The sequence below is a fragment of the Spermophilus citellus genome (assembly GCF_964194105.1).
Source record: "Spermophilus citellus genome assembly, chromosome: 6".
Lineage (NCBI taxonomy): Eukaryota > Metazoa > Chordata > Mammalia > Rodentia > Sciuridae > Spermophilus > Spermophilus citellus.
In genome coordinates, this window is record NC_138187.1 from 75,812,223 (window position 1) to 76,772,036 (window position 959,814).

General features: G+C 35.1%; 1 protein-coding gene across 1 annotated transcript; it reads left to right on the plus strand.

Moving 5' to 3' along the window:
• Positions 1-221,701: 221,701 nt before the first annotated feature.
• On the plus strand, positions 221,702-906,113 carry MALRD1 (MAM and LDL receptor class A domain containing 1; the record flags this gene model as incomplete). Its single annotated transcript, XM_081298191.1, has 40 exons — positions 221,702-221,900; positions 244,995-245,132; positions 261,745-261,839; positions 261,951-262,112; positions 267,937-268,033; positions 279,988-280,089; positions 280,883-281,029; positions 286,288-286,454; positions 291,263-291,355; positions 293,091-293,298; positions 304,564-304,710; positions 311,377-311,474; positions 319,859-320,032; positions 327,463-327,583; positions 357,238-357,390; positions 357,794-357,899; positions 358,503-358,870; positions 362,302-362,714; positions 423,829-423,916; positions 451,477-451,653; positions 452,865-453,027; positions 502,106-502,262; positions 506,562-506,672; positions 510,307-510,520; positions 533,691-533,938; positions 537,574-537,865; positions 599,380-599,625; positions 601,172-601,329; positions 651,389-651,572; positions 687,292-687,420; positions 695,259-695,424; positions 720,381-720,534; positions 750,220-750,421; positions 768,127-768,387; positions 786,107-786,232; positions 792,995-793,061; positions 866,345-866,424; positions 866,519-866,615; positions 902,687-902,762; positions 906,030-906,113. 40 exons carry the CDS (start codon positions 221,702-221,704, stop codon positions 906,111-906,113), a joined length of 6,468 nt encoding a protein of 2,155 aa, XP_081154317.1.
• Positions 906,114-959,814: the final 53,701 nt, after the last annotated feature.

Consider the following 959,814-nt stretch of genomic DNA (forward strand, 5'->3'; position numbering starts at 1 on the left):
GTGAACAGGCCTGGCAAAGACCCCATGATAATGATTTCACTGACTCGTCTCCTTCCAGCCAATACCTATCACACCCCAGTTTTCCTAGATATGATCAAAGCCAAGTTCAGAGCCATGGAGGAGAGTGCATACAAAACCTATGGAAAGGTGGGTATGGATATGGATGACTTGAGGAAATGAACCATGTGTTTTCAATCCTCCTATATGCCACTTGTGTAAAAAGAAACATTGCATGTAATTCTTTTTTTTTTTTTTTGTAGCTCAGTAGTAGATTTTTTTTTTTTATTGGTTGTTCACAACATTACAAAGCAGGAGTGAAGTAAAACTGCAAGGGAGGGAATTCAAAGAAACTGAACAACTTGCATTAGATCATATAATAATAGGTAATGGAGCAGAGGTGAGCAGGCAGGTCTAGCTCCAAAGTTAACTTCTTTCTACTGGTTCAGAATAAAAGACTAAGGCAAATTACATGGGTCAAAGATCAGTAAATACTCAACTGAAACTGGAGTTTGAGATTAAAACTAGATTCTGCACTTCTGCTGGCAGGTGGGTTCTGCATAAACTGCAGGCCTCTTATTGCAGTTCTTAATGGTAGGCTGTGCCTTCCTGTGCTATAGTAGAATCCAGCAGCACACCACCAATTTCTTCTTACTGGGTTATTGCCTGGCAAATTTGAAAAATGAATCCACAGATGAGGATGAGTGAGTGTAATAGTAGGGTTGTATTCAGATGTGAATAAAATCAGAACTCTTGCAGGTCGAGAGGGGACCCAAGAGAAGTTGCTGCTCGAGTATGCTATTTAGGATTTTTATAGCACTTCAGTCTAATGCTATTGGCCCAAATTTATACTAACAAAGATACAGGGAAAGTACTAACACTCTTGGTTAACCCTTGAGTCTGAATTTCCATACAAGTCTGCTCCCTCCCTTGCCCCACCCCGCCCCGCCCGGGGGGGGGGGGGGGTGTGGGGGGGTGGGGGCCCACTGGTCTTTAATCTCAGCTTCCCTCTGGATCATGGATGCTTGGGCATTCAGGGCTGTGGCATTGTGTGAGACCTGCATCTGCTCTGGCCTGGGCCAGGTTGTGGGGATGGGAAAGGTTAGTGCCCTCTGGCTTGCTGGCCTCAGACCCTGCTGGCATGGCGGTCTCTGAACAGCTGGGGCTCATGCTTACTGCTCTCACTCCAGCCTGCCTGATCTGCCATTCCCAGCTCTAGGACAAGGGGTTAGCTTCATTATGTTCTTCAAATAACTGTTGAGGGGACATTATTTCAGAGTTCATCAAAGTTAATCTCTTCTGACTACGCAGTATCTATGCAATTTCTAGCAATGAAAATATACTGGAGTCTTGAAAGGATCTCATTTTATTGTAGAGTCACACACTCTTATATATCTTTTCAGAACCAATTTGAGCAAGTGAAATGAAAGGCTGAAAAAACTGCAGCTTCATAAATAATGAAAGTCTTGATATTCTTTAGGGCTTCTTACACTAATTACTGTTGTTATTGTTTGAATATCTTTGGTGAAATTACTTAAAAATGACTCTTGCATATTTTGCTTAAAATATCTATGCCTCACTTTTATACTGCTGATTTCTTTGAAAAGCTCATGCTTTTCAACTGGGAGGAAACACAGAACATATTATATTTCTTTTCAGGCTCTTCAATTCAGTTCTTTGTACCAAAGGGCTGCACCAATGGATACTATTTATGATAGGAAAGAGGATAGAAGGTGTCCTAAACATCAGTATTGGAACTTATTTTTTGTTTTTAAGTTCTTGCATTAATATCGTGGACTTATTGTGCTACCTTCTAGAAGTAGTATATTTCAGGGGCTTCTTCTTTTTCTTTTTTTTCCCCTTTTGTGTAATGCTAAAGTCTTGAATAATTATAGAAAAATATTTCCATACTTTAACTGGCAAAATTACAATAGACAAGTAAAATGCAAATTTTACTGTTTAATGATTAATGTGTGTGTCTAATTCTATATTAATGGGTTTCCAAATTTTTCAACTATGAGAATTTTTTTTTTCAGTGTTGGGACTTGAACCCAGGACCTTGCACATGCTAGACAAACACCATCTCACTGAACTACGTCTCCAGCCCAGGAATTTTTTTAAAATAAGAAAAAAATTAATAGAAACTTTCCTATTATTTTGTTTGTATTTTTAAATGGTGGATGACATAAGAAAAATGTTGTGCACTTAAAAACACTTTCAAATAACTTATAACTTATTAATCAGTAAAATCTGTGATACTTGAAATATAATAAATGTGTGTGAAACACATTATTCAGTCCACCTGCATTCAATGCATAGTGTTATGTGGATCCAAAGACTTATTGTGCTACCTTCTAGAAGTCAATAGAAATGACCTAGCAGAACCTTTACAGAGAAGTAGTAAAAAAGGTAAGCAAAATAGCAAGGGGCAGCAGATATATCAGGAGGGTCTGCTCAATGTCTAGTGGTTTACAGAAATTTCTAAAACTCCAAATGGGAGATATCCAGTCTTACATTCTAAATTTTTCTTAAGAAATGTTTACATTCAGTTTAGGAAACAAAGTTGTTCACAGTGGAATCTGACTCCTCTGAAGTTAAATCTGCCATTTGGATTTCCTAAACTACTCAGTACCATTGTAAGTTACAGAGATTATAATGGATTACCTAGAAATGTTTAGACTATTCTTCGATAAAAGTTTCACTTTTGGAACATTTTGGAATTAATATGGAAACCATAAGCAGTTAAGCAAAGTGTAGTCCCTTTTAATGAGATAGTATTCTAATAGTGGATGGCATAGGTTTAGATTTGGGACTCAGGTATTGATGTATATTTTAGATCATGGCTTGTTAGTTTGGGGTCTTGATCACTGAATTTAATCTCTCTGATTCTCAACTTCTTTATGTATACAAGGAACTATTAGTAGGAATTTTGTGAAGATTAAATAAATTTCTAATGTATCTATTATAAGTTAGGCACATTTTAGTTCTTATTAATGATAGCTATTATTGTTATCACTATTCATTTCCATCCTTTCCACATATAGCAATTAATGAATTTCTGAAAGAAAAAAGTAAGATTTCAGAGTGGCACAGGTAAATACTACTAGAAACACAGGGTTTACATTTTCCATTACAGATACTAATATTTTCAACTAAACTCTGCACAAGTCTTTTGCAATATGGATACTATATTAGTGGATTGGTCTGTGCACTAAAGAAGGTCACTTTGGAGGCAATAGACAATGTCAAAATCCATTTATATGTCTGCCTTGCTATTCTAAAGTATCAGTGCTTAGAGCACATCACTGATATTTTAAGCAGTTTACATGGCTTTCTTTGGCATAGAACACCCGTATCCTTAAGCATAAAATTATTAGGAGAAAGCAGCCCATGATTCTTATTTCCCTTCTGTTATCAGAAGGTCAAGAAAAAATTTTCTAATTACAAAAATAAAACTAGTGACCTTTAGCCAGTGATTTTTTAAAACAATAAATTTAGAAATATGAGAGCAATGGATTTTTATAGTTAGTTGAATAGTGCTTAAAGTAAAAAAAAATACTTTAAAATGAGTATTTAAAGGACAATCAATAAATAGTAAACTAATTCCTAATAAACAATGCATTTCAGGGGTAAAACCATGGAGAAATATTTTTTTTTTCAGTTAAGATAGCAGCTGGAGTAATTGCATTCATTTATTTTTTGCATATTATTACACATAATGTATGTAAGGGTTGCTGTGAAAAAAATATACAACTAATCAAAAAATTTAATTGGGCTTTATCTTATTACCTGGTCTTGAAATATACTAGTTATTAACTAAACTAGTTATTAATTAAGCCACTAGTTGTTAATTATGCACTAGAAACCAGTAGACGTAAAGTAGAAAATTGGTTCTGACTGTTTAGATTGGAGACTTCAGAATGTATTTTTTACTATTCTGAAAAGTAATGTGGTTAATTCAGAGAATAGACCTGTTAAAAAAAGGTTGAAATGTTAAAAATATGGCTAAAGTATAATAGTACAGAAGCAATTGCATAAAACTCCCTGAAACTTCACAAAGCCATTTAATGAGTCTAATCATGGTTTAAGAATACAGTTGTTAGGCACGGGAAATAAGTCACTGAGTTTGTCAGTTTACTCAATGACTGACTCAAATTTGTAAGTTGAAATCTATCGAGTTATATCACTGCAGAAGTGTTGGCTGATTTCACTTTTGAAAGTGGGCTTTTAGACTTCAGAAGTACTTTGGAAAAGTCATAGGTTAATCATAATAGAAATAAAGCTCACCTATAAATATGAGGTCTGTAAGGATGGACATTTCCTATCTAAATGTATTTTAATCTAAGCAGTTGATTACTACCAATTTGAAGCTATCCAAATAGAAATATGAAAAATCACTTCTGCCACTACACGTTTATGAGAAATACACATGTTAACACCAAGGACTGAAACTATTGAAGGAAGCTTACTTATAGTTCAAACTATTTTCTTAACACATCTTCTCTAGATTTGCTGATATTTTAAGTTGTTATAGCTTGTTCAGCTGCCTAACAATCTATTTGTGAGTAATTGATAACATTTTAATGCAGTTCTACCCACTAGAAGAAATTTTAAATGGAATAGCATTAAGAACTGTGCTATGTCATAGCTAAATTGTTTTGAAGAAGTATTTGTAAACAATCAGGAACACCTGTGTTATTGGCAAAAAAGGTGAAGCGAGGAAGCCACAATGTAAGAAATTGATTTTGAGTTAATATTTTCCTTCTGACAAAGAGATTCCAAGAAAACCTTCTGAGAAAATAGTACTAGTGATAGTTGACACTCTTTAATGATATTTACCAAATCGGGCTAATGCAAAGGAAGATTTGCCAAGAATCACTTATTTGGGGAGTCCCATGGCAGGTGGAGCTGGAATCAAAGTTCTCATTGCCATTTATTGCATTATTATAACTCTAAGGACTTCATCATATTTATATTCATATATATATATATATATTTTGAGAAAAGCAGTAACATATGCAGACATCTATGAAGAACTATGAGGAAGGGTTTAATGGTCAGATGTTCTCTAACTTCACTAAGTGGAGTAAAGGCAATTAGCATTATACAAGCAAACAAAAACTTATGTGGGCTATGTGTAAATAAAGACCTTGTCAAATTATCAAATGCAAAATTGACTAATGTGACTTCTTGTTTCCTTTATTGCAGATTTCAAAGCAACTAAATTTTAATGTTAGTTTGGGTAGAGCTCTTTTTAGATGCAGGACTGCAAAATTACTCATTTGACACAGAGAAAACCTTTTTCTATAAAGGACAGATTAAAAATATATTCAGTTTTGAGGACCATGTAACCTCTGTTGCAGGTATTCAACTCTGCTGTGGCCTAATAAAGACAGCTATAAGCAATATGTAAATGAATGATCATGGCTGTGTTTCAATCAATCTTTATTTATAAGAACAGTAGGAGGAGGGATTTGGTTCTTGGGCCATAATGTACTGACTTTAAATCTGTTGTAGATTGCCCGTGGAAGACACAAAAATTTGCTTGATAGGGTTTAGGAACATAAATAATAAGTGAGCTCTAGCTCTGATTTTTTTTAACTTGATGATTTTAATAAGCTTTTAAGCATTCTATAATAGTTCTTAATGTGTGTGACCTGTAATGGAAATAAAACAGGTCCTTTTAATTGTTGATTTATTTGTGTGTATGATATGGAGACCCATTCTATCTTAAAAGCATTGTAAAGGTAGAATGAATTTACTTTATTCTCTGTTCCAATGTACAGTGCCCATCACTAAATTGATACTTAATAGATATTTTATTTGAAGCATCAAGCATTTAAACACTTCTAGGATGCATTAAGTGCAATACTAATTCTGAAAAAAAATGGAAAAAAGGAAAAACATCCCAAAGTCCCTTTTTTATACAGTAGTTGTTAATCAATTATGCACTAGAAACTTGAAGTAGAAAATTAGTTTTGACTTTTAGATTGAAACACTGATATTTTCCTTTCCTTTGGAAACATTTTTATTTTATTATTTCCTTCACTGAAACCTTTTATTCATGGGTTCCATGGAGTCAAAGACATAGCCCAGATTGGTTTATGTCAAAGGACTATCAAGTAGTATCTGGAGAGCTAAAATCCAATTTGTAAGTCTTGTAAAGATTCTGATATCTGTGGCCCTACAGAAATGACTTGCAGGATGAAGCCTGATTCCATCATCAAACCCTTTTGTTAGAGCAGTAAATATGACCAGGGTATAGTAGGTTTCATTTAAGTTCAAATGACAGCTGATGGGCAGAAAATGTTGATTGGAAAAACTTCCAAAGAGAAAAGTAAATGCCACATTCTGTGAAAATGTTTTACAGTATTTTTGAATAAAGAGAGGTCATGGTAATAGTAGTCCAAATTGGTATAAATGAGTGAGCCCCAAACTTGGGGTTATTAAATTTTTTCTAGTAGTTTGGAACAATGAACAAGAACTACTTTTGGGATGTAATCTATTTTTTTCCTCTAATAATCTCTGTACAATTATTTGGTGGGTCTGATTTTTCTTCTGCCCTGACTGAAATTCTGGGAGCCTTTATCTGGTTGTCTCAGGAAGTTGGAGTCCTTACTCTCATTTGTCATGAGCAAAATTTTATTTCTGAAACTAAAATAATTTTATTCCTATTGATTTACATTACCCTTGAAGCAAAAACTGGGTAAAATAAATGAATGACAATTGTGAAAACATTGGATACGAGATCATGGAAAAACGGTGGTATTTTAGAGACAGGAAACTCATGAGGTGAGGCCTGTGGCCACAGGATCCTAAAGAGAATTTCTAGAATGCTGAGTGGAGAGTAGGAACTTGGGCTTCCTGAACTGAAGAAATGTAGCTGAGACTTCATTGTGGCCAGATCATCTAAAGTCCACAGGACAGTGCCTGAATAGTGGGGAGTGGCTAAAAGAAAAAAAGCCTTGAGATCTACAAGAGAGCCCCAGAGAGCATGCAGAGCAGGGATCAAGCACATTCCTGTAAGCAAACTATGGACCTGGGGACTACCAGAGGAAAGAACTAGCAGGATCAGCCTGAGGTCATTAATCAAAGTTGAAGAGCACCTAGTTCCTGGAAAACCCTACAATTAGTGGGGCCTTGGTAGATTACTTGGTCTTACCTCCAAAGTGTGGAACAATTCGCTCTAAAGTAAACACTTTTAAATATTCAAATATTAAAAAACTTATGTGGAGATATGGAAGATATAAAACTTAAAGAGATCAAAACCACAAATATAAGATTAAAAATTGAAATGAATTGAATTAATGTAAGATTTGATATCAGAAAAGATTAGTGATTTCGAAGGCATAACAGAAAGACTATCCAAATTGAAAACAAGAAAAGAAACAACAACAACAACAAAACTTCATCAGTGGGCAATGAGACAATTCAATTGGCTCAATATACATGTCATTTTAGTTCCCAAAGGTGGTTAGGTAGAAAAAAAATCCTTGAAAAAATAATGGCGAAAGATTTGCCAAATCTGATTGAAAACTGTAGATTCTTAGAGCAAAGAAATTCAACAAACCCCAAGCCAAGAAATAAAGAACACTGGAAATGGTAACACAATAGACATATTTAAGTTATTTTTTCCCTTATTTAAATTTCTTAAATATATAATTGACTATTTAAATGAAAATATGTATTATGGGGTTTAACTATATCCATATATTTAAAAAAATACACACATACATACTCCTTTGGGAGGGAAGAAATTGAAATATACTATTATAGTTTTTCTAAAGTATGTTAAATGTATCATAGCATACTATATTTGAAGTTTTTTTTTTTTTTTTTAAGTGTTGGGGATTAAGCCTACGGGTACTCTACCATTGAGCTGCAATTCCAATCCCAGACTTTTTTATTTTTTATTTTGAGACAGGATCTCAATAAGTTGCCCAGGCTGGCCTCAAATTTGTAATCCTTCTTCGTCAGCATCCTGAGGTACAAGGATTACAGGCATGAGCCACTGTGCCCAGGTAAAGGTATGTTTTGATAATTATAAATGTAGACTAGAAGTCCTAAAACAACCACTCAATGCTGAAACAAAAAGTTATAGCTAATATGCTAAGAAATAACATGGATCCATAATAATAATATAAAATAAAGTAGAAAAAGAAGAAAAAGGAACAAAAACAGATGAGGTAAATAGTAACAAATAGTATGCTGATAAACTTAATTATACTACTAACCATTTAAGTGTAAATGGTATGAACACCCCAATGTATGGAGTGAATAGTAGTTAAATAAGTATTAGGTATTGTATAGAGTGAATATTAACTTTAGGTAAACATGTTTTGATGTTGTGCTACAAGTGTGCAGCATGTTAGGTATAGATAATATTAACTTTAGGTAAATATGTTTTGATGTTGTGCTACAAGTGTGCAGTGTGTTAGGTATGGATAGTGATGAGTGCGAAGTGTGTTAGGTATGGATAAGGTAGTGAAAAACAAATGATGTAAGGGAAAAACCCCAATAAGATGTAAACAAATTAGGTAATGGTTTAAGCTTAGTATAAATATAAGGCACGGAGGACAGGCAGCACCTCTCAGGTCAGGCACTGACACCAGCCGCCTGATTGGTCCGTCCTGTCTCTGCTCCGCTGCTGCTGTGTGAGGACTGCTGTGAGAATAAACGAAGCATTGGAAAGACATCTCCGTGAGTCGGTGTGGTGTGTTCGTGTCGCCGGGGATTCTGGACCCGCCTGCGGTTGACCTCCGAGACCAAGGCCCGCTCCAGCTTCGGGAGCTACTCGCGACACCCAATAAAGGACACATTTGTTACATCAGATACAAAATAAGATCCCATTTCTATACTGCCATTAAGATACCCACTTTTGTCCAGGGGAGGTAGCTCACTGGCACAGTGTTTGCCTGGTATGTACAAGACTAGGGTTTAAGAGAAAAAAAAAATCATTTTAAACGCAATGACATCAATAGGTTAAAAGAACAAAAAATATCTACAATTCTAACAATAGTTAGAAGAAAGTGCCTCTATTAAATTACACAAGTAAAATTAAGAGGAAACAATATTACCAATAAATAATTTGAATGGTCATTTTGTTAAAAGGCCAGACCAATTTTGAAGAAAGAACAGAATATCAGGGAGGAAATAGAAGACTTGATGAGCATTCTCAACCAACTTGATCTAGTTAATACAGAGCATTCCATATAATAAGAGTTGAAGGGCTGGGGATGTGGCTCAAGCGGTAGCGCGCTCGCCTGGCATGCGTGCGGCCCGGGTTCGATCCTCAGCACCACATACCAACAAAGATGTTGTGTCCGCCAAGAACTAAAAAATAAATATTAAAAATTCTCTCTCTCTCCTCTCTCACTTTCTCTTTAAAAAAAAAAAAGAGTTGAATACACAGTCTTCCCAAGTCACATGGACTATTTGCCATAATATATCATATTCTGAGCCACAGTTCAAGTCATGCAAAGGATATTCTCTAATCATACAGAACTGAGCTAGAAATCTAACAGAAGCACCTCTAGAAAATCCTCAAATATTTGCAAATTAAATGACACATTCTATATAATCCATGAATCAAAGAACTAACTGAAAGAAAAGTTTGAAAATATTTTGAGCCAAATAAACAAAAGCAAAACATGAAAATTTATAGCCCCAAAGGTCTTTATTAGAGGAAAGTTCTCAAATCAATGACTTCAGTTTCTACCTTAAGAAACTCAACAACAAATGAAACTCACAGTAAAGAGAAGAAAATAAATTTCGGAGAAGAAATCTATGATTCTTTGAGGAAATTAATAAAATCAACAAATCTCTAGCCACACTCATTAGAAAAAAAATAAAAAGAGATAAGTTACCAATACAGTGAATAAAATAAAGGCAATCACTATCAATTTACTATTAAAAGAATAATACTATAAGTAGCTATCTGTACATGTAAATTCAACAATTTAGAAGGAATGGATAAAATAAGTAATTATAAATCTTACTCAGGAAGAAATAATATAGCCAGAATAACCCTGTATTTATTATATGTCTATTTAATTACACATTGAGTTTATAGTTGAAAACATGCTTATAAAGAAACCGTAAGTCCAGATGACTTCACTGGTGAATTATAACAAACATTTTTTTGTTATATTATTTTTAGTTGTAGATAAACATATTTATTTTATGTGATGCCATTTATTTTATATGTAGGATCAAACCCAGTGCCTCGCGTGTTGGAGATTGAGCCACAACCCCAGCCCTATACCAAACAATAAAGGATGTAAATTCTACACAAATATTTCAAGAAAATTAGAGAGCAAAGAATATTTCCCAATCCTTTCTATGAGGTGAACAATATACTTATCCCCAAACCTGAAAGCCATTAAGAGAAAAGAAAACTACAAACATCATTCATGAATTTATATGTAAAAACTCTCACAAGATATTAGCAAACCCAACAATAATGAAAAGGTTCATACAGCATTTGTTAGTGGGTGTTATTTCAGCAATACCAGGTGGGTTTACCTTAGAAAATTAGTCAATGTAATTCAGGGTACAAACTATAAAAGAAGAGCCATATGATCATTTCAGTTTACACATAAAATAGAATTAAACATATTTCTATTAAATATTCTCAGAAAGGAGGAAAGTAACATCTGCAGGCAGGTAGGAAAGTCCACAAATGTACTTGACAGTAAAAGGCAGAAGGTTTTTCTCTGGTGCCCAGGAACAAAACAAATTATGTCTGCTCTCTCCACTTTTCAGCATGTCAGAGGAACTTCTTGCCATGCCATAAACATGAACACGATAGAAAAACTAAAGAAAGAAACAAATAAGGAAGAAAACAAATAAAAATATCTTTATTCACACATGACCTGATGATCATCTATTTTTTAAAAATGTGATGGAATTCTTTAAAAAACAAATCCCCATTAGGACTAACAAGTGAGTTTGAAAAGGTTTCAAGATATAAGAGCTAAATGCAAAAATCATTTAGTTGTCACAATTGGAAGAAATACCACTAAAGTTGCATCAAAAAATTAAAAAAAAAAAAACAAAAACAAATTGTAGCAGGATGTTAAGGAACTGAAATTCTCATACTCGGCTACTAGGGATATAAAAATATCACAACCACTTTGGAACACTAAGTTTCTTAAAAAGTTGGCACATATTTACCATATAACCTACCACAAACCTTTCATATAACAAAAAATAAAGCTTATGATCATAGAAAGATGATCACTTGTAAGTGAATGTTTGTAAGAATTTTATTTATAATGGTAAAAAGCTGGAAATAACCCAAATGTCCATCAGCACACGAATGGATAAATTATGGTGGAGCCATACAGTGGAATACTCCTCAGCAATAAATCAGATTGAATTATTGCTCTATTTAAAATCATTACACTGAGTGAAACAAACCAGAAAGCATTATACATCATGTGATTTCATTTATATACATTTTTTAGAATGGAAACTAATTTATAGTGTTGATAAGTAGAACAGTGTTTGCCTGGGGTCAGGATGGGGATTTGAAGGAATGAGATACAACTTGGAATGATGAGTTGCTTATTTGCCTTTTCCTTGAAAGTCCAGCCCCCTGGGATCGCATCACCATGGCCTCTGCTCCATTTAAGTAATGTTAAGACTGAACCAGCTTCGAAGAATTGTTCTTCCTCAGACATCAATATTATCTTCTTTGAGAGTCTGCTTTAGGTCTATCTAAAACATTCAATTTCATGTAATGTTATAGAGTCATATAAAATTTTTATTTCTAATTAAGAAATATGTGTAGCCCACATATTTTGGAAAAAAAATAAAGACAGAGGGTCTTAATATGGAATAGGACACAAATGTCAATCAAATGTATTCGAAAGTTTTGTTCATATCTCAGTCCATTCCCAAGTTCCATAGGTTATCTCAAAAGAGGTTCACATTTGACTAAAATTGTTAGACAGAGACTTTTATCATAGTACTTGGTGATAGTTCCATCACGATACTATTTGGTGGCCAATACCTACTAACTCCATAGTACACTTGTGCTGGTTAGGACATCTACTTTTTTTTTTTTCCTTAAACAGCAACTGAGTAGAATTCAGAACAGTATTTCTATGGTACTTGGACAGTAAAGTGTGGGCTAGATTAAGTAATTTCACTCTCCTATCTTAATATTTGGGCCTTTAACCACCTCCCCCCCCCCTCAGTGACATAGCTGGCCTTGGCTACCCCATACATCCTCGAGAACTGGGAGTAAAAAGCAAAACTCACACGGCTTGGGATTCAACTGTCCTCTTTTTGCTTTTGGATAGTGGGAGGCATAATAAGTGACAGAGGTGGGGAAGGGATTTCTACCTTGAAATGCTACTTTTCTCTAAATTTTATGTTTTAAAATTTAGAATATATTTTTGAAAATCATCATTATTTGATGGATACTCTGTGTTCAGTAGCACCAATGGCCTATCAAATGAAGATAGAAACCATATAAATAAGCTAGTTATTATTACATTCTTTGTTTTTTCCTTTCCATAATTTCCTTTCACAATCCTCCTCTTAGTACTATTAAAAATGTCACACAGTTCTGGAGATGTAGCTTAATGAATGGTAGAGTACTGGCATATCATGCACAAGGCCCTGGGTTTGTTCCTCAGCACAAAATAAAGTAAAAATATAAAATATATAAAAACCAATCAACCAAATAAATCACACAAAATATTTTATTTGCTTTTTCAGATTTTCCTTTCTGTTTAAGCAAAGGCCTTATGACACCTCTCAACTAGCACCTTTCCTTGAAGGTGGACATTTTGATCCATTTCTGTAAGAAATATGAGGCTTATACACATTATTGTGGATTTGTGATTCACCTCCAAGTTGCAATTTGAGATGTTGAGTTGGAAAGAAAAATTTTATGATTGGACTTAAGTTACCTTAGAAAAGTGCCTTTTTCTCATGTGGTCTCAAAAATAGAAAAGATTAATCTGTGTGCTTTCACTGCTGTTCCTGTGATTAAACTTCAGGGGAAGCAGTGATAAGATATGATGCTTGTATCTCTGGATTTTTTACCTGATCTTAGTCAGTCACAGTCATATTAAGACAAAAAAACCTTAAAGCAGTGCAAAACCTATATTTTGAAGGGATTCTCTGTAACGGTGGAACTTGCCAAGGCATGTTTTGTCATCCAGGTCTGGCAATTAAAAAGATGATTGTACTTAAAAGGATATGCTTCCAGTATATCTGAAAAATTCCTCTTTAGAAGAATGTCTGCAACCATTTAAAACTAATGATTCTCTCTGCATGTCATATGGCTATACAGTTATATCATCATTAATAAGCATTTATACTGCTGGTATTTGTGCTATGTGGAATGATTTAGGTAGTAGTGTTGCCAGTGTAATAGCTTTAACTTAGAACATTTTTGAAAAATGCCTTAACATAACTGAATGGTATAATTGTATTCATACTAGAGCTAAATGCATTTTAGAGGTGATGAGGAAGAATTTTTTTTTTAAACTGGGTATTGAACTCAGGGGCACTCAACCACTGAGCCACATCCCCAGCCCTATTTTGTATTTTATTTAGAGACAGGGTCTCACTGAGTTGCTTGGTTAGTACCTCGCTTTTGATGAGGATGGCTTTGAACTCAAGATCCTCCTGCCTCAGCCTCCTGAGCCACTGGGATTATAGGCATGTGCCACCGTGCCCAGCAGCACTGTGGTTTTTAAAGACTATTTTGAAATGTTATTTATCATTATACCCAATCCATCATATTTCTGAAACCTTCTTTTTTAAAAAATGAAAGTATAATTGCAACACTGTAAAAGAAATGGATGGCACTAGAGCAGATTATGCTTAGTGAAGCTAGCCAATCCCTAAAAACAAATACCAAATGTCTTCTTTGATATAATGAGAGCAACTAAGAACATAACAGGGAGGAAGAGCAGGAAGAAAAGATTAACATTAAACAGAGACATGAGGTGGGAGGGAAAGGGAGAAAAAAAAAGGGAAATCACATGGAAATGGAGGGAGACCCTCATTGTTATACAAAATTACATATAAGAGGTTATGAGGGGAATGGGATAACAAACATGGAGGGAAATGAATTACAGTAGATTGGGTAGAGAGAGAAGATGGGAGGGGAGGGGAGGGGGGATAGTAGAGGATAGGAAAGGTAGCAGAATACAACAGTCACTAATATGGCAGTATGTAAAAATGTGATGTGTAACCGATGTGATTCTGCAATCTGTATTTGGGGTAAAAATGGGAGTTCATAACCCACTTGATTCTAATGTATGAAATATGATATGTCAAGAGCTTTGTAATGTTGTGAACAACCAATAAAAAAAATAAAAAAATAAAAAAAATAAGAAATAATACAATTATGAGCTCTGGTCCCTTTTACTGCCACCATAAGTAGCAAGATATATTCGTTAGCCATTTTTTTCCTATAGGTATTAACTCATCCATCACAACAATTCTATGAGACTGGCAATGATTACCTGCATTTTACAGATGTGGACAAATGAGTCACAGAGAGAGTAAAAAAGTTGCTTAAGAGTGGGAAGGTTGGAATTCTAACCCAGATGATCTGGCTCTGGAGCAGATATAGTCAGGTAGGAAGAATGACCTATCAATAATATGGAATGATTAGGGATATGATCAAAGGATCTGGAAGGTACAACCTCCTGGTCTTATAGTCAGTGGGCACATCTTTCTGCTGTCTTTCCATTTTCCATCTCCAGATACAGAATCTCTGAAGGAGAGTAAAAATTTGTATGATAGCACCCTCATTGCCATAAGAAGTGTGATCTAGGTCTATCATCCCCATAACTTGTAATCAAGTCAAAAAGAAAGAAGAGAAAACTCATGAGTTAATGACAGATTTCAGTCTACTTGTTTTTAAGAATCTGCTAGCAAATGATGTGTATGATTGGACACGTTTAGTATGAGTTGGCAGAGCCAGCCTCAGAAAAGCCTTCAGGGTATTAACACTAGAGTTTTCTTTAACTGCCAGCTAGACATTTTCCAATCAGGCCGAATTCCAATGAGCTGGGCTTTATCTAGTGTATGTTCACCACATCATCATGTTACTTTAAATTAAATAATAACTCAGTCATTAAAAGGCTTTGTTCTTTTATCTGCAGTAGTGAAGAATAGAAAAAAATTGCATCAGGAAGGAGATGTTCTTCTTGATTTATTTTCTCAGTTCCCCATGGATATTCAGATAGTATGTGACATACACTCAGATTAATTGCTTATGTGATTAGCAGTGATTTTCATCCCCGCTCTGGGGACTAAATGGCAGTTCTGTTACCCTACAATTCAAAGGCAAGTGATGGGGATGCAAACTTATAGCCACAGTGTTGGTATGAAGAGGGAAGGAGAGAAGAAAGAGGAGGAAATTAAATGAGAGGGAAGTAGAATAATTTTTTTCTCCTTTTTTAAGACTAATGATATTATGAATCAGGCCTTGGGTAATTGTAACTGTCACTTAAAACTGAAATTCTTATTATGGGAGTCAGTTGATGTTAGATTTTGATACTCCTGATTTGAGGTACAGAATTGTGCAATTAATACATATTTATTTTGTCTTGAATTTTTTTCCCCTTAGGAATTTAACCAAAATCTCCTATTTATATTCCAGAACTGAAAGGCTGTCCCCTTGCTTGGAGTCCAAGGCATGTCAGTGGGGAGTAGGTTGTTTCTGACTGATGAACTGTTTGGGAGAAATGTTGTACTTTCAGTTGCTTCCAGGTTTATTTTGTAAACTGCCATGGAAGGTGATATTTTTTAGATGCTCAGCAAACTATTGGGCATCTAGTGCTCAGCAAGTGGACCTTTTAGTTATTCATCAAAACAAAGGCTTATTCTCACTCACCTTGCAAACTCTCATTGAGCTTTGGATGGGAGAAATTGTAACTCTCAACACAGCTCACTTTTTTATTAAAAAAAGAAGGAAGAAAATCAGCCCCTGTCACAGTGATTCATTAGAGGCAACCACCCATATCCCAGTTCATCTAAAGTTCATTAAGTTCCAATTCCCCCAAATGCCAAGTTCCAATAACATTGTAATCCAAGAAGTCAAGGAAATAATTTATCCCAACAGTTTGTACACTTGTAAATGCCTTGCTAGGCTTGAGATGTACACCATTGTATCTGGCTTATTATTGTATTTGACAAGTTTATACATTAACTTTGAGTAACAGAAATTTTATACACTATCCATTGGTAATATCCTGACTAGTCAAGTTTTTAAATTTTATGTTGGTTTGCCTAATTTCAAGGTTTGAAATTACTATTTTGAAGAATGCTCTACTCTTTTCAAAAAGCTTTGGAATTTATTTTGAAGAATATAACTGCAAATTCTACTCCCTACCTTGCAAAAAAACCCCATTATATTGAAGTGTAATTGACACATAAGAAGCTGTACATATTTAATATACACAACTTGATGAATTTAGAGTATATATCTCAAAATTATTTTAAATAAAAATCATGCTTTTATATGTGTCTAATGAAAATGAGAAGACAGTATAGAGAAACATTAACATTTATTTTATTATATACACAGTTATTAAAAAGCATAATAAAGATAAAATTGATTTTTAGAAATATGAATTATATTATTAGGGAGAATTAACATATTAGGCATTTTAATAAATAATATGAAATATACAATAAAAATTATGTTTGAGCTATGTATTGAATTTGAAAGAGATCCACTTCCTGAGTTTGTATACAAAATATTACAATTGGTTTTGTTATATTGTTCTGAATAATCAGTTTTTGCAGAGATTAATTTTTTGTATTTGACACTAAATGGGATTATGATTGAGTGAATTGTTAAAAATATTGGTTGTTTTGTGAGGGGGAAAACAGTTACAGTGTTTTGGTCAAAATTCTTCAGAAGATTGCACTGGGATGTGTTAATGTTGATCTCCCACTTAACGGAGAGGTATTGGAAACCTGCAGGGACACTATAAATATATAGGGTAGAAACTGTAATACTTCAGGTCCACACTGATAGAAGGGGAGACACACAGACAATATGAAAAAACAAGAGAAGAAAGTGTCCCAAACAAAGGAAGATACTACATTATTAGAATCCATGGCCAGCACAGTAGAATAAATATCAGAGAAGGAGTTCAGGATGTACATAATTAAAATGTTCTGTGAAGGAAAGGATGATATAAGACAGCAAATACAGGCAACAAAAGATCACTTCGATAAAGTGCTATGTGAGCAAATATAGGAAGCAAAAGATTACTTCAATAAAGAGCAATTCTGAAAAAAGAAACAGCAAATCAAATTAAAAGCTCAGTAGAAATCATCATTCACAAACTAGATCACTTGGAGGACAGAACCTTAGACAATAAGACAAAACATATAATCTTGAAAATAAAGTTGACCAAACAGTAAAGATGGTAGGAAATCGTGAGCAGAATATCCAAGAATTTTGGAATAACATGAAAATACCAAAGTTAAGAATTATTGAGAAAGAGGAAGACATAGAGATACAAACAAAAGGAGTGAACAAGCTATTCAGTGAAATAATAACGGAAATTTTTCCAAGCCTGAAGAATGAATTGGAAAATCAAATACAAGAGGCTTACAGGACACCAAATGTACAAAATCACAACAGATCTACATCAATGCAAATTATAACAAAAATGCCTATCACACAGAATGAGGATAGAATTTTAAAGGCCTCAAAGAAAGGAATCAGGGGGAGACCAATTTGGATCTCTGCAGAGTTCTCAATACAGACCCTCAAAGCGAGGAGGTCCCCAAACAACATATACCAAGCTTTGAAAAAAAAAATGGATGCCAACCAAGAATCTTTTATCTAGAAAAAAAAAGCGTTAGATTTTGATGATGATACAAGAAAGTTAAAAGAATTTACACCTAGAAAGCTTGTATTATAGAACATCCTCAGCAAAATATTCCATGAGAAGGAAATGATAAACAACAATGAAAATAATCAAAGAGAGGAACTACACTAAAGGAAAAGCCAATCAAAGGTGAAACCAAGTCAAGTGCAAAAACCAAAATTAAATCAAAATGTCCAGGAATCCAAACACTGGCTCAATAATAACCCTGAATGTTGGGCTGGGGATGTGGCTCAAGCAGTAGCGCGCTCACCCGGCATGCGTGCGGCCCGGGTTCGATCCTCAGCACCACACACCAACAAAGATGTGTCTGCCAAAAACTAAAAAATAAATATCAAAATTCTCTCTCTCTCTTTTAAAAAAAATAATAAACCTGAATGTTAATGGCCTAAACTCAAAAGACATAGACTGGCGGATTGGATTTTTTAAAAAGACCCAATAATATGCTGCCTTCAAGAGACTGATCTCATAGGAAAAGACATCCATAGACTAAAGGTGAAAGGTTGGAAAAAGCATATCACTCACACATACTGCATAAACAAGCAGGGGTTTCCATCCTTTTATCAGATAAAGTAGACTTCCAGCTAAAGTTAGTCAGAAGGGATACATAAAGACATTTCATACTGATTAAAGGAAACATACATCAGCAAGACATAACAATTGTAAATATATATGCCCCAAACAATGGAGTAACTGTGTATCAAACAATCACTTCACAATTTGAAGATTCAAATAGACCACAACATAATAATACTGGGTGACTTTAATACACCTCTTTCACCACTGGATAGATCCTCCAAACAAAAACTAAATTAAAAAAACTATAGAACTCAATAATACAATCAATAAATTAGACTTATTAGGCATATATAGAATATTTCATCCATCAACGAGTGAATATACTTTCTTCTCAGCAGCACATGGATTCTTCTCTAAAATAGACATATATTATGACACAAAGCAACTCTTAGAAAATACAAAACAAAAAATAGAGATATTACTTGCATTCTATCAGATCATAATGGAATAAAATTAGAAATCAATGATAAAATAAAAAATAGAAGCAACCCTAACACCTGGAGATTAAATAATATGTTATAAATGAATAATGGATAGTAGAAGACATCAGAGTGGAGATTAAAAAATTCTTAGAGATAAATGAAAACACTGATATAACATATGGAAATCTTGGGACACTAGGAAGACAGTAGTAAGAAGAAAGTTGATTGCATTGAGTTCATTCCTTAAAAAATTAAAAGGCAACAAAAAATGTGCTAATATTAATCTCAAAGCCCTAGAAAAAGAAGAACAAATCAACACCAAAAGTAGTAGGAGACAGAAAAAAAATTAAAATCAGAGCAGAGATCAATGGAATTGAAATAAAAGAAACAATTGAAAAACTCAAAAGTTGGTTCTTTGAAAAAAAAATAAAATTGATAATCCCTTAGCTATGCTAACAAGGGAAAGAGAAAACTCAAATTACTAAAATTCATGATGAAAAGGAAATATCACAATGAATACTATTGAAATATAGAAGATATTTAGAAACTATTTTGAAAATTTATACTCCAATAAAATAGGAAATTGACAAATTTCTAATCATATGACCTACCCAAACTGAATCAGGAGGACATACATAATTTAAACAGATGAATTTCAAGTAGTGAAATAGAAGACACTATCAAAAGCCTACCAACCAAGAAAAGCCCAGGACGAGAGAGATTCATGGCTGAGTTCTAAGAGACCTTCAAAGAAAACACTAATACCAATACTCCTCAAATTATTCCATGAAATAGAAAAAGAGAGAACACTTCCAAATTCTTTCTGTGAAGACAGGATCACTCTGATACCAAAACCAGACAAAGACATATTAAGGAAAGAAAACTTCAGACTAATATCTCTAATGAACATATATGTAAAAATTCTCAATAAAATTCTGCTAAGTTAAATACAAAAGCATATTAAAAATATAATGCACCATGATCCAGTGGAGTTCATCTCAGGGATGCAAGCTTGGTTCAACATATGGAAATCAATAAATGTAATTCATCATATCGATGGACTTAAAGATAAGAATCACATGATCATCTTAATAGATGCAGAAAAAACATCTGACAAAATACAACAGTCCTTCATATTAAAAATGCTAGAAACCTAGGGATAATAGAAACATATCTCAACATTGTAAAAGCTATCTATTCTAAGTCCCAGGCCAACATCATTCTAAAAGGACAAAAATTTAAAGCTTTCTTCCTAAAAACTGGAACAGGACAGGGATACCCTCTTTCATCATTTGTATTCAACATAGTCCTTGAAACTCTAGCTAGAGCAATTAGATGAAAAAAATTAAAGAGATATGAATAGGAAAAGAAAAACTCAAACTATTACTATTTGTTGATGACATGATTCTATACTTAGAAGATCCAAAAAATTCCACCAGAAAACTTCTAGAACTAATAAAAGAATTCAGCAAAGTAGCAGATACAAAATCAGCACCCATAAATCAAATGCATTTTTGTACATCAGTGATGAATCCTCTGAAAGAGAAATTAGGAAAACTATCCCATTCACAATAGCCTCAAAAAAACCAAAACCAAAACCAAAAACAAAAACAAAAATCCTTGGGAATCAACCTAACAAAAGAGGTGAAAGACCTTTACAATGAAAACTACAGAATGCTAAAGAAGACTGTAGAAGATGGAAAGATCTTGATTGTTCTTGCATAGGCAGAATTAATATTATCTAAATGACTATAGTATCAAAATTGTTATACAGATTTAATGAAATTCCATCAAAATCCCAATGACATTCCACATAGAACTAGAAAAAGCAATTATGAAATTCATTTGGAAAAATAAGAGACCCAGAATAGCCAAAGCAATCCTTAGCAAGAAGAGTGAAGCATCACAATACCAGATCTTAAACTACACTACAGAGCCATAGTAACAAAAACATCATGGTATTGATACCAAAATAGCATGTAGACCAATTGTATAGAACAGAGGGCACAGAGGCAAACCCACATAAACACAGTTAAATCATACTAGACAAAGATGCCAAAAACATACATTGGAAAAAAGATAGCCTTTTCAATAAATGGTGCTGGGAAAACTGGAAGTCCATATGCAGCAAAATGAAATTAGACCTCTATTTCTCACCATGCACAAAACTCAACTTAAAGAGGATCAAGGACCTATGAATTGCTGCACCTAATAGAAGAAAAATCAGATTCAAATCTTCATCAAGTCAGCTTAGGACCTGACTTCCTTAACAAGACTCCTAAAGCATAAAAATAAAATCAAAAATCAATTAATAGGATGGATTAAAACTAAAAAGCTTCTTTGCAACAAAAAAATAATAAAGTTAAGATAGAGCCTAGAGAATGGGAGAAAACCTTTACCACACTCACATCATATAGAGCACTAATCTTCAGGATATATAAAGAACTCAAAAAACCTAACACCAATAAATAAATAAATAAATAATAAAGATAACCCAATCAATAAATGGGCTAAGGAAATGAGTAGACACTTCTCAGAAGAAGATATACAATTTATCAACAAATATATGAAAAATATTGAACATCTTAAGCAATTAGAGAAATGGAAATCAAAACTATATAAGATTTAATCTCACTCCAGTCAGAATGGCAATTATCGAGAATTGAAGCAATAATAAGTGCTGGCAAGCATGTGGAAAAAAGGTACACTAATTCATTGTTGGTGGGGTTACTGTGGTACACATACACAATGAAATATTACTCAGCCTTAAAAAAGAATGAAATTGTGGCATTTGTAGGTTAATGGATGGAGTTGGAGAATGTCATGCAAAGCAAAGTAAGCCTCTGATAAGTGGATGCTGATCCATTATGGCGGGGGGCAAGGAAAGAATGGAGGAACTTTGGGTTGGGCAGAGGGTAGCGGGAGGGGAGGGTGTGTGTAGGGGCGAAGATGGTGGAATAAGACGGATATTATTACCCTATGTATGGGGATGACTGCATGAATGGTGTGACTCTACCTCATGTATAACCAGAGAAATGAAAAGTTGTACTCCATTTGTGTAAAAAATAAAATTAAATTTAAAAAAAAGTTCTCCAAAAGAGCAGAAACACTAGGAGATACATGCATAAAGTACATACACACAGAGATTTTTTAAAATAAAAATTATAAAATTATGGAGGCAGAAATTCTCATCAACTGCCATCTGCAAGCTGGTGTTATAAATGGTTCAAGTCAAAAGGGCTGAGAACAGGGGAACCAATGATACAGTTGGCTGAGGCTGGAGGACTGAGAAGAGTGTGAAAATGAGGGGTGGGAGTCTGAGAGCCTGAGAACAGGTGCTCTGATGTTCAAGTGCAGGAGAAAATAGATACTTCAGCTCAAGAGGAGGAGAGAATTTGCCCTTTTAACCATTGTTTGGTCCATTTGGGCACTCAAGGGACTGATTGAGACACACCCACGTGGTGAGAAGAGATCTTTCTGCTGATTTAAATGCCAATCCCTTCCAGGAACATCATCACAGACACACCTATAAAAAAATGTTTTACCAGCTATCAGGGCACCCTTTAGCCGAGTCAAGCTATCACCTAAAATTAACTGTCATGTATAAATCATAGGAAAGGAAATCTATTATTTCCCCAGTGATCTTACTGTTGCTATGATGAGCAGAACAAAATTTGTAATATTCACAAAACAAAGTCGTTAAGTATGCTTTAAGTAAGAATCATGACTCAAGGAGAAGACATGCCCTCTCTCTATCTTGTTCTCTTTATTTTTGAGATTCTAAACCATATTTTGTATTTTATATATATATATATATATATATATATATATATATATATATATATATATATATTTTAAATATTTTAATTTTAGGTGAACACAATATCTTTATTTTTATTTTTTTATGTGGTGTTGAGGATTGAACCCAGTGCCCCGCACATGCCAGGCCAGCGTGCTATGGCTTGAGCCACGTCCCAAGCCCTTTATTTTTATAGTTTTAAACTGCACCATATTTCATCTTTTCAGCTCATGTAGGATGTCTCTCTAGACCTTACAAGGAGATTAATTAGATAATACACAGAGATCATCTTCACCCATTTAACAAGTATTTGTTCAGTGGGTATTTTGTTCCTGGTAATGTTCTAGGCCTTGGAGTGATAGCTGTGGGGAAAGCATTCAAAATCTTTCACCTTAATAGCTAACAACCTAGATGAAAAATCAGACAATAAACTAATAATCATTAATCAATAAATGGTTATCTGTAAAGCTTGGATGGATAAGCATACGTCAGGAAAATAAAGTGGAAGTATAGGACAGAGAAAGCAATTGCTTTTGAGTAGTTAGGGATCGGCTGTTTGATAAGGGATAGAACGTGAGGGAACACACCATCCAGTTATCTAGAGGAGGCATCTTCTAGGCAGGGGAAATGCCAGGAGAAGAGAGTAGGCTTGCATGATTGACAGTTATCCAGGGAGCAATGTAGGGGAAGAGTGGCAGAGAGGGAAGTCAGAGAGTAGCAGGCAACCTGACTTTGCCTGATTCTGACTCTGTGATTTGTAAGGACTTAGGTTTTTATATGGAGAAAGATGGGAAGTCACTGAAGAATTTTGAGCAGAAAGACAAGATCTATTTTCTATTTAATGGGATTACTGGAGTTGAAGTATGAAAATAGAATATTCAGGGCCCAAGAGGGTAAGAGAGTTCAGTTAAAAAAAAAAAAAAAGACTGCAATAGTCAGTTGAGCGAGATGGTGGATGCTGGAGGGGCTATTGGTGGAGTGGATAAGGAATAGAAAGGATAAGGAATAGAAAGTGGATAAGGAATAGAAAGTGGATAAGGAATAGAAAACTTTCCTATGTATTTTGATGGTAGTATGTTTTCATTATGGACTGGATATGGGGAGTGAGAAAAAGAGGCTGACCTAAGATGTATTTTCTCTGGTTTGCATACCGCAACAAGTTTTGGTGCATTCTCTTTGTCTTTTATGGAGGTGGTGTTAGGATAGAGTGTCTGGGCATAGTAGGTGGGTGGAATATTGGAGAGTTCAATATGGGCTTTATGCAACATTTGTATAAAACAGCCTCATGGACGTCTTCCTCAAGGTTTAGATTGCTCATTTGCTTTTGTTGTTATTATGCTTCCTCTGAGACTTTGTGGAAAATCCTCCCTTGCCTCTTCCTAGTTTCCGTGATGGCAGCCAGCGATCCTTGATGTTCCTATCTTCTGGGTCTGTGTCCTCTGCTCCTGTAAGAACACCAATGATACTGGATTAGGGACTCACCCTACTGCAGTACAACTTCTTCTTAACTAATGACACCTGCAGTCCTCCTGTATCCAAAGGAGGTCACATTCTGAAGTCTGGGGCTGAGGCGTGAACATACTTTGGGAGACACCATTCAACCCATAGCAGTTAGGGAAATGCCGAATCCTGCTGGTGTTCATTGTAAACCTAAGTAAATATCCTATGTTGGTTTTGGTTCCATTTTTTTTCTGAGAGCTTTTTTTTTCTCTTTTATACATTTTCTGAGAATTCTTTCTTTGTTTTCCAAGAAATTTCTTTTCAGACTGAAAATAACAATAAGAGTGTTTTTTTTTTGTTTATTCTTTTCTCTTACTAGTAGACTTTCCAAGGGCTGGCAGAGAGATTAATGGTCACACAGAACCAAAATCTTTCATACTTCTTCCCTTAATCAATCACTCCTTGAAATCCTTTAGTTTAGTGTTTATTATGTCTTCAGTAGATTAGTTAGTGCTCATGATTTTTTTGAGACTTGGGGCTGAGGCGTGAACATAATTAATTTTTAATTAATTTCATTAGTCATATGAGGAAATCAACGACTGAACTTTCTGTAATTGCCTATCTTTTCAAAAATTAAGGCACAATACTAAAAAAGAATATATAATGTGTAGTTTTAAGAATTGTGAAAGATATCACCCTCCTGGAAGACTGACAAGATAGCCCGTGGCAGTTTCATAGAGCAAGCAAACATCATGGGTCAGAGAGCAAAGAGAGTTTATTACTCACAGCAATAGAAGTAGCAAGACTATCAGCATTTTTGCATCAGTTCCCAAGCCCCAGTTTTTTTTTTTTAATAATTTTTTATTGATTATTTAAAGCATTACATAGCTCATGATATATCATCTTTCATACATTAGACTCAAATTGTGTTTTGAACTCCCATTTTCACCCCAAATATAGATTGCAGAATCACATCTGTTACATATTCACATTTTTACATAATGCCATATTAGTGTCTGTTGTATTCTGCTACCTTTCCTAACCCCTACTATCCCCACTCCCCTCCCCTCCCCTCCCACTGTGATGTAAAGAGAATGAAATGACACTTGCACACACAATGAGTTGAACTACAGGAGAGGAACGATGAGTTTAGGAAACTGAATTCTTTGTAATAGGTGGTAAGCATGGCTGCTCCGTGTTCCAGAGGGAACATTTTTTTCTTTTTATGTTATCATGGATTAAACCCAGGGGCACTTTACCATTAAGCTACATTACCAGTACTTTTTAAATGTTTTTTATTAGTGCCTTATCATTATATATAATATTGAGATTAATTTTGACATATTCATATGTGCGTGGAATATAATTTGCTCCACTTCAATCCCCAGTACTTCCTCTTTCCCTCCTCTCTTCCTTTCTCCTGTTCCCTTTCTTCCTATTTTAAGATAGGGTCTCTACTAAGTTGCTGAGGCTGGCCTAAAACTTTCAACCCTCCTGTCTCACCCTCCAAAGTAATTGTGTTTATAGGCACGTACCACCTCACCCAGCAAAAGTATTTTTATTATACTGTTTAGTAAGCACACCTGCCCTTTGCTCTGGAGGAAGACACTATCTTTATCTTCCAAAGGGGCAAAATTGCTCTTTGTTCCAGAAGGAGAAATTATCTCTATCTTTCAAGGCTATTTTTTTTTATACAGAGTTCCTTGAAAAGATATTTCAGAACAAAGGCCAGTTAGCACCTCACTTGGAAGGCATACAGACTTACAAGGGACCCCTGGGGAATTGTTTTCCAACAGTTATTATGAGGGAATGTTTTCTCAGGAAAAAATACTTATTCTGAGGTTGCTGTAGTTTTCAAAAAAAAAAGAGTGCTATTTTGCTAAAAGTTTTTACAATGATAACATATTTATATTTTGTAAAAAAAAAATCCCTATTTAGAACCATGCACTTCAGTGTATAATTCATGCATGCTTATAGAAATAGTATGTCTATTTTAGAGTTTTGGAGATAGACAAAATAATCGAGTTCTACCACTAAATGGGTCACAAAGTTGAGTTTTATCACTGATTTCTTCATCCATTGGTAGATTAAAAAATCTTCTGACTTCAAAGGGACAGCACCTCAGAATTTTTAGTGGTGATGGAACTGCTCTGTACGTTGACTGTGGTGGTAGTTATGCAAGTCCATGTATTTGTTAGGTCACATTAAAATGTACAATAAAAGTACATATATTATATATATATAAAATCTTCAAATTTTCTTTTTTACTTTAACTTAATCATCACAAAATTAGATGAAGATTAGATACCTTTATATCTCTGCAAATGTTTTAGGGCTGATGAAAGAGAGTCAGGACTCAAACCCAGATCTCCCTATCTCATATTCCTGAATTTATAAGCACTACATTATTATTATTTTTTGAAAGGAATAGGATTTATTCAAGTGTGAAGAATAGAAACAGAACACTTTCAGGGATGATAGGTAGTCCTGATAGGGTTTGCCATCTGAGTGTGCTGGCCTAGGGGTTTATACAGCACTCTAGTCAGTGCTATTGGTCCTGAAAGACCCTCAAATCCCCCGTCCAAAAGAGAACTACGCGTCACACTGGCTGCAAAAGCAAGAGGCAAGTTTATTAATACACAGGCGCCTGCGGGTGCACAGCAAAACCTCAGCCGAAGCTTTGGTGAACTGGCACACCGGGCTTTGGGGTACAGTTCATTTATAGGGAGAGGGGAGCTGTTTCCCGCCTAGCACACTAACAGGTATCTCATTGGTTCTTTTGAATCCAGCATTAGGGTAAACTTGCTTTTCACTATACGTTCTTGGAAAACCTACAGGGTTACATTCCATTCTCAAGCATGTCCTGAGATATGGGTGCAGTGCTCTTTCTCAACCAGTTATATGGTAAGCTCATCCGGTACTTGTGCCTATTTATTGCATACTTTTACTTTCGCAACAAGGCCTCAGGTTATGGGGCTGGAGTCTTTCAGTCCAAATTATGCTAATCAGGGTTTGGAAAAGTACCAATGCTATTGATAACCACTACACTATTAAATATATGTGAAGTACATGGTATAATCAACAACAGGTATTTTCAATCTAGTAGTCAGAATTTTTGGAAGAAATTCAGTCAATGACTATTCCTTGTAAACAGAATATGACATAGTGTGTTAACATTAGAGAAATCTATAGACTATATACATCAGATACATCTATAGAAAAGAGGTATCTGTCATCTCTTATAGAAGTTGCTTTTAGAAATTTAATATAAAAAAGAAATTGGCATTTATGTATTCTTCGACATTTTTTATTAGCAGATGGAATTGTTTGGCTGTAACAGCCAGTAATGTGAACTATGATTTAGATTTAAATATTTTGTTTGATTAATATCTGCCAAAACAGAGATGGGGAGGTGGTATTTTATTTTGTTAGTCAAAAGGGCAGAAGGTTTCCTGTTTCCTTGGCTTAGTGTGGAAGGAAGTCCTGAGCAATGCTTTTGTGTATACAAATCAGATCTTACAGTCTGACTACAAGTTCTCCTTTGTGTGCTTGACTTTATCAGGCTAGTCTGTCCTCCTCCACCGGGCATTTTCTTCTTTGGTTTTGTTGGTATATATTTACTGGGTGTTAATGAAACTTAAACACTACAGAAAATACTAGTTACATATTGTCCCATCTCAGTAAATTTATGATAGAAATGAAAACATCCAGTGATATCTTCTAGGACGGCAAGTGGCTATTTCTATCTAAAATTTGTTTATAGTGATAGGTCAGCATATTCTCAAGTTTGTTTTGCTAACCTTTAAATTTTTGATTTGGTTGGACATTGTTTTTGTGATTTCTGGAATTTATGCTGTTCTGTTTTCCTTGCTTAATAGTATAATTGACTGGACTACCCAGATGTTTGGAGAGAGTCTTGCTGCCAATAATTAATAATACTATTACTTAAGGCTATGGAAGGAACTTTGATCCTAAAATAAATGTTTACACCTGGGACATGCATTTGACTCACAATGTCTCCTGAGTTTCCTTTGCCTTGATTAGCAATGGAGTTATCTTTTGAAGAATGCCAATTAAGTACAGACCTTCCCTAGAAAACAAACGCCTTTCAAACACAGGCTGTGTGCAGAGGAGCACAGGCTATTGGCAAAACATCAAAGTCAGAGGCTGGAGAATTGCTTTTTAATTCTAATACTTCTCCTCATTAAATCCTTAATTGTGGGCAAATCCCTTAATCTTTTTTGTGACCATTCTCTCATTTACAGTGAGAACACATGAACATCTCTAAAGTTGATGTATGCTTATAACCTCTTTGGTCACTTGTTAATATCATTTCTTTTTAGTCTTTGTGTAGTACTTAAGCATGTATTGTTATTTTTATAAAATTATCTATTTTAGTTTCTACTGGTGTAAAACAAATCACCCTAAAATACAGTGGCTTGAAACAAAAAATTTTATGTGTGTGTGTGTGTGTGTCATACACACACACACACACACACACACACATATATATATTCACACACATATACATATATACACACATATATGTGTGCATGCATACATGTGCATATATATTCACATATTATAATTTTATGTATTTTTATAGATCTATAATTTGAGCAGGACTTGACAGTGGGGAACTCATCTCTGCTGGGTGTCTTCTAGGGTTTCCTGGGTGGAGATTAGCAGATCCATTTTTAAGATGCTTACCTACACGGCCAGCAAGTTTGTGCCAACCATTTCCGGGGAACTCACCCAGTGCTGTGGACTGGAGTTTGGTTCCTTTTCACCTGGACCTCTGCATGGGCTATTTGTAGCACCTCATAGCAGGGTTTCTGGGTTCCAAGAGCAAGTATTGCAAGAGACAAAAAAAAAAAAAAAAAAAAAAAATGGAAGCTGCTAGTTTCTCAAAGCCTTGGCTCGGAAATAGGCACAATGTTATCTTTGCTATACATTGTGTTATAGTTTAGATATGAACTGTTCTCCAAAAGTTCATGCATGAGAAAATGCAATAAATTTCAGAGGTGAAATGATCAGATTATAAGAGGTATAACCTCATTAGTGGGTTAATCCATTGATATGGATTAGCTGGGTGGTAACTGAAGGCAGGTGGGTATTTGTTAGAGAAAACAGGTTACTGGGGATGATAAGCCTTTGGGGTTTGTATTTTGTCCCTCGTGAGCAGAGTTCTCTCTCTCTCTCTCACTCACTGTCGTCTCTCTGCTTCATGGCTTTCATGTCTTGAGCTGCCTCCCTTCACCACATGCTTCTGCCATGATGCTCTGCCTCACGGAGGCCCAGAACCATGGAGTTGGATGACCATAGACTGAAATTCAGAAATTGTAGGCCAAAATAAAATTTTCCTTCTCTAAATTGTCCTGGTTATATTTTGGTCATTGTAATAAAAAGCTGACAAAAACATTTTTTAAAAAAATAAAGCCCCAATTTAAGGGAAGGGAACATAGATAATACCTTTCAATGAGAGGCATGTCAAAACATTTGGATGCTATTATTAAAGCCATCACACGTAAACTATTTCTGAACCACTGCTACCACATTGCACATCATTATAAATAGGATTTCTTACATCTGATTAATTTTTCTCTTTTAAAATATGAATTTCTTTTGATAGTCTCCATTGATGATCCCTCACAATTATAGTCATTATTCATGTATTTATATAAGAATTTCTAATGAAGTAAATGGACAAAGAACTAGAAGACAGAAGAAAAATCCCATCTACTTGTTGTCCCTTACCTTAAAGTTATTTAAGGCATTTATAATAATGTATGCAATACAACTTGAAGTAAGGAAAATAAAACATGTTTCTGAGGAATTCTCAATGTGACATCAATATGTCATGAAAAGGAAACCCTAGAGCAGGGGTAGTGGTCAGTCTTTAAGAAATTATAATATAAATACACCATTAGGCTCTGCCTCCTAAAATTTTCAATACTGCCACCCAAGGACCAATTGTTTAACACACGGACATGTGGAGGACACTAAATCACATCTAAACTATAGGCAAAAGCATCTAGTCTCACCTGTCTCCTTCAGGAGTTGTGGGGAGGAAGGAGTGGCCATGCAAGTGTAACTAAAATTATGAATATAAATTGTGGAGCTGAAAGATGAAATTGTCACTGGGCTACAAAAACTTAGATCAACAAATAAAATATTGTCAGGAGCCAAAGTAGCAAATCTCACTCCTTCAGACAAATGTTCTTTTATCTACCTCTTGGACCACAATGTTTCTCCTTTCTGATTTTGCTATGTATGCTTGCTCCTTTCTCTTTGTAAAATCACCTCTTTACTTATGTGTACAGAAAGTACAGTTGCAGCAATTGATGTGTGGTCTTTCACCAAGTGTTCAAAGAGACACATACTAGGTCTATACTGCCTATTCCAAATATTCTAAAATGCCCCATTACGTTATGTATTAGTAAGACAAAATACTATATATCACATAATGATAAACATGCTACTGTGGATGCATTATGATTTGAAAAGATAAAATATGCAAAACTGTACACCTTAGTATCAACAAAATACAATACTAAAAGTGTCTGATGTCTGGGCTCTGAATTCCTGGAATTTAGAGTCTGTTTGGTTCACTCCAGTCAATGGATTACCTTCTTTAGGCTCAGGTGTCTAAACAGTAAAACAAGGCAGATTTAGCTTTTCAAATTTATTCCCTGTGGGACACTTTTTATTTAATGTTTCAACCAAACAGCCAATCAACCAACCAACCAACCAATCAACCAACCAACCAACCTGCAAGAATTCTTTCTAATTCTCTGAGCTGTAACTTTAAATCACTGCTTGGTGAGCCCATATCAATAAGTTCAGCCTAATCCAACATGGAGTTCCTTCCACCATTTTCTAACACCATTCATCTCTCATACATCTTCCACAAATTTATTTGTACAAATTTTAAAAATCAGGTAATTCTTTTCAGTGCAGCAAACTTCCCCATAGATCAAACTTTGTACCTCATCTTTAGGATACTCTGAGTCTTTTGTCTATAGTTATAGGTTGAGAAGCAAAGAGGAGTGGTTTGGATGGGTTCCATGTTCTTAGCTTCAAGGGAGGCTTCTCAGTGGTGGAGTGGTTGCTTCTGCTGGCGGGAAAACTCATCATATTTTAGTGACGTGATGCTTCATCATGTTTTCTTCACACATTCTTCAAATTTCAGAATCCCAAACCCTACTTTTTAAATCAATACCCTCCCTTCAAAAATAGATCCTTAGAAGACTTGGATAAACTTGCATTTTGGTCCCTTTTGGGATGATATTTGGGTTAGGTTTTCAGATGAGTCAGACACATGCAGACCTGTGGCATTGGCTAAACATTGTGTTCCTAGAGATGAAATAATGAGGAGTAGTACTAAATCCTTATTTTGTATATGCAGAAAAGTTCTATGTCAAGAGAACCAAAGTCTAACCTGAGTCAAAAAAACAAAAACAAAACAGAGTTATGGCCTCCTATCCCTAGACTTCAGCAACTTTGTAGACCCAGAAAACCTCTGAAAGGAAGGGTTTTTTTGAGGTCACTTTGAAGAGTGATACCAGTACATTGTTAGAAATATACTGATAATTTTTCTTTTATCCTTTTCCAAAATGATGTAAACCCTTTATCATGGTAGCTGTGCACTGGAGAACATGTAATACTCAGATCTTTTGGGGACTACTGGACACTTACTGTAAACTAACACTGGTTTCAGGAGACCCAAAGTATCACTGTGGTTTCCCAGTCGAAATAGGGACTTGTGGTCAGGTGATCAATGGAGTTTTAGCTTATGTCTGTGGGCCCAGTGGGTTCCTAAATCCATCCTGTGGTCACTTGCCAGTTCTAAAATTTATAATCGGAAGAGACATACTTAGCAACTGGCAAAATCCACATATTACTTTGGGCAAAGGAGAGGGAGAGTAGGGAGGTGCATGGGGGCAGGAAAGATGGTAGAATGAGGTGGACATCATTACCCTAGGTGCATGTATGATTGCACATATGAAAAGTTGTGCTGCAGTTGTGTACAATGAATCAAAATGCATTCTGCTGTCATATATACCTAATGAAAATAAATTCCAAAAAATCCACATATTGACTCTCTAACATTTGGAATGAGGGCTATAATGATAAGAAAAGACAAGGGTAAGCAATTTACTTAGAAAAATAGTAAGCCAAAATCAATTCCACATTTCTGAATGAATTACAGAGATCAGTGCCACCATCAAAGTCTTGAACAATGCAGGGGTGGTGATTCCCAACTCACTCACTTGTCCTGTGCAGAAGACAAATGGATGTTGAAGAATGACAGTGGATTATTGTCAACAAGGTGGTGACTCCAATTGTAGGTTCAGTACAGATGATGTGTTGTTTTTATTGCTTGAATCAGTTAACGCATCTCTTGGTACCTGGTGTGCAGATCCTTTTCCTCCATACTTGCTCAAAAGGCCCACCAGCATGCACTTTCAGCTAAGGAGGCCAACAATATAATTTCACTGCTCTGCCTTAAGGGTAGATGGGATCTTCAGCCTTATGTCACAGGTTAGTTTTCAGGGATCTCATTAGCCTTTCCCTTCCACAAGATATCACACTGTTTCATCACTCTGATGACATTATGACACTCTGATGACATTATGACTCTAGCATGAAATAAGTATGAATTACATAGACATATTGGTAAATCTTTGAGTGTGGAAAAGAAATTAGTCTAAGAATTTTGGGCCTTCTATTTAGTGAAATTTCTAGGGATCCAGTGCTTTAGGGCCTGTCAAGATATCCCTTATAAGATGAAGTATAAGTTTCTTCTGGCCCCAGATGCCACCAAAATAAATAAATAAATAGCCCAAGACCTAGTGGGTCTCTTTGTAGATTCTGTAGTCATCATATTTCAACGAGACTCATGAAAACAGAAGATTCTACAACAGGTCCACATCCAGCTGCTCTGATGCTTGGGCCATGTGATCCAGTGGATCCAAGGAGACTTGAAACATCAGTGGCAGATAGAGGTGCTGTTTAGTGCCATTGGCCCCTGTGAGTGAATCACAGCGCAGGCCTTTAGGGTGTGGAAACAAAGACTTACCCACTTGTGTGAATGTTGTGGTTTGGATCTAGAATGTCCCCACAAAGTTCAAGTGTTGAACACTTGGTCCTCAGTATAGCGATGTTCAGATGTGGGACTTGGGGCAAGATGTTCAGATGTGGGACTTGGGGCAATGATTGGATGATGGGGGCTGTAACCTCATCAGTGGATTAATGTGTTGATAGATTCACAATATGATGGCAATATTGAGAGGTGGTGGTGGAAATTGTAGGAGGTGGAAAAGTATATCTTGTCCCCAGTCCCTTTCTCACAACTGCTCTGATTCTGGCTACCATGAGGTGAGCAGCTTTCCATCACTACACTCTTCTGTGATGATGTTCTGTTTAGCTTCATGCCCAAATTAAGGGAGCTGGCTGGACAAGGACCAAAACCTCTGAAAAAATGAATCAAAATAAATCTTCCTTCCTTGAATGTGTTTTTCTCAGGCATTTTATCACAGTGATAAAAAGCTGACTAACCCAGTGGACAGTGTGTCTTCTTTGGGGAGATAGTTCTTAGACTTCTATTAGGTTGTACTAAAGACTGAATGCTTAACCACGAGCCAGATAGTTATTATGTAAACTGAGCTTCCCATTATGAACTCAGCATTATCGGATATACCAAGCCATAATGTTGGGTGTGCACAGTAGCATTTCATCATCAACCGAAAGTGGTTCACATGTGATCTGGCCTGAGTATGTCCTGAAGGCAGAAATAAATTACATGAAGGAATGGCCCAAATGCCTGTGGTCCTTATTCCTGCTACAATTATTTTTCTCTTCCAGCCTGCACCTGTGGCCTCTAGAGGAGTTCCTTCTGATCAGTTGAGAGAGGAAAAATAAATTAAGCCTGGTCTGTAGATGGTTTTGCATGATATATAGACACTATCCAAAAGTGGATAGCTACAGTGATTCAATTTCTTTCTGGGATGTACCTGAAGGACAGTGGTAAAAAGAAATCCTCTCACTGGACAGGACTCCAAGCAACACATTCAGTTCTTCATTTTGCTTCTTCATTTTTATCCTTCCAGGAGAAATGGCCAGATACATAATTGTGTACTCATTCATTGGCTGTAGCCAATGGCTTGGCCAAGTGGTCCAGACTTTGAGGAAATGTGATTGGAAAATCGGTGACAGAGAAATCTAAGGCAAAGGTAATTAGATTTCTCTAACTGGGTTTAAAAGATGAAGATATTTGTGTGCCACATGAATGCTCACTAGAGGGTCACCTTAATAAAGGTGGGTTTTAATAATTAAGTCTAGTATTTCCCATTCTGTGGGCCAGTTAGCCTCTTTCCCCAGCCATTCTTGTCATTACCCAATGGGCTCATGGAAAAGGTAGCCCTGGTGGCAGAAAGAGAGGTTAGGAATGAGCTCAACAACATGCACTTCCACTTACCAAGGCCAATCTGATAATAGCCCCTGCCAAGTACCCAATCTGCCAATAGTGGGGACTAAAACTGAGTCCCTGATATGGCACCATTCCCTGGGGTGATCAGCCAGCTACCTGAGGGTAGGCTGACTGCATTGGACTAGAAAGGGGTGTCATTTTGTTCTTATTGAAATAGACCTTCTGTATGTGGATTTGCATTCCCTGCACACCACGTTTCTGCCAAAAGTACCATCTGTGGTATTATAAAATAAAATGCCTTCTCTACTATCATGCTCCTGATCAAGCATCTACTTCACAGAAAATGAAATATAATGGACCTAAGCTTATAAAATACACTGTTCTTACCACATTCTCCACCATCTCAAAGCAGCTGTCTTGTTAGAATTATGAAATTGTCTTTTGAAGACATGGTATCAGCTGGTGGAAATACCTTGCAGGGCTGGAGCAATGTTCTCCAGAGGGATATATATGTTCTGAATCAGCAACTGACATATGGTGCTGTTTCTCTCCTAGCCAGGATTCACAAGTCCAATAATGCAGGGGTGGAAATGGAAGTAGCACCTTTACTATCACCTCTAGTGATCCATGAGCAAAATGTTTGCTTTCTGTTCTTCTCTGTTCTTATGACTTTGTTCTCTGCTCGTCTAGGGGTCTTAAGTTCACATGGTGGAATGCTTTCAACAGGACACACAACAATGAGTCCACTGAACTGTAAATTAAGAATAATACCAGACCACTTTGGGCTTCTCACCCTCTGAGTCATAGGCCAAGAATGGAGTTATGGTGTTTGCTGGGGTTATTGATTCTGACTATAAAAGGGAAACTAGACAGCATTTCCACAATGGAATTAAGGAAATATATGTGCAGAATACAGGAGGCTATTCAGGGCATCTCTTACTTTGTAGTTAAGGAAAACTACAAACAACCCAATTCAGGCAAGACTACCAATGGCCCAGACCTTTCAGTAGTGGAGGTTTGTGTCACCCTCCAGGTAAAGTACTATGACTTCCTGAGGTGCTAGTTTATAATAAGGGAATTAGAATAAGTAGTGAAAAGATGTTCTTTAAAATACCAGTTATAACCACGGGACCAGTTGCAGAAAAGAGGACTGTAATTGTCATGAATATTTTTCCCTTGTTTTCTTATGAATATGTACTTATGCATATCTTGTTTTCTTTCTTCTCTTATATCCTAATTATGTAACATAGAGGTATTGACTTTTTATCATAGTATTTAAGTGCTATGAAATTTATGATATAGAATTTAAGTCATAGGATTAAAAAAAAAAGGTTAGCACCACTCAAAACCTTTCCATGCTCTTCTGGAGAAGAGGTTAGCATGTTTTTGGTTGTATGCAGGATTGTTATTTCAACCAACTGTTGTGTCTCTGTGACCAAAATACCTCAAAAGAATAACATAGAAGAGGAAAAGTTTACTTTAGCATGTGGTTTCAGAACTTTAGTTTGTGATTGGCTGACTCCATACCTCTGGGACCCAGGTGATCCTGGAGATCTTGGGATTATGGTGAGGGGTTATGGCAGAGGAAAACAGCTTGGGAAGGAGGGAGGGAAGGGGGAGGAAGAGAGAGAGAGAGAGAGAGAGAGAGAGAGAGAGAGAGAGAGAGAGAGAGAGAGAGAGAATATGAGCTAGCTCTTCTCCCTAAGGACAAACTATAAGTCCCAAAGACGACCCCAGGGACCTCTTTATTCCAGCCATACCCTACCTGCCTGTAGTTACTACCCAGTTAATCTATATGAGTGGATTAATCCACTGATTAGGTTAAGGGTCTCATAACTCAATCATTTCACCTGTGATTATTCTTGCATTATCTCATTTGTGTGCTTTTGGGGGAAATCTCACAATTAAACCATAATTGTTCTGTGGGAAAAAGTATGATTTTTGTTATTACCTATATTTGGAGATTAATATGTTTTAAAAGATGTGTATAGGTGTGCCGCAGTCTGGCTGGGCACAATTCAGCAGCCACTTGTCAAAAGAAACGAACTTTATTTATGGAACACACACACCAAACCACACAGCTCCTCAGGAAAACCCTCAGAGCACAACTACCACCACCGGCTTCCCACAAGCCTCTCAACTTCCCCCACTCCTCCTGCTCTTGAGGCCGATTGGCTGGGTCGCGTGGGCGGAGCCAAAAAAAGTCCCCCAATGAGTAGCTCCGTGGTCTGAAAGGGTGGGGAAACAGCCCAATGAGCATCACCGCAGAGGAGCCAATCACTTGGCAGCTATAAGTTTGCTGGGGCCGCTGTGAGCCAATCATCATCTGGCAGCTGGAAGTTTGCTGGCAGCTGGAAGTTTGCTGGGGCCCCTTCGGCTGTGGCTCTCAACATCTCTCTCTCTGTTTAAACAACAAGCATGTGGCTTAGGGACCGTGCCTGCCTTAGGTTGTCCAATACTACATATGGTTCTTACCCGTCATCGGATGAGCTGACCTCAAGGTGTCAGCCTCCTGTCTTAGGTTGGTACTATTGCAATTGGATCTTACCCATCATTGACTACTGGTCCAGCGTACAGCCACACCTGTGGATAGGTCTTTGTACCAGCTGGGGGGGGGTGAGGTTCTTTGCCTCACCTCTCTTGGCCCCCAAATTTTAGCTGAACGACGATCACAAGCAGAAGGGAGGAAGATACACCAAGTCAATTGACGGCTCCTTTTGGAAAAATTGTACCACGGATGACACCATCAGCAAAAATATGCCAACACTACCACAAGTCTCTGCATCAACAGATAGTTCACAATGCATACAAGTGACTTCACAATGCATACAGGTGATACATAGTCCAGGCAAGTTCTGCAAGCAGTTCAGTGATAGCTATTGTAGAAGCTGTAGATTGGTTTTATCTTTGTTTTTTTTTTTAAAGAGAGAGTGATAGAGGGAGAGAGAGAGAGAGAGAGAGAGAGAGAGAACTTTTTTAATATTTATTTATTTTTAGTTATTGGTGGACACAACATCGTTGTTTGTATGTGGTGCTGAGGATCGAACCCGGGCCGCACGCACGCCAGACGAGCGCGCTACCGTTTGAGCCACATCCCCAGCCCTGGTTTTATCTTTGTCTTCACTGGCACTGGGATGAAGATAGGAATCCTGGCAATAATGGCTAAAGAAAAAATTATGTAACATTCCAGAAGGCACTAAAAGAAAACAATTTTCTGAACAATTTACATTATCTTGAACAGAATTATTAAATATAATGAAAAGGAAAGGTGAAAGTAAACAAACAGATCTGTTAACCTCCTTTTTTGTTCACATATTAAAACAATCCTCAACAGCTGTTTACCCAATTTAAATTAAACCATTTAAATCACGTGAATAAAAAAAATATTTGGATCCATATATCATATATGATGAGCACTCACTCATAGAGTGCTCATCATATATGATATATGGACATATGTACATACAAACATACAACATAAAACACAAGTGTGCACACATAATATAATACATACAACACATAACATAATAGTAAAGGCCTTAATACTTTTTACAGGTGAAATCTCCATTGCAATGTTTAAAAAGTCTATAATCAAAAAATAGAACTGATCAGCAAAACATTAACCTAGGTCTGTATGAGCTCAAAAAAACAAAATAGAACTTCATGATGTGGGAAAAATAGATATTGAAAAAAGCATCCTGGTTCTGTCGCAGATGTAAGGATAGCCAAACTAGAGTTTTGGATATCAGCTGTTATGGATTTGAGCCAAATCATCTTCTTTTTGGTCTGTAGAAATTGCTTTAGTTAATCTCTCTGGAATCCAAATCAGCTGCTATTCTCCCTGTGGAAACACAAAAACAGACCTCCGACTCCAGACAATCACTGGGTCAGGACTTTAGTTAATCTCTCTGGAATCCAAATCGGCTGCTGTTCTCCCTGTGGAAACACACAAACAGACCCCCGACTCCAGACAATTACTGGGTCAGGACCTTTCCATTGTCCTGTTAGACTATCCTTCCAAAGTACCTTGGGCTTATGTACATTTTTTGGACACATATGCCTTTCCGCAGCACTAAGTCCTGATGAATCCAAATTTAAAAAGTTTAGAGTAAAAAGAGTTATTTTAAGTTTATCTTTGGGGAATATATACCCCTTCCCAATTCCCTCCTTTTGCTTTAATAAGTACATTTTAATAGTTTGATGAGCTCTTTCAACTATGCCTTGTCCCTGTGCATTGTATGGGATTCCTGTTATATGAGTAATGCCAAATGATAAGCAAAATTGTTTAAAAGAGGTAGAAGTTTAACCAGGGGCATTATCTGTTTTTAACTGTTTTGGAATGCCCACGGTGGCAAAATTTTGTAAGCAATGAGCTATAATATCTTTAGTTTTTTCTCTGGCATGAAGGGAGACCATCAAAAATCCAGAAGAAGTATCAACTGTAACATGCAAATATTTTAATTTTCCAAATTCTGGCAAGTGTGTGATGTCCATCTGCCAAATATGGCTAGGTATCAATCCTCTAGGATTGACTCCAAGATTAACTTGTGGTAAAAAGGTCACAGAATTTTGACATTGTTTTATTATTTGTCTAGCTTGTTCCTTAGTTATTTTAAAATGCTTTTGTAAAGTATTAGCATTAACATGAAACCTTTTATGAAAATTTGTAGCCTCTTCTAGTGTAGAGAAAATATGTATGTCATGTGTAGTTTTATCTGCTAAATCATTGCCCAAACTAAGGGCTCCAGGCAATCCTGTATGTGCCCTAATATGTCCTATAAAGAATGGATCTTTTCTGTCCCAGATTAGACTTTGTATAGTGGAAAGCAAAGAGAAAACAGTAGAGGAAGGGGAAATCCTACCAGCATCTTCAAGGGATAGTATAGCATTAACTATATACTGACTATCGAAAAATAAATTAAATACAGAATCTTTAAACATCACAAAAGCTTGTAATACTGCATTAAGCTCTACCTTTTGAGCTGATTGTTTGGGTACTAAAAATGTAAAAGTTTGATCAGGTGTAACTATTGCTGCTGTACCATTATTTGACCCATCAGTGAATATATTTGGAGCATTCATGATAGGTGTTTTTCTTGTCATTTTTGTAAAAATTACAGGATGCAATGACCAAAAAGACAATAAAGGATTAGATGGTAAGTGGTTATCAAATGAAACATTAGATTTGCACATGATTATTGCCCAAGTATTTAACTCATTAGCTAACTCATCAATTTGATTCATAGTATATGGAGTAATAATTTTATTGTGAGAAATTCCAAATACTCCCTTATTGCTTTTATTCCTTTGAGTATTTATTGTCCTACAGCCTCAGGATACCTAATAAGAATAGTGTTAGGAGAATAAGATAAATGTATCCATAATAATGGACCTTCTTGCCAAAATACTCCTGTAGGAATATTTTTTGTTGGTAGTACAATAAATAATAAAGGTAAACATATCAATTCTATCCAAATGCATATTTTCCATATATGTTTCAATGATTTTTAATGCCTTTCTTGCTTCAGGCATTAACATTCTGGGTGAATTTGGATCTGATGGACCTTTTAGGATATCAAATAAAGGTCCCAAATCTCCTGTTGGTATACCTAGATAAGGCCTTATCCAATTTATGTCTCCTAATAACTTTTGAAAGTCGTTAAGTGATTTGAGTTGATCTACTCGTATTTGAATTTTTGTTGGATGGACCTTGGTTGAGGATAATAGAACTCCTTAATAATTAATTGGAAGATTTAATTGTACTTTATCTATTGCTATCTCTAGATTATAATTTTTTAATAAATTTGTAAGTGTGGCATAACATTCTAGTAATGTGTTTTTATCTTTGTGTGCTAATAATACATCATCCATATAGTGAAATATTTGTAGTTCAGGATTTTGATTTCTAAGTGGCTGGATTACTTTGTTAACATAAATTTGACACATAGTTGGGCTGTTAGCCATCCCTTGAGGGAGTACTTTCCATTCATATCTCTGATCAGGACCTTCATGATTCAGTTGCAGGGATAGTAAATGCAAAACGTGGACTATCCTCAGGATGAATTGGAATTGAAAAAAAACAATCTTTAATATCTATAACTAAAACATACCAGGTTTTCAGCAAAGCAGACAATTGAGGAATGCCCAATTGAGCAGGTCCCACAATAACCATCTCATTATTAATGGCTCTTAAATCCATTTACCAGATTTCTTTTTGATGACAAAAATGGGAGTATTATGGGGAGATACAGAAGGTTGTATATGTCCTTCCGCTAATTGTTGTTTGACCAGGTCATGGGCTGCTTGTATCTTTTCTTTAGTCAGGGGCCACTGAGGAACCCATCCATACTGGTCTTTCTGATTTCCATGTAATTTTTATTGTCTCACTGGCCCTTTCTGAAAATCCAACCCATGTCTGTCCATTCCTTGATCTATTTGTATTGGTGCTGCTATACCTTGTTCTTGTTCTAATCTTTTTTCTTTCCTAAATTCTTGTCTAGCCCTAGTAGTGGGCACATTTTGATTGATGTTATTTGTTAATGTCAAACCTAATTGATCTAGGACATCTCGTCCCCATAAATTTACAGGAAGATGATCCAATACATATGGCTGTATAGTTCCTTCACATCCTTCAGGATGCTTCCAATCTAATACCATTGCAATTCTATGAGGATTAGTCGCCACTCCTAGTCCTCAAAGCATTTGAGTGGCTTGTTGTAATGGCCAATGTTTTGGCCATTCTTGATGAGAGATGATGCTAAGGTCTGCACCTGTATCCAGTAGCCCATTAAATTCATGTCCTTGAATATTAAGTTTTAGCATGGGGCGAGAATCTAAATTTAAAGAAAGCAATCTACACCTGTGAAGCCTAATCCCCTGGAACCTCTTTCTACAGTACCACTGGAAAATTTATCATGTAGGCTGGGTATTATTAGTAACTGTGCTATTCTATCTCCTGGTGAAATTTCTGATATACCCTTTGGAGAACTGGCTATAATTTTTATTTCACCTTCATAATCGGGATCAATTACCCCAGGACTTATCATAAGTCCTTTTAGAGTAGAAGAACTGTGTCCCAATAATAAGCCTACTGTTCCTTTGGGAAGAGGTCCTTTTACCCCTGTGGGAATGATTTGAACTCCCATCTCTGGAGTTAGTACTGTTCTGGTAGAGGCGCAGATGTCCAATCCTGCGCTTCCTCTGGTTTGTCTAGTGAGGGATTTAATGGACAATGTGTCCTGGGCACTACCCTGATGGGGTTGCTGGGTTCCTCCAGTGCTCCATATATTTGTGGTCTTGGGCCCCAGAGCATTGGGCCCCCCTGTCCATTTTTTGGCAATGGAGCCCGATGCCTTTCTCCACGATATCGTGGATAAACACCTGGTCCTTGTTCGTTTTTTTGATAATGGAGTACCCTCTATGGTGGTTTGAGAGCGGCATTCATTAGCCCAATGTCTCCCTCTATGGCATCGTGGGCAAATACCTGGTATTCTACTCCTTTGAAACCTAGTTTTGTTAAACCCTCCTCCTATGGGGCAATTCCTTTTAAAATGTCCTGTTTGTTCACAATTGTAGCATGTTTTTGGCCTGGCATCTAAAACCTTTTGTACTCCAGCTGCCATGACTTGCCCTTGTTCATTAATGTCTCTACATAATTTAATATATGTGTTTAAATCTTCATGTTTCCATGGTCTAATGACTGCTCTGCACCAACGATTCACTTGCTCATAAGCCAGTTGTTTTATTAATGGCATTGCTTGTTCTATATTCCCAAAAATTCTGGTAGCTGTTTGAATAAGCCTATCTACAAATTCAGCGTAAGGTTCATTAGCTCCTTGTATTACCTTAGATAATTGACCTTGTAAACCTCCATGTCCTTGTAAAGTCTTCCATGCCCTAACCGCATCAACAGCAATTTGTAAGTATACGCCAGGATCATATGCAATTTGTTGCTACTGATCCTCATAATGTCCCTTTCCTTACAACATATTTAGATTTCTCTGAGGATAACCAGCTGCTGCATTTTGCCTAGCCATCTCCTTGCAAAAGTCCTCATTGGCAACCTTCCATAATAGGTATTGTCCTCCATTTAGCACAGCTTTACACATATTAGCCCAATCTGCTGGCGTCATGTTCATGTTGGTAATGGATTTGACCATGCTTACAGTGAAGGGTGCTTGAGTACCATAGGTTGTTACAGCCTCTTTTAGCTGCTTCACTGTTTTGAAATTTATTTTTATTTTTATTTTTTTTTTAAAGAGAGAGTGATAGAGGGAGAGAGAGAGAGAGAGAGAGAGAATTTTTTCAATATTTATTTTTTAGTTATCGGCGACACAACATCGTTGTTTGTATGTGGCGCTGAGGATCGAACCCGGGCCGCACACATGCCAGGCGAGCGCGCCACCGCTTGAGCCACATCCCCAGCCCAACTGTTTTGAAATTTAAAGCATGGTGAATTCACTGCCCTCCTACCTCAAATACAGGGCATGTTAATATTTGAGATCCTGTTTCAGGATCCCATCTATCAGGGGCCTCCCAGCACATGGAGGTGGTGTTGTTGGTTGGACACTTATGCCCTCTGGTGATAGAAAGGTGCTAGTAGCAGTCTCCTGTTGTAACTTTTCCCCTGATGGCTTTTTCTGCTCTAAACTTTCTTCCTCTGTCTGACTAGCTCGAGAGACCTTCTCTTTTACTTTAATTTTTCTACTATAACTATAATACAACCCAACAAGATAATGCCTAACAAAACTGAAACAGAGTGAAACAAAATTGGAACAACAAAAAATCATTATAATAGCCTCCTGAAATGTCCATCCATCCTTTCTCCCTATCTGTTCCTCAAATGTGAACAGTTTTTCTTCCATCTTACACATCTCCAGGGACAGGCAACTTAAAACAAAAGTGAAGCAAAACAAAAGAAGAATCTTAAAATGGCTACCCATCCTCTCGCCCTGCCCTCAGGGGCGAGCAGTTTACCTTACCACTTACCCTCAGTCGTTCCCTGTATGGGCCACCAAATGCCGCAGTCTGGCTGGGCATAATTCAGGAGCCACTTGTCAAAAGAAATGAACTTTATTTTTAGAACACACACACCAAACCACACAGCTTCTCAGGAAAACCCTCAGAGCCCAACTGCCACCACCAGCTTCCCACAAGCCTTTCAATCTCCCCCACTCCTCCTGCTCTTGAGGCCAATTGGCTGGGTCACGTGGGCGGAGCCAAAAAAAGTCCCCCAATGAGTAGCTCCGTGGTCTGAAAGGGTGGGGAAACAGCCCAATGAGCATCACCGCAGAGGAGCCAATCAGTTGGCAGCTATAAGTTTGCTGAGGCCGCTGTGAGCCAATCATCAGCCGGCAGCTGGAAGTTTGCTGGCAGCTGGAAGTTTGCTGGGGCCCCTTCGGCTGTGGCTCTCAACATAGGTGTTAATGTGAAATAGGTGCACAAGAAAATGTTTTATGTGTTAACTTGACTAGGCCATGGTATTACCGGGAACCCTGGCCAGATGTTGACTCTGAGGTTCCCAAAAGACCAGATGTGGTCACCTGCTGCTTCTAGAATTGAATTAACAAAGACAGGAATGATATTGAAGCAGGAAAAGAATTTATTCTTGGTTTGACCAAATCAGGAAGACAGCTAGTCCAGAAATCTGTCTTCCCAGTACTAACAACAGCTCTTTAGTGATATACAGAGGAAGAACCAAAGCAGGGAACCAGGAGGTCCTTCTATGCATGGTAGCTCTCCTTATATAGGTCGGGGTGCTGCAGTCTGGCTGGGCACAAATCATGAGCCACTGAAGCAGGAACAAACTTTATTTCTGAACTCCACCAGCACACTCCACACATGCTCCCCGGAATTCTCCCTAATGCCACCCACGCGGCTCTTCTCTGGACACACCCCACACCAACCGGAAATCCTGCCTCCGGCACTTCCCCAACCAATGGGAACTATCCGGGAATCCCCTGAGAACTCCAAAGTAGCATGAGAACTCCAAAGTAGCAGGCCCAGGCGGACAGCAGGGGTCTAATATACACAGCTTAACATAACCATTATCATCTCAATGGCTTGCTGGCCACCTCTCAACCACTCCATTATGGCAAAAATGCCATGCCTCATTCAGACTCGGCTATGGCTCTCAGCATCTGGGGAGGGGGAAGATTCTTTTATAGCACAAAAAAGCTGAAAGTTCAAGTTAGAGAAAACAGTTTAAAAGAACTGGGTGCTTCTTTAAATCTTTCAGTTTAAAAGAGCCCCTGTTGCAATGGGGCACCTGCATACAGGGTTCAACACCAGTTTGGATGTTTGGGTGAAGTTTTCAGATGAGATTGACATTTAAACAGATGGACTTTTGAATATCCTCCATAAAGTGGGTGTACCCCATTCAGTTGGCTGAAGGCCTCCGCAGAAGGAAAGATTGAACCTTAAGGAAGAGTGAAGTTTGCCAGGAGTTGGCATTCAAATTTGAATTGCAGCATCCTCTCTTGCCCGGCTCTCTTTCTAATGGCCTGCAGACTTGATCTGGAACATGACTCCTCAGTTTCCAGCCTGCAAGCCTTCAGACTTGCAATGTAACTAAGCTCTTCCCCAGGCTTCCTGCCTGCTGGCTTCTGATGCAGAGTTTGGATTCTCATCCTTCATAATCATGAGAGCCAATTCCTTTAAATGAATCTTTCTCAGTTGGTTCTCTTCTTTGGAGAAATATACCTGTTGACCAAGCAAACCTCTCCACAAAGGTAAAAGAGGAAAAAGGTAATTTTATTAGGTATTCTTTTCTCAATGGACATGTGACTTATTTCTAGATTTTTTTTCTAAATTTTTTTTCTAAATTATTATTATTTTTTTGCTGTTGAAAACATTTTTGGGTGCAAGTATACAGTGAATAGCTCTAAGTTATTAGCATAGAAATAGAATCACCTTATAGAAGTGGCCTTATAAAAGAATGCAAAATCATTTTCTAAATTTTTGAACCAATTTATCTTATATTAATAGTTGATTATTGCTCATTTTATTCACTGATACTTGCTAAAGTCCGACAGTTAAATTCCTGTCTGTCTGATGTGTGTAAAATGTGCCTTATTATTATATCTCTGATTAAAAATAACAATGGACATGTTTTTCACTTTTATATTAAGGCAGCGATACTTCTCCTTTTCCCCCAGTTTTTCATTCATTATTTATTTCTTCTCTTTTGATTTGCAAGAATGGTGTACGTAATCTGATTTATGCACTACCAACTGCAAATATATCTGCTAGGTTTGAGATTTGGTTTTACATTTTGTTTTAACATAACTTTGAGTAAAAGAAAACCCCTTCATTTTGATGGTCAAGTTTATTTATTTTTTCAGCAGTGATAGGTGCTTCTGTTTGAGAAAGTCTTCCTTATCTCAAGGTCCTGAATATATAATCTATACATTTTTAAAATTAATTTTTTTTATATATAAGCCTTTAATCTCCTAGAATTGATTTGATTTTTGATGGTGTTTTTGAGAGCTGAGTATTTCTGTCATCTCTAGAAAATTCTTAGACATCCATCTCTCATGAAAATCATTAGATATTGCCTGTACCCTCATGTTCTTTCTAGAACAATAATTCTTGTATGTTAAAGCTTCTCAATCTGTTCTCTGAACCTCTTAAATTATCTTATCTATTCATGATACATTTGGATAATTTTGACAGATATTATTTATTAATTTCTCTTCAGCTTTTTAAATTTTTGTGTTCTAATTAGTTATACATGACAGTAGAATGCATTTTGACACATCATACATATATGGAGTATAACTTCTCATTTTTTTGATTGTACATCACACCAGTTGTGTAATCATATATGTACATAGGGTAATAATATCCACTTCATTCTACTATCCTTCCTACTATCCATATCCCCTTCCTACGATACATATCCCCTCCTCTCCCTTACTCCACTCTGCCTAATCCAAAGTACCTCTGTTTTTCCCTAGCCCCCCACTTATTGTGAATTAGCATCCACATTAGCCTTTGTTTTTTGGGGACTATCTTATTTTACTTAGCATGCTATTGTCTAGTGCCATCCATTTACCTGCAAATGCTATAATTGCATTCATTCTTTAAGGCTGAATTTAATATTCCATTGTGTATTTGTACCACAATTTCTTTATCCATTCATTTATTGAAGGGCATTTAAATGATTCCATAGTTTAGCTATTGTGAATTGAACTGCTATAAATATTTATGTGGCTGCATCACTGTAGTATGTTGATTTTAATTCCTTTGGGTATAAACTGAGGAGTGGGATAACTGGGTCAAATGGTGGTTCCATCCCAAGTTTTTGGTCACCGGAGATTAAATCCCGGGCATTTACCCACTGAGCCACATTCCCAGTCATATGTATGTGGTGGCAGGTCTGTGATTAATTTTTATGAGACTATTTTTTTAAAAAATTAATTAATTTAATTAGGTATATATGACAGCAGAGTGCATTCTGATTCATTGTACACAATTATAGCACAACTTTTCATTTCAGTGGCTGTACACAATGTAGCATCACATCGTATGTGTGGTCATACATATACATAGGGTAATGATGTCCATCCCATTCTACCATTTTTCCTGCCCCTGTACCCTCCTCCCACTCTCTCTCCCCTTTGCCAAATTACAGTTCGTTCATTTTTCCAACCCCCCACTGCCCCCATTATGGGTCAGCATCCACTTATTAGAACATCCAGCCTTCTAAAAAAGCTTTTTTTTTTTCTCAGCAAAAGAAATAATTTATAAGACTATTTTTATTCCTCATTTTTATTTCATTCTTGGAACAGGGGGCTGGGTCAGGTAGGTTTTTTGCTTAGTTTTCTTAGCCTTTTTGATGCAGGACTATGTTGTCCAGTTCATCATTTTACCCTGATAGAGTCCTTTCTTCTGAGTAGGGTTCTTATATCCTCATCCCTCTCCTGGAAAGGCCCACAGCCTAATCCTGTTATCTGCATGGTAAGACCTCTGTCAGCAAAACCCCAAGCTCTTGTTATTGGTATTTGCCCCCAGGACATTTCTAGCTTCATTTCTTTTTCACCCAATTTTTAATATTTTTTTTCTTAACCATCATCACTATTTTTTGTTGTTGTTTTGGGGAATTTTTCCATATTTCATTTTTAGATAAGCAATACATTTAAAAATATGGTTTTGGGAAAGTGGCATTTTAATTAGTATCTACTTTTTTATGCAATAGATTGGCATAGAGTGTTCAGAGTCTTATTTTCCAAGTAGCCAGCAACAAGTCTCACTATATTTTTAGAAATACAACCCAAAACAATATTTCAATAACTTTGAGTGTCCAGTGAAAAAGGAAATAAATGTAAGAAAGTACATTGCAAATGATTCAAAATTTTGGTGGGGGGAGGGGTGGAGGCCTGGCTAGATATCACTAAAAGGTAGCATTTTCCTTAAAGTACAGCAATGTCTACAGAATGGGAGAGACTGACTTACTAATTCTCTTCTCTATGTAATAGTGAAGCTACTGCCCTAAATCATGTTTTAAAAGCCATACATTAGAGTTAAATCCTTAATCATAGAATCCCTAATAAAATTTTCTTATATAAGCTTCTGTTCTAAGAATTTTTTCTCTCTGATTAGACCTACATCACAAATTTTATCTCAAAATTTATATAACTTCAATATTCACTGAATGACTTCATAGTTAGCATGCACTGATTGAATTTTTAATAATGAGCCAAACAAGGCCATTTCAATAATGGGATTGAAGTGTTTTCTATAACTCTTATTAAATATGTAAAACACCAGGGAAATTGAAAAGATTTTGAGTTAAATTTCTTAATAATACTGGAATTTAATAAAACTGGAATTTAAATGGCTTCCTTAATTTTGTTTTCCAATTCATCGTACAGATAACTATCAGAATATTTTAAGAAAAAAAAAAACTCAGTGTGTGACTCTTTTTCCATTTAATAAATTGAATCAATTGCTATTTCTAATTCCTTCTTAGACATTTCTATCTGGATGCTCCCTTTGTACCCTTAAACAATCTAAAAATTTTTCCTCTCATTGAACCAATTTATTGAAGACTTCTTTTATATTGTATTTTATGAAGGGCAGGATGAGTCGGAGTTGAATTAGCCAGGGAACTTATCTTCCAGTTGACTTTTATAGGGTGACGGAAGAGCAGAAATGAGACATCAAAAAAGCATGTGAAATCACATGGTGTTGTAGGTGTTATAATGGAAATTTCTACATATAATTCTTTCTTTTTCCAATTTTCATGAAATTTTATCTTTATATGACAATAGTACTTTATCTCTTTAGCACATTTATCTCCCGTGAAATCTCAAAGATTTTTGAGAGGCAAGACATGAATATTGTGTTTTGTGATATCTTTTTCAATCTTCTAACACTTTGAGCAGAGTGCCTTATTTAGAAAAACAACAATATAACAACAAGACTAACACCAAGACTAATACATATTAAATATTATTAACTATGTGCTTGTTTTTTTTCCTGTGGTTTTGCATATATTAGTGCATTGAACCCATGCAATCCATGAAATGGGTGCTGCCCTTATCCCCATTCAACTAATGAGGAAACTGAACTACAAGTAAGTTAAATGACTTGCTTAAGTTCCCAAAGTGAGGAATGCAGAGCTAGGATATAGTACATACTCAGTAAATATATATGTTAAGTATGTAGTAAATTAATATTAGGTAGTTTTTTAAAGTAAAACAAATACAAAAATCTCGGAAATTCTACATTTAATATCAATGCATTTTCCTTTCTTTATTGAGTTGTTTCATTAGTGGAGACTATAAAACTCTTCCTGTATAAAAGGCCTTTATTAATGTCTGGTAGGAAGCCCCTTAATGTCTTTACCCTAAGACATAAAAGATTGACACAATTTACCTCTAGCAATTCTTTGGTTTTGTTGTTCTGTTTTTCAAGTTGGAGAGTCCTCAGAGGACAGAAACTTCATTGGTATGCTAGACATTTCTTATGTTTTACATGGAATCTTCCTCAGTGCTCTGAATATAAATAAGTTTTACCTGCATTGCATAACAACTGACTTTAAAACTTGCAGGTTAACGGAATTCAGTACACTGAATGGAAAGTCATTTGGAAACCGGGAGTCTTTTTGTCTTCATGGTCTTTTACCTTCAGACCCTGAGATAATCATAGCTTGTTAGAGGTAGAAGAGGCTTAAATAATCACTTGCTTCAACAGTCTCCTTTTACAGACAGGGAAAACTGCAGTTTAGAGAAGCTCTGACTCACCTTACATCATATGTTGACACAGAATAGAAATGAAAACAGAGACAAGACTGTCATGCATGAGATAATTAAGAGACATCAGTAAAGAATAACATGAGTTATTACTGTATGTGTATATGTAAAAAAAGTATAAACCATTTTCTGCATTCAAGTAATTGACAGTACGGAACATTGGGGCATAAATAGTTACATTACAGCGCAGTCTGATAGGGTCTACACATGTGCAGAAGTTATACATATGGGCCTGCAGAAGAATGAAGGGTGCATTCAAGCTATTGTATTCAGAAAAGCTGCTTATTCATTTATTCATTGGACACATTTTTGTCTAGCATTTGTTCCATGACAATGGGGATGAACTCAGATGTAGTAGTAATCTTGTGTTCTGGGGAAGGGATGACAGAAAAATTGAGACTCATCTATCACAAAATGGCAAAAGTATAGGTTTTTCTAATAAAGAAATAGGCATCTGTCATGGTAATAATAGAATTAAAAATTGATTTAGGATGGATTATTTCCCATAGTTGCACAATGGATGAGGGAATTGAGTGTATTAATAGAGCAGTAGTGAGCAAACTATTCAACAGCCTATGTTTGAGACACTCCTGAAATAGTGGGAACAGAAGGAATTGGAGAAAAGCAATGATTTTTATTGCCAAAGGATGAACAAATTATTCTAGTACATGGGATAAATGCAATTTCATTTATTTCAATGCACCATTGTAGTAGCAAACCACTTTTAGTATCAGCTAATAGAACTGGGTCACGTGTAGGAAACAATCTAAGCATGAGATTTTGAGCAATGTAAGAGACTCTTCCAGGCAATGTTTGGCACAGAAGATACCATGTCCCTGCCTAAGGCTAGGAGGAGCTAAAAAACTTTTCAGCACATACATAAAAAACCTATAGTAGGAGATAGTTTATGGAAGGTAGAGGTCAATTTCAAAGCACATTTTGGTTTCTGTCCTTTTTCTCTATGCATTTAAAAATAGCTGCCAAGACTGCAGATAAAAATTTGAATTTTATTCTTCTCAGGCAGTGCTAGAGCTTTTATGTAGTATAAAAACTCCTGGTAAGCACAATTTTTAAGCATATTCATGTCTTTGTACATAAACCCTTTGCTAATATTTCAAATTATTCCCCTAGGATATATTACTAGAAGAGAAATGAATGGGTCATTTCTAGTTGCATTTGTTCCTAATAGTTCTTGCATAATCCTTGAGAATGTAGGAAATTCAAGAGGTGGAGAGTCTTTTATTATTCCTTTCAAATGCAAATGTGAGGAGTTCAACATGAATTATAGAAGCACATCAATGGCTGACACAGAATGGAATAATAGTTATCACTAGAGTGACTAATGACTTATACTAGACTTCTCATACATTACCTCCTTCAAGCTTTGGAGCAATTCTGAGCAGATTATTACTATTCCCACTTTGCACTTGTGGACATGGAGGCTGTGAAGGTTAGCCCAAGGTCTGCAAACCAAAGGCTTGTGCTTGATTGCAGAGCTTCTGCTTTTTAGCTGATGAGAAAAACAAACAAAACTAATGTAAACTGGATGGGTACACCAGCCCTTATCTTAAAACAACCCTTTCATCTCCCTCTTAGTTTTAGAGATTTTGTTCTCTTTTTCTCAGTTTTCTTACTGTTCTTCCTGTTCTACCCTTGACTGTATTAACACTGATAATTGTAAACTGCAATATATTGAAGACACTTGAACTTAGATTATATAGTCCTCCCCAGTATTCACAAGGGATGGGTTCCAGGATCCTGGGCACATACCAAAATTTGAGAGTGCTCAAGTTTTTTATATACAGTAGTGTAGCATTTGCATATAACCTACATATATCCTCCAATATATTGTGAATCATCTCTAGCTTTTTTATAATACCAAATGAAGGAGGTGGAAACTTATAATGGGGATGGGAGGGGCTGGCACTCTAAGGACTCTGAATTTTGCAATTCCCCTACTCACCAAAATTCCCCTGCCGGCCAAAAGTAAGCCTGCCAAAAAGTAACTGACAAACTCCTTCCCCGACCTACTCCTGCTAACCCTGTGAGACTCAGACCCTTCTTGCAGCCAGTCGCCATTTTGCTCTCGTCAATGTGGTCCTCCACTGCTTACTAAAGCATTGAGGTCTGTCTCCATTTCTTTTTCTTTTTGCATTCTCTTTCATTTTCTTTCGCCAAATACAATGTAAATGCTATGTAAATAGTTGTTAGACTCTTGTGAAAAAGAAAAAAAAAAAAGCTTGTACACTTTTTTTTTTTTCTTGAATATTTTCTACCATTGTTGGTTGAATTCCCAGCTGTGGAACACTTGGATACAGAGGGATGCCAACTATCATTCATTCTCCAATGTAAATTCACTAGCTTTGAAGGAGTCACTTTGTTGTCATCATAAAATTAGAAGTATAAAAGACCTTGAAGGGCTAAACATTTTCTGCATAATTTTTGCAAGATTTTATCCCTAGATATTTTTCCTTACCTCTTGTTAAACCCAAATTTTCCATTCAACATCTGCAGAACCATCAACTCATTTCCACCCTGACCCACAGTTAGCATAACCTATTTCTTAGAAGCTTCTGAGAATTCAAACAAACAGAGAATTCTCAGTACTGAATCTATTGGGTTTTCTCCTTTTATAAAAGATTGTCTTTGGTTATTTTAAGAACATACTTTGGAAGTGAATTGACCTGATTAACATTTGAAGTCACTTGTTTTAGCTACAGTTTGGAACAACCAGATAATTGGGGATTTTATGAACTTGTGCCTCATAGTAAAATTGTTTAGCATTCTGTGGTTTGAGAGTCTCCTCCAAAACTCATGTTGGAATTTAATTATTGCATGACAGAATTATAAGGTGAGACCTCTGAGACGTGATTAAGTAGTGAGGGGCATGAATAGATTCACAAATGGATTAAGGCTATTATTGCAAGAGCGGGTTAGTTACAAGAGAGGGGAGTTTGGCTCCCCTTTCCTCTCGTTCTCAAGGTCTCTTGTTGCCATCTGATTCCTTCTGCCATGCTATGACATGGCAAGAAGGTCCTCATCAGAGGTTTCATCAGATGTAGACTCTTTATCTTAGATTTCTCAGCCTCCAGAACTGTAGGTCAAATATCAATTTTTAAAATAAAAATTTCAGTATGTAGTATTTTGTTATAGCAGCAGAATACAGACCAGGACACTGAGCAATTAATATCAGGCTTTGAGTGCTTTATATGCACATGACATTTATTTCTTAGAAGAAATGAATATGGTAAAATTATAGTCTCATTTGAAAAACAATGAAACTAAAGCTTAGTTTAAATAACTTTCCAGGGTTACAGATTGCAAATGAAAGAGCTCAGTTTCTTGAAGTACTTGATTGGAAATCCTTGCTTCCCAACCAGTATAAACCCATTCCTAGCTGAGCCAGCCCTCAAAACAACTAGCAATTCATACTGAAGGCATAGTTCAATTTTGCTAAATTGCTATGTAACTAAGTGCTTATATGTGTAAATTACTTGTTTGATCAACAAATTATATTTTAAAGAGCTCTTTTTTTTGCCTCTCCTTACTTTCAGAATACTTTTTGTTTTAAGTGTGAATGCCACTTCTTTTCACACTTCACTGGGCTTAAAAGCCCATTAATTTTGTGCTTCAGTTATACCTTTGGAGATCACAGAGCAATGTTCAAATACATGTCTTCTGTAGTCTTAAAGCATGAAATTATGTAATTTATTTAAATTTTAAGAAACTCTTCAAGATAACTTGACAGTGAATTTGTCTACATTATTTTTTTCTGGATAATTTTATTGAAAAATCATTTCATCAATAACTTTTCATAAAGTCATCATCATTAAACAATATATTAGCCATTTGTTTAAACATCTATTTATGCTTTTACTGAGACTGAGGCAAATAATCAGTAAAAGCTTCACTGGTAAAGAACTCCATGCCTGTGAGTTCTTAACTGTCTGTCAAGTTTTAAGACCTAAAGGGCAGCTTTAAATAAATCCCTTGCTGTTTTCCACAAATGACTGGACAACCCTGTGCCAGCTGCCAAGGATGTTGTTAATTATGTATTAGGTTGTAAATTTTGTTACAAAGTCTATGCCTCAGCCACCTCAATTTGTTCAGTTTCTCTGCATGTTGTGTCACCATCATTAAAGTCCAACAAGCCTAATTTGCTATGCATCATTCCAGGGACAGGTTTGCATCAAAGCTGTTCTAATACCAATGAGTATTTCAAATGCACAGGGAGTAAAGTGTTATCTCTTCAAAATGTGGAGGACTTAAATACTTTAGGAGTTAATTAATTTCTTCAAAGATCTTTTGAAAAGACTTTCTTTATATACTAAATTGTACTCTAGTTATAGGCAATTTATAAAGTGTCAACATTGATAACATTTTCATACACTTTGTTGCTCTATGCATTGTCTAAACATTTTCTTTCCAAGATGTGATATAATCAATAAAACTTTGAACAACTTTAGAATTGTTTGGAAAGTTGGAGTATGAATGTATAGAGGGTTTTTGTTTTCAAGGAAGAATGTATTTTCCTGGCTCTTTCTTAATTCTAATGAGGAAGAAGGAGGAAGGGAAAAGGAAACATTTTATTCTCCATTTATTAATGTAGCTACTCACACAGAGAATGCTTTAATAAAAGTTCAAACCAAGCTCAAGGAAGGAGTCCAATTAGAAAATAGGCATTTAGAATCCTAGATCAATATTTATCATATGGAGTTGTGCACAATAGCCAACACTTAAAAAATGTACTAAGCTCTTTTAAAGATTTTCCTAGGTCCATGAAACACATTTTACTAGATTGCCAGTTTTCTAAAAATCAACAATAAAGCAGAATTTCCTGTCAGTGAGAGCAATGCAATACTGAAAACATTTGAGTCCATACACACCTTGTTAAAATGTTTGATTTTAATCCTCCATCAAAATTATACCTGGAGGATTTTTCCTTTAACCCTTTTTTTTGTGTTTTCTGGGTTGGTCCTGGCCTGTTTGCTCTCCAACCCTCTTCTAGACTTTCCTTAGTTGTTTCTTGCTTAACACAAAGAGGTCAACACCCGAAGTCCCCTCTATCCTTATAATACTCACTTCCAACTGGACTTGGCTAATGGGAGGTGGGTGGTAGTATCTCCACCTGCTGGGTATCTCCACCTGCTGTCCTCCCTGTCCACCCACCTCAACCAATCTGTCCCAACCAGCTGCTCTGTCTCCTCAGTGACTCCCATGTTGACCTGGTGGGCTCACAGTCTCTCTAGTTGCTGCTGGGTGATTCTGATTTCTAGATTCTGAGAACATCACTCTTCTTATCACTGGAATCTAGGAGTGTCTTCCTTCTATGCCAATGTCTGGGTTGCTTTACCATCCCTTCTGCCTTCTTTACCCTTCCAAATGCAATAATGCAACTGTAAGCAATTACCTTTATTTTTAAATATTTAGAGAGGGTTCTGACTTCCTGAATGGCCTCTGAACAATAATGATAATGAATTTAGGAATTTTCTATAGTATAGAAATGCAGTTTATTCTTTTGGGGCATAACAACTGTTTGAGGTTCGATTGTTTTCCCCTAAAGTTCATGTCCACCTAGAACATGAGGATATGCAGTCTTTTTTTGGAAATAAAATCTCTGTAGACAGAATTAGTAAGTCAAGTTCATGTTGAATGGGTAGGCTCTAAATTCAATGACTGTGATATATATATATATATATATATATATATATATATATATCTTTAAAGATGCATAGAGACACACAGGAAAAGGTATGTGAAGACAGATGCCAAGATCAGAGTTAAGTGTCTATAAGCCAAAGAATACTGAGGACCATTGGCAACTAAATGGAAGCTAGATGAAGCAAGGAGCAGATTCTCCCTGAAAGTCTCCAGAAGGAACCAATTCTGCTGACATATTTATTATGGTTTTCTGAAGTTCACAGGCATAAGAAAATAGATTGCTTAAAGCCCTGTAAAAAGCTTTGTCCCCTGAAAACTGTAAAACATTGATGAAAGAAATTGAAGAAGACACAAATAAATGGAATGATAATCTGGATCATGGGTTGTAAGAATCAATATTGTTAAAATATCCATACCACTCAAAGTAATGTGCAGATTCAATGCAGTTCCTATGAAAATGCCAATGAGATTCTTTATAGAAATAGAAAAAAGCATCCATAATATTCTTATAGAAACACCAAATCCCCTAAATGGGCACAGAAATTTTGAGCAGACAGAACAAAGTTGGAGGCATTTCACTACCTGATTTCTAAATATACTAAGAAGCTATTGTAACTCAAACAGCATGGCACTGATATAAAGCTAAGCCAATGGACCAGGATATAAAGTACAGAAATAAATTCACATATTTATACCATCTGAGTTTGGATAAAATTGTCTGTGGGGAGAGGAAAACCTCTTCAATAAATGGTGTCATTTATTGGACTAGCTATACATAGAAGAATATTGTTAAATTTTTTTCTCATACCATATGCAAAAATCAACTTGAAAACAGATCAAAGACATTGATTGATCAACTCAAAATGGATCAATTGTAGATTGAAGACTCCAATCTCTGAAACTACCAGAAGAAAACTGGAGAAAATCTTCATGAGATTGGTCTGGGCAATAGTTTTTGGCATATAACAAAGCAAAAACTGACCAATGGAATTATATATCTAACCAAAAAGCTTCTGCACACAAAAGAAAACAACCAACAAAGAGATAACTTATAGAGTGGATAAAATATTTATAAATTGTATATTAAATAGGGGTTAATATCCAAAATACAAAAGGAACTCAATTAACTCAATAGCAAGAAAACAAATAGACCAATTGAAAGATGGGCCAAGGAGCTGAATACCAATTCTCCAAAAAATAAATAAATAAATAAATAAATAAATAAATAAATAAATAAATAAATAAACAAAAACTCAGTATTACTAATCATTAGAAATATATGAATCAAAACCAGCATCTCCCAATCATCCCTAGCCCAAGTTAACTGTCCTGGTCCCTGTTAACCACATTCTATTCTCTAGTTCAATGAGATTAACTTTTTTCCCTTCTACATGTATGTGAGATAATTTGTCTTTCTAACAAAGCTATGAGATGAAATACCACCTCACATCTGGTATACAGCACTTATACAAAAGACAAAAGATGAAGTATTGGTGAGGTGTGAAGGAAAGAGAACACTTGCACACTGTTGGGAAGATGGTAAATTGGTATAGCCATTATGGAAAAAGAATGGAAGATCCTCCAAAAATTAATAAAAAAAGGACTAACATATGATCCAGAAATCCCTTCTGGGTATATATCCAAAGGAAATGTAATTATTATGTTGAAGAGGTATCTGCATTCCAATGTTCATTGCAGGGTTATTAAAAATAACAAGTCATGGAATCAAAATAAGTGTCCATTAATAGATGAATAAATAAAAAATATGATATATACACATGTGTATCCCTCTCTCTCTCTCTCTCTCTCTCTCTCTCTCTCTCTCTCTCTCACACACACACACACACACACACACACCAGAATTCTATTCTTCCAGGAAAAAAAAGAAAATATTGCCATTTGCAAAAATATGAATGAGCCTGGAGAGCATTATGTTACATGAAATAGGAAAATCCCAGGACTGGATGAATTCACAGCTGAATTCTACCAGACCTTTAAAAAAGAATGACTATCAATCCTCCTCATTTTATTCCATGAAATAGAAAAGAACACTGTCAAATTCCTCCTATGAAGCCCGTACCAACTGATACTAAAACCAGACAAACACACATCAAGGAAAGAAAAATTCATGCTAATATCCTGGATGAACATAAATGTAAAAAGTCTTAATAACAAATTGGCAAACTGCATACAAAAAAACCCCAACTTTGAAAAGATGGTGCATCATGATTAAGTGTGTTTCATCCCAGGTATGTATGTTGGTTTAACATATGGGAGTCAATAATGTAATTCACCACATAAATAGAGTTATGGACAAGAATCACATGATCATCTCAATATTTGTGGGAAAAGCATTTGACAATGTACAGTCCTGATTCATGTTTAAAAACACTAGAAAAACTAGTGATAGAAGGAACTTACCTCTACATTGTGAAGGCTACACATGACAAACCCAAGGCCAACATCATACTGAATAGAGGAAAACTGAAAGCATTTGCTTTAAAATCAGGAACAAGGCAAGGATGCTCACTTTCCCCACTCCTATTCAATGTGATTCTTGAAACTCTAGCCAGAGCCATGAGGCAAGATTTGGAAATTAAAGGGATCCGAGTGGGAAAAGAAGAGCTTTAATTGTCTCTGTTTGCTGATGACACGATACTACATTTAGAAGACTCCCCCCAACACACACCAAAAAAAAAAAAAAAAAAAAAAAAAACTCCATTAGAGAACTTCTAGAGCTGAAATGAAATCAGCAAAGTAGCAAGATACATGATCAACATACATTTATCAATCATGTTTCAATACTCTAATGATGAAGCTTCTGAAGAAGACATTAAGAAAATTATCCCATTCACAATAACCTAAGAAACAACAACAACAAAACAAAAAAGCTTGGGATTCAATCTATCAAAAGAGGTGAAGGACATCCTACTATGAAAACTATAGAATGCTAAAGAAAGAAATTGCTGAAAACCTTATAAGATGGAAAGATCTCCCATGTTCTTGGATAGGCAGAATTAATAATGTCAAAATGGTCATACTACCAAAAGTGCTATCCACATGCAACACAATCCCCATCAAAACAACAATGACATTCTTCCCTAGAAAAAGCAGTTCTGAAATTCATTTGGAGAAATAAGAGACCCAGAATATCCATGGCAATCTTTAGCAAAAGGTTCACAATACCAAACCTCAAAATATACTACAAAACTGTAGGTAAAAATCAGCATGGTACAGGCACCAAAATAGACATGAAGACCAATGGAATAGAATAGAAGACACAGAGACAAACCCACATAAATACATTTATCTGATACTACACAAAGATGCCAAAAACTTACCTTAGAAAAAAGGTAGCTTTTTGTTTTATTTTGTTTTTTTACAAATGGTGCTGGGAAAACTGGAAATCTATACACAGAAGAATAAAATTTGACCCCTATCTCTCACCCTGCACAAAAGTCAACTCAAACTGGACCAACAATCTATGAATTAGACCAGAAACCCTGCACCTGCTAAAAGAAAATGTAGGTCCAACATTCCAGCATGTTGGCTCAGAAACTGACTTCATTAACAAGATTCCTAAAGCTCAAGAAATAAAGAATGAGTGGGATGGCATCAAATTACAGAGCTTTTGCACAGCAAAGGAAACAAGAGCATGAAGTGATAGCCTACAGAATTGAATAGATCTTTGCCTCCTGTTCCTCAGATAAGGAATTACTTTCCAGAATATACAAAGACCCCCCCCCCAAAAAAAAAAAAAGAAATAACCCTATCAATAAGCAGGCAAAAGAACTAAACAAACACTTCTCAAAATAACTACAAATGGTCAACAAATATATTAAAAAATGTTCAACATCTCTGGCAATTAGATGGTGGCAAAAGCTACTTGGAGATTTCATCTCACTTTAGTCAAAAAGGCAATTATCAAGAATACAAATTATAATAAATCTTGGGGAGGATGTCAGGAAAAATGTACACTCATACATTGCTGGTAGGACTGCAAATTCGTGTAACCACTCTTGAAAACAGTATGGAGAATCTTCAAAAAAACTAGGCATGGAGCCACAATCGGACCCCTCTATTCTACTCCTTGGTATATATCCAAAAGATTTAAGATCAGCATACTATAGTGATGTAGTCATTATCAGTGTTTATAGCAGGACTATTTACAATCGCCAAGCTATGGAGCCTTCAACAGATGAAAATGTGAATTAATTCACATACATAATGGAGTATTACTCAGTTGGTAATAGATGGAACTGGACACTATCATGTCAAGTGAAATGCACCAGTCCCCAAAAGTCAAAGGTTGAGTATCTTCTCTGATATTCGGGAACTAATTCACGATAAAGAGGAGGGGGATGGGGAGAAAGAATAAATAAATAAAAATATAAACAAAAAGTAGAGGGAATTTCATCAAAGTAGAGGAAAAATCAGTAGGGTGGATGAGGAGATCCAGGGGGAGGAAGGAGAGGTGGGATAAGGGAAGAACAGTGGGAGGGATCTGACTGAACTTCCACATGTACATACATGAACATAACACAGTGAATGTCAATATCAAGTGTATTCACAGGACACTAATTTACAGAAACCGTAAATGAATTGCAGAAAATCAGTAGAGTAGAGGTAGGGGAGCAGAGGAAGAGAGCAGCAGGGGGAGGGCGTGAAATGCTGGGGACTTAATTAGAGCAAATTATATTCCATGCTTTTGTGATTCGGTCAGAATGAATCCTGTATATAGTCTTAAACAATAAGTTAAAATATTCAATTTATTTTCATATTGCTATTTTATTATCTGATATGGAGAAAATTTCATAGATTTGCATTAACAGCTATCTTCCAGTACATTGGTCTTCCATGGAACTGGCCTTTAAACTCTTATTTCTAAATTCCACATCGTCTGCTTACCTTCATATTTGTCTACCAAAAGGATATCTGCTAGAATTATTTAATAAATATTTTCTTAATATTTCAGCTCTTTCATTAGAACCTCAAATGTTAACTCTTTTTTCAAATTTACATGTGACGGAAGAATGCATTGCGATGTGGCATATATACACAATGGAATATTACTCAGCAATAAAAGAGAATAAAATCATGGCGTTTGTAGGTAAATGAATGGAGTTAGAGAAGATAATGCTAAGTGAAGTTAGCCCATCCCAAATGTTAACTCTTAAAGACAAGTCTACATCTATGGCTTTTGAAATTTCTCTATTGGCATACCTATTACAAAAGAATTTTATATATGCAGTTTAATGAATTACTACCATCCAGGTAAAAAAAAAAAATGAACACTCCCAATGTCATAAAAGGTTCTTAATGTCCCCTCTTAATTTTTTTGTTTTCTCTGTAGAAATAACCAGAACCTTGACCTCCAGCACTATAGTTCAGGTTCATTTAGTTCAGCTTCATTTTTATTAGCTTTGGTATATTTGTATCATTGGAATCATGTATTTTTGTGTATTATTTGAGTCTGTTTGATGCTGATTAGTATTGTGTTTATGGCATTCATTCAGATGTTTGAAACTAGCTGGGTTTATTTTATTTATTTCATATATTCTATTATATGAATATAAGACAACTTATTGTACTTTTAATATCTGGATTGCTACCAATGTTTTTGCTGCCATGAATAATGTTAATACAGACATTCTTGGACATGTCTTTGGATGCACACGTATCTACTATTCCATTGGCCACATAGCTAGAAATCAACTTGCTGCATCGTAAGAAAAACTATGTTTAACTTTAGTGGATAAAGCCAAATAGTTATCCGCAGCTGCTTTACCAATTTATACTTTTCCTAGAAAGGTAGGAGAGTTCCCATTCTTTTCCACATCATATGCAAAACTGGGTGGTCTCAGCATTTTAAAATTTAGCCATTCCAGTGAGTGGCTACTAGCATTTCACTACAGTTTTAATTTTCATATTCCTGATGGCTAATGAAGGTAAGAATGATGTTAAGTACCATATTTCTCTGACACTGCTTTCTTTAGAATCTCAAATCTTTCTCTACCTCTTATATTATCATTTTTTGATGATGATAATAAATTAAAATTTCACAAAATATTACAGTTTTTGCTATCTATATTCAATATTCTGTTATGCTTATCCATATCATTATTCATATATATTATATATGCAGTATTCCTATTTATTAGTACATATCATATAAACCCACTATTCATTTGTATTTATTTTTTCTGGTGACCCTCACTTCCTCTTGTATTTTCATGTTTCTTTCTGGAATAATTTTTCATCAGCCCCAAAGACCCTCAGTAATTTTCTTTTGTTTGTGACAGATGGAATTAAGCTGTCTCACTTATTGTCTGCACTTCTGCTTATATTTACCTTCATTTTGAAAGTTATTTTCACTGGGTATAGGATTCTAGGTCTGCAGGTGTTTTTTCTTGGTCCTTTGGAGAGGCCTTTGCATTTCCTTCTTGTTTTCACTGTTCTTGCTGAGAAGCATGTTGTCTTCATTATTGTTTCTTTAAAGGCAATATTTTCTCACTTTGTCTATTTTCATGATTTCCTCTTTATCTTTGGTTTATCCTGCTTAGTGTTCACTGAGCTTCCTAAATCCAGGCATTGCTGTCTCACAAAAGCTTTGGAATTAGCTCATTCATGATCTGTTCAAATGTTGTTTCTGTTTCATTTTTTATTCTCTTATAGACATCAATTATATACTTGATAGTATTTTTGACATTTCTCATTTGGTGGTTATGTTATGTCTACTGCCACGCCCATTCCTTCTTTTTTCCATGTTTTACTCAGTATTTTTACTGACTTACTTTCTAATTTATTATTTATTTTTTTAAAAAACTATTTTTTTAGGTGTAGATGGACACAACACAATGACTTTTATTTTTCTGTGGTGCTGAGGATCGAACCCAGGTCCCGCCCGTGCTAGGTGAGTGTTCTACCGCTAAGCCACAGTCCCAGCCCTCTGATTTATTATTTCTGTATTCTGCTGGATCCAATCTGTTACTAAATTTCTCAGTAGAGTTCTTCAGTTTGAATATTCTATTTTCATATTTTCAGGTATGGAATGTACATTTCATTCCTTTCTGTTGACCCCAATTTTTTATTAAATTTCTGCATACCTTCATCTATTTGACCCCACAATTTCTCTCATTTTGTGAACATATTACAGTTGTTCAAATGTTAATTTTACATTGAATTAACTCTGTTAATTTTACATTGAATTTTCTGCATCTCTGTTTCCAATGTTTGTCATTTCTTTTAAAATAGGCTATATTTTCTCACTTCTTTCCAAATAAGTAATATTTTATTGTATACTGAACATTTATGTATGATGGACATGGACAGAACCACAGAGTATCCTAATTTTCTAAATTTCCACACAGAATTTTCTGTCGTTTCTCTGTGAATCTTGTTAGTAGACTCCAATGCCAATTTGAGCTGAGTTAGAACTTCCTCTTTGTCTCTAGGATGTGTCTCTCTGATAGCTCTTATTTTAGATGCTGGTTGCTCTTCTTTTTTTCAGGTGTGAAATACTGTGGTATTTCTACTTTTGTGCTTCAAAATCCGGGTCTCCTGGCTCATACCCTGCATATTTTCCAAATATGGCAAATATTTTAAAGAGAACCTGGACAATGTGCTTGAAATGAGTTTTTATTTTCTAAGCATGGAACAACAGAGAGAATTTCAGTCTGTCTCTAGAAGAATTTCACCTATTTCCCCTTACTCCTTTACAGCATCAGAATGCAGAAAATGTCCACGAGTACATCAGCTATGGTCTCAGTTCCCGCAAGTTTTCAATTTGCCACACTATTTCCTTTATGATTACCAAGAGCTTTTCAGGTTTATATTTCCCTCATTAGAGGCTCTGTGTTTAGGCAAGCCTGAAGCTTGGACAAACCAGATCGTTAGTGTACAGCTGAATTAGCTCATGCTCAATGAGAAGAGAACATGGGTATTATTAGTTTCCCTCAAAAGGTTTTCCCTCTTACGTACTTTTATTTAGAATTTTATTTCTTTAACTTTTTGTTCTTCCACAGATTTCTAATACCTAGGAACTAAAATTTGAATGTGTTGGTCATTTTTTTTTTTAGTTGTACATAGACAAAGTATCTTTATTTTTATGCGGTGCTGAGGATCGAACCTAGTGCCTCACATATGCAAGCCAAGTGTTCTATCCCTGAGCTACAACCCTTCTTTCCCCTAATGACTTTTAGCTATACAGTCATTTTTCTATTCCTTTAGAGGTTACCTTAGAGGTATAATAATGCAGAATCTATTCTTTGCTTGGAAAAAGCAAGCTGTTTTTCTATTTTTGCATAAGAGACTATCATAAAAATGCCATAAACCCACAATTTATTATCATTTAATGTTTCTGGGGTAAATGAGGCTTACCTGGAAAATTCTCACTTGGGATGTGTGTGTGTGTGTGTGTGTGTGTGTGTGTGTGTGAGAGAGAGAGAGAGAGAGAGAGAGAGAGAGAGAGAGAGAGAGAGACTGACTCTAGCTTAATGATGAGTAGGGCTAGAATCATCTGAAGACTGAATACTTTTTTTTTCAAACTGTTGTATCCTCTTGATATTTTAATATATTTTCTAATTTTCTTTTGTTCTATGCATGTTGAAATCAACTTTCACATTCTGATTGTAAGGGATAGTTATTTTTCTATTCAATTTTTTCAGCTATTTTTAGGGTATAATTGACAAATAAAAATTACTTGTACATAACAAGGTATTTTGACACATTCATATATTGTGAAATGATTAAATCAAGTCAATTAACACACTCAGTCTACTTCTCATTTTGGGAGAATATTTAGGGTCTGTTCTCTTAGTAATTTTCAAGTATATGATTCATTATTATTATTAGCTATAGTCCCCATGTTCCACAGTAGATCACCAAAAGTGATTCATTCTGTGTAACTGAGACTTTGTACCCTTTGATCAACATCTCTCCTTTTCTGCTGACCCTGGACCCTGGCCAGATAGTGTTGATGGCTCCTTCATATGTTGGAAGTTGATGTTGGTTGTCAGCTGGATGTCATCCAAGAATTTCAACTGAGTAAATGCTTTTCTTTTAAAAAGCTTTTTTTTTTAAAAAAATGGTACATTATAATTATGTATAATATTGAGATTCATTGTTACACATTCATACATGCACACAATATAAATTAATGCTTTTAATACCAAACCATCCTTGGTCAGTAAATAACCCCCAAAGATGTCCTCTCCAATGAATAGTGTTCCTCAGTATTCACAGGATGGCATGTATTCTCTTGCCTGAGTCTGGCTGATCCTGTGACCAATTTTTTACAAGTAGAATATGCTAAACAGAATGCTGAGTGACTACAGAGACAGGTCACAGGAAGATTTTGTAGGTCCCACCTGGGCCTCTTATTGTGCTTACCCTTGAGCTGCTTCCCCCTGGAATTTAGTTAATGTGATGTGACAGGCTCAAGTCTGGTGGAAAGGTCATGAAAAAGCCCTCGGTCCTTTCTTAGTCTTGCATTCCAACCTTTGGTGTTCTAGCTCCTGGAGTCTTTGTAAATCCCTGCTCAGCTATTCGACCTCTTAAATGCCACCTCTGAAATTAGTAAGTATCTCCAGGGAAAGATACCCTCACATTCCCTCCTTGCCCTCGTTTTACTTGGTCTTGGCCATGCAATTGTTTTTGTTACCTTGTTAGCCATTTGTTGTTGTATTAGTTCATTTCTGTTGCTAATAACACACTATCGAGGACTGGGGAAATTATAAAGAAAATAGGTTTAGTTTGGCTCCAAGTTCTAGTCCAAGGTTGAGGGGCAGGTGACAGGCTTTGTACTGGCTGACTCCTGAAGAGGCAAAGGGCATCACAGCAGATAGACAGGGTGTATCTTCTGGTCTCTCTTCTTTTTCTCATAAAGCCACAGTTTCTAGTTGGGGGATTTGCCCTGATGAATTCATTTATAATCCTAATCACCTCCCAGAGGGCCTATCTTTACACACCATAGTTAGTTTACTTTTCCACACTCTTTCTACCTCCCAATGGGGATTAAACTTCAATATGAGTTTTGAAAAAGTCAAACCATAACAAAACCACAGCTGTTGCCAATTACAGATCTTAAAAACAACAAACAAATAAACAAATGTTCGTATGCGTGACTGTACTTTCTCTGTTCAGGGAGGTTTGGACTGTCCATATGAGAATTAACTTTTCCAAATATCTGTTTTTAAGTTTTTAATATTGAATTTCAAAAAATCTAATTAGGACTTTTTCTCTACGTTATTTTAATATCACTAGTCATTCATAGAATATATGGACCTTCCATGGTGTATAGAGATAGAATTCTGTGAGGATAGTAAAAGAAGAGAAATGTGTGATTTTTTTTCTCTTTAATATTTTTCCTGAGATTCCTTATAATAGAGTTTATACATTCTGATTTAGGGCCTATATTAGAAGGTGGCAGATTTTTCTCTATTTACAACTTTAAAAAAAATAGTGCATTATGGATATACATAAAGGTGAAATTCACTGTGGCATATTCATACATGTACATAGGAAAGTTGGGTCAGCTTTATTCCACCATTCCTCCCTGTTCCTGTCCCTCTTCCCTCCCCCACAGCCCTCTCCTTTACTGACCTCTCTTCTGTTTTCATGGAATTCCCCATCCTTTTTCTTTTTTCTCCTTATTTTTGTCTAACTTCTATATTTGAGAGAAAACATTCAACCCTTGACTTTCTGGGTCTGTCTTATTTCACATAGCATGATGCTCTCCATTTCCATTCATTTACTAGCAAATGCCATGATTTCAATCTTCTTTATGACTGAATAATACTCCACTGTGTATATAAACCACATTTTCTTTGTTTGTCTGTTGAGGGGCATAGGGACTGGTTCTGTAGCTTGGCTGTTGTGAATTGAGCTGCTACAAACAATGATTTGGCTGCATCTCTATTGTATGCTGATTTTAGATCTTTTGGATATAGACTGAGAAGCAGGATAGCTGGGACCTGGGGTGGTTCCATTCCTAGTTCAGGTGGCAGATTTTTAATACCAAGAGGATAATATGAAAATATTTCTGATAAAGCCTGGGAAAAAAGTCCCACAGATGCTACCTCGTAGGTGAACAGTAAGTCCTTGTAGTTGTACTCTAGCATACTGCATTGGAATCTCTACTTATATTTTACTGTTGGAGGAGGATTGAAATACACCCACTGGAAGAAATAAAATATCTATATATCTGTTTTTTAACTTATAATATTGAACTTTCAGCAAATCTAATTAGGGCTTTTAATCTACCACATTAATTTCTTCAGGATCAGTGATCCTTCCTACTTATATTAACATGATTATTGTATAGTTAGTACTCAGCATGGGGCTATTAACCTCACCTGATGGAAGTGCAAACTGTGAATTTGAGATCAGTGAACTCTCTAAGGACTTTGGACAGTTTAGGTCCCATGGCTCTTAGCATAAAGAACTACATATAAACAGAAGATAATTTAAAGATTGTGTACAAGTATAAATACAAATTGCCTAATGTTATCTGGTATGGTGACAGTGGCCATCAGGTAAAAGTAAAAGAATGCACATTGAGTTGGTAGGGAAAGAAGCAGTCACCGCACGTCTCCACGAATTCTATTTTCTTTTGCTATGTTATCTCCCCTTCTTGTATTTTTCTTTCTTCTTACCAATCATCATCATAGACAGATGACATTACTTGATTCTGATCTGGTATTAAGTTTTAGAAATTAATACCAGATGAAAGCTCATCATCACTTACTAGTTGTCAGGTGTTACTTCGGTTCCTTATGACACGTTAGTGATCTGAGCAGACAAGGTCATGGTTTTCATAGAATTTAGGAGGTAATCACTACGCTTGACTGAATCTTGGATGGATAATTGGAAACCACTAAAGATAAGCTCTGTGGACTTGGAATCAGTCATCATTGCTCAAGACTGACATGGTTAGGTCTCAAAGTCGAGGCAGAATTTGAATAGTGGCATGAATAATGGCATTGAATAGAGGTGTGGCTTATGTAAATAGGAGGATAAAGTGTTGGAGATGAGTAATTTGATTAGACACAAAGTTTTGGCATGGGTTGAATGAAAAATAGGCTGGAAGGGAGAGATAGAGGTTAGTTAAGAATAAGCACCTTTTTTGTGGGGTGGGGGAAAGGAAAGCAAAAGAAAACAACATTAATAACAACAAAAAAGGCCAAGTTAGACAATTAAAATGATTGTGTGTGTGTGTGTGTGTGTGTGTGTGTGTGTGTGTAGAGAGAGAGAGAGAGAGAGAGAAACATTAGGGCCACACATTTATGGAGAGATGATTTCCTTTAAAGATGCAGAGTTCAGTGACAGATGATAATCCTTTTGACATGATCATGAAAAATTGTCTGTTTATATGTAAATACTTCATATCATATATTAAAATTAACTAAAAATGGATGGTCAAACTAAATGTAAGTCTCAAAACTATAAAAATTATAGAAGAAAACATAAGAAAAAAATCTTTGTGATCTTGAGTTAGACAAAGATTTCTTAGATATAATGCCTAATACATGGTTTAATAAATAGCAAATTGTTAAATTAAACTTCAATAAATTAAGACATTTTGCTTTTTGAACTTCATTGTTACAAGAATAAAAAATACTCAAAGCAAACATTTGCCATTAATCTGGCTGGTAAAAGACCTGAGTCCGGAGTATATTAAAAAACATCTTGAAAATAAATAAGACAAAAATTAAATACAAAACAGGCTAACAATTTAAACAGAATTTTCATCAAAGAAGATATACAAATAAAAGAAAAAGCATTTGAAAAGATGTTCAAAATCACTAGTTATACAGAAATTGAAATTGGAGGGTTTTTTTTTTTTCTTTCAGTACTGGGGATTGAACAAGGAGCATTCTACTACTGAGCTAGCCATTAAAAAAAATACTAATTTTCCCAGGATGGCCTTGACCTTGAGATCATGCCCAGCTTCAAACTGTAGTTTTAATTAAAGATTAAGCATATCAAACATGTTAAGTCCTAGTGAGAATGTCAAGTCCTAGTAAGAATGTAAACTAATGCAACCTAACTATTTGATCCTAGCCATTTCAAGCCTAAAGATTTGATCATGACAAACTAAAGTGTGTGTCCAAACAAAGACTTCCATGCTAAATTTCATGGCGCCTTTGTTTATAATAAACCCAAAGTGGAAACAAGTTGAATGTCCCTCATTAGGTGAATATATAAAATATTGTGTATCCATATAATAGAATACTTCAAAACTGTAAAAAATATGAACTACTGATGCATCCAACACCATAGTTGAATGTCAAATAATTACTTAGGAAAAAAGAGAACATGCTCTGTATTTTCTTTTACATAAAACTTAAGAAAATGCAAAATAATCTATGGTGACTGAAATCAGATCAGTGGATATCTGATGCATTATTGTGGATTTTCCAGAGAAACAGAGCCAGTAGTCTAGGTGGATAGATGGGTAGATAGATAGATAATAAGGAAGTTGCATATGTGATCTTTAGAGACTGAGAGTGCATTCCCTGCAGTTGGCAAGTTGAAAACCTAAGAGAGCTTGTGGTGTGAGTTTCAGTCTGAGGGCAGAAATAAACAAACAAACAAATAAACAAAAATAAAACACCAATGTTTCAGCTCAGCAATCAGGGAGAGATAGAGAGAGAGAGAGAGAGAGAGAGAGGGAGAGAGAGAGAAGAGCAAGAAGTGAAATCCGTTTTACTTAGTCTCCTGTTTCAAATGCTAATCTCATCCCAGGTACACCCTCTTGGACACTCCCAGAAATGACATTTAATGTTTAAACCACACTTAATCTTCAAATGAAGACAATAATAAGTTTCTGCTTAGCATGATGTGTATGACAAAAAATTTACTAACACTTTTCCAGGAAGAGGAAATAAAGTCCTTCAGTGATGTAATAATCAGGCAGATTACATTCAGGGGTAAACCAATTAGGTTAACGACTGATTTTTCATCACAGACTTTAAAAGTGAGAAGATCCTGGAACAATGTATTTCAAATGCTGAAAAATAATGGTTTCCAACCAAGAATACTGTATCCAGCAAAATTAAGCTTCATATTTGACAATGAAATTAAAATCTTTCACGATAAACAAAAGCTAAAAGAATTCGCAGCCAGAAAACCAGCACTGCAAAGCATTTTGAGCAAAATACTACAAGAAGAGGAATTGAAAAATAGTGCCCAAAACTAACAGCAGGAGGTATCTCAGTAAAGGGGGAGGAAAATAACCAAAAAGTAAAAACTAGCCAAGCTAAAATAAATAAATAAATAAACATGACTGGAAGTACAAATCATATTTCAATTGTAACCTTAAATGTTAATGGCCTAAACTCACCAATCAAGAGACATAGGCTAGTAACCTGGATCAAAAAAACAAATCCAACAATATGCTGCCTTCAGGAGACTCATATGATAGGAAAAGACATACATAGGCTGAAGGTAAAAGGTTGGGAAAAATCATATCACTCACATGGTCCTCGGAAGCAAGCAGGAGTGGCCATACTCATATCGAATAAAATCAACCTCAAACCTAAGTTAATCAAAAGGGATGAAGAAGGACACTATATACTGTTTAAAGGAACCATCCACCAATAAGACATAACAATTATCAATTTGTATGCACCAAACAATGGAGTTGCAACGTTCATAAAGCAAACTCTCCTCAAGTTCAAGAGTCCAATAGACTACAACACAATAATTATGGGTGACTTCAACACACTGCTCTCACCATTAGACAGATCCTCCAGACAAAAGCTGAACAAAGAAACTATTGCACAATCAATAAGCTAGACTTAACTGACATATATAGAATATATCAACATTCATCAAGTGGATACACGTTCTTCTCAGCAGCACATGGATCCTACTCAAAGATAGATCATATATTATGCCATAGGGCAACTCTTAGTAAATATAAAGGCGTGGAGATAATACCATGCACCATATCTGATCATAATGGAATGAAACTGGAAATCAATGATAAAAGAAGGAAGGAAAAATCTACATCACATGGAAAATAAACAATATGTTAGTGAATGATCAATGGGTTACAGAAGACATAAAGGAGGAGATAAAAAAAATCATAGAGACAAATGACAATACAGACACAACATATCGGAATCTATGGGACACAATGAAAACAGTTTTAAGAGGGAAATTCATTTCTTGGAGTTCGTTCCTCAAAAAAAGAAAAACCAACAAATAAATGAACTCACACTACACCTCAAAAACCTAGAAAAGGAAGAGCAAAACAACAGCAAATGTAGCAGAAGGCAAGAAATAATTAAAATTAGAGCAGAAATCAACGAAATTGAAACAAAAAAAAAACATTGAAAAAATTGAAAAAACTAAAAGTTGGTTCTTTGAAAAAATAAATAAGATCGACAGGCCCTTAGCCATTCTAATGAAGAGAAGAAGAGAGAGAACTCAAATTACTAACATACGGGATGAAAAAGGCAATATCACAACAGACAATACAGAAATACAGAAGATAATTAGAAAGTATTTTGAAACCCTATATTGCAATAAAATAGAAGATAGTGAAGATACCGATAAATTTCTTAAGTCATATGATTTGCCCAGATTGAGACAGGAAGACACACACATTTTAAACAGACCAATAACAAAGGAAGAAATTGAAGAAGCCATCAAAAGACTACCAACCAAAAAAAGCCCTGGACCGGATGGGTATACAGCAGAGTTTTACAAAACATTCAAAGAAGAATTAATACCAATAGTTTTCAAGCTATTTCAAGAAATAGAAAAAGAAGGAGCTCTTCCAAATTCATTCTATGAGGCCAACATCACCCTGATCCCGAAACCAGACAAAGACACTTCAAAGAAAGAAAACTACAGACCAATATCTCTAATGAACATGGATGCAAAAATACTCAATAAAATCCTGGTGAATCGAATACAAAAGCATATCAAAAAAATTGTGCACCATGATCAAGTAGGATTCATCCCTGGGATGCAAGGCTGGTTCAATATATGGAAATCAATAAATACTATTCACCACATCAATAGACTTAAAGACAAGAACCATATGATCATCTCGATAGATGCAGCAAAAACATTTGACAAAGTACAGCATCTCTTTATGTTCAAAACACTAGAAAAACTAGGGATAACAGGAACTTACCTCAACATTGTAAAAGCTATATATGCTAAGCCTCAGGCTAGCATCATCCTAAACGGAGAAAAACTGAAGGCATTCCCTCTAAAATATGGAACAAGATAGGGATGCCCTCTATCACCACTTCTATTCAATTTAGTTCTTGAAACACTAGCCAGAGCAATTAGACAGACAAAAGAAATTAAAGGCATAAAAATAGGAAAAGAAGAACTTAAATTATCACTATTTGCGGTGACATGATTCTATACCTAGAAGACCCAAAAGAGTCTACAAAGAAACTACTAGAACTAATAAATGAATTCAGCAAAGTGGCAGGATATAAAATCAACACACATAAATCAAAGATATTCCTGTATATCAGCAACAAAACTTCTGAAATGGAAATGAGGAAAACCACCTCATTCACAATATCCTCAAAAAAAAATAAAATACTTGGGAATCAACCTAACAAAAGAGGTGAAAGATTTATACAATAAAAACTACAGAACCCTAAAGAGAGAGATAGAAGAAGATCTTAGAAGATGGAAAAATGTACCCTGTTCATGGATAGGCAGACCTAACATCATCAAAATGGCGATACTACCCAAAGTTCTCTACAGGTTTAATTCGATGCCAATTAAAATCCCAACGGCATTTCTTGTAGAAATAAATAAAGCACTCATGAAATTCATATGGAAAAACAAAAGACCCAGAATAGCAAAAGCAATTCTAAGCAGGAAGTGTGAATCTGGAGGTATAGCTATACCAGAGTTCAAACTGTACTATAGAGCAATAGTAACAAAAACAGCATGGTACTGGTACCAAAACAGGCAGGTGGACCAATGGTACAGAATAGAGGACACAGAAACCAATCCACAAAATTACAACTTTCTTATATTTGATAAAGGGGCTAAAAGCATGCAATGAAGGAAGGATAGCATCTTCAACAAATGGTGCTGGGAAAATTGGAAATCCATATGCAACAAAATGAAACTGAATCCCTTTCTCTCGCCATGCACAAAAGTTAATTCAAAATGGATCAAGGAGCTAGATATCAAATCAGAGACACTGCATCTGATAGAAGAAAAAGTTGGCTACGATCTACATACTGTGGGGTCGGGCTCCAAATTCCTTAATAGGACACCCATAGCCCAAGAGTTAATAACAAGAATAAATAAATGGGACTTACTTAAACTAAAAAGTTTTTTTCTCAGCAAGAGAAACAATAAGAGAGGTGAATAGAGAGCCTACATCCTGGGAACAAATTTTTACCCCTCACACTTCAGATAGAGCCCTAATATCCAGAATATACAAAGAACTCAAAAAATTAAACAATAAGAAAACAAAAAACCCAATCAACAAATGGGCCAAGGACCTGAACAGACACTTCAAAGAGGAGGACATACAATCAATCAACAAGTACATGAAAAAATGCTCACCATCTCTAGCAGTCAGAGAAATGCAAATCAAAACCACCCTAAGATACCATCTCACTCCAGTAAGATTGGCAGCCATTATGAAGTCAAACAACAATAAGTGTTGGTGAGGATGTGGGGAAAAGGGTACACTTGTACATTGCTGGTGGGACTGCAAATTGGTGAGGCCAATTTGGAAAGCAGTATGGAGATTCCTGGGAAAGCTGGGAATGGATCCACCATTTGACCCAGCTATCGCCCTCCTTGGACTATTCCCTGAGGATCTTAAAAGAGTGTACTATAGGGATACTGCCACATCAATGATCATAGCGGCACAATTCACAATAGCTAGACTGTGGAACCAACCTAGATGCCCTTCAATAAATGAATGGATAAAAAAAAATGTGGCTTCTATACACAATGGAGTACTACGCAGCAATAAAAAATGACAAAATCATAGAATTTGCAGGGAAATGGATGGCATTAGAGCAGATTATGCTAAGCGAAGGTAGCCAATCCTTAAAAAACAAATGCCCAATGTCTTCTTTGATATAGAGCAACTAAGAACAGAACAGGGAGGAAAAGCATGAGGAAAAGATTAACATTAAACAAAGACGAGTGGGGGGAGAGAAAGGGAGAGAGAAGGGAAAGCATATGGAAATGGTAGGAGACCCTCAATGTTACACAAAATTACATAGAAGAGGATGTGAGGGGAAAGTGGGGGAAACAAGGGAGAGAATTGAACAACAGCAGTTGAGGTAGAGAGGGATGATGGGTGGGGAGGGGAGGGGGGATAGTAGGGGATAGGAAAGGTAGCAGAATACAACAGTCACTAATATGCCATTATGTAAAAATGTGAGTGTGTAACCGATGTGATTCTGCAATTTGTATTTGGGGTAAAAATGGGAGTTCATAACCCAATTGAGTCAAATGTATGAAACATGATATATCATGAGCTATGTAATGTTTTGAACAACCAATAAAAAAAAGAGCATGCTGTCAATGACCTAAGGATTCATCACTCTAAGTGACATTCTAAAGTTTCCCTTATCTCCCAGTATCCCACCTGGTGATCAAGTTTTTAAAATATGGGTTTTTGGGAGACAGTCAGTATCCAAAATATACCAGCATGGATCTCTAGTATTCTAGACATAGTCTTCCTTATATCCATTGTGGAATAACATAGCTTAACTAGGTCTACTACAAGGCTTCATCCAATGTGTTAGCCAGGGCTGAGTTCTCATCTGAAGCTAAACTGGGGAAAGACAGCATCCAACATCATGTAATTGTTAATACTGTGCAGTCCCCTTTGGGCTGCTCCACCGAGGGCCTGAGTCGCTCTCTGGTTTTGGCTGGAGGTTGTTTTCAGGTGCTTGACTTATGGCTCTCTCCCTGTGGCAGTTCACACAGTGACACCTTACTTCCTTGAAACCAGCAAAGGAGAGATTCTCCTGGTAAGGTGGACATTTTGATCAATGCTGCATTATCATGTGCCACCTTGGCCACATTTTTTCTGGTGATCACGAAGTCACAGGTTCAGCATACACTCATTGGGAAGGAATTAACAATAGTAGTCATATTTGGGGTGGAAAGAGTACCATAAAGGATGAGAGAGGAGTAGATTTACAAAGGGTCTCAAGAAAACTTGTGGGGACAATAGATACACCCACTATCTTGACTATGGCGATCGTGATTTTGATGTTATTTCAGATATACAAATATGGTAAAACTTATTAAATATCACAGTAATTCTTTAGTACCCATGGGGATTGGTTCCAGGACCTTTATGGCTACCAAAATCCAAGGACGCTCAAGTCCCTCATGTAAAATGGTATATTATTTGCATATAGCCTATTACATCATCCTGAATACCTTATATCATTCCTAGATTACCATGATACATAATACAATGTAAATGTCTTGTAATAGTTGTTATAATACATTGATTAGGGAATAATAAGTATAAAAGTCTGTACACGCTCAGTACAGATGTAATTTTTTTCCCTAAGTATTTGTAATCTAATATTGGCTAAATCTCTGGATGTGGGACCTCTGGGTGTAGCGAGCCAACTGTATACAGTCAAAATGTACAGATTATTGTATTTCAGTTATACATCAATAAAGTCCTTTAAAAAAGAAAGAATTGTGTTGCTTCTATAGCTAGATTCAAATTGAAACCAAGCAAGAATAATTCAGGGAAAAACATTGGTACTTCCTCAGTTGTAGCCAGACAGCCTACGGGTATGTCCTTGAATGCTTTCTAGATGAAATGTGGTAATGATGCTAATGTAAGTTAGTTTTCCGTAAAGAAATACAAGGTATACATGACATCAGTGCTATTGATATCAATTTAAATGCTATAAAAATTATGAGTTCTTATAGTTTATGTCATCAGGAATAATGAAGAACAATGCAATTTGTATATACTTCAATTGCAAGTTAATTCCCCACATAAAGCATGAATAAAATAAGAAAATAATCTGTCACGTTTGTGAAACCAGAGTTAGAGCCCTTAGAGAAGGTATATTATTTTAATGTCAGAAAGTAAATTTTTTGCAGCTTGTTATGATAATGAAATTATGAAAATTTATTTTACACTGTGGGAAATCATGGTGCAACTTGACAGAAATATGGATATTAAAACTTAGCTGCTTTTATGTTTACTACTAATTTTGAAAATGTAGAAAGGTTTATCATTCAAAAAGCAAAGGAAGAAAACAGCCATGTATTAGTTTCTGGCAAGGAGAAATAGTGGTAAATTAATATAATCCAGGTTTATGGAAGCCAAATCAAGAAAATTTCATTCTTAGTGGAAAAGGAAGTAACAATCATGGAGTACCAGCTGTGTGTCAGGGGAGTATAGTACACACTTTACATATTATGAGTCAAATATTCAATTCTTTTTTAAAAAAATATTTATTTTTAAGTTTTTTTAGGTGGACACAATATCTCTATTTTACATTTATGTGGTGCTGAGGATCGAACCCAGTGCCTTGTGCATGCTAGGCGAGCACTCCACCACTGAGCCACAACCCCAGCCCTCGAATATTCAATTCTTACAAAATTCCCATGAATAATTTTTTTAGAAGATGAGACCATGGGGCTGAGGTCACACAGATTTGCCCACAGTGGAACTGAGGTTTCAGGGATGGTCCATCTCACTCTAAGTATTTTGTTTCTCAAAATAAGAGACAAGGCACCATTTTGGTTAGAAGCAGAGATTCTGGAACCACAGTGTATAGATTTAAATTCTGACTGTCCCTGCCTTAAGGATTGTTTGTGGGGACTGAGGAAATTTGTATAAAGGGCCTAGAGTCACGGTGTAATTATTTCTTGTCATTGTTATTAGTTTCTTAAGTATTTGTATTAGTCAGTGATTTCCAAAGAAACAACCAATAGGATGTTTATATGGAGAGGGGGGAGGGAGGAAAAGAGAAGAGGGAGGGGGAGAGAACTTAAAAAAATAAATTGGCTCATACGATTAGGGAGGCTGACAAGCCTTAATTAAGATTTCCAAGGTAAGATGAGAGACTGAAACTGGAGGCCCAGGAGAGCAGATGGTTTCGTACTGGTGTGAAGGATGGAAAAAGCTGATTCCCGTTCAAAGGCAGTCATGGGGAAGGGATTTTTCTCTTGCTCAGGGGAGTGTCAGCCTTTTGCTTTATTCAGGCCTTCAGCTCAGGCCCACCCATGTTAGGGAAGGCAATCTACTTCATTCAGTCTAGCAATTTAAATTGTAATCTTACCCCCAAACACCCTCACAGATAACACCCAAAATAAATATCTAAGTAAATATTGACCAACTATTAGGTACCCATAGTCCTTCAAGTTGACATGCATGTTAACTGCCAGGGTATAGAAACCATAAACTAACACTATGCATAGCTAGTCTATATTCTCTGATGTTTTTGATTGAAATTTACTGATGTTTAAATATCTTATTAGAAGGTTTTACAGCTAAGATCATGCTTTTTTATTACTGAATAATTAAAGGGTTTCTTGCCTTGGCAGAGAAATTCTGTCTTTCAGAATATTTGTGAGTTAAGAAGCAATACATCTTGTGTTCTTTTAAGCATATGGAAGATTTATTTATTTTTAACTTGTTTTGAAACAATTCAAAATTTAGAATTTGTATGTGAAGTCCCATTTCAGTATCAAGTAAGACATTAAATTCAAAATTAAAAATAATGATGATTATATTAATAATACTGGTGATAGTGTTGATTAGGTCAGTATTGTGTGCCAAGTGCTGGATCAGGATTTTCACATTAGTTGCTTGTTTAATTCTCACACACACCATGAGTTGGAAACCATTATCTTATTTATATCTCAGTCGAGGAAACTGATAAGTTAGAGAAGAAGTGGAGCTAGTCTGGGCTTGTACACTGCAGTGGGGTGACTCTTGGTACATTTCCCACTCCCTCTGGAGTATGAGGTGATGCTCATAGCATGGGGCCACTGGGAGATGGGCAGCTCCCTAGAAGCCTAACCCTCAAAGACAGTTACTAGGGAGTGGCATATTAATATTAGCACTGGATCTATGCATTCTCCCTTTCACTGACTGGGATTTTTCTCTACTCTATGCATTATTATTATAGTGAGAGCCAGTAGCTGTTCTAAAGTATAGTGCATTAATAGAAAATTTAAGGTCTAGTAATGCCAACAGATCAGGAGCTACCTGCCATGAAAAGATAGTTTACTACTCTTGGTTCCCAAGAGAAGGGGGTGTTGCAAAGCATGAGGCATCAGGAGGAGTAGCCCTGGGAATGGTTTGAGGCCAAGGGAGCAGGGAGGACTGTGGGGAAAGAGCCGGTATTGTGGTTTTTCAAGAAGGAATACACGAGGCAGGGTAAGCAGGCATCAGACTTGCTTGTCAAATAACTTAGGCAGCCTCTGAGACTTAGAGGCTATCCAGGGTGGTATCTAGCCCTGGGGTGATTAGGGATGTTGTATAGAGACCTGGAATGTGAGAACACAGTTAATGGTTAGGGGTATGGATTCTGGATTGGTTTGTTTTCTATTTAAAAAGTGCATTTCAGGTGGAGGAATCCTTCTGAGGAGAAAAAGATGCTGTGGGAGGCAAGAGATCAAAGACAGATGATTCAAGTGTATCTTTGGGTTGTCTAGAACTAGGCCTGTGTACACCTATGTGTAAGGCTGTTGTTAGTGCATTAAATTAGAAAAACTAAAAGCAGGGCTAATACAGCACCTCAACTTGCTTCAGTTAGAGATGGAGGATTTTGTGGAGTTTAGGTGTAGCCTTCACCCTCTCATCTAGGCCATCTTGGCAGAATTGTGCAGAAGTGTTCCTATAGTGCCTGTTCATTCCCTGGTGGTCTCCAGACTCCTGCCTGTGGTGGAGAAGCACTTGGCCCCCACAGTAGCAAAGAGAAACATCTAATGAATGTTTGCTGCTCAACAGTAAGAGCTGTTAACTTGTGAAGAAACCCTTCATTGCAAGGTATAAAGGGAAACATTAAAGCAGAAGATAAAAGCCTTTGGCAACCTTGAGATTTGTGATATAGGGCTGTGGTTATGCCAATAGGCACACCCTGCTGACTGTTCTCCAGGAATGACAGGTGCTGAGAGCCCCAGTGTAGATTTTTTTCCTGATTCCCATTCTCTCCCAGATTAAAAACATTGTGTGTTAAAAACATTATGTATTGAAATTAATATCACTTCTGTGATCTAGAAAAAGAATATTGTCTGATTTTTATATTGCATCTTTCACTCTTCCACTCTCATTGTCTGCCCTGTAAAGGATGTTTCACTAACAAAGGAAAGGAAATAATAAGAAATAAAGTTTGATAGAGACAGGTTATCTTCATTGATAAGGGGAGGGAAAGAAATCAGATGGAAAGCTGCCTGTAGGCCATGGAAACATCATCCTTAACATAGAATGGGGGAAAAGAGAAAGTTGAGAAATAGTTAATGTCCTAAATAAAGACCTGTTCAGTCACTAAGAAGAGGTAGGTTGAGCTGAATAGGGCAACTCATAGATTTCAATGTACCATAAACTCGTAGTCATAGATTCTTCTAAATATCTGTGCAGAACTGAATATTGCAACATATTAACTGTCAGTAAGATTTTGAGAGCAGTTTTGGGTTGTACCTCCCTTCCAGTCTAATATTAAGTACAAAATGAGGGTGTCAGTTTTTTGGGTGCAGGATGGAAGTCTTCCTTGCATTGCTAAGATTCTGCTAGGATGAGTTAAATACTGTAGAGAATCCATTCCAACCGACTGTGGATAAAAATAGATGACTCCCTTAAGGAAAGAATTATTTTGTGCATTATTTTAGATTCCATGAGTGTGAAGGAGTAGCTCAAATAGTAAGACTTTTCATTTTGGGGCTGGATTCTATTGTCCTGCTTTTCTGGTATTTGGGACATTACAAGGTACTTATACAATCAGCCATAACAGAAAAAGTATGGCTTTGTTGATTATCTAGTGATGTTTTCCAAAGCCTAGGCCCACCAGGTCTTGACTTATCTGTCCTTGAACAGACAGTTAGGATTGGTGATGATTGTTCATGAGTCACAAGTGCAGTGGGAACTGGGAGGCACAAGGAAGTGAAATTTACACGTGTCATCTGGCACTGAGTTCCCAAACTGGAGAGTTGTACAGTTGCCAGAATGGGCATGGAGTAGCCTTTTCCACTTACCCCAGTATTCCTTGCAAACATGACCCTGTCGTATTTATTCCATGATTGACAAATTGTTGAGAAGTACTAATCCAAGGAATTGTGATCTAGAAAAAGAATATTGTCTGATTTTTATATTGACATCTTCTTGTTGCCTCCTTAAGGCTATGACTGGGCTATTTTCCTTACTTTAAGGATCTTTCAAGGACAAAGCATATGTGACCTGGATAAGAAAAAACACCTGGATTTGGAGTGTGAACAGGAATGTGAGTTAAGCAGCAGGCATGATTTTCCCTTCAGCATCAGGTCCATCTTTGGGCCTTATGTTAATGAGTTGGCCTCTAAAACACCTCATCAAATAAGTTTGGTTAATAGAGATTTTTTTTTTGTAGGTCAGAGTTGAATGAAAAAATATCATCTTTGCTTCCTTCTAGGTGGGTGTATTTTATAACACTGTTCTCCGTGTTTAGATAGCTCAAAGACTGAAAATTAATCAGCCTTTCTGGGTCAAGATATCAAATAAGTTACATAAATCAAGATTACTTTGTGTTTTTCTTTTGTAGGTGGTGAGAAATTTCTATTTATTTTTGCATGTAAAGTTAATACTTCTGGCTGCATTCCTTTCTCCATAATTTCTATTTCAGTGACTAAAGCCACTAAATTCTTAGTCATCTAAGCCAGAAATCCAGGAGCTACTTTAGAGACATCCCTTTTTTCACTTCTCATTTTGATTTTGTCATCAGGTTCTGTCAAGTTTCTCTCTATCATGTCTGCCTTAGTTTGGGCCATTATGGTCTCTTGGATTTTATTAGTTTTGTTGTTGTTGTTGTTCAAAATCCAAGCTCTCCTTCCTCTTTAGTCTATCTGTTGTGATGCTGCCAGAATGATCTTTGTAAAATCCAAGTATGGTTCGTTCCTGTTGCCTATAAGACAAAGACCAAATTCCTTAGCACAGCTATGAGTAAAAGATTAACAAAATATTTTTCCTTCTTCATGAGAAATTCATCTTGAATTAAGTGCTTCTAGCTCTTTTCCCTTGAAAACCTAATAAAGGAGAAATGTCCAACTGTGTTACTGGGTCATGCTGATAATGGAAACAATGGCCTATCATTGATATACTGCATCTGGTCAAGGAGAATTACAAGTGAAAAACCTTAGTTTTGCTCCTTAAGGGTAATGATGGTTCTAAGTGGGCATGTCTCTGGATCTCTGTAGACTGTAGGTCTATAGGAGTGTGACAAGGCACATTGGTTCCTATTTGGGGAATGAGGTTACTAAATCACATCCCCAGTGAGATCTATTCTTCAGCACATGAAGCATTAGTTGGAGGTGGGAACAGAGAAGACCCGACAGTGGGCTGCTGGGGGGGCTCTTACTGGGGAAGCATTCCTGACACTGGATTGCTGGTAGATCAGGTCCTCCTCATTAATCTCATGCCCAGTGCAAATTTTTATAATACTGTGGTCTTGACCATTGAGCCAAATGCAAAGACCAGCAAGAGAAGACATTGCAGTGGCATGCAAGTTCCTGTCCCTTATCACCTTTATCTCCAGCTACTCTCAAACCCATGTCTTATACACTGTTTTCTTTATAGTTCTCTGAATGTGTTGGACTCTTTCATCCTCATCTCTGTGTTTCCTTTCTCCTCCTCCTCCTCTTCCTTTCTTCACCTTCTCTCTGCTGTTCTTTTCTTACTCCTCTACTTTATTCCAGAACATAATTAGTTTATTGAGTGCTAAGTTCTCTAAGTTTTCACTATACATTATCCCTCTGGGACACATTCTTAGAGACAGTGTGACACAAAGGACCAATCAGACCCATAGTCTATTTTCTGTATGGCCTGAAAGCTAAGAAGGATGTTACATTTTTAAATGGTTGATGAAGAATCAGAAGAAGAGGACTAATGTGATTAATGAGAATTATATAAAAATCAAGCATCAGTGTCCATAAATAAAGTTTTATTGGAACATGGCCACATTCACTTGTTTATACATAGTCTATGGCTGCTAATTATACTGGCAAAGCTAAGCAGCTGTAAAAGAGATCAAATGTCTTATAAAGACTAAATTATTTCATATCTGACCTTTTATAGGAAAAAAATGCTGCTTTTTTTTTGTCTAGAGCAGCATCTTCCAATAAAATTTCTGTAGTGGCAGAAATATTTAAATTTGTGCAGTTTAATATGAAAGCTATTAGCTCTTTGTGGCTATTAAAACTTAAATGTGAATTATTAAAAATTAAGTAAAATAAAAATTCAGTTTTTTAGTCACACTAGCCACATGTGGCTGGTGGCTATCATATTGGATGGGACTGGACTAGAAATCTAACTTTGTCATGTCAGCTAGTTCCATAGCACCTCAAACATAATTGTGTTCTTGTATTTAGTGTACTGTTTAATGACTTCTTATTTCTTTATTTTCTTCTGACCTGTAGTGAATCTGGGGGAGGTGGTCATTTTTATTTTATTTGATTTTGGAAACTTAGAGCTATTATAGTACTTTGTGGATGGCAGAGAGTAATCTAGTTCACGCTCCTTATCCACAAATTCCACATCCACAGATCCAACCAATCATGGATTGAAAATATTTTTTAAAAACTGTATCTGTACTTGATATGTAGAGACTTATTTTTCTTATATTTCTTTCCTAAACAGTACTGTATGACTATTCACCTAGCATTTGCATGATAGTAGACACTGTAAATAATCTAGAAAGGATTAAAGGATGTGAGAGGGTGTGTGTAGGTTACATGCAAATACCACATTATTTTATATGAGGAAGTTGAGCATCTGTGGCTTTTGGTATTCATGAGGGTTTTGAAACCATTCCCTGTGAATATTGAACAATGACCACATAGTGCTTGATTGAACAGTTTTTTTTCAGAGTAATTTATAAAAGCTTTAGGGTTCTACTGTAGCATGAGTGGATTTGTCAGAATGACCAACAGAATGTTTATTGCTCTTAATATGAGCCATGGTTATATTCAGTATCTCATTTCCCACTGGCCTGCAAAATAAGTTGTTTATTGTAGTCATCATGCTATGGCTAGTAACAGTTAGTTTCACTAGTCTTCCATTAAGGTTTCAATTTCATCTTGAGAAGTTTTGAATTTCAAGTGGAACATTCTTAAACCAAGTAAATTATTCTGTAATGCAAAATTTCAATGCTTTAATATAAATGAGAAATATTGATAAGTCAGCCCAATTCTGGACTGAAGAAAAGAGTATTTATATCTAATGGAGGAAACAGTATTTATTTATTTCTAATGGAGTAATGATGTGTGGCCTCAAAGGTGATCCAGGAGGATTGTTCCCCTCGACCCCAATCAAGGATCCTGTTGAATAGTATTAAGCCAGGGACCTATTGTTGTAAATACCCTATGTTGTAAATAACCTATGTAAATACCCTATGCTAACCAATTGCACCACGGGAGCTCCTTATTATTAGGCTAGTGTCTTCCTACTTATCTTATGTCTGCATTGAAGAGACTCTTTCAATCACCTAGACTTTAAGTGTTCTGCAAGCCAGATGATATTTCACTAAAATATTTATCACCCCATAGTTAATGTCCTTTTAATAAATCAAGTTAGCAGCAAGAAAATGAATTTGGTTGCAATTATTTCCCATAGCTCTGTTTTAATTTGAAGATGTTCTTTAAATTACATAAGTAATACATGAACATATGCTCCCTAAGGATTTTTTTTTAACTGAAAGATGATACAGATTTTAAAGTAAGAATTTATCATATCCTCTATATTCCATCTACTTTTCTCCATTGGGGCAAATAAGATAAATGTTGGAATATGTCCTTCTACACTATATCTATATTTTGTAAAAATAAATCAGGCATATTTTCATAAAATATAATCACCCTTATAATGATTTTCCTGTGATTTGTTTATATGACTATATGATCTATTGTTCTTTGTGGTTGTTACATGCTAGTTAGTACATCTCTGTTCTCGATTACCGGCATAATGCTGTGCTACGTGTTAGATCTGGAATGTTTCCCTAAGGCCCACATGTTGAATACTAAGTCCCTAGTGTGGTGCAATTGGGAGGCAATAGATATTTTAAGAAGTGAGACTCAGTGAAAGATTTTAGGTCATTGGGGGTATGTCCTTCAAGGGGATTTTGAGTTTCCAGTCTCTTTCTTTCTTGTTTTGGATTCTAGGCATGAAGTGAGCAGCTTTGCTAGGATTTGTGCTTCTATTATGATGGGCTGTCCCCCTTGCCAGAGACTTAAAAGAAATGGACCTATCAGATCATGGACTAGAACTTCCAAAATCATGAGCCAAAATTAACCTTTCCTCTTATTAAGTTTATTTATCTAGGTATTTGTTATAGTAACAGAAAGTAGACTAACACATGCTGTATAATAAAACACCCCAGACTTAATGACTTTTAAAAATAGTCATCTATGGTCAACAAATACATGAAAAAATGTTCATCATCTCTAGCAATTAAAGAAATGGAAATTAACACTACACTGAGATTACATCTCACCTCAGTCAAAATGGCAACAATCAAGAATACAAGTAACAATAAATTTTGGCAAGGACACAGGGGAAAAGGTATATTCATGTATACTGCTGGTGGGACTACAAATTGGTACAACTACTCTGGAAAACACTATGGAGATTCCTCAAAAAACTTGGACTGGAACCACTATTTGACCCAGCTATCCCACTTCTCAGAATCAGCATACTATAGTGACACAGCCACATCAGTTTTATAGCAACTCAACTCACAATAGCAAAGATATAGAACCAACCTAAATGCCCTTCAGCAGATGAATGGATAAAGAAAATGTGGCATACATACACAACAGAACATTATTCAGCCATGAAAAGGAATGATTTTGTGAGTTTTGCTGGTAAATCGATGGATCTGGAGACTATCATGCTAAGTGAAATAAGACAATCCTGAAGACCAAAGACTGAATGTTCTCTCTGATATGTATATACTAACAAACAATAATGGGTGGGGAAGAATAGAAGTTCAGAGGATTAGACAAAGGAGAATGAAGGGAAGGGAGGGGGGATAGGAATATGAAAGACAGTGGAATATATTGGACCTAACTTTCCTTTGTTCATATATGAATAGACCACCAGTGGAACTCCACATCATGTACAACCACAAGAATGAAATCCTAATTAGAATAAGTTATAGTCCATGTAGGTATATATAATATGTCAAAATACACTCTACTGTGATGTATAACTAAAAATAAGAAATAAAATCTCAAAAAGGAAAAACCAAAAATGAACAATAAGCAAACAAACAAACAGCTGGTAGTTCTTTGGCTACAAGCTGATCTTAGTTGGTTTCTTCATGTACCTGTTAGCAAATGGGCCCAAAACTGGAAGGTCTATGGTGGTCTCAGCTGAAAAACTTGGCTTTGCTCTGTGAGATCTGCGAGCAGGCTATCCCAGGCATGATATAATTGTGGAGGCAGGGATCCAAGCGTTCATGCAGAAATATACAAGAGTTTTGTCAAACCTTTGTAGGCACCAAATTAACTGCAAGCCTATCAACAGGAGCATATCACAAGTTCCAGCCCACATAGGCATGAGAATATTTGAATAAAGGACATGAATAGTGGGAAATGGAAAAAAAAATTTGGTGTGATTAACACAATTTACCAAAATACAGCATGATCTTGATTCTATGTAGGATTTTACAATATGTATTAATCTAAATCCCATGATAGACATTGAGAGTACTGCTAGTTTTCACACATACAAATACTGCTTTGAGGAACATGCTCAAACACATATTTTATATCCACACTTAATTTTTTCTTCCAAGAAAATCTAGAAATCTGTTTCTCATTGAAAAAAAAAAAATAAAGTAGGCTTAGTAAAATACCTTTTACCAAAATACAAGAAGGAAACTGTTTCTACTCAGTTCACTACTTTCTGCCTTTGGAGGTAACACTTTTTACCCACAAGTTAGGGTTTTGACTTGTCATTCAATCAGTGCAAACAAAGAGCATGTTTATCTCTTTTGTTCTTCTTGGTGGTTTGAAGTAGGTCCAATAAGAAGTAGTAACTAAGGAACTGATGCATACATAATTTTAGGTAAATACTGAAATTTATTCTGTGTTTATTTGTTCTTAGTACCTTACCCATGGCTTAAAAAAATGTAGCACATGTAGTTATTTCCTTCAGGGATATTCAAATAAAAATGGAATTAATTAAAAGTGACACTGAAACATATTAATCATCAGCAATTCCATGTTATACTCATGCTCAAACCCCAGTATATAAATTAGTTCCTAGCACATAGTAGGTGTTTAATAAATTTTTTATTGACTAAATGCTAAATATGGGTTACAAACTGCACAGTAGTTTCTTTGTAACAGAAATTATTGACAGAAGAATGTGGGTTAATATTTGAGGCCTGGGAAATCTTGTGATTTTAGGTTCTTGGGGACAGTTTTCCATAGATAAAGATTCTCTTTTGTTTGACTAATTCATTCAGTGTTTAAAATGCTGGGAATAACAATTCTCTGCCATTCTGCAGTTCCATTCATTCTTAGCTATAAGGGTCCTTAAGGTGCAGAATAGAGATTGACACATTAAAAATGACTTTTTAAAGAGCCCAGGGCCTTTTTTGGGGTCGTGTAATTGAAGACAATGTTCCTAACTATAATGAGAACAGCGGAGGCCTAAAAGCTAAAGAGTTTAAAGGGAACAGATTTATGCAAGGGTGAGAAACGCCAAGCCATTATTCGAAGAAAGTAATTTTTTTTTCTGTTCTCAAATTGAATTTCCTAATAAGTCAAGGTTCAATTTATTTTACTTATAAATGAATAGACACTTTTGCCCTGCTTCCTCTCTCTCTGATTGTAAGAGTTTAGTTCACACAGTAAGAAAAAAAAATATAGTGCCATTGGTCTTCCTTAGAGGAGAGATGATTATATAATCACCAAATTAAGTTAGGAACATAGAAAACATCTTTTTAAATCTGCTGTCTATAAAAACAGCATGTTTTCATTGTCACTGAAAGGAAAGAAAATGGAGTCTGAAGCAGGATAACATATTAGTAATCATATTTTGCCATCCGGGAAAAACAGCTTAAAAAATTGAAAGCTGTTTCTTTCATTAACTATAAATATTACTGCTAGCAATATATAAATCAATCTATTATATTTGTGCTTCCAAGTGCATAAATTGTTTAAATACATAGGAATTCTTTTTCTCAGAAATTTAGAAGTCACTGAGAAATAATGGTTTAGCCACATTTAGATGCTGTTTTAGAAGGAAAAAAAATCAGAAATGTTGCATAATATCACTGTGTTTCTCCAAGTCCAGAAGGCACCTGAGGGTACAAGGGGATCTCTTAAAAAAATAACCACCTTTTATTTGTTGACTGAATATTCCTTGCTTATATAGAGCCCCGTGGCCCTTCCCCCGTTACTTTAGCAGCACCCCGGAAGTGTGTCAAGAGTAAGGCTTCTACCCAGCTAAGAAGTAGAAGCCTGATGATGGGTAGAACCTTCTACCTAGTAAAGCTCCTACCCAGCTCCTTCTGTTCTTCCCAACATTATCCCAACACTACCTCATTAATGCTGGCTGCCCAAGACATTAGTGGGGGCTGAAAGAACTCGTGTGGGCATGATTCTCCCTTCTCACCGATCACCCTTGAGGTGCCAAAGTGCATCTTTTCCTGAAGTCACCTGTTGACCATCACTGGACTCTATTCCATGTTGAAGTATGAAGACTGAGTTTCTTTCCCTATTCTGTGACATTGGAACCAAGACTGCATTACTTGTCAATGTCTCGTAGGAGCAGACCTTCAGCTTTGGCCTGAAATCCCTTCCCTTAGCATCCAGACATGAGTCTGTAGAGCTAAGCAGGTTACAGCAAGCAGATGCTAAGCCCTCCTACCCAGGTTCTTTTTACTCTTTCCTCACTTAGACCCACCCCCACCCACTGCCCACACAGGCACACATCCCTTTCAACTCCATTCTCAAAAGACTCTTCAAAGTGGATCAGGAAAATCAACTTCTGATGTGACCTTCCCACAGTTCAAGCATTTAAACACAGACATATGCAACTTTCCATGATAGATATGTAACTTTTCATAATTTCATGTGCCAATGAATCACCCAGAGAAACTTGTTATAATGTGGATTCTTCACGGGACCTGAGATGCTCCATTTCTAATAAACTGCCAGCTGATGCTGACATTACCAGTCTGTGGGACACACTGTGGATCCAAGGCTTAAAATGCAGCAGAGGCTTCTCTCTGTCAGTGGGAGGCCAATATGCGTGGCACCAGGATATTTACAGGGATTTGTTGATTGTTTCTTCATCTTTCCTGTCTGTTCTTGCCTTTCCACAGTTAACTGAGTTAAGTGAGAAAGCAGTAATGCACAATGATTCCTATTCAATATTTCATTTTATTATGAACGCAAATACAAATTATGCATGGCCAACATTTCTGATGAATGTAGTTCAAATTGGCCAAGCTTTAACCTAAAATCCTGGAAATAGGTGATGATGATGGTGCTAGTGGTTATAGGGAAAGTGTATGGTAAATTACTGTCCATTCATGTCTTTGATTTTTACATTGATTTTCATTTTGCTGCCAATATTGCTTACTTTGGAAGTAAGGCTGGATAATTTCTGCATAATATTAACATTGGTGGCTTATGGAGATATCAGAATGAAATGTCCAATGTCATATGATTCTAAATATAAGGCAATAAAAACTGTTGTGTAGTGCACATTTTACCATTTATTAAAATTTTATGTATGTTTTATAATTTAACTCTTGTAATGATCCTGTGAAAGTGTGTGATTAATGACATTTCTATTTAAATTTTACAGATGAGGAAACTGAGGCTTGGGGAGATTATTTAACTTCTACAAAGTTGCAAACCTTGCAATTGGCAAAGGTAAAATCTTGGGCCAGGTCACTTAATAGAAATGACTATGTGTTCCCTTTTAGCACCATGACTTGGAGAGTCTATTCATTTTTATAATTTGTTCAAACAGTCCTCTGCTGTCTGATGGTTAAATTTTACACATAAGTTGTCATACACCCACACATATTGTACGTATTTAAATTGTCAGACTATGCATTTCCCCATGTTTTTTTTTGCTGTACTTCTCTTCCCCCTTTTCTTCCTTCTCCCATCAAATCACCCTGACCTTCCATCTCTACATTTCTCCCATGTGAACAACATGATCTATTTTCTTCATGTTTATGCATCCACATAAAATATACATGTATGAATTGGGATCATAATCACATGTTATTAGTGTTATTATATACATTTTTCTATATATTTCTTTTCTTACTTAACCATGCATTTTCAAAATTTCTAAATTCAGGGACTTAATTCTTACTGGTTCTTTTCACTGGATAGATAATGTGTTATGTTCAGATACATTGTAAGTTTCTCAGTATTCCCATGACAATGGCCATTCAGTTTGTTGCAATTTTCATCACTATTTACAGTATTGCAATTAGCATTCTTGTACATATATCTTCCAGTGGTTGCTGTTTTAAAGGTGTACAGATACAATGTTATTATTTGTAATAGTTATCCGTAGATTTATTTCCAAAAGCTTTTCAGAAAGGGTTGTGATAAGCCATGTTTTCATAGGAAACCTGCCAGAATTCCCTTTCCCTTACATTCTACCTGCAAGAGATGATAAAATAATTTTTAATTTTTGCCTATGGGAATAAGATATCTCCTAACAACTTTAATTTGCTCTTCTTTATTGCTATTATAATTGGATATTTTTTCTAATATATATTTTGGTCTCTTACATGGGATCCTTTGTGACTTGCCTTTCCATATTCGTAGTATAATTTTCTCCAGGGTAGTTTATCTCATCCTTGGTGTTCATAAGAATTCAGTATCTCCCATTGAAAAATATATTATCCATGTTAATTGTTTATGTTTGCACTGTAATATTTTCAAGCTTTCTCATTCATCTGTGAGGTTATGGTATCTTCTGTTATACATTTAAAATTTTTAGACCTCAAATAAGTTTTTCTTTTTCTTTTATATACTGGGTGTTTTTATCCATGATAAAGATCTCTTTAGATTGTATAGTATGTAGGAATTAGTTTAGCATCTAAGTGTTTTGTTCTGAAATTTCTGTATGAATATGGTAAAAGAATGTGTCCGCTTTCATTGTCTTCCAGTAGGAAAGCCAGTTGCTCCAATACCATTTTTTTAAAAATTAAGTCACAATTTCCCACTGACATAAAATTCTTTCTTCGTCAAACATTAACTTTGCAAATATACTAGGTCTATTTCTAGACTATGTTTTGCAGATATTAGTCAAGAACTATGAAGGGGTCTGAGGTTTTGCTCTCCTGAGTTAACAAGTTATCTTGCAATAGTTTTAGGGATCCTTGAAAAAGATAGAAGGCTCCTGGTTTAGAGGCAGAGAACAGTTTATCATGCACAATACTAGCAGTAGGCATAGTTTAATAATTTTTCTGGCACAGTTTCTCTTAGGCACAGTTCCAACAGGGTGATGTGAAATTACATTACTTAAATGTTGTTTTGTAGTGGACTTTTTCCCCATTTAGTTTGATATTTCTAAATTTCTATTGTGATTTCTTCAACTTGTGATCTTCAGAGATGTATTGTTTACTTGCCAAAACCTTGAGAATTTCTCATATTTCTTTTTATTGATTGCTAAGTTAATTTAATTCTGGACAGATATGTATTTTGCATCATTTGAATATTTTTAAAAATTCTCAAGAGTTGTATTATGGCTTAGCATGTGCTCTATTCTGCAGAATGTTTCATGTTACATTTCTGGTAATGCATGTTTGCTGATGACTAACATCATTTTCATATGTCTGAAATTATTTTTTTTTCTGGCACTTCACCTTATTTTGGTTAAAAACATTAAACTTATTTTCTTAATCATTTTAAGTGTACAATCCAGTATTGTTAAGTATTGCACAACAATCTCTAGAACATTTTCATCTTGCAGCACTGAAACTCTGTGCCCATTAGACATTGATTCTCCCACATTCATCCCTCCAGCCTATTGCAATCCTCTTTAGGTTTTTCTGCTTCCTTGATTTGGACTACTTTTGATACTTCATGTGAGTGTCATAATTAAACACTGAATTTGTTCTTTCATTTTGTGTATTTCCTTTCTTGTATTTATATCTGTTCCTGTTTAAATTTCACTCAGCATGATTTCTTCAAAATTCTTCCATACTGTACCATGTGACATGATTTCCTTCCTCTTAAAGGCTGCATAATATTCTAAATATTATATTGTATTTGTCCATGGACATTTGGGTTGAGTCTGCCTATTGATATTGTAATAAAGGTGCTTTGAATGTAAGTGTGCAAATATCTCTTTGAGATCTTGATTTCAATTCTTTTTGATAAAACTAATAAGGAAGATTTTTAGATTTTTTTAGTCATTAATTTTTTTTGAGAAGTTTCCACATTGTTTTCCATATTGGCCTCACCATTTATGTTCCCACCAATAGTTTCCAACTTCTTTATTATTTTCTGTTCTATGGAGAGTGGCCATCCTGATAAATATGAGGTAATATCTCATTGTGGTTTTGATTTCTGTTTCTCTAATGATTATTGATGTCCTGTACCTTTTCATGTGCTTATTACTACACACACACACACACACATACACACACACACACACATCTATGGTTATATTCTTTCGAGAAACAGACTTCTAATTCCTTTATCACCTTCAAACTTGAGTCATTGCTGGCATTTTTGAAAGGATATTTTCAGTGTATTAGCATTCTGCATTGACAGGTTGTTTTTTTTTTAGCCCTTTAAAGATGTTCCATTGTGTTTTGTCTATTAATATTTTGTGTTATTGCTGCTCTGTATGTAATGTTCATTTTCCTCTGAGTGATTTAAAGATTTTCTCTTTACTCTTGATTTTTAGTCATCTGACTATGATGCAGCTAGAGGTTTGTATGCTTTTTGCATTATCCTTCCTGTCATCTGATTCATTTTTTTCTATCTCTGAGTTGTAATTTTCACCAAATTTAGGAAAAATTTCAGCTATTGTGTTTTTTTTTAAGTTGTTGATGGACCTTTATTTTATTTATTTGTGTGTGGTGCTGAGAATCAAACCCAATGCCTCATGCATGCTAGGCAAGCGCTCTAACCACTGAGCAACAACCCCAGCCCTCAGCTATGTTTTTAAAAATAATATTTTCCTTCCTCTCTTTCTTATTTTCTCTTAAGACTCCAAATCCAATTATATAACACGACTTTGTGTTCTCCCACATATTTATACTAAAGCTATGTTTTAGTCCTTTTTTAAATACATTTTTTCCTTCTGTTTTTTAGGTGAAAATATTTTTTAGTTATCTCTTGTCTTTGTCCATTTTCTGTTTCTATGATAAAATACTTAAAGCTGGGTACATTTTAAAGAAAAGAGGTTAAGTTCACAATTTTGGAGGCTGAATGTCCAAGACTGGGAGACCTTATGTATTTAGTTTCTGGTGAGGGCCTTCTGACTACATTACAACATGGTAGGTGGCATCATGACAGGGGCATGTATGAGATGGAGAAGGTAGTCATATGGAAAGATAGGAAGAAAGAGGGCGTCCAAGGTGAGTCTAGCCTAGCTCTTTTGTTTTTGTTTTTAATTTTTAGTTGTAGATGGACACAATGACCTGTTTATTTATTTTTATGTGGTGCTGAGGATTTAACACAGTGCCTCACAAGTGCTAGGCAAGCACTCCACCACTGAGCTACAGCCTCAGCCCAAACTGTTTTTTAACAACTTGTTTTTGCAGAAACTAACTAGAGTCCCCAGAGATCTTCATTAATCTTTTTCATGCCTTTAAGTTCTTAATCACCTACGCCCCATCTCTGAAGGGCCCCACTACTTCTTCCCCCCACCCCTTTTTACTGGGAAATTGCATAACAGTGAGGTTTGTTGTAGTATATTCATACATGCCCACAATAAAACAGTATAATTTGATCAATTTCATTCCTCAGTAAGTTTCCTTTCCCTTTCATTTCTCTCCTTGATCCCCCTTTTCTATTCTACTGTTTCCCTTCTATTTTTTTAAGTTTGTTTTCATTAGTTATATAGGACAGTAGACTGCATTTTGACACATTGTACACAATGGAGCACAACTTCTCATTCCTCTGGCTGAACATGGCACAGAGTCACACCAGTAGTGTAGTCATAATGTATATAGGGAAATAATGTCTGTCTCATTCTGCCGTCCTTCCCATACCCAAAGCCCCACCCCTTCCCTCGCTCCCCTCTGCACAATCCACTATGGATCAGTATCCACTTATCAGAGAAAACATTTGGTCTTTGGTTTTTTGGGATTGGATTATCTCACTTAGCATGATGTTCTCTAGTTCCATCCATTTATCTGCAAATGCCACAATTTCATTCTTCTTTAAAGCTAAGTAATATTTCATTGTGTATATGTACCACATTTTCTTTATCCATTCATCTGTCGAAGGGCATCTAGGTTGGTCCCACAGTTTAGCTATTGTGAATTGAGCTGTTATAAACATTGATGTGGCTGTGTCACTGTACTTTGCTGATTTTAAGTCCTTTGGATATATATAATGAGGAGTGGGATGGCTAGGTCAAATGGTTGTTCCATTCCAAGTTTTCTGAGGAATCTCCATACTGCTTTCTAGAGTGGTTGAACCAATTTGCAGTCCACCAGCAATGTATGAGTGTACCTTATCCCCACATCCTCACCAACACTTTTTGTTGCTTGTATTCTTGAAAATTGCCATTCTGACTGGAGTGAGATAAAATCTTAGTTTTGATTTGTATTTCTCTAATTGCTGGAGATGATGAACATTTTTTTTCATATGTTTGTTAATCAATTGTATTTCTTCTTCTGAGAAGTGTCTCTTCAGTTCCTTAGCCCATTTATTGACTGGGCTATTTGTTTATTTGGTGTTAAGTAGTTTTAAGTTCTTTATCTATTCTGGAGATTAGTGCTCTTTCTGAACTGCAGGTGGTAAAGACTTTTTTCCAGTCTGTAGACTCTCTGTTCATGTTATTGATTGCTTCCCTTGCTTAGAAGAAACTTTTTAGTTTGAATTCATTCCATTTATTGATTCTTAATTTTACTTCTTGCACTTTAGGAGTCTTGTTAAGAAAGTCAGATCCTAAACCAACAAGATGATTGATTTGGGTCTCACTACTATTTCTTCTTCTTCTTCTTCTTCTTCTTCTTCTTCTTCTTCTTCTTTCTTCTTTCTTCTTTCTTCTTTCTTCTTTCTTCTTTCTTCTTCTACAGAAATTTATTTTCTCATGGTTCTGGAGTCTAGAAGTCCATAAGGAAGTTATTGGCAAGGTCATGCTCCCTCCAAAGGCTCCTGGGCGAAGCCTCTCTGGCCTCTTCCAGTTTCTGGTGGATTCAGGCATTTTGTGACTGTATCAATCTATTCTCTGGTTCTATTGTCCCTGGCTGTCTCCTCTTCCCATATCTGTGCTTCTCCTCTGAAAATCTCTTGTAGAGACACTTGGGTTTAGATTTAGGACCCATCTGAATAATCCAAGATGATCTCATTCTGACATCTTTAACTTCATTATATCTGCCAACTACATTTTTTTTGAGTAGGTCATGTTCACAGGCTCTGGGATTTAGGACATGAATTTATTTCTTTAGGTAAGAGGTGGGGAGGCATAGCCAACCCACCAGAGGGTTTCTGTAAACAAGGCACCTAGCTGGATCCTTGGATGGTAAAGTGTAGACAGCATTCAACTGTAAGTGAAGCCCCTTGGATTCCAGTCTTGACTGCAAAGATGGCCTTTGGGCTTTAGTCTGCTCATCTGTAGGATGGTGAGTGGGTACCATGTAATCTCCTTCCAGCACATTCCCAGTGCCCAACCTGCCAATCCCTCAGCATCTCTGATGGTGATTTTGGTCTACTCCAGAGTTTTATAAACATATGTATATATATATACACTTACACACATACTTTATAGTAGTAAAATATACCTTGCCCTCCATATCAGTGGATTCTGTATCCATGAATTCAACCCACCTCTGTTAAAAAATATTGAAGAAAAATACCATGTCTGCACTAAACATGTGTAGAGTTTCCTTTTTTTCTCTTTCAATTTATTATTTATTCTGTTACAATAATGAAATGTTAATTAAAACAAAATGTAAGTATGAAGTAAGTTAATGAGTACTTTACATGTGTCCATATGTTCATTCATCCACTCAAAGAAAATATTTTGAGTATGTGCTTCATGGAAACTTTATAATACATTATCATACCTATCTTTTATTTGTTTTTTATTTTTTATAAGTGTTGACGAAGATGTGGGGAAAAGGTATACTCATACACTGCTAGTGGGCCTGCAGATTGATGCAGCCAATATGGAAAGCAGCATGGAGATTCCTTGGAAAACTGGGAATGGAACCACCATTTGATCCAGCTATCCCACTCCTTAGTGTATACTCAAAGGACTTAAAAAGAGCATACTACAGGAACATAGTCACATCAATGTTTATAGCAGCTCAATTTACAATAGCTACATTGTGGAACCAACCTAGATGTCTTTCAGAAGATGAATGGATAAAAAATGTGGCACTTATACACAATGGAATATTATTCAGAAAGAAAAGAGAATAAAATCATGGCATTTGAAGGTAAATGGATGGATTTGGAGGAGATAATGCTAAGTGAAGTTAGCCAATCCCCCCATAAAACACATGCTGAATGTTTTCTCTGATATAAAGAGGCTAATTCATAATTGGGTAGGGAAGGGGAGCATGGGTGGAATAGATGAACTCTAGATGGGGCAGAGGGTAGGAGAGGAATGGAGGGGACATGGGGTTAGAAATGATGGTGGAATGTGATGGTCATCATTATCTGAAGTACATGTATGAAGACACAAATTGGTGTGAATATACTTTGTATACAACTAGAGATATGAAAAATTGTGCTTTATATTTGTAATATGAATTGTAATGCATCCCATTACTTCTTAATAGCTCCACATTGAGGACCAGCCATCCAGCACACAACCCTTGAAGGAAAGATTTAAACCATATCCAAATCATAGTATCTCTTTTCAAGTTATTGTGATTTTCTTTTGGTATTAAGCCTATCCAGCCAAATTTTAATTTTAGACATTGTAAATTTTAATTCTGTAGTCTCTATTAATAATATTTTCCTTAATGGTTCAGACATGTTCAGAGTAGATGTTCTGCAGTATATGCTAATCCTGACATCTAAGTGAGATTGGGGTTGGTGTTTATTCACAGGTTTTTCTCTCGATGACTGGACAACTTTATTTCTGTTTTTGTCTTGATTTTGCTTTGTTCTTTAATGTCAGGTATTTGGGCTGTTTATCAGACATTATGATTGACATACTGTAAGAGAGTTTGGATTTTGTTATCTTTCAATGAAGAATCTCAAATTCTTGTAAGTAGGGTAATGATGTCTCTCTCTGTTTTTATCGGACAGTTAACTTAGCTAAATCATAACTCTTAACTGTGTTCTCCCTTTGGTAACAAAGCAGTTGAAATTTCCCCTCAGTTCTTTAGTTCTCAAACTATTTCTTTCACTTGGAGTCCTGGAGTTTATATAGTTCTGGGATTAGCCAAGGAGGTAAATAGAGTTTGTGAACAGACTTGGTCCCACTCCTTTATAGCTCTGTTCCCTGGGGATTTTATTTTTCAGAGCTGAGCTCCCTTTGCATTCAGAATGCCCTCTAGCTTCTCAGCCAGGAAAGTATCCCAACACAAAAAACTGCAAAACCATAAATTTTCTCCAGCACACTTACTTTCTTTTAAGAATTTCCCCCCTTATCTTCTGTGAACTTTGCTCACTGTCCTGTGTTTTAAATTGAATGCTTTAATTCACGTTTAGTCTTGAGTTTATAATTGTTATCTATGGGAGAGTCAGTCATTCTACTATTACTGGAAGAGAATCTATACAGACTTAATAAAGTACCCATAAATTATAGAATCTGTCTTATGGTATCTTGGGAAGGAAAGGTCAGAAAGCATTTTTGAAGTCAAAGGGTTTTTTTTGAGGAAAAGAATAATCAAACAATAAATATTTTCTGTTTGTAGCTCACCAGTTCACACTGTGAAATAAATCAATTGCAGAGAGCGTAGTTTGTTGCCAAATGCAATCTCTTCTGAACACACAGTTGTTTAACAAAGGTTGATCAACTAATCCATAGTAAAGCTGACCCTTGTGGTCAGTATGAAGTTTCTCAATGAAGAGAATTTGTTTAAACTTGAAAGTTTATTGATCAACAAAAGCATATATAAAAAAAATGTCCAGGGCAACTAGACTATGGAGATTTAGGATGAGTTGTGTATGTGTATATATATAAATGTTTTGATTTGGTTTTTAGGAAAACATTTGCTTGTATGAAACATGGCCATGAGTGTGGGTAAAAGCTATTCAAAATATCCGGTTAAAATGACCAAGTTTCTCCTTTCACAAGTCATTGAAGCCAATTAAAATTTGGCAGGAATGAAGAACTGAGATGAATTCAAGGTGACAGTTTGTTCTCCTTTAAATCACATTTTCTTCCTTGCCTTTTGTGCCAAAAAGACTATAATTTTTATGAAATGAGTTTTATTATATGTATTTGTTAAGAAAAATGGGCCAACGAAAGTAAACAATCATTGTATACTTTTTCCTTGAATTGAAAATATGATTTTGCATATGGGTGAAAGGAAGCAAGAATACCAAATGGCCATGTTTTAGGCTTCACCAGTAAACGGCATTATGAGGGAAATGATAACAATTATCATTTTAAATAAGAACATTGCCTTCTTCTTCCAGAGAGGCCTTAAAATGAGTCATTTAAACATGTAAAAGTGGATTATATTGGACCGTGAGTTCCTTGGCCTAGAGCTACATCAGGTTCCTTTGTGCTGTGTCTAGTAAAGTGCATGGCATGTAGGAAAAAGGAAAGAAATATTTATTATCTAAATATTCTATTTTATTTTTTTTACCAATTTTAAATGAGTGAAATATGTTGATAGATCATTAGATTTTTATAATCTCTTTTTTATTAATTTTTTTAAAATTTATATATGACAGTGGAATGTATTACAATTCATATTATACATATAGAGCACAATTTTTCATATCTCTGGTTATATATAAAGTATATTCACACCAACTGGTGTATAATCTCTAGCACTTTACTTGTTATTTTAATGGTTAACTGTTTTCATATGTACATGTCTATCTTAGATAAATTTCCTTTACTTTACAAGTAAAGTATAATCATTTGTTGGATAAATAAATTCTATACTTCATGTAAAGTATCACTTTGAGACCACACTAAGATCTCTTTCTTAAAAAATGAACGTCACATCTTCATAATTTAAAATTCAAATGTTGCTAGAGAGATCATTGTTTAAGGGGGAAACAATGGTATTCTGGGGCAATAGGTGTGCTTTCTGTTTGATTTTATATATAGAATTCCTAGCAAATAGTAAAAAAAAAATATTGAGTTAAATCCATGGGGAATGAATTCTAGACTTATTAAAACATATTATTAAGAGAATAAATATGATTGTAATATTTCCTAGCTAATAAAATAACCATCAGGAAAGTTCAATAACAATCGTTTCAGGGTTATTCACACTCCACCGGGATTTTCAGGCATAGAATTAACTGTTAGTGGCCAACCTAAATATATTGAGCTTTTTTCTCTTTACTTTCATCTTGAAGTTTTATTACACATATGTTAGCATGTTCAATTTCACTGATTTATTTACTGCTTCTGGCAGCGATTATTCAGCTTGTTGAGGAACTGAGCTTTCTGCAGTTATTCCTGACAAGAATTTTGTTGAAAGGGCTGCTTATTAGCGAGTGGATGCCTTCCCAGGACTGCACTTTAGGAAAAAGAGTCCCCCAGTGCTCATTGTGCTCCATTCACCTAGCAGAGGCTGGGACTGTTGGCTGTGAATTTGAAATTATATTGCTCGGATGATAATGTAGTATGCAACTGCCTTTTATTTCAGACTTAACCTGCTTTTGTCTTTGCCTTCTTCCATTTATGTTTATATAGCTTTTATAAAATAACAAGCAAGAATGGTCTACAATTGTGATGCATTTCAGATTTTTCTATGTTCTTTCACATACCCATTATGCAGCTAAACTGAAAATAAAACAGCAGATCTGTTTCATAGGGTCCAGTCAGAGAAATGAAACCATTCTGGATATTTTGAATGGAGAAGGATTTCACGTAGAGATAGCTTCAGTAGTGCTGATTGGGTAAGATAAAGAAAGGGGATAGTGTTACTGTCCCTCTCTCTGTTGGGCCCAAGTTCTCTGTTCTCCAAGGTAAAAATGGGAACACCAAAGATGGGAGTGGGGTCTACTTTTCTCCTTATTTTGATTTAGAAGGCAAAATATTTTTTCCTCATAGGTTAGTAAATGTGAATTCTATTTAACCTAAGTTACTGAGTATAAAAACTAGGTAGTTTCATAAATATCCCCCTGCTATAGTGTTTTGATGGCTTCATAGATTTTGAATTCCTAGAGGGAGGGTCCTTTAATAATTTTTTTGTTATTGTTTTTGTTGTTGTTTTTGCTGAAACGAATTGTGAAATTTCTGTTTTTTGACTTCAAAACTTCCTGTGTAAATTTTAGATGACTAAAATTTTAAGAGCCTCAATAATTTTAGAAAGCTAACTATGGTTGTTCTTACCTATTTTTAAAGAATTTTAGGTAAAAATTGGCAAGGCTAATTGACAAGGCTCCTAATGAGATTAGGAGGTGTTTGCTTTTTCATATTTAAATGCATATTATAGTACTAAGCATAACATACAGTCTTGTGAAATCTATTTTCTTCTTTTGAATTAAATATCTGCATGTGGAGGTATAGTCATTCAAAAAAAATTTATTTCAGAGACTTGGTATTTGTGGAATGAAAAAATCTTAAAATATCTAAAATTATTTTCATATAATAAAAATTTCAAGTATACAGAAAAGTGTAAGATAATAGGGAAGAATATCTATGTGTCTACTTCACAATTTGCTTCAGAGTTTGGAAAAAAATTTAAATGTAAAAATAAAGCAAAAAAGCAACTCTTTTTAGTGTAAAATTACATATTTTCATCAAGTTTTTATAAATTTGAGTTGATTCTTTAAGGCTAATCCCAAGAATTGAAAGTCTTATTTTAAATGGGATGTTCTAGTAATGGTGCACATTAGTTCTTTTAAAATTTTCACAGCTGAATTAAATATTGTCAGTTCAGTCTCATTGACTTGATTTTATATTGAAAGTAGTTTGTCATCCCATGTTTTGAAAATTATCTTGTTATACACTCAAGTTTGTAGTAAATGGCACATGAAAAACTATAAAAATGACAGATGAAAATCTAAAGGTGAGTACTTGTGTGCCGCAGTCTCGGCTGGGCACAGAATCACGAGCCACCACACAGCTTTGTAGATTCAAACAGCAATTCTTTATTCCCGAACTCACACCGGCCTCCACACACGTTCTCTCACAATCCCAGTTCTCCTGCCACCCAATTCACCTACTCCACGAGGCTTCCTTTCCCAAAAATCCTCTCTGAATCTCACGAGAACTCAATGAGAGCTCAGGCAGCAGGAACGCCCTAATTCCAGCAGCAATAATCCTCAACATCGAACTTCCCTAAAATCCAAGGTCTTAAACTGGGAACGCCTTAAACTTGTCTTAAACCGGGAACGCCCTAAACCCAAGGATTGGGATACTTCCTCAAACTGCAGGATACACCCTAATCCTGGATCCACCCTCGTCCTTGGGCAGGGTCACCTAACATGCAATGTCAACAGCGAAATTAACATGGGGTACGCTGGCAAGGAAATTTCCTACTTGGTAATGGCCCTCAGCATCTCCCCCCTTCTGATTAATTAAACAACAAGCAATGTGGCTTAAGGACCGTGCCTGGTAGGTTGTCCAATTCAACATATGGTTCTTACCCGTCATGGGAAAACTGACCTTTAGGCGTCAGCCTCCTGTCTTAGGTTGAATCCACTGCAATCAGATCAACCCGTCACTGACTACCGGTCCAGCATTCAGCCAAGCTTGTGGAAAGGCCTATGCACCAGTGGGGGGTGAGGTTTCTTGCCTCACCTCTGTTGGCCCCCAAATATCCTTGGTGCCAGTGGGGGGGTGAGGTTCTTGCCTCACCTCTGTTGGCCCCCAAATTTTAGACCATCACTAGTAGAAGGGAGGAAGATACAGAAATGCCACGACACCAAGCCAATTGACGGCTCCTTTGGAAAAATTGCGTCACTGGTGACACCATCAGCAAAGATATGCCAGCATTACTGAAATTAACATGGGGTACGCTGGCAAGGAAATTTCCTACTTGGTAATGGCCCTCAGCACTTGTGCACATATTTCTCCAGAAATATCAAGCATGTTTTTGAGCATGTGGTATCATTAAGCATGTTCATGTGTCACAGAATAGTTTAGTTGGAATAAAATTATAAATCTATTATTTAAATGAGGTAAAGGATTATATGGTTCTTTATGCAGAAAATATCTCTTGTTTCTCTTCCTTTATTATCTCATTCGGTTTTAGATGAAGGATGTCAGATTGTATAATTAGGAAACCAGTTCTCATTTTCACCAAGACTGCTCAAATTTAATACATGTGCTTCAAGCTTCAGTATCTTTCCAAGTAATAAGCTGCTATGTGTCTTACTTTTTGTTTGTCAAACATGAAAAGGGCATTGTGAAGCTGAAAATTTTACTCTGCTCAACTGCCTGTAACAATATTAATTGAAATGACTATAGTTTACAATGTTTTTATAGTTTATTAAAAGTTGTAATTTTCTACAATTTCTAATCTGCTTTTTAAAGAGTTTTCAGTCATTAGAATTATTTGAGGCACTACTCAAAGACACTTCCATAAAATATTTCTAACAAATTTGTGAATTATTTATTTATAAACAAGAAATAAACACCATAATGAAACATATCTAGGTTAGGCTTATAAGGGATTTTTTTTCCTCCAACAAAAGCAGTTCATAGTAAATCATGTAATACTCATATTCTAAATCTCTTTGCAGGATATTCTGCATTTATGTGGAATTAATTTGAGTAAAAAAGGATAACTCGAGGCTAATGTAGAATTATATTTTATTTATCTCCTTCCCAAATAGGATACACCCACAGACCACTTGAGCTGTCTCATCAGCTAAGCTATGCTTATACCTAGAGAAATGGAGTAATAGAGCTGAAGTAAACAGGAAAAAATAAAAGGGTTAGCTTTATCTAACTTGCTCTTTCTGGAAATAAAAGTAATAGGATTTTAGATCATTCTGAAGGGCAGTTGAACAGCAACTTCTTTATTTAAAAACATGTTAAGATGAATGTTTAAAATTTATGCTTACTAAAAAAGAAGAGTGTGATTTGATTCTCCATGTATAATAATATAAGACCACCATGTACCTGGATATACACACAGGAAATGAAACGGCTGCAAGGAAATATTACCTTGAGATTGAATCAAACAGGATTTCTTAATTGGTTGCTGCCATATTAGGCACTAAGAAATGCAAAAGAAGATGAATAATTTAATTGTGAAGGCAAGAAATTATATAAATTACAACATGATGTGTACTTAGGGAACATGGCGCAAATGTAATTCAGAACCGTGGCATTTACTTGAAGGATAAGCCTACTAGGCAAGGTAGCAGGTAGAGAGTTCTAGAAGGAAAAAGCCAAAGAAAAGTCAGGGGTGGAAATGAGAGTTAGGTGTTTATGTAGGACCTAGGGAAAAAGACTGATGATACCCAAGCCCTGAGCATGTGCTTTTGACCTGATCTATTAGAAAAGTTATACCCCATAGATAAAGGTTGAAAAAAAATGAGGCAGGGCTTGATTCACCTACTGATAAGGGAGACAGGCTGTTTTCTAGGAAACTGTTCATGCAAAATTATCAGAACCCTGGGACAGCTTAGGCAAGGGCAGAATGCCGAGGCTGCAATTGACATCCATAAAGACGGTTTATGCAAGTTTTTATAAATAACTCTTTTTTATTGGCTAGTCTGTAAGGTGTAATAAACCCTGGTGAAAAACATGAAAAGACAGATTTAAATTTGCAAAGATAGAGAAGACGTTTCTTGCCTTCTTGTTGTTCTTTGGAAAGAAATGAGGAAAATCTGCTGATAGCTGAATATGTCCTGGAGAGTCACTTGGACTCATTTAGTGTCTTCATTTGAAATGACAGTAACTTTGGTTGAATAAAAATTAGAGGAGGTCATTGTTTTGGACTTACCTCCTGTACTGGTCCCTGAGAGAGTAGGCAAAAACTCAAAGTGGTGTCACTCATCTGAGGTTCCACCCATCATGTTGGCAAAATAGACCACTTTCAACTGGCATGGTAATGAAGTTCTTTCTGTCTTAATCCTCTAATAACAACAACAACAAAATCCTGAATAACTGGATACTGACAAATCCCTTGTCTCCTGTCTGCTTTCTTCAGTCTTTTCTGTCTATAAAACCAACATCCTCAGCTCAGCTCATTGGAAAACTTACTCTTTTGTAGAGTGAAGTGTTGCATGATTATAGAGTGGAAAATAAAACAATTTAGATCATTAAACTAGATAGTTGTAGTTTTGTCTTTTGACACTTTAAAGTTACTTTACATTTTAATCACTGTATCAGGACACAACATTGTGTTTAAAGGTCAAGATGAATTATTTTTTTTTACCAGTGTTTGCACATAATGACGAATATCTGGCATAGTACTCACTGTGTAATAAATGGATGTGATATATTTTTCTGGTATCATAGGTTGCAGTAGGAGTGTCGAATGATGCCTATTGCTATCTTTCAATGCTAATAGCACTTCTGTTCATACCTGATATATTTTCATATTTTTTCTTAATTCAAGTTATTTTATTCATCAAATTGTCAACATTTAATTATATTACCATGCCAAGGCATTTGAAACAAAATGAGAAAAGAAAAGAAAAATCTCATTTTGAGTCTGTTAATATGATACAATGGTAGATCTAATAAGTAAAACTAATATAGCCTACTTCACCACATCACTCAAATTTTTGTTCAGCTATAACTAAGAAAGGTAAAGTGTAGAAGTCAGCAGAGGTTGTTTAAAGGAACTATATGCTAGTGAAAACAGGAAAGTTTAATAGAAACCGTTTTGCAAACTTTACTCTGGTGATTGTCATAATTGGAGAGGCTGAATTGAAAATGTGATTGAAATGTTTAATAACAGACCTTTTGACCAATTTCAAAAGAAAGTATCCAGGTACTTTGTAATTTTAGCTCTTTTGAATGTTCTCTTTTTTGTTCATTCTTGATCTCATTTATTACTTTATATTCACTCTCAACAAAAATATGATTTGAATATCTTATACTTTAAAATTTATTTAAAGCATATAGCTATTTAGAAGATATTCACTTACGAGTATTGCGAATATTAAAAAACGTGGTACTAAAACTATATTAGAGTGATGACTCAAACAGCTTTGCATTTTCATTAACCAAGAAAGAATTGCAAGCATCAGAGCAAAATGACATGGTCACTATTGCCAAACGTGAGTAGTATCACTACATAAAAAGCTTTAAATATTCTGTTAAAATGTTCACAAATGTTTTTCCAAGAAGGGAACATCACAGTCTCTTAAGTAATTCCTTGAATGTTAGTCCCACTATTTCTTCTTTAGAAATGTGTTTCCAAAAAAAAAAAAAATCCCAAAACAAAAAAAAAAAACCCTACTATAGATATTAGGTAGAATTTTATGGACAAAGAGTCTTAACACAAAATTGTTTTAAGATACATATAGATATTTATGTATACATAAAGACAATTAAATATTCAATGATATGAATAATCAATTACACTAAAAGCTAAAATCTATAAAACTGGAATTTTTACACGTTTTATTTACATATTAAAATATATTAGGAATGACATAAAATGGAAAAAGCAAAATGGAGGAGTAGATATGTAGCATAACCTATTTAACATATAGCTAGGATTGAAGAATTGAGATAGAAAAAATTTTCAGTGCTTGGTTCTGAGGGATACTACTAAAGGTGATTTTAATGTTATCTCTAATATCTTACACATTTTCTATAATAAAAAATATTATCTTGATATTTTATTCCCTTGAGTTTTTGTTTAAGTTGTAGATGGACACAATATCTTTGTTTTGTTTATTTATTTAATTTTTAAAATATTTATTCTTTTAGTTGCAGTTGGACACATGCCTTTATTTTATTTATTTATTTTTATGTGGTGCTAAGAATCGAACCCAGTGCCTTGCACATGCCAGACAAGTGCTCACTGATCTCCAAACCCAGTCCACCTCCCTTGATTTTTAATAATATATTTACACAGTGGTTTTGGTCTTGCAGAAAAATTGGGCGGAAAGTACAGAGAGTTCCCGCAGCTCATTCTTTCCACTGCAGTTTTCCCACTATTAACATTTTGTGTTAGTGAGTTTTTGTCACAATTGATGAACTAATGTTCATGGAATATCATTAAAGTCTACTCTTTGTCACAGAATTCAGTGTTTTGATAAATGTATAATATTGTGCACCTGCCATTACAGTATCATATAGAGAAGTTTTACCTCATTAAAAAAATCCTGGGGTAGAGAAGATGGCGGCGAAGGGAGTGCAGCACACCAGTACACTGCGCCACTGTGCGGGAGAAACACGAGGTGAAATGGCTGAAGGCTACCTTGGTGGGAATCCCCAGTGAAATTGAGGTGCTCCAGAATCTAGAGGACAGAATTCCAGCGCGCGGGATTCGGCTGCAGGGGCTTGGTCGCGGGCGATTTCTCCGCATGGAGGGAAGCAGTACCTGGTCGGCGGACCACCCCGTGGATGGAGTCTGGGACGCGCCCGAGTTAATTAGCCGCGAGGTACCAGAGCGGGATTACAGCGAAGCGGATTCTGCAGGCTCCTGCCAGTGGCACACTGGCCGCGCTGAGTGCTGAGTTCCAGCTTTGAAATAGAGGAGAGAATCGGTCCAGTTCGATTCCCGACACCGGTCGGAACACGGAGTAGGACAGCAGCCACCATCATGGAGAGCTGATGCAATCATCCCTGTTTTCTACTGATCTCAGCTCATTCAACTACGGAACAGGTGATTCGAGGCTGGTATTTGCCTGCGTCGCGCAGACAGATCGCTCAGGCTCGGGACTGGAAACTCTGAGGAGAATACTCTTCAGGCCTCACCCCTGGCAAGGCGGGCGCCGGGCTTTGAGCGGCCAGATTCTAGTTCCCCGGGTTGCTTTGGCCCAGGGCGGGAGATCCTTCTTGGCCCGGGGCTAGGGAACCCGCGGCGACTGCGTCTTTGACCCTGCCCCTGTCTGAGCGTACACTGAGCTGGGAGAGGTTGGAGCTGCCAGGCTCGGGCTCCCGGGGCTGCCTGGGCCTGAGGCTGGGGTACCTCTGTGGAGCCTGCTCCGAGCAGAGTGTGGCAGGGATCGGAGAGGCTGGGTTCTGGCTCTCGTGGCTGCTTGAGCCCAGGGCCGCGGAGCCTGCGGGGACCGCGAGCTGAGGCCAGCCACAAGTGAAACTTGCGAAGAGGGGCAGCGGGACTCTGTCTCCTGGAACAGTTTTGGCCCGGAGCTGGGGAGCCCGCGGGAAGTGCGTCTTAGACTCTACTCCCAGCGGAGCGTGCACCGAGCAGGGAGAGTCTGGTGCGGCCAGGCTTGGGCACCGAGCAGGGAGAGTCTGGTGCGGCCAGGCTTGGGCTCCCGGGGCGGCTTTGGCCTGGGATTGCAGAACCCGCGGCGGTTGCCCTGAGGAGCCTGCTCCTAGCAGAACGTGGCGGGGATCGGAGAGACCGGCTCCTGGCTCCCGAAGCGGCTCTGGCTCAGGGTTGGGGATCCTACAGGGACTGCTTCTTGGTCCAGGTCCTGCTGGGTGCTGCGGGGGCCTGGGGGGCAGAGTGGAGCTGCCTCCTGTGCCCAGAGCAGGCTAAGGGTCCCGCCGGTGTGGTATCGCGACACCCCAACTGCAGCTGGGGCCGAGGAGAGTAGCCGCCCACGCCTGGAACAGGACCAGCGACCCGATGGAAGGGTAGCCAAGTCAACCCACTTGGAGTGGAGGCCGTGAAGAACTGCCGTCTGACCCTGCAAGGTAGGCATTCCTGCGTCCCACTGGCAGGACAGGCTCGGCAGCCTGCCAGTGTGGTGGACGAGTAGCATCGAGGCAGTCACGTCACACTGGTTGGAGTGGGGGTTGAACAGAGCCGCCGCCAGCGTCCGGAAGGAGCCCAGAGACCCGTTGGAGAGGCAGTTAGGTACCCCCACTGGGAGTGGGGGTTGAGCAGAACTGCCGCCCAGGCCCGCAGGGTGGGCAGATCTGAGACCCACCGGCGGAACAGGCTTGGAGGCCGACCAGCGTGGTAGACACGTCACATCAATTGGAGTAGGGGTGGAGAAGAGCTGCTGCCCACATCTGGATCAGGACCAACGATCCGAGGACGTGGTAGGAACGTCACCACAATTGGAGTGGGCGCAGAGTAGAGCAGCCACCCGTGCCCGCAGGGCAGGCAGACCTACGACCAACCAGTGTAATGGATAGATCACCCTGATTAGAGGAGGATCACAGCCACTACCCGCCCTACAAGAGAGATATCCCAAATATACAAGAGCAACATAAATAAACAGGGGTGCTGAGGGCCATTACCAAGTAGAAATGACGCATCGAAATTGCCTTGCCAGCATACCCCATGTTAATTTCACTGTTGACCTTGCATGTGTGTTTGAGAAAGGTGACCCTGCTCAACGACCAGGGAGGATCCAGGATTAGGGTGTGCCCTGCAGTTTGAGGAAGTATCCTGCTCCTTGGGTTAAGGGCGTTCCCAGTTTAAGACCTTGGATTTTAGGGAAGTTCATGTTGAGGATTATTGCTGCTGGAAATAGGGCGTTCCTGCTACCTGAGCTCCCTTGGATCTCGTGAGATTCAGAGAGCATTTTGGGAAGAAAGCCTCGTGGAGTAGGTGAATTGGGTGGCAGCAGAACTGGGATTGCCCCAGAACGTGTGCGGAGGCCGGTGTGAGTTCGGGAATAAAGATTTGCTGTTTGAATCTACAAAGCTGTGTGGTGGCTCGTGATTCTGTGCCCAGCCAAGACTGCTGCATTTTGTGGCCCGTACGGGGATGTCTGAAGCTTGGGGGTAAGTGAATTTGCTCACTCCTGAAGGAGAGCAAGAAAAAAATGGGTGACTATTTCAAAAAACAATGTGTTCTTGTTTTGATTTATTTTGTTTTTGTTTCAAGTTGCCTGTTCCTAGAACTTTCTCAGGCAAACTGGGGAAAATGGTTGACTCAAGGTTTGAAGTTGCTCGCCTCCGAGGAAGATAAATTGTTAGAGAAAGGAGGCACCCCAGTGAGACCAAGAACAGCTAGGACATATATTGATACAATACAAAAATGTAGTCCATGGCTTTTTAGAGATGAGTTATTAAGTATATCAATGGGACCATCATGGTATCCTGTAGAAGGATTTTTCTTCAACAAGAAAGAGATGCCTAGTTCTGTTTACTATATTTGTCTAAGATCTTGGTTTTTACAGACATCTGATTAATTTACAAAGCTAACGTGTTAAAATATCAACCACTAAATATGAAATCAAGTACTCTTTACTTATTAAGTTCCATAAGGTAATATATTTAAACATTATGTGTGCTTTCATAAATTGGTAAATAGAAAAAAGTTTAATATTGCTTTGGTCTGTGTCTTTGCTGAAACAAGGTTACTAAGTCTTAAGATTCTATCATGTGTAGTTTATATACAAAGAGTATAAGAAGTTTCAGTTGGGTTTCAATTACAATATTATAGTACCTTAAAAAAACATGAAAGTATTTCATCTTATTAAAGTGGAGTGATTTGTCTAAATTCAAAAATTTTATAAGGGTTGTTTCAGAATGTGAATTTATAAAAAGGGTTAATGGTTAAAAAAGATATAAAAGGATTCAAGATGTGGAAATATATTTTAATATAAAAGGTTAAAGGCAAAAGAAATGTTTCTAGATGAGATAATCTCTGTGGTAATGTAAAAAGTTGTAAATGCCATTTAAAAAGATTTTGAGGAAACTAGACTTACTTTATAAGCTTGAGAATGGAAGAAAGAAGAAAAAGGTATTTGTACATGGCAGATTGAGACAAAGCTTCTTAACGGAGAAAAAAAGAAAGCCTTTGGTTGAAGGGCAGCCATGTAAACTAACATTAAGCGATTTAAACAGAATCTAAGCCTCGTTTAAAAGAGTAAAGCTGTAGGTGGTGAAAACGTACATTTAAAAGTACAGTATAGATGAATATTGGAAGGCTTTAAAAGGTTAAATTGAAGGTGATCGAGATACCTTCATGGTGGAAAAAAGATTGCTTTACTCATCAAACTATTAAAATGTACTTATTAAACCAAAAAGAGGGAGATGAGATAATCTTTGTGTGGTAAAGTAAAAGGTTGTAAAATGTCTAAATAAGTTGCAAAAGGCTTTAAAAGGTCAAATTGAAGGTGGTTAAGATGCCTTCATGATGGAGGAAAAAACCCCATGAAAATGGGAAGATAATAAGATAAAAGATATTTAGATAAAGAAGATTAAAAATTTGAAGTGAAAAACTTTAAAAACAGAAGTACAGAAAGGTAAAAAAAGAGAGAAGATATAGAAAGATAAAAAAGATATAGGAAGATAAAAAAGATGTAGAAAGACAAGAATTTTATACCCACAAAATAGGAAACAAAAGAAAACTAGGAGAGAAAAAAGCAACTAAGGGTAAATATAAAAACCTTAGAAGAAAACTAGAAGATAGAAATAAGATAGAAAATGGTTGAAAATGTCAAGTAAAGGTATTTCAGATAGAAAATGCAAGAGGCTAAGACAACTATGGTTTAAAACCACATCAAAAAATTAAAAGGAATAAAGTAATTCTAAAAAACTAAGGCAGAATGCTTTTGAAAGACTTAAATTTAAAAGAATCCTTAAGGGGTATATATCTCCGAAAGATAAACTTAAAATAACCCTTTTTACTCTAAACTTTTTAAATTTGGATTCATTAGGACTTAGTGCTCCGGAAAGACATATGTATCCGAAAAATGTACATAAGCCTAAGGTACTTTGGAAAGATATTCTAACAGGACAATGGAAAGGTCCCGACCCAGTTATTGTCTGGAATCGGGGTTCCGTTTGTGTGTTTCCACAGGGAGAACAGCAGCCGATTTGGATTCCAGAGAGATTAACGAAATCAATTTCTACAGAAAAAGAAGATGATTTGACTCAAATCCATAACAGCTGATATCCAGAGCTCCAGCTTGGCTATTCTTACATCTTCGACAGTGATTAACCACGGTGCTTTTTTCAATATCTATTTTATTATTGCATTTTTCCCACATCGTAAAGTTCTATTTTATTTTTTGAGCTCATACAAACCTAGGTTAATGTTTTTCTGATCAGTTTTATTTTTTGACTGGGTTTTATTTTTTGACTAGAGTTTTTAAACATTGCAATGGAGATTTCACCTAGGTAAAACTACAAGGCCTTTATTGTCTTATGTGTTGTATGTTATGTGTGCACTATTTTGTGTTGTATGTCTGTATGTGTGTATGTCCATATTTCATATATGAGGAGCGCTCATGAAAAAATGGATCCAAATTTTTTTTTTATTCACGTGATTTAAATGGTTTAATTTAATTTAGGTAAACAGCTGTTAAGGATTGTTTTTAAAGGTGGTTAACAGATCTGTTTGCTTACTAATTTAAATTAGGTAAACAGCTGTTAAGGATTGTTTTTTAAGGAGGTTAACAGATCTGTTTGTTTACTTTCACCTTTCCTTTTCATTATATTTAATGATTCTGTTCAGGATAATGTCTCTTTAGCATCATTGCCAGAATTCCCATCTCCATCCCAGTGCCTGTGAAGACTAAGATAAAACCAAACTACAGCTTCTATGATAGCCATCACAGTAACTGTATAAACTGATGCATCAATGAATATAACTCAACAAGTTATGCTCAATCAAGGACTCGATTTACTTTGGGAGGAAATGGACATATTGATAGACTCCTCCGATTTGAACTGCCTGCAGAACTTGCCTGGACTATATATCAGTTGCATGCATTGTGAAATATCGTCTGATGCAGCGAATTATGGTACTGCTGGCATATCTTTGCTGATGGTGTCACCAGTGATGCAATCTCCTTGCCAGCGCACCCCATGTTAATTGTGGTAATGCTGGCATATCTTTGCTGATGGTGTCACCAGTGACGCAATTTTTCCAAAAGAGCCGTCAATTGCCTTGGTGTCGTGGCATTTCTGTATCTTCCTCCCTTCTACTAGTGATGGTCTAAAATTTGGGGGCCAACAGAGGTGAGGCAAAGTACCTCACCCCCCCACTGGCACCAAGGCTAAATTTGGGGGCCAACAGAGGTGAGGCAAGAACCTCACCCCCCCACTGGTGCATAGGCCTATCCACAAGCATGGCTGAATGCTGGACCGGTAGTCAGTGACGGGTTGATCTGATTGCAGTGGATTCAACCTAAGACAGGAGGCTGACGCCTAAAGGTCAGTTTTCCCATGACGGGTAAGAACCATATGTTGAATTGGACAACCTACCAGGCACGGTCCTTAAGCCACATTGCTTGTTGTTTAATTAATCAGAAGGGGGGAGATGCTGAGGGCCATTACCAAGTAGAAATGACGCATCGAAATTGCCTTGCCAGCGTACCCCATGTTAATTTCGCTGTTGACCTTGCATGTGTGTTTGAGAAAGGTGACCCTGCTCAATGACCAGGGAGGATCCAGGATTAGGGTGTGCCCTGCAGTTTGAGGAAGTATCCTGCTCCTTGGGTTAAGGGCGTTCCCAGTTTAAGACCTTGGATTTTAGGGAAGTTCATGTTGAGGATTATTGCTGCTGGAAATAGGGCGTTCCTGCTACCTGAGCTCCCTTGGATCTCGTGAGATTCAGAGAGCATTTTGGGAAGAAAGCCTCGTGGAGTAGGTGAATTGGGTGGCAGCAGAACTGGGATTGCCCCAGAACGTGTGCGGAGGCCGGTGTGAGTTCGGGAATAAAGATTTGCTGTTTGAATCTACAAAGCTGTGTGGTGGCTCGTGATTCTGTGCCCAGCCAAGACTGCGGCACAGGGGGAAAAATTTCAAAAACACAACAGTTTCACCAAGCAGAAAGAAACGCAAGCAACATGATAAGACAAGGAAAGAAAGGACCACAAGCAATGCAGGTCAACTCAACTCTAGAAGAGGTAATAGCTGCAACAGATGGAATGTCAGATAAAGAGTTCAGGAGATACATGCTTCAGATGATCTGGACTCTCAAGGAAGACATGAGACAGCAAAATCAGACAATGAAAGATCACATTGACAAGGAACTACAGAAACAAATCCAGGAAGTAAAAGATCAATTTCACAGGGAGATAGAGGTAATAAAAAACAAATAGAAATCCTAGAAATGCAGGAAGCAATAAACCAACTTAAAACCTCAATTGAGAATACTACCAGAAGAGTAGATCACTTAGAAGATAGAACATCAGACAATGAAGACAAAGTATTTCAACTTGAGAAGAACATAGACAGTTCAGCAAGACTGCTAAGAAACCATGAGCAGAACATTCAAGAAATATGGGGTAACATTAAAAGAACAAACTTCAGAGTCATTGGGATACAGGAGGGCACAGAGCTCCAAACCAGAGGAATGAACAATCTATTCAATGAAATAATACGAGAAAACTTCCCAGACTTAAAGAATGAAACAAAATCCCATATCCTAGAAGCCTACAGGACGCCAAAAGTGCAAAATCATAAGAGATCCACACCTAGACACATTATAATGAAGATGCCCAGCATACAGAATAAGGAGAGAATTTTAAAAGCTACAAGAGAAAGAAAGCAGATTACATTTAGGGGCAAACCAATCAGGATAACAGCTGATCTCTCAACACAGACTCTGAAAGCTAGAAGATCCTGGAATAACATTTTTCAAACACTGAAAGAAAATGGGCTCCAACCAAGAATCGTGTATCCGGCGAAATTAAGCTTCAGGATGGAAGATGAAATTAAAACCTTTCACGATAAACAAAAGTTAAAAGAATTCGCAGCTAGAAAACCATCTCTTCAAAAAATCCTTGGCAAAACATTACAGGAAGAGGAAACTGAAAATAACATTGAAAACCATCAGTGGGAGGTAGGACAGTAAAGGGGGGAAAGTAATCAAAGAGGAAAACTAATCAGGTTTAGTAACATAAATAAACAAAATTGACTGGAGGAACAAACCAAATCTCAATAATAACCCTAAATGTTAATGGCTTAAACTCACCAATTAAGAGACACAGGCTAGTCGAATGGATCACAAAACAAGATCCAACAATATGTTGCCTACAGGAGACGCATTTGATAGGAAAAGATATACATAGACTGAAGGTGAAAGGCTGGGAAAAATCATTCCACTCATATGGACTGCAGAAACAAGCAGGAGTGTCCATACTCATATCAAACAAAATAGATTTCAAGCCAAAGTTAATCAAAAAGGATAAAGAGGGACACTGCATACTGCTCAAGGGAACCATACACCAACAAGACATAACAATCATAAATATATATGCCCCAAACAATGGTGCAGCTACGTTCATCAAGCAAACTCTTCTCAAGTACAAGAGTCTAATAGACCACCATACAATAATCATGGGAGACTTCAACACACCTCTCTCACCACTGGACAGATCTTCCAAACAAAAGTTAAATAAGGAAACTATAGAACTCAACAACACAATTAACAACCATACTTAATTGACATATATAGAATATACCACCCAACATCAAGTAGTTACACTTTTTTCTCAGAAGCACATGGATCCTTCACAAAAATAGATCATATATTATGTCACAGGACAACTCTTAGACAATATAAAGGAGTAGAAATAATACCATGCATCTTATCTGATCATAATGGAATGAAACTGAAAATCAACGATAAAAGAAGGAAGGAAAAATCATGCATCACGTGGAGAATGAACAATAGGTTACTGAATGATCAATGGGTCATAGAAGACATCAAGGAGGAAATTAAAAAATTCTTAGAGATAAATGAAAACACTGACACAACATATCGGAATCTATGGGACACATTGAAAGCAGTTTTAAGAGGAAAATTCATTGCTTGGAGTGCATTCCTTAAAAAAAGAAAAAAACCAACAAATAAACAATCTCATATATCATCTCAAAATCCTAGAAAAAGAAGAGCAAAATAACAGCAAAAGAAGTAGAAGGCAAGAAATAATTAAAATCAGAGCTGAAATTAATGAAATCGAAACAAAAGAAATAATTGAAAAAATTGACAAAACCAAAAGTTGGTTCTTTGAAAAAATAAATAAAATTGACAGACCCTTAGCCATGCTAACGAAGAGAAGAAGAGAGAGAACCCAAAGTACTAGCATACGGGATGAAAAAGGCAATATCACAACAGACACTTCAGAAATACAGAAGATAATCAGAAATTACTTTGAATCCTTATACTCCAATAAAATAGAAGATAGTGAAGGCATCAATAAATTTCTTAAATCATATGATCTGCCCAGATTGAGTCAGGAAGATATAGACAGCCTAAACAGACCAATAACAATAGAGGAAATAGAAGAAACCATCAAAAGACTACCAACTAAGAAAAGCCCAGGACCCGACGGGTATATAGCAGAGTTTTACAAAACCTTTAAAGAGGAACTAACACCAATACTTTTCAAGCTATTTCAGGAAATAGAAAAAGAGGGAGAACTTCCAAAGACATTCTATGAGGCCAACATCACCCTGATACCTAAACCAGACAGAGACACTTCAAAGAAAGAAAACTACTGACCAATATCTCTAATGAACCTAGATGCAAAAATCCTCAATAAAATCCTGGCGAATTGGATTCAAAATCGTATCAAAAAAATTATACACCATGATCAAGTAGGATTCATCCCTGGGATGCAAGGCTGGTTCAATATACGGAAATCAATAAATGTTATTCACCACATCAATAGACTTAAAAATAAGAACCATATGATCATCTCGATAGATGCAGAAAAGGCATTCGACAAAGTACAGCATCCCTTTATGTTCAAAACTCTAGAAAAATTAGGGATAACAGGATCATACCTCAACATTGTTAAAGCAATCTATGATAAGCCACAGGCCAGCATCATTCTGAATGGAGAAAAATTGAAGGCATTCCCTCTAAGATCTGGTACAAGACAGGGATGCCCTCTCTCACCACTTCTGTTCAACATAGTCCTCGAAACACTGGCCAGAGCAATTAGACAGACGAAAGAAATTAAAGGCATAAAAATAGGAAAAGAAGAACTTAAATTATCACTATTTGCAGACGATATGATTCTATACCTAACAGACCCAAAAGGGTCTACAAAGAAACTATTAGAGTTAATAAATGAATTCAGCAAAGTGGCGGGATATAAAATCAACACGCATAAATCAAATGCATTCCTGTATATCAGCGACAAATCCTCTGAAATGGAAATGAGGACAACTACTCCATTCACAATATCCCCCCAAAAAATAAAATACCTGGGAATCAACCTAACAAAAGAGGTGAAAGACCTATACAATGAAAACTACAGAACCCTAAAAAGAGACATAGAAGAAGACCTCAGAAGATGGAAAAATATACCCTGTTCATGGATAGGCAGAATTAACATCATCAAAATGGCGATATTACCAAAAGTTCTCTATAAGTTCAATGCTATCCCAATCAAAATCCCAACAGCATTTCTTGTAGAAATAGATAAAACAATCATGAAATTCATATGGAATAATAAAAGACCCAGAATAGCAAAAACAATGCTAAGCAGGAAGTGTGAATCAGGCGGTATAGCGATACCAGACTTCAAACTATACTACAGAGCAATAGTAACAAAAACAGCATGGTACTGGTACCAAAACAGGCGAGTGGACCAATGGTACAGAATAGAAGACACAGTAACCAATCCGCAAAACTACAACTATCTTATATTTGATAAAGGGGCTAAAAGCATGCAATGGAGGAAGGATAGCATCTTCAATAAATGGTGCTGGGAAAACTGGAAAACCATTTGCATCAAAATGAAACTGAATCCCTTTCTCTTGCCATGCACAAAAGTTAACTCAAAATGGATCAAGGAGCTCGATATTAAATCAGAGACACGGCGTCTGATAGAAGAAAAAGTCGGCTATGATCTACATACCGTGGGGTCAGGCTCCAAATTCCTCAATAGGACACCCTTAGCGCAAGAGTTAACAACCAGAATCAACAAATGGGACTTACTCAAACTAAAAAGTTTTCTCTCAACAAAAGAAACAATAAGAGAGATAAACAGGGAGCCTACATCCTGGGAACAAATCTTTACCCCACACACTTCAGATAGAGCCCTAATATCCAGAGTATACAAAGAACTCAAAAAATTAGACAATAAGATAACAAATAACCCAATCAACAAATGGGCCAAGGACCTGAACAGACACTTCTCAGAGGAGGACATACAATCAATCAACAAGTACATGAAAAAATGCTCAACATCGCTAGCAGTCAGAGAAATGCAAATCAAAATCACCCTAAGATACCATCTCACTCCAGTAAGATTGGCAGCCATTAAGAAGTCCAACAACAACAAGTGCTGGCGAGGATGTGGGGAAATGGGTACACTTGTTCATTGTTGGTGGGACTGCAAAATGGTGCAGCCAATTTGGAAAGCAGTATGGAGATTTCTTGGAAAGCTGGGAATGGAACCACCATTTGACCCAGCTATTCCCCTTCTCGGTCTATTCCCTAAAGACCTAACAAGAGCATGCTACAGGGACACTGCTATATCGATGTTCATAGCAGCACAATTCACGATAGCAAGATTGTGGAACCAACCTAGAAGCCCTTCAATAGATGAATGGATTAAAAAATGTGGCATTTATACACAATGGCGTATTACTCTGCAATAAGAAATGACAAAATCATAGAATTTGGAGGGAAATGGATGGCATTAGAGCAGATTATGCTAAGTGAAGCTAGCCAATCCTTAAAAAACAAATGTCAAATGTCTTCTTTGATATAAGGGGAGTAACCAAGGACAGGGTAGAGACGAAGAGCTGGAGAAGAAGATTAACATTAAACAGGGATGATAGGTGAGAGGGAAAGTGAGAGTTAAGGGAAATTGCATGGAATTGGAAGGTGAGCCTCAGGGTTATACACAATTACATATAAGAGGAAAGGAGGAGTAGGAGAAAAATTATATAAGTGGAAGAAACGATTTATAGTAGAGGGGATGGAGAGAGAGAAGGGGAGGGGAGGGGAGGGGAGGGGGGACAGTGGAGAATGGGACAGACAGCAGAATACATCAGTCACTAGAAAGGCAATTTGTAAATCAATGGAAATGTAACTGATGTGACACAGCAATCTGTATACGGGGTAAAAATGGGAGTTCATAACCCACTTGAATCAATCTGTGAAATATGGTATATTAAGAACTATGTAATGTTTTGAACAACCAACAATAAAATAATTAAAAAAAAAATCCCTGGCTCTGCCTATAATCCCAGCAGCTCGGGAGGCTGAGGTTGGAGGATTGCAAGTTCAAAGCCGGTCTCAGCAACTTAGCAACTCTCTGAGGAACTTAGGAAGACCCTGTCACAAAATAAAAAAAATAAAAAGAGCTGGAGATGTTGCTCAGTGGTTAAACACACCTGGATTCAGTGCTGGTACAAAAAAAAAAAAAAAAAAAAACCAAACCAAAACAACAAAATCCTGGCTGAAGTCATTTACCCTCCCATACCTCTCCGTTCCTGAATTCCTGAAAGCCTCTGTTCTTTTTATTGTGTATATAGTTTGACTTTTCCAGATTGCCACATGACTAGAATTATAGAGTCTATGTCTTTTTAAAACAGGCTTATCTCACTTAGCAATGCATGTTTGAGATTTCTCCTTGTCTGTGGTTTGATAATTTCTTTTTTTTACTTAATAATATTCCATTATATGAATGTACCATAATTAATCCATTCACTTGATAAAGAAAATCTTGATTGTTTCCAATTTTTGGTAGTAATGAATGAAGCTATTATAGATATTTGTGTAAAAGTTTTTGTGTGTATGTAAGTTTTCAACTCACTTGGATAAATACCTAGGAATGTGACTGCTGGATTTTAATTTGTGTCTGCTTTAATTTTAATCAAGTCCAACTTAAGTTTTTTTCTCCATGAACTGTGTTTGTTATCCTATCTATAAAGTCACCGTCAAATCTAAAATCATCTAGATTTTCTGTTGTTTTATGGACACTTTATAGTTTTGCATTTTACACTTAGGTCTATGTTAACAGTTTGAATTAATATTTGTGGGGATATATTTTGGGGTATTTGAATGTTCAGTTGTTCTAGCACCATTTGTTGATGAGACTTTCTCCTTTGAATTGCTTTTGCTCCTTTGTCAAAGCTTAGTTGACTATATTTGTGTAGGTCTATTTTCTGTTCCATTGGATATTTTCTGTTCCATTGATCTATTTGTCTATTTTCCTTTTTCTCTTTCTTTCTGCTTCCTCTTTTCTTTTTTGGCCTTTCCCATACTTTATCCAACACTGTAGCTTCAGAGTAGGTTGACATGGGGTATGTGAGTTCTCCAGGTTTGCTTTCCTTCGATATTGTGTTTTCATTTAAGCCCTTAGTATATTAATTGTTGTTATTTAATTCTCTGCCTGGACTTACAAAATCTGGGCCCTGTGTTCTGTTACTGGTGCCTACTTTATTTTGTCTGTGTTATGCTTTTAACATCCTTGTCATGTTTTGTCCAAAGGCCGACTTGGTGTACTGGGTAAAAGAAACTGATGTAAATGGATCTTTAGTTGAACTTTGACACTTAGATTTTTTCTACTGTCGGCATGGCTGTATGTCCCAGGGACAATTTTTTTTTCTGGTTTCCTTGTTATTGTCTCTCCTATTGTCTTTGGTTTTCTCTAAAAAAGGCTTCATGAATAGGGTCTGAATTTTTCTATTCTTTCAACTGCAATCCTCTGTTCTTATTCAGGATGCTGGTGGATGCTGAGTAAGGGAGGGGCAGGGAGAATGCCCTGTGTCCTGTGATTACATCCAGTCTTTAGGTGAGCCTGTGTCTCTGGGTTGCAACCTCTCCAAGTGCTTCCCAGCCTTCCAGAAAATACCTGAAGAGTAGAAGGGAATGGAGTTGGGTATTTTCTCTGCCACACCTTGAAGCATACAATGGGTTGGATTTGGTTAATTTCTGGTAAAAAGAGACTTTGGTTAGAGTCTAGTAAAACAGTTTTCACTAAGTCCAGGCCTTTGCTAAGGGAGCCAAACTCTGGGAATTTATCAAAGTAATTGCTTTTCATCTCCTTCTGTCAGAGGTATGTGGGAAGGCTTCCCCCATCTTTACCAGAACCTGGTGGATCTCCTGGAAGTAAAGTCATGAAACTATTGGTCTCTTTGGGAATTTTTCTTTCTGAATTTTTTCCATTCATAGTTTTGGGAAATTACCTAATTATTCTTGAAAAGTTTCTACCATTCCTGGACCCAGAGAAGATCTGTGTTCCAGGTATGCTGTGATTTTCTGTGCTTATCTGTCTCTCCAGTTTTGGGGGACAGCCATTGTGCGACCTCAAGTGAGGGTTTTGAATAATCAGAATGAAAGCCAAGATTTGGATCTCTTAAAAGGTTTCCAAAACACTGTTTCCAGATTATTTTTAAATATTGCCTTCTCAAAGCTTGAATTTGAGGACAGAAAGCCACTGGCCTATGGGGAGCCTGGAGATGTCCCCTTCCTTCACATTGTCTTTCTGGGTTTCCTTCTGCTTCACTTGTTTCCTTCCCTTCCAAAGTGATGTACCTGGTTGGTTTGTCCATCTGTCTTTGTCCTTGTCCTTGTGGTGGTCCTGGCATGGGGATGTGCTCTGATTTGCATTATTTGGGGTGTCACCATGCACAAGTCAGTGGAGAGAATGAACATGCTGGGAGGGGAAGGAAGCCAGCCCTCAGGGCAGCCTGCCCAGCACTGCAGAAGGCCCGTTTTCATGTCACCAGTGAGTGCTCCCTCTTACCCTGTTCATCGTGAACATGAGCAGACCGTGGTGTTGGCTCTGGTGTACTCTTTCCCTGCTCTGCTCCTCTCCCTCATCCAGGGTTCATGTCAGTGTACCCATCATGCCTGGCAAAGCTGGTGCTGTGAGTGATGTTTCCCATTGACTCAGGGCTGCCAGGTGGCTTACCCTGGGACAGTCATTTTAGGCACATAACTATGTAGGATTTCACAAATATTTAAAATCTGTTTATTTCATTTAAAAAAAAATGTTTCCCCCAATGACTTTTTAGCGATTTAACAAATAAAAGAAAATGCACACGCGCGCACACACACACACACACACACACACACACACACACACAAAGTTGCCTTCTCAGCACGTTACAGGTTTACCAGGTTGTTGAATGCATAGTGTGAATCCTTCATGAAAACAGTGTATATTTCTGTTTATTAGATTTACATCAGATCTGAATGGAAGAAAACAAAACTTTCAGTGTTTATAGAAGCATATATATAGTTTAGTAGTTTGAAACACGTTTGGGATAGGCATGTGGTGTCATAAATTTGTTTAAGATAGTTGCTGCCCCAACTCCCATTTTCGGGCCTCTGTCACAATTTTTTTTGGAACTCAGATGTGTCCAATGGCCCCTGGCCTCATTAAGATGACCATTCCTGTGTGGTTAGCTGCAGTGTGGCCCAGTTGTCTCTCTACTAACACAAAGCCATACAAACCTAATAACTGCTGGTCATGATATCACCAATTGAGCAACACCAGAGTTATATAAATAAGTTCTCCTTCACATGTGTTTCATTTTAAATTAATCAGTCCACAGCCCCTTCTGGAAAACTCAAGGAAAGTCACCTGTTATGATTTAGATATGAGGTGTTCCCCTAAAGCTCACGTGTGAGGCAGTGCAAGAACATTCAGAGGTGAAATGATTGGGTTATGAGAGCCTTAACCTAATCAGTGCATTAACTATAGGCAGGTGGGGTGTGGCTGGAGGAGGTGGGTCACCGAGGATGTGCCTTTAGGGTATATATTTGGCTCCTGGTGAGTGGAACTCTTTCTCTTCTTCCTTGGTACCATGTCCTAAGTGGCTTTCCTCTGCCCCACCCTCTGCTATGATGTTTGGCCTCACCTCAAGACCAGAGCAAAGAAGCTGACTGAAAATGTGAGCCTCCCAAATAAACTGACTCTTCCTACTCCAAGGTCTTTTCATCGCAGGGGTAAAAAGCTAAGTAAAATAATGCCCAGGGCCCTGACAAAGGCAGGGCAACCCAGTGCTTCCTCTTTTTCTTCCTCAGCTGTTGGAGCTCACTGTCACCACCAGATTTCCCTTGGGCACCCCTAGCCTCTCTGGAATCTTTAAGTAAAACACTTTGGTTCCATGCACTTTGGTTTCACCTTCTCTTGTCCCACTTGGCTTATGGTCCCTCTTGCCAGGGAGACCACAAGACCAAATTAGAAAGAAATTAGAACAGTAAAAATCTCAACACATGCATTTCACTTCACATGGTATCTGCTCTGCTTTGAACTATGTTATTTCCCAAGCATTTATTGACTACCTGCCACCCATGTTTGACACTGCTTGTGTAGCAGTGAGTACCATGTTATTTACCTTCTTGGAGCCTGCCTGGATGTGGAGGCTAGCTTTCACTGTCAGCCCTTCATTGTCATTAAGTGCTTCCTCTAAGAAGCACTAAAGCAAAATTGGAAACCAGATATTTTCACTAAATTCTTCTAGCCTCCTCTCTTCACCCTTTTCCCCCTACTATACCATAATATTCAAAGATTTCAAGGAAAAGAAAATAAAAGCATATATAAAATTAAATTCTTAAAAATGAGTTAAATTCTTATTCCCCTTTGAAGCTTTGCCAAAACTTCTGGCAAAGACCCCAATCCAAAATGAGCCCAATTATCCACCTCCTCTAGGCTGGTGGTCTAAGTGCTGAGTTTTGCTGAGTAAAATCAAATAGACTTAGATCACAAATCCCTTCCTTATGGATTAATTTGAGAAGCAATTTTCAACCCTCAATCTACCTGATGTCTCAGCAGAATGTTAGGTAGCTGGCCACCACAACATTTTGAAACGGTCTTTTCCCTTTGATTCTTTGGAGACATACATTCTCTTCCTCACTTTGCTAACCACTTTTTCTCAGTTTCTTTTATTGGCTCATCCTTTTTCCTGTTAATGAAACTCAGCAATGCTCTGTCCTGAGTCCTCTTCACTTTCATGGGCTCTCATTTACTGTATTCATGGCCTAAGTTTCTAAATTACCCTCCATTTCTTGACCTTTCCTCTGAGTTCCAGATCAACATATCCAATTGCCTACATTATGTCTCATTTGGCAAATAAATATTGCTATGTAGTCATATGTCATTTGTATATAATGTCATCAGGAATGCCTTCTGGGAAATGTTCCCTTAGGCAATTTTATCATTGAGTGACATTATCGAGTGTTTTTATACAAACTAAGATGGCTATGATGTCACTAGACAACATAATCTTATGGGACCACCATTGCCTATGTAGTCCCCGGTTGACTGAAACATTGTTAGGCAGTGCAGTACTGTGTGCATAACAGAACTTGTAATTTTTACTTACCTTCCCTCTCCCTGCTCTTCATTTTCTGCTTACCCACTCAGTGGTTGATAATAGCATCTATGCACTTGTCTGTGCCAAAAGCTTGAGCATTATCCTGAAAATCACTTTCCTCCTTCTATATACAGATAGAACCAATACCCTCTAAGTGTGGTACATATGTGACTGTAAAGGGAAGTTACTCTGTGGTCATTTTGGGATTCTTTGCAAGGGACTTTGAAGGGATAAAGGAACCACATTAGTTATCAATGACCAGCAAAGGAATGATATTATTATTATTATTATTATTATTATTATTATTATTATTATTATTATTATTATTATTTTGCTGTTGTTTTAAGGGAGCTGCAAACAAAATCACATTCCCAAGTTTCCCAGGAAAAAGAGCCATTTGTGAACATTATTAGATCAGAGGGCTGATGAGATTAAGTCTAGACATAGTCTAAGACTTTGCCCACTTCTGTTTCAAAATTTCTTTTCATCACCCCAGAATTACATCCAAAACCCATTATATATTTAGTCCCCATCCTCCCTTTTCCTCGGCCCTCTGGCAGCCACCACTTTGCTTTCTGTCTAAATAGGCTTTTCTGTTCTGGATATCTCATGTAATAGGAATCATGTGATATTCATTATTTTTAGATGATGTCTCTTACTTAAAATTTGAGGTTCGTGCAAGTTTTAGCATGGATCAGCACTGAATTCCTTCTTATGATTGTCTCATATTCCATTGTATGTATACAACACAATTTGTTTTTCTATCAGATTAAAGTATAAATGTAGAAATATATACTTATTTCATATGAAGTCATAATAATATGCCCTTATACAGATAATTTGGAACTATCCAGACTAAAAAGTAAATACGTTTACCTGTTGAGTGAGAAAAATAGATGAAATCATTGAATATTATATACTATTGTTTCTTCTTTGTAGAAATATTCTGTTCAATTCATTTAAACTTCAAACATCAAATTTAAATTGGTTTGATGAATTCTGCATTATTGTAATACACTAAGACAGGTATTGACATTTTATGGCCATGGGTCAAGACTGGGTCACCATCTGGTTCTTTTTTAAGTAAATTTTTATTGGAACACAGTTACATCCATTTATTTTCATGTTGCCTAAACTAATTTTTTAAATATTTTCATTTTTTTTTAGTTGTAGTTGGACAAAATACCTTTATTTAATTTTATGTGGTGCTGAGGATCGAACCTAGCACTCCACACATGGTAGGTGAGTGCTCTACCACTGAGCCACAACCCCATCCCCTAAGACTATTTTGGTAGTATAACATCAAAACTGAATAGCTTTTGCAGAGACTGCATGTCCCACAAAGCCTAAATTATTTCCTATCTGATCCTGAACAGAAAAGGTTTATTGAACCCTGCTCTAGAATTATGAAATCCATGTGGAATTACTTTTCTGCTAGGATCTCATTAGTTTGGGTATGTTCAAGGGAAAAACTCAACTGAATTTGGAAACTTCCATTACTGAGCTCTAGAATATAAAATATTTTTTGTTTTGTCTGTTGGTGGGAGTTTTCAATTAATAAACAGAAAGAAACTTAAAATTTAAATATGGAGAAAACACCCAATAATATCTTTGGGGGCATATTGAAAGTATGGAAACTAGAAGAATCAATGGTTGGCCAAAACAATTTCTCAAATGAAGTATTTTTTTCCTGGAAATGAAATAATCAACAAACCAAATTAAAAATTCAAAGGAAAACATCATTAATAGAGTAGATCACTTTGAAGATCAACTTTTAGACCTCAAAAACAAAATACATAATCTTGAAAATAAAAATGTTAAAAGATCATAACCATAATATTCAAGAATTCTGGGATCACATCAAGAAGCCAAATTTAAGAATTATTGGGGTAAATGAAAGCTCTGAAAAACAAGCTAAAAGCATACACATTTTTTTTCAATGAAATAATTACAGAAAATTTTCCAAACTTTAAGAAGGAGATAGAAATTCAAGTCCAAGAGTCATATAGAACTCCAAATATGCCAAATCACAAGAGAGGCACTCCAAGACACATTATAATGGAAATGCCTAGCATACAGAATAAGGATAGAATGTTAAAAGCTTCAAGAGAAAAATGGCTGGCCATATTTAGAGGCAGATCAATTTGGATATCAACAAAGAAAATTGATGCTAAAAAGACTATTATACCCAGCAAAGTAAAGGTTCAGATGTGCAGATGAAATAAAAACCTTCCACAATACACAAAATCTAAAAGAATTCATAACCAGAATGCCTGCATAATAAAGTGTACTCAATAAAATATTTAATGAAGAAGAAATAAAAAATGCAAATGAAAACCAGTATGAGGATAAATTACACTAGAAGAATAGTTAATTAAAGGAGAATCAAGCCAGATTCAAACATTAGAAAGAAATTGGCAGGAAGTAAAAATCCTCTCTATAATAACATTAAATGTAAATTGTCTAAATTCTTATATTAAAGACACACGTTGGCAGATTGGATTAATAAACAAGACCAAACAATGTGATCTTTGCAAAAGACTCACCTCACAGACAAAGATATCTACAGACTGGATGGGAAAAGACATACAATTCAAATCGTACTTGTAGACGAGGAAGCATAGCTATTCTCATACCAAACAAAGTGGATTTCAAGCCAAAATTAATCAGAAGAGACAAAGAAGGTCCTGTCATTACTGCTTACAAGAATCAAACAAAAGCAAGATACAATAATTGTAAATATTTGTGCCCCAAGTAATGGTTCATCTATGTACATAAAACAAATCCTTCTCAATAATTAAGAATCAAATGGACCACAATACAATGATACTGAGTGACTTTAACTCATCTCTCTCACCACTGGGTAGATACATCCAGACATAGACTAAGTAAAGATTCTGTAGAACTCACAATGCAATTAATAATGGACCTAACAAACGTATACATAATATTTTGTCCATCAGTGACTGAATTCACTTTCTTATCAGCAGCACATGGGACATTTTCTGAAATAGACCACATTTTAGGTCACAAAGCAAATCTTAACAAATACAAAACAATGGATTAACAATACTTTGCATTCTGTTAGATGATAATGGAATGAAATTAGAAATCAATGATAGAATAAAAAGCAGAAAACACTCTAACACCTGGTGGTTAAATAATACACTTTTGAGTGATGAATAGGTAGCAGAAGCAATCATGGGAGAAATAAAAAAATTTAGAAGTAAAAGAGAATAGCGATACAATAAATCAAAATCTCTGAGACAGTATGAAGGCAGTTTTAAGAGGAAAATTTATAGCATCTAGTTCATACATCAAAAGAATAGAAAGACACCACACACACACACACACACACACACACACACACACAACTAACATTATATCTCTAGACTCTAGAAAAAGAAGAACAAAACAACACCAAAATTGGTAGAAGACAGGAAATAATTAATCAGTTGAAACCATGAAATTGAGAACTCAAAAAAAAAAAAAAACCAATGAAACCGAGTTGGTTTTTTGACAAGATAAACAAGGTTGATAAAACCTTCCAAAGTAACCAAAAGAAATAGAGAAAACATTGAAATTAACAAAATTTGAGATGAAAAAAGAATTATCAACACAGATACTACTGAAATCCAGAAAATTATCAGTAACTACTTTGACAATTTATTTTCTAGTAAGCTAGAAAATCTTGAAGATATTAACAAATTTCTAGAGACATATGACCTACCCAAATTGAACCAGGAGGATAGAGAAAACTTAAATAGATAAATCTAAAAAAAAATAAATAAATCAGCTATTAAATGCCTTCCAACAAAGAAAAGCCCAGGATTGGGCTGGATTCTCAGGTGAGTTCTGTGCAGACCTTTTAAAAAAATGAATATCAATCCTCCTCAAATAATTTCAAGAAATACAAAAGAAGGGAACATTGTCAAATTCATCATTTATGAAGCCAGTACCACCCTGATAATAAAACCAGCCAAGACATAGGTGAGAAAAATTCAGGCCAACATTTTTTTTAAGAGAGAGAGAGAGAGAGAGAGAGAGAGAGAATTTTTAATATTTATTTTTTAGTTTTCGGCGGACACAACATCTTTGTTTGTATGTGGTGCTGAGGATCAAATGTGGGCCGCACGCATGTCAGGCGAGCGAGCTACCGCTTGAGCCACATCCCCAGCCCAATGTCAATATTTTTGATGAACATAGTTGCAAAACTTCTTAATCAAATATTTAAACCACATACAAAAACACATTAGAAAGATAGTGCACCATGATCAAGGGTCATCCTAGGGATGTAGGTTGGTTCAACATATAGAACTCAATAAATATAATTCACCACATAAACAGAGTTAAGGACAAGAATCACATGATCATCTCAATAGATGGGGAAAAATAATTTGATAGAGTACAGCACCCATTCATATTTAAAATGCTAGAAAAACTAGAGATAAAGGAACTTACCTCAACATTGTAAAGGCTATACATGACAAACCCAAGGCCAATATTATGCTGAATGGAGAAAAACTGAAAGCACTTTAAAAAACAAAAAAAAGCAAAGATGCCTATTTTTATCACTCTTGTTCAACATAGTCCTTGAAGCTCAGCCAAAGCAATTAGGCAAGAGAAGGAAATTAAAAGGATACTGATAGGAAATGAAGAGTTCAAATCATCTCTGTTTTCTGATGACATGATCATATCTTTAGAAGACACAAAACTCCACCAGAAGACTTCTAGAGCTCAGAAATGAATTCAGCAAAGTAGCAGGATGTAAGATCAACACTCATAAATCAATTTCATTCCTACACATCAATGATAAAGCTGTTGAAAAATAAATTAGAAAAACTAACCCATTCACAATAGCCTCAAAAAGTAAAATAAAATGCTTGGGATTTAATCTAACAAAAGAGGTGAAGGACCTCTATTTCTATAGAACACTAAAGAATGAAATTGAGAAAGATCTTGAAGGAAGAAAAGACTGCCTATCATTTCGGATAGTCAGAATTAATATTGTCAAAATGGCCATACTACCAAAAGTGATTTATGAATTCAACACAATTTCCATCAAAAGTCCAATGACATTCTTCACAAATTGAGAAAAAACAATTCGGAAATTCATTTGGAAAAATAAGAGACCCAGAATACCCAAAGCAATCCTTAATAAGAAAAATGAAGCAGGATACATCTCAATTCTAAACCTCAAATTAGACTACAGAATTATAGAAGCAAAAACAATGATGCTGGCATCAACATAGGCATAAATACCACTGGAATAGAATAGAAGACACATGGAAAAACCCATATAAATACAGTCAGCTGATACAAGATGAAAGTTGAAAAAATGTATGTTAAAGAAATAAGATAGTACCTTTAACAAATGGGACAGGCGAACTGGAAATCTAAATGTAGAAGAACAAAATTTAACCCCTATCTTTCACTCTGAACAAAAGTCAACTCAAAGTGGATCAAAGACCTGAGAATGAGACCCCAAACCCTGAAACTGCTAGAAATAACTGTAGGCCAAACTCTCTAACATGTTGGCATAGGAACTGACTCAATTAACAAGACTCCTAAAGTGTTATGAAATAAAAATTTTTAAAAATCATTAACTGGGATGGCATTTAATTACAAAGCTTCTTCACAGCAAAGGAAACAATTGAGAGTGTGAGGAGAGAGCCTGCCAAATGAGAATAGATCTTTACCACCTTCTCCTCAGATAAAGCATTAATATATGGAATATACAAAGAATACAAAAAACTTAACACCAAAAAAATCCCCAGATAACTCTATCAATAAATGAGCAAGAGAACTAATCAGACACTTCTCAAAAGAAGAAATAGAAATGATCAACAAATATATGAAAAAATGTTCAACATGTCTAGTTAGGGAAATGCAAATCAATGATACATAAAGATTTCATCTCACTCCAGTCAGAATGGCATTTGTTACGATACAAATGCCAATAATAAATGTTGGTGAGGATGTGGGGAAAAAGGTACTCTCATACATTGTTTGTGGGACTGCAAATTAGTGCAACCACTCTGGAAAGCAGTATGGTGATTCCTCCAAAAACTACAAATGGGCCAGGTATGGTGGTGCACACCTGTAATTACAGTGGCTTGGGAGGCCGAGCCCGAGGTAGGAGGATCACAAGTTCAAAGCCAGCCTCAGCAACTTAGCAAACCCTGTCTCACAATAAAACATAGAAAGATTTGGGGATGTGGCTCAATGTTTAAGCATCCCTGAGTTCAATCCCTGGTACAAAAAATTCACAAACAACAACAACAAAATACTACAGTTGGGTGTGGTGGCACACACCTGTAATCTTAGTGACTTGGGAGACTGAGACAGAAGGATTGTGAATTCAAATTCAGTCTCAGCAACGGTGGGGCACTGAGCAACTCAGTGAGACCCTGCCTCTAAATAAAATACAAAATAGGGCTAGAGATGTGGCTCAGTGGTCGAGTGCCACTGAGATCAATGTCTGGTAACCCACCTGCCTCCCCCCAAATCCACTACAGATGGAAACACCATATAACCCAGGTATTCCACTGCTCAGAATATATTCAAAAGATTTAAAATCAGCACACTACAGTGACACAGCCTCATCAGTGTTTATATTCACACAATTCACAATAGCCAAACTATGAATCCAACCTAGGTGCCCTTCAACAGATGAAGAGATAAAGAAAATTTGATATCTATACATAATAGAGTATTACTCAGCCATAAAGAAGATTGACATTATGGCAATTGCCAGTGAATGGATGGAGCTGGCATCTATCTTATTAAGTGAAATAAGTCAGTGCCAAAAAGTCAAAGGTTGAATATTTTTCCTGATATGCAGAAGCTCATCCAAAATAAGTGGGGAGTTGAATTTTAAAAAAGCAAGAGAGAGAGAAAGTTGGGTGGGGGGAAAAGGAGAGGAATCTTATCAAAATAGAGGAAAAATCTGAAGAGTAGGTGGAGGGGATTGAGGAGAGGAAAAAGGAATGGGAAAAATAGTACAGTGGAATGAATCTGAACTTTTATATTTGCATCCATGGATGTGGTAAGGTCTATCCTGGCATCATGGAAATCCACAGGACACTACTTTAAAAAAGTTAAATTGTAAATGGATTGAAAAGAAATCAGTGGAGTAGAGCGAGAGAAATGGGGGTCAGAGGCAAAGTGATGGGGGTTGAATTGGAGTGGTTTGCATTCCATACATTTGTGATAATGTCAAGAAATATCCGTGTGTTGTTTATAACTAAAAATGAAAAAATATATATATAATCCTAAAAGAATTACAAGAAACTTGATGCTTCTATGAATAAAAGCATGTTGAGGATTGAGTATGGAGCAAAATCTGTGAAAGACCTCTTCAATTAACACTGATTTTCTTATCTTGCCTCCTGCTTCTAACAACTTTGGAAAGAAAAGTATACAACGTACATTTATGAAGACTTGAATTGGGTGTCAACATACCTTATACACAAACAGAGATATAAAAAAATTGTGGTATATATGTGTATTAAGAATTTTAATGCAAAAAAGTACATGTATAATGGCATAAATTAGAGTGAACATACTTTATGTACAGAGATACGAAAAATTGTGCTCTATATGTGTAATAAGAATTGTAATGCATTCCACTGTTGTCATGTATCTAAAAAATAATAAAATCAATAAAAAAAGAAATAAGAGGCCTACCTTCCTTTATTTTGTCCCATTGATTTTCAATACACAGTCTACTTATGTAGACATAGGAAGTGAATAGTCCTTCTCTGTTCTTTCACATGAGTGGAACGGCTTTCTCATAGCATTTCCGGGATTCTGCCATTTCATAGGAAGATAAGTTTCAATTCCTGAAGGTGACTGACATGATATCTTTGAAGAACTTTTCTTTGAGACTTAAAAGACTAATGTAGTACAATTGGATTTGTTGTACGAAATTCAGTCTGAAATAATGACAATTTTCAGAATCTTTAACCTCACAAATTCAGACTAAGAGAAAAAGGCAATCTCAACAATATCAGGCTTTACTAAGGACATAGTTTTCAACCAGGGATAAAAATTCTGGTGTATTATGTTTCTTCAAGAAAACTTCCATATTAGTAGGAGATAGTGCTATATTGTAGCAACTACAGGATTTTTTGAGTAATTAATTTTTCTGTTTTTTTTCTTTATTCAAAGTGATCACAATTTTCAAGGCAACTTTCACTTTGCAGAAGATGATTATATAGTTTGTGATTCTTTTCGTGTTCCTCCCATGTTTTTGTTCCTCTCTGGCATGTTTCTTGGTCCCTCTAGTAAAAGTTGACAATCAAAAATAAGAAAAATTAAATCACAATGATTGCTACCTTCTTTTAAAGTCTCACAATAAAGAGAAGATCTGAAAGGTTACTGTGATTGTCTGTGCTACTGTATATGTGAAGGTCGTCAAGAATTGTAAGCTTTTTATAGGTACCTAAAGAGCTATTATATCATGTTAAGGATGAACTTGGCACATGTCTGTTACTGCTTTTCTTTATAATGAATTTAAGATCACATTTGTTATTTTTATAAAATTTATAGGACAATCTGAAACATTTTAAATTTGAAAAGTAAAATGCTATTGGTGTTAGATCTTTGAAAATGAATCGGTTTCAACTATCCTTTAGGTGTGCAGGGGTTTAAGAAATGATTGATTTGTAATGCATTTCTGCTGTATTCTCTCACGGGCAATTTATGTTTCCTTGGGCTCCAATTGATTTCTGATTGTTGCCTGGTCTTCATCCTGCAATCTGTGATTTGAGTCACTTCTTTCTAGTTATATAGGGGTTGCTCTTTTTTATGAGCTTCTCTAACCTCTGCAGTCATTCTACATTCCTTGACCAATAATTACTTACCATATGATGGGGATGTGCAATTTTGTGTTTAATTAATGTTTCCTTTTGCTGAATCATAATTTTTGAGCATCAGTATTAGAGTTCATAGAAAATGTATTTTCAAGGGTTGGTTCAAAAAGACCTGTTTCAATTGCAGATAATGAGACTAACTTGATGAATCTAAAATAATTTCATTATTCTTTTTCCTCATATTTTTTATTGGTGCCTTATAGTTGTACCTAATTGGATTTGTGGTTACATATTCATACATGGACACAATATAAAAATATAATTTGGTCAATATAATTCCCCAGTATTTCCCCTTTCCCTCCCTTTTTCTATATCCCTTGGTCCCTTTCCTGATCTCCCTTAGATTTTTCATGAGACCACCACTCACCTTTGTTTTCCTTTTTCCTCTCTACCTTCCCTATATGAAAAAACAAAGAAACAAAAAACACATGACCCTAAATCTTTTTTGAGTTTGGCCTATTTTACTTAACATAATGGTCTCAGGTTCCATCCATTTTCCTGCAATGACATATTTCATTTTTTTAAAGGCTGAATAAAATTCCATAGTGTGTGTGTATATATTACATATATAAAATATATAATCTAATTATATAATGTATAGATATTATATATAATTACATTATATATAAATTATATATCTGTCTATATATGTTATATAGATACATTATATATAAATCACATTGTATGTAAATTATACGTTATATATAAATTACTATACATATATTTATATATTTACATTTTGTTTATCTATTCATCATTTGATGGACATCTTGGCTGATTTCATAGTTTGACTATCATAAAATTGTGGTACTATGAAGATGGGAATGCATGTATTGCTATAATCTGATGACTTCAATTATTTAGGATAAATACTGAGGAGTGTTATAGCTGGGTCATGTGGTGTTTCTATTCTTAATCTTTTGAGGAACCTCCATACTGATTTTCTTTTTTTTTTTTTATTGGTTGTTCACAACTTTACAAAGCTCTTGACATATCATACTTCATACATTAGATTGAAGTGGGTTATGAACCCCCAATTTTACCCCAAATGCAGATTGCAGAATCACGTCGGTTACACATCCATAATTTTACATACTGCCCTATTAGTAATTGTTGTATTCTGCTACCTTTCCTATCCCCTACTATCCCCCCTCCCCTCCCCTCCCTTCTTCTCTCTCTACCCCATCTACTGTAATTCATTTCTCTCCTTGTATATTTTCCCATTCCCCTCTCAACCTCTTATATGTAATTTTGTATAGCAATGAGGGTCTCCCTTCATTTCCATGCAATTTTCCTCATCTCTCCCTTTCCCTCCCATCTCATGTCACTGATTAATGTTACTCTTTTCTTCCTACTCTTCCTCCCTGCTCTGTTCATATTTGCTCTCATTATATCAAAGAAGACATTTGGCATTTGTTTTTTAGGGATTGGCTAGCTTCACTGAGCATAATCTGCTCTAGTGCCGTCCATTTCCCTGCAAATTCTATGATTTTGTCATTTTTTATTGCTGCATAGTACTCCATTGTGTATAGATGCCACATTTTTTTTATCCATTCATCTACTGAGGGGCATCTGGGTTGGTTCCACAGTCTAGCAATTGTGAATTGTGCTGCTATGAACATCGATGTGGCAGTATCCCTGTAGCATGCTCTTTTAAGGTCTTCAGGGAATAGTCCGAGAAGGGCAATAGCTGGGTCAAATGGTGGTTCCATTCCCATCTTTCCCAGGAATCTCCAAACTGCTTTCCAAATTGGCCGCACCAATTTGCAGTCCCACCAGCAATGTACAAGTGTACCCTTTTCTCCACATCCTCGCCAGCACTTTTTGTTGTTTGACATCATAGTGGCTGCCAATCTTACTGGAGTGAAATGGTATCTTAGCGTGGTTTTGATTTGCATTTCTCTGACTGCTAGAGATGGTGAGCATTTTTTCATGTACTTGTTGATTGATTGTATATCCTCCTCTGAGAAGTGTCTGTTCAGGTCCTTGGCCCATTTGTTGATTGGGTTATTTGTTATCTTATTGTCTAATTTTTTGAGTTCTTTGTATACTCTGGATATTAGGGCTCTATCTGAAGTGTGAGGAGTAAAAATTGGTTCCCAGGATGTAGGCTCCCTATTTACCTCTCTTATTGTTTTTCTTGCTGAGAAAAAACTTTTAAGTTTAATTAAGTCCCATTTGTTGATTCTTGTTGTTAACTCTTGTGCTATGGGTGTCCTATTAAGGAATTTGGAGCCTGACCCCACAATTTGTAGATCGGAGCCAACTTTTTCTTCTATCAGACGCAGAGTCTCTGGTTTGATATCAAGCTCCTTGATCCATTTTGAGTTAACATTTGTGCATGGCGAGAGAAAGGGATTCAGTTTCATTTTGTTGCATATGGATTTCCAGTTTTCCCAACACCATTTGTTGAAGATGCTATCCTTCCTCCATTGCATGCTTTTAGCCCCTTTATCAAATATAAGACAGTTGTAACTTTTTGTGGATTAGTCTCTATGTCCTCTATTCTAAACCATTGGTCCACCCACCTCTTTTGGTGCCAGTACCATGCTGTTTTTGTCACTATTGCTCTGTAATATAGTTTGAAATCTGGTATCGCTATACCACCTGATTCACACTTCCTGTTTAGAATTGCTTTTGCTATTCTGGGTCTTTTGTTTTTCCATATTAATTTCATGATTGTTTTATCTATTTCTACAAGAAATGTCATTGGGATTTTGATTGGCATTGCATTAAACCTATAGAGAACTTTTGGTAATATCGCCATTTTGATAATGTTAGTTCTGCCTATCCATGAACAGGGTATATTTTTCCATCTTCTAAGATCTTCATCAACTTCTCTCTTTAGGGTTCTGTAGTTTTCATTATATAAATCTTTCACCTCTTTTGTTAGGTTAATTCCCAAGTATTTTATTTTTTTTGAGGATATTGTGAATGGAGTGTTTTTCCTCATTTCCGTTTCAGAAGTTTTGTCGCTGATATACAGAAATGCCTTTGATATATGCGTGTTGATTTTATATCCTGCCACTTTGCTGAATACATTTATTAGTTCTAGTAGTTTCTTTGTAGACCCTTTTGGGTCTTCTAGGTATAGAATCATGTCATCTGCAAATAGTGATAATTTAAGTTCTTCTTTTCCAATTTTTATGCCTTTAATTTCTTTCGTCTGTCTAATTGCTCTGGCCAGTGTTTCAAGAACTATATTGAATAGAAGTGGAGATAGAGGGCATCCTTGTCTTGTTCCGGATTTTAGAGGGAATGCCTTCAACTTTTGTCCATTCAGAATGATGCTAGCCTGAGGCTTAGCATAGATAGCTTTTACAATGTCAAGGTAAGTTCCTGTTATCCCTAATTTTTCTAATGTTTTGAACATAAAGGGATGCTGTACTTTGTCAAATGCTTTCTCTGCATCTATCGAGATGATCATATGGTTCTTATCTTTAAGTCTATTGATGTGCTGAATAACATTTATTGATTTCCGTATGTTGAACCATCCTTGCATCCCAGGGATGAATCCTACTTGATCATGGTGCACAATTTTTTTGATGTGTTTTTGTATTCGATTCACCAGAATTTTATTGAGGATTTTTGCATCTAGGTTCATTAGAGATATTGGTCTGTAGTTTTCTTTCTTTGAGGTGTCTTTGTCTGGTTTTGGAATCAGGGTGATGTTGGCCTCATAGAATGAATTTGGAAGAGCTCCCTCTTTTTCTATTTCCTGAAATAACTTGAAAAGTATTGGTATTAATTCTTCTTTAAAGGTTTTGTAAAACTCCGCTGTATACCCATCCGGTCCTGGGCTTTTCTTTGTTGGTAGTCTTTTGATGGCTTCTTCAATTTCATCCATTGATATTGGTCTGTTCAAATTGTGTGTATCCTCCTGACTCAGTCTGGGTAAATCATATGACTTAAGAAATTAATCGATGTCTTCACTATCTTCTATTTTGTTGGAATATATGTTTTCAAAATAATTTCTAATTGTCTTCTGTATTTCTGTAGCATCTGTTGTGATATTGCCTTTTTCATCCCGTATGTTAGTAATTTGAGTTCTATCTCTTCTTCTCTTCGTTAGCATGGCTAAAGGTCTGTCGATCTTATTTATTTTTTCGAAGAACCAACTTTTAGTTTTGTTAATTTTTTCAATAGTTTCTTTTGTTTCAATTTCATTGATTTCCGCTCTGATTTTAATTATTTCTTGCCTTCTGCTACATTTGCTGTTGTTTTGCTCTTCCTTTTCCAGGGCTTTGAGATGAAGTGTGAGCTCATTTATTTGTTGTTTTTTTCTTTTTTTGAGGAATGACCCCCAGGCGATGAATTTTCCTCTTAAAACTGCTTTCATTGTGTCCCATAGATTCCAAATTGTTGTGTCTGTATTTTCATTTATCTCTAAGAATTTTTTGATTTCCTCCTTTATGTCTTCTGTAACCCATTGATCATTCAGTAACATATTGTTCATTTTCCATGTGATGTAGGATTTTTCCTTCCTTCTTTTATCATTGATTTCCAGTTTCATTCCATTATGATCAGATAAAATGCATGGTATGATCTCCACACCTTTATATTTACTGAGGGTTGCCCTATGGCATAATATATGGTCTATTTTTGAGAAGGATCCATGTGCTGCTGAGAAAAAAGTATATCCATTTGATGATGGTTGATATATTCTATATATGTCAGTTAAGTCTAGGTTATTGATTGTGATATTGAGTTCTATAGTTTCTTTATTCAATTTTTGTTTGGAGGATCTGTCCAATGGTGAGAGAGGTGTGTTGAAGTCACCCATAATTATTGTGTTGTGGTCTATTTGATTCTTGAACTTGAGGAGAATTTGTTTTATGAATGTCACAGCACCATTGTTTGGTGCATAAATATTGATAATTGTTATGTCTTGTTGGTGAATGGTTCCTTTTAACAGTATATAATGACCTTCTTTATCCCTTTTGATTAACTTAGTCTTGAAGTCGATTTTATTCGATATGAGGATGGCCACTCCTGCTTGCTTACGAGAACTGTGTGCGTGGTATATTTTTTCCCATCCTTTCACCTTCAGCCTGTGTATGTCTTTTCCAATCAGATGTGTCTCCTGGAGGCAGCATATTGTTGGATTTGTTTTTTTAATCCATGATACCAGCCTATGTCGCTTTATTGGAGAGTTTAGGCCATTAACATTCAGAGTTACTATTGATATATGGTTTGAACTTCCATCCATGTTTGATTGTTTATCCTTTTTTTAAAAAAAAAATAAATTAGTTTGTTTCTCCATGATTATCTTTCCCCTCGCCCTCTGTCTTTATTGAGGCACTTCCCACTGATGGTTTTGGTTATTGTTTTTCATTTCTTCCTCGTGTAGTGTTTTGCTCAAAATGCTTTGCAATACAGGTTTTCTGGCTGCAAATTCTTTTAACTTTTGTTTATCATGAAAGATCTTTATTTCGTTGTCATACCTGAAGCTAAATTTTGCTGGATACAGAATTCTTGGTTGGCATCCATTGTCTTTCAGTGTTTGAAATACATTGTTCCATGACCTTCTTGCTTTCAGTGTCTGTGATGAAAAATCCGTTGTTAACCGTATCGGTTTACCCCTAAATGTAATCTGTCTCCTTTCTCTTGTAGCTTTTAATATTTTCTCTTTGTTCTGTATATTGGATATCTTCATAACAATGTGTCTTGGCGTTGGTCTACTGTGATTTTGTGTGCTCGGTGTCCTGTATGCATCTTCAATTTGTATATCTGTTTCCTTTTTTATTTCTGGAAAGTTTTCTGTAATTATTTCATTCAGCAGGTTTCTCATTCCCTTGGTTTGAATCTCTGTACCTTCTTCTATCCCGATGACTTGTAAGTTTGGTTTATTCATGTTATCCCATAACTCTTGGATGTTTTTCTCGTGATTTTTTACCAGCCTTTCTGAGTTGGCTAGAATCTTTTCAAGATGGTATAGTTTGTCTTCATTATCTGACGTTCTGGTTTCTACTTGCTCCACTCTGTTAGTGATACTCTCAATTGAGTTTTTAATTTGGTTTATCGTTTCCTTCATTTCTAGAATTATTGTTTGATTATTTTTTATAATCTCTATCTCCTGATAAAGATGCTTAACTTCTTCTTTTAGCTGTTTATGTAATTCCTTCTCAATGTATTCTTTCGCTGCTTGAATTTGCTGTCTTGTATCCTCTTTAAGGTTCCATTCTATCTGTCTAAGGTGTTCCTTGAAGTCTTTATATGACCATTTTTCTGATGACTCTAGGTCCTCCTGAATATTTAGGCTGTCCTGCATTGTTTGTACTCCTTTTCTTCCTTGTTTCTTGAAGCTGCTCATGTTGCTTCTTGTTCTGTTTGACTGCTGAGTTACTGCTTATTCCTATAAATTTATTTGATGCTTGGGAGGAAAGGTATTAGAAGGGAAGGGAAGAAGTCACTAAGGAGAATGAGAGTAGGCAGGTAGACTTCAAGGAAGGGGGGATAAGAAAAATGAAAAGACAAAAGAAGAAAGAAATAGGAACTAAAAAAGAAAAAAAAATTAAAAAAATATTAATAATAATTAAAAAAAATTAAAATTAAAATTAGAAGAGAAAGAAGAAGAAAAAAAAGAGAAAAAACAAGATATAAAAATGAAGATGAAAGAAAAACCCAAATCAAAAAAACAAAACAAAACAAAAAAAACTAATAAATGCCGTCTTAGAGTTTGATTAACTTCTCTTCCACTAGGTGGCGCTGTGCCCACCAGGCCAAGTCTCTCCTGTCAGTGCGCGGGAACCAATCAGTGTGCAGCAGCTCCTCCCAGACTGGGCGAGTCTCCAATCCTGAGTGCCTAGGGCCTCCTCTTGTGTCCAATCACTTCTACTTTTCCTCTAGCCAGGCCCCTCTCACCACAATACTGGCTACAGGCCAAGTCTGCTGCTCCCGGGAGCCCTGTTTTCATGAACGACTGGGCTCACTCCTCCAGATTGCCATTCCCTCAGACCCTAAGTTTGTAGAGCTTGGGGCTGAGAATCCTCAGCGAATTTTACTTGCCCTCCAGTAGCCACTCCCCCGTAGCTGGTGCAAGAGACCTCAGCAGTCAGCCCTGGCGGGAGCGGCAATCCCGCGCCTCTGACTCCCTCGGGCTGGCTGTAGCACTCACGGGAGAGCTGGGAGGGGCCCTTAAGGTTTCCCCGATGCGTGGAGAGGGAAAGCCAGGGGTCCACACACCTGCTGCAGCAGGCTTCAATGAAGTTATCTCCACCGCCGCAGTCCTGCGACGCCAGCCCTCCGCCACAGTGGTGTCCCCCGCAAACGGCGACAGTTCGCCTCCCCCTGCCGGGCGACCAACGCAACGGGCGGGTCCCCACTGTCTCTCCCAAGCCCCGCCTGGACCCTGCGGCCACTACCCACGAAGGCCCGGCAGGCATCCACCTCTGTAGGATAGGAAGGGCTGACCAGTCGCCTCAGCCCGATGGATTAATGCCGAGTCGCAGCTGTCTGTCTCAGCTTTTCAGACGCGGCGTGGGGCGCGGAGCACGGAGAGGCTTACTCACTTCCCGCCGCCATCTTCCTCTTCTCGCTCTGAACTCAATATTTTTAAGAGGGAGTCGGACGTAGTTCCCAAACCCGGACTCGCTGGCTTCCTCCAGTGGCTTCCTCTACCCATATTGATTTTCATAGTGGTTGTATTAATTTTCAGTTCCACCAACAATGTTAAACTGCTCCTTTTTCTCAACAGCTTCTCCAGCATTTATTATTGTTTGCATTCTTCATGGTGCCATTCTGATTGGAGTGAGATGAAATCTCTGTCTAGTTTTAATTTGCATTTCCGTAACTGCTAATGATTTGGAACTTTTAAAATATATTTGTTGGCCATTTGTATTTCTTCTTTTGAAAAGTGTCTATTTAGTTATTTGTACATAACTAGGATATTAATTTTCTGTCATGAAATAACAAGATTTTATCTCATTCTATCTAATTTGATGCCATCCCACTTATTAACTCTTGGCATTATCTCTTGAGTTTTAGGGGTCCTTATGAGAAAGTTGTTTTCTGTACCTATAGTTTGCAGTGTTGACCTTACTTTTTTTTCTAGGAGTTGCATAGTTTTTGGTCTATGCCTAGGTTTGATCCATTTTGAATTGACTTTTGTGTAAGGTGAGAGATAAGGGAATAACCAGTATTGGTGGAAATACCACCTGGGGGAATACTGGCTTAATAGAATAAATTGGGTGTGTTTTATCATTTTCTATGTCATGTAATAATTTGGGGAGCATTGGAGTTAGTTACTCTTTAAAGGTCTTATAGAATTCCTCTGAGTATCCATCTGTTCCTGGGTTGTGTATTTGTTTTTTTTTGTTTTTTTTGTTTTTTTTTTTTGTTGGAAGGCTTTTTATTTCTGCTTCTATCTCATTACTAATTAGTTTTCTGTTTAGGTTTTCTATGTTCTTTTGATTTGATTTTGACAGGGCATCTGGGTCTAGAAATGTATTCATTTCTTCTATGTTTTCCAATTTATTGGAGTATAAGTTTTAAAAATAGTCCCTAATGACTGCTGAATATCTGTGATATTTGTGGTGATTTCTCCTTTTTCATCTCTAATTTTATTAATTTGTATTTTCAGTCTTTCTTTGGGTTAGTTTGGACTGTTTATCTTTTCCAAAAACCAGTTGTTCATTTCGTTGATCCTTTGTATTTTTAAAATTCTCAAGTTCATTGATTTTGGCTCTGATCTTAATTATTTCCTCTTTTACAGATTTTGGAATTGGTTTGTTCTTCTTTTACATGGGCCTTGAAATGCATTATTAAGTTGTTTATATGGGATCTTTCTGTTTTTCTTATGCAGACACTTGTAGCTCTAAAATTTCCTTAGGACTGACTTCATAGTGTCCCAGAGGTTCAGGTATGTTCTATTATTATTCTCCTTTGATTCTAAGAATTCTTTAATTACTTCTGTGACTTCTATTATTCATCATTCAAAAGTTCATTATTGCATCTCCTTGTATTTATTTTAGTATCTGTTAGATTGTTTTGGTGTCAATTTCTTATTTTATTTCTTTATGATCAGATAAGTTTCAAGCAATTACATATATATATATATATATATATATATATATATATATATATATATATATAATTTGCTAAGAGTTGCTTCTGGCCTAAAATATGGTCTATTTTGAACAAGATTCCATGATCTGCTGAGAAGAAAGTGTATTTTGGCTGTTAGTGGATGAATTAGTCTATACATGTCTGCTAAATTCAATTGATTTATAATATTTTTCATGTCCAAAGAGTCTTTACTGAGTCTATGTGTGGATGACCTATCTATTGGTGAGAAAGTATGTTCAAATCACTCAGTGTTATTGTACTGAGGTCTATCTGAGGCTTTAATTGGAGTAGTGTCTCTTTTTTAATATAATTTTTGATTTATATATGACAGCAGAATGCATTACAATTCTTATAACACATGTAGAGCACAATTTTTCATATCTCTGGTTGTATACATAGTATATTCACACCAATTCGTGTCTTCATACATGTACTTTGGATAGTATTGATCATCACATTCCACCATCATTAATTACCCCATGCCCTCTCCCTTCCCTTTGGAGTATTGTCTCTTTTATGTAATTCAGTGCACTAATGTTTGGGGCATAAATATTTATCATCATTATTTTTTTGTTGGATTTTTCCTTTTACAAGTATTAAGTGACATTCTTTGTCTCTTCTGATTAATTTTGGTTTGAATTCTGTTTTAGTGTGTACGAGAATAACTACTCTTCTTCTTTGGGGGCTTTATTCACCTGGCATACCAAATTCCATTCTTTCACTTTTGTCCTGTGGCTGTCCTAGCCTGTAAATGAATCTATTGTAAACAATACGTAGTTAGGTCTTGTTTTTTAATCCATTATGCCAGCCTATATCTTTTAATTGTAGAGTTGAGACCATTTATAGTCACTGTTATTATAGATAGATGTTTATTAATTCCTTCCATTTTGATTTATTTTTAATGTTTAATTTGGTCCTATTTCTCATTTGCTTAGCTATTCTTCAAAAGTGATTTGTTCATTTGTGAGCTCTGGAGTTTGTTTCTGATTTCTTCTGCATAGAGTATTTCTTTAAATATTTTGGGTAGTGGTGGTTTAATAGCCATGAATTCTTTTAGTTTCTACTTATCTTGGCAGGTTTTTTATGTCTTCTTCAATTTCAAAGGATAGCTTTGCTGAATATAGCAATCTTAGTGACAATTATTTTCTTTCAGCATTTGGAACACATCATTCCGAGTCCTCCTGGCTTTTAGAGTATTTGCTGAGAAATCAGAAGTATTTCTGATTGACTTGACTCTAAATGTGACCTGACATTTTCCCTTGAGCCTTTTAAAATTCTTTCCTTGTTCTCTATTTTAGGCAATTTGATTATAATGTATTGTAGCCAGAATCTTTACAATCTTGTCTAACTGAGATTCTGAACACATCCTGTGTATCAATGTCCATCTCATTCCCATGCTTAGAAAGTTTTCTTATTATTTCCCTGAAGAGGTTATCCATGTGCTCAGCCTGCATGTCACAACCCTTCTCAATTCCTACGATTCTTAAATTTGGTCTCTTAATATTGTTGTAGAGTTCTTATATATTCCTATTATGATTACTTATTTTAGTTTCTTTAATACTGTAAATGTTCAGAGCTGGTCACTTTGCCTTTCAGTTATGAGATTCTATCTTCAGCATGGTCTACTCTATTAGAAAGGCCTTCAGCTAAAGTTTTATTTGATATATTTTATCTTTCTTTTCTAAGATTTCTATTTTGTTCTTTTTTAGCATCTCTTCCTCCTTTTAAAATTTTTCATATCTTGTATTGATTTTCTTAATTCATTCAGTTATTTTTCCAAATTTTCTTGGAATTTGTTGATCATTTTTATGAACATCTTTTGGATGATTTGCCTGATAGTTCATCCACTTCAATATTTTTGTCGTCAGTTGTGAATTATGAACTTTAGGAGATATCATGTTACCTTGTTTTTTCAGATTTCTTGTATTACTGTATTAGGTTCTATGCATCTATTGGGATGGATTTCTCACTCCTCTTATGTATGGGCCTTTTAAGGGTATAGTCTTCTCTTTCCAAAGTGTCCTAGAATGAGCTAGATTGAGATCTCCTCATAGGTGTGGTATCCGCAGCCTTTGTGCTAATTCTGTTTTTGCCATAGGAGTGGATATCCATGAATGGGATCTAAGGGCCAATCCCTAGATATTCCTACTTGGGGCCTGCTTGTTATGGGTTTTTGCCTGTTTCAATTTTTGTATTAATTTGTGTGTGGAGCAAGATACTGTGTCTTTTGGCAGAGTCTCTACCCTGTGAACTTGTAGTATCCCTATACATTCCCAGCACCACACAGAACAATAGCAAAAATCAATGCATGAAACAGAGCATTAAAATAAATATGCAGTTCCTACTATGACATCTACAACACTAATTTTTTATTATTTAAACAGGAATGGTGGAGTCATAATTATCATTAGCAAAAACAATATGTAACCATAAACTAGATCTGGCACTAAAGTAAACAGAGGTGCCAACTATCTCATACACAGTAGTGATGATTACAACAACATGACTGTTGAGGGAGGAGTTACATAAAACAAATAAATCTAAAAGATGACACTACAAGTTCACAGTTCCTAGAGAGGAAATATGCTAGGAAGGTGGAAGAGAGCTTAGAACTTCAAAATGTGGACACAGTAAATGCAAAACAGAGGTAGGCAATAGTGGTTACAAAGAGGGAGGAGGAGAAAAACAGGAAAATCAAAGTAAAGAGAGTGAAAAAGAAAGAACTAGAGAATTTGGCTATTAGTGGAAAATAAAGGTAACAAAGAAACAAACAAAGACAAAACAAAAATGAGCAAACCCAAACCCCTAACCCTGATGGATGTACTTCCAGAGTGAGGCTGCTGAGAATTCTATCAGGGATTGTCCTGTGGCTGCATCTAGGTCTAATTAGGCTGTAGGGGCTTTGTTGGTATCTGCTCTGGAGGGATTAGACAACCCAGAGTCTGGCAGCTTCCTGTCTTTGCTGGGAATCCAAATCTCAGGAGCCTCCCAACTAATCTACTTGAGAGCCCTGGGAGCTAGTCCTCCACGCAGTCCGCGTCCCATGAACACAGCCTTCCCAGCCTTAGTCCCTGAGTGTATTCACATTGGCCTGTTCAGATTCTGGCCCTCTTTAGTGGGTCATGTGAACCACTAGACTCAAAGGGAAAAATAGTTGGACGTTATGGTGTAGATGTTGTTGGCATAATTGCAGTCATCTTTCTTCCCCCACTCCCACCTTGTGAATCTGTTCTTCTTCCTAAGAAACAGAAACTACCCCAAGATAACACCTACCAGTTTGGAGACGTGTGGGTCTCTCCCTATTTTCTCATTAAGAAAGAGGAGACAACTTACCTGCCCCTGAGATGGGGAGGTACTGGTTTCCCTATTCTCTCCTTGAGAAGATAAAGGGACATGCCGGTTTCCCTGTCCCCACTGTGAGATATAGGAAAACCGCCTGTCTTTGTTCCCAAGAAACAAACTTGCCTTCTACAAGACCAGAGGATGCTTACTTATGTCATTCAAGACTAAACCCACCCCTAATGCATAGGCATGATTCTAGCTTATGAAAAGTAACGTTCAAGGGGGGATTGCTGCTGCTCTCCCTCACTCTGCACAGAGCAGCTGTGTCGGGCTCCTGACAAGAAACCCACTTCTTATCCCAGGTGTGCTTTTGATCAGTCCTGTGCCACTTTTATTTCACATGTGGAGTCCCCCAAAAGCTCACTGTAATACAGTGCAAGAAGGTTTGGAGGGGAAATGATTGGGTTATAGCCTTAGCCTAATCAGTGGATTGATTTCTGATGGGATTAACTGTGTGGTAACTGGAGGCAGGTGGGGTGTGGATGGAGGAAGTGGTTCATGGGGGTGTGGCTATGGGGTGTATATTTGTATCTGGTGAGTGGAGTCTCCCTCTATCTTTGCTTCCTGTGCACCATGTGAGCTGCTTCCTCCACCACACTCTCCTGCCATAGTGTTCTTCCTCACCTTGAGCCCCGATGATTGGAGCCAGCCTTCTATGGACGAAGACCTCTGAAACTGTGAGCCCTCAAATAAACTCTTCTTTCTCTACAGTTGTTTTTGTTGTGTCTTTCAGTTTCAGGGAAAAAAAAAACTGATTAAGACATTGGACCATCTATCCTTTATTTTTCTGACTTGAATCCTTTTGGGTACCATGCTCCCTGGGCCTGTTTCACTCCTGTTCTGCTAGGTACATTCTAGTTCACGTACTATTTGTTTTTAATGGGGCACCTTGGAAATGTTTGCTATGATGTCCTGGGCTCACATAGCAGCAAGTTCAGTGTGGTCTCCTCAAGATGGTTCCTGCCTCAGCTTTCCATTTGCCAGTTGAGAATTACAGGGCGCTTTTCAAATACCAGTTCACTCTGCAGCTTTTGGATCAGCTAAGTTCAGGATCCTTTTCTGATCTGTAGGTTTTTCTATGCCAAATTTGTCCATTGTGTTTCTCTCTGTGTGTGACCCTCCCTTCTTTGGTGAACTGGTACTGCTGCTCAGCCATTGCTGCAACCAACTTGGCTCCAATGTATTCTTTCTTGTTCTTTGTTCAGTGCATTTCAAATATCTGAGTCTCTAAGACAATCTGACTATCCAATATTAAATTTTATTGAAATCTTTCTTTGACCTACCTTGCTGAGAAGCAGTACTCTTAGTGCTTGAATCCTGAGCCATAGAGCAACTAGGAATGCACTCTTCCTCTAATCTGCCATCTTGAATTTCTCTTTCTTTCTTTTCTTTTTTTTTTTTTAAGCGAAGATATTGGACTATGGGAAATTTGTTCTGTATCCAAGATGTAAAATAAAGAATTCTATGTATTATTACGGTTGTTTCCCTACTTTATCCTTCTCCTTTAGTAGTCAGCTACTGCTCACCTCCTGTCACTGTGAAAGTTCAGAGTGGGAACTTTCAGCTGGTGAGTTCATGACACTGTCTTGGCCAGGGGTTTATTAGTGTGATTTAATCTGAAACCACAAGCCTCAAAGACATTTGCTAGAAACCTTCTGGGATGGCATGTTGCTCTTTCTGTCTGTTCTGGGATTCATGAGTGAGGCCAGTCTGCTGACATTCAGCCTGAGGTTGAGGCTGACATAATATGGGGAGTCCTGGAAGCAGAGCCAGCTGGCACTGCCCCTGATGGCCCTATCCTGAGTTCTGCCCACTTGTGCTCTTTCCAGTGACCTGAATAAAGAAATGACTTATGCCTGATTGAGTTGGGTGTGCTTTGCTGTTCTTGTTGTTTTATATTTTTACTATCCAAGACTTTACAATATTATCGCCCCATTTGTAGCGGATCTTTCTCCCACATCCCAAACTCGCATTATCAAAGAAAAATATTAGATAATGTAAAAAGTACAACCATAATTAAAAAATCCTTACCTGTACTTGCAAGATGACAGATTAGAAGAAGGGTGCATTCCTAGTTGCTCCATGGCTCAGGATTCAATCCTTAAATAATATTTTAAAAATTTTAGAATAATCTGTTTTGATCTAGGGTATTGACCAAGATGACTTATCTATGTTCCCCCAAAACAAGGCAACTGTGTTTGTTAATTATTCAGAACCCTTAGGAGTTTGTTATTTTCCTTCTCTCTAAAGAAATTCTCTTAACATTTTTTTGTAAGTCAGATCTACTGGCAATAAATTCCTTTTGTTTTTGCTGATTGGAAAAAAGTCTTTTATTCTCTTCCACATTTGAAAGAAAATTTCCTAGGCTGTAGAACTCTAGGTTGGGGGGGGGGCTTTTCTGTCAGTGTCTTAAATATTTTCTTTCACTCTCTTCCGGCTTGCAAGGCTTCCAAGGAAGAGTCAAGTGTAATTCTTATCTTTGCTCCTCTATCAATAATAGGTTTTTTTCCATTGACTTCTTGAAAGATTTATTTATGAAATACTAAGGTTACCTAAATATAGAGATTTTTAAAAAATATATTTTTAAAATTTAAAATTAGATGGGCCATTTGGTCATATAAATTATTTAGAAGGGTTCCATGAAGATTTCAATGTACCCATTGAAACATATTTATCTTACGGGTCTTATTGGTTAACTCTTCTTAAAGTGGGAGAGTTTGGGGAAGGATATACCATCCCTTCAAGGGATGATTCTTATTTATATTTGCATGAAGAATCTTAGTCACTAATCTTAAAACTTCACAGAATGGGATTCCTTATAGAATTTAGGATGAGGAATTAAGCCGTTTCACTTAGACATCAAAAAGAAGTGGGGTGAGCTGTCCTTAAAAGATATGTATTCTTGAAGAAATTTTTATTATGTGTATATCCAAAGCATACAGAAAATAATATATTTATATCATTAAAATTGTATATATTTTACTGGTTTTTAAATATATTTTTATATTTTACTGGCATACTCTTGGCAAAAATGTGTTCAGTTAGATTAGTTATTTGCCAATATAAATATATCCAGAAAGTATATACTTTTGGTTCATGGAAAATTATAGAATGGTGAACACTTATCTGCTACCTTGATTTACATTAATGAGAAAAAGACTTGAATTCACTCAAGGATACCTCTTTGCATTGAATAGCCCTAAACTCCAATTTCAACTAGACCCCACAATTGAATATTTTATCCTTTCATAGGTTTTTTCCTTTTCTTATTTTCTGTTAATTCTTTTTGCAGTTTTCAGACTGTCAATTCAGATTCAGATAAGACCCATTATTATCCCTTTAACATTAATTCTAAAGAAAGTCAATAAGGTAGATGCTAATGTTGGCATTTGACTAGCACTGCAAATTACTGATGTTGTCTTTGTTTTTCTGTTGACATTGGTTCTACTTAAAATTCAGATGTATTATAGAGAGTAACAGGTCTTTAGTGTAGCATGATTTGGGAGAGATATGGGTCATTTTGTGAACTAAGTAAGGTCATTAAGAACAGATCAGAAACAAATAGATGCAGATGAAGTGGTTCTAAGTAATCATACTGAGAAGAAATCGAATTTGTCTCATCCTTGGAGAAAAATAAATAAATAAAAATTAGCACTGTAATAGTACATGTGATTTTCAAGAATACCATTTAAATGGTAGTGTATTTATTTCTATGCCTCCTGGGTGCACAGTGAAGAAAGTCTTGAGGGAAAGCACCACGGGTCATATTCTTCTTTGAAACTCACTTGTCTAGTAAGGGGCCTCATATATGGTAGGTCTGAATGCATGTCTGAATTAATGAATTAAGAAGTGAAATTATGTGTGAAATTCAAATAATCCTTGTTTTGTGAGTTAGAATTACATAACTAAATATTAGGTATAAAAACATGAAAGGGGTATTATCACTTTAAGAGAAAATTGACTTCAGTGGATCTGATTTTTAAACTGTATTTCCTAGAAAAGTAAAGTTGCCTAATCCAACAATAGATAGTCTTTTTATATCCCCAACGAAATAATTTAGGCCCACTATAATTGTCATAATTTTTTTAAAAAGTTGTCATAATTTTTAACTCATTTTACATGCATAAACACAGTTCCATTTGTTCGTTAAGTTACTTTGGCCTACTTACATAATTGTCACAACTTCCTACTTCTACCAGCAAACATTTATGGTGCTCCTACTGTGTACAAAGCAGTTACAGATTCTGGTGCTGGTGCAGAAAATATGTCTCACTTGGAAGTTTACCTTGCGGACATAATTTAGAATAAAATAAAAACCATTTGCAAGGTCTAGCTCTTTGCAGATTAGTTTGTAATATAAAAGTTTGGTGAAAGTAAGTTATGGACAAAGAGAAAAATGGCATATAAATTCTAAATCACTTTGACGGATATTTGAAGACACTATAGCACACAGCATCATGAAATTGTATGTGGGCTATTAGGACAGTAATAAACCTATGTGAATATGGAGGAGAATGATACCTATACTCCATTCAAATGGAGAAAAATACCTATAGTGTTAGTTTGGTGAAATAAGGGTATTTGTTATTTATTCTTAATTGCTTTAATGTTGAAATAGTTGCATGCATTTAAAAATGAAAGGTATGCTCTGTTGAGCTAAAGCCTTAATTCTCAAGGAGCTTGGCTTATAGCTAAATTGGAGGAAGAGAGTCCACTCATGAATGAATAATAACTGATGCTCTAGGTTTTGTATGCTAAGAGCAGGGTAAATGCCATGAACAACAAGGATTTTAGTGCTAGCATTTCCCTTCTACGCTGTTGTTTCCATCTCCTGAGATACTGATAAGGTGGTCAGTCAGATTGCATCCGACACAAGGTACATCATACGTGAAGAATCGCATCCCTAGTGCATTACTCCTTCATTTCCAGTTCATTTAGTTTCCATCTACAAACCCATTTGATGTTCCCATTATACAGTGAATGATTGCCCAATTTAACTATATTCATTCATATTTTACTTAGTTTTGTTTTGTTCTAAGAAGAAATATTCTTTAGGATAAGACTTAATGATCACAGCTAATTATAATTGTTACAAAAATTCCACTTAATTCTTTTGAAGTTTACATTTGCATAGGGAATTGGGGATACTGTACTTTTGGTAATATTCTGGAGGAAATATGATTGTAATCACTTTAGAGTGGGTTAATTTTCAAGTCTACCCTTAGTATAAACATGTGTATCTAATGATTAAATATAGTTAGGCTAGAAGGCTCATGGAACAAGGTCATCAGTTTTTTTGATGAATCCAAGTTAGGTTTGGGCTCATTGGGGGCCTTATAAATATGATATGCTGAATTGTTTCCCCCTGAAATTCAGATGTTAAAGACCTGACATCCAGTGTAACAGTATTTGGAAATGGGATGTTTGGGTGGTAGTTAGGTTTAGATGAGGTCATAGGGCAGGTCCATCATGGCAGGATCAGTGTCCTTGTAAGAAGAGACACAGAGAGTTTGCTGCTGTTTCCCAGCCATGTTAGAACACAGCGAGAATGAGACTGTTGCATATGTGGCCACCTCTGTGTGTGCAGTCTATCCTGGGTGAGTATTCTGTGGTGCATGATTACCAAACTCATGGCAAAAAGGCTGTTTGTCTGATTAATGCTCTTCCTTCTACCCCCATGCTATCTCGATATTCTCACCACTCAGATGGGACAGCTGAAAGGTTAATGCCTGTATGCCATTCTTAATTTCAGCCCTCCATGTAAGACAGAAAAGAAAAAGAAGATCTTTAAAGTAGGAATGTTGAAGCCAATCTTTAAATCAGCAGAATGACTGAACCCACCCAAAGAAAACAAGGGTTATTTATTTTTACTTAAAAATTACCTTAGTATTATCAATGACATGATTGACATGAATATATGTATATGAATTTGTATATATGTGCACACACAATCACATAGAAAACAAATATCTAATGCTTTTAAAACACTGAGGTACTCCATATTGTCTTTGTTCTGGTCATGCTTTTGTGGTCTTGATCCTGTGTCTTCCACCTCTGATCCTCTTCTTTATATACAATTGTCCCTTATTTTTGTCAACTCTTAATGCACACATAGGAAAGCTCAGCTCTAGCTTAATCTTTTCAGCTGTGGGGTTCAAATGTCTAGGCACCTGTATTAGCACAGTGTTGTCCCATCAGGGCTGTTCTAAGCATGGAGCCTCTGCAGGATACTAAAGAGTCACCTCGTCACATACCTTCTTTGTTCTAATGACTTGTGATTATCTCAGCAAAGATGCTACATAGGAAGATTCTCTGTCTTTCGTTAAAGTTCCTGAGATATACCTGCCACCTATTATCCTAGGAATAATTTTCTATCCACTATAAATTTCTTTCTAAATCTCTGTTCTGTGATCTCCCTGATCTATGCTGTGCCAGCAGAAAGAATTTATAGGATTTGGAGAAGAAAAGAGCAAATTCTAGGGTTGACAATAACTCGAAATAGTCTTTTTCTGGTGTACAGAATTTATGACACTTCTTTTGTTTTGTTAAAAAATGTTTCTCTTGATGTAGTGACCTCTCCGTTTTCTCTCTTCAATTACATCAAGTCTGCAGTGTGTATGTTGTATTTTCAAATGCATATTTCATTTCTTCAACATTCATATAAGTTAGGATGCTGTAAATTCTATATTTTTATATTTACAAAGGGCTGAGGAAGACATCTGAGTGTCGGCTATATTTAGCTTCAACAAAACAAATGTCTAAGTTAAATAGTAGCAATAGCACCAACGACTTAAATGCAGTGCAAGAGCTAGGCTGTCTGGAGTCTTCTAGTATAAATGCAGACTCCTGCAGCTATAGCCCAATGCAGGTAATACGTGTGAAAAAGGATATTCATAGAGTAAGATTGTGGAAATGGTTGGCCATTTGTAAAATGTGATCTTAACGATGATTCTGGTGATTATGCATCTGTTTCATTCCTAGTCGGATACTTCTGGCTTTCTTCATTTCTGAGTATTATTACCTCTTCTTCAGGTATTTTTTTTTTCTTGCTGTTGTTTCCCCTCTTTCTTTTCTTGCTTGCCCAAGGCAAAATCTTATACCTACAGCACTTTGTTATTTGGCTTACTAGAAAGTCATCTGGAAACCGCTATTCTCTGCCTGCCTTGTGCTTTGCTTCCTCATGGTGCACAAAAGACAGGCTGGAGTTCGTGGGCAAGAAACACGGGGAAGACTTTTGGTGGTAATAACTGTGTTTCGTTCAATTCTGTGCCCCTCAGGCATCCAGCATGGTGTTATATGGACAAATGACAAGGCTTGTGGACGGAATGTTCAAGAAAGGAAAGAACAAGATTAGTAATCAGGGTTTAAACTCTTCCACCAAAACCAAAACCAGAGAAAACACAGAATTAACAATCATAAGATGATAGAAAAATCTTCACACAAATCTGTTTCTTCATCTTTACATAAGACTTAACTTGTCAAAAGAAGTTTATATTGTAATGACAAAATATATTAACTTATGCTATTATTATATAAATATAACTTATGTGGTAAAGTAAGTACAATTTTTACATATTTATTTAATTGATTGATTCATTAAGTGATGAACTATCTACTTTGTAAAAGTCATTTTGATGGACGATAGGGATATAACTGTGAATAAAAACAGATGAGATTTTTGTTTTCATAGTGTATAGACTTCTGGGCTGTACAGAGACTAAATGATAACAGTGTGATGGTTGTGATTCTTTGGATTGTGCTCTAGTTAGGTTCTGGAATTTGTCCCAAGGATTCATGTTTTGAAGACTCAGTGAACACTCTATGGCACTATTGGAATGTGGTAAATCTTTAAGAGGTGGTGCCTAATGAAAGGAATTTGATTATTGGGGGGATATACCCTTAAAGGAGATGTTGGGCTCCTGACCTTTCTTCTCTCTCTTTTTTCATCCTGGGAAGTAGAAGGTGAGAAGCTTATTCCACCACACATTCCTACCATGGTGTGCTGCCTCACCAAAGGCCCAAAGCTATGGTAGTAAGTGAGCATGGACTGAGACTCTGAAAGTATAAACCAATGTAAACCTTTTGTATTTATAAGTTTATTTCCTCAGGTATTTTGTCATTGTAACAGGACACTGACTAACACAACTGTTTGTGATGGTAGAAGGACAGAAGTGAGTAAAGCTGAAAGATGAACAAAGTGATTTCATTCGATTTTCTGTCCTTAGAGTACTTTACCCCACAATTTTGAGGTTCCTTAAAAAGTAAATAATCTAGATCAGTATCCATTCTTATTTCAAATTTATATAGCCTTCTTACCTGTACTATTAAAAATCTAAAAATGAATCATTTACATAGTAATTTCCAAGACTGAATTGTTAGCAGTGAAGAAGTAGTTTCCCCAAAGAATGGATCATATAAAAAACAAAATCTAAGTTTAACAACCAGTCAACTGCCACTTTGATAAGAACCACCTACAGAGGGACAGCTATAAAATGAAAGTCACTATCAATGTGTTTTTTGATTCTGTCTTTTACAACGCTGACTTCACGCTGATCCCTGAAGTGATCTTCCCTGTGGCTATAGCTAGTGCTGTGGATTATTAGGGCAAAGTTCAGACACAAGGAACAAAGATAAAGCAACATAACTTTGAACTTTGATGTGCTGTTGCTTCTGCATGATAGAAGTTTAATTTCATTAAGTGGCAGATGAAATGGCACCAAGCAAAGAAATCATTTCTCTAAGGGAGGGAGAAAAGGTAGAAGAATTAAGCAATCAGGAGCTGGAAATAAAATTCAAGACAGTGTGCGGACACCGTTTCAGCCAAAGAAGCCTCTCTTCACATCCCTTAATGCCAAATCTTCAAGGAAATAAACTAGACTCTACACAAAGTAATTATTTTGATTCCTTATAAATAAATAGATTGGTACATAGAAAAGGTCTAGTGCTTGAAATTCCAGTTTATCTTTTCCCGAAAGATAGTAAATATTTTTCTCACTTTTTTTTCGATGTAGCTAATTAGGCCAAACAGTTGAAAAAGATTTTTTCCTGCTGTTAAAGTAGATTCTGAGAATTAATTTAAAGGGTCTGATAGGTTAGTGCTCTTCCTAGTCTACAGTTAAGGGAAAAAAAATATCTTCAAAATGAGAATTGAAATACTTCCAAGTTGGTTCTTGTGCTCATGTTTCTAATCTCAGGAATTTGTTGATTCTGTCTTCCTCCTGGACTTAGAAGGAAGAGACAGCAATGTAGAGGCTGCTCACATAACCTTTCAATTCCAGCTTAGCTTCTGACCTCTGCATGCGAGATCATGCAAATCTCCTTTTGGCTTCAGGCACCAGGAAGCTGCCTCTTTAGAGAAGCCTACAAATTCCAACTAATCAATGTACAATTTGCAGCTTGAAAATGAGCTATGATTACAAAGCTGAAGCAAATGGCATCTCAAATGTCAGAGACAGAGTGACATGTATTGACAAATATGATTACATACCTCTTTTCTAATTTCTCCAAGATGGACTTGGAGCGTGAAACAATGAAAAAATAAAACACACTTTGTTCAAATAGCATAGCAGAGGGGAGTAACTGGGAAGTTGACTATGAAAGTTTTGAAAGAAATTAATCTGGAATGAATAAAACATTGGCTTGGATAGTGGATAGCAAAATAAAGACATGATAAAATGTAGAGAAGGATTTTAAGAAAGTCATAGAAGATACAGTCCATTGTCATTTTTTATGGATACCATATTAACAATTTTGTCAACTTTATAAAATTTCTGTGTAACCCCAAAATTAACAATCACAATGCTTTGTGTATTGTGTGTATGATATATATATAAAGTAATTATATATATATATATATATATATATATATATATATATATATATATATACACACACACACACATATGTGTAATGTAAGGTAATGTAAAGGGCTTTGGAATCCACTTCTTTTTATAGAGATCTAACAACAAAATACAGATGTCATTTGCTATCCAAATTATCATTGATTAAATGGATATTAGAATTTATTTACTGTACTAAAAATTGTTTCTGGGTTGTAAGTACTGCATAATATTATAAGAAATTTGGCCATATTTCATTATAAAATTAAGTTAATATTTTCAATTATGTACCTGAGTGTGGCTCAGTGATAGAGCATTTTCCTTGCATGCATGTAGCCCTGGGTTTTATCCCCAAATCTGCAAAGAAAACAAGACAAGACAAAACCCATCATCACTACCAACCAGAATCAAAACCAAAATGGGAAATCTTGCCATTATTTCTTTAAATAAAATTGAAGAACATAGGGATATAATATAAAGTGCTTTGAAAACTTTGAAAGATAAAATTCAACTTCTTTTTAAAGTTGAAATATGTTCTGAAACTGGTGTGTCATTAATGTTTTATTTAAAAATTAATACACCTTCTAAAACTGAGATTCTTCATTGAAGAATTGGTTCTTTAAAACATCAATCTGCTGCAGGATTTCTAACTAACGGGAATATACTACATTATTGTTATATCATTGTCATAATAAAGAACTCCGCTTATGCATTTTAAGATTATGTTAGCATGAACTGGAGCGACAAACAGAAATTATGTTTTAGGTGAAACTGTGAATCAAGATGATGATTAGCTCTCTCAGGCATGGGATTGGAAAACAGACATCTAACAGTGAGCAAAATCTTTTCTTTTTTTCCTTTTTCTTTTAGAGAGAGAGAGAATATATTTTTTAATATTTATTTTTCAGTTTTCGGTGGACATAACATCTTTATTTTATTTTATGTGATGCTGAGGATTGAACCCAGCGCCCCGCGCATGCTAGGCGAGCGCGCTATAGCTTGAGCCACATCCCTAGCCCACAAAATCTTCTCTTATGGAGCAAATTGGGAGTTACAGTTTAGGGACAAATGAATAAAAGAGCAGATGGTCCCGTAATTGATGAATTTCAGTTTTGCCACACACTATCCATTAATTTTTCTCTAGTTTTCTTTTGATGAACAACAGTCTCATCTCATTCTCAATCCGTGTGCTGATGAGGTGGACCTCAAACTCAGCCTTGGCTTCTCCAAACTCTATTTTATTGGCCACAGTAAAATGGTCACAGTAAAACGGATTGGTTATTTGATGGATTTGAAACCACACAAAGCCAAGGGCACAACTGCTGGGGCTGCTGGGAAGGCAAGCATGTGTTTTCATTGCCCATTGGGTCCCCTGCTTCCAAGAAGGATGCATAACTGGCAGTGTTCAGAACCACCAATGAAATCTGATAATGAGGACAAGGGGAGGTAGAGCTGAGAGATAGAAATGGAGTCCTAAACCTACACTAGCATGGGATTTTCAGCTACATAAACAATAACTTCCTCTTATATTTTATGCCATTTTAAATGCGAATTTGTTTGAGGGTTTTTACTTTTACTACTAAAGGTGTTCTAACTTATAGATCCTAACTATTTTGTCCTGAATTTCAGAATCAAAGACTGCTTTTGCATCAAATCTCATATCTTACCTTTCTAAGCTTGAGTGTGATGCAGAAGCAAGGGAATAATGGTTTCTTTTTAAAGAAGGAATGTATTAAGAATTCTTCCTGATGTAGTAGAGGGCTTAATGTTGGCCACCTATAGAGTCTCCCTAAGCAAAACATACCAAAGAGATACTCAGATATGACTGCAATATTAGCTTTAACACACGTTCTGGATGCTTAGATTTTTGCTTAAGATTGACAGTCTTTATAATGAAATAGTCTTTCTCATGTCATGGGCATATTTTGACTACAAATATACATAAACTGCATTTCCACAGTGTCTTTAGAACTCTTTTCTACTTTAAAGGAAAAAAAAATAGTGTAGTCATTAGGTTAAAATTATTTGATTGATTCAGTTATAAAATATATGTGTAAAATTTGAATAATCATTTCTAGAATATGGCCTAATTGTCTCAATGGGAAGGTTCAGATAAAATTGCTCTTGTTTTCTAAGATGCTTTCTATAAAAAAGTTGAATCTCATATATGCTACAGATTTTATGCACGACTATGCCAAATTAGTTCTGCCCTTTTAAGCTTTAGTATCTGTTAGGAGGATGTAAGAGCATTAGATAATCTTCCTGGTAGGGCATATTCCATATAGATGGGTTGCTGATCAAAACAATCAGATCAATACATCTAAATCTTATTTGATATTTTCAATAAGCAAACTTGTGACTTCAAGAAATATTTTAAAAATTGGACCTTTAATATGCAAAAGCAAATCATGTTTCTTTGATTTTGGAATCCACCTTATAAACCAGGCAGGACTTCTTGTACTGTATAATAATTTTTAGCATAAAATTCATTTTCAAAAATATATCAAATGAATTCATAAAAAGAATATATATGATTATTTAGAGAGAATATGAGCATGTGCAGGAGTGGGAACTACTGGGTTTTCCAGAGAGCCACCTCTTCCTTAGAGAGCCATTCTATTATAAACTTCTCTGGGCATTCACCACCTTTTAAAGGTATACTGCCTTTTAAAAGCTGGGATACAGAGATGACGAGTAGCGATCTTCCATCCTCTCTAATCTAAGGATGATGCCTAGATGTGTAAAAATTTACACATTCGAAAAGAATGCCAATTCTCAAAATAGAAAAGCCCATAAACCATTGGAACACAGAACAAACAACCCCTAAGCAATCCAGCCCACATCCTTGCACCACATCCTCATCTGCAGATTGCTGATTGACTGAAAAAGCAGCAAAGCTGCAAGCTAACCACAAGGCCCCTGGTGGATACATCCTTAAGGAAGTGTACCCATTAAAGATTGGTGACCCAGGAATACCCTGACTTCACTATAATAGTAAGATGCATACCCCTGGGTAGAGATGTGAGACACTAAAGAAACATGCTGGCGAGGATGTGGGGAAAAGGGTACTCTTGTACATTGCTGGTGGGACTGCAAACGGGTGCGGCCAATTTGGAAAGCAGTATGGAGATTCCTGGGAAAGCTGGGAATGGAACCACCATTTGACCCAGCTATTGCCCTTCTCGGACTATTCCCTGAAGACCTTAAAAGAGCACACTACAGGGATACTGCCACATCGATGTTCATAGCAGCACAATTCACAATTGCTACACTGTGGAATCAACCCAGATGCCCTTCAATAGATGGATGAATAAAAAAAATGTGGCATTTATACACCATGGAGTATTACACAGCACTAAAAAATGACAAAATCATGGAATTTGCAGGGAAATGGATGGCACTAGAGCAGATTATGCTTAGTGAAGCTAGCCAATCCCTAAAAAACAAATACCAAATGTCTTCTTTGATATAATGAGAGCAACTAAGAACAGAGCAGGGAGGAAGAGCAGGAAGAAAAGATTAACATTAAACAGAGACATGAGGTGGGAGGGAAAGGGAGAAAAAAGGGAAATTGCATGGAAATGGAGGGAGACCCTCATTGTTATACAAAATTACATATAAGAGGTTGTGAGGGGAATGGGATAACAAACATGGAGGGAAATGAATTACAGTAGATGGGGTAGAGAGAGAAGATGGGAGGGGAGGGGAGGGGGGATAGTAGAGGATAGGAAAGGTAGCAGAATACAACAGTCACTAATATGGCAGTATGTAAAAATGTGGATGTGTAACCGATGTGATTCTGCAATCTGTATTTGGGGTAAAAATGGGAGTTCATAACCCACTTGATTCTAATGTATGAAATATGATATGTCAAGAGCTTTGTAATGTTGTGAACAACCAATAAAAAAAAAAAGAAACATGCAGTGTCGGAATTAGCATGATTAGAAGGTGCAATGGCGCAGCACAAACTCAAGAAAACCTGGCGTGAAATTGATTATCTTCACTTAGACTTAGCCCCCTAGTTAATGTCCCTCTGTATGGGTCAAAACCCCAGACCAAGACAGGCAACTTACACTCCCTGAGATTGTCTGCACTCTCATTATCCTGTGGACTATTCTCCCTTTATAATAATCTTCTTGCTCTGCTACCCATACCTGACATGTCCTTAAATTCTTTCCTGTGACATGTTCAAGAACCTGGAAGGTTCTAGCAGAGGTCTCCTCAACTCTATGAAACCTCCTGGGACCCCATTACAGTGACAGATGAGTCTTGGAAACAACCTATTAATTCAGCAAAAGTGATATCTGGTAAACAGCTCAAAAAGTGAATTCAGTGATCAATTTTTTTTTGAGGGGGAGTTGGGATACTGAAGATTAAACTCAGGGACACTCGTTCACTGAGCCACATCCCAGCCCTATTTTGTATTTTATTTAGAGACAAGGTCTCACTGAATTTCTGAGCACCTTGCTTTTGCGGACGCTGGCTTTAAACTTGTGATCCTCCTGTCTCAGCCTCTCAAGTCCTGGGATTCCAGGTATGTGCTACCATGCTCAGCTTCATATTTCTTTGTAACGAAGAATCTATAGACTCATAAGTCTTTTTTAACATGGAATGAAATAAATCACATCAATAGATACATAGAATAAATAACATAGGTACAACACAGAAAATCAACTGGCTCAGCATCTCATTTTAGAGACAGAAAATTAAGCTCATTTGAAATCAAATGAGACAATTGGAAAGAACTTTAAGAATTTAACTCATTCTTATTCTTAAAATTTAAATTTAAATATTTTTTATCCAAAAATGTAGCTCTACAGTACTTAAAAAGTCAAGTATCAGCCAGGTGTGGTGGTGCACGCCTGTAATCCCAGCAGCTCAATAGGCTGAGACAGGAGGACCGTGAGTTCAAAGCCAGCCTCAGCAATAGCAAGGTGCCAAGTAACTCAGTGAGACCCTTTCTCTAAATAAACTACAAAATAGGGCTGGGAATGTGGCTCAGTGGTTGAGTGCCTCCTGAATTCAATGTCTGGTACCCTGTCTACCCCAATCAAAAAAAAAAAAAAAAAAAAGTCAAGTATCACCATAGGGGTGATAACTGAAAAGAGCAGTTTTCTGTCCTAACTCTCTGATAGTATTGTTAATATAATAATAATATGTGCATATTTTTGGCAATTAACTACATTGTATTCTATTATAATATTTACTTTGATATACAACTTTGTTTCTCTTTGAAGATACTTGCCCTTCCTCTCCTCCCTCCTTTTTTTTTCCTGGTTTACTCTAAGAGAATCGCACAACTCCTTGAGGATGCAGAAAAGGAGAGATTAAATTCGAGAGAACTGCCTATGAACCATTGAAATGTAGGAAACACCCATGAATCACTGAAATGTACAAAATGCCCATGAACCTTTCCAACCCTAGTCTTTGACCCATGCCTTTGACCCACACCCTTGTCTGTAAAAAGTAACAATAGAGGACAATACACACGCACCAGAAAAAACTGATGTGAAATGTGTACCTCTGCCCTGATTCCACCTCTAGTCCATGCCCTAGTAACTGCCCCTTTATAAATATTAACACTCCAGGATTCCACCTCTTGGGTCCCCTTCTTCCTCCGGGAAGTCTTTTCTGCTGTCCTTTAATAAACTTCTAATTTCTACTCTGGAAAAAAAAATAAAAAAAATAAATAAATATTAACACTCCACACCAAGGTGTTGCTGTCCCCCAGTGGAGATGGCCTGTATTCTCCCTCCAATGAGTGAGTGTCCCTTGCTTTACTCCCAAAACTTCTCACTCTCAAAATAGCTCACATTCGGGAGAATGAATGTGCCTCTGCTTTCTTAAATCAACAGTTGTCTGTATCTCTGACTGGTGCTGCTAAAGTTCTATCATGTCAGCCAAGAACCCCATGTAAGTCCACTCTCTGGGAACTCCTTGGACATCTGGTGACACACTCATCACAACTTCTCCCTGGGAAAGTGGTTCCTGAGATTCGATCAGAGATCTGATGAAATGATTTGGGGGACTTTCTTTCTGGGGCACACTGCTGCTCTCCACTCCCCTGTCATTGGTGACCTGGAAACCTTGCTTTTCCTCTGTAGAGTCTGCTGGGTGGATCCTTATCTTTCTTGTTTTTCCTTTTGTTTTCTATAAAGCAAATCATACATTGGCTTCTTGAGAAGAGTTGCTTTGAAATTAAGGGTTTATGACCTTGTTTGTCTGAAAATATCATTATTCTCCCTGAAAACTTTGCTTAATGTTGCAGAGTATTCAAGGTTCATAATTTTAAAGCACTGACAATGATTTTAGTTTCTAAGAGTGCTGTTAGGAAGTTCTATGCATATCTTGCTCCCAATCTCTTGTATGGACGTTTTTCATCTCAAAAATTTTAGGACCTTTTTATGTCTATGGTATTCCAAAATTTCCTGTGCTGTATCAAATATGGTATTTTATCATTCATTTTAAGGGGCACGTAGTTATTTTTGTTATTCTGAAAACTCATGTTTTTAAATAATGAAAATTTTATGATATCGTTTCCTTGAAATTTATTTCCTATCTATGATATAATTAATCTCTGGAAAAAATTTGCATAGTTTTTGTTTCAAATCTATTACAATCTTAGTTCATGCTATAAAACTTTTAAATGCCTCATTCCTTTTAAAGTTCTATGAATGATCCTTTAAAATAGCATTCGCTCCTTATTTCATGATAATTTTTTTGTCTTATTGAATATGAATATACATATATTTAAAACATATATATTTATTGCTTTCTGAATTTTTTTCTGTTCATTGATGTTTTTCTTTATTTTGATTCCTATTTTCCTGTTTAACATTTTTTAAAGTACTTATTACTGATTTTTTTTTCATATTCAAATCAATGAAATCAAATCTGGCTAGATATTCTGTGTGCATGGGTATTGCTAATCAAATTGAGGCCTTAGGATGGTATTCTGGTCATTCATAGAAGAGCCTCCTCATATTGATATGATGGTCAACTTGACATGTGACCTTGGCTTAGTTTTAGTCTCAAGTTATTCAATCAACAGTGATTTAAATGCTGCTGTAAATGAATTTCATCACTGTGGTTAAAGTCTTTTATCAGTTGACTTTAAATCGGGGAGAATATCATAAAATGATCTGGGTGCATCTGATTCAATGAGTTGAGAGAACTTAAGAGTACAACTTAGACTTCCTTGAAGAAAGAGCTGTGAGTAGCAGCTTCAGCTTGTATTCAAGAATTCCAGCGCACCCTCTCTAATGGCCTGCCCTACAGATTTTGGATTTGCCTATGTAGGCACCATAATCATGCAAAAACACTTCATTTTTAGTTTCACAGTATGGTACTTTAAAATTTAAACACCCTTATACTTGCCTTCAGTTATTCCTGATTTTCTGAGTCCTGAGAGCCTCTAGCTCAACATCTCTAAAGAGTAATTTTTCCTTTCTTCGGGTTTGGGGTTGGGGCAGTCATCTGTCTGCATCAGCAGGATGTCTGGACTGTTCCTTTAACAGGCCTGCTGATTTACATCCCACCCAATTTCAGCTTTCAGTCACGTGCTATCTGCTCTGAGTTGTGGTGGAGGCTGTTCCCTTCCTACTGGGCTCTCTCTCTACTAAGCCCTTAGGATTCTGCCAACCTTTCTCTTTGGTTAAAATTTCCTCTTTTGTTGTTTTTGAATTTCCGAGTTTCTTTTTAAAAGCCTTTACCTTCGCATGAACATGGATTTTGGTGTAGGGCAGAGATTAATACTCCAGTCTCTGTTTAACTGAGAGTTTTCTTTTCTCTCCTTATTGAAAGAAGTTTATAAGTTTGTGTTCTTGCATATAGTACTTGAAAAACAAAACCCACTGTATCCTTAGGAAGCAATTTTGGTCTCTCAAATCCTTCACCAAATGGTTATGGACTGAATTTGTAACTAGTAGGGAAGTCATGGTCTAGCCATGGTAACACAGATGGAGTTGTTTAAGCGGTGCACAATGCTGTGAGTCACGTTATTCATCATGATGTTAAAAATGAGTGCATAAAGCCGGGTACGGTGCCACATGCCTGTAATCCTAGTGGCTCAGGAGCCTGAGGCAGGAGGAGCCTGAGGCAGGAGGATCCTGAGTTCAAAGACAGGAACAGCGAGGTGCTAAGCAACTCAGTGAGACCCTGTCCCTAAATAAAATACAAAATAGGCTGGGGATGTGGCTCAGTGGTCGAGTACCCCTGAGTTCAATCCCCGATACTCACTTGCCAAAAATGAGTGCATAAGTTCCTGGGGTCTTCTTAGTTCAAGACTAGATGGGAATCTAGGCAGAAAAAATTAGCTGTTCCTTGTTTAAGCTATAACCAAAAGACTTAAAAATAACAGAGTTAAACAAATGTGTCCCAAATAAAGAATGCAGAATATTCTCTATGCTGCTATATTTTAAGTACATAGGAATTCTATTCATAATTTCAGAACTATGTATTCTTATGGATGATATATTCAAAGCAGATCAAATATATTTACTGTAAAATCATTTCTGATTCAAACATATCTATTGGCAACATGATTTTCTTGAACTGGTAATGAAACTGATTCTAAAAGTGCTTCAACTTTATTCTTTTGTTTTTTTATCTTAACTATATGTTAAAACAACTTGCATTCTCTCTGCTTCCAAGTGAAATAAGGGATGGTTTAGTGATAATCCCCTCATTTCTTTTACTCTAAGAAATTAAGACATAGGGAAGGAAATGGATTTTAATAGTTACATTTATACTGGAGAGTGAATTATCATTGGACCAGACTCCAAATTTCTCAATATTTTCTATAAATCTCATAATGCTTTAAATGAAACTTACCAGCAAAAATCAACCATTGAGAATCCATTGTAAACATCAACTTTTTTCATTAACAGTCTAACAGGGTCAATGCAGTAAACTTAGTTGGCAAACTTATTTCCAAGAAGAAGAGAGCTCTCTGTCACTAAAATGAGTTACTATTTAGGGTTAACACAATATTTTTATTTGTATTTGGAACTTGATTGCTATCTTTTATTAACTTGTGATTGCTTCAAGGCTGAACTTTTTATATATTGGTAGAATAATTTAAAGTATAGAAGACTTGAAATGAATCAGTTATCCAGCTAGGGAGCAGAATATTAAATTTTAAATGAAAAGATCAGATTTTATTTTAGTTAGGGGAGACTGAAATTTGTCAGAACAATAACTTGAATGGTGTCAAAAGCAAACTCATGCATTGAGTGACAGCAAAGTAAAACTAATTTACACTGAAATATATGCCTGTGTGTTTCACTTACTACAGCCATATAACAAACCATCCCAAAACTTAAGTTACTCAGAGCACCAACCCTTTTATTGTATCTCATGCATTCTGTATATCAGAACTTCATTTAGAGTTCTGATTGCTAATTTTTCTGCAATTTATATAGTCAATGATCTAGAGTATCCAAGTTGACTTCACTCATATGTCTGGGGCCTTGGCAGCAAAGCTGAAAAGATGGGTTCAGGTGGGGAAGTCATCTTGTACCTACACATGACTTCCCCAGCAGGAAGGTTTCAGGGTTTACAAATTCTTATGATGTAGCTGACTTCCTATTGAGCATCTTAAGTGAACCATGCAATAGCTTCATGGTCTGGTCTAACTTTGATTTAGAAGGCACAGTCATCACATTTGCTACCCAACTACCTTTATTTTTTAATAGAGTTTGAAAAAATGACCTTATTAACTCACAATGGACATATTAAAAGCTGTACATCTTTAATGTATATAACTTGATGATTTTGGAGGTAAGTATATACCCATGAAATGATCACCAAAATCTATGACAGAAACATATCCAGCACTTCCAAATTTTCCTTCCTACCCTGTGCCACTTTTTTTTGTGTATCACAAAGCATGTAGATGATAAGAACATTTAGGATCTAGCAAACATTTTAGTATTGTTAACTATAGGCACCAAGTTGTACAGTAGACCTCTAGGACAGATACATTTTGCATCATTAAAACTTTGCTTCTTGACCAATACCTCTCCATTTCCCCTGTAGTATCTTTGTTAACCACCATCCTTTGCTTCAACAGTATACTATTTTAGGTTCTTCATATAAGGGTGAGCATGTCATTTTTTTTTCCTATTGAAAATAATTGAAATCAGAATCTGGAAGAAGTGATGTCTTCACTTCTAGATTTATTGCATTATTTATCATAGGCAAGACATAGAAGAAGCCTAAATATTCATTCATTCCTGAATGAAGAAAATGTGCTCTTTTTATATATACAATGAAATACTTAACTTTAAAAAAGAGAGAAATTCTTCCATCCATGGCACATTTGCCATGGAGGACATAAACCTGGAGGATACTATGCTAAGTGAAAGAAGCCAGACAGATGGGAATTTCATTATGGAAAAAAAAATCTAGTTTGCTAATTATTGACTTTTAGCAGTTGAAAAGATGTCATTTCATTTTCTTCTTGCTTTCATCATTTGACATTTTAAAACTGTATGTTACATATGTCTTTTGAAAAGTAAAATTTTAAAATAAAAAAGAACAGTTGGTAGAGCACATGATATCGCCTCTTATCATTCTCAGTGATTTACATGCCTGCCCTCAGTTTTTCATGCTGCATCATCCTTGCCTACCTGCCTGACTTTGGCCTATGAAATGATGGTGTAATTTCCCCCATTGGAACTTTCATATAAAAACTTTAGGAACAGTTGTATGATTCCTTAATTTTTGTTACAATAACGTGGGTTCAGAATGGAGACAACCTAAGACTCAAAATGAACATGTAACAAGTGAAAACTAATCCTGAATGATTGTAAGCCATGGAAATTTGGAGTCATTTCTATGACTTATAATACCATTGTGCAGCTTAATAAAAACCAAGTCATACAAGGTTCCTCTTATTTTACTGTCTGAATCTAGTTTAGAGGTATTGAGCTTTTTTTTGTTTTTTAATGAATTTTAGTTCCCTTGTAAAAGAAGAAGGTTAATAAATATTTTGGATTAAAGTTAGTATGTTATTTTAAAGTTTGGTTTCAAGTAAAAGAAAACCACCTTTAAATGGCCTAAACAATAGGAGGGCTCATTGGTCCATAGACCTTTTATAAAGCATAAAGGTAGAAAGAGTCTTTGGAGTCAGATTTGCACTAGTGGTTCATTCAGTTAATCAAGAATTGAATTTATGTCTTTCTGATGTGTCTTTGATAGTGTCAGTTTTATTCTTATTTTGTGTCACTTAATTAATGATCCTGCCAACTATTCCCAGGGTTACATGTTTCCTTGTGGATACTAGAAAGACAGACGTGTCATTCTAAGAGCTTCAGAAGAGTGGGTAGACATCTTTCTTAGACTCCATAATAACCTTTGTCTTGCATCTTAATGACATAGAATGAGTCACTCACTCATTACCGAACTAATAACTGTAACTGATTAATCTATATCTTAGACATGGAGCCAGGGAAGGTTAAGTCACCCCTAAAGTACCTGGAGAAGTAAGTTTGTTCAAAGATAAAGCAGTGAATACTTAGAGAAGCTGGGAAAAATTGTAATGAACACTATGCATTTATATGAATTTTTGAAAAATAAATCAATCCCTGTACATGAATATGTGACACATTCATATGTGTCAAATGATTTTTGTATCTTATTTTCACTGAATAAACCTGTGCATTTAACATAACCCAAGAGAAGTCATAATCAAATTATGATCTGGCTAACATTCAGCCCATTGAACAAGGCCATTGGATTCATCCAACTGTTTTATGAATTATTATCTGACCAGTACTTTACCACATGTACCATGGCCACATATGCCAAATATTTGTAGTGTTTCAAGATTTTATGTTCTCTTTTCATCCACCCATCCACCCAAATGTCTCTCTCCTTCTACACCCACATACTGCACACACATGGAGAGACGGAGGAAAAGGAGAGTGGAGGAGGGACAGGGAAGAGAAGGAGAACTATTTAAATGAGTTCAGTGCTTAAATGTATTAAACTTTGTATGTTTGCTTCTCCCCCCCCTCTATAAATACTAAGTTAATTCTGTTGTTTTACCTGAAAATATCTTTAGGCTTATCAAGATTAATTTCATAGCATATTAGGTTCCTGGAAAGGTAGTTGATCTAACATATAACCTCAAAATAAATAATTTTCTTAATTTTAATGGATGATTCCTGATTTTATTTTCTTCAAATATAGCAAAATTAACATAAATACCTGAAATTGTTTTAGTATTATTTTCTAGTAACTAATAATATGCATTTGAATTCACAATACCAACTCAACGAAGAAAATCCATTTAAAATCTTGATTTTTCTTCTTCCTTCTTTATCTAATTCGCAGATAAAGATGATTTAAAGATTTCGCTGAGACTCCATTTCATTTTGAATAATTAATAATCAATATGGTTTTTCTGGTTGTGTGAGGTGATTGATCATCTATGACTTCTATTTCAAAATAGAATTTTAATTGTCATTAAATCAATTAGGCTGCATTTGTCAATCATTGCAGATTAATGATATGTGGAAGTCTAAACTTTTGTTTTAATCAATGTGCGCTGATAAATACAGCACTGAGAACAGCTAAGAAGCTCATTAGAATGAGGGAAAGTGTTATAATGAAAAACTTCCTATTCTGTTATATGAAGTAGTCTCTTTAATGCATCCTAGATTTTGAAAAATTCCTATTTGGTAAGTGAATGAAGGGCTATGACCTAGCAGTTTCTTAGTATAAACACCTGTGCAATATTTAAAGTCAGCTAATCTGTAATCATTATTTTCATTTTAAAATAAAATGTGGTAAGGGAGTTGCGTTTCATTTTTCCAATCACAATACTATCAACTTCTTTGGTTGTTTGTTTTCTTCCTTCCAATCTTTACTCAGTTCACAGTGCATCCATCAGAAAGATGCCCAGGGGAAATTAACAGTGGTGAAACTCAGCCACAGAGTCCAGCAGCAAAGAGACAGAGGAAGGATAGCCCTTAAAGTGCTTGGCTAAAAATGAAGTTTTTGAGTGATGCAGTCATATATTTTTCAGTCTTAATAGGGACCAAAGCAAGGGTGGCCAAAAGAGGCATTTGTCGACATCATGGGAATTGTGAGTTTTCCCTGTTGCCTGAAATTCGATTACTAGAGTTTTATTCCAGGCATAGAAAGAGGGGTGGAATATCCTAAAGGTGTAATGGGAAAAGTAATTGCTGTTGATCAGGCAGAATTAAAGTTTAATCCCAACCGCCCCTCTAAGTGCTTTTATAATCTGTGGGTGATTATCTCACCAATTTGATTCAACTTCATCATTGGAACAAGTTATCTCCTACTCTGGAAAGAGCAGAGGAAGACATTAAATGAGATAGCATGCAAAGATTATCAGGCACCATATCTACAACATGGTAGGAACTCCTCTAGTGCTTGAGACCTCTTTCTTTGGGCATCCACTCTTAAGAAAAAAAAAAGTGTGAGTATATTGGAGATTAGCATAACCACATAGGGTTTGGTTGAGTACTGACCCCACAATGGGAAAACTCTAAATTTTACAATGAAACATGGAGGATATTTTATTTCTTATACGTTGGCATATAGGCTTCTCATATCTAGTTTTAAGAATTGGGTAACTCACTGTACACAAAGTCCTACTTTGCCACCCAAGGAAGAAATGCTTTTGAATCAGAGACATCTGAGTATCAGTTTTTCCAGAGTGATGGGGGAAACCCTTTCCTTTCTCTGAGCTCTGACATCCTCTTCTTGAAGTCCTGTGAAGTGAGTTGTGTAAATTCATGTAGCACAGAACTTGGCACTTTGTTCGTGCTCAGTGGAGTTTGCATTTTGGTCCTCTGTCATAACAACTAAAGGAGAGCTGGTTGAACTGTGTCAAATTTTAATCTAGTAACTGTCAGCTGAGAGAATTAAAGAGTTGGCTGTGTGCAGGTCCTGCTTGGCATAACCCTGACTACAACTGTCACTGATAATTGTGTAACAGCTCAGTTAGCAAGGTGGTAAGTCGTAGCTTTCAGACAACTTGTATATTTGGGAAGAGACTTCATATCATTTCAGAGAAGGTACTTGCCATTCCAATTAATTCCTAAAAGTTGTCTCAAGCACTTTGGTGACCTTGGGTCTAAATTTTTATTCAAAATATTTCATGTAAACTGCCTCTCTCTCTTTGGAAAAGTTTTTGTGGGTTATAATGAATCATTTTGACAGTCAAAATACACAGTGGCAATGGTATTACGTGTTCCATCAGTCAGGAAAGCAATAAGAGTTTATTGCTTCACTTCAAAAAAAAAATCTAATGCTAGACATAAGCATCAAATTAGTTTCAAATGTTTTAAATTCAGAATGTTATAGAATATGATTGGCCATGCTTAAAAAACTTACTTGCTGGCAGCAAGTGATATATACATTTATCAGTGGAAACCAAGTTTGGGGATTACAGGTGAAATAATTAAAACATGAATATAGAGAGGGCATTAGCGATGACTGTGAAATTAGCTTTGACCATGACATGGAGTGTTGAAGGACCTGTCCATTCTCAAGTCTATATATGCTTTAAAATTGTCATCTCTTCCCAATAGCTAAGTTTTCAGTATCTTTTGTGAGTACTTGTTCTTAGGAGGAGAAAACCGTGGCAAAGACCACACATAAACTTCAAGCTTTTCATCATTACACCCATAAATTCACTTTTTGAAGTTTCTGAGATGTTAGCAGAGATTTTTCGAATTGAAGTAGATTCTCAGAGCTCCCCTGATAGAACCTACTTTGGGGGAACATAAAGATTTTCTTATCCATCTGCTCTCACTCATTAAGGTACAGACCAGTGATTCTCTAACCATAGCTAAGTAAATCAGCATCAATCTGAGACTGGGGAGGAGCCCAGGAATATGCATTTCTGTAAAGTTTTTTGATGAGGCTTATGCTGCTACTACAAGAATGGTGCTCTGAGAACCACAGGTGCAGAGGAAATGCTTTCAGGTGGGATGCTCTGGGCTGCAAGTAATGGAAAACTTGACTCAAGTGGCTTAAACAACAGAAATGATCTCTCCCAAATAAGGATAAAACAAGAAGTCAAGTCCAGGAGTTAGTTCAGTGGCAAAATGGGTGATTGAAGCCCAAGTTCTTTCTTTAATTTTGTAGCATCCTCATGGCATTGGCTGCCTTCCTCATGGCACAGGATGGTTGCAGCAGCTCGAAACATCAAGTACTGACATAGCAGAATTCAGATGCAGAAAACTAGACGAAGACTTTTCTTGGGAAGGGGGGTGGAACCCTCCTGTGAGAACACTCAGCCAAAAAGGAAGAAGGGAAAGAATTGGAAAAATGTTGATGAGAAACCATCAACCATCAGAGGTAAACTTGGAAGTCGTGTTAGGAAAAGATGTTTGGCTTATTTTTTTAAAAATTTTTTCTGCAAGGTATTTGAAGTGACACAAAACATTGATTTCTTATGTCATCCTGAGCCCTTCCTCCCTTCTATTCATCTCTCACTTCCTTCCTTTCCCATTCCCTCCTTCCCATTCCTCTGAATTCTCCCCATAATGTGTTTTTATTTCTTCCATCTCCTAATAATAATTGCTTTCATTTATCTTCTTTCTTCCCATCAATTCTGAATTTTAAATCTCATTTAGGATTATAATCTTATATAAGGTATTATTTCTCTTACATAATTATATTTATTTTCTATAAATATGTAAATGACATTTATTATATATAAATTACATAATATATTATATAACATATATTTTATAATAATGATATACTGATATATTAATATAATTATAATGTTACAATTATATTAAATTATATATTTATATATTTTATATAAGATTAAATTTCTTATTTTATATAAGGTATTATTATTTCTTATATAAGAAAGTATCTTTAACAAAACTTGGCAGCTTTGACTTCATGCTGCAGATCTGACCTTTCAGAGCCACAAGTTTAGTCCAAACCAACCTCCTCTTATCTGGATTCTCTTTTATCAGAATGTTCTCTCTGCTCTCACCTTGGCCTTCTAAAATTTATTCTCAGCACAAGAGCCAGAACTATTCTATTAAAATGTAAATAAGATCAGGCTACTACTCTGTTTGGAATCCTTCAATGGTTTCACATCGTATTATAATTAAGAGTCAGAGGTGTGACACTGGCCTACAAGGTTGTAAATGACCTCCTCCCCACATTGCTGCTCCTTGATCAGGCCGGGGGTTTTGCCACCTCGGGGCCTTTGCTGTTGCTTCCCACCTGACCCCGTGGTCTATCCTGTACTTTCTTCAGACTTCGACTCAAAAGTCTCCTTCTGGGTCAGTCTTTTATCACTCTATATAAAATTGCATCCACAGGCCCTGTCCCTGGCTATGCTACCTCCTCCTATTTTTTCCTTTAGAACACTTATGACCATCTGCTATGCTCTATGTTCTACTTACCATTTATTTGTTTTCCAGTGCATTTATTCTTTGTCTTCCTCCAGTGGTCATGTTTGTTATATTGAGTGTTGTTACCATCAGAGCTGAGGAGAGTATTGAAAAGAGCACAAAGATCTATTTCTTGGATGAATGAATCAGTATACAGTAATTTAAAATTCATATTATGAGGAATATCAAACAAATGCAAAATAAAGATGAGTCCCTTATGCCAATCACCCACACTCAATAATGTCCATTATTTTACCTTTCTTATATCATCCAGTTGACCCATTTCTTACTCAATAATCACTGAGTGGTATTCAGTTATTGCTGTTTTGTTTCAGGTGATATTAAATATTTTGCAAAGTATAAAGCTTATCTGTAGTTTTTGACAAATGTATATATACCTAAGTAAACCACAGCTCTATCATGATTACAAACATTTCATTATCCTAGAAGTTTCTCTTATGTCCCTTCTAACACAGTCACCACCACCTCAAGCCAGGTAAGGACTATTCTGATTTTTTTCAACCTAATCTGGTTAAATAGGGAGTCTTTATTTCTTTCTGCTGGCTTCCACTCAGAATGATGTCTGTGACATTCATTCCTGCTTTTGTTTGTATTAGTAGCTAGTCTCTTTTCATTGCTTAACAGTATTCAATTAAGTATAAAGCAGTTTGTCATTCCATTCTCCTAATAAGACATTTGTGGTTGTTTTATGGCCCAACATGGTCTAGCTAGTTGAGTTTTTTTTTGTATGCAATTGAAATAAAATATCTCCAGCTACTGTTCAAAAGATGCTTTGTACATTTTTGTACAATCCTTTTGTGGGGCATATGTTTTCACTTTTCTTGAATAAATTCTTAGGAGTATAATTGTTAGCCCAATTACTGGTGCATGTTAATTGTATATAACAAATGCCAAAGATATCTACAAAGTAGTTGTAGAATTTTCCATTTCCATTAGCAATGTTTTATGGTTTTAATTTGCATTCATCTAATGGCAAATGATATTGAACTTTTTTTTCAATATGTCAAGTATCCATTGTAAGAGTACCTTAAATGTGTTGGATATAAGACCTTGGTCAGCACATTCTGTGAATGAATATTTTCTTCTAGTTGGTGGCTTGCTATTAATTTTCTAAATGATGTCTCTCCTTTTAAAATTTTTTATTTGTTATTTTTAGTTATACATGACAATAGAATGTATTTTGACACACCATACATACATGCAGTATGACTACCTATTCTTATGGTAATACCTAATGTGGAGTTACATAGGTCATGTATTCATATATGAACATAGGAAAGTTATATACAGTTCATTGTACTGTTTTTCCAATACCCACCCCTTCATTTTCCCCCACTTAATGATATCTCTTGATGAATAATTTTTAAATTTCAAGAGAGTGTAGCCTATCATTTTTTTCTCTTGTTAGTTCAGTTTTCTGTCTCAGAAATGTTTGCCTAACCTCAGTCTGTAAAGACATTTTTCTGAGCATCACTTTAAAGTGTTATGATTGTATCCTTTATATTTAGGGTTCAGATCCACCTCAGCATAGTTTTGATATATGGCATGGAATATGGGAGGAGGTTATTTGCTTTTTAAAAAAATTTGGATATCCAGTTGTTCTAGTATCTTTTGTTGAAAAGATTTTCCTTTCAATTATTTTGGTACCTTTGTGAACTATGCATTAGCTTTGCAAGTATGAGTCTATTTCTGCTCTCTGTTGTGTTCCAAAAAATTTATCTATGTTTATTTTGAATCCAGATGGATTTCTGGATCTTTATAATAAATTTTGTGGTCAGATGATACGTGTTTTCCAACTGTGTTTTTGTTTGCAGGATTGTTTTAGTTATTTTATATATATTTTAGAAACACTTGATGAAACCCTATAAAAATTTCTTGCTGTAATTATGATTGATCTTGTTTTATGACTCAACATATGGTCTATTTAGCTAATGTAGGCATGCACTTGAAAATAAATATATTCTACAGTTTGAGAATACATTGCCTATACATTTCAATAAGTTCAAGACAAGTAATAATTTAATAGCTCTATCAATTTCTTAGGAGGGGTTTTTGAGCCCCTCTCCAGTTAGTTCTGCTGCTGGCTTTTTCTCTTTGAAACTTTATTTACTTTTTTTAACTTTTAGCATGAATTGTAAGGTTTTTTGTGGAAAATCAAACATAATGCATTAATTGAAAATCAAAATACCTGCAACCACAAGGTATTTTGTAAGGTATTCAGGCATGCAAGGAGGGGAATTATCCTTTTTTCCTCATGATTAGGTCTCAGTCTTATTGAGCCTAAGCCTCTAGAAGCTTCTCAGTTTTTCTTTTTATACCCTCCTGGGAAGCACAGGGTACCTAGAAAGGATTGCAGTAGGGTACTTCCCTTTATCTGAGTGGGTTAAGCTTTGGTCAATCCCCAGTTATTTAGGTTGTTTTTACAATAGTTTCTCTTGAGGGCAAACCTCGTTTCAAAAGAATGCTCAGACATGTTTTAAAATGTGATTCTGCAATCTGTATTTGGGGTAAAAATGGGAGTTCATAACCCACTTGAATCTAATGTATGAAATATGATATGTCAAGAGCTTTGTAATGTTTTGAATAACCAATAAAAAAAAGTAAAAAAAATAAAATGGTTATTTTTGTTCTGCCTATTAGAAGTTCAAGAAGACCACCACCACCCCGCATCTCACTATGAGAGCTATATAGAGCCCAGAGGTAAGATTGACAGAAGTTGAGCTCCCTTTCCCTCAGCCTGGGTCCTCTGGAATTTTTATTTCTCAGACTTGTCCACATAAGCCTCCAGCAACTCATCAATCACAGTTCAGATTTTCCTACTCTTAGATGGATCCACCTTATTTCTGTTCTGGTAAGTTGTCATTATCTTAGCCTGTTTGTCTCTCCATTTTGAGGGGCAGTTTGCCCTGTGACCTCCCTTCTCTGATGGAGTTAAGAAGAGATTTTGATTCTTCAGTTTATTTAGGTTTTTGATTGTTGTTAGGTTGAAGTAATGCCATCTAAGCTCCTCTCATGCTAGACCAGAAACTGGAAGCCTGCCATTAATTTTTGAAGTTTACTTTATATCTCGTTGTTTTTCCTACCCTGCTGGGACTTTAAATAAAATACATTACATCGATTGATATTATGCATGTATCTCTTAGTTCTCTGTCCATCTATTTTCTTCATATTTTAATTTCTGTTCTACAAATTGGATAATCACTATTGATCTGTCTTCAAGTTTATTGAGTCTTCAGCTATCTCGGATGTGTTTAGCCTATCATACCAGGTATTATATTTTCTGGTTATAGAAATCTTATTTGGCTACTCCTTTTTTGTTCTTGTGCATGTGCATGTGCGTGTGTGTGTGTGTGTGTGTGTGTGTGTGTGTGTGTTTACAGTCCTGGAATGCTCTACTGCTGGGGCACACCTCTAGCCCCTTTTTTAAAATTTGTTATTTTGACAGAGGGTTTCATTAAGTTGTTGAGGTGTGATCCTCCTTCCTCAGCCTCCTGCATTGCTGGTATTACAGGCATGTGTTTTATGCTTTTGTTTTCTTTAATGAGATTGCAATATTCATTCATTATGAATACTTCTTCCTTGAATATATGTAAGATAGCCTCTTTAAAGTCCCTGCTGATTACAAAATCTTATCCATCTTGGAGTGGTTTCTATTGATCACCTTTCTTTCTTGAAGATTGGTACATTTTTTTTCTGTTTCTTTGCATGCAAAGTGATTTTTTATGTTGAATTTAACATTATGAGGGATACAGTAAGTCATCTATGTTTTATTATTTTTCTCTTGAAGCATTTTTTTTTCTTTCTTTCCAAAAGTCGATTCACTTAGGTTCAACTCCCTCTTATATCACTTTTCTAGTGAAAAGCAGATGGCATCTAAGTTCTACTTTTTCTGCTTCCAAGATCTGCTTTTTGTCTCTCCAGAGTCTCCTGGGTCCTCCTCAATATCTACTCAAGTGCACATGGTTTAGAAGTTAGCCCAGTGCTATGGTTTGGATGTGAGGTATCCCCCCCAAAGCTCATGTGTGAGACAACGTAAGAAGGCTTAAAGGTGACACCGTTGTGTTATGAGTTAATCCCTGAGAGGAATTAACTGAGTGATAACCGAAGGCAGGTAGGGTGTGACTAAAAAGGTGGGTCCCTGAGGTGGGGGGGACTTTGGGGTATATATATATATATATTGTGAAGTCTCTTTCTTTCTGCTTCCTGGGGTGATGTCTAGAGCTGCTTTCCTCCATGACACACTTCCTCCATGAGATTCAGCCTTACCTCAAGCCCTGAGGAATGGAGCTGGCTTTCTATGGACTGAGACCTCTTAAACTGAGAGACCTAAAATGAACTTTTCCTTCTCTACAGTTTTTTTCTTGTCAAGTCCTTTAGTCACAGCAGGAAAAAAAAAAGCTGGCTAAAATACCAAGGAATAGAATGAATTTTATATTTAGATTTGGCAGCTCAGCACCTCTATGGCTTCCTCCTCTTCCCTTTCTTCAGAATTCCACTCTCATCCTGACCTTACAGTTTGCTTTGCCATACAAGAAGGCTCTATGCCCAAACTCTAGCCTTTGACATTTCAAGCCTATAAATAGTAACAAAACTGAGCAGTGCACACTCTGAATCACGTGTTCAGGATACATGGCAAAATCACCAACCTCGGTCCTTGCAGATGAGCTTTCAGAGGAGATTCTCTCCCAGTTTCTGTCCAATCTTTCTCTGTATTCCTCCATTGCATGCATAATTACTTAGGATGAATTCGTGCTAGAGTGAGGTGAGTTAACTCTTAATTCAATTTGAGAGCAATCTAATCCAAGCACTGAAAATTCTTAATCCAAGAAGTGAGAAATATGGACACAGACAGGGACAAATGCCATATGAAGACAGAGACTAGAGTTAGTCTGTCACAAGCAAGAAACACCCGGGGCCACCAACCACTGGAAGAGGCAAAGGATACTCCTTTTCTAGAGGCTTTGGAGGGAGAATGGCCCTGCCCAAATCTTGATTTTAAGCATGTGGTCAGAACTGTGAGACAATACATTTCTGTGTTCTAAGCCACTCAGTTTGTGGTATATTGGTACAGTAGTAGTCATAGCAAATTACACACACACACACACACACACACACACACAGTACAATGAATGATAATATGTAGATTTTTCCTCCAGATTCTAAAATGTGTGCAAAGGTTAGTCTGACCAAACTATTTTGCTATTTCCACAGTAATTTAAAGCAACTTTTCAGGTACCATATTTCTTTCTGATAGCCTGATAGTTACAATTTATATTAGAAACATAGGCGATTGTACTTTTGCTTGTGTCACCTGGAATCTTACAGATTTGCAACTGTGTGTTTAATCTGTGCTTTTAAAAGCCTACGGCTTATAAAAATCACACATTCTCAGCTAGTTGAGAAAATCTGTAGCAAACTTGACCTCTCCTCACTTAGCATGTTTTCCAATTGGCAAAATATTGTATAAGCTATCAAAATAGAACTTTGTCATTGTGACGTATTGTGAATGAACGCCAAATAATAGGAATGAAAGAGTATCGATCATTGCTGTATTTCTCAATTCATCTGGAAAATATTAAATGACATTCATAATGTGTTGGGATAGGCCTGGGGAAATTAAGACGATAATATTATGAGGTTGTATCCAAGTAGGGGAGAAAGATATAAGTGATCAAAGATAAAAGCAAGAAAATATCACATTGTAATAGGCGATATGATGACACTAGAACAGGGAATGCTTCATATATCTGCTTGGGTTAGGCATTGGTATGCGCCAGTGTGTCACTCATCTCGATTTTGGTGCCAAAGTTGCCCTCAGAGTTGTGGGATGCAGCAGCTCTGGCTGGTGGTCACTTTCTGTTAGGCCACAGATGGTGTTTTTAAAAGGGACCTCACATTTAAGCTTATTGAGAGCAGAGTACACAGCATTAGGAAAAGTCAGCACAATGTTCATTGTCATTGAGATAGAATGATGATGGAGGGTAGCCCAGGACTGTAGTAGACAGATTTTTTTTTCTTTTTTTTTTTTGGTATGAGGGCTTGAATCCAGGGACTTTTAGCCACTGAGCCACCTCCCCAGCCCTTTTTATTGTTTTATTTTGAGACAGGGTCTCTCTAAGTTGCTTAGGGCCTCGTTAAGTTGTTGAAACTGGTTTTGAACTTGGGATCCTCCTGCCTCGGCCTCCTGAGTCTCTGGAATTACAGGCATACGCCACCACGCCCAGCAGAATTTGTGTTTTTATTCCATGTATGATGATCAGAAGCCTTTGAAAGCCTTAAAGAGTAGTTGCATCTGATTTATAATTTCAAGACTTTTTTTTTTTATTCCAAAGGTAAATAAGATCATGCAGTATTTATTTTTCAGTGTCTGTCTTATTTCACTTAGCCCAATGTCTCCTGGGCTCACCTAGAATACCGAACACATAGAAGTACAATGGTCATTACCAGAACCGTGGGGCACTGGGAGGATAAGGGAGATAAATGGGTGTATATATCTTTATATTTTTCTAGTTTCTGTTAGATAGGAGGAATTCAGTGGTCCATTAGACATCGCAGCAACTGTACTCAATAATACTGTATAGTACTAAATTGCTAGATGAGTGGATTTTTAAATAACAAGTAACGGAAGTGATTGATATGCCAATTAATTTAATTATTACACAATGGATACATATTTCAAAATGTCACATTAAATTTATTCAATAAATGTGTATGATCATGTATCAATTTAAAAAATAATTCTCATAAACTTGTAGATAAGAAATGGTATAGTGAGTGGGGCAAACAAAACAGAGGAGTGAGCTAGGAGGACACTGTGGTTATGCATGAACTGAGAGTCAGATCTCACAGTGCTGATCTGAAAGTCAATTATGCAGCTAGCCTTTATCTTGGAACCAGACTAGAATATTTCTAAAAACACAAGAGATAATTTTTTGGCAATTCAGTGGTACTTGAAGAAAATACATCACTTTTGCTCCATTGTAAGTCCCTGGAATAAATATTACATGTCAGAATATCATGCCTTTATATTTAGTTTTATTTTTACCAACTCTCTAGTCCAGTTTTCCTGAACTTTAATCATATCATATTGGAAAATATGTTGTCACGTTGTATTTCTGCTATTTTCTCATGTTGTGCACATGACAATACTTTCTGTTTGAAGTGTATTTTCTTTATCATTTAAACATTTGTTTTTGAAGTTTTATTGGAATGCTATGAGGTAATTTTTCTACCAATTATATTTGATGAAATTTTATCTTTATATTTTTTTCAAGGTGTATATTATATGCTAGTTCACACTGTAGTAATCAATTCTTACTATCAAGTGTGAATAGTCTGAAAATTTATCCCAGTTTCAAGATAACAAAATAGGTGTTCACAGTTTCATGGATGTTGGTCTACAATTTCATGCACATAGGAAACATGAGACTCCTGAGTAAGAAATAAGGACTTTATGGGCTGGGGATGTGGCCCAAGTGGTAGCGCGCTCACCTGGCATGCGTGCGGCGCTGGGTTCGATCCTCAGCACCACATACAAATAAAATAAAAATGTTGTGTCCACCGAAAACTAAGCAATAAATATTTAAAAATTATCTTTCTCTCTCTCTCTTTAAAAAAAAAGAAAGAAATAAGGACTTTAATACTTATGACCATAGCAGGTAGCACAGGCTTCAGGTTCTGTTGGTTCTTCTTGCTGTCTAAATGCTAAGCATGTAACACAGAAGCCCAGTTAGGCACTTTGAACCATATATAGGCTGTACAGATATTGGATCTGAAGGGAGACATTATGTTTATAATATTAGATAATCAATAAACTTGAATTCTCTCAATTTATGTGTACTCTATAAATATACTTTGAAAGATATTCTGTGTCAGTTTTTTTGTTGCTGAGACAAAATACCTGAGAAAAACAACTTAGAAGAGAAAAGATTTATTTTAGCTCATGATTTCAGAAGTTTCAGTCCATGGTCAGCTGATCCTATGGCTTTTAGGCCTGTGGCATGGCAGAAACATCACGTTGAAGGGGATGGTAGCCTTGAAGCAGGGACCGGGAAGGAAGGGACCAAAGACAGGATATACCCTTCCAGGATATGCTCCCAGGAACCCCCTTCCTCAAACTAGTCCCCAGCTTCTACAGTTTCTATCACCTATCAATAATGACATTCATTCATCAACAGATTAACCATTCATGCCATCAGGCCCTCGTGAGCCAATTATTTCTCTCATTGCTGCATTCAAGATCAAATCTTCAGTACATGTGCCTTTTGGGGACATTTCATACCCAAACCATAAAGTCTCTAATAAAAGGCAGTTAATGCTATGTGGTATTATGAGCTAGCTCTGGAAAATTGACTCTCAATATCTTTAATTCAAGGACTGCATCCCATTTATGCTATGTCACCCATGTCCCTAGCCCTGTGTTTAACACTTAGGGAATCAGTATAATAGGTATTGAGTAAATGAAATACCTAATTAATCACCCCTTCCTACTATCTACATCTATTCAAGCCCTATTAATATAGATTAATGCCAATCTAGTATGTTTATTTAAAAACTTTTTAAAAAAATACAAGCACTATAAACTGTCAGTTTAACTACTTTCGGAATTATAGATTGTGTAAAAAATGGATTTGTCAGATATTGCCTAAAATGTTGCAGACATAAAAGCATAGGATTTGCAACAGGGCCATTTATCTAAATCAAAGGTGAGGACTTCTAGGAAGAGATGAAATTCAGAAATCTTTTCTTGACTAAGGATAAATACAGGAGCAGAAGAAATAGGCCTCTTTAGCCAGGCAGCAAGCAGGTGTAGGGATTCAAAAAGGGGAGCCCACAGCCCCGGGCTCCCAGCCTTGGCAACCAAGAGAGCTGTGCTGACTAACCCTGCAGTGTCTCTACTGTGAAGAGAATTTTTCTCAGAAAAATTCTTCAGTATGAGAGATTTTTTCACAGTGCCTTGTTGGGCATCTGTCATATCTCATTTTCAGGCCTATGTACCAGCAAAACTCTCTAGGTACTCTTCATTATATATATTTGTCAAAAAATACCCTACAGCCAAAACAAAACATAAAGAAACAAAACAATATGCCCCGAGGGTAAACTATTGTTCCTGGTCAGAAACTACTCCGGGGTGAAATGAAGGAGTCTCAAGCTGATGGACTGTATGCCAAGATAAATCTGTGCTACATGAGTACATCTACAGAATTGCTGGGCATTGAATTTCTAGATAGAATATTATTCTCTTTGAGGTGAAAATACAATTACCATTAAGATTCCACATCAATGAGCTGGGCCTGGTGACATATGCCTGTAATTCTAGCAACTCAGGGGGCTAGCCTGCATAAGTTGGCAAAACCCTGTCTCAAAAAAATAAATAAATGAAATGAAAGAGCTGGGGACATAGCTCAGTGGCAAAGCACCCCTGGGTTTAACCTCTAGCACTACACACAAGTACTAAAAAAAAATGATAATTATGTAGATGCCAATTTCCTATGATATCACTCAATTCTCTACATTTAATTAATCGTTTCTCAATCTAATAGCATTTATTTATTAATTTGTTTAAAATGTTTGTTGAAATGATGCTTTGTGTTAGCTACCCTTTTTGGATATTGGGGTGGGTCACTGGATAAAGAAATGCCTTGGGGTTTGTGGAGTTTACGCTTTATTAGAAGGATATAAACCATAAAATCATACAATTAAAATGGTTAACATAATGTAGTGACAAGTCTTTAAGAAGATAGGGTATAGGGCTGGAGATGTCGCTTAGCGGTAGAGTGCTTGCCTGGCATACATGAGGTCCTTGGGTTTGATCCCCAGAAATGAAGGAAAAGAAAGAATAAGGACCTTAGGTAGTGCCATGGAGGAAGGGCAGGGAGAGGGCTCTTTAAACTCAGGGAGTGTCTGGAAGGATCCTCACAAGAAGTGATAATTAAATGGAGGTCAGCTAAAAGATGAGGAGAAGTTGGACCTGGGAAGAACTGGTAGCTTGTTCCAAAAGGATAGAAGAACAAAGATGCCAACAAGAAAGATGTGTGTATGTTTTTCTTTACCGACTAATAATCAATGGGATATTGTGCTGCGACCTCTTTCATTATTGTCAAGTGATGGCTATCCGTCCTTGAGTCTCGTACATGGACTACATTTACTGTATCATTCAATTCTCACAGCAGATCTCTGAGATAAGTATGATTACCAATTTAGAGATGTGAGACTGTCTTGGAGAGTTTAATCACTTGAAGAATTTGGAACCTAAGCCAATTCATTTTGATTGCAGCTGCTCCTCTTTACTGGGTCCAATTCTGCCTGTTTTTAACTTCGTTATATGCTCTGTGATTCTATCTTGCTTTCTAGGTAGATTCTTGAGCGTTATAGAAGATGATACATTAGGCACCCATAACAAAATACATTACTGGGTGGTTTAAACCATAGACATTTATTTCTCACAGTTCTGGAGGCGAGGAGTGAATGATGGAGGTGCTGGCCCATTCTGTTCCTGGTGAGGTCCTTCTTGGCAGCTTTCAGAAAGACCATCTTTCTCTTTGTGTCTTCACATTGTGGGAAGATGAGGAGAGCATTGGTCTCTTTCTCTTCTTATAAGGACTCTAATCCCACTGTTATGGTTTGGATAGGAGTTGTCCCCTCAAAGCTTAATAATTAGATTATGAGAATTGTAGCCTAATGAGTCTGCCCTAGTTTGAATGGACTGATGGTGGTTAGCTCTAGGCAGGTGGGGCATGGCCGAAGGAGGTGGGTCACTTGGGGTGTTCCCTGCAAGGGTTCATCTTTCCTATGGTGCCTTCCCTCTCTCTCTGCTTCCTGCCCCTGCTTGAGCTGAGCAGCTTTCCTTGCTGGGCCCTTCTGCATGATGTGCCTTTTTACTTTGAAGGGTCTGAGTTGGCCATCTATAGACTGAGACCTCAAAATCTGTGAGCCCCCAAAGAAGTTTTTCCTCATCTAAGTTATTCTTGTCAGGTGCTGGTCATAGTAACAAAAAGCTGACTAGCATGCCCATGGTGAAGGTACCCCACCTCATGACCTCCTTTAAATTTATTTACCTCCTGAAAATCCCACCTCTCAAATACTATCATGTTGGGGGTTAGGGCTTCAGTGTATGAATTTTGGAAGGTCACAAATCTTTGGTCCATAACAGATGGGAGACATGCATTGCATACCTAGTGTATCTCTTAAATACTTACCAATAAATACTAAAATAGCATGACTTGGATGAAATAATGATTCCAGTTTCATTCAAAAGATTTTGGAGTCAGGTTAGTCCTGGCTTTAAATGTATTCCATTTTCTCTTTTGGAACTTCCTTAAAATAACCCATTTTGTCCAACTCATTCCTCCTCCTCTTTCAGGTTTCATGTTAGCTGCCAGCTTTCCTGGAAAAGCTTCCCCTGGGTCAGTTGCCTGGTTCAAGTGTTTCCATAGTACATGGGATATCCATTTCTTATCTGTTTTTCTAACTTTGTAAGCTTCTTGAAGACCATCACCTTCATATTCCTAGTTTTTAATGATATAGTGTCTGGTATACAGTGATTGCTTGACAGTTGTTCATTTAAATCAATGTATGATCCCTGGCAAGTCACAGTCTTTCTGAACCTTAGTTTCCTTATCTGTAATGTGTGGAGGACCTATTTTCTTAATTAAGAGAATTCAGTGATGGTTGTTTTGTTGTTTCTTTTCTTCCCTGTACCTTATTGTCCACCATTTATTTATTCTCTATTTTAAAGTTCGGTACCTTACTCGCAACACACTTTATGATTTAGCTACTTGAAAAGGTTAAGCAAACTGCAGCAGGTGAGTTCAAAATAGATCCATATTTCTAGGGTGGTAGGTGTAATTTTTTAAATGCCAACGTAAAACAGCACAATGATTGTTTTGTTTGAAGGTGACCTTTTATCACACTGAAGATATAAGCAATAGATTTTCTGTATCTTGTGTGAAAGTTCACAGCACAGCATAGTGTTACATTCTTTGATATGCCTAAGTTAAATTACGATGTATTAAAGATATATTATTAAAGAAGCTAAAAGCAACAATGAATTTCAATTGGAAAATCAGATCGTGCTGACAAGCATAAGCATACTTATAAGTCTAGTGGAATATAATATCTGAAATTATTGCTATCCTGAAAAATCTAAGGTGGTACAATTGGATGAGGATGAATCTAGATGATTGCAAAGTCCATCATGATTTATAATCCACAGGTTACATTCCTTGAAGATGATGAAATATATTTATAGATATAGACAAGTATATTTTATCATTAAGTGATAAGATTTATTTGTTTTTAAGTAAATTTTTATTAAAGTAACATGCAGTAAATATTAAAACATCAAACTTATTCTAGATAATGGGTCTGTTCTCTTCACCTGACTTCAGCTTGCTCTTGTTTCTGGTATTTATATCCATATTATTAAACAGCATCCAAATGTGACTTCCTAATTATCAGTTTTAGACTTTGCTTCCTGTCATGGTGGTTGATGATAAGTCTCTCTTCAATCACTTTACTCATTTGTCAGTACCCCTCCACTGTCTTGATGTAATTGTATTTCAGTTTTTGTTTACACTAATAGTTGGTATTCATCTTATTCTTATATGTATACTGTTGGTAAGCTATAATATTTTTTTTCTTTCTGTAATTGATGAATGGGGCACTTAAGCTCTCTCGTGCACTCTCTCTCCCTCTTTCTCCATTTGCTTTACTCGTCTTTTTTTTTACTCCTCTTTTTCCTCTAATGAATATTTAATAGACTAATAATTTTCCAAAAATTCAAGTGTATCAATGAACCTACAATTTTCCTCCCTTTTCCCTGGAAGCCTTCCGAGGCAACTCTTACCTCTGCTCCTGCCTGGACTGATTGCTATAGACCTTCTGCACAGTCCCTGTCTGGGGCTTCTGCTGTCCCACCCCAGTGTGAGAAAGCCTGTCTTCAATCCCAGGTCTTTCTTCCTCTCTTAGTTTCCTATCTCATTTTACTGTAACATATTCTCATGTAGCTCCCTAAGGAAGATAGCATCAATGTTTAATTTTTTTAAGTCCTTAACATGTTTCAAAATGCCTTTATTTTACACTTGAAACTTGATTGACTGTTTGACAGGGTTTAAAATTCTAGGTTTTAGAATTCTAGGTTGAAAATTATGTTCCCTTAAAATTTTGACATTATTGATTCATTGCTTTCAAACACACATTTCTGCTGTTGAGAAGTCTAGTGCCATTCTGATCTGTTGCATATAACATGATTTTCATACTTGAATACATATATCTGAATAAATTTTTATATAAGGTATTTAACTTTGTATGCATATCATATATATACATAAACTTTTCATTTTGAAATTCTTTTGAACTCATGAAAAGTTGAAAAAGTAATACAAATAATTCTTGTATATTCTTCACCAAGATTCTTTCTCACCAATTTTTTTAAAAAATCTTTTTTTAGCTGTAGATGGACAGAATATCTTTATTTTTATTTATTTATTTTTATGTGGTGCTAGGGACCGAACCCAAGGCCTCACACATGCGAGGCAAGCGCTCTATCACTGAGCTGTAACTCCAGCCCCTTACCAATTTTTAATATTTGTGATTTTTATTATATCAATGTCTCTTTATATTGACCAACACAATATTATCTATCTTGAACCATTTAGCAATAAGTTGAAGACATGATGTCCCTTTACCCTTAAATGCTTTAGTTTGTATTTCTAAAACAAGAATATTATTTTACTACAGTCCCATTTTCTTGATGAGGAGATGAATTTTGATTTAATGCTATAATCTAATATGCAGATTCTTTCTGCTAAGAGCCATAGCCAAGTAATATGATGCATGGCATTTTTGGTTGATAGGTGAAGCCAGCAAGCCATTGAGATGATATGATTATGTTAAGATCTGCATTCTTATGGATATTAGACCCCTGCTGTCTACCTTGGCCTGCTAAGGAACTCCTGGAGAGTTCCCATTGGTTGGGGAAGTGTGGTAGGAGGGAATTCCGGTAGGAGGGAATTCCGGAGGAGGGACTTCCTGTTGGGGTCCGGGAGAACGCCGTGTTGTCAGTCGGCTTACGGGACATTGGCGGCAGTTTCAAAAATAAAGTTTGTTCCTGCTTGAGTGGCTTGTGATTTTGTGCCCAGCCAGACTGTGGCATCTTTCTTTTGTAGCAAATGAAAATAATAATTCCTAACCTAGGCCACTGCTAGGATCATAGCCTACATTAATTTCTCAGTACACTGTGCTTTGTATCAGTTTCCTTCAATCTTGTTTATTCTGGAGAAGTTCCCATTTCATGATGATGTGCCAGGCAATCTGTGGACATTTTTGGACTAGAGATTTGTGCTCTTCAAACCTCAAAAAATTGTGTTTTCTTTTTCCTCTTAAAATAAACTTTTTAGATTATTTCCTCAATAATTTACTTTCCGGGGCCAGCTTTGTCTTTCGGGAACTCTTTGGATATCCTGAATTGATGCTCAAATTTCTCTTTTTCCTCTCATTTTTCTGTTTTGGTCATTGCGTTCTACTTTCTGTTTGAGTCTCTTTCCTCTATCTAAGATACTGTCATCTCTATTATGTTTTTATTTCAATTAATTAAAATGTTAACTTCCAAAAGAGTGGTCTTGTCTCTAATTGTTCTTGTTCTCTAGCGTTGTGTTCCTGCTGAAGTTTATCAGAAGTTATATCATCATATCTGCTCTAATTTCTATGATATTATTTTTTATATCATCTGCTCTTATTACTATTTTCAAAAGCCTCTTTTTGTGTCTATTTGTTTTGATCCATCTCTTTTGCCTCTTTGGAGTCAGAGACTGAATCAGTATCCTGGTAGGTACCAGAAGTCACACTCAGGCAAGAAAATGAAAAGCCTTCTTTGAAAGGTCTATTTATAGGGTTAAAAGAAAACAAAGAGGGTTTTGTTTGTGAAAAAGCAGGGATCACTTTAGCAAGGAGCTGTTACTGTCCCCAGTCCTAAAGGACAAGAGAGTTGCTATAGTTGCTTCCACAGGAGAGAGTGTCCTGAAAGTGGTTGTAGTCTTTGTTTCCCTTTTCAATCATCATTATATTGTTTTATAAAGAAAGGTAGGTCCTGCCAACTTGTGGCCCAGGAGAGAGAGAGAGAGAGAGAGAGAGAGAGAGAGAGAGAGAGAGATATCTCTGTCTCCCTGGCAAAATGTGAATGATACCTCCCATTTATCAGATCCCCCCTGGGAGAAAAGACTCAAGAAAGCTTGGCTAATACATTCTGTAGGGCTCAGGCTCTTGGTTCAGACTGCAGAGTGGAGAAGGTAAGGCAGGCAGGTGTCTCTGGAGAGCCAATGAAGAATATCTTGCATTGAGCCTTCTTAAAGTATTAGTGGTCTTTGATCCATTCGTTGCAATTGAAATAAAATTGGAGAGTTAGTATTTTGTGGAGGTCAGTCTTCTCTTCTTCCCCTACCCCCACCTCACATTGTTTTATTGGTGCATTTAACTTGTACATAATATTAGGATTTCTTATTGCATATCCATACATGCACACAATATAACAATATAATTTAGCCGGTATCATTCCCTAGTGTAGTCTTTGCATTTTTAGAGGGTAGATAGAGGAATTGTGGCCTGATTGTGCTGGATTATTAAGAGATCTGAATGTCTATTTGTATAATATTTACTAAGTCCTAATTTTTATTCCTGTTACTCAATTCTGCTTCCCTTAGCACTTCCAATTGGTGAGATTCCTAGAATTTTTTGTGAGAAAAATACTTTTTATCCTTTATTTTTCTGCTAAGTCATTTGCAATTCTCCATTTTGTTTCCATCATTCAAAGACTTTATTGAGAACTCAGTTTTTGCTGTTATCTTCTTTCCTAATCTCCTTGTCCATTTGCATTTGGGCCTTTTGTTTAATATTAATTGACTTAGGAATCCAAAAGAATACCTGCTATGTGTCACTAAGATTCTTTGCTGTTTTTACAAGTTGACTAAGACTATATATTGACTCGAACAGAATTAAAGAAATTAAGAAAATGATGAAAGTGATTTTATCCAGTACACATGTCTTTATGTCTAGAAATTCATTAATTGGAAAACTTCATGGTATAATGAAAAATCCTATTCTCTGGCTTCAGAGAGGGGGCTTATTATAGTGTGCTCGTCATTATTTTTTTTTTAAACAAATCCAAACAATGGGTGGTTTTTAACATTGGAATCACACAGGTATCATGAATAAATGCATGTTGTTACTTTTTATTTTGTCCATTCTCAGGAAGTGCTAATACACTGCTGCAGTCTTGGCTGGGCACAGAATCACGAGCCACCACACAGCTTTGTAGATTCAAACAGCAATTCTTTATTCCCGAACTCACACCGGCCTCCACACACGTACTGGGGCAATCCCAGTTCTGCTGCCACCCAAATCACCTACTCCACGAGGCTCCCTTCCCAAAATGCTCTCTGAATCTCCAGCAGCAATAATCCTCAACATCCAACTTCCCTAAAATCCAAGGTCTTAAACTGGGAACGCCCTTAACCCAAGGAGCGGGATACTTCCTCAAACCTGATCAGCTCTAAACCCGGATCCGCCTTGGTCTTTGAGCAAGGTCACCTTACATGCAATGTCAACAGCGAAATCATTAACATGGGGTACGCTAGCAAGGAAATTTTGATGCGTCATTTCTACTTGGTAATGGCCCTCAGCAATACACTGAAATTGCAAAGCACGAGGGGGGATGAAGCAAAGGGACTGAATTATTCACCCTAAAATAACTGAGAATTGGCTGCACCAGACACTACCATTTTTAATTGACTCCTTTGATGGAATCTGGAGTAACTGCAACAAGTGATACCGTTTGGAAGTTTTCAGGATGGAGTTTGATTGAGTGGAACGCCCTGCATTATGTATTGCAAGAGAAACAGCGCAAGTCATTTTGTCTTAGATTGGAAGCGTTTTTTTTTTTTTTTCTTTTAATGAGATTTGACAATTTTTGAAGGTTCTTCTGTTTGTGTATTATCAGGCCTTTGCCTCTCCTGAGATTCATTGTTCATCCTGCAGTTCATTGCTCATTTTTTCAGGGAAATCTCTGTTTCAGGCTGGCGCCGGGGGGTGGTCCCTGCTGAGGCTCCCGCTCTCCCTCCAGGGCTTAATTGATCTTCCTACATAGTGGATCCATCACTTCCTTTCAGCTTCTGACAGTTCATTGCTCGTTCTTCTCTGGACTAACTTAGATGCCTCTTTCTTCAATTTAGAAAAATACTCTTTGCCAGTGATTTTTTTTTTTTGAAGAAAGTTTTTACAAGGGGTGTGTGTGTGTGTGTGAGTGTGTGTGTATGTGTCCGAGTGTCATGAAGTTCTAGGAAGAAAATTGAAATAGATACAGAAAAAGATATGGAAAAGCTGCAAAGGCAGTTGAATCTTGTATTTAAAGAAACTTGCTTGTAAAGCACTATATACATCATCCTATAGAGGGCATGGATCTCTCAACAAGTGTCGGCCTGATAGGAACTAAGGAAACTAATGAGTTGAACTGTGTATTACTTTTTTAGAAACCCAGCAACTGAATATCAGCAATTTTACATAATTCAACTTGGTATTTAAATATTTTTTTTTAATTAACAGGGATTTTTAACTTATTTATTAGGTGGGAGAAAAGAACAGCTAAGTGACTCTGATAAATGTTGACCTTTGGTGTTTGTCTTGAACTTAACTTCATGGTCACTAATGGTAATGTAGATTATAGCTATTTCATATAAATCTGAGGCTCAATTTATATATATATATATATATATATATATATGAATATCAGCATATAATTATATATATAATTATATGCATATAATTATATAATATATCAGCATATAATATCAGCATATAATATATATATATATGAATATCAGCATATAATATCAGCATATAATATACATATAATTGTATATATATGTAGTAGATATGAATAATAATATATGGTTAATATATATATATATATATATATATATATATATATATATACACATTCTCTAATCTTCAATACTATGCAGAATGTATTATTGTTCTACTTCATGAACATAAATGGAGGACCACTCCCTTGGGTAGGTCACATGGCTTAAAGCTGTGGAAGTGGATCTCTTAATCAGGATCTCTATCCCGGCTGTTCTGTAGGACCCTCATCATTCCCCTGTGGGCTCTTCATGCTGTCCTGCTACCATGATTGTTCTTAGTACTTTTACTCTCACTTTCTCTCCTGTAGGACTATTTTAAATCTCTCCTTTTACATCGAAAAATGGATGAACAACTGGAAAAAAATGTGTGGGTCAATGGAACTACTTCTTTTAAGAGTAAAGAAATTATAGGACATTTGTAGGTTTATGAGAATAACACAAAAGAGAGGAAACCCTCCACTCTGGCTCAGCTGACCACTTTGCTTTTTATGGCTCTAAGAAAACTGAAGCAATGCAGAGGCAATTTCCTCCACTGTTACCTACCCTACTGCTGATGGGTGCCTCATCTCCAGAGACTGTGGGCAATCTGGCCCTGCATCACCTCTCCCCAGCACTGGACTGTATCTCTTTCATCCTCTCAAGAATAATCCATTGGCAGTTTTCTTTTGCATTCTTCATTTCCCCCTGTCTCCTGGGTTATCCTTGTAAATATACAAACATGTTATAATTTCTTTATTCTTAAAAGCAGCAGCTCCATTGACAGACAACTTTGTTTCAGCTACTCTTTTTTTTTCTCCCGCTGTCATAAAACTATTAGAAAGAGTTATCCATTATCATTTCCTCTCTTCCCATTCAGTCTTGAAGTCCAAGTAGGCTCTTTCTGTCGGTCTCAACAAAGCCACCAATAACGGTCTGCAATGGCCAGTTCTTTTCTTAGTTGATCTCCTGGTTACATTTGACATAGTTGATTTCCCTTGAATTCATTTCTTAATTTATTTTTTAATCCCACCCTCTCTTGACTTTCAGATTAACTCCCCAGTTATTACCACTTTTATTTCTTATTTTTCTGGCCTCTATACATTGAAGTGACCCAAGATTTGATTTCTGTGTTCTCTTCCTACCTTGGTGGTGTTTAGTATCATGGTTTTCAATATTGTTTGTGTCAGTTTTTCTGGTATATCCTTGTTTCTTGTGTACCATTTCAGACCTTCAATGTCTCTTGATCCTTTTCTGCTTGCCTTCTATCTGTACTCTGCATCTATTTTTTTTTTTTTTTGCCTCTTATCTCTATGCCACTGGGAGACCTTCTACATGTGCTATTCACACATATGTGTGCAACTCAAGAGCAACATTATCACTGGAGGTAAGAGCCAGTGAATGAGTTCTTTATGCTTTCTCACTTATTGCCTCTTTCATTTCAGGCAGTCTAACTACTGCATCCTTTTGGAGATTAATTTTCTTTCTTTCTGTACGATTCTAAGGGTATCATTTACATTTTTTTCCTTTTTTTAAAGATTTATTTATTTTTTCTAATTTGTTATACCTGACATCAGAATACATGTCAATTCACAGTTCACATATAGAGCACATTTTTTCATGTCTCTGGTTGCACACAAACTAGAGTCACACCATTCATGCCTTCATACATGTACTTGGGCTAATGATGTCCATCTCATTCACCAACTTTCTTACCCCCATGCCCATCACATTTTTGTATAACCCATCTAAACATAGCCTTGATAAAAATATTATATGGCTCATCATTAGATTGCAGAATTGTCCATAACAATACAATATTATTCTATACTGTGTTTCTTAATGACTGCCCTGTATTTACCTCCCATGTTAAATTACAGCAATCCATATACCTTTGGGTTGTTTCAGAAGCATTTCCTTATGTTTCCCCCAGTATATCCACATATAATAAATGATGGATTTTTTTTAACTTTTCTAATTCTATTTTCTATTAAACTATCACAGATATCTGGCCTTCAATAGAAGTACAGTCCCAACTTGTTATTGGTAAATTGATCTTGTCTTGCTTCTCTCCTTATTCTGCTTGCTTTTGTGGATTATTTGCCTTAAACTTGGCTTTTGGTACCTTGCTGCCAGTGCCTCTGACACTCACCTCTTCTCACCTCAGACCAGTGGCACACATGACTTAGACTCTCTGACTCTGGATTTTATTCATCTGTAATTCTAAGAGCTTCTAACAAATCCAGACCTTGAAAAGGTTGAAGCAAAAGTAGTTCAGGGGAGAATAAGATGGTGGAATAGAACAAGAAAGACCAGACATGGCTTTGTTACCATTGAATTCATTCGTTATTATTCACTTGGGCACTTTCTGTCCTCTTTCAAGCTTTTGAAACTTGATCCTATGAAGTTTTATAATAATGACAAGCAGCTCACCCTGTGGTTCTCTTTCCCCCACATCCACCTCTGCACTCTTGCCAGAGGGAAAAAAAGGGTAAAGAGCAGGTACAAAGGCAAATGTCAAGGCATTGTGCATCACCAAAATTCAATTACAGCTTTCGGCATATTCAACATCTGACTTGTTTGTCTAGATTCTATATTTAAGCCTTCAATGCCAGGTCATCCCTATACCATGGGGAGGATGAGAGTTTTAGCCATTTGTTAGATAATAAAAGTCGTGTGATCCTAGTTCTACTTTTTTCTAAGCACACATATATATGGATACATGATTATTTTCCTCTATTAATAATCCTGTATTTCCTGAATACACCATATCAGAGACCATCTTTCTTTTGATGTTGCCAAGATTGTCACACTTTACTATGTGTGACATTATTAATGCATTACTTTTCTCATTGGTCAATTCCTAATTCTTTATCTCTGCAATCTTTATTATTTTGTGTGGCTTCTCTCTAGATGCTTTCATTACAAACTGACTTTCTAAACATTATAAATAAAAACTAATGATAAGACAAGTTGAATTTATTCCTTGCTGTGAAAAAGGAGAACAGTAACTAAAGAAACTTTGGCAGTGTACCAGAAGGAGGAAAGAGAAGGTCAAATATATTGAGAATTGGAACTTGGGTCAAAGCATGTCTTTGAATGCAAAGATTTGAGCAGAATCTGGATGAAATAATTCAGGATTGATGGAAACAACAAGGTGAGATCTTTTTTTTTTTTTTTTAATTTGGTACCAGGGATTGAACTCAGGACCACTCAACCACTGAGCCACATCCACAGCCCATTTTGTATTTTATTTAGAGACAGGTCTTACTGAGTTCCTTAGTGCCTCACTTTTGCTGAGGCTGGCTTGTACTCGCAATCCTCCTGCCTCAGCTTTCTGGGTCTCTGGGATTGTAGGTGTGTGTGCCACCATGCCTTGGTCAAGGTGAAGATTTTGAGACACAGACTCAAAGCATTTTAGGGTCTAACCTCAGGTATAGTCCTGGAAGAATTTTAAAAATGCTAATAAAGACAGTAAACTATGGTTTGGGTTTGAATATGTAGGCTGAGGGTTGGGGTTGATGATTTTTGGCTCTTCTAACTTATCTACATCCTTGAAAAATTTAAATATCTAAAAATGAATGTGATTTTATGAGTACTCCTTAAGAGAGTTTGATAATTTTCTACCCACTAGTAGGTATTTATTAGGATAAAGTCTCAAAATCATTAGTATCTCTGGTTGACTTTTTGTATTGTCAAGATGTATCTAGTATGTGGGACAATTTTACTGTTTAGCCTATGGCTGTTTTTACAACATAACTGGTGGCTGTCATCCAAAAGATGACAGCCAATTCCAATTCCCTTTAAGTAGCATCCAGATTTTTGTTGTTGTTGTTCTTTAGGGAAGTAGTGGGACACTTTTTGTGCTATAGGTGTTAAGAAAAGACTTTTCCACATATATAATCGTGATACTTTTTTAAAATATTTTTATTTTTTTATTGGTTGTTCAAAACATTACAAATCTCTTGACATATCATATTTCATACATTAGATTCAAGTGGGTTATGAACTCCCATTTTTACCCCAAATACAGATTGCAGAATCACATCGGTTACACATCCACATTTTTACATAATGCCATATTAGTGACTGTTGTATTCTGCTACCTTTCCTATCCTCTACTATCCCCCCTCCCCTCCCATCTTCTCTCTCTACCCCATCTACTACAATTCATTTCTCTCCTTGTTTATTTTCCCATTCCCCTCACAACCTCTTATATGTAATTTTGTATAACAATGAGGGTCTCCTTCCATTTCCATGCAATTTCCCTTTTCTCTCCCTTTCCCTCCCACCTCATGACTCTGTTTAATGTTAATCTTTTCCTCCTGCTCTTCCTCCCTGCTCTTTTCTTAGTTGCTCTCATTATATCACAGAAGACATTTGACATTTGTTTTTTAGGGATTGGCTAGCTTCACTTAGCATAATCTGCTCTAGTGCCATCCATTTCCCTGCAAATTCCATGATTTTGTCATTTTTTAGTGCAGAGTAATACTCCATGGTGTATAAATGCCACATTTTTTTTTATCCATTCATCTATTGAAGGGCATCTGGGTTGGTTCCACAGTCTAGCTATTGTGAATTGTACTTACTTCCTCATGACTTATAGCTAATAGTCCTATTTTTATTCATTGGGACCATAGGAAACAAAACTCAGCTCTCTCTTATAAATGACCTTCAAACATTGGAGATAACTGGTGATTTTCCCCAATTTATCTCTTCTTCTGAGAAACTTTTAAATTTATTTTAGGACAAACATTTTGGTCATTTTGCCATCCAGGTTTGTTCTTGTGTTCGTTTTCTCTCTCTCTCTCTCTCTCTCTCTCTCTCTCTCTCTCTCTCAACATCTTTGTTTCTTATTTATATGTGGTGCTGAGGATCAAACCCAGTGCCTCACATGTGTGAGGCAAGTGTTCTGCCACTGAGCCACAACCCCAGCGTCTGTTCTTTCTCCTTAAAAATGTCTTATTGTCAATATTTCTTCCGAAGCAGAATACACAGAACTGAATAGAATTGTCAGTGTTTTGAGACACTATAGATTGGGAGCTTAACCATAGCTTCATTGGTCCTGCTTCTTATTTGGAAAACAGAATATTGGGTTGATTTTCCCTAAGTGCTACATCTCAAATTAAATTGTATAAATTATAGTATCCAAAAGACCCAGGAATTTTCCCTGAGTGTTGTTTAGGAAAGTGAGGCCACACATGATTCATATGTGATAAGATAGTCTAGTGGTTAAGCACATGGTTTTAGGATTAAGACCTGAACCTCAGCTTTGTCAATTACTAGTTGAGGAAACCTACACAGCTAATTAACTCACTGACACTATGAAATTTGAAAACTGGATTTTAAAATTGCTTATTTCTATGGTGATGATTCACGTGAGAAAATGAATGCCAGGTCCTCACACCAGTGTCTGGAACACAATAAAAGCCTGATAAAAGTATTAGCACTTACTATGTTTTAGGAAATTCTATTTTTTTTTCAAAATTAAAAGAGCCTTTGATTATAAAAACGAGATAGGGACATTACTTTAAGTACAAACCTATAATGGGAAGAATGAAGAATAAGTGAAATTTCATCTCCTGAAGAATACCAGATCCATTATCTTCTGGACTTTTCCATTTATACATACATTCATGTGCAACATTTTATGAGATTAAATACTGTATGTGCTGTCTTGTATGCTATTCACTGCATAAATATCTTTCCCTGTCAATGTGTACTGATCTGTAAGATGTGAGTAAACTTTTTCTATAATAGTCTAGATAGGAAAAAAATTTATTTGGAATTTGTGAGCGCTAACCAGTCTCCAATGTGTATTTTTTTTGGTGTGTGTGTGTGTGTGTGTGTGTGTGTTATTTTGTTGATATTATTGTTTGTCTTATAATACTTTAATTGTGTATCAAACATTTCTTTTTTTTTAGAGAGAGAGAGAGAGAGAGAGAGAGAGAGAGAGAGAGAGAGAATTTTTAATATTTTATTTTTTAGTTCTCAGCGGACACAACATCTTTGTTGGTATGTGGTGCTGAGGCTCGAACCCGGGCCGCACGCATGCCAGGCGAGCGCGCTACCGCTTGAGCCACATCCCCAGCCCCTCAAACATTTCTTAGCTTGCAGGCTACATAAAAATAGGGCCTAGGACAACTTTGGCTTGTGTCCAATCCCTAATCATTATCTTGAGTTTTTTCAGTCAGTGTTTATAAATGCATTGTTTTAACTTAACATTTTAGCTGTTCATGTTTTCCACTTTTAATTTAAGAAGGACTAGGATGAAAAATGTATATAAGTTTTTTTTAGCAATTTTCTTTTCTCAGAAAAATTTTAGAAGTAAAATTGTTGGGTTAAATTTTTATAATACATATTGAAGATATGTATAATAAGCTAAGTATAATACTTAAAAGTAGAAGCCTGGTTTGTTCACATCAATAATTAGCTATTCTCCTCTACTTCTGTTACTGGAGAATGTTTCAGAAGTCCCTCATCTAATCTTTTGGTGAGGACAGAGCAGATTACAGTAACATGCAATTGCTTATCTACTTTTACTTTGACATAATGCATTTCAGACCACTTGGGACTTTTTTTTTTAATATTTATTTTTTATTTTTTATTTTTATTTATTTTTATTTTTTTTTATTGGATGTTCACAACATTACAAAGCTCTTGACATATCATATTTCATACATTAGAATCAAGTGGGTTATGAACTCCCCTTTTTACCCCAAATACAGATTGCAGAATCACATCGGTTACACATCACATTTTTACATACTGCCATATTAGTGACTGTTGTATTCTGCTACCTTTCCTATCCTCTACTATCCCCCCTCCCCTCCCCTCCCATCTTCTCTCTCTACCCCATCTACTGTAATTCATTTCCCTCCATGTTTGTTATCCCATTCCCCTCATAACCTCTTATATATAATTTTGTAAAACAATGAGGGTCTCCCTCCATTTCCATGTGATTTCCCTTTTTTTTTCCCTTTCCCTCCCGCCTCATGTCTCTGTTTAATGTTAAACTTTTCTTCCTGCTCTTCCTCCCTGTTCTGTTCTTAGTTGCTCTCATTATATCAAAGAAGACATTTGGTATTTGTTTTTTAGGGATTGGCTAGCTTCACTAAGAATAATCTGCTCTAGTGCCATCCATTTCCCTGCAAATTCCGTGATTTTGTCATTTTTTAGTGCTGTGTAATACTCCATGGTGTATAAATGCCACATTTTTTTTATCCATTCATCTATTGAAGGGCATCTGGGTTGATTCCACAGTCTGGCAATTGTGAATTGTGCTGCTATGAACATCGATGTGGCAGTATCCCTGTAGTGTGCTCTTTTAAGGTCTTCAGGAAATAGTCCGAGAAGGGCAATAGCTGGGTCAAATGGTGGTTCCATTCCCAGCTTTCCCAGGAATCTCCAAACTGCTTTCCAAATTGGCCACACCGGTTTGCAGTCCCACCAGCAGTGTACAAGAGTACCATTTTCCCCACATCCTCGCCAGCACTCGTTGTTGTTTGACTTCGTCATGGCTGCCAATCTTACTGGGGTGAGGTGGTATCTTAGGGTGGTTTTGATTTGCATTTCCTTGACTGCTAGAGATGGTGAGCATTTTTTCATGTACTTGTTGATTGATTGTATGTCCTCCTCTGTGAAGTGTTTGTTCATGTCCTTGGCCCATTTGTTGATTGGGTTGTTTGTTTTCTTATTGTCTAATTTTTTGAGTTCTTTGTATACTCTGGATATTAGGGCTCTATCTGAAGTGTGAGGAGTAAAAATTTGTTCCCATGATGTGGGCTCCCTATTTACCTCTCTTATTGTTTCTCTTGCTGAGAAAAAACTTTTCAGTTTAAGAAAGTCCCATTTGTTGATTCTTGTTATTAACTCTTGTGCTATGGGTGTCCTGTTAAGGAATTTTGAGACCATCCCCACAATCTGCAGATCGGAGCCAACTTTTTCTTCTATCAGACGGAGAGTCTCTAATTTGATATCTAGATCCTTTATCCACTTTGAGTTGACTTTTGTGCATGGCGAGAGTAGGGGATTCAGTTTCATTTTGTTGCATATGGATTTCCAGTTTTCCCAACACCATTTGTTGAAGATGCTATCCTTTCTCCATTGCATGTTTTTAGCTCCTTTATCAAATATAAGATAGTTGTAGCTTTGTGGATTAGTCTCTGTGTCCTCTATTCTGTACCATTGGTCCACCCGCCTGTTCTGGTACCAGTACCATGCTGTTTTTATTACTATTGCTCTGTAATATAGTTTGAAATCTGGTATCGCTATACCACCTGATTCACACTTCCTGCTTAGAATTGTTTTTGCTATTCTGGGTCTTTTATTTTTCCATATGAATTTCATGATTGCTTTATCTATTTCTACAAGAAATGCCGTTGGGATTTTGATTGGCATTGCATTGAACCTATAGAGAACTTTTGGTAATATCGCCATTTTGATGATGTTAGTTCTGCCTATCCATGAACAAGGTATATTTTTCCATCTTCTAAGATCCTCTTCTATTTCTTTCTTTAGGGTTCTGTAGTTTTCATTGCATAGGTCTTTCACCTCTTTTGTCAGGTTGATTCCCAAGTATTTATTTTTTTTGAGGATATTGTGAATGGAGTGTTTTTCATCATTTCCATTTCAGAAGTTTTGTCGCTGATATACAGAAATGCCTTTGATTTATGTGTGTTGATTTTATATCCTGCCACTTTGCTGAATTCATTTATTAGTTCTAGTAGTTTTTTTGTAGACCCTTTTGGGTCTTCTAGGTATAGAATCATGTCATCTGCAAATAGTGATAATTTAAGTTCTTCTTTTCCTATTTTTATGCCTTTAATTTCTTTCGTCTGTCTAATTGCTCTGGCCAGTGTTTCGAGAACTATTTTGAATAGAAGTGGTGATAGGGGGCATCCCTGTCTTGTTCCAGATTTTAGAGGGAATGCCTTCAATTTTTCTCCATTCAGAATGATGCTAGCCTGAGGCTTAGCATAGATAGCTTTTACAATGTCAATGTAAGTTCCTGTTATCCCTAGTTTTTCTAGTGTTTTGAACATAAAGGGATGCTGTACTTTGTCAAATGCTTTTTCTGCATCTATCGAGATGGGGTTGAGATAATACCGTGCACTTTATCAGATCATAATGGAATGAAACTGGAAATCATTGATAAAAGAAGGAAGGAAAAATCCTACATCACATGGAAAATGCACAATATGTTACTGAATGATCAATGGGTTACAGAAGACATAAAGAAGGAAATCAAAAAATTCTTAGAGATAAATGAAAATACAGACACAACATATTGGAATCTATGGGACACAATGAAAGCAGTTTTGAGAGGGAAATTCATCGCCTGGAGGTCATTCCTCAAAAAAAGGAAAAAGGAACAAATAAATGAGCTCACACTTCATCTCAAAGCCCTAGAAAAGGAAGAGCAAAACAATAGCAAATGTAGCAGAAGGCAAGAATTAATTAAAATCAGAGCAGAAATCAATGAAATTGAAACAAAAGAAACTATTGAAAAAATTAACAAAACAAAAAGTTGGTTCTTTGAAAAAATAAATAAGATCGACAGACCCCTAGCCATACTAACAAAGAGAAGAAGAGAGAGAACTCAAATTACTAACATACGGGATGAAAAAGGCAATATTACAACAGACGCTTCAGAAATACAGAAAACAATTAGAAATTATTTTGAAAACCTATATTCCAATAAAATAGAAGATAGTGAAGACATCGATAAATTCCTTAAGTCATATGATTTGCCCAGACTGAGTCAGGAGGAAACTCACAACTTAAACAGACCAATATCAATAGACGAAATAGAAGAAGCAATCAAAAGACTTCCTACCAAGAAAAGCCCAGGACCGGATGGGTATACAGCGGAGTTCTACAAAACCTTTAAAGAAGAATTAATACCAATACTTTTCAAATTATTTCAGGAAATAGAAAAAGAGGGAGCTCTTCCAAATTCATTCTATGAGGCCAACATCACCCTGATTCCGAAACCAGACAAAGACACCTCAAAGAAAGAAAACTACAGACCAATATCTCTAATGAACCTAGATGCAAAAATCCTCAATAAAATTCTGGCGAATCGGATACAAAGGCACATCAAAAAAATTGTGCACCATGATCAAGTAGGATTCATCCCTGGGATGCAAGGATGGTTCAATATACGGAAATCAAAATGTTATTCACCACATCAATAGACTTAAAGATAAGAACCACTTGGGACTTCTTAAATAAACAGCCTGTTCTAAATAACTGTAATTTTATCAAACACATTTTCCCATTAAATTCTAATAATAGCAGAGGTCGTCAAAAGACTAGCTGAAATCAGGATTATTTCTTTAAACTCTTTTAAAATATTTTCCTGGATTGCTATTAACTCTAGTTTTGTAGTTTTGGGGTACCCATTGTTAATCTGTTATGAGCACATCTTCCATGGGGTTATTTGTCATGCAATATGGATACACTGATGTAGGTGTCACTCCTCTCTGCAATGCTGGTCAGAAACAGAACCAGAGGTGTGTGACAATGTACTCTGATAATTAGCATGAAATTCGTAAACGGTAAGTCTCTTCTATTTGTAGTACCCCTATTTAAGTACCCACCAACTTAAAAACTCTTCAAAAAACTCTTCAAAGATACTAGACTAGATGCTTTTCCTAAGATTAGTTTTATATCCTGGGAGGTCTGAACTGACTTAGAGGCATTAATTGTGATCCTGTCATTTCCCCCAATGGGTACAAAGCTAAATTTATCATTGATTGGAAGTCTTAGACTGACGGGGAATAAACAGAAACCTCAAAATATGGACTGATCTGTTTAAGTTAAATAAGCTCACAGCAATAGTGCTTTTGCATTCTAAGACCAGAATATGAAGTTTCTACTTAAGAATTAAGTAAATGGGATGGATAAAACACATTGGAACTTTTGACTTTAAGAGAAGTGTTCAAAAGTCATAAATTTTAAGAACATTTTGAAAGCATCATGACCTTAGAAAACTTGGATTCTTTTCATTTGGTTTAGTGAATTCATAGTTTCAATAGCTGGCTGCACTTTGTGTACAGAGCACCATTTATGTCCCTCAGTAGAGCTAAATCTTTCAAAAGTTTTTGAAAATATTGCTCTGGGCATATTGTTATAACCGAATATATCAGCTTCCATAGCAAGAAGACAAAGTGATTCTGGACTTAAACAGATGGGTTATATAGGAACCTTGATGGAGATGAAATCAAACTTCCTTCCTGTGATTGATTCCAGTCTTTGGGACTCTATTTCATCACTTGAAAATAAGTTTGATGCCATAGAAGTGTCTCCCCCGAGCCAGAACTCAGATTCTCACTACTAACTTCATTTGTCCCTAGTGCTGTGATTGCCATTTCTGTAGATTATACTTTATATTTTGCTTTAAACTGTATTATATAATGTACAATTTCAAGCTTATATTTTCTTATTTAAAATAAATGTGTATTCATATTTGATACATTCCAAAAGTCATATACATTAAATGAAGATTATTTATAAATCCACAATTTGGAGAAAGTTTTGTAAGATAGAAACTAGAAACTCATACTAGAGGAGCTCATTTTCTGCCCCTGTAGCCACACCTGCAGAGGTGACTGCTACATGAAGTACTGTCGACATCCTTCTAGTTTTTCTTGCATCTTCAGCAGAGTTTCAGATAAATCCTAAACACAGATCTACCATAGTTTGGATCTGGGTTGTCCCTTAAATGTCCCTGTGTTCATGTCCTTGTCCCCAGCCCATGGAGCTATTGGGAGATGATGGAATCTCTAAGAGGTGGGAGCTAGTGGGTGGTCTTCTGATCTTTAGAGGTGTACTCTCCAAGGGAGTGTGTGACCCTGGTCTCTTCCTCTTTTTTTTTTTTTTTGGTTTCTAGATGCCAGACATGCGTAGCATAGTCCACCATACATGCACTCCCCACCATGATATGGTGTTTTGTTGAAGGACAAAAAATAACACAGACAATAGATTAAAGACTGGAATTAAATTATTATAATTAAGACTGGAATCTTTAGAACTGTGACTCAAACTAAACATTTTTTCAGGAAAGTTGGTTATGTCAGATATTTTTTACACTCATGGAAAGTTGACTACCATAAGATTGAATATATAAAGTACCTATTTTATAGAATGAACCAATATGCAGTTTTTGAGGGTTTACTCTTCCCATGAAGTAAGGAGAGTGTCATTAATTCTTAGTGACCTGCATCCAAAGGCACGTTTGGCAAATGGAAGATATTCAAAAATTGCTATGTGGACAAATGCAGCGCTATTAGAGGTATATGCACATGTGATTTAAGCACAAAAATGGGAAAATACTGGAGTGGGATTCTTCTAAATTATTTAGAACATCTTTGTGAAGATTTTGTAAATGTATCTGCATTTATTTTTTAAGTGAAAAATTTTCCTTTTTTTTTAAGAGAGAGAGAGAGAGAGAGAGAGAGAGAGAGAGAGAGAGAGAGAGAGAGAGAGAGTGTTTTATTTATTTTTTTAGTTTTTTGGCGGACACAACATCTTTGTTGGTATGTGGTGCTGAGGATCGAACCTGGGCTGCACGCACACCAGGCGAGCGCCCTACCGCTTGAGCCACATCCCCAGCCCGAAAAACTTTTCCTTTTTACAAATTTATTCATAGCTGATACATAAAAACATAAAAATTGTACATATGAATGGGGTACCACATGATGTTTAGATTTATGCATATAATCTATAATGTTTAAATCAGATTAAATGTAGCTATGTCCTCCAACATTCATCATTTCTTTATATTGAGAAATTTCAAAATACTTTCTTCTAGCTTTTTGAAATGTACAATACATATGATCATCATCTATAATCACACCAGTGTTCAGGGGCACACTAGAGACTCTTGGTCCCTTCTAACCGCAACTTAGTACCCATTTGTCAACTTTTCTCCCGCCCTCCCTCTCCACTCCCTGGCCTCTTGTAAACATGTCCTATTGGAGAGATTCTTTTTCTAAGGTTTCAGCCATTGCCTAATTTAAGGATCTCTGAAACTACCAGCTTTCTTTGATATAGATTTTTACCTTGAAATATCTATGATGCTGAATCATCGAGTGTTCATTCTCAGTGTACCATTTGCAGTTGGATACAGCTTTAAATAAATGAAGTAAATTCAGATAAAGTAACCTTGCTGATGGCTACCTTCTTGCATTTCCTTCCTTGACCAATCCCAGCTCTTATGTGGGTATGTTGTCTTATTTATGACCCTGCGGAATGTGGGGTGTTGTCCGTGTAACTTTCTTGCTGTTTTGCCCTGAGAACCTGATGTTTACACTTGAACCTCATACACTGCAGTTGCTCCTCTTCTGGGATCTGTGGGTCAATGAACACGGGTAGGTTGCTCAGCCTAAGCTATTTTGTTCCCCACAAAAATTTCTTATTTATTTATTTACTTATTTATTTTTTGTAGCAGGGATTAAATCCAGAGGGGCTTAACCACTGAGCAACATTCCCAGTCCTTTTTGATTTTTTGTTTATTTTGAGACAGGGTCTCACTAAGTTGCATAGGACTGTGCTAAGTTGCTGAGGCTATTCTCAAACTTGAGATCCTCCTGCCTCAGCCATCTGAGATTCTGGGCCTACAGATGTGTGTCATCACACCCGGCTTTATTTTTTTAAAAGATAATTTTTATTGGTGTATTATAATCGTACATAATAGTGGATTTTGTTATTACATAGTTGTACATGAACATAACAATTTGGTCAATTTCATTCCTCAGTGCCTCCCCATTCAAAACCTTCTTTTAAGTACAGCTTTATATTAGAAAACATGAGATATTCACCAATTTGGTTATGATTTTTAGAAAAGGACTTAATAATAAAATTCATTAAAATTAATAAAATATTTAGAAGAGGTTCAGAACGTTAAAATGTGCCTTTCCCCTTTATGTTGCTTAAATTCAAAAGCCATATTTTATCTTAGTTCTCAAATTCAAAATTAATATTACATATAATAAAATAAAAAAAAATCTTATTTACTCATCCAAATCCTTTTAGTTGACTGGCAAAGAAACCTAATGAATCTAAAAATCAGTTTATGTAAGGGAAGAATTAGTAGTGTGGATTTAGGAAGCATGGCTGTATTAGGAAAGTAGAAACTCTTCCATCATTGTCTCTTAGCTCAGGTAGCATGTGTGTTTACCTCACTCTCAAGAGTCTTCCCAAGGAGTATGCATGATGGCAGCCCCATTTTGTTCCTTCCCCTTTTCCCTCCCTCCTTTCCTCCTTGCTACATCCTTCCTTCTCTTCATCCTTATCTTTTTTTCCTCTCCTCTCTCCTTTCTGTTTTACTTCTTTTGATATTACTACTAAATGTCTAATTTTACATTGACCAATTTTCTATTAGAAGGTAAACACATGAAAACAGGACATTTGTCTGTTTACCTTTGTGCCTGTAATATTTAGAAATTTATGTTTGGTAATCAATGAAATATTGGTTGGTTTCACTGGGCATGGTGGCACATGCCTGTGATTTCAGCTACTTGGGAAGCTGGGGGAGAAGGTTTGTAGGTTTGAGGCCAGCAATGTTAGCACATTCCTGACTCAAAAAATCAAAAGGGCAAGGAGTTCAGTGATGGAACACCCCTGGGTTCAACTGTCAGTACTGCAAAACAGAGTAAAACAAACTCATTTAACAATTCCAGGCCTAATGCTATTTCCAGTAACTTTTTTCCCCTCAACTATTTTTTTTTTGCAGGTAACTTTAATAAAGCTCTCTTATTTGAAACACAAAGAATGGAAAGCAAAATATTCCTAGTGTAATTTGTATCAATGTTGTAGCATCATTTTTTTTTCATTTATGTCAACATCAATTAAGTCTGGTTTTTCTTGTAATCTGTCTTGAAGGAAATTATCAACCCCAAATAGCCAGAAATTCTTAAACTTTTAAGATTGTTTGAAATTTCACACATTAAAATATATTATTTATTATTAAGCTTTCTTAAATAGTGAAAAATCTCTAGGAGTTAATTTTTTTTTTCCCATTGTGAATTAATATATCAGAGAGTACATCTCTTTAAGTCTAGGAGATATCAGAAAGAGATTCAGATGGTGAGGTGAGAAGGTTTCAAGAGTTTAGTGCTGTGGAGAATGGGATAGACAGCAGAATACATCAGTCACTAGAATGGCAATATGTAAATCAATGGAAATGTAACTGATGTGACACAGCAATCTGTATACGGGGTAAAAATGGGAGTTCATAACCCACTTGAATCAATCTGTGAAATATGATATATTAAGAACTATGTAATGTTTTGAACAACCAACAATAAAATAATTTAAAAAAAAAAGAGTTTAGTGCTAAGGAGATGGAGGGCTAGCTGGGGTGTCAGTGACAGGAGCCTGGATCTGTGAGATTGGATGGAAGAGAGGCTGAGAGAAGAGGCCACTTCCAAATTCTGAACAGAGCTCACATTGGATAGTGACAGAGATGGAAGGTTTGGGGAAGGGATCACAATAAGAAGATGGCGAGAACTTAGAGATGGAAGGAACATTTAAATCAATTCAGTTTTTCTTGTTCTCTTTGTTTGTTTATGATTGGCCTAGCAATATGCAATAATTTGTTCTTGAAACTCATCCAAGGTGGTATGAGAGACAGACCTAGCACTGCCCAGAGTAGGTTTCTGGTTTCGATAGGAGATGGACCATTGTGTTGGTGGAAGTTGTCTTGCTTATTGGAGAGGAAAAATGTCCAAATGTGAGATGCCCTGAGTGTGAAGAGGCTGAGAAAGTTTGTGTGCTCACAGACACCTTGAAAAGAGAAACTCTAATGCTTATTGGAAATCTGACCTCTCTTCGCTTCTGTACAGTTAGCTCTCTATAGAGCTGTATTTTTTTTTTTCGTGGCAGAAACCAATAATAACAAACACCCACCCCACTGTGGAGAAAAGCAATAGAACCTAGCAGTTTGTGAGATCATACAATTTTGATTACTCCAGAGTCTCTGGATGGCTCTTCTTCAGGTAGGAAAGTGATCATCATACTATATGCCCAACACCTGGGGGAACAAAATTGTCAACAAAATATTTTCAAGGCTTAACAGCAAAAATTATATTTAGCTTGGAAAAAATAATGGGTATTATAACGGAGCTGTTTCTCTAAGGTGGTTTCATTAGTTTGGTAAAAATATCAAAACAGTTAAGGGAGTGTTTCTGGAAGTTTCTGAGTTATGGTCCCATCTTCTCATATCCAGTCTTTTTCTCCCGTCTCACAGGTACTAGAAGAGTCTTTCTCTTTTCCTAATATCCAGTTCTGTGATGCATATTCTCCATGGGGATGGTGTACTTATTACTTTTGGGGGAAAAATAATCACCATCCTGAGGTATGTGGGGCATAGATGGCCCCTGGCACCAGGTAGCATTCCTTTTGTAAAGGTTCTATCATTAGTGTACTGAGAAACAAATGCACAATAGGGTGCAATGTTTAGAGCATTTGAAAGATAGGAGCAGGGCACATAATATTGGGCTGATTACTGCTAAGTGGTGCTCATGCCCTGCAGAGGGCCGGTGGTGAAAGAATGAAGGCCCTCAGCAAGCAGATTAAGGCCAACAAAGATAGAATGCAATCTGCAAGAGGAGACCTGGGTATGGCTGAGTCAGAAACAGGAGGCTCAGTAGTTACTGCTGTAGGATTCCAGAGGCATTTAAATGTCCTGGCAAGGTAGGTTTGCTACGCCAGGGTCAGGACCCTGGTTGGGAAAACTTGAGATCCTGAAACTTGGAGAAAGTATATGTGCATGAGAATCCCTGAGGATGGTTGCTCTGTAGAATTTCCCAAAGCCTCAGATCTTATAGATCATGTGGCATCATAAAGGGCTCAGAAGAAGCCCTTCTGTCCTGCTTCTCTCTGCCCGGGGGTAGGGTATGTCTAGGTGGCATCCTGGTTGTGGGCTCGAGGTGGACTAAGGATCTACTCTTGGTGAGTGTGGTGACTGTTCCTTCCCAGAACAGGTTGTCTCCTCTTGAAGTTGGCAGTGCTGAGGTGTTGATGAACAGGGCAGCTGGCTGCTAACCTACACCTTCAATGCATCTAATACACATTGATCCCTGCATTCCTAGGTTGGATGCATTCTTCCTTCAGAAGTACGAGGACAGCCAGAGTGAGGTGTGTGTGTGCACACCATTTACCAGTGTGCACATAAAGACACTAAAGGCATCTGGATGAGACCCCAAAGAGACTAAATTTTTTAGCACTTGCAAGGGAGTAGTTCATCATCAGTTGCAGAGATTCAAAGGCAAGCAAAGAAGTGTGTAATTTTTGGAATGGAAAAAAAAAATAAAGCTTCAGGTTTTTTCAGATTGGAGACTGTTGGCACAGGAAACTGGAGGTGGGTTAGTTGATTAAAAGTGGAACATTTCATTGTAATTGTTTTGCGGAGCATATTTGACTTTTTTCTGGTTGGTCCTTGTAGGAGCAACAAGAGAAACTGGTGGTCAGTGAGCGAGTCCTGATTGTTTTATGCCACTTGCTGCAGAGTTTAGCTTCCTGGACTGATTGCTGCATAAGTGGTGGGCCAGAGTTTCATGATCCTATATTCTCTCAACTTCTGTCCATTCAATCTCTGACTATGGCAGTCCAGTGAATTCCCATGGAGGCTGCAGTAGCCTCACCTTGTCACTATCTCCTGTAGTTGGTGCCCCTTTAATAGTAGGCCAACTCCTGGCTCTCTATTCTCTGTAGAATCTTTCCTGTAGGGAGAGCAAAGCTGTGGAGGAGGTTGAAATTGGGAGGGTCCCTACAAGAACTGGCATGTCCTCCATGCTGCAAGATACTGCTCCTTCACACAGCAATGGGTGTTTGTGTTCCCTCCATTCATAAGGAGTTGTCCTCACCTCTGCTCTTTGATGTCCAGGCCCATAACTAGAGTAGGATCTCAGCATAACCTGGCCATGGACATGCTGAGCATGATGAGAGAGGGATTAGTTTATGCACTGTCGAGGTTGCAAGAATTAGCCAGTATGTATCATCTAGAGTGGAAAGAGAACCCCTGGGACTGAATTTTGAAGGTGAGAGATGTAATACTGAATAGGCAATAATTCAGTTACTTTGAAGAACTTTTGAGGTACATAAGAATTAAACGCAAGAGCCTAAAAGGTTGGCAGAAGTCCTTCCTGGGGTGGCTGTTTTATGAGCTTAGAGACAGAAATGGCCAACAGGGAGTGAAATGGAAATGCCTGAGTTTCCTTGGCAGAGGGAGATATATCAGAGAGTGCTAGGAGGGCTCAGAGGACGCACCAATTGCCAAGACCATGAGCAAAGTACCAGTGGTGGAACAACAGCTACACCAAGTTCAGTATTGAATTCTAACCGCCTGGGACCAAAAGGCTACAATGAATTATAATGGCTCTCAAGAGCAGAGAGGCAGCAAATGGGAATGCTGCTTTGCAACTTCTATCACAAAAGGCAAAAATAGAGGAGCAGAAGCTTAAGTGTGGGGTGGTCCAATAGAAATTATGAACTCATACCACTTTTCTTTGGTATTGAGAGCCTTTATTTTAAAGAACAATTTTAGGTTTACAGAGAAATGCATACTGCACAGAAAGAAGACCAAGTTTTCAATACCTCACCCCTGCAGCCCCTCCACCACCTTAGTTTCCCTGTTGTTAGCATCTTGTATTAGTGTGGTTTATTTGTTACAACTAATGAACCAGTATTGATGTATAATTATAAACTAATGTTCATAGTTTACATTAGGGTTTACTCATTGTGTTATACAGTTCTATGGGTCTTAACAAATGCATAATATCATGTGTCCACTATTACTGTATAATATAGAAAGGTTTCAACACCCTGAAAAAATCTTTGTACTCTACTAATTCATTTCTATCGTAGTATTGCTAAGTCCCTAATGACTACTCATCTTTTTATAGTCTCCATAATTTTCCCTTTACCAGAATGTTATATTCTTGAAATCAGATGGTATGTAGCTTTTATACTCACTTCTTTCACTTAGGTTATGCATTTAAGTTTCCTCTATATTGTTTTGTGGCTTGATGGCTTATTTTTTCTTCTTATTAAATTATATTAGTGATATTGACTCCATTGATGGTTATACCATTGTTTCTTTACCATTCACCTATTAAAAATTTCTTGGTTGTTTCTAGTTGTGGGTGATTATGAAGAAAGTACTATAAATATTTTTGTGACCAAATTTCCAACTCATTAGGGTAAAAACTAGGAGTACTACTGTGGGATTGTATGGCAAGTATATATTTAGTTTTGTAAGAAACTGCCAATCTAACTTCCAAAGTATATCATTTTATATTCCCATCAGCAGGAAATGGGAGTCTTTAACAACATTTTTATTTCCCTTGTAATTTTCTTAACAGTCTTTCAGAAAATAGAACATTTTAATTTTTAATGGCATCCAGCATATGCATTTTAATATGTGCTTTCTGTATTGTATGTAAACTGTGAAACCCTAATTGTAACCTTATTACTGTGTGTAAATTTATGAGTTTTATTTTTTATGTTTGGGTTGATGATCCATTTTAAATTTTCTGAGAGGTCAAGAGTTTGTGTCTAGCTGGGGGTGGTGGCGCATGCCTGGAATCCCAGCAGCTCAGGAGGCGGAGGTAGGAGGATACCAGGTTCAAAGCCAGCCTCAGCAAAAGCGAGGTGCTAAACAACAGACAAACTAGGGCTGGGGATATCATTAAGAGGTCAAGTGCTCCTGAGTTCAATCCCCAGAACCACCCCCCAACGTTTGTGTCTACATTATTTTTTTTGTAAATGTATGTCCAATTGTTTCAGCCCCACTTGTTGGCAATACTTTTTCTCCATTGAATTGCCTTTATTACATTGTCAAAGACCAGTTCACTGTATTTATCTGAGTCTATTTTTAGGGTCCCTCTTGTGTTCCATTGATCTGTTTGTCTTTTCTCTCACCAATACCATATTGTCCTGACCATTATAAGTGTATACTACTTCTTAAAATGAGGTTCTATTAGTCTTCCAACATTGTTCTTTTTCATTATTGTGTTAGCTACTCTGGGATGTTTGCCTTTTCACATACACTTTAGAATCAGCTTGTTAATATCTAAAAATTAACTTTCTGGTATTTTGACTTGGATTCTATAGTAAATCTATAGATTGAGTTGGAAAGAACTATAAACTTAATAATATTTATTTCTATCCATTATCATGGCCTACATTTTATCCATTTATCAGGATATTCTTTGATTTCTTTCATCAGAGTTATGCAGATTTCTTCATATAGCTCTTTTTTTTTTTAAAGAGAGAGTGAGAGAGGGGAGAGAGAGAGAGAGAGAGAGAGAGAGAGAGAGAGAGAGAGAGAGAGAATTTTTAAATATTTATTTATTTTTTTTTAGTTCTCGGCGGACACAACATCTTTGTTGGTATGTGGTGCTGAGGATCGAACCCGGGCCGCACGCATGCCAGGCGAGCACGCTACCGCTTGAGCCACATCCCCAGCCCTCATATAGCTCTTTAACATGTCTTGGCTAGATTTATACCTCAGTGTTTTATTTGTTGATACTAATAAAATAGTGTTGTATTTTAATTTCAAATTCCAATTATTCATTGATGATATATAAGAAAGCATTTGGCTTTGTATAGTAATCCAGTTTCCTGCAACCTTGTAGCAATCACTTTTTAGTTCTAGGCTGTTGTTGATTTTCAAATTTTTTCTACATAGACTATTATGTAATATGTGAACACAGACACTTTTGCTTATTTCTTCCCAAACTGATTATCTTTTATTTTATTTGCTTACTTTACCACATTTGCTAGGATTTTCAGTCTAATTTGAAGTAGGAATGGTAAGAGCAGGTATCCTTGTTTTGTTTCCAATGTTAGTATAAAACATATAGTTTTTAACCATTAAGTCTGATGTTAGGTGTAAGTTATTGGTAGATGCTCTTTATTAGGCTGAGAAAATTCTTTAGCCATAGTTTTCTGAGAGTTTTTTTCAGGAATGGTGTCAGATTTTGTCAAATGTTTTTTTTTTTTTTCTGTACCTATGTTATAATCATATAATATTCCTTTTTTAGTTTGATGTAATAGATTGCATTAATTAATTTGGAATGTTAAACCAGTCTTGTATATGTGAAATAATTTCTTGGTCATTGTGTATAATGCTTTTTGCATTGTTAAAATAGATTTGTTAATAATTTGCTGAGATTATTTGCATCTATGTTCTTAAAAATATTCATCTGTAATTTTCTTTTTTGTAATGTTTTAGTCTGATTTGGATTTTAGGGCAATGTCTCATAAAATGCTAGGCAGTAGTTCTTCTCCTTCTATTTTGTAAAAATGATTATAAAGAATTTCTTCTTTCAATGTTTGGCATAATCCACCCTGGTTAACATCTGGGTTTGGTGTTTTCTGTTTTGGAAAGTCATTAAGTACCAATGCAATTCCTTCAATATAGGTCTAACTTGAACCAATTTTTATATCTGGAAGCCATTGACTACACGGGTGGCAGGTCACTAAAAGGAAAAATTCTGCATCACTATGAAAAATATAGACTATAATTATTCTCCACATCAAAATTTTCCAAAGTTTGAACAATAACTTGGTTTTATTTTACACTGAGTGGGTTAGTGTAGGTCCTCTGAGAAGCAGACCCTAAAACATAATTGTGATTTTGAATCTCTGAGCAATTCCTGGAAATATTTCCTAAAATTTACACCTCTGTGCTTTGCTCTTCAATTTTTAAAGTTACCTAAAAGCTGGTAACATACTAATTTCTTGTTAACCTAAAGAATACTTTCTTTTATTGATATCTATCCCTAAATTGGCTTTAGGGACAGATAAACTTTAATGGGCTTGTTCATAGGTTGGTTTCTAATATAGCTTTTTAAAGAAATTGACATGTAGGATAAGGTATCTGACCTGATTGGTTTGAAAGGCAGTGAAAATGTTACCAGCATTAAAGGATTTGGCACTAATATTTTGTGTCAAACTCATGAAATTTCATTTGTGGTAATATGGACTGAGTAGCATAAGGAAGTCTGGCTTTGGCATAACAAGTTGCTGCCGTGAAAACCATTGTAGCTGAGGGGGAGGAATATAAGAAAATTAAATTCAGACTATGAAAATCTTTGGGGCAAGGCAAATATTTTCATTATTCCCTAAAATAACCTTGTTTTGCTTGTAGACTGAGTTGTTGATTTTAAAGGTGTTTTGAATTCATAGACTGATTAAATTTCTTATGTAAAAATTATGGCATTGCTTATAAGAGTGTAGGATTGTTTTAGTACAACTTTTCACAGCTGTGATGAAAAGATCTGAGCAGAACAATTGTAGTGGAGGAAAAGTTTATTTGAGGGCTCAAGGTTTCAGAGGTTTCAGTCCATAGATGGCCAGTTCCATTCCTCAGGGATCAAGGTGAGGGGTCATGGTGGAAGAGCATGGCAGAGGGAAGTAGCTTATAAGATGATCAGGAATGAGAGAGAGAGAGAGAGAGAGAGAGAGAGAGAGATCGAGATCGATCCCCACTTGCCAGACACAAATATAAACCCCAAAACCATACCCCCAAAGCCCCACCTCCTCAGCCACACCATCCTGCCTTCAGTTACCATTCAATTAATACCATCCAGCAATTAACTCATTGGTTGGGTTAAGGCTTTCACAACCCAATCATTTCCCCTCTGAACCCTCTCACATTATCTCGCATGTCAGTTTTGGGGGGATATCTTATATCCAAACCATAACATTCCACCCCTGGTTCCCCAAAGTTCACAGTCATCTAAAAATGCAAAATAATTTAGTCCATCCCCAAGAGTTCTCATAATCTCAGTTGTTCCAAGATTGCCCAAAATGTTCAAGTCCAAAGTCTCCCCTGAAACTCAGGGAAACCTATAAAAATCAAAAAGCTATTTACAAGTATACAATATATAAAGGTACAGAATAAACATTTCCATTTTCAAAAATAGGGACATAAGGAGGAGGGGTGGGACTAAAACAAGACTGAAATCCAGGAGTCAAACAAGTCCTGTAGCTCTATATCCAGCATCTGGGGAACATGACATCCTGATGTTCTCTCCAAAGGTCTTGTGTAGCTCCACACCTGTGGCCAGGTTGGTTGCAGCCCAACTGGCCATTCTGTTGGCTTCTCTGTGATCAATTCCTCCACTTTTCCTAGGATGATGTCCTATATTGCTGGAATTTCTTAATCCTTGGGATCTCCAATGCAGTTTCAGCTTCTTCCTCAAGGCTCCACATATTACTCGTTCAGGGGCTTCCTGCAGGTACCCCAACCCTGGTATACTTTTCCTGGTCTCCCAGGCCTTCCTTTGAAATCTTGGTGGAAGCTTTCATGACCCCCTAATTCTAGCATCTTGCATTCCTGCAGAACCAGCTCCATGTGGTTGAAGCCAAGGTCTGCCACCATCTTGAGCATTAGCCAAGTCTCCAGAGACCCTGGATGCACCAGCCCCTGAGTGCCTGGGTGACTGAGCATTTTGAAAAATCTTCCTAAGCCCCCTTGTGCAAGAAGGGTGCCCACTGATTTCTTCTCAAGAGAATTTTTACTTTTATTTCCTTGAGTCAGAAATGGGTGTGGTATTGCCAGCTCTTGACATGGCCTCAAGCCATCTTTATCATTGTTTCTGGGCAAAGTCTGTAGCATTTCTTTAGTGGCAGTAATATTATGTTCAACAACCATAACTTCCTTAGCTCCCACCTTTCAAGTCCAAGTTTTTTCAAATCTTTCTGCTGTGCTTTTTGCTCCTGATTATCATAATAAATTTGGCTCAAAGCCACCAGCAATATCCTTGCCATTGCTTGAATGCTATGCTGCCTGAAAATTTCTTTCACCAGATTAAGAAGTTCGTCACTTTTAAAATCAGCTTCACAGAAAGTCTTAGGATGTAGCAACATGCAGATAACTTCTCATACAGAATGTAAGACAAATGGGCTTTACTCCAAATTCCAACAGAGTCCTCCTTTTCTGAATTCTCTTGAGCCCTATCTTTACTGTCTACAGTCCTATTGGAATTCTGGTCTTCTGAGCTCCCACAAGAATAGGTGATTCATCTCTGCTTATAACAACCTAAAACATTTCCAGTTTGCACTGCTGCACATCTCAAAATTCCTCCCACCAATTCCAGAGAGCTCTAAGAAATTCTGAGTTACATGGTCATGTTAGTCACAGCAATGGGTCCCATTCCTAATAATAATGTCTATTTTAGTCAGCTTTTTCACTGCTGTGACTAAAGGATTTGACCAGCGCAATGGTAGAGGAGGAAAAGTTTATTTGAGGGCTCATGGTTTCAGAGGTCTCAGTCCACAGAAGTCCAGCACCATGCTTTGGGGCTCCAGGTGAGGCTGAACATCACAGCAAAAGAGTGTGGTACAGCGAAGCAGCTCACATGATGATCAAGAAGCAGAGGGGAGAGAGTGAGGGGTAGGGGGAGACTACACTTTCCATATACGAAATTTATACCCCATAGCTACACTCCCAATTAACCACTTCCTCCAGCCATACCACACCTGCCTCCAGTTACCACTCAGTTAATTCTGTCTGGGATTAATTCACTGATTGGGTTAATGCTCTCATATCTTCTTTGAACTTTCTTGCATTGTCCCACATGTGAGTTTTGGGGGGACACCTCACATTTAAACCATAACAAGGACCCTAAGAATTAGAATGGGGAATTGAGTAGGATTTAGATGGTGGTAGGTACCTCTCACCTCTGAAACCCTCTAAGCTTCCCTTGCTAAGAGAAGTAGCCATTTTCCCCTTCTGATGAACATGATCCCACCTTGCCCAGACATATGTAATCACCTCATTTGGAAAGGTTACCAGCTTCCCTCAAATTTCATTCTTGCTAACCTTACCACTTCCTGACCTATAAGCAGATCTGTGAAGAATAGACTGATGCATCAAAAGGATTTCAATGTTTTGTGAAATCCTGTTAACAGAAATTGGAAGTATTTATGGGAATAAAGACATTGGTTCAGGTAAGGAGAAACATAATTTTGAATTGAGATGAGTATTGGTTAATTTTTGATCATATACAATAGATTCTTGTTGCTCAGTTAAGCTGACTGAATTCTAGGAGACTGGTATTGAGTATATTTGAGATGCCAATAAGGAAGAGGCAGTAATTTAAGGCTTAGAAAAGTAAAAATATCACTGTAAAATTTTGGTAGTTAATACTGAGAAGTATCCAATGAGATTTTTAATGTGGCATATTCACTCACATTCTATTATCTGTGCATGTAGATGGTCTTGAAGACCCAGTGTAATAAGACTTGCAGAAATTCCTTGAGGAGGAGGCTGTGTGAATTTTTGCAGAATACTAAGATTGACTTATATGGACCTCCAATGAAGGAGAAAGGATGATATCTCAAAGTGATGTTGACACAGTAACAAAATAACAAAATTCTCAGGGGTGAGGTTAACATGATTACCACAATATATCATGAAAGCCAAGTCATGGCTAATCGATCGTGAAGTCCACAGAAGTAAAATAGGTGGGTCATTCATTAAAATCCTATGTAGTCTGATACAACAGCTACAAAAAATTCCCCTGGATTAGTGTCCATGGCTATTTAATGGTAAAGATTTATTGGAAAATGGGAATTACTCATAGTTTTCATGACTTGTTGACATTGATTCTATGTTGACATTAATCCCTGGATATACAGAAAGTTACCATGCTCATTGATCAGAAATGGTACTTAGGAAAGTTGGGTGATGAATGACTTTAGGCCCAAGTCCTCTTCTTGGTGGGTTCACTGATTACAGAAAGCGACCATGGGGCTATTTTTCAAGTTGCTAAATGGGTAGTTGGCAGAGATTTGCTCTGTAACTGGCATCATCTTCACATTGATTCCTGATTCAATAAATGAGCTCTATATAAGTCAGAAGGTCTCCAAGACCATCTCCAGGTTTGATGATTTGTTAGTAAATATTAAGAACTGCCTGTCTGTGTTACACCAAAATTTATTTATTGAAGCTGAATCCCCAATGTGATGGTGTTCAGAGGTGGGATCTTTCAGAAGTAATTAGGTCATAAGGATGAAGCCCTCAAGATGAGATTAATACCCTTATAAGCAAAGACATGAAAGATGATCTGTCTTTGCCATTCTGGTTCATTTCTTGTCTAAATGATGAATGACACTTGAAACACCACAGGGTAATGTTATTTATAGAATAAGGCAGCTGTCTGCAAATCGGGAAATGAGTCCTCAGTCAACACCAGATCTGCCAGCACCTTCATCTTGGATTTCTCTTTTTCTAGAACTGTGAGAAATAATTTTGATGTTAATTTGTTATAGCAGCCCAAAGTGACTAATACCCAAGTGCTCACAGAACTCAACATATAGTTGTACTAATGGGTAAGATTTATTATAGTGAAAGGATAGAGCAAGAATAGTAGAGAGAAAAAGTACATAGGGCAAAACCTGGGGGAAACCAGAGGCAAACTTCCAGAGTCCTCTATCAGAGGAATCTCACAAGACATGCTCAATTCATCAACTAATCAGTTGTGACTGCACATGTAAAATGTTGCCAATCAGGAATCCTCCTTACAGGCTCAGTGCTCAGGATTTTTATTAGGGGTTGATCATATAGGCAGACTCTGCCTGGCAGATACCAAAATTCCAGACTCTTATAAGAAAAATAGGTGCTTAGCATAAGACGTATTGTTTGTGCAAATAGTTTAGGCATGATGAGATACTATGGTTAGTTAAGAAATGGTAAGAAAATTCCTGAAATGGAAGATTCCCATATGCCAGCCAAGGGCCAGACTTTCTAAAGGTGTCACACATATCTGCTGTGTTATCTCTTTTCTGCACAGGAAGGAATAAAGAGAAGCCTCACTGCTGGGGGAGCAGAGAGATGAGTGCCACCATTTGCACTGACTCCTGTCACTGCTAATTTGACATGCCTTTTTGTCCTTTGCAGAAGATAGATGAGTCTTGGAAAATAATGGAGGGTTATTGAAAATGTAATCAGATTGTGACTCTGATAACAGCTGCTTCTCCAGATGCAGTTTCTGTACTGAGACAAATAAGCAAGTTTCTGCACAGATATCAGTGTGGAAAATGTATTGCTTTCTTTATTCCAACAAGCAAAGAACTCTAGCAATATTTTGTTTCCAATTAAGAAGATACCAATATGCTTTCACTATGTTACTTCAAAGAACCATCAGATCACTTGCTCTGAGTCATAAGATGTCTGTGGTGCTTTGATTGCCTCATTATTGGACAGGGTCACGATAAGCCACCATAGACATTGCATGACTCTGACAGCAGCTATGAAGGGTGTATTAGCATGTTGCCTTAAATACCTTGGTGAAACCCACATGTAACAGAGGCTGAGTTACATAGGGTTTTGACATTTCTTGGGAGTGAAAATCACTCAAACTGGAAGCCAATTTGCTGCATCTTGTATTTTATATCTTTAAGGAAGAGGGAGAAAATTAGTTGGTTTAATTTGAATTATTTGACAAAGCTGTGGTTGAAGGAAAATCTGAATCTGTGTGGTACCTGAAACAAGGTGATTTTTTTTTTTTTAAATTTAACACCAAAGTGTAAAGATCTGTGGAAGATTAATATGCTCTGTGAAACTTCATCAAACTTTGTAAGAGAATCACATTGGGATCTAATTTTGGAACAAAGCCAGAAAATAGGTGTTCTATTCTTGAGAAATAGATATTGGGTACAGATAGAGACTAAACTCCTGACCAGGAGACACCAATGATCCTGCCAATGGAGCTTCTCAAAAGAGATTGAATATTATATGATCCACCGAGCTACATACTTGAGAGTGCCAACCAGCACTCCATCTTCAGTGGAAGTAGTTTATGCAAGACCAGACTTGAGCACATCCAGAATCTCAAGTAGATTCCAAAAGCAGATGGCCCACACTCCATTGCATCTGTTCACAGTTATATAACTTATCTATGATTCCTTTTTGTTTTTCTAAATTTCTCCTCTTATGTTTTTTTTTAAATTTGTTTCTTACTTTCTTACATTTCATTCCTTTTTTACTTTCATTGCTATCTGAGAAAACAATCTGTGTAACACTGAGTCTTTGAAAGACGTTGAAACTAGTTTTATGAACTAGCATTTTATTTCTATGTATCTGTTTTTCTCTGGGGAAGACAATGTAAAATATATCCATTATTTAGGGGCTATTGGGAATAAACTCTCTCAGATTTTACTTGTCCCCAAATTCTTTATTTTGTCTCCTATGCTTAAAAACAACATTTGGGCTGCTATTCAGTTTAAACCTAATGGTGATTTTTTTTCCTTATCTCTGTGAAAGCAAGTCTTCCTTGTAAGTAACATGTTTTTTCTTTTTCTTTTATTTTAAAATCTTCTATTTTCTTTTTCTTTCTTTCTTATTTATTTATATATTTGGTACCGGGGATTGAACTCAGAGGCACTGGACTACTGAGTTATGTCACCTGCCCTATTTTGTATCTTATTTAGAGACAGGGTCTTACTGAGTTGTTCAGTACCTCACTTTTTGCTGAGGTTAGCTTTGAGCTCACCACCCTCCTCCGGACAGGATTACAGATATGTGCCATCATGCCCCGCTGCTAAAAGTTTAATTTATTTATTTTTTTTTTTGGAATTCTACTGAGTATCTAGATGAATGTTTTTTTTTTTTTTTTTAATTTATCCTACACCCTTATTCTCAGCGTTCATGTCTCTCTTCTGGAATTTTTTTTTTCAAATATTTATTTTCTTTTTTATTCTTCCTCTATGCTTCATTTAGTCAGATGTTGGACCTTGTCGTCCTATGTTCCAACTTTTTTTAAGTATTTATTTCTATTTTTCTCTCTATTAATAGCATCTACTTTATTTTTCTTTCCATGATTACATTTTTAATTGGCACATCTCAATTTTGCTATGGCATATTTGCACACACATAAAAAATGCCATTTTGCAATTACATTTTAATATATCTTTTTATAAAATGATGTCTATTTTTGTTAATCTCTTGTGTTTATTTTTAGTATTTATTCTTTGAAATATTTGATACACATGTATTTTATATTCTCTATAATATACAATCAATAAACAAAATCCTTGGATGTCTTTTCTGCCTTTGTGTTGGCTCTGTCATAGACACTTCCTTCCTGCAGTGTAGTTGATTTCTACTCTAAGCTTTTATTTGGATGATCATAAACTATTGGAACTCAGAGGTGGCTTTTTTAAGGTGCTCCCAAGTTTTTCCAAGTAGATTTTTCCTCTGGCTTTATGTAAGGGTATCTGTTTAATTCCCCACCCTATGCAGATCCACATACTTTTATCACATTGCCCATTCCATCTTTAAATATCAGGATCTGCAAACATGGCTCCAGTCTTGACTCACCATTTCTTCATGCATTTCATGCTTTCTGCCAATCATTATTTTGCATTAATTCTGGAATTTTCCTTAAAATATTCTTTAGAATGGTCTTTGAGTAATAAATGATTGCATTAATTCTATATCTTTCCCTCCTCTTTTTGACTCTTAAAATTTGATTTATACTTTTCAAGTCTAGCATTTAGTTTTACATTTTAAAATATTTTGTAATATATTTCACCTGGCAAATGACTTTTTTAAATGAGAGAATTGGCTTATTTTTTAAAGTGGAAATGTAGTGAACTACTTTTGCAAAGCTAGAAGCTGTGTGTGTGTGTGTGTGTGTGTCCGTGTGTGTGTGTGTGTGTGTGTGTGTGTTTGTAAATGTCTTCATACACCCTTCCTCAGTTGTAGATTCCTTAAAATCAGGGCCACTTCCTTGTTCTGCATGACATCTGTCTCATCATTCTTTTACATATTCAATGTTTATGTAAATTCACTGCTCCTTTTTTGTAAAAAGAGAAAAACTATGTATTTAAAACAATTATTCTGTTATTTTTGAATATTTAGCCTCTTGGAAGTCTCTCTCGGTAGCTTTATAACCCATGATGAAAGTCATTGGCAACAAAATTTAATTAAAACTCTATGGGCACTTTATTTTTTCTATCTGAGGTTCACATCCAAGCTCTGTCACTGAGTAGTTAATCACAGTGCTTCCAATATCTGAATACATTTTTAAAGTAAAAGTAGAGAAAAACCCTAGAGGGTATTTAAAGTTTGATGAGCCAATGTTAATTAAACCTTCAGGGAAGTTTTCTCCCCTCTCAAGATCCTGTGTAAAACAGCATAGGTACTCTCAGTATCCCTTGCCCCTTCTAGAGCCTTTAGAGAAAAACTGACGATGGTATTATCAGTTGAAATTAATTTTAGCATTTGAAAACAAAATATAAATTTGTCTTATAAAATCTTTTCTGACTGGGTTACTCTGATTTACCTTGAGAGCCAGCGTTCTGGTCCATTTCTTGTTTAAGTGATGAATGGCACGTGAAACACCATAGGGCAATGTTATTTTTAGTAGGTAGTAACATTTCATAAAGCAGTTTACCATCTGAAACGAGGCAGTAAATGGCTATAACAGCAACAAAAGACATGATTTTCTTTTCAAAATGAAAAATAGTGAACCTATTAAAATGCTATGTGAACCAAATTTAGAATCAGAATATAAAATTGAAATGTTTCTATCTTCTCATGTCTCTTAATACCCTTTTGCTTTTGTAGTCTCTTTTTTCTTTTTCTTCTTCTTCTTTTTCCCCCTATTTTTATGTATTTTTTCTTTCCCTGCCTCCCTTTCTTACTTCCTTTATTTCTTAGGAGGAAAATCAGAAATAAGCTTCGAAGTGATATAATCATTTAGTTATTATTGGGGAGTGTCTTGCCACTGTTATGCAAAATTGAGATTTCAAAATATAAAGGTTCTTTTAAAATAACCCAAGATTTTAAAATGGAAAAGCAACACTGAACACAATAATTGTTTATCTTTTATCTAGTGGCATTTTCAACTTTCATATTTTCATTGCATTTATTTACTTATTCCTAGTGAAGGTTGAGATAATTGTGATCCCTTACTGATTTTTTTTTTTCAATTCGCGATTGAATTGATTTGTTTGTACAAGTGCTATCTGCTGGAAACTGTGCTAGTTACTGAGGATACTAGGGATACAACAGTTAAAAAAAATCACAACTCGCACCCCCAACCCCCAGCTCTTTGGTCATGGATATAGAATAAATTTAATAGTATAACATCATATATTCTAGGGGGAAACAGCAGTTACAGTGTAAGCAAGATCTTTATTTTTTTCTTAATCCAGCACATTTATTGCAACATTTTAACATCTTATTTTCTTCTCTTAAAAATACATTTTACTGTATATTCAAGGTATACGACATGATGTTGTGGGATCCATATAGAGAGTAAAAATGTTACTAGTCACGAAACAAGTTATCATACCCATCATCTCATCTAGTTATCAATTTATTTTTTTATTTTCATGAAAGGGGCTGCTAAAATCTACTAATTTAGCAAGTTTCGCATATATTGAACAATTTCATTACTTACATGAGCTCTAGAGTTGACATGGGAGCCAAGATATGGGAAAAAAATTTAAGTGCCCATTGCTGGATGAATAGCTAAAGAATTTGTGGTATGTATGTGTAATGGAATATTATTCAGTCCTAAAAAATTGGGTTCTTGCCATTTGCTATAGCATGGATGGGCCAAGAGGACACTATTCTGAGTGGAATAAGCCAGATACATAAATAAAAATATTCCATGATCTCCCGCTTATATATAGAATCTAAAAAAATTGTCATTTTTTGTAATTAATATTATATACTTTTTTATATTTGAGAGGGTCTATAGCAGTGATTTTCATAGGTGGGGAAGGGAAAATAGTGAAGCTATAGGTCAGAGGATACAAAGTAGCAGACATGTGGGCTGAGTAAATCTTGGAGTTTGAATATACAACCTGCTTTGTTCTTACAGGCTAATAAAGAGTCACTTAAGCAAGCAGACAGTGACCATACTGGATATATAGGTGTTAAAATTCATGAGTACTGAAGGCTGGGAAAACAACCCACTTTGGGAGAACCACCCAAGGTACCTTAGAGAAAGTCTTCTAAGCTGAAATGTAAATTATGACTATGGACCCGGAGATTGGTTGGGGAGAGATCTCAGATATGAACTCTAGAGTATGCTTAGAGAACTGCCACAACAGCAGTCCAGTAACACATGGCAAAGCATAAGTCAGGATGAGACAAGGGTTGCACCTCAACAGGTAAGCCACCTCAATAGGTAACCCACACTGAAGAGTGTGACATTTGCACTGACTTCAGAGAGAGGTTACATGTAGGTGTGGATTCATGCTTTAGAATAATCACTCTACCTGAAGCATGGAAAGTGAGTTGTGGGTAGTAGAAATATCCAGCTTGGGGTATTGTGGAGATAAGAACTAACAGAACTTTAACTGAAACATACAATATATGAGACTTGGTGATCAATAGAATGGGTGAGACTAGTCCAGGAAAGAGATACTTCTGACTCAGGCAGTTGGACAAAGATACCATTTACTGGAATACAGAATAACAGCTGTTTGGTTGTGTCAGAGAAAGAAAGATGAGTTTCGTTATTGATTCTAGTCAACACGCCAATTAGGATGTGTGTCCGTGTGTGCACGCACACACAGAAATAAGTGTATATCAGACTGCAGATGGAGACTTAGAAGACAACAGAAAATAAAAACTTCTTGAAATCAGAGAGTGAACATAAAAGCCTATAAAAAAAAGTATAATCCTAGCAGAGAGGGGGCCTTGACATGGAACTATAAGGGTAATCAACATTTAATGACAAGTGAAAAAAAGAGGTAGAGAAGGTGTTAATCAACATTCATTTTCCATACAGAGAGTTATGAAGAGGAGATATTTCTAAAAAGGGAATGGAACAGAACATAGGAATCCTAGATTATATGGACTACAAAATTACAGACTCTCTTCCCTTCCAGAATCCTGGATGCTCACATTCTGAATATATTCATGACTTTCCCCATTAGAATATAGGGAAAATCTACTTTTATAACATTTAAAAAAATGCTCAGGTGTATTCTCTATCCCTGATCTGTGGTATCTTTTCCCTCTATGTTTCTCCAGCTGCTTCTTAGAGGCTTGTGGGCTATCTTTGGCTCTTGGTGTTATGTTATAGTAATTAAAATAATATACTTTAAAACAACTGTGCCACACCTTCAATAATATATATATATATAAAGAAATATTTTGAATGTTCAACTTCATAAAATATTATAATTATTAGTATTTTATACTTAATATTTCCATGCAAACTTCTGTACTGATCACTCTGAATATGCATCCTGGAGTGTGTGTTTGATTTTTAAAAGAAAATTAAAATGATCGGACAGATAAATGAGTATGTTGTAGAAGAAAGCTCTGTGCTCAGCAATGGGATAGCTGAGCTCTACTTTCTAACACCAACTTACTGGGTTTTCTCACGCACATCCCATAATTTCCTTAGAACCAAATCATGGGATTTTATAAAATAAAGTCCAATGTTCTTTCAATTTTAAAGATCTGTGGTTCTTAATTTATGTCAAATAGCAAGGTGAGGTTCTAATCAATTAAAGAGAAAAACCATTTCATTCCCTCGAGCAATTCTGACAATGGCACCTGAGGTATTTGAATATATTTTAGTAACAATAAATTTCCAATTACACGAATGGGCTTAAGTGAGCACAGGGGTTAAGGGAGAACATTTCTATGTAATTTAAAATTTTATTATGGTTCTTTCCCACTGTCCCTCATTTATGTGCTTGCCCTTTGTTTTTAAATTTTTCTTTCAGGAGATAGCATGACCATAAAAGTTTAAATTGTTTAAACATGGCATACATAGGGCAATAAACACCCATGTTTAGTTAGCTACAGAAATGGTGCAATTACTCAAGTTAAATATTTTCTAAAGTCACTCCTCTCAAAGAGTAAAGTAACTACCTGAGGAGTCATTTGTTAGATTTGCAGCTAGTTACCAACAGAATCCAGTCCCAAGAAGCAAATCTAGAAAACAAAGAAGGAAGAAAAGAAAAAGAATGTCTCCAATTATGGACTCACCTATTACAACTGCCTGATCTTTGATACACAACACCCAGTAATGCTCTTTTCCCTGGCTACAATGTCAGCATTCCCAATGAATGGAGCTTTTTGTTTCTTTTGGATTTCCTGTGTTTTCATTTTTCCACTGGGTCAGCAAGGAACGGAAGCCTTTCAGTGTGGCAATGGGGTCTCCTTGCCACCTGACAATGTGTGTGACTTCACAAATCAGTGTGGGGACAATAGCGATGAGCAGCAATGTAAGTGTCATTCTCCTCTTTTCAATTTCAGTACATCTTCAACCAGGGACTTAGGAGCAGCCCAGGAGATTCAGCTAGATTCCTGGCTCTGCATTGGTTTTATGTTATATGCCTTTAGGTTCAATTAAAAACTAAAGAATATTGTTTAATAAAGATCTGGCCTGGGCTGGGAATGTGGCTCAGGCGGTAGCGCGCTCGCCTGGCATGCATGCGGCCCGGGTTCGATCCTCAGCACCACATACCAACAAAGATGTTGTGTCTGCCGAGAACTAAAAAATAAATATTAAAAATTCTCTCTCTCTCTCTCTCTCTCTCTCTCTCTCTCTCTCTCTCTCTCTCTCCTCTCTCACTCTCTCTTTAAAAAAAAAAAAGACCTGGCCCATGCTTAAAAATTATTTTAATTAATATGAAATCACTAAGATTTTTAACTGTGTGGAATGTATTTTGTCAGTTTTTCCCTGACTGTAAAGAAGAAGCTATAAGCAAAAATGAAGATTTTAGTGCTAGATTAGTGAAGCAAAATTCAAAAGAAACTCATCAATGCGGTCATAAAATGCTATGATGGAAATTATGAGTTGAAATTTGAATTTATATGGAAACACTTGAAATGAATTTTAGCTTGGATGGGTAGATTTTATTTTCTTTTATAGACCACTACCTTCAAGTGAGTTGATATCAATTGAACTTGTAGCACATCTCTGGCTTGTGATTTTGATTTCAGTATAATGGAAAGAGGACAAACTTTAGGGAGTAGAGGATCTACATTTGAGTCCTAGGTGAACCATTCACTAATTCTCTGATGTTGAACCTGCATTTTATTATAAAAGATCCTAAAGTCAAAAAAACTCTCACAGGTGGGAAAATACTCCATTGCTTCCTGGAATAGCAGTAATGAACAGGAAACAGTTTACCAAAGGAAGATACGTTCTATGACATAGATGTGTCTGTGGTTTTTATTATAATATGAAACCTTGCAGGAACACTACATTTTGGCAAAATGGAGACTAGTGTCCTTCTTGCCCACAATAGCCTTCTGTAAATGATGTTTTCATAAAATCACCGCTTGGTAGTTGGTGGTTCCTATAGCTATTGATGCAATTAATTATCTGGTGTCACTAATTCTAATATTGTAGGTCACTTTGCTCAAACTTATATTTTTTATTTTTTATCTAGATAAAATATCAATCAGTGTTTAAAGAATTCTTCATTTTCTTCTAGTAAAATAAGACTACAAATTCAATGTTGCTCTTATTTGTCTTCTATTTACATGTTTATCATTATTACATTGAAACAATAAATCAGGATTACTGAAGCAGAAGAAAACAGGCTAATGATTTTTTTTCCCCTATAGCTATCATGCTGTTCATATTTAGCAACTATTAAATACAAAGCACAACCAAGGACAGGATTCATTTGTATTTGTCCAATTTTGCCAGAGAGGCTAAATGTGGGTGTGCTGCCCCTTGCTCTAGTCTGTCTGGGAAAGCCCTTCCTGCTTCTCGGTGAGCAGCGAAGAGGAACCACCCAGTTGGTTTGACAAGAAGTGCAAAGCTTCTTCCATTATTAATCTCTATGAAGTTCCCTTTAGCACTCTTGCTGCGATAACATGCATGGTCTTGCTTCAGGGAAAAGGTTAATGTAAGGAAGGAGAAAGCTGCTGAGTGGGAAAGGTCTCCTCTGCATGAAAAATTCTAATAACTCTCAGCTTCAGAGGAAAGCAAAGGCGCGGATCTGTCAAATAAACACATTTCATTTTAAATGTTACATTGGGAGGTCACCTTTTGGCTTTTTTGCTTTTCATTTCTTTTCCGAGAAGTTTCCACTTCGGCATTTTATTTAAAATGTGGACAAGAACCTGTAGATAAAATGTAAAATCACTTTAAACACTTTCTTTTGTATACCATGCTAGGGGGATAATGTGGTGAAGGAATAATGATGGCCAAGCAATTTCACCCATGAAAACCTGTGGCGCTAAGTTTATAGATTAGAGTTTTTAAAATCTAACTGTATAATGAGGTTAGAGTAGCTGCATTTAAAAGAAAAATAAAATCAATCTATGCTGCCTTTACAATGGTGTGACCTTTAAAGAAACAGATTAATATGTAAGACTTTTCTTAATAAAATTGGCATAGTTGAGGTTGCATTTCAATTGCAACAGATGCTATGAATAGGTTTTAAAAAATGTTCTTATTTGGCGGGATGGATTTCTTCTTAAGAATATATGAACCTGTTATTTTTAACTCATTATTTTTCCTTTGAGATATTAGGTAGAAAATGCAAATATTCAAAATGGAATAAATTCTATTTATAGACAATATTAAAAATACTTAATATAACAACCTCACAAAATTACATATAAGAGGTTATGAGGGGAATGGGATAACAAACATGGAGGGAAATGAATTACAGTAGATGGGGTAGAGAGAGAAGATGGGAGGGGAGGGGAGGGGGGATAGTAGAGGATAGGAAAGGTAGCAGAATACAACAGTCACTAATATGGCAGTATGTAAAAATGTGATGTGTAACCGATGTGATTCTGCAATCTGTATTTGGGGTAAAAATGGGAGTTCATAACCCACTTGATTCTAATATATGAAATATGATATGTCAAGAGCTTTGTAATGTTGTGAACAACCAATAAAAAATACTTAATATATAGTGAGCAAGAAGATTAAATTGTAATATAGCAATTGTTCAGATATAGTGTTGACAAGAATACCTCCTTATTAGAATTCATTGGCATCCTTGGCCAGGGATATTAATGTTGCAGTACTGGACAATGTATTGTTTTTAAAATCGTATTTCTAGTATTGCATATTTTTTTTGCTTCCATGCTAATCCATACTGACTGCTTCTTTATTCTCTCCTTTTGCTATTATTGATGATGATGATGATGATGATTTTGATTCTAGGGATTGAACCCATTGACAATTTGCACAGAGATACATGTCCAGCACTTTTATTTTTTATTTTGAGACAGGGTATCACTATATTGTAAAGTCTGGCTTCAAACTTGTGATCCTCCTGCCTTGGCCTTTGGAGTGACTGGGATTATAGGTACGAGTCACCATGCCTGGCTGAATATTTTTTTTAATTGAAAAATGTTGGTTGCATATTGGACACACAGGGATGCTATGTGGATAAAATAGGTAATGATTAAATCATGAAATGAAATATCCATCACCTCTCTTACTTATTTTTGGTGATGAGACATTTGAAATTTACTTTTTGTTATTTTGAAGTATATAATACATTGACTATATTCTCCCTGCTATGTAAGAAACCTCAATGACTAACTTCCCAGCCTGTCCCTACAGCCTCTGGTAATCACTGTTGTAATTTCTACTTCTATGAGTTCAACTTTTTTTAGATTCCACATATAAGTGACATCATGAGGTATTTTGTCTTTCTGTGCCTGAATTATTTCACTTGGCATAGTGTTCTCCAGATTTAACCAGGATGTCACAAATGACACATTTTCCTTCTTTTTAAAGGTGGAATCATGTTCCATTGTGTATGCGTACCAGTTTGTGTTTTGTTCATTCATCCACTGATGAACACTTAGATGAATTCCCTGTGTTGGTTATTATGTAGAATGCTGCAGTGAACTTGGGAGCACAGATATCCCTTCAACATACTGATTTCAGTTCCCCTGGATATACACCAAGTTGTATCACTGCTAGAACATATGGTAGTTGTATTTTTAGTTTTTTGAGGAATCCCCAAACTGATTATAAAAATGGCGGTACTAATTTACATTCTCATCAATAATGTACTCATTTTCCCTTGTCTCTGCATTCTTGCCAACATTCAAATTTTTTTCTTTTTTTATAGCAGCCGTTCTAACAGGTGTGAGCTGATATTTCATTGTTGTTTTGTTTTGCATTTCCCTAATGATTAGTGATGCTGAGCCTTTTTTCATATACTTGCTGACCATTCATTTCCTTTGGAGAAATGTCTGTTCAGATCCTTTGCCCAACTTTAAATTAGATTGCTTATATTTTTCTTTTTCTTTCTTTCTTTTTTTCCTGTTGCCATTGAGTTCTTTCAGTTCCTTATATATTTCAGATATTAACTCCTTATCTGATGTGTACTTTGCAAATATTTTCTCCCTTTCTGTAGAGTGTCTCTTTACTTTGTTAATCACTTCTTTTGCTGTTCAGAAGGTTTCTAGTTTGATGGAATCCTGTTTGTCTATTTTTGCTTTTGTTGACCATACTTTCGGAGTTATATCTAAAAACTCATCTTTATTATTTTTTTCTTCTCCTAACTTGGGGCTTCAGTTTGTTCTTCTTTTCCTAGTTCCTTAAGGTATAATGTTAGATTCGAAATCTGCTTTTTTCATATAGGTGATTATCACTATGAATTTCTTCCCATTTAAGATTATTTTTTGTACTCCAAAACTTTTGTTCTGTAGTTATTACATTTTCATTTGTCTGGAGGTATTTTTTTATAATTTCCTTTTTTATTTCTTCGGTGACCTATAGGATGTCCTGTCTTGGTCAAGGGACCTTGGTTTTGTGACCTATTAGAAGTGTGTTTCATTTTCACATATTTGTGAATTTTCCAAGATCTTACCTACTACTGATTTCTAGTTTCAGGCTTTGTTATTCCATATGATTTTAATCCTCATAAATTTGATAAGATTTATTTTATGGCCTAACCATTTTCTCCTGGAGAATATTCTATGTGAATTTGAGATTTTTCATAATCCTATGTCCTTGTTTTGGTGTCTGGACAATTTAGAATGCAGCCAGTTGTTCTTTGGTGATGCTAGACCTTTACTAACGATTCTAGCCTGAGTTTTTTTTTTTTTTTTTTTTAATTGAACTCAGGGGCATTTAACAACTGAGCCACATTCCCAGCCCATTTTAATATATTTTTTTAATTTGAGAAAGGGTCTTTGATAAGTTTCTTAGGTCCTTGGTAAATTGCTGAGGCTGGTTTTAGACTTGTAATCCTCTTGCCTCAGGCTCCTGAGCCACTTGGGTTACTGGTGTGCACCTCCACTCCTGGATAGCCTGGGATTTTGGTAGTGATCTGGGACAGACAAGCTCTGGGGTCTGGTTCTCTAGTTGGGCTGGAACACTGTCTGTGCTCTGAGGTCAAGTGGAACTGCTGGTTTTGCTTTGTGGTCCAGTAAGACGACTGGCTGGACTACGTATCAGGCAGAGCTGCTGACTAGCCCTTCGATGACCTCTGATAGAGTAGGAACTTCCCTGGCTGTGCAGTACTGTTGTTTGGAAACTGTAGTGGGGCAAAGTGCTACATGTTGACTATGAGGCTGGATGAGGCCTCCAGGGTCTCTACTAAGCCACCTAGGGTGCACAAGGTTACCCTATCTCCATAAATATGCATAGATTTGGCTGGCCTCCATTCCTTGAGAGGCTGAAGCAGAGCATTGTGGCTTGGTTGAATCACTGGGTGGCTGCTGGGATAAGGAAGGGCCAGATTCTCTCCTCCTCAGGTAATTGCTGACCTGCTTTGGAATGGCTTAAAGTGAGGCCCAGGGCTGGGTGGAGAAGTTGGCTAAGGACTGAAGCCTGGAAGACTTACAGGCCATGCTTCCTGCACAGCAGTGCTGTTGGCTAGACTAATGTGGCATCTCTGCTGTCTGGAGTCCAGAGCCACCCCCTTGATCTTCACACTGGCTGTGGTGAGCCCCATTTCTGCTATTATTGTTGGTAATTGACCCCAGATGATCGAGTCCCAGTAATAACCTTCAGGGAGAAGTCAGCCTCCCAGCTCTATGTTCCTCTGTGGGAACCCTGGGCATGGGGCAATCTCAGTGTATGGCACTGTCCTGTCTTGGTTAAGGAACAACAGTTAAAGAAACTGTTCCTCTTACCCTTCAATCTGACTTCTCAATTCTGTAACTGAGGAAGATGTCCCAGCCTCACTGCCAAATTCTGAGATTTTCATAAATGTATTCTTTGTGGATAGCTGATAATTGAACTTCTGTGGGAAGATGTGAAGACGAAAGCTGTTCTGCCGTCTTGCTGACATTATTCCCATGTCTTCTTTTCTCTTTGATTTTTTACTTGTTTATTATTATTTTTAAATATCAGAATCATTTTTACAGTATACAAAGATACTCTAGTTTCTCTTTTAAAAATTGCTCAAAATCATATGTCTTGGGCTGGGCTTATGGCTCAGGGTAGAGCACTTGCCTAGCATGTGTGAGGCACTAGGTTTGATCCTCAGGACCACATAAAAAAATAATAAAATAAAGGTCCATTGACAACTAAAAAATATTTGTCTTTGTTTTATTTTTACTTAACAATAAGTAGAACAGTATTATTTTTGTTGCTACCATTTAGATCCAAATCAACTAAAAGATTATGAAATGTACTATTCATGTAGCTTGGAGATATGTCCCATGCAATGGATCACCATCACTGGAGTGTTGTCAGTTACCTAAAATCCCAGAAAATATTCTTAGAATTACTTTTGCATATCCGGAGGTTGATATTAAAATTAGCTGTTACATATATTTGCCTTTAGAGCCAAATTTACTATGATTCAAAAGAGAATATATTCAGTTAATCTGAAATTTTTTCTCATTGCCATATATCACACTTTAGAATATTTCTATTCATTCTGGTATTTCACATGGAGTAGCAATCTAGTTTTGTATTTATATTTTGATGGTGTATATCATGAAGTCTTGAGGTTATAAACAATTTCTTTTGCATTTTTCAATTTAGGAACATTATTTTTTCAAAACATTGTTTATTTCATCTGTATCTAAATTTATATATGAAATGTGGAAATTATGTTAGCACATTTTCACAATCTGAAAAATAATATTTCATCAAATGATGTGAAGAACAAACAGTATTACTTTGGTAGGATGACATAAGAAATCAACTACTTTTAAAAGTCATTGATTCACTGAAGTACTTACTCAAAGTTTGTGCTATGCTGAGGACTCTCTTCCTGGTTTGCAAATGGCTGCCTTCTTGCTGGGTCCTCACATAGCAGAGAGACAATTTATCTCTCTTGTATGTCTTATCATGGTATGAATTCCATTGCCATGACTCTATTTTCATGACTTAATTACCTCCTAAAAGCTCCACCTCCAAATACTATTGCATTGGGGACTGAGGCTTCAATATTTGAATCATACGGGACATTCATATTCAGTCTATAGCACAACAGGATTAAATACACAAGAAATCTAATAATAAATGTGTAGGGTCTCTCTGAAGAAAATTAGATGAAATTACAAATGTATAAAAAGAAGACTCATTCTAATACTGTGCTTCTTAATGTGATACTTCAATAGTATAAGTAGGTATATTTTCATAAAATTAATTTACAAGTTTATTATATTCTTGTACAAGATCTGACCAGGACAAATTTTGGAACCTGATAGTGTCTTGCATGTTCAACTGGAAAAGTTAGTGATAATAGCTGGAAATAGGCAGAAGAAAAAGATGACTGGAAAAGAAATTTCGTTAATTGGATGATAGTAGTAAATCCTGAAAACTCCTCCAACATTATGAGAAAAAAATAATTAGAAAAGAGTATGATTTTTAGAAATATTAAGCATATCTGTAATACATTTAATACATGATACTGGCATCCCAAATCAGTTGAGATGGAATAGGAGCTAGTGATCATTTCTGCTGATAGGTGTACGGTACATGCAGTATACCCAGAAAGTTATGCAGTTTCCTCCTGGTATTCACTTAATCCTTGCAAGTACCAAAACAGTGGTATTTTTCCCATTTTACAGGTTAAGAAAAATAAGTCCCAGTTTAGGAAAGTTCAGCTATGCCGTGGCAGAGCTGGGAATCATGACCAATTCATGACCTGTCAGATTTTGGAACCCTCATTACTAATTATGCAATACTATTTATTATGTACAACAATACTATTTATCATGTGCAACAAATGACTGTGAGGCAATTTCATGAAATAATATACAAAAAATTTCTAAACATAAAATAGTAAATGTTAACAATGAAGCCAAAATCTTTATTGCTTTTGATAATCAGTTTTGAAAACTAGTTTCTCTTCTATTTTGATAGGAAATGAATCCTCAAAATATGTTTGTTGAGTATTGGTGCAGTATAAACAATGGGATGGGGAAAGGGATTTTTATCTGGAAAAGGCATGGAGGAAATTTTTTTTTAAAAATCAGTAAATAAGAGTATTTAAATTAAAATTTTCAGTGTATTGAAAGCACCGCAAATAAAATGAAAGAAGAAAAATGTTTGCAATATATCTGAAAAATAATTGTTTTCCAGTCCAATACATCAAAGAAAAGATGCATTTTCTCATAGAAATATGGGCAATAGTTCCAAGAAAGCAACTTACACAAAAAAGATAAAGACACATGAGGAAGTGAGGTACTTCTCCATTAATCGTAAACCACCATGGAAAGCAGAAGCCAGTCACTAATTTTTTAGTGAAATAAGCACAAATAATAAATGAATGTCATTGTTGAGAGGAACGTGAGAAAAATAAACATTATTATATACTATAGGCAGAAATATTATAAACTCTTACATTTTAAATAACATTTTTGTAATATGAATAAAGATGATTTAAAGAATGTTCATGTACCCTGGAAAAAGATTTTAATTTTAAGAATTATTTTAAGAAATAATTTAAAAGAGTTCATGTAAAAAAGTCTCCTCACAACTAAGTTGAATATGTTAGAATTAGAAATGATCTAATTTTATGATATTAGGTTCATGTTTAAATAAATTATGATATACATCTATACTATGGACATCTGTGCAGCCATCTGTCATAATTTTGATGCTATTTAAAAGTGGGGAAATTCTTATGATATATTTTTGTGGGAAATTATGATTACAACCAAGAAAGTGTTTTTAAAAATATGGCGAACATTGAATAGAAGATAGTAGGTGAAACTATCTCTGTATTAGGCTTACATTTGATTTTTCTTTTTGTATATCTCGATATCTGTAAAATAGCACCTATTGTTTTTATTGTCAGAATAAATATTATTTTACCACAATCGAATGTCTGGACTTCCCATTACCTATTGTGTTTTAGAAATGAGAACAAGGTAATATTAGGCATCTAAGCTACATCACAGGATTCTTTCCTCTCTCCTTTCTATTTTTTTTCTCAGAACTTATGATAGAGATTTTTGTTTTACTTTCAGTTGTAGATGTTATTTTGTAATCAGAGTACAAAAATTGAAAATTTTCTAGTAAAAATCAAAGTTCGATTAGCAAATGCAGCCAGCTTCAATGGCTTGTGTAGTGGAAGTTAAGTCCTATCACTCATTGTACAGGCCTATCCATGTTCAGGGCCTGGCAATTGTCTTTCCCCATCACAGCTGCCCATCTGAGTAACAAGAAGTATGGACTTTCCCCTTTATTTTAGATCACAGTGACAGAGCACTCTTTCATGTGCATGTATGTATATGTGCCCACCTACCTGGTCATGCACATGTGTGCCCATCAGTACCCACACCTTCTCCTGTCCATAAGCCTTGTGTCCCATGCAGTGGTCATCAGGGACGGACCTCATCTTACAGCAGTGATGACTGTTCATGTGGCTCCTCTGGGGGGTGCTTCTTTGAATGCAACAGCTTATCTGCTGATTGGTGCTTCCTTGGTCACCACACAGGATAGCCAGTCCTTACTGTGGTCCCTGGAGGTCAGGCCCTTTTTCCTCCCATTCTTCTAATCCCAATTTACCTCCTTCAATCATGTTTCTACTTCCTCTGTCATCTTCTCTAATACCCCCCCCCCCCCCGCCCTGTTTCCTAGGAGTGAGACCTTCTCATTCCCCCACTGTTTTTTTCCAACTCAAATCCTCTGGTGTAAATTCTATGTCCTGTCTGCTACTCAAGAACCAGGGAGGAGAACATCATCTATCTGTCCAATCCATGTGTGTGAAATTATGTGTGTGGGAGAAGTGGCAAAGAAATGCTGGAGGGAGACAGGACCAAGGACCAATAGGAGATGGGTTCTGTGTAGCCTGGAAGGTCATTTGATGAGGAAAGTAGAGATCTATGTGCAACATGTGTTCAAGCAATCAAATAAGATGGTTGGATTTTCTCGCAATGAAACTAAATCTGCAAGTTCTTTCAGGCATCAGAGGCATAACCATGGAATTCACCAAAATATATAGTGAAGTGCTAAACCGGAGAGTCCAGCATGGGAATCCTGCCTCTGTGCTATATCAGAGGCCATAAACAGAGAATTTATGAAGAATCATTTCCATAATGCTGAGAGTTGGAATCTGAAATCCAAATTTCCAGGGGTCCTGATTTCCAGGCAGGCCCAGAGAAATCTCCACTTCTCTTATGTTAATAAGGTATTCTAAAGATCCTCATTCCTAGATTTTAGTTTTCAAATGAACAAAGAGGCTTTGAGGTTCTACATTCATACAGCTCATGTAAAGCCATCTAAACTGTTTGTAGAAAATTTCTAAAATTTTCACTCAGTCTTTGCTTCTATGTGTACTATGATCTGTTCTGTAATTTAATGCAACATATTCAACTACAATGGGTTGTTCTTTGAAAAAAACAAAAATGTCTTTTATTGCAATGGACAATCATCAGTACCATTTTGCATGAACGTTTATGGATCCTTTGGACATTTAGAGTACATAGTCATAATCTTAGAATAACTATTATCATACAGGATAAAGTCCTTAAGCTCTTCTAAGTCATCAGACTTGTTTTATCAATGTGAAGAAGGTGAGGTACAATGTTAAGGGTCAAAAGCCCAATATATGCAGCTATTTAATGGTGATCCAAGATAAAGCAAGGTTCCTATGCATACTGTGTTTGAAAGAGGAGTAACTGCATACCTTAGAACAGTACTTACAAATCTGGTTTTCATGTATTGAACAACTTTAAAGGACAGTATAAAATATAGTAAATTTTCTAAACAATTTGTATATGTACATAAATCTCTCCTAAACTTTCTTTTCAATGACATTTAAGTATTTGAAGTTTTATTTATTTTATAGCTTACCATGGACCCAAAGAATTTCAGTTTTGTTATATATGAATTCCACAAACTTTAAGAATGATTCTATTGGGATGGATTAGAAAAAAAAAAGTCACTGTGTGTATTAAGATAAAGTGTATGCTTGTAACAAGATAAAGGGGACAGTAGCACAAAATTTTACAAAGATAATAAAAAAATGAAACTTGAGCATATAGATCAATCTGAACACTGGTCTCAATGCAGACGATGAAAAGCCTTTGAGATTTGCTTAAGGATGACTGGTAGCTTTAAAGCCAGAGGAGGTAATAGATAGGACATATGGAGAAGGGAGTTAAGAATGTTGGATTCCCAAACTGAAGAAGGCTTTGAATATTTTAACAAAAAGTACATTTTCAGGGGGATGGGGTTACCAGAAATTGAACTCAGGGGCACTCAACCACTGAGCCACATCCCAAGCCCTATTTTGTATTTTCTTTAGAGATAGCATCTCACTGAGTTGCTTAGCATCTCACTTTTACTGAGGCTGGCTTTAAACTCTCCATTCTCCTGTCTCAGCCTCCCAAGCTTCTGGGATTACAAAGGTGCGACACTATGCCCAGCAAATTTATACTTTTTTATATGTAGATAAAGTAAATTAAGCAACTCCTTATTGAAATTTTCACTGATATAAATTCTGAAAATTTTCCAGAGAGCAGGAGATAGTAAATGGGAATTATGAGTACTCACTTCAACTAATAATAAACAGTATGAATGTGTTTGACTTTTATTGTTTATTTTAGTTAGAATAAATATGTTAATGAGATGTTTTATTATTCATATGCTAACTTTTCTCTTACTTCCAACACTATTTTTCCTCTAGAAGAGCTTATCTTAATCTTGCTTTGGAATCTGAGCTTCAGAGAACTAGAACTGGAAGTGTTTTTATATATATATATGTACATATTTTTTGTATGTATGTTTATTAGATTTCTTCCATTATTTAGGAAACAGTCTTCATAAAATATTTTTTCATGTCAAATAACACTATTAGGAACTTTTTACTTTTGGCAATTTTTGTATTACTTGGATGGTGATACACATAGTTGTGTAATATAAATCATTTTCTTGAACATGTTTTGATATCTAGAATTGTTTCAGAGTTGCAGACTGTTTTTGTTAATAATGGGCAATGGAAATAGAAAAAAGGTGATCCATATGTTATGTGGATTGTCCTTTTATCTCTGAATATGATTTTGTAAAAAAAAAAAAATAGCAGTGCTTCTGGCCTGTGAAAACATGAAAGCATCAAAAAAAAAAAAAAAAAAAAAAAAAAGTACCTCCAGCACATTCTGAAGGTTGGCTGGTCAGTGAACCTTTCTTATAGGGAGAGACTAAAACTTTCTTGGAAATTTTTTTTTTAAATCCAATTCTTCAGAATTCCTTATCACATTTCCAACAAAAGAAGCCTTATAACAACTAGGATAAACTTGATGAGGACTTGGAATTTGGTGAGATTTTCTTAAACCAAAGAGAGAGAGAAAGAGAGAGACAGGGAGATAGTGTTAAGCATGCTTCTCTGAAATGATACTATGCTTCCTGAGCTTCAAGCAGTTTCCCTAATATTTTGAAAGCAATGATAAAAAAATCAAAATGTTATTTCCATTAGGGCAGAAAATTTACCTACTTCTCCTATTTCTAGGATACTGATTTTTACTTAAGAATTAATATATGTTAGATAGACTGAATGTTTACTGGTTTATTGACTGACTAAATGATTGGAGGGATTGTCAGTTATGTTATTTTCTTTCAACATGGAATTGGATAAAACTAAACAGCCTTCCAAGGAAGTCTGTTCCTGTTTTGTGTTTCAAGCATACAAACTGATGAGAAGGATATTTGGCTTTTGAGCTCCATTTGAAAATTTCAAGGACCCCTCGCAACATCAAATGGTGGACTGTTTCTTCCATAGCAGAATGTTTTCTGAGGCCAATATCTGTATACTCATAGAACTCCTGCCTTTCTTTCATCTCATGTTCCTAATTTCTGTTTATAAACAAAGATATTTGTAAATAAACAATGTCTACATGTGCATGCTGGTATTTTAGGCTTGGTTAGGAATCCTGAAAGAAGGCTAGCACCAAATTTACAAAAGCAAGGACCTTGAATTATACAGCTTTTAAAAGAAATAGGACTAGAATGTAATATTTTTCTACTTCCCAGATATAATTATTACTTTCTAATGGGAACACTTGCTTGAATTTGGAAATTTTACATCTTTTGAGAGAAATTGAATATTTATTCAGGAAAAAAACATAAATTTATTTGTTCACAAATTATCCTATTTAATAGAAAATTTCCTCAAGCAACTTTTCATTCAAAGTCCTAAATTCATTTTAATAGAAATTATTGGAAAAGCATTAGATTTTCTGGGCAAACTGGTACTCTGGAATACAGAATTCTATGTACACAACTAAGCAACATTTCTAATACTTGTATTCTGCTGAAAGCTGGAGTGAATTCTACAAACACTGGAGACTTCCTTTGAATGTTACTAATTCTAAGTCAATGTTAAATTTGAAGCATGGTTTGATAATCTTTTTTTGTTAATCTTTTTCTGATTAACATAAATACCATCAATGACACAATTCTTGTCAAAGATAATCTCAATAACCTGAGGTTTAAGGCAACAATTTGACAAGAACATAGCTTAAGTAATACTGGACAATTCTGGTTTGCATTGCAAAAGTGCTAATTGCATTTGCTTTCACAGATCTTTGTGAGTTAGGGTTCTTCTTTTTTACTGCATTGATTAAAAGAATAAAATTAATTCAGTGTGAAAGATATAATTTCTCTGATAAAAAAGGAATTGACACTTTTAAAATGCTAAGTCAAATTATAGTAATATTTTATTAAAATTTATTTTTGAGAATTTTTTAATTCTACTTTCATTTAATTGTAATGTTTTGGATTAATTTTGTCCTTTTTAGGAACTGGTCATTAATTTTTGACATTGTTTGGGAGTAAGGAGGATAATTCTTTATGGAAATATTTTATATGTTATCTACATGTAAAACAAAACAATAAAATAAACTTAAATTCTATGTAAAAATTTATGATTTTGTAATACATAGCTTTCCTCAAAAAAATAAAGCACTCACAAACTTGGAATAGTAGGGAAAGACTTCAACAAAATAATAGCTGTACATGAAAAACCCACAATAACATCATACTAAAAGGCAAAAAAGTTTCCTCAAAGGTCAGAACAACAACAACAAAAAAGTATGTCGGCTTTAATCATTTCTATTCCACATGGTATTGGAAAGTCCTGGCCAGTGCATGTAGGAAAAATAAGTTGTAAAGAAAGTAGTTAAAGTATCTCTGTTCATGTTCACTGTTAACAGAACACATAATTTTAATATCAAGAAAAAGAGATAAAAGATGTGTGTATTGAAAACAACAAATCATTGCTGAAAGAAATTTACATAGAGAAATTAATGAAATTACATTCTGAAAGGAAATGTATTTCCTTTTAGACACTTGGAGCTACCAAGAAATCTTTATTGTGGCAGTGTCTGATTAACAGGGAAGGAAGAGAAAAAGAGAGAGAGAGAGGAAGAGTGAGAGAGATTGTGAGAGAAAAAAGAGAGAAGAAAGGGAGAGGGAGATAGCAAAGTGGGGGTGGGGTGGGGGATAGCAAAGCACAAGAGAGAGAGAAATCAAGAGAAGAATGAGAGAGAGAGTTCTGGCAGGAGAATTTTTATAGTCAAAATGTAATGGAGCCTCTGGGTCTGCAAGTTGCCTTGTTGGCCTACAGTGATTGGATCATTCAGCAATTGTTAAGGGTATCATCTCTGCCTTCAAGCAAGCGGGGCAGGGGTCAGATGTGGGTTTCTGTTGCACCAGATGGGTGGGAGTCAAGTGTTCAGCTTTGAGTGGGGTTGAGTGTCCAGACTTGAGGCAAACAGGGGATAAGGAACCAGACAGGTGAGGGTCGAATGTTCAGCCCACCCTGCAGCTATTTGTTCAGCCTGCTCCGAAACCAACACATTCTATATTCATTAATTGGAATAGTTAATACTGGTAAGATGTCTCAAAATTCCAACAATTTTTTTCATGAATAGTAAAAATCCATCTTAAATGTCATGTGGGAATCTCAGTGGACCTCAAGTACACAAAACAATCTAGAAGAAGGACAAATTAGAGGTCTCACACTTCCTGATTCACAATTATTTTACAGAGCTATGGTATTTAGAAATATGGTCCTCACATGAAACAGCCATATAGACCAGTGGAATAGAATATAAGGCCCAGAAATAAATGCTCACATATATTGTCCAGTGATTTTTGAGACTAGTGCCATGATTATTCAGTGAGAAAGAGTCTCTTCATGTGAAAAAAGGATCTTGGCCTCTTACCTTGTACCATTACAAAAGGCTAACTCAAAGTGGATTAATTGAAAACCCAAAGATTAGAGTTAAAACAATCAAACTCTTGGAAGAAATGAGGGAGAAAGTTTCTTGATATTGGACATGGATTTCTTGGATATAACACACCAAAGCACAGGCAAAAAAAGAAAATATAGATAAATTGGATTTCATAAAAATAAAAGGGAATTATTCATCAAAGTACACTTATGAACGTGGTGAAAAGTCCATCCATTGAATGAGAGAAAATATTGGCAAATCATATATCTGACAAGGGATTGATATGATGTCCAAACTATATAAAGAAGTATGATTCAATCACAAAGAAACCAAACTGATTTAAACATAAACAAAATACTTCATTAGGCATTTGCCCAAAGAAGATGTACAAATATCCAATAAGCACATGAAAAGATCTCAACATTATCAACCACAGAGAAATGCAAATTGAAACCACAATATGATTACTTGTATTATGGTTTAGATCTGGAATATCCCACCAAAGGCTCATGTGTTGGAGGCTTGGTCCCCTTTGTAGCATGTCAAGAGGTGGAACTTTGGAGTAGTGATTGGATCCTGGAGGCTCTGACTCATCAGTGGAATAACCCATGGATAGGTGGATTTACTGCTGTGAGGCACTGGTACCTACAGGCAGGTGGTGCATGGAAGAAGTAGGTCACTGTGGGCCTGGCTTTGGGGAGGTTATCTTGTCCTGGGTTCCTTCCTCCACTCCTTGCTTTTTTTCCACCATAAGTTTAACAGTTTTCCTCTGCTATTGCCTACTGCCATGATGTTCTGCTTTACTTTAGTTCAAAAGTAATAGAACCAGCTGATTGTGGATAGAAACATCTGAAACCGTGAGACAAAATAAATGCTTTCTTCTCTAAGTTGTTCATATCAGGTATTTTAGTAGAACTCACATCCATTAGGATGACTGACTAGTAGAACTCACATCCATTAGGATGACTGTTGTAAAAACAACAAACAAAAATCTAGAAAAAATGACATGTGTTGGTAAAGATGTGGAGAAACTAGAACACTTGTGCTTTGCTGATGGGAATGTAAAGTCTTGTAGCTACTCTGAAAAACAGATGGCAATTCTTCAAAAAAAAAAAAAAGTTAGTCACAGAGTTTCTGTATGTTACTTCATTTCCATGACTGGGTATATATCCAAGGGAAATGAAGTAGGAACTTAAAGAGAGAATTTATTCATTAATATTCAAAGTAACATTATTCATGATACCCCAAGGCTGAAAGCTACACAGTGTCCATTGGCAGATGAATGGATTTAAAAATGTGATTTTACATTTACATTTTTATTTGGTCTCAAAAAAAAAGAAGGAAGGAAATTCTGCTGCATAGATCAACCTGAAGACATTATGCTAAATGAAATAAGCATGTCAACAAAGACACTTTATTATTCTATTTATATGAATTACCTAGAATAGCCAAATTCATAAAGACAAAGGTAGAATAGTGTTTGCCAGAGAATTGTGATAAGAAGAAATGGGAACGTAGAGTTTGAAGGGTATAATGTTTTTGTTTTGCAAGATGAAGAGTTTTAAGATGGATTGTGGCTGGTTTCATAACAATGTGAATATACACTTAAAATTGTTAATATGATAAACTTTGATGTAATGTATATCTTACCACAATAGAAAATTTGTAGGACTTATTGTTATGGAAAGACTACACCTATGTCTCACAAAAGTTTCACGATAAAGAAAAATCACTAAGTTGGACCAAGGTAAAATCATGAACTAAGTGTGGTTTGATTTTTAACATTTTCAATCTCACCCCCCTGCTTTCTAGAACTTTCCTAATAAGCATTTGAAACTGTGCTCTGTCTTCTAAGAACTTCATGTCATAATGATTTACCCAGACCATTTATTTTCCTTAGTTCTGGATTATCTGTTTTTCACTGTTACCACCTTCCTGTTTCCTCAGCAGTATGCCCAAATTGTTACTTTGCAATATAATTTAATATATTTTTATCTTTTTTTGGTGTTAAAGATTGAATATCTGAGACATTCTTTAGTGTTTTTTTTTTCCCTTGTGTGGTGCTGGGAATTGAACCAGGGCCTTGTGCATGCAAGGCAAGCACTCTAGCAACTGAGCTATATCCCAGCCCCTCTTCAGAGGTTCTTTAATGAGAGAATCTGATGCTGTGGAAGCCAATTCAGGAGTTAATTGTGCCTTGCAATTAACCTTTAAAATGCACAGTGGAGGCATCCTTCCTCTTTGCAGTAACTCTAACTTTCTGGATCATAAAATTGAAAACAAAATGATGAGCTTCACAAGTTGAAAAGTTGAGGAGCTTGGATTCTACCCACATTTTCTGTATGCCACTTCTCATTGCTCTTTATATGGTCTGACTATATGTTAGACTACACAATTTAGGGATGGGGTGGTCACAATAATCTATGTGGCAACCAATTTTATTATAACAAATAATTTCTGAGTTGAATGTGAATGTATGGTATATGAAATGAAAAAGCAGAGCAGCCACAATGCATAGGCAATTATTCAAATGGTGTAAAATGTACAGTTCTCTATTGGGAAAGCACAAATGAATACTTAGAAAGCTTTCTGGTTTTTGAATAATCTAGTAGTTCGTGATTATGTTCTTAAATACATAATTTTAAACGTCAGCTGAATATTTCATAACAAAACGAATCTCTGTTGTGATTATTCAGAGGGAAAAATGTTTCATTTAGCTATTTTTTCCCAGTTTTAATATGTCCAAGTCCAAAAATTATTATCATTAGCCTGTGTATTAAGAAAAAAAAAGAACATTTCAAACAGATATCAACTAAGTCATTAGGTTGCAAGGTACTTTTGTGGTTTTTAAAAAAATATTTGTCACCTGTGTAAGAATGTCTCTGCATTTTATACACATATGTTTTAGTCAGCTTTCATGCGGACATTACTAAAACTCTGATAAGAACAATTTTAAGGAGGAAAAGCCTATTTGGGGGCTTGTGGTTGCAGAAGCTGCAGTCCATAGATGGCTGGCTCCATTCTTTGGAGCTCCAGTTAAGGCAAGTCATCATGATAGAAGTGATTAAATTAAACCTTTTATAACCCAATTATTTCATCTCTAAACTTTCTTGCGATGTCTCACACATGATCTTTTTAGGAGGATACCTCATATCTAAACCAAAACAACATAACTGCTGAAATATGGTGATAAAATAATTTAGAATATTTTATACTTACAGATCATACTGAAATTGCTGAGAACTTAAATAAAACTTGAAAATGGATGCTCATTTATGTAAATATATGCATAGCCTAGTAAATGATACACAAGAATGTACTTATAGATTGTTCAATGACTAGGATACATTCTGAGAAGTGAATGATTAGGCAATTTCTGTGTGGTTTGAACATCATAGAGTATATTTACACAAACCTAGATTGTATATCTTGCTATGCACCTGGGCTATGATGTGGTATAGCTACTTTTCTAAATGTGGTTTACAATTAACTGAAACATTGTTAAGTGTCGCAAATATATGCATACATACACTGACTATATAATTTAGTTTATTTTTGTTCAACCAGATTCCCTTGATCATTAGGGGTCTTAAGACCCCTAATAATTAGGATATTTTACCTATTATAAATACTCCAAAGGGCTTAGAGAAATTGTAAATTTAACTATGGAGTCAAAAAGACTGGATTCCAACCTTGACCATAGCATTCACTAGCTCTTATTTTATAAAAGTTACCTAATGTCTAGAAGATATTGTCTTAGTTTCCTCAAGTTGAAAATGGATTCATGCCTGATTCATGTTGTTATTATAAGAAATAAAGTACTGCACAAAACAAATAACGTCAATCGATTGTAGCAATGATTCTTGTTATTATTACAGAATACAAAATCATTAAAAAATAGGGAATCCAGGAGTGAAGTTAATAAAATAGACTTCTGGCATTGAAACAGGTTTAGTTAACTATTAAAAATGAGAGTTCTAAATCGGTTCTCTATTCTCAGGGATGACCTCAAGAAAATGCACCAGATAAATTATTAGTATTATTATTAAACAGTACTTTATGTGAAAAGGTGAACAAATGATGATTATGTTCTTACATCTGGGTTGCCTGCCAAGCACCAACTATTAGGTCATATATTTACTGCCACTATGCATAATTCAACTAGTCAGGGAAAGAGAGAACTTATCAAAGGGCAATCTCCACAGTTGCGAAGGCCTACAAACCAAGGAATAACTATTTGCAATTGACAGTGTCTATTTTTAGACTGTGACATTTGCAGATATTGTATAGTGGAATAAAGCATTATACGGTTTGTTCTGGGGAACAACCAAGTGCTTAAATTCTTCTGTTTCTCTCCAAATTCTTGGATCCATTATACCCAGAAAAACCAACAACAATAAAAAATAAAAGCCTAAAATGCCTCTTTTGTGATGAAAATTCTTAGCAGAGGGGCCTTTGGGGTTTGATTTTCTGAAACCTAAAATTCTGATATGACTCGGGGGCAGGAAGATCAAGTTTGGAAAAGTTGGGAGAAGCCTTAGAATGTTGTAAGCAGAGCTTAAATAGGTGATTCTGATGGGAGCTCAGACGTAATAAAAGTTCCTAATATTTCAAGGAATCTGGAAGCTGTGAAGAATTTATATATATATATAAATATATATAATCTAATGATGTTATATATATATTATATATATATATAAATATATATATTATAAATATAAATATATAAATATATATTATATATATAAAAATATATATAATCTAATGATGTTTTATATATATAAATATATATATAATCTAATGATGTTTTATATATATATATATAAAACATCATTAGATCCTCCTAGCAGTTATTTAAGGGAGATGGTAGGATGTTATTATTCTAACCTTTCAAGTGAAGGAAAGAGATTGAATGGTTTGGGTAAGGGACTCAGTTAATATGAATTCAAATCAGGAGTAGGTCTTCAGTTGTCTAACCCCATGTAATATTCTTTCTGTTTGAGCACATTGTTTTTTGTGTGCAGTAATTTATTAGAATATAATATATAAAAAGCTTTGTATTAATAAAGTAGACATAGATTTGTAAAAAATAATCTGAGGTTAATTTGTATTTGTCATTTGTTGCTAACTTTTCTTTTTCTACTATTGTCTTATTTCTTACAGAGTCTGTGATGGTTAATCTGAATTATCAATTTGATTGGACTAAAAAATATCTAAGATAAAGAGAATTCAGGATGTTTTGATGAGGGGGTTTTCTGAAATGATTGGGATGTGGGAGAGCAAACTGGGTGGGGCGATCGGCCCTGAATGTGGGTAGCATAGTCTAACAGGCTTGGAACATAGATGAAAGAAGAGGTGGAAGAAGGAGGAAGCTAAGGCAGATGTAAGCTTGATTCTTCTTGAGAAGGTGCCTGAGAAATCAGACATTTGCTCCTTCACTGTTCCAAAGCAGACTCTGAACAGAGATTCTCCAGGGAGTTGCCAGGACTTTACTGATGACATGGGGCTACATCCTTGGTCCTTCTTGTTCTAAGGCTCCAGCTTTTGGGACTGTGTGGCTCCTTGTTCTTTTGACTCTTTAGCCTTTGCATGGACATTGTAGGACTATCCTACTTCTGATTCTGTAATCCAATCTAATAAATCCCCTTCTAATAAATCATTTATCCTGAAAGTTCTATTTCTCCAGAGAACCCTGACTAATGCAGATTTTCATACCTGGAGTGGAATCATTGCTATGACTAACCTATGTGGTTCAGATGCAGTGGGAACTGGTTTGCTGGGAAAGTTAGGAAAAGTTTGGAGAAGCCTTAGAATGTTGTAAGCAGAGCTTAATAGGTGATCCTGAGGGGAGCTCAGAAGTGCAAAATGCCAAGAGAAATGCAAATAGCAAAAACTGTGCTATTGAGGTTTCAGAGGGGAATGGGGACTTAATTGGGAACTGCAGTAGAGATCATTCACATTATGTCCCGGAAAGGAGCTTGCCTCCATTTTGTCCAGATCCTGAGAGTTTCTATAAGACTGAATTTAAAGGTATGGATTAATTAATCTAACAGAGGAAATTTTAAGGCAACACCAAATTCAGGTGGTGGCATGGTATGCAGGTGGCTTTTAGTGAAGTTTGCTGTAAGAATCAGAAGGGGGGGGGGAGATTTAAAAACTCACAGTTGACCAGAAAAGCAATTGGAAAACTGGGTGTAAGGAAGATCTGGTTGCTGGAGAGATTACCATCATTACAGAGAAACTAAGTACTCTGCATAGGGACAATAGGAAAGATGCATTGAGGCCATCTCAGGAATCACCAAGAGCACACACGTGGCAGGCTCAAGGTGTAAAAATGAAACTCACTTAAGAGAACCCGGTGACACACAACTTGGCATGGGGCACCTAGGAAATTGTTTCATCAGGATTGGTTCACTGTGCTCAGCCTCCGAGTCATGCAGAGAGTGCTGCAGCTGGGGTTCCAGGGGGCCTGGCGACAGCTTGAACTTTCAGAAGACCATGTCATCATCCATATGGTTCCAGTTCTTCAGGAAGCAGGATTCTGGATTTAGGGCATCAAGGAGTCTTCCTCCAAAATATCCAAGGAAAACCTGGTAGACCAGGCATAGTGTGGCAAGGTCATAATCACTGTGGTAGCCCCTGAAAGGTTGATAAATGAGGCTGTGAGAATAAAGCCAAAGCTGGAATGGAGACCCCAGCTTGAATTAAGAGATGCCAGTGAAGTGGAAGATCTGCTGAGGAAAGCTGCTGACTGTGGACAGAATCAACCTAAGACAGAGGCCTCATGGACCACCACCTTGAAGGCCATAAGGGCAGGGCTGCCCAAGCCCTTTGAAACTCACATCTCACTGCCATTTGTCCCAGATGTTAAATGTGGAACTATAGGACCTAATATATACCTACCTGGGTTTCTGTCTTGGTATAGACCCATTATTTTTTTTCTTTCTGTGCCCTTATTTCTTCCTTAGGGAATGGAAATGTTAAAAATTATCATTTTATATTGGATATATGTAACTTGCTTTTGATTTTTACAGGGACTTACAGCCAAGAGTTTGTCTCAAATCTCAGATGAGACATTAGATGGTGAGAACTGTAACTTAATTAGTGTATTAAGTCATTTGATGGGTTGATAATTTGCAAGGAGCTGGGCATGGTGGTGCATGCCTGTAATCCCAGCTGCTCAGAAGACTGAGGCAGGAGGATTGCAAGTTCAATGCCAGTCTCAGCAACTTGGTGAGGTCCTAAGTAACTTAGTGAAACCATAGCTCAAGATAAAAAAATAAAAAGGACTGGAGATGTTGCTCAGTGGTTAATCATCCCTGGGTTTAGTCCCTGGTACAAAAAAAAAAAAAAAAAAAAAAGGTTTTTTGAAATGATTATTGTACCGGCTTGTGACTATAGGTAGGTAGGGTTTGGCTGGAAGAAGTAGGTCACTGGGAGAGTGCCTTTGGGGTTTATATTTCATCACTGGTGCTTTGCTCTCACTCTCTGCTTCCTGGCTACCATGAGCTGAGCAGCTTCCCTCTGTCCCATCCTTCTATTATGATGTTCCCTCCGCCTCACCTTGGGACCAGAGGAATGGAGTCTACTGATCATGGACTGAACTTCTGAAATCATGAGCCATAATATACTTTTCCTCCTCTAAGTTGTTCTTATTAGGTATTTTGGTCACAGTGATAACAAGCTTACTAATGCAAAGTCAAATGAGATTGTGCAAGCTAATTACTTTTTTCTCTCATTAGGCTCGAACTACGAAAGATGTGATTTTGAGGACGGGCTCTGCAATATGGAACAAGAGAGTGTACAATTTGGTTGGAAAAAGAGAAATGGGATAACCAGTCTAACACCACCATTTCACGATCACAATGGTGATATGTCTGGTAATTGCTTTGAATTTTTAAAATTTCCTTTATTTCTTTGTTTGTTCATTTCTTACTTTTTTTTTTGTCCCAAGTATTTGATTTGGTCATTAGAACCTGGACTGACATTTACATTTTAATAATTATAGTGTCTGATTTTATGTATTCTTTGATCATTTTTGGAATATTTCTGATTCTAAAGTATTCCAGCAGATTATCATAATTGGGTTCCTGGGATTCCAACAGGTCTATCTAGATGATAACTGGGATTTTGTTAGTTAATTTGACACCTGGTGAAATTGTAAAATGTAACTATGATAATACTATATATATTATGCAGTCAATTTTTTTTTTGCTTTTGGCTGGACTTATTACAGCTCTGTCTAGTAATATTTGTTTAATCAAGCTCATTAGAAAGCTCTATGGACTGCCCGATAGACTTTGAAGTGATTCTGGAGCCAAACTTTTATTCCTTCTTCATTTGTTAATTAATGAATTTAATTTACTCAACATTGTATACAGTGATTAATTTATATAAGTGAGCAAAAATCAATTCCATCCTGCTCTCATCTGGTAGGTTTCAACATAGTATGAAGAGAGATACTACATTGCCTAACTAAAGGATGATTACTTTTATAAGAGTGATACTTTCTTCAAATAAATATAAGGACATATTCAAATATGGATAGCACCCTGGGAGAAATTAAAGCAAGCAAATATTCAGAAATTAGATATTAGTTTGGAAATGTTTAAGTTCATATAATACCTATTAATTAGAATTCTTGTTCTGTTAGTCCCTACTTGTAAGATCTTGATATATTTACTTTTTTGAGTCTTAGTTTTCTATACTCTAAGGACAGAGGTACTAAGTTCATAGGATGGTTATTGTAAGAACTAAATGGATACTGTTGGTAATGCTTATTATTGAACACCTGACCCTAAAAAGTAGAGTTCTGAATAATTTTGGTGTTGCTGTTTTTAACTTCTATGTAAACAAGATGAAATTTCTTATTTTTTTAGCTTTGATGTCAAAAAATACATTTGTTTAGAATTTTTAATGACTGTTAGTAATAATCAACCTAATTCCAAAGAGAAACCAGTTTCACTGATAGGACCAACCACTAACTGCAATACGTGGGGTTTGTTATAGATTTGGTAATGTTAGAGGGCGATATTCAATTTTGCTCCCAAACTTTTGCCATTGCAATGTCTCATGGATTGCTGATTTGGCACATCTGCCCTCAGTACCTCTCTATGTTTCTTCCTTGTACTTGGAAGGTTTTTCACATCCTATATTACTCACCCTCATCTTCTTTGTAAAGAGAATGCCTGCTTTTCCTCTATCTTTTGCATTGTGTTTCCTGCCTTACTTATCTTCTTCTTTTTTTCTCATTTTTCTATGCTTAGTTTTGGATAGCCTTATCAAGAGATGAAATGGGAGGGGTAGGCAGTGCATATTAAAGAAAAATGAGAAGTTGTATGGACATCCATCCTTTAATTATATCATCTGGGTGGACTTAAAATCTCTGGAGTGAGAGTAGCTGGATTAAGAACTTAGACCTGCTGACCTGTTGTCTGGTCTCAGTTTCCTCAGCTGTAAAATGGGGTTGAAAATAATATCAAAAGCTGCAGAGAAATAAGAGGTAAGTTACTGCCTGGCATGGTCAATTGAAACCTGGTGATTTTAATAGTAGTCATGTATCTTTTATAAATATAATTAAATGTTAAATTAGGAGTATGCCTTAATAGGAATTTAGGTAAGAAAATTTTCTGGCTTAAGATATTAAATGTTAGAACATTTTTGTAGAAAAATTATCTTGGAGCTTTGTCTCCATTTCAAAATCCTATTTCCTTAGTATTAATCCAATTTTGAGTCACTTACTCTTGAAATAATTTACCAATGCTTCAAAATAAGATTTTTTTATTATGTAATCAATGCCTTGAGTTTTCAGAGCTAAACTTGAAAATCTATTAGGACATTAAAAACATTACCTCTGTCAGTATTTGAAATCTAATAAAGCCCAGGGACAGAGAGACTAAAGTGTAGTATTGATTTTTAAGAGCATATAGCATTGCACTTGGATAAGATAGTATCACTATGACACATTCAAATACATATTTGCAATAATAGCATGACTATTTAAAAACAGTAATAAGAATATAAAAGTTTTAAATAATTATGGAATTCGGCTGATATCAAGAGTGATGTAGAAGTTTTTAAGATGCATGATTCACTGGAAATCTAAAGTGTATACAGGTTATTAAACAAAAAATAATAGTTTATTTGTAAAGTTTATATTTCCCTTTATGCTACAGATGCTGTTTTCCTTTTTGAGTATTTAAAATTACTTTAAAATGAGAACAATTAGAGCTTTTGTCATTTTGATGTATTGTTAAATGAGATCTAAAATCTATGTATTATATTATGAAATATACTTGCTATTAAATAATCCCAATGTCAATATTTTGTTCTGTAGTGATGACTTGTACTACATATGTAATCTACATATATTATAATCCTACAAATCAATGTCATGATATTTTTCTTTAAAAAGTATTAAAAATAAAGACAAAACAGTCTTTTCTTTTTATCATATTTATTATTTACAATACTTTCATGTGCTTTGATTTTCTGAGTTTGTCTCTGGTATCATTTGTCTTCAGCTTGAATAATTCTGCTGGTGATAAATTATGTTAGTTTTCCTTCTCTGAATGTTTTTATTTTGTATTCATTTTTGAAATACATTCTCACTGAATATATTTTTTTTAGTTTTTTTTCTTTTCCCTTTGTATGTTAAAGATATTATTTCACTGTCTTTTGGCCTTTCTGCTTTCTGATGTGAGATTCATAGTTTTAAGTTGTTGCTTTTGCTATTTGTTATATATCTTTGATGTTTTGATGCTTTCAAGATTTGATCTTTATCTGGTTTTCAGCATGAGATTTTAAAATTTTATCCTACTTTGATTAGCTAAGTTTTTTGAATTTGAAATGAATGTTTTCTGCCAATTTTGGAATGTATTCTGCCTCTATTTATTCAGATTTTTTTGTGTGTCCTGTTCTTTCTATTCTTTCCTTCTTATACTTCAGCCATCAATATATTAGACTCTTAAGCCAAACACAGTACTACAGGATGTTTTATTGTATATTTTGATTGTGTTATCTATTTTTCAGAATGGACAATTTCAGTTGCTTCATCTTCAATTTTTTGATTTTTTTCTTGGTCACCTTCATAATCATTTTGCGCATAAACTCACCTAATAATTTTTTTAAAAAATCAAATATTATATTTTCAATCTAAAAATATACAATTTGTTATTTTAAATTTCAAACATTTTCTCTGTCAAATGCTTTTTTATAAATATAGTTTTTTTTTAGTTGCAAGTAGACACAAGACTTTTATTTATTTATTTTATGTGGTTCTGAGCATCGAACCCAGGGCCTCACACGTGCTAGGCAAGCACTCTACCACTGAGCTAGAACCCCAGACATGTAGTAAAATTCTTATCTTTCCATGCATTATAAGCATATATTCCTCACTCTGCATAATTTTAATAGCAGTTTTCAAATCCTTATTTGTTTCATCTTGGAGTGGCCTTCTATTGATTATCCTTTCCCATGATCTGATCTCATTGCCCTAATTTATTGTCTATAAAGTAATTTTGGATTTTATCCTGGATATTATGAATACTGATATCGTAAAGGTTGTGGATTCTGTACTCAGGAATCTTTTTTTCAGAGAATGGGGATGATTTGTTTAAGCAAGTGATTAACTTGCATAGACTCAAGCTGTAAACTCTGTCTTGTTTGTTGTGGACTGCATTCAAGTATCAATGCAGTTCTTTTGGTCTTAACCCCCAGAAGTGTTCCTCCACTTGCAGGTTTCAGTGTTAGCCTGGAGGCTTGGATAGAGTTTGTTCATAGAATATGGGACACCTTTTATTCTGGCTCTTTAAAAAAATTTTTTTTAAAATTTATTGATTTAAAAAAATGACAGTGGAATGCATTACAATTCTTATTATATATACACAGCACAATTTTTCATATCTCTGGTTGTATATAAAGTATGTTGACACCAATTTGTGTCTTCATACATGTACTTTAGATAATGATGTCCATCACATTCCACCATCATTGCTCATACCCTGCTCCCTCCTTTTCCCTCCAACCCCTCTGCCCTATCTAGAGTTCATCTATTCCTCCCATGCTCCCCCTCCCTACCCCACTATGAATCAACCTCCTTATATCAGATAAAACATTTGGCATTTTTTTTGGGGGGGGATTGGCTACTTCACTTAGCTTTATCTTCTCCAATGCCATCCATTTACCTGCAAATGCCATGATTTTATTCTCTTTTATTGCTGAGTAGTATTCCATTGTGTATATATGCCACAATTCTTTATCCATTCATCTACTGAAGGGCATCTAGGTTGGCTCCACAGTTTATCTATTGTGAATTGTGCTGTTATAAGCATTGATATGGCTGTGTCCCTGTAGTATGCTGATTTTAAGTCCTTTGGGTATAGACCTAGAAGAGGGATAGCTGTAGCACTAATCTCCAGGGTATATAAAGAACTCAAAATGCAAAGCACCAAAAACCCAAATAACCCAATGAATAAATGTGCCAGGGACCTAAACAGAAACTTCTCAGGAGAGGATATACAATCAATCAAAAAATATATGATAAAATGTTCATCATCTCTAGCAGTTAGAGAAATGCAAATCAAAACTACTCTAAGATTTTTATCTCATTCCTGTCAGAATGGCAGCTATTATGAAGACAAACAACAATAAATGTTGGCGAGGATGTGGGGAAAAAGGTACACTCATACATTGCTGGTGGGACTGCAAATTGGTGCAGCCATTATGGAAAGCAGTATGGAGATTCCTTGGAATCTGAGAATGGAACCACCATCTGACCCAGTTGGCTCTTTTCTTTCTAGAATTCTTTCCTATGTCAGACCTGTTTGTTCTACATTTCCCTCCCTAACTCCCAGCCAACAGCCTATCTCTCAGAATGTTGCAGACATACCAGCTGCACTGCATCCTAACTGTAGGCCAAAGTCTGAAGGAATGCAACTTGGATTTCTTCTTTTAAGCTTCTATTCCTTTGAAAATTAACATGCCTCTTTGGTTTGTCTTTAAAGTTTCCTGGGGTCTAAGCTTTCAGAATTTTCTTGTGCGTATGCTCATTATGCTCATCACTGGGTTTTTCATTGGATGAGCATCAGTCTCTCCAAATATGCTCTATGCTGCCCTTTTTCAAGGGCACTAGAACCACAGTTCATTCCTCAGTGGTAGCCAGACTGTGCTATGTAGATGGTGAGATGGATTATTTACAGGGAAGAATTAGTGAAAATGGATAAAAAATCCATATACATTATCATTTTCTAGATCACATTTTTGGCCACCTTTGTAGTCTAAATATGCTTATTTTGAAGTTCTTTTGTATTTGATATTTTAGAAGATCTTTATTGAACAGCTACCTTGCTCCGTGTATTATTCTAGGGACAAAGAAGAGCGCAGTTCTTTTCCCTTTCCCCAGTGAGCTTTAAATTTAATGATAAAGACATAAACCTTATAATTTTTTTTTTAAAAAAATATTTGTTTAGTTTTACATGGACACAATATCTTTATTTTATTTATTTTTATGTGGTGCTGAGGATTGAAGCCAGTGCATCACATGTGCAAGACAAGCGCTCTGCCACTGAGCCACAAACCCAGCCCTATAAACCATATTTTTAAGATTATATATGAAGAGTAAAAACACATACAATAGCTTTTCTCTTGGCACCATGCACATACTTAAAAACCCTTAATGTGGAAACAAATCTATATTCAATAGAAATACATAAAACTCAGTAATAGTCTATTAAAATTAAATATTTGTAAAAATTTAAAGAGATGTATATTAAAATAATGACTAAAGGTCACTATAATGAAATTCTGCCAAATAAGGGAGATAGGGAATTTTACCAATCAAATTGGTTGGGAATTGCCAAGCAAATGTCATTTCGCTGCATATGAACTTTGGGAATTGTAATGAGTACTTACTTGGATTCTCCATATTCTACAAGTAAATCAGTCAAGGACATGTATAGAGTTTCAAGTTACTTTTAGGCTTTATAAACATTGCTCAACATGTTGAAATGTAGAAGAATGAAACAATACAATCAAATTTGTGTCTACCTAATTGTGATAGGAATAATTCTAAAGATATCTCCCAAGATCCCCCCTCCACTGGTTATTCAATCAAATACAATATTTCTATAAAGGGATTTTATGAAATTAACTAAAATTACTAATCAGCTGACCTTAAAAATCAAAAGGTTACCCTGGACTATTCAAGTGGACCCAGTATAATCACATAAGTCCTTTAAAACAAAACAGGAAGGAAGAGAAGATGAGGTGGAATAGAAGATTGGAAAGATTTGAAGTTTGAGGACTTGACCTGAATCACTGACTTTGAAGATGGAGAAAAGAGACTCTAAGACAAGGAATTTAGGGGCCTGTAGTAGTGCAGAACAATGACTGGTTAACAGCCAGCAAATATATACCACATAGATGTGCCACATTTTCTTTATCCATTTATGTATTGAAGGACACCTAGGTTGGTTTCATAGTTTAGGTATTGTGAATTGAGCTGCTATAAACATTGATGTGGCTGTGTCACTGTAGTATGCTGATTTTAAGTCCTTTGGGTATAAGTTGAGGAGTGGGATAGCTGGGTCAAATGGTGGCTCCATTCTGAGTTTTCTAAGGAATCTCTGTACTGTTTTCCATAGTAGTTGCACCAATTTGCAGTCCCATCAGCAATGTTTGAGCATACCTTTCCCCCCACATCCTCCCCAACATTTATTGTTGCCTGTATTCTTGATGATTGACATTCTCATGGGATTGAGATAAAATATTAGAGTAGTTTTGATTTGCATTTATTTAATTGCTAGAGATGTTGAACATTTTTCATATATTTGTTGATGGATTGTATTTCTTCTTATGTGAAGTGTCTGTTCAGTTCCTTAGCCCATTTATGGATTGGAATTTTTTTTTGGTGTTAAGTTTTTTGAGTTATTTATATATCCTAGAGATTAATGCTTTATCTAATGGTAAAGATTTTCTCCCAATTTGTAGGTTCTCTCTTCGTGTTATTGATTATTTATTTTGCTGAGAGGAAGCTTTTTAGTTTGAATCCATCTCACTTATTAATTCTTTATTTTATTTCTTGTGCTTTAGGGTTCTTTTAAGGAAGCCAGATCCTAGACTGACATGGTGAAGATTTGGGCCTAGTTTTTCTTCTATTAAGTGAAAGGTCTCTGGTCTATGTTCCACTTTGAGTTCAGTTTCATGCAGGGTGAGAGATACAGGTTTAATTTCATTTTGTTACATGTACCTTTTGTAGAATAGGCTATCTTTTCTCCAGTGAATGTTTTTAGCATCTTTGCATAGTATGGGATAACTGCATTTATGTGGGTTTGTCTCTTTGTCCTCTATTCTGTACCATTGGTCTGTGTGTCTGTTTTGGTGCCAATACCATGCCATACAATTAACTTTCTAACATTTAGACATTTAAAAATCAGCCCCCCCACCTTTTTTTGGTTAAATAGAAAAAAATATCTACCTTTGAAGTCTAGAGACATAAGATTCTTGACTCTCCTTGAACACTAATTAGGGGCATGATTTGGGGACAAATTTCTGAACCTTCTTTTTTTCTCTTTTGCATGGTCCAATTTATCTATTTTTTCATATGTGTTTACTTTTTAAATCTTATCACTATTTTCATTGTCTTTCTTTAATTAACACATGCTCAATTTTAAGGATCTGTCTTTTATTAAACTCTTTTCCCTCTCCTACTTTAGTCTGTATAATTTTGATGAAGTCAAATCATCAAAAGGCATCAAAAAGGGGCTGGGGCTGTAGCTCAGTGGTGGAGCTCTTGCCTTGCATGTGTGATGTACTGGGTTCAACCTGCAGCACACATAAAGATAAATAAATGAAGAAAGATATTGTGTTCCTCTACTATAATTAAAAAAAAAGAGAGATCAAAGACCTAATGTAAGACCCAAAACTTTGAAAGTGCTGGAAGTAAACAGGGAAACACTTCCAAGCCATAGGCACACCCAATGACTTCTAAATAAGACTACATTAGATCAGGAAATAATAGCAAGAAATGACACATCAAATTAAAAATATTCTGTACAGCAAAGGAAACAATCAACAGAGTGAAGAAAACAGTTCACAGAATGGTAGAAAGTCTTTGCCAGTTACAGAGAATTGATATTCAGAATATATGAAGAAGTAAAAAATAATTCAGATAAAGAAATAAATAAATAAAAGATATAACCCAATCAATGAATGGGCAAATTAACCGAAGACATTTCTCAAATGAATTATGAATGGCCAATTATAACATGAAAAAGTGTCCAACAATTTAATCAATCACAAAAATGCAAATAGAAATCACACTAACATTCCATGTCACCCTAGTGAAAATGCAAAAAAAAAAAAAAACAATAAATGCTGCAAGGATACAGGGAACAAGGAATGCTTATAAGCTATTTGTAAGAAAATAAGTTAATACAGGAGCTTTGGAAACCAGTATGGAGGTTCCACAAAAACAAAAACATAGAACTATCATATGATCCCACTACACCACTCCTGAGTACATACCCCCCAAAATTAAAGTCAGCATGCTGTGGAGATACATGCATACCTATATTCATAATAGCTATGCCATAGAAACAGCCTAAGTGCCCATTAATAGATGAATGGATAAATAAAATATGATATAGGTATACAATAGAGTATCACTGAGCCATAAAAATAATGAAATCATTTCATTTGCTTGAAAAAGGATGGAATGATAGATCATCACAATGACCAAAATAAGACAGATTCAGGAAGACAAGTATTGCTTGCCTCCCTCATAAGTGGAACTAATGGAAACAAAGATGACATGATAGTAGCAGGGAGCTTATTAGAGAAGAGGAAAGGGGTAGGGTGGAGGAGGGGAGGGTAAGAAAGTGTAATGGGAGGGTGGGTGAATATGATCAAAGTATGTCATTTGCATGTACAAATATGCCACAATAAAATTCATTATTCTGTACAATTAAAATGTACTAATAAAAATAATTTTATAATTGCCTACCAAAAATATTTGTTATCTATCCATTCATACACCATTCATTTACTTTTATTTTTTTTAACTTCCATATGGTTGTGATTTCTTTTGCTTTAGATTTCATATCTAGGAAAACTTTTTATTAATTCAAAATCACAAACTTAATACCTATGATTCTTCTAAGAGATTAAATCCTTCTTTAGTTAGTTTTTGCTTATGGTATGAGGTCTACAACTTCTTTAGCATGTAGCTATGTAGTTATCCAAACACCATAGGTTGAAAAGACCATTTTTTTTTTCATGATTGAATTGTGTTAGCAATTCGTCAAAAATCAATTGACTACAGAAGTATTGGTCTATTTCTGAACTCTCAGTTCTATTGCCAGTGTTACACCCTTTTGGCTTTTACAAATTTGTAGTAAGGAACTGACTACTAAAGTCAGAGTCCTATTATTTTGTTCTCTTTCACCACATTGTGGAGTGAGGTGGTTATTTGGGGTTTCTCTTATTCCCATCTAAATTTTAGGATCAACTTGTCAATTTCTACAAATGTGGTAGTTGCATTTTAAAGAAGAAATGCATTGAATCCATAGACCAATTTGATCTCTATTGAGCATCTTAACAACATTAAGTCTTCCAACCCATTACACGTGATGTCTTTCTATTTATTTAGGTCTTATTTAATTTCTTTCAACATTGTTTTGTGATTTTCATTGCATAAACCTTGCTCTTCTCTTGGTAAACATTTTTTATTTTTTTTTTCAGGGATTAAATTCAGGGCCCTTGACCACTGAGCCACATCCCCAGACCTATTTTGTATTTTATTTAGAGACAGAGTCTCATTGAGTTGCTTGGTACCTCTCTGCTGCTGAGGCTGGCTTTCAAATCACAATCTTGCCTCAGCTTCCAAGCCACTGGGATTACCATGCCCAGCTTGGTAAAATTATTTCTAAGTATTGTATTTTTTGAGGTTATTGTAAATAAGATTGTTGTCTTAATTTCACTTTCAAGTTTTACATTGCCAGTGTAGAGAAATGAAGCTGATTTGCATATTGATTTTGTATCCTACAATTTTTCAAACTTATGTTCGTTTTAATTTTATTATTTGTTAGTTCCTTGAGTTCCTTTATATATAAGCTCATGATATCTGTAAATAGAGATAGTTTTACTTTTTGTTCCCATTCTGAATGCTTTTCATTTTATTTCCTTGCCTCATTGCTGGATAGAAACTATAGCACAGTGTTGATCAGAAGTGGTGATGGCAGACATCCTTGAGTTGTTCCTATTAGGGGATTTTTTTCCAATATTTGACCATTAGGTATTATGTGTACTGTTAAGTTATTTGTAGATGCCATTTATCAGGTAGACCAAGTGTTACTCTTTCCTTACATTACTAAATTTTGTGTTAAATAGATAATTTATAGTGTAGTGTATCAATCTCTTAGTTTTTACTCACATTTTTATGTTTCTAAATTATTTTATTAGTAATTGATTTACAGGTAATATTTAACATCTTAATTTAAAGCAACCAAATTTTAAGTAATACAACTAAATCCAAGACTATACAAAAAGTTTGATCCTATATTGCCTTATTCTTTCCTCTTTTGTACTGTAATTGCCAAAAAGTATATCTTTATGTATTTTGAGCCCATCAACACTGGATCATAATTAGTGATATCTATCAATTATATAATCAATTATAATAATTAGTTATTGAGTGGTCCAACCATTAAATATGTCCTTATTTATTTATTTTGGTACTGGGGATTGAACCCAGGGTTGCTTTACCACTGAGCTACATTCTCAGTTCTTTCTTTCTTTCTTTCTTTCTTTCTTTCTTTCTTTCTTTCTTTCTTTCTTTCTTTCTTCCTTCCTTCCTTCCTTCCTTCCTTCCTTCCTTCCTTCCTTCCTTCCTTTCTTTCTTTCTTTCTTTCTTTCTTTCTTCTTTCTTCTTTTGAGATAGGGTCTTGTTAAATTGCTGAGGCTGACCTCAAATTTGTGCTCCTACTGTCTTAGCCTCTTGAGTAGCTGGTGTACCTCACCCAGCTGGTGTGTCCCTCTTTTACAGGACAGAATTCTGATAGTTTCTTTAATTCTTTAGACATGGTTTCTTTTAGTTCTTCAAAATGTTTGTAATCGTTGATTTGAGGTCTATGACTCATGAGATTGGCCTACCTCAAAGATACTTTCTCTTGATGGCTTTCTCTCTCTGTATGGATCACACTTTCTTATTTCTCTACATTTCTCAAGTTGTTTTATTTTTCAAATTGCACATTTTTAACAGTATTTCCTATGGAAATTGTATGCCTCCTACTCTCCCCCTGGGTTTGTTGTTATTGCATTTGTAATTGTTTTGGTTCAATTTTTCCCCCTTTAATTTATTGCCTTTTCTGAACTAATTCTGTAGGGTCTCTATTCTTGCCATGTTGGGCTACTAAATTCTCTATTTGGTCAGCTTATTGATTACATAATAATTTCAGAGAATATTCCTTAAATGCTTGTGTCTTAGTCACTAAACAATATAGCTAGAACAATATCACATAAACTGAGTAGCTTACAAGCAACACGAATTTATTCCTCATAGTCACAGAGACTGGGAAGTCCAAGATCAAGGATGCAGCAGATTCAGCCTCTGGTGAAGGCTCCTTCCTGGTTCATACACTAAACTCTATTTCCTCATGTGGTGGAAGGGCCAAGGCAGTTTTTTCAGGAATACCTTTCCCATACATGAGTATTCTGCCTTCATGACCCTACTTCCAACAGCCCCCACCTCTTAACTACTATCCTATGTTGATTAGGCTATAACACATTTGTTTCAAGGAAGACATCTCAAACATTCAGAACAGGCATCCTAGAACCAATACGTATCTCAGCGCTTGCTGAAGGAGTCCTATCTGTGTCGGGCTATAACTTTAACTCTTACTATGAAACTGATAACTCTGTCTGGTTTTTATTTCCTGCTCTCCTAAAGACTCAAGGTCAGCTAGAGATGAGAGCTTAGATTTTCAGGTCTTCTAGAGCATGTACAAGTTCTACCCATGAACTCATTCATTCCTTCAGATTTGCAGGAATATACTGGAACTTTTCAAAACCCCAGTCAACATCTTATCCCCATGAGTTTTATGATTAGTTGATCATTTTCCTCAAGTGTTGTACACTGCCTCACAACCGTGAAGTTAAAACACTTGCCACTAGTTGTTTTCAGCAAATCCTTTCAACAAAGAAATTTTTGCAATGAGAGCGCTATCATTATGTTAAATTTCAACAGCATTTTAAGTGATGTCTGTCAAAGATCCACCAGACAGGCCAAATTATGACAACAATATGAAAATGAGGTTTTGGCAAAGCTCTGACTGCATTTTACTTTTCTGGTGTGCTGGCCACATGAGAATGCTGGATGTTATTTTTTCAAAGTTACCATGTAGCTCAAGAGTGTACTACAAGATGAGGGCAAGCTAAAGCAAATACAACAAAACAAATAAAACTCTCTGTTTTTACTGAAGTTCTTTTTTTTCTTCACTAGAAGATCTCCAGGTTAACTATTATCTAGAGCCCTATAAAAGTAAATGCTGACCATGTTTACAGTTTTAAAAATTGCCTTTATGGAAGAGAAAATTTTTAGAGGTCTTTACTGTGTTATTTTCACTAATATCACCTTCATGTTTTACTGCATGTTTTATGATCTTATAAAGTGGCTCACCTTGCCCTTTGTCACTGATGGCAGACAGAAGTTGATATGGCCATACTTAGATAGCATTTGCAAGCAATGATAAGGGATGACTATTTGAACTTATCCTCTAAGAGATAAAATTTTCTCAAGTATTATCTGGTAGTGTAGTGCTTTGTGAGTTCAATGAACAGGTATGAGACAAAATTTATGATTTGACAGAAACAGAGATTAGTAATTAGAAATCACAACTTGAAGGGATTTATATCTAAAACTATTATTTCCTTTTTGTTTTCTGAACTCTGCCATATTTCTGTCAATGATGAACATACTTTTCTCATCTTTATAAAGTTGGATACTTTAACCTTTGCCTTAGGCCCTGCATCTTGTTATGATGATCTGTTCCTGCAGCTATTTTGGGGGGAAATATTCTTAAGAACTGATATTATCTCACTGTTAAAATGCTCACTTTTTTTTTTAGCTCCTTTGAGCCAACTGCTTACAATATCACATGTGATAGGATTTATGTTTCTTCTGCTTACATTCAGCCCCATTAATCACTCAGAACCTAGGAAAAGGAGGAAATACAAGTCTTCCTATGAATAGTTGGGAAAGTGAAACTGAAATCTCTCCCTTATCTTTCCCAAAGGTCAAGATTGCTGGGTTCCATTGCCAAAGTTATTTGATTTAGCTTTCAAAACTTGATTCATGATATTTGTTGCCTCTGTATTTTATTCACTCCCTTTTGGTGTCATCCAAGTTGGTTTATGTTAGAATTTCATTACAACACCCAGTTACTGAGAAAAATATTTTTTTAAAAAGCCATCTAGCATAAGCATTTAAGATGCACGAAATCCTGATGTTTGTGTTTCTGTTTTTTTTTTCATTTAATAATTAAAAACAGGGCTGGGGATGTGGCTCAAGTGGTAGCGCGCTCGCCTGGTATGCGTGCAGCCCGGGTTCGATCCTCAGCACCACATACCAACAAAGATGTTGTGTCCGCCGAGAACTAAAAAATAAATATTAAAAATTCTCTCTCTCTCTCTCTCTCTCTCTCTCTCTCTCTCTCTCTCCTCTCTCACTCTCTCTTTAAAAAAAATAATTAAAAACATTATCACAAGATTTTTTAATACGTGAGTTTTAAAGATAGGTTATGCATTTGCTTTTATGGGTTCAGGCACAAAAAGGAAATAGATGAATCACATAACTTACTGAGAAGTGTGGTATAGAGATGAACAGTACATATGATGATGAAGAAGGAAGTGCGGGGGTGGTATGTATGTGTAACAGGTATATTGTTATGTGGCTTCAAAGAGTAGGAAAGAATACTGGATACATGAGGCAGTTTTTCTTTTTTTTTTCTTTTTTTTATTGGTTGTTCAAAACATTACAAAGCTCTTGACATATCATATTTCATACATAAGCTTCGAGTGAGTTATGAACCCCCATTTTTACCCCAAACACAGATTGCAAAATCATATCCATTACACATCCACATTTTAACATAATGCCATACTAGTAACTGTTGTATTCTGCTACCTTGCCTATCCTATACTATCGAGGCAGTTTTTCTTATCCAAGAGCTTTATATAGTCTCTTTCTGATGGTCAAAGTTATCAGGAGGATGGAGTGCTAAAGGTGGCATAGGTGAAAAACGTTCTGTTGCCTAAGGTTTACCTCTTTCTCTCATAAGTAAACATGATGATGAATGTCTTCTTAAAAAAAACAGAGAATGTTTTGCCAGGTAGTAGTCCTCTCCAAGAAACATCTCCATCCATGAATTGAATTCCTTACTCTGTTAGAAGATGCAAGGTAAAATGGAGTGTACCCTAAAAACACTTGCTCTTGTCACTAACTTGGAATTAAAGGTAGAAAGAAGATCTTGCTGTTGGGTATATTTCCAATACCACTGCTGCTGCTTCTGTTCTTCCTCTTCCTCCCTCTCATGAAAGAAAAAAGTTTATTATTAGGGCCAATGTCAAAGGAACTCAAGCTGTTTCCAGATTTAAAACTCTGCTTTCTCTTATAACCTAAAGATTAACCTTCACTTAGTATTTGACAAAACACAGAATAATTTGTAGCACTGTAGCATGTAACAAATGACAGTTTATATTTATAAAATGCTGTGCTTAAAATTTTAAATAATTTGTTCTAGTGCAATTTGAAAAATATTATTGCAAATGCTAACTTATTATTAAACTTTGCAATAATATTTTTAAGTTCCCAACAGGACCACTACATTCAGTTTGAAGACCTACTATCAATTTGCCATTTACATGGCTGAAGAAATCCTAAAATGTAATCATTTGGATAAAATGACTGATAAAATCAGTGTCACAGCTGATTTGTAACACCAAAATTAAAAAAAAAATACGATTAATATCCTTTACAAATGAAAAATTTTTTCTTGTACATCTCATGGATGTTTTAAGTAGCTGAATTAAGGCTTACTAAATGCTATTACCATTTGTACTGCTAATAATATTCATTAAACCTAAAACAATATATCCATATGGTTCATTATGTTCATTATTTGATTATACTTATTTAATATGTTTGCCTGCTGCAAGAGCAAATTAATGATTGTCCACTTACACCATGTTACTAGTTCTTCATCTGAATTTCACATAAAATAATCCCAGAGTATATTCTTTGCAGTGATTTTAATTATGCCTCTGTCTCTATGTACAAGCAAGGATATCACTATTTTGGGTGCATTAGGGTACAATTTTGGAATAAGAATAGGGAAGAAGTTCCTTAGATTTCATAATTTTACAATGAATTATTTTAATGATGTGACAATTAGATTTGATTTCCAATCCAGCTCTAATATACTATTGAATAACTTCAGAAAATATGTCATCAAAATCATCAGCATCATTTTTTTTTAAAGAGAGAGTGAGAGAGGAGAGAGAGTGAGAGAGAGAGAATTTTTAATATTTATTTTTTAGTTCTCGGTGGACACAATATCTTTGTTGGTATGTGGTGCTGAGGATTGAACCCGGGCCGCACGCATGCCAGGCGAGCGCGCTACCGCTTGAGCCACATCCCCAGCCCAGCATCATTTTTTTTCCTATCTCTCTCTCTCTCTTTTTTTTTTTTTTTTTTTGCTAATAAGAACACACCAAATAGTGGATAGAAGAAAAGAATGGTTCCCAGATTATATACTATAACCCTTGTAAAGCATTACAGGAAATCTATGGAAGCCCAGAGAATGTTCAATATTTATTTTATGGCTTTTATTTATTTATTTTTTTATATGGTGCTGAGGATGGAACCTGGGTCCCGCCCATGCTAGGGGAGCGCTCCACTGCTGAGCCACAATCCCAGCCCATATTTTGCGGCCTTTAAACAGCCACAGTCATTGGCTTTATCTGCATGATAGCAAACACAAGACTGTCAGGGCTTAGTTGTTTCTCATACTCCTGGAAAAAGCTGGGACTATTTGATCCAAGCCTTTTGAAACAAAAGCCAGAGTAAATGATCTCTTTTGAATTCTTCATTGAAGTGCTTATTTTGGTAAGCAAGCTCAGTATAATGTTTGCACTGGATACCATTTTTTTACAGGGTTGTCATTTTCTATGTCAATGTGTTAAAGTGGGTTGTGGACTGTAGCCTGTAGCAACATTATAGGGAGTACAATCACAATTAGTTATATCACTGGGCAATATTTAGAAGTAAAAGTACTAATTATGCCATTTACAAAAGCGGATAGTGTAGTTTAGTTTTTCATTCTTTAAACAAAATCATATTGGCCTAATGTGGATGTGGCCATGAATCACCAGTGGTGGCTTGAATATATTTGCCAGCAATCACTCTGACTCTGATGTCCTGACTCTTGCTTCTCTCAGCCTACTTCCTCTCACTGGTCTCCAGAGTGGATGGTAATTCCTCAAACTTGAGAAGCAGACTTTTCCTTCCAACTAAGGACCAACATGCTTGTCAGGTATTTGAAAGTAAACAGCATTTAAAATACTTTGTAATATTTAGAGATTTCTTTATTGTAATTGTTTGGGTAATAATTCTTTTTCTTTTTTCTTTTTTTTTTTTTTTGTAGATTACATTTTATCACTTCTTGAGCCATGTGAATGGCAAATTGATGGTAGGTCTTCAAACCGAATGTGGTGGTCCTGTTGGGAACTTATGGCAAAACACAGCCAAGCTCCAAAATCGATGGGAAAGAAATGTCATCAAAATCCAGAGTTCAAAGAACTTTCAGGTATGTCTATTCCAGGCTTCAGCTATGGCTTTTGAAGGGAAAGTGACAAGAACCAGATCTTTAACACAGGTGAATTAAAAATAAAGGGTTCACTCAATTTGCCAGGGACTGAGGTATTTCCAAGGACTTTCAAGTACTGAAAGTGAACATATGTGCTGGTCACCCTAAAGAACAGACAGTTTAACAGTGAAGTCTTGAATCTGTGTAATAAATTAAAGTGGATATATTTTAAGATATGTAGATGTATCTGTAAAATATAATGTCTTTTTCCAATTTTTTTGGATTTTTTCTGTTTTCCTTGCTTTTTTAACCTCCTCTTTCTTTTCATTTCTTTTCCCTTAGAATCATTTTCCTTTCAGAGTTTTCTCATGCTTTTGAGAGAAAAGAATAATGTTTGGTAATGAGGAAAGAAACTGGTTGACTTAAATACTAATTCCGAATGTTGTTGAAAGAGAGTAATTGTCACATTTATCTCATGGTTAAGCTCGATTCATCACAGTCCTTATTTTCCTAAATAATTTTGAGAATTAAATCCAATTAAAGCCTACATAAGACAAACATTTTATGCAGCTTAATATACTTAGGCATGGTGGAAATTTTAATCTATGATTATCTCAAGAGTTCTTGGAAAAGTGGTTTATATTTTAACATTGGGACAGCTAAGCAAAATTTGTCACTTAAAGCATTTTATTCCTAATCAATTAGCTTCCTAACCTGGTTTGTAGATCAATTTACTCCCCATAGGTTTCCTTTATCAACTTAGGATGATATAATAATTGATTTTATGATTTAATAATAATTTCATTCTACAGCAAATAATCTGATATGTGATGAATTTAGTACTTGTTTAAAATAGGGAATGAATTTAATTCAATATTGCCTTTAGCTATTTTGGGTGATTAATAGGAAAAGGATAAACAAATAAGCAAGATACTTTATTATAAATGTTGAATTACAAGATATAAGAAGGGAATATTTTCTTAATTGACATCATAAAATTACCCAAATTGGAATTTTCTGGCGTTGGTAAATTTGGCATCAAATTTGGCACCAAATGGAGATTTAAAAAATCATTTAGTAAATGGTCCAATGGCACATAGACAAGAGGAATCACAATTCTGTAGTTTGAGACTTTGTACTTTTTTTGGGGGGGGAGTGGATACTCGGGATTTCCACTAAGCCACATCCCCATATCTTTTTAAAATATTTTTTTAGAGACAGGGTCTCGCTAAGTTGCTAAGTGCCCCACTAAGTTGCTGAGACTGGCTTTGAACTTGCCATCTTTCTACTGTAGCCTCCCAAGTTGCTGGGATTACAGGCATGTGCCACCATGCCCAGCCAGACTTTGTATTCTCTTGAAGTCAAGTATCTATGTGTGTTTATTGGGGGTAAAAGGCACTTAAGACATCAGGCATTTAAGTCTTCCTACAAATGAGTTATTCTTTTGAGGTACTTGGGATGCACTGGGCAAGGAAGTTCTCTAGTACCACGTTAAAAGAAGATGTTTGACATTTGGGGGGACCCAGAACAAATTTGTGGCTTTGGTGAGGTATGGTATCCAGAATGAATTCCTCTGAACAACGGTAATATATTCTAGTTCACTGTGAAACTTCGGGCATTTGTTATTAATTGCTAGAGAAGTTTCTAGTTTATTTTTTAACCCTTCTCTTCTTGGTCCCTGGTTTCTGTCTTTTCTAGACAGCAACAACAAAAGCAACAAAATTAAACCAAGAGTACTTTTGTGGGGACTTAGTCACATTGACTAGATTTGGGAGGGAGCATTTGCTGAATTGCCTTTTCTCTCCAAAACTGTATCAACTTTAAGGACTGAGATGAGAAGCTTGTCCACACCCACATGCTTTGTCATTATTTATACATCATTTAAAACTTCTAAACAGAGTTGATGGTAAAAGAATTCCCCAAATAACTTTATTGCTGATAGGAACAGTGCTTCTTCCTTAAAGACTGGGTAAAATGGTAAACTGCGATTCTGGTGGGATCCTTCGACTACACCAATCTTTTAAGACTGCAGGTATGTTTTGGTTTTATCCTGTCAGCAAGAGAGCAGATGTTCATTTGCTATTGTTCCGTGGGCCACAGAGATGTGCTGTGCTGGTAATACAGCCTGCCACCCTCTAGTATCTTATTCCTGAAAAGCTTTCATCAGAGGCTTATTTGAGGGAATTTTGTAATCAGCATCTCCACACAGCATTTGCTGCCTCATCAACTCACAAGCCCCTGAGAATTATTCTGTTTTCTGTAATTTCCCCTCCATGCTGACTTCTGGTAGTTAAAAGCCCAGCTAGATTCCAGCTTAGCATGGACTTTTGAAAAAGCGTCTGGAGTTGGCTCTCGCTTGGGGACTTTATTGTGTTCATCTTTAAAATTCTGGGTTTATTCCTTAATAAAATTGAGGGAGGATAATTTCTGAAAAAATACAACCATATAAACAAGCAATGGCATAGGTGGCAGCATTTCAGAAAGTTTCTGAAGACGTTAAAGGAATAACAACTAGCACTTGTTGAACATTTATGTGTGAGAAATTATGTTGAGTCTTTTGTTACACATAATCTAACTGGCCTTTCAAGAAAATCCTCTTAGGTAGAATGATGATTTACACCATCGTTAACAGGAGGATTGTAAACTTCAAGAGGTGAATAACTTCCTAAATCCCATATCAGATTAGAATCTAGTGTAGTTTCATTTCAGATAATCACTTAATCACTAAGCCATAATAATTTTCTGTATCATGTTAAAGCATTATGGGAATTTAGAAAACATGGGAGAAAAGAGAAAGAACAAAGCCTCCAGATTGGGTCAAATCTGTTGCATTTAACTTATTAAATATTCTTCTGTCTTGTTGGCCATGTTGGGAGAAATAATGTTAGGCATTACATGGTGGTGAGGAATCTCAATCATGTTTATAAAACTTGTATATGTAAGCAGTGAAGTTTATATTATTCTAAATTTTTCAAGAAGGCAAAGAATACAACAAATCAAGTATGCAGTAAAATTCAGTTACAAAATCAAATGAAATCTGCCCCACCCCTTTGTCTGAAGATTTTTTTAAAGTTTGGTGGTGGTTGTTGAAGGGATCTTATAGGAAGGAATAAATATTATATTACTAACATATCACTGTAGTTTTCAAGTTGGTAGTTTGGATTGTTAAACTAAATGATAGTGAATTGTAGACTTTTTTTTGTTTTTTACTGGAGATCGAACCCAGGTCCTTGTCATGCTTGGCAAGTGCTCTACCACTGAGCTACAACCCCAGCTCTGAAACAGTTTTTAAATATGCTATTATCTCCTTGTGATTTTTTTGATATTTTATTTAAAAACACTGAAGAGCTCTCAGCAGCCTTTTACTTAGAAAGAATAGACTTAATTAATAAAAACCAAAAATGAGTCATTTATTAAAAATATCAATTGTTCCTTAATTTTAAAGTTCTACCCTCACATTTTTCAAAGTTATAATCCAAAACTATTTATTATATGAACTCATGATGGGGAAAATTACTGGACTCTTCTGATGTTTGGAAGGTTGGCTTCAGAAATAAATTGAATGCATACTACCATTACAGACAACTCTAATGCAATACATATGATTATGAGTTTCTAGTCATGTTGTTACTGATGTAACTTAAGTGGCCCTATGTCCGGGACTCATTTTCCATTGCAGATTCCTCTAACATTTAAATAAAATGGTTTGGCATTGACCCCCCTTTCTACATTCAGGGGTCATCTTTTTTCAAAATACTTGGGGAAAAAGAAAGTTGCCTCATGTTTACTAGGGGTCAGTGTAGGCTGTGTCTGATCCCTGAGATGTTGCCAAGATCCTAATTCCATTACCCCTTTATGATTTGCTTGTGTGTGTGTACGTGTGTGTACATGTATGTACGTGTGTGTGTGTGTGTGTGTGTGGTTTCCCTTTCTTTCTTTTTCTTTTTCTCTTTCTTTCTTTCTTTCTTTTTTTTGTGCTACTTTGCTTCTTTTAAAACTTATCCCCAACATCACCAAAATGAGGTGAGTGTTTGGGGAGAAAATATTTGACAAAATTTTAGAAAACACAAGATAAGTAAGACACAACTTTTCCTAGAAAGGCTACTCCCTGCAGCCAGCTCAGCCTCTGACTGTTGGTGATTCTTCCTGAGACCTGTATCTTCCGCCATTTTGTTATATCCTAGCCCAAATCCCTGGAAAATCTTTTTAGAAAATCTATTTACCTGGGCTGTTTATGTTTTTCCTGATGAATTTTGTGTTTTGTAGCCATTAGTAAATCTCCCTATACATAGAGAAATAGTTCTTTTTCTGAGGGAAAAAAAAAGTGTTTTCCTCTTGCTGAGTTCCTGGGCTCAAATGGCAGCCAGTTTTCACAGTAAGTTTTCTTCAGTTATACCAAATTAACATGTAATTTAACAGAATCAAATAAATGCAGAATATCTGTTTCAAACCCTAACAAGAGGATTAAGGCAAAAAGTAATTTAAAATTCAATAGGTTGGGCAAGAGGGTACAGGAGTGGGGATAGGAATGGAAGAAAAATAGGCTTAAGGGATCTGATTGGACATGGCACTATAAGAGAATGGAATTCTAAAGGCCATTTTGGAGTTGTGAGCATTGTGAAGAAGCAGACTTCAGGTAACACAGTTGGAACACGAGTGAGGTAAGGCATCCAATTTGAGGAAAAAAAAGCATATTATGAATTAGAAGTGACTCCTGTTTGGAAAGAAATATGTTATAATGACATGTTGGACAAGAACAAAAGTGAATAAGGCACAGCACTATGATCTGCTATGGCTTACTGTATCCACACCAACTGTGGACCTAAGAAGTAGCACTGAGTTTCTGAAATAAAGGTGTTTATATTATAAGCAAGTTTGAACAATACATATGCTTTGAATACATCTATGGATGAGGTTTCAAAGAGCATTGGTATTCATTAGTGAGGCAGAATAAAACTCAGTATACTAACACACCAACCTTCTATTCGGCAATTAGAAATTGGACAGTGACTTCTTTCCAGATTTCTTGGATTAATCATATGAGGATATTTCTTCCTGGTGTAGACTTGGGCTGGCTCCATATCACAGCATAGAAGTCAGTCATTTTAACAAGTTGCTGAACAGTGCATTTTCCATCGATATCTCAAAGCTATGTGTTGATAATGGCACAAGAGGTACAAGAATACAACAGAGGATATCAAAGGCAATACTGAGAATCAAATGCCAAGAATCAGAAGTGAAAATGGGGAATGGTTGCAAGATGCTAAGAACCAGAGCCAGGTGTGGTGCTTATAATCACGCTTATAATCATGCTTATAATCCTAGTGGTTCAAGAGGCGAATTCAAGCCAGCCTCAGCAAAAGTGAGATGCTAAGCAGCTCATGAGACCCTTTCTCTAAATAAAACACAAAATAGGGCTGGGGATGTGGCTCAGCAGTCGAGTGCCCCTGAGTTCAATCTCTAGTACCAAAAAAAAAAAAAAAAAAGATGCTAAAATGAAACCTGTATACAAAAACTGGTAATTGCTAAACATATGGGAAGGCCACGTGGGGAATAAACATGGAAGATGGTTGCGGGATAGAAATCAGATAAGCTTTGTTTCACTTCACAAACATGTTACCTAACCTGTGCCAGACATCTGTGTGGTACAGTGATGACTGCACATTTTCTTGTTCTAGAGACTATTTTTCCTTTTTCTTGGAATTGGCATGATGGTAACTCAAGTGTTTCTAGAAAGTAGCATGTTTCTTACTTGTTGACGTTCTTCTGTAACACTGATGTTCTTTTGCTTTGTGTTTTGTTCTGTTTTGCTCTTCTTGTGCAGGTTGTCTTTCAAGGTCAAATGATTGCAACTCATGAACAGGATGTAGTCATAGCTATTGATGACATATCTTTCAGTTCAGGCTGCTTTCCTGTGCATGGTAAGAACTTTTTCTTTCATTTTGATCCTTATTGTGTAAAATAAATACAGTGCAATTTAAACATTGTCAGACTTTGAACTACTAAGTATTTTTGCCTGATGTTTTATTATGGGACATTTTTCATTGTTCTAATACATTGTTTAACAGTGACTGGATCTATTTTGAAAGTGAAGATGGGCTATTTTTCACAGACTCTGATGCTGTAAAGGACTGAATGGGGTAATTTAGTTGCAGAATTGAATCTTGTAGCAATGTTTATACTGGCTAGTTAATTCTTAACTCCATGCCTTTTAGGAGATCAGTAGAAACTGGCTTCCATATAGTTGAAATGGTCTTCTTGAAGTAGTACCTTGATTCTTTCAGTGCAAGACACAAAATGGAGGGAAAATTAGTTATAATTTATTTGCAATTAAGACTGAAACAAACATATTGATAAATCACATATGTCTAAAATATATTCTTATTGGCCTTTAACTGAATAATTTCAATTCCTCATTTACCCAGTTAACAAAGGAAAAAAATTATTATTAAAATTAGAATTTGGTTAATCTACCAAGCAAGAATAAGAATTTAATCTAAAAAGCCTATGTATTTATAAGTCTATACACACCACAATATTCCTCCTTAAAATTTTATTATATTGTGGTACAATGCAGCAGAATAAAGATAGCTTTTATTTTAGTCCATTTTCTGTTACTATAATGAAATACCCATGATTGGGTGTTTTATAATGAAAAGAGGTTAATTTATCTCACAGTTCTAGAAGTTCCAAGGCATAGTGCAACCATCTGATTGACTCTGGTAAGGGTCCCATGGAAGAATCACTTCATGGTTAATGTATAATTGCACGAAAGTGTGTAAGAGGGAGAAATTCATATGTTGAAACAGGAAGCAAGAAAGATGGGCTTTCTCTCTTATAACAACCCTTTCATGAGAACTAACCAGGATCCCACAATATCTGCATCTACTCCAAGGAAAGGTAGTGCCCCTAGGGATCCAGTGACCTCCAACTGAGTTGTACCTTATAAAGGTTTCATCACCTCTTAATATTGACACGCTAGGGACCAAACTTCCAACTCCTGAACCCTTGGGTTCACCTTCAACCATTTCCAAACCATTGTAGCTATTTTGTCAAGAGGGATGCTAAGTTCTAATCTGATACAAAAATATGGCAGTTGTGGTAACTGATATTTCAAAACCAGAAAAAAAAGATGTACTGGCTTTCCTGAGACCAAGCAAAGATCTCTGTTTCTGTGTCTTGCTTGGATTTTTAAACAGCACTCTTGCTGGTAGGATAGAGCATACAGATATGCATATCTTGTCATCTAGACCAAGACAGGGGCTGATGACAGCCCTTTCTAACACTGGAGCACTTCAAGGTGTTTTTCATCTTTGTATTTTCAGTGTGGATCAGGTAAGAAATCACAATACCATAAACTGAAAGATAGATCATTCAAATAGAGAACTTCAGGGGAACAGATGGCAGATTCCTCCAAATTTTAGAAGGAAATAACCGAAGCATCAACCTCAATACCTTTTCAGTAAAAGAAGATTTGGTTTATCAGAAGAGATGCAAATAATCAGTGTAGAACACAGGGTTAGGTGCAGGCAAAGCCAACTCAACTGCTGACTGCTCTTAAGTTCCCATCTCCCCTAAAACTCCCCCTCTCTTACCCTGTGTGGTTTCCTGGATCCAGAGCACAGCCAGCCTGTGCTTGATACTTAATGAGACATTTAATTTCTGACCCTGATCATTTTAGCAATATTTTTATACTTCTCAGTTTTATAGTTTTCTGCAGAACTAGCCTGCCAAACTAGCTCTGTTCATTGGCCAATCTAACTAATTACCCTCAAAAGCAAAACAGGCAATGAAATCAGCCATCAGCTGGGGTTTCTTCACTGCTGGGTAGCTGCCATTGAAACTGTATTGACATTACGAATTTGCACAGGAACATTCTTGGGTGGAGCTTGGGAGTTGACATTGCCTGTAATAAGACCCCACTATCATTTCTGACATGAACTTTCTCTCCATCATTGGCTCTGGGAACTATAGTCATTTCCCTAATTGCCCATGATCCACATACTGGGATAAAGGCCAAGGTGGATGGGCCATAATAAATATTCAGAAGACAAATGCCAGATTTTGTAGTAAGCACTTAAAAGACCTCTAAAAATTCACTACTGAAGGTTAAAAAAAAGTAATTGTACTTGGAGTGTAAACATTAGGAAATTTGAACATTCAAGGGAAAGTTGTGGTCAAATTGTAAAATGCTGAGCTTTACAATTTCTAAGACAAGAGTTCTAGACATCATTGTAATCATAAGGCATTCGAGATGGTGTAGAAATAGAATTTACTAAAGATATGAGGCATCAGTGAATTTTAAGACCAATTTGGTTGACTATGCCTTTCACATCGATGATAAATTCATTCCATATGACAAGATTCAGGACTAGAGAAGAAGACTTTGAAATTCAAGGCTGAAATTATCCATGGAACGTAGACCTGCATGGATACCAGTGACGTTAAAATGGATGTCATGAACCAAGATGTTTTTCACATACAAGAATAAACAATTGTGTAGAAGCAAAATTAGGTATCTAGAAAAATGATAGCCTTGATTTTAGGCCCTGTGCTTTATACCATCTCTTGGAAAATCTGCAAAAGAAGTGGTCTTCTTTTGGAGAAAGGCAAGATTTAAGTAAAGTCACATAGTGTGTTCTCTGGAGGTGAGGGTGTGGGGAGAGTTTTATCCCCTTCCCCCCAAAAATAAGAATTGAGAGCATATTTAAACTTTTAGAAGGAAAGCACAGCATTATGAAATATTAATAATGGAGAAAAAGCATAAAGCATTATCAGATAGCATTGGCATTTGGATGCTGTTACATTTTATAAATGACAGGAATGTGAGAGATAGTAAAATTAAGTAGCATTAAATTTCTAAATGGGACTCTCTAGTCCAGTTCAAGCACTATCATAGCAGAATAAACCTAGTTAATCATCAGAATCACATGGGGGGGATGATTGATTCTGGGCTTCCCTCCAGAACTGCTACGGTGGGAATCACAAACCATGTGGCTTGCATTTTCAACAAGGTTCTGGAGATAGTTTTTATGAAGAAAGCAAGACCGAGTTCAAAGAATAGGACTGGCATTTAGGAACCATGGGTCCTGTTTCCTTGTTGATAATCTTACTTGGCAACAACTGCTTTGGAGCGGAGTCCCAGATGACTAGAGTCAGCTATTTCAGTTTCATGCAGGCCTGAGGTCGTGGTGGAGCATCAGAGGCCTGTAGGCAAAGCCAAATCAACCTGCTCATTTCCATCAGAAAACCCTATTCCCACAGAGGATAAGGTCAGAATGCATTTAGATATGAGAAAATAGACAAGTTTGCTTAAATGACCTCAAAAATGAAAAAGAAGCAGTTGTTGGCATTCGTTCTTCACTCCAAACCTGTTAAAGTCAAGGACTGAGTGATTTTTCTGCAATTTGCCTTATGCTTATTGCCTGATGATCATAAGGATCACCAGAGCTCTTACATGTCAAATTTAGGGCAGAAAGAAGGCCGAGGCAGACGAGGGCTATATCTTTGACCATGTCATTGGCTTGACAATTGTTACAATAGTAACTTGAGTTACTAGAGAAGGTAATAAAAGTGAATATTTAGCTTTTAGCCTCTGGAATAAAGAAAGGCAAGAAGAGGTTTATGGACTGAATGGGCAAATGTATTTGCTACAGAATCTCAAAATCAACCTGCTTAGAACTAAATTATATTTTCCCCCCAAAAATCTGTTCCCTCTCCTACATTCTGTCTTTTAGCCATTGACATATTCATCACCAGAAAACCTACTCTGAAATAAATGCTAGGGAAATGTTTCAGGTGGAAAAAAAATCAAAAATTATTACCAGAGGAAAACTTGTAGCTTCAAGAATAAAGGAAAAACAACTGAAATCACAAATAACTGAATAAATAGAATACTTTTCTCTCCTAAAGATTGTGTGTGTGTACACATACACATACACATATATACATGTATACACACACACACACACACACACATATATATATATATAAAACTATACATATATAATTATAGAATAAAGTGAGGAACATAAAATTCTGTGGCTGTAGCACTTCTATATTTCATTTGAAATGCTAACCAGCTCTGATGTTAAACTAAGAAATGCATATCCTTAGAATGAACAATAAACACAAGTTAGTGACAAAATTGAACATATCAGAATATTCAGAAATTGAAATAATACACTAAAGGCAAAGAGAATAGAAGGAGATAACAGAAATGTGGAATGGGGTAGTAAGGGAACAAAGGGTAATCAAAGCCTAGAAAATAAAATTAACAAACAAGTTGTAATCATAAAATTATTATATTGAATATAAGTGGTCTCAGCATTCCTATCTGAACTCAGATGATATGAGATTGGAACAACAATCAGAACCATCTTTATTCTGACTATAAAAACCCATTTTAAATATTGTACAGATTAACCAAAAATAAAGGGGTACAGAAAAATGTACCATGTAATCAAATCAAAGAAAGGTAGAGTGACCATATTCATGTCAAAATTGTTGTTCATAACAAGGAAAATTAATAAGGATAAATAGGACCATTATATAGTAATAAAGGGTAAATTCAGTAAAAAAATATAATCCTAAATATGTACACACCTAACAACAGTACACCAAAATATATGTGGCAAAACTATTAGAATTCAAAGAATTAAATAAATCCACAATTATATCAGGGGATAGATACATAGATATAGATAGATCAATAATCCTGACAAATACATAAAATCAGTAAGAATATAGAAAACTTGAACAAAATCATTCACTAATTTGATATAATTGACATTTATTAAAATAATACATAATAGGCAAATAGAACAGAATACAATGTGCATATGCAACATTAACCATTGATAGTCAGCAGCAAGGGTCCAAGGGTGCAGCAATACAGAGGAAGGACAAAATTTAAGGAGACGCTAGAATTTTACTGCTAGACTCTACATGTGTCCTTCATCTCCACCAAATTCCTGTGTCAAAATCCTAATGTCCCTGTGACTGTATTGAGAAGGTTGGATCTTTGGGAAGTAATTTAGTAAAATCCTAAGGATGGGGTCTCATTTGCTACTATTGTGTCTTCAAAAGAAAAGGAAGATGCTGCCTTTGTCTCTCTCACTGTGTGTGTTTTATGGGTCCTTCTCTCCTGTGTGAGGACTCTGAGTATAGTGGTCATGCACAAGCCTGGAAGAGAGCTCTCACTAGGGCCCTTATCTTATGCTTCCAGCCTCCAGATCTGTAGGGAAAAAATTCTATTATTGAAGCCCCAAGTCTATGGTATTTTTTTTATTGCAGTCTGGACAGACTAAGATGCTTACTAACTGAGATAAAGAGTATTTAGATGTAACATTTAAAAAAATCAAAACTAATAAAAAATCAATGGTAAACAAAACATTAGAATGTTCAAGATGGGATCAGTATTATTAAATTTTATCAGGTGCCTATATGGCTTAGAATCTTAACATTTGGGCCATGAAACAAATTTTAAGAATCTTAAAGGAACTGAAATAATACAAAAATAGGTATTTTGATTATAATGAAATCAAACTACAAAGCTGGAAAATCCACAATTATTCGGAAATTAAACATCAGAAGAGTTTCATGTTTGTTGAATAAGACTCATAATGAAAATCTTCATCAAAGAAAATTCCAGAACCGCATGATTTCACTGGCAAGTTGTATCAAATATGTAGGGATAAATTGCCACCAGTTCCGTACATTCCATTTCAGAAAACAGGTATGATGAAAACACTCATCACCTTATTTTGAAATAATGACTTTGCCCTAACATAAAATCCAGACAAAAATACAAGAAAACCTCAGGTCTCAAGTCTCCTGCAAAATATTATCAGAGTTCTAGCAATATATAAATAGGTAATCGGGTGCAACCATTCAGGGAATTCAAAGCTGGTACAATGTTTGGAAACCAATGAATGTCATTTACCACATTGACAGACTGAAGAAGAAAAAGATCCCGTGATGATCTTAGTAGATGCAAAAACAACATTTGACAAAATTAAAAATACCTTCATGATCCAAAACCTCAGCAAACTTACAAACTTTTTTAACCTGATAAAGGTTTTATACAAAAAGCCTACAGCTAACATCACACCCAATGATGAGAGAATCATGCTTTGCTCCTAAATTTGGGAGTCACTCATCATTTCCATGCAACAACACACTGGAAGTCTGGTGATATTCTTAAGTAAAGGTAATTAATTAGAAAAAAAAGGAGGAAATGTCTCTGAAAGTAATATGATTATCTATACATAACATTTCATGGAATTTACTTGATTTTAAATTACAGAACACTGCATTTTGCATGTCACCTTATTTAGGGGCCAGGCTCATCTCCTTTGTATTATTACAGTTTTAGTATATGTGCTGCCAAAGTGAGCCCAGATTTATTTTTACAAAGTTTCTGAATTTATCATGGTAGCAGGATGCAAAATAAATATAAAATCATATTTATTTTCACATAATATCAATGACTGATTAAAAATGAAAATGAGGAAAAGGGACCACATATAATAGAATCAAAGTTAATTCTTATGCATCTAACAAAATATTGTATCTGCATTTGGGAGACTGCAAAATACTGATGAAAGACATTGAGAAGAGCTAAATATTAATTTTACTTTAGGTAAATTTAGAAATAAATTTAAAAGAGTAATGGTCACTTTTTAAGTTGAAGTGATAATGATGGTGAGAAGTTTATGTGCTTAATTCATTGGGCAATTTGCAGAAAAAATTGCTATTATCTTAGTATACTAAGTATGTATGTATATGTATATATCTGTTTACTATGAAAATGTAAACAACTTTACAAAAATGCTTAGTTATAGGTATTTTCATGGTGTCTAAATGCTTTTGCATGCTGCGAAATAAAATTAAGTTCTCTTTATAATATTAGAAAAGTCTTAAGACTATTTTCATACTTTCGAATACTACCATTCTAGCCTCTGCCCCTCCCAAGAAGTAAAAATTCATTTTACATTTATTGGAAAGTGAATTACTCTACACTCTATCAAGGTAGCAAGTGTAAAAAAAAATCAAGGTTTGTGACTGTGATCAAATAAGAATGTGTTTAATCAGTGATTCTTGAATAACACTGATTCTTGAATAAATTGCTGATTATAATTTATATAAAGATTGCTTGCTGAGGCTCATAATCAGAATATTGTGAAATTCTGTGAATATTTTTGGCTTTCCAGAACCATGCCTCAGACATTTGTAAATGGCACAAATATATAAGTCATCCCTTAATTAGAAGCTTCATCATGTGTGTGTGTGTGTGTGTGTGTGTGTGTGTGTAATCTAGTTAAATAACTAAAGACCTGTTACCATTTTTTTAAGTTAAATTCGAAAACCCAATAAGTATTTATTGAAATCCATTATCAATTTTTAAAAATTGACAAAGAAATTGCCTAAATATGAGGTCAAAACTGGTGTAAATTATAACTTTTACTGCAATAGCCTTGAGACTTGGACTTCATTCTGTAACATTTCAGAGTTTCTAGCCAGTTTCACACAATCTGTTTGAGGGAGATAAGATTTCAAGGAGGACAGCCCTCAGGCTTGTGACTTCATTGGTATGGTGACCTTGAAATGGTTGGCCAAGCTTCCTCCTATTGATTATGTATCATTGATGAAGGATTTTAACCAACCCCTCTAAATATTCTCTTGCAGTCAAATCATGGTGCAATGTAAGAATGAGTGAGAGAGGGAGATGGAGAGAAAGAGATAAAATATAAATGAATATGAATGTAAATATAAATAAGTGTTATGTTTAAAAAGTTTCAGACTCTGGGATTGAATACATTCAAATAAAAATGTATTTCTGGGAGATTTATTATTTATGCATACCATACCACCACACGTACCATAATTTTTGGAGTATAATTTCTAGTTTTGGGGCCAATGATACTAAAAGTAGTTGGTATTGGAAACAAATATTTAATGCCAATTGGCACAAGATATATTTTAATTCCATGCAATTTGGCCTTTACTATTTTGCTATTTTTTATGTGACAAATTAGAGGTATTATACAAGATTTAATTGAACTATGACCAGTATTTAATTATGTAGCTTTAGAGGGCAAAAGATTTGTAGCTCTTATATGAACCTACAAAAATTTTAATTGTTTAATGATAATTGTTATTGTGCAATCTTAGCTTCATTTATTGCAAACATTGTTTTAATCGCCTATGCAGTTTTATTTTTAGCATATTTTACACTCAAGAGGATTTGCATATTCATTATTTGTAAACTCCTGTTATGAGAAACCAGATTATGGATGTATTAGTAAATCATTTTCATAACCAATTGCTTCAGTCTTATCACATATAAAATATAAGTGATTTTTATATGGCCTACAGTATGTTTTAAAAATGTTCTGTGGATTTTTCTTAGGGTCATTTATTTATTCATTAGTTAAATAAATATATGTTTAGCATCTATATTATACTATGATTTTTTTCTTGGGAATTGGGGGAACAGCCATGAAAAAAACAAAGAGTAATCATCCCATTCATGGATTTTCCATTTTAGTCAGGAAATGAAATATATAAGAAATAAATAGGAAATATATTTTGTGTTCAGGGGTGATATTTGAAAACAAGAAAATGTAAAACTGAAATACAGAGTACCAGAGGTAAGGATGAGATGGTGAAGTTTAGAACAGTATCATTAGCCTGTCTCCATTAAAAGCACATTAACTGATCAGAAAGCCAGGGGATGGGTGAAGAAGCTTGTGTTTATTGGAAGAAATTCTAAATGCAAAGACCTGCAAGAGTAAACCTGGTTTGCATGAGGAAGATCAAGGTAAGGATTTTAATGTTTTCTTCACTGGGAATGGAATCTCATGGAAGGATTTCAAAGGAGAAGAGACATGGTCTGATGGACACTAAAGATAGTAAGGGGGCCAAGGGCAAAGACAAGGTAGCAAATTCAGAAGTAATTTCTATAATCTAGAAATAGATGTTTCTCTGCGACAGAGCTGGGGGTAGTATGGAAGTGGTGAGATGTGGTAAGATTTTGAATGCATTTTGCACATAAGTAAGAATTTGCTGATGAAAAATATGTTTTGTGAGAGAGGTTATGAGTCATGGAGGACTCCAAATTTCTTGCCTGAACTAGAAGGATAGGGTTGTCATTAGCTGAACATTAGATAGGAAATATTGTTTGAAGAGAAATTTGAGGAGAAAGAAATTAGAAGTTTACATTGAACTTGATTTCTTTTGAGGTTCCTTTAGCCATCTGAGTTTTTGTGTCCAGGATAGCTGAGCTAGAATCCAACAAAAGGTCTGAGCCTCAGTTACAATTTTAGAGTCATTAGCATCCAGGAAAAACTTTAGAGGCACAAGGCAGCATGATACTAACAAGATTGTGAGTGGGTAAAGAAGGAAAGAGAATCAAGGACTGATCTCTGGAGCAATCTGATGTTGAGGAACTGAGGGAAAACCAGCAAGGGAGACTGAGTAAAAATAACTAGTAATATAAAAGGAAAAACTAGGAAAAAAAGTATGTGCTGGTACCCAGAGACAAAAATATTTCAAAAAGGAAGGAGTAATCAAGTATAATCCAGATAGTACTGATAAATAAGTAGATTGAGGAGAAAAAAAATTAATATTAGATAGAGTAATATGGAGGTTGACCTTGATTATGCATAGTTTCAGTGGAGTGGTAAAGGGAAAAGTTATAATAATAAAAATGAATTAAATACTAATCCAGGTTGTAGCATGGATGACTTTGAACACATTATGCTGAGAAAAAAAAATGGTAGACCTGAAATCCACTTAGTATGTGTTTCCATTTTTGTGAAATGTCCAGAGTAGGCAAATCCATAGTGACAAAAATAAGATTCATAATTTTCAGGGTCTGAAAGAGAGGAGATAATGAAGAATGTGTTAATCGACTTTTTGTCACTTTTAACAAAATACCTTAGAAAACCAACTTAAGGGTGAAAAGAATTATACTGGCTCAGGGTTTTAGAGGTTTTAGTCCATGATTGGTTGGCTCCATTGCTATAGGTCTGAGATAAGGCCAAGCATAATGGAGGGGAACTATGTTGGTGGCCACGAAGCAGAGAAAGAGCAAGAAAGGGGGCAGGGATAAGTGTAGTCCTCAAGGGCACCCCCCCAAAGGGCCCACTCCTTTCAACTATGTATCACTCCCTAAAGTTTCGACCACCTCCCAGTGGTCCACCTAGCTATGAATCCACTAATGAATTCATCCATTGATGAGGTTAGAGCCCCTATGATCCAAACTCTTTCCCAAAGCCCCATATCTGAATAGTGCTGCATTGGAGACTAAACCTCCAACACATGAGCCAGATCCAGACCATAATGAAGAACAACTACTAATGGGTATGGGAATGTACTTTATGGTCATGAAAATGATTTGGAATTAGATAGTGGTGATGATTGCATAACACTATGAATGTACAAAAGCCACTGAATTGTATGCTTTAAAATTGATTCTTTGAAGGCTGCAGCATGGAACTCAGTGGTAGAGTACTTGCCTAACACATGTGAGACCTTAAGTTAAATCTCCAGCACCACACACATGACAAAAAGTAAAATGGTTTAAATGGTGAATTTTATATGCTATAAATTTTGCCTTGATTAAAATATTCATTAGGATAGGTTCAAGAGAGTATAGAGGACCTGGAGTTGGAGTCCTGAGAAAAAATATCACTTTGAAAAGTTAGTTAAAGGTTGTTGGGTCAATAATAAAGATTTTCTTAAGATGGATGAAATTTTGACCATTTGGGTATGGAAATTAATTATCTTACAGAGAAAATGAACATGTGAATATAGATGAGAGAAAAGAAAATTGCTGGAATGAATCTTTCAATAGGCAAGAGGAGATGTAATTCTGTGCAGATGGAAAGAATGACCCCAAATGGAACATGAACTTCTGTCCAGTTACAGAAAAGGATTATGGGCAGCATTATGGAGAGAGGCATGGAACCTGGGGAGATTTCTTCTGATTTTTCTCATTTTCCCAGTGAAATATACAGAAAAATGAAGAGCTGAGATTAATGATATGGTAGGAATCACTGGAATTTTAAGGAAGGATATTAAAATGAGTGAAGTGAACCCAAACCCCACATCTTCAGGGAATGAGAGGTGGTATGCCAAAGTCTGAGAGGACTCCAACAAGCAGGTGCAGTGAGGGGAGCCATTTGATGTTAAGAGTCAAAACCTGGTATTTAGGAAGGCGAGAGCAAGAATTGTCTAGAATTATCAATAGGAGCAAGTAGGATTTCAAGTCTACTCTCATGTCCTTTTCAAGTTCACAACTCCAAAAGACAGGCACAATTTATTTAAGAGAGCATCAAAGAAGATAGCTGCAGGGCAGATCTACCTTCCAGTTACAGGACACCATCTATTATATTAGACACACAAACAATTGTAATAACAAGCACTTAGTTTCAAATTTAAGGTAGGTCCCTTACTTTCATGGAAACACAGAAATTGTTGTTTAGGGCCTGCCTGATTACAATACAGAGACATGGAGATCTGATTACAATACAGAGACATGGAGATCTGATTACAATACAGAGACATGGAGATCTGATTACAATACAGAGACATGGAGATCTGATTACAATACAGAGACATGGAGATCTGATTACAATACAGAGACATCCAAATGCTTGTTTTATTCTCCGTGTGTGTGTGTGTATGTGTGTGTGTGTGTGTGTGTGTGTGTGTGTGTAAAGTAAGGCTGCCTAAGGGATGATGATGCCATGCCTTAGAGAGGAGTTGAGTGGAGAGTTCATGGTAGAATGAATGTTAAGATTTTAAGAAACATGAGCTTTTCCAGGGTACCCGCATCTCACGTCTTGCCATTCTTTAAAATTAACAGATGAAATTTTACCATGTCAAGAAACACTGAATACCGAGCAGGAATCATGTCATCCAGATGTGAGTCTTTGCAGATTTGATTCCACAGATGAAGAATTGAGAAGTAAGTGTTAAACTGAAATGCCCGTCTTATAGGTGTTGACACAATTTATGAGATTCAGTGACTAGTCATAGGAATGTGCATCTGCTGGCCTTTGTTGACTTAATATCCTAGTTAAATCTTTACTCTATTGGAGTTGGTAATCTATTAAAACAGTGAAAAACACTAGTACATCTATTGAAGGTGATGTTTTATAGAATGATTCCATTGAAGACCATCTTGCAATTACATAATGTTTCTCCTTTAAAATTCCAATGTAAACTGGGTGCATTCATATGCCTGTAATCCCAGTGACTCAGTAGGCTGAGGCAGGAGGATGCAAAGTTCAAAGCCAGCCTCAGCAATTTAGCGAGGTCTTTGGCAACTTAGTAAGACCCTGTCTCAAAATAAAACATTAAAAAAGGGGCTGAGGATGTGGCTCAGTGGTCAAGTGCCCCTGGGTTCAATTCCTAGTACAAAAAAAAATATTTCCAATGTAATTATGAATAACATGTAATTTAAACTAATTCTATAAAGTTGGTAAGATCAAACATTATGTCATTTAAAAAAATAGAAATCAAAGTGGTGATAGAATAAAAACTAGGAGTGTCTTTTATTTTATGTGTATTGTTCTCATGGGAAAAGATGCTCATCTGGATTAACTGAAGACCTCTGGTAAAATAGAGTTGCTTATCAGGTCAAATTTCCAGATTGTGTGTATGTGGACCTCTGAGTTAATTAACCCATATAACCCTGGTTGAGCCATCACTCTAGTAAGCTATTATAGTCTGCTAAGATCTTCCTCTTCCCTCTGCAGTGTGTCAGCCCTGTGAGTTTGACTTTGACTTGTGTGACTGGACAGCAGAAGCATCTACTGGGCAAATTTCTTGGATGCGCACAAAAGCCAGCGAGTTCACAGCAATAGAATCTGCATCTCAGCAGAACCTTACTAGCAATGATGAAGGTAGCAAATAAAATACAATATATTTTATGTCTAAGTCTTAGAATTGTGCTTTATTGTAACTAGTGATGAAACATTAAAGTGGGGTTTTGAGGATCATATTTTATTGAAAGTATATTATGCCATAGATATTGAAAGTGACAAAACAATCATATTTACAATGCTGTTAAATAAAAGTTATAATATATTAAATGTCTGAATTTGCAAATTTGTTATTTTCTTATTGTCAGGAGATACTGAGTTTTGTATGAACAAAAAGAAAAAATATTAAGACTTTATTTATGGATTTTATTTATCTTCGGTATTGAGGATTGAATCCAGGGCTGCTTTATCCCTAAACTATATTCCTAATCCTTATTTTTATTTTGAGGCAGAGTCTTGCTAAGTTGCTAAGGGTCTCACAAAGTTGCTGAGGCTGGGTTTGAATTCGAGATCCTCTTGCCTCAGCCTTCATAGTTGCTGAGATCAGTTGACTTTTACCAAGTCTATATACAGGCTCTTTGTTCTGTCAATGAGTTTCTTATTAAAATTGGTACTTTTTGTTTACTTTTCTCCCTGTTTTCATTTTTTTGGGGGGTGAGATGGGAATATGGTCATTCTTCTGATTTATTTTTTCATCAATGGTTTGAAAATTTTATATATGTTACCATTATGTCTATTCTTAATTTGAACACCTATCTTTAAGATTAAATTTTATCAGCAAAACATAAAGTATTCAGTATAGCTGTGTTTTTTTTGAATATGATAAAAAAAACTTGACATGATTTAACTACTATTTTACCCTTTTCTGGTTTTGAGTTATAGTTTAGCATTTTCAGAAGAGTTTTCAGTCAACAAGTTAATTTTTTATGTTTATAATTATGACAATTGTGTATTTTATTGTTTCATTCCTTTATTACTGCTTTTTATTTTTATGTATTATTTGGGGGCTGAGGATTAAACCCAGGGCCTCCTGCAGGTGGGCAAGTGCTCAGCCACTGAGCCACATCCCCAGGCTCTTACCATTGCTTTTCAAATTTCCTGTGGTCCCTCTTGGTTCTCTCTCTCTCTCTCTTTTTTTAAATTAATTGTTCTTTTACCAATAAAAGATCTGTGGTGATAAACTCCCTTAGGATTTATCAACTTAAAATGTTTTTAAATTGGTCTTACTCCCAGATAAAAAGTTATCTGTTCAGACAATTTTAGAATTAAACATATTTTCCTTCTAAGTACCTGTTGATTATCCCTCTCTATTCAAATAGTTACTTACTATAATTGAGAAGTCTGAGTTCATTTAATCTATTTCAATTTAATACAGATTTTTTACAATGTCTTTTTTGATGTTTGAAATTTTGACTGTGATTACTGCAGGTGTTTTTTTAATTTTTTCAATGCTCATAACACATTATTTCATCACTTTAGGAAAGTTTGTTATTCTATTCAAGTGATTTTTACTGCTTTTCTTCTTTTCTTCTTCGGTTCCTATTAGATATACTAAAGAGACACTAATAATTTATACTTCATAACTTCACTGCCCTTTTAAATTTTTTTCTGTACTATTTAGTCTATTTTTAGTTATATATTTAGTGCTGCTTCCTGAAACACTTTTTTTTCTGTAACTATGTTCAGTCTAGATTACATTCTTTTGGACATTTAATTTCTGTACTTTGTACATGCTTAATGATGCTCTTCTTGTTTTATTTCAGTTTTCCTTCTTCTATTTAGTGTATTGTAGCTATCCATAATGGTGGGGTTCACTCTAGCATATTCATAATCCTGTACTTTTTATAGTAGTACAGGTACCTTATAAATACAAAATAATCCTAATTCCTCTCTCCCAACCCTTTTACTACTGCTACCATGCATTTCATTTATACATAAAATATAATGATCAAAACATAATATTGCTATTATTCTCTTGACCAAATTATTATTTTTAGGTCAATAAAAATAAAAAAATATTGCTTTATTCTTAATATTTCTTCTCTAATGCTATTTTTTTCTTCTTGTAAATCCAGTCTTCTCACCTATATAATTTTCTTCTTCTCTGAAGAACTAATTTTATTTCTTGCAAAGCAAATTCCTTCATGTTTTAGAAAGTTTTATTTCTCCTTCATATTGCAGGATGATTTCATAGGACTAAGAATTTTGGGTTGGTGATTTGGGGGGAGGGGTCTCAACAGTAAATATTTAACTCCATTCTAACCTTGTTTGTGTGATTTTTATAATTCATCTTTGCTCCTTTAGAGGTAAGATATACTTTTCCCTCTGGCTTCTATGAAAATATTTTCTTTTGTTTTTCTGCATTTTGAATATATGTGAAATTTCTTCTTTCTTTCTGTTTGTTTATTTCTAGCATTTATTCTACTTGGCATTTTCTGAGTTTCCTAGATCTTTGATTTCATGGCTGACACTATTTGGACAAATTCTCAGTCATTGTTGCTTCAAATATTATGTCTGTTTCTTTAATTTTCTTCTTGTCTTCCCATTTCACACTGATTGCACCTTTTGCCATTTCTTCACATTCCTTGGGTAGTCTATTTCTCCCCCCCACACAATTTTATTTTTGTGTTTCAGTTTTGGAAGTTCTATTAGCATATCCTCAAGATCTGAGTCTTTTCTCACCTGTGATTAGTCTTCTAATGAATCCAGAAACACATTCTTCATTTATGTTACAGTTTTTGAGTCTAAATTTCCATCTCTTTGCCTACATTATCTTACCTTCTCTATCAGAATGTTAAGCATATTAATCAGGGTTGTTTTAAATTCCCCATCTGAACCTTCCAATAGTCTTGCCATATTTGAGTCTGGTTCTGATGATTGCTTTCTTTTCAAATTGTGCTTTTGCATTTTGGTATACCTTGTAATGTTTTTGCCAAGAGTCAAATTTACAAAAAGCAGCAATTTATTGTGTGAAAGGTGTTGAGGTAAATATTGTGAGCTATTATTTTTATCTGGCTAGGTGTTTGACTGTTTACTCTGCTGTAGCTATCAATATCTGAGGATGAATTTTGCCTGACTTTCTTATTTTTTTCCTCTCTGTTGTCTTTGGGTTCCCTTGCAGACTTTTTACATAACATCTGAGACACATAGCTCTGTGACTGTATCCCCCCATTATTGTCCAAGAGCCTTACTGACATGGTGGTATGTTGTGAGGGGAAGGGAAATATTCCGTTGTCATGAATAGGCCTCCGTCTTTCAGTGGGTATGAGTCCCTGTTGTATTACTTCAGAAATGCTTCTTAATACCACTCCCCTTGCCTTAACTTGAGGAGAAAGAAAAGCTAGAGGGAGCTGAATCTGGGAATTCTCCTTGCCCCTGTAGGTAGGCTAGAATGGACTGGAGTTGGATATTTCCCTTGTCCCTAGTCAGTTAGACTTGGGTTAAACCCTTGTGATTTACATTGTAGTGAAATGGTTTCTCTTGAGTTCAGGGCTTGTTAAGAGAAAGAGAATAGTTGAGGAGCATTTCAAAATGGCTATTTTTCCTCTCTTTTGGATGCAAACCTGAGGGGACTTCTCTCTAATTTTCACTGTGTGGACATCACAGGACTCCTGGAGGTAAAATTCAGAACAGCGTTCCCTTAGAGTTTTTAACTCCTCAGCTCATCCACACTAAATTGTTCAGGTTTTTCCATAGAGCTTTGCTTTTAGCAGAGCTTTGTACTCTGGGATTCTGCTTTAAAGAGTTGTGATTCTCTGCATTCAAACGCCTCTCCGGCTACCAGGCTGTGGGTTTCATGGTGACCTCACTTTTTGGATGGATCTGTGAAGAACTGTAGATTTTCTGTTTGCACAGGATGTTTCTTGTTGAATGAATAAGACTGAGAACTTCCAAGCTCATTGCATGCTAGTCCCCAAAACAGAAATTTTGTAGGTTCCTTTTAACTGAGATTTGTACTTTTTCCATCCCTTCTATTCTTTCTATTTGCCTTTAAACCTTTCTATTTAGTGATTTTTTTTAAACGTTACCTAGCTCCTCAAAACTTTATCTGAGTAACAGTACAAGTTTAGGGTTTCATACTTTATGATAATTCTTGGAGTTTTGCACATTTCTTTGATTAGAGTCCAGGATGGTGAATGTTTTGTGAACAGGCTTCCTTAGTCCTATTCTCTGGCTTTATTGAGCTCATCTCTCTTTTGTGACACTTTCATTGGTCAACTCCAAGCTACCACAAGCTTCTTCTGATGCCAAAGTCTAAGAGTTCTGTGGCTTCATTTCTGTTCCTCACTTGGCATATCTGTTCTTTCTTCACCTTGTAAAATGTTTTGTCTCTTTTTGATCTCTGTTTTTTTTCTTTGTGTTTAAATCAGAGATCAGGTGTTAATTTACTGTGGCATTTTGATTAAAATCTAACATTTCTAGTAAGAGTTTTATTAAAGTTTATAGTTTTTAGAAACTACAGGAATATTTATTAACTTACAAAGAAATGAAGCATTGCAGAATTTACTTTTGAAAAATAAAGAAACCATAGAAATTTCCTTGTACCTCCGCACAGCCAATATTATTGAGTTGAGAAAAAGTCTAAATTAGTTTTCAATATCAAATGGGAAAAAATCAGTTGACAATATTTTTATGCACTATAATCCCTGCAGATGCAGATGTAGCTATCTGATACTTTCATGTTGTTTGGTAAGAAAGAAATCATTTATATTGTTTTGTCTTAAACTACAAAGATGTTTTTAAACTTAAAAAGTAGAAAAATAATCAAAAGGGGAAAGAATTCTGAGAAAAGGAGGAATTCTTGAGACAGAAAGAACTCCTTTTGAAATTTAGAAGAATATGATAGTAATTTGATGGTATATCACAGAATTTTTTTAAAAAAATATTGAGGCAAGGTATAGTGACCCATGCCTAAAATCCCAGAGACATGGGAAGTTGAGGCAGGGGAATTGCAAGTTCGAAGTCAACCTCAGTAACTAAGGGTGGCCTTGAGCAAATTAGTGAGATTCTGTCTCAAAATAAAACAGGCTGGGGTGGGGTTCAGTGGTTAAGTGCACCTGGGCTTAATCCCTAGAACCAAAACAAACAAATTTTAATAAAACAATGTTGAATTTCAATATTGAAGATACCATTCAATTTCGATTTTAAGAATTAGGAAATAGCTTAATACCTTTCAAAAAAATCACATGAAAATAAACACTTGTTATTTGTAGTTTATGTAATAAATTTTAAACATCCCATAATTTTAATCCTTGTTTTGAAATCTTAAGAAATACCATATTTTGTTTAGCAGAAAGCAGCTGTTTTCCTAAACTGTTTCTCTTCCCTCTGTTTTTTAGGTTACTTTGTGTGGGTTGGGGCCACACATGCTTTCCCTCTTAGCCATTTAGACAGCAGGGCTTTTTTAAACAGCTCTCTGTGTCACTGCTGGGGCAAGAGCTGCCACCTTCAATTCTCTTACTGCATGGAAAACGGTGTCCTGAGAGTGGGACTGTACCATAATGAGGTAAGAAGAAGCTAGTGCTGATTTCAAATTCATTGAATGAGGGGAATTTCTATTCTTGGCAACTTGTGCTTCTATTTCTCAGTTCTGTGTAGGCTGTAGGCTTTAAGTATGCTATGGCTTGACAATACTTTTAAAAAGAATGATTAAGATGCCAATTTACAGAGGACTATCATGTACAAAAATTAATGTGATAATTTGCAGGATATTATTTAATAAACTATTAAAATTCATGAAAGTCTAGTTAAGAAAATATAGTCTAATAAAAAGAGATATCTGGGATTCTATATTGTTAAGTGGGCACCAAAGCTCTGAGATGATCTGTTTTGGATTTTAGACCTATATATTATTAGAAGTATAAATATGATTAGAAATAAGCTATTTGTTTCGGTATAAGTAGATACATGTCCAAAGACTGATAACTACTGATTAAATATAGACTAATGAGTCAGTTGGATTAAAAAAAATGTTTCATTAAGTAGAGGGATGGTAGAAAGTATTATACTAAAGTATAAACCAATTTAGGCTCTTTTAACCTAACTTTAACTGGAAGCAGTCCCCTACGAGTGTGAAAATACATGGAACACTTGGAGAAATTCTATTTCGAGAATAATGAATTTATAGAGGAGAATAAATAGCAGTCATTCTACAAATGGGAAGCATCTGGGAATAATTGCAGGATTTTTGACTGTGGAAGAAAGGAAGACAGGAAGAGCATCCAAGCGAGTTTCCTCTGGCTTAGGTCATTTGGAGTTAATGCAATTGAAACTTCCACATCAGCCAGATTCGCTTTTCAACAAAAGTTCATTCAACATCTGTGCTCATCCAATGACACTAACAACCTGTTAGTAGAATTTTCTTGCGGTCCCTTTTGTTCTGAAGTTTGGCATGTCATTGTGATTAATCCTCAAGTATCCAAATGCTTATTGGTAAAATATTTGAACCTTCAGTAGGGATGCTTTTCTTTGCCTCTTCTTCTGCTGTTTGTACCATTTCCATGATATCTGTTGTTTTTTCTTCTGCATCTTCAGGGATACTCATGGAGAATTAAGGCATAAAGTTAAACCAGAAAGTCTTTTTTTTTTCAATATTTATTTTTTAGTTGTAGTTGGACACAATATTTTAATTATTTATTTATTTTTATGTGGTGCTGAGGATTGAACCTAGGGCCTCTGCCTGTGTTAGCTGAGCATTCTACCACTAAGCCACAACCCCAGCCCTAAACCAGCAGCCTTATTAGATAGTACAATACATTTGCTATGGAACACAATGGCTGGCATTCTGTGTATGGTATGACATTTCTGAAGTAGTAGTTGACAAACGATTGTCATACATCTATTGGATCCATTTCAGTCAATTAGGCCAGGTGTGTGGGGAGGGAATGGAAGGGGACGGCATCTACATACCCTTTCTGAAGCACTACGGACTTTTCATATAAACAGGAATAATTTTATGAAAAATGAAACAATCCACCAAAAAGCCACAAATTAAACTTTATCTGGATATGTTAACATTCATGCCTCAACAATCTTTCAGATATTGTTATCTGTGCCATGTAAACCAGGCAGAGTGAAATACCATCTAAAGTGTAACCTTCTATAACTTCTAATTTAGTCCTTCAACAAAGACATGGTGAAAATTTTAGAATAATTCTGTAGAGTTTAAATTATAGTTAAATGTGCGTTCAAAATATATGATCCTATGATACTACTTTTCACAAGACAAGTAATTAATATTCACTTACACGCCAAACGAATTATTACCCCAAATTTAAGTCAAAATTTCAATCATATGTTCTAATTTGGAGAATTTTAATCAAATCTGAATATCAATGATGGATATTTAAAATTTCAATATATGTATGTAATAGAGTTATGAATGATTAAAAATGAGCAATATTATTCTTCTGGTGGCTTTGGGGCTGTCCAAGAAAAGACTGAAAACAAATTGTCTTCAGATGCCATATCATATAAGAATAGAGTTACCGAGATTTTGTGCCTCACAGAGTAAGAAAAGAAATCCAAACGGCAGATCTGATCTAGTGTGTTAACCAGAAACAACTGGGTGTACACTTAGAATATTGATTCACAGTGGGCTCATTGGATACCCAGTGTTCTACAAGACATCCTATCTTCTGATGCTCTATTTGCTGTCCTGTACATACATAACATGTCAGTTACTGATGCAAAATATGTAGGAAAGTACATTTAAGTCACAGTAGATGTTTTTATCACATACTTCAAAAGGTCTCCAAAGCGATCATTTAAAAAAATCTATTTTTGAAAATTACATCTTCTTCACTCTGAGTATCTGTAAATAAGTGTCGGTGCATGCACATGAACCAGGATGGATATAATGAGATTGCTTAAGGTTATTTTTATTATTTTTAGAGGAGAAGGTGGGAAGCAGGAAGTAAAGGTGACAGCACTTTGTTAGGCAGAGTTTACTGTTTTGGAGTCTGTTAAAGTATACAGCACTTCTAGTTTGTATTACCTAGCTATTCTGGCATTAGTTCTCTATGCATCATTTATAAAGTAATAACCATAGCAATAACCTAGCCTCTTTCTTGAGGAGAATTTCCAGGCCAATGAGCTATGGATAGTGGAGTAACCAGTTTGTGGAACCATTTACACTGCCAAAGAGGATGAATGTGGATTAAAATGGAGAGAAAATGCCTAAGAATGTTTTTTTTTTCTTTCTTGCATTATACACTTTTAAAGCCAAAATGAGTTTTCTTTGAAAGAAGATCTTTGCCAAATTATGTGGTTCTGTCATGGATGCAATCAAAAGTAGTCAAATAAATAAAAACTAACAACTTTGAATTTGGTAGCTTTGATTTCTTCAGGGGAAGAGAGAAAAATAAGCTGATATCTCTGAAAAATGTGGTAATAAACGTTTTTTCTTGAAAGATTAATTGGCATTCTTGATCCTGGTCTGGGATAGCAAAGATACTTTCTTAAAGTTTGTTATAGATTGATTGATTTTAAGATAATAGAAAATTAGAAAAGCCTTGAGAAGCTTTTGGAGGCTGAAAATTACTTTTTTTGTATAATGACTCCTATTAAAAATAACTACATGGTTGGAGAAAAAGAACAGAGATAAAATAAAAGCTGTCTTCCTTTAGTTAGAAGAAACTGTCTTTATTTATCATTGCTTGTGTTGTCAGACAGGAGAACGTGTGTGTGTGTGTGTATGTGTGTGTGTGTGTGTGCGTGTGTGTGTGTATGTGTGTGTGTGTGTGTGTGCGTGAGAGAGAGAGAGAGATTGACGATCTGGATCTCACTCATAATACACCCTTAACTTAGTACATGAACAGCAAGTTTGGAAATAACTCTGCTCACTTAAAAATCAAAAAGTAAATCCACATTCACTTTCAGGTAGAACAGAGGGAACTCAGCATTGTGAAGTAAATTATCAGAATTGCTCTGTATTATTTTTGTAAAACAAATGTTGGGGGAACTGCTGAACAGTTTGCCAAACAGTGTTGCTAAAAGCATCAGGGAGGGTATAGCATATTGATGCTAAATAACTGAAGTTATGTAGGAAATTATTGAAAAGAATTTGGTTATATGTCTCAACATTTTTAAACCAATTCATCCTGATAGAACATAGAAACTATCAGCTGAAAATACATCTAGCTCTTGTGCTTTGCTGTTCTTTGGAAGTTTGAGCAGTTGATATGAATGAGTAATGACATAAAGTGAATTTCAGTGGACTTAGACTATATTATGAAATATTGACGACTCGAAACTTTGGAATATACATCAGAGAGTGTGAGACTACATAGTAAAAAAATTAATTTTTAGAAAAACTTGGATATGACTAAAATAAGTGAAGCCGAGCAAGGAGGTAAACACAAGAATTTGAAAAAAAAATGTCATGTGTTATTAGAATTACGACTGGATGACATCTTCCAGATTGTTTTTTTATTTTACACTAGAAGGTAAACAAGGCCAGTCTCAGAGCTCATTCTAAAATATATATGTGTCATTCTTCATGTTTTTACAATACTGATACATTAAAAAAATAAATGTACCCTATTGGTCTATCTTTTCCAAGAAAATATCAAATTAAGAATGCTTGCTAAAAATCTGAATCAAAGCCAAATTATTTCAGAGCATAAAAGCATGGTCAATAAACTCAAGAGACCAAAACTATGATCTTATGGACTTTGATTGAATGTCTTACTTCAAAGTATGTAGTAAAATTTTATACATTTGCAACCTAAAAAAAATGATCATTATATGGTACACAACATGGAATATTCTAAAAGAGGTAAAAAGACCTTTGATGGAATGACAGAAAGAGTGAACTTAGGAACACAATCTCCAAAAAATAATTATGTTGTTTGAAACTTCAATTCTCCCATTGAAAAAAAAAATTAATGGAAAAGATGCAAAAATGCACTTAAACACTATTTATTAACCTTTACATTAAATGTTTGCCTGTTCTTTCTTTCCTTTCTACTATCATGAAAATATTGGAACATGTAATTATGACATTGAAATCAAAATTTAAACTGCTGCTATTATCAATTGCTATTTAGAATTTTATTTTTGAAGTGCAGTTACTTTATTTCTTTTGACATTTTATTTGAATTTTTTCTGTATTAATGCTCTTGAATGAAAAAAGCAGCTTTGCTATATAGTCATACATTAATTTCTGTTTTTTTAAAATTTTATTTCACTTATTTCTTACCACCAATATTTTAGATTTCCTAGTATCTAACTAAAATGTAATTAAGAGAGCACATACATGAATGTGAAGCTAGAATTCGGAAAGTGACTAATGTATTTTTCTTCAAATGAAAGGAAGAAGAAATATTTTGGATGTCCAATACATCAACTCACAGCAAATGGGTGAAAGTAGATGTGTTAATACCAGAAGGTCTGAAGACATTTAAGGTATCATAGGAAATAAACAAAAAAAAATTTATCATAAGTTTAACTTTTATCTTTACAGTAGTGAATTTATCATCTATTGCTAAATTTAAATTAGTATTTAAATTAGAAATGTAGACTTGTGTATTTGGGGACAGTAATTTCATTCTTCTTTTCATTGTACCTGGTCCTTAGCAGGTCAAATTTCCCTTGAGAAGAGGAAGTAAGGGTGCGTCTACTCTTGATCAAAGCTTGGTCATTCTCTGTGAATTTCCCTACCTCCTGCCCCCAGCTCCATGCATTGCATTCAGAAAACCATCTTATATTATGAAACAGATAAATAGTCAAGTGGTATTGAAAAATCAGTGGAGTTATATGCACATGTATTGAATATATTAACTCATAGGGTTATAACGCATGGATGATTGTCTATACCAAGATATATTTGCAGTATACATGTACTCAATGAGAGACTGGTCCCTTGAACAGTTAATTTGTGCTGGATTTGAGTATAAAATAATCAGACTGTATAGCTTAATAAGCCAATTTCACTTCTTTATAGTAGTACCACATTCATATATTTCCTATGTTGTTAAAGGGATGCATTCCGAAAACACTGAGATTTTTACTATGTAGACTTTTAAAATCCCATGTGTGAAGTAGTAATTTCTGAATCATAGCATATTTGTAGCCATCTTAAACTTGAGGTTCATATCATTTTCTCTTAAGTTAATGTTTTGATACCATTTACATTTTTTATAATCTGATACTTCATCTTTATAATTTCTAGAAGAGGGACTCAATGAATTTCATTTCTTTTCCACAAACTGAATATTAAAGTTTGTCTTGTTATTTGACTCAAAGTAAAAGAAAGTAAAATGAAAGGAAAATAAATTGGAGAGTTATTATAGGTTTCTAAGTGCATATGAAATATGCTTTTCAATAATGGCAGATTTTGAGACCTACATTTAATCTCAACAAGTTTTGAAAACACAAATTTTATTACTTGTGCTTATCTGATCTCTTGCTACTGTGATAATGCCCAGCTGTCAATCCAATAATAAATAAATAATACATATATTATCTATGTACATATTTTATATATAAATGATACTGACTGTGAAAAAATACACCATACAAAAACTTGACACTATACAAACTTTTCTTATGATTAAACATTATTGAAATGCAACATTATCTTCTAAATAAATGTTTGCAAATTAAATCAATCTAAAATAATTCTTAAATATATATCCCTCATGTTTTTATGCAAGATTGATTTTTATATTCTTTAAAATTGTCTTTTTTATATTGCATCCCTTTCCATTTTCTTGACATTTCTCTTCGTGAATTTAAATACTAATTTCAGTAGTTAAAAACCAGACTTATATAGCTCTTTGTGTACAGGTAATGACAGTGCTTTTATTTTCCTTGAAAATGAAATGAAAGAGAGATCTGTAAAGGTGGTTCCCAAGTAACAAATTTGCAAGTCAAGAACATGTAGAAGGTTAAATGAGATGCCAAATTTATCTGATCCTAGGTGGTTTTTCAGAGGCCTCAGTAGGGCAAATATGCCCATCAGTCTTAAGAGTAGGGGTTAAATTTATCAAATTGGAACCTTGTTCTTATTTGCATTTGGTTGCTCTTTAAACAGGTTCTTTTCTCAATTACTGTGTCATCTTTGTTATCCCTTTTTAGTTTTTTTTTTTGTATTTTAAAAGAGATTATAAATTCATAAATTGATTATTTTCCCTTACAGATAGTTTTTGAAGGTGTTCTTTTGAGCCAGAGAAGTTTTATTGGGCTTGACCAGTTGTGGGTCTATGCCTGTGGAGAGACCCTCTCCAGAAAGCTTTGTTCTGCAGAGGAATTCACCTGTGCCAGTGGCCAGTGCATTGCCCAAGATTCAGTCTGTGACTCCAGACAGGACTGCTCTGATGGGACTGATGAAGACCCCACAACTTGCTGTAAGTCAACTGATCGTTTACTTGTTGACCAGCTTCATTTCACAGCTGTTGGATTTCACAACTTGTTTGTTTCGATCAAGGTAAAGTCAATTTCTATGACATAAGATGACTGTGCGTTTTCACTCTGAAACTATTATCAGTATTCCTTTGGTGGTCTGTGTGTTCATGTTCTAGTGCTTATTGCTAAAGTTGCAGAATCTTTCTATTTGTTCAAAAAAATAGATACAATTAATGTTGTGTCATTGTGTATGTGTGGTGCACATGTACTTTGGTTAAAGAAAAAGATGGATGTGAGAGGGAACCTCTTTGTACTTTCCCTTTAGAGACACAAATTATGGGTTGCTAGCCTTTGTTAAATGTTTTCTTTCTTACTTTCTGAACCTCTTGGATGCAGAAGAGAAGGAGAATAAAGAGAAGGGCTATCATTGCCTCCAGGGCAGCCACTGTGACTGTAGAAATCACTTCGGCCACCGTTGGCAGTCATGAGGGCAAAACTAGACCAACACCTTCCTTTCAGGCCTCTTATGAAGAATCTTTGATAGGAAGGATAATGAGAGATCCCATTACTATTCAAACCCAGTCATATTTCAAATAAAATGAAATTTAATTTACAACACACATGAAGTTTCTCATATGAGGTAACTTAGCAACTCAGATTCTTGTGTCTTTTTAGCAACCATGAATTCCAACAAAATGAATCTATTTTCTAGGCCACAAATAAAGGTTTTTAAAAAAATATATATTAAAATTTTGACATTTATTTTGCTGCAGCACCTTATTTTAGTGAGATATTTTGTTGATCAGGAAGAAATATTGCAGTAAGATAAGTGTCACCTTTATAATGAAAAGATCGTTGTACTGCACACTTCTCCTGGTGGGGGAGTAAGGATTTCATTAAGAGCAATGAAGAGGGACATTGGGAGGAGATGATGGGAAAACAAGGGAGAAATCCTTCTGGCCTACCTGTGATCAGCAATTCAATTTATTCTTCAAACACCTCACTTATTAAGCCAAATAAACTCTTGACCAATGTGATTTCAGTGGAATTTTTAGGTTAGTTTTCTTCTTTCATTGAAAAAGAATAAAGTGAGGAGCATTTATTTCTCTAATGTATGCAATATTCCTTTCTATTCTTTATTTAAAAATTTAAAGAGACAATTTGGTTCATTTCTGTTGAGGAAATTCATCTTTTTGACAGCTTCTTGATTGAAACAGCTGAAAAACTACATATTTCTTTGCAATTATGCATTTGGAAACTTAACTTCTTTCCTTCTATTTTTTCCCTGTAGTAAATGGTTCTGTGTTCTCTTCCTTTTGCAGGTTTTCTTAATAAAATTCCTGTCTGGAGTATTAGTTGATATTAGCATTGATTTTGTCATAGTGTCTAACTTCTCTTCCATTATTGAAGTTTCATTGACTGCTAAACTGGCATTTTTTTTCACTACAGCAGATCTCAATACTATTCTGCTATATCCTTGAGTGAATGCAGGACAGATGGCTATGTTTTTCAACATAATTTCACTTGGTCTTTTAAGTGTTCCCAATAATGTCACCTCTCAGTTGTTCAATGAAAACTTCTCATATTTGCTTGGTTGAGTCAACTCGATATAGAGGATATGACATAAAAATAAAGTCTTATTACACATATTATATGTGGATGTATTCACATATCTTAATGCCAAAATGAATATTTCATATAAATGTTTGTACAATTACTATTGCTCTGGGGAAATTACATAGAATTCAGTTATTCAAATTGATCTAGATACATACTTTTTGTACTAATATATTTAATGTGCATATGCATATACACATATATATTCATATATAGTCTTCCAAAATGAGAACCTTCAATTTAAAAATACTTTGAAATATTTTACACACATTTCTAATTTTTTTTTAATCTCCAAGTGCCTGGAGCACAAACAAAATGCCTTCAGTCTTTCTTTTTATTTCACTCAGAGTGAATCTCTAGGATGTTATAGCTCAAATACACAGCTAAGGGGCTCCAGGAATATTTTCCACAGGTTGGGGACTGAAATAGTAAACTTGTGAAGATTGTCAGTGGTGCTCTGTCACCAGTGTGTGTTTCCTGAACGACACACTCACTCAGTTTCTCTTTCAGTCCCAAGCTGTCCTTACATTCCGGGACTATTTTGATAAATCTACTTACTAAGCCTCTAGTTCAGTGGCTTTTCAACAACAGGCAAATGAAAGGGTGGCAGGGTTTGCTGGTGTTTTGCTGCTTTCCTGTACTACATGGATTCTTGCAGCAGCAGCACCATCTGGGAACTGGTTCAAAAAGACAGAACCTCAGGCTTTAACACAACCCTCTAGATTGAAAGTCTGCATTGCAATGGTGTCCCAGGTGATGCATTTGGATGTTAAACTTTGAGAACCACTGTGCCAAAGAGGCTTTGAAAATAAGGACAGTTGAGGGAAGAAACAGATGGCATGTAAAAACATTCACATAAAAACTGAAGGCAAACTAGTCCAAAGGCTCTCAAGACAGAAGCCTAAACTCATGACTTCACCAGTCCCCAAGAGCATCACTGGAATACCAAACAATAGATTTCTAATGTTTATTAGCAGGATCCTGCATAAAATGAAGACAGTGAAGATTCAAATATATCTGCACCCCATGTTCACTGCAACCTCACTCACCATAGTCAAGAGATGGAAACAACTTCATCCTCTTGATGGATGACTATGAATCAAAAAGTGAGCTGTGTATGAATTTTATTCATTAATAAAGAGAAGGAAATCCTACTATGTGCAACAACAAGGATGAATCTGGAGGACATTATGTTACGTGAAATGAGGCAGAGGAAGATAAAAACAGATGATAGTATTTATGTATGCATCTCAAAAAAAATTCAAACTCAGAAACAAAGTCCAACAGTTGTTGCTGGGTGCTAAGGGTTGGGGAAACAGGAAGATGTTGGTCAAAGGTACTAAATTTCAGGAATAGGTGTAACAAGTTCTGAAGATCTGATGTACAGAATGGTGGTATAGTTCATGATACTCTTGTAAACTTGACATTTGCTCAGAGAGCAGATCTTAGTATTCTCACCACATGTGTGTATTGTACGCACACATACACACTCAAATGGCACCTGTGAAAGCTGATAGATGTATTAGCTAACTTGATTATGGTAAATAGTGCACTATACGTACACACATATATAAACATAGTATATATCCTAAATATATACAGACTGTCAATTATACATCAATGAGCTTGGGAAAAATAAAATATATGTAATGCTTAAAAACATTCCTATGAGAATAATTAAAATATAGCATGTGCCAAACAAAGTAAAGGTCTACAGCAGATAAAAAATTCACACATGAACTAGATCTAATTTTCAAACACATAGTACAACATCGATGAACCTTGAATATATTATGCTAAGTGAAATAACTCAGACAGAGAAGGGAAAACAGGGTATGATCCTGTTTTTATGAGAAACCTAAACTAGAAAGCTTCACAGAGACAGGAGGTAGGATGGTGGTTGTTGAGCTGAGAGAAAGGAATACTGGAGTTGGGGTTAAATGGGTGTGGAGTTCCGGTTTGAGGAGATGAGAGTTCTAGAGATGGATGATGGGGATGGTTTATCAGCCATGGGAACATACTTAATGCTACAGAACTTTGCACTTAAAATTATTCACAATAGCTAGACTGTGGAACCAACCCAGATGCCCTTCAATAGATGAATGGATAAAAAAAAATGTGGCATTTATACACCATGGAGTATTACGCAGCACTAAAAAATGACAGAATCATGGAATTTGCAGGGAAATGGATGGCACTAGAGCAGATTATGCTTAGTGAAGCTAGCCAATCCCTAAAAAACAAATGCCAAATGTCTTCTTTGATATAATGAGAGCAACTAAGAACAGAGCAGGGAGGAAGAGTAGGAGGATAAGATTAACATTAAACAGAGACATGAGGTGGGAGGGAAAGGGAGAGAAAGGGGAAATTGCATGGAAATGGAAGGAGACCCTCATTGTTATACAAAATTACATATAAGAGGTTGTGAGGGGAATGGGAAAATAAACAAGGAGAGAAATGAATTACAGTAGATGGGGTAGAGAGAGAAGATGGGAGGGGAGGGGAGGGGGGATAGTTGAGGATAGGAAAGGTAGCAGAATACAACAGTCACTAATATGGCAGTATGTAAAAATGTGGATGTGTAACCAATGTGATTCTGCAATCTGTATTTGGGGTAAAAATGGGAATTCATAACCCACTTGAATCTAATGTATGAAATATGATATGTCAAGAGCTTTGTAATGTTTTGAACAACCAATAAAAAAAATATTTAAAAAGAAAAATTTTCTCATACACACACACATATATATGTACATATGTATATATACAAACACTAATTTTCAATAATGATACATGGAAAAGATTATATATTAAATTCTTATCCACCACAATCCAAAAAAAAAAGTGATGGAATTTAATATTTAATGATCTGTGTTGAAGCCAAAGTGACTTGGGAAATTCTCTGGGAAATGGCTTTTTTTTAAGGTAGAACTTTCAGATAATTTAAAAGCTAGTATGAATTATAAATCTTTACAAAGGAAATTGGCATAATATTCAGGTAAAAGAAATGCAAACCTAGGGCACTATACAATGCATTTGATTTTTACTATAATATTATCACTAGAAATCTTTCACATTTAGGAAAACTAATTGTTGAATACTAAAATATTTCCTGAAGGGAAGGAAAAGACTGTATTCATCTATATAGTTTAGTGTATCAATGACCCTTGTGTGTTTTCAATAAATATTAAGAAAATATTTATTATTATATTTATTAAAACCCAATACATGCTCACCAAATGAGATGTTCCTCATTCTTTTATCATAGAGAACTGAACTGGAGGTTTTTTATATACTTTATATTTTATGATCCGAAATTTTTCTCAGCTGCTACAATGAAATTCTTTTTCTTGTGCCCATATGCTACCATGGTTAAATATGTAAGAGAGAGCTCTCTCTGAATCTGAAAACATTGCTCTAACTTATGAAGACTGAGAGAAATTTCTCTGAAATTGTGAATAGTGTCATATCTCAAGCTCTGTTTAGAGATAGTGAAGTATACTCTATGATCACAGAAATTTAAAAGAAAAGCAACAAAATAATCAAAATGCCTGTTTACAATTAATGCAATTTATTTATAACAGATAATAGGTTTTAGATTTTACAAATACTTAATATTTAATGTACTTAGCATGATAGGTATTTAATAGTTGCCAGTATGCATTTGATCCTCCCGGCTTTCTTTGAGTATTTATTAATTCACCTTAAACTTTTTGAATTATGTAGGGAGATATTATTAATGAGAAAACCTCAACTTTAGGAGACTGGGACTCAACTTATATTTTATAGTGCAGTTAAGTTCTAGAATGTTTAGCTTTTTAAAAAAAATTCCTTTTAAGTGTACTGGAACAAATGTCAGAGGTAAAAATAGCTGAGCAATTCACCTAGACTTTCACAGAGGTGATTGCACCACATTGTTGTCACAAATCTTTATGAAGATGGATTTTAAAAATTAATTTCGGTTTTCAAAGGACAGCCATGTTTAGTGTTGTATGGAAGGCATGATTGATATTTTAACCTATAAAACATATAGTTAGTTAGTAAAAGAAATGGTTTGAACTTTTGTCCTAATGCCAAAATTTCAATATCTATTCTTTTAAAATTATTTTCATCTTGAAAGCTTCTTTACATCTGTGTGACTGAGTGACAGGACTCAGTTGTGAAGACTATGCTGGGAGGTTGGGCAATGCATCAGTCAAATGGGTCCTTCCACTTTCACACTCTTTGGTCCTAATGCTTTTCACACCAGTGTCTTATTGAGGAATTAGAATGTCTACTTCAGCCGCCACCTGCAGTGAAGATTATTGTTTGTATGGACTTGTTTCTTATATAACTTATTGCTTCAACAGAGCAATGTTAAATTTATTACCCAAGCAGGGAAAGTGAAAGAATAAGGAAGACAGATTAATTATTATGCTAGGACAAGAAGAAGAAACCGGTAATCCTGGCTCCAGCCAGACATGTGGTCGTCTTACCCTTGGAATATTTCTACTTTAGGGAAGGATGTCTCTAAGAATTAGGTGTGCCCTGGAGAATCAGTAGAAGAATTCCTTGGCTAAGTCCACAGCTAAGAAAGTGAAACTTTTAGGCACTTTTTGGAAGTCAGGTATACATTTTGAATCTTGAATAGTGCTAAACTGTACCAATAGACTTAGGAGACTGTGCGGCAAAGCTCACAGAGGACCAGGAAACTAACCAGAAAACTTTTTAAATGTCCACGGAGACAATCACAGCTAGATTATAGGTGCTTTTGACTGGATCAATAAACAGAACACGCTTTCCTTTGATGTGTAAGTTTTATCAACAGCGGTATCCTGTGAACACAGTAGCCGGAACAAAGAAAAGAAAAACATATTCAGGAGCAATAGGTTTCCAGTTATTAAGAGTTCTTATTTAGAGTCCTTTTTATTTTTCCGTCTGGCACAATGAGCTTTCGTAGGCACTGACTGGTGTTTACCAGCTTTCACAAAACAGATTACAAAGAAACTCTTCTTGAAAATAGGACTGGGGCTCTCTGTACTGCTTTCTGCCATAATGAAACATCACAATCTAGGTGACTTAAAGCAACCTAATTTTTTTTTCTAATTTGGGGGGATAGAAATCATGCTGTTGGCAAGGCCATGGTCCCTTTAGTATTTCTAGAGAAGGATCCTACTTTGCCTCTTGGTAAGCTTCTGATAGCTCCTGGCAAACCGTGGCTCTTGGATTGTTTTCTATTAGAATGTTATACATAGTATTTGGGTTCCTTTCTACAAAATAATACAAAGAATTTGATTTGAATCTGCCTTACTTCTCCCTTTTCCTCCCCTATTTCCTCCCCCACCCTCTCTCCCTCCTCTACTGATCTTTCTTTCACTCATTTATGTATTTATTTCTGATTGGTAGTTTCTACACAGGCATAAAGGAAATATTCCCTTTAGTACATTTGTATATGTATATAATATGAATCTCTTTGGTTCATTTCATATTTTTTCCCTTTCTCTTCTTTACTCCCTTCTTCTCATTCTCCTACTCCACAGATCTTCCCTGTATCTTTATGACACCCAATCCCCTTCCCCACTGCCTTCTTTACCTTATTTTGCTTTATTTCCACATATGAGAGAAAACATTTGACCCTTGATTTTCTGAGTGAGGCTTATTTCATTTAGCATGATTTTCTCCATTTCCATTCATTTACTAGCAAATGCCATTATTTCATTCTTCTTTATGACTGAATAAAACTCCATTGTGCATATATACCACATTTGCTTGATCCATTCATCTGGGTTAATTTCATAATCTGGTCATTGTGAATTGTGCTGCTGTAAACATTGTAGTGGCTATTTTGCTTTAGTATGCAGATTTTAGTTCTTCCGGATAAATACCAAGGAGTGGGATAAGTGGGTCATATAGTGATTCTATTCCTAGGCTTTTCTTTCTTTCTTTTTTCTTTTCCTTCTTTTTTTTTTGAGGCCTCTTCACCCTGCTTTGTTTTGTTTAGTTATTTTGTACATTTATTGATTTTTTTGTGGCATTGAGTTTTTTTATATAGTAATATGTATTATTTATATATTGCTAAAAGTAGCTAGCAGAGAATTTTTTTTCCATTCCATAGTCTCTGTCTTCATTATCTTGATCATTTCCTTTACTGTGTAGAAGCATTTCAATTTTACAGCATTCCACTTACCGATTCTCGTTTTTTTCTTTTTTTCTTGAGCATTAAGGGTCTTGTTGAGGAAGTCAGTGCCTATACCTACATGATGAAGTGTTGACCCTATGTTTTCTTCAAGTAGTTGCAAGGTTTCTGCTCTAAATCCTAAGTCTTTGATTCAATTTGATTTTACTTTTGTGTAGGGTTAAAGATAGGGATCTAATTTCATTCTACTACATATAGATACCCAGTTTTCCCAGCACCATTTGTTTAAAAGGTTATTTTTGGCACCTGTGTCAAGTTTCAGATGGTTGTAAGTAGGTGGATTTGTCTCTGTGTGTTCTCTTCTATTCCACTGGTCTTCATGTCTACTTTGATGCCAACACCATGCTGTTTTTGCTACCATAGTTCTGCAGTATAAGTTGAGATCAGGTATTATGATGCCTCCTGCATTATTTTCTTATTCAGAATTCCTTTGGCTATTCTGGGTCTCTTATTCTTCCAATGATTTTACAGACTTATTTTCTAGTTCTGTGAAGAATGTCAATGGTATTTTGATGGGGATTGCATGGGATCTATAAATTACTTTTGGTAGTATGCCCATTTTGACAATATTCTGCCTATCCAAGAACATGGGATGTCTTTCTCTCCTTGAAAGTCTTCTTCAATTTCCTTTTCAGTGTTGAATAGTTTTCATTGTAGAGATATTTCACTTCCTTGGTTAGATTAATTCTCAGGTATGTATGTGTGTGTGTGTTTATATATGTGTGTGTGTGTGTGTGTGTGTGTGTGTGTGTGTGTGTGTGTATATATATATATATATATATATATATATATATATATATATATATATATATATTTTAGGATATTGTGAAAGGGATGGTTTTCTGGATTTCTTTCTCAGTTGAATCGCTGTTGGAGCACAGATAAGTTACTGATTTATGAGTATTGATCTTATATCTTGCTGCTTTTCTAAACTCATTTTTCAGTTTTAGGAGTCTTCTAGTGAAATAGTTTGGGTCTTCTAGATATAGTATCAGGTCATCAGCAAATAGTGATACTTTGACTTCTTCTTTTCCTATTTGTCTTTTCCTACATGTCTTTAATTTCCTTCTCTTGCCTGATTACTCTGGCTAGAGTTTTGAGAACTATATTGAATAGAAGTAGTAAAAGTGTACATCCTAAACTTTTTACTGATTTTAGAGGAAAAGTTTTTAGTTTTTCTCCATTCAGTATGATGCTGACTTTAGGTTTTGTTGGAGCCTGGCTCCAAAGAACTTCCCCATCCCCCAAGAAGAGCCATCCAATGGTGAGCCCTGCTGGCTCACATGATCCTTACTCACCAATCAGACTAGCCCTGCTGGCTCACATGATCCTTACCCACCAATCAGTCTAGCCCTGGTGACTCACACGATCCTTACTTACCAATCAGAAAGCACCCCATGCCAACTTTCAAACCCTTCAACCGTTAAACTGTCATAACTGTAAAACCACCCCTGCTCTATTAATATGCAGAGCAATTCCTCAATAAACGGGCATTTTCTCCGATGACAAGCCTTGTTCGTTCTTTCAGGTTTGCCATATATAGCCTCTATAATCTTGAGGTAAATTTCTACTATCCCTAGTTTCTCCAGTGTTTTTAACATGAATGTTTATTTTATTTTATCAAAGACTTTTCTGCCTCTATTAAGATGATCATGTGATTCTTGTTGTTAATTCTATTTCTGTGGTGAAATACATTTATCGATTTATGTATGTTAAACAACCTTGCGTCCTTGAGATGAACCTCACTTGACCATGATGTATTATCTTTTTAATATATTTTTGAATGTGGTTTGCTAATATTGTATTAAGGATTTTGAATCTATGATCATTAGAAAGATTTGTCTGTAGTTTTCTTTCCTACATGTCTTTGTCTGATTTTGTTATCAGGGTTATACTGGCTTCATAGGATATACTTGGGAATGTTCATTTCATGGAATAATTTGAGAAAGACTGGGATTAGTTCTTCTTCAAAGTACTCCCCACCCCATATTCTTTCTTTGTGCTGCCCTTTCCCTTTGCTACCACCCCAGGCAGCCATGCTGGTGCCCCAGTTGGTGCTTCTCTAAGGTACTAGTTCTTATGTTTGTGTTTCTGATTTCTGTGACTCTATAGATCTATAGTTGATAAGTTAGTGAAAAAATATACCTGGTGACTGAAACCAGGCACTCTGGTTTACAGAGATTTAAAGATCCTTTGAGTATTAAAATGTGATGAGCTTATTCAATACGTCAGCCAAATGGGGCACATGATTGAAAATAATGGTCAGAAGTAAGCACATGGTAATGAGTCTTTTTAATTAGGAGGCCTGGGTTGCTTCATAGTTTAAGCTTTGGTGTCAGAAGCTCTCAGGTTCAAGGTCTAGGTGTGCCATTTACTGAAATATACCACAGGCCAGTCGCTTAGGATTCTGAGTTCCATTTTTCTCTTTTGGGAATAATAGTATTTTTCATACATGTGGCTTGTGAGATGGATAGTTAATATATGTAAAATTCCTGACACATGTTTAAAGCTCAGTGGCAAATATCTATTATTATTTAAGATGATGGCAATATGATTTTTGGAAGCTTGTCAAAACTATGTTGTTTTCTAACAAATGATTATGTTACTTCTCCTTTCCCCACTGTTACAACTTCTGTGTAATAAAAGGAAAATTTCAGAAATAAGTTTTTAAATTAATAGTATTAATTTATCCCCCAAATTAATATCTAAGATAGGCTATTACTATGATTCTTATTGTATGGAAAGGAAATTTAAGCAATCACAGCTAATTTCTCAGAAACATCAAATTGTAGGAATTTCTAGTTTATTGCCAAGTGCTCTGAAACCTGCTGTTTTCCTTACAAATTTGGTGTTAAAGCTGGCAAAGAAGTTTATGAAGCTTACCCTAAACCCTGACTTTCCCTAGAACTAGTTCTTTAATGATATATGTAGTGATTTAAGTATTGGCCAACTTTTTAGTAATGTATTAAGAAAAGCAAAGTTCAGAATATCTAATTTACCTGCAATTCCAAAATGGCAAGGCATTTAATTTGGAAAACGTGTTGAAATGGATAATGAAGAAAATAACTGAGATGCCAACCTCAAGTTCTTCAGGTGTCCAGGATTAATTTTAATTCCCCTCTTTCAAATGGATTTTTAAAACTACCATCTCGGGAGATATATTCTTGGCAGGTGAATTAGTAACTCCGTGAAAACCTTTAGAGTTTCACCGGCCGTCATTAAATATAATGGACACAGCCAATCAGGATGAAATGTGCCAGACCTGTCGACAGAAGCATGCAGAAGAGCCATGCTTCACACAGAACATGTGAAATGTGGGAGATTGGGAAAAGGAAAGCTTTTCTGATAATCAGAAACACTTACTACAAAGTAGAATGATTATACCCCCCTCCTAAGTTTACAGGTTAGAGTCCTTCTTCCATTGTAGGACCTGACTTCATTTCTGCTCACCTGTTTCGATTTCCATCCTTAACAGTGAATCGTCTCACCTGTAACTTTGAGTCTGGTTTCTGTGGCTGGGAGCCATTTCTCACAGAAGATTCCCACTGGGAGGTGGTGAAGGGATTGAGCAGTGGAGAGCACCATTTTCCAAAAGCTGATCACATAGAAAACACAAATCATGGTAGGACATCTTTCTCTTTTGAAAAATTAATTTTTGTTCTTTCATGTTGCAGAATAATGATATTGTGCATTTTCATTTCTCTCTGTGAACTATATAAACGTGACTCTGGTTTGTCTTGTCTTGAGGCCTCCTGCCCAACTTAATATTGTGGTTCATTTCAATAACGAACATTTTTTTGTTTTGTTTTGTTTTATTTTCTTAACAGGTTGGATTGAAGGTTTAAAAAGGGAGAAAAGTTTTACTGATAATTCCCTCTTTTTCTCAGAAATCTTGTTCAGTAGACTTGCTTTCCTTTTTTTGAGCAATCCAATTTTTTTTTTTTTTGCAAAACAGAAAAGAAAAATAGTCTAATCTTCTCTCTGGGAACAGAGAGCAGAGATTTAGCACTATCTATAAAATAAATCTGAAAATATTTGAATGTAATTTAATCACACTTGAGACTTCTTTATAACAAACAATTGAACTTCTCCCTCATATATATTTTGAACCAACATTATAATTTTTACATTTCCTCTGGAAATTGAAGAGCTATAACTACATATAGCATTCCAAAAGTGGTTTGTGAAACTCCAAAAAAAAGAAAGAAAGAAAGAAAGAAAGAAAATGGACTTTTTTTCTTTTTTCCCTTTGTTTACTTTTACATGGCATCAGATACTATTGCTTATATATTGTAGTGTCATATTAACTTTATAATCACAGAACTGTACCATAGATTCTCCTGCAAGCTCAGTGAGCATTATCACACTTGTTTCTCTTTTGAAACTTTCAAATAAATAAGCCAAAAAATAACTTTTGGCCCTATTTTAATTAAAGTCATTGGATATTGGGTTGTGGATTGTTGGGAAAAAAATAGGGAGGGAAATCAATCATCCATTGGTTACAACTATAAACACAGTTTATTGTTTAATAGCATATTATTGTTGCTTCTTGTGCCAGTCTCATTATTTTTTCTATAAGATTTTGTGGCAGAATGATTTAAGCTTAAAGTTTAAGAGAAAGGAGAATATCAATAATTGGAATTATATGGCACATTAGCTCATATGTTTTGTTCTTTGTTCAAACCCATCATTGAATACACAGCAGACTAGACCTGAGTGTGGAAGCCATGGTAGTTGAAGCAGATGAGTAGGAACTTACCCTAGGGTATGATAAATGCTTTACAGGGCTTGGAGAGGGATTCAAATAGATTTGAGATGCCTACTGAGGGAGATGAGTCCTGAGCTGAGCACTGATGGGAAATGTAAAGCAGCCAGGAAGGCAGATGAAAGGAATTAAGAGGAGATGGCAGGGAACATGGTCTAATTAGAGGAAATACACTGAAAGTTGTCAGGAGAGAGGTAAGCACTTTTGGTTCAGAGATGCATATGATTGGACATGGAGTATAGAGATCATGAAACGGAAGAGTACCTAAGAACTGAAACTTCACCTGCAGAATAACAGAGACCTGATTCCTCGGATTAAAGCATGTAACTAATCACATTTATTCTCAAAACAGAGAAGAACAAAAAAGGGAAGGTAGGAGAGACATGGATGTGGTGAAGAACTATCAGTGAGATAATGAAGGCCTGAGCAGAGGCAGCAATTCCCAAAAGGAAGTTGGGAATCTATATCACCATGGTTGGTTGGGACCTTTATCCTTACAGGGTCGTGAAGAGCATAGGCTGCGCGGGGTTAAGTCATGGCCTCAATACTGCACTAAGGGCTTCACTTTTGTTAGCTAGAAAAATGAAGAAAAATAAAAATACTTCCATGTAGAATTATGAGAATTAGAGGAAATCTTACTTTTTAAGATTTTTCACATAATCAAAGTGCAATAAAATGAATAGATTTTGTACATTTCAGTAGGAATGCTAGGAATCCTACTAAGTATGACAATTTGAAAACATAATTCACCTTCAGATGCTTGCCAGCATATTATTTATGAATTGTGTTAAGAAAGATTTAATGTGGCCCCTGTATTAAATATTGAAAAGCCTACTTATCTTTTCCTGTGATACAAATAATATTTAAAGTTAATGTAATTGATAAAATTGGGAGGAGCTGTTATCATTTATTGTAAGAAGGACAAATTGCAGTCTTTCTCATTTTAGAAAGGGCCTAGCAAAAAATTTTATTTATTTATATATATAAAAAATCTGTTTGTTTTTTGTACTAGTGATTAGGTGATTAACCCCCAGGGCTCTTAACCATTGATCTACACCCCTAGTCACTTTTTATTTTTTTTTTTTTATTTTGAGACAGGGTCCCTCTGAGATGCTTAGGATCTCAGTAAGTTGCTGAGGCTCGCTTTGAACTTGGAATCCTTCTGCCTTAGTTTGCCTGGGGCACTAGGATTATAGATGGGTGCCACCATGTCTGAGTATATACATCTATTATTTGTGTGTGTGTTATATATATACATATACACACACATAATGTATATTATATATAGGTAATCTGAATCAGCCTCATCACCTCTTTACCCAAGATTGTCATTATTAAACCTGAAGAAAATCAATAATCAGTTGTAGTTTTAAATCCCAGATGAGGAAGAAAGAAAAACTAGGTCCACAATGAGAAAGGAAGAAGTGAAATGGAATTTTTCAGGGGAATTCAGTAGAGTTTGATAGTTCTCACATCTAAGAAATGGAACTCTCATCTATTTGATTCTTGGAGCTTTGAGTTTATAGATAGATTACAGCATTTAAAACTAATCTTTAGTATTTTCTAACTTTCATACACCTTCAATGTAAATTTTACACAAAAGCTGAATGGGTTGATGTGTCTGAGTGTGGTTTTATTGTTGTAGTTTTTATGAAGTCTTCATTCTTCTTTCCTCTTTGCTTGGCTTTTATTTTTTTCCATTTCTGGCTACCTTGTTAAACATCCAAATAGGAAACTCATGTAATTCTCTCTTACTTCTATGTATGCTGATGTAATTATACACAGATTTATTCTCAGTATATATGTACATGTTTGAAATCACAAGTATTTTTGTGATTGCTTTACAAAATAGTATTATAGTGTCCCTAAATCTTGTTTCTAAATGACTCCTCCAAATCATCAAGTATTATCTTTTTTCATTTATATGTTAAAGAATAATTCAACATAGTGAAATTCAACCTTTTTAGTGTACAGTTCACTGAGTGTTAACAAATATAGACAATTGTGTATCCATCATAAGAATCAACACAGTTTCATCCCATCAGATTTTGTCACTTTGTGGTCATCACCTCTCCACACCCAGACACTGACACTGGCTGATGAGATTTCTATCCCTGATGGATTGCTTGTTCCTGAAGGGCATGTAAATGGACCATATGGTACATAGCCTCCTGAATCTGGCTTCTTTCACTTAGTATAATTGACTTGAGTTTGTCATCAACCATTGTTGATTACAGTGATTATTTCTTCCTTTCTACCTTTGAGTAGAATCACTGTTGTGTGGATGGACCAGAGTTTATTTATCCACTTCCCAGTGGAAGGGCATTTGGATTGTTCCAAGTGTAGATGAATATGAGTAAAAACACTATAAATTTCACATATGTGTTTTTGTCTGGATATACTGATTGATTTGGCTTGAGCACTCTATCCAATACCCATGCATAATTTTTTCACTCTAGTTGGTTTGGGAATCCTACTGTTTCTGGCCCTTAGTGATGCTTTGTTAACATTCCACCTGCCTCTTTCAAATGTAGTTTTCCCCTCAGCCTCAGGTAGTTTTCTCTTGTCCAAGCACTGGTCAATATTCAGGTGTTGATTGGGGGGATTTCTGCAGATACTGGAGTTTGCTCTGTTTGCAGCTGTGAAATGAGAGAGTTCTGGAACCTGAAAGGGGCAACAGCACTCTGTTAAGAAGTCCAGCTACTAGGGTCTCCCCACTGCACCAACCTTATCTTTTCAACTCAGAGAGACCACACACTTCTCTTGTGTCCCCCTCCCTTCATAGCATGAGCTTCCCTGGAAGCAGCTCATCTAGGCAATGAGCTGGGAAACTATTTGCAACTATATGCCTTGGCACACTTGTTTCCCCTTCTTTGAGATCACTGCTCCATGGTCTCTATTAATCTATGCTTGAAAATCATTATTTATATGTGTTTCTGAACTTTTTTTTCCTAATTGAACTCAGAGGTTCAATCTGGTTCATGATACTTAGTCTTTTCTGGAAGTAGAAGCGGTGTAATTCATGTTGTTTGCTTGCTTTCTTTAATCTGCATATGCCATAATGAATGTAGCTATTCTCCCATCCAGTGACATCGTGGCAATGCTGCAAAATTTATTCTTGTACCTATATCCCTATTTTGAACAATTTTAATTTTATGCAGTAGGTAACTAGGAATGAGGCTCTGTGTTTTTACAGCAAGATATGTATGTATACTCTTAACATTGACTTACCCCCAAGTTTTATATTTCCATAAATATTTTAATATTTAAAACCATAAGGGGCTGGGGATGTGGCTCAAGCGGTAGCGCGCTCGCCTGGCATGCGTTCGGCCCGGGTTCGATCCTCAGCACTACATACAAACAAAGATGTTGTGTCCACCGAGAACTAAAAAATAAATATTAAAAATTCTCTCTCTCTCTCTCTCTCTCTCTCTCTCTCTCTCTCTCTCTCTCTCTCCTCTCTCACTCTCTCCTCTCTCACTCTCTCTTTAAAAAAAAAAACCATAAAACATATTTTAATATTTAATAGTAAATAATAAATACTAAATTTTCCACAATTTTTTTGTGGTGCTGGGGATTGAATCCAGGGCCTTTTGTATATGAGGCAAGCACTCTACCAACTAGGCTATATCCACAGCCCCTCCCCAAATTTTAATACTTCCATTTCTAGCAGCAGAATAAGAGCACTCTTCCCTGTTTTTCTATCAGTAAGAAACATTTTAATTCTCCTAAAATTTTCGAGTTTATGGTTATAAAATGATTTCTCACATGTAACCATTATTTATATTTCACTGAAAAAGAATCTTCTTAAGGTTGCCAGGTTTTCAGTACTTGAGATCTCTAGTAATATTTTGTAGCTTTTAGTGTAGAAGTTTTGAAAATCTTTTGCTATGTTTTTCTACTTTTTGCAGCTATTAAAAATGTCCCTTTTTAAAAATGTGTAAGTTGTTGATATATAGCAAATTTATTTTTTAAAATACTGACCTTGTATATCCAATGGCCTTGATAAGTTTGTTATAGCTCAGAGTGTATATTTTTTTTTTATTTTCCAGGTTTACTGTTTTATCTACTAACAAAGACAATTTTATTTTATCTGTACATCTTAAACCATGTATGTGTGTGTGTATTTGTATATATATATTTTCTCTTTTCTGTTTTCTGTCATTTTCTGGATAAGGCCTCTGGGAAATTGCTGAATAGAACTGGTGATGGCTGCTAGACTTGTCTTGTTCCTATCTCAGGGGAAAAGCTGTCAATAGTTCAGCCTTAAGTGCCATGTTTGCTGAAAACTTGTTGTTTCTATCAGATAAGGATGTTTCCCTCACTCATGGTGTGCTACATTTAAAACAACTAAAGACTGTATGTTAAAATTTTCAAGTGTTTTTTTCAGCTTCTATTGTGGTGATCACATGGTCATCAGACTGACATTTTTGCAATGAAAATTGATTTTCCAAATATTAAACTATTCTTGCAATTCCTGAGCAAAACTTCATCAGGTTGCTTTTAATTCATTTCTTTGTGTTGCAGGGTAATGCTTGTTTCTTATTTTTGCATTATATGTACTAAAAAGACTCATTTCTAACTTTCTCCAAACTTGTGTTATAGCTATTGCATTAAAAAGGGTATATGCTTTGCAAAAGTGAGGTCAAGGCAGATGTGAATACTTTTACAGTTGGTTGTTTGGTTAAATGTGTGAAGGGTTCTATAAAATAGTGCATTTTAATTCTGAAATCCTTCCTTTTTGTTTAGTCAGCACTGACCTGTGTTCAAGAAAATCACTGTCTGAATGTGATATTTTCTCAAAGTACTGGGCTTTCCAAGTTGCCCATCACTTTGTGATTATCAAAGGGCAAGATCAGACCTTGACGTTGTTTGGCATAGTCTTCCTTGTAAGGTTTCAATATTCAATGAAGCTACCCCTGACAACAGCTCAGGATGTGTGATCTTTTGAGCTGCTAAGAGATGTTATCCTCCTGTACATTTGCCATGAGCACATCCTCTGTAGTTAAAATCTAAAAGCAGTTATTTTGTTAATGTTCAGATTAGATCTTTAATTAAGCTTTCATCCCCTACAGCACAGACAACAATGTCAAATATGTAAGCCCCAGGAGAAACCAAACTCATTCCATAGGCTCAGATCCTTCAGTACTCTGTGAAGAAACTTAAAAATAAGACTCTTGTGGGAATTTTATAAGGGCATGTTGCATATCTAATTGCAATCTTAGAAGCTTCACTTAATTTGACTTCAAACTCTTATGATGTGAGTTAAAGCAAGAAAAATGTTTGTTTAGCTGATTTGGATCAAGAGCTTCTTTTTAATCAATCGAATTTTATTTTAGATATTTAATGTTGCACATATGAAAATGCTTTCAGCTATCCACAGAGCTAAAGGGTAAATAAGTAAAAGTGTAATTGTCTTTGTCTGGCTAACAGTTGAATATGTGCAGGGATAAGAAACTTGAGCAAAGAAGTTTTACTTGTACAAAAGAACTTATATCCATATGACTACATTTGTTTTTTCAGGATCATTTATTTATTTGAGGGCACACCGATCCCCTGGAGTGGCCAAGCTTGGAAGTCCCATCCTCACAAAATTGCTCACTGCCTCTACTCCATGCCAGGTAATCAGTTCTTCTGAGTTTCCATTGGCCATTCTGTGGTTGTAAACCAGTGGGTTTGAGTTACTCTGCTAGTAAATGCCTGCCATGTTTTAATATCATTTTCCTGATGAATTGAGAAAAATTATATAAGCTATTTCAGCACAAAATGCTATGCCCTTCCAGAAGACCATTTGCAGCATATAATCCTGCACCATTTGATGGGAGGTGGTGGGTTATTTAAAGAAGTTTTTGGTCATTTTTATATTCTTTTCACATGGTTCTTTCTGGAATCTAAAGCAATGGATTTACACATTGCCAAGATTACTTGCTATTTTGCCCAACAATATGAACCAAGTACATAAAATCAGTTAAATAAGTGAATGTGGAAAATAATGTGAAACAATGCAAAAATATAAATGTGCTCAGAAAAGATAATTGCATTGACTGAAATTTTATTTTTCAGTTAGTCCTCTCATGCCAGATAATCACAAACCAAGCAATAAAATATTTTATTTCAATAGCACAATACAGAAGAAAGTAGGACTTTAGAATCAGCCTGAATTCACATCTCAGTTTTTCTACTTACTAATTATGATACATAAGTTGTATACCCTTTTTGAGGCCCACTTTCTATACTAGGAGCAAAAACATGGGACTATCTCCTTCATATGGTTGTAAGGATTAAAATATGATCAAAGTCCCTGGTAAAGTATTTGGCACATAGTAGGCATTCACTGAACATGACTTCTTTACTTTCACAAACTTTATACCTAAATCAGATGTTTCTATCCAGCCTTCTTTCTTTTCAGACCTTTTGAGAGTTCTAACATGGCTTTTAGTTTTAGAGTTTCAGTTTATCTATTTGTCTTTACTTATCAGAAAATAATGAAGAGATCAATACTTCAGTACATGGAACTCATTGAGTATAAATGTAGTGTTACAGCATTGACTCAGACATTCCTGATGATAAATTACCCATCATTGAGAGTTATAAACCTAATTATATGTTCAGCTTGGTATAAGTCTGAACAGAAGTGCCCAGAGCTCTTAATAGGTTGTTCTTTTCTTTCTTTTTTTTTCTTTGTCTTTCTCTCCATTTCTTTGTGGGAATAAGAAATAAAACAACTGTCTGTCTCCATTTTCACATCATCCAAATACCTTATACCTGTTCCCAACTTTATTTTAATTAAATCCTGTGTAATAGAAAGCTATAGATTTTTTAAAAGAACCCCAGAAGCACTTAGCACTTTAAAAAGTACTTTACAAGCTAACTTAGCTTCAAGGTCATCCACTGAGTTATATGTATAAAAAATATTGAATGCAAGAGAATAAAATGTGTTAATTCTGTCTGCTTTAGTTATATTAGGAAACAAACATTGAGCATCACTGAAAAAAATATATATATAATAATTTTTGTCTTTGTTTTTGAAGATGATCTACATTTCCCACCTCTGTATGCTTGCTGATAGTCACTAATTTGTTATCTTTGGGATGGAGTTTCAATTTGTCATCCTTTCCTCTTGAGGACACTTTGCTTTATTTTTGCTCAAATGTGTGGCCTTGGTGTGGAATCTATTTACATGGGGGCTCAGTGAAAATGTTCTGGACAGTTTAGATGCTTAATAGTTTACCTTAGCACCAATACTTGAATCTCCAAAGGCTTTGGATCCTGGCTGAATGGTTTACCTTATTTTTTAAGACTGAGAACATATCAAGGAGCTACCACAGACCTCCACAGAAGTATTTGTTTATCCCTTTTGTCAGTATCTGCTTGAATTTTAGTAATCTTTAAAGTGAAGGCATACTTGGATGACTTTCCAACTTGGGAAGTAGTAGTGCACTGGTTAGGGGAAGCTACTTAGAGATACACAAAGCTAATTTTGCCTCAAAGGACTGTCATCATGATCCTTTTTATAAGTTCATGGTGATATGTGGCACTTTCTTTTCATAAAAGTTACAGAATAAGGAAACCAAATTTTTACCTTTTGGGGTAATTGGCGAATGCAGCAGAGCCTCTAATTTGGAACCTCTTGATAATGGTTGTTTTCATGGAACAAATGTTCTTCATTATAAAATAATAAAGCAGTGAGATAACCTGAGTTAGGCCCTTTGATATGATTAAAGCCTTCATTTTATGAAATTATATGATTTTTCTCCTATGCAATCATATCAGACTCATTCAGTTAGGGATATTTTTTGAAAGGACTTAAAAGAATATGAGTTTTCTTCTGAGCTACCTTTCCTAGCAACACAATTTTAGGGTCATTTTGCATGAATTACCTCATAGTTGGCATAGAGCCAACACATGGCAACACATGGCATCAACATGCACAATTTTTCCTGAAACTAATCACTGTTCGAGATGTGGACTATAATTTAACAGCTTCAAAAGTCACTTTGGCCACTGGTGGAAACTTAGATTTTTTTTTTCACTGAAATAGGAAATAGGATAAAGAAAATATGTGGGAACCAGAAGCTACTATTTCTTATTGATGTTGAAGTACAGTTATTGTTTACAGTTGACTAGGAAATATAAGTAAGATGGGGGATGAATGTAGATAATACTGTTCTTTTAATCTTCATATTTATATTGCTATACTAAAATATAATATTTTACTTTCAGGACTTTGTAATTAGATACAAGAAGATGGACAATAGGAAGCTTTTGCTTACAAAGTTAGTTTATAAGCTTACTGTTTTCCCTTTGTTTTTAATTCTTCAACTTGTTTTGAATGTATTTTAATACATCAAATAAAAAAAGTTATAAATTTAAAAAAATGTGTATTAGGAAATCAGAACAAAGATAAATGATACAAGAGGTAGGTTGGTTCTCAGAGTAAAGTTTACTGGGACCAGGATACACATGAGAGTGTAGGTTTTCCAGTAGCCAATGCAAGGAGATTCTCAAGTGGTTCAGATTCAAGGAAGTTAAAAGAAAAACCCCAAACCAAAAATAATTCTTCCAAGATTCTTCTCTTGAATGCTCAGAATGACAGTAATGTAATCTCTACCTCTGGTTCATCCTATGTTACTTCTTTAGCTATTCTGTGCTCTCCCCGTCTTCAATGCCAGGCTTACAGTGACAACCTAGACACACAAATGCCCTCACAAGACCGAGGTTCCTCAGAGATGCTGATCCACCTTCCAACATGATCTTATTTCCAGATGAATTTTTAGGAGCAACAGGAATCTTTGTTTTCTTTGAACTTTTTATTGTTCTTCTTGTGATTTTAGACCTCTTAACTGTTAAAATTCATGAAAAGATAGATCAGGTCTAGCAAAAAACCAGACCAAACAAGACACAAGTCCAGTGTGAACCAGGGATGGTGCTGTTGCTGAGGGTTTGGAATACAATGGAGAGAGGACATGAGGATGTAACCGTGGGGCTCTGAGATGGGGAGGCCACCGGACAAAGGTCATAGGAAAAATGAGCAAAAGGCATTAGATGTGAGGAGACGAGTTTTGATGGGAGGAGGATCAAAATGGAATGAAAAAGAAAGTAGAGAAATAAGAAAAAAAAATCTTTTTAAACTTCTGAATATTATCCTGAGGCATCTTTCACAGAAGCAAATAGGAAATGGCCTCAGAGCTGCTTTGTGGGAGGGGCTAGTCCTCAGACCAAAGAATGGTCTTGATGAGAATAGCACAGTCCAATGCAACTACCCTGTTCAGTGTCTGGTAAAGTCACCTGTGCCGATGGCCCCTCCTTCTGGAGTAAAATGAATTTTTTTTCTTTCTGGCTTTCTTTCTTGATTTTTGACTTTTCTTTCTGTGTACAAATAAAATCAGAATGCAATTAAAGAGATGAAAATAATTTGAGCTTCAGTTTTTCTAATTGGTAACTTAAGATCCTTCTTTGTTGGGAGTCTTTGACCACATGCCAGTCTCTTGAAGGCAGTGATTCAGGGTCTTGAATAGTCACATGCAAATAAAATGTTCGAACTTCAGTGAAAACCTAAGATAAAATTGGATATTTTTCATTAACATTTTATTTAACTACCTTTTAAAACTTGTTCTAATTAGTTACACAGGATAGTAGAAAGCATTTTGGCGCATCATACGTAAATGGAGTATAACTTTTCATTCTTCTGGTTGTACATGATGTAAAATCACACTGGTCACACACACACACATAGGGTAATAATGTCTGATTCATTCTACTATTCTTCCTACCCTTGTACCCCTCTCCTTACCTTTGCCTAATCCAAAGTTCCTCTATTCTTCTCTAGCCTAGCACACCCTCCTTACTGTGAATTAGCATTCACATATCAGAGAAAACATTTGGCCTTTGGTTTTTTGGAATTGGCTTATTTCACTTAGCATGATATTCTTCTGCTCCATCCATTTACTTGAAAATGCCATAATTTCATTATTCTTTATGGCTAAGTAATATTCTACTATGTGTATATACCACATTTTTTTTTATCCATTCATCTTCTGAAGGGCATCTAGATTGCTTCCCTAGTTTGGCTATTGTGAATTGAGCTACTATAAACATTGATGTGGCTTTTTGATGAATCTGAAAAAACTTTCATTTCTAAATGGTAAGCAGTCAATCCATTCTGAATAGTTGGCTTGATTTTAACTTACATGCTGTATAGTTCTGTTTAATACCATGTTCTGTGATGATGGGAAACTTCCTCTGTTATGTTCCATGTGGCAGTCAATAGCCACTCCCTATAGTTACTGAGCACTTAAAATGTGATTAATATAACTGAGAAACTGAATTTTCATTTTGTACGATTTAAATTGATTTACATTTAAATAGTCCTACTATCTTCATAGCTTTCTCATTATACTTATTATATTTAAGTGTACCTTTTCTTTTTTAGTTGCTTATGATTTTTACTTATTTTTATTCTTTTAAGTTATACATGACACTAGAATCTCTTTTGATATATTTGTACGAGCCTGGACAGTACCTTATCCTAATTAGGATCCAGTCTTGTGGATGTACACAATGTTGAGATTCACTGTGGTGTATTCATATATGTACATAGGAAAGTTATGTCAGATTCATTCCACTGTCTTTCTATTCCTATTCCCTTGTTTTTTCTTTCGTTTCCCTTTGTCTAACCCACTGAACTCCTTTTCTTTTGTTTATTCTTTCCTCCAAAAGACTCCAAGTTTGCTAAGGACACCTGATGCTCTATGCATTCTCTGACATTGAGCAGATTTCTTCTCTGTAGATATTTACTTAAGAACCAATACTAAAAGCCCACTTATTTCTTTCTTCTTACTTCTTAAAAAGATATTAATGGAATACCTAGTAAATATAAATTCCTTTAATAGGTTTTGTAAGATATTTAAAAGATGACCATGGTTTTAAGTAGATTATTTAGAGTCTTAACGATGTAGGACAGAAGTTGCTGGACACCAGAGGAATTTTCAGGAAGCAGGATTTTTGGCTGCAGGATCCACAGGGGATGTTTAGGAGTAAACATTCTCTGGACCTCAAATCTAGAAACTCTTTGAACTTTATACCCACTGGGAGGAGGGGTTTGAAGGTTTACATGACAAGTGCTTTTTGTTCCAGTTTTTAAAGACTAGAAAGAGGTTTGAAAAGTTTTTTTTGTTTTTTCAAAGCTGTCATTTACCAAAAAAAAAAAAAAAAAAAAAAAGAAAGAAACTGCAAACCACAAAGCCCTCTGCAGAAGTTTTGCTGATATGGTATGTAAATAGCTTTCTGACAAGAAGAGGAACTTATATGCTACAAATATAGTGAGGGTCTTTTTTGGGGGGGGTCTCTGGCTGCTTCACTACTATGAGTATGAATTGGACTGAGATTAACAGTTTGCATGTTTCATGAATAAGTAGGTGAAATCACAGCGATAATAACTTTTGTTCAATGACTTCATCTTTAACACTATTAAATTTGAAAAGATTATGGGAGATTTCTTGGTCTCTAATAAGCTAAAGAAGTTAACTCTCTATGATGCAAATCTTTTAAAAGAGTAAATTAAATATAAGTTCTATGCTCTTCTTCTGTTGAACGTGGATCCCATTGGCATTTACACTTAGTACAATATTAACATAACTTCACACTGGTGAGGTACTGAGTGACAGTTTGACAGCTTGAAATTCTGACGGGGCCTGCACATCTCTTGTACAACTATGTTTGAAGTTCTGTTTTGCATATTTACAAGCTGGAAACATGCGAAACTTACAGCACAGATCTAAAATTTAATTGCATTTGGGGAACATGCATCCTCTTTTTCCATGGTATTTAATTAAACACTTCCATTTGACTTTACATTTATAATTTACCTGTCAAGATCTGAATTTAGGTGAGCATAGTAATAAATTCTAAAATGACACAGATAATCAGAAGGAATTTTTGACTCTGTGCTGGCAATTAAGTAGACATTGAAAAAAAAAATCCTTGGAGCATAGAATGCTTCATTTTGAACTGAAAACCACAACAACAATATTTTGAAACAATTTGTCAAGTTTCATCACAGAAATGGGTCCTAACAGTGAAATAAATTGGGTTGTCTAGTACAGTAGTATCTGTCCATATAATAGGAGAAGAGCCTACAACAAAGGGAAAAAAAAAGAATTTAAATATAATGAAACTGAAAAAGAATCACTTTGAAGTCAATGATAAGGACTCTGTTTCTAAGAAGCTTTGTCTTTGAATTTCGATTTTCATTGAAATAACAGCCTTTGGACTCTGTGTGACAATACAAAGAAGAGTAAATCCATGCAATGTATCTGAACTTGGTTTCGTGGCAGTCTTGTTGACACACTTTAGAATGAATCATCCAACATCCAGTTGAAATTGAGGCAATTCATTTTTTTTTTGGTGAGGGGTACCAGGGATTGAACTCAGGAACACTTGACCACTAGACACTTGACAGGGACACTTGACACTTGAGCCACATCCCCAGGTCTATTTTTAAAATTTTATTTAGAGACAGGGTCTACACTGAGTTGTTTAGCACCTCACTTTTTGCTGAGGCTGTTTTTGAACCCATGGTCCTCCTCTCTCAGCCTCCCAAGTCTCTGGGTTTACAGGTGTACGCCACTGTACTGAGCAAGGCAATTCATTTTTGCCTGACACATTACCAGGCACTTAGCAAGTGGTCAGTGAATATTGGTGGAATAAATGAGCGCTAAATGCTGTATTAAAGCTATTGTCAGCAACAGACATGATCCTCTCTACTTTCTGAATGTGGTTCAGCCATCAAACCTCTAGATGATGCCATCATGGATGGTGAGAAGTGAAATGATCAAGGCTTGTTGGCTTCACAAAGAAGGCTTTTTTACTTGGATTGAATATTGACAAACAGTATCCTGTGAACTCCCAAGTTGCTCGATGGTATCACAACAGAGAAGAAATTCATGAACAGTAATTAGTACAATTGCTTAGGAAGAATTTTCTTTTTTTTTAATGTTACATAGTTACTTAAGTATACCTATAAAACAAGTTTTAGAATATTATGTTAAATATTGTGTTATCCTGAAATTCTCTAAAATGTAGGAAAACATTTTATACTAAACACCTGTTTATTTCTGTTTTCTGATTTTAAGGTAAAACATGATTTTGGTTTAAAATCAGATAATATGAAACATTAAAGGACAAAGTTGAAAAACACTATTTTTATGGTCTAGAGATAATACTGTTTACATTTTGATATATAGTTAAGTAGATATTATCTTTTTCTCCCGTCCATCTTTCTTTCTTTGTTTCTGTCTCATTCTTTTCTGGGGATCAAACCTAGGACAAGTATGTGTTCTACTACTGAGCCCCAACCCCGCATTCCCAGCTCTAAGTATATATTTTTATACTATATCTATTAATTTTTTTCATGGAAGAATATTATTGTGGAGATCATCCCATTTCAGCAATATATTTTTTTCATTTTTAATGACTGTATATAATTACATGATGTTTTAAAAAATAAACTAAAAGACTGATGTTTTAAGCAGAAAGTAAGCCATTCATCATTGATTACTTTAGGAAGCAATTTTTCCAAGGAAACTTTTTCTTGGTGTTTCAAACAGCAAAAAGAATGTATGGTGACACCTGATTTTGTAACATTTTAAAATAAACTTGCATTATTACCAAATTTATAAGAGGCAAGAGAGAAGCATCCTGGGAAACTTCATCGGAAGCAAAGCGGTGCTGCCCGTGACTATGTGGACATGCATTTACAAGTATGTCTGCAAACCAGTGCTGGTAGTATGCAGGTATATAGACTCCTCTCCAGAATGTGTTAAAAATAGTAGTGTAGATGCCTTGATTCTTAAGGGAGAAATACAAACAGTAACATTTTCTGGGGTTGCACACTCGGAGGAAGGTAGAACTGAAAAAATTACATTTTGGGCTGTTTTAAATTATAGGAAAACTATAAGAGCTAGGTAAATGGAATATTTATATCATCCTAAACATTTTTCAACAGGTACGGTTTTGGTATCATTTATCTGAGCATTCATCTCTCTCAGTCTCTACAAGAACATCCCTGGATGGAGATTTGCAAAAGCAAGGTGAAATGGTTGGATTCTCTGAATCTCAGTGGAGTCAAGCAAAAATTGATCTCTGTGCAAAAGCTGGCAAATCTAGACTGCCTTTTCAGGTAAGCACTTAAAAAATTAATACAGCTCAGCTAAATCAGTTAGTTACATTAATCAGTCAGACAATAGGATAACATACATTTACCATGAGTTTATTGACTATTAATAAAGCAAGTTCATTCATGATCAGGGATGAAAATAGAGGCTATTTTTTGATTTAAGAGTTCAAGACGTATGTGTGGAACAGTAATAAAAATGGAGATAAGCATTAAATAGGGTGTCAGAGAAAAGAGTAATTTAAAAGGATTTTTTTTTCCTAAGTGGAGATGGTGAATTATAGGAAATAGTGGGAAAATAATATCTGACTTGAGCTGTACTTCCATTTTAATCTTATTACCTCATTTTCTCCTGTCCACTAACATTGAGGATTTTTTTTCCATCTCTGATGGTATTGTCTTGGTTGATAATCAAAGAAGGCAAGTGTAACTTCATAAATGGATGCTCCATTTTTTGCCCTCCTGGACATGAATCACTTGCAGGTGATATTTGAAAAGAGCAGTTTTAGAACGTAGATCAGATGATAGAACATATTGGAAAACACCCTACTTTTGGAGTGAGGGGATCCATGTGCCAGTCTTTGCTCCAACTTTTTAGCCTATGTTAAAATATTATCTTCAAGCCCTCTATTTCTTAATCTCTGAGAATCACAGTGATGATAAAAGCAACACTTCAGGAGAGTCTGAGTAGTAAAGAGAGTGTAGGTAAGATGTGATCTATGGCACATACACTTTGGAGACTGGGATTCAAGCCCCAGTGTAGGATCACTGGGAAATTTCTTAAATGCTTTTGTCTTTTTATCACTGTAGGCTAGGAGCACGAGTGTTGGGGTTTTAGAGTCCCTGATAAATAACCTACCTCATGTGGTCCTCATTTCTGAACTAATTAAGATACATGTAGAAGTCAAGCCGAGAACAAAATATTTTGGAGCAGTCGCATATATAAAATAATCCCTGACAAGACAATAAATAGATTTACCCAGAGAGTAAGACTCTGCTAGAGAAACATAGGACTCTCCCTCTAGTTTTATCATTAGCGGGGAGGAGTAGAGGCTGCCTCCCAAAAGGGGATGTTGAAAGGAAGAGGAGGATGAGTGGAGCATGCCCAGTGTGTTCTTCAAACATCAGCAGTCACATACATCTGGATCCTCTCCTGGGAAAGACTAAGAAGTAATAGCAGTGTGACTGCAGGGAACTTCTTCCCCATGGAATCAGAGGAATATGAAATAAGCATCAGCTCATATGAGCGGTCTCTACTTCATAGAATTTCTGTAGGATTGAATGGTTTTTGTGTGAGAAGCATATAGAAGAGACTGGCATGGAGTGAGCTCACACAAGTCAGCTATTGTTGTTGCTATGGTAATTACTAGTATGTTGTCTGGGAACAGTAGGTACTTAATTAATGTTAATATTCTTCTTCATTTTGAAAACAAACAGATCTCCTCCTGGCCAGAATTCTAGTAAACTCAATCATCAGAGGCTTTTGCACTCCAAGGAGTTATACAAATTTTCTCTGATCTTCAAACATCAATTTATGATTGATTCATCAATTTCAATTGATTCCCACATTTAATGGACAAAACCACCTTTGGTAGCTTTTTATTGGGAAGCACTGGATACAAAGGCCGGTCACTTACTCATCTCCACACCCGTCTCCATAATATGGGGGAGGTTTAGAAAAATCAGAACAATTGGACGTCTTGCCTCCTATATTTGTATTATCTATATAATGGTTTTCACTGCGGTTCCTTTTAGTTAGAATAAAACCAAGAAGATCTATCAAACTTTATGCTCAACACATTGAGAAGAAAACAGAACGTCCTTTGTCAGGACTAGTCATTTGGGAAACTGGATGAATTGAACTATGTGCCATTTCTTTCCACCTGTGGAAGCTCTCATTGATCCATTATTTTTAGTATTGAAGAGTAGTTTTCTGTCTTTCATATTTCTTTGTTTGGGGTGTGAGTTTGGGTTTTGCTTTTCCTTGCATATTGAGGTGATTCCTTATCATGGGAAGATGTGTTAACCAGGAGGTGAAATGGCCAGTGGTTTGGTGGGATGCTGTTATAGGATGGCTGTTTGGTTTCTGACTCGGCACTGTTTACTGCGGCTCCTCTCTGGGTTCCCTCCTGGTAACTCAGCACCACACCACGTGTGTGTTGGTTTTTCTCTCTAATCTGCTTTGATGCTGAGTTCAAACTGGGCCTCACACATGTTTAATTAACTTCAGAGAAGGTAGAGTTTTCTTCTGTGCCTGCCCTCCTCCTCCTTTAATCTTGTTAGGAAGTGACTCTCTATAGCACATGTTTGTTTTAGAAACTACAAACAAGTAAAAATATATATGTAAGAAAAATTTCCCTCAAATTTCACCATCAAATTTTACCCTTGTAGGTCTACAATCTCTAGTTGGTAATTTAGACAATTAAATTTGGAAAGCAATAAGTTTTTGAAAAACAAATTGTGAGGCAAAACCTAACCTGACCTAAATCAATGTGAGGTCTTTGGGCAGTTTATTTAATCAGGGGTTTGATTACAATGTTGTTCCCCATCTTCCCGAGGGTATCATGTAATAAACACTACCAGTGTTATATCAACATCTAGCTCTGAACTATACAAATCTCAAAACCTACCTGGTCACAAACTCTTTGGATAAAGAATTGTGGAAATGCATTGCATTTTTTTTTATGAAGTAGTCCAGATTTCACACACACATACATGCACACGTACGTTTCATCAATATACACAGACTTTCACACATGGTATTATTTATTACTTTAACATGATGTACATTTTGTAAATATTTCCAACTGGCACTAAATACAGAGAGAAATGAATGCACATGTACTCACTCCTCAGAATTAACTTATGGCAACATGTTTGTGTTTGCCTATGAAGACGCAGCTTTTGTTGTCTTTGTATCAATTTCCAGCCCATTTATTGTCCTCTGCAGGAAAAACAGATGCTGATAGTATGTTGGATTTAACTGAATTTCTTCAAACATATTTTTTAAAAGCATGAAAATGTGCATGAAGATTCTAGCTAGGTGCAATTCTACATCATTCTTTTATCAACAAATAGAAATGATATTTTACCTACAAATATTCCATCTAAGGTTTAAATATTTCAAGTATTTAAGTTTAGTCTTGGAACAAGGTGAGGATTTGGGCACTTTAAGTTAGTGGGCTGCATTGTTTATGGGTGACCTTAGTCATTGTCTAGCCATCAGTCGAATGTAACTAAGCGCTGAATATATTTATACAGTGTAATCCAATCCAATCCAAATATTGGAAAGAAAAAGGTATTGTACTCTGTGACCTCTGTGTTCCCTTTAGCCTTGAAATTCAGATTCAGTGTGGTTCTTTTGATGTCAATTGAAGACCATAACAGAATACAAATTGCTTTGAGTTTCTTAGGAAATAAGCACCCCCAGTTGGCAGGACATTTATTCTTCCTGCTGACAAAGGATTAGTCTGGTTTTTTGTTGTTGTTGTTGTTGTTGTTGTTGTTGTTTTTGGTAAGAACATTGCATTAATATTTTGATATTCTCTCAATTGCCTCAATAGGCTTTATTGGAAGAATTCATATTAAATAGTTAATATATTCTTTCTATTCTGTTTTAACTTGATCTGTTCATTTGCTATATTAAGCTTTTCAACTGAGTACTTTAACTTAATTTTTCATTTTCTTTCTTCCCCTAACTACTGCTGTTTTCAACATGTTTGTGTTTTCCTATGAAGATGTAGCTTTTGTCTTCTTTGTATCATTTTTTTTTTCAGGACTGGCAATTGAACCCAGGGTTCTGCACATTCTAGTCAGGCATTTTGCTGTAGAACTACATTCCTAGTCATTTTAGTGTGTGTGTGTGTGTGTGTGTGTGTGTGTGTGTATACATAATTTTAATTTTGAGACAGAGTCTCTGTAAATTGCCCAGTCTGGCCTTGAGCTTGTGATCCTCCTGCCTCAGCCTCCTGAGTAACTGGAATTCTCGGCACATGCCATCACACCTGCTTTCTCAGTTTTAATATCTAAAGGGCCACTTTTTCTGAGTACCACCCATTGATTTCAAGTTGGTCTACATTCTGCTACTTCCTATTCAAACATATCATGTTTTAGATATCATCTTAAGATGTCTCTGTGAATTTTTCCACAATGATTAATACCATATTTGCCCTTTATTTTAGTCAATGATATAAATCAATAACAATTTCCTGACACTATTTGAGGATTCAGTGAAGGGTAAGATTTATAATGCTAAAGTAGAAGCTGACCTAGTTTCTCTAAAATCGATATGCCCTCAGCCTTCTTTGTCTAAACTTTTCTTCAATCTTGTTATGCTGGCTAGCTCTGTTTCACACCATCTCTGGATGACCAGTTATCTCTTTATTTTATTGTAGAAATGCAGTTACACCCTCATCATCATAATCATTATTGGCTCAGATTACATATTTTCCTTAAAAGATATCTGACTGTCAATCAATTACTTCCATTCTCTAAGGACAAGTAGCACATACCTGTAATCCCAATGACTCAGGAGGCTGAGGCAGGAGGATCTCAGGTTCAAGGCCAGATTCAGCAATTTAGCAAGGCCCTAAGCAATTTGGCAAGACCCTGTCTCAAAATTTTCAAAAAAGACTGTGAATGTAATTCAGTGGTAATGCACCCCTGAGTTTAATGCCCAGTACCAGCCAACCAACCAACAAATAAATAACAACAGTTTTGTGAAGATAGAACCATTTTCACAAGATTAAAAGAAGTGCATGTGCCTTGTATAGAATAACAGCTGAATCAAAATTAGCTATTGTTCATATTGTGATAACATCTTCATTCTTCAATTGCTATAGGGGTTATAGATGATATCAGTATGTCCTAAGAATGTAAAGCTTCTAATTTCTATCTACTTCTCAGTATATTCCCCTCTTTCTTAGATTCATATTTATTTTCCTGTTCTTTTATAAAACAAGATATATAAATATACTAGTTGAATCTTTTCTGAGAAAGCTTCTTTCAGTTTTGCAGATGTACAAATATAATCACTTAATCATGAAATATTTATGAGTTGTTGTGGTTTGTGAAAGCAAGAAATCATTTTGCTTTTTTAGAGAGTAAAATAATTGGGTAAAATAAAAATTAAGTTCCTAAAAGATCGCTTTAAAAGGGAAACACAGCTTCATTTAGTTTGAAATTGAAATTCTCAAATTACCTTGAAAATCTTATAAAATGAAGTGTTTACTTTTTCTGCATCTATGGTTGAAACATCTCTTCCAAACAACCTCTTTCTCACTTATTGTTCACTGACATCATAGTTCCCAAAGGAAATTGCTTTTGGTCACAACTCAAAAGGATCAGGTTGGTTAAAATAGGCAAGAAAAAGTAGGAATAGTGAAAATGATTTGGAATCACAAGATGATAATTATTTACAGCTATACATTTGTAAGAAGCCATTTTTCTCTTAAAACTTTGATGATTTAAATTAATGGTGAAATTATAACCTGTTAGTGTTTTTTTTTTTATAGTGGGAAGTGTGTACAAAGTCTATCTCACCATTTATTTATGTATTTGCTTTTGTTTCTAGTCATTTGCTATCAAAGCCAGCATTGAAGCAAACATCTCTGCAGAGATTTTTCTGTTTATACCTTTGAGTATCTGGGAAAAATGCTGAGAAATGGGCTGAAATGTTTGCAGTCTGAGCTATTTATTTTCTGAATCAATGCATGGGCTTTGCCAACTCATACAATTGAGCCCTTTAACGTGTTATCCAATTAAGTGGTTATTCTCTTAAAATCCTATACCCCTGAAAGTACCCAATTAGTTTTCTAAACAAATCCAGCACTTTCACATCTCCTTGCTTTTGCTTGGGCTGTTACCTCAGTTCCTTGAGGAAAAATCTTCAGCAACTATTGTAACTGAGGCTTAGTGTTGCCTTTCCACCATTCCCCCCCCTCCCCAGATTCTTAATCCCACATTCTTGGCAGAAACATTAGAGTGTTTTTCTTTGCTTCTCTTAGTGTCTTCTACTGAACTCCTCTACAGCACTTACAGTTCAGTTCTTAACTTATTATGGCAAGTGTAGGAGAGAAAAATAATACCTTCCCTTATCCCTCACAAGGATCCTAGTTGGTATCCCTATAACAAGAGACAGAATAACTACAGAAAAAGAAAATATTAAGCTTTACTTGACATAGGCCTCTAGAAATAAAGACCCCGGTAAAATTTACTACATTTTTATGTTTAGGTTCAACGAAGAATGAAAAATTACAAGAAGTTGGGTGGGATAAAAAATAAAAGTATTGGGGCTGGGGCTCAGTGGTAGAGCACTCACCTAGCACATGCGAGTCCTTGGGTTCGATCCTCAGCAACACATAAAAATAATTAAATAAATAAAATAAGGGTATTGTGTCCAACTACAACTAAAAAATAAATATTAAAAAAAGTATGATCTAATGATAATAAATTAGAGGGAATATAGCAAGGCCTATTTGTTCGATTCTCTTGGCCTCTCTGTGGAGACTCCATTTCTCTAGGTGTGGGATAGTACTATTTTCACGTGGGGGTCTTATAACAAGTGGATCATAAAGTTCCTTTTTGATCTACTCTTCCACAGTAAGGCAAGGGAAGGGCAGAGTGACCTCCATGGTTCTGCATTTTGGGGTGGTATCTCCTGAGCCTCAACACAAGCAAATTGATAAGATGGAGATGGACCTACCCGCTGTGTCTGGACTGATGGTCTGCCACTCGGGTCCTTGGGCTCCAGAAATAATTTGTGATTTGTTTTCTCCCTCCTTCATTTTTTCTTTTCTATTTTTTTTTGTGGGAGAATAACAACATAATAATGTGAGTGATTAACAAGAAGAAAACAAATTATATCAGTAATTATTCAGAGTGTTAGAATAAATTAAACTTAAATAGTTGCTTCTGAGTGCTTTAGCAAATGAATATGATTAACCACTGTATGTGGTTACTGATTGTGTGCTTTACCACACTAAGTATGTTTCTGTATATGTATACATAATATATACTCATATTTAAATATTCTGTTATGGAAATGAATCACTGACTCCAGCAGACCCATTACAAATGAATTCCTATCTCAATTAAATTGAGTTGTAAACCTCATAGTTGATTACCCCAAAGAGCTCATTTTAAATGCATATGACTCTTAATGGCTCCAATGGAAGAGAGTCCTTCACTCACTCCTGATGAATGTTACAACTTTTAATTGAAACAAGGTTACATAAGGTATTAAGGTTATATAAGATGCTGGTGAAGGAGTTATAACTTAATAAAATTATAATTTAAATATTCTGGTCAAAATGATTTTCTAAAATTAGATTAGAAAATGGGATGGGGCAAATGAATTCCTTTCTACAAAGAAATATGATTATAAGTCTTTACCTTCATGATGTATTTTTACTAATTTTAGTTTTCTGTGCTTATAGTTAATTTTAGAAGCCACTGTTTTGTCATCAAATGCTTCTGTTGCTATAGATGACATCAGTGTATCCCAGGAATGTGAAGTTTCACATAAGCCACCCCCAGGGAGCAGCATACAAAATAAAGGTAAGTTTTTTTCTTGTGATGATTGAAATTTTAAGCATAGAATTCAATAGGCCTTCTAGAAATCAAAATATTAAATATATTAGAGTCAATAATACTTATTACAGGTTGTATAATATATGGTATGTCCTTAACATTCTAAAATATGCATTTTGTAAAAGAAGGTAACAATATATCACTGTCTAATACTTTAATCTCTCTTTTAATACTATAGAAGACTAATAATATAGATTCTAATCTTACAGTTAAAATTGTCACACGAAGATTTTTGATTATTAAAATTATGAAGAATTATAATTATTTTGCATGTTTTAAAGATACTCCTATAAAAATTCACTTTTCCATTAATTGTATTCTGTAGTTTAAATGAACATGTAATAAAATTCATATTTCAAAATCTCCCAGATATTTAAAAAAATGGCTCAAAGCCAGCCAAAATCTTAAAACTTGACCCTAAAATTCTGTGCTGTATTCAAAACATAATATTTTCAAATAGCAGATGGAATTTGACTAATTCTTTGATTTAATTTTTTTTTGGTAAAGCATTTCAATTAAGGGAAAGAAAGACTGTCATAAAAAAATCATCAGATAGGTATTTTGAACATTCAATCTTTATTTAGATTCTGGGAGTACACTGTGTCTCCAGTAACTTTGTAATTCTAACACTAATTGATGTTTCTCTCTGACCATTTCTGCCCCCGGGGCTCAATAAGAATGTGGCTTGAAAGCTGTCCCACTACATTTCTCTTAATTCCTATAAGCAGAAATATTTGCATGTGAAAATCAGGCAGGTTGTGTTATACAGTTATGTTTCCTTAAACAATCTACTCAGTGAGTGCAAGGGTTGTGTGCTTACAGGAGCTAAGGACACTGGTGAGGAAAGATAGTGCAGAATTCTGTTTTGAGACCTGGATTAGAGAAACTTTTTTAAAAATTTTACTTTAAAAAATCTTTTGTACAAATTGATAGGGGGCAGTGGTAAAATTTGATAGATGTATACAGTGTATAGTGATCCTATCCGCATAGTTAACATTTCCCTATCTTTTTAAGGAATTTTTGCTTAACAACTTAGAATTGTATCTGCATGATACAATTGTAGCATTTCAATCCACATATTTTATATGTGCTGATCAAATCAGGGTAATCAATGTTTCTATCTCCTAATCATTAATTTGTGTTTGGAGACTTCAAGCTTTTTTGTAATTCATAGAATTTATCAGTTTATTTTGAATGATAGTCACCCCACAGTGCTGTAGAACATCAGAATTTACTAATTTGAATTCTGGTGCTGATTATCTAACCTTCCTCTATGCTCCTCACTCCCACCATTCTCAGCCCCTAGTAATTCTTATTATACATTTTGATCAACTATTTTTAACATCCTCATATGAGGATAACCATATGGTATTTGTCTTTCTGTACATAAGTTAGTTCATTTAACATAATGACTTCCAGTTCAGTCCTTTTTTCTGCAAATAGAATATCATTCTTGAAATGGATGCAAGATAGGACCTCAAAGCAAGAAAAAGTATGTAGTATAGCCAGGCACAGAAAGACGAGTGCTGTATGCTACCACTTAGATGAAATATTTTAAAGTATCAAAAGTCATAGAATCAAAAAATAGAATGGAAGTAATTAGAACTATTGGAAAGAGGGAATAAATTTAGTAATCAATAGGCATAAAGTTGCAGACCTTCAAGAATAGTAAAATCTAGAAATCTATAGAATATTGTAGTTACATCCAACAACAATGTATGATACACTTAAAAATTTTAAGGGGGTAAATCTTATATTTTTCTTATAATAAGATAAATTTTATAGTAGAATGGATTATAAATATTTTTTAGCTAAAGTTCTTGATGACATGCTACTGACACATACATGGTCATAACGATTGCTATTCCAATATAACCCATAGCAGAGAACTACATAATTCTCAAGAATGTTCTTTCAATAATAGTGCTCCAGTAAATAGATAGTTTTATGTCCATAAGCTATAGATCATACCTAGTTCTGTATATGGTTAAATCTTTCATAGACTTCTTTTAGTTTTTCCTTTTCAAGGGCAGATGATTCATTCTTCATTCTACTTAAATTATTCTAAAGTTATTCTAGCATTCTGAAAATTTAATAAAGAAGAAAAAAAAGGGTGTCTGTGATGGATAAGTTTTTGCAAAGACATTTACTCAATGTGAAATGCAAGATAATATTCAGTCAAAATAGTGGAGAGGCATGGACATATTTCTTAAATGTGCTAGAACACAGGGTTGGAAAGACTTTGTTATGGTTCAGATGTAAGGTATCACCTGTAACTCATGTGTGAGATAGAGCAAGAATTTTCAGAGATGAAATATTATATCATGGATCCATCTACTGATATGGACTAACTGGGCAGTAACTGTAGGCAAGTAAGATGTGGTTGGAGGCTTTAGATCACCAGGGTCATGACTTTAGGGTTTATATCTTGTCCCTGGTGAGCGGAGCTCTCTCTCTGCTTCCTGTTTGCCATACCTTGAGCAGCTTTCCTCCACCATACCCTTCTACCATGATGTTTTGTCTCACCTTGGGCCTGAGCTATGTGATTGGCTGAACATGGACTGAAACTCTGAAGCCATAAGCCAAAATAAATGTTTCATGTTCTAAATATGTCTTGTAAAGTTTTTTGGTCACAGTGACACAAAATTGAACAAAAACAGACTCCTTCTGTGATCCTTGTAGGACATAGGTCATAATGATATGAAAAAACCTTAGGCATTGTAGAGGTTTGATACGTTGGCTACCAGTTGTTCTTTGACCCACCGAAAACCTTTGTGAACGTCTACTTTCTACAAAGAGATTTGGTAAAGAGTAAAGTGTGGTGTTTAAATAAAACCAATCACATACATTTAGTTAATTTTTGACAGGGGTACTATTTTAATCACCTTTTTCACTACCATGACCAAAAGAACTGACAAGAACAATTTTAGTTTGCAGTTTCTGAGGTTTCAGTCCATACATGGCTGACTCCATTGCTCTGTGCCTGAGGTGTGGCAGAAGAGTGGTGTTGGAGGAGAGCAGCTCAGAACATGGCCTCTAAGAAGCAGAGAGAGCTCTCTTTACCACACACGAAATGTGTACCCCAAGGACCTACCCCTCAGGACTCATCTTCTCCAGCCACAACCTACTTGTCTATAGTTACCACCCATGTAGTCCCTGTCAGGGGATTAATGCACTAATTAGGTTAAGGCTCTGATAAACCAATCATTTTACTTCTAATATCTCTAGCATTGTCTCACATGTGAGCTTTTGGGCAACACTTCATATCTAAATCATAACAGGAACCAAATACCATGTAGAAGGGGCAGTCTCTTTAGTAAGTTGTGCTAGGAAAATTGGACTTTCACATGCCAAAGAATGATAATAATCTGGATCTTATACAATCCACAAAAATCCACTCAAATGAATAAATGGCCAAATTGTAAGACCTGAAATCCTTAAACTCCTAGAATAGAATGTAGGCAGAGAGCTCCTTGACATTGACTTTGTTAATGATTTTGGATACCTTGACACACATTCAGACTGCAAAAGGGGAAATAAATAATGCTACTAAATAAAAGGAAAAAGCAACTGCAGCGAAAATAACCAACAAAACAAAACAGTAATCAGCAGACTTGGAAAAAAAATATTTGTAAACTCTATACCTAAAAAGAGGTAGATAGTCGAAATTTATGAAGAACTCATTGAACCCAATAGAGAGATACAACCCAATTGAAAAAGGCCAAGGGACCTGAATAGACATTTCTCCAAAGAAGACAAAAATGGCCAACACAAGTATGAAAGAGTGCTCAGTATTATTAATCATCACAGAAATGAAAATCAAAATCGCAACAAATACCCACGCTATACCTGTTAGGATGATTACCGTCAAAAAGTCAACAGACAGCAAATGCTTGTGAGAGTGTGAAGAAAGGAAACCCTAGCACAGTGTTGTTGAGAATATAGATCGGTGGCCTTATAAGGGAAAATCATATGGAGGTTCTCAAATAAATTAAGACCTAGCAATCCCTCTTCTGAGTATACACCTGAAGGAAAAAGAATCATCACATCGTAAAAATTGCTATATCCTCTGCTCACTATAGCATTATTTGTAATAGCCAAGATATGGAAACCATTTAGATGTTCATCAAAAGAGGAGTTGATAAATTGTGGTGGTGGGTTAGTACAAAATAGCATATTATTCATCCCATAATGTGAATGAAAATGGAGGACACTGTATTAAATGAAATAAGCCAGACCGAAAGAAAAGTATTCCATGATCTTCCTTATATGTGGAATCTATAAAAGTCATATAATTATATATTTATATGTGTGTGTGTGTATATATATAGAAGGAGGGGGAATAGAACAGTAGTTATGAGGCTAGGGAATGGGAATGGGGATATGTAGTTTAAAGGATACAAAATAGTACATGTGTGTAATAAACAAGTCAATAGTGATAACATACAATATGTGGACCTTAGTTAATACAATTGAACTACAGTTGGGATTCCTGCTAAATAAATAGTTTTAATTGCTTTTGCTATTAGCCTCTTTTGTCCCATAGCCCAACTGTGGAATGCTCATAAAAATTTAAATTTAGTTTATAATACATAATTATATAATGTGTATATAATTATATGGCAAGACAATAATAATAATAATATTGATTAATATTATATATGTATAATTTCCAACCTATTTTAATGCACCTGTTTTAATTTTGATAAAATAGTCACAGAATTGAAAACTTTGGGAATAATGGGTTAATACACACACACACACACAAAAAAAAAATAAAATAAAAACCAACAACACACACACAGAGAAGGATAACAATATGAGTTGATAGATATGTTGATTTACCATAGTAATTGATTTACTGCTATGTATCCTATAACATTTTATTGGCTTAACTATACATAATAAAATTTATTTCAAAATTACATAAGGAAACTTGTTTATTGGATAATAACACTTTGATTTAATAGTGTCCTATAATACATAGTTAGAATGGAGGTATAAACAAATAGCTATTATAATTCTAGAGATGTAGAGAATGAAGTCAATAGAAGGTAGATAGTTTCTGAGCAGGGGTTTTGAAAATGCTTTTCTTTATATTAATACATAAGAAGCTGTATGTTTACAGAATGTTTTGTCAGGGATTCATGGGTTCTTTTCTGTGCTATATGTCCATGATGACTTAGTGAATGTGCATTATTTGAAAACTTTATCTATATAAACCCTTTTAATCCCCAAAAGAAATCTAAGAGGTATCTACATTTTATAGACATCAGTTGATGTCCATTCAGGAGACAGAAGACCACTTTAGTAATTTGAACAGGGAAAATAATAAAAGAATAAGAAGCTAAAGAATCATTTATGTGGCAGAAGCAGCTTAACTACAAAAAGAAGAGAATGATATACAAGGACTATCCTCCAGGATGGAGACAGATCCTAAGAAAGGAAGGAATGAGTGAGCATGTCATCCCTTTATCCCAACACTGAGACAGAGCTTAGTCAATGACGGGGGCCCACTGGAAGGTGGGGAAATCTACTGGGGCACCATGGGCCAGATTTGGTCAAAGCCATTGGGCGAAGGGAGGGGTTATCCACTAAGATTCTTGCAAAACTCACAGAAGGATTCTTGTAACTTGTTTCTTTTACATTGATAGCAGTCAAGTTGCAGGAGCCCATGCACACTAACATAAAATCTGAAGAAGCAACTCCTTTCTTTACTACTTACACAGCTGGAGTTGTCTGAACTATTTTTTTTTATTGGATGTTCACAACATTACAAAGCTCTTGACAAATCATATTTCATACATTAGAATCAAGTGGGTTATGAGGTAGCAGAATACAACAGTCACTAATATGGCAGTATGTAAAAATGTGATGTGTAACCGATGTGATTCTGCAAAATGGGAGTTGTCTGAACTATTAAAAAAAATGTGTTGACAAGGTGCAGTTCTAGTGTCTCAAAGCAAAGTGGATTTGGAGTTGAGATACAACAAATTTATAATTGGCACATTTGTTTAATGCAATGTAGTCCACAATTGTGGAACTCCATTCTCAACCCAAGCAGTTTGTCTCCACTCCACACCCTTAACCACACACTGTGTGACCTTTCTATTTTTTTAAAAGTCATTATGAGGTTGAGCATGATATCGGCTGGAAACTATGAAGAGTCACCCTAGTAATGAGTTTGAGCAACAGGACATTTTAAGCCAGGGTTCGAGATTTGACTTTTAGAGGAGAAACCACACTCTTAGGCCTATAGGATGTCAGTTGGTAACAGTAAATATCATATGGAAGTTTAAAGAACTTATATTCCTAAAAATATAATACTTAATCCCTTCTTCTTGGTAATTATTTCTTTAATCACTTTATGTGTCTAAATCTGAATTTTTTTTTTGCGGGGGGGAGGCAGTGCTGGGAAATGAACCCAGGGTTTTGCACATGCTGGGGAAGCATTCTGCTGCTAAGTTAAATCCCCAGCCCACATGTCATAAATCTGAATGAACTTAATTGCCTTTGATTCTTGTAGTGTGTTTCAGATAGTGTTATAGATATGAAAGAAATATAAAAGGTCACCCTCAGGACCATAAGGTTACAATTGTAGTAGATTCAGTTAAAAGTAGTATCAAATAAAATCCTGGTCTCTACAGTCTTATTTTGATTTCCTTGCTTTTTTGGGGGGAGGGGGGCTAGCTAATTTTATGTTGTGAATCTGTGTATTCATAGAAATGCTAATTCTTCATTCTATTTTTGTGAATCCTTTTATTAAAGATTCTGGCAGTGAGTTAAGGTGAGGTAAATGAACATGGAAGAATTTAGAGGAATGATTTTTTTCCCCTCTTGAATTTTCAGTAAAAAGGTTAAAAGGAAGCACATGGAGTTTAGGCTGAGATTCTAGCCTAACTAGCTAGCCTAATTTTCCCATAGAGAACTTAAGTGTTTGAAAAAGCAGGGTTTCCTGCAAAGAGAAAAAGACAATGCTACCCTCAGGATTTTATTCATGAACACAATTTCTCTTGAAAAGGAACATTGCTATTCTATGATTTCTAAAATGTACTATTTTAATGCATTTTGTTCTAATTGTTATCAGCTTTACAATCATCTTTAACCTAATTTGATTTATTTATTTTTTCTTTTTAGATGATTCTGATTATGGCCTACTTCAAAAAAATTATTAAGCTTACCTGGAGTTTAGGTTTTCAATGTCTCTGAAATATCTTCAGAATCTTTAAAACAAAAACACTAAATATAAATTTTAACCATTTTTTTTGTAAATGAGAGAAAAAGAATAGTAGATTGAAAATGTTTTGAGATATATAGAGAATATGAAATTTACTGAATTTTGATAGCTCAGGTGATTGAGATATTTCTCTATTCATTTATATTATAATATAAAAGTAGAATTAATTAATTGAACTGCAACTTAAGTATACGGGTTTTCAAAGACCAACTCATCTCCCCTTCTCCCTAAACCATTTAAAATAGTACATACCCACCATGTTACACTCAATGTCTCCTGTATTTATTGATGCTAACTGAAGTTTAATCATATGTCACTTATTGATAGGGGTATGTTCTGATAAACATGATATTAGGTGATTTTTGTCACTGTGCAAACATCATAGAGTATACTTAAAAATTTCACTAACTGGCTACAGTATCACTTGGTAATATCATCTAATGAAACCACCATGTATTGACCAAAACATTGTTACTAGGCAGGGAACTATACCTACATGGCAGGATAGATACAGCATATCTTTTTTTTTAAAAAAAACTTTATTGTTTTTAGACGTACATGACAGTAGGGTATATTTTGACAAATTATACATATATGGGGTGCGACCCATTACAATTTTGATCCCATTCTTGTTGTTGAACATGATGTAGAGTTACACTAGTTGTGTCATTATATATGAGCATAGGAAAGTTATGTCCAATTCATTCTACTATCTTTCCTATTTCCATCCCCCCTCCCTTCCCTTCATTACCCTTTGTTTAATACAATGAGCTTCTATACTTCCCCTCCTTACCCTCCTGTATTCTGGGTTAACATTCACATATCAGAGATAATATTCAGCCTTTGATTTTTGGGGATGGCTTATTTCACTTAGCATAGTCTCCAGTTCCATCTACTTACTGACAAATGCCATAATTTCATTCTTCTTTATAGCTGAGTAATATTCCATTATTTATATATACCACATTTTTTTTATCCATTCATCTGTTGAAGGGCACCTAGGTTGGTGGTGTGAATTGAGCTGCTATAAACATTGATGTGGTTGTGTCACTGTAATATGCTAATTTTAAGTCCTTTGGGTGTAAACTGAGGATTGGGATTACTGGGTCAAATGATGGTTCCATTCCAAGTTTTTCTGGGAAATCTCCATATTGCTTTCCAGAGTAGTTGAACCAGTCTGCAGTCCCACCAGCAATGTAGAGTGAATCTTTTTTCCCCATATCATCACCAACATTATTGTTACTTGTGTTCTTGATAATTGCCATTCTGACTGGAGTGAGATGAAATTTCAATGTAGTTTTAATTTGCATATCTCTAATTGCCAGAGATGTTGAACATTTTTTTAAATATATTTTTTGACCAGTCATGTTTCTTCTTCTATGAAGTGTCTGTTCATTTCCTTTGTCCATTTAGTGATTGGGTTATTCATTTTTTTAGTGTTAAGTTTTTTGAGTCCTTTGTATATCCTGGAGATTAAGGGCTTTATCAGAGGTGCAGGTGGTAAAGATTTTCTCCTATTCTGAAGATTCTCTGTTCATGTTCTTAATTGTTTCCTTTGCTGTGAAGAAACTTTTTAGTTTGATTCCATCTCATTTATTAATTATTGGTTTTATTTATGTGCTTTAGGAGTCTTACTGAGGAAGTCTGTTCCTGAGCCTATATGATGGAGAGTTGGGGCTATTTTTTCTTGTAGTATGTGCACTGTTTCTGGTCTGATGCCAAGTTCCTCAATCCACTTTGTTCTCAAGCCAAACTTAACCTCAGAAGGACAGACCCTAACAGAAAGCAAAAAAGGATTTGGTGGCAAAGAAAATGTCACTGCCTCGGTGTATGAGAAAATAATCCTAGTTTCTGAATAATCCATTTCCTTTGGATTATTTATTATATAGGCCAATCAAAATGTGGCTGTCAGCATTTTTGAGGGTGCCTCTTTATTTATTTTAGATCAAAATTGTTTGTTTGATTTTTTTTGTGTGTGTGATTGTATAAAAGTAAAGTTTTGGTTTAAATTTTTTTAATGACACTCAATATATTTTTCCAAATTATTCCCCAAAGGGTTTTGCTGATAAACAGTCATACCTTAAAGTAGAAGTGTGCCTTTTCACTGTGCTTCAAGTCTGTTTTAAAATTTCCTTGCCCTTTTCATGGTTCATATGTTTTTACTTTTGTGAACAAATGTTTAATTTTCCCAAAGCCTAAATGGATACTACTACTTGAGGAAGTGCTTCACTTAGTTCCAGAAAATGACTTGTAGACTCAATAATGAAGAGTATGTATGTCACATCACATAAGTGATACACTTTCTCATGTCTGCATAGAAACATACAAATCATTTTGTTATTGTCTATGCTATAAAATGTAGGTAAGAAAGACAAAAGTTTACTTAAATAGCACTGTAAGTTATAAAGATATTTTAATATTCACACATAACATTTCTGACCATTATAATTTGTTTCTGTCTTAAAACTATTTAGTCTGAACTGTGTGTGCTTTCTTTTTTTTTTAGACCTAAACACTTTCTCATTTTCTACTTTTCTATTTTCCTTTTGGGAACACCAGCATAAGTTTCTACTTAGTACTAAATTCAATAGAGTTGAGAAAGACAGGTTGAATAGATCAAGAAAAAGGAGTGATTGTTATTTTTCTGATGTGTTTCTTCAAACTTAGATGCTGGTTGTATATTTTCCCCAAAGTACTCAATCATCTAAATGCAGAAATGTGTGCATTAACAGTGGTATTTTCATCTCTGAGACGAAGAACGGGCCCCGAGTGATTTTGTATGTATTGATGTAAGCCACCCCATTTATTTTATATATTCATTACAGACCAATACTAATTGTTTTACTCTGCATTGAGTTTTTTTTTTCTTTTCACAGAAATGGATTTGGAGAGGGCTTGAATTTCCCACAGCAGTTTCTTTTGCTTTTTATTTTGAAAGAGAGAGAGAGAAAAAAATGTGTGTGTGAGAGTCTTTGTGCATCTTCAAGTTAGGAACATTTTTTCCCCTGGCTTATTTCCTGAAAAGTGTTTTCAAACACTTTTTTTTTTGTGAGATTGGAGATATTTAAACTTAGTTATATAATGAAAGGCTTTCTATAATGCATTTATCTTTAAAAGCAGAGATTGCTTCTTATTTTAATAAAAGAGAGAAAAAAAAGATGCTGTTTCTGTGCTCTATCTTGTGTTCTTTACTGTAGCCTAAATATAGAGGGAAAAATGTGTCTTAAAATAAACCTAAACTTGCTACTTATTGAGTACCTTCCTTTTTTACTGAATGCATATTTATAAAGTCCTTATAGAAAAAAAACACCTATCTAGTTGTTTTTATTAGTAAAAGAGTTCTCATTCTATTTTTCTCATTGTCTTCAAGTTTAAAATCTAGACACTTTCTTCTCATCAGAAAATCTCACCTAGAAAAATGTAATTGGGGCTGGGGATGTGGCTCAAGTGGTAGCGCGCTTGCCTGGCATGCGTGCGGCCCGGGTTCGATCCTTAGCACCACATACAAACAAAGATGTTGTGTCCGCCGAGAACTAAAAAATAAATATTAAAAATTCTCTCTCTCTCTCTCTCTCTCTCTCTCTCTCTCCTCTCTCACTCTCTTTAAAAAAAGAAAAAAAAAAGAAAAATGTAATTGTAAAAGCCTAATGGGAAGTTGGTTCTGATGAAGGCTCATCATTCTGTGACATAAAGCTAAGAAATGGAGGAAAAGTCCCTTAGTTCACATTTATAAAAGTCTCATCACTAAAGAAAAATGATGAAAAATATTTTTTCTAGACAAGTAAAATCTAGTAAATAACCCATGATATTTTCATTAGTCTTTGTTGCATATAACTACATTGTGAAATTAGGGAAATTCAGGGATGGTAGAGAAAAATGATTCTTCTTTCTCACTTGAAAATTCTATTGAGATTAAAATCTGGTTATTTATTAAGGAATTCTTTTTCCATGATCATTTAAGATTAGATTTTAATATATTACTAATGATGTAGATAAAGAGAGTGATTTGTTTTTCTGTATCATTACTTAGAGATCATTTGAGGTATTTTTTTAAAGGCCATTATTGTTATTCAATCTTAGAATTATAAATTAGAATTATATCTGGAACCTTTTTCTCATAAACCTAAACAACTTCAGTCCTTATCTTTTCCCACACATCTACAATTCATGTCCTTTTTGTTTTTAGTTTAGTGATGGGTAGGAACCACACAGGAAGCATGAGGATCTTTCGGTACCTAACACCAGATATTCCCTTACATCTTGAGGAGCTTTACCACTGTAGCTGGGGAAATAGACTTCTTCCTGATGTCAGTGTGCACCTGTTCTTGGGTATCCACTTAAAGACATGTAAAGACCATGTGATGGCAATACTCACTCACATGTTTCTACAGTACTTGCTTTGTATCTGACAGTGTTTATATGCATTAATTAATTTGTGGCTAAGTCAGTGAGGTACCAATAGAATGTCAGCCCCCCCAACCCTACCCTTTGGTCACACATTTCACATTTCAGGGAAAGGTGAGACTGCAAAGCAGATCTTGGAGACCATTTTCATTTCTTCTACTAAGCCTTCAAAGGTACTTAAATTTATAGGGTTCTTAAATAATGGAATTCCTTACATTCATGGGTATTTAAAAAAACAGAATTAAATTAGCCTCTTTCTTAAACTTCAGTGTTTCTATGTTTTAAGACTATCTTTGCTTGGTTCATATGGTAGATACAGAAAGGAGTTGTTCCTCTACGAAGGAACCCAGTAAGAGAACCTAAACATATGAACATAAAAGAGGCAATCAAATCCATTCACAATAATGACAGTGACATTTAATATCTGGTGGACGAAATGGTATGGAGGATGCAAAGAGAGTATTGGATTATTTAGTCATAAACATCAACCATGTTAAAGATTTTGGGAATTAGACTAAATACTGGAGAAGGCATTGCTTGATAGTGATATCAAGTTCGAATGCTTACATTCTTTTTGTTTTTAAACTCTGGCTGCAGGGTGTGGAATGAATTGAAGGGGTGAGTACAGAGGTAATGGTTTTAGTTGGGAGAATTTAAGAGAGAGTTGAGAGATTATCATGGCCTAAATTAAATCACATGTCATAGTTTTAAAAGTCAGCTACTTAATGGAATACTCAATAATTGAATTTTGGGAAACAAGGAAGAGGGATAGTTAAATAATTTTCCTTCATTTTTATCTTGAGTCACCTGATAAGTGAGTGTGAGTTGGAGGAGGAGCAGGGTTGAGGGAGGAGGTCATTATTCTCTCTGGAGTTGGACAGTTCTGGTACTGACAAGAAGGCAAAGGGCTGGAGAAATCATGATTGGAGTCATTGACATAAATAATGCAGCTAAAGCTTTGCTTTCAGATAGGGGTTTGCGGGGAGGGAATATAGAGTGGGAACCAATCTTTGAAACTACAATTTTGGCATGGCGGCACCCTTAGTTTTTTATTCCAGATGCATCATGACCTTTCAGAGAGGTAATTATTATTAAATATAAATAATAAATATAAATAAAGAAATATAAAGTTAATGGAGAAAAGAATAACTAGAAATTGATTACCCATTCAATAGGATTGTAGAATACCAACAAAGTCAATCTAACTCTGAAATGGAACCAAGAATTTGGGGGGAAATGAAAAATGAGAAAAAATTCGTATTGAAAAAAGAAAGGTCATGCCTACTTAACACTAGTGTCTACTGAATTCTCACTATATTTCAAGCATTGTAGAAGCCCTGTAAGACTCCACATTAAGTACAACAGAGACACGTTTTATACACGTTTATAAATAGATTGACTCTCTCTTTGTCTTTTCTTTCTATACAGTGACCTTGTTTGAGGTTGTTGGTACATTTAAGTTTTTATATTCAACAGGAGAGTCTAGTTCAGCTGCTATAGTCAGTCCAGATTCAAACAGCATCAAAGTCTAGCTGACAGTGCCAGTCAATGCCAAGTGATGACCATTGGGGTTAGAATGGAAGCAGTGAGCAGATCAGTTAGGTGGATACTCAAAAAACTTGAAAGAGGAAATGTTGGTGACCTGTACCCAAGTGATAGCAGTGGAAAAGGGAAAAAGTGGCAGATTCTGAATGTCTTTTAAAGGTAGATAGAAGAAGAAGGATTATGGACTGGACATATTGCATATGGAAAAGAGGAGAGTTAGAGAATTCCAATATTTCTGTGTGTAACAATTGAAAGTGTCGTGTCACCATTTCTCATTTTCGGCAAAATGTAGGAAAAATCTCTGTAGCTCACATGTGGATGGGTTAAATTTGGGATCACAGTTAGCTATCCAGGGAAAGAGGTCTAACAGAGAATGAGTCTGAAGATTTAGGCTAGACATACAAATTAGGTAGATATCAGGGTGTAAGATGGCATTTAAGGCTTAAGTCTAGATCAATTCTCCAAAGTAAGGAAAATAAAATATTTAGAAATACAAAGATCAGAGTAAAAGAAAGAACCTGCAAAGAAGAGGAGAAAGGACAACTAAAAAAAATGAGGGAAAGACACAGAATATACTGTTTTGGAAGTCAAGTGAGTACCATGCTTTGGGGAGGAAGAAAACATGATTAACTGTCAAATATTGTTGAAAAGATGAGGACTAAGAATTAACTTTTGGATAAAATGGTATGTGGTAATTATAGACCTTGATAAGAGAGGTAAAACCCTAATGAAGGGAAGAGAATATTGGGTGAGACAATAACTTTTAACACCCTCTTTCTTAGATTTTATAAAACAAAACTTGAAAATTTTTCTGATGTAAGGGGTCAAGAGATTTTTATCTAGGCTTATGGGGAGTGGACTTGCTGGAGAGATGATTCAGTGACCACTAGATTTTGTGCCCAAGTAGGAAATACCTAAACTCACAGGAAGTTCATCTGTGGTAACATAGGGAAGGTGGAGGGTGTGGGAACAAATGCTAGAGGTGGAGAGAATGGAGGTGATAATAATGGAAACTTTAGAGACTGGTCTTAATGAAAAAAAAAAATAGAAGCCACTTGGTAGGTACTAAAGACTCTGACAGTGAAAAGGAAGAGAACATTCTGTAGTTGAAAATTAAATATTCTCAACTTGGAGTCTTATTTTTCTAGTATCTTTAATGAGGCATCAACAGTAGGCTACAAATATTTCAAAAAAAGTGATAAATGTGTGCCTACTCATATTCAATGTTTTACAGATTAACCAAGAACTTCACTTATTTTCTTTGTTACATTTATAATTAAAAGTCAATGGAAGTTACCTTCAGTTCATCGGCATTTCTAAGAAACATTCCTCATTTGTGTCTGAATTGTGAAATTGTTTTAAAAGAGTTCAGGTTAACCATAGAAGCCAAGGTTCTGATCATATTTATTAGAGGAGTGTCAGTGCTCTAGTGACATAGAATGGACTGCTATCAGACAAAGCATTTTTTAGATAAAAATCACATTAAAATCATATTGTAGTAATACAAATGAACAGAAAATATTATTTGTTTGAAAAAACTTAGTTTTCTTTGCCTGAGAATAGGTAGAAATCAGTGATACATTTTTAAAGGGGTTATCTTTTTTCCTGTCCTGTTAAATTTTGGTTCATATCATCTTTGTAAAGTTAGAATATATCCTTTCTCAGACTACGCTAATGATCTCAGATGTTTTGTACTTCTTGGTAAGAGCCCAATTATCCAAGGAGCTAAAACAGGAATATTTTAAGCTGAAAGTCAAGTTACTTGGTTATGATTCACAGGGACCTTTCATTTCCCAGCATCTCCTGCTCCTCAGTCCCCTGTGAATCTCTTATTCTTACTCATTTTCAAAACCCAACTGAAGTCAAAGTTCATTAATAACTTTTCATATCTTTAGCGCTGTTTAATGGTTCCCTTTTGTTTTGATAATGTATTCCTGAGGTTATAAGTGATTTTATTACTTTACCCCATTTCCACTCACAATTTCGTTGTTGACTATTTGGTCAAATAATACTGGCCTTCTTTCAGAACTCATTAAGGAAATGACAGCATTTCCAGGGGCTAAAGAAATGTTTGAAGACTATTTCTAAGAATTTAAAAAAAAAATTGAAAAGGATATAAAGCCACATGTCACGAAGCCCCATGAACACAAAAAAGGAAATAAAAAGAAAACCCATGTAGGCACGCCATAGTGAGACTGCTGAAAATCTGTAACAAAGGGAAAATCTTTAAAGCATCTGGAAAAAAGTGTAAATCACTTTCAAAGAATAATTATTAAGCTTTCTAATAGAAAGAATGGAAACCAGCAAAATGGGCTGCTAGCTTCAGAGGGTTGAAAGAACATAACTGCCAACGAATTCGTTTTCCATTGTGATCCAGTGCAGTTATTTTCTATTAGTCTCTCTAAGTTTTTTGTTGCCATGTAACAAATGATCACAAATGTAGTACCTTAAGAGTGCTCATTTATTACCACTGGCTCTCCTCATCAGCAATCACTGATTCAACAAACGGCAAATCAAAAATATTGGAATTAAAAATATGTCTATATTGAATGTATAGATTTTTGTCTTTGTCATTATCTCCTAAACAATACAGTATAACAACTATTTGTATAATATTTTCAGTGTATCGGGTATTATAGGTAATCTGAAGGTGATTCAAACTATATGTGTGGATGGTTAAATGGCTGTACGTTAAGTGAATACTCTACCATGTTATATAAGGGACTTGATCCTTTGAGAATTTTGGTGTGCGGGTCTGAAGGGTGAGGAAGGGATCTCAGAATCAATCCCTCCACTCCAAAGGACAACGGGATCTCACAGTTCTGTGGGTAAGAAGATTAGGATAAAGTGATTGGTTTTCTGCTCAGTGTCTCACAGGACTGTAATCAAAAATCTGTCAGGAGGCTCTCATCTGGAGGCTGTGGGAAAAATATGTACTTCCTGGATCCTTCAGGTTGTTGGCAGAACTGAGTTTTTTGTAGCTCCAGGAGAGAGGTCCTTGTTTTATTGCTTGTATCTGCTCAGGGCTTTTTTTCATTTCCTTGAGGATGTCTGTATTCCTATGTTTAAGAAGTATTATTTATTTTCATTTTCCCCAGATATTATTTATTGTGATAATATACACATAAGATAAAATTTAGTATGCTGACAATTTTTATGGTATAGTTCAGTACTAAGTATATGCATATTGTGCAACTTTCACCAACATCCACCTCCAAAACTCTTGAATCTGTAAAACTGAAACTCAGTACCTGTCCCCTCTCTACTGAGAATAGGCAGCTAACATTCTATTTCCTTTCTCTACAATTTGGACTACTTAGTATCACATATAAATGTATCATACGGTATTTTTCCTATTGTAATTTCACTTAATGTTTTCAAATTTCATTTATATTGTAGCATATGCCAGGGTTTCCTTTTTTAAAAGAACAAATACTATCCATCTAATGTATATTACACATTTTTTTCAACCATTCACTATTGATGGATACTTGGGTGACTTTCACATTTTAGCTTCTGTGAATAATGGATCTGTGAACATGGGTATAAGAGTGCCTTCTAGTTCTTCCTAGTACCTACCCAAGCTTAAATTACTGCACCATAAGATTTAATTTTTTGCGGAACTATCATATTATTTTCTACAGCAGCAATGTCATTTAACATTTGTATCAACTAGCGCACAATAGTTCTAATTTCTTTGTTTCCACTAACACTTGTTATTTTCTTATATTTTTTCTTTGTAGTTGCCTTCTACTAGGCACAGGGTCATATTTCATTGTAATTTTGCTTTACATTTCCTTAATTGTTGGTGGTGTTGAGCACATTTTCATGTGCTTATTGACCAAAGGTTTATCTGGAGAAAAGTATATTCAAACACTTTATCTATTTTTAATTTGTTATTTATTAGTCTTAAGTGTCCTGTGTATATTTTGGATATTGATCCTTTGTCAGATATGTGATTTGAAAATATTTTCCCATTGTTGAAGTTGACTTTTGACTGTCAGTGGTGTGTTTTTGTGTCTGTGTGATACCGGGGATTGAACCCCTAGTTACTGTACCACTGAGCTGTATCCATAGATCTCTAGCCCCTTTTTTATTTTTTAAACTTTGAGACAGGTTCTCAATACGCAGCCCAGGTTGCCCTTGAACTTGCAATCTTCAGAGACTATAGGTGTGAACCACTGAGTCTGACTGTTAGATTTTTGATTACAAACTGTTATGAATTTTATGAAGTCTTATTTGCCTAATTTTTGATTTTGTTGCCTATGTCTTTAGTGTCATAAATGAATCCATTGTCAAATCCAGCATCATAACACTTTGGCTCTATGTGTTCTTCTAAGAACCTTATTGCTTCATATCATCCTTTTAGGTTATTGATGCACTTTCAGTTAATTTTTGTATGTGATGTTAGTTAAGAGTCCAACTTTATGCTATCACTTGTGAATATCCAGTTTTTCCCAGTATGATTTATTTAAAAGGCTGTCCAGTCTCCACTGAATAGTAATGGCACATTCATCAAAATTCAGTTGTTCATATATACAAGATTTATTTTTGAAGTCTCTGTTCAATTGTGTTTATTTATAATACTATCTTTATACCAATACTATACTGTTTCAGTTTCCGAAACTTTGTATTAGTTTTTGAAATCCGGGTGTGTGTATATCCTTCAGCTTTTATTTCTCTTTTTTTTCAAGTTTATTTTGACCATGAGATTCAATATGAGTATCAAGATGGATTTTTTTCGATTTCTGCCAAAAATTTCATCCAGATTTGACAGGAATTATAGATCATTTTGGGTAGTACTGATATCTTAACAATATTTTTTTACAAACGTTTTGGGATTTTTAGTCAGCTTTTCATTGTTGTGACCAAGAGACTTGAAGAACTATTAGAAGAGGAAAAGTTTACTTGGGGCTCCCTGTTTCAGAGGTCTCAGTCCACTCATGGCTGATTCCATTGTTCTGGTCCCACTGTGAGGCAGATTATGATGGCAGAAGGATATGAATGAGGAAAGCAGCTCATAATATGACAATTAGGAGGCAGAGAGAGCTCTACTCACCAGGGACAAAATATAAACCCAAGGCATGCCCCCAGTGACCTACCTTCTCCCACCATGACCTACCTGCCTACAGTTACAAACAGTTAACCCCTTCAAGTGGATTCATGTATTGATTTAGGTTGAGAGTCTCATAACCCAATCATTTCACCTCTAAACTTTCTTGCATGGTCTCACACAGGAGCTTTTGGGGGCAAACCACATATACATGAGATGTTTTTCCATTATTTACATATTCTTTCATTTCTTTCAAAACTGTTTTATATTTTTCAATATATAAACCTTTCACTGCCTTGGTTAATTTATAGGTATTTTATTCTTCTTGATGCTATCATAAGGAATTGGCTTATTAACTTCCTTTTGGGGTGTACATTGTTAGTGTATGGAACTGCAAACTGTTTTTGCATGTCAACTTTGTATCCTGCTACTTTGCTGAATTCATTTATTCTAATAGGATTTTGAAAACTTTAGGTTATCTACATATCAGACCACACTTACATATGAAAGGTGATTATTTTGCTTCTTTCTTATTTAGAAACCTCTTGTTTCTTTTTCTTTCCTAATTGCTCTGGTTAGGGCTTCTAGTCTTTTGTTAAAAAGGAGTGATGAAACTGGACATCCTTGCCTTCTTTCTGACCTTAAAGAAACAGCTTGCTGTCTCGTATCATTGAGTATATCTGCTGTGGTTTTTTTTTTTTTTTTTTTTTTTGCACATAGCTTTGTTATGTTGAAGTAGTTTTATTGTTTTGCTAGTTTATTGGATATTTTTATCATGAATTGAATTTTGTCAAGTTCTTTTACTGCATTGATCAAGATAAGTGTTTTTCTTCATTCTGTTAATCTATTATATTGATATTCATATTTTAATCATCCTTTCATTCCAGCAAAAAATCCTGTTTGGTCATAATATATAATTATTTAAATATCCTGGTGAATTTAATTTCCCACTATTTTGTTGAGGATTTTTACATCCTTTTCTTTTTCTTTTGGCACATTTGTCTGGTTTGGGCATTAGATTACTGCTGGCCTCACAGAACAGTCATTGGTCTCTTTTTTCTTTAACTTGCAAGTTTGAGAAGGATTGATTAGTTCTTTGTTAAATACTTGTTAGACTTTACCATCGAAGCTATCAAATTGGGTCCACAGCTTTTCTTTTTTGAGAGATATTTGATCATTGACTCAATATCTTTTCTAGTTACAGATTTATGCAGATTTTCTATCTTTGCAGTTTAGTCTTGGTGGGTTTTGGGTCTTTTGTCCAATTTTTTGGCATTGAATTGCTCATGGAATTTTCTTATACTGCTTTGTTTCTTTAGAATTGGTGACAATATTCTCACTTACATTTCTGATTGTAGTAATTTGAGTCATTTTCCCCCTTAGCTAAAGAGTTGTCAGTTTTGTTGATCTTTTTGAAGAGCCATTTTTTTCTTTGATTTTTCTCTATTATTGTTCTATTTGCCACTTTGTTTATTTCTCCTTTAATCTTTACTGTATCCTTTCTGTTTCTGGCTTTGAGTTTAGTTTTTCTTCATTTGTCTAGATGACCCCTTGCCTGTTTAAACTACCAATGACATCTCAAGTCCTTCTTATACTTCCAGTCTCTCTGAATTAATCTGCAATGATTTATAGAAAAATGTGTTTTTAAAAGGCTTATTAATTGGGATAGCCTCATCCAAATAATCAAACAATCTTAAAATCAACCATCAATAACCTTCATTACACCTAAAAATACCTTTTGCCATGTAACAGTACAATCACAGGAATGATACCAGAATGTGGAGCTCATGGGGATTCCCCTAGAATTCTGCCTATTGTGATAGTTCTATCTCTGGCCACCACCATTCCTCCATAAGCAAAATATATTCACCTTCTCCTGAGATTACAATGATGACATTCTATTAAAGTCACAGTAAGCAGTTTAATTACTCAACAAAATCTCAATAGTTTATTGAGATTACAGTATTATTACTTGAATAGTCTAATCAGGTTTAGGTGAGGTTTCTCATTGTTGTATATTAGGAACAGCTCCAGGGCACAATCCCTTCCATCTGTTGTCTTGTGAAATTAGAGACAAGTTACCTACCTCTAATCAACTCAACCTAATAGACAATAATAGAACAGACTCAGGATAACAGTTGACATCTTGGTTAACAGTAGGTGTATTTGGAAGCTAAAAAGGAGTCACTGGTCCAAAACAGTTTTAAAATCCACCAGAAGTTCCTTAATTAGGTTGCTAGACATGTGTTCTTGGTTCTGCCATATGACTTCCAATTTTCCTACCTTGGCTCTTGATTCCATGTTCTTCGTTGTTCTTCCTTTTTAATGAAAGGTTGTATGTTTCTTACCAGTAACTGGCACCTCTTTAATTCAAACACTGATATTACTACTTCCTATTTTCCTAAGTTTTTCCCTTTAATACCCTAATTCAAACCACTACCTCAGTGCTACCAATACTTACAATCCATCAATCATACCACCACTCTATGTCCCTTATTTCCTTATACACTCACTCTCTTTCTTGTGAAGTTTGAATTTCATGGTCCAAAATTTTAATGGTGGTCTCACATTGACCTGTAACTGCCTTATTGTCTTTTGATATAGCCTAGTCACTGAAGTACTAACTGATTAAATGCAGATCTCCAACCACACAGGGTCAGAATCGCAAAGCTGAAAATGGTTGGAGAAGAAAATAAGGCAATATTACCTATTCTCACTTTGGTGATCACCACTGTGACCTGGGTTCTAAGACTGCCCTATCTATAATCTCACTGCATTTCTCAGTACCTTCCCTCTCTCTTCTCAACAAATAACTCATATCATCCTCCTATCTTCTCTGAAATCCATTTTATTCTTCCCTCTTCTTAGCCTCAATTGATAATTGTAGATCTAGTTTTACTGAGAAAATAGAAATAACCAGAAAAGGACTTTCATAAGCTCCAACAGTGCTTCTGTCCATCTATAAACTACCTTTTCTCCTGTACTTTGGGTATGTTGTCCTCACCCCTACCACTGGTAAACTCTGGTTCTTGCATGTTAGCTCTTCTCTGTTGTCTTTTCAGTAATATTGCTCTGACAAGATTCCTTCTATACCAGACTTTTCAATAACATAAAATCACATTCTAATTTCTCACATATTAAAAGATCTTCTCTTTACTCCACTTTCCTGTTTCCTAACAACACCATTTTCCTCCTGTTTTTACAAAACACAAATTACTCATAAAATTAACTCTCTTTACTGTTTTCCATCTTTCTCTTCTAATCCTCTCTTTTAAACCCAAGGCACTCAGGCCCTAGCTGCCACCATTCAATAAAAAGTGTCCTCAGCCAAGTTACCAACAGGTTAGATCCAGTGTCCATTCTCTATTTTCATCTAACCTTTCAGTAGCATTTGATGAAGAAGGTATCATCTCCCTCTTAAAATACTTACTTGGCTTGGTTTCTGTAACAACAAGTACAATTTTGGTTTTGTTCTTGTTTTTATGACTACTTCTTGCCACTTTGATGATTTTCTAATTTATATCTCCAGCTAGGACTTCTCATCTGAACTCCAGATTGATGGATCCAGCTCTCAAATTGATGTGTTGACTTGAATAACTAATCGGATTATCAAATATAGCATATCTAAAATTAAAATCTTGTTCCTCCCACTACCACCATATCTGCTTCTTCAAAGTCTTTCTGTTTTACAAAATATACCTCCATTGTTTCAAATGCTTAGGTCAAAGACTTTTTGAAGTCCTATTAACTTCTTTTATATTTCTCATCTGATATCCATTAATCCTATCATGTCTAACTTGAGAATTATTCACTCATTATCTTCACTGTTTCCACCCCTCCCAAACCAATGCCACTTCTTGTTTGTATTTTTGCAATATCATTCAGTTTCCTGGTTGTTCCCTATCCCATTTCTATCTTTTCACAATACAGCAGCTATAGTGATTGAGTCTGAATTTGTTACTCTGTTTAAAACATGCCAATTATTTCCCATATCACTCAGAATTAAAGCTAAAATCTTAAAGCAACCTCTCAGATTTCATCTCCCAACGTTCTCCTCTTTCCCACTGTCTCTGATGCATGTGGATCACGAGAGGCCGATTGTGCCTAAGGCTCTTTCCCTTGCTGTTTCTTCTCTGTTGGGTCCTCTGCATAGCTACATGGTCTGAATTTATACCCACCTCCTTCAGGGGTTCACCTAGTTGTTCACTTTTATTTGAAGCCTTTTTTTGATTCTGTTCTATAAAATTGCAATGCTTCTTTCTAACACAATTTTCTTATTGTTTTCTTAGCAACATCGCTGTTAATAAGTATCAGCTTATTGATCTTATTTTTTTTCTGTCTCCCCCAATTCCCACATGCAATATCCATGAGGAGAAATTTATTTCCTATTTCTTCATTGCTGCATTCTTAGGCCCTACAGCTGTACATACATGTAATATGTACTAAATTTTTTTCAATGAATAGTGAATGAATGATCACAGGATAGTTATTACTCTATCATAGTAATATACTTATTAATTTCCCACAATAGGTTCTAAGTTCCTAATGGCACACATTCTAATATGTAATATAATATGTGTGAAGAACCGTGAAACATCTGAAATATTATCCTACCAGTAAGCTAACAAGTTAGCCAGCTATTTTTTCACAGATGCTAGCAGAAGAGTCAAGACTCTGGTGTCACACACAAAGGACTTTATGATTTGTGGTAGAGCAAACATCATAAGCATGATGTTTGGATTGGTCCTTCTGGCCCTCCATAAGTTTCTTGTCAATACAGAGGCAACTAGGTGTATGTAAGTATGAAGTAAGTTTGCATCACAGCTACGGTGGCTGTGCTTAATGAAACTTAAAAAATCTTTTTAAATGGGCTACATACACACTTGTTCAATCTTTGCTGGGAGCATTGTCCCATGCCTGTGATCGCAGCGACTCTGGAACCTGAGATAGGAGACTTATAAGTTCAAGGTCAACCTTAGCAACTTAGTAAGACCCTCAGCAAGTTAGTGAGATCCTGTCTCAAAAAAGTAAAAAGTAAAAAGGGCTGGAGATGTAGTTCAATGGTAAAGAACCCCTTGCTTCAACCCCCCCAATACCAAAGATGAAAACAAAAAACACTAAAAATCTCATCTAACCTTTGTTTTACAGGGAGACATTATCATTACTACATGAGATGATAACTTGCTCCCTCTTGTCGAGGAAGTCACTTTCTCTTTTCATGATTGTTTGCTATTTAACTTCCTTGAAAGGGTGGTAAATGATGTGCAGAAACATAAAAGATGTATGTAATCTCCATATCAAGAGATTATGGAAGACCTTTAAAACTATATGTTGAATGATGTGATTAATCATTTTTGCTTAAAATGCAGAAATTTTGAATCTCATGTTATATATGAATTGATATTGCTTTAGCAGATTTAATTATTTCTATTTATTTTGACATCTTTTATTTCATCTTTTTTATTTTGCATGCACACTCTTGCTTTTATCTATTGTTTTAAATTGTTAATGAATATTAACTATTGATGAAGTCTAGAGTTCAGTTACTCCAACCTTATCATAAAATCCAAACATATAACCACTTGAAGGCATAAAAAAAGCCTGAAATTCAAAAGCATTACATAGAGAACATGTTCCCAATATGGAATATTGTATTTTAAAATTTTAAAATTCTGATTAGGCATTTTAAAATTTAGAACAAATGCCTAATCAAAGCATAACCTTAGTAAACTTAGCGAACATACTAGAATACTCAATTAACTTTTGTTTTCCCTCATGCAACTTTCAGCAGGGTCATGAAATCTAAAGAAAAAAAATGTTTGAAAAACCAAGGAGACTAATTCTAGTAGACTTATAATTATTATTATTACATAGTTTAAAATCTACTTCCAGAGCATGTCTTTTGATCAGACATGTTAAGTTTTTGTGTGATCTTCAATTAAAAACACACAGCACAGTGCCTGGCCTCTAATAATTGTTGAAAGTTGTTATTGTTACTTAATGAACCAGTAGAAACAGTATCATTTTTAAGAACACAGGCTGACATCAGGTCTGGGTTGGGATTGTGGAAGTAGTAATGAGCCCTGAAAAATTATGTTTCTCCTCTTTCAACCTTACATTTTTCATATCTAAAACAGGGATAGTTAAATATTCGGCACTGGTGTCTTGATGGTTCAGATCTCTCTGTAAGCCCCAGTGGTGGTCCTTGCTTAGACTCAGATAGTAACTTTTTAAAAGTCACCAATCCTATGTTCAACCATCTCCCTTTTTTTAAACTCAACATCTTCTGTATGTGGTTCAGATTAGAAAGAGTTTGATGTTCAACTGCACAATGTCATAGGACATATTTCCTCCTCTGAACTTTTGAATGCTTTTGCAAGGAGCATATTATAAGCTCAGACTTCCATTTTGTACATTCTGTGCTTATTCCTTATAAGTAAACCTCAACAGGATCATCTAAACCATCAGAGAAGTTCTAAGACAGTCAATCAGAAATGAAATGGGACCTGATTCTGAGCTCTTTTCCTCATGAACTTCCTTGGCAACTGCATAAATCCATCTTCTGCCTCAATGAAATGCTGTGGAAATGGCAGTGATGGACCTACTTGGCAGCTCACCAGCTATATCCTAATGCCCTTGTCCCAGGGGCAGCTAATGTAATTATATTTGCATAATTAATACAGGCCACTCAGGTAATTTTTCTCACAATAATTAAAATCTGCTGTAGAGTCATTAGCTTTTCTACCCATAGCTGTAGAACAGATAAGCACACTTTTCAGAAATGCTGTCAACAGGCATTCTGTTATGAATGTAACAGCCCCCAGCCTGAAGCATGCTACGCCTCAAACTCTGAGTAATCAGTAACTGCAATTGTTATTGCAAACAATGATGCTTCTGATGATGATAATTGAGGAAATCGATAATGATCCAGAAACAGTGAAATATCCCTGAATCTCAACTATTAAAAATGTATCCATGGCATTGCATTTCTGAGTCAGAAATGGATACATAGTGTATAATTTCCATGTCTCTTCTAGTGAGGTATATACCTAATTATGTCTAGCTGGGAGCTTAATTTCATTGGTTATCACATTTATGATAGGGAATTTTAAATGTGTATAGAAATTGATACAGAAACAAAGTGCATTCAGAAAGCACATTTGAATTTTAACAGAATTTTCAGTTAAAAATTCCTATTTTTTAAAAAATCATTTTATTGGCATATAAATTGTACATATTTGTAGGTTACCATGAAATGTTTCAATACACATATATGTCATACAATGTTCAAATCAAGTAAGCACCTGTATCCTCAAATATTTATTCTTTCTTCATGGTATAATTTTATATATATATATATATATATATATATATATATATATATATATATAGAGAGAGAGAGAGAGAGAGAGAGAGAGAGTGTATATGTATATATAATTATATATAATATAATAAATAAACCCTTTTATTTCTTTGAAATATACAGTGCATTACCATTATCTGTAGCCCCCGTACCGTGCAAATAGCACACCAGAACTTCTGAATCCTCTCTAAATATAACTTCCTACCGGTTATCTAAACTTTCCCTACTCCTCTTGTCTCCCTGCTTCTTCCAGCTTGTGGTATCCACTATTCTATTCTAAGCTTCTCTGAGATACACTGTTTTTGATTCCACATCAAAGTGAGATCATGTGGTATCTGTATTTCTGTATCTGACTTTCAGTTCTTTGTCCTTGTGAATAGTGCTACAACAAACATGGGAACCTTTTCTTTGATACACTAAATAAAAAACCTATAATCTTTAACTGTTGTAAGAGAACTACAAAGTAGTTCTGCAGGGATTTTTTAAAAAAAATCTTACTACCATTTGAATATTTATTATATCTACAGCAGTATCTTCCTGGATAGCAGAGAGCCAGGTTCCCTTTACAGGTAGTTGCGCTGGGTAGATACTATACATTAACAGCAACTTGTTTCTTTCTGTCTTTGTGTCACAAGAATTCCTAGACATCTTCTGCAGTTTGAATGAAATAGGAATCAAAGCTTCAGCTTCCTAGGGAGTGGAATGATATCTACATGCTTTGAAACCCCACAACCTATATCTGCCTATATATTTATATATATTAAATACTTAGAGATAATCTTTAAAAATACAAAGACTTAATTAAACTTTCTTCATATTTATCCCTAACTTGTAATATTTATCTTTATTGTTTTTCACTGTTAAGTAACATTTAATTTTGCATTCAATTTAATTTCTCTGTAAGCCCCAATGGTCCTTGCTTAGACTCTAGGTACTAACTTCTTTTTTTTTATTGGTTGTTCAAAACATTACAAAGCTCATGACATATCATCTTCCATACATTTGATTCAAGTGGGTTATGAACTCCCCTTTTTTACGCCAAATACAAGTTGCAGAATCACATCGGTTACACATTCACATTTTTACATAATACCATATTAATGACTGTTGTATTCTGCTACCTTTCCTATCCCCTACTATCCCCCCTCCCCTTCCCTCTCATTTTCCCTCTCTACCCCATCTGCTGTTGTTTAATTCTCTCCCTTTTTTTTTCCCCTTTCCCCTCACAAACTCTTATACGTAATTTTGTGTAACAATGAGGGTCTCCTTCCATTTCCATACAGTTTCCCTTCTCTCTCCCTTTCTCCCACCCCACTGGTCTCTGTTTAATGTTAGTCTTTTCCTCATGCTCTTCCTCCCTGTTCTGATCTTAGTTGCAAGGTGCTAAAAGCATGCAATGGAGAAAGGATAGCATCTTCAACAAATGGTGCTGGGAAAACTGGAAATCCATATGCAACAAAATGAAGCTGAACCCCTTTCTCTCACCATCCACAAAAGTCAACTCAAAGTGGATCAAGGAGCTAGATATCAAATCAGAGACTCTGCGTCTGATAGAAGAAAAAGTTGGCTCCGATCTACATATTGTGGGGTCGGGCTCCAAATTCCTTAATAGGACGCCCATAGCCCAAGAGTTAAATACAAGAATAAACAAATGGGACTTACTTAAACTTAAAAGTTTTTTCTCAGCAAGAGAAACAATAAGAGAGGTAAACAGGGAACCTACATCCTGGGAGCAAATTTTTACTCCTCACACTTCAGATAGAGCCCTAATATCCAGAGTATACAAAGAACTCAAAAAATTAGACAATAAGAAAACTAATAACCCAATCAACAAATGGGCCAAGGACATGAACAGACACTTCTCAGAGGAGGATATACAATCAATCAACAAGTACATGAAAAAATGCTCACCATCTCTAGCAGTCTGAGAAATGCAAATCAAAACCACCCTAAGATACCATCTCACTCCAGTAAGATTGGCAGCCATTATGAAGTCAAACAACAATAAGTGCTGGAGAGGATGTGGGGAAAAGGGTACACTTGTACATTGCTGGTGGGACTGCAAATTGGTGCGGCCAATATGGAAAGCAGTATGGAGATTCCTAGGAAAGCTGGGAATGGAACCACCATTTGACCCAGCTATCGCCCTTCTCGGTCTATTCCCTGAGGACCTTAAAAGAGCATACTATAGGGATACTGCCACATCAATGATCATAGCAGCACAATTCACAATAGCTAGACTTTGGAATCAACCTAGATGCCCTTCAATAGATGAATGGATTAAAAAACTGTGGCATTTATACACAATGGAGTATTACGCAGCACTAAAAAATGACAAAACCATGGATTTTGCAGGGAAATGGATGGCATTAGAGCAGATAATGCTAAGTGAAGCTAGCCAATCCTTAAAAAACAAATGCCAAATGTCTTCTTTGATATAAAGGTACTAACTTCTTAAAAATCACCAATCTTTACTTGAGAAATCTTTGCTTGAGAAAAACTTTACTTGAGAAATCTTTATTCTGCATATAGATAAAATGCTTATTTCTAATTGTATCTATATCCTGAAATATAGCTACCTCTAATTAGAGTTGATGTTTTAAAAGTATTTTCAGATGTATTCATACATTCTTACTGACTTTTGGTAACCTTTGGAAGTACCACGCTGGTCAAATTTTGGAGCAGGAAATTTCACAGAGGGCTACTGTATTTTTGAAATTAGATATTTTATAAAAACTATTAAAAATCAAATATTTCTCATATTACCTCTCATTCTTCTCCATATAGAAGTAGAATTTTTAATATAAAAAATGATTTATCATTAGCTAAAGGACCCTTGCTAAATTTTATAATCGCATTTAGTGATTTGCTTTCTATTTTTGTCCCTGAAACTTATTGCTTCCTTCCCAATTCGTCTTACAAGATAATATCTATGCAGTATATGCCTGTGTTTTTGGATAAAAGCGGACAATAGCCAAGGATCCCAGTGTAATAATTATCAATGGAAATCAATGTAATTTTGTATTGGTATGTGTAGCAACAGCTGGACATCATCACTTAGCACATTCATATGATGCCTTTTTTGGTTTATCCTTTTTCTAATCCGATGACAACCAATGGTTATAGTCAAAAATTTGAAAAAAAAATAGATTAAGAATCATAATATTTGAATTCCAATTCTACTCCATAATTTTCTAACTATATGACCTTGGGTAGATTAATAACTTTTCCTAAACTCAATTTTTACCTTTGTAAAATAGCAACAGCAGTTCTTATCTCCTAAGGTTGTTCTGAAAGTTGAATCTATGTAACACATTTGGCACAGAGTCTATTGTATAAGTTATTATAGTAACTAATTAACTATAATTCTACACTGCTAATATTTATAACTTCCCATTCTCTTTTCCCCCTTCTCTTCCTTTTTTTAGAATGTCTTTGTGGAAAATAACTGATTTCTCTGCATATGTACCAGAAAAAAAAGTTCTTTCCTATACAATTAGGTGATGCAATGATTTGTGAAATGCTAAACTCTATACAAATCAGGGCTACACGTTTTATCATATAGTAAACCTGGGATTTTTCCAAATATTAATTTTTTATAAGTAGTTGCTTTTCATTAGTTAATTTAAAATACTCTTTAGGAGCAATTAACACAGTCTCTAGCAAGAAGAGGGAAACTGAAATGACTATGAAAACAAATTAGCAAAACCTTAATAATTTTACAAACAATAAGGCTGAATGATGCTATCTATAGAATATATTGAAAAAAAAAACAAACCCTGAATTTCCTCCATTGAGAATTGAAATTCTGCTTTCTCAATATCCAGTATGAAAAACATAAATCCACTTTTCAAATCAGAATGTATCTTTTTTTCCCCACCCTCAAAGGTGTCCTTTAATGTAGTCCCCTTACTGTAATGGGAAAATCATAGTAAGACTGTATGCATTTGAAATCTACCTTTTCAAAGTGTGGGAACACTGTGGAGAGCCACCCTAAGTGCCACCATTTTGTTGTTCAGTTTCTAGTTGTGATTTTGAAGCAAACAGCTGCGGTTGGTTTGAAGCAATTGCTGGTGACCATTTTGACTGGGTATGGAGCTCCCAAAGTCATCTTTCTGCTGATTTTAAGCGACAGGCGCCCCCTCAGGATCATACTCATAACACAACTGAAGGTAAGAAGCAAGTAAGTTTCCACTAACTACTCTTTTTTACTGTTCAGTTGGCCCCAGATGGCAAAGAGAAAGAGATGTGTTCAATGCCATCAGAAGAATCATCAGTAGGATGGTTGAATATTGTCCATGGTGGTATTCTGTCTGCATAAAATTATTGCTCTGTGGGTGGTAGAGATGCAGCATAGATATATTTTTGGCTGGATGAACCAAAATTATCAATTATTTTTATATTTAGCATTTTTATAAAAGCAAATTTGACTAATGATCACTGTTGATTTTTGTATTATTGTGTATGTTATAATTTTAGTTGTACACTAAATTCACTCAGTATTGAATTAAGAGACATTTGTCTCATTTTAAATTCCAGTAGGCTAACTAACGATTTTGTTTTGTATACCAACAGGCCATTTTATGTTTATTCTGAAGAACAGAAACAGCTTGTCCCAAGTTGCTAAACTCCAGAGCCCAACTTTCAGCCAGACAGGGTCTGGGTGCACACTTTCTTTCTGGTAAATATTAAAAGCAATTCTCAATTACCCTTTTGACCCAGTGGTTGCAGAAATCCTTCTGAACATATTAACTGTTCTGGTTTTATCCCTGGTTTTTGCTTAAAAAATTGGTATTACACTAAGTTCACACAATCTTCATTTAACTTAAGAGCATGTCATAAGTTGTTTGTTTGCTTGTTTGTTTTTCCTCTTATGATAGGTACTCTTTCCCGCTAGTAGTGGATTAAAATTTAAGTAAGACTTTTCCTCTGTTCTCTCCAAATTCCTTGAAAAGGGCTCCCATTGATTTCAATGGAAATCAATGTCATTTTGTATTGGTATGTGTAGCAACAGCTGAACATCATCACTTAGCACATTCATATGATGCCTTTTTGGTTTATCCTTTTTCTAATCTGATGTGAGATTAGTGTTGTGAGAGCCATGGAGTATCACCTCAGCAGATGAGTTCTGGCAAACAGGCAGCAAGAATTACTGCAGGAAACAATGGTGTCCGTTATGACAACCAATTATTAATTGGCTCTTGACCAAGTGGAAGAGTCCAGAGGTTACATATTTAGGGTATCTCATAAATTATGCCTGCTTCTTGGGTTTGCTCTTTTTCAGGTTTTATAACTATGGCCTATCAGTGGGAGCAGCTGAGCTGCGGTTACATACAGAAAATCCTGGTGACTCAACAGTACTCTGGAGAGTGTTGTACAACCAGGGCAACCAGTGGTCCGAGGTGAACATCCAGCTAGGGCGCCTGACCCAGCCCTTCTACTTGACACTGGATAAAGTCAGTCTTGGCATTTATGATGGGGTCTCGGCTATTGATGACATCAGATTTGAAAACTGTACCCTTCCTCTGCCTGCTGAGAGCTGTGAGGAGCCAGATCACTTCCGTTGTCCACACACGAATGCTTGCATAGAAAGGCTTCGGTTATGTGATCTGGTGGATGACTGTGGTGACTATACTGATGAAGTTGACTGTGGTAAGGGTTTTGGCATTTCTCCTTTTTAATGTTTTTGTTTTTGGTCCCTCTGACTTATTTTGAGGGGGTGACCTTGACTAGCTCACTGTTATTTTTTAGTCAATCAATCCAGTGCCACTATGCAGTGAATATCAGATATTATATTATTATTAATTAATCAGGTCTTTCAGCCTTTATTTAGAAGACTTATTAACTAGATCCTAAGAATACAATGGAAGGACCCAATTATGCAGAATCTCTGCCTTTATGAGCTCTACAATCTAACTGAAGAGATGGATATTCTAATATTTCATAAATAAATATAAAATATCAACTCTGCCAGGAGGTATGAAGAGGGGTGCTGGGACTTTATATGGTAATGGAATTTGATTTAGGAGAATAATCTAAAAATAATAAGTCAAAGTATATATCAAAAGCCCTGATGTGAGACTGCAAGTCTGATGAAAGACAGATGATGTAGCTCCAATGAAGAAAGGGGCAAGAGAGTAAAACATAGAGATAGAGGTATGGGGGAGTCTAGATTGGCAGATCTTTGCAGTCCAGGCTCAATAAATCTGCTTTGTTTGAAAGTTTTTAAGAAGGGGGATAATAAAACCCTCAAATTTGCATGCTTTAAAAAAAAGTCCCTCTATGATATAATGGTTAGAGCACAGTGTATTCTGATTATCTAGCAAGGAACTTTTGCAGTATCCCATAGGACAGTAGATGGCAGTGAATTGTGTTGGTGGTGAAGGAGATGAGTGATGAGGCTTAGGGCAACTATTTAGGAGGGACATTTGATTATTTTGTACACTTGTTCTTTTGGCTCTAGGTTTTAGGAAATAAGGTGTCAAAATCAGTCTTGGGTCTCTGGTATAAGTTATTAAGTTTTTGTTATCTGATGATTATGTGGGCCTTGCAGCTTAATGCACGTAGCTTCAGTAATGCACTTCTGAAAGTTAATCAGAAGCTAATAGTATTTTGTTTTCATTTCAAAAATATTTTAGAAAGTTTGCAACTTTTCTTGGACTCAGATTCCTTTTCCTGAAGCAGCAACAATTTTTAAATTTCAAGCTAGGTATTTATTAAATTTGGAAGCAGATTATAAACCAAGATAGAATCATAGAATGCTTGGTACCTTACAGAAAATATTACATTAAGAAATTTCCATGTAAATTGTTGCAGAGAGCTTTGCAGGTGTGCAAACTTTGATACACATTATCAAAGGCATACTGAAGTCAGGCATGTTAAAGTCAGAATTACCATGCATCTCATGAAATTTATACAACGGATATTTGAGCAGATGGCATTAACATTGATGATTTTGACAACGACCATCATAAGAAGTCTAACTTGCCCCAGAGCTAATTTATTTTTTCAAAGTTGGAAAGCCTTTTCATTTTTTTCCCTGTTCTCTAAATTCTAAATCTTGAGCTGCTTATAAAAACAAGTAAATTATCCTTCAAATTTCTCAGTGTAGGATTATGGGAGTACAAACACAACAGCAAATTTCTTCTTGTGTTTGTGTATTATCGAAAGGAGAATAGTGGCTTCTCACAGCTTTGCATGGTGGCATGTGATTTTATTACATGGTGTCCACTGCATGTCCTAAAACCCATGCTGTATCTCCTGAAATATGTTTAGAGATGTGATTTTTCACTGAAGGGCAGAACTACACATATTGCCATGGAAATGAAGATTGAGTGTGTAGTCAGTGTGAAGACAGACAATGTAAAAGTCTGTTGGCATTAGTGCCAGTTTTATGTCAAAAACTCAGCAACTTGACATTCTCCATCTGCTCCACAGCAAAAGACAGACACCTGAAGAGTACATTGCATGTCCCCAGTTCACGTCACAGCTGGACTTGATTAGTCACAAGTGAGGAAATATCAAATGAAAGCTCATCTCCCATTTGACATTTACCAACTCCGTTTCCTTCATTAGGTCTAAGCGCCTGCTCTGCAGTTTTCAGAGACAGATGATTTGTCCTCGCCTGACTGCTTTTATTCACATAGGCTTTTATTTATTGTTTCAGGGTGTTTGCTCATCTTTGGCACTAAGTACTATTATGAAGATGAATTGTTAAAGGACAGTGGTCGTTTATTTTTTTTTAAATATTAACTTATGTAAATGAAGCTAAAATGTGGAACTACCTGTGAATTTTAAATCCATTCCCCTCAGCCCAAATACTGTCAAATGCACATTTTATCCCATTTATTCTAAAGCAAATACTTGGTGTCAACAAAATCCTTATGCCTTGAAAAATGAACATGTTCCTGTATTACCCTAGAAATTGAGGTCGCACATTTAATTGGGCTAGTCAATTCCTTTAAAGTCAAAATTGTTCCAGTGACTGAAGGAAGTTAGAAGTGAAAAGTTAGAAGAAACTTAGAAGGCTCAAAGTAGCTACAGACCAGTGAGAAGAAGGGTAACCACTGATGAGATACAGCAGAGAGCTTACAAAGCACAGGTGAACATCAGATGTGAACAGAGACAGGGTCAGAGTCCAAAATACATAGGAAGATAGTGCATCTGAAGGAGAGAGATGCATTTTAATTTGGGGAGGAGATTAAAGTTTAGATTAAAGGAAGGTATGTTAAAGGATTTTGAATAGAGAAAAAATAAGTGGTAATACTGCCATCAAAGAATTATTATTCTGGCACTGGTATTTTGGAACACATGGAGCTTGGGCAGGATATAACTTAAAATTTTTTTTTAGGCTGAAGTTTGGAAAATGTCTACATAAGAATTATCTTAAGGGGGTTTTGGGGATATAGCTCAGTTGGTAAAGTGCTTGATTCACATGCCCAAGGCCCTGGGTTCAATTCCCACCATCATATTAAAAAAAAAGGAATTGAGTATTTGTTAAAAATTTGAATTTGTGAGTTTCACTCCATAAACTAGTATTTATTTGGGGATTTTATCATGAAGCGATTTTACCGATCAATTCCTGGTGATTCTTAAATTGTGAGACTCATTGAAGTAGGATTGTTCTTAGCTTTATTAGGATCTCTAAGGGAACTTATAAAAAATCCTGATCATGGCTTTACTACTTGAAGCAATTAAATAAATATCTCTGGGCTTTGGTATTTGTTTGTTTTTAATGCTCCTGGCTGATTAGAATGTTTAGTTGAGTTTGAAATGCACCGAGCTAGAAATTTTTTACTGAACCAGCCATGATGTCATGATCATCTGCTTGGAGTGATGCTAACAGACCTGGAATAGGGAGGAGAACAAATAAGTATGAAGAAAATAATGGCCAAGGCAATTTTATCTTCAGTGCATAGAATATTGTTATTTGCTGCATTCTGGCATGTATTACCTTTTTAAAAACTAATGATGCATTTTGAAGTTAAAATTGTTTGCCTTTGCATGACAAAAGTATCTGTGTTCTTCTTCATATTTAGTTTTGTCCTTAATTAACTCTTGCCATTATTTAATGCCAATTTCAGCCCCTGAACTACAGTGTAACTTTGAGAATGGAATTTGTAACTGGGAACAAGACACAGAAGATGACTTTGATTGGACCAGGAACCAGGGTCCAACTTCAACCCTTAATACCGGGCCCATGAAGGATAATACTTTGGGCACAGTTAAAGGACACTATCTCTACATCGAATCCTCCGAGCCACAGGATTTCCAAAACAAGGCTGTTTTACTGAGCCCCACCTTTAATGCCACTGACACGGAGGGTTGCACCTTCCGCTTATACTACCACATGTTTGGAAAGCACATTTACAGGCTGGCTATCTACCAGCGAATCTGGAGTAACTCAAGAGGACAGCTGCTGTGGCAGATATTTGGGGATCAAGGCGACAGATGGATAAGGAAACTCCTCCACATTTCCAGCCGGTGGCCTTTTCAGGTATTGGTAATAGGTTTCATAAGGTGTATATGAATGTGTATTTGAATCAGTATGTCTAAGCCATGTGGATGATCACTGCAGTCCTGCGATAAAAGCGAGCGGAATTTGATCAAAGTTACTCTGACACATATTTATCATTTAATTAAGGGAGTGCCAAAGCTCTTTGAGTTGCCTTGCTCCTTGACTACCTGAGAAAATGTGTGATTAGAACCTCTAAAGATAAACACTGGGCACTGGAAATAGCTGCAGTTGCCTGCAATTCTAAGTACTTGATCTACCAATGAAAATGAAAATCTGTGGGAAAGAAAGGAGTTTGGCACAATCTCTGAGACCCCGCAAAAAGCACAGACTTGTAAAGCTATTATTTTGAATACCTCATTTGATATTTTTACTATTTATAGGTAAGCAACTGAAATCCAAGCAGAGTATGCACTCTGCTTTCCAAAAATCACAGCTTCTTCGGGGAAGAGCTGAAATTTAAGTCCAGGTCTCTCTACTCCTGGTAGAATATTTTTTACTCCGAATCTTACATGTCTGCTTCTAAAAGCCAGTTCAAATGCATATGTGATTTTTCACAGTTTTGTAAAGGATGTGTGTGTGTGAGAGAGATACATGTGTGATATATTTGGTTCTTTTAGCAATTTCCCACAGTTAGAAGTTTCCCAAAGTTGGGAAGTCAGAGATCCTTTTTGCCATTTTTGGAGAAAGAAGCCCAGAGAGGTTGTTTATCTTTGGCCAAATAGTTTGTGGAACAGCAGAACTGGAACTACGACTGGAACTCAGTTTCTAAATAATTGTAATTCCTTGTCTTCCCAATATATCATATGACTTTGACATTCAGGTGTTGAATATATGCATTTTCTCCCTTTAGCAAATAAATCTACATATACTATACAGGGAAAAAAAACTTCTTACCTATCCCTGGAGAAATATATATTTTTGTTTGTTTGCATGTACTAAATTCCTTTCAGTTATCCAGATTAAACACTGACTCTATCAAAAGGTATTGGCCTAATTAACGTTTAACAGTTTTTTGTTTTTTGATTTTTTATTCCAGGGATCGAACTCAGGGGCGCTCAACCACTGAGCCACATACCCAGCCTTGTTTTGTATTTTATGTAGAGACAGGGTCTCACTGAGTTGCTTAGCGCTTCGCTTTTGCTAAGGCTAACTTTGAATTGGTGATCCTCCTGCCTCAGGATTGTTGAGATTATAGGTGCACCACCATGCCCAACTAATTAACATTTTTTTGTAACCAAAAACTTAGCTGCAGACTTTCTTTTGAGAGCTTCTAACTTTTAAAAGTATACTTTTTGGGATTTTGATTGGGATAGCATTGAACTTATAGAGAACTTTTGGTAATATCGCCATTTTGATGATGTTAGTTCTACATATCCATGAACAGGGTATATTTTTCCATCTTCTGAGGTCTTCTTCTATGTATCTTTTTAGGGTTCTGTAGTTTTCATTGTATAGGTCTTTCACCTCTTTTGTTAGGTTGATTCCCAAGTATTTTATTTTTGGGGGGGATATTGTGAATGGAGTAGTTGTCCTCATTTCCGTTTCAGAGGATTTGTCGCTGATATACAGGAATGCATTTGATTTATGCGTGTTGATTTTATATCCCGCCACTTTGCTGAATTCATTTATTAACTCTAATAGTTTCTTTGTAGACCCTTTTGGGTCTGTTAGGTATAGAATCATATCGTCTGCAAATAGTGATAATTTAAGTTCTTCTTTTCCTATTTTTATGCCTTTAATTTCTTTCGTCTGTCTAATTGCTCTGGCCAGTGTTTCGAGGACTATGTTGAACAGAAGTGGTGAGAGAGGGCATCCCTGTCTTGTACCAGATCTTAGAGGGAATGCCTTCAATTTTTCTCCATTCAGAATGATGCTGGCCTGTGGCTTATCATAGATTGCTTTAACAATGTTGAGGTATGATCCTGTTATCCCTAATTTTTCTAGAGTTTTGAACATAAAGGGATGCTGTACTTTGTCGAATGCTTTTTCTGCATCTATCGAGATGATCATATTGAACAACCAACAATAAAATAATTTAAAAAAAAGTATACTTTTTACTTGATTAAGTCAGTGAAGAGCACAATAGTAATGGTGATTTGGCTAGGGATATATAAGCTGAAAACAGGGGAATGAACCTATCATATGTAGGGTGCTATCTTTCTATTTAGCTGCAGGGCATGTAAGATGCATGCCATCATGTGAAATGAAATGGGAGAGGTTTTATTTCTTCTACCTTTTATTTAATAATGGTTCATCCACTTCAAATTAATTCTTACTGTCTAATCAGGTCACTTGTAATTGGGACCACCCTAGTATTTAGTGGATCAACTCTTCTTATGATATTTACTCAAGAATTGGTTTCTAGGAGAAAATCAAATTACAGCAAAGTTTCACAGCCAGATAAACAAGCAACTAACCAAGGAATCCTGTGGTCATGAATATAAACATAAAAATTGTGTATGAAACCCACCAGGGGTTCCATGTAGAGTACACTGTTTTACACTCTCTCTCTGAGAGTTCTTTTAGACTTTTATTTTAAATAAAATTCAGGACTGAAATGCTGAAATTAGAGATTCTACATGCTGTGTGAATGAATCACTCAAGGCAGTAAAAAGGGTCCAATTTATGAAAATAGATATATTTCCTCCATTAACAAATGGATTTTCTCAGTTTTTGTTCTACTAAGAAAGAACAGTGGTAATAACCAACACTTTCAATGCTGAGTAATATTCCTGTGTGTGTGTGTGTGTAACACGGATTCTTATTCATTCATCTATAAAAGGGCTTCTAGGTTGGTTCTACAGTTTAGCTATTGTGAATTGTGCTGCCATAAATATTGATGTAGCTGCATCACTGTAGTATGCTGTTTTAAGTCCTTTAGGTGAGACCAAGGAGGGGGATCAAATGGTGGTTCTTTTCCAAGATTTCCAAGGAATCTCCAAACTGCTTTCCAGATTGGTTGCACCAATTTGCAGTCCCACCAGCAATGTATGAATGTTTCTTTTTCCCCACAACCTCGCCAACACTTATTGTTGTTTGTCTTCATAATAGCTGCCATTCTGACTGGAGTGAGATGATATCTTACAGTAGTTTTGATTTGCATTTCTCCAATTGCTAGAGATTTTGAACATTTTTTAATATATTTGTTGATTGATTGTATATCATCCTCTGAGAAGTTTCTATTCAGTTCCTTGGCCTATTTATTGATTGGGTTATTTGGTTTTTTAGTGTTAAGTTTTTTTGAGTTCTTTATATGTCCTAGAGATTAGTGCTCTATCTGATGCACATGTGTAAAAATTTGCTCCAATTCTGTAGGCCGTCTCTTCACCTCATTGTTTTCTTTTTTGCTAAGAAGAAGCTTTTGAGTTTGAATCCATCCTATTTATTTATTCTTGATTTTATTTCTTGTGCTATAGAAGTCTTCTAATAGGAAGTTGGAGCCTAATCCAACAGATGAAGATTTGGGCCTACTTTTTCTTCTGTTAGGCACAGGGTCTCTAATCTAATTCCTAAGTCCTTAAGGCTCCCTCATTTTTAATGAGATAAATATGATAGTACTAGATGGTAGATGCTGTGTAAGAACTGTTATATTTGTTAATATCAGTTGAAATGATTAGCCAAAGCTCAGCACATCTTGACATTAAAAAAACTTCATTACAAACTCCTAACTAATTTTTATTTTGAGGTTTATTGAAGTATAGTTGATAAGTAATAAACTACACTTATTAAAAGTTTTGAAACCATCAAAACAGCTATATATTTTCAATATCTTGATTGTATTAATTCTAGGAAAATGCAAATCAAAGTTAATGAAAATAAGCTTCATCTTCAAAATTCTTCTAATACCCCTTTATAGTCCATCTCTCTGGCTCTTCAATAACCACTGCCCTGCTTTCTGCCATTGTATATTAATATATACATCTTAAACTTTTATTTAATGGAAATTGCACCATACTACAGTACTCTTTATTGGTGTGATTTATTTCATTCAACACAGTTGTTCTAAGATTGATTGGTGCTAGAGTGTATATCAGGGATTCGTTTGGATAAAGCACAGTTTATCCACTCACATATTGATATCTAGACTGTTTCTGGTTTGGATTATTTTGAATAAATCTGCTATAAATAATTGTGTAAATATCTTTACATGAACACCTACTGTTTTTCCTTTTTCTGCATAACCAGGAGTAGAATGGCTGGGTCATATGGTAGAATAAGTTTAACTTTTTAAGGGACTCCTGAACTGCTTGTCAAAGTTACCCATTTTTCATTCCCATCAGCAGTGTGTCAGGTTTGCAGTTCTTCCAGAGTCAAGACAATACATATTATTATCAGTCTTATTAATTTTAGCAATTCTGAAGTAGGTAATTGCATCTCAGTGTGGATTGCATTTCCATAGCACAAATTCTACTGAACACATTTTCATGTACTTATTTGCTTAACAAATGTCTACTTTGAAATGTCTGTTCAAGCCTTTCACACAATTTTTAAATGTTTTTTATAGAGTATTGAATTTTAAAAAATATATTCTTTTTGTAATAAAGATGCTCCTCCTCTTCTTCTTCTTCTTCTCCTTCTTCTCCTTCTTCTCCTTCTCCTTCTCCTTCTTTGACTTTTACCAACTTTCATCAGGTCATCATCTTAAGTACATACCAGGTGGTCTATACTACCCAACTAGTACAAAATATTTATGTTTAAAGATTTTAAATACTAGAAGCTGTAAATCATGTATGAGAGCAATTACATAAATTTTGTTTATTTTTTAAATTTAGATTTCTTACATATGACAGCATAATGCATTACAATTTATATTACACATATAGAGCACGATTTTTCATATCTCTGATTCTACACAGAGTCACACCATACTTATCTTCATGCATGTACTTAGGGTAATGATGTCCATCTTATTCCACCATATTTCCTACTCCCATGCCCCCTCCCTTCCTCTCCCTCCCCTTTACCCTATGTAGAGTTCATCTAATCCTCCCATGCCCACGCCCCCCCCCTTATGAATCAGCATCCTTAAATCAGAAAAAAAATTTGGCATTTGTTTTTTGGGGATTGGATAACTTCACTTGGCATTATATTCTCCAACTCCATCCATTTTTCCTGAAAATGCCATGATTTTATTATCTTTTAAGCTGAATAATATTCCATTGTGTATATACACTACATTTTATTTATCCATTCATCTATTGAAGGGCATCTAGGTTGGTTCCACAGTTTAGCTATTGTGAATTGTACTGCTATAAACACTGATGTGGCTGTGACCCTATAGTATGTTGTTTTAAATTCCTTTGGGTATAGACTGAGGAGTGGGATAGATGGGTCAAATGGTGGTTCCATTCCCAGTTTTCCAAAGAATCTCCATACTGCTTTTCATATTGGCTGCACCAATTTGCAGTCCCAACAGCAATGTATGGGTGTGCCTTTTCCTTGCCAACACTTATTGTTGTTTGTATGCATAATAGCTGCCATTCTGACTGGAGTGAGATGAAATTTTAGAGTAGTTTTGATTTGCATTTTTCTAATTGCTAGAGATGTTTAACATTTTTTTTTCATATATTTGTTGATTTTATATTCTTTTGAGAAGTGTCTGTTCAGTTCTTTGGCCCATGTATTGATTATATTATTTTATTTTTTGTTAAGATTTTTGAATTTTTTATTTATCCTAGAGATTAGTGCTCTACTAAAAGCACTATACAGATTTAATGCAATTCCTATCAAAATCCCAATGACATTACTCATAGCAATAGAAAAAGCAGTCATGAAATTTATCTGGAAAAATGAGAGACCCAGAATAGCTAAAGTAATCCTTTGCAAGAAGAGTGAAGCAGGTAGCATCACTATACCAGACCTTAAACTATACTAAAGAGCAATAGTAACAAAAACAGCATGATATTGGCACCAAAGTAGACTTGTAGACCAATGGTACAGAATAAAGGGCACAGAGACTAACCCACATAATTATAGTTATCTTATATTAGACAAAGGTGCCAAAAACACACATTGGTGAAAAGATAGCCTCTTTAAGAAGTAGTGATAGGAAAACTGGAAATGTATATGCAACAAAATGAAATTAAACCCCTATCTCTCACCATGCACAAAACTCAACTCAAAGTGAGTCAAGGACCTAGGAATTAAACCAGAGGCACTGTGTCTATTAGAAAAAAATGTATGTCCAAACTTCTATCAGGTGGGATTGGGCCCCACCAACTTTCTTAATAAGACTCCTATAGTGTAAGAATTAAACTCAAGAATCAATAAATGGAATGGATTCAAACTAAAAAGCTTCTTCTCAGAAAAAAAAAACCCAACCAGCAAGCTGAATAAAGAACCTACAATTTGAGAACAAATTTTTACCACATGCACATCAGATAGAGCACTAATCTCTTAAAATTATATTCTATATGCAAATCCTTTATCCAGTATATGAGTGGCAAATATTTTCTCCCTGTCTTCAGCTTTGTTTCCCTAGTAGTTTGTGTCATGTCTGGGATCTAGAAGTTAAATGACTGTTTAAATGGTTGCATTCATATTTGTAAGTAGAACGTCATGGTTAGTATTCTTTATACTTAATTTTGATTTTTTTCTCATATATTTAAAATGGTTTCTTAGCAATTTGAAATTATTTGGTGGATTTTGGTATCATGAAAACAATGACTGGTTAAAGGAAGAAGCTTTAGTAATTATGCATTTTTATTGCCTTTTTTTTTTTTTTTTTTTTGGTACTAGGGATTGAACTCAGGGGCACTGGACACCTGAGCCACATCGCCAGCCCTATTTTGTATTTTATTTAGACACAGGGTCTCACTGAGTTGCTTAGGGCCTCGCTAAGTTGCTGAGGCTGGCTTTGAAATTGCATTCCTCCTGACTCCTGAGCCACTGGGATTAGAGGTGTCCACTACTGTGCCCAGCTTTTTATTTCCCTTTGAACAGTAGGAAAATGTATTGACTTTCTCTGTTTGGATTACTATTACTTACATTTTATGTGAAATAAAACTGAGTTTCACCTAAAAACTTACTTGTGTCTATTATGACATTGAGGTCAATGTCATTTTAGATTTATATTGAAGTAGTAAAATTTGGTTAGACCTTGAATATTTAAGCCTATACTTTCTTCTATTTTTGTGAGTAAACTGCTGTGCTCATATACATTTCAAAAATATTCTTTGGAAATGTGAAGATTGTTGTGTTTATTAGTTTTAGTTCTATAGAGCTTCAAAATTCCTGTGCCACCAGCATTGTTAAGTCCTTCCGAACAATTGACATTACTATGTATGTGGTTAATTTTACAGGACATAGTAGTCTTTATTGCCATCATTAATTGGTACAGGACTTAGACTGTTTTCCAGGTGGAAGCTCATTCATAGAATTAGAAAATATATAGCCAGAAAGAAATCATTTGATCTAAACCATTCATTCCACCGATAAGAAATTAAGGTCCAGAAATGGTCTTATTAATGTCTTAACAGGTATTTAGGATAAAGACTAGACTTCAGGTTTTCTGGATCCCCATTTCAGTGATCATGACACTAATATCTTTGGTCCACATTACCCACATAATTAAACATAATTACATATTAGATAAGAAGTACTAAGGAGCCATTATAATGAAAAATGTCAAAATATTATCTTGAATACTTTGATCTTCAAATGCAATATGTAACACTTCAAACATTAATAGTTCCAGTGATTCATTGAGTAAATCACTTTTTCCAATAAGATCACAAATTAGCAATCTAATGTTTTGACTAATTCAAATACTTCCCTAATAGTCTGAAAAATATGTTTATGTACCATAGAAAATGATTTATCTCAAAAGGCTAATTTTAAAACCATCGGTTAAATGAAATTGTACACTTTTTTCCAAGTATATTTTACAGGATATTTTGGATTTTTCTGGTACAGAAAAAATTATGACATAACAAATTGATGACAGAGAATAACGGCCTTGAGACACCTGATGATCCAGTGCTTTATGGAGTATTTTTTGGTTGTTGCAGGATGAGTCATTTGACTAATTATATAATGTGCTATACTAATACTAATTATATACCATAATGAATTATTAAATTGAATATTGGTCTTAATGAAATCCTGAAAATACTGCAGGGACATGGTTTAAATGTGGACATTACAGGTTATGTCAACATGTGTCCTTTTCCAAGAGATGTTTTCTTAGGTACTTTTGTTTTCAGATTCCATAGTCTTGCAAGTGGATCTGAGGGTATGATCCTGACTGTAGACAGCTGATTCCACATGCTGACATTTCAGGATGTATTCAGATGTGAAAAGCAGGTATTCTATTCATTCCAGAGCACTACACACCAGAAGACTATTACTACTAACAGTAGTTGTACTAGCAATAAAACTCAAGGTTTGGTCTATACTCCTGTACTTGTTGTCTTTAATGGCTCTTGGATTGGTGGCCTTAAAATTATATAATAGCTGGGCACAGTGGAACACATCTGTAATCCCAGCAGTTCAGGAAGCTGAGACAGGAGGATCATGAGTTTGAATCCAACCTCAGCAATGGCAAGATGCTAACCAACTCAGTGAGACCGGTTTCCAAATAAAATACAAAATAGGGCTAGGGATGTGACTCAGTGGCTGAATGCCCCCGAGTTCAATCCCCAGTACCAAAAAAAAAAAAAAAAAAAAAAAGAAAATTACAAAATGTACTTTTTAATATTTACTTTTGCCCTTGGATAACTCTTATCGCTTTATCTATGTTGGTGGTAACTAATGTGTTCACTAAGGCTTGCTTCATATTTAAAAGTCATTTAACATTTCTTAGAATACTTTGCTAATTCCTTTTCCTAGCATGCTCACTTTCTGTGTGCCACCAGCATGAGTCTGCCATGAAAAAATCAATTCAACATCATGCTGTAGAACATATCCTATGTGGAGTCATGTCAACAAGAAAGGGCATTTGGGCCATACCAAATTGTAGAGGTTGTTAAATAAGATGAAAGAGAAGGGAAACTTTTTTATAACTGTATTGAAGAATATCTCAAATTATAACTTCTAAGGAGGTCTCAACTAAAATACTAAGCATACTACTGACTTTCTGAAAGGACGTTTTCTAACAAAAAGATTCTTTATTGCTTCTGATCTCACTCGTGTATCACATTTTTATTTACATGATAATTTTGATGCTTAATGAAAAATAAAGATTTCATAGGCAACTATTTTATGATGCCTTCAGTTGCCTTTATTGATGATTCACCACATATTATGAGAGTCATAGAATGTTGCATTTATATCAATTAATATTAAAATTAGCCCAAGAACTTTCTCACCAAGGATTTGATCCAGGTATCCTTTAGTGTTGCCAGTGCTTAAAATCCTCTTGCTTCATGAGGTTTTCAATCTTATTTCTGAATATGATGACAGGAAATGTTTTCTTACACAGAATTAAAATCTCTTTTCCTTTTGCTTTTCCCTATTAAGGTTGAGTTTCTTGGCACGGATTTAGTAGCAATGGAAGCCATAAATAAGTGCTACAAAACCCCAGCTTATGCCAGTTTATTAATCCTTTGCTACCACAAAAACTAGGACTTACAGTCTTCCTACATGATCTCTTTTTCTGAGGAGAATATTTATGCATGAAGTATACCTGGGAAGGGAACATGGGTCTTCAAAGAAAAAAATTCTTCAGCTAGGACCTGTCAACTCTGTAGAGCATTCTGACTCAATCTGCAAGAATTTTCCCTATGTGCTGATACTATCCTTCAGTAATGAGAGAGAGTTGTTTTCTCAGATTTTGCAGCAAGAGAGATGGCATAATTTAAACAAATCTTGTTTGCAGTCATAATTGAAGTGTGTGTGTGTGTGGGGGGGAGAGGGTATGCTTTTAAATCCTAAATGGTACATCGGTTTTCAGCAATTCTAGGGGGAAAATGTTTCTGAAGTTATGTTGTAAATAAAGCAGGGCCGTATTTAATAATGTCATCTTCAACCCACTTTTCCTGAAATTATATACATAAATTCTGAAGGTGTAAATTTTATGTCTTTTCCTATAACATTTTTTTTCTTCCAAGTGTGTGTAGCTTGCTAGAATTTGCATTGAAAAGTTTTGGATGGAGTTTGCTGGCATGAATCCTGTGTGAACAAGACTCATAGATTTTTTGCCTATAAACTGCATCCTAAATCTTTTTTCACAGTTTAACATTTCTCATGGGCTATCTTGAGCTGAATTTGAAATAGAGACCTAGCTTATTATCTCAAACTCTGAAGTCAAACTCTGGTGCAAAGTGATGAGCTTATGAAGAACCATCCATAAAGAAGCAGAGAGGAAAAGAGCAGACAAAAGCAAGTAGGAGAGTTTCTGGACCAGAAAACAAGTTCAATTTCTTTCTTTCTTTTTTTTTTTTTGTACTGAGGATTGAACCCAGGTGCACTCAAACACTGAGCCACATCCCCAGCCCCCTTTTTTATATTTTATTTAGAGACAGGTCCTCACTAAGTTACTTAGTGCCTCGCTTTTGCTGAGGCTGGCTTTAAACTCACCATCCTCCTGCCTCAGCCTCCCGAGCCATTGGGATTACAGATGTGCACCATTGCACCTGGAGACAAGTTCAAATTCTTAAATTCATTCTTTTACATTAAAATCCATTCCTTTTATTTATTTCTGATTTCCATAGGTATAATCTAATATTTTGACCTGAAATTATATACATAAATTCTGAAGGTGTAAATTTTATGTCTTTTCCTATAACATTTTTTATTCCAAGTATGTGTAGATTGCTAGAATTTGCATATCTGCATTTCTTTGAAAAACAAGTTGCAATAGAATATTAAGGGGTATCTTAACTGGAAATATACAGAGAAATTATAATATTAATATATACTTATGGTGGTATCCAAATATTTGTACAATCTAAGTTGAAAGAAGAAGAAAAAGGAGAGGGGAAAAAAGATTTAAGTTATTGGGGATGAAATTTTTAAAATTGCCAATAGTTGGTGAAAAGAGTAAGAAAAATACTAAGTGTGAACACGAATGTTTTAATTCTAGTGTGTTTTCAACCCTTCTCATCTGTGGCCTATTTTGAAACTTCATGTAACCATCTCCCCTCCTCCCTTGTCACTGGTTTCACATACACCAGCCATTTGGGCCATTTCTGCTGATGGATACTGCCAAATCCCTTTGTCTAACTCTCTGGCTCGATTTGGGAGAATGGAATGAGAAATGCAGAATTCGCCTTTATGTTGGCTATGTCTGATTTTGCCAGGAGGCAGGAGGCTGTCCAGCTATATGATGCTAAAAGATGTTGAAATCCCAACTGTGGAGTTTATTTGTCTTTTGGGAGTTTGCATGAATTTGCTGGATATGCTAAAAGCTGCCTAGCTAGCCTCTCTTCTACAGGAAAATATTTAAATATACTTCTGTGAAAGTGTGATATGAAGAAAGTTGCCTTAGATCATCAGGGCTGAATTAATCTGCTAGAAACTGAAGTTGCAAAGAGTATACCAGATATGAATCTTCTTAAGCAGATAGACAAATTAAAAAAGCAGGAGTTTATTGCTCTTTGGATTTGTGTTCACTCTATACAGGTAAACTCTGAAATATCTCTTGAATGTGTTTGCTCTGCTGACCCACACCTGTTTTAATCGTGTGAAATATTTCAGACTATCCTTCTTTCTGCAAATTTTTACTTTAAAGCACTATAACATATTGAACCAAGTAGTTTTGCTTGCATATATTGATGACACATGATTTTGGCTTTTATCTTCAGTGGAAAATCGATGTGTCACATAGCACTCCCTAAGAAAAAGGTACGGGGCTTCTTTGTAATTCTTTGTCAGATGATTGCTCTATCTTGATTTATGCCCTCAAACTTTTTCTCATTCAGCAGAAAATATTGTGTCGCTATCTGAGAGAGCAAAGCGATCTATACCAATTTATGCTCTGAGCACAGCCTCCTTCCAGAATTCTTTATGGAACATATCAACTCACTATAGATTAGGAACACAATGCATTCTTCTTTCTTAAAGTGTCAGATTGGCCATTTGGTTCAGATCCAAATTTTTGAATGAACATTTTTAGTAAAAATATTTCTCTATAAGATAAAACCTTGGATAATCATTATTCTAATGCCTCCCAGAATTTCCGGATCTAAAAAGGAACTTAATAACCTGGTCATAACAATTGTCCATACTATATCGGGACCTACACTTGGATCCAGGTTAGGGATGATTTTCTAAAACTGTTTTCATTGTCAACTTTTGCAAGACTGAAATCTGATTGTAAACTTTTGAAAATTAGGTTATGTAGCTCAATGGTGAAAGCACTCCTAGATTCAGTTCCCAGTGTATACACACACACACACACACACACACACACACACACACACAGAGAGAGAGACACACACGGAAAAGAAAAAGAAAACTAGGTTTCTTAGAAACTACTTTCTTCTAAGTAATATTTTGAACCCAAACATACATTTCAGCTTGCTTTGTCATGTCCTTAGCAGTGTTAAAAACACAATATTTCATTGTAGAAAATCTTGAACTTTTAAAAATTGAAATTAAAAATTGTTAGGCCTACTTTGTACTTGTATAGAAGATGTACTTTACATCTTATGGTATAAAGTCGTTGCCATTTAAGGGGAAAACCAATAATAGGAATGAATGAAATGTTAATGGTAATGTAATTGTGAAATGTTCAAGGATATTTAGTGTTCCCTGAACTTATCTACAGGAGGAGTGAGAGTAGAGAAGGAAGATGAAGAAAAGTTCAAGAGAATGGTAAAAAGTAGAACCCAGTCTGCAAGTCTGCATAACCCTAAACTTTTGATCTATCGTTTAAAAATGATCTATCGTTTAAAATCTTTGTTTATGCCGACTATCTAACTAAATACCTTTTTCCTCCCAATCCTGTGTTAGTTACTATACAGAAATTCCATTTGCATACTACTATGGCTTGAATGTCCCCTGCAAGACTCAACTTAAAGGCATTTCCATTAAGTGGTGGTAAGGTCATCAGGCTTTTGGGTTTCAACTTTATGAAGGACTTAATGCCTTATCACAGGAGTGGCAAGTAAAAGCATTTGTGTACTTGGGAGTGGCTTTGTGTAAAAGCATTTGCCCACAGGATAGTTCACAAAGCCACTTGTGATTACATGACCAATGTAATTCTATAATATGTATAACCAGAAGAATGAGAAGTTATACTCCATATATGTATAATATGTTAAAATACATTCTACTGTCTGTATAACTAATAAGAACAAATTTTTTAAAAGGCACTTGCACATTCATGTGTACTGTCTCTCACACACAGACTCACACACTTGTTCCCTCACCCTGTGAAGTGTCCTTTCATGCATGATGAAGCAGGAAGCAAGGCTTCTCCAGATGCAAGGGCCTTGATCTTGGACTTCCCAGTCCCTTATACAGTGAGAAATAAATACCTACTCTTTATATATTGCCCAGTCTGCAATATTGTGTTACATCAACAGAAAGAGATAACTCATGTTGAACATAAAAGCTTCCAGTACATTTGAGATGATTATGAGATATGTTAGGCTATTTAAAATGAGAATTATTCTAGAAAACTGGGAATGTGTGTTATTGCATATAAACACATTATTATCGTGTGGGTTATCTATGTACTTCTGAGTCACTAAATTCACAGTTTCATATATATATATGATGCTATGATGACCATTAGTATGTAACTGGTACTATTACTACAGTATATTAGTGCAATTATTCTTTCAGCATCAGTATTCCTGTAATTGCTTCATTTTGTACAGAGCCAACTTTGACTTACGGTGTCCCTGGATTTAATTTTGTCTAATTGATAACATAGTTTAATAATTGTAATCCACCAAGAAGCATCCCAAAAGCTAGAGAACAAATAGTCTCTTTCCTAAAATAGGACTTTATTTTTATTTCTCAGTCTTGTCTTTTTTGACCCCCAAGACAATAGCACTTCTTCCACGTTGCTGTCCCCAGTCTTTCTGATCTTTTGTTAGATCCTATTTGGAGATTTATCCTTGGCCTCTCAGGTTCTCCCTCTCTCTGCTGCGGTTGATGATGACAGAGTCCCTTAACTCCTGGTATGACCCCTAGTCTAAGTGGGTGTTGTTACCTTAAGTAAACTTTATGCTGCTCAGAACTATAATTAGGGCAGAGCTCGCCCACTGGCTCCACACCACCCTGGTCCAGAGTTCTGGAAGGTAGAGCCCATCCATAGCCCAGAGTTCCTGGGGAAAGCCACTCCGTGTTGGGGTTCCTTATTCACCAAAGCATGGCTCCACAGCCCAACATCAGGAAACATACAGGCTTGAAGCTGTCACCACCATGAAACTGGGACAGTACTGCTTCTATAAAGAGACAACAAGAAGGATCTGATAAGACATGACCAAGATCCCTGTGGCCTGGCTGCACCAGCGGTTTCTCTACTAGGGGTGCTAACAGTTATCCTGTTGCTGAAGTAATGGGGAGTTTTGCATGGGGTTGCCTATCTCTTGTTTCTCCTAATAACCAACTTCTTATGATTGCTCTCTCACTAGTCATATAATTGAAAACCTCCATATTCTCACATCCTACCTCATAAACATCTCAGCTAACCCCCAGTCCCCCCTTCCACCATCAGAAACTATAAACCATTACACAAACCTATTGACTATATGGTTGAAGATAACCAAGCCCATCATTTCTGTTCATAGTGACAAAACTGTAAATGTAAAAATAGAAGCTAAGTGATATATGGTTGCATGTGAGGTACATTGAGTGCTGTAATATTGATCTCTCCCTTAAAAATGAGGTATTGGTAATCTATAGGGACACTATAAGACAATAGGGCAGAAGCTGTAATACCTCAGATCTACACTGCAGAAGAGGAAGACACATAGACATCATGAAAAAAACAAGGGAGGAAAGTGCCCTAACTAAACAAAGAAACTACAAGAGAATTCATTAGTGAAGTAGGTGAAACATCAGAGGAATTCAGAATATACATAATTAAAATTATTTGGAAATTAAAGAATGACCTAAGTGAGCAGATACAGGCAAAAATCAGTGACTTCAACAAATAGATAAGAGAACAAATTCAGATTCCAAGAGATTACTTCAAGAAAGAGAGATACTGAAAAAAAAAGAAATCCTTGAAATCAAAGAAACAATAAGCCAATTAGAAACTCAATAGATAGTATCAGTAACAGACTAGACCCCTCGGAAGACAGGACCTCAGACAATGAAGAAATAATATACAATCTTGAAAATAAAATTGACTTCACAGTGAAGATGGTAAGAAACCAAGAACAGAACATCCGAGAATTATGAGATACCATCAAAAGACCAAATTTAAGATTTATTGAAACAAAAGGATTGCACAATCTCTTCAATGAAATAATATCAGAAAATTTCCCAAGCATGAAGAATGAATTGGAAAATCAAATGCATGAGGCTTTCAGGACTCCAAATGTAAAAAATTACAACAGATCTATACCAAGACACATTATAATGAAAATGCGTAGCACACAGAATAAGGACAGAATTTTAAAGGCCACAAGAGAGAAAAATCAGATTACCTATAAGGGAAGACCAACTTGGATCTCAGTAGATTTTTCAACCCAGACTCTCAAAGCCAGGAGATCGTAGAACAACATATACCAAGCTCTAAAAGATAATGGATGCCAACCAAGAATTTTATTAAATTTATTTCAAAATTAAATTTATTTCATCATATTTGATGATGAAATAAAAACCTCCCATGATAAACAAAAGCTAAAAGAATTTACAGTAAGAAAGCCTGCACTACAGAACATTCTTGCCAAAATATTCCCCAAGGGAATTTTCATTTTCCCCACAAGGGGGAAATGAAAAACAACCATGAAAATAAGAACAATAATTAATAGTAGTATTCTTTACAAATTGCAATGCCATGTTACATTTTATCTTACATTTTAAATAGATAATATTAACTGAATTTTAGCTAATATTATTAAATTTGGTATGATATGTTTAACTTTTTAAGCCTTATAGTATGAATTTAAGTTTTTGAACAGGTTGCATTATAGACTTTGGGATAAAATTATCCTGTATTCAAATCCTAGCTCTGTCATTTATTAGCTGTGCAGCCTTGGGAAAATTATTTATTTTCCCTATGCTGCAAATTCTTCATCTATAATTAAATATAATAATAGTGCCCACCTTGTAAAGCTTTCATGAAGGTTATATATGTTAATTCATATAAAATAATTAGCCAAGATACACAATAATAATGATTCAAATGTTAGCATTAAAACAGTAATGATACATATGCAATAATAATAAATGCATTGTAATAAATATTATTGGTTGAAAATTTAAAATTGAAGTTTTTCTCTGAAGGAGAATAAAATGGATGTGATCTGTGCCCCTTTTCTAAATGATCAAGGATATAGAAACCATTTCCTCTATCTCCGTGCATGCATCTTGGAAACAAAGAAATGCACTTCTTCCCTTATTGTAGCTTCTTTGTGCTGCCTTTCTTTCTCATCATATAAGAAAAAAATTTAAAACACAGGTGTGATAATAGCGTGAAAAATAGTATAACAGTTGTTATAGGGGCATCATAACAAAGTCGACAGAAATTTAAGACATGATAATGGAGTATTATGAAGAATTTTATGTGCATGAATTGGATAACTTAGATGAAATAAATACAAGTTACCAAAACTGATGTAGAAAGAAATAGAAAACTCAAAGAATCCTCTATTCATTGAAGACACTTAATTTGCTACTTAAAACTTCACAAAGGAAAATTCCAGGCCCAGATGTATTCAGTGATTGATTGTATTAAACAAAGTCTTTCAAACAATAGAAGGAAACACAAATAAATGGAAATAAATGCCAAGTTTATGGATATGACTTAATGCTTATTGGATGATAATTCTCCCCAAATTGATCTGTAGATTCAGCACAATCCCAGTCAGACTTTATAAGATTTTTTAGACAAATTACAAAGCTTATTCTGAAATTTTGGAGGAAATGCTAAGGTCCTAGAATAGCCAGAATGTGTTTTTTTTAAAAAAAAAAAAAAAAAAAAAACAAAGTTAGAAAACCTGACATTCCTAATTTCAAGACATATTTAGAAGCTCCTTTAAGCAATGCATCATGGACTTGACATAAAGATGGCATAATATCAGGGAAACAAAAACAAATTATGAGGAGATCCACCTTTATATATTCAACTAACTTTTCATCTAAGTTGCCAAAGTAATCCAATAAGGAAATAATAATCTTTATTTTTTTTAAAATGGTGCTGGGAAAACTGGGAATCCATTTGCATCAAAATGAAACTGAATCCCTTTCTCTCGCCATGCACAAAAGTTAACTCAAAATGGATCAAGGAGCTCGATATTAAATCAGAGACACAGCGTCTGATAGAAGAAAAAGTCGGCTATGATCTACATACTGTGGGGTCAGGCCCCAAATTCCTCAATAGGACACCCATAGCGCAAGAGTTAACAACCAGAATCAACAAATGGGACTTACTCAAACTAAAAAGTTTTCTCTCAACAAAAGAAACAATAAGAGAGATAAACAGGGAGCCTACATCCTGGGAACAAATCTTTACCCCACACACTTCAGATAGAGCCCTAATATCCAGAGTATACAAAGAACTCAAAAAATTAGATAATAAGATAACAAATAACCCAATCAACAAATGGGCCAAGGACCTGAACAGACACTTCTCGGAGGAGGACATACAATCAATCAACAAGTACATGAAAAAATGCTCACCATCGCTAGCAGTCAGAGAAATGCAAATCAAAACCACCCTAAGATACCATCTCACTCCAGTAAGATTGGCAGCCATTAAGAAGTCCAACAACAACAAGTGCTGGCGAGGATGCGGGGAAATGGGTACACTTGTTCATTGTTGGTGGGACTGCAAAATGGTGCAGCCAATTTGGAAAGCAGTATGGAGATTTCTTGGAAAGCTGGGAATGGAACCACCATTTGACCCAGCTATTCCCCTTCTCGGTCTATTCCCTAAAGACCTAACAAGAGCATGCTACAGGGACACTGCTATATCGATGTTCATAGCAGCACAATTCACAATAGCAAGATTGTGGAACCAACCTAGAAGCCCTTCAATAGATGAATGGATTAAAAAAATGTGGCATTTATACACAATAATAATCTTTAAAAAATGTTGCTATTAGAATAGAAACAACATGAAAAATATAGACTTCATACTTCATACAATATGCTCAGGGTAAATTGAAATGTATCATAAACACATGAAGATAAAAATTATAAAGCATAGTGAATAAAACATTTTTGTCTTGTAGGCAACAGTGCTCTAGATTGGAAAAGCACAGGTTAGAGTAGAAAAAATCATAAGTTGGACTATAAATAAAAGCTTTGGCTATGAAAAAAGTACTAATAAGGAAAAAAAAGACAAAGCACAGATTGGAGAAAATTACAAATATTTATATTTATCTTATAAATAAGTATAAAAGCACAATGATTGCAAAATAAAAACCCTAATAAAATGGACAAAATATTTAAGCAGATATTTTAATTTGAAAAATAAATCCAGGTAACCAATAAGCAAAGGAAGAGAAGATGCTTAACATCACTGATGTTTGGGGAAATGCAGATTAAAACCAGAGTGAAGTATCATTGAACAAGCAGTGGAATGGCTTAAATGAATACAGCTGACACCAAGGGTCAGTGTAGATGTGAAGCAATTAGTAGTACACATCCCTGGTGGAAATTAAAAATGGCACAGTCAGTTTGGAAAGTAGTTTGACACTTTATGATAACATTAAACTTGCAATTTCTTATGGCCAGCAACTCCATTCCCACTCAAAAGAAATAAAAACATGTACCCCAAGACTCATACTTGAAGTACTTAGAAGATAGTATTTACTTACTGGTGAAAAGATAGACCAAGTATTAGTGCATAAGTGAAATACCATGCAGCAATAGAAAAGAAACAAACTACAGATGCAACTGATATGAAAGAATCCAAGGGCATTATGCTCAATGAAAGGAGCTAGACAGCAAAGACATCAATGTATGATTCCAGTTGAAAGACACACTAGGGAACTCAATTCTTATGACACAAGTGTAGTGGTTGCCTATAGCCAGGTGGGTTTAGGGGAGGCAGTGGTATAGAAAAGAGCAGGAGGAAGCATTTTGTAATGTCAATTTTCTGAATTTTGAACACAGTTGTAGTAGAAGACAAGAAATAATTAAAATGAGAGCAGAAATCAACGAAATTGAAACAAAAGAAACCATTGAAAAAATTGATAAAACTAAAAGTTGGTTCTTTGAAAAAATAAGATAGACAAGCCCTTAGCCATGCTAACGAAAAGAAGGAGAGAGAGAACTCAAATTACTAACATACGGGATGAAAAAGGCAATATCACAACAGACACTACAGAAATACAGAAGATAATTAGAAAGTATTTTGAAACCCTATATTCCAATAAAATAGAAGATATTGAAGATATCGATAAATTTCTTAAGGCATGTGATTTGCCCAGATTGAGACAGGAAGCCACACACAATTTAAACAGACCAATAACAAAGGAAGAAATAGAAGAAGCCATCAAAAGACTACCAACCAAGAAAAGCCCTGGACCGGATGGGTATACAGCGGAGTTCTACAAAACCTTCAAAGAAGAATTAATACCAATACTTTTCAAGCTATTTCAAGAAATAGGAAAAGAAGGAGCTCTTCCAAATTCATTCTATGAGGCCAACATCACTTTGATCCCAAAACCAGACAAAGACACTTCAAAGGAAGAAAATTACAGACCAATATCTCTAATAAACTTGGATGCAAAAATTCTCAATAAAATTCTGGCGAATTGAATACAAAAACATATCAGAAAACTTGTGCACCATGATCAAGTAGGATTCATTCCTGGGATGCAAGGCTGGTTCAATATACGGAAATCAATAAATGCTATTCACCACATCAATAGACTTAAAGACAAGAACCATATGATCATCTCGATGGATGCAGAAAAAGCATTTGACAAAGTACAGCATTCCCTTTATGTTCAAAACACTAGAAAAACTAGGGATAACAGGAACTTACCTCAACATTGTAAAAGCTATATATGCTAAACCTCAGGCTAGCATCATCCTAAACGAAGAAAAACTGAAGGCATTCCCTCTAAAATCTGGAACAAGACAGGGATGCCCTCTATCACCACTTCTATTCAATTTAGTTCTCGATGTACTAGCCAGAGCAATTAGACAAAAGAAATTAAAGGCATAAAAATAGGAAAAGAAGAAATTAAATTATCGCTGTTTGCGGATGACATGATAATATACTTAACAGACCCAAAAGAGTCTACAAAGAAACTACTAGAACTAATAAATGAATTCAGCAAAGTGGCAGGTTATAAAATCAACATGCATAAATCAAAGGCATTCCTGTATATCAGCAACAAAACCTCTGAAATGGAAATAAGGAAAACCACTCCATTCACAATATCCTCAAAGAAAATAAGATACTTGGGAATCAACCTAACAAAAGAGGTGAAAGATTTATACAATGAAAACTACATGAAGATGGCGGCGATGGGAGTGCATCACCCCAGTGCACTGCGTCACTGTGCGGGAGAAAGACAAGGTGAAACGGCTGAAGGCTACCTTGTTGGGAATTTCCAGTGAAATTGAGGTGCTCCAGAATCTAAAGGACGGATTTCCAGTGTGCGGGATTCGACTGGAGGGGCTCAGTCGTGGGTGATTTCTCCGCACAGAGGGTAGCAGAACCTGCTCGGCGGACCGCCCCACGGATGGAGTCTGTGGCGCGCGCTGAGTAGCGGCGAGGTACCGAAGCGGGAGTACAGCGATGCGGATTCTCGGGGCTCCTGCCAGTGGTGCACTGGCCGTGTTAGTGCTGAGTTCCGGCTTTGAGACAGAGGAGAGAAGCAGTCCAGTTCGATTCTCGACACCTGTCGGACCACGGAGGAGGACAGCAGCCGCCATCTTGGAGAGCTGATGTAATGATCCCTGTTTTCTACTGATCTCAGCTCATTCAACTACGGAACAGGTGATTCCAGGCTGGTATTTGCCTGCGTCTTGCAGACAGATCGCTCAGGCTCGGGACAGGAGAACCTGAGGAGAATACTCTTCGGGGCTTGCTCTTGGCAAGGCGGGCGCCTGACTTTGAGCGGGAGGATTCTGGTTCCCCAGGCTGCTTTAGCCCAGGGCGGGGGAACCTGTGGGGACTGCGTGCTGACGCCAGCTCCAAGTGGAACGTGCGCTGAGGGGCGGTGGGGCTCTGACTCTCGGAGCAGTTTTGGCCCAGGGCTGGGGAGCCCGCGGGGTCTACGTCTTTGACCCTGCTCCTAGCAGAGCGTGCACCAAGCCGGGAGAGTTTGGAGCGACTGGGCTCGGGCTTCCGGGGCTGCTTTGGCCTGGGGCTCGGGAACCCACGGGGGTCACTCTGTGGAGCCTGCTCCTAGCAGAGCGTGGCTGGGATCGGAGAGGCCGGGTTCTGGCTCCCGAAACTGCTTTAGCCCAGGGCTGGGGAACCTGCGGGGACTGCGAGCTGACGCCAGCTCCAGGTAGAACGTGCGCTGAGGGGCGGTGGCGCTCTGACTCCCGGAACAGTTTGGGCCCGGGGCTGGGGAGCCCGCGGGGACTGCGTCTTTGACCCTGCTCCTAGCGGAGCGTGCACCGAGCTGGGAGAGTTTGGAGTGGCCAGGCTCGGTCTCTTAGGGCTGCTTTGGCCTGGGGCTTGGGAATCTGCGGCAGTTACTCTGTGGAGCCTGCTCCTAGCAGAGAGTGGCTGGGGTCGGAGAGGCCGGGTTCTGGATCCCAAAGCTGCTTTGGCCCAGGCCTGGGGAACCTACAGGGTCTGCTTCTCGGTCTGGGTCCTGCTGGGTGCTGTGTGGGCCTGGGGGGCAGAGTGGAACTGCCACCTGCGCCCAGAGCAGGCCAAGTGACCCGCCGGCATGGTATCACGACACCCCAACTGCAGCTGGGGCCGAGGAGAGTAGCCGCCCACGCCTGGAACAGGACCAGAGACCCGACTGCGCGGTAGCCAAGTCACCCCATTTGGAGTGGGGGCTGTGAAGAGCCGCTGTCTGAGCCTGCAAGGTAAGCAGACCTGCAACCCACTGTCAGGACAGGCCCTGCATCCTGCCAGTGTGGTGGACAAGTAGCATCGAGGCAGTCACGTCACACTGGTTGGAGTGGGAGTTGAGCAGAGCCGCCGCCCGTATCCAGAAAAGGCCCAGCGACCCGTTGGAGAGGCAGTTAGGTACCCCCACTGGGAGTGGGGGTTGAGCAGAACTGCCGCCCGAGCCCGCAAGTTAGGCAGATCTGCGACCCACCTGCGGAACAGGCTTAGAGGCCGACCAGCGTGGTAGACACGTCACACCAATTGGAGTAGGGGCGGAGCAGAGCTGCCACCCACATCCGGATCAGGTCAAACGACCCGAGGGCGTGGTAGTTACGTCACCACAATTGGAGTGGGGGCAGAGTAGAGCCGCCACCCGCGCCCGCAGGGTGGGCAGACCTGCGACCAACCAGCGTGGTAGATAGATCACCCTAATTAGAGGAGGAGCATAGCCATTACCCACCCTGGAAGAGAGATCTCCCAACTATACAAGAGCAATATAAATAAATAGGGGGAAAATTTCAATAACACAACAGTTTCACCAAGCAGAAAGAAACACGAGCAGTATGAAACGACAAGGAAAGAAAGGACCACAAGCAATGCAGGTCAACTCAACTCTAGAAGAGGTTATAGCTGCAACAGATGGAATGTCTGATAAAGAGTTCAGGATATACATGCTTCAGATGATCTGGACTCTCAAGGAAGACATGAGACAGCAAAACCAGACAATGAAAGATCACTTTGAAAAGGAACTACATAAACAAATCCAGGAAGTAAAAGACCAATTTCACAGGGAGATAGAAGTAATAAAAAACAAACAAATAGAAATCCTAGAAATGCAGGAAGCAATAAACCAACTTAAAACCTCAATTGACAATACTACCAGCAGAGTAGATCACTTAGAAGATAGAACATCAGACAATGAAGACAAAGTATTTCAACTTGAAAAGAACATAGAGAGCTCAGCAAGTCTGCTAAGAAACCATGAACAGAACATCCAAGAATTATGGGATAACATTAAAAGACCAAACTTAAGAGTCATTGGGATACAGGAAGGCACAGAGCTCCAAACCAAAGGAATAAACAATCTATTCAATGAAATAATACGAGAAAACTTCCCAGACTTGAAGAATGAAACAGAATCCCAAATCCTAGAAGCCTACAAGATGCGAAAGTGCAAAATCATAAGAGATCCACACCTAGACACATTATAATGAAGATGCCCAACATACAGAATAAGGAGAGAATTTTAAAAGCTATAAGAGAAAGAGAGCAGATTACATTTAGGGGTAAACCAATCAGGATAACAGCTGATCTCTCAACACAGACTCTGAAAGCTAGAAGATCCTGGAATAACATATTTCAAACACTGAAAGAAAATGGGTCCAACCAAGAATCGTGTATCCGGCGAAATTAAGCTTCAGGATGGAAGATGAAATTAAAACCTTCCACGATAAACAAAAGTTAAAAGAATTCGCAGCTAGAAAACCATCTCTTCAAAAATCCTTGGCAAAACATTACAGGAAGACGAAATCGAAAACAACATTGAAAACCATCAGTGGGAGGTAGGACAGTAAAGGGGGGAAAGTAATCAAAGAGGAAAACAAATCAGGTTTAGTAACATTAATAAACAAATATGGCTGGAGGAACAAACCATATCTCAATAATAACCCTAAATGTTAATGGCTTAAACTCACCAATTAAGAGACACAGGCTAGTTGAATGGATCACAAAACAAGACCCAACAATATGTTGCCTACAGGAGACGCATTTGATAGGAAAAGATATACATAGACTGAAGGTGAAAGGCTGGGAAAAATCATTCCACTCATATGGACTGCGGAAACAAGCAGGAGTGTCCGTAGTCATATCAAACAAAATAGATTTCAAGCCAAAGTTAATCAAAAGGGATAAAGAAGGACACTGCATACTGCTCAAGGGAAACATACACCAACAAGACATAACAATCATAAATATATATGCCCCAAACAATGGTGCAGCTATGTTCATCAAGCAAACTCTTCTCAAGTTCAAGAGTCTAATAGACCACCATACAATAATCATGGGAGACTTCAACACACCTCTCTCACCACTGGACAGATCTTCCAAACAAAAGTTAAATAAGGAAACTATAGAACTCAATAACACAATTAACAACCTAGACTTAATTGACATATACAGAATATACCACCCAACATCAAGTAGTTACACTTTTTTCTCAGCAGCACAAGGATCCTTCTCAAAAATAGATCATATATTATGTCACAGGGCAACTCTTAGACAATATAAAGGAGTAGAAATAATACCATGCATCTTATCTTATCATAATGGAATGAAACTGAAAGTCAACGATAAAAAAGGAAGGAAAAATCATGCATCACTTGGAGAATGAACAATAGGTTACTGAATGATCAATGGGTTATAGAAGACATTAAGGAGGAAATTAAAAACTTCTTAGAGTTAAATGAAAACACAGACACAACATATCGGAATCTATGGGACACATTGAAAGTAGTTGTAAGAGGAAAATTCATTGCTTGGAGCTCATTCCTTAAAAAAAAAGAAAAAAACAACAAATAAATGATCTCATATTTCATCTCAAAATCCTAGAAAAAGAAGAGCAAAACAATAGCAAAAGAAGTAGAAGGCAAGTAATAATTAAAATCAGAGCTGAAATTAATGAAATTGAAACAAAAGAAACAATTGAAAAAATTGACAAGACTAAAAGTTGGTTCTTTGAAAAAATAAATAAAATAGACAGACCCTTAGCCATGCTAATGAAGAGAAGAAGAGAGAGAACTCAAATTACTAGCATATGGGATGAAAAAGGCAATATCACAACAGACACTTCAGAAATACAGAAGATAATCAGAAATTATTTTGAATCCTTATACTCCAATAAAATAGAAGATAGTGAAGGCATCGATAAATTTCTTAAGTCATATGATCTGCCCAGATTGAGTCAGGAGGATATAGACAACCTAAACAGACCAATAACAATTGAGGAAATAGAAGAAACCACCAAAAGATTACCAACTAAGAAAAGCCCAGGACCGGATGGGTATACAGTAGAGTTTTACAAAACCTTTAAAGAGGAACTAATACCAATACTTTTCAGCTATTTCAGGAAATAGAAAAAGAGGGATAACTTCCAAATTCATTCTATGAGGCCAACATCACCCTGATGCCTAAACCAGAAAAAGACAATTCAAAGAAAGAAAACTACAGACCAATATCTCTAATGAACCTAGATGCAAAAATCCTCAATAAAATTCTGGCGAATCGGATTCAAAAACATATCAAAAAAATTGTACACCATGATCAAGTAGGATTCATCCCTGGGATGCAAGGCTGGTTCAATATACGGAAATCAATAAATGTTATTCACCACATCAATAGACTTAAAAATAAGAACCATATGATCATCTCGATAGATGCAGAAAAAGCATTCGACAAAGTACAGCATCCCTTTATGTTCAAAACTCTAGAAAAATTAGGGATAACAGGATCATACCTCAACATTGTTAAAGCAATCTATGATAAGCCACAGGCCAGCATCATTCTGAATGGAGAAAAATTGAAGGCATTCCCTCTAAGATCTGGTACAAGACAGGGATGCCCTCTCTCACCACTTCTGTTCAACATAGTCCTCGAAACACTGGCCAGAGCAATTAGACAGACGAAAGAAATTAAAGGCATAAAAATAGGAAAAGAAGAACTTAAATTATCACTATTTGCAGACGATATGATTCTATACCTAACAGACCCAAAAGGGTCTACAAAGAAACTATTAGAGTTAATAAATGAATTCAGCAAAGTGGCGGGATATAAAATCAACACGCATAAATCAAATGCATTCCTGTATATCAGCGACAAATCCTCTGAAACGGAAATGAGGACAACTACTCCATTCACAATATCCCCCCCCAAAAATAAAATACTTGGGAATTAACCTAACAAAAGAGGTGAAAGACGTACACAATGAAAACTACAGAACCCTAAAGAGAGATATAGAAGAAGACCTCAGAAGATGGAAAAATATTCCTTGTTCATGGATAGGCAGAACTAACATCATCAAAATGGCGATATTACCAAAAGTTCTCTATAAGTTCAATGCTATCCCAGTCAAAATCCCAACAGCATTTCTTGTAGAAATAGATAAAACAATCATGAAATTCATATGGAATAATAAAAGACCCAGAATAGCAAAAAAGAAAATGCTAAGCAGGAAGTGTGAATCAGGCGGTATAGCGATACCAGACTTCAAACTATACTACAGAGCAATAGTAACAAAAACAGCATGGTACTGGTACCAAAACAGGCAGGTGGACCAATGGTACAGAATAGAGGACACAGTAACCAATCCACAAAACTACAACTATCTTATATTTGATAAAGGGGCTAAAAGCATGCAATGGAGGAAGGATAGCATCTTCAACAAATGGTGCTGGGAAAACTGGGAATCCATTTGCATCAAAATGAAACTGAATCCCTTTCTCTCGCCATGCACAAAAGTTAACTCAAAATGGATTAAGGAGCTCGATATTAAATCAGAGACACGGCGTCTGATAGAAGAAAAAGTTGGCTATGATCTAAATACTGTGGGGTCGGGCTCCAAATTCCTCAATAGGACACCCATAGCGCAAGAGTTAACAACTGGAATCAACAAATAGGACTTACTCAAACTAAAAAGTTTTTTCTCAGCAAAAGAAACAATAAGAGAGATAAACAGGGAGCCTACATCCTGGGAACAAATCTTTACTCCACACACTTCAGATAGAGCCCTAATAACCAGAGTATACAAGGAACTCAAAAAATTAGATAATAAGATAACAAACAACCCAATCAACAAATGGGCCAAGGACCTGAACAGACACTTCTCAGAGGAGGACATACAATCAATTAACAAGTACATGAAAAAATGCTCACCATCCCTAGCAGTCAGAGAAATGCAAATCAAAACCACCCTAAGATACCATCTCACTCCAGTAAGATTGGCAGCCATTAGGAAGTCCAACAACAACAAGTGCTGGCGAGGATGCGGGGGAAAAGGGTACACTTGTTCATTGTTGATGGGACTGCAAATTGGTGCAGCCAATTTGGAAAGCAGTATGGAGATTTCTTGGAAAGCTGGGAATGGAACTACCATTTGACCCAGCTATTCCCCTTCTGGGTCTATTCCCTAAAGACCTAATAAGAGCACGCTACAGGGACACTGCTACATCAATGTTCATAGCAGCACAATTCACGATAGCAAGATTGTGGAACCAACCTAGATGCCCTTCAATAGATGAATGGATAAAAAAATGTGGCATTTATACACAATGGAGTATTACTCTGCATTAAGAAATGACAAAATCATAGAATTTGGAGGGAAATGGATGGCATTAGAGCAGATTATGCTAAGGGAAGCTAGCCAATCCTTAAAAAACAAATGCCAAATGACTGCTTTGATATAAGGGGAGTAACCAAGGACAGGGTAGGGACGAAGAGCTTGAGAAGAAGATTAACATTAAACAGGGATGATAGGTGGGAGGGAAAGGGAGAGAGAAGGGAAATCGCATGGAATTGGAAGGTGAGCCTCAGGGTCATACTCAATTACATATAAGAGGAAAGGAGGGGTAAGAGAAAAATAATACAAGTGAAGAAATGATTTACAGTAGAGGGGGTAGAGAGAGAAAAGAGGAGGGGAGGGGAGGGGAGGGGAAGGGGGACAGTAGAGAATAGGATAAACAGCAGAATACATCAGTCACTAGAATGGCAATATGTAAATCAATGGAAGTGTAACTGATGTGATACAGCAATCGGTATACGGGGTAAAAATGGGAGTTCATAACCCACTTGAATCAAATTGTGAAATATGATATATTAAGAACTTTGTAATGTTTTGAACGACCAACAATAAATTAAAAAAAAAACTACATAACCCTAAAGAGAGAGAGAGAGAAGAAGATCTCAGAAGATGGAAAAATGTACCCTGTTCATGGATAGGCAGAACTAACATCATCAAAATGGCGATATTACCCAAAGTTCTCTACAGGTTTAATGCAATGCCAATCAAAATCCCAACGGCATTTCTTGTAGAAATAGATAAAGCAATCATGAAATTCATATGGAAAAACAAAAGACCCAGAATAGCAAAAGCAATTCTAAGCAGGAAGTGTGAATCTGGAGGTATAGCGATACCAGAGGTCAAACTGTACTACAAAGCAATAGTAACAAAAACAGCATGGTACTGGTACCAAAACAGGCAGGTGGACCAATGGTACAGAATAGAAGACACAGAGACTAATCCACAAAATTACAACTATCTTATATTTTATAAAGGGGCTAAAAGCATGCAATGGAGGAAGGATAGCATCTTCAACAAATGGTGCTGGGAAAATTGGAAATCCATATGCAACAAAATGAAATTGAATCCCTTTCTCTCGCCATCCACAAAAATTAACTCAAAATGGATCAGGGAGCTAGATATCAAATCAGAGACACTACGTCTGATAGAAGAAAAAGTTGGCTACGATCTACATATTGTGGGGCGGGGCTCCAAATTCCTTAATAGGACACCCATAGCCCAAGAGTTAATAACAAGAATAAACAAATGGGACTTACTTAAACTAAAAAGTTTTTTTCTCAGCCAGAGAAACAATAAAAGAGGTAAACAGAGAGCCTACATCCTGGGAACAAATTTTTACCCCCCACACCTCAGATAGAGCCCTAATATCCAGAATGTACAAAGAACTCAAAAAATTAAACAATAAGATAACAAAAAACCCAATCAACAAATGGGCGAAGGACCTGAACAGACACTTCTCAGAGGAGGACATACAATCAATCAACAAGTACATGAAAAAATGCTCACCATCTCTAGCAGTCAAGGAAATGCAAATCAAAACCACCCTAAGATACCATCTCATTCCAGTAAGATTGGCAACCATTATGAAGTCAAACAACAATAAGTGCTGGAGAGGATGTGGGGAAAAGGGTACACTCGTACACTGCTGGTGGGGCTGCAAAATGGTGAGGCCAATTTGGAAAGCAGTATGGAGATTCCTGGGAAAGCTGGGAATGGATCCACCATTTGACCCAGCTATCGCCCTTCTCGGACTATTCCCTGAGGACCTTAAAAGAGCGCACTATAGGGATACGGCTGCATCAATGATTATAGCGGCACAATTCACAATAGCTAGACTGTGGAACCAACCTAGATGCCCCTCAATAGATGAATGGATAAAAAAAAAATGTGGCATCTATACACAATGGAGTATTATGCAGCACTAAGAAATGACAAAATCATAGAATTTACAGGGAAATGGATGGCATTAGAGCAGATTATGCTAAGCGAAGCTAGCCAAGCCCTAAAAAACAAATGCCAAATGTCTGCTTTGATATAAAGAGAGCAACTAAGAACAGAACAGGAAGAAAGAGCATGAGGAAAAGACTACAGTAAACAAAGACGAATGGGGGGAGAGAAAGGGAGAGAGAAGGGAAAGCATATGGAAATGGTAGGAGACCTTCAATGATACATAAAATTATAAGAGGTTATGAGGGGCAAGGGGGAGGGAAAAAAAGAGAGAATTGAACAACAGCAGGGGAGGTAGAGAGGGAAGATGGGAGGGGAGGGGTGGGGAGGGGGGATAGTAGGGGATAGGAAAGGTAGCAGAATATAACAGTCACTAATATGGCATTATGTAAAAATGTGAATATGTAACAGATGTGATTCTGCAATCTGTATTTGGGGTGAAAATGGGAGTTCAAAACCCAATTTGAGTCAAATGTATGAAAGATGATCTATCATGAGCTCTGTAATGTTTTGAACAATCAATAAAAAAATATTATATTAGGAAAATATAAGTCAGTTTAGGAAAGCTTTGTTTTTTTTAAAGAAGGAATTCATTATAGCTTTATTATTTTCTGAAATATAGTGAGTTTATACCAAAACTATATTATCAGTGATGAGTTAGATGAATTACATTATTTCAAAATTTGCTGTGTCAGTGCTATATTTAATAGCACAGTGATTCCTTGGGTTCCCTTTCATTAATTTAATTTTAGAAATAGAGAAGGCAGCTGCTTCCAGGGCTCACCCAGTCTCTATGGGTATGGCATGCTGATGGTACTTTTGGACATCTTGTGTTTCAATTGTAGCTTTCTTTTAATTTTCTGTGCCTTTAAACTTGCTTTGTACAAGCTGTGTAGTAAATTCATTCTCTGATCATTAGCTTTCACCCATATAAAAGAAAGACTTTTTTCTTCTTCCTTTCATCATTAACAACAATTTTCTTTTGGTATTTACATGATTAAAAAAAAACAAGAGAATCACCTTTTGTTTGTAATTACCAATGTGTTCTAACCCCACACTTTGTTCAAAACATCTATACCTAACCTCTATTTTTGCTGCTAACAAAGTTTTTGGATGTATCTGCTGCTGCCCACTGAGAGAAAGCCCAGCTATATCCAAAGTCATGACCTTGATGGATGATGCCAGAGCTTATGATGCTCCTGAGCCTTAGCAGTCCTGAGTTCTGGGAACAGGAAGAGAGCTAGCTTCTCTTCTCTCTCTCTGCTCCTCTGCATTGTATGAATAACTGTTGCCCTCTAACAGGTCTTACAAAAGAGAAAAGCAAAACATACCAAAGGCACATGTTTTGAAAACTTGATTGTTAAATGTGTAGATTTTGTTTTATCTTTCCCTTGTCTTTGTCTTTCACTCACCTTTATTTCACTGGCCATGGATCAGCTGTGCCGCACAGTTTCTTATGAGTAGTTTGATGGACCCTGCATTATGTGATCCTTCCTCAGGACTGAAGTATCCTTCCGCAGCTAGGAGCATTGGCAGCTAATGTTTCTTCGTGATTCTCTCTCTTGAAGTTACCCTTAAAACATCCACTTGTCAAACTGATGTCCTTTTGCTACAGTTTGGATCTTGAATGTCCCCCTAAGGCCATGTGTTGAAGGCCTGGTTCCCAGGGTGGTAGGTAGCACTATTAGGAAGTGGTGGAACCTTTAGGAGATGGGCCCTAGTGGGGACTCTGGGTAATTGGGAGTGTGCTTTTGAAGGGAACTTTGGTATCCCTGCTCCTTCTTTCCCTCTCTCTCTCTCCCTCCTTGACTTCCTGACCATAAGTTGAGCAGTTTGGGGCTCACCATGCACTTGCACCATGATATACTGCCTCACCACAGGCCCAAAGCAAAAAGACCTATTTATGGGTCATGGTCTAAAACCTCCAAAACTATGAGCCAAGATTGCCTTTTTCTCTTTATATTAGTTATTTGATTATAATGACAGAATGCTAACACACATTCCTTAGGCATATCCGTGTCTGAAGAATGGTCAATGCATGAGTATAAAGCTCATGACTTGCTACATTGTAAGGCAAACTTGAAGGATCATCTCAGAATTTGAGTTGCCTTGGGACTAGTTGAAATCTTTGTTATGACTCCACCAACTGTTTGACTTCTCCTCCATCCATTTCTGCTTTTTTCACTCCCACAGGTGCTGGACCAAATATGCTGTGCTCAAATCTCTATCAAGTTTGATTACAGGGAACTTGGACAGAGTCGTTTTTCCATTAGGTTCTGGCTATAGCCCTGACTAGTTATAGAAGTCCAAAGTCACATCATGTAGACAAAATATAATAATGATGGCTAATATTTATTTAACACTTTCTACTTATTGGGTGTTACGCATTGAACATTATGTTCTTCTAATTTTCCCACCACTCTTAATGGAATATTCTACTCTTTCATGGAGAAAATAGGATTGTTATGTAAAATGTTAACATTGGGAGAACATAAAAAACAGTATAGTAGTTTTGCATCTTTAAGTTTAAAGTTAAGTCAAAATAAAAATTTTGAAAGCAATGAATAGTAGAACTAGGTAATTAAGAATTTCACTGTGATTTCAGAGTTTAATTTCTTTATTAAGACCTACACTGCCTTTAAAATAAAAGTTCTCTTGGATACAAACTAAGCCAAAGTGCCTTTTTGTTGAGGGTAAAATGGGATGTTTATCCAGGCAGGAGTCAGTTGAAATGTTTTGTTGTGAATACATGTGTTTTTAAAATTTTTTTTGATTTAATGTTAGAATTTAGTTTATAACTGCCTAAAAATAACGTCTGCAGTATCAGTTAAAGTTGAAAGCACATAAACAAGCATATGGAGACATTACATGATTCAGTGGTGACAGTGCTCAGTAATGGAATCTGACTTCCACCCTTGTTTCTCTTGCCTGTCCAGTGTTCTGAAGGTAGAATACATTGTTCAGATAGCCATCTTGTCCCCTGACACTTTTTGTAGATAGTATCCATAGTATCTACTAGTTTGTGATCCTTAGGACACTTCCTATATTCCCTCGATCCCCATTACTAGGATGAGAAAGAATCCTTGCATTTAAATAAGATTTCAATTAAATCTTGAAATAGTTTTAATAATCTTGTTTTTTAAAAAGCTTAAATAATCTTTAAAAATTACTTGGAAACAGATATTCTTTCTACTGATTTCCGGCACAGCAACCCTTTATATTTCTGGCAGGTGTTAAGATGAAAAATTGATTTCATATCAGTGTGAACGATAGTGTAATGTAATGAAAAAATAACTCTGAAGTCAATTTGTTTGAACCTGAAGCATTGGGATAAAATGAATTAGTTTATATTGTATCATGTTCGTGCAGAATTTGTCTTGTGTTTTCAATTTATTTCTTAGTTTGCGGGGTTGCCCTTGTAAGAGGTTTTTCTTTACATGAAGCTATTAGTTATATTCCACTGTTTTGAGATACTTTTAATAGGTAGATTTCTTTTTGATACATACATGTATTAGTTATGATGTTATGGTGGAGTTTCACATTTGATGTTCTACATGTGAAATAGATTAATTTTTTACCTTTTTTAAAAAAAAATCCTGGCAAACAATATGATAAAATGAAAATAATATCAAGTCTGGAATTAGAATACCTGACTTCTGAAGTTAAATTTTTCCACCAAGAAATCTAATGACCTTAAAAATGTCACTTAAACTTCTGATGACCTGATTCTTCATTACAATAATGAAATTATCTATAACTTCTTTCTAATTATAAAATTCTATAAATCCCATTTTTTAAATTCACAATTGATTGAACTCTATAATTATTCTTGGATGTTGTAAGTTACTTTCATTATCTTTAAAAAGCTTTCTTCACTTTTAGGTATAAGCTTCCATGAATTCCAATTATTTTTGAGCCCCTAGAATGCATTTGAGATCAGGCTGTTTTGTTTTTTTATCGTTTTAAATTTTTTAATTTGTTCTAATTAGTTCTACATGTCAGTAGAATGCATTTTGACACATTGTACACAAATGGCACAGTTTGTTTTTTAATTGCCATTCAAATAATTTAAATTTTACTGGTAGCAACAGCTCAACTCTTATATATTTTAGAGATAATCATTAATTCCGCTGTCTCTCTTGTTGGTATCAGAAAATATTTTTGGAGTTACCAAAAGTAAACAATGAATTAGCTCCCTAAAAGAAATGGAACATAAAAAGTCAAATGATTTTTTGCAGCATAATCTCCCTTATAAACAGTTACTTAGAGGCGGGGCAGGGTAGTGCTCGGCTGTAATCCCATCAGCTCAGAAGACAGAGGAAGAAGGATTTCGAGTTCAAAATCAGCCTCAGCAAGTTAGCAAGGTGCTAAGCAACTCAGTACTCAGTGAGACACTGTCTCTAGTAAAATACAAAATAGGGCTGGGGATGTGACTCAGTGGTCGAATGCCCCTGATTTGAATCCTGGGTACTGACCCACCAAAAAAAAAAAAAAAGTTACTTAGTTCAAAGGGAAACTATTTTATAAAATAAATATTAGTTTATGTCTATTGATATAGACATGGTCATTTGCTCATGAACAATTGACTCTATGCCCCAGGCTCTATGCTCCTTGGTGGTGATACAAACACAAATAGCAGATCATCATTGTCTTCAAGGAGTGTGTATCTTTGAGGGACGTGATGAGACAGAGACATCAAGAAAATAACTGCAGTATGAAGGGAGTTACATCAGACTCAGCAAGATACTGGTGACAAAGAGGAGGTGTTGTATGATACACATCCTTTTTTTCTTTCAAGAGTGAAAGAATATATTTTAAATTTTTATTATTTTGTATTTGTTCTTTTTAGATATCCATGACAGTAAAGTATATTTTGACATATTTTTTTACAAACATAGAGTATATCTTATTCTAATTGGGACCTCATTCTTCTGGTTGTACATTTGAAGATTCACTGTGGTATATTCATATATGCACATAGGAAAGTTTGTCAGATTCATTAAAGTTTGGGTGGAAATTGTCTCTGTTGGGGCTGGGGCCCGGTATCCCTAGAGATGTAGAGAATTGTGCAAATGTGCACAGAGGAGAAGCAGCCTGCTGTGTGGGGGGGGGAGGGGCATGGGCAGGGGCACTGAGTAGTTCCAGAATGTCAATATGAGATTCATAAAATATGAGCCAGATCAAGAAGTGTCTCAATGTTATGGTCAAGAACAGAATTCTTAAGTGATTTCCTAGGACTCCCCAGATGGTCTGTTAAAAGGTTTCCTTTCTAAAGCACTCTTTTTTCCTCCTCCTTTCCTCTCTCCTTCCTACCCTGTTTCATTTCTCTGCCTCTCTCTTTTCCTGAACTAAATTCTTAGATAAAATACCTCCTTTCAGTATTTTGCCTCCCATTAGGGAACATATTCTTATATTCCATTTATATATCCAAAACCTATAAAACCATCAAGGTACATAAAAAGAAAGGTCAGTATGTAGAAATCTTGTCTTTGAAGATTAAGATGTAACTTCACAAATATTTAAAACTCTTGTTGTTACAAATATGCTTTTCCTTTTTCATAAGCTTTCCCTAAGAGAAGATCTTGCCTAAAACTCTATTACTAAAATATATATTGTATTTTGAAAGTTTAGCTAAGATTCTTTCAAAACTGAGAGAATCTATCACAATTACTAACATATTTATTTAACATGGACTGAGTCATGCACAAAACTCTTTGCTTTGGCGATTGGAAAATCTTTGAGAAAGTAAATGCAGTTTTTCAAAAGGCAGATTTAAAACAAGTTAGTCTGATTACTCAATAGTAAGTGATCCGTTAAAACATTTTTATAGTTTTAAATTATCTACTTGAAAATTAAAGATTGTGAAAGGTTATTGGGTTATTGATTGTGACAGCAAAGAGATTTTTAATTCGTATAGATGAATGCACACTTCTCTTGTGAAGAGCTAGGAGGTAAATGTTTTAGGCTTCACTTCATGAGCCAGAGAGTCTCTGTCACCATTACTCAGATCTGTCAGTAAAAGCAGCCCAGCAAATTGGTATGACTGTGCCAATTAAAAAATAAAACATGGGGCTGGGGATGTGGCTCAAGCGGTAGCGCGCTTGCCTGGCATGCGTGCGGCCCGGGTTGGATCCTCAGCACCACATACAAACAAAGTGTCCGCCAATAACTAAAAAAAATATAAATATTAAAAAAAAAATAAAAAAATAAAACAAAGCAAAACACCAACTTTATTTCACAAGGTTTCCAATTTAACAAGAAATATCTTTTTGTTTTCAAGCTTTCTGATGCCTGTTTTTTGCAACCAGCCACATGGATTCCATGAGATCATTATATTCTTTCAGTATCCTAATGGAAGGAGGTTTGCTGTTGCGGTTGACCTTGGATTGTGTATGTCATCCTCAGAGGGTTCTTTGTTCTTGTCCCTGTACATGTTGCCTCACAGAGTTACTAGTTAGCAATGTGAACATAACTTTTGAGAATTTCTAAGCATTGATATTTGTTTAGGTTTGCTTAAATGGCTGTGTGATGAGACTACCAATACCCTCAAGTCTTTTCTGTCTTACCCAAGAGGGAGAACACACTGATTATTAACTGAAAGGCATAGTGGGAATTTTACCAGTTCTTCCTGATCATCTGGCTATAGAAATATATATAAAAAACAAGCTTGAGTCTGTCTCTATGGGAAGCTGGGAGTGGGGTAATGTTTTCTCTGATGAGGTTGAAAGCAAAATACTTGTTTTCAATGGCTTAATAGACAAGTCTGGGAAAGAAGGCATTAACACCAGGCTGGATACGCAAAAGGGTCTGAAAGTGAGGATTTAGGAAAGGAAATGATTTTGAACTCCAAGATTCTAGTGAATTTTATGAAATTGAATGTCCTATCCTTAAAATTAGTCAAAAGGAACGCTTTAATAATCTGTAGAGTGTGACTTTTCATTCTCATAACTAAAATGTGTCCTCAACTAGTATCTGGTTTTCTAAGAAAGGACTTTTTATCCATGCTTTAAGACATGTTAAGTGACACGTCATTGTGTCACATTGTGCTGTTTACATACACGTTTTACTATTTTTACTCCTCAATTGGATTCTCTCCCAGGCTTTTTTACCTTTCCTGGCATGCTTATATAATTTTATGCGGAAAAAAAAATTTTAAAGAGATTAGTGACAAGTTCAGCTTTGATTTCATTGTGATTCAAAATTGGGAGAACTCTAGGACCAGTGATTTTTTAAATGGCCATTGCCAGTTGCATTTTCTACAGAGCAAGCACACATGATAACCAGCAATTCAAAAGCCGAGCTGTTTCATATACATATAATAAGATTTCAGATTGACTTTGATAATTTGCTAGATAGAATGTAGACTAATCACCCTGTATCATGGTCTCTTTAACACATCTGAAAACATTCCAAGTTTGAGTGTGAGTTTAAAGCAAGTATAGTTGGCCCTCTTTATTGGCATTTTCTACACCTGAGGATTTAACCAAATACTAATTTTAAATATTCAAAAAAATACTGCATGTATATTGATCATGTACAGATTGTTTGTCATTGTTTTCTAAACAATACAGCATTACTACTTATGTAGCATTTGCATTGTGTTTTAGTTGGCCATTTTGCTGGCATAACCAAAAGACCTGACAAGAACAATTTTAAAGGGGCCCATGGTCTCAGAGGTCTCAGTCCATAGATGGCCAGCCTCCATTCCTAGGGGCTTTGGTGAGGAAGAACAATGTGGCAGAAAACTGTGGCAGAGGAAAGTGGCTCAGGACATAGTACCAAGAAGCAGAGAGAGAAAGACTCACCTACCCATGGACAAAATATATATACCCCAAAGACATGCCCCCAGTGATCCTCCTCTAGCCACACCCTGCCTGCCTACAGTCATCACCCAAGTTGATCCCTATCATGGAATTAATGCAATGATTAGATTAAAACTCTCATAATCCAATTATTTCACCTTTAAAGTTTCTTGCATTATCTCACATATGATCTTTGGGGGACACCTGACATCTAAACCATAACACATTCTATTTGGTATTATAAGTAATCTAGAGATGATTTTAAGAATATGGGAGGATGTGCCCAGGTCTTAGGCACATAAGGTGCCATTTTATACAAGACACTTGAACATCTACAAATTTGGTATCCTGAAGGGTCCTGGAACGGACCTCCTGCAGATGTCAATGGTGACTATAGAGCTGTTCCTGTCAGTTGGTTGCTTCTCTGCATCTCCCACAGGGAGCAGTGAACCAAGACCATCAGGAGAAGAGGAGTGAACTGGTATTTTAGCTGACTTTAAGTTACATCGTGGTAAGTCATGGTTTCAGTGAGCTGGCAGCATTGTCTGAGCCAACCTGTTAGAATCTACGGAGGAAAACAGGTATAAATAAATGTATACTAAGTGACTTCTAGATTCTGCTCATTCTAATTTTGTTTTAACATCAAAATATTCTTATTTAAAGAGTCTTAGATTCCTTAAAGATGGAGAGTTTGCTGCGAGATGCAGCATTATTTTTATTTATAGCATAGGTAATGTGGAGAACAAGAGAAAACAGAATAGATTCTCAGGGAGCAGAAACCAATGGGAACTCATCACAATAGAAATTAATTTTCGATCAAGGCTTTATTTGGTATACAAGAGGCTAGAAGGCACAACTAGCAGTCCTCAAGAGTATATGAAAAGAGTACAAATTTCCTTTGGAGCATAAATAGATAAATCTATGCATAATGAATATTCTCCAGGTATCATGGTTGAATAGACAGAAATGTGGTTTAGCAGGCACTGATATATTCTCTCTCATCTCAGTTGTCAGAATAATTTATATTTCTAGGGAATTTATTTGTGTGTATTACACATATATGTATATATAAATGCCTCAGTTATAAAGCAAAAGACTCTACATTTCTTTACATACTTTATCCTTTGAAATACAGGTTTAGGTTAAATTAGTGGTTCTCAAAATTTTCTAATTATTACAATAACATGGAATCTTTTGAAAAATACAGGTTCTCAATCTCTATCTTACATGAACCATATCAGGAACTACAGAGAACACTAAGAGTTTGCATTTTTAACAATAGCCCTGTTTGTTTCTTCCTCTCCAACTGGGCTGCTCCTTCTCTGGCGCCTGAGTTTTCTGGTCAGGGAAACACCTGACTCTCGCTCCCTGTGAACCCCGCGATCTTGGGTGATGGGCGGTTCCTCAGAGGACCCCGGTTCACCATGGAAGCCAAAAATGTCCTAAAATTAGCCATGGTGAAGATTTCTGGAGAAACCTAGTTAAAATTTTCTGTGAAAAAACGGGATGCGAACTAGGAAGATGGCGGCGAAGGGAGTGCAGCTCCCCAGTACACTGCGCCACTGTGCGGGAGAAACATGAGGTGAAACGGCTGAAGGCTACCTTGGTGGGAATCCCCAGTGAAATTGAGGTGCTCCAGAATCTAGAGGACAGATCTCCAGCGCGCGGGATTCAGCTGCAGGGGCTTGGTCGTGGGCGATTTCTCCGCACGGAGGGAAGCAGTACCTGGTCAGCAGACCGCCCCGTGGATGGAGTCTGGGACGCGCCCGAGTTAATTAGCCGCGAGGTACCAGAGCGGGATTACAGCGAAGCGGATTCTGGAGGCTCCTGCCAGTGGCACACTGGCCGCGCTGAGTGCTGAATTCCAGCTTTGAAACAGAGGAGAGAACCGGTCCAGTTCGATTCCCGACACGGGTCGGAACACGGAGGAGGACAGCAGCCGCCATCATGGAGAGCTGATGCAATCATCCCTGTTTTCAACTGATCTCAGCTCATTCAACTACGGAACAGGTGATTCCAGGCTGGTATTTCCCTGCGTCGCGCACACAGATCGCTCAGGCTCGGAACTGGAAAATCTGAGGAGAATACTCTTCGGGCCTCACCCCTGGCAAGGCGGGCGCCGGATTTTGAGCGGCCAGATTCTAGTTCCCCGGGTTGCTTTGGCCCAGGGTGGGAGATCCTTCGGGGACTCTGGGCGGAGGCCAGTTACAAGTGGATTGTGCGCTGAGGGGCAGCGTGGCTCTAACTCCCAGAACAGTTTTGGCCCGGGGCTAGGGAACCCGCGGCGACTGCGTCTTTGACCCTGCCCCTGTCTGAGCGTACACTGAGCTGGGAGAGGTTGGAGCTGCCAGGCTCGGGCTCCCGGGGCTGCTTGGGCCTGAGGCTGGGGTACCTCTGTGGAGCCTGCTCCTAGCAGAGTGTGGCAGGGATCGGAGAGGCTGGGTTCTGGCTCCCATGGCTGCTTGAGCCCAGGGCCACGGAGCCTGCGGGGACCGCGAGCTGAGGCCAGCCACAAGTGAAACTTGCGACGAGGGGCAGCGGGACTCTGTCTCCTGGAACAGTTTTGGCCCGGAGATGGGGAGCCCGCGGGAAGTGCGTCTTTGACTCTGCTCCCAGGGGAGCGTGCACCGAGCAGGGAGAGTCTGGTGCGGCCAGGCTTGGGCACCGAGCAGGGAGAGTCTGGTGCGGCCAGGCTTGGGCTCCCAGGGCTGCTTTGGCCTGGGATTGGGGAACCCACGGCGGTTGCCCTGAGGAGCCTGCTCCTAGCAGAACATGGCGGGGATCGGAGAGACCGGCTCCTGGCTCCTGAAGTGGCTCTGGCTCAGGGTTGGGGATCCTACAGGGACTGCTTCTTGGTCCGGGTCCTACTGGGTGCTGCGGGGGCCTGGGGGGCAGAGTGGAGCTGCCTCCTGTGCCCAGAGCAGGCTAAGGGTCCCGCCGGTGTGGTATTGCGACACCCCAACTGCAGCTGGGGCTGAGGAGAGTAACCGCCCACGCCTGGAACAGGACCAGCGACCCGACGGCAGGGTAGCCAAGTCAACCCACTTGGAGTGGAGGCCGTGAAGAGCTGCCGTCTGACCCTGCAAGGTAGGCAGTCCTGCGTCCCACTGGCAGGACAGGCTCGGCAGCCTGCCAGCGTGGTGGACGAGTAGCATCGAGGCAGTCACGTCACACTGGTTGGAGTGGGGGTTGAACAGAGCCGCTGCCAGTGTCCGGAAGGAGCCCAGAGACCCGTTGGAGAGGCAGTTAGGTACCCCCACTGGGAGTGGGGGTTGAGCAGAACTGCCGACCAGGCCCACAGGGTGGGCAGATCTGAGACCCACTGGTGGAACAGGCTTGGAGGCCGACCAGCGTGGTAGACACGTCACATCAATTGGAGTAGGGGTGGAGAAGAGCTGCTGCCCACATCCGGATCAGGACCAAGGATCCAAGGACGTGGTAGGAACGTCACCGCAATTGGAGTGGGGGCAGAGTAGAGCAGCCACCCGTGCCCGTAGGGCGGGCAGACCTACGACCAACCAGCGTAGTGGATAGATCACCCTGATTAGAGGAGGATCACAGCCACTACCTGCCCTACAAGAGAGATATCCCAACTATACAAGAGCAACATAAATAAACAGGGGGAAAAATTTCAAAAACACAACAGTTTCACCAAGCAGAAAGAAACGCAAGCAACATGAAAAGACAAGGAAAGAAAGGACCACAAGCAATGCAGGTCAACTCAACTCTAGAAGAGGTAATAGCTGCAACAGATGGAATGTCAGATAAAGAGTTCAGGATATACATGCTTCAGATGATCTGGACTCTCAAGGAAGACTTGAGACAGCAAAATCAGACAATAAAAGATCACATTGACAAGGAACTACAGAAACAAATCCAGGAAGTAAAAGATCAATTTCACAGGGAGTTAGAAGTAATAAAAAACAAACAAATAGAAATCCTAGAAATGCAGGAAGCAATAAACCAACTTAAAACCTCAATTGACAATACTACCAGCAGAATAGATCACTTAGAAGATAGAACATCAGACAATGAAGACAAAGTATTTCAACTTGAGAAGAACATAGACAGTTCAGCAAGACTGCTAAGAAACCATGAACAGAACATTCAAGAAATATGGGATAACATTAAAAGACCAAACTTAAGAGTCATTGGGATACAGGAGGGCACAGAGCTCCAAACCAGAGGAATGAACAATCTATTCAATGAAATAATATGAGAAAACTTCCCAGACTTGAAGAATGAAACAGAATCCCATATCCTAGAAGCCTACAGGACGCCAAAAGTGCAAAATCATAAGAGATCCACACCTAGACACATTATAATGAAGATGCCCAACATACAGAATAAGGAGAGAATTTTAAAAGCTACAAGAGAAAGAAAGCCGATTACATTTAGGGGCAAACCAATCAGGATAACAGCTGATCTCTCAACACAGACTCTGAAAGCTAGAAGATCCTGGAATAACATTTTTCAAACACTGAAAGAAAATGGGCTTCAACCAAGAATCGTGTATCCGGCGAAATTAAGCTTCAGGATGGAAGATGATATTAAAACCTTTCACGATAAACAAAAGTTAAAAGAATTCGCAGCTAGAAAACCATCTCTTCAAAAAATCCTTGGCAAAACATTACAGGAAGAGGAAACTGAAAATAACATTGAAAACCATCAGTGGGAGGTAGGACAGTAAAGGGGGGAAAGTAATCAAAGAGGAAAACTAATCAGGTTTAGTAACATAAATAAACAAATATGACTGGAGGAACAAACCAAATCTCAATAATAACCCTAAATGTTAATGGCTTAAACTCACCAATTAAGAGACACAGGCTAGTCGAATGGATCACAAAACAAGATCCAACAATATGTTGCCTAGAGGAGACGCATTTGATAGGAAAAGATATACATAGACTGAAGGTGAAAGGCTGGGAAAAATCATTCCACTCATATGGACTTCGGAAACAAGCAGGAGTGTCCATACTCATATCAAACAAAATAGATTTCAAGCCAAAGTTAATCAAAAAGGATAAAGAGGGACACTGCATACTGCTCAAGGGAACCATACACCAACAAGACATAACAATCATAAATATATATGCCCCAAACAATGGTGCAGCTACGTTCATCAAGCAAACTCTTCTCAAGTACAAGAGTCTAATAGACCACCATACAATAATCATGGGAGACTTCAACACACCTCTCTCACCACTGGATAGATCTTCCAAACAAAAGTTAAATAAGGAAACTATAGAACTCAACAACACAATTAACAACCTAGACTTAATTGACATATACAGAATATACCACCCAACATCAAGTAGTTACACTTTTTTCTCAGCAGAACATGGATCCTTCACAAAAATAGATCATATATTATGTCACAGGACAACTCTTAGACAATATAAAGGAGTAGAAATAATACCATGCATCTTATCTGATCATAATGGAATGAAACTGAAAATCAACGATAAAAGAAGGAAGGAAAAATCATGCATCACGTGGAGAATGAACAATAGGTTACTGAATGATCAATGGGTCATAGAAGACATTAAGGAGGAAATTAAAAACTTCTTAGAGTTAAATGAAATCACAGACACAACATATCAGAATCTATGGGGCACATTGAAAGCAGTTTTAAGAGGAAAATTCATTGCTTGGAGCGCATTCCTTAAAAAAAAGAAAAAACCAACAAATAAACGATCTCATATATCATCTCAAAATCCTAGAAAAAGAAGAGCAAAACAACAGCAAAAAAAGTAGAAGGCAAGAAATAATTAAAATCAGAGCTGAAATTAATGAAATCAAAACAAAAGAATCAATTGAAAAAATTGACAAAACCAAAAGTTGGTTCTTTGAAAAAATAAATAAAATTGACAGACCCTTAGCCATGCTAACGAAGAGAAGAAGAGAGAGAACCCAAATTACTAGCATATGGGATGAGAAAGGCAATATCACAACAGACACTTCAGAAATACAGAAGATAATCAGAAATTACTTTGAATCCTTATACTCCAATAAAATAGAAGATAGTGAAGGCATCGATAAATTTCTTAAGTCATATGATCTGCCCAGATTGAGTCAGGAGGATATAGACAGACTAAACAGACCAATAACAATAGAGGAAATAGAAGAAACCATCAAAAGACTACCAACTAAGAAAAGCCCAGGACCGGATGGGTATACAGCAGAGTTTTACAAAACCTTTAAAGAGGAACTAACACCAATACTTTTCAAGCTATTTCAGGAAATAGAAAAAGAGGGAGAACTTCCAAAGACATTCTACGAGGCCAACATCACCCTGATACCTAAACCAGACAGAGACACTTCAAAGAAAGACAACTACAGACCAATATCTCTAATGAACCTAGATGCAAAAATCCTCAATAAAATCCTGGCGAATCGGATTCAAAATCGTATCAAAAAAATTATACACCATGATCAAGTAGGATTCATCCCTGGGATGCAAGGCTGGTTCAATATACGGAAATCAATAAATGTTATTCACCACATCAATAGACTTAAAAATAAGAACCATATGATCATCTCGATAGATGCAGAAAAAGCATTCGACAAAGTACAGCATCCCTTTATGTTCAAAACTCTAGAAAAATTAGGGATAACAGGATCATACCTCAACATTGTTAAAGCAATCTATGATAAGCCATAGGCCAGCATCATTCTGAATGGAGAAAAATTGAAGGCATTCCCTCTAAGATCTGGTACAAGACAGGGATGCCCTCTCTCACCACTTCTGTTCAACATAGTCCTCGAAACACTGGCCAGAGCAATTAGACAGAGGAAAGAAATTAAAGGCATAAAAATAGGAAAAGAAGAACTTAAATTATCACTATTTGCAGACGATATGATTCTATACCTAACAGACCCAAAAGGGTCTACAAAGAAACTATTAGAGTTAATAAATGAATTCAGCAAAGTGGCGGGATATAAAATCAACACGCATAAATCAAATGCATTCCTGTTATCAGCGACAAATCCTCTGAAACGGAAATGAGGACAACTACTCCATTCACAATATCCCCCCAAAAAATAAAATACCTGGGAATCAACCTAACAAAAGAGGTGAAAGACCTATACAATGAAAACTACAGAACCCTAAAAAGAGACATAGAAGAAGACCTCAGAAGATGGAAAAATATTCCTTGTTCATGGATAGGCAGAACTAACATCATCAAAATGGCGATATTACCAAAAGTTCTCTATAAGTTCAATGCTATCCCAATCAAAATCCCAACAGCATTTCTTGTAGAAATAGATAAAACAATCATGAAATTCATGTGGAATAATAAAAGACCCAGAATAGCAAAAACAATTCTAAGCAGGAAGTGTGAATCAGGCGGTATAGCGATACCAGACTTCAAACTATACTACAGAGCAATAGTAACAAAAACAGCATGGTACTGGTACCAAAACAGGCGAGTGGACCAATGGTACAGAATAGAAGACACAGTAACCAATCCGCAAAACTACAACTATCTTATATTTGATAAAGGGGCTAAAAGCATGCAATGGAGGAAGGATAGCATCTTCAACAAATGGTGCTGGGAAAACTGGAAATCCATTTGCATCAAAATGAAACTGAATCCCTTTCTCTCGCCATGCACAAAAGTTAACTCAAAATGGATCAAGGAGCTCAATATTAAATCAGAGACACGGCGTCTGATAGAAGAAAAAGTTGGCTATGATCTACATACTGTGGGGTCAGGCTCCAAATTCCTCAATAGGACACCCATAGCGCAAGAGTTAACAACCAGAATCAACAAATGGGACTTACTCAAACTAAAAAGTTTTCTCTCAACAAAAGAAACAATAAGAGAGATAAACAGGGAGCCTACATCCTGGGAACAAATCTTTACCCCACACACTTCAGATAGAGCCCTAATATCCAGAGTATACAAAGAACTCAAAAAATTAGATAATAAGATAACAAATAACCCAATCAACAAATGGGCCAAGGACCTGAACAGACACTTCTCAGAGGAGGACATACAATCAATCAACAAGTACATGAAAAAATGCTCAACATCGCTAGCAGTCGGAGAAATGCAAATCAAAACTACCCTAAGATACCATCTCACTCCAGTAAGATTGGCAGCCATTAAGAAGTCCAACAACGACAAGTGCTGGCGAAGATGCGGGGAAATGGGTACACTTGTTCATTGTTGGTGGAACTGCAAAATGGTGCAGCCAATTTGGAAAGCAGTATGGAGATTTCTTGGAAAGCTGGGAATGGAACCACCATTTGACCCAGCTATTCCCCTTCTCGGTCTATTCCCTAAAGACCTAACAAGAGCATGCTACAGGGACACTGCTATATCGATGTTCATAGCAGCACAATTCACGATAGCAAGATTGTGGAACCAACCTAGAAGCCCTTCAATAGATGAATGGATTAAAAAAATGTGGCATTTATACACAATGGAGTATTACTCTGCATTAAGAAATGACAAAATCATAGAATTTGGAGGGAAATGGTTGGCATTAGAGCAGATTGTGCTAAGTGAAGCTAGCCAATCCTTAAAAAACAAATGTCAAATGTCTTCTTTGATATAAGGGGAGTAACCAAGGACAGGGTAGAGACGAAGAGCTGGAGAAGAAGATTAACATTAAACAGGGATGACAGGCGGGAGGGAAAGGGAGAGTTAAGGGAAATTGCATGGAATTGGAAGGTGAGCCTCAGGGTTATACACAATTACATATAAGAGGAAAGGAGGAGTAGGAGAAAAATTATATAAGTGGAAGAAACCATTTATACTAGAGGGGATGGAGAGAGAAAAGGGGAGGGGAGGGGAGGGGAGGGGAGGGGGGACAGTGGAGAATGGGATAGACAGCAGAATACATCAGTCACTAGAAAGGCAATTTGTAAATCAATGGAAATGTAACTGATGTGACACAGCAATCTGTATACGGGGTAAAAATGGGAGTTCATAACCCACTTGAATCAATCTGTGAAATATGGTATATTAAGAACTATGTAATGTTTTGAACAACCAACAATAAAATAATTAAAAAAAAAAGAAAGAAAGAAAAATGTAAAAAAAAAAAACCAAAACGGGATGCCACTACAAAAAAAAAAAAACAAAAAAACAAAAAAACAATATCCCTTAGTAATTTTAAGGGTACAATATTTGGTAAATATTGATTAAATGGTGTCTAAATTAGGTGACATAGTTATTATGTTTAAATGTATTTTGAAAATATGTTGAGATGAATTGGAAATGTGGCAATTCATTCTACCTTATCTCCTAAGTAACAGCCAGAAGACTATATTCTCTCCTTAAATTACAATAAAAAGATGTCAACTTAAATGTAGTTAATAGAAGACAGCTGACTATAATAAATCATGGAGTTTTATACTCTTAATGAAAGCTTTTGTTACTGGTGAAGATTTTATCTGTTTTTAGTTCTGTACAAAATAGGGGACATCGAAATGCTATCCCTTTCTACTGGAAGGTCGCTGCATTAGCTCACTGATACTGTTTCTTCAGAATATTCCACATCTCCTTCCCTCCTCTCTATCATCTTATCAAACATGCTTCCAATCTTGATTTTGTTCAAGTAGATTTCCTTTCCTGACAAGCATAATTTCATGAACAGCTAGCATAAGTGTTTGGATATATCTATCATTGTGTTTTTATTTTATATAACTATGCCTGCATTTTTTATTTATATTCCATTTTGGGGGAAATTGCCTGGATCACCAAAGACCAAGTCCAAGGTGAATAAATGTAGGCACCATCCCTGTGACCAGGCTGGTATGAGACACTCATGTTTGTTTCTTCTGCTGTGAAAAGCCTGGGCAAGAGGGACAGAGACCCAGGTGCAGTTTGATCTGGGATTTCTGACCCAATACTGTACAGGGATTTCTGATTTAAAGCACTGCTTGAGACTAACTTCTCCTCTTAAATGGGACCCTGGGGCAGTGACTTGACACAAGAGGAAGAGAACAAAAAAGAGAATTCAGGCTTATTTTCTGTCAGATGAAACCGAGGTGACAGTGCTTGAATATTTTCCTCAAGCAAAATTGGGGCAAAGACTGTCCTGCTGAGCCGACAGAGCATGATTCAGAAATGTTTTGATAAACAATTTCTATTTTCAGAGGGTGCAACATATTAATTCATCAGAAATAAATATTTGATTTTTTTCATATGTAAAAAAATAGGCTTGATGAGTTTGAAAAAAGTGCTCATGAGCAATTTCACCAGTTAGGAAGGAATATTCTCTCGCAGTTTGATATGAAGACATGGCTCTGCATCAATGTGGTTTTTTTTTCCCTCTTTTTTCTTTTGACATTGACTGACATCAAGAATCCTATCAGGCAGTTGGTTATAAGGAGAAAGGCTGTCACCTGATTTGGTGAAATTATCGTGAAAGATTTTTAGCAAAATGTTGTGCAAGTATATAAGCAAGAAAATTTAATTTGCACAGCCAGTCTAGATAATGCATTCAATCTCACAGCCTCAAGATCCAGAAAGTTCTTCATGCAAATGTAATAGATGAATAATGTTTTTTCCATAGAAAAGGAACTTTCATATAAAATAGTAATTCGTTGTATTAGCTGACAAATCTTCACAAACTGAGAAAAAAACAAAGGAAAAAAAGCTTAGGAAATTAAAGATGCTTAATATAATTAAGATTTTCTTTCATTAAAAATGTTCTCAGCATTTACTATATTAGGAAATTTCATAACAGTAAAAATATCTTAAATATTCCGGTATAAATGGGGTTATAAAGAAGTCCCAAGGTAAAACACTAAGTACAATTAACTCTAGATTTCTGTAATTAAAATTATCCATTATAGCTGGGTGCAGTAACACATACCTGTAATGCCAGTTTGGGATGCTGAGACAGGAGGATGGCAAGTTTAAAGGCAGCCTCAGCAGTTTAGTGAGGGCCTAAGCAACTCAGCGAGACCCTATCTCTAAATGAATTATATAAAAGGGCTAGGATATGGCTCAGTGGTAAAGCACCCCTGGATTTAATCTCTGGCACAAAAGAAAAAAAATTATCTGTTATTTTTCTAAGTATGCTTAATTACTCTACTAAAGGATCTGTCAAATTTATGGATATTCCTGTGTTGCATTCTTGTAATTTGTGGTATGGTAAAATGGTAAGGTCTCTTTTACATGTTAGCCTTAACCTAAGCAAGAATGCATGTCAAATCATGGGTTTGAATGAGCTGGATTTTCCCCCATAAGCTGCATTATAGTGTGCACATAATGTTAATGATAAAATACTGTGAAATGCCACTAGGGGAATCAATGGTTTAGGGTGACTAACAACTACTTTCCACATGTAAGTGATATGAAAGAATTTTAAAATCAGACTTGTATTTCAAGGGAGTAAAAAATTTTTAATTGATTTTATTTTTTTAAATACATGACAGCGGAATGCATTATGATTCTTAATTTTAAGAGCAATCACCAAGTAGACAAGAATTTGACAACCTATACTTTAAAGATACACTTCAAATGCTCTTCATTAACTTTTTAAAGAACACAACGTCATTAAAACTTTTGTTTCAAAAACTACTATTATTTTTAACTACAATGATATTTTAAAAGTCTGAATTGCAAACATACTAATTTTGGGACATTTAGTATATAGGCCATACTCAATTATCATAGGAATTTTTAGTATAATTGCATGAGTATTAAGTGCCTAAAAAAGTAGAAATGTGACCAATATAGATGTTACATGTTAGTAATATTGGTGTTAAACACTTAATAGATGTTACAATGTTAGACAAAATTTAAAAATTATCTAAATTCAAAGAGCTACCTGAATGGGTCTTGTACTACTTGTGTACCATCCCCTGTCATTTAGCTCCTATTAGTTATTTTGGGATCAGTGAAATGTCTAGTAAACATAAAGAGAAAAAGTAGGATGCAAACATTTGAATAAAGCATTCAAATTTTTAAAATCAGGTAAGAAGTTGATGCTTCTTTAAATATTTTAGGCATTGTTTTTCTAGGGACCTATGCAGAGTTATTTAAACTTTCCAGCTCTCATTTCATCAATATAAAATAAGGACTTTGGGTTCAAAATCCAACTTACGAGCCTTCATTCATTGTTTAGATGATAGATTTTAAAAATATTTGAAACCCTCTATATATCATATCTAATAATATACATGTATACATCATGTCTAATAATATATATATATATATATATATATATATATATATATATATATACACACACACACACACATACATATGCTTTGATCTGCATTAAATTCTAACAAATGAAATTATTATTCCAGATAGAAAATGATGCTTTAGAAATAGGCAAAGATGGAAGGGAAGAATGTGGAAATGCAAACACAGGTAAATTCAGGTATGAAAAAAAGAAGGAAGAACATAGTAAATCTATAGAGACAGGTAGAAATTAAATTGGAATCCAGGCACAAGTTTGTGTAAGGAATATGGAGACATAGGAGAATCGTAAAAGCAGAAGGAAGCAGAGTTTGTCAAGTTTATATGGTTGTGTGAAAAACTAGGATGAATTAGCATATTTTGCACTAATTCTTTTTTTTAATTCTTTTTTTTTATTGGTTGTTCACAACATTACAAAGCTCTTGACATATCATATTTATACATTAGATTGAAGTGGGTTATGAACTCCCAATTTTACCCCAAATGCAGATTGCAGAATCACGTCGGTTACACATCCACAATTTTACATAATGCCCTATTAGTAACTGTTGCACTAATTCTTTATTTGATCAGTGTGCGCTATGTAAAACATGTTCTTCCTACCTACAAAAGTCATGTGCTTACATCCTGCTAGTCACCATGGTAGGTACTGTATACAGGGCTGTATGTTTCTCAGTGACCCCCTTGGAACTTACCCTTGGTGTCTGGTGGAGGAGAACAGTATTTAAATTAACAAGTAGTTACATAATTAAAAATCAAAAGGAGTTTGTAAAGGAGCAAAGGTCAAAGAAGACTTCCCCAAGGAAGTTGTTAACATTTAAACTGAAACTTCTGATGGGATTTATCAATGCCCAACAATTCATAGGTAGCTATTATAGGATTTTGGACTAGAGACATGCAAATTATTCTTAGGGATTACTTATTTAAATTTTGTGGTGCTGGAGATTGGACCCAGGGTCTCATCCATGCTAGGCAAGTACTCACTAAGGTACATCCCCAGCCCTTTATTTTTATTTTAATATAGTGTTTTGCCAAGTTGACCAGCCTAGCTTTGAACTCGCAGTTCTCCTTCTTCAGCCTCTGGAGATGCACCACTCCAATGTTAAGAGATCTAAAAGATTTTTTTAAGTGGTAACATAGAAAGCATAGATAGATGCCTCTATCAAATGAAGAATGAGGGGCACAAAATAATTTTTATAAAACTTATTGTCTACTAAATAGTATATTAGAGTTCAGTCCCTTATCTTTAAATATTATCTTTTTTTTTTTTTAAAGAGAGATGTGAGAGAGAGAGAGAGAGAGAGAGAGAGAGAGAGAGAGAAATTTTTAATATTTTTTTTTTTTTTAGTTCTCGGCGGACACAACATCTTTGTTTGTATGTGGTGCTGAGGATCGAACCCGGGCCGCACGCATGCCAGGCGAGCGCGCTACCACTTGAGCCACATCCCCAGCCCCTATTATCTTTAATATTTAAGAAAAATGAGAAAAAAACAGATAAAAATTTAGTCTGTTGATTAAAAGAAAATATTTAATAATTTTAGAACAATCCTTCTCAAGTGAGAATTTGATTTTGGCTTTTGTGAGACAATAGTTTGGACATTGCTACATTATATTTGGCTGAAATCTTATACCTTATATCATTTTTTAAGTAACAAAAGCAAACTTTCTGAACTTTTTAATCAATTGTTTTAAAACTTCATTTTTCTCTCCAATATCAACCAGTCTGTTTTCAATTAAATGTTTCATTGTAACCTGCAATTAAAAAGGTTCTATCTAAATTCTTAGGATGGGAGAAACAATTATTTGTCTTCATTCAAATAACAGAGGAAATCTGAGAAAGGTTACATGGCACCCATCTCCAGAGGATGCTTTAAAATAGCATGTGAATTGGCAGAGTTTCCAACTAGCAAATTAGTTTTAAATTGATCAACATCTATGCCCTTAAGATCCCTTATAGGGAAGTTCTGGAAGGACATTGTTATATACTGGAGATAGAAATTTTCAGAAAAAAACAATAGCAACTATAATAACAAAATAAATTCTCATCTAACTTTTGTCTATTCTTGTACATCTAATTGATATTTAACTGACTTGATGATTTGGGGGAGGGTGGGGAGATACAGGGGATGAATGCAGGGGAATTCAACCACTGAGCCACATCCCCAGCCCTATTTTGTATTTTATTTAGAGACAGGGTCTCACTGAGTTGCTCAGCCATTGCTGACACTGGCTTTGATTGCCTGCCTCAGATTCCTCAGCTGATGGAATTACAGACACATGTCACCACACCTGGTCACTTGACTTTTTTTTTAAAAAAAATTAATTTTGTTATATTTAACAGCAGAATGCATTACAATTCATATTACACATACAGAGCACAATTTCTCATATCTCTGGTTGTACATAGAGTCACACCATTCGTGTCTTCATACATGTACTTAGGGTAATGATGTCTATCTCATTCCACTGTCTTTCCTACCCCCATGCTCCCTCCCTTCCTCTCCCTCCCCTTTGCCCTATCAAGAGTTCATCTAATCCTCCCATGCCTTCCCTCACCCCACCACCACATTATGAATCAGCATCCTTAAATCAAAGAAAACTTTCGGCAATTGGATTTTTGTGATTTGCTTACTTCACTTAGCATTATATTCTCTAACTCCATCCATTTACCTGCAAATGCCATGATTTTATTCTTTTTAATGCTGAATAATAGTCTAGTGTGTGTGTGTGTGTGTGTGTGTGTGTGTATGTGTGTGTGTGTGTGTGTGTGTGTATGACATTTTATTCATTCATCTACTGAAGGGCATCTAGGTTGGTTCCACAGTTTAGCTATTGTGAATTGTACTGCTATAAAGATTGATGTGGCTGTGTCCCTGCAGTATGCTGTTTTTAAATTCTTTGGGTATAGATGGAGGAGTGGGAAAGCTAGGTCAAATGGTGGTTCCATTTCCAGTTTTCCAAGGAATCTCCATACTACTTTCCATACTAGCTGCACCAATTTGCAGTCTTACCATTAATGTAGGAGTGTGCCTTTTCCTTCATATACTCCCCAACACTTATTGTCATTTGTATTCTTAATAGCTGCCATTCTGATTAGAGTGACTCTTAGGGTAGTTTTGATTTGCATTTCTCTAATTGCTATAGATATTGATATTTGTTGATTGAGTGTATATCTTCTTCTGAGAAGTGTCTGTTTAGTTTCTTGGCCCATGTATTGATTGGTTTATTTTTTTTTTTTGTTAAGATTTTTGAGTTCTTTATATATCCTATAGATTAGTGCTATATCTGGTGTGCGTGTGGTAAAAATTTGTTCCCAAATAGTAGGCTCTCCATTCACCTCACTGATTATTTCTTTTGCTGAGAAGCTTTTTAGTTTGAATCCATCCCATTTATTGATTCTTGATTTTAATTCCTGTGCTGTAGGAGTCTTATTAAGGAAATAGGGGCCTAATCCATTATGATGGAAATTTGGGCCTAATTTTTCTCCTAATAGGCACAGTGTCTCTGGTTTAATTCCTAGGTCTTTGATCCACTTTGAGTTGTGTTTTGTGTATGGTGAGAGATAGGGGTTTAATTTCATTTTGGTGCATATGGATTTCCAGTTTTCCCAACACCATTTGTTGAAGAGGCTATCTTTTCTCCAATGTATGTTTTTGATGCCTTTGTCTAATATAAGATAACTGTAATTATATGTGGGTTAGTCTCTGTGTCCTCTATTCTGTACCATTGGCCTTCCAGTCTGTTTTGGTGCCAATACCATGCTGATTTTGTTACTATTGCTCTGTAGTATAGTTTAAGATCTGGTATAGTGATGCCATCTGCTTTGCTCTATTTACTAAGGACTGTTTTAGCTATTCTGGGTCTCTTATTTTTCCAGATGAATTTCATGACTGCTTTTTCTATTTCTATGAGGAATGACATTGGGATTTTGATTTGAATTGCATTAAATCTGTATAGTGCTTTTGGAAGTATGGTCATTTTGACAATATTAATTCTCCCTATCCAAGAACAAGGAAGATCTTTTCATCTTCTAAGGTCTTATTTAATTTCTTTCTTTAGCATTCTGTGTTTTTTTTTTTTAATAGAGGCCTTTCACTTCTTTCATAAAGTTGATTCCTAAGGTTTTTTTTTTAAGGCTATTGTATTTGGGTGTGTTTTTTTTTCCTCATTTCCCTTTCTGAGTATTTGTTACTGATATACAGAAATGGCTTTGATTTATGGGTGACAATTTTATATCCTTCTACTTGGCTTAATTCATTTACTAGTTCTAGAAGTTTTCTGGTGGAATGTTTTGGGTCTTCTAGATATAGAAACATATCATTGGCAAATGGTGTAAATTTTAGTTCTTCTTTTCCTATGTATATCCATTTAATTTCTTTCATCTGTCTAATTGCTCTGGCTAGAGTTTCAAGAACTATGTTAAATATAAATGGTGAGAGAGAGCATCCCTGTCTTGTTCCAGTTTTTAGAGGAAATGGTTTCAATTTTTCTCCATTTAGAATGATGTTGGCCTGGGGCTTAGCGTAGATAGCCTTTATAATGTTGAGATATGTTCCCTAGTTATCCCTAGTTTTTCTAGTGTTTTTAACATGAAGGTGTGCTGTATTTTGTTGAATGATTTTTCTTCATCTATTGATATGATTGTATGGTTCTTATCTTTAAGTCTATTGATGTGATGAATTAAATTTATTGATTTCTATAGCTTGAACCAAACTTGCATCCCTGGGATGAACCCCACTTGATCATGGTGTACTATCTTTTTGATATGTTTTTGTATATGATTTGCCAGAATTTTATTGAGAATTTTTGCATCTATGTTCATTAGAATTATTGATCTGAAGGGTTTGTTTGTTTTGCTGTGTCTTTGCCTGGTTTTGGTTCAGGGTGGTATTGGCCTCATAGAATGAGTTTATAAATGCTCCTTCTTTTCACTTTATGGTTTTCCATCCCTTTTAAAAAGCACAGAAATCCTGGTGCTCTAGTGCCTGCAACTATATTCACAGTAATTTGGGAGCCTGAGGCAGGAATATTGTAACTTAGTGCAACCCTGTCTCAAAATAAAAAATAAAAAGGGCTGGGGATGTAACTCAGTGATAATGTGTCCCTGGGTACAATCCCCAGTACCAATAAATAAATGTATAAATAAATAAGAAATAAAACCACCATAAATTAATCTCATATGATCTGAATACTTACAGATAATGCATGCAGATGTGTGAGCTTTATGTTTTTGTTTTTACCTTAAAAAATAGCAGAAAGCTTTCTATGTAAATAAAGAAGCATGCTTTGGGTTTGAGTAAACTCTCTTTCCTCAATCACTCTTTCCTTTTTCTCTCTCTTTCTCTCAACACTGTAGAGATCCTACTGAGAAAAGATTTGATAAGTTGAAACATAGCTGGGAAAACAGCAGACAGATAGCCATGTCTGAGACTCTTAGCAGCTGAGACTTGTTCACTTCAGAATCATATACAATGAGGCATTATGTAAGGGAAAAGGAAGCTGCACCAATCTGAATGTTTCAATTTACAAATATATTTAGCAAAGAATTTGGGAGCTGTGTGCTTTCCACAAATTAAATATTTCAACCAAAGAGCATCACCCAACTGCATTTGATGGGGGACCATTCTTCATGGGTTTCTTGTGCTCAGCACAGTTCAGCCTGGGAGCAAAGAATAGAATGACTTTGACCTTGAGATATTTGATCATTCCATAGTGGAAATAAGCTCTTTTCTACTTCTCACTTTCTAGAGGACAAATGTGCAGAAATACCAGCAATCTCGAACAACTAGAGCCTCCTATTGTCAGGTTGCCTCTCCTAGATGTGACCCACTACATGTACAAGTAAATCTGTCTTCTTTATGTTGCCCTGTGGGAACTAGGAAATCCAAGGAAGGTACTTCTCTTCCTGTTGATTTTTATCATCTTAAATCAGGATTCTGGTGTCTTCTGCTAGTTGTATATGATATAGTGGCAAGCTAACTTGTTACTTGGCAAGAAGAATAAAATCTCAGACCCTTCACAGAGTCTGAATTAATATGCCCCCCAAACTATAAACTCAAATTCCTACGAGAATCAGGCAGGGTAGATGGTTTGACAGAAGTATGTCAGGGGTCAGATAATAATGGCAACTGAAAATCAGCATGTTTTATTGGTTTGGGGGTAATAGGGATTGCTGAGAACTGCAGCAATCAAGAAGCAACATCTTTCTTTGAAGAAGCCTTCTTTTAAAACATTGGAAACCCATTTGACTTGAGAACACATTTGTGTTGAACTGAACTCCAGTGAGTTCTGTCTAAGCCATAGGTCACCATTTAGTTTTTTTTCTTTTCTCTGTGGTAAGATACTAGAGGGCAGGCATGAACTTTTTTCTTCTCAAAAACTGTAGAATTTAGTTGGCACAATGCCTCCTCATTTTTTTTTTCTGAATCAAAAGTTCTTAGCAAGCCAGATGTTAAAAAGCCAGACATTAGCTAAGAAGGAATATAATATGATGCCAAAATATTGACAAAACTTTTGTCATGATTCTCCTAAAATAAGAACTCAGATAAGGTAGACATAGACATCATAATTTTTTTTTCCTCTTAAACAATCTTCATACAGTGCTTGGTCTACTTATCTGTCTTAGAATGTTATTTTAACTCTACTACTAGCACAATTGTATTTTTTATTGTCTATCTCCATGACTAGCTTCTTGTTCAGTTTAAATCCAGCTTTTATGGCCCATATTTAATGATAAATCGTTTTTCATATCTGGTATAATAATTGAAAAGCTCTAATTATTCTGTTCTGTTTTATGTAAACAATATGAACAGAGTGGAGTTAGAAACATAAAATTTGTCAGACCAAATCCGAGTTTTCTTTCATAGAGAATGATTTCAAGGTTATATAAACAATTCTAAAGATGACTGAAAATCCTTTTATGTTGAGTTTAGCAAATCTTTTCCTAAGTATTAGCCTGGAAAGTTTGAGACTCCAAGCTGACTTTAAAGAGTCCTCAAGGATTGTAGGTTATGTAATAAAATATTGGATAGTTGTCTAAATGAGTTTATATGAGTTAATTACATCAGTTTTCAGTCAGGTTTAAAATCAGGCTAAAAGAGAGGTATGGTAATTCCTTTCATTTTTCCCCTGCATTCTTAATTGGAAAACAAAATGAAAAATAAGTGGATACCATTAAGAAGTAGAAGGAAAACTATAAATATTCTCTGGAGATTTATTAGTGTATAGCAAGGGAGGATTTTTAATAGCTGAATTGAAAAATAGATTGAGATGCTTAATGTTAGCATATGCCAGTTGTAAATTATTATGCACAAAATTAGCACTTGAGAAAAATGTAGAAGTAATAGTTGAGATGTTGATGATTTATGGCAATAAATATAGAATAAATTATTTTTATTTGTTTATTGACATAATTTGCAATATGATGCCAAAAGATTATATGATATAGTGGGAAGCTAACTTGATTCTTGATTCCCTTGTGTAGATATACCAAAACAGGAAATTTCCTCTGGTTTAGCTGAGCAGTTGTACAAATTTCAAGTGAGCATGATTGTATAACCAACCAAAACAACCAAGACAGAGTATATTTGCATCTGTCTTAATGAACTTTCCATCACCGTGACAAAATGCATGAGATAAACTACCTAAAGGAAGGAGTGTTTATTTGGCTCAGAGTTTCAGGGGTTGCCGTCCTTGGTCACTTGGCCTAGTTTGTTTGCTTTGGGGCCTGTGGTAAAATCATAGTGGTGCAAGTTCATGGCCAAGGAAGACTATCTCATGGTGGCCAGAGAGAGAGAGGAGAGAGAAACACACACACACACACACACACACACACACACACACACGAGTCCTGATGTCCTCTCCAAAGGCACAGTGGACTAACTTCCTTCCATTAGCCTTCACCTTCTAAAGGTTCTACCACCTCCCAATAGTGCCACAGACTGATGACTAAGCCTTTAGAATAAGGGTCTTTGGAGGACCTTTAAGATCAAAATCAAAACAGCATCCTACCCTCAAATCTCCCATTTATTTAATGCAGTTCATCTGCCCAAACCCCTTTGCCCTCAGCTGCTGGTAATATAAGAGTGATTTTTCTCCCTATAGTTCTAACTCTTCTAGAATGTCGGATAAATGAATTGATAAAAGTATGTAGCCTTTTGAGCCTGGCATCTTTCACATAGTACAGTGCTTTTGAGATCCACACCTGTTGTTGCATGTATCTTCAGTTGTACCTCCTCCTTGCTGAGTGGTATTCCCTTGTAAGTTGTTTATTCACACAGTTGAGAAGTATATAGGTAGTTTTCAGTGTTTGGAGATTATAAATACATCTTATGTAAACTCGGTGAATTGTTTTTTGTTTAAACATATGTCTCCATTTCTCTTGGTCAAACAAATAACTACATGCGAGATTGCCAGGCCTCGTGGAAGCATGTGTTTAAATGTTAAGAAACTATCCAGATCAGTTTCCAAAGTACCTATAGCATTTTGGATTCCTATCACAACACACTGGAGTTGTAGTTGCTTCACATAGACTATGTGCTTTTTACAAATTTTAAACAATAATTTCTTTCTTTTTAATCCTTTCGAAGATAAATTATAATAAAAATAGAATTTAATATTATTTTTGAAATACGTTTGCTAAATGGAAATGGGGTGGCAGGTTGAATTTCTTCCATTTTTTCTTAGGAGTTAAAAGAACCTAAAACGAATGCATGTGTGCATATGTTTGATGACAATACTTTCCATGTCATTTAAAATTTAGGGTCAATAATTCAGTTTCCTAAATATATAGGGTGATTACTTGAGAAAAGTCCCTAGAGCCTTATTAATGTTTGAGGCTAAATGTCCCCATGTAGATGACAATACCAATCCATCTTTATTTGATGCATTTAGCAGCTCATGAAAAGAACAATTTAGAAGAGTTAGTCAACTTCAAAAAAATGTCCAAACCAGTGATAGTTCTGATGTAGGTAGAATTGGTCTCTACAGATAAGGCAGGCCACTTAGACTAAAGTGGTGTTTCAATTGCCCTTTAAGTCATTCAATAATATATTAATGGTACTTAAGCAAAATTTAGCTTCCCCAATTTCTAGAGTGGAAATACTATCTTGCATTCAATGCTTAATGTTTGTATTTTATTATGCTTCCTTTCTTTCGGGGACCAACACCAGAGATGAAAGTGAATTTTACAGAATAGAGACACTTGGACTTATTTTCTTTATTGAACATTTTCTTAAGACTAGATCCATCACATAATTTACAAAGCCTTTTTATAAGCTTGAATTAAAATAGGGCAAAATAGAGTTAAACCTTAAGGTTTAAAAATTTGTTCTTGAGATATGATCTGTTACCAAAAGGCTTTTTTATTGTAATGAATTTCTGAGTTAATATTCAAAAGAGACAGAGACTGCAAATTAGACATACAGTTTGACAGTTTTAGCATCTCAACTTGAACCTATTGTCCATTAACTCTCAAAAATCCTAACACTTAGGGGATTAGCATATTGAAGATGTTTTGGTAAAAACTACGATTAACTTGTATGTCAGAGTGAGACCCACTGTCTTCTCTCTGGGATTGCTTCTGTTGTTTTCCCACTGGAAATGAATGTTGATAAAAGCAACAACAAGTTTCTCATACAATGTGAAGAAAACTTATACAGAAATAAGCTTATGCAAACACAATCTCCTCAGAGGTGTACTTACCTGGGTGTGGCCTGCTCTGGGTTACAGATATATATATATATTTTTTGCTTTAATTTTCATAAATGGCCAATTCTTCAATTTGTTGACTATAGAAGGAGAACATTTGAGCCCACACACTAAAATGGATATCTATCACTAAATTTAGCTTACAGATGTATAAGAGTGACCTTTTCCATTGAATTTGGGGTGTTGTCAGTTTTTTATCCCTTCTCATTAATAAAGTAGTAAGAGTCATAAAGAAGTGTAGCCAAGTCATTCTGTTTATTCTTATTTACACAGATGTGTTGTTTTTATTGGCAATTCTTCTGAGCTGTTTATTAGCATGTTCTGTGTTGTATTGCAAATGGATATCTGCATATTGATCCAAATAATTTATTACTAGTAATTAATTTTTCTTCTCTTGTGCCTTGCCCTCTTTACTAATCATTTATAGATTCTTTTTGTATAAAACAAAAAAATTATAGTATGTTCTGCCAAAATTTGATGGCTGATTTCTGTTTATTGAGAATAATTGTGTGATTTGGTACTGGGCTTTCTTCCTGCTTTTATTTTTTTTCTGTCTGCCTATATTATTTGTTTCAATCATGACAGTGGTGAAAAGAAAAATGCATTTTATATTTGGAATGATTCATTGTAAGGCAGCAGGAACATTCTTGTATAAATAACACCATTAAATATTCCTTAGGCAATATCAGGTTAACTGTATTTGCCCACTAGTTAGGTGCTTAATCATTTCTCAAGTTGATTAATATCCTTCATGACAAATCAGAGGAGAAAACCCTGATAGTCCTCTAGAAAGCCTTGAATGATGAGGCAAGGTGGCAAGAGGTTTAAGGTCAATAATTTGACCTTTTATAATTCTCCCTGGACTAAAACATTGTTAGGTGATTTAGGTGATAACTTTTGGTGGATAATAGAATTTGTAAAAATGAAATAATTTCAGCTCCCCACTTACAGCATTGGTGAAGAAAAATAAAATGGAAACTTATGTTCATATAATAGTGGAAAAAAGAACATGTTAAAAGTTTGAGTTTGCTAGAAGTTCTTTACCATAAAATTATGGAGAGATTCCTAGTAAGTAGGCAACACATTAGCATAAGTATTAAAATAATTCATCATGATTAATACTGTTATAGTACATCTCAGCCTTAATCACAATATGCCATATACTATAGTGGTTTGTCCATATTTCATATTTTACTGTAGTTTTGTGGAATAGCAGCTCCAGTAACAGCACAAATGTCATCCAAGTTCACTGTGATTAATGTGGCTCCAGAGGAGATCTAATAAGGATTACCCAATTTCATAAAGTGTTACTGAATAAGGTCCATGTGAGAAACATTTTAAATCCCTTGAAAATGTATATTCTGGCATGTAACTCTGGGAGCCATTGGATTTCTAGAATGATGAGGAAATTGACTCTTGGAAATAAACTACTGATAGGAAAAAAGCAAAAGAGGAGACAGGGAACAATACATTGCCTTTCAATACTTAAAGGCTCAGAAGAAAACAAGACAAATCCAGAACTAAGGTTGAAAGTGATAGGAAAGTAGCAATAACCTGAAATAGTGAAATGTCAGAAAATTGAAATTCATCAGAATTACAGTGTGCTACATGGGTCTAAAGAGCCCTCAAATAATATTTCCAGTTACTGGAAGAAGCCAAGGAGAGGCAAGATGACCACTTTGGAAACTATTGTGGAGTGTGTTTTTAAAGGTTTGGAAGACGATTATTTTTGGGTAAATTCTGAGTTCCTGGGGCTGGGGATGTGGCTCAAGCGGTAGCGCACTCGCCTGGCATGCGTGCGGCCCGGGTTCGATCCTCAGCACCACATACCAACAAAGATGTTGTGTCCGCCGAGAACTAAAAAATAAATATTAAAAATTCTCTCTCTCTCTCTCTCTCCTCTCTCACTCTCTCTTAAAAAAAAAAAAAAAATTCTGAGTTCCTTTTCAGGTATGAACTTCCACAATGTAATGTCCTTTACAACATCAATAACCTTTTACATTTTTCTTAGATTTTGGTGGAGGCTTCTGTGGGTGATGGCTTCACTGGAGATATTGCAATTGATGATGTATCATTCATGAACTGTGCCCTCTACCCAGGTAAGAGAGAACATTTCTATATATGAATGTTTCTAAACACGTTTACTTGGAGAAACTGCCAAAAAAATCAATATTTCATTTTTTTCAAAATATACTAAAATGCCCTCACTTCTATTGTTCCTCAAATAATTAACTCTGGAAACATGGTTGTAAATCTTTGCTAGCAATTCTTTTAAAATCTGCAAACATGTAAAGTTCTTTGAGTCAGTTATGTCTGTGTCCTCTCACCTGCAAAATGCTAGGAAGAAATGTCAGAAGTTACAATGTAATTTCCTTATCTTCAAGGAGTTAATATAAGCAAACCGATTGCCTTATGATTACATCGTGTTTGAGAATTCATTCATCTCTCAGTTACCTTCAGTTATATTTTACTCCTGAGCTACACTTCAAATATTCTAAATGTTGGCAACATTTCATCTTCCCCATTTTATAGATTTGTATCTATTAAAAACACAATATGTGTTTCCCAGATTTCTACCTCTATTCCCAAACTTTCCTCTGAACTCCATATTTATTTATTACTCAACATCTCAGTCTGGATGTCTAATAAGCATCTCAAAGATAACTAGGGAAAATAACTTAAAACAAACATAACACAGGCTTGAAATCTCAACGTTGGGGGAAACTCATTCTGGATAGTGCACAGGGATCCAGTTAAGACTGGAAGTCAAATTCTTGGAGGTGACCCTGGAACTCACGTGGGAAGCTCTTCAGTTGCATTACAGGAGACACAGTCTCCTCCCTGGAATGAACAGAGGCTGGCATCCAACAGCACTTTTAATTGCTGACAACTAAACCTTCAGTCCCGTTCTCTCACCTGAGCATCACTGGGCAGGAGAGGACAGTCCCTCCCCAGGCATAGCCAAGGGATCCATTTCAGGCCTCATGGTGCTCCTCTGGTCCTCCCCTCCACCTTAGTGTTATGGCAGGATTGATTGCCTTCACCCCTCTGTGGCATGCTTTATGTAGAACTCACAGAAAGCCAATTCCTCAGAAGGCCAGCAAGCAGAGAAAATTGACCAAGTTTATCCTCACTACTCAACGTCTGAAAGGAAATACCTGATGAACTAGTTCTCTCTATTCTTCCACTCTCTCATACTTTCCTATCTTGGAAAATGAGTTCATTTCTAGTTGCCTATTCCACATTAACTAACCTGGGAAGCCATTAGCCTCTGATCTCTCCAGAACCCATTATAGCTCTTCACTTTCACTAATTACTCCTTGGTCCAAGCCAGCCTCATTTACCATGGATTATTGCGGTTGCTTTTTGAATGATCTCTCTGCTTCAATCCTTGAACCAGATACTCTATTTTAAAAACAGAAAGCTGAATGGGCTTTTTAAAACTTAAATAAGATCATATCCCTCTATCACCAGAGTCTTCTTATGACTTTCTCATTCAGAGCAAACATCACACTTCTGCTAATATCTTAGAATAAATGACCCGCTCCCTCAGACTTCATGACATCAATTTCTACCAGTGTGCCTCTAGTTCATTTCTCATAAATGCAAAGGCCTCTTGCTGAGTTCTGAAGCACTAGGCAATTTATAGTCAGGGCTTTTCCATCTGCTTCTCCCTTCTTCCTGGAATATGCTTCCTCTAGATGTCCACTTGACTCTCTCCCTTAATTCCTTCTGATCTCTACCCAACAGTTCTTCTTCAATAAAGCCTTCCCTGAACACTATATCTATATAATCTCTTTGACTTTTTCTGTGTCTGTTCTCTATGTTTTTTTTCCTCCACAACACCTGCCATGGTTAGAGTTCAATTCCTCACCCCCCACCCTGGCTCGATTGATGTTAGTTGCATGAAAGCTGGCACAGGACCTGCTCATTGTTTTATCTTCAGTAGCTAACACAGTACCTGGTATATGGTAGTACCCATGAATATTTGTTGGATGGACAGGTAGCTACAGAGATGTGTTTTATATTCCTTCATTTTCAATTTTAACTTATTGCTAAAGTATTAAGTACTTTTGTGTGCAAGATATTATGTTATGTGTCAGTCAGATTTTTGAAAGCCAAATCTCTGTAGATTAAAACCACAAACATTTCTTTCTTTTTCTCAAGGATGTGGTTTGGCTTAGAATAATAACAGCAATGATATATGCTTCTAAGCTATGTATCCTTTTTCCTTGTATCTTGTCAGTCTGGGACCACAGCTAAAGGACCACATCCCTATCCTGGGATATTCTATTGTCAGAGGGTAGAAAAAGAAAATGAAGCACACTACATTCATGTGTACCATGGGCATGGTACACATCTTTTCTGCCCATTTTCATTGCCAGAGAAAACCATTTGGTTGAGTCTAACGTTGGGGTAGGAAGTAATCTCCAGCTACTGGAGCCCAGGAAGGTGGTAAAGAAATTCCTCATAAAGAGAGGGAGCTACTAACTGGGCATAATAATGCAATCAACCATTCATGTGTTGTCTCATAAAATCCTGTTATATTATAAGAATCTAGAATAGTGCCTGGTTCATTAGAGATGAATAGATGTTGAACACTGAATACAATTGGTGTCTTAGTCTTCCCCATTTTGTGGAGAAAACTGAGAAGGAGATAACCTCCCAAATGGTATCGAGCTGTAATGTAAGACACAGATCACTGTATCTATATCCTGAGACCATAATGTCAACCACTAGTATTATATACTGCCCATCAAATGCTCTAACCCGATAAGGAACAGCTGACAGTTTGCATTTTACAGTTTTGAAAAAATGAAACTTAGAGAGCACAAGTGACCCAGATAAGAATATGCAGTAAAGGGCAGGAATGGGATTTTAACCTAAGCTCCCTCTGATTTTAATGGCCAGGGCTTTTCCTACATCCCCTCCCAGTATGAGATTAGAGAGAATCACTGTGACCTTGGAGGCAGAGGAGAAAAAACGAACTCAGCAATGCAACATGAATCATCCCTGGAACTGCTGATTCCCCAATTATCCTGTGAAATCTGTTCTTTGGCTGATAGTTCCAAGGTGGAGGCGGAGGTGTTGCCAGAGGCACAGACAGAGAAGTGAAATATCAGTTACACACTGTTAGTCCCAATTTTCTGGTTCAAGTTTTGGAAGAAAAATATGAAACTTTTAATACCACCTAAACTGTGTAGTTTCGGTGTTGGCTTCATAACAAATTAAACTTGGGGTTAAAACCACAAAGCCTATTGAAGTCACAGGTTTTACAAAGGAATTTGATGCCATCTTACCCTAAGATGCCACACAAAAATACAATAAAAATATTGCTCTTGATGCTTATGGGCTTTCTTCATAGCATCATGTTATGTTAGCTGAGGTGAGACTAATGCTTGTCTGTTCACTTATAGACATCAATTTGTTTTCAATATTAATTGATTACCTATGGCATTTGTCCTTGTTAGCCAAAGCACACACACATATACATACACACGCATAAAAACACAAACACTTACCTAATTTCCAAAGTACACATTTTATATTACTCATAATTATCATTTTATATAAAATGGCTCTAAAGATGATTAATCCATCTATATCTGTTACTTCAAATTCAACCTCTCTTTCCTTCACAGCCTCCTTGTTACTTTTAATCTCATCACTCTTCTTTAGCCATTCCAGCTGAAATTCCACCATCATCTTTGCCTTTCCTCTTACACTTGTCCAGTTGCAAATCCTGCTGACTACAGCCCCAAATATTTCTACATCTGCCTGTTTTTCCCAATTACCTCTGCCATGACCTGCTTAAGACAGTATTGACTTAAATGGGAAGCTAACTATAAACGTTTATTAATTTTTCCCCAGGAGCTTTTATGCCACTTAGTTTCTTGTCACTTTGCTCTTCCAGGTCCATTCTTGCATACTCTATCTTCTAGTTGTTTCTAATTTAATTTTCAAATCATTCTTCATTACAGATTGTGTACTTCAATACTTTGATGATAGTGTTAATTTTTTTCATCTTTCTTGAGGTAGAATCCACAAAATTGGGTATTTTTAAGTTGTGTAATGTAATATTTTATTACATATGGACATATGTGAAACAATTACCACAATCAATATAATTAACATACCTATCACCTTGCATAGTTACTTTGTGTGCATATTCATGATCTACTTTCTTAGCAAATTTCAAGTATATAATACATAACTGTTAACTGCAGTCATCAGAAAATTACTCGTGATATAATTGAAAGTTTGTATATTTTGATCAACATCTCTTGATTTCCCCTGACCCTTGACCTCTGTTTCTCACTCCTCCACTCACTGTCATGTGGGTTCAACTCTTTTAGATTCCACATATAAGTGAAATCATGGCAGTATCTGTCCTTCTGTGTCTACCTGATAAGATATTTGACATATCTGTCCAATGTGGCATATTGTACATGGCATTTTGCTACTACCCCAATGTCAGGGTTTTGTGATTTTTTAAAACTAATACTTTACATGTGTTTGTATCTCACATTTTCTTTAGTCATTCATTCATTCATCCATTCACGTACATTTAGGTTATTTCCATATCTTAGCTGTTATGAATCATGCTGTGATGAACAGAGAGCAGTACAGATACCTTTTGAAGACAGAGATTTTATTTTCTCAGGATATGCACTCAGAAGTAGAATTGCTGGATCATATGTTAGTTTTTCTTTTAATATTTTGAGGAACCTCAATAGTGTTGTCCATAATGTCTATCCTAACTTATATTCCAACCAACACTGTATAAGGGGTTCCCTTTTCTCCACATCCTCACCAACACTTGTTATCTTGTGATTTCTGATAATAAATATCCTAACAGATGTGAGACAATAACTCACTATGGTTTTAATGGCATCCTTGATCATTAATGATGTTGAGAAGCTTTTCATAATTCTGTTGCCTAATCATTTGCTTTCTTTGGGAAAGTATCTATTCAGTCCATTGCACAATTTTTAACTGGGTTATTTGTTTTGTTTTGTTTTAATATTTTGACATTGAGTCTGATGAATTTCTTAGATATTTTGGGTGTGAACTCCTTATTGGATATGTGGTTTGCAAAAATTTTTTCCTGTCCCAGAATTTGCCTTTTAATTCTGTTGAGTATTTCAATTGCTCTGCAGAAACTTTTCTTTTTAGTTCAGTTGCACTTTTTTTATTTTTGCTTTTCTTGTTGGTGTTTTTATGTCACAGAAAGAAATAATTGAAAATTTCCTCTGTATTTCCTTTCTCCTTGTTCATGGTGTCAAGTTTTACATTTAAATATTCAATACATGTTGAGCTGATTATCATTTATGGTATAACATTAGGATAAAATAATTTCTTTTTTGCTCATATGGTTATCTAATTTCCCTAAAGCTTTTTAATCATGGAGTGTATCCTTTCTTCATTATGTATTCTTGACACATTTGTTAAAGGCTTATTTCTGTGCTTTCTATTACATTCCATTGATATCAGTGTTTATTCTCATGTCAGTGCAATACTGTTTTGGTGACTGTAAATTTGTGATATAATTCAAAATCCAGAAGTGTGATTTCAGTAGCTTTATTCTTCTCACTCAAGATATGTGGGCCATTTGACACCTTTCGTTGTTCTGTTTAAACTTTAGGATTGTTTATTCTATTTCTGTGAAAAAGTTCATTGGAATTTTGATAGGGATTGCACTGAATATGTAGATAGCTTTGGATAGAATCTATATATTTTGATGGTATTCTTCTGATGCATGGATATAAGATATCTTTCCATTTATTTGTGTCTTCTTTGTATTCCTTCATCAAACTACATTTTTTCTTCATCAAGCTAATTTTTATTTTCATGAAGGCATTACAGTTTTTTTTGTATATAAGATCAAGTCATCAGCAAATAGGGACTTTTTTACCTTTTTTCCCCTAACTTGAATGACTTTTATTTCTTTTTATTGAGTAATAGCCTTAGGTAGGCCCTCTGGTACTATTTTGAATAGAACTGGAGACAGTGCGTATCTTTGTAATGTTCTGATGCTATAGAAAATTTCCTAAACCTTTTAGTCTACCATTGAGTATGGTGTTATCTTTGAGCTTGTTATATAAAGCCTTTATTGTTTTGAAGTACGTTCCTCCTATTTCTAATTTGTTGGAAGTTTTTTTTTTTTTAATCATGAAAACTTGTTGACTTTTACTAAATGTTTTTGTTCATGTATTGAATGATCAAAAGATTTTTATCCTTCATTCTGTTAATGCTCTATACCACATTTATTGATTTGTGTATATTGAGCCCTCCTTCCAACATAGGAGTAAATCCCACTTGAACATAGTGTATGATCCTTTTAACATTTTGTTAAATCCAGTTTACTAGTATTTTGTTGAGTTTTGCATTTATTTTCATCAGGGATATTGGGCGGTAGGTTTGTTGTTGTTATTATTGTTGTTATTGTTTTGTGATGTCCTTGTTTGGCTTAGTACAGGATAATGCTGTTCTTGAAAAAAAAATGGATTTGGAAATGTTCTCTTCAGTGTTTGTAAGAGCTTGAAAAGAATTGTTATGAATTGTTGAAATGTTTATTAGAATTCCTTGGTAAAGTTATTAAGTACTGGGCTGTTCTTTTATAAGAGATTTCTTATTACTTTATTCAGTCTCCTTACTCAAAATCAGTCTATTCAAATTTTCTCTTTCTTTATGATTCCATCTTGGTAGGTTGAGGTTTCTAGGAATTTATCCAGTTCCTCTAAGTTATCCAGTTTCTTAACATATTATTGCTCATAGTAGTTTTTATCACCCTTGTACTTCATCTGTGATGTCTATTAGATTTATGATTTTATGAAATTGAATGTTTATTTTCTTTGTTTACCTAAAGGTTTGTCAATTTTCTTTTACTTTTTAAAAAATGTATCTCTCAGTTTTATCTTTTCCATTTATTTTGTCTGTTTTATTTATTTTTGCTCTAATCTTTATTATTTCCTTCCTTTTACTAACATTATGCTTAGTTTGCTTCCCCACCCTGCCCCCGCTTTTGTGGTTTCTTGAAGTATAAAGATAGGTTGTTTCTTTGAGATATTTATATTAAAAGCCTTCAGTGTGTTATTAACAAATTTACAAACAATGTGCACTGACCCAATCTAACCTACACTTTTCTATCCTTTCCCCAAACACCGACCCTTGTCAATCTCCGGTAGTCACTATTTCACTTTAAAGTTGACTTTTCCAATTTCTTCCTCTCAGTTATTTGTAATTTCATACAATAACGATTGAAAAATGCTTAATATGATTTTAAACTTCTTAATTCTGTTAAGACTTGCTTTGTGGCCAAATATATGATCCATCATGGAGAATATACCATGTGTGCTTGACAAGAATGTGTATTCTGCTGCCATCAGATGATGTTCTGTAAATATTTGTTAGGTCCATTTGGCCCAAAGTATGATTCAAGTCTAATGTTTCTGATTTGATTTTCTTTCTGGATGATTTATCCATTGTTGGAGGTGAAATATTAAATTACCCTACTATTGTCATATTTCTATGTATTTCTCCTTTCGGATTTATTAATATTTACTATATATTAAAGTACTCTAAATGTTGGAGGCATATATATTCATAATTGTGATATCATCTTCATGAGTTGATCCTTTATTATTATATAAATGAAATTATTTGTCTGTTTTTAGAGGTTTTGGCTTAAATTCTATTTTTTTCTGATATAGCTATTCCCTTTCTCCTTTAGTTTACATTTGCATGGAATATCTTCTTGTTTATTATTAATATTTTTATTTTTCACTAGCACAGATTGTACAAATTAGTGGGCTTCACTGTTACGTTTGCATACATGCATATGTTGTGCATTGATTGCAATATTTTCTTTCATTCCTTTACGTTCAGCCTGTGTGTTTTCAAAATTGTCATCTCTTGTGGGAAGCATATTTTGGGGTCCATTTTGTTTTTATATATGTATGTATGTACTTATTTACTTTGTTTAGCCACTCTGTATGTTTTGGTTTTGAATTTAATCTATTTACACTTAAAGTAATTATTGATAGGTAAGAACTTACTGTTACCATTTTGTTAATTGTTTCCTGTCTGTTTTCTGGGTCATTGTTTTACTTTGTTCTACTTGTCTATCTTCCGTTTTGATTTGATGATTTTCAATAGTGTTACATGTTGATTGCCTTCAAAGAAAAACTATGTCTTACGTTTCTACCCAACATTGTTGTTTTTGATGTTAACTATTTGCATTTCTGTGTTTATAAAATTGAATATTTATATTAAATTCTGAATATACAAATACTGTATTTTGTATGTAAATCACTTATAACTAGCATAAGAGTTTAACAAGGAATGTGTTAAAATTACTATAATAGTTTGTTAATGAATATACAATATAAAAAGAGATTCTTATTTTTAATCTAATCCATGAAGATGCTAAAGAAAAGACTCTTCAGGCAAAAATATGTACATTTCTATGGAAAATAAGAAAACTTAATAATAAAATCCTCTGATCCTGCAGGGCCCCATGGTGCACACCTGTAATCCCAGCGGCTCCAGAGGCTTAGGGAGGAGGATCATGAGTTCAATGCCAGACTCAGCAAAATCGAGGTGCTAAGCCCCTCATTTAGACCCTGCCCCTAAATACAATACAAAATTGGGCTAGGAATGTGGCTCAGTGATTGAGTGCCCCTGAGTTCAATCCTCGGTACCTCCCCCTAAAGAAGTCCTATGATCCTTCACATCAATGTACAATGAGGAAACAATGGTGGAAAACAATGACAAAGTTAAAGAACTTTTCTTTGGACCAAATATTCACAGTAGGTTATTAATAAAGAATTGTTCCCAGTTATTAAAATGTAAAAGTCAATATCTCAAAGGAAGCATTTGCTTTATATTATTCTTTCCATTTTCCATCAGAAAAATGTATAACTAAACATATAAAATGAACTTTTTTTTTCTTATATCAAGGCTGATTGGTGTTTATTAGGAAGAAGTAAGCAGTGACTACAGAGCATCAGAAAGTACTGTGTGAAAGTTGGAAAATGGACTTCTGTGCTTTTCATCCTATTTTAAACATCTCATGACTCAGCGTTCATGTTAGAGTTACTGATGTGATTATTTATTAGAATACCAGTATTATATGAGTATCCACATTCAAGGCTTTAGAATTTTATTTTTTTTTCCTAGAAAAAACTGTTACTAAAGCAACACGTCATTTTGAAACAGGCCAATTTTAATTTTACTTAAAATTGATAAAACATGGTAACATATACAGAATGCTTTAGAATAATTGTATGATTCCCTTTCCTACCTGCTAAACACAGGTTATTTTGTTGTTGTTATTGAACTGGGTTGATGAGATTTTGGCACCCTTCCTCATTAGCATCTGTGTCTCACTAGCTTTACATAACTGATGTTCATGTCTCTATTGTCTCTGAAAAGATTAATGTTTGCTTCCTTGTGAGAAAAAAGGGAAGGAAGAGTTAAGTACTATTGTCTTCACTTTTAAGATAACACCTACAGCTTTTCATTGTATAATACTAAGCTGGTTGGCATATCCATTATATTTATCAGGGAATAGTAAATTACATGAAGGCACTGGTTTTTTTTTTTTTTTTGAGATTCTTCTTTCTTCTACATTTTTAAAAGGGAGGTAATTAACTCAGAATAAAATACCATATTATTGGAAAGATTTTCATTTAAATATAAGATTTAATGACAAAAATCAAGAAATGTGAGGCTCAGTGATTATAACCTCAAATATTCTGGTTTTAGTTTCTTTTATGTAGACTTACAAAGTGATTTAGTGTATATATAGAAAAGAAAAAAAAATTGAGAAAAGCTGATGATATATTCAAACTAGAAATTTTATTGTGGTCGTAAGAATTAAAGTTGGAAAATTACCTATTTTAAAGTTAAAACTTTAAAATTGTGTTACCTCTGATTGAGGGAAATGCTAAAGGCTGAAAACGGTTAATACTATTAAGATGCTTAGATTTCCACTTGCTATTACATTCTATTTGCAACCACTTTCACATATTGTAGAGTATCTCTAAAGATCAAAAAATTCTTTAGATATTTCTAAAGCAAAAGGATTTTTAAAAATAATTTGTTATTGGGTACAGAAAAAAATGTGTAATATTTGGCAAACTGCTATAACATAATTTTTATAGACAATATTCAAAGTATGTTTTGGTAAAACCTTCTCTCTTAGAAAGTGGACCTAAGACAGACACTTTAGTGTGATCATGCTAAATGTAGTTCTATCAGCTTATAAATATAACCCTAAGTTATTACATAAAACAGGCGAAATTTATGCTGTTTCCTGGGAGCTATAGGTATTTCTAAATATTCAATTTTCTGAGGATTGGCATTAAACTTCTACTGAACTTAGTTTTTAAATTAAATGCATTTCTTAATGTCAGAGGTCACAGAAAAAAATATGCATTGTGCGTATATATGTATGTAGACACATTTAAAAATGTATACATGTAGATATATATATATATATAGAGAGAGAGAGAGAGAGAGAGATATACTATGTGTATATATACATACATACATACATACACACCCTATGCGTATTAGTCAAGTAATTCACACAGTTATAATATATTTAAACCTGGTAATAACTTCTCATGGACTAGAGATGTTAAAATATTGGGTTTTTTTCTACGTAATTATCAATGTGGGAATGGCAGTAGAGAGGGACTTCTAGTATAAAACAAGGTTGGAAATCTTTTTATCTAAAACATTATATCAGTGTAGCATGAAATTCATCATGTTTGTTACAAGAAATTTGCAGAGCGAGGAGTTAGAGCTCCAAGTCCATCTGGAGCTCCAGCCATCAATTTAAGAAACCTTCCATGTGACAGATGTGCAAGTGGTTTGGTTTCCCTGTGGCTTAAGGATGCCACAGGGAAAAAAAAAACAACAGACTCCTCTCTGCATCTTACTGAATGCAGACTTGAGTCATTTGCATTTCACCTTTGCAATTTTTATTTCAAATGAGCAACTTTCATTGGTTTTCCTTTTTGTCTAAGGAGACAAATTGGTCATTACTACTAACATTAGCCTTATTTAAAACAATTATAGGCGAACAAAGCAAAACAAAAGTAACCATAAGCTTTGGGATGGACTGAATGCTTGTGTTCCCTACAAATTCATGTTTTGAAACTCTAATCTTCAGTTTGATCGTATTCGGATTTAGGACCTTTGCAAGGTAATTAGGGTTAGATTACAATTTATATAAATAAGATTACTGTCTATTGTGTGAAGATTCTGTGAGGTCACAACCAGGAAGAGAGAGCCCTTATCATTGAGAGAACAAAAGTAAAAACTGACTGATATTACTCAACTTGGAGATTTACTATAAAGCTACGGTATTAATGACCTTGTGGTACTGATGACAAATTTATCAATGAATCAGAATAGAGAGATCAGAAATAGAGTTACGTAAATATAGTTGACTGATCTTCACTAAGGAAGGAAGGAAATAGAATGGAAAAAAAAGAGTCTTTTAAACAAATAGGCTTGGAACAACTGGATATCCTTTGTTGGGTGGGGTGGTGAATTCAAACACAGATCTTATTCCTTTCACAATAAATGAATCAAGTTGGATTATAGACCTCAATGTCAAACAATGATCTATAAAATTTCTGGAAGATAATATAAGGTAAAATATAGATGGCTTTTTAAGGTTAATTTTTAATATATAATATCAAAGCACAAGGAAATCTATGAAGAATTAGCTGAGTTTTATTAAAATAATAATTTAAAAATCTTCTTTGTGAAAGATACTGGTAAGAGAACAAGAAAACAACTCATAGATTGAGATTAAATGTTTGCAAAACATATATCTGATAAAAGACTTATCCAAAATACACAAAGAACTATTAAATTTCAGCAAAAGATAAATAAAAACCTGATTAAAAAAAAATGGGCAAAATTCTGAACAGACACTTTACCACAATGATAAAGTTGTCAAATAAATATACAAAAATATGCTAAACATCATATATCATTGAGAAACTGAAAATCAGAACATAAATGAGATATATTACCTGCCTTTTAGAATGGCCAAAATCCAAAACACCAGTGACACCAAATGACAGCAAAGATGTGGATGAATAGGGGTTCTTATTTGTTGCTGGTGGGAATGCCAAATAGCACTTAGAAGTCTGGTACTGTCCAATAAAATCAAACATACTCTTATCATAAGGTCCAGATATAATGGACTTTGCTATTTATCCAAATGAACTGAAAAGTTATATCCACACAAAAATATGCACACAGGTAGTTAGAGCAAGTTGATTCATAACTACTAATACTTGGACAATATCAATCATGCCCTTCAGTAGGTAAATGGAGGAATAAAATGGGACATATCCAGAGAATGGAATATTATTCCATATGAAAAGACTAAATCAAACAATAAATGGAGACACTAAAGCCATGGGGAAAGCTCACATATATATATATTACTGAGTGAAAAAAAAATGAAAAGGCTATATGCTAGATGATTCCAATAATATGACAATCTGAAAAACCCAAATTACAGACATAGTGAAACGATTGGTAGTTGCTAGTTAAGAGGATAATTTTGGTTGAAAAGATGGAAGACAAAGGGTTTTTCGAGAAATGCAAGTATTCTGTATGATAGTAGAATGGTAGATATAATGGTCATTATATATTTGTCGAAGCCCAGAGAGTTTATAGCACTAAAAATGAACTACAGTGTAAAAGATGGACTTTGGCTGGTAATTATGTGTCCATATAGGTTCACTCAGTTATACAAATGCACCATTCTGATAGAGTATTGATAGGGAAACTATGAAGGTATTGGGATATATGGTATATGGGAACTCTGTACTTCAATTTGGCTGTGAATCTAGAACTGCTCTAAAAATTCAAGTCTCTTAAATATAACTTAACAAAAGACATCAAAAAGGCTGAATGGAAAGCCCCCACCCTTTTTTTTTCTATAGAAATACCATTTAATCATAATGCATAGATTGGGCATTTGTGACAAACGGTTAAGAGGGTCCTGCATCTCAAGTGAGCATTAAGTCAATCATATCAAAGTCCCTGGGAAGATCTATGCCCTTGTTTCACCACAACCCTTCCCTCAGCACAGTTTCATGTGATTGAGAGAAAACTTCACCTCCTGGATTTTCTCCTGGATGGAATGAAAAAGGGTAAAATGTCCACCACCATGATTTTTTGGTGGCTTATTCTCAGACTGGTTTCTGTCTTGTTCAAATCTAAATCTAAGTGCTGACAGGAAAGGGAAATTAGAATGGGGCCACAGAGAATAGAAAGATGTACCAAGAACATATTTTTAAAAATGCTCAACTTCACTAATCATAAGGGAGATGCAAATGAAAAAAATATCACTCTCAAGCAATAGATGGCCACTGTCAAATGAATGAGAACTAATGACTGTTGGGAAGGATTGGGACAAATCTTGTACACTGCTAGTACAAATGTAAAATTGTGTAGGTATTCTGGAAAACTGTATGGTGGTTCTCCAAAAACTTAAAACTAGAATCCCAACAATCCACTTTCAGTTATATATCCCAAAGAATCCAAAGCATGATATTCTTTTTAAGTTTTTTTATTTGTTCTTTTTACATATACACGACAGAGTATATTTTGACATATTATACATATGTGGAGTATAACATATCCTAAATAGGATCCCATTCTTGTGGTGTTTCACTGGCCATGTATACATATATGAACATGGGAAATTTAAGTCTGATTCATTCTACTGTCTTTCCTAATCCCATCTCCCATCCCTTCCTTTCATTACCCTTTGTCTAATCCAATGAACTTCTACCCTCCCCCCAACCACTGAGTGTTAGCATCCACATATCAGAGAGAGTATTTGGCCTTTGGGTTTGGGGGATTGGCTTATTTCACTTAGCATGACAGTCTCCAGTTTCATTCATTTACTGGCAAATGCCATAACTTCATTCTTCCTTATGGCTGAGTAATATTCCATTGTTTATATATACCATATTTTCTTTATCCATTCATCTGTTAAAGGGAACCTAGGTTGGTTCCATAGCTTAGCTATTTTGAATTGAGCTGCTATAAACATTGTATGGCTGTATCACTGTAGTATACTGATTTAAGTCCTTTGAGTATATACCAAGAGGTGGGAGAGCTGGGTCAAATTGTTGTTGCATTTCTGAGAAATCTCCATACTTGAAGATTCTCCATACTTTATCTTGAGGAGATATTTGCACACTGCATGATTATGGTATTATCTTTATTATTGTTGTTATTGCCATCACTGTTGTTGTTGAAAGGACCAATCTGTCCACTGACAGATGAATAAAGAAAATGTAGTATGCACGTATATTGGAATATTATGTTGCCTTTATATTAAGGAAATCTCATCACTTGCTGCAGTGTGAATGCTGTAAATCAAATGTTTTGTTCCCCCCAATTCATGTTGAAACCTAACCACTAATGTGATTGTGTAGAATGTGGGTCCTTAGGGAGTTATTGGGTCATGAAGATGGACCCCTTTTGAGAGGAATTAGTGCCATTATGAAACGACCCGAGAGAGCTGTTTTTTTTTTTCTCATTTTTCATTTCACAAAGGATACAAGGAGAAAATCTTCACATGCAAACCAGGAATTGGGCCCTCATCAGACACCAATATCCTTGCACCTTGACCTCAAATGTTCCAGCCTCCTAAACAAATGGTGAACAATGGCTGAAACAACTAGTGGTGGTGTAAATCTCCAGTTCTAAGATCATCATTATAGCAACCTGAACTAAGACAGAAGACAGACCTTGAGGACATCATGCGAAATTAAATTTAGCCAGTCACAAAAGGACAAATATTGTATGCTTTGACTTAAAAAGTATCAAAGCAGGGTCTGGGCTTGTAGATCAGTGGTGGAGTGCTTGCCTAACTTGCATGAGGCATGGGGTTCAATTCTCAGCACCACCATAAAATAAATAAAATAAAGGTCCACCAACAACTAAAAAAAAAATTTAAAAAAATATCAAAGTAGTCAAAATTATAAAAACAGACATAGGTGGTTTGCAAGGGCTGTAAGAGAGGAGAGTAGTATCTAATAGATATAGTTTTAGTTTTGTAGATGGGTCAGGTATAAAGATCTGTTGTACAGAGTTGTGAGTATGCTTAATGTTATTAAACTGTACACTTAAAAATGGTCATGATAGTGAATCTAATGTCATATGGGTTTTACCACCATGAAAATAATAAAAAAATTAGAAAACTTTCATAGAAAATATGGATTGGTATAGTAGAGTATTTGGATAACAGTGGTCTCTGAAGGCAATGAGAGAGTAATGGAAAATAAGGAATAGAAAATGGGTTTATATAAAATTTCTCTCTCTTCTCCATTCTCTAAGAATCTGAAACACTGCTATAGTAACAATTCCTTCAGTCTTTGGGGTGGGGTTGTGTCTATCATATTATTTTCTTAATTTTTTAAATTTTAAAGTGATTCATAAATAGGCACAATAAAAACAGTCTAGTAGTATGAAGATGTTATTAAACATGAAATAATTATAACTGAAGTCTCTTTTCTTTCAAGAGGGTACATCTCTGAACTTGTATAGACCTAGTGACACTCCATTTACTAGGCTTTTGTTGCCCTAAAATTATTGTTCTCTGGAGTGAAAAACAATGAAATCAGAAGTGAGTAAATTGTCTAGCGTAGTCCCCTTCTTAGCCACAGACTATGTTCTAAAGGTCTCAGTGGATGTCTGAAGTCTCCTTATGTACAGAATCCTATATAAGCTATATTTTCCTATCTACAGATTCAGGGTGACCAGCTGCATTGTCTATTATTAATAGGATTTTAAATTATATTCCTTTATTTTTTCACATAGTTTTGCAGTTCTGGAAAAAATATATCTATAAAGTTTATACAAAGTTTTACATAGACCTGTAACTAGCTAACCATAATTTAAGCAGAACAAGTATTGCAATATACTTTAATAAAATACACTTTAATAAAAGTTATGTGAATATGGGTTCTCTCTCTCGATCTCTCAAAATACCTTATTGTACTGTACTTGCCCTTCTTGTAAAGAGGTGAGATGGCACAATGCCTAGGTCATGAGATGAAGTGTGGTGAATGATGCAGGCACTGTGACAGCCTTAGGCTACTCTTGACCTTATGATGTGTCCAAAGGAAGGTCATATGTTTCCACTGATCCTGGAATGTCAAGCCTTAGACAATGTCAATGGTTGATAACAGGCATAGACAATTGTGATGGTTGGGAATCCTTCACACAGTTGAAGAATTTTTGCAAAGTTGTTTCAAAGAACACTGCAATCAGAACTTCTTGTCATCTTCTTCTTTTTTTAAATATCAAATATTAGTGTGGAGGTGTTAGTCCTTCAGTGATCGCAGAGATGATTATGCTGTATTCCATCAAAATATTTTATTCCATAATGTTTTCCTTTAATGTCTGTTTAATTTGTTTTTTTTTACATTTTTTTATTGGTTGTTCACAACATTACAAAGCTCTTGACATATTATATTTCATACATTAGATTGACATGGGTTATGAACTCCCAATTTTACCCCAAATGCAGATTGCAGAATCACGTCAGTTACACATCCACAATTTTACATAATGCACTAATAGTAATTGTTGTATTCTGCTACCTTTCCTATCCCCTACTATCCCCCCTCCCCTCCCCTCCCATCTTCTCTCTCTACCCCATCTACTGTAATTCATTTCTCTCCTTGTTTATTTTCCCATTCCCCTCACAACCTCTTATATGTAATTTTGTTTAGCAATGAGTGTCTCCCTTCATTTCCATGCAATTTCCCTTTTCTCTCCCTTTCCCTCCCATCTCAAGTCTCTGTTTAATGTTACTCTTTTCTTCCTACTCTTCCTCCCTGCTCTGTTCATACTTGCTCTCATTATATCAAAGAAGACATTTGGTATCTGTTTTTTAGGGTTTGGCTAGCTTCACTAAGCATAATCTGCTCTAATGCCATCCATTTCCCTGAAAATTCTATGATTTTGTCATTTTTTATTGCTGCATAGTACTCCATTGTGTATAGATGCCACATTTTTTTTATCCATTCATCTATTGAAGGGCATCTGGGTTAGTTCCACAGTCTAGCTATTGTGAATTGTGCTGCTATGAACATCGATGTGGCAGTGTCCCTGTAGCATGCTCTTTTAAGGTCTTCAGGGAATAGTCCGAGAAGGGCAATAGCAGGGTCAAATGGTGGTTCCATTCCCAGCTTTCCCAGGAATCTCCAAACTGCTTTCCAAATTGGCCGCACCAATTTGCAGTCCCACCAGCAATGTACAAGTGTACCCTTTTCTCCACATCCTCGCCAGCACTTGTTGTTGTTTGAATTCATAGTGGCTGCCAATCTTACTGGAGTGAGATGGTATCTTAGGGTGGTTTTGATTTGCATTTCTCTGACTGCTAGAGATGGAGAGCATTTTTTCATGTACTTGTTGATTGATTGTATATCCTCCTCTGAGAAGTGTCTGTTCAGGTCCTTGGCCCATTTGTTGATTGGGTTATTTGTTATCTTATTGTCTAATTTTTTGAGTTCTTTGTATACTCTGGATATTAGGGCTCTATCTGAAGTGTGAGGCGTAAAAATTAGTTCCCAGGATGTAGGCTCCCTATTTACCTCTCTTATTGTTTCTTTTGCTGAAAAAAAACTTTTAAGTTTAATTAAGTCCCATTTGTTGATTCTAGTTTTTAACTCTTGTGCTATGGGTGTCCTATTAAGGAATTTGGAGCCCGACCCCACAATCTGTAGATCGGAGCCAACTTTATCTTCTATCAGACGCAGAGTTTCTGATTTGATATCAAGCTCCTTGATCCATTTTTAGTTAACTTTTGTGCATGGCGAGAGAAAGGGATTCAGTTTCATTTTGTTGCATATGGATTTCCAGTTTTCCCAACACCATTTGTTGAAGATGCTATCCTTCCTCCATTGCATGCTTATAGCCCCTTTATCAAATATAAGATAGTTGTAACTTTGTGGGTTAGTCTCTGTGTCCTCTATTTTATACCATTGGTCCACCCGCCTGTTTTGGTACCAGTACCATGCTGTTTTTGTCACTATTGCTCTGTAATATAGTTTGAAATCTGGTATCGCTATACCGCCTGATTCACTCTTTCTGCTTAGAATTGCTTTTGCTATTCTGGGTCTTTTATTTTTCCATATGAATTTCATGATTGCTTTATCTATTTCTACAAGAAATGCCGTTGGGATTTTGATTGGCATTGCATTAAATCTATAGAGAACTTTTGGTAATATCGCCATTTTGATGATGTTAGTTCTGCCTATCCATGAACAGGGTATATTTTTCCATCTTCTAAGATCTTCTTCTACTTCTCTCTTTAGGGTTCTGTAGTTTTCATTGTATAAATCTTTCACCTCTTTTGTTAGGTTGATTCCCAAGTATCTTATTTTTTTTGAGGATATTGTGAATGGAGTGTTTTTCCTCATTTCCATTTCAGAAATTTTGTTGCTGATATACAGAAATGCCTTTGATTTATGCGTGTTGATTTTATATCCTGCCACTTTGCTGAATTCATTTATTAGTTCTAGTAGTTTCTTTGTAGACCCTTTTGGGTCTTCTAGGTATAGAATCATGTCATCTGCAAATAGTGATAATTTAAGTTCTTCTTTTCCAATTTTTATGCCTTTAATTTCTTTCGTCTCTCTAATTGCTCTGGCCAGTGTTTCGAGAACTATATTGAATAGAAGTGGAGATAGAGGGCATCCCTGTCTTGTTCCGGATTTTAGAGGGAATGCCTTCAACTTTTGTCCATTCAGAATGATGCTAGCCTGAGGCTTAGCATAGATAGCTTTTACAATGTCAAGGTAAGTTCCTGTTATCCCTAGTTTTTCTAATGTTTTGAACATAAAGGCATGCTGTATTTTGTCGAATGCTTTCTCTGCATCTATCGAGATGATCATATGGTTCTTATCTTTAAGTCTATTGATGTGGTGAATAACATTTATTGGTTTCCGTATGTTGAACCATCCTTGCATCCCAGGGATGAATCCTACTTGATCATGGTGCACTATTTTTTTGATGTGTTTTTGTATTCGATTCGCCAGAATTTTATTGAGGATTTTTGCATCTAGGTTCATTAGAGATATTGGTCTGTAGTTTTCTTTCTTTGAGGTGTCTTTGTCTGGTTTCGGGATCAGGGTGATGTTGGCCTCATAGAATGAATTTGGAAGAGCTCCCTCTTTTTCTATTTCCTGAAATAACTTGAAAAGTATTGGTATTAATTCTTCTTTAAAGGTTTTGTAAAACTCCGCTGTATACCCATCCGGTCCTGGGCTTTTCTTGGTTGGTAGTCTTTTGATGGCTTCTTCAATTTCATCTATTGATATTGGTCTGTTCAGATTGTCTATATCCTCCTGACTCAGTCTGGGCAAATCATATGACTTAAGAAATTTATCGATGTCTTCACTATCCTCTATTTTATTGGAATATAGATTTTCAAAATAATTTCTAATTGTCTTCTGTATTTCTGTAGCATCTGTTGTGATATTGCCTTTTTCATCCCGTATGTTAGTAATTTGAGTTCTCTCTCTTCTTCTCTTCGTTAGCATGGCTAAAGGTCTGTCGATCTTATTTATTTTTTCGAAGAACCAACTTTTAGTTTTGTTAATTTTTTCAATAGTTTCTTTTGTTTCAATTTCATTAATTTCCGCTCTGATTTTAATTATTTCTTGCCTTCTGCTACATTTGCTGTTGTTTTGCTCTTCCTTTTCTAGGGCTTTGAGTTGGAGTGTGAGCTCATTTATTTGTTGGTTTCTTCTTTTTTTGAGGAATGACCACCAGGCGATGAATTTTCCTCTTAAAACTGCTTTCATTGTGTCCCATAGATTCCGATATGTTGTGTCTGTATTTTCATTTATCTCTAAGAATTTTTTGATTTCCTCCTTTATGTCTTCTGTAACCCATTGATCATTCAGTAACATATTGTTCATTTTCCATGTGATGTAGGATTTTTCCTTCCTTCTTTTATCATTGATTTCCAGTTTCATTCCATTATGATCAGATAAAATGCATGGTATTATCCCCACCCCTTTATATTTACTGAGGTTTGCCCTATGGCATAATATATGGTCTATTTTTGAGAAGGATCCATGTGCTGCTGAGAAGAAAGTATATCCATTTGATGATGGTTGATATATTCTATATAAGTCAGTTAAGTCTAGGTTATTGATTGTGGTATTGAGTTCTATAGTTTCTTTATTTAACTTTTGTTTGGAGGATCTGTCCAATGGTGAGAGAGGTGTGTTGAAGTCTCCCATAATTATTGTGTTGTGGTCTATTTGATTCTTGAATTTGAGGAGAATTTGTTTTGTGAATGTCGCAGCACCATTGTTTGGTGCGTAAATATTGATAATTGTTATGTCTTGTTGGTGAATGGTTCCTTTTAACAGTATATAATGACCTTCTTTATCCCTTTTGATTAACTGAGTCTTGAAGTCGATTTTATTCGATATGAGGATGGCCACCCCTGCTTGCTTACGAGGACCATGTGCGTGGTATATTTTTTCCCATCCTTTCACCTTCAGCCTGTGTATGTCTTTTCCCATCAGATGTGTCTCCTGGAGGCAGCATATTGTTGGATTTGTTTTTTTAATCCATGATACCAGCCTATGTTGCTTTATTGGAGAGTTTAAGCCATTAACATTCAGAGTTACTATTGATATGTGGTTTGAACTTCCATCCATGTTTGATTGTTTATCCTTTTTTAAAAAAAAAAAATTTAGCTTGTCTCTCCATGATTGTCTTTCCCCTTGCCCTCTGTCTTTACTGCGGCACTTCCCACTGATGGTTTTGGTTATTGTTTTTCATTTCTTCCTCGTGTAGTGTTTTGCTCAAAATGCTTTGCAATGCTGGTTTTCTGGCTGCAAATTCTTTTAACTTTTGTTTATCATGAAAGATTTTTATTTCGTTGTCATACCTGAAGCTTAATTTTGCTGGATACAGAATTCTTGGTTGGCATCCATTGTCTTTCAGTGTTTGAAATACATTGTTCCATGACCTTCTTGCTTTCAGTGTCTGTGATGAAAAATCCGTGGTTAACCGTATTGGTTTACCCCTAAATGTAATCTGTCTCCTTTCTCTTGTAGCTTTTAATATTTTCTCTTTGTTCTGTATATTGGATATCTTCATAACAATGTGTCTTGGCGTTGGTCTACTGTGATTTTGTGTGCTCGGTGTCCTGTATGCATCTTCAATTTGTATATCTGTTTCCTTTTTTATTTCTGGAAAGTTTTCTGTAATTATTTCCTTCAGCAAGTTTCTCATTCCCTTGGTTTGAATCTCTGTACCTTCTTCTATCCCGATGACTCGTAAGTTCGGTTTCTTAATGTTATCCCATAATTCTTGGATGTTTTTCTCGTGATTTTTTACCAGCCTTTCTGAGTTGGCTAGACTCTTTTCAAGATGGTATATTTTGTCTTCATTATCTGATGTTCTGGTTTCTACTTGCTCCACTCTGTTAGTGATACTCTCAATTGAGTTTTTAATTTGGTTTATCGTTTCCTTCATTTCTAGAATTATTGTTTGATTATTTTTTATAGTCTCTATCTCCTGATAAAGATGCTTAACTTCTTCTTTTATCTGTTTGTGAAATGCATTCTCAATGTGTTCTTTCGCTGCTTGAATTTGCTGTCTTGTATCCTCTTTAAGGTTCCATTCCATCTGTCTTAGGTGTTCCTTGAGTTCTTTATATGACCATTTTTCTGATGACTCTAGGTCCTCCTGAATATTTAGGCTGTCCTGCGTTGTTTGTACTCCTTTTCTTCCTTGTTTTTTGAAGCTGCTCATGTTGCTTCTTGTTCTGTTTGACTGCTGAGTTACTGTTTACTCCTATAAATTAGTTTGATGCTTGGGAGGAAAGGTATTTGAAGGGAAGGGAAGAAGTCTCTAAAGAGAATGAGAGTAGGCAGGTAGAATTCAAGAAAAAAGGGGGGATAAGAAAAATGAGAAGACTAAAGAAGAAAAAGAATAGGAACTAAAAAAGAAAAAGATTAAAAATAATAATAATAATAATTAAAAAAAATTTAAGTTAAAATTAGTAGAAAAAAAATTTAAAAAAATATTTTGTAAAAAAAAAATTAATAAAACAACAAGAAAGAAAAAACTGAAAATGAAAGAAAAACCTAAATCAAAAAAAAAAAAAAAAGAGAAAAGAAAAAGAAAAAAAAACCTAATAAATGCAGTCTTAGAGTTTGATTAACTTCTCTTCCAGTAGATGGCGCTGTGCCCACCAGGTCAAGTTTCTCCTGTCAATACGCGGGAACCAATCACTGTGCAGCAGCTCTTCCCAGACTGGGCGAGTCTCCAATCCTGAGTGTCTAGGGCCTCCTCTTGTGTCTAGTCACTTCCCACTTTTTCTCTAGCCAGGCCCCTCTCACCACAATACTGGCTACACGCCAAGTCTGCTGCTCCCGGGAGCCCTGTTTTCATGAACGACTGGGCACACTCTTCCAGTTTGCCATTCCCTCAGACCCTAAGCTTGTAGAGTTTGGGGCTGAGAATCCTCAGCGAATTTTACTTGCCCTCTGGTATCCACTTCCCGTAGGTGGTGCAAGAGACCTCAGCAGTCAGCCCTGGTGGGAGCGGTATTTCCGCTTGCGGGACCCGCACCACCTCTGATTCCCTCGGGCTGGCTGAAGCACTCACAGGAGAGCTGGGAGGTGCCCTTACGGGAGAGCTGGGAGGGGCTCTTAGAGTTTTCCCGATGTGTGGAGAGGCAAGGCTATGGGATCACACACCTGTTTCAACGCAGTTATCTCCTCCGCAGCAGTCTGATGACACGGTTTCCCTTTGCCGGGAGACTAATTCAACGGGTGGGTCCTTTTCTCCCAAGCCCCGTTTCAAACCTGTGGCCACTACTTATGAAGGCTCGGTAGGCATTTACCTTCGTAGGATGAGAAGGGCTGACCAGTTGTTTCAGCGGGATGAATTAATGCCGAGTCATAGCTGTTTGTCTGCGGGAAGCAGGTGACCGGGAGTTTGAATTCAGCGGGTCAGAGCTCAGTGCGTGTTCTCGGATCACTTGGATTTTAAATTGTCGCTCATCTTATCAGCTGTTTCATATAATTCGGCAGTTCATTCGCGCGGTGAAGAGTCTGCTCTATGGTGCTCCACGGGAGGCGGCGCCAGTAGCGGCGGCGGCAGCGGCAGCGGCGGCGGCCTTCGGGACCCCCGGGGAGGGGGTGCGGGTTGGGGGAGGGGAGGCGGCGCCTCAGGGCCGCGCGGTCCGGGTACCGGACACGCAGGAGAGCGGGCGGGGTGGGGGAAAGAAGTTGAGATCTAAATTTAGAGACTGAGCTTGGGAGGAGAGACGGCTGGGGAGAAAGAAGCAAGGTGGAAAGGCGGAGAGGAGAAGGGGAAGGAGAAGGAGAAGGGGTTGATGGAGCCGGGCGGCTCGGGCTGCAGCCTTACTGCTCTCGCTGAAGTCGTGCTGTACTCCCTTCACCTTGGCTGGATTAGTGGCTGATTCACTCCACCTAGGCCCCTTTCTTGACACGGTGCTGGGTTTTTGTCGACAGATCTCCTTTAATGATCTTTACCTCATCTTTTCAGACGCCGCGGCGCGGGGCTCAGAGCGGCTTACTCACTTCCCGCCGCCATCTTCGAGAATCAATGTCTGTTTAATTTGAAATAATTAAGCCGATTTTTGTAATGTCCACATTATGGGTTTTGCTTCAGCTGCTGCTTTTGCTGCTGCTGCTGCTCCTCCTCCTCCTCCTCCTCATTCTTGCTGTTCTCTGCCCCTTCCTCCTCCTCCTCCCTTTTCTTCTGTAAATAACAAGCTCTTCCGATTCCTCATCTGTTAACCCTTCAATATATTCTTAAACTTCTTCATAGGTTTATTAGCAAATTCTTCTTCAGCAATATGTCTTTTCTGAATACTTTTCTAATTTCTCTATCCATGCCTAGAAACCTTTGAAACCACTCATGATTTTGCTTTGTAAGTATTTCCAGAAGGTATTTACAATTTCTAGATTTAATTCACTTATTACATCTTATATGAGTGTTATTGCATCAGCAATAGTGAATGATTTTCAGCACTGCATTATGTCCAGATTAGGGTCTTCATCAAATGCTGATCAAATATTTTCAAATTTCAGGTGTGTGTGTGTGTGTGTGTGTGTGTGTGTGTGTGAGTGACAGATCAAATAATGCACTGGTATATGTGGCTGAGGCAGTCAGGTTGTACTTGGAGATAAATATCCACCCTCAGAATTTTCATCTTCATAGCAAACAGATTCAGGATGACCAGGTGCATTGTCTATTATTATGAGAATTTTAAATTCCAATTCTTTCTCTTACAAATAGTTTTTCACTTCTGGAATAAAGCATCGATGGAACCATTACACATAAGATGTCTGTCATCCATGCTTTCTCCTTAAATGGCAAGAATATGCACAGCAATTTTTTTTTTGTTTGAGAGCTTGTGGATTCTACACTCTGTACACTGTGTTTGGCTTTACCATACATCCTGAAGCATTGGCACATAGCACCAGAGTTAATCTCTTTTCTATTTTTTATGCCTGCTGTCTCCTGTGCACTTTATTAAATATAGGTCCCTTTGGGCAGCTTTTTCCAGAAGAGCTCAGTTTCATCACAATTGAAGGCATGCTTTGGATGCCTCCTTAATCAACTTATTCAAGTCTGCCAGAAATGTGGCAACAGCATCTACATTGGCAGATGCAGCCTCTCCAGTAATTTTTATATTTATTGATCCAAACCTGCTTCTAAATCTGTGTAACCATCCCCTACTTGCAATAAATGACTTGGACTCTCATTTCAGGGGATCCCTTGATGAATTCTTTGTATAAGATAATGCTTTATGGTATAAAATGATACTCACAGTTGGAACATATTTTCTGTTCATGTCTTTGTTTATTTAGTTTTTTTATGTGGTGCTGGGGATCGAACCCAGTGTCTCATGCATGCTAGGCAAGGGCTCTACCACTGAGCCACAATCCCAGCCCTTCTGTTTGTCTAACAGCCAGAAATGAATACCCTTTTCCATCTTAACTAAGCACTTACCATGTGTTGTGGTCGTAACTTTTTTTCCATTATTAAGCTGAGAACTTTAACTTTTTCACTTTAAAGAAGTTTTTTACATCTTCTCTTTGCCATACTCAGGTCACAAATGTCTCTATTCTTGTACTTTGGTGCCATTATTGAGAAAAATAAGGATAACTTGAACATAAGCATTGTGGTACTGTAACAGTCAATCTGATAGCTGAGATAGATTACTAAGTTACTAATAGCTGGGCAGTGTATACGTCATGGATATACTGAACAGACGGATGATTCATGTCCCAAGGAGGACAGAGAAAGATGATACAAGATGTTATCATGTTTTTCTGGTGTGTAATTTAAATCTTATGAATTGTTTATTTCTGGAATTTTCCATTTTATGTTTTCTGACTATGGTTACCTTCAATTGACTTGAAACAAACTAGCGAAAGGAAAAAAGAAGTAGAAGTACTGTAATCTCATTTAACTTTATTATGAAGTAATTTTTTCAATAGTTTAGTGGTTTTACCTTCCTCTAAACTGTGTCCACCATGATCTTCATAATTATCAGCATTAGAATATTTAATTCACTCCCTTTTAAATCTTTTCAAATTTTATAATTAACATAATTGTGTTCTTATTTTACTGTGTGACTTTGATATGAGTGGGTACATCCACCTGGGGGTGAGTACATCCACCTGGGGGAGGGTGAGCTCTCTGAACTGCTAAGGCCTGCTTTTTTGGACTGTTTTTGTCATAAGATGGAAAATATTTTCTGTCCCCATAAACTGACTCCTTCTCTCATATATCTGATCTCAGAGAACAGTATAATTATTTGTTTATTACTCTGTTCATCATTTTTAACTCACCCCTATTTCATTAGAAGACATTTTCTTTGTTCTTTATCTTCTTTTCATGTACACTGAACTCTATAGACTAAGATTCCTGGTCCCTCTACATCCTTATATCCATTTTTTTTTTCCCAAAGGAAGAAAGAGTAACAATGGATGTGTGAATTTGCAAACAGAAACCACGTGCATTCCTGGTTCCTCATTTGTCTTTTCTTTTTGGTGCTAACTAGTTATAGGAAGTATGAGATCTGGTTAAATCGTCTGTTCTGTCAGTCTACACAGAGAGGCTAGAACTTAAGAGAGTTTGTTTATTTCTGGGTTTCTATTTCGCTATTGATACAGATCATGAATATTACATTCGTGTGTAAAAATTGATATGTTGATCTGTTAATCTGCTACCACTCTTAGTTCTGAATTGCTTCAGAAATTGGGTTACAAAATAAAGTACTACATGGTGGACTTTTCTCAAACTTCTAACCCAAATCCCAAATTCTATAAGTACTGAATGTTACTATAGCTTGGATCTTTGCTCTCACCTCTAAACCATCTCTGTTTTGGTTTATTAGTTGCGAAAAGGAAAGAAATCATATAATTGTTCTAGGTTCCCCATGTCAGAGCTACCTCCAACACATCCTCCGTACTAACACCAGAAAAAGATATTTCTTTAAATAAAAATTTGGTATCTTGGTGTTTCTCCATAGTCTCTTGAGTTATTACATAATCCCAAATTGGTCTCAACTGACTATTTTGACCTGGTAACTGTATACCAGGTCAAAGTAGTCAATCACATATACTCTCATATCACAAGATATCCTCAAGCCAAATTCTGTCAATATTAAGAAACAACAGGTCTTAATTTTTTCTCATTGCCATAAAGACCTTGTATCATTACTCATCTAGCTAGGTAAACTTATTTTGTTAGTTTAGGTACTGTCTTGCCAAGAAATCTTAATCCCATCTGATACATGATTTTCCTCTGCATTCTTTTAATACACTGATAGTCTTTACATTTGTTCATTAATTCTGTGTTATTCATCCATCCATCTTTCCTCCACCCATCTGTTCACTTGCTAATGATAGTATGATTACCAAATACAATAGTCTAAGAATTTTGCTGTGTATACAAAGGTGAAAGAAAATATGTCATCCTTGCTTTAATAGAATTATAACTTGTGTCAAAAGTTATCACATAGAACAGTAATGAAAATTATATTTGACTATTTTGTTCACTAGTCAAAAAATTTTCTTATGGCAGAGATGGCATTTTGGATTTAGATTTGGGACATCCATTGTGTGCTTGACACAGAGATGTTACACATGCATATTAAACAATTTCATGTATAAAAAATCAACTTTTATAAATATTTTCCAACTTCTGTAATTTCAGAAGTGATAAACTTAGTTGTTCCAAATATATAGATGAAGACTTCTGGTTCAGGTTTATTCTGCAAAGTTGAGTCTTGTGAGAATATTGGGAATAAAGATGAGGAGATGTTAAATTCATTGCAGCAGTGGAAGAACAAAGTTTATTTACCTAGTGGATTAGAAGGTTTATCCAGACCTTGGCTCTGCTTCTCAATACCAGCATCTAAAACTCTCTTGGTTCCCATTGATCTTCTATGCCATGTCTTTGGGGATCCCATTTATTTGGACTGCTCTGAACTCTTTTTCCATGTATTTGGAAATCTTCATTGTTTAAACTCTTTAAAGAAATAGAACAACACCTAAGTAATTCACCTGTATTATTTCTTAAGGTAATTTGCCTGTGGACATTCCATCTCCACCAGAAACTTCTGTGCCAGTAACATTACCTCCAAACAACTGCACAGACAATGAATTTGTCTGTAGATCTGATGGTCACTGTGTTGAAAGGATTCAGAAATGTGATTTTAGATATGACTGCCCTGACAAATCAGATGAATTATTGTGTGGTAAGTGAATTACTAAATTTTGTATTGATTGTAGCCATAAAGTAGATAAGAAAATGCTAGTATAATCTTAGGTAGTACAGTCTAATGTCATAAAAATTTTCGGCATGGCTCAGCGTACTTCTTAGTGTGAGATCTACTAATATAAAGTTAAAAGCAGAAGAATCGGCATGCATTTTTCTAGCAGGCCCCCAACAGGAAAGTGTCTTTAGATTAATGTTTTGTATTCAAAACTATTTTTTTAACTATACTTGACTCAGAGATTACCATTTACTACCTGTTCTTTATCCATTCCCCTTTTTGAATCTACTCCTAACACCATTAAATATGGACTATTTAGAGAAGCAGCGTTACAACACCTCCAATTATATTCATTCATTCAAATTTGGCCATTGCCAAAATGCACATATAACAGTGAACACTGTATCAAATATGTAGAGGTCATAAGGAAAACAATTTTAGTACAGTTGGGACATATACTTAAGTATCTAAATGATGGAAGCAGTGCAGCCACTGTTAATGACATAAAGATGGAGTGCACTTCGAGTTTTCTATAGTACACATAGGAATTCATTGAATTGATTTTTTTTACTCTAGCAACAGAATTTAAGATAGATAGATGTGTGCTCACAGAGAGAGAGAAAAAAAAGATTGTAAGAATTTAAAAACATTCTCGTACAACCAAAAAATTCACTGGGCTTATAATTTCCTGTGTTATTAGAATACAATCATTACAAGAAACTTAAAAAAAACTTTTAAGAAAACAAAGAAATATCAAACATTGTGAATCATATTGCCTTGAACTTATGTGGCTTGGAATTTGCAATAACCTCTCTAGAGAGAGAATTAAAATTTTGCTCTTCAGTATTACTGTACAAAGAAGAATATACTTGTCAAAGCTGGAAAGTCATAAGACTGGCAATGCTTCTGTTGCTGCCAGCAGCTACTTAACATCTCTGCTTAAGAGAAGATTATTAGCAAATGAAGTTATTCTCATATTTCTATTACTATAAAGTCTTGAATAGAATAAACCTAGATATTTTTGAAACTCTCCTAGTGATTATGCAAACCACATGCTAATTATTTTAATTGTTCTTAGGATTTAGATTATTATTTTAAAAGCCAAAATTTAGAAAGTGCTGTATAGGTAGGAATTGCTATTTATTAACCTATTTATTGTGACTCACTTTTCTCTTTGTTTTACTCTATCCAAGTTATGGAAGTTTGCACATTTGAGAAAAAAACCTTGTGTAAATGGTATCTGCCATTCCAAGCAAATTTACACCAAGATTCAAACATATTCAGGTGGGGACTTGGTAATGGAAACAGTATTCATCATGGGGAAGAAGACCACAGACCATCAGTAGATCATACAAAGTAAGTAACCCCATATTTTTTAACCTCTTTTGTAGGAAATATTTATCAAGCAACTTTCAAATTCTTGTTGTAGGCCAGTGCTATAGAGTAAAGATGAATATTTAAGCTAAATAATGAGAGCACCAAATGTCTTCTTTCATAGAATATTGAAAAAGAAAATTAAAAAACAATGAATGTTGGGGCTGGTGTTGTAGCTCAGTGGTAGAGCACTTGCCTAGCATGTGTGAGGCACTGGGTTCAAATCTCAGCACTGCATATAAATAAATAAAAAAATAAAGGTCCATTGACAAAAAAACAATAACGATGAATGTTGTGCATGTCATAGAAACTAGAGAAAAGCATGAATAAGTGTATATATATGTGTGTGTGTGTGTGTGTGTGTGTGTGTATTAACTTCACCACATCTTGAAAACCATTGTTAACATAAATTATCAGTTCTGGGCTGGGATTGTGGCTCAGCAGTAGAGTGCTCACCTAGCATGTGTGAGGCACTGGGTTTGATCCTCAGCACCACATAAAAATAAATAAATAAAAGAAAGGTATTGTGTTCAACTACAACTAAAAATAATATTTAAAAAAATTATCTCTTCTTACTCCCATCAGAAAAGCAATCAAGAATACAAATAAGAATAAATGCTGTGAGAATGTGAAAAAAGGTACATTCATTCATTGTTGTTGGGACTGCAAATTTGTAAAACTCTGGAAAGCAGTAAGGAAATTTCTCCAATAATTAGGAACGGAACCACCATATGACCCAGCTACTATACTCCTTGGTATTTATCCAAAAACCTTAAATTCAGTATACTACTTTAATATAAATAGCCACTTTAATATTTCTGGCAGCAAAATTCACAATAGTCAAGTTATGGAATCAGCCCAGATGCCCATTAGTAGATGAAAATATTAAGAAAATGTGGTGCATATACACAATGGAGGTTTACTCAGCCATAAAGGAGAATGAGATTAAGGCATTTGCCAATAAATAGTTGGAAGTGGAGAACATCATGCTAAGTGAAATAAGCCAAACTCAGAAAATCAAATGTTGAATGTTTTCTCTCTTATGTAGAAAGCAAGAATCATCTCTTTGATTCATTGGTTTATCTCCACAGGAACCATATTTCTCACATGATAGGCAATTCATTAAACCAATAAATAGAGAGCATTACAAATGGAACATATGCTATAGAGAAAAATGGTAACAAGGAAAAGGTTAGTGTACAATGAATGGATTCTTCTAATGGAGCCCAAATGGCAATACTCTGCACTGGGTCTGTGCCAGAAGACCAGTATGGCTGGGGAAGATAAAGCAAGGGCAAACTAGATATCAAATGCAATTTCTTTCTTTATTGTATTCACTATTAATTTTTTTTTTCAGTTTTTAATATTTTTTTGGAAATGTGAGAATATTTTACAGATTTGTAGGCATGTTTTGTATCCTTTATATATCAACTCCTGTTTTTATTATTTTCCTTTTTATTTTTTGTGTCACATTTTACACATTATTTTTATCACATGGATTATATGCACATAGTCTAAAAGTGACAGAGGAGTGACAGTCTTATAATGACAAATAACTGTACTACTTCCAGTGATTCCAATCCAATTTCCTGGAGCTGTCTTCATATGCCCTAAGACTTGATTCACTCTTCTACCTTTTATGAGGGATCGGTTATAAGTAACTGGTCCTTATTTATAAAATAATACACAGCCAAGACTTGATTCAACAACTTTAGACTATATTTTTTATTTGTCCTTATTAATTATACATGACAGTAGAATATATTTTGACATATTATACATATATGGAACATAAAAATCTCATTCTTCTGGTAGTACATGATGTAGAATTACATTGGTCATGTAATCGTACATGCATGTAGGAAACTAATGTCCGATTCATTCTACTATTAGACTTTATTGACTTCCTGTTATAAGAAATGGAACTCCTAATGTCCTCCCAACCCCCTTTTTTATCTCTCCCATTTTTCCAATATTTTTGTATACAACTTGGTTTAATTATTTTATCTCAGCAGTACTCTGGTTCTTTTTTTCATTTCTGTGTTGGATGTTTCATGATGATTGTTTCTTTTGTTTACAGTATCTTAGATTAAAATTAACAAGTGCCTCATTTATTTTCCTTATATGTTTTATGCACCTCATGATCTTTTCCCCAACATCAGTGTTAACTTCCAGTTGTTGAGTTAGCCAATCCCAAATAACCAAATGCCGAATGTTTTCTTTGATATAACGAGGCTGATTCATAATGGGTTAGGGAGAGGGAGCATGGGAAGAATAGATGAACTCTAGATAGGGCAGAGGTGTTGGAGGGGAGGGGAGGGGGCATGGGATTAGAAATGATGGTGGAACATGGTGATCATTATTATCCAAAGTACAGGTATGAGGACACAAACTCGTGTGTATATATTTTGTCTACAGCCAGAGATATGAAAAAATGTGCTCTATATGTGTAATAAGGATTATAATGCATTCTGCTTCCATATATAAAATTAAAAAAATAAAATAAAATGCTTAAGCTCATCTCCTCATCTCCCCACCCCAACTTTTCATGGAAGGCCTTCCTGTCAAGGTCTTTGCCATGTGTCTCTACACTTTCCTCTGTAATCTGCCAGCACAGCTGTTTTTCTGGTCCATCCCTTCAGCCAGCATAGAGTGTTAAATCCCTAGTTTCCTAAGCCCTATGACTTCCTGTTTCTTGTTTAAGACTTTTTCTTTCTACATTATCTCTGTTTCTCTTTTCTCTATTTTACTGTTTGTTTGGATGTCTTTTTTTTTTTTTGTATATTAGAGACTTTTATCCTTTGTTTGATAATCTTTGGGTCTCCATTAATGTTTAAGAATAAGGCCCTTAAAAGTTAACTTGAAGGTTTTATACAAGTGATCCTGATGTTGTAGTCTTCATTGTCAGATGATATGTTCATCATGTTTTACCAGATGTCTCTGTGATGATGTTTGAACTATGGATGTTTTCCAATTTAAGTAGTTAAATTTGTCATTTCTTAAAGTTTTCTTCCTTACTTGCTCCATTTAGAAAATTCTACCTTAAAATTATGCAGCTATTTATGTTTCTAAACACACACACACACACACACACACACACACACACACTTACACTCAATCTGGTGTGTTAGGACCTATTTATAGGGATAAAAATCTGAGATACTGATAGAAGTATTAATTTGACTTTGGAAGAAAGAATTTTTTTAATTTAAAAAGCAAAGATAAAGAATTAATAGTGTTGACTTAGGAGAATATTTATAAAGACAATAGAATATCCAAAAAAATACAATTATATCTTCCAATATTAGTGGATTATTTTTTCTAATTTTCCAGCTTCTATCTTTCAAGTACTCATCTTTATCTGCCTTATTTTTCATCTGTGGTTTTTATTACTTTTTCTCTAAAGTTTTCTTGTTCACTTTATCTTCTCATTTTCATTTAAAAATTATTTTATTTTTGGACTTTGTTATTTCATTTTGCTTCATGGCTATCATCATTTATTTGGGTCTTCTTTTTCAGGGTTCAATAACTGATGCTTTCCCCTATTTTGTACTTCAAAAGTTTTTCAGTGCTCATGACCTACAACATCACCTCCTTTTTCCTTGATTCTGATTTCAGGGAAACATTATGGCAGACAACAAAAGGAATCCCCATTTCACAGAGAATCTTTTGAAAATCTTCAGGCCTTTTTACCCCTGTCCACAGTTAAGATTCCATGACTCCCCACTTCTGTGGTTGCTGCTTCAAAGAAAACTAATGGCATATATGTTATCCTGTCCCTGACTGCCATGGCTAAAATACCCTTTGATGGCAGTTAAAAGATATTTAATATCCAGTCATATTCTTGGGCTGAACTTTTTCCCTTTTTCGGAGCTCTCTTTTTCTATCATTTTCTTTTATTAAAATTATTCAAATTTTACCATCATTTGATTGAAATGTTAGCAGAATATCTGTGCATACTATACAGAGTAGGCGGGTATTGATACTGCTTTGTTTTAATTGTGTTTTGTCAGTTGGCAAGTCATATTTTGGAATTCTCACATACAAATTTTCCCTTGGGCTACTTCTGACTCAAAATAAAGCAAATTTTAGAAAGTTTCTCTGCCTTAGGTAAATAAACCACATCTCACTAATGATCTATATTACCTTTAAAAAAGAGGTAGGCTGGATAAGGATCTCACATATCAATGTTGAAGTATAAATAGATTTAAATCAGCATATTATATAAGCCAATAGCTTGGGGCTAGGGATGTGGCTCAAGCGGTAGTGCGCTCACCTGGCATGCGTGCGGCCCGGGTTCGATCCTCAGCACCACATACAAACAAAGATGTTGTGTACGCCGAGAACTAAAAAATAAATATTAAAAAATTCTCTCTCTCTCTCTCCTCTCTCACTCTCTCTTTAAAAAAAAATAAGCCAATAGCTTGTTTGCATCTCCCCTCAACCCACCACCTCCAGTAGATGCAAATACCAGAGGAATCCCAGGCACTAGCATTTCTCAATTTGTTGCATTATTTTTAAATGTCTGGTGTTTTATGATTATAAACTAAAAGCCACGAAATTAAATATATTTTAAACAGGAATAGCTAATAGTCAGATAATATTTCATGGATGTGCTCTCCATGATAACAAATCATGAAGCAGGGAGTAGCCAGCCCCTAGGTCCATATCTATTCTTGTCTTTCTCTCTCTCTCACACCTTCTCTCTAGCCAAGGAATTGTGGATATTTTTTACTTTGTGGTAGGAAATAGTTCTTATGCACCATGTATCCTATTCTGTGGCTTACAGTAAAACTCCAAGCACAGTTTTCCAAGTTTTGTGTTTTTTTATAGTTAATATTTAAAGCCAAGCTTTGCTAATTTAGAAAAAGGTTTTATTCTCCCTGGTGTCTGGCTCTAGAAATTTAAAGCCACATTTTTTTTTTAAGTGGCAGAGTTAAAGCCACATTTTAAAAGCCATTGTTTCTAAAAGAGTTTTCAAGACCAGTTTTGAAAATCAAGAAAGATTTATGTCAATTATTTATTTTTCTTTGTATGTACACTCTCCCAGCTCTCCCTAAGGCAAAGATTACTTCTGGCTCAGGATGGGAAAGATCATTTATAAGCAAGTACAAGAGAAAGAAATCACATTGATGTATTTCAAAATATTCTCCCACTTTAAACACTTAATGAAGCAATAAAAGGTCTAGAAAAGGCCTGGTAGGGGAGGGATATGGAGGGAAATTTTCACTGTGGAGTTGAGTCATAGAATATTAGCATGTATATATTTCATCATGAAAATTAAATGATGTAAGCTAAATTGAATGAAATTCAAAATGACATTCTAATATATATATATGTATATATATATACGTATATATACATATATACATATATATATATACGTGTGTATATATATATGTGTATATATATATATATATATATATATATATGAAGTATGGAGATATACATACTTTAATGGACTAGCTTTTGTACATCTGAAATAAACTCTGAGGTGTAAAGTTAGCATTGTATTTTTATTTTTTATTTGTTGTTTTGGGAGAGTGACACCATTCCACACAGCTAGTTCTTCCAATATTTATATGAATTAGAAAAGCCGTCTCTTCTGTTATAGCTAAGCAGATGCTGCACAGGACTTGATGCATGGATTCTTCTTGCATCCTGCTCAGCAGGGCCCATGTGAGGATGCCAGGCCTTGTGTTTTCCTAAGATGGCAATCATGAAATGAGAACAGTTCTCAACTATAATCCAATGAAATACCAAAACAAAATGCATTTGATGAAGGTATCATCATTTGCAGTTTCTAAGTCCTCTTGAGATTGGGATTGGATGAGTTTTATGTTTCCTGTAAATTATGCAATGAGAGAACATTTTATAGAAAAAAAGTTTTTTTCTTAGTATTTGGAAAAAAAATCCCCATAATCTAGTTTTAAAAAATGAAAACGGACTCAAAATGAGTTTGTGCCCATTCATGATCCAGCAACTACTAGGAAAGTTGACAAAAATAGTTCTTCTCAGCTGAAATTTTTTTTAAATGCTATTTGCACAGTACTGAATCAATATATTTAGATCATTCAGCATCTGGGTTTATATACTTCATTCAAGTTTAAATATGCTGAGAGTACTATAAATTTGGCAGAGTTGTAATTTCATATGATCTCAGAATCTTGTACTCAGACTTCCAAAATCAACTTAATTGACCAACTCTTTCAGTCCAGGCAATGTTACTGTAATATTAAATATGTTGGTTCATAGCTAAGCATCATAAGCTTTATGATCATTTCTATCACATAGAAAAAGCTTTTCTTTAGCCCAATTTATTTATTTCTACTGCTGGAGGCCTAAAGAGAGTACAATTTTATGTCCTTAATCCTAAAATCCATTTTATTTGACTAAATGTCATCATGTGGTTGGTAAGATTTCTTAGGGGGAAGAAATCTCCCCCATAGGCAAAACTAAGTTCTCCATAGTTCATTATTCACGTAGAATGATATCTATTAGAAAACCTGTGCATAGTTAGTGATTTCTGATTATGAGCATCATAGACTATTTGGACAAAATTTCTCAAGATGTAGATCAAGGACCATAGAAAATTTACACACACATGAACATGTACACATGCGTGCCCACACACACACACACACACACACACACACACACACACACACACAAATGAAAAATGTATATATACACACTTTGTCTCTATATATCCACACATAAATGCAGATTTTGAAACACTTGGATAAAAATCTCTGGGAACAGAGCAGGGACATCTATTTTTACTACCATTCCTAGATGGTGTGAGAATAAGCCCATCATCAGGGATTTCTGTGGCAGGAAGTGGGCAAGGCATGCTTAAAAAGAATAGCTTTTCTGCTTCCTGATTCCAGTTTTGATCAGAGTAGCTTCATTTTTCTATAAGTCAGTGACTGATTTTTTTTAAGAACAAAATGTTTCAGAAAATAAAATGCTCTAGGGTAGCTGTACTTAAAACATAAAATCAAAGTTATACATTGTAAAGTAACTATTACAATTGAGAAATAGTTGGGGGAAAATGGTTTAGCCTGAATGGGCCTAAAAACATAATTTTATGTCACTCTCTAGCTTACCTCATTCATTGTCTGATACGCAATGTGTTTTCTCAAACTTCTTGCCTATATATTTTCTTATTTCTATAGATCCAAATAAAATGATATTGTCTTTCTTTTGAACTGAATCTAAAACAAACATACAAATTTTATTGATTCCTTGGCAATGACTATTTGGGATTTCAGGGCTGGATTTCATGTTGTTTAAAAATTTCATTTGATGATGTATCCTTTAAAATTATTAGGCAAATGAGAACACAATTTCAACATGTTTCTTATTTGACAAGCACGGAAGTATTCAGATTTCTCTTTGTTTTTCATAATGCTAATCATTATTTCTAAGGTGAAAATGAGAATAGTCTCACTCTACAAGTGTACCTACATCCCTACCTATATTGTATGTTTGTACAATCTTGACATCATAAACTAAAAGACATGTAAAAATGAAAACTGTATTTGTGTGACACAATTCTGAATATCATTATCTATCTAGTATTGGATGTTAATATGGATAAAAGCTTCAATAAACTGATAATTGTGTAATATTTTCTGCTCTGTTAGAATAACGATTTTTAAAACTTTAGTCCCTTAGAGATTATTACCATATTTACTGTCTGCTTAGAGCCTTCTTTAGTAAGAAAATAAGCCACTATTTTATAGATCAGTTTAAATACCTTTATTTTCTCTCAACAAAATTTCTTAGAAATCCAAATTTTTTAATTGAAAATAATGGTTAAATACCAGTTTTTGTTAATAGGTTTACTGCAATAAATATAAAAGTTCAAATTATCAAATACAAATTAAGTGTTGACATTTTCTTTTAACTGCTTTAATCCTTGCTAGTAAGTGGCATTCTGACTGAACTACCACAGACTGAATGTAAAGTATGATTATACCTCTTGGAAATAAGAAAAAAATGCTATTATTTTAGACTTACCTGGAGTTAAGAACTTATTTTATACATTTTTACACATATCAGTAATTCATTTTTAATGAAGTGAATTAAATTATAAGTTTTAATTGTATTCAAAATTTTTTAACTTGTAAGGAGTTTTAAGAAATGGGTGCATACCTCTTCTAAAATAACAAAATATGTAGAAAGTGATTAAGTAGCATATTTGCTATAAAAGCTAAAGTTTAAGAAGATATTCATAATATATGACTTTTTGTTGTGTTGCTAAAAATATAGCCTCTTTTGAGTATATAACAAAATTATAACTTTAATATTACAGTCACATTGCATTCAAAAATTAAAAGGTTAGTTTTATTGTATCAATTTTAAAAATGCTTTTCCTTTGACTCCATCAATGCAATGTGAATTTAGTCTAGGTCATAGATAGATAGAATTGTTATTGTTGTACAGATTTTGGAGGAAAAAACATTCTTCAACTACAGAAAGGTAAATTTCCTTTATCTTAACTATCTGTAGTGAGACAAGAATTTGAAAGTATGAACCTGCTGTATCTCATATGAATCATTTTTATACCATCAGTGTGATCTTCTGACATAGTGATTGATATATGTATCAGTTACTCAAACCAATGATATTCAGTGCCCCGAAGGTTCATAGATCTTCATGACTAGTTTTACAGTTCATTCTTATATTAAGCATTTGTTTCCTGAGCCACTGAGAAGAGAAGGCTTCATTAGACATGTAGCCAGCATGTACATGAACAGCCATTGTAATACTCAATAGAAAGTCCTTCTTGTTCCAAGAATAGACCCTTCAGGCAACAACCAATGGGGGGGGGGTACATGCTTACTTGTATGTCTATCTTAAATAGTATGTACTTGGATTTTTTGGATTTTATTACACATTGATTAAAATAATGTCATGCTTAAAGACCATATGCTGATTCCTTTAATAAATTCTTAATTCCTATGTTGCTAAAATCCTTTTATTTTTCAAAAAAAAATTCATTTTCACTGTTTGAAAATATTTAAATATAGGTAAAAAAGAAAAACAATGAAAACACCCATAATCATAATACATGACATAAGCATTGTGTATATATATGCAAATATATTTTCAGTAAAAATGTTTATAATGACTATTATTTTCTAATCTTCTTTTAATTCTATATATGATCTGCAATTCACTATTTACCAATATTTTTAATGGGCCAATAATATTTCATTAAGTGAAATATTAACTATATTTCCTGTAATAAATATAAAAAGACCAATTTTAATCACTATTCAATGAATATGGCCTAGCCCACTTCTTAGATTATATACTGAGAGGAAAGAAAACAGAGGAACTACAATATTTATTTTAATTATCATTCATATTTTAAGACTTCTGAATCAAAGTTTTAAATGTACCATTTTTGCTAGCAGTATATGACAGTGTCTATTTTTCTGTTATATTTGCCAACACTGGTGTATTTCAATATGTTTCACATTTTCTAATTTGATAGATTAAAATAGCATCCAATTATGTATTTTTAAATTTCTTGGTACTAATGATGCTGTTTTGTTCTTTTCTTTGTACCTTTCCTAACCGTATTTTTTTTTTAGAGAGAGAGAGAGAATTTTTTAATGTTTTATTTATTTAGTTAGTTAGTTAGTTAGTTAGTTTTCGGTGAACACAACATCTTTATTTTTTTATTTTTATGTGGTGCTGAGGATCGAACCCAGTGCCCCGCTCATACCAGGCGAGTGCGCTACCACTTGAACCAAAACCCCAGCCCCTAACTGTATTTTTGAGACTGTGTTTCCCCTTTGTGTTCCCTAGCTTGGTTTGAAGTATATAGTGCTCATGTTTTTTCTCCTGGATTTATAAAATCTTTTAAGGAATTCATTTAATTTTACAAATCTATTATGAAAAAGATTTTCCCCAACTTTTCATTGGACTTTGGTTATCATTTTATCCTATTTTCTCTTCCCTAAAAGTTCCTAAGTTACACACCATTATGTCTGCTAACTTTATTCTTTATCATTTATCATTTTTGTGCTTAGAAACACATTCTCCACTCTAAATATAAATAAATTTTGCCTTCAGTTTCTACTGTGTTTCTATAGTTTCAATGTGTTTCAATTATAACTTAAATTCACCTGGTAATTTCAAATGGTAAAATGGTATGGGAAAAGAATCTCATCTGGGTTGATAATAAGCCAGTTGATGTAATATGTTTTTAACACTTAGAGCATTATAGTTATATATAATAGTGAGGTTCATTTTTACATTGCAAATTGTTGTGTTACAAATTCTAATCGCAAACTATTGCATTGCAGTTGTATATAAAATTGTAATAGATTGTGATATATTTATACATGCACATAACATAATTTAGTGAATTTTATTCCCCAATACTTTGTTTCCCTCCTGTCCTACCTCCATCTCGGTCTTCTGCTTCTATTCAACTGCCCTCTATTCTATTTTTGTCTCTATTCTATTTGTGTGAAATATCCTTTTTAAAATTCTTCCCTCTTTCTGTATTCTGCATGTGAGAGAGCATTTGGCTATTGACATTGAGAGTCTGCCATATTTCACTTAGTATGGTATTCTCTAAGTCCATTCATTGACATGATTTAATTCTTCATGGCTGAATAGAACTACATTGTGTATATGTGTCACATTTTCTTTATCCATTTATTAAGTGATGGGCTTTTAGGCTGGTTCTATAACTTGTCCATTGTGGATTGTGATGCTATCAACATTGGTATGCATGTATTACTCTAATATGCTGATTTTATCAAGGACTGGGATAGCTGGGTCATATGGTGACCTAGTCTTTTGAAGAATCACCATAGTTCTTTCCAAAGTGGTTGTACTAATTTGCAGTTTCATCAATAATGTATAAGTGTACCTTTTACCCCACATTCTTGCAAGCAATTATTCTAATTTGTATTGTTGTCGATTTTCATTCTGACTGGGTTGAGATGAAATTTCAATGTAGTTTTGATTTGTATTTCCATGATTAGTAAGAATGTTGAACTTTTTTTTTCTTCATGTATTTGTTAGCCATTTGTATTTTTTTCTTTTGAGAATTGTCTCTTAAGATCTTCTGCCTATTTATTAAGAGGGTTATGAGGTGTGTGTGTGTGTGTGTGTGTGTGTGTGTGTGTGTGTGTTTGTGGTATGTTTTTTGAGTTCCTTATATATTTGGGTTGGTAATTCCCTATTGGAGGAATAGCTGGCAAAGATTTTCTCCCATTCTGTATGTTTTCACTTCATGTTCCTAATTGTTTCCTTCTTTTATTTAATGCTATCCAACTTATTGATTCTTGGTTTTATTTGTGAGCGTTAGGCACCTATTAAGAAGTTAGTGCCTGCTCCAATATGTTGGAGTGTTGCCCCTGTGTTTTCTTCTAGCAGTTTCACTGTTTTTGCTCTGATTCCTAAATCTTTAATCCACTTTGAGTTGATTTTTGTGCCAAATGAGTGGTAGGGATATAGTTTCATTCTTTACATATGGGTATCCAGTTTTCCCAGAACCATTTGTTCAAAAGGCTTTTTGATGGGCATCGAGGCACACACCTATAATTCCAGAGATCTGGGAGTCTGAAGCAGAAGCATTGCAAGTTTAAAGCCATCCTCAGTGAGGTAATAAGCATCTTAGTAGAGATATTCTATCTCAAAATACACTAGGGATGTAGCTCAGTGTTCAAGTACCCCTGGGTTTCATCCCCAATACAATAAACAAACAAATAAATAAATAAATAACCCAAACAACAGAAAAAGAAAAAAGGGCTATCTTTTCTCCAACTTGTGCTTTTTTTAAATTTATTTTTTAGTTGTAGTTGGACACAATACCTTTATTTTATTTACTTGTTTTTATGTGGTGCCGAGGATTGAACCCAGGGCCTTGCACATGCGAGGCGAGTGCTCTACCGCTGAGCCACAACCCCAGCCCCAACTTCTGCTTTTATCATCTTTGTGAAGCATCAGATAATTGTATTTACATGGATTTTTCTCTGTGCCTTCTAGTCTATTTCATTAGCTTTCTTATCTGTTTGTCTGTTTTTATGATGATAGCATGCTGTTTTTGTTACTATTTCTCTGTAGTGCAAATGAAAATCAAATATTATGATGCCTCTAGCCTCATTCATGTTGCTCAGGATGGCTTTGGCTATTCTGGGTCTTTTATTTGTCCACTTAAAGTTTAGGACTATTTTTTTCTATTTTTGTGAAGAACATTATTGATGTTTTTATGGACACTGCATTGAATTTGGAGATTGCCTTTGGTGGTATGGCCATTTTCATGATACTAATTCTATGTATCCATGATCATGATAGGTCTTTCCATCTCTAAGGTCTTCTTCAATTTCTTTCTTCTGTATTTTATAATTGTCATTGTAAAGGTCTTTCATCTCCTTAGTTAGATTTATTTCCAAGTAATTTTTTAAAAATATTTTTTAAGTTGTAGATAGACACAATACCTTTATTTTATTTATTTATATGTGGTGCTGAGGATCAAATCCAGTGACTCGCATGTACTAGGCGGGCACTCTACAAGTGAGCTACAACCCCAGACTCCCAAAGCAATTTTTTGAGGCTATTGTGGAATGGAACAGTTTACTTGATTTCTTTCTCAGTGGATTCATTATTGGAGTATGGGAGAGCTATTGATTATTTTGTGCTGATCTTGTCTTCTGCAAATTTGCTGAATTTGTTCATCAGTTCAAGAAGTCTTCTGGTGGAAACTTTGGACATTCTAAATATAGGGTCTTGTCATCAACACACAGAGATAACTTGACTTCTTCTTTTCCACTGTATTTCTTTAATTTTCTTCTCATGCCTTATGGCTCTGGCTAGTTTCAAGAACTACCCTTGAAACTAGAAGAGAATTGGTAAGAGTAGATATCCTTGTCTTACTCCTGATTGTAAAGGAAATGCTTTCAGTTTGTCTCTATCGAGGGTTTGTCATATATGGCCTTTATGGTATTTAAGTATGTTCCTTCTAGTTTCTTCAGTGTTTTTAACATGAATGGGGGTGAATTTCATTAAAAGCTTTTTCTGCATCTGTTGAGATGATCATGTGATTTTTGTTCTTGATACCTTGTATGTGATAAATAACATTTATTTATTAACATATATTCAAAAATCTTGCATTCCTGGGGTAAAACCAACTTGATGATTTTTAACCTTTTGTATATAATTTGCTAATATTTTATTAAGGATTTTTAATATGTAAATCAAGGATTTTGGTCTGTACTTTTGTGTGTGTGTGATGTAGCTTTACATGGTTTTGATATCAAGGTGATACTGGCTTCATAGAATGTTCCCTCTCTTTGTATTTCAATTCTTAGTCTTTTGAAGAATTGCCATAATTTGCAGAGAATTTGTGTTAGTTATTCTTTAAGTGTCTTGGAGAACTTAACTGAGCATCCATTTTTGTCCTGGATTTATCTTTGTTGGAAGATTTCTATTATTACTTCAATTATGTTGTTTGCTATTGGTTTGGTTAAATGTTCTATATCCTTTTGGTTCAATTTCAGTAGGTCAAAAAATATAGATATTGGTCATTATTGATATTTATTTATTGAAATACAAATAATTTATTGAAATACAAATTTTCAAAATTGTCCATGAAGATCTTCTATATTTCAGAAATGTCTGTAATGAGATCTCTTTTTATCTCTTAGTTTATTGATTTGAATTTTCTCTTTCTTTTGGTTAGTTTGGACAAGGGATTCTCAACGTTGCTTATCTTTATAAAGTTGCACTTATACTTTGAATTTTTTCTCAATTTCATTAATTTTGGCTCTGATTTTAATTATTTGGACCTAATCTTAATTATTTCCTTCTTTTCTAGGACCTTGAGATATAGCATTAGATTTTATTGAAGATATTTCTTTCTTTTCTTTTAATATAGACACAATACTATTAACTTTCCAATTAGAACTTCCTTCATAGCATCCCAGAGATTTGGGTACATTGTATCACTATTCTCATTTGAGTATAGAAATTTTAAAATTTCTATTCTAATTTCTTCTACTATCGACTCCTCATTTTAAAAAGTATTTTTCAATCTTCATATGTGTAGGTGGTTTCTATAATTTTCTTACTGTCAATTTCTAATTTCATTCCATTATGGCCTGATAAGATGCATAGAATTAATTCTTGTATTTGCTCAGACTGGCTTTGTGATGTTAAGTATGGTCTGTTTTTCAAAAGGTCCTGAATCTGCTGAGAAGAAAGTGGATTCAACTATTTGAGATGAAATAGTCTAGAGAGATCTGTTAAGTCCATCAAATGTATGGTGTTATTTAGGTTGGAAGTATTTTTATTGATTGTTACATCTGGATGACCTATCTATTGGTGAGAGGAATGTGTTGAAATCACCCAGTATTCTTGTACTGGGATCTATTTGAGATTTAATGTCAAGAAGTGTTTGTTTTTTGTAGTTAGATGCACTGACAATTGGGGCATGAATATTTGCTATTGCTATATCTTCTTGTTGGATTATTCCCTTTACCAATATGTATTGACCATTTTTATCTCTTCCGGTTAAGCTTTTTCTTCAAATCTGTTTGTCAGAGATGAGAATAGCTACTCCAGCTTGTTTTAGGACTCCATTCTAGTAGAATATAGTTTTCCACCCTTTTACTTTCAGCTTGAAGATGTCTTTGCCTATATGATGATTCTCTTGCAAACAGGATATAGTTTAAACTATTTTTAAAATCTATTCTACAAATCTGCATCTTTTGTTCATGTGCTTAGATCACTTATGGTCAGTGTTATTATGAATAAATGTTTGTTATTTTCTGCCATATTTTTTTCTTATATTTAATTTTGTCCTAATTTAACTTAATTGCTATCCTAGAGAATCACACATTTGAGACCTCTGTGATTTGTGTTTTAGTTCTTTTGTGTGTAACATATCTTTATGTATATTTGTAGTGCTAGCTCTGTGGTCATTGTTCTTTTAGTTTATCCTCATCATTTAAAGTTTCTATTTCTTCTTTGAAAGAAGAAATATTCTGAAGGATAGTTTTGCTGGGTATAGAAATTGCAATTATTTTCTTTCAGAGCTTGGATGATCTCATTCTAAGCCCTTCTTTATTTCAGAGTCTGAGTTCAGAATTCAAAAGTTACTCTTATTAATTTATTTTTAAATGTGATTTCACATTTAAAAAAAATATGGACAACTTCATGAATTTATGTGATCCTTGCACAGGGGCCATTGTAATCTTCTTTGTATTTTAGTGTTAGTATTTGTGCTGCTAAAGTGAACACTAATTTAATATTTTTAAGAGATGCAATTATACTTAATTGTTTCTTGTTCCTGAGAGATCTCTATCTCTATGTGGTAAAAGTCTCCATATTAATCCTTAATTATTTCTGTTATTCGCATTTATTGATAAGAATGTTCTGTATCATCTGTCAAAGACAAAGGCCTGATAGGTGGCTATGAATCTGCTTTTACCTTGCTTGTTTTATTAAATCACACATCAGCTTGATTGTCCACCCAGCTGTAAATTTTGAAGCTTTATCCTCTAACCTGCCTTACAAGTCTGCTTCAGCATGGCCACTCTTTTCTTCAGGGACAATTAATTATTTCCATCTTTCAGGATTTGCCTTGCCATGACTTCAAGGACCAAAAATTCTTTTGGCATTTGAAAACTGAAAAAAAGACCAAACATAATATTCGGGGTTACTTTTACCCAAGTAAATCTTGATGTTCCTACTCTGATTTGGTATCTTATTTTGTAAGAATATTCCCAGTCTCCTGGTATCCCACTTCCTTTAGGTTTAGGTTTCTCCTCCTAGGCTTCTGTAGTCTTGAAAGTAATACCTTTAAACTCAACCTGTGGTCATCATCTCCTAATTCCTTCTCAGATTGGGTCATTTTGGGGAACCAAAGGTTTTGTCTGCAGGTGTTAGTGTAAAATTTCATTGCTTGTAAAAGTTTTATTTTGCTTCTATAAGAAATTATCACAGACTTGGTGGCTTGAAACAGTGGAAGTCTGTTTTGCCCAAACTTTGAAGATAAAAGTCTGAAATCAGAATTATTAGGGCAAAATCAAAGTGCTGGCAAGGCTGTGTCTCATACAAAAGATATAGAGGAGAATCTCTTCATTGCTTTTTCCATTTTGGTGGCCACTAGTATTCCTTGATTGATGGTGGCCACATTCCTTCCATTTCTGTGTACTCTGTCAAATGTGCCCCTCTGTCTTTTTTATCATCACATTTGTGATTGCCTCTAGGGTATACAATAAAACATAGGACAATTATACTATCCCCAAATTGCTCATTAAATCACATCCGAATAGCCTTTGCCATATGAAGTAACAGTTGCAGGTTTCAATTATTAGGACTTTATGTCTTTGGTGACCATCACCTAGCTTATTATAGTGCTCAATTTCTAGAATTAAATGACACTAGGTTTAAGTCCCATCTCCAGAACTCATTGGCTGCATTAACTTCAATGATTATGCAGATTCTCTGAATTTTAATTTCATTATCTGAAAAATATGAGCATAAGAGTGCAGATATTAATGGTTATTGTCAGCTATAAAAAATAAATTTTAAAAAAGCCCTACAAACTCACTATCAAAAAACATGTCTCATAATGCAGTGTCAAAGGTTAGTTATCACTTTGGGATATAAATTTGAAAGGATATTGGATTAAATTGCAGAGAGCCTTAAATATTCTGCTAAAGAGTATAAAATGGAAGGGCACATTCAGAAGCTGTTGCTGGATGTGAATCATATGATGAATAGAAATAAATTAAAGATTTTTTTCTGGTGTTTGCCTATAGACAGGATTGAGAAAGAAAGAAAAAAATGTGGAAATTATTGAGTGGAGTTCATGTGAGTGAACTAGGGAGAAATAAATCTTTGGAAAGCAAAAAATTTTTATGTCTCTCTTGACCACAGTCTCTAAGAGAGTCAAGGGAAAGTCTCTCTCTTTTTTTTTTAACCATTGTAGTCTTGGTACCTAACCAAACAAATTCTGTTTACAAATATCTGTTAATAAACTATTTAAAATCCATTTTAAGTTGTTGACATTGATGTCCCAAATCAGTAGAAGGAATTTAGTATCAAAAGATTGTGCATTGGTCAGGTTTTGGTCAAGAAAACAGGCACCAATCTTAAGAATTCTAGTCAGGAAAAGATTTTAAATGCAGGGGATTAAGGTGTTTTCAAAGTCTTTGAAAGGATTGGGAAAGCAATGTCAAAGAAGCTGCCAAGAATCTCAGAAAATCAGAAAATTGAAAGGATGGCAGATAACTATTTATGATCTCATTTCTAGAAGCAACTGAATGGAGAGTCAAAAGAATGCCTAGAAATGGCTACAAGTCTCACTCCTGTCAGAGACCACTTGCCTGCCTGCCAGTATCCAAAAAGCAAAAGTAGCTTTTCTTTCATCTTCCAGACCATGAGTTTCAATTCTTTTTTATTTATTTATTTATTTATTTATTTATTTTTTATTTTTTTTATTGGTTGTTCACAACATTACAAAGCTCTTGACATATCATATTTCATACATTAGATTGAAGTGGGTTATGAACTCCCAATTTTTACCCCAAATGCAGATTGCAGAATCACATCAGTTACACATCCACAATTTTACATAATGCCCTATTAGTAACCGTTGTATTCTGCTACCTTTCCTAGTTTCAATTCTTATTGAAGGATTTTAGTCAGAACCCTGTTAAGGAGGGACTCTGGGAAATGTAAGTTCACGTTTTTCAAACATTAGGGTACCAGAGAGTATGTCAAAGGGTAAGGATGGCTCTGGGTTCCAGCAGAGGATTTAAAACAGAGAATTGTCTCTGTAATGAGCTGGAGGTATATTTGAGACTGTAAATTGAGAATCTTAAGGGGAAAGCCTGAAAACGTCTATGGAACAAGATTGGAATTTGCCCTATTCTCTCTAGATTATCCAAGATGAGACTATTTGTTTGACTTATTGTGATGAAAGTTTCAACATTACATTTAAAAAAGAAATTTTTTTTTAATATCTGTAATGAGAACTATGTGATGTGAGATGGGCTTCTTTAGGTCTGAATTCTGTCCAAATAGAAGATAAGTGATTGAGAATACTTACATAGAATTTCCTGCTGTGTTTGTAGCGAATCACCTCCAATATACTGTGATTTATTTTCAGGCCTAGTGGGAGAAGGAAGGGTCTCTACTCAAGAAATTCACAGGAAGAAAGATGGTTGTATAATTTTTTTTAAAAAAAGTTATCACTATAGGGAAAGAAGTAAAAGTCACTTTTATTTCTGAGATTGGAGTCATATTATTATTTTAATTATTTATTTAGTACTGGGAATTGAACCCAGGGGTACTTTACTACTGAGCTACAACCCCAAGACTTTTATATTTTTATTTTGAGACAGGGTCTTGCTAAGTGACTCAGGGCCTCAGTACATTGCTGATGTCAGCATTGAACTTGCAGTCACCTGCCCCAGCCTTCTCAGTCACTGGGATTACACTCTGCTGGCATCATATTTTGATGGCAGTAGAAGACAGTGTGAAAAATAATATGGATGGAAATTATGTCTTAGGAAAAATAACATTGAAGATCTGCCTAATCAATGCCATCATATTAAGGTTCAAAGCCACTGAATGTATCAGAATTAAACCACACGAGACCTTTGATGAGAACTTGCTGAAGATAGTGGAGGAGTACTATAATCAGCATGCAAGGGAGAAAGTCATATAATTTAAATTTTAGAAAGTTTGCCAAGTAAATGCTGTATGCAAATGGAGGCAAGGGTGTTGAGGTGGAGAGACCCTTTTTTTTTCTTTACAGTTATAATTTGTTTTATTAATACACCTTATGAATATCCTCACTTTTTAAATATTTAGTATTAAATCCAACAGCAAAATGTTCTGGATGTATTCATCTGAGTTTATTTGTTTCTCCTACTAGGATTTTATAAACATTCACTGACTTTAGTTTTTTTCTTTTGTACTGTTCTCAGATTCCAGCACTAAGAAAAAATGTTTTTGTCATAAAGTTGTTTAACAGAGCTGCTACCTCAGCGCCCATTCTTAGTCCCAACATAATGGGTCTGAATGAGTTAAAACTTTCTGATGTGGTGGTGAGGTGGCCTGCTCAGTCCTCACCTCACTGACCCCAAACCACACACCCATGGCCTCCAAACACAGTACAACCTAATAGTTAACACCGGGGTCATGTAAAGAACTTCTGCCCTCACGTATGTGCTCTTTAAACTAGGGAACGCACATGCCCCAGGAAAGGCAAAGGGATAATGACCATGGACCTTAAGAAGAGGTGTCATCCCACAGTTCCTTGGTCTGTCATTCCCCCTGTGCTTCTGGAGGATGTCTTAGACACTGCATCCCCACTCTCCATACCCCGGAAGGCACACTGCCCTCTCTTTGTGGACCTATAAATAATAAAACTGCCTCTATTATTTCATGGTTTGGTTTTGTTGCTTCCTCAAGGTCTCACCAGACTGACACACAGAAATGAACTCTTCTAACAGTCAGGGCTCTCCTAGAGAGTGGCTATTTTGTTGGGAATAAACTGGAAGCAGATCAGACAAGAGCTACAGAAAACCTGCGAGTATAAAGCAGCTTCCTGTGAAAAGGAGACCTGGTCAGACACTTAGATGTTAGGCCCTTCCCCAGGATAAAGAAGTGCCCTGTTGTTATGGTTCAGGTATTAGGTGTCCCAGGAAAGCTCTTGAGTGAAACAATGCAAGAAAGTTAAGAGGTGAAACAAGGACATTATGAGAACATGGTAACTGTAGGCATGTTGGGTGTGACTGGGGGTGGGTCACTGGGAGCCTACCTTTGGGGTTTATATTTTGTGGACTGGAGAGTGAAGCTGTGTCTCTCAACTCCCTGGTGCCATGTTCCGAACCACTTCCCTCTGCCACACCTTCCTGCCATGATGGTCCTGCCTTACCTCAGGCCTCAATGAGTAGAGCCAGCCATCTCTGGACTGAGACCTCTGAAACCATGCACGCCAAATAAACATCCTCTTCTGAAATTGTTTGTGTCAGATCTTTTGGTCACAGCACAGAAAAAAAGTGACTAAAATACCTATGAAAAACACATTGTCAACATTCATGACCATGCCCCCTGTAGCCCCATCTGGGCAGGGCTAGAGTTTGTACCCATTTCTAAAGGAATCTAATTACAGGAAGATAAAACATCTTTGCAAGCATTTCCCTTGAGTTTGCTTTATCAAGTGTCTTCCTGGTTAGCTAAACTCACCTTGTTTTAAAATCTGCAAACTTCTTAGATAATCATATTTTTAATGGAGACATTTCCTTACCTGCTCTTGCTAGACTTAGTTCTGCATTCCATTTGGGCATTTTAACCTTTATTATAAACATTACTCATTTAATTTAAGGTTTCCTATCACCAAGGATCACTATAAAAGTGGATTTTAAAATTTCTATCCTTTTAAAAGGAATTCACTAAATTGAATTTAAGCTTCTCTATGGATTTTTAGATAATAAAATAAATTGAACAAAAGTTAACAGATTACAGTATACATAAAGCTCAGTATAAAAATATACTGTGAGGTTTAATAGAGCAGAGAAGGCAGCTCTATTACCTCCTGCAATTGTTGTGTATTCATTCAGGAGTCATAGGAATGGGAGTAAGGGGGACTGATGCATTCTCTTTATGGTATATGAGTTTCTGCTTGAATGTGACGCTGTGTTTTGCATATTAAAAATATATTTATTTGCAGGAAGATGTGACTTTAATGCAGTTATCTACATATCTGTGACATTAGGAATATAAATTATTCCTGAGAGTTCCTATGATATTCAAATTAAACCATAAACTAGGAGCAAAAGTAGTTTTCATTTAATAATCCTATCTGGCACAGATCTGCCCTCCAAGGTGCTATTTACATTCATCTTATAGGGACTAACTTTCAGAACTCCAAACATAAGTGTTTTAGTCCCAATGGGTTTTTCAGCACTGTTATCATTCAGAATTAATGATCTTCAAGTTCTTTGTGACTTTACTATCTATGAAGACATTTTGACTCTGTTATCAAGTGGGACAGCTCAGACTAAAACTAAAATATCTATTTATATATTTGTTCTGCTATAAAGACCAAATAAATCAAATGATAGAAAACTGAGGTTAGTGCTTGGCATGATAATTATCAGATGACCTATATTCTTTGCATACACAAATGCATACATATAATTTTTCATGAATTAATTGAATTAATACTATAGTATTTTTAAAAGATATTGATGAAAAACACATTAGGCATATTTATAAAAATTGCAAAGTCTGTATGTAATAGATACACAGATTTGCTTGCCAATTCTTAGGTAATCTAAATCTATTGGCCAATGGAAAGATTTTAAATTAGCTCAATTAATTTTTAATCATTTTTCTTTAAATACTTCTGATGAATTATAAGTATCAATAGGATAGAAATAAATTTTTATATTTTAAACCTATCTTTACTTGCCTATTTGAAAGAATAATGAATAACCAGAATTAAAAGGAAAAATTCTTAGACTAAGTAAGTCTAGTAAATTTTCTTTGAGCAGAGAAAAAGTCAAATAAAACAAGATTAAAGCAATTCAAGAATCGGGCAGTTCCCAGAACCAAAGCATGTGTAGAGAACTATAATTACGAATATGATGGGACAGCATTTATAGAGAAACTGAAGTGAAGCATAGAAAACAACTTAATTGACTGCAACTTAGTTTCTGAGTCAGTTTGGTAGAGTTTAATTGGTTAATTGGCTACAAGGTCTTTTGAAATCAACCAAAGCTTAATGATTGTTATTAAACTCTACATAGGTTTGGTCTGTTGAATCCAGTGCAGCTGCCCAGTTCAAATCTCTGGCCGCCATCAACTTTATTTATTTTTTTTCAGGCATTAAATATTTTTTTAATATAAATTTTTAAAATTTATATATGACAGCAGAATGCATTACAATTCTTATTACATGTATAGAGCATAACTTTTCATATCTCTGATTGTATACATAGTATATTCACACTTCATACATGTACTTTGGATAGTAATGATCATCACATTCCACCATCATTAATTACCCCATGCACCCTCCCTTTCCTTCCAACCCCTCTGCCCTATCTAGAGTTTGTCTATTCCTCCCATGTTCTTGCTCCCTATCCCACTATGAATCAGCCTCCTTATATATAAAAAAAAACCATTCAGCATTTGGTTTTTTGGGATTGGCTAACTTCACTTAGCATTATTTTCTCTAACTCCATCCATTTACCTGCAAATGCCATGATTTTATTCTTTTTTATTGATGAGAAATATCACATTGTGTATCTATGCCACATTTTTTTTATCCATTCATCTATTGAAGGGCATGTAGGTTGGTTCCACAGTTTAGCTATTGTGAATTATGCTGCTGTAAACATTGATGTGGCTGTGTCCCTGTAGTATGCTGCTTTTAAGTCTTTGGGTATAGATGGAGGAGTGGGATAGCTGGGTCAAATGGTGGTTCCACTCCCAGTTTTCCAAGGATTCTCCATACTGCTTTCTATATTGGCTGCACCATTTTGCAGTTCCACCAGCAATGTATCAGTGTACCTTTTCCCCCACATCCTCACCAACACTTATTGTTGTTTGTATTCTTCATAGCTTCCATTCTGACTGGAGTGAGATAATATCTTAGAGTAGTTTTAATTTGCATTTCTGTAATTGTTAGCGATGATGAAAATTTTTTCATATATTTGTTGATTGATTGTATATCATCTTCTGAGAATTATCTGTTCAGGTTCTTGGCCCATTTATTGATTGGGTTATTTGTTTTTTTGGTGTTTAGATTTTTGAGTTCTTTATATACCCTAGAGATTAGTGCTCTATCTGATGTATGAGGGGTGAAAATTTGCTCCCAATATGTAGGCTCTCTATTCACTTCACAGGTTGTTTCTTTTGCTGAGAAGAAGCTTTTTAGTTTGACTCCATCCCATTTATTGATTCTTGATTTTAATTCTTGTGCCACAGGAGTCTTATTAAGGAAGTTGGGGCCTAATCCCACGTATTAGAGATTAGAGCCTACTTTTTCTTCTATTAGACAAAGGGTCTCTGGTTGTATTCCTAAGTCCTTGATCCATTTTGAGTTGAGTTTTGTGCATGGTAAGAGATAGGGGTTTCATTTTGTTGCATATACATGTCCAGTTTACCTGTCACTACTTCTTGAAGAGGCTATCTTTTCTCTGATGCATGTTCTTGGCACCTTTGTCTAATATAAGATAATTGTACTTGTGTGGGTTAGTCTCTGTCCTTTATTCTGTACCTTGGTCTACCAGTATCTTTTGGTGCCAATACCATGCTGTTTCTGTTACTGTTGCTTTATAGTATAGTTTAAGGTCTGGTATAGTGATGCCACCTGCTTCACTCTTCTTGCTAAGGATTGCTTCTGCTATTCTGGATCTCTTATTTTTCCAGATGAATTTCATGATTGCTTTTTCTATTTCTATGAGGAATGCCAATGCCGTTGGGATTTTGATCAGAATTGCATTAAATCTGTATAGTGCTTTTGGAACTATGGTCATTTTGATAATATTAATTCTGCCTATCCAAGAGCAAGGTAGATCTTTTCAGACTACCGCAGGAGGTGAAGCCCAGCGGCCCAGATCCATCCATTATCAACTTCATTTAACAGTAGCTAAAGAGCTAATTAATGAGCTTTTAATGAAGATGGAGGATATGCCAAGTTTACAAATGGATTTCATATGTAAGTATGTATGTGTTCTCCATTGTGTCCTCTTCAGTAACACACAAGTGACAGTCACTTCTCTATAGCGAAGCATCTAGAAATGAGAACAATGTTAATTGAGTGTTTACTATGTGACGGCTTTGTGTAGTTGCCTCTCATAAATCATCACACTGAGTCCTCCCGGTATACATTTTGGAACAAACTGAGGCTCAAAGATATTAGACAGTTTGCCTGTGATGCATCCTGTGGTAAACTTAGAGCTGTGATCTTTCCCTCCAGAACTCACAGGTGGTAAAGTCTATGCTCTTAAACATTAACCAACATCTCCTTGTGAGTCCAGTTTGCCAAAAAGCCAAATATTTGGAGGATTTTTGATATTTTTGATATGCAGTTTTATGACTATGTAGAGAAAAAGACAGAAAATGGGCACTCTCTAATCTGGCCAAAAATGCAGTCATAAGTGTTGAGTCATGGCAATAAGGAGAGCAAACAGCATCTATGAATTGTCCAATGCTCCCAATCTTTCTTGCCTGCTTTCTTTCTCATATCCAGAACTGAAATCTTGGTGATACAGGCCAATGAAGGCACTCTCATTCTGATTTGCTAGGTATTTAGGCCAGTGTTTCCCAAATACACGTCAGAAGCACCTAGACAGCTTGTAAAAATAATCCTGCACTAACCCCAGGTTCTCTGAGCTGGACTGGGTTGGGCCTAGAGAATTATATTTTTAATAAGCTCTGAGGTGATATTGATGCTGCTGGTTTGGGAACCTCACTTTGAAGAACAATAGTTGAGTCAAGATCTGGTCCTGGACTTTGGTGGCACATTATATGAAAGCAGTGTTGAAAGATACTGTATCCCTAGGCCTTCTTAAATGTGATTAAATCAAATATTTTGTGGTGTTCCTATCCAAACTGAAAAATCAAAAAACATAAACTTTAATAAATATTTCTTGCTGAGTCCCACAGTCATGGCTCCAAATATTAGGTTCTTTCCTGATGGGTTTTTCATCTATATCAACCTCCTGTGTATGTGCCCACATGTTGGATTGTTTTTCACCTCTCAAAGGTACATATTTTCTTTCCTACAATTGCATTCTTTCACATTTCTAGTTGTTTATTATTTTGTGAAGTGCTTGGTGGTTTCTTACTTGTCAAATTAATAATCTGACATTTCTGGCTAAATATCTTATGTGAGGAGCATGCAAGCTTTGAAATGGTTCTTCCAGTAGAGACAACTACTGAGGTTTTTATCATCTCATGGAGAAATCTTTCAAGAATAATTTAAGATTACTTAAAGTTTTATTGACTTTTCCCCAGCCTTTAAATATTAAGAGGAATTAGATTTAAGTCATATGCTCACTACAAAGTCCTGTCAGCATTATGATATCAAAAAAATTGGAATGTGTTTATAAAAGATGGAGTTAATTATCTTATGGGTTACTCGTGTATTGATTTATTAAATTGATGCTTATGGGTATTTGCTAAATAAAATAGGCCTCTGTAAGTTTTCCATTATGTGTTGTAAAAATGTAACTGAAGTAATTGTTAATTAATTTATTTATATTCTGTAAGAAATTATTTTCCAGATTGTTATGAACACATGATGCAATTTTACTGAACAATTGGTTTGGTTTTGTTTACTTAAAGTTTTGATTTGTATTGCTCAGAATGCCTCAGTGCTCATGGTGGCTTATAGACCAAATTTTTGACATAATACTAGTAATACTGTAAATATCTAGAAAACATTTTGTTATCTAGTTTTATCCTTGACTTTCTTAGTGCCTCAATTCTTATCTTGATCCTATCTGTATAGAATATATATATATCAAGTATATAAACTATATCTGATATGTATCTGTAAGTGTGTATATACATATAGGTATATATTTCTTAGCATATGCTACAGTACTGCTAGGTAGTTAGTCAGCCTTGAATGGGTGAGCAGAAAAAAAGACAATATGAGGCGTTGGGGACCGAAATCCACAGGAAGGCTTATCTGACAGATAAGCACCTGCAAAACAGGGGCTTAGTATCCCAACCCTCCCCCACCATAGTTCTACAACCACTTGAGAATAACTGTTGTCTCAAGATCAGGTCACTCTGTATCTGGTAGTCTGGACCCTCCCTTATCACAGAAACTATGGCAAACTCCAATCATCTTGGCAAATAAAACATCAAGACCTTCACAAAGATCTTGCTGCGTTAGTCAGCTTTTTCCCTGTTGTGATTAAAAAATCTTGACAAGAACAATTTTAGAGGAGAAAATGTTTATTTGGGAACTCACAGTTTCAGAGATCTCAATTCACAGATAGTAGTTTCCGTACCTCAGACTTGAGGTGAGACAGAACATCATAGTGGAAGAGTCTGTCAGAGTGAAGCACCTCACATGATGATCAGAGAGCAAAGAGAGAGACTTCACTCATCAGATTCAAATACATACCCCAAAGGTATGCCACCAATGACCTACATCCTCCAACCACACCCTACCAGCCTTCAGTTTCTATTCATAGTTAATCCCACTATGGGATTAATTCACTGATTGGATTAAGGCTGTCATAACCAAATCATTTCTTCTCTAAATCTTCTTGTGTTGTCTCACACATGAGCTTTTGTGGGACACCTCACATCCAGACCATAATACTTGCTGAAGGCTATTCAGAAGGTAATACACTGATTAACAGGGCAGGAAATTGAGACAAAAACAGGTTAACTCCATTTCTTCTATGAACACCACACCATCTCTTTGAGGTGGTCCATGCAGTTCCCATGCTGTCAGTCAAAAGTCAGCAGGTGGACTTGGGTGGGTCTCTGGAAACTTCCTGGGACTCCCAATAAAACTGGAGGACAGTAGGGGCACAGCATCTCTCTTCTAAGAGAATCTACTCTCTCCCTTGAGAGTGACCCCTTCCCCCTTTTCCTATCTCTTCTAATAAATGCATGTCTGTCACTCTGAACGACTTGCATGAAATTTTTCTGGCCCAATCTCAAGAATTGGGGTGAGGACAGAGCCTTAGTGCTGCCTCTGTTTCACGGGAGGCCCACGCTGCTGTAACATTGCTGTATTTTATGTATTTTTGTAAATAGCATTAAATTTTAAGAACAAGGTAAGATTTAAATAAATAAAATTAAATTTTAAAAATACAAGCAATATTAATGACTATTAGAAATATGGTAGTTCTGTGAACCTTGTTTTAATTGGAATAATTTGTTATTTACTTATAATTATTTTCCTTTTTATAAAGTAATTCCAGTTTTCTAATTTTGCATCTTCACCATAAAATAATTAGAGGGTTATTAAAAATCTACAATTATAAGATTAAATGAGGGACTATATATAAATGGTGTTTCCTTTAGTTAACTAAAAAAAGTTTAGTCATTTTATTTATACCATCACAGCACAAGTAAATGTAGTTTTTGAAATAATAAAATTGTGTAAGTATCTAGATTTTAATAACTGTGCTTTTGCTATTTTTCAGGTTTTCTTTATATGTTACATTTTCAAAAGGATGTAGAGACTACATCCATTGCTTCATAAATCCATAAAGTAGCTTTATAACCTCATTTATACTTCCTAAGAAATGTTGCTTTGTAGACATTTTAAAATGCAACTTAACAGCTATTTTTGTATAATAGTTAAGATAAATAATTTACAGAAGTAACAGGAGATGCAACCATTTTAAATTTTAGATAAGATTAAAAAATTAGATATCATTTCAAATTAATATAAGGACAGTAAAGAAAGTAATTTTCCGGGGGCAGGCACTGAGGAGGGTAACTTGATACATAACTTTATGTGGCTTAAAGAACTGTATAGCATTTCACCATATAAAAATTACATGATAATTATACAAGCTTAAAGGAATGATAAATGATAGTTTTAGTATATGAAAACTTAATAGCAAGTGCTTGGAAGAGAAATGGATTCAGTGCCTTGATCCCTGGAGAGGAAGATACCAAAACCAGAAACAAAGCTTTCACTAGGAGGAGATGATTTGCAAGACAGCTGATAAGAAGGACAAGAGAAAAAACGAAGGACAATAGAAAAAAAGAAAAAAGATATCCAGGAGGAACATTTTATTGTGTTTTGGGGAAATGTAGTCCCTCAAGAGTGTGTGTGGCCAGAGGAAAGCCTGATGTCAAGGGAGAAATGAAATTACTCAGCTGTAAGATAGGAACGGGGCTGGAGAACCTTGGAGAATACCTTTGCAAATGTCAGCAAGACTGGAAAAGAGACAAGAAAGTAAACTACTGCAGAGGATGAGAATCTGAGCAGCCAGAGTGGCTGGTAGGTTAAAAGTCTGGCTCACAGGGAAAAGAGGCCTAGATGCCCAGTTTCTATCATTTCACAGCCTATTGAGTTGAGAAGAATTGCTGTGAGCCATTTTGTCTGCCAGAAATAAACATATACCATCTTGGGAAGAAGATAACCTTCCAGACTCAAATTTTCTGTCTATTGCTAGATACAGTGTATTGTAAGGATAAGAAAATCTGGAAGCCTATACCTGGAAAAAAATACTCTTCAGAAATGAGGGAAAAATAAAGATATTTTCAGATAAATGAAACCAAGAAATTTGTCACCAGCAACTCAGGCTGAGGAAATTCTGCAGGTGAAGGGAAAATCATCCTAGATGAAAATGAGGATTACATTGACCAATGAAAAGCCAACAGACAATACAAATGAGTTTAAATGAATAGTGATTATATGAAATAACAATGTTTATGATTTTAAATAGTAAATTAAAAATATATAAAATATTAAAATACCTAAAATTAAGGTCATAAAAAGCAGAAGGGGACATTTTGCATCAGTAGTACCTTTGACAATATGCTTCTCCAAAAAAACTGTCGAAACTATCAAATGCATTTTTCAGAACTCTAGAATTCAAAGTCTTGCAACAGTCCAAGAGGGTTGAAGAAAGATGGTTTGATTTACTGTGTCTAACCCCATCCAAATCTTCTCAGATCCACAATTAATTCAAAACCAACAATCTTGCCATCTTAGTTGCTTAAAACAAAATGAAATAAAACAAAACAGAAAACTAGCAGCTTAGAAGACTCTGTCAAAGTTACATCCCTAGAAAAGTACCAGTATTTTACCTGTTTGTCAGCTTTCTGGAAAATTTCATTAGAGTAGAAATAAATAAAATAGAGATTCAAGAAACAATAACAAAGACAATAATGAATCCAAAACCTAGTTCATTGAAAAGAGAAACTGAAAGAAAGAAACATATCTTTCTCTAGAATGACCATGAAAAAAGACTATCAAAGAAGTTATTAAAATGAGATGGGAAGAGAATGCTTTACAAATGACCCTACAAAAATGAAAAAGACTTTAAGGTAATACTATGAGTGAGTGTGTGCAAATAAGGTAGGTAATGTCAATGAAATGGGCAAATTCTTAGAAAAACATAAACTACTGACATTTACTTAATAAATAGAAAATATGAATGTACTTATAACAACAAAGGAGACTAAACTGATAATCAAATAATTTCCCAGGAATCTTTGCTGGTAAATTCTATTAAATTTTAAAGAAGAATTAAGCCAAGCCCAGTGGCACATGCCTGTAATCCCAGAGGCTTGGAGGATGAGACAGGAGGATTGCAAGTTCAAAGCCAGCTTCAGTAAAAGTGAGGTACCAAGTAACTCAGTGACACCCTGTCTGTATATAAAATACAAAACAGGGCTGGGGATGTGGCTCAGTGGTCCAGCGCCCCTGAGTTCAATCCCCTATACCAAAAAAAAAAAAAAAAAAAAGTAAGTCTTTGCAAATTTTAAAGAAATAAAATAAAAACCACTTTGTAATTTATTCTCTGATGAATTATTACTCTAATAACAAAACAAGACAACTTTAGAGCAATATTCTCTATGAATACAGATGTAAAATTACTGACATGCAAGCAGATTTAGCTAACTATAGACAAAATGGATTATTTGTTATAAATAAGCAGACTATATGCCAGAAATATAACATTGGTTTAACATACAAAATTAATAAATGTATTTTGTTAATTGAAAAAAGCATTAAAAAATGTGCTACTTTCAATAAATATAGAGATGGCATTTGACAACAGGATTTCTTCAATCTGATATAGATTAAACAAACTCCATAGCTTAGATATTTAATCATGAATGACTAATTTCCTTTAAGACCAGGAACAAGACAAGCATGTATGCAGTGTTTGTCCTATCATTGATATACTGTAGGTTGTAGCCAGGACAATGAGCAAAAAAACTATATAAAAAGTTTCCATATTGGAAAAGAAGAACTAAAACTCTATTCAAAGATGACATGACCTTGCATATAGCAAAACCTAAGGAATCACACACAAACTATTAGAATAAATGAGTTCAGCAAAGTTGTAGGATACAAGACCAATATAATAAATTGATTGTCTTTATATGTATTTTATAATGAGCAATGCAGAGAGGAAATTAAGGAAATTATTTCACTTATAAAAATTTCAAGACCAGTAAAATAGGAATCATTTGAACAAAAGATGTACAAGATTTATACACTGAAAACTATAAAACATTATTTAAAATATTTTCTTCAAAAAGAAGTAAATAAAGACTAACATTTCCTAGTATCAAAACTTATCACAAATCTACTATACATAAAACACTATGGCACTTGAATCAGGGTATAGCTACAGAGCAACAGAATAGAATTGAGAATCCAGAAATATACCCAAACTTCAGCAAAGATGCCAACACCATTCAATGGAAAAAGAATGGCCCCTTCAACAAATGGTCACAAACAGGTGATATTATTTTTACTTTAAATCAGTGTGGATGGAAGTCTTCTCATTTCAACATGTAATCAACATAAGCTTAGATGTGGCTTTTATCTGGTTTCATTTATTTAGGATAATTATTCTCAAGGTGTATCCATGGTATACCATAATAACAATATTTCATTTTATGACTCATTTGAAATATTTTATTTTCTTTATCATGATTAATCTTTATAATTCAAATGTGAATTTTGCATACCACATTGAAAGTCAAACACCAAATCTCCATTGCAAATGTTCTCTAGATTTAATAAAACTTACAATTGAAAAAGTAGGTACATATATTCAAGTCATTTCAATACATAAAAGTCCGATACTCAAAATGCTATTTCATTTCATATCATATTGAAAGACTCGTTTATAATGTTAGAAGAATTTTGGCATTTATATAGCATTATGTTTATTTATAATATTTAATTTTATGTCAGTTTGGCTAGGTTGGTTCCCAGATAGCTGGTAAAACATTATTTCTCAATAGACTTGTGAGGGTGTTTCCAGAAAAGATTGTCATTTTTTGGACTGAATAAGAAAGATCTGCCTCTCACCAATGAGAGGAAGCCCAGTCCAGTCCATAGAGTGCTAGGATAGAACAAAATGGCAGAGGAAAGGCAAATATTCTCCATTCTAGAATTAGCACACCCATCTTCTCCCAGAGACTTTAAAATTCCGGGTTCTCATAGCTTTAGACTCTGTGTCTTGCACTAGTAGTCCCACAGGTTCTTAATCCTTCGGCCTCAGACTGAGAATTCACCATCGCATCCCCTGGTTCTCAGACCTCGGGACTTGTACTGAGGTAGGTCACTGTCTTCTCTGGTCCTCTAGATTGCAGATACATATCTTGGGACTTTTCAGCCACCAGAATTGCATGATCAAATTTCAACTATAATTCCTCTAAGATGTATCTACCTGTCTAGAAATGCTTTCAGATTTATGAAGGAGTCATATACCTTATAACCCCTCGTAAGTTGAAAATATCACATGGAAAATAAACATTCAATATAACTAAGCTAGCAAACATTACAACATAGCCTTGCCTTCTTAAATATGTACAGAACCACTTCCATTAGGGTAAAGTTGGGCAAAATTAGCTAGCAGAAGCCTATGTTATAATAAAGTATTGGTTATCTTATGTGATTTATTGAATACTTGGATCAATGATACATTGACAACATAGTTCTGAGAACCACTATTTTCCTTTGAGTAGATGGCTGTTTGGGAACCATGACAAACTGATGCTGTCCTGTGTCATAAAAGAACAGTGAACCACCCACTGCTAGCCTAGGAAAGACCAAAATTTTAAATTTACAGTTTTAGCTGAATGTGAAAAGTTGAAACAAATCATAAGTCTAACTGTTGTAAATTGAAGACTGTGTGTGTGTGTGTGTGTGTGTGTCCTGTTCTATTTCAGTGGAGAACCTTAACTATTACAGTATCAGTTTCAAAATTACAATTGTATATGTTAAATAAATTCCTTAACATTGCACAACTGTACATTATAAACATCAATTTTAAAGGGTTATGTCACAAATTAAAAAAAAACAACCCTAAATGCTAACAAAGCATTCTTCTTGCTTTGTCATATACCTGATAACCTCTTGTGAGTTGGAAATATCATATGGAAAATGAACATTTTTTATTTTGTCACAAATTTAAAAACAACCCTAAATGCCAGCAAAGCATTTTCTTGCAAATTTGTAGTCCATTTGCAATTTGTACTCAACTTGTGTAATGCTCTCAATTGTATTTAAATGGGCATACATATTGATTTATGTTAGAAAAATATGTAGCACCATTATTGACTTATTTTATGTATAGTACCTATTTTGACATAAAATTTTGCACCTGTCATTTTGTTATCAGTGTCACAAATAAACCTTTTATTTCCCCTTGAAGCTTTAAATTTAGCTTGTTTGTCCACAGTAAGAAAGCTTTTTTTCTTTTTTCTTTTCTTTCTTTCTTTTTTGATTATTGACTATTTGGCAAACATTCTTATTTTACAAGAAAATCTCAAATTGGAGTTTATAGTCCAATGAATATTTAAAGAAACTCTTCCACAATTCCATTGACCAATATTGGCAAAGAGGTGACAATCTATTAAAGTCATTGGCTCCTACTTCCTACAATGGCACATGTGTTGGAGGTGATTCATAGTGTTATTATAAATATATGGAATGGAGTGCATGAAGGTTTTCATGGAATCTGCCTCAGAAAGCCATGCACATCTATGTTTTAATGTGTATCACACAATAGCATGAAACAAGAAGGGAAATATCTCTTGTTTAAAAATGCTAGTAAATCTGTTGTTTGACCTATCATTGATGGAGTACTTCCTGTTGTGATAGAAAATAATTCCTATCTAATTGAAATTTTTATTTGAGAAATACATGATGTAAAAATATCTATATCCAAAAATGTTTTCAGACCATTATTTAATAACTTTTTTTTTGTAAATTTTGAATTACTTTGCAACCTACTATGCCCAAGCTGTTGGAAAGTGTCATTAAAGAAAAGCATCTTTAAATTTTCAATTTTTAAACCAATGTGTCATCATTAAGAATATCTTGAATTCTCTGGGCAATTATTTGGTAGCTTTATAGACACTCTGTCATTTATTTTCTTATCTACATCTTCATTTCATTGTCTTTGCACTTGCCCTATTATAAAATATCTATTTCTTGAAGATACAGTGACTTTATTCTGGTATTCTCTGTCCTTAGCATACTGCTAGGTATAATCAACATTCAACTAAGTCTTTATCTTAAAATTAAGTATAAAATACTTTATTTGATGGAGGAGATTCATCAAAACATGCTGAACAAGAGAGTATGTGAGTCCATGTCAGAGAATACGAAATTGTAAGAGAGCATTTTTGCAATTAATTTGCACGGAGTCTGCACTTGAGGACATGAACAATGTCATTGTTTCTTAAGTTAGAATGTATTGCACAGTCATTGTTTAAGAATAGGTAACCATTGCAATAATCCTCACATTTCCTCTGTTCTCCTGTCCATGGTTTCAGGGACCCATGGTCAACCATGGTCTAAATATATTAAATAGAAAAATTTAGAAACAAACACTTTGTAACTTTAAAATTATGTGCCAGTTTGATAGAGTTTATCCCATCTCACTCTTTCTGGGTCATGAATCTTCCTGTTTGTCCAATCTATTCACATTGTGTATGCCACTTAGCCTATTGGTCACTTAGCAGTCATCTTGGTACTATATTAACTATTTAGGTATCTCAGTGCTGTGTTCAAACAACCCTTATCAATACAGCTATTATTCTTATTTGCTACAGTTGTTAATCTCTGTGCCTAATTTATAAATTGTTTGTTATATATGTATAGGAAAAATAGCATATATAAGGTTTAGTGTTATCTGTGATTTCAGAAATTCACTGGGGGATCTTAAAATATATTCCAATGGATAAATAGGATATACCATATAAACTTTGGTAGAAAAAAATGTTCTCAGGTATAGAAAGCTCAAACTCATTTGAACCATTGTATTTTTATCTGTATTCCACTAATTTGTCATTAAGAAGGATACTTGATGAATTAGTTCTGCCCAACTCCATTACTTATGTGTAGCATCTGCTGTGATTCTACTGGGACACAAATTCTCTGAGATGTTCAAGAGTCACAAAGGAGACCATCCATCAGATATGAACATAGCTAGTAATTTAAACCTTTTAGCTTAGGAGATGTGAAAATTTAATAAGAATTTGACAAGCTCAGTTATAAAATACAAATTTAGTAATATAGAACTAGTAAGTATGAATGAGATAGTGCTGAGGATTTCTTAAGGGAATACATTTAGTGATGTTGTTACCTGTAAAATGCCTGGCCCAGCTCTCTGATACAAATTGGTAATGAAAGTAATATGCTGGAGTTCATGACAGAGCCATGCCATTCTGCATAGTATTTTCCTGCAGAGGAAATATTTGATGGATAGAAAATTTTGTTTAGAATGCAAAAGAACTAAATTAGAATTCTGTCATCTACTGCAAATCTTATCTAGTCTAAGGTTTAGTTGCATCATATTCAAAATAAACACTGTACCTCATTTGATAGGAGGGCAGGTGGAAAATGCATACATTGATTACTTAAATTGCTGGCATAAGGGAGATTGTTAATATTCTTATTTTTAAATTAACAGTAATTATCAGACTTTTGTTTAACTCTTTTTCCCCCTGAAAATTAAAGACATTCCATTCATAGCCCAATATCGTCCTTCGTAGTAGGTTTTCACTAGTGTAGTTGTCTTTCTTATTTTTTAGTCAGCTTTACCTAACATTCCAGATGATTTTCTGTAGATTTGTTAAAGCTATAGTTTAGCAATACAATAGGGAATGATTAGTAGAAGTGAACAGAATTATTAGAATAAATTTGTACTGGGAGTGATTTTAAGGTTGGTCTGGTCAGGAGCATAGCCTCCAAAGACTCTTTTATTCATCTAAGATACTATTACAATTCTATTTTTTATACTAATTTGATATGTTAACATATTATCTCATTCCCAAGTAGGGTTTATCATGATGTCATAGAAGCAAAGTGTATGTCTGGAAGCATTTTTCAGATCATAATTATTGGCTTATCAACACATTTCTCAGGGCTCATGTAGCTCAGAGGTGAAGCATTTGCCTAGCATGTGTAAGGCTCTGGGTCCTATCCCCTGCATTGCAAAACCAAAACAATAAACATCAGATTAAACCACATTTCTCCTAATATGCGACAAGGTTTTGTTTTTGTTTTGTTGGTTTTTTTTTTTTAAGGGTAGAGATTTATCTTTTCTACCACAGGAGCCTCTGGCTTTGGTACATTGTTTGGAACAAAAGAACTCAATAAATGTAAATCTCTAAATTCAGAGATAGAAAGAGATGTAATATAATCTTAATGAAGGAATTTTTGTGCTTTTAATAGGAATGTGATAAATCAGGATAGCTGAACTAAGAAGGTATTACAATAGGCTAATATTGCATGCAGTTAAGATTGTTTTTGTATGTTTTAGACCCTTAAAAAATGATCCTACATTTTGGTTTTTGAGCTTGTTTTGCAAAGCAGGATTAAAAAACACAAATGCATTGGAAATTACAGGTTTTAAAGTTTGTTCTATTACCATAAATCTAAATTTAATAGTTTGTACACCATTGCTACATGAACCAGAATCTCTTGTGTATTTGCTTGCCAGTTGGATTTTAGTGGGAGAGATGGATTCTGACAACGGTGACATTTGGGGCATTAAAGTTTCTTTAGTGAAGAGATAGCAATCAGAGTAGAACTTGGGACTTCTTCAATATGGTGGCTTTCATTTTTTGGCTGGTGTGTTAAGAGAACAAAAATATGTAATTAATTTATTATTTTTTCTGCTTTTATTTTTATCAAAGATGAGAAGGAAGTTTTCACAAAATATATCTATTTATCTGGATATGTTTATACTTCTTGAATTGGAGTTTATCTTATATGGGCTTCTCTACAGTACATCCATTGTAATGTGATGAGCCACTATTGTTAAAAGAAGCTACATTTAGCTGGTTGCTGTCCTGGGTGCTGAGTAAAATGATAGTCTATGCTTGGGTGAGATACATAAAGTGAAGGTAAATATAGAGTGTGTGAATGGGTGAAGAGGTGGCATTTTGCTGAAGGTGGAAAAATTAAAGGAACTAGCTAGCTGAAAGTTGTCAATGAAGAGTTAAGAGATTATAAAAAATCAGGGAATTGTGTAAAAGTCTAGCTGATCTATATGCTGCTGCTAAATTACCTGTGGCAGAATAATAGGGGGGGGGGAGTACAAAGAACTAAGATAAGTAGATGGTAGGATGGGAGTTATATTCTTCTGGTCCTAGGCAGGAAATAGCACGAAGAATTTAAGCAAAGAGAATTTACTGGCAAGACTAAAAAGATTATATTTCTATCCAGTGGCTCAGGAGGCTGACACAGGAAGATCACGAGTTCAAAGCCAGTCTCAGCAAAATTGAGGCACTAAGCAACTAAGTGAGACCCTGTATCTAACCAAAATATAAAATAGGGCTGAGGATATGGCTGAGTAGTCGAGTGCCCCTAAGTTCAATTCCTGGTACCTCCCCCTTTGCCAAAAATAAAAGACCATATTTCTAGATCAAACTGTAATACATTTGTGATATAAAAAACAATGCAGTTTGGTGATTTATGGGAAATGCAAAGTGAAAAACTAAAGCAGTTCATGAACATCTTTTTAAATATTGGAAACCTGGATTGAAAAAGTCCAACTAGGAACTTTCTTTGGATATAGAAGATAATCCATCTTATTTTTTAATTCATTAGATTAAAGAAACTAAAACATCTATAAATAGATGTTTACTATCTCCTTACCTGGATCTTAAGATCTTTTGCTGTTGGCCTATGTATCTTATTTTGGCCTCATCATCCACCTACTCTGGAACATCCATGCTAATCTATTTGTTCTCCAACTATGACAACTTCATGCCATTGTGTCTTCATTCAACAATCTCCTAATCATCTTTGCAAATTAATCTGTGACTCAACTCTTCCATAGACCTTTCCCTAACCATCCCCTTTAATCTGATCAAATAGTTATTTTCTGAGTTTATCTTTATTAGAGCACAGGTCCCTGAATACTATCAGTATTCATTCATTTGTCTAACTCCTTCTCGATTCTGAAGACATCTCCAGAGAAAGGATGCTAACTAACTGGACCATGTGAGTCAACTCTAATCATGGTGCTGGTCCTATACTAGGTGACTCTGAGAAAAGACTGACCCCAGGAATGATCAAAAGAAAACAAAGTTGAAATACCTAGAATTTGGAAAAGCAATAGCAGTTGTTGAGTGATAAACAGAAGGCAAAGGAGACTGGAGAAAAGTAACATCTTCAAGTAACATCTTGAAGATGAGATTAATTCTCTAAGCTTCTATAGGTCTCCTTTGAACACTATGTGGATCAATTTCTTATAAATTATATTACTGACTCATATATGCAAATATGTTACTTTTATTAAATTTGGTTATATTTTACATGGATATATATATAAAAATTGTTGTAGAAAAGAAGAAAAATGAAAATTCTTGAGCTGGAATTTCCCTGGGGAAATCACTAGGTTTAAAAGTCAATTTTCTCATGTTTTCTTTAAGTTCTAAGTTTCCTTCCAGGGATTACTTTTCATTCTCTTTTAAATTAAGTCAAAGTTTTCCAACCAAACCTTTTCTGGGATATCATGAACTCAAAGCAGTATTCTGAGAAAACTTTTAGTGAACTAATTAGAAAAATTGATTTTTAAAAATTATTTTTATTATTTCAAATATAGTAAATTATTAGAATTCAAGAAATCAATATTTTTATCTATAAAGTTTCTAAAACATATAAATATGAATATCCTATATTTTTATCCATAGAATCAACATTATTCAAAACCCAGGGTAAAATTGAAAAGAAGTTGTTTTTATTAAATGAAAAAAAATTGTATCATTTACATGCAGTTACTAGCAATGCCTCAGAATAGAATCCAGTTGTAGCATTTTGCATTCTTATTATTATAAACACAGGGAACTGTCTATAAAACACTGTAGTGGTGTTTGTTTACATTTAAAAATACTTCTAACATGATCTACATCTTTTATGTATTCAAAATTTCAACTGGCCTTTCCATCACAGGTCAGGATGCTATAAATAACCAATAATGGCAATTGCTGATGATCAAAGATGTAGAATAATATAAAGGTCAAAGAGTGATTATTCATAATCTTCCTTAACAAAATAAACAAGGAATTGAAATAGTGATACTGAACTCTGATGGCAAATCACAGCAAAGTAATGGCACATGAATCCCTCATATTAATATGACTGTGAGAAGGTTCAGACCTAGGACCAACTTTCTGTTCTTTCAATGAATGTGACACTCCAAGGGTTGGTCCTATATATTAACGCAGTAGAGCAATAGTCTCAGACATCATAGCAATTACTTACTCATGCTCTGTTGCTAAATGAATTAATAGTTTAGTTTGGTCTATTTTTTTTAATGGAGCAATGGCAGAAGTATTTAAAATCTCAGGGTACCATAATCTTTAACATCTGCTGTCTCAATATGCAAACATCCAAATGCATAAATCATTAGACATAGGGTAACTTCCCTATGTTTTTAAGATCCTGATAATATTGAAAGAATAATAATGTGACTAGAAAACCTTTATTTGGCTCAGAAAAATACTTGAAATCATTAATTCACTCTGGCTAGCCTATTACCCAATAGACTGCTTGTGCATTTCTTTATTCCCATGTACTAGTAGGCTCCTTATTGGTTTTAGATGATAAAATAGCTAAAGCTGCCTTTCAAAAGCAGGCATGTAGGAAATGCTAGAATTAGTTATAGATGTGAATGGATGCTAAAGGCAGAGTAATATCAATGCCTAAAGGAGAAAGCTAGGGGGTCATTGTAAAAACTGAATATCTTCCAAAAGGTAAAGGTCAAGAGCTGGAAGGTGTTGTGTTAAGGAAACAGAGTATAATGAAAGTGTTGTCTAGAATCTATCAGCTACCCACGTGGATCTAGAAATGAAAACTAAGCGTTGCCAGTGCCCAGCATTATTGCCAAAAACCTGGGATGAAAAGCTACAATGTGAAAGTCTGATGGAACCAAGCTCAGTAGCAAGAGTGATGGTTTACACAGTATTTGCTCCTCAAAATAGAGGGATCTTACTGGTCTGAAGGAAAATTAGAGACTCGAATGCCTCCCCCAGCATCTGGCCAAGGAATAGAGAAACCAACAAATAAGCGGTTGTTCTCTCTCCACTCTACAGGTACTACTTTTTGAGTGCTGTGGTTCTTTTTCCTCCCATTTCCCCTTTGACTTTGAGTTCCTACGTTCCTATGATGAAATTAACTGGTCAATAAATAGGAAAGGCTTAATATCACTGAACTTCTCATTTTTTTCATGTCATTGGACATATAGATAATAATAGGAGTAGGGATATAACTTAGTGGTTAGCCTTCCTGGATTGGTGTATCATTTTCTATCAAATTTGAGTTTTTAGCCATTATTTATTTTGTATAATATTTTTTTGCCTCCTTGTCGTCTTCTGGGATTCCAACTGTATCAATATTGATTTATTTTATATTTTCCTACAAGTCTCTGAAGTTTTGCTCATTTTTTCCAATCAATTCTGTTTTCTGAGTTAATAATTACTACTGATATATTTTCATGGTTATTCCTTCTTTGGACAGGTAAAATCTACTTCTGATCATATTTTTGGTAAAATTTCAGTTATAATTTTCAATTTATATTTAGTTACATCAGATTTTTCATTGGCCCACTTGTGGTGAGTTGCTGCTGACTGTTTATTTTTTTAGCTCATAATGGTCACACTTTATACTTGTTCTGCTTTTGTTAGAATATTCATTGAAAACTGAATATTGGTGATACAGGATATAGTGGTTGGATTCCGTGATGTTCATCTGAAGTTTGTTGTTTTCTAGTAAGGAGTTAATTTACCTGCATTTAAATTGTAAACTTTACTCTGCAGTGTATACCGCTAATATCTTTGCTGTGTTTATATGGCTGTCCACAGTTATTTTTTGCTCCATTTAGTGATCAGCCAAAGATTTCGGCAGAGATGTAGCTCATCTTCTCTGTAGTTCCCATCCTTCCAGGAATTTCCTTGTTTATCTTTGCTGTGTCCATTTTAGACTGATTCCTGAAACATCAGGAAGGCAATTGGTTGTATCTTGCTTTGTGTCTCTTCTATATGTACAGATCATCATTATAGCAATTATTACATGGTAGAGATGGAATCAGGAAACTGTGACCTATAGGCCAAATATAGCCCACTGCCTAATTTTAGAAATAGCACTTTAAGAGAACATAACATATAAATGTCCATTCTTTTATATCTTGTATAGGCTTAGTTTTGCAGCACAAAAAGCACACTTAAGTAGTTATGATAAAGACACCATACACTGCAGAGTGTAATTATAATACTTATCTGGCTCTTCACAGAAAAACTTCCTACCTATAAAATAGACTGCTATTGAATTTATTTCTTTATATGTTTGTTTTTACTGAAAAACCACAAATTTATAGTCCCCTAGAAGGTAGGAAATATGCTGTATTTTGTTTTACCAGCCAACCCTGCAACAATGAATGAGGCTGAGTATGTGTTTAAATATAGTGATGCATTTTCTAATATTTAATTAGAACTCATAATTATTAAAATGCAAAATGAGTGGAAGGAAGATAGTTCAATGAAGTTATGATTTATTCTTACAATGCGTATTTTCCTGATTAGTTTAAGAGATGAGTTAATACTATCTTTTTTTTGGAGGAAATCTGTACTGGGGATTGAACTCAGGGGCACTGGACCCCTGAGCAATATCCCCAGCCCTATTTTTTATATTATTTAGAGATAAGGTCTCACTGATTTGCTTAGTGCCTCACTTTTGCTGAGGCTACCTTTGTACTCTTTATCCTCCTGCCTCAGCCTCCTGGGCTACTGGGATTACAAGCATGAGCCACCACATCCAGATACTAATACTATCTTTAATAATAAAATTTGATAGATTTATTCCCGTCATGTCCTAATTGAGTGCTGTTGTGTCCTTCTCCCAGGGAAAAAAAGTCTAAACTTATACCTACCAGCAAAACTTTATTTTCTTGCTCTGCTTTGAATGGTTCTTATAAATACCCCCTGAGGTTAATGGAAAAGAGGTTAAGAGTGGCTGCCAGTTCTCCTGCTGACTGTGGTTCCCAAGAGTTCTCACACACACTTTCAGCTTTAACCTTCACTCAAATTTTGGTGGAAATGTTAACAGTTTGTGTGACCCTCAGGTGTGTGCCCAGTAAAAAATGATTTGTATCCAAAGTTTCCTTGAAGGAGCATGTTTTTCCTTAGATTTTTGACAATTGCTTATTTCTGATGGGTTTATGAAGAACTGCGATTTTGCAGGTTATTAGTTGTTTGTTTTTTTTTTTTTCTTGTTCAGGGGTGAAGTATTGCATTTTTCGGCTGAGTTTCGAGTGGAACCGCAAGTTTGACAAATTGAATTTTCATTCACAATAAACTGGATAAATTCTGGCATTGTTGCTAGTCATTGCTGATAAACCATATGTACTTTTTTAATTTTGAAAAATATTTAAAAATTCTTGAGGATTCAGTTATTTTGATCTATGTTTTGAAATTCAGGTCAAAAACTTATATTAAAATATAATAATTATCTTAGTGATTCTCAAAAAAATATTTATTTATTTTTTCAGTCACTCACTTGACAGGTATTTTACAGGCTTCCCATATGCCAGACACATGTTGTGCTTTTGGTTGAATACATTAGGATGTACAGAATTTTTTAAAAAACTATTTACTATGTTTACCTTAGTACTTCCCAAAATATTTATTCTTTTATAAAGTTTATAAATGTATGTATGTGATTATCCAAGGAAAGTTTAGTGGAAAATTGTTCCATACCTCTAGAATAAGTATGTACATCAAATTGTGTGTGAGTGTTTGTGTGTGTGTGTGTATGTGTATGTGTGTATGAATGTGAATGCTATCCCAGAATTGTGTATTTCTGTAATTCTGTTTTTCAGATCCCTTTGACTAAGAAATCCAACCTCATTTAAAATTCATATTAGATTCTACATTCTAACATTTTGTGGAAGTTATTATAGATTTCTCAGATGAGAGAGTAATTTTGAATCAAGTAATTTTGAGTCTAGGAATTTGGGGTCTAGAAATCTAAGACTTATATAAAGATAATATTTTGAAGAATGAATTGAAATATTTAAAGAAAGACCAATAGCAAAAGTGTGTCAGAAGAAAGACCAATAAAAGGGAGTCAGGGAGAATAGAAATTACACAATGTATTTAAGTAATATCATGAACTCAAGAAATGGGTATAAATCTAGGTGTCTGAATAAAGTGACAAATGAAAATTGAAGCCACATGTGGTGTAAAAAGTCATTCCTCAGATATTGATGAGTTGAGTAAGCTGTTGCCTGTGGACCAAATCTGGCTTGATGCCTGATTTTGTGAGTTTGATTTTACTGGAACCTAGTTGTAATTATTCTTTTAAATATCATTTATGGCTACTTTTATGGTATAAAGGCAGAGTTGAATAGTTGTAACAGATCATTAATCCATCAAAGTTTAAAATATTTACTTTGTACTTAATAGAAAAAATTTTTCTGACCCCAATGATAGACCAGCACATTTGAAGTTACCATCTGTCTACTGTTGGTTACAAGTATGAAATAGACAAAGAACTTTCACTAGAATGAAAATTAATTCAGCACTTTCTTTATAGGAAGACCAGTAGGAAGGAAGTAAAAAAAAACAGGAGGAGAGAGAAAAGAAGGGGAGGAGAATAAAAAAGAAAATATATCTGCTGGTAGGGACAGTGAAGATTTTTGTTTACTTGAATGCCAATTGCATACAGGACTTCACTCTGAGGCAATAAAGATGAATTATACATTTCTAAACACAGAATCAAATATATATTTTTAGAAAGGACCAATAAGAGCTAGAAGCCTTTCTTGTGTTTTCCAGAACTCCACAGCAAAGTAGAGAGAGCATGTGTGGAGTTTGGAGTGCGCCGTTGAAGGGATTTAACACATAATATGAACTGAAAAGAATATTTCTTTTCCCTTAATTTATATTCTAAAGTCCCCCAAAAGACCCATAATCCACCTGGCTTGTTTATGAAACCTGCTCACTCCAGCGGTCAGTAGGTCAAGGACTTCATCACACACAATGGAGTTGGCAGTAGGAGTAAGGAGAAGTTCTGCCCCCATGAGGGTGGTCCACCACAGATCCTAGGGTTATTCTGTGGAGACCATTAGACGACTAGCACCATTGCACACCTCTTGGTCCATTGGGGTGCAGTAACTAAGTACCATACACAGGATGACTTATAAACAACACATTCCTATTTCTCACTGTTATGAAGGTTAGGAATTCCAAGATCAAGACATAAACAGATTTGATATCTGACCAGGACCCTCTGATTGTTGCCTTCTGATTGTGTCTTACTGTGGTGGAGGAATGAACTAGTTCTCTGGGGCCTTTCTCAGATAGGCACTCAGCTTATTAGAAGGGCTCTACCCTATGACACAATCACCTCAAAAGTTGTACCCACTAATGCCTATCACCTTCAGGCTAGAATTTCAGAAAAGGAACTTTAGGGGAAATGAACACCAAGACCATAGCAAATTCCTTCTACTTTTCTGCTACTCATGAAACTAATAAATCTTACGACAACTTTTAGTAGATCATAGCCTCACAGTTATGGTAAAACAGTCTGTGGTGTTGCAGTGAATCAAAGGGAAGATCTCAACCCAAAGAATGAGCCTGAAGAATATCACTCTCATACTGTATGTGTACAATTCAAACCTTCATTGATCTTCTTAAAAATATTTCATTTGGCCATGCAGGGTAATTTTCCCCCCAATAATTTAATTAGGATGACGACTCAGGGGATTCTCAACTAAGGAAAAAACAACATTTTACTTACTTAATCTGTGTTGTACAACATTAGAAATGCTTATCCTCTAAGACTGGGTGGTTTTAAAAAATCATTATGCATTATAAATCAAATACGTTTTATAATGACTTTTTAAATGACTTGTACATCATCACCTTGGCTCCTTTGGAACATTTGAAAGCAGAGTCACAACTTTCTTAAAAACTTTACTACGTGGTTTATGATATGTTTTATTAGGAAAATATATGTTTCTATAAAACATCCTCTTTCCTGCTGTGTATGAGAAAAGATAATTTGAAGGTTGGTAGAGACATGCTGATATTTTATGGGTGACAACACTGTTGGTTATGCTGATTATGGCTGTACTCCTTCTAGAAGAGGAGCTGATTTCCTCTGCAGGTACAAGCTTGAACAATCTCATCCCAGACACAGGCCAGTATTTGTGTAATTCTTCATTTTTCCATTAGGAATCATACATACATCATGTGCCCCCAATTAATATCTGTAACACTGGTGACTGAATGAGTTACTTTTACACCGGTGCTGGGTGCTTAGTTTGATATAAAAACACAAATGAAGTTCTGCTGTTTGCATTTTTCAAATTGATCTCCTGACATATCTCTCCTTTTCCTGTTCTTGGCAGGTATAAGGGATATTTTAGAGATGTAGAATTTTAGAGAATTGTTTTCATGAGTCATCTTATATCTGTCCTTGTAACTGAATTTTCTAGAATGTATTTGATTAAGGAAATGAAGCATAAATTTTGTTTTTTCCACTTGTGTAGTTTCTAGGAAATTAACAAAGGAACCTCTATTTAAAGAACCACTGATTCATTGCTTTTACTATTGCCATAATTGTGACTTAGACTTTTATATTCTTCATGGTCTCTGTATCTATTAACGTTACTGGATCCTTTCTTACAGGTACTTTTTGTTTGTTTATGTTTTTATTTTTGCTGTTTCTTTTTTTTTGCCCCAGCCTAGAACAGTGACCTTTTTTTTTAAATGTTAATCAGCCCTTTATAGGTGTGGACTTCTGCATCCTAGGGTTCAACAAGTTACAGGTAAAAAATATTTGAAAAAATAATTTGTGTGTATTGAACAGACTTTTTTTCTTGTCATCTTTCCCTGAACAATACAGTATAGCGATTATTTATATAGGATTTACATTGTATAAGATATAACAGGTACTTTAGAGGGGATTTAGAAGGGGATGTGCTTAGATTAGAGAAGGACAGTGTCTCCTGCATCCTCACATGTGAATGTGATGCAAATATGATGTCATTTGTTATAAGGAACATGAGCATCTGGGGATTATGGTTATCTGTGGGGGGGCAGGGGCAACAAGGGTCCTGGAACCAATCTCCATAGGTGCTGAGGGAGAGCTATAATTTTGTCTAGCCAACAATTTCTGTCACTTCCTTATTCTTTTTATTTTTACATGTGTTTTAATTTTCAACTCTTTTATTTTACATTATAAGTACTTTTTGAGGCTCTAACCTCTACTATGCATGGTATATAGGAAACAAAATTGGCATTACTATCAAACACAGACGTAACTATATTAACATCGTGGGATATCACATTCAGTTACATCTGGCATAGTTCATATTCTATAGAAAGCACTTTATAATTGCTACTTTCATTATAGGTGATACAAATATTTCCTTCCATTCTCTCATTGGCCTTTATTCTAGCCTTTTTATTGGTTCTTTTTAGTTATACATAACAATAAGACTCATTTTGACATAAATATAAAAGCATAGATTATAATAAGTTCTAATTCAGTCCCCAGGACTCTCTTCCCCTCCCACCATCCCTCCTTTCATTCATTTCCCTCTACTCTACTGATCTTTCTGCTCTTTATTTATAATTTTTATTTATTTATTTATTTATTTAATTTTTATTTTTTATTAGTTGCTCAAAACAATATAATAGAAGAAGATTACCACTAAACAAGGAAGAGAGGTGGGAGGGAATGGGAGGAAGAAGGGGAATTGCACGGAAGATGGAAGGAGACCCTCATCATTATACAAAATACATATATGATGATGTGTCACAGTAGTTTGGGTAGAGAGAGGTGATGGGAGGGGAGGGGAGGGGAGAGGGGATATGGAGGGCAGCAGAATACAACAGACACTAGTATTACTTTATGTATATACGTGACTGTATAACCAATGTGATCCTGCAAACTGTACATGTGGAAAAGTGAGAATTCATACTCTCATTGTCTTTTTGATCATCAAATTAATATATATGAAAATCAGAAATTCTTAATTTAATGGCAGTCCCCTTTCTCAATATGTCCTTTTATACTTAGTGATTTTCATATACTTGTAAAGAACTTTCTTATTCCCACATTATGCTCATATTGTTATATTATCTTACACAGCTTTATTGTTTTACCTCTCTTCCTCCAGGTATAATCTACTTGGAATTTATATTTTTGAATACTATGAAATACAGATCAAGGTTAATTTCATCCCCTCGTGGACACCTAATATATTCAGCTCATTTACTAAAAAGATCATCCTTTCCTTACTGTTCTGAGGAACCAAACTTTTCTTAAAATAAGTATCCAGATAAATTCAGATCTGTTATAGGACTATTTCTTCCAGTTCCTGGGGTTTCTGTTCTTGTTGTCTTAATGTCTTAGTGTCCTCATGCTGTTGTATCAAATACCAAAATCTGGTGGTTTATAAACAAGAGACATTTATTTCCCATAGTTCTAGAGATTGGGAAGTCCAAGGTGAAGAGTCAGCAAACTGACTGTTGAGGGTCTGTTTCCTGGTCCTTGGTAAGGACAGTGTCTCCTGCATCCTCACATGTGAAGGAGCTAGCTAGTGCTCTCGGGTGTCTTTTATAAGAACAGTCATCCTATTAAGGTGACTTAATGACCTTACTCAAGACCACTTCCTTCTACCTTTACTTTGGTATTTGGATCAAAGCACAAACACACCATATCATTTGATTACTAAATGTTCCTATTAAGTCTCATCGAGTCCTCCAGCTTTATTCTCCTTATAAATAAAATTGATGGCCTGTTGTTTTCTATTTGTATTTCTATTTGAAATTTAGGATTACTTTACCAAATTCTGAAAAATAAATTTTGGGGGAGTGTGTTGAGATACTGATGGATCTGTAAATCAAGTGGTAAAGAACTGACATATTTAAAACACATGAGTACTTCAATTCATATACACAGTGCTGTGCTGAAGTCAGGCAATACTGCCTCAGGAGAGTTGATTGGACACATTGGGAAGCCATTGGGAGGCAGGGGAGAGGTATTATAGAGATTTGTTTGCCATATTAAATATTATTATTGTATTTTAAGTCCATTACAAAACCATTAGCAGGTTTGAAGGAGTAGATTTGTGGATATGATTCAATTTCTATTTTTCAAAAGAGTTTTCCAAGTGATGTGTGAAGAATAGATGCAGTGAATCAAATGTAAAAGTGGGAAGGCCCATTACATAGCTTCTCATTCTAGGCAAGAAATGAGATGCATTTGCTTTAAGATGGTGGCATTAAAATTAGAGATGTATGGACAATACAAGCTGTATAGTAGAAGATTTTCAGCGACTCTAAAATAATTTTTATAATAAAATATTTTAGTTGTAATAATTCTGCGAGTTGCTTACAGAAAGATTCTGAGACTAAATGATTTTTGTACATATAGAAATGCACAAGTGCATTTCCTTGATCATCTCCATTTCTTCTACCTACTTGAGTGTATAAATATGTCTTTGTTCTTGATATCGACATACTGGGATATTAAGCACACAAGGAATAAAACTAAAAATGATTTTTCATTGAGATGTATGTAATTAGACAAATTAACATAGTGATCCTACTAATCATTCTCTTAACTGTCTTAACTCATATGCTCTGTGATTTGTAGGACTCTAAACTTATATCATTAGCAACAACTAATGATCTGAACATAAATACAAATTACAATTCCCATTGACTTAATGCTAAGATCAACTAGGTACTGTGTTAGATGTTCCACATATTTAATTCTAATTCTTAGTAAGACCTTAAACAGAACTATCCCATCTTATAAAATGTAGGACTGGATACATTCAGGTAAGTTAGCCTGCCCAAAGTTGCCCATCTAGTAAATGACAAAGCCAGAGGCCAAGCTCCATCAAATCTTTTGCAGACAATTATATCCCCAGTGACCTGGATAGCTACTGGCAAGTCTGTTAGGGCAGAACACTCAATAAATATGTCATGAATGAATGAATATGTCTGTTTTCCTGCCTATTTTCTATTAATAATTCACATTTCTCAAAAAACGGTAAAACTTTCAAATTAAAATGGGTTTAGTAAATAGCAGATTTAAACTTTGTATATCTAGCAACTGTACTTAGGTTAGAAAATGGCAAGAAACCAAGTTAATAAAAGGAAGAACAGGAGAGTTGATCTCAAAATATGAAGAATTACTTCTTTAATACCTAGTGTGTCTTAATGTTTCATTATTTCTTTTTCAAATTGATAGTTAAAGTAGGGGTTTAAACTTTTTGTTTTTTTTATTGCAAGAGCACATTTTAATATAATTGTTTATATTTTTTCCTTTTTAAACATTGGGCCTAGGAAAGAAAAAAGCATGCTTTACCTCCTAAAGTAATATGGAGAGAATAAATTTGAACCAAAACCCTTTTAGACTTATGAGTTGAATGCCAGTTTTATTTCTGCTTCCCGTGCCTTTTTATTTGTATGTTTTTTTAATGTGTCTTCTAAAGGTATTCCATTCTTCATGGCCTCATTACCCACATAAAGATTAGTTCTAAAGGCAGACGAGGATATTCACAATATCACTGTTTAAAAAATATTAACCGCTTTATTACTGATTTGGTCAGTTTAGCCTTTACAATAATTTATAGACCTTCTACCAATAGATCTCATTACAAGGACCATGAATTCAAAATCAAAATGGTAGAATTATTTCTGATGAAGATGACAGACCATAATTATTCCTAAAACTTTGTACTTTTAGGAGAAATGGTATAATAATAAAATATGGTTAGTGGCAAGCTATGTTATGTTTTAAGATCTTCTTCTTCTGTTTCAATCTGATAAATATTTTCCCCAGAAATACCACAGATGGCTGGTACCTGTATGCTGACAGTTCAAATGGGAAATTTGGTGACCTGGCTGACATCCTCACTCCTGTTATTTCACTCACGGGACCAAAATGTACCTTGCTGTTTTGGACGTACATGAATGGTGCCACAGTTGGGTCTCTCCAGGTACTGTTTAGGCAATAATGTGTCCCTAATTCTCTCTATGAACATGAATACTGAATAATTTAGTGTCATTACAACATAGTTTTATAACAAATGGAAATGGACAATTATTAGCACTTGACTAGTTTCATAATGGGATAATTGAGAAAAAGCTTTAGCAGAATCTGACATTAGTGGTTGGTAGATATTTTTATTTCTATTTAATTTATGACTATCTTTGCTGTATTCTCCAATAGTCTCTTTCAAATATTTTATTTGAGGAAAAACAATCTCAAACTGTTTCAGATTTATAAAATGTTTCATGAATAGCAGAGACAACTCCCATATACCCTTCAGTAAGAGATTTTTTTTCACAATTGTACCAATGAAGTCTTTTACAGCAAAAATATCTAATACAAATTCACATATTACACCAAGTTCTTTCTTTCTAGTGCTCTTCAAGTGAATGATTCCTAACCATTTCCTTTATGTTGTTTTAAAAGAGTGTATCTATCATTTTGTAAGTCATCTCTCAAGTTGGATTTACTCAGTGCATATTTTGATGTAAAATCACCAATATTATGTTTTTTATCACTTCTCATTAGTAATAAATGTATATCAAACCCATTAGTTTTGCTTCCTTTATTAATATTTTGTGGAGAAACACTTAAGGGTATATAAAATCCTGATCTTAACAATTTTACTCACTAGATTTTGCCTCCAGTAGTGCTTTTTGCCTAAATTATTTTTACTCAAGATGATTGCTTACTTGTGATTTTCTAACTCCATTACTCTATCTACATTTGTAGTTTCCTTTTCTATTGTAAAGAAAAAAATTTCTCACTTCTCTGTTTGTGCACTTTGTTTTATATTAATATAGACTAATGAGTTTCTATTTTATTCAATGTGTTACAGTCTGTTATTTCTTTGATCCTAAATTGTCCCAGATTATGTCACAAGAATCCCTCTAAACTGGCCTCCTTATCTCTTTAACAAGGCTTATTATTCCTTGAGCATTTTCTTCCTTTCTGACCTATAAAGTCCAAACTCATTTTTGTCCTGCTGTTTCTCTGGAAGTAACTATTTCTGCTTAGCTTCGTGGTGGCTTTTGGTAGACAAAGATATGATGGCAAAATGGAGAGATTTTTCTAGAATATTAATATGAATCCCTAAGTCCTTTTTTTCATCCTGGACATGTATGAGTAGAGGATAGGGTAAGATTCCATAAACATATATATCACTTACACAGATGAAGCCAACTAGTTTTTGTAGCATCTCCATTCAGACTCATTTTCATAGCCTAGGGGCTGTTTTCTAGGCAGCCATGTCTGAAAAATAAATCCACAAATCCCAGAATTATTTACCATGAGTAGTTTTAGACCAGGAAAATCTTGCTATAAGCAAACTATAAAGACTCTCTTCCTTTCACATGCTGTTAGTTTGTTTTGCCAATTAAATTTGTGTTTAGCACATTTGCTACAAGATGAAACTTAGGTTACCTACCATTTCTTCCTCTATACAAAGAAAGAGAGACTGCCAACCTGCTGCTTAATCACTTCTTTTCTAATAGGTTTATTGCAATATTTATGCTGAGAATTTCCTCTTCCATTTTATTATTGATTATTTTCTAGAATTTTCCTGGCAATTATCAACTATCAGTTTTCTAAATAACATAAACATTTTAAAAAATGCTATTAGATTTTTTAAAAATCGGAAACAATAAACTTATAGATTAATTTCAAACTCTATGACAGGTTAAATGTTTTACAAAAAGTAGTTTGAAAGTATATTTGTATGTATATATGCCTGTGTGTGTTTTATTATTTAAAAGTGTTCACATAGTCTTATGGATTATAATTTATGTTTTTGGTTTACATTGACTTTTTAAAATTGATTTCATCCAAAACAATCAAAATATCCTACTGTAGAGTTTTCATTAGTAAAACATTATTTAGCTGATGTAGTTTGTGGGTAAGATTAATGATCATAAACATGCTTTTATCTTTTCAGAATAAGAACTTGTATTAGTGAATGAAATATTATGAATTAAAAATTTATAAACAACTAACATATAATTAAAATAGCAATGATATCCTTATTTCTATGCTTGACTGAATAAATAACATTAAGTGTTGTATTATTAATATGTTGCTTGAATGCATAGTAGTTTGTACTACTGTGATAATCGTACAAAGATGATATTTTACTATATATTATTATTATTTTAGGGAGTATCAGGGATTGAACACTCAACCACTGAGCCACATCCCTAGCCCTATTTTATATTTTATTTAGATACAGGGTCTCATTGAGTTGCTGAGTACTTTGCCTTTGCTAAGACTGCCTTTGAGCTCACCATCCTTCTGCCTCAGCCTACTGAGCCACTGGGATTACAGGCATGCACCACCATGCCTGGTTTCTATATATTATTTTCAGCATTTTTCAATTATCATTTTATTTTATTGGTAAGAAATTATATATTTTGATTTTAGTAATATTTTTAATTATCTTGAATTTTATAGACCAAGAATTTGGTGATTTTTTTTCCTAGCAACATTTACTCTGGAAATTCTAATTATATAAAAAAATTCATGTGATTTTAGGTTAAAAAATTATAATATCATTAAAAATAATTTTCACTTTTAAAAGTCAACTCCATATATGTATGATATGTTAAAAAAAATTCAACCATCATGTATAACTAAACAGAACAAATAAAAAAATAATAAGTCTAAACCTTCAAAACTATATCTGAATAATTCTTTAGTTGTACAAATTGTATCTTTAAAAAGTGTGTTGTGATGTAATTAAATAGGCCATATTAATTGATTATTTTCAGATGTAGAATTATTCTGATCTTTCCTATTATCATCAGTTACTCTCTTGATGGCTTATTTAGTGTCATTCTAAAAGAAGAACCAAAATTATTTCTCTAATGAAACTAATGTAGATTTTTCTTTGGAGTTGAGAGTTAGTACTATGTTATTCAGTTTTCCATCATTATAACATATACCTGAGATAATCAATTTATAGAAAAAAGGTTTATTTTTGCTCCAGTTTTGGAGGTTCCAGCCCGTAACCAATTGATCCCATTGTTTTGGGGTCAATAGAGAGGGAACACGTTATTTCAGGAGTGTATTGTAGAGCAAAATGTCTCATTTCATGGCTAGGATACAAAAGAGAGAAAGAAGAAGGTGCTGGGGTCCTTCTGTCTTCTTCAAGGGCTCTCCTCACCAATGATCTAAGACTTTCCTATAAGTCCCACCTTTTAAAGGTTTCATTACCTCTGGCATGTCCTTCCGTAGAATGGGCTGGCTGAGAAATAAAAGCTAAGAAAAATAGAATGGCAAAATAACCCCAGAACACAGAAGGTAGTTTCAAAGCAGGGGCATGGCTGGCTAGCTGACCAGACAGGTCCAGATTCTAACAAAGAAAGGCACCCACTTCTGCTTTATTTATATGGGGGAAAAATCAAAGAAGTTCTATAGGACGTTTTTTACCAAAATAGGATAGAGGTGGGGACAGATAGGCTGCTCAGTTTCTAACAGGTTACTCCCATCTTGGATGCAGCTGCACAAGACCTTTCTAGCAGAGCAGAGGAGAAGGTCATGTACATTGGGCAGTCTGTCTCGGTGGGAGTGCCATGGGAAGTTCCCAAGGCCAGACCTGTTCCCTCCATGGCTTTGATGCTAAAAAACGTCCTTACATTTTTCAAGGATAGCTTCCCGTGTGCTTTAACACATGGACCTTGGAGGGACATTTAAATTCAAACTATTTGCAGGTACTGATGAGGATTTGTTCTTTTCAATGCTGTAGAACAGGGAGCTCTTACTTTACAGTGCTGTGCATATATCACTCATTCACTCATCTGTGATGTTATAGTTAAATATCTCACATTGTAATGTCACTGCCTCCTTTAACTATTTGAATAAGGAAAGTCTTTCTCAGCAGAGTTTTTTAGGAAGTAATTTCATATTATTTTCCATTTAAGTATATTATTTAATACATAAGATGTCAACTGTTAACTGCTGTCAAATTTTATACAGCTAATGTAGTTGAGTTCCTAATAAAATAGTTCCCAGATAGCTTAGTACTTGATTGACAGATATTCATGTACACCTTTATTGTTCAAAGCTTTTGAGATACCCCGAGGGCACATTCTTGCACCTTCATAGTCAAAAACAAATGAAAAATGTCTCATCTTTTCTCTTAGGGACTTGAGGTAGATATTAAAAATTTTAAGAATAACTTGGAAAATTCCACACGTTTAAAATTTTTTAAGACACAATATTTCAATACCTATTACTTGATTTGTCTCCTCAGGTACTCATCAAGAAAGGCAATGTGACTTCTAAAGTGTGGGCTCAAACGGGGCAGCAAGGTGCACAGTGGCGGAAAGTAGAAGTCTTTTTAGGCATTCATTCCTACACACAGGTTTGTAATCCACCTAGCTTTGTCAAGAGAGCCTTTTGTTAATTTTTCCTTTCATGCGAATTTATTTTCTCCACTCAATCTAAGTCTTCCCATTTCTTATTTGAGGCGTTATGTGAAGGCCCAGCATTTAACACTCCATATGGTACTTTCCATAAGAAATTTACAATTCTAGACAACCCTAAGTTCTCCCAATTAGACAGACATACTTCTAGGAACATTTAATTTGAATGGCAACTTTCCCGTACCCCCTAGTCCACTTCTCACATATAAAGAACACCCCTCTTGATTCTGAAAATAAATTCTCAAAGATCGTGGTATAGTTGTTCCAAATGTGACTTGAAAGGCAATTTTCTGAAAACACTTTATAGGATTGAGCCTTATTATATGTAAGGTTTATATAATTCAAAATTATTTGGAGAGTCATAATATTATGTTATGCTACATTTGACTTCAAATAGATTACAATAATAATAGAGGTTAAGACATACAAGCTATATTAAAATTCAAGTGGGACATAGATTAAAATGTTTCCACTTAAAATAATTATGTGCCTAGATATTTGGTACAAGTTTTATTTTTTATGGGTTATCAAGCAAACGAGAGCTCCAGGGGCCATAGCTTTCATGGGCATTTGCTTGGAACACGAGGCTTTGCTGGTAAGATTTGTTAAGATTTGGAATTGCAGAGCAAGAATCCAGAACTATTTATTAGGAGGACATTTTCTTTTTGTCTTAATTACCTGGAACTTAATTTGACGGCATTAAAACTACTGGACTCTAGATAGAAGGGATAAGATATTTACTAAATATTGTAGCACAGATAACCAAGGTATGACTATGAATGTTCACTAAATATATTTACAGGCATGAGCTTTCTCTGATAGGTGAGCCCCCTTCAACTCGGATGGAAACACAGGCTGGATAGAGTAGTTTATATTGATATAGCATTATGTCCAATTCCCAGGTGATATGCATAATAAAATCCCATGACTTTTTCCTCTTACTGTAGTATACAGTTTCTTTGTGAATCATTTGTAGCTAATTTAGGATATGAAGTCCAATCTAAACATGTAAAGATTGGATAGCAATTTAATGCTCTTATACAATATAAAATTTATTGTTAAAATGAGTCTAAATATTCAAGTGGAGACAAGAAGAATCCTTAGCAAGAATATGCAGAAGGTTCTGCTGCCAGAAGACACAGGCTTCCATCCCAGGCAATAAATTCTTACTTAGTTTTGTGCACATGGAATGTTTATATGATAACATGTATGTTCATAATAACAAAGGGGAGTTTCAGCAAGTGGAATCATTTATAAATTGGGGTAAAAATGGGAGTTCATAACCCACTTGATTCTAATGTATGAAATATGATTTGTCAAGAGCTTTGTAATGTTGTGAACATCCAATAAAAAAAATTTGGCTTTTTGAAAATCTATAATTTTCACATATTGAAATCTAATGGAAGAGAAGTAGACTCAAGTTGCTTGAATCTTTAAATATTAATAGCTTATGAGTACTTGCTTTTTCATATTACTCACTACTGCCCTTATTGAGCATCTACTGTGTACAAAGTGCATTGTAATTCCTGGAATATACCGTGATGAATTATCACACTGTTCACAATTCTTCTGTTCTTACAATAATCATTTCCATTAGCCTCAGAGAGATGAGTGCTGTAACCCTGAGTAAAAGCATAAGATAAAGTAAAAAATTGCATACTAAAGCAGAAGTTGGAAGTTTGTATGTTTTTTATATAAAAACTCTTATATTCGAACAAAATCTTTCATTGTAATAATTTTGTAATCGGAGCACTTTTATATTGTACTTAATAAATGCTAGATATATTTTCTATGAGTTTAAAAATATTGACACATTTTATTTGTCCAATAATCCTATAAGTACATATTATTAAAACTATACCTTCATCCTACTGATAAAAGTACAGAAATGCCTGAAAGTTAAGTAACTTGACCTAGTTATTTATAAAGTACCAAATGCAGAGACAGAGTTGAAATGTAGGCAGGCCATCTGTAATCCAACTGTTCTTCTATACTGCCTTTCAAATTTTATTAATATATTTGACCTAGATTTTACTCTGCCTGAAAGGAGCAGTACAATTGCTTATTTTAAGAACATTTAAGAGTCAATCTTATGTCTATGAAATTTCAACCCACACTATAAAAAAACATTGAGAAATAATGATTCAATCATTTGAACGTGATTGACAACTGAGATTGTATTGGGATTAAAGCAGGTAAACAAATTAATCGTGGAAACACTCATTAGTTACTGCACATTGGTATTCAGAAAGCATAATGTCACATATTTAAATTTTTAGACAATCCAGATAATAGAATATCTTTTTACTTTGTATATCAATTTTTTTCCAATACTCAATTTCACTTGTAAGAGAGTTGTAGTTCCTATCATTTTCTTCTAGTTAACCTTTTAATGCCTTCTAAGCTCCTCTTCTATTTCACAAATATATTGATCTTTTCTGGCTCATCTACTATGAAGAACAATTTTCCTTTAGGGAAATTCAGTATTCAAAAACTATTATGATTTTCTTTTAATAATGTGAAACATTATTTCAATGACTCTGTCCTCTCACCTTGAAAAGAAGACACTCCTGTTCACACAAATATAAAAGCATCTCATTTTAAGGAAAAACTAAAATTCCTTCTTCCAAGAAAAATTTTTTTCATAATTGGTTAAAATTTGTTTAGGAGATTAGTAACAGTAAGTAATTTGTGCAAAATTAATAAGGAAAATCTTTACTTCTTGTTCTAACTGACTTAAAATATTTCTTACTTTAGCTTGTCCATATTTAGCTTGCAGGGGAATTTAAGAGAAACACTGAATCAATCATTCGGAATTCTGAAAATAAACAATATGTGACTCTTCATGTTCTCTGAAACAGTGTTCTTTGTCATTGCAAGCAGTTAGGTATTGTTACAAACTAAAGATAGATTTTCTGAAAATTTTAGTATCTCTTATTATATTTTATCAATTCTGATCTATTGAAGTATATACAAATGGAAAACTGCTTTTAAAAAGTAGCACACATGGGATTCCATTCATCACATACATTAATCAAAGGCAAATCAAAATTGCTTCAATTCCAAAGATTTGGCTGATTTTAGCAAAACTCATGGCCTTGAGGCTTGATGTCTTTTAACTCTCAAATCCTCTGGGGTGGCTAGATCTGAAGAAGAGCAAAAACTGAGCAAAATAAAGGATGTGCTTGTACATAATTTCTCTTGGTACTTTATTAACCATTGATCCTCCTGCTTCCATGTATGATGAGGCTCTAAGAAATGAGCAGGTCTAGTTTTGGACCTGAGCTCTGGCGTAGGCACTGGTAGGTTGTTATGACTCCTGCCAGTTTTCTAAGCTGCATGTCCTAACCATCTAGACACACAACAGTGTTGCACATCTCACAGTCTTAGGTGTTGAGAATGGCAGAAACCTTTGATGGCCCTTAAGTTTCCTTAGTCACTTTCATTATGGAGGTATTTTTATCAGATTCAAGTTTGATGTGCTTGATCTATTTGTTGCCTCTATCTTTTGAACTTCTTGATTGACAGTTTCAACTCTAAGTGACTTTTCCTTTTCTTTTTTTTTCTTTTTAGATTGTCTTCAGGGCAAAACGTGGTGTCAGTTACATAGGAGATGTAGCAGTGGATGATGTGTCCTTTCAAGATTGTTCCCCCTTACTTAGCCCAGACAGAAAGTGTACTGCTGAAGAATTCGCGTGTGCAAACAAGCAGTGCATCGCAAAGGAGAAGCTGTGTGATTTTGTGAATGACTGTGCTGATAATTCAGATGAAACTACTTACCTTTGCCGTAAGTTCAAGTGTTCTATGTCCTTGCTTATGCTTTCATCTCCCCAGTCTTACTCAAGGTGGTGTGTTCCTTGTTGAAATTTAAAATGTAGGTATGTCTCAGTAAGCGAATCCAGGTGACATGATTTATCTATTTAGATACATTCCCTTCTCCCTTTTCATACCTAATTTTGAGCCATAATTTATTTCAAAATAATTGATGGCTTTTGTGTGTATGTATGAAGTAATTGGAGTTAAATTGGAGTTAAATTAGATTGCTATGTTCAAAGAAAAACAGAACAGAAATAAGTATTTATTATGTGAAAGAAATTAGCTGGAAAAAAAGAAGCAAAACATCCATCAAAGTCAATTCATTTGGGGTTGGTGAACCTCTGTACTTTGAAGCATTTCAGAGGGTTGTCATTTCTGTGTGCAAACATATGTGATAAGCTGATAAACAAAATTACTCTGATAATATATCAAATGGACAAAGTGGTCTCCCAATGAAGATTTAGATAAGCTATGTAAAACCATTGCAGTAGGAGATCAACTCAGAACAAATGCTACCTATTAAAATACCTCCGCTAAATGGACCATATGTGCTCATCCTGGTAAGCCTATAAAATGGTGTAGCACAGTCCAATCGCTGCTTCATTTAGTTGCAAATGAGGTGAATATAAATTGTCAAGATGAAGGTTGACAAGTTATTCCACTTTTACTTATAATAATATCTGAGCCAGGATATAGCAGTGTGGTTTTATTTGCTTCTTGAAACCAAACTTAGGTTAGAGTTATCAAAAACTACTTCAGTATAGCAAGAGCTCCTACTTAGGTAGAACTTTTAACTTTCAAAGCCCTTAACTGATCTCCACTTGATCTGCACAGAAGCCCTGAGAGGTAAGTGGGCCAGATATTAATTATGCTTTTCATAAATGAAAGTACCAATAAGAATGGGTAAGATTTTTTTCAAAACTTCCTACAACTAATGCTAACAAAGTTGGTCCTAGGACCCAGGTGTTTTGATTTATGATCCTTTGCTGTGCCCAAGCTACCATAATACTTCTGTGTAAGAATCCAATGTTTAAAAAGATAATGAAGTTCTCTTTAAATCAAATAGCTATTTGTTCCTTGAATTGTGAGTATTATTTCTTATAATATCTATTTTTATCATATGTAAGCTCAGCAAAATACTTGGTTTATCTTGAATTTTGTACTAGCATTGATCTTTACCATCAAATACTTTCTGCTACGTTTTAGTTAACTTTGCATCAAATGCTTATACAGTTATTTCATTGCCATTTTAATTTCAATATCACACAGATCTATTATGTTGTTAAATAAATCAGATGTTATGCTTTAGATTTTTATTTGTAATGTTGCTAGGTATCTTTCACAGAGATGTAATTAAATGTGATTTTCAGTACTTCAATTTTCAGTACTTAAAATATCAATTCATTTATGGCTAAATTTTTCTTTTTATATTTAGGTTCAGGAGTCATGAATCGTTCTTGGTTTTTCTATTTGGTAAAATATGATGATGACTAAGGGTATCAGAATTGTATTGAAAATTTTTGTCTTGGTAATTGTTTTATAAAAACATAAGGACTAAACTAACTTAACCCTTTGGAGGGAAAGTTGTACCAGAAGGTGCTTTGTGGTGACCTGAATTACAAAATCTCTCTATTTTTTTTTTCAGACCTACTTATTTCATTAACACTGGTGCTAGGAAGCTGAATTACTTCCACACACTGCATAGAAAAAGGAAAACTTTTCCAACCCCTTAGAACAAATAAACAAAAGTTAGAAATGAAAACCTAAAAGTGACCTCAATTTTGACAGTGGTTTTTATTCCATAAGAATCTTTATTTTAATTTAGCATTGCTTATTTTTATTATGCACTTGAAAGATCAACCAAATTCCCAGGCTACTGGTCTTAAATGTTATGTTTTAATTATAGAGTGGCTAGAATCTGCTATTGGAATTATGAGTGGTGTTATTATCCTGCATACACTATAAACTTTGATGTTCTAATTAGACCCAGAAGAATATGAAGAAAAAATTAAAAGAATTACTATAGCAACTGAAATTTGGCTGGCAACCAATCAAGTATTTGGACTTAATGTCTACTCTTTCTTTCTTTTGCTTTGTTATTTTTCTTTTATTTCCTTCTTTTTGAGAATTCTAAGGTTGCACATGTATCACAACTAGAGAAAACTTTTGAAATATGATTAGGTAGAAATGTACAATCTAGAAATGTCAGAAAGAATGAAAAAGAACCTTTTTTTAAAAGTGTAGACTTTGGTGGAGGAGAATAAAACAATTATAAAGGTACTTGCTGCTTTAATTTTCTATACAATTGATGTAGACTCTAAAACCAAAATCTATCAGAAAAAAATGAATTTTTATTTGTAATTTGAATAGCATTTCTAAAATACAGGAGATATTGAAAATGATTTGTATAATTGGAACTATAAAGAACTGTAAATATTTATTTGAATATAACTACTATTGATATAAAGACTAATTTGGAGAATAACCCATTTTTGTTTTTGTATCAACTTTATTGTTGATTTATAATTAAGAGTATTTTAGGCAATCTCTGAATAATTTAATTCTGTATTGTGATGAGTAAAAATGTAGGGCATTTGATTGACATAGTTGGTTAGTACCCTGAACCTAATGGAGACATATATACACACACACACACACATACCCCAACTGCAGATATCTATTATTTTTAAACACAAATATAACATCATAAAAATAAAAGGATTTTTTAAGTATTAAGCACATTTCAAAATTTTTGATGAATTAAATTATTATAATATGTGTATTAAATTGTATTTTAAATTAGGCTGGAAATTATTTACAAGACAATTCCTAGAAAATCTCTATTGGTGAGGATTTGAACGCAGCTTTAATAACTCATATCTACCTCCCAAATCACATTAAATTAGAAAATGTTCTGAAAGAGCATATAAAGAGTTATAAAATACTTCATAACAAAACCTGTGGATCTTGTTAAGTTAATACTTAGAATAAAAATTATATCCTCATATCATCATATTAGAAACTATTTAGTAACACAAATTAATGAAAAAAGGACACAAGTCCAAGATAGGATTTGAAAGACTGATAAGATTTTTAAAACCCTATCAGTACTCAAGGGAAACAGAAAAGATAGAAATATAAAATTGATTTAATAAATATTTACTAAGTAGTTACTACATGTTAGGCAATGTTTAAGATATCTACTATTCATTAGTAAATAAAACAAAATTTTTCATGAACATATATCATATATTCATGTTAATTAGAAAAAAACATACCATCCTTATAGATAGATAAATATGCAACCACACAGAAATACACACATATATAACATACAAACACATGTGTGTATGTATAAATAGCATGATAAGGGTAGGCCTGGCTGAGAAGATGAATGAATTCAATGGATTCTTGAAAGAGGTCTGGGACTTGCTATTTTCCTTTTTAATTTTTCATTATAGCCATCCTACTGGATATAAGTAGAATCTAATAGTGATGTTAATTGGCATTTCCCTAATGATTAATGATGTTGAGCATCTTTTCGTGAGTTTATTAGCCTTTTGTCTATCTTTGGAGAAATAGCTGTTGAAATCTTTGACCCATTTTTGTAGGATTGTTTTATAGCTTTTGTTATTGAATTTTAGGACTTCTTTTTAATTCTGGATTTAAAAATATTGTCAAATATACATATTGCAAAAAAGGTAATCTTATTCCTTATTCTGTAGGATTTCCTTAACATTTTTTTTATTATTAATAGACTTTAATGTTCTTGTGAATGGAAAGCACAGTGATTTCCCATATACTCCTTGCCTCTCTGCACACAACCTGCTCCACTCAGCCAGAATGGAAGAATTACTTTGGTAACCCCGTTCTTACCCAAAGTCTGTTGTTTATATTAGATTCCACTCTTGGTGCTATACATTCCTTAGGTTTTTGCCTAATGTATAATAACATGTATCCACTAGCACAGTATCATAAAATAATTTTCACTGTCCTGAAAATCTATGCTCTACCTATGACTGTTCCCTCCCTTTCCCCCTAGCAACAACTGATTTTTTTAAATAGTGTTCATAGTTTTGTCTTTATATAATGCTATGTAATTGGAAAAATACAGTGATCAGAATTTTCAGATTATCTTCTATCACTTATTAATATGCATTTGAGGCTATGCCATTTCTTTCATGGCTTAGAGCTCATTTATTTTAGCCAAATAATATTCTATTGTCTGAATGTACATTTTATTCATCTGTGTACCCACTGAAGATCATCTTCATTGCTCCTAATTTTGGCAATTATAATACTGTTATAAACATGCATGTGCAGGGACTTTTGTGGATATATTTTTTAACTAATTTGGTTAAATATTAGGAAGCATGATTGCTAAATCGTATGATAGAGTATGTCACGTGTGTGTTTTACAAATGTTTTCTTCTAGTCTGGCTTTTCTTCTAATTTGCTTCACAGTGTCTTTCATAAAGCTTTAGTTTTTAATGTTAATAAAGTATTATCAAGTATTTTTTTCTTTCAAGAATTGTGCCTTTGGTAATTGCATTTCCAAAACCAAAGAACACCTAGATTTTTTTCTCATATATTAGTTTGTGGGATTTTTATCGTTTAGTGTTTTACATTTAGATCTACAATATTTTATGAGTTAATTTTTGTGAAAAGTGTGAGGTCTTTGTTTAGATTCCTTGTTTTGTATTTAGATGTCTACTTTTCTACACCATTTAGTGAAAAAACTATCCTTTCTCTTATTGTGCTTTTATTTTGTTTTAAAATACCAGTTGAAGATATTTTTATAACTCTATATTGAACATATAGCTGAGCATATTTTTGGACTCTGTATCCTCTTTGATTAATCTTTTACCTATCATCATTAACATTGTTATTTTGTGAACACCCTACTGTCTTGATTACTTTATTGTAAGACCTGAAGTCAAGCAATGTCAGTCTTTTGCCTTTGTTTTTCTTAATTATTATGATGACATTCTTTTTTTTTTTGCCCCTCTATATGAACTTTTAGGTTATCAACATAATACCTTGCTGGCATTTCATTAGGATTGCATTTAAAGACCAAATTGGTTCAGAACTGACTTCTTGACAACATCAACTCTTCCTGTCAATGAACATGGAAAATTTTCCATGTATTTATTTCTTCATTCCTTAATTTCTTTATTCAACATTTTTGTGGTTTTCTTCATATAAATAAATAAGGAATAAATCTTGTACAGGTATTTTTGGACATATAACTAAGTATTTCTTTTGGGGAGGGCATGCTAATATAAATGGTATTGTGTTTTAATTTCAAATTCTACTTGTTCACTGATGTTATATAGGAAAGCTACTGACTGTTTTGAGTATTAATCTACTGCAACCTTGCTTATTAACATCAGGATTGTTTTAAATCTTGAAATTCCCAGAATTGTTTATTAATTCCAGAATATTTTTTTTTTATTTTTTTAAATTTAGTTTTATTTTTTTAAATTTAGTTGTCAATGAAACTTTCACCATTTTCACCCCAAATACAGATTGCAGAATCTCATCTGTTACATATTCGCATTTTTACATAGAATATTATTGTTGATGATGATTTTTTAAGGTTTTCTACATAGACAATTACATCATGTGGTACCAATGATAATTTTATTTCTTTCTCCACTTTTGATTTCTTTTCTTATTTTATTTTGGTAACTAATAGATCCAGTGTGATATTCAAAAAGAGCTTTGAAAGGGAACATCCATGCTTTGCTTCTGATATTAGGGGGTAAGCATCTAGAGTTTAGGGTTTTGGTTTTGTTTTTGTTTTTGTTTTGTTTTTTTTTCCTTTTTTACCATTAAATATGATATCTATAGATTTTTTGCAATTCTTTATAAAGTTGACTAAATTTCGCCCTCTTTCTAGTTTGCTGAAACTAGAAATTATTATAAATACATGTTGCATCTTGTCAAAGGCTTTTTCTCTATTGATAAAATTGATATAATTAAGTAATGTATATTTCTGTTAATATAATAAACTATATTATTTGGCTTTTGAGTTTTGAGGTATCTTCCCAAACCTAGAATTGATTTCATTTTGTCAGGCATAAATTATTTTAATACATTGTTGGATATGATATGTTAATATTTTGTTGAGGATTTTGCATCTATATTCTCAAAGAAGTTGAAGAGACTCTTCCTAACATTTTTTAGGTGGCTTTTTATTAGCATTTCTTCCCTATGTAAACTTTTTGACTGTGTGTGAGACTTTTGGCAAAACTGATTCTAACATGTTCAGCTTGTAGCCTCAAGATGTGAGTAAAGCCCTGGCTTGCCTCAGATGCTTCTGATCTTCCATGATCCCTAAAACATGTTCTTTTTAGGCCAAATAATAGGAACACAGGGACTCCATCTCCACATGCAAAGATATGTCTAGTCCTTGCCTCAATAATGTGTCTAAATTTCTCCTTGGCCATAACAAATCTTATACCTAGGCCCCAAATTAATGGGATGGGAAACTATATTCTTCCTAGATTAGACAAAACTCTTATAAAAGTTACTAAGAGTGTTTTTTTTTTTCTCCTTTGGGACTTGTTCTCTGTTGTCCAGGCTGGCCTCAAACTCTTGGGGTTTCAGTGATTCTTGTGACTCTGCCTCCTGAGTGGCTGGGACTATAAGTTCATGTCACCAACCCCACATACAAGTATTTTTAAATACTTTCCCTTCCTACTGGTATAATGTTCCTCAAAATAGAATTATTTTTTTATGTCATGTAAGTCCAGAATTTAACATTGGTGAAAAATCAAACTTAGCAACTCAAATCTTAGTCCTTAGACAAACAATATTTTGCCAGCATTCAGGCCACCACACTCTAGACACCCTGAATCATAAGCTACATTTTAACGAGATCCTTAGGTGATTCTTATGTGCATTAAAATTTAAAAGCCTCCATCTAAATCATACAGAAATTTAAGAAAGCTTTCTGGTAAAGAGAAAGTTCCACTGTTTTATATTTATAATTTCCTTATCAACATGAACAAATATATCTTAACTTTAATCATTAGAAATAATTTGGGTTTTATTGATTCAAATATTTCAAGTCAAATTGTATGGGTATATTTGTATTCAGCTGTCTGAAATAATTTATTGAAAGTTCTAAGATTTTTTTTTAATGATAATTGATTTATTTGGCAGATATTTTTTGAGCATCTATTATATGCCAGGTTTTGTTCTGGTTACTTAGGATACAGGGAAAAATAGATAAAAATCCTCTGTCCTTCATAGAGCTCTCCTTCTGATTGATGGCAGTGATGGGGGACATAAACATAAAGCAAAATAAAATAGCACCGTAGTTACAAAAAGTAAAAACAAAATAAATTAAAACTATATGTATATTTCATGGGGATAAGTTCTATTAGAAGAAATAGGGAAAAGTAAGGGAAAATGCTTGGGGTGTGTATTACAATTTTAAATAGGGCAGCAATATAAATTCTCATTGAGAAACTGATATTTGAATAAAAATATTAAAAAATGATCAAGCAAAGTGGTATGTGGTATATTTGATGGACTTTTTTTAAATTATTTTTTTCTAGTTATAGATGGACACAGTACCTTTATTTTTATGTGGTGCTGAGGATCGAACCCAGGGCCTCATGCGTAAGAGGCAAGCACTCTACCACTGAGCTACAACCCCAGCCTTTGATGGACTTTTTAACAAAGCATATTTTCAAGGTCAACAATTTATTAAAACACATTCCTTTTTAGGTTACCACCATATGAATAATTATGTCCTTTGGTTTTTATCAATGCATACGTATCATTTTACTACCCACTTAGTTATCCTTCAGGACTTTTATAATTAATTAATTTATTTTTGAGTTAACTCATTTTCATCCTGACTGCCCTCTTTTATTTGTCATGGTAGAATTCTCAAATTTTCAATTAAGAAGATGAATTGGGAAGTAGAAGGTATCATGATGGCATATCTGCTACTCTTTACTCAGAGTAAGATTATATTCTGTATATATAATCTGTATATTTAAAACCTCTGTATTGCATTTAGTTCAATATTCCATCTGAAACTTTTTGTCATTTCAGAATTTTTGCTCAGTGGTGGCAAAAATGAATTTGACAGCATCCACTGTCCTCTGTGAGTGCCTGTGTACGTTATCCTTTATAGATACAGATAAATTTTTACTTAGATAATTATAGACGCTCCTCCACTTAAACTGGGATTTCATTTCAATACATTTCTTATCATTTGAACTCCTTAAGTTGGGAATGCATTTACTATACCTAACATGATGTAGCTTAGCAAACACAGTGCCCAGTAAAGTATTATCTGTTTAACCTTATGACTGCACGACAGACTGGGAATTACAAGAGAAGAACTTACTGCTTTATCACTAGCCTAGAAAATGATCATCTTACAAAATTTTGATCAAATTCCAAAATTTGAAATAGGGTTTCTACTGAATGTGTATATCTTCCACACATTAAAAGATTATAAAAAAGTTAAGTCAGATCATCCTAAATTAGAGACTCTATATTTTGGTCTTTGTCAATAAGCATTTAAAATCTAAGCATATATTTCATAATTAACATTCACATTACTTGACTTGTTAGTCCCTTGTTTCCTTTTCATTTATTTATTTGGTAAGCATTGGGTACCTCCAATATAATTGGCTCTGTGGAAAAAACAAAGAAAAACAAGATATGACTTGAATAATTTTGGAGCTCTTTGTCTAGTAATAGAGATAGATACATAAACATTCACAATTTGAGTGAGAGAGTTAAGTGCAAATTATTTCTAGAGGGGACAAAGGGAGATAATTAAGTCATATTCAAATACTAATCCAAAATAGGCTTGCATAAAAGTGATCCATCACCTTGAAAACAAATAATGTGTTTTCGGGGACTTTATTAACCATGGACTCTGAATCACTTGTTTTCTGTGGGAGGAGATTATGGTAGAAAGGGGGTTAGGTATCATAGTGTTAATAAGCCAGGTCTCCTGTGAAGGATCAGCTATCCTAAGCTTCACACACTTCTTATTGTAGGATGCAGCTGAGTGACTGGGACTTGGAAGCCTTTCATTGTCTTTCCTAAATTATCCTTGTTCTTACTTGCCCAGTGTTTTATATAATATAGTATTTTCCAAGTTATGAAATGAGGTAGTCAATATGGAAGAAGAAATTTAAGTGTGAGGATTTTCTCTGGATCATTTATGGGCCAAATCAGATTTTCTAAATCTTTTATATATAGCATGCATTCTAAATTTTCAAAAGATTTACATTATCAATGCATTTTTTTACAGATTACTTTATCCCAAGAACCTTTTTTTGTGTGTGTGGAAACAAATTCCATGTAGAATTTTTACATCTAATATAAATAAAAATGATAGCTAGATAGATATAGATATATTCTAGAATAAAAGTTTTAGTTCCAAAATTTCCTCCTATTTTTTCTTAAAGTTTCATAGTAATATATATCACATTCAAGTTTATGATCTTTTGTATTTATTTCCATATAAGTTATAAGCTTTAGGTTTAGGTCAAGAACCCCTTCCTTCCCCCAGTAGCTCTCCAATGAATAAGATTATACTCCCTTGGTTGGTTTAATTGCTTTTTCCTTTTTGTCAGAAATTAGTTCATTGTACTTTTCTGGAGCTAGAATAGAGATCTAAGCGTGCTATAATTTGGCTATGTAATGCCTTCCGAAGGCCATGTGTGTTAAAGGCTTAGTACCCAGTTTGGTAATTTGGGAGATACTGGAATGTTAAGGATGAAACAGTAGTGGAAGGTTTTTAGGTCATGGGTGAATGCCTTAAGTGGGGATTGTGGGATGTTGGTCTTTCCTCTCTCTTTGCTTCTTTAATACCATGTAAGTAGCTTTCTCTGCCGTGTTCTCTTACATGGTGTGCTACCTCACTAAAGGACCCAAAGCACCAGGATTGATGGAAAACTCCAAAACTGTGAGACAGAATGAATCTTTCTTCTTTTTAACATTCTTTATATAAGATTTTTATTACAGTAACATAAAAATTCACTACCATAAAATGTCTTTTCTTCTACCAACACAACACAATCTTGATAACAAAAGCTGTACAATAAATCTTGACATTATTTAGTAATTACTCTGCACTTATGACTCTTTACAATTGTTTTGGTTATTCTAGTTCCTCTGATTTTCCAAATAAATTTTGGAAATATATCATCTGTATTTAGAAATAATATTAAAATGATTTTTTTGAGAATTGTATCAAATAACAAAGTCAATTTGGGGAGAAGCAATATCTCCTATCCATGAGTACAGTATGATTCTTTGACCTTTGATATTTTTCATCAGTATTTTGTAGTTTTTAGCATACAAGTTTTATACAAGTTTCATTAGTTTTATACCTCAGTATTTGATTTTTGAAGGCTTATGAATGGTATTACATTTTAAATTTTTTTCCATGTGTTCACTGATAGTATATAGAAATAAAATTAATTTTTATGTCAATCTTGTGTCCTTGGACCTTATTGACTCAGAAAAGTTCTCAGACTTTTGCAGTAGAGATTTATTTTGTAGACAATAATGTCATCTGAAATAGGAACAGTTTAAATTCTTCCTGGCTGCTTTGTGTAAGTTGAAGATTTTGTAGAAAGCTTCAAATGAGACCAATTGAAATACAGATTTTTTTCTTAAGTATTTTTAAATCATTAGTTGCATTTTCATAGTAGCTACAAAATGACTTAAATTATCTACTTTGCACTGAAAAAGCTTCTGCTTTGCAAAGAATAGGTCTGTGTCATTCAAGTTGTCACATTTATGGATATACAGATGTTTATAGAATTCCCATATCATATTTTTGATATTATAGCCCCAGAGTCTATAATAGTCCATGTTTTACTTGTGCTATAATCTGTGTGTTCCCTCTTTTATTTGATATTATTTTTAAGTACAGTGTATCAATTAAAGAAAAATTGAGAAATAATACATGCAGCTATTATTACCTTATAAACAGTTTGTCGGAGTTCAGGTAAATGAATTATAAAAAGAGTTTGAGATGATCATGGAAGTTAGCTCATGCTCTCTTACATAAGGATCTAAGACTTCTGTGAGGGATTTAGTTTACTCAATTACAATTAAACTTGAACTTTTTTTCTCTGTCCTAGCACTTATTCCATTCTATTAAAATGTGAGAACTCCACAAGGACACATTTATTGACAAATCACACTCAACATTTACCAAATTGTTGTTGGATGAATTGAAAAATGAAGTACCCACCAACCAAGAAATCATTTCCCTAACCTTGCAGACAATAGATATGAGAAAGGAGAACAGAGGCCTCTTTAGACAGAATATATTGCCTCACATAAAAAGCTTTCTCAACTCTCGGGTACCCTTTCTTGTAATATTTTTCCTAATATTGAATCAATTTTCTTAGTATGAGTTTTTGATGGTAATGTCTTCCAATTTGTACTTCTCATTAATAATGAACCTTAAGTATTAGAAACAGGTACCATCAATTAGATACATCGCATTTCTACATATTCTCTTTTCTCATATTCTTAGTCATAGGGTTAGTAAAAATATTCTTGAATCCTTTAATAGGATTTTACATGCATGGTCCTAAGACTACTGTTATCTGGTTTTCCTCTTATTAGATAGTTTCAGTTCCTAAATTTTCCCTTAAATATTGGAAATAAGTATTCATAAAATGTTAGTGTAATCTGATAATAATTGTGATTCATAATATTATTCTCTCTCTGTCTCTGATATGTCTCTCTTTCTTTCTCTCACCTACCATAGATAATTGATGTGGCTTAAGAATTTTAGTAGTTTAGTTTTTATTTTCTCAGTTAGTCTTGTGCCAGTTATATGTAAGAAGGATGAAGTGCTGATTGAATCAAGAATAGATTAAGAAGAGTTCCAAATGATGGGAACTATAAAGGTGGTAGAAAAATCCCAGAGGCAAGAGAGTTCATGGTGTTTTAGCAAGGTTAGCTTATCTAACATTTAGCCTGTCTAGCATTTGATTTGAGAGCAAGGAATAGCTAGGAGTCTAGAGATACAAGCATGGTTTTCTGATAGTCCTTGCTAAGAAATGGATTAAAGGGAAGGGAAGAGAATAGGAATAGGAAAGACAGTGGAAACAATATGACATAATTTTTCTATGTACGTTTATGAATATAACACAGTGATTCTCAATATCATGTACATCCAGAAGACTGGGAATCTATTTAGAATAAGATATATTCCATGTTTGTATGACTATCTCATAGTAGATTCTACTATCACGTATAAGTAAAAAGCATAAATAAAAATTAAAGAAATGCATGCTTTAACTTTAGAGTTCTAGAAAGACATTTAAATACAGAAATAATAGAATCAAAATTGCATCTTAGAAACATCATTGACAGCAGCGTGTATGGGAGCAAATTTGAAGGTGGAGCATCACAGGGAGACTGTCAATATTCCATTCAAGATGTATGGTGTCAAATTGCTTTCAATGAACATGAAAAGAAGGGAATAGACATCTGGAAGGATGTTTATCTGATCTGATGACTACTTAACTCTAGAGGATTTCTGGGCTAGGAAAGTGGATGACTGGTAGTTTTATTCACTCTTAATAAAAGATGCAGAAGAATGAGGAGGTTGTAAGTTCATGACTTATCTTCTGCTCTTTTGTTTAACATGTGTCTAATGAACAATCAACAGGTACCAGTCCATGGCTGGCTACGTAGATCTTAAGATTTAAAAGGATGTTTCTGCAGGAAATGTGAAATTAGCAATAATCAAATAATATCAGGATCCCAACATCATACCCTGATAATAGCAGTATTGGAGAGGAGGACGGTTACAAAGGAGATGAAAACAGGCAGAAGAAAAAGGAGAAACATACTGTGTTGTCACAGAAACCAGGAAAGTTATAATTCTAAAAGAAGTAATCATTAGCAGATGTGCCAACCTTAAATAACACATACTCAAAAACTTTTATTAGATTTAATAACAAGGAAGGAATTTGCAATCAATAGTCATAGAAATTTAACTATGGGCATTACTTTTAATATTTAATGGCATCTCATCTATTGTCCACTGTAGTTACCCTGGCTCACACTTTTCTTTATTTTATTTTAAACTGAAAAGCATGATTTGCCATTCACATTAAAATTCTATCATTATGGCATCTACCAATTTCTGAGCTTATCTCTAGACTAATAGAATCAGCACAAATATACAATATACTTGTGTGGTTACATACTTCAAATATCTTCCTGAAATTAAATATTTTTGAAACAAATGTGCTTTCTCTATACTTTTAAAAGAGAAATAATATTATATATCTATACATAGTTTCTGAATTTCATTGGTCAACACAAAATTAGATTTCTTAATAATAGAAAATAGTATTTAACATCGTAAGAGTTAATTTTCCCCTCATAATTTTAACACAAGAAGATCTATATGCTTTTTCTTTGTCTTCAAATAATTGCTTCCCTGAAGTTAGAAGCAACATTCCACAAAGAATATGAGAAGCACCATTGTGGATTCTGTAAGAAGAGTGAGAACTGGCACTAGTAATTGAAGTACAGAGACAGGGTAGGGATGTAGTCAGGAAGATCCTAGAAATTGGTGCAAATTGGTAAGAGGTCTTTGGGTTTCTTGCTGTTGCGATTATTCTGTGTTTCATTGAAGAAAGAGTCACAGGACCAGTAACTGAAGTGAGAAGTAGTTCTACTTCATCATAAAGGGTAACATGAACTATAATCTACTATGTATTGAAATTGGAATATGAACAGTGCATGATCTCTGGGAGAGGGCTTCTACAAACCAATAAAGAATTACGAAGGAGCTACAGAAGAGCTTCATATGTTATTGGCAAAAACAGTTGTGGGATATTATCTAAATATAATCTGATAAAAGAAAGACAAAAATTGAGAACATCAAGGTGGTTTAATTCTTCTAAAATAGAATTATTATAGTTACTTAGATAAATCAAACATACATATATAAAATATCATACATAATTGAACCCATAAGATATTAAGAATCATGTGAAATATTGATAGAAAATAATGATGAGAAATGTTAGTATGGAGTTGGTTAAGACAAAGATGAAATATAGAAATAATAATTATATTCCTAATAAAATTTTATTCTGAAATAAAATTTTAAGAAGGAATGATATTATGGAAGAGTGATTCATTGTCAAAATATATCTTGGCAAAGGAAAATAGTTCAATGAGATGAAAAGACTGGGAGGAAATAATAGATATGACAGGATGAATATTAATTCTACACAAAATTAATGGTGAATAAGATAATAGAATATGTAATGTAAATACTATATATTAAAAGATAGCTTCATGAAAAGTATTTAAGCCAGTAAAATTGAGCTAAAATAAAATACTTAGTCATGATATAGAAGTGTCCTTAGTAATATCATATAGAGTGGCATAAAAATATTGAAAAAATGAACAAAGATGTATATTGCAATGAAAGAACAGCCCATCAATTTAACATTAACTTTTCAGTGTTTAAAGGTGAAAAGTAGGATAAAGATATAATTTGTTAGCTTCATCCAAATATATTTTAAAAAGCTATTAGTGTAGTACAAAAATATGAAAATCCAGTTATTAACTCATAGTATAAAAAAACTTCCATGCTGTTTCCGCAGATCAGATAAGCAAAAACAAAGGCAAGAGTATTTTTAAATTGTGATTTGTAGGGTTAAAATTAATACACATACGTTGAACTTTGAGCCTTGAAAAATGGAAGCATTTCTTTCAGTCATATAAGTTATGTTTATGCATTGGTTACAAAGTAGAACACATGTTTTAAAATTTCATGTAGTATAAATTGTGTATTATTGTTTGCTTGACCAAAGCACAACAAACCTAAAGGTTTAAACTAAAATGCTGAGGCAATCAGATATTTTTTAAATAAATACTGGATAAAATGTATTTAATTTAGAATAAGTAGTTTTAAAACAGAATCAAGGATAGTAGTGTCAAAAAGCATAAAGTACTTGGGAATATATTGTGTGCAAATTGAGTCTGAAAAATACTGTTGGAAGAAATTAGAAACTGTTGAGATCTGCCTTATGACTTAATGCCAATGTGTAGTTAACAATACTGTAGTGTACATTAAAAATTTTGTTGGGGGAATGATCTCATGTTAAGTGTACTTACTATAACTGAAAGAAAAGAAAAAAGAAAAGGAATGAAAGGAAGAAAATAGTGGGAGCCAGAACTTTTGCTGAATGTTTAATGGGGGCAACATATTTTTATAGTCACAATTATATTTGTTTAAATATTAATCCCAGTGGCTCAGGATTAGTGAGACACTGTCTCAACTACAACAACAACAACAACACTAATTAGAACAAGTTTTAAAAAATTAAAATTTAAAAAAAAAGCAACCTAGCATAAATAGAGGCAATAAAATGTTGAGCCATGGAAAAAAAGAGGAAAACAAAAAGGCAGGTAGGGCTGTGTCTCAAGGGTAAAGCATCCCTGAGTTCTTTTCCGAAGAGAAGTAAAAAAAAAAAAAAAAAAAAAAAAAAAAAATTGAGAATGTGTTACTTTTTAGTGTAGAAATGTACTAAACACTGTGGATTTTAGGATAAATCAGAGTTATGCCTCTGGATAAGATGTATTGAGATGGTACAAGATTACTTCTTTGTTCTTTCTGCTAAAATACACAACCTGCATATTATGACAAGTATTCCTCAGACTAACCCAAATTCAATTCAAGTACTTTCTGTAATAAATGCCTTGTCCTAATCATATATGTTGAGGTTAAGGAAGAAAAGTAAATAAGAAGCACTTGCAGATTAAGGGGCTGAACAGTCATGGAAGCCAAATGGTTATCCTGGATTGGATCCTGAACCAATGGGATATACAGTCATAAAGGATATAATTAGGATAATATCTAAATATGGACTGTAGATTTGTAATGTTAAACGTTGTTTTTGTGACTTTGCTATAGCTATATAAGAAAATACCCTTGTTTATATGAAAGAAATAAAGTATTGAAAAAATGACACAGTTTTCCAATTTGTTTTCAAATGTTTCTGAAAAATACATATATAGATATGCACATGGAGCAAATGGGATAGTATAACCATTTATGAATTTAAAGAATAGATGAGACCTAATCTGTACTTTTCACTTTTGTAAGTTTGAAATTTTGCAACGTAAATAATTATAAACTATAAGATAATATTAAGAATATCAGAGGAATGTAGAAAACAGAAAATGGCAATTATAAATACAAAGGTAACTATTTTTTAAATAGATAGAACTCCCCCAAATTTTAATTTTAAAAAGAAAAAATCTCACAATTCCACAAGATTAGCTTTGCTAAAGGATAAATGAAAACCATTTAAATACCAATAACTCTCTATTAGTTTTCACATGTCCATGAAATGGTTCATTTTCTTGGAGAAAAATGACTGAAATTACCTTATAAAACAGAAAATTTAATTACACAATTAACTATCAGATAATTTATTAACAAATATCCTCAAATTTTTGTCTCTTGGGATAGATACTGCTGAGTTCTATCAAATTTTAGTGAAATGATTATGTCCAAAGAAATAATTCCAACTATGTAAAATAATAGAGTTTGTTTTATGAAGCTCATATATCACAGATAATGAAGACTCCCAAAATTAAAAGGAACACTGTAGATCAAACTCTATGCATGTAGATATGCAAAAACTTAGAATGCTAGGAAACAAAGCTCAAAAATATAATTATTATATCAAGCACATCTTACAAGCATTTTAAGAATGTTTTAAGGTAACAACCTTTAAATGTAACCAAATAATTAATGGAAAAAAATCAAACCTATGGGTGCCAAATGTATTTGTTTAAATTAAGCAACTATTTCTTATAATAGACATAGAATACTACTTTAATAGGCTAAGGATACTCTTAACAAATTAGTGTAGGAAACAAGTGAAATATTTTTATTAAAATCAAGGACATGTCAAAAACATATTTCTTCTGTGAAGTATCTGTTCAGTTCCTTAGACCATTTATTGATGAGGTTACTTGTTTTTTGGTATTAAGTTTTTTGATTTCTTTATATATCCTGGATATTAATGCTCTATCTAAGGTGCATGTGGTAAAGATTTCCTCCCATTTTGTAGACTCTCTCTTCACATTATTGATTGTTTCCTTTGCTGAGAAGAAACTTTTTAGTTTAAATCTATCACATTTATTGATTCTTCATTTTACTTCTTGGACTTTAGAAGACTTGATAAGGAAGTCAGGGCCTAATCCAACATGATAAAGATTTGGAACTACTTTTTCTTCTATTAGGTACAGGGTTTCTGTTCTAGTGCCAAAGTCTTTGATCTACTTTGAGTTGATTTTAGTTCAGGGTGAGAGATAGAGGTTTAATTTCATTTTGCTACATATGGATTTCCAGTTTTCCCAGCATCATTTGTTGAAGAGGCTATCTTTTCTCCAATATATGTTTTTGGCACCTTTGTCTAGTATGAGATAATCATATTTACGTTGGTTTGTTTCTGTATCCTCTATTCCGTACCACTGGTCTATGTGTTTATTTTGGTGCCAATATCATGCTGCTTTTGTCTCTATTGCTCTGTAGTATAGTTTAAGGTCTCCTATTGTGAGGCCTCCTACTTCACTCTTCCTGCTAAAGATTGCTTTGGCTATTTTGTGTCTCTTATTTTTCCAAATGGATTTCATGATTGCTTTTTCTATTTCTATGAAGAATGTCATTGATATTTTGATAGGAATTGCATTAAATCTGTATAACAGTTTTGGTAATATGGCTATTTTCACAATATTAATTCTGCCTACCAAGAGCATGGGAGATCTTTCCAGCTTCTAAGGTCTTCTTCAATTTCTTTCTTTAGTGTTCTGTAGTTTTCATTATAGAGGACTTTCACCTCTTGTAAGGCTGATTCCAAAGTATTTTTTGAGACTATGGTGAATGGGGTATTTAGCAATTAGAGAAATGCAAATCAAAATCACTCTAAGATTTCATCTTACTCCTATCAGAAGAGCAATTATCAAGAATATAAGCAATAATAAGTGTTGGCGAGGATGTGGGGTGAAAGGCACACTCATACATTGCTGATGGGACTGGAAATTAGTGCAACCACTTTGGAAAGCAGTATGGAGATTCTTCAAAAAAAAACTTGGTATGGAACCACCATTCAACCCAGTAATCCCACTCCTCAGTTTATACCCAAAGGACTTAAAATCTGCATATTGCCAGATTGATATTTATAGCAGCTCAATTCACAATAGCTAAGATTTGCAACCAACCTAGGTGCCCTTCAACAATGAATGGATAAAGAAAATGTGGTACACATACACTATTGAATATTACTCATGAAATCGTGGCATTTTCAGGTCAGTGGATGAAGCTGGGGAATATCATGCTAAGTAAAATAACCCAACCCCCCCAAAATAAAAGGCTGAATGTTTTCTCTGATAAGTAGATGCTAATCCATAATGGGGGGGGGTGTAAGGAAGAATGAAGAAACTTTAGATAGTACAGAGGGGAGGGGAGGGGGAATGTGGATAGGAAGGATAGTTGAATAAGACAGGCATTATTACCTTATACACATGTGTGGTTACACTACTGGTGTAACTCTATACCACGTACAGCCAGAGGAATGAGAAGTTGTCCTCCATTTGTGTACAATGTGTCAAAATGCATTCTACTATCATGTATAACTAATCATGCTTTTTTAGAGGTGGTTTTACTATCAGAATTTTAAATTCTTGTCCTTTGCTTCTCTAGTATCTTATTCTACCAGAAGGTCTACAAATAAATAAATAAATAAATATTTCCTTAGATAATTTTGGATCATGCTTTTTGTATGAAAAATTAAAATAAATATTTGAAAAAAAAATATATATATATATACATACACTACTGATTTACCTATTAAATATTTCTTTTGTGATTTTGATCAGCATGTAGCACATAAGATGGAATGAAAAAATGTCGAATAGTAATTATTTTAGAATATAAATATACATCTCAAAAATCCAAGATTTACCCTTTAAAAAGGCAACATTCCACTACCTGATTGTATACTATCCTACCCCCCAAGTTTATGTGTACCTGGGCTGTGCAGTGTTTTTCCAAAATTCATATCTACCTAAAACCTCAGAATGTGACCTTCTTTGGAAACAGGGTTTTAGTAGATGTAATCAATATAAAAAGAGATCAGACTGGATTAAGAGGAGTCCTAATCCAATGACTAGTATTACATTTGGACACAGATCCAGAGGGAAGAGGATGGGAAGATGCACAGGGGGAATGCTATGTGATAGAGATCCAAGCCAAAGACACAACATTGCTAGTGCCACAGCAGCAATGAAGTAACAAGGAAAGATTTTGCCCTAGACAGACAGAGCAGGATCTGTCAGCACCCTGACTGCAGTCTCCCAGCCTGCTACAGCTGTGAGATGACACATTTCTACTGTTTTAAATCACCCAGTTTCTGTTTGTTAAACAGCCCTAGAAAACTGATCAATCCTCAATTTTAGGAGCGTGCCCACTGAGAACTAGAAACCAGTTTCTATAATCACGCTTTTTTAGAGGTGGTTTTACTATCAGGATTTTAAATTCTTGTCCTTTGCTTCTCTAATATCTTATTCTACCAGAAATTCTACAAATAAATAAGTAAATAAATACTTCCTTAGATAATTTTGGATCATGGTTTTTGTATGAAGAAATAGCTCCTACATTGTGAAAATTCTGAGAGCCCTTAATGTGATACTGCTTCTTATTATTCTAAAGAACGTCATAATTGATAGGATTTATCCCATTCCTTTGGTTGCAAAAACTTCTTTCTTTAAATGACAAACTGACATTCATGGGAAATTAGTATTCAGATGAACAATTAAAGAAAAGATAATCACATCACTCTATCCTAAGAATGATCAAGCCAAGCAGATGGCTCTGGTTGGCACGTGGCACTCTCACAGGAAACATGTGCTTAGAACGCATCCTCAGAGTCTTATGTACTTTCTTTTTTTTTAATATTTATTTTTTAGTTCTCGGCGGACACAACATCTTTGTTTGTATGTGGTGCTGAGGATCGAACCCGGGCCGCATGCATGCCAGGCGAGCGCGCTACCGCTTAAGTCACATCCCCAGCCCCTTATGTACTTTCTATTGCTGTAGTTTTTGTAAATTTGCAATATTGCCACCCTCACTCTCACCCTCACTCAAACCAAGCGGACTACCTTATAAAGAGTGTGATATTCCAGGGACTGTGGCATATCACTCTTCACCATACGGCTCTGCTACTCATGATATAATATTAAACAAAGTTTATTTCAGAACTTCAGCCTTCTCAACAACAAAAATAAGAAGGAAAACAATAATGTGCAGATTAAATGAATTGACAAATATAAAGAGAATATTCAGAAGTAGCACATAGTATGTTCAATACCCAGTTACCTGTTTTCTAGACTGTTTCCTATTTTCCTTAATATACTTAATTTATAGAATATCTACAGATTTATATCAGATAAATAAATGAATAGAATGGTGAGCTCTTAATTTTAGAAATATGATTGTAGGATTTTATAAGGTTATAGTCTTTTGAAATGATGTCTTTTTAAAAGAAATATATATTTTATACTTTGAAAGATATTGATCATTATAACATGTGGAAATGTGAAAACTGGTTTGATTAATGATATGGCTGTAGACAAAGGTGATAATTTTCTTCCTTCCTTATGGCACACCTGTCTGGCATTGGCCTTAATTGTACCATGAAATGCCAAGAATTGACATCTGCTCACAGAAGTGTTTGCAGCTTTCTCACCTGGCACCTATGGGAAATAATGAAACATGAAATTAAAGGTGTTCCCTCTTACCACAGTGATGTGAAATTCAAACAACTTACAATCGTTTGTTCTATTTTCCCAACCTGTATGTCAGAATTAAATTTTCTAAGGAAATGTATCTTCAAAAATATAGTAAAAATCAAAATAAAAATGTGATTTACATTATATAGAGAGGTTCACATAGCAGAGTTTTTATGATTTTTTTTAAAGAAATCTTGTTTTCTGCAGCTACATGTTGTACAAATGGCTTCTCTAAGTATTGGTCTATATGGTAATCAGATCCTTATGGGTTGCCAAATTTTCTAACACAAGGACAATGAGTTACTTCATGATATTATTCTTTTTAAAAATACATTTATTTAATTAATTATTTCATTTTTATGTGGATCAAACCTAGGTACTCACAAGTGCTGGGCAACACTCTACCACTGAGCCACAACCCCAGCCCTGATATAATTCTTAATCAAGACTACAGTTCAGATTCTAAACTAGATGCAGACTTAGGGTTACTATTATTTTAGTGAGATTTCCTTCCCAGTCCTCTGAAAGAATATTTAGGAGAACTTGAATATTCTGATCTAAAATATTTATAAGTATTTTAGTCTATTATATGAAGAATAAATTATAAAAATGAATCTGAAATGTAATTTTAAAACTAACTCAGCAATTGGATAAAAAGGCCATCTTGTTGATTTAGTGATAAAAACTTGATAGAAAAATATCTTCTATCCTTAAAAAACATAAGAAATTAGTATTAGTCTGACTGCTAAATTAAACCATTTTAAAAAGAATATTTATCCTGGTGTTTTCTTAAATTTATCACTTTTAATCTAAAAATGATCATTTTAAACCCATTTTCATTGTTGGGCAAGTTTCTTAGTAGGAGATGAGATATAATTAGCTGTAATTTTATATACTATAACATACCTAGAAACAATTTTACAAATTACAGAAATTTTCAGTTTCATTTTATACATGTAAAATGGCATAGAAACAATTATACAACATACATTTCATATTTTCCACCTTATTAACTATAAAGAATATGAAGTTTATTTTGTTTTTAAACAATTTTTTATTTTTATAACTGTAAAAATGTATTTATAAAGGAAAACCACTATTTTACTGGTAAGCACAACAGAATTTTGAAATTCTTAAGGCCCTGTGTAATAGAATTAAGTAGATTTTTGTCCAGAAATTGTTATGGATTCTATTTTCCTTTGGACAGTGTGTTAGAGAATTGGCTCTTTAGTGTGTTGGTGACAAATACGTTTTATGTTCATTTATATAAAATTACTTTAAAGAATTTGAACAATTGTTCAAATGACCTTTCTTTGAAAAATCACCATCTGGATACATTTTGACACGATACAGTAGGTTCTCCTTAAGTACAGTTAGTTTTGGATCCCATCTCACATATAACTATAATTTTAGAGATTTTCATTTTTAGTTGTAATATTCAAGCATAAATTAATAAAGAATTACTTTTTCAAGTAATTCTAAACAGAATATTTTACTACTTATCAAATCATTCACTCACTGGTTTTATTCAGGATCATACTATTTACTTAAACATAAGGATGATGAAAAGTGTCCCAAACACACCATAAGAAATGACCTTTTATACAAAAATTCTCCATTCTATAACAACTACACTAACATTGATAGCCTTATAGCTAACTTTAGCATTATAAAGAGATGTCTGTGAAATTTCTCATATGCAGAAAATGTAAGAAAAAAACAAATAAACTTTAAAAAAAAACACCTGGGAAATAGTTTGGTATTCAATGTAACTTAACATTTAATTTCTGCAACTTACTACAATAAATTAATTCAAATTATTACATCTTTTGTACCTTTTTCATTTCATAATTTTCTCATCTCTAAAGAGATTAAATTCTTTTAAAAAATTATGATTCATGGTAGCTTTTGTGGCAGGCAATATTTCCCAAACTAAACTCTTGTGGAATAATAAATTTTCTAAATTCACTACCAAGACCTTGGAAGCAAAGATGAGAAAAGAGAAGTAATAAATTACATTGAATAAATAGGTGTTCAGAAGACATAGTGTATGTGATGCTAAAGTCTTTTCTCAAGTTTTGAGATTGGGACTAGATTTGTGGAGAAATGAACTTACGTCTATACAGCAAATAGCTGTATAGAACAAACTAACATGCTCTATTTAAATGCTGCCATCAGGATAGCATTGTAAGGTTTGGAACAATGCATGATATAGTAATATCACTGTATTTCTGAAACACAAACTTGAAAGACAGTGGATTTCCATTCTTTTCTAACATAAATTTGAAAATGTTTTCCAGGTACTTTTAGTGGGCACTGTGATTTTGAATTTGACCTCTGTGCCTGGGAGCAGGATCAGGATGAGGACTGTGACTGGAATCTAAAACCTAGCAGCATCCCACCTACAAGCACAGAACCAGCTGTGGACCACACCTTAGGCAATTCATCTGGCCATTACATCTTTATAAAGAGCTATTTTCCACAGCAACCCATGAGGACAGCCAGACTATCAAGCCCAGTTATAAGTAAGAAAAGCAAAAACTGCAAGGTATGGAAGGAAAAGTCCCAATTATTGTGCAAGACTGTTCATAAAATCAAATAAAATGCAGGGGTCAGACCAAATATGAGTTTGAAGTTGTTCAAATGGTATAAGTGAAGTAAAGAAAAAAAGAAGAAAGAATGAAAGGGAAGGATTGTTAGAAATTTTATTCCTATGGATAAATTCCATGGATATTGGAATTTTGGAAACCAGTGGAAAATTCCATGGTTTATCATTCATGAGGATAGATAACACAAAAAATGTAAAATGCCAGTTCCTTCCCTTTGGAGAATTTAGTGCTTATTGGAACTATGAGAATTTTACCACAAAAAAATGAAATAATATGCAGGATATAATTAAATATGTCTAAGAATTAATATTTTTTTAAAGAGGGAGTGAGAGAGAGGGAGAGAGAGAATTTTTTTTTTAATATTTATTTTTCAGTTCTTGGCGGACACAACATCTTTGTTGGTATGTGGTGCTGAGGATCGAACCTGGGCCGCATGCATGCCAGGCGAGCGCGCTACCGCTTGAGCCACATCCCCAGCCCAAAGAATTAATATTAAAGATGATTAAAACCACAATAAAAGATTTGAAGGAGATTTCATGGAAAAGGAAAGAGTGAACTTGTTCCTTCATAAAGAATTTCTGTAGGGAAGCAGGAAATGTGACGTAGTCCTTAGTTTGTGAAATTTGAAGAATACGTCTGTGAAGTTTTAAAAATCTAAATTCAATTTTATGATTCCGTAGACCAAAAAGCCTCATACAATGACTACATATTTGCAGAGTTTTCCACATTCCTCTCATGTTTGCTGAGTTGTTTGTTTATACTCAATAAATGATTTGAGTCAGCTAGGTTAGGAACTAAATTTACCTTCATGTATAATATAAACCAAGCACTTAGAGATGACTTTACAGGAAACTTGCTTATGAGAAACAGGTACATGAACAAATGTGTCATTTATTTATATTTATGATGAGAAACACTTTCCATAAGATCTGATCACAGATCCTCTGATTATGGTATTCCTTAATGTTTGAACACTGGAAATTAAAAAAAAAAAAAAAACTATATCCATCAAGTTTGTTTGTTTGCTGACCCAGTCAGGCTAGGAGACACTTACAGGACTTAAAACTTTATTATCGTCAAGATATAATCTTCTGATGTACCTGTGTCCATAGTACAAAAAGACTTAGTGACCAGTCTTCAACATTCTATCAGATAGAGTCTTCACACATGTGAAACTTTAGTTTATCATAGTTTTTCTGTCTAATCATGATATGGTTTCTTGGTTTAACCCCCACAGAGCAACCTCATCTCTCAGACTGTGAGGATTTTCTATAATAAAAGTGATGTAATCAGATGAGAGTTTTAGAAAAATAATTGGGTCAGCATTCTAGAATAGAAGTAACAAGTCACAGAATAATATTAAATTCTTAACTCAATTCTTAAATTGAGTTTTAATCAAACATAGTTTCATGATTTTGCTGTCTTACAAATGAGTAGATGCTTTCTCAGAAATAAAACCCAGGCACACTATATTTTATATACATTGAATCTATGCTATATCTGGCTCTATATATCAATAGAAAATTGCAAATTCTATTTAGTCTTGGAAAATTAAATATGAAACATGATATATGTACATAAACCCAATTTCATTTGACTTCTAAGCTTTTCTATTAGATACTTGCACTGAAAATGTTCAAAATTGTTTTTCTCATACTGTAGTAGCTGAGATTTTCATTCATCCCTATCTCCCCTTGGTCCCAGGACTATAGTCCCCACTATTTTAAGCATCTATATGAGAATAATGAAGTATATGTAGAAGAAAAGTCAAAAAATTAATAATTAATGCTTCATTTTGTGAATATTTATGATAAGGATTGAATACAGAGAGGTAAGGAAAGGTCGCACTAAGAGTTATTGGTTCTTTCATATCATAAAAATGTGTAGCAGGTAAGTAGTGACTTCACAAATTTACAGAAGGATCATCTCTGTCCTTTCACCCTCTGGAAAACTTTTAAGCAAGGAAATTTGAATGTTTTTTTTCTTCTTTTGGAGGATAGGTGGATGGGAGGCAGGCACACAGAGATTGATGAGGAAAGAAATCAAATCTCTGAAGAATAAGAATTTCCAGTTTTTTTTTTTTAAATCTCCTTTGAAGAATTAATAGCAAATTTTCATTCCCTCTCATTGCCCTGAGATTAGGTCATCTTGACATCAAGTGTGCTCCCTAAAAATGGAAATTAAGTGTGTGTGTTTGCACATAAATCTGATGATATCATTCATAAAATGACCTTCAGATAGAGAAGGATTGACCAAGACACAAAACATATGGCTTGTATTTGTGGAACAAATACAGATGGTAAGCAGAAACCTGGCCAATCATGTCTTTGGCTGGATGGGTTCCACTCAGAAGTACACCATTCAGCTGGGCCTGATCAGTCTCTGTTGACGCTGCCCATAAAGTTGGCCTGAGGACTTTTATATTGATTACTCAAATCAATAATTCCATCCAGGTTGCATCAGTCCCAATACAAACCAGCCATACAGTTCATGTTGGGAGTTAATCAAAGAAATATTTTTGTATCATAGAAGAATACTTTAAGAATTCATCAGCTAGGAAATTCAAGTAGTCACTTTACACAGGGTACCTCTTTTTGGTCTAAGGCTTTTTGCACTAATGCACTGCATATATTCCTTGATTCTTTACCTTTTAAACATTAATTTTCTCTTTCTCTAGAGTATGAATTGATACATGAGACTGTGAATTTTTCAGTGTCTTTTTTCCTCTATGAAGATTATACCACAACTGTTTTATCTCATTCACTCCATGATAAGACAAGAGCTTTAAGCAGTTCTGAATTTCTGCTGTTCCTAATCTGTTCTGTTCTTTTTTTTCCCAGAATTTTCCCTGAATTTCTTCTGGTGTAAAACAATGACTAAAAATCTAGTATAACACTTCTTTGACACGTTGAAATGTTAATCTTCCAAAATACTTCTATTAATTTTCACTCTGGGGAAAACTCCCAAGGCTGCTCTTCTAAGGCCTGCTTCTAGCATTTTCAAGTAAAATTTGGATAATTGCTCTTCTGGTGGTTTTGCTATATAAAGAGGAGCCCTGAGGATCTTGTAGAACTGAAAATATGTTTTCACAAGTATGTGATGAAATAAGAGAGTATTCTATGATTTTTAAGAAAGTGATTTAACTCACTCTCTTGATAATGAACCCACTCTCACAATAATGGCCTTAATCTATTCACAGAGGCAGAGCCTAATCACCTCTTCAAGGTCCCTTCTGGGCACCATTCTGTTGGGAATTAAATCCCCACACAGAAATTTTGCAGGACACACTGAAACCATAATCTCAATGAATCTCACATTTAGAAAGTAAACTCAGTTCATTTTTTATAAGTTTCTATGCAGTCCTTACTATACTAGTAAACTGCTGTATATCATAATGTGTAATTCAAGAATTGCCTAATTCAAGAATTATAACTCAGCTTTACAGTACATACAGGACAATGGAATATACTAATCTAATTCTCCTCCCAGATCTGTTAATAAATGAGAATTATTAAATAAACATAAAGTGTAATTCATTGTATTACTAAAATAATATTCCTATTCTTGGTTACAGATCATTTTTTATTACCACATGTATGGAACTGGCATTGGGGCCCTCACCTTGATCCAAGTGTCAGTCTCAAACCAAACGAAAGTCCTACTTAATCTCACTGCAGAACAAGGCAATTTCTGGCGGAAACAACAATTATCACTGTTTGGTGATGAGGACTTCCAAATCAAATTTGAAGGTAGAGTCGGCAAAGGTCACCATGGCAGTATTGCACTTGATGACATAGTGCTTACAGAGAGCTGTATATCATCTCATTCCTCCATGAGAGAGGAACTGCCTGTGCCTCTTCCAATGGGTATGTTTTATTTTGAGTTTTCTGCTTGTTTTTGCAGGGTAGATGGTGGGAAGAAAGTACAAAAGCAGTGATTAATTCACTGTTTCAAAAAGAAAAAAAAAAAACCTATTTTTTTGAACCTAAAAAAATATTTTTCAAGCTTTTACTCATAAAAATGTCTTCTGAATTTTTGTTAAACCTTTGTTATACTTACTAGTTTATGAGTTCTCAGCTTAATCAGCTTTCTCCTAGATTAATATGACTCCTCTATTTTCAGTTTGATTAAAAAATTCAATCTTACACAAAGTTCCATTCACTTTTAACAAAATCTAAGAAAAGCAAGAGCAGAGTTAGTCCATTTTAATGACATTATTGTGGTTATATTCAGTTTTGCCTCAACTTGTGGTGAAGTTACATCCTGAGAAACCCATCATTTAGTTGAAAATATTATAAATGCAAGGGTCATTTAATACACCTAACCCAGACCACATCATAGCACAGCACCACAGTACCGTGTAGAGCATCAGTTGCTTACCTGCATGATTGCATCACTGACTGGGATCTGTAGTTCATTGCTGAGGCCCAGGGAGAGTATCATATCCTAAACTGGGAGGCCATGAAAAGCTCACAATTTCAAATTCTAACTATGGCTTCCACTAAATGCGGATTGCTTTCTTGCCATCATAATGTTGAAGAATTTTCCTTGGACCATTATAAATCAGGGGCTGTCTCTATATGCCTTATTCTTTGCAGACCCATGAGAATGTCAACTTGAGTGGTTGAATTTATACACTGCAATAGTGTGGATGATTGAATATGTCCATATGTCCTTTTAACCTAAAATATTTTTTGGTAATTTATCTTAAGAATTATAGTAAAATGTTGAGTTGGCAGACATTCGATATAATACATGCAGTGACTACATTGTAAGAAGTGAAAATATCAAGTGCCATTAATTCATATGATATATTAGAGGCAAGAGATGAAAATATATTATTTAAATGACAAAAGAGCAAATTCCATCAATTGATAATGGGACAGATATTAATATGTAAACCATGAGTTTAGTGTAGAAAACAAAGGGCACTTCCATTGGTTTCTAAATTGTGTCTTTTGTAGTTGAAAGGACTACAAAATAATAAAGCTTATTAGGAATAAGCTTGTTTATTTGCTTCGTCTTGTAACATGGCAAGTGAAATGAGGAACATTGCAATTTCTGTCTTTACTTCTCTGTTCATTGCAAAAGGAATATTTTAACATGGTTAAAAGGAAGTTTATATATGTTTCCTATTTGATGATTAAATAGGCTCTTCACTTGATAGGCTTCTAACTGTATTTGGAATAGCATAGAGGAAAACATACAAGCATTTCAGGATGAAAACATGCAAACATTTCAACACTCTGTTGAGGCCTATGTATATTCATGTGGATTTATTGCAAATGTGTTTCAGATTCCTCAGATTAATCTTCCTTGAAAAAAGCTTTGCCTTCTTTTAGGGTAGGATGTTTGGATCACAGCTACACTGGTTATAAAGTTCTGGTATTTGGAATAGTAACTTTGTGATCATAATAAAAATTATCTCATCATAGCATCCAAGTAGTAAGGGAGCAAAAGTTTCTTTTTACTTTTCTTTTGTTGTTATTGTTGTTGAACCACTTGAACACTTAATGAACAGCTATTAAATGTGATGCAAGAGGAATAAATGGATTCTGCTGGGGATACTAAGATCTTAACCAACTAAAATCTAAAAGTAATTTTAAAAGACTTCCAGAAAGAAAACAAAAATGTATCTGTGAAGTTGTACCCATTATATATTAATTATCAAATTAAGGGCATTGATGAATAATGCTACAGATCTTTATGGTATTTGTGGTGTTTGATCAAAATTTTTGATAAATAGAAAATGAAAGAATCTTCTTTAAGAATTCATCATGGCGGGGCTGGGGATGTGGCTCAAGCGGTAGCGCGCTCGCCTGGCATGCGTGCGGCCCGGGTTCGATCCTCAGCACCACATACCAACAAAGATGTTGTGTCTGCCGAAAACTAAAAATAAATATTAAAAAAAAAAAATTCTCTCTCTCTCTCTCTCTCTCTCTCTCTCTCTCTCTCTCTCTCTCTTAAAAAAAAAAATTGCAAAAAAAAAAAAAAAAAAGAATTCATCATGGCAACTGGGAGTAGGTAAAATACCTCCCCCCAAACTCTAATATTGGGTATGATATGATTAAGTGCCAAGAGAAACCTCTGTGAGAATGTGGAGAATACAGAATATAAGTTGTGTTGGTATCTAGTTTTAGGCTAATTACAGAATGCTCAGAACTTTGGAACCACATTTGGAACTCATAGGAAGAAAAGATCGGCCCAGTTTTTAGGGAAGTGGTGGCTGAACCTGAGCAAATAAGGAATAGATGACAAATGTGGTAGAGTCCCTATGGGCAGACCAGATGGCAAGGGAGAGAAGTGATGGTGTCAGACTGTGGAGGTAGAGTTTAGGTGATAGCTCCACATAAGCAGGCGTTGAGTGCAACTCAACACCTGAGACAGTCAAGGGAAATGGATTAAACTGGGGACTACCTTGAGTATTAAAATGTTGACTGGTCTTAGAAATTAAACGTTAAGTGCACATACAAGTACAAAAGAAGAAAGGATTAATATGGAATATAGAAGTTAATATATTACTAATATATTAATATTGTATTTTTATTATATAAAAGTAGGAAAGAAATATTCATTTATATAAAGTGTTAAAATTGGTAGGAATGGGTGTAGTAAAAGACTCCCTGAAGAAAACCTGAATGCCTTTATTTCTATTCTTGGAGCACTCTAAAAATTGAGGTAAAATAGTTTAGTATTTCCTTAGCTACCTGTCTCTGTTGCTTACATTCAAGTGAAAAATACACATTCAATGAAGTTCACTTTCCTATGAAATGTTAAATGTACCTTTCAGTGCCTTCAGAAATTAAACGTAAACATTTATATGTTGATAAGAGTAAAATAGTACACTTTGTGAAATCTTCAATTGTGAAATGATTTTGAAAAACTATGCCTTTATATTGAGTTCAGAGGGCTTTTTAGGAGTCTCTGATATTTTAAGGAAAGACCATATATGTTATTTGGTTGGTTGGTTGGTCCTTTTCTGTTTTTTTGTTTGTTTTATGTGGTATTGGGATATTGGTATCCTAAACAAATAAAAAAGCCAAATTGCTTTCTTTGATCTTCATGAAAGTTAGTAAAGAGAGTTAAAAGACATCAGGGAAGCATAATATGGATCAAAAATGTAAGCCACATATTCAATTTTATGTTTTCTAGTAGACCATTTTTAAAAAGTGAAAATGATTTTAATGTTTAATCTATCCAAATGCCATCATTTCAGTACAAAATCAGTGTGAGACAGGTAGCTAAGAAAATGCTAAACTATTATTTTTTTCATTTGGTCTTTAAATTCAGTGTATATAATGTATTCATAGTCTACTTCCACTTGAACCTACCACATTTCAGTTGCTCCTTAGCCATTTATTGTTAGGTTTGCCCATGGGGATCAGCAGGGGATTTGGGGATTTTTCCTTGACAATAGGACTCCTTTAGCTGAGGTGAAATTTGTGAATTTCCAAGAACTGAAGTTACATTCTTATTTAAATAGAACTACAAAAAAATGTACCCGAGGTCTACTGTGAAAGCTCCAGCATCCCACTCTAGTGGATTAGGAATTCATTAGGATTCTCCAGTTATTAGCTATGTGTTCCATATCATACCTGAAACAATTTCCTCATCTATAAAGCAGAGAGAATATCATTGAAAGATATAATTTCCCATTCTATTAACCTAGTCTAATGTCTGGCATATGGTAGGCATTTATTTAATAAAACTAATATCATTTTGTTATCCCATATTTTGGCATCTTTATCGATATTCTTGAGATGAAGTTTGGGTATTAAAAATTGAGATGTTCTACTGAGAAAAACCTTAATTTGGTGAATATTTAGTGTGTGTCTGTACACATTTAACACTACGTTCCATTATTTGTATTTTATTAAGGAAATCTCTCTCTGGGAAAAAAAATATTATTTTTGCAAAGATCACAAGCATACAGTTTTATATCACAACAAGTTCATTCAATAATTATTTATGAAAAAGTCTCTATCTTGATGTCTAATAAAGAATATCTATATATTTGACATATTTAATGATTCTTATTCTCTCATTACTGTAAAACTACTTAAAGTTTTGGATCTTTTCCAAATTGAACAGTAATATATGACATTATTTCCACAAGCAGTGACAACATCCATTAAACTTTGGAAATGATTCTTATTTACTTGGCCTTTCATCTATATTCATGTGCATAGTCTAACAACTCTTTCAATGAGATCTTAAAATAGCCAAGACAAGAAAAGGCAAAACATATATATTTAGGAAGATGAAACTTAATTGAATCTGGAATAGGTGATTCTAATTAATCAAAATAGACCCAGGGCTATTAGCAAAAGTAATATTAAATTATTATCGAGTCCCTAGAAGTCATATTTAAGAGCTTATTTCGATGGCAATTTTCTTAATTGCTAAATGACCGAGGATGAAAATAATTATTCAGTGAATTTTAATAAGAAAAAGACAATTAGCATTCCTCTTCTAAATGTTCACATGCAAATTCAATTACTGCTTTATTTTCTGTTTATCTACAGATGTTTAATAAACTTTAAGTATGATAAGGGCAAGGTCAAGTTTTATATATGTGTATGCATTCGTGTTGAATGACCACAGCTACTTCCAAATAGGAGTTATACAATAATTCTATTTGGGGATATAACATGGCAATCAAATTTTGCTTAAAAGAAAAAAACATGTATGCAAATCAATGGGGACTGAATGGATTAACTTCTCTTTCAAGTCACTTATTTCCCTGAAATATTTGGCAGCATTTTAAAGACTGTTGCTTACTGATGAGAAAGCTGGCATAGCAATTCAGAGTCCTGATTGTACATGGCTCAATAATCCAGCTAAACCCTGTATGTGATTTTTAGTGCAGAGTTTTGAGATATCAACACATGAACTTGGATCTCAACTTTGCTAACTAGCTGTGTGATGTCACCTGATCTAATTCTATAATTCTTATCCTCTCTATCCATGGGACTATTAGATTCTATTTGAGTTATTTGGAAAATAATCAAGATAATAAATAGCATGTCTTGACCAAAGCTTCGAGTATGGTAGTATTCTATAATGATTCCTTTTTTTCCCCTGCCTCTCCTTTTTTCCTTCTAGAGAGACTATGAAATTAAACTGCACAAGTTAAAATTTCTTAAAGGCATATACTGTCTCTGCCATGCTTCTTTCCTTGCTTCCTATTTATTACTCAGAGCAAACGTTCAGATCTTCTTTGCCCTTCCTGTTCCCTTCAAAGAAATTGCTCACACAAAAGTCCCCAAATGCTTGTTTTCTAGTTGAGGTGGTATAATTTATTATTCATAATAAAAGAGAGAGAAGAATGAGCAGTCACATAAAAAGCCACAGGTAGACCGACATGACAGCCACTGATGGATGAAGGAGACAAAGGCGATTTAGAGTGGCTTCAAGTGTAAACCTGGAAACCTATGTAAAAGAGTACTGAGATTTGCAGACATTGACAACTTGTTTGGGTACAATATGGGTAGGGAAAAAGACAGAAATTCATCTTTATGTATACAGACACACTCTATAATATGTGCCAAATTAATGTTTTCTCAGTGAAACATCTCAATTTTTAATATCCAAGCTTCATAACAAGCCCGCCCATATCTTACTTTACCCTGTTTGTCTTTTATCTTTTGGGCTTACATTTATATTGGAAAAATATGTTTGTATCACCCAAAATTCACTAGAGTACTTTTTATGCAATATATTGTCCAAGATAAATTTCAAGTTCCTTTGCAAATATAATTGGTAGACAGTGATGCTCTGAAAATGCAGCGGAGGGACAATGCAGGGGGACCTTCATCAGATGCTGCAGTGGCAGTTTTTATATGGTTTCCTGGCTGTGACTCAGACTTCAGAGTGAAAATATAGGTCAGATGGAAATTGACAAATTGGAATTTTCTGTTGGTTAGATTTACACTGAACATACAAGAGCATACATTTATCAATTCAGAATAATTTGTAACTAACCTGTTTCTTCCTCATCTTAGATAGGGCACAAGCAATTAAACTGAATGAAATCCATTCTTTACTGTTCACTTAGCATAAATTATTGTTTGTACTAGGAAATTGCTTAAACAGCTATTTATGAAAGGAGTTTGATGTTGTCATCTTTATTGCCTTTCCAAATAAAGTTCATTTAAATATGTGCATGCTCTAGCTACTTTTAAAATGTTTTCAACCATTTAGGCTGCACATATAAACACACTACTATTTTTAAATGTCTTAGTAATTTAGATTGCATGAATAGTACAATAACGTACTGATGTAGAAATTCATTGTCTTGTAGTACAGAGAGCATTTTTATATGCTAGAAATTATATTGTATAATCTTGCCAGAATATATGACTCAGATTTTAATTTATAAACATAAGATAACCCATTTCAAACAAATTAAAACTTTAATGTAATATTCTTCATGACAAAAGTTCACATTAAAGATTCAGTGAGTGGTACAAAGCCCAGTAGTCCATTACTATTGGCTTCTTTTGGAGGCTGTGCCTAACCTATAATTAGTATATTTTCTGAATCTCTGTGCAAAGTTTTAAGGCAATTACATGTCTATATAGTTAAGCATATGTGCACACATGTAGGTACATATGCATTATGTACACATGATCTTCCATTCATGGTGTATGCAGTCAAGATTCTGTTAACTCCTTCTCCGAGGCAGCCCTTCACATTTCACAAACCTCATGGTCAAGTTTGCTACTAGGAAGATGCACAATCAATAATCATTTTAAGAGAAAAACAAATTACTTTAGTTCAAGATTTGATAGTATTTTCCATTGACATATATTCAATATTTCTAGGAATAGATTAAGAACCATTGATGAATTAAGAACAAGCTTGTTACAGTGAACATATGTCCAAAGAAAAAATCAGGCATAAAATGTGGCAATCACAGGAATATTTCTGAGTATTCCGTTTGCATTGCCAGCATAACTTAAAGTTGACAAATACTGAGATATGATTTTTTGGAGTATATTTTAAAATATTGTATGCAAGTAAGCCTGCTTTCCTCTATAACTCCATTGATAATTGCCAATATTAAAACCCCCAAACTTTAAATTCACAATTTTCCCATTTTTTTCACCCTAGGGATTATCAGTAATTCCAAGCAAAATTAATGTCATACAAATTTTAAAGCTTAATTGGATTAGTTGCTATGCTCTATTCCTGACACCACTAGATACTTTATCAGAAAATATTATTTATTTAGGTTTTTAAATGTATATGGCTTTTTCAATCTGAATTTGAAATTCCCAGTGGTCAAACATGATATTTTATGCAAAGGCAGTATAAAAAGCTGCCTTTGCATCTTGACCCAGAACCATATTAATCTTCAAATAATAGCTCTTGTGTTAATGAAGGAGGGAATTAATTTTGAATTTCCCAATGCTTCATTGAGGATAAAATATTTGTTCATTATAATTTATCAGATAGATGCATTTTTGATGATGATTATGATGATGAAATGAATTCTATTGGTTAAAATATATTTGCTTGATTGTCCATTCCAAACCCTCTTCATTTGATATCATTTCATTCAACAGATATTTTCCAGATTCAAATAATATTTCTATAGCTGTGGAATAAATACTTATCTGCAATCATGTTGTTCTAGTTGGAAGAACTCAAGGTCCATCCTTAGAAGATGTCTATCTCTTCATCTAATGTTTCAGATATTTGATATGACAAATGCTATTTTTTATTTTTTTATCTTTTTATCTATTAAAAACCCTCATGTATACCCTTTATTGGGTTTTATGTCTATTTTTTTTTTAATTTTTTTTTTTTTTTTTTTTTTTTAGTTTTAGATGGACACAATACCTTTATTTTTATTTATTTATTTTCTGAGGATTGAACCCAGGGCCTCACACGTGCCAGGCAAGCACTCTATCACTGAGCTACAACCCCAGCCCTATGTTTATTTTTATTAATTGACATTCAAGCAAACTTTTTGCATTTAACATGAGCATGGTCATTAAATATATCTATTATTTTTAATTTAATTAATTAATTAATTTAAGAACACAGATTGAACTCACAGCACTTATCCACTGAGCCACATCCCCAGCCCTTTTTATTTATTTATTTTTTTATTTTGAGACAGAATCTATGTTGCTTAGGGCCTCACTAAGCTGCTGAGGCTGGCTTTGAACATACCATCTTCCTGCCTCAGCCTCACCAAGTTGCTGGGATTACAGGCTTATGCTACTCTATACCACCAAATTTATTTGCCAATTTAGCACAGAATTGTATGCTTTTGTTCATGAGGAATATTGGCCTAGTTTCTTTTCTTGTGAATGTCTTTTTACAACTTTTGGTATTTGAGTAATATTGACTCCATAAAAGGCATGTAAAATTTCTCCCTCTTTCTCTCATTTACAGAAGAATATAGTGATGTTCTTTCTTTAAATGAATGGTAGAATTCACCAGCTACACTCTTCCCTTGAGTTTTCTTTGTGGAAAAGTTAGTGACTAAAAAAAAAAAGAAAAAAAAAGAAAAAAAAAGAAAAGTTAGTAACTATGTATTATATTTATTTTATATATGTAAAATCTATTCCTAGTTTGTTCCTTCTTGAGTTAGATTTGGGAATTTGTTTGAAAAAAATGTATGTATTCCACCAAAATTGTCAACTTAATGTGTGTGTTATGAACATGTTCACAATAGTCTTATTATCCCTTTAAAATTCATAAAGCATATAGTAATATCCTGTCTTTTGTTTCTTATTTTGGATGTGTTTCTTATTTTCACTAATTTTTTTCCTCAGTATAAATGGAGTTTCATCAATTTGATTGATACTTTCAAAGAAACAGCTCTTAGTTTCACTAATCTTTTAAACCCTTTGCTTTGAATTTCACTGTTCTCTCTTATCTGTAATTTTTTTTTCTTCTTTCTCCTTTTGGGTTTCAAATATTTGGGAAATTTTCCAGATGTCTGTATATTACTGATTTCCAATTTGATTCTGTTTTTATGATTTTAGTTCTTTTAAATTTGATCAAACTTGTTTTATGGCCCTGATACGTTCCACCTGGATGGCTGTTCCATGTGTTCTTCTTTTTAAAAATTTGTTCTTTTTAGTTATACATGACAGTAGAATGTATTTATCATATCATACATACATGGAGTATAATTTCCCATTCCTGTGTTTTGTACATGATGTGGAGTTACACTGGTCATGTATTCATATATGAACTTAGGAAAGTTATGTATGATTCATTCTACTGTCTGCACATGTTCTTGAACGTAGTAGGTATTCTGCTCCTTTGTTGTAGCATCCTACACATGCCACCTAGGTTGCCTTGCTTGATGATGAGTTCAAGTCTTCTATATCCTTACACTTGTTGTACCAATAATTCCAAATAAAATTGAAGATTTGTCTATTTCTTCTAACAATTTCAGTTTTCTTCAGGACATGCTGTTAGTCAGCTTTTCATTATTTTAACAAATACCTGAGAGAATTAACTTGAAAATAGAAAAGGCTTATTTTGGCTCACAGTTTTAGAGGTTTTAGTCCTACCCATTGGCCCCTGATAAGGCCAGACATTATGGTAGGATCACATGGTAAAGCAAAATCACTCACCTCATGGCTAGTAAGCAAGAGGAAGAAAGAGAAAGGAGTTGGGTCTTGTTATCCTATTCCAGGACATGCCCCCAATGACCAGAAGGTCTCCTACAAGGCCCCACCTCTAAAAGATTTTGCTTCCTCCCAACAGTGTCACACTGGGTCCTAGGCTGTATTCGTAAACCTTGATGTAGGACATTTCAGACCCAAACTGTAGCATACATATAACCACTTAGGATTGTTGTGTTTTTTGGATTAAAGGGCATTTTATCATTGTAAAATGAATGTCCTTATTTACACAAGAAGTATTTCTTACCCTGTACTGAAGCTTACTAACTTATCCTCCAGGTTGGTTTGTGGACTGGTTGATATGCTGAGCCATGGACCCCCTCAACTCTCAAGCTAGCAGGGAGGAGAGTGGATTTTTTAGCTCAGATTTCTATATAATGAAGCGGATGGCCTATACAACAGATAATTATTTTCACAGTTCTGGGATTGGAAGACTGAGAAGAAGATGCCAAGAGGTTCAGGTCCTTGGTGAAGTTGCTCTTCTTAGTTTATAGACAATTATCTTCTTACTGTGTCTTCAAATTTCAGAAAGAGACTACCTATCTCTCTGTCGTCTCCCTATAGTAGTACAAATCCCATTCATGAAATTCTACCCTTTTGACATATCTTCAAATACCATTACACAGATATTAGGGTTTCAACATATTAATTTGAGTGGCAGATGATAAGAACATTGGGTTTACTGCAATGGGAGATCCAGAGCTTCCAGGCTGGCTGCTTCCTACAAACAGTCCCAACTATTTACTGTAGTAAAACAGTTACATACATATGTGTGTTTGCATGTGACACAGATGAAAGTACTTGAGAAACACTGTGTTAGTGTTAGCGTTTTTATATTTTAAAAATTATATTGTATAATTTTGCCAGAATATATGGCTCAGATTTCAATTTATATTCATATATAACCTATTTCAAATAAATTAAAACTTTAATATAATATTCTTCATGACAAACGTTCACATTAAAGATCTGGTGAGTGGTACAAAGCCCAGTAGTCCATTACTATAGGCTGCTTTTGGAGGCTGTGGCTAAATTAGTTAATATATTTTCTGAAGCTCTGTGCAAAATTTTAAGGCAATTATATGCTTTATAAATACACTGTATTTCCTAAACTAAAAACAGTTTCACTGCTAGATTTTCTTCCTGTTCCTTCTTTGATCTTCTTGAGGATACAAAAAATACTCTTCCTCAACCATTGCTAGGTTCATGGATGAGGCCCCTATAATAAATGACAGATTAATAAGAGAAAATCATACAAATTTATTTAATATATGTTTTATGTTGACATGGGACTTCAGAAATGAAGACCCAAATATACAAGTAAACTTGCTTATTTTTATTAGTAGGCTTGAGGTAGGATACATAGTCAGGAGCAAATGACTGGAGGACAAAAGGTACGATTGCCATCGAACAATAAGCAGGAGGAACTTAGTAAAGACTTCTTACTGGAATTCTTCTCTATGACCCTGTATCGACAGAGATAAGGATGATCCTTTCCTCTGGGTATAGGGTGGCACTTCTCAATATGGGCCATATGACCTGATGTAGGGGAGAAAGGTTGGAAGAAAGCCATAGTGACCTTCCTGCTTCTTCACTTTTCTGGAATAACAAAATGGCATATTCTATGATACCATGTCCCAAACCCCATCAACCTTGGCAGGTTCCATGTACAGGTTTTAGTCTCATCTCTGCATAAACAAGTTTTTGTGTATGTGTGAGGTGTGTGTGTGTGTGTGTGTGTGTGTGTGTATGTCTGTATGTTTTAAATGTTTAAGGATTTATAAATGCTATAAGCAGTATGTTTTCAGAATACAAGTGCATAAAATTTACAAGAAGGGAAGTCCCACTTTTTTATTACTCAACATGTTAAGTGCATAAAGCATTGGTATCAGATAGTATATCTCACATGTGTTCACTCTCACTAAAGAGTTGTTCCTCAAGAATCTGCAACCAGGTCAAAACAGGGATGCTTGGATTCTAAGTGATTAAACAGCTAAGACAAAATCTCCCTTTGTTACCATATGTTTCTGTATCATTTATTTTCTTTGTTCTGTTTGATTGCTTAGTTATCAAATCCAATCTGCTTTCAGTAGTGCATTTCTTCAGCATATATCCTGATGGTGGTATTTTTATTGTCTTTTTTTTTCCTTTACAGAGTGATTCTTCTGTTTTTATCTATTCTCCTGTTTTCATTTTCCTGTTATTTGAAAGGAGACAGAATTTATGTTCATTCAATAATGATATTGATAATCTATATCTATAGAACTGATTTTAATCACTGTGTTCTAGGTACTATGCTAAACTTCTACATGACTTAAATTTTGGTTTCCTGATTATCTCTTTAATAGTGAGAGACTGTTCATCTGTTCACACATTCATTTGTTTGTTCATTCAAAACCATTTTCAACCCTTATAATGTGGTAGGGACTATAGGAGATACTTGAAATATCTAATTTCAAAGCAACATGTTCAGTAAAGCACTAATCATCTGGGCAATATACCACAGGACTGCAGAGAATTGAAGAAATCTTTCTCTCTGTGACAGCAAAATGTCACAGAATAGGCAATATTTGAATTAAAACTTGAAGAATGGCCAGTAGAAATGTGAAATGGCCACTCTATAATAGAAAGAAATGAATGATCAGAGAGAGAGAGAGAGAGAGAGAGAGAGAGAGAGAGAAAACAGAAGAGAGAGAAAAATGATAATGTGTTTGGAAAATGGCAAATTTTCTGAAGTGTGTTCTTAGATCTTGGAACGATAGTTTGGGTACTGATTGTAACAGCTCTTAAATGACATGTTAAAGAATGTGAATTTCTATTTTTGAATTTTATAAAGCTTTGTAACTTTCTGGTAAAGTATTTTAGAATTGGAAGTAATGTAATTTATGTGTTCCATAGAAAGATGTTAGGGGCTGACCACATGTGGAGAGCATTAGAGAAAAGTAAAATTCTAGGGCTGGGGTTGTGGCTTAGCAATAGAGTGCCCACTTTGGCACCACATAAAAATAAATAAGTGAAATGAAGGTATTGTGTCCAACTACAACTAAAAATTAAATATTTTTTAAAAAATGAACAGAAAAGTAAAATTCTAATAAAATATTTCAGATGAAAGACAATGTAGTTCTGAGCTGAGGTAGGGTGTGGGATAAAGGGTTTTATTGAAGAAGTATTAGGTAGAAATAATAGAGGTTGGTGGCTATGGTCAGTTCAAATAAGGAGTTGACCATAATATATCTAAGGTGTTCTGGGACTCTTTGCAGAAATGAATAATTTGTTACTGAAAACACAGACCCTGAAATCTAGACATATTGAATTAGGTATTCAATTAAGTATCACTTGAGAGATATTCAGATAGAAAAATAGGTTAAGCAGTTGAATACAAAAAAAAAAAAATCGTGAGCTCAGGATAGAAAAGATGTCTGCAAATTGTGATTAAGGAGTCAGTGGATTTCCATGGGCCTCGAAACCATGAAGAAGAAAATGAGTTTGCTTTACAGTGAAATTGAAATTAAAAGAGGAAAAGTAGAGACAGATAGCTGTTAACACAGTTTGGCCTTGATATGATTAAGGAATCCTTTCCTTACCTTTGTAGGATTGTTGGAGATTATAGAATATTATAGAAAGTATGGAAGAACTCAAGCACAAGCCAAGTGTTGGCTCTATTTTGTCTTTTTTTTTTCTTTTGATCTTTATCTAATGCCAGGAACATTACCTGGACCTTGGACCCTGAGTTAATATAGGAGAAACTTATTCTCTATAACAAATATACTCTACCACAGCATTAGTGTTTTTATTCAGACTGTTCATTAAGCACTGGCCCTGCTTTTCTTACCCACATCTAGTACAAAAGGCTGAGGACAGCGTTGTACATATCCACACATTGGGTTAGTACAAAGCACTTACTTCCTAGATGCCGTGTTTTTGCCTCGGACTCATGTGTTTCTGGGCTTGCGAATCCTTTGGTTCTCTGAGAGAAACTGTCCGTGATTAGCATCCTCATGTCATTCAGATCTGAACTCCGCTGTTACCAACTATCTTTGTCTGTTGTTATATCTTGGCTCATTACCTTTCGGTATTTCTTGGGTTGACCAAGCCTTTGTCTAGGTTCTATTACTTAAAATTTCAAATTGCATCATATCATGTGATAGATTTGGTTTTTTTTAAAATATATTTTTATTTTTAAATGACAATAATTGTATATTTTAGGTGGCACAGTGTAACCTTTCAATACACATGTACAATGTGTAATAATCAGCTCAGGGAAATTGGAGTATCTGTCACCTTAGACATTTACCATTCCTTTGTATTAGGAACATTCAAAATCCTGCAATCATCCATTAATTATTGTGTCAACTATAGGTACCCTACAGTGATATATGACATTAGAATGTACAAATTGTGTCCTAATATCCTTGTGTTGCACTGTGATTTTTTTAATGTATCTACACTATTGCTCCTATGACTCATAACATTATTTTCTGTTAGTTTGATTGTAAGCCCCCAAAGTTCTTGCACATTATATTCCTTGCAAAAGAACTCCTAAAGTGATTTTTATTTGAGAGATGTGGATTTTCAACAGTGATGAATATCTTAATAAATTGAGAAGAATTTTTTTTCTCCTTTATTTTTCATGCTTTTCTTCCTCCAATATAATGAACCTTTATTATTGACTAAGTTCTCAGAAAGAGATATGTAAATTTATAGTACAGTGGCAAAATGGGATATATGGCAGACTTTTAAAATAATTAAATGTATTTGGTATTATATGAATTGTGTTATATAAACTACATATTATAATTGCAATACTATAATTTGTTATTTCTTAAACAATATTATAGTTTCTTTTTTTTTTTTAAGAGAGAGTGAGAGAGGGAAGAGAGAGAGAGAGAGAGAGAATTTTTAATATTTATTTTTTAGTTCTCGGCGGACACAACATCTTTGTTGGTATGTGGTGCTGAGGATCGAACCCGGGCCGCACGCATGCCAGGCGAGCGCACTACCGCTTGAGCCACATCTCCAGCCCCTATAGTTTCTTATTTTCTAAAATTTCTGCTAAGATCAAAACTGGTTATTAACCATATTTTTCCCACAGTTAACATTTGAAAAGAAAAGGGAGTAGACATCATCAAATACAAAAATTCCAGCTCTACTTTTTACTGAGTTTTAATTTTTCCTTTATACAATCCCTTTCATTTTTATCTTAAGAACTAATGTTTGTGAATCAGTGGTGATAAAAAATGATATCAGATATATATTAGGAAGCAAAACCATTTCATCTTAATGAAATATTCATAAAACACAATATAGATTATATCATGCCTCTGTTGCTTTCATACTATTACATTAAAGATTAAGGATCTATAAATATCATTTACATATTTCATAAGATCCAGACTGCACCTCGTCTGAAGGGAAAGATGCTAAGCAAATTCCTGCAATAAAATTCATTTCCCACTAGTGAACTAAGACACTACTAGTGAATTAAGCCACAGGATTTGTTACAGGCACATTAGCCAAATGTTTTTAATCTATAAATAGCTCTCCTTATATGTATATAATATGTATTTCATTTTCTGTTATTTTCATTATTGCCTCATTTTTAAAATGAGACTTTCATTAATGTTATATAACAATGAACAATATGAGAGTTTGGGAAAATGTATTTATAATTGAGAAAAGTTTCTATTTAATTTCCTTTTACCTATTAAAATATTATTTCCCACAAGTGTTATAAAACTTCTATGTATATATATTCAAGTATACATACATGAGAAATAACATAGGGATGACTAAACTTCCAAAGACTTTTCTAGTCCCTGCCCTGAATATCAACAACTCATCTAGTATTTTAAATACTGCTTGTCTTTAACAATTAAGCTCATTTTAATAATTTGAGAATCTTAGGTTTAATTGTGTTAGAAAAAAGAAAAATAAATAATTCAAAATATCTTCACACTAGTGTTTTAACATCTTTTCCTGCAAACCTGTCAAAATAGACCTGATCTACTTATACTATAGTATGAAGCAATATGATAACATCTGATATTCTATGACAGATTGTTGTGTGTGTGTGTGTGTGTGTGTGTGTGTGTGTACGCGCGTGCACACACGCGCACAGGTGCATGTACGTGAGTGTACGTATGTACATGTGAAGGTGGGCATATTTAAAGGAACATTGGCACTAATGTTAGAATAGGTGAATATTAGCTTATCTGAGAATTGTTATATAATCACAAATATGACATTCATACTTTTGCTTATATCTCTTTGGTTTTTATAATAGAACTTTCACTTTCATAACCGGAAGTATATGGAAATAGCATTGTGTAGTATCCTTGAGTGTCTTACATAGTAACTCACATGATAAAATTCCATCAAGTAAGAGTTCATCCTCTACTTATGCTACTTGATGTTTCTTGGAATGATCAAAGAATGTACACTATTTCTTTAATAATTATATTCTTACTATCTTTTAGTAACAGATTTGTTTATATGAACCATTGCATGTTATAAAATCTTTTTGTTGTAAATAATGAATAGCAGAAATGAGATAGGAACATCACTATACATCCCATAGAAGTTTAAAGGACAATAAAATAATACTATGAACAACCCTATGCTCACAATTTGATAACCTACATGAAATACGACTATTCCTCAACATAATTTCCATCGACATGTATACAAGAACAAATCAAGGCTGTATCAATTAAAGAAATTAAATCAGTAAGTAATCACTTTCCAAAAAAAAAAAGCTATACAGTTGTCTAAATGCTCTGCATTTAATAAATGCTGGTTCTTTTTTTTTTTAAAGGAAAAAAAAAAAAAACAGTCCCAGTCCCAAGAGCATGGTAAGTTATACCAAACATTTAAGGAGGAAAGTAAACCAGTTTTCTACAGTCTCTTTCAGAAGATAAAAACAGGCAGTATATTTGCTAACTCTTTCCATGAGGCCAGCTATACATAATACAAAAAGCAGACAAAGATATGCAAGACAATAAATAAAACTAAAGACCAATATTGTTACCCCTTTTAAATCAATATTAGCAAATCAAATACAACAATGCATAAAAAATATTCAACAAGGTCAAGTACAGTTTAACATGGTATATAACCCTGGTTAAATGTTAGAAAATTAATTAATGTAATCCATCATCTCAACAGGCCAGAAGAGAAAAATAACATAATTGCGTCAACAGATGCAGCAAAAGATGTAATAAAATCCAGTACTGAATCATGATAGAAGTCTTAGCAAACTGGGAATAGAGGGGACTTCTTTGACTTGATAAAGAATATCTACAAGAATATCTACAGAAACCTGCTGCTAACATCATACTTAATAGTTAGAAGCTTGAAGCTTTCCTGCTATGATCAGTAATGAGAGAAGCATGATCCCTTTCAACACTCCTTTCCACATCTGACTAGAAGTCTTAGATAATGCACTAGAATAAGAAAAGGAAATAAAAGGCACAGGGATAGTGAAGGAAGAAATAATACCATCTTAACTAGTAAGTTATAGAGGGGGATAGAAGCCAAATTATAAACTATATTATCCCCAGGAAGACTGAAGTTCATTGGAATGTCTTAAGGAACAGCTATCACAGTGAGATTTACTTTGAAAATATTTCACTCAACAATAATGTAAAAATTCAGATAAAAATGAGGAACAGAGATTGTTATGTCATCACAGGATAATTTTCAAATGTTAAAAAAACAATTTTCATGGGAATATAGAAGACATACATTTCAGCATTATTTAATAAGCAACACACTAGAATCTTAAAATGGGTCACACAGTTGAAGAACAGAATAGTTTGGTTTTTGGGTTTTTTTTTTTTCCAAGTTGGAGAAAGATCTGGCTGATGTCCTAACTTCAAACCTAAGCCATAAATTACCATGTAATTTCATTCAATCAATCCCTTAACAGTAAATCCCCAAATGTTACATTCTCCTAGAAAATCAAATAATCTTTTGATTAGTCTGTTCACGCCCCCATATGACGCTAGAAGGACATATAGTTCTCTTTTGTGTTTTATTCTGAGTATTGTATGCTTTTTCTTTTTTCTTTCTTTTTTTGTACCAGGGATTAAATTTAGGAGTGCTTAACCACTGAGCCATATCTCCAGCCCTTTATATATGTATTTTATTAGACATAGGGTCTTTCTGAGTTGCTTAGGGCCTCACTAAGTTGCTGATGCTGGGTTTGAACTCTGGATCCTTCTGCCGCAGCCTCTGGCACCACTGGTATTACAGGTGAGGGCCACTGTGCCCAGCTTGTATAAGGAAGCCAGAATTAGACAGGCAGTCAGTATAGATAGGTTAATTGAGTCAGGTGAGATCAAGAAGGCCAATTTGCATCTGGGAATCTGGAGAGTGCCCCCTGAGGGATTGAAATGCCTTCAGAGCCCTTCCCCCACCCTTATCAAGATAACCTGCCCATGCTCCAACCTGTTGCTAAGGAAACCTGTCCCAGGAATTGGGAGTTATAATTTTGTTAATTAATGTGTCCTGGGCTGCTCCATCTGGCCCTTCCTCCTGTCTGTTTACTTCCCAACTTTTGGTCATCCATCCACCTTTTAGGCATCCCACCTGAGCATCTCCTTGGCCTAGTCACATACTCAGAAAGGAGACAGATAAGGGGAAGAGAGAAGGAGAACCAAGGAAGCCTAGGACATATAAAAAAGGCAGAAAAAAGGCAGAAAGCTCTCACTTCTTGGGATACCAGGATACCAGATATGGCCCACTTCTCCCTCTCCAGAGAAGTCTATGTTACCCCTTTTTAAGTAAGCCCTGCTTTATATGCTTGCCTCATGTTACTTCAAAAGTTGAGGAAGCAGGACTCGTCATCACACAAACTGCCAGAAAGTAGTTGATCATGGACCACTATGGTAAGGAACAGATTAAAGAAACATTTCACCTTGTAGACGAAATTGCTCATAGTAACTGAAAGATCCTGGGATACAATCAAGACAGCTCTTAGATTTCAGGCTTAAAAGCAAAATAGTCAGTGTTATTATTTCACTAAGAGGAGAGGCCGAGCTTTTGTGGATGAAAAGCCCACTAATTATGGATGCTTATAATCCAGGGAAATCTTGAGGAGGGTTCTGCATTTTCTGTAATACCTGGTTTGGAATCTTAATCCAGACTCTCTTCTATATCCTAAAGTAGACAGTAACTCTAGAAATCTGGATACCTTACAGATAACTAAATTGTATCTATAGTTGCATCAAAATAGGCATGTACCTTCCACAATAGAATGTCATGAGGATAAAAGAATGATTAAAAAGTGGGTAACTGTTATCACTATTTGCTAAAAAAAATAATTACCTGTCTTAAATTTACCTCTGTGCCACTGTTCTAGGTATTACTTTTACTAAAGATATCTTATTAAATATTAAACTGAGATTAAGACATGTAAAACAGAGGCAAAACCACAATTCCTCTTCAAACATATTCTACAAAAAACATTGCTAGTTCTTCCACCTTCATGATCCCATGTGCATGTGGCTTCTCATTAACAGCCTTGCTTTGTAAGGCACAAAAAGTGTAATTGGGAGTTGCACAAAAGAGAAAAAGGGAGAGATGGAACAATTTGGTAAACTTAACCTTTAGCCTATGACAGAGGCATAAACAGAGTTACAAAGCAATGTTTTTGTATGAGTTATTTGCCTAATGAAGACATGCCAAGCTAAAAGGATAGAAAAAAACAAATCACAGGAGGCCTGAAATGAAAGCAACAGGAATAAGCTGAAAATATCCAACATTGCACACATAACATACACATGGGAATTTAATTACCAGAAACTCAAGAGACAGCTAAAATTTTATAGCTAATTTTCTTTTTTTTTTTTTTTTTTTTTTTTTTTTTTTTTTTTTTTTTTTTTTTTTACCATGAGCTGAGCCTTTCAGTAAGGCCATCAGTTAAATTTTGTATCCTGCCCAGGAAGGCTGTGTGGCATGACCATTTAAATATTTTTTTTCTTTTTTTTTATTGGTTGTTCACAGCATTACAAAGCTCTTGACATATCATATTTCATACATTAGATTGAAGTGGGTTATGAATATTGATGTATGCTTTAATCTTGTGATAGATATGGCAGATTTTTTAAAGTATCAGATATATTTATAACTAAATATAAACGAGGGACTGGAGACACAAATAATCCCTGAGGTAATTTTTAAGACACTAGAGAAAGCCAGGTTTACAGCTGAATTATTTTCCTCTGTTTTTAAGCATTGTGCTTAATATTGCTGTGGACAAACAGTAGACCTAAATCAATGTTTGTTATAGGAATGCTAGAGTAAGTTTAACAACATACAATTACTCTTAATGAATGCTCAGCCCCTTTCCTTACTAGATTCTACAACATAAGAGTACTGCCACAATTCAAACTGAAGAATTATTTTGCCAGAAGAACATACATAAATATAGAAATAGAGTGTGAAAAGGGAAAGCAAAGAAAATGGGCATAAAGTAATGCTGATGACATTAAATATGAAGATGTAAAGATACATATTCTGCTCTAAGTGTGAAATGAATAGACTCATGCTAAGATCTTAGATACCAACACAGTTGGTGAGACACAAGAAGAAAATATATATCATTTTTACCCTGACTAGTTTCTTTCTTTGGAATCTTGAACAGAAATGATTGTGTTCATTGTGTAATTTTTAATTTCTTAAGCTAATGATAATGGGATATACAAGAAGAGCTAAGAATTCTCTGGTATACTGATATATATCAGTGTACCTGTGTGTGTGTGTGTGTGTGTGTGCGCACACGCACGTGCACGCGCATGAGCACATGTGTGTATCTCCATATGTGTGTGTGTGTGTGTAAAAATAGCTTGCAAAAGAATATTTAAGATAACGTCAACAGTGGTAGCATTGAAACAAGAATGTGGTGATATGAGGCACTGTGCACCTTTCCTCACCTGGAGGAATGCTTACTACTGAACTTTCTTTAAATGGCATTTAGCTTTAGCCATGTCCTTTGGGATCTCTTTTAATTAGGAATAATTTATTTTTACAAATTCTACTGATATAAGGTTTAACATATGTAACACGTGCTCAGCATACAGTCCTTAACATTTTTTGTATTAATGGGAAATGTACTGGTAATTCAGCATTTTAGTTTTTATCCTGGGAATGCAAGAAAACATGATACTGCCATTTGCGGTTTAGGTAGCGACATCTGCAACTAATGTTGTCAGTGATTCAATAATAACTGTGCAGAGTATCTTAATCGAGATTATTTTATTTACTTTAAGATGGTTTGCGATATTTTTGTACAATAGCTTGATATGGCTTCTGTAAGACATTGGAATCAAATGCTAGTGATATCCAACATACTAGTCATTATCAATAGCGGAATAATAAGAAACTTTAGATATTTGTTGATTCCTAAATCTGTACAAATTTGTAGATTTTTTAAATTAATTCAGACCACTCCCTGGAAACTATAGGGCTAATGTTTAATAAAGCCTATGATAATTATATTTTCTAGAGGAATAAAGTATTTTGTATCTCCGGCAAGATAAAGCTGAAAACTCATCTTCAAATGATAAAAAGAAAGAAAATATTATGTAAATAATGAAATACATTGACAATTATCTTTATGAACATTTCTATGCCTGACTTTGATAAAAGGAACAATAGGCTCTGGTCTTTAAAAAGTGTACAGAAATGCTGAAAAAAAACAATGCTAAGTATGAAAATTAGTGAAAGGAATTAAACACAAGATTTCATAGCACTGATGGGTATGTTTTAGATCAATGTATTTTAAAATAACAAAGGAAGTCTTCTTTAGATACTGTGACTGGGAGCAGGCCTCTCCTTGAGCTCTGGAAAGTGAGTAAGGACAGTGTTTCCATGCAAGACTTGGATACTTTGACTAATTGTACTTCAGAGAAGAACAGACTGAGGAAAAGGATAGTTCATTCTGTGCTCTCCACACCTTCCTGGGACATAAATGGGAGAGATTCCAGAAGAAACCCTAACAGACACCACTTTCTGGAGTGAAGTGTGGAATAGAGGAGTCTTTGAGGGTATTAATAGGACACATGTGAATGGAAACATTACTTAACTTGAATATTCATGTCAGGCCCAAATTGTTGTGAGCCATCCATGGGCTGTGTGTGTGGGCTATGTGCATTGGAGGTACATGAGGGGACAGGTCTGGTGTTGCAAGCTGATTGGGCTGTGTGATGCAAGTGTGCCTTTCCTCTTGCTCTGCCTGTTCCCACACAGCACCTGAGATGGGTGTGACTTGCCAAGATGTCAATCAGTCTGCTGACTATCACAAGCAAGACTCCACCTTTGAAACTCTATTCCCTGCCTTATTTGGTGAAGAACATTCCATTGAAGTTGTTTGTGTAACCCCCTCTATACAATAAAGAGATACCTCTGGTTCATGCTCTCTTTTTCCAGCGCTGTCCAGTGTGAAAGCAGTCCCACCCTCAATCTGAGAAACTCATGTCCATGTGTTGTGTGATTTTATTCCCCATTTTCTTTGTTTAATATTGTAGCCTGCTCCTTTGAACCCAGCTCATCTCGTTGGCACAGGCAGCTGGCAAGACCAAGTATAGGACCTCATATAATTTTCCTGAGCTGTTCAAACACAGAAGGGGACCCAAACAACCAACCAAAAATTAAAACAAGACAAAACCCACACAGCACAGAGATGATGCTCCAAGTGATAACTGCCTTCAAATCCAGTTTGCTCAATCCTGTTCTCAGCCCTGCTGAGCTTCTGTCACCACCAAAGGACCCTGGATTAGTCATTAAAAATTCAAACAGAGACCCATACAGTTCTGCAAGTGTCTATCACCACACCCCATATTAAACATCCTTATGCTTTCCTCAACGGGAATCAAAATATGGCCAAGAAAGTCTTGACTATTTTATATGAGCCTATGTCTTAAAGGAATTAATCCAGATTAATTAAATTATCAAAGAGTACACACTGAAGACGTTATCTGTGTAGGTAGCATTTTCTATTAACCAGTAATCTAGAATTTCTTCTTAAAAGAGATAAAAATTGAAGAGTGTGTGCAAAGTGTCTCCACTCAAAAGAATTATGTAACCCTGAGAAATCCAAAGAACAGATGCAGCCAGTATGCCCTGTCCCCTGCCTTCTCTTGTCATTACCACTAAAAGACCCAAAAACCTAACTTCCAATGCCAGAATCTGAGGGCTTTGCCTGTGAGCTTCCTTAACCTATGGAGGCTGTCTTTGTCAGTTAGCAAGTGCCAGGAAACTAGTGTCTGTCCCCTAGCAGCTGGAATAAATAACTAATGTGTAAATACCTTTCTCTCTCAGTCCCATGTGGTAGAGAAGAACAAATACCTCTGAAATCAATGCTCTTTTCTCACTTCAATTTTTTCCAGTGGAAATAACCTTATTCCCTTACTGGAGTTTACTTTTCCTATCGAGTTCTCCCAATAAACTACTGAAATGCCAAGTCCTTTCTTGAGTCACCTTCTTGAAGAACATAAACTAAATATTATGTTACAACATAGAATTTCTGCAAGAAATAATGTAAAAAGTTCTGATTGAGGTTTTCAGCAAAATTCCAGAGAACATTTAATCAATAAACCAGAGTGAGGCAGGAATAAATAAATAATCTCAGGAGACCTCCACATTAAGAAGTCTAGCAATCCCTAGGGCTCATACTGTGGGATTTAAATACAGTAATCCCTCATTCATCAACTAGAACTTGAAGAGACAAGGTCTCAAAGAGCAGGGAATCACAAATCGCTAACTCTAAGTATGTGAAACTACTTTTATTCTCGTGGTGTTTCTCAATTTTTAGAACAGGCAATAGACAAAAGCTGCAAGTAGACTCCTGCTAAGATTCAGATAAACTACCTGAGTGCACATTTGAGCACATTATGGCTGGAAAAATAAAAATTGACATGATACTATACTGTTCCTGGATTGGAGACTTTATTTATTAACTATAAGACAGGGCAACTCTTCCATGATAGAAGATGACAGAATCCAGACTCTCTACAATTTGCCAGTCATAAGGTCTAGCATTTCATAAAGATTTACCAGGCAAACCAATGAAGAAGAAGAAGAAAAAAAATCGATACTATAAAGACCTGAAGAGAGTCTGGTTTTTGGAATCATCAGACACATATTTAAAATAACTGATTATGTTCAAGAATTGAGATGGCCAGATGAAGAGATACACTAGACAGCAAAGATCTACAAAAGAATATGTAGAAGTTATAAATTTAAAATGTACTAATCAAGAGTATAGATACAAGGAGGATTCAATGCACTAAATATATATTTTAAAAATATTCATGGAGAGCAAAGAGAAAATAATACACAAAAATAAATTACATAATAAATATAGCATGCACAAGGAGAAGCATTATTGATGGGATGACATCTTTGCTTTGTTAAATATACAAATCTATAACTATAATTCATCATAAAAGTAAAATTAAGGAACCATCACATGATATTCTTGATAGATGCAGAAAAGGCTTTTGGTAAAAATCCAGCACCTATTCATGTAAAAAACACTAAAGAAATTAAGGATAGAAGGAATTTACTTCAACATCATAAAGGCTGTATACAACAAATCCAAAGCCAAAAATCATAGGGAACAATTGAAAGCATCTCCTCTAAAATCAGGAAAAAGACAAGGATGTCCACTCTCACCACTTGTATTCAACATAGTTCTTGAAACTCTAGTGAGGGCGTTCAAAGGAGAGAAGGAAATTAAATTTGTGCAAGTACATAAAGAAGTTAAATTGTCTGTTTGCTGAAGACATGATTCTATATTTCAATAACCTAATTTATAAATCTAAAAAATGTTTTTTAAAATCAAAAGAAAAATACACACATTTCCAGTCAAACAGCTGGGGAAATTTGATACCAGAATACCTGAACCAAAAAATTGTTAAGCAAACTTCTTCAGGCAGGAGGCAGAAGCACAGAAATATAAAAGAGAATAAAAGGCAATAAAATATCAATTTGGGAACTAACGTGAATAATGGCACATGAAACAATGCTTTCTTACTATTTTTGTGTCTATGAACATGTGAGTAAGAGGCAGGGTATTTTAAGTGCATTTAAAATAAAAGCATAAAGAAAATAAGTAGATTAAAATATGATTATTTGCTAAAATTATATAATTTTAATAGGTGGGGGAGTTATATTTTAAATGATATCAAAAGAATTCACGATTAATAAGTAAATAGAGGTAAATAATAAGAAAGAAGATAATAAAAGAAAGAGAATATATTAAACAGGAAAAATTTCAGTTGATATAAACCCAAAAGCATCAGAAACTACATTAGATATTCATGGAGTAACTGGAACTATTGAAAGTCAAAGTTAGACTAAATTTAGAGGAAAAGAAGAAAATAAAACAAAATTTATACATCTTACTAAAGAGACAGATAATTTGAGAGCAAATAATAGAAAATAAATTTACCATGAATATATGAAAAAACAAGCAAATAATCACTGCATTTATATTAATATCAAAGTAATATTTAATGAGACAGGAAACTTAACTAGTGAAAAATTGTGATAAAAGGATCTATTTCTTGGGATGACTAAACAATTTTCAAATTAATTGTACACTAACTTTAAAATAGATGAAACCAAGAGTGAGGTAAGGTGGATACAAAGGGAGGAAATACACAATTAATTTTTATTGGTTCTTTTTAGTTATACATAACAATAGAATCCATTTTGATAAAATGATACAAGCATGAAATATATCTTATTCTAATTAGGAACTTCATTCTTGTGGGTATACAAACTGGTGGGATTCTTTTAGGTATGTTCATACACATATATGGGAGGATTATAACAAAATCACATATGCATATGTAAGTGTACCACAGGGAATTTATAAATAGGTAGAAGTTATCAAAAAATAAATAAATGAGCAAAAGGAAGATTAGTAGAGTAGAGGGAGGAGGAGAGAGAAAGTGGAGTGAATGGAGATTAAATTCAAAATCCATGCATACACAATTTTGTCAAAATGAACCCTACTACTATGTTATCACTATAATGCTCTGATAAAAATATATGAATAATTGAGTTAGAAAAAGGAAAATAGACAATGATAGTAGAATTTTTTTAATACTTTTCTCTCGCATCTAATAGAGAAGACAAAAATTAGCATATAACTGACAAACCTAATCTAATTGACACATATTTAGTGCTTATGTGACACATCTGAATATAGTTTAAGTATTTATGGGACATTTATTAAAAGTAATCATATAATGGGCTTTACTGCAAGCCCCACAAATATCAAATCATTGAAATCATAGAAAATCTGTAATTACTTAAATTAAAAGTATTATATAAAAAGTAACTAAAAAGTTTCCAAATTCTGGGAGTTAAGCAATATACTTCTAATATATAATAGAGGTCAAAAAATTATAGTGAAATACTATAATTTTTTAAATACTTTAAGATGAACAATAATGAATATGTGGCATTTCAAACTTTTAATCCACTGACAAATTTTATAGTTATTAATACTATTGTCTTTTTATATGATTATAGATTTTTTTAGCTGTAGTTTTTTATTTTATTTGTTTATTTTTATGTGGTGCTGTGGATTGAATCCAGTGCCTCACACGTGCTACAGCTCCAGCCCCCCACATTATTTTATTTTAACTTTAATACTCATTTTTTGAGGAACCTCCACATTATATATTCCCACCAACATGGTTTAGATTTAAGTTTATTTTTGAATCTAGAGTGTCTCATGGAAAGCATATGGTTAGATGCACGTTTTCACTCACTTAGCCAGTTTATATCTTTTGGTTTGGGAGAATTAAAATGTATGTATGAACCACAATTTATGAACTATAATACAGTAGTATTACTGTATTCTACATTTACCTTAGCAACTAAGTTTTATACTTTCACATGCTTTTTTATTTCTATTTAATATCCTTTTAAGTTTTAGAACTCCTTTTAACATTTGTTGTTGTTGTTGTAATGCAGATCAAGCAGTGGTAAACTCCAGTTGGCTCCTTATTTTGTTTTGTTTTGTTTTGTTTTCCTCTGGGAAAGTCATTACCTCTCCTTAGTTTTTAAGGGAAGTTTTGGTGGATATAGTATTCTTGGTTGACTTTTTTTTTTCTTATTACTTTGAATACATGATCCCACTCTCTCTTTACAAGGAATCTAAGGTTTCTTCAAAGATATCTGTTGATAATCTTATGGAGATTCTCTTGCTCACTGATCTTTGCTTTTGCTGCTTTCAAAAATCTCTTTGACTTTTTCTTTTTTTTATTTTTAATTTTTTTAAACTTTAGTTTGTTATAGGTGACAACAGAATGCATTGCAATTCATGTTACTCATACAGAGAAGAATTTTTCATATCTCTGGTTATACACAAAGTAGAGTCATTTCCTTCTTGTTTTTATACATGTACTTAAGGTAAAGATGGCCATCACATTCCTCCATATTTCCTGCCCCTATGCTCCCTCCCTTTACCTCCCTTCCCTTTTCCTCTTTGACCTATCTAGAATTCATTTAATCCTCCCACCCCCATGCCATCTGCAACATATTATGAATCAGCATCCTTAAATCAGAGAACTAATTCCATATGTCGTGGGTGGGATTGGCTAATTTAACTTAGCATTATATTCTCTAGCTCCATCCATTTAATGCAAATGCCATGAATTTATTCTCTTTTATTGCTGAGTAATATTCCATTTTCTTTATCCATTTCTTTATCACATTTTCTTTATTTATTCATCTACTGAAGGGCATCTACATTCCACAATTTAGCTATTGTGAATTGTGCTGCTATAAACATTGATGTGGCTGTGTCCCTGTAGTATATTGTTTTTAACTCCTTTGGGTATAGATCTAGGAGTGGGATAGCTGGGTCAAATGGTGGTTCCATTTCCAGTTTTCCAAGGATTCTCCATACTGCTTTGGCTGCACCATTTTGCAGTCCCACCAGGAATGTATGAGTGTGCCTTTCTCCCCCATCCTCACCAACACTTATTGTTGTTTGTATTCTTAATAGCTGTCATTATGACTGGAGTGAGATGAAATCTAAGAGTAGTTTTTGATTTGCATTTCTCTATTGCTAGAGATGTTGAAAATTGTTTTTATATATTTGTTGATTGATTGTATATCTTCTTCTGAGAAGTGTCTGTTCAGTTCTGTGGCCCATTTATTGACTGGGTTGTTTGTTTTTTTGGTGTTAAGATTTTTGAGTTCTTTATAGAGTCTAGACATCAGTGCTCTATCTGACGTGCATGTGGTAAGAATTTTGTTTCCAATTAGTAGGTTCTCTATTCACTTCACTGACTATTTCTTTTGCTGATAAGAAGCTTTTTATTTTGAATCCATCCCATTTACCACTTCTCAATATTAATTCTTACACTATAGGAGTCTTATTAAGGAAGTTGGGGCCTAATCTGACATGATGGAGATTTTCCTCTAATAGATGCAATGTCTCTGCTTTAATTCCTAGGCCCTTGATCCACTCAGAGTTGAGTTTTGTACATAGTGAGAGATGGGGTTTATGCATATGAATTTCCAATTTTCCCAGCACCATTTGTTGAAGAGGCACAACTTTTCTTCCATGTACGTTTTGGTGCCTTTGTCTACTATCAGATAACTCTGTGTCCTCTATTCTGTATCATTGGTCTACCAGCTTATTTTGATGCCAATAACATGCTGTTTTTGTTACTATTGCTCTGTAGTGTAGTTAATGTCTGGAATATCGATGCTACCTGTTTCACTCTTCCTGCTAAGGATTGCTTTAGCTATTCTGGGTCTCTTATTTCTCCAGATTAATTTCATGACTGCTTTTTCTATTTCTATGAGGAATGTCATTGGGATTTTGATTGGAATTGCATTAAATCTGTATAGTGCTTTTGGTAGTATGGTCATTTTGACAATAATAATTCTGCCTATCCTAGAACAAGGTAGATTTTTCCATCTTCTAAGGTCTTCTTTAATTTCTTTCTTTAGCATTCTGTAGTTTTCATCAGAGATCTTTTACCTCTTTTGTTAAATTGATTCGCAAGTATTTTATTTTATTTTATTTTTTGATGCTATTGTAAATGGGGTAGTTTTCCTCATTTCTCTTTCAGAGAATTTGTCACTGATATACGGACATGCCTTTTATTTATAGGTGTTGATTTTGTATCCTGCTACTTTGCTGAATTCATTTACTAGTTCTAGAAGTTGTCTGGTGGAATTTTTTGGGTCTTATAGGTATAGAATCATATTGTCAGCAAATAGTATTAATTTGAGTTCTTCTTTACCTTTCCATATCCCTTTCTTTCATCTGTCTAATTGCTCTGGCCAGTGTTTCAAAAATTATGTTAAATAAAAAGTGCTAAACGTGGGCATCCCTATCTTGTTTCAGTTTTCAGAAGGAATGCCTTCAATTTTTCTCCATTTAGAATATTGTTGGCCTGGGGCTTAGCATAGATAGCTTTTATTATGTTGAGATATGTTCCTGTTATTCCTAGTTTTTCTAGTATTTTGAACATGAAGGGTACTCTATTTTGTTGAATGCTTTTTCTGCATCTATTGAGATGATAGTATGGTTCTTATCTTTCAGTCTATTGGTGTGATGAATTACATTTATTGATTTCTGTATTGTAGAGAATTGGTATTAGTTCTTTTTTGAACCAACTTTGCATCCCTGGAATGAACTCCACTTGATCGTGGCGTACTACCTTTTTGATATGCTTTTGTATTCAATTTGCCATATTTTATTGAGAATTTCTGCACTTAAGTTCATTAGAGATATTGGTCTGAAGTTTTCTTTTTTTTGATGTGTCTTTGCCTGGTTTTGGAATCAAGGTGATATTGGCCTCATAAAATGAGTTTGAAAGTGCTCCCTCTTTTTCTATTTCTGAATAAATTGTAGAATATTGGTATTAGTTCTTTTTTAAAGTCTTGTAGAATTTGGCTGTTTATTCATCCAGTCCTGGGCTTTTCTTAGTTGGTAGGCTTCTGATGGTATGTTTTATTTTGTCCCTTGAAATTGTTCTGTTTTAATTGTGTATATCATCCTGATTCAATTTGGGCAAATCATATGATTCTAGAAATTTGTGAATGCATTTGACATTTTCTATTTTATTGGAGTACAAGTTTTCAAAATAATTTCTAATTATCTTTTGTATTTCTGTAATGTCTGTTGTGATATTTCCTTTTCATCACATATGTTAGTGATTTGAGTTTTCTCTCTTCTCTTCCTTAGCATGACTAAGGGTTTGTAATTTTTTTTTTTATTTTTTCAAAGGACCAACTTTTTGTTTTGTCAATTTTTTTCCAATTGTTTCTTTTGTTTCAGTTTCATTGGTTTCAGGTCTGATTTTAATTATTTCCTGTCTTCTGCTGCTTTTGGTGTAGATTTGATCTTCTTTTTCTAAGGCATTGAGATGTAATATTAAGTCACTTATTTGTTAACCTTTTCTTCTTTTAAGGAATGAACTCCATGCAATGAACTTTCCTCTTATTACTGCCTTAATAATGTCCCAGAGATTTGGATACAGTGTATCCATGTTCTCATTTACCTCTAAGAATTTTTTAATCTCCGCCTTGAGGTGTTCTACAATCCTTTCATTTAGTAGCATATTATTTAGTCTGCAGGTTCTGGAGTAGGTTTTATTTTTTATTTTATATTTGATTTCTAATTTCATTCCATTATAATCTGATAGGATGCAGGGCAGTATCTCTACTTTTTTTGTATTTGCTAAGAGTTGCTTTGTTGCCTAATATATACTCTATTTTAGAGAAGGATGCATGTGCTGCTGAGAAAAAAAAAGTATATTTGTTCTTTGAAGGATGAAATATATGTCAGTTAAGTCTAAGTTATTGGTTGCATTATTGAGTTCTATAGTTTCTTTGTTCAGCTTTTGTTTGGAAGATCTATCAAGTGGTAAAAGAGGTATGTTAAAGTTATCCAAAATTATTGTGTTGTGGTCTGTTTGACTCTTGAACATAAGAAGAGTTTGTTTGATGAATGTAGATGCTCCATTGTTTGTGGCATATATATTTATAATTGTCAAGTCTTATTGGTGTATGGCTCCCTTGAACAGTATATAGGGTCCTTTTTTATCCCTTTTGATTAACTTTGGCTTGAGATCTACTTTATTTGATATGAGGATGGAAATCCCTGCTTGCTTCTGCAGTCCATGTTAGTTGTATGAATTTTCCCAACCTTTCACCAGTTGTATGTCTTTTCCTAAGAAATGAGTCTTTTGGAGGCAGCACATTGTTGGGTCTTTTTTTTTTTTTTAATCTGATCTGCTAGTCTATGTCTTTTGACTGGCGAGTTTAGGCCATTAACATTCAGGGTTATTATTGAGACATGATTTGTATTCCCAGGCATTTTTGTTAAATTTTGGTATATAATTTCACTTGATTTCTCTTCTGTTTAGTTTTTCCTTTAGTTTAATACCTCCTTCTGCTGATTTTCATCATTGTTTTTCATTTTCTCTTCTTGGAATATTTTGCTGAGGATGTTCTGTAGTGCAGGCTTTCTAGTTGTAAATTCTTTTAACTTTTGTTTATCATGGAAGGTTTTATTTCATAATCAAATTTAAAGCTTATTTTTTCGGATATAAGATTCTTGGTTAGCATCCATTTTCTTTCAAGGCTTGGTATATGTTGTTCCATGATCTCTTGGCTTTGAGGGTCTGGGTTGAAAAATCTGCTGAGATACAAATTGGTCTCCCACTATATGTGATATAATTCCTCTCTCTTGTGGCTTTTAAGATTCTACCCTTATTCTTTATGCTAATCATTTTCATACAATGTGCCTTGGTGTAGATCTATTGTAATTGGTTTTCTAACTCATTCTTCATGCTTGGGAAGTTATCTGATATTATCTCATTGAAGAGATTGGGCATTCCATTGGTTTGAAACTCTGTGCCTTCCTCTATCCCAATAACTCTTATATTTGGTCTTTTGATGCTGTACCATAATTCTTGGATATTCTGTTCATGGTTTCTTATTATTTTCATTGTATGGTCACCTTCATTTTCCAGATTATATACTCTGTCTTCATTATCTTACGTTCTTTCTTCCAAGTGATCTAGTCTGTTATGCTTTCTATTGAGTTTTTTATTTGGTTTATTGTTTCCTTCATTTCAAGGATATCTGATTATTTTTTATCCAAGTCTCTATCTCTTTCTTGAAGTAATATTTCACTACCTGTATTTGCTCTCTTATCTCATTGTTTGAGTGATCAAGTGATGTCTGTATTTGCTCATTTAAGTCATTCTTTAATTCACAGATCATTTTAATTATGAAACTTCTGAACTCCTTCTCTTACATTTCATCAACTTTGCTGTCCATGAGTCCTGTTATTATAGTGTCCTGGTTTGTTTGGGGCACTTTGATCCCTCGTTTTTTCATGTTGTCTATGTGTCTTCCTTTCTTGCAGTGTGGATCTGAGATAATACAGTTTCTACCCTATATTCTTGTAGTACCCGTGCAGATTGTCTGTACCTCACCTTGATGTTGGACTTCCAGATTCTGCTGGTGTCCCTCAATGAATGCCACTGTAACTAAAAGTGGTAGTAGCAATAGCCGAGGTAACTTGAGATAATAGTGGAGGTGCCCCAAGATGGATGCAACATCTTAAAGAGATGGGGCTGAAAGGGTAGGCCTTACACTATCTTTGTGATGCCTGTTCTGATATGCAGCTGCTTCTAGGCCCTGTCTGTTGTCAAAAGGTATGGGCTACTGTGTGGGGAAGGCTATGGGGATGTCTGTAGTGTCCCAAGATGGAAGTGTGGCAAACTTGGACTTATCCTGGGCCTGGGTCCCACATATGTCAGTGTGGGAAGATCTGGGCCAAGCCTGAGCTCCCAAGGTGGTCTGTTGGTCAGAAGAGGCAGTCCTGTGCAGGAGCCTGAGCTCTGGCGAGTGTCTGCTGGTGGTGGGGTGAATGAGGGCCTACTGTGAGCCTGGGTCCTGCACAGGTCAGTGTGGGCTCTCTTTGACTTTTGACAACTTGATGATAATGCATCTTGATGTACACTTCTTTAATTTTATCATATTAGTTCCTTTCAGTTTTATAATTCTCCAGTTTGGGAAGTTTGATATCATTATTTCTTTGAAGAAGTTTTCCATCTCTTTCTCTCTGGTCTCCTTTATTAATTTACTTGTTAGTGTCTCATAGATCTTTTATGTTTTCTGCTTTTCATTCTTTTTTATTTTTGCTCCTCTAACTGGATTACATCAAATAATCAGTTTTCAAGGGTACTGTTTCTTTTTTCTACTTGATCAAGTCTACAGATGAAATTCTCTCATTAATCTTTCAGTGAAGTTATATTCTTCAGGCTTTGAATTCTGTTCAGTTCCTTTTTATATTTTCTTTCTCCATTGACATTCTTTTTTTAAAAAATATTTTTTAGTTGTAGATGGACACAATAGCATTATTTTATTTTTATGTGGTGCTGAGGATTGAACCCAGTGCCCTCCACTTGAGAGGTGAGCACTCTACCACTGAGCCCCTATCTCCATTGATATTCTCATTTTGTCATTTTCCCGAGTTCACTAAGTTGTTTCTCTTTACCTCTGCACTTCTTCAAGGCAATTTCAATTCCTTGTCAAATATAGATTTGTTTATTTTTTATAGCTAGTCATTGAATATTTACCTTATTACCTTCATTTTGTCATGTTCCCCAGAGTCTTCATATTTCTTTTAGTTTTAAAACTGCTTTGGTGTTTGTACATTTGAAGACTTTGGACAAGCCATAGTATAAAATAAATTAATATTTTTTAAGCAGACAAGTTTGTGACAATCTACAATGTAACAATTGAAAACACGTGTACAATTAGAGCAAAAAAAATCTTGATTTCAAATGTATATGAAACATGCAACAAAAACTTGATATTATAACTAGTCTCAATAAATTTAAATGAATTCTAATCATATGTACAGTGTCTTCTCTTACACAATGGAATTTAACTAGAAGTTTAAAATTTCACTTTTAGAACATTCCAAATACCCTAAAATTGTCTTCTAAGTAAAATTAATCATCAAAGAGATCACAAGGGGAGCTTTAAAATGTTAGATACTAAATTGAAATAAAAATATAACCTTATCAAAATTCCCATAATAGTTGTTATTCCCATATCCATATCAGAGCTTTAAATAAATTTCAGTTTTACTTGGATGCTCTTAATTCCAATTTCTTTTGAAGATAGATTGCTTCCTGCCTTCTCTCTCTAGCCCACTGTTGGGAGTAGAAGCACTCTCCTTTGCTATCAAGTCATCGGAAAGGAAGCTTCCCACTAAATGAGCTGCTCCACTCTGACTTCATGCAGCTCTGCAGGGCTCTTTTTTACAAACTTCCCACAGAGTACTTTGTCTTTTATTGTACAGCTAGTCAGTAGACCTCTAGATAAATACCTAGTTGTAGTTATGCTGCTATTCATTCTCTTCTCTGAAAGAACCCTTAAATGATAGGCATGTTTATAGAGGAGAAATATTTCTCTTTAGTGACTGCATAACAGAAAATAGCAGTAAGTCTCTTGTGCTTGAAGAATGAGAAACTATAAAACACTCCAAACACCGAATTCTTAACTGAAGCAGCTACAGAAATAAGTGGGTTACAAGACAGCAATTGATGACGGGGCCATTGTATATCATGTTACCATTTTTCTTGATTGTTAATATTATTTATTTCAGCAATAAAAGACTAAGAATAAGTTTTTTAAAACTTCCCTCCCTTTTCCTTCCTCTCTTCTTCGCTCACTTCTTCTCTTTAAAAAATACATGTTTTATGTGGATAGTAAAACTGGAATCATGGCCCTTACCCATTTAGGGAATTGCGCTGAAAGCAAAGGTACATAAATCATCAGATTCCTCATGGCATCTTTAACTGCAGATCTGATGAAAAGTGTAGCTCTCAAAGTGGACTCCTAGGTGACAATGAGACTTTATTAAGGATATTTTGCAATAGACTACTATTCATTGTTTTTTCATGTTATTCACTTTCTACATATTTGGTGTTCTCCAAGGCTAACCTATTCCTATACAAACAATTCTCATCAAAATTGTGAATATTCTTAGAGCTAGATTACAGTTTAATTAAGCAGTTTGAGGGCCTAGTGTGTGCAAGCCACTTGCAAGCTATAATCATTATCAACCTAATAGTTATTATCAACATAATCATTATCAAAATTCGTATACAATTTTAAAAATGAAATGTTGGTTTATGATGATCCAGTATTTAATGGGCCTTATTTTGATAATGTGTGAAGGTTTATACTGATTCCTGTGCACACATGAAACTTACTTGGTATTGCTTCATGTAACATGAATTTAAGCCTTGGATGTTGCCTGTTTAAGCTGTTGTCTTATGAAATAAATGGGGGAAAGACAAAGGGGATTTCCTTTTGTTTTAGCTTATCTTTATGATTTTTAGTGTCAAGAAAAGTGTTAGAATTTGCCTTCGTGTGAAGAAGGAGGTAAATAAATACATTTCACATATGCAGGGATTTGTCATCACTTAGTACAAAGGAGAAAATTCATATGCTCTTAGGTTTATGTTTGTATTACTTTTGTATACCCCCTTAAAGCAGTTCTGTTAAATCACCTGTTAACTAAAAATATATGGCTTTTGATGTTTCTAGATATCCATTTATATTGGTTTATGTTAACATGGCAAAGTTTTCCAGGTCATTCTAATATATAATATTAAATAAAATCCAGAAGAGTAGAATGTAATAGTTCCATATCATATCATCTATGGAGTTTACTCTGTTGTACCATTATTTCTACAAATAATTCAAACACTATTCCCAAGATTAACTTATTTTGGGCAGAGAAATTCTTTTACCATTGGCTCCTCTTCATGTCCTTTGTGGGTGTATAGAACTGTTCCTCCATATTGAACAGTTTCTGAAGCTAGCATTTAGGTAATTAAATAGGTCATAGACATACAGAGTGGTTGTCATATTACTCTGATGACACCTGGGGTTAGATGGCCTAGCTTCTTTGCTAATTTCTATAAAAGGAGTGGACCATTAGTTCCTGGCTGTTACCAATGCAGCCCATCTAGAACCTTCCCTAGATGTCATCATGCCTCTGTACTACTGAGCTTATGATTTATAATGTGAAAAAGAAAATGGATATCAGTGTCTACTTTAGATAATAGACTAAGAATCTTGGCTAGTGCCTCTGTGAGAAGAAAGAGAAAGGTTATGTTCTTAGAGGATAGGTTTCAACACCGAGGCTACCTCATATGTGACTTTCTGCTTCGAGCCACTGATTAAGTTGAAACTGGAATCTACCTCACAACAAAAGTTTGCTACTTTGAATTTCCATATCTGTGACCATATAACTACCAGGAGACACTTATCCTGGTTCGATGGAACTCTATGAATTCCATGGAGGATGCTGGTCAAAGTTGCTTTATACCTTCATATAATTTGACAGAGCAATGGCCCTGAGGATGTGTCCCTCATGTAGAAAATGAATAATAACTTTTAAGATCTGCTCTACTCATGCCATCCTCCAATATGGAGGACACATCTAACTTTGCTGTTAGTGCTCAGAGATGCTGTGTTGGGGCCTTTGATGATTTGGAGTCAAAAGATGATCAGCATAAAGATAGACCCTCCCCTGAATCAAGTGAAGTATACAATCTGATTCAAACACAGTTTTCCATATGGTTGAAAGAGAAAGTGTCTCTATAGAACCAAATTCTTCCACCAAGATCATTACTCCTCAACTGAACCCAGCAGTCAAGTACAGACTCTCAGAACAATTCTGCAGTTCTTCTGCTCTCTGAGCCTGGATCCCAGCATCAGGAAACGGGAGACCAAGAGTGAGTCTGAGGTCTCTCCAACTCCCATGGGACAAAAGACCTTATGTACAAATGAAGGTAAAATGAAGCAGTAAGAGGGAGCAGCAAAGAGGTAATGGGGAGCAGTAGATAAAAATGTTTGTTTGTTGAATATCAGGCTATGTTAAGAGGTGAAAACCATTAATTCAATGACTAGATTTGGAAATGAATACAGCAAGGTAAGGAAGTAACTTGAACCATGTGTGTAAGACCATTTAGTCCCCAGTTTTTCACCATGGTAGACATCACTGAGATATAATTGGTATGGAAGTTATAATTCCTCATACTGTGAATGCTTATCAAGTCTAGATGGAACTTTCCTAATTGTAAGGAGCATCTAATAGAGATTAAATAGTGGACCTATTGCTACAATCAGGTTTTCTATGCTTATCATAAAAATAACATAGCGTTCCAGGGGTAGGGGTAGAGGAAAAGGGCTTCAACACAGTAAATCTATTTGTTGAGAAATGCAGTGCTTCAATATGTCAACACTGTGTGGCCAGTTAAGGAAGTAAATTGAATGACATTGAACTCAGTGTCACCGATGGAGTTTAACCCTGGCTCCTGCGGTTCAAGTTTTGAAGACATTGTGACTATAAGTGAATCAAATGTACAACTTGCCATCAGAGTCATGACTAATGTCTTTTTCTTTGGTACTAGACCAAGATCAGTTTGCCATCTTGTTGTGTCTTTAAAAATAAACACATTTGCTGTGCTGCCTAGGAGTATTTGAGTATTCTTGATTACCACCAACAGATGAACTGAGACAAAGAAAAAAATATCCTCACCCTTAAGAGCTAATTGTTTCATCTAAGTGATAATATGCTGACAGGCTTCCAACAAAGAGAAAATGGCAATAGTTTTAGAGGAGTGATAACATCAGACCCCAGAAATGATTTATTAATCTTTTTTAAAAATATTTTTTTAGTTGTTGATGGACTTTTATTTTATTTGTTTATTTATATATGGTGCTGAGAATCGAACCAAGTGCCTCACACATGCTAGGCAAGTGCTCTACCACTGAGCCACAACCCCAGCCCTGACTTACTAATCTTAATAAGATATAGGGAGGGATCAGTCACACAATGTGGGGAGAAAATTCTCCTTGTGTCTTTTACATTTCTACCCATTTTACGAGACACTGACTTCTCTCCTTTTTGGACTATTTCTCATGGATTTTTGTATAAAAAACAGGTTTGAATGATATAGATCTATCTCCCTCCCATGTAAATGCAGGGTTCACTAAAAGCTTTGGAAGATATAGATTACTTCTCTCTCTGCAGAAGAAGGCAACCATCTCATTCTAAAATATTCTGGTTTCTTAAAATTAGGGTTCCTTCCCTGTAATGCAGTCTAGTTTCTATTCCCATCATGTCACCCTGTGAAAATTGGAATTCAGGAATCAGGCGTGCAGTGGGGGCATACACTGGTTAGAATTATTATTAGGAATTATAACTGTCTTTCACCTCTGACCCAGAAATCTTGTGTTTTCTACTAGCATTCATGAAACTGTGACAAACTAGCTTATTAACTTAAAAGTAGGGTAAAATCTCAGAGCCTCCACAATCCTGGACATCCATGTCAAATTCTTAGGAGTAATAGAAAATAAATTCAAATATTGATACATGAGACAAAAAGTTAAAAAAATAGCCTATAGTCCCAACTATTATAAAAAAATAATTTATCATCTAATCAGACTTTTGGGGTATTAGATAAAATATTTGCCTCATCGGGGGATTTTATATAATTCACTAGAAAATCTGCTAAATTTAGCTGATGTCCTATGCAGAACACAGCACAAGCAGCAATGCAAAAAGCTCTTTTAGCAGCATTACTCTTGGAGCTTAAAATTCCTAAGAGTCCCTCAGAGCTTGAGGTATCTATTACTGATAGCTATTCTCATTGGTACCTTTGGTAAAGAGAGGTAGTTTCTGCTTGGAGGATTCCAGGCCCTTCACTCACTCCTCCCCAAGAGGTCTACTCAATACATTTCCTTTGAGAAATAGTTACTGGATTGCTACTGAGAACTTGAGGCCAAGCACCTTCCAGGTAACACTGTGCCCGGATATTCACTTCTTGGGCTGTTGCCACTTTGATGCAACGTGTCTGGTCCTGCAGATGTCTCCTCTTTATGCAAAAAGTCACGACCACATTTTTATAAACACTTTACCCTCCCTCTGACCAATTAGACAAGAAGTCTTACTTTGGGACCCTGTTTTCCAGAATTTCTCCAGGGTGCTTGGGCTTGGTTCATATTGATGGCTTGGTCAAACTAGAAGCTGTTAGTGTCCACTGGGTGGCAGCACACATCCAAACCCAAGAACCCCTCTGGAGGACTATTACTCTTCTTGGTCAAGTTGATCCCTCAGAGAGTCTTTATTACTTCTTTTCTGTTTAAGGTTTGAATGATTTATTATTTTTTCTTTTGTGGTGCCAGAGATAAAATCCAGGGCTCTGTGCTAGGCAAGTGCTCTGTTGCTGAGCTACATTCCCTTCCCCTCAATGTTTTATTTTAAATCAAGAGGTTTAAGCTCAAAGAAGGCAGGGATCAGGTTTTTTATTCTACATATTTGCAGGTCAATACCTAAGAACATAGCTTTCCAGTTCAAGAGATATATTTTTAAAGAATTTTATCATTTGTTGTAGCTGAATATAAATTGAATCTTGATTTATTTTGAAAGATTTTTATATTTTGCCTCAATGCATTTGAAAGATGTAATCTAATTTATTTGTAACCCGATTATTCTAAAAACAGTGATAAACCCACATAATCATTCACTTTATTGTTACTGGAATATTTAAACTTCTCAATTACTAAGCTTTGGGCAAAGATGATGAGAAGTAGATTCTATTTATGTCATGGTACAGATTCCCCTGGATTTTTTGCCCAGTTAAATATTTTGAGGGTAGACCTGAATTTTGGTTCCTGAGAAATTTGTCTTCTTGATTCAAAGAACTTCATTAGACTGTATGATCTCTGTTTATATCTATTGTCTCTAGTTATTATTCTTATACTGTGTTCTTTATGATTCTTAATATTAGTGACTCTTAATGTAACCAGAAAATACAGTAATCAGACTCATAGGAGTAGCTTCACATGATTGTGTGAGCAGCTTCAACCTTCTGAAATGGTACTTCCTTGGAAATTAAGTAGGACCAGGGGATGCTATCTCTAGTTACCATCCCATTATAGTTTGCAAAATGGGTAATGGTTTGCAGGTTATATTCCTTTTTAGAGTTCTGTATTAAGTTCACCAATGGATTCAGAACCAAAACTAGCAATGCTTTATAGTAGAAAGAAACTTTTAGATTTGAATTTTTAACATGAATTTTAGGGCTTTTTCTTCTCAGAATTAAAAATAGAGACTTGAGTAAATCTCTTCCTCTCTCTATGTCAGTTTTCTAGTATCATGTACAAAATGAAAACCGCCAACTGATTGAGATTTAACTAATCTTGTGGCTTTGGGGCACTCCCAATTTAAATTGATTTTGTAGTCATAAAAGATTAAACTTCCTAGAACAATGTTATGATCACAAACTGTCTCCACTGAGAATTACTGAATAATTTCTCTATGCCTAAAGTATAAAGTTCATGCTTCCTAGATTGGTATTCCAATTGGGTTCAGCTCAATATATGTTTATTGGTCTGATATATATGATAAAAGAAGTTATAATGTTGTTCTACTATTGTGATAATCCTAAATCCAAAACAAAATAATAATAATAGTTATTATTGTCATTCTGATGATAATTGATATACAGTTTACTTAACATAGTATACCAAGTCACTAATAATAATGATGATGATGATGATAATGACAATATCATATCATTTATTGACAGTCTTCTTAGCATAGTATACCAGGTCACTGGTAGGCACTTTAGATGTGTTTTTTAGCAAAAATGCTCCACTAATAGAAAATGGTTGCTAATTTAATAGCTTAAAGGAAAGCAAACTTACTATTGCACAGTTTTTTGTATATCACATATATGACATTGGGCTTATTGGATCAAAATCAAGGTGTTCATCAGAATGTGATCTTTTCTAGTATTTCTAGGAAAGAATCAATTTCTTTGTTCATTGAGGTTGTTGGCAGAGTTAAGTTATTTGTGACTGTAGGACTGATATCTCCAGTTCCATGGTGGATATAACCTGAAGACATAACCCTCACATCTTGTCTACTGGACCCTTGCACCACATTCAAACTCAGCAACAGTGGGTAAAGTCTCTCTCATAATTTGAACCTTTTCTGCCTCTTTTTCAGTTTTTGTCCTGCTCTGATAATTTGTCTGCCACACCTTTTACTTTTAAAGACTTAGATGACAGAGGAGGCCCACCTAGATAATTCAGGAAGCTATCCCACCCCAGTATCTTCAAATTTAATTACATCTGCCAAATCCCTTCTTTCTTGCTATCAGTGTCATATGCACAGGTTCTAGAGACTAGGGTGGGGACATCTTTGGTGATTCCTTATCCATTCTTCAAAAACAGTTTCTTTATTCCTTTTTCCCCAAAGGATGGATAAAACTGGTAAAGTTGAATTAGTTGGAACTGATGAAATGGTAGGCTTTTAATAGAGAAGGCAATATATATATATATATATATATATATTTAAAACTAGGAAGAACATGATCAAGGGCTCAGGTATAGAAAGCCCCATGTGTATTTAGAGGAATGGAGAGATATCTGGTATGAATGGAAAGCAGATAATCTAGTGAAGACTTAAAATAATACTGCCAGAAAGATAGGTTGGGATTGACTTCTTAAACATTTGATATGCTTCGTTTTTAAACTAAATCTCTTTACAAATGTTGAATTGGGATCTGTGTTAGACAGCTGAGTATCCTGTGGAAGTATAGCTCCACTAGTTCTGTACATGAATTTGGAGGGTGAATTTGATGTACAAGTGGTAAAAATTTGCTCCCAAGCTATATAAGCTCTCTCTTCACCTCACTGATAGTTTCTTTTGCTAAGAAGAAGCTTTTTAGTTTGAATTCATTCCATCTATTAATTATTAATTTTAATTCTTGTGCTACATGAGTCTTATTAAGAAAATAGGGGCCTAATTAGTTATGATGGAGATTTGGGCCTACTTTTCTTCTATTTGATGCAGGGTCTCTGATTTAATTCCTAGGCTTTTGGTCCACATTGAGTTGAGTTTTGTACACGGTGGAGATAGGGGTTTAATTTCATTTTGATGCATATGGATTTCCAATTTTCCCAGCACCATTTGTTGAAGAGGCTATCTTTTCTTCAAAGTATGTTTTTGGCACCTTTGTCTAATATAAGATAACTGTAATTATGTGGATTAATCTCTGTGTCCTCTATTTTGTGCATTGGTCTACCAACTATGTTGGTGCCAATACCATGCTGTTTTTGATATCATTGCTTTATAGTATAGTTTAAGTTCTGTTGTATTGATGCCAGCTGCTTCACTCTTCTTGCTAATGATTGCTTTGGCTATTCTGGGTCTCTTATTTTTCAAGATAAATTTCATGGATGCTTTTTGTATTTCTATGAGGAATATAATTGGGATTTTAATTAGAATTGCATTGAATCTGTATAATGCTTTTGGTAATATGGTCATTTTGACAATATTAATTCTGCCTATCCTAGAACAAGGTAGATTTTTCCATCTTCTAAGTCTTCCTTTAATTTTTTATTTAGTGTTCTATATTTTTTGTTGTAGAGGTCTTTCACCTCTTGGTAGGTTGATTCTCACGGGTTTTTTTAGGCTATTTTAAATGGGGTGGTTTTTCTCATTTCCCTTTCAGAGGATTTGTCACAGATATACAGGGCATGGATTTTATATCCTGCTACTTTGCTGAATTCATTTACTAGTTCTAAAAGTTTTCTGGTGGAATTTTTTGGTCTTCTAGGTATAGAATCATATTGTTGGCAAATAGTGCTAATTTGAGTTCTTCTTTTCCTATCTTTATCCTTTTAATTTCTTTCGTCAGTCTAATTCCTCTGGCTAGTGTTTCAAGAACTGTTGTAAGTAGAAGTGGTGAAAGAATGCATCCCTGTCATATTCCAGTTTTTAAAGGGAATACTTTCAATTTTTCTCCATTTAGAATGATGTTGGCCTGGGACTCAGCATAGATAGCTTTTACAATGTTGAGATATATTCCTATTATCCCTAGTTTGTCTAGTATTTTGAACATGAAGGGGTGCTGTATTTTGTTGAATGCTTTTTTCTACATCTATTGAGATGATCATATGATTTTTATCTTTGCTGAATTACATCTATTGATTTCTGTATGTTGAACCAATTTTGAACCCTGGGATGAACCCTACTTGATCATGGCATACTATATTTTTTATATGTTTTTGTATTCGATTTGCCAAAATTTTATTGAGAATTTTTGCATCAATGTTCCTTAAAGATATTGGTCTAAAGTTTTCTTTTTCTGATGTGTCTTTGCCTGGTTTGGGAATCAGGGTGATAATGGCCTCATACAATGAGTTTGGAAGTGTTCCCTCTATTTCTATTTCCTGAAATAAATTGAAAAGTATCTGTATTAGTTCTTCATTAAAGGTCTTGTAGAACTCAGCTGTGTATCCATCCGATTCTGGGCTTTTCTTGGTTGGTAGGCTTGTGATGGCATCTTCTATTTTGTGCCTTGAAATTGATCTATTTAAATTGTATATATCATCCTGATTCAGTTTGGGCAAGTCATATGACTCTAGAAATTTGTGAATGCCTTCGATATATTCTATGTTTTTGGAGTACAAGTTTTCAAAATAATTTCTAATTATCTCCTGTATTTCTGTAATGTCTGTTGTGATATTTCCTTTATCATCACGTATGTTAAACATCTGAATTTTCTCTCTCCTCCTCTTCATTAGCATGACTAAGGTTTGTAAATTTTTCAAAGGATCAACTTTTTGTTTTGTCAGTTTTTTCAATTGTTTCTTTTGTTTCAATTTCATTGATTTCAGCTCTGATTTTAATTATTTCCTATTTTCTGCTTTTGGTGTTGATTTGTTCTTCTGTTTCTAGGGCTTTAAGATGTAGTGATAAGTCATTTATTTGTTGACTTTTTCTTCTTTTAAGAATGAACTTCATGCAATGAACTTTCCTCTTAGAACTGCTTTCATAATGTCCCAGAGATTTTGATATGTTGTATTTGTGTTCTCATTCACCTCTAAAATTTTTTTAATCTCCTCCTTGATGTCTTCTGCAACCCATTGTTTATCAGTAGCATATAATTTAGTCTCCAGGTGTTGGAGTGGATTTTATTTCTTATTTTATCATTGATTTCTAATTTCATTCCATTATGAATGGAGGGTAGTATCTCTACTTTTTTATATTTGCTAATAGTTGCTTTGTGGCATAGTATATGGTCTGTTTTAGAGATGGATGTTGCTTTGTGTCTCCCCTTCTAGCACTGTGGATCCAAGGCATTACTGATTTTACCTTATAGGCTCACAGTTCCCCTGTAGGGTTCCAATACCTCCTTTGAGGTGAAGGACGATGTTATCAGATCCCGATATAAACAATATAAACCCTAAAAATTAATGTTAGCTATTAAGATGTTTACAGTTTGGTCACAATATACAAAAATGGTGAATTCAAGTATTATCTACAATATACTCAGTAAGTTCATAAAATGATTGACAGTTTCTGATGGTGGACAAAGAACCAGGGCTGAGGAGTAGGATGATATGCTGAGAAAGTAGGAGGTGAGGACATTGAGTTATTATATCTTAGTTATTATGTATTATATTGGATAGACAAGTAAGTGGGAAGACAGTAGAGTGCATAAAACATACATATATAAAAAATTTGTAAAAACACTTAAATCGCAGAAATTGGTTGGGAAAAAAGGAAAATAAACAAAAGGAATAATCAACACAATTGTAATATACTATTCAGATGTCCCAGTCCTCAAAATCCTAATTCATGAAAAGTATTTGGTTTCACATATTTGGGGAATGTGAAGGCAAGAGAGTTGAGAGGGAGAGGAAAAAGAAATCTTGAAGGAAGAAACAGGGATTGTTTGGGTTGGATATCAGTATCTTTCCTGCTTCCGTCTCATCCAATAATGGGATTGTCTGTTGTTAGCTGATATCTCCACCCTCAGGATGGCGAAGGTAACCATGGTGTCACTGTGCCAGTTTAGCAGCTGCTGGGGAGATGGGGGCATTAGAAACTGGGTACCTGGCCAGCCGGAGTTCCAAATTAGGAGTTGCCCCACTGAAGATGGTGATGAAGTTACCCCAAGATGAAGGTACCTGTTTTCAGCAATTGGGTGTCAGATTGGATGGGAGGAGCCAGGCAATGGTGTTGGATGATTTGTTCAGAAATGAGCTCTGTGGCTTGCAGTGTGGGGATGTCGGCTGACTTCAGAGCCTGTGTGAGGTTCTCGGATGCAGGCAGGCCACTGCACGCAGGGGACTATTTTCGCTGCTGCAGTGTCCCAAGATGGTGGCAACCAGGGGGCCCCACCTTGGTAGAAGGGGGTTCACATGGGAGTGGCAGCTGGAGTTCCTGTGTGTGAGAAGCTACTGGGTGTCCTGCGTGGGAGTAGCATTAGTGATTTCTGTTTGAATGTGTGGCTGAAAGTTCTATGCAGGTCCTGATGCCAATGGTCCCACTTGCATATCCAGTAGTCCTGTGTGGGGAACTGGTTGGGAGACCTACTCTGATGCTGAGGCCAAGAACCCTGGACAGGCATGGTGGCCATGATTCCTGCACAGGAGCAGGAATATGGCTTGCAGAGAAGCAGTATTCTCATTACTTGAGTCTGCAGTCACCGAGGATACAGAATGTTGCCTCCCTCTGGCCCACCATCTTAGATCCCCCTACTCTTGTTTATTTTTTAAGGCAATTTGGTAACTAACTCATCTGTGGAGCCATCACCAGTGGTTCCTTCTTGTCCTGGGATCACTGATCCTTCTTAGCACTATCTTCATCATTCAGTTCTATTTATGGAGAATTATATTATTAGTCAAACTTTAGTATAACTTAATACATAGATGTAATTCATGCACTCTATCAGGACAACAATATGCTCTTCTGCTTCTTTTATGAAAAAGAACACAAGGGCTGGAGTTGAAGCTCAGTAGTAGAGCACATGCCTAGCATGTGTGAGGCACTGGGTTCTATTCTCAGCATCACATATAAAAAAATGAATAAAATAAAGGTCCATCAACAGCTAACAAATAAATTTTAAAAACCCACAAACTTCATTTTTAGATACATTTGTATGTAATTCCCAGTTCTCCTCTACACTAGCAATGTAGCTTTATTTGCACAAATTAACTAATATTTGTATAACTAGGAGTGGTGACTCATGCTGAAATCCCAGCTACTCCTATTTGGGACACTGAGGCAGAAGGATTGCAAATTTAGGCCGGCATAGGAAATTTAGTAAATATTTGATCTGAAAACAAAATTATATACATATATTAAAAAGAAAGGTTAAAGGATGTATATAAATGGTAAGTTGTTGACTAGCAAGTACAAGGGCAGATGTTTAATCCCAAATACTACAAAGAAAAAGATATGATATAAATACTTATTTTTAATTAGACTGAGAGATTTCATATATATATATGTGTGTATGTGTGTGTGTGTATATATATATATATATATATATGTACATATATAACATCTGATGTATCAGTTGACATTGAATAGTTTTAAATATGATAGCAAAAGTGATAACTTTTAATGTTTTCAATTTTTACCCAAGCATATGGTCACCTAAATTTGTTTTAATACAGTGAATTAAGTAATGATCCATCCTTTAACAAAATATCTTATAATAATTTATTTATATTTTAAAACAGGTTTGAAAGTGAGGAAACAAATATATTAAGAATTTTTTTAGTAAAGGGAAAATTTTATACAGAAAAGTTCAAGGATCTGATTAAGACCTTTGAGTCACCGAAGGCCTGTAAATTGAATTTAATGTGGTGACTTTACATCCTGTGTATTACACTACAACAATTTGCTTCCTGCAATTAACCTTGTCTTAGCAAAAGTAGACTCACATTGCTAGAATTATCTGACATTCTCATGTAGTCATCAAAATTATTTGGCCTTTTAATTATATAGCAGACAATATAAAAATAAATAGGAGACTTTTTTACACTGATTCTTCATTTCCTCTTTTATTTATTTCTGTTTTTTCTCACATTTTTCAAAAACTTTAGGGGGAAATAATTGACATTTGCTTTTGGTTATCACAATTGCATCAATTCCTCCAGTCTTTAATCCATTTCTCAATCGAAGTCATTTGGGGCTATTCCTCCTATCTTTTTAAATATATCGTCCATATGGCTAATTATCAGTAAACTTCAAGGATGATTCAGGATTCCATTTCTCCAATGAGGACCTTTGAATAAAGCAGTATGGTCAATATTAACCAATGGGTGATTTGCTGTGATGATGTACCTTGGCTGACTTATAGACTTAGAAGCCACTTAGACATCTCTCAATTTTAATTTCTTAATTTATACAACAAGAACCTGGCCTTTGACCCTCTCAGACAACTGTGAGTTTCAAGGCAATATAAAATAATGTATGTCAATATCCTGTAAACATTGTGTGTGTGTATATAATGTTACATAAACATTATATATGTGTATATTTTAATATATATTTGATTTATATATATCTTAATGGACCCCATATATTAAAATATAAATATAATTATATATAGAGAGAGTGTATATATTATAATTTCTCATTTTAAAAAATGCTAACGTAGATCTTAATTCTGCTTCAGACATCTCTCTAACCCCTTTATCAGTGAATAGTTAGATAATTAAAGGAGGGTCTCATGTAAAAAAAAAAAAAAACTAAAAATACCTCTCTGTTTATCTACCCGAATCTACTAGAAATTTTTCTGGGCTCTATTTTAAAAATATTTTCCTATTTGACTACTTCTTACTGTCAACACTGCTACTATTATCTTATAGGAATGGTTCACATTATTGTGTACTCACTCATTTCAGGCACTACTTATTTAATATTTATAATACCATGAGTCTGAACCTATCTCATTGCCTAATTAGACTATTATAACAGCCTCTGAATGGATGTCTTATACATGTTACTGTTTACAGAGTATTTTCTATGTGCCATGCAAAGATTTATTTTTAATGTTATTATCCCACATTTCTAGACAAAAATTAACAGTAGCTCATCTTCTCAGAGTAAGCCCAAAACTTTATAATGGATCATAAAAACTGCAGACAGCACCTGCTGACCTGACTGTCCTCCTGAAATGCAGTACCTTGCTCCTTAGGATCTCACCACATGGGCTTCCCTGGCAACTTCCAAAACCGCAAACTCTTCACCTGCATAAGTTCTTGCATTTAGAATTCCCTCATCCTGCTCTGCAGGGCCTCTCCTTCACCGAATTAAGTTCTCTACTCAAATGTTATATTCATAGCAATACTATCAGAGAACCCCTCTTCCACAGTAGCTCAGCCTGACTGTTGTTTTCTCTGTATGATTGTCTTTTTCTTTGTCTTTCTCTTCTACTGTAGAACAAATACCATGAGGATAAAGTCCCCAAGGGCATGCCCAGAGTGACCTCCTCCTCCAGCCATATCCCATCTGCCTGCCACAATCCATTCAAATGATTAATCCACTGATGAGCTTGGAGCCCTCATGATCCAATCATTTCACCTTTGAACCTTACAGCACTGCCTAATGTATGAACTTCTGGGTGGTCATTCCTGATCCCAACCATAACATAAAGGAATAAAAAAAAAATGAAATAATGACATGAAAACTCTTTGTATTTTTTTGTCTTTTTGAAAATTTTGATTCTACTAGCTTCAATTTATTATTTTTTAATGTGTTCTTTATGTTATTGAAGGTCTGTGGGAGAAATTTCTTTCCAATATTGTGTCAGAAGTACCATGTTTCTCCTAAGCAAATGGTATGACTTTATCGTCTCGCCACCTTCTTATAGTACTCTCAGAGTAATTTTGTGCCTACTTATTATCACTGCAAGACCATTTTTATGTTCTAAAGTTATATTTAGATTCAGTATACTAGTAGTCCCATAGTATCCACTGATTCAATGAATTGATAAATTTGCCTCTTGGATTCTTATGAAAAATAAGTAAAACATAGAAATAGTATATAAAAATAGTAATAAAATTTGTCTGTGTCAGTCTCTCTTAAATTATGTTTATCTGTTTTTTTAAAATATGTATAAGCTTTTCAGGTGTTAAATTAAGACACAAAACCACTTGCCCTCAATTCTGGAGGCTGAAGCTGGCCAGATGAAATATTTGATGACTCTAGCAAAACTGACTTCATATCCATCAATCCTCCCTCTCCATTGGGAGAGTCTCCATGACATAGCAGGCACAGGGCTCCTATGTTCATGCAGGTTGCTGCTCATTCAGGGTTAACCAGGGCCCTTCCAAAAGTCTCTTTGTTGTTGTTCTCCCTCCAAACAATGGGACAGTCATACTCTTCTCATTGTTATGCTGAGAGTTATCAGTGGGCACAGCAATATAAACAGGACGATGGTGTCCAGCTGAAATGGAGGGATGAGAATAGGACATGAAGCTTTTCCCTGGAATATTTTAGATTGAGATGAGTTTATCAGATTAGCTAATTAATAATATGAATTTGTTGTCCAGTCCTAAAAAGCATGGTAATAAATATTTGGTGTCATGTACCTCATAGGGTGACTTTGATGATTATATGACATGTACTGTAAACTCACCCAGAAAGCCCAGAAGAATAAACATTCAATAGGCTTTTGCTACTTTCTTTTTATTTATTCATTTTAAAATATTTTATTACTTGTTGATGGATATTTATTTATTTATTTCCTGATGGTGCTGAGAATCAAACCCAGTGCCTCACATGTGCTAGACAAGTGCCTATCACTGAGACACAATCCCAGCCCTCTTTTTTATTTTTGATAAATACTAATACAGTTAGGTATTTTGAAGTCAGATGCATAATGTACATTATAGCTTTGGAAATTTTACTTACTTTAGTTTTCTTGTCTTTACTTTCATAATTTGAAAATGAAGATACCTAACATTCCTGACAGTGGTTATAAGAATCAGAGATAATATTTTTAAGATAATTTTTAGGTCTAGCATAAGAGATACCACATAGGAAGTGATTAATAAATAGTTATTATGTCTAAATAAATACTTATATTTTAAAAATATTAATGATTATATTAGTAGTTATTATGAATTTTACTATTTACTTTTAAATTACTGTTTTGTTGCCTTTAAATATGTTTTAGTCATATTCACATAAATATGTGAAATAATTTATACATATGTATAGCATACATATATGCAGTAAATGTGCACTGTATAATATATATGTACTAAGTATGTGTACACACACACACACACACAAATATTGAAAAACCGTTTTTCCCTAGTTAGATGATAAACATTTTATGGAAAGGGATTCCATGTTCTAATCCTGTTACAGGAATTTTGTACCACTTTCTATGAATTAAGTACACAAAGGCACAAATATCTGCACTGAAATAAATTCAAGCAGAGTTTATTCTAATTCATTTTAGAATATACAAACAGAAGTGGCATTTATACATATAAATACTATGGTTTTATTTTTTTTCCTACTAATAAGATTTAGCTTAAATTCTTTATTTTCCCTTTTGTATTAGGTAATTTTCTCAGTATCATTACATAGAATTTATTTTATCTGCCTCCGCTATTATAAAATCATTATATGAAAACGTTATTAAATTGGGATTGTGACTGTAGAATTTTATGGACATAATAGGAAAAACTTTTCTTAAACTATTGGAAAAGTATATTTTGAAGAAACTGAATAGCTGCTGTCAATGTTGAAAACAATAGAAAACCCACACATACCCCACCAATGTTGGTCATTTTTACTACAGTAGAAAGGTTACAGGTCATTGCTTCTCTGTTGAGCCATCATCTTGGTATCTAAATGTTCTTTAATCCAGTGCTGCCCCAATCCCTGTCATCCTTGTCTAACAACCAAAGTGCTGATGTATCATTCATTCCACCAACTGCAAGCTGGCGTTATGTACTTACTGGCCAGCACCTCTCCCTTGATTCATTCAGCTCATACATTTGTTCATTCATTCATTTTGTTCTTGTTGTTCATCCAGCAAATATGCAGTGAATACTTTCTAAATACAAGCCGGCTTCTATCACTCACAGACTTACAGACTAGTGACAGTTATTCTGCAAATAGCCATGCAAACAAGAATAGCACTAATCTTATTAAAGTCCTGTGAAGAAATACTTGGTGCTATGAAGTGGATAATAGAGGGATCAGAGCAAGCAAGGCTTCTTCAGAGAAGTGGCAGCTGAGCTGAAGTGTGCAAGAATTTCAAAGAAAATCTTAGAGGCAGGTGTCTCAGAATATTGAAAAGTGTCTGTGGGTTGGAGGGGCTGCAAGAAGGCCAGTTTGTTTCTGGTGGGGAGTCCAGGCTAAGAGACTGTGATATGTGAGTAACTCACAGACTTTGAATTGATTCTATGTCATGGTAATGAATTTGATTTTTACCCTAATTGTGATAGGAAGGAAGCCATTAAAGACTTTGAAGCTTGGTGGTGATCTAATTAGCATTTCGAAGCCATCAATCTGTTGACCAAGGACAGGAATTGCAGTAGGGCAAGAATGGACACAGAAAAACCAATTAGGAAGCTCTTTATTAGTTAAGGTGAGAGATGGTTATCCCTTGAAGTCCCTTAAGAGAAGTGGATGATTTAAGAGATATTTAGGAAGTAAAATAGGAAGGTTGTTGGTGAATGGCTGAATAAGGGGGAGAAACAGGTAACAAGGATAACTATTGAGGTTCTCTTCAGTTCTCTTTTATCACTACTCATGACTGCTCCATTGCTCTACCTTTTGATATAGGTATCCACTCTAAATTTAGTATAGATCCTAGACATTTTCAAATAGCATGTCATTTCTTAAATCCCCTTTTCTCAACTAAAGCAGATTCTTTCTTAACTTCATTATTCCCTCCACAGCCATTTAGAGTGGGGTGTTCTGTCTTCCACTCCTCACAAACCATGAGGTCCAGAAAATCATCCTGCCTTCCTTCCACCTTTTCTTTGCCCTAGAATGAGCCCCTGGCAAAACATCATTCTAACTTCACTTTATTACTTTTTACAAAAAACAAATGTCTATTTAATACCCATGCAATTTCTATGGCTTCTGTGCATATGTTCTTATTTCCAAAGAAATTATTAATGTCTTGTGTATCTTTTCTGAGACTTTTTAATAAGTATACCAGTGTGTGTGTGTGTGTGTGTGTGTGTGTGTGTGTGTGTAGAGGGAGAGAGAGAGAGAGTGTGTGTGTGTTCCTCTTTTTCTGTGTATATAAATACAAGCATCATTCTCTCCTTTGTATCTTTCATTTCCACTCAAAAACTCTTAACCATTCTTCATTCCAAATGCCATAGGAAATTTCAGGCACATCAAGGCTTACAATAAACAACAACAAAAAATCGAAACCATACAGAACTAGAAAAAGAGAGGGAGAATTTTACTTAATATTAGATTACTGAAAACCATACAAAAGGGAATGTTGACAAATTTGATTCCACAAAACAGAAAATATAATTTTGCTAAAATGATTTAGATCTTAAGATTTATCCTCAGATCATACTTCAAGCTCCAGCTTGTTTCACAGCAGCTGCTCTGTTTGTGATACTGAAGATGAAACCAGTTCTCCTGGAAAACTCAATGCCCCTATCAGGCTTACAGAAACACTATGAGATACTATTATGTTTCATGTTTATTGCCAGAATAAAGGAATTTTGCTGGAGTTTCTTCATGTTCTCCTGGATAGTTTAACATTTCAGAAAATGGTGATTTTTAGTGACCAGTCTCATTATCTTACCTGTGTGAATATAGGAAACTAAGAAAGTTAGTGAGAAAAAAATCATTCACAACAAGGTGTCAGAAAGTTCCTCCAAATTAGAATCATTAAGGAACATTTGTTTTTCCAGGTATCTCTGGATTTTTTATTACAATGCTCTTCCACTGTAGAATCAGATTCAATTTTATGTTAATATATGATATAAAGATTTCCTAAATGCTAGGAATTAAAATTGGATACTTTTTAAAATGAATAAGTCATTGCTTCTGAAAAGATCTTTTAAAATGACTATCAGTGGTCACTTGGTCATGTAAATTTTGTCATGTTGATCGAGATGTTAGGACTCTGAATATTTGAATTGATATTATTTGGGATGAAGAAGGTAGAAGTTATAGGAACATTATTTGGAAGAACTTTCAATTTGTTTTTGGTTGGGAGCTAAGCCTAGGGCCAGTAAACATTGTCAGGAAACAGAAACACAGAAACCCACTGTGCATGAACCAGAGTCTTGGCCACTGCAATTGCAAGCCAGGTGGGAACCATATTAGACTTTACACCGCCTTTGTGGCCCAAAGCTTTCTTTTCTGGCCTAGGTTTACATCCATGTTTTCCTTTATTTATTTATTTATTACAATCATAATTCTTCCTTCTGCCCCCCCCCACCCCCGCCCTCCAGTTCTTTAAGGCTACTATCATCACTATTTTTTGGAATTTCTTTTTTGAGTATTAGTTCTTTCCATGTTAGCATTCTAACGCTACTTGCTATTACTAAAGTAGGACCCACAATACCTTCATTTTTAAAACTTGCTGCAAATTACTAAGAAGAAAAAGATGAAGAAAATTTCACGTCACAAATATGAAAACCTTTAAAACATTTCAACATCTCTCAATCCCATGATTGACCTATGTCAAGAGAATAACCAGAAAAGAATGATCAATTGGTTTCATTTCATTATGTAGAGAGTACACCGTTCTGTCTAACTCTGTTGTCACATAAATAAAATTGCACAGTGAGAAAAAAAAAAAGCATCCTTTGACATCCAGGACCTGGACTAGTACAATGAATGAAGCCTTGATGTTGCTATAAACTGGCCTGATATGCATGGCTAGTGTTTTGTGTTCTGTTGAAAAATGAACAATTTCCCAGGACCTCATCATCAAACAAATATATATTCAGACCATTATGCCTCAAGATAAAAACAAGATCATTTTGTGAGTATGTTTAAAGATAGGCCAGACATGAACATTATCTCAGCTAAAAGCAAGACCAGGAGAATCGCTACCCTGATCCATGAGTGAAAGGTACTTCTGACTAAGTACAACTCTAGCCTGTTCTGATTTTTTCCTTTTTTAGCTAAGATTTATTAAGATAAGCAATTATAATATGGTCCCTGCTTCCTCGTATACCTAATCCAGAGCAAACCTCCATCTCCTTGGATTTATCTTGAAATAGCCTAACCAAAGCCACACTCCTATAGCAAGTTGTATTAAAATCCTTTAACTGAAATGTTCCACAATTCCCCAAGGTGTGTGTTTCCATTGCTGCAACAAGTAATAAACCCAACTCATTCAAATATAGATTTGGATGTCTTTGGATGAAAGGCAATAAGAAAGAAAATAGGGTCAGGATTGTACAGTACCTGTGGGTCATTTTAAGAACAACTCTAAGTAGGTTGGGATGTTTTTGGAGGTTTTACTTTTGCTTCTTTTATTTATTTATTTTAGTTTATATTTTAAAAGTGAATGACAGTGGAATGCATTATAATTCTTATTTTTTTAATTTTTTACATTTTTAATAACTTTTAAAAAATTGAAATAGTTCAAATTCACAGAAATGTTCTAAGAACTATAAGAGAGTTTATGCATACAATTCACACAGATTCACAAATTATCATTTGTCCATTTGTTTTATACAAAATCTGACTTTTTCTGAATTATTTCAGAGTAAGGTGGAGATATAATCATGCATTTTAATTCTAAATAATTCAGTTTCCTAAGGTGCAGGACATTCACTTACATGCATACTCATCAAATTAAGAAGTATAGCATTAACATATCAAATATTATTATATCATTATCTTATACACCATTCTCATTTTACCATTGTCCTGAGAATCTCCTATTTTTATTTTTTTTTAACTGGGATTAAACCCAGAGATGCTCCCCATCTCCCTTTTTTTTTTAATTGTGTTTTGAGAGAGGGTCTCAGTAAGTTGCTGAGGCTGGGCTTGAACTTTCAATCCTCCAGCCTCAGGCTTCCAAGTTGCTGGGATCATTAGGTATGCACAACTATGCCTGGCAAGGGAATATCGTTGTAATTTCTTTTTTTTTTTTAACCTCATTCAGGATCCTGTCTAAGATGATACACCATACAATTGGCCCTCCATGTGTTCTGCATCCTCAAATTCAACTGTGAATCAATTAGCACTTGAAAAAAAGTTTTGTTGCTAGTGACTTATACTATTTAGGTAGGCTAATGATGGTTGCACCTACACTGAAGAGGTATAGACTATTCCTTCTAGATTGTTATTTCATAAATAATATAAACAACTATTTACATGACATTTGCAATATTTTGGGTATCATAAGGAATCAATAGATGATTTAAAGTATAAAAGAGAATGTGCATAGATTATATGCAAATACCACACTTTATATATGAGATCTGAGCATCCACAAATTTTGGTATATAGGATATCCACCGATACCAAGTGATAACCACATTTAGTTCTTATGTGCCTTTATATTTCTTTGATTTTAAATGATGGCTCAGTTGTTGTCTTTTTTAACCTTGATATCTTTGGAAAGGATGAGGCTTTCATTTTGTAGAATATCTTTCAATTTGTGTTTGTTAATTTCTCCTTATAATTAGAGCCAATTTATGTATTTTGGTGAAAATGCTGCTGCGTACTTCCTTGACTTAAAATGGGTTGATATATGCTATTATCCCCCCGATCCACTGATCTGTCTCTCCATTAATCAATATCATATCATCTTAATCATTGTAGCTTTATAATATATCCTGACATCAGGTAAAGTAAATTGGTTAACTCTTCAGCTGATTTAGGAGCTCTTAATTTCCATATACATTTTAGAATCATTTTGCAAATTTCCAAAAAAGCACCCTAAAATTTGACTAGAATTACATCAAAATGATAGACAACTTTAAGGAGAATTGAATTTGAAACAATTTTTACTTGAATGATGTACAAACCTGATATAGAATCTTTATTTATTTGGGGGTTTTTATTTTTATTTGTAAATGTTTTCTAGTTTTCAGTGTATAAAGACTTGGCATGCATATTTTTATGTTCTATACTTAGAATTCTATACCTAGAAATTTATATTTTGGTACGCTATTTTAAAAACTTTTTTTCTAAATTTCAGATTCTAGTTTATTGCTAGCATTCATAAATAATTAATCATTGTATGGTGATGATATATAGACTTGCTGCACTTAGTACTAGGAGCTTTTTGTAGATTTTGTGGAATTGTAAATTAATACATTGAGCTTATTTATAATAGCTGTATTAAGATTTTTGATAATTCTTTTAGCTCTATCACATTTATATTCTTTTTTTCTTCATTTTAACTGAAAAGAAATGTATATATCTATCATTTACAGTCCTTTAAAATATGTATACATTGTAGAATGGCTGAATTGAATCTGTCAATATGTGCATTACTTCATATACATTTCATGTTTTGAGAACACTGGAAATATACTGTTCTTAATGATTTTCAAGCATACAGTATATTAACTATAATCATCACATTGTACTATAGATCTGAATCTATTCCTTCTAACTTAAATTTTATCTTTTGACCAGCATCTCCCAACCTCACCACCCTGCCGAATCCCTGTCATATCTACATTTGCTTCTATTAGCTATTTTTTTCCTGGTTATAGATCATATTTCCTGATTATTTTACAGATTTTGAATTCTGTATTGCTGAGTCCTGCAGTTTGGTACATTCTTTCAAACATGATGAAATTTATACTGGAAGGCATTTAACTTGCTTACAGTTCTGTTTTGTCCTTTTGAAACTTGTTTTTAACTTTTTTTTTTCCCAAGGTAGGTTTAGAATAGAAATCAGGAAATATATTTTTCTATAAAGTTCCAGAGTGATTTGTTTTCTTACAGGCTGCATAATCTTGGTTGCAACTGTTCAGCTCTGCCTAATCTAAAAAGTAGCCATACTCTAATATGTAAACCTGTGCTGTGGGCATGACTCGGTCTTAATACAATTCTATTTACTTAAACAAGTGCTGGGCTGAATGTGACCTTGGCATTGCAGTTTTCCAATCCATAATCTAAAGAATATTTCATTCTAGAGCTACTTGGACCCACTATTAGCATGTATTATTTCTAGAGTTACTGTTGAACGTCCTGTGTATTTACCAAGGAATATTCATGGTGGCTGGAAGAAACTCAAAGAGGTCTGGCTTTCTGTGAACACCAGAAACATTTTAGCTCACAGCTCCTAGTTATCATTCTCTTGGAAATTATTCTTTTTCTTCCTTTGGGAACTCTGCCCTACACACATGCAATTGGAATGCAGCCAAAGGCTTGAGCACATCTCTGGATCTCTTCCTCTACACAGCTCCTTTTTCTCTACCACCCTGCCTTGTAAATTCCAGCTGTCCCAGTCTCTGTCTCCTCTATTTGCTAAAAACTGTTTTATTCTTGGCTTTCTCTTTTAGATCTTCAATCTGGAAAGTGCCTCTAAGCAAATGCCTGGGGTGATGATAGGCTCTGGTTTTGAGTCCTTTCTCTAGGGGATCACAGTCCTGTGCTTCCTGTTGTTCATTGTTGGAAAACAATTGTTTAATGTATTTTGCCCCAGGTTCCAGTTGCTTTTGCCTGGAGGATAATTGCATACCATCTTACTCCCTCACAGCTGGAAACAGAAGTTACCTCATTATTTGTATGGTTTTCTGTCTTTTTCTTTGGCCAGTAAGCTCCCCCAGATGCCAGCTCTTCAAATTTTTTTTTTATCATAAATCTATTTTTTTTTGCATTTTCTTAATTTTGGGCATGGGTACTCCTCTCCCACCCCCACCCCAGGCTCATCTTGGACTTTTTTTTTTCCCTCAGCACAAAAGTGACCATCTTTTCAAGAAGACTTTGTTCTTTATAAGGAGGGATCCTATGTAAACATTGTAGGGTATCAGGCAGATGTGCTTCTTTATTAATTAATGGGCCACAGAGCATGAGTTTAAGGGCACAGAGATCCGATAGGAAAGCAGGGTAATAGAATCATACAAAACAAAATAATGGCTTTGACGAAAATATAGTAGTAGATGTATTCTAATGGTAGGGTTGACAATCAACAGAATTTGCTAAAGATTACATGTAACTTGTGAGATTTTAAAAGTTTACATATGATAACTTTATTTTCTAGGGCTTTGTGGTCATCAACAGATGTGAACTGAACTCACATCCAAAATTTGGTTGGATGTTGAAATTGATAGCATCATATACACTCCAAGAAGACTTGAAATGTTTTAAAACGGGAATTTAGGGGAGAGTAAGATTATTATCAAACATGACCCAAACTAACTTGAGCTGAGATAGAAGAGAGGAGCTGGCTAAGAGTTTTATAGTGGGGTAGACTGGGGTGAAAGTTTCTCCTTATAGGTGGGGGGATAATGGGTTTGAACTTGCTGCTAAGGTAGATAGCTCTTAGAAATTCTAATCTGGTTTGCCATACCTGAAGCACAAAGGGGGAGAAAAAGGGTAAAACTTAGAGTATGTCAGCAGTTAAGTCAAACAGCAAAAAGTAATTAATTAATTAATTAATTAAAAAAAAACAAGGTTCATTTCTGCACAATGTTCCTTACAAGATTTTTTTTTCTCTAAGTTGCTCAAAATACAAAGTTGCCATTCCCAGAGATGATGAAGAATGTTAAAATTTGGGAAGGAAGAATCAGTGTTTAGATTAAGTCTGTTGTTTCAGATGACTTTAGGATATACATCGATATACATTTTGGTTTATATAATTGTATAAATTATATAAATATAAGTTTATATAAATTTATATCAATGTATATATAAATTTGTATCAATGTATATATAAACTTATATACATTGATATAAATTTACACATTGGTAGGAAATTTCAGTTTATAAAAGAGAACAAATTATACCAAAGTGGTCTCTGCCTAACATAAGCAATTAAAAAAAATCAAAGCTGCACAATTTCATAAGAATTTTAATAACAGAATCACTTAAAGATAGATGCCCTACTCTTAATTGGCGTCTCTCTCTCTCTCTCTCTCTCTCTCTCTCTCTCTCTCTCTCTCTCTCTGTCTCTCTTTAACAAAGTCATGAAAAATAATTTGTAAGCAGGTAAAAATATAATTTGATAATTTCCTTTGGCATCTACCCCAAACAAATTATTATTGTCTGTTATTTTATGACAGAAGTGATTTTTTATTAATGTAGAGAACGTGTTCAAATTTAGATTTCTGTAGTATTTAAATTATTATATGTTTTACTCATGTAACTATTTTTGCTCTTAAAGTGTAAAACTTTTTTACTGTCCTAAGATATTAGGTGAATTGACTTGTGTCTTATGTCAGAATTCATGATATATTTCTTTTAAAAACATGTCCAAATTTTTTTCTTTTTGATTTTGGAAGAACTGGTTGTGGCTTAATTCAGTCACTTTAGAGAAAAGCATCATAAGAGTCAGTTTTGTTTTGTATCTTCAAACAAATTGAAATTGACAGAATCAATAAAAATGCCAACTTGTATAAAATTAAATGATCTAGTAATTTTTTTCAGGTTCTCAACAGTTCCTTTAGAAATGATGCAACTGGTGGCCAACCCCACCTTTACACCTTTTTTAAAATCAATGGCTTTGAATATCAAGTCAGAAGATAAGAGACCTGGTTCTCAGTCACAGTTCTACTTTGGGAAAATCCAGGAGTCATTTAGCTTATAAAATGCTGAGTTTTCTCATTTACAAATGAGAGAGTTGATATAAATGACTTCCATTTCTGTGTAGGTTGAAAATGCTTTAATGTTAGGATTCTAAGTCAAGAGTGTAATTGAAGCATTAGAAGTCTTTTTGTCTTACCTTCAATCTACTAAAATGAACCATGCATCTAAATAAAAAGTTTAATCCCATACTGCTAAAAGGATAATATTAGCAATTAACCCAGACAGAAAAAAAGTTTTGTTAGAGACAGAATGCAGAGTTGAAACTTATTTTCAAAGTATTTGCAAGAGGAAAGACCATTTAATCATGCAATTAATAAGCAGTCTAGGAAATACAAGGAGTAGAACACATTTTCTTTCCAGCAGTTTCTATATGAAACTCCACTACTCTTCTACTTCTTTCCTCTTGGCCATCTGTTGTTGAAAATTTGAGGCTGATTCAGGACAGAAGAACTTCTATATGAGGTTGTGTTAGTCAGCTTTCTGTGACTACAACAAATACCTGAGATAATCAACTTATAAAGAGGAAAGGTTTATTTTGTCTCGAAGTTTTAGAGGTTTCAGTCCATGATTGATTGGTCCCTTTGCTTTAAGGCCTAAGGTGAGGTAGTATCTCATAGCATAATGGAGTGGTGTAGGAAAAGTATACGATGTGAAAGAGGAAGGAAGAGAGGAAGAGAGGAAGAGAGGAAGGGAGGAAGGGAGGAAGGGAGGAAGGGAGGTGGAGGGAGGGACCAAAGTTTCACTGTCTCTATTAAAGTCATGCCTTCTGTGATATAAAGACCTCCCACTGGATCCTGACTCTGAAAGTTTTCACCACCTTTCAATAGCACAATCCTGGGAATAAGCCTCCAAAGCATGGGCCTCTAGAGCAGATTTCAGATCCAAATTATAGCAGAGGTTTTACCAGAGAACTTCCCAGACCATCCTAAAATAAACCCCTGAAATGTTACCACCTCTGAACCACACCAGCTGTCAATCACCAGGAAACTTGCCTCTAGTCCTGGGAGTCACCACTTTAGAAGTAAATCAAGGAGTGGTATTATCAGCTCCTCTCCCTTCCTGGTGGGGAAAACAGGAAGAACATTTCTGATTCTGTGCTTACAGAGATCAAATGTGTAGCTAAAATCTCAAGTTGGAAAAGTTTCTGAACCTTTCCTTCTGAAATGTTGCTCTTCATCATGGTTATGTTCTGTTGTAATATTCGAACAGTATAATCACAATACCTTGAAAGTTTGTGTTGAACTGCTCTTACTCAAAAGCACTTTATTTCACTCATTCATTTATTTATCACCTACTATGTATGGTCCAGTCAACATTCTAGGCACTGATCTCATAGATAGTAGTCTCTTTAGTTAGCTCAACTTCTCTAGGATTTTGCTTCTCTCTTTCCCTCTGTCTCTCTTATTAGACAAGGAAACTAAAGTTCATCAAGTACCAGTATGAACCAAGTCATGTAACTAATAAATATCAGCATTAGAGTTCAAATTCAGTCTTCAAAAGCATTATTCTTTTTGTTATGTTTTTGTTAAGAGGTATCTATGGCTGGCATTGCTTTGCAGGGAAATTGCTTCTAAAATTCCAAACAGCTGACCAATAAATATGCATTTTAAAGAAAAATCTGTTGGAAGTCGTGCATTAGCTATATATTCATGGTGCTGCTTCTGAGGATGTATCTTGTATATGTTTGGCTTCTGAGAAATATTGATGTGAATGGATGCTAGAATGTACTTCCAAATTCCCCATAATGCATGAGCTCTTTAGCACCTTAAAGATTTTGTTTCAGGGTAAAAAATGGAAGGTTTAACTTTGACTTTCAGATATAATTAATATTTTTAAATGCAGCTTTGGGAGTTTTGGGGTATTTTCCTGGATCGATAAAGTGATACTTCAAAAACTTTTTCACTTGTAAATGATCCTTGTGAGTAATCTTTAGGCCAAAACTCTGGAGCAGATTAGAAGAGAGAGAGAAGCGGGGTCAGGTACCTTGAATTCTTAAAAACACCATATTCATATATTATAATGACACTACTTTGTCTCGTACCTCACTTGAAAGTGCCTGGAATATTCCATTACTCTTTTTCCATTTTTCTCTTTTTAGGTTACTGCCCATATGGCTATCGGGAATGTCGGAATGGTAAATGCTACAGAGCAGAGCAAAACTGTGATTTTGCCGATGATTGTGGAGATAATACTGATGAGAATGAATGTGGTGGCTCTTGTACTTTTGAAAGAGGCTGGTGTGGCTGGCAGAACTCCCTGGCTGAAAACTTTGATTGGGTTTTGGGGATTGGCTCTCATCAAAGTCTCCGACCTCCCAAAGACCACACACTTGGAAATGAAAATGGTAGGTGATTAGGTTGTTAAGGTTGCCCCATCATATTTACAAGGTACATCTCCTGTCTTCCCTGAGAGCAACCGGAGAAGACAATCACAGTGATTCTTTCGAGTCAGTCAAACACAGTGTTTTTGTTTCCTGTGGCCACTGTGAAATAGGGAATGGCCATGAAACTGGGTGTCTTAAACAAGAGGCATTTATTGTCTCTCATTGCTGAGAGCTGGAAGCCCAAGATCAAGTTGTTGGCAGAGTTGTTTCCTTCTGAAGGTTCTCAGGGAGAATCATTTCCTCCATACCTCTCTCCTTGACTCTGACAGCTTTAAATGTTCCTTGCTTATAAATGACGGTTGCTTCTGTGTTTTCATTTGATGCATGTGTTTTTCTCTGTCCCAATTCCTCCTTGTTATTACCATGCAATCATATTAGATTAGGGTCTACCCTGATAGCCTCATCTTTACTTCATCATCAGCAAAGATCCCATTTCTCTTTATGAGGACTAGGGTTAGGGCTTAGCAATGGGATGAGAGTTACAATTTTACCCACAACAGTGAATTGCCAAAATCTAATATCAATCACTGTTTTGATAGATAGTTAGGTGATAAGCTAGGCTATCATCAGATATCACTCCTAAATGGCAGGCACTTGTCGTAAATAACCCTAAATTCTGACACTCATTTGATCATCAGCAAGTCACTTAGTTTTCGGAATCTCAGAGTCTTCATTTGGAGTTCATGAATTTTTCACTGTGTAGCTAGCAAAGGTTGTGCAGATCACATGAGATGATGTATATAAGGGGAAAGATCTTTGCAACCTGTCGAGAGACTGTGAAAATGTAACTACAAAGCCACATATGTTAAGAATGTTGGGTGTGGATTATTTTTTAAATAAATCTCAGTCTTGTTGCTCAAGGAGCAAACAACATGAGCCAAATCCCAAACTAGGGGATGCCACAAAATTGTGAAAAGATGTTTAAATATTGGTATTCCATATGTCTGTTTTAAAAAATCAACTAAGCCAGGCTTACCAAGTCAGAGCATAGAAGACCTAAATCGCATTCAAACACTCAGTTCTCCATACATGAAATTTTGTTTAATTCACAAGAATAAATTTAATCCCTTTCCTCTCATGTTGCATATCAAAATTCTCAGTTTTTTATTTACACACTCATCAAGTGACTGAATATTTGAAAGTACATGATATTCCCTTATTTAGATTTCACAGGGAACTGTGGCACTGTTTTATAATAACTGGATAGCTGAAGGAGTCCATTAAACGATTTCTATAACTGTCTTGTTGATCTGATGGCATAAATATCCTGTCAGATCAGTTAATCTGCATACTGTGAGGCACTTCACTAAAAGCACAGACAGTTGGAAATTGTCCTGTCAGTGAGCTAGGGACAAGGCCATTAGATTTATTCTCTGTTTCAAATGGAAATGCTATTGGCAGCTCAGATCTTATGAAATGTAATTAAAAACCCTAACTACGATGGAGAAACTAAAATAATACCCTCATTGTTACTTCCATCCTATGTGAATCCTATCCTTGTTTCTAGGGCACTTCATGTATCTGGAGGCTACTCCAGTGGGACTTCGGGGTGACAAAGCCCACTTCAAGAGTGCTGTATGGCAAGAATCCAGCAGTGCCTGCACCATGAGCTTCTGGTATTTCATATCTGCAAAAGCCACGGGGTCCATTCAGGTTCTCATTAAGGTAGGATCTCAACTGGAGAAGCCTCTGAGTTTGGTGAGGTTCCTGAAGGCAGCACATAGCCTGAGGGAGGGAATAAGCATCCTTTCATCTCCAAAAGCTACTCCTATGGCCCAGATGCTCTGAGGTTTGGTAGACTGGGGCATGGGAACCAGCTTTGAGTTCATCATCATGCCTTGTGAATCCCAGAGATTCCCTTTATGCTAATAATTAACCTTTCTTTCTATTAAGTTTCCTTCCCTATCTTTTTTTTTTTTTAAAAAAAGATTATTTGTCTATCTGATAGGAGAGCAACTAACCGTTTTTTTTTTTCTCCTCCATGAGTAATCATTAAGGGAACTAATAATAGCCATTCTGGTTCTAAGCACACTGTGCAAAGGCTGAACGGCTCAGAATAATCAAGGTATGATTACATTGAACTGCTTATTAACTGTGACACACTAATGCATTTTCTTACTGAGGATTAATTGGATGTTTCCGTCAGAGCTTTAATTTAGTATAACAAAGTGACCGTGTTCGGGGAACCAAATAACAGTCAATATTAATATTAATGAGACCTGGTTCAAATACCTTTACTCTTTAACAAGTTAAAACAGCAACAAAATCCAGGTGTATGGGTCTGTGCATTTATTTCAAGAATCTAGTTGGAATTGCAACAAACCTTATTTTAAAACATACTGTAGTGGCCACTGCTATTTTATCACACATGAGATTAAGGTGAAGTGCCCCAACACTGATGGCAGTGGCCTGACCCAAATGCCAAAGAATCATGTCTGTTCATGTATCTGAATAGCTCACAGGTGCATAGTTCATGTTTTATTGAAACCTGAACTGACTTTATAACCTAGGACTCTTCTAGAGCTATGCAGAAAAGCCAGCCAAGTAAGACACACACAGCAAATAATCACAGCAACTTATTCTTATGGCTTCAATATGGAAACTTACTGAAACATAAAACTTCACGTTCTCGCAGGAGAATTTCATCAGCTTTCTTCTAAATGTGATACTTGGTTACGTGGCATGCACTGTGTGTGGGGGGATTTGGTAGTGCTCTGTGGAGTTTGATTTTATCATTTGCTTCCTTCATATTTACTTTTCAAAAGTCTTACAATTTAGGAACAAACTTTATATTAGTATAAAATATAGAAATTAAGCCATTTTGAGATATTAATATCAAGCACGTAGAACTCCTATGTTTCCTCTGACTGATTTCTGTGAAAATTCAACTATGTTTTTCAACACACACAAAAGAACATATGCTTATTTTCAACGTATATGCATATTTTGGAGCTGGGGTGTGGCTCCATGATAGAATGGTTGCCTAGCATGGACAAGGTCCAGGTTTTTATCCTCAGCACAGCAAAATCAATCAATCAGTTATGTTTACACTCATATAATCACATGGATTGTGAAGGACAAAAATCTTTCATTACATGCATTGAATTTATAGCCATGAGTTTTAGGAAAATCATTTTATTTTGGTAACATGATACCTATTTTTAATCATTATTACAAAGGCTTCTTTCTGTGTGGAACCCCATATTGGATTTTACCTTGCTCTTGAGTTTGAAAGTATCTTATCCATAGGACAAATCCAACAGGAGCAGGAATTCTGCTTTACTCTTCATCTTTGAACATATTTCCAGTTTATGGGTATGCTCCCTCTGACTCAGTGTTCCCTGCTTATCAGGATGGTCCCTTTCTGTGTTAGTCCCACACCAAGTCCAGCACAGTCTGGAACATTTAGCCTCTTTCCAAATCTTCCTTGACCACCTTTTGTCTACTACCATGATCTTTCATTTTCAAAGCATTCCCCACAGCTCTGGGAATGATTACAGCTCAATGGTTGGTAAATCATTCTATTTAAACAAATGAATTGCAAAATCTTGAGAGCAGGGCCACTGAAGTTTTAGTTTTTGCCTTCCTTCTCAGGTCTTTGCTCAATGAAGCAACAAGGTGGTGCCTTCCAGAGGCCCTTGTTAAGAGTTGCCTGTCATGGAATGGCTATGATGTATTATATGCATGGTCTTCGAGTCTGATTTGAAGAATTTGTAATCAAAAATCTTAAATATATGCATGCAAGTAGACATAAAGGCATGCAGAAATTGAACAACAATTTAATGGTAGCATAATTAATATGGGGTGGTCTTGATTACAAATCACAGCAATTATACATAGTAGCAGATACCATTTATTGAACATCAGACCCATATTGTTTCATTTCAATCTTGTCACAACCCTCTGAGTTAATGTGAGTCCTATTTTAATAAAGGACTAATGGAATCTCCCAGAAATAATCTAAGGACCTCATGACTCACTCTGTTAGTGACAGAGTAGGAATTTGAATCTAGGTGTGTGTGCACACAAAACTCACATGCTTACTTCCTCACCTCCATATCCAAGTCCACACTCTAACAATGAAATGGAGATTGTATTTTACTGAGACTTATAGGTAGTGCCTTCAATAATTCTCTAGAAAAATGAAATAAATATTATTCTTAGAATGGAGAGATATGATACTTAAACTATTCCAGTAATAATGAGTGAATCAGGGAAACCTCAGAACCAAAAAGGCATTTCTTTAGAGAACATTTAGTGAAAATCAGCACTATTTTACAGGTTGCATATTTTATATTTTTCCTCCTGTATTTCTTGCTGTCAGTCAAATGACAGAAACTTTTTATTAAAGAGATGCAATTGAAACAATGTAATATTTGTATGGAGAAACTGATATTGTTTTTCTTTCCTTTGATGTTTGCTTTAATTATAAATGGGGGAAATAATATGGTACTTTGAAATGTTTTCAAGAGTAAGAACAAATTTTTAAAATACAGTTAAGGTTTTATGACATCAGATAATTAAACAGGTTAGTTTTTCCTCACTAGCTGCTTATGCCAACCCAAATCCTTTATGAATGGGAGTCAATGTCAATGGGAAGTGGTTAATCTTCATTTTTATGGGTCAGCTAAGTGAGGCTAATCAAAGTTAAGTAGTAAGTCTAAGTTCAAAAGTAAGTGTGTGAGCTAGGACTTTAACTCAAGTGTTCTGAAGTTAAGATTGAAATGCCACACAATCAGTTTGGTTTCTGTCTCTCAGTGGATGATGTTTAAATGTTGTTTATCTGGAATAAGTAGACAGCAGCCTTTTCTGGATTCAGGAAGAATTTATTTTTAATATAACTATGTTCACTTTTGATAAGTTTTTATTTTTACCTATGTTTGAACTCATTCACATTCAGTATTAAATTTCTCATTTAACTTAAATGCATTACTTTTCAGACCACTGAAGATTTAAAATAAAAATAAAACAAGTATTTTGGAATAGAAGAAGGGTTCCACAGCACAAAAGTTAACTTGGTTTAGAAATATATTTAATCTTACTCCCAGAATTTTACTTATTTTTCTAGTTACCTGATTTCTGATGGGGTTAAATAAGGACAAATAACATGCAGATGTGAGCATACCAAAATAATTTTTAAGGAATTTTAAAATTTGCTTTGTGTTTGACAGTTTATTTTTTTAGTTAAAAGTCTATCTAGCCTCATCAAGAAACAAAAGATCTTTGCATCTTTTCAGCTAGCCTTTTGAATAAAATACAGGAACACCTGCTATCTGAGGAATATTACCCTCCTTTGGAAGTACTCCATCTGTAATAAACTGTTGATATTTTAATCAAGATGACTGCATGCTTTGGGGAATTTAAATATATTTAATTGAAGGCATTCAGGACTATCCATTATGTAGTCATGATAGAACACATAATATATTCAAGCCAGAAGTGGAGAAAAATAATGTATTTCAGGAGAGCTCTCCTGATAGAGCAACTTAGTTATGCTGAGAGGCCATAATTAAATTAGTTCATTGTTTTATCTTGCTTAGTGTTACAGAATATTTTAGAGCTGGTGGGGTTGGTTTCTTCAAAATAAATCTAATCTGAGCTATTCATTTTACAGAAGATGGAAGTAAGAGTAAGAGGTTATATTTCTTACCTCCATGCACGTATATTTTAAGAAAAAATTAGGATATGAATAGGAATTTTCTACCTTCTAATTTAGGGCTCTAAATTGAGTTCCTGGAAATTTTATCTAATCATTGTCATATTCAAGATGGAAATATAGTCTCCCTATTCATGTGTTTGTATCTATGGATTAAACCAACCATGGATCAAAACATTAAAATAAAATTGTATCTATACTAACTGTATGCACACTTTTTTGGTCATTATTCCCTAAGCAATATGGTATAACAATGACTTCCATAGCATGTACATTGTTAGAGATGATTTAGGGTATGTGAGAGGATGAACTTAGATATATGCAAATACTCCTCCATTTTATATGAGGGACTTGAATATCCATGGATCTTGGTATTCTTGGAGGCCCTGGAACCAATCCCCTGTGGATACTGAGAGGTGACTGTTATAGATTTTGTTAAGACAACCATAGAAAAGGTCAAATGATTAAACAACAGGCTAGTTTCCATTGCTTACTTAGAAGACGTGTTCATGCTGAAAAACTTTATCCTAAATGTAGCAAACAGTGAGTCTTAGTTGGACACATGAGTCTAATGACTTAAAGATAAGAGCTCTCTAATCTTCTACCCTCAAATACTCACCTCCATTCATGCTCACTACAACCCCCATGTGAGATCTACAACTAATTGATAATAATACGTGTGTGTAACTATTACAGTACATTGGAGAGATTTTTTTAAAAGTCCTTTAGCCTTTTTTTTATTTCCTTCAACCCACTGAATATCTAATGTTATTTCAGGCAAATTATTGCCATTTGATTCATTATTCAAAGAATGAGAATATCTGCATGGGAAAAATCAGTTTTGCAAAGAGCAACATGGATTTTGGCCAATATATCAACTAAAGTAAATTTTTAGTGCCAGATTTAATTATCCTTTTAAGAATTGTTTCTGGGGCTGGGGATGTGGCTCAAGCGGTAGCGCGCTCGCCTGGCATGCGTGCGGCCCGAGTTCGATCCTCAGCACCACATACAAACAAAGATGTTGTGTCTACCAAAACCTAAAAGAAAAATAAATATTAAAATTCTCTCTCTCTCTCTCTCTCTCTCTCTCTCTCTCTCTCTTAAAAAAAAAAGGAATTGTTTCTGTACCTTAACAATCTGATCTGCATAGTTTGGGATGTAGAATAGTATTAAACTTGACCAAATGAGCAGATAAAAAGGTGACCTTTGCATTTCAGGCTACATTCATGTCCCATATAAAGTATGCAGAGTTTACATAAGTCACCATGAGATCACAATGCCCTGCTTTATATATTTTTAAAAATTATTTTCCCATGTCCTTTACCTTTCACAGAGCCTTCACTGCTACCAAGCAGAACTCTGAAGCCTTACCATGAAGTCTCTTTTGTCAAAAAGAAAATATTCTGCTAAGATGTTAACACTTTAGTTTAACTAATCCCAAGAGTTTTTTGCTTTACAAGAAAATCATATGGTTAGTTCTAGGGAATATTATCACTGCTATTGCTCTTGCTTTATTTCTTCTTTATCTGTGCTACAACTACTCTGGCACCAATTTGTACTTACTGACTCATTTTTCCATAGAACGTGCTATCTCTTTGCCCATATTAACTCATTTAATCTTCAAAATCAACTTTCAAGGGAAACAATTTTTTCCCCCAACTTTGCCAACCATGAAATTGAAGTCCAGGTCACATAAAACTGTATAATCAGGAATAAAAGTCAATTCTTTCCCAAATATCTATGATCTTAACAATTACAATCAACCCCTGCCCTTAGAATGTAAAACATGCTGATACCTGGGAGGCCAAGATATGACTGTTCATCAAAGTTCTCTGTAATCCTACAAGTGAGATTTCCTTCTCAAAAATATTAATTAATCCACAGACCTGTTTCACACATGTTAAAAGAGGGAAGGTACAACTTTGTATCCATCAGCTTCTGCAGTTATATTTTGTTTTCTTTATTAAATTTTTAGTTGACAATTATTATAAATGTTTGTAAAGACATATAAGTGTGATATTTCAGTACATGTGGACACTGTATGCTAGCCAACTCAGGATATTTAGGGTATCCATCCTCTCAAAACTCTATTTTGTTCTGATTAGAGTATTTGTTTTCTGTCTTAGCTTGTCTTCTAGTATTAGAATCTGTTTATCTAGATCATTCTCCATCATATCCAATATAATTTCAAAAAAATTGAAGTTGCATTTAACAGCTACAGGTTAATGTTGATGAGGAAAGAATGAACTAAAAAAACAGTTAAATGAGTAATAATTATCAAAATATTTTTTATAATCCCATTTCTTAAAATTGGGAGTGTGACTTAGTTACATAGCAAGACCTACTGAAGATGAAGCCCTTACTTTTATGTCAAAGAAGTGAAAAAACAACAACTATTTTTTGTGATATTCACAGTACTGTAATGTGATATTAAAACATCTACTACTGCTATTGGTGAGACAGTCACTGGTACTGGTACTATCCATGATTTGTTTCCCATAGCCACAAATTAGATATCAAATTTTAGCTGAAGTTAGTAACAATAAAGATATCTTCCATCTATGTTACAACCTTCTTGAAAATCAATATTCTCTATATAAGGATCCTGGAGAACTTTTAATTTTGTAAGGGCATCTATCTTATGTGGTCTATTTTATATTACATTTACTTACTAGGGGTTACCAGAATGAAAGAAGGGAAGAGAAGAGAATGGTCAGCAGGTACAAAATAGCACTTAAGGGAGGTAAGTTCTAGTGTTCCATTGCATAGCAAGGTGACTATAGTTAGCAATATTGTATTATACATTTAAAAAGAACTAGAGAGAACATTCTAAATGTTCTCACCACAAAGAAATGATCCATATTTGAGGAGACAGATATGCTAACTACCTTCACTTCATCATTAAATAATGTATACATACATTGAAACATCACACTGTGCCTGTAATCCAAGAAACTTGGGAGACCGAGGCAAGAGAATTGCAAGTTCAAAGCCAACCTCAGTAACTTAGGGAGACCTTGTCTTAATTAAAAAGGGATAGTGATGTAGCTTAGTGGTAAAGTATCCCTGTACCAAAAAATACACAATTTTTAAAAAATAAAAAAGGAAGACATACCACTTTACCCCATAAATATGTACAATTATTGTGGGTCAATTAAAAATATTTTTTAAAATCAATGTGTCTTCTCTAGGTTTAAAAAAAAAACATGAAAAAGTAACTCAGCTTCCAAAGATTGAAACATATATTCCCTGAAGACAACATTCATTAGAACCAAGTGCAAAGCAGACAGGGTAAATGGGCTGAGGGTCTGCCACAGCCAAGAGAGACTTGAGCTGACCAGCATCAGGCCTGAAGCCAAGTAGAGTCAGCAGCTTTCAAACTCGCTGCTACTGGATTAATGTATGAAGAAATTTGTCACCCAGATTCAGTAGTGTCTCTTCAAATGCCATAAGTAATTGTAGCCATTGATTTTTTTATCTATCTGAGAGAAGGAAGAGAAACAAAGCAATAGTGTAGTTAAGTTTAATACCTAGTTTAAGGTTTAATCAGCCAGTTCTTTCTCATGGATGCTGTTCATTTGTCCACAGAAAATTTGTAGGTACAATTGTCGTAAGCAGAATTACTCTATATAGGAATCCTATATAGAATAAATCAGTTAAATTCAATTCAACTTTTGTTTGTTTACTGACAATATTTGTAAAACTATTCAAAACAAATGTCATACTAAAATGTTCCTTTTTTCATTTCTCATTTTTCTGAGAAATTGCCTGAAAAATTTTTGTAGTTTTCATCACTTGATCATAACTCTTTTCATGGTCTCATCAATTAAATTTTTAATGTTTACTCTATTTGTTTTCTATGGAGTTTGTAACACATGTCTCAAACAAAGTAGATTAGAATTGTTTATCCGTGAGGGGATCATTCTGACTCACATTACTACTCTGACACTGCTATAAGGTTGGTGAACTGTTTATACCAATCATAAATCACAGAGGTGGAGTAGAATGAAAATCCCTGAGGTTCTCCTTCATACATATTACCAAAATGAGCAATTAAAATGCCAGAATTCTTGCTATTTTAGCTTTGTAAGGGATGAAGAAACAAAGCTATTCTTTTATAATTTGGGTGAATTTCAATTAAAAGTTTAAAACTTATTTTTTAATAAGGAATAAATACTCATAAATTTACATTTCCTAGATTTGTGACTCTCTCTACATCTTCTATAGAAGTTAAGAATATTTTCATATAATCTATTAATTATGTTAACAAAGCTCATTGCTGTGGTTTCCCCACTGTGGATTATGTGAAAGGTCAAAATAGTTATGTCCTATTATTTATTTATTTATTTTTATACTGGGGTTAGAACTCGGAGGTTCTTTACCACCGAGTCACATCACCAGTCCTTTTATTTTCTATTTTGAGATGGGATCCTTCTAAGTTGCTGAGGCTGGCTTCAAACTTATGATCCTCCTGCCTCACCTTCCTGAGTTGCTGGGATTACTAGCATGTGTCACCACGCCTGGCCAACTATCTATAATTTAAACTGCCTTCTAGCCAAAAGTCCTTTAATTTGGACAACTTTCCTCCACACGTTCTGAGTTTCTAGCTCAATGCCAACTCTTCCCTTTGAGTCCTTTCACACATTCAATCATATTTTGTGAGCTCTTCTGAGTACTCTTTCTGCTCCCATGGAGCTTTCTGTTTGCAAAAACATTAGTATGACACTGAGTCTTTCCTTCAAACACTAAGGAAAGACTTCTACCCTACTAACTAGAGTGGTTTTAAGTATTTAAAATGTCCTCTTAATGAGAAGGTAACTATGACTTCATGTGTTACATTCCTGATACAGGACCTTCTCTGAGTTTCACAGTAGGACCAAATAAGTGGCAGTGTGTTCCCACACCACTGAGTCTTTGTCTTTAGTCATTACTGCCCTGTACAATGTCTGTCTAGGTAGAAGTTTTGTTCTCCAATGACCAGATGGCTTTCATGACACAAAGACTATCTTGAGGACTTTTCTATAGTAGTGCCTGGCACAGAGTAGATAGTATGTACATTTTTTTAATTCATTGAAAGAATACCTGTACAGGCAGTACATAATTAAATGCCAACTGCATAGAAAAAGCCATCTAATAGTCTCAAAATGCAAAAACTGTTAAAGTATTTGTGGACTTAAAGTGTATAGAGGAAATAAGAAACATTTAAAATGGATCTTGAATGACAAGTTGAATTTAGATAGAGGAAACAAGGAAGTATACTTAAAATGAGAGATGTAGAAAATTCTTAGATATGTTCAGTGAGCCCTGAATTTACCAGTTATCAGTCATTAAGTATATAATATTGCTAGTAATAAATTAATTAAGCATTTATTTTGCTCCTTAATAGTTTTTATCATATATTTGTATAAATAATACTATGAATCTGTTTTTGTTATTTAACACAGAATTGCTTACTTTTATTGTTTTTTTTTGTAATTTTCAAAGATTTGTGATGTATTAACTTTTCTTTAGCTTTAATTTGACTTCATATCCATATTTGTTGAATAACCTTTTCATGTAATGTATTTACACTAAATTGTAATTATCAATTTTACATGCAAATTAGCAATTGGTATAAAACTAGTAATAGCAATGTAATTAAATTTAAAACTAATTTAAAACATTTTTAAATAGTAAGAAAAACAATAGAAAACTTAAATCCTTGAAGGTTATTTTAATGAGATTTCCATTTTTGCTACTAGATATTCATTCACACGTTGACATTATTTTATTGGCAGGAATTGGTGTAATGACAAATTGAATGACTTGTAGGATCAAATAGCAAAGTATAAATTTTTACTTGAATTTTAATAGCCCAAGTTACACCAAAAGTCAGAGGATCATTCATAAATACCTTTGATTAGACAGTCAATAGCAGCCAATAGGCACACAAGGCCAACTTTTGTGATATAAATTCAAGATAGAGCAATTATTCTATCAAAGTCATCTGTTTGCCAACATGTTGTAGGACTTATGTTGCACACATTGTATGTACTTTTAATATCTCTGTGTCAATGTTTCTCTTCTGATCTCCAAGAAAACCCAGAAAGATCAATTTTGAGGAATAAGACTTTTGGGGTTAATGTCAAGCTTTGACAGAACACAATCCACTGTGAAATCTAAGATTTTACTCTACTAATAACTAATTTTGTTCCAAGTTAGGAGGGAAGGCTCCAGCTGCTATGTGCCTCTCTCCAGGTCCCATCTGTGGTGTTCTGGGAACCCACTTTCTCTTGTGAGGGACATCATTCTTCATCTTTCCAGAGAACAAGCTTTTCAGATTCATGGCATCACTAGACTTAGTATTTCTCTTAAAATATTTCTTATCAAGCAAATGTGACCATATATTATATGTATGCATTCATTTTCCATGCTCTTATCTAAAGCTTTTCCTTATCCATAGCCTTCTAAAATCAATGTATTTTCTGAAACCTGGAAAGACTCTGTTCTTCCTACCATCTCTTCCCCAACACACATACACAAATATTCTCTCTCTCTCTCTCCCTCCGTCTCCGTCTCTCTCTCTCTCTCTCTCTCTCTCTCTCTCTCCCCCCCCCCAACCCCTTGGCATATTCAAATCCTGGACATCTTTCTAAACTCAACTTAAATACTCTCTATTATGGTGCTTTTTAACTCTCCATCACTATTTTGAAGGCATGATACAGTTACAGTCTATTTTATCCCCCATGATGAGTGGCTTATTGTAGGCAATAAAATATTTCTTACAAAAACAATAAGACAGTCAACATATCTAAAGGAGGTTACATATAAATGAGAGAAAAGTATTTAGACATGTAATAAAAATAACTTATAAAGTAAAAGATTTATAGGGAAGTTTTAAATGAGAGCTGGCAATGGAATTACTTATACAGTCTGGAAAGAATCTAGGTTCTATATAAAAAGACTATTTTCATGGTGCTGATTTAAAGCCCTATATCATGGAGTGGTCAATATCACTCCCTCAAGAATGGAAAAATAAAAGCTGTTGAAAGTGGACTTGGCTGAATTATTATTTCTTTTTATGAATTAGACCACCTATTTATGGATTTCTTTTATGGACCAGACCATATGTATTAAGGATTTACCATTAGAAAGTCTGTGGATAAATCACTGAAGACTTCAATATGGCTTTCAAGTGCTGATAAATTTTTTTTTCCATTCACATGATGCCATTTACTGCATCCCAAAGATGACCCTCCTGCACAGCCTTGTCCTCTCTTATGCCAACCTGTTGGTGGCAAGAGGGCATACTTAGTGCTTCAGATTTATGAGCTGGGGGATCATTATTCTAAATGCTAGCAACTAAAATGACAAAGAGGCTTGAGGTTAAAAAGAAGGGTAAAATAATATTTTTAAGTGAATTCATGGGTTTCTTTTCATCAGCATTCATGAGCCCCAAGGATTTTTAGGGGTCATATTTTTAATGAATTATTTTGACTCTCTTTGACTTCACTAGGGGGATCATTCAGCAAATAAAATCTTACCAAAGTTCAAGATGCATTTAAATCTTGAATGATGACAGAATGGTGAGAAAATTCTTTCAGTCTTTTTTTTTAATTTAAATTTGTTTTCAGCGGGCTGGGGTTGTGGCTCAGCGGCAGAGTGCTTGCCTAGCGCCTGCAAGGTCCTGGGTTCGATCCTCAGCACCACATATAAATAAATTAATAAATAAAAGGTATTGTGTCCAACTACAACTGAAAATAAATATAAAAAAATAAATTTGTTTTCAGAAAATCCCCCCAATTAGACAGTAGAACATTGAAATGAAGACTTTATTGGCTTCATAAAATTGAAGCTCCTTTTCCTTTGTGATTAAAGAAACACACACACACACACACACAATCACATGCACATTGAAAAACAAAGTCACTTCAAATGGCATTAAACAAGCTAAGCTTTTTGCAAAGGAATTTGGTTTCTTTTGAGTTTTTTAAATGTCTTAGCAGAAGATAAATTAAGAACACAAATAATCAAAATTAGAGGCACATTTTTCCTTTTACATTTTGTTTCTCCATTTGAAAACAAATTATGATGGGAGCGTATAAATGAAACTTTGCAATTTACTGTGTTTACTTAGATGTGGAGAGATTGTTAACAGTTTTATTTTTGCAGATATATAGTTAGCAGTGATTTTAGATTGCTTTTATGCTTTTTTATTAGTACTCTATTCATATAGTGCTAATAAACATCATTTGAGAGAACTCATAGAATAATTTAAACAGATAATTCAGTACTTGAAAAAATATTTATAAAGTTTGTAAAATAATTAAGGAACGAGTGTTGACTTGAAACTCAAGATCATTCTTCTTTGGCTAAGATGTAGTATCCTTTATTTCTTACTAGAAATTCCAATATATGTTACTTCCTTTAAAATAACACCTTTTTTCTCTAAACTTTCCTGTTACAAATATATGCTATTTTTCAAAGTATCTTAGATACTGTTAACTGTGTAAGAAAAAAATGTATTAAATGCTGAACAGAGAACAGAGCCCAACAGTGGTAAAGCAGTAGCACATTGTTCTTTGTGACTGACAAATCTGTACTCTAGAGTCATTTAATTTTCTTAGATTTCTGGGAGAAATGGTAGTTCTATATTATGTCTTATTTTCCACACATATAATGCAAATGCTTAAAATTCTGTTTCTGGAATAATTGCTTTGTTTTCAAAGCCAGTACTTCAGGAAAGCTCTGTTAAGTTTAGTAACTTCAATGTGAAAGTGAGAATCAGAATCATAGAAGGCATGGCACACAATTCATCCATATGCATCATTTATATACCTTCTCATATATTATTGTCTTTCTGAAAGTATATGTAATAAAATACACAGATAAGAGATAGTAAATTTACTTTTCCTTATAAGTTGCTATGAATATGGAAATAGATGGCCTATGTGTGGATTTAACTAGATAACCAGGATTTTGTTCAGAAGGTATTCCCTAATGCCACAAAAAATCATATGTGAAAGGTAAAATTTGTGAAAATAATCAAAATTTAAAACGAGACATTAGAAATGAGGCATTTAAAATGTACAACATTACCCTAATTTTCCTAATACTTCTTAATTTGATAAGAACTCTTAAGACAACTTCCTTATTATTTTGATAAAGGAAATAAGAAATACTAATGGGATGCAGAGAAAGCAGTATGAACAAAATCATTACCTTTTAAAAATTTATGTTTAACAAGAAAGGACAGCCCTTTCTCCCTTTGAAAGACCACCATTCTCTAATGTTTTTGAGAATGTTTTTAGAACCACCACTGAGTGGTTCACTGAGATGTGCTTCAAAATTAGTGTTTTTTTCCTTTTGATATTCCTGAAAATAGCTTGAGCCATTGATTATTTTGTTCTGGTTGCTGCTTGAGATTCGGAGACCCCACATTTGATAATCTGCTGCAGTCACATGCTGCCTTCAACAAAGGTCTAATGAGAAGAAGACCACGTTGCATTTTAGTCTCATTCATTAAATCAAAACAAAAACACCAGTGCTCATGTGTGCTACATAGTCTTTTACAGAAGGGTTGAACTTAACTCTAGTGTTAAAAGCTAGGAAAGACTGACTATGGCTTTATCAGAATATGAAAAGAAAGAAAATTCCTCACTCTTTCACACATGTATTTTCTCCAATGCAATATTCTCAGCCTCCCTTTTGCTTCAATCTTGATCCTTCTTTGACTCTTTTCAAGAAATCATGTGCTGTATTCCAATGCACAGGCCAACTGCATCTTCAGGTAACATATCCCCTCTACATAAAGATTACTCTTGCCTTTGGATGCATTTTTCTCCTTATTACTGGATCAAGAAAGACACTGTGACCTCTGCAGCTCATTTCCCAAAGTATAAAGTATTTAATTGACATGGTGCATAGCAGGCTTCTGGATATGATGAAAGATCACTGGCCACGAAGCCAGAGAGACTTGGATTTGAGTCCCAGTTCTGCCATTTAATACTTGTTATTTGGGAAAATTACTTAGTATCTCTAAGCTTTCTTCTCTGAACATATAAAATGATGACTATAATATGAGTTACAGATAGTTGTGAGGATCACCAAATGCTGTAATAATGTGTGTGTGCTTTTGAAACAAGAAAGCAGTTAAAAATTATTTTTTTTCTATGAATTCCTCCTGAAAGGTGAACATAGAAAAGAGAGAAAAAATAAAACTCAGAATATTTATTTTACTCTTTTGTTAAAATGAATGAGACAATATTAATAGATGTATCATCCTAAAACGTGTGCTCTGCTACTTTCTAAATGGGAGTTTTCATTGCTTTTTCACCTAAATGTCCTTCCCCTGGAGGGTTGACTTCGCTCTGTGTGTTTGTTCTCACTCCTTATCATTTGGATAGCTTTGCATAGAGCTTTGTTCCTGCATTCACTGATAGCTGGGCCATGAGATCTGCCAGGCTTTAAGCTTACAGCACAAACTATCATTGTCTGCTTCCCACAACCTGCTAAAGGTGTTTGTCATTTCAGGAGATAATGATAGAAAAGCATGATGTTGTCAGGGAGTAAGTTACTCATAATAAATAAATATCCAGGTACAACTGAGATGTTTGTTTTCAAAACAAAGAGTATTGAGGTCTGTTGACATGTTCCATTAAAAAAACATTATCCTCCTCCTCTCACATGACGAATGTTCAAACCATCACCATTCCTCACAGACAGAGGACGTTCTCATGATGAAGTGCCACCCACAACTCATTTATGAGCTCTGTACTGAGGAAACATACATCTTGGCTTTGTTATCTGAGTGCCAATTCTCTGTAAAAGCACCAAATACAAGGAGGGTAATCAAATGGTTAATATGATATTAGATCTTTTTTAAATTTTCATATACATAACTATGGTGTCTACTTTTCACCTCTGAACATGTGTGTTGTTTTCTATTTTCAAATGGGAAAAAATTTTCATCTTCCTGATGAAGTCTAACTCTTCTACCTCTGGGCTTCATTCTACCCTCAGGATCTGGCTGTTGATGAGTCAGATGAAATCATGAGGTTTAAAGCCACCATAAAGTGCCACCTCTGTAAATGAAGAGCTAGCTCCTCCATAGTATTAAAGCATAGACTAATGGGGAAAAGACATACGTAGGTATTACATCAAAGAGAAAATACAGATGCCCACTAAACATATTAAAAACGCTCTACCAATATAATGATCAAAATCATGCAGTGAGATCATTTTATGCCCAACTGTTGAGCAAAAATTAAAAAGCAGTACCAGGGATTGCCACGGGAATCAAATGAACAATGAAAAATTTTATACTCTTGGTGGGAGTTTAAATTGGTTAAATTATTTCAGAAAATAATTTGGCAATAACTAAAATAGAAGGTACACGTATCTTGTTACATAGCCATTTTCTTCCTTTGTATATTTTCTAGAAACATATTTGTTAGTGAGTCAGGGAAATATAAACAAAAGTGTTCAAAGCAGGGAGTTTACAAAAGCCATAAACTATGACCAACTTGAATGTCACTCAGTGGGTAGAAGATTGAATGTGGTGGTTTCCTCAGCACAAAAGGGAGGTCAGAGGTCAAACTTCCCCACATGGATTCTCTCCATCGTCACAAACCAATTTCCAGCCTCAGTCCTTCACTTCAGCTTTGACTTTCTCTTTATAAAGAATCACATATTCGATCCCTCCAATGAACAGATTCCATTAAATATTGTGTAATATGTTCAGAGAATGAAAATAAAATAATACCTTACTGAATTGTATCAGCAAATAAAAACTCAAACAGTATTGCCAGGCATGGTGGCACATGCTTTTAATCATAGCAACTCGGGAGGCAGAGGCAGGAGGATCATGAGTTCAAGGCCACTCGCAGCAACTTAGTGAGGCCCTAAGAAACTTAGTCAGACCCTGTGTCTAAATAACAAAATAAAAAAGGCTGGGAGTGTTGCTCAGTGGTTAAGTACTCCTTGGTTTAATCCCTGGTACAAAAAAAAAAATCAACATATAACTAGAAAGTGGGGAAAAGACATGAAGAGACATTTTATTGGGAAGAAAGCAGATTTAGAAATAACAAACAAATCATCAAAATGTGTTATATATTAGACATTAGGAAATACAAGTAAATTTCACAATACAATGCCACTACACATGTAACAAAATGACTAAAATAAATTATAATTTCAACACAGAAATCCCAGGTCATTCAGTCATTTATAGCGGTTATGTTTGGCAGTTTCTTTTGAAAAGAAATAAGCATTCAACTACCATATGATCTAGCAATTTATTCTTAGTTTTTTATCCCAGAGAAATGAACATACATAAACAATGTATGCAACATTATTATTTGTTAACAGCCTGAAACTAGAATAACCCACACGTACTTCAATGAATGAATGGTTAAACATACTATGGCATATCCAAGCCATGAAATGATTCAGCAATAAAATGGAATAAGTTGTTGATAAACACAGCAACCTGGGCAGAGCTCCAAAGAATTATACTCAACCAAAGATGATTCTCAAAGACTGCAAATTGTATGATCCCATTCCTACAATATTCTTAAAGAGACAAAACCATAACAAATGGAAAACAGATAATTGATTGCCAATAGTTAAGGAAGGTAGAGGTGGGAGAGAAATGAATGGAGTTATAGAGGACAATATGAGCACATGAGAGATAAGAGCAATCCATATGGCAACAGAAATGTCTGTTGACTATGTTAATGCTGATATCCTACTTGTGATATTGTAAGATAGTTTTCCAATATGTTACCATTGGAGCAACTAGATAAAGAGTATCATAGGAATCTGTGTGACTCTGAAAATTGCATGTGAGTCTACAACTATCCCTATATGAGAAGTTTAATTAAGATAGTTGTATGTTTTTAAACTTAAGTCCTAAAAATGATTTTGTTTCATTTTAAACTTTATAATTTGTATCTGTGAAAGTATTTATATCCTCTTAATCTGACATTTAGATCTGTAGAAGCTGGAGTTCATGATATTATCATCAAATGACACCAAAATAATCTTAGTTTACTACAGTCCATATTTTACTTAGTTGTTTATTTCTGCGTCTGTCTGAAACCATGTCCTTAAATTAATATATAGATAACATCCTTGGCTGCTTATAATTTCTCATCAATTTTATTCCCACTTAAGTAATTCTTTAAAAAATCACAAATGTATTATTTTTATACTTTCTCTTTTCATATTGCCTATCTTATTGCATGCCAAGCCTTAGATGTTAGCTAGTAGTAATGTAAATGGTTTTCGATATTCTATACCAAAGTTCAATTTAGTCATTTTTTAAAGCCTAATAACAAATTACTCTAAATGAACCCTGAAGCAGTCCTTACATATGTCAAGTCTAGAAAAATGGTCATTTTTCTCACTATAAAAACTAAGGTGAAATAATTTTCACTTTGAAGAGAGGCTGTAGTCAGGCATTTCAAATCAAACGATTTGCAGAGTGCAAGCCCATTTCTTGACCTCTGAAAATCTAAATTAAATCTCTCGTCTAAGTGTGAACATTGTACATTTCAGGAAATGCCTTTCATCATCAATGCTGTGATAGCAAAACCACACAGAAGCTATAGAACTCACTGCTTTCCTTACCACACTCCCTTCTTTCCTTCTTTTCTGTTTTCCTTCCTTCTTTCCATCCTTTCTATTTAGTGAGGACCTACTTTAAGCCACGTTGGAAATAAATGTCACAGGCTAGCAGCAATTACATGATTAATTCAATATTTTAAGAATTCCATTTAGTTTTCAGGATAGTTTAGAGGTCACAGGTTTAGACATATACTCTGTCAAAAATCAAATCTATGTATAGTAACACATATAAATGAATCTTCTTGTCCTAAATGTTTCCTAGCCACATAGTAGTCCCTTTTGAGACAATATATAACCATAAGATTATTTTCCTAGATTAGTTTGAGGCACTCACATTTTCTTTATAATCATACTACAATTTTTCCAGAAAGCTATTTTCAATGAACATATGATTAATACAATATATGTTTTGATAATGCTTTGATTAAGTTGAATAACTGACCACCATTTTTGGTAACAGTTTGTAGAAGAAACAGTTTTTAAATTATGTGATAGCAAATGTTAATGACAATGTGAGAATCAATTCTGAATTTAAAAATTAGACTTGTAAAAATGTATCATTTAGACTCCATCATCCTACCACGCTCAATAAAGATAGAAAAAAAACCACAAACTAAAATAGTTGGGTTTGTGACTACATATACCTAGTCCTATAAATCAGCAGTAGTAGCAACACTTAGCATTCACCATGTACAGTCTAGTTTCAGTATTATCCAAACAATATGTAACACATAAGAGGCAACTAATAAATTTGTCAGTGCACTATGGAAAAATAAATGTCAGCAAAGTCTTACTCCCCTCTTCCTATCAACTAGGCACTCTTCTTCCTGAATATAAATATATGATTTCATTTCATCTTAAAAGGCACTGTTATATTGTGCTTTTATTCAGCTGAGCTAATATAGTTCCAGAGTAGTCACTAACTTGTGAATGTTAGTACCTAAATGGTTGAGCTGGGTGTAATTTCAGATAGCTCAGCTGCAGGATTAAATTTCTTAACCACAACCTCAGATTGCCAATCATGTTTTAGGACTCAAAGTTTGCATAATCCGTACACAGCCTTCACCAAACATCTAGCAGTAAACAACTAAGGGACACTCCTATTTTCTTAGAATTCTTTAAACATAACAATGATTTGTAGTTTAGTACAAGAAAATTCTACTGTGTAATTACAGAATTATTTTTTTAAGTATAAGGCTTGTGAGAACTGAGTGTGCCCTCATTGTTTAGATATTTTTTAAATGCACATTGATCATTGCTTACAAAAATTACAAGCCATGCAACAGTATAAAATAAGTTATAATAGAAATTTTTTCTCTTATAGAGGGCAAATGGGCTTGGACTCATACAAAGTGACTACATACAGTACATACTTAGTGAAAATGTTGCTGGAAAACTCTATCAACTAGGAAGGGGGGAAAAAAAGAAAGTTGTTTGTCATTTGACAGTAGTCTTATGTAGGCTTGAAAGTTTTGGAAATAACTTGAAAATTCATTTGTACAATAATTAAATAGGAAATCTAAATGTACATTATCTGCATAGTGGAAAGATACTTAGCTAAAAAAAATCTGCTTTAAAGCAAATTTAAGACAACTAGAAATTTAGGGTGGACCCTGAAACCCTATAAGTGTACAGGAATGCCATCCAAATTCCTGCAATGAGCTCATAGTAAAAGTGACATGTTGATATGGGCCACTAGGAGGCAGAGTCAGTCTCCCTGAAACCCCATTTCATTCTGTTCCTTGTATCTTGCCATCTTTCTCCATGAAAACCCTGTGTATCCCTGTGTTCTCTGATAGTAAAGTTAAGTGTGTATTCTTAAGGAATTGAGCAAACTAAAGCCCTCATTATGTACAGCAAACATTTCATTTCATAGAGGAGGGGGGAAAATCTCTGTGTAATATATTTTATGACATAAGTTCATTCTTACATATTGAATTGATTTGATATAGTTGAAGCGAAAACAATAGCAAATAGTGATTTTGAAGTCCCTCTAAGTACAAGCACACAATTGTGTATAAGGATGGAATCTAATTTTGAATATTATGAAACAGTTATTCACTCCATTTTACCAACAACACTGAGATTCAAAGATATTCAATCTGTCTGGCTTCATAGTCCTAGATCCACTACTATGAAATAGTTTTGAAAGTTAGGGGCTGTTAATAATTTTATGTTGACTCTATTTTGCAAATCACCTTTCACTTTTAAATGTGTTTTTACTAGTGCATTATGCATCATATTGACATCCATTTTGACATAATTGTACATGCATGAAACATAATTTGCTCCACTGAGGACTGCCTCCCTTCTCCCTCTCCTTGGTCCCTTTCCTCTTCTCTACTGATCTTCCTTCTATTTATTTATAATTTGTAACTGATATACATCATACAGATATACATCATGGGGAAATTCACTATGGTATATTCCTGTATGTACCTAGCATATGTTGGTCAATTTTACTCAGCAGTTCCTCTCTGTTCTCATCCCTTATTTCTCTGTCTCTGTCCCCTCCCTATATTTTCATGAGATTCCCCACTATTTTTTCCTTAAGTAGCTATAGCTTCCACATGTAAGAAACCTTTGACCCTTTTTTCATTCATCTGTTGACAGGCACCCAGGCTGACACCAGAACTTGGCTATTGTGAATTTTGCTACTTTTAATAATGATGTGCCTGTATCATTGTAGGATGCTGATTTTAATTCCTTAGGATAAATACCCAGGAGAGAGATAGCTGAGTCATATTTTATTCCGATTTCTAGTCCTTTGTGGAATCTACTACTGCTTTCCAAAGTGGTTGTACTAATTTGTGGTCCCAGGAAACAAAAGAGTGTACCTTTCCCCACATCCTCTCCAGCATTTGTTATTATTTGTTCTTTTGATAATTTTCATTCTAACTGGAGTGACATGAGATCACAAGATCTTAAGATGGTTTTTATTTGATTTCCCTGATTACTAGGGATATTGAACATTTTTCATATATTTGTTGGCCATTTGTATTTCCTCTTTTTTAAAATTTTTATTTTTGGTACCAGGAATTGAGTCCAGAGGCACTTAACCAAAGCCACAACCCTTCCTTTTTTATATTTTATTTTGAGACAGGGGCTCACTGAGTTGCTTAGGGCCTCACTAAGTTGCTAAGGCTGGCTTTGAACTTTCAGTCCTCTTGCCTCAGCCTCCTGAGCCGCTGGGATTACAGACATGTACCATTGCACCCAGCTTGTATTTTCTTTTGAGAAGTGTCTGTTTAGTTCTATTGCCAATTTATTTACATATATATATATATATATATATATATATATATATATATATATATACACACACACACACACACACATATATATATTTGTGTGTGGGGGTGGTGGTGTGTGTGTCTGGATCTGTTAAGCTTTTTGAATTCTTTATATATTCTGGGTATTAATCCCCTATCAGAGGAGCAGCTGGCAAAGATCTCCCTTTCTGTAGATCTTCTATTCTCTCTCTTCAAACTCTTAATCATTTCCTTTGTGTTGATAATCAACTAGTTCTGTAAGAAATTTACAAGTGCAGTTTACAAGTGCTGATAATCAGTAAATAGCATCTTCTAATTCACCTCTTCTCCCATCTACAGTTTCCTAGAAAATTGGGGTTTCATGATATTTCTTCAAAAAATGTATAAATGCACAGCTTTCCATATAATGATAAAAAGAGCAGAACATATCTCACTTTATATTATAAGCCAGATACTTCAATCCTTAAATTGATAACAGGAAGTGCCTAATTTGTAAATGGTTTATTTCCCATAAGATCATCTGTAAATCAACTGATGGAATTTACAGTTTTGTTGCCATAAAAACAATGTTATAAATCACGATTTGTTTTACCAAGTAGTCTATAAAACCCTACTTAAACCACAAGGTACCTCTACATCTGAAATTAATATTATAGGCATAGAAAACATTTTTGGCTTAAACACGAAAAATATAATTAATCACATGGGACAGAAAAAATAAACTTATGAAGACACAAAATTTTTAATGAGGTATATTAGAAATAACTAGAGCTAATTGAAAATATGCCTTGAGTAAAATAGATTTTAGATTTACTTTTGGATGTTAGCCATTGAGAACAATTAAATTTATTTGGGAAGTAATGAAGTATATGGGCAGACGGAGAGATTGGCATTGAGGAGGATTCATGGGCAACTCGAAGCCCTTAAGCAGTTATGGTACTTTTCTATCACTTTTATTTCGACTCATATGATTTTACTTTTCTTTGATGATGGTGCATTACTCACCACTATGATTAGATTTATTTTGTTTGTTTGAATTATAATTGAAGAAACTATTTGCATTTGAAGGCATCAGCCTTTCTAACTATCCACATTCCCTGACTTTTAACAGTTAAAATTCCTTCTTCTTATTCCTTGGATTCGTTTTCTATATTCTAGTATCCTGGAGTTTCCTCATTGCATTATTCTGTCCTCCAGTGGAGGAGGAGCCTGACTCATTCATTCTTCTCCTTTTTTTCTTTTATATATTTGTTTTTTTTTTTTTAACTGTGCTTTCTAGGTAGACACCAGACTTGTACCAGGTGGTATTGTGGTATCTGATCTGAGTTCTAGATCTTTACAGTGATGTCCCTTTGCCCTGTAGTGGCTCCTCTTATCCAGAGAGACTCATTGCCCTAGCAATTAAGTCTTATATCCAACTCCTTTACCTTAGAGGTAAAAGACTAAACCACAGGACATAAAACTTTCTGGAGGTTCTAGTAACCTGCTCAAAAGAATTGCTTATGGAGCACTACTGACTTTTATGCAAAGATGATGTCATACTTTCTGAACCAGAAAAGTAGAATTGGAATGTGAAGAACCAGACCCCCAGATCAGGTATTGTGGGTGTGAAAGGGAAACTCACTGGCTGTACATAAAGGTGGTCCCAAAGGAGGTGGGCTATGTACAAAGCCTGGTGGGGATAGAGGAACCCCAGTGGCCATGCAGTTGGATTGCCAGCCAGTAAACACACGTATTAATGACATGTTCACAAAAGAATTCTTCTACTGAGGATCGTAACTTCAGATTAGTGCTGGATTTTTTTTTATTTTAAATAAAAGTGGTTATGTAAACTTTTGTTAAAAAATAATGATATTAGAATTCACTTCCTGAGTTATTACACAAAAACCAACTGTTTAAAGGTAACATCCCTCTAATTTTTGAGTAGCTACTGGCTAAGATTATTTGTATTTTCATAATCATATATTTGTAGGCTTTCTTCAAACTAATTAAATTAATTAAAAGTAAATATTATAAATGACAAATAATTTCTACAGGTAGAGTATATTGGAAATCAGGATTTTTCTTAATAGGGTACACCCAAATTATCAAATAATTTTGAAGGTTGAGTTCTTAAATTCAGAAAGGGATCCTAAAAATAAATGATTTCCGCAGACTTCGACATGATAACGATATGTAAGAAGACACTAGGGCAACTTTAATATTAAATAGAAAAAAGTCAGAATTTTAAGAATTGAAAAACCTTGATAATGTAATACTACTAACAGGAAAGTATGTGCTGATGGTCTCTAAACAATAAATTTTTTTAAAAAGTGGTTGCTAATTTTTTTCTTTGTAGTTTACACATGAATTCCAAACATTAAGAATAGGGCTTGGTATAGAGACACTCAAATATTTAAATATTTCTTTGCTAAATAAAGTGGGTTTTTTTGTTTGTGATTTTGTTGTTGTTGTTGTTTTATTACCATGTATTGAGCCACATTGCCAGCTCATTTTATTCATTTATTTATTTATTTATCTTCTTATTTTGAGACAGGATCTCCCTAAGTTGCTTAGAGCCTCACTAAGTTGCCGAGGCTGGTTTTGACCTGCAATCCACCTCCCTCAGCCTCTTGAGCTGCTGGTATTACAGGCACACACTACCAAACATGGCTAAAGTAGTCTTTCAAAGAAAAAAAAAATGCCATCCAAATGAAGAAAGATGAAGAAAGTTGTGTGGTTTGTTTCTGGCTATAAACAAACTAAATGTGGCAGGTGGGTGGGGGCGGTAAGTGCTAGTTGCTTGTCAACTAATTTACCTAACTTCCAGAAAATACTTGTTTTAGTCAGCTTTTTTTAAACACTGTGACCAAAGACATGACAGTAACAATTTTAGAGGAGGAAATGTTGATTTGGTGATCATGGTTTCAGAGGTCTCAGATGGCTGACTCCATTACTCTAGACCTGAGGTAAGGGAAAACATCATGGTGGAAGGGTGTGGAAGAGGAAGGCAGCTGGGGACATAGCACCAGGAAGCAGAGAGCACCCACCCACCAGGGGAAAAATATAAACCCCAAAGGCATACCCCCATGACCCACCTCTTCCAGCCATTCTCCACCTACCTACAGTTACCACCCAGTTAATCTGTATCCATGGATTAATCTACTGATTATCTTTTTTTTTTCTTTTTTTTTATTGGTTGTTCACAACATTACAAAGCTCTTGACATATCATATTTCATACATTAGATTGAAGTGGGTTATGAACCCCCAATTTTACCCCAAATGCAGATTGCAGAATCACGTCAGTTACACATCCACAATTTTACATAATGCCCTATTAGTAATTGTTGTATTCTGCTACCTTTCCTATCCCCTACTATCCCCCCTCCCCTCCCCTCCCATCTTCTCTCTCTACCCCATCTACTGTAATTCATTTCTCTCCTTGTTTATTTTCCCATTCCCCTCACAACCTCTTATATGTAATTTTGTATAGCAATGAGGGTCTCCCTTCATTTCCATGCAATTTCCCTTTTCTCTCCCTTTCCCTCCCATCTCATGTCTCTGTTTAATGTTAATCTTTTCTTCCTGTTCTTCCTCCCTGCTCTGTTCATAGTTGCTCTCATTATATCAAAGAAGACATTTGGTATTTGTTTTTTAGGGATTGGCTAGCTTCACTAAGCATAATCTGCTCTAATGCCATCCATTTCCCTGCAAATTCTATGATTTTGTCATTTTTTTATTGCTGCATAGTACTCCATTGTGTATAGATGCCACATTTTTTTTGTCCATTCATCTATTGAAGGGCATCTGGGTTGGTTCCACAGTCTAGCTATTGTGAATTGTGCTGCTATGAACATCGATGTGGCAGTATCCCTGTAGCATGCTCTTTTAAGGTCTTCGGTTCCACCTCTATACGTTCTTGCATTGTCTCACACACGAGCTTTTGGAGAGCACTTCATATCTAAACCATAATAATTCTGAAGTCCTTATTATAATCCCTTAAGAACTAGAAGTTCTACTAACGCTTTCATTTGAATCAGGTCAGATAAAAAAGACAAAGATAATAGTTGTGCCAGTTAAATTAAATGCCAGTTACAAGGAAATTGGTCCTAAAAACTTGTCTGAGAATGATCTATGTGCCAGCCACTCTCATCTATTAATACCTAATTTCTGTTAACAATTATGTGTTCCTTTCCACTTTCATGGTTTTATATATGGTCCTCTGAGAATGATCTTACTTCTTTCAAATGGAGAAAATTCTTTTACACTTCAAAACCGGTTCTTTATTATGATTTCTCTGGAATATTCCAGTCTGAAAAACGAGTCTCTACATTATATTCATGCTGTAATTGAGGTACAGTATTGTATTTTATGGATATCTTTTCTAATAGATGCTGAGCTCTTGAAAGGCAGTGAACTTTTCTTATTCATAAGACTTGGGGCAGGCATGATAAATGTTTATTGAAGGGATCAATGCACTAAATGCCATCCTGCTAATAGGAATGAAAAAGTAAATAAAAATCAGTCATAAACTAAAGTGTCACTTTCACTGTCCTCTATTACATGGAAAAATAAAAGTCATCTTCATAATGAAGGGCAATCATATATTTGTTTCCATGGTATCTTATTTGTGGAATTACTGTTCTCAACATCCAATATGAAGAAGAGTGAAATAAATTTCCTTATTGAAGTCATTTCTGTATTTAACTTAGGCATATCAGAGATTTATGCCTTGGGGTCCAAGCCATTTAATCAAGTTGCAAATAGATGAGGAACATTTCCTTTCTAAGGTCCTCATTTATGTCTCTTAGAGTCTTTGTGCACACACATTTGCTACCTGGGTCTGATCTTTATCCACCAACCTGGATAGCAATATCATAAACAAAAAAAAATACATTTTATTTTCTTTTTGCAGGGGGGAAATATCAGGGGTTGAATTCAGGGGCACTTGACCACTTAGTCACATCCCCAGCACTATTTTGTATTTTCTTTTGAGACAGAGTCTCACTGAGTTGCTCAGTGCCTCCTGGTTGCTGAGGCTGACTTTGAATTTGCAATCTTCCTGCCTCAGCCTCCTGAGCTGCTGGGATTACAGGCATGTGCCACTGTGTCCAGAATACCTTCTTAAATAAAGTTCCAGAGACAAAGAGATATACAGTAGGGTAGAGGGGGTGGTATATCATCAAAAGCTCACAGAATCTCTCTTATGAGAGAATAGAAATTAAGCATGTGAATGTGACATGCATTTCATTTTCTGAAAAAGCAAGTCTATTTTTCTCTTGAGTTTTCATCACTTTTCCAGTTTTTCAACATAATTTATCTGAGTACCCCTCCATTATATGTGCAAAATGGCACTATGTTGATCTATAATTGCCTTTGCAAGATAAAAAATAAATATTGCTAAGGCCTTGTGGGCACAGAAGTTTAGCTATGGAAGAGATCTGTATGATCACTGGCTTCAAACAGTTATTGCTCTATTCAAATATGCCCAAACAATGTATCTGCTAACTGTTATCTTTTCTCATCAATGGGGATGTGTGTGTGTGTGTGTGTGTGTGTGTGTGTGTGTGTATTCACGCGCATGTCCACAGACTTTAAACCTGGAATTTGTTCTGTGTTCCAGAAATTCTGCCAAGATTTGAACCCTGGCTTTCTGATGCATTCTGATTCTAGACACTGACCTTATAATGCTGGGCTTGGTGATGAAGGGAGACAATTCCTAAATTAAATAGGGAATAACAAGTTATACTTAATTCACTTGAGATCATGTAGGAAAAGATGAATGAATTAAAAGGGGGTATTTTTAAATTCTTGGTTTGAGTCTATACTGAAATAAGTTTAAGACATTATAAATACCCTAGATAATTACCTGAAGGTTACAGAATGTTAAAAAGCTGCACATGCTGATGGGTATAATAAACTCATTTTATTATTTTAAATTTGACCAAACACAACAAATGATTAACTGCTACTGTGGCCAACATATCCTATATATTCTAGTCACACTGATATGATTAAAACTATTTTGTGTGTGGGTGTGTGTGTGCATGCATCCGCGCACACGCTTGCACTATCAGAGTGTTGGATTGTCAGTAGTTCACAAAAGAGGTTTTGACAATTCATCATTTTCCCCTCTGTCTAGTCTTCAAAGACAGACTGCTAATGCTTTTTTCCCCACTTTAGCAACTACAGGGTTAAAGCCCTCCACTTGAAAGACATTTTGAAGGCTTGGCTTAGGTACAGGGATTTCAAAGATCAGAGCCAAAGTTAGTAGGTGGGTGCCAAGAAGAAGAATGCAAGGAGCAGATGACTGGGCCCATCTGTAGCCAGTTGCCTTTGATGATGCAACAAAAAATAATTAAAATACAACAAAGGATAGTGAATGATCCCCATAATGAACAAAATCCTCTGGAAGACTGAGGAAGGTGCTGGTGCAGAAAAACAATATTTCTTTGAGGAAGGAATTTTGAGAAAGAAAACCCATTTGTTGAACCTTTAGAAAAGTCGCACTGCTTCTAAATGTACTCTGATCCATTTATATAGTCTTTCCTGTCTTTATGTTGGTACTAATACTGTTTAGTAAAACTGAAGCCTTGAGATGGAATGCCACTGTGCAATATCTTTCCAACTTTATGATCAATAAAATACCTTTATGCCAGAACCCAGTAATCAATGAGTGATAAATGGATTTCAAACAAAGCAATAACCAAGAAATTGGCAAGATAAATGTTTTTTTAAATATTACAAATGTCACACACAGAAAATAAACAGCAGTGTATAGCATAAAGAAGACAAACAATTTTGGAAGGAGTCATAAAAACCTGAAGACTAATTAGATAAAATATTAAAGAAGATTTAAGAACAACAAAGATAATTTATAGTCCATGTTATTTGTGCATAAAGTAGTAATTGCTTTATGGCTCAAGATACTGGAATTTAGAGTAAAACTGAACAAAGGAGACTTCCATTTTTTATACTTAACCATAAGATGTAGAATATTCTGGATCCAGGGTTTAGCAGAACAATGTGAAATAATTACTACATTATACAATTTTCTAAGTTGAATTTTGCTTTCCCTGTAGAATTCATTCCTGAAGTTTATTTCATGTGAATTTTCATTTTTCTTCCAATGTGGAATGTTTATGAAACTTCACAAATTAGACTGGAAATTTCAAGGGAGAATTCAAAGTGCAAATAATGATATCATTTTTATTCTTCACTTTTGTGCTTCTAGTGCATCCCATGGGAAGTACTTTGGATCTGTTCTCTCTCTGTCTTATTTTAGGGCAATGCCATCAGTAAGTAGCTGTAGTATCATAACTGCTGTTCTAAGCAATGAAGTCCCCTGTGAGCTTCTCAGGTTCCTACAGTGCTCACCATGGACTTGTGGTTGCCTGAGTTGCAGTGCCATGATGGAAAACGCCCCTTAGAACTGAGACTGAAATCAACCAAAAAAATGTGCTCATACTTAGGGAAGTTTGAGGAAGCCAGTAATTGTTATAAGAAGGTTAAGCAAAGTATTACATCAAAGATTTTATGGGTTGTAAATGTTTATGTCATTCCTGCAAAGCATAAATCTAGAGTATTGTATACACTTACCATTCCTTAGTAAAACGCAATTCTATTTGCTAAATTTTACTTAAAAATTATCTCTCTGGGGACATAAAGTTATTACTTCTCTCTGAGCAAATATAATAAGGATTAATTATGCTGTGGATAAGATGATTTGTTTTAATCCAAAAAAATCAAGTTTAAGAATGATAGACGATAATATGATATAGAAAACACACACACACACACACACACACACACACACAACTAAAAACCACAACTGAGCCTTCTAGGCAATGATGGCAAGACTTGAACTAAATACTTTTAGCCACAAGTCACCCGGTGTGTAGGAAGCCATAGTGCAGGTGGTACTTTGAGTATCTATTGAGGACCCCAATGGCAGGGCATCATACGTGTAAATAAATGAGGCAACCCATTCAGGTGCCATAAATAGAGGGAGGAGAAAGCAAGGGATTGAAACCCTGGCAGGAAGGTTGTGTGTTCCTCCCCACATGATGCCCAATGCCTTACTATTAACAAAGCTGAAAGGAGACTTGTGTAATTGGCAGCCTCATGTTACCCCGGAGCACTTCCTTCTGCTGCTGGTGAAGGCCGGGATGCAGCGGGGAGCCTGATGTCAGTCAGCATAAGGACAGCCATCCCCACAAGGAGCAGTTTGACATAGGAAGAGGCTGAGTCGAATCTAACAACAAAATGAGGTGATGTCATATGGACCATCCATGTCAGGTGTTAATCTCACAGGGATGGCATATAAAAATATAAATGAAACCAATTAAAGAGGAGATTGATAAGGAATTCATAGTCTAAATTTAAAAAAAATATTTGAATATATATTTAATTAAATGAATTGAACCAAGAGTCTAGCCAGTGTTTCCAGACTGATGCCAATTATCCCTTAAGGTATTCTTAACTAAGTTCAATTATAAAACTATAATATAAAGGAAACATTACTGACTTTCCTATACAAAGCATACATTACAATGAGATCTGCCTCTTTACAGCTATATTTCAAAAACCAGAGCTAAAATAATTTTCAAAGTTACAATGAGCTGTTCATAAAAATGTGTTGCTTTTGTGAAATGGACAATCCGATATTACCTAATCGGGAATTCAGAAAGTCTTCCAATTGTGTTTGGCATTAAATATTAAAATTTGCTCTAAAAAATCGCATTAGTTTTTTTTTCCTCTCCAAGTCTTGGAATGGCTTGTGTCCAAAATCAATAAAACTCTGACCTGAGTTTGCTTGGCAGGAGATACCCACAACCAGATTAACATCAGGTACCAGAAAATTTTGAGTTTCTAGCTGACAGAATGGTAGCTCTTTAAAACTGAATGTCAAGAGAACCAAAGAGTGAAATATAATGAAAAATGATACAAAGCAGAAGCGGGTAGGATCAAAACAGAGTGACCACTTTCCCAAAGCCTTATCAATGGTTTGATCTGAGTTATTTTGGGATTTTCCTTTTCAATTATTATAGTTTCAAATTACATCATTAAACAATGTCTGGGGTTTTCTCTTCTCCATCTTTTCATATGCCAGAGTTGGTTTCCAAGAGAGTCTGATGTGCCCTTAACAGCTATTAAATGACAATGTGAAAAGTAAACCTGAACCCTTTTTATTAGCCTTCAAAAATCAGTCTTTTCTGTATTGGTCTTAATAATAGAGTGTGGGCTATTTCTTTTGACATCTTATTTCAGTTTAATCTTAACACATTACTCATGATTTCCCCCTTTTCCTTCATCATTAATGTGTCATACCTATTGGGGAAAAAAATGGCTTCCGGTGACTGTCAAGAAATAGTAGCATTGAACGGGTCATTGTTGTATGTGTGTGAGTGTGTACATGCTTGCACAGGTTTACACATGTATCCATATATACCTGTTTATTTATTTAAACTGAAGACAACAAGGGTAGATTGGAGGAAGGATGTGGTGGTTCCTGGTGAACTTCAAGGGCAAAACTTGGGTGAATGACACTGTGCCTATTCTCTTTGTTGTGTAAGGATCTGAGCTTTCTGTTGAGATGTTTAGAACTAGAAAGCATAGCAAGAGGGGAAAGACCTCCATTTCTTGGTAGCACAAATGGGTTTAATGTGGAAAATTCTTGGTCCAGGGCAATATGGAATAGGGCAATTGCAGGGTAAATATTTATCCCTGGGGTCCACTTTGAACCAGAGGCTACCAACTCATTTATGAGTCTTACTTCCTGCCCAAATCCCAAAGCATTTATCAAATCCATGAGAAAAATAAATAATGTATATAATTTTTTCTTGGTTTCCCTTTTCTTTATCTTGTCTCTCAAAGTATTTTTCAAGAAAATAGGGTGGGATGATATTTTTAAACAATTATGATTTATATTTTAGGAATAAATTTTTAATTTGTTCAAAATCCTAATAAATGTTCATGTATGAATACCTATTGGTAAAACATAAATGCCTTCTATATGCCAGGCATCATGTGAAAAGCTTTAAACACTTAATCCCCAATGCTCACCAAAGCCTGAAAAGTAAATTTGGCACTTGTCATTGCCTCTGATGAGCAAAAAGAGGCTCAGGGTGGTGAATGACATGTCAAATTAGTGGAGAGCTGGGTTATTTTGAGGATACTCCATTGAGCTCAAAATGAAGTAAATATTGATGAGTCAAGTTTGAAAGTGGTGAAAAAGTTTAGTTCATTTATTACTTACCATAGAGTTGAAAGGATGGGAGATACCTATAAAAAGCACGGTCTCCCAGCCAGTTCTCATGAAATACATCACTAATTGGTCATGACATTCTTTCCTGCTAAGCCCACATGCAGTTTTGGAATTGTCAGTCTTTGATAAATGAGAAGGAACTCTTGCATCTCAAGTATATGGAGAGAATTCTGTATTCTTTTTACCCTTTTAAGTGGTTCTAATACTTCAGATTACTTTCCTTTCAATTATGCACATTTATATATGTAAGTGTGCATGAGTGTGTATATTTGCAGTTTCTTTTAACTAATGAATGTGACCATGAAGAATGTCTGTGGCCAATATCTAAGTCCTGGTATAGTCCTAAGATTCACTTATTTTTACCACATGAACTTTGCTTAGGAAGTATTATCACTTACTTTTTTCTTGTTATTCTCCAGTATCTCTATTTTTAATCCTTGATACAAGGACATGAATAAATAAAATATAAAAGTTTTTCTTTCTGTATAGTATTCTTGTCCATAGTGAATATCTTACTATACATTGATAATTGCTTCCATTATTCATGAGCATTTGAGTCTTAGCACTATTGCCCAAGCCTTGAACAGAGCTCCTTTATTATATTAAACCTTAATGAGGCTGGCTTTCATAATTTTTATATGCATAATAAATTGAGAGGCTAAACCAAATTGAAATTTTAATTTTTATTCTTACTGTGGCATTTCAGCAGTTAAAATGTCTACATTATAAATGATAAAATGAATGTTATTATTGCTCCTTAAAGATCAATCCATATTACAATTGTTCTAGCAGAGACTTGAGACCTGTTTTGTAGATGGTGTTTTTCCATATAGCTCTCAGTTCTAGGTAAGGGTGGCAACATGGGTATCAGATTCAGATAAATCTGTGTCTCTGTTCTACTTTACATTTCCTACTATATGTTCTCAGTCTCAAGCTTTCTAACTACTCAGAGCTTGTGTTTTCTTATTTGTAAAAGGGATTAATAACATAAATCTCAGGGTTGATATTAACATCGCATAGACTGTACCTGAAACCTTAATAAAATTACAGTTATTATCATGTTAGGGTTATTATAACTTATATATAGGACATATACATAGGAAAACTAAAAAGTTTTAATAACTTAGTTTATTGAGCATCCTCTACATAGGATACTGTATTAGGCATCTTTGATAAAGAAAGACTGAAATGAGACCTGACATTTGCCATGAAGAAACTCATTCCAATAAGGAATGTACAAATGCTACATGTAGTCATACATTAGCATAGCAGCAGACCAACCATCACATTTTACTTGTGGTTATTTCCTGAATTACAAGAATCAGGAACTATACGCCTCTTTCTCTTCACCTGTCCAGCTTTGAGCAAGTCAACTGATTCAGGTCAACCACCCCACCTTGTGGACAGAGTACAGAACAGTTGGACCCACTCTCACTGTCCCCTACTGCCAACATTTATTTCTTGCTGTGGGAAAGGAGAGAGGGTGTTGGTTATCAAGAGGCAAATGGTTGATCTCCAAAAGCTTTTCTAGCCTTTACTGCATGTTCCATGTTTGGTTAATTTTATCAAAGTTATTCTTCTTTATAAAGCTCCCACATATGCTTGCCTGACTTTCTCCATTTTCTTCTCTTTAACCACCACGTCTCTGCAACTACCTCAGAAACATATCTTCACCTGAAATCTCTCCGGTTCTGAGTATTTTATCTCTGAAATTCTAACCTCTGAATGAGACCTTCTGTCATTTTATTTCTCAAATTGCTAACATTGTTTTTTTTCTCATGGTAACCCCAAATCCTCCTGAGTCTCCTTATCTCTGCCTCTTCTTCTCCATCAGTATCATCACCATTAGCAACATCATAAGAGCTTTTGGTCCCATGTCCATATGATATCTGAAATCTTTTACCTGTATTATCTCTTTAAACCATCACATGCTATGTATTAGGACCCACAGTTCACAACCCCTGCCCCCATACATCAATTCAATATTGAAAAATGTCTAAAATTTTTTTGAAAATTGTAAACTCACTTGACATCAAGTCTGACAAAACGGACATGAGACTATTTGTAGTCTTTAGTCAATTTCAGACATTTTGACTTGTCTATTGTTAATAAAATACAAAACAGAATTTCTATTTTGGTGAATCCACTGATTTATTCAATCAAGATATTTCTTACACATACATAATATATACTTTGCCGAGTACTCATACCTTTATACATTTTATTCTATGTCTACTTTTAGTGTTGGTTTTCATAAGGTTTAATATTGAGAACTTAACTTTTAATACTTGCTGAAAGATTTTCATTTATGCTGCATAAACAATGTACACAGTTGTTCCTCTGGGAAAATAATTTTGTACAAGTATATTAGCTTGAAGATTGTTGTTCATTTATTGAGATTGAAAGATTGCCCTTTCCCATCCATACATTGATTTTATTTTCTCTTTCATTATTCTCCACCCTTTGAGGAAAACAAGTGAGCTGAGTTTTATCCAGTAATTTTGTTGTAAAATGCTGTTCTGTTTGCACTGAATGGTTATCAACCTTCATGAACGACTGAATGCCATGAGACAGATAGAATCATTCATAACTGACATCTTGCTTTTGACATTGCTGCTTTTTCTTATTATTCTTCCTGTCAGGTGCTTTCTAAGGACTTTCTACTTTTATTTTTTCCCATTGTTCTTCTATGTTCGACCATATGATTTTTTTTCTCCTTCAGAAACCAAATGTACTGTGAAAGACAGTGGAAATCGGCCATCAACCCCTAAGTAGAAAATCGTCTTGAATATCATAGAGAGGGATCTTAATTGGGTTAGTGAGCCTTTTCTATACAGAGTGTAGCAAAGACCTTGCAAGAGTCACTCTGAAAGTTACTTTGTGAGAACAATAAGCTCCATGACCTATTCAGTATTTCACACAATCTCACTACTTTTTATATCATCGAAGATTTAGATCAACTAGAGTAGGTGCTAGGAAACTTACCTATATGATTATAATAACTCACTGGTGGAAAAAATACCTTTTGGTGAGTTTTAAAATGTTAATTCAACATGTGTGAAATTTGGTTATGTAATATAACCCCATTAAAATTAGTTTTTACTATTATCACAGACAGAATCTAAGATCCTGTAGTAATTTAGGGAATTTTTGAATCAACTTTCAGCCAATGGTAACAAGTCTATTCAACACCTTAGTTCACTCAGTTTAGATTAAATATACTTGCATTCATTAAACAAATGAATGTTCAGTGTCTGTACTCAGCCAAGCTGTCTTTTAAGCATACAAGATCCAGAGGTGAATGAGATTGAGAAGGCTCTATTCCTCATGTGTCCCCAGGGACTTTACACTGTGGTGGGATGAAAGACAATTAATACAGTTTTGGAAAGTGAAAAGTGAAAGTTGCTGTAAAAATGAAAGCAAATCAGTTCCATATGAGAACAGAAACCATCGAAACTTCTGAAATGTTTTCTCAAGGTGACATTGAAAGGGAAAAATCCAGTCCTTAAATTCCACTTTGCTGTTATTCCAGTAAGTACATTCATGCTATGTCTTCTCTTTCTCCCCAGACTAATCCTAAAGCCCTTGTCCACAGTTTTTTGAGGGAAAAAAAACAGCTAGTTTAGTTCTTCTATACTAATACAATTGCACATCATTTTCCAACACTCAGTTATGTAATGCAGTCCTGTTCCTCTTCACATGAGTGTGTATTTGTAGAGGAATTTATTTCATTTGCAGTAATTTGTTGAGCACCTCCTATATGTAAAGCACTATATAAAAAATAGGAACTGTGGTTAGTGCTGTTAAGAAGTACACTATGCTCTGAGAGTGTGTGGCAGGGGCCCTTATTGAGGGTGTCCATGAGGACTGCCAGGAAGAAGTGACAATTTGACTGGGCTGGAATGGAGAAAAAGAAAAAGCATTCCTTATCAATTTTCTGAGATGGGAGGGAGCTTGGCCTTTGAAGGACTAAGGGAGGGTGGGTATAACAGAAGCAGGAAAAATAAAGAGAAGCCTGGTATGAAATGAGGTTGAGCAGAGGCCTCTGAGCCCCTTTAACCTGAGATTGTGCTGTCTGCTTATCAATCATTGGCATCCTTCAGTTATATTATGAGCATTAATTTCATAAGATCACTTGATTGACCAATTTTGTTCAATAGGCACATCGAGGATAGTGCTAATTGAACATGTACACTACTTGTTTAGGTGTAATTTACACTACCTCTACAAAGATGGGTCCATGCCACAGCTACTCTACCAGATGGACTATCAGTGCCCACATGTTCCTGCTTGAAGAATATCTTGATGATATATTTAGTGTATGAGAAAATGGCCATGGATCAGAGATACTGTGGAACCCTTGAGGTGCAGACCCAATATATGTGACTATTCACTTTAGGCCATCATAGAAGAAAAATGATTTAACTTCATTAGCTATGTTTGAATACCTAAAAAGTTTTCAGATGTTGTGTTATTGACTTCTAGTCAGGAATATGGTTTATGTTACCGTATAGACATGAGGGAAAAAAATGAACAACTATGTGGAGAATGGAAAAGATCAATTGAGTTGTGCTTGAGGATATCATGACTGCTTTGTGGACAGATGTGACCAGCAGCGTGAGAATCTCTTTACACCATATTAAGAATGTGGCTTTTGCAGGGCATGGTAGCAAGTGCATGTAATCCCAGTGGCTTGGAGGCTGAGGCAGGAGGATTGCAAGTTCCTCAGCAACTTAGCAAGACCCTGTCCCTAAGCAAAATATAAAACAGGCTGGGAATGTGGTATAGGGGTTAAGTGCCCCTGGGTTCAATCCCCAGAACCCAAACAAACAAAACAGATCTCTGAAAAAATGTAGCTTTTAATCCCAAAGGAGCAACTTTGAAGGGCTTTTGCTAGCTGTGATATTACAAAAACAAACATATACTTGTATATAGGGGCCTTTATGTCATGTGTGTGTTTGTATGAATGGAAACAAGCTAAATTTTCTATTATAGAATGTGAGAGAGTTTATGATTCTGTAGTTTGAAATTCTGGGAAACAAAAATTAGTATAGTAAAAAAAAAATGAAAGTGATTACAAAAACTGATTTGTATAACTTCAGTTTCACTCATCTTTATAATGCTTTGCATTAAACTGCCGAAGTCACCTGAGGGTCCCATTTTAGTTGCCTGAATCTTCAAAGAAAATTGTCAAGAAATAAATGTTTTAAATTTAAAGGAATGCTATTCTATCAAACAAGTGAGGGTCTACTGCCTGTTTAAAATAATTTGACAACACATGTAAAATATTTTTTTAAATGTCTATAATTGCAAATATCTACCCAGTGAGTAAATTTGTTTAACCCTCTAAATTATTCTTTTAAGGTAGAAAATTTCCTGTAAAAACCAGAGCCACTGACTTCAGATTGTCTTCTAATTATATTAGCTGTTTGTAAGAGAGTTTTGAGTAAGAGATCTTATGCAAATTTTAAATAATCTATACTTGTTTTCACTTTTTTGAGAATAAAAATAGCATTAGCATATATAAATTAACTTTTGATATATTTGCAATTTAAGGAATAAACATTTTTTATTACGGGTACTCACTCTTTTTCAGATACTTAATAGTTTAGATGACTTAAAGAAATACAAACACACACACATATTTGCTAGATACAGATATTAAAAATTTTATCCATTCTTTTCCATTTCTTAAAAGATATTTTAAATATATTTTATTTTAAATGTGAAGGATTTTAATGTCAGTAAAACCATCTATGTGGCTTGAAATATTCTACATTCTAGTCTTTCCTTTAACAGGAAATAAGACTGGGGCCTATGCAATGATTCTGTTGAAACACTTATGAAATGATTTTCTTTTGTTGTTAGATATAAAAAGATTCTTGTATGGCATTGAATCTTCTTTGATATCATTTACATGCTTAATATTTTGTGAGCATTATGATTATTTAAATGTACTGATTTTTCTTTTTTTATTGGTTCTTCTTAGTTATACATGATAATACAATTCATTTTGATAAAATTATTACAAGTATAGAATACATCTTACTCTAATTAGAACTCCATTCTTGTCAGTGGGCACAAGGTATTTTCATATGTGCACATAGGAAAATTACATTAGATTTATTCTACTTTCTGTTCCTATAATGTTTTTTTCAATTTATGGAACTAAAAAATTATGGCAAATACAATCCATGGACATAGCAGATGCAAAAGAATTTTACTTAATTGGATTATTGAGAAACTATGTGCTAACCCAAAACAAGGGAGGGTAGGGAGAAGAAGATAAGAACTTCATTAGGTTAGACAAATGGGAATGAAGGGAACTGAGCAGGGATAGGAATAGGAAAGACAGTAGAATGAATTGGTCATAACACAACCAGTGAAATCAGTATACACAATCAGTGAAACTCCACATCATGTACCACCACAAGAATTGGATCCTAATTGGATCAAGTTATGCTCCATGAATGTACAACATGTCAAAGTACTCTCTACTATCATGTATATGTAAAAAGAACAAATAAAAATAAAATAAAAAAACTTGCTCACCAAATGTTAAAGAAGAAGAAACTGTGCATTCTGCTACATTAAAAATGAGCAAAAGTCAAATACGACTTACTTTTTCTGACTTTCTTAGATTTGATTTGATAAATTGTTACTTATGAGAATTACATAATTTGCATATATAATATTCATAATGCATAAAATGCTCATGTAATAAGATAAGATTTTTAATATTTAATAGATTTTTAAAATTTTAGAACAGTTTTTGACCCATACTCTTTTTTTTCCTGTTATCAACATCTTACATTAGAACAGTACCTTAGTCACAGTAAATAAGTCAATAATGGACATTATTAGCAACTGAAGTTTATTTTTTTTTTAATCCAGATTTCCTCATTTTGCCCCTACTGTCCTATTTCTCTTGTATTACTTGTATTTCCTGGCCTCTGCTTGTTTGTGGTAGTTTCTCAGATTTTCCTCATTTGATAATGTAGACAGTTTTGAGAAATACTGACCAGATATTTTGAAGACTCTCCATTCATTGTTTTTAATCTGATGCTTTTCCCTCTGGATTTGGGTAATATGTTTGGGAGAGTGAGACCCCAGGGGTGCCATTGTTTTCACAGCTTATCAAGGACTCATGCTACCAAAATGAGATATAACTGGTGATATCAACCTTGATCACCTGGCCTGAAATAGTGTCAGGTTTCCCTTCCCTTTTCATATTGTCCTCTTTGAAAAAGAGAGTCACTGCATGCAGTCTACACTGAAGGAGTGGCAATTTACACTCCATCTGCTTAACATTGGAGTATTTATGCAAATTATTCAGAATCCTTCAGTGAGAGGGGTTTATCTGTTCTTCCCATTACTTATTTATTCAACCATTTATTTATATCAGTATGGATCCATTGGTATTTCTCATACACTGTACATTGTAATTCAATAATACATTATTTATTTTGTTGTTCAAGTTCTTTCTTTGGGCACTGAGACTTCTTTTAGTTGACTTCTATTATCGCTTTTGCATACCCCCTGTCATTTTCGGTATTTATTTAAGCTGTTGCTCACCTTCTAGCTGAGGTTTCTGTGTGTTTCCTGAGCCAGTTCAGAATCAGCTATTTCTCCAAGGGCCCCAGTTCTTTTTATTGGAAATTGGTTTTAGAAACCAGATCTGAGCACTAAGTCAGGACTTATTGCTTGTAGAGCATCTAAGCTAATTGTGTGTGTGTGTGTGTGTGTGTGTGTGTGTGTGTGTGTGTGTGTGTGTGTCTGGTTACTAATCTGTAAATATATATTTCTGTGTATATGCATGTATCTATAAATATTTCTATATGTAACCATCATGTTTATGCTAGTCTGAATATCAAATCATGCCATTTCCAAACATACTCCCTTACCACATGGGTCATTTTAGGCTTCTCCCTTAGCTTATCTGTAACCTTTCACTGGAACACTGGAAACCTGGCTCCCATTATCTTCCAGAAATGTAATTATTTTTTCAGTTCTAGTATACATCTTTAAAAGTTAGATATTTACTTTAAACATGAGCATTTCAGAACTCTTGCAGCTTTCCAGAAAGCCTATGTGCAGTTCCTTTTCCTTTTATTTTTATGCGCTCTACTCATTTTCAAATCTAATTCCCTCATCTCCTCAGTGAGGTTTTTCACACCTTTGTCCTGTTTAGAGTGATTTGTCAAATTCTGCATTTTTTCCTGGGATATTTCAAATTTTTGAGTGATTTTATTTTTCTAATCATATGCACTCAGTTTAGTCTTTGTGTTGTAAAGTGACATGAGTTTTGATAAATGCCCAATGGCTTACATTTATTACTGTGTAATATATAGAGAAGTTTTTCTCTCATAAAATGTTTCCCCGTGCTTCTCCTATTGAAGTCTCTTTCCATCTCCCCCAGACCACTGGCACTACTGAATTCTTTATCGTTTCTGTAGTTTCTGCCTTTCTAGAATGTCATGGAAATTAGATTTAAAGGAGTATTTGAGGAAGAGTATAATGATTCTTCAAATATTAAAATTTCTGTAGGGACTAGGGATATGGCTCAATGGAAGAACACGTGTTTACCATAGATGAGACCCTTGGTTCAATCCTGGGCACCACAAAAATTGAAAAGAAAATGACTATAGATATTAGCAAAGAAAGTGTGACTTGTTTTTGGCAGAGTTCCATTGCAGAAAGAAATGGCAAGCGCTTCAAAACGATAAGACCACAATACTGTGATGAATGTCTTAGTTTTCCTTTATTTGAGAATATCTTGGGGGGATGTTTTGGGGATCCTAGTATAGCCTGGCAGGGATGGAAGTCTAGGCTTCTCTGCTCAGCCTTTGGTGTGTGGGTGAAAATCAGATTGGTTTTCCACTGATGTCTGGTTGTGATAGAACAGTTATTGTCCAAGTATTTCCTTTCTTATTAGACTGGCCCTTTCCAAGTCCTTTGGCTAGAAAGAGAAAACTGTGCCTATAAGAGTTCCCAGGTTGCTAGTTTTTAATAATTTACTTGGGATATGTGATGAAAAAAGAAAATATTGACAATTCACCATCTTGTGGTCCTTTGAGACTTGAGGTCTACCGTCTCTCTGCTTTTTTTTTTTTATTGTTGGTTGTTCAAAACATTACATAGTTCTTAATATACCATATTTCACAGTTTGATTCAAGTGGGTTATGAACTCCCATTTTTACCCCGTATACAGATTGCTGTATCACATCAGTTACATTTCCATTAATTTACATATTGCCTTTCTAGTGAATGATGTATTCTGCTGACTATCCCATTCTCCACTATCCCCCCTCCCCTCCCCTCCCCTCCCCTCCCCTTCTCTCTCTACACCCCCTCTACTATATATCATTTCTTCCACTTGTATAATTTTTCTCCTACCACTCCTTTCCTCTTATATGTAATTGTGTATAACCCTGAGGCTCACCTTCCAATTCCATGCATTTTCCCTTCTCTCTCCCTTTCCCTCCCGCCTATCATCCCTGTTTAATGTTAATCTTCTTCTCAAGCTCTTTGTCTCTACCCTGTCCTTGGTTACTCCCCTTATATCAAAGAAGACATTTGGCATTTGTTTTTTAAGGATTGGCTAGCTTCGCTTAGCATAATCTGCTCTAATGCCATCAATTTCCCTCCAAATTCTATGATTTTGTCATTTCTTAATGCAGAGTAATACTCCATTGTGTATAAATGCCACATTTTTTTAATCCATTCATCTATTGAAGGGCTTCTAGGTTGGTTCCACAATCTTGCTATCGTGAATTGTGCTGCTATGAACATTGATGTAGCAGTGTCCCTGTAGCATGCTCTTGTTAGGTCTTTAGGGAATAGACCAAGAAGGGGAATAGCTGGGTCAAATGGTGGTTCCATTCCCAGCTTTCCAAGAAATCTCCATACTGCTTTCCAAATTGGCTGCACCATTTTGCAGTCCCACCAACAATGAACAAGTGTACCCATTTCCCCGCATCCTCGCCAGCACTTGTTGTTGTTGGACTTCATAATGGCTGCCAAACTTACTGGAGTGAGATGGTATCTTAGGGTGGTTTTGATTTGCATTTCTTTGACTGCTAGCGATGTTGAACATTTTTTCATGTACTTGTTAATTGATTGTATGTCCTCCTCAGAGAAGTGTCTGTTCAGGTCCTTGGCCCATTTGTTGATTGGGTTATTTGTTATCTTATTGTCTAATTTTTTGAGTTCTTTGTATACTCTGGATATCAGGGCTCTATCTGAAGTGTGTGGAGTAAAGATTTGTTCCCAGGATGTAGGCTCCCTGTTTATCTCTCTTATTGTTTCTTTTGTTGAGAGAAAACTTTTTAGTTTGAGTAAGTCCCATTTGTTGATTCTAGTTGTTAACTCTTGCGCTATGGGTGGCCTATTGAGGAATTTGGAGCCCGACCCCACAGTATGTAGATCATAGCCGACTTTTTCTTCTATCAGACGCCGTGTCTCTGGTTTAATATCGAGCTCCTTGATCCATTTTGAGTTAACTTTTGTGCATGGCGAGAGAAAGGGATTCAGTTTCATTTTGATGCAAATGGATTTCCAGTTTTCCCACCACCATTTGTTGAAGATGCTATCCTTCCTCCATTGCATGCTTTTAGCCCCTTTATCAACTATAAGATAGTTATAGTTTTGTGGATTGGTTACTGTGTCTTCTATTCTGTACCATTGGTCCACCCGCCTGTTTTGGTACCAGTACCATGCTGTTTTTGTTACTATTGCTCTGTAGTATAGTTTGAAGTCTGGTAATGCTATGCCGCCTGATTCACACTTCCTGCTTAGCATTGTTTTTGCTATTCTGGGTCTTTTATTATTCCATATGAATTTCCTGATTGTTTTATCTATTTCTACAAGAAATGCTGTTGGGATTTTGATTGGGATAGCATTGAACTTATAGAGAACTTTTGGTAATATCGCCATTTTGATGATGTTAGTTCTGCCTATCCATGAACAGGGTATATTTTTCCATCTTCTGAGGTCTTCTTCTATATCTCTCTTTAGGGTTCTGTAGTTTTCATTGTATAGGTCTTTCACCTCTTTTGTTAGGTTGATTCCCAAGTATTTTATTTTTTGGGGGGATATTGTGAATGGAGTAGTTGTCCTCATTTCCGTTTCAGAGGATTTGTCGCTGATATACAGGAATGCATTTGATTTATGCGTGTTGATTTTATATCCTGCCACTTTGCTGAATTCATTTATTAGCTCTAATAGTTTCTTTGTAGACCCTTTTGGGTCTGTTAGGTATAGAATCATATCGTCTGCAAATAGTGATAATTTAAGTTCTTCTTTTCCTATTTTTATGCCTTTAACTTCTTTCATCTGTCTAATTGCTCTGGCCAGTGTTTCGAGGACTATGTTGAACAGAAGTGGTGAGAGAGGGCATCCCTGTCTTGTACCAGATCTTAGAGGGAATGCCTTCAATTTTTCTCCATTCAGAATGATGCTAGCCTGTGGCTTGTCATAGATTGCTTTTACAATGTTGAGGTATGATACTGTTATCCCTAATTTTTCTAGAGTTTTGAACATAAAGGGATGCTGTACTATGTCGAATGCTTTTTCTGCATCTATTGAGATGATCATATGGTTCTTATTTTTAAGTCTATTGATGTGGTGAATAACATTTATTGATTTCCGTATATTGAACCAGCCTTGCATCCCAGGGATGAATCCTACTTGATCATGGTGTATAATTTTTTTGATATGATTTTGAATCCGATTCACCAGAATTTTATTGAGGATTTTTGCATCTAGGTTCATTAGAGATATTGGTCTGTAGTTTTCTTTCTTTGAGGTGTCTCTGTCTGGTTTAGGCATCAGGGTGATGTTGGCCTCGTAGAATGTCTTTGGAAGTTCTCCCTCTTTTTCCATTTCCTGAAATAGCTTGAAAAGTATTGGTATTAGTTCCTCTTTAAAGGTTTTGTAAAACTCTGCTGTATACCCGTCCAGTCCTGGGCTTTTCTTAGTTGGTAGTCTTTTGATGGTTTCTTCTATTTCCTCTATTGTTATTGGTCTGTTTAGGTTGTCTATATCTTCCTGACTCAATCTGGGCAGATCAAATGACTTAAGAAATTTATCGATGCCTTCACTATCTTCTATTTTATTGGAGTATAAGGATTCAAAATAATTTCTGATTTTCTTCTGTATTTCTGAAGTGTCTGTTGTGATATTGCCTTTTTCATCCCGTATGCTAGTAATTTGGGTTCTCTCTCTTCTTCTCTTCGTTAGCATGGCTAAGGGTCTGTTGATTTTATTTATTTTTTCAAATAACCAACTTTTGGTTTTGTCAATTTTTTCAATTGTTTCTTTTGTTTCGATTTCATTAATTTCAGCTCTGATTTTAATTATTTCTTGCCTTCTACTTCTTTTGCTGTTGTTTTGCTCTTCTTTTTCTAGGATTTTGAGATGATATATGAGATCATTTATTTGTTGGTTTTTTCTTTTTTTAAGGAATGCGCTCCAAGCAATGAATTTTCCTCTTAAAACTGCTTTCAATGTGTCCCATAGATTCCGATATGTTGTGTCTGTGATTTCATTTAACTCTAAGAAGTTTTTAATTTCCTCCTTAATGTCTTCTATAACCCATTGATCATTCAGTAACCTATTGTTCATTCTCCAAGTGATGCATGATTTTTCCTTCCTTCTTTTATCGTTGATTTTCAGTTTCATTCCATTATGATCAGATAAGATGCATGGTATTATTTCTACCCCTTTATATTGTCTAAGAGTTGCCCTGTGACATAATATATTATCTATTTTTGTGAAGGATCCATGTGCTGCTGAGAAAAAGTGTAACTACTTGATGTTGGGTGGTATATTCTATATATGTCAATTAAGTCTAGGTTGTTAATTGTGTTGTTGCATTTTATAGTTTCCTTATTTAAGTTTTTTTTGGAAGATCTGTTCAGTGGTGAGAGAGGTGTGTTGAAGTCTCCCATGATTATTGTATGGTGGTCTATTAGACTCTTGTACTTGAGAAGAGTTTGCTTGATGAACGTAGCTGCACCATTGTTTGGGGCATATATATTTATGATTGTTATGTCTTGTTGGTGTATGGTTCCCTTGAGCAGTATGCAGTGTCCCTCTTTATTTTTTTTGATTAACTTTGGCTTGAAATCTATTTTGTTTCATATGAGTATGGACACTCCTGCTTGTTTCCTCAGTCCATATGAGTGGAATGATTTTTCCCAGCCTTTGACCTTCAGTCTATGTATATCTTTTCCTATCAAATGTGTCTCCTGTAGGCAACATATTGTTGGATCTTGTTTTGTGATCCATTCAACTAGCCTGTGTCTCTTAATTGGTGAGTTTAAGCCATTAACATTTAGGGTTATTATTGAGATTTGGTTTGTTCCTGCAGTCATATTTGTTTATTTATGTTACTAAACCTGATTAGTTTTCCTCTTTGATTACTTTTCCCCCTTTACTGTCCTACCTCCCACTGATGGTTTTCAATATTATTTTCAGTTTCCTCTTCCTGTAATGTTTTGCCAAGGATTTTTTGAAGAGATGGTTTTCTAGCTGCGAATTCTTTTAACTTTTGTTTATCGTGAAAGGTTTTAATTTCATCTTCCATCCTGAAGCTTAATTTCGCCGGATACACGATTCTTGGTTGGAACCCATTTTCTTTCGGTGTTTGAAGAATGTTATTCCAGGATCTTCTAGCTTTCAGAGTCTGTGTTGAGAGATCAGCTGTTATCCTGATTGGTTTGCCCCTAAATGTAATCTGCTTTCTTTCTCTTGTAGCTTTTAAAATTCTCTCCTTATTCTGTATGTTGGGCATCTTCATTATAATGTGTCTAGGTGTGGATCTCTTATGATTTTGCACTTTCGGCGTCCCGTAGGCTTCTAGGATATGGGATTCTCTTTCATTCTTCAAGTCTGGGAAGTTTTCTCGTATTATTTCATTGAATAGATTGTTTATTCCTTTGGTTTGAAGCTCTGTACCTTCCTGTATCCCAATGACTCTTAAGTTTGGTCTTTTAATTTTATCCCATAATTCTTGAATGTTCTGTTCATGGTTTCTTAGCAGTCTTGCTGAGCTGTCTATGTTCTTTTCAAGTTGAAATACTTTGTCTTCATTGTCTGATGTTCTATCTTCTAAGTGATCTATTCTGCTGGTAGTATTGTCAATTGAGGTTTTAAGTTGGTTTATTGCTTCCTGCATTTCTAGGATTTCTATTTGTTTGTTTTTTATTACTTCTAACTCCCTGTGAAATTGATCTTTTACTTCCTGGATTTGTTTCTGTAGTTCCTTGTCAATGTGATCTTTCATTGTCTGATTTTGCTGTCTCATGTCTTCCTTGAGACTCCAGATCATCTGAAGCATGTATATCCTGAACTCTTTATCTGACATTCCATCTGTTGCAGCTATTACCTCTTCTAGAGTTGAGTTGACCTGCATTGCTTGTGGTCCTTTCTTTCCTTGTCTTTTCATATTGCTTGCGTTTCTCTCTGCTTGGTGAAACTGTTGTGTTTTTGAAATTTTCCCCCTATTTATTTATCTTGCTCTTGTATAGTTGGGAGATCTCTCTTGTAGGGCAGGTAGTGGCTGTGCTCCTCCTCTAATTAGGGTGATCTATCTACCACGCTGGTTGGTCGTAGGTCTGCCCACCCTGCGGGCGCGGGTAGCTGCTCTACTCTGCCCCCACTCCAATTGTGGTGATGTAACTACCACGTCCTCGGATCATTGGTCCTGATCTGGATGTGGGCGACAGCTCTGCTCCACCCCTACTCCAATTGGTGTGACATGTCTACCACGCTGGTCGGCCTCTAAGCCTGTTCCGCCGGTGGGTCTCAGATCTGCCTACCTTGCGGGCTTGGGCGGCAGTTCTGCTCAGCCCCCACTCCCAGTGGGGGTACCAAACTGCCTCTCCAACGGGTCGCTGGGCCTTTTCCAGACACTGGCGGCGGCTCTGCTCAACCCCCACTTCAACCCGTGTGACGTGACTGCCTCGGTGCTACTTGTCCACCACACTGGCAGGCTGCTGAGCCTGTCCTGCCAGTGGGATGCGGGTCTGCCTACCTTGCAGGATCAGACGGCGGCTCTTCACAGCCTCCACTCCAAATGGGGTGACTTGGCTACCACGCCATCGGGTTGCTGGTCCTGTTCCAGGCGTGGGCGGCTACTCTCCTCAGCCCCAGCTGCAGTTGGGGTGTCGTGATACCACACCGGCGGGTCCCTTAGCCTGCTCTGGGCGCAGGTGGCAGCTCCACTCTGCCCCCCAGGCCCCCACAGCACCCAGCAGGACCCGGACCGAGAAGCAGTCCCTGTAGGATCCCCAACCCTGGGCCAAAGCAGCTTCGGGAGCCAGAAGCCGGCCTCTCTGATCCCAGCCACGTTCTGCTAGGAGCAGGCTCCACAGAGCAACCGCCGCGGGTTCCCCAACCCCAGGCCAAAGCAGCCCCGGGAGCCCAAGCCTGGCCGCACCAAACTCTCCCTGCTCGGTGCACGCCCCGCTAGGAGCAGAGTCAAAGACGCAGTCCCCGCGGGCTCCCCAGCCCCGGGCCAAAACTATTCTGGGAGTCAGAGCCCCGCTGCCCCTCGGTGCACGTTTCACTTGTAGCTGGCCTCAGCTCGCAGTCCCCGCAGGATCCCCAGCCCTGGGCTAAAGCAGCTACGGGAGCCAGAACCCAGCCTCTCCGATCCCTGCCACAGTCTGCTAGGAGCAGGCTCCACAGAGCGACCCCCGCGCGTACCCCAGCCTCAGGCCCAAGCAGCCCCGGGAGCCCGAGCCTGGCCGCTCCAAACTCTCCCAGCTCGGTGTACGCTCCGCCAGGGGCAGGGTCAAAGACACAGTCCCCGCGGGCTCCCCAGCCCCGGGCCAAAACTGTTCCGGGAGTCAGAGCCACGCCGCCCCACAGCGCACGATCCACTTGTAACTGGCCTCAGCCCAGAGTCCCTGTAGGATCCCCCGCCCTGGGCCAAAGCAACCTGGGGAGCTAGAATCTAGCCGCTCAAAGTCCGGCGCCCGCCTTGCCAGGAGCGAGCCCCGCAGAGTATTCTCCTCAGGTTCTCCAGTCCTGAGCCTGAGCGATCTGTCTGCGAGACGCAGGCAAATACCAGCCTGGAATCACCTGTTCCGTAGTTGAATGAGCTGAGATCAGTAGAAAACAGGGATGATTGCATCAGCTCTCCATGATGGCGGCTGCTGTCCTCCTCCGTGTTCCAACCGGTGTCGGGAATCGAACTGGACTGGTTCTCTCCTCTGTCTCAAAGCCAGAACTCAGCACTAAGTGCGGCCAGTGCACCGCTGGCAGGAGCCTCCAGAATCCGCTTCGCTGTAATCCCGCTCTGGTACCTCGCCGCTAACTAACTAGCGCGCGCCCCAGACTCCATCTGCGGGGCGGTCCGCCTACCAGGTACTGCTACCCTCCGTGCGGAGAAATCGCCCGCGACCGAGCCCCCGCAGCCGAATCCCGCGTGCTGGAAATCTGTCCTCTAGATTCTGGAGCACCTCAATTTCACTGGAAATTCCCAACAAGGTAGCCTTCAGCCGTTTCACCTCGTCTTTCTCCCACACAGTGACGCGGCGCACTGGGGTGCTGCACTCCCATCGCCGCCATCTTCCCCCTCCTTCTCTCTGCTTTTCAAAGCCTTCTTAGATTTTTATATAATTATATGTAATGTCCAAGAGGAACATGAAAAAGCAACTCCACTAAACTCTTTCCAAAAAAAAGAAAATATAGTAACTGAGAAGGTATGATACTGATGGATGACTAGAACAGAGACTGACATAGAAACTCTATAAGCATCTGTATTATGATAAAGATATAAGTGGAGAAAGGAAGGATTGCTTAAGTGGTTTCAGGGAAATGGACTAATTCTTTGTGAAAATTTTATATATTCCCTTTAAACATGATACTGAAGTTCCAAGTGGTTCTATTTATTAATATGCCTTTATATTTGAACTGGCTTTATATTTTTAGTACTTTTTGTTGCTTTCCTTCCTATGACCAAAAAGGAAAGATGGTGTAAAGTATGACGGCCAACACTTTGACTACAAAAGCAAATGTACAATGTAGAAGGCACAGGGACAGTACACACACTCTGTGTGGGGAATCAATTCCAGGCTGGGGAAAACATGAAATTGAATACATAACATTTCTCCACTTTCTGTAATTTAACCATTTTGGTATTTGTGCCAATTTATTTTTATTATTATTAGTGTGTTTAATCACTTTTTATATTTTTTTTCTTGAGGCCTTCAATTTAAAATTTACATAAGGGTTACGATGTAGCTTATTGGTAGACTACTTGCCTAGCATGCAGGAGACCCTGGGTTCAATCTCTGGCAGCACTAAAGAAATAAACTTCACATGAATATAAGACATAACTTTTTAGTGGCAAAATCACGGGTTAAAAAGGAGAAATTTTTGTCTTTCTTGATTCAAAATGAGTTGAAATCCACATATCAAGTAGGTAAGTAAATGGGACAAAAACTTGCAGTTTTCAAAATTTTTTTCTTCATTAAGGACGTGTGTGTGTGTGTGTGTGTGTGTGTGAGAGAGAGAGAGAGAGAGAGAGAGAGAGAGAGAACACGTGTGAACAATTTCATAGTAATATATTTTTTTAAATTCTATATTAGATTAATTCTTCCACTGGATAGGTTCCCTATATTCTCTATTTTTTTACCCAAAGTATATAAATCTGCAACTAGCAACATATGAGCATTAAATATTTGCTGAATAATTGGATGGATAAATAAATAAATCTCTTTTGTACATTTGGATGAATACTTGGTAGTTATAGGCATAAGAGTTGATGTTATATCCAAATTAAAACAATAGCAAATATAAAAGAATTCTATTTTACCCTCATGGATGTTTTCCAAAATCATTCACCCTCATTTTCTTTTCATAGTGAATATTTAAGTCTATTGTTTTCTTTTACTAGAAGCCCAGTTGTAAGATTTAACAAATGTTTCATATTTTATTGATTGAAAGGAAACATGACCCTCTTTTTTGATGTTATTTGTTGAAAATCTTTGGGGGCTTAGTATACCTGATGAGTGGTTTTGTAACTGTGGAGGCAGATGCAGAGGGAAAGTTGATAAAGTTTATGAATTAAGATAGGCTTTCACCAATATTCATGCCTCTAATATTGCTAAGTGTCAGACAAACCCGTCTACTTTAATCTTTAATTTAACTGATTATCTCTTTGGTTCCAAATCACTAAAACATCACTATGAATCAAAGACAACCTTGAAAAGAACTTCTCTTTAGTTGCCATAAAGATATGACATTCCATTAATTGTGAATTTCACATCCCCTTCCATGTAGAAGTCACTTGACTCTGAGTGTAGAGATTCATCATTGTTTTCAGAAAAGTGCTGAAGGCTCCATCTATAAATTGATAATTGTTTTATAAAGTAAATTTTAAGTTAATTGATACATAGTTACTCTTTCTATCACCTGGAGAAAGAATCATATGACATAATATCTGTTTCTCCTGCAACAGAACAAGACATTACTCATATTTATTAATATTAATTTTCTCAAAGCAGGAAACCATGAACTTATAACTTTTTGAACCCCCTCTTTAATAGACATTTATTTTTCTTTTTGGTTTATATTCTTCAAAGTATCTGTAAATTATATATTTCATAGTGGTACAGTATTAATCTGTTGGAACATCTCATTTGATTTTCTGGATGCTATTCCATTAAATGCTCCCCTCTTTTCCAATATTTTGATTACAAGTTTCAGACAAGGGCCTTATATATTTATCCTAAAATCAAAGTGACCTAGCACCAAATACTGTTTTGGGGGGAACTAACCATAAATGATAAACAATGTTAAAGACATTTTATCAGCGTTCCAATGTTTTTCGAATTTTCATTGGTCAGTTGGTTTTGTGCTAAATAACTGGGTATTTATTATTAATGCTGTCATTGTTGTTTTTAATTATTTCCCTCTTTAACTTCAGACAGATAAAGGACTCTCAGAAGTATGGCAAGAAAGCAGGCAGAACCCTGGTAATCAGTGGCAAAAAGCTGTCATTCTGCTAGGAAAGCAGAGAAACTTTGAAGTTATCTTTCAAGGTACCAGGACAAGGGACCTGGGAGGAGGAGCTGCAATTGATGATATTGAATTTACAAACTGCACAACTGGTAAGTTTCTGGAGATCATTTCTATTTGGAAGCACAGTTATAAAAGACTATGTTGTGAACTTTGTATACACACACAAATTGTTTCACAGGTAGAACTTCATAATTGTAAAGTTGCAACACATGTTAAGAGCTAACCTCTGTATTAGTCCATTTGACAGGCTGTAACAACATAACATAAGCTGGGTGGCTTATCAGCAACCGAAAATTATTAAAATTATTTCTCACAGTTCTGGAGGCTGGAAAGTCCCAGACTGGTTGAGGGGTGGGGTGCTGGCAGATCCCATGACATGTGAGGGCGTGTTTCTTGGCTTACACAACTTTCTTGTTGTGTCCTCACATTCTGGAAGGGCAAATGAGCTTTGCTGGGCCTATTTTATAAAGACACTAATTCCATTAGTGAAGGCTCAGTTCCTATGACCTAAACTGCCTGAAAAAGGCTTTACTTCCTAATAATATCATCTTGGAGGGTAGGAGTTCAAAATGTAAATTTAAGGAGAAAATAAATATGCAGATGATAGCAATACCTCTCCATCAGTTACAGAAAGGACTCCCCTCTTCTTTCTACACTATCCCCTAACACGTGGATGTATTATTTAAATTTTTTTTCAACACACTGTTAAATGTAAGTTTAAGATTTACACCCAACAGGGCATGGTAGTGTGCACCTATAATATTAGTGGCTCAGGAAGCTGAGGCAGGAAAATTGCAAATTCAAAGCAGCCTCAGCAGCTCAGCAAGGCCCTAAGTAATTTAAGAGTCTGTCTCAAAATAAAAAAATAAAAAGGGCTGGGGATGTGGCTCAGTGGTTAAGCATAACTGGGTTTAATCCCTGGGACCAAAAAATAAAAATAAAAATAAAAAAAGAGTTACATCTATTCATCTATTTTTTAAGCTTAAATTAGTGAAAAATGAGCCAGTGAAAAAGATTAGAAGCTGAGAAATAAATTCAAGCAAAACTTGTGTTGAAAACTGTGCTCAGGAGATTTAAAAATGCTATTCCAGCATGTGAACAAACAATAACTTGAAAACATTTGCTATCCTTTATCGTACTTTTAAATGTGAAGTATAACTACACTTACTTAGATTTTATTTATAAAACTATCCAGAAAAAAGTAAAAAATAATTATGAATACATTTGTACACTTTCATAGTTTGCAGAGTTCTTTAGTGGGAATTATTCCATTTGATTTCCAAAATAGTCCTGTGTGATACATTCTGCCGATGAAGGATATGCCTTCTGTGGTTTGCTATACTGATTCACTTGGCGGCGAGTCTCTGGGACTGAAGAGCTAAACCTGAATACTGTTTAATTTTATTGTATTAAAATATCTTTTCACTCAGGCAGTTCAAAAATGCGACTTTAGTTTTTGGTGATGTTATAGCATCTGTCCTTTTTATGAGCAGTGCTGCTTCAAAGGTTTCTGCTTCACAAGAAATAAAACCTTTAAAATTTTATCCCCCACCCTCCTTTCCAGAAGAGGTGGATGCTACTCAGCTACCTTGTATATGTTACATAAGATCTTAATTCATGTGCCCCTGAGGATCCAGAGAGCATATAGCTCAGTATCTGTTGCTATGCAGGAGTCAAAATCTGAGCTGGAAGCTGTTTGGGGTACAGTGTCAAAGGAAATGTGGTTCCGCACACATAATCATGAAAAAGGAATCTTAGACATGAGAATGTGCTTCTTAAATTCTTTCCTAGTCAATTTCCTGGTAATATGTTGATTTTCTATTATAATTTGTAACTCAATCTATAAATGATTTTGGCAACTTGAAGAGGAAAAATTCTTTAAAAGTTTTTTTTTCTAAGATTTTAGAAAGAAAGAAAGAAGCTTTTATTCAACAAGAATTCCTTCCTCTCAAGGGAAGGAGAATGCTTCCTAGATGGGTTGATTCAGGACAGAAGGGAACTGAGAGTTATTTTTCCAGCTTTTCCTGGCTCATGTAAAACTTTGCACTGTTTTTTCCCTTCCCTGTTTTAAAGTCGTTTGATAATTTATGTAACAATAAGTAATTTTATTCCCCTCAATCCAATACTCATCTTATTGGGTGACATTTTAATGTCTTATAGTTATTGATAAATTATATTTAAGTCTAACATGCTTTCTATGTTTTCAATAAAGAGACTAATGTTGTCACAGTTGAATATGATCAGTCAATATTGAATGCACCAATACAGTCATTGGTTTTTAATAGCTTAGTATGATAAGGAGTATTTTTGAAGTATTTCTTAGTTAAGGTAGAACTAATTATTTGTAAGTATTATGAGAAAATTTGGAAACTATGAATGGAGCTCAAACCAATGATATTGGAAATCCCCTAGTTTTAAGATATACACCACTCATATGTCTGATGATCAATGGGAAGAAGCTTTGACTATGCTACCCTTAGTTGTTTTCCACTGTTGCCAGTTTAGAAGAGAATGGTATTTGACAGAACACCTATAAGTCAGGGAGGCATTTAGCATATAGTTAAGAACAAGGAGTCTTTGAAACAAGATACCTGGGTGTGGAATCTGGCTCTGCCACTTAGCTTGGGGAAATTTCATCATTTCACTTTGCCTCAGTTTCCATATCAGTAAAATTAAGATGATAAACAGGTAGTCCCATCATAGGTTTCTGTGAACATTAAATATGTTAATACATGTGAAGTTCTTATAATACTCTTGGTACATTGCAAAGTTACTGTATCACATATTCAAAGCTTGCTTTATTGCCTTTAATTAGGAAACTAATTTGAAATCATATATAAATAGGTTATAATAAAATTTATTGTGAAATTGTTGCCATTCTCCAGTTGAGATATAGAACTTTAAAAAAATAATGTTTATTTCTGCCATATTCCATCTAAAACACAGGGGAAAATGCAATTGATAATACCTCATATATTAAATGTCTAGATTATGTAAATGTATAAATAGAAAGTAGATTAGAAATTATGGCTGAGAGAATGATTTATAAGGTTTATTTTATAAGAAGATGAAAATATTATAATATTGTTTGCAGTGATTGTTCCACAACTTCATAAATACACTAAAGTCATTAAATGTTAAACTTTATATGGCTTTATATAGGTGAACTTAATGGCATCTTAATTATAAATTGTAAATCAGTGGACCTCTTTAAAATAATAAAAAAAAATGAGAGTAAATTCTGATAGATGGTATGAAAGTGATAGAATAGCTTTTAATGTTTCCCAAGTCTTCACATCAAAACAGAGCACCTGGTTAACAAAGTCAACCAGCCATGGAAAAACCTACACACAAAATTATATACTCCCCTCTAAAGCCCAAGATACAAATCAATGGGAACAACCTGCAAACAGCATCAAGACCTGGGTGCCACTTGTGCCTAAAGAAAAAAGGCCATAGCATGGGGAGGGAGCTAACAGATAATCATTGGAAGACACAGCCAGGTGGCTGGAGGGTTTTATCCACTGGGAGAATGAATAGATCCTCAGGTCTATGAGGCAGGAACTGTCTAGACCCATGAACTCTCTTAATAATCTGTGCTTATTCCATGATAATCTGACTTAAATCTGAGGTCTCTATGTATGTATTTTAAATTTCCAAATCATCAAGATTAAAATTCTGAGTGGAAGTAAGGAAATATGTATGATATACAATCTATATGATATAATGTGTTCATGCCACACATACATATATACATATATATGTACATGTACATATGCATGATATATATTTAGTGGTTATCTATTTTCCTGCAAATAAAACATTTTTTTCAGTTTTTTTAATATTTATTTTTTAGTTGTAGTTGGACACAATATCTTTATTTTATTTATTTTTATGTGGAGCTGAGGATCAAACCCAGGGCCTCCTCACACGTGCTAGGTGAGCACTCTACCACTGAGCCACAATGCCAGCCCTTTTTTTCAGTTTAATAGATATACTTTACTTCCTATTCATAAACTTACAGCTCAGTTTATTAAAGAATATTTAGTAAATGGTCAAAATAAAGCTATATATACTTCTTTTTATTTTTTATTTTTTAACGTTCTAAATACATGATGGTACTATCTTAAACTTACTATCAGTTTTTGTGTTTTTACTTTCTAAAAGAATAACTAAAGCAAAAACATGGACATTTTCTGTGGTCCAAGAACACACTAAAAATCATCTCTTCCTTTTTTGAACAAGCTAATAAGGAAAAAAAGTATCTTATTCATAGAAAAATAATTGACAAAACATGAATTTGATATTGCACTTTTTTCAATTTGGTTTGAAAATGGATTGCACACAAATTTTTATAAAATGCAAGAACCGTTCTATAGTACAAAGAAGTGAGAAGAGCTTTTATATTGAAAGGAAAAGATGACTACAACAATAAAATATTTGTAGTCATTAAAGTTTTAAATTTAAATGGCTATTCAATCAGAATATTATTTATTCAAGTATTATTTACCTGATACTTATTGGCTTTGCTGCTAATACTAAGTAGCATTTATTTCAGTAGTTAAGAGCCCAGATTTGAAATACTACCATTAGATATCAACCTAGCTTCACATGTGCCAGCTGCACTGTGGTTTAAAGCCAAGTTCCATAATCTTCCAGTTACTTTTTTTTCCCCCTCATTTAGAAAGCAGTAATAATAATGCTTCTATTTCTTAGACTTCTTGAGGTAATTAAATTGTTAACTCTCTAGGAAGCACTTTGAAGAATGCATGTAAGCATCTTAAAAGTGTAAGCTAAGAAGGATATGTGAACAATAGTGAAGGGCTTGTCATTGTTCTAGGAGTGAAACTTTTTTATACTATCATTCAGGATCTGATTCTGTTTGGTTCTTTCGGTTTTACAGGTTCAACCACCATCTCTCGATTATCTAGACTCTTTGCAATATACCATTTATGGCTCCTCCCAGCAGGGCTGAAATGTGTGTGCTCCACAAGGTTGGGTCACATGGATTTTTCCACTTCCCTATTCAGTGCCCCTTTCTTGACTCCTGGCATTTCCCTCATCTGTATTGTGTTATCCTTGGGTTTTCTATTTCCAAGACTCCTCTGTAAACTCCCTCCAAGATACTGGTAAACCTGGGAACTCAGGTTAGGATTCAGTAATTATCTAAGACATTGCCTTTTCTACTGAACATAGAGAAATTCAATTGAATGATGACCAACTTCAATTCATGAAATAGGAAAAATAATAGGAAATGTTCCCAGAAGTCAATAAAATCTGCTGACATTAGCTATTCTGTCTTTCTTTTTAAAGTCATAAGTAGCAAACCACATCATATTCCCCCACAAATAACCCTAAACATGAAAAGAAATACCTTGAGAATGAAGAATCCAGCATAATTATAATTTTAGATGTCTAATGCATTGTCTTCACACCTACTTTGAAAAGACATCTTTTTTTTAACTATAGCACATTTCACATCTTTCATTTTTTCCTCTTAAAAAACTGTATGTATGGCTCCTAAGTGTCCTTTAAACAGTAATTGATCTGGAGTGAAAAATAGTAGCATGATGGTAATGATTTCAGTGCAGAATCACTCTGGATTCAAATTGAACCTGGGAGATCACAAAACAGTGATTGCCCTATATAAAGTTCAAGAATAAATAAATGTATAAACAGAACCCTGTGGAGTTTGAATTTAAAACTTACCTTCTTAGTTAAGATGAAAAGCTATATTTCTCCTCAACCTATGAGTGTTCCAAATGCTGCATTCAGATTGCTCAGGATTTTCTTTTAAAGTAAGTGTGAGAAAAAGAAACAAAAAGTAGAAAAAAATAATAAATGTCTTACCCTAGTGAAGTAACTAAAAGTGACATATTTAATAGTGAATGATTAAATAATGTGTAGCACTTTATATTGTTAGGGCAGAAAAATGATTAATTAGCAGATAGATTGATGGAAGGAAAGATGGATGGATGGATGGATGGATAGATGGATGGGTAAATGGATGGATGGACAGATAGATGGATTAATAGACTATTATATATATATTTTTTTTCAACTCTTGGTATTAAGTGTGAAAATTCAGGACAGGGAGTTACATTCTGGTGGCAGATGCAGATGATAAAGTAATTTGTAATATTACACCATGTAATGGTGACAGATGTCCTGAATGATATAGGAAGAAAGTGACAGAGAATTACTATCTTGGTAAGAGTGGTCAGAAACAGTTTAAAGTTACACATTTGAGGGCTGGGGATGTGGCTCAAGCGGTAACGCGCTCACCTGGCATGTGCGGGGCACTGGGTTGGATCCTCAGCACCACATAAAAATAAAATAAAGATGTTGTATCCACCGAAAACTAAAATATAAATATTTAAAAATTCTCTTTCTCTTAAAAAAAAAGTTACACATTTGAACAAAATCCTAAGTAAAATGAGAAAGCAAATATCCCAGGGAAGAACAATCCAGATCTAGGGACCAAGGAGAGGGAAATACATTGCCAAGGCGAACAAGAGGTCATCTAGCCTTGGTTCTCCTTGTGAAGAAATGCCATCAGAAATACCTGCTCTGTACTAAGGCATTTCTCGCTGTGTAAGATTGAACAAATCCCATCAAATCTGTGCCTCATTTTATTTATGGGAATAAAAATAAAACTTACCTTATAGGTGATCATGAGGATTTAAAATTAATATATGCCATATGCTTTGAGCCGTAACTCTTCATGGTTGCTACCTAATAAATGTTAGATATGATATGCATCATCATGATCCTCATTATCGTCAGTGAATTTAATTTAATCCCAACAACTCTGGAAAAGTGAGGTGTCCAGAAGTCACACTAAATAACACCAGCTCTGTTGGTTTCCATGCTGATGCTTTGTGGCACAAACACCTAGCCATATTTAGCTATGGTATCATAGGATACTACCAAAATCTTGATAAATACTTGCTAAAATTAGCCACCTAGCACCAATATATCTGCAAAGTAGAATCAACATACAGTAATCACCAACTTGTCTGAGTCCAGTGTAACAGAATACTAACACCCATGACAAGTTATGTGAGACAAATGTATTCCTTACATAAGGCAGCAAGGAACCAAAGAAGCAGCCTAGAGTTGGTGGTAAGCTGGTCCCACGTTGCTCAGGGAAGCTGTCCAAGATGGATAAAGTCTCATCTGCTTGTGCAGCAGTTGTGCCCCAGCTAAGGGACCTGTGAAAGAAGCCCTCCTTTTTATATCCTTGGGGAAACAGGACGTGCTTTGCCAAAGTGTAGAAGAACATCCAGTAGATAAATATCCTGCAATACCTAGTTTTTCAATTATTTTTCAAAGGCCATTGAATGTAAATAGGTGATCATAGGTATGTCATTAGTGTTATTTTACAACATCGTAAATCTTATTTTAAAATTTTTAAATATTCAAGCAATTGTTATTGTTCTAAATTTGTTTTGTTTTGGATTCAGGAAAACTTTTAAGAGGAAGGAGGGGAAAGAAAATAAACCTTATCTATAAGTGTTATAAAACTTGAACCAGATCCAAGTCATAACAGTTTCTTTCTGTACCTGAAGACATAGGGCTATTTTTATTCTAGGTTTCTTAGTACCCAGCACTGTACTTTTGTACCTAGAGCAAAAATTTTCTGCCTGAATTGATAAAATTTTAAAAATTTTCTCTTTATGTCAGAGCCAATTCCTATCTTTAAATTAAACCTGCTGCTTTGAATTAAGCTTTACTTGTTGGCTATTTGAAATGCCCAATGCTTCTCAAGTGAAAAAAAAATAGTTTTATTCAAAGTAACTACATTTTTGTAAATCTTTTATGGATAAAAAAGTGGCAAAGTCATGTTTAAAAAGATTCTGTTAAAATTAACATATCCTGATTATATTTTCTTGTTAAATGTACATATTTATATCAATAGCATGCTCGAATGTAAGCTCATATATATTTTATAAGGATTTAACAAGTCAATATATGTCGTGTGCTTTGAATAGTGACTCTTCATGGTCATGGTCACTAACCAATAAATGTTATATGTCGATGAAAACATTAGTAATTTTTTTTTGTCCATGAAAGTAACTGATTTTTATTGATTCAAAAATTGTGACTCTTGCCAGGTGCAGTGGTGCATGCCTATGATCCCAGCAGTTTGGGAGGCTGAGGCAGGAGGATTGCAAGTTCAAAGCCACCCTCAGCAAAAAACTAAGCAACTCAGTGAGACCCTGTCTCCAAATAAATTACAAAAAAAGGGCTGGGGATGTGGCTCAGTGGTTAAGTGCCCTTGGGTTTCACCCCTAGTACTAAAAAAATAAAATAAAATTGTGATTTTTTTATCAAAAATGACAAATGGTAATATCATTGTCATTGATTTATTAACAAATACTGCATTGCTTTTAGCTTGCTGCCATATGTGGCAGAGATATTTCCTGTTGTCAAAATATGCATATTTTCCCTCATATCTTTTCTTCATTTAAATGAGTTCATGTAAATAAGTCTTGGCCAGTGTGCTGTGAGAAACAACATATATCACTTCCAGTTTGAAGCATGAAAAATCTAGCGTGCAATCCCCTTGGCTATAGAATTGTCTTATTGCAAATACAAAAACAAATCTCTCCAGGTCTCCCCTTGTGTATTACAAAAAGCCTCTTGTTCCAGATGGTACATCTGCATCTGACCATTCCTCCTCAGTGTGCATAGAAGAGTCTCCCTATGCCAACTTGTTTTGGATAATGTATAGCTGAGTCACACACACACACACACACACACACACACTTTTTTAATATTTGTGGATTAGTTTTATGTGTGATACAATATATTCCATCCTAACTAATACACAGTACAATCTCTGATGTAGAAGGACATCACTTAGAGCTATTATAGAGTAATTCTATGTAGAGAGAGTTATATTTGACATGAGGTTGTAACCTTGGTGGCAAGTACATTATTGTGCTTAAGGCTGCACCCTAAGGTTTGTATTTGCTTACATAAAGACAGAAAGGAAATGAAAAACAAGCTATTAATCCTTTGTAGTTTTATTCAACCTAAAGGTATAGGAGGGAGTATACTTACTTTAGATTCTAAATGATAAGAAAGGGCATCTGGCATTCTTGGTCCCAGCCTTGGGAATTTCCATAGGGAATTGACCCTGTACTTCCTGTCATTGCCAGGCCAAACCCTCACCTTTCCTGCTGGCCTTGATTTGAGACAGGTTTCAAGAGAGAGGCCTCATTGATACGGTCAACCGAGCTCATTGCTCTTCCCCAAGCCTTCAGCCACAGTCTTTACTTCTTGTACAATCAGGGAATAGTTCTTATTCCTGGCCCAGTGCCATTTCTTAAACAAAAGGAGTATGTGATTGAGTTTATTATATCTTTCATCAGCTATTTTAAATTAAAAAATCAAAGCCATGGATGGATCTAATTACTTTAATATCAAATTCAAGTAAACCATTTGTTATATACCTAGAAAATATCAGATACTGCTTTATCCTTCAATAATTGAGAAAATTAGCATTTTAATGTTAAAAGGTCTACAATTTGAAGATGTCATTTTAATCATCATAATCATAAATGAAATATTCTAATTAATGTGTTTATGCTTTATTATGATCCAAGCACAATGATATGACTTGGTGCATTCAAAATGTTAAGAAAAAGTAATTACTTGAACAGACATTTTAGTAAGTCTTAAACAGCCCCTGAAATATCTCTTTATTCAAATGAATACAACTATAAACCTGAATGCTCACATTATCCTCAATTCATGTAATTTCTAATTAGAATTTGTTTCAATCATAATGAACTTCTCCACACTTATTAACTGGATCAGTAAGATCATTGCACAAAGTATTTGTGACAATATACTGTTTTAATTTTTATTAATGTATATTTTACACATTATTTACTATTCTAAGTAAATATTAGTGTTTATCAATGACTTTAATTTATACTCATGTATGCATCATTTTCTTATTTTCCATAATACAATTAAAAGATGTGCTCTTCAGTCCTGAAATGTTGGTATGAATATATACTAATGTATATGAAATATAAGCTTCAGGTATGCTACTTGAAAGAAGTAGATGTGAAATTCAAAGTCATATTTAGTTATATCTAGTTGAACCAAACAAAAATAGGTTACAGTAAAATCTATTTATATGTGCCCAAATATTAAGTTAGGGCTAGAAACTAATTTTCTTGTCTATTATATTTGATGGAGCACACAGACATTTACAGAGAATATTTCCTATAACATAATATGTGCTTCTGAAAACTTCATATTTTGAAGAATATGAAGAAGGCTTAAGGGAAAAATCAGGTTGGACAATCTGCTATAATCATACATAAATAGTCAAACAGCACTAATATGAACATGATTAAAATCCTAACACAATTTAAAGTTTCCCAAATCCTGCTAAACAGAGGAAATTTATAAATGTGCAACTTTACCTTGAAGAAAAGTAAGATGGGTGGGAGGTAAGGGATCGTGATGGAAGAGTGATATAAAAAAGTTGAGGTCGTAGAATTCTGGAGACAAGGAAAAGTATCCAAACAGTAGGGAGAAGCATGCAATCAATAAATACTGCCCCTAGGCAACATATGGAGAAACACAGCAAACAAGAGTGAGTGACTCCTAAGCTAAGCCTGCCTAGATTCCCCTGTGACTCACTGTGAGCTCAGCTGTGAGTATACTGCCCTGTTTTCATGGGCCGTGCCTTGGTTCCAATGTGGAAAAATCCTGTAGGAATCAACAACTTCTATGTTATACAGATCCAATTTCTCCATTGCTCAGTTGCATGCCTGTGAACTTCATTGTTTTATAGGAATGTGCCTTGGATAAATATCAGTCAAGACAATAGAAAGAAACAAATGTATGCTGAAGATAGAATGGGGGCCAAGGTCATACTAGAACAACTACATACAGGATGGCCTTTAAGGAGGGAATGAGGGTGTTTAATATAGAATGGATCTCAATGGATTTGAGCCAAATGAATCAAATTGTCTGAAAAGCTGCCTCAGAGGAGTTGGGAAATGAAGAGTTTGAGATTGTTGATTGGAAAGTCAGAAAGGAGCTCAGAAAAAGAAAATATGTTGTTGGGAGTTCTTTCCACTGGTTTAATTTTTGGTTTGGGGAGTCTTTATACTTTGTCATAATAGTTTCTGGGAAATCACTGTGTCAGTGAGCTCTGCTGTAATTACCAATAACATCAAAGATAAAGGGAGCTTATTTAAGGATACAAGAAATTTTATGAAACCCAAGGTCAGGAATGCAGATCATTCTCAGGATGATGTTAAAAGAGACTGAAAAGTGAGAGGGAATTTAAACAGTGGTCTTTCTGTACATCTTGTCTCTTTTGGCCCTGGGTCTCTTCCCTCTCACCTATTGCATTCCCCTCTCAGTATAACCAGCTTTCTCAGCTTTACCCTGTGTATGCAGAAAACATGACTGAACAGTATTCACATGCCAGGACCCTTTCATTATAGTTCTAAATTCTTGGATGTCCTATCTTAGGTCAAATGCATCCTCAGACTAGTTAACCATAGTCAGTGTTTTAGTCAGCTTTTTTGGTGCTGTGACTAAAATACCTGACAAGAACAATTTTTGGTGAGAAAAGTTTATTTAGAGGCTCAGGATTTCAGAGGTTTCAGTCCATAGAAGGCCAGCTCCATTCCTCAGGGAGGAGGCTGAACCTCATGGCGGAAGAGGATGGCCGATTAAAGAGGCTCACATGATGATCAGGAAGCAGACAGAGACTCCACTTGCCAGACATAAAATACATGCCCCAAAGCATGTCCCCAATGCCCCACCTCCTCCAGCTACACCCTGCCTGCATTTAGTTATCACTCAGTTAATCAAATCAGGGGCTTAATTCACTGATTGAGTTAAGGCTTTTATAATCCAATTATTTCTCCTTTCAACCTACTTGCATTGTCTCACACATGATATTTTGGGGGACACATTACATGCAAATTATAACAGTCAGAGAGCAGGCATACATTATACAAACATGCCTACTGGAGCCCAACATTGGTAGCCAGGTTGAGGAAGGGGATCTGGGTATACAGTTTATATTAACCATGCCTTTTGTTTTCTGTCTTCTGATGCTTCCTAGAGATTGTAAGCCACTTGCTCTTGAGTGTATTTGTATGCAAACCAACCAGTCCAGAGCCTACACCCCCAGCCACCTCTTTTATGAAGCTCTCTTACTTCAGGTCACTATCCACCTGCCATAATCACCCCAGGCCCAGTACCAGAGAATAGGAGCATCACTGTCCCACAGAGATTACTGAAATTATTTAGTCTAAACTATCAGAAATCTGCACCTCCCACAATAACGGCTCTCATCCACAATTGCCCCGTCTCCTGCCTCCCAACCAACCCTAAAGGCCCTCATGGTGTAATGTCCACCACTTCCTCTTGGGAATCTGTGAGTATTAATGTCTTTTCAGGGGAAGTCAAATCCCCATCTATTGGCCTCACCATACCTACATAAAAACAAAGCCTATATTTAAACCCAAGTACACAGTCAATTTGTTGAAAATATATTCTTAGAACATTAGATCATGTATTCTGCAAATATTAATATAGTGCGTCCTATAAAAGTATTGAAGGATATTACAAAGATAAGTTGATTTTTCTAATACATGGCTATTCCAATGTCTCATTAAAAACAATGAACTGAACTAGAGTAGTACATTGGGAATAGGGAAAGGGAGATGAGTGTATGAAATATTGTGGGAGTGATAACTCAGGATGGCTGCATTAGCTCTAGTCATTATGGCTCCCTTCCAGCTGGCAGGAAAAAAAAATAAGGTGTGGAAAGTAGCAAAGAGCACACACCAGCTGTCTTTAAAAATGTTTTCTTGAAGCTGTTGCATATCAACTATACTTAAAATTAACGAGCAAAAACTTAGTTGCATAATCAAAACATAAGGAATTATAGGAAATGTGTGTATTCAAAACTAATCTTTCTTACTAGGGAAGAGGAAGGAAAAACTTGCATTCAGAGCCAATAGCTTACTGCAAATTCCTGGAAGATAATTTGTGAGTCTGAGAATACAAAAAATTATAATACTTGAATGTATATAGTCATCTCTTGTTATCTACTGGGAGATCAGTTCCAGGCTCCATGGATACAGAAATTCATGGATGCTCAGATTTCTTATATAAAATGGCATAGTATGTGCATATAACCACCACAAATCCTCCTTTATGCTTTAAATAATCTCTAGATGACTTATATTACCTAGCATAATGAAAATGCTATGTAAATAGTTGTTATTTACATAGTAGTGTTTAGGGAATAATGACAAGAAAATAAATTCTGTACATGTTCAATATAAACTTAATTTTTTTTTCAACTGAGATTGAATCTGCAGATGAGGAACATGCAGATGTGGAACAACAACTATATCACCAATTTAAATACACAGATAAGAAAGCAAATTTGCACTTATCCCAATATTCTATGATGTCTCCCCATATCTCTCTGTTGAGGTTGCTTATTGCTTGGTTCTCCACATTTTGGGGGCATTTCCTTATCTTTATAATTCAAACTCTTAAACCTTTCTTATAACCCCATTGCTGCCTTCAAAATTCCTTTCCTTTTCAATTTAGGTTAAATAATTTATCAAAATTTTAAAATCCTCATCAGCAATATTTTTAGTTAACTTTTAACAAGAAATGTTTCCCTATCCGAGTAAATGAAATAGTATGTTGTTTTTGTTTACATGTATGATTAATACTGAACTTAAATTAAAAAAAATATTATATGCTTCTTAATGGGCGTTTATTTTCATCTCTGAAGAACTGCTCCTCCATTTCTGCCAGCCATCTCAACTGATCTCTTTGCTCTCTTGCATTGATTTGGAAGAGCTCTTTCTTCATGAACTATTAATCCTTTTAATAAAGCACATTGTGACTAGATTTTCTTGGTTTTCATTGTCTTTTCACATTATTTCTATAATTCTTAATGAAAATATTTTTATACAATTTATTTTAGTCAAATTTTTCTTTTCTTTTCTTTTCTTTTCTTTTTTTTTTTTTTTTTTTTTTTTTTTTGCTTAAACTTCTTGCCATGTGTTCACATGTTCTTTTCTCTGTGCATGTGTGACACTTCCTCTTTCAAGGACACCAGTCATTGCATTAGGGCCTGTCCTCAGTTTAATTTTAAACCTCAGTTTAATTTTAAACCTCCTTTAAAATCCCTGTCTCCACTCATATAATCTCAGTAGACCCCATTATTGGAGGTTTACTTTTTTGCAGTTTCTGTTACCAGCAGCCAACCACATTATCAGCACTATTGGTCAACTGACCCTTGGTTTACCTAATAGTGTCCCAAAAGCGCAAGAGTAGTGATGCTGGCAAATTAGATAAACCCAAGAGAAGCCACAACATGGTTCTTCTAGGTGAAAATATAAAAGTTCAATTTCTCCACTTAATAAAGGAAAAAAAATTATATGCTGAAGGTGCTAAGATTTGTAGTATAATTAAGATATTTTGAGAGGCCACATTTGTAAAACTTTTATTAAAGCATATTGTTTTAATTGTTCTTTTATCAGTTACCATTGTCAGTCTCTTTTTGTGACAAATTTATACATTAAATCTTATCAAAAGGACACATGTATAGGAAAAACAGTAGATATAGGGTTCGGTACTGTCTGTGGTTTTGAGCATCCACTATAGATCTTGTGCACCCTTTGTGCAAAAATTGGGATGGCTTTTACCATCTCTTTAAAGTCCTCAGGTTTCAATACGGTTCCATTTGATATGCCGGGTTGGGACTTCAACACCTGAAAGTCCCACATATGGAGGGAGAAAAGAGACACTTCAGCCCACAAAAGTACCTCATCAGCACTTATATTTTTTTCTCATTTTAATTATGCTTTTTAATTTTGGCTGTTCCTTCTCCCCCGAGTCCTTATCTAAAAATGTGCCTTCAATTTTTTTTTTAAAGAGAGAGAGAATTTTTTTTAATATTTATTTTTAGTTTTTCCGGACACAACATCTTTCTTTGTATGTGTTGCTGAGGATCAAACCCGGGCCGCACACATGCCAGGCGAGCGCGCTACCGCTTGAGCCACATCCCCAGCCCTGCCTTCAATCTTTAAGAAATTTTTTTTGGTCTTTTAAAATTTTTTCCCCTTTACAAAATTCTGGTACATTTTCCTTTCCTCCTTGATAATCTACATATTTCTTTTTAAATCTATTGTGCTTTGCACTGGGGGAATACCTTGGCTTCATTTTAGTTGTTTATTTCTAAATGGTTAATTAGAATTCTCTTAATTGTCCCCCCTCTGGTGGAAATAGAAATGTGGAATTAGGTGATTATCCTGATTATCAAGGACTCACAGGAATCCACTTGGCTGGAGGATGCTCTCATTTTCTTAATTGCTTTCATATAAGCCTGGTCCAAAGTTTTAAAAGGTTCTTTTAATCCACACCAAAAATAAATGTGTTAGTTGAACTATTTTTAAAAGGAAAACAGGAAAAGACAAGAAAATACAAAGAAAGGAATAGTTTTATCACTCGATAATTGAGTTTTTACTCTTTTTTAGCTTATTTCTAGATTATTCTTCATGTAAGTTATTTGAAGCCTGGGTATAGGTTTGAGTGAAGTCACTGATTGAAAGTTATCTCAGTATGTATTTAATATCCTAAACACTTTGAAATGAAGTTTGAGCAGAGTACAACTTTCTTTGTGCACTAGATGCAACTGTTCAATGAACTGGGAAAGGTTGGGAAGAGGCCATGGGAACACATCCTCTTAGCTAGAGACCCTTAACAAGGGGTAAACCATAAGTGTTTGGATGATCTGAAAAATTCTGTGCCTCTGGCTTTCCAGGTTCCCAAAAAGCTTATTTTCTGAAATATGCTCTTTGATTAATTTTATTCTCAGTTCTCATTGATCATGATATTAATTTACCTATAGCAAGTCATTTCTCTGTAGGGGCAAAATCTTATTTTCCTTCCTGTTTTCTTCTCTTTTCCCTCCCCATCCCTTTCCTTTCCTTTAAAAAATTTTTTTAAACAATGGTTACATCCTATTGTGAAATGTGTCACTGATCATGATTCTCAACCTCAGTTGCACATTCAGACCTCTTGGGGAGTTTAAAATACATTCCCTGTCTAAGCCCCACACCATAGCAATTACATATTACCTCTGGGCATGGAGTCCAAGCATCCACACATTTTAAAGCTTCAGATAATTCTAATAAACAGTGCTGTGAGTCCTTCTGGTATATATGAAAGATAATTGTAATGTGCACTTTCAACTTAACAGGATCCCTTAAGTTAAGCACAAAATTAAGTATATTATCTATGCTTTGGTAATCTTTTATGTATTCTTCTGTGATGGCTTGCTTTTCTCTTCTGTCAGAGGAAATCCCTGCCTTTAATAATAATGATCTTTTTTATTTGAGTTAAGTTTTCGCACAACTTGTTATATTCCTAAATAATATTACTTAATTTTGCTGCATTTTTGTCCTACATATACAGAATCATGGAAAATGGCATGTATTTTAGTGATTTGCTTCTTTGGAGCTCTATGTTTTTAAGATTCTTCCCTAGGCATGGAAATTGTAACTCATTCCTTTCATTAATTATTTTATGTAATCAGGGATGATTATTCTTATAGCAAGAAATAATTTATCGTATTTCTAATTTTTGCTTTTTTGGAAATACTAAGGAAAAATTCATTCATCTAAGAATTTGATGTTAAGATAGGAGTATTGTTACAGCACTGTCCTTCTAGTATATAAACTATGTTGCACAACAAAGTAATGTTATAAGCAAAAAAAATCAGTGTTTCATAATAAAAATTCCTTTGTTTACAAAACTATAATATTTAATATTATTATCATGTGAAAGCTATATTTAATGTATATAACTCCACATATTTGGGGATAAATACACCCATGAAACAATTCCCACCATTAAGGTAATAAACACAAATATCATATTCCAGTTTCCTCTCTTTATTAATATTGTTGTTCTTTTTAATGGTAAGAACACGTAACATAAGATTTACTTTCTTAGCAGATGTTATGCATCCAACACAGGGTTATTAGCTAAAGATATTATTCTGTATGAAATAACTCCATAATTTATTTATGTTGCCTACCTAAAATGTACTCTTTATTCATCACCCCCATATTTTCTGCTTCCCGACCCCAGCCTTGGCAAGCACCATTCTTCTCTCCACTGCTATGATTTTGATTATTTTATATTCCTTATACAACTGAGATCATATACTATTTGTCTTTCTGTGGGTTTGGCTTATTTCATATTGCATAATACCCTCCAAATTTATTTATGCATTCATCCATCCATGGACATTCAAGTTGTTTCTGTAATTATAAAAAAATAATGCTGCAGTGACCGTACATGTGCAGATATCTCTTTGTTTTCAATTCCTTAGGCTATATACCCCATGTGTACTCAACTATCTATATGTAGATTCACATCTGAGCTCTCTCTTCTGTACCATAGCTCTATATGTCTGAATTTCCAGTGCCATAGTGTTCTGATTATTGTAGCTTTATAATATATTTTGAAATCAAGAAGTGTGATTAAGAAGCTTTGTTCTTCCTTCTTAGAATTTTTTTTTGGATTTCTTCTACTGTGAAAATGCCTTAGAATTTTTATAGGAATTGCATTGAATGCATAGATGATTTTGAGATGTCCAGGCAGTTTTATAATGTTCATACTTCCAATCTGTGAACACAAGATATCTTTAAATTAAAGTGTGTCTTATTTAATTGTTTTCATCAGTGTACAAATACTTCACTTCCTGGGTTATATTTATTCTTAAGTATTTTATTTTTTGATCACAATGTAAATCGGATTGTTCACTAAATTTTGTTTTTTAATAATGTTTTTATTGTACAGAAATGAAACTGATTTTTTATATGCCAATTTCTGACCTGCAACTTTACTAAATTTTAAATTAATTCTGATAGTTCTTTGAGAAGTTTTAGGGGTTTCTACACACAACATCCTGTCATCTACAAACAGATATTTTTACTTCTTTCTTTCAGATTTGGATGCTTTTTCCTTTTCTTGGTTCTGCCTAAGATTTTCAGTACAATAGTGAATAGATGTGATCAGAATGGGTATTTTTGTCTTGCTCCTGATCTGAGAGATATATTTTTCAGCTTTTTGCTATTAGGTGTCATGGAATTTGTGGGATTTATTTCCATATATGGCTTTTATTACATTGGAGTACATTCCTTCTACACCTGTTTGTTCAGAGTTCTTTTTTTTAGGGAGGGAGGGAGGGAGAGAGAGAGAGAGAATTTTAATATTTATTTTTTAGTTTTTCGACGGACACAACATCTTTGTTGGTATGTGGTGCTGCAGATTGAACCCGGTCGCATGCATGCCAGGCGAGCGCGCTACCGCTTGAGCCACATCCCCAGCCCCTGTTCAGAGTTCTTATCATGAAAAGATATTAAAATTTGTCAGATGCTCTTTCTGAAAGAATGATCAAGGCTTGCCGTTGGAGAAAATGCCTGTTTATTGAGGCAGCTCTGCATATTTATAGGGGGGGGGGGTTGGTCTGACAGGTGAAACAGTTAACAATTTAATGGTTTGGGAAGCGGGCATGGGGTGCATTCTAATTGGTGGGTAAGGATCATGTGAGTCATCAGGACTCACCATTGGACAGCTCTTCTCAGGGGATCGGAGGTTAGTCTTTGGAGCCAGGCGATTCCCAACTCTTTCTGCATCCATTGAGATGCTCATATGATTTTTATCATTCTGTTCATGCAGTGTTTTACATTTATTGATTCATGTATATTTAACCATTTTTGTAACCCAGGTTTAAATCTCACTTGAGCATGGTGTATGATCTTTTTAGTATGTTGCTGAATTCTGCTTGCTGGTATTATGTTGAGGAGTTTTGCATCTGTGTTCATTCAGGATGTTGGTCTGTCATTTTCTTTTCTCATAGTGTCCTTTTATGACTTTGATATTAGCAAAATATAGGTCTTGGGAAATGAGTTTGGCAATGTTTTCTCATTTTCAATTATTTGGACATAATGAAAAGGATTGGTATTAATTATTCTTATGTTTGGAAGAATTTACCAGTGAATCAAACTACCTCTTTGCTCTTTTTGTTGAGAAATCCTTTGATTGCTGATTCAATCTCTGTATTCAGATAATCCATTTTTATGGATCATTCTTGGAATATTTTTATGTTTGTAGGAATTTTTCTGTTTATTTTAGGTTATTCAGTTTATCAGCATAGAATTGTGAACAATTACATGATCTTATGGTCATTTGTATTTCTTTGATATCAGATGTAATATCACCTCTTTCATTTATAATGTTATATATTTTGGTATTATCTTTTTTCTTAGTAATTCCAGATGAAGGATTATGAACTTTATTTATCTTTTCAAAAAACTGACTCAGTTTCTTTGATCCTTTCTATTTGATTCTAGTGTCTGTTTCATTTATTTTTGCTTTAGTCATTTCCCCCCTCACTTTTAGATGCAATCATTACTAAATGTGAAGTTTCCATGTACTCTTCACATTCATCTTTAAAATATACAAGTTTAAAAATCTAGACAGTATTATTTGCCAGATTTGATGGCAGTATCCTGATGCAAATCAAGATAAAATATTTTAGCTTTCAACGTTTGTTTATCAATAAAGATGTTTCCAGATTTAAGTTGTAGATAAAATTTTGTTGTAGTCCTGATTCTATAAGAGCACCCCGTACACTAAAAAAAAATCAGCAAATATATTTTTTACTTTTTAAAAATTGTAGTAAAGTGCATAAAATATAAGACCATCTTAATCATTTTTAAGGGGACGTGGATGGAATTAAACATATTCACTTCATTGTTCTCTGTCACCACCATCTGTTTCCAGAACTCTTTTTATCTTCCAGAACTGAAGTTCTGTACCCATTAAGACATAGTCCCTCATTTTCTACGTACCCTCCCACCCCCAGCAACATCATTCTATTTGTCTCTGTAAATTTGATTGTGTTCCTAGGAGTGGAAGAATACTTGTGCTTTTGTGAGTAGCTCACTTCATTTAGCGGGGTATCCTCCAGGTTCATCCATATTGTGACAAGACCTCATTCCTTTTTAGGGCTAACACTGCATTGTATACATACTACATTTTTTTTTCTTCTGTTCATTTCTTAGTGGACAGTTTGCTCCACGTTTTCACTCTGATGAATAAGGTTGCTATGAACATTTCTCTTCAGGTCCCTGCTTTCAGTATTCTGGGATATTTTCCAAGAAAGAACTCTGGATCATGTGGTAATTCTACATTTCAAGTATGAGGAACCGTCACACTATTTTCCATAGAAGTTGTAATATTTTACATTCCTATTAGTAGTACCGGGGCATTCTAGCTTATCTATGTTCTCATCAACACTTGTATTTTCTGTTTTTAAGTGGTAACCATTATAAGGCATGTGAAATAGTATCTCATTTTGGCTCTAATATATATTTCCCTAATGATTAGTGATTTTGAACTTTCTTTTTCTTTCTTTTTTTTCATGTGTTCATTGGTCATTTGGGGTTTTTTAAAAAATATTTATTCACCTTCTTTGTCTCTTTTATTCTTTGTTCCTTTTTAGAGATACATGACAGTAGAGTGTATCTTGATATATTATACATAAATGGAGTATAACTTCCCATTCTTGTGGTTGTACATGATGTGGAGTTACTCTGGTCATGTGTTCATATATGAACGCGCGAAAGTTCTGTCTGATTCATTTACTGTCTTTCTGTTCCCATCCCACATACCTTCCGTTCATTCCCCTTTCTCTAATCCAATAAACTTGTATACTCCCCCTCTTTGCCTCTTTCTTAATCAGGCTAATTTTTATTGTTGTCATCAAATTTTATGCACTTATTTTTTAAATGAGTAGACAGAAGAATATAAGCAATAAGATCACCATTTTTCTTGTCATTGAGGAGTTATATCAGAACACAAACACACACACACACAGATTTATAAATTTATTTTAGCCCCAATATAAATCCAAATAGATAAATAAATGTTTCCATTTTCCAGTCTTTTAATCAAATAGGCAAGACTCTTTTCTATAATCTCATTAGTAAATTAGTAAAACAGTATTTTTATTCTAAGGCATAGCTTCTGTTGTTTAATTTTTGACAGCCTATTGAAGAGTGGTCTGTCATGATTTGTGTTCATCAAGCATAGTGATGTCATCTCTGAGGTCGTTACAAGGGAGCAGCCCATTTTAAATTGAAAATTAACATATTAATAATAAATATTTATAACTCTAGAAAGTAAATGATAATATAAAAGGTAATTAATGTTTCCTCAAAGCAGCGTTTTGTTGTAGGAAAAATGCTGGCCTATGATAAAAGCAAAAAGAATTAGACACTTTAAAACCCAGAATAGCAAAAACAATTCTAAGCAGGAAGTGTCAATCAGGTGGTATAGCAATACCAGATTTCCAACTATATTACAGAGCAATAGTAACAAAAACAGCATGGTACTGGTACCAAAACAGGCGGGTGGACCAATGGTACAGAATAGAGGACACAGAGACTAATCCACAAAGCTACAACTATCTTATATTTGATAAAGGAGCTAAAAGCATGCAATGGAGGAAGGATAGCATCTTCAACAAATGGTGTTGGGAAAACTGGAAATCCATATGCAACAAAATGAAACTGAATCCCCTCCTCTCGCCATGCACAAAAGTCAACTCAAAGTGGATCAAGGAGCTAGATATCAAATCAGAGACACCTGATTTTCCTTAATAGGACACCCATAGCACAAGAGTTAATAACAAGAATCAACAAATGGGACTTCCTTAAACTGAAAAGTTTTTTCTCAGCAAGAGAAACAATAAGAGAGGTAAATAGGGAGCCTACATCATGGGAACAAATTTTTACTCCTCACACTTCAGATAGAGCCCTAATATCCAGAGTATACAAAGAACTCAAAAAATTAGACAATAAGAAAACAAATAACCCAATCAACAAATGGGCCAAGGACATGAACAAACACTTCACAGAGGAGGACATACAAACAATCAACAAGTACATGAAAAAATGCTCACCATCTCTAGCAGTCAAGGAAATGCAAATCAAAACCACCCTAAGATACCACCTCACCCCAGTAAGATTGGCAGCCATTATGAAGTCAAACAACAACGAGTGCTGGCGAGGATGTGGGGAAAAGGGTACACTTGTACATTGCTAGTGGGACTGCAAATTGGTGCAGCCAATTTGGAAAGCAGTATGGAGATTCCTGGGAAAGCTGGGAATGGAACCACCATTTGACCCAGCTATTGCCCTTCTCGGACTATTCCCTGAAGACCTTAAAAGAGTGTACTACAGGGATACTGCCACATCGATGTTCATAGCAGCACAATTCACAATTGCTAGACTGTGGAATCACCCCTGATGCCCTTCAATAGATGAATGGATAAAAAAATGTGGCATTTATACACCATGGAGTATTACTCAGCACTAAAAAATGACAAAATCATGGAATTTGCAGGGAAATGGATGGCATTAGAGCAGATTATGCTTAGTGAAGCTAGCCAATCCCTAAAAAACAAATACCAAATGTCTTCTTTGATATAATGAGAGCAACTAAGAACAGAGCAGGGAGGAAGAGCAGGAAAAAAAGATTAACATTAAACAGAGACATGAGGTGGGAGGGAAAGGGAGAAAAAAGGGAAATTGCATGGAAATGGAGGGAGACCCTCATTGTTATACAAAATTACATATAAGAGGTTGTGAGGGGAATGGGATAATAAACAAGGAGGGAAATGAATTACAGTAGATGGGGTAGAGAGAGAAGATGGGAGGGGAGGGGAGGGAGGATAGTAGAAGATAGGAAAGGTAGCAGAATACAACAGTCACTAATATGGCAGTATGTAAAAATGTGGATGTGTAACCGATGTGATTCTGCAATCTGTATTTGGGGTAAAAATGGGAGTTCATAACCCACTTGATTCTAATGTATGAAATATGATATGTCAAGAGCTTTGTAATGTTGTGAACAACCAATAAAAAATAAATAAAACCTTCTACAAATTAAAGACTGTTTTGCCAACTTTATCTTAGTTAAATATAACAAGAACCCTTTTTACAGATAAAGAAGGTACAGTCTAAAAAGATGAGGAATCAAGAATCAGGAATAAAAATTGAAAAAAAAAACTAATGTTAATAGTATATTTCCCACATGACAAGCATATCCTGAAAATTTTGCATACATTAGCTCATTTAATGTTCATTCACCTGATATTCATATGGGAACTTCAACATGGTGAGTCAGAGAATTGAAGAAACCAGTGCATCAGCCATTCTTGGGAACAGTAAGTTCCAAGAACCTAAGCATCAGGGGTTTATAGAAATATGCTTCAATGAGCTGCCCATTAGTGCCTGTGGCCCCTAACCCTGCCAATTCTGGGTGTCTTTATAGAAAAGTTAATCCCAAATGGGATAATCCTGTTAGTTCACCTTTGATCACTTGTCTGTACTTAGATCAATCAGCCACATAGTAACCATGCCAAATGAGAAATCTGACTTTTTGGAAAGATCAGTGAAATTTCACTAAATCAAACTGTTTTGACAGATTTTAAGGAGATTTTATTTCAGATTTTCTTTTTAAAAAATAGCTAATATTTTAATAACTGTGAAGGAAAGAAAATAAGATAAAGAATATCTACCATGAGTTCCAGTCTCCACAGTTATCCTTAATCTACAGTAAACCTGTTACATTCTAGAGATCTGATTGAAATACAATATGAAAAATGCTTCTAGATGAAATTTCTAGACACCTCACAAATGTAAGAAAGTTTGATAGAAATGGTCAAAGACAATGTTATACTTGAATTAGACTTGTTTGTATTCTTATTATTAATAAAAACATAACTTGATCATTGCTTAACCCTGAAATTTGCACATAAATTGAAAATTACATAACAGTGTCCTGAGGTGACTTTACTACATAAATAATAGATAAGAGGGGCTAATTAAAAGATCTGAATCAGGTACTCAGCATTTCAAAAGCTCTCCTACTTCATTAAAACCCTCTGATGGTATTAAAGTCAGAGGAGTTGAAGAACCTTGTTGTTTTAGGAAAGCCATACATTTTCTTGACTGTGGGCTTGTTTTTCTTTTATTACACATATTGCTGATTGTTATAATCCTTCCCCCAACTTCCAGATAAGAGTCAACACAGATTAATAATAGATACAATTAATATTTAGCATTTATAATACACATTCTGGATATCAATTTTACTTACCCTAAATAATAAAGAATATTTTTTGCTAAAAATTGTGGGATAGCAGGTCAGATAATTGGATAAGCCAGTGCATAAAACTGTTTCTTGGGAAAAGTGTTCCAATAACCTAAGCTGTGAGAGCTCAGGAAGATTTGCTCCAGTGAGTTGCCCTTTGGATGTCTGTGTTCCCTAAACCTGACATTTCTCTGTGTCTGTATGTCAAAGTCAATCCTAAATGAAAAATCCTAATGGTCTATCTTTGATCAGTTGTCTATTCTGATAGAATAGAATAGGTAGTGTCACCTGTGATCCTCTGTAAGCAACATCAGAGGCCTCTGTTTAGTCCCAGGGGCTACACTTCTTCCCCATTTGGTGATGAGTTATTTGGTGAGGAGTCTTTTGAGTTAAGAAGAGGTGCGTCCTTAGAGCCTCTGCTCCCTGTTCTAGATCCAGGATCTCAGGTGTCTCTGATTGCACAGATATAAGCCTACTTACTTACCTTTGTAGGGCTCTTCCCCGGCCCTTTCTTCTGCATGGTATGTATCTTTTGGGCTGGAGGGATGGTCATGAGATGACTATGAAGATGAGAATGGGCTTTGTCCCAGCATACATTATGACCTATAGTGATAATCTGAGCAATTGCTGTGAACCAGGAAACACATTCATCTTGTGCTTGCTTTGAACACCACTCCAGGCTGCAAAGAATAGAACTTATTTTACAAAACCTTCCCTGTTACATTTTTTATCCATGTAACAATTTCTCACACCTTGAACATAGAAGATCCATGACCCTCTCCTTGGGGTATGTACACTTCAGAAACATAACTCTTATTTCAATGCACATTTTCAAACTCTCCATCTCAATAGCCCAACTATCTTTGTAATTTTTTTTACTAAAATTGTTAATATTTTGATTTTTACAGCTTATTTTTATAAGGTCAGTGGTGACAAACTCTTAGGCTGTATGTGACACTTGATTTCTTTATTCCAGTGAAAGAATACATGCTGGGATGGGAATGCCTATGGCCAAATCCCTCCACAAGTATGTTTCTTAAACCTCCAATGCCCAATAATTTTAAAGGAATTTTTCACTTACATTTTACTTCATAAAAGATTTATGTTTTGTGGAGCTGGAAAGAATAATTATGCTTAGGTTAGTTGCGTTGACATTTTTGTATTTGCATTAATACATTTTAAAAACAAGGATATTCAATAAATTAATTTAGTACCTTCAAGGTACTATTCAAAACTCCATAGAATTTAGAGATCTAGAGTAATTGAATTATTTAATTTCAGGTTACTTTGGGCATTTTACAAATGTGGAATTTATTGACTCTCAGTTTAACGATTATTCTACTACTCTTTAGAAGTTGGAAATGAAAAAAAAAACTCATATGGATGACTAAGTATTTGTTGATTTGGTGGTAAGATATAAAAATAGCTGTTTTCAACACAGTAGGAATGTGTAACTTTTATCAAATAACAAAGTTAATTGAACATATATCCCCTACCCTATATTATTATTCCTATAAATCCTAAACAAAAGTTACCTGAACACAAGAAAAAGTAATTTCTTGAGATAAAACTGAAATGATCATTTGAACTTTCTTTCTTGTCATTCTCCAACAGATATATATGACAATGATGCTTTATTGTCAAATTTCCTTTATACCTCCCTTCAATGAAATATAGGTAGAACAAAGAGTGCACTTCCCTGTCAGTATAGCAACTGGAAAATTGTAATTAAGTCTACAGACATGACATGTCCCATCCATTATGACTTTCTTCAAGTTGGATTTGGAATGCTCCATGTGAATGGACATCCTTAATGATGTCTGTTGATGATGATTAGAGTTTCCTAGAGTGATTTCTCCTCTTCTCTTGCTATTTTGTATCTCATAACAAATTAATCTTCCTCAACAGGAGTATTCATAGTTTCAATATTCCCTGTTACTTTTAGCCTACTTCTGCTTGGATTGTTTTTGCTGTCTGCCTCCTGTCATCCTGTGCCATGGGCCGCCTTTTTTATAAAGATCTTATTGAATTACCTCATTGTCTGTGTTTATGTAGATTATCAAAATCAAGGAATATATCACATCTCCAAATTTGTCTTGCCAATAATTATCAATAAGGTCATGCCAATAATTATCACCCAGACTATTTATTCTTTGGTTTCCAATGGTTAAGGGTTTTCTTAAAATCATTTTTAACTGCACAACATTCTAGGAATCTTTTTACTTGATTTGTTTTGAATTCAATAAATATGGCACTTAGCCCTTAGTATTCTATTCATAGCATATAAGAATATGTTTTGTTTAAGAGAGCCACCTATTCTGATTGTAGCTGTAAAAGCCCAATCAGCTATCCCGAGTTTAAACACAGTTTGACAAATATAACTTGCTCACTCAAACGGTTCCTGGGCTCTGTGCTCTATTTTTATTATATAACGATAAATGTAGTACTGTTCTTCCTTTAAGGATTCCTCAATGTTTTCAGAAGGGGTTTAGTTTGTTGTAGAGAAAAAAACAAATAGGAAACGTATCATTATCTTTTACTTCAATATTTTGTTTTAAGTTTAGGATGTCCAAAGTACTAGGAGAGCTAGATGGTTAAATGGGCCTGAACAAGATCAGTTTGGGAAGACACAGCACCGAACTTGTGGGTTATAGGATTGGACACTTGGGAGAATAAGAGGACTTAACCATCTTGCTGGATAAGAGTGAAAACTGTGTAGCCCAAACATCAATTCTGGCTTTGCTAATGAATAGCTGTGTGAACTTAAGTAAGTTAATTTTTTTTAATCTACACCTATTTCATGGAGTTGTGTTGAGAATTGTATTAATTAATCTACTCAATGTGCTGATATAGAATGAAGGATGTAATAATACCTTTTCCACAGGAGTTGGAGCTACCATCTTCATTAGCATCATTACAGTACACCTTACCATAAACATTGCATTAATTAAACTTATTGCATTAGGCTATAACTACAATGAAATAGATCCAAAATAGATCAAGAAATATATTCCAGTTTAAGGAATTCACTTTTTATTCACTTTACAGTGAACCGATTAGTGGAGAGCTTTTCTTATACTTTTTTTTTTCAAGGACCCAGTCTGATTTTCAGGCTCTGGCCTTCAAGATCTACCATAATAATTATGACTTTCCTATCCATCTGAGAGGTTCAGGAAGAGACCACAGGAGCAGCATGTGACAGTTTGTATGACCTCACCTGTCAGTGGAACAACTAACTAACACTCGTGGTCTCACTAGAGAACATCTTATTACTCAAATGGAAGTTGAGAAATAAAATGTCTATCCAAGTAACCACTCCCCAACAATAATTATGCAATATTAAAAAAGCAAGTACATATGTTTCCAGCAGCCATCTGCACCACATGGCTGAGGAAGAATGAGGGCATAAAAATTTGAGAAAAGCAAAGGTAGATTAAAAAAAGTTGTGTATCTGTTGACCATGAATAGATGTTTATTGTATTGTAAGGTATACTCTGAAGCAAGGGGAAGAGGAATATAAGGTAGGAAGAAAAGGGAGAAGAAAATATCTCAATTATGTCCTTAGTAGAGTATCTGATATGCTGTAGAGAAATCTCCCAGAAAATGTAGCATAGAACTTAATGAAAGGACATAGAAATATAGATGTCCCATCAACTTAAGTTGAAAGTTAAAATCGTTGCGGTGAGTGTGACCCTTAGGTGAGAGTGAATGAAAAAATGAGAAACACACACACACAAAATGTCTCCTCTGGCATTTAAAGGCCTGGACTAGAAATGGAGCCAAGGGAGAAGAAGGAATGTCAAGAAATGTTGGCATAGTACCAAGAATATAGTGCCAACAGGCTCAGAGAATTGAGGGTCACACACCAGATGCAGCTCTAGAGTCCAGAAAAGAAAGAGTTTGTGTGTGTCTATTAAAGTGACAGGAAATCATCAAGTATCTGAGCCAAGGTTAATTTAATGGACTAGTAGAAACTTCGAAGAGGTAAGGCATGATTGGGGGCTCCCGAATAATTAGACCACTAAAACTTTTTCATATAAAATCACAGTGGTCCTTGTCATGTGGAATCATTCTGCCTTTTCTTGGCCTCATCATTTTATTTTCTCTGTTTCTTCTTTGTAGCCCTTCTAAACATGAGTTTTGTTATAGTGTTAGATCCTTGAAATCAGTAATATGAAGTATATACAGCCTAGGATTCTACAATCCTTTGTTCGTCAGTTATACAGAATATTCACAAAGAAAACTAGATATTTAAAGTATATTCAGATATAAGAAAATTAAAGGTAAAAATCAGTGTTTCATGTGAGATAAGAGACATTTCTATTTATAATTTTATTTCAAACAAATATCAAAACAGGTTATAAAGTCACTTTTTGTTTTAAAAAAGTCAAAAGCTGATCTTCAGGATATATTCCTTTTAGCATGCACACCTTGCCTTTGTGCAAATAAAATTGCTTCTTTTTTTCCCTCTGAACTCTTGCTGTACACTGATATATGGCCCAATAACTCTGATAGCACTTCTGACAATTTTGTCACAAACTGAACTTTGCTGCTATTGAGATAGCTGAGGTTACAGTTTCAGATGTGTTGCCATCAATTACCTGATATATGCGCTGACCTTTTATAAACCTGGCAATTCTTTTGAACATAAGATAGATTTAAATAATCATGGTGAATAAAATAAATAAAAGGTATTGTTCTTTTCTGGACATTTGAAAATGTCGATCATATAATATCACATTATCCCTAGAGTTGTGATTTTCTTCTGTTTGTAAAACTTGTTCCTGGTATTTCTTTCTAAATGAGAGAATATTGAAGTGAAACAGTCATCTATAAATAAAGGTTAGTGGTGCATGATCTTTCTAAATAAAGCTTCCCTTTTATCATCACAAATGTTGTTCTTCCTTTAAATAAATGTGAATTTTCTAGTCATATTAATTTTTAATAGGTTGCCAAACTTGTTTATAAAGAAAGTAAGAATGGAGTTTTATAATGAAATTTCTATTTTCTGTCCTTTGAGTTTTATATGTTTATTTATGTTCTGGCTCATCTCTCTGCTTGGTTAAATGTCTATCTGGGATGATAGGTAATTTGAAAGGCTACCTATTAAATAAATTTACTAAATATGTATTGACACACCAGTACAGATGGGACTACTTTGTCTTTTGACAGGAACTCATAAATATCTTCAATTATAGCACTAACCACACTGTTTGATAAATTTTCATTACTAATTATAAATAATTATAAATCCTTTGAAGGTTTATCTCAATAACTTTAGTAGTGTCTGACTTGTTTAACATGTTTCTAAATAAAAAATGGAAGATTCTAAATTGATGCCATCACTGAATGCAAACATATTGTACTTTGTATAAGAGAGTGATTGCTCTTATTGTCATTTAAGACCAACTTTAAATGGCTTACTGAGGGTTAAAGAGCTTTTATAAGAACTTGGGTTCAAATAATTATCTTGGTCCATATATTTAAACTGCCCTTTAGCAATCAATATTTGCTGTCAAGAATAACCAGCTATAACTAGAGGTAAACCTTCTAGTTATAATATCAACACTTTTGAAACATATCTACCATAAAACTATTTAAAGACATCAAGACAAAATCAGTAAGGAATGATGGGAAAAGCCATGTATTAACAAGTAAAAAGAAACCTTGTTTCATAAATGTTGCCTCTTCTAGCCACTAAAAACACATTTGACTATTTAGATTTTAATTAATACACTCAGATACACATTAATATCTGTTGGGTTTTATGTGAACTCAAGGAAGAGAGTGCATGTGCCAGTTTTTGCTATTTTTTAAAGCACCGAACCATTTGGCAATATGAAATTAGCTGAAAATGTAATCTAAATAATGAGTAATGTGGAAAATTGATTTGTGGGGAATTTCTTTGGGTTATTTTTAGAATGCATGGTATAAAATATAACAATTTTAAAAATACCAACTATATTGACAGTTGGAATGCAGAAAAATTAATAAGTCACATTATAGAATGTGCATGCCATTTACGAGTACATGAAAATAAGTTTTAAAAAGCACTCATTAGATGGTGGAATGAGATGGACATAATTATCCTAGGTACATGTATGACTGCACATTCAATGCGACACTATATCATGTACAATTAGAGAAATGAAAGTTGTGCTGTAATTGTGTACAATGAATCAAATGCATTCTGCTGTCATATATGCCTAATTAGAATACAAAATAAATATTTTTTAAAAGCACCAATTATTTACTCTTAAATAAAATCTAAAAGGGAAAAAGAAAATCTCTCAGTTCAATAACCAAAAGCAAAAATATGGATTATAGGCAAAAGTTTACTTTCCAGAAGCCTAAACAATTTGGCACTCTGAACATTGACAATGGAATCTGGGGCTGAGAGTTTTTAATTCCCTGTAAGATCTGGAGTCTATACCTGAACCCTTTGCATAATGTTTCATCCTTTCTATGACTGGAAAAATTGCTTTATATCTAGAAATTTTCAAGCTAATTCGCTGCAAGTCCAGAGGCTTGGAAAGAAAGAAAGAAAGAGAGGGGGGAGAGAGAGAGAGAGAGAGAGAGAGAGAGAGAGAGAAAGAAAGCCAGCCAGCCAAAGCTTAAACCTGTGCCATACCACACATAATATAATATAAGACATGAAATGGAAATTCCCAAACAACAAATGAATAGTAAAATTTCTGGAAAATTTTGAACTTCAAGGACAAGTTAGAATTTATGATGTTGGAACCATGTGCTCTTAGAATCATAAAAAATAAAAAAACATGAAAAAAGACTGAATATTAAATTGGAATAATTAAATTTGACTTTTTGAAAGAAATTAAATTATAATTGAAAATAAACAGCAGAAGAAAAGTTAAACAGATTAGAGACACAGAAAAATAATAAACTATTAAGTAAATGTGAGTAAATGCATCATCTTAAAGTAGAGGGAAAAAAACTATGAGATAGAGATTCAGAGGTATTGGGGATAAAATAAATAAATCCAACACTTTTCTAATGGGTGTTCAAGAAGCAGAGCACAGAGAATTAGAGGAAGATGGTATTTCAAAGGATAACATTGGGCATATTCCATAAATGAAAAATCACTCAACTCTTCAGGTAATCATTGTCTTAGCACCAGGGATCAGAGAAGGATCAGTATCCAGAGTTGCTACCATGTATCAGCTAAAGTGTCTAATGTTCAATCAAAAATTATAAGATATGGAAATGAATATGAAAAATATGATCAATATATAAGAAAGAAAGCAGCAGAAACTGTCTTGAGAGGATCCAGATGCTGAACATAATAAATATGGTCAAATAAAAAAACAAAGTGTGCTTGAACAGCAGGGGAGGTAGAGAGGGAAGATGGGAGGGGAGGGGAGGAGAGGGGGGATAGTAGGGGATAGGAAAGGTAGAATACAACAGTCACTAATATGGCATTATGTAAAAATGTGAATATGTAACAGATGTGATTCTGCAATCTGTATTTGGGGTGAAAATGGGAGTTCAAAACACAATTTGAGTCAAATGTATGAAAGATGATATATCATGAGCTATGTAATGCTTTAAATAATCAATAAAAAATAATAATAAAAAAAGTATCATGACAATGTCTCACAAATAGGAAAATATTGATGAGACAAATTATGAAAAAGGACTAAATGTAAATAAAAAATAGAATAACTGATGTGGATGTTTTACTATACAGTGTCAACAGTAGTTTGAACTAGTACAAGAATCAATGATTAATAGAGATTATGCAATATCAAGAAGAGAAAGAAAAAAATGAATAAAAAGGAAAATGTGGGACATCTTTAAACATTCGAACAGGTATAGAAGGAGATCAGAAAGAAAGGACAGAGAAGAGAGGCAGAAAGGATATTTAAAGAAATAATGACTGACAACTGGTTTATCTGAATTATCACTCTGATGAACTGATGTTTAAGGAAGAATGAGAGAATATTGTGTTTAAAACTTGGGTCCTCGTCACCATTAATGAATTTGGACAGGATTATTTTAATAGAAAGTAATTGGGCCAAACTGAATTAACTAAAATGTAAGTAAAAATAATAAATTATATATATATATATATATATATATATATATATATATATATATATGACTTATAAGAAAAAAGTAAAGCAAACCTAATAGAATAAATAAATCATGCAAATTAAAACACTGATAGGGCATCATGTTATGGAAGAAAAAGGTATACAGAGTGACATTCATCCTCTTACAGATTATCATTTAAATCAACATAGCTACTTTGAAAATCTATTTATTAATAGTTTTCAAGAGCCCATAAGGACACAAATTCCTCAGTACATTTTTTCATTCAATAATGCCATGTTTTGGAGTCTCTCTCACATAAATATTTCCAACTATGCCTAAGTTACATATAGTTTTATTAACATAAGATTATATAAATATAAAATTATTGAAACCCCTTATAAGAATTTAGCAATAATATAATTGTTAAGTAAATTAAGGTATATTTAGTTTTCAATGTATTTTGTACATGTTAGTAGTGACTGAAGTGCAGACAAAAAATATGAAAACATTTATATGATAAGTTATAAATAAGAAAATATGACATGTATGTTACTGTGTTTTTCGAAAATATTAAAACTGGGAAAGGAAATGCAGAAAACTATGGGAAGTATTTGTGTAAAAGAGAAGGATTTCATTCTACATTTTGCTTAATGTATCTAAATTATTTTTATAACAAAATACTTTTTAAAATTTAGAGTTTTTATTCACCTATCATAATAAATCAAAGGTTAGAAGTATTTTGAGAACCAAAAGACCTAGTTTCTCAAAGCTTCACAGCATAACATGTCTATGCAGAGCTGATCAATTTATTTACCCTTGCTCACTTGTGAATATCTCCAAGTCTTTGGTTATAAAAATTCTTTCTTATAGTATAACCTTGTGTTCTCTGTGCATCTAGGTGCTTATTTGGTTAGGACAAATATAGATTCTTGGATATTTTGCATGTCTTCTTAAATTTCTTTGGGAAGTTCTCTGTTTAAAATTTCATTTATTCTTTGATTTGTAGATAGCTACTTAGAAACCCTAATTGTTTTTTTGTTTTGTTTGGTTTTGTTTTCAGGTGATTTTCAGTCCAAATGTATTGATTAGTCAACTAAGGGACATGGTCTACAAAGGCCAGAGGTGTGCCCATTGTATTTTTTTGTATTCTTCATAGTGTTAGTATTCTGTAAATGAGAAACGAAGGTGCCTAAAATGTATAGCTGGGTGACATTCATAGTATGAACTCTCAGGGCATATTGAATATCATCACTTGAATGAGATGATCACACAAGTATTTGTTCAGTAAATATAATGTATAGAATGATTATATTTAGTTCAGTAAAATGAACCCTGAGTAGGGGAGCACCTATTTTAATGTAAATTGAAATATACATATAGTCAAGGATTTCTTTGACTAGAAATTCTGTTTCAAAATAGAATTAAGTCCATTTTCAATTGGTATCACTTTCAAGCTGTTTATGGGTTGTTCCAGTCTAGAGTAAACTGGTCCTATGATGCCTCAGGGTTTTACTAGATTAAATGTTTACTTCTTATAACCACATCATTTTGTAGTTCATGTATTCTTTCCAGGATCTTTCAGTTTATCATGCTTTAGCTTTAGTCAACCTTTTTCTAAAGCTAAATAATTATCTAGTCTTTACATACATATGCTGCTAGCCAGATTATCTCCAACTCTATATTATAAACACTAATGTTCTTTCATTTTTACATTACCAAGTTTAGAAGATGCGAGATTCTTTGCTTTTGCATATCTGCCGACTAGGTGACCAGTTATTGTTGTAATCATTTTGGTTGAATAAAGACATAAATGACTAAACATGTGTAAGACATTCACTAACTAAAATAATCTGCCTTTTCAATTTACATTCACATTCTTGTCCTAAAAATTTATATTTCTTGGTATTGTAGGCTCTTTTTCTTTATTTATCCCTGGTTCTCCTAATATAACCATAGAAATTCTAGTTATTGTTGATTTACTGCAATTCAAAATACTGACTTGATTTTTCACCATGTCTTTGCCATTCTATATTATTAAGGAAAAAAAGCTTTATTTTAGAAATATAGTCTATTTAGTCATACTTTAAAGAATTAATGAACCAGTTATTTAGATTGAATTCAAAACTTATATCCCCTGTGGAGTAATTATATGGCTTTTCGTCTTATGGCGTGGAAAAATAAAACAAGCTCAAATGCATGTACTTTGTATACTAAACAATGTCCACATACTGCTCTGAGTTAACCATAAATTCTCACTAGTGTTAATTAAAATTCTGTGGCAAACTTTATAAACTACTCATTGAACATGACCTTTGAGTCTGTGTCTTTGTCTTACTAAGGCCAATAGTTAAATATTTGCTCTTAAGTCTTAGATACCCTTGCTTCGTTTTTCACATTTATATCTTCTAAGTTTTACTAGTAAGTTATTCCCAGAAATTATACAGGCGTTAGCTGTTGTATTAAAGGGATGATATGGAAATGATAGATACACACTCTTCTTCATGTCTATAAGAGTTTTAATCTGTTCATTCATGGAAATACTGTCTTTCTGTAAGTAAATTACCCCAATACTGGGTATACCAGCCAAGTGTCTGGAATAGTATAAGTTTTAAAGAAATTGCTGAACTTTATTTGTTAAAATCATTAAAAAGTAATTTTAGAACTTGAGAGCAAATGATGGTAAAGCTATGAAATATCAGCATTTGTCTATATCTCAGTTAAGATAATGTTCAAATATATGAATTCTTTGAAAGTACTCTGTCAATCCACTTTTCTAAGCTTCCTTCAAATGAGTCCAGTATGTCTTCAGTTATTACAACCTACACTTAGGAAGCACTAGTTGTATTTTAGGTGCTATGTCAGGCCATAGAGAATACAATGAAAATGTCTGAGAGCTTGGAATCTAGAGAGACAGATGAATGTGTAAACAACTCTTAAGGAAGTAGGAAGCATTCTAATATAGGAATGAAGTGGTTCTAAGAGGACCAAAAGACAGGGAAGAGGGGGAGATGAAGCAAAATTGTTTCTTTGATTATGATGTTGAATACTTGACTGTCTAGGGTCTAAAAGGGACTAGTTAGTTTAGGCAGTGCAGGCATCATGTGTAAATGCATGGAAACATGGAGAGTAATGTCACACTTCAGTCATAGGGCATAATCTGTAGATGTTTATGAGATGAATCTCAGAAAGTAAAACTGGGAAACTAAGTTAAGCCATAATTAAAAATAAAGGATCCTTAATGCCTTGATCAGGAGTTTGTGTGTATATAATAATTCACCATCAGCCCATGAGCGGCTAAAAGGTATTTCAAAAGTAATTCTCTGTAACTTTCTGAACAATTGCAGGTGGGGTGGAGAGAAAGGCAGTTAAATAGAAGCATATCTTCTTGGATAACTGTTAAAATCACTACCTTATTTAATACTGTGAAATCTATAGAACAAGAAGACTCTTCAAATGTAATGAAAACCTGGACTAAATAATGTTTTTTCACCCCCTTAGTTGGAGAGATTTCTGAGATTTGCTCAGAAGCCACTGATTTTTTGTGCGAGGACAAGAAGTGTATTGCAGGCCACCTTGTCTGTGACTATAAGCCAGACTGCTCTGATAGATCTGACGAAGCTCACTGTGGTAAGTGTGTCTTTCTGGTTGAATGTGGTTGGTTTACTCAGATTTGTGCTTTGTGAGTAAAGAAACATTGGCTCTGAGGGCTAAGGAAAAAAATGTTTTTTTTTTTCATGCACAAGCATAGATTTAGAATCATGAAAACATTTCCCCCTACTTTCCTTTATAAATATCTAAATGGTAGTCTTCTCATTATTTTCTATAGTGAAATCTGTAGAAAATTATATGTCAAAAAATTTCCACCACATATTTATGCAGAAATGTCTAGAAGATCAGAACTAAAATGACCAGAAACTGAACTCTACCTATCTACATTTTTCATTTGTTTTTATTTCTTTTTTCATTTCTGTTTCCAAAAAGGTTTATTTTATGGTTGAAGCTAAAATGAGCTCATTAAATAAATATCAGTTTAGTAACTGATTTTATCAATTATATTGGACTAGAAGTACTCCACTCGTTTTTTCTATCCAAATTTTTATTCAAGTAACTTTTTAAAAGTCTTGTATAAAATCAAATACATAATTGTAAAGTATAGGAAATATTTAAATCCAAATAATTTTTATGTATCTTAACTGATGAGCTCTCATATAGAATTTTGACCCTTACATACTACCTATTATAGTTATAATTTGCTGCAAAGAAGGCACCCTCAAAATAGTGGCCTCAACAGTAGTTTCATTTTGGGCTGACTATTGTAAATCAGTAATTCAGGCCAGGCAGTTGCTTTCCATTTCACATGATATGAGTTAGTACAGTGGGACTAGAAAAATCACCTCTGTGATAGCTGCTTCCCTTCCAGGTTTGGAACATTGGTACTCTTTGGTCTCGTCATCCTACTTGATGGGCATCTTGTTCTCCAGGGGTATTTTATGTTCTTGGGGTTCCCAGAACATGACAGTTACAGAGGACATGTCAACAGCTATTATACACATGACTAGATTCTTACTGGTAGTGTTCTAAGAGCCCCAGGAAAACCCGCAAAGAGCCTTTAACTTAGCCTTAGGTTTTCCAGGATGTACACCAACTTCATTCTAGTGGTCAAGTACATAACAAAGTCTAGCCTCAAATATAAGAGAGAAAATAGACTTCACTTCTCAAAGGGAAAACGTCATACATTACAAGAAAGGAAGAATTTTTGGAGACAAGTTACCACCTGAGTTTATTTAAATTTGTGTTTCTTATCTTACTTTTATTCCTTGGCATCTTATAGGGATGATGCTTCTGAAGGACTGACTTTCTTTCATGTTTCTTTTTTATGTATCTTATTTTTTTAATTATATAAAATATATGTAACATAAAATTTACTGTTTTAATAATTGTTAGTGCATGGTTCAGTAGCATTAAGTACATTTGTATTATAGTAAAGCCATCACCACCATCCATTTCTAGAAATTATAAAATTTAAATTCTGCCCATTAGCTAATAACTCCAATCCTCTCCCCAAACTCTGACAACTAGAAATCTAGTTTCTGTCTCTATGAACTTGACTGTTCTATATACCTCATATAAGTTGACACATATAAAATTTGTCTTATTGTGACTGAATTATTTCACATAGTTTAATTTTTCCTAGGTTTATTTCATATTTAAATTTTAAATGGATTTCTAAAAGGAAATAAAAGTGCTTGGCATAGGTTTGCACTATATGAGTACATAGCATTATAATGGTAATTTTATAAAATGTCATGTTTTTTATTTTTAAATTATTAAATTTATAATATACTGGACAACACTTTCTAGTGCTATTTCTAACTACTTTTAAAAGTACCAAAATTATATATGCATGTCTACAAAAATTATATATACTGTCTACAAAAATTAATTCCAATGAAGTTCTAAAAGAAAGGCCTAAATATTTGTGAAATCACCATTTTCTGCACAAATCCATAGCAAGTAGAGGATCTAATAAACACTCATAAACAATAAAATCTTGGACAATTTTATGAAAATTCTTAAGGAAAATAATTTGAGTATGGAGGCATTGACATCCATAACCCAGTGAAGGGAAAATGGCAACTTCCACATGTACATATAAGCTTATAATAGATATTATGTTGCTTTCACTTAAAGATGCACATGTATTGAAAGTATTTATATAAACTCAATATTTTTTCATTTATTCCTATTTATTTTATGTGCTAGGAACAACTTTCTAAGAATTGAGTACCTCAGAATGCATAAGATTTTATTTTAGGCTTCATAAACTCACTTTATAATGTGGGAGGAAAAACCTAGGGGGAAAACATATTAAAATATAATGTTCTTCAATTTTTAGTATATAAGTTGTTCATAGCTGAAAAGATTCCTGATTAATTTTAAAATACAGAAAATGCTGCCCATAATAAGGTTACTACCCCTTACTTGGGGACTACAAATGAAGACTAATATGAGTGCATTACATGCACATATTTGTATATGTAATGTAAATATAGGCTTGAAAATAAAAGGAAGAATTACTAAGTATATTGGTTTTTCAAATATAAATGAGGCCCATTTTCTTTTTGCTTTTCTCATTTTTTCCCTTTCAGGCTGCTCATATGATTTTTATTTTTCCTACAGCTATTTGAAGTATTGATGTGAAAACACATAGGGGCGATTTTGATTTTCAGAAACTGAAGTCAATGACATACTTAAATATGGTTAGTTATATCCACAATTTTGATAGACTACTGCAGGAAATATTTAAGTTTATTAAAACAAAAGCAATATGTCATGAAAGAGAATAGTCACTATTCTTAAAAATCTCTTGATGGATTTTGTTCAGATCCATAAAATGTGCTGCATAACACACATAGACAGGAGACATTAACTCTACCAATCGACTTCATCAGTATTTCATATTGATGTTCTTCTGGATGCATTATAGACATTAGATCTGAATTCCTGCAGCCAGATAGATCATCTATTGTGAATAATGGAATGAGTGATCACATTTTCAAAATGATATTTAGAGAAATATAGGGAATGAATTGACTTTTGTAGTTATTAACCTGAAGTCTTCATTTTGACTGCAGTCCTCTCTTGTTAGGCAATTATTGTAATTCTCAAAGATTTCATTTTCCTCACCTGTGTGGTATGTATAATAACATCTATCCAATAGAGTAATGGATATACTAGATAAATGAATATATTGAATTAAATTAAATATTTGTTCAGTGTTCTGAAATGTATAATGTTAGCCGTTTCCAATTCATTTTTATATTCTTTCAAAATTTGTCAGTCAGATTTAATGTCTCACTTCTATGTTTTTTATTATAATCAAAAAAGAAATGGTGATGTTCCTCAAGACTAAATTATTACTGTATGTTATCAACAAAGATAAAATTTTCTTTTGCATTTCTACCTCCTTTTTATCGCTATCTCCTTTTACATAAATGCATGGTCTCTAACAAATGAGATCAATTATCTTGTAAAAAAACTTAATAATTAAGATAGAAAATCTGTTTTTTTTCTCATGGAATTATTGTCCACTGCCTTTATTCAGTCGTCATAGTGTTCCAGGTCAGTATGTGGGCAGATGCCTCCTCTTCTCCCTTTCACAGCGTGGACAGATACCATTATTTAGTCATGTCACTCTTATCTACTATAACAAGATTCTTCGAAGTCTATCTCAATGCAGAGCTTCAGCAAGTCATTTTACAAGGAAAAATACTTTTCCCTAGAAGGCATGTCAATATCCTGTACCATGCATTATGGTGTGTTCAAAATGAGGTGACTATTGGAGCATAAGGAATAAAAAATAATAAACTATGGAGCTATGCCTCTAAAAATATAAATTTATCAGTATTTGCACTGATCATATAGCCTTGTGTCCAAGTATTAAACCACTGGGAAAAAGCCAGTTGTGTTAGTAATGCTTTATGTCTATTTAAGGGATCATGATTAATATCACAATTGGAAAGTAAGTTGTCCCAAAGAAACTGCCACTTTGAAAAGACTGATATATATTCATTATCAAGAGATATTATATTCTTCACATCATCCATCTTTCAGTGGATATTTATTGAACCACTTGTGGTATGTATAGTGCAGTTCAGTAATAATACCTGATCACATAGAGAGGTTTACAGTAGCTTAGTGCTGATCAATTAAAATGACAATGCAAAATGAAGAAGCAATGGATTTCTACATATATGGTAACAACTGTAAATGCTGGGAAGTGTCTTATCCAAAAACCATCCTGAGTACTCATGTGCTCTGGAGAGGGAGAGATAGGGCTTGAGCTGAATATTCAGAGATGAGTAATATTTGCTACTGAGCATATCGAGGAAAGAATATGTTAGTTAAGATGTCTTGGGCAGAATTTCTGATCTTGACCAGTTTAAACAACCTATCAGCTAAGTGCCTATTTATCCCTTTTTATTCCTTAAAAACCGAATGATTTTATTGTTGACACCATTGTGACTAGCAACAACAACAACAAAAAAACATCTTCTCCAAATTTTTTTCACAGCCACAAGAGGCCAATGAAATCTATATAGAAAGTTGAGAAAGTTATGTATTTCATAAAAATGAAGACTAGAATAGAAAAAAAGTTCTTTTTAAAAATCTTTCCTCATTCTTTTTTTTTTCTGTGCCTTGAGTCTGTGTGGTACTAGGAAGTACAGGGTCATCTTGCAACTAGGAATGAGCAGAAGGAGGAGAAGATAGCTCAGAGAAAGACCATGCAGTTAAGCCATAGTACTTATCTCAAAATGAAAACCTGATGACTTTTTGTTAATTGAGATAAATTAATTCCTGTCTGCTTATAGTTACTGTAACTTGGAGTTTTAGTTGTTTGGAGCCAAATGCATTTCTAACTAATACAGACAATAAGCAAATGCATTATCTCAAATAACGAGAAACAACAAATGTATGGAATTGTACGGATGCCTGTCTTCTTTATGCTTCCCATCTTCAGGTAACCCACTTTGCTATAGAATTAGTTCCTCATATCAGTTTTTATATCTGCAACTCTATCCTGAGAATAAACAAATAGATTTTCTTCCTTTTGGCTTCCTTTTAAGAACAAGGCACACTTTTCCTAGATGTCTTTTCCATAGTAAGTCTCATTAGCTAGACTTGCATTCCTAATCTGTATTTAAGTAATAAAGAGGACAAAAGAGAAATAGTCTCATCACTGTGGGTTAGATTATCCATGTGCCTGAGTGAAAAAAAGGGGAATACTTACATAAAAGTGCACCTTGGAAAAGATAGGGAAAGAATGCCTATAAAATAGTAAGCAAGCCAGAGAAAATATCCGAGAGAGAGAAAGAGAGAGGGGGGGGGAAGTAGTCTGAAACATAAATGGTTTAAAAAGCAAGTTTATATTTAAGAGATAATCTTCTGAAAATGTGAGTGGAGTAAAGACCATTTTGAACATGAGACAGATTTTATTCTAAAAATACTTTGCCTCAAAGTAAAGGTTATTGTATTCAAGACTAGTGATTTGTGAGAGTAGTTTCAGAAAGTGTGAAGAAAATGGAATATTTTCAGCAAAAAAAGTAATGCAAGAGCAATCTTAAAGATGCTCATGTGGTTTGGGTTTGTAAGATTGATAGGATGAAGCCTGCACTAAAGACAGTCTCTTAAAATAAGCCACCAGCTTGAACCAGTGTGACGGTTACTGGATGATAATGGAGGGAACAGATTCAACAAGTTCTCAAGGAAAACCTATAGTTATTGGTGGAACATTGAAAATGGAATCATAGAATATAGAATCAATGGTGACTCTGAAGGTTTGCATGTTTAAAAAGAGATAAGACTCGTGTTATGAAATGGAGCCATGATCTCATAGAGAATAACCTATTTGGAGAGGTGAACAATGAGTTTGTTTGGGGATTGTAGGTTTTGAGTGACAATTGTATATTCCAAATAGAATGTATCTAAAAAGAATATTTAAAAAAAATAAAAACAATTTATCTTGCTAAAAAAGAATCGTTTGAAGATGTTGTTCTGTTCTTCATTGTAGTTGTAGAATCTCAGATCATCCACGCAAAAATATAGAAGTTCATGGGAAATCATGAATGAGGATAAATATAAAGAGTGGTAAAGTTAAGCCAGTAAATATATATATATATATATATATATATATATATATATATATATGTGTGTGTGTGTGTGTGTGTGTGTGTGTGTGTGTACACACACACACACATATATATATGTGTATATATATATGTATATATATATATATTGAACAAGGATAGCCTGACTGTGATTAAAAGATATAGAAAAGTTGTGTAACCTTGAAGGAATTAAAGCTATGGGATTGTAATAACAGTATTTTGATAAGGAGTTGAGATCATGGGCATATTTGCCTTAGAAAAGGGAAAAGGAAAAGTGACTGATTTTGAGATGGAAAAAATAAAATATGAGACTTTATCCTGATTGTTTAGGTGTCTCTAAAGTTGAAGATAAAAACACATGTTAAGTAAGGTGGGACAGGAGGAACACGGGTGTCCTGGTGAATAAAGAAGGATGTGGAATAATTTTCATAGAGTTAATGTGTCAGAGTTAGTTACATAGCAGTACAATAGTATACAACTTGTATGTGACATCATTTTAAAGAATGCATAACAGTAGTCTCCTATGTGCATTGGAAAATACTGAGTATTTACAGATATATTGGCTACACACTGAGAGAACTGAATTTTTACTTATCTCCATAATATAAACTACTATATAGTATAAAATACTGGCATGACATACATAAAAATGCATAGAGTCCATAAATAAGTGTATAAAAATAAATGAATTATATAGTCATGTAGAATAAGAAGGATGTACATGATTAAAAATTAGTTTATTTTTTAGAGATTTGATGCTGTAATACTTAGGAAGTAGAATGTTGAAAAGTAAAAATCCTCTTGGGGATCCAGAAAAGTTCGTATTAAAACAGTAAAGACTGTTTGGTATATGTTTGGCATTCATTTAATGACAAGGTTTTTTTTCTGATTAAGATTATGGTAACATAAGTTTTATGTTAAGAAAAAATGATGATGGAAAAATTTTTTTTAAATAACATGAACTTCATCTTTTTAAAATGAAGGAAAAGTCAATGACAATCTCAGTAGATTCATACTGATTAAATAACCCAATCATTCATTCTGTCTATGTAACACAGTCAGATTTTACAGTGAGTGCTCAAAAATAATAACTGCTATGCAAAAAAAAGAAAGAAAAATGAAAGCCTAAATATCAGGGTATTATTATGAAACTTTTCACAGACGACTAGGAGTATACATTCAGCGATCACCTATTAATTTTTCTCATTGTGAGCAATTTAATTTTTAATGAGTTATCAATCAATACTTTTAGAAGAAAATTTCTTTCATTATTTAGTGTATGGCTCTGAAATGTGCGCCAGTGATTTGTGTGGTACCCAATAGGGTTTATGTCCTGTATGCTTTACTACTTTTCTCAAAGTCGCCTTGTCTTTAGTAAATGACTACCTCTCTCAAGGTCTGTGCTATTCAAACACAAGACGCAACCCAGGGATAGCAAAGAACATCTAAGTGATGGAAGCTGTTTATTTAACCTGAATTATCTGTACTATCATGATGCTATGTTCATTGTTTATGTGCAGACAGTTTTATCTGTCACCTACCAATATTGTTAGTCCATACAGATAATACCTTAAGACATGAGACTTTTCATGCACGGCTTCTGTATCCACTGATAAAAAAAAAAGTTGCAGTATATAACTGATATTATGCACGGGTGTGAATATTTTGATTGTATAAATGTATTTATAAATAATTAAAATATACAAATACTAATATATTAAATCATCACAAAATATAGGGTCATTGGAATGTGATAAACATCTCCAGTCACTTCCATGAACATGTTTGTTTCACTAGGACTTTACACAAGTACAACAGGAAGCTGCAATTTTGAAACAACTTCAGGAAACTGGACCACAGCCTGCGATTTGACTCAAGACTCTGAGGATGGCTTGGTTTGGGACATTGGCAGTGAAATTTCTGCTGAAACTTTGAGTCCAGACTCTGATCATACACCAGGTTAGTCTAGTAGCAATACCTAGTCCACGTAAGCCTCTACTATGTGAACTTAAGAGGATATTTCTTGTGTTCATGTGGGGTTAGAGCCTCATAGGCTTAATGGAAGGAAGGCATTTCCCTTCTATTTTAACTCCTGAATTATTAAATAGACCCAAAGCAGACATTGCCACAGAAAGGAAGCCCAGGATTTATATTTTAAGAGGTACAGATTTTATTTACTCTACCCTAAAGGTGTCTCTATAGACACCTTTGGGACAGGCTTGGGTGGGTGGCATTCTAATTAATGGATTCAGTAGGTGAACAGACAGGCAATTGGCAATGATGAGAGTTCTCCTGCTGTCAAAATGGACAGTCAGCTGATCATTAGCTTCATTTCTGCCAGTCTGAAACACAGGAGTGAAGATGGACAAGGTAAGTGGTGATGGAAGGAATGAGCATCCACGACATCTTTACACATTTTGCTTGCTGCTCTACAATATGAGAGTAATGCAACCTTTAACCGCTTTATTATCAGTGGACTCCAAGTAGAAGTGAGTTTATGATTGTACAGAGAAATCCCACAGACTCAGCGCTGAAAAGTGTAACTTTTTTTAGGTATAAATATATATGTTTTCTTTGAATAAAATATAGCGTTTCTTATAGATGAAAAATAGCCTAAGATATTTGTGGTAATTTTGTGTGTCAACCTGGAGGATATTTTTGAATAAGGTTAATATTTAAGTTGGCAAACATGGGGGAAAGCAGATTGCTGTGCATATGTGGCCTCCTATTAGTAGAAGGTCCCAATAGTATAAGAAATACCATCTTCCTCAGCAGGAGAGATTTCCTCAGTATACTCTCTGAGAATTTCATCTGTACTATAAGCTTGCCTGCTCATTCAGCACCAGTCCCCTCTGCAGATTGTGCAATCTCCAGACCCCCAAATTACCAGGAGTCTATGCCTTTTAATAAATATTTTTCTATGTGTGTATGCATACATAATATAGAGAAAGGGAGAGAGAAGGGAAAGCATGTGGAAATGGTAGGAGACCTTCAATGATACACAAAATTATAAGAGGTTATGAGGGGCAAGGGGGAGGGGGGGAAAAGGGGAGAGAATTGAACAACAGCAGAGGAGGTAGAGAGGGAAGATGGGAGGGGAGGGGAGGGGAGGGGGGATAATAGGGGATAGGAAAGGTAGCAGAATACAACAGTCACTAATATGCCATTATGTAATAATGTGAGTATGTAACAGTTGTGATTCTGCAATCTGTATTTGGGGTAAAAATGGGAGTTCAAAACCCAACTGAGTCTAATGTATGAAAGATGATATATCATGAGCTCTGTAATGTTTTGAACAATCAATAAAAAAAGAAAAAAAATATTGTACCCTAATACAATATTATTCAGAAAAACTGGACCACGGGTACAATGAGAAAGCAGAATTATGATGAGCTGAAGTAACTTCTCAAAATAAAAGTATGTAGCATTGGTTTAGCCATTTTATGACTAATAAAAGAACAAATTAATTTTATATTTATAACAAAGATGGGTATTCTAATTCAGTGGGAATTAGAATTAGTGTCCTTCAATACTTTCAATCAGTATTATTTAATTTGGTGCTGGCATATCTGGTGATCCACCTGGAAGGATAAGAAATTATGAATAAAGAAAATGTGGTATATATACACAATGGAATATTACTCAGCCTTAAAGAAGAATGAAATTATGGCATTTGCAGGTAAATGGATGGAGCTGGAGAATATCATGCTAAGCAAACTAAGCCAATCCCAATAGGATGGTCAAAATAAGCCATGGAGAAAATGCCACTCAAAAAAAAAGACTGCAAAGAGGAAAGGAAGGGACCACAATCCCAAAAAATCAAAGGCTGAATGTTTTCTCTGATATTCAGATGTGGATGCTGATCCATAATAGGGGTGGGGAGCTAGGGAAGAATGGAGGAACTTTGGATAGAGCAGAGGGGAGTGAGGGAGGCAAGAGAGTGTGGAAGTGGGAAAGATGGTGGAATGAGTTGGACATTATTACCCTATGTACATTTATGTTTGCCTGACTGGTATGACCCTATGTGACTCTGCATCCCATAGTCGAAATGAGAAGTTGTGCTCCTCTTATGTACAATGAGTCAAGAATGCATTCTGCTGTCATGTATAACTAATTAGAACAAATTTAAAAAGGAAATTAAACCCCAGTCCTATGTCATATACATACATACATTTCAGATGGATTAAAGACTAGAACGTAACAAAAACAAAACGCTTTGAAAGAAAAAAAACAGAGAGTAATTATGTGCATTTTGAGAGGCAGGATCTACCTTCCAAAATTCATTAGTCAATTTCTAAAACCAATTTAGAAAGCATTCTGGCCACACTGAGACCTAAGAAACAACATATAATGATTAGTGTGTGAGGACATTGATTTTGGCATGTTTGCAGTCAAAAGCTGGGAAATAAGTGAACGCTTCTCATACAATCTTTTGTGTTCCTTTGCTCAGCCATGTGTCAAATGCCAGGCACTATTCTAGCTCCAAGGGATACATCAGTGAATAAAACAGATTAAAAAAAATCTCTACCGCAGCAGAGCTTGCATTCTGGGAAGAGTGAAAAATATGATGGATAAAGAGAATAAATTATATGGCTTGTTAGCAGTTGAAGGTGCAAAGAAGAAAAGAATGAAGTAGGGTTCGAAAGGCCAGAGTCTGCACCTTGGTTGATGAGTGCATTGTAAATAGGATGGTAAAAATAAGCCATGGAGAAAATGCCATTCAAAAAAAGACTACAAAGAGGAAAGGAAGGGACCACAAGTTTACCCAAGGAAAGAGTGTCCCAGCCAGAGGTAGATCAGACTGCCTGGTAGATGTCTCCAACCGGGGCTAGTGATGTTTGGGGTACTCACATGAATTGTTGAGGTCCTTCCTCAATGCTGTGTTTGGCATAATTCCTGGTCTCTACCAAGCAGCTGCCAAAAGCATGCATCTCTCTAGAGAGGGTCTTTACAAATCAAAATGTCCTTAGAAATCACTGGCTACCCTCTAGAGGACAAAATCACTCCATTGAGAACCTAGAATAGTCTAGAAGCAAAGGTCACTCATGAAATCCACAGCATGCAGTATCAAGACCCTGCTAAAAACAGTTTAGTCCCATACAATTGATTCATAGAGATTTTCCAGGGATATTGTCAATGAGTAAAGCAACATGAAAAAATGATCATAAAGTTTAATCCAATTTTTCTAAAGTGAATGACAAACACGTATTTATACATATGTATACATATATCCATAAATATTTCCATTATGATTATGCATGAAGAAAAAGAGAAAGGACACACACTTGTGTATTCACATGGATTACTTAGGTGGGTGACACAGTTGGAGTTGAGGAGAGTAGGAATAAATCCAAAAATAAGTAAATTAAAATAAGAATGTCATCTCAAAAGAAAATTTAGCATATATGATGGCAATACATTGATGTACTTGTGAAAAGTGTGGTGAATATTTTTAAACATCGCCCACTGGAAAGTTTAAACATTTTATTCTCATTTTTAATATTTATCTTTTCTTCTGTATTTCTTTTTATCAGTTTTTTATTACTAAGTAAAATAATTTTTTTCTAAATGTTTCAGAATACCCATAATCAGATACAAAGGAAAATTTTTCCTACAATCCCAGTACAATGATATAACTTTTGATAGGTATTATTTTTGTATATACTACCATTCTTTTTTGATGGATATATTTTCAAAATAAACCAGGGCTTTAATTTTAATAATTGAAAAAATATAGTGCAAAGAAGGCTGTATGTTGTGAATATTTGTATTATGGTAGTTTTAGTTATAGTATTCCAATTTGGGGATAGACCAAAATTTATAAAATTATTTAATAATTATTGAATAAGTAAACTAATTACTAATACTAGCACTATAGTAAATATTCACAAAAATGAATATATATTTAAATGAATTTTTTTTACTTTTATGGTAATTTCTGAGAATGCGTATGGGTTTGATTTCCTTGAGAAATTATGAAAAATAAGCCAATTTTCATTTTTGCTGCTCAGCTCCAGACAATAACGTGTAGACACAAAAGCTGGTGTTCTTTAAGATCCATCTGCAATAATCTTCCCTGATCTAAGAAGGTACTTGAAAAGTAACATATTTCCACTAGTTTAATATTACTTGTGGTACAAAAGTATTGTAAGCTCAGTGAGCAAAAGACAGTAGACAATAGATAAGAGAAAGAAAGTTCACATTCGATTTTCAAGGAGACAGATGAGTGATCGATGATACCTTTTAATAGAACTTATTAAGGATTATTAATAGGAGTATTTATTTTCTTTTTCAAACTTTATAGTTAGTGTCAGTTCCTTAAGTAGCATGTGAAAAGTTTGAATCTGGTTATTTATGCAATATTGTATAACAATATGCTGTCCAGTGATAAAGAAATATCATCATTCCTACAGGATATTTTATTATCCTTCCTGTTAATCACTACTTAAGATGGTATATTTTTTAGAGTGCTCTCTTCAAAACAGTTTGATTATATCGTCCTTGTTGCACAAATACTGCTCAATGAGCTTGTTGAAGTATCTCTGAAACAATGGGCTGCTAAATAAATTGTGAGGATACTAATTAATTTTGACCCTCTGGGAAAAACAAATTCTTTATAAGAAGGCCAACAGATTAAAGAGCCTATGGTCTATTTCTAAGCATCACAACATTATTGTTAATTAAAACTGTATTTATGGATCTTTTTACTTATTGTTACCAAGATGAAGAATTAGATACATAAGAAAGCCATTTTCAATGCCCATCTCAGGCCTGTTTACAAACCATTTTAGAGATATTTCCCAGCTGTAGGGAGAAATCACAAACATCAATCCATTCTGCAGTCTACATGTGAATAGCATTGATAGTTAATATATCCAAGATTTAATGGCAAGAGTGACATTTATGTGACATGAATACATGAAGGCATTATGCACAAGGCTGCTGTTTTCTTATTTCCCTTCCTTCACAATTTTGTCCTTTTTAATGATATAGTTGACCATCTCCATAATTGTACCATAAATTCCAGTTGGTCAGAAGTCATATCTGTGATTTTTATGTTCTCCCTAGCATTTAAATTCAAATGGAGTCACACTTGATATAAGTACTTTGTAGGTCACATGTGACTTGGATATATCCTCTTCCACATTGATTAGCCGCAAAGTATTTTGGATCAATTAATACAAGCATTTCCTTAGTGTCTACTAACTACCATGCACTGGTAGTTATGAAACGTGAGGGTATGGGTTAGAGTTTGAAAAATTTCTGGAATAGTTTGCTGTCCCATATAAAACCTGCATGCTCACTATTGTGCAATTTTGTATTCACCATCCAAGTTAAAAATATCCCCTACTAATCTTTGTATGCTAATGGTCTCACTTCTATAACTGCAATTTAAGATATAATGTGTTCAGTATACATAACTGAACTTGATACTTGGTTGGTCATGTCATGCAGATTAGACAGATGATAACTGTTCTTCTGGTCATGCAGACAGGACACGTACCATCTTTCCTACATGAGAGGCGAAGACCACAGATGCTGAGCAACTTGTGTCAACCTGTCTAATGAGCAACAAAGCCTGAGCTCAAACCCTAGAGTGTGATGCAAGCCCCTTTTCAGGACATTAATGTAGCTTGCTTCCTCTTATATCCAGCTCTGCATGGATCCACTTAAATTTCCTGCTCAGGGCTCCCTCACTTCAATTGCATTCTAGACTTTTATCACCATCTTTCCCTGGTCTCTCAGAGAGTACACAGAAACTCCTGTATCCAGGACAGGGGTATGGAATTTGACATATAAAATTGAGTCCTCCCTCACATGTCAACCAGACAGTTATTCTCAGATTCATTCTGCTCTTATTCACATGCTCGCTCTCACACACACATGTATATTTACTCTAACAACATGCTTGCATACAAAAAAAAAAACAAACAGGTAACGAAGCACTATAGCATAAATTTCTTCCCAGGGAAAAGGGTTCACTATAGGTTTACCCAAGGATCTAAACAGATATTCCCAAATCAAAGTAAAAGGTACCATTATGAAATGAATTGTCCCTCACCTCAATTTATATATTGAAGTCCTAAACCCCCATGTGACAATGTTTGAAGACAGGGATGTGAAAGAGGTAATTAAGGTTAAATGAAGTCAAAAAGAGGGTGCCCTGATCCAATAGGAAGGATTTCCTAACAAGAAGAGGAAGAGACAACAGAGGTGAATTGGGCACACAGAAAAAAAGGCCATTCAAGGACACAACAATAGAGTGGCCATCTTTAAGGCACAGAGAGAGACCTCAGGAAAAATCAAATCTACTGATACTATGGCCTTCAACCTCTAGCCTCCAGAATTATGAGAAAATAAGTTTCTTTTGTTTATGCCAGTCAGTTTATTTGGTATTTGATTATGACTGCCCTAGCAGATCAATGCAAATAAAAAGAAAGATTGGGATGAATTTTAGAAACAGTAGTCAGAACACCCAGTAGAGGGGGGGGAAATGGCTTTTCCATGTGTCTTTCCTACCAGTGACCAATGTTTGCAAACTCAGCTACCCACAGCAATGGCCTTTTCTCTCAGGATAAAAATCAGAACTGTTGCGCAGATTGGAATCTTCCTGGGAAGGAATGATTATGAGATAATAACAACCTTGAAAAGAGACAGATTCATGCTTGGGGTTACACAGGATCAACACAGTAGGTTTTCAGGGTGAGAAAAAGATAACTGTTCAAAAAATAAACACTTAAGGCATTGCAGTCTACCTGAGTGCCTACCCCCTGGGCTCAGAACCAAGCACACTATTTTCAGCCTTAACTCCATAGTAGAATGATCTGGTGAGTTTTGTTTTAAGTACTAATATCTGGGATCCACTCTCAAATATTCAGATGTAATCACTGCAGGTTGTGGTCAGGGCATCAAAATTTGTAAGAATGTATAAGATTGTAATGTGCAACCAAGGTTGAGAGCCCTGCACTATAGGGAAGCCTACTAGTGTACACGGCCACCCACAGATACAGCACCTGCCATTCACTCTCCCAATCAAAGGAGATATCTGCTGGAAAACAATTCTGTGAAACTACTATGAACATTGTTTATTTTTTCCTAAACAATAAAGTCTTTCATTAATAAATTTAAAATGAATAGCAAACGATCACAGGGAATTTAAAGACAATTGAGACAGGAAGATGAGGATGTGAAAAGGGAACAGTTATCCCTGAGGAAATAGATAACTCCATGTAATGGACAAATGTTACACCTACACTTTTTATTGCTCTTTAAAAACTGTTCCTGTGCCTGTTTGTTATCCGGCCTTATGAGTCCTATGCCACCCTCCTTCTCAGGGACTAGGATAAAAGCTGCCAATCCAATGCACATGTGCAAGATTTTGGGAAGCAAGCAGCAGCATCCTCCTCATTTACCTCAATACTATGCTAGTAGACTTTTTTTATGTGCACTATTATATAAAAGTATTAGGACTATATATTCACACATATATATCTATGTTTATATGAAATATATTTCCTATTGGCTGTTCGATTATAATAAGAAAGTATAATTTTAAGATATGTAATAAGCTATTTATGAAAAAAGGAGTCTTTACCTTGCAGAAATATGTGTGTTTTAGAGATGATATAATTTAATATCCCAGATGGTGTTCAAATAACCCAATTGAATTGAGGTTATGGGTGGAAATACAGCAAATAAGACATCTGAATATGGATTGAAAATTCTTGAAGCTAGAATTTTGTATAGCAGTTTGTTTTCTTTTTTCTAATAAGGTACAGATTTGAAATTTCCAAAGTAAAGATATTCAAAATAATGTTCCCCCCAAGTATGAATGTTTAAGAATGCATACAACTCAATATCAAAAATAAAAATTTTAAATACCTGGTAGGAAAAATGGATGAAGGACCTGAATAAACGTTTTTCCAAAGAAGACAAAAAAGTACTAATAAACAGGTCTATGAAAAAATGCTCTTAACCTCCTGGTTCATCAAGTACATGCAATCAAAACTATAAGGATATATTGTCTCACACCTGTTGGGATGGCTTTTACCAAGGAGACAGTAGGTAACAAGCATGGGGATGGAGGCTGTGGAGAAAAGGTGACCTTTGTGCAGTGTTGGTGACATGAGGACTGGGAGTCACTGTCTCCACCCTCATGTTTATTACAGTATTAATCACACAATGGTCATTATGTGAAAACCACCGAAGTGTCCTTCTTGGGATGAACAGATAAAGAAATTATATATGCATACACACACACACACATACACACATGCATACAGAATATTGTTTAGCATACAAAATGGAGATCTTGTCATTGACAACAACATTGGTTGAACCTACTGGGCATTATGCTAAGTGAAGTAAGGCAAACACAGGGAAACATACTACATGATCTCACTTCCATGTAGAATCTAAAGAGAGAAAAAGGAAAACTCAAATTCATAGAAATGTAATTCTCATAAGCAAGGGAATAGGGAAAATGAGAAGGCGGTCAAAGGGTAAAAACTTACCTATATAGGATAACTAAATTTAGAGACCAAAAGTACAGTATGAGAATTACAGTTAATAATAGAGTATCATATACCGGAAGTTTTGCTTAGTTTTATGTTTACCATCTACACACATAAAAGTAATATTTTGGCTGTAGCAATCATCTCACTATGTATATGTATGTCAAAACATCCTGCTGTACACCGAAATATGTGAAATTAAAAATAAAATTTAAAAACTTATAAAATCTAGTACGGAATAAAAACTGGATAAGAAAATCCAAGGGAGTTATTTACAAGTAGAAGTGAAGACACAAATAATAATTAAAAATATCTCACTAGGTTTTCATGAAATACTGAGATATATCAAATAATATGATATGCAAATCCTTTTATTTTCTCTGATCCTTAATTAATACATTGGAATTTTTATAACATTATTTTATTTGTTTATTTTTATGTGGTCCTGAGGATCGAACCCAGGGCCTTGCACATGTGAGGCAAGCAATCTACTGCTTAGCTATAACCCCAGCCCCTACATTGGAATTTTTAATGATGTTATTTCAGAAGAGATTTTTGCTTTGATTTGTGGTGGTTTGTGTGCTCCAAGGGAGGAATTACTAATATACTGCTACTGTAACTACCACTGATAATAATAATAAGGACATTGAAGCCACAAAAGGGAAACATCTGTAGTGTGTCTCACGTCAGTCCACTTTAGGAACATTTTTGAATAAATGGAGAATATACATAGTTGAGTGATATATACATAAAATGATATATATCATTCATGGACAAATATTCATTGAAGTGCATTTCTGCCTGGCACTGTTCTGGAACTTGGAACACCTGTTGAACAAATCAGAGAAGGATCTCTACCATCATGTAGCAGAGAGAAGGGTTCAAGAAAAATTCACAAGGAGACTAGAATGAGGATGCCATCCTGAAATTGTTGTAGGTTTTACAAAGCCTATCACTGGATATTGAATAGATTCTCTTCTATATATTCACACAAATCCAAACAACAGAATTTTTTTCAAACAAAATAAAGAGAAATTACAGAGTATTGAGAGGAAGAGAAGTAACATCTGTTAAATGTTTCCTGAATCAGAAATGGCAAAAAATAATTGCATATGTTACTCATTTAATCTTTTTAAAATACTATGATGTACAACATGCTGTATGTTTTGAAAAGTTAAAAAACAACCAAGTTGCATGGATGACTGAGCAAGGAGGCTGGAAGGCCAAACTGTCTAACTCAAAACAGTTCTTCTACAACCTTATGGTCCAATGTGTTAACCACCAGCCTCATGGAACTATGGAGCCCTGGGAATGTGGCCAATCCAAACTGAGAGGTGCTATTCATATGAACTACACACTGGATTTCAAAGACATACTACAAAAAATCTTGTTAGTGCTTTGTATATAGATATATTGAGTTAAATAAGATGATTTCATAATTTCTTGGATTTTTAAAAATGTGGCTGTCAAAAATCCAAAAACTACATATGTGATTCACATTGCATTGTTATTCAACAGTCCTGTTTGATATTATAATGCATGTATAAGAAAAGTATTCCCTAACTTAGAGATTTTCCTAACAAATAGATAATACACTTCAATTATTAAATAAATATTGAAAAGTACTCATCCCTGGATGTCATCATAGATGGGCAATCTTTTGTTTATGGGTTCACACACTTGCAATCAAAAACTACACAGATGATGTATTTAACTTCCAATAAGTAAAGGTTTTTTGAAAATGAGAGAACATCCCCAAAGCAAAGTGACATAATAATTTAACCTCATGGAAATGTTCACAAAGTACATCTAATAATTAGATGTTAATGTAGCAATCTTCTTAGAGAACATTAGTATAATGTCAAAAGCATAGCTTTCTAAATTATTGCCAAAATAAAATAGTTCCTTGTCCCATAATTTTCAAAGAGAAGAACCAATATAATTCTTTATTTCCTTATTTTATCTTTTTTTTCTAAGTTAATATTTAATTACTTTCATGAAATTGCAGAATCTCTGTTGCCCTATTAGATATGTGACAATATCTCTCTGATGGCATATCTCATCTCTACAGTTAATGATATAACATCATTCCAGAACTCTATTTTAAGTTTTTAACCTAATTTTTATAGGATCGGTATTTTCAGGTAATGACTTGAAAATTTTTTCGCAAGTACTAAAATGCAATAATCCATGTCAGCAGAATGGGTTTTCCTTAATAAAATGTTTAGTTGTTTCACTAACAGACAACCTTATTTTGATGATTCTTAAATCGAAAAAAGGTTGTCTTTCTGTATAATTGGGTTGGATTGTGTTGCTAATCCAGTGAATCTCACCATTACTACCACCCTAACCATGATCATCAGGATGGCTAGTATGACATCACCAGTCACAAACCTGATTTGTTTTGAGTGCTTTGCTTTCACAGTGTATTACTCAGCATTATTCCCAAAGTTTGTTCTGCTGGGATATGGGATGTTATTTTTTAATCATGTACGAATTTATCTCAGATTATTTTAAAAGCTTTCTTTTTTCCACTTAATTTTAGAACTGTTCACTTATTTGCCTTTCCGTAGAAACAATCCTCTTGATGTTTAGTGTAACCACAAATTATGTTTAGCTTTTTATTTTCTTTCATTGCCAATATTTCTCATCAACATGCTGAAGGCATGATAGCATTTATGTACCTTGTTAATATCAATATATTTTTTTCTGATTTTACCCTATTCGTGCTTTCTTTTTTCTTCTTCTTCTCTGACTTCTCTCTTATCATGTCATTCAAACATTAGGATAGAAAGGAGATTTTATGAAGGAGAATAATTTGGAATATTAGAAAAAAATGGGTATTAATGAACAGCATAACTGATATTTGTTATCTTACTATCATCTGACAAACTTAAACATTTTAAAGGCTTTTATTGTTTATTTATTTTTTTATTTTAATTTTTTACTTGTAGTTGGACATAATAGCTTTATTTTATTTATTTTTTTGTGGTGCTGAGGATTGAACCCAGGGCCTTGCATGTCCTAGGCAAGCACAGCACCACTGAGCCACAACCCCAGCTCTTGTTTATTTCTTTTAAAAAAAAAATAAAATACAACAGAAAATAAAATCTTAACCCTCACAACCTCCTAGGGGAGAGAGAAATGATATGCTGAGAGGATTAATAACTTGTGCCCAGCATCACAAATAGCACTTTGGGATCTAGCAGGAGGAGCCCTGGGTGTATGAGGCAAAAGCCTGTATTTCTAACCACTGTTCTCTACAGCTTAATAAGACTTTCTCAAAACTTTCTGAGATATCTAAATTTAATGACATAAAATTATCAGTAATGATAGTTTATTTCTCTTCTCAAAACCAAAATGTTTAAATTGATGTCTCTCTCTCTTTTTTTTTTTTTTGGCCATTACTAGGGATTGAACTCACTGATGCTCTACCACTGAGCTACACTCCCATCCCTTTATTATTTATTTTGACACAGGGTCTAACTGAGTTGCCCAGGCTGGCCCCCTGCTCAGCCTCCTTAGTAAAATGATATCATTTTTGGTAATGGCATTCTGTTCTTAAATCAGATGGCTCAAAACCAACAAGTATATTTTTCCTCTGATTCTAGTTGCTATTTTCTTCCCTGAGTTTAGTATCTTCTTTCTCCTTATCTTGTTTTACTTTTTATAAATACAAACATTTCACTCCAAATAACACACCACCACCAAAGAAGACAATTGAGAGACTGTTGGCTGATAAGCTTCAGAATATATCCTACAGATTTAGTTTCTCAACACAAAAAGGCTGTAAATAAATGTACCCGCTGATTTCTAGTTAACCAGAAGTAAAATAAAAGTGTTTGTCTTCATGAAACCCTAGTGTGTGTTTAGACCAGGGTCATTCCTGTTTCCCTTATTTTTTCCTGAGATAGAAGGTTGACTTGATTTTGGTTATATTAGAAAACACTAAGAAAAAAACCCAGCCATCAATAACTACTCTGTGTTTCTTCAAACATCTCCATGATCTGACAAGTAATTTCCATTTTGCTGCCAAAAAGCAACACTGGTCTCACACCAGAGGTAGAAAAACATGAGCTTTATTTTTTAACAAACAAACCAGTTTTGTTTAAATTTTTAAGTTTATATAATTTTATATATCACAACAATTAGCCTTTTGAATTATCTTTTCTATTCATTTGACAACAAGAGGTACCTTAACTCAAAGATGGTATGAGAACAGGTGACAGGCCAGATGGCCCATAGGCTGCACCCTGCTGACCTGAGCCCCGAAGTTTTAACACAGAATGAAGAAAATACACAATTTTCTGTTTCTTTTTGTTTTTATACTTTTAATTTTTTTAAGTTATGCATAACATTAGGATTCATTTTGACACATGCATAAAAGGATAAAATATAATTGGCTCTAATTCAGTCCTCAGTACTCCTCCCCTTCCCTTTCTCCTCCCTCCCCCTAGAGAAATACAATCTTGAACTTTGTTTTACTTTCTATTTAGTTTGGTGGGTTTTTTTGTCTTTATTTATTTATTTTAAATATTTGTTTTATTTATATCTGGGCACAATATCTTTATTTTGTTTATTTATTTTTATATGGTGCTGAGGATCGAACCCAGGGTCTCACACGTGTGAGGCGAGCACTCTATTGCTGAGCCATAACCCCAGCCTCTGTCTATATTTATTTAACATATTCCAACAGTATTCATGAACTGTGTCAAGTAAGAATTAAGTGATGTCTGCTTTAATAAAAGAAAAAAACACAAGAATCATGGCAAAATGTGTGAGATATGATATTGAATGAAAAGCATGTTAATGAATCAATTCTTATGAATCCTGGAAGGCAAGATTAAACCCTGAAAAAATAATCTAAAAATCTTTTAGGTTGGTTGTTTTATCCTTTCACAAGCAGCTAGACACTGTAGTTTTCCTAAGATGAATTTCCTAAATGCATATTACTTATAGACTATATTTTAGTAAAACAAAGAACCGTTAAATTTTGATCTTCTCATAAGCATTGTCTCCTTGTATTGACTTCTCTTTTTAAGTGTCCTTAAACCATTCTATAGTTACATCATACTTTTTTTGCTTTCAAGCATCACATTTCTCTACTCCTTGGCTGAAAATAATAATACAGAATGAAACATCTATACTTAGACTAGCTTCTCTTCTAACTGTTGTTATTCCATACAAAATTGTCTGTATCTTCATCCTCACTATTCACACCTCTACTTTCCTACAATCTTTCTTCTGCAAAAATATCATTTCTTCAGCAAATAATTACTGGTCACTGATCTAGATACTGTAGAGATAATTATTTATAAAATAAAATACAGTCGTTGGCCTCATAGATGTGCATCCAACTTTCTGCAAGGATGTTAATGATACCATAACAGGGGCGATAGAGTTCTTATGATTATATGTGTTTGACACAGTTGATCAATCTCCATCTTCAAGTGTTTTACATGATATTTCATGTGTTTTTCCTACAGTGACACGTTTGTCCTATCTTTCTTGTATTTAAATGTTTTTTTCCTCCTCCTTTTCAAACCTAAATGTGGCTCTTTCCCCATGTTCTGACTTTACACTTTCAATGCTTCTTCCTCCATATTCTTGATTGTTTTAGAATTTTTATCTGTCAGTATCCAAACTCTGCTAATTCCTGCCTGGATTGAGTGTTTGCTTCCATATTCTGGTTTCATACTTTCAACTGCCAACTAGATGATTGTATCCGTCTCCAAGTCACATGTACACAGGGAGGTACTCAACTGAACCTCCCTTGTCATTAACACTGTTGATTCTCTTTCAGATTTAAGCTCAGTCAGCTCTTCATTCTCAACTCATTCTGTATTTCCATTTCTTTTCATTTCCACTTGTATTATTCTACCTGATTCCTGGGCTATTGCAAATGTCAGGGAAAGTCATCCACAAGGCAAATATTCTAAACTAGGCAGTTCCTCACAGTGATGCAGGATTGGTAGCCCTAAATGGTGACTCCTGAACTCTCAAAAAATTAGAGGATCTTCATTGCCTCTTACTTTGGCATCAAATTGCATTTTGAACTTTAATTTTTATGTTATTCTTCCACAAAATCTTTTTTTTGGACACCTCAGGTCTGCTTTCAATGTTAAAAATATCATCATTGGGTCATATTGTTGTCTTGTATGACTTTTAATTATTTGCTGACTGCAAACATTAAATGCAGAGCAAAAGGAATTAAGGTTTAGGTTTTAGTGTGAGGTTTAATGTTTATCTGAGTCAGAATGTGTTTATGGTTTGCTACAGCAGTAATGTCATAAGGTAAAATTTCCTGGAATCCTTTTTCTGTTCCCTTTGTTGTATTTAAGGTTTCCCTAGAGATTTCTTCTTAAATGACGACTGCAAGATAGCAGACTTGTTATCCACCTCATTATGTGTTTTTAATTTTTTTATGAAATATTTTCTCATCTATCAAATTTAAATCTTCTTTTATCTTGGGATACACCTATACCCTATATCTCTATATGGCATCATATGATCATGCTAATTCTGTCTTACTCCTATGCATTCTTACCATTATCCCTTTTTTGATAGACAAGAATCTGAGACACAGTAAGGGTTTGGTGAGGCTTCTAAGTGTCAGTTTGAATTTGAATCCAGGTTTTCTGAACCAGAGCTTATTGTCTAAACAGTACCTACCTACATTTTATTATAAGATTCTTTGGTCTATGTTTTGCATTTTCTTCATCATACCTTACCCATCCTCTACCATCCAAATGGAAGACACAGCACCACCCCTCTTTAGTAGTTTCCCAATCAATAACCTATTCCTACTTTTAGAAACATCCTTCTATCCCTTCTCTAAATTTCCCAGGAGAGTAGCACTAATTTGCATCCATTTTATAAGCACTTTACATGTAGTGTATCATTTAATTTTTAGAACAATCCCATGAGGCTAAAGTGCTTCCAATAATTATCTCTAATTGCTTCTGAGTTTTATAGAATTTAAATAGGTTGTCCAAGGTCACACACGTAATAAGTGATAGAGTCAGGATTTCAATTGAAGCCTATAGTTCCAGTGCCTGCTCTTAACTAGTGGCCAGTTCTGTCTACAGTTTTTTTGGGATTCCATATTCATTAAAATAATCTGAAAACATAATTTTCAGTTTTGATGAAAACTAATTTTTTCCCATTATTTGCTTTCTACAGTCTTTCCAGAGAAGTAGGTATGAAATAGAAATGAAGTCAGGTTCTTTTATAAGTTACCATTTATAATTTACTAAAAAAGTGTTAATACTTCATTAGTTCTTTATCCTCTCATGATTTCAAAACCAGTTTCCTTTGTTAGATCAATTTGGCGTATGAAATCAAATCGCAAAAATGTTACTAAGCCCATGTAGATTCCCAAAGACATTCTGACAAATGAATGACACATGAATAAGTTCTTCGGGGTCTTCCAGTATGAAGAATAAGCAGTTCAGAATCCCTGTGTCTACCTGGATTTATAGAAAGTGCCAATAAATGCCATTCATATATCATCTTGTGATTCAGGTTTCCTTACTACTGAATAAATTAGGAACTTTCAAAATAAAATGAGTATATCTGAATTGTCATGTCATAAATACAAGCTTCATTTTCATAACCAATTAATGAATACTCAAAGGAAAAATTTATAGCGTCAAATTTGGTAAAGGTTAATAGTATTAAAATGAGACATTCTGGTGAAAAGTGTTTCGTATCTAAAGAGGTAACAATCAGTCTCAAAGGAGAATAATGCCTAAAGAATAAACTATTGGATAAAGCAGAAATAAATGTTATGATCCATTCATTGAATAGCTCTTCAGAAAACAGATGGAAGTAATGTCATGAGAGAGATTTTTATCAAATGCCATGAGAAAATTTAATTTTACTGCAGAGATGCTGTATCTGTGGTTTTCATTTTGACAACTTTGAAGAAACTTTTGTTCTTTCTGAACATGCTTACATTTTACAGCCTTGAAAAACTGCAGATACAAATAGGCAGCACCTTGGAAATCTGGGTGGTGGAGGGGATGAAAGTATGAAAAGAGATTGAGGGCATTTCAACTGACAGTCATTACGTACCCTTCTATTTTAGAGTGAGGGACAGGCAGAAATTATAGAGGATGGAAAGCCAGGCAGAGCAAGTCTCACTTTGAAGAAGTGAGAATTTGCTATTTTGAAAGAGGCATATTACATAGCATTTTTAAAAACCATTAGGCAGCTTTATTTCATGAGCAGAAAAAAAAAAACCGATGAAAATTGCCTCCAATTGAAAGCAGGGAATGAATTCAGATCATTTGCAGTGGGAAATTGTCTTTTATTATTTGAACCTAATACAAGTGAGTATAATTCTTCCTAGGGCACTGGAGCTGTAAAAATATAGATTTCTTTCAAAAGTACTAATGTGTCCTTTATAAAAAGAAATGTCAAATTTATTACTTTATAACACAATAACTCAATGAAACATTTTCAAAAACTAAGGTTGTAGCCAATCGTATATAAAAGACAACTTACAATATCTGCTCTCTACTGAGACTCCAAAGACTGTCATGAAGCAGGGTGATGGGGTCTAAATATGGCCAATACATTTTTGGCACTCTAATTTCAAGTTACTGTTGTGATTTTGTGCCAAGCACATGTTGATGTTGAAATTATACTGCTTGTATTGGACACTAACTGGCCCCCAACTTTCAAATTTTTGTGAATAATACTTTAGAGTGATTTTGAAGTAAAAATTGAATATTAATTGGAAACCTGTACCAGTGCCTTGTTTGAGCTGATTAGATGTGAAATATAAGCCATATCCTAAGAATCTTAAGAACTTGAAATCATAAAACCTGTGCAAGCAAAAGGGAAATATTGAACTCAAAGTGTATAGAAATTATTTGGTGACAGAGTACATAAAGAGGTAAAATTCAGGCATGTTTAATGAACACTGTGTTCCAGATTACTACAGCTGGTAGTGTTTAATTAAAGTATGATATATTTTACAAAGTTAATTGAATGCATTTTGATCTATTATATGAGAATTAGGTAGCTTTCAAAATGGCATATAGCTGTAAAATGGCCCAAAAATCAAACAAATAGACAAAGGAATTCTGCTTCTATAAATACCTGTCCTCTGAATGTCTGTTGATTATTCTAAAGAATCATATATAAATAAATAAAATGAATTAATTTAATGATTTACCATTAAATTCTAAATATGTTGTGTCAGATGAGATTTTTGAGTCTTCTTTTCTGCTTTAATAATTTCTTAACTGTGTGGGAAGCTACACTGACCTTCCCCAAGGATGTTGCTAGATATAAATAGGTAGTTCTCAATGAAGCAGCTGAAAGTTTATGAATGTTTGAAAGCAGGTCTAGTCTGAGCTTGCTAGATAAAGAATGAGTCTATTTCTGAAAGCATATTCTATGTAAGGTGCTATAACTTTGTGATACAGTCCATAGTTTCTGGATAATTTATATAGTTCTATTAATAATTTCAAGAGACTAAGCAACATTTTGATTCTCAATCTTTGATTAACCACCTTTATGATTCTCAAGAAAAAATATGGCATTGCAACATGTTGTTTGCTTACAAAGTCAAACTTAGGTATGGAAGACTTAGAAGTTAAAAGTCACCAAAGAACAAATATACAATAATGACTTCTAAATTTCCAGGCAAACTTTTGCCTTCTTGTTTTAAAATGGATACAATATCACATTGACATGAACTAACACCTCAGCCAGAGATTGACTTTCTGATTTTTTTTTTTGTGCCACTGAAGAATTTTGTAAACTCGAAATTGAATATGTAGATTAGAAAAGGCTACTTGGGTTATACTTTAAAAACTTAGCCCAAGGTCCTCTAACTAATTATTGGATTGCAAGTTTTGATGTTCAGCCTGACATGACATTGTTTGTCCTGCATACAAATATGCTATAGTGAAATGGTAGATTATTATCCCTAGGTAATTATCATTATCTTTTTACAGCATGTTTCATGATGTAGTACTAAAATGAAAACATTAGAATGTATGACATTTCAATGATGTCACATCCCTGCCAAGTTGTTTTTTGGTAGTTGCTATTGACAAAAGTTAAATACTAGAGGAAATTATGTGAAATAGCAAATAAAAGAGATGATATTCAATCTGAATTCAATATTTTAGAATTTTTGCAGGCACAAACTCCATTGGAAATGAATTGTGGCTATTTAAGAATAAAGTGATAAAAGGCTTTATTGTGTTCATTTGTGTATTTTTTTTCAAATTCTCACAATGTTGTGCAGATATTAATGAGATTAATGTGTTTGGATTTTAGTACTTAAAATCAAGATACTGTCTTTGACCATGAAAAAATTAGTGAGACACTGCAGATGTTTTAATTTGAATTACTTTAGGAACTTGTAGGCAATGATGAGGGTCAGAACATTTAAACTTAATTCAAGATACTGTGCAAACTTAAAACTAGCCTTTAATAAATATTGGATTAGAGTTTCTCACTAGAAACATCTGAAATAGTGAACAAATACACAAATGTCTCTGTGAAATTAGAAGAATGACTTACCAAAATATAAGGTTTCAAACTAATTCAATTCTTAATTTTGTAAAAAAAAATGATTAAATTTGGATTAGTGGACCCAATTATTACTTTTCCTACTTCTGTAAATATTTGACCTCCAACATCAGGCAATCACTAAGCATGGGAAAAGATACTCAAAGTCTAAATTAAACATGATCTTCTTTTGAGATTGAAGCATATTTGTTCTTATTATGTTATTCTATTTTAAGTGCTGAGCTATGAAATATAAAGTAGTTTTATACAAGTATATTAGTTAGCTAGGTATTTTGGACAAGCTTCACATCCAATACAGAATGAATAGATAAGATATTTTCCATTGAGCCAGGAAAATTATTATTTTTTCTTTTTATTTCTTCTTTTTAATTATACATGATGGTAGAATGTATTTTGACATATTATACATATAAGGAATATAACTTCCTAATCTTCTGGTTGTACATGATGTGGAATTACATTGGTTCTGTACTCATATAAACACATAGGAAAGTATGTCCAATTCTTTCTACTATTGTTCTTATTCCTATGTCCCCGCCTTTCCTTTCGTGCCCCTTTGTCGAATCCAATGTACTTCTAATCTTCCTTACCAACCCTCATTGTGATTTAGCATCTGCTTATCAGAGAAAACGTTTGCCTTTTGGTTCTTTAGGATTGGCTTATTTCACTTAGACCTATAAATGCCCTGGTTTCATTTCTCTTCATGGCTGAGTGATATTCTACTGTGTAAATGTATCACATAAGAAAAGTTATTATTATAACTCAAATATGGTCAGACCCTATTTTTCTTATTTAGGATAATGTTTTCAAGTTTGTCTGAGAAAGTCAGAATGCCTTGAAAATCTGAAATAGAGAAAGCAACCAGATGAGGGGGAATCTAGGTATGCTTATTTAAATAAAGATAGCATAGATTTAAATAAAGTATGTTCTTGAAGATGAAGCCACCATTCTTAGGTTTGACTGATGGACTCCAGGTATGTCTTGGCCTCGTGAACATACATCTCTATTTTCTAACTAAGGAAACAAACAGGTGATATCCTTGAAACAAAATATAAAACCTTTCAAGATATTCCCACTCATACTCTTCTTTTTAACAAAGGGGAAGTTTACCTTTATTAAAAATAGAGACAAGCCATGCATTAGATATATATTTAAAATGACTCTCATAATTTGTTCTTATTAGGAAAACACTCAATTTAAAAACTATAAGCAAAAATATAATCAATGTAAAAAGAAAATAAACACAATCCAGGTTCTCCTCCATAATTCCAACACTAACAATGGCTATTTTACTATTTTGGTATATATCCTTCCAAACGCATACCTATAAATGTTTTTGTTCTTAAAAAATTGGCACTGTATTATACAAGTGGATATAATAATATATAATAATATAATCTGTTTTCTCTTTTTAAAAATGTGTTTGTTAATACAGTATAATAATACATAATAATAGGGTTCATTTTGACCTAATCATACATGAATGGAATATAATTTGCTCCATTTCAGTCCACAGTGCTTCTCTTTCCATCCTCTCCTCCCTCTCCTTACTACCCTTCCTCTACTCTACTAGTCTTCCTTCTGTTTATTTATTTTTAATTGGTGCTTGATAGGTCTACATAAAGGTGGGATTCACTGGGGTATATATATGTAATAGCATAACTTTGTCAGTTCATTGCCACATTTCCTCACTTTTTCTGTTCCTCCTTCTTCCCCCTCAATCCTCTTCCTCTATTTCACTGATCACCCAGCCCCCTCTATTTTTGTGGAACTCACCTATTCCTTGGTCTTTCCCCCTTTTCCTTTTTCTAGCTTCTACAAAGGAGAATGAACATCTGATCCTTGACTTTCTGAGTCTGGCTTATCAGCAAATGCCAATTTCATTCTTCTTTATGGCTGAGTAAAACTCCATTGTGTATATATACCACGTTTTCTTAATCCATTTGTCTTTGATGGGCACCTGGGTTCATACCATAACTTGGCTATTATGAATTGTACTTCTGTAGACATGAAGTGCCTCTATATACTACAGGTACTATACTATGCTGATTTTAGTTCTTTTGGATAAATACCAATGCCACTCCTACTCTTTCATATTGAAGAAAATTTGACTATTGTAATTATGAGGTCATGTTTTTTTTTTGGTTATTTGTTTGACTAAGATTTCTCTTTCTTTTCTTTTTGCTTTGATTTCCTTTTCTTTTGCCAGAATTTATAACACACTCTAAATGTAGAAAGTTATTTTCAGTGAGGAATTTTTTTTTTAAAGATATGCCAGTAATTTCCAGTTCCCACCTGGCATGTAAGGAGGCTGCTAGGAGGCATCATTCCCATCCCATTAGAAGGAACAAACTGAACAACTGAAAATCAACATCTTTTCTTAGACCCATTAGAGAACTGGGGTCACAGGTCAAACAGCTATCCCAAAATTGGGAGAGACAGACAGGTGTACAGAGAATCACGCTTTTTGAGATAGAAGTTTATGGACAGAGACCATTGTGGGAGCAGTAGCTGTGATGAGGAGATCACTGCAGACTCAATGTGGAAAATTTTGAGAAAAAAAATCAGAGGGGCTATCTTAAAGTAGCACCCACACTTTTGTGACCTTTACCTACGGGATTCCTATCAAGTTTTCACAGTGAAAAGCTGAGAGTTTCTCAGTTTTCAGTAAGGGAAGAGGAAAAGCACTTATTTTGAAGTATTTGTGGAACATTCTGTACTTCTATATAAGATCTGTAATCAAAAGAATCTACTTTACCAGTATGTAACTGATCTAGGAAATAGAAATGCCCAAGGATATTTTAAGAGATGGGAATAACTAAAAGGGAATTCTTTGTCACACACTACATGCACTAAACATAAAATAGTATAAAATATTTAAAGGAGAACTTGCATTGGTTGTAATGTATTATGCAAATTCAAGGTCATCCACCAGAAAATGTTGTAAAAGATGTATATCTGATATGCCAAGATAAGATAAAAAATAAAATCACATACAAAGCTTAATTAAACCCAAAGACAGAAAAAGAGTAAAAAAAAAATAAAAGAACCAAAAAATAAGAGTAATGAACACAAAACAGAAACAAACATAATAAATATTAATCCAACTAAGTCAATAATCACTTTAAATACTAGTACGCTAAATTCACCAGTTGTAAGACAGAAACTATCAGAATAGTAAAAAAGACCTGCATATGTTTTATTGTCAATAGGGAACTTATACTTAATATAAAGACACAAATAGATTACAAGTAAAGAGGTAGAGAAAGATATGCCATGCTAACATTAATCAAAAGAACAAGGGAGGTTAGACAAAGATGGCATCTGAGCAAGGAAAAGTATCAAAGTTAAACAGGAACATTACATAATGGTAAACATTACATTACTCCCAGAAGACACAACAATCAAATATGTAAGTACCTAACGTTAGAACATCAAAGTCTGTGAAGCAAAAATTAATAGAACTTCAAGGAGAAATAAATAAATCCACTGTTATAGCTGAAGACTCAAACTGTCTGTTAACAATGAACAGATCCAACAAACAAAAAGTCAGGAAAGACATTGTTGAACTGAATAGCACTATCAATCAATTGGATATAATGACATCTATAGACTACTTCATCTAACAACAGCAAAACCCACGTTCTTCTGAAGTTCACATGTAACAAGCACCAAGATATGCTATGTTGTGGGCCATAAAACATACTTTTACAAATTTAAGAGAATAGAATTCATGCAAAGTATGCTCTCCAGCCACAATGGAATTAAACTACAAATAAGCAACAGAAACTTACAAAACTTCCAAACACATGGAGCCCAAACAACAAATTTCTATATAATATGTGGGGCAAAGAAGACTCAAGAAAAATCTAACACTATTTTGAACTAAATTTAAAAGAATATATAACATCTAAATTTGTGTGTTTCAACTGAAACATTACTTGACAAGAAAATTTTTAACATTGAGTGTATATATTTGAAGAGAAGAAAGACCTAAAATCAATAAGCTTTTAGCTTAGAGAACTACGAAAATGAAGAATAATTTAAGACTCAAGTAAGCTAAATCAAAGAAAGAATGAAATTCTGGGTTTGTAGCTTCATGGCAGAGCCATTGTCTATCCTGTGCAGGGTCCTGGATTCTCCCCACCAATGCAGTCAAGCCATCAATAGGGAAACTAAAAGAAATAAAGAATATTAGAATATTAGAGCAGAGATTAATGAAATTATATTAAAAACAACAGAGAAAAATCAGTGAAACTAAAATCTAGTCCTTTGAAAAGATCAATAAAATTCAAAACCCTCTATCCTGGTTAAGTAAAACAAGAAACAGAAAATACAAAGTGCTAATATCAAAAGTGAAAGAGCATGCAGCATCATCGCCAATCTGTGGGCACTTAAAAGCCTCAATAAAAGAATGTTGATTTAAAAATACATTTATAGCCTCAAATTGGACAATAATGCCAACAGAAAAAAAAATCCAGTTGTGTTTAATACAAATATCCTTTATATACTAATGTATTTGAAAAGCACAGAAGTTATGTATGCCCCCAAACTACTAATAGTGTGATGCTTCTCTGAATCACATCTCACTACAGTTATAGACATTCTCTTCTCTCTAGTCATGCTGGAATCAGAGTGAATGAATGGAATATACAATATCAACCAGTCCCCAATACCTACTCTGTACTAGCTCTATGCACAGATGTAAAGGTTAATTTGAATTATCAACTTGATTGGATTAAGAGATGCTGATGATTAAGAGTCTTCTGGGTGGGTCAGTGAGGGTGTGTCTAGGAATGATTGGCATCCGGGCTAGCCAACTAAGATGGAGAACCTCATTAAGCATGGGCAGCACTGTGGAATAGGATTATGGCTTGAATGAAATAAAAGTTGGGAAGAACAAGGAAGCAGCAGCAGATGTGAGCTCAATTCTTCTTAAATGGGTTCTTGATTGCTGCTACAATCGTCTGAGGATGTTGGACTCTCCTTCTTCACTCTTCCAAACTGGACTCCGGGGAGTTTCCAGAAGCCTTCAGTCTTGGAGGAGGGTAGAACCATTGATCCTTCTTGATCTGAGGCTACTAGTTCTTCCAGCTCTCTAACCTGCAGATGGCCAGTGTGGACTATCCAGCTTCTGGTAGGAAGCTAGCCTAATATATCCCCCTTTTTTTTTTCCTATCCCCTACTATCCCCCCTCCCCTCCCCTCCCCTCCCCTCCCATCTTCCCTCTCTACCTCCCCTGCTGTTGTTCAATTATCTCCCCTTTTTCCCCCCCTCCCCCTTGCCCCTCATAACCTCTTATAATTTTGTGTATCATTGAAGGTCTCCTACCATTTCCATATACTTTCCCTTCTCTCTCCCTTTCTCTCCCCCCATTCATCTTTGTTTACTATTAGTCTTTCCCTCATGCTCTTCCTTCCTGTTCTGTTCTTAGTTGCTCTCTTTTTTTATAATGATACTTCCTATTGATTTTGTCTCTCTAGAGAACCCTAATACAACAGAATACAGAATACTTTACTTGAAAATGACAGGTTAGAGCAAATTAGAAGAAAAGGAATACACTTCCATAGTCAACACAAATATTTCATCATCACTTTTTATTTGAGTCACGTGCCAAAGTGAATTTTGTGAATTGCTGCAATCATAGCAGCACTTTTATTTTGGTTGAAAGGAATTGTTATTGCTATCTGACAAAAAAAAAGAGGAAAAAAAAGAATTCTGTTTCATTGTGTATGCATTTGTTTAGGGAGAAAATTATATTTGTGCATGGTTTAAAACATATTCTGTGTCATACTATAAAATATAAAATTATATTCTCTGAAAAAAATCTTTTTTATCTATTTCAAGGTAGTGGACGACACTTCCTCTACATCAACTCTTCCAGCCCCAAAGAAGGAGCCACTGGAAGAATCATTACCACCAAATATTTCCCAGCAAGCCTTGGAATGTGTGCTGTTCGGTTCTGGTTCTATATGGTGGATCCTAGGAATATGGGGATATTAAAGGTACAGAAGGAAGAAAGATTTGTGTTCACTGAAATATTCATCATATATGTTTAAGCATCCCTTTTCTTTTTTTTTTCTTTTTTTTCTTCCTGTAGTCACACCACTGATACTGATTCCATTAATTTCTCATTTCTTGCCGGGGCAGTGGGTCTTGGACATGCAATGCTGTCATTCATCTTAATCTCAGTCAAGATTTAACTCACTGATGGCTGCCACCTGAACCCAATTATGGTGCATACTATTTAAAAGATTATCTGGAGATAAAAGAGTTCAGGTAGATTCTGTATATATCTTATAATAACACCTTAGCTGGGGACCCTGAGGAAATGTGATGTGAAGGATAATGATGAAAAATTTTTTCTCCCCATAACAAAGTAAAGGCAAAGCAAGTTTAAGATTTTTAAGTGTAAATCAGCTCACAGTAAAAACAAGATACCTGTTCCATTTTAATGAACTGAAACCAAGAATCTACCTCACATGCAAATGTCTTTAAAGAAACAAGTTACTGCATGTGAACTGCTGCTCATTTTGTGAAAGATGAACGAGTTTTTTAATCTTTGCAAACCAGTTTTGAGATCTAGTTGTAAAGACTATATATTAGAGAGCAACACCTGTGCCATACCCTAGCAATTATTTGATTACTTCTCCTTTCAACTGGAATTATTTTCTTATCTCAAAAATTGTGTCTAGTAAATAATAACATCTATTAGTAATCACTTGCTATCTTTCAGGGTATGTACATTTTTAGAGTATATAACTTTTGTATATGTTATCAATTTTAATTCTCCCATTCACATATTGCAATAGGTATATTTTCCCAATCCTACCATAAAAAAATTGAGATGATACTCAAAGAAGTATAGCAAATTTTTCAAGATTTCCCAATAGACAAAAAAAATCTGATTTTATAAACCTGACATCCATTAATCAGTATTATTTCTCAGATTCTCTGTGGTCTACCAAGAAGTCTGAGAAACACGGGGGTAGGGAGAAAGAAAAAAGGCCCTCTCATTCAAATCATTGACAGAAAAGGGAGCGCTTGTCAAGTAAAAGTGCAAACATGCAAAGAAAATGGGGAATTTACACTTATTCTATATGAACATCTGTTTTCCCAAAGGAAACTCTGTAGAAACAAAAGAGAATGAGTCATTTTTTTAATCACTATAGGGATATATGTGTAAATGCAGAACATGTGAAATTTTTAATTTTTTTTATTTTTACATATAACTAATCAGTAGGTTAACTTATTGTTTATGATAAATTCTATCCATAGTAATGATAACAACTGACCCCACTAACATTATTAAACATATATTGCTATGATAAAAGAGGACCTTAGCCTATGGTTATTTATTACTCATGAAAGCAAATAATAAAGGAAAGGCCAATGGATCTTTCAATGGAATGCAAGCAGATTTCATTCAGTTTCTATAAAATGCTCCTTCCTTAATTCAAACATAACACCAATATGTGCTTTCACTGTTCACCAGCAGGTCAGTTGGCCCCTTCAGTTACTCACTTAAATGGCCCGCTACTTTTAACCATGTTTCTGTAAACAGACTCTAAAATAGAAATGTTGGTCTCAGTCTTGATTTCAGATGCCTTGTTTTTGGTGGCTGCAGGTTTTTCTAAGTAGAGAGCATCAACTGTAGTACAAAAATGCTTTAATTGTCTGGGCAGTCTTCAGAGAGGTCTACTAACTGCTAAGAGTAATGGAGAGAAATTGGCAGTCCTATCTATGTTCTGTAGAAAAATCCCCTGCTCTGAGTGGTCTTGATGGGATTGACTGTCACAGTGACTTTCCTTTAGCATCACCTTGGGTGATCCAGGCAGGATCAATCCCAGTGTTTTTTTAGCAGTTGACGCAGAGGATGAGAGAATTTCTTCTGCCTTAGAGGTTGTGTGGATGGAGGCTAGGTCTGGGGCTCTCTAAGACAATCTTTCCCACCATGAGGAGAGACAAAAAGAAGGTAACGCATAGAGGCACAGAGTATTAAAAAGAGAGAGCGGGGCTGGGGGGAGAGAAGTTAAGCCCTGGATCTTTCTCTGCTTGAGCCAGTTAGTTGCTACTGAATTCATAATCACTAAAGAGACCCAATAAAAATTGTTTTCACAAGGTGACCATATATCAGTGATGGATCACAATAGCTGGAACGAGTCTTATTTTTACAACTATGGCTCTGGAAAAATTTGAATTATTCTCAGACCAGAAACCTTTCTGAGCATGCAATAATTTTATACGTGGATGAACCAAGGAAGTAGAAGCCCATTCTCCCTACTCTTCCAATTGAGGTTTTCCATCAACATGCTATTGTTTTGCATGAGACTTTTGTGCTTTCTGATAGTCTGTAATTTGGGTAATACATATTACATTTTACTACATTTTCTAAGGCAGTAGTTTTTCACTGATGTGTGGCTCCTGTAGAAATTGCATGGACAGTTTGGCAGATAGAACACTCCTTATAAAGTTTTGAGAAATTGCATCTATTTTCTTAAGTAACTGATGCCAAAAGTTAAACTAATATAGCCAGAAACTGTGGTGGGAAATAATATCCTATTATTTTATGTTGAAAAGAGATATCAGAAGAATAAAATAAGTGATCATATCTACTGTTGGTGTGGTTGTAGAGAAATAGATAGTCATTGCTACTCAGGCTATCAATTTGCAATTATGAAGAGCATTTTAGTAATTAAAAGCTTTATAGTTTTTATATTATTGACTAAATAGTCCATCTCATCTATGTATTATAAGGAAATAAATATTTAATTTATAAGGGTTTCCATCTTAGTATTATTCTTCATATTAGAATCTACCTGAGCATCAAATAGTGGCAAATGGTGAAATATAGTACAGTCACTCTTAACACTGAAATATTATGGAACAGTTGATTCTGAATCAATGATTAATGATAAATGAAAGTACTTATAATTAATAAGTGACCAAAGCAGACTAGTAAGGAATGACATTTTTAAAAAATGTATCTAATTGTGAGTATAAACATAAATATTTCTATGTGCATATATGAAAGATAAAGAAATGGAGGATACACACTACAATGGTTAATTATCTGTAGATGATGTTATGAAAAGATGTTTTTTCATTGTTTGTCAATTGTATAATTTTTTTGTGAAATTTTGATGAGACAGTTAGAAACTTAGCTTAAAACAAAGAGAAAGAGAGGAAGAAGCCTTGTCCTGGGCCCTGGAAGTTAAAGATCTAGAGGCTGGTAGATTCTGGGGAGGATTTGTTTTCTGGTAAATAAATGGCACTGCTTCCTTGCAACCCCTCATGGGGGAAGGAACAAGGAAGCTCCCTGGGATCTTTTTAGAAGAGCAATAAACCCATTTGTGAGTGTCTGACCCTCATGACTTCATGACTTCCCAGGGGCCTCACTTCCCAATACTATTAACTTGGGTTGGAATTTCAGTACATGAATTTGGGGGAGTCATAAACAGTCTGATACACAGGGAAAGAAGTTGAACTGATTTCAGAAGTCTATGGCAGAGAAGTAGCTTGATTTAAAATGGCATATAAGAATACAGTGGACAGCAATGTCTGAAAACAATGAACTGGACTTAGATCTTCACTGGGATATTGAGATTATTTTCAAATAAAGCATTTCTGAGTTTTTATAAGCCTATTAATGTAGAGCATTATATAAAGCTAAGGCAGTCAATGATGACTTACAGAGCTGATGGAGATTAAAGCTGAGAGTCAAACATGTATTTTCCTGTTGCATTTCAGAACAACAACAACAACAAAAAAAAAAAAAACCCAAACAATTCTGATTTATCCCAGTCTTTTTTTAATGCCATTACACATGTGCTTTTTTTTTGTATTACAATTTTAATACACATATATACCACAATTTTTTATTGGTTGTTCACAACATTACAAAGCTCTTGACATATCATATTTCATACATTAGAATCAAGTGGGTTATGAACTCCCATTTTTACCCCAAATACAGATTACAGAATCACGTCGGTTACACATCACATTTTTACATACTGCCCTATTAGTAATTGTTGTATTCTGCTACCTTTCCTATCCTCTACTATCCCCCCTCCCCTCCCCTCCCATCTTCTCTCTCTACCCCATCTACTGTAATTCATTTCCCTCCATGTTTGTTATCCCATTCCCCTCATAACCTCTTATATGTAATTTTGTATAACAATGAGGGTCTCCCTCCATTTCCATGTGATTTCCCTTTTTTTCTCCCTTTCCCTTCCACCTCATGTCTCTGTTTAATGTTAATCTTTTCTTCCTGCTCTTCCTCCCTGTTCTGTTCTTAGTTGCTCTCATTATATCAAAGAAGACATTTGGTATTTGTTTTTTAGGGATTGGCTAGCTTCACTAAGCATAATCTGCTCTAGTGCCATCAATTTCCCTGCAAATTCCGTGATTTTGTCATTTTTTAGTGCTGCGTAATACTCCATGGTGTATAAATGCCACATTTATTTTTATCCATTCATCTATTGAAGGGCATCTGGGTTGATTCCACAGTCTGGCAATTGTGAATTGTGCTGCTATGAACATCGATATGGCAGTATCCCTGTAGTGTGCTCTTTTAAGGTCTTCAGGAAATAGTCCAAGAAGGGCAATAGCTGGGTCAAATGGTGGTTCCATTCCCAGATTTCCCAGGAATCTCCATACTGCTTTCCAAATTGGCCGCACCCGTTTGCAGTCCCACCACCAGTGTACAAGAGTACCCTTTTCCCCCCATCCTCGCCAGCACTCATTGTTCTTTGACTTCATCATGGCTGCCAATCTTACTGGGGTGAGGTGGTATCTTAGGGTGGTTTTGATTTGCATTTCCTTGACTGCTAGAGATGGTGAGCATTTTTTCATGTACTTGTTGATTGATTGTATGTCCTCCTCTGTGAAGTGTTTGTTCATGTCCTTGGCCCATTTGTTGATTGGGTTATTTGTTTTCTTATTGTCTAATTTTTTGAGTTCTTTGTATACTCTGGATATTAGGGCTCTATCTGAAGTGTGAGGAGTAAAAATTTGTTCCCAGGATGTAGGCTCCCTATTTACCTCTCTTATTGTTTCTCTTGCTGAGAAAAAACTTTTCAGTTTAAGAAAGTCCCATTTGTTGATTCTTGTTACTAACTCTTGTGCTATGGGTGTCCTATTAAGGAATTTTGAGCCTGACCCCACAATATGTAGATCGGAGCCAACTTTTTCTTCTATCAGATGGAGAATCCCTGATTTGATATCTAGCTCCTTGATCCACTTTGAGTTGACTTTTGTGCATGGCGAGAGGAGGGGATTCAGTTTCATTTTGTTGCATATGGATTTCCAGTTTTCCCAATACCATTTGTTGAAGATGCTATCCTTTCTCCATTGCATGCTTTTAGCTCCATTATCAAATATAAGATAGTTGTAGCTTTGTGGATTAGTCTCTGTGTCCTCTATTCTGTACCATTGGTCCACCCGCCTGTTCTGGTACCAGTACCATGCTGTTTTTATTACTATTGCTCTGTAATATAGTTTGAAATCTGGTATCACTATACCACCTGATTCACACTTCCTGCTTAGAATTGTTTTTGCTATTCTGGGTCTTTTATTTTTCCATATGAATTTCACGATTGCTTTATCTATTTCTACAAGAAATGCCATTGGGATTTTGATTGGCATTGCATTAAACCTATAGAGAACTTTTGGTAATATCACCATTTTGATGATATTAGTTCTGCCCGCTGATGGTTTTGGTTATTGTTTTTCATTTCTTCCTCGTGTAGAGTTTTGCTCTAGACGCTTTGCAATGCTGGTTTTCTGGCTACAAATTCTTTTAGCTTTTGTTTATCATGAAAGATTTTTATTTCGTTGTCGTATCTGAAGCTTAATTTTGCTGGATACAGAATTCTTGGTTGGCATCCATTGTCTTTCAGTGTTTGAAATACGTTGTTCCAGGATCTTGTCGCTTTCAGCGTCTGTGATGAAAAATCCGTTGTTAACCTTATTGGTTTACCCCTAAATGTAATCTGCCTCTTTTCTCTTGTAGCTTTTAATATTTTCTCTTTGTTCTGTATATTGGATATCTTCATAACAATGTGTCTTGGCGTTGGTCTACTGTGATTTTGTGTGCTCGGTGTCCTGTATGCATCTACAATTTGTGTATCTGTTTCCTTTTTTATTTCTGGAAAGTTTTCTGTAATTATTTCATTCAGCAGGTTACTCATTCCCTTGGTATGAATCTCTGTGCCTTCTTCTATCCCGATGACTCGTAAGTTTGGTTTTTTTAAGTTATCCCAAATCTCTTGGATGTTTTTCTCGTGATTTTTTACCAGCCTATCTGAGTTGGCTAGACTCTTTTCAAGATGATATATTTTGTCTTCATTATCTGACGTTCTGGCTTCTACTTGCTCCACTCTGTTAGTGATACTCTCGATTGAGTTTTTAATTTGGTTTATCATTTCCTTCATTTCTAGAATTATTGTTTGATTTTTTTTATAATCTCTATCTCCTGATAAAGATGCTTAACTTCTTCTTTTATCTGTTTATGTAATTCATTTTCAATGTGATCTTTAAGGTTCCTTTCCATCTGTCTAAGGTGTTCCTTGAGTTCTTTATATGGCCATTTTTCTGATGACTCCAGGTCCTCCTGAGATATTTAGGCTGTCCTTCATTGTTTGTACTCCTTTTCTTCCTTGCTTTTTTATGCTCATGATACTTCTTGTTCTGTTTGACTGCTGAGTTACTGTTTACTCTTATAAATTTATTTGATGCTTGGGAGGAGAGGTATTAGAAGGGAAGGGAAGAAGTCACTAAAGAGAGTGAGTGTAGGCAGGTAGAATTCAAGAAAGGGGAATAAGAAAATTGAAAAGAAATGAAAAGACAAAAGAAAAAAGTGAAAAGAAGGAAAGAAAAAATGAAAAAATAAAAATTTAAAACCAAAAAAAAATTATAATGATAATAAACAAATGGAAATTAAAGTTTAAAAAATAATAGTAGTAATAATAGAATAAAAAGAATTTAAAAAATTGAAACCATTAATAAGAAAGTTGAAGAACAACAACAACATCAACAACAAAAAGTGAAAATAAAATTAAAAAAAAACAATAATAATCATTAAAAAAATAATAATAATAAATGCAGTCATAGAGCTCAATTAACTTCTCTTTCAGTAGGTGGAGCTATGCCCACTGGGCCAGGCTTCTCTTCTTGATGGGTGGGAACCAATCACTGTTCCTCAGTTCTTCTTCCCAGACTGTGCGGGTCTCCAATCCTGAGTGCCTAGGGCCTTCTCTTGTGGTTCCTCAAGCCAGGCCCTGCTCACCTGTGATGCTCACCACAATACTGGCTACACGCTGGGTCTGCTGCTCCTGGGAGCCCTGTTTCCATGGATGCCTGGGCACACCCTTTCTGTTTGCCTCCCTCAGACCCTATGTTTGTAGGGCTTGGGGCTGAGGACCCCCAGCGAATTTGTTTGCCCTCAGGTAGCAACTCCCCTGGTAGCTGGTGCAAGGGACCTCTGTTGTCAGCAGAGGGATACCCTGGGTCTGACTATCGTGCTCAGTTGGCTTTTACCTCTGTGAGTTCAGGTGGGCCAACTAGTTCTTTCAGCGGGATCATTAGTGCTGTGTCACGAGAAGCAGGCGAACCAGAACTAGAATGCAGCCCAATCCGGGTTCGGTGTGTTCTGAGAGGGGCAGACTGTTCGCCCGGGATTCCCTTCAGCTCAACAGTGCCTAGTGGTTCTGAGCGAACAGTATTTTGACAGTTTACTTCTCCCTATGCTCGCGCAGCTGAAGGGGTTAGAGACTTGATCTCTCCGCGTCCGCTGCCATGTTGGATCACTTAGATTTTAAATTGTCACTCATCTTATCAGCTGTTCCATTTAACTCGGCAGCTCACTTGCGTGGTGAAGAGTCTGCTCTATGGTGCTCCGTGGGAAGCGGCGGCGGTGGCGGCGGGGTGGCGGCCCAGCTGTGGCCTTCGGGACCCCCGGGGAGGGGGTGCGGGCTGGGGGAGGGGAGGCAGCACCTCATGGCCCGCGCGGGCCGGGTACTGGACACGCAGGAGAGCAGGCGGGGTGGGGGAAAGAAATTGAGATCTAGATTTAGGGACTGAGCGTGGGAGGAGAGACGGCGGGGGAGAAGCAAAGCGGAGAGGCAGAGAGGAGAAGGAGAAGGGGCCGAGGGAGCCGGGCAGCTCGGGGGCTGCAGCCTTACTGCTCGCGCTGAAGTCGTGATGGACTCACTCCACCTTGGCTGGAGTCGTGGCAGATTCACTCCACCTAGGCCCCTTTCTTGACACGGTGCTGAGTCTTTGTCGACAGATCTCCTTTAATGATCTTTACTTCATCTTTTAAGATGCGGCAACATACGCTGCGGGCGCGGCGGCGCGGAGCACGGAGCGGCTTACTCACTTCCCGCCGCCATCTTCCTTCTCCTATACCACAATTTTTCATATCACTTTTTGTATATAAGTTATGTTGACACCCAATTCAAGTCTTTGAAGTAGAAGGATCCATAATGAAAGCAAAGAGTTCATAGAAAGTAGGAATTCTTTAATACCTTTTGATAGTAAATGAATAGTATTCAGAATAATAAAATGTTTATATAGGTATCAGTATCCTTTGATTCAAAATACCAGGAAATTATAGAACAGTGCCAGTTTCTGCTTCCTTAATAATTGCGTATTTTCTAGTTCTGTCAATATTGTAGAACTTACACAGGACAATTTCTGTCTTTTACCAACCTACCTAAATATGGAAATAAAAGTAGTCTTTGAAAGGCTAGTGGTCAATTTTTGGTCCACATTGCCAAAAGAGCCCTAAGTGAAATCAAATGTAGTCGCAGTAGCTCAGTTTCCTAGCTTCTGTCTTATGTCCATATTTAATGCAATCCCTTGTAAGTTAGTTAATGTCGATGAAAAGAGGCGAAATTTGGCACAGGATAGGAGAATTTCTCTAAGAATGACTAATACCCTTTTATTATTCCAAACTCATTTTTAAGGAAATAAAAAGGAAGCAGATAGGTAACTTTTACAATTTATATTTTTCATAACATTTTTTATAATTAATGGGAATTTCTAATTGCTCGGGGGAAAAATGAATGACTTCCTCAAATGTCTCTCTTTGATAACACATGAATTAATAATATCTAAATGGGATTCTAGAAGCCTATTGTTCATACTTCAGAACAGTTAGCCTACCATACTAAAATGGTTTTTATCTTAGAGTTGAATTTTTAGACCTAAGTGATTTCTAGTAAAACCTATAAGATGTGGCATTAGCACATAAATGTTTCAGTTCAGGAAACCATTGGTACTATTATTTTTGAAATTGCAAATGTTTTATTTATGTGAACATCATTACTATGAAAACCCATAAGATTCAGTTGCTCATTGACCCTCTGTTGGTCTTCCTCTTGATTCCTCCCTCTAGGTGATTCCTCCCTTTGAGTGATTCCTCCCTCCTCTGTGTTAGTAAATTCTCCTTTACTATCCTGAAGAATCTTTGAACTAAGGCCGGCTGTCAGCCCAATCCAACTGTTGAATTTCTGTGTGTGCAAATTTACTGAACACATAATATTTTTACATACTTAGTGGATACAGGATAATGTTTTTTTATATATGTGTAATGGTCAGATTTGGTTAATTAGCATATCTATCACCTCAAACATTTATCATTTCTTGTGTTGCAAACATTCAAAATCCATTCTTCTAGCTATTTTAAAATATATAATGTTAATTATCAGTACCCTAGTCTGCTTTAAACATGATAACTTCTTTTCCCCTACTTAATTGTGATTTTTACCTGCTAACCAACTTCTCTCTACCCCCTACTGCCCGCTATCTTTGGTAACCACTATTTTACTGTCTACTTCTATGACATCAGCTTTTCTAGCTTCTACATATGAGTGAGAATGTACAGTAATTGTCTTTCTGTACCTGGCTTATTTCATCTAATGTCATCTGGTTGGTTTCATCCCTGTTGCCTCAGATGACAGGATTTTATCAGGAAGCCACTATGATGGTCCAGTATTTAGGAGTTTTGTTTTAAGATAATATTTAGGGAGATAGACAATAAAAGTTGAGAAGAAACCTGAGAATAATAACAGATATAATAATAGCAGGTGTTTCCTATATGCCACATACCATTTGAAGTTCTTTGCATGTATTAATGGAGTAAAGCTCATGCCATCCAATGAATCCAGTACTGACATTGTCTATAGTTTAACAGATGATGACCATGAGATCAAGAAAGTTTCGGGACCCTGACCAAGGTCAGAGAACTAAGAGGTGGCAGGCCTGGGATCCCTCAGATCTGATGTTTCTGGTCTCTGCTTATCAAAAATGTCTTCCAGTCTCTCAAGTGCCCAGTGCTATTTTATGGCATAATGTTTACATTTTTATTTTACAAAATCATTTTATAAAATTTTTCTACCAATGATTGTTGAAATGTACTTCTTAAAAAGAAGCTTTGCATATTTCACATTCTGCATATTTTAGTTTTCAGTATAAATTTTGTTTGAATCCTTAATTTTACAAAACACCAAATAAGTGGCACACCGGAGACTTAAATAGATGTTCGTACGTATGTGCAGCCTGTGTGAAGTGGTAAGGGGGATGCTATAAGTACTTGTGCCACCTAGAGTTTCCTGTGAGGAATCCCATTTAATTCTTTTGTTCTGCTGCTTTTGATGATTATCTTTGGAAAGAGCAGCTCAAGGATTAAAGCCACCAAGAGTGCATCCTCTTTTTTATTATTATTTTTTAGTTGTTGATGAAACTTTATTTTTGTCTATTTATATGTAGTGCTGAGAATCAAACCCAGTGGCTCACACATGCCAGGCAAGCCAGAGTGCATCTTTGTCATACTAAGGTCTTCCCTGGAAGACTTGGAATCATCTAGAGTTTGTTATTGAATCTACAGTTATCTGTTAGAATTATTGGAATTTCAGGGTTCCTTCCCCTACAACTTCAACTTTAGGTAAAGTTAAGAGTTAAGAGGAAATTCTTTTCCCAGACCATTGAACTTCAGGGTAACAAATTTGCAGAGAAGGAAAAGAGTCTCCTCCTAACACAGCCTTTATCTTTTTTTAGAGAGAGAGAGAATGTTTTTTAATATTTATTTTTTAGTTTTCGGTGGACACAACATATTTATTTTTTATTTTTATGTGGTGCTGAAAATCGAACCCAGCACCCCTTGCATGCCAGGTGAGCACGCTACAGCTTGAGCCACATCCCCAGCCCCACAGCCTTTATCTTAAATGCAGAGTGATCAATGGCTCTCTGGAGTATGGTGCAGAGACACCTAGCATGAGAAATAGGCAGTTCAAAGCAGTTCAAGTTAAGAGACAAAGAACTTCAGCTGTGCTGGTGACTTATGCCTTTAGTCCTGGTGACTCCTGTGGTTGAGGCAAGAGGATTGCAAATTTGAGGTCAGCCTCAGCAACTTAGTGACATCCTATCTCAAAAAAAAAATTCAATTAAAAAAATAAAAGAGACTGGGAATGCAGCTCAATATTAAACTGCCCCTGGGTTCAAACACAGTAACAAAAAGAAAAAAAAAGAAAGAAAGAGAGAGAGAGAAAAAGGCCTTCCCGTGCACCATTCAGCAACTGTCTTCACCAGCAATAAATAAAAAGATGACAATACTATGAATAATTAAATAATGAACCAATGATATATGGCACATAAAGAGTTTTCCTGATAATGGAGGAAATGCATTTGAGATTTATGTTCCCTTAATCGGGGCACTAAGTTGTCATTTAGTGCAGTGAAGTCATAATTTCTAAAATGAGTAGCTCAGAAGACTTTGGTTACTCCCCATAGCACATTACACATATACAAAAGACCTGGCCCATTTCACAGTTTTCACATGTGAAAAGCAATTTTTTTCCAGGCAGGTGCTGAGTAGAGAAATGGGGAAAAACGAGAAATAGGAAACAATTTTAAGTTTGAAAAGGGAAAATGTGCCAAGTTGAATATAGATTTATGTTTATAAAAAATGTATATTCAAAAAGTAAATAGACACTAGATTGTCTAATGTGGGCTTAAGAACCACCTACAGATTGGGATTTTTGTGTTATTACTTTATTTATTATAAAAATTCTTGATAGGTGCTATATATATTCTCTCTAGAATTTTTTGGGGGGGACATTTTGACTGGTTTTCCAGATAAACCTCTTCTCTTTCAATCCAGCTTATGTTGAATTTGATAGCCATTGTTTTCACAAGTTGTATTAGGCTGGCAATTAAGGACAGCTTTGGGGAATAATATTAGAGAGTGCTTAAGAGAGGGAACAATAGTGTTGTGAATATCCCCAGGTGTAAAAATTAGGGAGACAGATGTAATAGTTTCTGAGCATACAGAGTAAATTTATGTCCTCTAAATACACTTGCAGGAAACCTAGATAATATTCTACATCAGAGCACTTCTTACTATTTCAAGTAGAAAATGAAAAGTAATATACTAGGGCAAGAGATCTCAATCTGTCATGTCCACTGGAACATTGCAGCCATTTATACAGGGTGACACAAGTTATATTATAAAGCAATAGTTAAAATGAGCCAAGATATATTTTAATGATTTGATCCAATTTTAAAAACAGATTTAAGATTCTCCCTATATATTATTAGAGTCCTGTGTATTAACCTGGTATGTTTCATTGCACATATGAGAAAGTCTGTTGTTGTTTTTTTTTTTTTCCTGGTGTACCAGGGACACTATCCTTAGTGATATCCTCTGATAGGATACACCTACAAGTGTGTGTCAAGCACATGAACATCCTCTATCACCTGTAATGGACTATCAGTTTAGCAAAGGTAGGTGTGTAGATTTTGACAGCAAAGAGGTACTTTGGCAGCAGAGATAGAGAAAACTATGCTGAAATGTGCTGTGTATCTTCCCTTGTGGATAAGAAAAAAATAAGCCTTAGAATGGCAAAAGAAACAGTGCTGTAAGTTGCTCTTAAATTATAAATTAGGCTGGATGGGAAGGCACCACACAAAAAGCAAAGGTTGAAAAGAGAAGGAGCTCATCTAACTTGACCTTCAAACTAGACTTGCCCTTCACAGTGTAATGAAAGTAGCAAGAAAAAAGTGACCTCCAGTTGAAGAGTTATGCTACTAAAAATTAAAATCAAGTCACAGTTTTAAGACAGAGACATGGGAATTTGCAAAGAAAGGCATTTCTTACACCTGACTATAAAAGGACTAGGTGCAAAGTGACCTTGAGAAAGAACCAAAATCAGCTTTGCTTAGAAGTCTGGGTCCCAAGCTGAATAGGACTTCTTCAAAAAAACCATTTAACATATTCAAAGTTAAAGCAAGTTTTTTTTAAACATCTTTATCTGGTGAAATCTATCAATCTGATATTCCTTATAGATTTAGACTTTAATGTCTTGTTTAGGAAGCCCTTTCCTGCCATAGAATAACAAAATAGTCTTATTTGTTTTAGTTATTACAGAATTCTGATTTCTAGTTTTAACTGATTAGTCATTTATAATATTTTTATAGGAATAATGACAATTCAATTGTTCCCAAATCATTGATTCCACCGTTTGTCCTCCCAATCAGTATGACATGTCTCCATTATCATGTTAAATTCATGTATGCATATGTCAATATTTTTATATGTATGAAAGAATGATTGATAGAAACACTCATTTGCATAATTTATCTAGTTAGGAGAAAGGTCTTTAAATTCCTCCACATAATCTTCCAAGTCTTTATTTGTCTTTTTGTTTTTATCATTCTCAGCTTTTCATATGTCAAAACTGTATTGTTGAATACTTGAAGATTCATGACAGTTATGCCTGATTAGGGAATTATAACTTCTGGCAATATTCAGTATCCTTCTTTATACTTTGTCTGGAAGTTCTATTTTGTCTGTTAATACAGTCATTTCTGTATTTTCCTTCACTTCTTAACCACCCTGTATTTGTAACATGATAGTTGGCTTTAGTTATATCAATTATAGACAGTGTATCACTGGGTTTCTTGATATAACCTGATCTTCTGGTTTTTCAATAAATCAATTCAGCCCTCTCCTAAATGTTCGGTTACTGTTTCATTATCATATAGACCTAGTGTTGTGTGTTTTGTGGGTGTCTTTTGTTTCACCTTTTTCACCCTTTCCCTCCTATACATATATATTTTTTGATTGATTACATTTCCTTTGCTCTTATTTATTTGCAATGTTTATAAAATTTGATTTTTTTCTCTTTTTTAAAGCAGATGCATTTTTATTATCAATTTAAATATTTATTCATTGTCATTGAAAATTATTTGCATGCTTACTTCTTACCATTTCATCTCCCAAATACAAGAAGACTTTTGGCAAAATTTTACAGGTCTACCTATATGGCATTAAAATTGATTGGAATATTAGATCTTAGTTATAAATAATTCATCTACTTTCTTGGCTATCATGTTTCATAAAAATGCTTCAGACCTCACAGTTTATTAACATTAAATCAAAATGTACATTTTTATATTTTATAGTTATATTTTCTTTTTTCTTTTTGTGGTGTTGGGGATTGAACCCAGGGCCTTGTGAATGTGAGGCAAGCATTCTACCAATTGAGCTATATCCCCAGCCCCATGTTTTGTTTTATAGTTATATTTTCTCACTAGTCTTTGGTAATTTCTATGCAGTCTACCATATTGGATTATTTTGTTTGATATGTTACTTTGTTAGGATGGCCAGAACAAAGTGCCACAGAATGGGTGGCTTAAGCAATAGAAATTTATTTTCTCACAGTATTGAAAGCTAAAAGTCCAAGATCAAGGTATGAACATACTTGATTTCTCCCGAGGCCTCCCTTCTAAACTTGTAAATGGTGGCCTTCTCACCATGCCCTCACATGTTCTTTATGGAAGCACAACCCTAGTGTTCCTCCTGGATCCATATATCCTGTTCTAATGATACCACCATTCAGATTTCAATCTAAGAGTTCATAAACTTCTCTGGAAATTTCATGGACTCTCCTCATTTTTCACCTCAGTTGAACTTCACTTTATTCAGTTTTTCCAGTTCACTTTTTGTATTTTATCCATATCATTTATGCTCTTTAATTTACTTCTTGGGTGAATCTGAAAATCATATTGTTAATTTTCAAGAACACTGAATGCTTCTCTTTCATATCTGCCTGTCAAATATGACTGACACCCAAATCTTTTGGAGGGATTAATTACATCATTTCTTTCTTTATTTTCCCATTGATTTTATTAGCAATCTTCCGTATGATATTCTGCATTTTGTTTAACTTAGTGTCTCCTTTTATAGTTTTCCTCAACTGTCTGATTTCTCACTATTGCTTTTTTTTATTGTTGGTCGTTCAAAACATTACATAATTCTTAATATATGATATTTCATAGTTTGATTCAAGTAGGTTATGAACTCCCATTTTTACCCCGTATACAGATTGCTGTGTCACATCAGTTACACTTCCATTGATTTACATATTGCCATTCTAGTGTCTGATGTATTCTGCTGTCTATCCTATTCTCTACTATCCCCCTTCCCCTCCCCTCCCCTCCCCTCCCCAGGAATGATTAACTATTGCTTTTTTAATTCCATATGTTGATGAGACTAAGTTAAATAATGTTACATATGAATTTAAGTTCCTCAGACCCTGTAAGAAATTTCATTTTCTGGCTTTATGTCACACTGGTGTCAAGGAGGAGCGTAATTTTGGTAGACTTGTGTTTATGATTGCCAGTAACTTGCCTATTTGTTTAGGGGGGTTTAAGTTTTTTGTGGCAATCACTAGGAACAATACCTCACTTCCCTGGTCCCAAGGCCCACTCTTGGAAACTCCTGTGTTGGATCTGCACTTCAGCAATATTTATCCACCCTCTGTGTTCTGGGTACAGACTCTAAAATCAGCAATTCCTAACACAGAATACTGACCTGGCTTCTTTGGGAGTTTTTTGATTAATTACTATATGGTAACATAAGCACAGTTCTTTTCTTATGGTTCCCATTTCTTTCAGTTATTCCAGAATTTTGCAGGGAAAGTTCACCTGTTGTTGTTGGTAGTATTACTTATAGGTGTTTGCAAATACTTTGGTTCTGTTTTTGTATATTTATCAAACAGTTTCCACTTGGCTTAAAACTTCCAAAAAGTTTAGATGTTTTTGCATGTTGGTAGCTGTGCTGCTGGTTTTCCAGGGCTTCTGGGGTTTTATGTCAGTATTTTTTCCTGTCCTTGAAGTAGAACATTCCTGGGGAGTATAGGTAAGCCTCTGTTTTGGGTTAGGCATCAGAACCAGAAACCATTTTCCAAATATTTACAACTTTTGCAGTACATTCTGAAAGTGAAGAAAATTCACCCAAAGGTCCATTTTCATTTCTACTTGATGTGTTGTACTTTCAATTTTCCTTTACTTGGAGGAGAGGTTTTTGAAGGCATTTTGAAGATGGTCTGAACAATGATATTCCCAACTAGGAGAAATATATGAGTATTAGCCTAGCACTGAATGCTGAGTAGGTTGTTCTGCTATGAAAAGGCATGTTGTCTGTGCATTATTGTAATTTCTTCTAAATAAATTGTCTCTGTCCAGGTATGTGGGGTTGATATTGTAGAGCCACCTCAGTTTCTCCATGCATAGTAGCTATGCTTTTTCTCAGATCTTCCTCCTCTGATACATCTAGTGATGCTTATTATAAACCAGATGATGTGTAGGAGAGATTACCCAACTGAAACACAAGAAACCTTTGTCATAGGCCCACTGTTTTAAGTCCCAAAGATTGAACACTCAGAAAATTTCTAAAACTCTCTAATTCTCATTTCTTTTGTTTACAAGAACAGCAGAAATATTTTTTAAGGAAAAAAAGCCAAAAGCCTAAATTGCATCCTGTAATTATTTTTGAAACTTATAAAAGAGTGTTAGCTCCTCAAAATGAAATCACCTAGTTACCACTCTGAATAAGAGGCTCACCCCACTAAATGAACCCTTTTACACAATAGGTAATTTATGTTCAGCAATAATAATCACATGCATACTTTTTAAAAAGCAAATATATTTATTGTTGATATTAACTTTATATACATCATTCTACAATAAGCCCAATAATAGCCCTCTTCAACAGATATTAATATTTCTTTCATTTAATAAAGAAGGAAATAGAAGTGTAAAAAGATGAACACTTTGGCCTAACAATTCAATTAGCAATAGAATCTGTGTCTTAGCACCTAAGCTGTTCAGCCTTCTTATTGCTAAGTACATTAAACACTGTTAGAAAGTTATATGCTTTTTATTTTGTTTTGTTTTGTTTTGCTTTAATTTTGGTGCTGCTAGGATCAAACCCAGCACCTTGCACATGCTAGCAAGTGACCTGTCATTGAGCAATAGCTCCAGCCCTGCTTTTTAAAATATAATAGAGATTACCAAAAATTCCTTCCTATGCCACAAACACTTAACACTTAATTTGCTTCATCCTTTATAGTTTGGACAATAGCTTCATGTTCATGTGAACTCATCTAATTTTCTTTAAAGTGTTAGAAAACAAAGTGGATTCTCTGTTTCCCATTTCTTATGAGAGTGGCAAAAAAAAAAAAAAAGAACAAGAGGGATCTATTCCTTTTGTGATTGTACCCACTCATAGAGGATTCCATTCTCATGCTGATTATTCTAAACTTTGTATTTATAATCACTCATTCCCCTATTTACCTACAATGAATTCCTTATAATCTAACATAGCTTACATACAGCTAGCTCAGTGATATCCAAAACACAGAAAAGGAAGTCATGGTGGTATTTTATTGGAACAAGTCATTATTGGTAAACATAGTAATAAGAGCAACACAAGCTCTCACAGCAGGGCCTGAATAATCCTGATGTTTGTAAGTAGATACATTTCTTTTTCAAATAAAATGATGAATTTTCTCAGGTAGAAAATACTCACTGAGAAACATGAGATTCTATTTCACTTCCTTCATTGACAATGAGTGACAGCCAGTCATTTACTCCCTCGGGTTCCCTAGGAAGCTTTACACTAGAGGTTCTCCAAGATCCTCCCCAGCCCTAAAGTCCTTTATTCAATCCATAATTTTCCAATTTCATTCTTTAGCTAATGCTTATAAAGCACCTATAATGTTCCTAGCCATGGTCTAGGTATTTGGGCCATGTAAATAAATAAAACACACAAAACTCCCTACCTTCTCTGCAACTAGGTTATTGTGGAGCTCATAAATATAATACATAGGTCAGGGAGTGCATTTAAAGACTATGGAACATGGTAAAGCAGAGTAAAATAACTGGGAAATGCAGATACAAGTTCATTTTAAAACCATGGTCAGAGAGGGCCTCAACATGAGTGTGAAACTTGGAGCAAACACTTGAAGGAGTCCTGGAAGTGAGCCATGCAAATATGGAGTTGAACACTGGAGAATATTTCTGGAAAAAGAAAACAGTGCAAAGCCGTTGCTGGGGAGTCTTCCTAGGGTTCATAAGGATGGGCAAAGGAGGTAGGGAGAATTAAGTAGACACAGAGGAGTAAAAGATGGAGTCAGAACTTGAAGAAGCTTTTTAAAAAACTTATATGACTCTTTCTTAGTAGGTGCTTTCCATTCTTTTCTTTTCTTTTCTTTATTATGTTTTAGTTGAAGTAGGACACAATACCTTTATTTTATTTATTTGCTGAGGATAGAACCCAGGGCCTCTCATGTGCTAGGCAAGCACTTTACCACTGAGCCGTAGCCCCAGCTTCTTATTTTCATTTTTAAAGAAAAAAAATTTTATAGCATTGTAATGACATTCTTATGCCCTGTACTTCAGGGACCCAGGTCTATAAAAGCCATGACTGAGTTCTAATTGCCTCCTTTGATAGTTTCATGTGCCTGGCACTTTGATAATTCTTGCCTGTGAGCTTGTAACATTGCTTGGTCTTAAAAGAGTTAGAGAATGTAGTTGACATTAGCAAGATTAGAGATGGTATGCCATCTGACTTTTGAAATGTTCAAAATCCGAGATACAAAGTATGAGAGAGAGACAGAAAAGAGAGAGAGAGAAGAGGAGGAAGAGGAGGAGGAGGAGGAGGAGCAGGAGGAGGAGGAATCAGTGGTTAATGTGTTTAGAGGACCAAATGCTTATTTTAAGAATTGCTTTAATTAACGTTGAAATGGATGAGGCATTTTTGTTTTTCCAACTAAGTAGGCAATTGATTGAATGAAAGCAAAAAAAAAAAAAATTCAATACCAGTTCTCTTATTTTCATACTGTGTAGGTTTAAAATGAATTTTTAAAAATTAATAGACTTTAATTTGTAAACAGTTTAGGTCTCCAGAAAAAAATGAGTACAAAGAATAAATGTTTCACATAAAAGATACCCCCTCATATTCCCTACCTCAGACCTACCCAGTCTCTACTATTATCTTTCTTTATTGTGGTATATTGGTTATAATTAAACAGCTGATATTTTATGATATTGATGCATTATTATTAAGTAAAATCTGTAGTTTACAAGAGTTTACTCTGTATTGTGCATCACGTATGTTTTGAGAAAAGTATGATTTTATATACAATATCATGCAGAATGATTTCCGTGTCCCCAAAATACCCTTTATTTCACCTACCTATCCATCCCTCCCTATCCCAAAACCCTGGGAACCACTGATCTTTCTTTTTTTTTTTTAATGGTACCAAGTATTTTCCTTTCCTGAAGTCTTCTCAGACTGACTTGCTTCACTTAGAAATATGCATTTAAGCTCCCATATCTTTCTGTGGCTCGATAGCTTATTTCTTTTGTATCACTGAAAAAGAATTCCACGGATCTTCCAACATTTGTTTGGTTTCCTGTTTCAAGACATCTTGACTATTCATAAGTTTGGACAATTGTAAGTAAAGCTGTTATAAACATCTTTGTGCAGGATTTATGTGGCCAGAAGTTTTTAACTCAGATAAATTTCAAGTAACACAATGACTAGATTCAGTTTTATTAATTTTGTAAGCAACAGCTTAACTACCTTCAAAGTTCACTGTATTATCTTCGCATTCCCACTAGCCATGAAGGAGTGGTCCTACTGCTCCACATCTTAGGAAGCATTTTGTACAAAAGGCTTTCCTAATATATGCTTAGTGGTATCTTATTTTTTAAAATAGTTTGTAATTCCCTGATGACATGTGATGGTGAACACTTTATCCTGTATCTTTTGCCATCTCAATACATTCTTTGGTGAGGTGTCTACTTAGATCTTTTGTCCATTTCTCTAAATTGGGATTTGTATTCTTTATTTTTGAGTTTTACAAGTTCTTTCTATATTTTGTACTACTTGTTTAAGAGATATGAGCTATAAATTTTTTTCACCAGTTTTTGGCTTGTCTTTTCATTGTCTGGTGTCTTTTAGGCAACAGAAGTTTTTAATTTAATGAAATCAAATGTACTAATGTTTCATTCATGGTACTGTGTCCAAAAAGTCATCACAAAACCCAAGGTCACCTAGGTTATTTTCTGTTATGTTCTATATGTTTTATACTTTGCATTGATACTCACATCTATAAACAATTTTGAGTTAATGTTGATGTAACATAGATGATCTGTGTCCAGATTTTTTTTTTTTGAGAGAGAGAGAGAGAGAGAGAGAGAGAGTTAGTTTAATATTTATTTTTCAGTTATCGGCAGACACAACATCTTTGTTGGTATGTGGTGCTGAGGATCGAACCCAGCACCCCGTGCATGCCAGGCGAGCGCGCTACCACTGAAACCACATCCCCACCCCCAGATTTTTTTTTTTCATTTCTTGTTTTTTTTACATTGAGTCTAGTTGTTCCAGGACTCTTTGTTAGAAAAATCACCCCTTCTCTGCTGGATGGCCTCCGTTTCTTTGTGGTAGATCAATTGACTACATTTGTGTGAGTCTGTTTCTGGGATTTCTGTTTCATTGACCAATTTGTTTACCTTCTTACCAATACTATACTGGCTTGATCACTACAGCTTTCTCTGTGCTTTGCAGGAAGCTAATGTCAGTCCTCTGAATTTGTTTTGCCTCTACATGTGTTGAATTTTCTGTTTTTTTTTTTTTGTTTTTCTTTTTTTTTATTTTAAATAAGTATTTACTAAAATATAGAAATGCCAAATAAAGCAACATAACTATGTAGATAAAACTCACCAAAATTGCACCATCATTTAAAAATGACCTGTCAGAAATAAATGCACATACAAATAAAACCAGAGCAGTGTCTGCTATGAAAATGCTAAATTAGAGCACAATTCCTCAATAATAGCCACCAAGAAAGATCTTTTCTGGTAGTTCTCTTCTACTCATTTTTGTCATGCAACTATTTCTTCAATTGCTACTGTCCAGTCTTGGTGAAAGGAAATAACCATAAACACACCTTGCTTGACTCCCCTTACCCCCTAGATTTTTAGGAAAAACATTTTCAAAGCTCTCCTTTCAATGCTAGCTGAAATTGAGTCAGAGAAGGAGAACAGCTCTGTCTTGCTCTCCACAGTATGCAGTAAATACTATTAGAGTTCCTCCCTCATTTAAGTGTAAGGTGTTACTCACTTTTGTGCAAGAGAAAGGAAGGAACACAAATTATAATTCTCCATATTCTTACCCTTTTGTGAGGCTATTCTCATAATTATTACAATTTACCTTATGCACATTTTCATTTAGATCATAAAGTTATATTGCAGCAGTACTTATAAAACTGTTCACATTTGTTTATGTTGTTTTTCTTTATAAACTTTTGAATGAGTTTGTTGTTTGTTGATAGTCTCAAAATAACCTGCTGGGATTGAATTGAATAGATAATGAAGTTGGGAAGAAATTTTATCTTGATCATATTGAGTCTTCCTCATAGAATATTATCTGTCCTTTTATTTATCTTGTTAATCATTTTTAGTATTTATTATATATATCATATTTTATTAGATTTATGCATACACTATCACATGTCATATACTGACATTTTGGTCAATGACACAATGTCAGACTGTGTATATGACAGTGATTCCCTTAAGCATATTACAGCTAATGAACCTGGATACACCCCCAGGCCATTTTACTTTTTATTTTGAGACAGGGTCTCATTAAGTTGCTTAAAGCCTTGCTAAACTGCTAAATCTGGCCTTGAACTTGTGATGCTCCTGATTTAGCCTTCTGAGTTGCTGGGATGACAGGTATGCACCACTGCCCAGCTCATTTATTGCTGGTTTGGATTTGTGTACCTGCACTTTGTGATGTTTTCACAACAGCAAAATCACCTGACATGTTTCTCAAAATATTGCCTCCTTCTTAAGCAACATATGACTATATATTACTGTCTTTCTTTTCTTCTTCTTCTTTTGGTGCTAATAAAAATGGCTTTGTTTTAAATTCAAATTCAAATTGTTTCTTGCTTAGACATAAGAAAGTCATTAACTTCTTTCTGTAAGTTAACCTTGTGGGCAGCAACCTTGTTCCAATTGCTTATCTTGCTTAGACATAAGAAAGTCATTAACTTCTTTCTGTAAGTTAACCTTGTGGGCAGCAACCTTGTTCCAATTGCTTATTAGGGTTTTTTTGTTGTTGATTTGGAGGATTTTCTAGATAATCATGTCATCTGAAAAGAAAGTTTAATTTTTTCATGATCAGTACACATTTTCTTCTGCTATTATATCACCAAGGACTCCTAGAAGAGTGTTGAATAGGAATGATGATAGTGAACATCCTTGCTTGTTCTTGATTTTAGCGGGGAGTTGTTCAGTTTTTTACCATTAAGAAAGATGTGATTCTGGATATTAATGGCCACTATGAGGGGCAGGTGGCAAAGATTTTCTCCCATTCTGTAGCAACCATTCTGAAAAACAGTATAAAGAGTCCTCAAAAAACTAGGAATGGAACAACCTTATGATCCAACTATCTCAGACCTCAGTATATATCCAAAAGATTTAAAATTAGCATACTATACTGAGGCAGCCATATCAATATTTATAGCCCTACAATTCACAATAGCCAAACTATAGAGCCAACCTAGGTGTCCTTCAATAGATTAATAGAAACAGAGAATTTGGTATAAGTATACAACAGAGTATTACTCAGCCATAAAGAAGAATGACATTATGACATTTGCCAGAAAAAGGATGGAACTGGAGTACATCTTGCTCAGTAAAATTGGCCAGTCTAAAAAATCAAAAGTCAAACATTTTCTGTGATGTTCAGAAGCTAATGCAAAATGGTGGGGAGGGGGGTAAAAAAATAAAGAAAGATTAGTTGAGTGATCAAAAAGGATTGAAGGGGAGGGAAGAGGGTTAGGATAAGGAAAGAACAGTAAAATGAATTGCACCTAATTTTCCTATGTACACATATAAAAATACCACAGTGAATCTTACCATCACATATACCCTTAGACACTAATTTAAAAAAAAGATAACTATAAGTAAATAGCAGAAAGATTAGTAGAGAGAAGAGAAAAGGAAAGGACGGGGACTGAAATATATATATATAATGGATTATCATGTCATTTTGGAGAATGGACGGGTTTAAAACCATATAACGTTATCTCAGTCCTTTGAGGGCTGCAATAACAAAGTATCTTAAACTGTGTAATTTGTAGACAGCAGTGTATTAACACAATAAAAGCTCTTAACAAACTCAGGCATGCCTCTTTCATATGGGTTCTATCCCACTGACAAAGGCAGATTCCTCAGACCTCTTCACCTCCCCAATGTTTCACCTCTTACTATCATCACTTTAGGGATTGTTTCAACAAGTGAATTTGGGAGAAGGACACAAATATTCATTCTATAGCAAATTCTTTCTTTATCCCTGATAATTTTCCTTTCTCTAAAGTCTACTTTGCCCCAAATTAACATAATTTTTCTAGGTTTTTTTTTTAGTAGGCATTATTATAGTATATCTTTCTCCATCCCAAGACTTCTAATCTGTATTTAACATGGATTTCTTCTAGACAGAATATAGTTAGGTCTTATTTTTAATTCCACTTTGAAAAATATCTTCTATTGCTGAATTTTCATATATATGAATTCATATATATATATAGATAGATAGATAGATATAGATATAGATATAGATATTAGTTGTGGATGGACACAGATCTTTATTTTTATGTGGTGCTGAGGATCGAACCCAGTGCCTCACACATACAAAGTGCACACTCTACCACTGAGCCACAACCCCAGCCTCTGAATTTTCATTTAAAGTGATTGTTGATTTCCCTAAATGCTTTCTCCCTTTGCCTGCCAAAGAGATTTTTTTTTTCCCCTCCTGATCTTCATTGTAAGAATCTAGTAAGACTCCTGAAGGGAAAACTCAGTAATTATGGAGTCTCCCTAAGAATTCACCCCTCGAGTATAACTTTTAAACTTGTCTATGCTGAATCTCTTATAGTTCATCAATTACATTTTGGATGTCTCTACCCTGGTGTAAATGCCTTTGAGGGTATCTGCTCCTGGGTTCCTGTTCAGGTCATGGTGATTCAATGTGTCTGCCTCTTGCTCTCTCCAGGTTTAGAGGCATTGGTTTTCTCTGCAGCCTTAATTCTCTGAGGGATCTAAGAACTGTTGATTTTCAGATTATTCAGGTTTGCTTTTTGTTTTCGTTTTTGTTTTGTTTTTGGTGAAGACTGGACAATTTCCAAGCCCTTTGCATGCTGGACCAAAAACTTTATGTTTGTGCTATACATATTTAATGCATTGTTTAATCTCTCTTTCTCAAATTCCAGAACTATAGAAAGCAATTAACTCAGTCACGTATATGAAATGAGGTCCATATAACAAAGTATGTGAATGGGCTAAATTTCATTAATATGGGAAGCATTATTATTATTTCCACACCTTTTCCTTTTATTTTAAAAACATGATCTCTTACTTTTAAAGAAATGTCCCTTTTCTATTACTTTTGATGTCTTCTTTCTTCTTGTATAAAATTTGAGTATTTTGAAATTAAACCATGTGAAACTATGAACTTTTAAGAATGAAGCAGTTGTTCAGTTCATGGCTTTGCCCTGTCAGTGGTGATTAAAGAGCACAGCCCTAGCAGAAGAGCTGAGAACAGCTGGGGGCCGAGAAAAGTCATATTTTCCTCTCACCGATGCATTTCATACATTAGTTTTAATGAGCTTAATACTTAATGAAATAGATGAAGTGTTTCTTACATCCTGAGGTGTCCACTCAAAGGATCCAAGTTAGTGCCAGTGGCCCACCTTCAATGTCAAAGCCTCCTGGAGTTTCTGAGTAGCTGCAGGAGAGGAACTTCTAATCAATTCCTTTCAAACCTTCACCTAGGCCACCTAAATATATGGATATTGCTGCAGTAGCTGGTCTCTGATATCCCTCCTATTCTGAAATCTAACCATTAATGGTCTCATTTTCTATTACCTCTTCATATCTGTCAAATGCTTTCCTTCAAAGAATATCTCTGAATTAATGCTGAGGAATTTTTCAAAAAAAAAATCTTAAATTTAATTGGAAAATATTACAGAATTTGTAATAGGTGACCTCATTATTTTTTCCTGTTTTGACTTAGTATGTTCTCTTTCAACTTTTCCTAAACCACATTAGAAGCAGTTGTTTCATTTATCATACTTGAATACATACAACTTTATTACAGTATAAAGTTTATTATCATTTAGTATCTTGTATATTCCTTGATTCTCTATTATTTCTAAAATAAGCATAAAAATTGTTACTTGACAATATATAATGTTAACCATTTATATATTATTGTGCCTATGTTCAACAAAATTTAAAATATCCAGTAAGTTCATCCAGCAATTGATTTTTTTAGAAAGCTATTTCAAATAAAAAAACTATTACAGTGACATGAATTGGCTTTACAGTAAAATTTATTTAATCAAATGTGAAATTAGAAACAAATCACATTAGAATCAATTATTTTTCAAGAATATTAGCCATTTTGCTCTTTCAAAGTAACAGATTTTTAAGTTATTAAAAATAAATCTTTTGAGAGTTATCATGGAAAAACTCCTCAGAAAAACAATGAATGTTATTTCTGTTGCAAGACAGAAATATACATTATAACTTTAGCCTTTCATGCACTTCCCATTAGTCATAGTGAATAAATGGCATTATGTGGAGTTCTTTAACAATAGTCCGAGTTTTTCCATTGTCACTATGCCTAAAGAAACACTTACCACAGAATTATTCAATTTCATATATTGGTGAATTATAAATATATGTTACTATTAAAACAACTCATGAACTTCTCAGAATTTTTTGTTGAACTAAGTAATGAGTTAGCGCAGCTGACCAGAATTAATTTGGAATAATGGTGTGGTCAAACAATGGGATTAGAAACGTGGACCATGTTAGAGAGTTTAATGCTCATGACTGGGATAGAGGTCATGATGGAATTTGGAGAAGTAGAGTGAGAACACAATGGAAGAAAACGGATTTGGAAAGAGCATATAAGATAGATTGAAAACTAAAAGGACTAATTGCAGAGAGAAATATAAATTGTAAATATAGTAAAAATAAGCACATTAATATATAAAATGATAGATACTATAATTTAGGGGGAAACAGAAAGCATTGGGGTTATATATTCAAGTAAATTCTTTTTCTAAATTGAGTTTTTTTCAGAAAAAGGCATTTAAAAATGAAAATAATGAAGTCATTCCTTTTCAAATATTTTTGATGTAACCAAGATTTGTGCAGAAAAAAGCCCACTTTAGTTATATTCTATTCAGTGGTCCTGTTATCTGATAATTAAATTGAAAACTTCTTTTAATTTTTAAGAAATGGAAAACAAATGCATGAATTTGAAGACTGAGCTGTGTAATTGAAGGGAAGACCTGGAATAGTCAACAGACCCAAATTCCTTTCATGTTGAATCTTAGCTTATTTCATTAAGTGAAGTATCAATATAAAAAGTGACTTCTGCTTGGCAAATATCTGCTCTCTCGAGATGTTCAATTTGATTACTATAGTGAAATCTTACATTTCAGCTTTCCAAACTTCAGGGAAGTTTTTTGATTTTTACTTAAGTCTTTGAAAATCTGCGTGTGTGTGTGTGTGTGTGTGTGTGTGTGTGTGTGTGTGTTTAAATTTTTTATTCTGTGACAGTTTAATTTCAAAGGAAAGACTCTTAGCATGTCAATGCGTAGCAGAACTTAAAAGTCCAAGAATATTGCCCAGGGGAAATTTATAATTTCAAATGATTTCTTTAGATGTCTTAAGGAGAGAGGATCATATTGCTCCTTCTCCTATTCCCCTGATACAAGGAGCCACCTGTCACCTTGGATGAGATTCATGGATGGGGCTGGGAGATAGAGATCAGCAGCAGGAAGGGATGCATCAGGGAAGAGGCTGCCAGCCTCTGCAATGTGAGCATTTAGGGGATGATGTGGGGGACTGTCATTCTGGGGGGCACATGATGTCAAGGGGAAATCTTGAATGTTATCTCTTTCATTAAGAGAAGTGTCAATATAAAAAGTGATTTTTGCTTGGTAAATAACTGCTCTTTCAAGATGTTCAATTTGATTATTATAGTGTTAAATTCTCATATTTCAGGTTTCCAAACTTTGGGTGAGTTTTTCAATTTTTACTTAGTCTTTGAAAAAATCTTGGTTTATTTTTGTTTTGATTAATTTCCATCAACAATTAGATTTCTCTCTTTATCTTAGACTTTTTATACTGGTAGGCATTGGCAGCATGCTTAATTTATAGCTCTGGAGATGATTCTTGATACTATTTCTAGAATGTCAATTTAATATCATCATATGTAATAGGATGAGTGGTATTATTTTGGATAAAATTTATAAGATAAAATACCTACACACAAATTTTGACACTAAGAAAAAAAGTGGAAAAGTATGATTTGTTTTCAGTAGGTGAGAAGGTTATTAGAAAAAGCAGTATTACAATAGAACAAAATTGATATTCATATGCTTTCTTTTCTCTGGTTCTTTTTTCCCCATGTTAAAGAAAGGTTTTTTTGAATTATTGCTGAAGTACATTACAAGCCATGTATAGGCAACATAATTCAATATTACATATACATTGTATATAGTCTTAGCAACCAACTGAGGAAATAACTAACTGGAATTAGAAATATAGAAATATAGAAATACCTTGGACTAAGGTTCTTGCTGAGTGGTAGAGCCTTTGCCTAGCATGCATGAGGCATGAAGCTATGCCTTTAATCCCTAGCACTGCAAAAAACAGATATAGATATAGATATATAGAGAGATATGTAGATATATCAAGATACATATATATGTGTATATGATGTATGTCTTTATATATGTGTATATATACTCATGCCCATACATACATATATATAATATATATATTAAAAGTTGCGTACACATTACATATATGTATATATAGTTACATACCCATAATGTGTGTATTTTTCAACCTTACTTTTTTCTTTATTGTTTATAGAACTTCTTGAAGAATGCTAAGAAGTAGCATTGATTTTTTTATGTTGTTATTCACTTTATTCTAAATTGCTTTCATTGTTAAAAAAAATCTCTAGAACTTAATGTGGTTGTTAGTTTCAAAGCTAATTCCATTTATATTTCACTTTTTGTTGTTTTTTTTTTTTTTAAGAGAGAGTGGCGGGCGGGGGGGAGAGAGAGAATTTTTAATATTTATTTTTTAGTTCTCGGCGGACACAACATCTTTGTTGGTAAGTGGTGCTGAGGATCGAACCCGGGCCGCACGCATGCCAGGCGAGCGCGCTACCACTTGAGCCACATCCCCAGCCCTATATTTCACTTTTTGTGTATGAGATTTTTTAATCCTTTCATTTTAGTGCTGAATATTGATGTTAGTTACTCCAGGAAGATTTTTTTCTACCTGTCAAATGTTAAATATTTTCTGCATATTACTTTCGTTTCTGAAATGACTTGTATGATCTCATATGTACTTATTTTGAGGGTCCTCTTTTTCTACAGACTAACATAGGCAAAGTTCTTTAGCAATGACACATTTCAGTTTTATATCTCTTCTAACTTTTTAGATGGTATATGGAAATTGGTATGACAAAATCCAAGATAATATAACATACATTGCTCACTATGTAACCCACAATTTCTACAGATAGAAAATACTGGACTCAATATGAAACAAGAACAAAGGAGAGGCAGTTAGTGTAGATAGGGGATCAGTTGGGATCAGGAAGATGGAAGCTGATTTGGGTCTGGGGGGATGGAGGCTGCTTCTGCAGGACTGATTTCAGCTAATACCTCCAGAGCCCTTTTCCTTCCTCCTCCGCCATTGCCAGTGTTGCCTGCTTACTGGAAACTGTACTTCCCAAAATGTTGTTGAGCACCTCCTGGGTGGCCCTTTTCCTGCCTGTTTGAGCACACACAGAGAGGCACCCCTGGAAGGTTTTGTTCGACCTTTTGGCTCATCTTTTGTTGCCTGGTCACATAGGTAAGATAAACGGAGAAGAAGAATATAAGAAAAGAGAAAAATCTTAAATGTATTAAAGGAACAGGAAATTCCCACTTCTTTGGATACCTGAGCTGGGGCCCCTTCTCTGCAGAGAAGTCTATCTCTGTTCTGTCCTTTAAATAACACTTGTTTTCTACGCTTGCCTTGATGTTTCTTTGTTGTTCAATCCTCATATCTGGAGAAATGGAACTCAGCCCTGATGGATTCCATCACCATTGGTATGAAGTGTATTAAGCTTTTCCTCTGACAGAGTTGTCATTCTTTCATTAATCAATCAGCTGGATGCTCCACTACCTTTAATAACCAGTCCTAAAGAGTTGTTGTTTTTCTTATTGTTATTACATTTTTAGGTATATACCATTGAAGAATCAGGACTAAACATCCTTGTATGGTCAGCGATTGGAAATAAAAGAACTGGATGGATGTACGGACATGTACCTCTCTCTACTAACAGTCCCTTCAAAGTGGCATTTGAAGCTGATTTGGGTGGAAATGATAACATCTTCATTGCCCTTGATGACATCTCCTTCACCCCAGAGTGTGTGATTGGAGGTAAGTGAGTCCTTCAGAAAATAGAATTATTTGTCAATTAAGAGGAATTTATTTCCAAGTTACCTACTCATACAATGAAGAAGAAGATGCAGGAAGAGTTGAAGACTTTGGTCCAATGAACTGTACCATAAAATTTCCATGTCCTCTAGGCAACAAAATAACTTTGTACTAAAGTTTTGTGGAAACCCTGAAATGTATTTCCACTAATATAGCTTTACTGTCTACTTCAGGTTCCCAAGTTCACCATCACTGACCAACACAAAGGCCCCTCAGGTTCTTTATTATCTTCTAGACTGCCTTCTCCATCCATATTGGCCTTTCCTCTGTCATGGGCCATTTCCTTCTTGCTGTTTCTACAACACAATCTAGAATACTCATTGTATTAGAAAAAATTCCAGTCATGAACACCTTTTCTGAGAAATCAACCCTCTGAAACCTGAATTTCTGCCACTTATGGCACATCCACTTAAGTGGGGAAGTTTGACCTCTTATAAAGACTTCAATTTAAAACTGTTGAATAGTAGAGAGATTGTCATTCTAGTTATTCATTACTTATTTTTGAATTGTGTACTTATATCCTTATTCAAAGTTTTTTTTTTTTCCTTTATGGTCAGACATCTGAGTTCTTCACCTTCCCAGGGTGTTCCTTAGGCTTTCTTAAATCCTGGGCAATCTCGACTTCCACGTGACACAATCTGTATAAAACACTCCCCTCTTCAGTTCTAATCACCTTCATCAGTGTTTTCCTCAGCAGGCCATTCTCATGGGAACATTCTCAATCTGATCATTCTCGACCTACTTGAGAATGGAATTGAGGTGTTCATCATTAGAGCTATGAACGAATGGAAGGAGATGTACATACAGCTTACATATTTCACACTACTTCTGTCTTCCTTAAGAGCAAAAGGAACTTGTCTTTTAATCTCCTTTCTCTCCCTGGCTCTTCTTCATCCTGCTGATATTCTTGTACTCTTTGCATAGAAAATGGAGCCATTTTTGTAATTAACTCTTCCTTTTATTCTTTGTATTTCTAAATGTGAATTTTTCCCCCACCATTCATCTCAGGAAACAACCCTTTACTACCCAACAGCAAATGTCTATTTTTGGACATTTCTTTTCCCAGCTAATCCCAGCCATTATATCATCAAGATCTTCTCTGGCTTTCTTCAATACATATGTGTAAGACAAGAGCTAAAAATAAGTGGAAGGAGATGTACACACAGTTTACATATCTCCCACTAATTCTGAGCTCCTTAAGAGTGAAAGGACCTTGTCTTATTTTGTCTCTAGAACTAGGAAATTTGTCCTGAAAAGTTGCTGTTATTCAAACAATCACACTTGATTATGTGAACAGCAACACTAACATCAACCTCAGTATAAATTGGTCTTTCCCCCATATATTAAACAATAGAATTTACTGTAAAGATGATTAAAAAAACACCACCACCACCAAGACCTTAGGTGTGAAATTATAAATGCCTTCTCTTTGTCACTTTATAACATAGATGTGCCTCTTCTCAGCCTCCTACTCTCATTCTAAATTGAGCATCTCAGGGCAGAGTTTATATAGCAAGGTTGCATTGTTGATTCAGCCAACTGTTTTTAGAAAATCTTAAATCACACCAGTGGTTCTCAAAATGGGGTACAGAGACCCCTATAATGATGTTCCAGAGAGTATGAAATATCACTGAATAAATCTGATACAACTTCACTGGGTTTACTTGAAGAGTTGGGGAGAACACATAATGTGTTAAATGACATGTGAAGTACGCTCACATGCACTACAGACTGGAACACCAAAGGTAGAGGAAACAACTTGAGAGAAATGTTGGTGCTATAGCAGGAGCATGAATATCCTCATCCCTACTTTGTGATAGTATCATGGAAAATTCTGAGAAGTGGTAAATAGATACTTCATACTTTGAAAAATCATGTCATAAAATAGGCAATATTAACAACATCTGGGTGAATATGAAACGCATAACCAACAGAAGACATAAACAATACAAGCACATATTACTAAATGTAGAAAAATGGTAAAGAAAATATGAAGCCTATTTTAATAAGTCATCTGTCAAAAAAAATACCAGTCTATGAAGCCTGAAAGAACATATAAAATATAATAATATATGTCCCTGACAAATGGAAATGTGAATGGTGTTTATTTTCTTCTTGGTGTTTTTCTTAATTTAATTTTATTTTTAAATGTTTAATTGGGAAAAATAATATTATTACTTTATAAAATGAAGCTGTAAGGTCATAGTAAGTATAATTAAGAGCTACATGTTTTGAGCAATCATTTTTTTTTAAAGAGAGAGGAGAGAGAGGGAGAGAGAGAGAAAGAGAGAATATTTTTTAATATTTATTTTTCAGTTTTCAGTGGACAAAACATCTTTATCTTATTTTATGTGGTGCTGAGGATGGAACCCAGCACCCTGCACAGGCCAGGCGAGCGAGTTACTGCTTGAACCACATCCCCTGCCCAGCAATCATTTTTTTACATATTTTTATTTATTTTTTGTGTTTCTGGGTATCTAATCCAGAGTATATTAGGTGATATGGTTTAGTTTTTTTATTAGATGTCCTCCAAGAGCTCATAATGAGACACTGTAAGAACATTCAGCAGTGAAATAATTGGGTTATGAGAGCCTTAGCTCAATCAGAAAATTAATCCCCTCATGGGGATTAACTGAGTGGTAACTTGAAGGCAGGTGGGATGTGGCTAGAGGAGGTGGGGGCATGGCCTTTGGGGTATATATTTTGTATCTGTCTAGGGTAGTCTCTCTCTGCTTCCTGGCAATATCCTGAGCTGCTTGCTTCCTTTCACCACAATCTTCTGCCAAAATGTTCAGAGTCACATGAACCTGGAGGAATGGGGCCTGCTATCTATTGACTGAGACCTCTAAAATAGTCCCCAAATAAACTTTTCCTCTTCTAATTGTGCTTGTCAGGTCTTTTGGTCATAACAGTGAAAAAGCTAACTACAACATTAGGAAAACACTCTACCTCTGAGCTACATCCCTAGACCAAAATCATTGTCTTAATCATTCCCTAAATGAAATTATGAGAATTAATATGGGAAGCCAATGCATGATGGGTTTATTTTGAATTCTATATTTTCTAATAGTTATTCCAACTAATAATTACCCATCTTTCTGAAGCTGTGAGAAGTGTGAAAATGGATTACACTTAAGCTCTTTTTTACTTGTTAGGGTTCACAGCATGCGAATCAAACCTTATAGACGATTCATCCTTCTAGTAGTTCAGGCATCTGATTGTTCTCTCACTGAGCTCGGATAAAATTCCTTATACTATGTAAGCATGAGACCTCTAGCACTAGTTTTACCTTGCCAGAAGGCAGCCAACAAACTCATTCAGAACTTTTGCAGACTTCAAGAAAGCAGAAATAAGGCTGTTATATATGCCTCAGAAACATTGGTTAAACTGACCTTGTCTGTGTTAGTACAAAGTAAAGAAAAAGTCATGTTCTAGTAATTCTAGATAAATGAAGCATTATTTTTGCATAAAATTTAAAATCGATAAAATTTTAGCAAACTCTCCAAAATTTTTATTTTATGAATTGAAAATGCCCAGAATGGGAAACAGTTTTCCATTGAAATATAGGTGTAAAAAATTCTAACGTTCTGGTAATACAGGACCTGTCAAAATGAATGTTTACTGAAAAAAGCAAAAGAAGAAAGTATAAAAATATTTTTTTCCAGTATTCCTTTGTGTGTGCTTATCATTCATCCCTATGGAAATGTGGGCATTTCTATACCATCAAAACTACTTTCTTTGTCCATCTTTCCTTAGTTAACTTAGTCAAGACAAGTTATTCTCATAGAGTTTGCTTTCTTTATGTTAGTTTCCAAGGATGGAAGGTATTTTCTATTTTTCTTCTGTCATTTAAAATAAGGAATAACACATTTGTCCCCAGGATAAAGAAGCATTTCACAGGTTGGTAGGATATTGGATCTTTTAAAACTATGTGGGAGGTTTTCAAGTATTCAAAGCAACAGTGGGTTTTAAACACTTAAAACATATTTACCCAGTTTGGACTAATATGGAGGGAGGTGAATACTAAAAGATATAAGTGAAGTGTGAACCACAGGTTGGACTCAGTTTATTTCCACTTAGAATTTTGCTCTTCTGGTGCACTGAATGAGGTGTTCCCTCAAAACTCTGTCTGTGTCTGTCAGCTTTCTGTCACTATGACTAAAATATCTGACAAACAACTTAAAATAGGAAAGATGTATTTTGGCTCAAGATTTCAGAGGTTTCAGTCCTTGCTTGGCTGGCTCCTTGCTTTGGGCCTTAGGTGAGACAGAACATCATGGTGGAATGGTGTGAAAGAGAAAGGTCACTCAGCCAATGGCCAGGGAGCAGATGCTTTTATAAGAAGAGAAGTGATACAGAGAAAGATATAGAGAGCCCCACATGATGAAGGAGGCAGAAATTAACTTAATGCATCTACAAGCCATGGATGCTCAGCAAAACAGGAAGCTAGAGAAAGGAATGGACCAATTCCTCCTATGGGCCTTCAGAGAGAGCATGGTCTTGATGAGGCTTTGAATTCCACCTTCTGGCTACTACACCTATTGTATAATAAGCCTTTGTTGTTATAAGCCATTCAGTTTTGGTGATTTGCTACCATTGCCCCAGGATGGTAGTATAACTGGTAACATGGAGGTTTACCTTTTAATCAAGAACCAGGCTTAAATCTTCCTTCACATCAGCCTTCTATGCATTTGACCCAATTTTTCTCATTCATGAAATGATTATTGTCAGGATTTAGGAATATGCCTTTCTTAAACAAGTTGCATAACTAGTTGCAATGGTTGCAATGAGTAATCATTTTTGAAAAACCTAAAAATAATTCTTATATGACCTAACACATTTAGTCTTCCACAGATTAGCAACCTTATTGAAATATGCTGAATGTGATGCTTCCTTACATAAATACGGTAAATGCCAAAAAATGCCACTGTTTCCTTAAATACCGTGAAAACACCAGTTTGGTTAGATTAACATTATGGACATTTTTTTTCCTCTAGATTCTTTTTGTTGAATGGAAAGAAAATAGATCTTCAGAGAGTGAATACAGATTCAAAAGAAAAGATGTATTATCCTCAGGCATCCTTTTTATCTTGACTTGGTAAATACAAATTGACAGCAAGAAGCAAGATGCCAACAGAATAAAGAATGAAATTCATAGGAATTCAAGGGGAATATAAGCTACAAATTTTGTTTTTTATACTATCACTGATAAACAATAATAGTTTTTTTCTCATTCTTGAATAGAGGGTCTCATTCTTGCATTATATCTTTGAACTTGAACAGAAAAATCCAAGGAACAATTTCAGATAAGGCATAACCTCTTGAGTGCAATTATTTAAAGGCAAAACCTTTGCTAATTACTTCAGTGGTTTTATTTTATATGTCTATAAGAGTTCCTGTTATAGGGTAGCAATTCAGTAAATATGTTTTATGAGTATACAAATAAATGTGTTAATGAATAGGTAAATAAGTGAATGTGATCATCAGTTGAATACACACAGTGCTTTCCTTCATGCCCACCAGACTGCCACCTCTGATGTTGTTCCGAAACCCCTTATTTGGGAAAGGGAACAAGAGAGTTAGTCATGTGAATTGTCCAACATTCTCTATATGGCTATACTGAGTGATTACAAAACAACTACAACTGGATTTAAATTTTGGGGTCCTGAGTCTAAATCATTACTGTCCCACTAGATATTTCTGCAGTTTGGGAAAACTGATTTAAACTCCTTACATCATGTTTTATCATCAGGGCAATGAAACAGATGGTCTCTTAATCCTCTTCTGATGCTGTCATTTTATGATAATATGGGACTGGATTTGTGGAAGAGGATTAGGAATATAGAAGGAAGGTGTAGAGAATGACATAGGAAGGGACAGAGGAGGAGGGTGTTCAAGGGGATCTGACAACCAGGGAAGGCAGGTAAGACAGAAATGTCATTGCAGTTAGAAACAGAAAACCTCTTACTGCTTGGTTCACTTATGAATTTACGTCAGCCATTCATTTAGTTAATATTTGTTGAGAAGCTACCATGTGCTACCCTAGATTTGAATTCGAACTACAGATGTAAGTGTAATAATGGCCCCAGCTCTTCGGGACTTTATAATCTGGGGAAATAGTAGGATAACTATGCATATCTGTAAATATGAAATGAATTCCTAACTCTGTCTTAGGAATGAGATCTGTGTTTCTTGAAGGATTTCCTTTGGTCTTGGGGCAGCTTCAAGTATACAAAGTAATTCCTTGGTCCATGAGAGAACTCTTCTTGAGCAATATTCAGTGGTGCTCAACTGATAAATTGGCTCTCAAGGGAAGGAATTCTAGATTTGCAGCATTTGCCTGTTTCCTTGATGTAAATACTACCATGGGGTTCATTTCAGGTTTCCAGTATGACCTCACTGGAGTTGGAATGTGGGGAAATGCACGTGATGACTGATGGGCCAGCACAAGCAGGCTGCTGCAAACACAGGTCACAGAAAGTGCTTAGGTTCCCTTTGTGCCCTGTCTCCCAGCTAGACAGTGGAGAGGAGGCTGAGGCTGGGTCAGAGGCAAAGAGTAAGCACACTACCTCACCTTATACATTCAGAGAATTGCTAATAAAAGCTATTCCATAGAAGGGTATTCATACCCCTTTTTCTAATTAATAAAACCTCAAAAGTCTCCTGGTTATAAATAACCAATTTTTCAGTGCCTCTCTTTTACTAAACACCCATCTGAAACCAGTTAATTGGTTTCTGAATCCTCCATCTCTTCACTTTCAGTCCACTAGTATGTAAATTCTACAGATTTGACCTTTTTTTTTCCTTTCCTTGGTTATATTTTACTTCCAAAATTTTACTTCAAGGCCTTATTATTACTCAGTAGAATCTCTAGAATAGCTACCTAACTGATTTATCTAATTTTTTTCATATATAGCAAGTAAGTCATCTAATTCCAATTATTTTGTAAGTTCCAGAAGGGTAGACTTCTCAACCTTCTTACTTACCATGATAGCTGAAAGAATATTTTATACAAAGAACAAAATCTGACTTGGACTAATTTTTTTTTAAAAAAAATAAATATATTGGATGGATATTTGAGAGCTTCAAAATTCTAAAGTCTGAGAAACCAAGTCAGAAAAATGAGCAGGAAGCAAGGGAGGTTGATGCCCTCAGAGGCTCAGATTGGCTGATACCACTGCCTTTGAATATTTGTGACTGGAACTGGGCTGTCTGCTTCCTTGCCACCACTGTTAGTAATCACTAATTGTCTCTATGTCAGTCCCCTAAAGTTGAAAGTGTTAGTTGAAGCATACCATGGACCAACCCTAACTCTGTGTCCATGTTTTATTTTCATTAGTTATTCCATTGTATCTAATTTCCACATCACGCCTCTCTGGATGATGGCCATTTGTCTTCCCATTTTATCATCATCCAGCTTGTAAATTCTGCAACATTTAGACCGAATCATAATGTTGACCAGCAACAATAAAGATTCTATTTATACTCTAATGGCATATGGAGACAGCAAGCTAGTAAAAATTAAAGTACATAAATTTATGCAAGTTATAAAGAAGAAAAATGCTTTGAGGTTCTCAGTTGCCTACTAAATAAGTTTCATATGCTTTAGTGCAACTCCTAACATCTGTCTGTTTCTATCTATACAAATGATGCTCTCAAAGATCATCCCTTCTTTCCCTTTTCTAGTTTTATCCCATTCCCTCACTTTTCCCTGACATTAGTCCTCTTGCTTCTCTGTCTGGGAATGTCCTGCCCTTTATCTCTCCTCTGTGTAAATCCTCCTCCAATTTCAAGGGCAGAACAGAAGCTGTCTTCTTCAAGAGTGATCCTTAATCCTCCCCACAGGAAGCTGCTCTCCATTTCAGATGCTATTAGCCTTCAATTTGCAGTTCTCCTATAGTGGATGTTATAGTTTATTTTGCAACATCTGTGGTTTGTTTTCTGTCATTTTTAGTTCTGCTACAATGAAAAATCCCCATCGTCATTACCCTGTTTTGTTTTGTTCTTTTAGAATTTAACAAGAATGAATGATCTTTGACTTTAAGGTTGGTGGAGAAAAACATAAATTTCAAGTCAGTATAAAGTAAAAATTCATTGTATACTGCATTGTATATGTTAGCAATTTTAGATAAATTATTTAAAATATAGTTCTAATGCCTGGCTCATCTTTATAATTTTGATTCAGTTAGTGATTCATAAGATCTTGTTTTAAAATGAGTGGAAATGAATGTATAAAACACATAAAGAAAATGATTATCAGTCAATCCTAATTCACTTATTGGATTATGGAATATTATGAGGTTTAAAATCATTATTGTGGGGTCATGAAGCTCTTACTATTTGTTGGAAGATGAAGTAATTCCTTCTTACTCCTAGAAGAATATTAGATTTGAAGGCAAAAACACAAGAACCATAAAATGGCATTAGAAGCTAATACCACGCAGGCTCAAGGGAGCAAAACCTTGATTTTCTGCTTGACAATACTTGGAGGAGTTTGCCTTTTATACTAGGAGGTTGTTCTCTCTTGGTTTCCTGCTGATCATCAGGCTGGAAGGAATTTTGTTAAATTAGGGGAAAGAAATCCAAATGACAACCATGGAAAAATCACTCCCAGTGAGAACTATACCCCATTTGCCTGGGTGTGACAAGCATCTCATACTAAACCTGAAGATGAAATACAAATCAGTGCCCCAACTCTTTGTCTTAAAGGCAAATACTTTTATGCCAAAAATGTTATTGGCCACATAAACATATATGTGCATATACTATATATTTCATATAGTATGTAAATGTCACATTTACATGTAACATGTAATATAAGGTATATATAAAGTAAAGCATCCGATGATAACTTAGTAATTTCTCTACCATGTGGAAATAATTATCAATTGCTAAATTCTTCTCCATTTTTAAAATTTATCATAACCTTTGCTGACTCTTATGGTCATGCAGAAATGCTCAGTGTCCATGTATTTTAACCAGGCCCAGTGTATTGGAGAGATCCCAGGAGCTTTTCTCAGCCAAGGTAGCTCTGTCCCTGTTTGGCTCTTTTGGGTTAATAGCATCTATTCTTATTAAGATCCCCATTCCCTAAAACACATATGTTGTTGGCTAGAAAGTATCCAAACCTTACAAAAACAAACAAATGTGTTTGTTGCCGAAGACATAACACAAGAACATGACATTGCTTCACTGAAATATCTGTTTTTATAAACATATTTTTTTTCTTCCAAACAGAATAACAAATGACTTCAACAGAATGACCTTTGTTTTAATAACATGTTATTGGAATGTAAGACCATTTTACCAAAAGGGACTGGTTGCTCATAATGGAAATAGGTGGAAATGGGAATGAAAAAAGATCTTTTTTAGCTTGAAGTGGGACTGTGTGTAAATACATGAGTCTTCATTTTTTAGTAATATAAACTTGCTCAAAAGAGTGACAAGGATGGGCATTCTCTGCTAGGTGCAGCAGATAATGGTCCAATTTGGAGAGCAATCTAGGGCCTCAAATATCTGGATTGTACACCAGGATCTTTCTGATTATAATGTAACTAGTGTAATACTGAAGTTTTAGCTTACATCTTCATGTTTGAGCCATCCTGGTCTGACCAACAATCTCCATGATCCCAAAATTTTAATGGGACAACATAATCTAACACAATTTAATATGTTCACTTTTAATTGTTTCTATTAGGAAGGCAGAAAGAGTTCAGGATTAGGGGAATTCATTAGCTATGAAATAAAATTCTAGTAAATATGGGCCATCAGTGAACAAAGAAACTGTGTGTGAATGCATGCATGTATGTTTTAGTAAAATTGCAATCATATATAGTATGCCAAACTTTAGGTTAAATTAGTTATTCCCGTTCCTCAAAAGTCACTATAAAGTTGAGTTTAGCTATATTTGTCTTTGTCCTCAGGGCCAATCCCCTATTACCTGAAAGCTCTGATATCACACATCAACTGGTTCTATTTAGTTAGATCAGAAAGGTAATTGAAAAATTATACCTGGAAGGTCTCTGATAGACCGTGATAAAATGTTCTAACAGGTATAACAGCTGTACCTAAAGTCCCTGTGAAATGAACACAGTTCCCTCACATATAGATTGTCCAAAACCTCTCTATTTCCCTCAGTCATACATGTTTGTGGTACAACATGGAAAAATGGCTTTTTGTTCTTCACTCTCAAACCATCTCTACTAAGAGAAAAATCCATCTAATCATTGATTGGTGTTGAAACACTGGCTCATAATTTTCATCATCAAAAGCTTTCCCACCCATAGGATTCAAGATGACTTGAGTCTTAGGACTCTTTTTCTTGGCCTTACCTAGGGAGCCAAGGGCATAATGTTCCATCATCTAAAAGATTCATCATTTTCCTCTGGAACTTGAGGATTTTATGGGGGAGAACCTGAGCATGAATGAGACAGAACCACATGTCTGTTCACTGAATACTGACAAAAGACAGTGGACTGAACCCTGTCGGGCCTTGGAGAAACATTTTTTGGGCAGAATTCCTCCTTTGAGAAATATAAGCTAAAAGCAATATAAAGGATGCATTAAAAGGAATCTATTTAATAATGTTGGTCCTAAAGTTAGAAGTCAAGAGTTCAGGATTAGGGGAATTCATTAGCTATGAAATAAAATTCTAGTAAATATGGGCCATCAGTGAACAACAACATTAAATTAGGCCAAGTGTGTAACCTGGTACAATGCTGCATGTCAATGAGGCCACACAAATGTAGTCGTGTCCTACCAGGAACCATAGCACCATCTGGAAATGATAAAGCCAGAAGGATTCTGGGATGCACTGGAGGCTTTATGCATTCCAGGCCTCATACAAGAGAGAAATGACTAGCAACCAGCCTAACACTGCAGATTTTTATGTATTTTCCACCTTCACACAAGTTTTAGATTATTTGGGAGGTTATGAAGGCAGAATATTTGTTATGTGAGTGACTGTAGTCATTTGCTGCAGTATCACTATATTTAGGTGTCTATAATTGTGGCCCCTATTGGTGTAAATAAAAATGAGAATCTTTGGGGACCATTTAATATGTTCTGTTTGTTCAGCTTCTGATTTTCTTCCAAGTCTTCAGCATCTGAGTGTACTGGGGAAAGGAGAAGACTATGAGAAAAGGGTACCACAACCTCATGTGTGTTACTCAGCTGACAAGAACAACTTAGAAGAGAAAAGTTTATTTTGTCTCACAGTTTCAGAAGTTCAGTTCATGGTTGGCTGACTCCACTTCTTTGAGTGCAAGTGACTAGATTGCTCTGAGCTGCAGAACATCATGGCAGATGGGCATAGTGGAGGGAAGCTGCTCTGCTCATGGAGAAGCAGAGTTAGAGAGTTGGGAAGGGGCTTCAGGACAGATGAGCTCTTTCAAGGCACGTTCTAGTGGCCCACCTTCTCCAGCCACAACCCAGCTGCCCACAGTTACCACCCAGTCAGTCCATTCAAACTAAGATGTACTAAGTAGGTTACAACTCACAGTCCAGTCACTTCACCTCTGAATATCCCTGCATTAACAAGGGGCTTTTGGGAAACACTTCACATTCAAACCATAACATTGTGTTTTCTCTTCTTTACATTTTTTATTGCCCACAGCCATAATTTATCCCCTAAGCTTTCTATAACTTATAACTAGTGAATGGCTTTATGATTTCAAGTAATCTACCTGTGTGTCCACACATGTATGTATATATATTTGTACAAATGCACATTTACACCCACATATATAAATTCTCGTATGTTTATATACATTTAGCATTTCTGTTACCTCTCACCAATCTGCTTGTTTTAGCTTTTTTCTTAGTTAGCTGTGGCTATTCATCTTGAAAATAATTACCACTTTGTATTTGGCATCCGTTCACAGATACTTATCAGCTTTCACATTGATTCTCACTTCTGGAAATTTCAGTTTCTTTTACTTTGTCTCTGCCATCTGGCTTTTGACTTGCTGGTCATGCACAGCCTTCTGAGAAGACAAGCAAGCCCTTTTGGCCCACACATTCCATGTGCTGTCCACAGGTCTTTACATGTACCAGGACTACATTTCCTATAGTCAAAATTGAAGGTCACATTCCATCTTTCTGGGAAAGTATAAGCTATTAGATGTATGGCAATGAAATAAGAACATCAAAATGATTCTATTTTGGCTCCCCAGGAGAAATTTTTTTAATTTAATAGAATAATATTATAAACTTTGTTGGAGGCCCTCATAGAAATATAGACAAAATCACAATTCAAAGTAAACTGGACCCAAGAATTCTTATACAGCTCAAAAAATTATAATCTTCTCTGCCCCATAGTTTTTTTGTGATAGTTTTGAATGTTATTACTAAAATATATGCCAGAAACAATTTCCAATTTGTAACTCATATATTAATATACTACCCTAAGCATTTTTACCATCTATGTTACCAATTATGGTAATATTTGGCAAGTTTGACTTTTGTTCTTTGATAAATAAATTTTTATCTGCATATCATTTTTTCTTAAAACAGACAAATCAATTTTGCCTTGACTAAAGATATTAATCATAAATATAAAAATCCATAAGATTACCTTTGGGCACATCAGACTTTTAATGAATTTATATGAAATTCATGAGAATGTTTCATTGACTTTCACTGTAAGTTAATAGTAGAAAATAATTTTGCTTGCTATAAGAAATATATTTTCATTGCCATCTAAATATAAGTGAACAAGGAAACTTAGCATTCTGTGAAAGACAAAGAAATACTGTGTCAGGGATAGGAACTATCTGCCTAGGACAAAACCAAATGGAACGTAGGTAGCATTTGTAAAACTCCATACAACTTCTGAAAGAATTTGTAAAGTTCATAAGCATCAATATGAAATGAATGATCACTCTAATTACTAACTCATAGATTGACATTCAAATATAGCAGGTAAGTCATCTTTTTAAAGATCTTTCCAGTTTCTATTTTGCTGATCTGCCCTTTTACAACAGTGGTTTATTAAATCAACAGAACTGGTCAATAGTCGATACACTCTGTACTTCATCTATTTTTGCTTAACTCCACATTAGTTCTCAAGGAAAGTATAATTAATATTTAAACCATTGGTTTATTATTCATCAATGTAGGAAATATTTATTAAACACATGTCTAATGCCACTAATTCTATTGGGTATTGAGATATTACTGTGTTCTCATATAGGGGTAAAAACATGCCCAACTCTAATTTGGAGCATCTTGATTCTGTGTGAGATCTAAGCTTTGATCAGGTAAAAACCTAGCAAATTGCTATTGTAATGATTCAATTGAAATTCTTGAAGGCACTATGTACCTTTGAAGATAGGATTTTTCTGTTGTTTTAGAATGCTTTTTTTCAAACTAATTTGCACAGCACTACCCTGAACTCTAAAGCAGCATTTCCTAACTCATTTCTTGCTGAAACATATAATGGCTGATTGTCATATGCTTTTCACACCACCTGTGCAATTCACCCCAGAGAGTAGTGCCTTATATGTACTTTCCAGATAATAGCTATAAATCTGGACCATTGTTCTCCACCAAAGGAAGGATATTTATAGGATACAAGTGAGTAAGAGAAACTTTATTGTTGGTATAGCCTTGAATCATCTCCAATATAAAAAGAGTAAATCATATAGATAGGACATATTTTATTATTGATTCTAACTCACTTAAAACTTGTGATCCTCTTTTTGAGAAACATTCCCCTAAAGCATACAAACTAAATTTTCATAGAAGTCTCTTTTTTCTTCCTGCCCCTAGCATTGTTTCTATATCTTACCCATGATTGGATGTAGTTTGGGAAAGGTGGACTTAAAACAAAACACAAAACAAAATACCCTTAAGGTGCCTAATGAATCCTGGTGTCAAAATGAATGAACATTTTTTGGACTGTCTTTCTTCTCATCTTTCTTCTCCATCACTAACAATTCTGAGTGCCTATTTCTTTGTTACTTTCCTTTATCCTTCTAGTTTAACTAGATGCTTTGAGGTATAAAAGGACTATCATCACAACCCAGCTGTTTCAGTTTGGTTCCCTGATGTACATTTCAGTATTACCCTGAGCTTGTTACACTCTTTCATATAGTAACCAGCTCATATGATGAACAATAATACACATTTCCATGTCAGCTAACTATGGATAAGCCTGATCTGACACCACTTCTCTGTAAAGTGACTGGCCTTTGCCTTGGTACCATTGGTTTTAAGTGGCCTCTCTAAGCTGCTTGTTGGGCATGGTAAGAGAGGACAATGTACTTCATCAACACACCATGCATTCATCAAGATATTGTGCATTTAAAATATTGTGTGTTTTTAAATGTCTGCCTTTTAAAAAAGATTTATAGAGATTACAACATAGAAATTTTAAGAGTGAAGCATTGAACATGAATTACAGGTTGTCATATAGGTTCTAAGTGATATTAGTGTCTGTATATACTAGTATCCGTCTATCTATCTATATATATAAAAGGTGTGGAGAGATATACATGTATATTTTATGTATATACATATAAGTATATATGTTATATGTATATTGTATGTATATAAGTATATATGTTATGTATATTGTATGTATATAAGTATATATATATTTTATATATACTTTCATATATTATAGAATTTTTAGATTCATAGCAAAATTAAGTAGAAAACAGAAATTTCCCCCACACCTACACACAGCCTCCACAAATTTACTTACCCATACTAAGATGGTACATTTATTATATTAAATAGAGGTAAACCTACCCTACACACCATTATTACCCAAAGTCTATAGTTTATATTAGAGTTCACTCTTGGTGTTGACAGTTCTATAGATTTTTGACAAACATATGACAACACATATAGAAAAGTTTCCTGCACAATAGTTTCATGGAAAATGAACCATTCATATGGTTTATAGAGAATAGTTTAGAGTGATTCATATAGAATAGTTTTACTACTGTGAAAACCTGTGCTCTTCCTCCTTATTCATCCTCACCTCTCCTCCCACCTCCACCTGCAGCAACTGACCTCTTTAATCCTATAGTCTTCTCTGGAATGTCATTGACTTGGAATCAGACAATACGTAGCCTTGTCAGATTGTCTTCTTTCACTTAGTAATATGAATTTAAGGCAGTGCTGAGATTTTTTAGACTACAAAAAGAAAATTATTAATATTGTTTCAATTTTACAGAGTTAAATTTACCTTTAATGACTAGCTATCTCCCTAGATGGCACCTAAGAATAAATCCATTAAAATTACAATTTTAGGGAAGCTTTTTTCACTGTCAATATTTCTTGGAGAGTGCACACAGCAGGCTGTATTCAAATCAAAAGATGAGCATAGTACATCTTCCAGGAGTTTTAGTTTTATTGCAATACTGGAGAAATCCATTTATACTGAAAATGTATATATGTAGCTTAATGCAGAATTCTCATTTGGATAAAACAAAAGACTCAGATGAAATATTGAGCTAATGGAGAATTGTTTCTAGCTCGGAACCTGCCTAGACTCCCTTTAGGAGTGAAAAATTTATGTTCCTCAAATATCAGAAATATTTCAATGGAAAATTTGAGAAGCAATTCAGAGGGGATGTAATTTAAAACAAGATGCATTTGAAGACTAGATAGTGCCTTAGATCAGGTTCTCTGGGAAGCCAACTCTGAGGCAAATTCCTTCATAGAGATTGTAGTGGAAATTCTCTCAGGAGCATCCCCTGAAAAGGAAAAAAGGAAGCAGAATGTGTGGGGCGTGGGGTAGAGGATGTTGAGCCATGATACAGGTGCACTACTGTGGCCTCTGCCAGTGCTGTGGGGAGCTCCAAAGCTGCTTTGTCGCTTGGTAGAGGCCTCATATTGAAACACAGGGCCTGAGCCATCCTCTCCCCACTTCACAAGTCAATGAATAAAGCCATTCTTTGGAGGGTAAATAACTTTGGAGAGCAATGTCTGGAGCTGGGCTCAGTTGTGAGCTGTCATCTGGCAGCTTTCCCAGCAAGTGGGGGAAGTACACCTTGATCTTGGACGGCTAACCTGAAGAGCACAAGACAGGATCAAGTGTACGCTGTACAAGCCCACTGGCTTCCTTGAACAAATAGTTCTGAGTACATTTTGATAAAAATAATTATGGAATTTAATGCAATTTATATCTCTAAATAAATGAGAATTTTATATTCGCATCTCTGATATAAGGAAAAATGTATAATAAGCTACACACACAAAAGTACATTCTGAATAGGGTCTGGGAAGCATAGGAATCTGTTTGTCTTAAAGAAAATTACTCTCCCTGTGGGTTTTCTGTTTGTTTGTTAGTATATTGCCTTAGCTAAGTACTAGGCATATTGCTAAAGTTAATTCTAGATTTTCATCACATGAAAAAAAATTTATTCAATCTTTTCAACCACTGGAGAGTTAACAAATATGACATTTTAAGGAATTATATATTTTTTGAAAAATATAATTGAGAATGTCTGCCCTTTCTTAACTATGAGATCAATCTAATGAAAAGAATGAACAAAAATCCACTTATTTGATCATGGTTAAATATTAAAAGAACTATACATAAAGGTATAGAATTTAAATCCAATTTACTTTCTATGTTTAAGTTTGAAATTTGTTCATTGGAACACTGCATCTGTATATGCTAACATTATCTCAGACAGTAAGATTGGAGCATGATATCATGTCCCACAGTCATATGATTGCTCCCTTGCTTACATATGACATTTTCCATGAACACAGACACTAGAAACATGGCCACATAGATTTCACATACATGACTTTGACCGTAACATCAGAATCTACCTATAGTCTAGATATATCTCCACTACTGGGTAAGCAGGAAAGAAAAGGAACTCTCAAATCTCATTTTTAAAATAAATTCACCACACCATCTTTCTGTATAAAGCAAACTATTCTCATAAAATCCACAAATAAAAGTAGCTTCAAATGTCCAGCAAACAAACTGTTCCTGAACTGGTCCTCATTGCTGTGTGGCTCTATTTTTTTTCATTTTTCCTCTAATAATTAGTATAAAAACAACCCAAAGCCTAAGATCAGTCTCAGGAGCAATGTTCCAATAAATTAGTAATAATACTTCATAATTATATACATTGATTGACCTCAAGAAGCATCATCTAGTCAATATGAAGACCAACATTCTTGGTCCATGATTAAATTTAACTTAGTGTAGACTCAATATTTTGCCACAAAATAATCTGTGTAATGAAAGATTATAAAATTAGCACTGAGTTTTTGGCTACTTAATTTTGTGGACTTAATATCCTTAGGTGTAAAATGAGTGGGTTGGATTTAAACTAGATTACCTTCAAGATCTCTTCTAGTGCAATATTTTAGATTGAATTGTGATTTTATCTCTACGTTAGATATGACAATACATGGCCTTTTGGCAGGAATCAAGATCTGAGCAAAATCCACTGTGATAAAATCATGGCAAACTGCAACTTCTGCGACTCTACCCTGGACAGAGTCTCAGGAGCTAGATTCCTCAGGCACAGGCATTAAGAGACAGTGAATAAACCATAATACAGATATAATAACAATACCCTTAAATTCTAAATATATCCTGAAAGTTTTCAATATTGGACCTCAAGAAGACTGTCTTAATGCCAACATGACTTGACTTGCTCTCTTTTTAGGTCCCGTCACAATACAGCCATCACTCTGTGAAGCTGATCAGTTTGCATGTATCTACACTCTCCAGTGTGTCCCTATCTCGAGAAAGTGTGATGGACAGGAAGATTGCCTAGACGGATCTGATGAAATGGACTGTCCTCTCACACCCTCTCAGCCATGTGGTAACATGGAGTTCCAGTGCTCTACAGACCAGTGTATCCCATCCCTCCTGCTATGTGATGGAGTGCCTGACTGTCACTTTAATGAAGATGAATCCAGCTGCTGTGAGTTATTTTCACTAACTCAGTGTGTCAGGGAAGAAATGCCATTTTGAAATGATAGAGTCTGACAGATGAAACAAAGTTCTCCAGAGTCATACCATGATCCTATCATCAATAATGTAGTTTTTTTTATGTTATCTTCCTAAAGAAAGAATGTGGGTCTTGCTTACCATTTATGGCAGTATTCTGTAGTTATAGCAATTTCTGTTACAATTTTTATTTCCTTTTGTGTCTAGGTCATTCTAATAGAGGATGGTAATACATATATGTACACACACATATATTTATACATATATATATATATTTTATAATATATATTTATCTTTTAAAAACATTTATAGAAATGGTTCTAAAAGTATCATCATAATTTCTTCTCACCTTAAAAATTCAGAATGGCTCAAATCAAAGGCTATAGATAAATATTGACTTTAATGAATACATATAGGTAAGGGTTGGTCTACCACGCGGCCCGCGCAGTGGTTTCATTAATGAGGTTCTAGGCATAAAGTTAGTTAGAAGAGATCGAAATAAAACACACAAACCAGTTACCTTATTTATATTGCTAGGTCTGAGACAGCTCACCTCCCTGGTTCCCGCCTCCAGCCGCCCAGCAGGGCAGCGAGGATTACTCTGGACTAGCAGGAGAGAGAGAGAGCGAACACGCCTGGGAGTAGCCTTTTATTTGGGGAACAAGAGATTCAGGGGAGAATTCCATCCAATGAAGGTTGAGGGGGGGCTGCACTCCAAGGTCAGGGTCAGTGATTAGGTCTCCGGGGTCAGTGGTCACGCACACCCCCACACGGATGGGCTCTCTCATCAGGAAAGGGTCGGGAAAGCTCCGACACAGCCAGAGCGCCTCAGGCCCTTAACGGGAGTCACCCAATCACATGTCAGAATGGCTCCCCACATATTCCCCCTTTCTTTTCTTAACAATGAGGCAGCGGTTCACTCTCTGGAGTTCGTGGATTCTTGATTGGAAGAATCGCCATCCTATAGTTACAATACAAAAGAGAATTAACAGCAAAGAGAATAATCCAATAATGTACCAAGCGGAGTGTTTAAGAATATTTCCAGGGTTGAATCCATTTAACTCCTTCAATATTTGGTTAGCCAAAGAAGAAGGATCTGAAAAATCAGCTCTATTATTTTGAATGTCTTGGATATGGTGATGAAGTTCCAGAATATCCAAGCTATTATTACTATTTTGCCAAATACCTAATAAATGGTTTTTAATCTTCTCCCAATCCCAGAGAGAAGCATTGTACTTGGCAGCTGTAACACATACATACTTATAATTAGCATGGCATTTAAGCCTTTCCTTAAATTTTAAGGCTGAAAGTTCATTACCTATGTTTATAACAGTCGCCTCTAAGGCGTTTAATTTAGTCTCAATCCTTTCATCAATATTTACTTGATTACGCAGAGCCTTGGAAGTATTTTGAGCTAAATTATTAAGAAATTTTGCATGCTGAATATTCTGAGACAATGTCAGAGATGCAGAGACAGTTGAGACAATAAATGAGACCAGTGCTAAAACACCAACAATTATGACTCCAGTAGCACGTTTAGGTCTTGTTAGCTGGGCATGAATTTGCTGCAAGACTTGTAAACCAGCATCAGCATACCATGGCTCTGAAATATTAGCAGGTAATAAAACAAAAGAGGGCTGATGAAGTATCAGCACTCCTTTTCCTCTATTATACCTAGAAATACAATTAGTTAGGTTGCACTTATTACAAGTAACAACATATCTGTCATCTATCCACTTAACTTTTACATTTCCAATAATTAAAACATAAGGAGATTGGACACAGGCTCTTAAGCCATAGCAAGATCCCTCTTTACAGTTCTTGCCGACAAATTTTGGTAAAGGTTTATCTGTAAAATGTAAATACTCTGAGGCAGCATTTAAACACCAAATATCTCTTTGAACACCTCCTTCAATATAAGTCAAAATATTACTAACAAATCCTGCAGGTGTCATAGCAGAATTTCTTCGTAATTGTCTATTATCAATCTTTGGAGACCAGTCTAAAATATACCCACTAGCTTTAGACACCTTATGTTGTACAGGAAAGGTATTTACACAATCCATCCATTTAGGAAAGGTGCCAATTTCAATTATAGAACTATTTGGACAGTGGTGTACCGGTGGAGGTTTTGCAGAAATGACTGGCTTGTTATGGGAAAGTCCCATCTTAATTACTGATCTAGTATTAGGTTTTAAGTCCCCATAAATAGAATTATTTGTCAGTCTAGGTTTACCAATCGCTGTCTTTTCTTCAAATGATACTTTCAGACAGCCAGCATGTTTATCATGTGTCCAACATAAAGGTAATTGGGCACTGTAGCCAGAATAATTAAATCTAGTTACATGATTGGGAGTAATATGAGTATCTGTAAATCTTCCCATCATGAATGAGTCATTAGTAAATACTGGAATAGATTCTCCAGTCCACACAGCTGGGTGTACCAGGGGTGGATCTGGGAAATATGTCCAATAAGTGTCTACTTGATTCCCTTTTACCTGACAGCACAGTAGGGCAATTACTGTCGCTACCATCAAGACTGGGGTCCTGTTCTTTCCCAGGCGTTGAAGTATTTGGGAAGCCTGGGTTGTCAATTTCTTCACATCTTTCCACGAAATCAGCTTTTCGGCTGGTTCAATCTGGTTTTTCTTCATCTTTTTCCGATATCTCCTCCTTCTGGGTTGTGGCTCCTCCGGGTCGATCCACAGTCTCTTGAATCTGGGTTCTATCTCCTCCATGTCTGATAGCACGTTCAGGCACCCAAATAGGACGGAAAGAGCCTTCTGGGAAGATACAAGCATTGCCTTTTCCCTGCATTATTACCGGGTTTGGACCCTTCCATTGACCAGTCTGTAAATCTTTCCACAAAACTCTGCCTAAGGGGCCTGTTACTGAGGGAGACATTTGCCTCTCAGCAGCAGTGTGACCTTCTGTGTCACAGTTTAAAAAATTTAAAACAAACAAGGCATGATTAAGGCTATTTTGGGGAGTCACAATCCTATTCCCCCTTTTTAATTTTTGTAATTGAAGCTTAATAGATAAATGAGCTCGTTCCACAATGGCTTGACCTTGGGGGTTATAAGGAATTCCTGTTTTATGATTAATTTTAAACTCTTGGCAAAATTGTTGAAAAGAAGAGCTTACATAAGCTGGAGCATTATCTGTTTTAATCTGCATAGGACACACTAAAACGGAAAAAGCTGCTAAGCAATGAGAAATTACATGTTGAGTATTTTCCTTAGTACGTGCTGTGGCAAAAATAAATCTAGAATAAGTGTCCACTATGACATGCACATAACATTGCTTACCAAATTGAGAAATATGAGTTACATCCATTTGCCATATTTGATTTGGTTTTAATCCACGGGGATTTACCCCTGATGGCAGAGATGGAGTGTGAATAACACACTTAGGGCATTGGCTTACAATCTGACAAGCTTGTTCTCTGGTAATACTAAATTTTTTACGTAAGCTAGAAGCATTTTGATGATGCAAGGAATGGGAAGCTAGTGCACAGTCATACGAAGACATCTGTTGACAAAAAGCTACTAACTTATCAATTTTGTCATTACCTGCAACTAGAGGTCCAGGAAGGTTAGTATGGGCACGGATGTGTCCTATGAAACATGGATACTTTCGCATTAGCACTGTCTTTTGTAGATTATGAAATAATTCAAATAACTCCTGTGATGAAGTAAACCCAATAACTGAGGTTTCAATATTTTTGGTAACTCCTACTGCATATAAGCTGTCAGAATAGATATTAATAGGCTCATTTGAAAAATAATCTAAGGCACAAATCAGAGCTTGAAGCTCTGCCCTTTGGGCAGAAGTATAAGAAGTTTGTATTACCTCTGTGTGAACACGGCTGAAGAAACCTGCCTTACCAGAGTTGGAACCATCCGTGAACACCGATAAAGCTTCCTCCATTGGATGAGAACGTACAATCTTTGGAAAAATAAGTGACGTTAATGATGCAAATTGTACAATCTTATCACAAGGATAATGGCTATCTATCTGGCCAGGGAAATCTGCAAAAGCTATCTGCCATGAACTAGAAGTTTGAAAAAGCCAATTAGTCTGTTTAACAGAAAATGGAATAATTATGATGTCAGGCTCAGATCCAATTAATTGTAAAATCCTAGTTCTACCTTTAATTACTAATTGAGCTATAGAATCATGAAAAGGAATTAATGTTTTTTGAGGGGAATGGGATAAATAAATCCATTCAATAACTCCTAATCTTTGCCATATGGCTCCTGTTGGGGTATGTTCAGTTGGAAATATTAATAAATACACTATTTCTTTAGGATCTATTCTAGTAAGCTGTGCATTTTTAATTGCAATTTCAATTTTTCTCAAGGCTGCCTTAGCTTCTACAGTTAGTTGACGTGGAGAGGTTGGAGAAGGATTTCCTTGTAATATCTGAAATAAAGGACTTAACTCAGAAGTAGTTAGTTTTAAAGATGGTCTTAGCCAGTTAATATCTCCTAATAGTTTTTGAAAGTCATTAAGGGTATGTAACTCCTTAACTCTTATCTGAAGATTTTGAGGACGGATTGTACTTCCTTGAATAATCTGACCTAGATATTGAAAAGGAGATACCTTTTGAATTTTTTGAGGAGCTATACATAAACCCATTGCTGTAAGTGAAGTCTCTAACTGAGTAAAAATTTCTGAAAGTACCTCTGGATTAGCATGAGCCAATAATATATCATCCATAAAATGAATAATATAGGCATCAGGGAAGCTATTTCTAATGGGATCTATTGCCTGGTCAACATATTTTTGGCACAGTGTAGGACTATTACGCATTCCCTGAGGAAGTACCTTCCAGCAATATCTTTTAACAGGTTCCTTAAAATTAATTGCTGGGACAGTGAAAGCAAATCTTTCACAATCTTCAGGATGTAACCTTATAGAGAAAAAACAGTCTTTTAAATCTATTACCATCAAGCTATAATCTAAAGGAATGGCTGTGGGGGAGGGAAGTCCTGGCTGTAATGATCCCATAGGCTGAATTGCCTGATTTATTGCTCTTAAATCCTGTAGTAATCTCCAATTTCCTGACTTTTTCTTAATAACAAAAATAGGGGTATTCCAAGGACTAAGTGTTGGTTCAATATGACCAGCCTGAAGTTGTTCCTCAACTAATCTATGAATTATTTTAAGCTTTTCCCCTGAGATGGGCCACTGAGAAATCCATATAGGCTCCTCTGTGAGCCACGTGATTTTTTCAGCTGTCTTAGGGATCGGGGAAATACTCAGGGCCCCTAGTAAAAATTTTGGTCTGGAGTATTTACTAATCTTTGTCGTGGAGACTGGCTTGTAAACAGATATTCTTCCTGAAAGGTCTCCTTATCATCTCCAGGAAAATACCTCTGATTAACTTCCTCAACTGATCTTATAGAATTTGGAGTAACTAATAATAATCCCATTTTGGCTAATATATATCTTCCCCATAGGTTAGCCGGTAAAGACTCTAACACATAAGGCTTAAATATTCCACTGTTCCCATCAGAATCTTCCCAACGGAGATAGTTGGCACTTTGAGCAGGCTGTGAAACCTGTCCTATTCCTTCTAGGTTAGCTGGTGCTACATGCAAAGGCCAGTTCCTAGGCTAAAACCGACTGGACAATACCGAGCTATCAGCTCCTGTGTCTATTATGCCTAGGAAATTTTTATTATTAATCTAAGTTTTAATAAAGGACGTTCTTGCCGTACCAACTGGGACCAATATACTCTGTCCGGCGGTTTAGAAACTGAATCTACCGGCAGGTGCCTTTCTGAGACACAAGGCAATAATATTGATTGAGCAAAAATATCCTTTGGGGTGAGCCTTAGGGCATAATTGGATCTTACAGTAACATATAATTGCCCCTTAAATTCTGAATCTATTACACCAGGTATGACCTCAATGGCTCCCTTTAAACTATTACGCCCCAAAATCAAACCTACAGTATTTTCAGGAAGTGGCCCGAAAATCCCAGTAGGAATTTGTTCCGGCCCCGTTTCAGGATCTAATTCAACTGTCTTTGAAGGTCCTAAGAAAACTGTCTGTGATCTCTGTCCCTGTCCTGGTAAAAATCGCGGACTGTCCTGGTCGGCGCCGCTAGTGACGTCACACTGTGCGACCTCCCCTGGAATTCCCGGGCTCCCACTAGGAGGGAATGCCGGCGGCGGCGAGAAGGCAGGCTGATCCGCGCCATTTGAACCCTCCGCATGGGGCTGCGAGTCTAAGTTCACATTTCTAACTTTGGTCCCTAGTGCTTTTGTTCTTAAATGGCTCAAGGGAAAGGAAATTAACTTAGCCTCAGGCTGATTTTCCATTTGAATAGACTTAACAGCTCTTTGAATGCCTTTTAAAAGGTCTTCAGGGGGCCGCGAACTTTGGCCCATATATTTAAAAAGACAAACTTCTAGGGCTGTCCAAGTTTTCTGTATATTTTCTATACCTCCAGGTATTTCAGTAGAAAGATAGACTCTCTGTAACTTTCTTCCTAATTTCTCCCAAGTAAGTAAATTTGGAGACTCTTGGTCACAAAACCAAGGACAATATTCACCTACAATCTTTAAGAATTGTAATAACTGAGTTTTCTTTATCTGTTTTCCTTTCTGATTAATTATGCTGTCTAAAATAGTCAGATACATTTCCTTATCCGTAAAAGTAGAATTTCCCATTTTAAGTAATTTAACGTCTCTTTCCTTCAATATCTCCAGGTACTTTTGTGACCCAATTGTCACCTCTTCCTTTATCTTTATTTTTATTCCTTATCTTCCTTTATCTTTATTTTTATTCCTTATCTTCCTTTATCTTTATTTTTATTCCTTATCTTCCTTTATCTTTATTTTTACCTTATCTTTATAGCGCGCTCCCACTCAATCTAACTAATTCAGAATGCCCCACGTTGGGCGCCAATTCTACCACGCGGCCTGCGCAGTGGTTTCATTAATGAGGTTCTAGGCATAAAGTTAGTTAGAAGAGATCAAAATAAAACACACAAACCAGTTACCTTATTTATATTGCTAGGTCCGAGACAGCTCACCTCCCTGGTTCCCACCTCCAGCCGCCCAGCAGGGCAGCGAGGATTACTCTGGACTAGCAGGAGAGAGAGAGAGTGAACACGCCTGGGAGTAGCCTTTTATTTGGGGAACAAGAGATTCAGGGGAGAATTCCATCCAATGAAGGTTGAGGGGGGGCTGCACTCCAAGGTCAGGGTCAGTGATTGGGTCTCCGGGGTCAGTGGTCACGCACACCCCCACACGGATGGGCTCTCTCATCAGGAAAGGGTCGGGAAAGCTCCGACACAGCCAGAGCGCCTCAGGCCCTTAACGGGAGTCACCCAATCATGTGTCAGAATGGCTCCCCACAGGTTGGTTCTGGACCTGGGTAGACATTATGTTGCTAAGAGTTCATGGAAAAGTAAGTCCTAAGGATATGAACTACTTGTGTGAGCTTTGAAATGAAATTGAAAGCTGCCAATTTCAGTTTCATCATCCATGTCATGGGGTCAGTAATACCTAATTTAAAAGACTCTGAGACCCTCATCATTGTACAAAAATACATGTATGAAGATGTGAATTTGGTGTCAACATATCTTGTATACAGAGATATGATAAATTGTGGTATAAAGGTGTATTAAGAATTATAATGCAAATAATAATAATAATAATGAGAGCTCATGTAAAAATAAATAAATTAATTAATTAATAAAAAAATGACTCTGAGAATTTGAGCAAATGCATATGACAACCCAAGCCCTGCATAGACCTTCTATTTTTATTATACTTAGCCCATGTCACATAGAGAAGGAAGAATGTTAGTTAAGAAGTAATTACATACTTCTACAGCTGAGGACCTAATCATAGTGAGGTCCAAAAAACATTAACATTTTATTTAATTGTTTTTTTGCTTGCTTATTTTTTATATTTCTATTCTTTTGGCAAGGGCTACAGTGATAAAGGTCCATAAAGCATGTTAATGATCCTACATTTTATAATAGTAAAAATCATTTTGGGATGTCATAGTAAGAGGGAAGCAGGAAAAGAAATAAAAGTCTATTTCAGTGTCCTAGTTAGAGCGCACATTTGGAATTCTGATGACTATTGGAAAAGGAGTAAAAATAAATGAAAGAAAAGGGAGACAGCCTTTGGATGTTTAGACTTTAACCTTAAGTCTATGAAATGTTTTTCTTGATGTAGGCTTGGAGATTTGTGGTCTGCCTCCCTGTTTTTTCCCACTGGTATATTCTCTTTGTGATGAAGACAACTTGTCAGGTCTTGTAATATTTTTTTAGAGATAAGGTAAGCAAATGGAAGTGAATCAAAAGGAGAAACCTAGCCAAATTAGTCCTCCCTGTTCCCATCAGGGCTGTAATATGATTTGGCTTGGCATAAATCATATTAAGTTCCATTGGAGTATAGCTCAGTTGGTAGAGTGCTTTGTGTACAAGGAAAGTTCTGTGTCCTTGTGATTTTAGGCATTCATTACAAAGGTGGAGTTTGACTTGTCAGTCACATAAACTTCTGATCCTAAAGGGAAATAAGTTCACACTAGGAATAGATTAGTATTAGTGAACTTTTCATTCATGTGACCAAAATATTTGGCATAAACAACTTAACAGAGGAAAGCTTTGTTTTGGTTCCTATTTTCAGAGATTTCACTCAATGGTTAGCACTTCCCTTCCTCTGGGCCTGTGATGAGTCAGATCATCATGATGGAAGGGTGTGGCAGAGGATAGCTGCTCAGGTCCTGGCAGCCAGGAAGCAGGGGGTGGAAAGGGAGACAGAGAAGGTGAAAGAGACCGGGGACAAGATATAGTCCCCAAGGCTACATCTTTAATGACCTATGTCCTCCTACCAGTTCCCACCTGCCTACAGTTACCACTATTTAAATTATGGATCCATCAAATGGATTAATCCACGGATGAGGTTAGAGTCCTCACTAATTATTACCTTATAGTCCCATCTGTGGACACTTCTATGTCTCCTTCCACACCTGAGCTTTTGTGGGGCATTCCAGATGTAAACTTCACAACTAAGGCAAAACTCTACAGCAGAATTCCAGAATAAAGCATTGAATGATCCCACAATTTATCAAACATTTGAAGGCATGATAGTTTATTTCTGTCTCCCCTATTGATTGAGAATGGCATTTTGTAAACCCACATTTATTCATCCATTTATGATACAGATGAATATGGCACTGTCCCAGGTCAGGTTGTAGATGCTTTTTACATTACTGAAAGAGACAGTAAGTCAAAAGCGTGAACATTATGTTCTATGCCAGGGATAAACACGTTGTGCTATAGAACACATAGCACACTTCCCAACTATGGTGCTGCAGTCTATAAATTTTAAAAAGAAAAAAAAAATCACTTCACAGCAAAACTTGGAAAGACAAGTAGTCACTAAACAAGTAAAATGAAGATATTAGACTTAAGTGAGAAATGTTTCAAAAAAGAAAATAAGTCATGTGAGTGAAGTATATTTTTTATTACTAGAGTTGAGTCAGTGGTGAGAAACAGAATTTTGGAGGGTTAAGCTGGGACCAGATCTTGAAGAGCCCTGATCCATCACACCCATGCTGCACAATAATTTTTATGAACTATATAGAGCGGATTAGAGAGGGAAAGGAGACTGGTTCAAAGGTGATGCCATCAAATATAAAGGAATTGACTCGATCATGGTGTGGGAGAATATTATAAAGAGATACAAGACAGATGATGAGGAAGAGAGGAATCAAGAATGAGTTTCAAGTTTCTGATTTGGCATTGGGACAGCTAATGTGCCACTTCTTGCATTGGGAATATAGGAGGAGAATGACCCTTAAGGAGAAGACTTTAGTTCCAAGCTTAGATGTATGGTAGTTGGGAAATGCTCCAAACATGTTTAGAAATGGATATATGGAGCTCAGGAGAATGATTTAAAAAAATAAAAAATACATGGTCATCAGCATATGGTGATTGAAGCTGTGTGTGCAGATGGGATAAAATATGGCAGACAGAATCTAAGGGAACATCTGAGGGACAATTAAGAACACACAAACTCTGAAAGACACTGAGAAGATATGGTTGTTGAGGCAGAAAAATTTTACCTCTACCCTCTTAGGGTCCCAGATGGGTCCAGTGCTTGAATTGACATTAGATACATGAAAAAGAGAAAAGCAAAGTGTTAAGCACCCATGAAGAAATGAAGACCCAAAGAAGCATTTAGGATTATCTGTATACCAGAGTGAACAAAGAATGATAAACTGAAAATGTGACTCAATTAGTGGGGAGGCTTGAAAGGTAGGAGGTGTGCAGAAAAGATCTGTACAGCATTTTCTTGGTCTCAACTTCTTGTCTTTGAAAATAAGGATATTGCTTTTCTTTTTCTTTTATTTTCTTTCTTCCTTTTTTTCCTGTATAGAGCATGCCTTTTTCATGTTTTTTAGAAATAGTGTAAAAGTCAAAGTGATCTTCTTACACCTGCTGTTTTTCAAGTGTTTTTAACTTAAATGGTTGACATGCCACAATAGCGTATTTTAATCTTTTTGTTGTCATAGATACAGGTGGAGCATCAGAAAAAAGTAATGATCTTAAATCAATGGTATTCATAAGAGAGTATTCATTAGTTGGAATGTCTCTGAGAGATAAAATAAGATTAGGCCTAAGTATATAAAAATTAGGAAAAGCAGTGATTCCTAAGGATCTTAGAGAAAGAATCTTCTGTGGATAAGAGGGCAGTGCTCTATAATTAATCTTTTTGAAGAGCAAATGGGAAATGACAAGAAAAGAAATCAAACAATTCTTCAGAAGTTGGCTTTGGAATGGGACATAGGATAAAAGAATAAGTTTAGTCCTCATGTTATAGCACAGTGGTAGAGTGCTTGCCTCACACCTGTGAGGCCCTGGGTTCAATCCTCAGAATCACATAAAAAGTAAGCAAAATAAAAATAAAGATATTGTGTCTATCTACAATTAAAAATGCTTTTAAAGAATACATTTATTTTAATTAAGTGCTTTGCACATGTTTATATGTTGTAGGAATAAAGATTCTGAGATATTTCTAATTTTAGATAGGAAAATCAAAGCAGTTAATATTTGAAATCCTTATATTCTTGCAAAAATAAACTTTCTAGTGATCAGATAGTTTAGACAAATTAATTCCTATTTTATATTGTCTTACCATTGAAAACATCCTCTTTTTTAAATAAACTGAAGTGATAGTTCTTCTATTGAAATAAATTCCCTTTCTCAAAAAAAAAATTAAAAAATAAGCATGGTTAAATCATAGGTGACAACAGTACAAAGGTAGGAACACTCTTTTTCTCTGGTACTCCTCTGATAGCAATCTTCATCAGGAAGATTTTAGTATTTCATCAGGTGTTTTTTTAAAAAATATTTTTTTAGTTGTAGATGGGCACAGTATCTTTATTTATTTTTATGTGGTTCCGAGGTTCAAACCCAGTGCCTCACACATGTAAGACAAATGCTCTACCACTGATCTACAACCCCAGCCCTCTTCAAGTGATTTTATTACTCAATATCCTGGGAAGAAATAGGTGGTCCATTGATACTACAAAAGTCGAGACTATATTAAGTAGGTTCATGACAAATGGTGCTAGGAAAACTGGAAATCCATATGTAGCAAAATGAAATTAAACCCCTATCTCTCCCCATGCCCCAAACTGCTAATTGTCATTACATCAGAGGGTGTGAGAGGATGGAACTCAAATTGGATCAAGGACCTAGGAATTAGACCAGAGACCCTACACCTAATAGAAGAAAAACTAAAACCAAATTTTCATCATGTTGGATTAGGCCCCGAATTCCTTTCCTTTTTTTTTAGATATCTTTTAGTTGTAGATGGACACAATATTTATCTATCTATATCTCTATATCTCTATCTATTTATTTATTTATTTTTATGTGGTGCTGAGAATCAAACCCAGTACCTCATACATGCAAGGAAATGCTCTACCACTGAGCTACAGACCCACCCCTAGGCCCTGACTTCCTTAACAAGACTCATAAAGTGCAAGAAATAAAATTAAGAATCAATAAATGGGATGGATGCAAACTAAAAAGCTTCTTCTAAGCAAAAGAAAAAAGTCAGGAGGTAAAGAGACAGCCTACAGTATGGGAGCAAATTTTTACTGTATGCCAAAGATAGAACACTAATCTCCAGGATTTATAAAGAACACAAAAAACTTAACACCAAAAAAAAAAGACAACCCAATCAATAAGTGGGCTAAGGAGATGAATAGACATTTGTCAGAAGAACATATAGAATTGATCAACAAGCATATTTAAAATGTCCAACATCTCTAGTAATTAGAGAAATGCAAAAATCAAAACTATTCTAAGATTTCATTTTACCCCAGTCAGAAGGGCAGTTATCAAGAATACAAGCAACAATAAGTGTTGGTGAGGATAAGGGGGAAAAGGCATGCTCATAAATTGCTGGTGGGTCTACAAATTGGTGCAACCAATCTGGAAAGCAGAATGGAGGTTCCTTAAAAAATTTGAAATGGAACCATCATTTGACCCAGCTACCCCACATCAGTGTTTATAGCAGCACAATTCAAAATTGCCAAACCGTGGAAGCAACCTAGATGCCCTTCAATAGATGAATGGATAAAGAAACTGTGGTATATATACACAATGGACTATTACTGAGTAGTAAAAGAGAATAAAATTATGGCATTTGCAGATAAATGGATGAAGTCGGAGAATATCCTGCTAAGCGAAGTAAGCTAATCTCAAAAAATCAAAGGCTGAATGTTTTCGCTGATAAGTGGATGCTAATTTATAATTGGGGGGGACATGAGATGAGTGGAGGAACTTTGGATTGGGTAAAGGGGAGGGAGGAGACGGGTTGGTTCATGGGAATAGGAAAGATGGTGCAATGAGTTGGACATCATTACCCTAGGTACATGTCTGATCGCAGGAATGGTGTGACCCTACTTTGTATACAACTAGAGAAGTGAAAAATCATGCTCTGTTTGTGTACAATGAGTCAAAGAACATTCTGCTGTCATGTATACTAATTAGAAAAAATAAATAATTTTTTTTAAAAGAAGGTTAATGAGAGAACCAGTATGCTCACAATCCCGAAGACATCATAGGACTGGGACTGTTAATTGTCATTACGTCAAAGGATGTGAGAGAATGCAACAGTTGACTGAAACTGGAATCAAAAAGGGCCATTATATAAAGGAATTCAAGAAGAGAGGGATGAAGAGAGGATGAATGGGTCCAAGGGTAGAACGGGGTAGAAGAAATAACTTCTAATACTCTATAACAAGACAAATAACAATGGTTGATGACAATAAAATAATTCACCATAGCTGGTAGAGAAGAATTTGAAAGTGCCCAGCACAGAGAAATAAGTTGATGGAAACACATAGTCCAGTTACCCTGATCTGGTCATTATACATTTGATACATGTAGTGAAATGCCACATGGCACCCCATAAATATGTACAATTATTTCATGTCAATTAGAATTTCATTTTTTAAAAAATAAGAAGATTGGCATTTGGTTAAGGGAAGCAGCTGGTCTATACCACCCTTGCCTTCCCTTGCCTCTCTGTTGATCTGCTGGTGCTACCTCTTGACCCAACCCAACCATATGGTGGAAGTCAAAGATGCTGGTTGAAGTCTCCTTGTAGTTCTGACTCCTAGGGCCCAGAATAAGAATAGAAGGTAGAGAATGCTTCAGGAGACCACATCTATCCATTAATGATGGAAAGGAAGGTGAAAAACAGGCAGGGAGACAGACAGTTCACCTTCTTATCACTAGCAGCTGATATGACCTATGGAGTTCAGTGTCATATCTGGTGATTTGGAATGGATCATTTTCCTAAGATTGCCTATTTTAAAAGTATCATCTATCTAAGAGAATGGCTTAAAGCCACAAAATATTCTATACTACTTTACCTATTTTTGGTAATAAAGAGTATCAACCTCTAAGAATATGATGGGTCTTAGAGTAAGAATTTCTATGGACTTTAAAACATAAGGTTTAAAGGCTAAATGCTGTGGTGCACACTTGTTATCCCCGTGAGCCTAGAGACTGAGGCAGGAGGATCACATGTTTGAGGCCAGCCTCAGCAACTTAATGAGACTCTGTCTCAAATAAGAAAAGAAAGTTGCTGGAGATATAGCCCCTAGGTTCAACCTCCTGTACCACAAATAATAAATAAATAAGCAAATAATTAAATACTATTTAGAAAATTTTAAAAAAACATAATGTTTGAAATAGAATGTAACAATTAAATTTTGGAATGTTTTTTAATTATATAGGTATTAATAAAAGAGGAACAATAGAAAATGGCCCATTTTAATTTTTCTATATTTAATATAATTTCCCTTGCTTTATGGATGCCAACAAATACTATTATCAATAGTATTTGTTGGCATCCATAAATAAATACTATTAGCATCCAATAGTATTTATTTGCTACCTACTTCTAAAAAGAAAATTTATGAATATCCATTAATTTTAATATTATAGAAACTTATATTTTTGTTTTTAAATTATAAAGTAATGGCAATTTTTAATTTATCTGAACTGTTAAATTTCTATTCAAAAGAAAAAGTAAAACTTTTAATAAATAAATATAAGCCATTTATTTTCTTATTTTTTATGTGTTTTATTGCTGTTTGTGCAATAGATGTGGTTTATTCCACTAACAAGTTAGAGCTCTTCATTATCTAGTCAACTTAAAATTAATATCTCATCAAATTGGAAAATGGATGAGGAAATATGAATAGATCAGTATTTCCAATACAAGGGTTCAAAATATAGCATTACAGATATATGAATAGTATCTATCATCCAAGTACCCAGATTTCAAAATAATAGTTGTTGCTAACTACTGTATGATCTCTCAGCCCTTTGCAATGAAAAAATGAATCATAAATATGTATGCTCACAAAAATAATGCACATATATATACAGAGATACATGCATATACATAACTAATATATACAATTTTTTTACAAATAATTTCTGCATCTGATAGGGGTTGGAAGGTTATTCTTTTTTCCTGGTTTACTTGGTTTTGTAATGATTGTCTTTTAATGCTTTTGAAAAGCTTAAAGAAATCCATGTCCTGAGATCTTAGTCATTTCTATAATCTGGTTCTAGCCTTGTTTTATAGGTGTATCTATACTACCTCCAGAGTCAAACCCCCTAATGGCAACTTCTATACTCAAACTTACTGATTATCCATCTATTGATTTTATTCCCATCTTGCTAAATGACTTTTCTCTGAAAACATTAAAATTAAACCATTTTAAGACTTTAATCTTGATTTAGTTCTTTATAGACCTACAAACACTAAAATAATCCTTGTTTTTATAATATTTATATATAACAATGCTTTGCTAATTAAGTTTGATCTTATGGCAGTCTTTTAGAATATATATATATTTTTTTTCTTTGTCAAATTATGTATGTATATGTGTATGTGTGTGTATATATGTATATATATTCTGGCCTCTCTTTCTTTTTAAAGTTATCTCCTACACTTTCCACTCTAAGTGCTAAAGCAGAGTTTCTTATATGTAGTGGAAACTCAATAATAGTTATTGGTGTGAATTGATATTCTAGCACCTTAAGAACAATTGCTCAGTAAAGATTATCACTTAGAATTTACAGAGTCAGGATTTTCAATCAATGGAGATATACATACTTAAAAACATAATTTTTCATGCCTAACTTTACAATAAATTTTTACAGGCGGTTCTTAAGACTAAATAGTGTCAAAACCTTCAAATAAACAATTCTTGGTGGCCCATTTTACTTGAAGAAGGCAATAAGTGACATGTTGACAAAAATCTGTACAAGACCCATGCATGGGGATATTTATCCCTGGGTCATAGAAATTATCTATTTGCCTTGAAAAGATTGTGTCTTGATTTTCTTTATTCTAATTCAAAGAATTTCCAGACCAATATTTTTAAAGGTTTTAGCAGTAGGTATAGACTAAATGTTTAAATAAGGTATTGTGTATGATACTATTAATTAAGTCAGAGTTTTTCTCATTAAAATGGAGTAAGTTCCAGAGAGCTCTCTTTGTCCAGTGCTGCCCTTGACATTATATCTTCTATATCCTAAGACTCAAAAGAGCAGGGTTGGAACGGAAGTGTAAGTTAATATCAATATTATTCAGTGCTTTTGAAAAGTATCCAGATTCTGACAAAATAGTACAGTGGGTTCAGGGTTGGATAAAGGTCCCCTGCCCCAGACATATAACAATGCTAGATAGAACTATCCTATAAAAAGCCTCAGCAACAAGATGAACATAAACATTGGCATAGTAGAAAAAGAAAATATAGATCTGCCCTTTACCCAGGCCTGCTGAAACAGAACAGAGATGAACCAGGCTTCACACATAGTGGCAGCCTGAAATGAGGGGCTCTCTTTCAGCTCTAACTCATAAAATGAGTCTAAACCAAAGCTTCATAGGAAGCTGTAATCCTAAAGAGGCTTGAGAAGAGGAAGCAAGCACATGAGAATTCAGTTTTAGGACTTAGAAGTGAGCTTCCCAGTGGAGACAGAAGATATAAGTAAATGTATGCAGACTCTCATCCAAGGGAGGAGGAGTCTTTGCAGAACCAGCTTGTTATTGACAGTGCTCCTGAAGGACATCAATAAGGTATTTTTCTTCCGAAACAACCAAAGTCTTGTGAGCATGGCATCTATAACTTATTAGTATTCTTGTCCCTTGAAGTCAGATCACACTCCATTAATGAATTCTTCCTCAGCAAGAATCCCTGGATCATTGTACTGTCATGTGTAACTAATTAAAAAAAAAAAGAATCCCTGGACATATGATTATTATTCCATGATGCATGGTCATGATGCTGTAGAGGAACAAGATTGTAGTACATTGAACTTCCTTGTATGCCATTACGTAGATCTACTGGGTATCCAGTGACTACTCAAGACTTAACACCCCATTTGGAAGTTAAATATTAAAAGAAATTGCAGTCTTTGTCAAATTAATTACACTTAATATTAGAGACATTAAGAGAGGAAAAATCTACAAAGACATATAGCTGACTCCTGAAATCAACTAAGAGTTTATAGTGCATGCAGTACATTCTATGTGTAATACAACATAGTTCTTGTATTGCTCTGCTTGGGCTACGATGACAAAATACCTCAGACTGGATGGCTTAAATAACAGAAATTTATTTTCTCACAATTCTGGAGGTTGGAAGATCAAGATCAAGGCACTGGAGGGTATGAAGTCTCCTTTGGTTTCTCTCCTTGGCTAGTAGGTGGCTGCCTTTCTTCTATGCATTCACATCCCTGGTATTTCTCATCTTGTAAAGACATTTGTAACATTGGATTAGGCTCTGATGATTTCACTTAACTTTAATTACCTCCTATGGGACTTTTTATTTTATTAACAATTTTATTTTATTAACAATTAGGAGTTCAACATCAATTGAGGGGAATATGCACAATTCAGTCCAAAAAAATACGTATTTGGGAAATGATTCTATTGGCAAAAATTTGGGAGAAATTTTCAACTTAATGAAAATTTTTCTCAAAAAGAACTGTTTTTCTAAAATATAGGTCTAGAAAAACTGAACAGTAATATAATAAATGGTCTTATTATTTCATTAAGAGAAATACTTGAAAAAAAATAAAGGCATGCTTATAACCAGGTTCATGATTCTTTATTTTAGCCAATAAGAGCTGTTCTGATGGAGCTCTGGTATGCACCTCTTCTAACAGCTGCATCCCAGCTCACCAGCGCTGTGATGGCTTTGCTGACTGCATGGATTTCCAAATAGATGAGTCTAGCTGTTCAGGTACTTTGTTTCCATTCAAATATTCTCTGTTGTATGAACCAATACCTTAACCTGCAGGTAGTAGAAAAATATTAAAGGTTGACTTTCTAAATAATAGCAATCATGGACTAACTGAATGTTTCTTTTCTTTTTGGGGTGGGGGTGGGGGTACCAGGGATTCAACCCAACTCAGGGGTGCTTAACCACCAAGCCACATCCCTAGCCCCTGTTTAATTTTTTTTTTTATTTTGAAATGGGATTTGGTTAATTTGCTTAGGGCCTCACTAAGTTGCTGAGGCTGACCTCAAACTTGTGATTCTCCTGACTCATCCTCCTGAGCTGCTGGGATTATAGACTTGTTCCACTGCACCTAGATAATTGAATTTCTGTGATTTGTTTTGGGGCAGGGAAAATGTTGATATTAATTGCCACTTTTAAAAAAAAATAAAAATACATCTATAATGGACTCATGCTTGTTTCACACAGTATTCTCTAAAGAAAAGACTATGTAATTTTAACTCAGTGTAGTCTAATTTAAGAATGTTAGTATTTAGTAATCTGAAAATTTCTTGGTTTCTATAATAAAGATATCCTATATAATCTAACATTATTAATTTTTAAGTAATTATACTTTTCTCTACTTCTTACTAAGAGCTATCTATTTACATGTTCTAGTTGTGTATTTTAAAGATTTATTACACTTCAGATTAACTCTCATTTTTATTTCTTATGACCTTGAAGCACTTATGCAGAATGAGAGATGATAATGTATATCAGTGATGATATTTTATCAAAACTGCTTTGAAATTATCTAATTTATTATAGCCTATTGTTAACATCCCTCCTGAATAATTGAATTTTTATTTCATGAAGGATACATAAAATAACAGATAGGGGCAATGTAATTCTGTCGCAACTAAAAGATAATAGAAATCAGTAATAAATGATATATACAATCTTAAGAGCTGTTGTAATGTGTAATGGAGCTCTGGCGTGCATTCTAGCTCACCAACACTGTGGATAGTTTGGCTGTTCTTAAATAATCATAGCTCCTAAATAAAATGGAAATATTTTATGTCAAATATAGGTAAGAATATATTTTCTCTTTCAGGAGAGGAGAAAAATAAATGACAAAAACATGATATTATAATCAAATCATAGTGCAAAAAGGGTTTATTTTTTATAGTTATAAGCTAGTACTCAGCACTGAATTTTATGAGTATGATAGGAAATAAAAAAGTGAGCAGATTTCCTGTCATAAAATATACAAAGATATTATGCAAAAACAATGCTCTTTGGCATTATTTCTGTACCAGGCATGCTTAGACTTCAGATAAGGTACCCAAAAGAAAATATGGTTACTCTTTTAAAGAGTAAAAAAGCTAAAAGTGAGATACTCCTGTTCTTTTGAAACTATTAAAACACAGTACTGACATACCCAGAATTATTTACATAAAGGTAAGTTCTTTTTTTTTTTTTTTAGAACAGTCCTTTCTGAGCACAAGTCAAAACATGCTTTGCTTTATTATCTGCTTTGACATGATCTACCTTTAGAAATAGGGTCAGAAAAACAGAAGCCTTGCCACTTAAGCCAAGTGATAGGCAACCTGTAGATAATACTAGAGGACATATTGTTGTTGTGCTGCCTGTTTCAGTCGAGAACCAATCACTTACAGTTCATTTGCAGGTCATATTGACACAGCTCTTGGATTAGAGTAAAATAAAGAACAAGTGAAACACAGGTTTCAGAAATAAAATCCATATTATATTACATTTTCTCTATTTATATTTTATATGCTTTAGGGTTTATCAATCAAATAGGATAATGTGCATTCTTCTGTTTTTACAGAGACTCACCCATGCTAAAGTTTTGTCGGTGTACGTTGTATATTCTTCTTTTTTTCCAAACATCATATTCCTTTTAGGTAGTTCAGCATTTCATAGTTTTTTGGTTTTATATAGTTTTATGGGCCCCATCCTTTCAGCATCCAGTAATCCCCATTGTGCTCACACAATACACCACAAACATCTGGCCTCACCTATCTCAAGGTTTAGGACATTAAAAGACCATCAAGCTCAGACTGTTAAGTATATTTCAGTGAATCCTGTCTGTTCCTAAATTACATTGGAAAGGCAGATTATTTTCAAGTTTCAGTGGCTTATGAAACAGAAAATTATTGGCTAGAATTTGCCTGGCTAAACTTAAATGGGAAATGTTTCTCTAGTTATTTGCAGTGGTAGAGTTTAATAAAATTAATGCTAAGTTGATGCCCTAATTATGATAATCATGCATTTGAAGGAGAATTAGAAAAAGGCATTAAAACTGGACATGGTAGTATACACCTATAATCCTAGCAACATAGGAGGCTGAGGCAGGAAGAACACAACTTTGAGGCCAGCCTCAGCAATTTAGCAAGAATCTGTCTTAAAATAAAAAATAAAACAGGCTTGGGATGTAGCTCATTGGTAAAGCACCCCTGTTTTCAATTCCCAGTACACAAAGACACACAAAAAGAAATTAAAAATATCAAATTGTAGGATGGGATATTACAAATATAATGTCATATATGTAGTAATGTATACTGATGGGGATGAGGATGAGGATAACAATATAGGTTAATAAAGTTTCAGAAGGGCTTAAAAAGAAAACAAAACTAAATCAGAAAATGTTCTCAGGCAAGTATCATGAAATTTATTTCAAGTTTCTAGACTTGGTAATCTCTCCTCCATTCCCTGTGCTGGGATTCAAGATGAAGAAAATAATCTCTACCCACTTGGGAGCTGGCTTGCCTCTCAAGTTCTTCTGGTGGGTACATAGGATCCGTAGTTCTCTTCAAACCTTATGCAGATTATTGTGTATGTGCATATTTATCTGTGATAGCAAGTAGATGTCACATGACTCACAGGGTTTTCTGAGCCTTCATATTAAGAATCACATGCAGTTGAAATCCTGAACTAAATAGTGAATCATTTAACATTTTTAGTTGAACAGGATTTAGTCCAGTTTAAATGGTTCTTTGCTATTTATATATAACTTATTAAATCAAACAAGTTATGTTGATTACGGAAGCCTCAGTTTCCTGGTCTGTAAAATGAAGATGGTTATTACATATGCCACTTAATGTTATGAGGCTCAAGTGAGAGGACACAGTAAAACTCTTAGGAAAATCCTGACACATAGGAGACATTCAGTAAATTTGCATAGTGATATGATTATAATGTTAGGGGGGAGAGAGGAAAAGGAGGAGGAGAGGATTGAGAAGGACAGAGGTAGTCATGAAATTAGGTTGTAAAGATAACAAAGAGAACCACTCCAACCAATGTGGAGATGAATGAGAACAATTATTTAACACCTCATATATACCATCCACTAGTGTAGAAATGTCACAAATAAATTTAGTAAATTGAGTTCCATTTTCCCAGAAGTCACTATAAAGAAGTCATATAATATTTAATTTATACATGAAGAACCTGGGACTTAAAGGTCCCAAAGACACAGAACTCAGTAAGATTTTATTGTAGCAAAAAAAGTCGTGATCTGTGCTAATTCTAATGCCACCCCCGTGGATTCCTACTTCTTATATACTAGAAAAACTAACTGTTCATTACTAACTAGTCATATCCATTCCCTTCCCAATCCTCAACACTGGAAATTATTTTGAGAAAATTAAAGGCAAAAATACCTTTACACCATCTCTTCAAATTATGAATAAAGTACCTGAATATAAGATAGAAACATAAAAACTTCTTGCAGAAACAATCTATAAATCTTTTGCCCTCCAAAACACCAGGATGCCCTCCTTGTTCCAGTCAATGTTTGTGTTCTTTATTTGGTGCTGTGATGTACAGCACAAGAAAATGCCTTTAGATTCTCACACAGTCATTCTGATGTAAAGCGAGTCTATGTTTTACTCTCTCTAATCAAAGTAAAAATTAATGACCCTAGAAGAAAATGTGCAGCAGTACTGTGCTTTATGTACTCTGATGCTTTGCAGTATCAGACACTCCGCTGGTTTTTCAATAGAATAAAACCATTGCTTGAGGAAGACTAAAAAGTGTACTTAAGAAAAAAAATAACCATAAAAATGTTTTCCTAACAAGTTTTAGGTCTACTTGTGCTCCATCATATTGGTGGACTCATTTTAGTTAAACCAGCTAATATCTTGTTTATGCAGGAAGCTTTATATCTATTCTATTCAATGGTACATGACCGGTGGGGGTTGCTCTTTACTCTTATTCTCAACACCTCACTTCTCTGATTAGTTCAATAAAGAAGATAAACAAAGGCCAAGATGGAAAATATACTCCTAGGAAAGCAAATTGCTAAAAGTTTTTGAAACCAAAAATCATACTAGACACATGACATAGTTCAGTTTTGACCTCGAACTTCCCTCTCTTCTGACTTCCTCTTTCCTAATGCCTCTGGCATCTCTTTCCACGTGTTCAATGATTGGCTGGAAAATCTCTCAGAACAACTTTTCCTCCAATATTTAAGTCAGTGAATGTTGCCTTAATGGAATCTCTGTCTCTTTTCTTCACTTTTTTACTATACTTCATGACCAGTACCTTTTCTCTACTGAAGTAAATGGGTTTCTTTTTCTCTACTAAGGTTGGTCTACTTCCATAAAAACAACAATTATATCTGTGTGACTCCATGGTACTTAAAATAATGATCTCAAAATTATTTGAGGAAGGGTTGGAGCTGGAGCTCAGTGGTAGAGTGCTTGCCTAGCAAATATGAAATCCTGAATTTGATCCCCAGCACACATAAAAATAAATAAATAAAATAAAGGTATTATGAAAAAAAAATATTTTAAAAAAATGATTTGAGGAGAATTCCTAGAAATGAATAATATCTGGAAGGCAAAAGAAGGCGTCTGAAGAGAATCTTCAGGTCTATATCTCTAACTGGTATTTCACCTGGGGTCACATGTACAGATTCCAATACCTGTGAAACCCTTCCACTTGGAAGTCCCTTGGGCATTTAAACCTAGCATCATCATTCCCTTTAAATATCTTCCTTCTCCATAAATAACTCAGCTCAATGAATTAAAACATCACTTGCCATTGGTCCAGCCAAAAGTTTGAAAACCACCTTTGATTCTTTCAAATAGTCACCAAGATGTTACAATGACACCATTTAAATACTTATTTAATTCCTATAGCTCTCGCCCTCCACCCCTGCCCACTCCATTCAATTACGCAATCATAATTTCTTCCTAGATTGTTATAAGACTCTGATGTTCCCCTTCTTAAACTCCTAGTCTCACTTGAGTATCTCTGTGCTGGATTTTTGTTTCTCTTTTTCTCATCGCCTCTTTATATTATCAACAATCCAACCAGGCTGGACTTCCTCCAGTTACTCCAACACATTACATGTTCTTCTGGAATGTCCAGATCTTTAAGCATAAATTTACACCATCACATTCCTGCTAAATAAATGCCACTAATTCACCTCAGAAATGTTTCTGACTCCCCAGATTTGACTGAGGTACTCTCCAGGATGCCTCTGTCACCTTTGGTAAATCCATCCCAAGAGATTACTTTTCATACCATATTTTAATCCCTTCTTACATTTTTTGCATCCTCTGTGAGGCTGGAATATCAATGACAATAGAAATCATGGCTGTATATTTTTTAAATTGTATTTATTAAATGCATAGTAGGAGTTATATATTTTTCTAAGAGTTTCAACAACTCTATAGATAAATCTAGATAGGAACTATTTTTAATTCTGTTTTATAGAGATAAACCTGAAACAGAGAGATTAACTGACTTCCTCAATATATTACACAGCTAATAAATTGAGCTGAGGTTCCAACTCAGGCAGTTGGCTTCAGTGTCTGCAGCATTACCAGCCATTTTGAGCTACCAATATTATTAATTATTACATTTCTGGTGCCTAGCTCAGTGCCAGACTTTCAAGTGGTACTAAGAATATTTTGTTGTATTAAAAATTAAAGATAGTAAAGGTTTTCACCCAGGTATTGGAGTTAAAATAGCCCAACAAAGAAAGAATGGTATCCTGCAAGAAAGAAGGTATTTTTTAAAAAAAGCCAGGAAACTCAAGTCAGGCTTTAAGGGAACAGGAAAATTGGCAGCTCTTAGTGGATCAGAATTGTGCAGTGAGAATACAAGGAGGCAGTGTAAATGAATGCAGTATGAAGAGCTGAAAGTGCTAACTCTGTCCTCAATAGAAGCAATGTGAAAATACTTAGTTTCTTTTTGACCCATTCAAAAACTGCCTTTGAAAATAAATGCTCATGCTAAACAAGAACTAGGGAGTAATGCAAGTAATGAAATAGGTCATGGGGCAAGAAGGACTGGCTTGAACTATGCCAGGTGTATGGACAAAGATATACACATGCACATGAATCATTTATTTTACCGAAAAGACAAGGCTTCCCATGATAAGCATTAATCAGCCATGATATGGTGACTATTGTGTGGAATGAAAGAAATGTTCTAGTCAACAAAAGATTTCAGTACAATCACATCATGAAGATATATTCTAAATAGGTAGATTGTACCTAATGCAGTAGAGAAGAAGGTGCAGAGTCGTCTCACTCAGGCATATGAAGGACATGAACCCACCCAGGACAGAAGAGTCCATGATGAAATTTTAGGGGTGAGGCAACTAGCCTAGAATTCTTTTGCCATTCACAAGCTGGAAGCCATTTACTCTCAGAGATCAGGTTTAATGCAATAACTAACAATTATATATAAGTTACTTCCTAATAATATTTATAATTAACTGTATTCTTTTTTGATGTTTCTTTTTAGAGTGTCCATTAAATTATTGCAAAAATGGTGGGATTTGTGTGGTGGATAAAAATGGTCCTATGTGTCGGTAAGGAACAGTCTTTTTTATAAACATTTATTGCAGCTGGCTTACTTATTTGAGGCTCTTATAATAAAATATCAATCAATATATGATTATTTATAAGATTATTAAGGTAAATATAGTTACATTTTTTGCATGTATCTATATGCATAAGAGAAAAAGAAGATGGGAGTGTATTTCAAAAATGACAATGATTTTATGTGATTTTGCATGCTTTCCAATATTTTCCAAATGTGAAATATCATTTTAATAATATTCATTATTCCTCATTTTGAATGTTTATATCAGGTTTTTAAAAGATTTTTCTCTGATATGGATATCCTCCTTTTGCAGATGAACTTGGGTTTATATCTCCTTTCTCACTGTTTATTTTAAATTCCATTTTTCTCTTTTCTAACAACAAAGGATAAAATTAATTTATAAAATAAGACCATTTTCTGGTTTATGTAAAGGATGTTTTTAAGTTAAGTTAAAGTACAGATAAGGAATACATTTGCATCATCAGTGATAGAATAAACAAAAACAGAACTTGTGATTTCTTTTGGGAATTACTTATACTGCATATACAAGATTGCTTGACTTTTTTTCCCTGCTCACCCTGTAGGGAATTGAGCAAAAAATATTTCAAACTCCAAAGGAAATGATGCATATTCCATTATGTTTGTGTTATGACTCTTTAATCTAGAAGGCCAATGGATATATTACTTTTCTTATTAGAAAACTGATTGAAGGTTGATATTCAAATCATATCAGAACACACATACTTATCAAAAAGCAATGATTAATACCCATTTAAGTCCTTACATACTTTTGAGTCAATACTTACATTTTAAGAAAAGTAGTTTATTTCCCCAAAATTAATACAACAGCAATTTTATCATGAAATATATTTAAACCCAAGCTCTAACATAATTGAAACTGAGTTACTAATAGTTTTCTTGAAGTCTTTTGTCTCATTATGTAATTAATTTCACATCTCAATAAAATTATATAAATTTTCCAGTATCGGTTCTGTGAAAATTAATTTATCCTAAACTATTACTTGATTAAAAAAATGGGATGCATAATATTAGTCACTATGATCTCCTGAAAAATATGAAGAATGATGTCACAAGTGAAAAATGTCACTTAATGTCAAATTTTTTTATAGTAAGAAGTTTTGCATTTTAGTCCTCTAACTCTATCAGGCTGGTAAGCACAAAGATTTGAGAAAGTTTCAGCTAAGCAAGCAAAGGGCTTTGTATTCTTGACAACATCTTTATGAACTTAAATAAACTTTGGCAATTGAAATCCAAATGGCGAAAAACTGTTTTCTCTCAGATTAGAAACGTCTAGGGTTGGGAAGAAGATTTGACAGAGGAGATTGAAACTTAAGAAAGGAAATCAATGGAGCAAAATGTAGGAAGAAATTCTCTACCAGGGAAGTCCATCAAATATTTTAGTGTATTATTTTTCAGAGCAAAGAAGACTTTTCAAAAAGCAAAATAGCTATGAAGAACTATCATTATAAATAAATGTTTACAATTAGTGCTATCTATATATGTAGGAATGAAAACATAACTTTTGCAACTTTCCATAGTATCTTCATTTGAACTCTGCTTCTTTAAAATTCTGCAGTACAAAAGTCATGTGTGTGTGTATTGTAATACATTTTTAAAAAGCAAATGATAGTCTATAAGGCAAAAAGTAGAACATTCCAGCACCTAAGGCCTACTTGGTAGTATGATTTATATCTCTTTGAATATGGCCTTTTTCCCTTTACAAACAGGTGTACACACAAAAGTTCATGTGTTTACAGAAATGTGAATTATATCTTACATATCATGTTGTACCTTGATTTTTTTTCTCTCATAAAATACCATGTCTATTCTTCTGTGTCAGTCCATGTGAATCCAGGACCACCCCTTACTGGTGCTGTAGTATTAAATTCATTAACTTTCCCATGTTTTAGCTTCTTTTTCAGTAAAATGAAAAAGAGAATAGTACAAACCTTGTGAGATGGTTGTGAGATTTATATGTAAAATACTCAGAACAGGGCCTGGCACACCAAAGATATTATAGGAATGATAGACATCAATATTATTATGTCACTCTTTTTATGCCATGTAGCATACAATGTTCAAATGTATGGTTATATAATAATTTAACTAACCTCATTAATGTCCTATTAATGAATGTTCAATTCTTAAATATTTGATTTTACAAATACTCTTCTAATACCTATCCTTTCATTTATCCTTGCCCAATTCCGTAATTTAAATGTGCTAATAAAATACCAAATAGCAAGATAAACTATTTCCAATTAGCATTAACATCAAATTAATTCTAATTTAAAGTTAATGTCCAGCTCATTACTATGTAGAGGTTTTCTTTTTTTTTTTCTTTTTTTTTTTAAAGAGGGAGTGAGAGAGGGAGAGAGAGAAAGAGAGAGAGAGAATTTTTTTTTTAAATATTTATTTTTTAGTTATTGGCGGACACAACATCTTTGTATGTGGTGCTGAGAATCGAACCCGGGCCGCACGCATGCCAGGCGAGCGCGCTACCGCTTGAGCCACATCCCCAGCCCCTATGTAGAGGTTTTCTTTTTGGAATTAAGGTTAAATGAAAACTCATCTTTAGAATACAGAGTTTTAAAGCAACTGTAGTGTTATCGTGGAAAAGTGGTGGGTTTATTTCAAGCCCTGCTCTTTTATATCCAAGAGTGAAAATTCATTATCCTTGTCACTTGTAGATAGCCAAAGAACCAAGGAGAGAAAACCAAAGTCCATTTTTTTATCCAGGTCTCTCCATAATATTGGAATTTTGTTATTCTCCGAGGGTCTTATCACTAAGGCCTTTGGATTTTGCCTTCAGAAAGAACCTCCAGATGGTACCTGCCAGACTCAGAGCAAGGAATTTTATAGAACAATTGGTTTACAGGGGTTTATAATTAGTTATTCATGAGAGTAGGAACTACTTGGTATGCAATGGTTTTCTTTTACTTAAGAAACATTAATGGTTGGACATATTTGAGAGCTAAGGATGCAAATGATGAGTGGACAAAGGAAAAATGTCCCTCAGCTAAAGGAAGCTGGATTCTTATATTATTATATTATTTTGATGTATCAACATATCTGTCAGAATAATAGACTAAGGTATATAATATGAATTCCAAACCAATAGAAAAAGGAGGAAAGAATTGCAAACTAAAAAGATCCATTGAGTCAGTGTGGGTAAAAGAGAGAAATAGGAAGATGTGTCAAATAAAAGTACATAGCAAAAATAAGTGGAAATAATATATTCACATATATCAGGAATCACAGTATATGTAAAAATGAAAAAGTCAAGCAAAGCCCAGACTATCAAATTGGGATGTATGTGAGTATATACAGTCATATAGAATTTTACCTAATTCAGCATACTCAAGTTCAAACAAGTATTATACCTAGATGAAGAACAAATAAAACAAATGATGAGAACAAACAGATTTGTCAAGTGGAAATAAAACTAAATAGTAGTGTCACTACAAATGCCAAAAACAAAATTTACAATATAAACACATTTTAAGGAAGAATAATGTGGAATTAAACACTCTAAAATGTTTAAACAGGCATAATGTTAATGTAGCAAACAGCATAGTAAAAATATTGAAGGTAAAAATTATTTTTAAATATAATAAGACATGTTCAATTTAAAAATACACTCAAAACAAAAACAAAATTTTATTTATATACACATATCCATTCATGTAATTTTTACCTCATATTATTTTATAACAGTAAAGAATATGTGTAATTTTCATATTCAGGGATTATATTGATACTGTTATCAAGTATTTAACTAAAAATGAACCCCTAATAAAATTCTAGAAGTTTTGCTCAAAAATATGTGTATGTGTCCTAATAAAAGAAATCAACAATAAAATTATAAAAGGAAAATAACCTTTTGAGAATTTTTTTTGCCATTCCTAGAAAATTCATATATTAAAAAGGCACTTTAACTTGGAATTTAAAAGGTAATAGAAATGGTAATTCCTCGTTTTTTGCCTTTGAAACCTGGCAATATAAGAGAGTGGATCACTCTTTCTTTTAGAAAAGAAAGGTCATGTTTGCAATACCCTTTCATTACCTGTATGTGATAATACTTGATATTGCAAGAGCTCTTTGGATATGTGTTGACTGAATGTGTTGACTGAAGATTAAATGAATGGATGAATGAATAAATGCAAGTGGAAGTCCTGAAATTTCTAGGAAAATCATCACTACTTTAAAATATGTTCTTAAATGCACTGAGATAGGAGCTAATGACTTTACTGTAACCAAATGTAGCAAATGAACCACTTGGGAATTTCTATGTATGCAGCAAGAAGTATATTAAGTACAAAATGTGAGAAATTACTTTAAAAAAAAAAGAGAGAAATTGCTTTAAAAAAGTCATCCATTAAAGAAATTCCGCTTTGCTACAATGACAGAAGAGGGTGCTCTTAAACTAGGAATATTGTAAACCATCTCAAATTGCTAGTCCCAGCCACAAAATAAAAAGACAATAAAATTTCCACTATACAAAGCCACTGTTTTTAAAAAAATCAGCTGACAAATTCCTTCCTTCATCCTTCCCAAAACAAAGATTTAAAAAAAGAAAATGCTGTAATTATAATTAATTCCCAATTAATTCTGGAATAAAAAAGAGCATTTTTTAAAATGCTTTTTAAAAAAGCATTTAGGGATATTTAAAAATAAGCCCATAACACCTTATTCGAGTACAAAAATGGACAACAAAACATTAACAATCAATTGAATGAAAGTAAAGGATTTAATTCAATCAATTGAATTGGTTGAACTCCGAAAATAAAATGAAATAAAAAGAAAGATTAAATTATAAATTTCCAAGAGAACATAGATTTAAATATAAAATTGTCAAGACATTTTAAACAAAGGCAGGAAAATAACTAAATAAATGAAGATGATATAAACTAAAAAGTATCAAAAAGGAAGTAGCTGAAATGGAAGATCAAGCACATGCATATAATTGGAGTCCTACAAAGGAAAAGAAAACAACGGAACAGAACTAATCTTTAATGTTATAATACAAGAAAATGATTTAATATATGTTCCTTCCATCTAAATGCAGCTTCTTTTTTTATTGGTTGTTTTTAGTTACATATGACAGTAGAACTCCTTTTGATGTAATTATACAAGCATGGAATATGTCCTACTCTGATTAGGACCCCATTCTTGTGATTGTACACCGTGGTGGGATTCACTATGGTGTACTCATATATTTACATAGAAAACTTATTTCAGATTCATCAGTTTCTTTCTCAATAAAGAATCACAAAAAGCACTTTGGTAAGATTAGGAACAAGGCAAGTGGTTAACCACCTTCTGTGATAGTTTATATTGTGCCAGAGGTAGTCGCCAATACAATTTGACAAAAAAAGAAAGAGAGAGAGAGAGAGAATTGAAAAAAGAAGTTATTATGCTAGCATACCTGGAAATTCTGGAGAATCAAAGACAAAAATTAATTCCAACAATTAATATCAGTCAATAGTTTAAATACACAAGCAAAACTATTTAGAGCAGAAAAATGAAAAATAAATTATTCATAATAACAACAAAGAGATTTTTAAAAAAATAAAAATAGGTTTCATAAAATAAAAGCAAACCAATCTGATAAAAATAATTCTGAAGTACTTGAACCAATGGAAGACATTCTTTCCTCTGGGTGAATGACTTAATATCCTAAAGCCATTAGTTCTCCCATTTAATTCATAATTCTAACACAGCCTCTACAAAGAAAAATCACAGTTGCTGGGGTAAACAATTAGACTTAGACATTATGGAAACATAAGCATGGAACAACAGTAAAGCTATGAGGGTCTGAATAACCATACTACTATAAATAGAATGAAGCCTTTATTCCTAAAATAATGTGGTATATGTGTTTGACATTAGATATTTTAGACTAGTGTAATAGAATAAAAAGTCTAGGGATGCATGCAAATGCCTTTGAAAATTTAGTCAATGATAAAGATGACATTTCAAATCCCTGGATGAAGATAAACCTTTTTAAAGAGAGTGTTGGTGCATCTAGTTACGTAATTAGGCAAAAGATGAAATTGGACTCATACTTTAAAAGTAGAACCATGCACGCACACAATACACACACAAAAATAAAGATGCATCAGATGAGTGGACATCATAAAGCTGTTAATTCTCCCTTTGTTAATTCATATCCATAGAATAAAACACACACACAAACACTTTAATAAATACTGAATTTTTCTATAACCTGAATGTAGGAAAAACTTCTGTCAATAACTTGAATCCAAATGCAGTCAATGACAGGGGTACCAATGAAAGTTAACTATGTAAAAATATATATGTAATATCGTTTTTCATGGAAAAAATATTGTAATGTATTTGTATAAAAATGAATATATATTGCAATATCAAAAGACAAATGGTAATCTAAATACTTGCATCCTATATGTCATAAAAAATTTAAATATCCCTAATAAAGAACTATTTTAAAATTCAGGGAAAGCCCAACATCATAGCAAAACAATCAATAAAATACTCCTTTTAAAATGTATAAAGTAATGTTAATATTAGGGATTAGGGTTCTCCTGAGAAACAGAACCAATAGGAAAGGGAGAATGGGGAAGAGGACCTGTCCATGGGATTTGATCCACATAAATAAAATAATTGGGAATCAACTTAACAAAAAGAGGTAAAAGACCTCTAGAATGAAAACTATAGGACACTAAAGAGACAAATTGCAGAAGACCTTAGAAGGTGAAAAGATCTCTCATGCTCTTGAATAGGCAAAATTAATATTGACAAAATGGCCATACTACCCAAAGCACAATACAGATTCAATGTGATTCCAAATAAAATTCCAATGTCATTCCTCATAGAAATAGAAAAAGCAATCATGAAATTTATTCGGAAAAAGAAGAGACCCAGAATAGCCAAAGCAATCCTCAGCAAGAAGAGTAAAGTAGGAAGCATCACAATACCAGACCTTAAACTATACTACAAATCTATAGTAAAAATATGGCATGGTATTGGCACCAAAATAGACATGTAGACGAATGGAACACAATAGAAGACACAGAGACAAACCCACATAAATTAAATACAGTTATCTCATACTAGACAAAGACACCAAAAACATACAGTGGAGGAAAAAAAGAGCATCTTCAACAAATGGTGCTGGGAGAACTGGAAATCCATATGCAACAAAATGAAAATGAAACCCTCTCAGCATGCACAAAACTCAACTCAAAGTGGAACAAGGACCTTGGAATTAGACCAAAGACCCTATGCCTAACAGAGGCCCAAATCTTCATCATGTCAGAGTAGGCCCCGACTTCCTTAACATGACTCCAAAAGTGCAAGAAATAAAATAAAGAGTTAATAAATGGGATGTACTCAAACTAAAAAGTTTCTTCTCAGCAAAAGAAACAATCAGTGAGGTAAATAGAGAGCCTAAATTTTGGGAGCAAATTTTTGCTGCACACACATCAGACAGAGCACTAATCTACAGGATATATAAAGAACTCAAAAAATTAACACCAAAATATCAAACAACCCAATCAATAAATGGGCTAGGGAGCTGACAGACACTTCTCAGAAGAAAATAAACAATCGATCAACAAATATATGAAAAGATGTTCAACATCTCCAGTAGTTAGAGAAATGTAAATCAATACTACTCTAATAAGATTTCATCTCACACCAGTCAGAATGGCAGCTATCAAGAATACAAAGACTGGGGTTGTAGCTCAGTGGTAGAGCACTTGCCTAGCACGAGTGAGGCATTGGGTTTGATTTTCAGAAGCACATATAAATAAATAAAATAAAGGTCCATTGGCAACTAAAAAAAAAAATGTTAAAAGAAGAATACAGATAATAATAAATGTCAGCAAGGATATTGGGGGAAAGGCACACGCACACATTGCTGTTGGGACTTCAATTGGTGCAACCAATCTGGAAAGCAGTATGGAGATTCCTTAGAAAACTTGGAATAGAACCACTATTTGACCCAGCTATCCCACTAGGTTCTATACCCTAAAGATTTAAAAACAGCATACTATAGTAACACAGCCACATCAATGTTTATAGCAGCACAATTCACAATTGCTAAACTGTTGAAATGACCTAGATGCCCTTCACCAGATGAATGGATAAAGAAAATGTGGGATATATACACAATGGAATATTACTCAGCATTAAAAAAAGAGTAAAATTATGGCATTTGCAAGTAAATCAATAAATCAATGAGAATATCATGCTAAGTGAAGTAAGCCAATCCCAAAAAAGCAAAGGCTGAATGTTGTCTCTGATAAGTGGATGCTGATCCATAAGGCAGAAGGGGGAGGCACAGGTAAAATCGAGGATCTTTGATTGGGCAAAGGAGAGGGAGGGTAGGAAGGATGCATGGGGGAAGGAAAGATGGTAGAATGAGATCGACATCATTACCCTAGGTACATGTGTGACTGCACATATGGTGTGACACTCCATCATGTACCACCATAGAAATGTGAAGTTGTGTTGCAGTTGCATCCAAGAATCAAAACACATTCTGCTGTCATATATACCTAATTAAATTAAGTAAACAAATCTAAAAAAAATAGTAATTTTCACAAAATGACTTCTGTAAGCTGGAGAACCAGAAAAGATGATGGCATATTCAGTCTGAGTTTGAAAGCTGGACAATGAATGATGTAACTCCAAGTCCAGGGCATAGAGCCTGAGAATCAGGGGCTCATGTATATCCCAGAGTTTCAAGACTAGCCATCCAAGAGCTCTGTCATCCAAGGACAGTGGGAGAGGAATCTTCCATCACAAAAGGAAAGGGTGAGTTCACCTTTCTCCATCTTTTTCTTCTGTCCAGGCCCCACTATATTGGGTGATGCTCACATACATTAGTAAGGATGATATTTTTTTTCTCATTTTGCTGATTCAAATGATAATCTTTTCCAGAAACAACTTCACAGACACAATTAGAAAATATATTTTACCAGCTATCGGGGCATCCCTTTACTCTGTTAAATTAACACATAAACTATCTACCATTGCACTTAAATACATGGGGGGGGGGATGATTATACTACATTCATAAGAGTAAAGCAACTAAATTTGTATGAAGATGCCTTTTTCCAGCTCTTCTCTGAACAACATGCTGGTGGAAAAGCAAACTGTCACGATTCTTATAAAGATGAATTTGGCAATCTCTAGCAAAACTGTATATTCATTTACATTTTGACCTAACAATTCCATTTCTAGAATTTTTTCTGCTGGTACAACTCTAACAATATGAGGATGCATGTCCACCAGGCCTACTCTCTGAAGCATTTTTATAATTTAAAAATATTTGTAACACAATAAATGCCCACATATAGAAAATTGGTTGCATAAACTATGATATATCCAAATAGTAGAATGCAGTGGGAACACAGAACAGGTATGGATTGTCTCTTGGGCCCAGGATAGAAATAGTGTTGCCTGGGGCAAGTCAATGAAAATAAAGACATAAGTCATCAGAATTATTCTATAGCTTTTTATGATTCAAAATGTTAAAAATAATGACTGAAAGATTATGATATTGTCAATAATTGCATGTTAGCTACTATTTTTCAGTTTGATATACTGTGGCCTTAACATAAACTTATAGAGCAGATGATAAGTTGCCTAATTTGTCATTTAAAGAGGTGAAACTTGGTGAAATTAAGTAATTTACCTACAGACAAAAAAGCAAGACACTGGTGGAGTACAGATTCTAACTCAGTTCAATCCCAAGTCTTTTTGATAGGATCTATGCTCTGAGGTTCTCAACCCTTGTAATATGTTGCCTCTTTGGAGTTTGTCTCAATGGCTCAAGATTCTAGGAGTATGGATTTGAATCAAATGCCCTAAGAAAATCTAGAACTGATCTTTATTTGCATTCAACTGTTTGCAGGTCCTGAACACACTGTACACTTTGATTCCCATAAGCATACGTGTTGTTTTACTTACCCATTTCACACCTTCCCATTTTGACTCCCTGACCAACTTGTGTCTCAAATCATGTACAGTCTCCTCTCTAGAGATATTTTTGAACCCATATGCCTATGAATCATAACTTATATGAAGTGTATAAAGGAGGACAGAGGTTTGACTCTAAGAATAGGTAAACTTGAGTTTGGATATGTGCTCCAACACTTACTAAGTCCATGACCTTGAAAAAAATTACATAACTTCTTTCTAAGGCAGAGGAAGAAAATGGACATTTGCTTGAACAACTAACATTCACTACCATGATGGAGCTATGAATTGAAAGAGGATATTTTGTATTGCTGAAATGGATAATCCATAATTGTTTTATTGACTTTAAAATATTTAAAAATCTTTGTGTCTCCATTGCAGGCACTAGTAATCTACTTGCCATTTATTTGCCTAGCATTATGTTAATTATATCTATAGCAAAAACAATAGTTCTTTACAAAGTAATATAAAATTCATCATCAAAATGTAAGATTATGGCAACTGTTATTATTTTTTTTCAAACATAGTATCCAGTGCTAAGGGCTAAAAAAATATACTCTTAACACTTGAGTGCACTACAAACGAAAATCATTCCAAAGTTTACAAAGTCAACTTAAATATGACAGCATTTATATATCTTTGTAAAATAGAGAAGCCAGCAGATATATTTTTTTTCAAGTTCAACATGTAGAAGAGACAATTTTATAGAAAAAAAATTAAAATTACCAAAATTGGCCCAAAATATGTAAAATGTCCCCCCCCACACACAAAAAAAGTTAACTATGTGAGCTAATATATATGTTCATTAGCTGGATTTATATTTCTACAATAGATACATACTTCAAAACATCATCTTGTACACCATACATACATAATTTTATCTGCCCATTTAAAATAAATATTTTTTAGAGAGAAAGAGAGAGAAAAAGAGAGAGAGATAATTTTTTTAATATTTATTTTTTAGTTTTTGGTGAACACAACATCTTTATTTTTATGTGGTGCTGAGGATCGAATCCAGTGCCCCACGAATGCCAGGTGAGCACGCTACTGCTTGAGCCACATCCCCAGCCCTAAAATAAATAATTTTTAAGTGAGATATTTTTCCTTAAAACCATAAATAAGAAAAAAAAAATCTAATAAAGTCTACTAGCACTTAAAATGGTGGATTTGCTCAAGGAGTTTTAGGTAAAGGAAAACCAAAAAAAAAAAAAAAGTAAGACCTTACATACTGAAAAAGAGAAAATACCAATATTTCTGCAGATATTCGCTGTTTAGGAAATCCAAGCAAATTAACTGCAGTACTGTTAAAATGATAAAAGGCATGGTAGAAAGATACAAGATAAATATACAAGACTGGGTTAATTTCTTTTTCACTGGTACTAATAACAACTGAACAAGGTAAGAGCTCTATTCTGAAGCAACAGCAGTAATTAAAATTCATACAGTTTTGTACTTACTTCAAATATTTACCACCACATAAAATAAACCAAAAAGCTCAAATAAAGGAACTTCAAAAATAACTTGAATAAATGGACAGGAAAAAAATGGACAAAGTACTTTCTAATACTATCAATATTTGATATTATGCCAATGACAACCAATTAATTTTTTAATATTTTTTAAGTTGTAAATGGACACAATATCTTTATTTTTATTTTATTTATTTTTATGTGGTGCTGACAATCGAACCTTACATGTGCGAGGCAAGTGATCTATCACTGAACTCCAAAACCAGCCCAACAACCAATTAATTATATTGGTCAATTAAATGTAATTAAAGCATTGTACTTGTGTTTGTCTTGAAATAGGTAAATGGATTTTAAAGTTCACCTAAAATAAATATAAAATTTAAATCCAAAATTAAGGATTAGTAATTTCTGTACATGATAGAGAAACTTGCTGTGAAGTCATTATATTGTGAAACTGGAACAGAATAGACAATAGACTATTAAAATAAAATACAGAGTCTTCAAATAGAATAATGTAGTTACATAAAATCATTATTAAGTAGGTGATATTTCAAGCTAATGAGAATGGATGGGTTAGATTATACAATAATTGGTATTAGAACTAATTGGTTAGCCAGTTATGAAATATTATTAAGATTTTACACAAGAATTAATTGCATAATTATTAAATCTATATGCAAAGAAATATTATAAAAGTTTCTAGAGAAAATATGAGATGATATTTTAAAATCTTTGAGTATCGATGTCATTTCTAGGTAGCCATAAAAGAAAAGATGGATAAATGTGAAAATTCAACCATATTGGTTTTTAAAATTAAAACTACAATATGGCTAAAGAAACTGTGAACATAAGTTTGAAAGAGATAGTAGTCCAGGAGAAAAATATATAGTGAATACTACGGAAAGGATTGACTATAATGCATATAATTTTCCCTTAAAGCAATAAAAATTATGTCATATAGTTGATGAAGATTATTTATAGACAAAGGAATATAAAAGGTTAACACATCTGAAAATAATTTCGTATCAACAAGTAAACACTAGGTAAACCATTGGATTCCTGGTTTGACCTGTCAAGATGACCAAAAAAATTTCACAACATTTAGTAATTGCCTCTGCTCTTTTCTACACAGCTTGTGGGAATATAACTTGTTTTTTTCCTTAAGGAAACTAAATACACACATTGGAGGAAAAGATGTCTTGGGAAAGACAAAGTTGCAGTATATTTGCAAAATATCAATACAACACACATTCTTTAACTCAGTAAACTCAAAGGACTCTAGACTACTAACATATTAGTAAGGAATATAAACATAAACACGTGGTTTTGGGGTATTATGCAATAGCTCCACATTGAAAGCAAACAAGCATTCAATACAGTGCAGTGTGGAATACTGTACAACATTTTTTTAATGGAAGCTAGAAATCCTGACATAGAAAGCTTCAAAGCTGATAGATGAAAAGTGAAAACTCCAAAATAACATGTTTATTAACATCCTATTTCAAGGGAGAGATAGTTTTAACTGCTTTTATGTGAAAACAAAAAGAAGCCTGGAAGGCTACAAAACCAACTACTAAGAACCATCAGTGAGCTCTAGAGAAGATAGCCTTTGGATGCAGAGACATATTTTATGCTTTGTTTTTGCATTTTTTTATAGGCTCTGTTCTTGTCACTTAGAAAAGCATTTTTAAAACCAGATTTTTTTAAGTTACAATATGTAAGAAGTAGAACCAACTGACTGTTTTTAACTATCTGTCCTCTAGATGAATGCACCTGTCCCTAAAGTTCCTTTCCCTGTTGTCACAAAGCATTACACTCTTACTGCCTCCAGCAGAGCCAAGCAGGAAGGACATACCAGGAATGTAATTGAAGGTGAAGGGAGTCAGGCTATCACCAAGATCACCAACTCCTCCTCTCTACCTCTCTCCCAGAGCTGGACTCTCCTTTCATCTCAGACTAACAGAGCCATGAAAATGAGCAGCTCAGTAATACCTAATGCTCCTTCTCTGCCCCTTTCCCAGAAAGAAAACCTTGTGATGTGTTTGCACACTTAGCTCCTAAATTCTTTTTAATTTTCCCACGACAGCGGTCAGCTTTCATCTCTGAAACCTGCATTTCTCTGGTGATCTGAGGTACTTACCTCCTGCATGACCTGTTGGCTCATCCAGGGAGGCCATTATTCAAGGAAGGACTTGGCCCAGATTTTGTTCACTGGTCATTGCTGACAGGGATTTGTGATCCAGATATTTTCCAAGGTCTCTGGTATGACCTGACTGTTAAGTGGATATTTCTGTCCTCCGAGAAGAAAAGTGGAGGGTTATTTCTGGGGCAGTATCTCATGCCAAAGGAATTGCTCTAAAAGAGAGAACAAGAGATAGCTGTCTATGGTATAAGAATCAGGAGTTTCCAAAAGCTCACTCCTTTAATCCATCCTAACAGAGATGCATAGGAAAATGTTTCATCTTCATCAACCCTGTTTTTGCTTTATCAATTTATTAGCATGTGCACAACCAAGCTTTAAAGAGGGAGTGGTTGATGGAAAATGACATCTTTTCTTTCTTTGCCGCATGATGTGTGTATGTGTCCAATGTCCTGTATTGAAGGGGAGCTGGAGACATAGCCCAATGGAGGCGCTCAGAGACCTGAGCTTCTAAGAATGCTGACAAAAAGTCATTCCTCAGACTGAATTTTACAATTTCCCAAACCAGACTCCCCAGTGGCCCTGAACTGCAGGCCATCCAGCTCTGCCCTGATCCTACACGGCTTTTCTTCCTGCTCAGCCAGCATGAGTTTAACTATGTCAGAGTAGAATCTTTTGTGCTGTTGCTAGGTGGCTGATCTCTGCCTTACAGAAGCAAAATCTAGCAAATGAGGTAGAACTTTTTGAACTTATCCCTCTTACTAGTGAAATGTTGACAGACCTAAGTACTTCAATGCATTTTAATTTTGAAAGTCCCGTGGGACTTTTCTTATCCTCTGAAAGCACCAGTTTTTGTTTGCTATTGCCCTAATCTGCCGTCCCTCTGAAACTCCTAGATGTAGGGAATCCCTTTGAACTTTTCATAAAATGATTCCTCATTTTTACCAGGAAGACCAAGGAAGTAACAGAAAATGGTTCATTTCCTAAATTAAAGATTAAATCATGACTATTCATGATGAGTGACTAAGTTTTTTATGTGTGTTTATATAAACATACACTTGGTATTAAATTTAAAAATGCATCTCTTTTGAATTTATCATTTGGGAGTCCAAAGTAAAGTCATATAATATCACTTCATGGCAAATCTTTTCATTTTAATGCCACCACCATCTACCAATTCTGAGGACGAACACGGCATGCTTTCTGAATATATATGGAGAATTCTAACTTTGGAATGAGAACATTTTCTAATAACTACATTTTTCATTTTGTAGATAAAATTGGAAAACACTCTTTACTTGTTAGAGTGTCAGAATGAGAATTTGTTTCATTTGAATAAAGACTCCAATAATAGGAAATAAGGCTTTACATATATTATTCTTTTTCACTGGTTGGAATTAAAAATGTTTCAAGAAGTTTTTCTGTAGCAATGTAAATTGTAATATATTGTATTTTGCTATTGTTTATGAATTCTACAATGCAGAAAGAATATAATTTATATATATAAAGGTATATGTTGATAAGAGGTATAAATATATCATCTTTTAATGTATAAAGTTCACTAAGATAACCTAGTGAACAAATATCTATTCATATTGACAAATACTTGCCTTTTTTTCTTTTAGTACAAAAACATCACAATATGTAAAAATTAATCAGTCATTCATAAACTGTCAGATATATGAATGACTATTTTTTATCTGTCTCAGTGACACTTACTAATAATGTAGAAGGAGCAGTCTGGGGCCCAGGAGAACTCCCCTGGGGGATCCAAATAGCAAAGCTTTCATAAAGTAGTTTATTGTTTTAAAGAAGGTACAGGTGAAGCTAAAAAAACAACAAGTGATGTTGGGGCCCCAAGAGATTGCCAGCAATAGAAACCTAAACCAACAGGACAAGGGGTAGATCTTGGGTCACCAGTTCCCCATGAGAGCTGGATGGGGCAAAGGAGGCTCATAGTAGGAACTCTACTTGGGGAACCCCACAGCCACTGCCATATTGGAGAAGGTAGAGGAAGCAGGTAAAAGGTATCCTAAATTCACTCTCCTTCCTACCCTTCCAACTCCAGCTACTGTCTCAACAGAAAACCAGAGAACAAAGCAGAAGGGACCAGGGAGCAATCCATAGAGGGCTTTTCCCCTAGGTTTAGAGTAGGGACTAGAAGGGGCTCTGGGCCAGGGTAATGACAGTGGAAAATCTGATCTACATCATAATATGTGTATCAATTAGAAAGACCATCCAGTTTCTAGTAATGGAGATCTGGCTACAGTGTCTTCAAAGCCAAGGGAATATATGTTTTAAAATAAAAATTCAAGTGAAAAATGATTACTAAGACTGTTTAAAAGATGTCAAAATCAAATGACATTCTCCTAACCTTCTGTATGCGGACTAAACTCCACCATATCATGCGGTTTTTCAGACAATCCCAAATCAAATAAGGCAGAGACAAAAAAAAAAAAAAAAGGAAAAAAACAATTTAAAAGTTTAACTAAAGGCCCCACCCAAAATTTATATAAAAATCTCACTTTTCTGAGATAGAGACTGAGATAAGGAGTAAAGTGGGTATTTAGATTAAGGTGTAAAGATCACTACATAACAGGTCATCAAGATTATGGGACTGGTTTTTAGATACCTCGTGAAAGAGGTATTTTGAAGAAGTGAGTGAAATCTTTATGAAAAGCTCTTGACCATGCTGCAAGTCTTATTCTATCCCTCAAGGAAAAATGCCATGATATTGACCTCAAAAGAACCTCTCTGAGAACACTGATTTGACAACGTAGGATTAGTGTCTTGTGAGGCACATGAGATATCTAAAGACAGTTGCTCTGGTTATTGTCCTATGTGGTAGGGCAGAATAAGAGAGAAGCTGGAATACTGGAAAGTAACTCTGTGCCTCTCCTTAAAAGTGGGTCAGAAATATACAAATCCTGGTGACAGAATGTTTGACCCATGTTGACAATGTCACCTGGTGATTTTAAAAACCTTTTCCAGAGATGTTTCTCAGTAGTTAAAAGACCCTCAAATTCAAGAAACTCTAAAACAGCCTCTGGGAAGAAAAAAAAACAGATTGTCCTTTAAACACCTGTCAAGCTCAGAGAAACAAAAGGTCAGAATTTTCCTTCCCTCCTTTCCCCCTGCCTTCCCCAGGCTCCAACACCAGATGGACCAGAAGCAGCTGGGATGGAAAGAACAGAGAGAGACTGGAAATGCCAAGTTGCCTCTTCTCAGAGGGTGATCAGTTTCCCTAAAGTTGACCCCTGCTAAGGGAGGTCAAAAATGCAGCTAAATTTAGGTTTTGATTGTTCCACAAGACTGAGCATAAAAGTCACCAAAGTAAGACTGATTTTAATGACCTAGAGTGCTCATCAAATTTCTGACCTACTTGAGTGGCAGGAAAATCATGTGGCTATTAGAATTTGTATTTAGTTGTAGTGAGTTTAAAAATCATGGAAGAAAAACTTGATTTCCATTTTTGTTATATTCCAAAAGCCATGCTTGCAGAATAGAGATTTAATAGTGTCTTGACTGTGCATTGCTCAAGGTTATGTTGGTAAGAAAGAAGAGAATCGACTGGCCAAGTTCCCAGCAGTCTTCCTTAAGAGTCATCTGCAAAGTGAGGAGTGAATAGTCCAGGGATTCTAAACTATTAAAAATAATATGTTACTATAAAATAAGAAAGCTTTAAAAACCTCATAAGAAGAGAAATATGTAGTACTTATTTGACTCTAGGACTGTTGAACTGGCAAAAATTGGCTGGATATTCAACTCGTGTAAAAGATTCAGAACCAACAGTGCTTCCCATTGGGTGGAGGACTAGAAGTCCAGCACATGAAACCCAAGGTGCAAATGAGGCTCTGCAGCTTGAAGTCAGGGTAAAGAAAAGGTGCAATTATTATCTTGATCTGTAGCTTTTATAAAACTGAATATCTGTCTTAGCAGGACCAGAGACTGCCTTGCAATTAGTACTTGGATCATTTTTTCCTTTTCTAAAAAAATAAATGATAGTGGAATGCATTATAATTCTTATTATACATATACAGCACAATTTTTCATATCTCTAAAGTATGGTGACTCCAATTCATGTCTTCATACATTTATGCTGGGTAATGATGCCCATCACATTCCTCCATCATTGCTAACCCTCTGCCCCCTCCTTTTCCCTCCCACCCCTCTGCTCTATCTAGAGTTCGTCTATTCCTGCCATGCCCCAGATCCGTACCCCACTATGAATCAGTCTCTTTATATCAGAGAAAACATTCGGCATTTAGTTTTTTGGGATTGGCTAACTTCACTTAGCATTATCTTCTCCAACACCATCCATTTACCTACAAATGCCATGATTTATTCTCTTTTATTGCTGAGTAAAATTCCATTGTGTATATATGCCACATTTTTTTTTATCCATTTATCTACTGAAGGGCATCTAGGTTGGCTCCACAGTTTAGCTATTGTGAATCATGCTACTATAAACATGGATGTGACTGTGTTCCTGTAGTATGCTGTTTTTAAGTTCATTGGGTATAGACCCAGGAGAGGGATAGCTGGGTCAAATGGTGGTTCCATTCCGAGATTTCCAAGGAATCTCCATATTACTTTCCATATTGGCTGCACCAATTTGTAGTTTCACCAGCAATATATGAGTGTATCTTTTTCCCCACATCTTCGCCAACACTTACTGTTGTTTGTCTTCATAATAGCTGCCATTCTGACTGGAGTGAGATGATATCTTAGAGTAGTTTTGATTTCCATTTCCCTAATTGCTAGAGATGATGAGCATTTTTTCATATATTTATTGACTGATGTATAACCTCTTCTAAGAAATGTCTGTTTAGGTCCTTGGCCCATTTATTGATTGGGTTTTTTGTTTTTTTCAGTGTTTAGCTTTTTGAGTTCTTTATATACCCTAGAGATTAGTGCTCTATCTGATGTGTGAGGGGTAAAGATTTGCTCACAGGATGTAGGCTCTCTGTTCACCTCACAGATTGTTTCTTTTGCTGAAAAGAAATATTTTAGTTTAAATTCATCCTATTTATTGATTCTTGGTTTTAATTCTTGTACTATAGGAGTCTTATTAAGAAAGTTAGGGCCTAATTCCATATGATGAAGATTAGGGCCTATTAGATGCAGGGTGTCTGGTTGTATTCCCAAGTCCTAATTTAAGTTCTTCTTTTCCTATACATATCCCTTTAATTTCTTTCATCTGTCTAATTGCTCTGGCCAGTGTTTCAAGAACTATGTTAAATAGAAGTGGTGATTAGGCCCCCTGTCTTGTTCCAGTTTTTAGACGGAAGGCCTTCAATTTTTCTTCATTTAGAATGATGTTGGCCTGAGGCTTATTATAGATAGCCTTTACGATGTTGAGATATGTTCCTGTTATACCTATTTTTTCTAGTGTTTTGAAAATGAAAGAGTGCTGTATTTTGTCAAATGCTTTTCTGCATATATTGGGATGATCATGTGATCTTATATTTGAGTCTATTGATGTGACAAATTACATTTATTGATTTCCGTATGTTGAACTAACCTTGCATCCCTGGGATGAATCCCACTTTGGATCAAACCTTTATGGGAGCAAGACTCATGATCCCTGAGATTGCACAGGGGTATTGAAACAATGAAAGATTCAATTGGAAAGTGGAGGAACCTAAGGAAAGTAACCCTAAGAGTACTTTACAGAAAATCATCATGAGAGAGAGAATTCCATTTCTGGATGAGCTCATAACCTCCGAAGCAATTGCAAATCTAATGATAAAAGAGATAATAGAATTATTTGTTGGAAAAAAATATTCCTGATAAAATAAAAAGAATAAGTGAACTAAAAATAAGTTTAAATAAATATGTTTAAGATCCTCAAAGGCTCAAAAGGAAAGAATATAGCCCACAAAAAGCAAATGACAATGAAAAGTAAAACTGTCAGCTGATTCAAGAAGATTTGTGCATGAAACCAAGTCATGACTGGCAGAGCAGGCTTAGCGGCCCGCCAGCGTGGTAGACAGGTCACCCCAATTGGAGAAGGAGCACAGCCACTACCCGCCCTGCAAGGGAGATTTTTCAACTATACAAGAGCAATATAAATAAATAGGGGGAAATTTTCAAAAACACAACAGTTTTACCAAGCAGAAAGAAACACAAGCAGTATGAAAAGACAAGGCAAGAAAGGACCACAATCAATGCAGGTCAACTCAACTTTAGAAGAGGTGATAGCTGCAACAGATGGAATGTCAGATAAAGAATTCAGGATATACATGCTTCAGATGATCTGGAGTCTCAAGGGAGACATGAGACAGCAAAATCAGACAATGAAAGATCACTTTGACAAGGAATTACATAAACAAATCCAAGAAGCAAAGGATTAATTATACAGGGAGATAGAGGTAATAAAAAACAAACAAATAGAAATCCTAGAAATGCAGGAAGCAATAAACCAACTTAAAAACTCAATTGAGAATACTACCAGCAGAGGAGAACACTTAGAAGATAGAACATCAGACAATGAACACAAAGTATTTCAACTTGAAAAGAACATAGACAGCTCAGCAAGACAGTTAAAAAACCATGAACAGAACATCCAAGAGATATGGGATAATATAAAGAGACGAAACTTAAGAGTCATTGGGATACAGGAAGGCATAGAGGTCCAAACCAAAGGAATAAACAATCTATTCAATGAAGTAATACGAGAAAACTTCCCAGACTTGAAGAATGAGACAGAATCCCAAATCCTAGAAGCCCACAGGACGCCGAATGTGCAAAATCATAAGAGATCCACACCTAGACACATTATAATGAAGATGCCCAACATACAGAATAAGGAGAGAATTTTAAAAGATACAAGAGAAAGGAAGCAGATTACATTTAGGGGTAAACCAATCAGGATAACAGCTGATCTCTCAACACAGACTCTGAAAGCTAGAAGATCCTGGAATAACATATTTCAAACACTGAAAGAAAATGAGTTCCAAACAAGAATCGTGTATCCGGCGAAATTAAGCTTCAGGATGGAAGATGAAATTAAAACCTTCCATGATAAACAAAAGTTAAAATAATTTGCAGCTAGAAAACCATCTCTTCAAAAAATCCTTGGCAAAACATTACAGGAAGAGGAAATGGAAAATAACAATGAAAACCAACAGTGGGAGGTAGGACAGTAAAGGGGGGAAAATAATCAAAGAAGAAAACAAATCAGGTTTAGTAACATTAATAAACAAATATGGCTGGAAGAACAAACCATATCTCAATAATAACCCTAAATGTTAATGGCTTAAACTCACCAATTAAGAGACACAGGCTAGTTGAATGGATCACAAAACAAGACCCAACAATATGCTGCCTACAGGAGACTCATTTGATGGGAAAAGATATACGTAGACTGAAGGTGAAAGGTTGGGAAAAATCATATCACTCATATGGACTGCGGAAACAAGCAGGAGTGTCCATACTCATATCAAAGTTAATCAAAAGGGATAAAGAGGGACACTACATACTGCTCAAGGGAACCATACACCAACAAGACATAACAATCATAAATATATATGCCCCAAACAATGGAGCAGCTATGTTCATCAAGCAAACTCTTCTCAAGTTCAAGAGTCAAATAGACCACCATACAATAATCATGGGAGACTTCAACACCCCTCTCTCACCACTGGACAGATCTTCCAAACAAAAGTTGAATAAGGAAACTATAGAACTCAATAACACAATTAATAGCCTAGACTTAATTGACATATATAGAATATACCACCCAACATCAAGCAGTTACACTTTTTTCTCAGCAGCACATGGATCCTTCTCAAAAATAGATCATATATTATGTCACAGGGCAACTCTTAGAAATATAAAGGAGTATAGATAATACCATGCATCTTATCTGATCATAATGGAATGAAACTGAAAATCAACGATAAAAGAAGGAAGGAAAAATCATGCATCACTTAGAGAATGAACAATAGGTTACTGAATGATCAATGGGTTTTAGAAGACATCAAGGAGGAAATTAAAAAATTCTTAGAGTTAAATGAAAACACAGACACAACATATTGGAATCCATGGGACACATTGAAAGCAGTTCTAAGAGGAAAATTCATTGCTTGGAGTTCATTCCTTAAAAAAGAAAAAACCAACAAATAAATGATCTCATACTTCATCTCAAAATCCTAGAAAAAGAAGAGCAAAACAACAGCAAAAGAAGTAGAAGGCAAGAAATAACTAAAATCAGAGCTGAAATTAATGAAATTGAAACAAAAGAAACAATTGAAAAAATTGACAAGACTAAAAGTTGGTTCTTTGAAAAAATAAATAAAATCGACAGACCCTTAGCTATGCTAACGAAGAGAAGAAGAGAGAGAACTCAAATTACTAGCATATGGGATGAAAAAGGCAATATCACAACAGACACTTCAGAAATACAGAAGATAATCAGAAATTATTTTGAATCCTTATACTCCAATAAAATAGAAGATAGTGAAGGCATCGATAAATTTTTTAAGTCATATGATCTGCCCAGATTGAGTCAGGAGGATATAGACAACCTAAACAGACCAATAACAATTGAGGAAATAGAAGAAACCACCAAAAGACTACCAACTAAGAAAAGCCCAGGACCGGATGGGTATACAGTAGAGTTTTACAAAACCTTTAAAGAGGAACTAATACCAATACTTTTCAGCTATTTCAGGAAATAGAAAAAGAGGGAGAACTTCCAAATTCATTCTATGAGGCCAACATCACCCTGATGCCTAAACCAGACAAAGACACTTCAAAGAAAGAAAACTACAGACCAATATCTCTAATGAACCTAGATGCAAAAATCCTCAATAAAATTCTGGCGAATCGGATTCAAAAACATATCAAAAAAATTGTACACCATGATCAAGTAGGATTCATCCCTGGGATGCAAGGCTGGTTCAATATACAGAAATCAATAAATGTTATTCACCACATCAATAGACTTAAAAATAAGAACCATATGATCATCTCGATAGGTGCAGAAAAAGCATTCGACAAAGTACAGCATCCCTTTATGTTCAAAACTCTAGAAAAATTAGGGATAACAGGATCATACCTCAACATAGTAAAAGCAATCTATGCTAAGCCACAGGCTAGCATCATTCTGAATGGAGAAAAATTGAAGGCATTCCCTCTAAACTCTGGAACAAGACAGGGATGCCCTCTATCACCACTTCTGTTCAACATAGTCCTCAAAACACTGGCCAGAGCAATTAGACAGATGAAAGAAATTAAAGGCATAAAAATAGGAAAAGAAGAACTTAAATTATCACTATTTGCAGATGACATGATTCTATACCTAGCAGACCCAAAAGGGTCTGCAAAGAAACTATTAGAGCTAATAAATGAATTCAGCAAAGTGGCAGGATATAAAATCAACACGCATAAATCAAAGGCATTCCTGTATATCAGGGATAAATCCTCTGAAATGGAAATGAGGACAACTACTCCATTCACAATATCCTCAAAAAAAATAAAATACTTGGGAATCAACCTAACTAAAGAGGTGAAAGACTTATACAATGAAAACTACAGAACCCTAAAGAGAGATATAGAAGAAGATCTTAGAAGATGGAAAAATATACCCTGTTCATGGACAGGCAGAACTAACATCATCAAAATGGCGATATTACCAAAAGTTCTCTATAAGTTCAATGCAATGCCAATCAAAATCCCAACGGCATTTCTTGTAGAAATAGATAAAGCAATCATGAAATTCATATAGAAAAATAAAAGACCCAGAATAGCAAAAACAATGCTAAGCAGGAAGTGTGAATCAGGCGGTATAGCAATACCAGTCTTCAAACTATACTACAGAGCAATAGTAACAAAAACAGCATGGTACTGGTACCAAAACAGGCGGGTGGACCAATGGTACAGAATAGAGGACACAGAAACCAATCCACAAAACTACAACTATCTTATACTTGATAAAGGGGCTAAAAGCATGCAATGAAGGAAGGATAGCATCTTCAATAAATGGTGCTGGGAAGACTGGAAATCCATTTGCATCAAAATGAAACTGAATCCCTTTCTCTCGACATGCACAAAAGTTAACTCAAAATGGATCAAGGAGCTTGATATCAAGTCAGAGACACGGCGTCTGATGGAAGAAAAAGTTGGCTATGATCTACATACTGTGGGGTCGGGCTCCAAATTCCTCAATAGGACACCCATAGTGCAAGCGTTAATAACTAGAATCAACAAATGGGACTTACTCAAACTAAAAAGTTTTTTCTCAGCAAAAGAAACAATAAGAGAGGTAAATAGGGAGCCTACATCATGGGAACAAATCTTTACTCCTCACACTTCAGATAGAGCCCTAATATCCAGAATATACAAAGAACTCAAAAAATTATACAGTAAGATAACAAATAACCCAATCAACAAATGGGCCAGGGACCTGAACAGACACTTCTCAGAGGAGGACATACAATCAATCAACAAGTACATGAAAAAATGCTCACCATCGCTAGCAGTCAGAGAAGTGCAAATCAAAACCACCCTAAGATACCATCTCACTCCAGTAAGATTGGCAGCCACTATGAAGTCAAACAACAACAAGTGCTGGCGAGGATGTGGGGAAAAGGGTATACTTGTTCATTGTTGGTGGGACTGCAAATTGGTGCAGCCAATTTGGAAAGCAGTATGGAGATTCCTGGGAAAGCTGGGAATGGAACCACCATTTGACCCAGCTATTCCCCTTCTCGGTCTATTCCCTAAAGACCTAATAAGAGCATGTACAGGGACACTGCTACATCGATGTTCATAGCAGCACAATTCACGATAGCAAGATTGTGGAACCAACCTAGATGCCCTTCAATAGATGAATGGATAAAAAAAAAAATGTGGCATTTATACACAATGGAGTATTACTCTGCATTAAAAAATGACAAAATCATAGAATTTGGAGGGAAATGGATGGCATTAGAGCAGATTATGCTAAGTGAAGCTAGCCAATCCCTAAAAAACAAATGCCAAATGTCTTCTTTGATATAAGGGGAGTAACTAAGGACAGAGTAGGGACAAAGAGCATGAGAAGAAGATTAACATTAAACAGGGATGAGAGGTGGGAGGGAAAGGGAGAGATAAGGGAAATTGCATGGAAATGGAAGGTGATCCTCAGGGCTATACAATATTACATACAAGAGGAAGTGAGGGGTAAGGGAAGAATAATACAAGTGGAAGAAATGATTTATAGTAGAGGGGGTAGAGAGAGAAGAGGGGAGGGGAGGGGAGGGGGGATAGTAGAGGATAGGAAAGGCAGCAGAATACAACAGACACTAGAATAGCAATGTGTAAATCAATGGAAGTGTAAATGATGTGATTCAGCAATCTGTATACAGGGTAAAAATGGGAGTTCATAACCCACTTGAATCAAACTGTGAAATATGATATATCAAGAACTATGTAATGTTTTGAACGACCAACAATAAAAAAAGGAAAAAAAAAGAAAAGAATAACAGACTGGACTTTATACAAATATTAAATTTATGTGCATCAAAAAACAATATAGAGGGGCTGGGGATGTGGCTCAAGCGGTAGTGCGCTCGCCTGGCATGCGTGCAGCCTGGGTTCGATCCTCAGCACCACATACAAACAAAGATGTTGTGTCCACCAAAAACTAAAAAAAAGTAAATAAATATTATAATTCAAAGAAAAAAAAAACCTAGTCATGAAATTTTAAAATAAAACCTAAGTTAAACACAATTGAAGAGGAAAAAACATTGGAAGACATCATTAAAATATTCACTGAGAATACACACAAAGACAAAAAGATTAAAATATAAAAGAAATATTATGCTATATAAGTCATATGAAAAATAGATTGAAGGGTTACAAATATGATCACTAGGATTTCTAGACACCTAGACTTGAGTATCCAAAAAGCAATATTGAGATAATAAAATATTTGATAATTTTTTGGGGGGCGTTACTGGGGATTGAACTCAGGGACATTCAACTACTATGCCACATCGCCAGCCCTATTTTGTACTTATTTAGAGACAGGGTCTCACTGAGTTGCTTAGAGCCTTGCTCTGCTTCTGCCTTTAGAGCTGCTGGGATTATGGGAGTGCACCATGACGCCTAGCCTGATAATTTTTAAAATAATACTCTGACCTTAAAATTAGCATACAAAGTGCTTTCCACATATGTATGGGTATTCAAAACACACAGCAAAACAGAACTAAAATTCCATACCTTCACATATCATAGTAAAATTGCAAGAAAACAAGGGAAAAGTTTTAACAGCTAAATTAACTATGGGGTTTTCTTATAACAATAGGTATCATATATTAGCTCAAGCCAGAATTTCATGCCCAATCTGTTTTTAATGAGGCATGAGGATGGAATAAAGACATTGTCAGCCATACAGAAATTAGGAATATTTCCTCTCTATTGATTTTCCATTTTCTTATTACTTGGTAACAGCTGAAACAAAAAGAAAGTCTTTTCCTAAAGAAAAGGTGAGGATAATAAAACAATGGTGATTAAATAAGCCCATAAGTTCTTTCTACACATGTATTACTTCTAAATATAATGTTCACTTTTGTAATATGTTTTAAAGAGTAAAAATAAAAATGCTTTTAAAAAATAGCATTGAAAAGAAGAAAGGATGCTTTAGAGAATTGAGAAAGGTACTAAAAATCCCTTATGCTTTTCAGAAGATAGATGATCTGATAAATTTCAGCATTGATCTAGGAAATATTAGTGATGAATATATTTAAAGATACTAGGGCTGGGATGTAACTCAGTGATATGGTGCTTGCCAAACATAGGTGAGGCCCTGGGTCCCATCCCCACCACTTCAAATAAATAAATAAATAACCATTAAAGAGTAGAAATAAAAAGTATAACTTTCCATTTTAACAGAAGAAAAAAAGGGGAGAACATAAACAACAATCTCCCTACCACCTGAAAATAGAAAAAGAGAAGCAAAGAAAAATAATATTAAACAAAAATAATATCAAAGAAAAATAATATTATACATGAAGCAAAATAGAATAATAGGAATATAAAAACATCACTAATCATAAAAATATTTAATAGCATGAACTATATTATTGCTTTTTAAATCTAGTTTTGTGCTGCTTAAAGATGCACATACAAAAAGTTTGAAGAAAAGTTAATAGGAAAAGATAGAAAAGAAAGGCTAATCAAAATTAAGCTGATATAGTTGTAAAAATTAGGCAAAAATTCCTTTACAATAAAGATGAAAAGGAATAGAAAGTATAATGTAGCAATGAAGGTGGTTAAAAAAATTCCTAATGAATGCAAAAGGATGTAACTACAAAGTCTCAAAATAAATGTATAGCCAAAAGTGGTCAAATCACAAGGAAAATATATTTCCATGATTTCCACACACAGACACACACACACTCCCTCTCTCTCATAAACTTAGATAGAGTATGTTTTGTCTACTATTAAGTTAGTATAATACTTGTCAATACATTTTTGAAAATAAAATTGGTAATTATCTGGAAAGTTTAATGACATAAAGAAATAAAAATAAACTAGTTACCTTAAACAAATTTAATTAATTAAAACATAGCCAATGATCATTGAAACCAGGTTTTTTCCTTTAACAGTTTAACATGAAATACATCAGCCACTTAGAAAATTGAAGAAACAAAAGAGAGAGAGTTGACAAATAATCACAAAGTAAATTTCCATATCTGATGTTTTTTTAAAAAAAATGTTTTTTAAATGTTGATGGACCTTTATTTTATTCATTTATTTATATGTGGTGCTGAGAATCAAACCCAGTGCCTCATAAATGCTAGGTAAGCCCTCTACCACTGAGCCAAAACCCTAGCCCTCACATCCGATAGTTTTAAAAATTAGTTTTACCAAATTTTCATGCAACAATGATCCTAATTTTATGCCAACTACTTCAGAAATAGAAAAGGAACTGGTAAAAAAAAAAAAACGCATACTCATTGGTGAGATAGGACAGAGAATATATCAGCAATGAATGAAAACAGACTAAAGGGTTTCCCATGTACCTGGCTTACAGTGAGGGGTCAATAAATATTACTCTGACTGATATAGAAACAAAACAAAAAGAACAGAAGCAGCACATATTGATTTTTCTTATGAACATAAGTGTATATTATTGAAAGTAAAATATTAGAAAATCAAATGAATCAGTGGTTACCAGATAAAGTAACTTAGTCACAAAGAAATTCTGCTAATGGCAACACTGGAATCCAAGTCTACTGGGACCAGAATGAAAGTCACAAGGCTGTCATTTATTGTTGGTAACCAGGTAAGTCACATTACCAAAATCCATTTCAGCAGAGTTAATGTTCTATTCCCTTCATAGAAATAAGAAATGAATTAGCAAATATACCAGCCATGTGACAGCATGGGCCCCTGGACCAAAGATAGTCACCATATACAATATTGAAAGGCAATGCTGTCCCCAAACAAGTTTCAGGTGACTCTAGAAAGAGGGCCAATGAACACTGAAATAATAGCACACCATGGGAGATCTAAGGATTTAGGAGAAAAGGCAGAAAGTGTTAGTCTTAATTAGTCAACAAAAGGAATGGCAGGTTTTTATAGGGTAACAAGTAAACAAAAACTATGAATCAATTCACAGGCCAAAAGCCACTGTTTTTTCCTTATTGCTTTCTCTCTATGGTTTATGAAAACATTTCAAGCATGTTACAGGCACAGAACCAAAGAAACAGAGTTGGAGGTCAAAGTAGAGAGTGTTTAGAGACTGGAAATCATAATAAAATTGTCAGGCCCACTATAAGTAACCTAAAAGTAAAATGATACTGCATTAAGGGAATAGCAGAAAATTAATTTTGAAAGAGATTTTAGAACTTAATAATCAGTTGAGTCTGGGAGAGGGATGATAAATAAGAACAAAAAAATCCAAGTAGCCTTAGCCTTTTTAATAACTTGGAAAATGTTGATACTGTAAGCAGGAACTTGAATAACTGGAGGAAGTGGTATTTGTAAGAGAAGAGACCCACTATTCTATTAAACTCTTCTGCAAACTACCACAGGAATGTGAATCAAGCAATCCTTCACCAAGACAAGGGTTTGTTTGCCGTTATTATGGCATAGCTTTTAGACTTTGCTCTCAGATTCCAATGAGGTCACCACCCACAGGAGACTGACCGGGGAAGCTCTTTGGCAAGACTCCTCGTGGAGGAAACTCTGACCTAAACCATGAGAGACATGTCAGCAAACAGTTGAGCTTCCTTTTTGTCCTGTGGGTGACCAGAGAAGCAGAAAGGCTGTTTTGTTGTTGCTGTTGCTATTTTCTTTTTAAATGAAACCTCATGAATACTCTCTTCTCAAACTTTGCTTTAACTGAGGAAATAAAGGGTACAGGGCAGTTGTCTAACGCTCCACAAGACATATAAATAAGCAAAAAAATATAAATTAAGAAATGGATGTGAGAAATTTTCCAAAAGTTCAGATATGGGAACACATATCAGGTAAAAAATGAGCCACATTCTTTTCTTGCCCAAATAAATAAGTGCAGCAAAAGGTAAATAAAAATTTAGTACTTGTATTTCAGAAAAAGCATCTATCAGAACCTCAGGGAAGGTTTAGCTATACATAGAATTGACCTATAGCTAGAAGAAACACATGTGTATATTTGTCTCTAGAACATAGAAGGATGGAGTCACGTGTAAATGGCCTCAATTAGGTAAGTGGCTGAGATGAAGGAGTTCAAATACAGCACACACATCTCTTGGATCTCTACAAGAATCCTAGGATGTGATTCTGGGTCTCCCACTCTGAGAGATAACAGACATATCCTATAAGGCAACATTCCCTCTGCTCGCTCCATGCGTTTTGAGAAATTAGTAAATAATAATAATAACAATTCAAAATTGGAATGTTTCCTGACCTGCATTGCTAGAGTCAGTCAAAACAGTTAAATCTCGGTGGCCCCTGCCTTTAGTGCATGGGAACCATTAGCAGGCACACATCTCCAGCCTTCTTTTGTAATTAGTGTGAGAAATGACAAAGGCAAATTATTTCATTGAAAATGCCAACTAAATTAGAGAATATAAACCTATCGCAATTGGACATTGTATTTACTCTCGCCATATTTCCAATATATATGCCTCAGGCCAGAAGCTTATCATTAAGTATCATTCTTAAAACATAAATAATTTTAATATTTTGAATTCAACAGAACAAGATGTAGTTTGAGTCACCATTAACTAAACTGGGAGTGAACACAGCCCTAAAGAGTCACTGTGTGGTTGTGTCTATATATCACTTGTACCACAGGTAGAATTTTTTAAGGAGTGGTGATTATGTCGATGGAGGTCATAGTCACAGCTAAGCTGTGCAAATGAAATTGAAATGAGTTCATCTCACCTTTCCATGATGTATAGGTTTTGTGGGCTCCTCACTGACTATAATGCCCAATGGAATAGTGCTGTGTTGGATTCTACTGTTCGAATTATGTAGGATAGGATTCTACTGCTATACCCTGTATTCCCATTGCAGTTCCCAAGAGATTTTTCAATCCTGAAAGAGAAGAAGAACCAGGAGAAGAAAGAATGCTTAATTTTTAAAAAATAAATACATGTCTACAGAATTGTTCACAAAATGTTAATTGAATCTGAGCAGTTAACTGTATCAAATATTTAACAGCGTTTCTCCTAGCTCCCGACTATTTTGGAAAAAAGTGGTCTCTAACAACATCTAGTTACAATTTATCTCTTTCTGGGTCACTGTTACCCTGTGGTTAAAATGTTCCTTTGATTTTATTTCTTGAGCTTATCTAGTTTCTTCCTTTCCCCTTTCTACAAAATCCAGAAATAACTGTATTCAAGGCATTACACAGTAAAATAAGAGGGAGAAATTATATAATAAATTTTTGTTTCAAAGGAAAAGAAAAAAGAAATTTGATAGGATAATGGAGTTCTGACTTTAAAAAAAAAAGATAGTGCTACATGGTTTTCATTCTGTTTTCAAAGCCAATCTGAAGTCATCCAAAAATAGCATTCTACCCTTATTATTATCATCTTATTGCTATTTTTATTTGTATATTTCAGACACTAATTTTTACTAAATTGTCTCATGCAAGAAGAAAAATAGGTTTAAATAAAATAAAGTTATCATATTTAAACATCCTAAAGATACATTTAGTACAGTACAGTTTCTGTGATGGTGGGTTATATTTTCATATGACAACATATATTAGATGTCTTATCTCAGATAAAATGATGAAAGGGAATAACAACACTAAAGGCATTTTAAACTATGCATACGAAGTATAAAGCAATAATTACACACACATCGTTGTCCTTTGGTCATCAGAGACCTTACATGTGGAAGGAAAACCAGCAGCCTTCTGACATAATAAGGAAACGAGGTGGTTGGAAGTGCTTTATCAAAGAGTATAGTTCTAACAAGCAATGAGCACCCACCCTGAGACATATTTATGATTTGGGTTTCTTTTAAATGTATTTCCCCACCCCCATACAATAATGGACTTCGTTCAGAACTTCTTTTCATACCCTAAATCTTTATTATGTATTATATGACCCAACATATAAATTATTGAAAAAATGGGGCCATCAAGGATGATAGAAGTCATTTGTTATACTCTCGGAGTCAACAACCTTTATCAAGATAGAATTAGCTTTGTAGCGATGTTGCCCAATTTACTGTCCATTGTGAGTTTGCCTCTCTCTTATGCACATTCATTAGTTGATTTTTAATAGCTGGTACAAGCAGCATAAATTTAATCACAAGTGTCTTTTACATGGTATTTCCCAATCACTAGACATGACTTCCCTAGATTTAAATTGTAAATTCAACACTCATGTATGGTAAATGACCCACATTGTGTTACAAGCCACAGAACTCAATACTGTCATTTCATTATTGGTAGTAACAAGCAGGCTTGTAAAACTAGGATCTGGAGATTGAGTGAAAAAAAATAATTAATGATTTTTTTTTGTAAAATGAATTTTAACTGTTTGGTAAATATTTTCAAAAGGTATCTTCAAATGATGAATTTCAAACTCAGTCCCAGACTAAATTCATCAAAGCTTCATGATTTCTTTGTTTTTAGCAAAACAATTTTGTTTGTTTGTTTTTTTCTCCTACATTGGCTCCACTTACTGTGGAAACAAGATGACAGACTATTCCAGAAAAATCTATTGATCTTTCCAATGGTTAATCTTATCAATCTTCTGTGAAGGTGTTTTGGTCTCTGGTCTCCAAAATTAGCAAATGGCTGAATTTTTGACTGAGATTTTGTGCCTCTGCTCTTGAAATACATTCTGAGGTACAGAAAGTACATATAAAGACCTAACCTAAGCAACCAATAATATACCATTTCTTTATTTGAAATTCATTCTAGCTGCATAGTTGACCCTCTTACATTGCTACTTCCCATTCCTCAACAAAAGTGAAAGATAAAAATAAACAGTATAAAAAATAGGCTAGAAATGCGTTGATGAGAATGACAGGGAGAAGATCACGAAAGTAAATACATATAACTATGTAAATACATATACAGTCCATCTGGACAAATCTAATTCTAAGGAAAGACATGAAACTTTAAATTAGAAAGATCTAAGAACAACCACCACCAAAAAATACCCCCCAATTTATGCATAGAAATGCTCAAGTTCAACTTAGGTAATATTTCTATAAGAAGACATGAGGTTTCTAAATTTGAAGAACTAGGTTTGCAGCTTCACGTTTGAGAATCTGAAGGAAAATCGTTGAAGGTCACTGGAATTCATGTATTACCAGTTGAGGATTGGAGGCATTAGGTTAGAGGGAGGGCATGGGAGAAAATGTTTCTGATAGGTTTCAGGGAAGGTTGCATTATTGGCTCCAGAAAGTTCTACTTCAGGTTTTCATTCAACTTCATTTCTATCAGGACTTGATAGTTCTAGAAATTCTGTAGTTTGAACATAGCTCTCTTATCACCCCCTGGTGGATAGTGATCAAGTCTACTTTTGTCTTTTATCTCCTTTGTATATTTTCCTTGTTGAAGAAATATACCACCTGATATGGTAATTACTAGTACTGAATAAGACTTTGTGTTTTATGTATTCAGTTAACCATAGTTAATCAATTATTTGAACTACCCAATTAGTTCAGCATATTTTTTAATGAGGCTCATATATTAGTTCTGACCTTAGAGGAGAAAAATCAGTATCATTTGGATTTCTAATTTTAACCATTCCCCATCCCACCAAACTCCACTAACAGGCCACATTAAATATTAGACACTAACATTGTTTAAATAGAAGTCATCACCAGAAATGCTGCATATTCTGTCTGCCCCCTTCTTTGAAGCATGGTTCATATCTATACTCCACCCTTCTTTTCCCACGCTGTGTTCCTGAAGCTTTGACCTTTCTGGACTGTATCAGCAGGCTCCCTTGCCCTCTGGCTTCTAATTGAATTCAGCAGTGGGATTCACTGGTGGAGATCAGAGGGTAGAGGGAGAATGAGATGATTTTTTCCTGACTCCCAGCCTACCTCCCTCCTGACCCCCTGCAGGCTGACTTAGCTTCCAAAGACCTACTTTCTGTGAGCCCTCCTCCACTACAGCTCTGTTTCTAGAAGAGAACTCTCCTCCTGCTTCCTTGCCTTCCTGTGGTTTCTAATGTTGGAGTTCTGCTCAAACTTTCTTGCTTTGCCTTAACTTGCCTTCACTTTTGTAAACATTCTCTTTCACAGGCTCTCCCCAGTAACCCAATTTGACTGTCCTTTGTTTTATGCCCATTTACTGAACTTTTCACCCCAAGCACTTGATATTAAGGAGAGAGGTGTCAAAGGTAATGCACTAAAGGCTTTGTTCCCCTAAGAACAGGACTCGGGAATCCTGTGGGATACAATCTTCTTGAATCCATCTGAACAAATTTCATCATTATTCATTTAAAAGAGACACTGAAATTTGCATCAAGCCTCAGGGTATGAATCTGCTTTTTTTTTTTAACTCATACTTACCAAATGTTTTGCTAATGAGCATCAGAGATCAATGAGAGGGAGTAATTCATTCAGCTAGAGGATATGTGGCAATGCCTGGGCAGGTAATGTTTATGTAAACATGTGCTTATATGACTTTTCTGCTTACATGCAACAGAGCAACTTATTCTAAGCAAAGAAATGGAGTGCTCAAAGAGGTCCATCTTAAAGGCAAGCACTTGCCAAGGAGATTTCATTCCTTGTTAGATCCCACAACAAGACCAGAACAATTGTGTTAGCAGCTAGTATATCATCTCACAACATAAACAGTCACCCCACTTGAAGTGTATGGGTCAGATGCCATTGTCTCATTTATTTGCGAGGAAGAAAATCAATGAGGGTGCTATTTTCAGATAAGAAACTGGAGAATCAGGCAGATTCTGGAACTTTCCTAAAGTCATGAGTTATCCATCAGTAAAATTGGAATGCAGACGCAATCTAACTATAATATACTATAATATACTCTTTTTTAGAAGGAGAGGGTAACTGCGGATTTAACCAGAGACAATTTACTATTGATCTACGTTCCTAGCCCTTTTAATGTTTTTATTTTGAGACAGGATCTCTCACTAAATTGCTTAAGGCCTCACTATATTGCTGAGGCTGGCCTTGAACTTACAATTCTCCAGCCTCAGCTTCTTAAATCACTGGTATTGCAAGGATGTGCTACCAATAATATGCTCTTAATGCTTAACTCTCATAACTACCCTCTTGGTTCATAAAAAATGAGATAGTTCATAAAGGTGTTTATTGTCCATATGGTATGTTTAACAGATCCTATAAAAATTAGTTATGCTTTAATACTAATATATAAGCAATTTTCTGTTAGAGCTTTGGGTAAACCATGTACTAATCCTAATAAAAGAACTTATCAGAGAGTTTCCATTGTTTTGTCATGTTTAATAGAAGAATCTATTTCTTCTATCTATGTCTTGTAAAATATTAGACAATGATCTCTGAATTCAGTATACAAGAAATGGGTAAGAGCCAGGCGTAATGATGCACACCTATGATCCCAGTAGCCTGGGAAGCTAAGGCAGGAAGATCCTAAGCTCAAAGCCAGTCTCAGCAACTTAGGAAGATCCTAAGCAACTTAGTGAGACCCTGTCTCAAAAATAAAAAAATTAAAAGGTCTGTGGATGTGGTTCAGTGATTAAACACCTCTGGGTTCAATCCCTGGTACCAAAAATAAGTAAATAAATAAATAGTGTGTAGGAGTCAAATTATTTCTTTAACTTCTAAGTAGTACATTAAACAACAACTTGTCTTTTTTTCTATAAAAACATATTCTGGTTTTCCTCATTTTCATTTTCTTTGTTGACTACATGCAGTTTTATAAAAGCTCATAGACTCAGGAAAAGCAATGTTTTATTAAGTTAAATGTGATATGGTGATCCCCAAATTTTCTTTTGTTTTAAAATCATGATATTATTTTTCTTTTTCTTATTTTCTCTGTGACTGTTTAAAGGTTAGTATTTCACTTCTCTGCAGTTCATTAGGGAGGGTGCTGGCATGTGGCTGCTCGCTGAGATTATTAATAAGAAAATTCACTGCATTGAATCATCTACTACTTTATTTCCAACTTTTGATTAATGGCCCAGAATATTTGTAGAATATAAAATATTTTAAGTTTAAAGTAGGGGTGAAGATTTCTTCTATTAGACTCTATTTGATTCTTAATTACAATGACTGGATACTGTTTATCTCTATTTCTGACACTCAAAACAGTCTAAAATGGGTGTTTTAAGAAAATTGTAATGCTAGGGGCTGGGGATGTGGCTTAATGGTAGAGTGCTTGCCTTGCATGCCCAAGACCCTGGGTTTGATCCCTGCACTGCCAAAAAAATCATAATAACAATAAGTTTTTTCATGAGGTTATTCTGTGTATTGAATGAGATAACATATGTAAGTAGTCTTTCATTCTTCTTGGTTGTAAAGTAAAAGGGGAAGAAGAATGTTATTACTTTGTGGTTGTAGACATGAGTCTATTGGATGTGTTGTTCTTAACAGAAAAGTTAAATCTGAGCTCTGCTGACCACTGACTGATGAAAGACCCATGAGAGGTACTTAGGCACAGACAGAAAGGGCACAGAGATAATTTTTAAATGTGAATTAGATTTAAAAAATATTCTCATTATCTTTGTGTGACCTAGAAGTGTTCCTCAAACTTTTTTTTTCTTTAACCAGAAGAGCATTAGTAGCAAAAAGAAACAAATCCATATCCCAGGAGAAGTCTCAGTAAAATCTTGAAGCAGCTCCTTGCCAGTATGACATTCTTGATAATCTTCTGCTTTATCAGGGAGAACATAGCAAGTTTATAGGATGTGCCATATTATAATTGTATTTCTTTTAACATATCAATGTTTTTCTAAACTCTTATTAGAATTGATGTCCTCCCAAATTTTGTATGCCAGTTCCATCGTGTTTTACATATTTCCCAGAAGACTATTTTTATACCAACCTGTTGGAGTGAAACCATGTGACCAGTCTCTTTGGGAATACATGGCATTGGATTTTCCATAAGAAAGTGACAAATATGGTGTAGTTTTACCTGAGCAAGGATAAATTGCTACGTATGGTGACTAGCAATGTCTTTTAAACTGAAACACATATGAATATGAAAGCAAACACAATATAGGCAGGACAAATTAGATGAGGCTGCCCAAGTAAACCAAAACTTAAGGTAATCTAATTTACATATGGAAATGCTGAGTAAATTGTGCAGCTGGTGGAGCATGAAGGGTTTCTCTTAGAATATAGACATCTTGTGTAACAAGACTGGAAAGAGGTAGATTACATGGAGTATTTTTTTTGTAAATGTAATATGTTTAATATTATAAAGTATTATTTAAAAATTATACTGTATGATCTTTAACTCTATGTTGTATAAGAAATTTTAGCTTATGTAAGTAAAATGTTATATTTATTTGATCATTTACCTGATATGATAATGAATTTGATCCATCAACTTTTGACACATCTTTTTTTTTCCATTTTTTAAGTGTATTTGTTCTAATCAGTTATATATGACAGCAGAATGCTCTTTGATTCATTGTACACAAATAGAGAACAATTTTTCACTTCTCTGTTTGTACACAAAGTAGGGTCACGCCATTCGTGCAATCATACATGTGACCAAGGGTAATGATGTCCATCTCACTCCACTGTCTTTCCTATCCCTATAACCCCTACCTTTCTCTCCCTCCCCTTTGGCCAAAGTTCCTCTACTCATCCCATACCCCACCCCATTATAGATTAGCATCCACTTACCACAGAAAACATTTAGCCTTTGGTTTTGGGGGGATTGGCTTACTTCGCTTAGCATAATATTCTCTAACTCCAACCATTTATCTGCAAATGCCATAATCTTATTTTTTTTTACTACTAATATTTCATTATGTATAGATACCACAATTTCTTTATCCATTCATCTACTGAAGGGCATCTAGGTTGCTTCCACAGTTTGGCTATTGTGAATTATGCTGCTATAAACATTGGTGTGGCTATGTCACTGTAGTATGCTGTTTTTAAGTCCTTTGGGTGTAGACCAAGGACTGAGATAGCTGGGTCAAATGGTAGTTCCATTACAAGATTTCTAAGGACTGTCCATACTGCTTTCCATATGGGTTGCACCAATTTGCAGTCCCACCAGCAATCTATGAGTGTGTTATTTCCCCTACATCCTTGCCAACATTTGTTGTTGCTTGTTTTCTTGATAAAAAGCATTCTGACTGGAGTGAGATGAAATCTTAGAGTAGTTTTAATTTGCATTTCACTAACTGCTAGAGATGTTGAACATTCTTTTCACATATTTATTGATAAATTGTCTATCATCTTCTGAGAAGTGTCTGTTCAGCTCCTTAACCCATTTATTTATTAGGTTGTTTATTTATTTATTTTTTGTTTGTTTGTTTGTTTGTTTTTTGGTGTTAAAGTTTTTTAGTTCTTTATATATCCTTGAGATTAGTGCTGTAGTAGTTACCTTTATGCATGGGGATTTTATTCCAGGACCCCTGGTGGATATGTCAAACCATGGATAATTCTGAACACCATAGTTTTTTTTTTGTTACTATATACACATATCTATGATAAAATTTAACTTATAAATAAACACAATAAGAGATTAACAATAATTAAAAATACTAAGGCAAAATAATTATAACAACATACTATAATAAAGTCATGTAAATGTGATATTTTTTCTCTAAATAAATTATGAGAAAGCCCCCATGATTGTGCAGATTCTCTGCCTGGGGGCAATTTCCCAACTGTGGCATGGAAAGCAGGTATTTAAGCAGAACATTATGGTTAGAGCAATTGAAACTTCTGGAATTTCCAAAGCAGGACAAAAGAGAGGAGGGAATCATTCAGGGAGAAACCTAGAAGTCTATAAAGTTTGAGTTTTGCGTGCACAGTGCAGAACCATTTGTAGATCACCAAAGACCAATTATTAGGGGATAAAAATGGAAAAGAACTACTAGAAACCAAGCAATTCTGAGGGATGTTGGAGTTTCCTTAACCTCAGTAAAAAAAAAAAAAAAAGAAAAAAAAAATATATATATATATATCAGTATGACCTATTGATACCACCAGCATCCATCTAAGAGGCATAAAAATCATATGTGAGATGAAGCCTTCCTATAGGATTAAGGGCTGCACCTCAGAATAATGCCTACTCTAGACCATCCTGACAAAACCTCAAATCAATTATGGCTAATGTGCTGGAGAGAGAAATTGGGAGATTGAGTCTTGCCAAGTGAAAGGAGCTTGGGAAAACACAAGATGCACAGATAAAAACCAAACAGCTGAAAACCAAACCTTCACAAGTTTCAAGGTAATGGACCAGTAATTCATCTGTCTGCTGGGAGAAAAAATAAATAAATCAACATTATTCAGAAGAAAATGACTAAAGTGTCTATAATAGGTACACCAGAGTGGCCAGGGGATAGGCTTATGGAAATGTAGAAAAGGGTGATCTCAATTTGAGAAAAAAAAAAACAAAGTCAACAGAAACTAACACCAAAACACCCGAGTGATGCATTTTAGCAGACTTTAATGCAACTGCTTTGAATAAACTCAAAGAACTAAAGAAAAATACAATCAATATGTAAATGGGTGTAGAATTTCAGCAGAGAAATAGAAACATCAAAAAGAGCAAAGTGGAAGCCTTTGAACTGAGAATTTCAAAAATTAAAATAAAAAATCCATGAGCATAATCAAGAAAAGACTAAAGATAGCAGAAGAAAGGGTCTGTAGCCTTGAAGATAAAAATCACACTGTCCAAAACACACAGAAAAATTATTGACAAATAAAATGAACGGAGCCATAGAAACATGTTAAGTAACATGACATAAAATGGTTTACATATTTCTAATAATCCTAGAATAAGACATTGAGAGTTGAACATATACCTATTTAAAGACATAGGAGCAAAAATTGACCAAATTTTATGAAAAAAAAAAAACATCAACTAACAGATTTAAGAATCTCAGCAAATACCAAGCCAGAAAAAAAATTAAAAAAAAAATTAAAACCACATCTAGGCATTTCACAGCAAAACTAATGAAAACAAACCTTGAAAAGAAAAAAACTTTAAAAGCTTCTAAAGAAACCAAGACACACTTCCCTCAGAGACACAATAATACAAATGAAAGGTGACTTTCCATCACAAGCAATAAAAGCCAAAAGACAATCAAATGTAAAGTGATAAAAGAAACACAAACTGTCCAGTAAAAAAATATCATGCAAACTAAATGTGAAATGCAAAGAGTTTTCAGATAAGCAAAAGCAGAAAAATATGTCACAAGCAGCCACATACTCTAAGAAACACTGAAGAATATTTCATCTGAAAAAAAAAATACAAGATGGCAACTTGGGTCTACAGGGATAAAACAAGAGCATTAGGAATGGCAATTAAGGAATAAAAGACTGTTATTTTTTTCCATTTTTTCTTAAAAGGCAATTTAATGTTTATAGGAAATATGTAGAAGCAAAATGACAGGGTATGGGAGGCAACTGGTACCATACTGTTTTGGGTTTATTCTTTTTATTTTTCTATATACCAATTATTTTTATTTATGTCCTGTTGAAACAACTTTGATACAGTTTTAAAACAACTGATGCATTTCTAAAATAATTACATATTGAATTTTCTTGTTGTTCTTTCTTTCTTTTTTCCCACCAGTACTTTTATTCCCCACTTAATCTTTTTTTTAACATATATAATAATTTTATTTAGGGAGTGTTGAAAAATTGTGCTAATAATTACAGATGAAAAGTTATAAAAATCTACACATTGAATAATAATTATACAGTGCCAAGTCCTTAATACATGTAGTCTTCTCCACCAATTATGCCCTAACAATACACACACAGACAAATTGTACTTTAAAATTTTTTGTAGTGATGTTGCTTTGGTTTTAAGAGTTGTACAAGTTGAGCAAACTCTTGGTGTCTCAAAGAGAAAGTTTAGTAAAGTCAGAATAGACCCTTATTTTTATTTATTTATTTATGACAGTGGAATGAATTATAATTCTTTTTACACATATAGAGCACAATTTTTCATATCTCTGGTTATATACAAAGTATATTCACACCAATTCGTGTCTTCATACATGTACTTTGGATAATAATGACCTTCTCATTCCATCATCAATTCTAACCCCATGCCCCATCCCTTCCCCTCCAACCCCTCTGCCTGGTCTAGAGTTCATCTATTCCTCTCAAGCTCCCTCTCCCTATCCCACTATGAATCAGCCTTCTTATATCAAAGAAAACATTTGGCATTTGGTTACTTGGGATTGTCTAACTTCACTTAGCATTATCTTCTCTAACTCCATCCATTTACCTGAAAATGCCATGATTTTATTCTCTTTTATTGCTGAGTAATATTCCATTGTGTATATATGCCACTTTTTTATCCATTCATCTATTGAAGGGAATCTAGGTTGGTTCCACAGTTTAGCTATTGTGAATTGTGCTGCTATAAACATTGATGTGGCTGTGTCCTTGTAGTATGCTGTTTTTAAGTCCTTTGGGTATAGACCCAGGAGAGGGATAGCTGAGTAAAGTGGTGGTTCCATTCCCAGTTTTCCAAGAAATCTCCATACTGCTTTCTATATTGGCTGCACCAATTTGCAGTCCCACCCGTAATGTATGAGTGTGCCTTTTCCCCACATTGTCACCAACACTTATTGTTGTGAGTCTTCATAATAGCTGCCATTCTAACTGGAGTGAGATGAAATCTTAGAGTGGTTTTGATTTGCATTTCCCTAATTGGGTTTATTGTATTTTTGAAGTGGGAGACAGAAAGTTTAAATGGAAAGTAGAAGTGTGAAGACTTCTTAATCAAAAACTAATCCATTGAGGATGCATATTTGCAACCCCATAGCAATTATTAAACAATAATAATTTAAAATACTTAACTAGGAAGCCTAGAGAGGAACTGTTTTAGGACTACCAAAAACAATTGACCCAAAGGACTCAAAAGCAGAAATGAAGCATTAGAAGGTTCAGTGAAAATACAAAAAGAAAATCAATAAATTTCCTCATGGAAAGTAAATAGCAAGGCCCTACTGTATCCAGTCTACCAGCGATACTCACCAAATGTAAACACACCAGACAGTAAAAAGTATCAGCATAGAGATGATCAACTCTGCAAACAGTAAGAATGAGAAAACTGACTCAGCTGTGCTTATACTAGGTAAAGAAATCTTCAAGAGAGGCATCTATAATTATAAAAGGGATCATTACTTTCTAAATATGTAAAGAGAGTATCAAAATTCATGAAGCAAAGTGACAAAACTGAAGGGAGAACTAGACAGGCTCACAATCCTAGTGCAAGATTTTAAACACCACTTTCTCCATAATCAATGGAACAAATGACAAAAATTTAATAAGTAACACTAAAAGTAATAGTTTATAGAAAAGTATAAAAACTATAAGTATATTTTATAAATAACTGTAAATATATAATTTTGATAATTTAGTTAAAATAACTAAATCCCATGAAAATGTCATTTATAAAACAAGATATAAAAAGAAATGAAAAACCTTATTGGTTATAATGCTGTTAAAAATTAACTCATAGTTGAAAGTATTTTCAAAATGATAATCCAGGCCCATGTCTATTTACCAATAAATCTTTTCAAAAATGGAAGAAAAAAATTTAATAAGTATAAAGATTCTGAACAATACTTTTTACCACACTTTTTTGTTTGTTTGTTTTTTGGTACCAGGAATTAAACTCAGGGGCACTCAACCACTGAGCCATACTCCCAGCCCTATTTTGTATTTTATTTAGAGACAGGGTCTCACTGAATTGCTTAGTGCCTTGCTTTTTTTTTGCTGAGGCTGAACTTTGAACTTATGATCCTCCTGCCTCAGGCTCCTGAGCTGCTGGGATTACAGGGTGCACCACCATGCCTGGCTACATTTTATCATCTTGACCTATATGATATCTATGTAACACTACTCCCAATAACTGAATAACACATCTTTGAAACATGCAATTACATAATTCAAGAAGGTTTCTGGGATTGCATTAAAACTTTTAAGCTGACTACCAATAGTTAGCATTTTACAGTTCAGAGTGAACAGTGTAAGTAGATAGTAAGATTCCTCCTGTATTCCTAACTATACTCAGGTACTTCATTGCCAACTGAATGTCATAGCTCCTTTTAAATAGTAAGCTCTCCATTTAGAATAAACATGTTTATTATTAATGTTGTAGAAAAAGTGACAAGAGTCCTTTCTATATGGTATACATACTCCAGTAATATAGGTTTTTATCTTCCTCTCAAAAAGGGTATCTGCATGATTTAGATGGTGTATTAGTCAGATTTTCATGCTATAAACAAAATACCTGACAAGAACAACTAGAAGAGGAGAAATGTATTGGGGGTCCATTGTTTCAGAGGTTTTCATCCATAGACAAATGACTGCATTGCTCTTTACCCAGCAGAGAAAAACTGCTAAGCTCATGGTGAGGTCAAGAAGGAGGGTGGGGGGAGGAAAAGAGGAAGGAGAAAGGGGCCACAGGGAAGAAGCACCCTTCCAGGGCACACCCCCAGTGACCACTTCCTGCAGTCACACCCCACCTGCCTGAAGTTGTATCACCTGGTCAGTTCATTCATATGAATGTGGACTAATCATGTTATGGTTCTCATAATCCAATAGTTTCATCTGTGAATATTCCTGCCCTAAAACTGGACGTTTGTGGGGGGACACCTTATATCCAAACCTTAACAGATGATAAAATTTTTTTTAGAGTTTTCAGAGCCAGGCATTTTCACACATTGCATTAAGTAATCATCAAAGCTTTTCTGTGAAATACTATAATACTTTAGATATCCTTAGTTTATGGATGAGAAAATTGAAGCTTAAAGAAGGAAAGTAATTTATCTCAAGAAAAGCCAGGATTATGGCCCAATTTAGGCTCAATACTCATTGAGGCCAATTAGTGTTTTCAATGTTAATATCAGAAATTTCCTGTGATAGAGATTTCTTACAGAAATGGGTACTTTGTATATTTTGTTTTCCATCTGTTTAACCTTTGAGTGCTCTTAAGGTATTTGAGAAGACATTAATTTTGAGAATCAATTAAATATCTTTGGCATTTCTTATAGTTAGTAAATAATATCACATCTATTAGCATTGATTAAAAATTTTAAGTTTATATGTTTATTAGTTTTCAACTATAATCACTATGTTAGGTTTTTTCTTAATATTTCTTTTTTAGGACACAATATCTTTATTTTATTTATTTATTTTTATGTGGTGCTGAGAATCACACCCAGGGCCTCGAAAGTGCTAGGCAAGTGATCTACCACTGAGCCACAACCCCAGCCCTATAAGTTAGGTTTTTAACATGACACAAAACTAAATGAAAACATCATTCAGAGTATCTTAGAACAATAGAAGAGAAACTGAAGCAACATGCAATCATTGGAAAGAATAAGATAGATAAAATGGCTGGGCGCAGTGGCTCTCACCTGTAATTCCAGCAGCTCTGGGGGCTTAAGGAGGAGGATCATGAATTCAAAGCCAGCCTCAGCAATTTATCCAGGCACTTAGCAACTCAGTGAGACCCTGTCTCTAAATAAAATACAAAACAGGGCTCCGGATGTGGCTCAGTGATTGAGCACCTCCCAGGTTCAATCCCTGGTACCAAAAAAAAAACCCCAAAAAACAGATAGACACTATGGAATGATCTCTGAGTCATCAAATGGATAATAGAAAATATTATTGTTGATTGTAGAAAGTAGATTTTAAACTGTTGTTAAAGGGAATTTGCTGATGGGCTTTATTCTGTCACAACTTATTTACTTTTAAAAATGTGCCAAGTGCTGTGTTTAAAGCTATGAAGATGAAGATGAACAGTAACATTCAACAGTATTCTTTTTTTTTTTTTTTTTTTTTTTGATGAGGGGAAGTACTGAGGATTGAACTCAGGGTGAACTCAGGGACACTCAACCACTGAGCCACATCCCAGCCCTATTCTGTATTTTATTTAGAGACAGGGTCTCACTGAGTTGCTTAGCACCTCGCTTTTTGCTGAGTCTGGCTTTGAACTCACACCCTCCTTCCTCTGCTTCCTGAGCTGCTGGGATTACAGGTATGCACTACCATGCCCAGCTTCAATAGCATTCTTATTCTCAGGGTGAACGGTGGAGAAAGAGACACATGGATTGATAATTATGAGTAAAGTTAATTGTAAAGTTAATAAAAGTATTTTGGAGCCTCAACTAATATCTCTGCAACAACATTTTAACATCTTTCCATTCAGCTCAGCCTCCATACTTGGCCTCCTTTGACTCCTATTAGGTTAAATATACAGGTATAATTTCTACTGATGGTAATAGTGGGAGTCTATTCCACCTGACAGTTAATCCTGACAGTGCAAGATTGTACAGAAAACGCACTGGATGTGGTTTCCAGGTCCCCTGTGTGGACAATAGGAAGCCAGCTTCCCCGTCTTTTCTGGAACCTCTTGTCTATATCAAAGAATGGTCTCTGTTTTTGCCCAGATGGGATACTTTAAATCAATAATAAAATATTTTACACAATACCATTTGTCATTTTTATCTATTAATAATAATAATTAAATTTGGTCATAAGTCCAAATGTAGGTATTGTTTTAATGACGGTAAATTTTCAATGAACTATCATCATTCAAAAATTGATGTTTTTGCTAACTAAAGATCAGTTAGTGAAACTGACCAGAACTAGTGCATTCTTGAAGAGGCTATGATGTGCTATGGTGATGTATGTCTTACTTAACCAGAGAGATTTCTTAACAGAGAAGCAAGAGGGTTGTTTGATGTCTTAAATCTGTGTCCTTAGAAAACACTTTAAATCGTAAGATTTACTGTAGGCAAATTTAGCCTACTCGGGCTTCGTTATTAATTTTGAAAGAGGGCCATTATTTTAAGAAGAAAAAAACATCATGGGGAAAAGCAGACTACTTCAAAACAGCAGTTATTTAGTTATTCATTAAGTAGTTCCCTTATTGAAAACAAACACTTACTGAGCACTAGGAGATACTGAGACTCATGATGGATGTGGATAAAAACATAAAGAAGGCAATTATTGTAGCTTCAAGATGATTAATATACTGAGAGAGACGGATGAGCAATAGAGCCACAATATGATGAGATATGTGCATAATAGCCCTGTGCAAAGAATGCTCTCAGATCAGAGAGTAGGTCTTGCTTTATCCTGCCTGAGCACAGCAATCAGTGCTGTCAGTTACAAGCAACAGAGACTACCCTGGTGGATTTAAGTGTGAAATTTTTATTAAAAAGAAGAAGTAAAGCTTTGCATAACCAAAGAGGGCTAGAGAATAAAGCTTGGGCACCTATGAAGCCAGAAACAAGGACCAGATTCATATCACAAAAACAATGGAGAAAGCATACCAAAGTTGCTGCCATTTGACACTAGAGCTGAGCTTGTAGCAATACTGTCCCAGAAACTGACAACTAATGAAACTACCACATGACCAGAGATGCCCATGATGCATCACCGGCTCCAAGTTCAAGTCTAAGGTGAGAGATTTTTCCTTGAATCTCATGCTGATACCCTGGCTGACATGGGAACTGGAGAAACATTGTCAGGTATGAACAAGTTTATCCTGAGAGGAACTTCCATTGCACCCTTCTTATACTAACTGCTTTTAAAGTGACTCTTGAAGAATAAATATATGTTTACCAAATACACAAAGAGACATATCTTCTAAGAAGGAATCAAATGTGTGTGCAAAGATGTATTTTCCAAACTGCAGTGTAGTCCATGTAGTTCATACTCAGAGGAATCAAAGGTAGTATTCCAAAGGTACACAGATTATGGAAATCCACGTATGCTGCACCGAAGAGTCTAAATTCTATCCTGGAATAAATGAGGAGGAACATTGTTGGAACTGAATTTTATAAAAAAAAAAAAAATCACTGTCACCATGGAAGATACTAAAAAGAAGAAATTAATATTATTTTCCCCTTAGCTTTCATAAATTTGTATATGGGACAGATTCCTATAACAAAAGAATAGATTAACAAGATTCAAGTTTATCAATTTGTGCAAAAAGCAACAGAAGCCTATGTGGGCAAAAAGCAACAGAAGCCTATGGCTTAGGGGTGTTCATTAAATAATGTTTAAATAAATAAATAAATTTTAGAGAAGTGACAAGACAAAGGGGAAGTAGTCCCAAGCTTCAGAGGTGGAAAAACCTGTTGGAAGATAGATTTATGGAAAGAAAGTCTGCTCCCAGATTCCTCTGGCCCCACCCTCTCTGAGCTGATCAGCAAGCTTTATAAAAAAAAAAAAAAAAAAAAAAAAAAAAAAAAAAAAAGTATATTTAGGCAGGAAAAGTGGAGCAGAAGGTTAGGAAGCCCTTTTGTCTTTGTGACTCTCTATCCTGCTTTTAGGCAATCAGAGAGAGGGTAGAGATTTCCCCTGCAGCTTGACTGTCCCCAAATCAACAATTTATATTTTGGGGAGAAATATTTTGGTTTCCTCCAATGCTCTGAAGTCAATAATAGATCAGTACTACTCTGAAGTAAGATGAGTTGGCCTAAAGGCTACTGATTTAAATTAAGGCAAGGAAAAATGAGATTTTTTACATGATAGCTATGACTGTGGGGACAGAGCAGAAGACACAAAACTAGAAAAACACTGATCACATATAGGACTGGGTGCAAATGAATGATACAAGATAATAGACCACTGGTTATACAACTGGGTTCCTAGGAATAATAATAATCCTGGATGAGAGAGGCAGATACATTAGAAAGTTTTGTAGATGATGCTGAATTCAACTTAGGTGTACTGATCTTCAAGCACCTGTAGAGTATTCATGTGAATATGTCTCATGGAAAGTTGTTTAGGAGGGTTAGAGCATAGGCAAGATTATTGAGAAAGAAACAATGTAATGCAATAACAGGATCCAACATTTTGGTCAGAATTTCTTTGGTTTGAATCTCTGATTTTCTGGTTAAGATCAAGCTGTATGATCTAACCAAGTTACTTAATGCCGCAATCTGGCTGGGCACAAATCACGAGCCACTCAAGCAGGAACAAACTTTATTTCTGAACTCCACCAGCACACTCCACACATGCTCCCCAGGAATTCTCCCGTGAACCACTCACGCGGGAGAACCGGGACACACTACACCAACGAAATCCCTCCTCCGTAATTCCCTCCTACCACACTTCCCCAACCAATGGGAACTCTCCGGGGGAGTCCTGCCAGAGCTCCAAAGTAGCAGGCCGAGGCAGACAGCCAGGGTCTAATCTCCAATTGAATGCACATCTTAACATAATCATTATCATCTCAATGGCTTGCTGGTGTCAACTTTCAACCAAAAATGCCCTGCGTCATTCCTACTTGGCTATGGCTCTCAGCAACTTAAACTCTCTGAACCTCAGTTTCTTTGTCTATACAATGAGAAGAACATTTACCTCTAAGAGCTAGAAAATGTGCAGTCCGTGCATCACAATACAAAGTTTTCTGCTAAGCTAGTATCTCTCCACATGTAAAACTAGAAATTTTTTTGTGCTGCTGGGGATTGAACCTATGACTTCATGCATGCTAGGCAAGAGCAGTACCACTGAGCGACATCTATAGCCCAAAGAGCTAGTGGTTTTGATATTGGAATCATCAATGTATATATGCAAGAACCAAGCAGAATTCAGAAAGGACTAGACTATAAGAGAGAAAAACCTAAGCAATGAAGATAACTGGAAGAGTTTCTGTTGTGACATCCTAGGGAGGAGAAAACTTGAACTTGATTTGTCAGTACTGCCAAATAGTGAAGAGCAAAGGAAGGAAGTGCCCAGAAATTGTACAGTTGTGAGCAGCCAGCAGATTATTAGCAATCTTGACTAGAAGAGCCCCAATGAACTGGGAAGGTGCATGAGATATGCATATGACATGTGTTTCAAAAATGAATTGTCCAAAATAAAATATGAGATACTTATGGCATGTCTTTAAAATGGGGACACTGAAAATCACTTTCAGTGTGAACATGCAGAAAAGATCTTTGTATCCCAAGAATAAATCTAGATAATTATTGACCGTATTTTTTGCCTCAGATCTAAGTTTTATTTTCAAAAAATGTTAAAGGTTTTTTCAAAAGCAAAATGAAATCCTTGGGAAAGAGTTTAAGTTTCATTTATCTTTTGTTCAAACTTTCTCTTGTCATTTCTTAATATTATGGTATATATACTTCTCTGGGACTTTGTTCTTCTATGAAGATAAATCAAGGGCAATTTCCAAATAGTCTATATAAACTTCAGAATAATATCTAAGATATTCTTTAGTGGTTTGTTTTAGTGGGTTTTTTCCCCATTATTATATCTTTTTTTTTCTTTACAGTTTTTAAAAACTTAATTAAGATACCTTGGGTGTTCCTTTGTTGTGGAGAAATGACCCTAGTTCCCAATACACTCATCCAATGACTAAATTCAAGTAGAACTGTAATCAAAAGTATTAGCTTTATAAGTAGTCTCTTTCTCATCAATAATCAGGGTTATCATAAATACAACGAGTGGCTTCTGACATGTCCAGCATTCCGAATAGACAGCTGTTGAGTCTATAGCATAGTATTTTCTCCTGTGGGAACAAATAAATTTGTGATTTTCTTCAAGTGACAAAATGATGTATCGCCTACTATATGTACTGCCATCCACCTGTAATGTCTCCCTGGCAAGCTCCTTCCAGTGGGAACGAACAGTTTTGATGGATAAAAGACTAACCTAAGATTAAGAAAAGGGAACGAAAAATTTCATCAAAAAAAGTGAATTTTTCAGTACATTTTATTAACAAGACGTGTGGCAGAACACATTTAACCAACCACAGTCATCATTCAAGCCTTTAAGTGAAGGTCGGTTTTATTTTGTCAGTGCTTGGTTGATTTATAAAGGTGAGCGCCAATGCTGGGGTGAATGACCATTATCAATATTATGACATAGATGAACCACAAAGTAGTGTAGTTTCTTGTTCTCACTGTATTTTGAGAAGGAAAAAATTGCTGTAATACATGCCTGCCTTCCTTTGCTTTCACTTACTCTCGATTGCAAATAAATAACTTTTCACTCAAATCAAAAATTCAATGTTTTTAAAGTAAAAGCACTTAGGAAAAACAAGTTTCCCATAGAAGTTACCTCTCTGTGTTGAATATAGTAAATACAAAGGGAGACAACATGAAAATTGAAGCTGAAGATATCCATATTACCGGAGGAAATCAGGAAGAGAGTACCAAGAGAATTAGATGCCAAAAAGAAATGTAAAAGATAGACTCATCAGTGTGTTCTACGACTGAATTCTTGAATATTTATGTGTTGTTTCAACTTCCTGACCCACCTGCTGCATAAAAATCATATGAAGATTTCAGGTATTTGGAATTGCTAAAGAGCATAGGATGGTCAGCTTTTTTGCCTGTTTATTTAACAAAAAGAAAAATCAGTCCTTCTCCTCTAATAATAACTTTTTTATTATTTAGGGGTATTACTGGGGATTGATTACAGGGTGTGCTCAACCATTGAGCCACATCCCCAGTTCTTTTTAATATTTTATTTGGAGCCAGGGTCTTGCTAATTTACTTAGAGCCTTGCTAAGTTGCTGAGGCTGGTTTTGAACTTGGGATTCTCCTGGGATTACAGGCTTGCACCACCACTCCCAGCTCCTCTAATAATAACTTTGATCACCAAACATAATGAATCCAGTGACTCATTTTAGAGAATGACAAACAAGTTGCAGTTGGTCAATACTTTGCCCTTTTCTGAAGGTTGAGAATCATAAATAGTGGAAATCTGTAGTCAGAATAATCCTACGAAAGTTATAGTAATTGCATTTTTGGTATCAAAAAGAAATTTATGATTTTTTTATTCTCCTACAGACTTCTGATCAAATTAATTTTAAAAACAAAATAAAAATTAAATATTTTTTAAAATTCTATACTAAAAATTATTAAGGGATCTGTTTCTAGGCATTTACCTTCTACATACCTGAATGGAAGGAAGTGAAAAATGATTTGTAGGCCAAATTTATGGCCTATAAATTTATATTCTGGTCCTGATTTATATTCTTGGCCTTAACTTTCTTCAGTGTAACTGTTTTAAAGATAGGCTTTATTTCAAAGAACCTAGAGATCCAAGAAACTTGTGAATATTTATGGAGATAAGACCAAAGTGTTATCCAAAATTATTCTCATTATACTTAAGTGAAATAAAACATTTGTTAATGGTACATGAGATATATCTACACATATGACATACACATTGCTAAAAAAAACACAAGTGTGATAAAGACTCAGTTTTTTTAAGGTGGGTGAATAGATCTTTCTCATTTACCTGCTCACAATTTGCATGTAAGTCTGGTTCATTATAGGACCACAGACTTGCCGTAATTGGTGTGAAGTGGCAGAGTATCATGACTGAATCTGTGGAACTCAGGGTCAGGATGCCTGAGTTGGCCTCTGTCTCTGATGCTACCTGACTCCATGAGTTTGACCACATTAATTACATTCTCTTTAAAATTCTATAAACAGAGAGTAATAGTATCCACATTTTAGTTAAGTATAAACAATAAAGAGGTTTACAGTGATAAGGTGCCCCAAACAATGCCAACCATATAGTAGATTCTCAATTTTTAAAGCTATTAAATAATTTCAATAAATTCGCATCAAGAAAAAACCTCCACCATTTTGTAGATCTTATTAAAAAGCAGGTTACCTAATGACTTGACCCAAATATATTAATCTTTCTGAATCTTGAGGTATACAAGGATTCCAGGCCATTACTTTGTTTAATTACTCTAACTATTTGTAATTTCATATTTGAAACATATCAATAAGGGATCAATGATCTTGGAGTGCTTTATTTTATATTGTGCACAATAACCAATATATTGTTCTTATATTTTGTGAGAACAAGAACATGTTCACTTAAACTTTCTAATTTACTAACTCTATAAGTAAATATTTTTCCTTATTACATAATAATTAAAATAATATTCATCAGCAATTACTCATTGCTGAAGTGCCACCATTTATTCTCAATATTTCTATTACTGTTATGGTCCAGCAAACTTTGGCAGTCACAGAGCGAAACTTTTTATTTATTTAATTTTTCTGCCTGACCCTTCTGTCCTATGTATTCGTTGATCTGTAGCCTCTATGAACTCTTTAAAAATATTCCCAGATTGATAGAGATGTGGCATTCTAGGAAATGGTTCTCAGCTACTTACCTGCTTTGTGAGCAGCATGATGATTTCACAGCAGACAACAATGTATTGATTAGAGCTGTCCATCAAATTGTCCAATAGTGCTCTTGACCTTGTCCTCAGGAAGCATCTTTCTCTGGGAGATTTCTTTTTATCACATTCTCAATATCTTTTCTCTGATGGTTTTCCTCTGCTCACAAACACCTGAAACTCCATTTTGAAATATCTATACATCCATATTTTTTATTTAGAAAATTTAAGGGAATAGTTGCTACTAAATCAACATATAACACCCATGCAGGTATGAGTCAAATAATATTTTCCCAAAGTGGTTAGCAATGTTTTCTATATTACTTTCTTTCATCACTAAACATCTCCACCTGTAGACCATTCCTGGTATCCTAAAGCTTGCACAGTCTTTTCATTTCCTTGACCGGTGATATCCTGTGTGCTATTGCAGATATTCAATGGCCAACCCCATTTCTCCAATCATCTAATTCCATCCTTTCTCTTTTTGAATTGTTTCTGAGGTTTGTTTGGTAATTATCTGTCTTTTACACTCATTGAATTTTTATTCTTCTTTGGATTAATTCCCTTCTGACACTGTGCATTCGCCCACACTCAATCCTCTAACCTTTTATTTTATATTTTTCTCTTTCTTAAGAGAGTTTGGAATGATTTTCCCCAGAACCCATGGAGTTATCCCCAATAGGTCCTGTGCATCTACAACATGTAAACTCATCAAGGAGAACCCCTGCCTAGCTACCAAGAAATGATGGAAGGACTCCCAGTATACTACAATTGCTTTGGTTACTTCAGAAATAAAGGAATTAAGAAAGTAGAATGAACAGAATAGATTATATACATACATATGCTGTATTTAGATAAATATGCCACTAATTTCAAAATGTAGAAGTCATGAATCATTAAGAATCTCTATAATATTAAACTGTCACCAAGAATTTAGGTTGCACTTTTGTTATCTGCTATTATTGCTTGTGAGACGTCTGTAAACATTGATATTTCCATCTTTAAGACATGAAAACAACATCTATCTTAGCTTTTCAATAGGGCTATTCTGAGGCCTGAAAAAAAAATAATAAGTATAGTAGTGCTCTGAAAATCCTATCATGTCCATACAAACCATCAAATAATTATTGGGTTTTGCAAGAGAAGAGGTATTTCTTGTTCTTTTTGGTATCTGCTTTGCTGCTTTCACAATGACTAGCTAATATCTGTTGATTGAGCTCTCACTGTTCTGTGTGGCTGCTATGTTTTGATACCCAATAAAGTATATGGCATTTGATTTTTTTAAAAATATAAGAACAGATCTGAGAATTGTGTGCACCAAGTAGTAATGCTGCCTCCTATGCACACAACCTATTAACACCAATCTTTTGCCTGAATTGTTGATATTCTTGCCAGTTCACAGCAGAACCTGACATAACAGAAGTAGTCATTGAAATTGTCTTGTCATTTTATTCATTTTCCAACGAAGAACAATTCAGACATACAATACTTTTGTCATATTAGGGAGACCTTGACACACCAGGTGTTGAGAAACCTTGATACTTGAAGCTACCATGGTGCTTCTGTCACAAGTCTGATCATTTTTCCCCAGTTAACTCACTTATTTTATCTCTGACTTCCTTACATGTAAATGAGGTAGGATAAGGACAGGAAATGGGACCAGAAGAACAATGAAGAACCCTGTCAACATGCTTTTTTTTTTTCATCTCTTTCTATTTACCTATCATGGTACTTGGCACTGTCTCTAATTTCATACTGTTTATTTTTTCACTGTAGCAGTGGACACAGTTTGAAAAGCACCCTGGGTCTCTTGGTGGCTTACCTCTGAAAATAATATAGCCATGTGAACCTTTTTGAGGGATGCCATTAAAAACAATCATGATTTTTTTTTTTTTAGAAAGAAATGAAAAATCAATGGAGCCAAGTGTTTGCATTGGAAGACAAATGGTTGGGTTTTTTTTTTTTTTTTTTTTTTTTTTTTACCTTGTGACTGTTTTAATTGGCAAAGTACAAAACAGTATATTTACCAAACTGACTATAAAAATGGCTTGTCCATGTATTTTCCTACATTTTGCTTTTTAGTCACCAGGGTTATTTTAGGATAGGGAGCTCTTTTCCATTAAGTCTTTTGATATTTACATCCCTAGTCATCTGATTAACTTTTTATCAAAATGTCAGTTGGTGTAGCCTTTATAGCTAATAATTAGTAATAGGTGCTGTATATATTAAGAGCTTAATATTTGTTTATGATAATAGCTACTTTTCATAGAATGCTTAATATCTCCCAGTTCAATTCTAAGCACTTACATATATTAAATGAGTTATTACAATAGCCCTAAGAGATAGGTGCCTCTCTAGACAAAGAAACTGGAACACAAAGAGTTTAAAGCAATTGTATTTATCTTTTACATATGGAAAGATGCTCACATTTATTCTCTTCATCAATAAACACTTTCATGAAATACTTATTTAGAGATTTGCTACCTCTGATATGTATTCTACTTTAAATTTTTCAAACTCAGTTGTTCTTAATTGCTATATAACCCACCTTATCTATTCCTGTTACTATCATTCTGTTCTCTTTCCACCAACTGTGTGCCTCGTGGAAGCTACTTCTTCTTACAGTAGATTGTTGCCTAAATTATATTCTTTTCAATGTTTCCTAACATGACTTTTAAATTTCATATTTATTTTTCTCTACATTCCTTATAGACTAAGCCAATAAACAGAATATATAAGGTGTGCAGGCTCCTGCTTCATTTCAGCTGAGCAATTTGAAGTCCCTTCTCAAATCAGATGGTGTGTGGTTGGTTCCATAGAAGTCCCATTTCAGCCCCACACTTAGTATTGCAGTACTAAGGTAGAACGTTTTCTTGTCCTCTGCTTTTTTGTTTCAATTTACTTTTTTTTTTTTGAACTTAAATTATTTTATTTTTTTTAACCTCTTTTTTTTATTGGTTGTTCACAACATTACAAATCTCTTGACATATCATATTTCATACATTAGATTGAAGTGGGTTATGAACCCCCAATTTTACCCCAAATGCAGATTGCAGAATCACGTCGGTTACACATCCACAATTTTACATAATGCCCTATTAGTAATTGTTGTATTCTGCTACCTTTCCTATCCCCTACTATCCCCCCTCCCCTCCCCTCCCATCTTCTCTCTCTACCCCATCTACTGTAATTCATTTCTCTCCTTGTTTATTTTCCCATTCCCCTCACAACCTCTTATATGTAATTTTGTATAGCAATGAGGGTCTCCCTTCATTTCCATGCAATATTCCTTTTCTCTCCCTTTCCCTCCCATCTCATGTCTCTGTTTAATGTTAATCTTTTCTTCCTGCTCTTCCTCCCTGCTCTGTTCATAGTTGCTCTCATTATATCAAAGAAGACATTTGGTATTTGTTTTTTAGGGATTGGCTAGCTTCACTAAGCATAATCTGCTCTAGTGCCATCCATTTCCCTGCAAATTCTATGATTTTGTCATTTTTATTGCTGCATAGTACTCCATTGTGTATAGATGCCACATTTTTTTTATCCATTCATCTATTGAAGGGCATCTGGGTTGGTTCCACAGTCTAGCTATTGTGAATTGTGCTGCTATGAACATCTATGTGGCAGTATCCCTGTAGCATGCTCTTTTAAGGTCTTCAGGGAATAGTCCGAGAAGGGCAATAGCAGGGTCAAATGGTGGTTCCATTCCCAGCTTTCCCAGGAATCTCCAAACTGCTTTCCAAATTGGCCGCACCAATTTGCAGTCCCACCAGCAATGTACAAGTGTACCCTTTTCCGCTCACACTTCATCTCAAAGCCCTAGAAAAGGAAGAGCAAAACAACAGCAAATGTAGCAGAAGGCAAGAAATAATTAAAATCAGAGCGGAAATCAATGAAATTGAAACAAAAGAAACTATTGAAAAAATTAACAAAACTAAAAGTTGGTTCTTCGAAAAAATAAATAAGCTCGACAGACCTTTAGCCATGCTAACGAAGAGAAGAAGAGAGAGAACTCAAATTACTAACATACGGGATGAAAAAGACAATATCACAACAGTTGCTACAGAAATACAGAAGACAATTAGAAATTATTTTGAAAACCTATATTCCAATAAAATGGAAGATAGTGAAGACATCGATAAATTTCTTAAGTCATATGATTTGCCCAGACTGAGTCAGGAGGGTACACACAATTTGAACAGACCAATATCAATGGATGAAATTGAAGAAGCCATCAAAAGACTACCAACCAAGAAAAGCCCAGGACCGGATGGGTATACAGCGGAGTTTTACAAAACCTTTAAAGAAGAATTAATACCAATACTTTTCAAGTTATTTCAGGAAATAGAAAAAGAGGGAGCTCTTCCAAATTCATTCTATGAGGCCAACATCACCCTGATTCTGAAACCAGACAAAGACACCTCAAAGAAAGAAAACTACAGACCAATATCTCTAATGAACCTAAAAATCCTCAATAAAATTCTGGCGAATCGAATACAAAAACATCAAAAAAATTGTGCACCATGATCAAGTAGGATTCATCCCTGGGATGCAAGGATGGTTCAATATATGGAAATCAATAAATGTTATTCACCACATCAATAAACTTAAAGATAAGAACCATATGATCATCTCGATAGATGCAGAGAAAGCATTCGACAAAGTACAGCATCCCTTTATGTTCAAAACATTAGAAAAACTAGGGATAACAGGAACTTACCTTGACATTGTAAAAGCTATCTATGCTAAGCCTCAGGCTAGCATCATTCTGAATGGAGAAAAATTGAAGGCATTCCCTCTAAAATCCGGAACAAGACAGGGATGCCCTCTATCACAACTTCTATTCAATATAGTTCTCGAAACACTGGCCAGAGCAATTAGACAGACGAAAGAAATTAAAGGCATAAAAATTGGAAAAGAAGAACTTAAATTATCACTATTTGCAGATGACATGATTCTATACCTAGAAGACCCAAAAGGGTCTACAAAGAAACTACTAGAACTAATAAATGAATTCAGCAAAGTGGCAGGATATAAAATCAACACGCATAAATCAAAGGCATTTCTGTATATCAGCGACAAAACTTCTGAAACGGAAATGAGGAAAAACACTCCATTCACAATATCCTCAAAAAAAATAAAATACTTGGGAATCAACCTAACAAAAGAGGTGAAAGATTTATACAATGAAAACTACAGAACCCTAAAGAGAGAAGTAGAAGAAGATCTTAGAAGATGGAAAAATATACCCTGTTCATGGATAGGCAGAACTAACATCATCAATTTACTCTTGACAAATAACAGATACTGAGTGTTTTAAAATAAAGTGCACAACCTGAGCTATTATGAAGATGTCTTCCTAATTCTATTCCTCCTTTTTTGTTACTGGTGTTTCAACCCCAGGGTACTTAGCCACAGAGCCACATCCCCAGCCCTTTCTTATGTTTTAGTTTGAAATAGGGTCTTGCTAAATTGTATAGGGCCTCACTAAGTTGCTGAAGCTGGCTTTGAACTTGCAGTCTTCCTGCCTGCCTCAGCCTCCTGAGTCACTGGGATTACAGGTGTGCAACACCACACCCAGCCTGATCCAATAAAATTTTAGAGCATCTTTACCTGTGAAGACTAAAAACTTGCAGGGCATCAGGTGCCTCGGTTGATACCTTTGGTCCATGTTGCCTTCTGGGGCTTCCCAGACATGGAGATAAAAGCACATCTTTGCTGTGACCAAATGGCTTCTGTTTTGCTCTGAAGTACAGACCCTAAATATATGGTTAAAATCTGGTTACACAGTATCCTGAAGCTTGGTGCTGTGGTTTGAATGCACCCACCAAAACTCGTGTTGAAATTTAATCCCCACTAAGAGGTGTAAAAACTGGCACCAGATTGATCCCTTGGAAGGTAATTAGGAATAGGTGAGGTCTTCAGGGTGGGAACCATGTGATTGAATTAGTAGATTTGTAAAAAAGAGAAATCAAGTTAGCAATGTTGTTCTGTCCTGTCATGTGACTTCCTGTACCTCCCTGAGACTCTGCAGATAGTCTCCACCAGTAAAAAGAACCTCTCCAGAAGCAGCTGCCCAATCTTTAAACTTCCCAGCCTTTAGAACTATGAGCCAACCAGATCTTTATTCTTTATAAATATAAATCCAGTCTGTGGTATTCAGTGTTAGCAACAGAAAATGGTCTAAAACACTTGGGAATGTTTGTCTTAAACTAACTGAATTATGATTGGAAGAAATTTCCTCTTGTCTCTGGCACCAGCTGATATATCAGTCTTGGTCTTTGGATTCTAACTTTTCTGTCTGAGTTATCTACATAAGAAATTCAGCACAATTTAACCCAAAACATGTATACTATTGAATGACCACAAAGTGCTTCCTGCAGATGAAGCAGGCAGCATTACTGCTGCCTTAATGGGCCTTAAAGGCTAAAAGGTAAGGACGCATTTTTCAAATGTCATTATAATGGTAATGTAATGAAAGCAGAAGGACAGCATGCCAGGTATATTTCCAGTAATCAAACATCCTTTTAAAATACTCAAACAATTTTATAAACTACCTTCACTTTTCTCCATGAGAATAAATAAATAGTCCGTTTTTGTTTTATTTTGCTTTGCTTGCTTTTGAGAATCTAGAACTATTGTCATCACTCAAAAGCATTGAGTATTTTCTCCCATAAATATTTAATCAAACAAAATACCTTACTATCAAAATTCGATGGCATTAATTCAAGAAGGTTTGTTCACTTTGTTACATTTTCATAAAAGGGAAACCTAATTAGCCACGATGAGCATAGTTCTTCTATCCAGAGCTGGTTGATGGTTAAATGTGCCGTATTTCCCCATTTCCCCTAATGTGAGCTTGCTCATTTTTTCTTGGAGAAGGAGGTGGCTATGCTGAAGTTCCCCCAATGTCATAATTCCTAATACACTGAGCAACTTTTCTTTGGTAGAAAGGAAAACAAATGACAGATGATAAGGAGAATATAATTTCAGAGAGCAAACCAAGGAAAACAACTTCACTGTCAGAAATGATGCATCTGTTGAGCACCATGGCTAACTTGAATATGACAAAATAGGCACCTCAGAGTGAAAACACCAGGTTTCAAATTCACTTTCCAACATATAACTGGACATATTGTAACACCCATTCCTTCAATCTTTTAGCTTTTTTTTAAATATCCAAAAAGTAGTAGCTATTAATACAATCACAGACTATGTTAATATGAAAGATTGTAATTATTAGAAGGAGTTTTGACTCCCCAGAAGGAAAAAATGAAATGAACAAACCTTTACCAATTGTTGTTGCTATTGACTGTGCACTTTTCAATACCAGCATATACTGTGTTTATAATTGAGTACCTGTACATTGACTTAATATTTGCAACAAAATGTATACAGCAAAGCCAAGACTTGAATGGTAGTTAGAAGAATTTTAAGATGAAAGTATTCATTGAGGCTGTACCTAACTTAATCTTTAAATGAGAATAATGAGGACACCAACTATATTTCAGAGTAGATGCCTGCACAGACCAGAAAGCAGAGAAATAATCCTTTTATTCATCATTTGTTATTGATGAAAAATAAGCACTTTTGTTGTACTTATATAATATTCCTTTTAAAAAAATCAAAATATTTTCCTACTCTCAAAACAATATTTATAACATTTTGGAGATATAGGGTGATATGTACTCACAAAAATAGGCACTGAAATGATTTACTAAAGTCATCCAGTTATTTGAGGAAGGAGAAAAGTCAAGTTTTCAAACTTCCGACTGCTTGTGTTTTCACACTATTGTGTGCAGTCATGTATGTTTCCTAGTGAAACACGATTCTTGATTACAGTCCATCAAGGAATGGCTTTGCCCATCACCTACATCTTGTCTATCACAAAAGCAGTAAGGGAAAAGACAGTAATCAAACACATTCTGAAATCTCAATGATACCCCTAGATCTGCTGATTAGTGAGTTGAGTAGGTAAACAGATTGTTGTAGAAGAAGTCAAGGTAAACACTCCCAAGAGAAGAGGTCCCTGGGGCTGGAGTTGTAGCTCAGTGGTGGAGTGTTTGCCTAGAGTAAGGCACTGGTCAAGCAGGGATATATAAGAGGGAAGGAAAAAAATAAACAAATAAATAAGCACAAACAACAAGAGAACTCACCCCAGCTAGCTCCTTGATCTCCTGGGGTTCCTAGACAATTTGCTTCTTTTCTCCACCTTTCAGACTCTCCTTACAGGTCACTTGCATGTTTTGTTCAGGTTTTTATATTGTAATTAGCCAAAGAAGTACAATGAAATACCTTTACTCCATCTAAGGCTTCAGTATTAAATTACAAAAAATAAAAACAAAAATGTCACTATTTTCAACTTGCCTGCTAATTCAGATTGTTAATTTAATGATTAATTAGATCTTATTCAATGTCTTTTGCTTTGTATTATTTCACAACACTGGTTCCAAAACATTTTCTATTCACAAAGATTACCCACTCCAGGAAATTTTGGTTCACTTATTCTCATGTGGCACTATAATATCTAATGGTTTTCCCTGTTCATTTTTTTTCTTCTTTTAATAGCTTTCCTAGGGGTTCATGATTATGAGTCCAGTTTATTAGTAATTGACTAGTAATCAAGTGTTATCTTGATTCTAGGATGAAACAACATGGCCTTTGTATACATCAAAAGCAAACTTGCTTATTAATCTAAGGTGCTCAGAGAATAACATTATTTTTTTTTAAAAAAGCCCATATCTAAATAAGAAAAAAAAATTCAATTCATGCAGTTGTGCTGTTTTGAAAGACTTTTGTGTTTCTGTATCGAAAAAAATATTTTTATATTTATTTGTTATAATTTTTAAAAATTCATAAGTTCTTCAAGGCTAATAATCCAAATCTCAGAAATAACCAAATTAATGCCAAAATATCTCTATTGTTAAAACAGGAATCTTATTTTCTGTAAATCATTGGAAAGCTATTTTTGTACTTTCATTTTATTGTAAACATTTTTTCATTTCTTTAACAAAGTTACTTTTAAATAATATTAATTATTTGTCTAGCATCAAACATGTGTATTTAAACCAAAGTAAATTATGACATCTCATCTAATAAAGGGGAGCCTATTAGGATTAATTAATATCTGTTCCTTTTTTAGTAGAGGAAAATACTATTTCCTACCCATTTTAGGTTCCTTGAGTGATAACCTGTGAATGAGACTGACAAAAGATAGGTGAACAAGATTAAAAAAAGAAAAACATAATTTTATTAACCTGTTCATGCATCTTGAATACATTCTGGAACATCAAAAGTGGCGACTAGAACTTGTGCTTATACAGCACCTAAACAAAAGAACACAAAATTTATGAGAAGATCCAGATGAGATAGTGCATGCCTGTAATCCCAGCAGCAGAGGAGGCTGAGGTAGGAGGACAGCAAGTTCAAAGTCAGCCTTAGCAAAAGCAAGGCACTAAGCAACTCAGTAAAGCCCTGTCTCTAAATAAACTATAAAAAAATAGGTCTGGGGATATGGCTTAGTGGTCAAGTGTCCCTGAGTTCAATCTCTGGTACCCAAAAAAAGAAAAAAAAATATGAGAAGTGACAAGATTCAAGAAAAGAATTTTAAGCACCTAGAATTCCTAATTGTAGGAATACAAATATAAAGGGAAACTAATGGCCGATGAGAGTTAGTGAGTTTGTGTCCACTCTCTCAGTGCCATCTTGTCTTTGGGCAAGGTGGATTTCCCCTTATTAGAACAGGGAGCCTGAAGGTGTAACTTCACAGGGGCATATTATTCTGCTTTCAGGTGGATAATGAGAGGGTACAGTCCATTGTTTATCTGCTGGTCTTTTTTCCTTCAGTTACTTTCACCAGAATTATTCTTATTCCAGAGAAGCTGTTGGAGAATTTGGGAATTATCCACAAAGCATAGCAAACAGAAAATGAAAATAAATTGTATAATTAATTTCAGAAAAAAATGTTAAAACCCAAATGATCATAATAATCATATACTATTGACTCATCCAAGAATAATACCGTTCATGTAGTAATAATATTATAAACTCTGAGTATGGATTTACTTATATTGACTAGTCAAAGGTGGTTACTAGGAGGAAGGAAGAAGTTGCTGGGTATATAATATGGAGAAAGTTTTAGCTATAACAAAAAATAAGTAAAACATTTATGTATTTATTATTACTTTCAAAAATGGAGATCACACTAAAGAGAGAGTTAAATTGATATTTTTTCTTTGCAGCTTAAGACATCTAATGCAACTTGACTATTTTAATATTCATGTACACTAGGCGAGTACTCTGTCACCAAACTACTCTGCAGCCCATACATACAATATTTAAATGAATGTATAAATGTAGCAAAATACCCTATCTCTTTTTTCTTCCTCCCCCATATATGTGCAGAATTATAAACTTAAATAGGCCCTCAAAATTGAAGATACTACTACACATTTCTGGTATTGTTGCTTCCAAGAGTCAAAAATTATTCCAACTATATGCTTTCTTCTTTCCCTACAATCTCGTGATTCCCACTCCACAGTGCCAAATCTATACCAATTTCTACCCCTTAAATTCTTACAGAGATGCATTATCAGAAATTGACAAGTCATTCCATCACAAATCCATCAACCAGCCTTCACTTGTCATGTTCCTATTTTCTCTCTGAAAAGACACCGCCCTCCCATCCCCCCCCAAGGGCCCTGGATCCCATTCCTTCTCCTCTTCCCAAGGATTTCTTCTAGGTCATTGCTCTTTTCATCAAACACCAGCCTCATTACTGACTCATCTCCAGAAATACCAAGAAACCTTCTCTTATAGCTATAACCTTGGAGAAAAAGGCAAAACAACCCTCATTTTCTCCCCCACTTTTTATTCCAGCTCCCAACAGTTTGGCCTTGACTATTTCATGACAAGATTTCTTGAAAGAATTGTTCACACTCACAGTCTCCAACCTGGTTTATGACTAGACACTGCAGCTTCCCTGATTCTGTCCTAAATATACCTATTTATATATCTGTTTATTGTCTTTTCCCACACAGACCCATGCACTTCTCAATAACATGTAAACTTTGTGAGTTCAAGTAGCTTGTCTTTTGTGCTCCTGTTCTAACATTTAGGATTTAGACTTGGAACTCAATAAGTAGTTTTGAGCAAATCAATCAAGTATAAAATATTTATAAAACATAATAATTTTAAAGATGTTTTAGTGCATCATATATGGCATACAATGTGGGACATACAGTGTAAGGATTACTTGAATCAATTCTTTGTCAAAGCATTAAAAAACTGTTTATTTAATGTAAATATGCAATGTGAATAAATGCAAAAATGTATATTATTTATACCAATCTGTACATATAAGATATATATATACACACACACACACACACACACACACACACACACACACAAACACAACATGCTACAAGAATCACAATTCAGCAATATAAACACAACCAGTATATGCTATGTGTCAGTTCTCATGGTGTAAAAATGGCGTGAGAATTTTAGTGCATTGTTATTCCTTGACAAATGCGGTGAAGTGCTCAGGAAATAATTAAAACTGTATGCATTTTGAATTTAACAGGAAATGCTTTTTGCTCTGCAGCTAGGGTGTGGAAAAAAAATCATTTGCTATCGAGAATTATTGTGACAGAAAGCGCTGAAACCTAAGTAGATCAAGCGACATCTCTTTGGTAAAGAGCCATCAGTACCATCTGCCTGCTCTGGCTCTGCCTTTTATTTTTACAATTTCTCTCTCACCTTTTCCACCTAGAGTATCCCCAGCCAGGTGGTAAATGACCTATTGTCCTTAAAATTTATGAGATTTTCACAACATGAAATAGCCCTTAACAGGGTCATTTTTCTTCCATCCAAAGTCTCACCACCCTATTCTTATTCCAGGGATATTGCCTCTGTGCCAAATACAGCCTGTCTGCCCAGCCCCGTCTTCCCCAGGTGCTACACATTAAGGACCATCATTCTTCATTTTGTCCAAGGATGTGATATTTAGGAGATCATAATGGAATCTAACAATGGAGACTTGCAAACAATAGAATCATTCTGAATCATATGTTGTGTGCTGTTACACTCCTTAAGAAGAGATTGTCTACTGTATGGTCATCCCTCAATATCCACAGGGGATTGGTTCCAGGACCCTGCTGTGGATACCACAATGCACAGATGTGCAAATCTCTTACATAAAGTGGTTTATTATTTGCATATTACCTACACACATCCTCTGTATACTTTACTCATCTCCAGGTTAATTATAATACCCAATATCAAGTAAACATTATGTAAATAGGTATTATACTGTATTGGTTAGGGAATAATGACCAGAAAAAAAAACTGTACATGTTCAGTACAGAGGCAATTTTTTAATTAAATTTTTTCTATCTGCTTCTGGTTGAATCCACAAATGTGGATCCCAGGGATGCAAAGGACCAGCTGTATATTATTTGGGGATTTTTGCACAACTTTGAGTAAGATCAGTCTATGATTTTTGTGAATGTGTTATATTTCATTTATGTAATAGAGATATGTACCTTTATAAAACAAATTACTTAATCCTCATCTTTTCACATGTTTATAATTATATATTATACACCTTGGAATGATTAAAAACCTGAGAGACTATTCATCAAAACTTTGAGAATTCGCCAGTAAATTGACCCTAGACCAGGAAATATCTTTAGAGTTTTTCATTAGCAAAAAAAAAAAGTTGGATTGTTATTCATTTTATGTTCAGGAGAGCTTATACAAAATTGGGATTGCTTATTCATTAACAGCATTAAAAATTCATCAGTACAGGTATTTGATGTGGAAGTATTATTGTGAGTACTCTGTTGGTAACTTAGAACAATAGATTTTCTACTCTGTTTTTACTTCTTGCCCCAATGTCTCCTCATACAAATTGATTTGCCTTTTCTTTACAGATTAGAACAGCACAACAAAGCAAGAGACAGTGTTAACTAAATCCTACAACACAATTTACTCATATATTCAGATTGCTGGTAATTTTCTTAGAATCTTGGCATCTATAAATGATATTGTTTTCAAGTTTTCTTCTGTGAGTTTCTGTCATCAGGCAAATATTGGGTTATTTTCTGAAACTGTGTATATAAGAATAACATTGGAATGAACAGCACAGCCTGATTTTAAACATTTTAAGGCTTTTAAAAAATATCACACATTATTATACTGCTCAGATTAATTTTAAAATTTATGTTGAATCTGAAAAATTATTCATTACATTCAGGTTTTCAAATTTGTGTTATATAGTTTAATACATATTATGTGCATATTATGTACAAAATACATAGATATTTTTATTACATTTACAAGTATATTTTAAATACATATACAAATACAAGACAGATGTGTGTGCACATGTGGATAATAAAAAGTGCAACAAGCTAAAATACTGCAGGTAAGCAGATTACTAGAACGGGAGGGGAATGGATCATGGCAGGTGGCATATTATCGATTTGTTAATTAAGGTTTTCTGAGACAGCATAATTTGAGTCCAAATCACAATTCTGTGAAAATGGAAAATATTCCAAAATTTGGACAGAGTGCAGTTGTCATGGGGAACAGCAACTATAAAACCACTAAGGCAAAAATGAGCACAGTGTATTTATGGATAGCACAATCTTGAGTGAGTTTGGAGGCTGGGAACACGTAGTCTTATGGACTTTGATGTCTAGAATCTAGGGCGAGGCCTGGCAAATGGAAGGTGCTCACCAGTTACTCCATAAACAAAGGAGTATACATTTTAGATGTCCTTCTCAGTTTGATAGAAAGGTTTGATTGCAAGATTCCTGGTTTTGGATTGGGCAAGTAAAGGCCTCATTTCTTTACCAAAAGGTCTAAGTGCGTCTTAGAACCTCACAGTTTGGCCTTTTGTGGGTGGTGGTGTGGACAGAAATTCCTGGCAGAGTCCGACAATCCACTGTTTGTTCTTTCTCATTTTTAGCCTTCTGTGTTGTGTTTATGTGTGCTTTCATGTATATTTCAATGTGAAGAAGAGAAAGCATGATTAATATCTTGCTGTAACTACATTTATATATATGTATATATTTTATATATATAAAATTATATATATTTACATATTCTATATATTTGTATATTATATATATTAATATGTAAACTATATATTTATATATATATATATTTTTTTTTCTCTTTTGTAGCAATAGTTGAACCCAGGGTGCTCATCCACTGAACCACATCCCCAGCTCTTTTTAAAAATATTTTATTTAGAATTAAGTTCTCACTGAGTTGCTGAGAGCCTTACTAACTTTCTGAGGCTGGCTTTGAACTCATGATCCTCCTGCCTCAGCCTCCAGAGCCACTGGGATTATAGGCATGTGCTACTGCACCTGGCAGAATATATGTTTTGAAGGGAAATTTTGACTCCATTTGAAGAAGAAATATTTCAAAAAGCTATTTCTTGTTAGGACTACAGACCACACAAAAGTTTAAGACCTTTGCTTTATTTGTCTTATAAAAGATGAGTTTCTATTGACTTCTAGCCCATTTTCTATTGCTCAGTTTGTGAATTATTTAGTTTCTTTACTACTTCTCCTTTTCTTTTTTTATTTTGTTTCCCATCCAACTCCAGGAAAATATTACTTCATAACAAATGGGGGAAAAAACAGGAGAAATGGAAAGCTGAAAAATAAAATTCAGGAATTTTTTTAAAAAAATTAGAATTACTTCAGCTACCACACCATTCTGTTTGAAAAAAAGGGGAGACAGAAGAACAGTTTTATCTTCTTGGTTTCCTCTCAAAAGTAATTAATGTTATTTCTACTGGGCTGCAATAATTTTAAAGAATATGTGAATATGCTTCCTTCTGATGGGTGCATTTCTGCACAACTTAACCATTAGTTCAAGAGGGAATTACAATAAAAGCCACACAGATGCATGTGGGTTTATCATCATTATCATACCCTAGGACAGAATCTGATAATATGTAACAGCCTTTTATGAGAAATTAGAATATAGCAAATGTTTCCCATATATATTTCTAATTGTCCATAGATCCTTATTTTATGTATTTATTTATATGTGGTGATGAGAATTGAACCCAGTGTCTCACACATGCCAGGCAAGTGCTCTACCATTGAGCCACAGCCACAGCCCCTCACTTATATTGAAGTGATGATTTGACAACAAGACAAGTGGTTTAAAAGACCTGAATCCACTACTTACAAAATCATTGCTCTCTGAGCTTCAGTTTTCTCTGAAAATTTGGAAAAATAATCCTTGACCTCACAGGGATGTTCTTGGATAGTGGTTCTCAACGGGTGGCCCCAGACCAGCAGAGGCAGCAATCACCTGAAAAATTTTTGAAAGTGGAATTATTGAGCCACTTTCTACCTACCTATTGCATCAGAAACTCTGAACGTGGGGCTCAGCACTCAGCTTTAACAAACTTCCCGTGTGATTCTGATGCACACTGAAGTTGTAATTGACTATTCTACAGATGGGATGGGATAATATAAGTACAAATAAAAGTGTTTTGGTAACTGTAGCATATTATCCAAGTGTTAACTATTATTATGGTGATGACAGTGTTTTCAGCATGTATTTATGCACAGGATTGTACTCATTGTAGCAAAGAAGTTTGAACAGGTATGGGCCCAACCTTCAGTAAATTTATGGCCTAGAAAGATTTAAAAGGGACTGACTTTGCGGTACTGTGTGATTAAGTGCTGTCATGAGGATTCTCAGGGACCCACAAGGCCAAAGTTGTTAAGTCCAGTCAGAAAATCAGTCTGTGGGGCTAGGTGTGAATATCAGCTAGCCAGATGAATAAGTGAAGCCATCTTATGGCCAGTGAAAATGTATGTCATGGAAAGTTCAAACCTGTTGAAAAGTACATCTCTTAGGTGAAGGAACTTTGAATAGAAATATCAAGTTTGTAAGCCGAAGGGGAACTGAGATCAAACCAGTTGTACCATCCAGAGGCCAGATCAAAAAAGCCTCTCCCTATGAAACAACCTTTTGAGGACAGGATTCTGCATGCCCTAAGAAAGTAGCACAGGTTTTTGATCAGGGAAATTATATGATGTGACCTTAGTCCGGAAGCAGGAAATCTTGTAAAGAGCCTGCTCCAATACCAAGAGTGACGAGGGCCTTTGGCTACATGGCAGAATCCAAATGGGACAGGGATAGTCAGTTAAAAAACCATTTAGAAGGTAAAACTGATGGGACTTTGATGATTGAGATGAAGTAAAAAAGTAGATATGGAAATATGTAAGTTTTATAAACCCATAAGTGTTTTTATTTTTAAACACAAGATTCTTAATCTCTTTCTAATGCTTGGCATGTCATGTTTTAAAACAGGCTTAAGATTTCTTTTAGTTTCATATTTATGGGAACATCTATGCATATGTTCTCCCCACATTATTCTGAATCAGTGAAAATGTTGGATAAGGTTATCGCATGGACATGTATAATCCCTTCTACATTCAAATACTCAAATGTAACATGCTTATGAAATCAACATACCTGTGCTCTCATACGTGTTTTACTTTCAGACTTCTTAGAACAGTTATAAACAAATAAAACACTTTTATTGTTTTGGACTTACTAGAACAATTCAAGTCATTTACAAAACCAGAGTAAACCCTCCATCACTTCCCAACAAATTAGCCCATGTACACATGCTTAGTTAGCGTGCAGCTCCTCATTTGTTTTCCCTGGCAATGAGACAAATAAGCTGGGTCCTGCACACAAATGACAATAAGGAGGGGAGGAGCCTGTGTTCCAGGTGTTAGTGAGTAATGAATGGGTGTTACCAAGCACACCCAGAAATGAGCTATTTCCATAACTCTTCAGTAACAACCTACTCATAGCTGTTAGAATTTAGGAAAGATTAGGGTGTTGTCTTTGTCTGAAAGAATCTAATTATATTTTATTTCTCCCTTTCTCCTCTTTGTGTTAAGAAAACAGGCCCACATGCACAATGGAGTGGGATGTTTATCTTTCTTTGTCAGGTGGACGCTATCTAATACTTATAAATATTATACAACATACTGGAGCTAATTAGTCCTGGGAGAAATTAGTCCAAGCAAATTAATCACTGGTATTCACTGTGGAATTTCATTGTCTTGTGGCTCAGAGATTAGTTAGTGCTTCTTGTGCTTTCTCATTTTCTGCCATAACAAATTTACCTATGATGGTAAGGATGGCTTGTTAAGAGCCTACCTCAATTTTTCCACTTGCCTTCCCTAGGTAGAGGCGAGCACATGGCTCAGACAATGGTCCGAGCAGAGGCCTTCAGGTTAAGTTGGGGCATCTCTACTTTTTCCCCACTTGGAGGATAAAAGGATACCTGATGGGTAGGATCCTCTTACAGTTACAAGAGAATGTGCATTGCAAGCACTAAGCATCGATATCTGCTGTTTCTTCCCCTACCTGTGTAACACATCAAGAGCCTTGAGGCATAGTCCTAGGCTAAAGTATTTTATTTAGTGGCACTCTTGACAAGTTATGAAATGAGAAGGTGCGGCAATGACTCTTTGTTCTTCCTAAGTTTTAATCTTAAATTTGTGGAGAGATTGGAGTCAACACTTGTAAGATCTAGTACTTGTACATTCTAGTTCTCCGGAGGACCACACTGATAGGGCCTGGATGCTTAAGGGCAGCAGGCACTGTCAAGACCAGAGTTTATACCCCAAATCTCAGAAATTGTAGTGAACAGCTTGGCATGGCACTTTCAGTTTGCAATGTACTGAAATGTGCATTGTTTTGTGTAATTCTCACACACATTCTGTAGGTTATAATTATTGCTATTCATAAATGGGGAACTAAAGATATCTGACACTCCCAAAGCCACATAGCTACGAAGGAGCACATGCCCTGACTTAATTTCTTACTCCTCCCAGCACCTCAGCTGACTTCTCTGCAAGATGTTTCAGGGTGAGGCCTAATGTGATAAATGGAATTTTCAGACCATTAAGTCTAGACATCTCTCCTAGTGTTGCTATCCTAAAAGATTAAAATCATAAAGCCAACTCCATTGCATGCAACTCTATTCCAACTTTAGAAAGTCTATGGGAAGCCAAACTGTGTTTCGCAGAAATGGTCTAAGGAGCCAATATTGAAAATTTCTTTTGAAATGTACCTTATGTGACTTACAGCACAACCTCTCTGTGCCTTTGTTTTCTCAACAATGAAATGGAGAAGTGATTCCTTTTATTTTGCAATATTGTTCTATTAAAAATAATCTCTTAAAGCAGCTAGAATCTTATCTAAACCATAGTAGGTGCTCAATAAGTAATTTTTATTGGCAGTTTTCTGAAATGTAGACTGTAAATGTAGCATGATACTGGACCCTCCCCACAAAAAGATGAAAAGCATGAATTTAATAGTCATCATGTGTCACTATAAAAATACCTAATAAAAAGGAAAACAAGCCTGCCATCTATAATGCTGAATTGTTGTAAATCTAATTTGTAATGTACTCAAAATGTACATAGCCTCTGAAGGTATTTTCCTTCTATATCTTTCAAAAGACACAATCAGATTACTGTTGAAAAATATTCGATAATAAAGAATTGAGAAATCTGAAAGTTAGTTTGGGATTCTCTCAGCTTGTATTTGAACATAACTCTTCAGATCCACTTATAGATGATTTCTATCTATTTGGATGACCAATTTTTCTGGAACATTGTCATAATATGTATAAACACTTGATTTTTGGAGGAAATATTACTATACCTCATGTTTTGCCAGTGCCCAAGTGACATTGCACATTTTTAATTTTTGGGGTCTGGAAAAATACAGATTATTGACATAATGATTTCATCATTTCTGTTTGCACTTTTCCCTTCTTATATTTCACTTTTACTTTGTATCTTAATTATTTTCTGATGTATTTTAATTTTAGAACTAAATGCTTCTATAAATTCTCAACCACATCTTATTCATCTTTATATCCTTTCTATATCTTGCACTCTTGTACATAGCACAAATATTTCTTCTTATTATTAATTTAATGAGAAGAACATTAACCAATAAAATGGAAGAATACAAAAATTGAAGTTTGTGTGTATATATATATATGTATGTGTGTGCTAGTAATGGAATACCTAACTCAAAGTGACCAAAATGGTAAAGGAGTGTGTTGACTTACATAAATAAAAGTCTAAATGCAGCACAGACTTGAACTGTTAGAACTATTAGAGGAATTTGTGATGCCATTTAAGGTTGTTGCTCCATTTCTCAATGATTTGCCAGAGCTCTATCTTCCTATGGTTTATTCTATCTTCTGGATGGTTTTTGCAGCAAAAATGGTAAGCAGATAACTACCTGATCTTAAAAGGGCTACTACGTTCTTTCTCTTTCACATAAGGGCTGGGAAGGTGATATCTCTTACCACAAATATGCGTTGAAATGCATCCCTGGTTGAGAAAATTCTTAATGGACACATGTCCATTTCTGTCTATGAACTAATCCCTGCTGACTCAGCATGCCAGGTGGTGATGGATATGGTCCTAAGGCAACATTACAATCAAGAAAATGGGAAGAGTCTAGAGTCTTTTTTCTTTCCACAAAAGCCTTCATCCTTCACCTCCAGTCACTACAAAAATACCCAATGCACTACCAAATAAGTAAATAAATACATCCTTGAGGGTCAGGAATTCTCTTAATTTTCATGTGTTCTGCTAATCTTGTACTAATGAGAAATAATTAAAATGTGATACCTAAACTTCTTTATCCAGACTGCCTATGAAAAACAATAGAGAAAATGACTACTATATTCCTTTTAAAATGTCTTAATGGTATTAATAGGGATTTATGGTCAGCATGGAGGAAATAAGTTCACTCAACTGTTGTTAGAACAGACAGAATTTTCTGCTTTCCCTTCCAGCCTGCAGCTACAGAAGGGGATGACAGGAGAAACTTCTTTCACTGTTGTTGCTCAACAGATAGGCAGAACTTCAGTGCACCATTATGGCTTGCCATTCCTGCTGTCCTCAGCATAGCATTTCAAGGGGTGTGGACCTCACCCATCAAAGAGATTTAAAGAGGTCTAAGGATCAGATTGCCATCATTACTTTTGAATACTAGTGTTTCCATAGAGGTTTAGTTTAACAAAAAAAAGATAAAAACCTATATTAATATTCTTTACTTCTTTCTGCAATCCAAAAAATGTTTCTCCCTACTCCTCTACCCTGTCCATGTCACTAGGATTTATATAAATTTAGAAACATGTAGAGAGAGAGAGAGAGAGATGGACAATAGAGATAGATAGATAGATAGATAGATAGATAGATATATAGATAGATAGATAGATAGATAGATAGATAATAGATAGGGTATGGGTTTCCTCCATTTATTATTTTTATTTTTGCAGTTGTGCATGGACAGCATGCCTTTATTTTGTTTATTTTTATTCAGTACTAAGGATCGAGCCCAGTGCCTCACACATGCTAGGCAAGCATTCTGCTACTGAGCTACAGCCCCACCCCTCCCTTATTTTTTAACTGGCATTCCCAGATTCTTTCCACTGGAGTTTATAAAGGCACATCAAATACAGATTATTTGCCTCAGGTGGAAATCACTGTAACACTGGTACCAGAGAAGCGGTACTCCCAAAAATCTAAAGGGACCATATTAATTCAGAATGTAAAAGTGTCCCTTATCTTTAAACTACACCAGTATGTACACATGTGGGATATTGCCACAAAGGATTCATGCTGTCATTTGGGGACTGACAAGGAATACGTCTTAAGGATTGTGAAAATAAAAACCAAATACTCTAATCCTCAAAAATTCTAATTTATTTTAATTTGAGTTCAAGAAATATCAAAGCCATCAAATTGTCTTTAGTTTCCACTTTTTAAAGATTGTTTACTTAGCAAAGGAAGACATTCTAATGGACTTCCTAGAACCTCTTGGTTTTTTTTATGTTTAAAGAAGCTGATTGATTTTTGAAGGAATTACTTTTGAGCATACAATTTTTCATATTTAAAAGAAAGATTGAGGGGAAAAAATAAGCCTGTGCTGAATAAGCATTGCTACTAGCACACATCTCTTAAATACACACATTCAAAAGCTATTTTTTAAATCCTATTTTTTAGCATGCACTCTGAACTTGGAAGGAAATTCCACCAGACTCACCTTGATTTGTATCCTGTTATTTCTGATAAGCAAGCATGTGTATGGAAACTTTCACACACATATGCATGCATATGCTGCCAGAAAAAAATTGGACACATTTACCACTTAGAAATAATGAACCTCATCTCCCTCAAAGGCACAAGCTAGTCTCTAATTCTGAACTTTCTGAGTACCATCCATATCAATATTACACATTTCATCATTTATATCTATAAATAAAGCAAAGGTATTGGAATCCTGGTGGTAAGGTCTGGCTTTTTTAAAAATAAAACATTGAATAATATTATTAACTTCATTCCAAATGTAGGTACTAGAGGATTCATCCCTATGTTGTGAGAAAAAAAATGTATGTTCTGGTTTATATTTATGTTAATCTACAACTTGAATATACTCTATTGGTTATCTGTAAGAACTTAAATCTGTTCACAATTGAAAAATGATAGCTTTGAGTTGATTGATGATTAAGTAAATGATACTGGTAAAGAATGAGTCAATACTTGAAAATAAAGACCAAAGAAAAAAAAATGGAACATGTGGAAACCAGGTTTTTATCTGATAAAGTCAAGAAAGGGATAGATATTTTTTAAATCATCCCTTACTATAATATGAAATAATAAAATTTAATTTTGCTTTCTTTTGGCTTATTATTTTGGTTCCTTATCAAAGTTACCCATATTTCTGGCATCTCATTGTTTATTGACTTTCATCATTTTATCCCATGACAATTCTCCTCAACTGTTTCCACTATTTTGTTGTTGTTCATTTTCAACTATTCTATTTTATCTCATTTCCAGATGTGGACAAGGATGGAAGGGAAATCGATGCCACATCAAGTTCCACCCTCCTACCTTAGATGTCATGTACAGTCAGAACAGTAGGTGACATGATGACTAAAAAATGGCTTGATTTGGGATCTTTAATGTTTTTCACTATATATATATTTTTTTTTCAACTACTTGAAATTCCAGACATATGGACGCTTCTGGGTATTGGATTGGCATTCCTGGTGACTCATGTTATAGTTGCTATCTTATGTTGTCTTGCAAACAGAAAAGGACCAGTCAGGTAAGCGATCCCTTTAATTGTTCAATAAAGTATAAGTAACTGAAGAATTTTCTGAAATATTTCATTGGCTATATTTTCTTTTTATCCTATTTTACATGCATGGAATTCCTGTTTCCATAATTCACAGGTTTATTTTTCTGGGCAGAAACAAGAGCTACCTAATAATGATCACTCATTTCTTTTAGTAAAAAGCCTTAAGTTTACATTTCAGATTATGTAGGAGCCTTTTTGAAGACACATAAAGGGGTGGAGGGAGAGGGAGAGATCGAGACTATGACATTGTTCACAGACTGAAAACAGATCAGGAGCTGTATACACCCTCCTGGTAGTACCTGAAGAAGGCAGCAGAACCACAGTGATGACCCTTTCTTGGCTTATACAGGATGGCTGGTCTCAGTTGGCTTCTCAGCACTGATGTTTTAAGCCAAGACTCCCATGGCATGAGCAATACACAAAGAAGAGGCTAAGAACAGTTGTGTCTGAAGGAAATCTGTATCCTGGGCTCATGCATAAATCTCAGAGGCCCTTTACAATCTACAGAGATATTTAAAATCCAAAGCTTTCTACCCATCAACCATCTTCTCATCACTAATAGAGGTTACAATTCACCCCCAAAGTCAAATAATTGACTTCCCCATAAATATAGCAAGATAAGGGCTCACAATAAGATTGCATAAAACTTTAAGAAATTAAAAAATGCATCACCTTCTACACACCTGAGTTTGTGGTCAGAGATGTATACCTACTGCAACATTGCCATGTCAATCAATCATTTTCCTGGTGTCAACTTGTAGGTGCCACCTGGTAATTTCCTGAGATCTTCAGCTTGAAATCATGTTAATGAGCAGACATGCATCTTGATATCATGAATTAAGGAAAGTTATTACAGAAGTATGGTGTCCCTTTCCAAGAAAGATCTAACATTAATAATCTATTACCATTAAGAAAATCTGTATGGGGTGGGGGGTTGGGGGACACTGTGGCCAGTGTTTCATTAAGGGGTCCTTCTTCCTTCCCAGGATAATCTAAGCTACCCTAAGACTTACAGTCTCAAATAATTAGTAAATAACAAAGCCACACTCAAAAATATTTACAAACGCGAACCCCTGATAGATCTAGTCCACATGGGCACTGGAACTAGACAGACAAAAGATGGCTCCTGTGATTTATTGAAGGGGGTTCATCAAAGGCAGGGATAAGGTTTCAAGGGCAAAGTCTTGTTTTGTGATTCTTGCAATCCTTAGGTTGATTGACATCTTGGCAGGTCACGCCCATGTCAAGTGCTGAGTGAGACCTTTGGCAGAGCTTGAGGGGGAAGTTCACCTGCATCAGTTCCTCTGGGGAGTGCCATGGGGCGTTCCCAATGCCAGACTTAGCCCCCCAGGAGGCTACTATGCACAACAGTCCACACACAGCCCAGCGACGGCTTGTGACGTGTTAATTTTAAAGTATTTTACATGTTTATGTGGCTAAAATATGTCAGGCAATGTAAAGATAAACATGAGTGAGAAGCAATCTGAACTTTAAAAAGTTTTTAATCTAGTGGGAGAAATAGACACACAGTGAAATACTGCTTGTGTGCTAGATTATACTTGTTTATTAGTTGGGATTCTCCAGAATCCAAAGATAGATAGATAGATAGATTGATAGATATCATTTATTCATCTCTTCCAATACAGGAAGAGGGAGATACTGACTTATTTTAAGGAACTACATCTTGCAGTTGTGAGACCTGGCAAGCAGGAACCCAGTAGGACAGGAAATTCAAGAGTTGTGGTTCAGCCTGGAATCCCAAATCTGCAGGGCAAACCTGCAGGTTGGAAACCGGGCAGGGTTTCTGTGTTTTCTTGAGGCAGAATTCTTTCTTCTCCAGGAAATTTCAGTCTCTGTTATTGAGGCCCACCCAAGTTGTGGGTGAGTAAAGAAGTAAGTTGCTTTGTGTGAACATTTACAATCAGTTGATTTTACTCAGTCAACTGTAAATGTTTAGCACATCAAAAAAGAAAAAGAAATTTTTTAAAAAAAAGCACCTTCATAGCAGCATCTAGATGGGTGTTTGACAAAACAACCGGGCAAGGTGCCATTGCCTGACGAAGCTGACACATAAAGTTAATCATCCCAATATATAAACAAGTTGTCATATCCAACAAGCATCAAGAGTACTTGGAAGGAGTCCTAAATTTCACTCCTCCAAATTTGTATTAGAAACCTATATTGGAGGCTATCGAGAGGTTCCCAGCAAATGGCAGCAGCATGATGCCACAGGCTGACAAAGCCACCTTCCTCTCTTGTCTATTTCTTTCATTCATTTGCTTTCTTTCTCTTCGTCGCTCTTCACCCCCTTTTGTGGCTAAACTTTATTTCTGTTTTCCCTTTCCCTATTTCTTTATCCATCTTACCTTAATTTTCCTTCTGTCACCTGCCTGTCCTTCGTCTCCCCTTCTTCCCATCACCTATTGACATACTCCCAGCTTTACCTATATCCACTTCCCTTCCATGGGAAGATCTGTACATTCTTCATGGAGGATGTCATTCACTTCCAAGGTTTCCAATGCCATCTGAATGTGAATGGATTTAAGTCCTCTTTCTCTTACTAACATTCTTTTCTGAATTCCAGATCCATACCTTGCTTTCAACCATTTGCTAAACCTCTTCTACATAATTTTTCTCTAACATGCATGAGGTTAGTGTCCATCATTTCCATATCCTGAAGCCTACCTTTGAAGTCATTATTTGATCATTATTTGAAATGAAAAGCTGAAATATAGCTGAGTTTATCATCTGACCAGAACTCTAATCTGAAAAGAAGTCACAAGTGTCACAGAAATTGAAATGAAATCAGCCACACCCATTAAATAAGAGCCTCCAAGGACCATACATTCCAATGGACTGCCCAAACTACCAATAATTGGGGTAAGACACACTTGCTAAGGCTTACTAAAGGAAGCGGAACCATCTCCACTGATGGCCTTCAGTCTCTCATCTCTCCAGTCTAAAGAGAGAAGTAGAAAAAAAAGGGAGAAAATGAGTTCCTGAAGTCATGGCCATGGAAGTAAGGCAGTATTTGTGGTGAGGAGTTTTTACCTCTTTCTCAGGGTGAGAAATGGAAAAGGAGAGGAAGATACCAGCAGCTATACTACCCAAAGCTAAATGATGGATGGCCTCCAAGAGAATTAATAGACAAAATTGGTTGTGTCTAGGAAGAAAAAAAAAAAACATGGAAAATCTGCTTTCAAGTCCTGCAAGAGTTTTTGACATGTGTACCCTCAGCAGATGGACATAAACACAACTTTCAGTTTAAAACTTTGAAAGGGGATGGCCAATAGAGTGTCCTGCACCAGCTAGGCTGAGAATGACAAGGTTATAATGTACCTAGGAAGAATGGTGATGAGGGAGAGTGGGAAATCATACTGTAACTCAGTTTTGCACAACTCTCAGAAGATGGGATGCTTCCGTTGGTCCATTTGAAGTTGCAAAAAGAACAAAGATAAATTGGAGTTGTAGGTTGTCCAGACAGCTGCCAGTTCCCATGAAGTGATATCCCTGGAAAGGGTATTAGGATAAGGGCTGGGCTGAAGGCAGACACCACTGTCTTTGTTTTTAATTTTTTTATTAGTGCATTAGAGTTGTACGTAATAGTGGGGTTCATTTTGACATAATCATACATGCATGGAATTTAATTTGCTCCATTTCAGTCCTCAGGGTTTCCTTTTTTCTGTCTCTTCTCCTATCCCCCTTTCTCTATTCTGCAGATCTTCTTTCTATTTGTTCATTTTTTTTTAATTGGTGCTTGACAGATATACATAATGGTGGAATTCACCTCTTCCTTACTATTTCAAGCAGTAGCCTTGGTCTAAGTTCGAGTCTAGAGTGGAAGGACAGGAGACAAATAGAGAATGGAACCTGATATTATTTTACAGCTTTAAAGTGGATTGGATTAAGTGTCCATCATTTAGAGTGACCCTAAAAATAACTGGGCCAAGAAGGAAGGCAGCTGATAGAATATGGAGGAGATGAATGGCAGCAAACAATTAATAACAACAAAATAGAAGTCATTTAAAGTTTTAAAATTCTTTCTTGAGATCTCTCAATTGGTTAACCCCAGATTTGGTCTCTACTACATAATAGAAGCAGATGAGATCCAAAATAGCATCTCTGTCTCTGATCCTCTTATTTACCTTCCTGTTCTCTTCTGTTTCTCTAGTATTTATTTTGTCTCTCTGATTTCCAAAAATCTCAAAAGTTTTGATTCCCCATGATGACCAAAGTCAAATATCACACAAAACTGTATCTTCAGTCTTGTTGACCCACTCCACACCCTTCCCTGAGGCCACAATGAAGTTCTTCCTCTAGGGACTGAAGAGAGCGGGAGTCCCACAAAAGAAACAGACCAGCCTGGAACTAGTACAGGCAGAGCAAAACCAGAGCCTTCACCAATACCTCTCCAGGGTCTTCTTCGGCAGGGAGGATGCCTACTCTGGGGCTTCAGAGGCTATTCAAGGGTCTGTGGTACAGTCAGGCTTGCATATGGTCAGATTTCATGCATTCCCTTTCAGAAGGAATCTAAGTTAGGAAGGTGAATCTGGCCTGCCCAACTCTTTTCTCATTTCAATTTTTCTCTGGTGTCCTCCTGAAGTACCATCATGAATCTTACTAAAATAAATAATTTATGGGAAAGAAATATTCCCTGGTAGGGAAAACAGAAGAATAACCTGAGAATGCATCCACCCCAGAGACTGAGATTGGAGATAAGCAGTAGTGAAAGGGGAACAAGAGATCAACTTCTGCGGAGTTGTTCTGTTCTCTAGGCTCCTCTTTCCTCTGCTCTGCTTTGCCTTCTTTTCTATTCTCTGTCTCTCTTGTCATCCTCCCAACCAACCCTCCACATAGAATTAGAAATCACAATCAACAGAAACAATTGGATAGATAAACAGGACTGGCTTTGTCATTTATGTCAGATAGCCTCATGATAATTTCTGGAATTTTAAGAAGTTCAATCTAAGTTTTCACAATTTCATAAAAGTGTATTTGAAGAATTTTTGTAATATCAAATATTTTAGAAATGTAAAAATCTATGAATGTTAGACGATAACTTTAAAATGCAAAAGGGGATGCATGGTTTTGAAAACTTATTTTATGGAGCACTTATATGACAAAGTTCAAGGACCACTAACCAAGTTTAATTTTACTATTTTCACCCTTCTGCACCCTGCTCTTGAGAAAAATCTCACATTCCCCAAAACACGTGGATTTTCAAATCCTCTGCCATGTAGTTGTATGTTCTGAATCATGGGGGTATTTTTTTGCCATCCTGTCATGATTAGTTACTGAAAACATTGTTTCCAACAATAGCTTACAACACTTATCATATAGTCAACTTAGCTGTTTCCTTGTTAGTCCTTATCTTCCTATCCCTAGTACCTTAGCATTGTATGCATAATTAGTACCCAATATGTGATTACTAATGATTAACTGTACATTACTGAGAATTATTTATACTTCTCAGCATCACCAAAAGCCATTGTCTGTACTCACTGATTACATTCAAATAAAGTTGTTACACATCAAATTTCCAAACAAGTCTCTTTTTCCTAAAGTTGCATGAAATGTTTGACCAAGCAATGGTTAAGCGAAATAACAATGGTTCAAATTGAAAATAATACCCAAACCTAAAGATTTAAGAATTATGTGAGCAAGAAATGATCACCCTCTCAAAATAAACTTTAACCAAAATATTTTTTAATTAAATTTTATGAAAAGAATCTGTAGCATGTGGGTGTGGTGGTGCACTCCTTTAATTCCAGTGGCTTGGGAAGCTGAGGCAGGAGGATTGCTAGTTCAGAGCCAGCCTTAGAAACTTGGCAAGGCCCTAAGCAACTTAGTGAGACACTGTCTCAAAAAATAAAGAGCTGGAGATGTATGCAATGGTTAAGTGCCACTGAGTTCAACACCTAGTACCAAAAAAAAAAAAAAAAAAAATCTGTATCACAAGAGATCCCTCAGTAACTTGAAAGAAAATTTTTAATTAATTTTTTCAAGAACATAGTATGGAGATTATATGCCTTGACAATACTAGGCACAGGAACAAGCCTTTCAAAATTGCTGTTAGAGATTTGATTTCCTGAATTTTATTATGCTTTCCATGACCCTTCTTTTAGCGACTTGCCACTTTGATTACAGGAAAAAGAAAACAACTCCAGCTGTCTTAATCAAAATAAAGAATTTAGTGGAAAGACACAGGATGCTTCACAGAGCTCAAGGGTAAGGATGAATGAGTTGCGGGGCCTCAGGAAGACATGGACAGTTCAGTTTTTCTTGTGCCTCTCTCCTCTGCTTCATTTTACTGGTCTGCTTTGTGATTCTCTCTGTAGGTATATTTCCTCTACTTCAGTCCATAGAACAAAATGATATTCACTAAAGGATAATAGTAGTCACTGGTTATCTTTCCAGACCTTTAGAATGATGATCACTTTCTCTTATTGTCCATGTTGCATATTCCAAAGGAAAACCTTCTGATTAGCCAACTTGGGTAGAATTCCTATTTGTAGAAAAAAAGCACATGTGGGTAAAATATGGGACAGGATCAATAACACACACATGGCTCAGGAAGACCATTTCAAGGCCCTGTAGTGGTACAAATGGGCCAATAAGATCATTATGAAAGATATCTGTAAGGTATCTACTATATTATCTGGCCCAAAGTGCACTGGAATTTTATTCATGACACTTTAGGGACTCATCCAATATGGAAATCTTAAAAGTTGCTCATAGTAAGAGAAAAGATACATGATCATCAAATCTAGACCCAACATTAAAGGATACAAATAGTGAACTATTTATTCTTCTTTTGAGTAAATTATAACTGCTACTTTCTTATTTTGGACTTTATCATCTTTGCCTGGGGAAAATTTGCAATAAATAACTGTTAATTACCCTGCATTGGGGCATAGGCTGCTGAAATATTATGCTAACTTAATAAATAATAAAAGTTAAAAGTGAAGAAACATATTTAGCTATACTAAGATATAAATATGTCTATATGAATAACTATTTGAAAGATTTAGACCTGAAATTTTTCTAAACAATTTCACAGAATTTAAATAAGCTCAGGCTACTATAACAAAATACCACAGACTGGATGGCTTAAACAACAGACATTAATTTTTCACAGTTTTGAAGGCTGAAAAATTCTAGATCTAGGTAGAGATTTAATTCTTGAGGAGGCCTCTCTTTCTGGCTTGTAGGTTCTTTTCTTGCTGTGTCCTCACAGGGCAGACAGTAAAAGCAGATATGTCTTCCTCTTCTTACTAATCTCATTATGAGGGCTTTGTCTCATGGTCTTATGTAAACCTAGTTACCTCAAAGAAGCTCCATCTCCTAAAACCATCAATATATACATTTAGTGTATAATAGTAAGTATGTACCACATTGGAAGGATTCTTGGGTAGGCAATTATAAGCTGTGCATGTAATCTTGGGTAGGTCTCTTAATTCAATTGCACATGCATTTATTTATTTATTCTTTTGTGCTGGTCTTCAGAGAGTACAAAGATGTATTCATTAATATCACCACTTTCTGGCTTATACTCAATTCTAATATGTTTGATTCTGATGAGTTCAATGATAGAAATGTAGACAAAAATCCTACAGGATAACATGACAGGAAAGAATGAAAGAAAATTATGGTTGTTTATATTTTTTATAAGAAAAGAAGGAGAGAAGATTAGAATTCCAAATCCTGGACCTGCTGCCTATATCCCAATGGAGAGTATAGATTATTCTTTGAGATTCTTAAATGAGTGGCACATGGTCCCTAAATAAAATATCCATGTCCATAATATTAAATTCTGTCTGCAAGAATTGGTATGATAATGTGAATCTTTGAAGGCAGAAGTTTAGCTGCTATTCAAGTTTGAGATCCCTGGATAGGCCTAACTTGGGCCCAGCAATGAATATTTATTCTTAGCAAAAAATCAAAACCTTGCTTATTCTGTGCCTCAAGGCATTCAGCTGCTTTTTAAGAGAGAGTGTCACTAGTGAGCTTGGCCTGGTCCCAGAAATGAATACTTAGCTTTAACAAACTGGAATACCACTAGCACAATGGTCAAGGTGGTCTTGTAATGCATACAAAACCTGTGCTCTCTCCACACATCCACACATGCATTCACCCACAAGAAATACAGCTGTTCTCACAGTTTGAGATCCACAAACTGAACTCCCAGATCCCATTCCCCTCTGTGTATATTGGCCACACTCTGCCAACTCTGCTGAATGTTAACTTAGAGCCAGAAAAAAGAAATTGAGAGCAGGGCTTTCAAATCTTACCCTTCAAAGGAGTGTTGGACCACCAATGTTGTTCCTATTTTTCTTCTTTCTCCCTCCCTCCCTTCTTTTCTCTTTTTCTTCTTTCCTATGTTAAAGAGAAGCCCTAAGCAACCTGCTCTCTGATAATTTCCCCTTAATCCCCACCCTTGTTTTCTTGTTCTGTAGTGATAGAAAAAAAGAGCCAGAGAGAGACCTCAAAGAAAATATTCCCATACTCATAAAACAATCTTCTACTCATAAAACATTTTATTTTTTGTCCAAAGAGTTGATGAAGGTAAAACTTATATTCAAAGGTGAAATGAGAGGCACCCAGGACAGGACTTGATATATTACCTGAAGGCCTTGGTAGGATGCAGCAATTGAGATGGATGCATTGAAGTTTATGAAAAGAGGATGGTATCTGTACTCAGCAATTTGAAGGATGAAGAAACCTGAAGATGAATAAAGGGGGATCCAAAAACATAAAAGAAAACACGAAACGCTGTGGCTTCAAAAATAGTACACATAGCTGCAGAGTATGAGAAGGGAATCAAGTAGATTACTCTTAGAAAAGTATATTGTAGAGAGATTGTTAAGGATTTGAAATTCCCACTAGAGAGATTTCAGTTTGTTTTTTAAATAAAGAAACAAAAGGCCAAGCATTATCTTCTGTCTGCCCTAACAAATCCATCCTTCAAAACAGAATGGATAGGGGCAAGGGTTATATATCAGGAGGCTGGCCTTTATGAATTCCACTAAAAAGCCTTCTTGTTATCTGACTTTGTTGTATTTGGCCTAAGCAGAGCATGCTGGGAAAGGAAAGAGAGGAAGAACTGGGTATTCCTCACTGCCTCCCTGCAAATGGCTGCTTAAAATGAGAAGTCTGTCAGTAGATTCTACTGTCTTATCCTAGTTCCATTTCGTCTTTTTTCTTTCTTCTTCTAGCTTAAAGTGGTGACAAGTCTGATGTTACCTGCTCCATGTATTTCATCATTCTTTATAATTCCTCTCTATTCTGGTCATATCCTTGTAAACTGACAGTTTATCAAACACTCCTCAAATTTTCCAATTTGAGTGTAAGCAATTTCCCACTTGGACGCTGTGTAATATGATCCAGGAAAGTGTCTTAAGTAAAAGAATGACAAAATATATCTTGGTTTTTTAAAAAGGAAAGCAGAGTATTAAAAATAGATTAGAAAATATGAAGAGAGAGATTGTCAATCTAAGGACACCAGCCTGTTCCTGAGATTCAGATGAGAGATGACTAAACCTGGCAAAGTGGGGACTGCCAATTAAGAAGACCAGAAAAAAAGCAAGTATTTGTGATGATTCCAGGGTTTTACACTTGCATGGTTGATAATGCTGAGACCCCAAAACTCAGGAATAGGTTTGGGTAATAGAGAAATAAATTTTATATCCTACACTTTCTTATGTATCAAATGATGAAATTGGACTAAGCCAGTTTTCCCCAAGACGTCTTTCATATTTAGGCTAGTCCTAAAATTTAGGTTATAAGTGAATTTTTTAAAATAATTATTTTTCTAACAGATTTAATTTTATCATTTCATAAGCAAAAAATATTCATGAAATAATAGATTTTATAGGCCACTTATAATTTTTTTTCAGTCATACCTTTATTACAAAAATGCAATGATATAATTAAAATGTTTGTGTTGCCTATTTTAACCTTTTATATAACTAGTGTTATGTTTGTTACATATGAGAAATGATAAATCAATTTATTTTAAACTTTTTCCCTCCAGTTTTGAAACTTCCTGTTTGCAATAGAATATTGTTCTCAGTTCTTTGGGGGCCTAAATATTCCCTGCTTATAATGTTACTGCATTAAACCTTTCAACTATTAGAATACCTTTAATTTCACTGAGTAGTATCCTACTATTATCTCTATACCACAGTTCTGCAAGTTAATGCTTAATTTTTTTAAGGGTGTCTAACTTAAAATTTAAGATTAGATGAGCCACTTGACAAATCTATCTGCATGATGGTCTTTCCCACATGACTGACTGATGATTAACAATGTCTGAGACTTGGTTGTAATTCTACTTGCTGATAAATCTTCGGACAAATCAGGGATAGCATTGTTTGTTTTGTCTTGCACCTTGCTTAACATATGGTGAGTGTTTTGTAAATAACACACAGGGCAAATGAAAAATCAGTGGGTAGGATCTGAAGACTTGAAAAATAATACATCAAAGTCTTGGATTCAGGCTCCATGGGCTGAACAGGTCCAAAATGTAGAATTTGTGATACCAACTGCCACCTTTCCAGATGAATTGTGAACACACAAGATTTATTGATCAAAAGGGGATAGAACAAATTTCCAGAAATGCTAGGTTTACTCTTTTTCTTCACCCGAAAAACAAAACATAAAAAGGGAATACTTCCACAAAGACCATGTTCAAAACAGGTAATCTCTGCCATCCTTTCCAAGTCACCATGGGAAGAATTAACCACTCCTACCTCGGAGCTTCCTGAGCACTTTGTTCTCAAGCTTGTTTTTCATCCAGCTCATTGACTTTTGGTTTAGTTTCTCCCATAACAGATTGTGAGCATCTTGATGGCAAATCCTTGTCCCATTCATATTTATATCCCTAAGCTCCACAAATGGCAGAGAGGAATTCATCTCAGTAAATATTTGTTAAAATTTGATTTCTCAGCCTGTCTACACTTGAGTATTGGAACCCAAATAAACATTTTATATTCCAAAGGCAATACTTTACTTTCCCTTAATGCTCCAGAATTTATTCATACAAGAATCTGGCATATAATTTTAAAAAATTGGATGTCCTTGTTGGGTATAGTGAAGAATTTTCTTCAAAGTTGAGTGTTCTTCCTATTATGTGGATGATCAAAGGAAATCTAAAGAAATGACAGATGATACCTACCTGTATGCTCCTTGGCAGCATTGTTACTGGGCTCTACGATGGGCTAAATTTTAGTCCATGATTGGGTTTGTAAATCCTAGACTTTTAATGAGGGATAGGAAGGAATACAAAACACCTCTAAGTGTATCTATTCATAATCTACAGAAAGAACAGAGCACAAAAAAGTATCTGGACATTTTAGACAGGAAATTTAATTTATTAAATGAATATGTTCAGTCTGTTCCATATAGTCCTCACTGTTTCATTTGGATGGTCATGTATGTGAGTTCTTTTTTTTAATGGAGTCTCTTAAAAGCAGACTCATATCTGACAACTTAGTTGCAAATTCTACTTAAAGAAATGTTACTATTCTTGTTTTATTTTTCTAGAAAAGCCATTTACAAATGACTTTATGATTAATTCTTTTCAAGAAAGTAAAGTCCTATTTTTAAAAAAAGAAAAAAAATTTCACATGGACTCAAAATGATTTCTCATTTTATGTCTCAGGAACACAAGTATGATTTAATGTAAACTTTATTGATGTGTGGAAATGTATTTGTGTGTTGCTGTTGCTAAGTATCTTATTCTGAATCTATTGTCATTGGACATAAACTCCAAAGAGTCTAAGGAATAGTGTCTATGTTGAAAATGTAAAGATGACTTTCTAACAGCCCCATATTCTAATTATTTGGCTTAAAGATAATCATTTCATTGTTGTTACTTTGCCAGTAGAGTATCTCTGGCAGAGATGAGACAGGAGTAAAGGCACTTTTTAACATCTTCCTTCTGTTGCTATAAATCTTACATAGCAAGGACACAACATTCCAGCCCCTGACATATTTCTAGGTTGCATTTGTTTCTTCATGTTCAAGCAATCAGAGTAGATGAATGTGTTGTAGGAGAATCAAGTGCTCCTCTGAAGAGGCAACCTGTTTAAATAAAGTCCAGGAAGGCAGTAAAGATAAGTGAGGTGTTTTATTAGGCAGTCAATCATTATAGTTTCATCATAGCATATAGCAAATATACTTAGCACCTTTAACTAGAGATCCAGAATTCTAAATGTTATGATTTATTAATGTTGCTAGAGACTAGAGATTGAAGGAGATTGGTTTCTTAATTTTTCTTCAATATCTGCTTTGTTACTCTCCACAAAAACTCTTTTGGTTTTCAAATCTTCAGTCACACCATTTTTCCTTAAAAGAATCCTCAGGGACATGCCTACAATTTCAGATTCTGTTTACTGTGTTGGAATTCCAAGCTCACTAATGAATCAAAGGAGAGAATGACAATAGCCCTTCAAAACCAGCTTGCTTTTGTCTTTGAAAAAAAAAAGAAGAAGAAGAAGAAGAAAAAACATATAGATTAGAAACTAGCAATAAATTCGTGCATTTGTTAGAAAATGTTTATTAAGCATCTAAAGTCACCATGCTGGCTGCTAATATAAAAACAGATAGAAGTTTTTGCATCTAGTGAAGGAGGTATATATGAAAGCAAGTCATCCTGTGCTGCAGTAAGCATATGCCAACTGCAGAGAGTCTTTTCACAGAAAGCACAGGGAAAAAAGAGGGCTACTGTGTTTTTGAGGTAAAGGTAATCAGATAGGATGGTTGAGGAGGGACTTAGTGGGGAGGTGCTGTATCACCCAGGTAGATTGCAATCTACCGCACAACTAAGGAAAATGGAATGCACGTAATGGCATAGACTATGATAGAGAATAGTGTGGTTAGTACGAAATAAAACATAAGACAGATATAAAAAATGTTAAACTATCAACTGCAAATTCAACAGGGAGAGCTTTGCTTTGGTTGTTAAGCAATTTCTTGGATGGAACCCAGGGCCTCATACATGTTAGGCAAGTGTTCTACCACTGAGTTATAGTCCTTAAAAAATAATAATTTTTAAGAAATCTGTATAAAAAATCTAATTGTATTCTTGTGTGCTTATAATTTATTTTATTATTTTAAATAGTTTAAAAATAAGTACAAGTAAATGTAGTTTTATTGCATTTCTTATTTTTTAATTGTCTTATAAGATGAACTTATTCATAGATCCAGGACAGTTTAAAGTATTAATAAATCCAAAATAAGGCTTATTTAGAGGACTTTGATGATATTCAGGAGTTATAAGGAAATAAAGCATTTTTCTAGATAGATTCTTTCATAGGGTTGTCAACTTAAAATTAATTGTCTAAAAGAGAAAGAAGGATGTTGCTAGGCAATTGCTAAGGGAAATCACAGAGGCTGATAATTAACTTCAACATTGCAATCAGTTTTCAATCAAACAGATTATGTGTCTAAAAAAATCAATAAGAAATTAGAGTGAGTTTTCACAGAGCAATTTACATGGAAAAATACTTCATTTTGGTCAGAGAAAGTTAAAAAATACTTGGCCCTTTCTGACTGTGGTATGTTGAAGTATCACATTCCTAAGAAGAAAGGAAAAGAAAAGAATATTTTCAGAAAGGTAGCTATCAAAAACTTATTGAGTGGAAAGTAAAAGTCAACCAGGTAAATGAATGTTTAATAATATTAGCACACATCCTTTGTGAAACAGAGCTACTCAAACTGTAAGAAGTTGTTTTTATTTTTATTTCTAATCCATCATATGCTAATGCTTTTATAAAATATTAAAAAAAATTATTAGAAAAATTACATAAAACACAAAATATTAGTCCAGATTTCTTTTTTTAATACCTTTATTTTTATTTATTTTTAAGTGGTGCTGAGGATAGAACCCAGGGCCTCACACATGCTAAGTGAGCACTCTACCGCTGAGCCACAACTCCAGCCCCCCCAGATTTCTTATTCTTAGCATTAACAGATACAAAATTATTCTATCAATTTGCAGTAAATGTTTCTAAATATTTTCTTTTGAATTTTTATTTTATCCTGAAACAATAACCAGATAAAACCAAAGTTTATATACAAACTATACTTTAAGTAGCTCTGAAGTACAGTACATGAGAGATAGTTGGGTAATGTAATGTTTCATAAATGAATTAAAAAAGATCAACTCTGCCCATAGGAAGTTAATCTCTCAGTGTGAGAGAAATGATTGTAAATAAATAAATGCCACTAAGTCCATTTTCCTAGACAGATTCTTATGTAGATTGTCAAGTTGATTGTCAAGGCTTTGTCTAAACAAAGCCCTATTGTAATCCAATTTCAACCAAAGAAACTATGTATCTAAGAGAAATAAATAAGGACATTGGAGTTAGTTTTCATATACAGCAATTTAGTTGAAAAAATGTTTTTTGCCAACAAGAGGAAGTACCATACATCCTGATAGTAAAATACACAATGAATAGAGAGTACAGAGTTGATCTAACTCCAGAGTTAGCAAAGCTTCTGGCCAATGAGGAGGGCACTCAAGAACAAATGCGGGAACTGGGAAAAATATGGCACATCTGGAAACTGTGAGTGGTGCCCTTAGACTAGCATGCAGCTTGAGACAGATGATAAGAGAGGGGTAACAAAGGGAAAGTGAAGATCATAGCCATGAGTAGTATTGTATCTTTTAGGTAAATAATTTACAAGAAGCAGGCCTGGGTGGAGGTGAGGAGCTCATGCCACAGAAACTCCCTGCAATCTTTTCCAAATTTCCAACAGTCCCCTCTCTGAGAATCTGACTCATGGCCAGGCCACCTTATGAATACAGCTTGGTAAATCCAACCAAGTATCAGGGGAAGTTTTTTTGTTTTGTTTTCTTTTGTTTCCATTTAATTTTATTTCCCAACATTTTGATCCATCTTCTTCTTAATTTTTTTAATACACACACACACACACACACACACACACACATACACACACACCCTTTTCACTTTGAAATTTTAAATTACTATGTGTGATTTTTTTTTTGTCTTCTTATTTCCCTAAGCTGACCATTCTCAAACTTTTTGGTCTTAAGACAACTTTTTACAGCTTTAAACTATTGAGGATCCCAAAGAAAAAATTTAATGAACATTTTTAATATCTGTCAAATTTTACCATACCAGAAATTAAAACTAAGAAATATTTTATGGTCTGGGGTTGTAGCTCAATGGCAGAGTGCTTGTCTTGCATATGTGAGGCATTGAGTTTGATCCTCAGCACCACATTTTAAAAAATAAAGAAATAAACAAAATAAAGATTAAAAAAAACTAAGAAATATTTTAATCATATTTATTGATTACTATGTCAATAAATCTATATGTTAGCAAAAGTAATATTATGAAAATGTACACTATACTATATAAAGTGTATATCATAAAAATAAATGACATTTTCCAGAAAATGAACTTTACCAACTGTGAGGCTTTGAGGTATCATGTACATAGAAGGTAAGGAAATGGGAAAAAATATTTTTAGGAGAGGAGGCTAGCAAAAAATTATTGCAGGAAAAGTACGTTATTCAACTAAGTTGAATGAGTATGTAACCTCTAGTAGAACAAAGCTTCTCAAACGAAATCATAATTTTGGTGAGGGATGGCATGGGTTTCTAATTTTCTGCATTAAAACCATTGAAATATGTTATTTTGTTGAAGTATAAAAAATTCAACCCTATATAAAAATATATTTTGAAAAGAAGGTATAGCTTAATTGCTTGAATGCAATTATAGATAATTATATACTATACCAAAACTTGACATTGTGATTTTTTTTATTTATATATGGCAGCAGAATGCATTACAATTCTTACTACACACAGAGAGCACAATTTTTTATATCTCTGGTTGCATACAAAGTATATTCACACCAATTTGTGTCTTCCTACATGTACTTGGGATAATAATGATCAGCACATTCCACCATCATTTCTAACCCCATGCCCTCTCTGTTCCCCTCTAACCCCTCTCCCTATCTGGAGTTCGGCTATTCCTCACAAGCTCCCTCTCCCTATCCCACTATGAATCAGCCTCCTCATATTAAATAAAACATTTGGCATTTGTTTGCTTGGGATTGGCTAACTTTACTTAGCATTATCTTCTCTAACTCCATCCATTTACCTGCAAATTCTTTGATTTTATTCTCTTTGATTGCTGAATAATATTCCATTTTGTATATATGCCACATTGTTTTTATCCATTCATCTATTGAAGGGCATCTAGGTTGGTTTAACAGTTTAGCTATTGTGAATTATGCTGCTATAAACAGCACAATTGATGTGGCTGAGTCCCTGTAGTATGTTGTTTTTAAATCCTTTGGGTATAGACCCAGGAGAGGGATTGCTGGGTCAAATGATGGTTCAATTCCCAATTTTCCAAGAAATCTCCATTCTGCATTCCATATTAGCTGCACCTATTTCAGTCTCTTCAGCAGTATATGAAGTACCTTTTCCCCAACATCCTCGCCAACACTTATTGTTGTGTGTCTTCATAACAGCTGCCAGACTAACTGGAGTGAAATGAAATCTTAAAGTGGTTTTGACTTGCAATTCTCTAACTACTAGCTATGATGAACATTTTTTCATATATTTGTTGATTGATTGTATATAATCATCTGAGAAGTATCTTCTCAGGTCCTTGGCCCAGGATTATTTGATTTTGGTTTTTTTTTTTTTTTTGATGTCTAACTTTTTGAGTTCTTTATAGAGATTACTGCTCTATCCAATGTGTGAGGGGTAAAAATTTGTTCCCAAGATGTAAGCTCTCTATTCACCTTACAGATTGTTTCTTTTGCTGAGAATAAACTTTTTAGTTTGAGTCCATCTCATTTATTGATTCTTGATTTTAATTTGTGTGCCAATAGAGCAGTAGTAACAAAAACAGCATGGTATTGACACCAAAACAGACTGGTAGACCAATAGTACAGAATAGAGGACAGAGACTAACCAACAAAATTACAATTATATTAGACAAAGATGCCAAAAACATGCACTGGAGAGAAGATAGCCTTTTCAACAAATGGTGCTGGCAAAAACTGGAAATCCATATGCAACAAAATGAAATTAAACCCCAGTCTTTCACCATGCACGAAACTTAACTCAAAATGGATCAGGACTTAGAAATAAAACCAGAGACCCTGCATCTAATAGACAACATTGTGATGTTTAAAGTATATTTGTAATGTGGAATCTGAAACAATATCACTAAAACTTTTATACCATTACATTACAAGCTTACTGGTCTATATTATACTTGAAATGGGTTATTTACCATGTGTGATTTTGTAAATCATACATTTTTCATTTAGAAAATATTAGTTCAGTGGTTTATGTAGTTTGTCAAATGTTAATACATTAAAAAAATAAAAATATCTGTCAATCAGATTTTCAAAGTATTGGGAAACTTATCATGCTCATGGTAGAAAACAAAGTTCTTTAAGAATTATGATTTCTGGGGCTGGGGTTGTGGCCTAGCATGTGTGCGACCTGGGTTTGATCTTCAGCACCACATAAAAATAAATAAAGGTATTGTGTCCAACTACAACTAAAAAATAAATTTTAAAATTATAATTTCTGTTGAAAGCTTGAATTTTCTCATTATCAGCAGAAACTATGAAGTGTTTTCTTTGATTTATAAGACTTGCTTCATTTGTCTTTATGACAATGTCTGCCAAGTGCCCTGAATAACCATATATGTCAGTCATTCTTCCAAGTAAAAGGATTGCTTGCTCCTTAAAAAGAATGGATAGTTTAGCATGCAACTCATTCCTACCATGCTTTCCCACAAAACAATATATACCTTAATTTAATATTCCATAAAAATGCTTTATTATGCATACTTCTTGTACAAAGGGTTGTATTAAAGGGTTGAGAGTCAATATAATTTTGCTTCTTTATACAAATCAAAGTGACTTTTAAAAATATTTATTGCAAACTTGGTCTTAAAGAATGCAATGTACATTTTCACATGATGGCTCTGATGAGTGATATTTAACACCAGCAATTTTCTCCTCTACTGCATTAAAACATTAGTGAAAATACACCCAATGAAGAATTCTATTATAAAAAAAAAATACACTGGTTTGTCTTGAACTTTGAGTGAATATTTTACCTGCATGTCTCATTATTAATATAAAAATTGTTTTGAATGTGAAAGGGGTCTTTAGATTCAGGGGTCCACAGACCATTATCTGAGAAACATTGTCCTCTACCACAAAATAGTCTTTAAAGCATTACTTGAGAGGGTGATATGGTGCTATCTGAAGTGCATGTTATCACCATGTAACTATTCTCCTTGCTTTTAGACATTGAGATCAGATCTGATTTTTCATTTTTAATTGATAATTTGTGATGAACCTCTTTCTTCCTTTGTCGTCCTCCAAATTATTTCCTAATGCATGACTCCTACTAATTTTACTAGGCCAAGAAAAAAAACTTTTGAAGTGTGCTTTCCAATTATTTCCAAAGGGACTCTCCTCGGCATCTGGTTTATGTTAGGTGGTTGTGAATTTGCTAACACAGCACTCAAGAGGCAGAGTCGACTGAGTTCCCATTGGCAGCCTGGGTTTTCCTCAAGGTTAAGTTACAGGAACCTGGGTCAGCTTTATTCATACTAATTGCATCCATATTCCTGGGCATGTTCCCATTAAAGTGCTCTGCCACAGCAAGAGTGCTTTAAACAGTGACAGGTTTTGCGGTCAGTATATTTATTTCCTGTCTGAAAAGAGTGTAAGAAAAATATGGCAGCTGTTGTATCATGTGAATGAGGTTAGCAAAATTTGGTGTCCCAATTGTTTGGTTTTGTGGCTCTGGGTGATTAATCCTCTCCTTTCCCTTTTGTGGCATTTCTGGTTGTGTGTGAAAATTCAGTTCTTTCTGAACTTTTTCACCCACACATTTGGTCCTTGAGGACTTGGAAATGAAAACTTGAGCTCATAGATATTTCCCTTAATTTATTCTTGCCTTTTTAAATTGGCTTTCTTTCTTTCATTCATTCCCCCCAGATTGTTTGTTTCTTTAAAAAGTGAAAATCATTATCTTGCAGGAAAAACAGACCATTATATAGCTGATTGTTTCCTTCTCCCCATGATTTTGTCTCTTTTTTTCTTTATCCGGAGTCAAGTAACATGGCATTTTAGAGATGTACACAATCAGTGTGAATAGGTTGATCTAATAAACTCAACTTGCTCTTTCTTTTAATATCATAAGACTGCAATTTTACCTTACCTGTGGATTCTTATAACAGATTTAATGTGACCTTTTGTAATTGTGCACTAAATTATAGGTGTTGAGTTTTTAAAATCATAAATGTGATCATATGAAAAGGTCCCCTAAAATAAATTCTCTACATCACCATTGTGCCTCAAGATCTCCATGAAGTCTCTTCTCCTCCTTGCCTACAGTTTCTCTTCTGTAGCTTTACCCAAAGCACACCTTGGCGCAGTTTCAGCCTGATTTTTGAAAGACATTAGTTTCAACCACCTAGTAAAAACCATTGCTGCTTTCCTACGATAATGTTCTAGGGAACTTGTTCCAATTTTTTGCACTAGACTTTTTTTTTTACTGTAACAGATCTGCACACTAAATGTAAGATGTGCTTGTGAGCACCTGGCTTGTTTCTTCCTGAAAGTGAGACCTGTATAATTGATTATCCAGACTAAATTTGGATTCCAGAATCTTAAAGACAAAGCTACATCCTATAGTGAATAGATCTGTAAACTCTGATGGGGACTATTTTGTGTCCTGTCCATTTATTGCCTCTGACTCATTTCTATTTGTTCCAGTTTCATGCTAACTTCCTACATATTTCTTGTTCTATGTTCTTTTATTGTGCTTATGTTTTTTTTTTTGCAAAGTGCCATAAATCTGTCTCTAAATTTTAAAGTTTGGATAAAACTTAGACAACTTTCCTTAAAAAGAGTCTATTCAGTCAGGCTAAAATGTGGTCTATACATGATCAGAAACCAGGTGTCAAATAAAACTTGTCTAAGATTTTGAGAGAAGAAGGTGATGCATGAGAATCATTTGGCCTGGACATTTGCATAGGAAACACAGTACCCCAATCTCCTACAATTGCTGCAAGCTAAAAGGAGCAAATAAACAGTCCAAGAAATTTTTGTTTCCTAGATTATTAAATAGGAGAGTAAAAACACACAAAAGAAAGAACATCACTCTAATTGTTAGAAAGAGATGGGGAAAAAAACTATTAATAGCACCCTGGTTAAAAAAGCAAAACAAGCTTTTCTAAAAATTATCTCTTTGGGCAGAGAAGTTTGCTTCATGAACATTAAAAATAGATATGCATAAAAGGAGTACCCTAGAAATACATTTATTTAGAATTTGTATTTTATTTTTCTTTTATCTGAAAGATTTTCAGAAAGACTTAAGACTCTTCAAGTCCTATAACTAGAAATTCGGGGAAATATACCTAGGAATTCAAAATGACAGAGGTGGAAATGGGAAGAGTAGAATTGAGATTTACTTCACTGGGACATCCCCAGATTCACCATTAATCAGGACACACCAAATTTAAGTTAGAAAACATGGTAAAAAATGAATTCCATTTCTACCAGACAATTGATTATATTTTATGATAGAGATGCATCCTTTAAAAAAAAGTCACATAATTTTTATGGATAGAAAACATCTTTCACCAATAGTAATATGTCAAATGCTTCATAGCATGAAAATTCACTAGAAGACCTTGGTATTGTAACATAGATATTTTCTACCCCTCATTTGTCAAGATACAAATGAGGGACACAGATATTTACTTTTAAATGCTGTAAAATTAGTTATTAATATAACATTATTTTTTCTCTAGTCATATGCCTTTTCCAATGCCTAGAGAACAGGAAGAAAAATGTCACGCCTAGGCTGCTCCCCTGGGCTCCTCTTCAGGGAAACCCTATCTGCTGTTCTGGGCTGCCACTTACCCAGATAGAAAAGACAGCTCAGAAGAAAGTTCCTGGCTTATTTAAGATCTTGAGCTAAATGGAAAGGGAAACTAAATATAGGACTTAGACAAGTTTTATTTGGGTCTACCAGAATAGTAAAATGGATTGTCTTTCCTCTCTGAGGACTGATATTGTTGGGTATAGGGATGAAGGTACAAAGAAGACAGTGGTTATTGGATGACATTCTATCATTAGGGCTTCAGACTCTAGGCATTTATTAAGTTCCTCTTTCTGCAAACCTTCTATTGATTCCTACTGTGTTTTTGGCTCTTCGCTACATGCTGGGACGGAGAGATGAGCAAATGCAGACATGTCATCCTCCAGAAGACTTAGAGTTCAGTGTGGGAAGACTCTCAGTTGTCCCAACTGTAAAAAAAATAAAAAGTCATGGTCAAGATGATTGCAAAGATCCTCTGTAGCTCTAGATTAATGAATAGATTTATCATCATCATCATTTTTACTATTTTTTATGTCTTCCAATTCTCTTTCCTTATCTCAATATGACTTCATTGATCCCAAGCTCTAGGGGGCAAGGTTAAACAGTAAGATCCCAAGCTCAGGGGACAGGAGAAAGAAGTAGGAAGTTTAAAAGAAGTTGTAAATAACAAAATGAAGAAAGAATATAAAGAAGAAGGTAAAGAGAATAGCTCTCAACTATCAGTAGGCAACTACCTATGGTAGGCACTGCACAAAACTCTCATTCCATATAAGAGAGATAATCTTGCAACTCCCAGCCTCTAAAAATAAATCCTAGAGTTAGATTAAAATTTGTAAGTCTAAGACCTAGTGCAGTGTTTAGTGTATAACCTAGAAGTGTTGGATAAATTTCAATAAATAAATCTGAAAGATAATAAATAACACAAATAACATTTTGTTATTTTACTGTCTTAAAGCATGAGTGACCACATTGTAGTGTGTCAGTTCCCTTCAGGTACTTAACTCATGGAAATCAAGTCAAGGATCTTGTCTGGAGTCATAGAAGTAATATACACAAATTAGTTTATTAGTGAAAACGAGAGAAAATTTCTCTACACACACACACACACACACACACACACACACACACATACACACACACAGCAAATATCTTGTGATACATGAATTATGGTGTTTATTCCTTCAAATTCCTGAGATGTCTATGTCATAATTATTTCAATTTCATGAATTGTGGTTCTATGTACTAAGTGGACAGGTTTTGAGAGTAAAGTTTTAATTTTTTTTTAGTTCTACATGACAGTAGAATGAATATATTTGGACATATTATATATACTTGGAGTAGAACTTCCCATTGTTGTGGTTGTACATAATGTGGAGTTACACTGGTCACATATTCATGTATGGACATAGGAAAGTTATGTCTGATTCATTCTACTGCCTTTCCTATTTCCATCACCCCTCCCTTCCCTTCATTTCCCCTTGTCTAATCCAATGAACTTCTATTCTTCCCTTTTACCCTATTATGGTGTGTTAGCATCCATATATCAGAACATTGAACCCTTGGCTTGGGAGGATTGGCTTATTTCACTTAGCATGATATTGACAGTAATGTTTCATAACACAACCTACCTAGTTGTGGCAGCAACCATCATTTATAGCCCTTTTAAATAGTATTGCCTTTAACATTTAAAGTTTCTATTTAGTTTTTTTTGCTTATTTTTCTCTAACCATTTTCTGAACCTCCTTTTAAATATGAACATATGACAACAACTTTACTCTCATGAGATTGTAGTAGAGAGTAGGTATTTGGTAGATTTGATTAATCAGCCTGACCAGTTTCTCAGATATGCAAAATGATAGACTAGTAAGTTAGAGGAAAACATGTCTACTATTAACAAAAATTGTTAAACCATGCATTCATAATAAAAAATGGCAGTTTAGTAAATAATATTAATAAATTATAAAAGTAGATCAAAATATATTAATTTATAAAAGGACAGTGCTTATATGGGGATTTTTCTCTTGAAGTATAGACTTGATAATTCAGGCATTGTTCTGTCACTCTTTCCTTGTCACCCTCCTGAGAGCCAGTCTCCAACATTTAGAGTGACAACTGTGATCACTACTGCTAGGAGCCACAAGCATATATACGATGTATGGCACCTTTGGTTGTAAAGTGACGCCAGCTAGCCACTGAGATGATTATGTTAAAATTTACATTCATATGCAAACTGGACTCCCGCTGTTCACCTTGGCCTGCTACCGGACTCAAGTTACGGGACTTTACGGGACTGCTGGAGAGTTCCCATTGGTTGGGGAAGGATAGTAGGAGGGAATTCCGGAGGAGGTGGGAGGAGACGGGGGGGTTCCGGTCGGCGCGCGGTTCCGGTCGGACACCCTCGTGGGAGGACCGGTTTTTGACTTGCTGGCGCTGAGAGTGTTAGCGGCTTTTTCAAAATAAAGTTTTGTTCCTGCTTGATTGGCTCGTGATTCTGTGCCCAGCCAAGACTGCGGCATTTGGCGGCCCGTGCGGGGAACGCCTGAAGCTTAGAGGTGAGTAAATTGCTCGCCCCTGAGGGAAGGCGACAGGATGGATGACCTTCTCAGAAAACAATGTGTTCTTGTTTTGATTTATTTTGTTTTCATTTCGAGCTCCCTAGCCCTAGAATTTTCTCAGGCGAACTGGAAAAAATGGTTGGCTCAAGGTTTGAAGTTATTCAGCCCTGAGAAAGAGAAAATTGATACAACCATTGTCTGCTCCGTCTTTGTTTCATTCTGCTTCGGCTTTGTTTTATCCTACCTTATTGGGTTAGGTTATAGTAGATTAGAATCCAATAAAAAACAAACCGAAAAACTGTTAAGTAAATTGTTAGAGGTCCAGACTATGGTAGAAAAAACGCTAGGTCAAGCAAAAGAGAAGGTCTCTCAAGCTAGTCAGACAGAGGAGAATTTAAAGAAAGCAAGCTTAGAGGACAAGCAGCCATCAGGTGGAGAATTACAACAGGAGGTTGCTACCAACTCCGTTCTATCACCAGAGGGCGTAACTCAGCCAACAGCTCCATCTACCGCTGAGCGGCCCTCAACTACCGTAGTTGATGGACGGAATTCTGAGGCAGGACCCCAAAGATTAGCATGCCCTGTACTTGAGCAGGCAGGAGGGCAACGAATTCACCGTGCTTTAGATTTCAAAACAATAAAGCAATTAAAGGAGGCTGTAACGACCTATGGGCCGCAAGCTCCCTTCACAATAAGCATGGTTGAATCTGTTACCAACTTGGACATGACACCAGCAGATTGGGCTAACATGTGTCGATCTGTGCTAAACGGAGGACAATATTTGTTATGGAAGGTTGCCAATGAGGAATTTTGCATGGAGACAGCTAGGCGAAATGCAGAAGCTGGGTACCCTCAAAGAAATATGGACATGCTTTTGGGGAAGGGACCTTATGAGGGTCAAAGACAACAAATTGAATATGACCCTGGTGTGTACGCACAAATTGCTGTAGATGCAGTTAGGGCATGGAAAACTTTACAGGGGCATGGAGACTTACAAGGTCAATTATCTAAGGTAATACAAGGAACTAATGAACCTTATGCTGAATTTGTAGATAGACTTATTCAGTCAGCCTCTAGGATATTTGGAAATACAGAACAGGTAATGCCATTTATAAAACAACTGGCTTATGACCAAGCAAATCGTTGCTGCAGAGAGGTCATTAGACCATGGAGACATGAGGATTTAAACACATATATTAAATTATGTAGAGACATTAATGAACAGGGGCAAGTCTTAGCAGCAGTACAACAGGCTTTAGATGCCAGGCCAAGAACATGCTATAATTGTAATCAAACAGGACATTTTAAAAGGAGTTGCCCCATAAGAGGAGGGTTTAACAAAGCTGGATATCAAAGGAATAGAATACCAGGTATTTGCCCACGATGCCGTAGAGGGAGACATTGGGCTAATGAATGCCGTTCTCAAACCACCATAGAGGGTATTCCGTTATCAAAAAACGGACAAGGACCAAGTGTTTACCCACGATATCGTGGAGAAAGGTATCAAGCTCCATTGCCAAAAAACGGACTAGAGGGCCCAATGCCCCGGGGCCCCAAACCACAAATATATGGGGCAATGGAGGAACCCAACAGCCCCATCAAGGTAGTGCCCAGGACGCATTATCCATTAAATCCCTCATCAGACAAACTAGAGGGAGCGCAGGGCTGGACATCTGCGCCTCTGCCAGAGCAGTACTAACCCCAGAGATGGGAATTCAAATCATTCCCACAGGAGTAAAAGGACCTCTTCCCCAGGGAACAGTAGGCTTATTATTGGGACGCAGTTCTTCTACACTAAAAGGACTTATGATAAGTCCTGGGGTAATTGATCCCGATTATGAAGGTGAAATAAAAATTATAGCTAGTTCTCCAAGAGGTATATCAGTAATTTCACCAGGAGATAGAATAGCACAGTTATTAATAATACCCAGCCTGCATGATAAATTTTCCAGTTGTAATGTAGAAAGAGGTTCCAAGGGATTAGGCTCCACAGGTGTAGATTGGGCTATGCTGTCTTTAAATTTAGATTCTCGCCCAATGCTAAAATTAAAAATTCAAGGACATGACTTTAATGGGCTGCTGGACACAGGAGCTGACCTCAGCATCATATCTCGTCAAGAATGGCCAAAACATTGGCCATTACAACAAGCCACTCAAACGCTTCGAGGCCTAGGAGTGGCAACAAATCCCCATAGAAGTGCTATGGTATTAGATTGGAGGGATCCTGAAGGATGTGAAGGAACTATACAGCCCTATGTATTGGATCATCTTCCTGTAAATTTATGGGGACGAGATGTCCTAGATCAATTAGGATTGACATTAACAAATAACATCAATCCTAACGCGCCCACTACTAGGGCTAAACAAGGCTTTAGGAAAGAAAAAAGATTAAGAGAACAAGAACAAGGTATGACAGCACCTATTCAAATAGATCAAGAAATAAATAGACATGAATTGGGTTTTCAGAAAGGGCCACTGAGACAATCAAAATTACTTGGAAATCAGAAAGACCAGTGTGGGTTCCTCAGTGGCCCTTGACTAAAGAAAAGATACAAGTAGCCCATGACTTGGTCAGACAACAGTTAGCGGAAGGACATATACAACCTTCCGTATCCCCCTATAATACTCCCATTTTTGTCATTAAAAAGAAATCTGGTAAATGGAGATTATTACAAGATTTAAGAGCCATTAATAATGAGATGGTTATTATGGGACCTGCTCAATCAGGGATTCCTCAATTGTCTGCTTTACCAAAAACCTGGCATGTTTTAGTTATAGATATTAAAGATTGTTTCTTTTCAATTCCAATTCATCCCGAGGATAGTCCACATTTTGCATTTACTATCCCTGCACTGAATCATGAAGGTCCTGATCAGAGATATGAATGGAAAGTACTCCCTCAAGGGATGGCTAACAGCCCAACTATGTGTCAAATTTATGTTAATAAAGCAATCCAGCCACTTAGAAACCAAAATCCTGAACTACAAATATTTCACTATATGGATGATGTGTTACTGGCACATAAAGATAAAAACACATTACTAGAATGTTATGCCACACTTACAAATTTATTGAAAAATTATAATCTAGAGATAGCAATAGATAAAGTACAATTAAATCTTCCAATTAATTATTTAGGAGTTCTATTATCCTCAACCATGGTCCGTCCACCAAAAATTCAAATACGAGTAGATCAACTCAAATCACTTAATGACTTTCAAAAGTTATTGGGAGACATAAATTGGATAAGGCCTTATCTAGGCATACCAACAGGAGAGTTAGGACCTTTATTTGATATTCTAAAAGGTCCATCAGATCCAAATTCACCCCGCATGTTAACGCCTGAAGCAAGAAAAGTATTAAAAATCATTGAAACATATATGGAAAATATGCATTTGGATAGAATTGATATAAGTTTGCCTTTATTATTTATTGTACTACCAACAAAAAATATTCCTACAGGAGTATTTTGGCAAGAAGGTCCATTATTGTGGATACATTTATCTTATTCCCCTAACACTATTCTTACTAGATATCCTGAGGCTGTAGGACAATTAATACTCAAAGGAATAAAAGCAGCTAAGGGAGTGTTTGGGATTTCTCCCAATAAAATTATTACTCCATATACTATGGATCAAATTGATGAGTTAGCTAATGAGTTAAATACTTGGGCAATAATCCTGTGTAAAACTAGTGTTTCATTTGATAATCACTTACCATCTAATCCTTTGTTGTCTTTTTGGTCTAAGCATCCTGTAGTTTTTCCAAAAATGACAAGAAAAACCCCTATCATAAATGCTCCAAATATATTCACTGATGGGTCAAACAATGGTACAGCAGCAGTAGTTACTCCTGATCAAACTTTTACATTTTTAGTACCCAAACAATCAGCTCAAAAGGTAGAGCTTAATGCAGTATTACAAGCTTTTATGATGTTTAAAGATTCTGTATTTAATTTATTTTCTGATAGTCAGTATGTAGTTAATGCTATTAATTCCCTTGAAGATGCTGGTAGGATTTCCCCTTCCTCTACTGTTTTCTCTTTGTTTTCCGCTATACAAAGTCTAATCTGGGACCGAAAAGATCCATTCTTCATAGGTCATATCAGGGCACATACAGGATTGCCTGGAGCCCTTAGTATGGGCAATGAACTAGCAGATAAATCTACACATGACATACATATTTTCTCCACAATAGAAGAAGCTATAAATTTTCATAAAAGGTTCCATGTCAATGCTAATACTTTACAAAAGCGTTTTAAAATAACTAAAGAACAGGCCAGACATATAATAAAACAATGTCAAAATTGTGTGACATTTTTACCACAAGTTAATCTTGGAGTCAATCCTAGAGGACTAATACCTAACCATATTTGGCAGATGGACGTCACACACTTGCCAGAATTTGGAAAATTAAAATATTTACATGTTACAGTTGATACCTCTTCCGGATTTTTGATGGGCTCCCTTCATGCCGGAGAAAAAACTAAAGATGTTATAGCTCATTGCTTACAAAATTTTGCCACTGTGGGCGTTCCAAAACAGTTAAAAACGGACAACGGTCCTGGTTATACTTCCTCCTCTTTTAAACAATTTTGCTCATCATTTGGTATTACTCACATAACAGGAATTCCATACAATCCACAAGGACAAGGCATAGTTGAAAGAGCTCATCAAACTATTAAAATGTACTTATTAAAACAAAAGGAGGGAATTGGAAAGGGGTATATATCCCCCAAAGATAAACTTAAAATAACCCTTTTTACTCTAAACTTTTTAAATTTAGATTCATCGGGACTTAGTGCTGCGGAAAGACATTTGTACCCCAAAAATGTACATAAGCCTAAGGTACTTTGGAAAGATATTCTAACAGGACAATGGAAAGGCCCGGATCCAGTGATAGTCTGGAATCGGGGCGCTGTCTGTGTTTTCCCACAGGATGAACAGCAACCGATTTGGATTCCAGAGAGATTAACTAAAACAATTTCTACAGAAAAAGAAGATGATTTGACTCAAATCCATAACAGCTGACATCCAGAGCTCCAGCTTGGCTATTCTTACATCTGCGACAGTGATTAACCAAGGTTTTTTTTTTTTTTCAGTATCTATTTTATTATTGCATTTTTCCACATCATAAAGTTCTATTTTATTTTTGAGCTCATACAAACCTAGGTTAATGTTTTTCTGATCAGTTTTATTTTTTGACTGTGTTTTATTTTTTATTTATTTATTTATTTTTTTTTTTTTTTTTTTTTTTTTTTTTGACTGTGGAGTTTTTAAACATTGCAATGGAGATTTCACCTAAGTATAGTTACAAGGCCTTTATTTACTATTGTCTTATGTGTTGTATGTTGTGTGCACACTTCTGTTTTGTGTTGTATGTCTGTATGTGTGTATGTCCATATTTCTTATATGAGGAGCGCTCATGAAAAAATGGATCCGAATTTTTTCTTTATTCACGTGATTTATATGGTTTAATTTAAATTAGGTGAACAGCTGTTTATGATTGTTGTTAAAGATGGTTAACAGATCTGTTTGTTTACTAATTTAAATTTGGTAAACGGCTGTTAAGGATTGTTTTTAAAGGAGTTTAACAGATCTGTTTGTTTACTTTCACCTTTTCTTTTTATTATATTTAATAATTCTGTTCAGGATAATGTCTCTTTACCATCATTGCCAGAATTTCCATCTCCATCCCAATTCCAGTGAAGACTGAGATAAAACCAAACTACAGCTTCTATGATAGCTATCACAGTAAACTGTATAAACTGATGCATCAATGAATATAACTCAACAAGTAATGCTATCAAGGACTTGATTTACTTTGGGAGGATATGGACATATTGATAGACTCCTCCAATTTGAACTGCTTGCAGAACTTGCCTGGACTATATATCAGTTGCATACATTGTGAAATATCATCTGGTGCACCGAATTGTGGTACTGCTGGCATATTTTTGCTGATGGTGTCACCAGTGATGCAATTTCCTTGCCAGCTCACCCCATGTTTATTGTGGTAATACTGGCATATCTTTGCTGATGGTGTCACCAGTGACGCAATTTTTCCAAAGGAGCCGTCAATTGGCTTGGTGTCGTGGCATTTCTGTATCCTCCTCCCTTCTACTAGTGATGGTCTAAATTTGGGGGCCAACAGAGGTGAGGCAAAGAACCTCACCCCCCCACTGGCACCAAGGCTAAATTTGGGGGCCAACAGAGGTGAGGCAAGAACCTCACCCCCCCACTGGTGCATAGGCCTATCCACAAGCATGGCTGAATGCTGGACCGGTAGTCAGCGACGGGTTGCTCTGATTACAGTGGATTCAACCTAAGACAGGAAGCTGACGCCTAAAGGTCAGTTCTCCCATGACGGGTAAGAACCATATGTTAAATTGGACAACCTACCAGGCACGGTCCCTAGCCACATTGCTTGTTGCTTAATTAAACAGAAGGGGGCAGATGCTAGGAGCCACAAGCATATATACGATGTATGGCACCTTTGGTTGTAAAGTGACGCCAGCTAGCCACTGAGATGATTATGTTAAAATTTACATTCATATGCAAACTGGACTCCCGCTGTTCACCTTGGCCTGCTACCGGACTCAAGTTACGGGACTTTACGGGACTGCTGGAGAGTTCCCATTGGTTGGGGAAGGATAGTAGGAGGGAATTCCGGAGGAGGTGGGAGGAGACGGGGGGGTTCCGGTCGGCGCGCGGTTCCGGTCGGACACCCTCGTGGGAGGACCGGTTTTTGACTTGCTGGCGCTGAGAGTGTTAGCGGCTTTTTCAAAATAAAGTTTTGTTCCTGCTTGATTGGCTCGTGATTCTGTGCCCAGCCAAGACTGCGGCAACTACCACTATTGTGTTCCTTTCAGCCTAGAGAAACATTTATTTACTTACCTAAAGATGTTCACATTAAGTGGCAAACAGATTCTACTCTAAAACTTCAAACACTGACATGAAAATTTTCTCCATGTACTAGAATTCGAATTTAATATGTACTGGGAAAAGTTTTATAGTCCCTTTAAGCCAAGGATAAATGTGTTTATCAAAAAGCAAACCTTTTCTGATACAATTATACACAGAAAAGAAATCAAAGGTAGTCACATTAGAAAGGGAGGAATAAAATTCTCTATTTGCAAATGACATTTTTTAATTTATTTGTTCTAATTATGTATATATGACAACAGTATGCATTTTGATTTATTGTACACAATTGCAGCACAACTTTTCATTTCTCTGGTTGTACACAATGTAGAGTCACACCATATGTGCAATCATATATGTACCTAGGGTAATGATGTCCATCTCATTCCACCATCTTTTCTGCCCAGATGCCCTCTCTCCCTTTTGCCCAAAGTTCCTCCATTCTTTCCATGTCCCCACCATTATGGATCAGCATCCATTTATCAGAGATGGTATTCGGCATTTGGTTTTGGGCGTTGGCTACTTCACTTAGCATGATATTCTCCAATTCCATCCATTTCCTACAAATGCCATAATTTTATTCTCTTTTATTGCTGAATAATATTCCATTGTGTATATATACCACAGTTTATTTATCCACTCACCTATTCAAGGGCATCTAGATTGGTTCCATAGTTTAGCTATTGTGAATTGAGCTGCTATAAACATTGTTGTGGCTGTGTCACTATAGTATGCTGATACAAATGACATTTATATACAGAAAACTCCAAATCCGCAGGAAAGCTGCTAGAGGAGATCAATTAATTCAGTGAAAATAGAAAGTACAAGATCAGCACTCAAAATTCATTTGTGCTTCTGTTTATCAAAAATAAATAATCAGAAAAATTTAAAAAGTAATTTCATTGCCAGTCAACATCCAAACTAAAGAAAATACTTGGGAATAAATTTAATCAGCATTCCTGAATGAAAATTTTAAAAACCTAACTAAATGAAAATCCATCCTGAGTTCATGGAAAGGAAGACACTAATGTCATGGTGAAATACAGCTTCCAGGCAATATTTCTAAAAATTCAAACAGACTTTTCTTTTTAACAAAAATGGAATAGATCCTACATTAATGTGTAATTGCAGGGATACCAAATACTCAAAGCAATCTTGAAGCTCACACTTCCTAATTTTAAAACTTACCAAAAAGCTAGAGTAAACAAACAGATATTAGCATGCAAAAAAATACAATATAAATTAGTGGAATGTAATGAATCCAAATATAAAACTCGTATAATCTATGCCAATTGATGTTTGACAAAGGGTGCTGATTCCATCTAATGGGGAAAGAATAATCTCTTCAACAGACAAGTTGATTTCTACATGCAGAAGGATACATTTGGATCCATACTTCAAATCCTATATAAAAATTAACTCAAAATGGATCAAAATCCTATGTACAAAAGCTAAAGAAATAATATATTTAAAAGATGATAATGCTGTATCTTCCACCTACAAAATGGAGGAAAATATTTGAAAATCATGTTTCTGATGATATTAATCTCTTAAATATATAAAAACTTCTGCAACTCAAGAACAAAATGACAACCAATTTAAAAATGGGCAAAGGACTTGCATAGACATTTTTTTCAAAGAAATTTGCAGATAGTCAGTATATACATAAAAATATATTCAACATTAGTTATTAGAGAAATGCAAATGATAGCTACAACTAGATTCTACTTCCCACCTACTAGGATGGCAATAAGAATAATAATAATAAAATAGAAAGCAACAAGTATTGGTAAAGATGGGGAGAAATAAAAATCCTCATAAATCATTGGAGGGGAGGTAAAATGGTACAGAACAATGTAAAACAGTTTGATTGATTGTTTCTCAAAAATGAAAATAGAATTACTGCGTGGTTTGGGTTTTTCACTCCTAGTACTCAAAGGAACTGAAATAGGACTCAAATGGGTGTTTATCCCCGAATGTTCATGGCAACATTATTCATAAGACCCCAAAAGATGAAAATAAACCAAGTATCCATCAATTTACAAATGAATTAAACCAATTATTGCCTATACATTATAACGTGATACTAATAAACAATGAATGGATTAATGTTCTGATATATGATAACCTTGAAAACATTATGCTAAGTGAAATAAACCAGACAGAAAAGGACAAATGTTATGTGATTCCAATTATATGGGTACCTAGAATAGGAAAATTCACCCAGACATAAAGTAGATTAGAGGTTACCAGGAATTAGTTGTAGAGGGGAGTGGGGAGTTATTGCTTAATGAATACGGAGTCTCAGTTTGATGTGATGAAAACATTTTGGAAACAGTGGTGATGGTTGCACACCACTGGGAAAAATTAATAACACTGAATAGTAAGTTAAAAGCAGTTAAAATGGAAAATTTTGTGGTACATATATTTTGCAATTTTCAAGATTAGTAACAAAAAATAATAAAATTTATATTACCATAACCCATCAAATTTTATATTTTAAATGTGTGAATTTTTATGGTAGATGAGTTACATCTCAATAAAGCTTTTGAAAACAAATAATATAAGCTAAAAATTCATCTCAAAGTTAATGTTTACTAAATATAACATAGACAGGTTTTTAGTTTATTATTTTTGTTTTTCTTTACATTTGATATGACAGGACCTTAATAATAATTTAAGTGAATGCATGAAAAGTTATAGGGGGAAAACTAATGTGATCTGTGCATCTTTCTTTCCTCTCTCAGAATTTCTGTGTCAGTTCCTTGCTCATTTCCCAAGATGGTTATGTTTTCTTGGAACCTCAACTCTTTAAGAGCCTATTGACACATACAATAAATGAAATGAGATTTACCCTGATGCAGACTTTCGCATTATTCAGGGTAAAACTGGCAGAAAACTTCATAATCAAAGAAATACGTTTTCTTTCATCTAAGAAACTACCATTTTAAGTGAAATTTGTATTTGGTTATCAAACAGATGATCAATGAAGATGGAAAATTATATCAGAATTCAAAATAGTAAATATGTGGAATGACATGAAAATTTTACTTAATCCAAGTACATATGTTTGGTGGGTGATATTTTAGCTTATAAATAGAAACACATTGAAATTTAAGCATAATAATCCAGAGATTCCTAAGTATGAGAGCTATTCCTTTGATTTGGGAAAAAAACGAAGTAGTTTGAGGTTGCTAATAAAGTTTGAAGCAGGAGGATTTACAATTTGTCACCTTCCACTACTCACACACTGACCCTTTCCTCTCATTGCACTACCTGTTTTTATGTTCAAGCCATGCTTTCTACTTTGGGTTCAGCCAATCTCTAGTATCCAGATATCTTCAATATTCTCATTTTTATAGAAAATTATTTAAAACTTTAAAATCCTTTTAAAAGAAAAGTAGCTTTGATAGTAATTTAACATGGCTGGAAACTTTTGTCAATTTACCTGACTTCTACCTGCCAGTCTTGGTCCTGGGTCATCTGGGGTCTCAGCAGTCCAAAGCCAAAATGATTGCCTCATATTAAGATCCTTCATGCTGTTTGTGCCTCAGTTCTATGCAGTCGACTGCCAAGCCTATCCCTTCAGTTTCTAGTTGCCTGCCTGGACTTGACACCATCTGTTCTGTCTAGCCCTATGGTTGAGTTTCCTCCTGCTTCTGATTTCATGCCTGATTTCAGCCTAGATTCCTTTTTTTTTTTTTTTTTTGCTCAGTTCTTGGTGTCTCTGGATGTTCCATATTAACCTACTTTCTAATTTCCATTCTGTCTTGATTCTTCCTACTTTATGTTCATTATTCTTGACAAGCTCTTATTTTGGCATTTTGACACATTTCAAAGCTGCCCTCTGTTTCCTTCCCAGTCTCACTTTGAGAGCAGCCCTGCCTACTGAATGCACTAACCATATCATTTCCTGAGCTTACTCCTCTGAGAACTTAACATAGATTAGTCTTGGAAGAGTCAAAAATGATTTATTCAATGTAATTGGAGAAACTCGTAAGTATTCTATTAGTGGTTAAAGAATTAGCACATACTTATTGACTCATGTAAGTGTGCAACTATGACTTTTCACATAACCCACAAAATAGCTATGGGTAGCGCTATTCATCAATAACCAAAATGTAGCCTCCCTGAGAGTGAAATATTTAATCTGTTGCATATCTAAGCCAATTGCTTAAAACCAGTGGAAATCAAAAGCTTAGAAGACACTGACTCCTGGGCGTGATCACATTGCCAGCCAAACATAATTACCCAGATTGGAGTGTTAGGCTCAGCAATGCTGTTATTTCTTAGAAAAGAATCTTGTGGTTTTCATAGATGACAACAGGAAGTGAAGCCTCTGGGAATTTTCTTTTATAAAAATCAAATGAGTAAGAACTTCCTCTTTACTACTTTTTCTTTTACGATTTAGAGATACCTTATTAACAAATTTATTAACTGTTATTATACCTTAACTAGACAAAAATATTCATGCACTGTATACATTTTTTTCTCCTGGCTGCCTTGAAGACATGAGAAATCCTCCCAGAATTGGTTTCCATTCTCCATTTTGTGTTTGTGCAAGTGTGTGTGTGTGTGTGTGTGTGTGTGTGTGTGTGTGTGAAAGAGAGAGAGAGAGAGAGAGAGAGAGAGAGAGAGAGAGAGATGCATGGGACCTTTCTTTACATCTGTATTTAGGGTACATTTAGTTATTTATTATGTTATTTTTGTTTCTGTGATGCACACTTTTTCTACATTGGTTTTAACCAATCATTAAGGGTTCCTTGTTTATTGAGGAGTCTAAAAAGTATAAAAAGAAAATGATCATTATTTAGGAACTCAGATAATTATAGTGAGTTACACAGATCTAGTCTAATATGGGAGATTCCCAAGGACATGTCTTTTTATAATTTTCATGAAAGGAAGCATTACTGAAGAACTCTGCAAAACACCTGAATTTAAATTTGCTAATAAAAATACTGAAGACTAGCTGGGCACAATAGTGCACGCCTGTAATCCCAGTGGTTCTAGAGGCTGAGGCAGGAGGACCACAGGTTCAATCAGCCTCAGCAACAGTGAGGCACTAAGCAACTCAGTGAGACCCTGTCTCTAAATAAAACACAAAATAGGGCTGGGGATGTGGATCAGTGGTCAACTGCCCCTGAGTTCAATTCCCAGTGCCTGACACCCCACCAAATACTGAAGACTAGGGCTCATTTGTTATAAGTCTCTACAACAGCCACTGTCATAGAAAAATCATTCAGGAAGTAGTGGTCTTGCACTCTTGCAGTCTGAGGAACTTTCTGATGACCTTTGCATTTGACCAGTTTAGCTTCATATTACATTGTTCTTTTTGATAGTGTGTTATTAGAATTACATGAGTAATATTTTAAGAAATCAATATTAAGACCAACTTATGCCACTTTTACTTGCTTGGGTTTATTTGGATCCAAATACTCAGAGTTCAGATTACATCTGCTGGTTGTCTTGGGGTCCTGTTAAAAAAATAAATAAAACTTTACTTATGGTAATAAATTCATGAAAATCAGTATGCTGGCTAGACAATGTGTCTCTCAAGGTTCCTACTTAACAAAGACCTGCAATTCTACTTTGCTGCATGTCAATACTTATTTATTAACATTTATTTTTGGTGGCTCTGTGTGCTTTAAGGAAAACTGAGGAAAGTGGAAACTGTGCCTTTGTCAATCCAGTTTATGGGAATTGGAGTAACCCAGAGAAAATAGAGGTAAGTAGCAATAGCAAAGAGATTAGTTCAGAGGCAAAAACACACAGAGACATGTGTGTGTGTGCACACACACACAGAAAAACCCACATACCCAACTAATTTTGTTTGGATTTGTTTCTGCATCATGGCTAAGAGAAATGTTTCAGAGTAGCTATTTTGATTGAGGGGTAAAAAGGGAGTTTCAGTCTCTAAAAATGTGCAATGAAAATTTTCCATTTCAGGACAGCTTCAATCTGCTTGTAAAGTCAGTTCAATGTTAAATGGTTTTGTGGTCACTGTTCATACTCAAAGAGAGCTGAGAAATCTGGAAAAAATCAGTTTAGCCCACAGAGAATTACTCAGCTATTCACAGTAACTTTTCATTGAGTGTTCTTCATTTTATTCTCAAAAGACTAAAGGAAGGATCCCACTCTGTGGTCACTTTAAACTTATTGTGACTAGTGAGGGTCATTACCTGATAACAAAGACGAAAATAGAATTGGAAATGCTTTACATTTTTCCTAACTCTTTTCAGGGAATGCCCCTATCAGCCAAGTCACAATCGGACTAGAGAGAAAATGTCAGGGAAAATCTCTCTCCTACCTGCATACAAATTCACCTTTCTGTTCTTTTCTTCTTCCTTCCTTTCCTGCCTCCCTCTGTTCCTCCTACCTATCTTCCTTTCTTCTTTCCCTTCTTCCTTCCTTATTTTCATTTCTGTGTGATTCATCTCTTTTGATGAGGTACAATTGATAAATGAGAGCCGTATATAGTTAAGTTATGCAAAGTGACTTTTAATAAACACATATACACTATGAGGTGATTATGACAATCAAGCTAATTAGCATCTCCAACACCAAACATGCTTAATTCATGTGTGTGGTGAGAATATTTAAGATCCACTCTAAGAGCAAATCGAGAGTCTATAATACAGTGTTAATGTCATCACCCTACTGTACGTTAGATCTCCAGAACTTAATGATCCTGAATAATTGACACTTTTTACACCTCGACCAACATCACATCCTTTTCTTTCAGAGCTAATATGGGCATTCATTGGATATGAAATACATTTTGTCAGAACACACCTCTTCCTCCTGTCTATGAGTGTTTTCTTACATCTGGCTTCACAACTGTTATCTCTGATTCTTTTTCTATATCCTCTTGTAAAACTGAGGATATAGAAAACCAAAGTTTTATTTCTCCTTATTATTTTTAATGAAAAATAAGTCATAAGCAGTTTGTTGTTTTGTTGTTGCTGAAAACTGAGTAGCAAGGGGTCAGATCAAATGTTTTCTAGTAGTTTCAAAGACTTGGGTGACATAGTTGAAGTCTAATACACCCTTGAATTTTTAGTTTCTGTGTTTTCTTCAATAATGAGGTGACTCACACTTTTAGTATTGTTTTGGCAGAAACAAAAATAAGAAAGAAGATATTGGGCTGAGACTGTAGCTCAGTGGTTGAGCGCTTGCCTAGCACATGTGAGGCACTGGGTTCAATCCGCAGCATTGCATATAAATAAAATAAAGGTCCATTGACAACTAAAATTTTTTTTTCTTAAAGAAGGAATATATTTTCCATACATAAAGAGAATAATTTGATTTGTCAAGTGAATCAAGACAAAGCAAAAGGGAAGCCTGGTCCTACTTAATGAATAATAAATAAATACAGGCATAAACTGTTTAAGGAACCAAAGCTGGAAGGTGTAATATAAAAATATTTTCAATTTTAGTAAAGAAAACAAAATGTTATCTTTTTTTACTCTCAGCTTAGATTAACTTCTAATTATTGATAGACACAAATATTATAGAAATTGAAATGAATTCTTTTAAATTTTTTTGTAATATTAATATCTCACTAACTCACAGTAATTAAAAGGTGGCTTGGAAGTTATTTTGCATTCTTTATTTTCCACTGAGAAGACAGCTTCTCCAGAGTTCCAGTCTGTGCTTCTCAGCACACATAGGAAGAGTTCTAAATCAAAGACATACCTTTCAATGTGTTTTCAAGCTAGTTTTCACTGTGTATACATATGGCTGTGCAATCGATGACTCTCGGGAAACTTCAAAGTGATTTCTTGTTATTTTCTATTCTGATAAAAGAAAAATCACTCCTTTTTCACATTCTTTTTTCTTTTCAGTAAGAACAGAAAAAGAAAGCCTGTCACATCTTTTATCCTTTGTTGCTGTTTTGAATTCCATTGTTTCAGAAAGAAATGACTTTATATTCATTAAGTTAGTTTGCTTTCCTTGACATTATAAAATAAAAAATAGATTTTATTCAAAGAAGAATGGTTAAAGTTATTTTCTGCTACAGATATTGAGAGAATATAAGGAACTGCCATGCACTTATTGGCCAACATCAGTGATGACCAACCCAAAAACATGTTGTTTAACTTCTTCTGCTACCTGCTCCCTGACACCCTGGAGAATATTTAAGTAAATTCCAAATGGCAGTTAGTTTCATCTGTCAAACCTTATTTGTAACTTTAAAGACAAATGACTTCTGAACAAATATAGCCACAGTATTATACCTGAAAATTTCACCATAATGTCTTAGTCCCATCAAATATTCAGTGTGTCACCTATTTCAATTGTCTCACAAATAAGGATGGAGATTTATATCTGGGGTTTTGTGCTTCTTGTTGTTACTGTTTGTTTCTTTTCTTTTTTCAATCTCTAGATTCCATTTTCTTTCCTTTTTTTGTATTTTTTTGTTCTAATTAGTTATACATGAGAATAGAATGCATCGTGACACATCATACCTAAATAGAGTATAACTTCTCATTCTTCTGGTTGTATGAAATTATATATGTACACAGAGTAATAATGTCCAATTTATTCTACTATCCTTTAAAAAGTTTGTTCTCTAGAACCTCCCATATTGTAGACTTTCTGATATAGTCTGTAATTCTTAATTCTACTGACTTGATGCTGTTGATTATTTTAAATACTTTTTATTTGTTTGTTAGCCTAACTTAATTCAATACAGCAGGTTTAGTGAAACCAAAACCCTAAAAAAAAATCAATAAAAATACTGGCCATTGCATTCCTCCATCCTACCAGAGGTGAGGTCCATTCTGTCTAGAGGACCCTGGAAAGACACTGGCTAGTTCTGTGTCAGAGGTCTAGAAGCGTGTGCTGGAAGTGCTGGGAGAAGACTAAGGGAAGCCTCAGCTACTCCATAGGAGCTCCACTAAGAGTTTGCTGCATTCTGCATGATCCTTACAGAAGTTTCTTATTTCAATGCCTGAACTCCTAACCTTTTAAATGTGTGTTTCCTCTTTAGAGTTCTGTATACTCCTTCTCAAATCCCTTTTATGGCAAAACATCAGGAAGCCTGGAAACCATATCTCATCATCTCAAACAGTAGCATCAAGATCAAGATTGATCCAATATGTGGTGTTTATAGAAAATTGCATTTTCTAAGCTCATACAAAAGTAAAAAAAGAAGAGATAAAAAATACTAGTGTGATTATAATCTTTACCCTCCCCCAGAAGAAAAAAAATCTCACTGAATATATTGAATGTTTTCATGGAATCAGAATCAGTACTTAACTTCATTGTATATCTGAGTATCTCAAAAAAATATTCTACTTGTTCAATAAAATATTCTATTTCCTGTGATTTTATTCTGGTTATTTCTTAACGTGATGAATCTAGTTGTTTCAGATTGTGAACATAAAGAAGTCTTGAAATTTCTTTACCATACAGCATAGAAACCAGAATAATTTTACTTGTTATACAAAACAGCAAAAATGGGTAAACCATTATAATACTAATCAACATAACTATTGTAAAAATATTTGTATTTTTAAAAAATGTGTGATAAATGATCCTGTACTGAACTTTTTTGAATAATCATGTTAACACCTTAATATAGATATAAGAAATAATGCTAAAATGTGAATTAGGAAACTTTGGGTTACAAAGAAACTGGAAAATCCCTATCTGAATGGCTTAATAAAATACCAACCATTATTTATTCCACAATTCAGGAAATCAGGAGATGGGGCAACCTTTTGGTGGGTTATTGTACCAGCTCCGTGACCTCAGCAAGGACCCTGGTTGTTTGTGATTCTAATTTCCCACACTCTATTCTGAAGTTAATTCCACAGATTAGACTATGGCTATATAAACTGCAGCATCACCATGTTCACAATAAACCTGTGACAGGCAAGGGTCTGTTTCTTCCTGTGTATCATGTTTTACCACTTAGGAAATCAAGCATGTACTTCCAAAAACAGCTCTCTTCCTATTGCCCAGGAAAGACATGGTCCTTATGCTAAGCCAATCACTTCAAAGGTCAGGAGGCCACCGTGATTGACTAGGACCCATCACTTTACATCCTGGTGTTGACAATAGATCAGTGAAGCACATTGTCAAGTAGCTGAGGGGTATGCACTTGAACAAAATTAGAGTTAAGAAGGATGAAACCATACACAGTGTAAGTTTCACTACCATTTTGTGAGAATAGAGACTAGCCCCAAAATATTATTTTCTATTAACATTGGAATAAATTAATTTTTAATTTTATTTGAGTTAATTTTTGAACCCCACTACCTGAAGTACAGTTTTCCCCTATATTACTATCTTCTTCTAATTGCTACTTTCATAATCACACCAAAATGCCTGAAAAATTAACACAAGAAAGGATCAGCAATAGTTGTGTCTTTTTATGTTTAGCCCCTAGAAATTTGGGACATACACATTTTTGGAAGTTTAATTTATGTTAGCTTAAAATTATCATCTATACATATGTAAGATCATTGCCTAAGCATACAGGATTCTTTAAAAAGCATTGAGTTAAAATTCAGTTGTTATCTAAGTAAAGAACTCAAGGCTACAAGGCGGAAAATGTAAGAAACATACAATTTTTAATGAAAGTAATAATAAAAATGATAATTCAACCTAAACTGGCCTGTCAAATAGGAATACTGAGAGAATTCATGATGTATAAGGAACTCCAGATATTGAGTAAAGACAGAAAATAACAAAAAAATTAAAATGTGAGTAGTCTGAAAGTATTTAAGTATTTTAGCAGGTACAAGTTATGTGCACCCTAAATTGTTTTAGTCAACCATTTTGTAAGATCTTAAAAATACACATGACAATTACATGAAACTAAAAGAATAAAACTGATTTTTCTTATCCAATAAGCAGAATAGGTAAGTACCCATGTTCACTTTTCCTACTGTAATGTGAGCTTCAGAATGAATGAATGATTTTTTTTCTTCTCATCTTTTTTCCTCTAAAAACTTTTTGGTATAAGTCCAAGTTTGCACCATTGTGATTTTAAAATTAGGTAAAGAAGGAAGAAGAAACAATAAGTAGAATACAGAGTACACGATTAATGTAACTCAGCTTTAGGTCATTACAACATCTGAAATTTTATCCTGAAAAAGAATATGTTCAAAGTGATGGATATCAGGAGAATGTGTCCCAACAGATTCTTAAAGCATTTAGTGTACAAATACTTAAGACACTATCTTTAACTGTATTCATGTAAGTAACCTACTATTCTCTAAAATGCATTTTAAGCATAAGCTAATATTAATAGAAACAGCAGCAGAAAATACTAAAACCAGTGATTACCTGCCAAATATTGTTCTAAGTATTTTATATATTTTAACTGGTAAATGGAAGTAATGTGATATATGCTAAACCTATCGCAAGATACATGTATTTATTTAACATGAAATATAAATTAATTAAAATTAATAAAATTAAAAATGCAGTTCTTCAGCTACACAAGCCACATTACAAGAGCTCAACAGCCATGTGTGGCTAGTGGCTTCTTCATTGGATGACAAAAAGAGCATTTCCATTGTTCCAACAAGTTCTCTTGGAAAGCTTTGGCTTAGAACAATGTTAAAATAATGTGCTATAAACTGTAAAATAATAATCTCTGTGTAATTACACTAAAATATTTTCCTGTTATCTATATTTTAACTCAAAGCTACTGCTTTTCACACTATAACAAATTACAAATAAGACAAGGTGTTTTAGCTGAAAGAAAACTAGCAAACCTATGTGATAAAGTGCCTTTTAATGAACGTTTCTTGTTATATAAGTGTCAAGTATAATTCTAGTATATCCATATCATTGTTACATATTCCATTTTTACATTTAGATGGCAACTTGAAAAAAGTATGATTTGCTTCTCTCTTCTCATCTTCTTAACTTTCCATCATTCTTAATATTATCACATCGAAAACAAAAGATTCAGATCTGCCTTCAAATAACAACTGCCTTGTGCTTAGCAAATAAAGCATGCATTTTGGTAAACCAACTACAAAATTCAGGGCAATGACTTTTGTGATTAGTAGTATTAAACTTCATTGTTATAAATGAAAACCAGGGCTGGGGATGTGGCTCAAGTGGTAGCGCACTCGCCTGGCATGTGTGCGGCCCGGGTTCGATCCTCAGCACCACATACCAACAAAGATGTTGTATCTGCCGAGAACTAAAAAATAAATATTAAAAATTCTCTCTCTCTCTCTCTCTCTCCTCTCTCACTCTCTCTTTAAAAAAAAGTGTCTATTTAAAAAAAATAAATAAATAAATGAAAACCAGAGAAAAATTCAATTGACATACAAAAGAACTGAGATTTTTAAAAAATAAGATTTCAAATACGTGGCAGCTTTGTGATTTTTAATGTTAATCTGTTTCTCTTTGTGTTAATTTGCAAAGTGTTCTTGCAATTTTTTGCTAATATATCTAGAAAAACACTGTAAGTGTTAACATATAAAACAAGTAGCCATCAAAATCAAGATCTTACTCTTTAAAAAATTAATTACAAGTGGAAATGCACCAATTTTTATAAGCACCCCCTTTATGAAATTTTGATGATGCTAGGTACATGTCAAATTTTATATGTATCTATGAATCAATTAAAGTATGCATAAAATAAACAATTATAATACTTGAGATCCACTTAAAATTCATACTGACACGTGTCATTAAACATTCTGAGAGTAAAGCAGGCTAAATAGCACATTTTCTATTCTAGAATGTGGAAGCAAAACTAAAGAGATTTTATTTTTCCCATTTTTAAAATACTTGCCTATTTGGCCTGGTTCTGGCAATTTCACTGACAACTTCCTTAGAACATCAAAATTTTTGCCCAGAGTTTCATTATTAAGAAGCCATCTTCAGAAATTAGCATAATTATCTGCAGCCAATATAATCCAACTTAAGAAATACCAATCTAATAGATTAGGAATAACAAATCTGGGTTCTCTATACAGTTTTTTTACTTAACAATACATATTAAGCAAACATTTATTCTATTAATGATCATAAACTAGCAGTTATTGAAAAGATTTAGATTTACTCACTGTGCAATAATTGGACTTGGCACTAATTTGTTCAACAAATATTTGTAAATAATATTTACAGTGAAAGAAATAGAGAAGGCAGGGAGACAGTAAGAATGTAGACACAATGTGTGCAATGGGCTCCTTGTGAGATTTCTACCCTGCACTAGATGCTAGCCTCAAACTTATTCCTGATGTAGCTAGCACTAGAATAGCTTCAAGTATATAAGGTAAGAAATTAACAAAACAGAAAACATACAAAATGATGTTTTGTATCAATAAGACTAAATGTTGTTTCTTTGGAAAGAATAATAAATCATGAAATAATATCTCTGGTAGATAAACTGCAACATGAATAATAAACACTAAGGAAATGATTCAAAGAATAAAAGATTATTATGAAATAGCCCATATCAGAAATGGAAAGGGTAAAGTCACTATAAAATTAAGCAAATATTGAAAGAATAATAAAGATATTATAAAAATAAGAATGAAAAAATATCTTTATAATTTAGAGAAAATTTTTTTCTGGAAAATTCGATTTTCTAAAACAAACATAAGAAGAAATAGAAGACTTAAGTAGTCCTATAACAAAGTGACATCCATGTTTAATAATATTCCTTCAGTTATAAAATCAACACCCATAAATCAAACACATTACTATACATCAGTGATATATCAACTGAAAGAGAGATTAGGAAAAATACCTCATTCAAAATAGCCTCAAAAAAAATAAACCTTGGGAATCAATCTAACAAAAGAGGTGAATGATCTCTACAATGAAAACTTTAGAAGACTAAAGAAAAATGGAAGAAATCCTTAAAAGATGGAAAGATCTCCCATGCTCTTGGATAGGCAGAATTAACATTGTCACAATGGCCATACTACCAAAAACACTATAAAAATTTAATGCAATTCTTATTAAAATTCCAATGACAATCTTCATGGAATTAGAAAAAGCAATCATGAAATTCATTTGGAAAAATAAGAGACCCAGAATGGACAAAGCAATACTTAGCAATAAAATTGAAGCAGGAAGGCATCACAATACCAGACCTTAAACTATACTACAGAGTTATAGTAACAAAAACAGTATAGGATTGGCACCAAAATAGACTTGTAGACCAATGGTACAGAATAGACATAGAGAAAAACTCACATAAATACGGTTATGTCATACTAGACAAAGCTGTCAAAAACATTCACTGGAGAAAAGATAATGAACAAATGATGCTGGGAAAACTGAAAATCTATATGTAGCAAAATGAAATTAAACCCTTCTCATCCCACCCCAAACTCAAAATGGATCAAAAGCAGTCACTAGAACAGAGAACCTGTGTCTAATAAAACCAAAAAATAGGCCCAAATCTCTCCGTTGTCAGTTTAGGACTTGACTTCCTTAATAAGACTTCTAAAGTGCAAGAAGTAAAACCAATAATCAATAAATGGAATGGATTCAAACTAAAAAGCTTCTTCTCAGTGAAAGAAACAATAATGTGAAGAGACAGCCTACAGGATGGGAGAAAATCTTTACCACAAGCACATCAGATAGAGCACTAATCTCCAGGATATATAAAGAACTCAAAAAACTTAACACCCAAAAAACAAATAACCCAATCAATTAATTACCTAAAGAATTGGACACTTCACAGAATAATACAATCAATCAACAAATACATGAAAAAATGTTCAACATCTCTAATAATTAGATAAATGCAAATCAAAACTACTCTAAGATTTCATCTCACCCTAGTCAGAATGGCAATTTTCAAGAATATTAGCAACATAAATGTTGGCGAGGATGTGGGGGAAAGATATACACATTCATTGCTGGTGGAATTGTAAAGTGGTGATACCACTCTGGATAGCAGTACAGAGATTCCTCAGAAAACTTGGAATGGAACCACCATTTTACCCCTGGCTATTCCACCCTTCGGTCTATACCCAAAGGACTTAATCAGCACACTACAGAAATGCAGTCACATCAATGGTTATACCAAGCTCAATTCACAATAGCTAAACAATGGGACCGACCTAGGTGCCCTTCAACAGATGAATGGATAAATAAAATGTGATATATATATATATATATATATATATATATATATATATACACACACACACACACACACACACACACACACACACATACACACACACATACACACACACACACACACACACACATAATATTACTCAACCCTAAAGAAGAATAAAATTATGGCATTTGCTGGTAAATGGATGGAGCTGGAGAATATCATGCTAAGCAACATAAGCGAATCCCCAAACACCAAAGGCCAAATGTTTTCTCTGATATGTGGATGCTAATTCACAATAAGTGGGTGGGGGGCTCCAGAAGAATAGAGGTACTTTGGATTAGGCAGAGGAGAGTGAAGGTAGGGGAGGGGGCATGTAGTCAGGAAGGATAATGGAATGAATCAGACATTATGACCCTAGATGAATATATGATTACAAGATAGGTGTAATTCTACATCATGTACAACCGGAAGAATGAGAAGTTAAAAGAAAATATAGCAGAAGTAGAAATGAATCTATTTGCTTTAGGAGGCTCCAGCTTAAACATGGTAAGTATGCACAATGGAGTTTTACTCAGTCTTAAAGAAGAATTAAATCATGGCATTTACTGATAATGGATAGAACTGGAGAACATCATGCTAAGTGAAATAAACCAGGCTGAAAAAATCAAGGGTCAGATGTTTTCTCTTATTTGTGGAAACTGGAGCAAAATAAAGGGGAAAAAGGTAGAGACAATCCCATGAAAATTGAAGAGATATCTGTAAAGAAGAGAAAAAGATTGAGAGAAGGAGGAATGCAAAAAAGGAGGAATGGTAAAATGCAGTTCACCCAATTATCCTATGTACATACATGAATATACTATAGTGAATTTTACCTTTATGTATATGTATAATGCACTAATAAAAAAACTATACACAAATTTTTAAAGAGACCACAAGAGTAGAGGAAAGGGAACAGAGCGTGGGAAGAGGGGAAGAAAGGAGGAAGTACTGGGAATTGAATTGGGGAGCAAATTATATTCAATACTTATATGATTATGTCAAAATTAACTCTAATATTATGCACCACTAAGATGCTCTAATTAAAAAATCTTAAATAAAAAAAACTTAAGACACATAAAATATTCCTTAAAAAAAGAAAAACCATAGGGACTAGGGTTGTGGCTCAGTGGTACAGCGCTTGTCTTGCATGCATGGGGCACTAGGTTCCATCCTCAGCACCACATAAATGAATAAAATAAAGGTATTGTGTCCATCTACACCTAAAAACAAACTAAGAAAAAAACTACACGTTCATAAGTCACTAGCATATTTTGTAATATTATTAATAATATAGCCAACTCATACAAATGTTTTCAGAAAGTAGGACACAAGGTAATATTTCCTAATGCATTCCATGAGGCAGCATAATTTTGTTGCAAACCTTGACAAATTTTAGAAAGGAAAACTTAGGCCAATGTTACTCATGGAGACAGATGTAAAGTATTGATATATGTATAAACATATGCTAATATACATATATATATAATATTACTATTTTCATTTTTATTCCATGAATGCAAGTTTTAATTCACTTTAAAAATCAGTATAATCAGACACATTAACAAGATGAGAAAAAAAAGTATGAGATCATTTTAACAGATGCACAGAAAACATTTGGTAAAATAGAATATCTGATCATAATAAAAATAGAACAATACGAAGAAAACTGCACTTTCTGAATGTGATAAAAGACATCCACAAAAAACTCACAGCTATATGCAGTGGTGAAATGTTGAAAACTTCCACTTTCACATGAGAAGTGAGTCAAGAATACCCATTACTGCCATTTCTTTTAAAATGTTTTAGCTGTTTATTAGAGTCCCTAATGACAAAATAAGACATGTGAAAGAAGTAAAAGCCCTAAGGTTGGAGAAGAAAAGAATAATAATACTATCATGTTTACAAATGGTATGATTGAATACATTGAAAATTCAAAATATTCTCAATGCTAACAATACAAATTATTGGCTTCAACAAGTTTCTTAGATACACAATTTGTTTTATATTTAATATAATATTAACATTATATTAATTATATATCATTAAATATCTAATTTAATATATTAATTATAATATTATAATATTAATTTAATTTCTGTATAGTTTGGGGGAGGTACCAGGGATTGCACTCGAACACTGAGCCACATTCCCAACCCTATTATATATTTTATTTACAGACAGGGTCTCACTGAGTTGCTTAGCTCCTCGCTTTTGCCAAGGCTGACTTTGAACTCACGATTCTCCTGCTTTAGCTTCCTGAGCCTGTCAGAATACAGGCATGTGCTACTGCACCTGGATAATTTCTTGAAACAGAAAATATAGTTATTTTTTTAAAATATTTATTTATTTATTTATTTTTTAGGCGGACACAACATCTTTGTATGAGGTGCTGAGGATCGAACCCGGGCCGCACGCATGCCAGGCAAGTGCGCTACCGCTTGAGCCACATCCCCAGCCCCAAATATAGTTATTTTAAATGAAATAAATATAGTTATTCTAAAAGTTATTTAGAATAGATTAAAAAGACTTTCAAATATTACAAAAGACATATGATCTAAACATTATTGAGAGATAGTATAAAAACATAAATAGAAGCATACACAATGTTCAGTTTTTCCCTAGTTGGTCAGTAGAAATTCAATAAAATTGCTATCAAATTCCTGTGAGATATTTAAGGCCTGAAAAGATGATTCTAAAGTTTATATGGAAATGCAGTGAAGAAACTCTTGAAGAAAGTGTATGAAGACTTTTTTACTGGACATCATATAAAAAAGTAGAATAATCAGTGCATTCTGCTGTTGGCAGAATGATAGGGAAATAAGCCAAAGACCAAGAGTCACAAGAGTGATCCCAGGAACACATACAAGTATATGGGTAACTGATTTTCAAGAAATGGTGCAGTGTGGAACAGTGCAGAAAGGAGGCCATGTTAAAGCTGGGCTGAAACTTCTCTTTCCAAACAGAAAAATATCAGTGAAACCTGACGCCCAACATAAACTTCACATGAAAATCAGCTCCAGGTAGGTTGTATTGTCCATTAGATGTGAAAAGCACAAGAGTAAACCTCCTAGAGAGACCTAGAATATAATTTGCATGAAATCTTTATTATTTCCACGAAAGGATTTCCAAAAAAAAAAAAGGACCAAATTAACCAAAGTCTGCAAGTCTAGATGGTAAAACTGAAAGAAACCCTGAACGTGTACATTGCCAATTCCCTACTTTCCTGATTTAGATGTTTTCATACAAGTATGATTGTGATAACTCAGGAAGCTTTGCATTTTAAAATCATTTGAGCAATAATTCATGTACCATACAATTTACCACTTTCAAATATAAAATTCAATGATTTTCCAATAAATTGAAATTTTATGTATCCATTGCCAATATCTAACTCCAGAATATTTGTATTATCTTCAGAATTGTTTGGAAGAAGAGATAAAATAACCTTTCAATTTGTAGTACCTGATTGGGGGAGACAAACAGAAACTATATGTGAGATGTCACCAAATCTGTATGATGATGAAAAACTGTAACTTTAATCAATTTTTACTAATGAACACACAGGTTACTTGATATGTACTTATATTCAATTTTAACTTGATAAAAGAATAATAAATTCAAACTATGGGTTACATTAAAATTTACAAATAAAAGCCAAAAGAGAAATTTCACAAATTATGACATATACATATGTTAAGACCAATAAAGAACTTATGTGCTACTACAACAGTAAAAGAGAGAAATCACTTACTAGTCCAATGAAATAAAGAAATACTAAAATAAAGAAGAATGAGATGGAAAAGACTTTTCCAATACTGACCCAACTTTGAAACTGTAAACAATAAATTGTACTGGTGAATGCTAATAAATGTTAAAATTTAGATATAATTAAATGATTTCCTAGGAAAATTTAAATTACAAAATATTGATTCAAAAAAATAACAGAAACCATGAAAAAATGAACATGGTCTGGATTGACATTCAAAATAGCAATTAATTTTAATGGGAATTATTTCAAATATTTTAGAAATTTAAACTATTTAAACTATTCCATATAATCATTTTTTCATCATAATATCTACATTATGCTAGAATCAAAACTAGAATATAGCAAAGAAAAATATAATTTTGACTAATGTTTCTTCTAAAAATTAATACAAAATTCTGAATTAAATGCTACCAACTTCTATGTAAGCCCAGTAAGTTCTCTTTGATGAGAACCTGGACTGAGAATAATAGGGGCTGAGGCATCTAATGGAAAGATCTAGGCTCATAATGAACTTACTTTTGCTATATGATATACAAAGCAAAACTGCTTCAAAACTTTCATAGGTTCTGTTTGTTCTGCTTTTCCTTTAATTCTGTGAGTTCCAAGTATCCTTCTGATATGTTTCATTTTCTTGCTTAAGTTGGTCCAAAGTTAGGTTCTGTTGCTAACAACCAAAGAATACCCACAGAAGCATAAATTGGTGCTTTTCTTCATTCTATCTGCCATAACAAAATACCATGCACTAGGTGGCTTTAACAAAGTATAAGATCAAGGTATTAACCAAGTAGGTTTTATTCTAAGTCCTCTTGACCTGTAGGTGGCCCCTCTCACTGTGTGCTTACATAACCTCTCTGTGCCCACTCTAGGAGAGAAAGAGGGCAAACTCTCTCATGTCCCTTTATAAGGCACTAATTCCATTACAAAGGCCTCAACCTCACAATCTCTTTTAACCCTAATTACCTCCCCATGGCCCCGTCTTCAAATACCATTCATTATATTGGGGGCTAGGACTTTAATATGGAGGAAACAAAAATATTCAGTTCATACCAGAGCGGTTATATGGGACCTGAATTTTTTTCATCCATTATTTGTTCAAATATCATTTGTGTGGGAAATATATTATGAGTGGGTTGAGTATAATAGAATAATTATATTCTGATGCTGATTCTTACCTTTGACTGCAGAACAGAACATGTTATGAAAATGTGTCCCTTCAGGTTTTCAATTATTCCTTCACCCATCTTCAAATACATCTTGCAGTTTTCATTGTCAAGGATTAATCATAAAAAGTCAAGTTTTCTGAAAAAACTCATTAACATAACAGCATTATCATGATTTTGAAACATTTTCAGAAGACATTCTGTGATATAACAGACTATATGGTGGATAGATAAACATATCTTAAAACTAATAAAAGGCTAATTAATTCTGAGTTAGTTATTAAGATTGCTTTTGAGATAAACAATGCTTTTGCCTATGTTCCATCTCCTTGAACCCACCAAACATAATTCCAATGGACTTTAACATTCCTAATAAATATTCTATGGTGAAACATTCTTAGGTAGTGATATGCTATTCTTTATGAATCAATTCATTTGTTTCAGATACTAGAATGGTATAAAACTTGAAAACACATTAAAATAAAGATCTCTCAATACTCCTCATTATTAATCTTCTCATGGAAACAATTTTCAAGAAGTAGAAGGTACTTAATGCCAAATCAAAGCAGAATTATAATAGAACTTGACACTATAATCACATTAATATCGAAAATGATAATAATTTATGTCAGTGTGCCTGAAAATTAGTAACCATTTCCCAGCTGAAGTAATAAGGGAATGTAGTCATTTAAGGGATATTAATTCTGTCCAGGTAGGTAAGTAGCACATTTAAGCCCACGTGTAATTAATTCTATCCCCTATCTATTTACAGGTATTAAATTACATAGAACAAACAGAAAAGCTTTCTGTCCAGAGAGTGTACTGGATATAAAACTCAACTGAGTTTTGTAATGATGAAAATCACTACAAACCAGGGTCCTCAAGAACAATACAAAGTGATAGAGGTGAGGGGGGGGGGGGAGGGAGAGATATCACAGTCTATGAAATGAAAGAGGTTGATTGATTTATTGTGGTCTGTATCTAATTGTGACATTAAGATCTAAATTCTTTCTTCTGCTACCCTCTCTTTAGTCTATTCCATTCTAATAGACTAATACCTTTACCATGACCTTGACAATCATGGAAAGCCACCCCTCCACACCTGCCTCGCTGAACCAGTTGGCTCAGTGGTCCCTATGGCTCAGTGCTCCTAGAAGTTAAAATGTTTAGGTCCAACGATGCCTTCACTGTTCTTAGTTTTAGCAGGATCTGGTCTTCTGGAAGGGCCCACTGGGGCAGTCTAGAGGTAGAACTTTCCCTATATAGAAAAAGTATTGAGAAACTTAAGGGACATTTAATTCATGGAAGAACTATTTCCTTTTTAATCAGCTTTCACGTAGTGAAAATTGGTTGATTTCTTTCTTAATAATGTGCCTAGTAGAAAATGGTTTTGGTACTGCATTATTTGCTATAAAAATCCTAATAGTTTTTAATAATTTGTACCTCCCCCTACAAAATTAATTCCCTTGATTTTTTTTTTAATATTTGTTTAGTTGTAGATGGATACAATACCTTTATCTTATTTGTTTATTGAAATTTTTTTATTAGGAAAAGATAGTGGAGCCAAGTACTTTAGCAAATACCTATAATTATGGTAACCTGGAAGATTGAGAAAGGAGGATTATGAGTTTGAGATCAGCCTGGACAACTTAGTGAAACCATGTCTCAAAATAAAATAAGGACTGGGGAGGTAGCTAAGTGTCAGAGCAACCCCGGGTTCAATCCCCAGTACAAAAAAAAAAAAAAATCTTGAAATCTCAGTTTTTGTATCATAATCAGAGCTATTGTATTATGTAATCAAATATAATAAAATAATATTTTCATTTAAAATTATAAATGTTTTCTGGGCATGGTAACACTTTCTGGCAATCTCAGTTACTTGAGAGGCTGAGGCAGGAAAATCACAAGTTTGAAGACAGCCTGGGCAACTTAACAAGACCCAGACTCAAAATAAAAAATAAAAGCATAAAAGGGCTAGGGAAAATAAATAAAATTTTAAAACAGGATGGAGATGTAACTCATTGGTAGAGCACTTGCCTCTTATTTGTGAGACCCAGAGTTCAATCCCAAGTACTCAAATAAATCAATAAACAGTTACAAATCAATTATAAACATTTTCATAAGAAAATGATGCAGAGTGGCCTTTGCCCTAAGTATGGTGACAAGACAGATTATGGGTGCAGCATGAATTTTTGTGACACAGAGATTTCTAAAAATGAATTTCACTGATTTTCAAGAACACTAGAAAATTTTCCTTCATGGATACCTGTTTGTCAAATACTTAGTTGTGGTCTTCTGAAGCATTTGCATTTCTCCTCATTTAAGCTGCACACTAGATAGAAATATGAAATAGTCAATCTGATTCAAAGGACTGCCATTTCGGTGCTTGGTATTATGCATTTCATTGCTTGATCATTTTATATTGCTGCAGTCACTGAAATCAATTGTTTGAAATCAAATTCCTCATTGGAGGAACCTTCCATTAACTGCAGAACCACGTACTACACTGAAGCTGCCCATCCCAGAGAGAAGCCATTTTCCACAGGAACACCTGGCTCCAAATGATTATTTCTATCTGGTGTTCCAGGAAAAGCATCCACAATAGGCATGTATCAGTTCTGCACAATTCAGCACAGAGTGACAGATAATAGATAACAACTGTCACTGCTCCAAACATTCTTGTTCCTCCTCCTCACTTTCTATCACACCCTGACTAGAAAGACAATGAGTAGGTCCCTGCTCTTGAGGTGCTTTGATCTACTACAGCATCCAGAAGCAGAACTGAAAAGGAAGAAAGGGGGTGGAAAGAGATTTCAGAGTACCAGCCTTGTCCAGGTTCATTCCCCTGCAGAGCATAAGAAGACTACTGAGCCACAGAGGAGAATAAACACACATCAATTGATGCAAATAAAGAACCAGTGTTATATATGTTTCTATATAAATCACAACAGCAAAACTATAATTTGAAACTTGAAAAAAAATAGCAAAGCTGATATTAGAATTAAAAGCTCATTTGGATTTGTTTTATTGGAACTAAATATGTTTGAGAACAACTAAAAAGGGAAATATTCTATTTTCCTCTTGTATTCTAGGTCCAAAGTATCAATTTAAAAAATGAAGTAAAAAAAAAGCATTAGAAAAAAAGAAACAATCTTTTTTATTTTCTTCCCCATTAAAGAGTTTACATACAGAATTCTTCCTTGCCTGGAGCTTTTCACACAGTTCGCAGTTTTCAATGGTGTGTTTTGAAACATGATGCTCTGGAAAGTGAGTTTATAATGCAAGTTTGTTATTTTTCTACCATAGTAAGGAGTGGAAAGTGCAAGAATTCATCTTATTGCTTTCTGTTTACAAAATACTTCTAAACTTCTCATGTTGCCTGTAATTCCAGCCTCTCAGGAGGCTGAGGCAGGAAGATCAAGAGTTCAAAGCCAGCCTCATAAAGGCGAGGCCTTAAGCAACTGAGACCCTGTCTCTGAATAAAATAGAAAATAAGGCTGGGGATGTGGCTCAGTGGTTGAGTGCCCCTGAATTCAATCCCAGTTACCAAACAAAGAAAAAAAAACTTCTAATATTATATTTGCTAGTACTGAGAGTATACATAGAATAAAATATTGTTTACCTTTTCACAAGATTCTTTACTATAGTAATCTTGGTTATTTTATGTTTAAATATGCAGAAAAACCTAACATAAATAAATGTAAGTTTATTGATTTTAGAATTAAAAACTGACATAAAACATATTTGATTTTCCATTTGTACCAAATATTTTATGAAAGCATTACATTGTACTAATTTTTTAAATTACATCATTTTTTATTTTAAAATATTTTAATATTTTAAAATGATATTAAGTGATTTCTGTGGAGTTTAAAATACACATCTTTAACTTACATAATCAACCTAAAAAATGCCATTGTACATTGTACACTGTACAGACCTTAAAATAGTATTCCTCCATTTTTTCCTTCTTTATACACTGTTTTTGTCACACTTCATAAATTTACGTATGTCAAACTTGCTAGTGCATTGTTACTATTTCTGCATTTATCTTTTAAATATGAAAAAATATAGTATATTTTTCCATTATTTTTATTCTTCCTGGCACACTGTTTTTCAATCTTATATCATATTCTAATGTTTAATGAACTTCCTTAATAGCAGAAACCTATAAGTTTCCTAAATTTTTGTGTGCACAAAGATGTATATATGTATAGAAATATATGTAGATATATATCACTAAGTCTATCTATCTATATGTATTTTTTCCATATAGTACTGCAGATTGAACCCACAGGTACTCTACCACTGAGCTACTATCTTTTGAGACAGGGTCTCCCTAAGGTGCCCATTCTGACTGGGCAATCTTCCTGTCTCAGTTTCCTAAGTAGCTGATTACAGGTGCACATCACTGGACTTGGCTACATTCATTTAAAAAATATATATTTTCACTGAATATCTATTTTATTGAAAGGTTTTTCTTTTTCTTTTTTTCTTTCTTTCTTTTTTGGTTATTATAAGCTATCACCTCTGGGACTGGGGCTGTAGCTCAATGGTAGAGCGCTTGCCTTGCAAGTGTGAGGCACTGGGCTTAATCCTCAGCACCATATAAAAATAAAATAAATAAAATAATGGTATTGTGTGCATCTACAACTAAAATATATATTTTTAAAAGATGTCACCTCCATTTTCTTCACAGTCTCTAATGATATGTCTAGTGAAATTATTTCCTTGTTTCTCTGTTTCCCAGATTTCATTTATAATTTTCTCAGGTATGCTTAGCTTGCTGATGAGTTCATTGAAGAAATTCTTCTTCTCTAATAATACATGTCATTGTTTAATTATTTTCACTGGCTCTTAAAGATGATTTCTTCTTGCCTGCTAAAAACCCCATCTACTCATATGGCTGTTCAGTTTTACACAACATCCTTACCAACTATAGGAATCTGTATCAGAGAATTTTAATGTATGAAATTTGACTATGGATCTTTTGATTACTTACCTCTTCATTACTGATTTCTCTTGCTTTTCTGAATGTCTGATATTCTTTTTTTTTAATTGAATGTTGGATACCTTGTGGAATAACATTTATGTCTGAAAACAGACATGCTTCTCTTTTGTTATGACATCACTATATGGGATTAAAGTATTGATACTGAACAAGAACTTGTTGCCCAATACACACAGAAGGTGATAACCATGGCATCAGTTTAAAAACAAAAAAAACAAACCAAACCAAACAAACAAACAAACAAAACACCTCACTGGTGCGCGCCTGTAATCCCGATATGCTGGGGAGGCTGAGACAGGAGGATCCTGAGTTCAAAGCCAGCCTCAGCAAAAGCAAGGGATTAAGCAACTCAGTGAGACCCTGTCTCTAAATAAAATACAAAATAGGGCTGCGGATGTGGCTTGGTGATCAAGTGCCCCTGAGTTCAATCCCAGTACCCAAAACAAACAAACAAACAAAAACAACAAAAAAAACAATAGTACATCAAATTGTAACCAGAACATGAAAGCATGGAGAAAAGTTTATTATTTCCAGCAATTAATGACAGCAGTTGGGGCTACTGGCACAGCAGTGCTTTCTATAAAGGCAACAGGGATATTTTACTCAGGGATTCTGTTCATATTCCTTCAGCAAAGCACAAACAGGGCCCAGCAAATTCCTGAGCATGCTCAGTTTGTAGTGTACTTTCTGAGCATACTCAGGTGAAGATCATAAGCCACCTATTCAAACAGGAGAAGTTGTGGGACAGCAGTGCTACTGGGCATGCTCGGTTTGGTAGTCTAATAAGTCTAGTTTACCATAGATCTTCTAAAAGGAGTCACAATGATTCCGTGGCTTTGGCTGGCTCCTTGTAAATTTCTCTAAAGGGTTTTGGCTGAAAAAGAGGCATTTAGAAGGTGCACAACCATCTTTTAAAAAGGGCGGCGGTTTTCTCCCTGCGAAGTATCGAAGTTTTCTGGTAAAGATGCCTGCCTCCTTTAGCGGCCAACAGACTGAGCAGGTGACAGAAGGCACACTCAAATCTGTCTCTCCAATAGCGGATAATGGAAGAATGCAAGCCACCTGGGTTAAGGTGAGTGTAGAACTGACTGGTCGTAGCTGGAGTCTTGGTGCCTGGTAAGCCCTCTGGGAACTTGTGGATGCTTTGTAACAGGGAAGTTTATAGACTCTCTGCAACACTTGACCTCACCCCTCACTTTTAACCTGGTCTCATAATCTAGGTTCTTATTCCTCAGGTTCTGCTCACTCATCTGAGGCTTTTGGTTCCACCAGGTTCTCCAAGTTATTTCAGGTCAGGTCTTAGGGTACTATTCCCGGGTCCTGAAAAACAGTTTTTAGGAATAAGAAAGTGAAAATTTTATGGCTCCCAGATTTAGTATTTTAATCAGAAATTTCCAGTTTGCAGTACATTGCTGATCTCACAGACTTTCAAGAAGATTTTTTTTTTCCAGCCCTTGCAAATTAATACATGTCCCTTCCCCTTTCCTCACAGCAGTGGATCTTTGACTTTGTCTTGAAGGACAAGGGGGTTACTTATTCTTCCTCTAGAGACAGGTTGGTTTTGTTTCTACCCTTCCCCAGAGGACATAGACTTTCATCTGAGCTCTTGTTATAAGGGCAGGGGAGAAGGATTGCTTGCCCCTCCTCCTGGGACAAAAGGCTTCTACAGTGCAGGAAGAAGAGTTCAAAAAGAGGTGGTACATTAAGCTTTCACCAGCAGTGGCCCATCACCTAATTGCCACCAATGGGGGAAGCGCCAGTTTTTCTCTCTGTTCCCAGACTTCCTCCTGACCACAGGTTTGCTTGGGGTTTCCAGGCACTCCAGGCTGACATGCTAGCTCACAATGGACCCTTTAAAAGTTACTAAAATTTTAGCTGATTTATTTTTTTAACAACTGTATAGATATGTATTTCATGTACTGTACCAGTTCTCTTCATGGGTACAATTCAGTGGTTCTGAATGTATTCACAGATGTGTGAAACCATGACCAATCAATTCTAGAACATTTTTATCACCTCAATTTTTATCACCAGGCATTTTAAACTCCCATTCTTCCCACATGTTACCACCTGAGCCCAAAGGAGCTATTCATTTACTTTGTTTTCATAGATATCCTTATATATTTGGACTTTCATATGAATCTGATCATATGACAGGTGTTCTTCTGTGACTGGCTTTTGGCATTTAACATGCTGCTTCTAAAGCTCACCCACATTGTAGCATGTATCACTACTATATTCCTTTTTATGGATGAAAATTATTCCCCTGTATTGACATACCACATTTTGTATTTATTTATCAGTTAATGGACATCTGGATCATTTTTATATTTTGGTTATTATTAATAGCTCTTCTATAAACATTACTGTATAAGTAACTGTGTGAATATACACTTAACATTTCTTTTAGGTATATACCTGGGAGTTGAACTGTTGAATGATAGAGAAACTGTATATTTAGTCATTTGAGGAAGTTTCAGACTATTTTCCAAAGCACTAGTTGACATTCTTACCAGTAGTGTATGAGGTCTCTAATTTTCTCCTTATCCTTAGCAACACTTGATATTTGGGGACTTTTTGATTTATTCCAATTTTATTATGATTGCTGTTTTTGGAAAAAATATATATATATCCTTTTGCTTTCAAAAAATGTAAAGTGTTTCTCCTGTAGACAATATGTAGTAGGATCTTCTTTTTTACTCAAGCTGTCAATCCTTACCATTCAACTTGGGAGTTTATTTATATTTTTAATGTAATTACAGATAAGATTTACATCTGCTATTTTACTATTTTTTATGCATCTTATATTTTCTTCTGTCCCTTTAGTGCTGACTTTTGCATTAGGTAAATATTTTCTAATGTATTTTTTAATTTTTAAAATAATTTCTTTCCTTTTTTTTCTTTTTTTAAAAGATTTTTAGTAGTTGCTCTAGGGTTTACCATGAACATCTGATCTTATTCACTTTCTAATTTATACTAGTTTTATTCCAGTGATACATAGGCACATTACCCCCCAAGTAGCTTAGTTCTTTTACCCCCATTGTGGGTATTATTTTTAATATGTCCATTAATATCACCAACCCAACAAGACCGCCATATTATTCCTTTATAATCTATAGTCTTTTCTTTAGCCTGACACAGCTTTGCTTCTCCCCACCTACTTCTTATCATCATTGGAAAATGTTTTACATAGGGTTTGGGGATGTGGCTCAAGTGGTAGTATGCTTGCCTGCCATGCATGAGGCTCTGGGTTCGATTCTCAACACCACATAAAAATAAAAGATATTGTGTCCACCTAAAAAAAAAACCTAAAAAATAAATATTAAAAAAAATGTATAACATATATATTATGATTGTATGTTATAGGTTCAACAATACGTTATATACACATTATTTAATATAATTGCTCTTTAAATCAGGTCACAGAATAAAAGAGAAAAATAGGTTCTTTTACTGAATTGTAGTTATATCATTACCTTTATTGGGATTGTTGTTTATCTTACATGTATTCAAATTACCATCTAGGGTTACTGCTTTTCATCTTGAAGAATTTTCTTTAAAATTTGTCATAAGTTAGGACTATCAGCAACAAATTCTCTGAATATTTGTTTACCTCAAAAAGTCTTGATTTCAGTTTCCTTTGTAAAAGATAGTTCTATTGGATAGAGAGTTTTGGAGCTTTTCTGGATATAGAATTTATTGTTGACAGTTATTTTCTTGGAGCACTTTTATAATTTCAACCCATCGACTTGTAACCTCCATTGTTTCTGACAAGAAATCTGTTGTTAATCATTCATTTTAAGTACTGAGTAATTTTTTGTTGTTGTTGTTAGTTAATATTTTCTCCTTGCCTTCAATTTTTTAGCATTTTACTATAATGTGTTTGGTTCTTTGGGGGTTAATCCTATGTGGAGTTCAATAAACTTCATAGATATGTAATATTATCTTTTTAATAATATTGAGAAATATTCAGACATTATGTTTTTGCATATTTTTTTCTATTCTTCTTTCTTTGGATAATGACATTATCTGAATGCTGATAGGCTTAATAGTTTCCTATCTGAAGTTCTTTTTATTTTTCTTCATTATTTTTAGCCATGAGGGAGGTTGTATTCTTTGCTTGCTTGTTTATGTAGTGCCTGACTGGATTTTTTTAGTGAAATTTATTTCCTAGTTTTTCTTATTTCTTCATTTTATTCTTTGTTATATTCCCTCAAGCGGGTACACCTTTGGATTTTACCAAAGTCATTTTGAAATGATAGCAGTACTATTAGGACTTTTTTCAACTTTTTCTCTGATCATGCCTAGCTGTTAAATTTCACCAAATGCCTCATTGTTTTATTGTTTTTTTAATAATGTCTAAAGGCATAAATTATTGTATAAATTAATCCAAATTGTAATAGCTCTGACATAATACTTTCTTGAGTGTTTCATTTTTTTGCTCAGACATGAGGAGTACTCCTCCCAATTATATTATTCTCTGGTTCTGTCCTTCAAATCGACTGATCTATAGTTGAGCCTGTACAGATGGTCCCCAATTTACAATGGTTCAACTTTTGAGTTTTTGATTTTATGATGGTGCAAAAATAATACATATTCCCTAGAAACCATACTCTGAATTTTGAATCTGGACCTTTTCCTAAGGCTAGTGATATATAGTATGATTCTCTCTTAAGATGCTGTGTAGCAGCAGCATTAAGATACAGTTACCAGTCAGCCATGTACTTGACAATGTATTTTGTTGCTAAGTGATGACTTTTGATGGATTAGGTACATTAAATTTATTTTCTACCTTTGATGGGTTTATCCAGACATTTTATATCTTAAATATCCTCCCATATGACTTTCACCATGACCTCCACTATTTTTGACAAAATCTTTTACGTGTGAATGTCTTCCCTGTTTCAGAGTGGTTTAATGCTATGGGAAGAAAGCCCTCCATCTGGGAGCTGGGAAATGAAGGACCTCTCAGAGGCAGCAGTGTGGAATAGAATCTGCCCCATTGAGCTGGGATAAAGAAAAAGGAATGGGTCTTGGCTCAAATACCACAGTCTCTTGCCTTTTATTAAACTGAATTTTCATAGATTCCCTTGAACAGATAGTGCTTCACTTGCACTTTGCCACTGGTACCACTTCCAGAGGTGTTAAAAAGTGATTGTAGATTTTCATGGTTTTCACCAGGTTCACTGAGGAACAGGGTTTCACTCTGTCATCCTAGCTCTTTACCCAGCCATGTTGAAAGTCTGTCACTTTATCTCCTCTTTCCTGTATACGTGGTAACCATCTCTATTTCCTAAATTGTCAAGGTGAAACAACTTTTGTATCTTCTTTGTGTGTTTTGAGAGACAATTAAGGATTTCAGTTACTTACTTTACTTTGAAATCTCAGATCTCTGATCCTGAGATTACAAAATTTTAGAAAAAGATTATTATTTTGTAGGTTAGCTGGCTTTTTTTCATGGCTTGGTTGGAAGTCAATTTTTCCTAGGCTTTATACATCCTAGGTGTGTAGATTGCTTTTTTTTATATGATGTGGCAAATTTCTAACTTCTGCACCTTATAAATGGTAAAAATACAACAGGGGAAGTTTAGGGGACAAAATTAGAGAAAATAAAATAACAAAATTGTCTTTTAAGCTTTCCACCTCTACACAATATTATCAAGTACAGTATACCCAAACCTTATTAAAATAAACTACAGTTCTGATCACCCTTTGGATTTCTAGTGTTTTCAGAGGTAGACTATTAATTCAATCATTTATTTAGCAAAATGTATTAAGCACTTTTATATATGGTGCGGCAGGACGGGGGGAAATACATCTTTAAGTTTACCACCTAGGAGATGTCAGTCTACTAGGAAAAACATAAACAATGTACATAGATAACTAAAGAAAGCCTTAATAAAGGAAATACTCTAACCTAAGTCTTAAGGATGAATAAAAGTGTTTATGGCAAGGAAATTGTCAAAGTCCATACTATGAAAGCCAGAACAACAGTATAGAAAAGAGAACATTGGATAATTTCTAGAAAAATATGATACAAGTGAAGCAGGAGATACAAACTAAGCAGGAAGTACCAGAAGCATAGGTCAAGGTGAGTTAGTGGAGGACACTGTCTTAATAGGAGTTTTGAGTGTAGTCTATATTTTCCAGAAAACTCATAGATGTTATTTTAGTAAGGGAATGGCATGACCACACATATTTTTTCTTTTTTCTATTTTAGTAAAATAACTGTGGTTTCTATGTGATCAAAAGTTTTGTATAGGGAACAAATGATAGTAGCTAGACTAATATAAAGGAAGTTGTTTGGACCAAGACTTATTTGAATTTGGACTAAAAATATGGCTGTATGGAGATAAATATTTTTGAGATCCACTTTTATAATAGAATTGGCAATTTCTTGACTCTGTGGCCACAGTGTTAGGGAAAGGGAAAACTAATGTAGTTTCCTGGATTGAGAGTCTTAAGTAGATATTGATGTAATGGCCTCAACTATAGATACAAGAGAGAATTGGATCAGGAAAGAAAATAAAGGATTCACATGTTAAATGTGGGCAATCTGAGTATTTCAATGAAGAATCTAAAAAGAGTAGGTAATATGGCTCTATAACTCCAGACTTATATAACATTTATTGTTGCCCGTATTCTTGATGACTACCATTCTGACAGGAGTGAGATGAAATCTTAGAGTAGTTTTGACTTGCATTTCTCTAATTGCTAGTGATGTTGAACGCTTTTTCATATGTTTGTTGATCAATTGTATTTCTTCTTCTGTGAGGTGTCTGTTCAGTTCCTTAGCCCATTTACTGATTGGGTTATTTGTTTTTTTTTGTGTGTGTTAAATCTTTTGAGTTCTTTATATATCCTAGAGATTAATGCTTTATCAGAGGCGAATGTGGTAAAGATTTTCTCTCAATATGTAGGCTCTCTCTTCATGATATTGATTGTTTCTTTTGCTGAGAAGAAGCTTTTTAATTTGAATCCATTTCATTTATTGATTCTTGATTTTACTTCTAACGATGTAGGAGTCTTGTTAGGGAAGTCAGATCCTAGGCCAAAAGGGTGAAGATTTAGGCCTACTTTTTTTCTATTAGGTGCAGGGTCCCTGTTCTAGTGCCTAAGTCTTTGATCCACTCTGAGTTGAGTATTTTGCAGGTAAGAGATAGAGGTTTAATTTCATTTCGGTACATATGGATTTCTAGTTTTGCCACCACCATTTGTTGAATAGGCTATCTTTTCTCCAGTGAATGTTTTTGACATCTTTGTCTAATATGATATAACCATATATATGTGGATTTGTCTCTGTGTCTTGTATTATTGTCTTCTATTGGTCTACAAGTCTATTTTGGTGCCAATCCTATGCTGTTTTTGTTACTATATCTCTGTAGTATAATTTAAGGTCTGGTATTGTGATGCTTCCTGCTTCAATTTTCTTGCTAAGGATTGCTTAGGATTTAAGGATTGCTCTTCTTTTTCCAAATAAATTTTATGATTGCCTTTTCTATTTCTATGAAGAATGTCATTGGTATTTTAATAGGAATTTCATTAAATCTGTATAACACTATTGGTAGTATGGCCATTTTGACAATATTAATTCTGCCTATCTAGGAGCATGGGAGATCTTTCCATCTTCTGAGGTTGTCTTAAATTTCTTTCTTTAGCATTCTGTAGTTTTCATTGTAGAGGTCTTTCACCTCTTTTTTGTTAGATTGATTCCCAGGTATTTTATATATTTATTTTTTGAGGCTACTGTGAATGGGATAGTTTTCCTAATTTTTCATTCAGTGAATTCATCACTGATATATAGGAATGCATTTGATTTATGGGTATTGATTTTATATCCTGCTACTTTGCTGAATTAATTTATTCTAGAAGTTTTCTGGTGGGATTTTTTTGGGTATTCCAAATAAAGAATCATGTCATCTGTAAATAGAGATAGTTTGAGTTCTTCTTTAGCTATTTGTATTCCTTTAATTTCTTTCTTTTGTCTAATTGCTCTGGCTAGAGTTTCAAGGATGATATTGAACTGAAGTGGTGAAAGAGGACATCCCAGTCTTGTTCCAGTTTTTAGTGGGAATGCTTTTAATTTTTCTCCATTTAGAATGTTGTTTGGTTTAGCTTATATACATCTTGTATACTTAGCTTGAAAATAATTTTATACATTTTTAGAATGCCTACATTTAGAATTTTATCATGTGTGGCCAAGTGTTGAATCTTCCACTTGTGACATCATGCCACACTCAAAACTTTCAGATTTTGAAGTATGTCAAATTTCAGACTTTTGGATTAGGGGTGTTGTATGTGTTTAATGTATTTGAAGTTAAGTCCATAACCGTGCTTCAAGGTACATGTTTTGTGAATTAACAAAATACTTCAACTTTAAGACTTAGGATGTCAAAGCAGGAGAAAAAATTTAAATCTAGAGCTTGAAATTGGTTTACTATTTTGCATGTTTCAAAGAGCTTACCCATGTACAATTTCATCAAATTCTCAAAGTCTACCTTAGAAACAGATCATATCAGTGCATTTTAATGTAATTCATGACTGGCCTGCCTGAGATCAATCACAATGTATAGTTAGGAAAATGCTCTTGCAAGTCTGGCTTCTGAATTGTAACCTACAACTCTGCCACTCAGCCGGCCCATCATTTGTCCTTATATACTGAAACTTACCATTGGTCTCAATAAAATAGCTCTAGGAATTACTGTACTTCAAATGTGCTATTTTAGCTGTTTATTACCCCTATTAGGAAAACATTCCCAAAATTAAAAAAAAAAAAGAAAAACATTTCCAAGGAGAGAAGAAATCAAAACCTATAACCAATTACGATGTTAAGTACATGATTCAATTACATAATTTGTAGATATAAGTGATGTTGCTTATTTCAAAGTCTGTGTTGAAATTCTAATGCTATTATTATACTTAACCAATTACATAAAGGTTACTGTTGGCTCTAAGACGTCCATCCACAGATTCTCAATGCTGTGGTGAATAATGGGAATCCTTACAGAAAAACTAATATACCTTATTAGTTTTGTGCCAAGATGATAAAGCTCAAAATAGAACAAAAATTATACTTTAGATTTTCTCCCTTTTATCCTTTCACACCTTCAATACATTAAACGTTTTTTTTTTTTTCCCTAGGGTTTAAAAGATAAATGTCCTTGTAACATGAGGAAAGTTGAAGTGTATGAAAGCATTTTATTACCAAGGCCATGGTGCGTTTCTTGAAAACTTACTCTTCTAGTGATGATATTACTGATTATCATGTGAACAGTTTGATCATTTGCAAAATGGAGTTCATTTTTTAATGGATGCTACGAGTGTCATTTGGCAGTCTTCTTCCTTGAAGGAACCTGCATCGTTCATGAAAGTGCCACTTTGGCTATGATAATGCTTTCTCCTCAAGCTGGCTTCTATTTCTCTTTCATCCTCCCTGAGATAATATCCCATGACTCAGGAGGATGGGAGCTTAATTCTGTTCAGGCGCATAACTGCACCAGTCCATGCAAAATAACAGCAATAGATCCAGGCTTCATCTAGAAGCTATAATTACACATTAAATGATCCAGTTTATGCTGGACATCTGCAGCCTATGGTTGTAATTAATCAAGAATGGGTAAGTGTAAAAATATTAAAGATGAGAATAAGCATTCTGCCTCTCCATTTTTGCCTTCTGAAAGAGAAAATAAATACCTTAGGATTATGAGTAAATTATTAAAAAAATTTCTTTCATAGGAAAGAAAATCTTGAATCCTCAGATTTTATATATAAATAACACTTAAGAAATTGGTTCTTAGAAAAAAAAATTTTAAAAAGTTTTGTTTTAATTCATGGTTCCTAAAGTGAAGTAAAGAGAAAAAAATTACTATGATCAAGAGAAGAAGTAGAAAAAATGAATGGAGAAGAGAGATACCTTTGAAGTTTCAGGTTAGTCATTCCTGAGGAAAAGGAAATTATTCTGTTTCTAATATTCTATGTCTACCCAGTCATGGGAAAAAGTAAGGTAGGCAGAAAGATCCAGGTAAAACACTCTAATATAATTCTAAAGATTATTTGCATTTAATAATAATAATGGGTAGATTTTTAAAAAATCACTATAGTGTTAGATTTAGGTGCTCTTACACCTAAACAGAAAATATATTTATTTCAATAAACAACTGTGGGCCACATACTATCTTACCTGCCCTGGCCTAACTACTAGAAATATAAGTAATACATGGTCCTTGCTTTTGATACTAGGAATCCAGGGTGTTAAAGTACACCAAGAAAGCAACCAGCCAACCAAAAACTACAAGAGTAGTGTAGCATTATCAACAGAACACAGAGCGATAAGTACTTAACAACTTAGCCTAGAGAAAGCAGAAATGCAGAATACATTCCCCCTCTCAGAGGAAGTGGCCCTTGAACTGGCATTGGACAGATTAATAGTTGTCTCTTGGTGAGATAGAGGAAGAGGTCTTAGGTCTCTTGTAGGCACTTTGAAGTGCTTAATGACACATCAAAAATCTTAAAATTGCACCCAGACATGACATTAATGTATGCTTTGTAATTCATGTACAATCATATGAGTTGAGTTGCTTTTGACAAAATGATGCCTTTTGTAGTCCATTAAATGTTGATCAACTCATTTTGTGATTTATTTAATATATTTAATACAATATTGTGTTTGCTTTCTCTCACTGTGATAGAGTGCCTAAGAAAACTAACTTAAAAATAGAAAAGTTTTATTTTGGCTTAGAGTTTTGAAAGTTCTAGTGCATTATTGGGTGGCGTATGGCTTTTGAGGCTGGGGTAAGGCAGTTTATCCTGGTGGAAATGTGTGGTGGAGGAAGCCCTCACTTCATGGTGGCTGGGAAGCAAAAGCGAGGTGGAAGGGACTGAGGCTCTGCTATCCCCTTTGAGAGCACACCCAGGGAACCTAACTTCCTCCCATTAGGTCCTAGCTCTTAAAGGTTCCACCATCTCCCAACAGCACCAGATTGGTGATGGATCCTTAAACACATGGTCCTCTGGGGAACACTTTTCCAAACCATAGCCAGTACCTTCATACCATGTTCTAACGTTTTCTCAGACTCCTGAAAAACTTACAGCCTCCAAGCACTGTTTCCTGTGTTGCCTGAAATCAAACACTGGGAAGAAGTCATTCCAATCATAGGATCGGACTGGAACACAGGCTATGGGCTGATAAATCTGCTTCAGTAGGAAAGTATGTTCTTCTACCAGAGACAGGCTGCTTTGTAAACATCAGAAATTTAGTCCTCACAGTTCTGGGGTCTGGGAAGTCCAACATCTAGCACTGGAAGCTTGGTACCCGGTGAGGCTGTGCTTTCCTGTTCACAGATGGCTGTCTTGTTGCTGGGTCCTCACATGGTGGAAATGATGAGGGAGCTCTCTGGAGCCCAGTGATAAGACTCCGCCCTCACCTCACAGAAGCCCCACATCTTATATCTTTACCTTGAGGATTGTTTCAAAATATGGGTTTAGGAAGGACATAAACATTCTGACTATAATAGAAAGCCTTCCAAATACTAACATTTCTGATTAATTATTTGTAGATGTGTGCATTTCCACATTTTCATAAGCCATTCCCTCTACCCTGTATCAGCTATGATTAGCAAAGATCTCAATATGGGTCCACCCCAGACGTACAATCCCCACTGAGTCTAGTTGCCCTTCAGCCTTTTTTTCCCCCTATTCATAAAACAAAGATAGAACTGTAGTACTCTTTGAAGTTTCATATGGAAGACTTTCTAGAGATTTAAGGCACTGAAGCAACCCATGCTTTTTATCCACTACTTTTCTTTGAACACAGGAATAGCAAAAGTTTGTAAAATGTTTTCTTTACTAGAAGAACAGTATGTAGTAAGAAGATGAGAAGGACTCTTTCCTTCTTTGCTTCTAGAAAGCACTAAAAAAAAAAGCTTTTCTTTTAGTAAAAACACTTGAGAAATGTTGCTTTTCTTTGTGAATTGTCATATGTAAAATCACACTTGACTACTACAATGCAATACTATCCTAAGTTCACGCTGTGAGGAATTGGGTTGATGTTCTTCCTGCAAAGACAATGACTTCCAGCAGCAGAGTCCAAGGCATTCAGGGCTAGCAAAGATGACTAATGGCATAAAATGTGGCAAATAGGTAAATATCTTAAAATATGATAAGCAAAGAATTTTTAAATGCTATATAAGCCAAATGCTATGAGAGAAGAGTCGACAATTGAAATATCTTGTCTGATTCATATAGACATAGCCAATTTTTGCTACATACTACAGCTCTCAGTAGCTCTGCAACTAGAAATGTAAAAGAACAGATTTTATTCCTTCCAGTTTTGTTATTGTTGCTCTTTTAAGCATTTGTTATTTGTAGATAACAAATTCAGATAACTGCAGAGTGTTACAACTTACATGTACTCTATTCCAAAGAAACCTGAAACATAGTTTTACTTTGATTTTTTTGTTGTTGTTTGTTTTATTTGTTTGTTTGCTTTATGCAGCTGTGGTGGTGGTGGTTGGGTATTTTCTTGGTTTCCTGTTGGGAGGTTACAATTATGTGCTTCAAACACCAGGATGCATTAAAAGGTACATAGTGAGATGTCTCCTTCTACCTCTCACCCTCCACCACCTAACCCCACCCTTCCTATTTCATCTTCTTCCTTTCATCCCCAAAGCGCCCCATAAAGAAACATCATGCCCACATGAAACACTAATTAAAAAAAATAAAATTTGAACATTTATGGTCATTTGTAGAGGAAAAACCAATAGACATTTTCATAGCTCCGGAGAAATTAAATACAGAAGAAGCAAAATCCTTGAGAAACAGGCAGGAAGGTGATAGAGAGAACAAATGAAAAGCCTATATCAGAGCCATTCCCTTCAAAAAATTCTTCCCAAGAAGGAATGAGGCGGTTAGCCTTTTGGTGTGACTGGCTTTGTTTTTGCAAGGAAAACCAAAAACACTCTAAAAGTGGGTGGGATGGGTGTATGTCCTGTCAAATTCATAGCAACATAAAATTTTTTCTCAGAAAGTGATGTGCAAATTCTATCACGATCTTTTTATTTTGTGGATGAGGAAATGGAGTTCATAGACATTTATGAGACTTTAAAGGTTTTTTATTCTCTTCTTTCTAATGCATGGATATTTTAAAGGCCTAACATGATAAATTTGGTCACCTCTACAAAGTTAGGAAGGATAGATATAATTTAAATATTCTGAATTGATCTTATAAAATATATTTGTTGAGTAAAATTAATAGTTATATATCAGGACAGATTTGGTGTTAATAAATCAAAGTAAAATATGTTTTAGGTTTCTTTAGAATGAGCACATATAAATTGCAACACTCTGATCAGAAAGATCTATTAAAGTTAGATTATTGACTGAGTTATTCTTGGGCCCAAAGCTAGTGTTTCTTTTTTTATTCAGGGAGCATGTTTTATTTGTATCTACCCCAGCTCCTATCACAGAACCTGGCACATAGAGCCAGATGAATATTTACTGACTACAAAGCAATTATGTTACACAACCATTATTTGATATTTTTTCATTCAAGATTCAATATTATCTGTTAATTTAAAAGGATTCATTTACTATAAAAATGATTTAGAAATGGAAAACATTCTAAAAGGTGATTTTTTTCAGCTTTGCATTCTATTAACCACACAACACAGTTAGAAAATTACAAAAGTAAACAATACCATTGCCACAATGAGTCTTATCCAGTGCAGCACATTGTGTTTCTTAAGTCTATCTGATATTTCTCCTAGCAATTTTTTTTTATGGAATTTTTTTTTTCCTACCACAAGTTCTTAACCTTGAGTCTTTGGCTAAAGTTGCACAGTAGAGTCAGGAACCCAAGCAGAGACTCAGACTGAACCTGATCGAACTGCAGCATATTTTCCCACAGTTATCCTGTGTTTTCTGACTCTTTGCTTTCTTTTCCCGTCCCCCTGCATCCAGTCCCTGTCACCTCCATCCCACCACCATAGGTAATGATTAAAACTCCCTGTTGCTGCTTGTCTAACTCCCTTCTTGAATATCCAGCTGAAGTCTTCCCTTCTCTGGAAGCCTTCCGTCCCTCCCTCAGCTGCAGAGAGCTCTTTCCTCTGGAATCTCATAATAGCGATAACACTCAACACACACTTAAACTCCTTCATATTTTTTAAATTGTTGGCTAAGTTTCCTGTGCATACATTTGACCGTTCTAGTTGGATTGATTTCAAGAGTTAAAAGGGAGGAAAACAACCTCAGAGGACCATCAACTCAGTGCTGTCATATGAAATTGGAAACTGAAGCCCACCCAGAGGGGTTAAACAAAGGTCCTCAGTTCACAAGTTGACAGAACAGGAAGGAGCACATCTCTGGGCTCCTGGTGTTTCCTCTGCATTACTGTGTATCTTTGCGTATCTTTGTGTCCACAACAATACACACGGTGCCTGTGTAAAATGCTCTGTGGAATCTTTATTATTGTTGCTTTCTTGTCAGCTTTATGTGAAGCATGGATCCCACTATAAGTTCAAGGCTCAGTGATTGAGGGGCTTTGTGCTAGGGTGCATTAATACAGCAAGCCAGCACTTGCATTTAGAGGCCACTTGCTGCAGTCCCTTAGTGTGTTTGATAGTCTCACAACTGACAATAGCAAAACAAGTTCCCTTCAGATTCATATGTTGAAGCCCTAATCTCCAATGTGTGTTTTGAGGTGAGGCCTTTGGGAGGTGATTAGATTGATATGAGGACACAAGGACAGGGTTTCCCTAAATGGGAATAGTGGTCTTCAAGGAAAGGACCAGTGAGTTAGCCTTTGTTCCTTCTCTCTTCCACTCCTGTCCTTTCTCATTCCCTCCCTCCCTGTTCTTGTGCAAGGAGATGCCAACTAGGAAAAGAGTCCTCACTGAATCTGCCTGTACCTCCAGAACTCTGAGAAAGAAATATTTGTGCTGCAGCCACCCAGCCCAGGGCATTCTGTGATAGGAGCCCAAGCAAAGATGGTGGGCCCAGCTGCAGAACAAAACAGGCAAACTTAGAAGAACCTGAAAGTGTGGGAATGCACAGAGAGCAGGGGAAGAGACAAGGAAGAGCTCACTGGTGTATACGTTCATTTATTAGAACCTGTATCTTTAAAAAAAAAAAAAGTATTTTAATATGTGCAAGATATGCTGCCATTTAGAGCTAAAAGAGAGATCCTTAAAACATGCTGGGCAATACCTGCCCCTCCACCCCATGCTTACCATTCACCCTCTGACTGGCTGGATTTCAGAAATACATAACCAAGGAGAATATTGTGTCCCAGGTTCTCAGAAATAAACTGCCTGAATTTCCACTGTTTATCACCAGCTTTAGTGAAATCAAATCTCATTAAACATAGAAACATTCAGTTTCTCCCCTGATTAGTTTTTATTTATTTATTTTTTCCTAGCACAAGTTCTTAACCTCGAGTCTTTGGCTAAAGGTGCACAATAGAGTCAAAACCCAAGCAGATTCTAAGGCTGAACCTTAAATCCCATGGTTGCCAGGGAGGGCTTGCAGCATCCACCATGACCTGGGATAGGGGAGCAGATAGCCTGAGTTTGATTAAATGTTGTTAAAACTGCTTGAAGTTTTTAGCTGCCAACCTCTAAACACATGAGCGGGTTTTCCTCCCTGGCCTCCACCTGGGTCCTCTGCCTGTGATCTGGCAGCACCCAGCCTCAAAGCTGCTCTTCTCAGGCTCATGGTGTGTTCATCTCCTTTCAAGTGGCAAGTGTGGCTTCCCTGACTTCCCACAGTGCGTGAGAAGAGCTGGGATTGCCCAGCACTCATGAAGCAACCTGAAGACCAAGTGACAAAGAAGGCCTTTCTGGATACAGATTCTGTCTTCCACACTCAGCTCCCATAACAGCCCAAGGGTATGTTTTGATTATTTAGATTCGTTTGGTTAAGACCCGTCTGTCCTTCTTAGGCACAAGTTTACAAAATTTGAGCTGTTCTACCCTCTGATTACCCAGTAGAAATGATAAAAATAACAATGATGACAATTAACATTTATTAGAACTAAAGTGCTAGGTACTAAGCATTGTTTTACATGTTACCTCATTAATCTCTGTAGTTATATGAGCTAGATATATTATTATTTCCACTTCACTGTTGATGACTTTGAGGCCCCAAGTAGTTAAGAACTTGCTCAAAATCACAGTTTACAAGTGGTATGGCTCAAGAAACTGTACAAGGAGCTATGAGGCCTTGCTGCTTCTCACAACATGCACCCCATAGTTGACAATAACAATATTAAATGACACTGTAGATGCTGAGGGCCATTACCAAGTAGGAATGACGCATTCGAAATTTCCTTGCCAGCGTACCCCATGTTAAATGACTTGCCTTGGAATTTCGCTGTTGGCCTTGCATGTGTGTTTGAGAAAGGTGACCCTGCTCAACGACCAGGGAGGATCCAGGATTAGGGTGTGTCCTGCAGTTTGAGGAAGTATCCCTCTCCTTGGGTTAAGGGCGTTCCCAGTTTAAGACCTTGGGTTTTAGGGAAGTTCGATGTTGAGGATTATTGCTGCTGGAAATAGGGTGTTCCTGCTACCTGAGCTCCCGTTGAGCTCTCGTGAGATTCAGAGAGCATTTTTGGGAAAAAAGCCTCGTGGAGTAGGTGATTTGGGTGGCAGCAGAACTGGGATTGCCCCAGAGCGTGTGTGGAGGCCGGTGTGAGTTCGGGAATAAAGAATTGCTGTTTGAATCTACAAAGCTGTGTGGTGGCTCGTGATTCTGTGCCCAGCCAAGACTGCGGCAGATATGCATTGACAAGGCACATGCTTTGGGTTATTTCTCAATGAGTTTAATGTGTTTCATTGAATTAAATCACATTCTGTCCCCCATTCCTCTGAGTAGGGGAACCTTATGGGGGTGGCTACCTAGAGCTACAGAAGCCCTCTATAGCAATAGAACACTAAGAATTTTTGTTAGTGGTATTAAATCTAACATAACAATTTTCTAACAGCCTGGGATGTGTGAATGTTTATGGAGTACTATTACAATTGAAGTATCTCTCTCTTTTTTTGTTGTTACAGGTAAACACAATCTCACTCCAGTAAGATTGGCAGCCACTATGAAGTCAAACAACAACAAGTGCTGGCGAGGATGTGGAGAAAAGGGTACACTTGTACATTGCTGGTGGGACTGCAAATTGGTGCGGCCAATTTGGAAAGCAGTTTGGAGATTCCTGGGAAAGCTGGGAATGGAACCACCATTTGACCCTGCTATTGCCCTTCTCGGACTATTCCCTGAAGACCTTAAAAGAGCATGCTACAGGGATACTGCCACATCGATGTTCATAGCAGCACAATTCACAATAGCTAGACTGTGGAACCAACCCAGATGCCCTTCAATAGATGAATGGATAAAAAAAAATGTGGCATCTATACACAATGGAGTACTATGCAGCAATAAAAAATGACAAAATCATAGAATTTGCAGGGAAATGGATGGCACTAGAGCAGATTATGCTTAGTGAAGCTAGCCAATCCCTAAAAAACAAATACCAAATGTCTTCTTTGATATAATGAGAGCAACTATGAACAGAGCAGGGAGGAAGAGCAGGAAGAAAAGATTAACATTAAACAGAGACATGAGATGGGAGGGAAAGGGAGAGAAAAGGAATATTGCATGGAAATGAAGGGAGACCCTCATTGCTATACAAAATTACATATAAGAGGTTGTGAGGGGAATGGGAAAATAAACAAGGAGAGAAATGAATTACAGTAGATGGGGTAGAGAGAGAAGATGGGAGGTGAGGGGAGGGGGGATAGTAGGGGATAGGAAAGGTAGCAGAATACAACAATTACTAATAGGGCATTATGTAAAATTGTGGATGTGTAACCGACGTGATTCTGCAATCTGCATTTGGGGTAAAATTGGGGGTTCATAACCCACTTCAATCTAATGTATGAAATATGATATGTCAAGAGCTTTGTAATGTTGTGAACAACCAATAAAAAAAATAAAAATTAAAAATTAAAAAAAAATAAAATAAAATGAAAAAAAAAAACACAATGTCTTTATTTTACTTTATATGGTCCTGAGGATTGAACCCAGTGCCTCACACATGCTAGGCGAGTGCACTACCTCTGAGCCACACCCCAGCCCCATGAAGTCTATTTTTAAGTGTTTTTGAAAATCCCAGTAATTTTCTTCTCAACCTTATATAGAAGTATTTTTGAAAATCTCAGTAAATTTCTTTTCAACCTTAACTGCAAGTAGAAGACCTAAATTTTAATTATAGGAAAGCAAAACATAAAAGTGAAAATTTTTTTTAAATTTTCCCTTTGCCCGTCCACTTTCTTTACTATGGAGACAAGATTATTAGAAAACTTTTTTTTTTCATGTGCAGTACTTCTTGGCTTTAACATCTCACAAATTTAAAATGTTCTGAATTTTTATGGCTTCGTTATTCTTGGGGAAGTGTTTATCATTACTATTAAATTTGGTTTTTGTGAATGTTTAGAAGAAGGAACTATTTTAACTCTCATTAATTATGCTGTAACAACTCCTCAGCAATCCAATTATTTCTTTAATTTATTAAGAGACAAATGAGCTAGTATTTGTTCCCCCTCTCTTTCTCTCCTGTCCTTCCTCATTCCCTGTCTTCTTGTTCTCATGCAAGGAGATGCCCACCAGGAAAAGAGCCCTCAACAAACACAGAATCTGCCTGCACCTCTAGAACTCTGAGAAAGAAGTATTTGTGCTGCAGCCACTCAGCCCAGGGCATTCTGTGATAGCAGTCCAAGCAAAGATGTAGGCACAGCTGCAGGACAAAAACCCTATATTTTAGGGACATTTTAAAGTTTTCCTATTTTTCCCTCTTAGCACCTTCTAAAATTTTCAGAGTTAACTTCAATATTACATTTCTAAAATTCAATGAAAATAATTTTCTGGTTTCATGGTTATTACCACATGGAACCATTAGTATATTCATCTTCTACTATACGTGTTTTCACTCCCAGTACCTACTTAGTTTAGAATCACCAGGGAAGAAATGATCTGCATAAACACATCTTCCAGAAATTCAGAATTTGCTCATTTAAATATCTATAATTTAGAAAATATCTAAGGTTGACAAGCATCTCCTAGCTTTAAAGAAGATATGTGAAGTATAATCTGACAATGCTTGATGTTTTAGTGTTAGTACAGCTACAGATTTTAAGGAGGACTACAGTAAAACAACAGTCAGGTTCTCTTGATCAGCCTTCTCCTTAAATTTCAAAAGTTTATTCAAAATATCTTTAATGAATGCCTGTTATATTTGCAAAATGCTAGGAATGCACAATCAAATAGACACCCATTTGCAGCACTCACGTCAAGATATAGAACAACACCAGCACCCCAGAAAACGTCCCTACAGCTTCTCTCATTCATAAACTTTGCCTTCTTTCCAAAGAAGACCCCTCACACCACATGCTTGTTACGTTGCTTCTAAATGGAATAATGGAATCATGAGTGTGTGTTCCTTTGTACTTGCTCTTTGTTCAACAATATAGTTGTGAAATCCATTCATTTTGTGGCATTTGCAGCAGTTTTTATTGTTGAAGACTATTGACTGTGTGGAAATACCAAAAATTATTTATCCATTTTACTCTTTATAGACATTTTGGTCCATTTCTAGTTTGGAATTACATGCGTAATGCTGTTTTGATCATCCTCAGGTATGCCTCTCAATTATATATTTGTTTTCTTTTGCTAAGAATAGAAGTACTATCTACAAGGATAAATATATGTCTACCTTTATCTTTAATACAGAAAGGGCACATCAGTTCAACCTTTCCAAAAATATCACAAAATACATTCAACTATATTTCATTGACCATAACCCATTCAAGGGCTATAGGACAGGCCCAAGATGGCTATAGTTAGGCTCCCTTGCTGGGGCTGCCAGTGGGCTATTTTCAGTGTATAGTCAAGGTCATGAACACCTGATTCGGTGTATGTACTCAAGGTCATAAACACTTGTGAGCATGTGCTCATTTTTGGAACCTGTTGGCAGTGTAGCTTCTTTGGCCTGCATATTTTTTAAAGTCCTATGGAAAAGACTTGGGGCCAAGTGGAATCTCCTGGGGCAAAATGGGGCTGGAGCTGGAGGCTGGGAGGCTGCTGCCACTTCAGAATAAGAAATGTCTACTATCCCAACTGCATCTTGCATCTTCTTCTACCTTCCAGAATCACAAATCTGTTTTCCAGAGTGGGAACCTGTACCCCGAAAAGGGCCATATACCCAGTTACTAGGAGGGGAAGGAAAAAATGGATTTTATCTGGGTGCTTTTCCATGTTTAGTCAAATCTAAATTCTGTTACTGAGAAAGAAAGGGAAAATTGGCAAGTAGAGGTCTCTGCTGCACTACTTCAGCCCTTTCCATCCCAGTAATCAAACTCCTGTCTACCTAGTGATTCACATAGAATCCCAGGGTCATCCTTCCTTCCTCCTCACATCCAATACATCAGCCAGTCCTCTCAGATCTGGTTTCAAGATACATCTTGAATCTGTCATCTCCTCTTCTCCTTTTTGATCCCCTTAATGTAGGCTATATGTCATGTACCATTACAGACGCCTCCCGTCTGGTCTCATGTCTTCCAGTTTTGCTTCCCTGTCATCCAGATAGCAGTCAGGGTGGTTGACTTGGTTAGGTTGTGATTTGCTGGGGTTTTGTTGTTATTGTTTTGTTTTGCTTTTAGACAAAGTCCTGATAGCTGCCTATTTAAAAGATTTCAAAAGTTTCCTTCTGTACATACAGGAAAAGGGTAGCTTCTTAGCAATAGCCTGCATAAATAAGCATCAATCATGCATGCACACTACCCTTACCCACTGTGCTCTCTGCTTTAGACACAGAAACTTCATACACATTGAATTCCTTCCCACCTTAGGCTCTCTGCACCAGAATGTGCTCCTTTACACTTTTTTTCATTTCATTCGCTTATTTTGTTTGTAGTTTGTTTTCCACTGCTAGAAAATAGGGTGTTTATTTATTTGTTTTTAAGGGAAAGCTTGTCCAAGATCTCCACTCAAATATGGAATAGGACATCACTAACCCCTGGTAGTGCTCAGTAATGATGGATGAATAAATGAAAATAAACCACTATGAAACTGAGCAATTTTTATTTCTTATTACGAGATACAGCCTACTCTTACACTCTGAATATTCTTTTACAAACATAGATTGTTTTTGAATGTTCAAAAGGTTTATTTTAGTGACTACATTAAATAAATATATAGTGTGCAATTATTGAGTCTGAACTTAACTAATTAGTTGGCTAACTAATTAGTTAACTAATATTTTGTAGCAGTACCTGCAAAATGTCAGATATTGTCTAGGCACATCAGGTAACAAACAGCTTAGGCACACATTAGAGCAAGGAGCTTATGATTCTGAAATGGGGACTAAGAAATAAACAAAGCTATCTACATTTTAACCTAGGATTTTGCAAGTACTACAAAAGATAATTAAGTTAGATTTGAATTGCTACCATAGGAAATCCTCCGCCCCACCTCAGGCAACTGGTATACTCTACTAGATGAATATGTTCCCTTGTGCAGCAACAGTGTTATATCAATAAATTCTAGCTGTTGCTTGATTTATTTTATAGTAGAAAAAAACAATTCTTCCATCCTGATTCACATTTTTTCATTATTTTCTCCAAAACAAACCCAGAGCAAAAATAACAAAGAACCAGCAAAAACAAAAACAGATAATTAGCAAAGAAAACCACGACTCTGTAGCAAGTTCCCAAGGACAGCTGCTATTGCAGTGCTCCTGTCAGGAAAGCACTTTTTCTAGCACTTGGCCCAACTGAGGAATACTGTTCAGCTTATTTCAGGAAAAATGAATAGCGTACTTGATATATGCTGATTAATCTCCCTTTTTTATGGGATAACAGCCTCAGGGAAAAGCACCATTAGAAAATCAAAGCTGAAAACCTTTCGGCCTCCAAAGAACACTAGAGATAAGGTATAACTTAATTTAGAGAAGAAGTATGTAAAAGCCTCAGTTTATCTTAAATAGTAAATGCTTCATGACATTGAAAGAGGCGCAATAAGCTGTTTATTTATAAGAACCAAGACTAATATCATATAAGGCATTTCAAAATTTAGCAGTGTTATGGTGCTTTGTAAAATTTACTTTGATGGTTCCTTTTTATTTTAATTTCCTATTACTTCTTGGGAGCTATTTGTAGCTGTAGTTTTACTAATATGAGTCATCCTCAGAATTCTAGATGTGAACTACCTAGTAATAATAGATATCACTTATTGTAAAAATATGGAACTGTGTAAACAATCTGGTCACTTTTTTTCTATGTCCTTTATAAAGCCTGATCTTGCCTGGGTGCATCTTAGGTATTTAATACATATTCATTTATTTTACTTTATTTTTGATAAAATACTGCAAATGTCAATATAGAAGAAATTTCAGATATCACTCTTGACGCTCTCACTTATTAAATAGGATGCCCTAGCTGTTTTTTTTAATAGACTACATAATTGTTAAGGTTCCCCTGACTGTTAATCCTCTTGTTTTATTATTTCTTCCTCCTTCTCTCTTTTATTTTTCTTCCTATTTTCCTCTGTTTCCTTTTCTTTTTCTCTTTCTTTCACACATTTCCTTCTTTAGACTGTCATTCAACAAATATTTGTTGAAAGTTTACTGGTACAGTACCATCCACCTATCTAGTGCAATTCAGCAATGACAAACAAACCTATTCTCTCTCATGAAGTTTAGGATTTTTACTCATTTAAGGGAAGGCTCTGATTTCTTTTATTTTCCCATGGTGTCTAGAAGAGGGCATTTGCTTTATTATTATCCTAAGGAAAAGAAAATAAGTAAATAAAATTAATGAATATAGAACAGACAGAATGAATGAATGAACAAATGAAATAAACTTTTGACTTTTTTAGCTTTAAAAAAAGCAGTCCTGTCCTTGATGAATTATAGTTAAACAACATTGACTGGCATCACAGACTTCTTTGAATGTTATGTAAAAAAGTTAGGAGACAAAAGTTACATACATAGTCACAGGAAGTTACTGGGGTTTTGTGTTCATCTTCCATAGGGTTTTAGTTTCCACAGATTGTATAGCAGTGACCTTAAACAACTTTCAGAACTCTGAATGCAGGGTTGGGGATGTGGCTCAAGTGGTAGCGCGTGCCTGGCATGCGTGCGGCCCGGGTTCGATCCTCAGCGCCACATACAAAGATGGTGTGTCCACCGATAACTAAAAAATAAATATTAAAAATTCTCTCTCTCCCTCTCTCAAAAAAAACCAAAAAAAACTCTGAATTCAGGTTTTCATAGCTGGTCGACAAACATTTTAAGCTTTCACAAAGAGATGTGAACCTTCCCAAGCTCTGGTTCAGTTTAGTAATGTCACATTGATGTGTACCGGGGGTTTTGTAATTATTTTAATCATATTGTGTTTTGCCCTGATCACTTTATAAGAAAGTTGAACATGAACAATATGATGACTCAGCTGATAAGAATTATAGTTCTCATAAACTTAATGCATTTTAGGTAGTGGTAGACCATTTTTAAAATTTTAAAGACTTTAAGCTTAACCAGGCTCCCATTTGATTTAAGCAGATCTATCATGCATTTGGTTGCTAAATGGAAAAAAAAACTGACTTTAAGAACATTAGTGGAACATTGGAATTTTATCATTCAAGATTAGGTCTAACAAAAAATAGCTTTTTTTTTTTTTTTAATTGAGGAGAAAGAGAAATGTCCCATGTTCAACTATTAACTTGTCTATTGTGTTGGAGGCTTTTCTATACATTGTCAAACATACTTTAAGCATGATGGTAGATTCACCTAAGGGGGCTCTCTGGTAGCCAGTGTTGTTACTTTGCCTCCCCTTTTCTTTCCTTTATCTCTATTAGTTCTCTGCATTCTCTGTTTATGCATTAGGCCTGCTAGTGACACCTAGAGGTATCCTCAGGCATTGCATGACTCAGGATGAACTGGAGAACCTGGAATTGGTTGACCTCCACTAGGAATTTAAATATTCAGAAGCCTATATGCCTTTTATTTCAGTTCATTAAAAGGTTCAAGAGAGTTTGAGGAAGTTTGATGATCTTAGAAATGCTTGACTATCGCAGAATACCATAGTGAAAAGTGTGTATGTGTGTTTGTTCTGGATCAAAACCTTGGCTCGGTCATTGATTGGCTGTATAACCTCAAACAAATTCCATTTAGGAAGTCAGAAGTTTCATTTGCAAAATGTGTATTTAGAATTCTGCTCACTCCAGGTTTCTGTGGGGATTAGAAGTTTATGTATATCAAGCCTCAGTTGACCTACAGTAGATACTCAATGAATGGTACGTATTATAGTTGGTGTCATGATGGTAATTGAATAATTATTTTTCTATTATATTGGACTAAATTGTTACATTTGAAACATAAAACAACTAAATGAAATTTAAAATTCTCCTTCCAAAAATTCTTAAAAATTAAAAGCAAACTTTGACTTCCTTTCCATATTTTTATCTGATCTGTTAGAAAGCATAAATAAATTCCTAAATGTTCAACAGTGGAGCCTTAGAAATCAGTGACAAAAACTCAAATAAATAAGACACTGTATCTGTTACTTGTGAACGGAGATCTCTTCCTTTAAAATATGACAATGAACAAGACATTAGTAGATTCATAGAACACATGGTACTGAATGGTGACCACTCTCATTATGCTTTCTTAATGAAACAAATGCTTCAAAAGAGGGGGATTCAAAGAATTTGCATCTGAAGATTAAGCAACAAGAAGTGCTGAACGTTTGCTTCTCTCTACTGACCCAGCATTATAAAGGCCTTTAAATATTCAGGGGCAAACCCAGGAGAACCACTGACACAAACAAAAATCAACAGTCATGGGAATCATTCATTTCTTTATTATATATACTTTATAGTTTTTAAAAAATATTTCCTTTTCTCCTCCCCAAATTGTTTTCTTCCTTATCTGTCCTAGACAGTGACTTCTTTTCCCCAACATCTAAAACCTCTTCTCCCTACTCTTTCTTTTCATCCTCTTTCATAGTTCATTTTGTCAATAGCCAGTCTGTTGCTTCTACACTGTATGATATAAGGGCATTTTGAGAAAGTGCTGAGCTTGGTACTAACATTGGAAATAGATAAAATATGAGTTCTGAAAAGCAAACTGAAGTAGTCCCCCTTTCTCCACAAATTCACAGGGGTATATTTCAAGACTCCCATGGATGCCTGAAATCATAGGTGATATGGAACCCTATGTGCTTTTTTTTTCTTTTGCCTCTATGCGCATACCATGATAAAGTTTAATTTTTTAAAACTAGGCACAATAAGATATTGGCAACAATATTTCATAATAAAAGACTAGCTATAACAATGGACTGTAATGAGAGTTATGTAAATATGGCTTCTTCCTTTCTCTCTCTCTCAAAATACCTTATTTCATTGTACTTATGTTCAGACAGCAGTTGGCTACAGAAAACTGAAAGTGCAGAAGGCAAAACCTCATATAATGAGGAACTATTATATGGCTATGAAAACAGTTGTGTTTTAAAAAACAATGGACTTATATAGGAAAGATCACATTCTGCACTAGGGCACCTCTCATAAAGGCAAAAGGTGAGGTCTTCAGTCATAGACAGGATAAGAAATGTGGTTACTCTAAAACTTTCTTAGGAGACTGAAGGACGGGCATGATCAGACCAGTAGAGAACCCCCCTGCCAAAAAAAAAAAAAAAAGAAAGAAATGCAAATTTTAGAATGAGGAGCGAATTGTTTTCAGAGCTATTAGAAGTGGAGCCCAAGAAGATGAGCATTGTTGAGCCTAACTTTGAGTGATAGTCCAGGGACTCTAGTTCAGATTTAATGGAAGGAAACAGCCTACCATATCTAAGAAAATTATACTAGTAACAGAGTAAAGAATGACCACAGGAAGAGGTATGATTTACTAGTAATCGTAATAGTCTACTCCTAAGGTTTTTAAGCATTTGAAATAAAATATTAGAATGTTTATCCAAGCACTTAATATCTCAGTAGAAAATAATATTGTATTACTAATTGCTTTAGATAATTGTAATAATTCTTTTTTCTATTATACTGGATTAATAGTATGCTCATAGTATTTACAATGTACCTCCATTCTATTTCATTTTAACCACCCTCTAAAATAGGCAAGAATTGTTATCTGTGTTTGAAAGATGAAAATAGTGATTTTCAGAAAGTTTGGGTGAAGTGTTCCAGGACACACAGACAACAAGTTAAACCCGTATCTCAGGCTTTTTAATTGAAACTAGTAACTAGTAACACAAAGAACAGTTATCAGTTATTTTGTGATGGGGGATACATATCTGACTTCACACAAGATACAATTTCTATATGAAGTTAGAAAATAGTGCCAAGTAAAAACGAATTCATCTGATGGGTAGTTAACTGTGACTCATTAACACTCTTGGTGTTGGCTTGGCAGTATAATCAGAACTTAGCTACTTAGCCACGTCTGAAAATAGTTCAACTGTAGTGGATGCAACCAGCCAGATGTCAGCAACATTTCAAAACTACAGATGCCTTTCCAAGTTTCTTTTAAAAAGACCTTCACATAATGGAGGAAAAGGTATTGCAGAGCAAAAATATGGAAAATAGCAGATGCCTTTGGAAGATTAAGTCCTTTTGAAATGTTTGAATAGTATTTTTAAAAATGTGACTATTGTAATATTTATTGTAATATTTCTCAAAAATGTAAGAAAAAGTCTCTGCCAAGTTTACCCAGGGATACACATGGTTGAAATTCTTTAAATTTAGATTTTTTTAAAATGATTTTTTATAATTGGGGCTGGGGATATATCTCAGTGATAGAGCACTTGCCTAACATATGTGAGGCCCTGGGTTCAACCCCTAGGACTGCAATAAATAAATTTAATATATGTACATTGTGTTCTTGAATATCTACACTGGTAATTTCAATAAAATATTCATGATAGTAGAAAAAAGTTAAATTGGTTGGAGTAGCACATGAAATGATTAGTTCCCAGTCTTTGCTCAGCTCCTCTATGGCAAGTATGACAGTTGAGACTAGAAAGTTGCATGTCAGCCACTTGGTTCTGACACTGTGTAGGCCTTGATTTCAAAACTGTCTGCCATGATGAGTCATCATAGAGTTTCTTCTAATCCTTAGGTGTTGCTGGTATATAGAAAGGAGATGAGAAAGGGTAGAGCAGCCAGATGAGGGCCTTAGCTTCTCTTCTGTGTCTCTGGGCTATGTTTTCAACAGAACTCGCCTGAATCCCATGTCAAATGGGACATGCCATAGAAATCATGGTGTTTGTGGTTCCCAAATTTGCTGAGGATAAAGGTTAATGAAAGAGGACCTGAGAATACTAACGGGAAAAGAGTTCTTTGTATTTTTTAAAAAACCTTTAGCTATGGGCAAAACAACGAAAGACCTGGCACTGTGTTGAGATGGCAGAGTGGGATTCCAGGGTTTCTTTTTCCTAATTTTAGGCCTCACCTTTGCATACAGTGTCTATTTGATATTACACAAATATGCAGAATCAAGCAATTACTCCTGCCTCATAAAAGGTCTCCCAAAGTGTTTCTTTTATGAGTAGAAAAGGACCTTCAAAAACTGTACACATAGCTGGGTTTGGTGGTGCAAGCCCATAATCCCAGGGGGCTCTGGAGGCTGAGGTAGGAGGACCTCGTGTTCAAAGCCAGCCCCAGCAACAGCAAGGCACTAAGCAACTAAGAGACCCTGTCACTAAATAAAATACAAAATAGGGCTGGGGCTGGGGCTCAGTGATTGAGTGCCCCTGAGTTCAATCCCTGTACCCCGCCCCCCAAAAAAGTATGTATAAAACCCAACTCCATTTGATAAAAAAGGCAAGAAAAAATTATTAAATGCTACCTGAGCTTTTGATTTTTAAATCATTTGTATACTCTTTCCCTGGAAAAAGTTCTTTTGAGTTCCAATAATAATAATGATCGTTAAAACAAAGGATTTATTTCCCTACTTACTTAATTTCTAAAAATGGATTATTTGGTTGGTATGCAACAAAATAAATGGGAAAATCTCAGCCTGAATGGTGTGCACACCTGAACTGTTCACCTGATGACTGTCAGGAATTCATATTACCCACTGAATGATGGACCTCAAATGAAGTTTATATTTATTCAGTTTAAAAATACTAGTCAATTAGGAAATAACTTTTGAGAAGAGTTATTTGTTTTGTAGTTCATCATACCCACATTTGTACACAAGTTTTATATGAAAATATGTAAAATAAAGTTTGAAGGGATACCCCTGATTCCCTAATGGTTTATTCTGTGACCCTCAGGCTGTTTGTTTTCTATGGTATCCCAAATTGACAGCTACATCCACTTGAATTACAAACATCCAAAACATTAGTAAAACAGTACCCCACATTGAAACAAAGGTATAAAGTGGTAAGAGTTGGGTTAGTGTGTAAGGAGAGCAAAGCTAATAACTCATTCAATTTTATTCCTTCTCATCTTGTATTTTCTTCTATCTCAGCCAATCTAAATATTTGGGTAGAATGGATTTTGGTAGACTCTGGAGAACTAGGAAAAAAAAAAAAAAAAACTCCAATAAGAAAACTGTGGCCCTATTACCTAGTATAGAACCCAGCACAGAATAGGGCCTCCATAGTCATTTATTGAGTAGCTATTGAGTGCTTCCTGTGTTCCAGATACTATTTCAAGACAATAAAAATATATCATTGAACCAAACACAAGAAATTCTTTGTGCTTTTGGAATTTGTATTTTAATTGGAGAAGAAATAATATAAGCATAATGAATAAATAAAGCATTGAGAATACAGAAAGGGCATTATGAAAAAACAACGAAACTGGATGTAAAGGATGGGGGGGGGCAAAGAAATGTTAGAGTTGCTGAGATTTTAAGTGCAGTGGCAAGAGTAGGTCTCAGTGAGCAGAGACTTGAAAACATGGGGACCTGAGCCCCAAGAATATTGGGAAGAGAGTATTCCAGATGGAGGAAACTGCCAAGTGTGAGGGTTCAGAGGGGACTAAAAGACAAGAATTTTTTAGGAACTGATGGCAAGAGGCCATACCTGGGACCAAGTGGTTTACTTAAATAGATAACATTGAGAGAAAAATGTAACATAGGGTTTCTGGGCTATCTAAGGAGTTTGAACTTGATTCAACATGAAATGGAGAGATGCATGTACGGTTTAGAGCAGAAGAGAAACACAATCTGATGTGTGTGTTCAACAGATCCCTGAGGCTGCCAAGCAGAGCAGAAATGGGAGGTCAATGAGGACACTTTTGGACTAATTCAATTAGGGAGAGGTGAGGCAGCTTAGATTGGGCTGTGAAAGCAGAGAGAGGTTCACGTTCCTCCTCACTGATCTTACAAAGTAGGATTGTGTATTTTGTGTCAGGCACTCTTTAAGCACTTTAAATATTCATACGTTCTTATTTGCTTACCAAATATGGTAGGCTGAAAACAGCCCCCTCACCCCCAAAGACTTTGCAGATGTGATTAATTTAAGCCTCTTGAGACAGAGCAATTATCTGGATTACTTGCCGGTGGGGGGTACAGTACAATATAATCACAAAGAGAGAGGCAGGAGGATCCCACTCAGTAGGAGGAGGTGTGACAACGGAAGTCAAGGGTTGGGGTGATGCCTAGAAAAGACCATGAGCCAAGGATCTCAGGCAGCCTCACAGGAAGACGATTCTCCCCAGAAGGAACACGAACCTATTGACAGCTTGATTTTTCCTGGTGAGACCAATTTTAGACTTCTGACCCCAGAACTGCAAGGCAATCAATTTGTGTTTTTTTTTTTGTTGTTGTTGTTGTTATGGTGGTGGTGGTGGTGGTGGTTTTGTTTTGTTTGGGTACCTGGGATTGGACTCAGGGGCACTCAACCACTGAGCCACATCCCCAGCCCTATTTTTTTTTATTTTATTTAGAGACAGGGTCTCACTGATTTGCTTAGCAGCTCGCTTTTGCTGAGACTGGCTTTGAACTCCTCCTGCCTCAGCCTCCTCAGCCCTCTGGGATTACAGGTGTGTGCCACCATGCAATTCATGTTGTTTTAAGCCACAGAGTTTGTGGTACTTTATTACAGCATCAATAGGAAAGTAATATAGAAAATAAGATTTCCAAATAAATACATAATAATCACAAGTCTATATGATTACTCATTTACTTAACCATTTCTATATTCTTCAACTTTTAGGTTGTTTTCAGTTTTTTCCTAACATGAATAATTCTGAAGTTAATATCCCTACTTATAAACACATTCCTGCACAAAAGTTATTGTTTATTAATACATGTGCTTTCTATAATAAAATAAAATATTGATAGAGGTTAAAGGACTCTTACTCTCTTTTCAATCCTGCTTCCCAACCTCTGTGTCTAGAGTCAAAGATGAAAAATATGGAATGACTTAGAAATATGTGAACCATTCTTTCCCATGGAAAATGTGAATCTTTTAAGGCCCATTTAATGTTAATGCACATATTGACAAAGCCAGCACCAGGGTTCTCTATTATACTTAAAAAACAATGAAATATAGGGGCTGGCATTGTGGCTCAATATGAAGAGCACTCACCTAGCATGTGTGAGGCATTGGGTTTGATCCTCAGCACCACATAAAAATTAAAAAATAGATATTATGTCCACCTATAACTAAGAAAAAAAGATATTATAAAAAGATATTATGTCCACCTATAACTAAGAAATAAATGTTTTAAAAAATGAAATATAACCAAGGTTATAAATTACAGATTTATAATTATAGCCCTTTTAGATACAAATATATGAGTCTTCATGGAAAAGAAAAAATATAAGCTTTAAGAGAAAAAAAAGTAAGAGAAAAGCAAAACTAAATAGTCAATTAAACAGCTATTTTTTTAGATATACCTTTATTGTCTCTGTTGATTTTACTCACAAAGTATTAAAATGTCACTTAAATGTATAAACTTTTTAATTATGCATTTATTTATCATTATTTTGTCACAGTCCCCAAATTAGTCAAATTTGGCCTGTTTTTTGAACTGTGAAAGAAAGGCAAAAAAAGGATAAAAAAAGGATATTGTTTCCTTTACTGTAACTCGACTGTTTTATTAGGGTGCCAAAGTGGCTACTTCACAATCTAGTAGGAGAATCGGTCCATTTGTTAGGCTTAGTCATAATTTGGGCAAAAATTCAAACATAGAACACAACTCAGTTATGAGGACAAGGATTCATTTCAGTTGTAAAATATCACAGAACTGAGGATTTGACTTAATGGAATCCCCAAATAAAACTATGTCAAATATAAGATTTCTCAAGGTCTCTAAGTATTTTTTTTTTTTGTACTGGGGATTGAACTCAGGGGCACAGGGACACTTAACCACTGGGCCACATCCCCAGCTTTTTTTTTTTTTTTTTTTTTTTGCATGTTAATTAGACACAAGTTCTCACTGAGTTGCTTAGTGCCTTACCCCTTACCATTGCTGAGGCTGGCTTTGAACTTGTGATCCTCCTGAATCAGCCTTCTGAGCCTGCTGGGATAACAGGCGTGGGCCACCATGCCTGGCAAGGTCTGTAAGTTTTTAATAGCTTTTACATCTCAATATGTAAGACATTCAGTTTTTATGAAAGCAATCATTTGGATTCATCTGGAAGAATATTTCTTTGACCCTGGTTAATCTAAATATTCTAATACTGAAATTCTTAGATACTATATAACATAATTTATTTACGAATGATGAAATACAAGTTACTGTCATACAAGTGACTCATGTTTTGAATTAATTCCTGTAAATATTTTAAATAAGCAAAACTATACATGAGGCTAAAAACTAGATTTGTGCAATACTAGAAACATAAGATATTTATTTTATTTCTTAAATTTCACAAAATAGTAGTGATACTATTTTCTTAGATAAAGCTATGAACAATATGGTTTATTTATTAATATCAACAATTTTAAATTTTTGAGATAAAATGAATGTCATTATAAGTGTAAATATTAAAATTATTACATATATTTGCATATATTATACATGTTATATATATTATATATATATATAGATTATATTTGTAATTAATCACCTGGTCTTTTTCAAGATAGAAATTGCATCCTTCTTTAAAATAATGGGAATATGTGAATAATGTAGATATAATAATGCCCTATGTAGATATATTTTACTTACTGTGATAAATGAAGAAAAGATGGAAAAAAGTACCTCCAAATGCTTCTAAAAAGCCCTACATAGAAAAAAAAATCTATTTTTCAGAATCTGAAGGATCTTCACTCTGACTTGTAAACACATAACCAAGGAGGAGTTATTTAATGAGATGGGCTGGTCCTCAATTGGGCTATTACTTTCTATATTCTGAATAACAGCACCTTATTATATAAATGGATTTAATTTTACAGGAATGTGCTTTGTATTTAATTTATGCTTCTTTCTAATCCAAATAAAACCAATGCCAGAAATAAAGATGCTACAGAAGATTTTTTTAATATCATGCATTATTGTTTCATAGGGTAGAATTTCTTTTAAGTCCACTGTCACTTATCATTAACATTTGAGAGGCAATAAAGAGAAAACAATGTGGCATTTATATACATGGTGAAAAGGATCTTTATTATCATACTTTTAACCTAGAACTGTTCTCCAAGTGTGATGGGAAAATGACTTGCATTACTTAATCACCTAAAGAGCTTATTAAAAAAAAGTTTCCCACGTTCCACCCCAACTCAGATTCACTGAATCAGAGTCATCAGGCAGGGTGTGGTTCAGAAACCTGCACAGGAGGGAGACAAGCCAAGCTGGCAAAACTGTTGGATTAAGTTGTGGAGGGGACTTCAAGCAACCCTGATTTAGGGGGTCATGTCACATTTACCTAAGATTTGAACTGGCTTTAATGTACAGTAGACTTTAATGTAATGCCAGATCTTCATATTTTGTGAATTAGTAAAAATACTAATGATTGATAATTTGTGGAACTCTCCAATATGATAGAAATCAACATAGACTTTTAAAATATCATTAAATTAACCCAACTCTCAGTTTGATACTAGATCTTTCTAAGCTAGTAAATGCTAACTCCTGCACACTGTTGAGTGACACCACTCGATCAGTCGTTATACAGTACTAATATTATTTTCTGTTATTTGATAAACATAAAAATCTTGCATGCCACCTATACCCCAGCTCCAGTTAAGGTCTCTGTCTTTTTTCACTTTTCCTTGAGCTGGGATGGAATTTTTTTATAATTTGATATAAATTTTTTCTTTATTTTCCAAATTTAAAATTATAATATTACATTTTCCTTTAATCTACAGAGCCACCTTTTCCTGAGAGGGCCCCAGTCTTAAATGATATAAAAAAAAAATGAGTTCATCCTGTGAAGAATTAAATTTACATAAAAAATTCTTAGAATGAAAATTCAGATATTGATTCATGTTGTCATTACTGATCTTGGACCCAATTTTATAATTTAAGAGAATGAATTCTTAAGTCATAGGTGATACTAAGACTCTCGTGCATCATTTAGAATGGAGAAAGGGGTCAATCATTAAGTGGTTGTAACTCTATAACTGTCCTTAGATCATGTTTCCTCTGTATATCTCTCTGCCCTGTATCTGGAATCATTCTTTGATGCTACTCCAGAAACTGTATCTCCTATTTCATATATCAGTTATTCGCGATCATCATTTGCTAATCTGTCAGTATCCTTAGTATCTTCAAGTGCTCCAGGGCCCCTCTGTTCTATCCTAGGATACCAAAATCTGTGGATGTCCAAGTCCCTTATATAAAATGGTATAGTATTTACCTTTAACTTATGCACATCTTATCATACTCTCTAAATCATCTGTAGACTACTTATAACACAGTGTAAATAATATTAGTTGTTATATTTGTTAAGATGTAGTGGAAAGGACAAGAAAGAAATATGTACACATGCAGTACAGGTACTGTGGCCAGCTGTGAACATTTCTTCGGAGAGCATGGCCATCTTCATTCCTTCTCAGAGATCTTCTTTGTCTTTAAAATGCAACTTCTTGTTTTTAATATTTAAGCAAAATTTTCCCCATTCGAGCATGGAACTCCTTAGCTCTGTCTACCCCCATATACACTCTATCTCCAAAGACAGATGCTGCCAAAATAACTAGTCTATTTCCTCCTCATTATGGTACAAACATGTCTTGTTTGGTATTGATTAGCCTTCATTGAGTAAATCCAAAAGTTAATTCTCAGGTCTCTGTAATACATAATTATTTACTTACCATGCTATGCACATACTCACATTTTTCTTGATTTTTTTCAGGTTAATATAGTGCACTTCCTCATCCACAAAACAAGAAAAATAAGTAGCTAATATGGTCATCTAAATCTAACATCTTAAAGTTCTTAACTTAGTTTAGAAGTTATAGAATATTTATTTGCCGGTTCAAAATGCCAGTACAGGGTTATAACACTTCTTTCATGGAAGAGCTGCTTATTTTATTGAAGGTCCTACATAGATACAGAAATTCAAATTTTCAAAGCCTAAGTCATATTTTATGATGAAAAAAAATGGAGAAACATAAAGGAAAAAGAAATAGAAGAATGAACTGAAACCAAAATGCTATTATAAAATTTAATTTCAGAAAGTTACTGAAATATTTTAAAGTGACATATCAGGAAGAAAAAGTAGCAAGTAGCTAGAGCTAGTGAGGCAGTCCCAAAACCTAGGGAGAAAAATCTCTCTAAAAATGATGGATGATTTAATCAGGACAACTAGAATTAAATCAGAAGGAGAGAATGCATACAGGTACTAAAATATGTCATGCCAAATTCTGGAGCTAGAAAAAAAATGGTTATTGGATTCTTTAATAATAAATGGAATCCTCTAAATATTAAAAGAAACTAATAGACTTTTCAAGTTATGTGGGAAAGACATTCATTAACAATAGCACATTAGCATTCATTAAAAAAAATCTAAAGAGATTGTAAAGCTTTCATTTGCCTTTTAATACACAAATCATACTGCAATTTGCCTATCATTTTAACTAGGTCATAGAATACCAGCATTCAAGTATTCTTTAATCTTTTGCAGAATTTCAGTACATACTGAATATTTTAATAGATTAGTTATGATAAGAACAATACTGATGTTCTACAACAAAAACGTAACGGCAACAAAATTCTGAAAATTTAAAAGTACCTGGCCGGGTACAAACTCAATAGGAATCTGTAGAAAAGCTCCAAAGGGTCAATTGTGTGTTACTCAAAGGTTACATATTACTTTTGTTGCTCTTATGTGTTTAGTCAAATTATACATTTGTATACATTTCTCTGAAATATCTCTCATCCTTTTTTGTTTCTGTTTAATTAGTAAGATAGTATTAGGTATACATTCACTATATAATCTAAAGTTTGGATGTTTTCCTTTATACAACTTTTTTTCCCCCCTGAAATAGTTACAATTTCAGTGGAATGATCCAAAATGACATTTTGACTGCCCTGTTAACTTACCATGGTGCCAACCAACCTCGTAACATATTTCACAACATATTTCTTATGAGAATATTTGTTTCAGATTTAAAACTAAAAATGACAAATTTTGACCTTTGGAACACAATGCCTTCTCAGTCAAAATTTTGAATCTTCCCTTCCTGGAAGATGCTAGCTAATTTTATCTGCTTTTGTTAGAAAGGAGTCTTAATACTCTTTCCTGTTCCATCTCCATCAATTCTATTTGAAAGCTATTTTCAACATTTTTCATCGAATAGAAGCTTGCCCATTAGATTGCTTCAAACTAATTTCTCAGAGTTATCTGATATTTAACTAAACAAGAAGAGACATATTTGTTTTTAGGTTTAGAAATATTGAGCTGTGGGCTGGGGATGTGGCTCAAGCGGTAGCGAGCTCGCCTGGCATGCGTGCGGCCCGGGTTCCATCCTCAGCACCACATACAGACAAAGATGTTGTGTCCGCAGAGAACTAAAAATAAATATTAAAAAAAAAATTCTCTCTCTCTCTCTCTCTCTCTCTCTCTCTCTCTCTCTCTCTCTCCTCTCTCACTCTCTCTTAAAAAAAAAAAAAAAAAAAAAAAGAAATATTGAGCTGTTGTTGTGGCTCAGTGATAGAGCACTTGCCTCACACATGTGAAAACCTGAGTTTGATGCTCAGCCCCACATAAAAAAATAAACAAAGTTATTTTAAAAATCCAGAAATATTAATTTATATCTGCTGGGCATCAAGCATGAAGTCAATGTGATCCCATAATATTTGGGTTTTCCTTTTCATGCTGAACCTAAGTGGGTCACAGTTCAGAATCCCCGAGGTGGCTGTGGCTGGCAATGGCCCATTTATGTGGGTGTGCAGAAACTAGCTGGGCCCATCTAGTTTCATCGGGTAGTTCACAGCTAAGAGTTTTCACCACACCCCTTTATTTGCCTTCTCAAGCTTTTGCATCACAATGCATGAATAATCCTGCCCCTTGCCTATGTTTATTTAATCATCCTCATTCCAAGTGTGGTTTGGCCTTTGTTCCTTAATAAATGTTGCTGTAGTGGTGATAACTCAATAACATCTTTGAAATTTAAGTGGTGCATATTTGTAATTGTGATGATATTAAATTTCCTTCCTACCAGTAATATAATGTTTATAGTAAATCAACTCCTTGGTATTTTCTTAATAGATCATTATATGAAACAGAAAATAGAAGTGGAAATGCAATCTCTAGTAAGAAAAAAAAATGACACCTTATTTAAGGAACCAAAGGAGAGCTCTAGGGGAAAACTAGATTTCCAAAGAAATTCTGAAACACATAAAAATGGAAAACTAAGTTAAAATTAAGAATGAAACCAAATTAACAGAATTTAAAAAAACAGGATTCATTTGTCTCTTAAATTAAAATTTATTAGCTGCAAAATTAGTGCCATAAAGGATACATTATCAAGTAGTCCTTAAGACTTCTGGTATGCATTGTTTTACAAATTCTAATGTTAAAAAGAATTAGATTTTTACACAGAGAATATTAACAGGAAACAACAGGTCAGGTGAATGCCAGTTTTAAGACATCAGTCAGTTCTATGTAAATATCCAGGTAAACAGATGAAATATTCCATCTAACCAACATACTAGCCACACAAGTGTTTTGTTATAATAAATGCATGTGTCCTAAGGAATGTATAGTTAATATTTTGTTTTTCCTTTGCTGAAATAATATCCCACCTCATACTTTATTGAACATATGCACTAATTATATCATCACCTGTATTGAAACAGTCTCAAAAATGGAGGCTAGGCAAAAATGTCTATCAACGAATGAATGGATAAACAAAACCTAATATATATTATATGTAAAAATATATATAACACATATGTATTATTCAGACTTAAAATGAATCAAATTCTGATACATGCTATATGACATGAGTATACCTTGAGAATTTTATACTAAGTGAAATAAGCCAGACCCAAGGATAAATATTGTATGATTGCATTTAGTTGAGGTACCTAGAACAGTCAAAGGTACTACAAGTGAAAATACAATAGTGGGAATTGGGAGGAATGGGGGATTGTTGTGTAACAGGTACAAAGTTTCACTTTGGGATTTTAAAAAAATGCAGAAGTAGATAGTAGTACTGGTCACATGACATTGTCAACTTTCTTAATGCCACTAAGCTATCTGTTTGTAAACAGTAATGTGGTAAATTCTTTGTTTATATATATTGGCCACAATTAACAAAAAGTTACTAGAGAACTTAAAACACC